At 46.9% G+C, this 1,153,433-nt stretch overlaps 5 protein-coding genes across 7 annotated transcripts in view; 2 read left to right on the top strand and 3 right to left on the bottom strand.

Moving 5' to 3' along the window:
- The window catches only part of LOC144948360 (potassium channel subfamily T member 2-like), a 226,558-nt gene extending 146,242 nt beyond the window's left edge, over positions 1-80,316 (bottom strand). The window contains exons 1-2 of the mRNA XM_078877787.1: positions 79,772-80,316; positions 22,945-23,523 (exon numbers count right to left, since the gene is read on the bottom strand). Of these exons, the coding sequence (XP_078733913.1) occupies positions 22,945-23,523; positions 79,772-79,968 (776 nt within the window). The 5' untranslated portion in view covers positions 79,969-80,316. The remainder of the gene's footprint in view (positions 1-22,944; positions 23,524-79,771) is intronic.
- Positions 80,317-86,980: 6,664 nt separating this feature from the next.
- Positions 86,981-198,398, top strand: CACYBP (calcyclin binding protein). Its single transcript, XM_078878018.1, has 6 exons — positions 86,981-87,064; positions 92,354-92,549; positions 95,188-95,284; positions 189,003-189,102; positions 190,697-190,791; positions 195,899-198,398. The coding sequence occupies exons 1-6, from the start codon at positions 87,047-87,049 to the stop codon at positions 196,044-196,046; spliced, it is 654 nt and encodes a 217-aa protein (XP_078734144.1). The 5' UTR covers positions 86,981-87,046; the 3' UTR covers positions 196,047-198,398.
- A 237,834-nt stretch (positions 198,399-436,232) lies between these two features.
- On the bottom strand, positions 436,233-542,473 carry LOC144948498 (BMP/retinoic acid-inducible neural-specific protein 1-like). The gene is made up of 10 exons (XM_078878017.1): positions 541,552-542,473; positions 501,144-501,523; positions 491,835-492,025; positions 480,598-480,767; positions 464,633-464,738; positions 460,112-460,348; positions 452,684-452,906; positions 450,159-450,531; positions 443,451-444,014; positions 436,233-439,536 (listed from the first exon to the last, which is right to left on the bottom strand). The coding sequence occupies exons 2-10, from the start codon at positions 501,476-501,478 to the stop codon at positions 439,054-439,056; spliced, it is 2,682 nt and encodes an 893-aa protein (XP_078734143.1). The 5' UTR covers positions 501,479-501,523; positions 541,552-542,473; the 3' UTR covers positions 436,233-439,053.
- A 540-nt stretch (positions 542,474-543,013) lies between these two features.
- LOC144948497 (astrotactin-2-like) lies at positions 543,014-1,012,565 on the top strand. Of its 3 annotated transcripts, XM_078878013.1 has the most exons (24): positions 543,014-543,478; positions 600,586-600,773; positions 656,605-656,854; positions 659,736-659,939; positions 667,648-667,797; positions 678,435-678,542; positions 682,369-682,515; positions 686,989-687,159; positions 743,781-743,865; positions 777,614-777,688; positions 780,187-780,324; positions 815,058-815,208; positions 877,239-877,405; positions 888,439-888,705; positions 920,618-920,742; positions 938,309-938,413; positions 946,726-946,914; positions 967,619-967,896; positions 973,875-974,008; positions 976,045-976,199; positions 993,049-993,190; positions 995,160-995,260; positions 995,989-996,172; positions 1,007,771-1,012,565. In XM_078878013.1, exons 1-24 carry the CDS (start codon positions 543,139-543,141, stop codon positions 1,008,000-1,008,002), a joined length of 4,086 nt encoding a protein of 1,361 aa, XP_078734139.1. In that variant the 5' UTR covers positions 543,014-543,138; the 3' UTR covers positions 1,008,003-1,012,565. The 3 variants fall into 3 exon arrangements, with proteins under 3 accessions (XP_078734139.1, XP_078734140.1, XP_078734141.1); XM_078878014.1 differs by lacking the exon at positions 678,435-678,542; XM_078878015.1 differs by lacking the exons at positions 543,014-543,478; positions 600,586-600,773 and adding an exon at positions 641,876-641,925.
- A 16,624-nt stretch (positions 1,012,566-1,029,189) lies between these two features.
- On the bottom strand, positions 1,029,190-1,145,625 carry LOC144948384 (pappalysin-1-like). Its single transcript, XM_078877807.1, has 23 exons — positions 1,145,247-1,145,625; positions 1,125,709-1,126,469; positions 1,122,721-1,123,058; positions 1,116,861-1,117,006; positions 1,115,905-1,116,201; positions 1,113,728-1,113,920; positions 1,113,257-1,113,378; positions 1,109,247-1,109,763; positions 1,104,544-1,104,672; positions 1,104,258-1,104,349; positions 1,090,095-1,090,291; positions 1,078,361-1,078,477; positions 1,077,690-1,077,831; positions 1,074,185-1,074,386; positions 1,069,204-1,069,468; positions 1,064,174-1,064,363; positions 1,062,972-1,063,180; positions 1,056,839-1,057,003; positions 1,055,932-1,056,070; positions 1,054,604-1,054,713; positions 1,049,608-1,049,679; positions 1,037,115-1,037,216; positions 1,029,190-1,029,407 (listed from the first exon to the last, which is right to left on the bottom strand). Exons 1-23 carry the CDS (start codon positions 1,145,548-1,145,550, stop codon positions 1,029,294-1,029,296), a joined length of 4,923 nt encoding a protein of 1,640 aa, XP_078733933.1. The 5' UTR covers positions 1,145,551-1,145,625; the 3' UTR covers positions 1,029,190-1,029,293.
- Between the last annotated feature and the right edge of the window lie 7,808 nt (positions 1,145,626-1,153,433).

Here is a 1,153,433-nt window from a genome sequence, read left to right as displayed (position 1 = left end):
AGGCGAGGCTGAGCTACTGTGGAGAGTGTGTGGACGAGACCATGAAAGTTGTTAATAAAGAAAGTGCCTCCTAGAAACTGTCTCTGAATCGTTGACACTCCACGTGCATCCTAGTGTGTGGGTGACCAGATCCCGGTGTTTCATCAACAAAGCCGGTGGTGACCTGAGAATTGGAGCGAGATGGATTGCAGCGGGGGCAAAACCATGAGGCATGGCGACTGTTCATCTCGCAGTGGATAGATAATAGTTGACGAGCTGACGCGGGTTAAGAATTTCTAGATTTGAAGCTTTCGTGACTGCAAGGATTCATATTCTTAGGTTTTTTCGGTAACGTCACGTAGGTAAAAAAATGTAATTAATAAAAGTAAAATAAAAATAAAATAAAAATCACGACGTTTCGGAGGCAACACAAGCTTCCGTCTTCAGGTGGAACCGTCACAGCACTACTGCTGCATCAAGTAAGAGAAATTCCAAGGAAACAGTCCTTGTACATATACTGGATGAGGGTGGGAGGGTTTAGAAGTAGAATGGAAAATTAATCAAAGACTCCAACCCCTTGTCCTCTTATCCCCAGAGTCTATCCCACTTGACATTTGAGAGTAAAAAAGTTGTAACATCCAATGCCACACATGGCACCGTTGCCAGGTGGCGTCGTGCCAATTTCTTAGTACAGGAACCCCCACGTGGCAAAGTGTCAGCTTCCTGCCCGACACACAGTACGTGTCATTAACAATTCCCAATAGTATAGTATACGCTAAGTAGTCTGAATTAACACGTGTCCACTATATCATTATTGATATTATTTAGCAAGAAAAACTGGGCAATGTTTTGCCCACTGATTATAGGCAACCAGTATTGGCAAGGGCAAGTCCGTTGACATTTAGATTATTTCGAGGGTGCTGAATTTATATATATCGAGGCCAAATATAAAGCAAATTTCCAAATATAAATTTGCAGTGGCGACCGTGGCGACGTATGGTCAAACAGCCCCCCATGAATGACACGACAAGGGAGTCAATCGAGCCATGGATCGGCAAATGGTTGTTACATTATCGTTATTATTAGTGGAATAAAAAAACAATTGTGAATTCTTGTATTATTTGTTGTTATTTATACGCAAAACATTTGTCAATCCGTTAATCTTGCAAGCCGGCTAAAATGCTAGATGTGCAATGAGTCAAAATATACAATCAATATCAAATGTTGGTCCTCCCAAAATAATTCAGGACAAACTTGTTTTTTGTACGATTGGGTTTAAGTCCATTCAAGTTTGTATCTGTGCGTGGGTGCACACAGTGAGAGAGCACACATGATAATTAAACATCAAAGGCACAGCCGACAAACAAATGTCCTCTGCCACTCCCACCGCGACTTAAATGTGAGCAGATTTACCAAAAGCACATTAATAACACCTCCATATATAGAGGACCGCAGACCTTTGGGGGATGGAGGAAGTCGTTGCTGCATCACTGCATGGCTGCCTTTCCCACTTAATTGTGGTCCCTCGTGCCTTTGAGATGATCAAGAATCTCGGTGTTTTTCATCTTTCCATTTTTCTCCCTCAGGGTCCACGGCTATTTCTCCGCTCCGAAGCCCTCAGAATGCCCAGTGCGCTGATTCAGCGCGTCACACCATCATTTCAATCATCAAGCAAAATCATAAGATGCAGTCCAAGTAGCTAGCTCAATTGAAAAGTCTGTCGAATCATCCAATCACCAAGCACAACTTTAAAGTGTATCATTTGAGTCATGCGATTCAATTGGGAGCCCATCATACAATCAGTCACAACTTGCTGAGCCATCCCCACCGGACATCTGTGCACAATTCTTTGGCACAGATGTCCAGCGCTCCCCGAGCTGAATTGGGTTCCGGTTGCCGAACGAACATATTATATGATCGCACTCATTGCACACAAAGTGCTTGTCACAAATGAACCACAAATCCTTGCTGATCTCGTCAAGGAACATAAACCATCATCATACGAACTCGCATGCGCTTCTGCGGCCGTCTGGAATGTTCTTCCTTCCAATATTAGGTAGCAGCTGGAGCTATGCACGTTTAAATCTCGATTGAAGATTATTTCTTGAGAACTGCTTTTTGTGTTTAATTTGTTGTCATTCCCCCACACCACCGATTGCCACAGTTGGCTACGTCCGGTGCAAAAGAAGTTCAAGATACATAAACATTCTGACTCATCGTCATCGTCGTCGTCGTCATCATTGGCAGCCATGATGAAGGCCGCCCCAAGTCGTTGGCCCCTCTCTGCTGTTGGGTAACCAACACACATCTGAGAAGTCATCTGCATGATGATTAAGACAAGTAACGGGCTTGGGCAGGCCCCGAAGTTGGATGGGATGTTAGCCGTTGGACGAGACTTGTGACAGAGTGGCAGTCCAATGATGGAATTAGAATATGTATTCATACTGGAAGAATCCGCTAAACTACGAAGCTCTTTTTCACAGATTACCAGTAGTTTTCACACATGTCCAGTAGAACGTCTCCATGGTCACGACGGCCGTCGAGATGAAGCAATGACAACAGCTCACGTGCACAAGCAGGACCGATTGTCGCGGCACTGGGCCGTGAGAGTTGGCAGCGGCATGGGAGAGGCTCTCTTCCAGCAGTGGATAGAAAACGGATGATGCTGGTGAGAACAATCAACGTGTCATGCTTAATAGGCGCTGCCCTTCAGCCACCCCTCAAGAGAGAGATGGGAACCTGAATCAGATAATTGGCGTTAATTGGCTACAACAGTACACGAGCATTAAGTGGCCTCAAGACAGTTTTTTTGGGGATTGCGATCGGTCACTTGTGGCTGTCGTTATGTATGCCTGGCCGGTCAATACTGTGATGTGTTCATTTATTTTTCTGGAGGATCCATGAGGTCGAATCTACCATCACTCCTGCCTCCAGCTATAAATAACAAGTTGCGGTGCCACTGTACGCCAGAACAGATCCACGATGCTCAACTGTGGTTGTGAAGTTTTTGGCTCAACCACAAAATCATTGTGAGCTGAAATGATGAAGGAAGCTTGTAATAAAGTAATGGCCATGCTGCCGACGTAGCCTTGGGGATATAAATAACACGTAAATAAAACTATTAACATTTCAGATGTAAAAGTGCAGGCCTTCAATTGCTTAGTCACAACACTGCTGGCTGCTGGGCCCTACATGAAAGAGAGTTATATAAGCCCCTCTATATGGTATTTGGCCTACTCTTTCACGCTGGCCAGCAATTTTGGAATAGGTGAGAGTACCCACCCTTTACTTCACCAGAGAGGCGGGTTGGGATTTAAGAAACTCATCCCATTGATTCAACTGTCTCCGGACTGTGCATCTCATAGAGTGTTTCATACTGTGGGAAATTGACGGGTATGTGTTCATTTTGCCTTCTTACATTTACAAATGTTGTAAATTCAACGTTCAGCTATTTTAACTTCATCAGGTAAGGCCCACTGGGCTGTATAGCCATTTTTTCAGAAGCGACCTGGCCACAAATTATAGCTTATCATGTGGAAATATATAGCAGCCAAATACACTGAACGCACGGATCTCAACATGCGTACTTTAGAGTGTACATTGCATACAGGACAGGGCTTCCAAATTGCACCATACGAAGCTAAAGTCATCTTTCGATTTAAAGCTTTCGTGACTGCAGGGATTCATCTTCTTGGTTCTTTCGGTAAAGTCACGTAGAATGTAAATAATAAAATAATAAAAATAAAACATAATAAAATAGAAAGAACCAATAAAATAATATTTTATTATGTTTTTTTTTTTATTATTTTATTATTTCCATTCTACGTGACTTTACCGATAGAACCAAGAAGATAAAGTCATCTTCCTTCTTGTTTTACAATATTTAACCCGTACCACTGGGTGGGGCCAAAATGTTGAACTTTGTGTAACTTAAACAATTTTTTTTACTAATGTAATCATTTAAGTGCAGCATGCTGCTCGTCTGCGTCGGGGGCTGCCCTCGAGTTGTGATGGAGAGCCGGGCCGAGATGATCAAATTGGATCGCGCGAATAAAATGTCACGGATCTACATCGCCACGAGATTCAGTGGCGCTACTGAACTGAACACTCGTGCCCAGCGGTGTCATGCTCAGTGGTCGTATAATAAGCAGCGGGCCCGCTAGATATTTCTCTTGGAGTTTTACACATTCACATCACCGTTCACTCGCATCACGGGACTCGTTATCGTGATAATAAAGTGCAGGCCTGCATGGCAGTACAATGCTCAGAGTGATATTCTTTATCTTATTAGTGGCGATATTAGATTTGATATTGAAATGATGACAGCATTGCCTTGAAGCCGTACCGCGTGTCTTAAAAATACCGGGCTGGATTCAGGGGAAATAGTATTTTTATAACACAATCCCGTTATTTCCACGAACACCACATTTAACCCATTTACAGCTGGTATTTTTTTTTTACCGATATCAGTCTCCATTGTAGGGAACTGCAACATCATTAGTCGGAAATAATAAAGGGAGCGGTGGTCAAGGCATGGAACAGCATCTGAGATCACCTTCCACTGCGGAGATGGGGTGATTACATCCACTCGCGTGGTGCAGGCGCTACGCGGATTACCACATCGCCGGGTCGCGAGAGGTGGCGGTCGGTCGTCTATATACTGTACGTTGAACTTCTTTCGCACCGTACGTAACCAACCGCGCTAATCGCAGGTTGGGGAACCCTTCATATTCACCATCACGAAATCTACGCTCATCTGGCACGGCCCTCCTTGCTGCTGCTGCTGCTGCTGCTGTGAAATCCACTCGGCTTAGAAACAGCAGAACGGAGCTGTTCATCTGCAGAACGGAGCTGTTCATCTGCAGAACGGAGCTGTTCATCTGCAGAACGGAGCTGTTCATCTGCAGAACGGAGCTGTTCATCTGCAGCCTGACCCGTGGTCTGGAGCAGTCTCTGCCAACGGATGTCCACTCAGCTGTGACAATCTCTCGCTTTTAGGGCCGAATTGAATGTTTTTTTTTAAATAAGTTGTTCAGACCCAGGCATCGCGTTGATGTTCATTTATTTTATGCGATTTTGTTCGGATTACATTATCTCACCCACCCTTCCCTTATTCCCTCTTTTTCTCCTCCCTCGATAAAGACGCTACGCACGATCGTCAGAGGAGTAGATTGTGCTGGGTGGCAGACCCAACCTTCCCCAATAGGTCCCATACCCGGACACCTGATACCCGCATTTGGTTCTCATGTATACCTTCTGGAATAACTGCACAGTTGGGTTGTCGTAAAGTAAAATACAAAAAAAAATTATTCTGTAAAGTTTAATTTAGTTTAATTTTGATCCGTGCCATCCGCACTTCCATCCGGGCTTTCTTTGCTTAATATGGCCGCGTCATAAATCGTGGATAGATCGATTCCAAGAAATATATAACCTATAAATACCGCGGAAACCCAATGAGCATCACAAGCCAATGAGGGAACGACCAAACCAACGCTGCAATTATTGCTGTACAGGACAGTGCTGAACTGGAACCACATCGGCTCCACGGTGTTTATCAGCTGGCGTGGAGACGCGGTTAAACACAGGTCAGCATTGCTCAGCATGCCGCTCGATTTTTGAGCTTTGGGAGTCTGCGATGTCCAATTTTGCCTTCAATAATTTTCAATTTATAAGGGTCCCTCTAAAAGGATCGGTTGTTTGCGGGAGATGGTATATCCGCCCACGGCATCTCGAGAACACACGCGGCGCGATGAGTTTTTGTTTCGCTTTGGTCTCCAGCTATGTTTTATATAATTGGAAGAGGACTATCACAAGATACCAGAAGATTGGAGAACTACGTTGAAGCACAGAATTACATTCTGCATCTCCAAATATAGATTTATATTTAAAAACTGTCCATCAACCTATCGGATTTCTGGACTAATATTACCCAGCAGCATTTATTTCAAGCAATAAAACTCTGCACCAGTTTCAAGCTTCCGGGTCTCATCAACAGAGTAAGGAGTTTATTTAACAGCATGTGCTTACGTTTATATGTAAATTTATAATCGCCTTAAGTAGGTGCATTATTACACATCAGACAAAAGCCATGACTTTTAACGTTTCCGGTAGACTTACAGATGTCCGAGGACATCTAATTCAACAAGTGGACGATTCTGGGTAAACCAGAGCAGGTAGCAACCCTCCCGTGTTCCCCGTTACATTGGCGGAGTCAGTGTCCGCCGTAGCTGCCTTATTGGTCTTCTGAACGAACGCTTACCGGGAATGCAGCCTCCAGCTGGGCTCATTATGCTTTGCGGCCGGCACATCCGCGTATTATGCAAGCGAGTGTTTGTGCCATCAAAGGGAGATCATTTCGCCGCGTGGGTAGACACCGTGAAATAAGATATGCCGCTCTCTGCGTGCCGAGTTCGGCGTTAAAGTGGCATGTGAAACTAAACTCTCGCGAGCCAGTAAATAGCGGCGTACGATGAGGTCCATACGAACAAAACACCCTCGATTGTAAGAAACACATCGAGGAGGCTCAGAAGTCAGAGTGGTGAGTTGGCTTAGCTGTGATCCTGGGATGTGAATTCGGCCGGCCGCCTGCAATTACAGCGGGTTCTCAAGTGCAGTGAGTTGATGGTCTCAGCCTGGTCACTGACGACCGCACAGAATCTGGTAATGCCCATCATCTGGCTACATTTCAGCTTCGGGGAAGAAAGTGATGACCACTCTGGTGTGGATCATAGGTTGCTTGAAGGTGTCTCAGAGGTAACTCTGTGATGCCTGCTTCTGACATGAAGGGTTGGACTGCTCTACAGGATATCCCAATTGCATCTTTGTACAACAGTGACCAGCACAATGAAAATAATTTTGTGGGGGGAAAAAATTAAACATATTTAAAGACATCAGAAGGTTATCACTTCAAATCCAACAAAAGGGGGACCGACTGGGCTCTACAAAATGAGTGGCACTCTGTGGAAAGCCTACCGCAGTTGTCCTGTGGATAGATAGGCCCTCACTACTGAACAGGGATGTGCAATTCCAATCCCTGGCTCAAGGCTGCCAATTAATGAGCATTCATCCATAGCTGATCTCAGCTATGGTCGATGGCTAGCCATAAGCCACTGCTAGGATGACCAGAATTCGCGCGATGGTGTATGCTCCTTGACAAGATCAGCAAAAATCCGATAAGTGAATATCCAATCACGGGAATGGAATTCAATGTAAAACTGACATTTTGCCTGCCAATGCTCTTATAATCTGGAAATACATTGCATAAACTCACTCGGCATTCGACTCAATGTTCCAGGGGCAATGGCTTAGCTTTAATTATGTATCTTCATTTATTCATCATGGAATAATATTGATATATATATCCATAATTTTCAATCCTTTCATCTAACTACACGGTGACCGAATTATTTACGTATGTATTCAGGATACATTTGTATATTATTGATGAAAGTTATATTCATGTACAGACTATGGGGCAATGACGAAACTGTGCTTCTGCTATGTGTGTGTGTGGAGTGGTGAAGCAGTTATCCCATAACACCTGGGTCTGCCCCATGACCTCTTGACAGCCATCCTTCAACACTTCACATGGCTAGATTTGAAGCTTTTGTGACTGCAAGGATTCGTATTCTTAGGATTTTTCGGTAAAGTCACGTAGGTAAAAAAAACCTCCCAGTTCAACCAGTCTACACAACAAAGGCTCATTCCTAGCAGCGTGCTACAGCCGCACCGAACCTCACAATAATAATATCCAGGTGCCTGCCTTGGCTCCTCCCACCCTCAACCAGTATATATACAAGGACTGTTTTCTTGGAATTTCTCTTACTTGATGCAGCTATCGTGCTGTGACGGTTCCACCTGAAGACGGAAGCTTGTGTTGCCTCCGAAACGTCGTGATTTTTTATTTTACTTTTATCAATTTAAATAAAAAAAATTTTACCTACGTGACTTCACCGAAAAAAACCTAAGAATATACTTCACATGGCCTCAAAGTGCACCTAGCTCGCCACAAGCGCTGTCGTAATGTCACGGTCAGTTCGTGGTGAGTGGCAGCTGTTGTTGTTGGCATAGTGGTTAGCGGTAGCGCGGTGGTTAGGGTGGTGGCTAACACGATGCCAAATGACCCCAGTGACCTGAGTTCACTTCTCAGCCGCAACTAACATCAGTGGTGAATGATATCTGACATGGTTCGGACTCCCACCCATCTTCACCAACCAACACTGACCAGTGTGGTGAAGTATGGTGAAACAACCCCCGTGACCAAACATAGCATTGGGGGGCCTTCATCGCACGGCGGATTGCAAAAAAGCGCCTGAAAATTATTATGAATATAAAATTGGTTTGTAATGTGTTGAGTAATTTTCCAGTTAAATTATAAGGACACTGTTAGCATAGTTCTCGAAGCCTTTGGTGTCATTAACATGCACATTTTGAAACACATTTGAGGGCGTATTCATAGAGGAATAATTATCAAACATGACTATAATAGGCAACCGTAATTATAATTTCGCAAAAATTTGGGAGGGGAAAAAAACGTGTCCAATGTAATTGTAAGTGACAACCTTGCCGCTGTGATTAAGGTTAACGAGACAACTAGGGCCAGCATTAAATGGCTGCTTCACGAGGCAGTGAATATATGATGGGATTGTTTTTCATCTCTTTGATTTGACTGACGAAGTGAATAATGAAATAAGGACAGACAGATCAACGGAAAATAGGCTTCACCCTTTCCGGCGTCAGCACAGGAGGTGTTAAGATATTCAAACACTAAAAAAGACACACCTATTGCAAGGGCATCAAGTCTTCATTAACCACATATGCCTGTGGAAAAACAAGAGCAAAAAAGGTTGTTTCTGGGGTAGGCTAATCAGTTTCAAAGACAAGGCATACATTATTATCATCAGAGTACGTTCGTTTGCATGTTTTGACGCAAGTCAACGTCCAAGGTGATTTCAGTGATTTCGAACTCACTTAAAAAAGCCCCAAGTAATTTCTTGACTTATACCCCAAGTCATTGTTGCGCTGTTGTTGGGAACTCGGCAAAATTGAATGAAAGGAAATTGCTGCCAAGATGTTTACTCTGCAATTACTCTTTGTCTGGCTAACAGGGGGGTTATTTAATTTAGTTGGTTTCATTTATTTTATTTTTTACCTACGTGACTTTACCGAAAAAACCAAAGAGTAGGGGGGACCTTGTTTCTTGATGACAATTTTTCATACAGGGGGTGGGGAGTTTGTTCTGGGTCAAGATGGATGGTACTGATTCTGCATGTTCACCCAGGAAAGTAATCTGCGGTGTAATCTTCCAAAATGAGCAAATTTTGACGTCGACATCGGCAGCCAATGGCCTACTCTTGCCAATGATGTCACGGGATCTTTACCGTTCACTGTGAAGCAGATGGTGCCTAGTATTTGTGTAATGACGACTTGACACACTTCCCTTGAGATGGAATTTTATTGAAGACACTTTCACTTGGCACAGGCGGGGAGACCTCCACCACTACAGCCCCGAGTCTCCCACGCATCTCCCCCTTTTAAACCGACACGAGGCCACGCTCCCCTTCTAGAACCTTCTCGCTGACTCAGGACGCTCGCTCTAACCGGCAGACTACACCGTCCTCTTCCGTCGCCTGACCACGCTCCCTTCTTGATCATTCCCGTAGCCACCAGTCCTTTCGCACTCGCAACTGACTCCCCTGTCATTACCTCCCGTGGCCACCAGTCCCTTCGCACTCACAATTGACTCCCCTGGCATTACCTCCCGTGGTCACTAGTCCACTAACACCGCATGTAGACTGTATTGACATTACATTTGTATGGCTAATGCACCCGGTGTCATAATGAAGTGGGCAGCCACTGGATTCGAACTGTGACACCTCTGCAGTAACCTAAATGTAATTTATATATTCTTGGTTCTTTCGGTAAAGTCACGTAGAAGGGAAATAATAAAATAAATAAAACAATAAAATTCTCACGACGTTTCGATTGCAACACAAGCAATCGTCATCAGGTGATCAGGTTATAATGATTGCTTGTGTTGCAATCGAAACGTCGTGAGAATTTTTATTTTTGTTATTTTATTATTTCCCTTCTACGTGACTTTACCGAAAGAACAAAGAATATGAATCCCTGCAGTCACGAAAGCTTTAAATCTAAATGTAATGTATATATTTTATATATATATACTGAAAGTGTATATATTACATATCAATTATCATTAGATACAGTGGTCCCTCGGTTTACGATGACATCGATTAACGATACAATATTAGATTCATGATCCGCCTCCCATAGGGTCGCGTTGTTACTATTAACGACGCATTTTCCATTGACGGTGATGTTTTACGAGATCATGAAGATCCGTCAATTTCGACCAATCAGAGCGCTCCCTACACGAACGTTTTGAGAGAGCCTAAGGCAAGAATTCGTTGTCAATGCTCTATTAATTCATTATTAATCTACGTTTCTATTAATATTAATACTTTAATTACGTTCTTATAACATTTATTGAAGTATTTGAAACATATTATTATGTTCTTGGTTCTTTCGGTAAAGTCACGTAGAAAGGAAATAATAAAATAATAATAAATTAAACATAATAACATATTTATTTTATTATTTTTATTTAAAGTTGTATTATTTTATTATTTCCATTCTACGTGACTTTACCGAAAGAACCAAGAAGATGAATCCCTGCAGTCACGAAAGCTTTAAATCGAAATTTATATGATTATGTTTGGAGGGTGAAAAAGGTCAACTTCCGATCGTCTTGGAACAAATTAAGTCTTTAATCTATATTTCCTAAACTCGATTAACGATAATTTCAATAAACGATGGTTTTCGTGGAACCAATTAATATAATTAACCGAGGGACCACTGTATTTACTGAGCGCCTTCACTCAAGGCACTTGACATAGCTTACAATACGGTGACAGAATAGAATGATTTAGATGGCAGGAGCGTGCTACAAGGAGTAAGGAATGAGTGACAGCGACAGAGGGTGCGAAGGGATCATGAAAAGCTAGTAAAGGGATGGGAAGGAGTGGAGGGGCGAGGGAAGAGGAAGAGAATGGGCAATAAAGAAGAAGTGGAGATTTAATCGTGGAAGGAAAGGAGGTGATGGAGGTGGACTGCCTTAATGTAGAGCGGCAGTGCTGAGTCTGTGGGCAGTGCTGAGTCTATGGGCAGTGTTGAGTCCATGGGCAGTGTTAAGTCTATGGGCAGTGCTAAGTTTATGGGTCGTGTGAGTCTATGGGCAGTATTGAGTTTATGGGCAGTGCTGAGTCTGTGGGTAGTATTGAGTTTATGGGCAGTGCTGAGTCTGTGGGTAGTGTTGAGTCTATGGGCAGTGCTGAGTCTGTGGGTAGTGTTGAGTCTATGAGCAGTGCTGAGTCTATGGGTAGTGTGAGTCTATGGGCAGTGTTGAGTTTATGTGTAGTGTTGGTCTATGGGCAGTGCTGAGTCTGTGGTTAGTGTTGAGACTATGGGCAGTGCTAAGTCTATGGATAGTGTTGAGTCTATGGGCAGTGTTGAGTCTGTGGTTAGTGTTGAGTCTATGGGCAGTGCTGAGTCTGTGAATAGTGTGAGTCTATGGTCAGTGTTGAGTTTATGGGTAGTGTGGGTCTATGGGCAGTGCTGAGTCTATGGTTAGTGTTGAGTCTATGGGCCGTGTTGAGTCTGTGGGTAATGTTGAGTCTATGGGTAGTGTTGAGTCTGAGTAGTGTTGAGTCTATTGGCAGTGCTGAGTCTATGAGTAGTGTTGAGTCTATGGGCAGTGCTGAGTCTATGAGTAGTGTTGAGTCTGTGGGAAATGCTGATCAATGTACATAGGAAGATGCTACCAGTGGAGGGATGCAATGAGGGAGAAGGACCGGCGATGGGATTGGGCACAGGGAGAAGGAGGGACACAGAAAAAAGATTTGAAACGAAGGGGACGAGAGGAGATGGGTCACCCCCCCCACACCTCTGCAGGTGGGAGAGGCGGTAGCTGGCGGAGGATGTTGCTGAAAGACAGAATTGTTCCCTGGCAACAGATTTGTAATGCATATTAAGCGGAGAGGTGGCCTCCAGTTCCGTGTATATGCATCTCGCAATGAGAGCAACGGCTGCCACGGAGAGATAGCAGGAGTCACAACATTCGACTGCGCACAAAGCAAACGTATAAATAGCCTGGTGGCAACCGACGAGTGAATTTTTTCAAAAATATATATATAATGTTTGTAGTGTGAACTAGAAAAATGGGTGTGCGCGCACGTGCGTGACTGATGGAAATGGCTGGGAACTAAAAAAGACGGGCAATGGTCTAGCGGGCATACACGAGGCCATCACCTGCCAAATAAGAAATCAGCATGAATGCAAGCATTTAATTCTCAGAGTCACAGAGGTCAACCCATACATGAATTATGCATTGCTTTTTTAAATATTTATATACTCGTTCGTGTAGATTGAAATCAAAGCGTCTCCCTGTTTTATTGAAAGTGGGGGGCGGGGCCCAAGCAGTAGCACGATCTCCACTTTTCTTGTGACCACAGGTTTGTGGTTCGAACCGAACGGCCAACCTTGGTTAATACGGCCATCTGTGCATTGACATCGCGGTCCATATTTTGCAATTTTGAAACATTGCTCGCAAATTAATTCATTGGGACACAGTAAACACGAAGAAACATCTCTTCCAACTGACAAACTAATGCGCATTTTTCATCCGGGCACCACGCTGGCGAGATGTCAACTACCTCACCTGGTATGCAGGAGGTCGTGGGTTCGATCCCGACCCTGACGCCTGCTGTATATGTGGAATTTGTGTCTCTTTCCCCGTAGTCATGTGGATTTTTCGCCAGGTCCTCCGGGTTTTCCCTCCACGTTTAAAATCAACATCACGAGTATTTGACTGCTGTTAATTTCCACATGACAAGCCACTTCGTTGAGCTATAATTTGTGGCCAAGACGCTTCTGAAAAAGAGTTATGTAGCTCAGTGGGCTTTGCCTGGTTTAAAGAAAAAAGTAAAAATAGTCAATCAAATCGCATTACCTTGAACTACACAGGAACAACTGCCACTGGGGGTGACCTTGGATAGACTGATGCAGGGCATAGGAATGGTTAAGATGAGATGTGGGGCACTTGAAGATGCTGAGACATTCAAGGAAATCCTTATCCTCGTGTCCATCTCTTTTGATAACACTGAGATAAGAGCAGAGATTCCGCATTTCCTATGGTTCGGCCAATTCATCCACAGTACAAAAATACGCGATTTACCACAAAGCGGTACTGATTTTGGTCACCCGTAAGTGATGATATACACAATTATCTTATAAGCAGGCACTCGACGTTAGAATTAAGCCAACCTAAACGACTTACAACTTATTTAATTATATCGTATTCATTATTGCAATAGCTTCAATTTTAAATAATTGTTCATGAAATGCACTTGCACAATTATTTCGTTTTCACAAACAACAACAACAACAGCAATCAACCTGTGTGTCGCAAGACATTAGCTCGAATCATGCGTCCGCTTTTGACAATCGCCCTTTGTTGTCACTTGCGAGATGTAATTCCTTTATCACAATTTGCACTCTCGGCCATTAGCATGGACGAGAGACAAGTGGGAAGGGCACAATAGCTCTCGTTGCGGGCGATGACACCGGGGGACAGGTGGCTAAGTGTGTAGAGAGCACAAGCAAGCTGCGTACTACTAAAAACATATTTATGTAAAAACACAATTACAGTAAAACCTTAGATTGCGAGCATAATTCGTTCCGGAAACGTGTTTGTAATTCAAAGCACTCGTATATCAAAGCACTCGTATATCAGTTGTGATCACGTGACGCTCGGCAGACAAAGCGTATACGTACTACTCGTATTACAAGACCTCGCTCGTTTATCAAATTAATATTTATTTAAAAACATTTCTCGTCTTGCAAAACACTCGCAGACCAAGTTACTTGCAATCCAAGGTTTTCCTGTATTATTATTTTTCCACACTGCATTTGCAGTCAAAGTGATGTCCTCCTGCTCGAATGAGCGTTTATCCAGTCCTTATCTCCTGTTTACCTGCCACAGAACAGTGGGCGATAATTCCGCAATCCTATGTTAGGGGGGAATTTCCTTCAAAGGACAACCTGAGCTTTATCTCGGTAAACGTCTGGCCAGGTAGCTCAGCAAATGACTCGTTTTATCGATGCCCGGAGGGATGATGGACTTGTGTCAGCCCCACCCCCCACCACCCCTAACCAGGATTCGAACTCGCAACCTTTCCGATGTTGAACCCGCTCGCTCTATAGCGCCCGAGCCACCTGGCCGGATTTATTAACGAGTTAAAATCTCCCCACGTCCGCAGTGGCCAAATGTGTACGTGCACACAATGGCGTCTCTCAACATATGCACCTGCTTTCGCCCCGATTGCAGCGTGTCGTTGGACACATCGGTGTACCGCCAGGGAAAAAACATATTTTATTGTTAAAAGGACAGGGCCTTACCAGGCGTCTTGCCTCGTGGCCATGCTGATTACCCTCGTGAAGGTCAGCGTGCAGAATGCAAGGGCTGACTTCTTAATGGCTCGCATTCAAGCCGCGGTGAATTGTTTTGCGCGCTAGCCTTGCCATTTATTGAGATGAAAATCTTTACTGCCGATTAATGGACAAGCTGCAGATGGGGAATTGTGCCTGGACTCTAGAAAACACATTGAGCGCAGCCCAAACAAAATTGTTGGACTGAAACGTTCCCACTTGGGGCCCTCTGCGATTCTCTCCAGGCAAGTGCCGCCAACGGCTCGTCACTTTGCCGGGCGGTAGCGTCGCACGCCTGCAATCCAGCACTGTGGAGGTGAAGGGTTAGTGGATTGCAGTGTGATCCAGTTTGATCCACCAACACACTCGCCCCCTTTGCTTTGAGCGCCGAGGTACAACGCCCTGGCTATGCCAGGAGAAGACGGTGCGTCAAGTGTGGACTCCGCCTGCACCATCAGTATAGCATAGATTTAGTAATAGGTTTTGAACCCTTTCAACTGGTACAAAAACTTACACCTTTATACAAGGCATCATGTTTGCAATAACCACAACACAAGCAGTCAGTTTTTGTACCAGTTGAAAGGGTAAAAACCTATTACTATATTTTGCCACTGGTAAAGAAGGTCTCATAGTGTAAATGGCATAGATTGTTGCCCCTTTGCACTCGTGGGTTTTCACCGGATGGTAAAATTGGTCTTTTTTCCTCCCCACACGTATACACGCTCAATAATTGGCTGATAACACCCTCATATATGGAGAACCGCACATCTTGGGGAGGAATGTGGTGCCGGCTCATCGGCTGATTGCTGCCTTTCCCACTTGTCTGTGGTTAATCGCGTCTCTGAGTTGGCCATGCGTTCGCTCTCTCTCTCTCTCTGAGAGTGAGTGAATACTGCATGACGCATTACAAGTTGTATGCACGTACGTATGTTGAACTTCGTTCACAGCGTACATAGCCAGCCGCGCTAATAGGAGGTGCGGGGGGAAGGACAACAAACTAAACACAAAAAGCAGTTCTATAAAATTTAGTTTTTTATATATATTATGTGAAAGTGCATAGCTCCAGTGGCTTCCTAATAGTGTAAGGAAGAGCATTCCAGACGACCGCAGAAGCGCATCAGGAAATTGAATTTACCATGATTATTTATTGATTTCCTGCACTTTATCAAACCTGGATGGTTCATGGGCTGAGTCACCAATCGATCATGAATTTGAATTCACAACCTTCTGATTGTGAGCCGCTTGCCTTACCCATGAGCCACCTGGCCAGGTCTCTCGCCTCATCTTAGTTTATACTTATAGAGCTGCTTTGCTCAAGGTGTTTAACATAGTATGGTAACAATGGACGCATTTGGTAACAATGGACGCGTTTGGTAACAATGGACGCGTTTGGTAACAATGGACGCGTTTGTTCAATGCCACCGCCTCTGTTCACCCAGCAGCCTAAATGGGTACGAGGATATTTCGTCGATCGGCAGGTGGTGTGTGTCAGGGTACATTGTGCGTATTCCTGTTTCTCCCAAAACTATCTGGCCAGCCGTTGCAAGACTCGGCCCAAACACCCTCTAGAGCAGTGGTTCTTAACCTTTACTGCAGACTGCACCCCTTTGGTTCTCAATCGTAAACATTTTTTTTAATAAATACATGGAATTTGACGAAACAAAGAGGTTGTACTTACGTGCCCGTGCTTAATTTGTGTTTTCGACGATTTACCTTTTTAAAATAAACTCTGGCCGTGTCTCGCACCCCCAGAAAGGGCCTCTCGCACCCCAGGGGGTGCAGCGTGCCCCCCAGGTTAAGAACCACCGCTCTCAAGCTTCCTTGAGCGGAGGCCGTTCCACCAGCAACGGCGTGAGTGAGCAATTGCAGGGCTGAACCTTTACCTTTTCACCACAGTGGAAGCATAATTTCCCTCCTGCTGCCAATTCAGGTAATTAGGCCAAGCAGCACTTGAACCAAGACTTCCTCGATTTTTTGGGAGGCTTTTATTCCATCAAAAAAACACTTTTTTGTGACCATTACCATCCCAGCGTTTTCAAGAGGCAATAACGTAGCGGCGGTGCCCTTCAGACTCTGGGCAGGGACATTGCAGCGTGGGCAGCGAACAGCTACGGGGCATCACAGAGGCCCTGGGAGGCGCTCATTAATGCCAGATGCCAATTGACCTTCTAGAAACGCTCTCTTATTACGTAACACGCAGCAAAAAGGTGAGGTGAAACACGGCAGCGATATTGCCATGGCCGTGAGGCGATGCATACCCTGAATGGCAAAGCCACCCCCTTGGATATACCTTCACGGATTGCCGAGCATACGATGCGCACTTTAAAATAAAGTCAAAATGATTTCTTGCTCCGATGTGCATTGAGGCAGTGCTCATTTTGTTGTTTACAGCCCAGAAGCAGTGGTGGAAATTCCATTGGACAATTGCTGTTGGCTTCCTCCTAAAGTAATACCGATGTTAACACTGGCGAAACCAGTGGCACGTGCCCCCCCCCCCCCCCCCCCCCCCATGAATGATCTGATCGAAATCCCTATTTTCGATCTGATCATTGGGGTTTCTGAGCAATGAATCAGCATTTTGCCACCCCCACTGCCACTGTGTAGCATATTATTATGTGCCAGGGACTCTATGAGATGATAGGACAATAGTCTGAGTTCATAATTGGCAATAAGTAACGGCAAAGCAGTTATAAGTGACGCACAGAATTATGCGCAGTTGCGTATACAGTGCACGACTTCCCTGAAGGCAAACACCTTCAGCGAGCGTGATGCCGATCACACAACGCGGTTCGAAATCGACCCTCGATCGATGGCAGCGCCATCGCCGCAAACACGCGTCGAATAAAAAGCAAGGGACAAGTCCTTACTTACTAACAACTCCTATCATTTTTCATTGCTGGAGGGGTTGCCCCCCGCTACCTGAAAATCCTGGCTCCGCCATTGGATGTTATCGACCCCGTGGAATGATGGGTTCAGTCAGCCCCTGATCAGCATTTCAACTCGCAACCGTCCAATCGCGCGCTCCTCGCCCAGCTACCTGGCCGTAGAGACGGTAACAATGGGCACTCAAGCGTTCAATTCGTGCCTTCACAGGGGCATAAGAAGGGAGCAAAACAACCCAGTGTTTCACGGAAGGAATTGGCGGTTCAAGTGTCAAATGCCCTCGCGAGTACGCCCCCAAAATTGGTGGCGTCGGTGTGCTGCGTCAGGCAAATGTTCCGCAACAACGTTGGGATGCTTCTCGAGAAGGTGGCCACGGGCCGCGTGGCGAAAGGCGGCCACCGTCGAGTGAGAGCCACTGGAGTCAACACACAATGAGTCAGCCTCGTGAGCCATGACCAATCCACTGATGGATGACGGCCTCGGCAAGTCGTCGACATCCCTCGCACGGCTCTGCGATGCAGTGCTGGCAACTTTTAAGCATCTGAGTCAAACTTTTGGAAATAAGTATAAATACAGGCAATCAATGTATTTGCCGTTTAATACATAGTAATTAGTAAATTATAGCTTCAATAATAAATGATTGTTACGCCATTACCGTTCGAGCTATAATAACTCTAGATCGCTGTTAGAAAAGCTAAATACGTCATTTGTATTGCTTTACAAGTGTAGTGTAATATCGTAAGGATAGTTCTGGTGTGGATTTAAATTCAAAATGTCACAGTATCGTGCTGGATCCAGCTGGTCAGCCAATCATCATGCATATTCTAAACAATACATCGATAAGAAGGTGATCAATGCGTACGAGCGCAGGAATTAGCCCAGACGCATGAGTCCCACGCTTCAGTGAGTGATGTCTTTGGGCGACCCTCTAGGGCGATTTGCAACAACTCGACGAGCGCACGGAGCCGATTTCACCAACGGCTCGATCGAGGTTCAAAATCCTGTTCCTCGGCCACCTGTGATTAAACGTTGTTCTCAGGTGTGGCGAGTTGATGGTGCCAGTCTAGTTGCCAACGACTGCCCCCCAAACCCCGCCGATTAACCCCCCCCCCTCCCCCTATCACGTTCAATTTGATTTGTCATTTTAGTTGGCTCAAATGCTGCTGTGTTGCAGCAAGGGGCAACTCGCAATCCATGCTCGCAATGCAGAGGTCGACCGGTTTGATCTCCTGGCATGGCAGTTAAAACTAAACATTGCATGACTTCCTCTTAATCTCACTTAAGTGGGCTAATGTACGGTTCTCGGAATAAAAATGAATGTTGGATTGAAGAGCATTCTATGTACGGCATGTTCAATGCGTGTCCCTTGGTGTGGAATAAATGTATTATTAATAATAATAAATGTATTAATAATAATACATGTATTAAAAATAACAATAATAAATGTATTAATAATAATAATGATGACATATATAATGAGCCAGATTTCGCAGACAAGTCAATAACTCAGTGCAGAGCCAGTGCCAAAGACTGCTCGAAAACCTGGCCCAGAACAGACAGAGTAGGCCTTTAGATGTTATTCTTGGTTCTTTCGGTAAAGTCACGTAGAAGGGAAATAATAAAATAATCAAAATTAAACATCATAATTTTTTTTTAAAAACATTCTCACGACGTTTCGGCTACAACACGAGCAGCCGTCCTCAGGTGAAGAAACAGAGCTGTTGGAAAGACAGTGTCCCAATGAACACCGCCAAGCTTGGCAGCGTATATTTAAGCTGGGTCGGGGGGAGGAGAGCGCCTTGACAAAGGAGTTTACATATCAACAGCGGAATTAAGCATATTGATGGAAAATGCAGATATGGGATTAGTCACTCCGTGTGGAATGTATAGCTGGTGGGGGGGGGGTCTCAAAGTCATATTATGCTAGTGTATTATGTAGGATTAGCAGTGATAAAGGGAGGAAGTAGGATTAGCAGTAATAGAGGGAGGGACATTTTAATCGTAAGGAGCCGCAGCAGCCAATCCACCGCGTATCAAGCTCGTGCATTGTGTGGGCAACAAAAAAGTCAGAGTGCATATGATGTTGCGAACGTGCAAAGGGATATAGAGAGAGTTCCACACCGAGGGAGCGACAGCAAAGAGCCGACACGAGGTTGAACCAGTTGGAGACCTCGGAGTCCGAAGCAGATTTTGAGTGAGGCTGCTGCTGCTGCTGCGTAGGAATCTACCGTGAGCCATCGGTGCAAGGCGAGAGTAGTGAGGCGAGGTGTGATGGAGAACCGGTGGTGAAGGCGCGATGACAAAGGCAGGCGCGATTTTCATCTGAATTCAGGAGTAGTTCTGCAATGTCATCTTCCAGGGCCGTACATGTGGCGCACTGTTCGCTGTGACTGTTCAGAATGTGAGTTTCTTTATCTCGTGACGTGACAACAATGGGGATCATTTGGAGAGACTTTTTTTTCGAGTAAAAATAAATACCCAAATTCTTTTACAATATGGGAACCTCATTTGCCAGTAAAAATATAATAATTGGTTTTTTACCCTTCTATCTGGCAACAATGTATTTTGTTTGTATTATGACTGCAGGTATTGCGGTCTATGTAAACATGACTTCTTGTAAAAAAGGTGTCAGTTTTGTTGCCAGATAGAAGGGTAAAAAAACAATTATCTTCTTTTACAATGTCAATTCAAATGGCATGCGCCAACTGCTATAGATAACCAGGTCGGGGCGATGATGTTTGTAAGTGTGGCACGGTCTGTCAAAATTAAGTGCCATCACGCTGACATTTTTTATTCTTACACAAGTACATCTTGAAAAGAACATTTTGATGAAGTGCTACGTGAAACCAAAGTCACATTCTTACCGACGCTTATCGTAACCCCCCGTTGCCCGATAGCGGAGGTGGGGGGAAAACTACCAATTGTTTAGCAGTTGATGCACGGTTTAATAAGCTCAGCTTGACGCTTCATTCATCAGACACAAGTGGTATGCACTCGCTTCTGATTTCAAGGGCGTTGGACTTGTGGAATCTAACGATATAAACTTTGTGCGTGGGCTATGTTGTTGGGAATGAGGTTAATCGTGAGCGTGACACGTATGCTGATTGCAGATGATACATAAAGTTTCAAGATTTAAAGAAACATGCACCGTTCTCGCCGCTTAGTTTAAAAAAAAAATATTTTCAATACAACTTTTACTTGAAGTTCTACAAGTAGAAGTTGTATTATAAAGTAGTGGTACATTGTTAACATATTTCACACGTTCTCAGCTTCAGCAACAAACGATTTCCGCCCACAAAGTCTGCAGTTGCTTTCCACTCTGGCGTCCGTTTTATCGACTCCCTGACACTGTTCAAGTCCAGGCTGACTAACTTTATATTGTTAATATATTATAGTAATAGGTTTTTACCCTTTCAACTGGTACAAAAACTGACACCTTTATGTAAAGGATCATGATCCCTTTTGTACCAGTTGAAGGGGTAAAAACCTATTACTATATTTTGTCACTGGTAAATGCTTACCCCGAGCTCTCAATACTCTGATAGTGCGCTGTTTTTGAGTTGTACGCCTTTTGGCGTCATCTGGTCCAACACCAATGGAGACTGGGCTCTAAGAAAAGCTGTCTCGGGTGTGGACCAATCAACTTCAAGGACAGTGCATGTCATTTTCATTATCAGAGTTGTTTATTTTTGTTTGCATTTTGACTGCTTGTGTTGTGATTATTGCAAACATGATCCCTTGCATAAAGGTGTCAGTTTTTGTACCAGTTGAAAGGGTAAAAACCTATTACTATATTTTGCCACTGGTAAAGGAGGTCTCATAATGTTAACATATGTTTTCTCCTTCCAACTACTGACCGCCTCTAAGTATGACATCAGTATGCCAACGTTTTGTCCGTACATTGTCTGAGGTGCTGCTGCATTTCGATGCAATATCAAATGCAAATCGTCAACTCAATCTCGATTTGCGCTGTGCACCTTACGTTAATTAAATGCTTCTGAGAGCGCTTTACATGAATAAAAAGGTACAATAATGTGTAACACACAATATAAATAAAAAACGCAATATATTTAGTTTAGAAACAACAAAGCAAAATACAAGATACAGGTGCAGCACTGCAATTGCTTGCTCATACCACTGCTGGCAGAAGGGGCCTTCACTAGATGGAGCTCTAGACAGCTCCTCAAAGGGGATATTTTCGCCTGCTTCTCCACATTGGCCTCACATCTTGGAAGAGATCAAAACCAATGTCACCGGGGCACACACGTCACCTTAGCGACACACACGTGGCATCACACTGCCGATGGATGTGACGATGTGGTGGTGAAGCTGGATCCCCAGTGGGGCGCGTTGGTGTGCTGCATCGGTATGCTGCATCGGTGTGCTGCATCGGTGTGCTGCATCGTTGTGCGACATTGGTGTGCTGCAGTGGTATGCTGCATCGGTGTGCTGCATCGGTGTGCTGCATCGGTGTGCTGCATCGGTGTGCTGCATCGGTGTGCTGCATCGCTATGCTGCATCGGTGTGCGACATTGGTGTGCTGCATCGGTGTGCTGCATCGGTGTGCTGCATCGATGCGCTGCATCGATCAATGGACACGAGGAGAATCCCCAAGACAGAACATTAGTTGACAAAACACCATTCACCCTCCAATCAATCAATGGAACAATTAATTATGCACACTTCTCGGCAGTTATGACTGTAATTAACACTGCCTCGTAATCCGTCACAATGGAGAGCTCTGCTTGATTCGGATCTCACGCACCACGGGCTAGGGCGGCACTTTATTTACCCTTCTGCGAGACCACGACGACAGTTCCATTAAATGTGACGTTGAACTGACGGGGGTGGTTTTTTTGCTGGTGTCGGAAGGCCCCCCGTGATGGGGAATGAATAGATTTCACTGCCCTCCCTCCGTTCCAACTCTCGCCATATTTCGTGTTCAGTCCCTTGGCCAATTACCCTTGCAGACTACGTTAATCAGTCTTGGTGTTTCTGGGTCTTGCCAAGCAACAGCAATTAAAAACACGTAAACATTTCATTTGAGCGAGAAAAATTGAACCAATTCCAGATCAACTAAATCATATTTAATTTGATATACCCAGCCTGCTCCCCAGTGCAACGATGGTGCACTAGTTAAGTGTACCGTGCTAAAAACATGGCAATCTAAGTTATATTATGGCGAACACCAGCGGTGGTGAGATGTTAACTACCTCGCCTGGTATACAGAAGGCCGTGGGTTCGATGCCGACCCTGACGCCTGTATCTTTGGAGTCTGCGCGTTCTCCCTGTGGTCGTGTGGATTTTTCTCCAGCCACCTCCGCTTTCTACCTCCACGTTTAGAAACACGTGACTCCAGCATTTGACTGCTGCTATAAATGTCCACGCGAAAAGCCACTTCGTTTGACCTATCATTTGTGGGTGGCCAGGTCGCTTCTGAATAAAAGAGCTAAATATAGCTCAGTGGGCCTTACATGGGAATAAAAAAATAGTAAATCGTTTAGGTCGTCCTTCAACAACAACAAAGCACTGGCCACAACGGTGACCATTCCCACGCCCCCCCTCCCCATCTCTCACCGGTCATCCCCCTGCCAGGACGGGTCGCCGAGCAGGAGGTCCCGGAGGCGGTAGCGCGGATGCAGGGGCGGCACGCCGCTGTCGGGCGCGCTCATCCCGAGGCTGTCGGGCGAGAGAAGCAGCCCAGCGTCCGGCACCGCGAGCGGGGCTGCGGCGCTCGGCGGCGGTGGCGGCGCTTCCTGCTGCTCCTGCTGCTGCTGCTGCTGACGATGCTGATGCCGATGGCGACGCTGATGATGATACTGCCGCTGCTCGTGCGGTAGCGGTGGCGATGGCGGCGGCACCAATATCGACACCGACTTGGCCGACGGCGCCGGCAGTGAACCCGGGGGCAGTCGCTCTTTCCGCCTTATTGGCGCTTTGGACGATGAGGACGTGGAAGGTGCGTGCTCGATCACAGACGGCGGGGCCAGCGGTGAGGATGACTCTGTAGGTGCTGCTGCAGGCGATGATGATGATGATGATCCCGCTGCAGCCGCCGACGTTAGGAGGGATGATGAGGATGCGGATGCCCGAGGGAGCCGCAAAGCCGCCTCGCCGCCCGTCTCTTCATCGGACCTCAGCGAGTACCTACGCAAGCTGGGGGGGGGGGGGGGGTGGAAGAACACACGTTCGTGATGACACATGGGCGCAGTCAGAGTAATTTGCTCTGCACGCCACAGCGACACGCGCTGCTCTCGATGGAAGGCGACACGTGTCCCGCCGTTAGGGCTTCGGAACGAGTCGGAGGTCGGTTTCGGTGGATAGAAACTCAAGGGCAGCGGCAAGAAACTAGATGTTGTCTGTGCGCACTTGAAGGCATAAACCACCCACATCCCCTATGGACACACAGTGGGTGTTAGTATCGCCATCATGGTATTTAATACTGCTGATCACAGCAGAGCCCTACGCACCATCATCGAACGGCCCGCCGTGAGATTGGAGACGACCACGGGGAAGGCACCGATTGACGTGGACTAAGTGCGATTGAGGCTGATCTTCCACCAGTGTGTACAACATTCTTTGGCGCGTGTCGTGACGGGTACTCCAAGATCCAACCGTGTCCGTCCAGTGCTCGCCGAGCGACATTGGCTTCCGGTGGCTGAACGAATACATCGTGAAGTCGCACTCAATATTCACAAAGTGCTTGCCACAAATGAACCACAATACCTTGCTGATGTCGTCAAGGAGCATAAACAATCACGCGAACTCCGGTCATCCTCGCAGCGGCTTTTGGCTAGCCATCGAACAAAAACGGTCAGATGCACTTTTGCGGCCGTCTGGAATGTTCTTCCTTCCGATATTCGGAAGCCACTGGAGCTACGCGATTTCCCATCATTTAGTTTGAAAACTAATTTCTTTACAACTGATTTTTGTGTTTTCGTTTGTTGTCCTTCCCCCGCACCTCCTATTAGCGCGGCTGGCTACGTACGGTGCGAAAGAAGTTCAACGTACAGACGTACATACCATGGCCTTGGCCTGCACTCAGCACTGTGGCGAGCGCTGGGTAGGGTCGCCTGGCAGGGTCTCGTGGGGTCCCCTACGCCCCAAGGGGGTTTGCGCCCGATGACGACGATGATGTCCGCTCATCTTTTGTCCACATTTTCAAAACCAGCGCGTTATTCCTCACTCAACATTTCATGTAACGCTCCGAGGCTGACTGAGAGTAGGGAATGTCGGCGTAAGGCACTAACACTAGAGTATGAGTGATGCCGACCCTTAATAATCTAATTGTACACAATATTTACTTTAATCATATCAACAGATGCATAACCGAAAAAATATTTGAAAATAATGGCAAAATAATTCCCACAACAACGGTCTGGACTGTTCCGACTAAAATTAAGCAATTGCTATGATTCTTTATCTCGCTGGGGAAGCAAGTTAACTTGGCTCTGAGTCAGGGGTGTTCTAATGGACTCAAGAGACCATTAAAAGGCATGGCCTGATGTTGTTGTTCTTTGGGAAAAATAACGACACCGGCACGGGTGCTTGTGTGCAGAGGTAGATAACAAGGGCCCGAAAAACGCGACGCAGCAGCGCGGGTCCATTTCCCAAGTACCAATTAACATGCGATATTTTGTTTTAAATGTGATCACAGCAGTACGTTCACAAAGAAAACAACAACATGTTTATCACATTGACGTCCTTCTTGTCGCTGTTAAGAAGAGACCAGCAGGTCCTTAGATCACCCCGTCACAGTTTCTAGGGCTACGATGCTGCCAGTCGTCGTTTCCAATTAACACGCCTCTGCCAAAAAAATGGGTCGCGCTCAATGGGATGGCTTTTTAAAAACGCGTTCTATCGTCGCGATCTATTTTGCAATGGAGCAGCATGCTCCCCGCTCTCACTCCGACGAGTGCTTCTTCTCCTAGCCGCTACGATTGCCACTCCTTGACCTCCTCGCATTTACACTTCATCTTCGACCCGCTGTGCAAGCAACCCCCTCTTTGTCCAGCTCCTTTCCCTGTTCCCATGGGCAATTGTTAGGTCTATTCTCTGACCTAATCTGTATTGGGGGCACGACAGGCTGCCGAGGGTCCGACCCACAATGTCAGTTTTGTTGACCAGTTTACGAGAGCTCTTTGGGCATGCTCGATATTGCTGCCTGGTCATGCCCGGCTTTTTAAATCCCTCCCCATCATCTCTTCTCCTACGTTCTTGTAAACTGTTGCTCGAATCTATAAATGTATTGACTCCATAAGAGAGTTTTTTTGGGGGTTGTATCGCCTAAATATCAATGTGTCGTTAAACACAACACTGCTCGACACAGACAATTAGTAAGGTTTCTCGTGTAACAAAAATATAAATTCGTTACTAGTACAGCACACCGGTGTGTGTTGGAGAGTAAACCCACAACATGTACAATTCAAGTACTCTACAACACACCAGTGTGCTGTACGAGTGACGAATTGGCATGTTGTGTTTACGTGACAAACCTTACTAATTGGCTGTGTCGGGCGGTGACGGGTTTAACGACACATTTACATTTACGTGATCCAACCCCAAAAAAACACCTCGACTATGGATAGTATTGGTCGAGAAAGCCTACGTGTTATAATATATTGACTTTTCGAGTCAAAGTTATTTTCCTGCTCAAATGGCTCTCAAGACGGTGCTCACCTCCCGTTCACATTCTTGAGCCAGTGGTGGAAATGCCACGTTCCACAGGAAAACGAAGATTGACGTCCCCGCAAAGTGATACTTATTTTAAAGGCCTCGGAGGGATGATGAGCTGAGTCAACCCCCTTATCAGGATTTGGAACTGACAACCTTCCGATCGGGAGCCACTCTCTTTACTCCAGCGGTTATACCTTCCGTAGCGCTGTTTGTTGCAGACCGCTGCACATGTTGGGTTTTTGGGCCCTGTGCTCAGCAACTGTGATTGAAGCAATGAGAATGAGAGATGAGTGGAGCTATATTCGTGGCAATTCCTATTGTGAAATGTTAAACTTAAAACTTTCGTGACTGCAGGAATTCATATTCTTGATTCTCTCCGTAAAGTCACGTAGATAGAAAATGAAAAAGAAAATAACAAAAATAATATAAACAGTTTGCTTTTGGAGGCTAACCCCCCCCCCTTTCCTGATGACGACCGCTTGTGTTGCGATTGAAATGTCGTGGGGTTTTTCTTTCTTTCTATCTACGTGACTTTACCGAAAGAACCACGACTATTTTAAACCAGTGCTACGTAAGGACCAGAGCCGCCTGCTTCTAGCCTTTCCTAGCTGAGCATGTGCCCCTGAAAAAAAAAAAGAATCTGTTTATATCACCGATAGATCTGAATGCTGTCTTGCAACTCAGCCGTGATGCGAGACTCCTTCATGATCTGCACCTGCCTTGTATTCCACATCCCCAGAGAGGCAATGAAGTGATACAGCGACAGGCAATTCTATTTAGCTACCTATCTAATTCTAGATTTGAAGCTTTCGTGACTGCAAGGATTCATATTCTTAGGTTTTTTCGGTAAAGTCACGTAGGTAAAAAATTAAAATTAAAATTAATAAAAGTAAAGCAAAAATCAAATAAAATTCACGACGTTTCGGAGGCAACACAAGCTTCCGTCTTCAGGTGGAACCGTCGTGCTGTGACGGTTCCACCTCAAGACGGAAGCTTGTGTTGCCTCGTGAGTTTTATTTTGATTTTATTATACTTTTATAATATTAATTTAAAAAAATTTACCTACGTGACTTTACCGAAAAAAATCTAAGAATACCTATCTAATTTATTCAACAACAACAACAACAACAACAAAAATCCACTCCGCATATGGAGAATATCATGAACGTTCACGTTCATGGCGGCACCACAGTGGCTAACGCGTTTCATCGTGATCCCAGAAGCCTGGGTTCAATTGTTGACTTTGCATCGTTGGTAAATTACCGGTGTGTGATTCTCGGCCAGAACGGTGCAGAACGCTGCTCTGGGAATGATTTCGGCATGTTGCGTCCACCTCGCCTTATTTCTATCCCACCACACTACGTCAAATTTATGAAATATTGGATGAAGGCCCTGCCCCCCCCTCCACACCACCCACTATGCGGTCTTGGGTGTTGTCTAACCATACCTCACCGCGCTGGTCAGTACAAGTTAATGTAGGGGGAACCCAGAACCCGTGCTACTGATGCAAGCCGTGTCTGGGAGTTGAACTCAGCTTCACAAGTTGAAAGTGCAGCGTGCAACTGGCTGTTGTGTATTGTCTCTGTGTGTGTGCACTTGTATTGGAGGAGCTCAGCCTTCTGCTTGATTATGATGAGCCCAGTATTTAATGTTGGATGGTGCCTCTATGGAGACCTTGCATATCTCATGAAAGACACAACGCACACAGCAATCGAGTTCGTCCAAAAAACTGTCGTAAGATTCTCAAAATTGTACAATAAGGTTATCAGACCTGAGCTTGTGGAATAAATTATCCTTTTCCATTCTTACAGTGCAAAGTGTCTCCAAAAAGTCCTTACCACACAGTAATAGTAGAAAACATTTAGTTAACATTTCACATTTTTATTCTGTCACATCAGATTTGTAGTACAGAAATAAAAAAATAACATTTTCTAAATCGCAAATGGGAGTTGGAGATGGAGGGCGGTGTGTGGATGAGTGGCACGGTGGTTGGCATACTGCGCTTCCAATCTGGCAGACTGAGCTGAATCGCTGGCCATGGGGAATATCTGTGGAAATCTGTGAAAAAGAGCTTCATAGCTCATCGGATTCCTCCAGTATAAATACATATTTTGACTATGAAAAGATCAGTTGCAAACGGTATCCGCTGTGCGGTATAGTTTGGCCCCGAAACCCCTGTGACCAACATGGCCTGGAGAGGCCTTCATTGGACATGGGGATTTAAAGAACAAAAAAAGGGCTGGAAATTAAAATGGAACAAATGAGATGGACAGAACAAGACAGTTTGTTGTCCTTTCTTGTTTTCGCATCTTGAATGAGTACGGTTGACTAAGTATGGTTCGAAAGAAGTTCAATATATTTTTTATTTAAAGCTTTCGTGACTGCAGGAATTCATGTTCTTGGTTCTTTCGGTAAAGTCACGTAGAAGGGAAATAATAAAATAATAAACATATAAAACAAGAAAATTATCACGACGTTTCGACTGCAACACAAGCAATCATCATCAGGTGTGAAATCCACAGCAAGAAAAATAAAAAAATAAAGAAATGTTCTTGCGGTGGATTTCACATAGAAGAGAAAATAAATAATCGATTAATGCGTCAAATCGTTAATCCATTTTGTGGCAGTTCATTTTAATCGTTGAGCAGTCGACAAAGAGCTGTAAATTATTATAATTTGTTTTCATTAAATACCACAGTGCTTAAGAGACTATAGCCTCCAGCGGAACACTGTGACATTTAGAAAATTAAATTCAGTGGCCTTGGGCGTGTGTTCTCTCGCACCGCACGCAGGACGCTTTATGACCGTGTGCTCGGCACACTTATCGGGTGACACTTGGACCAACACGGTAACAATGCCCCCAGCTGTGACAGTGCAGCACAGAGCGCGGGGCCAGAACGCCATTAGCCATGCACTCTCCGCACAGACACAAGTTCAAGTTTGTGTCATGGCCAAAAGCCGTTGATGCCACAACCGCACTTCGCCAGAGCTCACGCGACCTCCAAAATCTGCCAGGGCAGAATCCCACCAACTGCCATTATGTATGTATTTATGCTGCTGAACTTCTTTTGCACCGTACGCAGCCAACCATGCTAATCGGAGGTGCGGGGGGGCCAGGACAACAAACTGACATTCGGTGTGATCCCTTGGTGTGCGGTACTCATCGAGACCACTCCAGTATCCCGCCTTGGAAACCGGCAAGCACGGATGAATGCGGGAGGTGCGTTTTGGTGCACGCCGACGCGTCGTTCAGGGCATCGACCCAATCCATTATTTTTAGATTTGAAGCTTTCGTGACTGCAAGGATTCATATTCTTAGGTTTTTTTCGGTAAAGTCACGTAGATGCATAAAAAATTTAAATTAAAATTAATAAAAGTTAAATAAAAATATAAATAAAAATTTATTATTTAACTTTTATTAATTTTATTTTTTTATCTACGTGACTTTACCGAAAAACCTAAGAATACCAATCCATTATGTTTGCAGGGTACGGGAGCTGAATGAGAACATCCCTATACCACGTGGGTTGTGCGAATCGTTTGGCCATACTTCACCACGCTGGTCAGTGCAAGCTGGTGAAGGTGGGGAGCATAGACACGTGTGTGCTTAGAAGTGTCGTGACACAAACCGGGTGTTTAAAAATAAAAAAAATGGTACCATGATGTAGCTGCCCACCCCGAGCTATACATGCTCTGATACGTGCATTGTCCTTGTACTGCTCGCCTTCTGCCGTTCTCTGGTGTGACACCGGTGAGACTAGGCCATAAGGAAGGCTGTCTCTGGTGTAGGACAATTATTCTCAAATACAATGCATATATTATATTATTGGTTCTTTCGGTAAAGTCACGTAGAAGGGAAACAATAAAATAATAAAAATATAAAACAATAAAATTCTCACGACGTTTCGAGCAACACAAGCATTCTTCATCAGGTGCTTAAAAAAAATCTTGCTGTGTTTTCACAGCTGATGATGATTGCTTGTGTTGCAGTCGAAACGTCGTGAGAATTTTATTGCATTTATATTTGTATTATTTTATTGTTTCCCTTCTACGTGACTTTACCGAAAGAACCAAGAATTTGAATCCCTTCAGTCACGAAAGCTAAAAAAATGGATATATTATCAGAGCGTGTTTGTTTGCATGTTCACCACAAGTCCGCGTGGTTAAATCAGACTTAATTCCATGCAAAAGGAATATATTTGGTGTTTGAACACCTTAACACCTGTTTTATTGCAAGAAGTGCTAATGCATATTCTTTATTTTTCAAACGGGATCGTTGCTGCGTGCCGTTCTACCAGCCTGCCGCGTATCAATGGCTCGGGCACGTTGTATACACTGGCACCTGATGAGATTGGGCACATTCATCGACTCACGCTCAGACGCGTGAGTCAGAGTTCTTGCCTCAAAAAAACCTCCTCTGTAAAGTTGAATCACTCCAGTTATAATCACTCCGAGTCCCGATGATTCACTCACCCCCCTGGGCAGTGCAACGAATTTTGGTGATGAGAGACCGCAGAAATTTCGATTTAAAGCTTTCGTGACTGCAGGGATTCATCTTCTTGGTTCTTTCGGTAAAGTCACGTAGAAGGGAAATAATAAAATAATAAAAGCAAAACATAATTAATTATTTTATTATGTTTTATTTATTATTATTTTATTATTTCCCTTCTACGTGACTTTACCGAAAGAACCAAGAAGAGAGGCCGCAGGTTAATGATTGTGCTTCTTCTTATAATGTAGCGGGCTCTAATGCCTGCAGGATATCCGTCACGTAAACCCATTAGAAACGCCAAATACAACAATCAAAACGATTCATATTCTTAGGTTTTTTCGGTAAAGTCACGTAGGTAAAAAATTTAAATTAATAAAAGTAAAATAAAAATAAAATAAAAATAAAAAAAACTTGAAGACGGAGGCTTGTGTTGCCTCCGAAACGTCGTGATTTTTATTTTATTTTTATTTTACTTTTATTAATTACGATTTTTTACCTACGTGACTTTACCGAAAAAAACCTTAGAATATGAATCCTTGCAGTCACGAAAGCTTCAAATCTATAATCATAACGATACCGATAATAATGCAACACAATGACGACTCATTTACCAATCCACTGCTGGATGGATGGCCTCCCTGCACCATGTCGGTCATGGGTTTGTTTTGACCATACTTCACCGCGCAGGTTAGGGGTGACGATAGGGAGGCCGAGGAGAAGTTCGGATATCACTTGGCACTGAACTGCAGCCAGTAATCTTCTTGGTTCTTTCGGTAAAGTCACGTAGAATGGAAATAATAAAATAATAAAATTCAAACATAATAAAATCATTCTCACGACGTTTCGGCCACAACGCAAGCAGCCGGCCTCAGGTGAACAGACAGACCTGTTCTTCACCTGTTCTTCACCTGAGGACGGCTGCTTGCGTTGTGGCCACAACGTCGTGAGAATTATTTTATTATGTTTTATTTGTATTATTTTATTATTTCCATTCTTTGTGACTTTACCGAAAGAACCAAGAAGATGAATCCCTGCAGTCACGAAAGCTTTGAATCGAAAAATGCAGCCAGTAATTCATTTCAGATTTCCCCTGCTCTTTGCACAGTACGCTGACCACTACGCCACCACCTTTAGGGCAATTTGGGACTGACTCCATCCTTCATCGATATATCCTTGCAGTGGTCTCTCCACTTCCCTATATCCATTACCGCCTCTTCTCAACTGATGATAGCTGTACAACATGCACGAAGCGATAAAGACGCAAACGTAGATCCTTACATCTGAAATGTGATGCACGTGGCAGTAGCTGAAGAATCAATATTCAGCCGCGGTCACCAATTGCAGAGAAAAAAAAGTCCTGCACCATAAAACATATTTTGTTCTACTCTTCATTCTCCTGAATTCCAGCTGCGAGAATTAAATCACCAATTTGTCTGTCGTGCGCGCTCCGTTTTGTGCATCAGAGATCATACTTAATTTGGAGCTTTCGTGACTGCAGGAATTACTCTGTGGTTCTTTCGGTAAAGTCACGTATCAAGAGAAAATAATAAATTAAATACTAGCATACGACGTTTCGATTGCAACACAAGCACTCATCATCAGGTATAAATGAAATAGAAACACAAATCTAGTATACTTAGAAATGTAATGTAATACAACAGAGAGTCGGATAACATAACAGTCAACACCCTACCTGATTGATTACGTTCTTCCTGACAATGCTAAATTTGAGAGAGAGATAAAACACAGAACCGGAGACATATAGACAGACATATAAGTAGAAACAGATATCACAGAGATACATAGAGAGAGAGAGAGACATAGGCACACAGAGAAACCACGCCTCTGTGTCGAGGCCTTAAATAGAGAGAGGGGGCGGGGGCGGAGAGAGAGGAAGGTGTTAGAGAAATTAGCATGTCAATGAGTGGCACGCTGCAGAAGCTTGAAAAATTAGGGGACAGGGAGAGAGACACACTGAATTAAATAACCTAGCAAAATTTCGAAATGTAATGTAATGCAGGGATCACTTGAAGGCATCTCAGCGGCAGCTCAACAGTGTCTGCTTCAATGGGCCGTTCTCTAAAACGAGTGGGGCTACATCGCTCTGCGGGAGAGATCGTAACATGACGGCGATTGCGCAATCAGGATATTTGCATATTTACATATTAATGCATTAATCGATCGAATAATGTTCACCAACAACAAGTGACGGTGTGTAACCTCACGCATTGTTAGTGTGGGGGTCCTCAACATCCATTCGACAGGGTTAAGAGTCTCCATAGGATGACCGCTATTGACAGCATTTAACATTTAACAGCGTCCATCCTATAATTACTGCAGTCTGAACATTTTTTGCCACATTCCCAATGTTTATTCCTAAGGCAACGCAGCTGAAAAAATGCCTCCAGTATGCGCACAATTACACCCAACGAATTTTAAATTACTCCAATGCCTTTGTTTGCTGGCACAGTCAGTATGTTTTTGACAGCACAAGTTAAAACTCAGGAAACGATTTGAAATAGGGCAATGCATCTTGATACTGCGATGGCCTAATTAGTACTTGTTTACGGGTGGGCATGAGCTCTGGGGCACAATTTGCACGCGTTATGCAACGGCGATGTTGATGTATTATTAAGCACAAGAAAGTCACATACTCACATCGTCATTACTTTCATTTCCACCACCAACAAAAGTACAATTGGCAACGTTCACCATTACTACTACTACCGCAGTTGAGGTGTTCATAAATTGTTTTTATTTCATAAAGTACCGAGGAATTGGAGTTATGTAGGCCACGCCGCGGCCATGGTCTACCTTTGTCTTAACAGTGGTGATGTGTGTTGAGCGCAGTGAACTCTTTCATGCTGAGGCGACCTAGGGGTTACAATTATAATTGGCACTGCAGTATTCCCTCGTTATTCACGAACTTGCTATCCGCGAATTTGGCTATCCACGAATCGCACCTACGCGAACTATGCACGACTGCATCAAGGCAGAGAGAGAAAGAGAGAAAGTGATGACATAAAGTGATAAGAGATAAAGCAATGAGATAAAGAGATAGAGATGACTTCTCGAAGCTTTAGAGGCATCTGCAGACTGTACGATATTCGGAGGCCAATATAATTATCCGCGAAAGCTGTTATTCATGAGCATCTACGGAACGTATCTCTTGTGAATAACGAGGGGACAATGCAGTGTTGTTCGTCGCAATCCAAAATTCAACTTTGGTCGCTGAGATCATATTGCAGCATGCGAGTCAATACATCACCCTTCCCCCAACGCACACACATGACCACGAAGACAAACAGCCTCCAATAGAGCCACAGAGAACGTTGAGGCAACTGCTGTTAGCGAGCACCAAACGAAGACGACACAGAGACAGATGTGCAAACACAAAAAGACAATGTGGGAAGAACATGAGCCATTGAAACAAATGATCAACCGCTGCATGCAGATGTTAGCTAAACGAACACAGATAATTAATACACGGTGAAATAATTACAGTTTCCAATTGCTCAAACAACATGTGGGTAATGCGTGATGCGCCTAAGATAGCGAGATGCATCTGGATGAGCTGGACTTTCTATATTTTTTTACGTAACATTAATCTGATGGCACTCGAAATCTAATTTCATTCAGGGCCTTTACGACATAGTTTCCATCATTGGTATCCTACAACGCAGGGCTTGACGTGTCACTATAAAAGCACGTCGAAGAGAAATTCACTTTTTTGGTGTTCATGTCGACGAACGAGCTTGCAACAAAATAAAATCACGAGAACAGAAGTTACGCGTCAACGAAAGACACACGCATGAAACATGCTGGCCATACGCATGCATGTTGAACGTCTTTCCCATCGTGCATAGGCAACCGTGCTAATCGGACGTGCTGGGGAAGGACACCAAACTACGTTTGCCGTAACATACCCGCAAAGTGGTTAAAGCATTGCACGTATATCTTTGTACATGTACACACGTGTATGTGTTCACAGACAGGTAATCATGTGTATGTAAAACCACGCCAATGTCTCTCCAATTCAATATTCATACGGCACAGCTCGTTCCATATTCACTGGATGTCCTTCACATCTTCGCTGATCTTTCGTGTTGCGTAGCTTACATACCGCAAAGCCAGCAAAACCTAATCCATTATATATACAGCTGTCTATAATTATGCATTTATGCAGTATGTAATGTATTCTAAAAAAAACGCATCAAACACATTTAGTCTATCCCAAACGTGTGTGTGTGTGTTAATACACCCTCTATTACACACTGCTGCTTTTCCCCCTACCCCAGTAACAAGCACTCAAAACATCCTCCATCACATCACACGGCACACAATGCAAGGGCCATTTCTGCTTCACGGCCAACAGTCAAAGAAAAGGTCGGTAATTGAAAGGAGACCAAAATGCGAGTTAAGTAGATACGATCGAACGGGCATCACCACAAGCATTTCGCGCGCGATTTGCGCGCTGCCGGCCGCTGTCCGCGGTGCTGAAACAACGCGAGGCATTTTACCACCCCGCCCCCCCCCCCAAAGGCAACCCCCCCGCCCCCCAAAACAAATAAATGACAGCAAGCACTTACATCGGGAAGAGAAGGAACCCCTTCCCTGTCGGGTGATACGACGAGCATCCTGTCACCATGCCGCATCTATGTCTCCATATCGGAGTGGGACCCCCGTGCGAAAGAACCCTCGCTAATATCGCGAGCGGGAAGAGGAGGTGGTGGGGGGGAGAGTGTGTGTGGGGGGGTGTCTCCTACCGTCGAACGCTGTACGCCGTACGCTCACCGTCACCTCCCCCACCGCCGTTACCCCACTGCCCCGCCTCCCTAACCGCTTCTGTCCCTGGGCATTGATTTTTTTTGTTTCTCTCTCTCTCTCCCCCGTTTTTTTTGGGGGGGGGGGGGGCATTTGTGCCAAGCCTCCCGGCACGTACGCAACGCTGCCGTCGGCCTCGGCTCGTGACGTCACGCGGAGCACGTGGCGAGTGGAATCCTCTCGATGCGCGCTGCGCTCGGTCGGGTGCAGCAAGCAGCCCTGACCAGATGTGGGGGGCTCAATGCCGGTGCCCGCAGCCCCCCCCCCACCACCGCTTCCCCCCCCCCACCCCCGTGGCCACTGATGGAAATTTGAAGATAGCAGGATGGGCCACAGAATGTGTGTGGGCACCAAAGGCAATCCATGAAGCGCATCATCTAAACGCTGCCCAATCTGTCGTGGCCGAGTGGTGGAGCGGTGGGACGGCCACCTGCTTGTGGAAGAGGTTCGTGGATACGATCCCCGCAGTCGCCCCGGTTAATGCCGTGGGTGCGCTGTGGATGTTAAAGATCCCGCGCGACGTTGTTCAAAAGCAAAAATAAAGAAAAGAGTAGGTCACGTGTTCCCCGCGCCCTTGTCCAAATGTGAGAAATCACCTGCTGCGTATCGCCCGATTTTATAAAATAACCGTCGTGACATCACCCCCCTGCTGTGATGCCCCCACAGACTACGACCTGCGTAACACACGGAGCTCTCGTGCCAGCATTGCGCGACAAGCATGGCACTGATACCAAATGTACGCGATTGTATTTGATTCGTGACCAATTCCCGCAGATATCCACAGCATCACGACCACCATGGCCTCGACAAGGACGTTGATCACCACTAACCCCCGCCGTATGAGAGAGCCTAAGCTCGGCTGTTGAGATTATTAATGCGGCACTGAGCGGATGTCTGATTTATTTTTTTAAAGTCCCTTCAGGGCATTGGACTCATGAGGACTCATATACCTTTTTTTGCAGTTCTGAACTCAAGTGGTTTTTCATTTAAAACATTTTTTTTTTATGAAATACAGGTGTGCATTTGTGTATATACTGGGAGGACAGTCGCCCCGTGGTGCAGTGGAGTGCCATGAAGCTTGCCACCTGAGTTTGATTCCTGGCCATGGCTAACATCAGTGTTGAAGTATGGTCAAAATTCCCCCGCGACTTACACAGCATAGGAACACCTCCAACCAATCGTAGATTGATAAAGGGTTTTGTTTTCATGTAAATATTTTTTTGATTTATGATGCGCCATTCACCAAGGCGCTTGACAATACTTATCGACTACGGCACAAAATGGCAAGATAAGGGATGTGAATCGGGTAGTGACCAGGGGTGGAGGGAGCGAGGTGGAGGGGCTTTTGGGTTGTTAGGCGGTGCTGGCAGGGGTGGCGGAAGATGAAGGGGAGACGGGACGGCCCGAGGGCAGTGCGGAAATAGGAAAGCAGAGGGGGGAGAGTCGGATGTCGAGAGAGAGTTTATTCTCTTGTGTTTTTCGGTAAAGTCACGTAGGTAAAAAAAATTGAATTAAAATGTTTACAAATAAAATAATAAAAATCACGACGTTTCGGAGGCAACACAAGTCTCCGTCATCAGGTGGGACCGTCACAGCCAGATTTGCTGTATCGAGGGAGTTTGTGCCGACGTAAAGGGGGCAGGCAGAGAGAGAGGAGCCAAAGCGAGACTGGGCGCAGGGTGGAGGAGGGGCAGCAAGAAGATCGGCAGCTTGTGACCAGAGCGGGCGTGATGGGGCATACAAGGAAATGAGAGAAGACATGTAAGGGGGGCCGGGGGGGGGGCAGTCATTGCAAAGCTTTGAATACTAAGGTGAGTAATTTAAAGAGGCAGCGGTGACAGATAGGAGAGGTGAGCAATGAGTGGTGTGGAGACTGAGGTACAAGCAGATATGAGAACGTCTCTATACAATGACAGTTACACCGAGGTTAATTCGTCAGCGCGGATAAGTGATGATGAGATATGCCATGTTGTGCTGTATATATAGTAATGTATACAGTACGTAATGTATACAGTACGTGCTTTACATATATCAACGTAACAATGTGCCAACGATTATGATGATGATTCCAAAAATATGTTTTTTCTTACTGAAATGGGACTGTGCTCAATTCTGTTTATTGCCCAGCGACAGATGTGTAGATTCCACATTCCCATGGCAAGGGTCCACTCTCTAGTCGTGTGCACTAGCTATATTATACACACATTTACTCGGAAATAGCTTCCTAGATTTACTCTTGAAGGCACACACCAAACAAGGCTTTTTATTTTTGTAATAAAATAATAATAATCGAAGGGTAAAAAAAAAACATCTCCTTGAAGGAACCCGCAGCAAGAGAGTTGAGGCTGGGTGAAGCGTTGCTTCCTGAATATGGCTCTTTGCATTCAGGGAACGCTGTCGTGCTTGCAGTGGCGAGCCCACTGCACTTGAGATCAGGAGGTCGCTGGTTGGATTCTACCTCCCTCAACGCGGCACTTGAAATTGTGGTGGCAGATTTCTTAAATTCCTACCACCACCACAACCACAGCCACCACCACCACAAGAACCACCACCACAACAACAACCACCACCACAACCACCACAACCACAACCACCACCACCACAACAACCACCACCACAACCACCATCACAACCACAACCACCACCACAACCACCACCACCACAACAACCACCACCACCACTACAACCACAACAACCACCACCACAAGAACCACCACTAGAACCACCACCACCACCACCACACCCACCACCACAACCACCACCACAACAACCACCACCACCACAACCACCACAACAACCACCACCACCACAACCACCACAACCACCACCACAACCACCACCACAACCACCACCACCACAACCACTACCACCACCACAACCACCACCACCACAACAACCACCACAACCACCACCACAACCACCACCACAACTGCCTCTGTCCACCCGGCGGTATAAATGGGCACGCCACACTGAGGTCGTGTGCGGTGGGATAGAGTGTGGGCCCTCCAGCCTCTTTAAAATTAAAAAAACCCCACGTATGGCCAGTGAAAAAGAGCTTCATAGCTCATCGGATTCCTCGAGTTTAAATACATATTCTAATTCATATTCTGGAAGAGGAAGCCATACTCCTCTCTGCAGGGGCTCTAGACCTCCATGTAATGTATACTCTTCCGCTCGGAGTGGTGAGAGCAAGCCCAGGCAAGGTCGTATCTGTACCTACCTTTACCTCGTTGTATACATTATTAATTTCTATTGCGCGCCGTCATACAAATATGTGGATGCATGCCCTTCGAAAAAATACGGATGATTTTAGCATTGAAGGTAATGGAAGGAATTACGGGCAAATGCTGACCCTATCTCCCATCAAGGCTTAGTGGTACCGACTCAGCGATACACAAGTACACACACACACAAGCATCGGGAACACGAGACCAGGGATTTGCTTACTGCGAAGTAGATGGCATTGCCCTCTTTCTGATCTCCTCCTGGCATTGCGTGGACTCTGGAGAGAGCATGCACACACTGGGTTTGCATTTAGAATGAGTAAAACTCAGCTGAATTGAATTCAAGGAAGACTTGTACAAGTTGAGTAAAGGTACACGTGTAAAGGTGCAGCTGTGCAATTGCCTGCTCAAGCCAACTGCTGGCAGCAAGGTCATTAGTTGTGTTGTCCTTCCCCCACACCTCCGATGGGCACGATTGGCTACGTAACGGTGCGAAAGTTCAACGTACATACAGAGACAGAGAAAGCTTTAGAGATCCCATCCAAAGGGTATTTGGTCTACTCTTGCACGCAGGCCAGACATCGTGGAAGAGAACGGGGATACTCGCATTTTACTCCACGACACGTGACTGCCAATCGATAAAATGTGAAGCACCAACTTACACCTTTGGGGATGCGGGGATTCAATCGACTTGCACCAACTACCACACCAGGATTTTGAACCGACAACCTCCGAATTGCAAGTCCAGTGCGCCAAACCGTTAGGCCGTGACACCATCCCCTCCTATACATTTAATGACTTTGACTATTTATGTACAACCGGAATTGTGCCGAAAAATGTAAACGGCCACATCTGTAAAAAAAACTACTGGACATCTGTGAAAAAGAGCTTACCAACTCATCGGATTACGACAGTAAAAAAATAAATATTCTGAAATGTTCTGTATACTGCGATTCGTCCCTTGTTTTTTTACAGCTCGTTCCTGATTAGAACTGTCGTAATTACCCCTCTTGGGGACTCTGACACAGAAATCTCCTTGCCTTGGCGGAAATGGAGCACCTCAGCCATAAGCGTAAAGAAAAATAATTGGAGAATGAGGCTATGTGGCAGAGGTCGCAAACGGGTTTTGATTCCTTACCCGTACCCGTACCCGGCCGCACCAGGGTCGCAAATGGGTACCCGTACCCGGCCGGGTATGGGTACCCGTTCCCTACCCGTACCCTACCCGAAATGAGTGACAAACGGTGACTCACCAGTGACTCACGGCCTACCCGTACCCGTACCCGGCCGCACCAGGGTCGCAAACGGCTACCCGTACCCGGCCGGGTACGGGTAGCCGGGTATCGGGTAGGGTACGGGTATCGGGTACCTGGTTGCGACCTCTGCTACGTGGTCGCCCCTCCCCCCAACCCAGTTTCTACTCAACCCAGCGTGAATAATCGGAACGGTGGGGGCCTGGGGGGAGGGGATTGACTCCCGATACCGAAACATCGCGGTAGGCTCCTGCTCACCGTTGCTTCTCGGGGCAAATAATGAGGATAAACCCAGACATTGCCCCTTATATTTCGATTTAAAGCTTTCGTGACTGCAGGGATTCATCTTCTTGGTTCTTTCGGTAAAGTCACGTAGAAGGGAAGTAATAAAATAATAAAAATAAAACATAATAAAAAAATTCTCACGACGTTTCGGCCACAACGCAAGCAGCCGTCCTCAGGTGAAGACCAGGTCTGTTTCATTCAGACGCTGTCTCCCCGACAGACCTGAGGACGGCTGCTTGCATTGTGGCCGAAACGTCGTGAGAATTATTTTATTATGTTTTATTTTTATTATTTTATTACTTCCCTTCTACGTGACTTTACCGAAAGAACCAAGAAGATTGCCCCTTATGTTACTTTATTTCTTGTTTGCTTATATTACTTGACCCCGTCAATCTGCTGCTCCTACTGTGGTGGCGATGCAGTGAACCCAAGTGCCTCCAGACACGCCCCCCCCCCCCCATTTGAAGGTGTATTTGTCCGGGTTCGACCACGTGTCCGTCGTTTGTGTCTCCCTCTGTGATGTCCGTGTTCTGGGTTCTTGAAATGTTTTAAAAAATATATATAATAGGATGGCATTTATCGGATGTAACATTATTTTGCAGCACTCCTCTTTTATATATAGTAGCGATTCTATTCTTGAGGCTATTATTATTGGCAGACTGGGAGAAAAGCCATCATAGTGCCGATTCACGAAGAGAATGTTAAACGAGACTGACAGTTCCATGAAAAGCAAGGGGGTAGGAGGAAGGCCTGGAGCCTGGGACATGAACGGAGGCAGTGAGTGGACAGCACGGACGGCCGGCGGAAGGCAGTTTCAGACAATGCGACAGCAAATCACAATTGGCGATCTCCCACTGAGCTACGGTTGACTGCGAGTTTGAACAGAATGTCTTGGCTGTTGGAGTGTGATTCGAGGACGGACTGGGAGCCAGTTTATTAAGTATTCTTTTGAACGTTTCTTTTTTTTTGCAAAGAGGAGAGAGATGCGTGTAGAGAGAACACTATTACTGGAATGAGCAGACTTTTGAACAGCAAGAGGTACACTCAATGCACCAACTGTTCATTGTCACACGGATATCCAAGAAAGTCTACTTGAGAAGCACCACATCAAACGTCGGTCTAGCTGAAGCGATCACCACACGAATACTGGTGGAAGAGGTGAGACACAGAGATAGTTAATGCGATCAAAATTATAATTTTAAAAACATTTCTGGTACCACACGAGATGCCAACATTTGAGTTGCAGCAACATCGTTAAACTGCCAATGAAAGCGAATTATGCAATCGCCTTGTTTAATTGGCACGTTATCCCACAATCCACTTAGTATGTGCCAGCTCCTATCGCACCGAATCATCACGGAGCGACAGAGAGAGAGAGAGAGGGGAGACGTTTTATTGACGGACAATCATTCACTGTGCACTCAATACAACATACTCGATGAAAACACGACGGATGCATAACATCTGATCACCATCTGTGTGCAATTATGTAAGCAACATTTTTTAATCGAACAAATTGCCACTTATTCACACAAAGACCTCAATTGGAAACCCCGGCAACAGAAAGCGTGTATACGATGACAGGAGGTGGGTGACGCGTAGCAGCAGCGTGGGATTTATTTAACGGAGGGGGAGGGGGGGCAATGCGGTGGGTTACGTGTGGATCACTTTATGACAATTGCATTTCAACGCCAATAGCTGTGGGCTTTGTTTTAATTAAAAGATCCACCACGGGAAAAATCACGAACCCCTCCCCCCCATACACAACGACTTCATTCACGAGGGCCTAATCCCAGCACTGGAGCAATCTGAGCTCTAAGCTCAGAGACAAGGAAGCTTTAGACTGGCCTAAACCTTAGACCGGACTTAAATACCTGAGCCCAGAAGGGCAATGACCTGGCCAACGCTCCCTCCCACCTTGCCCAAGGAGCATCCCCTTCCTCCCCCCGGCTGCTCAGAAGGGCAATGACCTGGCCAACGCTCCCTCCCACCTTGCCCAAGTGCCCAAGGAGCATTCCCTTCCTCCCCCCGGCTGCTCAGAAGGGCAATGACCTGGCCAACGCTCCCTCCCACCTTGCCCAAGGAGCATCCCCTTCCTCGCCCCGCCTGCTCAGAAGGGCAATGACCTGGCCAACGCTCCCTCCCACCTTGCCCAAGGAGCATCCCCTTCCTCCCCCCGCCTGCTCTGATGACTCCGGTGTGCCTGATATGCCGTCGACGTGCCCGGCAATTACGTCCAGAACGTCACGATGTTGCGATGTGTGACGTGCGGGGAGGATGTGGAGTAGGAAAACATATTTGACGCCAAAATAAAAAAAAGTGCCGCCACAATTCTGGGATGTGCGCGAATCGAGGCCCTTTTCATCGCTGGCAGTGAACCCAATTAGCCCGGTTCCTGGGCGCGCAGCGAAGACGCAGCGATCATTTTTCTTTGAGCAACTCCACCGTTGTCAGCCGCACGGAGCTCGGTGTCTTCTCGGAAGCGCATTCGTCAGAGAGCCCCCAGTGCACGCAAACGGGGACAGGTGCTCGTCCAAACAGAGCCAACAAACAGGCGTTTGCAAACGCGTGTCGTGTTTCAAATGTAAACGTGAGACGAGTGTGCGGTGTGAGCGGTGGCGCAGTGGTTATGGCGAGCCGCACGATGACAAAGGTCACGTGATTCTAGATTTGAAGCTTTCGTGACTGCAAGGATTCATATTCTTAGGTTTTTTCGGTAAAGTCACGTAGGTAAAACATTAAAATTAATGAAAGTAAAATAAAATAAAAATCACGACGTTTCGGAGGCAACACAAGTCTCCGTCATCAGGTGGGACCGTCACAGCCAGATTTGCTGCAAGAGCTTGCATCTTGAATCCCTGCCTCACTTGATGCAGCAAATCTGGCTGTGACGGTCTCACCTGATGACGGAGACTTGTGTTGCCTCCGAAACGTCGTGATTTTTATTTTATTTTACTTTCATTAATTTTAATGTTTTACCTACGTGACTTTACCGAAAAAACCTAAGAATATAAAGGTCACGTGGTTTCGATTCCTGTCCGCCGCTGCGTAGGGCAAAGCGAATTCCTCGCACTCGTCAAACGCTCGTTATAAAGTGGTGGAATTTTTTTTATAGATATCACAATTCAGGATGTTCGTGAAAAATAGCCTTTGGACTCAGTGAGTCGTTTGCTGGGTAAATAGGTGGCATTAACAATTATTCAGTTTAACACGTCGTAGGCTTTCACGACCAATATTATCCATAGTCGAGGTGTTTTGGGTTAGATCACGTAAATATAAATGTGTCGTTAAACCCGCCACCACCCGACAAACCCAATTTGTAAGGTTTAATTGGCATGTTTTGTTTTCGTGTATGTCGGGTGATGGCGGTTTTAACGACACAATTATTTTCACGCAATCTAACCCAAAAAAAACTCATCTTCTTGGTTCTTTCGGTAAAGTCACATAGAAGGGAAGTAATACAATAATAAAAATAAAACATAATAAAATATGTTTTATTTTTATTATTTTTTTACTTCCCTGCTACGTGACTTTACCGAAAGAACCAAGAAGATGAATCCCTGCAGTCACGAAAGCTTTAAATCGAAACCAAAAAAAACTATATTATCGTTAATCATGATTCATCGGCATTCATGAAACCGAGTCTCTAGGGCGTGGCCATCATCAGAATCAGAATCTTTGTACTGGAGGAATCCGATGAGCTATAAAGCTCTTTTGCACAGATGTTCAGTGGAGGCGGGTCAGAAAGTTACAAGGACATACAGTACAAAAACATGCTAGGAGTGAACAGTATGAGAAAGGAAAGCACATCACTAAATAAATCAAAAGCAATTCTTTATTTATTTTACCATTAAACACCATAATACTTGTAGAGAGGGCACCGTTTGAAAGTGCTATTGTGCACTTTGGCGATATGCTTCTTTTCAACCTCTAATCTGAAAGTCGCTGCCTGTAGCTCCATCGTCTGGAGACCCTTTTTGCCAACGTCAATTTCAGGGCTGCACCTTTAGCTTATTATTATTTTACAAATGATACCAAACATGCCTAGAAGGTCAATTAACAACAGACGCCACTCTCAAAGTGGAACGAAGAAACGATGCAACCTCATCACGTATCCATGTTTCACCATATGTGGGCAGAATGCGGCTATTGTTGTTGTGGTAGTGGCAGGGCCGTGTGAAGGGAGTCGTTATTGCTTGAAAACTGCCCGATTGCTGACCGGGAAGGGCAAGAGGCTGCGTGCAAACCATTGACCGCACCATCGATCCCGCCACGCTTAAGCGCATCAAAGAAAATTGTTTAAAGTTCATTCCTCTCAATGGCTGAGCCGTGGTGGTCGTGAGCAGATCACATTGCCAAGGCACGGCGGACAGGCAGGCACGCCTGTGTGTGTGTGCGGAACACTTTATTTCACTTCAGGTAAGGCCCACTGAGCTATATAGTTTGTTTTCAGAAGTGACCTGGCCGCAAATGATCGGCAAATGAAGTGACGTATCACATGGAAATTTTTAGCAGCCAATACTCGAAACGCACGTTGATTCAAAATGTTCAAGAACCTGGATTATTGTGTCCGTCGTGCAGGGAGGGGCTGGGTGGGGAGGGAGGGGCTGGGTGGGGAGGGTGGGGAGGGGCTGCGTGGGGAGGGTGGGGTTGGGTGGGGAGGGAAGGGTGGGGAGAATGGGGCTGGGTGGGTAGGGAGGGGCTGGGTGGGGAGGGGAGGGTGGGGAGAATGGGGCTGGGTGGGTAGGGAGGGGCTGGGTGGGGAGGGGAGGGTGGGGAGGGGCTGGGTGGGGAGGGTGGGGCTGGGTGGGGGGGGGGTGTGGGGCTGGGTGAGGAGTGGCTGGTCACCCCGTGATGCCAATATAAAACTCAACGTTTAACCTACTCACGCCGGCTTGTGCCCGCCCTCACAGTCGGCCATATTTGCGGAATACACCACGCCGCCGTTGACCCTGGCCATTGACCGAGCAACCCAACGTTCCTACCAGCTCCCTCCGCAGGAATGTGTTCCTCGTGCTCACGTGACTTTTTCTCCGGGTCCTCCGCGTTGAGAGTGATTGGCCGCTATCAGTGGCGTCACGCGGGTTGGTGTCACCCATCATGGACCTCTGCCCGTACCAGACCATAGAGAACCCTTAGTAATGTTTTTTTGTACTAATGTTACTCGTAAATCGTAATTCCTGTATATCACTGAATGTAATGGCAATAGTAGTGACGTAAACAACTAGCAAAATTAAAATGACACCTTTAAATTACAATATTTCCTTTACTACTTCATTAAATTTTGATTTAAAGCTTTCGTGACTGGAGGGATTCATATTTTTGGTTCTTTCGGTAAAGTCACGTAGAAGGGAAATAATAAAATAATATACATATAAATAAATGAAAATTTCGCAAATATGTTTTATTGTTTTATATTTATATTACTTTATTGTTTTATATTTATATTATTTTATTATTTCCCTTCTACGTGACTTTACCGAAAGAGCCAAGAACATACTACTTCATTCTCAAAAAAGTTATTGCTATAGGTTCACAAATACTAATCACCACAATATTGTAGCTGAAACACCAGGAAATTTGACAAAATCAGCGACTATAAAAACGCCAGCAGCGACGAAAACAACGGCGCGTGCTGGCAGCGCGTGCAGACGAAACCACGTGACTCGAAGCGTCACTGCAGTTGGGTAACAATGACGGCTCTGACCGGAGCGTATTAGAAGGTTCAACAAGTAAATTAGCACAGAGTTTTAGCCTTGTAGGTATATTGATACAGCACATGCAAGCTGGGCTTACGAAAACAAAATTTTGTTGTTAGAAAAAAAAGAATAAATTTCTGCTGAAACACTGCACAAAAATTGTTATAGACAGACGTTTTGGTGTCACCCCCCTCTGATGGTGTCACCCGGTGCGGTCCGCACCCCCCTAGTGACGCGACTGGCTGCTATAAGTGTCCACGTGACAAGCCACGACGTTGAGCTATCAGTTGTGGCCAGGCCGATGCTGAAAAAGAGCAACGGGGCCGTCCATAAATGTCGTCACGCGATTTTGGACGATTTTTGACCCCCCCCCCCTAGTCACACGGCGTCACAAAAAGTCAGACCCCCCCTCAAATATGACGTCACAAAGCTCTGCCCCGCCCCCCCCAAAATATGATACATGCTTCAAATCGCTTTAAACTATTGTCATTATAGTGCTATTTAATGTGGCGCTGCACGCTGATGTTGTAGGAGATAAACATTTATTAAAAAGTATATTTAATTAAGTAGAACGTGTTTATGTGACGTGACATTTCTCAACCCTCCTCCCTCCTCGTCACACATCGTCACAAATGTCTGACCCTCCCACCCCTAGGTGCGTGACGTCATTTATGGACGGCCCCTATACAGCTCAGTGGTACTTATCTGGTAAATAAAATATAAATTGTTTATACTCTGTTTTTTTCGGTAAAATCATGAAGATAAAAACAACTAAATTCATTTTTCATTTATTTTATTTTTTACCTACGTGAATTTACCGAAAAAAACAAAGAGTATGGATATTTGCAGTCAAGAAAACCTTTAATCTAGATAAAAAAATGTTTAGTTGTTTAAAGTATATTTCGGCAGAACAATCAATCACTGTGGTCAATGATAATTACGGAGTGGCAGCTAAAGGATGAGTCGTTTTCGAAAGCACCTCCGCCGAGGGGAGACGCAGAACTTAAATAAGCTCATTCAGCAGTGGATTGACCATGACTGCTGATGGCGATGATGCAAAAGTTGACTTGAAGCAGACGAAGCTTGCCACCGCTCACTTGTATTATAATAGCCCTTACTACAATTTATTCTTGATATTGGTTATACATTTTAGATTACTTTTATTGTTGCAGAATGTATGTCTGGTACTTATGGAGCATTGAAGGTCAGGTCCATTAGCAACATGCACGAATAATGCTTTGACTGGATGCATGCATCCGGGGCCATTACATTCTCGACGATGTATTTCCTTTTGGTGCTGTTGTTACGTAACCACCTTGCTCCCTGCAAATCACAAAGGCGACAGCAGCTCTAAACAGGACACACTCTGAACGACGAATACGAATGACACGGCAAAATTCACCAATCTAGTTGTCGGTCCTTCTCCCTCATTTCACCCCTCCACTGGAATCAACTTCCCCTGCACATTGAGCAGCACTGCCCATAGACTCAGCACTGCCCATAGACTCAGCACTGAGACCCATAGACTCAACACTGAGACCCATAGACTCAACACTGAGACCCATAGACTCAGCACTGCCCATAGACTCAGCACTGAGACCCATAGACTCAACACTGAGACCCATAGACTCAGCACTGCCCATAGACTCAGCACTGATACCCATAGACTCAACACTGAGACCCATAGACTCAGCACTGCCCATAGACTCAGCACTGAGACCCATAGACTCAACACTTCCCATAGACTCAACACTGAGACCCATAGACTCAGCACTGCCCATAGACTCAACACTGCCCATAGACTCAACACTGCCCATAGACTCTACACTGCCCATAGACTCAGCACTGCCCATAGACTCAGCACTGAGACCCATAGACTCAACACTTCACATAGACTCAACACTGAGACCCATAGACTCAACACTTCACATAGACTCAACACTGCCCATAGACTCAACACTGCCCATAGACTCAGCACTGCCCATAGATTCAGCACTGAGGCCCATAGACTCAACACTTCCCATAGACTCAACACTGAGACCCATAGACTCAGAACTGCCCATAGACTCAACACTGCCCATCGACTCAGCACTACCCATAGACTCAGCACTGAGACCGATAGACTCAACACTGAGACCCATAGACTCAGCACTGCCCATAGACTCAACACTCTCCATAGACTCAACACTGCCCATAGACTCAGCACTGCCCATAGACTCAACACTGCCTATAGACTCAACACTCTCCATAGACTCAACACTGCTCATAGAATTAACACTGCCCATAGACTCAACACTGCCCATAGACTCAGCACTGCCCATAGACTCAACACTGCCCATAGACTCAACACTGCCCATAGATTCAGCACTGTCCATAGACTCAACACTCTCCATAGACTCAACACTGCCCTTAGACTCAGCACTGCCCATAGACTCAACACTGCCCATAGACTCAACACTCTCCATAGACTCAACACTGCCCATAGACTCAGCACTGCCCATAGACTCAACACTGAGACCCATAGACTCAGCACTGCCCATAGACTCAGCACTGCCCATAGACTCAACACTGAGACCCATAGACTCAGCACTGAGACCCATAGACTCAACACTGCCCATAGACTCAACACTGCCCATAGATTCAGCACTGTCCATAGACTCAACACTCTCCATAGACTCAACACTGCCCTTAGACTCAGCACTGCCCATAGACTCAACACTGCCCATAGACTCAACACTCTCCATAGACTCAACACTGCCCATAGACTCAGCACTGCCCATAGACTCAACACTGAGACCCATAGACTCAGCACTGCCCATAGACTCAGCACTGCCCATAGACTCAACACTGAGACCCATAGACTCAGCACTGAGACCCATAGACTCAACACTGCCCATAGACTCAGCACTGCCAATAGACCCAGCACTGCCCATACACTCACACTATCCCTAGACTCAGCACTGTCCATAGACTCAACACTACCCAAAGAGTCAACACTGCCCATACGCTCAGCACTGCCCCTGTACATTAAACAGTCACCCTCCTTCACCTCCTGCTATTCCTCCCTTAAAGCCTCACTTCTTCTCTATTGCCCATTCGCTTCCTCTTCCCTCCCCTCGCCCCTGAACTCCTTCCCGTCTCTCCCCCTAAACATTTCGTTATCCATAAGTACCCCTCTGTCGCTGTCACTCATTCCTTACTCCTTGCAGCACCCCCCTGTCATCTAAATCATTCTATTCTGTCACCGTATTGTAAGCTATGTCAAGTGCCTTGAGTGAAGGTGCTCTGTATATAGCGATTAGATTCGATTGTTTATTGTTTGTACTTGTGCACCACTCATAATTGGGCATCGACAAATTATTTGTTTAGGTTATGAATACTGAAATCGATGGCGGTTATTTCCAACCTCGTCTTCCTAATCGAGGCCTCTCCGTGCCCGTGCGATAGCCCCCAGACTGTGTTCAACTGCAATTTATCTCTGTCACACACATGGCCGACTTTCGCGTTTTCATCTCCCTGACACATTTGTATTCCCTTTTCCAGCCTTTTTAGAGGGAATCACCAATTACAGTATGTCCATTAACAGCCACTCTAAAATAAATGAATTTCAGAACAATTTATGCATCGTGTATTTTTTAAACGTCTACGGCAATAATAAGTGTAATGCGCTTCATTATTATTTATCATGTGTTCCCTCCATTTTAATATTTCACATCGACTGCCCCAATGAAAGGTCGAACAGTGAAGCAATTCCTAACAAGTAAATGCGATTACGGCTCGGGTTGTTCCGAGACTGTGAGCGTGGAGGTGAGCGAGCCATGGAACGAATGGTGATGCCTCAGTGGGGAGATGGTATCTTCCTTGCCTGCTATACAACAAGTCATCGGTTCGATCACGACCGTGACACCTGTATATTTGGTGTTTGCATGTTCGCCACGTGGTCGCGTGGATTTTTTAAATCCTTTATATTAAGTTCACTTGCTTGCTTGCTTGCGCGCTTACGACCGTGCCAATCTTTCGGTCGTTTTTTAACCCACTTCCCGTGATCCAATCGAGCTGACATTTTGCACACAGACTCGTTGTGCGTGACAATTTATTTTCGTGAAAATTTTTTTCCAAAATTTTACACTTTTTATGAAAAAAGAAATTATATTTAATTACCAATTGCTTAATGGTGGCAGGCAATCATCTGACCCATAGGTGGCAGCCATCTCAAGCCAGAGGACGAGAGGACTCTAGCCGCCACGCATATAAAGGATTTATAGTGAAAAACTTTGTTTTTACGGGTTAATTTTTTTTCTCTGGGTCCTCCGGTTATTCCCTCTATAATTAGAAACGCGAGTTTTGAGTTTTTGGCTGCGATACATTTCCACGTGGTAAGCCACTTCGTTGAGCTATCATTTGTGGCCAGGTGGCTTCTGAAAAAAGAGCTATACAGCTCAGTGGGCCTTGCCAGGTAAAACAAAAATAAATGTTTTGTTTAGAATGCGTAATGAAGCATTTACACATTTGGGTCACAGTGGGAGTGGCGCTCACAGCAAGCACTACCTAAAATCTGAAGACGACAACCAGAGGAGGGTGATAATTGTTTTTTTACCCTTCTAGCTGGCAACAAAACTGGCAAATGAGGTTCCAATGGTGCAGAGGAGGGTGGTTGAGATAAAGGTACAGGCCTGAAATTGCTTCGCTCGTGCCACTGCTGGCGGAAATGGCCCCTCAACTTCGAGTGAGATTTAAGAGATGCCCTTGTTGGTATTGTTGGCCTACTCTTCCCACGCTGGCCAGACGTCTTGGAAGAGGTAGGAGTACCCACACTTTACCCCACCGCACGTGACCTACTACCGATCGACTAGCCGCCCATGAATACTGCTGGGTCGACAGAGGTGGAGTGTGGGGGGTGAGGTGTGGGGGACGCGGAGGGTGGGGATTTAATAACATTAATAATCTTCCACCAGTGTGTCAGCTCCCGTGCTGGGATATTACATTGAACCGGTGACCTCTGGATTGCAAGTCCAGCTAGCGAGCCAACAATACACCATGGTAAAGTCACGTAGAAGGGAAGTAATAAAATAAAAATAATAAAAATATTATTATATTTTTTTATTATATTATTTTATTTTATTATGTTTTAATTTTATTTTTATTATTTTATTACTTCCCTTCTACGTGACTTTACCGAAAGAACCAAGAAGATGAATTCCTGCAGTCACGAAAGCTTTAAATCAAAATACACCATGGGACCAGGTAAAAAAAAAGATCAACGTCTTGACACACTAATTAACTAGCAGTGGGCCTCGTCTGCTTTTTGTAATCTACCATATCACACACTCCACAAGCGGTTACCAGTGACTACTGTTCGCCGCAGAAGCTCTAGGATTCATTATCTGCTTAATATATATTACGGAGTCCCGCGGAAAATTAATCCTATTATCGTCAGGTTATCCGTGTTTTTGGTATTCATCGCCAAAGGCGCTATTGCGTGATGACATGTTGAAGGAATGTGACGTCAATTTTTATTTTTTTTAATTGACAGATACAAATATTTACATCAATGTTATTGTTTTACACATAAAATTTGACAAATATATAAATGTAACTTTAAATAGTTATCAATATTATTACATTGAATGAAAAGCAATGGGAGTTATTCAAATTATATACGGTAAATCTGAATACAAAAGTCCAAAATGAAATCTAAAATTGTAAAAAAAAGAAAATCTAAATTATCCCAACTTATTCAAATCAAACTTGAAGCAATCCCATCATTTATATTTCACAAAAAAATCGTTAAATGCCTTCCTCCAAAAAACTTCCTCCCTAAAATACCAATGCTGAACTAGCATAGCTGTGAGGTCATCTGCTGGGCGAGCCTTGGAACAGCACAAAGACAAAAATCCCCGCCACCACCACCGCCGTCTTTATTAAAAACTCCTCGCAAGTTGCGCAAATCTGTAAACAACATTATAAGGTCGTCCCACTCATTACACACACAGTGGTTGCCACAAATGAATCACGATAATGCCTTTCTGATCTCGTCACGGAGCTATGAACCATCACACGAACTCCGGCCAGCCTCACAGCGGCAGCTGCGGTGGCAGCGGCGGCGGCGGCGGCGGCGGCGGCGGCGGCGGCGGCGGCGGCGGCGGCGGCGGCGGCGGCGGCGGCGGCGGCGGCGGCGGCGGCGGCGGCGGCGGCGGCGGCGGCGGCGGCGGCGGCAGCGGCGGCGGCAGCGGCGGCGGCAGCGGCGGCGGCAGCGGCGGCGGCAGCGGCGGCGGCAGCGGCGGCGGCAGCGGCGGCGGCAGCGGCGGCGGCAGCGGCGGCGGCAGCGGCGGCGGCAGCGGCGGCGGCAGCGGCGGCGGCAGCGGCGGCGGCAGCGGCGGCGGCAGCGGCGGCGGCAGCGGCGGCGGCAGCGGCGGCGGCAGCGGCGGCGGCTTTTGGAAAACCGTCAAACAACGACGGTCTCACTGCATCATCGCGCGACGCTTTCAGATGTGCTTCTGCGGCCGTCTGGAACGCTCTTCCTTCCGATATTAGGAAGTCACTGGAGCTGTGCACTTTTAATTCATCTCCATTGAAAACGAATTTCTTTAGAATTTCTTTTTTGTGTTTAGTTTGTTTTCTTTCCCCCGCACTTCCGATTAGCACGGTTGGCTACGTGCGGTGTGAAAGAAGTTCAACATAAGATACATTAATTCACTGCCGTGCAATCGCTATGCTTGACCATCGTCCATCAGCCCTTCGACCTATGCACGTGTTCCGCCCATGCCCACTTCGCTTTGCATTTTGAAGTATGCTATATAACCTATGTATGCCCTTTCTAGATTTGAAGCTTTCGTGACTGCAAGGATTCATACTCTTAGGTTTTTTCGGTAAAGTCACGTAGATAAAAAATAAAATTAAAATTAATTTTAATTTTATGTATGTTCTCTCATCCACGTGTTCCTCTTTCTGCCTCTCCATGTGATTCGAAGCAAGCCTTATCCAGTGCGGCGTGCTATAAATTAAGGCGACGTTCTAAACTAAGCCCACTGACATTCTTGACTTTAAACAGCATTAGAATGCATCCAGACACAGCCTCTTATATATAAAGCACTGCTGCTTTATAAATTTGTTAAGCGACCAGATTATAGGCTCCACGTAATAAATTCGTGCCACTTAATGCACTTATTTATTGAATTTAATGAAATTAAAATACAATCCCTCCTGTTGAAGGGGTGTAGAAAAATTGGCACGAACATCTCCGAGGATTTAAACAACTTGAGGCAATGGCTTACACACATTCCACCGAGCGTGGCTGGACCCAAGCTCACATTGCCCTGAGCGATACGGCGACTGTGAGAGGTATTATCAGCGCGATGTCTGTACGATACATGTGACAATCATCATCATCAGCAGCAGCAGCCATGATCAATCCACTGCTAGATGAAGGCCTCCACCAAGCCATCGCCCCCATTTCTCATTATTTCCGATGATGAAAGATGCAAACGAGCCGATTCCATTGCTCCATCTCTTTGGCCGACGCCCATTCGGACACGTTCCATTCCTTGGCTGCCAAACTGCTATTATTATTGACTATCGGGACACCATCGCTTCTGTCAACGTGTCGGGCCCGAGGCCCACTTACTATTTGTCACAGTCTTTGATTTTTTTCGGTAAAGTCACGTAGGTAACAAATAAAATAAATGAAAACAACTAAATTAAATCACGACGTTTCGGGCGCAACACAAGCGTCCGTCGTCAGGTGGGAAAGCATGGCCTACTGTTGATGCAAAAACAGTCTGCATCAGCAGAAAGCATGGCCTACTGTTGATGCAAAAACAGTCTGCATCAGCAGCAGGCCATGCTTTCCCACCTGATGACGGACGCTTGTGTTGCGCTCGAAAAGTCGTGATTTAATTTAGTTGTTTTCATTTATTTTACTTTTCACCTACGTGACTTCACCGAAAAAACATAAAGAGTATGAATTCTTGCAGTCACGAAAGCTTCATGTCTATAATTATTTGTCACAGTTTGAACGATGTAATTAACCTGAGCATGTTCCCTGATCGGTACGTTCCTTTTTCCGTCTCAACGTAATTCCAAGTGCGCAATGGTTTCCCCATGCTCTTTGCGTATTATTAAAAAATAAATTTTAAATGGTAACAATTTGTCGATTAAAATAAATTGACTAATATTCACATACTGGATCAGTGGCCGAGCGGTTACCATTAATCCGACGTGAGTTTTAGTCTCGGTCACTGGCTAACATCAATGGTGAGTGATACCTGACCCAGTCCCGTGGCCCTTATTCACCAACTTGCACTGAGACAAGTGGTTAAAGTATTTCCAGACAACCTCCATCACCAACACGGCCTAGGGAGGCCGTCATTCATCACAGAGTGGACAGTAAAAAAGTCAAGGACAGCGAATAAAAATGGCACGAACACGACAGAACAAGTGAGACAGACAGTACTTACGAGGCATACGGGACAACAAATTATCGATTTCTGAGTCCAACCGTGACAATGAATTTTGTCAATTCATTAAATCATGGAGATGTGGAGAAGGTGAATTATTACAATCCCAATATCTTATATTTAACACGCAGGCTTTCGAGACCAATACTATCAATGATAACGTTTTTTGGAGGTGTTGATTTGAAGATTTGAAGCTTTCGTGACTGCATGAATCCATACTCTTTAGTTCTTTCGGTAAAGTAAAGTCACGTATGTGACTTTAACAAAATAACCAAAGAGTATGTTTTCTGGAGGATTAGATCACGTAAATGTGTTGTAAACCCACATCCACAATTCAGGCAAATCGCCTGATGATGATGATGCTGGCTGTAGACACCAGCGAAATGTCACACTCAAATTGTAGACGTCGGTTTACTCTCCAACACACCGGTGTCCTGAAGCAGCAACGCACTGACGCATCGGCACGTGACAACCCGTACTCACTGGCTGTGTCGGGTTCAAGTGAGTTTACGACACATTTATATTTGCACAATCTAACCCCCCCCCCCACAAAAAAACCGCTTTCACACGAATACCTTCTATCGGACCGGGCGTCCCATCCCTGCGGAAAAAGAACGCGTGAAAAAAAATAAACATCCGCGCGCGAAGTCAATTTACATCTCAGCCACCTTTTCGGATGAAACGGCCGCGTCGAACCCTCGACGAGGAGACGCCCTTTACTCGTTCTATGCATCGCGGCACAGACGGCTCTCTCCCGTGCACTAGGCGACCTGATTGATTGAAGTGGCGGCCTCTCTTCTTGTTCGCGGATTCAGGTGCATCTCCGAGCAGCAGGGTCACACCGCTCAATCCAGAACACCCATTATCCGCCGCGCAGCCTCCTCGCGCGTGGACGTGCGGCTTCCTTTCCATTCCTTTCGGTGAACTGCACAACGGGGAATTTGCTGCGGCTAAATTTAAAGTCACGTGGTGTGCACCGCGGACCCGTGTGAATTTGACTTTGCTCGTTCGCCGCCGAGGTTTCCACGAAGCGTCCCCAGAGTTTGAAAGCGAAAGTCGAAGCCACTCCAGTGAGATGGCGGCGCATCTCCTGTTTTGTCAGTCCCTGCGGAGGAATTCAGTTGTTGAAGAAGGTCCCGGTACATGCAGCAAAACGTCGAACAACACCGCGTGGTGCAACGCGTCATGAAGCTATGCGGCACAGCTGCGACAACATACGCAGCAGCTACACAATCTAAACAAATTAAAGCCGTTTCCATTCTGCTCACAGGGAAACACTTACGAAACTAAATCAATTTTATTTTTTATTTTACCAGGTAAGGCCCACTGAGCTATATAGCTCTTTTTCAGAAGCGACCTGGTCACAAATTACTATGCGGAAATGTATAGCAGCCAAATACCCTAAATGCATGTTTTGAAATGTGTAGGGAATAACAGGAGGACCTGGAGAAAAATCCGCGCAACCACGGGGGGAACACGCAAACTCAAAATCTACAGCAGGCGTCAGGGTCGGGATGGAACCCACGACCTCCGCACACCAGGCGAGGTAGTTAACGCCTCGACACTTCAAGTGTAAACAAATAGCCAATGACCCTGTTCCATCTGAATGCACGCATGCATGCTTTGTGAGCACATCAGCAGCAGCCAGCCATCGCTTCCTCTCGCGGATGCCGCAACCAACCTAAGCTCCTGCACACGAGCCTATCTCAAACACTCCGTACTCCTTCCATCGGTCTTCACTGCCCTCGGCAAGCGAATGGCAATCACGGGTGCACCTGCTTGCAGCACTGCGATGGGAGCGTGCTACGACGCAGGGATTAGCCCCTGGGACGTAGAGGCGACACGAGCAAATGGACATGCGTGTGGCAGCGACGCGCTCGGACGACAACTCTGAATTTCTGGTTTGCACACATGGCGGAGTGTCACGTGGTTGTGAATGCTGTTGTGGAATTCTTCAACGCTCGCCTTCATGCCGAATAATAATGATGATGATAACGATGTCTCGCAAAGCGGCCACGCAGTGTTCTCCACTCGCTCTCGATGAGAGAGAGAGACGTGTGAGGAACCACGGACAAGCGGGGAAAAGGCAGCCACGCGGTCAGCCGGTGTCAAATTGAACCCCCTCCCAAGCGCTGCAGTCCTCTATATATTAAGATGTTTTGAAGCAAATTACACGTGACCGGAAACCGGAGCACCTAGAGAATACCCGTGGCTGCGAGGGAGAAATACTCTATCCCACACAGACAGAAGAGGTGGGGGGGGGGGTCCACATTTGCTGTACCGTCTTCTGTAAGCCAGAGTCCACGGCACCTCGACGCTCACCAGAAGGGAGTTTTACAACAACTCTGTGATCCACCAAGCCTCGCCTCCACAGTGCTGGATTAAAAAGGCGTCCATAGCCAACAACACCCAGCGAACAGCAATCATATAATTAGTCTTTGTGAGGATGGAGATAATTTAACGTAACGCTACCCAGCATAGTAGGTGCATCACGATCTATCTATCGATGAATCGGAATCAATTATTTCGATCGCTGCACGTGCGTCGAAGCAGCGCAGGTAAGAATCAATTGTTTACAACGAATTCAAAGTGTATGTGCAGATGACGTGGAGCTAACAGATATCGTACAACACGCGGAGAAACGATGAAAACGAGACGGAAAAAAACGAGCGAAGAAAGGAGAAACCCAGTGAACACATTACATGGAAAGACATTGAATCTGCTTTTCTTGTGTTTAGTTTGCTATCCTTCCCAATGGGCACGGTTGGCTACGTTCAACATCTACACACACGCATACGAATCGCTGCAGTGTCGAAGATCGCCTATTTTATTTTTGCGGTATAAACTTATTTACGCAACTACCAGGGGCGGTTTCTTCATTAGGGCGATTGGGCGACGCACCACCAATGTCATTCAACCACAGAGTCACGCTAGCCGTCACTGTGCCTCTGGATATAGTCCAATCAGCGTCATGCTACGTTCTGTGGAGTACCGCCTCTTTTTGGGCGATTTCCCTCCAGCTGAGAATCGCCCCGAGTGGTCCCATAGACTTACATTCAAAGATGTTTTTTTTCGAGCGGGGGCGCTGCAATGCATTCTCTATGGCTTCCGGGAGGGCTCGCCCTAACGTGCTTACGTCATCATACGTGCTTACGTCATCATACGTAAGCACGTTTCATCCAACAATATAATTTGTTGCCACCTAGTGGAATCTTTAATAAAAGAAACTTGAGTGGTTTGTTTTAATAGTGAGTATAGAAACAAACAAGATGTATTGTAAGAGTCACTTTATTTTTCATTAATATTAAAGAAGTGAAGTTGCCTTTACATGCTTAAGCTGTTAATTTATCCTTTGCATAGGTGGACCTTATCCTTATCAATCATCCAGACATTTGCCCCCCCTGAGAGATTTTGCAGGAGCCGCCACTGGCAACTACTTTATTCACACCGTGAGCAGGACTGGGAGAAGAAGCCCTTGACCGAGTGTCCACACTTCATGTCCAAAGGCGCAGCCGTTGTTCGACAGTTCAATATTTCGACGTGCCACATCAGCATTTTACTAAAGGCTCAACACGGGACCAGAACACATTCCTGCAGAGGGAGCTGGTAGGAACGTTGGGTTGCTCGGTCAATGGCCAGGGTCAACGGCGGCGTGGTGGATTCCGCAAATATGCCCGACTGTGAGGGCGGGCACAAGCCGGCGTGAGTATGTTAAACGTTGAGTTTTATAAGGGCACCACGGGGTGACCAGCCCCTCCCTACCCAGCCCCACCCCTCCCACCCCCCACTCAGCCCCACCCGCCCCACCCAGCCCCTCCCCACGTTCCCCTCCCCACCCTCCCCTCCCCAGCCCCTCCCTCCCCACCCAGCCCCTCCCTGCACGACGGACACAATAATCCCCTGTGGGCTGGTGTAACCAGGGGGTTCCTACCAGTAAGAGGGGTCCCGTGTTGAGCCATGAGAGTGATTCACGGCAACTCTCCCCGTGCACAACGTGAACGGTCCCAACGACAACCGCTCAGCCAGAGCGGTGACTTGCTGCGCTTGCGACGAGAAGTGAAAACCAAGATCACCCCCCGTGTATTTTATCATATCCGTGCATGCGATAATCACGAACAACATCAAACAAGCATCTTATCTTGCAGCGAGGCAATTCCCGGGTCTCGTTTTGCGGCGGTGAAATGATGCCGCCGGACACAACGGCAGTTTTCTTGCCGTGGTTGTCTCACCTGATGACGATTGCTTGTGTTGCGATCGAAACGTCGTGGTCTATTATTTTTCCTACTTACGTGACTTTACCGAAAGAACCAAAGAGTATGGATTCCCGCAGTCACGAAAGCTTCAAATCAAGATTGGTTTCCACTCGTTGGTCCATTGCAGAGTTATAAATGGCGAACGCTTTCCGCTTGGACGCTCTAATGGACGCAATCGAGACGCTTAGCCGACATTGTGAGTCGCCGCCGCTTTGAAATCACGGGGATGGTTTCCACGATTTAAATTTTTAAATCCTTTATATTAAGTTCGCTTGCTTGCTTGCTTGCGTGCTTGCGTGCTTGCTTGCTTGCTTACGACCGTGCAAATCTTTCGGTCGTTTTTAACCCACTTCCCGTGATCCAATCGAGCTGACATTTTTCACACAGACTCGTTGTGCGTGACAATTAATTTTCGTGAAAAAATGTTTTCCAAAATTTCAAACTGTTTAGGGAACATTTTTTTAATATTTAATTACCAATTGCTTAATGCTGGCAGACAATCATCTGACCCATAGGTGGCAGCCATCTCAAGCCAGAGGACTAGAGGACTCTAGCCGCCACGCATATAAAGGATTTATAGTGAAAAACTTTGTTTTTACGGGTTAATTTTTTCTTTCCTAGCCGGCCGTGCGTTTCACCTCGCGTGAGCCTCGTCCACACGCAGCCTCTCAGTGTGCACGAAGATGAATGTGCGTCCAATTGCGAACGTATGCAATTTTTACTTTGGCGTTTTAGTTGATTTAAGCGTGCACGGTATTGATGATGTATTTGCGAATTAATCGATCTAATTCGGCGTTCAAACCCTGAGAAAACGTTTTACAGCACAGCCGTAGGGATGGATGATGATGACGCAGCAGCAGCAGCATCAACCATGCGATGTTTAAGTTCTTGAAGGTCCCTTTCTTTGCTCGTGTAAGACTTCACTTTTAATTAAAACCCCAGAGATGAAAATCTAATGGTGTCAAGTCGGGTGAATGCGTGGCCTTTTCATTTTATAAAAAAAATTAGGTTTCTCTTATTACAGTAAGAAAGTAGCAATCATTATTCACAACAAACTAAAACGTATAAATCGAATGCATATATGCATACGCAATTTATGTCAGTATCTCGAATAAAATGAAACGATTCAACCTTCTTTTGGGGATATAATCATATACGCACACGAATTATCTAAAAAAAAAGCACCCATCCCGATTTCACGAAATTAAAATTGCCCTCCTGTATGTTTTACAGTTGCACCACGTTTCGCTCAACACGCTGTGAGCTTCTTCAAGAACCGAAACTTTGGGCTTCGCGCCGAGCAGTACGCGGGGGGGCCACGACCCAAAACACACACACACACATCGGGGCAAGAGAACCGAAACGTCGGACTACACAGCCTCACCCAGCAGTCGTCGTCACGCGGGCAGCCCACAGCGCGAGTGAGTTACCTGTCACGTGGACTTCCACGGCTTCAGAGTGACGAGCCCAAGCTGGGCAAGACCGTTTGCTCGGGACCAGGAGGAGCTGTGGGGCTAAAGTTGAAGTAGCCGCAGCTGGCGGACGCTCGAGGGGGTTGGATAATAATGAACGAGAGCGATGATCAACTTCCCACCTCGCTCGCAGCGTGTGAGCTCGCGATTCTGAATGCGACGAAGCAGACCGCTGCTGCTGCTGCTGCCGCTGCTGCAGCGACCCAGGCGGGACAGTTCGTCAACAGCAAAGGCGGCACGAGTCTAAGAATAGATTCAAAATGCACTTGATACCAACAAGCGCAGAGGCACTTGCCACTTACGCGTGCCTCTGTGTCTCTGTGCGTGTGTGTGTCCGTATATAGGCCTCGCCCTAGGTTGACTCAGCCTCAAATGAGTACGATGTGCAGTAAACATCACCACCGGGGAGACAAAGGCGGCCGCGCGTGGTGCAAGTCACACCACACCCTCGTGTGCCGTGCTGGCCTTAATAGGTATGCGCTAACAACATTTGCCCCAACAGTCTGTTCATGGCTACATGGGAGATCTTTGTCTTTTTCGTATGTGTGTGTGCAGGGAACCGGTTTTGGGCATCACCTAGGTCGACTCAGCCTTATATGAGCACCTATTGCTGTGTGTGAACATCAGCATTGGGAGACAAAGGCGGCCGGGCGTGGTGCCGCGCAAGCACTCCGTCGTATGCCGTGCCGGTCTCAATAGGTGCTCGCTGACAACGCTCTCCCCAACAATCCAGGTATTTTATCGGGGACCTTTGTTTTAGTGTCAGTATTATTGTTGTTGTTGAAATTCTCACCAAGCGCTGTCACACAAGGACACTGCACGTGGACGCGTGTGCTCCCAATCCACAGCTCGCTTGTCACCGCACGCTCTCACATCACGTGACCACGATGCAAGCGCTACCCATTAAACAGGCAGCTTACGCCCAAACTGTTTCACGTTTACTGGATACCGGCAATACTTACCCAGGGCAAGCTTCAACCGAGTATCAAATTATGAGTTTTTTTCAATTTCCAGGAGGGTCCCCAAATTGGAACGTATGCCAATTTTAAATTGTCAGTTGTTCGGTTTGTGCGATTTTGCCTATCGATATATCCGGCGAATCCATTTCACGCGGTTTAGCCCTCTGTGTGTCCCCCTTTTTTGTTCTTTTTGGAACGCATCCTACCGGCAAAAAAGCGAGAGAAATCTGTAAGTGTAAAAAACGGTAAAGGCGCAGCCGTGCAATGACCTATTCACACCGTGCTGCCAGAAAGGCTATTCACGATGGCCTCCTCTTATCCATTGTAAAGTTTTTCTTGGGTTGGATCGTGCAAATATAAATGTGTCGTTACAACCCACCACCACCTGGCACAGACAATTAGGTTTGTCACGTAAGCAAAACGTGCAAATTAATTACAACTTCAGCACACCAGTGTGTTGTAAAGTAAATTTACAATTTCAGTACGACGTTTCGCTGGTGATTGCAACCAGCTTCATCAAGCGATTTGCCAGAATCGTCCTTGCAAGTCGCCCGATGAACTGGTTGATTGTGGGTTTACTCTCCAACACACTGATGCGCTGAATTGGTAACTAATTGGAACGTTGTGTTTACGTGACAAAAACCTGACTAATCGGCTGTGTCGGGTGGTGGTGGGTAAACGACACATGTGTCGAAATGAAGGACGTGGGGCAGGTGCTCCAAATCGAGGGCAAGCACATTTATTGTGGTTAATAGCAATCTTGTGATGAACAGCACCGTCTCGATTTAAAGCTTTCGTGACTGCAGGGATTCATCTTCTTGGTTCTTTCGGTGAAGTGCTGTCTCCCCGACAGACCTGGTCTTCACCTGAGGACGGCTGCTTGCGTTGTGGCCGAAACGTCGTGAGAATTATTTTATTATGTTTAATTTTTCTTATTTTATTACTTCCCTTCTACGTGACTTTACCGAAAGAACCAAGAAGATGAAAAAAACAGCACCGTCACTCTGTGAAATGCACCAGCACGTGTCACACAACCAGCATTGCTCCCGAGTCGCCATTAACCACGTGACTGGTATATCCGCGCGGTCATTCAATAACCCTGCCAGCCACCTACAGGCCCGACTCAGTCATCACATGCTGCTGTACACACATGCATTGATGCACTGCACAGCACATTAGGACTTTCACAGAACCACACTTTACTCCCTTGCTGCACAAGGATATAATTAAAAGAGTGATCCATTCCTAATGTGCCAGACATGTATATTTGCGCGATCTAACCCAAAAAAACCTTTACTATGGATAACATTGGTCGCGTAAGCTTAATAGATGTTAAACTGGCCTCCTCTTCCATGCTGCAGAGTGTGAGTCCCCACACTTCACGCCACCGCACGCGACATGCTGGTCGACTAACTGCGGCGCACTAATTCATGCTGCTGGGCGGACGTGGTTTCAGCTGCCACGTCTGGAAACACTGGGAGTGCTTGAAGAAACCCCAACAAGGGTGCTGTTGTAGGTGGATAACACTTAAAAATCCACACACAGGCTAACCGGTGTACTGCCTGCACAAATATCAAGAGAAACGTCACTGACCCTGCCAGAAGATTTCTCAAACAGTGACCTCTACGCCCCATCTACAAACACGGCCTTTAAGAAAACCATATCGTAGGTAGGCACTTGCATGCCTAGCAAGCACTGCACAGTCGTCGAAGGCTGTTTCATTCATAGATACCGCATTGATTTCGAATGACCCCTCCGGCTGTGTCCTCAACAGGTGATTGGATATTTCGATTTAAAGCTTTCGTGACTGCAGGGATTCATCTTCTTGATTGGATATTGTGAACATATTAAAATTATTATGTATTATTAGTGTGTCGAGATCGGTGACAGATGGTGTGGGGGCTTCGAAAGGGACTTTGCCGTATTCTGCATCTCACTGTTATTTTAGTGCGGTATTTATGAATTGATCACACCTCACAGTACACATTTTTCAATGGATACACATTTTTAAAGAGAAAAATGTTGCAGGTAATGAATAACCACCGCATTTAGTGCTTGGCGTGAACAAGAATATTCCTTCATTCAGAGGGATTTGAATGGGTATTATTTTGCAGTCGAAGCGCCTTGACGGATTTTCATATACAAGCGTGGATTTTTGTTTATTATTCAAGCAGGCAAGGGGCAGGTGCGCTTCATCCTCTCTTGTTCGAGAGACAAGAGGCACAGCTACTGACCGTAAGCGAAGCATCAATTAATTATATTACTGTTCACTCTTAAGCCTCGCTACGCATGCATCGGATATCGCAAGCAACCCGTCTCAATGAATGTGCTTTTCATTAAACCAAGCGAAATTACAATTAGGGGTTGGAATTAATTCGGATCTGAAATGCGGCAACCTGGATGGAGAGGAGGCCTATCTTCTCTCTTTGCTTCACGCTGCAGGTTTGATATGCGGCCTCATATCTGAGAGACACCTGCCGACAGGGCCGCCGCTCAGGGTAGCTCTGGAGATCCCATCTAGAGGGCAATCGTGTAACACACACTTAAGCCCCACTGCTTACCATGCTGACCTCGTCGAGGAGCATAAACCGTGACGTGAACTCTGGTCAACCTCGCAAGCGCCTTTTGGTTGGCCATAGGTCACTGCTCCGCGCGCTTCCAGACGCGCTTCTGCGGCCGTCTGGAACACTCGGCCTTCCGATATTAGGAAGCCACTGGAGCTATGCATCTTTAAGTCTCGATTGAAATCCCATTGCTTTAAAACTGCTTTTTCGTGTTTAGTTTGCTGTTCTTCCGCCACACCGCCGATTTGCACGGTTGCGTTAAGAAGTTCAACGTGCAGTACAACACACGACAAGTGACCAGCTGATCGAGCAATTGTGGTGCACCAATTTATTCCGTTGGGTGGCCAGAGGTGGATGGATTGAAGAAATCTGCTGATGGCGTGAGCAAGCAATTACAGGGCTGCACCTTTTGCTTGACCCCTTTTGACACGTTTGTCGGTGGCTTTTCAAATGAACAGTGTGAGCCTAAAGGTTTTTTGAGCCCTCGGGCAAAGCTTAAGAGGAAGACTCCTTGGCTATTTATCAGACCTCCCCACACCGCCGCCAAAACCCCCTTGAGGTCCCCCATCTCAAGATCTGAAACCCAGGGCAAACCCGCCTTGCCTGCCTCAGTTTACTGTGACCCTGCGAATCAAAAAGGTACACATTGTTTTAAATGGAATTGTACTTCGCAACGCTGGAAATTACTTTTAGAAAAAAAAAAGAGGTCACGCCGTTCCAAATATTTCGCTTAAAAATGTGTCCCTTTAAAAAAAATATATATATAACGGTGACGAGTCAAGTCGACACACGGAAAGGGTTCCACTGTGCCCAGACCCCTACGGTGCTCCGCTATTGCAAACGTCGAATGCGCAGCTCCGCGCGGTCGTTCAAAGGTGCGGAAATAAAATTGCCGAGGACTGTTTAAGAAATCGCATGGGGCGGGGGGGGGCGTAAACGTCGCTCAATTTGCAGCGCGCCAAGAACAATTCGAATGTTCCAGCGAGGGTGGTACATGCCACTCGGAGAACAGTGAAGTTCGTGGACAATATAGCAACACGCTGCAATGCAACCACGAAACTGCGGGACGCTGATATCGCGATAGTCGTCACGTCGCGACATTTGATATCGTGTCGTATTTTGAAAAAACGATGTTGCAGCCACCCTATTTGCGACCCTTTTTCTGAGCACCTTACTGAGCTCGCACCCGTTAGAAAATGACATATTTCGTTTCCTCTCCCTCATTCAGGCCTGAGCTGTGGGAGGGCCCACGGACCAAAGGCAATCGTCAGAAAAAAATATAAAATCTTAACAACAGGTGGGTATGGTGGTCTTCCTTAGCAACGCCTTTAGCATCATCAATGTGTTCCCTTTCCTCCCTCCCTCCTCCTCCTCCCCCTGACTCTATTTTTTTCATGCTCTCACTGAGAGTGAATCCTCACAGTCTCAATATACCCCTCAAATAATGGTCCGCGTTGAACCGCTTGGGAACATCGCACGGCAGATGTGGTTCTCTCATCTACCAGTGCAGAATTCAGAGTAGCCCACGGTGCAACTGCGGTCACCAATATCAAGCCACCGACCGAATAGTTAACGCCGCAGCTCAGATGTCCACCAGGCTACTCCTGATGCCGTCCACTGGCTCACTCGCTGACTCACTCGCCAGCCTTGACATGCACGCATACACGTCGATGATCAACTCCCCGCCATAGTCAACGAGAGGCGTGTATTTAATACAATGCTCTCTCTCTGTCGGTCTATGGGCGTCTACGCGAGTCACTGGGTTTCATTGCAAGTCTATGTATCTCCACGTGAGCTTATATTTCACACATCGCAACACCACACTCTGGCAACGGTTCAGATATGAGCCAGGCTTCTCCTGAAACCCGAACATTGGCTCACGCACCAGCCTCGAAATGTAACTTTATTTTAATTTAATTTATTTTCTACCTACGTGAATTTACCGAAAGAACCAAAGAGTATGGATTCCTGCAGTCACGAAAGCTTCAAATCAAGATACACACATAGCACATGAACATTGCTGATGAACATCCCCCTGTCGCGTGAAAGATGATAGGTTGAGAGTGAAAAGCAACATGTTGAGATTTTAAGTGGCCTTCTTCAGACGATGTTGATGTCTACATAGAGAGAGAGAGTGCATGCAGGTGTCTCGGGAGGCGAGGTCGGGTAGGACACGGTTGCTCCATGGGACGTTTTAGATTTCATCTTTTTGTAGAGAGCATTTCCAGCCCGTAATATTCGCCCGAAGAGTCCGTGCTGTTGTTGTTCCGTGAATTATTTTGGCATGCCTCGTCCAACAACGATGAGTCCATTGCATGTGATTTTGGTTTATAAACCTGTTCATAGGATTATTGCTCTGTATAAGCATACCTGGTAGTGTCCTAAGCCGATTATCATTTTTTAAATCTCAGCATTACGGAATATATTGCGTGATAAAATTTAACTTTATCAATTACTCACCTACAAAGACTATGTAAGTCTCTATTTTTTCTGTAAATCGCAATGTTTCATGAATAAGTTCAATTGGCCAAAAACATTGAGCTCTTCCCTTCCTCTCAGTGACGATATAGAAACTGTGATGATTTATAAGCCACCGGTTATTTTACACTCACCAAAGTAGTGCGGATTGGCGCACTTTTATACCTCGTAGCAAGAAGCTCCTGGGCTCGAATATCAACTCGAGCGTTTTTCTGCGTGGAGCAGAGGTCGCAAATGGGTTTTGATTCCTTACCCGTACCCGGCCGCACCAGGGTCACAAACGGGTACCCGTACCCTACCCGATACCCGGCTACCCGTACCCGGCCGGGTATCGGGTAGGGTATGGGTACCCGATTGTGACCTCTGGGATGAAGCCATGTTGCAGGCGCGGGTGGGTTGATTCTAGGAACTTGAATTGTGAGAAGAGACAAGACGTTGGGAAATGAGTGACAAACGGTTGCTCACCAGTGACTCACGGTCTACCCGTACCCGGCCGCACCAGGGTCGCAAAAGGATATCCGTACCCGGCCAGGGAAGGGTAGCCGGGTATCGGATAGGGTACGGGTATCGGGTACCCGATTGCGACCTCTGGCGTGGAGTTGGTTTGTTCTGCCCCTGTTTAACACAGTTTTCCTCCGGGCTCTCTGGTTTCTTCCCAAAGTAAAAACAAAAACACATAATTTACAATGCAGCCGGTATTGGCCAAATATCCCAGTGATGAAAGATTTACCGGAAAATTACCTGGCGTCACACGCAGCAGCAACATTACACCATCCTGTGAAAACTTAGCAGGACTCTCCTGAAAAACAATCTTGAGGTTTTCATGGGTAAACAAACGTCGTAATAACAGTAATTTAATGAATAAAAAATAATGTTTTGTCCCTCTGCCTGTCTCTGTCTGTGTGTGTCTGCCTGCTTGTGCGTAATAAAATACAAATAGGCACGGAAATATGCCACAATGGTTCAGAAATTACGTGCCTCTCAAACCAACATTGAATAAGTAAGTAAACTAATATTTTTTGCAGTGTTTCATTTGACTAGACTATGAGAATGACTGAATGAAATCCACAGACTAAGCACATCTCCACAGATTGGCATCGCCCGGACCAAGGCTGTGACCAAAGTAAATGAGTAATTTAACACGTGTGAGGCTTTCGCGACCAATATTATTCATAATATAGGTTTTTGGGTTTAGATCGCGTTATTTATAAATGTGTCGTAACTATCCACCACCCGACACGGCCAAACAGTAAAAAAATGCGTCACGTTTTCAAAGGACAAATTAATTGACTTCTTTAGCCCACCGGTGTGCTGAAGAGAGAATCAACAGCATAAAAAAAAAATTTGAGTACGACGTTTCGCTGATAATTACAATCAGCTTCATCGGGCAAGAATGGTGAAGCTGTCCTGCTGCTTCCGGTCTTAAATAGAGCAGCATTAGGGTGACGTCATCATTTTATTCAATTCAATCTGGTGCAGTGATTCGAGGCAAGGAGGGGGAGGGTATTTTAATTATATAGATTGCTATATTGGACAGACGGGACGTAACATTAGTGTAAGACTAAAAGAACACCAAAGAAACATTATATCATCTCAAACACAACTGTCGGCAGTGGCAGATCATGCTTGTCAACAAGGACACTCAATTGATTTTGATAACGTTGAAGTGTTGTGTAAAACTAATTACTACTGGCCAAGACTAATTAGATAATCCATTGAAATTGAGAGAAACAGAAATAACTTCAATCGCTCTCACAGCTACAGGTTTAGTGCGGCCTGGAAGCGTATTATCAAACAAATACAATTACAATTCCTTATAAGGGAAACACATACCAATGAATAACAATTGAATGATTACCAAACTATATAATTACAATACCCTCCCCCTCCTTGCATCGAATCACTGCACCAGATTGAATTGAATTAAATGATGACGTCACCCTGATGCTGCTCTTTTTAAGACCAGAAGCAACAGGAGAGCTTCACCATTCTTGCTCGATGAAGCAGATTGTAATTATCAGCGAAACGTCGTACTATTTTTTTTTTAATGCTGTTGATTCTCTCTTCAGCACACCGGTGGGCTAAAGAAGTCAATTAATTTGTCCTTTGAACACGTGACACATTTTTTTACTGTTTGGCCGTGTCGGGTGGTGGAGGGTTACGACACATTTATAAATAACGCGATCTGACCCAAAAACCTATATTATGAATAAATAAGTAATATTAAAAACACTTTTTTAAAAACACGCTTTTATGAAATGTACTAGTAATGGAAGAACTCCACGACTCCAGGAAGTGGCTCCGAAGCTTGCCATATAAACGTAAGAGACCGTGGCCAATTACAGTTGACCGCCGTGGACAATTAGACCCAAGCCGAAACACAACATATAAAAAATAATGTTTAAAAATATATATCTTTTATTTTTATGATAGAATATAGTATTGTCATCAGTATGACATAAGTATACCAAGTTTGCAGTCAATACCACATTGGGAAGTGAGTTAAAATTGAGTTAAAAGATTTGAGGATACAATTGTAATAAGAGCCTATGTCCGGCTTACGTGGTGATCGGCTCTGCCAGTCCTGCTTTACAGCCAATGGGGGGAGAGCCTGGGAGCATGGCCCTGGCGTGATCAAGGGGTGCCAGCTAGGGTGATTGGTTCTGCTGGTCTTGGCCTCAGCCAATGGGAAGACAAGTCAGGGGCGTGGTCCCGGGAGTTGATGGGGAATCTAGAAGATTCGGCGCAGGCTACCAAGGATTGGCTGGAGCGTACCACGTGACCCAGGCATTAAATAAGGGGAGAGATGAACGACACGTGGTCAGACGAACGAAGGAAGAGAGGGGCCACGCGCGAGCGGGGCTCCGAGTGCCACGTGGCGGTGCGTCCCTTGTGGTCTGTCTGCCCACTTCCCGTTGCCTGCCAGCAGCGGGGAGTACTTGTGAACTGGAATAAATAAAAGGACCGATTCCACAAGTCGTCTCCAAGAGTATTATTACACAACGACAAAGACAACCACAACGACAACAGCAACAGAAAGATTGAGTCAAATGAAAGCGTGTAAAAAAACGCTGACGATATTAACATCGCTCAACCCTGGCAGCAATACCCAGTGGCGAGCACCTTTGCTGTGCGTTGAGAAGTGACTAAGCGATTGATAATTCTAGATTTGAAGCTTTCGTGACTGCAAGGATTCATACTCTTAGTTCTTTCGGTAAAGTCACGTAGGTAAAAAATGAAATTAAAATTATAAAAATCAAATGAAATTATTTTTTATTAATTTTAATTTCATTTTTTACCTACGTGACTTTACCGAAAGAACTAAGAGTACGATTGATATTTTACAAATCCGATATCTCCCAACGCGATGAACGTACGGTCACAATGTGACACACGTCTCGAGCAGCAGACCGTATGCTGTTTGGCTGCCAGTAACGATTGTGATATGCCTCAAAGGGTCCAGGCAGCGTGCTCCTTTCTGGCGTTCAGGATTTACAGCTTTGCACATGAAAGGCATTTTGAATGTACATTCCCCATCAGCTGAGCACAGCAGCACATACGAAAGAGCGTCCAATTACGCCGTCAAAACTGTGTCCTTGTGAATGCTTTCCAAAACAAATTACAGAACCTCTTGCTTATAGATTAAGCATTTAGGCCAGGGGGAGCACGCGGGAAAACGCGGACTCCACACGCGGATCGTCACCAACAGACGGCAACGTTATGCAGTCGAGGGATGAAGTGCTCTGCTCAGTTCCGTCCCTGTAGAAGCTCCCAGCGTGGGCAGCGAAACGTCAGACATCGTGCCGGACAACAGGCGGTGCATGCCTAAAAATCTCATCAGAGAGCTGTGTACAGCACAGCCACGAAAACCTACACAGTGGTATGAAGGTAGTCAACAATAATAGTATCAACCTTTAACGTGCCGCACAGTATTTTCTCACTCACACAGAGATCGACTCAAAGGAGCGAGGAGGAACCACAGACAAGCCGGAAAGGCAGCCAGGCGGTTAGCCGGAGTGTCAACAATTGCCCGAGCTCTGCCTGTCCTCTGTATATTAAGCCTCTCAATGAGCATTTTACAGGTGGAAGGAAACCGGAGCACCCGGATAAAAACACACGCGTGCGAGGGGGCAACACTCAATCCCATACAGTTGGAACAGGTCTAGTCCGATAATTGTTTTTTTACCCTTCTATCTGGCAACAAAACTGACACCTTTTTTTACAAGGAGTCATGTTTGCATAGACCACAATACCTGCAGCCATAATGCAAAAAAAACACAACTCTGATAATATATGCACTGTCCTTGAAGTTGATTGGCCCACACCTGATACAGCTTTCCTTAGAGCCTAGTCTCACATGTGTTGGACCAGATGACGCCAAAAGGCGCACAACTCAAAGACAATGCACCATCAGAGTATGAGAGCTCGGGGTAAGCATTTACACCATTGGAACCTCATTTGCCAGATAGAAGGGTAAAAAAACAATTATCATATTTTTTACTGGCAAATGAGGTTCCAATGGTATAGTCCGCATTACCTACACCGCCTTCTCCTGGCGAGCTGTGGTACGGCACCTCGACGCCCACGGGACGTGGAGCTCCACAACATTTGTGCGGTCCACCACCCCCTCGCCTGCCCAGCCGCTGGATCGCAGCACAGGCATGAGCCACGCCACGGCTGCCCGACAATGAAACTTTGGTGGATTTTTGCCGCATTCACTGGGGAGGTATTTTGGCTTCGCAGCGGCACCTCGAGCTGTCGCTCACAGCCGCACGCCACGGCAGATGGCATTCAGCGGCACGCTCACCGTAGCTTCGGCCTCTGTCGAGTAAACGACACATCATCCTGTTGTCTTTGCTTTTGTTTACTCTGATAGTTTTTTTTTTCCCATACACCTCACTGTGTTGATTTTGAGTCGTAGATCATTATTCAATTTTTTTTATAGTTTATTCAGGAACTTTCGGAAAGTTAACATGTGTGCGAACTCATCACCGATAAGCACGGTTGGCTACGTACGGCGTGAAAGAAGTTCAACGGACATCGACGACTCTCTCGTGCATTTTAAAAAGTCTGTTTTTACTCTTCGTCGTGTATATCTTTCGATCCTGTTCTTTATTAAAGCAGATTCCCCCCCCCCCCCGTCCACATCGGCAATTTCCCACGGCGACGCAGTCGCAAGGCTTCACACGTCTGGCAGTGGTTGCCAATCTGTGGCCCGTGAATCAGAGGTCGCAAAAGGGTTTTGATTCCTTACCCGTACCCGTACCCGGCCGCACCAGGGTCGCAAACGGCTACCCGTACCCGTACCCGGCCGGGTACCCGTTCCCTACCCGTACCCGTACCCTACCCGAAATGAGTGACAAACGGTTACTCACCAGTGACTCACGGCCTACCCGTACCCGTACCCGGCCGCACCAGGGTTGCATACGGCTACCCTTACCCGGCCGGGTACGGGTAGCCGGATATCGGGTAGGGTACGGGTATCGGGTACCCGGTTGCGACCTCTGCCGTGAATCCCTGGTGGCCTGTGAGGAAGGCGGTTGGGGTTTGGCGGAATCTTTGTAGGCATCACCTCTATTTCTGTTCCCGCTTTTAAACTCTGTTAAAGCGCGATTGAGAGTCGCGTTCATTCTGAAACATACGTTACTGGTGCGCACCGGTTCCCGTAGCGTCTGTGAGAGTTGACGGTGAGTGAGTGGTATGCACAATCAGGGAGGTTGGGAACCACCGCTCCATATCAGATGCTACGTTGACAAAAAAGTGGGAAATGGGTTGATAGGACTATCACTTACCTCATTTATCGATTTGTTCATTGATCCGAATAAAGACCGGAGGATGTAAGACATTGGCTTGCGATGATATGTAGGGAAACTCCTGATGAGGCTTGGAAAAATTATTGCCCTTATTTTTGCCACAAAGAAGTAACACGTTTTTTTTGCCCACCCAAGAAATCCTCATGTAGTGTCAATGCCTGCACCTCCGATTAGCACCATTGGCTACGTACGGTGCGAACGAAGTTCAACATACCGACAACATACATACACACAATGCTCTTTGTCGACAGGGTTCTTGCATCGGGCACAATTAGTCGATCGGCAGGTCGCGTCTGCGATGGTGTAAAGTGTGGGGGGCTCCCACCTCGTCCAAGACATCTGGCCATTGTCAAAGATGTTGGCCAAAATAATCCTCAAGAGGGGCTCCCTAGAGGTCCCTCTGGTGGAGCCCCCCCCCCACCCCCTCTACTGGCAGGTCCGTACCTTTACACTTACTCGCATTGGGACGTTTGGCGAAGCATGGGTGAGACTCTTGCACGTCGGAGGCAACCTGAGTACATTTGAGATGAAGTAACGCTCATGAAGTCTGCACGGACTGGTCAGGAACCCACTTGCTGTACTGCCACTCCCATGCACCTTGCATCCCAGCAAAATGGCAGGAAATTATTAAATCTCCTTGATCAACCAACCCCATAGCCTACGATCAAATTACCTTAAATGTGCTCCATATCATCAGATATCAGTGGCCCAGCAGATCTGAGCCTGGTTAATTCTTGGATGAGTGAATAAAACACACCAAAGATTGTTCTTGGCCGTGATACAAGGTGGTGGGCAGTAGACGGTAGTGCAATAACATCCGTACCTATGCTAACCTGCCTTTACCAACACATAATATATATAAATACTTTTCTCATATTACAGTTCAGTGAATGCAGCAAAGAAACGTGTGCAGGTGAGACAACATTGGTGAAAGAATTGAAAACAGGATTGTGAAACCGAGAACCAGAATGATGAATTCCTAAATAAAATTTGCAAACTCTAACTGTGAATTAATGGAGAGTAAATTTTATGATTGGTGAGCGTGTTGACCAGGGGTAATTTGTAAGAATTTCAGAGGTGGTTCTGTCATATTCATTTCTGTGGGCCATTCTCTGAGACGAAGAGCTACAGTGGCTCTGCGAGATATCCCAATGGATAATTTGAGTCTTGGCATGACTCCAATTGTGCAATTTGGAATAACATTCAACAAAGGGGTAAATTACGAATTGAGAATATCTTAGATGCCTAACAAAAACCCAAAGAACATTAATTATTTATTTGGGTTTGCCATGTACAGCTTTCCGTGGCCTATTAGCATGAGTTTTGATGTCTTGTATCTCTGCGGCGCTTTGATTTTGCCTTCCGGGCTACGGGCATTTAAATTGAACCATTATCATAGCCGTCCCAACTAATAATACCCAATAGTCCAAACTACTAGCAAATGCTGCATGTGTACCAAAAAAAATTACTGAAGAAAAAAACACATGTTCCTTGTTGTTGCTGTTGCATTATCTAGAAAGGTACATTAGAGACAAATTGCGGGCATGTTGGCCGGGCGCATTACTGGGAGTGGGGGGGGGGCAACTATACTTTGCAAGTTCAGGGGGGTTCCACCAGAAAATGGTTCCCAGTGGTATTGTTGGTCTGATTACAGAGGCACAGTGACCCTTATTGGATAATAAATGCGGTTGGCATCAGGGGCGGCCCGTCCATATTGGCGAACTAAGTGGGGCGCGAAATTCGAGGGAAAACAAAACAAACAAACAAAAAAGATGCCATTATTTCAATTCCCGTGCACGCACAGAGGGAATATGAATTATAATTCATTTCTCAACATATCTGAGAATGTATTGGTTGGAAAGATGGAAGAACGGACAAACCAAATAATTATGCCTCTGTTTAACAAAAAAATGCTTTAAATCATTTAACGGAAAATAGGGGCAAAATGATTTCCAGTTTACCAAAAACCTCAGCCTAGGTCTGCCCTTGGGGTTTGGGGCGCTGATTGCACGGTTCGCCTAGGGCGCCAGTTGCTGGCAGCTCGTCTAGAGCCACCCCTGGTTGGCATGCAATATGTAAAACAGAAAAAAAACCAGTTAACACATGTTTAACTAACAGAGCGATTATTACTATTGTTTTCCAGTTGTCTGGATGTTCATCCACAGACCATGCAGGACAGTGCAAGCAGACTGCACACTTCTTTTAGAGACGCGGAGTTGAGACTCTTCGCAAGTGCCAAATCGCGGATAGGCAGAACATCACACCCGTGTTCCGGAAAGCAGATGCCATTCGGTAAGCCACGCAGAGACGAAACACGAATTACATGAAACCGAGTGCGGCGAGCTTTACCTCGACGTTAATTCTATGCAACTGCTGAATACCGACCGGACCCACTTCATTGCTCACCACGTCGGCATTTGTGTCGCCCTGTTAAAGGGGGTAAAAAAAAACGCAGACTCCCCAAAAATTCCATGGAATTAAAAAATCTGATCGGAATAAATAATTCCTCCTTCCCATATTTTGTCCACTGAAAATATTAATATTTTTTTGGCACATCCCGCCTGTTGCACGGCCTTTGCGGAGTGCATCTCATCAGCAGCTTTGTCTCAATGCAATAGAAACTCTGGACCGGTGTTGATATTCAGTGTCTCATGAGCAAGAGTTACGCTTGCTTGCACCAATGCTGGTGAACTGTCAGATGTTTCGAGGCAAGGAGCATTTTCTGCAACACGAGTCGTAGTTTGACACTAAAACTGCTTATTGACGTTTTCCACAGCGACTATTAGTTTGTTTGACTATTTTGTGGGTACCGCTTGGCCAAATCAAAATATGACGGGGGTGTATGGATGACACCCACAGTTGCTGCGCTCCTTGCACGTATGAATTGAGAAGAGAGTGAATATGCAGGATGCTCACGGTGGACATCTGTGAAAAAGAGCTTCATAGCTCTTCGGATTCTCCCAGAGTAATTAAAGAAAAATAAATGTTTAGATTCTCTAATCTTGTCAACAACACTTGATTGAGTGGCAAGAAACATAATACGAGTGAATGTAACTGTAATGAGTTGACATTAAAGCACCATTGATGGTGATGGGTAGCTTTACTCAATTTTCACAGCAACACACACCGTCAGCGGTAGAGCGAGCGGCTTGCCATCACAATGTTGAGAGTTTAAATCCTGGTTGGGGGTTGACTCAGCCCATCATCCCTCCGGCATCAATGCAACAAGTGCCACCTTGTGGCAAAGTCAACAACGCTTGTTTTCTGAATATACTCGCCCCTGCCATAGGAAAGTGGAATTTCCAGCACTGACTCAGGGCCATGAACAGACGATGAGCACTGCCCCAATGCTCATTTTTACACTGCTCAACAGAACTGTATTCCTATTAATCTGTTACATGTCCAGAGGGGCAGTGAGTCAACATTAAATTAATTTGACAGAATAGAAACTTACGTCACCGCTGTGTGTGACGTCTTAGCTGCAGCTTCCATTGTGCAGTATTACTCGAAACAAACCTGACGTGGGTAAGCCATGGTCATTAATGCGCACACATCAAGGACGTCCTGTGCTATGTTTAAAGCAGGACCGGATTAAGTTCGATGGCCCCGTTACGGATTTGGGGAGACCCTCTTTCCATTTCAATTATTTCTATTTTTTTATCACCACCACCACTACCCATCATCACAATGCTTAATGAGTACCTGTTACCGTGTACAGACGTCAGCACTGGGGCAAAAAAGGTGGCCAAGCGTGGCACTAATTGCTTAAATATCAGGTAAAATCTCTTTTAGAAAAATAAAAGACTCAATGAAAAAAAAAAACTACTTTAAACAGCTACATTGTTTATGGAGTTTGGGTCTTGAGAAATGTCTTTGCCTTATTCTAGTGGTCGGCTATTGCTGGCGTGAGTGCTTTCCTTAACATCTGACAACTTCCAATACAACCCCATTGTTGTAAGCACAGAATACAATTACAAGTTAGCGTATAGATGCAAAAAAGCAGGGTGGCTGGTTATATTTCTAACCGTTGGATTTGTCAGAACGCTTGCGGCTGGGAGATGGACATTTTAACTCTGCAATATTTTTTCCCCGTGTGATTGAAGCAACAATAAGCTAACATCAGACGCTTTTAAATAAAACAGCCTGAAAAATGCATTTTCTTTGTGCTCAACACGTGCGATTTGGTGCCTGTGTGTACTTAATGATATAAAAGCCATCATTTACGTGATTCATTCAGACATCACAGGAATAGACTTTATTATGCCAAATTACGTGATGCTAAAAGGATTCGTTTTGTTCGCTGGCAAGACTGGGACAGCTCGTATAAAGTTTCCACTGACAGTGTAGCCGAGGCATAATTTTCGGATTGGACATTTTAATATCTTCAGGTGCCTTAGGACAATTTCAGATCTCTTCTTGGATGTTTCGATGTATGGATCGTCTATATAATGAAACAACTCAAGCAACATTCATGCTCACAAAAGTGATGTCACATGATGCCACGTGAATACATGTGGCCGGAAATACGTGGAAGTGACAGCACAATGTAAGTGATGGCATTCAGTCCAGGAGGTGGTGGCACACGCCTGTAATCCAGCACTGTGGAAGCAGCGATTGTTGGTGGATCACACGCGCGTTGTTGAGACTCCACTCTCATGGGCACCGAGGTGCTGTACCCTGGCTTACCAGGCGAATGTGGTGCAACACAGCGTGAACTAATCTTCATCTGTTCCATCTATATGAGATAAAGTGTTTCCCCCTCGCACATGTGATTTCTCCAAGTGTAAACACCCATTAAATGGAAGATAGTATCTTAATATACAGAGGACCGCAGGGCTTGGAGGGGGATTTTGCTCCGGCTCAAAGCGTGGTTGCCTTTCCCATTTGTCTGTAGTTCCTCACGACGTGTCGTTTTCCCTGTTCGAAAGCGAGCGAATATTGTGCGACCCATTACAAGTTGAAATTATTATCTTGTTATTATGATTGTTTCCTGTGGCGCCATGCTTAGGATAAATTTGGAACAAAACAAAAATTCGGATTATCGAAAATTTCGTATTTAGGCTCAAAGTTTAGCTTTTTTTCGGATTAATTCTCAAATTGTAAACACGTCCTTACTGTAATAATATTATATCATACACTCAACATATGTGAAGGGTACAGATTTACCACCTGTTAAAGTCTATAAGATAAAAAATAAAACTCGTTAACGTGCGCCAGTACAATACGTTCTTCACTTTGAGTGTGGCGAGTACTGAATGTGTGGTGCATGGGTGCGCATTTCGGAGGTGGAGGTGTGCATTTTCATATTTAGATACAGCTACACAGCCAACTATGGCACAGCCAGAAACGTCACGGTAATTCTGCATACATGGTGAAATATCTTACGATCTGCCTCTCGCGTATTATTCAAAACCAAAAAGGTGCTACTGTGCGTCGACCTTTCCACATCGATGCTACTAAATTAAATTACAATTTTTTATTTTATCAGGTAAGGGCCCACTGAGCTATATAGCTCTTTTTTAGAAGCGACCTGGCCACAAATGATAGCTAAACGAAGTGGCTTATCACGTGGAAATTTATAGCAGCCAAATACTCGAAATGCATGCTTATAAATGTGAAGATAAAAAACCGGAGGACGCGGATATAAATGCGCACGACCACGGGTAGAGAAACATGAAAACTCCAAATATACAGCAGGCAGTCAGGATCTGGATCAAACCCACAACCTCATGCATACCAAGCGAGGGAGTTAACACCTCGCGATCACGGCACCCATTACCTTGAAAGCACAGGATGTGTACAAGGGAAGACATGGGACTTTATTGTCGAAAATAAAGGCTACAAATGACTATTTAAATAAAAAAACGACGATACGAGTAAATAAAAGGCAGCAATTTACACTTTGGAATGATTCAAATATGAGACCAGCGTTTATGAATGTACAGACATGATTTTAAATTATTAGCATGTATTTGCAGTCGGCATAAATAATGGTACGTGAATAGGCAACAAAGGTGGGAGTGTTGGCGCAGAAGTTACGCTATCATGAACCTGGCTACCTGAGTTCGATTCCTGGCCACGGTGGCAAGTGATATATTACAAATCCTGTGCCCCCTGTCACCAACCCGCATTGACCAGCGTGATGAAGTATGGTCAAACAATCCTTTATGACCGATATGGCGAGGGAGGGGGTATTCATCCAGCAGTAGATTGACAAAGGGCTACCAAATAAATAAGCTACTAAACCTGGTGAGGCATGATATAGAGGATTGTAGGGAGGCACAAAGCGGTAAATTTAAGGATACATTAGCCTCTGCCATGAGAATGTGTAATTTACAACACCGACCTGGGGATCTTAATGTTCCTTCATTTATGTTTCTATCCATGAGTCTGTTTCATTATCACGACGATCATCATCATCATCGTCGTTACTATCATCACAATCACAAGTGACCAAATTACCCTGAAAATGCCCGATCTCGGCAGATTTCGGAAGCTCCGCAACATTGAGCTTGGCAAGCTGTTGGATGGGAGATTGTCTGGAAATACCAGGTGTTTGTATCCGTGGTCTACAAGATGTCCAGGAGGTATCAGATACAGATGTGGATTCTTAAATGTTTCTCTGCAAACTCCGGTTTCCTCCCACGCGTGAATGGAATTGGTCAAACATCGGTGTGTCGTAGGACCCTCCTGCAAAAGTCTTGAGACTCAGTGAGGCTTTGCTGGTTATAGAAATCACATTATCATCCTTATTAGCTCATTTGAGCTTCAGGACTTTTGCCAAACATAGAGCAAATTTTGCTGGAAATCATGACTCAATTATGCCACAGTGGCGAAATGTTAATTACATCACCTGGCATACAATAGGTCGTGGGCTCGATACCGACCGTGACGCCTGTATATTTGGGGTTTGCATGTTCTCCCCGTGGTCGCGTGGATTTTTCCTCCAGGTCCTCCACTTTTTCCCTCCACATTTATACTCATGCGTGTCGAGTCATTTGGCTGACATCAATTTCCACGCGACGATAAACCACTTTGTTGAGCTCTCATTTGTGGCCAGGTTGCTTCTGAAAAAGAGCTATATACCTTAGTGGGCCTAACCTGGAAAACATAAAAATAGTTTTTAAAATAATGCTGTCCGAAGCCATAAATGATGTATATTTTTCAACAGATCCTGCAGAGGTTATTGTAGTTGTGCTGCATAGCTCTATGATGTGTTTTCGGGTTGTACCACGTGCAATTCGTCACGATGTCCGACGTTTAGAGCTGCTAGGAGCTTATTGAGGAATTGAAGATCCCAGCAACGTGGAGCGAAATGTCAGAGAATACCAAACAACATGCGGTGCGTAGAAACAACACAGTGTATAAACATCAACTATACACCAAGTGACACCACCCCTCATCAGCATTGGAAGCTGTTATAGTGATGTCCAAACATTTCATCCTCAGCCAACACTGATACATACTCACAAAGAACAGAGTGCATGAGACAGTGAATGGGTGAGTGCGTGAATGAGGGGGTTAGTGCATGAATGAGTGAGTGGTGAGTGCGTGAATGAGTGGGTGGGTGAGTGCGTGAATGAATGAGTGCGTGAAGGAGTGCGTGAGTGAATGAATGAGACAGTGAGTGGGTGAGTGCGTGAATGACGGGGTTAGTGCATGAATGAGTGAGTGGGTGAGTAAGTGCATAAATGAGTGAGTGGGTGAGTGCATGAATGAGTGAGCACGGGAGTGGACGAGTGAGTGCATGAATGAGTGAGTGGGTAATTGCGCAAATTGGTGAGTATGTGAGTGCATGGGTGAGTGTGGGAGTGCGCGATTGCGTGAATGAGTGAGTGCGTGAATGCGTGGATGAGTGTGCGAATGAGTGGGTGAGTGCTTCAATCTCGATTCGAATGAGTTTGGTGAGTGCTTGCCTGATTGAGCGAGTGCGAGTTTATCCGGTCACGAAGTTACCTCTCGTCGCAGTTGTCATCCCTGTAGCCGTCATCGAAGACGAACGACTCGTTGGTGTATCCTCCCTGCTTACTGCCGTTGTTGTTGCTGCTGCTGCTGCACCCTTGCATCCTGAGCGGTCTGCGTGCGCCCCTTGATTTGCAGCGACCTCCGCCGCCTGCTCCACCGCTCCCCAGCTGCCTCTGGTTGAACAGCATCTGAGCGCTTGCGTATGAGCATAAGTGACGAGTGGAAATTGGGAAACTCCTGCACTCGGATATTTTTTTTCCTTTTTGGGGCGATCTTTCGGCACCGTCTCTCTCAAGAGCTCACGACGACTCGATGCTTGTCAGCTGGACATCACGCGACCAACGAATGCCACATCTGGTCTGAATTTTTTAAAAAAAATTGCAGTCCAAGCTAGTTTCGTGCGGGTGTGTGAATGTATTTAATTATATCCAGTCGATCTATATCAGTATTTATATACTGGACGACGGCTATGTGTGCACACAGGTGGGTGCGTAGTCTCAGCGTGGATCACGCAGGCGCAATGGTACCCGTGGCCGTTTGCGAGCTTTGCAAAGCTCTGCCGCTGCTGCTGATCATCATCATCATCGGCAGCAGCATCAGCAGCAGCGATGGTAACGGGGCCACGCACGGAGAGCGCTGTTGGTTGACGCGCTGCTGTGAGAGTGGCAGTGTTGACATCTGCTGGACTGTGACCGTCATTGTGGGTGAAGTCACGCGCGCCACCACCACCCTCCCCCCCCACCCCGTCTCTGCGTTGCTGTTGTTGAACAATTCGCTTTGAATGGCCCCATTAGGGTTTCATGGAGCTGGTAATTACCGTATTGCGATAGTGCCGTGTGTTACTGTGGCTAATTGGTTGCGCCTATTATAATTAAGAGAATGGCTCTTGTTGGGAGCCACAGAAGTAATTGTTTTGCATTTTTAGAAACATGCGCAGAGAGTATTTGGCTGCTGTACATTTCAACGTGATTGGCCATTTCGTTGAGTTTTCATTTGTGGCCCAATCGCTTCTGACAAAAAGCTACAGAGCTCACAGTGGGCCTTAGCTGGTAAAATAAACAAAAAGTGTTTATTTCATAATAGAGGTTTTTTTTGGGGGGTTAGATCGCGTAAATATATAAATGTGTCGTTAAAACCCGCCACCACCCGACACAGCCAACTAGTAAGGGTGTCACGAAAACAGAACGTAGCCAATTCGTCACTAGTACAGCACACATTTACTTGTTGTGGCTTGGCTCTCCAACACACCGGTGTGCTGTACTAGTATTGTACACTATACACTCCACTATACACTACACTATACACTACACTATGCACTACAGTATGCACTACACTATACACTACACTATACACTACACTATACACTACACTATACACTACACACTAGTGCTGCACTAGTGACAAATTGGCCACGCTCTCTTTACGTGACAACCCTTACTAGTTGGCTGTGTCGGGTGGTGGCGGGTTTTAACGACACATGTATATATTTACGCGATCTAACCAAAAAAAAAACCTCTATTATGGATGTTTAGTTTCGTTAAATAATTGTAGTTGTGTGCACGATATTTCTTTTTGGCATTGGACGGGGTCCCAAATTTTTTTGTTATGGAGTGTGCTTGCCAAATAGCTCCTGGTAATCTCGATGCATTTGTTTGACAAGCCTGATTCTGCTGATGGGACAGAGTTTTGCTTGATCGCTTAAACCTGTGGTAATGATTAACCTTCACAGCAGCTCTGCAAGCCCTTTGTGTTCTAAGTCGTTACAATGTTTTATAATGTTAACTAGCTTTACTACCCGGCTTCGCCCGGGACTTGAATTCTTATCTTGGATTAATACACGGCCTTCGCGGAGGGTAGGGGGGGGATGCGTGACGTCAGCAGGCACACTGCGTGACGCCTCGCACCCCAAGAAAGGGTATATTGCACCCCCAGGGAGTGCGTGCACCCCAGGTTAAGAACCACTGGCTAAAACGAATGCTGCTTTTAAAATATTGGTTTGTAAAGCGATCTGGCTGATGTACTGGGCGGACGTATTTGCTATATTTCTGGAGAGACAGAATGGGGTTCCTGCCTACGACGCATTTGCATTGAACCATTATTCTGTCGTCACAATCCACTATCCGCACATATATATATGTCCAGGGACTACCATACGCTGTCGTGACCCATAGACTTGCATGCAGAATCGTAGACATACACACTCACCACACACACTCAAACATTATCAATTGATAAAGTTACGTATTGAGAACCGTAGACCTTTTATTTTGATTTAAAGCTTTCGTGACTGCAGGGATTCATATTCTTGGTTCTTTCGGTAAAGTCACGTAGAAGGGAAACAATAGCATAATAAAAATATAAAACAATTAATTATCAAGACGTTTCGACTGCAACACAAGCAATCATCATCAGGTGTGAAAAACACATCTGCGTCGTGATAATTTTATTGTTTTATATTTTTATAATTTTATTGTTTCCCTTCTACGTGACTTAACCGTAGGCCTCTTCAATGTAGAAAGGAATTGTATGCATGCAGTACACAGTACATTCATTTGTATAACTTGTCTTATAGATGTGTATAAAACCCTGTTTGCAACCAGACACAAGTTAGGGGTGAGTCTTACTTTCCGGAGTGTTTTATGAGCCGAACAATACGGTGTATTTGGTTATTAACCCAACAAATGCAGGTTTTAAAGTGCGACCGATGGACGAGATCTCGCAATTTTTTGAGAGCGCGCCATCTGCTGGGAGCAATATGATCTTAGTTTAAGTAACATTTACAAAGCGATCCATTTATAGATACAACATGCGACCTTCCTTGCCAGAATCGAAATATAAGAATAGGTTTTAGGGGCCGTCCATAAATGACGTCACGCGATTTTGGACGGTTTTGACCCCCCCCCCCCTTCGTCACACGGCGTGACAAGAAGTCAGACCCCCCCTCAAATATGACGTCACAAAGTTCTGCCCCCCCCCCCCCCCCAAAATAAAACATGCTTCAAATCGCTTTCAACTATTGTCATTGTAGTGCGTAGTTAATGTGGCGCTGCACTCTGATGTTGTAGGAGAAAACGCAAGTTTGTTGCATGTCGGGAAGTATGCTAAACATTTTGAACAGACACAGTTGCAGTTTTCAGTCAGCTATTGTAGAGCAAAAGGGGCCATTGGAAATCAATGGGATATCTAAAAATGGATCACCTTGTACAATTGTCTGTTTTAACCACCACAGCATGGAATGTGTATATATATATTTAGTTTTTGTGGTGTTCCATCAGACTATGGGCCTTCCGGGCCAATGTTCTACGGCAAAATGTGTTTAAGCGGGCCATTTTTAACTGGTTTCATCCTCCCTAACACTGACATTAAAGAGTGTTAGGGATGATGGCCGATGGCCAAGCATAACAACGGAGTGGCAACCAAAGGAATGGAACGCATCCTAGAGGAATTCCACCGAGGAGATGGAGCGATGAAATCACCTCGCGTGAAGATGCTACGTGTGTCCGTGCATCGCAGACTCAGCGAGAGGAGGAAGGCATCCAGCAGTGGACTGACCATAGCTGCCGCTGATGATTAGCACGGTTGGTTACATTCAGTGCAAAAGAAGTTCAACATACATATATGATTGTTATTCTTTGGGTCTTTCGGTAAAGCCACGTAGATAAAAAAACAATTGTATTTAGTTTTAATAAATATTGTTCTATCTACGTGGCTTTACCGAAAGACACAACAGCGAATGAACATAACACGTTAATACCAATGTAAATTTCAGGTGATGTTTGTTCAACGTTTTAAACTTTTCTCAAAGACATAATTCCGTGAATTGTGTATAACTAAACAGATGTCCATGGTGACATGTTTTACAATTTAGCATCGCCCCGAATGTTTATTCATTATGACTTGTTTTGCAAAGTGGAACACATTTTAAGAATATGAATTCCTGCAGTCACCAAAGCTTAAAGTCAAGATTTTACATGATTATTATGAACATCAGTGCTGCACGCTGATACGTATGTAGTTGGTTCCCACGGGTACCGGAGATGTAGCTTTTAGAGGCAACACGTTTATGGCAATAAACGTTACAATAACGTTATCGGTCCCTAACAAAGGGGTGACGGCCCCTTTACCCACTGCCTTATTACTGGGACCACGGGCTCTCAGTCCTCCGGCTAAGGGTGACCTAGGGGAGGCTACGCTGACCCGACCCAGCCAGGGTGCGGGTCTCAACCACTGGCCCACGCTCGGCCCTGGCCCTTAAAAGGACGTCGGGTACCGGGGGTCTCAGGGTCCTAGCCGAGCTGGTCTTCAGTCTTTGTCTTCAGAGCACCGCCTCGAGCCGTCCTGAGGTCCGTCTTTTATACCCATCTTGGGGACTCTCCGCCCCCGGTACCGCCCCCTCTCTGGAACCTTCCAGGGGGCTCTGGAATAACCCCCAACCCCTCACCTGGGGTCGGGGGAACTCGGCATCTCAACGGTCCGGCTCTCTCTCTCTAGCTCAGGGTGGCACCCCCTACAGACCCGTGCCCGCAACTACAGGTAAGTGTGCATAGGGTTGCGTGTGCTATGTATTTCTACACGTCCACAGCAGGACTTGATTGCGACTCAACAGCGAATGAACAAAACACGTTAATACCAATGTCATTTTCAGGTGATGTTTGTTCAACGTTTTTAACTTTTTTCAAAGACATAATTCCGTGAATTGTGCATAACGAAACGGATGTCCATTGTGACATGTTTTACAATTTAGCATCGCCCCGAATGTTTATTCATTATGACTTGTTTTGCAAAGTGGAACACATTTTAAGGCACGTTAATTGGTGAATCATTAACGCGTCAGAACAATTTATGTTCAAAGTGGAGTGTTTAAATAGTAGCTTGCCAACAGATGCTCTTAACGCTACTGATCATATGTTTATGAATAACAAAAATGCGTATAATTACATATTCACGTCTTCAGCCACGACACGGTCCACTTACAATTTACACATGATGAAGCGTTCACAACGTCAAGTTTGAGTATATGCTAATTATATTAGAAATAATGATAATCAGGGGTGATAAGTAATGTAATAAAAATGTTAGGATCGTGATTTTTTTTAGGGTTAATGGATTCATTTTTACACACCACAATGCATACAATGCAGACACTTACAGCCATATGTATGCAGGAACACATCACATTGCAGTAATACGATATTGAGATTCAAACTGCAAGGAAAACAACACGTTTGCTTTCTAATGCACCATCCTAAAGAGGCCCAGCAATATGTCACGAGAGGTTCATAGGGTCACAATCATACCGAGGGTCAGTGGGGTCAGACGTAAGCACACGCACTTGTAATTCCAGCTTGTTGTTGACCAGCTTATTATTGGGAGTGTTTGGGATTTGGTTTCAAGTGGGTGTTTTTCATCAGCCAAAGAGATGCCGTCATTTGCATTCTCGTTGGGATGGACAAACGTAGCATCCCATCATTGTGTGGGAGTCGTGGGGGTTATTAGACCATTATTCTTAGGTTTTTTCGGTAAAGTCACGTAGGTAAAAAAAATAATAAAATTAAAATAAAATAAAAATAACGACGTTTCGGAAGCAACACAAGCTTCCGTCTTCAGGTGGAACAGTCACAGCACGATAGCTGTATCAAGTGAGGGAATTTACAGGAAAACCGTGTTTTTATATATACTGGTTAAGGGTGAGAGGAGCCAAGGTAGGCCCTGAATATTATTTATGTGAGGTTCGGTGTGGCTGAAGCACGCTGTTAGGAATGAGCCTTTGTTGTGTAAACTAGGTGCGGATGATGTAAAGGTGCGTGTAAAAGGGACCTTTTACATGCACCTTCACATCATCCACACAGCGTGCTTCAGACACACCGAACCTCACATAAATAATATTCAGGGCCTACATTGGCTCCTCTCACCCTTAACCAGTATATATAAAAACACGGTTTTCCTGTAAATTCCCTCACTTGATACAGCTATCGTGCTGTGACTGTTCCACCTGAAGACGGAAGCTTGTGTTGCTACCGAAACGTCGTGATTTTTATTTTATTTTAATTTTACTTTTATTAATTTAAATTTTTTACCTACGTGACTTTACCGAAAAAACCTAAGAATATGAATCCTTGCAGTCACGAAAGCTTCAAATCTAGAAGTTATTAGACCATACTTCACCACGCTCATCAGTGTGGGTTGGCGAAGGTGGGGAGCACAGACGCGGAAGCGTAGAAGCGCCGTCAAATCATGGATGCTGCTGTACTGCCCCCTGATACCTACCACGTAAGCCCACAAGCCCTATGACAAGCTGTTTCATGCATTGTGGTCACTAATCCATGAACTATCCGGGCTCAATTTTGCTGATCTTCAGAGATCTGATGAGATTGGGTGCAGTGCGGGTAACTTGGTCATTGGTATGGTACGATATATTTTTATATGTGTTTGGTTTTAGACGATAATTTTATGAGGTATGTAGTATTTCTCCATGATCGGCAACATTAAATAACGTTTCTAGCAGTGGTAAATTGGCAACATATTGAAATTCAGGAAATTGAAATAGTATGTTTTGTAATTGAGCATGTTTAATACCTCTTGATTATAATTATTGTATTTGTTGTCCATAACTAAGGGCACATTAAACATGTTATTTATTGTGTTGGCAATAACCGAACATATACGAAATACATTTATAAAACATATTGTACAAAAATAAAGCACATAAATGAAAATATATATATTAACAGCAATGACATACATTGGCGAATACGTACTATCGTGCTGGGGCAATTAATCGGTTTAGTTGATTAACTGATAAACATTTAAATTTACTATTTTGTAGACGCGTTTTTTCGTGGTCGATTCCAGTATTTGGAGCCCCTTTAAACATTTCTGGCACACCAACATGTGGAAGGCTGGAACCCCCCAACAAGCCACGCCCAGCGTGCGTTCATGTCGATGACGTCACCAAGTCCTGGCCATCACCTCCCGTCCAGCGGCACAGACGAGTGAGACATTTGTTTTTTTTTGTTTTGCCTACACCTCCAAATGTTTTGGTGTTCTATTAAGTCGAGTAACCGAATGGATAATCGATTTTAAACTACACGATGCTATTCCAGTAATCGTCCGCAGGGGGTCTAGAAAAGTCTGCGGCAATAAATTATTTATTTTGGAAACACGGATACTTCTAGAGGTAAAAAAACCTTCCATCTGGCAAGGCCGCCCACTATCAACACCACTCGCTCGTTCCACGGACGGTGTTCGCTTACCAACCCAGGACAAATGGCAAGCGTCGAGGATGTAAGTGTCCCTCGTCAACGTCGTTTGCCCTGCTCGTAGAAACCAACCAAGAGTGACGTGCGTTGATGATAAAGCCGCCAAAGTATTGCGTCGCGTCGGACGTGTGAGGGGGTGTGTTTTTTTGAATGTCACCCGGCGTAACGCGTCTCGAAACCGGGCAGAACGTTCAGGAAAGGCGTAAGGATGCAACGCGGCGATCGCGGCCTTTGTGAAAGATGTGGCGTTTTTGTGCCCCCGTTTGACGAGACTTAACCTAATTATCGCGTTGTTATCTCAACGTTTGGTTGTTGTGTAGTTGCCATTCAATCGACGCGTTAATGATGCGTTGTCCGTGACTAGCGCGCACACGTGCGTGTGTGTGCATGTAGCGCAGACACGAGACGGTATTGTGTTCAAACAAACCAATAGTTTAAATCGTCACTTCATCATTAACGGCGACAAATAATTCCCAAACGTTCACAAATCACCTGAATGCTATACGTTGCTCCGATATCTAGAAATATTGTGGATTTTTATGCGTATACAGTACGATATTGTGATGGTCGATATAACACATAACACGTGGTTGTACTACTACAGTACGGTGTTCAACAGATTAGTCCAGATGTCTCGTGACTCAAAATTAATTGACCCCTATCATTTATTTCCTCGGCATCTTCATTTATGTTCATAAATAAACCTCACTTTCAGAAGAAAAAATAAGTATGAGAGAATCGAATGGGTGATTGGATGGCGGGTCACAAGACATCTGGACCATATTGCGGAACAGAAATTTACTTCGTCCGAGAGAACTCAAAACGGGGAGATGGAGCGATGAATTTGGCCGGTGTGCGTGAGTGCATCATCTGTGTTTGTTAGACAACGTCTCGCCTTGGCGGAGGTATCCATCCAGCAGTGGATTTATCATGGCGACGGCTGCTGCCGCTGACGATAAATTGTCATTAAAAACATGTTTTTTTTGGTTCGTACGTTTTAAGGTCATGAACTATTTTCACTCATCACTACATGTTTCCTCGAAGAGATAATGAGCAGCAGCGAGAGCTAAGCGCGTGCGATGGTTGTGTTCTTCACCAACCGGTACATACTTTGCTGTTGGTTATTGACGTGTTAAACTATTCGCGTGTTTCATTTCCCCCTCTTGGAAAGCACCTTGAATCAACCGAGTGAATACTTCCTCTTTCTTACCTGTACCCGACTCTGCTCTACATGCTCTTTGTCAATCCACTGCTGGATGATTGCCTCTCCACGCCGAGCGGGTCGTGGTGGCTATTTGACTTTACGGTACATATATTGGGCCACCCATCCAGAATCAGAATATTTATTCTTGCTGGAGGAATCCGATGAGATGTGCCATTGGTTCTTAACCTTTACTGCAGCTTTACACCCCCTTTTGGTTCTCAGTCGTAAAAAGGTCATAAATACATGTGTTTGATGAAACAAAGCAGTTGTACTCACGTGCCCGTGCTAAAAAATAAATCTGGCATGTCTCGCACACCCAGAAAGGCCATCATCTCACAGCCCAGGTCAAGAACCACTGAGCCTTATACAGGTAGTCCTCGACTTACGATGGAGATGCGTTACGACGACCCCGTAAGTCGAAAATATCGTAAGTCGAAGATGGCCTAGCCTACCCAGGAGTCTTAAAGAATGGTGATAATTTAGCAAAACAGCAATTTACAGTACCGTACTGTATAAAATATATATTGTATGATATGTCTTTATTACAATACTGTATTGCACAGTAAAATGTAAAGTAAAAAAAAACAAGGTAAATTCTTAGCCTACCTACATGAACTGCAATTTAATAGAAAGTTTATTCAGGAAACAATTCTATCAGCTATGAAAACTTTTAACATGCATTGAACGTATCGTATCGTGGTAACCTTAAAATCAAATCGCTAACGCTACGTATCATACATGCATTGAACGTATTGTAACATATTGTACTGTACTCACCAAGATTCTGTCCGTCGTCTGCATACTTGAACGATATTAGGTTGTTGATGGCAATTTTGTCGTATCGCTATCACCATCGTAAGGTCGAAATATCGTAAATCGGACCATCGCAACTCGGGGACTACCTGTAATATTATTAGCAGTGTGCCTTTGTCCATGTGATCTGAATGCATTCAAAGTGAATACCCCTTTTCCACTGGCACATCCTAGCCAAGTCAGTTCATGGCCCTCATAGTATGGTTTTCCACTGGTTATTTGACAAGCTGAATCCCAAACTAAATGGTAATACCATGGCCTCATAAAACATCTGAATCTGGCTCCGGACTGTCCAGCGACGTGTTCATTGGGTGCGACGTCATTGGCACGGCTCGCCTTCTGCAGTGGAAAAGCAATATGGTGCTTGGTGAGCTGGGCTGGTTCTAAAGGGCTACCCAGTGTAGCTTTATTGCACAGAGGGAAACAGATTACGTTAGCAATTAGCTGATATTTTGGCATCTGGTTTTCCATTAACAAAACATTGCACGTGAAGACGAATTGATAGGGAATTAAAGTAAAAAATATACAATATTGCAAAGTAAAGTATATTTTGAAAATAACACAACGGAAAATGTATGCAAATTGTACTTGATTATATTGCCTTATCATTTTCTGATAATACTTGCAAAGGAATCATGACATTTTTTTTTACCGGTTAAGCAGTAGTCGAGTTTTACTACATAATTAATTTAAGATGTATGAGATTTTAATGTTTCAGTGGTAAAACTTTAAATGTTATAATATTCCAAACCATTTGAACATGTTTCAAACTGTCATTCATTTTTAATGTACATTTTGGCATCCACGCTCGAGTTAGCACAATTTAAATTCATCAAGACTATCACAAAAATTTTTAATTTTTTTTAAATGAGGCTGATAGCAATTAACCTTAAGTTGGCACGGTTAATAATGTGCATTTCAAGGACCCAATTATTTCACCTAAAATTATTGATTGTTTCTCAATTACAGTGTAGTACTTCTATTTTTGGGGATTCTGCCATGGTATGATTGTTAAAACACTAACCATTAACTGTGGTATAGGTAGCCTGTCCAATTGGATGCCTATGTGTGGTATTTGAAGCAATCTGCAGGTTTCTTAATATTTTTCATCTCTCTCCACCCAGCAGTAAACATGGGTACACCACAACCGATTGGCAGGTTGCGTGAGGTGGGGTAAAGTGTAGATATCTCCCACCTTTTCAAAGACGTTTGACTAGCGTGGAAGAGTAGGCCGTTTGACTAGCGTGGAAGAGTTGAGGTCTTTTCTGCAAGCAGTGGCATAACCAAATAATTGTAGGGCTGCAGCTCTACGTTTTGCTCCATTTATAAAATATATGTAAATTGTACTATGACCCCTTTGGAGTATTTTTTCCCCTTGGACTGCATTGCTCCTGGAGTTATAATTATAAGCTATTCCCAATGACCATGACAAATGGGCTTGCAAACACAACACTTGTGGGAAATCTTTATATAGGGCAGCTTTGAATTTTTTGTGAGCGGTAAAGGCATGGATCTCGACTATTGTGAAATATTTCATGGAATCCCCGAGTCTGTGACAAAATGCGAGTTTCTATTCTCCCAGTGTCTGTCTTGCTGGCAATCATTCTATCCCGTCAGCTTTTTGAAATTGGAAAAGCCAAAGTTGTTTTCTGCTCCAAAGTGCATAGGGCATTGCATATAAGGGACTTTTTTTTTTACTTTCGGACGAGTTAGGTTCCAGAGGTCTGTTCGTAAGTCTATTTGTCCAACTTTACTTCTGCTGATTCCAAACGTGCTGTACGGCATGTACACTAAACACGCGGAATGGCTTTAAAAGTTGTATAATCTTCTGTAGATGCCACTAGTTTTTCATGTTCTGCAGATGTAGATGCCACCACCTCCATCTATTGCGCGGCAGTTGAACTTACGACTCTCGGTCCGAACAGCTGCAACTGAGCATACGGACAGGTTTGTTTGTATCTCTGAAAGTTCCTGAGTCGAATGTTCGTAAGTAGAGGAGTCCCTGTATATTGTCTGCAACCTTGAGCCACATTCCTTTGGTAGAGGCTAGTCTCTGTATAGGACAACCGCAGTTAACTTGCAGCAAAGTGCTTCTCATTATCGTTCGATAGATTGTTCCTATGAATTGTGCGGAAGCCCTGATAAGGGGAGGCCACCCCAAGTGGCAGCACATTCATTTTTATTATCCACACAGAAAACAAATAAGAAAAAGTGAGTGACACATTCATCATATTTTCCCTTTCCTTCCGTTTGAAACAGTGAAAATCAAAATGCATCCAACATTTGTTATTATCTTTTTCTTTTTTTTCGATTTAAAGCTTTCGTGACTGCAGGGATTCATCTTCTTGGTTCTTTCGGTAAAGTCACGTAAAATGGAAATAATAAAATAATAAAAATAAAACATAATAAAATAATTCTCACGACGTTTCGGCCACAAGATAGACTCTGTCTTCTCGACAGACCTGTTCTTCACCTGAGGACGGCTGCTTGCGTTGTGGCCGAAACGTCGTGAGAATTATTTTATTATGTTTTATTTTTATTATTTTATTACTTACATTCTACGTGACTTTACCGAAAGAACCAAGAAGATCTTTTTCTTTCGTATGGCGTATGAAAAGCAACTAACAAAGTAATATTTTGGACATTGCGAAATCACATGGACCATGGCTTGGAGTTTGAAGTTGCAGTCCTACAAAAGAGTCTTGTGATTTGCCACTTGTGCATGTGATGATGATTAATGATAATGAGGATGTGGAAGCTGATGTTGTTCATCATCATGCTGCAGTTGTCACCATCGTGATATCATAATTCCCTTAACAGGTGTCACAAGCAAGCTCCCAGCACATGAAGCGACACGTTGGGCATCTTGCCAAACAATAAGCGGCACACCGCAAAAACGCATCCGAGAATCGATGCGTCGTCACACACAACAAAGATAAAGATCCCTTGTATAGCATTAACAGACTGTTGAGGCAAATGCTGTTAACGAACACCTGTGAAGGCCGGCAGGGTACACGAGGGGGTGGGTAGCCAGCACCACACCCGACCGCCTTTGTCTCCCCAGTGTTAATGTTTACACACCGCACCAGGTACTCATCGGAGGCTGAGTCGACCTAGGGGAGGCCCAGAACCGGTTCAGATAATTGTCACCAGCGTTGACCGTGAGCGGGAATCGCACCCGGATCGCCGGATTGGTTAGCGCAGCGCACTAACCGCTCTGCCAACGCTTCCCATCGGTGCACACGGGCATGGCTGGCACATGCATTTCTGTTCTCTTAGTTTGTTTTCGTTCTACAGCTCCTGTTGGACCAGGAGGAGCTGAAGAAGCTGCTGGAGAGCGCCACCCGGCCCGCCGTTCAGGAGCTGCTCAAGAAGGAGCTGCGCAGGGTGGATCGTGAGGCCAGCAGTCGGGCGCAGCAGAGCAAGGCGGCCGATGCGTCCCCCAAGGCAGCTACTGCTGGGCCACCCTCCACCACCAAGCTCAGCAACTATGGTGACCTATAGAGATGCATGCAGTACACATACATGAGCAGGGTGGTCAGTACCTTGAGTAATAGCCGATTGTCACAACGACGTTGAGCCAGACATTTTTCCATGAGAGCAGGTGAGATGATAACACAATAACACAATACCTTGCTGATCGCGTCAAGGAGCATAAACCATCACATGGTCATCCTCGCAAGTAGCTTTTGGCTAGCCATCGAACAAAGATGGTTACTGCATCTCACGCTTCGGATGCACTTCTGCGGCCATCTTCCTTCCGATGTTAGGAAGCCACTGGAGCAATGCACTTTTAAATCATCTAGATTGGAAACTAATTTCTTTAGATTAACTTTTTGTGTTTAGTTGATCCTTCTCCCCCACACATCGGATTAGCATCGTTGGCTATGTACGGTGTGAAAGAAGTTCAACATTAATAAATACGAGCAGTGCAGTTCACAATAATAGTAATACAGGACAACTTGGCCCAATGCGACTTTATCGAACGCGTGTTTCTGCTAAACACGGTTTACTAAATTAGGTCTGTTTTCCGGAACACGGGGGTGATATTTCGGCTGTACGCGGTTTGACGCTGCTAAGATTTTCATCTCTGCATTGAAAAGTAGTGGCATGAGAGTGCCGCATCCGTTGGAAGGTGTGAATGAATCGACTGAGAACTATTTATTTACCATGTGTGTTTTTGCGTACGTGTTTTTTGTGCGATAATGCGACACACTCGACACGCATTACACAAATGTTGCAGCATGCATCTAGTTAGTACAGTAGGCTCTGCCACATACAAATGAGCACAATACGTAATGAAACAAATAGAGCCCTACATCGGTAGGACCCCTTCGTTCATTAAAAACTCTGAACATCTCGGAAATATAATTAAAAAGTGTTAAGCTTAACCCTAATGCTATTCTCATACGTTTTTGTGACTTATCTGTTCACGAGGGCTCCAGTTAACGAGTCAATTTTAATTACTCGACACTTTGGTAACGAATATAAGTTTAGCCAAACATATCCCATGACTAGCTGAACACTGTCTAAAGAACACCTATTTCTTGTGGAAAGGTGACTTGTATAAACAAAAGGAAGGAGCAGCAATGGGATCTCCTTTGTCTCCCGTGATAGCGAATTTGTACATGGAAAATTTTAAACAAAAGCAATTGCTTCAAGCACACTAAAACCCTCTGCTTGGTTTAGATATGTGGATGACACATTGGTGGTTTGGCCACACGGCAAATATACACTTAATGAATTTATAAATAATGTAAACTCGCAAAACCCATCCATCCAGTTCGCCATGGAAGTGGAAGCTGACAGATCTCGACCATTTCTGGATATTCTGCTCAGACGGGGTCGAAATGGTAAAATAACACAGCGTTTACCGAAAGAAAACCCACACTATCACCCCGCACATAAATCCGCTCTCATCACGATGCTCATTCATTGGGCTAAGAAAGTGTCAGATGGTGATAGTCTGATAAGTGAAATTAAACATGTTAAAAAATCGCTGCAATTGAACGGTTACAATGATGTACAAATCAACAGGGCATTGAATGCCAAAACCAATTCACTATTAAAATACCATACATTGCCAGATGTTTGGAAAAACAAAACATCCAAGTCACATTAGCATGGTACATAAAATACATAAATACATTTTCTCGTACAAAAGATGTATTACCGAAGCTATCAACAGAAGGTGTGTACCGGATTAATTGCACTTGTGGCAAATGCTATGTTGGGCAAACAGACGAATGATCAGCATGAGACTGAAAGCACACCAAAGAAATATTAAATACTACCAAATACAACTGTCACCAGTAGCAGAACACGCATGCCAACAAGAACACTCAATACATTTTGATAATGTTGAAATTCTGTGCTAAACTAGTTACTACTGGCCAAGACTTATTAGAGAATCTATCGAAATTGAGATAAATAATTGTAACCGTTCGGATAGCTACAGACTTAGTGCTGCTTGAAAGCAAATAATCAAATATTAAATGTTATAATGCATGCCTATACAGGCCACCATACTTCAATATGGATTACTGTTGGTATGGCTATTTTAGTACACACAATGGACACAGAAGTACAAGATCAATGGGCCCGCATAATGCGCATGCATAATGTACGTTGATTCATTAACTCCCACTTCACGCAAGAAGAGCGCGCAAGTGTTGTCATCACATCTAGGCCTCTATTTAAGGAATGAAACAGATGGACTTCTCCACAAATCTGGCTGTCGCCTGATGAAGCTGGTTGTAATTACTGGCGAAACGTCGTACTCAGATTGTAAATGTTGTAGCTTGGCTCTCCAACACACCGGTGTGCTGTACTAGTCACGAATTGACATGCTCTGTTTACGTAACAACCCTTACTAATTGGCTGTGTGGGGTGGTGGCGGGTTTAACGACACATATTTACGCGCTCTAACCCAAAAAAACCTGTATTATGCATCTAGCTGTCCACTCGTTGAGGATGTCAGGTAGACGGGCGCCTAGATGGCGAATCATCAACGTTCAAGTGACTGTGTTAGCGGCGATTGTCGGGCTGGAAATTCAGTGTTAGGGGGGAACGGTAACAGCTTGGAGTGTCCTAATTTGTTCTCTCTGGTGCTTGCAATGCTTCGCGTATAGGATGGGACCAGTCAGAGAAGTTCCTGAAGGTGTACGTATCCCTGGAGGGTGTCCAGAAGGCTCCCTCTGAAAATGTGTCTGTGGAGTTCAAAGAGAGGTGAGCTTTGTATTAGCTTGTATATTTAGTATTCTTATATTCTGCCAGCAGGAGGCAATGTTGCATTGTGATTTTTTTTTAGTTCGTAAAATGTTGACCGTGACCGCCGGGTCGTTTAGCCGACTCGTTTTTTTAATAACGTGACAGTTTCCAACATCTACGGTGCAGCAGACATCCTGTTTTTTAGGTTCGAAAAAGGGCAACCATATCTATTATAATATTTTTCACTTCATCCTTTGGTAATGCTGGCATAGCAGTCTCTGGTATTGTGCATACATTTATTGTAAATATTTGAGCATATTGTTTCAGTGAAGCTCGCTGGAAAATAGTTTCTGGACAAATACAATATTTATATTATCCCTCACTTCATTTATGGTAGCTCTTTATTCACATCGATTTTCTATTCCCTCTCACCACCAATAATTCTAAATAACCGTACGAACTAGTGCCTGTCTTTTCATATTTCCAAAATGCATCTTTACGGCCAAGCGATGTGTGGTGTGCTGAGTGCTTTGCTTTGTGTTATAAAGTAAAACAAAAAATCTCCAAATGTCTAAAACTCTTTTTTCCTTGGCAAATACATTTAATATATCAATGATGATGGAACATCGTGTTTGAGATGCCTGTCCCGTTTGCGTTGCTTCATTTTGCCGCGCGACCCAGATGTACGATGACCCGCAGAGCTGTGATTAAGAGCATGGCGCTATTTCACTGCTGCTTGCTCATTCAAGTGAAGGCTTTTAGAAGCATACTCTCATTAAAACTCACGTTGCTATCCTGTGTTGTGCTCGCACCGTGATACACTGAGTTTCCTCAATTTGTTCCAACTAAGATCGCCCTGTTTTATTCAATTAAGGTAAGCGAGTTATCGTTTTTAGATTTTGTTCTTGAACAGCCACTACACGCACACCGTGTATTGTGAGCATTGTGCTGTTTTTAAGGTAGTTGACCCATTATAACTGCCTGCGTTTGCATGGAATCTTTCACGCGGAGCTCATTTCCACTTCAAATGTATCCAAGGCTTCCTTAAAAGTATTGATTCAATACGTTGTCAAAATGAAGTCAATTTATTTTAGTTTTTTTTCGATTTAAAGCTTTCGTGACTGCAGGGATTCATCTTCTTGGTTCTTTCGGTAAAGTGGTGAGAATTATTTTATTATGTTTTTATTTTTTTATTTTATTATTTCCATTCTACGTGACTTTACCGAAAGTACCAAGAAGATGAATTTATTTTTGGTTTAACACTTTGGCGTCTTTCTGGCACACATCTGTCACCCAAAGCGCCATCACATCCGTTGCACACGCTAGGATAAACAATTCTATACAGATTTACATTTCGATTTAAAGCTTTCGTAACTGCAGGGATTCATATTCCTGGTTCTTTCGGTAAAGTCACGTAGAAGGGAAATGATAAAAATAAAACAATAAAAGTCTCACGACGTCTCGATTGCAACACAAGCAATCATCGTCAGGTGTGAAAACCACAGCACATATACAAACACAGAGACAATTTCAACCGAGAAGATGGATTCTGGCTTAGCAATCATTGGAAGGATTTGACAAACCATTTCGGGTCTTAATTGATTGTGTTCACGCTTACGGTGACTTTCAGACCGCATTCCATTCTCTTTCTCTCCCCCCTTTTCCGTTCCGAGCACAACCGCCAGTTGCTGTCCGTGGTGCTGACGTTAAGAAAAAAAACCGCCACTTTTTTTCAAATTTTCTTGGTGTGGTTTTCACACCTGATGACGATTGCTTGTGTTGCAATCGAAACGTCGTGATAATTGTATTGTTTTATTTTATTTATTTTATTATTTCCCTTCTACGTGACTTTACCGAAAGAATCAAGAATATAATTCTATACAGTTTAAAAAAGAAAGTTGGAAAGAAAAACATGTGGCTGTGAGTTAGTTGTTTGTATGCAAGCGTATAGAGATGTGTTTTGAGTTGTGACTTGAATACAGTGACGGATTTGGTTGTGCGTATTGCCTCGGGGAGGCTGTACGTTTTCTGACGAGGGAGAATTTTGTGGAAAGACTTCTAAACTTGTATCTGTTTTATTGAATTTCTACATCAAGTGATTGTGTGAGAGTAGGCCAAATATCCTTGAGAGGGAATCTAGAGCTCTCTCTAGTGGAGGCAATACCCCCAGCAGTAGCATGAGCAAGGGAATGCAGGGCTGCACCTTTGACAATGCACGCATGGAATCTTGTGTGCAACATTTGATAATATCATCTATGATGAATGCAAATTATATGCCAGTGGTATTTTTAGGTTGACAAGTTGAACGCTATTCTGAAAAATGACAAAAACACGTACAATTCAAACATGGCAATCAAAGTTAGACAAAATGAATTGATTCTTGAATCCAAATGAAACCCTGCATTATGACGATTCACTAGAATGTCACGGGGGAGCGAGGTTGTTATGGAGAAATGTTGCCCTTTTAAAATATAATTGAAAACAGTATAAAAGTACCATAATTTCAATATGAATAACATTTAACTTTTTTAGTGTTTTAAGAATAAAAAATGTCCAATTGGACAAATGGTAGTGTGAGCAATTATGCAGTGCTGTGCGTATAAATTATGGCGAAGCAGTTTGTTTTTTTGACAAAATGATCGCATTTTTTAATGGTAATTTCTAATTAGATTCTGGAAGTAGATGCACTTTGTTAAATGAAATAGGGACTTATTTTCCACAGTGCACACATTTCATGTGGATCCTATTCGTTGGGTTGCACTGGCCGAAACACTTTATCTAAATAGTGAATCGGTGGTCATGCTTCACAGTAGGACTTTTAATTAAATAAAAATCTCGATCAACTGAATGCCTCCAATTGCCTCTGGAATGCCGATTGGCAAACCAAGTGTGAATGCCAGTGGGGCAAAAGTGTTTCTAGAGGCTACGTTTACTTGGCCTTTTCCTCTGGCAGTAGACCAGGACATCTATTTAATTAGTCTCCTAGAGCAACCGGATGTGGTGAACACGCCGGGGAGTGAGGGTTGTGAATTTTAAGAAAGTCTGCAAATGGTGATCTAAGTGGTTGGCCTTTTTCAATGAGTGTCATACACAGAGGTATTAACTCGTTATTTTTTGGGACGCCCTGCACCGTTATCTTTGGTAGCTCAACAAAAAAATGTACATCCATAATGCAGGTTTTTTTTTGGTTAGATCACGTAAATATATAAATGTGTCGTTAAAACCCGCCACCACTCGACACAGCCAACTAGTAAAGTTTGTCACGTTAACAGAACGTGCCAATTCATCACTAGTACTGCACACCGGTGTGTTGGAGAGCAAAGTCATAACATTTACAATCTGAGTACGACATTTCGCCAGTAATTACAACTAGCTTCATCAGGCAACAGCCAGATTTGTGAAAAAATCCTCCCGTTTCTCACTTTTATATATTTACGCGATCTAACCAAAAAAAACCCTGTATCATGGATGATATTGGTCGCGAAAGCCTACGTGTTGAACCAAAAAAATAGTGTGATACTTTTAAAAGTAAAATAATATTACTAGTTTGTAGGTTTTGGCGGCTGTGCTGTGCAGCCCACTAATGTGCTTTTGGGCTCTGCTGTGTGTTGTTCGGCATGATGTCCAACGTTCTCGATCCACATTCTAAGGAGCTGCAGGAATGGAACTGAGCAGCACGCGTTCTCCCTCGATTGTAGAGCGTTGCCGGCTTCTACTGGCGTCCGATATAGGCCAGCTGATATTGTGTATTTACTTTGTCTGGGAGGAATTGAAATGTCGGACATTGTGCAGAGCAACACACGGTGCAACGTGGAGACACATCGCAGAGCAATACAAAATAATCCTACTACTTTTTGACATCAATATGTATGCATATGCCCCTACCCATGCCATGTTGCTCATGGGGGTTGTTGACGATACTTCACCGCACTGGTCAGTGGGGGTTGTTGGGACAAGGTCATTGCTTGTCCAGGACCGGTTCCGGTATCACTCACCAATGACGTTAGCCATGGCCAGGTATCGAACTAGGGTCGCCAGGTTCATAGCACTGTGCATTGAACGACTGAACCTCCTCTGCACTGGTCCACTCACAAAGGCTAACTTAAGACAGAAAAGTTAACAGCTGAAGTTTTAAACAGTGATCCTTTTATCAGTTCTCAAAACTACCGAGAGCTGTGAAAGAACATTGACAAATTTGTACGACAGGATTGCAATTTCTGTTTAAATTCGGCCAGATGAAAGGGAATTGTATATTGTGCCGAGTTCACATACTTGAAAATGTATTTCTATTTTCAATGAAGATAACAGACGTGCTCTGCCACTTTTCCCTCTGGCATCTTCAGCATGTTTACAAATTACGTGAATTTTTTGTGAGATGTTTTTTTTCTTCTGGCTACTTAATTTTTAAACAAACAAAATAAAAATATACACTCTATACAATTATCTCTATGCAACCAACATCACAGGCCTAAAAACTGAATTGTATCGTGCAATTATGGCTTAAAAGCAATATAATTATTTTTAATCGGCAGATGTTTTTGTTCCATACCTGCCACAGGGCAATATGACAAATAATGTGAACCAATTCTAATATCTGTACAAAGTTGTCCGTATTTTGATGATATTCAATGTACGTGAAAGGTACCTTCAGAATGCACTTAGTGGTTCTGAACAAAATGCAATTGCATGCTTTGTACTCTTTAACCTGAATAATAATACAAATATAACAGTAAATAAGAACACTGAAACACACATTTTTAAAGATGATGCATGTCAATTCATTGCTAATTTCGTTACTTTTAAGTTCAGGTCTCATTCTAGGAGGATATTATGAATCTCATTTGAGTAGTTTCTTCAACAATACAATGTTCGTTCGTTTCTCAGTCCGCTTGTGCTGGTGAGGGTTGCGGCAGCAGCGTGTTTTGTGTACAAAACAATTAAATTTTACTGGGTAGGATTTATTTATAGAGATTATTTGGAGTTATCAGTCAATACAACTTCAGCACTTTTAACACGGAAAAAGCGGCGCTAAATTATTAGGTAACTTACATTGCTCCGAGTGGCCTCTTGCCATAGCAATTTGCACTGAGAAATCGCATTTCGCATCACAATAACGCATTTCTGCGGAGGGAGCTGGTAGGAACGTTGGGTTGCTCGGTCAATGGCCAGGGTCAACGGCGGCGTGGTGTATTCCGCAAATATGGCCGACTGTGAGGGCGGGCACAAGCCGGCGTGAGTAGGTTAAACGTTGAGTTTTATAAGGGCACCACGGGGTGACCAGTCCCTACTCACCCAGCCCCACCCCTCTCACCCCCCACCCAGCCCCACCCTCCCCACCCAGCCCCTCCCCACCCTCCCCTCCCCACCCAACCCCTCCCCACCCTCCCCACCCAGCCCATTCCCCACCCTCCCCTCTCCACCCAGCCCGACCCCTCCCATTTTTGGATGCACGACGGACGGACGGGCACAATAATCCCCTGTGGGCTGGTGGAACCAGGTGGTTCCTACCAGTATATTCCTTACGTCCGTAGCTTAAAAGAATAGCAGAATTGTTTGCAGAACCCTATGCGCAAGGGTTCCTTGTTCTCAGAACAAGTTGTCGTGAGGTTGCGTTTAACTTTTCCGAGAGCCCGCTGTGGTGTGACAGGTCCGTTGTTGTTCTCGGGTTTCCTACCACGTTTTTGGAAAGCATTTTTGTAGAATGCAGCACCGTCTTGCCTTTTGGCTTCATCTGCCTACTCTTCCAATTACATGTCCGTGCATGTGAGGATCGTAATACGTAATTACACACATAACATCAGTTAATCGACAGTAAGTATAGCATTAAAATAAGAATAGGTTTTTTACCCTTTCTGGAAATTAAACAGGCGTTAAGATGTTCAAACACCAAATAGAAACCTTTTGCAAGGAATCAAGTCTGCATTAACCACACGTACTTGTGGTGAACATGCAAAGAAACATGCTCTGATAATATATGATGTATTGTCTTTTAAACTGATTGGCCTACACCAGAGACGGCTTTCTTTCTGGCCTCGTCTCACCGGTGTCAGACCAGAGAACACCAAAAGGTGTCTAATACAAAGACAATGCACTTATCAGAGCATTTTTATCTAAGGGTGAGCAGCTATATCATGGGACCTTTTTGGCAGTATAAAAGTCTGAAAAATAAGAACAGGTTTTACCATTTCTGGCAAGAAAACCTCTTCTTATTTTTCATATTTTAAAACTAGCAAAAAGGTTCCATGGTAAGTACTGTATAGCATTATAAACAAGGACATATTGATGTAGAATATATATTCAAATTAGGTATGGCCTTTGGAAAGTAGTGGTGATGAAAATGTGCATGCATATAATGTACGTTGATTCATGAATCCCCCCCCCCCACTTCGCGCAAGAAGAGTGCACAAGTGTTGGCATTACATCTATGCCTCTGTTTAAGGAATGAAACCGGTGGACTTCACAAATCTGGCTGTCGCCTGATGAAGCTAGTTGTAATTACTGTCGAAACGTCGTACTCAGATTGTTAATGTTGTGACTTGGCTCTCCAACACACACCGGTGTGCTCTACGAGTAACGAATTGGCACGTTCTGTTTACGTGACTTACTAGTTTGCTTGTCGAGTGGTGGTGGGTTTAACGACACGTATATTTACGCGATCTAACCCAAACAAAACCTCTATTATGAGTGGTGATGATGAGTGAGGAAGTTTTGAAGATCGGCATGAGGTGCAGCTCAAATAATCAAATACAGTAAACAATACTTGGTCTTTATCAGTTTCTCACAGAAAGGAAACATTAATGAGTGTGTGTCAGGGCTTCTTTTCAATGCTTGACAGGCTCACAGTGTCTGAAAGGGGCTGGATTTGGTGCTGAATGCCAAATGCTCCAGAACATACCATCTAAGCTTTCCCAACTATTTCATTGCTGCATGTTCAAGCACGCAGGCTTGCGCTGTCATATTGAAACGCCACTGCATGCTTCAACATCCAAGGCTTTTCTAACCAATCTCTGACAGATTTCATCCATAATCTACCCCTCAACCTGAATGGCGATGGCTGGAGTTGAAGCATCAACTGGCCTTGAACTTATATCATCTCCATCATCAATACAACCATGCTCAAGTCGTGAGCGCAGCCATTGCACGTACCAAATTGTAAAAATAAAATGCATACAATTGTCGAGAGTTCACCAGACGAAGGTTGAGGGGTCGACCTTTTCTTTATTGCGCGCGAGCTCACCACCGCACGCGTCCACCTACCTCGGATTTCTTCCAAGAAGTGCCCCGATCTCCCCGCCTGTCCCGATAACGTCACCTCTCTCTTTCCTCGTGACGTCATCCTCAGACTGTACCCTCAGATCACGCGAGTGTTTCTACCCTCGGATGCCGTAAGTATCGGCACGACGCAATTGTCACCGTATTTTGCAGCCTTATTCTACTTTTGATTTACACCTTGAGAACAAAACGAGTTGAAGCTGGATGTTCTTCTAATGTGCAGTTGTGCAAGGGTGCTTCCATATTTTAGCACGCGACGTGTTCAGCATGTAGCAAAAAGAATAGGGAAGTAAAATACTGCACGTCAGTACCATGATCATGCCCCATTCAAAACACACTTTTTTCATACTCACATTATACAGACATGGGTAACAAAATTATTAAGATTTCATTTACTTACTGAAACTGCACATGTTCTTGCGTATAACGTTGATTTGCAGCTTCCAAGCTTTCATTTTGAAAAGTAACCATTGCTCAACTTGCATTTCAACACAGGAATGCAACAGTGTGCCTCTGCAGATTGTCCGTAGTGAGGCATTTGTGCGTTAATTTCTCAGCAAACCTGCTCACCTTGACTTTGCAATGTAACGTAGACCTATTTATCTGCACCGCATTAGCTTTGAACTGTCCCCTTCTGCACACCAACAATGACTCGCATTTATAACACACCCAGCACATCGCCAAACCTCTTTGAGGCCCTTTTTCTGGCAGGCAAGACAGACCCCCACCCACCCAGCGATTTCATCTCGATGCGATTAAAAACATTTCAGATTTTTTTTTTACAATCTCAATTGTACAATTTCCCATTTTCTTTTTCTGTTTGTATAGTTGTATTCACTCCATTAGCCTCAACGTAACACAAGAACATCATTTGCATTAATTGTAAGTAGTCGTATGCATCGCACGCAAATTGATTTTAACTCGTGCATTGTTAGACACCAGCTTGCCAACCCGTGTCGACTATCGTGCATATGGCCAATATTTTCACATCCAAAACCCATTGCCATTCGCAGCATGCTCGATCAACTGCAAGCCTGATGTACTTTTTTGCACATTTAAAAGGGGGAAAAAAAAAAATCTATATTTCAATATTCCATAGCCATCGCAGTGACTTGAAAATAATAATTGGTCACAGCTTCCGAAATGAGATTTGTGACATTAAAACAAATTAGCATTTTGTTTTGCGCATATCTACATCTGAGGGTCATAGGCATCACAGCATCTCTTTTTTTTTTGGGAGGAGAGGGGGCTTTTTGTGAAGGATACGCCTCTGCAGTGTGGCGATAGTGTCCTCGTGCGAGTGGCTTTGTCTGCCCTGTCAGCTGGTTTTTCTTCTCCGGGCCGGGGCAGAGAGTCGGTAGGGATTCAAGCCGTGGATCCAGGCAAATTGAGACCCGCAGAGTCTGTGCATTGCCTGCACATCAATTATCCGTTCCTGGGGATTGTGCTGCTATTGTAGTAGGTTCAAGCAGATTGTGTTAATTAGAGTCAGATCTGTATGAGTTGCACTCGGGGATTACATGACCCCCCCCCCACCTCCTTGTTGGTATTAAAGAAAAGTTTAACCGCACACGAGCTTTGCGTCTTGAGCTCCCTCTCATCCTAGTCCAGCTGTTCACATATACCAAATTAATAGCGCAATTCGCATCTTGAGTCGGGTACAATCGAGGATGATTGGTTGACATGCAAATGTGGAATCGGGGTATAACCTGACAACAGGCTTGTTCGTGTTAACCTCAGTGTTTGACGGGTGTCTTTGTCGACGCGTTCCTACTGCGGTGCTGTTTCGATGTCCCATCGCATGACCAACCTGTGCATTTGGTTTGGCTAGTTGGTAAACAAATTTTTTAGCGATATAACGCCCAGCTTTGCGTGCTTTAGCTGTGATGGTGCATCAGCCCAGCAGAGGTCTCCATCCACTACAGTTTTCACTCTGTTCTCACACTGAACTGTTGTATGGACCCACACATCCCAGCACAAGCAGATATCCCCCACACCTCTTGTAAAGGTCCCTCACATCTCTCTAATAGGATATTTCATGAGAACCCTCATTCAATATCATCAGCCATCATCATTCCGCTGCTGTATGCAGGCCTCCCCAAGGTGCAGCTATATATTGCCTCTTCCGCAATCTAACCACGTAGCTGCTCCACACAAGCTGATTCCATCGCTCCATCTCTCCGGTAGACGTACTCTCTGGATGTGTTCCATTCCTTGGCTAGCCACTGTCATTATAAATTCAACACAGTGACCTGCTAATGTGAGATCCCCTTTTTTGCCACTAAAATACTCTGCTGGACGTTATTGCAAGCTGTCTGGACAAGCAGCCGATTCAAATTGTAGAAGCCACCAGTGTCCTGAAGCCGGTTTTAGCACAGCAAAATATGGCCTTATTCAGAAGCTGGATTTGTCGTCTTGGGGGTCCCTTGGTTGTATTTGGTATGCATGTGGCTATGTGTATTAATACGGCTGCTGTTCTCCCGCTAAGCGATGAGCAAACATTTCACAATAAAGAGGGTGAATGGATAGAAAAAACTTCCCGGTCGTTTCAAGCTAAATCCTTTGTACACTCCTGGCTTTTGAACACTTTGTTTTGTGGAGCGTTTTATTTGCCAAAGCTCTTACTTAAGACATTGTTTGAGTCTCATTGAAGGGGTAATTGGCAGCCTTGCAGTCCATGACTAGAGGGGGAGCTACCAAGATGTATTTTTTCTGTACCATGGCTAGCTTTCGGTGTGTGTGTTATAGCTGAGAATTTGGTGTGATCATAGGTGAGATCTTTGCCATGTTACATGGTGCCAAATTGTGCTTAAATGATGACCGCATTGTCCATTAGACTTAAGGCTTTTGTTCCCGAATTTGAAAAATCAGGCCAGCCCTTCGACCGTATCCCTCAAATAGATATGTCCTGTCTCCAGGAAAGCATTGCTGAGTCTCAGGACAATTTTTTTTTCAGGAGGGTCCTGCATTTGGGATATTTGGCCAGTTTCATTCAAGTCCATTTGGCATGTGACAGGACACCAGAGTACTAAACCCACACATATAAGGGGATACCACCAAATACTATACCACCAAATACTATACCACCAAATACTATACCACCAAATACTATACCACCAAATGCTCTGCACGCATGGGCAAATGCATCTGTTGGCTGTAGTTCCATTTGCTGGTCACCATGCAGCCTAGCTCGTTAATTTGAGTATTTTACCAGTTTACACGATCCACCAACTCTTGTCTTCAAAGTGCTGGATTACAGGTATGCACTATTAACTACATCCAGCTCAAATGACACAATTTTACCACTGCTCATTGGTAAGTCTTCTAGAGCTTAGCTATCGGATTATTTAATTAATCGACTACACTTCCGATGATTAACCAATCGTTCCTCGACGAATCGGATAACACGAAAATAGTTTGTAAACAAAAAGGTCACCTTTGCTCCCGCATGTGATGCAGGGCTGGAGGTGATGGGCGTGGCTCTGTGACATCATTGGTATCCTGATATCATGCTGGGCATGGCTGACGGGGGGTGGGGGGGGGGTTTCCCACCTTCGGGAGGAAGGATGTGGGGGTCGGCTGCCACTTTTAAAAATAGGGCCGAATGAATCGACCACGAAAAAATGTAGTTTTCTTTTTGTCGATTTAACTTATTTCGTAAATTAATTTCGGCTCTAAATTCTGCCGGTCCACTCTAGTTCGCAGATCACCCACTTGAGAACGCTGTGTATAATACGCAGCCGTGATTTAAACTTGGCTGGGGATACGTTTTCATAGCGGCATGGTTGAGGTGTTCTAAGTTGCAGTGGCTGTGCACCATGTGTGTAGTACGGTCCAATTAATCGGCCTGCGTTTAACATTTTAACTTCTAGACGTTTAACGTCGCCCACTGATTTTAAAGAGGAGAAGCTGTCTGGAGAACAGTAAGTGGAATTGGCACCCTGCGTGAATTGGTTATATAATTATGCAAAGAATAAAAGTTGGAGTTGAATGTTTGTAACAGTTTTCCAAGTCTATTTAGAATGGCGATATTGTTCACGTGATATTTCATTATTATTGTTATTATTAAATAGAATAAAATACCAAATTACAAACAGTACATGCATCCCACACGAGTACTCGATTTACATTTGGGCAGGGTCCAATTTAATTAGAAGATTTGTATATTTGCAATAATAGACAAGCAGAGTAAAGCCATTGGTCCATAGTGAAGCTGAGAAATTGCCAATTATCTCTGTACGAGACTGCAAAATAAGAAATGTATTATTATTTGTTTCTTTCGGTTAAGTCACGTCTAAAGATAAAATAATAAATTAAATTAAATAATCGAATACGACGTTTCGATTGCAACACAAGCAATCATCATCAGGTATAATGAAATAGCGACATAAAATCTAACCAGAAAACTATAGACAGACATATTAGCAGACAGATATCACCAAGATACATAGCGAGAGCAACACAGGTAACAGAGAGGGGTGATCGTCTCTGTGTGTTGCTCTCGCTATGTATCTTGGTGATATCTGTCTGCTAATATGTCTGTCTATAGTTTTCTGGTTAGATTTTATGTCGCTATTTCATTATACCTGATGATGATTGCTTGTGTTGCAATCGAAACGTCGTATTCGATTATTTAATTTAATTTATTATTTTATCTTTAGACGTGACTTAACCGAAAGAAACAAATAATAATTCCTGCAGTCACGAAAGTTCTAAAATTAAGAAATGTATTCAACGTGACATGACAAACTTCTTAATTGCTGCCATTGATATTGTTACGTGCTCGTAATAAGCCACAGATGGCCCTTCTGACGGGATGTACATCAGAAAAAAACGTACAAGTCATAACGTTTATACAAATTATACGTGTATATAATGATAATGATGTTAAATTGGCAATCATATGTATAATCATTTTCGGGAGCTTGATGTATTATATATTTTGCACGATCAGCCGGTGTAAGAAGTGGGTAAAAAAATTTAGTATTGCGGAGTGTGAAGCAGTGTCGGGGAAAAAAAAAACCCAGGCAGGCAGCGAGGCAGATGTTGGCAGCACAGTACGAAAGCATTTGCACTCAAAATACAAGACTCAGTGCTCCCCAGTGACTTGAAAATGACATTTGAGACACTGAGCTGCATGGGCACAATGAGGATGCTTTGCATCGAGTTTTGACACTCATAAGTCAAACTGTGATCTTCCATATGGCACACATTTTTCACTCCCATCTCCCTTGCTGGGGTTAAGTGCATTCCACGACTGTATGTTTTCCACACCTTTATCCCAATTGTGCTATCAAGCGTCATGTCGTGAGAAATATTATCCGTTTGAACCCCTTTGCGGAGCAGTGCAATTTACTCCATGTTGGAGGACGGTCCATGGAAGGAGATATCACAGAACTGCTGCTGAGATTCTTTGGAATTGACCTCTGATTCAAATCCACACACTAGAGCCACAGTATGTCCCCCCCCCCACACTTTCTCTCATTACATACATTCAAAACCAAATTCTACGTTCTATGTATTTACGTATAATAATTGCTGAACAGGCTGAGACCATCAACTGACTGTATTTGAGAAGCCGTATTCATCGTGAGTGACTGCCCGGATTGAAACTCATTGATCAGCGGCGGTTGCCAGCTTCGAGGTCCACAGACCACTGCTGGTCTCCAAGGGCCATGCAAAAGTGGTCTGTGGAAATGTTGCACCTACATTTTTTGTTCTCACAAAATACCATTTCTATTTTATTGCATTGTGGTTACAAAAAAAAAGAAAGAGAGATTTCACAGGATGGTTCACAGGTCCATAAATGTTGGGAACCCTCTCCTCCGATGGGCACGGTTGACTACGTGCGTCGACAAAGAAGTTCAACGTACGTCCATAGCTAAAGATTACGAATGCCAAACGCAGCTTCACCGCATGCTGACGCACGTATATGTTTATACCGCGTCTTTAAAAAGCACATCATTTCAACGAGCATCTGCTGTATATTAACCGTGGCTTATTTGGAGTGTACGTTTGCCCTTCTTTAATTAAGGAGCATGCCGTGAATGTGACGGCCAGTCACCAAAGCCCTCCGCACTAGGATGTATCGTTATCTGGCAAGAGAAGCGCTTTTAAAAGACTTAAATTGTATACATGCATATGCAAATAGCCATGCCTTAATGTTGACATCTATCATGCCAGAAGCCTCCACTTTGTGACTTACGTTAAACCGAATACGGTACTCAGGTCTGCTGAGGATTTAATATGTATATGTAGAAGTTGGAATGCTGCCCTGGTGTAACGGTTCAAGCAATGGATAATTTTCTTTATCCCCTCTGCCTCTGTTCACCCAGCAGCATGAATGGGTACACCATGGTCGATCGAAAGGTTGGGTGGGGGGGGCGGTAAAATATGGGTAACTCCTACTTCTTCAAATACGTCTGACCAGTTTGGAAGAGTGAGGCCAAAATGCCCTCTCCAGAAGACTAGAAAAGCCCCCACAGCGGGCTCTGTAGAGCCGCCTATAGTAGAGGAGGCCCTTCTGCCAGCAGTGGCATGAACGAGCAATTGCAGGACTACCTTAAACATTTATGGGGGGGGGCGTGTCGCGTGGGCTCGAGACTCTACTACACAAGTTGATGTGTTAACCACTTTTTTGCTGGCCAGATGGCTCGCGATCGTAAGGTTCCGAGCTCAAAACCTGGTTGGAGGAGGTTGATTTAACCCGTCGTCCATCCAAGGTCGCTATACCTTGTACCACTTTTTTTGGGGAAGTCAACAGTGGTTGTCCAAGGGAGATAATTCCCCCCCCCCCCGCCATAGGAATGTGGGATGTCCACTGCTGTTCCAGATAATTTGAGTAGGAAATTACTTTAAATTTTACCCTAATGTGAAGGTTGCAGCGGAGCCACACCAGGTAACGTCATTAATAGTGATTCCTCCTAACTCAGTAGAGACGGGGCGAGCTGCCACTGGGCAAAGAATAGTGTCCAGTCAGGAACGCATGCGTGTACACACACGTACAAAAAGACAAAGGTCCCCTGTGTAGCCTTAACAGATTTTTGGGGCAAATGCTGTTAGCGAGCACCTATGAACGCCGCCTGCACAGTGCTCGAGTTGGTGGGTGGCCAGCACCACGCCCAGGCCACCTTTGTCTCCAAAGTGGCGATGTTTACACACCGCACTAGGCACTAATTTGAGGCTGAGTTGACCTGGTAAAGGCCCAGGACCAGTTCAGATATTCGTCACTGATTTTGGCCGTGAGTGGGAATGGAACTCGGGTTCGTAGCGCAGCGCGCTAACCGCCACATTACCGTACAAAGACAAAGATCCCCCATATAACCTTAACAGACTGTACGGGCAAGTGCTGTTTGCGAGCACTTATGAAGGCCAGAACGGTACACGAGGGGGGGGGGGGGGGCCAGCACCACGCCCGACCACCTTTGTCTCCCTAGTGGCGTTGTTTACACACGCACCACGTACTCATTTGAGGCTGAGTCGACCTAGGGGAGGCCCAGGATCGGTTCAGCTAATCGTCACAGGTGTTGGCCGTGAGCGGGAATCGAACCCGTGTCGCCGGGTTCATAGCGCAGTGCGCTAACCGCTACACTATCGCTCCCCACTACCGTACACACACACACACACGTATGCACGCACAGCACGCACGCACTCCGCGTGCTTGGGAATTGGGCTTTGTGTGAGCGCAGAGCGGGATGGATGAGACTCGCTGAGAGAGAAAGCAACACATCCTGGTGGGGCATTGATTTTGTCTAAATAAATGGGCATGGTTGCGGGGGCAACAGAATTTCTATCTGTCAAAATGATGCGGCCAGCCATTGTGCTTGTGCCTCTAATATAAAGCATCGTCAGCTGCTGTTGACGATTCAATGCCAAAATAAGCAACATCCACCCCCACCCTCAACTACTGAATCCCACCCCCCCCTCCCGAACTTTGCACCGCGATTAATGTTTCCTGGAAATTGCATCGGGTGTTACAAGGCGGGTGGGCGCTTGTGTGAACTTTTTTGTTAATTATTTCTGATTGCTGGTTGAAAGCGGGTTCCCACAATTAATGTAGTTTTGCGGAACTCGTATTGGCCGTACACTTTTCCTTTTTTTTCTCTGTTGCGGAACAACTTTTGTATTCGTTGCCTCACCCCTGTGTTTCATCTTGGGCCCCCTTACAAGTCACGATGGATGCATATACAATACAAGTCTTTGTTATGCTGCCTTATCTTGTTCTCTTGTAGGCATGACCGAGGTGCTTTCTGAAGTCTATTCTCTGTGCCCTCAATGTTCTTTTTTTCCCCTGTAACTCCGTGACATTTTGGTGAAGACGTTCTCATTTTTTCACCCAAAACCTGGTTTCCGAAGAGCCCAAAGTTATTCAGAATTTCTGACTTTTCAATCCTGAAACCAATATTTTTTTATTTTCCCATTCACGCAAAAAGCACCAATATATTAAAAGAGGTGAGGAATTACCTGAATTTCATAAAAAAATGTTATCGCATCAAAAACATCTATACATTTTGCCAGGTTTTTTTCTTTCAGTTGTTGAATTTTACATTTTGTCTGTTGAAAGGCAAATCATGAAAATGTGCAAACCAGGAATATGATACTGCAATGCCGGTCATAAGGCCACAATCTCATGTACGTGCAGGGTTGATTATAATACTGAACATTTAACTGACCCCTGAATCCCCAGACTTGCTGATGCTGTGTCTGTTGTAACCTTTAAGTGTAAGGGGACATACAGCAATTCACCGGACCCATTTCAATGTAGACACTCCACAGCCTCCAGAGATGCTTTTTTTACGTTTATAATCTTTCCCAAATATGCTCTTCATGATAATGAACGCAAATATTGATCTTATAAATTTTGCTGAATTTTTTTTCAACACAGCCCATCCATTTTCTTGTGATGATTTAGATTACGTTGACAGCGTGGGATTGACTTCGAGACTGCAATGCTATTTTGTTGGCTAATTTTGCACATTGACCAAGTGTAATTACCGTAATCATGGCCCGTTATCTCTTCAGCCTCCAGCGGTTGAGTTTAAATATACCATGATTAAATATTAGGTTGATTTAAGACACCATTTAATACTGTACATGTGATAGAATCTACTTTGTGCATATCCTCTGCATATACCATTTCTTTGTAATACATTTAACGACACTGTTGGTCTAGTCAAACGCACACATACATATATACATTCTTAGCCGAGCACAATAATCAAGAATAATCTATCGGTAAGGGTGGATGCCACCGTGGTGTAATAATTAGCACGCTGCACCTGCAATCTCCTGGCTGGGCAGTTGAAAGAATGGGCAGGTTTTTTTAAAATCCCCCACCCACCACCTCTGTCCACCCAGCAGAAAAATATGTACACTACAGTTGTGTAAGGTCGTGTGTGGTGGGGTAAAGTGCTGGTACGCCTGCCTTTTCTAACACCCTCTGGCCAGCATGAACGAGTCGACCAAGTACCCGCGATATCCGGCCCTCTAAAGCTTGCCTCTAATCATTGTAATTTCTCCAGCAGTGGAGTGAACAAACTATTTCAGGGCTGCACCCTCCTACCATCGGTAAGAGGTTCTGAACGTGCAAATTGCCTTGAGGCGCAGTGAGGCTCACCGTTTACGATGGCCAACATCAAGTTCAAGTTCATTTATTAGGTATAGCCCTGTGAGCCATTCGGCTCTTGCATCGGGTGCAACCGCAACAAACAAAAACATGAACAAAAAACATCTTAAAGTGAATATGTGACTAAGTGCAAACAGAAATCCAAGAAAAGACAGCAAAACATTGCAGAAAAAAATCACCGTACACCAAAGCTGTGTGAAAAAATCCTAGTGGGATGCATAGCTGGCGTATCTCGAGCGCACTGTCCACGGGGGAAAGGGGCGCCCAGGTGGCGCGTTGTTAACTACCTCGCCTGGTATGCAGGAGGTCGTGGGTTTTATCCCGACCCTGACACCTGTATATTTGACGTTTGCATGTTCTCCCCTTGGTCGCGTGGATTTTTCTCCGGGTCCTCCGGTTTTTCCCTCCACATTTAGAGTCAACATGCGTTTAGCGTATTTGGCTGCTATACATTTCCACGTGATGAGCCACTTCGTTGAGCTCTCGTTTGTGGCCAGGTTGCTTCTAAAAAAAATGCGAAATAGCTCGGTGGGCCTTACCTGGTCAAATAAAAAGTTGATAATGGTTTATAAGGGTTCTAATGTACTGTGCATTGCACTCTTTGCTGCCTCTGGTATGCATGGGTGTATATTGAGAGTTTTGCAGTCCGGCAGGTGGCAGGGTGGCCCACGGGGCTGTTACATGTGCCAGGATTTCTGTTCCAGCTCTCATTGAGTGCCAGGACCCAACGAGAGGAAAATTAACCGTTGTCTCCTCGGGTCTCGCGCGTGGAATTGTGACTGGCTTAGTCCCATCATACCCAACAGGCACAAAGACAACAGACTGTTGGGGCATGTGCTGTTAGCGAGCACCTATGAAGGCCGGCATAGCACACAAGGGGGTTGGTGGCCAGCACCACGCCCAGCCACCTTTGTGTCCCTAGTGGCAATGTTTTACACATCGTACCAGGTACTCATTTGAGGCTGAGTCGACCTAGGGGAGGCCCAGGACCGGTTCAAATAATCGTCACTGGTATTAGCCGTGAGCGGGAATCAAACACGGGACGCCGGGTTCGTATCGCAGCGCGCTAATGGGTACACAACCGCTCCCTATCAGACAGACACACACACAAATCAGCTCCACGAAAAGCAGTAGTAATGAACGGTTGGAGAGTGCCTGTTGTGTGCGTGCACCAATTGGCATGTCCAAGTTAGAGGTTGCAGAAAGGGTGAGATAGGCAGAGTGTAATGTGGTGTTGGAGCCAGTGCATTGAGGGCGCTCTCGGGAGAGTTGGCGAAAAAGTTACAGTAATTAGTGGGAGGATGTCTGCAGGGTCTTGATCTAAAGCCGTCTGCTTAGGGGATGCAATGGTACATGTGATTGGGAGCTCCAATAAATGAAAGCACTGCCGTTTTGTGTACCCATTTTAGTGCATTGCGTGCGTGTGTGGAGCGGTTGCGTAGTGGTTAGCACACTGCTAACCAGAGTTCAATTCCCACTCGCAGCCAACCAAAGTGGTGAGTATTTTAACTGGTGCTGGGCCATAGGGAGACTCAGGCTTTTAAATGTGTACCTGCTGCTTTGTGTAAACAACGAAGGTGGCTGGCTATGGTGCTGGCCACACCACCCTCTGTTGCACTGTGCCGGCCTGACTTCATACATGCTCGCGATTGCCACTTGTTCCAACAGCCTGAGTAGGCTATACGGATGATCTTTTTATCTTTTGAGTGTTTCAGTACGCATTAAGTGCACTTCACTCTCGTCGTAAATATTTATCGTTCCTGATGTAAAAAAAGTCATGCTTTGCGGCATGATTAATTTTTTAATGGGCTTGCCAGAGACCACCTGAAGCGATGAGACAGCGCAGGACATCCTGCGGCGAGGTGCGTGATGCATTCGTCTCTGTTGGAAAACATCGTAGAATTTATTCAGTAAGATGTTACTTTCTGCCCGTGCCGTGTTGTTCAGCTTGGGAGGTCATTCCAGTAGTGAGTGAGCAATAAATTATTCTGCTGAATGCACATCACACCAGTGCATCGTGCAGGGCAGCGCAGCTCAAAAAGAAAGTTCAGCGGTGGAGGAAAAAAACATGCTTGGCTGTTATACCGCACGGGGCAAAAGTCAGTGAGTAACCAACAAGAAAAACATATTTATGAAACCAATATCACATTCTTTGAACATCTTTCCAAGGGAAATAGATTTATGTATTTTCCATTGCACTCTGGCTCTGTGGGAAATTTGTAGTGAAGGAATATTCACGATTAATGAGTTTCTTTGTTTTTTGATGAAGTGGGACAACCAATTCCGGACGAACTTGTGCTGCGAGTGAAATAATTTTGCACGAAAAAAAATCCCTCCGTGTGTCGAGACTGACCTTAAACTTATATCATGTCAGAGCTGTTTCATTCAGAGAAGTTTTCTAAACTTAATTTTTTTTTAAGTGCCTCTTGAGGATAAGAGCATATCATATCGCTGTTGCGTTACCGCTGACATCCTGGGTATGAATTCAGGAAGCCACCCATGATTTACCTATGTCTTGGCATGGTTGCCGATGAGCGCGCGACAAATCGCATCGAGTTTGGCTTGTTACTCAATTTAGCTTATTTCTGCTATGTTAATGAAGAATTTATTTAAGTGTTTACTCACATGCGACAAACTCTTTGCAGGGCATATATGTATGTTGAACTTCTTTTGCACCATACCTAGCCAACTGTGCAAATTGGAGGTGTTGGTTCTCTCCTAGGTCAGTTCAGCATTAAATGAGTTTCCGGTGCCTTGTGTAAAGCATCGGCAATGGGGAGATACGCAATACTTATGAAGTACCTATATACAAACTCATTATTGCTTATATTGCTTTTTGAATTGAACAAAGGCCCTGATATTTGTAATGTAGAGCCAAATAAGATCTGCTAACCCAGCATGATGTTTAACAAGCCTAACTCTGCTAATAAGACCCAGCAGGTTAATACCGGTCCACTGTTGGCTCGCTTAAACAAATGTTGCCGGAGAATATAGGTTTTCAAAGCCAATAGGTCGATGGACTAACATTTTTTTTGTATGAAGGCACAGAATTGAGGTCTACTTATTTTTGCCTTTTAACAAAGTGCTTTAGTCATGTGATGTAATCATTGGTGATGCGGGGAGGCATTGTCTAAGACAAAGCGATGCACTGCAGGTTGTAATAATTCTCAATATAAAAATGCGTGTTTTCACAATGTTATGCTGATGGCACAAGCGGGATATAAACGGTAAAGGTGCAGCCCTGCAATGCTTTTTCAATGGCACGACTGGCGGATGGGCCTCCACTCGAGGCAGCTCTGGAAAACCCCTCGAGAGGGTTTTTTTTGGGCCTACTCTTCCACACTGGTCATACGTCCTTGAAGAGGTGTGAGTATCCACACTTTACTCGCCACACACAACTGTGCCTATCAAAGTGTTGCGATAACCCCGGTCTACTTCACTGCTTCTTTCCCACCGTACAACAGAAAACCGTGCTGGATCCATGCCAAGTCAGTCCGACGGGTCCCAGGAGGTGCCACTTTGTCTTTGCATGTGTAATGCGAGCGTATATGGGGTTGTTGCTGGGCTCTGGTCCAATCACACGGCCCGGGGTATTGGGGAGCGGAGCCTGGTCTGCGGGGCGTGTGGGAGGGGCCACCGTTCACTTCGGCTCCAATGGGAAGAGGCGAGGTGAATGGGGGTGGAGCCAGCGGGGTAGTATGGGAAGGCCGGATCTGAGGATCAGGAAGGGGAGGAGTCAGGGTCACGTGGGGGGAATGGATAAAGGTGGGAGCCCGGAAGAGATCGGGGCAGTCGGGGAAGTTAAGAGTCTGAGCCGCGTTGGGTGGCGAGAGAGAGATATCCGCGCCATCTGCCACGTGGCCGAAGGACCTCAGCACGCCGTCGGCCAGCGGTGTGCGGAGTGTGGGAGTAGAGGAGCTAACGGAGGAGCGTGCGGGGCACGCGAGAGGGAGCGTGCGCGGGCGCGCGCGAGACGACGCTGGTCCGTGGAGGAGACCAGTGGGGTGCGGAGAAGAACCAAGCAGAGACCAGCAGTGCCTGACGGAATCTTTTATTACACATGGCAGAAGCCAATCCGTATCGCTGATATCACACGCAATGAATGAACAAGTCGAGATGTGTGGATGACGTGTTGGCACTGTGTCCACGTAGTGACTGGTGTCTCGCGCAATTAACCTGTCACTAGCCCCGCCCCTGGCCCTGCTTGGCCCCGGCCTGTTTCAAATTTCTCGTGAGACCTGCATATCTCTGTTTAGTGTCCAGCTCGGAATGGCAAAAGCCACTGATGAAAACCGTACGTGCCGTGCGTTAGGCCACCACACTGACCGCTCGGATGTGCCAGTGTAAATTGGGTACAAGTGTGTCGGCAAGCTTTGCTGCCCTGACGAATGCGGCCGGATCAAGATGCTTTGACGCACCCACCCACACTGTGTGCCGTGGTCGTCTGTAATGGGTGCCTGTTAACACCAATTGCCCTGACGGTCTAACCAGATTTACAGTGATGTTTGTGCGTGGGTTGTATTTATTTATTTCAAAGCCATGAACAGTAATGTAATGTGCGCCTGATCATGCGCATTCTCAGAAAATGAAACCCCTTTAGCTGACGGGGTTTAAAATAAATAAATTGCATTCTAGTGGTGAAAAAATCCTCTCGCAGTACAAATGTGTTTCACTGATGGGACCTTTACTGAGAGTGTTGCCTCCGACCAAATCGCCCTCAATATATCCAGCATCGTCATATCTCGGAAGCGAAGCAGAATGGAGCCTGGTTCGTCGTTGAATGCTTGACTCCGTCAGAATACAAGATCTTGTAGGCCTAGGCCGTGAGGTGAATGCAAGTTGGCCAGTACAGAAATTATTGAATCAAACTGTGTGAATATTTTAGTGTATGTTTTATCTTTTATTTTATCCCTGTGTGTACGAAACTTTTTCGCCCACACAAAGCCAAACATTCATTCCAATTTGCCATAACATCCCAATGCAGGATTTGCCTGAGAAACCAAAAAGTCTTGCTACTCACTGAGACTTTGCTGCTTAGGTTGTCACATTTGTGCCGTGTAGCCCTCTGAATTATTTTCGAGTTCTATTGCCCGATGTTCGGCATGATGTCCAACATTTGCTGGGAGCTTTCTATGAATCCATCTGTGACAGCTCAACTTAACTATTCGAATTGAGCCACATGAGTGCTTTATTATAGCACATTCACACATAATATGCAGACCTCACATTTCTGCTTAAACAGTTGGCATGGTACACCGCCCATTGCTTCGCCAACACGTAACGTGCATCGCGTTGAACCCGTGCCAGTGCGGTCCTCTCCCTTGGGCAGCCATGCAAGCGCTGTTAATGCGGAACCCAAGAGCAGTGGGAAACTTGGCTTCGACGGTGACAGAGGTCTCGCTTGGTTTCTATAGCTGCCGGTAATTGGCGCCGGTGCAGTGACCTGCGGTGTTTATGTGCTCGCCGAAGAGTGCCGCAAAAGTGGGCCGTTTACAGCCGTGTTTATAAAAATGACATCCATTGCGTACGTCCACACTCAACAGATATAGTGCGGTGATCGATTGGTTTAGGTGTGTCGATCATGGCGGAGTGGGGGTTGGGGGGGAATTGATCATACTTCACCCTGGTCAGTGCGGGTTGGTGAAGGGAACACATTTTATCTCTCATCGTGCCAAGTACCTCTGCCTTTCAGACACACGGCTTTTTTTAAAATCTCGGAAGTGACCGGGAAACCGAAAAATATCACTTTTGTGGCCCCACGCAAGCACTGTCTTTGAGCGAGAGAAGTACATTTATAAAAATTAAAAGGCAGGAATTGAAATCGTGACAAATTTTATGAGGCGGAATTTGATATATTGCTGCTTTACTTTGAAATACCGTAATATTTTTCTGAAATGGGTGCGCCGATTGAAACGCTGCAGTGAATTCTCAAACTTTAATGTCCCTCGGGGCCTTTGGGTACGTAATTGGGCACATCTAATTATTTTTTTGAGAGCTTAGTGCTCGCTTTTTTATTCATCTTCGAGTGTCCTTTAGAGCTTGAAATTGTTTCTAAAGCTCCGTATGAATATTTGCAATGCTACCGGCTGATTTGAGGAGAAGAAATTACTTGAGGAAAACTGCAACAACAACAGTAAACATGATGCTAATAAGCACGGAACACACGTCATTGCAAAAAGTTAACTTCACACTTATGCAATAAAAAATGTTAAGCGGTATTTCCGATTGATTTTTATATATAAAAAAATAAATAGACGTGAAGCCAAAGTTTTAATTGAATTCGTACAATTAAGCTGTTACCACTTTTGTAGCTGCAGTAGACAAGCTTTACAGTGTCAATCATGACACGTTTCAGCCTCTAATGCCTGCGGAATGGTTTTTCATCTGCCTAAGCAATAAATGCAAACTATTTTCTTTGTAATTTCTGTTCCCCCCCCATACCCCGGCACTGTCAGGGTCATCGTGATATAGAATCCATTTGGAGCTCTCACGGGGAAGCACGGCAGCCTCTAAGTGTTCAGAGTGGCCCACTGAAGTGGCAATCACATAGCTATCTTGAAGTAACCTCTTGTCCACACGGTAGAGGGCGACATTTTCCCCACGCGCTCCGCATGTGAAGAGAAATGTTTGTTGCATGGTGGACAAACTGATATTTTAATTCTCGCAGGTGTGATTTAGCCACTTTGAGTGTAAAACCTATTGAGATGTGGATGGTTGTTTTGTGTAGCCATCTGGTGCTTGGGCTGAGACATCTATATACACTGGAGAACCTGATTTAAATACAAGCAGTTGCCTGGATTCGAACCCATGTCCTCAGTGGTGCCAGCTCAGTGCCCTCGCCTCAGCCTCCGTGCGTGTGCACATTTAAACATTTTTATTTAGTTCAGTTTGACTCCCGGCAATAACTTCTGGAGGCATTAATGCTTTAAGAAAATTGAAAGGTCACCAGAGTAATAGTTTCAATTTAGTGCATGGCAAAATGTAAAAAAACAGATTATAAATAATTACAGCATACATTTAACTATATATAGTTGCCTAAGAATCATTCATAGTCTAATGTAACACAGAACATGGTTTAATATATATGGCTCTTTATATGGCACTCTGTGAAATAATTGTGCCCAATATTGGTGTCTCAGTGGTATGCAATCTGGTTCAAAAGGGCAAGTGGTGGCAGCCCTGCAATTGCTTGCTCACGTCACTGCTGGCAGAAAGGACCTTCACTAGGAGTAGCTCCAGAGAGCCCTTTAAGAGGGTTATTGGCCTACTCTTCCACGCCAGCCAGATGTCTTGGAAGTTCCCACAATTTATTGCACCACACCCGACTTGCTGTTGGACTAACTGTGGTCTAACAATTTACGTTGTTAGGTGGACAGGCGGCGGTGAGGGGGGGGGGGATTTTAAAAAATGTGCCCTTTGTTTCAACTGCTACGCTGTGAGCGGTTTCACTAAAAGCTCAAGGAAATAACTATTAAACACTTATTGAGAATGTTTATTTTTTAAATCCATTAATCCGAAAGGGCAAAAGGTGCAGCCCTGCAATTACTTGCTCACGCCACTGCTTGCAGAAGGGCCTTCACTAGCGGTAAGCTCTAGGGAGCCTCAAAGAATGATGGTCTAATGTTCCACAACATTGGCCAAACATCTTGGTATGTCTGGGAGTAACATACATTTTACCCCACCACGTGTGACCTGCCGATCAACTCGCTGTGGTATGCTAATTGGTTCTTTTACCCTTTTATCTGGCAACAAAACTGACACCTTTTTTTACAAGGAGTCATGTTTGCATTGACCACAATACCTGCGGTCGGAATGCAAACAAAAAACACAACTCTGATAATGTGTGCAATATCTGTGGTATGCCCATTCACGCTGCTCAGTGGATAAAGGTGGGGATGGCGGGGGGGTGTATGTAATTGACTTTCCCATTGATTCAATTGGTGTGTGAGGAGGTGGAATCGAATCGACTGCCTCTGGATTGCAAGCCCTATGTGCTGACCGCAGAGGTCGCAACCGGGTACCCGATACCCGTACCCTACCCGATACCTGGCTACCCGTACCCGGCCGGGTACGGGTACCCGTTTGCGACCCTGGTGCGGCCGGGTACGGGTACGGGTAGGCCGTGAGTCACTGGTGAGTAACTGTTTGTCACTCATTTCCCAACGTCTTGTCTCTTCTCACAATTCAAGTTCCTAGAATCAACCCACCCGCGCCTGCAACATGGCTTCATCCCAGAGGTCGCAATCTGGTACCCGATACCCGTACCCGGCCGGGTACTGGTAGGGTACGGGCACGGCCGGGTACGGGTACCCGTTTTCGACCCTGGTGCGGCCGGGTACGAGTAAGGAATCAAAACCCGTTTACGACCTCTGGCTGACCGTTAACACTGTGGCAGCATTCCCTCGTGTTGTGGTTACCTGTTACTTTCTTCACGTGTCTACAGCATCATCAAGGCACTTTTGAGAGTAACCTCAGCGGAGAGTTGCACCATCTCTGGGGATAGCCGCCACAAAGTCTGAGCACATTGCTTAATAAATTTGACATTTCTTTGCAGCGTACAATACACAAGAGCGGCATGTGCCTCATTTCCGAATTGGTTATGGAGTCACTTTGCCAACCGTGGCCCTTTCGTATTTGTGCTTTTATACCTCCCAGGGGCTCCTGCACACACTGCCAGCATGCTGATTTTCCGAATAACCTCGGCGACAGAGTAGAAATAGGCAGCAGTAGGACGTGAATATTGAAATGCGATCCTCCCTTGCATTCCCTTGGGGCTGTGCAGAAACCTGGCGATGACTTTGTTGTGACGGGATCTGGTACGTCTCGGGCCATATTTTTTTTGGTACGCCTTGGATTTTTTAAGTAGTTTCATAATGCTTTAATGAAAGGTCCCTTTATTTACTGGGGTACTGTGTTGAGTTGTGTGATTTTTATTGACAAACAAAAAAGAAACAGGCTTAAGTGCCTAAGAAACTGGAGATTATTAGTTGGCAGATTTTGAGAATTTGTTTTGCAACTTGGAATCTTAATCACATGTTCAGCTTCTCATTAGAAAACACTTGGAGTGGGCAGTGCTGACCCAACCTTAAATGGCCAATGTAAAAGTTAAGCGTTCTTTGTCAACAGCTGCAATACAACATGTAAAATTCAACACAGCAGTTGGTAACATTGAGGCCTTAAAAGGAAATACAATACATTACTCTATGGTTCTTTCGGTAAAGTCACGTATAAAGATAAAATAATAAATTAAATAATATCTTTATACGTGACTTTACCGAAAGAACCATAGAGTAATTCCTGCAGTCACGAAATCTTCAAATTAAGATTAAATACAGTACATGTAGTGACGTAAATGGTGTCACTAGGGTGTTAGCGCCAGCTACTGTTACAGTCGTGCAACTGTGCGTCTGGAGCCCCTCTCTAGCACCAGAGTGAGTACGGCATGTCAGCCAGCCCGAGGGGGCGTGGTCCTGGTGATGGCCTGAGAGAGAGGGCAAGTGAGGACATGGTAGCCTGTGTGGGGCACGTGATGCTGGGTTGAAATCCTTCGGGAAAGGTCTCGAAGGGGGCGTGGCCGAAGGCGGAGCGAGGCCACGCCCAGGAGCATCAAGGGGCAGCCGCGAGAGTGTTCTTGGCTCATCTTCTTGGTTCTTTCAATAAAGTCACGTAGAAGGAAAATAATAAAATAATAAAAATAAAGCATAATTAAAATAATTCTCACGACGTTTCGGCCACAACGCAAGCAGCCGTCTTCAGGTGGAGAACAGGTTTGTCGAGAAGACAGAGTCTGAATGGCACGCCCCAGGCTTGGAGCGACTATTTATGCTGGGATGGAGGGGCGACGAGCGTCTTGACAAAATAATTTGCATATCAAGAGAAATTTAGCATATTTATGGGAAATGCAGATATGCGATTAGTACTACTTGTGAAATGCGTAGGCGGTTTGGCGAGGGATTTAAAGTTCTTGGCTCGTCTGTGGAATGAAGCTTGGGTCCTGCGTCTCGTCGTGTCCGGGTCTCGAGTTAACACGCTACTCACATAGTTAGCCACATCACCTACTATAGAACCCGAGTTACGTTCAGTGTTACCCGCTGGGGAAGTTGTTGAATAAAAGTGTTGCCTCCCAGTCCAGAGTGTGTGCCTCCGTGTTGAACACTACATACGAACGGCTGTGTTTCAGGCAAGCGCCCTTTTTCATGGCACATGCATGTGCTGTGAACTTGTATGAGCTCTGAAGAAAGGCCAATGCCCAGAGCCTGTGTCCCCTGTTATGTCTGTTAATGACAAATGTTTTGCGTTTTTATGGTATTCTTGCTTGTACACAGCTGCCAACGTATCACCAAATAATTATTTAATGCAAAAATAGTTGACTTGCCAGAGTTGCCACGTTAGTTGTTTGCGAGTGTAAATTTGTGTGTGGTAAACCGTGTCGCTCAATAAGAATGAGCAGGGTCTGGTTGCTACGCAGCATGGGTGTCGAGGTTGCCAATCTCCTGGCTTTCCAGGGTATGGTTGGACAGAAATTGGATTAATTTCCAAGCGTGCAGAAATGGAGTATTATGCCTCCCCCCCCCCTCCCTCTCATTCATCGTTTTTGGTGAAACATCCAAATATAAAATTAAAGAGTTTGGGCAATTGCTCATGCCAGTCATGGCTGCCTCCCCTCTTGTCTGTGGTTTCCCTTGACTCCGCATCATGGACTCCGAAAGTGAATGAAAACTGTGTCCTTTATAAATTCTGAATTAAATTATTTTATTTTGCATCCAAAGCTCTCCTAACCACGAAGCTCGCCGATGACTACGTTGGTGCCGATAAGGCGCCATTCCTGTTGCACGACAGGACGTTCACATCACGTTAAACGTGTCGCTGTCTGCCACCGGCACGATTCCTGAGTTTTTTTACTTAACGAATTATAATTTAAAATGTTCGTGAAGTTTCTCAACCGAAGCAATTTGGCGAATTCGACGCCGTTTTGTTGCGCTAAGCTCCAGGGCAATTTGAATAGCGTCTGGAAGCAGGCGGCTATCAAAGGCATTCATGCAATCAAACTTTATTCACATTAGTATCCAGAAACATATATCCCTACCGCACTATTACTCGTATGTAGGTTATGGTCTTAAAAATAAATCCGTCACTTGGGTTACCGTGACCTATATTAGTGTGGCTTCTCTGTCAAAACCCGTTTGTCTCCTTAATGCTTTATCGGCTCACCTTTTTTGTTTCTGCCACACAAATTCGCTGGCCGTGCATTATTTGCGGGCCACAGTACAATAAGGACAAAAACGAGCTCTTGCCGAAATGCTTGCCTTTGGATTTTTCTGCGTCCATGGTAAATGTCATTTGGTTAATCACGTCAATTGATCATGTCCCCAACGTGTTCAAATATTATTTCCAAAGTGTGTGTTTTTTTGCGGGTTGTACAGCCTCTTCCTCGGCACGATGTCCAACATTTTCGCTAAACACGCAGGGATTTCCAGTTCAAAGAAAATGTAACCTGAACACACGTCGGAGGGCTATACAGCACAACCGTGGAAGCCTACGCAGTGGCGTTTCAACGTGTCCATTACTGCTCAAGTGCAGTCACGTGCGCTGAATAAGGCAGATTAGACCCCGGCTCTTTGGGACTAATGGATTTTCAAAAGAAACAATCTCAAAAAGTGTTTTATTAAGAGTTATTTCCTTGAGCTTTTAGTGCAATATTTCCCAGCGTACCAGTTGAAATAAAGGGCAAATCTTAAAATCTCCCCTCCCCCCACGCCGTTGTCCAACCAACAATGTAAATGGTTAGACCACACTCTTGATTTAAAGCTTTCGTGACTGCAGGAATCCATACTCTTTGGTTCTTTCGGTAAAGTCACGTAGGTATAAAAAAAATAAAAATGCTTTCCCACCTGATGACGGAGGCTTGTGGTTGCGCCCGAAACGTCGTGATTTATTTTATTTTATACCTACGTGACTTTACCGAAAGAACCAAAGGGTTAGACCACAGTTAGCCAAAACGGCAAGTCGGGTGTGGTGGTATACATTGTGGGTAATTTGAAGACGTCTGGCTGGCATGGAAGAGTAGGCCAATCACCCTCTTGAAGGGTTCCCTGGAGCTCCTAGTGGAGGCCCTTCCACCAGCATTGGCGTGAGCAAGTAATTGCAGGGCTGCACCTTTGCCTTTTGACGAACACCGGCGTACGGAATATTTGGGCACCGTTGTTGTTCACAGGATCTCTGCTGAAAGGGTAAACTGGGGCACGCGGACAAAAAGAATACCACCACGATCTCGTGCGATGTTATTGACGCCGTGAGTCCCTGGCCGTGGCGGCAGCAGCAGCAGCAGCAACAGCAGCCGTGGGGAAGCGCCAGCGAGCTGTCCACACGGCGGAGGGTTTTCCGGCGCGGCTCTCGTGCTATGCCGGTTACGGTGCTTGGAGCTGCGGCTTAGTCCATTTATAACAATCATCGCATTTTTTTCCCCATACATTGCCCTTTATGAGAAGAGTTATGTGTGTGGTGCTTTTTTTAAATGCATAATTTCTTCTCTTTTGCCACTCCATTGTTTTTATTTCTCTGCAAGCCGAATGTTTAGGCTACGCCCGCGAAGGAATGTCCGATTCGATTTTGCTGTTGCGTTTTTTTTTTTACACCGCGCTGCCTTTTATTTCCAGTCTTTTCCTTCTCGGTTTCACATCCCCCCCCCCTCTCTATTTATCTCATCCATCGATGGTTGCAGCACGTTGCACAATCCACGTATTCCCGAGTCACGAAACTGTGAAAAACCCGCCAGAATTCATCAAGGCGTTTTTCATGCAGACCCACCTGCGCTGGGTGAGGGCACTGGGAATGATGTGAGATGGAGGATTGCCAGGTCCCCCTGCTGCTTCAGATTAAATGTGCATGAGGTAATGTGCTTGCAGTCGGCCTGCTGCAGTGATGGTTCTCCACGCTGTCCTTGGGATTGCTTTTCAGTTGGCCAGACAACCGCGCACGTCAGAAGGACACATCGTTGTTTGCCGATAATTATTTTCTCGTGCAGTAAAAGCCTCTCGAAGCCAGACTCGAGTAAGCCAGACTTACAGACGGACAAAATTAATGCTTTAAATATCTCTGCTGCTGATTTCTACATCCAGTGAACTTCACCCGTCGACATCTTTCTTCGTGGTAACAGACTCAGATGATCAAACTGTAGAGGAGTAATTTTTGTGTTATTAATTTGTAAGGCGTAAATTACAAAAATGCAATGCGTTGTTATTACGTAGTAATTAAATGTCTTGGGTTGTAATTACATTCAAATGTATTTGAAATGTATTTATTTCAATTCATTAATTGTGTGCAATGTGTCAGGCACCCCCCATATATAATCAGATAGGTTGTCCCCATAATTAGCCTGGCTTCAACACATTTCACTGAATCTGCAGACAATTTTGGACAATGTGAAAAATCTATCTGAGGTTGGTATAATTTTTTTAGATATATTTTATTTGGACTATCGATTGGAGTCACCGATAATGGGATATTTGGACCCCAGTCGAGAAATTTCACGATATACAATTATACCATTTAATGTAAAAGTATGGCCTTGTGGCAGTTTGGCTTATGTATGTCAGGTTGAAATAAAGTTATGGATGATAAGAGGTTTGAGGACTTTTAGAAAGATGAAGTTGATGTCGAAAAGTAACATTGTAATGTGCCTCAAAAATATAGATTTAACCAATGTCTACTATCTGATATGATGATGTTCAGATTCATGGTCATCAACAATCTATTAAACATTTAAATTAAAGACTTTTATTTTACTAGGTAAGGCCCACTGAACTATATAGCTCTTTTTCAGTAGCAACCTGACCACAAATGATAACTCAACAAAGTGGCTTATCACGTGGTCATTTATAGCAGGAAAATACTCTCAACGCATGTTTATAAATGTGGAGGGACAAAACCGGAGGACCCGGAGAAAAAGCCACACCACCACGGGGACATCATGCAAACTATAAATATACAGCAGGCCTGTAGGGTCAGGATCGAACCCACGGCCTCCTGTACACCAGGCGAGGTAAGTCAAGATCTTAAGAGAAACTTAAAACGTGAAAAGAACCATGGAGAGAGGCATGCTTGGATTTGCATTGAGAGGCAGCAAGAGGAACACGTGGATTTGTGAACATCCTCAGGTTAATTGCATCATCTTCTTGGTTCTTTCGGTAAAGTCACGTAGAAGGGAAATAATAAAATAATAAATAATAATAATTTTCGCGACGTTTCGACCACAACGCAAGCAGCCGTCCTCAGGTCTGTCTTCCCGACAGACCTGTTCTTCACCTGAGGACGGCTGCTTGGGTTGTGGCCGAAACGTCGTGAGAATTATTTTATTATTTTTAATTATTTTGTTATTTCCCTTCTACGTGACTTTACCGAAAGAACCAAGAAGATGAATCCCTGCAGTCACGAAATCTTTAAATCGAAAATTAATTGCATCATTCAACGCGTTCATAAAAGTAAGGCAGGCCTGGGCAGGATGATGGCTGATGGTCTAGAATAGTGACGGAGTAGCTGTCAAGGAATGGAATGTGTCCAAGAGGGCATGTATGTATGTTGAACTTCTTTCATTCCGTATGTAATCAACCGTGCTCATCGGAGGTGTGATGAGAAGGAGTCACGATAATCAGCTTGTGTTGTGTTACATTTGGTGGGGGGGGCCTTCATCCAGCAGTGGATTAATCATGGCTGATGATGATGACGGTGTCGGGTTGAGGGCATCGCACCGCAACAAGTCCTCATGAAGGGCACGTTAGTTGTTTGGAAGTTAACCTTCAAAATTTAACGAACGTCAAATTAGGCGGCTTTTGTCAGCGCGTACAATGGCGTACCTCTCAATCAGTCGCTCCAGAACCTTTGTACAATTGCTTAGATTATCAGGCACTTGATTACACACCTTCCACTTGTGATCAAGTGTATTTTTAAGCCTCTTAGCTGTTGTTTATTCACAACTTTCAAACCACTGTTGGCAGCGATAGACTCAACTTCTGTTCGCTGTCGGGGTGACTGTGTAACAAAAATGTAACAAAAAGTCAACACGTTGCGTTTAATCGATGCACTCGCGCTCAAAATCCCGTGAACATCGTCACACTTTGGTTCAAACCTTTCCACATGTAACAGGGAGTGCGTCCCTTCCAGTTATTTACCAGATGAAGGTTATTGGTCTTCCACTTTATAGTTCATTGTACATCATTGAAACACATTCTATTATACCGTGCTCATTAACAATTGGTTGTACAAGTGCCAGGTCATTTTGGATAATTTTGCAATTAAAGTTTCTGATTAAATGCTCGCCGCGTTATTCATTCCCCCAATGGCTACAATGCAGCACTATATAAAAATAAGTTAACGTTTGCAATAAGAGTTTGCTTTGAATAATCCTTTGGCTAGTAGTGCGCCCCGCTTTGAATTAATAACTTACTGCTTCTTTATTTAAACCCATTTAGGGTCACTGAGCACGTTTTTGTTTTTTAATATACGCAAGTAAATAAATGGCTTGCCGTTAACGGAGCTGTTTTACCAACTTCATTGTGACACGAATTATTTGAAAATACACCCCCGTAAAATCATAACGCAAGCTTCTGCAATTCATGCAATGCGTATAAACTTAAGCGATAGTTTTCAATGATTACCGCCGAGGAGGTTTACGCGATTGTGCTGCATCAAGCCCAAATGTGTTGCTTGTTTGCAACACCGTGTGTTGCTTAGGATGGCTGTCCGGCGGTCCCCCCCCTCCCCCCCGTAATTGGGGGAGCTTCAGGAACTGAAATAGAGTTCCGAGGATACACTTCTGATAATATTACATTTCCTGCGGACGTTTCCATCTCGTGGATTTGAAAGGTCGGACATAATCCATCCGCAACTCGAGAACACATGTTTTTCGGCACGATGACCATGGTTCTGCTCCACGTGTTGGGAGCTTTTTTCGGAACTGAAAAGTAAAACTGCTGAAGAAGCAGAAAAAACATTGTTTCCAAAGAGGCTGTCAGAACGTGTAAACATCGGCCATTGTTTATTTATGTATGTTGAACTTCTTTTGCACCGTACGTAGCCATCTGTGCTAATCGGAGGTGTGGGGGAAGGACAACAAACTGAAACGCAAAATGCTGTGCTAAAGAAATTAGTTTTCAATCGAGATTTAAAAGTGGCTTCCTAATTCAAGTTCAAGTTCATTTATTAGGTATAGCCCTGTGAGCCATTCGGCTCTTGAATTGGGTGCAACCGCAACAAACAAAAAACAAAAACATGAACAAGAAAACATCTTAAGATTGACTGCAAATAGAAAATCCAAGAAAAGACAGCAAAATATTGCAGAAAAAGCACCGTACACCAACACTGTGCAAAAATCCCAGTGGGATGCAAGTCAAACAATAACAACCACAAGACAACTTAGATTAAGGCCATCAGTCTAACTCTGTACTACAACAAACAAACATGGCCAAACCAAAAAACTTTTCGGAAATCACCAAAATAAAGCCATAAAAGCAATGAAACAGTGGTCATAAGAACTGTGACCGAATTTTCACAATAAACGGCGTAAACAACATGTACTACCAAACTCTGCAGCCATAGGTGGCTGCATGAGTCACTCTACAACAGCAGGAGCATCAGCCTAATATCGGAAAGAAAAGTGTTCCAGACGGCCGCAGAAGCACACTTCAAAGCACGCGATGCAGTGGCCGTCTTTGTTCGATGGCTAGTCAAAAGCCGCTGCGAGATCAGCATGTGCTGCAACCTGTAAAACACATCGGAGCTCTCAAATAGGTTGTTATTAATGAGGTTTACAGTGTGGTGGGTTGATGCTACACCATTGTTTCCGTGTAACGTTTGATTCATTCCGCAGACGAATCCCTCTCAAATTTTGCGCCCGCAGCCGTTTAAAAATGCATGGGGGCCTGACACATCTTCGTCTGATCTCTGTAAAGTTTAAGGAACTTATTAATATTGGAAAAATAAGTGGTCGTAATTCCTAGGAAGATAATAATCGTGCAAATGTGCAACTAAAACAAACTTTATTCGCATTTGTGGCAATGCCTAAAGGTCTTAATGCTGATCTTTGATTCCAAGTAAATGAATGAATCAATAAAACACGCTTTCTAACGGTGATTAAATTTCACGCAGCACTTCATTGCTATTTTCACTCCTGAAATGCTAATAACGACCAGGATATAAACTTTTGGTAGAGGCTGAACGACCAGCAGAGAAAGAGGAAAATTGTCATGAGCAGTGGTTACTTCATCGCCTAAATTCAGCGCACAGTGGTTGGAACACATTTTCGCAGAGCGCTTCAGCTCATAGAGACAACATACCATTTGGGCGCTACGGCAATTTCAGTTTACATATGCTTTGTGAATGTCGCAGTTTTAATCTTTTGGTTTGTGGAAGCTCAAGAGATGCCCCTTTGCTGGCGGTTACGTAGTTATTTTTTTCTCTATCTATATACAAGTTTTGTGATGACATCGGATTGATGTCACATGTGCGACACAGTCAGATGGTGGCAGTCCAGCAAACTCATCCTTGAAGCCATCCGTGTGAAGCTTTGTGTTTTCCCATCGCATCTGTCGATTTTTTCTGGTTTTCTCCGCCATGAAGGAATCCAAATCCTCAGAAATAATATTGCTATCAGTGGCTGCCTGGTTCGGAGCCCAGGATCTCAGTGGTTCTGGCTCAATCTTCGGACATGGCCATTATGACCCTGCCCTTGGGTCATCCTAGCAACCTTTGCTATCATGGCTGTCAGCTCAGCGTTCCCCCCCCCCCCCCCCCGTCGCTCGCCTAAGGTTCTCACAGTTGATGTGAAGCTGCACTTGAAATAATTCACCGTAAAGCTGGGACGTTGATTGATGATCCAGAACTCACCGATTCACTCAAGTCACTTGTGCACCGGCGGTCGGCCGCCTCCTCCTAAGTAAGTAGATTTATAAAGACTTATGTTGCCGTGTACTGCCGTGGTTTTTGTTCCCGTGAATTTCAGTTTTCGATTCCTCCACCGTTGTTCAGACTTTTTGTCTACCAGACTGGTTGTTCCATCCCACCGTGCGTACTGTGTTCAACCACCAAACTTTCGATGAAAACACTTCCCTCCCTGCTCCTTTGCTTTGGAATTCCCTCCCATTGTCTCTTTTCCCATGTTTCGTATAACCTTGTTCCTAATTTTTTACTCTCAATCAAATTATTATGAGAATAGGTTTTCCCCTTTTTTTCTGGCAACAAAACAGGTGTTAAGATACATCATGGGACCTCCTTTGCCAGTACCAAAATATTAGAATAGGTTTTCCCCTTTTTTCTGGCAACAAAACAGGTGTTAAGATGTTAAAACACCAAACTGAAACCTTTTAGAAAGAATCATGTCTGCATTAACCACAATTCTTGTGGTCAGAATGCAAACAAAAAAATACTCTGATAGCATATGCATTGTCTTTGAAACTGATTGGTCCACACCAGAGACAGCTTTCTTTCGAGCCCAGTCTCAAACGGTGTTAGACCAGAGGACACAAAAAGGCGAGGCTCGAAAGAAAGCTGTCTCTGGTGTGGACCAATCATTTTCAAAGACAATCCATATGCTCTCAGAGTGTTTTTTGTTTGCATTCTGACCACAAGTATTGTTGTTAATGCACACATGATTCCTTGTAAAAGGTTTCAGTTTGCTGTATGAACATCTTAACACCTGTTTTGTTGCCAGAAAAAATAGGAAAACCTGTTCTCATATTTTGGTACTGGCAAAGGAGGTTCCATGATGTAAAATTATAATGAACGCTTGTCTCTTACAACTTGTTAAAATAGTTCTGCTGTTGTTGGTCGCTTAGCTTTGTGGGCTTGAGCTCAGCAAATACGATAACACTACAGCTGAGTGTTGGTGCAGATGGGGTCATATGAACACGTGAATTTCCACAGGTAGGAGAGCGAGTGTGTTTATGCCCAGACATTTATTTTTTCAGTTTAAATTGCATGATTTTCATTTGTTAAATAGTTGTTTGCTCATTTTCCACAAAACAGATTTTAATCGCGTTTTCAAACCTGACATTTGGTATGGTGTATGTAATTAGACACATTTTAACACAGTTAAAATAATGTAAAAAAAATAAACTATTTCCAGCGAGAACATTTTTTCATGTAAGAATGCCAATTTGCTGCAACAGCTTTTCATTTGCCCGTAATCCACCACTTTTCTCCTGGTTTCACAGTGCTAAGTGAGATCTCCTTAATAATTTAAACATTGCATATGCGAAAGCAAGCATTTTAATTTGCATCAAAAAACTATTTTAATTCAACCCATTAGCTCCGAGCTAGAGTGTGTTGGAGATCCTGCGCGTGGAATCGTAATGTAGGGACATGAAAGTATTTAGCAAATGCTTACTCCCCAAAGAGGAAAAGAGAAAAACACCTGTGGAAACCAGATCACCACTTGCTTCAAACGTTCTTAATGTTAGCACGTAAAAGGTTTTATGAGACTGGTTTGCAGTCCTTGTGCGTGTGTGTCTGCTGCTTTCTGCATTGTGTACACTGAGACGTGCACGCTGCACAAGTGACCTTGGTCGTGACAATTTGAAAAGCAGCTTTCCGACGGGCCCTGTAGAAGAACATTTTCAGTTGGTGCACATTGCTAGCTGTGATGACTACACGACGATTGACCATGAACATTGCTTTGATGACAGCACAACGATTTATCACAAGCATGGCTATGATGACAACACGACTATTGATCGCAAGCATAGCTGTGAAAACAACGCAATTATTGATCATGCACATGGCTATGATGACGAGTGATCATAAACATGGCTATGATGACAACACAACGATTGATCACAAACATGGCTATGATGATAACAACAATTGACCAGGTACATGGTTATGATGACAACACGACGATTGATCAGAAGCATGGCTGTGATGACGAACGCAACGATCGGTCAGACACTGACAACAAAATGGAACAAAAGCTCGAAAGTGCACGAAGACGCACCGAGAGACGGAAGGAGGTAGCATCGTGGGACAGGCGCAATTCATCGACATCACATTTTTACTGTGGGAAACTTCAGTGGGCTTCGGCAAGACACGATGCTCGAAGGGATGCTGGAGCAGTGGGCAAGACCGGTGATGCAATGGCGGTTAAATGAGAGAAAATGTGTGGAGATGGAGCGATGAGATCGGGAATGAGATGGATTTCGTCCAGAGGATTGTGGCCGCACAAGGTGGTGAGCATAGGCGACGGCATGGGGAGGCCTTGATCCAGCAATGGATAGATCATGGCTGATGATGATTTATCAACAGGAGGTCTACAGAAACCATCGTTTTCAGAATACACGGAGCACTCGACCGATACCAGAGGCTCGCCGCTTACATTCTAATGGAATCAAATCGTCAATTATTTAGATAAACATCAACGCGATTTGAAATACATCTGTCAAAATATACCCGAAGACTGCCCTGTGTCGCCAGCAATTTTCGCTCGGTTCATTTTGGAGGGCCACATTTCATTGTCCCCTCCCTTGCATGCTTCAGAACATGCTTATGTATTCACAGTGATTTGCTCATTGATGGAGTATTGGAAGAAAAATGCCTCTGTTGCTTTGAAATCTATCTCTATCATTCTCCCCATCAGTCCATTTACAGCTCCCCCTTCATCCATCTCTTTTAAATAAACGTGTTTACGGTGTTGTGACAGAATGGGGGTTTGTTCACGAGTATTTTTCCCCCCAACTTATATTTTTACACAAATTGGGTCTCGGCGAGCAAATGACGCGCGTCATGTTAACGTCATGGACGTTTGTTGTTGCTGGCCAGATGTGTGAACCCATTAGTTGGCCGAGTGGGGGCACAGGTCTGTAATTTAGCACTTTGGAAGCCATCTTCTGAGTTTAAACTAGTGTGTAATCAGTGATTTTTGTTGTATTATTCTTAGTCTCATCACTAAAAGCAGCAGTTTATTGAATCAGTCACCATTATTATGGTTGTTGTGGTCGTTTCTTTTCCAATCTATAAGAGGTAAAGGTGCAGGCCTGTAATTTCTTGCTCAAACAACTGCTGACGGAAGGAGCTTCCACTAGACGGAGTGCTATAGGACCCGGCGAGAGGATATTTGGCCTACTCTTCCATCTTGGTCAGATGTCTTGGAAGAGGTGGGAGTAGCCACACTTTACCCCACCACACATTACCTCCTGATTGTCAAGCAGCGGTGTGTACCCATTTATACTACCGGGTGGACAGAGCAAGGTGGGATTTAAAAAACAAAACTTTTCCATAGTTTAAACGGCAACCTCTCAAAATTGTACGTCCAGTTTGTAAACCATTACACCGTCCATCTTCCTCTTTTAAAGAGTCTTCATACGTTGAAGTGCAGTGTAAAAGAAACACCCCACCGTCGTATATTGTTGTGTAGTTATTGCGCATATGAAACTCGCAGTGGCCTCACTTTCGAGCAATCTGTATTCAGCTCAGCGGAGTGATACTTCATCGGTGATGGCGATGAAGACACGGTACAACAACGCCCGTCGGAGCCACCAAGTACCGATGATTGGACTAGTCGCAATATCGGGCGGATGGGGGACGGTAAGGCGGAGTTGGGGTTGTTTATCGTGAGCAACGTGACGAGCCACTCTTGTGAAGAGCCCTGCGCAATCATGGGCCATTTTAAACAACATTGCCAATTGTTGAGCGTCCATTCGGCGTTACAGCCAAACAACTCGTCGCACGTTTTCTCGCCGACGAGCGCTCGTAAGTGGCCCTTGTATTATATTGTCGCCCGCAGATGGTTGCTTTCAGATAAAGAAAAATAAACTATCTCGGCGAGTTATTTTTCTTAAACTCTCTTCTGTTGCTGCTGCTGCTGCTTCCGCTGATCCAGAAATGAATGGGCACGATGCAGCAGGGCTCAGAACCATTCAGCTTTTGAAAAGCTGCACACGCCTGGCATGTTTTTCTCTCACCGTGTCCCGGTGCTTTTTAACACACCTGCGCACGGTTTTCTTAAATTGTTACTCTTTGCCGGAGTGCACAGGCTGTAATCAGACGAGCTAGCCATCGATGCTATATCGGAGCAGCGGAGTTCTGCATGACGAGTGCGACTCCCTGCCCAGCCCGGTTACCCGAGCGTGTTCTTATATCGGCCACCGACCGTTCGTGAGACTCGGGCTGAGTGGTCGCGCTTTAAATCGCTGCCAATCTCCAAAACAACGGGATTCACAAAGTGTGCCTTTACGAGGATCAAGAAGTTAACGGTCAATGTTGCAGACCTGCAGTTTATTGCGAATGCCGCTGTTGGCAGAAGGGCCTCCACTCGAGGTAGCTCAAAGAGACTCCCTCTCACGGATTGTCTTGGGTACTCTTACATGGTGGCCAGACGTCTTGAAAGAGGTGGGTGTACCCACAATTTGCCCCACCACCCAATGCCTTCAAGTTTAAGTTCAAGTTCATTTATTAGGTATAGCCCTGTGAGCCATTCGGCTCTTGAATCGGGTGCAACCGCAACAAAAAAAAACATGAACAAAAAACATCTTAAAGTGAATATGTGACTAAGTGCAAACAGAAAATCCAAGAAAAGACAGCAAAATATTGCAGAAGAACACCGTACACCAACGCTGTGTGCAAAAATCCCAGTGGGATGCAAGTCAAACAACAACAACCACAAGACAACTTAGATTAAGGCCATCAGTCTAACTCTGTACTACAACAAACAAACATGGCTAAACCAATACACTTTTCGAAATCACCAAAATAAAGCCATGAAAGCAATGAAACAGTGATCATAGGAACTGCCAGTCCACAAACTGTGGTGAACTCATTCGTGCTCCTGGGTGGACAGAGGCAGGGTGGGATTTAAGAAGCCGTCACCATTGTTTCAACTACGACGTCAGAAGATTGAAAATAAAACCGGGCAATCTCTGGATTGCAAGTCCAGTGTGCTAACCATAACACTGGCAGCATATACAATATGCAGTATATACATATATGTTTATAAAATTATACTTTAATCGCATAGGTTTTTAAACTTTCGTCCTTGCTCATACTTTACCAAAAGCACAGTGGTCGTGAACAGATACCAAAAGTCTTTATTGTGTCCGTGTGTTTGCACTGCACATTAGGTGACTTGGCAGCCTAATGTTTGACAACATTTGCCACCGATTCTTTTTGCACATGGTCAACAGTTAAATTTTCACAACTGACTGGTAACATTTATAAGATATGCTTTGAGAGTATTTGGCTGCTATAAATGTCCGCATGATAAGCCACTTTGTTGAGCTATCATTTGTGCCCAGATCGCTTCTGAAAAAGCTGTATAGCTCAGTGAGCCTTACTCGGTTAAATAAAAAAAATTCATCTGCAGGCAATTACCAAAGTGTATGGGACCTGCTTTATGGTGATTGTTAAAGACTTTGTGATGCCTTTAGCAAGAACAGGTCAATATTTTCCACCATTGCAATTCACTTTTGCTACATAAAAAAATTAACCCGTGTTTACAAACATAGATTAAAAAAAAATAAAGTATCTTCCTATCTTTCGGTTTTGGGAGTTGATTAAAAAAAGATGAAAATGCTGCATAATTAATGTAAAAATGTACGAGCATGTTTAAGTCTTCCAGTATAAAAGTGAACGTAAGTTGTAGCTATGGGGACGGTAGTTAGCGAACTGCTACAATTCCCAATGACAACAAATATCATTGGCAAGTGATATCTGAACCGGTCTTGGGCCCCAGCCTTCACTGATACAGGGAGCTCGTGGGTTCGATCCCGACCCTGACGCCTGTATATTTTGAGTCTGCATGTCTCTCTCCTCGTGATCATGTGGACTTTTCTCCGGGTGTTTCGGTGTTTTTCTCCACATTTAGAAACATGCGTTCAGAGTATTTGGCTGCTATGCATTTACACATGATAGGATCCTTCATTGAGCTATCATTTGTGGCCAGGTCGCTTCTGAAAAAGAGCTATGTGTAGCTCAGTGGGATTTACCTGGTACAATAAAAATAGTTAATAGTTAGATTCACATTGATCAGCATGGGGAAGCATGGTCAAACAACACCGCCATAACTGAACGGTGTGGGGAGGCCTTTAACTCCGAAGTGAATTGACAAGATGCTGCAGATTATTGTAATAAATTGCTACTATGCGTATACAGTGCAAAGTTATAAAGCATATGTGATGATTTGGCCCTGCGGAAGTACGCTTGTTGCAGAGTTTTACGGTTTGACATGGTCTACTCTTTTTTTTTAGAATAACGTCACAGAATCTTTAACGATGTGTGTTTGTGATTAATGGCCACATTATTAACCAGGACGGCCACGGGGCTCTAATGCGAGTATTATGCAACAAGCAAAAAAATACGCTACCATTGGACCACGTGATTGGCCCGGTTGAAAAAAAATGGCCGAGCATTTTGATAAACCCTAATGGTACTTTGTGTATCACTACCAGATATGTGTTGTTTTGTTAATCTTATCTGTGATTTACCTTTACATTATATATATGACATAAAAAAATTACCAACACTGAAATAACCGAGGTGAATTACAACAATGCGTTTGGCAATATCCTCAGCCAACATTTGCAAGTCGTCTTAAAAAATAAATGTGGACATGGTTTTAGATGCGTTGTCAGTCACGGCGGGCAGTTTGACTCTACTTCATGCTGGGCGTGCCAGGTGCTGCCAACTGAGATGAGTTATCCCCACTGCTTTTGAATGCTCTCTTTGGGAATTGATTTAGACATTTTGGATACATGTAAATAATAAAATAACCGATTCCAACAAAGCCCATGGACGAGGCTCGAATGGGCAGCATCTGCAGCCAGCGGCTGGGCTTTGCCTAGTCTCGGGGGTCACGTGACGGTGCGTCTTTCAGACCGCCCGCCGTGCGGATGACCGGCTGTGGCACGTCGCGGACGCTTTGGCGCGATCACAGCCATCGTGCGAACGGCGTGGGAGTGGAGATGAAAAATAACACAAAAACGCTCAGCGTTTGAGAGCCTGACATTTCGCGAACAGTATCGACCCCAGCCGATTTCAACCTTCGAGTTAGATTTTAATTTACCGACTCTAATGTAAGCGGGGGAGTAAATAGGGCCTATGCAGCATTGCAACAATGCAATAGCCTTTTCAGTAATCCCTTCCGCGTGCCCCTTGTTCGTAAAGCCGTGCCAGGTTCAGAATTCTGTGCCATGCACAAGTTAGTTGTGGTGAACGGGGGCTGGTCTTCGCAAGCAAAAATATCCAACCAAATGACCTGTACCTTACCACCAAATCAAATAGGACACAGCTTGTTTAGCGATTTACTTATCCATGCAGCCATACAGTAGTATGTCTTGCTTAATACCCAGCGAGTCGTTTTACATACTAATTTGTTTTTTTTTTCAATTATAAATATTCATCACTGCTGGATGAAGGCCTCCCAAAACCGTCACCACTGCTCACGGCGATGCGATACGGCGGGCCACCCGGCACCTTCACACGAGCCGATTTCATCGCTCCATCTCCTCGCCTCACGTCCTCTCGGACGATGCGTTCCGTGGCCACCACACTTCGTCGCAGCAGTCGTCTTCCATCGTCGCCCCTTTTAGCAACGTGCCCTGGCAAAGCACACTTTTCCAAACAGTTTGAATGGCATCTATTGATTGGCATTAGTTATTTATTATTTATATTTCATCATGAAGGTCAAATCAGTTCAGAAGAGCAGTGGGCCATATTTGTGTATTGGCAGCCCTGAGATGTCCGTCATGGTAAAGAATGGTCACCTCCCCCCCCCCCGCGAGCCCCCCCACCCATGACCAACACGTACCACGGCACGGCTATGTGAATATGTTGTTGGATAATCTTTGTCGACATAGGCCGCAGGTTTTATCTTTCGCGGTTGTCGTCTTCTCTATTTATTACCTATTTAAATGTACGCGTAAATAAAGCGCCGGTCGTTAAATGAAACCGCATTCACTAGCTGCGGGCGGGCGAGCGAGCGGGAGCTGTTGTGCGATATCTGCACGGGAGTGCGACGAGGGTGGAGGGGTGCAAGGGAGGGGGTTGAGTGGTGTGGAGCTGTCTGACCAGCTTCGCGGACTGAGCCATGTCGCGTGGGGAGGGCTCTGGCCATCGCTCGGGAGCCGACTGCTCCTGTCAGCGCAATCAATTCCTCTTCTGCCGAGGGTACACGTTGTACGGGTTCGTCCGTATGTACGTGCGTATGTTGAACTTATTTCGCACTGTACGTAGCCGGCCGTGCTAATCGGAGTTGCGGGGGTAGGACAACAAACTAAACACACCAAAAACGGTTCCACATAAATGAGTTTTCAATCTCGATTCACGGCTGGGAAACAATTTCAACGGAGACCCTTGATTTTCCTCGAAAAGCTTTTTTTTTTACCGACACAACAGAGAACAGGCAAAATACAGAAATGTGAGAGATAACTCGCACGTCGGACGTTCTGCTCTGTCCCATGGCCGCGGGGCCGATGCAGGGGAATGGAGAACTACGCGAGGGATGCGGGAGATGGATGGAAGCGATAGACAGAGAAGGGGAAGAACGTTGGAAATGAGTGGGTGTACCAGCATCGGGCGCGGTGCGAGTGATGGGAAAAAAGGGATAAAGTTGAGAGCAAATAGCCAAGGAGAAATGATTATATTCTAATTTAAGCGCGGTTATTCAGATGGTTATCAGAAGGTATTGTGCTTTAATGTTGGTCTTACAGCCTGCGATTATATCAGCTGAAATGTGTCATCCTGGAAGCTCAGCAGTGTGGAGCCTGGTTCGTACTTGGATGGGAGACTTGCCTGGAATACCAAGTGAAGTAGACCTGCGATGTGAGGTGGCCAAGATATGGCAGTACCCCAGTGAATTCTGCAACATTGCGGTGAATTTTGCATCTCCGGTGGCTGCAGGGGTGAGGTTTACCATACAAAGTATATCTCCATATATATAAAAGGCAAAGTTGTGATTATGCGTGTCTGTTCAAAATGTTTAGCGTACTTCCCGACATGCAACAAACTGGAAATTTGCCATGTGGGTACTTTCCAGACTGTACACCATGCAACAATAATAAAAAGACACTTATTTTGGGAGGGTGGGGGGAGCTCAATAATGCATATGTTTTTTGCATGGCAAGTGAGCTGTGACGTCAAATCTGTCATGTGACCCGCGCATGTGGAAAGGTAACGCATTGTAGTGTAGTGGTTAGCACGCTGCTCTACAAACCCGTCGACACGAGTTCAATTCCCGCTCATGGCCACCACCGGTGACGATTATTTGAACCGGTCCTGGGCCTCCCCTAGGTCTACTCAGCCTCAAACGAGTAACTGGTGTGGTGTGTGTACATCGCCACTGGGGGGACAAAGGCGTGGTGAATCCAAGTCCCGGGCGAAGCCGGGTAGTCAAGCTAGTAATACTATATTCGAAAAAATCCTTTGCTGGCTGGCTTCCTGCCTGTTATTCCTAGCTGGATTTTTGGCGCTCGGTCGGGCAAGTTCGTGGTGGTGACGTCACCCTGCACATCTATGCAGCTGTGTATCATGCTCAAATGAGATAGAGGAGAGGAAAGCGAGAGAGAAAAATGGAAAGAGGAGAGCGAGGGAAAGCGGCAAGCAGTGGGGAGGGAGGAAGGATTGGGGATAGGCAAGAGCGGTTGAGATGGGAAAGAGAGAGATAGGAATAACGGATAGTGAGGGTGATAGGTGAAAGAGAAACAGAGAGAGAGATCGTGGGGGGGAAAGTGGGTGAGTGGAGGAAGGAGAGTTAAGAGAGGAAATGGAGGAATAGAGAAACAGATCGAAACACGAGACAAAGTGAGATAAATTGGGATATACAGTACAGGGAAGGTGAAAGTCAAAGCTCTCTATAACATGAAAAGTTTTGCTGGCTGACTGGGAGCAACGGACGGACAGTTACGTCCAAAGGATGCGCCGGGTTACGAGAAGGAATTGAAAATAATTGACTCCCACACGAAGAATTTGACACATCTTTCATGTGTGAAATCGATTTTAATTGATGAGCGGAGGCATGGATTCTGCAGAGTTTTTTTTTTCCATAACCTGCAACTCATCTCTCGGAGAAATATGCTTTCCTGGAAAAAGAATCATTGATATTTCCCCGTGCTTTCAGTGACCAAATTTTTTTTTTTTTACGACATCAACTTCTCTGTTTGCGCTGAATCACGTTCACGCATGTGTACGATCACTTGTTATAACAGATTGCAGAAGGGCTGTTGAATTTAAATCGTTGTTTCCCAATTTACAGTAGAAGGGAATCTTGGGCAGGGGTGGCCAGAGCTGTTTTGTAATCAGCACATCGCTGCATGAGAGGAAGGAAGGGTGGGGGGGGGCGAAACCTAGCCGTGAAATTGGTGTTGAGCGTGAGGGCATTGCAAAAATTGAACAGAAAATTGATGACTGCTGTTTCAAGGCTTCTTCGCGTGTGTGTGTATAGTTGGTGGAAAGGTCACCCACTCTTTTCATTTCTACAGGGCTGGATTCCCTGCACGGTCACAGTGATGAATTAGTAAGAAAAAAAAACATTTTCAGCAAAATAATTGTTCGTTACACTCCGGCGTTGTCTTATCGGCCAGCGCACGAATGTGCCGACCTCCGACCTCTTGGGTGTGGGTAAATGAGTTCGGTGCAAGTCCTCGCTGAATGCGTTTTCTCACGGCGCACTTTCGCCGCCGCACGCGGTTCTTCGGGGGGGACGCTTTTCGTCGCTTTAACGCGCTTTCTCTTAAAGCGGTGCTTTTCCGGAACGCATCTACCACTTTGAACGAGGAGTTACTACAATTAATGTACTCTAATGTACAATTGGCAATGGTTTCCTCCGCTTCATTGCAGTACACCTTTAATTTTATTGACCAAATGAGGTCAAGGTGCAGGACCTGCAATTGCTTGCTCATGCAACTGTTGGTGGAAGGGGCCTCCACTGTAGGGGGCTCTCCACGGACCCCCTAACCAGTAACTTTTACCTACTCTTCAAGGCTGGCCAGACATTGGGAAAGGTGGGAGTATCCAAAACTTGACTCCACCACATACTACCTGCCAATTGGCTGCGATTTACCCATACAGCTTTGTATGCCTGCGAGGCTTGAGCATTAAAAAAGACCACGACAGAGATAAGACATTGACACTCGAATTGTAATGCTACAGAAGGATTCTGCATCTAAGCTGGACCCAGAGAGTGACCAATGTATAGGTAATAAATAAGGTCGCACATAGAAGAAGACAACCTGATGATGCAGGCAGTGATGAGAAGAAAACTGCGACTATTTGGACACATGTAGGATGGACAAGAACAGCAACATTAAACGTGTGTTGTTTGGAAATATGGAAGCAACTGGAAAGAGAGGAAGACCTAACAGAGAATGGCTTCACGACGACGAGATTGGTGCCAGAAAGACGTGGCACTGATTGAGGATATTGGCACCAAACACAGAGGAAAGTGGAAACAAATGACGACATAGTCTTGGTTCTTTTATTATGTTCTATTTGTATTATTTCATTATTTCCCTTCTACGTGACTTTACTGAAAGAACCAAGAATATGAATCCCTGCAGTCACGAAAGCTTTAAATCGAAAAATGACGACATCTGCAGTGGACAGCTACCGGCTATCTGCCCATGGAGCGTGATGACGACGACGATGATGATGATAACTGCTCTGGGTACAGATGCCAGGAGAATTTAAGAAGCTTGCTCAGTGTTTCAAATGTCTCAACGGGAGATCGAAATAGGCTGACGAAATTTTGCATTGCGGGTCCAGCGCGTGTTGACCCATTACACCGCAGCAGCAGCAGCCTTGAAGGCTATTACAGTATTAATGTCAGCTGATGCAGCATCTCAGAAGAAAATTAGGAGTAACTTGATTAGGGTGTCGACAATGGCAGGCACTCATTGCATACCACCGGGAAAGGCTTTCTCTGAGCCCTTTATCTCTTACAAGCAGAGGTCGGCTGCAAATGACTGTGGTCCTACACAGAGCGCGAGGATTATTAGCGATGTAACGATTCAAAACCCAGAGAAGGCAGTAGAAGCACAGTGGTGTTAGAGATGAAATCAAAGAATTCGGAGGCCGCTACTGGACATAAAACAAAGCTAATGAAAGGAATGAATGGAAGAAAATGTAAGATGCGTTTCCCTGCAGTGAAAGTTGTAGGCTGACAAAAGAACAATTATTACATTTTCCCCCTGGAGATATTATATCCTAATCCGCAATTTCCTGATTTGATATGAATTTACACTCTTAGGTTTTTTCGGTAAAGTCACGTAGGGAAAAAAATAAATAATAAACATTTTAGACACAAGTCTCTGTGTGTTGCCTCCGAAACGTCGTGATTTATTATTTTATTTCTATTATTATGTCTATTATTTTTATTATTTATTTTTACTTTTACCTACGTGACTTTACCGAAAAAGCCTAAGAGTATGAATCCTTGCAGTCACGAAAGCTTCAAATCTAGAATTGATACGAATTTACCGACATATTTCGCAGTCGTGCTGCTGCACACCTCTTTCATGTGCGAGCTTTCTCCAATCAGTCGCTTGAATTGTTCGTGGCACGTGGAGCGAAACGTCGGACAGCATGCCGATGGACACGCGGTACAACCCGAAATCGCGTCGGCGTGCCGCACTTCACATCCGCGAAACCTACGCAGCAGCAGCATCCATTATTGAGTGTTTGTACACGCGGGAGGAAACCAGAGTCCCCGGACGTTAGCCCCATGTGTATCAGAATCAAAATCCGAATTTTAGTTTCGACTGAAGGAATCCGATGAGTTGTGAAGCTCTTTTCTTGGTTTACAGATGTCCAGTATACGAAGGGGATAACGTTTTAACGTTTCACTGCAAGCTTCTAACCACCCCCAACGCCCAATGGGCGCGACCTAATTTAAAAGTTGCGTTCACTTGTCTATTAACATTTGGTTTCCTTACATCGTGAATGCCCATGTGGTTCGTCGATGAAGTTGCAGTAGTTGGGGGCGGCGGTGTAATATTTTGCAAAAGGTGAAGCATGAACAAAAACAAACTACGTCGACCTCCTTCTAGCGGGACTAAGAGAGAGGAAGGGCTTGCTTAATCCACTTAGAAATTATCTCGCTGAGATGTAGGCAGGCATGGATGTAATCTCAGTTCACTGCTTCAGTTTAGTCCAATATACTTATCGGGGTGGCCATTTGTTCCGCAATCGGAGCAAGATGTACGGATTTTAAATTTGCATGTCATTAACTATCACAAGTGGCCACCATCAGGCTCCACAGACCTCGCTATTTCATTGTTCAGCTCGCCGATTTTACTTTTTTTTTATCACGGCACCATTATCAAAGGGGATCCTTCAGCAGCGATTTCTCGCGTTTACGTCAGGACACGACTTGAGTGCGACTGATTGCAAGATTCGTTTTTTGCGTGTGCTCCCATTCCCCCCCTTCCTCCCCCTTCGCCGTTCCCGCACCTTGGCATCATCGTGCGAACTTAGCACGCGGGCGATAAAGCCTCGCTGCTTCTGTCTGCGAGGTGCCCGCTTAAGGCCCCGGGAACTGGTAGTTTCTCGCCGCACGTGACACCTTGCCCTTATGGTAATTGTTTTGCGCGAGACCGTCAACAGCCAATGTAGCCAAAGAAATGCGGCCTCTGCCATCCCGCCACAAATTGGGTATCATTTGTTTTCCCCAATCTCTCTCGCACACCACTGGCAGGAGGGCATGACCCCCCCCTCCACACCCCCCACCCCTCCACACCCCCCACCCCTCCACCCCCCCAACCCCCTCCACCCCCTCCATCCCCCCCACCCCCTCCATCCCCCCCACCCCCTCCATCCCCCCACCCCCCCTCCTCCACACCCTTGGCACAACTCACTGCAGCTGCCCACTGGTTCTTCTGCCTTTTAATCCAATTACCTCTGCCGCTCACCGATTGGTGGGTTGCAGGCTGTTGCTAAAATACCAGGGGGGGGACGTAATGATCTAGATGTCCGATCCGATGTTATTTACATCGGATAGGGTTATATTATTTGGGTCTTTCGGTAAAGTCATGTAGATAGGTTCAAAGAAGTCACGTGGATAGGTTCGAAGAAAATAACAAAAAACTACGACGTTTCGATGCCAACACAAGCGGTCCTCATCAGAAAAAAAAAAACCTTTTTTCCTGATGAAGGCAGCTTGTGTTGAGATCTTTTGTTATTTGCTTTGAACCTATCCACGTGACTTTACCGGAAGACCCAAAGAATATGAATTCCTGCAGTCACGAAAGTTTTAAGTCAAGATTTATCGGATAAGGTTGATTTAATTTTGCTATCTGGCCCATTGGCTACCAGTTTAATAAAGTATAAATCTACTTAAAGCACCCCCTTAACTAATTAAATCAAATTACAAGATGGCAGCAAAAAGATTATTGTTTTAATATTGGCTGGGAGCCATTAGTGGTCTAGTCAGGAGCTGTGAGAGGAAAAACAAGATCACCTTCCCTTATGAATCTACTTAAACACCGCTTTCTAATTAAACTTAATTGCAAGATATAGCAGGCATAAGATTATGATTTTAATTGTTTGCAGGACACTGTTAGTCCCTTCGAATGATTCGCACGACAGCAGTTTTACACAGCAATTTTTATTTTAACTTAAAAATGTTGTTTCGTCTTCTGGTCTGTTTGGATAGCCCTTAGCCTCCCTTGGCCTGCCGCAACCTCTTATGCATGTTGTTGTGTGCCCAGGGCTTCACTCATTCTACAGGGTGGACCAGATGTCTCGTAACCCCCATTTAATTCTCTAAAACGTCATTATTAGTTTTAAGCAAGGTTTATTTAAAACAGAAATTAATATGCAAAGGGCAACACAATGTAGGGGTGAGTTAATTGGAGGTCACAAGACATCTGTATCACCCCTGCTCATGACCTAGAGCTCCCAATCATTATATTAATTATTAATATCCAGTGTTTAGCTATTCATATGAATAATTGTTTTTTTATGTAACCAGAGTTTTCTGGTTTACCGCGAGAAAGCGACAGTGAATCTCAATGGACTGTCACATGATGAAATCAAATACATCGGCTAGAATTGGCTTGCCATGTTAAAACTTTTTTTTGTCAATTAAAATTTGACATTCTTTTAAGGTCAGCACTGCTGGTACCATGAATGTTTAATTCTAATGATAAAGTAATGCAAGTAGATATATGTAAAATTGTTAGGAGTAGTAGTAATTGTACTAGCATTGTCGCCATGCTGGTAATGCAGTCTTAGAGTGTAAGCAATTAATTGAATCAATTTAAATTAATTATGCTTAACGCATCTTGAGCAGTTTCTATTAGCTGGTAATTACCTGTCATGAATTTGGACCCAGACAGTCAATTAGACAAGTGGAATTGTCCGCTGATTTACACATTCTTTGATAGAAAGCCCAGGCCTCAGCATGCTGTCAGCATGTAGTAATAAGGCAAAGGGGCAGCCCTGCAATTGCTTGCTCATGTCACCTCTGTCAGAAGGGGAGTTCACTCGTCGAAGCTCAGGAGAGTCCCCTTCGAAGTGGATATTTGACCAGCTCTTGGAAGAAGTTGGGAGTACACCGACGTTTCTCCACCATGCACGACCTGCCGATCGAGTAACTTTCCCATTATTTAGAATGCTGCACCAAGATATCCTGGATGGAAAATATTCTCACCGCAGTGCTGTGTGGCCCGTGAAGGGTTAATTTGCAGTGTTACCTATGATTAAATTGCGGTACATTTTATCAGAGGTTTATTGATGACTGCGATTGTGGGGCCCGCAAATTACCCACGGAAATGATGTATTTTATTATTAGCCTTGGTATTATTAGTGTAATTCGATAAGTGCGGCCACACGTCTGTGACTGCACGAAATAAAAGCATGCCATTTACATTCTCCAATCGTAAAAAAAAAGGGTTTGTAAAATTATTTATAAAAATAAACACGCTTGTCCGTGGATTCTTATGAGCGCACGTCGTGACAGATAATTAAGGTGCTTTTTATGCTTCTGTGCATGCCAATGTAAAGGTCACTATTTGGTTAAACAGATGCAGGAGAAATATTCATTTATTATAAATACATTTTAGCAATGTGCCACTATGCATTGGCATCTAGATAATGTGGTCTTAACGAAGGGGCATGGGGTTATTACTATTGAGTCACGGTGGATGTGGGATAAGTTATTTGCATAGAGCAAGCTCGAAATTGTTCAGAAATTATGAAGTTGTGCTGGGCGTGTGGCTCAGCGGTCAAAGTATTCAGCCGGCATTGCTGAGATCCTAGATTTAAATCCGTGTTTCAGCCACCTGTAACAATACTGAGATCTTCGGAGCATTGAGTTGATGGTATCAGCCCGGTCACCAATGGTGGCATAAAAACACCATCGCATAAAATTGAGTTTTTAACTTCATTTGAAAAATGCCAGCTCTGAGATTAGAAAAAAGAAAATGGATTTACGGCCGTGTGACAAACGTGTCTCTGTGGCAGGGTACACGAGTAAGTGCAGCGCTCTCTAGCATGTGGATAAAAAAATATATCGCTCGTGATCTTGAAAAGAGTTGAGTGATGACCGCTTCCACGGGTCATTCTCAAACGCATGGGGTAATGCACCTTTCTCTGCTTGCGTTCCGAATGGATGCTCCGTCGTCGGGAGCGCAATCGCAGCACAATTTGGAGATGTAGAAAATGTAATTTTAAAAAAGGCATCCTGCCCAACCTTTTGTTTGCGACTCCCATCACCGCGGTGGGTGCGTGTGAACAACAAGGGGGTTAGTTTAACACGTAGGCTTTCGATTATGAACAAGGGGGTTGCGGTGTCTGTTGCGGTTGCGAGCAAGGCGTGCGTGCGCGCACGAATGTGACGTGTTTGTCATTGAGCTCGCCCTTTAGAGCCACTCAAGACATCAGTCCTCCGGTCGCACGCACGCACGCGCGCCACCACGTCTAGTTGAACATCTTAAGCGCGGGCGTACGCCTGTTTTTGTGCTTGATTGCGGGAGATTATTCACAGAAATGGGAAGTGACGCATGTCATCCTCGGGGGATTGTTAGTTTACGCTCAGCATTTGACCCCCCCTCCCCACCCCGCGTCTTCTTGTTATGTTTAGTGCAAATCTAGTGCTTGACAAATTTTTACTTGGGCTTGTGAAAAGTTCAAGAGAACGTGACGTCTCACGCCAGCGTTTCCCAAGTAATGTGTATTTCCGCCGGAGTCAGCACTGTGTGTGTGTGTGCGTTTGGCAGAATGCGAACGGAACGGGGAGAATTACGACCCACAATGCTGTCCATGCCGTCACCATTTCTTTCGCTGTTCTCAGTATATTTATGTTCAGTGCCGCGATCGCACATCTGTTGAAACTGAAGTCGCAGTGATGCATTCATAATCATCATCAGGCATGGTCAATCAACCGCTGGATGAAGGTCTCCCAAAGCTGTCGCCATCTCTCACCACCAGCCTGTGGTGTAACAAGCTGCAAGTTCATGACTGCAGAAATGTGGCATATGACGGCGTATGATATATAAAAAATACGTATAATTATAATCGCACAGTGTGGCTGGCATTTCGTCATTAACCTACTACATATGATAGACCTGCCACATTACATTTGGCAATCACCAGGTGCGTGTTGCATGTAACGACTTGGTTTGTATTGGAACATAATCCATTGGTCAATCACGGTAATACGTGGAGGACAGCAGAGGGCAGTGCAGCCAAATAAATTATAATGTGCTCTAGATGCAGTACTTGTATGCGTCTATGCTCCCACCCGCACTGACCAGCTTGCTGAAGTATTGTCAAATAACCGTTACAACCTACACAACGAGGTGTTGGGGGGGGGGGCTCATCCAGCAGTGGATTGATAAAAAGGTCCACGCTTCTTGGTTCTTTCGGTCAAGTCACGTAGAATGGATATAATAAAATAATAAAAATAAAACATAATAAAAATAATTCTCACGACGTTTCGGCCACAACGCAAGCAGCCGTCCTCAGGTGAAGAACAGGTCTGTCGATAAGACAGAGTCTGAATGACACGTCCTAGGCTTGGAGCGTCTATTTAAGCTGGGTTGGAGGAGGAAGAGCGCCTTGACAAAATAATTTGCATATCAAGAGGAATTTAGCATATTTATGGGAAATGCAGATATGCGACTAGTACTACTTGTGAAATGCGTAGGAGGTTTGACGGGGGGTTTAAAGTCATGTTTTGCACGTGCATTATGCAGGACCAGCAGCGCTTGGTTGTTAAACATGGAAAGTTGTGCCGTTGCAGCGAGGCGCCACTAGCGAGATGTTAACTGCCTTGCCAGGTATACAGGAGGTCGTAGGTTAGATCCCGACCAGGATTCCTGTATATTGTGAGTTTGCATGTCTCTCTCTCCCCGTGGTCATATGGATTTTTCTCCGGGGCCTCCAGGATTTTCCTCCACATGTAAGAATCGACATCACGCGTTCAGAGTATTGGTCTGCTATAAATTTCCACACGATGAGCAACTCCGTTGAGCATCATTTGTGGCCATGTTGCTTCTGAAAAAGGGCTATATAGCCCAGTTGTTCTCACCTCATCATATCAACATTATTTAGAATTAGTTTAAGTTCCGGCGTTGGGAGAACCTGCCGTATATGCTCGGAAATGTTAATGCTTTTATTTCTCCTTTCAAAGCAAGCACTCTCATTTTTCTCCGGTCCTTACAAACATATCCTTCTTTACACTGAACTTGACAAACATATCATGGAAAGAGGAGGTGGGGTGGTGTCAATGTTTGAGTCTCTTAGCGGTGGAGCGGGGAAAAAACAAGAGAAGTGGTGAGAAATGGCCAATTTTTTTGTTAATATAATTTCAGCATTGGTTTATGTTATTTTTATTCCCTTTTCATAAGATAACGAGCTATTTGGACAGTGCAGGTAATCTTACAATCGAGTGGCACTGAGGGATGAAGAACAAAGCGGGGAGAAATATTTCGAATGTTCTGCTCTCTACATAATTGAGATTTTTCTTTTTGTCGCCCCCTTCGTGCAAGGCGATGCGTTTTAGCCCTGCGCATTTAGAGGGGAATCTCAACGTGCTGTGTGGATAATGCAATTGTCATGCAGGCAGGGCAGTTGTTTTATCTGCAGAGCAACACGGAGTGTGCAAACAAGTCTGGACTTTTCACGTCTTCATCATCGTTTTCGTTTGTAGTCGTGAGAGTGAATGTATTGGTCGTGTGCAGGCTTCACAATGAGCCTTACTTTTCCAAGGATGTGTTGGATTGGCCTAGTCGTGAAATGGATGGTACTCGCTCTATTTTTTTTTGTAGAAGATGTTTTTTTTTACATCAACTTTGACCTCTTCGCTGCTCATATAGCTTGTGAAACGGAATTATTCAAGTACACAGGACATTTCTTTCACCGTCGGCTGATTCTATTTTTTTTTAAAGATGAAAAACCATGTATATGCCTGGTTTCTGTAATGCATTCCGATGAGGATTTATCCTCGAAAGGACACGGATTAATTAGCGATAATAATGTTTCCTTCTGAGTCACAAAACAAGATGATGTGCGATGGAGTTTGATGCTGCGAGATGATGTCACGCACAATGGCATCACGCAGAGGCGTGTGCATGGTGTGTCATGCCATTGTCTTGGCCAAACAGGCTTACCCGTGATCGATTTTGTTTTTATTTGGGATAAGCCTTTAATCTATTTGCCTGTTTTATGTTATAGGTTAAGTCCATAATAGTTACCAAACTTGAAACTAAGATTTATATATATTCGATCGCCTATGTGAGAGTTATTGTGGCCCCATGTTACACGTGGGCAGATGGTCAGACATACGCAACACACATGCGGACGAGGCGAAGCTAATCCATTAACATTTTAAAACTTCGTCGGAAAGTGTTAGAACATTCAGGGGGAAGAGGAAAACTTAGCAAATCCATTTTTGGCAATTTACTACTCCCAAATTATAGAGGCACAGTTTCATCACGTTGATTCAACAAGCCCAGTTTAGCCTCTTGCGCTGAGAAACAAGTTTGCGCAAGCCATCGCTATTGATCCTTGCATGCCTGTATAATGCCTTGAAAAACGGCTGATATGATATAACCCCAGAACTAAGTCCATGGCAGTGCAGGGAATAGGTTTCATAATATGAGTAGGTCAGCAAAGATCAAAGTCAAAAGATAAAATCCCACAAGACCACAGGAAACTTCAAAATAGCATCGCATGAAATGGTTCACGGTAAGAATTGGAGAGAAGCCACAAATTGCAATTCGCATGTGTCATGAGTGATGATTACACCTACGATGGCATTGCCTGCGAGTTGCATCTCGCCTTGATGTGTGTGCTTGTTAACGTGCCCTGGTAGGACTCTTAAACGTCATTGGTGTTGTGCCTTATATTTCTGCACGTGCTCATTTTCCAGGGCAGATCCGCTTCCCAATGAGATTGCAGATTGGTGTTTTTTACTCGTGGAAGGGGTGGGAGTGGATGGTAAACCGCAATTACAGCCAAGCTTCGAATGCAGCTCGCAAAGGAACAAAGAGAAATCCCGTAATTGGACCGAAGGAGGTGGTGGTGTTGGGGGGGGTTGGAGAGTGGGGGAGGCAGTCATATCTCCCTCCCGCTGGGAGTAAAGCCACGTTGAGCACTTCGCAGCTGCCTCGGTCACTTATTGACTGAAGGTGGCAGTGCTCACGCGTGGATAGATGCTCGCGATGCGCGGATGCGCGAGCGCGCAACTCCTCAGGATTGCTGCGTCGAAGGCGCAATGCAATGATGCCTCTTGGGTGCTGCCCACACACACACAGATGCACGCCATCATTTCCGTGTTTGTGAATTAACGGGGTGAAACAAAGCATGGGCTGAGTGGCAGAGTGGCTTGAGCGTGAGCACAAAGTAATAGTTGACGGTCGTCGTGGGGCGTGTTTATAACATAATAAATAATGCCGCCTTCCCATATGTGTCTTGCCACATTAAGATTTTAAAATAAACCCGTTTTTTTTCCACACAGCCCATCGGCCGAACGACCTTTTATTTGTCACGTGAAGATGCTTTTCTACGGGGGATGGATTATTTATTTAATTTATTCACACGCTCCGCAAGGACGACCAATTCATACTTTGCGTTGCGTGCGATATGGTGTTACGTCGAACTAGCGTCCGTGCCTTCGGGCACTTCGCCAGCATTGCCTCTGCCGATGGGCCACTGAATGATGAATCCGGTCAAGAAGTTTGCTTCTTCTGAAGCAATGCTGCTGATGAGGTGCACTGTCAAAAGCCACGTGGCTCATGGGTTGTATACAAGAAATCCTCTCTGAAAATGAACAGCTCGGCAAGGTCGTGTGAGACCCGATGCTTGCCTGGGCAAGATACAACTGCTGTGCTGCTCCCCTCAAGCTGGTGTTCTGCGGTTGATTGCGGCACCAGGCATTCAGGAATCCAAGGGAAAAAAAATTAACCCGTAAAACAAAGTTTTTCACTTTAAATCCTTTATATGCGTGGCATCGGTTTTATTTTATTATTCATTTCTGTTTTTCTTGAGTAAAAGTTTCATTTTTATCACATTGGTATTTTAAATTAAATATGAATTTTTTTTTTTCCTGAAAAGTGGAAAATTTTGGAAAAAAATTTTCACGAAAATAAATTGTCACGCACAACGAGTCTGTGTGCAAAATGTCAGCTCGATTGGATCACGGGAAGTGGGTTAAAAAACGACCGAAAGATTTGCACGGTCATAAGCGCGCAAGCAAGCAAGTGAACTTAATATAAAGGATTTAAAAAGCGTCATGCCCCAAGTAGCTCAATGGACCGTGGAGTTTTGAAAATATTTGGGAGTGCATTAAATGTCAGCTCAGTGTAACATCAAATAACAGCTTAAATGCAAATAGTAATATAATGAAAATAAAAATAACGAGTGAATTAACATAAAACGCCAATTACTGTAATCTCGATGGTCTGCGCCTCCATTCTCACTGCATCTGATTTTCTGTCGACATTTTATCTTACCTCACTACACCTATTTGTCTAAAACTTTTGTGTAACCTCACTCGAATTGTATATGTTGAAAAGGAACCCCACCCCCTCCCAAATATAATTTCTGCTCAGAGCCCTCAATGGGCCCACACCACCACCGCTATTCCTGCTCATTGTCCGTAAATAGGCACTTTTACCCTCTATATCTTCAACATTATTTATGTTTAGTGTGGCGACTGTCGATGCAGTTAAGGTATAGATTGAATTGCATTGCAGTGGATTCACTTAACTGGCACAGCTTTAGTTCATTCCACTGATATGCGAGGTGTTTACACTTCACTACAATTAATAATGTTGGCTCCCCGGTGTGCTTAGGGTTCATTAGTCCCCTTATACCTACAGGACAAGAGCCCATGTCGTGGATTCATAAAGCAAATACAAGTCGACCATACCCCGGTGCATTGCCCTTGCTGGAGAATAAATTACATCAAACCACATGCATCATACTCTCACAGGAATTATGGGACATTATTTAGCAGGCGTATTGACTTTTTCACTGATATAATGAAACAATTCATCTGGAAAACAATGCACGGATTGCGAATTTGGTGGTAAATTGTGACAAATTGCGATGAAATTGTGTTTTATTTTCCGCTGCATTTGCTTGACTTTGGTCCTAAAGAGCCGAGTGCTCTTACCTTAAGTTCTCGTCATGGTCTGGAGATTGAGCTGTCGTTGCCCGCCACAGTTCCGCTATCTGCATCGGACCAGATGACTTTAAGCCAGCTGACGGTAACATTTCCTCGATTGTCACTGCTGTTTCTTGAGTTAAACTGGTTACATGGATTCAGAAAACAAAAAGGAAAAGTGAAATACAGAGTTGAGATGCATCGGTGCTTCAAAGTCACTTGTTGCTGAAGTATTTTTTCGTGACCCCCTGCGTGTTTTCTTTGGGTTTGTACGATTGGATCCCAAAAGCCTCAACTCGAAGAGCCGTCCTGCATAATGCACGGGCACAAGTAGTACTAATCACATACCTGCATTTCCCATAAATATGCTAAATTCCTCTTGATATGCAAATTCCTTTGTCAAGGCGCTCTTCCCCCTCCAACCCAGCTTAAATATACGCTGCCAAGCCTGGTGGTGTTCATTCAGACGCTGTCTTTCTGACAGACCTGTTCTTCATCTGAGGACGGCTGCTTGCGTTGTGGCCGAAACGTCGTGAGAATTATTTTATTATGTTTTATTTTTATTATTTTATTATTTCCATTCTTCGTGACTTTACCGAAAGAACCAAGAAGAACCGTCGGATACATTCCTTGTACCTTCGTCCAACTAAAACATCTCCAACGTAGCTGCTAGGAATAGCGACGTGTGTCATTTGCCGCGTGCGAATTTTGTGGTCACCCGTCTTTGTTTGTTTTGCCGTCTTCCCATTTAACGCTCAAATCCCGTCGCCTTATCATCGCGCTCGGCGAAGGGCTGCGAGGCATTCTACCTGCCCCATTCATTCACTTCTCCTTTTTTGCATTACATTTTCTCTCCTTCATGCACCCGTGTTCGTTTTCTTCTCGCCCCTCATTGTGCCGCTCAATCCCCCACCCACCTCCAGGCTCCTGGGCGAAAGATTTGAAGTTTCGTTTTTTTTTTTGGGGGGGGGGGGGGGCACTTGGTGTGGGAGGTCGTTAAATTTTTCATTTTCCCTCGCAGCCCACCGCCGCTTGCGGGGATCGTTAAATTACAACGAGCACCCGTCGTTCTCTCCCCCCTCCCTCCCTCACTCCCTCCCTCCCGCCCCCGCCACCACCCCCCCTCTCGCCCCCGCCACCACCCCCCCCCCTCTTCTATCGCGTTGGATTGGCAGCGCAGAGGCCAAACGCTGGGGCTTTTGAGAGGTGTCCTCTGCCGAATGGGACCCACTTAAACGTGGCTTGACAGGCTTTGTTGGGAAGTGAGGAGGTGGGGGGGGGGGTGAGAATTGACGTACCGCTACAGAGATATCGGGGCGGGGGGGATGGTGATGTTAGCTATATTGGCATGCTTTTACTTTTTTGTATCAATTACAAGACAAACCGATGCAAGCTACTTGCCTCAAACTTTGAGCAATTCCTTGACAAGAAATACCTTGGAAAACAAAAACACGGATGGTTATAATCATTTACAGGCCTTGGTCAATCTACGACTAGATGAAGGATTTCGTATTACTGTGTTAGTCATGCGGATGTGGGGGGGAGGGGTGTTTGCCATGGCCGTACTTTATGCTGGTTTGATGCAGGCTGTTGAAGGGGCGGTGTTCCCAGTACTGGTTCAGATAGCACTCGCCATTAATGATAGCCATGGCTAAACTATTTAAAATAAATTTAGATTTAAAGCTTTCGTGACTGCAGGGATTCATATTCTTGGTTTTTTCGGTAAAGTCACGTAGAAGGGAAATAATAAAAATAAAACAATAAAATTCTCACGACGTTTCGATTGCAACACAAGCAATCATCATCAGGTGTGACAACCACAGCAAGAAAATTTGCTGTGGTTTTCACACCTGCAAGAAAATTTGCTGTGGTTTTCACACCTGATGATGATTGCTTGTGTTGCAATCGAAACGTTGTGAGAATTTAATTGTTTTATTATTATTATTTTATTATTTTCCTTCTACGTGATTTTACCGAAAGAACCAAGAATATTTAAAATAAACTATATTTTTATTTTACTAGGTAAGGCCCACTGAGCTATGTAGCTCTTTTTCAGGAGCGACCTGGCCATCAATGATAGTTCAGCGAAGTGTCTTATGTGCACATTTATAGCATCCAAATACTCTTAAAAGTGTGTTTCTAAATGTGGAGGGAAAATCCGGAGGTCCCAGAGAAAAATCCACGCGACCAGCAGGCGTCAGGGTCGGGATTCAACCCATGACCTCCTGTACGCCAGACGAGGTAGTTAACATCTTGCCAGGTTCATGGTGCAGTGGACTAACAAGTGCGCCACCCCTCCACCGCATTATGCTCAACATGTACCCAAAAAAGTCTTCCCGTGTCTCAAGGCCCTTCTTCACGAGGGTGCTTCTACATTGCGATGGTTGGCCAACTATCATTCCTGAGTGTTTGGCTTCCTGTGAGGAGGAAGGCACAAGTACCCAGGGGACACGCACCACACAAGTGATGGGATGACATTCTACACTCCCATTACCTCTGACATTCCCGTGGTGGTGAAATGTTAACTCCCTCGCATGGTATGAAGGAGGTCATGGGTTCGAAGCCGACCTTGACGCCTTGTACGTTTGGAGTTTGAATGTTCTCCCCGTGGTCGCGTGGATATTTCTCCGGGTCCTCCGCTTTTTCTCTACACATTTAGAAACGTGTGCGTTTAGAGTATTTGGCTGCTATACATTTGCAAGTGAATAAGCCACTCGATTGAGCTAGTGTTTGTGGCCAGGTTGCTTCTGAAAAAGAGCTATGTTAGTCAGTGGGCCTAACCTGATATATATATATATTTTTTATAGTTTTAGTTTATATGGCAAGCCCTGCTGGTCGCACATCCCGGTACTATATAACAAAAAAAACCCACTATATATTAGTCCATCAGCATATTGGCTTTCCAGACCAATATTATCAAGCAGCATTTGTTTAAGCAAGCAAACTGGGGGCTGGTTTTGGCCTTGTGGGGTCTCATCCGCAGTCAAGCTTGGTAAACACAAGTAACACAGGTTATTAACCAGGGTCGTCCCTGTTTAGCGTCTGAGACTCGACGAGAACGGGCGCATTGTAATATATGTATTTGTGTGTTTGACTAGGGGTGATATTCATTGCATAAATGCATAATGTATAAGTTTTAAATATAAAATGTTTATACACGTGTCATTATGCGTTTGCCACGGATATCCACGTGTCACTTGACACCCTGCACATCCTTGCAAATGAGATGTTCCACCTCAAGGGATTTTTGCGGGTGAAATATTTTAAAAGATACATAAATAAAAATAGGTTGATTTGGTTTCAGATATTTTAATTGTGTTTAAAAATATATATATGTGTGTGTGTAAGTCGATTCGGTTGCCGGGTGTCGAAGGGTGTTCGGTTTTGTAAGGCATATTCCCAGAAGTCACGGGCTTCAATATACATGCTTATTATACTGGCGCCGTGGATGGAGCGTTGCTGTTATTGTGTGGCTTTTCAGCTCATCCACAGAATAGCTGAAGGTTATTGCCATTTCATTTGTACGCATTCGTGCTCTCGTCCACTCGTCTAATCTGGCTGGCAGCATATCAGTGCGACGCCGTATAATGCAGCCGCGGGAACCTATTTGGCAGTTTCAGTAATAGCGCTGCGCATACTTCTTCCATTACAACAATAATCTGGAAATGAATACTGATATAATTTTTGCAGGCTGTAGTAAAATAAAAAGGAGATTTATTCTAAATGCAAACTGGTTTTATATATATATGTAGATATATAAACACACGCACACACACACAAATCTGTCGCCTCGTAGTGCTGAGGATCGGAGTGCTGTTTTTCAAAATGCGTTGACTCGCTCCACTCGCATGTGTCGATGCGCATACGGCACTGGAGCGCTGCAGACAATCGGACGTGAGCATGGCCATTAGGACCAAGGTCAAACCGATTGTGCGTTCGTGCGATAATGCCGTCGCGTGCCCATCGATGGCCGTGCTACTGACCGCGAACGCACCGAAATAATCTCTCAGAATGGATACTAAATGTTGATGTGCACAGACTTGCAAATCAGCTTTTGCATATTTTGCCCGATAACTTCACCGCCCGTGTTCTGCGATTTGCAGTAAAGACGGAACGATTCTGCGATTTGAAATCGATTTCAGTGTCCCGTGACATACGCATCTATTGAATCGTGCGCGAAATATGCGTTTTATATTATTGTATTAGTGGGTGGTCGCTTTCCCCACGGTGTAATGGTTTAGCACGCTGGACTCTCCGTCTCCCCAGAAATATAAGTGAGTATACTACACTGCATTAATGGACAGGCCATGTGTGGTGGGGTAAAGTGTGGGTGCTACCACCTCTCCCAAGATGTCTGGCCATCGTAGAAGAGATGGCCAAAATACGCTCTAGAGGGGCTGTATAGCCCCCCCCCCCCGTCTTGTGGAGATCCTTCTCCCTGCAGTGGCGAGCGCAAGTAAAATTGTCGTGATTAAAAAAAAAATCACCTACGTGACTTTACCGAAAGAACCAAAGAGTGTGGATCTTTGCGGTCGCGAAAACTTCAAGTCTAGAATACACCTTGACCTGTTCGTCATTTTCTGCTATTGCTAATCCACTGTTCCCTACGGCTCACGTGGGATTGTTTGATTATACGTCACCACGCTGCTCTGCATGGGTCAGCTGAACCAGGTCAGCTACCACTCGCCAGTGACGTCATCCTTGGCTGTAAATAAAACTCAGGCCACTGAGGACAAAGACACAGATCCCCCCCTCCCCCCGTATTGCCTTAATAAATGTTTTTGTGCAAGTGCTGTTAGCCCCAATGAAAGCCGGCATGGCACACGGAGGGGGTGGATGGCCAGCACCACACCCGGCCGCCTTTTTTCTCCACAGTGACGATGTTTTCACATCTCACCAGGTACTCATTTGAGGCCGAGTCGACATAGGAGAGGCCCACAACCGATCCAGATAATTGTCACTAGTGTTGGCCATGAGCGGAATAATCAAACTCGGGTCGTTGGGTTCGTAGCGCTACGCGCTAACTGTTGCACTCCCACTCCCCACCAGTTGAGAAGACACAGACAAAGATTCCTCGTATAGCCTGGACAGACTGTAGGGGCAAGTGCTGTTAGCGAGCACCTTTGAAGGTCAGCACGGCACACGAGGGGGTGGGTGGCCAGCGCCATGCCCGGCCGCCTTTTTTCTCCACAGTGGCGATGTTTTCCCATTGCACCAGGTACTGATTTGAGGCCGAGTCAACCTAGGGCAAGCCCAAGATCTATTCAGATAATCGTCACTGGTGTTAGCCATGAGCGCAGCACGCTAACAATTGCACTACCGCTTCCCACCGGTTGAGAACACACACACACACGCATGCACATACGCACGTATTCCTGTTTCATTGTGTCGCCAACGCACGTTTCGTATAAGACTAGGGCAACGATGCTATCGGAATTAAAATATAATAATTGCAGGGCTTGCTAAACAGCCTGGCTGAACTTGCACAATGAGTGCTGGGGAACGCTGCCCCTTGCCTTCCCAGCATAGAGCAGCCCATTATCGGGGTCACGGAGGAATTGAGTAAAATTAAAAGTCCATTGTGTTAATGCATCAGGGTTACTGTGAATGCGAATTGTTCATGGCAGGCCAGTCCATATGTGGCTGTTGAGTTTTCATTACGGTACCTAATTCTTTTCCAGAATTTAGCGTTCTGTTTTTAACATAACTGTTACATCCTTCCTTTTGTGGATGCTGCCGTGGGATTTGGGTTCGCACACTGGACTTTCGATCCAGAGGTGGCCGGTTCCAATTTCAGAAGGCGACAGTTAAAACAACGGGGGGGGGGGGGGGGGGCGAGTTTCCTAAATTACACCCCTCTCCGCCTCTGTTCACCAACGGTATGAATGCGTACACCACATGTAGTTAATTGGCAGGTTGCACTTGTTAGGATGAGGATGGTTTAGTTGTATCTGTGTGTTTGGGCGATTTGTTTTTCCCTTCTTGTACTCTGTACTCCTATCGTGTTTTTGTATTGTTTGTTGTTGTAACGTTCTTACCCGCCCCACTCTATAGCTCATGGGTTTCCTGCGGTAAAAAAATACATTCCTGCGGAGGGAGCTGGTAGGAACGTTGGGTTGCTCGGTCAATGGCCAGGGTCAACGGCGGCGTGGTGTATTCCGCAAATATGCCCGACTGTGAGGGCGGGCACAAGCCGGCGTGAGTAGGTTAAACGTTGAGTTTTATAAGGGCACCACGGGGTGGCTAGACCCTCCCCACCCAGCCCCACCCCGCCCACCCAGCCCCACCTCTCCCACCTCTCCCCACCCAGCCCCTCCCCACCCTCCCCTCCCCACCCAGCCCCACCCCTCCCACCCAGCCCCTCCCCACCCTCCCCACCCCACCCAGCCCCTCCCTGCACGATGCACGGACACAATAATCCCCTGTGGGCTGGTGTAACCAGGAGGTTTCTACCAGTATAAATATTCCGATGTAGTAAATTGTGAGTACTCCCACGTCTTCCGAGACATCCGTCCAAATTGGAATAGTCGGATAAAACAGCTCCGACATGGGCTCTCCGTATGGCGTGCTCTAATTTAAACATTTTCATCAGCAGCGGAACAAACAAGTACAACTGTAGGGGCTGCATATTTGGACGCTTGATTCCCCCCCCCCCCCCCTTTTATGCGTTGTAGAAAACTGTTCAAATTGTGTCCCCACCTCCTTAAACGTTTGTAAATTTCGCAGATAGCAGCTCTGCAACAGGAAGCGGTTGTTTTTTGTTGTTGTTGTTGGTAATTAGTTTCCAACACCTAAACAAACACGTTTATGAATTAATATAAATGGGAGGAAATTGGCCCTTGTGTGTAAAGGGAGACCTTAATTAAAAGAGCATGTCGACATTTAGCCCAGCGTGTCTCATATTTCTTGAATTTTGGTTCAGCCCTCATTTTGGAGCCGTGGCATTTGCAACCGCACGCAACCAAAAAAAATACCAGCAGATTTATCTGAACAATTAATCATTCATACGTAACCAATTCATCATGCTTACCGTGTTCTACAATCCTGCACAGTTTTTTTGTGTCCTTGCCCGGTGTGCTTGCGTGTGTTTGTTAGGCTGATTGCATTTCTCGAGGCACATTGGTTTTGCAATTCACATTTAATACATGACATTAATTTTTGAACATTTTGGCTTTTGAAATTTCCGCTTGGCTGAGAGCCTGAATGATTTATCGCTTTAAATGTAAGTTCTCAATGCTTGTCATTAAATAAGGGCCAGCCTTATGCGTTGTTTATCTTGCTGTGAGTAAAAAAATGTGTACGAAAGCAATCCCACAGATCAGTTAAAAACACAGAGCAACGTAATTAACTAAACACTTTATGGGAGACTTCAGCTCTTGACGCTTAAATATGTGCAAAATTTTCTGTCTGCATGCTAAATTACGTAACTTTTTCTGAATCAAATATCAACCACAGCGACTTATGGTGTGGCCGTAAACATTTGCAGTGTGACCGTTTATCACAGTTGGCGACGTACTGAGCGAAATAAATTATACGTACTTGCATAGCGTAACAACTGTCTTGCAGTGCATGCAGTTCATTGCAAGGAAATAATAACAGTCCAAGTGATTTAATGCTCCAATGAGCATTGCGGTGGCGATCATCTGCTGTTCACAGCCTTGAGCCAGTGGTGGAAATTCCACATTCCTATGATAGATAGGTGTGAGTATATCATAAGACAACCTCTGTTGTTTTTCCCACGAAGTGATACTTATTTAAATGACCCCAGACGGATGCTGGGCCTCGTCAACCCCCAGCCAGGATTTGAACTCGGATCCTTCAGATATGCGAGCTGCTCCCTCTACCGTTGGGCCACCTGTTTCAGTGGTTATTATTAATACGATAATAATACTATTATTAATACGATATTTCAGTGGTTAAATATTAATACTATAAAGCATACAGTGCCAAGAATAATGGTGGACGGTGTCCTGGTATGACAACTGCATTAACTTAGCGAAATCTCGACGGTGCGCTGTGAGGTTTTCGTTCTTGTGATGTTGTTTCATGGGTGCCAGACCAAATCTCGTCTGGGGCACCACTTTATGCCATGGTGCTGTCAAACAAAACGACGCTCAAGCTGTGTAAATTCATGGCCAGCACTTGGCCCTGTCATTCTTGAAATGGCCCAAGTAGCTTTGATCGCTACACAAGCCCCGGCTCTTGGGCAGATAAACCCTCGTGGTAATGCGGAGCTTCTGTGCTCAACTCTTGAGCACGTTCTTTGCTCTGTGCCCACTAGTGGAGTTGCCGCGATGTCGTTTTTTTTTCTTTCGCGACACAGTACGATGTCCAATTTCACGCCGACTACGATCGCGATATCGGTTTCTGACTCTCAAGCATTTCGGTCGCCTTCATCTGAAGGTGGCCGAGTGGCTCGGACGACTGAGCTGGCACCGCTGAGTTGCTGGGTGTGCATCCGGGCAGCTGCCCATTATTAAACCAAGTTCTCATGTCTAGAGAGTTGATGGTCAAGGCCCAGTTACCAATGACTCGCAAATAATAATAATACATTCGTTTTGAACTTGATCGTGAGTTTGAATCGCTACAATATAATTTTAATGACGCGATATCAAAGTTTACGACTGACGATAATTGCGATATCATTATCTGTAACTTTGTAATTGTATATTGCAATGTTATGGTATTGTTTTCATGCTTGGTTGTAATTGAAGTATGAATGATGATTGCCGAAAAGTTTTGTCCAACCGCAGTTCACTCAAGATAAACATGCAATAAGTATTCTAATCACTGGGACTTCATAACCTATAGCGCTTATAACGCACAGCTGTCAGTTCACGTGAAAAAAAGGTGAGGTCATATAACCACCATGCAGTCAATTACTCGGCATTGTGGTTATTACCGTGAACCTTACATCAGAACATTTTCTGTAAATAGCTATAAAAAATTAAAGCGTTTCTGCCTCCGTGTGATGGTTAACACACTGGACTTGCAATCCAGAGGTCACCGGTTCAATCTCCCAGCGTGGCAGTTGAAACATTGGGAAGGTTTCTTAAATTCTCCTGTCTCTGTCCACCCAGCAGGAGAAATGGACACAGTTATTCCTTCTAGATTTGAAGCTTTCGTGACTGCAAGGATTCATGCTCTTAGTTTTTTCGGTAAAGTCACGTAGGTAAAAAATGAAATTAGAATCAATAAAAATAATAAAAAATCACGACGTTTCGGAGGCAACACAAGTCTCCGTCATCAGGTGGGACCGTCACAGCCAGATTTGCTGTATTTGCTCACTTGATACAGCAAATCTGGCTGTGACGGTATCACTTGATACAGCAAATCTGGCTGTGACGGTCCCACCTGATGGCGGAGACTTGTGTTGCCTCCGAAACGTCGTGATTTTTTATTATTTTTATTGATTTTAATTTCATTTTTTACCTACGTGACTTTACCGAAAAAACTAAGAGTACAGTTATTCCTGTGTGATGAGGGTAACACGTCGGTGCTCCGTCTGCTCTCAAAACGTCTCTCCTCCGTGGAACATTAGGCCAATTGTCCAATTGAAGGGCTCTATTCAAAGCCAACCCGGCATTGCGGATCGCAACTTCCACCCTGGGACCACGTGGTGCCCCCAAATGCCCAAATATCTGCGGATCCAAAATTGGACTCATCAGCCACCACCAAACCTGATGGACGTCATCCTCGAACCCCGAGGGACTGCCACCGCCACCGCCGATAAGGAGAGGGGCTCTCCAGAGCTCCTAACAGCGACGGCCCTGAGGCCAGGAGCTAAATGAACAAGAATTCGCAAGGCTGCACCGCTGACACGGACTCGCAGTAGCACGTCAGCCGCTTGTTGTGGAGGTTCGTGGTTCCAATGCAGCTGTCGTCCTGATTAACACTTCGGGTGCAATAACTCTGATGGTACCAAGCGACCATCTGCATTACAGTGGGCGTCAAAAGATACCCAGATGTGATTCACATTTGCCAACTTGGACATTCCCCCCCCCGCCCCCCCGAAAATTACTCATGGGAGTATTCACATCGCAATAATCGCCCCCAACTGGCAGGTCACTCTGAAAAACGAGATGATCCTGGTCTCCTAAGGTTTTACCTGGTAAATCAGGATAAACATTCATCTTTTACCTTAGTGTCACCATGTCACGGTAGCCCTAACCGTTGAGTGCTGGGATACACTTAGGCATGAGCTGCAGGGATGGCCACTTTATAATGTCCTAATGTATTAAAGGCAGCGAAACTGTGGTGCTGCAAGCAATAGTTCTAATTTACGTAATTAACTTTTTTTTTTTTGGTCCAAAAGAGGGATCTTATGTAAAGCCAATTTGCTTCAGCAGCTGATTTTGATATGAGCACTTTTAAATTATGAAATCGCAAATAATATTAGAGAGGTAATGACAGCGTCGGATCTCATTAGAATTGTTATTAAGCAGCCCTTGCCTATTTTAATTACGGTTACTTTCATAGGACGTGAATAGGACATGTTAAATCTCGATCCATTAAGAATATGTAATACATCTGCTTGCGGTTTGGATGTGCTCGTACATTGCATCGGCATTCATCATTGAATAAAGTCGTACAGTATGTACCGCCTTTAATCTAAACCTCGCCAAATTGGGCGAGCAAGCGGAGGGCCATTCTGAGCTGTTTTCATCTTTTCTCACGTAGTAACATCAATGCCTCTTATGCCTTCATACGTAGGGAACATCTAAAGGAGGAGGCTGCTTATTTGCCAAGTGGATGGTAGCTGAGGCCTGCTCACAATGCAGAACAACATCCTTGCAAGAAGCAGCAGCGTTGTAGCACGCTTAGGCGTCCATTCTCTGCAACGGCAATTTCATTCAAAATGATGCAGACGTTTGTGAACTGCTCTGATTCCCATCAATATAGGGGTTGTGGGCAGCGGTGGGCTGTGCTGAAACATATTGTTGGACTGTATGTCTATGCCCCCCCCCCCCCCCCCGTTTATATGTACATTTGTTTTGGATTCGTCCGATATATTTATACGTATAATGTTTTGACCAAATCACCCAGCATGTGCTCAATCTGGTCAGATTCCAGTGCTTGGAATGAGCGACCACCATGTTTTGGCAACATGGTGGGAAGCGAAAGGCAGTCCGGCAAAATTACTCGTTGTACTGTTACTTGTGTTGCGTCTATGCTGCCATGTCTATGCCTCGGCCTTCACCAACCCACACTGACCAGTGCGGTGCAGTATGGCGCAATAACCAACACTACACGCGAGAAGTGGGGTGGGCGTCATGCAGCAGTGGATTGATACAAGTCCCGTCCGTACGTATGCTTTACGTGTACAATTTGACTGTGTCCAATTGAGATGCACCTCACAGTAATTCAGTCGCAATTGGATTCTTTATTTATCCTGGAAGAAAGTTACAACAACAAACTACACGAAACAACGACGGTGCAAAGTATGGGAAAGGTATGCAAATCACTGAGAGGAAATAAACTAAAACTTTGCCAATTTAATTTTACAAGGTAAAGCCCAAATTGGGCTAATCGTTTTCAGAAGCCAACTGGCCACAAATGATAACTCAACGAGAAGTGGCTGATGATCGTGCAGACATTTTTAGCTGGTCGAAGTCCTCGATGCCTTGGCACAGCTATAGCCACCATCATAATTATCCACAAAATTGACCCTTAACAGAGGTTCTACCAATGCCCGTTGGCGTTTGACAATCGATGCGCGAGCTAAATAACGGGCAGCGCGCTCCCACATCTCAGGCCACCGTGGATGGGCTTTCCTGGAACCGGCGTTTTGCCTGGGCCAGTCTGGAACCCGCGTTGTGCCTGGGCCTTGCCTCGAACCCGTGTCGTGCCAGTCTGGAACCCGCATTGTGCCTGGGCCTGCCGGGAACCTGCTTCGTGCCTGAGCCTGTCTAGAATCCGCGTTGTGCCTGGGCCTGCCTCGAACCCGTGTCGTGCCTGGGCCTGTCTAGAATCCGCATTGTGCCTGGGCTTGTCTGGAACCCGCGTTGTGCCTGGGCCTGTCTGGAACCCGCTTCGTGCCTGAGCCTGTCTGGAACCCGTGTCGTGCCTGGGCCTGTTTGGAACCCGCGTCGTCGTGACGGAGTGGGGCGGTCCCGCTAGGAATGGCGAATGCGGTCCCGGCGGAAATGTAAGGACCTGTCTTATTTTGAAAATAATTTAATCGCGCTTACAGTAATTTCTGAAAGATCCCAAGAGAATGCCTAATTACATAGTGCGTTTAATTGTACGTCTTACTTGATTAATGAGCAGAGAAACGTCTTTCAATGGTGGAAAGGTGGGGGCGGGGGGTGGCAGGGGCAGAGCGGGAGGATTTTCAAGTTGCGCCGATGTTGTTGTTTTTCTTCTTTGTTGCCAACGTTACGGCACGGCGGGACAGCAATCCAATAAAATATCAGAATGCTCGGGCGTACAGAGGAGGCAATGTTCACATATTCCCGTTTGATGTTGAATCCTTACGGACGATTTCGGTCGTTGGCAAACTTTCCCGCGTTGAGATCGATCGGCATCGCCGAGTTTTTCTTTCCTTGCCATGCAATTCACAGCCAAAATGCGCAAACTGAAACGTGTCGGCGTTTATTTAATCAGAATCTTTACTTAGACCGCCGCAGGAGGAATCCGATGAGCTTATGAAGCTGTTTTTGCACAGATGCCCACCATGACCGGGTCAGCTACAACAATTTTTCAGTGATGTCTTCCAGAGTGTTGTTTGTTAGCTGGCTGCTTTGCATTTTGGCCCTTGGAGCATGTGCTCAGCGACGGTGATGTTTAAAAATACATAATAATTGCGGTCAGCGTTACTGCCTCGCAATTCAAGTGTCAATTGAATGAACTGAGGATAGATGCAGCGCTGGAAGTAACCAAACAGTCGGATTCCCGGGAGAGGGGAAGTACATGACAAGTGGTGACAGCTCTCTTAATTCTTCAGGAGTGTGGGGAGCGGAGAAACTGGTCTCGGGAAGACTTGAGCCAGATTGAAACCCTAGTTTCCCCCCCTGCAGATTGACGTTCGTTACAGCAGGTGTTGCTTTAGCACATTTCTGGCCCAGATTATAATTTCCGTAAGCAAATGAGTTCCAGAGCCTGCACACGCTTCGCCGTTGTTGGAGTTTTTCCATCGTTCACTTCACTAGGATGATTCTAAGCCGTTTCATGGAATAGCCCGGCTCTAAAAAGAAACGTAGCGTGTTTTGTTTTCTTCCTAACGTCCACAACATTAATATAAAAATAAGCTCGTGTGGACTTGCTGACTACGTGATATCATCGGCTAATTTGGAGAAGCAATATACCCCTTGTTTTTAGACCCAGTGAATTATTCAAAGTCAAACATCCACGGTCGAAAGTGTCTCATATATAATTTGCAATGCAGAGAAGATAGTTATTATCGTTCTTGAAACTTCTGGTAATAAGCGGTTGCAATTATGTCAAGGCTGCGCAATGAAGGGGAGAGTGGGGAAGAAGAAAAAACAACAACCGCAACAACAAAGATTGCGAACGCAACGGGTGCCACTAACACCTCTTACAACGTGGCCCCGCCGATTTGCTCGGCAATGACTTTGCGAACGCAATCTACAATCGGAACAATTTGCGAAGCGACACTCGCCGCTCACGTCAGGGTCCCAGCTTTGATTTTGCATGGAATAGATTTGGCTAGATTTACGGTGAGTGTGTTGCCTCATTTATTAGGTGGGGTGGGGTGGGGGTAGAGGGAAACGTCGATGCATTGCACACGGGAGACGAGGCGCACGTTTTTCAAAATTAACGACCACCGGTTTGTTCCGCCGCCGCTTGCGCGGCCATGTGCGTTTACACGAACAAACAAAACTGGACTCTTCTGATCTTGCTTGCAAATATCGACGCGGGGAAGCGGTGAGGGAGGGAGGGAATTAGGGAGTAAGGGGAATAGGGGGGGGGGGGCGTTCATGGAAATGAGCGGCGTGATGTTAATCGATGGCATCAAGGGCGCCCCCCGCGCGTACGGGACTTTCATGGCAAAGTGACGTCTGTCCCCGGCACATCGGAGCGAGTTGATTTCTTCTCTCTCTCTGAGTTATGGCACAATGGTCAGCTGAACACCACCTAATGGGTAACATGTGGATTTATGCCACTGCTCTTGCTCTTAATGGATAATTCAGTGCCGACAGGGATAGGGAAGGACATGCTTTTGTCACACTCCCCCCCCCCTCCTCCAATGCTCGCTCTGTGTGTGCACACATGTCACAAAGGTTGTTCAATTTCCCAATTGCTATTCCGGAACGCACGCACGAGCATGCACGCACGCAAAAAAGTTTATTGCCGAGCATTGTAGATAGTGGCACATCTGCACGTGCACGCGGCCCATCCACACGCACACGGTCCCGGGGAACAACCTATCACTTGGAAATAAATGATACGAGTACGCACAGAAACGTAGATTTTGTCGCAGCAACAACAAAAGATGAAGCTCTCTGTCGCATCAAAGCCCGACATGCTGGAGCTGTGCATATGGTGCACATTTTAGCAAAAAAGATTTTCATAATTTCTTAATTGGGGTTTGTTGTCAAGAGACCAATTTCAGACTTAATGGGCATTTGCAAAGATCATTTTGTGTGGGATCATTAGCTCCACAGAAAGGCGAGTGACGATGTGGTCCAACCCTCTTTTGTCGAGGTGGCTGCCGGTTCTAATAGCAACGGCAAAAGGAGTTTTAACGACTTTGCATGTACACCATGTTAATTATCCCCCCCCCCCCCCCCCCCGGTCAATTTTTACTCTCGCGAAACAATAACCTAACAACATTTAATGTTTTTTTTTTAATAACCGTCACAAAAATCTTAAATATCTTCTGCTCGGTAATGTGCATTTGAGAAACACGCCATTTATTTATTTTCCTCCGCGGCAATGTAAAAGTGTCCTAAATTGGCACAATTATCCTATAATTGGTCATTACAGTCCATAACGGTGTCGTGCGGGTCACCCGTGGCCTGACACGAGCACCGTTTTGCCGGCGCTAAGGACTGACGCTGCAGCGAACCTTTGCTGTGCGTGGTCCTCGGCTACCCCCCCCCCCCTCCGCCTACAGGTGCCACTGTGACCCCAGCCAATGCTGGGCTCATCAGTCTAACAATCGGTGGCTTCAGAACAAAATCCTGCGCACTTTAAGGGCCTTGTGTGTGTGTATGTGTGGAGATATGTGGGAAGCGGTAGTGTAGCGATTGGCACGCTGAGCGACGAGCCCGGCGACCTGAGTCCGATTCACGCTCACGACCACGAATGTTTTAACCTGTCCTGGGCCTCCCCTAGATTGACTCGGCCTCAAATTAGTTTCTGGTGCAGTGTGTAAACATTGCTTCTAGGGAGACAAAGGTGACCGGGCAGGGTGCTGACCACCTACTGCCGGCCTTCATAAGTGCTCGCTAACAACATTTGTGCCAACAGTCTGTTAAGGCTATACGGGGGATCTTTGTTTTTGTGCATATTTGTCTATGTGTGGGGAGCAGTAGTTTTTAGCACACGGCACTACAAACCCGGTGACCCGAGTTCGATGCCCACTCACGGCTAATATCAGTGACAAATGTCTGAACCGGTGGTCCGTCTCCACTAGGCGCACTCCGCTTTAAACGAGTACCTGGCACTGTGTGCAAAACATCAGAAATGGGCGTGGGTGGTTCGTGCTCTGTGCTTCGGTTGACATCAACAGTGAGAATATTAACCGGTCCTGGGTCTCCCCTAAGTTGTTTCCGCATTAAATGAGTACCTGGTGCCATGTGTAAACATCAGCACCGTGGAGACAAAGTCGACCAGGTGTGTTTCTGGCCACACCACACCACCACCTTGGGCAATCTTCCGGCATTCATAGGCCACTCGCGAACAACAACAGCCTGAAATGGCTGGGAGCGAAGGGGGCATCTTTGTGTGCGCGTGTGTATGGGCGGTGAGGGATTGACGGCGTCGTTGTTAGCGCACTGTGCTTCGATCGCGGAGACAACACGTTCCAATTCCTGGCAACGCGCACAACCCCCCCCAACGGGCAGCTGGTATCTTGATTGTGGCCTGAGCCTCGCCTAGGTCAGCTCAGCCTCAAAAGGAGCACCTCGTACAGCAGGGCAATATGAGGGCAACTAAATGCGGTGGGCACACAGACACACTGGCGCGTTGTGCTGGCCTTAACAGATGTTTGCCAACAGCACTTTTCGTAGCAATGTAAGGACACCAAATCGGGAGGTGATGTTTGCGAGTGTCTGTCCCGTGTTATAACTGACCACTAAGTAATAACATGGGACAGTATGATGACATTCCGTGATAACGATATTAACCCATCTCTCAGTTACAGATTTGGCACATTTTAGATCGGTCTGTGTGTTTGTGTATGTGGACAAGAGCATGAGTGTGAGGGTTTATGTGTGCCTGTGAGCGTGTACTTAATTGGGGGGCAGTTCCACAATTCTGGAGGTACGTTTCAGAAGCTGCAGAGATGCGGGGTTAGTCATTAGTCTAATGACAAAGTGGCGTTGTACTTCGGCATGGGATGACAGCCGACGAGGAGTGTAACTGGGGTAGAAATGCCGCGTCCATCTTCCCCGAGAAGGGAGATAATGCTCGTAAAGTAGTACCGCGTTGTCGGACGTACGTGGACAAAGCTTGACTTTTGTCATCCACGTTGGGACGACGCTGGTGCGCTCAGTTTATTGTCTGTGTCAAGCCATCGACGTATCTACAGGTGAGCAGAACTATTATAAACGTATAGATAATTACCTTCTAAATGACCCCCCCCCCACCGCATGTATTATTAGGACGATCTTGCCACTTTAGTTATGACGTTTGCATCATTTGTAGCATGGCCATTGGTCTATTTATCTTGATGAAGCAAAGGCAGGCTATGCAATGGTATCTACTGAGATGCACGGTGCATTATTAATAAGCACAATGGAAGATAGAAACGGCTTGTCGGTGACTTAAGTCATTAATATATTGTTGAATTAAGCTTTTTTTTCCACTCTTGTAATGCATCTATAACGTTGGATTTTTCCAGTGGCGGTTACATTAATTGCTTTTCATTAGCCGCATTTAATTGAAAGAGATCCCTTTATTGAAGTCGTCTTTAAACACCAAACTGCACTCGCCAGTGTGCATGTTAATGGCCTTTTAAGTGCACTCACTGCACTGCCAGAGAACCGAATAGGGGATAGAAAAGTAGTAAAATCGATGGCATGTGAAAGTATACTCTGCACCGACAGAGTGGCGCAGACAAACGCGGGTTTTTGATTCGAAATCTTTTTTTTTTCACACACCATACTTCAAAATTTTGAGATAAGCTAAGCCCCGGTAGCCTTGCTTTGAAAAGCACGGTACCTGCCCCTCTGCAAGGGGTTCATTATAATCCCTTTCAGTGGCACGGTTGCAAAGGTGAGAGATAAAAAAAGAGGCTTACAAAGTAAATCGAAGTTTATATACGCAGACACACGTGTTTTTTGGCTTTGACGGCACAAGGTATCGTTCTTCTTAGAACTTGTATGTTAATACAGTGAAACACTTGATTTTGTAATACACGTCTGTGTTTAACTCCACGTGCGCTTTAAATACAGTTAGGTGAATTGTACACAAATACGTGTGAATATGCCTTTGGATATGCTTTATTCAGCGACGCACTGAAAACATTACTTTTAAGTACTGTTAAGCTGGAAAGTGTTTGGAGAACTGTGGAGAGATGCATTCTCAGAATTATAATGAGGGACAGGATGAGGATTGCATAGATGGGATAACAAATGCAAATGGGACATCATATTGGCTTTAAAGAAAATCTTAGAGCACAACCGGAATCATAATATTTATTTACGAGCCTTTTTCCCCAAGGACGGGTGTATTTCAGTAGATCTGAAACTTTCAAGCGAATAGCAAACCGCGACGTGATATTCACTGCATCAATTCGTGTGCAATTTGTAAGGCCGCCGTGACACAGTCCTATATCATTTAAAGGTTATAATCCCTTGTTCATCATGACGTCCTTTTTACTTCTATGTCTCAGCAGCGTTGCGGAGATCGCGTGACGTGAGGGTTCTGCCTTTGTAGTGAGGGCTGTAAGTTGACGCTTAGGACAGGGGAGGAGGCGCCTCGGCCCCCCATGTGGAGTGACGTCACCAGCTAATTATTATGAATGGTGGGAGAGTGTCCATTTGGAAGAGTCACCTCTTCATGATTATTAATGTGGGGGGCTGTTCGATGTAGAGTGACGTCACCCGCTCATGATTATTAATGAGGGGGGTCCATGTGGAGTGACGTCACCCGCTCATGATTATTAATGAGGGGGGTCCATGTGGAGGACGTCACCTGTTCATGAGTATTAATGAGGGGGGCTGGCCGACACGGAGTGACGTCACGCGCGGGACACACAGATATTCTTGGCTCATTACAGTAGTAAATACTGGAGGAATGTATTGAGCTATCAAGATATTTTTCACAGATGTCCAGTCGGGGCGGGTAAGAACGTTACAACAACAAATAATGCAACAACAAGATTGTGCAAAGTACAAGAAAGGTAAACAAATCACCCAAAGACATACAAATTAAACTTAATCATCCCCATCCTTGCAGACAAAGCCCACTGAGGTATTAACTTATATTTCAGAAGCGACCTGGTCATGAACCATACCTCGACAAAGTGCCTTATCATTTGGACATTTTTCGCAGCAACATAATCTAAATACAGGGACTCCTCTGCTTATGAACGAGCTAGTTGCCAGAGGTCCCTTCGTAAATCGATTTGTTCGGAAGTGCAACTTTACTCCTGTCGATTCCAAACATGTTGTACGGCATGTACACTAAACACGGGGAATGCCTTTAAAAGTTGCATAATCTATTGTAGATGTAGATGCCGCTGGTACATCATGTTCTGCAGATGTAGATGCCACTGGTTGTTCATGTTTTGCAGATTTAGATGCTAATTATCTTTGATGCTCGTGATTCATCTCTTGAAAAAACTTAGCAAGAGATGTCTGTGCAAGTTGCTCTCTTCTCTTCATAAATCAACTTGTAACAGGCAATAGCATCGTGAACAGCTGCCGACACCTTAGTAAACCTTTCATTGTTTGGATCCTGAGACTCTAAATAAGCCAGTGCTTGACACCAAACAATCGCCGCCATCTACCGCGTGGTGGTTGGACGTACGACTCTCGGTCCGAACAGGCAACTGGACATACGGACAGATTTGTACGTATCTCTGAAAGTGTGTAAGTCGAATGTTCGTAGTCTAAACAACATTGCGGGAAGGAATTAGGGCCGATGGACCAGCCTGGCGATGGAATGGTACCCAAAGGAGAGAATGTGTCCAAGAGGATGACCACCATTGAGGTGAGCGATGAGCTCAGTTGGTGCGTGGGAGTGAGATGGATTGTGGCATCGCAGCACCATGAAGGATGGTGATGGCATGGGGAGCCCTTCATCCAGCATTGGACAGTGGCTGATGAGGATCATTATGGCTGTATGTCAGAATATGCATCCTTCCACCAGATATTTTTTTTTTATATGCCACCGATTCCTTTATAATGTCGTAGAATTCAATGTATTGAAATGAATAATGTTATTTATTCAACTATCAAGAAGTCATATTCAATGTGGAAGCTTATTCTTGGTCCTTTCGGTAAAGTCACGTAGAAGGGAAATAATAAAATAATAAAAATTAAACGAAATAAGATTTCATTCTCACGACGTTTCGGCCAAAACCTGAGGACGGCTGCTTGCGTTGTGGCCGAAACGTCGTGAGAGTTTTAGCTTATGGTTTATTTTCATTATTTTATTATTTCCCTTCTACGTGACTTTACCGAAAGAACCAAGAATATTAATCCATGCAGTCACGAAAGCTTTAAATCGAAATTTTATGTGGAAGCTGTCGAGTGGCATAGGGCATGGTAGCTGGTACCACTGAGAAGGGCCCATTATTAAACCTTGTTTCTTAAGTGTAGTGGGTTGATGGTCTCAGCTCCGGACACCAATGTCTGCACACAAACCATCATAAAAATGTGGTTTCGCGCTCTCTTTGGCCACATATCAGCTCTGAGAAATTAAATGTATCAAATTGACTGCCACGTGTTAAACGATTTCTTGGCACATTCTATGGGAAAGTGCGACCCTTTCTGAGTAAAGGAAATAAAGTACAAATATTCATAAATGTTTGGGTCAGGGCACACAGTATAATGCCAATGTGTGTCGTACAGTTGTCACGGTGGAGAGATGTTAACTACCTCACCTGGTATACAGGAGGGGTCGTGGGTTTGATCCTGATCTTGACCCTGACGCCTAAATAGTTGGAGTTTGCATGTTCTTTTCATGGCCGCGTGGATTTTTCTCTGGGGCCTCTGGTTTTTTTCTCCATATTTAAAATCAACATTCGTTTAGAGTATTTGGCCGCTGTACATTTCTACATGATAAGCCACTTCGTTGAGCTATCATTTGTGGCCAGGTCACTTCTGAAAAAGAGCTAGAGAGTAAAATAAATAAAGTTTTAGTTTTTTTTGTCACATGACCAAACACGCCAATGTTTCTGGCTTCAGCACACCTGGCGTGTTGGAAAGCAATCCACAGCATTTAAAAAATTGCGTTCGATGTTTAGCTGATAGTTGCAACCGGTATCATTAGGCGATTGCTCCGATTGGTTCAATATTTGGTGTTTGCAATAGGTAGTATGATGTCATCAGCATGCCCCCACAGGTGAGCAGGAAGTAACAGGTAGTGATACATTGCAATGTATTATGATGAGTTAAAATAGATTGTAATAAATCTTGATTTGAAGCTTTCGTAACTGCAGGAATCCATACTCTTTGGTTCTTTCGGTGAAGTCACGTAGGTAGAAAAATAAAACAAATTATTTATTAATCATAATAGTGATTGCAAAAGGCCATGTCTTATCAGAATCAGAATATGTATTTAGACCGGAGGAATCCGATGAGCTATGAAACTCTTTTTCACAGATGTCCAGTTAGATATAAAGGCCACTTGAAGGATCTTTCAGAAGTTGTGTGAAATCCCTTCCCATGGGCTACTCTTACTCGCACCGCGCACTACTTTGTGAAATCTTGATTTGAAGCTTTGTGAAGTTTCTAAATGGACTCTTTGTCTCGTGATGTTCAGCTGATGTCACCATTGGGATACATTTGTAAAAGTGACCAAACAATATTTCAAAAGTCATAGCCAATTCATGGAAAACAGAAATGGAAACTTTTAACAGAGAGAAATAAAAACAGAATGCGTGCCTCGGTCCCACTTATTCTCATGCATGGCCTTGTTCATTGCTTATTAAACGGCTCCGTGCTGGCTACAGTATTTAGCTAACCGTGCTTATTGGAGATGCAATAACAAGCGAGACAAGGCTGAGATTGCAACCACGTAGTGCTGCCTACCCATATTGCAAAAATCCCACCCTCTTGGCTGTTAGAAAGTCAGATTATACAAGTAAACGGCATTTGGGCTGGCTTCCTTGTTATTATCCGCATAGTCATTACGTGGCAATAGCGGCAGATGGATTGGAACAGTTAGAGGACTCTGTTTTCCCCAGGGGGTCACCAACAAACATCTTATCATCAGCAGGAGGCTGTATGACAGATAGACTGATTTTTCGCCACTTTTCATGCTTGCCGCACTTGTCGAAGGCTCAAGTGAGTTTGTGAAATCTCTCGCTCCCCGAATGATCGCGATAAAGTGACAAACCAACTTGCCGTCGCAACTTATAATGGCAATTAAGTCTGAACTCACCGCGGAACATTTACCCCACTGTTTGAGCAAGTGTGGGTGTTCACGCTGCTAGAAGTGAAATGCCAGCTAATATCTATTTTTTGTCGCGGATAAGCAAAAAAAAGCCTTCACGGATGAACGATGGAAAGCAAATGGGTCTCAGCATTTTTCTCTGTTGCTTTGAGATAAGTGGGGACAGGTTGTAACAGATGTAAGTGACCAAAACTCTCCGAAGCATTTTCGGGCGGTTCTGCGTCTTGGTCAGCACGATGCCTGACATTGCGCTGTCAAGCACCGGCGGCCTCTTTTGACATGCGCAGCGGTACGCCAGACACCGTGCCACTTGGGGGACCGGTTTTATATAAACTGGGTTGGCCGCCCCTACAAAAAAGATTGAGAACCAGTGGAGAGTGGCCCCTGCTCCTCCTTTGGACCGTCCACCTCCCCCCCCCCCTCTCTCTTTGCCACCCACCGTCACCCAGAGGTCGCAACCGGGTACCCGATACCCGTACCCTACCCGATACCCGGCTACCCGTACCCGGCCGGGTACAGGTACGGGTACCCGTTTGCGACCCTGGTGCGGCCGGGTACGGGTACGGGTAGGCCGTGAGTCACTGGTGAGTAACCGTTTGTCACTCATTTCCCAACGTCTTGTCTCTTCTCACAATTCAAGTTCCTAGAATCAATCCACCCGCACCTGCAACATGGCTTCATCCCAGAGGTCGCAATCGGGTACCCGTACCCTACCCGATACCCGGCCGGGTACGGGTAGCCGGGTATCGGGTAGGGTACAGGTACATGTACCAGTTTTCGACCCTGGTGCGGCCGGGTACGGGTAAGGAATCAAAACCCGTTTGTGACCTCTGCCGTCACCACAGGGCCCGGATCGCGATACGTTGGGATGTTGGCATATGCTATCCCAGCGGGAGAATTTAACTCTCTCTCACCCATGTGGGTCCCCGAGGAAAGGGGATAGCTTAAATTTAGGGCGGCGCTGCGCTCGTTATTCATCAGTGCGTTCGTCAAACGTGCCCCTGTGCGATCTGTGGCAAAGGCAATTGCCGAAAACCATTGCTTAATTTGCCCCTAAACTTTCCGGCTGATATAATTTATTACTCCAGTCGATCCGACAGAAGTGAAGGTTTTTTGCAGCGTTTATATGGTATATCTATAGTAATAGTACACTATAGTGGGTAGAGTACAACTATGTGAATTATTGTAGTACAATTTGATCAGTTTTACCTTTTATAAAATGTATATATTATATGTTTGTACTGTGTACAAATGTATTCCATTGATTGTGAGAATAATGTAATGTAATATATTACGTAAATTCTGAAAAATAATGTACTTTTGCATGTGAGTACTTGGATAACGACCCATTTTTAACCCATTTTTTTTTACTGATTTCACACTGACAGATCTGCACTTATTTAAAGCCCCTTCTACTTTAAATAATTATTCACGTATATCATGACATTGATATATTGAATTATATCTACATCAAACTAAATTAGATGTATTAACATATATGCACACATTTAAATGTATTGACCACGGATGATTTTTTATTTTTTTTAGGACAATTATTTGGGGGAAATGCTTTTTCTGATCATTTATATGATGTCACGTGTCTTCGTGACAACAAAAGTCGATGTCACTTTCTGCCATGTGTCACCACTTTGGCAGAAATTTCATATCTAGGCCCAGTTTTTCAGGTTTTGAAGAGAAATGGAAAATTAGGAATGTGTGTATGGTGTTTGCCTAAATTGATGACCGTGCTTTTCAAAATGAACAAACAGACGTGTTTTTTGTTCCTGGCCACCCACCACACGAGCGTTCACACGTGCGCATCTAGATATGTCGCTGATACCTGTAGTTCTAGAATAAACAAACGGAAACCGTGGACTTGAACACTTCCTGTTGAATGGTAGTATCAGGGTGACAGTGATGGATAACGGCGTGTTGTCAGTAACGAATGGTGATTCATGGCGATTGGTTTTTACGAAGTTATGAATAATTGACTATGTATTTGTGATGTCATTTTCCTATCGTAGAGGGTTTGCTCTGCGCACTTGACTTGAGAGCTTTGGATTGTTCTTTGCCAAAGTGAGAAGGTGTGTGTGTGTATATATCCGTGCACTGCAGGCCCACTCCATGAACGTATATTAATTATTAAAGAGCCTCTTGGTTGAAACGCAGAGGATGGGTCTGGATATGCATTCCTGGCTTGGCCCTTTAGGATACATTTATAAGTATGATCTTATCTTACCATTAACTGGTTTACCGCCAAATAGATGCACACCAAAAGATGTGCGTGAATATTTTCGGGTTGCGATATATCTGTACTTGTTATTGTGTTGTAATTTAGCAACGGTTTTATAGCTTTGGTACACGCGATAGGGAAAAAAAAGATTAAGTTAATTTGCAAGAGCGTCTTTTTCTCCAGCATTTATGAATCTAATGGTTAAAGTGTAAAAAAAAATGCTTTAGAATACTCATCTCTTAACACTCAAAAATGGCCTGTGGAATTGCACTGTTTCATGGTGGTGTTGAATTATTTATAATTAATACTGTGGCAAAGGTTACTTGGTTATTATTTTTTCATTGCACAATGACGGGCATTTTTATATGAACAACCAAACATTACTATTTTTTATTTTACCCCCATCCTTTTAAATGGCAAATTGGCACGTATTATTGTGATGAAGATATGATGGCCATTGAGTTTAGAGGAATTAGCATAGCCTTCTAAATCGCGGCGAGGGTTTTTTGTGGCCAAAAAAAATGAATGGAATTGAAATTAGATTGACTTTCCACTTGAATTTGAATCGAGCAAAGGATTTAATATCACGGCACACATATCTGAGCCCTTTGCTGCGCGCGTGCGGATTTGAAACTGCCGGCAAAGTATGCCAAAATGTAATTACTTTTTGCCAGATAAAGGAGATTCCGTCTTTTCTTTGGCCTCTACAAAATGCACTCGCACCTGGGCCTAATGGGCTGCATTGTGACCAGGTGTGTTGTTACCCGGGAGTCGCGCGGTAACATCAAGGCACTGCAGGGCTCTTACGCGTGGTCAGTGAAGCACACGGTGATGGGGCTGTTGTGGTTGCGAAGGTACTACCTGCCTTACAGGGCAACGAGGTTTCTCCCGGAGACGGTGCAGAAAGTAGGATTCCCAGAGACGGCGCATGTTCACTTAAGATGTTTTTTGTTCATGTTTTTGTTTTTTGTTTGTTGCGGTTGAACCCGATTCAAGAGCCGAATGGCTCACAGGGCTATACCAAATAAATGAACTTGAACTTGATGTTGAAGTTTTGAGTGTCGCGGTTTTCTCTGGGCACTCGCCAATGACAATACATTTGGCGTGTTTAAATTGATTTTACATTGGTCGTAGTCTAGACGACAACCTTCGCAATTTTAGGCAAGTATTGGTCTCATTGACTAAAGCACAAAAAAAATGTTACATTTTGTTGCCAGGGTCGCACGCTCATTTTTGTTCCCTTTGATATTTTCAGGTCAGCCAATCATTGAACCTGGAAAATATTTTTTTATACGTGCAAGCTAATTACCATTTTTGGTCTGCAATAACTTTTCTAAATGATTTCACAATGCATCTTCATGTAAGCCACGTTAGCTTTATTTGGTTAACCAGATGTGAACTCGAGAATTTGCAACAGTGACCTGGGGCTGCCATAATGCAAAGGCAAAAGAAAATAAGAATGGTGTAATGAAGCGAATAGAAATCGGTCCAAAAACAACATGTGCCTGTGCTGGCTGGAATATTGCGTCGTAGGATTGCGACAGATGGCAACAGCTTGGGGGAGGCATTCATCTATCGGTGGATTAACCATGGCTGATAATTATGATGATGCGCAGAGAACATGCACATGATCCGATTGGTCCACATGTGTCGTGAAACTACACATGCATACGGTTTATACATTGTTTGCCAAAAGCCCATAAGCACTTAGCATTCTTACATGAGTGCAGATCCATTAATGGTGTTTTGCATAATTGTGTTGTAATAATTGCAATTCTCTTGGGCCACACAAGCCCCATTCCTGCCCCCAAGTTGCCATACACGCATGTATGTATGTTGAACTTCTTTCGCACCTTACCGAGCCAACCGTGCTCATCGGAGGTGCGGGGGAGAGGACAAATAAACTCGACGCAAGATGCAGTTCTAAAAAAAATTGTGTTATAAATCTAGATTTGAAAGTGCATAGCCCCAGTGGCTTCCTAATATCGGAAGGATGGGCGTTCCGGACGGCCGCAGAAGCCCATCTGAAAGCGCCGCGCGATGCGGCGACCGTCTTTGTTCGATGGCTAGCCAAAAGCCGCTGCTGCGAGGATGACCGGAGGTCGCGTGATGGTTTATGCTCCTTGACGAGATCAGCGAGGTATTGTGGTTCAAGGAAGAGCAACGGCGGCGACAGTGGTGGTGAAGTGCGTATTGAGTTCCATCACTTGCTTTGCACGAGCATAGCGGAACCCACCACACAGCACCCCCTTCAAATGTAATCCAAGCCACGTGATCTGGCCGCATCCGCAGCCTTGGACTCGACTGCAGCGCTAATAACGGACAACCTTGGGTAGAATACAGCACTTAATGACCTGCGGGGAGTGCTTTCACCGAAAGCGTGCGAGCATGTGCCGGCAGGTGTGGGAGTTCCATTCCATTAACCACGGCCTGATCTCTCTCCTGCCAATCACTCTGAGGGCTGCAGGGGGGGAGAGGGTTGAGGGTGGTGGGGGGGGTGTCATGTTTTGCGTAACATTCCGCGCGGCAGTGGTGGAGCAGGGACTGGCAGCGGACGCTTGGTGTGTACGCGCGCAGGATACGCGTGCGGCTTTGGAGCCCCGTTTAAATTGTTTTCAATTATTCGTCGGTGATGTCGCAGCGTCGACTTGAAGCGCAGTCGCCTCCCCCCCCCGTCCCCACCTCCCGCCTTGATTTGAGAAGACCGTAACTAGCCCCGGTCTGGGTAGAAAGTACGACCCAAGAGGGGGTGGGGGGATCCCTGGACATTCAAGCCTCACTCTCGTACGTTAATGTGCCCTCTGTCATGATTGTTGATTCGAGGGGGGGGGGGGGGGCTTAAATTAAAACAATAAAAATATATATTAAAAAAAAGCGCAGTCAGCTGTTGCAGCCCACTCAGTTTTCCCAATGCACTTGTCTGAAGAAGCTCACGGCAGCTTCATCAAAATGTCACGCGTTGATGTTGCCATCAGTCGTAAAAATGTCTCAAGGCATCGCGTGCGGAGCATTATCGGTTCAAATATTATTTACATTGGCACGATGCAAATAATATTTGTGGAAACCTGACAATATAAAATAGCCACGTGGTTGAGCCCAAAAATAAATATGGATCGTAAATTATATTTTTGTTAATTTGAATTTAAACAATACTACAGGACTGAAGTCCACTGTCACTGGTCTGCAGAAACTGAAAGCAAATCAAAGTGTAGGGGTTAAGAAATACAGAGGGAGATGGGTAACTATCATTATTTAGTCCATTTAGTGTTTGTGCTATTCTCATAGCGCAAGGCAATCACGATCGTGCTACATTTCACACACCACAGTCTGCAGTAATTGCTCCCGAATGAGTAATTTTCAGGTAATCTTTCTTTTTTTTTGGACCACGAAACTTGTACACAATGGCGGACACGTTCCCAACGACGCCAGGACTATCTGAACGTCCCCCGTGAAGTAGGTGGTGAATTCACCCACGGGAATAGCTCGATCGGGAGATGACAGAAGAAGACGGAAAGGAAAGGGGACGAAGATCTGTCCGGTTAGGTTAACACAGTGGTGGGAAGGATCTGATTGAAGGCTGCAGGGCAGATTAACCACAATATTATATGTGTCTAGATTTGAAGTTTTCGTGACTGCAAGGGTCCATACTCTTTGGGGTTTTTCGGTAAAGTCACATAGGTAAAAAATAAAATAAAAATTAATTATTTTTGCTGTGACGGTTCCACCTGAAGACGGAAGCTTGTGTTGCCTCCGAAACGTCGTGATTTAATTTATTTTATTTTTTACCTACGTGACTTTACCGAAAAAACCAAAGAGTATGATATGTGTCGTCTGCTTCACGGTGGATGTTCAAAAGAGTTTGTCCACTGTGTCCTGTGGCAGATTTGACAACGACAAAAAATGTTTCATTACTCAATTGGGGGATTACACATCGCAAGATCTTCCGCTACTGGAAAATTATCACAGGCCGTGTCTGTGAAATGTAATGTCTTCACGGTAGCCTTGCACTCTTAAGAATGACGTGAATACCAAATTTACTAAATGATAATAATAATTATCATGAATGCACGTCAACAGAAGGGTGAACACATCGTAATATACACAGCCAGTGATTCCTGCGACATCCCCCAAGTAATTCTAGGAGCCCCATGATCTAAACTAATGTTCAGCCTCTGTCACATAGACAAAGGCCCCCTGTATAATCTTAACAAACTGTAGGGGCTAGTGCTGTTCGTGAGCACCTATGGAAGCTTTGCACGGCGCATTCGGGGGTGGTTGCCCAACACCATGCATGGCTACCTTTGTCTCCCCTATGGCGATGTTTACACATTGCACCAGGTACTCATTTGAGGCTGAGTCGACCTCGGGGAGGCCCAGGACCGGTTCAGATCACACAGTGCGCTAACCGCTGCGCCACCGCTCCCCACGTGTCACATAGACACACACACATATATACTGTCTACATACGGGGTGGGGGTGTTTAGACAATTCTCTAGCCAAAAGTAGGTAGCTGCGAGTGACCTTGTTCAAACTGATATTTCTCCGCATGATTCTCTTGAAGTGCAATGCACCTGCTGCATTGACGTTCCAAGGCTTTAATCCTCCTGCCCGAAAGAACTCTCTGCCTAGCTCCCCACAATGCCACTCATTCACGAAAAAATGTATTTTCCCACAAATCGTCTATCTATTGGACACATTGTGAGATGAGAGCCACTGGGAGTGGGGGTTTGGCGACTATTCTCTTTTAAATGTCTATATTAGTTTTTTCTCTGTCGCTATATTTCCATTTGTTTTAGAAACTTCTCAATGCACCTATGAAGGCCCGAACGACATGTGGATATTGTGGTGTGTCCAGCACCACAAACGAATGCCTTTGTCTGCTCAGTGCTAATATTTGCGCACGGCACTAGGCACTCACCGGGACGCCCAGGACCGGTTGAGATATCAGTCACCGATGTTGACCGTGAGCAGGAATCGAACTCGTGTTCCCAGGTTCCTAGCGCAAGCACGCTCACCGCTACATGTCCGCTCCAAAAGACAAAGATCCCCTGTATAACCTTTAATAGTGTTGGGGGCAAGTGCTAGTAAGCATCTACGGCTGCCCAGACACAAGAACAGCAACAACAGCCGACATTCGCCACTAAGTGGCGGTGGCGTCACCATGGCGCCTATGCCAGGCCAGGTGCGATTTAAGGCCACGTGTAGCGTCGAAGGCTCACTAATAAGAGCTCACGGGACAGACCCAGGTGCCATGGGTTGACTGACGGAGATGACTGGCAGATGTACCTGCTGTGCCCCCTACTGTGCCAACTTGCTTTATTTCAGCCAACCTTGGCTCCGCTTGTTGTTGTGAGCATCGCTCTTCTGCCTTCCGTTGTTGTTGGAGGGCGACTGCTTCCAACTGCTCAGTAGCGTCCTTCATGAGCCTCCTCCTTCACTAGCCTCCTTCACACACACACAAATACAGGCGCGCGCGCACACACAACTGAAATAGCAACCACAAAACAACCCTGAGATGCTGTTGAAGCGCGCAGGACAGCAAGCTCGCCATCGGCAAAAACGCCGGTGATCTTTGACCCGTTGAAATGCACAGGCAGGAAAAACGTTGGGTCTTGAAAGACAAATGCGCGCGGCGTTTTTACTTGTTGACGTGTCGTTTTTGCTTTTATCCTCGGAAGTGACCGCACGGATGAAATTGACGGTCGCCACCAGCGTGACCTGGCCAGGTGCACCCCGTTGGAGAGCTCGCAGGACCCTGGGGTGCTCCGTCATGACGGCAGCCGATCGTTTCGCACGCACTCGTTCGCTCGCGGTCGAGCGATGGCGTGTTTCCGCCGCTCTTCGCAGAGGTTTGCGGTTCGAGCCGAGCGACCGCCCTGGTGAATAGTGCGAGTGTATCAACGATGGACCGTGCTACATCCCGTCAGTTTTCGCAGTGGGCATTCGAGTTGCCACGATGTGATTTGACAAAAAGGCCATCTGTGCCAGCGTCGCGGTCTGAATTGATAGGTGACGTCGCCGATCATGTAGCGTTTATATTCTGGCAGTGGTGCATGAGCACCACTCCCCGAATAATTTGCGTGAACCAGAAGTCACCCGAAGGGATCCGCGAGGTATCTCTTTGATATCCGCTTCCGGGATCCGTTGTTTGACGACGGAGGGTCGCACTGCTCCTCGGGGACATCCAAATGGTCATTTCGTCTCGCTACTCGACGCCGACAGTGCATTCCGGAGGGTATCGTTGGGAAGAATACGCAAAAAAATAATCTTACGACAAAAATTGTACGGGAAAACTACTGTATTGTGCAATTGTTGTGATTTTTAAATACCGCATGAAGGTTTTTTTTTGCTTTGTCTTCCCCGTTTACGCTAAAGCGGCCGTATTTGCAGTAACGCCCGTGACCACAGAGGCAATCTGTCATTGTCAGTGCATTAACATTAGCCGCTTGCCACGTTATTACACACAGCGTGCGGTGTATCATGTTTCTGAAGCCCACTGCATCGGCTGACATTTTCGCAATGCCACACAGATGTTGAAATTGGGTGAAGAATGTATCATGTCTTACTTACAAGCCCAAAAAAAAGTTAAATAAAACTGGCCCTGCTGCAATTGGCCCGGAAATTTTGCCGAGCATATTCTGCACGTAGAGGTTTGGCGTGCAGTCTCGCTCGCCTCTTAGAATAGATAAGACTTTTGAGAATAAAAATAATAATGATTTAATGTCTTTTTTTCGTGGACAAAACGGGGTCTTGGTGGCTAATGGAACGTGTCCATTTGGAGGTGAATGAGATACACTATGCATTATATTTGGCACCTAGCGATGCATAGGGTGTCTCGCATTTAAATCAATTCGTATGCTCACCATACATGCATTGGATCGTCCGCGTAAAAAAGCAAAAGTAGTAGCTGTCATAAAGCTATATGTAGAAACTTAATATACATGTGCCAATAACTACACATGTGCAATGCAGAAGGGCCGTTGCTTGAAATATCACCGATTATATTTTTTTCTTTAAAGGTCACATGGTGTTATTGATTGTGTTGAGTGTTTTTGTTAATTGTGCTTGTACACCACTGCCAATGCATCATCACTGTGTTGATTTTAGAATCGACTTGCAGCCTGAAGTCGTGACAAATCGTGCTACTGTTGAGGTGGCATATGGAGGCGTTAAGGGGTGAATTATTAAATATCGAAACTCTTATCTATACGGACATTTGCATCCTCAACATCATATATTATTACCAGGATTCGTTTTTGTTTGAACGCATCATCGTCATCAGCCATGGCCAATCCCCTGCCAGGTGAGGCCTCCACACACCACCACCGTGCGTGTCGTGCGGGCTGTTTCACCATACTTGGCCACGTTGGTCAGCGCAGGATGGCGAAGGAGGAGATGTGGGAGCATATAAGTGCAGTACGACAATGTTGCCGCACTGGCCTCTGCTGCCCATTGTGTAGCCCCGCAGCCAATAAGCTTTGTTACACATGTTGGTTGCCCATCCAAGCGTTATCCAGGCCAAGTCGCACTTAGCATCCTGATCACATGGCAAGCGGTGTGTCACTAATGGCATTTTGAAAATGTATTCATAATTTAATTTTTTACTGAAATGTTTCGACAAGCGAGGGTTAAAATGGAGCGTCGTGCTACAGACTTAGAGAACAAGCTGAATAAAAAAAAATGAGAATTTGTGTCGGCTTATTTAATTATTATACTTTTGCCCTCGTCATAAATTGCATTGTCACGGGGAAGTAATGCAAATTTGTTCTTTGAAAATGTTTGAATTGGAGAATGACTCAAGACGCCATTCGACGAAGACTATATTCGCGATGACAAATTAATTAGTGGATTACAGCGAAGCCCATGTTAGATTCTAAGGCAGATTTTTTATTTTTTACACATATAACTTGACGAAACCAGCCGTGCGTCCAAAATAGCTCGGCCGCTTTTGGCCAATACCGAATTCTGTTTGTTCTCTGCGAGTGTGTAATGCATTCTGGTGACAAGTGTAGTCGTAAAGTGCACTTTTTTTTCTCTTTGCGACTCGCGATACGACGCCCGCGAGCGGTGGTTTCATCTAATCTCGATTGGTACAGATGGCCGTGTTCTTGATTCATCGCCCCTCTCATCCTCTCACCTCGTCCCCAAGGCTCGCGTGCCGGCGGAGTTCCAATTCAAAGTCGCCGTGGACAACGGAGGCCGGCGGGGGTTGGGGTGCCGTGTTGTTGTGCAGGGGCTGTGGGGAGCGGTGGTGCAGCGATTAGCGCTACGCTGCGCTTCGAATCCGGGCGACCCGAGTTCGATTCTCGCTCACGGCCAACAGCAGTGACGATTATCTGAACCGGTCCTGGGCCTCCTCTAGGTTCACTCAGCCTCAAAAGAGTACCTAATGTGGTGTGTAAACATCATCACTGGGGAGACAGGCGGCCGGGCGTAGGGTTGGCCGTGCCGGCCTTCATAGGTGCTCGCTAACAGTACTTGCCCCAACAGTCTGTTACAGGCTATACGGGGGATCTTTGTCGTTGTGTTGTTGTGCAGGGGCTGTCACGATGTAATGTAACAATACAATCCCGTAACTTGGTAGTTTTATTTCACATTCCTCCTGCATTGTTTTGAGTGCTTTTCTGTAATTCTAGCTCGAGTTAAGTTTTAATTAAATTTCTTCAACTGCGGTTACCTCAACATAAGACTGCCATAAGTCATTTTATAATCAACCTGACAATCTTGAACGCTTATAATGCACGTGTTGCCAGTTTCTTAATACATAATTAAATACTTTAATTAAAAGAGCTACGAAAATTAGTTTTGAGTTTTCTTTTTTACTCCCAGAATCAAATATTTGTAATGCACCGTATCTAATATCAGTTGACATGCCATTAAACAGCCTCAGCAAGCGCAAATCATAGATTTTTGTAAAAGTTTTTCTGTGAAAGGATTGTATCGCACCTCCGATTAGCATGGTTAGCTACACGTACGGTTGCGAAAGAAGTTCAGCGTACATAATTCTGGTAGGAACCTCCTGGTTACACCAGCCCACAGGGGATTTCTGTGTCCGTCCGTCGTGCAGGGAGGGGTTGGGTGGGGAGGGGAGTGTGGCGAGGGGCTGGGTGGGGTGGGTGCGGCTGGGTGGGGAGGGGAGGGGCTGGGTGGGGAGGGTGGGGAGGGGCTGGGTGGGGAGGGGCTGGGTGGGGCTGAGTGGGGAGGGTGGGGCTGGGTGGGGAGGGTGGGGCTGGGTGGTGGGTGGATGGGGTGGGGTTTGGTGGGGAGGGGCTGGTCACACCGTGGTGCCCTTATAAAACCTAACGTTTAACCTACTCACGCCGGCTTGTGCCCGCCCTCACAGTCGGGCATATTTGCGGAATACACTACGCAGTAGTTCACCCTGGCCATTGACCGAGCAACCCAACGTTCCTACCAGCTCCCTCCGCAGGAATGTGTTAACTGCTGTAGGTTCACTGGCTCGTGCTTACTGTACACACCTCTCCGACTCGTTTTCGGGTTTTGCCGCGTGCCGTTCGGCACGATGTCTGACGTTTCGCTCGACGTGCTGGGACCTTCTTCGTCAAATTTTAAGATGCGCTTTCTGCCGGCAGTCTGGAATGTTTTTCCTTCCGATATTAGGAAACCACCGGAGCTATCCACTTTGAAATCTAAGTTGAAAACTATTTTCTTTCGAGCTGCGTTTTGTGTTTAGTTTGTCGTTTCCCCCCCCCCCCGCACCTCCGATTAGCACGGTTGGCTACGTACAGTTGCGAAAGAAGTTCAACTTACATAGAACTCTAAAACACATATCGGAAAGATTTGTCTGACCATTTTGCTCGTCCGCTCAATGTTTATTTTATGTGGTACGACAAAAAAAATGTGCTTGCTCAAAGCCACACGCAATTCCAACAATTTTCACAGCACGATAAAACGTCCTGCCGCGTCTTCATGTTTTGTGTTTTACATTCCCATTTCCTCCGAAACTATAGCTGAGCTGTTCGAACACCTTCATATATTGCGTCGTTTGAGTAAGTAAGTGGTGGAGAAAATAAGTTTTCTATTGGCCAGAGGCCAAACCGTCATTCCAATTGCTTGTTTGCTCCCCCGTCGCTGCTGCGCGGTTACGCAAGGCTGCCTCTCGTCGGAGCGGTGGCCTTCACATCTCTCGTATCTCTGCGGCACCGCTGGAGCCGGTCCTCGCCCACGGTGCGCGTTTTGAGTCGCACGTACTAAACTCCTGAGCTCGCTCGTTTGTTCGTTTCTCAGTCCGCTCGTCCTGGTGAGGGTCACGGTGGCAGCGTGTTGAGTAGTGGCGGTCCAGGCCTCCTTTTGTCTGGTGACAGACTCCAGCACTACACTACTATACACTACACTATACACTACACTATACACTACTATACACTATACACTACTATACACTACATTATACACTACTATACACTACACTATACACTACACTATACACTACCATACACTACCATACACTACACTATACACTACTATACACTACACACTATTATACAATACTACACTATACACTACACTATACACTACTACACTACACACTACTATACAATACTACACTATACACGACTATACACTACACTATACACTACTATACACTACACTATACACTACTATACACTATACACTACGCTATACACTACGCTATACACTATACACTACACTACACACTCCTATACACTACACTATACACTACTACACTATACACTCTATACACTACACTATACACTACTACACTATACACTACTACACTACTACACACTACACTATACACTACTGCACTATACATTACTATACACTACTATACACAGAATCTTCCTGGGGAATTCCCAGGCGTTCCCAGGCCAGCCGAGCGACATCGTCCCGCCAGCGTGTCCTGGGCCAGCCCCGGGGTCTTCGCCCTACTGAGCTGTATAACTCTTTTTCAAAGCGTCCTGGCCACAAATGATAGCTCAACGAAGTGGCGTTATCATTCTGTGGAAGTTTCTAGCAGTCAAATACTCTTCAACGCGTGTTTCTAAATGTGGAAAAAAAACGGAGGACCTGGAGAAAAATCCACGCGACACGGGGAAAACACGCAAACTCGAAATATACAGGCGTCAGGGTTGGGATCGAACCCTCGACCTCCTGTGTATACCAGGCGAGGTAGTTAACATCTCGCTGTCATATGGTCTGGTTCCCCCTGGCTTCAGCAGTGGGAACCGCGCGGCAAATCAACAAATCCCTTGGCCGTGTTTCCAAGCGTTCGGCTCGCTCCGAACTCGGACGGATTTTGCTCGAAAGCAGCTGTTCAATGTCATCATTGGACCTCACCCCGAGCCCTCATTACTTTGATATTGCATTGTCTTTGAGCTGTACGCCTTTTGGCGTCCTCTGGTCGAGCACCAAGTTTCAAGTTCATTTATTAGGTATAGCCCTGTGAGCCATTTGGCTCTTGAATCGGGTGCAACTGCATCAAACTAAAAACAAAAACATGAACAAGAAAACATCTTAAAGTGAATATGTGACTAAGTGCAAACCGAAAATCCAAGAAAAGACAGCAAAATGTTGCAGAAAAAACACCGTACACCAACCAATTGGGTCGAGGCTCATAAGAAAGCCGTCCCTTGGTGTGGACCAATCAGTTTCAAAGACAATGCATATATTATAGTGTTTTTTTTTGCATTTGACTGCAGGTATTGAGGTTAATGCAGACATGAATCCTCGTGAAAAGGTTTCAGTTTTGTTGCCAGAAAAAAGGGGAAAACCCGATTATTACAGCTGTTCACTGATCACAAGTCGTCCTGCGGCTCTTGCGCGTCTCCTGTTCCCGACTGTTGAGACGGTGGTGAAAACTCCACGTTCTCACAGTGGAGGAGGCTGCTTTCGTAGGGCATCCACTGTTGACCTCCCTTAAAGCGACATGGCAGTCAAACTAATATTTTAAATTTCATAGCTTTTCATCGAACCGAAATTGAGTCCACAACCGCATTTAATGCGTTGGGATTTGTTGTTGCACAGCCATTGGTGAGCGGGCTTCGCCCATAAACCTACAACACTTGACAACCTGGTTTAATCACTGTCGGCTCAAACGTGGATTCGAACCCAGGCTCTCATCCGTGTCAGCTGATCGCTCTGACCTTTTTGAGCCACCTCTAACAACCACGAAATATATTTTTTCTTGCTGCAAGCAACGACGGTGCTGCTGCTGCTGCTTGCCTGCTTGTGAACGTTTGATGTTGCGCCGGTTATTTCATTCGCGCTCCGCCTTGTCTCCTGCCTGCAGGTCGTTCAGCCTGCTTGTAAGGGATTTTGAAGGCAAGAGCTACAGCATGAGCGTTATCGAGCTCCTGCATCCCATCGACCCCGCCAAAAGCTCCTGGAAGGTAACGCTGCTGCCGCCGCCTCCAACCCCCCCCCCCCCCTTCTCGCCGCAAGAATCTCTCCCCTCCGTCTCTCTGCTTCTGCTATCCTGGTTAATGCAGTGTAGTGTGGAGCGCCGCAGTGCACTGATCTTTACCAAAGGCAAATCTCCTGCAGAGCTCAGCGGATCCCCGGATTATCGGCACACCGGTCCCAGAGCAACGTAAACAAGAGGCGGGCACTCTGCAGGGCCCGTGGCCCCAACTGCCCACTGCAGCAGGCAGACAGCCCTTAGGCAATGTTGGGCCTTTGTGTGGTTAGTGTCCCCTTTAATAATTAAAATAAGCAAAGATCCAACCCTCCCTCCCCCCACGTAGAGCCTTAACAAACTGTTGGGGCAAGTCATGTTGGCGAGTAAGCGCCTATGAAGGCCGGCACAGCACACGAGGTAGATGCTGCTCTGAATTTCCTCTCGATAAGCCACTTCATCGAGCTATCATTTGTGGCCAGGTCGCTGCTGAAAAATAACTAATAGCTCAGTGGGCTTTAACCGGTAAATAGTTTAGTTTGAGTATATTTATGTTTAGTGATTTGCACTCCTATCTTCCGTTTATATTGTTTGTTGTTGTAACTTTCTGACTCGACCCTGCTGAACATCGGTAAAAAAAAAAGCTTCATTGCTCATCGGATGTCTCCTGGATAAATAAAGATTCTGAGTTTGGTGGCACATTTGATAATTGTCAAACCATTTTGACCACTCTCAAAACGTTCCACTCCACAATTATCCCCATAGGTCCGAAGTCAGTTTAGGAGCAGCATCGTGACCCCACTACCATTTAATGTTGATGGCCCTCTCCCAAGTGCTTGCCTGTATAGAATATACTCTTCTGCTTCTTCGTGCCTGTGCCGTTGAGGCCGTTGAGACGTAACCGTCTTTACTTTTTTTTTCAGTAAAGTCACGTAAAACATTTTTTTTAATGAAAACAACTAAATTAAATCACGACGTTTCGGGTGCAACACAAGCGTCCGTCTCTTCACCGTCCCTTCACTGATATCTCCCTGCAGTTGTCCCTCTCCACTTCTCTCTGTCCGTCGCTGCGTCTTTCAAGCGAGACAGTTTCCATCGCCTCTACCGTTTGGTCTTTGACTTCCAGTCGGGTCGAGGTCTTCCGCTTCTCCTAGCGTTGTACAGCGTTGCCTCCATCACAGCCCATTGCAGCCGGTCGCCATCATCCTGACCACGCGTTAGTAGTTGTACGTAAACGTATTCGTGATGCGAAACAAGGCAAACAAAAAAAAAACTGATGCAAATAAGAAATAAATAATCAAAATTGTCATCGGGTGTTGAAATTCCACGACGTTTTCGTTGCAAGGAAACCAGCGTAAGCACTTTAGAGAAATTAAAAATGTTGTACTATGAGTCACACATAAATAATTCATTTCGCAGCAGGGCAGCATGAGGTTTATTTATTGAACATGTTTTTTTTCCTGGGAATGGAGCTGCTCAGTTTAGTGGAATTAATATGTGCGGCGAGTGTGTGAAGATGAGCCGGTAGCGGAACGAGCGCTTAATTAAACAACGTACCTCACGCTACATCGCTTCATTGATCGTTGCAGGTGAAGACCGATTCCGTGCTGGTGATGTGCCGAAAAACCAAGGAGGAGACGTGGAAGTTCCTCACGTCCTTGGAGAAGAAAACTCTTGACAAAGAGTAAGTAACGTGGCAAGAGGGGCAAAGGCGAAGCCCTGCAATCGCTTGCTCACGCCACTGCTGCCGGAAGAGCCTCCACTCGAGGCAGCTCTAGAGATCCCCCTGCAGAGGTGAAACTTTGGCCTACTCTTTCCCATGCTGGCCAGACACCTTGGGAGGGGTGCGAGTGCCCACACTCTGCCCCACCGCACGCGCCCTGCCGATCGACTGACCGTAGTTGAACGCCGTGTGCATCGCTGGGTGGACAGAGGCGGCTGGGAGGGAATCGAAAAACTCGCGCGCCGTTGTTTCAGCCGCTGTGCCGGGAGATCAAAACGAACCGGCGACCTCTGGATTGCAAGTCCAGTGCGCTCATCGTTACGACAACGGCACCGCCCGGAGGGTGAAGTATGAATAATTAACTCCTGGCAGCTTCGTGTGGCAGCGTCGTGCGGCGGCGCCTCACCGTTCCGCATGCGTCACGCGTGCACGTCATCGTTTTTAGCGGCGGGGCACTGTCGTTTTTGCAGTGGGTGGTTAATTTTGAGCTCGTTAAGTAACTTTCCCGATTTAGATAGCGGGGCACGGCGTGCTTCGCGGTGTCGGGGCTGCCACCCGGCGCTGGAGTTGAACTTGGGTGTTGAACCATGGAGGAGGACCCGTGGGTGGAAGAAGGGTCACGTTATCTCCGCCGTGGCTGATGCCATTGTTCACGGGCTGCTTTGTGGGGGCCTCTAGCCCCGAGCTCAGCGTGATATATCGATTCACATTCCGCTTTATTTTCGTAACTGTAAGCCATACCGCGGGGCCTTCGTGGAAGTGGGGCCCTGATTATTGTACGGTCGACTATTTACATTGTTTAGTTTCGGAGATCACGCGAGCTCGTGTTGTGTGGGAGACACCGCTGCCCCAGCATGCTCACCTCCGCTTTCAGCCACACTCCTTCCAACTTCCATCCCTGGTGCATCCGATCACACGCCACTCATTACCCCCTGCTGCTGCTCCGCAGCCAGTATCTCAGCGCAAAAGGGGAATGCGCGCGGTTAATTAACGCTCGCACCTGTTTGCGTGAAACAGACTCGCGAGGAGACAAGTCATTGCGCGGATTACCGAGAACGCGAGCCCTATTTAGCATTGCCGACTGAAAATAATAATACAACTAAAACCATTTCCTAGGTCTCCCGCCGCTTCAGGAGCACCGAGGCTATAAATCACTGCAAGCAATGAAAGTAGCAGAGGGGTGTGTGCAGCGCACGGGTGAGTGGGTGGGTGGCTCGGAGGTTGCCGTTGGGGTTAGGCGCGGGTGTTGCTCTCTTGCTGGTTTTTGCGAGACGCGGCGGTGCCGATGGAGTGATTAAGGAATTCCGTAGAGGCCCTTCTCATTTACTTAGCTCCCCCTCTGCACTTTCTCCGGTCACCTACTAATCAGGTGACCTTAGGAACCCCCTGCGAAACGGCTTGGAAAAGCGAGGAGACGCTTTGAAATATGGAGCGCGCACAGCTGTGAATGAGGATCGCAACGAAGAGATGTAAACTTAAGCCGACAAACAGTTCAGTGGGCGATTAAGCGGTGCGCACCGGTTCAGAGATTGAAATTGATTCCTGCGCTCGTGATACGTGCATCGCGTTGTGCATGTGAGAATCAATTATTTTAGATTCAGATATTTATCTGTACTTACTTTCCATGAACCCTGCATCCACTGCATTCACCACAATGTTAAATAATGATTTTTTTGTTATTGAATCATGACCCAAAATTGCGACAATTCATCGAATCAACGATGGTTGAGGGGGAATCATTACATGTCTCATAAATAATAATTAGTTAAGCTATATTGATCCACTGTCCTGCTCACTGAAATCGTTACTTATCCGTTTAAATGTCTTCTTCCAGCCCACAATGTTATCCCGATCGTCATATTGGCCTCATCTCGTGGGATTTATCCGTTCAGGTCCCTCACAAAGCAGTGTGAAAGCCCTTCATGTTAGAGCATGGCCCAAAGAAGCAGATACTACAGAACTACCTCTGAAATCCCTTCAAGTGACCTCTGGTCTGCAGAATAGAGGACAGAAACTTTCACAACCCCTCTTCCACTGACAGTCATGTTTGTCGCTTGACACTCAAAGTTATTATTTGTTTTATTCTCAGAGCTGGAACTCAGCCAATGTAAGTGCAGATCCAAATTCATTGTGATGGGGTTTCTGTTTTGGTGTCGTCGTTTATGGCCAGGCTGAAACCGTCAACTCTCTACACTTGAGGTGGCTGCCAGGATTCGAGCCCAGGTTTCTCGGCGGTTCCGTCTCGGCACTCTGACCTTTTGAGCCACCTAGCCACCTCCCGTTTCTTTCGTGACAAAGTGAGCCAACGCCAAGACGTTGCAATGGCAAGGGAATGCCCTTAAGAGGACGTAACAAGCACGCGAGGCCACTTCGCCAGCAGCAGTAGTAGTCACAGCAGCAGCAGCAGCAGCGCATTAGTGACAGAACAGGGACGTTCACACCACCGTTACCCAGTGAAGCATGGCCCTTGCAGCTGCAGCGCAGCAGGGAGCCCTTTAAGGGAACACAGCGGCGTGATCAGCAAAATGATGAAGGGGCATCATCGCTCTTGCCGACGTTGCCTCGGCTGCCCTCCTGTAGGGGCCGAGCTTTTAAAATGACGGTGTTGGTGGCGTCTCGTAAGTAGGCAAGTTGGGCGGCTTTGAACGTTCATCATCATCTTCGTCTGGCGATGGGAGGCGATCCCGACCCAACTATTTCACGCTCTCGCGCCGCGGGTAATGCCTTCAAACGGTCGCGGCTGACGGGCGGCTCTCACGGCGTCGCCCGGCGCCTCGGTGTCTCGGGTTCACGGGCGGTGCAAGTTTGCCAAAGTTTTTTTTTTTTTTGGCGTTGGGAGGCCGCGCGAGCGCGCACAGTAATTGCGCGCGCGTTACGAGGGTGCCCATAGGGCAAGAAACATGCCAAACTAGTTCTCGTATTTTCTGCAACGGCAATACCTTTTGTGATTCTGAAGGGCATAAATTATGTAACGCGAAAAGTCTTGGTACAGAGGGCCCCGGTCACAGGAGAAACATAAAAGGCACTTGCATTCGACATTGCGAGTTGAGGGCCGTGTGTTTTGCCGTGCGTGTGCATGCGCATGCACGTGCACGCGCCGTGGTTTATCGAGTATAATTTTTACACACGCGTGTGCATGATTTTTGTGGTTGTTATGATTCAACAGTCTCTTGATTTTCACACTTTATTTTTAATTTTCAATGCGGTACGCGAAAGAGTACTTTGAATGCGAGGTGGCTGAGTAGCTTTGAGGTAGGCCCTGAACCGGCACCACTGAGGTTCTGGGTTAGAAATCCAGGTTTGAACCGACCGGTGATTAAAACGGATTCTCACGTGTGGCGAGTTCATGATCTCAGCCCGATCACCAATGACGGCACGCAAAAAAGACCACTTTCAATTTGATTCTGCGTGTAATTTGGCCGAATTCTAGCAATAAGAATATGAAGAATACCGGTTTGACAGTCATGCAACGTACATACTCCCAGTGGCGAAACAGGTGGGAGAGTGCTGCCCCCAAATGTGTTTGTTACAGGTGACTTGAAGGCATCTCAGAGATGACGCCTTGATATCTGCTTTGCATTTGTCATCTCGTGAGTCGACACCAATAGCAGGATCGGAATAATATTGCAGGGGCTGGTGGGAGGGGAGTGTAGGACAAACATTAATATCCTACAACGGTAAAAAAAAAAATTGTACATTCTAAATGGCTGTAAGATCAATTGCTTTATTGCACTAGTGCTGTAGGGTTGTTGATCTCGCTGGAGGGCGTGGTCATGGCGTTTCATTCACGCGAGTGCTTTCTGCAGTCGAATCCCCGTGGGCAGCGCCACTGGAATCACTGGGAGGAGCGACGCCTGCTACAGTTAGGGACTTCCTTCGTCACAACCCCCTCCACGACTAAGACGCGCTCCTGCATGCGTTCGGCCACATCCCAACGTTCTCCAACGCTTTGCACGCCCCCACATGACAGTTTTAACACGTCGGCTTTCGAGACCAATATTATTAATAATAACGGTTTTGGGGTTAGATCGCGTTCATACTCTTTGGTTTTTTCGGTAATTTTTTTTAAATAAATGTACTTTAATTTAAAAGAAATTTATTCAAAAATTTTACCTACGTGACTTTACCGAAAAAAACCCAAAAAGTATGAATCCTTGCAGTCACGAAAACTTAATATCTAGAATTAGATCGCGTTATTTATAAATGTGTCGCCAACCCTCCGCCACCCGACACGGCCAATCAGCAACAAATGTGTCACATTGACAAAAGACAAATAGTTCACTACTTTAGCCCACCGGTGTGTTGAAGAGTGATTCCACAACATTTTCACTTTTTAAGACCACATGACACGGTGCGTTTTGTGGCCTCTAACACACCTGGCCCTCTCTGTCTCCTCCCTACGGGACTTGCGCCAAGTCCTCGTTTTAGGTTATAAGTTCACCGATTTCTTTTTTCTCAAATTGATGATGGCACACAATGGCCTAGGCATTTCAAGTGACGTCGGGGGGTGGTGGTGGTGGTGGGGTCGGGGGATCTTTAGCGTCCACTGTACAGTTAACACACTCAGATCTTTAGCGTCCACTGTACGGTTAACACACTCAGATTTGAACCGTGAACCAACCGCGGCCAGCTGTGAGCTGGCTTCCGCTGGACCGTGTTGCCACCAACATTCTCCACAAACAAATACAAACCAATTTTTTTTGGTTATTTTACCCAGTAAGGGCCCCCTGAGCTAAATAGCTCTTATACAGAAGCGACCTGCCCATCACAAGTGATCGCTCAACGAAGTGGCTTATCACCTGGAAATTAATACTCCTAAACGCGTGTTGATTCTAGATGTGGAGGGAAAAACCGGAGGACCCTCGTAAAAATCCACGCCACCACGAGTAGAACATACAAACTCCAAACATGCTGGCGGCAGGGTCGGGATCGAACCCTCGACCTCCTGCATACCAGGCGAGGTAGTTACCGTCTCGCCACCGCAGCGCCCCTTGCGATTATTTAGCACTCGTTCACGCGGCGATCGCCGCTCTCTCCTCCTCCGCGTGCGTTCCTCTCCCCTTGACAGGAAGCCGAAGATGGAGGAGGACGTTGACCCCAGCGAGGGACTCATGAAGATCCTCAAGCAGATGTACGACGACGGCGACGACGACATGAAGAGAACGATCAGCAAGGCGTGGGTTGAGTCCCGCGAGAAGCAGACCCAGGGCGTGTAGGGGCGGCGGCGGCTGCGACGGCAGGTCGCCCCCCACACACGCGAGCTCGCAGCACGCGCAGTGGAGGAGCGCTGGGTTTTAATCCATCGCACCCGCCTTGCCAGCATCCCCCAATCCCGCTCGTGTCATTAATGTGCGCGGTCTATTAGTCGCGTGATGTGTGCCCTCGGCATCGCGGTCGACGTTAACGATGCAGTTACGTTATTGGACAAATATTCAGAATCAGAATATTCATGCTGGAGGAATCCAATGGGCTACAGAGCTCTTTTTCACAGATGTCCATACTAGGCCATGTGTGCCTGTGTCGCGGTCCGAATGTGCCAAATAAAAAAAATATTACTTCCGTATTGCTGAATTGGTAAGGCAATAACAATATCCCCCCCACCCCTACCCATAATGGCAGACCAATGCCAACTGCTGTCATCAGGAGGGTGGGTCCCCTGGGCTAAGAAACACACGGCGTTCCCAGATGTTTGTTAAGTTTCGGGCGCAGTATAAATCTAAGTTGCCCTGTATCTGTATTGAGTTGGGGGAAGGGGAGGGTGGCACCGGGTGAGTGGGAACACGTGGGAATCTGTACGTATGTATGTTAAACTTCTTTCGCACCATACGTAGTCAACCGTTCTATTCGGAGGTGCGGGGGAGTAGATCAGCAAACTAAACGCAAAAAGCCGTTTTGAATTAATTAGTTTTTAATCTAGATGATGATTTAAAAGTGCGTAGCTCTAGATGGCTCCTGGCTGACGGGCACAACCTAAGTGTTCTTCCACATTGTGCTGCAAGCAAGGTGTGGCGGTGTGGCTGGGGGTCGAGTTGTAAACTGTGAAAGCTTCCCGGTTGGCATCATTCGTATCGGAGTACGGAAGATGCGACCTACAGCTCGTGCCCAGGGTAAAGTACCTTGATAGAAGTCGGTGTTGTCGTTGCGGGCAAGCGTCGGGCAGCTTTAGTGGTGGAGTTGGAGAGAGAGAAAATGTTTCCATCGGGTCCTCATGCCCTTGCGGCTCAGACAAAACCAATTGCAGGCCACATGCTCCTTCATCCAGGTGCTGCAATTAGTTTAAACAATCCGCAATCTCCACCGACAGGGCATTCGTCTCCAGCATCTCCACTGGCTGTCTGCAGGACACTGCCGCATCGATTTAGCGGGTTTCGTTTTCTTGTTTCGTATTTTTTAAACAATTTGGCATTCTGGGGGGTTTTTCCCCCGGAAATTTTACCCACGTTCTTCGGGTTTGTAAACATTGAGGGTTCATTGTTGCTGTTGTTGTTTCGTTCGGTTTCAATTGAGAGTCATTTATCTTTGCTTGGCATTGCATGGTGCTTGTGGAAGACTCTAGCAATTATTTTTTCGGTCAGACTCTCTGCAAGTTCCACGATCGTGCAGCAGATAAGCGCCGCCAGTTTGGAGTTGGGATTCCATCGTGTCCCCCGTTGCAAGCCCTCTATAAAGTTTTCACTAAGTTTCATGTGCGCATCTTCTTCAAGAGCTTGCCCAGTATCAAAGAACACGTGCAGGGGTGTTGGCAGAGGTGTCATCGGTTATTAAAGGCCTAGAATTGGATTGGGGTGCTACAGTGGGGTTGCTGTGGTTAACGAAACTGGACTTTCGATCCACTGTTCACCGGTTTGTTCTTCCGATGCAGAAGCTGAAAGGATGGGAATATTTCAAATCACCTACGCCTCTGTTCTTCCGGCAGTATAAATGGGTACTCCACAGTTCGTGTATCAGCAGGTCACGTGTGATGGGGTAAAGTGTGGGCCAGGGGCATGCAAATTCATTGACTGTCGATGTCACCCACTGAATGGTGGTACAAAACCCTAACTCGAGATGCTTGGCCATAGTTTCAAAAGCCACGCCAGAAGATAACCAGAAGATAAAATCGAACCCAGAAGTCTGAGAGTGGAAGAGTAGGCCCAAATACCCTCTTAGAGGAGGGGCCCTCCATAGAGCCCCCCTGTGGGGGCCCTTCCACCAAAAACATTTTTTTTTTATCAGGTAAGTCCCACTGAGCTATATAGCTTTTTTTTCAGAAGTGACCTGGCCATTACAAATGATGGCTCAACGAAGCGGCTTATCACATTTGGAAATGTGTAGCAGCGGCCAAATACTCTGAACCAGCGGTGGCTCCACGCATGCAGGCATGCCGACGGCGGCGGCACGCGTCCCACCGGGAAGTCGACAGAATGCCCGCAGTCTTCACCAGCAACCGCGGCTGAGATCGTTTTTGGAACGCTTTTGTCATGGCCCCCCCACCCGCAACCCCGCCGGAGGTCATCCAAAGTTCGCCACTTTCAAAAAAAGTGTAAAAGCGTGTAAAGGAATGTGTTGCCGCGATTGTAACCACCCGGCATCAAACTCCCCTGCCTGATTTATAATTATTTGATAATTACTGTGTAACTATGGAACAAGATCCTGGGTAGTAAGTGTTATTTCCTAATTGCTTATGCCTCAAAAGTACAGAAAATGGTCATTATTCCCCACAAACTTTGCTTTTGTGACCAGGACAGCAATATTTTGAAATTGACCTATTTTCAATGGGAAAACGTGGTGTGCATTTGTGGCATTCCTTCACGTAAAGTCCTGGTCACAAAAGCAAAGTTTGTGGGGAATAGTAGCCATTTTCTATACTTTTGAGGCATAAGCAATTAGAAAATAACACTTACTACCCAGGAACAAAAATCGTGTTACGTAGTGTATAATTGTCTAATGTTTGACATTTTTTTTACGGGCAGCCTGAAGATAACTTTGAAGGCGCTGCTCCCTGATTGGGTTCAACTGTGGACAAGACGGTGTGCCGTGGCTACATTTAACGAGCGCTGAGTAAAGATAACAAAGTCAGGTCCAGTGGGCTGGGAGAGGGAAGAGAGGGCGTGAAGGTAATTCTTATCACGCTGTCAAAAGGGACATGTTTGACTCAAGTAGCACAATTAGTCGCGTACCGATCCATCGGATAATAAGGGGCGCCGTGATGGCGAGATGTTTTCTCCCTCGCCTGGTGTACAGGATGTCGTGGGTTCGATCCCGGCCCTGACGCCTGTATATTTGGACTTTGTGTGTTTTCCCCTGTGGTCTCGTGGATTTTTTTCCGGGTCCTCTGGCATTTGGCTACTATAAATTTCCACACGGTGTGTAGCTTTAATTTTGTGACCCGCTCGCTTCTGAAAAAAGAGATATGTGGCTCGGCGTTATAGTTTAGTTTGAAATTGAGTACAGCTGAAGATGCACTGTCAAATTTCGCCAGTGAGAATCGCCTACGTTTTATTTGTACAAATTAATTCTGACACATGGATTTGGAGAACATTGTCCGTGTCGAAAACAGAATTCAAACCGTTAAGAGAGGTACGTGGTACGTGGGTCTGAGCAGGACACATCGCAGCCAGGAGGGGGGATGGTGGCCTATGGTCGAGAATAGTGACAGTGTGGCAGCCACGGAATGGAACGCATCTGTGAGGACGTCCACCTCGGAGATGGAGCAATGAAACTGTTCCGGGTGCAGGTGCTGTGAGGAGTGTTGCGTTGCAGGTCTAAGATTTGTGACTGTTCGGGGAGGCCTTCATCCAGCAGCGGAGTGATCCTGGCTGGCCATGATTTATGACAAATTGCCGGCGGAGAGTTTGCTGGTGGAATCTTTTTGAACAAAGGGCAGGAAATTATATAATTAATTCATGCTTTCAATTGTGACCTCAAATTGTGCGCTAATTGCATTGTGGGAGCAGCGATTTGTTTCACGATTACAATTTTGCAATGGAAACATCCATTATCATTTTACGTTGGGAAATTAACACTTTTAATGCAAGTGAACTAATTGTTTTGCAAACGATTGTATATGCTTCAGAGCTAGGTTAATCACAGGTTAATCTAATAATCTAGTACGGTAATAGGTTTGAAATTGTAGCATAGTTTTAGACTGCCAGTTCACGTGAAGCTGTTAACATGATGGTGTACACATACCGCTCATGCTTGAACGATACATTGGCCAGTTTAATTTGTCCATTCCGAGCCTTGCACTTATGAGGCCTTTTAGAATGCATCTAACTAGAGCTATGTAGCCCCTCCTGTTATGAAGCTTATGTATAACAAGAGACCCACTTGTAGGTTAATCTGGTTCTCAGATCTTGCTAGATAGTTGTTTACGGATGGCTTTAAACTTAAATTTTGTACACAATCAAATTAAACCATGTGAGCATTGTGGTGTAATCAATATTGGCGTTTCCACAGGAACAGGATTTACAAGTGCAATGTAGGCATATTGGACGTGGCGATTGAATGGGCTCCTCTGTGCATCGCATCAACTCGCCATGTATACAAGTTAAAAGGCGCAGCACTGCAATTGCTCGCTCGCTCCACTGTTGGCAGAAGGGCCTACACGAAATGGAGCTCTAGGAGAGCCCCGATAGAATGAGCGCAACAAATTCACAGGTGAATCTTACGTTATTAATTCGTGGTTACAGCTGCAATTCCGTTGCCATGGAAATCGACCATGTACAAAGCTGAAAAAAAAACTAAATTAATGAGATTTTTTTTTTTCCCTTCTGGTTATTGTTGAAGATTGTATTTTAAAGGGGCATACATTTTCCCCAGGTTATGGCTTTTATTGACCTGTGGTGGTTTTTGAGCCATGACACGCCAGTCTTGAATTCAGCCTCTCCCTCCTGCCCAGCCCACAGCTTTTAAAGCCCCCTGGCTCGTGTAATTGTAAACTGATATTGCTAATGTCCAGCTAAAGCACACTGCATTTAGATTGCAGGATTCTACTATGACAGATATTCGATGTGAGCATTTCCTTCTTTGGAGTCCCTGGGTATGAATGGTAATTATAACGAGTGGTTAGAGTTCATTCCTGATTAAAATCACATTTACGCATAGTTCGAGAGAGATCTGCTCTCTTGTGAGTTGATATTACCGTCTGCAATGCATTACCCCCCCTCCTTCTCCAGCAACCCACTCCACAGCTCGGCCGAGACCTTTGAACTGCTAAAAATAGACGATTATGGGCAACTTCATTGTGCCTGTAACAAATGAAATAAGCGTAAGCCGTCGTCCACAGTAACTGTATTCACAAATGTGCTGCTTTATAGTCCACTCGATTCCATTCGATTTACGTTCATTTTTCGATTTAAAGCTTTCGTGACTGCAGGGATTCATCTTGGTTCTTTCGGTAAAGTCACGTAGAAGGGAAGTAATAAAATAATAATAAAATAATTCTCACGACGTTTCGGCTACAGCGCAAGCAGCCGTCTTCAGGTGAAGACGGCTGCTTCCCTTCTACGTGACTTTACCGAAAGAACCAAGAAGATTAACGTTAATCTTTTCCCTTCAAATCTTACAGCATTACTGCAAGGTTTCTATTTTTTTCAATACGATTTTTGATGCACATTCCCCTTTACACCAGCTAGTTAATTGGAAGGTCGTGTGTGGTGGGGTAAAGTGTGGGTGCTCCCACCTCCCCGAGAGAATGGATGAGTAGGCCAAATATTCTCCAGAGGGGCTGTAGAGCAAGCGCTTTGAGAGCCGCACCGTTTGCATTCATCATCTTTACATCCAACCAGGTGCTGTGGTTGCCCGAGGGTTTAACATTTTACATTGCAACACGGGGGCCAACTTGAACCCCATCTTCCTTGTTCATCAGGCCAGTAAAATGGGTTCTACTTTTGAGCAAAGCAAACACATCCCTGCTGCGGAGGGAGCTGGTAGGAACGTTGGGTTGCTCGGTCAATGACCAGGGTCAACGGCGGCGTGGTGTATTCCGCAAATATGCCCGACTGTGAGGGCGGGCACAAGCCGGCGTGAGTAGGTTAAACGTTGAGTTTTATAAGGGCACCACGGGGTGACCAGCCCCTCCCCACCCAGCCCCACCCCTCCCACCGCCCACCCTGCTCCACTCTCCCCACCCAGCCCCTCCCCTCTCCACCCAGCCCCACCCCTCCCAGTTTTGGATGCACGACAGACGGACGGACACAATAATCCCCTGTGGGCTGATGTAACCAGGAGGTTCCTACCAGTACAACGTTTGTCCTGCACCACCCGATTAGCACGGTTGGCTACGTACGGTGCGAAAGAAGTTCAACGTGCATACATACGTCCTACGAAGGCGCTTGTCATATGAAAGTGGAACTTTCACCACCCATTCAGGGCTGCCAACAAAGATGTGCCCCCCCTTCATGATTTAACACGGAGACATTTCAAAACATTTCTATAACGCCGTGTGCAGGATGAGCGCAAGCGAGTCCCGTTGACCGTTTTAAGCGCACTGTCTCTCTATCGGAATAATCTGGGTAAAGAGTTGGGGTGGGCGGGTGGTGGTATTACAGAATATGACCAAAAATAGATTGTAAGGCATTCATTCCCGTGTCACAGCTGTTGTGTAGCATAAGTCGGCTAAACCCCGGCAAACACTGCCCCCGAGACGACTGCCTGGCAAAAGCATGTTTTTTGAAAATGTATTTGCTTCAAAAGATCTCATGGTCAACATCTGTCGTGGCTCGTGACTAACACTGACTTATTACTTGTCTAAAACACTTGTATACTTTCTACCATTTGAAAACGTTCTTTTGTATGTAAGAATTTACAGCCCGCAGTCAATTCACATCCGGATGAAAGGCTCTTTCAGACCTTGTGAGTGATGAGGATAGTTTGACCAGACCTCACCATGCTGGTCAGTGCGAGTTTGGCGAAGGAGGTGGAGAGTGTACAAATATGACTCGTGATGTTGGCCATGACCAGAAATTGAACTCGGGTGGCTAGGTTCATGGCATCGTGCCCGATCCACTGCACCACATCTCCCCCCCAACATTTGTATCGCATTAATACTGCTTGTATCGAGGTGACACCCTGCCGAGACCTCGAGAAAGACACCCTCTGGAGGATATTTTGGCCAGGTGTCTTAGTCGAGGTCGGTACACGCCACGCTTGACCCAACCACGTGCAACTTACCGTCAGTTATAAACTGAACTTGGTGGACCGACTCGCGTTGGTAGTAAAGCAGCAGCTCATCCGTCTTTTTTTTTCTGCCGAGTTGGCGGCCTCCGGATTGCAAGTTCCAGTGCGCTAATCGTCACACGGTGGCAGCTCCCACAACTGTATGCGTTTTACCCATAAGTGCCCTTGCCTACGAATCTACCCTGGCACGTGTATGGAGGCAACAAACGAAATTGCAAAGCGGAGCTACGCATGTGGCCCCCTCCAAGTGCAGCAGTTGCCGAAACAGCAATGATAGCGATCGGCGAGCATTTCTGCTCTCTGTCACTCCTTGGTAACGAATCAATTGCAAATGTTGCGGGGGGGAGGGGATGGTTGTGCTGCAGGGATAAGGCCTAGAGTAGAGATTTCTTTTAGAGCCGCCCAGTATCTCAACCGTAGCCTAAGCCGACGGCGGTTCGAGATTAAATCTTTCGGAGGTGGAGATTCGCAAAAGCTGGAATGCTCTGATGCAAGCGTGCACTGCATTGGATGATGATGATATAGCGTCAGTTGTCGGTGTTTGGCCGTCTTGTGCAAAGCAATTTCGGGAGTGATTGCTGCAAGACAAATCTTAATTGGCCAGCTGCATACGAACCAACGTCTTGGCATTGTCTCCATTCGCACACATTGTATCCCCGTCTTTTTTATTTTCTCCCATCCACAAGCAGGTACACGGGTGGCTCTCTGGTGTGCCCTCGTGTTGTGTCGCGCGTTCTTTGGCACGATGTCCGACGTTTCACACCACGATTCTGAGAGCTTAAGGAAGTGAATGTCAACCCAAAGAAAATCGTCCAAGAGAGCTATCCAGTTCGACCGTGAAAACCCATGAAGTAGTACAGTAGATGTAAATGAATGAATACGCATATTTTTAGTTGGGAAACGAACAATAGGATAAAATAATAAATAACCTGTTGGATTTTTCCAGAAACAGCTTTTTTTTGCATTTTTTAAAATATGCATATATTATTAAAAAAAAAGATTTGACCGTTTCGAATGTTTTCTGCAGCCCATGTCCTGTCGATGTTGAATCAGCTGTAGCTGGTATTTTCAATCTGCCAAGTAAAACATTGAACCAACGCCATAGTGGAGGTTTTACTTATGCAGTTTATACAGAGTAGTGCAAGCGCGGTGTACTCACACTCCTCTTTCAAGTACAAAGTGGAATTTACGTCTTCAATTTTTGTCTGTCAAATCCGATTGTCTACTCTTTTTTTTTGCTCACATCGTTCCATAACTTTCCACGAACATGGATTTGCCCCAGGTTGCTATGAGATTATGTTTAGCAAGTGTGACATCTGGCTGCTGCTGTAAATGAGATGTTTTCACTCACGAACTTGCACAGTGCTTTGTAATGGAAAAAAATTAACAAGCCAAGAATCCATAAAAGCAGTTTCTTTTGATGGTATTTTTTGTTACAGATGTGCGTTAATTCTTACTGTCGGCGTATTCCACGCAAATACATGATACGCGGCCGTTAAAGCTTGGCTATTTGATTAACACATTCCTGCGGAGGGAGCTGGTAGGAACGTTGGGTTGCTCGGTCAATGGCCAGGGTCAACGGCGGCGTGGTGTATTCCGCAAATATGCCCGACTGAGGGCGGGCACAAGCCGGCGTTAGTAGGTTAAACGTTGCGTTTTATAAGGTCACCACGGGGTGACCAGCCCCTCCCCACCCAGCCCCACCCTCCCCCCACCCCCCACCCAGCCCCACCCTTCCCACCCAACCCCTCCCCACCCAGCCCCTCCCTCACTGCTCAGCCCCTCCCTGCACGACGGACACAATAATTCCCTGTGGGCTGGTGTAACCAAGAGGTTCCTACCAGTATAAGTAATCGGCTATTCCCGATTACCAGTTCGATTGATCACCTGATCAATAATGCAGTCCAAATGTAGTGTCAAACATCCTCGCCTCTTCCCACGTGTGCTGCTGGATTGGGAGGTGATAGGCAAGACTTGGTCGGTCCTGGTGCCTCTCGTCGCCCAACTTCCATGGACCAGCGTGGTGAAGTATGGTCAAACAAACCCCCATTACCAACTCGGCTCTCGGAGGTTCACCGTCCAACATTGGCTTTGAAAAGTTACGTAAAAAAAATGATAAATAGACCTTTTGATTTAAAGCTTTCGTGACTGCAGGGATTCATATTCTTGGTTCTTTCGGTAAAGTCACGTAGAAGGGAAATAATAAAATAAAAATATTAAACAATAAAATTCCCACGACGTTTCGATTGCAACACAATCATCAGGTGTGAAAACCACAGCAAGAAAAGTTGTGGTTTTCACACCTGATGATGATTGCTTGTGTTGCAGTCGAAACGTCGTGAGAATTTTTATTGTTTTATATTATTTTATTATTTCCCTTCTACGTGACTTTACCGAAAGAACCAATAATAAGATAAACAGACCCTTAATATCGTGGCACCTACTGCGTATGTTACACAAATAGAACTCAAATTTGATTTCAATGATAAAAAAAATCTGCTGCTGTACCTATCACTTGTCTTCGGGTATTATTTTCTGAATCAATAGACTTTGCAAAGTTTTTGCTGTGAATAGGATTTTTTTTTAGTTACAAAACTCTCTGCATCGAAATTGCTATTATTGCAATTATTCAAATTTCCAGGTGGGCTTCAATGTAGCTGTTGGGTAAGGGATTAATTTCATATTTTTCTTTTGCGATTCAGCTGTGATTTGAAAAACGCCACTCTTTGCAAATGGGAGATTGCGGTTGTGTAGTTGCATGCTTCGCTTTCAATTAGCGTGACGGCCCGAGGTTAGTTCTTATTTCTATTCACTCTGAATGCATTGGTGAAATAAACCACTAAGTGCTGGCCTGCTGGTAAGATTCTGTTTTGTTGTTTCCATTGAATCTTTCGCATTTCGCGCACGGGCTTAATTGAACGGCGACGTGAAGAAAGTAAGAGATGGGCCTGGGTTTTGAGTTTTCATTTCTTCCCTGAGCTTCACGCGTTAACGTTGCATTGCTGTGCCTTAGTGAGGTTCAAAGTGTGAACCGTTGCACGCGTTGTCGCATGCTGCGGTTCAGCAACACGGAGAGATAGACGCTTGCAATGGAGAGACAAGAGGGGAGCGCACGGTTTTTAGGAGAATGCACCCTGAAGATGTTCAATCTGCTAGGAAGGTGAAGTGGGCTTGGGTAGGCAGACCGTGCCGCTAGAAGGGGTCGTGGGCACGGTAGCAAAGGGATTTCACTCGTCAGAGAGGGCATCTCACCAAGGGTATGGAACGATTAAATCGGTTAATGTGCAGGTGTTAGTTGGGATTGTTACAGCACAGGATCGTGAGAAGTGGCAGCAGCTTGGGGGAGACCTTCATCCAGCAGTGTATTGACCATGGCCGATGATCTTGCAATCTACCAAATAGAAACACATCCTCCGGTGGTGATAAATGACCTGATTTATTCGCCACCCATGCGAGAGACCGGGCAAATCCCGTTCACCGACAGCCGCCTTTGTCTTTCCGCTGCAAACACAGCTGTATGGCTCGGCACATCGTTGGGCCGGGGAATAGCTGGCGGAAAGAGGCTTTGAGAACCGGCAGTTTCCCCTCCCAAGGTTACCCAAACAGAACCGAAGAAAATTAAAGCGCCCTTTTCTTGGAATACTAAACAAGTGGTGGTGTCTTCTTGGTTCTTTCGGTAAAGCCACGTAGAAGGGAAATAATAAAAATAAAACATAATAAAATAATTCTCACGACGTTTCGGCCACAACGCAAGCAGCCGTCCTCAGGTGAAGAACAGGTCTGTCGGAAGACAGCAAGTGGTGGTGGTGGTGGATTTGTGTTGGTGGTGCGAGCCGCGTTACAGGTGCCAGCTGCGGCGTGCGGACACGAGCGGTCCCGTCCCGCAGAGGACGAGAGGCTGATTCTCTGCCCCCCGTGGGTGGGCCCTGTCGCCACGTGCTGCTGTTGACGCTAATTCGATTAGAACGTTAAACGCGACTTGCACCACGCGATTCCGATCTGGGCATCTGGCTCGAGTGTTTGTGTTGTTCGTCGGCTCCCCCTTTTTTATTTTGTCTCGCGCGCATGCGTCTATCTATGAACGTTGCTCAACGTTGCTGAACGTGGCGAGAAAGTGGTTCGCACCGCCTGTGCCGTGGATATGTATTAATTTACCTCGCCTGGTATACAGGTCGTCGTGGGTTCGATCCCGACCCTGGCGATGTCTCCCTGTCTCTCTCTCTACATGGTCGTGTGGATTTTTCTCAGGATCCTCCGATTTCCCCCCTCCACGTTTAGAATCAACGTGCATTTAAAGCACCGTATTTGGCTGCCATAACTTTCCACGTGATGGCAAGCCACTTTGTTGAGCTATCGTTTGTGGCCAGGTCGCTCCTGATAAAGAGCTGCATAGCCCACTGGACGTTACCTGGTAAAGTACAAAGTTTACAGAGTAATATCGCCCGTGTTAGCCCATACAACAGGCTGTTTGGGGTCAAAATGCTATATGCGAGTGTAATAAGAGCCTATGTCCGGCTCACGTGGTAATCGAGGGGTGCCAGCTAGGGTGATTGGTTCTGCTGGTTTTGGCCTCAGCCAATGGGAAGACAAGTCAGGAGCGTGGTCCCGGGAGTTGATGGGGAATCTAGAAGATTCGGCGCAGGCTACCAAGGATTGGCTGGAGCGTACCACGTGACGCAGGCATTAAATAAGGGGAGAGATGAACGACACGTGGTCAGACGAACGAATGAAGAGAGGGGCCACGCGCGAGCGGGGCTCAGAGTGCCACGTGGCCGTGCGTCCCTTGTGGTCTGTCTGCCCACTTCCCGTTGCCTGCCAGCAGTGGGGAGTACTTGTGAACTGGAATAAATAAAAGGACCGATTCCACAAGTCGTCTCCAAGAGTATTATTACACGAGCACTCAATGGAGGCCCATGATCCAGCCTAAAACCGCATCCGCACAAACCATGGCAAATGCAGAGACACCGGCCCGATGCACACGTGGAGCATTCAAACTCCCGTGGAGTGTGCCACTGCGATCGTCCACAACAAACCGTGCAACACAATAACGACGCAATGCCCCGATCCACAATTACGAAGGCGAGACCCATCACAGCGACGACGCACTTAATCCGCTACTCCTGAAGCGATTTAGCTGGCTTGACCACCTTGCACGCGAAACGGTAAGTTGACTCTCTTCATCGACGTTGGCGGCCACACGGAAGAGAGAAGAATGAATGAAGGCCAGCACGACGCAAAATGCACTGGTTGGGGAAGGGGGGGCGAAGGAGGGAGAGGGTTTAGACACCGCACCGCTCAGTGAACATGGACACGGAACATTGGGCCAACGTTACACGTTGTATCGGCCTTAAGCTACTTGCTTAGGGCTGAGTCGACTCAAGGGGACACCCAGGGCCGGACCAGTTCTGATCTTCATCACCGATGTTGGCCGTGAGTGGGACTGGAACTCGGGTTGGCGGGTTCGTAGAGCAGTGTGATACTACACGGCTGCTCGGTCCACGACGTGCCCAGTGCATGATGATCCTAGTGGGTCAAGTAGCTGCTACACGTGTAACAGCTGCTACACGTGTAGCAGCTGCTACACGTGTAGCAGCTACTATACGTGTAGCACTACACGTGTAGCAGCTGCTGCTGCTACACGTGTTGCAGCTACGGGCCCCGCACTTTCAAGGGCCCCGCGCTAAATGCTTTCAAGCTATCAATTCCGGTTCAGTGATTCGGCACTTGCTCTATTACTATAGTGCTATACCGCCTTCGACTTTTATGACCGACTGGGTGTTTAAGGTTAGCGATTTGTCGTATTATCTGGCTGTATAGCAAATGAAAAAGTACAATTACTTTACTGTGCAAGTAAAAAAAATTGTGTTTTTATATGAAAGTGTTTTTTTTAGGGCACCTTTATAACATCATGCTACAGGTCCCTCACTAGCTTCGTCCGGCACTGTGTACCCCACACTACACGATAACCCCCCCCCCACCCCACCACAAACACAACGACCCCCACCTCTCGCTGATGTAGATAGAGGAGGTGTTTTGACCTATTTGCTTTCCTAAAACTAAACTTTGCATTTGACCAGGTAAAGGCTCCCTGAGCTATAGAGCTCCCCCAGGGGGCAACGGGGTCACAGAAATTTGCAATCGGAGCGCAGACGCAAGTCGCATGGCTACCAGGGAGGGGTTGTGGGTGCCCTGTAGACCAATACTCATCAAACACATCATCATCATCGGGTAGCAGTATGCATCTCCGCCCTTAAATTAAACTTTTTTTTTATTTTACCAGGTAAGGCCCACTGCGCTACTGTATATTGCTCTTTTTCAAAAGCGACCTGGCCACAAATGATAAATTTCAGACGCTGTCTTTCCGACAGCCATGTTCTTCACCTGAAGACGGCTGCTTGCGTTGTGGCCGAAACGTCGTGAGAATTGTATTTTATTATGTTTTATTTTTTTGTTTTATTATTTCCCTTCTACGTGACTTTACCGAAAGAACCAAAAACACAAATGATAACTCAACGAAGTGGCCTATCACGTGGAGATTTATAGCAGCCAAATACTCTAAAACGCATGTTTCTAAATGCGGTGGGGAAAAACCGGAGGATCCGGAGAAAAATACACGCAAACCACGGGGAGAGAGAGAGAGACAGAGAGACAGAGAGACAGAGAGACAGAGAGACACGCAAACTCCAAATATGCAGGCGTCTGAGTTGGGATCGAACCCACGACCTCCGGTAAACCAGGCGAGGTAGTTAACATCTCGCCACCGCGTTGCCCAACCTAACCTTACCACGTTGGCCAAATATCTCGGAAGAAGTGGGGGGTAACCCTCGCTTTACCCCGCCACACGCGACCTACGCCGATCGACTGCGGTGTAGGGGTGGAACCCGATCATAATTGCCCCGTTGATTTGAAGCTTTCGTGACTGCAGGAATCCATACTCTTTGGTACTTTCGGTAAAGTCACGTGGTTAGAAATAAAATATAACAAATCACGACGTCTAGATCGCAAGACAAGCGGTCGTGTTGCGATCGAAACGTCGTCATTTATTTTATTTTATTTCTAACTACGTGACTTTACCGAAAGAAACAAAGAGTATTTGCCCCTTTGTTGCCAGATAAAAGGGTAAAAAAACAATTATCATATTTTGCTACTGGCCCGGAAATCGAACTGGCGATTTCTGGCTTTGCAAGTCCGGTGTGATGACCGTTACACCACCGTGGCAACATATTCGTGATATTTGTGTGTGTTTATTTATATATATTTGCCAGTGCATTATTCGTGCATTTGTTTATCGCATGCTGGTTCACTGCTGATGTGAATTTTAATGAAATTTTTCTTTTCCTCTACCCGAGACTGCACAAGCGGCTGCCGAATAATTGCCAGTTCACTTCTACGTACGCAGTGCATGATTCCAGCCTCGCGAAATGTGTGTGTACAATCATCTCCAACGCATTTTAATAAGGGAATCGTCGTTTGTGTGTGTGTGTTGTGCATACGGTAACTTTGGGGAGCGGTGGTGCTGCGATTAGCGCGCTGCTTTAAGAAACCCGGCCCAACCGAGCTCGATTGCCGCTCACAGCCACCAACAAACTCAAGTGACGATTATCTGAATAAGTTATGGGCCTCCCCTAGGTCCACTGAGCGTTAAATGTGTTTCCCGTGTTCGATGTGTGGACAACACAAATAGGGAGACAAAGGCGGCCGGGCGTGGTATTGGCCACCCACCCCAGCGTGTGCCGTGCCGGCCTTCATAGGTGCTCACTAACTGCACTTGCTCCAACAGCCTGTTAACGGATATACGGTGGATCTTTGTCTTTGTATATTTACCAATAATTACACCATTGGCCCTCATCAGGCCACTGCTGGATGAGCGCCTCCCCCATGCCATGTCAGTCATGGGTTTTGTTTGACCATACTTCACCACGCTGGTCAGTGCGAGTTAGTGAACGGATGTGGGTGGTAGATTTCACCAGCGATGTGAACTCAGGTCCCTGATTTCATAGTCCATTGTGTCAACCACTCTGCCACTTGTTTTCCCACCCCCTCATTAGTATACATCTGTAGTGACGTAAATGGAGTCACTATAGCGTCTAGCGCCAGCTGCTGTCACAAGAGTGGAACTGTGCGTCTTGAGCCTCTCTCTGGCACCAGAGTAGCTATGGCATGGAAGCGGGCCCTCGAGGGCATGGTTCGGATGACGGTCAGAGAGAGGGCATGTGAGGACACGACAGTCTGGGTGACCCCGAGAGGGCACGTGACTGGCACAGGGTAGCGATGGGGCCCAAAGGGTGGCTTGAGGGACACGTGGTGCTCGATCGAGAACCTTCTGGAAAGATTCAGAAGGGGGCGTGGCCGAAGGCGGAGCGACGCAACGCTCGGGAGCATAAAAGGGAGGTCCCGAGAGCAATCGCGGCTGTCTGTTGGAATGGAACCCGTCAGTGCTACGTCTCTTCGATCCTTGGTCTTCGGTCTTTACGCTCGGCATCGTGGGTCAGGCAGTGTGTTACTGACTGACCCGGTTATGTAGTTACCCCATTGTGGTCTAGTTAACCGAGTGTACGTTTATGCAGTTACCCTGTTGGGGTGTTATAATAAACGTGTTGCCTCCAAGTTCTAGTGTGTGTCTCCGTGAAGTACACTGCACATGTGTAGTGAGCGGCTTCCGAGACACGACGTGTAGAGGGCTCCTTGTTTATTCCTCACGCTTTACAGGCACAATCACTGAGCGACACATATATACTGGGCTACGCATCGCTGATCCACTCATATAGCCCCATCGCCGGCATCTAACTATATAGCTGGCTGACTAATACAGCGACGACGATGATGGGAGCCGTACAGCGGACGATGAAGAAGGGATGACGGTGAAGACAGTGATGGCAGCCAGGACCCGGACCCCCACGACAGCCCCGAACCTCCGATTTCGTCCCCTTCTAGAACCTTCGAGCAGGTTCCCGGAGCTTCTCGACTGATCCCCGCCCCTGACCTTTAGCCCAGTTATGCCCCCTTATGGTTGGCTATTATATAACGCACCCACACCCGTAATTATACCTCCTGGTCAACAGATGGCACCCTGTCACTACACATATTGTTTTTAATTTCACCACATTAAAATAACTAGCGTATTATCCTTGTGCAATGTGCATCTCCATAAACCCATACTGGCTAGTGTGGTGAAGTATGGTCAAACAAACCCAATGACTAACACATGGAGAGGTTATTAATCCAGCAGTGACCTGGTTAGTGGCTGTATATGATAATAGCATGGCACGCAGGCTTTCGCGACAAACATTACAATTCGTAATTGATGTGTGTGGCCAAGTACAATGCGTACGCCCTCCTCAACCCGACATAGGCAATTAATAAAGCTGTCACGGGAACCGACGTGCCAATTTATTACTGCTTCAGCAGCACCATCGGTGTGTTGTTTTTGTTGAACGATCCAGAACATTTAACAATTGGGTAGAATGTTTCGGCGGTACAGTCGTTACAACCAGCATCGCCAGGCAACTGCCACTAGACATGCGCGCAATTAATAAAAACACGTGTTTATTTTGCATACATTTTTTCCACTTTATTGCGTGAACATTAAGGCCTCTGTACAAATGGTTGCACCGCAGTTTGTGGATCAGCAGTTTGCCTGTGGTGGGGTAAAGTGTGGGAACTGTCCCGTGGCAGAATGCTGGCCAGACATTTGAGTGCCCTACAAATGCAATTCCCTCAGCCTAATCTGCCCCCAATGGAATTGCAGAATATACAGGGCATTATATTATTGGTTCTTTCGGTAAAGTCACGTAGAAGGGAAATAATAAAATTATATAAATATAAAACAATTAAAAACTATATTTTTATTGTTTTATATTTATATAATTTTATTATTTCAAAACAATAAATAACAATATTTTTATTGTTTAATATTTATATTATTGTATTATTTCCCTTCTACGTGACTTTACCGAAAGAACAAAGAATATGAATCCCCGCAGTCACGAAAGCTTTAAATCAAAATACAGGGCATTGTTGAGGCTTTCAACCAACAGTGAATTGACGATTGCTGATGGTTCAGATGATGATCACGATTTTAAAAAAACTAATCTTCGCATTCGTATACGTACGATGTTGAGGCTGCAAAACTCTAAAGAATACGTCATTTTAAATTTAACAGCTTAAGATTACACAAAGGTTCACCTTGTAGCAGACACGCATGCACACATGTATAATAAATCGCACCCAAAACATTGTCACTCCCGCAAGACGAACGACTTATTGCCATTTAATATGTGCGTTTAATTTGTCTGAAGACATTTGACTTCACGTTTTTATTTATTTCTCTTACATTTTTAATCACGTTCATGAATTTTGGCAGCTTAATTAAGGACACGGTAATACCAACCATTTCTAGCCATAATCAATATTAGTCATGCTGGCTTAACAATTTCGCTGCTCATGCATTCGCGTGCACTGTATGGGAAATCATACCGCGTGTGCGAGTGCGTGTGCACGTACGTCTGTATGTGATGTGTCTTCGTCTTGGATGTGCGGGGAGTGGTGATGCAGCGGTGAGCGCGGTGCGCTCCGAAACACGGCGACCCGAGTTCGATTCCCGCTCAAGGCCACCAACACCTGTGACGATTACAATCTGAACCGGTTTCCGGGCCTGCCCCAGTTCAACTCAGCCTAAAATGGGTACCCGGTGTGCGATGTGCAAACATCACCACAAGGGAGACAAAGGTGGCCGGGCGTAGTGTTGGCCCCTTCGTGTGCCGTGCTGGCCTTCATATAGGTGCTCTTTCCCCAACAGCCTGTTAAAGGCTATACAGGAATCTTTGTCTGTTGTATGTGTGAAGAGTGGTGGTGAACACTGAGAACTGATTTCAATTCCAGCCCACGGGCAACACCAGTGATGATTATCTGAACCGGTCCTGGGCCTTCCCTAGGGTTGACCCAGCCTTAAATGAGTACCTGGTGAAGGTGTGTAAACAGCAGCACTCGAGAGACAAACGTGGCAGGGCGTTATGCCGGCCACACCGCTCCCTCGTGTGCCGTGCCGGCCTTCATAGGTGCCCACACACAGAACTTGCCCCAACAGTCTATTAAGGCTGTAGGGTGGAGGAGGGGGTATCTTTGACGTACGCTGTGTGCATAGTTAAAAAAAGAAAATCTGATATTTACTGGCCAAACGTGTCGATTAAAATTAGTTGTATTCCAATCCCCCCTACTGGACACACAGGAAAATAATAAATGTTTTTTTTTATATTTCAATGTGCCATAGGCTCTCTCTTAAATTGGTCTAACTGATCATGGCCTGCATTTATAAATGCCATCCCCCCCTCCTCTTTTATTACAGCACAGAGGCTGAGCCGAAACAAGGACGTCCAATCTTCTGTCTGTTGCTTCTGCATAGAATATCACCCACCGCCAGACATTTTATTTATATGCAAAACTGAAATCCTAATGAAATGTTCAAAGGTGGCCTTGGGCAAGTATATGAATGCGGGATAGGTTTATGGTTTTACGTGTAACACGACATAACAATTGAGTAGAACCCCCCCCAACATGTATGTTGGAAATGTAGCGGTTAGCGCGCTGCGCTACAAACCTGTGCAAGCCGAGTTCGATCCCCGCTCACGGTCAACACCAGTGACGATTATCTGAACCGGTCCTGGGCCTCCCCTAGGTCGACTCAGCCTCAAATGATTCCCCGGTGCGGTGTTAGAACATCGCAACCGTGGAGACAAAGGCGGTCGGGCGTGGTGCTGGCCACCCACCCCCTCGTGTGCCGTGCCGGCCTTCAAAGGTGCTCGCTAACAGCACTTGCCCCAACAGTCTGTTCAGGCTATACGGAAGATATTTCTCATTATTATATATGAACGCTAGGTTGCTTTTGTATTTCATAATTATTTCAGTCCTTAAAGAAAAGCATTCTCCACTGTTCACATCGGTGTATTTATTGGTCTTCGCGGACATAACTCTAGCAGTCGGCCAGCTAATAATATTGATGGGAGCTGATGTTGATGCATCACTTAGAGCTGATTAATTCAATTGAGTGCAGTGAATTAGGGGAGTTGGGAGGGGGAAATAACCCAACTCAAACATTGGCTTTTGGATGTCTGGCATTGGTCAAAAATCCTGAGCAAAGTGCCTGGCTTCGGAAATCTTTGCCTGGAGCGTGCTCGTGGTGAAATGGAAGTAGTTTCTCTCATTCTAAGCGGAGGAGAAAAACAACACTCTTTGATTTTTCTGCATCACTAACGCTGGATAGCAGCCGAATGTAGAACAAAAGGTGAATTGTGTGTGCGTGCAGCGATGGCAATGGGGAGCGGTAGTGTAGCGGTTAGCGCGCTGCGCTACGAAACCCGCGACCCGAGTACGATTCACGCTCATTATCTGAACCAGTCCTGGGCCTCCCCTAGGTCGACTCGGCCTCAAATTAGTACCTGGCGCGATGTGTAAACATCGCCACTGGGGAGACAAAGGCGGCTGGCGGTAGTGCTGGCCATCCTCATCCGTCGTCTGCCAATATCAGTCTTTATAGGTGCTCAGCTAACAGCACTTGCCCCAACAGTGTGTTAAGGCTATACGAGGTATCTTTGTCTTTGCAGTAGTGGCGTGTCTGTCTTTCTCGCCAGGGGTTCACAAGAAAGAGGTTGTTGGCAAGGCAATGTCTTTGTTGTTTTTGTGTGTGTGTGCGTCAAATCAGTGGTCAAATCAATACGGTTGCACCTGGGAGCCTGGTCAGAGATTTAGAAACCCCTAGACCCGTCCTCCTCCTCCTGTTGCTGCTGCGATGGCTGCAGGTTTGAACTCGCCTCGGCTCCGCTGAACACCTCGAGTGGAAGTTCAAAGAGAAAGGAGAAGAATTCCTGCCAACTTTGCGTAGGGCACGTGACAAAAACACAAATGCGCGTCGTTTACCAATTCGTTTGAGGTTCATAACCTCTGGTTTGACAGCTGCGCAACTGTAATTAGCGTGGCCTTCCAGAAAATAACCACCTTTTCGCCCGACGACTCCTGCAAAGCCAATTTTTTTCTCGCTTGAAAATGTCATTTAAGAAGGCACCAGTTTCAACCCTGGCCAAGAACAACCCAATTAAATGCAGACCCGATTAAACTGCCCACCCATTCCGATGGCAATAATGGCGAGGGAGGATGGCGGACTTTAACCCCCAACCCCCTACCCCCTATCATCCCGACCAATTATTTGTATTTATTTGTTTCTTTGCTCCGGGCACGAAATTGTAAAAAACGCGAGGAGGACGACCCAACGGCTCTGGGATACAAAAAAAAAACGCGGCGAGGGCGGCGCGCTTCGCGAACCACTCGACGCGCTTCGCGAACCACTCGAGGCGCTGATATTTTTTGCGCGGACCGTCACGCTCCGCCGCCGACAGCGGACGACACCGACTCAACGCACGTGGCCATCGCCAGCTCTGGCGTGCCGCTCGAGTCGACCGCCAACAAACGAGCGTCCGATCCGCTCCTCGGACGGAATGGGATCTGCTGTCAAATTCCCCATTGCCTGACGTCGATTTTTTTTTACACGTTTTTAAATTTATATTCCTGGCCGCACGCACGCTCGCTCAAGCCCACGCCGAGCAGATTCTCCTGCAAAGCACGACATTATTTTAAAATGGGCCTTGTTACAGTAACTACACATGCGTTACAGTCATTGTCAATACACCTACGGGTGAATGGCCTCACCCATGCAATGCCGTTTTTTTAGGGGGTGGTGGTGGGGGGAGGGGGGGGTTGCCCGACTTCGCCCGACTTCGCCACGTTGGTTATTGCGGGTTGGTGAAGGAGGGGTTGGATAGGACATGCTGAGTTCTGTTATCACTAGCCACTGATGTTATCCCGAGCTAGGGTATTGAACTCAGGTAACGAGGTTCCAAAGTGCTGACCACTGTACCACCGCTCCCATATCATTTATATTATTAGCCAGAACGCAACTGACGTCCTTAACGCCGGTTTTGACCAGAAAGGCTTCGCCAATCACAACAGTGAACATTGTTGTCACGTGGAAACATTAGCGTGTTACCAGTTCATATTTGAGGATTACAGGTGTTTATTAAAAACAGGCGAAATTAAAGAGGCATAAAACCTGATGGGGAGGCAATTGTCGAGTTAATATGCCAAAATTGCTCAGACGTGTAGATTCCACACAGATATATCTCACTAAAGGGGAGCGGTGGCGCAGCGGTTAGCACCCTACGCTATGAACCTATCATAGACGCCACGGTGGCGAGATGTTCACTCCATCGCCAGGTATACAGGAGGTCGCGCGTTCTGATCCCGACCCTGACGCTTGTATATTTGCACGTTCTCCGCGATTAGAATCAGCGTGCGTTTCGAGTATTTGGCTGCCGTGTATTTCCACGTGATAAGCCACTTCGTCGAGTGATCATTTGTGGCCAGGTCGCCTCTGAAAAGGAGCTGCATAGCTCAGTGGGCCTTGCGTGGTTAGAAAATAGTTTTTAATTTAGTCATATTCTTGGTTCTTTCGGTAAAATCACGTATAAGAGAAATAATAAAATAATAATAAAAAATTTTAAAAATAAAATTATCACGACGTTTCGACTGCAACACAAGCAATCATCATCAGGTGTGAAATCCACAGCAAGAAAATTTGAAAAAAGTGGCTTTTTTATCTTAACGTCAGCACCACAGACAGCGATTTGGTAGTTGGTCAGATGGACGAGTCCAACTATGTTCGGAAAAGAGGAGGGGGGAGAGGAAGAGAATGTAATGCGGTCTGAAAGTCACCGTCAGCGTGAACACAATCAATTAAGACCCGAAATGGTTTATCAAATCCTTCCAATGATTGCTAAGCCAGAATCCATATTCTCGGTTGAAATTGTCTCTGTGTTTGTATATGTATATGTGGATAGCGTCATGAACAAATCTCTCATGGTAGCCAGATGGCTTGCAGAGAACCTCTGTCTTGGAGAAGTCAATGTCATGTGAGCCCACTGAATTGTAACAGTGATCTGCCACGGCCGAGGTGTTGGTCCTACCGTGTTTTAGATCTGCTTTGTGCTCACGGATGCGGTCCGAGACATGTCGTTTGGTTTCTCCAATGTAACTGCTACCACAGAGGCAACTCAGTTTGTAGACGCCAGGGTACTGTATGTCTTTACAGACGGAACCAGATCACGAATCTTATGTAATGTGTTGAATCGGACCTGGATCTTGTGTTTATTCAAGATTTTGGAGATCTCTTTTGTGATCCCCGCAATTGTATTATTTCCCTTCTACGTGACTTTACCGAAAGAACCAAGAATATGAATCCCTGCAGTCACGAAAGCTGTAAAGCAGATAATGTGTTTCTCACCTGAAGACGGACGCTTGTGTTGTGACCAAAACGTCGTGTTTTCTTTTATTATTTTTCCTACCCACGTGACTTTACCGAAAGAACCAGAGTGTATGGATTCCTGCAGTCACGAAAGCTTCAAATCATTATTCTTTACTAATAGGGTTTTTCCCCTTTTTTTCTGGCAACAAAACTGACACCTTTTGCAAATGCAAACAAAAAACAATACTCAGAGTATTGTTTTTTGTTTGCATTTGACTGTTTGCATTTGACTGCAAGTATACTGGTTAATGTAAGCATGATTCCTTGCAAAAGGTGTCAGTTTTGTTGCCAGAAAAAAGGGGAAAACCCCTATTAGTATATTTTGGTACTGGCATAGGAGGTCCCATGATCATTATTCTAATGGCTCGTGATGAACGCTTTTATTAAAGCAAGCGGTCAGCTTGCGTCGGTACACGACGGTACGCCATTCCCACCAGGCACGTACGAGAAGATTTCTTCTTACCACGAAGTTTCCAAAAAGCGATTAAACAAAACGGCAGTCGCACACGTGCACGGGCTCCAGTGTGACTACCTTGATCCCGTGGCACTCATAGATTTACACTTAGACCGCTCATTACGGGGCCGTCCATAAATGACGTCACGCGATTTTGGACGATTTTGACCCCCACCCCCTCCTCCTCGTCACACAGCGTCACAAAAAGTCAGACCCCCCCCCTCAAATATGACGTCACAAAGCTCTGCCCCCCCCCCCCAAAACCATATTTCCAAAAATGCTTCAAATCGCTATAAACTATTATCATTGTAGTGCGTATTTAATGTGCCGCTGCACTCTGAGGTTGTAGGAGAAAACATTAATTTATCAAAAAGTATATTTAATAAAGTAGAACGTGTTGTTTATATTTATTTAAAGTTGCGCATTTTTATGTGACGTCACATTTCTCAAACACCCCCCCCCCCTCGTCACACATCGTCACAAATGTTTGATCCCCCCCCCCCTAGGTGCGTGACGTCATTTATGGACGGCCCCTTACAGGGGAGGGGGGAGGGTAATTCTACAAATGTACGTGATTTCCCTCCACACTAAGAAGTTGCTCGTGTCCGTTCCCAGTGTCTGTAACTCTCCACTTGATCACGACTGAGCATTGCACTGTTACCGACGTTTTATTATTGTTGTTGTTGTTGAGTGTTGAGCAGCAGTAATGTCTGTAACGCAACTCGTCATAATTCTTTGCCTGCGTGTCATTACGGGCGAGAGTAACACATATTGAAAATGCGGTCCGCTACACAAAAACGTCCCACATTTGTTGAGTTGCACGCTGGGAATAATGACTCACTCTGAATTCTAGGAATGTCTCCTCATTACGGCAACGTCGGGAGACATTTTCCCTTCCCTCAGACGTTGACATTTAAAACCAAAAGCAGCACACACACACACAAAACAATACCATGATCACCTGGGGTCACGAGACCGCGCGGTTCAAACCCGTTGTTTTCTCGAGGGTGGTTGTCGACAAGTATTCATTTGTTACTTTGTTTGAGCAAACTGTAGAAATATACTCGGAGACGCAAACGAATGCTGGCCATAATGTGCGGATCCCACGCGCGTGGGTTTTGTTTCCATTTACCGTTGGAATGCAAAGTGCCCAGAATAGATTGCAAGTCTGTGATTTGGTGGCGGGGATAAGCACTCCGGATAATGCTGCATCGGGCTTTCTCACCGCATTTGTACCTTGAGGGCATTTTCTTTTCAACACTTGGATAATGCGAATGGATGAACAGCTCTGGAGCACAGCTGATGTCATGACAAACACGGGGTGCGCTGCGTTTGGTTCAAACATGAACGTACGCATGTTGCATGAGACATCAAATCAAGTTGCATGAGACATTGGATACGTATGGTGGTAAGGGTGTTCAAATTTCAGCAGATATGCTTGAACTTAAACTATTTTTGTTTTACCAAGTAAGGCCCACTGAGCTATGTAACTCTTTTTTTTTTCAGAAGCGATCTGGCCACAGAATGATAACCCAACGAAGTGGCTTATCGCGTAGAAAATTATAGCGGCCAAAGACTCTCAACCCACGTTTCTAAATGTGAAGGGAAAAAGCGGAGGACCCAGAAAAAAATCCACGCGACCACGGAGAGAGAGACACGCAAACTCCAAATATACAACAGCAGGCGTCAAGGTCGGGATCGAACCCACGACCTCCTGTACACCAGGCGAGGTAGTTAACATCTCCTAGCCACCGTGATGATGATGATGATGCTGATGAGAGAGAGACACGCAAACTCCAAATATACAGCAGCAGGCGTCAGGGTCGGGATCGAACCCACGACATCCTGTAGAAGCCGAGGTAGTTAACATCTCCTAGCCACCGTGATGATGATGATGATGCTGATGAGAGAGAGACACGCAAACTCCAAATATACAGCAGCAGGCGTCAAGGTCGGGATCGATCCCACGACATCCTGTACACCAGGCGAGGTAGTTAACATCTCGTAGCCACCGTGATGATGATGATGCTGATGAGAGAGAGACACGCAAACTCCAAATATACAGCAACAGGCGTCAGGGTCGGGATCGAACCCACGACATCCTGTACACCAAGCGAGGTAGTTAACATCTCCTAGCCACCGTGATGATGATGATGATGCTGATGAGAGAGAGATACGCAAACTCCAAATATATAGCAGCAGGCGTCAAGGTCGGGATCGATCCCACGACATCCTGTACACCAGGCGAGGTAGTTAACATCTCGTAGCCACCGTGATGATGATGATGATGCTGATGAGAGAGAAACACGCAAACTCCAAATATACAACAGCAGGCGTCAAGGTCGGGATCGAACCCACGACCTCCTGTACACCAGGCGAGGTAGTTAACATCTCGTAGCCACCGTGATGATGATGCTGATGAGAGAGAGACACGCAAACTCCAAATATACAGCAGCAGGCGTCAGGGTCGGGATCGAACCCACGACATCCTGTAGAAGCCGAGGTAGTTAACATCTCGTAGCCACCGTGATGATGATGATGATGATGCTGATGAGAGAGAGACACGCAAACTCCAAATATACAGCAGCAGGCGTCAAGGTCGGGATCGATCCCACGACATCCTGTACACCAGGCGAGGTAGTTAACATCTCGTAGCCACCGTGATGATGATGATGCTGATGAGAGAGAGACACGCAGACTCCAAATATACAGCAACAGGCGTCAGGGTCGGGATCGAACCCACGACATCCTGTACACCAAGCGAGGTAGTTAACATCTCCTAGCCACCGTGATGATGATGATGATGATGCTGATGAGAGAGAGACACGCAAACTCCAAATATACAGCAGCAGGCGTCAGGGTCGGGATCGAACCCACGACATCCTATACACCAGGCGAGGTGATTAACATCTCGTAGCCACCGTGATGATGATGATGCTGATGAGAGAGAGACACGCAGACTCCAAATATACAGCAACAGGCGTCAGGGTCTGGATCGAACCCACGACATCCTGTACACCAAGCGAGGTAGTTAACATCTCCTAGCCACCGTGATGATGATGATGATGCTGATGAGAGAGAGACACGCAAACTCCAAATATACAGCAGCAGGCGTCAGGGTCGGGATCGATCCCTCGACCTCCTGTAGACCAGGCAAGGGAAACAACATCTCGTTGCCCCCGTGGCGCCCCGAACATGTCCTGGTCATGGGACCACGACACCCAGGTGCTCCCTCGAAGTAAAATAACGCTTTGAGGGAAATTAAGAAACAGTTCGCAACCGTTTGTGTTTAAATCAGTTGAAGGTCGGGTTTGGGTGAGTGGGTGGGTGGGTGAACGGAGCAAGAACCCGCAACTTTTAATGTCAACAGCCACTTTGCATCTTTTGATGTTGACACCCGACTGTGAAAATGTGTAACTTCCTACTGCGTGACGGAGCAGGGGGAAAGGTCATTGAAGTAAACACAAGTGCGGGCGGGGGCGGGGGGGGGAGCAGGCTGTAATGTTACTGGATTCTTCATCCTTATGGGATCCAAAGAAAATAGTTTGGAGGTCAGATCGCGTGCCCCTCCGCTCTGACTTCGCTTGGCACTCCGAGGACGTTCGCTCGGGCGGGTCCCGGAGTCTCGAGTGGAACGTCTATCGCAGCCTCGTGCGCGAGTCGTTGCGACGGCGTGGGCAAAGGGGTCCCACGTCGCTCGCCTCTTCAGCTGACGCTGCAGGCGTCGCGACGAGCATAAGTCAAGAACGCGATTCGTTGTTCGCGTGTCACTGGGCCAATTCGGCGTGGATGGTGCTGATGCTGCTGATGCTGCTGCATGGGAAGCTGTCACCACTTTGAGACAAAGATAAAGACCACCCCCCCCCCATAGCCTTAACATACTGTTAGGGGGGGGCAAGTGCTGTGAGGGAGTAGCACCTCTGAAGGTCGGAACGACACACGACTGGGGGGGGGGGGTGGTTGGCCAGCACCACGCCCGACCGCCTTTGTCTCCCCCAGTAGCGATGTTTACACACCTTCACGGGGGTACTCATTTGAGGCCGAGTGGACCGAGGGGAGGAAGCCCAGGACCGGTTCTGGTAATCGTCACCGGTGTTGGCCGTGAGCGGGAATCGAACTCGGGGGGGCCGGCTTGGCTCGTAGCGCAGCGTGCTTCCAGCTTCTATACCTTTTCTGGCACACGCGCAGACACACAGACACAACAACAACAACAACCGCCATTCGCCACTAAGTGGCGGTGACGTCACCACGACGCTTGTGCCAGGCCATGTGCACCTTGAGGCCACGTGAAGTGTCGAACGCCCGCTGGCAGGAGGTCACGGTGCAGACCCAGGTGCCACGGGTCGACTGACCGAGATGACCGAGATGACTGGCTGATGCACCACCTGTGCCCCCTACTGTACCAACTTGCTGTGCTTTAGCCACCCGGCGCTCCGCTCGTTGTTGTGAGCGTCGCTCCTCCGCCCTCCGTTGTTGTTGGAGGGCGACTGCCTCCAACTGCCCAGCAGCGTCCTTCACGAGCCTCCTCCACTGAGGCTGATCTTGACACCGCTGGTACCAGTCATCGGCAAGTCCACTCAGCTCCACGTCCTCCTGTACCACATCACTCCATCTCTTCTCTAGCCCGTGCCGCGCCCGTTTAGCCCCCTCGATCCGGCCGAACAAAAGCTGTTTAGGCATGCGGTGGCTGGGCATGCGGGCTACATGACCCAGCCAACGCAGCCTTGCCTGCCGGAGGAGCTCACTGATGGGACTTTGCCCAGATCTTTCAAGGACTTGTGAGCTCCTCACACAATCCAGCCTGGTTAAACCCAGGATGGATCGTAGGCAAGCCAGCCTAAATGTTTCCAACCGGCGAAGATGCTCCACTAGGGGGGTCCACGTTTCGCAAGCGTAGAGAAGGGAGGGAATGACCGTGGCCGAAAAGACCTGAAGCTTCGTGCGGAGCGACAGACCAGGTAGCTTCCACACAGCGTTACGCAACCGATGAAAAGATATTGCCGCTCGACTGATTCGGAGTGAGACCTCTGCTGATAAACTGGAGCCGGTCATAAGCACACTGCCCAGGTATGGGAAACTCTCCACTCTCTCCACAACTGCCCCATCACCAATTGGGAGTTGTGGGGGTGGAGTGTCCGATGGTACAAAATACCCAGGCAGGTGCTTAGTTTTGGTGGGGCTGATAGTAAGGCCCCACCTCTTAGTGGCACGCTCCAGTCTCAGCAGCAGCGTCTCCAACTCCTCTTCTGAATGAGCAGCTATTACCAAATCATCGGCATACATAACGTGGTTGACCAATAGGGAGCCATCCCTTGATCGCACCCGGGCGTTGATCAGCCTCCCATTATATCTGTACCAAATGGAAATTCCCCCGGTACAGCTAGGAGCCAGAGGACATCCCTGTCGCACCCCAAGGTGTACAGGGAAAGGCTCCGACTCCCGGCCACGTAGTTTTACCCGGGCCCGCTCACCATCATGAAGGTCCTTAATGATCGTGAGCAGAGGGTCAGGGACTCCGAAAGCACGAAGAACAACCCAGAGCCCAGTCCTACTGATGGTATCATAGGCCTTGACCAGGTCAATAAAGCAGAGAGGTAGGTCTTTTTGGAATTCCCTACACCTCTGCTGTAGCAGACGGACAGAAAATATGGCATCTGTGCAGGACCGCCCTTTCCTGAAACCGCATTGGGGCTCCGCAAGCCTCTCCTCAGCGTGCCTAGCAAGGCGATGTTGAATAATCCTTGCCAGGACCTTACCCGGCACACTGAGGAGTGAGATGCCCCTGTAGTTGTTACAGTCGGTACGGTCCCCCTTCTTAAAGAGGGGGACCACCAGGGCATCCTTCCAGTCCTGCGGAACCCGTCCAGTGGTACAGACTGTTGTTATGATGTCATGTAGGGCAGTCTGTGCACAAACGCCACCCTCCCTCAGCATTTCGCTTGGGAGATCATCTCTGCCCGGTGCCTTCCCTGGTCTCAGACTCCGGATCGCCCTCAGTACTTCCTCAACAGCTGTCACCTCAGCCAGCCACTCACAGGGGGTGACCTCTTCCAATATTTGAGGCACCGCAGCCTCAGCAGGGTTATCCCCACTTTGTGCCATGATGTTTTCCTGGCTGAGAGATTTTCCCTCCCCCAGGACCTCACAGAAATGCTCTGCAAATCTGAAAACCTGTTCCTGGGGGTCGGAGATTGGATCACCGTTTTTCCTCTAATGATGGTAATAGGTGTGGCGCTGCAGGTTACTTTTTTGATGGAGTTAAATAGTGATTTGTGATCGCGAGCCACTGAGGCAGACTCCATCTCCTCAGCAACCCGCGACCACCACCCATCCTTACAGCGCCTTACGGCTCTCCGAACCTCCGAGCGAAGGCTGCGGTAAACCTCCTCATTCTCTGACGTGGGATGCTGTAGGCGATGAGAGTGGGCCTGTCGCTTTTTCTCAATTAACCTGAACACCTCCTCCGTCAGCCAGGGTTTCTGGGGAGGTCTGGACCGCGTACCCAAAGCAGCCATTGCAGCTGCATGAGTAACAGTCTTAAACCTCGCCCATTTCCCCTCGACATCAGGAGGAGTGGGGGACGATGCCAACCCCAGCTGCAAGCAATGATGAAATTCTCGCTTGCAACTTTCATCAGCTAACTGAGACCAGGCCACTTTTGGTTGGAATGGGATCATGGGTGTACACCCACCACCGGAGTGGAAGAATGGCAGGCGCATCTTACAGATGACTAGTCGATGGTCAGAGGGCAGATCAGCTCCACGGTAGGTCCTGGTGTCAAGGACATGGGCTCGCATCCGCTGGTCCGTCACTATGTAGTCCAGCAGATGTTCTTGCTTGGACCCGGCATGTATCCATGATGTTGTGTGGATGCGCCGATGCCGGAAGAGCGTGTTGGTAATTACAAGCCCATGGGCTGCACAAAAATCTAGCAGCCTCCTGCCGTTATTATTGAGCTGATCTGGCCCATGCCTTCCAATCACTCCAGACCAGGTGCCAGCATCATGACCAACTCGGACATTGAAGTCACCCAACAAGATGACTCTGTCCCGAGTGGCCACTTTAGCCAGCACCTGTGACAGGAGGTCATAGAAAGCGTCTGACTCATCGGTTTTGCCTGCATCCCTCCACGGATGTTCGTCTTCGGTGGGGGCATAAGTAACCACGACCACCACTCCTCGCCTCTGGTTGATGGGAAGGCGAGCCCAAAGTATCCTGGGGCTTACAGCTTCCCACACCTCACCGCCACGCTCCCACGCCCCCTTCATTCTTTTGTTCATAAGAAGAGCCACACCCTGTTGTTTGGCAGTCTCCTGCCCCGAGTAGAGGACTGTCCACCCCTCATGGTGGCAGGAGCCAGAACCGGTCCACCGGACCTCCTGAATGCCAGAGAGATCCAGGCGGTACCGGTCCAGCTCCCGACAGAGGAGTGGCAGCCTCTCCTCCGCAGTGAGCGTTCGAACATTCCACGTGGCCATCCGCAATGGCTTTTCGTTGTTTCTGGAGGAGCCCCGAGGGTGAAAATTCAATCTCCTGGCTCCGCCAAATGGGGTTTGGTCAGGAGACGTCATAAAAGCCTGACCCCCCGGGGCCTCCGGCACAAGCTTATTAGTTACAGGTTTATGTTTAATTCGTAGTTTAGTGGTGGTTAGTTGAAGGTGGAGGGGTTACCAGCCCCTAGCACCCGTCCAGAGCCCCCGTTTAGCCACTGTGGTGGTCACAGACGCCATGAGGGGAGAGGCCAATGGCCCTCCCCCCACAGCACTGTCCACGACAGTGTTGCCCGTCCGGCACCGCGAGGAGGTAGGAGGTTGTTTTGCCGGACACAGACACACACACAGACACACACACACACAGACACACAGACACGCGCAGACACACAGACACACAGACACGCGCTCAGACACACAGACACGCGCGCAGACACACAGACACACATACACACAGGCACCCAGACACACAGACACACGTGCAGACACGCGCACAGACACGCACACGCGCAGACACACGCACAGACACACAGACACACGCACACGCGCGCAGACACATAGACACACAGACACACGCGCAGACACACAGACATGCGCACGCACAGACACACAGACACGCGCCTAGACACGCGCACGCGCAGACACACAGACACGCGCACACAGACACGCGCACACAGACACACGCACAGACACACAGACACGCAGACACACACACGCGCAGACACACAGACACGCGCGCACACAGACACACAGACACACGCACACAAAGACGCAGACACGCGCGCGCGATGCACCGGGACACATTCACACCCGACGTTTTGTTATTGGGGCAAAAGCGCACGTGCGCAAGTGAGAGTGTGTACACGTCGCCGCGGCGTTCAATTACATAAGCGTTCGTAGAATGGAGAGCGAGCGAGTGAGCGAGCAATGTTTGTATTGTAAAAAAAATATAGAAACTGTCCTAAATCCTTTCACACATGGAGGGATTTCGTAATGTCTCTTTGTGAATATGTTCGCTGCGTCCTTGCACAGCTGTCAACGGCCGACCGCTCGTCAGCCCCTTTGCAGGCGACGCGCACATTTCCCCCTGCTATTAGTAGGTAGATTTTGTTTTTTTCACCCGGACGAGGCAGAATACAGTGAAATTCACGAGTAAATAAGTGATTAGCCACGGCTTGCCCTTGCCACGGTGAAAGCCCTTCGCTGGAGACCCGCGCACCGCAGAAGTCTACAAAAGCTGCTTGATACAGCTCTTTGTGGATTCGTTGCGATGCATCGGGGACCAATATTCACCTCGTCGACTGGCAAATGCGTCGTTGTCTTGTGAAAAATTTGTTGTTTTTAATTAATGAACTACACACGTGTCGGTACGAATTTAATTGCGCTCGCAAATGAATCCGCGACGACTGCTGTCACAGCGGGGGAGCTGTGGTGCCTGTTGTTAGCTCACTTGTGCCATGAACTTGACAGCATCTTGAGCCTACAGCCAGGCCACACACCAGCGGAATGTGATATCTTAATTGGGTCTGGTACCAAGGGGCCGTCCATAAATGACGTCACGCGATTTTGGACGATTTTTGACCACCCCCCCTCGTCACACGGCGTCACAAAAAGTCAAACCCCCCCTCAAATATGACGTCACAAAGCTCTGTCCCCCCCCAAAACCATATTTCCATTTTGAAAATAAAACATGCTTCAAATCGCGTTAAACTATTGTCATTGTAGTGCGTATTTAATGTGGCGCTGCACTCTGATGTTGTAGGAGAAAACATTTATTAAAACGTCTATTTAATTAAGTTGCGCATGTTTACGTGACGTCACATTTTTCAACCTCCCCCCCCTCGTCACACATCGTCACACATGTCTGACCCCCCCCCCCCCTAGGTGCGTGACGTCATTTATGGACGGCCCCTAACCCTTCAACCAGCCTGCACTGAACCAGCATGTAAGAGGATCCCACAACGGATGATTGGCGAATGTGATTTGTAGCTTACCAATGTTTCGAAAGTTAAGTTTTAAGTTGTCTTGGTGTGGTCTGGTACTGTTTTTGCTGTTGTTGTTTGTGCCGCCGTTGTCCTAGCTTGCATTTAGTGTTGAACATTCGGCAGGAATTTATGTACTCATGCAATTTTGTATTTTTCTACTTTGTTCCGTGTTGTATATTTACTTTCCGTGACTTGCTCACCTTCTCTCTCGTTTTCACGCCTCTAGATTGTGCTGCTGCGGTGTTCTTCTCGTGACTCGCTGATCCGCACCCCTACAGATGTCCAATCTGTGAAAATGAGCGTGATAGCTCATCGGATGCCCCCAGTCTAAATACACATTCTGATGTCTCAACAACATTAACAACATTAACATCAACAACATCATCAAACACGACAACATCATCGACATCATCAACAACAACAACAATTCAGTGGGTATCCCTTCACTCCATCCCCCCCATCCCCAAACACGTTGTATGATTTCTGATAGGGGCTTCAATCATCTTCCGGACGATTGCAAATCGCATATCCATCTTCTTTACCAGTGGAGAGAAGTTCCCACGGACGTACTCGGAGACGGGGGTAAGTTATGGGCTTTCGCCAGGGTTTATTAAAGCTTATCAATAATACACAGCAGGGTACACAACTCCCAGGAGCTAGGGGTCCTACTCTGAGTCCGGGTCCCTGCCGGCTAGCTCCGGTCTCTCTCTCTCTCTCGTGTCGGATCGTGGAGTCTGCCGACTCCACCGACCGGAGAGAGAAGCACCTCTACGGCTACCACCGGCTTCTCCCCAGACTCCCTACTCGATCCCCTCTCTCTACCCACTGGTTCCCTCTTCACCCTGCTTACTCTACCCGTTCCCACAGTGACCCCCGCTCACGGGGTATCCCTTAAGTACCCTAGGAGACGTGACGTCATCGCACTGAACGGCACACCTGACGTCACGTCCCCATTTTACTCCTCTACACCAGTATTAAGATGTTGAATGATCAAGAGAGGCTTCTATACCTTTGCTGGCATAAAAACAGGAGGTGTTGAGATGTTCAAACACCACACGGACACCGATTACGTGGCATCAACTCTGCATAAACCACATGCACCCGCGGTAAAGCACACCAAACAAACACGCTTTGATAATATAATGTACGCACTGTTCTTGATTCTGATTGACCTGCACCATAGACGGCCTCTTTCACGGCTTCGTCTTACCGGGGCTCGACCAAAGGCTGTCCAAAAGGTGAGCAGTGCAGAGGCTCGAACCATTAATGCTGCCGAGATTTGTCTTGTCCTTGTACTTGCTCACCTTTTGGCAGCCTATACTCTTTTGTTTTTTCAATAAAGTCACGTCGGTGAAAATAAAATAAAAATGAAAACAACTAAATTGAATCACGACGTTTCGGAAGCAACACAAGTTTTCGTCATCAGGTAGGACAGCCACAGCAAAAACATGTGAAGCCCACTACAGTAAATAGGCTTCAAATTTTGTTTGCTGTGGTTGTCCTACCTGATGACGGAAACTTGTGTTGCTTCCGAAACGTCTTGATTTAATTTAGTTGTTTTCATTCTTATTTGATTTTCACCGACGTGAAAAAAACAAAGAATATGGATCCTTGCAGTCACGAAAACTTCAAATCTAGAATTTTTGGCACCCTTTTTGTTTTAATCATTCAACGTGAATGGTAGAGTGGATAAGCAACGCAAAGCTTGAGAATTGCAAAAACTTTTTTTGGGACGGGGGTTTAATTTTTCAATGAACTGCATATCATCATAAGCTTCATTTAATTAAACGGTTGCGGTGTTCCAGGAGAAGTTCTCTGGCTAAACATACATACTACGTATCGCAAGATGACCCACGTGTAATCGTAAATAGTTTTCTTAAAAGGGCCAGGAAAAGTGGGCTCATAATGCCTTATTTAAGTCTACCCATGTATCTAGTTCCCTTGATCTAAAACGGTGCTCAAAATCATCGTTCTTGAATTACACTGGTCAACACACTTTTCTGGCATAAGGTATTCCAACGGTTTTAAGGTAATTTTGGGGTGCTGATTCCAAATCTGGCATCAGTTTTTGTCTATCACATCAGGTTTCTGAGATATCAAATATTTTATTTTCAATAAAAACTGCAGAAGAAAAATATTAAATAAATGTGGATATCTACATAAAATGATATTATAAACACACTATCCTAAAAACACAGCACCATATTTTAACACTAAAGCAGTCACTGACTCGCAACAACGTGCAATCATAAGTGAGAGTTAATTTGGGGTAAAATCAATGCAAATGGGGTATGCCGATAGCATAACAATGATATGATAGAGCAAATCTGAGATTAGATTTGGAATCAGCATCCTGAAATTAGTCTAAAACAGCTGCAAAAGTCCAGGCCAGAAAAATGTTTTTTTATTGTTGACCAGTGTTATGCGTGAGTCGCTTCAATTCAAACGGAGGGATTCAATCTTTGTCCCACGTTGCTGAGTAGTTCATAACGGCGTGCATTCTCTTGCCGGATCACACAAACGTGAAGAGAAAAGTTGACAAGCTGAGCCGGTGTTATTGAAACCTGAGTTCAAGTGGACTGCAACATTGCCAGCGGTTGAGAACAGAGTGGCGATGAGGTGGGATACGAATAGAAACACAACCGTGCCCGGGTGAAATTCCCTATTGTTGGATTTGCCAAATTGCAGAAATTATTTTATTTAATCAAAAACATATCAGCAAATATGTGTTTTAGTATTAATTTCATGGGGGGCTTTGGGGGTCAGGAGTGGTATGAGCAGTGGTTAGCACCCTCTGTTTGATTCCCATTAACAAATAACATGAGTGGTGAGTGATATCTGAACCGGCCCTGGGTCCCCTCTTGCCTATACCAACTCATCTGAAACAGCGTGGTGAAGTATGGTCGAAAATTCCCCGTGATTCAGATGGCACGGGGGAGGTATTCATCCAGCAGCGGATTGATAAGGGGCTCTAATGACATTATGATGAAGTTCAGAATTAAATGTGTTTTTTTTGTCGGTTAAGTTAAAGGTTCAGCCCTGCAATTTCCCACTCACGATGCTGCTGCCGGAAGGGTCTACCGTGGTGGAAGCTCTAGAGAGAACTTGTCAATGGTGTTTTGGCCATTACTGCCAAATCTCAAGGATTACCCTTGGGACTCACGTTTTTTCTCTCTCACAATTTTGAGTGGCTAAACGGCCGTACAATGGATTCCCCACGCTGTTTGCTGTTGTTGTTGTTGTTTATTTACCTGTTGTACATAAGTCACTCAGTCCTATGTACTGCAGTGCTCCGGCAGCGGCTGCATCTGGTTCAGATCTTACGTGAGGGTCATCTACTAAAAGCGTTGTCGTTACTCGCAGCTCCCTCTTTGAGAGGCAAACTGCAAACTAATGACAACTATCCAGGGTTACTGTATTATTAATGCCTTTACTACGCGGGGTGCTCACTAAGTGACGTTACATTAGCCTATTGCTGCTGCTCTAAAACTCATTCAGTAAACGAGTCACCCCCCACCCCCCCCGACATCTCTCACTTTTCTCCAAAAGTAAATGTGTCCCTCCCTGCTGCGTGACAGTTACATCTTTCTTTGCCTCACTATTCTTTTTGTCTTTCTGTTTTCCCTCCTCGTCCAAGGTTTGTTAAGTAGAGGGTCTCATTGACTTTAAACCTACGATAATTATCCCAATAGCAAAATTAGCTACATATGCTACGGGCCCCGCACATTCAAGGGTCCCGCGCTAAATACTTTCAAGCTATCAATTCCGGTTCAGTGATTCTGCACTTGCTCTATGACTACAGTACTATACTGCCTTCAACTTTTATGAACGACTGGGTGTTTAAGGTTAGCGATTTGTCGCATCATCTGGCTGTATAGCAAATGAAAAAATACAATTACTTTACTATGCAAGTAAAAAATGTGTGTTTGAATATTTACGTGTGTTTTTAATTTAGGGCCCCCTATATAACATGTTCTACAGGCCCCGCACTTAGCTTAATCCGGCACTGGCCGATGGAACAATCTGCTGATCAACTCCCCATGTGGTACCGCTGTGGGTGAGGGTGGGGGGGTGGGGCCGGACAGAGGCGAGAGATGGTATTTCAGAAACTTGCCGCAATCGTCTCGACTGCCTGCCGCACCTGGAGATCGAACCGAGGCCGGCGGACCTCTCCTCTGCATCGTGAGTCCGGCAGCGCGTGAAGTAACCAACCCACCGCGGAAGCAGCAGCAGCAGCAGAATCACCATCACAATGTATATCACAACATGAGCGGAATCTACTCCTTGACATTTCCACCGGTAAATTACTCAATCCGGTGCCCGTGTCTCATAAATCATCGCTCCATCCGAAATTAATTGGCATTGCCGTACTCGTCTCCCGTGCCATGACGGGGTGACAGGGGGGCGGGGGGGTTAGTGTCAAGCGCGCACTTTTTTTGCACTCAGATATATTGCAGCGTTCTTGCAGCGTTACGAAGGCAACGTCGCCAGAATTAGCGTCCGGTCGCGAACTTTGATGATGTTAAGCTCCGGGTGGGGTGGTGCGGCGTGCGAATGGGAATACCCCACGGGCCTGGCGTAGGCAGTTAAATGATGAAATCCGACGAGTTGTCTGGGGAGACCGACGCAGGGTCGGTCGGTGTTCGTCCGCGCGGAGTCGGAGTCACACTCGGAACACGTTTAATTACACTGGTCAACAAAAAAAACACATTTTTTTCTGGCCTGGACTTTTGCAGCTGATTTAGACTAATTTCAGGGTGCTGATTCCAAATCTGATCTCAGATTTGCTCTATCACATCTCATTTTTATGCTATCGGCATACCCCCTTTTCATTGATTTTACCCAAAATTAACTCTGTCACTTATGATTGCAAGTTGTTGCGAGTCAGTGACTGCCTTAGTGTTAAAATATGGTGCTGTATTTTTAGGATAGTGTGTTTATAATATCATTTTATGTAGATATCCACATTTATTTAATATTTTTCTTCTGCAGTTTTTATTGAAAATGCAATATTTGATATCTCAAAAACCTGATGTGATAGACAAAAACTGATTTGGAATCAGCACTCCAAAATTACCTTCAAACCGTTGGAATACCTTATGCCAGATAAAGTGTGTTGACCAGTGTAATCCGAGGCAGGAACCCATTGAGCTGGACGGCTTCTTTATAAGGTTGAGTCGGCCAGCAGACAGACACGGCGGCAATAATGAATAAAACTCGATATCAAATAGAAAAAAATATATAAAAAATGTAAACCGAATGATCTTTCGAAACAAGTACGCACATTCGCATTTGTATTGATTCGACCTCAAAGATGTCTGCTTAAAAGAGTTACAGCGATGGCAGAGTGTTGATGGCACGGTGGTGACGGCAGAGAATAGAGGCTCCATTTCGTTCCAAATCTTTGGAGCAGCTACGTTCATCGCTTCGAAAAAACCAAGTTGCGTAACGAAATCTAGGAATCTTGAACCAACGATGGGAGTCTGGGTGCCTGTCACCCACTCGGGCGCACGCAAGTCGATCCAAATTGTCCGCCGACGATCCAACATTCTTGGGGTCTAATGACAAGAATAATAATCGAGACCTCGTTACGCGTTGAACATTTGAAATTCCAATCAACGTTTCTCCCCTCTTAGAAATGGTAAAATAAGAACAATGGTGCGATTCTATGAAGTGGAGAAAGGTTATGCCTCTCTTTACAGCCTTTAAAGGGGTTACCGAAGGTCTCCTATTCATAAATGCCATCAAATACCCAGATTGGCGGAGCTGTTGCTATCAAAGTAAGAGTCTACTTCATTGGCTCGTGGCTTCTTCGTATGGACTCAACTTTCATTTAAAATAAATCAATCCTTTAAAGGTCCAATATTCTCAGGAGCAGTCAACCCCTAACCCTTTCACAAGCAAATAAAACTTCAGACCCACTAAATATTTTAGATAGTGGATGTTGTTCTCATCGCTCGAGTAATATTATCATGCTGCATGAAGCCTTTCGGCAGAGTGGTGTTGCTTTCTGCGAAGCCTCACGCAACGATGTTCACATTTTACCAGTTTGCTCAGTGGTAGAGCAAGCGGCTCGTAATCGGAAGGATGCGAGTTCAAATTTTTTTGGGGTTTAATTCAGCCTCAGGGCTATTAACGGGAGATGAGCATTGCCTCAATGCTCATTTGATCCGAAAAAATCACTTTGGTTAAACATTTTTGTTTATCAATTAAATTATTTTACTAATTAATTCACCAAATAAACATTTGGATTTTGTCCCAATTCAACGTTGTTTACTTTCCTGTAACGAGCAAAATGTGTGGAGCTGCCGAAGTAGTTGGCAGATTTTTTTTTATTTCAAATGAAATAAAATTGTAAGCTTAGTAATAGCGTCTCTGGCCTATAGAATTTTAGGAACTCTTCGCCATGGCCGGAAGCCATTGCCTACAATTGCGTTGGCACAATTCATGTGTGGCGGGGTGGTAGCGAGGATCGCAATGCTATTAACATTCAGGAGTGCACGGGCGGGGTAGCTAGGCTAAAGTCCCCCCCCCCCCTCCCTTTGAAGGAGAGCACCGTACTTTATATCCTTTCCACTTCTTGGAACAATATCGGTTGGCCAAGTCTGTAAGTGGCTGTAATACCCATGAGCAAGGGCCCTACGTTTGAGGCCTGCGGCATATCCGCGGCGAGATTTATGCCCCACTTAGTGCAATCTGGTCAGTTATTGTCAGCGAGAAAAATGCTTTACCGTCGATAGGCTGTGGCGCGTTAAGCCTTTAGGAAGCAGTGAGCACTGGCACACTCTGAAGGTGACCGTACTCTCCGGAAATGTTAATTCAATTGTTTCCGACAGTTGCTTCGGCAATTTGGGGGGGGGGGGTTTCCCACGCCATTTCCCCCGATGCAAAATATTAGATGAGCTGCTCAGATCTGGACACATCTGGATGAAACTTGTGTTATGGATAAATCTGACCACTGCTTCCCCTAGTGGGAAACGGGGACGGATACTTGCAATCGAATAGCAGACAGATGTCGTATGGCTACAGGCCAATATTCATCAAACACATCATCATCATCGGGTAGCATTATGCATCACCGCCCTTAAACTAAACTATTTTTTTTATTTTACTAGGTAAGGCCCACTGAGCTATGTTCTCTATTTTTCAGAAGCGACCTGGCCACAAATGACAGCTCAGTGCAGTGATTTTAGCTGTGACGGTCCCACCTGACGATGGAGACTTGTGTTGCCTCTGAAACGTCGTGATTTATTATTTTATTTTATTTCTATTATTACTTTTAGTATTTTTTTCTTTACCTACGTGACTTTACCGAAAAAAACCTAAGAGTATGAATCCTTGCAGTCACGAAAGCTTCAAATCTAGAATTGTCATAAGGAAATGTATAGCAGCCAAATACTCTAAAACGCATGTTTCTAAATGTCGAAGGAAAAACCGGAGGACTCGAAGAAAAATCCACGCGACCACGGAGAGAGACACGCAGACTCCAAATATACAGGCGCCAGGATTGGGATCGAACCCACGAACTATAAAACGATAAAAAATATATACAATTACAAATTTGTAGCCAATTCATATGGCGATAATCGTCATATCTTGAGATATGATATCGTTATGTGCAAATTAGATTGCGGCCACCCTACATGTAACAAGTCAGGGCACGAAAATAGGCTGTCATCTGCTTAGTCCATGCACCGAAGCAGAACTTGGTGCCGCCCTATGTAGCAAACCGTGAGTTTGACCGATGATTTTATTTGGTGATTAAAGAGTTATTTTATAACCCACTTGTTACAATTTGGCCAGGTAGCTCAGCGTTAGAGCGAGTGGGTCGCTATCAGACGATTGTGCGTTTGAATCCTCGTTTTGAGTTTGATTCAGCCCATTATCTTTCCGAGGTGAATACAATTATTACAATTTTGTGGGGGAAAGTCAACAGCGTTTATTTATTTTTTCTACGGAGAGACTCATCCACTGCCATAGGAATGTGGAATTTCCACCACTGGCTCGGAGCTGTGAACAGGAGATGAGCACCGCCTCAATGCTCATCTGAGCAGCAAATAACTGACTTTTTGACTCTTTGCATCATTCACTGTTGAGTAGACAAAGACGTCGAAACCAGCCTGTGAACACGGGACGTTGGGCTAACGTGTCATGTTTCACTGGGGCACTGAAGCTACACCATCTGAGGTGGTACCGACGAGTACAACATCTGGTCTGGGCTCATGGACTCACTTCAACAACGACGACATTCTGCATTAGGGGGTTGGCAACCTGCGCACTGCGCTACGAACCCGGCGATCCACGTTCTATTCCCACTCAAAGCCAACGCCAAGTGACAATTTTATCTGGAACGGTCTCGAGCCTCCCCTAGGTCGACTCAGCTTCAAATGAGTACCCGGTCTGCGATGTGTAAATATCACCACTAGGGAGACACAGGCGGCCAGGCGTGGTACTGTCCAGCCACTCCCTCGTGTTGCCGTGCCGGCATTCATATGGTGCTCTTTAACAGCACTTGCCCCAACAGTCTGTTAAGGCTATACCGGGGGGGGGGATCTTTGTCTGTGCTGTGTAGGGGGCACAGACGGTGCATCAGCCAGTCGTCTCGGCCAGTCAAGCCATGGCACCTGGGGTCTGTCCCGTGACCTCCTGCCAGAGCAACGAGCCTTTGACACTTCACGTGGCCTCGGCGTGCACCTGGGCTGGCACAAGCGCCGTGGTGACGTTACGCACGCATCGATGCGTAGAGAGCTAAATGTTTTGCAGAGGCCTGCCTACCGCAAAATGTTGGGACGCGAGGAGGACGAGGGAGGAGCACGCATCTGGCGGGCCGCGGGATAATTGTGGAGATGGAGAGATGATCACGAGCCACGTGGTACCAGCGTGGGATCAGCCCCGCTGATTGCTAATTAATTTCTCCGTTTAAACTGTGAAGAGTCGCGCGTACACGCGCGTGCGCATCACTGCTCTCTGATTCGAGCGCGGCAGTGCAACGTGTCCCTTGTGCGATAATGATTTTCGTGGGTTTACTTTGCGCATTTGTCATCAGCGGTGGGTATGGTTGATCCACTGCTGGATTTGTTTTTCAGATGTGTAATTGCGGAATTATTTGATGTTGTGTGCCAGCCGAGTTGCCCTGGAAAGAAAGATCTTTCTATCCCATTGGGCTTCACTCGGGAACGAAACTTATTTTGCTCGTGGAGAAAACGTAATCTATAATCCGCCAGCTTCTCCCACGATCCAGCGACTTTAACGAAACACACACAGCGCCTGCCCCATGAGCTAATTTCACTCCACCGTCTCCACGGCGGATGTCCTCATTTTTTTCATTTCTTGCTTGATGATGGTTGTTCTTCTTTCTTTTTTAAACTGATAAAATTTATATTTGTTATTGTTGCCTTTGGTAGTATTTCATTTGAAGTGTTTTTTTTTTTTAAACACTTAGCTGCCACACAAAAAAGCAACTCTGCTACAATGGTGATGATAATTGCTATGAAAATATTGGTAGTTGTTCGATGCTTGTCAAATTTGTCGGTAAATTATTGCAGAAAATCGTAGCCTATTTCATATCAACAGATTCACACCGTCAATAAGCAATTGGCAGAGCGACTAAGATACAAATGTAATGCATTTTACCATTACTGAGCTGTAATTAAGAAATAGAAAAAAAAGTCAAAGTGATTTCCTCCTCGAGTAACCATTAAGGCGGTGCTCATCTCATGCGTAGAGCATTGAGCCAATGCTGGAACTTACACATTCCTATGGCAGGGGCAAGCCCATCTATAGTCACAATCACTGTTGACCTCCCCATACAGCGGTACTAATTTTATCGACCCCGGCGACCTGATGGGCTGAGTCAAACCCCAACCAGGATTTGAACTCTCGCTCATCTTCCGATTGCGAGCCACTCCCTCAACCGCTGAGCCATCTCAAACTAAATCTCAACTAATCCGACTGGGTTTAGAAAATAGTGCGGACAATATTATACGACTCCTTTCCAGTAAAATGTAGGCAGCACACCGCACGATACACTGCATATAAAAAGGTTTGACAGCGATGCTTGCTTATAACCTTTAGCTAGTGCCCCAAAAAGGCCCCTACCGATGCACACACTGCCTGCGGGTGTGAGTCGCATGGGTTATCACACCTAAGGCCATCCCTCAATAATACATGCAACAGCACACTCCGTACTATTTGGCTCACAGTGAGAAACTCGTGTGGAGCGCAAGGAGCAAAAAAAAACTCGGACGCGTTCGTCCGTAAAAGACCACCACCGCCGCAATGTTACAACGGTCCTGTTATCTGAGACCCGTTTCATTATTACTATTCTCGGGAGCTATAGAATCCCTGAAAGCTCCCGTTATCCGTGCCCCTATTCTTCCTATTGTCTGTGACTATACTCAGTTCCCCCCCCCCCGTCCTCCATAGGTATAACTGTTTCCGGTCGTCCGTGTATGTTTTACGGACATGTGAAAATCGTCGTCAAATCCATCCTACCGTCTGCAATTTATTTCCACGGATAAGCGGGGGGAGTTCGCGGACAACATCGCGGATAGCAGGACCCGCGGACATTTGTTCAACACGTCACCGCGGTTAAAGAGAGGTTCTACTGTCGTCCCCCAAATCTGTACAAACGTGATCGCTGCCTCTTATCGTGGGCAACTGGGATGGCAACTTCCAATCCTGATTAGAGACACTGGCAGAGCCAGTGGGGGGTGGGGTGGTACGTGCCCCCCCCCCCACCCAATGATCCGATCGAAATCCATAATTTCGGTTTATTAGTAATAAATCGACATTTTGCGACCCCCACTGCCACTGTGTAGCATATCATTATGCGAGGGACTCTATTGGATGATAGGACAATAGTCTGAGTCCATAATTGGCAATAAGTAACGGCAAAGCAGTTATAAGTGACTCACAGAATTGTGCGCAGTTGCGTATACAGTCCGAAACTTCCCTGAAGGCATTCACCTTCAGCGAGCGCGATGCCGATCACACAACGCGGTTCGAATTCGACCCTCGATCGATGGCTGCGCCATCGCCGCACACGCGTCGAATAAAAAGGAAGGGACAAGTCCTTACTTACTAACAACTCCTCTATCATTTTTCATTGCTGGAAGGATTGCCCTCTTACCTGAAAATCCTGGCTCCGCCATTGATTACAGAGATAGGTTAGTGCCTACCCGATGTCGTGAGCTCTGTTGTAATAGACCAATCGTTGCTGGGCGAACAAAAAATGTCTTATTGGCGAGGCAGCACTACCATCTCTCAGTACCAGAGCCATACCAAGTTGCCACAGTTGCTCATGTTGGATGTGTTGCCGGTGACGATTGCTCTGAATTTGCCCGAGCATATCATGGCTTTAAAAGAGGGCCCAGAGAGAGGCCAGCGAGGAAATGAAGGGCACGTTCGGTAATGACATTCTCATCGCAAAGTGCCAGGCGTGAATTTGATTTCACGTTGCCACCTTGTGCACTGTAGGCCAAACCCGGACACGTGTCTCCGTCAGCCAGCCTAGGTCTATTATCAAAGCTGTGCAGTGTATTGCAATAAAGTTTCAACGCAATACCAGTACCGTATCTCGATACAAATACATTTCCGCCACCTTGACAAATTGCCACGCTGTTCGGGTCAAACCCGGACAGGTGGCAACCCAAAATTGATTAGCCACCATCGTTTGGCCTGACATGACACTCGTTGCATCAGTCGCCTGCTCCTCCCTGCACGCGAGCAGCGAATATTCACGCTTTTGCATCCGACAGAGTAGCCCTGAACGTGCCCCATCTACCGTAATCGCCGCTCATCGGACATTGGCAGCTAAGTCCTATTGAAGGTTGGTTAGTACCATTGGAACCTCATTTGCCAGTAATATTTTTTACTGGCAAATGATGTTCCAATGGTGTAAATGCTTACCCCGAGCTCTCATACTCTGATGGTGCATTGTCTTTGAGTTGTGCGCCTTTTGGCGTCATCTGGTCCACCACCATGTGAGACTAGGCTCTAAGGAAAGCTGTCTCGGGTGTGGACCAATCAACTTCAAGGACAGTGCACATTATAGTTATGTTTTTTGTTTGCATTATGACTGCAGGTATTGTGGTCTATGCAAACATGACTCCATGTAAAAAAAGGTGTCAGTTTTGTTGCCAGATAAAAGGGTTAAAAAACAAGTATCGGTTGGTTAGTACTCGGATGGGTGGCTGCTTGGGAATGCCTAGTTGTGTTGGCTTGGGGAGCGAGGTGGCCAGCAGATGACAGACAGTACAGCAATTGATTCTTGATTCCTTCTGTGCAGAGCTCTTAGCGTTTGTTACCCCCTGTTATGCATGGTGGGGGGCGGGGGGGTTCCCTTGAACACTCTCTTTCCTCCCACATGAAGCCCAAACTCTCATAAATTGAAGCGGCCAGGTCCCTCTAAACCAAGCAATTGCAGGGCTGCACTTTTACCTTTTTATTATTAGGTTTCTATTCGTAGAACATATTTATTGATGCAGAAAAAAAAGTGCAGCCCATCTTTCCAAAGATCCCAACCTTCAAACCGCCCCAACCCCCTCCGAATGTCCCTCCCACCCGACATCACTTCCTCAAATTAAGAAGGAGCGTTCTTCCTTCCGATATTAGGAAGCCACTGGTGCGATGCACTTTGAACTCATCGAGATTGACAAACTCATTTCTTTGTAGCTGATTTTTTTGTGTTCAGTTTGTTGTCCTTCTCCCGCCACCTCCGGTTAGCACGGTTGGATACAAGGCGCCAAAGAAGTTCAACGTACAGAACATACACGCGAATTGTCACCCGCTGAAGGTGCCCGAATGGTTCCTGTTGCCTTAAAGCCACGGTCATCACCCGCCTCTGGCCCCGCGCGCACTCAGTTATTTCTTTATTTTTACCCGCGTATTTACTTATTCATTCCTATCAGCGGCAACAGAGGTCATTTAGGCAGCAGAATATTAAAAGTTGCCCGTGGCAACGGGATAGCTCTGTCTGTGTTTTCCGGGGTGCCCTATTTTTTTTTGGGGGGTGGGGGTTGTGGGAGGGGTGGGGGTCAGGGGGTCCATGCAATTTTGACGATGCGAACTTGTGATCGCTGAAACAATTCACTCTCACGGCGCTAGTTCCAACCATCCATGTTTTTGAATGCCTCCGTCGCGGTACATTTAAAATATATCTGGGCACAAACGGCGGTGAGATGTTAACTGCGTCGCCTGGTATACAGGAGGGCGTGGGTTCGATCTCGACCCTGTCTCTCTCTCTCGCCCTCTGGTTGCCTGGATTTCCTCCGGGTCCTCTGGTTTTTCCCTCCACATTTAGAATAAACATGCGTTTAGAGCAGGGGTAGGGAACGTCCGGCCCGCGGGCCGTACAAGGCCCGAAAAATCATTTGGTCTGGCCCTGCCAAGTCAGCCGCAGGCGGGATTCGAAATTCATTAAATCTAGGAGCAAACCTGGAAAAGCAGTTACGATTAGCAACATCATCAATACCAGCTAACATCACAGGCCTCACCAAAGAGAAAAAAATTCCAGCCATCACATTAGGGGTGAGTTAATTAAATGTTTGACCAAATTATTAAAGGGCTAATTTTTAAGTTGATAATTTTCTATGGCCCGCGAATGATGTTATAAATATCCAAATGGCCTTTGGCAGAAAAAAGGTTCCCCGCCCCTGGTTTAGAGTTTTTGGCTTCCATGAATTTCCATGCGATGAGCCACTTCGTTGAGCTATCGTTTCTGGCCGGGTTGCTTTTGAAAAAGAGCTGTGTAGTTTAATGGCCTTACCTGGTAAAATAAATAAAAAATTATATCGTCTTATTATTCGTGAATTATTTTCATGCAGTGGTGGCTGGTTGGTCACGATGTTGGTGGTGCGTGGGTCGAGAGGGTGGGGGTAACAGGACAAGGGAGGAAGAATGCAAGGAGGGGAGGGGGGGATGCAGTCACTCACAACTGCATGGTGGGGCACAATGGGGAGCGGTAGTGCAACGGTTAGCGCATTGCGCTAAGAGCCCGGCCACATGAGTTCGATTCCCACTCACGGGCAGCACCAGTGAAGATGATCTTAATAGGTCCTGGGCATCCCCTAGGTCGACTCAGCCTCAAATGTGTACCTGGTGCAATGTGTGAACATCGCCACTGGGGAGACAAAAGCTGCCGGGCGTGGTGCTGACCATCCACCCCATCGTGTGCCGTGCCGCGAACAGCACTTGCCCCAAAAGTCTGTTACAGGCTATACGGGGGATATTTGTCTTTGGTGGGGGGAGGGAGGGGGGGTACAGCAGTGAAGGGGGGGGGGCAGGATCAGGAACCCCCAATCATCGGCCAGAAAAGGCGAATTCACCGCCAAGTGGGAGCTGCTGTATTCGTTGGCATTGCATCACAGCGGGTGGTCGGGATCGTTGGTACAGCAGCAATGACGTGCACGTTGTCGCCAGGGGGCCAATGCACAGCAGTCGACTTGCACTTACGAGCAGCCGCCTTAAGGCAGCTGTGTGCGTGTGTTGTGACATAAGAAGGGAGGGGCTGCTGGGGGCTCTGGGTTCCCGGGCGGGTCCAGACGCTTAAGCCTCTGGGCGCCAGGCGTTGGGTTCCCAGGCGCTTAAGCCTTTTTGGCGCCGCCAACGGGGGGGGGGGCTGTGTGTGCTCTGTGGAATGTCTGGTGGCGCACACGGCCCCACCCCTCGTTGGACTAGGCATAAAAAGGGGAGCTCCCTAGACGATCGGGGCCAGTTGTAACTCAAGACCCAAGACCCACGACCAGCCCTCTGAAGACCCTGGGAGTGGTGGGACTCTGGAACTCCCGACTCTACGACCTTGTGAGGGCGAGTTCCAGAGCGTAGCCAGAGTAGAGTACCTAGGCTGTGTCCCTAGGCTGTGCACCTAGGCTGTGTATCTAGGCTGTAACAGAGTATCAGGACTGTTGGAGTGTTGTGTTGTAATAAAGAAGTTACCTCTACAAGTGTCTTCGGAACCCGTTACACGTGCAGTACGATAACTTAACGAGTGCAATACGTCAAGTGTTTATTCAGTGTACGTGCTTAATGGTGAGCAGGCGAGTACTCCCTTTTTTATTATTAACTCCACCTATCAATGCGCTTAATAAAAAAGAAAGGATTTACTTTTAAGTAAAGAAAAAACGGTTAGAACCATCTTTTCAAAGTAAAAAAAGTAAAACTTGAACCAAAACCACAGCGCGAGATATTCGTAATGGTTAAAGCAAAACACATTCCTGCGGAGGGAGCTGGTAGGAACGTTGGGTTGCTCGGTCAATGGCCAGGGTCAACGGCGGCGTGGTGTATTCCGCAAATATGGCCGACTGTGAGGGCGGGCACAAGCCGGCGTGAGTAGTTGAAACGTTGAGTTTTATAAGGGCACCACGGGGTGACCAGCCCCTCCCCACCCAGCCCCACCCCTCCCACCCCCCACCCAGCCCCACCCTCCTCTCCCACCCAGCCCCTCCCCACCCTCCTCTCCCACCCAGCCCCTCCCCACCCAGCCCTCCCCTCTCCACCCAGCCCCACCCCTCCCATTTTTGGATGCACGACAGACGGACGGACTCAATAATCCTCTGTGGGCTGGTGGAACCAGTATAAAGTAAGTGCCTAATTGAATGTATATCAGAATATCGGAAGCATAATATTCATTCATACTGGAAGAATCCGATGAGCTATGAAGCTCTTTTTCACAAAATGTCCAGTAGGGGCGGGTAAGAAGTTTACAACAACAAACAGTAGAAAAACATGATAGTCTTGCAAAGTACAAGAATGGTAAACAAATCACCCAAAAAAAATCTAGATTTGAAGTTTTCGTGACTGCAGGGATCCATACTCTTTGGTTCTTTCGGTAAAGTCACGTAGGTAGAAAATAAAATAAATTTTATTTTTTACTTAATTTAAATGTATTTTATTTTATACCTAGGTGACTTTACCGAAATCACACAAACACATATCCACAGCTATCCCCAAGATTTCACTTTAGACTTGGCTCAAATTCACAATTTCCGCGACCACCGTGACCACCTCCTCGACAGCATCGTGGTATTAATGATTGAATCCGTCAGTGCAGAAGTTCAGGGCGTTATAACCCATCCTCTTCGTGTGCCCGAGTTTGTATGGTCAAGCATTCCAACGCAGGGTGGAGTTTTCGGCGCTAATTAATCGCACTCGCCGAGGACAGGCAACCTGCTGCAAGCAGGGGCCGAAACGTAACTCGGCTTTTAACATGAGAGTCAATGGGAAAACGATGTTTGTTTAACGACTTTTCGCATAAAGAGCAATTTTCGCCGAACGTATCTCACTCGTTAAGTGAGACGCGCCTGTTCTGTACACGGGCCGTGACGCTCCGCTCACCACTGCCATCTCCTCGTAACGACGATCGTTGTCATCAGGGCTTCATTTCTCATGAAATATTTTTTTCCGGGAACCTCACCCACACCACATCCCCAACAACCCGGAACTCAGCGCCGGAGAGCTTTGAGCTGAATGGAATCCCTGATGACGATGATCATAACAACACACATTGTGGCATCCTCCCAGTACACGGCGGTTCGGATGTCTTGTGACCCCCCTATTTAATTCTCTAAAACGTAACATGTTTTAAGTCAGGTTAATTTTAAACAAAAATTAATACGCAAAAGGACAAACAATGTTAGGGGTAAATTAATTGGCGGTCTCAAGACATCTGGACCACTCTGTAGAACAAACATTCAACAAAGCTAAAGAGACGCACCCCAGTATAGCCTGAACAGACTTTAGGGGCAAGTGCTGCTAGCAAGCACCTAAGAAGGCCGGCATGGCAAACGAGGGGGTGGGTGGCCAACACCACGCCCGGCCGCCTTTGTCTTCCTAGTGGCGATGTTTACACATCGCACCAGGCACTCATTTAAGGCTGAGTCGACCTAGGGTAGGCTCAGGACTGATTCAGACAATCGTCACTGGTGTTCGTCATGAGCGGGAATCGATCTCGGGTCGCCGGGTTCGTAGCGCAGCGCGCTAACTGCTACATCACCGCTCCCCCGACACAAAGACAAATATCCCCCATATAGCCTTAACAGACGGTAGGGGCAAGTGCTGTTAGCGAACACCTATAAAGGCCAGCACGGCACACGAGGGGGTGGGTGGCCAACACCACGCTCGGACCTAGGGGAGGCCCGGGACCGGTTCAAATAAACGTCACCGGTGTTGGCCGTGAGCGCGCTAACCACTACACTACCGCTCCCCCGACAGGAACACACGCACGCACACAACTGCGCGTGCATGCATCAAATACAATGCAGACTGTCATCGCCGGGGCAATGATTGCAAAGAGAGGCAATGGGACTTAGTGAATGATTCAACATCGCCGTCGGCGCTCCGATTACCCGCGAACCCTAGGACCCAGCCCGCAGGACATTTAAACGCCCGGGCTCTCGCGTGTTTGCAGCGGGGATGCGGCGATGTTTCTTTTTGCTTCTGGACCTTGGGATAGCTGACATTGCAGTCGAGGCATTTGTTCAAAGGCATTCGCGGCAACATTGCACGTTAATTTGTGCGATCTGCTCGTTACGATCGATTTTGGGTGTGTTTTTTTTTTTTGGGGGGGGGGGGCTTCGTGTTAATTCATTGATCAATTTGGAAATGTTGTTTCTTGGCTCTCCAACACACGGTATGCTGTACTCGTGACGAATTGGCCACGTTCTGTTTACGTGACAACCCTTACTAGTTGGCTATGCCGGGTGGCGGCGGGTTTTTAACGACACATTTATATCTTTACGCGATCTAACCCCCAAAAACCCTCTATTATGGATGATATTGGTCGCGAAAGCCTTACCACGTGTTCAACTCTTTCAGGAAGTGTGACCAGCGCGGAGGGAGTTGTTCCCAATACCCTGTTGGTGGAGATGCTCTCTTAGGCGTCGTCAAGATTAGAGGCCGTTCTGCCAAGCAGTGGCGTGACCGTAATCGGAATCTGTATTTATCCTGGAGAAATCCGATGAGTTATGAAGCTATTTTACACAGATGTCCAGTAGGACAGTAGCATTTGCAGGGCTGCACCTTTAACCTTTTTGCCTTTACAGTACGGTACTGTACATTAATTTGAGCAGAAAAGTGAGGATTTGTGGATGTCTTTCCCTGGCTCCCTGTGACCAACTCTTCATGAGCATAGCCACACACACACATTTAAAAAAAACACACAAACCCAACGTGATTCATGTTTAAATATGCCCGGCTCACTGTGCCGTGACGGACTTTTCACGAGCCATTCTGTATGCGCACACAGCTCACTGGCGCGCATTTGTCTTCCTGTAGGGCCAAGAGACTTTAACTAAACCTCATCTTCGGAGCGTTGATATTATTTTCAATTGTTTTGGCATTTGTCCAGCAGTGTGGCTCTTCGACTGTAATGACAGACGTTTTTTTGTATGTTTAAACATCCACGAGGAACAGGGGGTTACGGGGAGACGAGGGAGAGAAGTGACCCAATATTAAACGGACTTTCATGTCCCTATCCTTTTGTTTAGTGGCAACTTTTTCTGCCCCGTTTACAAAAGCCTGCGCGATCACGGCGAGAGGAAGAATGGATCGTTTCCCCAATCCGAGGGGCTAATTGTATTAATGGGGCCATTCTTTTGAAGTCTCTCCAATGCGCGTCCTCGTGGATTTGCGCAAACGTGGCTTCGTGTCGTTTAACTGGGGCACATCGAGTGGCCACCGCGACAGAAAGCATATCGAGAAATCTCGACGAAAAATAATTGGCCGCGTGTGCGGTGGAACACGCCTCTGGCCCCGCTGAGTCCCTTCCACGTTGTTTGAGAGCTTCGTCTCTTCTGTGAAGCAGCAGGCGGTGCAGATTTTTTTAAAATGATTTATACGCCCGCAGTATTTACCAGGGCGGCCTGCCGGGATTGAACTGCGAATCTCTGAAACAAGTGGCGAACGCACTCCGACCAGATCAGTGGTTCTTAACCTGGGGGTGCGATATGCCCCTTTCTGGGGGTGCGAGACAGGGCCAGATTGTTTCAGAAGGTAAATAATCGAAAGACCAATTAAGTACGGGCACGTGAGTACAACTACCTTGTGTCGTCAAAGCTATGTATTCATTAACGCTATAAAAACATATAACGATTGTGAACTAAAGGGGCTGCTGCAGTAAAGCTTAAGAACCACTGCGCTAGATCCATGTCACTTGCCATGAGATGGAAACAGAATGAGAATCTTTATTTATACTGGAGCAATCCGTTGAGCTGCAAAGCTGTTTTTTTTCCCACAAACACTTAGTTAGATGAGAGTAAAGAGATGCAGGCAAGAGATAGATGAGAGAGATTACACTAATTGACTCGTTTCTGTTGATTGTGATTTGAGCTGATATTCGATGAACCCCTATGCTAGCTTATGCCTAACGCAGCCACGATGCAGGGACACACACAATATTTCGCATGAGCGGACTGCTCAGGGGATTATTCATAGTCTGGGTTTTGAGCGATGTTTCAATTCAGCCTCAGTGGCAAACACCGACTGCTGTGGCCTCTCCGTCATTGCCCGAAACGTCGCCTGGTTATATATTTATATATAAATGTTTGCTACCCCAGCAGTGTAAACGGGTACACACCGAGTTAGTGGCTCGGCATGTGGTTTTGTGTGATTGGGTAAAGTGTAAGGAATCCTACCTCTGCCTAGATGTCTGTTGAGCATGAACGAATTGGCCAAAATACCCACCCTTTAGACGTTTTATATGTGGACCTTCCCTCTCGTGGAATCTCTTCTGTCGACAAGAGCGTGGACAAGCAATTGCAGGCGTGCACCTTTTGACGTATATAATAGCGCGATCGTTGTGCTGAAAAGGGCCCCGTGTTGTGGATGGAGAGCCCTCGCTCATCACATATAGTAGCCCAGCAGTATCTGTTTAACAAGGCTGGCTCTGCTACTGCTGCTGCTGATGATGATGATACCCTGAAGATTCTAGATTTGAAGCTTTCGTGACTGCAAGGATTCATACTCTTAGTTTTTTCGGTAAAGTCACGTAGGTATTTTATTATTATTTATTTATTATTATTTTATTAATTTTAATTTTATTTTTTTAACCTACGTGACTTTACCGAAAAAACTAACCCTGAAGGTTGAAGCCGGCCACCCCACAGCTCGTTTTGCTTGCATTCTTAAACAAATCCTGCTGAGTGATATTGTCCTGGAAAGCCCATGAATGTCAGCTGATGGATCTAAAAATGTATGTTATGTTGAGAGAAAGGCAGGTGTATGCCTCTCAACTATAATCTGTCTATGGGATTTGTTTTTTCGTGCCAGTATCAAAATGATGCACTGTTCTCCATGGCACCTTCTCTGGTCTGAAACACTGGTGACACGAGGCCGTGAAGAAGGCTGTCGCTGGTGTCGGCCAATTAGTTACAAGGGCAATGCATATATTACCAGCGAATGTTCATATTCTTTGGGTCTTTCGGTAAAGCCACGTAGATAGAACAAATGATAAAAATTATGAAAAATAATAACAATATCACGACGTTTCTATCGCAACACAAGCAATCGTCATCAGGTGAAAAAAAATATTCTCAGCAGCTCTCCCGCTATATTTTTCACCTGATGACGATTGCTTGTGTTGCGATCGAAACGTCGTGATATTATTTTTTATTAATTGTATTATTTGTTCCATCTACGTGGCTTTACCGAGAGACCCAAAGAATATGAATTCCTGCAGTCACGAAAGCTTTAAGTCAGAGAATGTTTGTTTGCATGTTTTAGCACAAGCATGTGTGGTTAATGCAAACTCGGTGCCTTGAAACAGGTGTCTATCTGGTATTTGAACATCTTAACACCTGCTGTGTTATTTCCAGGAAAGCTAAATCCTATTTTTTTTGTTCATCAAGATGCTCTGCGCCTCTGGAACGTGCCCTGTAAGATGACGATGAACGGGGAAGTTCTAAGTTTGGGTTTTCTCTCTCTCTGGGTTTTTTGTTGTCTCTCTCTGCTTGTGTATCGGTCTTCGTGTCTGTGTCTTTCAAATTTCACACTTAACTTCTAATTTAGCAATCTTTGGTAGAACGTAATCAACCAGGCTATGCGTTTATTGTGTGTTGACCGACCCTCTGTGTTGCATTGCATTACATTTAGAAATTTTGCTAGGTCTATTTGATTTAGTGTACTTTCTCTGTCTCCACTCGTTGTGTCGTTCTTATGTTCTGCTCTCTCAGTGTGTCTCGGCTGTTGTCTCTCTCCCTCTCTGCTTTTGTCTGTTCTTCGTGTTTGTATCTTGTCTCTCTTTAAAATTTCACACTAATCTTCTAATTTAGCAATCTTTGGTAGAACGTAATCAACCAGGCTATGCGTTAATTGTGTGTTGACCGACTCTCTGTGTTGCATTACATTACGTTTCGAAATTTTGCTAGGTTATTTAATTCAGTGTGTCTCTCTCCCTGTCTCCTCTTTTTAAATCCTTTATATTAAGTTCGCTTGCTTGCTTGTTTGCGTGCTTGCTTGCTTACGACCGTGCAAATCTTTCGGTCGTTTTTGAACTCACTTCCCGTGATCCAATCGAGCTGACATTTTCCACACAGACTCGTTGTGCGAGACAATTAATGTTCGTGAAAAAAAGTTCCCAAAATTTTACACTGTTTAGGGAAAACAAATTAAATATTTAATTACCAATTGCTTAATACTGGCAGACAATCATCTGACCCATAGGTGACAGCCATCTCAAGCCAGAGGACGAGAAGACTCTAGCCGCCACGCATATAAAGGATTTATAGTGAAAAACTTTGTTTTTATGGGTTTACTTGTTCAAGCTTCTGCAGCGTGCCACTCATTGACATGCTAATTTCTCTAACCCCTCCCTCTCTCTCCGCCCCTGCCCCCCTCTCTCTATTTAAGGCCTCGACACAGAGGCGTGGTTTCTCTGTGTGCCTATGTATGTGTCTCTCTCTCTATGTATCTCTGTGATATCTGTCTCTGCTTATATGTCTGTCTATATGTCTCTGGTTCTGTGTTTTATCTCTCTCTCAAATTTAGCATTCTTAGGAAGAACGTAATCAACCAGGTAGGGTGTTGACTGTTATGTTATCCGACTCTCTGTTGTATTACATTACATTTCTAAGTATACTAGATTTGTGTTTCTATTTCATTTATACCTGATGATGATTGCTTGTGTTGCAATCGAAACGTCGTATGCTAGAATTTAATTTATTATTTTATTTTTCGATTTAAAGCTTTCGTGACTGCAGGGATTCATCTTTATACGTGACTTTACCGAAATAACCAAAGAGTAACGCTTTTAAGACTTGGCCATGACAAAAGGGCTGACAGAGAGACGACATTGGCACTCGCAATGTGTTGCCACAAGAAGCACACTGCATCTAAGCTGGGCCCAAAGAGTGAGCAGCGTAGAAGTAATAAAAAAGGTTGCACGTAGAGGAAGACGACTCGATGATGAAAGGCAGCGATGAGAAGGAAACTGGCACTGTTTGGACACACGTGTAGGATGGACAAGAACAGGAACACTAAACGTGTGTTGTTTGGAAAAATGTAAAGAACCATAGAGATAGGGAAACCTAACAGAGAATAGTTTGACGACGACGACGACATCAGAGACTGGTGCCAGAAAGATGTGGCCGCTATTTGGGCATCTTAGCACAAGACAGAGAGAAAAGTGTAAACAAATGACGGGCTATCTGCCCAGAAATCGTGATGACGATGATGATGGTGACGTTTAGAAACCTTGCTGGCAAAGTCCATGGCGATGCCGCTTGCCCCAAGACGACCACACAATGATCCGCGCGGAGGTTTTCCTTCCCTTTGCCCCGTCCAGCCACTTCACGATCTTCCTACGACTACGTGAGCCGTTGCATGGCCGCGCCTTTACCTTCGTTCTATTCTAATCTGGATTTGAAGTTTTTCGTTCTATTCTCTCTGGTTCTTTCGGTAAAAGTCACGTGAGTATAAAATACAATACATCACGACGTTTCGGGCGCCTGAAAACGTCGTGATTTATTTTATTTTCTCCCTACGTGACTTTACCGAAATAACCAAAGAGAATAGATTCCTGTAGTCACGAAAGCTTCAAATCAAGTTTATTCGTTCAAATGTTTAACGTGTTTGATCCGCGAGTGAGAGAGTGCATTTTCACTTGATACACTAATTTCTTAAAAACTGCGTTTTGTCCTTAGTTTTGTTGTCCTTCCCCCCCGCACGTCCGATTGATTATCACGGTTTTGTTACGTACGGTGGAAAAGAAGTTCAGCATACGTACACTTAGGCGGCTGCTCTTAAGTGGAAGTAGACGACTGTGTAGCATCAGTTCCCCGAGACTCACGTTCTGATCCCCGGGCTGATCACGTGCACCCGGTGTGAAGCGATCGCTACGTGATGGTGATTAGCAGAGCGGCGAGAGGGGGGCATCGGCTTCTCCGCTCTTGGAGATCATCGTCGTCATCATTTCCAAATCTGTTGCTGAGCATTTCCCCCCGGGGCATTGCAACTCAACGAGTCCATCGCATTCATCGGCCGTCCTTTAGGCCTCTCGCTTAACCTTTCCCGAGCCGTTCGCCATCGTCGCATTTGGTTACGTTTTTCTTCGCTGTCGTCCTCGACGCATCGGCGGTCGCGGTATGCAGATTTCCACGCAGACGCTGACCTTTAAGCAGAGGTCGCAACCGGGTACCCGATACCCGCACCCTACCCGATACCCGGCTACCCGTACCCGGCCGGGTACGGGTACCCGTTTGCGACCCTGGTGCGGCCGGGTACGGGTACGGGTAGGCCGTGAGTCACTGGTGAGTAACTGTTTGTCACTCATTTCCCAACGTCTTGTCTCTTCTCACAATTCAAGTTCCTAGAATCAACCCACCCGCGCCTGCAACATGGCTTCATCTCAGAGGTCGCAATCAGGTACCCGGCCGGGTACGGGTAGGGTACGGGTACGACTGGGTATGGGTACCCGTTTGCGACCCTGGTGCGGCCGGGTACAGGTGTACGGGTAAGGAATCAAAACCCGTTTGCGACATCTGCCTTTAAGGGCAGCGTCACGCCAGCAGAGGGCAGGGCGAAGCCTTCGTGTCGTGACCTCTGGTGAGCGGCGCTCTGCGGTTCAGAGATGCCCCCTTATTGCAGTGATTGAAAGAGGCGAGTAAACCCCCCTCGAGGCAAAATAGAGAATGCGACTCGTGTCCAACATGGGCAGTGTCTCACATTGGGCGGAAAGCCTTCCCCTGTGTATATGTTTATCTTGTTTCACGGACACTGCCTATTCATATTGCGTAGGCATTTCATATCGTGTACTGATTTGTGTGTGTTTAGCCTGGTTCTTCTTCTCCCCCGCACCTACGATTAGCACGGTTCAACATGCATGCATAAGTACGCGTAAGACTTTTTCGCTCCGAAATAAAATCTCAGTAGAACACACTTCTTGCGTGGCAGTTTTTCTCTCTCTTTCTCTCTCTTACAAAAGCTACCGCGGTGACCTTGCTATCGCCCACGTTTGTGATTTAGAGATATAATGCTGCGATACACTTATCAGGAGTCCGTGTCACCCGAAGGCCGTCGATGAGTCATTTTGGGCCTCTGGCTCAAAATGACAAAAGAAAGTTTCCTTTGCCAGTCCGTGGTAAACATTGCGCAATGTCAAATGTGGCTAACACTTCGTGGATAATGTACCAGACACCCAGATTGCACTGTGGTCTCTGTGGCCTCTATCTGATGTGAGCGATATGGAAGGCGCCTGACATCCGTTCGTTAGTTTCTCAATCCGCTTTGTCCTGCTGAGGGTCGCGGTGGCAGCATGTTGAGTAGGGTGGTCTAGACCTCACTTTCCCTGGTGACTCTAGCACTACACTACTATACACTACACTATATACTACTATAACTACTACACTATACACTACTATACACTACCATATACTACCATACACTACTACACTATACACTACTATACACTACACTATACACTACTATACACTACTATACACTACTACACTATACACTACTATACACTACTATACACTACTATACTCTATACACTACCATACACAACTATACACTACACTATACACTACACTATACACGACTATACACTACCATACACTACATTATACACTACTATACACTACTATACACTACACTATACACTACTATACACTACTACACTACACACAACTATACACTGCACTGCACACTATAAACTACTATACACTACTGCAATACACACTATTATACACTACCATACACTACTATACACTACACTATACACTACTATACACTACTATACACTACACTATACACTACTATACACCACTATACACTACTATACACTACCATACACTACACTATACACGACTATACACTACTACATTATACACTGCTACACTTTACACTAATATACACTACACTATACACTACGTTATTGTGTATGAATACATTGTCAACATCATCATCATCAGCAACCAGGATCAATCCACTACTGGATGATGACCTCCCAAAGCCACCGCCACCTCTCGCATTGCGGGCAGCAGCAGCAGCAACAACAACAACAGCAGCAGCAGCAACAACAAACAACAGCAGCAGCAGCAACAACAACAACAGCAGCAGCAGCAGCAGCAGCAGCAACAACAACAGCAGCAGCAGCAACAACAACAACAACAGCAGCAACAACAACAACAGCAGCAGCAGCAGCAGCAGCAACAACAACACCCAGATCTGGCTGCTGGCTCAAGGGGTGACGACGTTGAGCTAAGGTCAGACACTGAGCAGGGAGCGCTGAGATGCTGGGTTCAGATCTGGGCCAGCCACCTGAGATTACATCTGGTTCTACGGAGTGCTGGGTCCAAGGTCTTGGCCATGCAATGGATTTTTTTTTCGTCTTAATAATGCATTGCACTCTAGAGGCTGCCACCGCGACACTGTGTGACGTTTATTATGTTTTCAACTCTGCATTTTGATCGGTTGACGCCCCAATCCAGTGAGGATTTATTTAGCGTCTAAATGTGGCCACATCTGTTCTGAACCAGTAGGCATATGTATATATAATATAGGTAATCAGTCATAGGCAGAAATACATAGTTCTTGAGACGAGACTAGAACAGGGGCAGGGAGTATGCAGCATGGATGGCAGTAAGAAGGGAGCTCTAGACCATGGGGGCAGCAGAGGAGAATTAGTGACCTGCCTTTCAGAGAAGGTTGATTGTGGACTTCAACAGAAAGTGCTAGTTGCTGGAGCAGAGATGTCGTTTAGGGGAGAGGAGTGAGATGAGATGGCAGAGATAGGAGAGTGAGTGGAGGGGAGGGTAGCGAGATGAGAGATAGGAGAGTGAGTGGAGGGGAGGGTAGCGAGATGAGAGATAGGAGAGTAAGTGGGGGGGAAGTAGAGCGAGATGAGAGGGGAGAAGTAGGAGAGTGCGTGGAGGGGAGTAGAGTGAGATGAGAGGAGAGAGGCAGGAGAGTGCGTGGAGGGGAGTAGAGTGAGATGAGAGGGGAGAGGTAGGAGAGTGCGTGGAGGGGAGTAGAGTGAGATGAGAGGGGAGAGGTAGGAGAGTGCGTGGAGGGGAGTAGAGTGAGATGAGAGGTAGTAGTGTGCTTGGAGGGGAGTAGAGTGAGATGAGAGGGGAGAGGTGGGAGAGTGCTTGGAGGGGAGTAGAGTGAGATGAGAGGGGAGAGGTAGGAGAGTGCATGGAGGGGAGTAGAGTGAGATGAGAGGGGAGAGGTAGGAGAGTGCGTGGAGGGGAGTAGAGTGAGATGAGAGGGGAGAGGTGGGAGAGTGCGTGGAGGGGAGTAGAGTGAGATGAGAGGGGAGAGGTAGGAGAGTGCGTGGAGGGGAGTAGAGTGAGATGAGAGGGGAGAGGTAGGAGAGTGCGTGGAGGGGAGTAGAGTGAGATGAGAGGGGAGAGGTGGGAGAGTGCGTGGAGGGGAGTAGAGTGAGATGAGAGGGGAGAGGTAGGAGAGTGCGTGGAGGGGAATAGAGTGAGATGAGAGGGGAGAGGTAGGAGAGTGCGTGGAGGGGAGTAGAGTGAGATGAGAGGGGAGAAGTAGGAGAGTGCGTGGAGGGGAGTAGAGTGAGATGAGAGGGGAGAGGTAGGGGAGTGTGTGGAGGGGAGTAGAGTGAGATGAGAGGGGAGAGGTGGGAGAGTGCATGGAGGGGAGTAGAGTGAGATGAGAGGGGAGAGGTAGGAGAGTGCGTGGAGGGGAGTAGAGTGAGATGAGAGGGGAGAGGTAGGAGAGTGCGTGGAGGGGAGTAGAGTGAGATGAGAAGGGAGAGGTAGGAGAGTGCGTGGAGGGGAGTAGAGTGAGATGAGAAGGGAGAGGTAGGAAAGTGCGTGGAGGGGAGTAGAGTGAGATGAGAGGGGAGAGGTAGGAGAGTGCATGGAGGGGAGTGGGGCGAGACGAGAGGGTGGAGGATGTTGAAGGCGGACGAAGCGTGCGATGTTGACATCGGTGTGTGACCTGGATTGGGAGCCAGCTGGAGGGACCGGAGTCGTATTAGGGGAAGACATATAGCAGCAGCAGCAGCAGCTATGGGGGCAGCCTGCAGGGCTGAGAGTTGCCCGTGGTCGAGCGAGTGTGTGATCAAGGCACCGACGATGCCGAGTTGCACACGACGCTGCGCTACGTGCTATGTGGGTGCAATGCAGAGGTTAACGTAAAGGCGCAGCCGTGCAACTACTTTGCTTGCACCGCTGTTGGCGGTAAGGGCCTCTACTAGAAATAAAAAAAACAGTTCCAGGGAACCCCTCGAGAGGACATTTGGCCTACTCTTCCATTCTGGCCCGACGTCTGGGAAGAGTTGGAAGCACAACGCACCATTGGTTGGTTCGACCGTTGCGATCGGGGGAGGCGGGAGGGGGGATAGAATCGAACCATGCGACCTCCGGTGACCGATGAGCTTCCCCCCGCCGTGACGGCACCCCAGGCAGGCGCTATTGGCATTGGCGTCACCGTCTCAACGTGAAAATCGCCGTGTGTGCGTTTCACTCAATAACCTCTGTGCCGCAAGAACAACCAAAAAAGGTACGGCTGATGGATGTCGGAGGTGACGATTGAGAATGTAAGGCAAGGTGGGGCCGTCAGGCGTGCGTTCAGAGGCAGCTGGGATGTGCGAGGTGTTTCGCGGATGAAGGCGAGGGTTCGTGCGGAGTTGAGATATTTGGGAAGAGAACTGGGGCCCCGGGATCAATGACGGAGATGCTTTTCGTGTTTTTTTTTTTACGAGCCAGGTCTCCCTCCAACAGAGAGGCGTCTTTGTCCCAACGACTTCTTGCGTTGTCTCAGAACAAGGGGATTGCAATCTATCCGCGGGACGCTTTTTTTGCCAGGACAATATTGAGATGGGTGACGTATGGTCAAACAACTGCACATGCCCGACGTGGGGAGGCATTCAGCCGTTACAAAACGGCCCATTGCTATCGTCCGCATGGAGGTCGTTCTCGGAAAGGATTGAGGAGTGACCGGATTGTCAGTCGGCTGAGTTTGTCACACGCACACAGTTCGGGCGAGTTGGATGCTGCGCAAATGCAGAATAGATCCCCTGTGCAGCGGTTGCGTGCATCCTGTGGAGGTGGGGGGTGGGGTGGATGAGGACCCGCAACAGATTGCTAATTGCATCGTAATTCGCTTGCGCAGGTCCCCGTTTCCACCGGGAGTTGATGCTCATGACAGAGGGAGAGGAATATTCATCGGCTCGCCACTCCATGCGAACTTCTCGCCTCCGCGCGCGTCCTCCGCCAACGAAAAGTCACTCCGCGCGCCGCGCGATGCAAACTGCCAAGCGATGTTGGAAGGCCGGGACTAATTTTGGACCACTCCGATTTTCTGTCAAGTGACTTATTTTTATTCTCTCGCTCTCTCTCCGCACGTGTCACGTGTCTCGTAACACCTTGCCGTATTATTCTTTGTCGCAGTCGGAGAAAAGGCTTATTAATTCGGACGCGTGAAACGCTTTGTCGGGCGCGTGCGCGCGCACGTGCAGATGCCGGTGTGCGCGAGTGCGAGTGCCGCTAAAAGTATCCTCGAGTCAGTTTTTAAATAGACTCGGTGGGCTGCGGGAGGGGCGGGGAGGGGGAGCGTGTTTTTTTTTTTTAAGAATGGATACCAGAGGTCGCAACCGGGTACCCGATACCCGTACCCTACCCGATACCCGGCTACCAGGACCCGGCCGGGTACAGGTACCCGTTTGCGACGCTGGTGCGGCCGGGTACGGGTAGGGCGTGAGTCAACGATGAGTAACCATTTGTCATTCATGTAGGGTAGGGTAGGGTACGGGTAGCGTACGGGTACCCATACCCGGCCGGGTACGGGTACGGGTACCAGTTTGTGACCCTGGTGCGGCCGTGTACGGGTACGGGTAAGGAATCAAAACCCGTTTGCGACCTCTGATGGATACTGAACAAAGGTTGAACAACCCACCTTGTCCTACGTTCTCGATGGCCGTACTTTTTGTTGTTGTTGTTGTTGTTGCGGTGTAGAGGTCATTGAGTGAAACGTACGTACGGCGAAATCAACATCGGGACGGTGATGCCCATGTCGCCACGGCGGTGTGACGGTCAGCGGGCATGGGACTTGCATTGTACTTTCCACCTTTTCCCAGACGTCGGGCCAACATGAAAGAGTAGGCCAAACGTCCTCTCGATGGGGTTCTCTGGAACTGTTTTATTTATTTATTTATAGTGGAGGTCCTTCCCGACAGCAGTGGTGCAAGCAAAGTCATTGCATGTCACTTTCATACTCACAGGCCCTTCGGATTACACCCGTTGGGTTGCACTCCCTCGTCGAGGAGGCCGCTCTTCTTCGCCTTTTCTACAGTTACATGCTTATTTTTCACGTGAACATCATGCTAATCTATCACATTAACATCATGCTAATCTCTCACATTAACATCATGCTAATCTCTCACATCAACATCATGCCAATTTCTCACATTAACATCGTGCTAATTTTTCACGTGAACATCATGCTAATTTCTCACATTGACATCATGCTAATCTCTCACATTAACATCATGCTAATTTCTCACGTGAACATCATGCTAATCTCTCACATTAACATCATGCTAATATCTCACATTAACATCATGCTAATTTCTCACATTAACATCATGCTAATCTCTCACATTAACATAGCCACTTCCGTGCCCTCTAATTTCTCACACTTACATCATGCTAATCCCTCACATGAACATAGCCACTTCCGTGCCCTCTAGTTTCTCACATGAACATCATGCTAATCCCTCACATTAACATAGCCATTTCCGTGCCCTCTAATCTCTCACTTTAACATCACGCTAATCCCTCACATTAACATAGCCACTTCCGTGCCCTCTAATTTCTCACATTAACATCGTGCTAATCTCTCACATTAACATAGCCACTTCCGTGCCCTCGTCAAGGAGGCCGCTCTCCTATCTTACAGTTACATGCTAATCTCTCACATTAACATCACTAGCCCCGGCCACTTCTTTATAACCCCTGAGCTACACCCATTTCAAACCTTTTAAAACAGTCTGCCTCAGCAGCGACCATGCTTTCTCACCTGATGATGGACGCTTGTGTTACGCCCGAAACGTCGTGATTTATTTTATTTTATACCTACGTGACATTACCAAAAGAACCAAAGAGTATGGATTCCTGCAGTCACGAAAGCTTCAAATCAAGAAAGCAATTGCATGGCTGGGCCTTTACCTCAACCACTTATTGTACCCACACAGCACATACCACATTATTTTGTGCAACTGTGAACCGTCAACTGACTCACGCGTGATGCTCTTATGAAGAAGGACACTTTCCCACACGTCAGCGCTGACTCGGTGAGTATTTTAGCTCAGCATCATCATCATCATCACCTTTGTTCCACCGGGTAAACACAAGGGTGGCCTGTGTCAAAACAATGCTTAGTTTGACACCTATTGTCATTGTGCCACGTGCATTATTCAACCCAGTCATTCCGACAAAGAGAAAAACAATCGGATGCTTACTCAGCTTGGTTTTCACGGTGTGGCTTTGGCTCGGACCGGCAAAATTCCCGGAGGAAAACCACTCGTACCGCGACCGTTTTACGCTCAGCACGGCTCGGATGTGTCAATGGAAGAAGGGTCGCGAATTTCTTAAAGGGTTCTCATCTCGTAAAAGTCTACGAATCACTCAATGAACTGTGAATGACTCTTGAAATATTATCACGCAGCATAATACATCTAACGTTGAAGAGACACAGAGAGAGAGAGAGGGCATCTTTAGTGTTGCAAATCCCCCTATCAATTTCTAATTATTTTAACATTGAATCTCCACCCACGTGTGCGGCCGCGACAAGATCCGCCGAGCGCCCAGAGCGATCCATTGAGCTGCGGCATTTAAACGAACGCGTGCCAGGTGCGTCCCGCAGAGTGTGTCCTTAATGCACGGTCCCTGCGTCTGGATTAGCAGTCGCCGTCCAAACAATGATCCGACACGTTCGTAGCGGCACAACACGACGTCCAAATTTTGGGAGGGGGCAGCGCTGTCTGCTCGGCGAGACAGATCTGGGAATTGGTGACCACCGTGCACAACCGGGTGCTATAGGCTGCGGGGCGACACGGCGAGCGGCAGAGGGCTTTGCAGCAACATGATTTGTTCACGGGGGCTTCCATGCTGCCACGTCTGCTTCCTTATGTGTTCCCCAGCCCGCACTGACTGGCATGCTGAAGTTACGGTCAAATGACCCCCCCCATGACCTACACGCTGTTTGTGTCTACATTGTTTTTCTTCCCCCGCACCTACGATCAGCACAGTTGGCTACGTACGGTGCGAAGGAAGTTCAGCATGCACACAGACATACAGTGTGGCCTTCCTTCGGTCGTGGAGCCTCAGCCAGCAGTTGGTTGAGAATGAGGAGGGCGGGGAAGTGGGATCCGTGGTCAGGTAATGAAATCAGGTCGCGGGGTTCATAGTGCAGTGCGCTAACCACTTCGCCACCGCAGCGGATACAAAATCGCTGCACGAGCGAGAGGCACTGCCGTCAGCCATGGTCAATCCACTGCTGGATGGAGGCCTCCCAGAGCCACCGCGAATCCTGCGATGTTGACACATCTATCTGGCACCTGCACACGAACTGATTTAATCGCTCCATCTCCTCGGTGGACATCCTCTCCGGAAGCTTGAAAGGTACATTTTCATATCCAGCAATTATTTTCGTCGGGATCTGACGGACGGTATCACGCATTAAATCCCCGCATGGCATCGTTACACTATGCTGCGTGTAATGCCGCCCGCAATTCGCATGCATAAATCGGCGTCACAAACACAAATCTAAACGAAGCCCGAGGACAGACTTGACCATAACCTGGAGCATCGCCTTTAACCTATGACGACGACGGTTAAAGCCTCACGAGACACACACCGGGAGTGACCCTCCACTAATGCAGATTTTAGTGCATGATACAGATGCATTCATCGCAAATAATTGCTCTAAATCAGCCAAATTCACCACCACTGCATGCATAGGCTGCGTGCCTATATATATAGCGCAATCAAGGAATCCTTACAAGGGACAGTTTCACACATGCATAGGCAATGTATTGGTGCATTAGGGCATGATCCCTTGTGCCCTGTACGTGCAGTTCCAACGAGGGCAGATTGGAATAATAGCACAGAGACATGGGTCTGTCTCCGTGTAATGGCGTAAGTATTCAGGGCTTTGCAAGCCGGGGTCATTGTGTATGTGTATGTATGTATATGTATGTATGTAGAATTTCTTTCGCACCGTACATACGTGCGGGGGAAGGACAACAAACTAAGCACCAAAAGCAGTTCTAAAGGAATTAGTTTTCAACCTAGATTTAAAAGTGCACAGCTCCACTGGCTTGCAAATATCGGAAGGAAGAGCGTTCCAGACGGCCGCAGAAGCGCATCTGAAAGCGCGCGATGCGGTGACCATCTTTGTTCGATGGACAGCGAAATGCTGCAACGAGGATCACCGGCGTTCGCACGATGGTTTATGCTCCTTGGCAAGATCAGCAAGGTATTGTTGTTAATTTGTAGCAGGATGTTTGTGTGTAATGAACATATTCAGTGTACTGCAACGTTGTGCATCCGGATACTCATCGTACGTGTGTTGTCATTCATGCCTTACATTTTCATTGCTCATGCGGTGAAACTCCTCATAACCGCGACACCCATTATCTGTGGCCTGTAATCGATCTGTGGGACTTACTTTATTTTACCTGTGTGTTTTTTCTTTTGGTTGCGGATAAGAGGATAAGAGTCCCGCGGCTAATGAATTTCCGTATCCCCTTTTTGTGTTGCGCATGGCTGAACGTCACACAGCAAAATTGAGCCAGGCCCTTCCGCCTGCAGTGGTGTGAGCAAGAAATTGCAGGGCTGCGCCTTTACCTCTATTATTCCCTAACCACTCCCCCAGCCCCCCCCCCCCCCCCCGCATCAATGCGGGAAAAGAGGAGATTCAGTCGAGGCTTTTCATTCAGTCTCGAGACTTGGCAAGGGTTCTCAGGTATAGAGTGAAATATAAATTCGCAGCCCTGTGATTGCTTGCTCACTACAACGCTGGCCGAAGTGCCTCCACTCGAGGAAGCTGTAGACTTCCCCTGCTAGAGGGTACGGTGGGCTGCTCGTCCACACTGGTCAGGCACAGTGGGAGAGATTGGAGTATCCCACGGTTGACCCCGCCAGAGGCGACCTGCCGATTGCCTAACTGTGACGTCAACCCCATTCACGCATTCACACTGCCGGGTGGCAAGAGGCGTAGGGAGATTTAATAAGTTCGCACCGTCATCTTCAACCCGTTGCAAAGGACAGCGCGCTAACCACCACGCTTGTTTACCCGCCGTGTGCCAGTACACGTGGAAACAATGGGCATGTGAACACGTCACATGGAGGCATAATTGAGCTGTCTCCAGCTCTGACATGGAGGCATATCTCTCAAAGGGAGCAGTCACTTCAAGGGGAGATGTCAATGATTTAAAAGTGGTGTGAGCTGGGACACCGCAAAGGTGGCTTGTTCGCCCATCATTGAAAAATTGCCGCAGAGCAATTAACCGAGCACTCGGCTTACCCCGCACATGTTTTTTCGTTTCATCAATGCAGGGTTCGTCTCGATTATGAACTGAGCGAATATGTTTAACAGTTAGGGGCACTGTCGTAAACAAAATGGCATTTTAATGACCCAGGCAATTATGGCCAAAAATAGAAATGGTGACTGTGTTCTAATTCTGTCGATTTGCTCTTTTTGCCATCATTAAGATTAACGCGGGGATTTGTTTAGGTGGGAATTGTTATTAATGTATGAATTTTATAATTGCGATTTAATGTTTTAAATAATTTTTTGTTTAAACTCAAAAACCCAAAACACGTCTGAATTGTTGTTTCCTGCCTGGGTCCCAGAAAATGGTCGCAAAAACGATGATGGCAGCTGATGAGCGCGAACCATGGATTCGTTTCCTACTCAACGTTTGCCGAAAACACCGCTAGATTGGCACGGAGTAGGAATTATTGGCATGAGAGACGCCTATCCATAATAATCCTATATAGTTGTATACTATTGGTCCATCCTCCGAACAGGCGTAGAGAGATGCAGCGAGGATAATATGAGGCGAGATGGATGTGGCGTGCCAGCGTAATTTGCGGAACAGAATTTCGGACCTTCCCCGATTAAATTAAGCACTGGCTTAACCCAAATAGTGCTGCCGAGTGTAGGATTCATATTCTTGGTTCTTTCGGTAAAGTCACGTAGAAGGGAAACAATAAAATAATAAAAATGTAAAACAATAAAATTCTCACGACGTTTCGACTGCAACACAAGCAATCATCATCAGGTGTGAAATCCACAGCAAGAAAATGTGAAAAAAGTGGCGGTTTTTTTCCTAACTTCAGCACCACGGACAGCGATTTGGCAGTTGTTCAGATGGACGAGTCCATCTATGTTCGGAACAGAGGAGGGGGGAGAGGAAGAGAATGGAATCATTATAAGTGTTATCGTGCGCTCATCTCGCCGAGCCAGGCAGCAGCAGCAGCTTCATCAGCAGCGCGGAAGGATGGCCCAGAGACCATCGTTGTGTCCGGTTCAGGGGCCACTCATCGGCAGGAAGCGCGACACGGCCCGTCGCTGGGTTATCGTCACGTTATGGCCACGTTGGCCGCAGGGTGGTGGTGGTTGGCGATGGCACACGGACGGACCCTGCGCCGGTACAAAACCTATTGGGCAGGCACTCTTACCTCAACTAAACATCATGTTTTTGTTGTATCAGGTAAGGCCCACTAAGCTACTGTATGTAGCTATTTTACTGGTAGGAACCTCCTGGTTACACCAGCATCCAAAAATGGGAGGGGTGGGGCTGGGTGGAGAGGGGAGGGTGGGGAGGGGACGGTGGGGAGGGGCTGGGTGGGGAGGGTGGGGCTGGGTGGGAGGTGGGAGGGGTGGGGCTGGGTGGGGAGGGGCTGGTCACCCCGTAGTGCGCTTATGAAACTCAACGTTTAACCTACTCACGCTGGCTTGTGCCCGCCCTCACAGTCGGGCATATTTGCGGAATACACCACGCCGCCATTGACCCTGGCCATTGACCGAGCAACCCAACGTTCCTATCAGCTCCCTCCACAGGAATGTGTTTTCAAAAGCGACCCGGCCACAAATGATAGCTCATCTAAGTGGCTTATCACGTGGAAGTGTATCGCAGCCAAATAGTCTACGCGCACGTTTATAAATGTGGAGGGACAAATCGGAGGACCCGGAGAAACATCCATGCGACCACGGGGAGAGAAGTCCAAATGTACAGGCGTCAGGGTCGGGATCGAACCCACGACCTCCTCCATACATCTCGCCGCCGCGCGATGTTATCTCGTCGATGCATGGTAGTTCGATGGCAGGAAGACGGTGGCGATGAGGAAGTGGTTCCTAATGTCTTGGTGGGTGGAACATTCCTCACGCCACTGTGATACCATCGACGAGTCCCGAGATGTAGCATTTACGGGTTTTACATGGGCAGAGTTCTGAGTGATAGCGAAAAACCGCGGATAAGTGCTGGGTTGTCCGATATGGTTTGTACGTGATGGATTACAGTAATTGCCAAGTGTGCTTTATGTTCTGTAATATTTTCTTTTCCACGTGCGCCTACAACCGCCGCGCGGCCGCGTTACACGCCCTTTCGTTTTCCTGAATTATTTCGGCGTACGGGGGGCCCAGATGGGGTTTTAAACTCCGAGAATTTCGCCGGCCTGCGGGCGCCTTCTTCTAACTCCTGCGGAGCGCTTCTCAACGCTTCATGCCTCATCCCCACTGACGTTCCTTTCTTCCACCCCACCACCCGCCAACTAGTGCAGATACTACTGACTCTATTGTGTGTATGGCGTGTAGGCATTGATGCCGACAAAATAAATGTCTTTACATATACGTTGGGGGGAGTCGACAATTTTTGGAACCCTGTTAGATCAACTTCTTTACCCCAACATCCTGGGGGGAGGGGGGTGGGGGGGGATCCACGTTCTATAACTTTTTGATTCAGGCCTTCTGAAAGGCCCTCATACTTTAGTTGAAGGACAAACGGACAAACAAAACACCGTGCTTTTATAATAATAGAATGTACAACCGAGGGAGACGGGGTGGTCCAGCGACCGGGGGTGTTGGGTATATTTGAAGTGCATGTACAGTAATTATTTTGTGTCATTCCACTGCTGGATGAGGGCCTCCCCAATCTGTGGGGATCAGATGGAGGGCAATTTGATCATACTTCACCACACTGGTCAGCCTGGGTTGGTTAAGGTGGGGGAGCATAGGGGATGGAGTGCAGTACAGTACAATGATGCGTTTAACACGTAGGCTTTCGCGACCAATATTATTCATAATCAACGTTTTTTGGGTTTAGATCGCGTTATTTATAAATGTGTCGTAACCCTCCACCACCCGACACGGCCACTCAGTAAAAAAGTGTCACGTTGACAAAAGACAAATAGTTCACTGCTTTAGCCCACCGGTGTGTTGAAGCGTGAAACCACAACATTTACAATTTGAGTACGACGTTTCGCCCGATGATGCTGGATGCAATTACCAGCGAAACGTCGTACTCAAATTGTAAATGTTGTGGTTTCACGCTTCAACACACCGGTGGGCTAAAGCAGTGAACTATTTGTCTTTTGTCAACGTGACACTTTTTTACTGAGTGGCCGTGTCGGGTGGTGGAGGGTTACGACACATTTATAAATAACGCGATTTAAACCCAAAAAACGTTGATTATGATGATGATGCGTGTTGCTGTGGTGACATCTGCTACCCAGCCCATCACAAAGCTGTTTCATGGATGGCGGTCACCCATCCAAGGCCTCTCCAGGCTCAGGCCTGCTCCGTTTCTGCGAGCTGGATGAGATCAGCTCCATTGCGGGTGAGCTGGCCACAGGAAGTGTTTACTGTGGTGCAGTAATTTATGTGAGTGTAGAGGTAATCAAAGTGAAAATGGATGAATGCATGAAGAGAAATTTCGATTTAAAGCTTTCGTGACTGCAGGGATTCATCTTCTTGGTTCGTTCGGTAAAGTCACGTAGAAGGGAAGTAATACAATAATAAAAATGAAACATAATTATTTTATTATGTTTTATAAAACATAATTGTTTTATTATGTTTAATTTTTATTATTTTATTACTTCCCTTCTACGTGACTTTACCGAAAGAACCAAAAAGATGCATGAAGATAATCAGGGGTTAAAGGATTGTGTAGTTGGGGTTATTGTATTGGCTAGTATGTTTAGGGTTAGATCTATGATAAGGATCTAATTGGCAAGTATGGATAGTGTTATGGGTAGAGCTATGATTAGGCTCTGATTGGATTGCAGGTTTATGAGTAGAGCTATGATCAAGCTCTGATTGACTAATGCGGTTCGGGTTAGGGGTAGGGTTATGATGAGGCTCGTATTGGCTCGTGTGGCGAGTGATAGGGACGTGATGGGGGTCTTATTGGCTCGTCTGGTGTGGATTATTGGTAGAGCTATTATAATTATCAAACGAGTATGACAAGTGTTAGGGTTAGATCAATGATTCAGTTTTCATTTGTTAGTAGGTGTATGACTATAGCCACGATTAGGCTCTGATTGCCTGGTGTGGTACATCACTTAATAGTGTTGCCCATGCCCTTAGTACCAATCACAAACTTTTCTCAAGTGACCCACTCTTCCACTTTCGTTTGTTTTCACGAGGAATGAAATAAATAGCGTTTGTGAATGGCTAAAGCAAACTGTTGCGTGTGTGTGTGTGGTTTATTTGCCCATGATTACACTTGAACGCGTAAAGAACAAAGTATGTAACACACACGGCACAGCAGTCGCACGAGCAGCTTCGACTACATCGGTGGAGCCAGCAGCTCCCAATATCGCGGATCGAGGTTGCGCTGAGAGATTCGTCCCCGCCATGGGAATGTGGAATTTTTCCGCCACTGGCCGAGGGCTGTACCACCTCAACGTCCGAGCAGCAAATCCCTTTAGCCTCGACAAAACGACACGACGGGAGAGGGGAGGGAGGGATAATGCCATGGATCGATTAAGCAACTCCATCTCGATTCGTCAAACTCACCGTTAAAGGAAAGAAGAACAAAAAGGAAATAACACTGGGGCAAGTGTATGTCAGTTGGAAGGGCTGTGACACGCGGAAGCGACTAATGATGGAACGCGAGCCAAGGGAGAGAGAGAGAGCCACACTGAGAGTGGGAGAAAGGAGCCGGGAGCGTGGGTGACGGAGCAATTCGAGGCGGGGGATAATGCGCACATTTTTAATCTGCAAGCGATCACGAGACATCGGGCAGCGTCTTCAAGCTGCGTGTGTTTGACATTGATGATGCTGATTATTATAATTAATGAGCCTGCTCGGTTCTTGTTAAATCAATTTGTGGCACGAGAATAGACACGTACAGGCCGTTTTTTGTCAATCCACTGCTGGATGAGGGCCTCCACTATCTGTGCTGATCCGATGGGGTTGGGTGGGGAGGTTATTTGGCCATAATTCACCACGCTGCTCAGCGTGGGTTGGTTAAGGTGGGGAGCATAGATACTAAGCTAACACTAGACTACGTTTATTTTACCAGGTAAGGCCCACTTAGCTACATAGGTATTTTTTTCAGAAGCGACCTCGTCACAAATTATAGATCAACGAAGCTGCTTATTCTCGTGTGTAAATTTATAGGAGCCAATTACTCAAAACACACGTTGATTCTAAATGTGGAGGGGGAAACCCACAAGGACCTGGAGAAAAATGCATGTGACCACGGAGAGAGAGAGACACCGCAAACTCCAAATATACAGCAGGCGTCAGGGTCGGGATCGAACCCACGAGCTCCTGCATATCAGGCGAGGTAGTTAAGATATCCTAGCCACCGTGATGCTGATGATGAGAGAGAGACACACCAACTCCAAAGATACAGCAGGCGTCAGGATCGGGGTTGAACCCACGTCTCCTGCATACCCGGCGAGGCAGTTGGGTTAGATCGCGTAAATATATAAATGTGCCGTTACAACCCGCCACCACCCGACACAGCCAACTAGTAAGGTTTGTCACGTAAACAGAACGTGGCCAATTCGTCACGAGTACAGCACACCGGTGTTTTGGAGAGCAAAGCCACAACATTTACAATCTGAGTACGACGTTTCGCCAGTAATTACAACTAGCTTCATCAGGCGGACAGCCACGTTTGTGGAGAAATCCTCCTCCTGTTTCGTTCCTTAAATAGAGGCGTAGATGTGATGACGTCACTTGTGAGCCCTTCACGTGCGAGGGGGGGGATTAATCAATGCATATGAATGACAATGGCTATCCATTGCCGGTTGAGTTATTCATATGGTAATCAACGTACATTATGCATGCACATGAGACATGCACATTGGGTACCTCCTGTCGTTTGTGTGTACTAAAATAGCAGTATCTGTTATTGTATGCGCACAGGTAATCCCCATTCAAGTGTGGTGATCTGTATAGGTATGCATTTAAACAATGTATTATTTTATTATTCGCTTCCAAGCAGCACTAAGTCTGTCGATGTCCAAACGGTTATAATTTCTCTCAATTTTGATGGATTCTCTAATTTGTCTTGGCCAGTAGTAGCTAGTTTTGCACAGAACTTCAACATTATCAAAATCAATTGAGTGTCATTGATGGCACGCGTGTTCTGCAACAGTTGTAATTGGGAGTATTTAATATTCCTTTGGTGTTCTTTTCGTCTCGTGCTAATCATTCGTCCTCTCTGCCCAGCATATGAATGTGTCGTTAAACCCAGCCACCACCCGACACAGCCGATTAGTAAGGTTTGTCACGTGAACAAAACGTGTCAGTTAGCGACGACTTCAGCACACTGATGTAAACCCACAACATTTACAATTGAGTACGACGTTTCGCTGGTGATTACAACCAGCTTCTTCAGGCGATGTGCTGAAGTAATAGCTAATTGGCTCGTGTTGTTCACGAGACAAACCTAAATAATTGGCTGTTTCGGGTGGTGGCGGGGTTTAACGACACATTTATATGTACGCGATCAAACCCAAAACGCTTTAGTATGAATAACATTGGACGCTAAAGCCTACGTTTTAAATTTTATTCAAATTATCATCATAATATAAATACTGTGTAACAATTTATTTTTTTGTCCCTGGGTAGTAAGTGTTATTTTCTAATTGCGTATGCCTCAAAAGTACAGAAAATGGCTATTATTCCCCACAAACTTTGCTTTTATGACCAGGACAGTGATATTTTGAAATGTACGTATTTTCAATGAGAATTCCAGATAGATTCAGTAAGCTTGGAGTAACTTCTAGAACTTTCCAGTAAAATAAATAGTATAAATACAGGGGCCTTAAGCCCACCAGTTCAGTTTAGTTCCAGCTGCCTGAGTGAATACAAATCTGCATTTACCTGAGAGGGCATCAAGAGGCTGCAAATGCATCCGGCAGACGCATTCTGCTATGTCTGCGGCCAATTTATGAAGAGTGAAAAAGTACTCTGTGGAAGCATCTGCTAAGATGTGTGAGGCCGACAAGGCATATTTCGGCATGCCTGTCGGGGATTAAGACAAACCCTGGAGACCTCATTTCACCTGCGAGCAATGCAAAAAAAGTCTAAAAGGTAAGATGGACAATTGTTGCTTGGAATTTTATGTTATAAAATTTGTTACAAATTTTAAACTGTGAAAGTATTTTTTTTATGTTTTACAATTTTCAATGTTATTGAAAAAAATATATAATATAGGAAAAATGTTGCGAGAATCCCTTACATATTATAATTGGTTTTTTACCCTTCTATCTGGCAACAAAACTGACACCTTTTTACAAGGAGACGTTGTAGATCCAGATGACAATTTCAGCGGTGGAGCTGAGGAGAGAAACCATACTACCCCAACCAAAAATACCTCAACGACTTGATCAGAGATCTTGGTCTCACAAGTCCAATGCCGAGCTTTTTACATCTAGGCTCAGGCAGTGGAACTTGTTGGATAAAAGTGTGCAAGTTGCAGATCATAGGAAGCGTCACCAACCTTTTTGCAGCTTCTGCCACAATGTGACCAGTCTGTTCGATGCTATCGGAATCGCCTGTAACCAGAATGAGTGGAGTCTCTTTATTGACAGCTCATCCAGGAGCCTCAAAGCCATGCTGCTCCATAATGGTAACAAGTACCCGTCTCTTCCCCTGGCTCACTCGGTGCACCTCAGAGGATTACAACAGCATCAAGACCTTGCTGGACGCCTTGAAGTATGGTGAGTACGGCTGGGAGGTCATCGGAGAATTCTAAATGGTGTTATTCCTGATGGGTCTCCAAGGCGGTTTTACCAAGTTACCCTGCTATCTACGGCTTTGGACAGTAGGGACACCAAGGCGCACTACCACAGGCGGGACTGGCCACAGCGGACCGAGTTCTCTGTGGAGAGGAAAAACGTCAAGTGGGAGCCACTGGTGGACCCCCGGGAAGGTGCTGATGCCACCACTGCACATCAAATTGGGCCTCATGAACAATTTGTCAGAGCTGTAGATAAGGAGTCGGCATCCTTTAAGTACCTTCAAGGCTTCTTCCCTAAGTTGTCTGAGGCAAAGGTCAAAGCCGGTGTCTTCGTCGGACCACAGAGAAAGCGCCTTGGGACAGCTTTGTCACAAGGGTTCAGAGCTTCCTGGACAATCACAGGGTCGAGAACTATGTGGAGCTGGTTGAGACTCTGGTGAAGAACTACGGCACAATGGGCTGTAGGATGTCCCTCAAAGTCCATATCCTTGATGCTCATCTTGATAGATTCAAGCAGAAAATGGGAGCGTACTCGGAGGAGCAAGGCAAGCGCTTCCACCAGGATATACTGGACTTTGAATGCCGCTACCAAGGACAGCATAACGAGAACATGATGGGAGACTACATTTTGGGGCTTATTTGTGAAAGTGATTTACAGTATAATCGTAAATGTAAAAAAACTACTCATTTCTAAATATTTTGTAGTCATTTTGTATTACTTTACTATGAATACATGTACATTTTTATTCATTTGTAGTTTTTTTCTACTTTATGTGAACAAAATGACACAAATTCACACGTTTTCTAATAAAAAAAATAGTAAATTTCTAAATATCACTGTCCTGGTCACAAAAGCAAAGTTTGTGGGGAACAATAGATATTTTCTATACTTTTTAGGCATAAGCAATTACAAAATAACACTCACTACCCAGGGACAAAAATTGTGTTACATAGTGTGTAGTGGATTTACTCAGGAGGATGCCGCTGCATTGCGATGCGAATACCAATTCCAATGCTCAGTGACGTGTGGCAGGACACCGGAGTGTCAGGAGAAAGCCCACCACGCGCACAAAGAAGGCACGACACTCAAAGCTCCGCACAGATAGATTCATCAATTGTCTTTTTGCACCACCTGGACACCTCGCAGTATTCACAGGCAGTCACCCATCCAGCTGCTAACCGGGCGCACGCAGGGCTCAGCTTGCGAGATGCGACGCGCATACGTAGAGCGATTCGATCGGATGACTGTTGATTGTTTTGGATTAGACATGTGGTTGCAGAGCACAATTAGACACTCTGACCCTTTGTCAATTTAATTGAGTCATAGTCACGCATCTTACTAATCCGAAGAGCACCCTGACCACCAGAACAGGTGTGATACACAGGTCCATACTGTATTGTAAGTTGAATATATTGTTAACCCAGCTCATATATATACACACACACGAAGGGTGACACATTTATGGATACCCCACTGATCTCCAATGACCCTCGTTGTGGCCTTTGCAACAGGTGATTGAATGCTGTGTTGTAAAAGCGATGGACTCCGTATCTTACGGAGGAACAGCGAAGGGCGTATTGCACGATGCATCAGCAGAGCATTACAAGATTTTATAGGGTGTTGATATTGGTGGAAGGCGCGTGGAGACATTGAATTAACATGCAGTTTTCTCCAAATGTATTTTTAGTTGTGTATCTATAAATGTATCACTGCATACACGCCGTGCTTTTCGCAGTCGGGGCTGAAACCACTTCTTCTTCCGTATGTGGCTGATGTAGACGCAAAGCGACAACTACAATTTCACATTCAGGTGGTCAAGTCAGATAACCGTATTAGGAGCAGTGTTTTGCGCTGCGATGTCTCCTTAGAATTTGTGGATCGGGGGCATTGCATCGTTGTTATGTTGTGCTACGGTCTTTTCTGGATGACCACAGTCGCACACTCCTGGAGAGTTTGTTTTAATGTTCCACGCGTGCGTCGGGAAGGTTTCCCCGCATCTGCAAATGGTTTGTGCGGTGAATGCGGGCTTGCGGTTGGACCACGGCCTTCACGAATGCCGCGACGGCCGCGTAGAAGTACGTAGAGCAGTCTCCTTGTTATAATAATAGGGGTTTTCCCCTTTTTTTCTGGAAACAAAACTGAAACCTTTTTAGAAGGATTCATGTCTGCATTAACCACAATACCTGCAGTCAAATGCAAACAAAAAACACACTATGATAATATATGCAATACACTGGTCAACAAAAAAAAAATTCTGGCCTGGACTTTTGCAGCTGTTTTAGACTAATTTCAGGGTGCTGATACCAAATCTGATCTTAGATTTGCTCTATCACATCTCATTTTTATGCTATCGGCATACCCCATTTTCATTGATTTTACCCGAAATTAACTCTGTCACTTATGATTGCAAGTTGTTGCGAGTCAGTGATTGCTTTAGTGTTAAAATATGGTGCTGTAATTTTAGGATAGTGTGTTTAAAATATAATTTTATGTAGATATCCACATTTATTTAATATTTTTCTCCTGCAGTTTTTATTGAAAATGCAATATTTGATATCTCAAACTGATGCCAGATTTGGAATCAGCACCCCAAAATTACTTTAAAACCGTTGGAATACCTTATGCCAGAAACAGTGTGTTGACCAGTGTTATCCTTGAAACTGATTGGTCCACACCAAGGGATTGCTTTCTTTCAAGGATAATGCATATATTATCATGGTGTGTTTTTTATTTGCATTTGACTGCAGGTATTGTGGTTAATGCAGACATGAATCCTTGTAAAAAGGTTACAGTTTTGTTTCCAGAAAAAAGGGGAAAACCCTATTATTATATTTTGGTACTGGCAAAGGAGGTCCAATGATGTACAGTCTCTTTTTTGTTTGTGACTTTTAGTTGAACGTGTATCGCAGCGTTAATTCAATTGTTGTTAGTCGTTTCAGTCTTCCAACACATGGCATTTTAGTGTAAATCTACTTTGGTCCGTGGGTTTCATTTAGTCGTGAAATCAAATTAACAACGCCGTTTATATATTTTTTTTGGTTTCACAGTTGTGTGATGTGAACTGTTTCTGTGCCGGTGTTTAAGAATTTATTCTGCAAATTTTTAATGACCTCACGAAAGCCAGGGGACCGACGGCCTCCATTAAAATACCCGACGGGTTGTCTCGGCTGGACCGAGATTACGAATAGAATATTTAAACCGCTGATTAAATTAGCACTCGGTTTTATTGGGTCATTTTACGACGCGAATTCACACTCACGCGGACGTTAAGGCGGTCGAATATGAAAGTTTATACAGCCTTTGATTGAGCATAGCTGATGGTGATGATGATGATGGGAAACAAAACGTAATGGCTCTCAATGTGCCCGATCTCGGAAGCTAAGTGGATTTGAGCCTGGATGAGTGTATTCTTAGGTTTTTTTCGGTTCCACCTGAAGACGGAAGCTTGTGTTGCCTCCGAAACGTCGTGATTTTAATTTTACTTTTATTTTACTTTTATTAAGAATATGAATCCTTGCAGTCACGAAAGCTTCAAATCTAGAACCTGGATGAGTGCTTTGGATGGGTGACCACCACGTTTTATAAAACACGCTGCTGCGACGCTACGTAGGAAAGGAACGGCGCGACAACATCCATTGTTGTACTGCACTTGCATGCTCCCACGCAGTGGTTCTTAACCTTTACTGCACGTATAATGTATAAAAAATACATCGGTATGAAACAAAGTAGTTGTACTTATGTGCCCATGCTTGCTTTGTGTTTCGTTGATTTGCCTTCTAAAAAAATCCGTCCGTGTCTCGCACCCCCAGAAAGGGAATCTCGCACACCCCAGGGGGGGGGGTGCAGCCCGCGTGAAGAAGAACCATTGCTCCCACGTCTGCGTTCTGGTCTGGCTTTCACAAACACCCACGGACCAGCAATGTGTGATAGTATTGTCACATAAGTGCCACTATCTGCAACAGTGTGGGGTAGGGGGGCATCCAGCAGTGGATAAACAAGAGCCTGCACATGTACAGCCAAGTCTGATACGTACGCACAAATAAACAACAACACAGTTGGCGAAGTGTGCTGAGAATAATGTAGCTGTAGCTGCTGGAACATAAGTTTTCCGAATGGCGTGAGTAGCAGATTTTTTTTTTACTCGTTTCAAGTTTAATTGTTGCGTGTTCTCTGGTCAACGTTTAGAATCAGAATATTCATTTAGACTGGAGGAAGCCGATGAGGTTTGAAGTTCATTTTCACAAATGTACAATTTATCCAGCAGAAGAACTGACTTGGAAGAATACGTTGAGAATGTCACCTTCAGAATGTTCCATATACAGTGCAGTGCTTGGTTGGGAATTATTTGTGATTTTATAGATAAATAACATTATTCTTCCAAGTCAGATGCACTGCCTTTTGGCGTCCTCTGGTCTTCTGGTCAAACACCGTTTTGAGACGAGGCTCAAAAGAAAGCTGTCTCTGGTGTCGACCAATCAGTTTCAAAGACAATGCATATATTTTCTTGGTTCTTTCGGTAAAGTCACGTAGAATGGAAATAATAAAATAATAAAAATAAAACATAATAAAATAATTCTCACGACGTTTCGGCCACAACCCAAGCAGCCGTCCTCAGGTGGAGAACAGGTCTGTCGAGAAGACAGAGTCTGTTTTATTTTTATTATTTTATTATTTTCATTCTACGTGACTTTACCGAAAGAACCAAGAAGATGAATCCCTGCAGTCACGAAAGCTTTAAATCGAAATTTAATGCATATATTATCAGAGTATGTTTTTCTTTGCATTCTGACCACAAGTGTTGTGGTTAATGCAGACATGATTCCTCGTAAAAGGTTTCAGCTTGGTGTTGTAACATCTTAACACAGCTGTTTTGTTGCCAGAAAAAAGGGGAAAACCTATTCTCAACATTTAACCTACAGGATATGTGGGATGAAATGTAAATATTTTGAACCTCTTTTGCACCGTACGTAGCCAACTGTGCTAATCGGGAGGTGCGGGGGGCAGTACAACAAACTAAACGCGAAGCTGAGTTTTCAATTTAGAGAAACGCAGCCGTGGTGTGGTTGTTAGTTCGATCTCCCGGTGCGTCAATAAAAAAAAAATAGGGGGAAATTATCTTTAATCGCTCCCGCATCTGTCCCAGCCAGCAGTGTAAATGGGTACACCACAGTCGCTGTTTGGCCTGCGTGCGAGAGTAGGCCGAAGCACCCTCCCAAACGAGGGATCTTTAGAACTCTTTGTCGAGGCTCTTCCGCCAGGACTGACGTGAGCAAGCGATTGCAGGGCTGTGCCTTCAACATTTGCTCGGCACGGGGAGGAAATGAAATCTGGAATTGGCTGTTGGGCTGATCCATTGAAGACAATTTACGCTGCCCTTCGTATATTTACAGACATCTGCATCATCAAAGAGGGTCACCACCACCACCACAGTCAACGGGAGGAGGTAAGTCCATTGTAGGTAAGCAGTCTAACAGGCAGGCGGGCAATTCATTGTAACACGTAGGCTTTCGCCACCATTATTATCTAAAATAAAGTGGTTTCCCGGTTAGATCGCTTAAAAATAAATGTGTCGTTAAACCTGCCAACACCCGACACAGTCGATGAGTAAAGTTTGTCACGTAAACAAAAAAGTGCCAATTAGCTACTGCTTCAGCACCCCACGTGTGTGTTGGTTGAGCAAACCCCACAACATTTAGATTTCGAGTACTCGAATTCATGGCTACAGGACACGTTTTCTTGCGCATCGACTTTCATTTTACAGCCTGCAATTGAAGTGTTGGGTGCCCCTTGAAATTGGCATGGGAGACGGGTGGTGGTGGTGGTTGTTGTTGTTTCGATGTAAAGCTTTCGTGACTGCAGGGATTCATCTTCTTGGTTCTTTCGGTAAAGTCACGTAGAATGGAAATAATTAATTAATTCAGACGCTGTCTTTCTGACAGACACGTTCTTCACCTGAGGACGGCTGCTTGCGTTGTGGCCGGAACGTCGTGAGAATTATCTTATTATGTTTTATGTTTATTATTTTATTATTTCCATTCTACGTGACTTTACCGAAAGAACCAAGAAGTTGTTGTTGTTTAGCTGCGCTGTGCTGACCCTGTGCGTGTGCAAACGGTTCATGAAAGGTTTCGTTGTGTTTACTGGCAGAGTGGTCTATAAATGATAAGGCCTACTCTTTGGCTCTTTCGGTAAAGTCACGTAGGTATGACTTTAAAACTAAAAATGTATTTTATACTTACGAGACTTCACCGAAAGAACCAAAGAGTATGGATTCCTGCAGTCACGAAAGTTCTAAGTCAAGATCAAAATGTTACAGCCCTGAAATTGCTTATTAATTCAACTGACTGCTGTATAGATGGGAGGGGGGTGGTATCATCTGGAGGGAGTTCCAGAGAGCTTTAGGCCTTCTCTTCCAATGCCGGCCAGATAGTGTGAAAGAGGTGAAAATATCTCCACGTTACCCCACCACACAGGACCTGCTGTACCCACCCATCTGTATAATCGCTGCGATGACGCACTACCAGAAGGACGTGGGGCCACACTTTTATTTTTTAAAACACGTAGGATTTCGCGAGCAATATTAATCAAGAATGATAATGGAGTCGGTGAATTTTATTTCCAATATTTTTTGTCCGTCATTCTCTGTCGCTTTTTATCCCGATTGTGCCACTGCAGAGCAGCGTAAACCTCCCGTGTTGGAGAATGCTGCCATGGAAAGTGGCTCTCACAGAGCTACCCCCTTAGATTCCCTCCATCAAGTGACCTCTGGTTCTCCACAGTAGTGGGCAGCACTTTCCCTCCCACGCAGGCATTTGAGAGGAGCCGTGTTCATCGCATGACCAGTCAAAACCGGCGTTTCAATTCTCGGGAGCTTAACGGTGGCCTCGTGTAGTCCTCCGTGACCCGGCGCTGAGAACCATCAACTCACTGCACTTGAAAACCTGAATTCAACCCCCACCCGCCCTCGGCGCCCGAACGTGGTGTAGACGGAGGAGTTAATCGCTGCTTTGCGGGACTTCTACTGACGATGACTTAAATTGGCACGTGGTTGGTATTTTGTTCTGAAGATTTGTGGTTACGTGCACTTCCTCCCCTCAATCCATTTCCACCCTTTTAAAGAACCTCTACGTCCCCCCCCCTCCTGCTGGCAGTCCCTGCGTGAGATGGGCAGTGAGCCCCGGGCCTTCTCCCCTTTACAGAACCCGGGATGACCGAGTTCTGTCTTCGGTCCGCTAAATTTCTGCTCTCCCTTCCCTGATGACGGTTCGTGATTCATTTTTTAATTTTTTTTTATCGAGCTCTTGTCAGATAAAAAATAAAAACAGCTCTGACCTACGAGCCGCTTGGCCACGTTCACAGGAGGTGAATTTGCTTAAGCATAGAGAAAGCGGAACCTCGATAAAAGCCCTCGCCAGTGCATAAATTACTCCATAATGCAAGCTTGTGTGGATGAAAATAAAAAAATAAATCCTGCACTTGCATAAATACATATTTACTATGTTTTAATTTATTTAACCGGGGCATCCTTAATAAGGGGAGTATTCAGTTGCCATGAACAACCAGAGTAAATTGACAGCTCACTGAGTGTGCTATACACACACACATGTAATTAATGTGTTTTTGCTGCTGCTGCTGCTGATTATAATTGTGCAGATGAATTGCAGCAAGCCGGAATGATTTCCTTCCCGTGGAACACAAAAAAATATATAACGGACGGAAAACAGTGTGGTGAGCGATGCACTGAAATTTTGTTGTGGAAATTATGTTGCATTAATAATAATATGAATACTAATTAATTACCCAGGAAAGACTCATTGAGTCTCAACATTATTTTGAGGAGGGTCCCTGGCCCGTTAGCATGTTTGACCAAATACCATGAATGTGTTTTATATACATACACACAGTTGCTGAGCACACATGCTCAAATGCATAACAGCGTCCGACACGACAGCCAGCAACAAACGACACTATCGCTGTTGTAATAGGTAAGCGTTGATGCATTTTTTGGCCAACGCTCTTGGTTTGATGTGAGAGGAGGGGAAATCGGACGAGTAGCCGGATAAAACATGCCGCCATGAAGGGGTGGCGACTCCACGCCCGCCGTGACTTGGTAGCATCTCGCAGTCGCTACAGCACCTGGCAAGCGCTTTGACAGTCATCCTCCCCCGGCACCTCCGATTAACACGGTTGGCTTCGTACGGTGCGAAATAAGATCAACATACATCCTCCTTAGGCGCAGATTTCTAATGAGTAACTCACGAGTCCATGTTAGGGGCTGATAGGCAATGCGCAGGCCTGCAATTGCCTGCTCACGGGACCGCTGGCAGAAGGGCCTCGGCTATAGGGAGTTTTGGAGAGTGACCCTTTAGAGCCGGGGTCCCCAACCCCAGGGCCACGGACTGGTACCGGTCCGTGGCCTGTTAGGAATCGGGCCGCACAGCAGGAAGTGAGCGGTGGGTCCGCGCGTGGGCCGCCCATTATTTTATTATTTACTTATTGCCCGCACTGCGCACTTGTCTCAGTCACAGTGTTGGTCAGCCCACAAGCTGCTAACCCCTAGTAGCCAGAATGAGTAAAAAAACAAACGTCGCTGGAGAGCTTCTTTGAGAAGGAGGAAAGACCCAATGATGACCCCCCCCTCCTCCTGGTCCGTGAAAAAAATGTCTTCCACGAAACCAATCCCTGGTGCCAAAAAGGTTGGGGACCGCTTTTTGAGAGAATCCTTTGGCCCAATATTCCACGCTGACCAGATGTGCTTGACACAAGTGAACCATTTACACTATGAGATCTCTTTTACCAGTGGCAAAATATAGTAGTAGGGTTTTACCCTTTAAAACTGGTACAAAACTGACACCTTTATTCAAGGTTTGAGTTGTACGCCTTTTGGTGTCATCTGGTCCAACACCAATGGGGACTAGGCTCTAAAGAAAGCCGTCTCGGGTGTGGACCAATCAACTTCAAGGACAGTGCATATTATTATTATCATTATCAGAGTTGCTTCTTTTTGTTTGCTTTTTTGACTACTTGTGTTGTGGTTATTGCAAACATGATGCCTTGAATAAAGGTGTCAGTTTTGTACCAGTTTAAAAGGGTAAAAACCTACTACCACACGTGAACCACACAATACGTTGCTGATCGCGTCATAAACCGTCACACGGGGCCACCCCCGGTCAGCATCGCAGACGCTTTGGGCTCAGCCATCGAACGAAGCCGGTCACTGCATCGCGCGCTGTCGGACGCGCTTCTGCGGCCGTCTGGAAAACGCTCTCCCGATATTCGGAAGCCACTGGAGCTACGCATTTTTAAAAATTCACATTGAAAGCTCATTAATTTTTCAGAACTGCTTTTTTTTGCGTCACCTCCGATGAGCACGATTGGCTACGTACGGTGCAAAAGAAGTTCAACATGCATACATATATGTTGTGGAAGAGAGGGATGGGAGTAACCCGCTCTTCGTGTCACCACACGCGCCCGATCGACGATCTGTTTGCACCCCTTGAGTAGACCGCCGGGTGGACGGGAATCGTAAGGGTGTGGGAGTGGGGGCGTTAATAAACTTATTCCATTGTTTCAACGGCCTCGCCAGGGAGATGGATGCAATCGAACCTGTGACATGTGGATTTAGAGTCTATCGTGCAGTGGGCGAATCACAGCGGCATAGAATAACAATGCATTCATGAACGATGGATTTTAAGCAGGAAAGCCTTCTTAATTTTGATGCTCATTTTTCAATAGTGTCTTGCTATATTGGAATGCTTGGTCGGTTCTATTAATGAGATATTGTCCGCAAAATCCCCATTTTACAATAAGTACATCTGTGGGGGCGGAAACATAGTTCCAATAGCTCATCGGATTCCTCCCAGTAAATAGAAATATTCTGAATCTGGTTTTGATAAATGCAGGCAAGCGATGATGTGATAATAAAAGCAACGCATCTTTTTCATTCTGTTTGTTTTGTTTAAACATCCCAGTTGTGATCCAGTCCATACTTGCAGATGTGCATCAGTGACTTCGCCGCTGCACGGCGTGCGCTGATTCTCGTCCGTGTAGAATGTTTAATGCTCAAGGTCGCCCGTGATGGCTGGGGCAAAGCCATACGCTGTCTCGTAACGGAACTCAAACTGTGACTGATTACACGGACAGCTATCAAGCTCTTAGCGGTTTGGTTAATAACCGTAAATGATACGGAGATGCCCTTTAATTTGCCGCGTGGCATCCGCATCTCGGCGCGACCAGCGATTCGGAATGAGGCAAATGGATGTTGGTTATTGTCAAGATTTCCTCCTTTGGTGGAGGAAGTCGCCCACTGCAGAGGTATAATTTCCCGTGCGAGTTTTTCGCAATTATTTTGATGCAATAATCATTGTGCGCAGATGGGCAAAAGGGTTATTGCACACCTTACTGAGCACGTGCCCATTCTTTTTTTTTGCTTAACAAACGTGGGCTCGTCTCGTCTGGCAATGCGGGATTTTTTTTTACTTGCTTTCATGATTACAGTAATTAGCGGTGCGCCTGCATTGCCGGAGCGGTGGGTGAGTGGATGAGTGGATGGCACGGACTGAATGCGTAGGGCCCCCGCTTCAATCGGAAAACAAGATAAGTCTTCAAAGGAGGCTCTGCACTTATCTCCCTCCCTTTCTTAGAGTTCTCGCTCATCCCACACTCGTAGAAACAAAGCACTTAACTTTTATTTAGTTTTTTGTTTTACGCACACGTAATTATTTCCCCCCCCCCCCCCCCGTGATTTATGAAAGAGCTCAACCAGTGCGGGCATGTTGAGACCATACACTGTGCATGTAAACGTGTGTGTGTGTAGTTTGGTAGGTCACCAGTTCATTTCCCAGTGCTCGCTCACCCATGCACTTAAAATAATTGGGTATCGACTGTCCTTCTGCTCACCACTCTATGGTGAATGATGTGAGCCAGGGTAAGCCCCCCCGCACCTCCCCGTCACCTGCTCGGGCCAAGAGATTCATCTTCTCGTCCAACAAGCCACGGCGGCAGGCGTGAGCGTCACCCCACAGACTTTCGGGTTAAGGCAACGGGCCAGATGGTGTCGCTGTTGTGGGATTGTGGAACGGTTGAGAGCCATCCCCACCCTTTGTTTAGAAGCTGCCCCGGGTGGAAGTGGTAACAGCTTAGACCGCTGTGCTGTCACGTGGGAGGTGAGGGCTCGTCACTCTGCGTGGCTCAGTTCGCGTAACGCTTTGACGCGGAATGCGATGCAGGCATTTCTCCATGAACGCTGGCTGTGTTTATTGAATTGTTTACCGAATGGGGTGCGCATCTACCCGTAAACAGAATGCACGCCCTTTCCCCCCCCCCCAGAAATGTCCGTCGTCTGTTGTTGTGGGTTTTTTTTAGCACGATAAATTGGTAACCTTTTTTAAACAGAATTGCTTCGTTTATTTTTCTACGCAGCAACTTGCAGTCGTTATCTTTTTTTGCTGGATCGCGCCGTGGTGTCATGGTGAGCCCACTTGGGCTTGCAATGCAGAGGTGGGCAGTTTCGATTGCATGCACAGTATGTTGAACTTCTTTCGCACCGCACGTAACCAACCCTGCTAATCGATTCGTTCTCCAAGCGTGGCGGTTGTAACAATGTTGGAAGTTTCCTAGCACCGTCCCACTCGCCTGTCTCCTCCACCCAGCAGTATAAATCGGTTCACCACAGCAGTGACACGTGCAGGCAATTGCAGGGCTGCACCTTTAGACTTTAAACTTTACACTTTAAGTTAACGGCGCCATTGGAGGTAAAAAAATAAATCTCTGCAGCCTAATAGTGTGTGTGTGTGTATATACTGCTCTAGTGATGGAAATATGCTGGTAAATATATATTATATGCGAGGAAACAGCCTGGTTTCTGTATCAAAGCTCGGCACAGGCAATGCTTTTATGTTGAGAGCAGGACTCTATAACAACTACTACTTGCCTGTACCACCTCAGAGTGGCAAATGCTAGCAATTATTTTTCAAGAGCATTTCATTTGCCAATTGCGAATGTGCATGGTAGCAATTGCAGCATTGTAGCAGCTTCGTGATAAAATCGGGTGGTTTCATAGACATCGCCACGGTAAAACGAAACATCTGCAGAATATGAAGATGAATATAAATTGCGTGTGAACTTTAACGTCACGCACCTGGGGGGGGGGGGGGGGGGTGGTCAGACATTTGTGACGATGTGTGACGAGGGGGGTTGTGAATGTGACGTCACATCAAAATGCGCAACTTTTAATAAATATAGACAACACGTTCTACTTAATGAAATAGACTTTTTAATAAATGTTTTCTCATACAACAGCGGCACATTAAATACGCACTACAATGACAATAGTTTAAAGCGATTTGAAGCACGTTTTTTTTTATTTTATTTGGGGGTGGGGAGCAGAGCTTTGTGACGTCATATTTGGGAGGGGGTCTGACTTTTTGTGACGCCGCGTGACGAAGGGGGCGGGGGGGGTCAAAAATCGTCAAAAATCGCGTGACGTCATTTATGGACGGCCCCTAATGAGGTTGAGGTGCCAAAGCTTGTGGGTGCGTGTGGGTGTGGGCTGGATAAGACAAAACAAAACTTCAAATCTACAACGGATAAGACAACTTCGGGCAGAAGCTCGGCACGGTGAAAGTCGACGGAGAAACGCTCTAGCTCCTCAATGGACACATCCCCACGCCACATATCTCGTCGTCATGCTAAAGAAGAGATTACGTTTGGTGGACATTGCGAAGCCATTGCAACTTCAAACGCCTGGATCGCTGGCAATTGAATCTGGGGAGAGGGGAGGAGGGGGTTAAAAATATCTGTAAAAAAAATATGTTTTTTTTACTGTTCAAAATATTGGCACATTGCATCCCACGCGTCTGTCGCTTAGGTATTTATACAGCGGCGCGTTTGAAGGCAAAGTATAAACACTTCAAAAGCACGCGAGGTGTACATGCAGAAAAAAAAATCAATTCTGAGCTAATATTTGTTTTTGGATAAGTAGTGCATGCATGCAAGTCTAATTAGTATGATTTGAATCCGCTCTCGAAGATAATACGAACACTGTATTTTCATAAAGTTTTTCTTAATATTGTATTTCTATTTAAAGCTTTCGTGACTGCAGGGATTCATAAACTTGGTTCTTTCGGTAAAGTCACGTAGAAGGGACATAATAAAATAATAAAAATAAAACAATCAAATTATCACGACGTTTCGATTGCAACACAAGCAATCATCATCAGGTGTGAAAACCACAACAAGAAAAATTGATGATTTTATTATGTTTTATTTTTATTATTTCATTATTTCCCTTCTACGTGACTTTACCGAAAGCACCAAGAATATTGTATTTCTAATTACTTTTGGTACCGAGTCTTAAGCTTTTTTTCCCAGCAGGGTCCTGTTATTTTCACGGTTTGCCTACGTACGGTGTGAAAGAAGTTCTACGTACATAAAACGTTTTAAGAATGTGTTCTTTACATGGGGGAGGAAACCGGAGCACGTGGACAAACAGTTACACTCGTTATTGCATTTCCGAGGACAAATCGTTTCCTTTGTAACATTTCTGCAGAATGTTCATCGATAAGCACCCAATTACGCAACAACCGCGTAGAGCCCTCGACCTTGAATACACACTCGTAACAATTCACGCCGTACTTGTGCATCGTGTGTGTGTGTATAGCCCTCCGATTATCACGGTTGGCTACGTGCGGTGCGAAAGAAGTTCAACAATGCACGCACAGTCGAAAGCTCATCATCAACTCGTGTGTCGGTTCACCCATCTGGCTGCGTAATTGAACAAACGCCGTTGCCCAAACGGCGGCCGGCGATAGAATCATTCTCCGTGTTTCGAAAAGGATAAATAAAAGCGACGGCATACGGAGAGAATGAAACGGTTACGAGACTTTTGACTTTTAAACAACTTTTATTGCCGCCAGCAGCAAAAGCACTACAGGCGATTTCGATATAAAATACACAAAGTCACCAGCAAACAAATGAAAATTAACACTACAAATCCACGCGCTGTGGCGCTAAAAACACTGCGCACAACACGAAAGAAAAGTCACGTGGTGGTTGTGGTGGTCATCGCGCACGCCACGGTGACGAGCGAGCGCTTCAGAAGGTGAACACGAGGGTGCCGTCCACGCTGGTACAGAGAGGGGCTTGTCTGGCTCCCCAGCGTTCGAAGAAGACGCGCACATCACCGACATGTGTGTGGTACGCGTGCTCCAGCCGAAGCCGCGCCTTGAGCAGGCCCCTGAACACTGGAAGCACAGAGCAGCCGTCAGTGTCACCTTCCAGCATCCTTTTTCTCGTTCTGCACACCGCCATCTACGAGAGAGAGAGAGAGAACGATCGGCTCGCTTTGCGTGGTGCCGTCACGCGGGGGATGTCTCCTCCTTTAGAATGAGCAGCCCCCTCCGTCAGGCGGCAAAGTGAGCGACAATCGCTCTCCGATCATTTCCACCCTCCCACCCCTACAACCCCACCCGAGGGAGGATGTGATGGCTGCTGACGGGAGTCGCCACCACCACCACTACTCCCCACCCGCTCCCCCCCTTCTCGGAGACCGGCGAGCAGAAAACCAACAGCTCCATTTGATGACGAGTCGAGTGAGACGCCGCACGTGCCGGACAGCTGACGGGAGCGACGCTGGCAGCTGACGCGGTGGTACGATGGTTCGTGGTGGGGTGGCGGGCGGATGGTGGGCCACTGGGAAAGTCTGAGGGGGTGGGGGGGGTATGGGAGGGGAGCTAGGCAGGGGAGATTGAGGTTCTTGGGTGTGCAGTAGTGAAGCTGGTGGTAGTCGGGTTACTGCCTTACTAATTGGCTGTGTCGGGTGGTGGCGGGTTTAACGACACATTTGCATATTTACGCGATCTAACCCCCCCAAAAAAACCTGTTATGGAGGGTTACCACGTGTCCGCTTTTTTTAAAAGCGATCGTCTTCTTGTTCAGGTGTCTGTCGTGGCGGTCAGTAAGCCTCCCCGTGATATTAAAGAGTGATTTGTCTTTCGTGTGATTTAACGCAACCCAGTGTTTTCATTTCAGCTGGAAAAGTCTGAAATACTGTTCTGGGAAATGTTGAACTTCCTGTTGTGTTCACCGCCCCCCCCCCCCTCACAAGCTCTACAAGTTACGCATATATGAATATGTGGATATATGAATCGGCAAACTCTAGTGGTAGTGCCTTGCGCCAAAAAATCCAGCCGAGCGGCGTTCCGTAAAAAAAAAACATCGAGTGAGAACACGAAGCTCTGAATGCGCCACTCAAGACAACCCATTTGCACGAAGTTCCTTCCCCTCTTCTGCCAGAGTTGAGATATTCCACTTCCCACGATGTGTCCTCGTGATATTTCTTTATTTCCACACCCTCCAGAGGTGGCAACCTTTAAGTGGAGGCGGGCGGGCGTGGGGGGGGGACGGCGGTTGATGGATTTGGTGACGGCGTCTGTAAACCTCGGAGGCAAATGCCGCACGCTCTTCTCTCGCCGCATTCCTCGCACGATGTGCGCACCCGGCTCCCGACTCTGACGAATTGAGGAGTTGCAGGCGCTTGCTTAGGCTCGCAGTGGTGTTTTTTTCTATCCGAGGAGGCGAGGGGGGGGGGCTACACCGCACGTGGCTGTCTGTGTGGTGTTTGCGTGTATGGACTTCTTTCCCACCGTACTAATCGGAGGACAACGAACTAAACGCAAAAAGCAGTTCTAAAGAAATGAGTTTTCAATCTATATGAGTATGTGGGGTTTTCTGTGAGTCTATCGGTCTCTGTGTGACTCTGTGGGTGTCTCTGAGCCTGTGGATCTCTATGTATTTACGTTGAAATAATTTCACAGCGTACCTAGCCAACCGTGCACGGGGAAGGACGGCATGTGTGCATGCTGCGATCCCGCACTGCGGGAGGCGGCGGGTGAGTGTTGCTGGATCGTCGCAACAAATGTTCGGCGTCGAGGATGATGATGAGGAGGAGGAGCCGTACCCAAGCTCGACAGGAGAAGGTGGTCCAGCAAATTGCGTGGCTTACACGTGTACGGGATGGTGTTGCCACCCCGCCTGGGCGTGCGCGTTTTCTCCGGGCACTCCGGTTTTCCTCCCCACATGTAAACCACTCCATGAAATGTCTGAAAGCATCTTAATATACAGAGGCTTGCAAAGCTTGGGCAATCGTCGGCGGCGGCTCGGCGCATGGCTTGCTGCCTTCTCGCTCGTCCGTGGTTCCTCCTCGCACCTCCGAGGTAATTCTCTCGAATTGCAGAGGTGAGTGAAGTAAAACTCACAATGGTATTCATCAGTGTGCCGAGCAGTGCATCGGCACACCCCTTGGTTTCCGGATATTAGGTTCGTGACATTGTTCCGTTCTTTGAGTCCATGGCTTCAGATCTCCCTGGTTTGACGCTTGTGTAGAATTCATATTAGTAAATACGTTCGATTTTGTAGCGCACCCCAAAAACGTTGCGCAGAGAGTCGCTCGAACAATTTCGAGGCACGGAATCAACGGTGCAAATCTCGCCGGATCCTCACACTTTTGCATGCCCATCGGTGTAAGTGGCAGCGTCGATGAGCAATGTGTCTCCATGTAGCTGTCTCTCCATGTTTAAACAAAAAAATAGCAGTATTAAATCATACCTAATGGGACTCTTTTTTTTGTTTGTGCCAGTATCAAGATGATGGAAAAAAAGGCCTTACTCTTTTCTGGCAAGCATACAGGCAGTACGCCTTTTGGCGTCATCTGGTCCAACACCAATGGAGACTGGGCTCTAAGAAAAGCTGTCTCGGGTGTGGACCAATCAACTTCAAGGACAGTGGATATCATTATCAGAGTTGTTTCTTTTTGTTTGCATTTAGACTGCTTGTGTTGTGGTTATTGCAAACATGATCCCTTATATAAAGGTGTCAGTTTTTGTACCAGTTGAAAGGGTAAAAACCTATTACTATATTTTGCCACTGGTAAAGGAGATGTCTCATAGTGTAAATGCTTAACCCGAGCTCTCAATACTTTGATAGTGCACTGTTTTTGAGTTGTACGCCTTTTAGCGTCATCTGGTCCAACACCAATGGAGACTAGGCTCTAAGAAAGCGGTCTCGGGTGTGAACCAATCAACTTCAAGGACAGTGCATATCATTATCATTATCAGAGTTGTTTCTTTTTGTTTGCATTTTGACTGCTTGTGTTGTAGTTATTGCAAGCATGATGCCTTGTATAAAGGTGTCAGTTTTTGTAAAAGTTGAAAGGGTAAAAACCTATTACTATATTTTGCCACTGGTAAAGGAGATGTCTCATAGCATACAGGCAGTGTTAAGATGTTCAAACACAAAATAGACACCCTTATTTACAAGACCTCAAATCTGCATTAACCACACATGCAAACAAACATGCTTTGATAATAATGAATGTATTGTACCTTGCATCTGACTGGCCTACTCCTTGTAATAGGTGTCTATTTAGTGTTTGAACATCTTAACACGTCCTGTTATCTTGCAGGAAGCGTTAAAGCCTATTATTTTGTTTTCATCGGGATTGATTCACAATGGATTTTTTTGTTGGGTCAGTTAGCGTAAATACAAATAAAATCAATCGTGATTCATAATATTGCTCGCGAAATCCTACGTGTTTAAAAAAAATTCAAGTTTGGCCCCACGTCCTTCTGGTAGTGGGTAATCGCAGCGATTATATAGATGGGTGGGTACAGAAGGTCCTGTGTGGTGGGGTAACGTGGAGATATTCTCACCTCTTTTACACCATCTGGCCGGCATTGGAAGAGAAGGCCTAAAGCTCTCTGGAACTCCCTCCAGATGATACCACCCCCCTCCCATCTATACAGCAGTCAGTTGAATTAATAAGCAATTTCAGGGCTGTAACATTTTGATCTTGACTTATAACTTTCGTGACTGCAGGAATTCATACTCTTTGGTTCTTTGAGTAAAGTCACGCAGATAGGAAAAATAATAACAATAAAATAATAAAAATAAAGTGAATAAAAAATAATACAAATATCACGACGTTTCGATCGCAACACAAGCAATCGTTATTATTTGTTCTATCTACGTGACTTTACCGACAGAACCATAGAATACCTTTTGATATTTTACAATTCACCGCGATATGCTTCAGGAGAGGTCCTGAATGTACTCAGCCTCCTTCGAACTGAAGTGGCCGACGCTGACAGGCGAGTCCGCTCTGAGTGTTTCGCGTCGATTCTTATTCATCTCGCCGGCCAAAACTCGTTCATATATTTATTTATTTCCAACGGTGGGCGGGGCACCGCGCTGGGGTGGCCCTCGGTGTCAAAGGTGAGGCCCCCCCCCGCCCCCCCCCCAAGCCCCCCCCCCCCCGCGCGCGCCTCGGAATCTCGTGACTCACCGTTTCAAACAATAAAAATTCCCCCACAGCCTCGCACGGTGGACGTGGGGAGCTATCTGAGCATGTGTCATCGTGATGACGAATTGCGATCCCCGATTTTCTTGATAACAATTATGATAATAATATCACGATGTGTGGGTGGGTGGGTGGTGGGGGAGCGGTGATGTGGCTGTTTAGCGCACTGCGCTACGAACCCGCCGACTCGAGATCGATTCCTGCTCATGGCCAAGGACACCAGCAGCGATTATTTGAACCGGTCATGGGCCTCGTGTTGGTCGACTCGGCCTCAAATGAGAACCTGGTGTGGTGTATAAACATCGCCACTGGGGAGACAAAGGCGGCTGGGTGTGGTGTTGGCCACCCACCCTCTCGTGTGCCGTGACTCACTAACAGCACTTGCCCTAACAGTCTAAGAAAGGCTACATGGGTAATTTTTGTATTTATGTCAAGGGTGGCCCAAAATTCAGGACACACAGGGTTGTTATATTTATTTTAACAACTGTTCAAACTGACTTGCATTGACATGAATGTATACACGAATTATCTTTGAAAATGAATATCGGACTTTAAAAATGTAATAAATTACAGGAGCAATCTGTGAATATTCATCACTAACGTATTGTTTCAGTTCATTCATGGTTCCTCGTCGAGTTTTATAAACTACGTATTTGAGGTGACCCCACCGCAAGAAGAAGAAAAATAGATATACTGATAATATATAAAATATAAATGTAAATAATAAGAAACATTTTAAATACTGGTGTTTGAATACGCGAAATAAATCCGTGTCCTGACTTTTTTGGCCACCCCATATTCAGCATAATTCATGCAAGAGATGTTAACGACCTCGCCTGGTAAACAGGTCGTGGGTTCGGACCCGATCCTGACGCTTATATAAACATTTGGAGTTTGCGTGTCTCTCTTCCCCCACGATCGCATAGATTTTTCTCAGGGTCCGCCGGTGGGTTTTCCCTCCACATTTATAACCGACACGCGTTTAGAGTATTTGGCTGCTATGAATGTCCACGTGATGACACACCACTTCGTTGAGCTATCATTTGCGGCCAGGTCGCTTCTGAAAAAGACGCTACAAAGCTCAGTGGACCATACCGGCTAAAATAAATAAATAAAAAGTGGGGGAAAAAATGCATTTCAAAACGCCGTAGGATTTATAACTTGCACACATTTCGCATGGAGGTGTGAGAATGAATAAACATTTCCACACTTGAAACGCGGCCCCTCTGCACAGCATCGCTCGCTCTCTGAAGCGAGGGAACACCTCGGAGACGAGAGGAGGAACCGCAGACGAGCGAGAAAGGCAGCCGGTGCCAAATGTCGCCGCACTCAAGCCCCGCGGTCCTCTATGTATCAAGGTGTTATCGTATTTGTGTCCTATTAGCCAATTTGTGGCTTTTAAATGTGGCAGGAAACCGGAGCGCCCGGAGAAAACCGATGCGTTCGAGGGGGACAAAACGCAATCCGATGCAAATGTAACAGATGGAGTCCACGTTTACTGTGCCGCCGTCTCCTGGCAAGGGAGGATCACGGTTTGGCGAATCACACAACATCTGTTGGTGTGTGGGTCACACCGATGTTGTGTGATCCAGACAGATGTTGTGTGGGTCACACCGATGTTGTGTGATCCAGACAGATGTTGTGTGGGTCACACCGATGTTGTGTGATCCAGACAGATGTTGTGTGGGTCACACCGATGTTGTGTGATCCAGACAGATGTTGTGTGATCTAGACAGATGTTGTGTGGATCCACACAACATCTGTGTGATTCACACACCATCTGTGTGATCCCCACAACATCTGTGTGATTCACACAACATCTGTGTCGTTCATACAACATCTGTGTGATCCACACAACATTTGTGTGATCCACACAACATCGGTGTCGTTCATACAACATCTGTGTGATCCCCACAACATCTGTGTGGATCACACAACATCTGTGTGATCCACACACCATCTGTGTGATCCCCACAACATCTGTGTGGATCACACAACATCTGTGTGGATCACACAACATCTGTGTGATCCACACAACATCTGTGTGATCCACACAACATCTGTGTGATCCACACACCATCTGTGTGATGCCCACAACATCTGTGTAGATCACTCATCTGTGTGTGATCCACACAACATCTGTGTGATCCACACAACATATGTGTGATTCACACAACATCTGTGTGATCCACACAATATCTGTGTGTGATCCACACAACATCTGTGTGTGATCCACACAACATCTGTGTGATCCACACAACATCTGTGTCGTTCACACAACATCTGTGTGATTCACACAACATCTGTGTGATCCCCACAACATCTGTGTGATCCACACAACATCTGTGTCGTTCACACAACATCTGTGTGATCCACACAACATCTGTGTCGTTCACACAACATCTGTGTGATCCACACAACATCTGTGTCGTTCACACAACATCTGTGTGATCCACACAACATCTGTGTGATCCACACACCATCTGTGTGATCCCCACAATATCTGTGTGATCCACACAACATCTGTGTGATCCACACAACATCAGTGTGATTCACACAACATCTGTGTGGATCACACAACATCTGTGTGACCCACCAACCCTTGCCTCCCCAACTGCTGGATTTACAGGCACGCGTAGCCACCAGGCGCTCGGCAGTCCCACTGCGGTGGGTTTATGGGCCGTCCATAAATGACGTCACGCACCTAGGGGAGGGGGGGTCAGACATTTGTGACGATGTGTGACGAGGGGGGGGGGTGAGAAATGTGACGTCACGTCAAAATTCGCAACTTTAAATAAAAATAGACAACACGTTTTACTTCATTAAATTTACTTTTTAATAAATGTGTTCTCCTATAACATCAGAGTGCAGCGCCACATTAAATACGCACTACAATGACAATAGTTGTAAGCGATTTGAAGCATGTTTTTGGGGGGGGGGGGGGTGGGCAGAGCTTTCTGACGTCATATTTGAGGGGGGGTCTGACTTTTTGTGACGCCGTGCGACGAAGGTGGGGGGGGGGGTTAAAAATCGTCCAAAATCGCGTGACGTCCCTTACGCGATTGAGCCGTCTCGCTCTCTCACGCGTCTTTTCGAGTTGTACAAAGCGTGTGCTGCTGCTGCTGTTATTATTTGCGCAGTGCTGTTGTTTTAAAACAACCCCCCCCCCAAAAAAAAAAAAACCTAACAAATTTCCCTCTCCGTTTCAAGAGCGATTAGACCCTGCTTAGGATAGCGCCACGACCATTACGCCAACACATAACGCATTCCGCAACCCCTCGGGGGAACCGACGGGTGACTTGCCGAAAGTGTGCGCCGTCCCTTTTTGAAGCATGGAGCGCTCTCGTTGTGCCCACGGTGCACGGGGGCCGCGGACTTAATGAGTTTCTCGCGGCAAATAATTGTGTGTGCGCGCGCGCCTTAATGAACAAACAGACAATGTCCAAGGGAATTCCAATTCTCTCCCCCCCCCACTGGGGATGCTCCCACATTTCCTGGTGGTTTAGTTACAAAAAATGTATGTTATTTACAATTGTGTTTTCGCAACTGCTCCCGTGCAGAGTCTTATATTTTATTTATTTATTTTGGCATTCCTGAAAATAAAAGTGTCCTTGATGTCCATTTTCATTTACCGTGCAATAGCTTGTATAATTTAACGCGATTTCTCATCTGTGGAACGCAACCATGCCCCCCCCCCCTTACTCACCATATGTTTCCCAATTCTGTGTTCAACGGAGTGATTCAAGCCTCCTTTCATGATCGCCCGCACGCATTATAGATTTTGAACGTACGTATTCCTGTCCCATTAATTACCTCCTCGTGCCTTGTTCATGCGTTTTTTTAAATCTCTCTCTCCTTTTTTGTTGGCATACTTCAATGGATCCCTTTTTGTGTGCCCGTATCCGTTCCTCACAAGCCGACGGCACGGCTTTATGTATTTTGTTGTTGCTGTTGTTGATCAATGCTCCCGCGAGAATTAAATTCCTCGGCGATGTGATTCGCGACTCGTTCCTTACCTGCATATCGCAACGCCCCCCCCTCTCCCCCACCTCTCCCCCTGCATGCATCTCGAACATTGCGTTTGCGCAGCGGATTCGTTTGTAGATCGAATAAAACAACAACCGATGAAACGAAAGTGTGCACGGACGATATGTGCACGTTTTTTTATTACTTCTATTTAAATTTCGATTTAAAGCTTTCTTGACTGCAGGGATTCATCTTCTTGGTTCTTTCGGTAAAGTCACGTAGAATGGAAATAATAAAATGATAAAAATAAAACATAATCAAATAATTCTCACGACGTTTCGGCCACAACGCAAGCAGCCGTCCTCAGACCTTTTCTTCACCTGAGGATGGCTGCTTGCGTTGTGGCCGAAACGTCGTGAGAATTATTTTATTATGTTTTATTTTTATTATTTTATTATTTCGATTCTACGTGACTTTACCGAAAGAACCAAGAAGATACTTCTATTTACTCTTTCTTTGACGCATCCCGGTCCAACGTCGCCCGATACGCACCGTGTAGCAACAGCGGAAAAAGTGTCCACGGAACCGCGCAGATAGAACCACGGCGACGAAAAGGCAGGAGTGTGACGAGTGAGTGAAATAAGATGACATTTCATGCGAGCGGAAAAACATCGCAGGCCCCCGCCCCATCCCTCGTCCGCTCCCTGATGGAAATAAATGCGCGTAGCGCGCGCTTCCGTCGTAATGAATGCAAAATATGTACAAAATGAAACTATTACATGCTTACTTTGCCTCTAATCTTCCGTCCCATCTGTTCGCCCGTACGTGGGGCAGTTTTTGTTTAATACAAATACGTTTTTGGAGGTCATTGTCGAAGAAGGCCCGTTTGCGTGTCACCTCCTCTTCGGCTCACTTCGAGTGATATAATTTATGTTGTTGTTGTTGTTATTGTTGCAATGTGCCTCTCTTTTTTTAATAACCCGTGTCGGATGTGTACAATAGATCTCGTTTAAGACTGGCCTGTAAAAAAAAAACACGCAACTAGAGGTCACCTACGTGAAGGGTTTGATGGGTTGCTGTGCTCCACCTTTAAATAATAATAATTTCATCACAACGTGGCGGGCAAATTTCGATTTAAAGCTTTCGTGACCGCAGGGATTCATCTTCTTGGTTCTTTCGGTAAAGTCACGTAGAAGGGAAGTAATAAAATAATAAAAATAAAACATAATAAAATAATTCTCACGACGTTTCGGCCACAATGCAAGCAGCCGGCGGGTAATGCTATCACGTGGTTGGGTTTTTTTCTCTCGCGATGGTGTTTAACTGGCTCCTTATCGTGATCTTTATCGGGTGCTCTTCTGCCCAATGTCCGACGTTTCGCCGGCACCTTCTTTTTATCTTGTTTCATTGCTCTTCCTGAAGAAGATCCCCTCACCCTACCCCCCCTCCTCGTACCCCAGCATGTGGAGCGAAACGTCGGACATCGTGCCGAACAACACGTGACACAACCCAAAAACACGTTGGAGAACAAAGGGAAACACATCTTCGGTGGTTGAGAATCTCTACTGAATCTGTTTTAAAGTGTTGACTTGATGATGATAATAATTATTTACACCCCTTTGTCAATATGCTGATGGGTGAAGGTCTTGCTAGAATCAGAATCTTTATTTCGACTGGAGGAATCCGATGAGCTATTAAGCTATTTTTCACAAATGTCCAATGTGCGTTTGTCATCACGGATCGCTGCACCGTACGTCATCATGCTGACCTGTGCAGGTTGGTGAAAGTGGGGGGAGCAGAGTAGGGGGGGGGGGATAAAATTGATAACTTTCCTGAAGAAGCTACCAGCACATGGAATGAAACGTCGGGGTATCGTGCCGAGCAACATACGTCACAACCCACGTGCAAAATCCATACAGCACGATCGTTTAGACCTTCGTCGTTTGCTAGTGTATTTGCTATCGTCACAAACTTGGTGTAATGTGAGGATATATCCGGGTTGCTTATGGATCACACCTCGTTACGATGATTGGCTCTGCCGGTCCTGGCCCATAGCCAATGGGGGGAAGTCTAGGACGTAATGGCAAGGTGACATCTGTAAGTAGAGGATTGGATCTGCTGGCTTTTAGCCACAGCCAATGGGGGACGAGTCAGGGGTGCGGTCATGGTAACGTACGATGGAGTCTAGAAGATTCCATAGAGGTTAACCAGGATTGGTGGAAAGGTACCACGTGACTCGGGTATTAAAAGGCGTGGAGACGGACAACACGTGGTCAGATCTGGAACGAACGGAGGGTGAGGCCACGCTGGAGCGGGGTCCAGGCTGCCACGTGGCCGCGCGTCTCTCTCTCGCCCTCTCACGCTGTCTGTCAGCAGCGTCAAGGAGTAAGATAGGAGTGTTGTGAACGAAAGACAAATAACGACCGGATTCCAGAAGTCGCTTCGACGACCTTTTATTACATTAGCATACAGCCACAGTGGTGACGCTATATACATACCCTTGGTGTGGTATGTCTTGGGATATGTCGCATCACGCTCATGAACAATTCCATCTTCAAAGTTGGAGGTACAAATTGAAAACGTGAGTCTGTTGCGCGATACGGGCTCTGCTGCAGTGTGCATGGAATCCAGAAGAAGTAGACACGACTTATTTCTACATTGTGCTTCATATATACAGTGTGAGACAACACAGAGACACACACAACATAGACACGCAGAGAACACAACATAGACACATATAGTCTCTGTGTGTCTATGTTGTGTGTCTCTCCCTGTGTGTCTCTGTGTTGTCTGTGTGTCTCCGTGTCTGTGTTTTATCTCTCTCTCAAATTTAGTTCTACCTGATGACGATTGCTTGTGTTGCAATCGAAACGTCGTATTCTATTATTTAATTTATTTTCTTCCTACGTGACTTTACCGAAATAACCAAAGAGTAATTCATGCAGTCACGAAAGCTTTAAATCAAGTTTATATACAGTGTCTATATAACATGGCAGGGGGAAATTGCCTGGTCATGCAATGATGCTTTCTACTATTTCAAGTCTTCACAGGAGTGCTGAAACGATGTTCCATCATCAGCCATGGTCGATCCACTGCTGGATAAAATCATCCAGCAGTGACATCTTTCGCACGAGCCTGTGATGCAACAATCCACCTAGCACTTGTAAGCACGCTGAATCGATCACTCCATCTACTCGGTGGGCGTCCATTCGGGTGCGTTCCTATCCCTTGGCTACCACTGCGTTGCTATTCGTCACCATCAGGCCTTTCATTCCTTCTCGCCATGACGTGTCCTGTACGAGCCCGCTTATACTGGTAGGAACCTCCTGGTTACACCAGCCCACAGGGGATTATTGTGTCCGTCCGTCCGTCGTGCAGAGAGGGGCTGGGTGGGGAGGGAGGGGCTGGGTGGGAAGGGGAGGGTGGGGAGGGGCTGGGTGGGGAGGGGCTGGGTGGGGAGGGTGGGGCTGAGTGGGGGGTGTGAGGGGTGGGGCTGAGTGGGGAGGGGCTGGTCACCCCGTGGTGCCCTTATAAAACTCAACGTTTAACCTACTCACGCCGGCTTGTACCCGCCCTCACAGTCGGGCATATTTGCGGAAATACACCACGCCGCCGTTGACCCTGGCCATTGACCGAGCAACCCAACGTTCCTACCAGCTCCCTCCGCAGGAATGTGTTTTTGCCAAACAGTTCAAATGGTGCCGTTTTTTTTAAACCTGCGTGTGTTCTCTAATCCACGCTTTCCTCGTTCCGTCTCTCTCAAGAGGTTTTCCAAACGTGCTCCTTTTGGATATGTTTCGCAATGTTGATTTTGCTCTAACTTATTTGTTGCACGAATGACCATGAACCGTGGAGTATGACATGGATGGACATTGGTTAATTGTCTACAGAAAGTTCACCAAACATTTGAAGTTATCTGTCAGCGGGATACAACTATAAATAACTTCAGAGAATGTATATCTAGGGAAGCGATTGCAGACGGACCAGGATAAAAAAAAAATCATCTAAAAAAATGAGCTTGGCGTGTTCTTGAAAACTTAAGTTTAATAATGAAATCCAGCCATAACATACGCAAGCGTGGGAGTTTCTCCTGCTACTCCCTGTCTCGTCCCACGTGAAAGCAAAAACGCTCCTCAATAGAATTGGACAAATCTCCCACATGCTGCAGCAGCAGCAGCAGCAGCGCCCTCCTCCAAAGAGATTCTGTGACGCTTTCGTCGACAGAGTCACGGAGTATTACAGAACTTTATTATGCCTGGACGCAGCCAGCCGAGGTGTGGTGATGTTTCGCACACTAGACTTGCAATCAAGAGATCGTCGGATGGAATCATTCTCCCGGCATGGCAGTTTAAACAATAGTACAAATCTTGAATTGAGGCTTTCGTGACAGCAGGAATTCATACTCTTTGGTTCTTTCGGTAAAGTCACATAGATCGAAAATAAAAACAATAGATCACGACGTTTCGATCGCAACAACAAGCGATCGTCTTCAGGTGAAAAAAACCAGACTGCTGTGGACGAGGCATTAGTGCAAGTTTCACCCCCCTCCCTTCCCTGTCCGCAGCGCAATGTGAATATATGAATACAGTATGTTCACCACACTGAGTCGATTGGCAGGCCGCGTGTGGTGGGGTAAAGTCGGATTAAAGTCTACCTTTTCAAAGACTTTAAAAAACACAAGTAGGCCCGAATTCCACGGAGACATCCTTGTCGCGGCCCTCCTGCCAGCAGGGACACGAAGGAATTTCAGGGAAGCACCTTAACCTCGTTTAACCACTAACCAATATACCTACGCGTGTGTACATTTTGCAATTACACGTGCAGTGTTGTGTCTGTTAGAGAGAGTAAGAACATTGGTATTTGGCCAAACATCCTCCAATGCTGAAAATGTACCTCCCGAAATGACTCAACTGGGGGGGTGAGCAACTTTGGGCCCTCCTGAAAAGAGCCATGAAACTCGGCGAGGCTGAATAAAGGAATAGAATAAGACCCAGGAAAGCCTTCCATCTCAGCCCTATGGGACACTGTGTGTAGGGTTCAACAGTGCCCGCATAGACCTGGACATTGGGATGCAGCGTCAGAATGGATTGTGTGTTCCACCAAATTAATATTTACCTCACTCATATATTTATGACCGTCCCTAAAGATACAGAATATGAGGTTGTTGTGTGTGTGTGTGCTCTCCGTCCGCCTCGCATGGGTGGTTTGGGGGCCATGGAGAATATCCTGTAGCAGGATATATTGTCCAGTCTCCATTTTCTATCCACGGGAGCCCATGCAATATTTATTAAAATCCGGAGATATTTATGGCGGCTGGATCCATGGTGATGCACACACATCGCATTTACCGGGCAAAGTCCAGCGTGGTCAGCAGCTTCCATCGCAGGAGACATTTTTTAAGCCACTCGGGCAAAAGGGGAAAACAATTCCTCCCAGGTCAACGATATTGTTGACGTTTTAGTGAGATTAATTAGTGGCCTTTGAAGTCCAAGCGTGAACATTAATGGGCCCCTCCCCTCGATGTTGTCTCCATAATGCATCGGGGATATTTGGCGTTTGTAGAATTTGAGAGCGGTGTGAAATTGCCACTCGTGCCTGCAGTGCCGGATTAAGCTAGTGCGGAGCCTGGAGCATATGCTATAAAGGGGCCCTAACTAAAAAAACACGTAAATATTAAACCACAATTTTTTTAGCTTGCATCGTAAAGTAATTGTACGGGTTAATTTTTTTTATTTGCTATACAGCCAGCAGAAAATACGACAAATCGCTAACCTTAAACACCCAGTCGTTCAAAAAAGCTGAAGGCATTATAGTACTCCAGTAATAGAGCAAGTGCAGAATCACTGAACCGGAATTGATAGCTTGAAAGCATTTAGCGCGGGGCCCTTGAAAGTGCGGGGCCCGTAGAATACGTTGCTACTTGTGCTACTGAGATAATCCGGCACTGCGTGCCTCCATCGCATCGGCCGCTGACCGTGCTGTGAGTGCCGACAGTGAGTGCGGAGATGCAGTTCGATTCGTTCGATCGTCCCCGGCGCGGGCAGAGTTAGAAGCGGGTTGTGGAAGCTTGTCACCCCCCCCCACCACCCCCGGCTCCACCTCCCGCTATTGTCGACACAAGAGAATGCAGCGTACGAAAAATAAACGTGACACTTTGGGGCCGTCCATAAATGACGCACCTGGGGGGGGGGGGGGGGTCAGACATTTGTGACGATGTGTGATGAGGTGGGGGGGGTTGAGAAATGTGACGTCACATCAAAATGCGCACATTTAAATAAATATAGAATTGTTATAACAACACTAATTGTTATAACGACACTCCTACAACATCGGAGTGCAGCGCCACATTAAATACGCACTACAATGACAAAAGTTTAAAGCGATTTGAAGCATGTTTTATTTTCAAAATGGAAATATGGTTTGGGGGGGGGGGCAGAGCTTTGTGACGTCATATTTGAGGGGTGGTCTGACTTTTTGTGACGCCGTATGACGAGGGGTAGGGAGGACAAAAATCATCCAAAACCGCGTGACGTCATTTATGGACGGCCCCTTTGTACGCCACATGCGATGAGGTTGAAGCGGAGGTAACACTCCTCACCTCCTTCACGTGAAAGAGTAGGCCAAGGTCTATTCGGGGTGGGGGGGGGGGGCAATTCCCTTGCTGCACCTTTACCCTTTGATGACGATTAACAGGCTTCCGTTGACTCCAATAATGCAACGGAATAATCATTGTTGAAACAACGAGTGGGGCCGTGAAATTGTCGAATATCTCGTCAAAAAAGCGTTGTGCGTCGTATATGGCACGGCATGTTTTATTTAACGCCGTTCCATTTAGCGATCCATTTTAACTCCCATCTCACCACTTCGGCCGTCACTCGTCACTGATGCCCGTGCCGTGGCCGGGAAATTAAACCGGGGTCACAGAGTTCACAGCACAGGGCACCACCCATTGTATCACACCCCCCCCCTCCCCCCCCGATGCATTACGTCTAGGGAAAGGGAAAGTTGTAGCCCTGCAATTTATTGCTCACACCAATGCTGGCGGAGGTATTTTAAACTACTCTGCCATGCTGGCAAGAGGTCTTGGAAGAGGTGACCGTGCCCACACTTGGCTCCACCACACCCAGGCCTTTGTCAACTAACTGCGGAATACCAATTTTGCTCGTGACAAACTGAGCTGAACTTTCTCGTCGGAGCCTTGCGTGCAACTGGCCGTAGCTGTGTAGGCGTCCAGATTGACAGAAGAGTGCGAGTGTGCATGTGGGACCGCCACTGGGATTATGATCTCACTGTATTATAATTATGATCCCACGGGGTTATAATCCCAGCCTGGGTGTGGACTCTTTCTCTCGCTCTCTCTCTGGGTTTCCCCCGGAAGGAAGAGACGCGAGCTGACATGAGCAAAGCCTTTTTGCGGAAGTGGGACGATGGAGCATTTTCTCCGCAAGTCGTGCCAGAGATATCGGGGATGATTTCCCAAATGTCAATTAAGGCATTAGCGCCAGTCTCTCTGTTAAACGGGGTCACGATAACCCTTGTTTCGTCGATCCAATGTGAGTGAAATTTGTAATCCATGGTTATGTTTCCATTATGGACCTGTCCTAAGAAAATCTGGCAAAGTGATCGAAAGGGGTGTTCCAAAACACTTGTCGATACATATCCGAAAGGTAACGGAGTAAGCCTTTTCGGCCGATGCGATGACATCACGCGGGCGATGCGTGCGAGCCCTCGATCGCTTCACCGCGTGGCGAGTCGCCTCTCGCGGTGTCGTCACAACTCACGCTCCCGATTACGTCACTACGGGTGACGTCATCGCCGTAGCCAATTAAAAACTCTCCGTAGGGCGGGAGGCAAACGCGGTGCTGGAAAGGGTTACAAAGAATGCATCGCGTGTGCGTGATTATTGTTATTACGAGGCTTTTTGCCCGTCCAAGGACGGGCGTATTGCAGTAAATCTGAAACTTTCAAGCGAAAAGCAGACCGTGACGTGATATATGCATTGCATCAATTCGTGTGCAATTTGTAAGGCCGTGGGGACACAGACATATTGTTCATCATGGCGTCCTTTTTACTTCTAGGGGCCGTCCATAAATGACGTCACGCGATTTGGGACGATTTTTGACCCCCCCCCCCCCCATCGTCACACGGCGTTACAAAAAGTCAGACCCACCTCAAATATGACGTCACAAAGCTCTGCCCCCCCCCACCCAAAAAATATAAAACATGCTTCAAATCGCTTTAAACTATTCTCATTGTAGTGAGTATTTATTGTGGCGCTGCACTCTGATGCTGTAGGAGAAAACATTTATAAAAAAAAGTATATTTAATTAAGTAGAACGTGTTGTCTATATTTATTTAAAGTTGCGCATTTTGATGTGACGTCACATTTCTTAACCCCCCCCCCCCGTCACACATCGTCACAAATGTCTTACCCCCCCTAGGTGCGTGACGTCATTTATGGACGACACCCTATGTCTCAACAGCGTTACGGAGATCACGTGACGTGAGGGTTCTGCCTTTGTAGTGAGGGTTGTAAGTTGACGCCGAGAAGGGGGGAGGAGGCGCCTCGCCCCCCCATGTGGAGTGACGTCAGCCGCTAATTAATATTAATGACGGGGTTGTCCATTTGCAGGACGTCACCTCTTCATGATTATTAATGAGGGAGGCTGTTCTACGTGGAGTGACGTCACCTGCTCATGATTATTAATGAGGGGGGAGGGCTGGTCGACGTGGAGTGACGTCACGCGCGTTACACACAGACATTCTTGTGTAAATTTGGCAGTACATTTTCATCCTCGTTTGTTGGCACGGCGTTGCTACTGCCACGGGAAGCGATAACTGTGTGTAACTTATCCACCTTGTTGAGCTGCTATCCCCCCACCCTTCCCCCATCCATGATCGTGAGGTGCCTTATAAACTACACAAATGATGAGCGTTGCCCCAGTGGAGCATAACAATCAACGCCGTCATTGCCCCCCCCCCATCTCACTCGCGTAACCACCCAGTAAAAGCTCGTAAACTCCGCTGAAATTCGACGAGATACGAGGCGCGGCGTACGATGTCCAGGACAAGGACATTCCCCACCCCCCTCGCTCCCCGATGTCTCCATTGGGATGTCACTGTTGATGAATATTTATGCGCGCGGAATAAAAAGCGTGGGGGGAGCGCATGGAGCAATGGTTAGGGGATCTGCGCTGTGAGTTAAACTCTTAGGGCCAAGTGCTGTCCGTGAGTCGCTAATGAAAAAATGGAATGGCACATTAGGATGAGGAGGAGGTGGTGGCGGAGGTGGTGTTGTCAGGAACATGCAGAGCGTGCCTTTGTCTCCCCAATTCTGATGCATTGGGACGCGGCACTCGTTAGACGGTTAAGTCAATTTAGCAGAAACCCAGAAGACGTTCTGTTACTTTCTACTGACATTAACCATGCAGGCTGTTGGGGCAAGGGCTGTTAGCGAGCACCTATGAAGGCCGGTAGAGGGTGCGTGGCCAGCATCACGCCCGGCCGCATTTGTCTCCCCAATGGCGACGTGTACACACTGCACCAGGTACCCATTTGAGGCCGAGTCGACCTAGGTGAGGCCCAGGACCGGTTCAGATAATCGTCACTGGCGTTGGCCGTGAGCGGGAATCGAACTTGGGTGGTGCAGTGCGCTAACCGCGACACTACCGCTCCCAACGTTCCGTGGACACAGACAAAGATCCCCCATATAGCCTGTAACAGACTGTAGGGGCAAGTGCACTGCACACACACAGAGAGACGAGTCGTGGAGGCGGGACATTTCACTTTTGGCAGCGGTGCAAATTGCCAAAGTGGGCGAGTGAAACCGAGTTAAAGGGAATGAGGAGGAGGACCCCGAGCAGAAACAGAACTCCTTTGGCGCATTAGGGGCCGTCCATAAATGACGTCAAGCAATTTTGGACGATTTTGACCCCCCCCCTCGTCACACGGCGTCACAAAAAGTCAGAATCCCCCCCCCCCAAAAAAAAACCATGCTTCAAATCGCTTTAAACTATTGTCATCGTATTAAACAGTCTATTTAATTAAGTAGAACGTGTCGTCTATATTTATTTAAAGTTGCGCACTTTGATGTGACGTAACATTTATTAACCCCCCCCCTCGTCACACATCGTCACAAATGTCTGACCCTCCCCCCCCCCTCTAGGTACGTGACGTCATTTATGGACGGCCCCTTATTTGAAACCCGCACGCTGTGTGACTTGGACGTGACGTTCTGGGGCAGTGCCCCCCCTCCCTCCCTTGCGCCCCCCTTTGTCTCCCTGGAGCTGCTGTTTACACAACTTCACCGGGTACTCATTTGAGGCCGAGTCAACCTAGGGGAGGCCCAGGACCGGTTGAGATCATCGTCACTTGTGTTGGGCACACCGACACAAAGACAAAGATCCCCCTATAGCTTTCACAGTCTGTTGGGGCAAGTGCTGTTAGCGAGTACACACACACAGACAAAGATCCCCCTATAGCTTTCACAGCCTGTTGGGGCAAGTGCTGTTAGCGAGTACACACACACAGACAAAGATCCCCCTATAGCTTTCACAGTCTGTTGGTGCAAGTGCTATTAGGCAATACATACACACAGACAAAGACAAATATCCCTCTATAGCTTTCACAGTCTGTTGGGGCAAGTGCTGTTAGCGAGTACACACAGACAAAGATCCCCCTATAGCTTTCACAGCCTGTTGGGGCAAGTGCTATTAGGGAGTACATACACACAGACAAAGACAAAGATCCCTCTATAGCGTTCACAGCCTGTTGGGGCAAGTGCTGTTAGGGAGTACATACACACAGACAAAGACAAAGATCTCCCTATAGCTTTTACAGCCTGTTGGGGCAAGTGCTGTTAGCGAGTACACACACACAAAGACAAAGATCCCCCTATAGCTTTTACAGCCACTTGGGGCAAGTGCTGTTAGGAAGTACACACACACAAACTAAGACATAATTCCCCGTATAGCCTGTAACATGCTGTTGGGGCAAGTGCTGCTTGCGAGTGTACCTATCACACACAGACACGCGCACACACACCCCTACACACACACACTCGAATGCACACGTGTGCACACACCGATACACAAGCGCACACTATCTCACCAGAAAAAAAAAATCACAATTTCACCCCTCCAACTTCAAAGCTGCTCATGCCGATGCCATCTCGCCGCGTGGTGTGAATGAACTCGCTGGAGCCACTCAGTCTCCGGAAGATAAAAAGCCGCTGTGGTGGCGTTTCTCTCTCCCTATCCCCTGCTCAACTTCTCTCTCTCTCTCACTCACCCGAAGGCCATACGCCGTGAGTGGCGTAGATCTGGGGAGATCTGTCCGATGTCCCGCTGTGCCTCGTGCGGCAAGGTCAGGATCGGAATCAGAATATGTATCGATGCTGGAGGAATCCGATGAGCTCTAAGGCTCTTTTACACAGATGTCCAGTCGGGGCGGGTAAGAATGTTACAACAACAAACGGGACAAAGGCACGACGGCAGTGCAAAGTACAAGAAAGGTAAACAAATCACTCAAACACACACAAATACAACTAAACCATCACCACCTTAGCAGGCAAAAAACTCACTGAGGTATGAACTTATTTTTAAGAAGCGACCAGGTCACAAATGATTGCGCGACAAAGTTGCTAACCATTTGGACATTTATAGCAGCAAAATAATCTCCATGCATGTCTTGATTTCAAGCTTTCGTGACTGCAGGAATCCTTACTCTAAATATGGCAAAGTAAAAACCGTGTTCCTTTATTTGACACAGACGACCCCCTGCATTCCACGCCCCACGTGAAACATGCATTGAGTCTTTCGGTAAAGTCGCGTAGTTAGAAATAAAATAGTTGTATGTGTTAAAAATAATTGTATTTTATTTCATTTCTAACTACGTGACTTTACCGAAAGACTCAATGCATGTTTCACGTGGGGCGCGGAATGCGGGGGTCGTTTGTGTCAACAAAAGGAACACGGTTTTTACTTGGCCTTATTTAGCCATGCTGAAATGTATTGATATAGAAGGATACAGCATCTAAAGTGGATCTTAAGAGTGACCAGCATAGCAGTAAAAAAAAAAGTTGCACGATATTAATCTGTCCATACCGATTCATAACACGCTCATTGTAACCTGCCTAAGTTACGTGTCGACCGTTCTAAAAAACAGATAGACCTGTAAAGTTTGCCATTGAGATATGAAGTCCATATCTCGTCTTTTCAAATTGTCGTGTTTGTTTCGTCGTGCAATTGAGCCGTAATATTGAGCGCGGTCGCTACATCCTATCTTGCGTTGCGTCTTCGGACATCAAGAGGAATTTAAAAAGCGGAGAGGCTTTTACAACAGAAAAGTTTTGGGTTCTCAAATCCCTGGTGGGGAGAAATAAAAAATTGACACGTTTTAACTTTCTGCGAACAGAGAAATTCCAAAACTGGAGTTGTGTTAAAAGTTTGCAATGACTCTCGCAGGGCTCGTGAACGGTGTGCAGGACGATGTCTTCTTTCCCTTCTTGTGAATTAGCTCCCAAATCTCCGAATCAGAATCTTTATTTAGACCGAAGAAATCCGAAGAGCTATGAAGCTTTTTAAAAATCTTAACAGATGTCCCCCAACAGGGGCGGGTCAGAGAAGCGACGACAAGAAACAACACAACACACACGATAGAAGCGCAAAGTATATCGGCGGTCTAATCCCTTCCCCATGACGCGATGTTTACCTGCCATTCCTGCGAACTCGACCGACAGAGTGGCGTAGCGTTGATCATCGTTCCTCACAGCAAGGAGGACCAGGGTTCGTATCCTGACCCGAGCGCCTCCTCTAAGCGGAGGTTGTCATCTCTCCAACCGGATCTCTCTCTCTCTCTAGCTCAGGGTGGCACTCCCTACAGACCCTTGCCCGCAACTACAGGTAAGTGCACACGGTGGTGTGTGCTATGTATTTCCGACGCTACACTCGTAAGCATAAAAAAGACAAAATTTTCTACAATGAGAAAAAAATATGTATAAACTACAGTATATCGAAAGTAAAAAAAATAGTTAACAAAAACTTAACCAAATTGTGGCCTGCTAGTTGGTGATATCACCATAGCGACCCGCGAGGAGCAAGCACGTGGGCATGGCGAGGCACCGACGCGCGCACGTGTGGCCCCGCGTCCTGCAACACCTTGTGAGCTCGCACTTAGAAGATTGCAATTTCGCCGGCAGGGAGCAGATCCCCCGCTCTACCACCGCCACCACCCCGTCGCCGAATCTGTGCGCAAAGCGGCGATGTTTTTTTGCTGGAGACTGTTTGTCATGCCTTAATTGAAAGAGCGTGTTTACTGTAATCCTGATTTATCGATTCATCTGGAAATTAAACTCCCCTACGCCCCGTAAACATTATCATTACGCAGCCCCTTCCCACAATGCAATGGGTGGTAGGTAACGGTCGTGGGAGTTGAGCTGGCGATAAATAATGAAACATTTTTATTTTTTTGCGGAAACTTGGGATGTACATTTATTTTCGTTTCCTTACAAAATATAAAACCCGAGTGAGCGTTGTTGCGAGTGGAAGTGGAGCTGTTATCACCCTCTGCTGTGAACCAGGCAATCTGAATTTTATTTCCAGCTACGGATAACATCAGTGACGAGCGGTGTCTGAATCGTCCTGGGCCTCCCCAAGGTCCACTCGGCATTGAGTGTGTACCTTGTGCTGTGTGTTAACGTCAGGACCGAGGCGACAACACTCTCATTTGTGTGCTGTAACGGCTATTTTAAAATCATAATAAAGGTCTTTGGGTTGGATCTCGTAAATATAAATGTGTCGAAACCCTCCACCACCCGACACAGCCAATTAGTAATGGATTTGTCACGTAAACAACGCGCCAATTAGTTACTACTTCAGCCCACCGGTGTGTTGGAGAGTAAATCCACAACATTTACAATTTGAGTAGTACGACGTTTCGCTGGTAATTACATCCAGCATCATCGGGCGATTTGCCAGAATATTGTTGGGAGTGGAAGTGTAGCGCCCGATCATACTGGATGTAATTACCAGCGAAACGTCGTACTCAAATTGTAAATGTTGTGGATTTCAAGTTTCAAGTTTATTTATTAGGTATAGCCCCCTGTGAGTCATTCGGCTCTTGAATCGAGTGCAACCGCATTAAAAAATGAACAAGAAAACATCTTAAAGTGAATATGTGACTAAGTGCAAACAGAAAATCCAGGGCAAAAAATAGCGAAAATTCCAGAAAAAAGCACCGTACACCAACGCTGTGTGCAAAAATACCAGTGGGATGGATGTCAAACAACAACAACCACAAGACAACTTAGATTAAAGCCATCATTCCAACGCCGTATTACAACAAATAAACATTGCCAAACCAAAAAACTTTTCGAAATCACCAAAATAAAGCCATAAAAGCAATGTAACAGTGATCATAGGAACTGTGACCGAATTTTCAAAATTAACGACATAAACAACATGTACCACCAAACCCTGCAGCCATAGCTGGCTGCATGAGTCACTCCACAACATCAGGAGCATCAGTCGGAGTATCAATTTTTTCAATGCACCTTTAAGATCAGCACACTAAATCAAAACACAGATCATACTTTGCAGCGGTCATCCGGAGCGAAACATTTTATTTTATTTTAGGCCACTGAATAGCAGTGGCAGCTAGGGGTGGACAACTCTAGAGCATTCTAGATTTTACTGGAGCGGTTACACCTGATGACGGAGGCTTGTGTTGCTTCAGAAACGTCGTGACTTAATTTATTTTAATTTTTTACCTACGTGACTTTACCGAAAAAAACAAAGAGTATGTATCCTCTAGAGCAGTTTTATTCACCAACACACCGGTGGGTTGAAATAGTAATTAACTGGCGCGTTGTTTACGTGACAACCCCTTACTAATTGGCTGTCAGGCGGTGAAGGGTTTCGACACATTTATACTTACGCGATCTAATCCAAACATATTTTTTTAAGAATAATATTGGTCGCGAAAGCCTGCGCGTTAAACTGCAATTTTAAAACGTTGCTTTTTGTAAATGTCCAACATTATATTCTGATTGTGCTATCACGTCACCTTCAATTAAGTAAACATTGAGTGCAGAACCAATTTCATGCTGTTGGTTTTATTTGCAGTCATTGGCGACTGGACTGAAACCGTCGCAACACCTGAACATCGGGTTTAATCACAGACTGGTTTCTATTCCTGGGGGGTCTGTGGTGCCAACTCTGCGCTCTGATCTTTGAGTCACCCAGACACCTCCGTGATATCCTTAATCGGCGCTCATTAACAGCACTTGCTCCAAGTGGTGGCACATAACACGGTATAATTTGAATTCACTGATTTTGTTTTGGGTTATATATGTACATGGCTGAAATAGCTTTCAGCCACCTTCACACATTTAAGGACAATTTATGTCATGGGAATAGTGAAAAATCTAAGTAGTAGCCTTGCGATTAAAGCCATTAGCAGATTTCATCATGGACTGTGAAGTGAATTATTTATTCTGCAAATGAAAACAAACGGTTTTGCGATTAATTTAGGCGAAAAGCAACGTGATTAGGGATTAATGTGTGGATATCACGAGAGAGGGATGCAGACATCGCCGGCTAAACCCGAGCTTGCCCCGCAGTAATTGAAGCAACGGGCACGTTTCTCAAATCCATCCGCAGCTGGATAGATGGATGCACCACATTTAGTCGATTGGAAGGTCACGCTTTGGGGTGAAGTGTGGGTAACTCTCACCTCTTCCCATGACGTGTGGCAACCATGGAAGAGTAGGCCGACATACCTCGGGAGAAGGGGGTTTTCTCGAGTTCTCTCCTTCACTGGGGGAAGATGTTAACTACCCCACCTGGTATACAGGAGGTCGTGGGTTCTATCCCGACCCAGACGCCTGCTGTATATTTGGAGTTTGCGTGTCTCTCTCTCATCATCATCACGGTGGCTAGGAGATGTTAACTACCTCGCCTGGTATACAGGAGGTCGTGGGTTCTATCCCGACCCTGACGCCTTCTGTATATTTGGAGTTTGCGTGTCTCTCTCTCATCATCATCACGGTGGCTAGGAGATGTTAACTACCTCGCCTGGTATACAGGCGGTCGTGGGTTCTATCCCGACCCAGACGCCTGCTGTATATTTGGAGTTTGCGTGTCTCTCTCTCATCATCATCACGGTGGCTAGGAGATGTTAACTACCCCACCTGGCAGAGGTGGGACAAAGTCATTGTTATGCAAGTCCAAGTCGAGTCGCAAGTCATCAAATTCATGACTCGAGTCTGACTCGAGTCCAAGTCACATGACTCGAGTCCACATCTCATAGATGGGACAAAGTCATTGTTATGCAAGTCCAAGTCGAGTCGCAAGTCATCAAATTCATGACTCGAGTCTGACTCGAGTCCAAGTCACATGACTCGAGTCCACACCTCTGCCACCTGGTATACAGGAGGTCGTGGGTTCTATCCCGACCCAGACGCCTGCTGTATATTTGGAGGTTGCGTGTCTCTCTCTAAATCATCATCACGGTGGCTAGGAGATGTTAACTACCTCGCCTGGTATACAGGCGGTCGTGGGTTCTATCCCGACCCAGACGCCTGCTGTATATTTGGAGTTTGCGTGTCTCTCTCTCATCATCATCACGGTGGCTAGGAGATGTTAACTACCCCACCTGGTATACAGGAGGTCGTGGGTTCTATCCCGACCCAGACGCCTGCTGTATATTTGGAGGTTGCGTGTCTCTCTCTCATCATCATCACGGTGGCTAGGAGATGTTAATTACCCCACCTGGTATACAGGAGGTCGTGGGCTCGATCCCGACCCTGAAGCCTGCTGTATATTTGGAGTTTGCGTGTCTCTCTCTCATCATCATCACGGTGGCTAGGAGATGTTAACTACCCCACCTGGTACATAGGAGGTGGTGGGTTCCATCTTGACCCTGACGCCTGCTGTATATTTGGAGTTTGCGTGTCTCTCTTTCATCATCATCACGGTGGCTAGGAGATGTTAACTACCTCGCCTGGTATACAGGAGGTCGTGGGCTCGATCCCGACCCTGACGCCTGCTGTATATTTGGAGTTTGCGTGTCTCTCTCTCTCATCATCATCACGGTGCCTAGGAGATGTTAACTACCTCGCCTGGTATACAGGAGGTCGTGGGTTCGATCCCGACCCTGACGCCTGCTGTATATTTGGAGTTTGCGTGTCTCTCTCTCTCATAATCATCACGGTGGCTAGGAGATGTTAACTACCTCGCCTGGTATACAGGAGGTCGTGGGTTCTATCCCGACCCTGACGCCTTCTGCTCTATATTTGGAGTTTGCGTGTCTCTCTAAGTAACCGCGTGGATATCTTTTTTTCTCCGAGTCCTCCGGGGTTTTCCCCTCCACATTTAGAATCATGCGTGTCGAGAAGATTTGGCTCCAGCTATAGATGTCCACGTGATAAGCTACTTCGTTGAGCTAGCATTTGTCACAATGTCGCTTCTGAAAAAGAAATGTACAGCTCAGCGGGCCTTACCTGGTAAAATAAAAATAGCTTAGTTTTCGTTTCAGCAGTGGCGTTGAACAAGAACATTGCAGGACCGCACCATTTACATTTACACTCGCTGCGAGATCACCAGCCACTTTCTGCTGGCTTCCAAAAGGTGATCAGAATTCAATGAACGTTTCAAACTGCACCTGTGTGCATCTTCCCCGAGCTCCGGTGGATAGGGAAGAGAGAGGGAGAAAAAAAATGGAGGCGCAAAAAAAAAATCATCGGAGTGGTTCAGCCTCGAGGAGGAGCAGGTCAGGGCGTGAAGGGTGCGGGGGAAATGGCAAGCATAACGCCAGGTCAGCATTCATTATAGCGCGGCTGTCAAAAGGCATGTCAAACTTTATCAGCGGACCCACCGAGCGAGAAATGAAGACACGAAGCATCTCGCGGGCGTAGAAATTAATGCAAAGCATCAGCAGCAGCAGCAAAAAAACGGGAGCTTCGCTGATAACCACCGAGGTATTAACCGCGGAAATTTGCAGAGTCGAGCGCAATTGGGGGGGGGGGGGCGGGAGGGGTTGGTGGTAAATGCGCGTGTGCGTGTGTGTAGCGGTGTTGGTGGCCTGCACTTTGTGTTATCGCCACACAAGCTCAGTTGCCGGACTCGTCTGTTATAATTGCTCACCGGGTCGTGAAGCAATTAGGGACGAAAGAAACATCCAGTTTTGTCCTTGAAGGCATTTGTTTCGGATCGCTCCACTGCTTTGAGAGCACGCGTGCGTGCGACGAAGCGGTCTTCCTCCAGCGGAATTAAAAGTAAATAAATGTTTGATACATTTTCGTAAATCCTCGTTCTACATGCCCCGCATTTATTTATTTTCTTTTCTGCGAATTTAGAATCGGCGGGGCCTCGTGCATCGAGTGAAATCACCACCTGTATGCAGCGTGAAATTGATAGATTGGTTTATTAATGTGATTGACAGTTTTACTTAATAAAAACATTTCATTACGCCTATGTTGTGCAAATGAGTCGCAGGCCTTTTGTTGAAATGCTAACCCGTGCAGTCCACGTAACATATGCTCCCTTAACCGTAATCCCCAGGCATGGCCTATGCGCATGGGCCATTTATTTAATTGGTTGCAGAGGAAAAAAAATATTGACCGCTCTATTTAATTGGACACATTGGGAAATCTGCCCAACAATTTGTTTAATTCTTTATTTATACACACACCATACAATGCAGGTGAGTGATGCATTGCTATAAGCGTTTCCGTATTGCAGTTATTATTATTATTATTATCAATAACTGAAAATCCGTCATGTCGTGTCCGATGACCTCAATATTACCACGGTAAGTTTATTTCGGATGAGGCTTCCTTGCCTCGGCAAAAACATTTCGCCAAAGCTCTAGCGCGGAACTAAGCTTCTCATCAATCTTTTTTCGTCAATTGGCCGAGTTTTCCAGGAGAGACACCGATGTCTGGGCTCATCTTGTATAACAGCTGCACGTGCCAATTAGGTTTGGCCAGTCACACCTGCTACTGCTGCTGTAGCCCATCTCGCAGTGTGTCAGTAGAGCAAATGGAATACACTCACGAAGCCGTGGTGCAAATCGTCGGCCGCATTCGTCGCCAATTCGATTCGATCGCCCGAAGCGGCAGTTTCTTGAATCACCACCGCCTCTCTTCACCCAGCTGCGTGACCGAGTTCGCCAGTTGGTTGATCAGTAGGGCAAAGTGTGGGTACTGCCCCATTTTCTTCCGAGATGCTGTGGCGAGCATGGAAGAGTAGGCGAAAATACCCTCTGGCTGAGGCCCTCGACAACTCCCCGTAGTTATGAAACCCCTAAAGCGAGGTAGTGTGGGATATCATGGGACCTCCTTTGCCAGTACCAAAATATACTAATAGGGTTTTTCCCCTTTTTTCTGGCAACAAAACTGACACCTTTTGCAAGGAATCATGCTTACATTAACCACAATACTTGCAGTCAAATGCAAACAACAACAAAATTCTCTGATAATGTATGCATTGTCTTTGAAACTGATTGGTCCACACCAGAGACAGCTTTCTTTAGAGCCTAGTCTCATATGGTGTTCGACCAGATGACCCCAAAAGGCGTGTGGGATAGTCGAGCAATTGGTGTGGCCGCATTTTCACCTCGTTGTGTTAACAACGGCCGTACGGGGAAACGCGATTTTGGGGACTGTGCCATTTAATTTCTCCGCGCCGATAAAAGGTCAGCGGCGTTCCTGCTAATGTCGGGCCGCGTGATTTAAGGAACTCGTTTCTCATAGCCCCTTTGCCAGCTCGAGTGAAAAGTTTTGGGAGCTGCCATGTTTTGTCTTGACATTGCACAGAAAACACAAACGCGCGTGCGCACACACGCACGTTTAAATGTCACGCTCACTGCACGGGTTTCCACGGTTGCGCCGTACATTACCCCGTGATGTTGTCTTCTTCGGGGGATGTGTACCCCGTTGTTGCTCGGCACGATGTCCGACGTTTTGCTCCACGTGACGGGAGATTCTTCTTCCAGGAAGCTTGTTTCTGCCGCGCGAAACGTCGGACATCGTGCCAAGCAACTCGCGCCATCGCCAAAAAAACACTTCTGAAAATGCCGTTTATGTCGAAGTGCGCGTGCTCGCTTGTTAAGGCTGTATTTTTTATGTTTAACCATGCTTTTTTTTGACCAGTCGGAATCTGGGTGCGGTTGCGATGAAACGATGAGATGCGGAGTGCATGCCGATGTTCTTTTCTTCTTGGTTCTTTCGGTAAAGTCACGTAGAAGGGAAATAATAAAATAATGAAAAGAAAACATCATAAAATAATTCTCACGACGTTTCGGCCACAACGCAAGCAGCCGTCCTCAGACGCTGTCTCCCCGACAGACCTGGTCTTCACCTGAGGACGGCTGCTTGCGTTGTGGCCGAAACGTCGTGAGAATTATTTTATTATGTTTTATTTTTATTATTTTATTATTTCCCTTCTACGATACTTTAAGGAAAGAACCAAGAAGATGAATCTCTGCAGTCACGAAAGCTTCACATCGAAATGCATGCCGATGCTTTATTATTTTACCGTCGTGGGAGGAAGGTGTGAGTGTGTAAGACGTTGCGTTGTTGGTTACGGATATAAAACAAAATATTCTCTTGCATCTACAAAATTCTGAAAATTCAAGCAACGAAGAGAGTTGCCTTACGAAACTTTTTGCTCTTAACGCCACAAAACTTTTTATATTTGTGTGTGTGTCTGACCGAGTGGAAAAGTCAGTCGTGTAAAAAAAAAACGACTATACGCGATATACAACACCAAATGCATTATTTATGACAGTCGACTTCAATGTGATCTCTTTTATAACGACATTGGCAATTAGCAAGCATCCCAGACAGAGGGCCTGAGCCCAGAAACTGATCACTTGTAATGTCCATTAACCTAATAAGGACACTCTGTAATTGCAAACTATTCCACGAGGAATCGCAGTCATTCTTTTATCTTTGCTCGAATGGCAAGATTCCCTTGAAACTAACGACCGGGTTCTGTTTGATGATGCCCAGAATCTAAGAGATGTGATGCTAATTCAGTTGCTAAAAGGCACACAGATTAAGTGGTTGTCCTGTTTTGTTCTTTATTCCCCCCCCCCCACCCTTTGACATTTTAACCGTGCGTGAGCACTCCATGGGGGTAGGGATGTTGCAACGAGTTTATTTTAAATTATTTAAAACAATTATCATTTATTTTAAACAATACTAAAATCAGGCGTGGATTCTGATTTTCTGAACTTTTATTTTTATATTTCAGACTGATCCAAAAGCCGGTAATGTCACTGACACGAGGTCACGTCCTTACGTTTTTCCCGTCAAAAATTCTGTCACGTGACGTCGATATTGTTAGCAGTGTAGACACGTGAATACCAAACATGACGTGAGCAACCATTTGCTCGTGCCTCTGCTGGCGGAAAAAACCTCCGCTCGAGAATAGTTCTAGAGAGCATTTGGTCTACTCTGCCACGTTCATCAGACGTCGTGTCGGAAGAGGTGGGAGTGCCCACGCTTTACCCCACCACGCACAACCTGGAGTGTACCCATATAACACATTCCTGCGGAGGGAGCTGGTAGGAACGTTGGGTTGCTCGGTCAATGGCCAGGGTCAACGGCGGCGTGGTGTATTCCGCAAACATGGCCGACTGCCAGGGCGGGCACAAGCCGGCGTGAGTAGGTTAAACGTGAGTTTTATAAGGGCACCACCGGGTGACCAGCCCCTCCCCACCCAGCCCCACCCCTCCCTACCCAGCCCCTCCCCACCCTCCCCACCCAGCCCCTCCCCACCTTCCTCTCTCAACCCAGCCCCACCCCTCTCATTTTTGGATGCACGACGGACGGACGGACACAATAATCCCCTGTGGGCTGGTGGAACCAGGTGGCTCCTACCAGTATAATCCAGATTGAACCGGCGACCTTTGCAATGGAAATCCAGTGTGCTGCCCATTAAAACCACTGTGACGGCATCCTTATCAATGGAATGAAAATGTTTCAAAAATTTCTAAAATAAATATTTAAATTTGTTGAAAAAAAAATTATACTAAAAAAATCCCAGAATTCAATATGTTAAAATCCGAAACCCATTCCTACTACATCGCTGTGTCAAAGTCTTGACGTTGAATAACTTAAACATGAGACACACTAGACGGGCGTTAAAAAAAACGTTTCATAACCAGGTCGGAACTGACTGAGACAATGTATCCCTCTTTGCGAGAGCCATCTGGGACTATAACCTTGTGATTTTCACGGAGTATCTGGAATCGCTTTGCCCTGGTGGAGCGTAATAGAAATATTTAGGGTCAATTTCCACTTCAGCACATGAAAGGCATTGTCATTTTCGCCTAGAAAAAAAAGATACATCTGCAACAGGTCACCATGCCAGATTATCAACAGGTGGCACTCGATTAAAAAAGAGAAGCTTCCTGCAAGAGGCACACTGAACAACGCGACTCTTGATGATGCTGCTGGGCAAGCTGGCGCACTGCGCCATAAATCCGTTTGGGCCACGTTCAATTTCCACTCTGAAGCCAGTGATGCTAGTTCAGTTGAATGATATCCAAACTGGCCCTGGCCTTTGCACTGACCTCTCCACCAAGTTCGCACTCACTCACTTCACCAGCGTGGTGAAGTGTGGTGCTTGTTATTTTTTTATGAAGGTGTGAGTGGTGGTGCAGTAGTTAGTGCAGTGTTACGAGTTTGATTCCTGGCTTTGGCTGACATCAGCGGTGAATGTACATCTGGACGTCTCGGTTGCAAGTCCAGCATGCTCGCCATTACATCTTGGTAGCATCCCGAGCGCATGGTTAGAAAAAAAATATATATACAGCAGCATAATTGTTTCAATGACTGCTGATGAGACACTTTATATTGAAACCGGCCCAGAGTTTGCTGATGCAGTATTTGAATCAATGCTGCTGCAATGAGGCGTACCCAGAAGGCCGTGCGGCTGATAGGTTGTGTAATAATACTTCACATTTTTCTCGCGTGGAGAGACGCGTTGTCTGCTTATTTACATTCCTCCACAAATACGCTCATGATTATTTAGTGTCGACGACTTTGCATCGATTCCGTGTGCACCGCGCCTCGCGCACAGACAGCAGCCACTGGAGAGGCTGCTGCACTCACCACGCGAGAATCCATAACGCAAAACAAATAGCTCCACGAATCGTATCTCATCGTCAACCGAATCGTGCCAACTCATCAAATCCCGCGCGCTTGCGGGCACAACCGTGTGGGAATGTCTGCCGTAGCAATGAGCCGTTGAGCTTCCTCGCAGGCGTTCAATTGGCATTCTGCGCTTTTTTGCGACCTCGAATATTGGCGGTGGTGGCGGCGGCAGTTTGGGCCATCTCGCGCGCACTTCAGACGAGGGGGCCCGCTGACCTATCCGAGGTGGAATGCGCATGCCGAGAGTGTGTGTGTGTATATGTGTGTGTGTGGGGAGCGTAGGTGCTCGCTAACAGTACCTGGTGCGGTGTGTAAACATTGCCACTAGGGAGACAAAGGCGGTTGGGCGTGGTGCTGGCCACCCAACCCCCTCGTGTACCGTTCTGGCCTTCATAGGTGCTCGCTAACAGCACTTGCCCCTACAGTCTGTTAAGGCTATACGGGGGATCTTTGTGCTCGTGTATGTATGTGTGTGTGGAGCGATAGTGTAGCGGTTAACGCGCTGCGCTATGAACCCGGCGACACGGGTTCGATTCCCGCTCAGTGCCAACATCAGTGACGATTATCTAAACCGGTCCCGGGCCTCCCCTAGGTCGACTCAGCCTCAAATGAGTATCTGTGCGGTGTGTAAACATTGCCACTAGGGAGACAAAGGCGGTCGGGCGTGGTGCTGGCCACCCACCCCCTCGTGTACCGTTCCGGCCTTCATAGGTGCTCGCTAACAGCACTTGCCCCTATAGTCTGTTAAGGCTATACAGGGGATATTTGTCTTTGTGCTCGCTAACAGCACTTGCCCCTACAGTCTGTTAAGGCTATACGGAGGATCTTTGTCTGTGTGCGCATCGCACGTGTGCAAAATCCCACCGAGGTTTGTTTTTAATTTAGTTTGGTAAACACGCAACTTGTAATTGCTCCAAAACCATTATAATTAGATCAAACAGAGGGGTTTTTGGGGGGGGGGGGCGGGGGCAGATTCTTTTGGATTTTAAATGGATATGTGCAGAGTGTATACTTCGTTTTTTTATTTTCGGGGCTGAGATGACATTTTTTTTGCATTTAAAGAAATGTCTTATTCAATCCTTATTCACAAACGCCTTATTTTTATATTTTACGTCTCGCTAATAAGGGGTACACATGGGAAATTATATATATATACACGTGTTTGTCAATAATCGCAAAAGCATGTGCTTATGTGCCAGATGCCCATTGAATGATTGTTATTACCTACAAAGGCAGGAAATGCACCCAAGAGGTTGACCACTGCGCAGAATAAATCATGAGAGCGGTTCTTCGTGTGCTGGAGAGAGAAGGCGGTTGGCATCGCAGGGTCAGTGAAGAATGGTGCTAGCATGAAACACTTTCATCCAGCGGTGGATGGATGATGGATGATGATGTTGATGAGCTAAAACGGAACATTACGACAACCGTTTCTTTATGCCACTGCTGACAGAAGGGCATTCACGAGAGGAAGTTCAACCCCTCTACAGGGTATTTGGCCTACTCTTCCCACGCCTTGCAAACCTCTTGGAAACAAGGCGAGATTGCCCACAATTCAACCCACTACTTGCGAACTGTGTAAACATCGCCACTGTGGAGACAAAGGCGGTCGGGCGTGGTGCTGGCCACCCATCTCCTCGTGTACCGTTCCGGCCTTCATAGGTGCTCGCTAACAGCACTTGCCCCTACAGTCTGTTAAGGCTATATGGCTATATGGCTGCAGAGTTTGGTAGTACATGTTGTTGACGTCGTTTATTGTGAAAATTCGGTCGCAGTTCCTATGACCACTGTTTCATTGCTTTTATGGCTTTATTTTGGTGATTTTCGAAAAGTTTTTTGGTTTGGCCATGTTTGTTTGTTGTAGTACAGAGTTAGACTGATGGCCTTAATCTAAGTTGTCTTGTGGTTGTTGTTGTTTGACTTGCATCCCACTGGGATATTTGCACAGGGTTGAGTACGGTGATTTTTTTCTGCAATATTTTGTTGTCTTTTCTTGGATTTTCTGTTTGCACATAGTCACTTTAAGATGTTTTCTTGTTCATGTTTTTGTTTTTTGTTTGTTGCGGTTGCACCCGATTCAAGAGCCGAATGGCTCACAGGACTATACCTAATAAATGAACTTTGAACTTTGAACTCGCCGATCGACTCGCTGTAGTGAACCCGCCTGGGCGGACAGAGGCAGGAGAGATTCAAGAAAAGCTGCAACCAAGTTTCAACTGCTGTGCCGGGAGATGGAGTTGAATCGGTGATCGTTGGATTGCAAGTCCAGTGCGCTCAACACGACGCACCATTGTCGTTGATGATGATGCCAAAACACATGTCTGTTCATCCTAAAAAAAAGATATAAAACTATTCCTAATGAAATTACTCACAAGGCCAGTTTACTTGCTTCATACAAACCTCCCAGTGCTTCATAAAGCGCAGTATTAAACACCCAGCTTACACAAAATGTGTCTGGTAATGAGTTAGGAGTTAATTAAGTACTAATTTTGCAACCACGGGAGCAGCCTTTAATTGCGCATCAAACTTGACACGGGGAAAATTTCAACCTCGCGGAAAATTTGCATTCCGATGTGGTCTTGCCACCGGAATGGGCTCTCATGTAAGTGGCTTTGAATTTGCACGCATAAAAAAAACAATAATTGTCTTGCATTTAGATAATAGCGTGTGCAGTTTAGATTTAAATATTTAAATGAAATTTCCATGGAGATGAAATGTAAAAAAAGAAAAAAACGAACGTGCAATTTTTTTTCTTTCTGGCACTTAAGACAATTGCAAAGAAATTACAATTTAAGAATGCCATAATCATAATTATAATCATGAACCATTTTAGCTCCCAAGAGTATTCTCTTTTTTAAACAGATAATTATCATACAGAGTATCAACATTTCCAGTCACATCTCCCTTCAGAATTATCGAAGAAGCATATCGACCAAATTTAGGATTTCCTGGCATATGCAGTGCCACCAAGACCCATAATCATATTCATCCCAATCCACATTTACAATATTACCTCGTGCCTTGACCTCTGCCCTCCTAGCAGTGACATCAGCCCTAACCCCGCGAAACCTCATGCCCTCATCGGGGACCTCATCCAATGACCTGCACCAGCATGCCCTTGCCTGTGCACCTTTTCGCAGATTAATCATTACATCCTGGTGTGTTCCATTCGTCCAAGAATCGGTGACTAAAATAACAAGAGCAGACATCTATTTTGTCGAATTTGGTAATAAAAAAAACGCAACATGTCAAGTGCCGCAATGCATAAATAATGTTATTAAGCTGTCCTTAAAGAGCCGTATGCAGCACCGGGACAACAGATTGCACACCCCTGCCCATGGTAAACTGGACATCCATGGTAAAATGGACTTCCATGGTAAACTGTACTTCCATGGTAAACTGGACTTCCATGGTAAACTGGACTTCCATGGTAAAATTGACTTCCATGGTAAAAATGGACTTCCATGATAAAACGGACTTCCATGGTAAAATGGACTTCCATGGTCAAATCGACTTCCATGGTAAAATGGACTTTCATGGTAAAAATGGACTTCCATGGTAAAATGGACTTCCATGGTAAAATGGATTTCCATGGTCAAATCGACTTCCATGGTAAACTCGACTTCCATGGTCAAATCGACTTCCATGGTAAAATGGACTTCCACGGTAAAATGAAGCATATCGACCAAATTTCGGATTTCCTGGCATATGCAGTGCCACCAAGACCCATAATCATATTCATCCCAATCCACATTTACAATATTACCTCGTGCCTTGACCTCTGCCCCCCTAGCAGTGACATCAGCCCCAACCCGGCGAAACCTCATGCCCTCATCGGGGACCTCATCCAATGACCTGCACCAGCATGCCCTTGCCTGTGCACCTTTTCGCAGATTAATCATTACATCCTGGTGTGTTCCATTCGTCCAAGTGCCGCAATGCATATGTACCGGGCGTATGTGACGCAGGAGAAGTTGATGGAGGCAACACGTATTTATTACAATTAAATTCAGTACAGCAGAGTAACGACTCTAACACTCGAAGAGGTATCGGCCTCTTCACTATTAGAGGAAGTGTTCCCCAGATAACGCTCCCCGTTAACTCCCTACTTCCCTCTATCCCAGACCTTCCCCAAATGTAGGCTAGCTAGCCTGGCCCAGCTTCGGTGCAGGTTCTGACCCTCAGCCACACGAGTCTGACCCTTACCCACTGGCTCGCCCTGCTCGGCTGTTACAAGAACAGCGAGTCAGGGTAGTTCCAAGTCTAGCAAGCTGGCCTTCAGTCTTCACTGGCTCTTCATCTTGATCTGTACCCAACGACTGCCATGAGCTCTCTCGCTCTCCGCCTTATATACCAACATGCCCTCGAGGGGCGGGGCTGTGTGGGATCCCAGCCTCCCCCCCACACAGCCCCCCAGGGTGGTAACCGTTTGCGGACGTGGATGTAGACACCCCAGTGTAACTGCCCGTTTCTCCCCATTATGTAACACCTCAACACATACATAACGTTATTAAGCTGTCCTTAAAGAGCCGTATGCAACTCCGGAACCGCAGATTGCACATCCCTGCCCATGGAAAACTGTTCTTCCATGGTAAACTGAACTTCCATGGTCAAATGGACTTCCATGGTAAACTCGACTTCCATGGTAAAATGGACTTCCATGGTAAACTCGACTTCCATGGTAAAATGGACTTCCATGGTAAACTCGACTTACATGGTAAAATGGACTTCCATGGTAAAACGGACTTCCATGGTAAAATGGATTTCCATGGTAATCTCGACTTCCATGGTAAAATGGACTTCCATGGTTAAATGGATTTCCATGGTAAACTCGACTTCCATGGTAAAATGGACTTCCATGGTAAAATGGACTTCCATGGTAAAAATTCACTCCCATGATAAACTGGACTTCCATGACTTCAGTGGTCAAAATTTCCTCCCATAGATTAGTCTTTGTGGAATCGCCGCTGCTGTGCACGCTGCTAATTATTTAATATAAACGTTCACGTGCCCATGATGTTCAGTTGAAACTACACGGAGCTGACACTGCTGGATGAAGGTACCATGACGCCGTCCACTTATCACACTTCACCACGCTGGTGAGTGCGGGTTGGTCAAGGCAGCGAGCATAGACGTCGGAGAAAATAAGTGCAGTACAATAATGCATTGTGCTGAACTGCCAAAGCCGATATTTTTACTCGCGGGAGTAGAACCCTGCCAAGCTCAGCGCTGCGACCTCTGAGTCACCAAGCATTTTAGAGTGAGGACCACGTTCGTAAAATCATTAAGACAAAGATCCCCCGTATAGCCTTAACAGACTACGAGGGCAAGCGCTGTTAGCGAGTATCAGCTAAGAAAGCCGACACGGCACACGAAAGGGTTCGGTGACCAGCACCACGCCCGGCCGCCTTTGTCTCACAACGCTCCATGTACAGTACTAATTTATGGCTGAGTCGACCTAGAGGAGGCCCAGGACCGGGTCACATAATAGTCGTGTAAAAGCATCACACACACACGCATATCCGTGTGCACACAGAAGGGTCCACACCCCCCCCCCTTTACCTGAGCTCGGGGTCCCTTGCGGACAATGTTAGTGAAACCGGTAAATTTTTGTCCCGGTCGTAAAAACCCCCCACTATCCCTGCTGCCCTGCAATTCTCTTTTTTGCGCTCCGGCACAGAGCAAAGGCAGAGAGAAAGATGGGTCGGCCGACTTGCCTATTCAATCTTCCCGCACAATGCTGCCTCGTTCAATCTGGCTGGCCTATTAATTACTTTCACTCTTTATTCCCTACATGCGCCGTAAATAGCAAGGTGTGCCTTTCACGCGCTGGTCCGGGGCTCGCGGATCTTAAGAAATGCTTTCCGAAGGGTTTATTACAAGGACAAAGAGAGTCGTGAGCGCGTACAGCGAGCGCCGTTGCGAGCTTGTTATTGAGACTCGCCCACGGGTCGTGTGCTCCAACGTGCGATCTGCTTTGTCGTCAAGTGCCGCTCACGCGGCAAACTCTGCGTTATTAACCAAAGCATGTGATCTTCCTTCGCGTTTGCACACTTAACGAAGCGAGGAGACTTTGCATCGCCACATTGTGTGCGGTTTAATTGCCACCGCGGCTTACGATGGTTGTTTATTTGAGTTTGGTTTTTTTTTTGCGTGTTTATTTCGTCTTGTGGGAAACTCGACTTCCATGTAAACTCGACTTTCATGGTAAAATGGACTGCCATGGTCAAATGGACTTCCATGGTAAAAATGGACTGCCATGGTTCAAATGGACTTCCATGGTAAAATGGACTGCCATTGTCAAATGGACTTCCATGGTAAAAATGGACTTCCATGGTAAAAATGGACTTCGATGGTAAAATGGACTTCCATGGTAAACTCGATCCAGAGGTCAATAGTCTCGATTCTAACTCCCCTGGTATAATTGTCTTCATCGCCGCAGTTAGTCAATCGGGCAGGTCGCGAGTGACGGGGTCAATTGTGGGTAATACTGCCTCTTCCAAGCCTCTGGTCAGTGTTGGAGTGTAGGCCGAACGCAATCGAGAAGGGCCATCTCATGCTTCCTCAAGTGGAAGGCCCCTACACCAACGGTGGTGTGAGCGGTGCAATTTCAGGCCTGCTCCATTTAACTTTACACCAGCATGAGTGCTTTGTTTGGAACGTTGGCATTTATAGTTTTGAGGAAATACATGTTATATTTAAAGCTTACTTTTACAGCATCCAATAAAGTTGTTGTCTATAATCCAGTCCAGTAAATAACCAGACACACACGCGAAACAAGTGCCCTCCATAAAGCCGATAACAGACTTCAGGGGCTACTGCCATTATCAAGCACCTATTAATACCATGCCCGGCTGCTTTCGTCTTCCCGGTGCTCATGTATTTCATATCTACCACACCCGGTACTCGTTTAAAAGCTGAGTCGATCCAGGAGATGCAAGTACCCGTTCAGATGACTTGCCACTCAAATTAGCCATAGCGACGAATCAAACCTGGATCCGTTTAACACGTAGGCTTTCGCGACCAATATTATTCATAATCAACATTTTTGGGTTTAGATCGCGTTATTTATAAATGTGTCGTAACCCTCCACCACCCGACACGGCCAATCAGTAAAATTTCTGGCGAATTGCCCGATGATGCTGAATGCAATTACCTGCGAAACGTCGTACTCAAAAATTGTAAATGTTGTGGTTTCACGCTTCAACACACCGGTGGGCTAAAGCAGTGAACTTTTTGTCTTTTGTCAACGTGACACTTTTTTACTGATTGGCCGTGTCGGGTGGTGGAGGGTTACGACACATTTATAAATAACGCGATCTAAACCCAAAAATGTTGATTATGAACAAACCTGGAACGTCTGCTTTAGGGTGCAGTATATTGCACCACCGGTACACACATATACATGATTCAAATAAGCAATCTACTTAATATCATTGGGACCAAAATGCAAATATTTTTTTTAATATAATCTACTCATTCTTGGGCTCATTATATGCAGCGCATTTAGTTTATTGCATCATCAAATAAAAAGACAGATAAAGCGATACAAAATAACATTTTCATCATCTGATGGGATACTGTTTTGATTTAGTTTTTGCTGCTCTGGGTTGTGCTTATCTGAGAGCTGAGACCCAGCATTGAAGCGGTGAAGTTGTTCTTCAAAAGTAAGCATCAGTCTGTCGCCACGTTCAAATACGATTCGTGGCAAAGTTCAGCTCCATTGGTGGTCCTCAACGTATTGATGTACATTCCACGTTGCTATGCCAGGGTTGATTCCATCAAAAACATTGCTTTTCACAAAACAAGTCTTTCTTTAGTCCACCTTTTGGGAATGATGGGCTGAACTGATCTCCCCAACTAGAATCAAAGTCAACTACTGTTTTATAGTGAATCTAGTACTCTTGCCACAATGCCACCAGACAGACAAATGTGAGTGCAATTTAAGCATAGCCTCGATTTACCGTATTGTTATCAGTGTTATTGCAGCTTCATTCGGCAATGCATTTCACTTGTATTTACACCCTCTTGAGAATAAAACATATATATGATATCAGCTCTCTGCTATTCTAATTTGCAGTTGTGCAAGCAAGGGTACATCTATCGTGAATTACAATACATCTGCCATTCAGTGGTAAAGTCTGAAAGAAACAGAGGGAGGCCCGATTCACCAAAAGATGTTTACTGCAGTGGCACTTGCATGGCTTACAGAATTATTAACTTTCTAGCTCAAATACGCTTGCATATGTTAAAGCATTTGTAAGTATAGACTCGGTTCTGTGTCTCCACGTGTGATGTTTTATATGTTTAATCCATTAGCCCATTGGTTTTCCAGACCAATAATATCAAAGCAGCATTTAAGTAATCAAACTCTGGACTGGCTTTGACCTTCTGGCTCTTATCACCTGTCATGCAATGTGATACATCAGTACACGCACAGCGGTGTTCACTAGCCTTCCATTTTGCTGCGAAGGTGCAGAAATATGAACGTATACCTTTAATTATCATTATCGCACCGAAGCGTGCATGAAACAACGTTCACACTGTGAGGGAGAGAATAAAAGTCAACGTATAGAAAAGCATTATATTGTTGTTGTTTTTTTTTACGTGCATTTGAAGAATGGGTCTTAAACCGCCAATGACTAAATAGGCCCTCTGAGGTTTTCCGGCCACGAGTGATGCATTGCGCGATGGGGAATTCACTACTCCGCAAATGAATGAGGCCTCGCTCGCAAGATGGCCGGTCCCTGTGCTTATTTTTTTGTCGTTTTAAGCGCGCGGTTTTTTTTAATATTTCGAGAAGATTTTTTTCTTTTGTTCCACGCGAGTTCGCGGGCCAAGCGCGAGCCGCGGGGGGGGGGAAGCGAATGAGACGGATAATAAGGTCACCGTTCATCACGTCTCATCGGAAAGCGCTGTGTTTTAATTTTCATTGAAAATTACAAGTGTTCCCGACGTGAAAATCAATGGACGTACAGAAAGAGGCCCTCCGAGCCATGACTTCTGGGGTCACGTGAATGCCCCCTGTGAGGGTTGTTGCCGTGTTTGGATGGATATTTTATTTTGCTGGCCAGCGATCGCGTTCACTTCATCATTCCCGCCTCTCCACTCTGACGTAGCGGAGTGATCCGAGCAAGACGAATGTGCTCCCATACACTGCATACGCAGCTGTAGTTAGTACTGTTATTACTATTGTTACTATTATGATTGTTTATCCGGGAAAGCCTCATTGACACTCATAACTATATTTCTGGAGGGTCTTGCCAAGTTTTTTGCAGTAGGGGGCAATTGAGTAATTGACAGATACATTTTCAGCGGTGGGATGGTTTGGCCAATGCCAGCCACATTGGTTTTTTTTAGCTATGAGAGGGAACCAGTGGATCCGGAGGAAACCCATGCAGAACAGGTGGAAGGACATCCGCCGTGGCTGACCATTGCTATAACGCTGTGGGCTCTCATGATATTGTTTTTTCCGAGACCAAGGTGCTCTGCAAACCTTCTGGCGACCATCAAAGGTTTGTTCATGAAGCCATCCAGATATATAAACATAGACATAGCTTCAACCGGGAAGATGGATACATATTGAGCAATCATTGGAAGGATGTTATTAACCAGGTAAAACCATAACTGCTGTTGGCCTGCCTTCATATCCACATCTCCAGTTTCCTAACCCTCGCACTCCCAGCCCCGCCCACTTCCCCACCCCGGCATTTTTTGCCGTGCTTGTGTCTAACTTGTAGCCTCCACTCCCCCTACCGCACACCCCCACCCTCCCTGTCTCTCATCCCTGGCTCCTCCCCCCCTTCTCTTGCCTATATGGCCTCTTGTTGCAGCAGCCCCTTTTGCCCACTTCAGCAATTGTTTCTTGCTGCGGTTGTCCCACCTGATGACGGACGCTTGCGCAACGTCGTGATTTAATTTATTTTATACCTACGTGACTTTACCGAAAGAACCAAAGACTATAGGACGTACAAACTGCACACAGAAAATCCACTGAGTTGGGATTCTTGCATAGGCCCTTCTTCCTGCGAGACATACGTTTAACCACTGGCACCTCAAGGTTTTGCTTACCCAATGACGTTGGTACTCAATACGGTTGTAATTACCCATTAATCGTCAGTCTGAACAAGATTATATCACGAAGATCACCATCCATGGTCAATCTACCGCTGGACGAAGGCCTCCACAAGTCGTCAGCATCTTTCATGAAAAATAAGCTGGCTCGGGCAGGACACATCACGACTCGAACGTATGATTGCCAGTGGTCTAGAGAAAGTATGATGTGGGAGCCAAGGAATGCATAACATTCCAGAGGCCGTGCGCTGAGGAGATGGAGCAATTACATCGGTCCGTGTGGAGGCGCTCGGTGGATTACACTATGTAACATTTTTTGTTCTTGGGTAGTAAGTGTTATTTCGTAATTGCTTATGCCTAAAAAGTATAGAAAACGGCTATTATTCCCCACAAACTTTGCTTTTGTGACCAGGACAATGATATTTAGAAATTTACATATTTTCAATGAGAAAACGGGCGAATTTGTGTCTCTTCGTTCACATGAAGTCAGAAAAAAAACAACATATGAATCAAAATGAACATATATTTATACTAAAGTAGTACATAAATTACTACAAAAGATTTAGAAGTGAGTAGTTTTTTCGAGATTTACAATTATACTTTAAATCACTTTCACGAATCAGCCCCCAAATGTAGTCTCCCATCATGTTCTCGTTATACTGTCCTTGGTAGCGGCGTTCAAAGTTAGAAAATAACACTTACAACCCAGGAACAATAAATAAATACATATTTGCTCCACAGTGTTATCACAACACCGGATCGTGACAGATGGCAGTGGCTTGGGGAAGCCCTCATCCAGCAGTGGATTGCCCACGGCTCGCGCTCATGATGATGGGAACAAACGTGTTGAGAGAATTAACGACTGAACGAGGATAAAAATGCCTAACGATATCATCAGAGGCGATTCCATGACTATGCCAGTAGATAAGGGGGAGCAGCGATTGGGAGGGTGATCAGAAAGTTCGTTGCTGGAGAGAGGATCTGAAAGAGATCAGAATCTATATCAGAGATCGCAACACCATCACCAACAACAACACCACCAACAACACCAACAACACCAACAACACCAACACCACCACCAACACCAACACCACCACCAACACCACCACCACCATCAACACCACCATCAACACTACCACCATCAACACCACCACCAACAACACCACCAACTACACCACCACCACCAACACCACCACCAACACCACCACCACCAACACCAACACCACCACCAACACCACCACCACCAACAACACCAACACCACCACCAACACCAACACGACCACCACCACCTACACCATGAAAATAATGAACTTTTTTTTCGTCAAAAGGTACTTCAGCTACAGCTGCCATGATGACATTAAGGCTCTCAAGCCGCCGAATACCGAAGGCAATTCGAATTGCCTTCGGTATTCGGTGGCTTTGGAAATAGGCGGCGGCGTACGATGAAATTGAGCGACTTTTAAACGAGCTGAACAAAAAAAAAGGACCCAGGCTGCGTCATCGTAAATGGGAGCATCAGTGCGGAGGAAGCTCGAAATGAGCGGTGGTGAGAGGACGAGTGGCGAGTTTGGCATTGGAGTGAAGAATGAGAGAAACGAGGCTTTGTTCGATTGCCCAGCCATGAAGGACATCAAGATAATGAAAACAAACCTTTTTTCGAATAGGAAGGAATCTCTGCAATGCGTGTGTGAGAAGCCCATATAATTCAATTATAAATGATATTGACTTTGAGTCTAATGGACAAACCTCACATTGTTGAAGACATCTGTCCAACTGATTCAACGCAGGAAGCGATCATTTGGCGTAGATAATTACAGGGGGAAAAACCAGAGGATTTGTTGAAGTAAAAAAAAAATCTGGGTCAGGATGTAGCCGATTTCAGATCAACCCTTTAAGCAACGATTTCGAACGCATGGAGCAGAATTATTATTCAATGGATGTTTTAATAATGAATCGACTGACAGAGCAAAGGTTAAAGATTGTTTTGGTTATGCTGCATCACCAGTTGGGGTGCACAAGCACAAATAACAAAAGCAAAACTCGGCACATTCCTCGGTAGCACCGTGGCCTTAAAAACAGACAAGACAAATACAATTAGCTATGGTTCAGACGATGGTCCCATTGCATCGCACATGAAACGATTGCCAAAACTGTCACCGATTATGTACGTTTCCTTTTTAAGACCACAACATTATTGAATTGATGGTAATGGTTATTCCATTGAATGTGGTGGGGGGGAAGCTAAAAAACAAGTTGAGAAAATGATCTGACACCACAAAAAAGGGAGAAATTTGAAAAGAAAAGCGAGATGTGAAGCCGAGGACTGAACACATAACACGGCAAAACGATGATTAAAGAATTAAAAAGGCATCGTAGCAAGCAATGAGTGGATGAAAGCAGCAAAATTGAAAGTTGATGATTGGTGATGAACAAATGGTTAGGCTTTTGAGGAAAGATGGAATACTCTTTTATTTATTTATTTATAATTTAGTCATTACACTTGTTTGCCCAGGAAAGCCTCACTTGAGTGTCGAGTTTTTTTTCAGCCGGGTCCTGCCAAGTCTTTTTTTGCGCAGTAGCCGCGGGAATGATTTGCCCTGTACGAATCCCAGTTGTGTAAATTTTGCGGACAAGTTTTCAAACGTGCCAAATGTGGGCCATGACGCTGGCACGCAGAGGCCCACCCCTTGCAAATGGCATCACGGGATCTTCAACATCCGCTGTGATTGAGGCAGCGTTTCTTTTTTTTGACGGTTACTACACCCAAATAACAATTCGTGATAGAGATACACAAAAACAAAACATTCGAGGAGGATAAATTTTGATTTAAAGCTTTCGTGACTGCAGGGATTCATATTCTTGGTTCTTTCGGTAAAGTCACGTAGAAGGGAAATAATACAATAATATAAATATAAAACAATAAAAATTCTCACGACGTTTCGACTGCAACACCAGCAATCATCATCAGGTGTGAAATCCACATGAGGCTATTCACATATACTAACACAGAGACAATTTCAACCTAGCAGATGGATTCTGGCTTAGCAATCATTGGAAGGATTTGATAAACCATTTCGGGTTTTAATTGATTGTGTTCACGCTTACGGTGACTTTCAGACCGCATTCCATTTTCTGCTCCCCCCTCCTCTTTTTCGAACATAGATGGACTCGTCCATCTGGCCAACTGCCAAATCGCTGTCTATGGTGCTGACGTCAGAAAAAACCGCCACTTAAAAAAAAATTCTGTGGATTTCACACCTGATGATGATTGCTTGTGTTGCAGTCGAAACGTCGTAATAATTGTTATTGTTTTATATTTATATTATTTTATTATTTCCCTTCTACGTGACTTTACCGAAAGAACCAAGAATATTAGAGGAGGAATATTCTGACGATCTGTGTCGTCAAAAATAGATAGTTTTTCCTCGCTTCATGCACATTCAGTTTGTATGATTTTGCTTATAAGCGGCAAACCTATTCCCCAAATTTGCTATTTGCGATTTGAATTTACTCGTATGCGGCTACGTGGCCGGACGTGGAAAACATGTTGTGTACTGTATGCGAGTATACTCAGCAGGCTTTCTCGTGCAGTTTTGCTGCATGCACCCATTTTGTTGGAATGCATCTCCTACCGCATAATGCGACGGAAACGTGTATCTCAGGGCTCAAAACATATTTTCCGATGAAGAAGAGAAACCAATCTTGATTTGAAGCTTTCGTGACTGCAGGAATCCATACTCTTTGGTTCTGTCGGTAAAGTCACGTAGGTATAAAAATAATAGATCACGACGTTTCGATCTCAACGCAAGCAATCGTCATCAGGTGGGACAACCACAGCAAGAAACAACTGCTGAAGTAGGCGAAGAGATCTGCCGTGGGGTGGAGAGAGAAGGGTGGGGGGGAAGAAAGCGACATCTCTTCAGAAAGTTGAGACCCCGATCAGGTGAGCTGTCTTGTCTCGTAGTCTGTTAAAAGATCTAATAGTTGCGTGGAAACCCTCCCCGTAGAGGCAGTTGAACAATGGCTTGCTTGAAGAAGCAAAGACTGCCCCACGCGGCATGAGAATAAGAAAACTCCTGGACAAGATGGCATTACTGTGAAAATCATCAAAGAAGTAGAGATACATTTACGAAGCGTTCACACAGAAATGAGACACCTCGATTGTGGAATGATGGCTCCAATCATTCTTCTATTCAAAAAGGGCGAATCTACTGATATAAATAATTGCAAAGCCATTATCGCGTGAAGAATGGGGGCCACTTCCCGAAACGTTGCCTATTATATACTTGTATTGCGTTTAAGGCCACAGTGTTATTGACGAATGTGAGCTTTCATTTTCCAGCGGCTCTGTTATTCCACGCGTGTATAAATCGTGCACGAAGGTCATTGGGGGACGGGATAATGAAAGATTTTGAGGCCAAACGGTCACATGAGCAAGCTCGCTTTAGGGATACCATCGCCCAAATAAACACTGTCAATATGATTCTGGTCCAGGATTAATGAATATCAAATGCCATTGTGCTGAGCCTTCATAGGACAATGAAAAGGGCATTCGACTCTGTGAAAAAAATCGATTCAAGCATTCACAATTTCACAACCCATGACCCAAATTAAATAAATGTGTAGAAATATGAAGATAATTTTTTTTTTACGAATATGGTTTGAAAAAAAAACCCCATCTACGTTTGAGATTGCACGAGGAAAGAAATAAAATATAACAAGATGAATCGAACAAGGAGACACGCTCTCACAACAGTTATTCACGGTGAATTTAGATTGTTTTTAGAGAAAAACTCGAGTTGACAAATAAAGGCGTAACCACGAAGGGAGCAACTATGAAACGTCTCTAGTTAGTTGATAACATGTTCATGATAACAAGTCGTGGAAATGAACTGCAGGGAATTATTGAAGAACTTAATCAACAAAAAGAGTGGCTGTGCAGTTGGGCTCGAGCAAATACGAGGAAACCAAAAGTTAGCTGAAGATATCCGTTGGAAGGATACAACTCGAAGACACACTGCACATCTGTGAAAAAGAGCTTCATAGCTCATCGGATTCCTCCGGTATAAATAAAGATTCTGATTCGCCCGATGACGCTGGATGTAGCTAACAGAAAAACGTCCTACTCAAATTGTAAATGTTGTCGTGGGGTGAAGTAGCAACTAATTGGAACGTTTTATTTACGTGACAAACTTTACTAATTGGCCGTGTCGGGTGGTGGCGGGTTAACGACACATTTATGCTGACGCGATCAAACCCAAAACACCGTTATCATGGGAGCAAGATTAGCAAGCAAATACGTGGACCAGACGAGGTTGGAGTGATTGTGAAAGAACGCAACTTAACACGATGAAAAGCGACATAAGCAGTTGTCCCCGTCGAAGACGCCTTAACACACGCCGAAAGAGCGCACGACGAAGCATTGCCGAGGCGCACACTTGAGAGTCCACCGAGAGACAGAAAAAATTTACCCGTTAAAACAAAGTTTTTCACTATAAATCCTTTATATGCGTGGCGGCTAAAGTCCTCTCGTCCTCTGGCTTGAGATGGCTGCCACCTATGGGTCAGATGATTGCCTGTCACCATTAAGCAATTGGTAATTAAATATAATTTATTTTTTCCTAAAAAGTGTAAAATTTTGGAATTTTCTTTTCACAAAAATAAATTGTCACGCACAACGAGTCTATGTGCAAAATGTCAGCTCGATTGGATCACGGGAAGTGGGTTAAAAAACGACCGAAAGATTTGCACGGTCGTAAGCGCGCAAGCAAGCAAGTGAACTTAATATAAAGGATTTTAAAAAGGGGAACGCCTCGATCGGAGAGCGTCCTCCGGTTTTAGAGGCGTCGTGTTGACCGGTGAGAAAAAGCGAATGGACTTGGCCAAGACGCGTCACTAGAAGGGACGATGGCCCCGCGGGGTCGAGGTTGGCAACGGAGTTGCAGCTAAAGGAGGACGGGGGGGGGGTGCACGTGCTAGAGAGGACGTCGGACATGAAGGTGGAGTGATGAGATTAGCTCGTGCACCACTGGGGCTAGATTTGAATGTTGCGTTTCGTAACCATGCTCATTTGAGCAGATTGACACGGTGATTGTTTAAACTTCAGAGCTACAGTGTCACCTTTTTAATGCGGCGATTTAACAGGAGATTGCGCTTTCACTGCTTTCTCCCGTTGTCTGGAATTCCATCCCTGAATTCCATCCCTATGACCATCCACAAGACTGAGAACCTTGCCCTATCCAAGTTCAGGCTCTAGACTTTCTCCTCTACTGCTTATGACTGGTCGCTCCCGATGAAGTCTTCTCCATGAACACATTTCCCGTTTTTTTTGTTCTACACCAGAGATGCAATCCCAATAAATACGCAACGCGTTGGACCAACATCGGCACACGGTTCGAAACATTGGACCGCCGTTGGCCCAGCGTCCCACCGTTTACTGCGATGGCATTTCAGCCTGCAAACCTGTCACTGCTGAGCAAAGGGCCTCTCCCATCTGCTTCAAATTTTTCCTTGGTTCACGTGTTTCCTGTTCCAGGAGTGGCGGCTTCGTACGTGCAGCGTACTCGTTGCATGAGCGCCACGGTGGGGAGATGTTAACTACCTCGCCTGCTATACAGAAAGTCGTGGGTTCGATCTTGACGCCTGCATATTTGTAGTTTGCGTGTTCTCCCCGCGGTCGCGTGGATTTTCCTCCGGGCCCTCCGGTTTTTCCCTGCACATTTATAAACATGGTGCGTTTAGAGAGTATTTGGCTGATATAAAATTCCACATGATAAGCCACTTCGTTGAGCGATTGTTTGTGACCCAGGTCGCTTCAGAGAAATATCTAAATGTCTCAGTGGGCCTTACCTGGTAAAATAAAAACATATATAGTGTATTGTTTAATTTAGCATTATATTATTCATAATAATAAAGGTTTTTGGGTTAGATCGCGTAGGTAGAAATGTGTCGTAACCCTCCACCACGTAAACAACGCGCTAAGTAGTTGCTCCTTCAGCCCACTGGTGTGTTGGAGAGTAATACAACACCACACATGTGGGCTGAAATAGTAACTAATTTTCGCGTTGTTCACGTGACAAACCTTACCGGCTGTGTCGGGTGATCTAGGCTCACGACACATTTACACGATCTAACCCGCAAAAAAACCTTTATTGCGAACAATATTGGTCACTATAGCCTACTGCGTGATGAACTCAGCATTATAACGCACGGCGAAAACCAACGCTCGCGGCCAACGGCAGGGCAAACAATCGTTACCCGTAACCGGTTCGTCCGATGAACGGGCACCATCGCGGTTCGGCGCAAAGCGCTCGCCTTCAATCTGCGCTAGGCGGACGAGAAATCGTCGCCTTGCGCTCCAGCTGACAGGCTGGGCCACTGGACTCGTCGGTGGCTCATCTTGCCTCCGTGCGGCAAAGGTGAATAACCCGGCGCAGAGGGGGCTCACACTGCTTGGGCTCCACACTCTCCCCCCACCGCCACCGTCACCCCTGCCGTCCTCTCCGTGACAGCCAGCCATCCACTCGGGCGGGCGGGCGGGGGGTGGGAATTGCTTGCGTGAGTGATTATTTCCAGGGTCCTTGTTTGGTGACGGCAAAGCGGGGCGCCCATAAATCCCAGGCAGCCATCCGGCACCCACTCAAAGTCAAGGTGTTCACATCAGCTGCCTAAATAAACCCAGCACCAGCTCTCCCGAGTGCTCGTAAAAAAAAGACAAAGATAAAGGGTCCCCCCACACAACCACCCTCTCTCTCCCCTCCCTCCCTCCCTCATCCGTGTGCAGCCTGCACAGTCTGTTGGGGGCAAGTGTTGCCGGCGAGGATCGGTGGTGGCCGAAACGGTGCACGAGGTGGTGGCATGGCCAGGCACCACGCTTGGCCGCCTCTTTGTCTCCCACGCGCTGGTGTTTACACACCGCACCAGCAGGTATTCGTTTAAGGCTGAGTTAACCTAGGGGAGGTACAGCACTTGGTTTGAGGCAATCCCCGCTGATGTCAGATTTGGCTGGGAATCGGGCCCTGGTGTCCGGGTTTCCGTACGCAGTGCGCCAACTGCTGTACCACCATTCCAACCACAACAACAACAACAGCTTCGATTTGCCACGAACTGAACGATGTGACATGACCAGAGTACTTGTGCCAGGCTAGGTCCACTTTAATGCCTTGTGAAGTGTGGAAGGCTCTCTACTGGCAGGAGGTCACGGGACAGTATCAGGTGCCATGGGTTGACTGACTAAGATGACTGGCAGACGCACCACCTTCGCCCCCTACTGCGCAAACTTGCCTCATTTTATACGCCCGGCGCTCCGCTCGTTGTTGTGAGCGTCGCTCCTTCTGCCCTCCGTTGTTGCTGCAGGGCGACTGCCTCCAACTGCCCAGCAGCGTCCTTCACGAGCCTCCTCCACAGAGGCTGACCTTGACACCGCCGGTACCGGTCATCGGCAAGTCCACATCGTTCCAGATCCTCCCATAAGGCAGCAACGCATCCCTCCTGAGTAGCGCACCGTGCACGCTTTCCCGTCAGACTGCCGTCACGCTGTGTTGCAGTGGTGTAAAACATCTGCAGTGTGGCCAGCGTCGCTTGCACAGCTGATGTAAATATAATTAAGATGCGCAGCGCACACTTTCTAAGGCCCAACAGACGCTGTCTCCACCCATATGCGCAAGCAACTCCCCTCCTATTCATGCAAGTTAATTCAATTAACCCTTGCTAACCCCGACAATAAATAGGCATGCCACAGGGAGCAGGATCATTATTATTATTCTACTCATAAGGAGCTTTAAAGTATAATCCATTTGGGTAAAGTTAGTGGAACAAATCAGCTGTGTGCGAAGTCGTATACTGTATCTGCATGTCTCCGAGTTAAATTAATTGGACAAAGTAAACACAGTGCTGTGTTCTGTTTATGTTACGGTTATTTTCATCTCCTTTGATATTGTAGCTGTTTGATTACGCCCGCGCGCGCGCGCGTGTGTGTGTGTGTGCTTGCTTATCATTTTTGATCAATTTCAATGCCGGCTTGGCGTCAATTTTAATTTGTTTTTCGGATGCATTTGCGGCAATAACTCGCCCAGCTCCTCTCGCCCATCTACTCCCGCCGCCCTTGAGTCTACATCCACTGGATGGCTTCGCTTGTCTTTAGTTTTCGTTGTTAAAAGGGGATTTTCTTCTGAAAGATATCCCGCGACTTGACTTCAATAACGAACGGCGCCCATAAAAGATCCCTCCTTACGGCGTCTTAGCCTTTTGTGCTCCGTTTATCTCCTTCTCATTTCCGTCCACATCTTATCTTTTTACCTTTATATATAGAATTTTTTTTAGATTGAGAGCGCTCATTGATTTCTCAAGTCATGATCTCCCGTCGTCACATTCGCTCTCTCCCCCTCGCCGTATCCCCTTGCCCATCATTTGATGCCTATTTGCCGGGGTTGGCATTCCCTTCGGAGGTGAAAAATCGAATTAGGACAGTGGCTAACTCGATCATCTCAACCTCGGGCTGAATGGGTTGGGCAGCCGTAACCGAATTATCACCAAGAAGTGATGCAAAGTCATTATATGCATATATATACAGTCGCAAACTCGATTTAAATAGAAGTGCGGTACAAGTCAAGCCCATCCAAGTAACAACCCTCTTTGCACCTCCGATTAGCACGGTTGGTTACATACGGTGCTAAAGAAGTTCATCATACATTCATACACCCTCTCTGTGTGGCTCTTGCACTTGCCACGGGGCTTCTTAAGTGTTTTGTTTGCTTTGGAGAGAGGTGCGTTGGGAGGGCTGATGCCGAAAGCCCATCAATGATAGGTGTAGGGTACATGACGTGCCCCAACATGTGCAGCCCATGTGTATGCCCAGCCCTTCCTAGCGTATGACCCAGCCCTTCCTAGCGTACGGCCAGCCCTTCCTAGTGTATGACCCAGCCCTTCCTAGCGTATGGCCCAGCCCTTCCTAGCGTATGGCCCAGCCCTTCCTCGCTAGCTCGCTCGCCTGCCCGCACGATGTCCACCGGTGCGCACGCGCGCGTGGAGATGATGGAGGAGGCGCAAATATGTGCGCCCCTTCCCCCCCGCCCCCGTTCATATTTTATTAACATTTGCTTCGTCACCCTCCATCAAGTGTCCTCTTGAGTGTAAAACCAAAATAAACGTGCAGCTCTGAAATTGCCTGCTCGCACCACTACTGCTTGTAGAGGGGCCAGCACTAGAGGGAGCTGAAGAGAGCCTCTCTGGAGGGTGTTTGGCCTGCTATTCCACTCTGGCCAGACGTAACGAAATAGGTGATAGTACCCACACTTTTACCCCACTACCACGTGACCTAACTGTGGCGCACTCATTGTATACTGCGGCTAGGCACTGCGGATTCCACTTCCATCTGGCCTTAATCTAAGTTGTCTTGTGGTTGTTGTTGTTTGACTTGCATCCCACTGGGATGTTTGCACACAGTGTTGGTGTACGGTGCTTTTTCTGCAATATTTTGCTGTCTTTTCTTAGATTTTCTGTTTGCACATAGTCACTTTGAGATGTTTTCTTGTTCATGTTTTTGTTTTTTTGTTTGTTGCGGTTGCACCCGATTCAAGAGCCGAATGGCTCACAGGGCTATACCTAATAAATGAAAACTTGAAAAACTTGAATCTGGGACCACGTGCCCATAGTAGCCCAAAGACCTGCGGATCCGTAATTAGACTCCTCGGCCACCTCAAGAGCCACCACCAAACCTGATGGACGTCATCCTCGAACCCCGAGGGACTGCCGATGACGACGACGACTGGTGGATATAATTTCAGGGGTGGGGGGTTTAAGAAACATGCTCTTTGCTTCGACTGCCGCACCAGGAGATTGAGAAACACCGAGTGCCTCTGGATTGCAAGTCCAATGTGCCAACCCCGTGACACCGCTGTAGAGAACCCCTTGAGTAGAAGTCATTGCAACAACAACAACAAAAACAGTTTGGATATAGACGCGCGAAACGTGGAATGGTTGTGCTATCAAGCCGATGTCCCTGGGCTGTTTTTTTTTACCGTGCGAGAAACAGCAAGATTCCTGTTAGCAAATAAATATATTTAAAAAAAGGCAATCTTGCCGTCCTGCAATTGGGCCAATAAAATAACAACACCACTTTGTGTGTTTTTAATTTTGTTTTGGCTCGCGAAAACTCTGCGCTCCGCAGTGTTCAAGTTAAAGCCATGAACTTCGGGCTTTTGTTCGTATTCCTGGAGCAGGTTGTGGTTGTGGTGGTGGAGGCGGTGGCTCTAAAACCCGCAAATGGCCAGACTGCGAACAAATGGGCCGTCGGTGATCCGGTGATGTCTACATACAACCTTTGGCTGCCCTCACTGCATGCTCCTTCCGTAGTAATTCGTCTTGCCTATGGTTTAGTGAATAGCAACTTGAGGATCAATATCCAACTTTGAAAGGCACGCGACTGCTTCGGGTGATGCCGAATGAATTGCAGCTGGTGCCGACGCCTCCGTTGAATTTGCAAACTTGGCAGTGGTCGTTCTCAACGTGCTCTGTATGTGTGTACTTGTGTTGAACGTCTTTCGCATTGTACGTCACCAACGTGCTGATCGGAGGTGCGGGGGAAGGACAACAAACTAAACACAAAAAATCAGTTCAAAATAAATTAGTTTTCAATCCAGCTTTAAAAGTGCTTAGCTCCAGTGGCTTCCTAATATCGGAAGGAAGGGCGTTCCAGATGGCCACAGAAGCACATCGGAAAGCGTGATGCAGTGTGTGAGTACACGGGTCTCTGCGTGATGGGTCTATGGGGTTCTGTACTATTATATGGGTCTCTAATGTACGTTGAACTTCTTTCGCACTGTTCCTAGCCAACCGTGTTAATCGGAGGTGTGGAGTAAGGGCAATAAACTAAACACAAAAAGCAGTTCTAACGAAATTAATTTTAATTCTAGACTTAACAGTGCATAGCTCCAGTGGCTTCCTCATATCGGACGGAACAGCGTTCCAGACGGCCGCGGAAAGCGCGCATCTCAAAGCTCGCGATGCAGTGAGACCATCTTTGTTCGATGGCTCGCCAAAAAGCTGCCTTTACGAGGGCCTCCACCGTCACAAATTCGAGACATCCTTCGATTCGCCACTCACGTCTGACGCGATGGGTCACGTGCAATGGCGGAGCCAGTAGTTTTTAGGAAGGGGGGGCAACCCCTCCAGCAATGAAAAATGATAGGAGTTGTTAGTAAGTAAGGACTTGTTCCTTGTTTTTTTTCGACGCGTGTGCGGCGATGGCACAGCCATCAATCGAGGGTCGAATTCGAACCGTGTGTGATCGGCATCGCGCTCGCTGAAGGCGTTTGCCTTCAGGGATGTCGTGGACTGTATACGCAACTGCGCACAATTCTGAGTCACTTATAACCGCTTTGCCGTTAGTTATTGCCAATTATGGATTCAGACTATTGTCATATTATCTCATAAAGTCCCTGGCACGTAATAATATGCTACACAGTGGCGGTGGGGATCGTAAAAAGACGATTTATTACTAATAAACCCCAATGATCCGATCGAAATTAGGGATTTCGATCGAATCATAGGGAAGGGGGGGGGGCACGTGCCACCTCCACCCCCCCCCCCGTTTGGGTCATGTTGCTCCGCCGTTTTGGGGGAAAAAGGTCCTGCACGAGGTGGTTTCGTGGTAATTAAAATGGATATTGCAAGGGCCAGACTGTGCACTGAAGTAATCTTGCATCAAGCTCATAGGACAGCTCACTCGATCACGTGGAAGGCTGTGTTGGTCTTTTGCTTCAGTCACGTTTGTACCTGCTGGGGAAATTAATTTAAGTGGAATATTGCCTGGATATCATCTAGGTCAGGGGTCGGCAACCAAAATAACAAGAAGAGCCATTTCTTTACAATTCGGTACAAAATTCAGTATTTCAAGAGCCGCAATGTATCTGAGTACATACTGTACATACGTACATATCGTCAAGAAGCAGCCCGTAAAGAGCCGCATGCGGCTCCGGAGCCGTAGGTTGCCGACCCCTGCTCTAGGTGGTTCTGGGCTTAACTAACTCGTGCTAAGTTCTCACCAGGTTTTTTTGTTTAGATTTTTTTAAATTGACTGGTTGAAAATGCATGATTAAAATATGTCCACGTAAGATCCGAAAATTGTCAGTTCTATCTGATGCTAATTTGGCACTGGTCCCATATGACAGCAGTGAGTCAATTCGCAGCTGATGACATTTCTTTGATTTGGTGATTGACATAGTACAAGTTGTGGCTTTTACCGAATGCCCGGATTGCACCCGACCTCGACATATCTCAAGCTAAACTGGGGTTGAGTCTGTGTAGTGCTTTGATGAGCGACCACCACGCGTAGCAGGTGCTGTGGACTTTGGGGCTTACAGCGTGGGCAGTAGAGGGCAGTTTCGCAAAATTCACTCCCAGTAATCCACTCTCACCAGAGGCAATTGTCATATAACTCCGACAACCTACGCATGGACTGACACAAGTGTTGTCCATCTATATGATTAGTTAATGAATGACAATGGTTCTTATGCATTGTGAACCTGTAACTGTATTGTCAATATTGGGCAGCAATTGAGAACAAATCATTATTTTCAGATGTTTTAAATTGCATATCCCAACATTACAAGATATGAATACACCACAGACACCTATAATAGCAAAATGCTTTAAAACTTCTATCACCTCCACGGTAACACCGGGAAAAAACTCAAATTTATGTCAAACCTCTCTCGATGATTTATGTTAATGGTTTATTGCATCTTAAATGGTTACATGCAATGGCCATTAATAGCAGGAAAGCCTGCCATGCAGTGCCGAGGTTAGGGGTTTAGAACTGGACGGACGATGATTTATGAAAAATGCAGGGACTTGCAAAAATGCCTGTTTCAGCAGCGCAATCTGGGATTCTAGATTTGAAGCTTATATAAATAATAAAATTATAGAACTAATAATAGAAATTAAATAATAAATCACGACGTTTCGGGCGCAACACAAGCGTCCGTCATCAGGTGGGACAACCACAGCAAGAAACAAATGCTGAAGTGGGCAAAAGAGCTGCTGTAACAAGGGGCTATATAGGTGTAATAAAGAACTCGGACGCTTCTCTCTGACTCCGTGTCCTTTATTTGGGTTCTCAGCTTTTCCCTCACGGCACTCCCCTAGAGACCCTCTGCTTGCAGCCCCAGGCTGCTGTCACTATTGCAGCCTCCTTCCTCTCCTTGCAGACCCGCTGCTGAACTCTGTGGGCAGCTCTCGCTGCCGAACTCCCCTTGCAGACCCGCTGCTGTTTGCAGCCTCCTCGCTGCTCCGGGGTCGGTCACCGTTGGCCGACGGTGCCGAACCTCGTTCTCTGCGTATGTGGCGATCTCGCCACTCACCCCTTCTCCGTCCTGCGTGGCCTCACTCTTTCCCAGTCTCCAATCACTCCCCCTCCTCTTCCGGTTTCTCCCCTTATAGACCTGAGCGTCTGCCATTTCGTCGAACACACCTCGCAGTGTTTTCTTCTTCGAGGCCTTTATAGAGCGAAAGAATCTAACCGACTCGTCATCGAGAAGGGTCGGCAGAACTTCTAATGCCTCCGCGTCAGTCCACCTCACCGAGCGCACCGCCGCCAAAAATCTGCAGGCGAACGCACTCCAATCGCCCCCGATGGAGAATTCTTTGACAGTTGTTAAGTGACGACTGCGACATCTTGGCGCGCTCTCTTCAGCCGATGACTCTTCTGGTGGCATGTTCAACATGGCGTCGCAACGTGGTGTAGACAAGATGGCGGCGTTTCGCCGCGGAGGGCGCAAAATGGCGGCTTCCCGCCTTTCTTCGCCAGCCACGCCCAAGATGGCGTCTTCGTGCCGCGTGGCTGATGGCGTTGACAGCGAAGGCAAAGCGGAGTCCTGCGGCCCACCAACGTCTCCTCCCGACGCCGTCTTCGGCGTGACGAGATCGCACAACTGCGCCACCACGTTTTTCAGCGCCTCGAGTTGCTCCGCCATCTGACTTCATCTGAAATCCGCGTCCTTCGGTGCAGAAGGGTCCGCCGACGCGGCGACATCTTGGACCCCCGGACCCGCACTTGTCCCAGCACGCATCTCCTCCTCCATCGGAGTCAGGTCCACCACTGGAGGAAGGTCGTCGTCGTCGAAAGATGAAGCAGATGCTGGAGACGGAACATTATTTTTCCTCAGTTGTTTTGCCATGCCGTTACACTTCCGACACCAGTGTAATAAAGAACTCGGACGCTTCTCTCTGACTCCGTGTCCTTTATTTGGGTTCTCAGCTTTTCCCTCACGGCACTCCCCTAGAGACCCTCTGCTTGCAGCCCCAGGCTGCTGTCACTATTGCAGCCTCCTTCCTCTCCTTGCAGACCCGCTGCTGAACTCTGTGGGCAGCTCTCGCTGCCGAACTCCCCTTGCAGACCCGCTGCTGTTTGCAGCCTCCTCGCTGCTCCGGGGTCGGTCACCGTTGGCCGACGGTGCCGAACCTCGTTCTCTGCGTATGTGGCGATCTCGCCACTCACCCCTTCTCCGCCCTGCGTGGCCTCACTCTTTCCCAGTCTCCAATCACTCCCCCTCCTCTTCCGGTTTCTCCCCTTATAGACCTGAGCGTCTGCCATTTCGTCGAACACACCTCGCAGTGTTTTCTTCTTCGAGGCCTTTATAGAGCGAAAGAATCTAACCGACTCGTCATCGAGAAGGTGTCGGCAGAACTTCTAATGCCTCCGCGTCAGTCCACCTCACCGAGCGCACCGCCGCCAAAAATCTGCAGGCGAACGCACTCCAATCGCCCCCGATGGAGAATTCTTTGACAGTTGTTAAGTGACGACTGCGACTTCTTGGCGCGCTCTCTTCAGCCGATGACTCTTCTGGTGGCATGTTCAACATGGCGTCGCAATGTGGTGTAGACAAGATGGCGGCGTTTCGCCGCGGAGGGCGCAAAATGGCGGCTTCCCGCCTTTCTTCGCCAGCCACGCCCAAGATGGCATCTTCGTGCCGCGTGGCTGATGGCGTTGACAGCGAAGGCAAAGCGGAGTCCTGCGGCCCACCAACGTCTCCTCCCGACGCCGTCTTCGACGTGACGAGATCGCACAACTGCGCCACCACGTTTTTCAGCGCCTCGAGTTGCTCCGCCATCTGACTCCATCTGAAATCCGCGTCCTTCGGTGCAGAAGGGTCCGCCGACGCGGCGACATCTTGGACCCCCGGACCCGCACTTGTCCCAGCACGCATCTCCTCCTCCATCGGAGTCAGGTCCACCGCTGGAGGAAGGTCGTCGTCGTCGGAAGATGAAGCAGATGCTGGAGACGGAACATTCTTTTTCCTCAGTTGTTTTGCCATGCCGTTACACTTCCGACACCAGTGTAATAAAGAACTCGGACGCTTCTCTCTGACTCCGTGTCCTTTATTTGGGTTCTCAGCTTTTCCCTCATGGCACTCCCCTAGAGACCCTCTGCTTGCAGCCCCAGGCTGCTGTCACTATTACAGCCTTCTTCCTCTCCTTGCAGACCCGCTGCTGAACTCTGTGGGCAGCTCTCGCTGCCGAACTCCCCTTGCAGACCCGCTGCTGTTTGCAGCCTCCTCGCTGCTCCGGGGTCGGTCACCATTGGCCGACGGTGCCGAACCTCGTTCTCTGCGTATGTGGCGATCTCGCCACTCACCCCTTCTCCGCCCTGCGTGGCCTCACTCTTTCCCAGTCTCCAATCACTCCCCCTCCTCTTCCGGTTTCTCCCCTTATAGACCTGAACCCTCTCCCCCACGTGACGTAACTCCTCCCCTCATGACGTCACATCCGGAAGGTCGTTTACGCCCGCATTACACCAACCTCCCCCGTAGAGAAAATCCAGCCGACCTCGGCTGAACAACAACTCAAGTAATGCGAGTGAAAAAGACCGAATACGTTAAAGGACACGAAGCATACAACAACAATACAGAACAAGAACACAACACAAAAGTTAACGAAATGTGAGGGATTTCGAGCGAGTGCGGGTCGCCGGGCCGTCCCGGACGGTCGGCGGCCCTCCCGCCGAGCGGGAACGTGGCAGGGTTTTGAGAGCGACAGGATAAAGTTCGTCTGTCGCTATTGGAGGCCTGCCACCGTCCCGGTCCCGTATTCCTGACGGCCCAGCATCAGAGGTGTCCCGCAATCGCGTCCGCGGCGGGGTAGGAAGGGCTGCAGGTCTCGGAGATTCCGCAGCCGTGGTAGGCACCCCCCCGAGCGGAGCCTCCTCCCTCCTGCGGCGTCACGGCCGGCTTGTCTGTAAAGGGTACGACAGGCGCTCTTGCAAGGTCAGCAGGCACAGGCAAGGGCGAGTCGGCAGCAACAAACCCCGGCAAGGCAACCTCAGGAGATGACGCATCAGGTCGAGGGGCCACGTATGGTTTCAACCGAGATGTGTGTACGAACCAACGCCGAGATCCAACCCGAACACGCGCCGACTGTGGGTTGGGAACCTCGATGAGGCGAACCGGCCCTTGCCATGGTTTATGTAATTTAGGAGAGGTACCTGGCCACACCTGTGGGCAATGGAGCCAGGCCAGGTCCCCCGTTTTCCAGGGGCACTCCCCCATTGAACGTCGAGCACACCGCTCGTTCCGGGCCTGGGCTTTGGCCGTAGCCATGCGGGCCCCTTCCCGCACCTCAGTGACACGGCGAACGTTGTCCTGAATATAATCAGGAAGAGGCTTAGCAGGTCCCCTCGCTCCGGTTTCCAACTGCACATTAATTGGCGGCACGTTTTCACGACCGTACATAAGAAAAAACGGCGAATATCCAGTAGCCGCATGCGGCGTCATCCGATACGCCGAAAGCACCCCAGGGATATGCAAATCCCAATCTGATTGTTTTTCACTGACCATGTGACACAGCATGGCGGACAGGGTCCGATTTAGCCGTTCAACCATACCATCCGTTTGTGGGTGGTAGGGGGATGTCCGTATCTTCTTAGTTCCGAGAGCCGCACACACTTCCCCCAGCAATTTTGAAGAGAAATTTCGGCCCTGATCCGTGAGAAGCCTTTCCGGCGCCCCCTTGTCCATAACGTACCCAAATAGAAAGGCGTCTGTAATGGACGCCGCTGGCTGGTCGGGCAAGGGCCAAGCCATCGGCCAGCGGGAGAGGTACTCCACGCCTACTAGCAAATACTTATTTCCCCTAGCGGATGGCGGAAAGGGTCCAAAAATATCTAACGCCACCAATTCATTAACTCGAGATACCTGAATAGATTGTATCGGCGGCACATATGGATGTTTAGGTGGCTTCCGGCGGGCACAATCGGGACACGCGCGAACGTGACCGACGACATCTGTCGTCATGCCGTGCCAATAGTAATCTCGCTGCAGCGTCAATAGGGTCTTCTGCACCCCCAGATGTAAAAGTGTGTCGCAATGCAGAGTCCTAATCAATTCGTACCGCAATGATGCCGGTACAACAAGACGCCAGCGTTCCTGTATCCCTTCCCTCCACATCAGCAATCCATCACGGAGAGCGGTTTCCGGCACACCCCCCGCACCGAGTCTCCCACTTGCCTTCACAGGTCGCTTACGTAACGTCACCAAGGAATCGTCCAACATTTGTTCCCGAATCCACACAGACCTCGGGAGACGCAAAATCCCATCAGCCGGTCCCCCATCAACCGGTCCCAGCTCAAGCGGAGCTTCAGGCACTTCAACTGCCAGCGCGACAGGCTGAGGGGGGTGCTGAATCGGTCCACACCTATGCGTCCCCGACGCACACGTGCAAGGGGATCGCTGCGGCAACCTGGAAAGCGCGTCCGCATTAGCGTGACGCACACCCTTCCGATGGTGAATTTGGAAGGAAAATTCTTGCAGCGTGTCCAACCACCGCGCCAACTGGCCGGATGGTTGGTCCATCTTAAGAGCATACTGCAAGGCCGCATGATCCGTGCGAACAATAAACGACCGACCGTACAGATACGGTCGAAATTGGCGGAGAAAAAAAACAATAGCCAAAAGTTCCCTGCGAGTGACGCAGTAGCGGGTTTCAGCGGGAGACAAAACCCGACTACCATATGCCACCACGCGTTCCACACCACCTTTTGACTGAGACAACACCGCCCCAATGCCAGTGTCACTCGCATCCGTATCCAGAATGAAGGGATGTTCAAAATCCGGATAATCCAACGTCGGTGCCGTAGCCAATAGATCGCGCAGGCTTCGAAACGCCGCCTCCTCTGGCGGTCCCCAAGCAAATTTGTGTCCTTTTCCCGTAAGGAGATGCAAAGGCCTCGCGATCGTAGCAAAATTTGGAACAAACCTCCGATAATATGAGGCGAACCCCAAAAACCGACGCACATCCCCCACCGTGGCCGGGGTTGGCCAGTCACGGACGCACGCTGTTTTTTCCGGATCCGTGGCCACCCCGTCCGCACTAACAATGTGCCCCAAGTATCGTACGGAGTGTTGTAGTAGGTGACATTTTTTTGCCTTGAATTTCAAATTAGCAGAACGCATCCTGGTGAATACAGCCTCCAACCGCAGTAAATGCTCGTCAAATGTGCGGCTGAAGACAATAATATCGTCTAAATATATCAGACATGTCTCCCACTGCAACCCCGTTAATACCAACTCCATCAACCTCTGAAAAGTGGCAGGGGCCGCATTCAACCCCATCGGAAGACAGTTGAATTGGAATAACCCCTGCGGCGTACGGAAAGCAGTCTTCTCCCATGAAGACTCGTCAAGGGGAAGCTGCCAAAAGCCCGAAGAGAGATCTAGCGTTGAAAAGAACTTCGCCCCCGACAAGGCATCGAGAGAATCGTCCATACGCGGCAAGGGGTACGCATCAGCTACCGATACTTTATTTAATTTACGAAAATCTACACAAAATCGCCATTTGCCGTCCTTCTTCTTAACCAAAACAACAGGCGCGCCCCATGGGCTGTTATCCACTGCCCCTCGAACATGCTCAGCCGGACTCATCCGATGCGAGTTTAACCGAATAGGGGCAGCGTCCCCTGTGTCGATATGATGATAAAGCAACGAGGTGCGTCCCAAGTCCAAATCGTCGGAGCTAAACACATCAGAATAACTCGATAATAATTTACGAATCGCACAACGTTGTTCGCCGGAAAGGGCAGAATTCTCCCCACACAATTCAGCGATCCAGCGATCATCTGCAGCTCCAGGGTGTGAAACACCTCCAACAACACCCCGGCTGGACAGATCATCATGAGCCGTAAATGCCGTAGTGGCATGTGCCACAACGGTACCGGCCGGCACACACACGCTTTCGGTACTCGCATTAAGCACCTGCAAAAACGGCTGCTGATCTGGCCGGACAATAGTTTGCGCCCCAACCAGCGCCGAACCGCCCGTAATAGTGGCGGACGGCGACAACAAAACCCCAATAGCTCCTTGCCGACCAGGCACCGGCTTCCGATATCGTAAGGGAATGAGCATCTGTGAGCCAGGTGGAATGTCAACAGATACTTCGGACAACACCTGCACCTGGGCGACAGGAGCAGGTCGCCCCCAGGGCGATGGTAGAAATGCAATTTTACGGCCCTCCGGTAATTCAATGCAGCTTTCATTGATTCGAATTAGAATGGGCATTTTGGCCAGAAAATCAGTTCCCAACAAACAGGAAACCGCAAGGGACCTCGAAATTAACACAATTCCCGAGGCCGACACTCCCCCGATAGATATGTTAGCGTCCACCTGGCCCACAATGCCCATGCTACCCCCGTTCGCAGCGACGCAGGAAGCGTAAGCCGGACTCACGTCCCCTGGTGGGATGTTCAAAAGATGGAATATTACATCCGAAATAATGGTCGCGGACGCACCGGAATCCACCAAAATACGTACGTCCACCCCTTGGATTAACCCAGGTACAGTGGACGAACCGGTAGCGGCCGCAACAACCCGCCGAGCCAACTTGCGCCACTGCGTTACCGAGCGACAAGGCGCAGTCAATGGCCTCCCGTAATGAACAACACCCGGATCGCATGACAACGGTGATGAGTGAGGTGTCAAGCCTTGCCGGGTGTCTGGTGCGCACCGACTTGCCTGTGCTGGAGAATCCTTCCTTGGAGCGTCCGCTGTCGAGGCCTCCTGCTGGGGCGGACCAGGAACGCGGGCCCAGCAGTCCCTGGCATAATGGCCCTTACGCCCACAGCGGAAACAATCGATGTCGTTGCGGCGCGTGGCGGGCACCCCGTCCCGACGCGGCCGTATCGGCGGCGCAGCCCGCGGCCCCGGCCCACCGCGGGCCGGCCACGGAGCAGAGGCGGCTGACAGCTCCTGCGGGCTGCTCTCGTCAGGCACGTACACTGCCTTCTTGGGGTCCCACCCCAAGGCTCCCCCCTCGACGATGGGCCCACCCGTCCACGCCGTAACTTGTTTCCAGCGGCGAAGGTTAAACTGAGCGTCCAGACATTTAGCCGCAGCCCGGGATGTGAGCTTCTCATGACCACACACCGGCATAGGAATGCCGAGATCCCGGGACAACTCCAGCATCTTCCCCAGGATGAGAGGTTCCAGCAGGTCAGGCTCCGTGCCGGGTAAGCGGCCATAGCCAGCTCCAGCACCGCGCCCCTATATGCAACCGGTGACTCCTCGGGTGCTCGTTGTCGTTGAACAAACCGGCGATGGGCATCATCCGGCGGCTCGTAAGCGTCTGCCATTTCGTTGAACACACCTCGCAGTGTTTTCTTCTTTGAGGCCTTTATAGAGCGAAAGAATCTAACCGACTCGTCATCGAGAAGGGTCGGCAGAACTTCTAATGCCTCCGCGTCAGTCCACCTCGCCGAGCGCACCGCCGCCAAAAATCTGCAGGCGAACGCACTCCAATCGCCCCCGATGGAGAATTCTTTGACAGTTGTTAAGTGACGACTGCGACTTCTTGGCGCGCTCTCTTCAGCCGATGACTCTTCTGGTGGCATGTTCAACATGGCGTCGCAACGTGGTGTAGACAAGATGGCGGCGTTTCGCCGCGGAGGGCGCAAAATGGCGGCTTCCCGCCTTTCTTCGCCAGCCACGCCCAAGATGGCGTCTTCGTGCCGCGTGGCTGATGGCGTTGACAGCGAAGGCAAAGCGGAGTCCTGCGGCCCACCAACGTCTCCTCCCGACGCCGTCTTCGGCGTGACGAGATCGCACAACTGCGCCACCACGTTTTTCAGCGCCTCGAGTTGCTCCGCCATCTGACTCCATCTGAAATCCGCGTCCTTCGGTGCAGAAGGGTCCGCCGATGCGGCGACATCTTGGACCCCCGGACCCGCACTTGTCCCAGCACGCATCTCCTCCTCCATCGGAGTCAGGTCCACCACTGGAGGAAGGTCGTCGTCGTCGAAAGATGAAGCAGATGCTGGAGACGGAACATTATTTTTCCTCAGTTGTTTTGCCATGCCGTTACACTTCCGACACCAGTGTAATAAATAACTCGGACGCTTCTCTCTGACTCCGTGTCCTTTATTTGGGTTCTCAGCTTTTCCCTCACGGCACTCCCCTAGAGACCCTCTGCTTGCAGCCCCAGGCTGCTGTCACTATTGCAGCCTCCTTCCTCTCCTTGCAGACCCGCTGCTGAACTCTGTGGGCAGCTCTCGCTGCCGAACTCCCCTTGCAGACCCGCTGCTGTTTGCAGCCTCCTCGCTGCTCCGGGGACGGTCACCGTTGGCCGACGGTGCCGAACCTCGTTCTCTGCGTATGTGGCGATCTCGCCACTCAACCCTTCTCCGCCCTGCGTGGCCTCACTCTTTCCCAGTCTCCAATCACTCCCCCTCCTCTTCCGGTTTCTCCCCTTATAGACCTGAACCCTCTCCCCCACGTGACGTAACTCCTCCCCTCATGACGTCACATCCGGAAGGTCGTTTACGCCCGCATTACATAGGTAAGAGACGGGGGAGGAGCCAGGGAGGAGAGATAGAGGAGGGGGGGGGAAGTGGGCGGGCCTGGGAGTGGGAGGAGGAAGACACTGGAGATGCGGATATGAAGGGGGCTTTTGGCTGAGTTTAGGGGGGGGGCTGAGTTTAGGGGGGGTTTGGCTGAGTTTAGGGGGGCACTCTGGGATATTGTCGCAGTGTAACGTTTCGCGGTGGAACAGTTAGCGGTGGAACACCTTACAGTGAGCAAAATGTCTGTTTCAGAAACGCTATCCGGGGTGCTGCCGCGGTGTAAGGGTCAGCACGCTGGACTTAACGATTTCGAGGTCATCGGCTCGTGTCTGTACTTCGAGCATCTTTCGCACCCTGTGTATCCAACCGTGCTAATCGGAGGTGGGGGAGGGCAGCAAACTACGGGTCTCTGTGTGAGTCAATGGGCCACTGTGTGACTACTGTATGTATGTCGGTATGCTGAACTTCGTTCACACCGTACGTCGCCGACGGTGCTATTCGGAGCACTTGTTTGATAGTGAGGACATCCTCGAGATGGCCTTTGTATGTCTTGAACCATTTTTTTAGTTTTTTTTAAAAAATAATCATTAGACGTGGTTAATCTACTGCTGGATGAATAATGAACCTAAGAGTGTGATTTGTAATGCGAACAATATTTTGCACACATCATAAATAACCGGAGCCACGCTTCGAGTTACTTGACATCCAGGCAAAAGACGGGAGGCCTTTAAGAAAGAGCTGGAGCTTTGTAAGTGTCTCTGAAAAGCCCGTGTACGTATGCATGTATGTTGAACTTCTTTCACACCCTATGTTGCCAACCGTGTTAATCGGAGGTGCCGGGGAACGCCAACAAACTAAATACAAAAAAATAAGTTCTAGAGAAATGGGTTTTAAATCTAGATTTACAAGTGCACAGCTCCAGTGGCTTCCTAATATCTGAAGGCAGAGCGTTCCAGACGGCCGCAGAAAGCGCCGCGCGATGCGGTGACCGTGTTTGTTCGATGGCGAGCCAAAAGCCGCTGCGAGAACGACCGGAGTTTGCGCGATGGTTTACGCTCCTTGCCGAGACCAGCAAGGTACTGTGTGGTTCATTTGTGGCGAGCACTTAATGAGTGTGAAAAGTTCCATCGGACCATCAGCTGTCGTATAAATGGGCACGTGTGGTGGGGTCAAAGGTGAGCATTCCCTCACCTTCTGAGACGTCTGGGTCAGCACTGGAAGGGCTCTTTAGAGGTCAATCTTCACTGGAGGCCCTTCCACCGACAGACACGTAAGCGAGCAGTTTCGGGGGCTGCACATTTAACGCCCTAATGCTACGCGGCGGCAATTGTTGACAGCGCTGGTCAATGTGGTGCACACGCTGTGAATTGAAAGATGAATTAACCTAATTTAGCACGCTCCACCTATGTGGGCCTCGCAGTCTGAAAAGTGAAGGCTTCATTGTAGACGCTGCCGTTCTGCCAACTCACTGCAATTAACAAGGACGCATACGTTGGGGGGATGGGGGGGTGGGTCGTTGTGCCATAATGCAATTTTATTTTATTTCATTATATTTATTTTTTTCTCTCCACGGGCAATTAATATCGATCGGTTACACGCAAGGCCATTTCAAATTCTCGAAATGGGTTTGAATTCCCCGTGTGCCCGCGAGCGCTGGATGGTAACGGAACGCGGAGGTAAATGACCTACAGGGCGGATATATACACCGCGTCCCCCTGTCGCACCCCCCCCCCCCGTCCTCTCTAACTAAATACACTAGTGCATGAATAGAGATAGACGAAAATCCCCTCTTTAGCCTTGATTGCTGTTTGAGGAAAGGGCCGTTTGCAAAAATTGCACTTTGGGGTTCCTTCGCACTGTGCGGGTTCGCTTTGTGCGATTTCTTGCTGCGTATATGCGGCTAACCTTTCTACTCCCCCTCCCCCCACAATTCGCTCTGCGTGGTTTCAATTCACTCTAATGCGCGGCTATGCGGTCGGACGTGGAACAACACTGCGTGGGCTACTCGGCACGCAGCTGCCTCGTGCACTGCGCTGTGGGTTCGGTGGCCTGTGCGGTCCATGCTACGCGATTTTGCTTTGTTGGCCCCTTTTGTTTCTTTGGAATGCATCTACCGCTACAGATCGTCTTCGTCTCACTATGGCCGAGCCGATTTAGAGGAGGGACAGGTCAAGTTCGGATACGTAATGCCCTTAGTCTTGTTACCGTGACCAGGTATTAAGCACGGGTCAAATGGATTTCAGGATACAAAGACAAAGATTCCTCCATATAGCCTTAACAGACTGTTGGGGCAAATGCTGTTAGCGAGCACCTATGAAGGCCGACACGGCACACGAGGGGGAGATTGGTCAGCACCACGCCCGCCGTCTTTGTCTCTCCATTGGCGAGAGACAGAGGCACCAGGCACAAAACTCATTTGAGGCTGCGTCGACCTAAGGGGAGGCCCAGAACCGGTTCAGATAATCATTTGCTCGTGCTGGCCCTGAGCAGGTGTCGAACTCGGGTGGCCAGGTTGGTAAACAAGCGCGCGCATGCAATAAAACATAGCCAGGAATTGGCCCATCCCGTGGATTGGACAGGACTGCACCACGGGACTAATGTGTAGAAATCCACATCTCATACATCAGCACGTGATCTGAGGGAGCCCCCCCCACCCCCCATCGTTGGCTCGTTATTTATTTATTTACTTACTTACGGGGGCTTTAAATCATCGTGGCAATTGTTACACGCGCCGCAAATGAAACGCGTGCACAAAGTTGGAAGTGTGAGAGAGACGGGGCGGGGGTGGGGGGGCAAGAACCCACCGCGCATTGTAAAAGCGAATTCATTTTTTTTTTCTTGAAAGCCAACGTACGAAAAGCTTTTGAGCTGACCTTCCGAGTTCTAAAGAGGGCTGTGCATTACTCCTGCTGAGATTGAACTCTGACATTTAACCGTGTAAGGCATCCAAAATCCATTACACAAAGGTCTCCAGTTTCGGCCGGTGGCATTGAACCTTGTCGCTCGTCGGGTTTTTTTTTTCCCACTTATTTTTTCCGCCTTGTTCATTTAACGCTCGATTTTTTCTCTCTCTTTTGTTGTTGTGTTTTGTGTCTGTGGTTTCTCTCCCACCCCTCCCCTCCCTCCCCCTCCCTCCCTCCCCTCCCCCCTCTCCCCGAGGTTGAAGGGGTTCAGGAGTTTCACAAAATCCCCTTCCCAAATGTACACAGCCCTCAGGCGTCTATCGATAACCTCTTGTGCGCTTGAGCAGCCAAGGCGACGTTGCGCGTCATACATGCGGCGAACTTCTTTCGCGCCGTACGTAGCCGGCCGTGCTAATCGGAGTCGCTATCGTCGGAGCAGTTGTTTGACAGCGAGGGCATCTGTAGATGACATCTGCACGTCATAGACCATTTTATTTTGCGGGTTTTTCCATCGTCATTAGACATACATGGCCAATCTACTGCTGGACGAAATCATTAAACCGAGAATGCGATTAGAGACGCGGACGGATATTTTTGTTCACGCGCATCACGAATGACCGCGACTCGGAGGCACGCAGCCACGCTCAGTGTTGCGTGAAAGCCTGAACAGAGGCGGGGGATGTCCGTACGCATGTTGACCTTTCGCACCGCGCGTAGCCTACCGTGCCAAACGGAGGTGCGTCGTTGCCACGTCTCCGACGATCCGCTCCCCTCGGCCCGCGTGCACCTTGTTGTCTGTCAGCGGCGCCGTTTGGCAAGGGCCGCAGGTGGCCGCATCAACGGAGGAAGGGCCCGCGCAGACAGGCATACAGACACACAGACAGACATACAGACAGACATACAAATACACAGACAGACAGACAGACACATAGAGAGACACACAGACACACAGACAGACACACAGACAGACATACAAATACACAGACAGACACATAGAGAGACACACAGACACACAGACACACAGACACACAGACAGCCATTCAGACAGACAACAGACAGACACACATACAGACATACATATAGACAGACATATAGAGAGACACACAGACAGACATACAGACAGACACACAGACATACATATAGACAGACAGACACACAGACATACATATAGACAGACAAACAGACACACAGACAGACACACAGACAGACACACAGACATACATATAGACAGACAAACAGACACACAGACAGACAGACACACAGACAGACATACAGACATACAGATAGACACACAGAGAAACAGATGCTTGCACGGGGCGTGTGCTGTCAGTGCGGTACTTCGATATTCGAGTACCTTTACCTCACCATCATTCATCCACTGCTGGTTGAAGGCCTCCCATGCCGGCCCCACTTCTCGCTGGTCCTCCGATGCCAATCTCCTTCTCTTTACAGCTTAGCGACTGCTCTCGTTAATTCTTCTCTGCGGTGGTCAACCTCTTTTGGTGCATTCTCTCCTTTGTAGCTAAAGCACAATAATTCATTGGACATCTGGTGCATGAGTGTGTGTGTGTGTCTTTTGTTGTTGTTGTTGTGATTATTGACAAACACCCAGCAGCATCAATGGATACGCGCCGTTACACGAACGGCCGTGGCGCTCTCGAGCTCCGTCTAGTGGAGGCCCTTCCACCAGCAGTGGCATGAGCAAGCAATTGCAGGGCTGCGCTTTGATAATTTGAACTACCCGTACATTTGGAAGTGTCTTGTATTATTTATATATTTTTTAATGTAGAAAACGTTCAAGCTTTAACATATGCGTGCGTGTTACAACGTGAACATGCCGCCCTTAACGCGCACGATCTCGTCACATCTCGGAGGCTCAGCGGCGTTGAACGCGGACAGCGCTCGGGATGGGCGACGTCCACCGTCCATGGAAGCCAGGCGCGGTCGGCTTTGTGGGCGACAGAGGGCCGTGCAGAGATGTGTCTGCAGCGAAATACAACGTGCACTGAACCCAGCATGGTGAGGTATGGTCAGATATGTATATGTACTAGCTTTACTACCCGGCTTCGCCCGGGACTTAGATTCACCACGCCCGGCCGCCTTTGTCTCCCCAGTGGCGATGTTCACACAGCGCACCAGTTACTCGTTTGAGGCTGAGTCGACCTAGGAGAGGCCCAGGACCGGTTCAAATAATCGTCACCGGTGGTAGGTTCGCCGGGTTCGTAGCGCGGCGCGCTACTCGATACACTACAATGCGTTACGCTTCCACATGCGCGGGTCACGTGACAGATTTGACGTCACAGCTCACTTGCCGTGCAAAAAATATGCATTCTTGAGCCCCCCCCCCCCAAAAAAAAATTTCTAAAGTGTATTTTTATAATGTTTGCATGGTGTACAGTCTGGAAAGTACCCACATGACAAATTTCAAGTTTGTTGCATGTCGGGAAGTACGCTAAACATTTTGAACAGACACACATATTCACAACTTTGCCTTTTATATATATGGAGATGTCTCTTGTGGGCACACAGGGTGCGGACCGGGGGGGGGGGGGGGGGGCTCGTACAGCAGTGGATTGACAAAAGACGTCCTGAGTGCACACGCAGGAACCTATATTCACAGGTTGCATGTCGACAAAGACCTGATGATGCAGCCGGTGATAAGAAGGACACGGTCACTATTTGGACACATATGTGGGATGGATGACATCAGGAAATATTTAAAAGTGTGTTCTTTGGAAAAATGTAAGGAACCGAAAAGCGAGGAAGCCCTAACGGAGAGTGGCTCGATAATCGACGAGATTGGAGCCAGAACAATGTGGCGCTACGTGGGCATGTTGGCACAAGGCAGAGGAGAGTGGAAATAAATGACCAAAGGCGCAGTGGACGCTTACCACACGGATCGTGTGGTGATGACGACGGTGATGTGAACGGTAAGAGAAGCTAAAGGTGCAGCTCTGCAATTGCCTTCTCGTTCGTTCGTGGAATTGCAAAATCGTACCACCGGCTGAGCGTTCAAATCAAATACGGACTCCCAAAGACGCTTCGCGGCGCAAACGGGAAATACAAAAAAGCAGCAGCAACGGAAATCGTGGACGCGAATACAAAGATGACGGCGAAACCCACGCTCGCGCAGGCGTCTTGCCGCGTGCGCTATTAAGTGTGTTTTGTTCAGCAGGGCATTACGCCGATAAACAGAAGAAAAGAAAACATATTTTTAGACGTTTGACCGATCGCTCTAAATTGGTCATCAGTTTTTTTGTCAGTCTACCACGCTGGCTTCGTGTGAGAGATTGGGACCGTGCTCTGGGATGTCACTTTAGTGCACCCACTGCCCATGCTGACGTGGCGGGGAAGCTAAATACGTTGAACTTCTTTCACACCGTACGTAGCCACTCATCAGAGGTGCGGAAATGGCTAGCTCAGAGCTAGACATTTGTACCATAGATTTGAAGCTTTCGTGACTGCAATGATTCATATTCTCAGGTTTTTTCGGTAAAGTCACGTAGGTAAAAACATTAAAATTAATGAAAGTAAAATAAAACAAAACAAAATAAAATTCACGACGTTTCGGAGGCAACACAAGTCTCCGTCATCAGGTGGGACCGTCACAGCCGAATTAGCTGCATCAAGTGAAGCAATGATTCAAGATGTAATCCCTTATAAGCAAGTTGAAGGTAGGTGGAGAGGGGGGGGGGAGAGCTTATCAGGCTGTGGTAGCCCGATACGTTTCCATTCATTGGCTACCACAGCCTGATAAGCTCTCCCCCCCCCCCTCTCCACCTACCTTCAACTTGCTTATAAGGGATTACATCTTGAATCATTGCTTCACTTGATGCAGCTAATTCGGCTGTGACGGTCCCACCTGATGACGGAGACTTGTGTTGCCTCCGAAACGTCGTGAATTTTATTTTGTTTTGTTTTATTTTACTTTCATTAATTTTAATGTTTTTACCTACGTGACTTTACCGAAAAAACCTGAGAATATTTGTACCATACGTAATTTTATATTCTTATGTTGTGATAACTTTGAGATTTTTTGTTTCCATAACATTTATTGATATGTTTATTTTTTCTTATTTTTGTTTTACCGTTTAACTTACTTTAATTGCTATGAATAGGATTCAGCGCCTAATGTGATTATGCATTTAATCATTGTAAAACGTTGTGAGATGAAATTACCCTGAATGATGCTGTGTAGAACTGAAATTATTATGCGTGCTACTTTATTCTATTTTAATAATGCATTGTTGTGTTTGTAAATTCGAAGTGTAAATTACGTCCTGTTGCCATCTTATCAGAGAACCCCATTCGGAAACGAGATGTGCATCTCAAAGTTTGAACACCAGTTCAGTGAGGAAAAAGAGAAACGAAACGAATTCCAAGCATGAAGTCCGATTCACAGATTTTATTAAAGGCCAGTCCAGTCCCATCACCACCATCTGGTTGCTCAACCACAACACTCGCACCAACCGCCTTGACACCGCAAACCACCAAGTCTAGTTGAAGCGTGACGATACCGTGAGTTTTTACTTTTAAGATACATGTGACTCTACTCATACGTAATAATTCACACGCCTATTTGACAAATGGTCATCGGAAATAATTTTTTTAATTCTCATAAGTCCCCACGGTGTAAACTCCTTATTATCCTCGCAATTTGTATGACCTCTCTATGTGCTACGATACCGTGAGCATAACTTTCTGATACCTGTAATTATTAATACGTAATTATTCAGACAACTATTTGACAAACGGTGATTAGAATTTTTTTATTTTTTTATTCTCATAATTCCCCACGGTGTAAACTCTTTACTATGCTCGCAATTTTCCTGGCCTCTCTATGTGCTATGAAGTTGGGCCAGAACCCGAAATGTCACGTGTACATTTTAGTTTTCTTCCTTAGAAAGCCAAAGATTTCTTGTCGAAAACGTCAATAAATGTTCCATTAGCTTCCGACCAAAATTAGAGAGGCGTTCTCCGGCTTGGGTTTTTCACGCGCCCTGCTGTGTCGCCCTGCGATGTCTTTTTCGGGTGTTGCCGCGCGTCGTTTAGCACGTCTGATGATTTCGCTCCACGCCTTCCAGTTCCCGGAGAATCTCCCGGCGTGCGTGGAGCGACACGTCAGGACGTAGTGCCAGACGACACGCGGCATGACCTGAAAACGACATCGGGGAGAGCTCTTAAGAGAGAGGCATGAAGGGGAGGTGTCCGTCAGACACCCTTGAAGATTGTGGTGCATTCACCAAATTACCAGCGCCTTACGGCTCCGAGACTAGAAGTCACTGCTACAATCTTGTCCCTTGAGGACATATTTTCGAGCACAATAGCAATAAATGGGCGCTCGCTCGGGTTGTTAAGCCTGGCCTCTCATCCTCTTAACGTGCAAAACACTGCACGCCACATTTCACAAGAGTAAAACATTTTTCTTTTTTGCACGGCGTATTTGGAGTCTGTAGAGGGGAAAATATGCTCTGGATCAAATTCAGAGTCTGTAGACTACACTGCAAGCTCCACACATAGTAGTAATACTCTTTGGGTATTTCGGTAAAGTCACGTAGGTAGAAAAATAAAATAAAAAATAATATTTCTCGACGTTTCGATCGCAACACAAGCGATCTTCCTCAGGCGGAAAAAAATTAGAATAATGATGATATCAATAAATAATGAAATGTATTTCCCCAGGATAGATTAAATTGAGCTTCAAGAGGGTCCTGCTCTGGGATGTTTGGCCAATGTCATTAATACGTGTTCGGCTACGTGTGGGAAGACACTGGCGTACAGTACCTGGAGAAAGCCTTACCATGTGGCACAGAAACTTCACAACTAATTTATTTTTATTTTTACCAGACAAAGCCCACTGAGCTAAGTAGCTCTTTTTTCAGAAGCGACCTGGCCACAAATGACGGCTCAACGAAAGTGGCTTATCGCGTGGACATTCATATCAGCAGACAAGCAACTCTAAAGATCCCATCGCTGTGCTGTCATCTTCTGGTACCACCTCGCGTCCCACGTCTACAGCACCTGGTTAGTCTTCGACGGGCAGTCTGCCGTCCAAGAACTAACCAGACTCAACCTTGCTGAGCTACTGAGATTTGCTGCGTTTCAGGATGATGTGGTTGTAGGCGGCCCTCTCGTAAATGTAAAACTCGTTTCGCTTTTTAACTTTTAATTTTGAACAAAAAATTGCAAAAAACTTGCACAAATTAAGTTAGTAAATGGGACGGACGCGACCCTGCACTTACTTTCTCACGTCGCTCCTGGCAGTAGAGTCTCCACCTGCATCTCTACAGAGTCCCTGTAGAATATATATATATGTTTGGCCTGCTCTTCAACATCAGCCAGACATTTTGCAAGAGTCCCGGAGGACCCACACTTCACCCATCACACGTGACCTGCTGATCGACTAACTGTGGTGTTGTTATGCATTTAAAGCTTTCGTGACTGCAGGGATTCATCTTCTTGGTTCTTTCGGTAAAGTCACGTAGAAGGGAAATAATAAATAATAAAAATAAAACATAATAAAATATTCTATTATTTTATATTATTATGTTTTATGTTTATTCTTTTATTATTTCATAATAAAATATTCTATTATTTTATATTATTATGTTTTATTATTATTTTATTATTTCCCTTCTTCGTGACTTTACCGAAAGAACCAAGAAGATGTGGTGTTGTTATGCATTTACACTGCCGGGGCGGATAGAGGTGGCAGGGGAGGATTTTAGAAAGCTGCCTTAGTCGTTGCAACTGCCACACCGGGAGATCGAACCGAACTGGCGACCTCTGGATCACAACTTCGGTTGCGTTGACCGTTACACCAACCATGGCAGCAACATCCCAAGTAAAGCTACCGCTTGAGTTAGTGCCTAACAGAGCTTGCGCACGTGGACTTAGTGACCGATTGCATCATGTATGCTGAACTTTTTTCGCACCGTACGTAGACACCCACGCTAATCGGAGGTGCGGGGGAAGGATGACAAACAGCGAGGATCGTCTCAGTGTGGAATACTTCGATGATTCTCTGCTCGTGCGTTCTGGATGTGGGTTACGTTACAGGGACGAGACATACCCTGGATCAATAGTGGTACATTTTGTGGTTTTAAAGGTGATTTTTCATTTAATCTTTTTAATTCTACTTCTTCTTCATAAAACCGAGCCAAAGTCTGTCGCTGACTTGAAACCTGTTTCTGAAAACATGCGCTTTTAATTATACTTTTTTAAAGAAATACATTTTGAATGGTGAAACTCACCAGTGGCTAAACCAAAAATGTGATTTGCGCATGAATAATTAAAGGTAATGAAATATTAAGCGTGGTTCATTCAGGTGCCATCAATTCGCAGCACTTGCTGGGTACAGCTTGTCTGTGCCGATGCCACGCGTCTCATTGCATTCATGTTTAGCTGGGAATTTCATATATATTCACGTGCATTATCACCCTTTGTGTATGAGGTTATCCAGCAACGCACGCCTACGGGACAAGAGAAGATAACGCAATTTCTGTCAATGAGCACTTTTAATTTTTGCTCTGTGGTGCATCTGTCTGTCTGTGATGTGCTGCAACAACTTGAAGCAAGCCAGGCATAAAAAAAGGACATCCTAATTGCTCCTGGTAATCTCTGTGGTGCATCGCGTTATTTGCCAAGTGATGGGCAAAAGCACCACATCGCCCCGTGAGTTTGTGTCCCGTTGGGGCTCATTTTTGTTTCAAACCGCAGGCTTGCTCAGCACAAAGACAAAGATCCCACAAAATATAGCCTTTAACGGATCGTTTAGGGCAAGTGCCGTTCACGAGCGCCTATTAAGATCGGTCACGGCACACGATGGGGTGGGTGTGGCCAAGGCCGTACCCGGCCGTATTTGTTTCCCCAGTGGGAATGTTTACGCACCCACACCAGGATACCCGTTTGAGGCTGAGTCGACCTACGGGATTCCCGGCACCCGTTTAAACATTTGCCTCTCTGACTACGCTGGAGTCGTGGTCGCTAACCCGCCGCTCCCCTCGCGCAGGACACACACAAAAGACAAAGATCCCCCATATAGCCTTTACCAGACTGTTGGGGCAAGTGCTGTTAGCGAGCACCAATGGAGGCCGGAACGGCACACAACGGGGGTGGGGGGACAGCAACCACAGTGGTCGATGTTTTGCACACCGCGCCAGAAACTCAATTGAGGCCGAGTCGACCTAGGGGAGGCCCAAGACCGGTTCAGATAATCGTCACCGATGTTGGCCCGTGAGCGGGAATCGAACTCAGGGTTCGCACCGGATTTGTAGCGCAGCGGCCACAAGCGAGGCACCACTGCTCCCCACACACGCACGAACACTGACACACACAGAAACCCACACACACACGCGAACACTTACACACACACACGGTAACCCACGCGCAGAAAACACACCGTGGACACACGGGAATATGGTCACTAATAGCCCAAACCTGCATACATCAGCAGACGCGTTCTGCAAACACGTCCTTCGTGAAGAATGTCCCTGTGCATGTGATTCACGGATTTTAAACCAATTAAAATGCATTAATACTGAGTAAGTACGCAGCTGTATACACAGACGGACATCGGAGGTGAACGCGTGCGTGTTTCTGAAGCATTACGTCGTGGCCATCTAAATGCTCGAATTTATTTACTCTTTGAGGATTCGGCTGTGGTGGTGCGGTGTGCACGCTGGACTTGAAACACGGAGGATTCTGGTTACATTCGATCTCCAGGAGCGGCAGTTGAAACGATGTGCAAAGTGCGTTCAATGCCTCCTTGCCTCCATCCACACAGCAGTGTGCGTGGGTACACAACAGTTCGTCGATCAGCAAGACGCATGTGGTGGGTTAAAGTGTGGGTTACTCTCACCGCCTCCAATGGCCAGTGTGGAAAAGTAGACCAATTACACTCTCATGAGGCTGCATTGAGCTCTTTCTGGTGGGTAATGTCACGTTGTCACTTTGCCACGTTCAGCTCTTCAACTAAGCCACGTTATAATTATTTTGTGTTTAATGTATTAGAGAATTTGTGCCCAACTAGGTTTCAAGTTTCAAGTTTTCAAGTTTCATTTATTAGGTATAGCCCTGTGAGCCATTCGGCTCTTGAATCGGGTGCAACCGCAACAAACAAAAAAACAAAAACATGAACAAGAAAACATCTTAAAGTGACTATGTGCAAACAGAAAATCCAAGAAAAGACAGCAAAATATTCCAGAAAAAGCACCGTACACCAACACTGTGTAGGACCCATCACCAATAAAAGAAATCATCCTTGCCTGTAAGATCTTTAGTTCCCCAGCATTGACGCAGGCGAGCCTGACTCTGCTCATGGGACGATATATGTCAAAACCAGTCCAGAGGTTGCTTATCTTGAACGAAATGCTGCTGGGATCATGCACTCCCTACGGCTGATAGCTTGTGTCAAAAAAATATTTGTATTATTTTCACGTGGAAAAAGAGACACATTGTCTGCTTATGTATTTTGTGGTTTATAATCGGTGATGGTGGATAGTGCAAAGAAGGACACCTGTTAAAACAAAGTAAAGGTGCAGCCTTGCTGTTGTTTGTTCAACACCACTGCTGGTGGAAGGGCCTCCACTAGAGGGAGCTCTAGATCAGTGCTACTCACAAATTTTCGGACGGGGAGGTGGGGGGGGGCCTTTCGCCCATAAGACATCATCAGTGTCAGGGCCCCCACAAGCGCATTGTCGGGTGGCAGCATGTCAGAGGCCCGCAACCAAAGGCTACTAGGGGCCTGACAGTGGCTCGCGATCCTTGCATTGAAGAACACTGCTTAGGATCGTCATTCAACAGGGTTTACTATTGCATATTTATTCTATATTTCTTGCACATGACGACGTTGACCAATTTCTCTTGTAGCCCCGCCCACCACCCCCACGTTCCATTCCCTGGTTACCACATTCAGATAAGCCCCTCCCCCCTTAACTAGTATTTAAGGGCTGGTCTTTTGGATTTTTCCTCACTTGATGCAGTAATTTTATCTGTGACGGTCCCACCTGATGACGGAGACTTGTGTTGCCTCCGAAACGTCGTGATTTATTATTTTATTTTATTTACATTATTACTTTTATTAACTTTTAATTTTATTTTTTTACCTACGTGGCTTTACCGAAAAAAACCTAAGAGTATGAATTTACTATTGCATGTTGGGCAGCCGTCTTGGAAGAGGCTGGCATGGCCACGCACTTTGTCTCACTGCACGCGACCTTACCCATCGACGAACCCTGATGGGTGGATAGAGATGGCATATGGCGAGGGGTGTTAACGGATTAACCTGCAAACTCTGGATTTGCACGACACAGGCTTGCTTCACTTAACCACGACACTTCGGCAGCATTCCAAAACAATGTAATTTATAACACATGCTAAAATGTTACGGTGTATGAATGCAAAGCGTCCACTATCATTGGAATAAGGTAGGAGGCAGTGCAGCAAGTAGGTTCAATTCATATTTTATTTCTCCCCTGGAAATCTGATTTGCACCGATTTCTGGATACGTCGTGTTTATCCAGAAAAGCCTCGACCGTCACGTTCAGTACGGTCTCACACTTAGGATGTTTTGCCATTTCCAATGCAGAGTGGCATATGTAAGAATATTAAACAAAAGCCCAGTTTTAGCAAATCGTTCCAACACAAATGAAGGCTTTTTCTGCGTAAAAAACACGACGACGCTGTCCCAAAAAAACGAACAGCTGAATAAGTAACGCGACATTATGCTGTGAAGAGAATTGGGAAAAAAGTATGTTACAAACAGTGAAGCTGTATTATTAATAGCCGATGGTATTTTAATTACCGTCACATTATTGTGGAGGGTAATTATTGGAGCCCGAGGCACATCGGAGGCCCCAGAGCCGGGCTTTCTCTAGCAGCTGTGGAACTGGCTTGAGACCCAACCTCCAACTTGTGTGCCACGCAAAAAGAAAAAGATTAATGATTATTTTTCAGAAAAGTAATTGTCCATTAAATTACATCACGCATGTTTGGAATTGTTTGGTATCGTATTTTTGTCTGCTATTTTTTCAGGCTTATATTTCAAAGTCCAATTTAAATATCAGCGCGGTATTTCTAATTAAAAAAAAATAGTTTACTGTGTGAATGTTACAACTTCACTGGCGAGTTGTGTGAATCGCTACAGGCTCGACGTTTACATGGTGAGGTGCCACCCCTAAGTTCAGTTTTAGTTTAGTTTTCTTGAACCAGGTGAGATCTCAAAGGGAATGGTGCATGTGCCATGACTCGACTTCGATACGATGTAAAGTCCACGATATCCGTATCGTCCCTTTTGCAAAATACAGCTATTTCGTGATTATCCATAGCCCATTGTGTTTTTTTCCACAAACAGTTTCTTTCCCGACGAAACAGTTACATAATTACATGTGCAATCTTCTTGGTTCTTTCGGTAAAGTCACGTAGAAGGTAAATAATAAAATAATAAAAATAAAACATTATAAAATAATTCTCACGACGTTTCGGCCACAACGCAAGCAGCCATCCTCAGGTGAAGACCAGGTGTGTCGGGAAGACAGCGTCTGAATGAAACACCCCAGGCTTGGAGCGTATATTTAAGCTGGGTTGGAAGGGGAAGAGCGCCTTGACAAAACAATTTGCATATCAAGAATAATTTAGCATATTTATGGGAAATGCAGATATGGGATTAGTACTACTTGTGAAATGCGTAGGAGGTGGGCGGGGGGTTTCAAAGTCATACATGTGCAATGTTTAAACGTTGTAAATAAATAGCTGTTATGAAATTAATTTGTTCCCGTGCACTGCAAACATTTATTTCGGAGTAACTGATGGCATAGCAATTCAAATTGTATATTCTGTAGGTTTACTCTCTAATCTACCGGTGTGCGGAACTAGTGTAGGGGTGTTAGAGAGAGAGCCCGTTATGCATGGCAGCCTATGGTAAACAAACACAGTAGGCGGGGCTACATGTGTGCACAAGCAGGTGCCCTCTGCGACGTCCGCGCCAGACACCCTGGGGGGTCGATTCGGTCGTTATGATCCCCCGGGGCCCCACCCCTCAGGGAGGGGTTGGGTATAAAAGGGGAATGTATCGAAGGGCTCGGGAGTGATGTTTAGCTAAAGAAGAGGAGGCGGAAGACGTCTGAGATAGAGCCCTGGACTCCCCCTGGTACGCCGTCCTTATCAGGACCGCGCAGGCTCGAGCCAGTGGCGTGGTACCAGAGCCAGAGCCAGTGCTGGTCTGGACTCTGGGTACCGGGCCCGACTGACCAGTGTCGGGCCAAGATAGCCTCCCCTAGCCCATTAGTGGAGGACTCAGAGGCAGGCTAAGGTTAGCCTAGAGGTGTGTCCTCAGATAGACGGGTGAGGGGGCCGATACCCCCTCAATTGTGTATGTCACAAAGTTGGTGTTCAAATAAACAAGTGTGTCTCCAACTCCGGTGTCAACGAGTCGTAAGCGTTACTACATCTGGCGTCAGAAGTGAAACAAAGTACGAACATGGATACACGCCGGACGACTCGAGTCGGAGTACCAGGGGCGGAGGACACCGCTGCAGTTGGAGAGCCCGAGACGGCTGAAGATGCCATCGAGCAGCCGGGGCTGGGTGCATCCACGCCACAGCAGCTGGAGGAAGGGGAGCCATCGACGGAGGGGCTGAGACAGGCGCACGCGAAGCTGGCCGAGCTGCTGTACGCCGCAGCCGCCATGCTCGATAACATCACACGGCTGGGGGCTGCGGGACCGCCACGAGGCGACAGCAGCCAACGACCACAGCGCCTTCCCGCCATTTCAACAGAGCAACATTTTGAATCTCCCGCCATCGCCGCAGCTGCTGTTGAGGGCGTGGCCGCTCTAAGCATCGCGTCCAACGGCGGGAGTACAGTACCTGCCGCGTCACCACGGGTGCGACCGGCGATGCCATCGCTGCTTCGGGCCGACGCTGAGTCGAGTGAGGGAGACGAGGGAGCGCGATCGTCCTCTGCAGCCGCTGCCTTACATCAGCGACTGCCGCCGCTCAAAGAATTTGTGGGCGAGGAGGGCGACTGGGGCGGCTTCCAGCGGCGCTTCCTCGCTCACCAGGAGATGGCACAGTGGACAGACGCCGAGGCTCTCCGAGCACTGCCAGCACTCCTCGACAGCGACGCCCTCGCCACACTAACATCGGCAACGAAGGAGAGGCGTTCCACGCTGCGGAAGGCGATGCAAGTGCTGTCCGCTGTGTATGGGCCACCATCGGACTGTCGTCAACTCTTTTACGATCGCCAGCGGGGGACGAAGGAGTCGCCCCTGGCGTACCGTACAAGCCTCCTGGCGCTGGCAAAGGAAGCCTTTCCACGAATGGACGACGAGGGGATCGACGCCATGGTGACAGAAAAGATACTTTTGCTGGCGGACGACTTAGACATCGTCATTGTCGCACAGGACGATGCAGAAATGTGCTCCCTCCAAGTGGCCCGTCTCCTCCACGCAAACCTGTCCTCTCAACGACGGAAGGCCAGCAAGGCGGCGAGCGGGCGCGCCGTCGCTGCGGCCACCCTCCCGGCGGAAGAGGTTTGCGCCATCAACCATCGACGGCAGCACGGAGCGGGAGCGCGGGGGGACCGGGCCGGTTCAAGCCATCTACAACGTCCATCGTCGCCACCAGCGCTTCCACGCTGCTACAACTGCGGCATCCGGGGCCACGTCGCCTCGGGGTGCCGCTCTCCTCGGCAGCGCGGGACGACACCTCAACGGGACGCCGGCCCTCGTCACAAGCTCCACCATCATAATCCGGCGAGTCGCGGCACCCCTCACGTTTGGCCCACGCACACGCCCGTCGCACACTTAAACACCGCAGCGAAGGGGGGGCCAATATCGCGTACCATGGCACCAACACGCACCGCTCTGGGTACTCACATTGAACCCAGCCAGTGGTCCGTGTTGGCCCATCGGGTTGTAGCCGCGTCGTCGGGGTCGTCGGCCGTTGTGGGTCACATCGATGGGGTGGAGGTGCGCATCTTGGTCGATACAGGCGCATCGGCGACCATTATTTCGGAGTTGATTTATAACATTCTCCCTGCCCAGAGCCGTCCTTTGATGCCTGTTAATGTGCCATTCTTTGCTGCTAACGGGGGTTCACTTGGCATCATCGGACAAATTCGAGCCCAAATTTGTGTCGGGGATATTAAATTATCTGGGCCGATTTTTGTTTCCTCCTCGCTGGCGGTTCCGTGCCTGCTGGGGACGGATTTCCTGGCCAAAATGCCGATTAGGATATTAATCGACCAGGGATGCATTGAGCTCCCATCGGGCCGACGCATGGCGTTTTTGCCATCCCCCGCTACGAGCCGGACGGCGTTCGCGACGGTGCCGGCGTTCGTAGATAGAACGGTGCGCGTTCCTCCGGGGGCGCAAATGTTAATTCCTTTGAGACTTCGGCGGCCCTTCGCTAAGGGCATTGGGGCTCAAGGGGTTTTGCTGGGACCGTCTAGGGCCGGGGTCAGTGGACCTAATTTACTCCCGGCCCAGACCATAGTGAGAGGGGATGGAGAACCCTTCATCGCGGTCCTCAATGTGGGCTCGCAGACGGTGGTGGTCCCACAGGGGACCGTGCTTGCTCACGCAACGCCGGTGCCCTGTGAGGAACCCGTCGCGAGTCATGTCGGCGCTGCCCCTGCACCGCGACCACATTCAGACAGCGATGAAGGGTGGCTCGAGGCGCTTTGCGCGGGATCGACGGACCTGTCAAATTTAGAGCGCCAACGTCTTAAGACACTACTGAGGGAATTTTCCGACGTTTTCAGTCGGGATAAATACGATTTGGGCTGCACTCATCTGCTGCGTCACCATATTGATACGGGTGACAGCGCGCCAATACGCCAAAATCCTTTTCGGTTGAGTCCCGCCGAAAAGGACCATGTCAAATCGGCTGTTGATGACATGCTAGCCGCCGACATAATTTCTCCCTCCAACAGCCCTTGGGGAGCGCCGATCGTCCTGGTTAAGAAGCAGGACGGTTCGTTGCGGTTTTGCGTTGACTTTCGGCGCCTTAATAAAATTACGGTTGCTGACGCATACCCGCTCCCACGGATGGACGAATCGCTTGACGCCTTGGCGGGAGCGCGATTCTTCTCCACATTGGACTTACTTTCGGGATTCTGGCAGCTTCCTCTGGACGATGATTCAAAGCCTAAAACTGCTTTCCGTACTCCGCACGGCCTGTTTCAATTCAACCGGTTGCCGATGGGCTTACACTCAGCGCCGGCAACTTTCCAGCGGTTGATGGAATTAGTTTTGGCTGGATTGCAATGGGAGTCGTGCCTGATTTATTTGGATGACGTCATTGTCTTTGGCAAAACTTTTGAGGAACATCTCCAGAGGTTGCGGGCGGTTTTCCTAAAGATGCGGGCTGCTAATTTGAAATTTAAGCCCCAAAAATGCCATTTGTTACGCGAGTCGGTGCGTTATTTGGGGCACATCGTGGGGCGCTCAGGTATTTCTACCGATCCCGCCAAAACGCAGTGTGTAAGCTCCTGGCCGACTCCCACCTCAGTGGGAGAGGTTAGGAGTTTTATTGGGTTTGCGTCGTATTATAGACGCTTCGTCGCTAATTTTGCGACTATCGCCAAACCCCTACATGCTTTAACATCTAAAGGGGTTCGGTTTTGCTGGGGTCAGGAGGAGGAGGCTGCTTTTTGCTCCCTTCGGGATGCTTTGGTAAACGCTCCTCCCCTGATTTACCCTGATTTTTCAAAACCGTTCTTGCTCGACACCGATGCGAGCAACACGGGTATTGGGGGCGTGCTCTCCCAGGTGGTTGACGGCGTGGAACATGTGGTTGCGTACGGCAGTCGGGTGTTGTCTCCAGCGGAGCAACGATATTGTGTCACCCGTAGGGAACTGTTGGCAATTGTCCATTTCATCCAACAGTATCGCCCATATCTGTACGGCCGGCGTTTCACCGTCCGCACAGATCATGCGGCACTGCAGTACGCCCTGAGGGTTCAACAGCCATCGGGACAATTGTCCCGATGGTTGGAGGTCCTCCAGGATTACGATTTCCAAACCACATACCGTAAGGGCGTTCGCCACACCAACGCGGACGCTCTGTCACGCTTGCCAACCGCCTCCGAGTGTGCATGCCTCCTGGGGTCTGGACGTTGCAGGCCTCCAGGGGACACATCGCTACCTGTCTTGGCGGCCGCCAACGACGACGATGCAGTGGTTCCTAATTCGATCGAACAACAGGGCAAAGATTCCCTGTTGGGGTTGCCCGTCATTGAATGGGGGCGCCTCCAGATGGAGGATGTCTCCCTCCTCGGGTGGCGACGTCGCGTTGGCGGTGCGGCGGGGGGAAAAAGAGGTGGTTCCGACGCATGGGAAATGTGCCAAGGTCTGCTGATGCATTGGGACGGGAAGTCACGCCGACATCGGCTGGTGGTCCCTACTGGGTTGCGGGGTAGGGTGGTATGGGCCGCTCATGAGCGCCTCCTACACCTGGGGACCCAAAAGACTCTCGCCTTGTTGCAACTTGATTTTTATTGGCCTGGCATGACGAGGGATGTTGGGGATTTGTTGGGATCATGCCCTCAATGTGCACAACGCAAACCGCCGGCACGGGAGTCTAACCCGCCTTTGCAATCGATCAAAGTGTCCAGGATAAACGAGCTGGTCGCTCTGGACATTTTGGGACCATTCCCCGCCACCCCCAGGGGGAATAGATATTTGTTGACTGGTGTCGAGTATTTTACACGCTGGCCTATGGCCTGGCCTCTGGCCAACCAGTCGGCAGCAGCCATCGTGGAGGCCTTTGTTCAGGGTTATGTCCTGGACAAAGGTGCTCCGGAGAGGTTGCTGACCGACCAGGGCAGAAATTTTTCCGGTAAACTACTCAGACAAGTCTGCGATCTCCTGGGCACAAAGAAAATTCGGACCTCCCCATATCACCCACAAACTGACGGGATGGTCGAACGTTTGCATCGCACCATCTCGTCCATGTTATCACAACAAGTTTCGGACTCGCAAACGGATTGGGACCTACAAATTCAGGGGGTCTTGGCGGCGTACCGGATGGCACCCCATGCAGCTACGGGGTTTTCTCCCTTTTACCTCATGTACGGCCGAGAACCAGACCCGCCTGTTCGTGCCCAGTTGCGGATCCCCGTGCCGCAAGGAAAAACTAATCTGGCTGACCATGTTAAATTTAATCTGGACAAATTGACCGAGGCACGGGATGCTGCAATGCAAAACTCTGACCTCCGTCAGAAGGCGAATGAGCGCCTCAGATTGAGTCGAGCGCACATACTGCAGTGGAAGCCGGGGGACAAGGCATGGTTGCACTGCCCCCAGGTGCCACTGGCAACCTCCTCTAAACTGGTGCGGCCGTGGCGGGGCCCTGTGGAAGTGGTGGAGGTGTTACGTCCGCAGTGCGTGCGCATAAAGTGGGGGAAGCGGAGATGGTTCGTGCACCCCTCTAGGTTGAAACCCTTCGCAGCGGTACACAATCCCACTTCACACGCGCGTGGCCAAACGTGTGGGGGGTCGGCCGACTCGCTGGGTCCGTCTCCGTCGCTCTCACCTAATGCCTTGCCGGCTGTGCCACCTTCAGGAGCATCGGGAGTGACGGGCTCACGCCCGATCACCCCTCCTGCGGATACCGAGGGTCACGCGGAGTCGGATGAATGCTCACCCCAAGACGGACAGTCGCCACCTGATGGTCCGCCACGCGGGGTTACCCCGTGCGAGGGGCCCGCTGCAAGGACGCGCGCTAAAATGCGCAAACTGTTGTGAGGCCGGAAAATGTGTACATAGCTGTTGTGTTTATTGGGTGTTGTGTGGGTGGTGTGTTCCCCGCTCCTCGGATGTACATATGTTGGGTTCACCGTGTGTTGTGTGTGCGTGGTGGGTTCCCTGCTGATTGTATATAGGCTGTTTTTTTTACGGAATTCGTATTTATTCGGGGGGGGGGTGCGTCGGGTTGTTTCTCATCTTGTTGTTGCGTTCTTGTTCTGGTTCCTGTTATTGTTCAAAAATAGTGAGGCACACGCGCGGTCAGGGGGTGAAGGCACCTTTATTGTCAAATTTTTGTATGTTGGCAGCCGGGACGGCTGCATGCTATGCGGGGGGGAGTGATGTAGGGGTGTTAGAGAGAGAGCCCGTTATGCATGGCAGCCTATGGTAAACAAACACAGTAGGCGGGGCTACATGTGTGCACAAGCAGGTGCCCTCTGCGACGTCCGCGCCAGACACCCTGGGGGGTCGATTCGGTCGTTATGATCCCCCGGGGCCCCACCCCTCAGGGAGGGGTTGGGTATAAAAGGGGAATGTATCGAAGGGCTCGGGAGTGATGTTTAGCTAAAGAAGAGGAGGCGGAAGACGTCTGAGATAGAGCCCTGGACTCCCCCTGGTACGCCGTCCTTATCAGGACCGCGCAGGCTCGAGCCAGTGGCGTGGTACCAGAGCCAGAGCCAGTGCTGGTCTGGACTCTGGGTACCGGGCCCGACTGACCAGTGTCGGGCCAAGATAGCCTCCCCTAGCCCATTAGTGGAGGACTCAGAGGCAGGCTAAGGTTAGCCTAGAGGTGTGTCCTCAGATAGACGGGTGAGGGGGCCGATACCCCCTCAATTGTGTATGTCACAAAGTTGGTGTTCAAATAAACAAGTGTGTCTCCAACTCCGGTGTCAACGAGTCGTAAGCGTTACTACACTAGTAACGATTTTTAATGTTTTGTTTACATGACAAATTGTACTAATTGGCTGTGTCGGGTTTCAGGACACGATCTAACCCAAAAAAACTATATGATGAGCAATTCTATGATGCCATAATTTTCGTTAATTACGTGTCATGGTTTTTTATTTTAAAAATATAAATGTTGTAACTGACGTCAAGTATTTGCGTTGCACGGATTGTGACGTCGCGATTATTGGCCGGCTTACCCGAAGGCTGTTTGGTAACGTTACATAAATCATCGCGCAGTGCGATTTGACAAAGTGCAGCATCGCGAATTTTTATTTTTTATTTTGCATGCAACTCGAGCTTAGCTGTGACCGCTACTCTCGCTCGCGAGGGTCTCGCATCATCCGGGACGCGTTGTCCCATTGTAAATAATACACGAGCGAGAGCATTGTTTGGATTCTAAGTGGATTTAAGCAAAGCCCTGAATAATACAATTAGAAAATAATGGCACGAAGAGGTGGACTCGATGGAATTTAAGATGCCAGACATGGCCAGTTTCGCTCAAGGGCTGTTAAGCATTGGCAACATTTCTCTGCCAAGTAATTTTGGAAACTTATTCTTGGGGGCCAAGTCCCAATTTGTTTTGATTAGCAGAAGAACAACAGATTGCACGGGAATGTAGTGTGTTGCATTTTTAATGATTTGAGGTCGCATTAATATGTATGCGTCTATTAAAAGATGCATTGCTCGAAATATCTCTCTTTTGATCAATAACACCCCCCCCATCTCCGCCCCCTTGCAAATGCGTAATTAAATTAATGAAGTATCTTTATCCGTTCGTTCGTTTCTCAATCCGCTTCTCCTGGTGAGGATCGCAGCGGCAGCGTGTAGAGTAGTGGCGGTCCAGACCTCCCTTTCCCTGGCGACAGACTCCAGCACTACACTACTATACACTACACTATACACTACTATACACTACATTATACACTACTATACACTACACTATACACTACCACACACTACACTATACACTACTATACACTACACTATACACTACCATACACGACACTATACACTACTATACACTATTATACACTACACTATACACTACACTATACATTACTATACACTACACTATACACTACTATACACTACACTAATACACTACACTATAAACTACACTATACACTACACCATACACTATTATACACTACACTATACACTACTACACTATACACTACTATACACTACACTATACACTACTATACACGACAACACTATACATACACTACGATACACTGCACTACACACTACTATACATGACTACACTATACACTACTATACAGTACTATACACTACTACACTATATACTACATTATACACCGCTATGCGCTATACACTACTACACTACTATACACTACACTATACACTACTATACACAGACTTTAGCACTTCCTGGGAAATTTCCAGGCGTTCCCAGGCCAGCCGAGTGGCATCGTCCCACCGCAAAATACACCCGTCCTAGCAAAAAATATAGTATGTTAAATTTTAACTTGCATAGTAAAGTAATTGTATTTTTTCTTTTTCTATACAGCCAGATAATACGACAAATCGCTAACCTTAAACACCAAGTCGTTCATAAAAGTCGAAGGTAGTATAGTACTATAGTAATAGAGCAAGTGCATAATCACTGAACCGGAATTGATAGCTTGAAAGCATTTAGCGCGGGGCCCTTGAAAGTGCGGGGCCCGTAGCTACTACATATATGTAGCTACTTGTGCTACTAGGATAATCCGGCATTCCCTGCTGGTTACGTGAATGTTTGTTTATTCTAACATTTAATCCATTCAGGCATTTGAACTGGAGTTGCAACTCAAGGTTTATATGCGATTTGGGTTGAAACTATAATCATCACAATTGTAATGCTGCAGTGGTCTCACAGTTTGCAGACGAGATTTGCAGTCTAGAAGTCATCGGTTAGATGCCCCCAGCAGTTGAAGCATTGGGCAAGTTTGCTAAAGTCCCCCCCCACGTGTGTCCACTCAGCAGTATTAATGGGAACGCCACAATCGGTCGATCGGCAGGTCGCAAATGGTGGGGTAAAGTGTGATGATTCCCACCTCTGCCCAAGACGTCTGGACAATGGGGGAGAGTAGACCAAAATCACTCCCTAGAGGGGCATTCTGGAGCTCCCCCTAGTGGAGGCCCTTCCACGAGTGGTGGCGTGAACAAGCAATTGCAGGGCTGCACCTTTACCATTGCCATCTCAACTATCATAATGTTAAACTGGCTTGGTTGTTTGACTGAACTTTCTCAAACTCCCGCAAAAGTTATATTTCTTATTTCCTTTTATCATCACTACACATAACTCTTGACGGGTCTGGGTTCGATGCTAAATTAGTTTGTATTGACTCTTCTATCTTCACGCACATTTGTTACCGGAAATGAATTCGGAACCTGTCATCTCCATGCGGCTGTCGAGACGAAACGCATTTTTCTGCTCCGATGCCACATCCCCACGTTGTGTTGGCACAATAGATTGTGATATGATATGGAAAAACCCATAACGCATTCATCACTAACACCGCGGCCTTTAAATGCAAGATATATAATAAGTAAGTACATTTTTAAATCACGAGTGTGAAATCTTCATGTATCATGAGCTCTCTTTAACAGTTCTGTCTCTCACGTTCTATTGAACTGGCTCAATGTCTGTAAAGAATCTGGAACATCCAGCGACAGTAAGTTCCAGGCCTCTGGACCGGTGAGTCAGTGAGTGGGTGGATGAATAGGTGAGTGAGTGGGTGGATGAGTTCAAGTTCAAGTTCATTTATTAGGTATGGCCCTGTGAGCCATTCGGCTATTGAATCGGGTGCAACCGCAACAAACAAAAAACAAAACATGAACAAGAAAACATCTTATAGTGACAATGTGCAAACAGAAAATCCAAGAAAAGACAGCAAAATATTGCAGAAAAATCACCGTACACCAACACTGTGTGCAAATATCCCAGTAGGTGAGTGAGTGGGTGGTTGAGTAGGTGAGTGAGTGGGTGGATGAGTAGGTGAGTGAATTAGTGGTTGAGTAGGTGAGTGAGTGAGTGGTTGAGTAGGAGAGTGAGTGGGTAGGTGAGTTCCAAGCCGGTGGACAGCTGAGTCGGTAAGTGGGTGTATGAGTAGGTGAGTGAGTGGGTGGTTGAGTAGGTGAGTGAGTGGTTGAGTAGGTGACTGAGTGGGTAGGTGAGTTCCAAGCCGGTGGACAGCTGAATCGGTAAGTGGGTGTATGAGTAGGTGAGTGAGTGGGTGGTTGAGTAGGTGAGTGAGTGGTTGAGTAGGTGACTGAGTGGGTAGGTGAGTTCCAAGTCGGTGGACAGCTGAGTCGGTAAGTGGGTGAATGAGTGGGTGAGTGAGTGGGTGGTTGAGTAGGTGAGTGAGTGAGTGAGTGGTTGAGTAGGTGACTGAGTGGGTAGGTGAGTTCCAAGCCGGTGAACAGCTGAGTCGGTAAGTGGGTGAATGAGTGGGTGAGTGAGTGGGTGGTTGAGTAGGTGAGTGAGTGGTTGAGTAGGTGACTGAGTGGGTAGGTGAGTTCCAAGTCGGTGGACAGCTAAGTCGGTAAGTGGGTGAATGAGTGGGTGAGTGAGTGGGTGGTTGAGTAGGTGAGTGAGTGAGTGGTTGAGTAGGTGACTGAGTGGGTAGGTGAGTTCCAAGCCGGTGGACAGCTGAATCGGTAAGTGGGTGTATGAGTAGGTGAGTGAGTGGGTGGTTGAGTAGGTGAGTGAGTGGTTGAGTAGTTGACTGAGTGGGTAGGTGAGTTCCAAGTCGGTGGACAGCTGAGTCGGTAAGTGGGTGAATGAGTGGGTGAGTGAGTGGGTGGTTGAGTAGGTGAGTGAGTGAGTGAGTGGTTGAGTAGGTGAGTGAGTGGGTAGGTGAGTTCCAAGCCGGTGGACAGTTGAGTCGGTAAGTGGGTGTATGAGTAGGTGAGTGAGTGGGTGGTTGAGTAGGTGAGTGAGTGGTTGAGTAGGTGACTGAGTAGGTAGGTGAGTTCCAAGTCGGTGGACAGCTAAGTCGGTAAGTGGGTGAATGAGTGGGTGAGTGAGTGGGTGGTTGAGTAGGTGAGTGAGTGAGTGAGTGGTTGAGTAGGTGACTGAGTGGGTAGGTGAGTTCCAAGCCGGTGGACAGCTGAATCGGTAAGTGGGTGTATGAGTAGGTGAGTGAGTGGGTGGTTGAGTAGGTGAGTGAGTGGTTGAGTAGGTGACTGAGTGGGTAGGTGAGTTCCAAGTCGGTGGACAGCTGAGTCGGTAAGTGGGTGAATGAGTGGGTGAGTGAGTGGGTGGTTGAGTAGGTGAGTGAGTGAGTGAGTGGTTGAGTAGGTGAGTGAGTGGGTAGGTGAGTTCCAAGCCGGTGGACAGCTGAGTCGGTAAGTGGGTGAATGAGTGGGTGAGTGAGTGGGTGGTTGAGTAGGTGAGTGAGTGGTTGAGTAGGTGACTGAGTGGGTAGGTGAGTTCCAAGTCGGTGGACAGCTGAGTCGGTAAGTGGGTGTTTGAGTAGGTGAGAAGGTGAGTGAGCAGGTAGGTGAGTTCCAGGCCGGTGGACCGCTGACAGCAAAGCTCTGAGGTCCAAATCTCGTTGTCTGAGTGTGCGCGGAATGATCAGGTCACAAGCCTGAGCTGATCATTCAGCACACATATTTATTTTTGTTTATGTCCTATGAAAAAGGGCCATTGCCGGAAAACATCGCCGAAAATATTCAACATTATTTAAGGCCACTGGTGTAGCTGACAAATGTGTTGGGTTATTTTCTTAATTGCGTTTGTGCACCACTGTCAACGCAGCAGCAGCACCTGATACATTGGTTAATCAGTTGAACACGTAGCATAGGCTTTCGCGACCAATATTATTCTTAATGGAGGATTTTTTGGGTTAGATTGCGTAAGTATAAATGTGTCGTTAAACCCGCCACCGCTAGATACAGCCAAATATTAAGGTTTGTCATTTAAACAAAACATCCTGCGCTCGTAACGAACTGACAAATTTTATTTACGTGACAAACCTTAGAACTTGACTGTGGCGGGTTTAACGACACATTTATATTTACGCGATCTCACCCAAAAAAAAAAAACTCAATTTTATCTAAATTGGTTATGGTTAATGATGGTGTGCTTTAAAGGTGGTTGAGTCTGCGTGTCGATGAGACGTTCCCTTTGTATGAGAACTCTGCACGGATGTTCTCTTGGGCGCGTTCTCTCCTTCAGCTGCCACTCTACCACCACCGCCGCGCACCATCCGTGTCTCGATGTGTCTTGCTCAAGCCCACTTGACGTTTAACGCGTCAAAAGTATGTCTCCCCCTGGCCTATGTTCTTTCATCCACTTGTTCATCTTTCTGACGCTCTGAAATCATTCCAAGGTCACGTGTGCTTCTTCATGCGCTTTTCAGCTTTTACACTTTTTTTAGGGGCAACGTGGATATTTCCCATCCGTATTTTTTGTTATCGCATTCTGCGTACGAAATAATCCTATAACATCGCGTGAGTAAAATGTGTGGACAATTCCCTTTCCCGGAAAGGCTCCCAGCGCATCCCGTCACATTTGTCAGTCTACCTGAGTGTTTGATTGACACTCGTGTGGGAATTGACGTTTTGATTATGGGTCTGTCTTGGCAAGTCGCATGTTCAGAATTTCACTGCTGTCAATTGGAGTAGAGTATTTGCAGCGGTCGTGCTAATGCAGAGGTGCAGAGGAAGGACAACAAACTCGACACAACAAGCAGTTTCAAAGAAATGAGTTTCCAATCTCGATTTGGAGGCGCAAAGCTCCAGTGGCTTCCTAATATCGGAAGGAAGAGCGTTCCAGGCGGCCGAAGAGACCCATCCGATTGGCAGATGTACTTGTTTTTGATGGAAAGCGCACAGCCTGGGCATATGCGTCACGTGTTCCTCTTGTCACCTTACTGTAGTACACCAATACATTTTGACTTAACACTTTCGTGACTGCAGGAATTCATATTCTTTGGTTCTTTCGGTAAAGTCACGTAGGTAGAAAAATAAATAAAATACAAATAAAAACTACGACTCGATCACAACACAAGGGATCTGAATTACTTTACCGAAGAAAACCAAAGAATACTACACCGTTAAAATCAGCTGATTGCGCCACACTCACAAATAAATACTGGCGAAGGATACACAGGACAGGGATGGTCGTGACAGGCATTGGCCGTTGCCTTGCCGAAGACTTATCTCACGAATGTCGGTTTAACCACGTAACAAATGGCACTTTGCATAATGCACACCTGCGGCACGGGCAAAATAAATCCGGATTGTTGATAAGCAACTCAATTTAATTATCGCCTCGTATGGAAGGAGGGGTGGGCAGGCAAGCGAACGGCTGATGAGTGCGGCGTTTCTGAGCTTTCACGGAGCTCTGCTGGAGTCGTGCTGCTAGAAGCTGGGCATTTTAAGCCTGGTAGGAACCCACTGGTTCCACCAGCCCGCAGGGGATTATTGTGTCCGTCCGTCCATCGTGCAGGGAGGGGCTGGGTGGGGAGAGAGGGGCTGGGTGAGGAGGGGAGGGTGGGGAGGGGCTGGTTGGGGAGGGTGGGGCTGGGTGAGGAGGGGCTGGGTGGGGAGGGGCTGGGTGGGGACGGTGGGGAGGGGCTGGGTGGGGAGGGTGGGGCTGGGTGTGGGGTGGGAGGGGTGGGGCTGGGTGGGGACGGGCTGGTCACCCCGTGGTGCCCTTATGCAACTCAACGTTTAACCTACTCACGCCGGCTTGTGCCCGCCCTCACAGTCGGGCATATATGCGAAATACACCACGCTGCCGTTGACCCTGGCCATTGACCGAGCAACCCAACGTTCCTACCAGCTCCCTCCGCAGGAATGTGTTAAGCCTGGTAGATGTCACCCCCCCAACCCACCCGCCCACCCATCTCTACCACCTCCACTCCTCACTAGCGATTTGATGAATTGTTAAGAATCGGGTGCTGTGATTTTATTTGATGATCGACTTGACACTCGCAGCAAGTGATTCACAATTGATTGTTTGCGTGAGCACGCCACACATTACTTGCCCAGTTGTATACCTAGCAGAGGTGTGGACTCGAGTCATGTGACTTGGACTCGAGTCAGACTCGAGTCATGAATTTGATGACTTGCGACTCGACTTGGACTTGCATAACAATGACTTTGTCCCACCTCTGAGATGTGGACTCGAGTCATGTGACTTGGACTCGAGTCAGACTCGAGTCATGAATTTGATGACTTGCGACTCGACTTGGACGTGCATAACAATGACTTTGTCCCACCTCTGAGATGTGGACTCGAGTCATGTGACTTGGACTCGAGTCAGACTCGAGTCATGAATTTGATGACTTGCGACTCGACTTGGACTTGCATAACAATGACTTTGTCCCACCTCTGATACCTAGTGTGGGCAAAGTGACACGTTCACAGTTACATTTTGCCCCCAACTGTATTCACACGAGTCCGTGCTACATCTTGGAGTCCATCGGCTGGAGTGGCTGGGAAAGTGAATGGGGCTGGCTGCAGTGCTGGATTAAGCTAGTGCAAGGCCTGCAGCATATCTTAACACATTCCTGCGGAGGGAGCTGGTAGGAACGTTGGGTTGCTCGGTCAATGGCCAGGGTCAATGGCGGCGTGGTGTATTCCGCAAATATGGCCGACTGTGAGGGCGGGCACAAGCCGGCGCGAGTAGGTTAAACGTTGAGTTTCATAAGGGCACCACGGGGTGACCAGCCCCTCCCCACCCAGCCCCACCCCTCCCTCAGCCGCACCCTCCCCACCCTCCCCACCCTCCCCTCTCCACTCAGCCCCACCCCTCCCATTTTTGTATGCACGACGGACGGACAAAATAATCCCCTGTGGGCTGGTGTAAACAGGAGGTTCCCAACAGTATAAAGGGGCCCTAAATTAAAAAAATACATCAATATTAAAACACGTTTTTTTACTTGCATAGTAAAGTTATTGCATTGTTTCAATTGCTATACAGCCAGATAATACGACAAATCGCTAACCTTAAACACCCAGTCGTTCATAAAAGTTGAAGGCGGTATAGTACTGTAGTAATAGAGCAAGTGCAGAGTAACTGAACCGGAATTGATAGCTTGAACGCATTTAGCGCGGGGCCCTTGAAAGTGCGGGGCCCGTAGCATGTGCAGCTACGAGGCTAATCCGGCACTGGGTGGCTATGCGGCTGATGAGTGGGTGGGTGGGTGTAACTGGGTCCGTCAATGCAGCTGCACTGGAGCTGCGCCGCGAAGTGGCTGGTCATTGGGCCTGCTATGATTTAGCCACCCCACCAGCGAGTTTGACGATGATTTTTATGTTTTTAATGTTAAGTTCACTATTTCAATTTAATTTAAAAAAAAACATTCGGTCCCATTTCTACCGTCCCGTTAAATATTGTTTCTCATTTGATTACGTCTCCTTCGGACGGGTTTCCACCGTTAACCTAAGTGGAATATTTGCATGTAATTTGCATAGCTAAATGCGTTGTTTATTAGCGCAGGCAGCATTCGATGTGTGTGTCTCGTGAGTGTGAATATAATTTTTAATTTATGAATCGATACATTGTTACATGCCTGCTGGAGTTATAGTGCTGTGGTGTTGACTGTCTGGTTTCTAATTTAAATCCGGTTAATTTCAGTCTAACCTGGCATAGGAATTCTAGATTTGAAGCTTTCGTGACTGCAAGGATTCATATTCTTAGGTTTTTTTTTCGGTAAAGTCACGTAGGTAAAACATAAAAATTAATAAAAGTAAAATAAAATAAACTACACTTATTTGACCAATCTTATTTGACAGACAACTATTACAGGTTTACCATGTTTCTCCTTTTCACACTATTGTTAGGTAGGCCAGGTTGAGTCACAAACCGTACCTCTCCATAACAAAGGCTCACCCTCTTAAGCCTCACCTTACCATATGAATAAAAAGTGTGCTGCACTTGCCCCTTCCCCCCTCTCCAACCATTATATAAACGGAGTGGTAGCTCTTGTAATCGCTCATTTACTTGATACAGCTGTCGTGGCTGTGACGGTTCCACCTGAAGACGGAGGCTTGTGTTGCCTCCGAAACGTCGTGATTTTTATTTTATTTTACTTTACTTTTATTAATTTTAATGTTTTACCTACGTGACTTTACCGAAAAAAAACCTAAGAATATGGCATAGGAATGTGGTTTTTTCAACACTGGTTCAGGACCACCAATTGAAATGAGCATCTCTGCCAAATCGGTACAGTGTATGAGCAGCGATACACTTGTGGATTTGACTTTTACCACGATCTAAATTGCAAACGGATATATCAGTCGAGGCACATGGAGCTTAATTACAACGGCTTTTATACGGTGTTTAATTAAACATGTCTGGTTAATCGTCAGTTATTTCCACGATCAATTAATTACCACTCTCTTTGGCCTCGAGTAAAAGTGGCAGATACAGAAAACGCTTCCCTAATCCCAGGTGTTTATACATTTTTTATGAATAATTTACATTCCTTTGTCAAGTCACTGCTGAATGAAGAAGGCCTTGCCATGCTAAGTTGGTCATGGGGGATTGTTTGACCATACTTCACCACGCTGCTCAGTGTAGGTTGGTACAGGGATTGGGGGTCCCAGAACCAGTTCAGATGTTACCAGCCAGTGGGGTGAGCTGCGAGGTCCGGATTCGAACTCGGGTCTGCTGTGTCCGGAGCACAGATCGCTGACTGCTGTGGCCACCGCTACATTGTGCCCATCATTATTGACGTTAATTTGTGACCCAGAGGCAATTTATATTGCGCCGATCACTCCACCACCATATCGGGTGGGGAAAACATTTCAAAGCTGCTGAATGCATATGGCTGTTGTTACCTTGCATTTATTTATGAATGGGCTGACACAATCACACTAGTTGACAATGAGTCTCATGCGCAGCAGCTCAAGACTTGTGATGTCTGACGGCAATATCATTGAATCAATAATGAAGCAACCACTGGCAGATCATTTAAACATGAATGCCGCTCAAGGTCCCTCCTCCAGAAAGGAATTGAGCCACATTGATGATTTACGCGTGTCAGATTGTTGAATGTTTTATTTTCAGAGATGCAGCGTATACAATAAAAGACTGACAATTGCATTGTAATAGCAATGCTTTGTTGTTGATAAACACGAGGGCAGGGCTCGGCGCTCGAATTAACAACAAGAAGAGACAATTTTTCGAATTCGGTAAATTAAAAAAAACTTCAATATTTCAAGAGCCGCAATGCACTGTGGTGGTGAACACGTGACGGGCGAGTCCCTCAATAAATAACGTCACGAGGCCGGTCCTTGAAGATCGGCATGCCGCTCCAGAGGCGCGGGTTTTGCCGACCCATACACTCGGGTGTCTCCAATGGCGGAGCCAGGATTTTCAGGTAGGGGGGGGCAACCCCTCCAGCAATGAGAAATGATAGAGGAGTTGTTAGTGAGGACTTGTCCCTTGCTTTTGATTCGACGCGTGTGCAGCCATCGATCGAGGGTCGAATTCGAACCGCGTTGTGTGATCGGCATCGCGCTCGCTGAAGGTGTTTGCCTTCAGGGATGTCGTGGACTGTATACGCAACTGCGCACAATTTTGTGAGTCACTTATAACCGCTTTGCCGTTAGTTATTGCCAATTATCGACTCGGACTATTGTCTTATCATCTCATAGAGTCCCTGGCACATAATAATATGCTACACAGTGGCAGTGGGGGTCGCAAAATGCCGATTTATTACTAACTTGCTTTACTACCCGGCCGCCTTTGTCCCCCCAGTGGCGATGTTCACACACCACACCAATTACTCATTTGAGGCCGAGCCGACCTAGGGGAGGCCCAGGACCGGTTCAGATAATCGTCACCGGTGGCGGCCGTGAGCGGGAATTGAACTCGGGTCGCCGGGTTCGTAGCGCAGCGCGCTAACCACGACACTTACCGCTCCCCCCCACACACGCGCGCGAGTCCATAGGTACACATACACGCGCTTGCTGCACACACACACAACTTTCAGGGTGCGTACGGCAGTAAACGACTGAAATAATAAACCAACACTGCGCGAAGAACGCCTGAGACCTGCAACACATTTGTATTTCACTTTACCCGCGGAGGGTTGGGGTGCGTGACATGAGCAGGCACACTGCGTTACGCTTCTACATACGGGTCACATGACAGATGTGACGTCACAGCTCACTTGCCGTGCAAAATATATGCATTATTGCGGCCTCCCCCCACCCACAAAAAATACAAAAGTCTATTTTTATCATTTTTGTATGGTGTACAGTCTGGAAAGTACCCACATGGCAAATTTCAAGTTTGTTGCATCTCGAGAAGTACGCTCAACAGACACACATATTCACAAATGTATCTTTTATATATAGATTCCCTTTTATATATATAGATAAACCCCAAAAACCCCAATGATCCGATCGAAATTAGGGATTTCGATCGAATCATAGGGGGGGCACGTGCCACCTCCCCCCCCCACTGGCTCCGCCAGTGGGTGTCTCGGAGCGCTTTACATTGGCGTCTCACCTCAACACAATTTCAAAGGGCACCCCCAGTAGCAGCCATCCCTGTGGGTGCAAGATGCCTCATCGCCTGGCCTGCAAATGGACATGAGTCTTCCACCATGCATGATCGGCATTGTGTAATTATATACAACACAAAAATGCAAGCAGTGGCGAGATGTTAACTACCTCGCCTGGTATACAAAAGGGTCGTGGGTTTGATCCCCACCGTAATGCCTGCTGTATATTTGGAGTTTGCCTGACTCTCTCCCTGTGGTCGTATGGATTTTTCTCTGGGTCCTCCGGCACATTTAGAAATGACACGCGTTCGGAGTGATTGACCGCTGTAAATGTCCACGTGATTACCCACTTCATTGGGCTATCATTTGTGATAGCCAGATCGCTTCTGAAAAAGAGCTATATAGCTCAGTGAGGCTATATAAAATAAAAAAGTTTAATAGTTTATTAATATTAACGTGCGCTTTTATCTCTGAAAAGAATGGGGATTAAAACACATTTAGAACTTTCAGTAACGATAATTTTCCGCCAAAACGGGATTCAGTCGGCAATTAATCACAGAATGTTTGTTTAGGCTGGAGCCTTGAAGCGCCCTTTTTATGATTTTATTTAACTCACTCTGTCTGTTGTTGTCGTTGTTGTATCCTCAAATATTTTAACTCAATTTTAACCCACTTCCCAATGTGGTATCGACTGCAAACTTGGTAAACTTATGTCATACTGATGACAATACTATATTCTATCATAAAAAATAAAATAACATTTTACCATAATTTTTATGTTATGTTTCGGCTTGGGTCTAATTGTCCACGCTCAACTGACGTTGGCTGTAATTGGCCACGGTCCCTTACGTTATGGCATGCTTCGGGACCACTTCATGGAGTCATGGAGTTCTGCCATTACTCGTACGGTACATTTCATTAAAGCGTGTTTTTAATAAATGTTACTTATTTTTCTATTTGGCTGATATAAGCGATGAAGAACGTGGCAGGGAGTGGTACCCATCTTGGACACGCTGAGAGAACGGGTTGACTCAAGTGGTTCAGGGAATATGTCTCGTTATGGTTCGGGGCGAGGGGATCGTGTTGCCCATCTCAGTCGAGTTGAAAGAAAGTTGATTACAGGCCACGCGCATAGGGGCCGTTCATAAATGACGTCACGCGCCTAGGGGGGGGGGGGGGGGTCAGACATTTGTGACGATGTGTGACGAGCGGTGGGGGGGTTTGAGAAATGTGACGTCACATCAAAATGCGCAACTTTAAATAAATATAGACAAAACGTTCTACTTAATTAAATAGACTTTTTAATCAATGTTTTTTCTTACAACATCAGAGTGCAGCGCCACATTAAATACGCACTACAACGACAATAGTTTAAAGAGATTTGAAGCATGTTTTTTTGGGGGGGGCGGGGCAGAGCTTTGTGACGTCATATTTGCGGGGGGGTCTGACTTTTGGTGACGTCGTGTGACAAAGGGGGGGGGGGCAAAAGTCCTCTAAAATCGCGTGACGTCATTTATGGACGACCCCATATCCACCACAGCTCGGCATAGGTAACTGATGTCACGCCTCACCAGTGTCCGAAACGTGCCGGTGTGTACGTACGTACGTTTGTACGTTTAACTTCTTTCGCACCGTACGTAGCCAACCGCGCGAATCGGATTACCGTGGACGAGCGTGTGGCCGGACCAGGACACGTCGTAAGAAGAGAGGACGACCACATCGGGGAGCAAAGGAAGGACACGCACGCGGAAGCACCCGAGGCAAGGCCTTGAGAAAAGGTGGTTCTAAGAGGTGGGCCGGGCTAGGAAGGAATGTGGAGTGGACGTGGAGCTGAGGGTCCGGGGGACCGGAAAAAAGTGGAGAACGATCGAGTCGGGTGGAAGGCAGCCCCTCCCCACGTGACAAAAAAAAATCAGGAAAAAAGAGTAACGGATAATGTACAACACCAACAACGCATCTCTTTTGTTCTTTAATGGCGCAGTGTGTTCATGGCAATGGCCAGAGCGGTGGGGTTTTTTGTTGTTGCACATTATTTGTGCTTATCGCCAGAGCAGCACACGCACGAGGCAGCACACCGATATGCCGTGCGCACCGCCCACCCCACCCACTCCTTTTCCCCGCACCTCCAAACGCAGCACGCGCCGGTTAACAATTGTGTCGCGAAATTTCGATTTAAAGCTTTTCGTGACTGCAGGAATTCATCTTATTGGTTCTTTCGGTAAAGTCACGTAGAAGGGAAATAATAAGATAATACAAATAAAACATAATAAAATACAATTGTCAGTGAGAATACAATTCTCACTGAAAATAAAACATAATAAAATACCATTCTCAGTGAGAATTGTATTTTATTATGTTGTAATTTTATTATTTCCCTTCTACGTGACTTTACCGAAAGAACCAAGAAGATGAATTGTGTCGCGTTCTTCGAGGTGGGTGTCTCCAATCACTCTCGCTCCGTGTGCTACCCGGGCTCCGTTGCCATATCTGACACGGGCAGACAGTGCAGATGTCCTCGTCATCATCTCTCCGCCTCCTCCTCCTGCCTCCTCGTTAATATTTAAAATCGTGTTTACATTTAATTGCGAACAAAGTAATTGGCAAGTCGCGATTTACACGCATTCGTGACTGCAAACGCTGCATTTCTCCCCCCCCTTATGAAATGGAAGCACATTTCTTCAGACGCGTGTCTGTGTTTAAATATTGGGGGGGGGGGGGCGGAGCGGTGGCGCAGTGGTTAGCCCGCTGCGCTCTGAACTCGCCGATCCGAGTTCGATTCCCGCTCACGACCACCAACCCCTACGACAATTATCGGAACCTGTCATGGGCCTCCCCTGGGTCGACTCAGCCTTAAAATGCGTACCTGGTGTAATGTGTTAACGCGAGCATTGGGGAGACAAAGACGACCGTGCTTTGTGCTGGCAACACACCCCGTCTTCCATAGGTGCTCGCGAACAACACTCGCCTTTTGACGTCATCTGGTCCAACACCATGTGAGACTAGGCTCTAAGGAAAGCTGTCTCGGGTGTGGACCAATCAACTTCAAGGACAGTGCATACATTATCAGAGTTATGTTTTTTGTTTGCATTATGACTGCAGGTATTGTGGTCTATGCAAACATGACTCCTCGTAAAAAAGGTGTCAGTTTTGTTGCCAGATTAAAGGGTAAAAAAACAATTATCATATTTTTTACTGGCAAATGAGGTACCAATGGTGTAAATGCTTACCCCGAGCTCTCATACTCTGATGGTGCATTGTCTTTGAGTTGTGCGCCTTTTGGCGTCATCTGGTCCAACACCATGTGAGACTAGGCTCTAAGGAAAGCTGTCTCGGGTGTGGACCAATCAACTTCAAGGACAGTGCATACATTATCAGAGTTATGTTTTTGGTTTGAATTATGACTGCAGGTATTGTGGTCTATGCAAACATGACTCCTCGTAAAAAAGGTGTCAGTTTTGTTGCCAGATAGAAGGGTAAAAAACAAATTATCATATTTTTTACTGGCAAATGAGGTACCAATGTTGTAAATGCTTACCCCGAGCTCTCATACTCTGATGGTGCATTGTCTTTGAGTTGTGCGCCTTTTGGCGTCATCTGGTCCAACACCATGTGAGACTAGGCTCTGAGGAAAGCTGTCTCGGGTGTAGACCAATCAACTTCAAGGACAGTGCATACATTATCAGAGTTATGTTTTTGTTTGCATTATGACTGCAGGTATTGTGGTCTATGCAAACATGACTCCTTGTTAAAAAAGGTATCAGTTTTGTTGCCAGATAAAAGGGTAAAAAAACAATTATCACTTGCCCCAAGAGTCTGTTAAAGGCGACACGGGGGAATCGTCGTCTCCGTTGCAGATACCGCCTGTGTGCATCTATACACGTTTTAAACCGGGAATGAAAAGGTGGAAAACACGTGACATTAATGGCACAATTTATATCGGCGTCCAGCGGTGTCAGGGCCGCCACTTCCCCGGTGTAGACGGGGGTAGGGGTGGGGAGGGGAGAGAAAAGGTGACTTCAATCCATCCTTATTACCACGCGTGCCCCACAAACGTCTGGCCAAGTTAAGCAGCGCGCCCAACCCGTGCCACCGTGATGAACGCCCGCGGCCTTGGGGCGCTGGCAGCGAGGTGATTTACGCTCGGCTCAAAGGGAAGCCGTGCCTCCTGTGAGAAAACCAGCGGCCGATTGGTTCAACTGACACTCGACCTCTGAATGAGAGGAAACAAAACTAATTCAAGACATTCGCCAATGACACCGTGGCATAAAAAAAAATACATAAATATACAATAGGCGACGTTTTAGGTAATGACCCTTGACCATCGTACACAAATGAGAAAGGGTCGTAGCCAAAACATTTATGTTTTTTTTAAGGCCACAGTGTTATTGACAAATGTGTTGTTTCGATTTAAAGCTTTCGTGACTGCAGGGATGCATCTTCTTGGTTCTTTTGGTAAAGTCACATAGAAGGGAAGTAATAAAATAATACAAATAAAACATAATAAAATAATTCTCACGACGTTTCGGCCACAACGCAAGCAGCCGTCCTCAGGTGAAGAACAGGTCTGTCGGGGAGACAGCGTCTGAATGAAACAGACCTGTTCTTCACCTGAGGACGGCTGCTTGCGTTGTGTCCGAAACGTCGTGAGAATTATTTTATTATGTTTTATTTTTATTATTTTATTACTTCGCTTCTACGTGACTTTACCGAAAGAACCAAGAAAATGTGTTGTTGTTGTTGTTAGTTGTGGTTGTGCACCGCTTCGAAGTCAACACCGCGAACGCAGTGGCAGCGGCGTCACCAGAGAGTTCCTCTCGATCAGGATCCGTGTATTTGGCGGGGGGATGATGCAGGTGTCATCTTTTGATGGAACTGCTTTCGCTGGGGCGGGGCACGACCTTTCGTCTTCAACGTGGGCCCGCAAGGAGATTAAACGATTCAACAATTCAGCCTCATTTCGGCCACTTAAAAAAAAACATGTATTTTACCAAGACGGAAGAGGTGGTTTCTGCGTGTGTGTGTGTGTGGGGTAAAGAAGCTTGAGAGAGGTGGGGTTATTTTTGCCGCTGGTGCGCGCGATGATATTTTGCTGTCTTTTCTTGGATTTTCTGTTTGCACTCAGTCACATATTCACTTTAAGATGTTTTTTTGTTCATGTTTTTGTTTTTTGTTTGTTGCGGTTGCACCCGATTCAAGAGCCGAATGGCTCACAGGGCTATACCTAATAATTGAAACTTGAAAACTTGAGTTATTTTTTTTCTTCCCGTGTCGTTTTTAAAAGTCGGACGCAGCCGTTGTGGTCGATGCGGCAATGTGACGAGAGCTGGGGATTAAAGCAACGAGTGAAGGAACAGACGTTGACGATGTCAGGAAATGTCTCTTGACAAGAAATGCATTAACTGCATCGCCGCACGATATGCATCACCCATCTGAACGCATTTTAATGGAATGGCTCGAATGTGCGTACCAACCCGGCCGGGTGTTTGAAAAGTCAACGTCGTTAATGGGAAAAAGAACGTCATGTGCCATCCTTTTATCCGCCCACTGCTGGATCACTAAATTGAAATTGGTGCTTGTTCACCAGATGTCGTTGGGAAGCACACTCCATGTAATGTTAGGGCCCCTTGCTAATGCAGTAGCATTTGTTTAACAAGCACTGATGAAACTGAGAAGTTTGAAACCGGTCCAGAGTTTGCTTGTTGAAACCAATGCTGCGTGATAATATATTGGGCTAGAAAGCCAATGGGCTTGTGTTTTTTTTGTTCATTATCTTTGTGGAAACAAAAACAATAAAGTTCGGCTCGTGTTTTTATTAACCAATACTGCTGCACGGAAATGCATAATGAGTTTGTGTACTTCATTTCTAATGTGGTTGGTTATCTCATTAATGTCTCATTTATGTTGTTTAAAAATAAATTTCTCATTTGTAAAAAATGTGTTCACGCCATTAGTCTAAATACAACATTACCATGAACTTTACATACAATTTGCATGCATTGAGAAATAATGACACATTATTCTACGCATGTATCCCGAGTGGTGGCGTTTATAAATATTAATCAATGACTCAATGCATCGTTACACCCCTAAAAATATGTATTTTGCATAGAAGACAAACACTGGACACCATCATTATCAATCTTGACCAATCCACTGCTGGATGAAGACGTCCACCAAGCCATCGCCATCTGGCACACGGAGCGATCCATTTCAGCCCCTGCAAACATTATGAAGCGACAACGAGTCGAGATTTTGTTTTGTATTGTCGTTGTAAATGTTTTATTCCCTCATTAGCATTCCTCTGAAGAACGCCTCCGCCGGGGAGTAAATATGCAGCTCCGCAAACGGATGTCTCGCAGACTCCCCCCCCCCCCTTATCGGTTAGTGTCCATGTCTCGCAACGACAACGGGCGCTCGCTTAGGCCACAGGAGTGTTGATTTATTGCGCTTTGGCGAGGCAAGTCCTACTTGGGCACTCGGGGAGGGAAGGGGGGGGCACCTGCGTGTGAAATGCTGAGACGCTGGACTTTTGTTTATGCCCCCCAGACCCAACGGTCCTCTGCTGACTCCGTGGAAAGCAAAAATGCCGCCAAGGCTGGGGTGATGCATTGCAGGGCGCGATGCGATTTTGGACTTTTGTTTGGAGCCTCGAGAAAACAAGCCGCTTTCTCGGAATGCCGGGAAAAAAATGGAATGGGACCGCCATGGGCGTACTGCGGGGACGGGGAAACGGAGGCGTTGATATATTTAAAGATGTTGTGCAAGTTTAAAACTACTTTCACGGTTTCGGGGAGACCTTGCCGTGCCACGTCGGTTTAGCGCGCTGGACTTTGCAATCCAGAGGTCGCTGGCGAGTGCGTGTTGTGGTGTGGTGGTCTTAAGTGTGGGTATGCTCTCCATCTCTTCCAAGACGTTTTGCCAGCAGGGAGGAGTAGGCCACATACCTCCTTAAAAGAGCCCCTCCTCCTAGGCAGAAGACCCCTCTCAGCAGCAGTGGCAAGACCAAGCAGTTTTTTCAACTCAGGATTTCAAATCCAGCGCTCTAAGCATCGCAAGCGAGGCAGCGTTCCATAATGAATGAAATTAATAATGAATTCATCGCTCTTGATTATTAATTGAATAATGCATTCGGTCTTAAGTTGCTGAGAAACGGGCTAATAGCCATAGGGGAGGTCCAGGGGGCACTGCCCATCACCGTGTCCCCCCTCTTACTTGCCTTGCCCTCTCCCGCCCCACCGGGATCTAATTAAGCAGGCGCCCTGGTTAATTAGATGGCCCATTCCTTCCCTCTCAGCCGGCTTTGGAGCTGTCACGTAAAATCATTGCGTTGGGGGGCACCTCGAGGTCGCAGACCAAGGAGAAGGGGAAACTCAAAAGTCGGATGATGGGAGGCTTCCTAGGGGCAACGCGTGGGAGTGGGGTGACCCCTGTCAAGTGTCGACTGTGCAGCAGCAGAAGCAGCAACAACGACAGTTGCCTTATCTGGCAGAAGGAAAGGAAAATCAATTGATGGTACCTTTGTGATGGCATTGATTATGCGTGTCGAATTTCTTTCGCACCGTACGTAGCCAGACGTGCTAATCGCAGGTGCAGGGACAGGACAACGAAACCGGCATTTGACCTCGTGACTTTCATTGCCATTTAAAATTTTGACTTTAAACTTTCGTGACTGCAGGAATTCACATCCCTTGGTTCTGTCGGTAAAGTCACGTAGATAGAAACAAAATTTAAGAAAACCAAAAAACTCGCGACGTTTCGATCGCAACACAGGTGTTCGTCATCAGGTGAGAGAGAGAAAACTACTGAGACAAGGTCTTATATAGGCCTGAGATGGGTGGGTACAGCCTCAAGGTAAGAGGGCGAGGCTAGAGATGGTCTGCCTGAGGCTGTGTAAGTGTATATTGAATGGTGAGATAGCGTGTCAATGCACCAGCTTAGAATGCCGCAGCATCGGTGACTGAGCGAAGAGGACATCCAGCCCGTCGATACAAAGACATCCAACGCAACTCAGAGAGTCAGCTAAAATCGCAGGAGGGATGGAAACATCACAGCAGGTTAAGACTTTACCTGGTTAATCACGTCCTTCCAATGATTACTCAATTTGTACCCACCTTCTCGGTTGAAGTTGTGTCTGTGTTTATATATCTGGATGGATTCATGAACAAATCTCTGATGATAGCCGGTAGGTTTGCAGAGTACCTTCGTCTTGGAAAAATCAATGTCGTGTGAGCCCACAGCGTTGAAACAATGATCAGCCACGGCAGAGGAATTGGTCCTACCGTGCTCCAGATCTGCTTTGTCTTCACGAACACGGTCCGCGACATGCCGTTTCGAGAGACGTGTCCTGTCTCTCTTCATTTCAACTTCCTGGATCGAAATTATAGCAGGTGGGGAGGGGGGGCGGCGAGGGGGTTGGGGGGGGTGAGCAGGGGTTCATGAAGGGGGGGGGGGCACTGCCCCATAGTGTCACGATCGTCACGTCCAAGTCACACAGCGTGCGGGTTTCAAATAATGCGTCAGCGGAGTTCTGTTTCTGCTCTGGGTCCTCCTCCTCATTCCCTTCAGCTCGGTCTCACTCGCCCACTTTGGCAATTTGCACCGCTGCCAAAAGTGAAATGTCCCGCCTCCACAACTCGTTTGTATGTGTGTGCAGTGTGTGTCCACACACACTGCACTTGCCCCTATTGTCTGTTACAGGCTATACGGGGGGTCTTTGTATTTGTGTCCACGTAACGTTGGGAGCGGTAGTGTCGCGGTTAGCTCACTGCGCTACGAACCCGACGCCACCCAAGTTCAATTCCCGCTCACGGCCAACGCCAGTGACGATTCTCTGAACCGGTCCTGAGCCTCCCCTAGGTCGACTCAGCCTCAAATGAGTACCTGGTGCGGTGTGTACACGTCGCCACTGGAAAGACAAAGGAGGTCGGGTGTAGTGCTGGCCACTCACTCCCTCGTGTGCCGTGCCGGCCTTCATAGGTGCTCGCTAACAGCACTTGCCCCGACAGTCTGTTAAGGCTCCACGGGGGATCTTCGTCTTTGCTTGTCCGCGGAACACGAAGATGACACCGAGCCAAGGCACTTTGAGACTCCGTGACACACACACAAAAAATGCAGACTTGCGCAACACCAACAATGCGACAAAGCAAGAATAATTGGACGCAATCGTTTATCGCCAGCAGCTAAAATGCAACGAATGGCCTTGTGAGTGTGCCTCAACATTTCGCGGCGTGGGAGTATATCTCAACAAACCCCCCCCCCACCCTAAACTCACGGCGCAATCATTCACAATGAACGTTTAAGCGGCGTCTGATGGACTATTTGCGTGACTCCTCGCGGCGAATGAGCTGTCTCATCCGCCGCATCTGTAACGGAACGTATCGTAACGTGGATTGCATTCCACCGCCGTTAATTATTAATTTGTTAAGCGTCTCGGCGGTGATTGCGAGACGTGGGGAAATATATTCGCGGTTTGTCGCGTCGTGTTTCATTATTGGACGCGTCATTTGGGTGAGTCGAAAACGTTGACGCGTCTCGGGAAAAGCCGTCGTCGCTCCGTCTCTTTCCTAAGACGTCCTCTTGGGGCAAGTTCCCTCACTTTGTTTGCTCTGACCACTGGTCACCGGCTCCCTCCTAGCGCCGTATCCATCAAGGTGACGACACTAACCTTCGGTGCGTTCTCCAATTCCACGTCTTTCTCTCTCTCTCTTTTTGTTGTTACGATCAGAGGAAACAAGAAGATGCTCGGTGTAGTCGGCACTTTGCTTCGTTCATCATTTAGTTTTTTTATGCTTTGCTTCATGTAAACCCCCTTCACCCCCTTTTTAAATGAAATATTTCACAATAGATTTCACGCTTTCCTCTCCTTACCCCTTCCATCTCTCTCTACCCCCTCTCTCTACCCACCCCCCCCCCCCCTTTCTCTCTACCCCCTCTCTCCCTACTCAATGTCTATGTTCCCCCTATGTTTTCTATGTAATATTTGTAAAAAAAAAATACCCTCTCTCTGGGTGCCCTGTCGTTCCGAGCGTGCGCTTTTGGTTCGTGCACATTTCAGCTTTTAATCCATTCCCTTTGTCACTCGACACGTCCCTGTGCCATATGCATCGTCAAACAATGTAAGCCAATTTTAGTTGCATAACGTCATTTGCATTTCCCACGCCCTCCTCTAACTTGTGTATGTTTGCGACAAATCCATAGATCGATTGTGTTTGCAACGGAGTGTGTGTGTGTGTCAGCATGTGACAAATTTCGAAAATGTCCATGCGTCTTCCTTGGATTGACTTTTCCTTAAATATGTTCGTGGTGCAGTGCGTAAACATCGGCACTGGGGAGACAAAGGCGGCCGGGCGTGGTGCTTGCCACACCACCTTCTCGTCTGCCACGTTAGCCTTAATTGGTGATCGCAAACAAGCCTTGCCTCACAGTCTGCTGAAGGCTCTATGGGGGATTCTAGATTTGAAGCTTTCGTGACTGCAAGGATTCATATTCTTAGGTTTTTTCGGTAAAGTCACGTAGGTAAAAAAATTAAAATTAATAAAAGTAAAATAAAAAAAAATCACGACGTTGGTTCCGAAACGTCGTGATTTTTTATTTAGTTTTATTTTACTTTTATTAATTTAATTTTTTTTACCTACGTGACTTTACCGAAAAAATCTATGGGGAATTTTGTGTCAGCCACGAGACGATTCGGACCACACGACATTTCCCGTTTGGTTAATAGGGGTGTAGTAAGACATTAGACGATGACGCTGGGATGATATGGAAAAGGTCTGCCTTTTTCGGTGGCACACAAACGTATGCAGCAGCATCACAGCACCAGGCACACCGCTTTTGACAACTTCATTGTTACAGCTGCCACTGTCACGACTGATCTGTCTCGGAAAAAAAAAAAGACACGTCCGTCAATAGCACTTGTGGCCTTAAAAGTAAATTAATATAATACGTGACGTTTCAGGCAATGTCCCTTCTTAGATAGGGCATGAATAGAGAGGCCAGATCTGTCAACCTCGCTGGCCTCTCAATTTTCGTGCTATGCAAAAGGGTCCCAAAACGTCGCCCACTGTACACGTGTTTCCTGTAAACGCTGACACAGTATTGTTATTGACGAATGTGTCAAGTTGTTGATGTTATTATATTTGCTTGTGCAGCACTGCCAATCCAAGCAGCAGGAGCAGCAGCATCGCCACCAATTCATTTGTCCCGGAGGCTCCAAAACATCCAACGGTCTGCAGGGCGATGTAGCACAAGTTGCTGCTGCACACAGGTGCATTCGAAATCGTCATTATACTTCACGTGTCAACAAAGATCGCTAATTGGAAGCGCACAGCGACGATGATGATGATGATGATTAAGGGATGCATCTGCGTTCACTAATGTGTGCCAGCTCACTGTGGCGCTCAGACTCGATGAGTGTATCTCCGGAAGGCAACGAGGTTTATTAAAAAATAAAAATTACCGTTGAGGAAAATGCGCGTCGTATTCATAACATCTCCAGCATGCAAGCAAACAAACAAAGCGAAACGAAACAAACGGGACTTCCGCGGCAATCCGTCGTATCATGCATCTCGTTTAGACACACGATTACTGGCGGTGGGGGGCGGTGTGGGGGGGGGGGAAGAATTACGGAGTCAAAAAACGGAGGCACGCGCAAAGAAGCTTGGAGAGAAGCACGCTTGCGGTTACGTGCATAGACAGGAAGAGGAACACGTGGATGAGAGAAGGCGCGCAGGGTCGTCACTTCATTACAGCTGTTGAGGAACGCTGTGTTTTGTCGCCGGAAAGGAGGGCAGCCGATGGTACCGGAATAATGACCGAGTGACAGGCAGGGAATACAATTGGGTCTTCGAGGATGTGCACCAAAGGTACGAAGCAAAATGTAAATCTGTTTCACTTGCAGTGGGGCCAGGTGGATTACTACGTGGCGGGATCGTGAGAGGTGGCGGCAGCTTGGGAGGCCTTCGATGAGCAGTGGGTCGAGCATGGCTGATGACGATGAATAGAAAGGAACGTTAATTCCAATACCGCAGCTATCAAAGTGCAAACTCAACCTGGGAGCGGTTATCGTTTAAACTAATTTGCATATTCGGAAATTAAACGCTGGAGCTTTATATCATCCGGCACTATGTCACGGAGCTTGCGGTGCAAGGACAACAGACTATGAAGAAGAAAAACGCAGTTCTAAAGAAATTAGTTTTCAATCCAGATGTTAAAGTGCATAGCTCCAGCGGCTTCCTAATATTGAAAGGGAGAACGTTCCAGAGGGCCGCGGAAGCCCATCGCAAGGCAAGCGATGTAGTGACCGTCTCATCATTGGAACCTCATTTGCCAGTAGAAAAATATGATAATTGTTTTTTTAACCTTTTATCTGGCAACAAAACTGACACCGTTTTTACAAGGAGTCATGTTTGCATTGACCACAATACCTGCAGTCGGAATGCAAACAAAAAACACAACTCTGATAATGTATGCACTGTCCTTGAAGTTGATTGGTCCACACCCGAGACAGCTTTGTTTAGAGCCTAGTCTCACATGGTGCTGGACCAGATGACGCCAAAAGGCCTTTTGTAAAAAAAAAGGTGTCAGTTTTGTTGCCAGATAAAAGGGTAAAAAAACAATTAGTGACCGTCTTTGTTTGATGGCTAGCCAAAGGCCGCTGTGAGTATCAACAAACACAAGATCCAAGTCTGATTTAACACAGTACATCAAATTCGTGATCTGATCCCATCTGTGAAGGACAAGATTCCTGACATGCAATATCACGGCGTCTACAAACTAAGCTGTATCTGTGGTAGCAGTTATATTTGTGGAAACGAAGCGACATATCTCGGACCATGTTCGTGAGCATGAGGCAGATTTGAAACACGGTAGGACCAATACTTCTGCCGTGGCTGATCATTACACGAAATTGATTTTTCTAAGACGATGGTACTTTGCAAGCCGACTGGTTATCAACAAAGATTGTTCATGAAGCCTTCTATATATACAGACACAGACACAATTTCCAGAGGTGTGGACTCGAGTCATGTGACTTGGACTCGAGTCAGACTCGAGTCATGAATTTGATGACTTGCGACTCGACTTGGACTTGCATAACAATGACTTTGTCCCACCTATGAGATGTGGACTCGAGTCATGTGACTTGGACTCGAGTCAGACTCGAGTCATGAATTTGATGACTTGCGACTCGACTTGGACTTGCATAACAATGACTTTGTCCCACCTCTGACAATTTCAACCGAGAGGAAGGTTATAGACTCAGCAATCATTGGAAAGATGTCATCAACCACTTTGGGTCATGACTTGATTTGTGTTTTCTTGTCAACCTCCACCATCAGCAGTGTGGGTGTGTGGAGCGAGGTGCAATGATTGCCTGGCGGCCCTTTGATTGGTGTAGACCCGCTGTGTTGGCGTTGTTTTTTCTCCTACATTAACATTAGCAGCCCCGCCCATGCTGCTGACACACTTGGGCTACGCCCATCTCTAAACCTTTATAAACAGTTTGCCTTTAGAGGCTAACCCCCCTTTTCCTGATGACGACCGCTTGTGTTGCAATCGAAACATCGTGGTTTTTGTTTTTAATTTTCATTTTATTACTGAAAGAACCAGAATAAGTCTACATTGTAGACTGCCAGTACGCTCACTCAGTTTAATAACCATTGCTACAGTCTACATCATAGACTGCCAAAATTCTCACCAGCTTAAAAACCAGGCTACAGTCTACAATATAGACTGCCAGTACACTAACCGAGGTTAAGAACCAGGCTACAGTCTACATCAGTGGTTTTTCGTTTTTTATTGTTTTTATTATTTGTATTCACTTTATTTATATTATTATTATTATTTCCTATCTATGTGACTTTACCGAAAGAACCAAAGAATATCGGGTAGCACTGCTCATTGGGCAGTGTACCAACCACTGCATCGCCGCTCCAACCCAGCAAAATTAAGGAAAACGTCATTCCGCGAGAGGCTTGATGGTTGGGAATCATTTTACCCACAAGGCTTGCTCATCACATAAAAAAAAACTTCGATTTTAGCTTTTTAGCGGGTAAAGCCCACTGAACTATATAGCTCTATTTCAGAAGCGACCTGGCCACAAATTATAGCTCAACGAAATGGCTTATCGTGTGGAAATTTACAGCAGCTAAATACTCAGAACGCACGTCGATTCTAAATGTGGAGGGAAATAGCTGTAAGACCCGAAGAAAAATCCACGCGACCACGTGGAGAGAGACGCGGAAACTCCAAATATACAGACCTCACGGGTCGGGATCGAACCCACGACCTCCTGCATACCAGGAGAGGTCGTTAACATCTCGCCACCTTGGCGCCCCAACATCATCATCATAGTCATTAGGCGTGATCTATCCCACAGGCTGGCAGAGGTCGCAAATGGGTTTTGATTCCTTACCCATACCCGCACCCGGCCGCACCAGGGTCGCAAACGGGTACCCGTACCCGGCCGTACCTGATTGCGACCTCTGGGATGAAGCCATGTTGCAGGCGCGGGTGGGTTGATTCTAGGAACTTGAATTGTGAGAAGAGACAAGACGTTGGGAAATGAGTGACAAACGGTTACTCACCGGTGACTCACGGTCTACCCGTACCCGTACCCGTACCCGGCCGCACCAGGGTCGCAAACGGGTACCCGTACCCGGCTGGGTACAGGTACCCGGGTATCGGGTAGGGTACGGGTATCGGGTACCCGGTTGCGACCTCTGCAGGCTGGACGAAGAGGGCACGGCTCACCAAGTCGTCGCTGTCTCTCGGCGTCTTGCGATACGGCCACGTGTCGAGCTGCGGTGGCGTGGGCCGATTTCACCACTTCGCCTGTCACGGTGGCCACGTTCAATTTCCATGGTGGCGTCAGTGTTCGTGGTTGTCAGCCGTGGTTCTATCCACTGCTGGATGAAGGCCTCGAAAGGGCTGTAAGCACGTGTCTTGCGATGTAATGACGCGTCTGGTTCCTACGCGCCAGCGAATCCCATTGCTCCATCTCCGCAGAGGACGTGACACTGCTACTCGTGTTGTTCGTTTCGATCACCGGCCATCATCGCTTCCGATGACGTGTCCTGCCCAAAGCCCACTTATACTTTTCCTAACAGTCGATAATATGTCCTCAGCCTGGGTGCATTCTCTACATTCTCTACATTATCTTACTGTCTCCCAGTGTAATTCGAAGCGTGATTCTTTGCATACTTTTTTACTGTGTTTAAGTGAATTTCGCATTCATCTTTATGCGCATTGTTAGGTTGTTTTTTTTACGTTATCGAGTTCAAACATTCCATACGAAATCGAACAATCGCAATTTACCAGGCAAGGTGCACTTGGCTCTTAGCTCTTTTCAGAGGCAACACGGCCACAGATGACAGCTCATCGAAGTGGCTTAGAACAGGTATCACCAAGGTCTGGGATGGAACCCAGGGCTTAGAACAGGCGTCACCAAGGTCTGGGATGGAACCCAGGGCTTAGAACAGGCGTCACCAAGGTCTGGGATGGAACCCAGGGCTTAGAACAGGCGTCACCAAGGTCTGGGATGGAACCCAGGGCTTAGAACAGGCGTCACCAAGGTCTGGGATGGAACCCAGGACCTCCTGCGTGTCAGGGGAGGAAGATGACATCTTCTCTCCACCGCAGCATCGCCCCATACACATTTAACCTATCGTTTGCCTCTATACTTAATTTTGATCCCGGGCCGCCTTCAATAAACGCCCTAGGCATACACGAATGTACGGTACCCACATCTTGTTAATCGGAATGTATTTCAGCCTGGGAACCCCACCTCAAAGCTCCCTGGTGTGAAGTTTATCTATTTTTTTTTTGCTGGTGTCATTGCACGGTGTGCTGAGGCTTGAAACACTACATTTCTAAAGGGTATCAGCAGGGAGAAATTGAAAATCATCTATTCACCCTTAACTTGGCCACATATTGATTCGCACAAGCGTGTTTACAGCGCATGGCTATCTACGGCTTAAGCTGGTCGGGTGGCTCCGTTTTTTTTTACTGATTCGGAATCTGAAGTTTCTGAATTCAAAAATTTCCCCATGGGGGTTTCTGAGCAGTTTTGGGCCATTCCCATTGGGTCCCCTCCCACTCCTCTTCCACCTCCCTCCTCCTCCTTATTCCTCCACCCCTCCCTTTCACCTCTCTTTGTGGCCACAGGGAGTGCAGTCGCCGACTCGTATCCACTCAAATCTCTCTGGGCGCTCTGTGTATTCGATGAAGAAAGGCCATTGCCAAAAAAAACACATTGCCTTTTTCACGAACAAAAAAAATGCCTTTCAAGGCCGCAGTGTTATTGACGGATATGTGATTGTTGTTGTTTGTTTGTTGTTTGTTCTTGTGCACCACTGCCAATGAAGTATCACCAAAACAACGTGGTGTAATGTTTTTCACGCGTGTGTGTGTATATATATCTGCGTTATTTTGTGAGTTCATGCGGCCTCTTTGCCTTAGTCCATTGAGACGTGTGAGCATCTCCTTCACCGATACGGGTGGGGTAAAGTATGGGGGTACTATTCTTAGGTTTTTTCGGTAAAGTCACGTACGTAAAAAAAATTAAATTAATAAAAGTAAAATAAAATAAAAATAAAAAATCACGACGTTTCGGAGGCAACACAAGCTTCCGTCTTCAGGTGGAACCGTCACAGCCCAACAGCTGTATCAAGTAAGTCAATTTTAATTTTTTTTACCTACGTGAATTTACCGAAAAAACCTAAGAATATGAATTCTTGCAGTCACGAAAGCTTCAAATCTAGAATGATGGGGGTACTGCCCCCACATTTTTCAAGACGTATGACCGGCGTTGAAAAGTATTCCACCAAGCGCCCTGTTTGCAGGGCACCTCTAGAGCTCCCTCCAATGCAGATTGCAGGGCTGCACCTTTGCCTTGTTCATAGTCACTCCCACGGTTGATAGAGAGAAGGAAGAAAAACCAGTTCACATTCAGTGGGAAGTCAACGACAGCGGTCGTCCTGCGAGGATAGACTGGACCCTTTGCCTTACGAATGCGCTTTGCTTTAAAAAAAATATATATCAGTCTTTATTGAGCAGGTTTAGATCATTAAATCCGGCGAACTTGCAGCTATTGAACCTGCTACGGCTGGAATAAGACGCATGGGGCTCGAACCAGGATCTCGGCGGTGCTAGCTCAGTTCCCCTGTGGCATGAAAATGTATCGACACTTTTTGAATCACGGCACACCGTAGAGAATCCCTTTTGCTGTTAACGTCCACCGCAAACAACCATGAATCCCGCTAGGAGCTGTGCTTTCATTGCGTCTAATCCTGGTTTGTTTGCAAACTGCAGTGTTGGCCTGCCCTTATCCGCCAGGGCTTTTGCTCCCGGCCGATATGCAGATGCCCAAGATTCGCGGCGGTTTTGGTATTTCCAGCCACGGCAATTATTTTATTTGCTGCCAGCCACTACGGAAAAGCATCAGCACATACACAGCTCCGTGTGAACATCTAAGGGAGCAAGTAAATAAATAAGTAAAGCACAAAACCAGGGTCCTACCAAATGGCATTCCATCTGCAGGGAGGACAGGGGGAATACTTGATGAATTAGCTGACCTTCAGGCAGGACATTGTGGGCCCAGCTGTGTGAATGTCAGAACAGGACATGCGCCACTTTGCAAGTTTTATTGCAGTCAAAAAAGGTGATTTGCTGGCACATGTTGTGGCGCACAGTCCAGGCCGATCTGTCCCCAGAGCTGCTAGGGAGTGGCTGGTATTTTAAAGGTGCCTTCCGTGTAACGTGCGCCCATGCCTGTGGTACACGCGGCGAAAATCCCTTCATCCAAGCACCGATTTCCCAATACTCGTAGTATATGGGCACCACGGTGGCGATGTTAACTACCTCGTCTGGTGTACAGGAAGTCGTGGGTTCGATCCCGGCCCTGACGCCTGCTGCTGTATATTTGGAGTTTACGCGTTCTCTCCCGTGGTTGTGTGGATTTTCTCCAGGTCCTCTGGTTTTTCCCTCCACATTTTATAAACATGCGTTAAGGAGTATTTGGCTGCTGTGAATTTTCACACGATGATAAGCCATTTCGTTGAACTGATATTTGTGGCCAGGTCGCTTCTGAAAAAATAAATAGATAGCTCAATGGGGCTTACCTGGTAAAAAATAAAAAAACAATCGAGAAAAATTTATAATAGTATGAAAAAATCTTGTGGGCAAATGTTTTCCCAACCATCAAGCCACTTCCGGAATGACGTTTTCCTTCATCCTACTGGGTTGGAGCGGTGCTGCAGTGTTTGTTACACTGCACTATGAACCCTGATAACCGAGTTCAATCCTCGCATTGGATTTTGGTTAGGCATCGAAGAAAGACGGTCACCTGGTAAAATAAAAAAAGTTCATCTTATAAAAAAATATATATACCTCTGTATTTACGCAAGCAATACCCTGTTTAGGCATCAAAATTATCTACGGGCTATGGACTGGATCGTCGTTACCGTGTAGGTTTTGAGCATTGCAATGAGATTTTTTTTGCAACCACGTGTTGTTCGGCGCGGAGTCCGACGTTCCACTCCGCGCGCAGGGGGCCTCTTCAGGTGCCGATTATTCAGTTCTTTATCCGGTTTCAGTTCAGCACGCTGAAGAAGCCACCCCCACAGCATGTGGAGCGAAACGTCGGACATCGTACAAACAACGGTGCGGTACAGCACAACCGCGAAGAGAAAAAAAAAATCCTACGCAGTCGTATTTATTGTTGAGTGTATGTGGGAGACTTGGAAGGGGATTTGTTCTCAATACAATTTCGCCGTAATACTTTGGTGCAGTACAAATATATATATGGATCACCGTTGCAACATTTACGAACAAACAGAAATCTCTCTCTTGTGACGACCGCAGAGTGGTGAGACGGTGCTTTGGAAAATCGCAAATGAGCCTTGTGCCCCGTGGTCATTTGAGGTCTCTGTATGGGGCAAATGCACCTCGTAATGGCAGCACGATGCCTGCGCGATATAGCTTCATATTTATGTCGGAGTGAAACAGCATTTCCTTGGAAGCCCCATGTGGCTACATAGCTTTGTGTGTATAGGTAGCGCACGAAAAAAAACGTGAAGGCAAAAGCACAGCCGTGCAAATTCCTTGCTCTCACGCCGGCGCTTGTGGAAGGTAGCTCTGTAGAGCGACTCTAGAGGGTATTTGGCCTACTCTTCCACCCTTGTCAGATGTCTTGGATGAGGTCGGGGTGCCAACACTTTCCCCCACAGTAGGCAACTCGCCGACTCTCTGATTTATGCGTTTATTTGGATGAGTGGACGGATGTTTAGGTGGATATAATGAAAATTACGCCATTTATTTGTACTGCCACGCAGGGAGATCGAAATAGACATTTGGATTGTAAGTAGTGTGCAAACCGTTACAACACAGCAGTATGTAGTATGCAGCAAATTCAATCAATTTCGCAGACTAGAATATGATTATTAAATGAAAAATTATCTGAAAAAAAATTCTGCCAAGTGTGTTATTGGCATCGTGTGATGGCATGTAGAAATACATTTCCATTGGGAACTCCTGCGGTGTGTAGTGCGTTTGCCCTGTGTTTGAGGATTTCCACATATGTCATCACAGGACTATGTCTGAACTCACTACTGTAAAACAGGCCTTTTCATCCAAACTACGAGCCCACCTTTTATACGCCTTCCCTGGCAGCGTTCATCGCACGTCGGCCAAACTGAAATTTAAAATTCTCACCGCTGGAATAAGACAAATTACGTGACAAATCAAATTTAATATGACGGACGAATGTAATGCTAGTCATCCAGCCCCTCCAATAAATATGACTTTGATGGACATGTTATAGAGTGAACTATGGTTGCTCGGATAGACAAGTGTTGGGTGCAACCCGCCAATGATGTCAGGGGTTCATGGATCAGTTCCTGAAGTCATCACAATGCCAAGTGTGTGGCCTTACCCAAGTGCACAGTCTGCTTAAACATGAAAGGTTATAGCATTCACAGGGGTGGGCCATTGCATATCAAGCCCAAACAACGCAAACACCAATTTTGAAATGCCTACGGGGTGAAGATGAAGGTGCAGCAGTGACTTGCTCACTCCATCTATTTTGTGGAAAGGCCTCCCACTCGAGGTAGCTTCTAGAAGGCCTCAGTAAAGGGTATTTATTTGTCAAGTAATCTCAATTAATTTTTCAGTAGAATGTGGCACAAATCTGCCACCCAAAGCGCCATGAAATCATTAAACGTAAAAAAATCTATAGATTTTAAACATAAATGAAAGCAACTTGTGGCTGTGAGTTAGTTGCATTGGTGAGAGTACCAGCACTTTACCCCACCACGTGCAACCTTCTGGTCGACGAAACCACGGAGTCTCCGTTTTGTAATGCTGTTGCGAATAACTGCTGAAGAGTTTCACGAAGCTGGCCCATTGCTACTTCATCCGGCAGTTCACCAGCATCGGCTTGAGCAAGCGTGACCCTACTGATGGAACACTGTGCATCGAAAACTCGTCCAGATTATGCTTTGCATGAAACTAATACTGCTGAAATTATGCACTGCCAGAAGGCCTCGTGGCTTTGCAGTTGATGGGAAGTGTAAAACATATATTCATTCATGTTTACGTGGAGAGACACATTTTTCAATGAGATATATTTTCTGCTTATTTGTGTTGTCAAATCATTTCAACCGCATTACAGGGACACCAAACCGGCGATCCGCTTGGATTGGATTGTAATTCCACTTTTGCGAACCGTCACACCGCAGCAACTACGGTGGTTGTCGAACAACTTGTTTCGTGTAAAACTTCAATGAACCAGATGGCCCTTAACAACTATGAGATAATCTAGCTTTGAAGTTTTCGTGACTGCAGGGATACATACTCTTTGGTTATTTCGGTAAAGTCACGTAGAAGGGAAATAATAAAATAATAAAAATAAATTACATAATAAAATACAATTCTGACGACGTTTCGGCCACAATGCGTAGTTGTGGCCGAAATACGTTGTGGCCGAAACGTCGTGAGAATTGTTTTTTATTATGTTTGTGGGTTCGATCTTGGCCAGCGCCTGTATCTCTGGAGTTTGCATGTTCTCCCCGCAGTCGCGTGGATTTCTCTCCTTGTCTTCCGTTTTTTTCCCTCCACATTGAGAATCAACACGCGTTTAGAGTCTTTGGCCGCGATACATTTCGACATGATGATAAGCCAGTTCGTTGAGCTATCATTTGTGGCCAGGTTGCTTCTTGAAAAAAGAAAGCTGTAGAGCTCAGTGGGCCTTACCTAATAAAATAATAATAATATATATCCAGTGCTGTGTGACAACTTTAAGAGGGTTTATCATCTTTGTTCTGCCACTAGAGGCACAGTATAAAAATGGGATTACATTTTGTTAACATGCGTAAAAAACACGAGTAAATAATTAAAGGTACCTTAAGTTGAATTGCTCGCTGAGGACGAGGAGCGTACGAGCGATTTGTAGAACCCACCACCTTGCATCAGCGGCACGCGTGCTCCTAGCTCAAGCGGGCCCGTTGGTGGCGGTCGTTGTTGTACCTCGAAGAAGTGACAAGGATTGTGAATAAGCGACACATTCAGAGCGCCTACGTTTTTTTTCTTTTCGCCTGGAGAATAAAACCAATAGTAAAACGTGCCCCCTTCCCCAACCCCCCCCCCCCCCTCACGGCCTGGTCTGGCAGAATGGGGCCGGCACCCTTGGTGAAACGTGAAGTCTGTAATGTGTGAGATTTCACCCAGTCCCTCTCCTCCATCCACCCCCACCCCCTTCCCCAGCATTACACGAGGAATATTAAATATTACAGGTGAATCGCTCTCTCTCTCTCTCTGCCAGAATCGCTGCTTATTAATTTATGGCGTGGTTTTCACATTTCTGCAGCTGTGTGTTGTTTTTCGGAGCCTATCGTAAGTCTCTCTCTCTCTCTCCCCGTGCATCAGTCGTTTGTCAGATCTAAGTGTGTCGCGCGTTTGCAAGTAATCTGCCGGCGATGCTTAGCGATCATCTGACACTTTCTTTCATCCCCAAACGCCCCTCTCCCCACCCTCGCTGCTTTTTTTTCTCCATAGCTTGACATATTTCGAACACTTCACAATGACAGTGGTGTTTCCAAAATGTACGTTGGCTCTCCGCTGTGTGTCTTCGGGGTTGTGCCGCGCGGTGTCCGGCATGATATATGCGTGATGTTATCGCTCCACTTCTTGGGAATTTATTCAGGATTCTCAATTGAATTGAGAGTGTTCCTGAATTTGAGCCGCACTTTCAATTGCGTTCTTGAAGAAGCTTCTTCAAATCTTTACCACCGCGTAGGTTTTGCGATTGCGCCAAACAACTCTCCGATGTATGCACGTTTGCATGTTGAAGTTATTTTGCTCGTCATGGCGTCCGACGTTTCGTTGCACCATGCTGGGAGCTTCTTCAGGAAACATTTTTTTTCTAGAATGGGTTCTACCGTGTAGGTTTTTCGCGCTTGTGGCGTGTCGCCTTGCGATGTGTTGTCGGGACGTACCGCGCGTCGTTTAGCACATCTGGCGATTCCGCTCCACGTTTTTCAGCTCCTGCAGAAGCTCCCAGCACGTGGAAAGGAACGTCGGCCACCATGGCACAACCGTGAAAAAATCCTACGCAGTGCAAAATATTTTTCGATTTAAAGCTTTCGTGACTACAGGGATTCATATTCTTGGTTCTTTTGGTAAAGTCACGTAGAAGGGAAATAAAAAAATAAAATAAATGTTTTAATAAAAATATAACATTATGTTGAATTTTTATTATTTTATTATTTCCCTTCTACGTGACTTTACCGAAAGAACCAAGACTATAGTGCAAAAGATGTGCGTTTATTTTACGGGTTGAGTCTTCCACGGTATAAACTTATTTCCGGCAGATGTTGGCACTGTTATAGTGCAGGCTTCTCGGGGTTAGCGATTGGCGGACCGAGAATTTGTCCCACCTTAGCGGATTAACTTATCACGCGAGGTGCGCACCTATAAATGTGTGAGTGTGCACATTAATATTTTAATTTCGGGTCACAGATGTTGTGCGCGGTTAATTTAGCCACTATAAATCGGATGAATTAAACTCCACCTATTTAATTACCAAAGTTAATTAGGAGCCCGAGTTTCTAGGGTGCTATTTCCTTGGCAAAGATGAAGAGAGGATACTAAATTAACTTGAACCAGATGTAGTGGTAATTGTGTATAATTTAGGATAATAAAACGGATTGAAATTAAACAAAACAAATTCACGTTGCACATAAACGCACTGTTGTTCATATTTACTTAATAAAACAGGGTAATGTAATACTGATACTTCTAAAACTTAAATTCGTAATGCCCTTTATTCAGGAAATCTGACTCTTCTCACAAGGGTTCTGCTGCATTTGATTGTTTGGCCCATTCCATTCATCCGTGTTCGGTTTCATGTGCGAGAGAAGCGGTGAACTGAGGCATACAAGCGTGTAACACTCGAAGCTCCACACGGATAGATTCAAGGATCCATTGCTAAATTGTAATATCCTTGTCACCCCGAAGGCCAAGCTGACGACACCTTGTGTTCGCAGGCAGCCTCCCATCCAATTACTATCCAGGCTCAACTGAGCTTAGCCTAAGAGATCTCGAGAACCCGGGAACATTGCCAGTGATTTGGTTGCAAGTCACCCGGTGCCGCGTCGTGGCTCGGCAAACACGAGATATACAAACACAGAGGGCTTCCACCGGAACGGCGAATCGGATTCTTCTTTGTCAGCGTGCGCCGCGTCATTTTTTATTACACGCTTTCATTTAACTCACTCTGTCTGTCGTTGTTGTCGTTGTCGTTGTTGTATCCTCAAATCTTGTAACTCAATTTGAACCCACTTCCCAATGTGGTATCGACCGCAAACTTGGTATACTTATGTCATACTGATGACAATACTATATTCTATCATTTAAAATAAAATAACATTTGTACCATCATTTTTATGTTATGTTTCGGCTTGGGTCTAATTGTCCACGCTCAACTGACGTTGGCTGTAATTGGCCACGCTCCCTTACGTTCTGGCAAGCTTCGGGGCCACTTCCTGGAGTCGTGGAGTTCTGCCATTACTAGTACATTTAATAAAAGCGTGTTTAAAAAAAATGTTTTTTTCAATATTGCTTATTTTGCAAATTCGCGTCCCGGTAAAATTGTTGCGGGGGAGGGGAGGGGGCGGGGCAGATTTGCACAAATGCCCCTGAGGAAGGAGGCCAATGGGGAGAGGCAGGAAAGGGGATGGATCAGGAAAGCTCTTGGATTTTAGTTTTTGAACGAACTCGCTCATAGGGGGGAGAACTGCACGAAAAAGTAAAAACGACGACAAATAAATGAGCTCGTAATATCACCGAAATGCTATTTGTATATTTAACTCGCGGTAATAAGGACGTTAAGCGAACAATTTATAATAAGCCATTTAGGTTCCATTGAATCCAAAATAAAGGAAATAATCCACCATTAGTCGTGCTTTTAAACGGACGCAGTTTTAATTTAGGGAAATCTCAAGGGCTTGGTTTCCCATGAAATGCAATCTCCCTAAAATGGACAGTTTTAAAGGGGGGCGAGGGAGGGCTTTTTCACCCTTTTAATGAGCAACGATTTAACAACGCAACCTTCGGTAGGAATGCCCGAAGCCTTTACCGATCGGCCAGTGGGCACTCTGCCGCAGCCATCGCCCTGAGTAGATACCCATGCACCATCGCCGTGAGTAGATACCCATGCAGCAAATCTGGCTGTGACGGTCCCACCTGATGACGGAGACTGGTGTTGCCTCCGAAACGTCGTGATTTTTATTTGATTTTTATTAATTTTAATTTCATTTTTTACCTACGTGACTTTACCGAAAGAACTAAGAGTATAGATACCCATGCCCGCCTTTCGTTGATTCGCTCTCAACTTCATTTGTCCTCCTCCTCCATCAATGCGTGCCTTGCTGCAAGTCGGTCCACTCACCGAGAGAGGCACTACGAACCACAGACGAGCGGAAAAGGCAGTCAAAGGGCAGCCAAGCGGTGAGCCGATGCCAAATTCTACCCCTCCCCCCACACACACCCGCCTCCCCCCTCCCCGCATCGCCCCTCCCTCCCCCGTCCAAGCTCTGTGGTCCTCTATGCATGTGGCAGGAAAACCACGCGTGTGAGAGGACAACACTTTTTCTCATGCAGAAGGGGCAGGTGGGAGTCCACATTTGTGGTACCGCCTTCTCTTGGCAAGCAAGGGTACAGCGCCTCAATGCCCGCAGGGAGGGGGCCTCACAACAATTGTGTGGTCCACCAACCCCTGTGCTGGATTACCGGCCATGTGCATAGCCACCACCATCCTCAGATTCTCTCCCATCTGCTCCCCAAAAGCTTGCTCAGCTCTGCCTTTAATTTCCCCAGATCACGGACGGGGGAAAACAGCAGAATGGGTTCTTTTTTTTGTGCACTAACCCTCATATTTATGAATTCTGCTGGCTCTGTTGTGTCGCTATAGAGCGTCAATAAAAAATAAAAATATAAAAATTTGCAAATTGGCACCGGACTCCGGAGCGCGTGGCAATATTCTGCAAAGCAGCCGCGTGTGTGCACGTGCATGTGTGTGTGCGTGTGCACGTGCATGTGTGTGTGTGTACGTGCATGTGTGTGGGCTCATGTGTGTGTGTGTGCACGTGCATGTGTGTACGTGCATGTGTGTGCATGTGTGTGTGCGTGTGCATGTGCGCATGTGTGTGCATGTGCGTGTGCGTGTGTGCATGTGCGCGTGTGTGCATGTGCGTGTGTGCATGTGTGCGTGTGTGCGTGCGCGTGTGTGCATGTGCGTCTGTGCATGTGTGTGTGTGCATGTGTGCGTGTGTGCATGTGTGTGTGTGCGGTCGGGCGTGGTGCTGGCTACCCACCCCCCTCGTGTGCCGTGCCGGCCTTCATAGGTGCCCGTTAACAGCACTTGTCCCAAAAGTATGTTAGGCTATTCGGGGATCTTTGTCTTTGTGTGCGTACGTACGCACGTGCGCGCGCGCGAGAGAATTCAGTGCCGGTGTGAATTCCCACCCCCAGGGAAGGAAAGCACGACCCGCGTCTGTAACGATGCGAGCGATACGCTGCGCTTGGGGATTGCGCATCTTGGCGAACGAGTAATGAATAGGCGACTGCATAAGTACGCGGATAGCGACGGTGGTTTCAGCTGGAACGCGCGAGCACGAGGAGTCAACGTGGATTTCCCCAAAAAACAAATGTGCGAATCTTCTTGGTTCTTTCGGTAAAGTCACGTAGAAGGGAAGTAATAAAATAATAAAAATGAAACATAATAAAATAATAATATAATAATGTTTTATTTTTATTATTTTATTACTTCCCTTCTACGTGACTTTACCGAAAGAGCCAAGAAGATGAATCCCTGCAGTCACGAAAGCTTTAAATCGAAATTTATATGTGCAAATGTCTCGTCGCGATTTAAAAACGTAATTTTTTTTATGTGGTCACACCGGTGGATGTTGGAGATCGCTTGCCCATTTTGTTGTTGTTGTCAGGCGACTGTGGGGCTCACTGAGCCGTTGATGGATGACCCAGTGGGGGGGGGGGGACACACGGGACCAGTCGCGTGCCTGCGTCATCGTCGTCGTCAACTGACGACCGTGCGAGGTTGGACACCCGGGAACACCGAAGATGACGTTGCAGTGTGGCACCCGCAGCTGTGGGTGCTCGTGCCCTGCTGAGGAGCGGGCAAAACTGTCGGGGGCATCTCAGGAAGGGCCTCCAACAAGAATTTGACAGAAAACAGATCTATTGCAACTCTGTCCCTGTTCGAACTTTATCGAGTAACCAAAAGTAACTCCAACAGTTGCATAACCATCTCGTTCATGTTATCCTTGACTATAGATTACTTTACCTCCCTCCACTCCCTCCTCCACTGGCTACCCTCCATCACCAGCAGGGCCAACTGCAATATATCCTGCCTCCACTCCCTCCTCCACTGGCTAACCACCATCACCAGCAGGGTCAGCTACATCATCTCCTGCCTCCACTCCCTCCTCCACTCGCTTCCCACCATCACCAGCAGGGCCAGCAACAAGATCTCCTTCCTCCACTCCCTCCTCCACTCGCTTCCCACCATCACCAGCAGGGCCAGCAACAAGATCTCCTTCCTCCACTCCCTCCTCCACTGGCTAACCACCATCACCAGCAGTGCCGGCTACAAGATCTCCTGCTGCCTGTGCCACTGCGCCTCTACCTTCACTTTTCCACTGCACCTCTCTCCGCTGCTGTCACGCTACACTAAAGCTCACGCTGGAACTCTCAGCAGCACGACTCACAACCTCCTCTCTACACAGAGGACCGAAAAACCACCACAGACAGGCATCGTTTCTCCGTAGCAACACCCACACATCTGGAACAGAGCCATCATCGTCCCGCTGCTACTGCACTTTTGCAGCAGCAGCAGCAGCAGCATTCAATTGACACCGACTGCTAAGTGACACTTAAAGGCCCCAACCTACTCTCTCGCCTGGCTTTCCAGAGATGCTGATCTTGGCTCCACATTTCAGAGTCACGGTCTTTTATGTCTGTGGGATATTGTGCGCATCTTTCAACTGGGGAAGGCTTCCGTCTCGATCAGCATTTTGATGTTTGATGTCCGTGAGATTGAGGTTTTCCTCTTCCCCAAGCACCTCCCAGTGTTCCCTCCATCACCGTCCCCTGCAGCCGATCACCATTCACTCCGTGGTCACGTATTCATGGTATTTTTGTTTCCTGTACTTGATCTCAACTTCCTAGTCTCGGTTCTTTGTCTGTGCCTATTTTATCCAGGGTTTTCGTATTCATTTCACGTTCATAACACATTTCAATAATTCTCCTGAAGGCTTTCAATTTCGAGGGCATTGTTTACGATTTGTCCTCCTTGTTCAAAGTCCGTATTCACATTTGCTCATCAACTATTGAATATAACTTCACTGTTAATTAAGATGTCTGTAATTTGACATGCTTATTCAATTATGTAAATGCGTAATATTTCACCACTATTATTATAATATAATCTCGATGGCGAGATGTTAACTACCTCGCCTGATATACAGGATGTCGTGGGTTTGATCCCGATCCTGACCCTGTTCTATTGCATGTTTTCCCTGCGGTTGTGTGGATTTTTCTCCGGGTGCTCTGGTTTTTCCCTCCACATTTAGAATCAACACGCGTTTCGAGCATTTGGCTGCTCTAAATGCCCACGTGATAAGCCCATTATTTGAGCTATGATTTGTGGCCGGGTGGCTTCTGAATAAGAGATACATAGCTCAGCGGGACCTTACCTGGTAAAATAATAATATCGATATTTGGTTTTATAGTATGAGCAAACCATGTGGGCAAAATGTTTCTCAACCATCAAGTCACTTGTGGAATAACGCTTTCCTTCATTCTACTGGGTTGGAATGGCGGTGAAGTGTTTGATACACTGCGCTATAAACCCTGATACCTGAGTTCGATATCCAGCTGTGACGACCAAGTTAAATCTGAAATGTTATGGGTCCCCCCCCATCCCCCTACACCAACCCGCACTGATCTGTGTGGTGAAGTATGGTCAAACAACCCTCATGGCAAACATGGTGTTGGGAGTCCATCAGCATTGGCTCGGCAAAGGGCTCTACAGTACATTGCAATTATTTAACCGACTGGTTTCATTGTAACTGTGTTGAACTTAGCCAACGCCATGAGCGAACCATAAGGAAGAGCCACGCGAGTTGCAACGCATGGTGGTGGCAAGAGTGGTCACAGCTGAAGCTTTGGAGGATCAAAGGGTGTTGACCGCCGTCTGCCGTGACGTGCAACGCCGCGGGTGACGCCGGTGCCGAGCCGAACGTGAGCGAGGGGGGATTTGAGAGCGGCTGAAAGGCTCCCCATAGATATTACGACAAATATACGATGGGACCGATATCGCATCCATATGCAAAAGGCGTCTCGGAGACACGCCGTGGTCGTGACGACAATATGTAATGAGGGTGGAGTAAGAATCGTAGGTACACACCCGAATGCGCTGCGTGTGTGCGTGTGTGTGCATAATAGACAAATGTGGAATACGGTCCTGGGCCACATTAATCCCGATGTGCCATGACTAATTTAATAGGCACTCACTATCAGCGCTTGCCCCAATAGTCTCTGCAGCTAAGCAGGGTCTTTTGTCATTGTGCTGTCTTGCGTTGGAGACACTGCACTCTTGCACATTGTTCGGGAGGGCCATTCCAATCATGAGAGCGACAGACGCTTTTAGGGAAAGCAATGTGCACGGCGCATTTCACGCAAATGGGGTTATAGCATTGGACGGAGAATCTCACGATGAGAAATGTTCAATTATATTTCTCTGTAATTGTTTTAACCACAAGTCCACCCTGGCCTGGATGTGCTCTCGGCAGAGTGTCCATGAGGATCTCTCGCAGAGCAGTGGCCATCCCTTCGTGCATTCGAGAATGGCCCACGGAAGCGGACATCACAGAGGTACCTCTGAGGTCTCTTTCTTCAAGTGGCTTCCGATCGACGGCAGTGCGATAACATTTCTCGCCCACCCCAATACGTAGAGTCACGCTTCTCACGTGACGGCCAACTCAGTGTTTGAATTACCAGAGTTGGAATTTATCCAAATTCAGAACCGAATTAAATGTCATGGCTTTAATTTTGGAGTCAGTGGTGACACGTGATGATAAAAATTATATATAACATAGGCACCATTTTGTTATTAATTTGTAAATGCTCTTGCACAGTAGGTTTGTGCTGCGGAACGCTAAATAACCCATTTATCCTGCTGGTGGTGGCTGTGCACGCTTGCAGTTCAGAACTGTAGAGGTAAGGGCTGGTGGATCGTACAAATGTTCCAAAACTCCCGTCCCGTGGGTGTTGAGGAGCCTGGTTTTGCCAGGCAAATGCAGTCAGGGAAATGTGGACTCCATCTGCTCCGTCTGTATGGAATCGAGTGTTTCCCCCTTCCATGCATTTGTTGTCTCCGGGTGCTGCAGTTTCCTCCCACATGTAAACGCCGATTGGTCGATAGTATCTTCATATAAAGAGCATCACAGAGCTTCGGTAATTGTTGGCACCAGCTCATCGTTTGGTTGCCTTTCTGTTTGTCTGTGGTTCCCCGTGCCTCTGAGCGGACTCTCTCCCTACGAGAGTGAGTGGATACTGTCTTGATTTGAAGCTTTCGTGACTGCAGGAATCCACACTCTCTGGTTATTTCGGTAAAGACGCGGAGATTGAAAAAATAACAAAAGAAAACACGACGTCTTGGGCACAATACAAGCGTCCGTCTTCAGGTGATTTCTGACCCGAAGACAAATTTCTCACCTGAAGACGGACGTTTGTGTTGCGACCGAAACGTCGTGTTTTCTTTGTTTTATCTACGTGACTTTACCGAAAGAACCAGAGCGTTTGAGTGAATACTGTTCGTCACATTACAAGTTGAAATTATTATTTCCATTTCTATTTCATAATTGTAATTCCACAGCTGTGGGATCACAAACCGTACCGTGTTCTAACTGAGATGTAAATATTCCCCAGATGTGCATTACAGACGGGTGATTCCCATCCTAATGATTCCTATATTGTAATCTAGACGTCATTGTTAGAATCGAATGCGATTCCGAGAGATGTGGCTGCGGGGGTGCGGGGAGGGGGTGTGATACATTGCACATAATCAATAACCGATAGAAATGATGGTTCGGATTCAACTCCTTTGGTTCCAACCGGCCAGAGTTTGTTTTGCGTGTGCACGTGTGTGTGTGTGTATATATCGCAAGAGTGTCCAAGAATAGACACGGAGAGAGCAGGGCAGATTGACGAAGGCTAGGGTTTTAATGTACCTGGCCACACATAAATATATCGGTGGCAACAAATATAATGGAAATGCGCTCCGTGGGAGAAGACATAAACATTGTCCATGTGCGTGGATGCGTTCCAATGAGCATATATCATGCCGTCTTTATTTTAAGATGTTTACAGTCGCACACATGTAACATGTGGCTTGCGCTCTTGCGTTCGTGTAACTATGGAGGTAAATAACAGTGAAATGAAGTGAAACAATTATTCCGTTTCCTTCCACGGCATAAATTTAAATAAGCAATTCAACGATCAGCATGGAAATATGACATCGGTTTGCATGCTATGGGGATGTTTGCAGTTTTTAAGTTTCCCAAAACAAAGACATTGGGCATTAGAAACACAGCGGGTGTCACTTGTCGAATTACCACGGGAATAAATAGCACAAACATTCTAGATTTTCACAAACATGATGATTTCTACATTTAACGATTATACCCCACCCCAAACACACACACAATTACAAATCATCACAATTGTTCCTAAGACAACAACAAAACACCGCAACGTCTACAGAACCCAATAATCAACCTTATTTCAAAGTGACTAGTTACCAAACACGGCGATGAACGCTCGCGGTAAGTTCGGAGCTTCCTGTCACGGAATTGAAAGTGGGAATGATCAATTGAAAGAAAAAGTTCAATCCCTGCGGTTGGCCAAATCTTGAGCGCTATCGATTGCCGCTGCTCGCAGTCCGGGTATTAGCCGCGGTAAGCAAGAATTGCCCGCAGCACTATCCCCGGCACGCGATAAATACCGCACGCCTCGCGCCTTTCTGCAGTGCTTGTGATTATGTCGCCCAAACCTCCTGCTCACGTCCCTCTACCCTCCCTCCCCGCGCCTTTTTCTCCGGAGAAGAGTCGATGAGCGAGCGGCCTGCTCTACGAAGCTGGCTACGGGCCCGCGCAGTCACTTGTTGACCGCGTGCCATCGCTCCACTGCCGTGGGAAAACCGTTCGGCTGTAATTGAAGAGGCCCTCTACCTTCTCTCTCTCTGTCTCTGTCTCGCTCGCTCTCTCCCCTCGCTTCAGTTCTATATTTGCGGACGATGACCATGGGGCTCGGGATAGGTTTGATGCGTTATGGTGGTGGTGGTGGTGGGGGGTGGTCCCCCTTTGTTGATTCGCTAAGCCACCCCTCCATCGTGACTTCACCTTTTCCTTCTACGACCTCGTCCTTCCCATTCCCTTCTCTCTAACCCCCTCTTGAGCTGTCCGTTCGGGACGTGGTGAGGTGTGGATAGGGCTGTTTTGTCACAAGCTCGCCTACCCACCCCGTTGGCTGTCTTCTTCGACCCTGTTCTGTTGTTGAAAAGCTTAAATCATTATTATTGGTATTGTTTAAGGTTTAATGGGGCTGTTCATACTTTTTTGGAGATCCCATCCTTGCATTTTCAATTTCTGCACTTGACTAATTTTTGCCACCACCCATGCGTTGTTATTTAACTTTCATCTGCTACGAGAAAGAGCCATTTCCCAAAAGTTTCGTCCCTTATATAGATGTATATTTTTCCCTCCTCTTAGGGCATTTCCATTGACGAATGTGTTACCGGTGATGCGTCACAACTTATTTTTGCTTTGCCACCTTGGGTTTTTGTCAGTCCCGGCTTTTGAATGTTGATGTCGCAATTGTACAGCAAAGTTAAAATGAAAACGGAAGAAAACACGTTTTAATTCTGCCTCATATCTGCCAGTACTACACACAGGGCTCCTTTAACATCTCAGACTCTTCGATCTGCAGTTTCCCTGCAGTTTGATACAATTTGCTTGTGTATCACGTTCTTCACGCATAGCAAACGAGAGCGCTTTTACAATTCACACAAAAAAAAAAGATCTCTAGCATTAATAATACAAACCCAGTTGGCCTTGCAGTACGACACAAAGGATAAGCTAAATGCAAACAAATGTGAGTTTTTTTTATTCAGCCTAAAATATTCGACTTAGTCTACATTCCTAACGCGACTTGGAAACGGAGTTGCAAGGGCAGAGGGGAAGCATAACAATTATGCCCCCCCCCCACGACCTTCCCTTCCCTTCCCTATTTTAATTCCCCCGCGTTAATCCGGCGCTCACGATGCCAACGCAACCGGAGCGCGACTTTGAGGCCTCGTTGTCTGTGCCGCATTGGCACGTGGTGGTGGTGGTGGTGGCGGTGGTGGCGGTGGTGGTGGTGGTGGCGGTGGTGGCGGTGGTGGCGGTGGTGGTGGTGGTGGCGGTGGTGGCGGTGGTGGTGGTGGTGGTGGCGGTGGTGGCGGTGGTGGTGGTGGTGGCGGTGGTGGCGGTGGTGGTGGTTTAGGCGGTGGTGGTGGTGGTGGTGGCGGCAGTGGTGGCGGTGGTGGCGGTGGTGTTAGCGGTGGTGGCGGTGGTGGCGGTGTGGGGGTAGCGCGCGGCTCGAACCCGGCATGGCTGGTAAATAGCGGCACGAGGCTACTGAGCCCGGCCGAGAGGGCGTGGTGACGTGTGGTAGCCACCACCGCATCCACAGTCCCCGCTGCATTGACAAGATCCGATTGGATTTGGGGGTGTCGTCCTTCCCCCTCGCACCTCCGACGAACACGGTTGGCTTACGCACGGTGGCGAAAGAGGTTCAACATGCGTAGATCGGGCGATCAATTAAGGGCGCAGTTTGTACTCCCTCGCATCGTATTGTTTGTTTACAGAAAAAATACGGATCGTGCTTTTTATCCGCTGCAACGTGCCCTCGCATTCACATCTTAAAAAAAAAATCCCGATTGCGATACCAGCATCACGTCATGAGATAAAGCGTCTGTTCGGATCTCCCGCTGCGCAGTGCAAACCTTTTGGCGTTGAGAACGGCCCACGCAAGCGGATACTGCCAGAGCCTCCCTGTTGAGATGCCTTCTACCGTGCGGACCACACAGTCGCGGGCAGAACCTTCACACTCGCTGTGCATATGAGAGTAATATTCGTCGAACGAAGGTCAAACCAATCCAGAATTTGTACTTCTCAGAGAGTGAATTCAGCCAAATAAAGTATAGAACAGTATTTTATTTGACGGTGTTTTTGTGTGCATGCATGCAGTCTTTGCTGTGCCGGCTGAGACCATCAAGCTCACTTACACACGTGGGAACCCAGATCGATCGTAGGAACCCGAAAACCTGCTTCGGAACCTAGAAATCCCAGCGGTGCCCGATCAGCGCTCTGACCTCTGAGCCACCTTTGCCACCTTTCGGCTCGCATTGACAACCCACGCCCACCATCCCTAGGAGTGGAGAGACTGACCCCGGTGACCTCTTGCGTTGGCTCGCCATCGCGTAAAGAAGGCCTGGCAGTAAATTTGCAAGTGTGGGATGTTCGGTGTCCCGGACAATTTAACCGACACTCGCGCTAAATAATGAACCACCCTCGGCAGCAACCTGATAAAACAAAGTGCTGCTGAAATTAACACCCCTTGCTTGCACGGCGAAGCGCAGTGTTGCCACGAAGCACAATCTTAATATGAAAATAGTCCAGCCAATTATTTTAAAAATGTTCAAAGATTACTTTGTGGTGAGGTCGTTGCTGTTGTTGTGATCAAATTGTTGCGATAGCTGCATTTAAGTACCTTTACATTTTTAAGGGCGCATATACATTTCAGTGAACATTGAGCGCGCAAATGATATATATGTAATAAACCTCTTGGAGACGGCTTGTGGAATCGGTCCTTTTATTTCACTTCTTCAGTTCACAAACACTCCCCGTCGCTGGCAGGCAACGGGAAGCGGGCAGACAACCCACAAGAGATGCACCGCCACGTGGCACCCGGAGCCCCGCTCGCGCGTGACCCCTCTCTCTCTTCGTTCTGTGTCTAACCACGTGTCTGACCACGTGTCTCTGATCTCTCCCCTTATTTAACGCCTGGGTCACGTGGTATACTCCAGCCAATCCTTAATAGCCTGCGCCGAATGTCCCAGATTCCCCATCAACTCCCGGGACCACGCCCCTTACTTGTCTTCCCATTGGCTGAGGCCAAGACCAGCAGAACCAATCACCCTAGCTGACATCCCGTGATCACGCCGAGGCCATGCTCCCAGGCTTTCCCCCCATTGGCTGTAAAGCGGGACCGGCAGAGCCGATCACCACATGAGCCGGACATAGGCTCTTATTACTTATACAAGGCAAAGGTGCAGCCCTCGCAATGGCTTCCTCCTGTGACTGCTGGCAGACGGAGCTCCACTGGAGAGAGCCCCCTCCAGAGGGGTATTCTGTGGACTCTTTCATACTTCACCGAAACAGGTACTCACCCTTTACCCCACCACACGCAACTTTTTTCCAATGATTGGACATCTTTCCAATGATTGCTGAGTCTATAACATTCCTCTCGGTTGAAAGTGCGTCTGTGTCTGTAAATATGGATTGCTTCATGAACGAATCTTTGTTGATAGCCAGTAGGCTTGCAAAGTACCATCGTCTTAGAGAAATAAATTTCGTGTGAGCCAGCAACATTAAAATAATGATCAGCCACGGCAGAAGTATTGGTCCTACCGTGTTTCAACTCTGCCTTATGCTCACGAACATGGTCCGAGATATGTCGCTTAGTTTCCCCAATGTAACTGCTGCTGTAGATACAGCTTAGTTTGTAGACGCCGGGATATTGCATGTCAGGAATCTTGCCCTTCACAGATGGGATCAGATCACAAATTGTATGTACTGTGTTAAATCACACCTGGATCTAGTGTTTGTTCATGATTTGGGAAATCGTTTTGGTTACCCCTGCTATGTATGGCAGGGTGATGGTTTTGATTAGATCCTCAGATGGCGCCTTCCTCATGGTTGGGGTGATGGCTTTACAGATTGTGTAGTCAGAATATCCATTCGCCTTGAGAGCTTGGTGTATGTGTTTGAGTTCACTGGTCAGGTGTTCATGGTCGGAGATACATTGAGCTCTATGGTGTAGCGTTTTGATGAGGGAATTCTTCTGGGATGGATGGTGGTGGCAATCAGGTTTTAGGTAGGCGTCAGTATGGGTTACTTTCCCGGAGACAGAATGGCTCATTGAGCCATCTAGTCTATTTTTGATTAGGACCTCCAAGAAGGTAGCTTGCCATCCTTTTCTACCTCCATGGTGAATTTGATGGCTGGGTGAATGGAATTGATGTGGTTGAGGAATTGGTTTAGAGCCGGTCGGCCATGTTGCCAGATGGCAAATGTGTCATCCACGTAGCTCTTCCACAAGGACGGGCATTGAGTGGATGCCTGGATGGCGTCCATCTCAAAATTTTCCATGAAAATGTTGGCTACAACCAGAGATAAGCAAGAACCCATTGTGGCGCCTTCAGTTTGTACATCAGGATTCAATTCTTGTTGGACCAAATCTTCAATGACTGAAATGGTATCGGGCACAGGAACTTTGGTGAACAAAGAAACTACATCGAAACTCATAATCAGTGAGATGTCTTTAATTGACGATACCAGGTGAGCTGAGTTAAGTACAGAAGAGGTGGTCTTACCAGTGAATGGCTGTAAGGTCTCAGACAGATATCGGGCCAGTTTGTAGGTGGGTGAGCCAATGGTGGAGACGATGGGACGAAGGGGTGTACCTTCTTTATGGATTTTTGGTAAGCCATATAATCTGGGTGGTTTAGCAGGAGAAGGTTTTAAGGAAAACCGTTTGTTCTGTTAAATTAATGAAGCTGAATCAGTGATGTTACCGTTCGTTTTTTTAACGAGCCTGTGGGATCTCCTTTAATGGTTGTGTAGTTACCATCATTAAGTAGGTCCTGCATTTTGTTGTTGTACACGGGTTTGTCCATGATGACCGTGGCATAGCCCTTGTCGCCGATAGGATGACGATATCATCCCTCTTTTTCAATTGAGATCACTGAAAACGCTCATCCTTACTGATGTTGCTGACTGGTATCTTAGCGCTTTTGAGGGTTGCAGCGATTTCAGATCTTGTCACGTCTGCAGCGATGTGTCCCAAACATTTAAGAGCTGCGAAGTTTAACCTTTTAGCCAAAACCGACTTTAGACCATCGGAAATTTGGCTATTACTCAGATTAATAACAACCTTGTCAATGTCTAACTTTTTAACGTGTGGGTCTGGTTCCTTCTTGGAAAGGAGGTTGAACTGACTAATAGCCCAAGAATAATCCGCGCCAGGTGGGTCGCGGCGTTTATGTGCGCGGTGGGACGGAGTCGCCAAAAATAAATAAATAAATTACAATTTTGACTTCCGTTTATTCGGGACACTAGGGTCCTGCCATAAGGTTCATTTTTACATATATACTTTATCTATTTTTCGTATTTTTTTAAAGTGATCTGCTTAACTTTCCTATACTTTGCACCCCAATTGTTTATTTTTTTTGCATTGTTTGTTATTGTAACTTGCTGACCCACCCCAGCTGGGAGACATCTGTGAGAAAACAGCTTTATAGCTCATCGGATTCCTCCCCCAGTCTAAATAAAAATTCTGGAAGCCAATTCGAGTGTCGTCTGCGGTTCATAACGCGATGCGGCATCGCACAACAATGTGCCCGCAGGCGTGTTGACAATTTTTCTTGTTGGTTGCGTCTTGAAGGAAACAGCCGGGGCTTCTGCGTGCAGATGGTGTTTTCACGCTTCATATTCTTCTCCGCGGAGATGATGGCGAGACCATCTGCACACCGAGAGCACTCCGCGTAGCTTCGGGGTCCGCCAAACTAACCGCAGAGACGGGGCGGGATGAGCCCATCATCATTTTCCGCAGATCGCTCCGTGGTGGCGTCAATCCTGGGCCACGAAATAAAAACGCCGGGCAGACTTCAGGTCACAGTTGTGGCCCCGGGCGCTGGGCCTAAGCAAAGCAAGCCAAAGGTATAGTGGCCCAAGTGGGTCAAGGGGGTCCACAGATTCGTGCCAAATTTGGATGCAGTCGTTAATTGTTCGCTCGAATTATTCAAATCCGACACTCTCCGTAAAGGCTGGGAAAACTGATTGCACCAGGAGGAAGTGTGCAGGCTGGTGTGAGCACACCTTTTGCGTGTCGTACAATGTCAGGTTAAATTTAAATCCTAATAAGTGTAAAATAATTGGCAATGGTGGAGCCAAGCCGCCTCTCTCTTCTCTCGTCTCACTACATCTCACCGTGTCTAGATATAGATGTCTCTTCTAACATCTCATGAGGATTTTATGAATTGAAAAAGGCTGGCCCTCCAGAAGTAGTTTTTGCTTCGGGCCCCAAATTGGGTTCATGCCAGCCCTATCTATAGTGTTCATAATGAGGGCAAGTTGTCCTCTCTATAATCGTCAACATTAATTACACTTCGTATTGTGACACTGTTAAGGGATACATAGAACTGCATTCTAATTGATTCACTTAACCGTGCAGATTTAATGAATTCGCCTCATAGGCGAGTGTTCACAATTTTTGTATCATTAATAATCTCCAATGCTCTAACCTTGCGTCCATGAGGGCAAGGTTCTTTTACACTCGCGGGATTAATAATCTCTGCCCAAGCAGTGCTGAAATCTTGTGGAGTTTTCATGTTCTCCCCGTGGCCACTTGTATTTATCTCCGGGTCCGCCGGTTTTTTTTACCCCACATTTAGAATCAACGTGCATTTTAGCAATGCATTCCGTACGGGAGCATAATTTAACAACGAAGCCACACCTCTCATTTGATCGACATGCACTCTCTTTGCGCCAACATCATCACGTGTTGCTCACAGCTCGGGAGCAGAGGTCCGATGTAACGTCAGCGATCATGTGATGTCACCACGTGCACCGTGTGCGCCACGGTGGTGAAATGTTAACTACCTCGCCTGGTGTACAGGAGGTCGTGGGTTCGATCCCGACCCTGAAGCCTGCTGTATATTTGGAGTTTGCGGTGTCTCTCTCTCTCATCATCATCACGGTGGCTAGGAGATGTTAACTACCTCGCCTGGTGTACAGGAGGTCGTGGGTTCGATCCCGACCCTGAAGCCTGCTGTATATTTGGAGTTTGCGGTGTCTCTCTCTCTCATCATCATCACGGTGGCTAGGAGATGTTAACTACCTCGCCTGGTGTACAGGAGGTCGTGGGTTCGATCCCGACCCTGAAGCCTGCTGTATATTTGGAGTTTGCGGTGTCTCTCTCTCTCATCATCATCACGGTGGCTAGGAGATGTTAACTACCTCGCCTGGTATACAGGAGGTCGTGGGTTCGATCGCAAGCCTGACACCTGCTGTATACTTGGAGTCTGCAGGTCTCTCTCCCCATGGTCGCGACGATTTGTCTCTGGGTCCTCCAGTTTTTCCCTCCACATATTAGACTCAATATGCGTTTAGAGTATTTGACTGCTATAAATGTCCACGTGATATAAGCCACTTCGTTGAGCTATAATCTGTGGCCAGGTCGCTTCTGAATTTTTTTTAACTAGATACAGCTCAGTAGGGGCTTACCTGGTACAAATAAAAAAAATTGTTTGCAGTCTTGCATTGAAATGTTCCCCAATCTCCCAGTGGATATGGGGAGCTTGTTCTTCAAAGGAGAAGGAGAGTGGCAAGCTGGTGAGTGGGGGGAGGGGGATGCTGAAGAATGCTGCAGATGCAAAAATGTTGCTGACAAGAAACACTGCGTGGGTGGAGGCTGGCGAAAATGGGCCCCGCTGGAGCATGGCAGCAGACGGCGCAGCCGAAGGGGTTAACGCCGGCTCGGGGTTTCATTTCGGCATCTTGCAAATCGCGATCTGTGTACGCAATGCGGATGCCGTGCATAATACAGAAAAGTCGGTGAAATGGTTCGAATGCGGCTGCGTGTGTCGGCGGCGCTGCGGGGAAACCGGCATCGTTATTCATTGAAGAGAGTGCTTTTGGCCAGTAAAGTAAAATATGTATTATCACGTTTGGACTCCTGATTAGTGTAGCACATGGCACCAATTATCATTTGTCGCTAAATGCGTCCGCCATTCCGGCTATCGCAGAGAAATGCGAATGCGAGCTCAACGTGACATCTTTGGATATTGTTTGTAAATGAGAGCACAAAGGCGCGATCATCAAACACTCGCACAGACGCAAGGCAGAGGGAGGTGGTGGTGGTGGCGGTGGTGCTCGCGTGGAATTACACTGAGAGACGGAAATAGAAATCCACGGATTAGAGAATCCGAATCTTAATTTAGACTGCAGGATGAATACCATGAGCTATGAAGCTATTTTTCTGTTTTTAAACAACCAGATATCCAGTATGGGCGGGTAGGCTAAAAGCTTTACTTTTTAACAGTTCGGTGAACATATTGTTGGTTCTTTCGGGAAAAGTCACGTAGAAGGGAAATAATAAAATAATACAAATTTAAATTTTAATTCTCACGACGTTTCGATTGCAACACAAGCAATCATCATCAGGTGTGAAAACCACAGCAATTTTTTTTTTTGAAAAAAGTGGCGTTTTTTTCTTAACGTTTTCAGTTCAGGAACAGTCGGTGGGCTTGGGCAAGATAAGTCATCACTAGAAGGGATGACGGCCGATGGCAAATACTGTGTACGTATGTTGTACGTATGTTGTAAGTATGTTTAAACAAATTGGCATGTTTTGTTTACGTGGAAAACCTTACTAATTGGCTGTGTCGGGTGGTGGCGGGTTTAACGACACATTTATGTTTGCGCAGTCTAACCCAACAACCTCTGTTGTGGAGGTTGTAAGTATGAATGTTGAACTTCTTTCACACCGTACGTAGCCAAACGTGCCAGTCGGAGTGGTGCAGCGAAGGAGTCGCAGCCAAGATATGGAACGCGTCTGAGAGGACCTCTACAAGGGAGACGGGAGCAGTGAATGGGGCTCGCGTGTGCAGGTGCCGTGTGGATTCCTACGTCGCGTCACGACAAAATGGCGAATGTCTCGTGGGAGGCCTTCATCCAGCGGTAGATTGATCGTCGGTCGTGATAATGGCTGAACTGCTTCGAGGTGCGAGTGTGAGATATCGTCTCGAGTTCAGTGCCATGTAAAAAATGCTAAATAATAGTTGTTGTTATTATTTGAGAAACGTGAGTTAGCATGAGGTCTATTTATACGGCGCACTCATGCGGACAGTCAACATGGATGGTGGCAACATCGCAATGGGCTCTAATCAGTGAAGTCTACTTCCTGCCATCCGTCGTGCCTGTCCTTGAGAGAAGAGAGGTGACTCTTTGGAAAACTCTTTGGTTCTTTCGGTAAAGTCACGTAGGTGAAAAAAATAAAAATAAATCACTTTTTATTAATTTGTATCTTTATTTTTTAATTTTTTCACCTACGTGACTTTACCGATAGAACCAAAGATTATGGATCCTTGCAGTCACGAAAACTTCAAATCTAGAATGACTCTTTGGCAACTTCCATTCTCCCCTCCCCCTCTGCTGTACGTGTGTCGTATAAAGAAGGAAGATATTCATCCAACATCTTGAGCAACGTGTTTTGGCAGACGTCCATTCGAGCACAGAAATAAAAGAATCGGGGCATTTATTTATTTCGTTGTCAATCCTACAAAGGGGCCCAGTTTGTTATGCTGTAGGTAAGGCATTTAGCAATTCACACCATCCCGTTGTGATTGAATCAATTGTTACGATTCAAATTCGTGAATTGTCTCGTTTGACATTGTGGCTAATGTAGGGGCGGCCTCTTATGGCTGCAGGGATTGCACGAAAAGCCATTGCACGATTCGGTGTGATCATCAAGAACGTAAAGGGTTGATATTAAATTGCTGAATGAATTAATTATTGCAACTCCACTGTAGGTCCATATATGTAATTATTTACTTGCATTATAAATGTTTATGAATGGGTCCCAACCACTGGAATGTGGAGTTTTGACCAACACTTTCTTGGGCATTGGACGCTTTGGAATTTTATTTAAATTGTCATGGTGGTGAGGAGTGGTGGTGCAGTGGTTCACACACCGTGTTGTGGTCCCAGCGACTTAAATTGTTTCCAGCCACGTATAACATCAGTAGCCTGTGGCATCTGAACCTATTCTGGGTTTCCTCTCCGTGACTCTAAAAACCACCGTGCCATGTTGTGGTGCGTAAACATCAGTAACGGAAAATTCAACGGCAGCCAGACTGAATGTTGGCCAATACAGCCACTCGTTTACCATTCAGCGATATCAGCTTTAAACGCTGCTCGGAATCAGTCGTTGCTCCTACATGTTCGTAAGATTAAAAGTGACAATGTCTTTTGTAATTTTTACGATTGGTCCAATTGAACCAGGTTTCTGCTGAGAGCAACTCAAGACAATGACTTTACCGAAAGACCCCAAGAATATGAATTCCTGCAGTCACAAAAACCTTTAAGTCAAAATTCAATGGAAGACACTCATTCACTCACCCGCATCGTCGCCGTTGAGTGGACGAAACGGATCTGAGGAATAACCTCCCGGTCGTTGTTATCAGGTTGTACCGCGCGTTGTTCGGCACCACGTCCGACGTTTCGACCCGCGTGCTGAGAGCTTCTTCAGGAACTGAACCGAGCAGCCGTCTGCTTCCGGCGCTGATGGATGCTGACGCCAATTGGCCAATTGGGCTCAATGGTTTGACGTTGGCCGGCTGACGTTGCTTTGCTTCGTCTGGGAGGGAACTAGAGAACTTGTAAGTAAGCATCATTAAGGCAGCTGTGGACGAAGCTGAACGTCTATAACGGTGCCGAAACAAGACACAGCACGGCTCGTAAAGACATCGCAGAGCTGTGCAGCACAAACGCGCAAAATACCCCACGCAGTGAAGAAGACTATACCATTGTATAGAAACTAAACATATATAAAAAATATACTGGTAGGAACCTCCTGGTTACACCAGCCCACAGGGGATTATTGTGTCCGTCCGTCGTGCAGGGAGGAGCTGGGTGGAGAGGGAGGGGGCTGGGTGGGGAGGGGAGGGTGGGGCTGGGTGGGAGGTGGGAGGGGTGGGGCTGGGTGGGGAGGGGCTGGTCACCCCGTGGTGCCCTTATAAAACTCAACGTTTAACCTAATCACGCTGGCTTGTGCCTGCCCTCACAGTCGGGCATATTTGCAGAATACACCACGCCGCCGTTGACCCTGGCCATTGACCGAGCAACCCAACGTTCCTACCAGCTCCCTCCGCAGGAATGTGTTATATCACTAACACCAGGGAAAACCCACTGAGCTATGTAGCTCTTTTTTCAGAAGGGACCCTGCCACAAATGATAGTTCAACAAAGTGGCGTATCACGTGGAAACGTACAGCAGACAAATACTCTAAAGGTACGTTTTTTAAATGTGGAGGGGAAAAAAAACTCGGGACCCGGACAAATATCCACACGGTCACAGGGAGAACCTGCAAATTCTAAATATCCAGCAGACGTCAGGGTCGGGATTGAACCCACGACCTCCTGCATACCAGGCGAGGTAGTTAACATCTCACCACCGTGTTGTATACCTAGCTACCATGGTGTAGATTTTACGTACATATAGGAATAATAACAAAACCATAGCTCTTTTTCCCCCCAGCTCTAACTTAGTGAAAGTATTGCACATTTCAAGCTCAATTAAAATCTCACCGCTTTGCCAAGCTGTGACGGAAGTTGTGTGGGATTAATGTGGAGCAGACACCACACGGCCTCCCAGTGGGGGAACGCTGCGATGCTGACACAAGGAGACAATTCCCCATTACAGTCACACACGCGTCTGATTAAAACTTTTGCTGCCCCATGAGCATGTGGCATCAGCCGGCAAAGGTGGCTCATAAATGTCACTTTCACGGTGTGCCTGTTATTACTATTGATATAGAAAGAAAAAAATAACGCCCGTGTGCAGTTAACCGTGCGCAAGCGGAACAATTCTGTTCTTTTGATTAAATAATTACACTGTGCAACGCAATTTTTGTCCCTGGGTAGTAAGTGTTATGTTTTAATTGCTTATGCCTAAAAAGTTAAGAAAATGACTATTATTCCCCACAAACTTTGCTTCTGTGACCAGGACTTTATGTGTAGGAAAGACACAAATGCACACGTTTTCTCATTGAAAATAGGCCAATTTAAAATATCACTGTCCTGGTCACAAAAGCAAAGTTTGTGGGAAATAATATCCATTTTCTGTACTTTTAGGGTATAAGCAATTAGGAAATAACACTTACTAACCAAGGACAAAAAAAATTTTTGTTACAAAGTGTAATCATCTGCAGTTGTCTCTCTGCTTCTGTTTTTGATCTTCCACGAAGCTCATGGTCCACCCTAAATCGCACCCACACAAACCATGGCAAATGCGGATACCTGAAGCACAAAAGAAAAATACATCTAGAAAAAAAAACCTCTCCAGGAGTTTGCGACTGTGGTCATCCAGAACAGACCGCACACAACGCTTAACGACGCAATGCCCCCATCCACAAATACGAAGGGTAGACGTCACAGCGACACGCGCACTCCGCTGACTCCTGACGTGGTCGTCTGGCTTGACCACGTCAATGTGAAATTGTCTATTGTTGCTCTCCATCTACATCAGCAGCCGTACGAAAGAAGAGGAAGAAGAAGGGGAAGAATTTTAATTGAATGATTATCATCTGCCGTTGTCAATACACTTCTGGATGAGCCCCATCGCTGACTGTTTATGCGATTCTAGATTTGAAGCTTTCGTGATTGCAAGGATTCATATTCTTAGGTTTTTTCAGTAAAGTCACGTAGGTAAAAAATTTCAATTAATATAAGTAAAAGAAAAATAAAAGAAAAATCACGACGTTTCGGAGGCAACACAAGCTTCCGTCTTCAGGTGGAACCGTCACAGCACGATAGCTGTATCAAGTAAGAGAAATTCCAAGAAAACAGTCCTTGTATATATACTGGTTGAGGGTGGGAGGAGCCAAGGTAGGCCCTGAAAGCTTGTGTTGCCTCCGAAACGTCGTGATTTTAGTTTTATTTTTATTTTACTTTAATTAATTTACATTTTTTGCCTACGTGACTTTACCGAAAAAACCTAAGAATATGTTTATGCGATGTCGCAATCCACATGCTGCTTGTGGATGATCTGATAGCATCGCTACATATCCGCTTTGGTCGCCATTCCATCGCCAGTCTTGTCCATCAGCCATCATCACGACGGGACATCTATGAAAACTTCTGGACATCTGTGGAAAAAAACTTGATAGCTCATTGTCCCCCAGTATAAATACATATTCTGATTCTGCTTCAATGTGCCCTGCCCAAGTGAACGTATTTTTCCTTCACTGTTACATTTTTGTTTATTATGAAGCCACTGGAGCAATTCACGTTTCAATCTAAAATTCGAAACCAATTTATCTCGAATAGCTGTTTGTGTTTAGTTTGTTATCCTCTCCCACGCACCCCCCAGTCTAGCACTGTTGGCTACATCACGATGTCTGCCTCTGTCATTTGATCTGCAGTGAACGTTGTTCCCCTTGCTGTCTCAGGCGTGCATCTGATCTCTCCACGCATCTCTGATCACCCGTCAGCCTTTCCTCCTTTCTCCTCGTGTCTGTGTCTCCGATCTTGCAGTCATACGGCAATCCGCAATGGTTGAGGGATAAAAACGTGCCCGTCGACCAAAGGAACTCCAGCATGATCTTCTCTTCGTTTCGTGATGTTCATCGCACACATTGTAAACCCCGTCACAGAATTGATAATGACGTTATTCAAATGTGGTCCCTTATTATTGTGTACATACATCGTGGCAGTTTGTTTAGAAACAAAAAACATACCTTAATGTCATGAATTTTTAATTGGCTGCAAGAGCACTCCGTGTAATACAGCGTCTATATTAAAAAATCTGCCAATGCTATATTTCCTGTGACTCGTTAATCGATGTCATGTCGTACTGCTTTGGTTGTACAATACGTTCTTAGACCGATCGTGATGAAATCAGCTAATATTGGGAGAAAAATACTTCAAAGTACAAGCTTTCGCTCGGCAGTTGAATACTCCCGCAAATTCTATTCTACCCGTTGTTGCTAATTATCTAACGGTGAACCCACGGTGTGTTTCTCTTTTAAGGAACAGTGTTGCATTGACGTGGAAAGTGCTCTGGGCGCGTCCACTTGTGTTTTTTGTTTTAAGAGAATTCCACCCATGGATTAGCATTCTTGCTTTGATAATCCTTTTAACACGAGGAGCACGTGCCGTGATTTAACGGGAATAATGGATGATGTATGTGGGCCTGTTCGGCTGTTATGCTACCAGGCGTGGTGGCGTTTCAGAGTAGCTAGTTGCAGAGGTTCACAGTTCAAGCCTTGTGGCCGTCCTGGTTAATCATTTCGAGTGGACTAACAATTGTTAGATGTTTTTTACGAAAAAAAATCCGTAGCATGTCGGTTATCTCAGCCAATATTGTGGTTCGTAAATGATTTTTGGCTTGGGCTACATAATGATCTGACCAAGTTTGTGCCATTAACACCCTCTACCACCCAACATAGCCAAACAATTTAAATTGATTAAATTTGCTTTCTCAAACTTTCGATTTTCTTGCTCTAAACCATTGTCTCTCCTCCGGCCACTGTGGTCCGGAATTCCACACTGCTCCCTCCCTGTCCCCTCGTTTGTCCGCCTCCCCAGTCCTCTCTCTGCCCAGGGCCCTCCCTCCTCTCTCTATTTAAGGACTCGGCATATATTCGTTGTCCTTCTGTTTGTCTTTGTGTGTGTGTCTCTCTGTAGTGGGGAGTGGTAGTGTAGCGGTTAGCGCGCTGCGCTATGAACCCGGCGACACGGGTTCGATTCCCGCTCACGGCCAACACCAGTGACGATTATCTGAACCAGTCCCAGGCCCTCCCCTAGGTCGACTCAGCCTAAAATGAGTACCCGGTGTGGTGTGTAAACATTGCCACTAGGGAGACAAAGGCGGTCGGGCGTGGTGCTGGCCACCCACCCCCTCGTGTGCCGTTCTGGCCTTCATAGGTGCTCGCTAACAGCACTTGCCTCTACAGTCTGTTAAGGCTATATGGGGGATTTTTGTCTCTCTACATGTATGTCTGCCGATGCTGTTTCCATGTCTGTGTTTTATCATTCATTCTTACCTGATGATGGTTGCTTGTGTTGCAATCGAAACGTCGTATTCTATTATTATTCGATTTTATTTTCTACGTGACTTTACCGAAAGAACCGAAGAGTAACTCCTGCAGTCACGAAAGCTTCGAATTTAGTTTACAGCCAAACACGTTTAACACGTAGGCTTTCGCGAGCAATATCATCCATTATGACCACGTGTTTCAGTGTTCAACAACGCGCTAATTTTCGATTTAAAGCTTTCGTGACTGCAGGGATTCATCGTCTTGGTTCTTTCGGTAAAGTTACGTAGAAGGAAAATAATAAAATAATAAAAATAAAACATAAAAAATAATTCTCACGACGTTTCGGCCACAACGCAAGCAGCCGTATTCAGGTGGAGAACAGGTCTGTCAAGTAGACAGAGTCAGACTCTCACAACGCAAGCAGCCGTCTTCAGGTGGAGAACAGGTCTGTCAAGTAGACAGAGTCTGACAGAGTCTACTTGACAGACCTGTTCTCCACCTGAAGACAGAGTCTGACAGAGTCTACTTGACAGACCTGTTCTCCACCTGAAGACGGCTGCTTGCGTTGTGGCCGAAACGTCGTGAGAATTATTTAATTATGTTTTATTTTTATTATTTTATTATTTTCCTTCTACGTGACTTTACCGAAAGAACCAAGACGATGAACGCGCTAATTATTATTTTTTTCAGTTCGTACCGGTAAGTTGAAAAACATTTCTCACAACCAAATGTGGCAATTCAATGAATCAAATCTATTATAATTAAGCTATTTAACTTGGATAATCCCTTGAGGTTGTCAATTGACACACACATAGTAACACATAACGACGTGTATACAAACGCTTGAAATCGATAAATTATACATCGATTAAACAGACGTGGAAAACATTTCCAGTCGGACGCTTCGCCATGGAATTGGAGCTTGAAAATCAATCGTCTCGTGTGTATGCAGGTGCTGGATGGATTGTGGCAGAGTGTGAGAGAGCTGGTGACGGCATGGAGCGCCATGGTGGTGAGATGTTAACTGCCTCGCCTGGTATGCAGGGCGTTGCTGGGTTTGATCCCGACCCTGATGCCTGTTTTATATTTGGAATTTGCAGTGTCTCTCTCCCCGTGGTCGCGTGGATGTTTCTCCGGGTCCTCCGGTTTTTATCACTCCACATTTAGAACAATTTGTTTAAAGTCTTTGGCTTCTGTGAACTTCCACGTGAAAAAGCTACTTTGTTGAGCTATCATTTGTGGCCAGGTCGCTTCCGAAAATTTGCTAAACGTCTCAGTGGGCCTTTATCTGGTAAAATAAACATTTAGTTGAGCAAATAATTTTTGTATGTATGTTGAATTTCTTTCGCACCGTAACGTTGCCAACGTGCTAGAGGCCCTCATCCAGCAGTGGATAGATCATGGTCGACGACGCATGGCGACGAACGTGGCACCGACAGTGCAACCAGAGAATAGGACCGCAACGGTGGTGGTGATTGTGACGACGATTGAAAACGAATGGGGTGGTGGCATGTGGCGGCAAGCGTGAAACCCTTAACACCGGGTGCCTGACAATTGCTCGGCGCTAGAGACTCAGCAGTACTCTGTGAATGTTGACAGCGCTACCACTGATTAAGTAACAGCAGCTTCACAGAAGCGTTTGGAGTGATGGCAAGGCGGTTAGTTTTCATTTTGTATTTTTTTTTTGCTATCCCCTTTTGTCTATCATTTCTCTCCTATTTTCGCACAACAAACACGGTCGTCTCCAATTAAATGTGGTGCCAGACGAGGATTATAGATCAGGCTGCTCATAATGGGTCTTCTGTGTCATATATATTGTCAAGAGCCTGGTTAATGAGAACAGATTGTCTGCTTCGCTGATGCTGCAGAATCACTGGCGAAATGCAGGGGCATCATTCACACCAGGGACATTGACTACAGTTGGCCACGCAATAACAATCGAACGGGAACACTAAACAATTAAAATATCGTGCCGAATTTTTTTTCTGCAAAAAATATATTACTTAAAGAGCAGTGGGAGTTGGCTAAATAACCCAGTGGCCTGGAGTCCAGGGGTGCTTTCAGTGGGCAGAATGCTCTGCCGTGGCACTACGAGATATAAGTTAGCCCCTCTTGGACGTTGTGTGTTCGGAGAGGGCTTTTTTAAAATAGCGGAGAAAACTGCACAGCTCCTGTCACGATGTGCTCTGGGCTAACAGCTCATTCAATAGGAATGTGCCCCCAGAGTCTTTTCGAGCGCTCCGCCCATTGAACGTACCGGAAAGGGAGTACAATACTTTTCAGGTTATTATTTCCCACGCGCGACAAATTCACGAGCCTGTAATTACAAGTTTGGGCCACATTGTCCCAATTTTCCAAGCAAATTAGGCACCCCTTATGATTCAATCGATGCTAAAAGCATAACTTGGAAAACAAAACAGTAAACATTCCCTCTGGAGCGTACGACCTGCTGAGATGTATGGTTCAGATACATCGATCGTGAGCTACAAAAGGCGCAACCCGAAAAGTGTTAAAAGTATGGGGAATTGCTTCCTTGCAAGTCGACTTCTAAACAGGAACGCGTGGAATAAGACGACGTATGCAGGATAAATATATAATTGTGCTTGGTTTATATTCTTGGTTCTTTCGGTAATGTCACGTAGAAGGGAAAAATAAAAATAAAACAATACAATTCTCACGACGCTACTATTCCAACACAAGAAATCATCATCATCAGGTGTGAAGACCACAGCAAGAAAATTTGAAAAAAGTGGCGGTTTTTTTTTAACATCAGCACCACGGACAGCAACTGGCGGTTGATCAGACGGACAAGTCCATATATGCTCGGAACGGAGGCGGGGGGAGAGAAAAAGAATGGAATGCGGTTTGAAAGTCACCGTAAGCGTGAACACAATCAATTAAGACCCGAAATGGTTTGTCACATCCTTCCAATGATTGCTAAGCCAGAATCCATCTTCTCGGTTGAAATTGTCTCTGTGTTTGTATATGTGCTGTGGTTTTCACACCTGATGATGATTGCTTGTGTTGCAATCGAAAAGTAGTGAGAATTTAATTGTTTTATTCTATTTCATTATTTCCCTTCTACGTGACTTTACCGAAAGAACCAAGAATATGAATCCCTGCAGTCACGAACGCTTTAAATAGGAAATGTGCTTGGTTTGTTGTCCTTCCCCCACACCTTGATTAGCACGGTCGGCTACGTATAGTGTGAAAGAAGTTCAACATATGGACATTGAAACCGTTAACAATTTTAAGCAGCCTTGGGCAGGACAGACACATCGCTAAAAGAGATTTAGAGCCGATGGTCAAGAATAATAGAAGAGTGGCAGCCAAGGCATGGAACGCAGTCCTGGACACGGCAGAACAATGATGAATGATCCGCGGGCGCGGGGTTGCAGTAGAGCGGGCGGCAGTGGATGGCAAAATATGCTGACGAAGTTAAATAATTTCCACAACAGTGCGAACAAACACCAAACAACCAGACGCGTCGCGCCTGCTAAGAATGTGCGGCGAGCGCTCACGCGTGGCGATTTGTCAATAGACTCTGGCTGAGACCTCTCATCCGTGGCTAATACTTAAGCGTTATCTCGTCAATGAGTGAACACGGTGAGGATGTGGAGTGCCAAATCGATACGCCCGTGGAATTTTTTTTCGGTTTCGCCACTAATTTGGCCACGTTTTTTTTGGGGGGGGGGGCGAGGGGGCAGGCGGGCAGGTGGGGGGTAAGAAAGTCCCGACACGCTTTGGTGAAGGATTGTCCGGCAGCTTCGAGAGTCGAGGCACTCGGTAATTTAAGGAAAGGATTTCCAATCTCACTTCGCAGTGGAACTGCTGGTGGGATTGGGTTGGGGGGGGTCGGTAATAACGGTGAGTTGCGCAATTACCGAGAGAGATATTGATGAATGCGGTACTGCCACGGTGTGATGCTGAGCACACCGCATGCCGGAATACGGGCAGTTTCATTACATCTCCGTGAGCAGCAGTCCAAACAACGGTGCAATCTCTCCACCCCCACTCTGCCTCTGTGCAACCAGCCGAATGAATGGGCACCACCACCATCACAAACGCAGTTAGTCGGAAGGCAGGTTACGCGTGGTGGGGTAAAGTGTGAGTATTCCCACCTCTTGCAAGATCGGCGTGGAAGTGTAGGCCACGTGCTCTCTGTAGGGCCTCTCTAGAGCTAGCTCGAGTGGAGGACCCTTCTGTCGGCAGTGATGTGAACAAGCAATTGCAGGGCTGCACCTTTACCTGTATTATGATACGTAAACGTCGAACTGGTTGTTTTTTTGTCGATTTGAAGTTTTCGTGACTGCAAGGATTCATACTCTTAGGTTTTATTTGGTTCATGCCAAGGGACACCGAGCACGTGAGTCGTCAATGCGTTTTATATTTTGCCGATGAGAGCTTGCTGATTAAGCTGGCACGGTGCTATGAAGCCAGTCACCCAAGTTCCATTTTCAACCAACATTGAGATGGCAGAGTGATGTATGAACCCATCCTGGGCCTACCCCCCCGCCCACCTCCCCCCGCCTTCAGAAGCCCACACTGACCAGCATGGTGAAGTATGGTCAAACAACCTTCGTGACCAACATGGCACGGGGAAAGCCTTTATCCAGCGGTGGATTGAGATGGGGCCATAATTGTATATATATATTAAAAATAAATAACAATACGCTCTTTGGTTATTTCGGTAAAGTCACGTAGATAGAAAAATAACTAATAGATCACGACTTTTCGATCGCAACACAAGCAATCGTCTTCAGGTGAAACAATACAACAGGCGGGCTGCTGAGGCAAGAAGGAATGTAGCGAGAGAGTTACAGCAACCAAAGGTTATATAGGTTTGAGATGGGCACAACCCAAGGGTAAGTGGGCTGGGCTAGAGATGGAATTTGCAAGTAAATGTAAGATCGCAGAGCCAGGCATACCTCGGCTAATCCGAAGACGTTTGCTTGTGTTGCGATCGAAACGTCGTGATCTATTTGTTATTTTTCTACCTACGTGACTTTACCGAAAGAACCAAAGAGTATGAATTCCTGCAGTCACGAAAGCTTAAAATCGAGATTAAATAACAATATGTGTATAGATGCAGGTAGATTGAAATGGTGCCGTGCAAGGAAGATATCCCCCCCCCCCCCGCTGATTTACAATGGCCCACTCTTTATTTTGAGCAGCTGATTGGATCCCGTGGAAGCGATGGTCCCCACAGCCTACAGAGAGTATTGAGATAAACAAAATTAAACAAAAAAGCAGTTGCGAAGAGATATATGCAAGAAAATTGGATCGAAATTGAAAAATTATATTGTTTTAATGACGACGAGAATTAGAAGTATGCTGTGTTATGTGTGCAGGTCTGGGATTTAAAAGTGCTTATGGATGGACAATGAGTGAAATAAATATATTACGGGTAGCAGCAGGGTACACAATAAGAAAATTAACGATAATAATTAGAAAAAAGCTAATTTAGATGTCTCGGACATGTAATGGGACAATTTGAGACTGAATATAATTGTTGGAAGGGGAAAATTATGGGGACAAAAAGCCAGGGCAGACGGGCGAATAACGTTACATAAGCAACTGAAACAATGATATGCATCTGGGAGAGAGAGCATATCGTGCAAAGTTCTTGAGCAACATCATTGACAGAGTTACACGGGAGCACGAGATCGCCAACATGTTTGAGAAAGGACATGGTGGCATCATTGGAACCTCATTTGCCAGTAGCAAAATATGATAATTGGTTTTATACCCTTTTATCTGGCAACAAAACTGACACCTTTTTTTTACAAGGAGTCATGTTTGCATTGACCACAATACCTGCAGTCGGATGAGACTAGGCTCTAAGAAAAGCTGTCTCGGGTGTGGACCAATCAATTTCAATGACAGTGCATTCATTATCAGAGTTGTGTTTTTGTTTGCATTCCGACTGCAGGTATTGTGGTCAATGCAAACATGACTCCTTGTAAAAAAAAAAGTGTCAGTTTTGTTGCCAGATAAAAGGGTAAACAACCAATTTGACATGGTGGCATGTTGAGAGAGAGACAGTGACATTGGTAGGAGATGCGTAGAAACTCTGAAAATAAAACGTACTTTTATCTATATTTTCTCTCTCCTTTTTTAGTGGTGTATCCATAAATGGATCGAGCTGCATAATAAGCATCTATTCCCAACATCGGGCTGAGTTTGGGTGTGCGTGCGTGCGAGCGACTTATGCATCGCCTCTGCAGCACACTCACTGCCGTCCGGAAAATGGTTTTAGCCATCGCATCTGGTGATGTTGACACAAATGAACAAGATTGTGCGTCGACCGAACTTGAATGTGTGTGCGCAAGTGAGAGCATGAAAGAAAGCCTCACTGAGTCGAGAGATTCATGTTTTCAGAAGCATCCTGCTGATCAGTGCTGGATTAAGCTAGTGCGGGGCCTGTAGCATATGTTATAAAGGGGGCCCCAAAATAATAAAAACACAAATATTAAAACACAAATGTTTAACTTGCATAGTAAAGTAATTGTATTTTTTCATTTGCTATACAGCTAGATAATACGACATTATCGCCAACCTTAAACACCCAGTCGTTCATAAAGTTGAAGGCGGTATGGTACTATAGTAATAGAGCAAGTGCAGAATCACTGAACCGAAATTGATATCTTGAAAGCATTTAGCGCGGGGCCCTTGAAAGTGCGGGGCCCGTAGCTACTACACATGTAGCTACTGTTGCTACTGGGATAATCCCGCACTGCGGCTGATCCCAACACTGACGCCTGTATATTTGGAGATGGCATGCCTTGCATGCTTCTCTCTCTCTTCCTGTGGTCGCGTGGATTTTTTCTCCGGGTCCTCCGGTTTTTCCCTCCACGTTTAGAATCAACACCCGTTTCGAGTATTTGGCCGCTATGCATTTGCACAAAGGCCACTTCATGTTCTTGGTTCTTTCGGTAAAGTCACGTGACTTTACCGAAAGAACCAAGAAGATTAATCCCTGCAGTCACGAAAGCTTTAAATCGAAAAAGGCCACTTCGTTGAGTTATCATTTGTGGGCAAGTCTCTTCTGAAAAAGAGCCGTATAGCTCAGTGGGCCTTACCTGGTAAAATAAAACGTTAAGGTTTCGATTAAACACTGGTATGATTGACCAATGCTAATTAATGGGGGTTCGGCTCTCCGATGTGGTTTTCGGGATGCTACCGCGTGTTGTTCGGCACGATGTCGGACGTTTCGCTCCACGTTCTGGAAACTCCTTAAGCTCTTTTCTTTTTTAGGAACCGGATGCTCGCAGCACGTGGCGCCAAACGTGGGACGTCGGTGCCGACCGGCTGGCGGTACACCCAGGGAAACGCACCTGGGCGCTCTACGGCCACACCCGCGAATGTGCGCAGTGCTTCACGACTTCGTGCGAGAAGAATCCGGAGTGCACGGACACATTTCTGGCCGCGCCCACAACACCTGGAAAGCACTGGTGGGTCACCACCCAAACCAAGTGCTAACCGGGCTCAGTATTGCCTAATTCTAGATTTGAAGCTTTCGTGACTGCAAGGATTCATACTGTTAGGTTTTTTCGGTAAAGTCACGTAGGTAAAAAATACAATTAAAATCAAAAGTTAATAAAAGTAATAATGGAAATAAAAAATAAAAAGTAATAATGGAAAAACTTTAATTTTATTTTTTACCTACGTGACTTTACCGAAAAAAACCTAACAGTATCAGTATTGCCTGCTTCGCTTCTGAGAATGTGACAGTTTTTGTCGGCAACGTTCGGGGTGGATGTTTGTCGTTAGCGAGAGAACCGCCTTTTCGTAAACGTGATCGTGAGATCGAACGAAAAATCCGACTCGGTGTAAATCGCAAATATAAATAAATAATCGTGTAAATACAATTAAAAAACGCGAGTTACGGAACCCGAGCACTCACAAACACGACGGCAATAGAAATACCTTTTAATAAATGTGTAATCCAACATTTAAAACTCTTGTCATTACATTTTGACTTTCACAGTTATAAATTAAGCATAGAGTGGGCTGCGTGGGTTCAACTTCGCTGTTAGCTGTGCGAATCCTTCAAAACCGTCATCCCAGTCTTCAACAAAATGAAAAATAAACCAACCTCCCCACCCTCCCCCCCCCAGAAATAACGAAACACTTAAAATTTACAACGATGATTAATTCCGAAAGATTTGTTAAGTCCATATTTAACTTCAATTGTCGACTTGGTCTTGCCTTGTTCACAGAGTCGGTGAATTCACAAGAGTCCACGGCGCGTCTTTGATTATAAAATGTCGTCACCACGTCTTGCACTGGGTCAAAGTTAAACCCAAAATCCCTCCCCTCACCCTGCTGCCTCTGCCCATCATCCATCGTGCTCATGCAAGGCGCATCTCCTGGGTCGCAACTCGAGACAAACACAACCCCATGACAGGTCCCACTCTGGCAATAACGTAAATGCAGGGGACACCTTCGTGCATTGTTTTTCTCCAACGACAATGAAAATAAAAAAAATAAAAAAAAAGAAGATCCCCCTATCCACCGCTCGCATGGACAACAGTTTCGCTTTTGTCTACAAGAGCGCATTACTTAACTTCACCCGCGCATTTGATCGCTGAAAATTAAGACATTTTTGAATCCGTATTTCGCTTCCATCGATATTCTAACGCTTGGTCGAATCATCGTTGATGTTACATATATATATATTTTTTTCCCGTCATCAAAAAACTCGCGCGGAACTAAATGTACGGTCGTTTCAGCCTCCGTTTTGGCTCCATTCAATAAATACAACTTACATTACCATGGACACAAGTAGCGATTGCACTTAGGAGCCACCTCGACCAATCGCGATCATACCCTCAACATTTGCCGATAAAAGGCATTTGCTGTCTCAAATGGTATGGCAACACCTAATAGATTTACAAACGAATGTGATGTTTCTTTTTGGTGCTGTTGATAAGTGTGCATGTTCGTTTGTGCGCGCTAGCGTGGTATGGGGCGGTACTGAAGCGGTTGGTGCACTGTGCCATGAAGACGATTATATGAACCAATCCTGGGCCTCCCCTAGGTTGACTTGGCCTCAAATAAGTACCTGGTGCGATTTATAAAACATCGCCATTGGGGAGACAAAGGCGGTTGGGTATGGTTGGGGGCCACCCGCCCCTTGCTGTGCCGTGCCGGCCTTCATAGGTGCTCACTAACAGCACTTGCCCCAACAATCTGTTAAGGCTATACGGGGGATCTCTGTCTTTGTGCGCAAGTGTGTTTGCGTGCGTGTTCACGAGAGTCGGCCAAAAAGTTCTGAGAACAAGATCATTTGAACAATCCACTTTTGTTTGGGTCATCGTTTAAGGCCCTATCACCGATGTAACTACCGTACGTCAATATCAATATTAATGTACAGCCCTTTGACAATCGAACCCTGAATGAAGGCTTTCCCCTACGCCTGTGCATGTCACGAGGGGGGGGTTTGACCATAGCTCAACGGCAATGTCTCCGGGCAGTGCACGTTGGTGTGAGCGAGGGGAGAATACACGTGGTCACGTACGAGTGCAGCACAACAATTGGATTTCGCTGCGATGCCGTCTGCAGCCCTCATATCAGAGCCCCGTGCGCTTGCGGTGGCCGCCTTATCAAGCACCGTCCAGACAAAATCATGCTTCGTTGTCGAGATCTGATGTTTAATTTGACCAGAGGTAATAATAATTGATTGTTATAATTAGTATTCTTGATCATCTTGATTATTAACCATTAACGTGTTTTCCAGATTAAGACGCATTTTATTTTCGCCCCCACCTCTGTGCTAAAGCAAAAGTTGGGGTTGCATCTTTTCATTTTGGTCGGGGTACGTGGGTGTGTGTGTGTGTGCGTGGGTGTGTGTGTGTGCGTGGGTGGGTGTGTGCGTGGGTGTGTGTGTGTGTGTGCGTGGGTGTGTGTGTGTGTGTGCGTGGGTGTGTGTGTGTGGGTGTGTGTGCGTGTGTGTGTGTGTGCGTGGGTGTGTGTATGTGTGTGTGCGTGGGTGTGTGTGCGTGGGTGTGTGTGTGTGTGTGTGCGTGGGTGTGCGTGGGTGTGTGTGTGCATGGGTGTGTGTGTGGGTGGGTGTGTGTGCGTGTGTGTGTGTGCGTGGGTGTGTGTATGTGTGTGTGCGTGGGTGTGTGTGCGTGGGTGTGTGTGTGTGTGTGTGCGTGGGTGTGCGTGGGTGTGTGTGTGCATGGGTGTGTGTGTGGGTGGGTGTGTGTGCGTGTGTGTGTGTGCGTGGGTGTGTGTATGTGTGTGTGCGTGGGTGTGTGTGCGTGGGTGTGTGTGTGCGTGTGCGTGGGTGTGTGTGCGCGTGGGTGTGTGTGTGTGCGCATGGGTGTGTGTGTGTGTGCGTGTGACCACATCTAACAAAGCCAGCTGGGCGTGGTGCTGGCCACCCACCCCCTCGTGCGCTGTGCCAGCCTTCATAGGTGCTCGCTAACAGCAGTTGCTCTCAAGGTCAGTTACAGGCTATACGGGGGATCTTTGTCTTTTTGTCCTTGAACAGATCTCTAGGAGCCTAATGAAATACCAGCAAAAAGTTTTGGGTGCGTTTTACTCTGCTGGGCGTCTTATAATCTGGATAACACGATTTTTTGTGTGTGAATGTTAAAACAAATTTCAATGAAAATCATTAGGGGTGCATTTCTGGGTGATCTGCTCGTGGAACATGAACACGATGTATATGCAATATCTTGTTCTCAAAAACGTTTCCGACGGCGCTTCAAAACGCATTCACGTCGTGTGTTTTGATCCGCGCGCGAGCGCATATTTGCATCGTTCGACTTTTATAGACAGATATACATATATGTTCATTTCTTTATCCTCATCTTCTAATTTCTTCTCTTTCATTCCTCCTCTCTCTCTCTCTCGCTCGCTCGTTCTCTCTCTCTCGCTCGTTCTCTCTTAAAATTCCCTCGTCGACGGAAACGAAAACTCGCCGCGACGGACGACTACGTGCAGAGCTTTGTCCTTTCCGTCTCGGGCATGAGCAGCACCGCCGAATCGAACGCGTCCAGCGCCTGGTTGAGCCGCGCCACCTCCGTGCCGTTGAGACGCACGCGGTGGCGCAGGAGGCACCCGAAGAGGTCGTAGGGCGGGTGGCGCGTCGCCGGCGCCAGCCAGTTCACGCGAGCCCGCAGCTCGGACAGCGCCAGCATCTGCTGCTGGTGCTGCTGCTGCTGCTGGGTTTGGGCAGTGGTGGCGGCGGTGCCGGGGCCTCCCTGCGCCTGCACCTGGGCGGAGCGCAGCACAGTGGAGCGCAGCAGCTCCGCGTTGAAGGGCAGCCGGTAGCCGAACACTTGCACCGACGTGATCTTCATGAAGCCGCGGCGTGGCGGCGGCGGCGGCGGTGGCGGCTGGGACTTGGCCGGAGGGTCGGACGTGTCGGCCGATTCGCTGCTCTCCGTACGGTTGTTGGTCAGGAGCGCACCTGACTTTGGGTTGCAAAGACGGGAGGGAGTGGAGGGGTGGGGGAGTGAGGGGAGGGAGGGAGTGGAGGGGTGGGGCAGGGAGGGAGTGGAGGGAGGGGAGGGAGCGGAGGGAGTAAAGGGAGGAAGTGGAGGGAGTGGAGGGAGGGAGTGGAGGGGAGGGAGGGGAGGGAGGGGAGGGAGGGGAGGGAGGGGAGGGAGGGGAGGGAGGGAGTGGATGGAGGGAGGGAGTGGAAGGAGAGAGTGGAGGGAGGGAGTGGAGGGAGGGAGGGAAGTTTGTGAGACGTTTTACGGTGACTATGGTGACGACCCCAGTTCAATTCCCACGCACGGCCAACGTCACCAGTGGCGATTTTCTGAACCGGTCCTGCGCCTCCCCTAGATCAACTCAGCCTCAAGTGAGTACCTGGTGTAAACATTGCCACCAGTGAGACAAACGTGGCCGAGCGTGGTGCTGGCCAACCACCCCCCCCCCTCCGTGTGCCGTGCTGTCCTTTATAGATGCTAGCTGACGGCACTTGCTCCAAAAGTCTGTTGCAAGGGAGATTTTGGTTATCTTTGGTATATTGATTGTTCCGGATGCAGTTGCAATAAACCATCGCCATAGGCCACGTTGTGTGACAGTAAATATATTGGTTGGCACGAGTAAGTCCGTGGGGGTGGGGAGCATGGGAACGAGAGAAGAGGGAAATCATTTGTGCAGTTTTTACAATGTTTGTAATGAGCAGGTAAGTAGAACGAGTTTTGTTGAAGCGGACGGAGTGGGGTCAGATGGCATGGGGTGAGCTTGGGCCATGGAGCCAACAAGGGGAGATGGCACTCCACAACACGGCACAGCAAAACAAACTCGTCTTCTGAAATGCCACGCGTCGTCCCGCTGCCGTGCAACGCTGCCGCTGCTGTTCCTGCTGGTCCCGTTTCCATCTGCTGCTCATGACGAACGCACGTACGTTGAACTTCTTTCGCGCCGTGCGTAGCCAAGCAGCGCTATTTGGAGGTCCGGCGAAGGACAACAAGATGTGGGGAAGGATGCTGTTTACACTGTGGCTGCTATTTTCCAGCTGATGTTGCTACTCTCTTTTTTTATGATCAGTGGAAACAAGAAGATGCTCGGTGTAGTCGGCACTTTGCTTCGTTCATTTCGTAATTTTTTTTCTTTTATAACTTTGCTTCATGTAACCCCTTACTTCTCGCTCACTCTCTCGCTCGCTCTCTCGCTCACTCTCTCGCTCACTCGCTCGCTCACTCTCTCGCTCGCTTTCTCTCGCTCTCTCGCTCACTCTCTCGCTCACTCTCTCGCTCACTCTCTCGCTCGCTTTCTCTCGCTCTCTCGCTCACTCTCTCGCTCGCTCTCTCGCTCGCTCTCTCGCTCGCTCTCTCGCTCGCTCTCTCGCTCGCTCTCTCGCTCACTCTCTCGTTCACTCTCTCGCTCACTCTCTCGCTCGCTCTCTCGCTCACTCTCTCGTTCACTCTCTCGCTCACTCTCTCGCTCGCTCTCTCGCTCGCTCTCTCGCTCACTCTCTCGTTCACTCTCTCGCTCGCTTTCTCGCTCTCCCGCTCGCTCGCTCTCTTTCTCGCTCTCTCGCTCGCTCGCTCGCTCTCTCGCTCGCTCACTCTCTCGCTCACTCCTTCGCTCGCTCTCTCGCTCACTCTCTCGCTCACTCTCTCGCTCGCTCTCTCGCTCACTCTCTCGCTCACTCTCTCGTTCTGCACGCAGCCCTTCTCTCTCTGACGCTCCGTCGTGACCCTTTCCCATTCCGATGACGTACGTGTACTAAAATAAAATAACTTCATCGCCAGGGCTTCAGATCAGAAGATCCACCGAGGCTCCCACGAGGTCAGTTTGGCACCGGCTATCGTAAAGTGCGATCACGTCGCTACACTTCTCCGCGGTGAGTACAATGTCTTAAAAACAAACGGCGATAACGCCTCTCAAAATAAAATGAACGCTGAGCCGCTTACGCGTTCCGAGCTTCAGCGGTGAACGTGACACCCACCCTGCAGCTTGGAGACGTTTCAGAGCGGGAATGGGCGACCTGGTCTGGTCCCTCTATCCCATCTGATCTCGCTCCCCATCCCACCACCGCACAACGCGAACCCTTCGCACTACGTAACACAATGCAACGATGAGTGTTATTTATAGTTTAATTTTGAGTTGAGCGAGGACCCTTGTCCTTGCCTGTGGCATTGTGGCGGTTCGCCAGCGCTTGATTCCGACAGGCCCGGCTCAGCCGATGAGACGCTGTGTGCCGGAACTGGTCCTAATTTTGCCTGCGCTCAATCAGCAGCAGTGCTGCTGAAATCATGGACTCCGATGGGTCGTGCAAGAAATGTTTTTATTTTACGACGGATGGATGTATGAAGGGGACAAATTGGCAGCTTATCCGCTTTCATACTTCAGAGTTATTTAACCATAGCCTGGAAAGGACAGCCGAGGTGGCTTCTCCCTTGCCTTCCTCAGCAATGTTTTTAGATGACACCAACACCAGATGCGGTGTATTGCCATCCCCAGGACGCCTGTTTGCACCACTGCTGCTGTTTATGCTGCTGCTGCTGATATATTTTTTGGTATTAATGATGCTTCCGCTGCTGATGCTGCGTTGCAGTTTCTAAAACCAACGCTGATTCCGTTGGCGCTGCCCATGCTGTTATTAATGCCGCTCGCGCGCCATTGTCCTGCATGCCCAATTGTGGCAAGGAACACTCGTGCACAAACAATATAACAATTACATTGCGCATAGGCCTCGGTCAATCCACTGCTGGCATGAGTGCCTGCCTATGCAGTGTCGCTCACGGCCGATGTTTGACCATACCTCACCGCGCTTACCAGAGCAGGTTGGTGAAGAGCGGTGGGGCCCAGGACCGGTTCAGATGTGACTCTCCCTCAAAACGGTAATATTTCCTGTCTTGTGTGATGATTCATGGGATCTAAAACATTTTGAAAGTTGCGAATGCTTCGTGGAAAGGTAGAAATCTGTGCTGAGCGCCATCGGTGAGTCGTGATGAACACGTGATGAACACGCGCAATGACAAGCACGTGTATGGAAGTAGTGGTCAAGTATAGGGAGGAGACCCCCTTCAAATACCATGTTCCAGATCGCTACTCCTACGTGAAAAGGGGGACAGTGAGCCCAATCGCCCTCCCCTTACCCCGTGGGTACCTAGCATCGGGCTTGTCGTCCACAGAATATCTGTAGCCCTTTTCCCTATCGCTCGTGCTTGTTCAATAAAAATAAAATACATACAAAAAATTAGTAGAGTTTTTCAAGTAATCCAATAAAAATTTAAACGTCAAAGGGAATCACTAATAAAATGAGCATCGCGCTATTGGTGCTCACCTCCTGTTTACAGCCCTGCAAAGCCAGTGGTGGAAATGTCACATTGCTGTGGTGAGCGTGGGTTTCGCCATAGCACAAGTACTGTTGACCTCCACAACGTAACATTCCGATGAGGTGCGTCGAGCCGTAGACACCATCCGAACGGGATCGGAAGAACGCCTAACGATATACACGTATGTACACAAACGTCATCGGAATGGAAAAAGCTTGATTTAAAGCTTTCGTGACTGCAGGAATTCGTACTCTTTGGGTCTTTCGGTAAAGCCACGTATATAGAAAAATAATAGATCACGACGTTTCGATCGCAACACAGGCAATCGTCTTCAGGTGATTGCCTGTGTTGCGATCGAAACGTCGTGATCTATTCATTTTCTATCTACGTGACTTTACCGAAAAACCCAAAGAGAGTGGAAAAAGCGTTGACCAGGGCGGCCGCGGGGTGCTCTAAACCGCGAACCTCTACAACAAGCGGCGACCGCGCCACCGATCGTCCGCGTCGCCGGCATGGAACGAGCTCCGCTCTACCATCGGCGCCAGCTCAGACTGCCCCGGGGGCGCGCACGCGACCGCTGTCCCCCTTACCTTCAGGCCTCCCCTGCTGCGCATGTAAATGTGCACCGTCTCGAAGAAGGACTTGTAGCGGTTGCCCAGGCTCAGCGTCCAGTTGTGGCACTGCACGACGGTGCCCGGTGGCGGGAAGGTACCGGCGGCGCCCGAGCCCGTCGCTGGCCCGGCCTCCGGGTGCCGCACCTTCTCCCATCCCGGGTAGCCGTCCCTCCCGGCCGGCAGCTGCCAGCTCTCCGAGTGGCTGCCGCCGAAGGGGTTCACCGAGACGGTGAGCAGCGGCTCCCCGCGCGCCGCGCTGCCGCCCGTTCCGTTTGCTCCACCGCCGCCCCCGCCGCCGCTGTTGCCGCCTCCGCCCGAACGGCTGGCGCCCGTCTTCGCGTGGCAGACGTGCAGGCTGATACCCAGCAGCATGTGCAGCGAGGTGGGGCGGTGGCGGTTGCTGCGCAGGCTGATGAGCATGCGGCGGCGGTAGAGCGGGTCGAACCACGAGTCGAGGTGCAGCTCGTTGCTCACGAAGGCGGCGTCTGGGACGACGAGGCGGTGGTCTCGTTTCTGCAGGAGGTACTTGAGCTCCAAGTCCTGCGGAGGTGCGTCGGAGAGTGTCGGTGAGGGTTTAACATCACGCGAACTCCGGTCATTCTCGCAGCAGCAGCGGCCGTTGGCTCGGACATCGAACAGTGACGGTCACCGCATCGCGCGGCACTTTCTGATGCGCTTCTGCGGCCGTCTGGAATGCTCTTCCTTCTGATATTGGGAGGGTAAAAGAACTATGCAATTTTAAGTCATCTATATTGAGAACTTATTTCTTTAGAACTGCTTGTTCTAGTTTGTTTTCCTTCCCCCGCACCTTCGATTAGCACGGTTGGCTATGTATGGTGCAAAGAAGTTCAACATACATATATGGGTTGTTTTAGAGGGTTCTAAATGGGTGCAGCATGGGCTGGAGAAGAGATGGACTGATGTGGTACAGGAGGATGTGGAGCTGAGTGGACTTGCCGATGACTGGTACCAGCGGTGTCAAGATCATCCTCTATGGAGGAGGCTCATGAAGGACGCTACTGGGCAGTTGGAGGCAGTCGCGCTCCAACAAAAGCGGATGGCAGAGGAGCGATGCTCACAACAGCGAGCGGAGCACCGGGTGCCATGACCTCCTGTCAGAGAGCCTTTTAACACTTCACGTGGCCTTGGAGTGCACATGGTCTGGCACAAGCGCTGCGGTGACGTAACTCCCACCTAGTGGGAATGGTGGATGCTGTTGTTGGGTGGAGTAATTGGTGGCTGGCCTGAGACCATCAATTCACTCTCTCCAGTTGAGGACTCGGTTTAATCACGGGCGGAGGAAAGGCAGTCTCAAATTACACTAATAGCTGATTTACATAAACTTCACAGCATTATAAAGTTGCACTTGACTTGCCCGTCAAAAACGAGTTCATTAATACTCTTTGGTTAATTCGGTAAAGCACGAAACAGCTGCAGTCACAAAAACTTCAAATCTCGATTGAGTTCATTAATATTGATGTATGGAACCTGTGGAACAATTGTTTTACCAGTGGAAGCATCATTGTGATTATTACTGTGGCGATAATACGACAAGCCTGATGGGTCGGTGGGAGGCAGAGCGGTACAAAATCAGTAGGTTGCAAGTTCAAATCCTATTTGGGGGTTAACTCATCCCATCATTCTGCCGGGGTCAAAAAATGAGTACCGCTAGGCAGGGAAGTCAACAGTGGTCGTCCTATGGGTAGATCCATCCACACCATAGCAATGTAGAATTTCCACCACTGGGCTGCGAGGAGAGATGAAGGACCATTAATGGGATTGAGCACAGGGAGAAGGAGGGACAGAGAGAGAAGAGAGAAGATTGCGAACGAATAGGACGAGAGGTGGAGACATGGAAGGAGATGAGAGAGGTGAGATGATGAGTTGGGGCAGGGCTTTGGAGGAAATCTAAAGACGAGTGTCAGGCATTTGCAATGACAGCGGTGCATACTCTTAGTTTTTTCGGTGAAGTCACGTCGGTAAAAAATGAAATTAAAATTAATAAAAATGAAAGGATAAAAATCACGACGTTTCGGAGGCAACACAAGCTTCCGTCTTCAGGTGAAACCGTCACAGCAAAATATTTGTATGGTTTCACCTGAAGACGGAAGCTTGTGTTGCCTCCGAAACGTCGTGATTTTTATCCTTTTATTTTTATTAATTTTTATTTCATTTTTTACCTACGTGACTTCACCGAAAAAACTAAGAGTGTGAATCCTTGCAGTCACGAAAGCTTCAAGGTAGCGGTGCAGTCAACGAGAAGCCAGCGGAGTCGAAGAAGCAGGAGAGGCGAAGTGTGAGAATTAAAGAGGAGGAGGGGGGGGCGGTGGGGCCCATTGACCGACTCTCCCACGCAGGCCATTCGTGGGGAGAGCGGCACACGCTTCAAAACCAGCAAGCGCCACCATCCCGCCGCGATCTACCTGGTTGTGCCGCTGGGTTGGACGGCAAGGTGTGGGCGTCTGGGTGAGTGGTTGGACCAAACCAAAAAAAAAGTGACAACCATATTGCAGCCTCCGCCTTGGGGATGCTGTATACGGTTGGAGAGGCTCATCCCCCCATCCAACACACCCCCAACAGTCCCCAGGAATTTGAGAACTCGAGTGTGATTAATTACCCACACGATGCGCCAGTGCCTGCTATTTAAATTTAGGTCAACGTGTCCCCGCTCCCGGAGGCGACTGTGGATTCATTATTAGTGGGATGCGGTGGGTTTGGGGGGTGGGGGGTTTTGTCCGAAAGCTACGTTCCAAAGCGCAAATAAAATCACGTTGAAAAATGTTTTTTTTATCTACGAACATATTGGCTTCCTTAGTCTGCGAGCTCAGGTCAGATATTTCACTTTTCGGTACCACCTGAGGTAGCATAACCTTCGTGGTCCCAATTGCCCTATGTGTCCAATGACGGTGAATTATGCGAAAGCATTTAAAACGAGCGGGCCCAGCAAGTAATTAACTGTTATCTATCTATATAAAAGGGAAATTTGTGAATATGTGTGTCTGTTCGAAATGTTTAGCGTACTTCCCAACATGCAACAAACTTGAAATTTGTCATGTGAGTAGCTTGCAGACTGTACACAATGCAAAACATATAAAAATAGACTTTTGTATTTTTTTGGGGGGGGCGGGGGCGCAATAATGATTATTTTGCACGGCAAGTGAGCGTTGACGTCACATCTGTGATGTCACCCGCACGCGGCAGCGTCATGCAGTGTGCCTGCTGACGTCACGCATCCCCCCCCACCCTCCGCGTAGGCTGTGTATTCAAATCCAAGACAACAATCCAAGTCTCGGGTGAAGCCGGGTCGTAAAGCTAGTTAGCCATATACGTACATCGGTACGACTAAAGTTTTTTTGCCAACTAAAATAGCACCAATTTCTGCTCTGACCTATGGGCTACACGGATGCCCGACGTTACCCACCAGCCACCCGTTCAGGTAGTTCTCTGCGGCGAGTAAAACGATGCCTTTAAAAACAACGGCGCTATGCCACTTGCTCCTTGCGAGACTCGGCGGTGAACGGGACCCCCACCCTGCATACGTGCAGCGTCCGAGAGGGTGCTACTGGTTAAGGTCCCACCACCCTCGTGGCAATGGGGCCCTGTCAATGCCGACCAAGGATATTAACAAATGCATACCCCCTGTGTACGATAGATAGAGAATCATGAAATAATCAATTAAAAATAAATGTATGTGCTCGTGATTCAAACGTCAAAATGCATGTCTAAGAAAAGACGATTTATTGTGAATTCAAATGTTACACCAACACTGAGGCTATTGTTTTTTTTATTTTACCAGGTAAGGCCCACTGAGCTGTATAGCTCGTGTTCAGAAGCGACCTGGCCACAAATGATAGCTCAACGAAGTGTCTTACCACGTGGACATCTATAGCAGCCACATACTCTAAACGGATGTCTCTAAATGTGGAGGGAAAAACCCGAGGAGCCGGAGAAAAATCCACATGACCACGGGGAGAACGTGCAGACTCCAAATACACAGGCGTCAGGGTCGGGATCGAACCCACAACCTCCTGTATACCAGGCGAGGGAGATAACATCTCACCACCGAGATGTTAACTCAGGGTAATACAATAAATGAGATGGAACAATACACAGATTCCACATGCGAGTCGGTACCATTGAGACAAAAAAAATAACAATTTGCTTATTGAAACATTTATCCAAAATCGTGTCAATTCATCAAATTGTATAAAGTACAAGAGGCAATAACTTAATGGGATTGTATTCCACTCTTAATCAATGACCCACGATTCCACGAGATCAAACATTGATTTTGTTGCAACATATTTTTCCATTAATTCTGTTTTGACTCACTGCCTTACAATAATCATAACGAGATTACCGTACTTAGGAAAGAAGGGCATAGCAAATGTAACTGATTATACCCTCGACTGTCATCTGAGAGCCATTAAAAGGGAAGCACCCCTTTCCTATCAAGAGACGCGTTTGCCTCGGGGGAGAAATGATCGGTTGGGCTCATAGGAGTGACACACACATATATATGCATGTGCATACACAAGGCGTGAAGACTTGAGTTGAGCAGCTTCAACACAAAGCCATCCATGCGTTCACCATTCTGTGCCGCACGTTCACAGCGGGGCCGTTTGATGACACACCACCTGCAGGCATCAGGCCTCTTATTCTGATGCAACAATTTTGTCAAATTAAATCGCCATCATCCCATTGATGTGCGTGACGCATTGATACTGTAGGGGTGCGGGGGTGGCGTTCCTTGGGGGGGAGGGAGTGGAATTCCCTTGGGGGGGGTGGAATTCCCTTGGGGGGTGTGGGGTTCCCTTCCACAGACTAAAGGCCAGAAGCATGTTGATGACCCACGTTTGTTTGCGGGGAGATGTAAAATGCACAAGAAGTGTGATGGTGGTGTTGCTGGCTCTTTGAGGGACCCCCCCCACTCCACCACATTTCGATATATAAACTCCTCGTGAGAGAAGAGATCTTGACAAGCGAAAGGGACATAGCGAGAAGACAGAATAAGAGAGATAGCAGGCGAGGCAGACGTGCAGTGAAATTGACAGATACGTAGTCAAGAGACTAATACAGATGATGCAAGATACAGAAAAATAGGGATCAGGAGGGATTATCCTTTGAATGTTATTTATTCATTTTTCTAAATCTCGATAATAATTACACAGCAGCTAATTTTTCGCTCGCCCCTATTTCTTTCCATTCATAAATCCTGGGCTCCCTTGAGCTATTGGGCGCTCTTAAGAACGACTGCTCGGTTTGCTGTTGCCTAGCGCCAATCTGCGCGCGCCTGGCAAAGCACTTCCTCGGAATGAAACCACGTCGACAGAAACTGAAGTACGTACGTCAGATTCTGACGTACGTATGTCAGTTTCTCTTCCGATTCCGTTCCGATGATGGACACGTACGTCAACGCCGATGACGTACGCGTCCACCGTCAAAGCTAAAACCGGGAGGAAAAGCCAACGTGTTACACCGGGAGAAAAAAAAAAAACTACAATTAAATAACTTTGTCGGTACCGAGGCTCCCACGAGGCCATGCGGGAGGGCGTGTGCCACGGTTTGGCCGCCAGCTATCGTAGAGCGGCGGTCGTGTCGCTACATTGTCTCTGCTTTGAGGACAATGTCTTTAAAAACAGCGGCGCTATGCCTCTCCCAATAAACCTAACGCCGGGCCGCTTGCGCATTCCGATATTCAACGGTGAACTGGACACCGCACCCAGCAGCTTGCAGACGTCTCTGGAAGGGTTAAAAACACACACACACAAGCGTGGGCGTGGAACGAGCTGCCTTGCGCAGATGGCGCTCGGCATTTTGCCCTCGGGCTGCAGAATCCTAGTCGCATCCCTTCAACCATCTGCGCGGCAAATGACATTTACACAGATCCTACGTTGCCCCTAATCCGCCCGTGAACACTGGTTCATCGTCCGGATTATTTGGGGGGGGGGGGTGAAAGAAACAACAACAACAACAACGATCGACCAAGCACCTGCTAATGAACGCAACCCGCCCCCCCCCCCCCCCCCCGCTGTTGGTGGGGTGGGACGCTCCTAGCTCCTAATCAAACCCGACACACGTCAGCTGTGGACAGGTGCGTTCACACTGAATAGGACGTTGGTGGGGGGAGCACTTGTTGGAAGCGCGCAGACGTGGCCGCGGCTAAGGATGCACGAGCAATGTAGGCCGTTAGGGGGATGACGTCCGCGGAAGGGAGATCAAGCGGAGCCGCCGATATCCTGGGCTCGAGGCTACGGTATCCGCTAGATGTGTTGCAATGCACCCTTGTTGTACTCTGTTCGATGGCTGACACGTGCATTAAACAGCTATCGATGTTGGGGCGCCTCAGTGCCGAGGCGTTCTCTCCCTGGTCTCATATGCAGGAGAGTCGTGGGTTCGATCCCCGTGGTGGTCGTGTGGAGTTATCTCGGGGTCTCTCCGGTTTTTGCCCTCCACATTTAGAATCAACATGCGTTTAGAGTAAAACGGCCACGACACATTTCCACACGATTAAAAGCCACTTCGTTGAGCTATCATTTGTGATCGCCAGTCAGGCCGCTTCTGAAAAAGAGCTACACAGCTCAGCGGGGCCTAACCTGGTAGGTAGAAAAAAAAAAGTTCATAACGTAAACATTACGCACGTAAACAAAAAAGTGATTCGTGTTTACGAATGTGCCGTCGCACCTGCAGGTCGAGGTCCGACTCGAAATCGATGAACAGCTCCGTCTCGTCCGGCCGCGCCGCCTGAGGCCTACACGTCCCGTCGGGCACCAGCGTGTAGCCGGCGCCGCACCCGCCGCACCGCGTCGCGTTGCCGCGGTCACACGACGTGCAGCGAGTGCCGGGTCCCGTCCGGCACGGAAGCGGACGCTGGCACACGGCGGGGCCCGGCGAGCCGGCGGGACACACGCACACGCCGGACTCCTCAGAGAAACGGCCGCCACTTCCGCCGGAGCTGCCGGAGCCGCCGCCGGAGCCGCCGCTGGTGCCGCCGCTGGCTCCATGGCCCGAGCAGTAGAGGAGAGATTGGACTCGCTCCAGCCACACGGACAGCGGCCTGCCAGGCAGCGTAAGGGGCGGGTGAGAGTTGAATGCCTCGATGTGGTGTCTCAGGTGTGAAGCTGCTAAACGGGTCCTTTCACCCGCGCCTCCGAGTAGCACCGTTGGCTACGTACGGTACGAAATAAGTTCGACGTGGGTACGTAAAACACCAAACCGTTTTTATTTCACCAGCTAAGGCCCACTGAGCTAAGCAGCTCTTTTCCAGAAGCGACCTGGCCACAAATCAAAGTTGCTTATCACGTGGGAATTTATAGCAGTCAAACACTCTAAACCAGGGGCGGTTTCTTCATTAGGATGATTGGGCGACGCACCACCAATGTCATTCAACCACAGAGTCACGCTAGCCGTCTCTGTGCCTCTGGATATAGTCCAATCAGCGTCATGTCACGTTCTGTGGAGTACCGCCTCTTTTTGGGTGATTTCACTCCGGCTGAGAATCGCCCCGAGTGGCCCCATAGACTTACATTCAAAGAAATTTTTTTTCGAACGGGGGGCGCTGCAATGCATTCTCTATGGCTTCCGGGAGGGCTCGCACTAACGTGCTTACGTCATCATACGTAAGCACGTTTCATCCAACAATATAATTTGTCGCCACCTAGTGGAATCTTTAATAAAATAAACTTGAGTGGATTGTATATTAATAGTGAGTATAGAAACAAACAAGATGTATTGTAAGAGTCACTTTATTTTTAATTAATATTAAAGAAGTGAAGTTGCCTTTACATGCTTAAGCTGTTAATTTATCCATTGCATGGGTGGACCTTATCCTTATCAATCATCCAGACATTTGCCCCCCCTGAGAGATTTTGCAGGAGCCGCCACTGCTCTAAACGCTATGTTGAATCTAAATGTGGAGAAAAAAACCACGCGACCACGGGGAGGACATGAAAACTCGAAACATACAGCAGGCGTCAGGGTCAGGATCGAACCCACGACCTCCTGTATACCAGGCGAGGTAGTTAACATCTCGCCAATGTGGTGCACACAGTGCACGTGCGCGTGATGACATTACATGACCGGTGACGTTACCTTGGTCCTCTGCTCCTGAGAGGCGTGGCTCTCATTTGATTGACATGTTTTCGTAATGCTTGTGTATCTTTAGTTTCATTCATTTAAGATTGCTCGCCAATTTGTTTAAATACGCGAAGGCTCCTGACGAAGCAAAAAAGAAACAGGTGCTCTCTAGCACTGAAAAAAATAATTACTCGAAATAAAAATACACATTGGCTCTGTAACAACGTGATTAACTAACGTTCTTTGAAATATAACAATGAGCATACAATTTGGTATTACCATTCAGGTTAATTACAGTAGTGAATACAATTTAGCATGCCGTTTAGTTAGTCCTAACATTGCATTCTAAGTACATCACACACTTAAAACCAATTTAGAATTATTCAGGCTAAGAGCACATTATTGTTTTATTATCTGGAAGGTTTTATCCGGTGGGGTGACTCGGTGGCAGAGCGAGCGAATTGCAATTGGAAGGTTGGGAGTTCAAATCCTGGTTGGTGGGGGTTGACTTAGCCCATCATCCCTCAATGGTCGATAAAATAAATATAATTTTCCGTGGTAGTTAACAGTGGTTGTCCCTAAGTATAGACTCTACCCCACCATAGCAATGTGGAATTTCCACCACTTGCTCAGGGCTGTATATAGGAGATGAAAATTGTCGCAGTGCTCACTTGAACAGGAAACATTCTTTGACTCTGTTTGACCTCAAAGGATTTTCTGCACTGGATTTTCCTGTCCACCTGTTTTTCACAAATAATGATCGCGCCCCACCAGTGTGATATAATGCAGCCTATAATTTGATCCCAGTTACGCAGTTTGTCTGGCAGAACAAAAAAAAGCTAAATTCGCAAACGTAAGATTCCGAGGTCAAATTCCGGTCGGAGTTCGACTCACGAGACCATCATTCTCTCCAGGATCGATAAAATAATTACAACTTTGAAAAAAAGTCGACAACGACCATAGCCGTCCGATCGCGTTTGCAGCCTGTAGTACTGTGTGTCGTTTGACACGTTGTCCGACGTTTCGCTCCACGTGCCGGGAGCTTCTCGGGGAACCGACTCGGGGGAAGCTCCGAGCACGGGGCAGCGAAATGTCGAGCGAGTTCCCGGGCAGAAACGTTAACCGTCACCGACCTCTCGGCCGGCATCTGCACGGTGGGGTTGCTGTCGCAGGTGCGGCTCAGCGAGTAAATCCGTCGCGCCGTGCGCTCCGCCCTGGCGCGGACGCCGGCCGCGTAGACACGGACGCGGCCGTACTGCAGCTGCAGGTCCCGCTCCGACGCCCACAGTTGGTAGAGCTCGGAGCGCGAGAGGAAGCGGCCCGAAGGGAGGCGGCGCACAAACGCCCGGAACTCCTCTGCGAGACAGCAAGAGAGGGAGGGGAGGGAGGGAGGGAGGGGGGGAGGGAGGGAGGGAGGGAGGGGGGGAGGGAGGGAGGGAGGGGAGGGAGGGGAGGGGGAGAGGGGAGGAAGGGAGGGAGGGGAGGGGAGGGGGGGAGGGAGGGAGGGAGGGAGGGAGGGGAGGGAGGGAGGGGGGGGAGGGAGGGAGGGGGGGGAGGGAGGGGGAGGAGAGAGGGAGGGGGGGGGAGGGGGAGGAGGGAGGGGGAGGAGAGAGGGAGGTAGGGGAGGGAGGGAGGGAGGGGAGGGGGGAGGGAGGGGAGGGAGTGGTGGAAAGAGGCTTTGATTAGGTTTTAATTACAATTAAGTTACGCGTTGATGGATTCTGTCCAATTACTAGAAATGTTTTTTAATTGGGGCGTTCCTGTGAAAACAATGTGTAAATCACGGCGCGCGATGCCAGGGAGTGGCCGTTATAAGAGGTCTCGTTTATATTTTTTAAAAACCATCCGTCATTCAGAAATCTTTCAGAATCAGATGAGACATCCAGGAGGGGCGGGCCAGAAAGTTACAACAACAAACAGTACAAAAAAATGCAACAAACAATGCAATGTATTTCAAAATAAAATCAATATTGATTAGCATAGGGTAAAAGCACAGGTTGCAGGCTTCCAATAGCGTGCTCACACCACCACGACTGTTGGAAGAGCCCCTACTCGCGGCAACTCAAGAGAGACCTCCCCCGCCCCCCTGGAGTGTATTTTGCCTACTCCTCCACCAACTGCAGCTGCAGACAAACTTGAGAGAGGTGAGAGGGGCCGGGGGCCACACTTTACCCCACCGCATGTGAACTGCCGATCGACTAAACTGTGGCGCACCGATTTAGAAGGCTTGGATTTTAACAAACGTGCACCATCGTTTTTGTTGCCACGCCGGGAGATCGAATCGAACCGGCGTCCTCGGGAATTCCAACTCCGGCGCGCTTCACCATCACCCGACGGCATCACCCGGCGAAGCACAGAACGCGGCAATAACGTGGTAATGGCAGACAGAGAGGTTGATGGGGGCTTAATATGATTCGGGGGATCCGAAAGCCACACATCTTGGCGCGTGTCGTTAATTGAAAGACACCGCTGAGTGATGGGCTCATTTCTCTTCTGACACTCGAGCCAAACTGAAGAGAACATTTTGGGGGAGCCGTACTTGCCATTTGAATTAGGTTACTATTTGGCGGAGGTCAGTAAAAGTCCCCTGTATGAGAGGGGGGGGGGGGGAGCAGATATTAAAAAAAACTCAATTACCACTGCCATCAGTACTCAATGTAATTCTGGGCACGTAAATATTTAGCAGGCCGTTTCAAAGGCTGTCGCGCAGACTCGGCAAGTGAATTTGAGGATGTGGCAAAACTGCGATGGTTCGTTCATCTCCGTTCACTGTTACTTAGACGGCTAGCAGTGGTGCACGTTCCTTGCACTGGCAGCAGGGCTCATCAAATGCCACTAAGTACTCTCTCCTGGAGCCCGAGACCTCTCAATCACGTGACTGCTCTTCATTATTCGCCTTAATTATTTTTGAAAGGGGAAGTGACACATTAACCAAATGTTTCGCTCGCCAGCTATGGCAAATTATGGCAGGCGTTACTCGAGAGGAAATTCTTCTTGCGGTAGACCACAGAGGCCATTAAAGTGTGGGTGCCAGGCTCAGAGGATCTAAAGGCGCCTTCGGAAGCATGGAAAATTAAATCTTATTGCCCCGCCACCCACAACCCCGCCCATCGGTTCCTGAGACTCCTCGCCAATCTGCCGCCGCTGCAGCCGCTGCATGATTTGGCGCCGGCGTGTAACTCCTGCAACTCGGGCCACTCAGAGACATTATTACATTTATTAGCAACGAGACACCTGGGCAATTTCCACGGGCATCGCGGGGATACACGGACACGTTGGTGAGTTATTGGACACTACCAATTTCCTAACGGCATCTTGACCCCTCCAAAGAACGGAGGGGAAAGACGGGCTCGGGAAATGTGCCCGAGTTAATTTCATTTAAAGCTGCACAGTCTCGAAGATTGAATGACCGACCGGGCGCTGAATGGCCATGCGTGATAATGCCATTGATATTCCGCGGCGGCGGCGCTCTGCAAGGCAAACATCGAAGCGTCAGTGGGAAAGGATAAGTCACAAGTGCGGCACTTTCCGCAAATGCAATTTGCTTTCATTGCCGCCCACTCTTTTTCGTCTCAGGGCGTTGATTAATCATCTGAATTGTTCTACATGGGAAAAAAATAAATAGAATGAATAACGGTAACACTCGGTGCGAGCGTGCGTGCTCGCGCGCCGCAAGATCGCGATGGAATGAATTTTGACATCACGGTAAATATGCAACAAAATAAAACGTGTATTTTTTGTTTGTTTTACTTGGCCGTTTAAGAAAACGTGATTCTTGAGCTAACAGTACTGCTACAAACGTTGAATTATTGCCAGGAACAAGGAAATCGTACGACAAAATAATCGCTGAGGCCTTGGTTTCCCATAAGTCTCGTGAAACGGGGCAACACAATTAATTAACTCTTTCCAGAGGACATCGATTCTACCTCCCGGCGTGGCAGCTGAAACAGGTCAAAGGTTATTGAAGCCCTTTCACCCAGTCAACCCAGCAGCGTAAATGGGTTCAACCCGGACAGTCGGTCGGCAGGTCGCATGTGACGTCTGGCTTGTGTGGACACGTAGGCCAATTACCCTCTGAAGGGGCTCTCTCGAACTCCCTTCTGCCAGCAGTGGCATGAGGATGCAATTGAAGGGCTGGTTATACAGGAGGTCAAGGGTTCAATCCCAATCCTGTATATTTGGAGTTTGCATGTTCTCCCTGTGATCATGTGGATTTTTTTCTGGGTCCTCCAGATTTTCTCTCCATATTTAGAAACATGCGTTTGGAATATTTGGTTGCTATAAATGTCCACATGATAAGCCACTTCGTTGAGTTTGTGGCCATGTCACTACTGAAAAAGAGCTATATAGCTCAGTAGGCCTTACCTGGAAAAATAAAAAAAATGTTGCATAGTTTCACAATTTACCGTTATCATAACTGTTCAAACGAAGGCGATTTGAAGTAATACAGAGTCATATTAAGTTTACAAACCAAAATGCATAGTGAATGAATGTGCAGCCCTTGGTCAATGCACTATTGGACGAATGCTTCCACACGCTGTGTCAGTTGTAGGGATGTCTGATCATGCTTCACCAGGCTGGTCAGTGCGAGTTGGTGAAGTTGGTGAAACCAGTAATGGTTAAAATATCGCGAGACACTGATTTTAGCCACGATCAGGAATTGCATTTCAGGTCGTCAGGTTCACGGTGCAGCGTGCTAACCACTGTGCCACTGCTCCATGCCGGCACAGTTTATTGAATACAAATGATCAGAATACAAATAATTTATTTATTGAGAGAAGAATGGAACGAGGCAACAATATGGACAACTGGGCCTTTGAGATAGAGGCTGTATGTCAAACTCGGGTAATATATTTGCTCAAAGAGATTTACACAGGGATATCTCGCTTTCTGTCCCGTATATATATGAGGAAGCTGTATTGGTGTTTGAAATAAAAAATGAAAAATATCAATATCAACTGGCTCTTATCACAGCGGTTGTTTATTTGGCACTGATAAAAAAAAAAGGTCCACATAAAAAATGTGCGTCTCATCTCTTGCATATCCAACGGCTTTATATTTTCACTCAATATGTTTTTTTTGGTCAATGTATCAATTCTTTTTTTAACCGTGCATAACGATCTTGGCGATGAATCACTTGGAGATGCTAATCATTCAATATTGAAGAAGAAGAAGAACCCACGCCAAATGTGCATTTTTTTTTTTACTCGTATCTTGATCTCGATATTGCATTAACTTGCCGTTCAGGGTTCCGCCAAAGAATTGTGGCCAACGGCCCTCTAGGCAGGCGGGGCCTGTGATGACTCAGACATTTCACTGCCACGAATGTCAACGGCTCCGTTTTCACCAACTCCGACCGCCACTGCACCTCATTGCATTTTTCATTACGAGTTTAATCGCCTCTTATATTGGCCGTGCGGGTGGCGCCGCAATTGGCTCACGCTGCAGACTCTTCATTCCGAGGGTTGCCAGTTAAAATCTCGCGTCGGAGGTTTTGGCCCGGCCCTATCATCTCTTCAAGGGTCAGGAAAACTTGTGTCGCTTTGTGGAACGTTAACGTTGGAGAGGTTTTTTTTCTAGTAATAGGTTTTTACTCTTCCAACTGGGACAAAAACTGACACCTTTATACAAGGGATCATGTTTACAATAACCACAACACAAGCAGTCAAAATGCAAAAAAAAGAAACAACTATGATAATGATATGTATAAAGGTGTCAGTTTTTGTAGCAGTTGGAAGGGTAAAAACCTATTACTATATTTTGCCACTGGTAAAGGAGGTCTCATAGTGTAAAGGTTTTATTCTGTCATAAGACAATTTTTTTGCACTGTGCCCAATGGTCTTTTGAGCATTAGACACCACTTTCATTCAATGGATTTAAAGCAAAATATGTATGTGTGTGTGTGTTTATATATACTGTAATACGGGGAGTGGTGGTGTAGCGGTTGGAGCGCTGAGCTACGAACCTGACGACCTGAGTTCGATTCCTGCTCACGGCCAACACCAGTGACGATTATCTGAACCGATCTTGGGCCTCCCCTAGGTCAAATTCAGCCTCAACTGAGTATCTGGTGCAATGTGTAAACATCGTGTAAACATCGCCACTGGGGAGACAAAGGTGGGTGTGGTGCTGGCCATCCACCCCCTCGTGTGCCGTGCCGGCCTTCATAGGTGCTCATTAACAGCACTTGCCCCAACAGTCTTTTAAAGGTTATACCGGGGATCTTTGTTTTAAATACAGTAATGTATTTATTGTGTTAATGGATGCTCCCATGGTGTAACGGTCAGAGCGCTGGCACGACAGTTAAAACATCTATCAATCAAGTCAAAACGTTGTTTCTTTAAAGGCACATTTTTTAAAACAAGGGGCCGGTAATACATGATCATTCTTCAATATTAGTGTAAAACCATTGAATTGCAATAATAATTAGGTGAACCTTCAACCACGCATTTGGTTACAAATGTGTTCACCACAGTTAGTCGATTGGTCGTATCACGTTCGGTGGGCTAAAGTGTGGATACTCTCACCTCTTCCAAGATGTCTGACAAGCATGAAAAAGTCTTCGGTAGTGGAGGCCATTATACCAGCAGTGGCCCGAACAAGCAATTGAGGTGCTGTACCTTTCCCATACATTACATATTTTTGGTTAAATATATACTGGTATCCCTAAGCGATGGGTAAAACTTCTAATGAAGGCTTAGCCTCACCTTAGAAATACAATGCAAAACCATAAAGCGCGTCCATACATTTTCAAAATTATTCCTTCAGCTGCGTTGCGTGCAATTCAAACGGAACTGCTTCCGTGAGCCCTGCACAGCATCGCACCCAACATACCAAACGCTACAGCCATCACATCGCCAATATGCAGTAAAATGAAATTGCTGCTGCTTTGCCCACTTCATTTGCTGAAATCTCCCAGGGTGGCCACGGGGACCGGCAGATGTTTTTTTTTTGTCGGTCATTTGATCAAATTGCCAATAGTTCTTAGTTCCATTGGGATCCCGTGAGAATTCTTAGTTCTGGCCCTTTCCGTGAAAGTTTATTGAACCCAGCGGGGACTTAGCACATTGTCCCGCAACGTTGTCCCTTTTTTTTTTGCTGAAATTATGATTAAGTCGCCTCCTGCGCGGTGGTTAGCGAAACAGACAACGGGGTAAACGTTGCGGTGGCCGAGAGCGGGCAAGCAGTTCAATAGCTAGGTTAGAAACTGGTCTCCCGCAAACAAAAGAAAAAAAGCTTAATTTCACCATTGAAAAAGAAAATACATTTCAGACGCAATACTGTACATTCAATTGGCACCGCTCAATGAGCGACAGATGAACAAGGTGTCCCTTTTTATTTTTGAGATCCAATTCACTGCGGGCACACAAGACGGTGTGGCAGGACCCGGCTGCCAATTTCACCCGTTTGCTCCGAGGGCTCCTTGGAGCTGATGAGAGCCTGGTAGAGTAACAATGCCGCAATTTTTCGCGATCGATTTGCGCGTCGGTTTGACCTGGCTGCGCTTGGGACATGGTCAACGCTCACTAGGCGCTCAAAGTAGTCGTTGGTGAGGTCATTTCACGCCACCCGCCGCTGGCATTCAATTCTGTCGCTGGTAAGTGCCCGTCGTCGCGTCCTGAGAATTGACACGAAGGTAATTTACCACGGATGTCACGATGTGATGCTGTCCTTTTTTTTTTTACGGACAGAATGTAAATAAGGCTCACATGTTTTAAGTGCTTATTCAGAGCGGGGCACAAGAGAGTGGAGGGATAAAGTGTGTGCGATGGGTAGTTTACAGGCGACATTTTACGATGTTTTGGCTCAAAAATACTGCGGAATTCTAAAATGCGTCGTCATCAACAGCCATTATCCATGCACTGCTGGATGAATGATTTCCCACTCAACTGCAATTCTGCATCGTGTGGCAATAGATGATGTCCACTTGCAATGCGCAACACAGAAATTGCTTGCTCTCGAAGAGACAACTACTCACGAGGCACAAATAATCACAGACATCGCCTCCGCAATGAGCGGTGAATGCTCAGATTCTGAATCTTTATTTAGACTCTATGTATGTTGAACTTCTTTTGCACCGTACGAAGCCAACCGTGCTAATCAGATGTGCGGGGAAGAACCACAAACTAAACACAAAAAGCAGTTTGAAACACATGAATTTTCAATCTAGATTTAAAAGGGCATAGCTCCAGTGGCTTCCTAAGGAAGAGCGTTCCAGACGGCCGCAGTAGCGCATCTGAAAGCACTCGATGCGGTGACCATCTTTGTTCGATGGCAAGCCAAAAGCTGTCACGTGATGGTTTATGCTCCTTGAGAAATCTGATGACCTACGAAGCTCTTTATCACAGATGTCCAGGAGCTATCCCCCCCCCACACCCCCCCCACGCCCCACGCCCCCACACGCCACACCTCTACGCCCCACACCCCCACACCGCGTGCCCTGCACCTCTGTGCATGCCCCACACGCCCACACCCCTACAACCCCGCGCCCCACACCCCCACACCCCGCGCCCCACACCCCACACCCAACACCCCCGCACCGCCTCGCCCCCAGCACCCACCAGAGTTCTCGAACGCCTCGTAGGCCGCCGACCACTTCTGGCGAAGGCGTCGCAGGGTGTCTCGCAGGGCGCGCACGTCGGCCTCGGGGCAGTTGCACTCTGGGAAGGCGGCGTGGCAGCGGCACGAGCAGGCGGCGCCGCGGCACTCGAACCAGCCCTGCCCGTCGCACAGCACGTGGCCCAGCGCCGCGCGCACGAAGCGCTCGCGCAGGTAGGCCGGCAGGATGCTCTGCATGCCTGCGCGGGGCGGTGGGCGGTGGGGTCAACGTCGGTGGCGTTTTGGCAGTCGCTTCGGAAACAATAAATTAGTTAATGCCTCGGTGGGCTTTGCCTGTGCGGGATGGGGACGGTTTGGTTTTTAATCGTGTGTTTTTTGGGTGATTTGTTCGCATTTGCTGTGCTTTGGGGCTCCTGTCGTGTTTTTGTATTGATTGTTGTAACGTTCTTACCCGCCCCGAACGGACATCTGTGAAAAAGAGCTTTAGAGCTCGTCGGATTCCTCCAGTATGAGTAAATTTTCTGATTCTGATTTTGGGTGGTTCAACCGTTGTGCGTGTACGTGCGCATGTTGGACTTCTTTCGCACCATACGTAGCCAACCGTGCTAATCGGAGGTGCGAGTTAAAGCCCTGCTCTGGGTGACACCTGAAAAATGCATAGATTGTCCACAGTGCGATGGAAAGGGCACTGCATGACACAGACGCATGATTCGGTGTTTGTTCACTGGCTGATTGCATCGCGGTCGGCTTGCCCAGATGAAATGTGGCCCCAAAATGAAATAATAACAATTTGTATTCATAAAGGTGGAAAACAGTTAACAACAACCACGTGAAGAAGAAGTGAGAAAGACGTTTGAGAATAACTAAAGAGAGAAAAACATTTTAACCAGATACGCTTTCAGTCTAAATATGGGTGCAGCATCGAAATATCTTGCTCGTGCCACTGCTGGCAGAAGGGCCCCCTTCTTCAAGAGGGAGCTCTCGGGAGCCTCTCTAGAACGGCCGTTCTCAACCCATGGGTTGCGGGCCCCTGACTTTCAGGCTGCGGCATGGACACGGTGCAGGGCGAATATTGACTGTTGCGCGGGGAGACATGGGCGCCGCTTTGCGGCGGCAAACGCACGAATGCAAGGCAACTCGCCAATAGCGATTTTTTTTTAAGCACCATGATCCCATCTTGACGTATGATATCGTTTCGTACGGTATCGTGAAAATTGATATCCCGGCCACCTTCCCCCCACCCCACTTAGTGTTGGGCGAAGTGGAGGAAGAGGGGGCGGCCGTAGAGGTGTCGTTATTTATTATTCATCGAACGCCTTTGGAAACGGCGCGGTTCAATTTTGCCACGATCAGCTGCTTTATAATGAGGTCCCGTTCGATGGTTAGCGCCGCTGAGTTACAGCCCTGCCATGTGGTGCTGTGCACGGGATGCTTGCCTCCCGTGAGCCACGGGCAGAGAGTTTCCCCACTTGAATCTCAGACGTTGCCAATTTGCTCGTTCTGCCCAGTGTGGGCCTTCCCAAAAGGAGTGGCCAGGTACAAGACATTATGCAGAAATGTTCTCCCTTTAGACAAAATCCGAGCCACATTGCTTGATATTTTGGCCGTCTCTCCCACAACGTGCAATTTATGAGATGCCGGTTGCTGCAAATGTCGCATTTTGAGATCTATTAAAACTATAACTTTCATTTTATTTTACCAGATAAGGCCCACTGAGCTATATAGCTCTTTTTCTAAAGCGACCTGGTCACAAATGACAGCTCAATGAAGTGGCTTTTCACGTGGAAATACATAGTAGCCAAATGCTCTAAAAGCACGTTTCTAAATGCGGAGGGGAAAACCAAAGGATGCGGAGAAAAAATCCACGCGACCACAGGTAGATCATGCATCAGGGTCGGAATCAAACTCCTGTATACAAGGCAAAGTAGTTAACACCTCGCCACCATGGCATCAGATCAGTATTGAGGTGATGCCCTGCCAGTTTCTGCTCACGCCACTCTTGGCAGAAGGGCCTCCACTAGCTACAGCCATTGGTTGGCCTACTCTTTCACACTGGCCAGACATTGTGGATGAGGTGGGGGTGCCCACCCTTTATCCCTACCACAGACGACCTGCCAATTCGACTGACTGTGTTGCGCCCCGTTTATACTGCGGCTGGTTGCACAGAGACAGCCAGAAGCATTTATAAGAAGCTTACGCTATTGCCTCAACCGCCGCGGTGAAAGATCGAATGAAACCGACGACCTATGAATTGCAAGTCGAGTGCGTGTTCGCCAGTACACCACGTCATCATGAGATCAATAGAACGTCCGTAATTTCATAAATGCAGCGAGTACGTGTGAAAAACAACGAATGAGTGGTTTTGAATTTTCAATCCGTCATTTCGAAGAGTGGCGGCAGTGTCAGCGTCAAGACTGTTTTGGTTAATGTGCCTGTCAAAGCCATTACGATGGCACAATTCATGGCAAAAGCTGGCAGTAAAACAAATAGGATACAAAAAAAAAGAAGAAACCAATTGAGCGATAAATATTTAATGATGTCTAAAACGGTCCACTCCTCAACTTCCTGCCGTAATGATGGCTTAATTTTTTTCTTTTGCGTTAGCAGATGTGCCGAATCACCCTGGGGAAGGTGCTTATACATGCAGGACAAGTGCTGTGCTGACGTGCAAAAGACACTGGCTTTATCAGCATTGTGCACAGAATTTCCGTTTTTTTAATTCTATTTATTGCATTTTATTGTATTATTTAGTGTATTTCGCCACAGCTCTTAAAGAGACTTCACCACTGCTGCTGCTGCCACCGCCAGACAAGCAGCTCGCGAAAAGCCCGCCCACGCGACCGCACACGCCTGCGCTGGGTGCATTAACCTATTCAGGTTTCACGGAGCACTCCTGTAGGTGTCATAAATATGCCAGATTAAGTAAATTAATGACTGGGAGTTGTGAAAACTCAATCAGCTGGATCGGAAACACACGTGGCCCGGGCCGTGCAAATGTGCTCTGGCCGAGCCCGAGAGTACTAAAGTCTTTAAAGTATGTTATTTATCTACATTTTAAAAGTATAGCGGGTTTTCAATGAAGCAGCTGGTCACTGGTGAAGGTCGTGAATGAGAGTGTCTGTTCGCAGCCACATATATTGTATCGTCATATATTTTTTTTTAATCCAGAGGTCTCTGGTTTCGATTCGACCTCGCGGGCGGCAGTTTAAGTAATGGGGCGAGTTTCTTAATTCCTACCCCTCTCGCCTCTTTCCGGCCAGCAGTCGAAAGAGATGCACCGCAGTTAGACCATCGACAGGCCCCGTGTCGGTGGAGTAAAGGGTGGTTAACTCCCACCTCCTTCAAGACGCCTGGCCAGCGTGAAAGAGTAGGCCAAGTAACTCACTAGAGACTCTCTCGTGGAGGGCCCTTTCACCAGCGGCGGGGGTGGAAAAGCAAAAGCAGGACAGCATCGCGACCTCTTCAATGAAAATAAAAAAAATTCAATCTTGGCTTTCCGCGTAATTTTAAACTTAGAAATATCCGGACAGTTAGGCAGTAAATGAGCTGGATTTTTGTAAAATATATATTCCCGTTCCGAATTCACGTAAGGGATTTGTGGATTGCCCTCACCGTAATGACTATTCTGGCAAAACAATCTGTTTTGGGGGGGGGGGGGGGTTGGGCAGCAATTTATTCCAAATGCTCTGAAGGCCCTCCGGAATTGCGAACAATAATGGAATGAGAGCAAGTGAGCAAGCGAGGGTTTGGAAGCAATACACCTTGAGATAGGAACACGGGACAGCGGATATTTTGCTCAGCAGACCTTCACGAGGGTTATACGATAACATAAATAATAGCGGCGCAATGTAACCGCAATCTTTACTCCCTAATAATAGTGGTGCTTTGTGCCAGGAAAGCAGATTTGTTAGCTTTGTGTAAAAACTAGCTTTTGCTACATATATCGGTTCAGGGATGCAACGTTTGCGCCTTGTGCCAATAGCTTAACGCGATGGCTTTTGCCAATAACGTGCGGCCACACGGCAGCAAGCCTGAAGCCTGACCACACTGATGAGACCCGTGAAGGTCAAAACCAGCCCAGAGTTCGCCTGCTTAAATACAACGCTGCTGCGGAAACACTTTGTCCAAAACGCCGATGGACTGGATTTTGTTTTATGTGGAGAAGCAGACTTTTTCGTGTCTGGTAATCAAGTCTTCGTAAACCGACTGAGTGCTGTACGTCCGCACATATACATGCATACATACATGCATGCATAAAAAGTAAAGTTTCTACACCGCTATTATCCAGCAGGATTTGTCTAGGCGAGCAAACAGAGTCTCATCAACAGAGCCAGGCTTGTTAAACAAATGCTGCTGGCTTGCTGGATGTTATCGGATATGCAAGAGCTCTCCATCCAATTGTTGGGGCTATGTTCAACACAACAATACAAACATATCGTGGGTTTGTTAATTTATAGTTGTTTCCAGATTCATGGTTTAACAACAGGCACAAACGTAACATGATTCCTGGATGGAGCACTCACCTAGCAGCTGTAACTTGTTCTCCGGCGTCTGGATAAGAACCGAACTGACCAGGTCCAGGTTTTCGTAGGAACTGCATCCGAGGGGACCCTTCCTCGTCTCAATCACCTGCGGGCAGAGCAGCGGCGGTCAAAGTCAATCCACCCCTCCCCAAACCCCGTCTTTACTACCGCTTTCCATCAAAGTCAACGACAGGAACACAACGTGAACCACATACATCCGTACGCTGGCCCCACATTACAAGATCCCTTCCCTGCTGCGGGCTGTTTGGTCAGCTCGGCGGTCATCAAAGCTTCCACCGGGGAGGTAAAAAGCCCCAGTGGTCAGTGTCCTCATTAGGTCTGAGCCAGGGGGTCTGCAACAAAATTACGCAAGGGGAGCCAATTTTGTTTTCCAATCCGGTAAAAAAAACACACAAAAAAAAACCTAAGCATTTAAAAAGCCGCCAATGCACGTGAATAGGAGATGGCGGTCCTTAACGAAGAGGGCAATGTGGACAACAGCTGGAGGTGTAATGAGTTGAGAGAAGGTCCTTGATGAATAACGCCACGAAGCAGTGCTGATCGGAGCCGCGTGTTGCCGAGGCCCGGTCTGAGCAGTTGTCATCGGGGTCAGCGGTTGAAGTCTGGCAGTCAGTGGAGCAGCCGTGGCACTATGCATTAGCCGACCTTGGCACGAGATGTTGCCCCAGTTTAGCGCAAGGGTACCCGGATTCGTGGAAACTATAGGGGTGCGCCAGCTAATAATAAACCCATCAAGACAGTTGACATCAATAGCAAATGTATATCTCTTGATTTGAAGCTTTCGTGACTGCAGGAATCGATACTCTTTTGTTATTTCGGTAAAGTCACGTGGGTAGAAAAATAAAATAAAAAATAATATCACTTATATTTTATATATATTTTATTTACAAATAAATTTTTTCTACCTACGTGAACCAAAGAGTATGGATTCCTGCAGTCACGAAAGCTTCAAATCAAGACCTCTATCTTTTGATCCACATTTCCCTAACCTTCCTATATTTGTATCTCTGCCTATTGCTCCTCTATCATCGAGGAGCTTCTGCATTGAAAGGGGTTGCAAGGTGCCGAACAAAAAGGTCTGCTTTGGGCCCCGAACGAGCCAGCACCAACTAACTTACTAACTTTATTTATTTTATTTTCCCAGGCAAGGTGCACTGAGCTACATAGCTCTTTTTTGCAGGAAGCAACATGGCCATCTCAAATGATATCTCAACGAAGTGGCTCATTATCGCGTTCACATTTATAGCAGTCAAATATTCTAAACGCCTGTTTCTAAATGTGGAGGGAAACAACGGAAGACCCAGAGAAAAATCCGCTCGACCACGGAGAGAACATGCAAACCTCCAAACATACAAGCGCTGGGGTCAGGATCCAACCCACGACCTCCTGTATACCAAGCAAGGTAGTTATCTCGCCATGGCAATCAGTGATGTCAGTGAGCAATGCTCTGGGACATTACCATTGCCAATAAATTGTGTTATGAAGTGGATGTCACACACCCTAATGGCTTTGTTCGAAAGACAAAGGCTGTTAGTATGCACGTCAATACCCTCTGGTACAAGAGAACCTTCAGCCAGCGTTGGCATGAGCGAGCAATTGCAGGGCTACGCCGTTACCTATTTTACCTTTAACTTAGCGGGAGGGTTTTGAAACGGGTCAGCCCAAGCCTGGGAATTGGTATTTAAGAGCCCTCTTTTCTCACCGGTGAACATTACTCGATTTCATTTGTCTGATGGGGCCCAGCTGGGCATTGTGGTGAATTCGAACGGGGCCAATTTCAAATCTGTTTCTCCCCACGTGCCCGTGGCGAAACTGAAGAGCCTCGCTCTGACCGTTGCGGGGACATGATGGGGGTGTGGGGGGGGGGACGCTTTCAAAGCGTAACCCCTCCAGTTGTCACCGCCGCCGCCGCTGCTGCTGCGTTTTGAGCCACGGGAGGCAGCAGAAAAAAAACACCGCGGGAGCTTCGCGTGTGATACCGCACCGGTATCGGCGCGCGAGCGACGAACAGCGAAACGCTCCGCACGTTTAGCCCAAAAACACAGCCCTCAAAAGGAAACGAAGCAACGCGGTCGTGAAAGTGTAGTTTCGTTACGCGCACAATCGTGATACGCCTTGTGATTCCTCGTGGGGCGTGCTGGCACACCGCTACGGTTACCAGCAGATGTTCGGGGTTCATCCTCGAGTCCCAGACAGTGTTGCGACAGAGTAAAAACAGTGTGATTCCAAATAGCTTGCTGTATGCAAGTATGTATGTTGAACTTCTTTCGCACCGTACATAGCCAACTGTGCTAATCGGAGATGCGGGGGGGGGGGTAAGAACAACAAACCAAATACAAAAATCACTTCTAAAAAAATTATATTTCATTTATATCAGCGTGCATTCGTGATGGGCAAGCAAGAGAGACTTGCTTGCTTACGCCACTGCTGCCAGAAGGGCCTCCTCTTCAGGGTATTTTGGCCTCGTCTTCCACTCCACGGAAGAGGTGGGATTACCCACAGTTTACCCCACCCACCCACCCACTCACCGCACGAGACTTGCCGATCGGCTGCCTCTGGCGGTACCCATTTATACCTCTGGCCGGACGGAGGCGGTTTAGGGTATTTACGAAAATTGCCGATTTTTTCTACTGTCACGCGGGGAGGCGGAGTCAAACCGGTGGCCTCTGGATTACAAGTCCAGCGCGCTAACCAATGCAACCGTGGCTGCATCTCGACGTGCCGTAGAAGCTGCACACAAGCGAAAAGCAATGCCCCACAGACGAAAGCCATTACCGCATTACGAAGCCTCTCTTTGACGAAAAAAAATGTCCGTAATAATGTGTGCTTGGGAAGCAATATATTCCCTTAATTGAGAAACTGGTCTGTAGTGCGTGCCACTGCGGAGCGTGCCACGACACCTTTTTAATTAAATACGGAAGCTTAACCCTTCCGCTGATGGCATTATCATCATCGTCATCATCTTCCAGCACTTGCATGATGGTCATGAACTTTTCAAAGAGGGCGATCAACGATCGTGTATATTTTGTGTCTGCATTTGTTTGTGTTTGTCTATTCGTCGAAATAGCTATTTTAGAAGGAAAAAAAGAGGTCTGTGGGAAGCTATTCGTTGCGCTTTTAGGTGCGCGTGCGCGCACACGAGAGCGCGCGTGTGCGCAACCGCGCTAGCGAAACTGTGGGCGACATGGTTAGCGCTCCCTGCAGCGGTTTCTTGAGTGTACTTTGCCAGACTGCGAGAAGATTAATAACAGGGCCAATACACTAGGAGAGGAAAAAAAAATCTAATCAAATAAAAATTAACGGCAGGACATAAATTAAGAGGGTATCATAAAATGGTGGTAATTTCATATGTTGTGCTCAAAATGCACAATTATTGGTCAGCTGGGGAAAGTAATATCATATTTATCAATGCAAATGTTCAGCATTTCATATTCTCGATGGCAAATTAATCCTTCCAAATGGGCAGACTGCTTACTGCAAAAACGTCAAGTACCGAACGATATGTGAACATTCTCTCGGAAACCTTACATCGGGCAAATGTATTGGACCTCTTTAATGCGTAACTGTGTTTATATATACACGTTATAGCCGAGCGATAGCACGTTTTGTCGCTTGTTGCAGAAGTTGGTGGTTTTTTGAGCCCGGCAGCCAACTCTAGGTAAATACTTGGGGGGCGTTTTCACCGTAAAATACTCCGCGCTGTCTGCTTAAGCAGTGGCCGTTAGAGATCCCGTGATGTCGTTCTAAGCCATTAGAACCCAGGCGCCACAGGGTCCCAATTTTCCCCAACGTGAAAGTTTAACTGCTAATCAAATTGATTTGGTAAAAAAATTACAAAGCAACATTGGCAGGCTGTACTCACCTGTGAAACATGCGACTAGGCGTACACGTGTTTGCTTATTTATTTCACTAGTTATATATTTTTTCGATTTAAAGCTTTCGTGACTGCAGGGTTCTTTTGGTAAAGTCACGTAGAAGAGAAATAATAAAATAATATAAATAAAACATAATAAAATACAATTCTCACGACGTTTCGGCCACAATGCAAGCAGCCGTCCTCAGGTGAAGAACAGGGCTGTCGGAAAGACAGCGTCCGACAGCCCTGTCCTTCGGACGCTTTGCCGAAAGAACCAGGAAGATAGTTATTTTTGTGCAACAATGACATGAAAGATGATTTGGTGTTACGTATAATATAGTTTCGTGTCTAACTACAACCCATACGTAACTGAGAGGAGTTCGATCCCGACACTGACGCCTGTATATTTGGAGTTTGCACGTTCTCCCCGTGTTCGCATGGAATTTTTTCTCCGGGTTATCCGGTTTTGACCTCCACATTTAGAACATGAGTTTCGACCATTTAGATTATTTTGCTACTATAAATGGCCATAATGGTGAGCCACTTTGTTGAGCTATCATATGTAGCCAGGTCGCTTTTGAACAATAAGTTCATACCTCAGTGGGCTTTGTCTGGTAGGATGGAGATGGTTTAATGTTTTATTGGTGTGTGTTTGGGTGATTTGTTTACCTTTCTTGTACTTTGCACGACTTCCATGCGTTTGTACAGTTTGTTGTTGTAACATTCTTACCCACCCCGACTGAAAATCTGTGAAAAAGAGCTTTATAGCTCATCGGATTCCTTCAGTATAAATAAATATTCTTGATTCCAGACGAACACATGGCAGCTCACCAGGATCGATGTAAACGAGCCTGACTCTGCTGACGTGACACCGAACATCAAAACCGTTCAATCATTTTGTTTGTGCTGAACCAAACGCTGCTAAGATTATGTACTCCCAGAAGGCGGTGTGGCTGATGGGACGTGTAGCCATACTTCTATGGATGAATTTCACTCCTCATCTTCCCCACGACGATGCTCATGATTATCTCGCAAAAGCAATCGACTCCGCGATAACTTTGCGCTATGAGAATGGCGGCGATACTGAGTGTCCGAACATTTGACGACTGATTATAAAATTCCCGGTTTTTGTTGTTGTTGTTGTTGTAAACTCCCGCGTAAGTTAAGCCGGAGTATTTACTGCAAATGACGCAGTGGAGGAAGAACGGTAGCTACAGAAGGTTAACGGTAATTGAATTTGATATTGATCGATCGACTTTATTTCACCAGGTGAGAATAAATTGAGACCAGGAGTCTCTTTAGCAAAGGGTGGCCGGGGTCAAAGACGCGATGACAACACTGGCGGCGGCACGCACGCGGAGTTCTGATCCTAAACACACAGAGCTGAGGGATCTACGGAGAGAAGTTTCCGATTGCCTTCCTTCAGTAGACACCGAGGATTGTCAGAGCAAACAAAGGATGAACAAGTCGTGCCAGACACAAACCGTGGTATGTGAAGACGAATGTTCAGTGCGAATACGCGCAATTTTTTTTTTAAGATCACATTGTTAAAATTAACTTTGTATTTTTTTAATATAAAATTTTGATTTGTGGACGCTTGCTGCTGTGTCTGTCTGCTGGCCGAGTGACCCTTGAAGAAGAGTCGTATAGCTCCATGGGTTATTCACGAGGGCAATTAACTTCCGATTCTGATGTCGCGTGCGTCAGGATGCCACCGGTGCATCGCGAGCCCGGTTGGCGCTCCGGGCTTTGCGATGCAAAGTTCGCTGGTTTTAAATTCCCCCTCCACCCCCTGTGGTCCACCCCACAGTGTCAATAGAATACCGCGGTCGGTTGCGTTGTGGCGGGGCGAAGTGCGGGTAGCACCCACCTCTTCCAAGATGTATGACCAGCGTGGAAGAGTAGGCCAATATACCTTTGAGTGGATGCTTTTCCGCTAGCAGTGGCGCAAGCAATAAAATGCAGAGCTGCAACTTTACTATAAAACCTTTTTTTACCAGCAAATTACGAGCGCAACACTTTCCAAAATAGGGTGCAAATTTCGATCAGGAGAAGATAGAGATGCGACAAGACACAATCGCGCTCAATCTTGCCGAGTAGATCATATTCGGTGTCGTAAAATAATGGACGTTAACTGCGGAGCGGACGCCGGATTATCCGAAGTCACACAGCATCACGGGTGACAGCCCTCGGTGGGAGGGTCGCTCATTCTCCTCTGCTGCCTCCAAAGCCTGAAACTTTCTTCCTCCAGCCCTCCGTGCTGTCTGCTCCCTGCCCCTGTTCAAGTCCCATTCTGTGGAGGCATTCCTCTTTATAACTCAGCAAATGATTGACTGCCTTTACGTATATAGAAAAATAATAATAAAAAAGTGAATAAAAAATTAATAAACATAAAATAGAAAATAATAAACCAAACACTTTAATGTAGACTTTAGCCTGGTTCTTAATCGGAGCGAGTGTACTGGCAGCCAATAGTGTAGACTGTAGCAATGGTTATTAAGCTGGGTGAGTGTACTGGCAGTCTATAATGTAGATTGTAGCCTGATTCTTGACCTCGGTGAGCATACTGGCAATCTATAATGTAGACTGTAGCCTTGGTTTTTAAGCTTGGTGAGCGTATTTGCATTCTATAATGTAGACTGTAGCAATGGTTCTTAACCTGAGTGAGCGTACTGGCAGTCTATAATGTAGACTTATTATTGGTTCTTTCGGTAAAAAAAATACAATAAAAAAGATACAAAGGTGTCACTGATCCTTCTCTTCACTATTCCACATGGACCTGCATGGTCAAACAACTTTCACTACCAGTGCAGATTGGGGGGAGGTATTCATCCAGCAGTGAGAATCCAAGAGACCGGGATGGATGGTCTCTTGCAAATGAGACCATCCTAGTGTCTTCAGTTCTTACCTAGTGAAACAAATATCTGTGAAACTTCAATCGCCTGCTGGATTGACAAAGAGCCATAAATAAATAAATGCCATTATTGTTCCTGTCCCAGCATTTTGAGATGCACTCAAATTTCGACACAATATGAATCCAAACTGTGATGTATTATCTAAATCGGGTGTGAACTCGCGGTATCATATAGAGGAAATCTTAGGCTCATCTTAAATTTCAAGGGTAAATGTTCACTAAAGGTTTATGATTAACGCTCCGGTGAATCAGCAGAAGCCTCAGGATCATTAAAATGCCACAGAATATGGAACAACATATCATTAGGATTTAAAGTGTAGATCATTTATTCCGGAAGACTTTGAGATTTGTATGCCACATGTTCAGTTCTTGGCAACTCATGCCCAATGTTAATCCAAAGGATTTACACTTGGGAAAAAATACAGCTAAATTTATCGCTTTGGCACATTCCTGTCGGCAACAGCGATTATTAAACAGCTCATTAAAAGTTAATACACACGGCATTGACTGCATGAAATTGAGTGCAAATGCCAGTGTGTGCGAACGCTGGGTTGGATCAATCCGTGAATTTCTGTCGGATTGTTGACGCAACGCAATTGATTTCACTTGCACGGTAAATATTAATACCGAGAACGTGCATCGTCTGCAATTCGTAGCGTGCCCGTCTCACTGTTGCCACACGGAATGAATTTGATCACGTGCCATAATTTAAAGGGAAAGTGGTAATTTGGCCGCCTTTATTAGGCCATTTGTTTTTCTTACAGGACATTTAGCACTTTACAAGTTTGTAAACTTTTATTGCCCCGCGTGTCATTACCATTCACGCGGGAATTATGGGAAGACAACGTGGAATGTGTGCATATTATTCCCACTGGAGATGCTCAACAATCTTGGCCCGGGTTAATGTTCTTGGAGACGCGATGGGATACCCCGCCCCCCCCCCCCCCCCCTCTAATTATTTAGAGCGGGGAAATTGCGCAAATTGGAATATTGAGCCGACAGACCACTTGTGCATATCAAGCAATGCAGAGACTCGCAGCGACATGGATTTTCTCGCTGTCGATGGGCAATCAACGGCGCATCTGCTTTTTGTCGGAGTACTGTTACTTTTGATAAATTGACGGGGGTTATTATCGGGAACAAATGCCACATTTATAAGATGACTTCATTGCTCAGGGGGAATGACAGCACGGGGGAGATTAAGTTAGGGCGGTGGAGGGGGGGGTGTGTGTCTTGCTCAGACTGCACTGGGCTAAAATATCTGTGAAAGCCTATGTCCGAATTGGCAATGCTCTCCAGACAAGGATGAAGAACGACGTCAAGGGTCAAAATACGGAACGAAAATGCCAACGATGAAAACAATCGCCATTGAATTGCCACCCTTGACACGGAAGGATCTGCACGTTTTGAAAATGTGCCCATTTGTGAAGATTTTATAAGAATAACACATTTAGCTATCATGGAAGAGTAGGCCAAAAACTCTCCATCCGGGCTCTCCAGAGCTCCCTCTAGTGTTAAACACTTCTGCCAGCAGTGGCACGCGCAGGCAATTGCAGGGCTACACCTCTACCCTTTTAAAAATAATTATAAAATAACACTGGATCATAGTCTGTAAATGACCATAAAACCAACCACAACAGAACAATCAGTGCACGCCAGTTTTGTTGAGCTGGTGGCATGAATAAGGACGAGAGCTTTTGTGCACGCAACAACACATCTTTGTGCGTGCGTTGTTCAATCTAAACAACGATGCAAATGAATAAAATCGCCAGCATCACAATCATTATCATCATCAGTGCCCAGCCAGAGGGCACATAGGCTGCTTTTCAATGCGTGCAACCCGCTTCTGCCAGACACTTTGTTCCGGTGGCTTCCTCTCGGCGCCCTCTCCCTGGAGAGACGACCGGCGCTTGCTCGTGACCTAAACGTGCAGCCCTGGCGCGAGCCATATGGGCTGAGGCGATGCCACCGACCCAAACCCGCATTTTGCGTGAGACGTAAGTAAGCGGACAGGCGACTGGGCCTTTGCGACCGTCAAGCCCATCTGCCCGTCGGCTTGCCAGCGGATGAAAGGAACGCTTGGTGTATTCGCGGCCGTGCGACTTAATGGGCAGGGGCGTTCTTCCTGCCCATCCCTCGGCAGCCTCCGCTTTCCATTAGGCGCGTGAACGCTGCTCCGTGCCGCCCTGCGCCAACGGCTCTCCGCGCGATAAGCAAAAATCTGTTCGCGTCAGGCTGCCCGTTTGCCTCGGAGCCCAACAAAAGCCAAAGTTAACTATGTTGCAGTGCTTTGCGCGATGTACATTTTGTTCACCTTCTACTCGTACATTCACGTTCGCTTGCACGTGCACGGATTCTGGCATGGCGCGATGGTTTGAGCACTCGAGTCGCGACACAGAGGTCGCCGGCGCGATGGATCCTTCCGACGCGGCAGTTTGAAACAATGGTCCAGGTTTTTCGAGTCCCCCCGCCTATATCCGTGTGCCCACCGTTACCAGTGGCTTCACCGCGGTTCGTCGTTGGGCACGGCAGGTCGCGTGCCATGGGGGTACCCCCACCGCTTGCAGAATGTTTCGCCAGCGTGGATGGGTAGGACAAAAACCCTCTTGTGGGGCTCTCTAGAGCTTTCTTGAGTGGGGGTCCCTTCTTCCAGCAGAACACGCGATTGTTGGGCTGGAGATTTACTAATTAATTTGCCTGGACGGGCTGCCCACATTGTTACATGTTGATCATGTTAGAGAGATGCGCAGCTGTCTCAAGAGATACAACAGCATTAATTATATTGTAAAATGCTTTGTTTATCCAGGAAAGTCCCGTGAGGACTGGAAAATTATAAAAAAAAAATTAAGAAGACTCCTGCTTATAATTTCATGGGCATTTTTGTAATACGTATTTTTGTATGTACACATATATATATACGATCTGGGATGAATCTGTAGAGCCTGGAGAAAAGCCAAGTGTACAAGCGGATAACCACTTATCTACTGGCACATCAGAGCTGAGCTAGCAATGAGGCCCTCACAAATAGGGTGGTTTTCCACTGGCCAGAACCAAAACGTGAAACCTTGGCCTCGTGAGCAAGCAAGGCCAGGGTTAGTCATCCTCGCAGCAGGGGCTGTTAGCTAGGGGAGCTGCGGTGGTGAGATGTTAACTTCCTCGCCCGGTATGCAGGAGGTCGTGCGTTCCATCCCGACCCTGACGCCTGTATATTTGGAGTTTGCATGTTCTCCCCGTGGTCGTGTGGATTTTTCTCCTGATCCTCCGGTTTTTCCCTCCACATTTCGAATTGATTTAGCTGCTATAAATTTTCACGTGATAATCCATTTTGTTGAGCGATCGTTTGTGGCCAGGTCGCTTCTGAAAAATAGCTGTATAGCTCTGTGGGCCTAACCTGGCAAAAAGTAGAACAAAGACAGTCACTGCAACGTTTCCTTTCAGATGCGCTTCTGTGGCCGTCTGGAACGCTCTTCCTTCCGATGTTGGGAAGCCGCTGGAGCCATGCACTTTTAAATCATCATTAAGATTGACAAACTCGTTTCTTTAGAACTGCTTCTTGTGTTTAGTTTGTGGTCCCCGCACCTCCGATTAGCACGGTTGGCTATGTGCAGTGCAAAAGAAATTCAATAGGGTGCCGCTCAGTTGTACCGTGGGAAAGAGGTAATAATACCTCCACTCCACCCAACCTACTCTGGTCGTTAAAGAGGGGCTCCACTGTACGTATGCTGAACTTTTTTCGCACCGTACCGTAGACAGCCATAGTAACCGAAGTTTGTACCCGCACGCCGTTTGGCGCAACGTCAAATATTCTGGGTGACTTGAAGAAGCTCGGCGGCAGGTGGAGTGAAACGTCACAACACCGGCAGCCGAAACCAACACTCGTCGCGACCCACAAACACAGCGGACAGCTTCAAGCAAAGGATGTTTGAGAACGTGGGCTAGCAAGCACTGGGCTGATGCGTTTGTGTACATGGGATTATAGCTTTCTCTCTCTATGTATATATATATTTACCGTGTCCTTCCTCAAAGATGATGGCAATCATCGCCTTCCATTTAGCTCTGTCCATGATATTATTCACGGCTTTTGCATTAGATACTCCCGAAAAACTAAACTATTTTTTTCAGTTTACCAAGTAAGGCCCACTGAGCTATACAGCTCTGGAGGACCATGAGAAAAATCCACGCGACTATGGGGAGAGACATGCAGACTCCATTGATACAGGCGTCGAGGTCGGGATTGAACCAACGACCTCATGTAAACCAGGCGAGGTAGTTAACATCTCGCGCCCCAGTTGCATCCAACCGTTCAAGTTGCCTCGGTAACTTAACTCACTGTCAGCATCTTGTACTTAAAATGTTTGTTGTCTCACCGAAGCATCATTGACATGCTAATCTCTCAATACAATAGCCACTTCGGCAGCCTCAGGGAGACCATCTCTAGCCCTGAACTCTTACCCTGAGGCTGTACCCACCCATCTTAGGCCTATATAAGACCTTGTTTCAGTAGCTTTCTCTCTCTCACCTGTAGAAGATTACCTGTGTTGCGATCGAAACATTTTGATCTATTATTTTTCTATCTACGTGACTTTACCGAAAGACCCAAAGAGTATTATCACACTAGCTTACTCATCAGCGTGCACACGTTCTCACTCCATTGTGATGCAGATGCATATGATAATAACGATAATAAATTATGATTTGAGTGATATTGGTTGAAAGCCCTACCACACCATGTCAACCATGAATGTGTGGATTGGTGAATATTACAGGAAATACAGGCACAAACACTGTATTACAGCCAGTAGCACTAGCTATTTATGGAAACATCTACACGGGCTTTCGAAAATATGAAAAGGCACTGCTGCCATATACTGCCCCTGAAAAGGTATTTTAATGGCACGAAAAATATCCCGAAGCAATATGATGCCAATTTGCTCGTTAAATTCCTTGAGATTATAGCCAGATGAGAGGTCATTGAGACTATACGTCTCTCTGTCAAGGCAGACCTGGGATACGCACATACATACAAGGAAAAACATCAATTGCTCTACAACAACATTAAGTGCAAGATATTATAAATATACCTTTAAAAACATCAAGGTATTTCACAGACGATGGGAAAAAAAGAATACAAAGCAACTATGCGCTGTTTGTAGACCGGATGAGGATAGTGAAACGATAACAAGAATTTGCACTCCCATTTTCTAAGAAATGTATCCAATTTGTTACAAAAAGACCAGCTGTTAGGCAACACATGCATTGAGATGATTTACATTATTTTGGTGCAATAAATGTCCAAATGACGGGCCACTTTGTCGGGCTATCATTTGTGGCCAGGTCGCTTCTGAAAAATAAGTGAACACCTCAGTGGGCTTTGCCTGGAAGGATGGGGGTAGTTTAGTTTAATTTGTGTGCGTTTGGGTGATTTCATTACCTTCCTTGTACTTTGCACTACTATAATGTTTTTGTACTGCTTGTTGCAACGTTCTTACCCCGTCCCCCCACTAGACATCTGTGAAAAAGAACTTTGTAGCTCATCGGATTCCTCCTGGATAAATACATAATTCAAATTCTGATTCTGAATACACATGGGGGCATAGAGGATGCGGAGGGAGGGATGAATGGAGCGATAGAGGAAGGGAGCAGAAAGGGTTGCAATGTCAGAGATGAGCTCCTGATGAACGGTAACAGACAAAGCAATTTTTGGGGGCCCCAAGTGAGCCAGCTTGTTTGAGGCTTCCCGATGGCCCATGAGCAACGCATGCCATCAGCGTTACACGCACGCCGCCTTTCCCCAACTCCATCAAGCACTCCGCTCGTATTACCACAACTGTAATCGCAGGGACGGGATAGCAGAACACTCTAATGTAATGCAATCGCAATTCAACACAATTGGGAATTATAAAGTGCCCGAATACAACATTATCACAATGTCAAAGTAAATGACAACGGTGGAAATGCTACTTGTCATTCTGCACTCCACGAAGCACTTTCTGCCGGCACGGATAAAAGGGGTTACCGGTAAGACTAGGGGAGGTTTATAAGCAGGTAAGGAGGTTTATGAGAAGGTTGGGGATGCTGCCACGGTTGCAGTGGCAAAGCCGCTGGACTTGCGATCCAGAGGTCACCGGTTAGTTTCGACCTCCCTCAACGCGGCAGTTCAAACGATGGTGGGAAGACTGCAGACATCGCAGCTGTCGCGGTTTTAACCTGAAGACGGGCGCTTGTGTTGCGTTCGAAACGTGATTTATTTTATTTTCTTGGATCTTTCGGCAAAATCACGTAGAAGGGAAATAATAAAATAATAAAAATGAAACGTAATAAAATTCTCACGACGTTTCGGCCACAACGCAAGCAGCCGTCCTCAACTGAAGAACAGAGCTGTCGAATAGACAGCGTCCTAATGAACACCGCTAAGCTTGGCAGAGCGCCTTGACAAAGGAGTTTACATATCATAGAGCGCCTTGACAAAGGAGTTTACATATCATAGAGCGCCTTGACAAAGGAGTTTACATATCATAAAGCGCCTTGACAAAGGAGTTTACATATCATAGAGCGCCTTGACAAAGGAGTTTACATATCATAAAGCGCCTTGACAAAGGAGTTTACATATCATAGAGCGCCTTGACAAAGGAGTTTACATATCATAGAGCGCCTTGACAAAGGAGTTTACATATCATAGAGCGCCTTGACAAAGGAGTTTACTATCATAGAGCGCCTTGACAAAGGAGTTTACATATCATAGAGCGCCTTGACAAAGGAGTTTACATATCATAGAGCGCCTTGACAAAGGAGTTTACATATCATAGAGCGCCTTGACAAAGGAGTTTACATATCATAGAGCGCCTTGACAAAGGAGTTTACATATCATAGAGCGCCTTGACAAAGGAGTTTACATATCATAGAGCGCCTTGACAAAGGAGTTTACATATCATAGAGCGCCTTGACAAAGGAGTTTACATATCATAGAGCGCCTTGACAAAGGAGTTTACATATCATATGTAAACTCCTTTGTCAAGGCTCTCTGCTCCTCCCAGCCAGCTTAAAATACGCTGCCAAGCTTAGCGGTGTTCATTAGAACGCTGCCTTTCCAACAGCCCTGTTCTTCACCTGAGGACGGCTGCTTGTTGTGGCCGAAACGTCGTGAGAATTGTATTGTTTTATTTTTATTATCTTATCATTTCCCCCCTACGTGACTTTACCGAAAGATCCAAGAATATGAATCCAAGCAGTCACGAAAGCTTTAAATCGATATTTTATTTATTTTCTACCCACGTGACTTTACCGAAAGAACCAAAGAGTATGGATTCCCACTTCTGCGTCTGTCCTGTCCACCCAGAAGTAGACATGAGCATGAAACAGTCTGACTAGTTGGTCGTGTGTGGTGGGGTTAAAATTGTGCATTCTCCCACCTGTTGACAGATGTCTCGTTAGTTTGGAACTTGGAAGACAAGGCCAACTAAATATCCTCTAGGGAGGGGGACTCTGTAAGGGATCCCTACAGTGTGTGAAGGCCCTTCCCACCAGCAGTGACACCAGCACATAATTGCAGGGCTGCGCCCCTATCCTTTGTCTGGAAAAGCTCATCAAGTGAAAACGGTAATGCAATATGATGAAATTCATTAAGAGGCTGCGTTGGCAGTGCATGGGAATGAATATCAACCCCAACCCTCTTCATTCATCGTCAACGCTGCTGAACAACGGGAGAAACGCAACGATAGCCCGACGTGTTGGGCAACAGCCCTTCTTCAGGAAGGCCACTGATGGTAGGGGACGCCGACTGGCGCACGGTTTCCCGGGGTTGTGCCGCGTTTGGTCGGGCACGACGACTGACGTTACGCACCCCCGCCTCCTGCTGCGCGGGAGCTGCTTTGTAAAGTGAATTATCCCGTAAATGAAGCTCCCCAGCGGCGCGTGGAGTGAAACGTTGGACATCGTGCCGAACGACGACCCGAGAGCGCATCGGCGAGCACGGCGGTGAAAGGCGACGCGGCGGCTGAGATGATGCTTCACGGCGGCTTCCTGGGAAACTTTGAGGTTGACAAATGGACAGTTTGTTACTCATTATCTGTTAATGGAAAAACTGATCATTTATCAACTTGTAATTTTTCAAGGCGCCGCAGTGTAAAGATTTGTCCTCAGAGATTTCCGTTGTGAATTTAAGGGCATTTTGATGATGATGATGATAAAGTGTGCTCCCCATATACATGCTCATCTATCTCTCTGCCTTCTCCCCTCTCTGCTCTAAATAATGACCTTTTGCGAGCAGCTTGAGTTTCATACATATTTCTCAGTTATAAGGCAATATATAATGGAGCTGGCGAAACATCCCGAATGTAGAGACACAGAGCTTGGAAAATGGTTAGCGCTGGTTCTGGCCGTTGGACAGCAAGCTCACTATATTTCACAATTCGGTGCGACGTTTCACTTGGTAGCTACAACCGGTATCATTTAAGGTTCAACACTGAAGGACATTTTCACAATTTTGGCTACTGCTTGATAATGGTGGTTGTTACAAGCAGCGAAACGTCGAACCCATGTAAATGTTGTGAAATTACTCTCCAACACACTCGTGGTGCTGCCGAAGCAGTAGTGAATTGGTGTGTTTTTTCACGTGCCAACAACATTAATTGGCTGTGTCGGGTGGAGGAGAGTGGACCGCACAAATCTTATTGATGCTATCCGACCCAAAAATCAATGACGAATCATTAAATTGGTCGTGAAAGCCTTCTATGTATTAAACAGCAATGCTGTCAATTCCATTGGAAAACGTTTCACGGAGCACCTACGTAATGGGTAACGGGTATTTATTTACATCTGCAATCGTTACGTTCGTCATTTCATCACGGGAAATGAAACATTAAAAAGTGAGATAGATAAATCAACATCAAAATGTAACATCATTTCTTTTGAACGGAAACCAAATGAAACTTTTTTTTTTAAGTGAGCCCCGATAATCACGATGCGGCGGTGGCGGCGACATTTCTCAACAACAACAGCAAAAAACGGACGGTGCCACCCTCGTGGACCTAACCACGCAGCTCTCATCGGTGGCGTCGCGCCCTCGTCTCTCGCGCGTGGCGTCCGGCTTTCCCGAGCAGCACGGCCACGCACGCAGCCCCCCACCCCCCGGCCCTCCGGCGCTCCCAGCCACCACCGCCGCCGCGTTCGACTCACGTTGATGTGCCCCGTGGAGATCTGCATCTCGTGCAGGCGGCGGACCGTGGTATCGCGGTCGATGAAGTAGGCGGCCGTGAGCTGGTGCAGCAGCTCCTGCGTCTGTGTCGCGTTCTCCACCTGCTTGTCCACCTTCCCCCGGTCCACGTACACGGTCAGCGCCTCCTCCCCTGCGCCATGCCGACAGCGCCGAGGTTAGCTCTCCCGCCCGCCCGCTCACTCGCCCGCCCGCTCACTCGCCCGTCCGCCCATCCGCCCGCCCACTCACTCAATAGCGCTTGTTCAAAGCCCATCATCACAAATGTTGTACGGTACTGCCCTACAAAGGGACAAATAATGGGTACAAATGTAAAACATAGGTTGAATGGGAAAAATGTGTAGCCTTTTAGTATCGCTTTGCCGCTGATGTCAGCCATGCCAAGGAATCGAACTCAGCGATGAGATGAGCTCTTGCACAGGAGCAAGATGCATTGTGGGATCATTGTGCGACCCCAGAAAAAGTGCACACGAGGGGTTGCACTCCTCACTGGCATCTCCTGGTCGTCTCACGACCCAAGCCTACAACACCTGGCAAGTCCTGGTGGTGGTCACCCACACACGTGGTAAACTATCTTAATGCGCTTAGTTTCGGATATCTGACAAAGTCGTTTAATGTACATTTGACCCGACAAAACCTGAAAAATCCAACAGATGCCCTCGCAAAAGCCTCTTTTGCCACTTTTGCAAACCGGTTTGATGTAATAACATTTGGGAAAAATCCGAAAACGCTAACACATCGAAACAATGCTTCATTTTCATTTCTGATTTAGACAAAAAAATAATATGCTTATTTATCATTATTACCACAAAATAAGAATATCGTCACTCGACTATTGGAAGGAGGCTTCCTTCCCCATGCTGTGTCAGTAATGGGAGCTTGTTTGACCACACTTCACCAGACTGGTCAGTTGAGTTGGATAACTGTGGTCGCGGGATAAACCAGGTCCAATTCAAGCACCACTTGCCACTGTGGCGGGATTCAAATTACCTCGCCTTGTTTACAGGAGGTTGTGGGTTCGATCATTTCAGTTTTCATTTTCATGTATTAGGTATAGCCCTGTGAGCCATTCGGCTCTTGAATCGGGTGCAACCGCAACAAACAAAAAACAAAAACATGAACAAGAAAACATCTTCAAGTGACTACGTAACTATGCGCAAACAGAAAAATCCAGGAAAAAACGCCGATAAACCTGAAGTTTGCATGTTCTCCCCGTGGCCGCGTGGATTATTCTTCGAGGGACCTCCAGTTTTTCCCTCCACATAATCAACATGTTTGCTAGAGTATTTGGCTACTCATACATTTGCAAATAATAAGCCACTTCGTTGAGCTATCACGTGTGGCCAGGTCGCTTCTGAGAATTATATAGCTCAGTGGGCCTTGCCTGGTAAGGTAAAAAATTGTTTTAGTTTCATGTTAGCCATGTGCCGGTATCAAACCCAAGTCAGCACATTTCATAACACGGTGAAACTATCCACTACCCCACCTCTTCCCGTGCAGACAACATGTAATGCAAAATACACTTCCCAAAGCTGCAATCCACCTAAAGTGTGGCAGATGAGAGCCAAATCTTGAAATTTAAAAACACGATTAAAGCCTCGGCAGTGTCTTCACAGCGGCAATCGCTTTGGCCGTACAATTCATTTGCTGAGCAAAACACCGAAAAGCCTCATGACCCAGATAGAAAAGTATATAACAGCGGATTGGCTTCTCTGAATGCAAACAATGGAACGGGGGAGCACTTATTGGTGCGCCGTCTGAGACATCACACTCGGAAAATATGTGCCCGTAGCCTGTATTTATTGTACGCTCACAATTTTCCGAAGCACACACTGCTCTGTTGAAATCTTTTTTTTATCATTTCCCATCGAGATGCACGCAGCAGCTGACGTCAGGAGCCAACCGTGGCGTCGACTCTGCCCGCCACCTTGATGGTGACAGCCAAGCCAAAGGGGGCAGTGCTGCCCACTGATTAATAACACTGGTCAACACACATTTTCTGGCATAAGGTATTCCAACGGTTTCAATGTAATTTTGGGGTGCTGATTCCAAATCTGGCATCAGTTTTTGTCTATCACATCAGGTTTTTGAGATATCATATATTGCATTTTCAATAAAAACTGCAGAAGAAAAATATTTCATAAATGTGGATATCTACATAAAATGATATTATAAACACACTATCCTAAAAATACAGCACCATATTTTAACACTAAAGCAGTCACTGACTCGCAATAACTTGCAATCATAAGTGACAGAGTTAATTTCGGGTAAAATCAATGAAAACGGGGTATGCTGATAGCATAAAAATGAGATATGATAGGGCAAATCTGAGATGAGATTTGGAATCAGCACCCCGAAATTAGTCCAAAACAGCTGCAAAATCCAGGCCAGAAAAAAAAGTTTTTTTTGTTGACCAGTGTAATTCAATGTTACAAAAATTATCGTTTAATTTTTGTCCCTGGGTAGTACGTGTTATTTTTTTAATTGATTATGTCTCAAAAGTAGAGAAAATGGTTATTATTCCCCACAAACTTTGCTTCTGTGACCAGGACACAAAAGCAAAGTTAATAATCCACTCCATTAATAACACTGTGTGACACATTTATTTATATTTTGTCCCTGGGTAGTAAGTATTATTTCCTAATTGGTTATGCCTCAAAAGTAGAGAAAATGGCTATTATTCCCCACAAACTTTGCTTTTGTGACCAGGAGATTGATATTTTGAAATTGACCTATTTTCAATGAGAAAACGTGGTGTGCATTTGCGTCTTTCGTTCACGTAAAGTCCTGGTCACAAAAGCAAAGTTTGTGGGGAATAATAGCCATTTTCTATACTTTTTACGTATAAGCAATAAAAAAAATAACACTTAGTACCCGGGAACAAAAATTGTGTTACATAGTGTATAATTATATAATTCAAGATTTGAAGTTTTCGTGACTGCAAGGATCCATACTCTTCGGTTCTTTCGGTAAAGTCACGTAGGTAAAAAAAAAAGATACGAATATAAATAAAGAATAAAAATAACTAAATTAAATCACGACGTTTCGGGCGCAACACAAGCGTCCGTCATCAGGTGGGGACAACCACAGCGAAAACAGTTGCTGAAGTATGCCAAAGAGATGACTCTGACAAGGGATTATAGAGCTGATGGGGTGGGGGGGGAAAGAGAGGTCAGGGTGAGGGTGAGTGCTCTGCAAGCCGTCTGGATACCACCAAAGATTTGTCCATGAAGCCATCCAGATATACAAACATAGGCGTAATTTCAACCGAGAAGATGGATTCAAATTGAGCAATCATTGGAAGGATGTTATTAACCAAGTTAAACATTAGCTACCTTATAGTTTATATTCATATCCACATCTCCAGTCTTTTACTCCCAGCCCTGCTCACTCCCATAACTTGGAAATTTGCCATGCAGTGTTTCAAGCCTGCAGAGTTCTCTCCCCCCCCAACCAACGTGTCACAGCAGTAGGTCGAGCTTTAGGATCAGCCTTTCCGCCAGAGGTCGCAAACGGGTTTTGATTCCTTACCTGTACCCGTACCCGGCCGCACCAGGGTCGCAAACGGGTACCCGTACCCAGCAGGGTACGGGTAGCCGGGTATCGGGTAGGGTACGGGTATCGGGTACCCGGTTGCGACCTCTGGTCTGGCGCAGAGGTCGCAAACGGGTTTTGATACCTTACCCGTACCCGGCCGCACCAGGGTCGCAAATGGGTACCCATACCCGGCCGGGTACGGGTACTCGTTCCCTACCCGTACCCTACCCGAAATGAGTGACAAACGGTTACTCACCAGTGACTCACGGCCTACCCCTACCCGGCCGCACCAGGGTTGCAAACGGGTACCCGTACCCGGCCGGGTACGGGTAGCCGGGTATCGGGTAGGGTACGGGTATCGGGTACCCGGTTGTGACCTCTGCTTTCCGCTCCTCTCTAGCCCACGCCCTGCCCCCACACTCACCCTGTCCTCTCCCCACCTCAGCTCTATGATCCCTTGTCAGAGTCATCTCTTTGGCATACTTCAGCAACTGTTTTCGCTGTGGTTGTCCCCACCTGATGACGGGCACTTGTGTTGCGCCCGAAACGTCGTGATTTAATTTAGTTATTTCTATTTTATTCTTTATTTTTATTCGTATTTTTATTTTATTTTCACCTACGTGACTTTACCGAAAGAACCAAAGAGTCATTATATAATTATCAATGAGCAATCGCTTTACCAGTGCCAGGCCAGAAATTTAAGCAGAAGTTAAAACGGACCAAAAGCTTCGGGGGGCCCCGAGTTGTGTGTACGTTGAACGTCTTTCACGGCCGTACGTAGCCAACCATGCAAATCGGACTTGTGCGGGTAAGAAGTACAACAAACAAAACACACAAAAAGAAAGTTCCTACCCTGGATCATTTCCTCCCATTACATCCCGTTCCCCACTGCTATTCACGTGTAACTCAGCGCTCCGGAACACTTGTTTACATCACGGTGAGATTGTTTACACCACTGTGAACTTGTTTACACCACGGTGAGATTGTTTACATCACGGTGAGATTGTTTACATCACGGGCGCGTTGCTAACGCAGGGTGTTGTTGTTGTCGTCGTTGTTGCCATTGTCGTCACGCATGCAGGGATCGACGGGTGAACGGAATATCAACTCAAATTGTTGTTATTCTTTGGTTCTTTTGGTAAATTCACGTAGATAGAAGAAATAATAAAAATAAAAACCACAAATAAAAACCACGACGTTTCGATCGCAACACAAGCGATCGAAACGTCGTGGTTTTTATTTTTTATTATTGATTTGAAGCTTTCGTGACTGCAGGAATCCATACTCTCTGGTTCTTTCGGTAAAGTCACGTAGGTAGAAAAAAAAAACAAAAGGAAACACGACGTTTCGGTCGCAACACAATCGTCCGTCTTCAGGTGAGAAAATGATCTGCTGTTGTGGCTTTATATAGGCACGGGAGGGGGAAAGGGTGGGGAGGAGTTGTTGTCGAGTCGTGGCTGCAGGAGTTAACGGGGGAGAGGGGGGGAGAGTTTGTGGCCTGCAGGGACGAGTGAGGCTGGAGAAATTAGCATGTCAATGAGCTTGAATTAGTAACCGGTCACTACAACGACACGGGTGGGTGAGTGAAAATCACAGCAGTTAAACCTTGACGTGGTTTATCACGTCCTTCCAATGATTGCTCAATCTGAATCCATCTTCTCGATTAAAGTTTTGTCTGTGTTTGTATATCTGGATGGCTTCATAAACACATCTCTGATGGTAGGGTTTGCAGAGCACTTTGGTCTCGGAAAAAGCAATGTCACGTGTGCCCACAGCGTTGAAACAGTGATCCGCCAATGCCGAGGTGTTGGTTCTGCCCTGTTTCAAATCCGCTTTGTGTTCGCGAACCCGGTCTGAGACATGTCGCTTCGTTTCACCAATGTAACTGCTGCCGCAGACACAAGTCAGCTGATGCTGGCACACACAATGGCCTGCGTTTGCGAATTGCATCACGGGATCTTTAACGTCCGCTGTGTATCAGCAGGCGTATGCTTTTGCATTAAGGCAGTCCCCCTCCTTAACCTCCTTCCATTCCTCTCTTAAGGCTCACCTCTTCTCTATTGCCCATTCTCCTCCTCTTCCCTCCCCTCACCCCTCCACTCCTTCGCATCCCTACCCTACCCTTTCGTGATCCTTATGTACCCCTCTATCACCATCACTCATTCCTAAATCCTTGTCGCATTGCCCCTGCCATCTAATTCATCCCATTCCGTCACCGTTTTGTAAGCTTTATCAAGCGCTTTGGAGTGAATGCGGTTAACATAAACATACATTACATTAGATTACACCGAGGTATGACCGGGGTGGCCGTTAATTTCGAACCGTGAATCTCTGCAACAAGCACTCCCGCTGCGCCATGCCACCGCCCCTAAGTAAGCTCATTAACGTGGACAGGCCAACTGCTGCAGTAACGTGCCATCTTCATGTTGTCTGCATCTCCCATCTCATCTCGACGCACATCTACATGCCTTAGCTCCGTCTTCTGCCGGCAAAACCACTGCAGGCAAAACCACTGCAGGTGATCCATAATTTCAGCTTCAGAAGCGGCGGGGTTTTACCGCCACGGATTTTAATGGCCGGTTGGTTGGCCCGAAATAATCGTGGGCCTGGGTGGCGTTTTTGCTGGGAGCGCTTGACTCACGATGGGAAGGATCCGGAAGTTAAAACTCTGATTGGCTGTCGCCTCGCCCAACCAATTCCCCCTCCCCAGCCCAAGGTCGGCTACAAAGAGTTCCGGTTGAACACGTACTAGTTAGGGCTTTCGCGACCAATATTGTTCATAATCAAAGTTTTTGTTGGGTTAGATCGGGTAAATATAGATGTGTCATGAACACAATTCTGCCCAAATCGCCTGATGATGCTTGGTTGTAGTCATCAGCGAAACGTCGTACACAAATTGTAAATGGTGTGGACCTACAGTACTTTCCAACACACCGGGTGTGCGGAAGTAATAACGAATTGTTACGTTTTTTTGTTTTCACGTGGCAAACCTTACTAAATAGCTGTGTGGCATGGTGGTGGGGTGGGTTAACGACACATTTATATTTACGCCATCAAACCCCCCCCCCCCCCAAAAAAAAAAACGTCTATTAGGAAAGGGAGCCACTTTGGAGAGATTGTGATTGTTCTCAAGATAGACTGGTCACCGCCATGAGAATGTGGAATTTCAATCACTGGCTTCGAAGCACCAATGAGAGACAAGTGCTAGCAGATTGCACACTTCTGCTTTTGAATGAGAGCATGTGTACAATTTGGCCGATCGACTGTTTCCACAACGCACTTGTCCCAATAACAAAACGAATCCTGAGAAAACACACCACCCTCTCGTGTGCACGGGTCCTTGCCGGCTACTCTGGTCTCCTCCCGCACAAAGCCAAACACTCATTAATGTAATTGGCCAAACATCCCAATATAGGACCTTTTCAGAAAAAAAAAGTCTTAAATCCGAGTGAGACCTTCATGGGTAATCCGGTACCAATGCTCCTATCGGGCATGACCCTAAAACAAATGAGAGAGCTATGCAGCGCAGCGCAACCACCATAACCTGCTCAAGTAGATAATAATTGCCGCTGGTATTTATGATTTCAAATCAATGATTGTATGCATTTTCTCGGTTGCGAAATATACATTTGGGATTGAGGCATCAATTCAAATTATCAACGTACGCTCTAATGGAACTCGGTGAGAGAAATGATGTCATTGAATTTATTTTTTAAAAAAAGGTAACCAAATAAATCGATAAACACTGTACGTACACTTGGCTCCGCAAATGCACTTGGTATTGGCAGGCCTCACCACAGAGGTAGGATGGGATAATGGCAGGGACCCACACTCACAATGGCAAAGCCCTGTCCGTTTTTCGAGAAGAAGTGATTTATAATGACACGTTGTCTGACGTTGGACTACAGTCATCACAAAATACAAACCGGGAGTTTCAGCATTCATGGACAAAAAACGGATGCAACAAATACGAGATAATATTCAGATATGAATGATGTGAACACGAAAAAACGAGTGAATCTAACATAAAATTTCAAGTTAATCTCTCCCATCGCTATCTTTGCTGCCCCCCCCCCCGACACATCCCACTACTTCCCTGTCTCTTGACTACATCTCTCTAATTTCATGACGTAGCAGGCTCATCTTTGTCTCTCGTTTCTAATCTCACTACATCTCTCTCCCTTGACGACGTCTCAGATTTCACTCCACTTCTGTCTCATCCGCATCTCTCTTCTCTCATCTCAAATTTAGTTTCCTCTCTCTCATCTTTACACTTCTCCATCAAGTTGTCAGTGTCCCTTTTACCATTTCAATTCGGGGATTATAAATTGAAAGTGGGGGGGGGGGGGGGGTAGCCACAGAAAATTATTTCTGCGTCTGGCCCCCACAGGACAGCAGAGACCACTGGTCGCTACAGTTTGATTCACGTTTGTTTCTTTTTTTTTGTGTTCGATGAGCATCACAGATTTCTAACAGGAACTCGACATCTTATGGGACTTCACACTCGGGGTCAAGTGCTTGCTACTGCCACCGTCACTGCAAAGTTTTCATTGTTTTCCAATCACGAGCGGTGAGCAATGACCCGATTAGCATTCATACAAACATCGCTCGGGTAAATACGGATAGACAGACCGAGGGGGTGTTTATCCGAATGGGAATTATTCACGTGGAAAATTGTGCTTTTTATCAGTCCGTAAACGCAAGGGGTATAACGATGCATCAATCTGCCGATTAACATCGATTTGTACGTCGAGCGGTGGTACAGCGGTTAGCGTGTTGCACTACGAACCCCGGCCGCCTGGGTTTGATATGGAATCTCACTGGTCCTGGGCGCCCCCCCCACCCCCCCACCCTCTATCACCAACCTGCACTGACCAGTGTGATGAATTATGGTCAAACTATTTCAATGACCAACGCAGGATGGGAGGCCTCCATCCGGTATTTTATTGACTGATGGCTGTAAATATTTTTTTTTATATATAGAAGCAATAGCAATGATAATAATACTACAGATGTAAAACAGTTAGGGTGGGAGAAAACACGTGACCCGAGACCTTCCTCTTAAACGGACAACACAGTGAGGTGAGATGTAAAAATCCCCTTCTGCACGTACGTACGTTGAACCTCTTTCGCACCGCACGTAGCCAATCGTGCCAATCGGAGGTGCGGGGGGAAAGACCTCTTGAGCAAACACACCTCACGGCCACTTCCTCTCTTGCTGGCAAATCCCTGCCGGCTGTTAAACAATTGACGTGGCCGAGCCGTAGGTGCGTTTTCCACTCGTCGCGGGAGGGTTCACAGTTCGAAGCCGGCAGGCCGTCCCGATCAATACCGCAACAATACTGCGTGCCGTCTGTTTCGCAGTGGATGTCAAAGATCCAGTGACGTCAATCGCAAGGAGGAGGCCATTGTGTGCCGGCGTCATGGTTCATATTTTGCCCAATTTTTTTTTTATTTCCCCGCAGATGACTCAGTTAGGATTATACATGGCAATCCTCGGCCCCCAACTGCGAAAACCTGGCATGACCACCAGCCACCCCATCCCCCTTAGCGAAAAATATTCACGGGCAGTTTATATAAGACCACTCTTCAAGTCTCATCGTCACTACCGTCTGGCTTTTGGACTGCCGCTGGGTCTCTGATCTCTGGGTTGCCACTCCAGTCAATGTCTCAGTCGCGGTAACATTCCCTCCTCCATCCTGCCCACATGTCCAATCCATCACGACGTCTTTTTATTCCTGATGAAATATGCAGCAATTCTCCTGCCTTGCTCTGTTGTGAACTTCCAAGTTGCTTACCCTCTCCAACCATGACATTCTTATCTCAGCTGACAGACGTAACTGATATATTGCATGCCCGTGACCCTTCTCTTTGGAGGCGAGCATTGGTGGACGACACAGAGATGAGTGAAACCCCCAAACCAGCTGGGCTGTGAGGTGACACCAAGAGTAAAGGTGCAGTCCTGCAATTGCTTTGCCCACGCCACTGCTGGTTGAAGGGCCTCCACTAGAGGGAGCTTTAGAGAGCCACTCCAGTCTTCCATCCTGGCCAGATATCTTGGATGAGGTGAAGGTACCTGAACTTAATCGCACCACACGTGACTTGCCAATCACCGAAATGTGGTGGCCCCATTTATACCGCTGGGTGGACAGAGTCAGGTTGAAATAATGAAGTTGCACCACCATTGCACCTGCCACGCCAGGAGACAGAACCGGCAACTTTTGGATTGCAAGCCCAGCGTGCAAACTATCACCACAAGGTAGCATCCCCATGGCTATAATAAGTTGATTTAATTAATCTGCGTTGAGCTTTCAGTGCCATCGCCTCGTACCTGTGGGTTTCTCTCAGCACTTTGCATTACTCCCACGTGACAAATGCTCATTCATAAAAAAAATAATGCGGGTGTCCATTGCAGTCTTTAAATTCAGTGAGGCTTTCCTAGGCACATTCTCCTCATCATCAAAGTGCATGGTCAATCCACTGCTGGATGAAGGCTTCCCATAGCCGCCGCCACCTTTTACGATCCTGCGATGTAACGGTCCACGTAGCGCCCGCACACAACCAGATTTCGTCGCTCCATCTCGTCAGCGTACGTCCGGCCGGTCGCAATCATTATTTTAGAAAATTATCGATAGAACAAAACCAGAGGGGGTGGTGGACCCATGACCACATTCACATATTTTACTATCTCTGTCCAGAGCCAATGCTCAGATGACCTAGATGGGACCCAGGCCAAATCGACTTCAATGGGCACAATTCACGTGTTGGCAGAGGGCCAATTAAACCTGGCAGAGGCAGATGGCCATTAGTCCTGCCAGGCTTGAAGGAGGTTGCATTTCAAAAACACACACAAACAGCTCTTATCTCGTGGCGTATACCTGCCTGTGCTGCCTGCCCTGGGCAGAGCGAGCTGAGATTGAAGCTTCGTTAATGAGAGGACCCATACACACGGTGGCCCAAAAGTCAGGACACATAGGGTTATTTAATGTATTTTAACAGTGGCATGAAAAAATAATCATTATTGTTCATTCTCTAAGTTCATATTATATCGCTTATCATTTTTTTCTATTTTTCCATCTTCCTTTTCAGACGACGTTTAAAAGTGCCAATGCAATTGGCTGAAGACGAACAAGTGCAATTGTTTTTTTTATGGATCAGAACCAGAATCTTTATCCGTACCGGTGGAAATCCGATGCTAACGACGGCAGTGCTAAAGACGGTGAAGGAGGCAGTGATTGCGGTTGAAATGTAAAGCAAGGGGCGGGGGGGGGGGGGGTGGGAGAGCGAATGGGAAGGAGATGGATGAGCGGGAGTGGGAAGAACGCACTCGTACTGAGGGTGGTGGTGTGTGATGAGAAATGGGAGGTGACGAGCTTGTAAGGAGGGTGGGGGGGTGGGGGGGAGTGCGGTGAGGTTAGAAGATTGACGTCGAGGTGCGATCGGCGGATGCGTCGAGCTCACGCCGCGAAGGGAAAAGTTGGGCCAGATGAGCACCTCCGACTAGCAGCTCTGATGAGCACGGTTGGCTACGTATGGTGCGAAAAAAGTTCAATATGCATACTCACATATACCAATGCCCCGGCGCTCAAAACTGATCTGGAACTTTGCCCTTTGATACCGAGAAGGGGGGGGGGGGGGGGGGGGGCGGTGAAGCCGTTACCTCCGAGCGTGGCGGAGAGCAGGACGTGCGTGCCGTAGCGCCGGATGAGCCCGTCGGTGAGCTGCTGCGCCGACGGCCGGCGGCCGAGCCGGCGCAGCGTCTGCAGGAACTCTGGGGCGAGGCCCACGTGGGCGCCCAGACCCTCCTGCCGGCCGATCGCCACGTTGTTCACCCTCCATCGCGCAAACTCCCTGCATGTGACGGACGCGCACGCACAAACGCATGTGGGTCACCGTACTCAGCTGTTAACGACTGATTTTTGTGGTTATTTTTTTGTAAATCCCCCGTGCCCCCTCTGTCCAGCCAGCGGTATAAAAAGGTACCACCACCGGCAGTCGATCGGAAAGTCGAAATGCCATAACGCCTTTCCTCTGTGGGGCACTGTTTTTTGCTTGTGTGCAGCATCTACGGTACGTCGAGATGCAGCCACGGTTGCATTGGTTAGCGCGCTGGACTTGCAATCCAGAGGCCGCCGGTTCGATTTCGCCTCCACGCGTGACAGTCGAAACAATCGGCAATTTTCGTAAATACACCAAACCTCCTCCATCCGGCCAGAGGTATAAATGGGTACCGCCAGAGGCAGTCGATCGGCAAGTCTTGTGCGGTGAGTGGGTGGGTGGGGTAAACTGTGGGTAATCCCACCTCTTCCGTGGAGTGGAAGATGAGGCCAAAATACCCTGAAAAGGAGGCCAACAAAGCTTCCTTAGTGGAGGCCCGTCTGGCAGCAGTGGCGTTAGCAAGCAAGTCTGGGCACTTGTTATCGCACACTCTTGTGAGTCCGGTCCATCACAAATTCGTGTTGATCTCAATTGAAACTCATTTCTTCTAAACTGAAAACTAATTTCTTTTGAATTGCTTTTTTGTGTTTGGTTTGTTGTCCTTCACCCCACCTCCGATAAGCATCGTTGGCTACGTACGGTGTGAAATAAATTCAACATACATACGGGATCTGCACGTACAGCAGAGATCCACGATATGGCCTGCTGCAGGTATGGCCACGTGTGCATACACGAATACAAAGACTCTGGCCGCAAGTACTGTTGGCGAGCACCTATGAATGCCAGCATAGCACACGAGGGGGTGGGTGGCCAGCACCACCTCCGGCTGCCTTTGTCTCCCCGGTACTGATGTTTAACATATCACACTGGGTACTCGCTTAAAATGACAAAATATTGAGAAAGCAACCTACAACATATTAACTTTGAATATTTCGTAAAAATGTGCTTTTTTTATTGTATTGATACAATCTGGCATACATGCAAATACGTTTTAGGTTCATGATTTTTTGCTCACAGAGATAATGGTCCCGTTTAGCCAGTTGCCCATCTATCTTGCGAGGGAGATCAGTGGCACAAGGACACAGCATCAGTAACAACATCAACAAAAAATAAAGACAAAAAACGTTAATATTGCAGAGCACAAGTACAGGATCCTTAGGGAATAGTGCACAAGTAACAAACGAGGTCTTTGAATATACATACAAATAAAGTCCACAAAATATATAAAATTAAACGGATATTAGGAAGCCACTGGAGCTCTACACTTCTAAATCGAGATTGGAAACTCATTTCTTTTTAGTTTAGTTTGTTCTCCTTCCACCGCACCTCCGATCAGCACGGTTGGCTAAGTACAGTGCGAAAGAAGTTCATCGTACGCACAGTTACATACGTTACCAATCGACCAAAGTCAGATGCCCTTTTATAGGCACTCCATTAATGACTGCAGTTCTCATGGCCGTCGCAGGGAGAGAGACGTGAATCCGAATGGGCAATCACTTCCCACACACCACCAACTGCACTTTGTTGATCAAAATAAAAAAAAAAATCCATGCACACTCTATTCCACTCTTTTAAGCCTCAAGGGAATCTTGGATTTTTTTTTTCTCTCTCTCTTCGTCTTTGACCACCCCGTTACCCTCTTTTGCTAATAGCGGGTCTGGCAATTTCAATCTCAGCGGAGAATCCCACGCTGCGCCGGAATGACATTTACCATTGACAGGCCTGTCTGTATAAACCCTCCAAGTGGAATTGATGGATTTGTCCTCCCCCAATTAGTGCCGGTCCACTAAGGGCCGGATTAAAACCGTCCAAACTCATTTCCCTTGTGTCCCCAACAGCTGTCAGCGAAAGGACACCTACGTCCCATTAGACCGAACGGGAGTTGAACCCGGGTACAAAAGGTTGGGGAGGCTAAGGCCACAAAAACGGATTGCATCTCCCCGCGTCTGTTCATTTTTAATTTACTGTAGCCGCAGGCCCCTGGCCGCGGGATGGGTCGGCGGTGGAATATCCACGGGCTCGTGCGAGAGGAGGCGGTGATCTCGGCTGCGAGTGCTCGATACAAGGCAGCCGCTCGCGACGGCTTGGGACGTTCCTCCAGTTGCTCGCGTGATCTTCGATAAGTTGCATTCAATCCGAATTGTAGGAATCCGAACCGTGATTCTGCCGCGACTTGGTCAACTCGCAGCGACACGCGGGTCTTAATACACCGGTTGTGAAGACATTTGTTTCTTCATTTTCTTAAACAAATTCACGTTATCTGTAGTAGTAGTGGTATTTATGGTGCTTGCATCTTAACTAACACTTGTATTCTGCTGGATGCGTCGCACCAATCGCTTCCCCCTGCCACAACTTTGTGGCGCTGGCTGCGTGGCACGCTCTCCGCTGTTTTGCTTTTGCGTAAGATGATATTTTTTTTTATTGCGATTTTGTAGAAACTACAATTTTTCGTGATTTAAAAATGCGCAAACAGAGTTCAAGAGTGACCATGTGGTGTACACCTTAACCTCGTAGATGATGCGTGGATGACGGCGATCGCGATTCAGTTTAATATACAGTATACAAGATCCCCAACCGATTAAATGAGTACATCCTTGAGAGCGAAACTTAAAATCAGCACGGTGTCCGACGTTTCTCTCCGCGTGCTAGGAGCTTCTGCAGTGACTTAATTATCCACGTGCTGGGAGCTTCTCCAACTGAAGCAACTCATCGTAGGTCGCACCTCCGATTAGCACGGGTTGACTACGTACGGTGCGAAAGAAGTTCAACATGATACAGGCGGGAGACACATCCCAAGGCGTGCTACACGGCTGCCTCGTTATGCCACGCGCATTTCTGCCTTCTCTCAAATTAGCCGGTAGATATATGTACGTGTATATATTGTCGTGAACGTGTGGCTGAATTGATTCAGTTCCTAATGAAGCTCGAAGCACGTGGGGCTAAACGTCGGACATCGTGGCGAGCAACACGCGGTAGCAACCCGGAAACACAGATGCGAGAGCGAGGCATGAAATCACACCGCACACGCGACCACAAACGGAGTTTACCTACACTCACGGAGAAAAACCCACACGACCACGGGGAGAGAGACACACAAACTCCAAACGTACAGTCACCGTCAGGGTCGGGATTGAACCCAAGACCTCCTGCACACCAGGCGGGGTAGTTATCATCTCGCCAGCGTGAGCGCTTTTGTCGGAAGCGCGCTGGCGCTTAGCTAAACCCTTCCGGATGCGAGGACTCGTGTCGATAAGAGAGCGGGGGCCCCCCCTCCCCCTCCACATCTCCAGGAGCTTACGGCCGTTAGCGTCACGCGTGGATCGCACGCCCTTGAGACAACGGAACGCTGGGAAAGCGAATGTTACATCCCCGCGAGAGGAAAATAACGGAGTGGGGCCCTTCCCCCTAGGGGATCCGGAGCCACTACTCCATGACACCTGCATGGCCCCTGAAACAATAATGACGATGGCTTTATCGCACGAGATTAAAAAAAAATGTAAACGTAAATGCTTTCATAAATTATGAAAAGCAAAAAAAAAATTGGTCATAACTTTGACCCCAACGCTAATGACTTTAAAAATGGGGGTCGAGCAGCTAATTAGTGTTTAATTGCATGGCTCATACCTCTAACGGTAATGGATTCTCTGCTTGCCTTGGCAATTGAGCCTATCTGTAATTGCATTAAAAGTTAAAAACACACCTCTCCTATTCAATGTGCGACGATTTACTTGTAAGTGAATTGCCCTTCGATGGCTTTTGATGCTAGATTGCTGACGTTAATTTAATCAATGTTTTTTTTTTAAACACCCTCACCCCCACCTCTTCCCTCCAGATATAAGTTAATGGTATTGGGAAAATTAAAAAAATTAACACGATGCCATCCTCGATGTCAACTTAAAGAGCACCTTTAAAAAATCTGTATTATTCTACCCATATTAATGCGCTTAAAAAAATAACTTCATTTTCTTGTATGCTAAGAAGCGGGAAACATTATAAAAGCATTCGACGTTGAAGATGTGACACACTGAGGCGCGTGCAACGTCACAATACTAATAGTCGGGGCAGCAAGTGTGTTTAAGGCCTTTTTAAACGTAAGTGCATGAGATAATTACATTTTTGCAGTGTGCTTTGACGTACCGAAATTAATTGCTTGTCTGTGTATATTGAGCCAAACAGCCATGCATTAGTTATGTGTCTGCACAGCTAATGCCATCAAAGTGCAGCCCTTGATTATAGAAAGAGAAGCATTTTCTCCAGAGCACGACCGTGGAATGGCAGTGCTGTTTTTTTGTTCTCTCTCGTCGCCTCCTTCCAATGTTAAACACGACACTCTGACATTAATGTACAATGTCGTACGTGTAAAAACTTATCAATGTTGTGAAATGCTAATGTTATTATCGAAGGCACTTAACCGAGCAAAAGGGGAGGGTTTTATCAATTTGCGGTGACGCAATGTGTGTGGGAGCGGGTCGTGTGGTGGTTATGTATGTGCGTTAAAGTTCTTTCGCACCGTACGTAGCCAATCGTTTTAAATAAATGAGTTTAGATGGATGTATGTATGCTGTGCTACAAACCCAGCGACCCGAGTTCAATTCCCGCTCGCGGCCAACACCAGTGACGATTATCTGAACCGGTACTGGGCCTCCCTTAGGTCGACTCAGCCTCAAATGAGTACAAGGTGCGGTGTGTAGTAAACATCGTCACTCAGGCGTGGTGCTGGCAACCAACCCCCTCGTGTGACGTGCCGGCATTCATAGGTGCTACTCCGCTAACAGAACTTGCCCCAACAGTCTGCAAAGGCTGTATGAGGAACCTTTGTATGTGAGTATCCTACGAGCCTTGAGCGCTGTGCATCTCCATCGCGGGTGCTTAGCAAGCAATGAGAAAATCCACATTGCCTATGACGGGGGCACCAGTCTTGCATATAAAACTGTTAGAACGTTTGGTGATCGCGCAATTCTTATTGCGCAAGGCTATCTCACGAATGCAGGGTGCTATGTTTCCCAGACTGTCGTAGCCTGCAGTAGTTACACGGTACGTGACGATGTAGCTACATTGAGCTTTGCAAAAATTTGGTAATTTTTCAAACTGGGAAAATTTGGATCTTGGCACTTTTGTAATAACATCACGGAGGATATTTGACTTCTACCGTGAAGCAGACAGCGCGTTTGCGTTTTTTTCTTTCTCATTTTATTCATACATCCGCAGTATAAGATATTGGCCGTCTACAAGGTTAACTTACTGCCACGACAAAACGGTACTAGCTTTACTGACCCTGCACGAGAGAAGGATGGGGTAAGTCGACCCAGCGGGCCAACATGTGAACCCTCAGCCTTCACATTGGCGAGCCGGGCAATGTACGTTCGCGCCTTGAACTTCTTTGGCACCATACAGTCGCCAACCGCGCAAATCCGGACTCGCTCGTTCTGGGGAGCGTGTAAATGCGACGCTGGTGTGAGCACCCTCCCACGGGTGAGGAGCAAGGGGGGTTTTGGGCGGTGATTGCAGTTGCCAGCAAGCTGCGGCCTTGAGCTCGCGATGAAACTCTAAATCGTGCCTCGCACGAAAACATCGATTCGTGTCTCTCGTCGTTTGACGCAAGCAAAAAAAAAAATCTGCCTGCAGAAAAAAAATCATCTTTCTCCAGCCCTAATCCCCGACGAATCGATCGAAGCTTGCATTTTTTTTGCTGAATATCTCCGCGACGGAATTGAATTCTTTACCGCCCACACCGGTTTTTTGTTGTGCGCGTGTTTTCCTCGCCGAAGCCGCGGCTGGCCTACCCAGGCGCAAGATGGTAAACGACGCATTTGCGGTGGCGGCGCAACGTGAACGCGGCGGAAATTCGCCTGCAACAAAGCAGCGCCGTTTAGTTTTAACTCGGCTCACTCCTAAGTTGTTTTGCTTTTCCTTGACGATGAACGCCAGCATTCCAAAACGGCGTCCATTGCCTTCAAAATATTGAATGGGGCAAAAGCAGGCGTACGTGTTTATTTATCTATCTATCTAAATGGGACTATTTTGATGTTGATTTTCATTGCAAGTTCAGGGCGAATAATGCCTTTACTCATGAAATGAAACTTCAGAGAAGGCTTCGATCCATAAAGCAATGAGACGATAACATTATGAATAGTTTGGAGAAAAATAAAACCTTCAAAATATCAATGATGAACCAAATATTACATAAAGCAGCGGCTTCCAAACACCCGTCTTATCTTGCTCTTTACAGCATTGTCAAGCTTGCAAATATGCGCACTTAAAGATATCTTTATAACACTAGCCGCTTTGAAAAACACCACCTATCTGGACCGCCACATGCCATCCAAACCTCCCCCCCCCTTTGAGAAGACCAATTCGGATGATTTCATTGCAGAGAGACGCACCTCTGTGGCCGTGTTAACTCGTTAACGTCCCCACAGCAAACGGTGAAGAAATGTTCAAATTTCGCGTCAACAGCAGAGTGCTGATCGAGACGTCGCATCAGCCTGGGAGTTGTTCGGAAGACGTGCGCCGTCTGTGCGGCGTGACAATATTGGCTCTGCAATTCGCACAAGGGCCCAGGCATTTTGAGAATGAATGGAGTTTGGGGGGGGGGGGAGGAATTCCAAGAAAATCCGATGACCGATAACTTTTCAAGCACGTCAGTAGCACCGAAGCCGACGTCCGATTGCTCTTTTGACACGTTATAGACGTTCTGGGTAACGGAACGTACGCATGTTCATGACATCATCCAGGATATTAGAATAAATAAGTGCGCTTTGGCAGAAAGCATCCCTAAACAAAAAAAAAACTACGGACTATTATTATCACAGACTGGTGGGAGATTGATGGGGATGCCTTCAACAAGCAAACATGGCTGACGATGATTACGATGCCAGAACTCGGCTTTCTTTGGGCGAATCTGGGTCCACGGTAGCTGGTATCCGATGGATCGGGCACCGTGATGGCGCAGTTCAGGTTTGCAACGAAGGGTGGTCGCATGGCACCGTACGCTTAACGGTGCTGTATTGCACCGCGTGGCTGAACGGCCAAGATCTTTCGGTTGTATTTTAGTGTCTCTGTACGTCATCTCGCGTTTTGTCTTGTCCACACGCAATCGTGATCAACGTACACGCAGAATTCAACACGTATGGCTCAGAGCGCGAAAAGACGGGAGAGAAGTTAAGTGCTCATGGGCCAGTGTGCATTCCTCACATATTAATGACAGATTAAGTGTTTCACGATGAAGAACAGTGGCACAGTGCTTGGCACACTCCGCTGTGAACCCGGTGACCCGAGTTAGAATCCTGGCTATGGATAACATCGGTGGCCAGGGATATCTGAACTCGCCAGCGGCATCTCGATCAATTGGTCAATCGCCGTCCTTCATTCAACTGGGTGGAAGCCAATTTAAATAATCTATTTTGCAAAGGAGATCTTACAACTTTAATTAGGCCAACGTGTGTGTGTCGTTTATTATTTTTTTTTTTACCGAGCACGTGGCCTCTGCGACACCTTGCATCTGACATTCAATAATTTACGAATGACCCTACGGACGCTGTCTTAATGTCTTGATATTCATCAGATAGCACGCTTCCAGCAATCCCCTGAAACATAAACACGCGGGACGCAGTGGCGGAAGCACGGGTCAATGCACCAAGCTATGAACCCGGCATCCCACGGTGATGAGATGTTATCTTCCTTGCCTGGTATGAGAGGAGGTTGGTGGTTCGATCCCGACTCCGATGCCTGTTCTATGTTTGGAGTTTGAATGTTCTCCCTGTGGTAGGGTGGATTTTTTTTCTCCGGGTCCTCCGGGTTTTCCCTCCACATTTAGAGACATGCATTGAGATTATGAGATTACTTCGATGCTATAAATCTCCAAATGGTGGGCCACTTTGTTTGTTGAGCTATCATTTGTGACCAGATCGCCTCTGAAAAATAAGTTAATACCTCAGTGGGCTTTAAATGTGTATGGGTGGTTTGTTGACCTTTCATGAACTTTGCACTACCATCATGTTTTCCTGCTTGTTGTTGTAACGTCCATACCCGCCCTTACTGGACATCTGTGAAAACGAGCTTCATAGCTCATCGGATTCCTCCAGTATGAATAAATATTCTGATTCTGATCCCGACTTCAATTTCCGTCCATAATTGATGTCACCATTGGCGAGCAACGTCTGAAAACCGGTTCCCCCACCTTGCGCTTTCACCAAACCCCAACTAACAAGCGTGGTGAAGTATGGTCATACAAGCCCCCGTGACCGACGGGGCCGTAGGGAGGCCTTCATCCAGCAGCGGATTGACAAAGAGCCACACACGAACACGTTCACTTCGAAAAAGAAGAAAAACTAGGCACCGTGTGCCCAAGTCACGTGCCACTATTCATTACGCGGCAAATAACTTGCAGAGATTACGCTGCAAAAGTTGAAAGTCTCAAAACCTTGCAATTACATTTTGTGGAAATTTAATAGTGAAATGTTGCCCCTCAAATTCAGCTGCGCCCTTATCGGCGTAAGTGCAAGTCTTAGTTGGCGATACGCGTCGCTTCCAGCCCCTACCCCCCATCACCATCCCTCCATGCGTCCCGTGCCTTGCCAAGATCTGCCCGCTGGTGGCGCGAGGTCACGGCATTGACCCCTTGAATGTAAAACAATGATAATAATAATAATAAGAAACAACAACCATCATTCACAGCCGTACATCAAGGCACAGCCAGATTAAGACCTCCCGCTCCCCCCATAGCCGTGGCGGTCTGTCATGGGGCACCCGCGTTGGCTAGGAGATGTTAACTACCTCGCCCGGTGTACAGGAGGTCGTGGGTTCGATCCTGACCCTGACGCCTGCTGTATATTTAGAGTTTGCATGTTCTCCCCGTGGCCGCATGGATTTTTTCTCTGGGTCCTCTGGTTTTTCCCTCCACATTAAGAAACAAGCGCTTAAGAGTATTTGCCTCCCGTGAATTTCCACACGATAAGCCACTTCGTTGCGCTATCATTCGTGGGGCCAAGTCGCGTCCATCGTCGAAGCCCCGGGATGCCGCGTTGCCCACCTGTGTATGCGGTAGCGGGTGGTGAAACCCTGGCGGTAGCAGTCGCTGAAGTAGGAATATTCCGGAGCGTGGTGGAACGGCCCTCTCTCGGCCAGGAGCCATGACAGAGGCTCTGTGCCGCCACCTCTCAACTGCTGTTGCTGCTGCTGTTGCTGCTGTTGCGACACCTGCTGCAGCTGCTTTGGCTGCTGCTGCTGCTGCTGCTGAGAAAGGGAATGCAAAATTCTGGAGGCTGGGCCAGGTCCGATGGCCTGCGAGGGCAAGGCCAGCCAGGGCTCAGCGATCCAGGGCCCCAGCAGCAGCCAGCAGAGGAGGTCAAACGGACGCCGGCGCATCCTTCCCGACGGCGACCGCGCGCCTTCATTCTCGCACCATCGTCCCTGCACGCGTCACGACAACAACGACGACTACGATGACGACGACGGTGACGACGACAGACTACGTTATTAACGCGCCCGTGACGTAAACAAGCGTACCGGAGCGCGTAATTACATGCAAAGAACAGTAGGGAACGGGAGAGAACTATGAAGGGTAGGAACTGCTTTTTGTGTTTAGTTTGTTGTCCTTCCCCCGCACCTCCGATTATCACGGTTGGCTACATAGGGTGCTAAATAAGTTCAACATACATACATATATAAGTAAGGAATACACTCATCCATTCGCTCACCCACTCAGTCACCCACTGACGCACTCACCCACTCACCCACCCACCCACATTCTCACTCATCCAACAACAACAGCTTAAATTTACGATGCACTCGTGACATGCCGAACATCTCAGAGAGCAAATAATGTCTTGAAGAGGAACGGGAGAGTTGAACAAGGAAAACAGAGAACGGAAGCTATTACAATTATTTGTATTTTAGCAGGTAAGGCCCACTGAGCTATACTCTTTGGTTCTTTCGGTAAAGTCACGTAGGTAGAAATGAAATAAAATAAATCACGACGTTTCGAACGCAAGCTTTCGTCTTCAGGCGAGACAGTGAGATGCCCTTGATTAGAGAAACCAAGTGAGCTGAGTTAAGTACTGCTGAGGTAGCCTTGCGCGTGAATGGATGCAAGGTCTCAGACAGAAATCGGGCCAGTTTGTAGGCAGGTTGAGTTGATGGTGGAAACGATGGGCCGAAGTGGAGTCCCTTCTTTATGGATTTTTGGAAGACCATAGAATCTGGGTGGTCTAGCAGCTGAAGGTTTTCGGGAGAAAGAGTCGAACTAGTGATAATATTGTTGGTTTTTGTAGCCAGGCGATTGGCAGGATCTTTGTTTATTTGAGCTATATAGCTGTTTTTCAGTAGCGACCTGGCCACAAAAGAAAGCTCAACGAAATGGCTTATCATCACGTGGAAATGTATAGCGGCCAAATACTCTAAATGCACTTTTCTAAATGTGGAGAGAAAAACCGGATGACCCAGAGAAAAAAAATCCACGCGACCGCGGGGAGAGACACACGCAAACTACAAAATATACAGCAGGCTTCAGGGTCGGGATCGATCCCACGACCTCCTGCACATCAAGCAAAGGAGGTAACATCTCGTGATGAAGGGGGCGGGGAGCACGGCTTTTAGTTTTTTGGGAGAGACTTGAAAGCACAGAGAGAGAGGGGGGGGGGGGCGACTGGGTGGGAGTCATCCCTGAGGCTAAAACAGCAGACACCGCCGGTCGACCAGTGGATCTTGGGAGCAAGGACAAGTCCATAGCACATGGTTCGGTGCAACATTCGGAGAATACTGTAACATTATTTTCTGAAAAAATATATTTTTTTGGGGCCTATGGAATATTCAACAAAGGCACAACCATCTCATTTCCTGTGCAGTTGTGCAGAGTCCCAGGGTCACTGGCAGGTGAGAATAGCAAAATGGGTTCTCAAATAAATATATAAGTAGAACAGGCAAAGCCTTTCCCTTCAGCAACGTGCAGCAACCTAAATCTCCGCGACGGGAAAGGCGATGGGAATCTGTGACTCAAGATTGCATTTTTTGCGCGATTGTTGCTGCTTATATCTTTGTTAACTCAAGCATAAAGTTCCCTGTTTCGCCGCAGCCACGTGAAGCCGCCACGGCGCAATGGTCAGCCACACCGGGCCTGCGATCCAGAGGTCGCCCAGTTCGATTCAATCTCCCAAAAGGCGCGGCAGTTTCCTAACTCCCACCACCTCGGTCGACCCAGCAGCGTGAATGGATGCAGCGCGGTCGGTCAGTCGGTCGGTCGGCCGCGTGCGGAGGGCTAAAGTGTGGGTAGCTCCCACCTCTTCCCAGCGTGGAAGAGTAGGCCAATAACAAAAAACAAATCTCCTCTAGAGAGGGCACCTCTGTAGGGGATCCCTACAGTGCGACGGCCCCTTTCCGCCGCAGTTGCGTGAAACGAGCAATTGCAGGGCTGCACCTTTCACCGCAATTGCTGTTCGTTTCCCTTTTGGCAAAGATGTGAGCGTCCAAATCTCCGCAACGGAAAAAGAGATGGGAATGCGACCTGAGATTGCATTTTCGCGCGACCGCTGCTGCTCATTTCTTCCAACGATCACCTTCAAGGATAAAGTCCCCCCGTGTTGGTCACCACTTTGAGTTCTGCAGCGGTCGCGTGTTGCTTGTGTTTTAGCCACCATCTTATCCTGGCTCCAAGTCGAGACCAGGTCAACTCCGCGTGTAAATTTATCTGATTGGAATGAGCCGAGTCAATCGGCTCGTGTGTTCTTTTAAGGAGCGGGTTTAAAAAAATAAAAAATCCACAGTATTACAAGATTCAAAATGTTATCGATTGGTTCCAGATACCGTACGACCATGTCATTAATCGCACAACGTTTTGATGAATGCGTCTTTTAATTTTAGAACATTTTATACCTTCTGTGCTCATGAAAAAAAAATGACTTGAATATTTTACTTGAGTATCTTATACCGCATTTACAATGCCTGAAATGTAATACAGTGCTCTGGCGGTGCAATATTAGTTGCTTGCGTCTATTAATTTTGTAACGCTTTCTCCAGATATGATGCATTTCTGTGAGTGGAGTGGTGACGCACCATCGTGTAAGCACAGCGACCTAAGTTCGATTTCCAGCCCAGGCTAACACCAGTTGCGAGTCATATCTAGAAATAACGACGGACCAGCATGGCGAAGTATGGTCAAACAATCCCCACGACCAACACGGTGTGCGTAGGTAGGCACGCATCCAGCAGCGGAACAAGAAATACATTTTGACAAATGCGCGTGACTAATCCAAAGGCGTACGAACTTTTGTCGTCGTTGTTATTGCAGGCTCATAATACCCAAAACCCCAAGCAGGCAGTGACAAAAACAGTGCCACTGAAAGCGGAAATAGATTATCATTATTATTGAGCAAAGTCGCAAGAACTTGGGAGAAGAGACGATGGGAGGGAATTTCAACGTTGAGCGGCGCGAGGGAAGAAGCGGAGAGAGAGGGGGGAGCAGTGCGGTGGTCGAACACCGTGCGGATGACATGATCACGGTAGAACACTTTGACTCTCAGTAAGGTAAGTCAACAAGTGAAGCACGCATGCTGAACTTCTTTCGCGCCGTACGTAGCCAACCGTGCTCATCGAAGGTGCTGGTAGCTACACCACCCCAATGTCTGCCAACCAAGCCATAGCAGGGCCATGCTAACGGTCGTTGTTGCAGAATACCACAATGAGGATGCATCGACTGTCTACGCTCGTGTGTGTGTGGATCACGTGTGTGCGGATCACGTGTGTCTGTGTGTGTGGATCACGTGTGTGTCTGTGTGTGGACCACGTGTGTGTGAGTGGATCACGTGCGTTGAGAAGTCATGTACCGTGCTACGAACCCGGCGGCCCAAGTTCAATTCCCTGCCACGGCTACCATCGGTGCCCTTCTTCTGTCGTCCGGCTGATGTAGATGCAGAGCATCAGCCACAAATTCACATTCCGGTGGTCAAGCCGGACAACCGTGTCAAGAGCAGTGGATGTGTATCGCCTTTGTGTTTGTGGATCGGGCATTGCGTCGTTACACGTGGTACGGTCTGCTCTGGATGCCCACAGTAGCACACTTGAGAGTTTTTAATTTCCAATTTGTGCATCACGTATAGCATCGGTGGTGATTATTGGAAACATGTCCTGGGCTTCCCCGAGGTCGAAACATCCTAAAATGAATAGCTGGTGTGGTGTGTAAGCATCTGCAGTGGTGGGACAATGATCGCCGGGCATGGTTTATTTATGTTCGTCGAACTTCTTTCGCACCGTACGTAGCCAACTGTGCTAATCGGTGGTGCTTGGCCACCCCGCCCCGTTCCGCACCTGCGGGTACGGTGGTTGCACGCAGTGCGGATGACACGAAACATTCAACGGCGCGCAGACTGACTGTGGGCAACAGCCCCCTAAACTGCGTCGCACGAGCGAGGAACGCTCCTGTGATTGCGAGAGGGATGGGCAGCGCGCAGCAGGGTAGCAGCGCGTCTCCCACGACGGGTGTGGCCGCTCGCAGTAATTGAGGAATGATTGCTTGCGATTGTTTTCAAAATTGTCCGTCAGTCTTCTTACGCGCTCTGCGTTCTTGCATTTATCGGCACACCAATCTTTTTTCAGTTTGTTGCCCTTCACCCCCCCCACCGCACTCTCCGATTAGCACGGCTGGTTAGGTGCGGTGCGAAAGAAGTTCAACGTCGGCACGTTCATCTCGCCCTCCCCGCCCCAAAATCGACAATGCCCATTTGAATGTTAACCACCGGCAGCATACAAGCACATCATTACCTCCACTCCAATGTGCAATGAGTGTGGATGACAGTGTTCTCCCCCCATCTCCTCTTAGTAAAACGGTGCACATCACGTGCGTGGCTAGAGTATCCCCGGATTATTATGAAGAGCAGCCCTGCTTCATAATGTAATGAAACGTCGCGCTGTGTGCTGGCGGTCAAACGAAACAAAAGTCGCGAACGAGATTCATTGCTAAGCGCAACCTGTCATCCAAAATATCATTGCTTCCTACGTCATTTTGAAACCTCTGAAAAGATGTTAACTCCCTCGCCTGGTATACAGGAGGTCGTGGGATTTTTTCCGACCCTGACTCCTGCTGTATATTTGTAGTTTCCAGTTTCTCCCCCGTGGTCGCGTGGATTTCTCTCCAGGCACTCAGGTTTTTCCCGTCCCCATTTAGAAATATGCGTTCATATTAATTGGCTGCTGCTAAACATTTCCACGTGACAAGCCACTTCGTTGAGCTATCCTTCTTGGGTAGGTCACTTCTGAAAATTACATTTTTGAAGTCTTCCAAAAATAATAGCAAGGGTTTTATTTTATACTCCCCCCACTCCTTCTCCCTGCCACCCCCCCCCCCCCCCAAAAGGGTAGTGTATAGTTAAACGCGGCAAGATATATCCATCTTGAAAATGTGGGAAAATTGGCTTTGTCTCATTAACATTTCGAGAGTAATATAACTGCGATGCACCTCAATTACACCGCGTAAATATTTCATTGGCACAACTTTATTACGACAGCGATAAAACATTCATGTGGAACAAAACGTCGTACAAACTAGGGGAGTAACGATGCATCAATTAACATCAATTAATGAGCTTGTGGTGCAGTGCACTGAAGGAGGACTGCTGCTGAAAACCTATCATTATATTAGGAAGCCACTGGAGCTATGCACGAGATTGGAAACTCATTTATTTAGAACTGCTTTTTTTGTTTAGTTTCTTCTACTTCTCCCCGCACCTCCGATGAGCATGGTAGGCTACGTTTCTGCGTGAAATAAGTTCAACATGCAAACATACATGATGGTTGGCACGCTGGACCTGTGATTCATAGGTGGCCGGGTTCGATCTCCAGGCACGCACGGCAGTCGAAACAATGTCCACGAGTTAATTCGAGATTTGAAGTTAGTCCACTACAGTAATGTTGCTGTGGCTGTTCCACCTGATGACGGAAGCCTGTGTTGCCTCCGAAACGTCTTCCATTTCCATCCACGTGACTTTACCGAAAGAACTAAAAGAGTAAATACTCTTTAGTCACGTAGGTAATAAATAAATAAAAAACAAATGATAGAAATAATAGAAATAATAATAGAAATAAAATAATAAATCACTAATATTTTATTTCTATTATTATTTATATTATTATGCATCAATATTATTATTTATTTATTACCTTAGTGACTTTACCGAAAAAACCTAGGAGTAAGAATCCTTGCAGAGTAAATGTCCACGAGTCTCACATTTCAACCCACCTACAAATGGGCACAACCACAGTGAGCTGCCCGGTAGATCGTATGTGGTGGGGTAAAGAGTGGGTACCATCACCTCCTCCAAGCTGTCTGGGCAGCGTGCAAGAGTAGGTCTCAACACTCCCTCGAGTTGAGGCCCTTCAACCAGCAATGACGTCGAACAAGAAATTGCAGGGCTGCGCCTTCAGCCCCTTACACTACAACTGCACCTTCACAGGCATTGAGTCGTGTATGCTGTGTCAGAATGGATGTTTTGACAATTTATATATTTTGTATATAATGGGTTCGCGTGACCCCCTGCAGTCAATTGGAAGGTGGTTGCAGTTTCTGAAAGGAATTGCTGAAAAAAATATGCCGTGCAACAGCATGGGCACCCGCTACAAGTATACACGCATGTTTAATGAGCAGTAGACTCTTAAAACCATCCTCACAAAATGTACTTCAATCCCCACTGATTACACGCCCGCAAAAAAAGATGGCAAGCCGAGAAAGCTATAGAATCAACCGATTCGAACGGCTCGAAGCGCGCGTGCAACACCCGAAGCGAATTCAGAACCCTAACAAACATATTTACGGCCAGTGTTTACGCAATCAATTCCCTGCGTCCGAGGTGTGCATTACCAGAGCGCGGAGACGAGACAGCGGTACCTAATGAATGCTGAATTAGCAGGTGGTAGGACGACGGCGTTGCGGCGTGTGTCTGGCATCGAAATTAGCCTCGGCGCTCATCGCTGTGGCGGTCAGGCTAAGGTGCCCTTTTTTTCGGGGGGGGGGGGGGTGGATCGCGACGTTTGGAAAATCCCGTGATTGTGTTTTTCTTCTGAGCAACAGCTAAATGTCAATTAGCTCCCTTTGGGCCAGATGTTGCTTATCTGTGAGCAACAGAGATAGCGCCTGTGACCTCGAATTGCGAGTCCCTTGTTAGTATGTATCTATAGTACGCCGCGATTGCACGCTTATTTATTTATTCGTGGAATTGCCTCGAAATCCCATCGTTTGAAAATGAGATCCAAAGGCGCTGCATTAGCATCCGTTGCACGGGGCTTAATTTGCAATGCATTGCTTATGGGTACCAATTGGTTGTTCAGGCTGCTGATGAAGTACTCAGCCCCTCTAGGTGGTAAGTTGGCCTACTCTTCCACGCTGGCCGGACATCTCGGAAGAGATGGGAGTACCCACGCTTGACCCCACCACACGCGCCCTGCCAATTGACGAACCGTAAAATGCTTGCGGACACAGTAAAAAAAAAAATTTGTTCAGAAATTGAATTATTTTCATTTTTGTGCTACGCATTGCGTGGCCAAATTAAGCTGAGCTGCATTACTTGTGACCTTTTCAGTTTTTAGCCATTTTATAAATGCTGATTTTTTTTACCATTTTACAAAAACGATAGGTCGTTCAAGGGGGAAGCCATGTCGAGTAAGGTCAGCAAAGTTGGAGCTCTCTGTGAGATGGTTTTTTTTTATAATAAAGCAAACAATAAAGTATTGGCTAATGTTTATGGGTGGCCGTAAATGTATCATCCATTTTTTTTCTATGAATACAGACGGCAGTTTGAACTAGGTTGATAAAGCTACTCGCAGCCTCACACACTTGATTGTGTAAAGATTGTATCGAATGTGTCTCATCCCTCTAATCCCCCACGTGGCCCCCCATGGCATTACCAAAAAACAACGTCGTATAGAGGTTCAAGAAAGTCCCAGGTGTTCGACACAATTTCAGCTGTGGTCGTTTCGAAAGTGCTCCTGAAGATCACTCAAGATATCCAGTAAAAAAGAAAGAAAGCGAATAACAAAAATCTTTCCTGCATTTCAGTCACACGGTCTATTTACAATTCTACAATAAGTCAATCCAATGCTGGATAAAGGCCTCCCCAGGCCATCACCTTCTCTCATGATTCCTCAATACAGCAATGCACCTCGCCTCCCATTCCTTGGATGCCACTCCGCGTTGTTATTGCTGAACGGCCAACGTCTAATTGTCGCACTTTTGATGAATTGAGAAACACTATCATTTTTTGACTAAATAAATGGAGAAAACCCTGAAGAGCGCACAAAGAAGCGCAGAGAGGTGGCACGCGACACTTGCACCGAGAGACGGGAACAAGGAACGCAAGTCAGAGACGCCGCGTTGACGGTTCCACTTGGGCAGGACACGTTGCTAGAGAAGGCCCGTCGAGGATGATGGCAGAGTGTCAGCCAAAAGACGCAACGAAAAACACGTGCCCGACAGGACGTCCACTGCGGAGATGGAGCGGCGAAATCGGCCCGCGTGCAGGAGCGAGAGGTGGACGTTGGCTGCGTCGCGAAACCGTGGGAACGTTTGCAACGGATTTGGATAGGCCCTTCATCCAGGAGTGGTTAGATTACGTCCGCTATTTCTAACTGTGAGATGTCTTGTCGGACACGTGGAGTATTTTTGGAGTGCCCGTGAGTGTTAAAGTTGCCTCTGTGAGCTGCAGCGCTGCTCGTTATTTTCGCAGCTATGGGTATCTGTGAATGTGATAATTACCGAGTGCCGCATCGCACTATAACACTAACTTTAACAGTGGTTTTCATCTCCAACTCAGTGTCTCCGAAATGAAAACAAGTGGGTCTTATATTTTAACATGGAAATAGTGAAATCACTACGCAAGCAAAGTAATACATTGTGCAAACACCCGTAATTTTCCCAAAGAATAGTGTTGTACATTTTATGACTATCCTTACAACCAGAAGATGTTAACTATGGTTAACCATTTCTCAATACATTAAATAATAATAATAATGCCGATTTATTCGTACAGGTAAGCACCAATGAGTCTCAAGACTTGTTGAGCAGCAGGAGGGTTCTGCACTGCGATGTTTGGCCAGTTTTCACGAGTGAGCGTTTGGCATGTGGCAAGAAACCAGAACGCCGGGAGAAAAGACACACACACAAGTGAAGAGGTGACAGATTTGATAATTCGATTGTTGTACTGCTATCTCCTGACCTTTCATCAGCCATTTGTTAAGTAATAACTTGGGAAATTGTGGATAAATGTAGCATGACATTTTTTCGTGGGCGTGAAATAATACATTTCAGGAATTTGTCAATCCACTGCTCTGAAGAAGACCTCAAATTTCGATTTAAAGCTTTCGTGACTGCAAGGATTCATATTCTTGGTTCTTTCGGTAAAGTCACGTAGAAGGGAAATAATAAAATAATAAAAGTAAAACATGATATAATAAAATTCTCACGACGTTCCGGCCACTGCGCAAGCAGCCGTCCTCAGGTGAAGAAACAGCTGTCAGAAAGACAGCGTCTTAATTTTATTATATTATCTTTAATTTGTATTATTTTATTATTTCCCTTCTTCGTGACTTTACCGAAAGAACCAAGAATAAGACCTCAAATGCTATGTCAAACTTGGGGGGCGGCGTTTGACCATACCTCCCCATGCTGGTTCGTGCGGGTTGATCAAAAGGGGTAAGGAGGATCCCAAGGCTGGATTAGATATTATCCGCCACCCGTACGAGCCATGGCCAGGGAGTTGAGTGCGACCTCATAACGAGTACACACAAATTGTGGGCCACAAATGAATAACGACACCTCGCTGATCTCGTCATGGATTGTAAACCATCGTCACGCGAACTCCGGTCATCACCTCGCAGCAGCGGTGGCTTTTGGCTCGCCATCGAACGAAGACGGTGGTCACCGCATCGCGCGACGCTTTCAGATGCGCTTCTGCGGCCGTCTGGAACGCTCTTCCTTGCGATATTAGGAAGCCACTGGAGCGATGCACTTTGAAATCATCTCGATTGAAAACGAATTTCTTCACAACTGATTTTTGTGTTTAGTTTGTTGTCCTTCCTCCACGACGCAGATGAGCATGGTTGTCTATGTACGGTGCGAAAGAAGTTCAACAAACATGCATGCATCTCTGGTGAACCGGTTCATGACACAGTGTGCTCCATATCCAGTGTGGTTATATAATAATATTGTGCTTCACATGACTTTTAAATGGGTATATTTTCTGCTCGGCGAGGACACATTAATATTTGAACACTTAATTTATTTTCTATTAATGAAAAAAAATCAATGCTATATTCAATTTGAGAAAATCAATTGGGATCACTCTAATTGTATCGCGTGTTCATAAAATTGAGAGAGTTAGTGTCAGTGCTGATGCTGCATCTATTGTAGGCGCTGTCACCTTACATTTCAGTTTCTCAAGCTCACAGTTTCTCTGCAGTAGAGCTTTAAATATGATTAAATGCTTAATTTATACTTTGGAATGCCCTTAGGATAAACCTCCGAGTGTATTTCAAAACTAATTTCCCGCTGAATTATTTGCATGCTTTGGCGGTGATTCTGTCACTGCCTTGCTAACTTGATGTCACCAGCTGCTGTCCATTCACCAAACGCGTACTGTTCGGCACACTATTCCCTGGTATTCAATAAATATCCATTGCTTCACGATTCGCAGATGGCAGTGAGGCAGGAATCGCTGAGCTGTCACTGCGGTTGTCTCCGTTAAATGATTTATTTTCACCACTTTCCGAAAGATAAACCTGAAATTGATAAAGATGCATTTATTTGTATTTGCTTATCCCTGTTGCACTTTTGGCTGTCGAGTTGTAAGCACGAACAAAGGTGAAAACATCTCTGGATAAATTACTATTGTTGTGACAATGATGAAAAAACATGGAAAAAAAATTGCCTAAAACATCCTGACATTTAATTGATACCGCAGCCGCGTAACGTGGTCGAGCAAAGGCAAATTAAAATAATAATTATATTAAGATGTAAAATAAAGAGGCTGTGAAATAAAGAGGCTGTTAGGTAATCTGAGAATTATCTACAATTATTATAATTATTGTAATGAAATACAAAGGAGGCCGGGCATTCGGTAACAAGGGCGAGTTAATGCACAGCTCATCATTACTATGAGCGGAACCGATTTCTTGAGGCCACCGCAACTTGGATTGCCACGAGGCGGAAGAACTATTCATACCAGCGACACCTTTGGTCTATCCACTGCTGGATGAAGGCCCCCCAAAGCCACCGGGCATCGCTGGCAGTCCTGCGATGCAACGATGTGTCTCGGTCCTGCACTCCAGCCGAATCTCATGGTTCAATCTCTGCAGCGGAAGTTCTCCGGGTTGCGTTTCCCTACCCTGGCCGCCACCCCATTGTCAATCTCGACACATCGGCCATTGTCCCCTATCGAGACATTTCATACCCACGTCATTTATAACCCCCCCCCCTCGTAACTTGCGCATTGCTCTCTCATCAACGCCCTCCTCTTCCTATCTCCTGTGGCGCTTCCAAAGAACGCACCTCGCCGCATGCTGCATCGCGCAATTTTCGGCATTTCTTCATCATTGTGGTGCGTGATTTTGATCCAGATGTGGCACACGTAAACGAACACCCGGATAAATCGAGAATGGTGAGAGATTATTTGATATTTAAAAAGAGAAATTCGCGAATCTTACCTAGCCAGCCATGAAGAAAATCATCTCCCTTTCAAACGAAATCTACGAACAATACGGCGAAATTAACCTCGCCAATTGCGCTTTGTGAAGAACAACTTGAGGTAATGTGGTCCCATAAACTACGGCTGTGCATTCCTCGTACGAGCCATTGCATCAAGCAGCCGCCGAGAGAAAGCATCTGCATTCGTGTCGTTAGGGTTAGCGGTTCAATTTGGCTTCAAAACGCCTCCATAATGAGGGTTATAATCGTCTGAGCCTGCAAACGCATTACAATGACATTTTTTTCTCCCTCCAATTAAAAAGACGCAACGGTGGTACAGGCCGGTACATCCCGTTTAAAAATCAAACCCGCCACCACCACCACCACCGTCGCCTCTCCGACTATCTCGCTCCAATCACGGTGACATTTATTTTTCGCTCAAAGCGCCACGCGTGACAAAGCGGCGCCGTTCCCGAAAAAGCAACCCCGCTTCGAATCGACCGCCCGCCCCCACGGATAATTTCGCGTGGCCGTCCACCGGAGTTGACGACGTGTCTGCCAGGGGGGGGGGGGGTCGCATCGGTTGTGCCGCCCCGAGTCTGTATGTACGTTGGACTTCTTTGCACTGTACGTAGCCAATGGTGCTAATCGGAGGTGCGGGGGGAAGAACAGAGCTGAACACATAAAACAGTTCCGAAGAATAAAATGTAGCAGCCGTTTCTTCCTCCCTGTTTTTTAACCAAGTAAAGCCTCCAACTGAGCTATTGGCGTGATGATCCAAGTGGCTTATGTCATCATCGTCATCATCATCACACGTAGCAATGTATCGCAGCAGCCAAATCATCTAAACGTGTGTTTCCTAAATGTGGTGGGGTGGATAAACCCAGAGAAAATTTCACGCGACTCCCATTGGAGGCGGGCGATGAAGGGAACACGCAAGCTCCATTAATAGAGCAAGCATCGGCAGGGTCTGGGAACAAACCCACGACTTCCTGCATACCAGGCGAGGGAGATGACATCTCGTCGCCACGACGGAAAAAGCTCCTTTGGCGAATCTCTTCCCCGACCGTTTTGAGTTGCTTCGACAATGCAAGCTGTTTGGCCGACAAGTCGGGCAACCGTGTCAGTGGCACCGGTGGCATGAGTGGCGTGTCAGTGGCACCAGTGGCATGAGTGGCGTGTCAGTGGCACCGGAGTGTGGACCGATGGGGGGAGCTGTGCTCAGAGAGGGCAAACCACGCTTTCATATTTATTGCGGCAGGATGGTTGACGCATGCTTTTTGCTCACAGTTCATTCTCTTAACAGTTTACCATTCACTTCAGCACACACCAGGCTTACAAAGCCCGCGCGGCTCGCTCGATGGGTAGGGCAGGGCCCGGTTCACTTGATGGGTAGGGCAGGGCCCAGTTCGCTCGACGGGTAGGGCAGGGCCTGGTTCGCTCGATGGGTAGGGCAGGGCCTGGTTCATTTGATGGGTAGGGCAGGGCCCGGTTCGCTTGACGGGTAGGGCAGGGCCCAGTTCGCTCGACGGGTAGGGCAGGGCCCAGTTCGCTCGACGGGTAGGGCAGGGCCCAGTTCGCTCGACGGGTAGGGCAGGGCCCGGTTCGCTCGACGGGTAGGGCAGGGCCCGGTTCGCTCGACGGGTAGGGCAGGGCCCAGTTCGCTCGACGGGTAGGGCAGGGCCTGGTTCACTTGATGGGTAGGGCAGGGCCTGGTTCGCTTGATGGGTAGGGCAGGGCCCAGTTCGCTCGACGGGTAGGGCAGGGCCCAGTTCGCTCGACGGGTAGGGCAGGGCCCAGTTCACTTGACGGGTAGGGCAGGGCCCAGTTCGCTCGACGGGTAGGGCAGGGCCCAGTTCGCTCGACGGGTAGGGCAGGGCCCGGTTCGCTTGACGGGTAGGGCAGGGCCCAGTTCGCTCGACGGGTAGGGCAGGGCCCAGTTCGCTCGATGGGTAGGGCAGGGCCCAGTTCACTTGACGGGTAGGGCAGGGCCCGGTTCGCTTGACGAGTAGGGCAGGGCCCAGTTCGCTCGATGGGTAGGGCAGGGCCTGGTTTGCTTGATGGGTAGGGCAGGGCCTGGTTCACTTGATGGGTAGGGCAGGGCCCGGTTCGCTTGACGGGTAGGGCAGGGCTTGGTTCACTTGACGGGTAGGGCAGGGCCCAGTTCGCTCGACGGGTAGGGCAGGGCCTGGTTCACTTGATGGGTAGGGCAGGGCCTGGTTCACTTGATGGGTAGGGCAGGGCCCAGTTCGCTCGACGGGTAGGGCAGGGCCTGGTTCACTTGATGGGTAGGGCAGGGCCCAGTTCGCTCGACGGGTAGGGCAGGGCCTGGTTCGCTTGACGGGTAGGGCAGGGCCTGGTTCACTTGATGGGTAGGGCAGGGCCCAGTTCGCTCGACGGGTAGGGCAGGGCCCGGTTCGCTTGACGGGTAGGGCAGGGCCCGGTTCGCTCGACGGGTAGGGCAGGGCCCAGTTCGCTTGACGGGTAGGGCAGGGCCCAGTTCGCTTGACGGGTAGGGCAGGGCCCGGTTCGCTTGATGGGTAGGGCAGGGCCCGGTTCGCTTGACGGGTAGGGCAGGGCCCGGTTCATTTGACGGGTAGGGCAGGGCCCAGTTCGCTCGACGGGTAGGGCAGGGCCCAGTTCGCTTGACGAGTAGGGCAGGGCCCAGTTCGCTCAATGGGTAGGGCAGGGCCCAGTTTGCTTGACTGGTAGGGTAGGGCCTGGCTCGGTCGATGGGTAGGGCTGGACCCGGCATGTTGCAGAAGACTCATCTACTGACACCGCTACCGAGGCCACGTGAACACGGAGCCACTGCCACCAAATGGGAAGGGCTCTCACACGGTATAAATGTTACATTTCATTCTGGCGTTCCAGCTGACTGCGTCAGAATTGCAAGTGATTGATGACCACATGGCAGACTCCACTCCCGTTGGTGGAAAGGAATGTACGTGGAACTTCCTTCGCACCGTACATAACCAACCGTGCTCAACAGAGAGGCGCGTGACCATTTTTGCACCGCACTGGCAAGTTGTGGTGCTGGGGAAGACTGAGGTTGGGAGAGGTTGCGAGTCGCCAGTGTGTATGAGTGGTGCCCTCCCCAGCGGTAGTACAGCGGTTAGCGCGCTGTGCTACGAACCCAGCGACCCAGTTCGGTCCCCGCTCACGGCCACCAACACCACCAGCGACGTTTATGTGAACCGGTCCTGGGTCTTCCCGAGGTCGACTCAGCCTCAAATGAGTACCTGGTGCGGTGTGTAAACATCGCCACAAAGGAGACGGAGGCGGCCGGGCGTGGTACGAACCACCCACACCCTCGTGTGCTGTGTCGGCCTTCATAGGTGCTCGCTAACAGCACTTGCCCCAACAGCCAGCCCTCCCCAGTTGTCTCAGTCAATCAACCCACAGCACCGGGGTCTGTCCGGGTGACCTCCCGTCAGCGAGCCTTCTGCACTCAACGGCGATAGCCTCGGCGGCCTGGCACAAGCGCGCCGTGGTAATGCCACCGCCACTTAGTGGCGAATGGTGGCTGTCGTTGTTGTTGTTGTTGGTGGTGCCCTCCCCCCATGCACAATGTGTATCTCATTCTAAACTCAACCCAAGCAAGTGCAGGGCCCTGACAGTTATGGGTCATATGTACACTGGATGTTTGCTGAGCCCAGCCAGGACCAAACCACGATGCTCTGGCCTCACAAGATGATTGAATCTTGCCCGGAGCCAAGCAGGGCCAGGGGCGGAGTTAATCGTTTTTCATCATAGGTTGCGTGCGATGTCAGCAAATGCGGATTGGGTCCTGCAGTGGAAAAAAAACAACCTGACTGCTTCCTTTGTCGCACTGGGCTGTCTCGGCACGGAAACGGGTCTGTTGTACAGTGCAAAAGATCTATAAGCGACCACGATGAGCATATTCATATCTCCAGGTGCCCCATGCGTAGTACAGTTTGTTGCAGAGCAGGTCCAAGCATCCATTACGCCAGCGACGAGGTCCCCACACTGCCCAGCTTCAGGTCTCTCCTGCTGCTCGTCACAATAATTGAGTTGAATCGCGTAAATATAAATATGCCATTAAACTCACCACGAATCTGGCTGTCGCCTGATGATGCGAGTTGTAATTACTGGCGAAACGTCGTACTCAGATTGTAAATGCTGTGGCTTGGCTCTCCAACACACCGGTGTGCTGTACTAGTGACGAATTGGCACGTTCTGTTTACGTGACAAACTGTGTCAGGTGGTGGCGGGTTTAACAACAGATTTATATATTTACGCGATCTGACCTATATTACGGAGCACAGCATAGTTGTACCGGATATAAGGGTCAATACGGCTCTTTAATTGAGCAAGGTAGTGTGGCGGTTGAATGCAGCACGGCTTGGATGAAACAGTCGGCCTTGCTAGACCGGGTCCTCGACGTGCGAGGAGGAATCAATGGGAGGAGTTCACGGATACAGTAAAACCACGGCAGCGGTGACAGAAGAGTGATAAGGAGGCGACTGACCGCCAGTTGGCGTGTGGCCAGAGTGAACGGCGAGTGCTGGATCATCGACGAGCCTCACTGCCTTTACGTCGAATCCTATCAAGCGCGGCCTACGGCTGGACAAAGATTCCAGCGAGAGCGCGTTGTGGGATGCTGTTGGCATGAAAGACGCCGTATAAAATGCAAGTATTATGATTACTATCTACCTGGAGGTGGAGGGGTGGGTTCACTGAGAGCCCCCCAGGCAGGCAGCTGCGTGAGCTTCTAGCCCCCAGCATCATTGTTGCTGGAGAATAGAGGGAGCCGGCTGACACTGGACAGTTAAAATGTGAATGATTGTGTGTGTATGTATGTTGAACTTCGTTTGCACCATACTTAGCGAACCACGCTAATCGGGGGGGGGGGGGGGGGCGGGGGGGGAAGGACAACAAACTAAACACGAAAATAAGTTCTCAAGAAATAAGTTTTTTCAATCTGGTTTTCAAAGTGCATAACTCCAGTGGCTTCCGAATATCGGAAGGTAATGGCGCAGCCATGCAACTGCTTTTGCTCACGTCACTCCTGACAGAAGGCCCTCCCCGCTAGAGTGCGCTCTTATGAGACCCCCTCCAAATGATATCTGGGCCTAATCTTCCAAGCTGGGCAGACATCTCCCACACTTTACTGCACCACGCACGAGCTGCCGAGCAATTGCATTCATGCTTGTGCACATCTATACCGCTGTGTGAACAGGGATGGAGGCATTTGATCGAACCTGCGACCTCTGCAGCCATGCTAACCTCCGATGAGCGTAGTTGTATGTACGTGCGTTGTTGCTAATCGGAGGTGATAACCAGTTGGCTACGTACGGTGCGAAAGAAGTTCAACATACATACACACAAGTCGAGTGGCCACTAACCACGAGAGCATGGCAGCATCCACACACTGCCCAGTGGCCATTACCGGTCACTAAATATTATCTTGGTTCAATCTTGATTAATTTCAACCGAGAAGATGGATGCAAAATTTAGCAATCTTTGGAAGGACGTTGATCAACCAGGTAAAGTGTTTACTGTTATGTTAGCCGACTCTCTGAGTTGCATTACATTTCAAAATTTTGTTAAGTTTGATATCTAAGCTTCCTTGTCACATTCTTGGTTCTTTCGGTAAAGTCACGTAGAAGGAAAATAATAAAATTATAAACAATAAAAATTTCTCACGACGAAAGAAGTTCAACATACATACGCACAAGTCGAGTGGCACTAACCACGAGAGCATGGCAGCATCCACGCACTGCCCAGTGGCCATTACAGGCCACTAAATATTATCTTGGTTCAATCTTGATTAATCTCAACCGAGAAGACGGATGCAAAATTTAGCAATCTTTGGAAGGACGTTGATCAACCAGGTAAAGTGTTTACTGTTGTGTTAGCCGACTCTCTGAGTTGCATTACATTTCAAAATTTTTTTAAGTTTCATATCTAAGCTTCCTTGTCACATTCTTGGTTCTTTCGGTAAAGTCACGTAGAAGGGAAATAATAAAATAAGAAAAATATAAACAATAAAAAATTCTCACGACGTTTCGACTGCAACACAAGCAATCATCATCAGGTGTGAAATCCACAGCAAGAACATTTGAATAAATAGCTGTGGGGGTTGTCTTTTTTCAAATTTTCTTGCTGTGGATTTCACACCTGATGATGATTGCTTGTGTTACAGTCGAAACGTCGTATTAATTCCCTTCTACGTGACTTTACCGAAAGAACCAAGAATATGAATCCCTGCAGTCACGAAAGCTTTACATCAAAACTTCCTTGTCACATTTATTTTCTTTCTTTCACCCAACCCTTCTTTGAATTGTATCCCCACCTTCTCGCCCCTCTTACGGCCTCCCCCCCCTCCCCCTCGAAATAATGCCTCGTCACAGAGGCAAGTTTCTCTCTTTCACCTGAGGACGATCGCTTGTTGTTGCGATCGAAACGTGGTGATCTATTATGTATTTATTTTCCTATCTACGTGACTTTACCGAAAGAACCTAAGGGTATTATCTTGGTTGTGGAGCTAGTATGTCCTGTTCACGTTCATGGGCAAGGAACTACTCTGTAGCTAAAGACAATACCACGGATATTTCAGTTCTGCAGATTTTCGAACGCGAACACAATTCTCTCAAAAGCAAACGGGCAGACAGCGTGGAGTTCCACTAAGTATAATTGCAACGGCTTCCCCAAGGCCATTCTTCAACAAGCATAGATGTTTTTAATCAAATTCCGTTTTCTGTATCGATGTTTGGTGGTTGAGTGGTTTGCTTGTTTATTTGCTTAGGCAATGTCTGCCAGCGAGACACCTTTCATGTGTCAATCCAAAACGTCTCCTGTCAACTTCGTGTCTTCAGCTAGACTACGTCGCCTCTCCGTCTGCCCAAAGTGATTTTAAGTTAAAGCATTTCTCTACGTGCCTCTTTGCACACTCTGTGCACTTTGTTACATTGCCTTTACGAATGTCCACGTTTCGTGCGCATTTGTATTTTTCGCAAACCGAGGCCTATATTGAAAACAAGAATTAAAACATCGCACACAAAAATGTCATGGCACCAAATTCTCTCGGCCAGATCTATGGCAAGACAGGATTTCAGTGTCGATGACATGGGCAGTGAGTTTTTTCGATCAATTCGTGCAACGTTTTGTCTGGGCCCCTTACCAATTAGGCGGTGACCTGTCCACTCAAACGCAGAGTCGGTGGCGATGAGCGTAGCTCAGTTGAAACACAGCCGCGGTTTAGGAAATTGCCAGCATGGGATATGCATTGCGGGGGATACAAAACCTCAACATCGCGTGCACATACCTACGTCGGAAGTGCGTGAAGAGTTTCCATCAGATAGGTTGATATGTCGTGCATGTTTGTCTGAATGTGTTTTAACCCATAATCAGTCGACCCGTGGCACCTGGGTCTGCCCCATGACCTCCTGCCAGCGGGCGTTCGACACTTCACGTGGCTTCAAGGTGCACATGGCCTGGCACAAGCGTCGTGGTGACGTCACCGTCACTTAGTGGCGAATGGCGGTTGTTGTTGTTGTTACCCATATAGACAGGTTGATGGAGTCAATGATGCCTAAAGTTCAGCTGCGTCGCTTGAATAAGTAGCTGTGGGGTTGTTCTTGCTTTCACGCCAATAGCACACGTGGGAACTAACCTAATGCAAGTGTTTTGGGCGCAACGTGAAACACACTTTTAAATATGTTGATGGTAATCGTGACAACTGTAATGTTGTTAGGTTGCCGATGGGGCTATGTTTCCAGCAGAGGGCAGTAGAGCAGAAGCTGTTGTTATACCGTACTATGCCACCCGGTCATTGAACCAGGATCTCAATTTGATGTTAAATTATAACATGTCGTGATTGAGCGTTCGCTGAGACGGAAGTTCGGATGCTAGAGAACCATGACTGGTATACGTGATGGGCGATAGGAGATTCAGAAGAGTTTAAAGTCTGCTCTTAAGAGCGCTGGTTGTCATGGCAGAAACCAGATTGGACAGGCAGGCTCTTCTCGACCATGTTGTTGTTGTTTTCCTCGCACTTTCTGTCTATAGGTGTTGTTGTGTCGCTACTCTTCGCGGCCAACGTGGGGTCTAACGAGATGATGGGCCCAGCCTGGCCACCAATGACTGCGTGAACATTCCCATCGCAGGAAATGTTGTTTTTCCACGTAATCCGGTGGACAAGTCCTACTCTTAGAAATTAAAAGAGCGCTTGGCTTACCTGTCAACCCCTTATCAGTGTCTACCTTATTACAGGCCAATTCAGACCTTATTGGTCACCACGTGCCCTTATAAACCTCAACGTTCATCATACAAAGTCCAATCACAAGGGAGAAACACAAACAACGAGGCCCGTATTGAAACGGCCATATGCCGTACGGACCTGGAAACTCAATTTCCCTGTATAAGCATACGGGGTAAACCGTATGGGTTGACAGGTATGAGTTGGACTACTCAAGCGACAAACAATCTCACAGCAGTGTGTGTGGGACAGCGTGTCCTCCACCCCCCCCCCCCATAATGTGCAAACTATAAGGAAAAAAAAAGTGCCACCTGCATGATTTATTTGGACGAAGCCCTGTCAAAAAATTACATCAATCTCTTCCACGCCCTTTCTCTATCACTTGGGGCAGCACTGCTTTGCGAGATTCGTAAATTGATTCTTCCTCTAATTGCACAACACCGATCGCGCTCTTGCAATAATTGGGAGAGGGGGGTGGGGGGGGAGAAAAGACCAAAAAAACGTTTCGCAAAAAAACGTTTAGTACGGCCTGTTCACTGATTGATGGCACGTGGACTTGCTCTAAATTTGGCAAATATATTGAGAGGCACAGCTGGTCATCATTGCCTTTGCCGATGGGCAATGAGTAACCTTTAGGCTAATCGCCGAACGCAAGATTGAGGATTTCTGCCTGTTGGAGCGGGCGAAGGGATACCTGGGTATCGTTCGCTGCGCACACACTTTCTCAGCGGTGAGAGTGGAAATATCATCTTGAATGAAATATGCACTTCTAATGAGAAGCATATTATGCTGTGTTGGAGCCAGCTGGGGTAATTACTGATTGAGGGGACCGGGCGTATGGAAAAACCTGCGTCAAGCGGATCCTATTTGCATCGCGTCTGGGCAATTGCATGCATGGGCAAGTGATAATGACAGTCATTCATTCTCATCATCGCTATGCCAATTGTAGCCTCGTGGCAGTCTGGCTAAGGAGGTCCACTCGACCATACGTCGTTTGAGCATCCGCGTGCTCGCGGAGAGAAATGTTGTCATTACTGTTTTCGAATTATTAAGAATGTACACTTATTTTTAATATTGTAGTCAATTTGAAATAAATAAAAAGATTATTGCAAAATATTATTTTTTTGTTATTAATTCCACGATTAAATAGTGACTCGATATAACCAAGACTGAATGTCGTGGTGTTTTTAAAATCATTGCGGATTTGACCGTTTTCAATAACTTGCATCATTATGATGAATTGCACAGTTCGTGAGTGGCAAAATTAACACCCGAGGTTTGGGTTGGCAGAGGCCAGGATTTTTCATCGAGGAGAAGGCGAAGGGAGGAAAAATGGAGTTCTGGCCACTGATTGCAATCATTGCCACTGAGGCTCCCTTCATTCCGAGCCCCAAGGGGCTGGTCTTGGTCATTTCCTTCCCGTTAACACTTTGCCGGGAACAGTTTGGAAGCTCGCCCATTGCGCAGATCCCTCACGGCCAATCGCTTTTGGGCGCCGTTGAAGTTGCGGCGAATGTGGCACAGTGCACGATAGACAGATGACCTTTGGCACCAGGGTTATGGCCCCAAAGTAAGAGACTTGGAAGTCTCTTTTTCAGGTGAGATCTAATTAGTGGGGGCGACTTTTAACTGAAAGTAATAATTAATTAATACGTGTTGAACTTCTTTCGCACCGTATGTAGCAAACCGTTCTTATCGGAGGTATACAGCTCTTTTTCAGAAGTGACCTGGCCACAACTGATAGCTCAACGAAGTGGCTTATCACGTGGAAATTGACAGCAGCCAAATACTCTAAATGCACGTTGATTTTTAATTTGGAGGCAAATACTGGAGGACCCGGATAAATTACACGCAACCACGGCAAGAACGTGCAAACTCTAAATATACAGGCGTCAGGTGCGGGATTGAACACACGACCTCCTGTATACCAGGCGAGAGAGTAAACATCTCGCCACCGTGGCACCCGTACGTTGTTCAAGGAAAGATTTTCCATGAAAGTCAAGAAGAAAATGCAAAAAAATCTAATAAAACGATACAGGAGCAGCAGCTAACGAACTAAATACATGAGTAAACAAAAACAGATTCTAAACGTAAACTAACACACGGAAAATGTTCAGTAAATGTGAGAAAATGCAATAAATTACGAATCGAATAAATACATGCAATTTAGAAATGAAATCCAGAAAGCACTTAAAAAAGAAAGATAATTTAAATTTAAATGAGGCAGCAATTTAAGTTTCAGTTGTTATTGCAAAACGAATGGTACATTAAAATCATGTGCATTCATTTCACCCGAGTAGCTTCATTGTCAGACCTTTCTTTCCTATAGTGTGTAGTTATTTAAACTCATATCTACCTCGAAACACAGGCTGATGTCCCACTTTTGGTTAAACGTGCTGTGAGGTTCCTTTCGGCAGGTGGAGCGAAACGTCAGACATCGTGTTGAACAACATGCAGTACAACGCAAGAACGCATCGGAGAACTGCATATCTGTCACCGCAGGGGTTTCCACTGAAATTCCTCCTGAGCAGCCATATACTGCAGATTTTACAAGGCATTTGACTCACTACAGGCATTTTAACTGTCATACGACAAACACGTTTGGCTACGTACGGTGAAAATGAAGTTACACATACATCCAATCTCGTAACAGAGTGTGGGAAAGTGCGCCCCCTCGCGATTAAAGTGGCACTTGCAGGACCTTTCGGATGAAGTCCTGTTAGTTAAACTCTCTTCCGTGTCCTTTTTCTAGCACACAGGGCAGCACTTCTCTGCTAGAATTCCAAATAGATTGTTAGTCTTATAACACAACACCAATATCGCTATTGCAACGGACAGACATTTGGAGCGGGGCGGCGGCAGGGTGGAAGAGCAAAACATATATTTCGCAAAAGTTTATTACGGTCTGTTCGCCAATGGACGGCATGCGGATTTCAATGAATTTGGCAACTATATTGGACCCTTTGACCGGCCTTCACAAAATGGTGAGCCTGGCTGGATGGCAGGAGGAGAGAGGAACTGGAGATGGCACTAACAGCACAACCACAAAAAACACACAGCTAGCATAATGCCAAATCTTGACACTCATGCACTCCCATCTTGCATTTGCAGGTTCATTCTGACGAATTGCTTGCTTCTTTGATACTCTGAGACACATTGGGCTTGCTATGCTAATGGCAGTGCAGGTCAGGAATTCGATAAACAAGCTTTAAATAATTGCTTGCAGTCGCAAGCAATTCCTCAACTAATCTTGCTTCAGATTTTAAACTGGGCAAACGTGCAATGTTACTAAAGCACTGTAGCACACTCAAGCAAGTTGAACGCTGATAACGGATATTACTATTTCTGGTATTTCTCAGCAGACAATTATTTAGTCATACATTCTAATCTCTTTCACGTAAATGTGTATTAAAAATATTTTTGCAATGCATCATGCATTTACCCTTCACACGGTGTACTTGTATTTGCATTGAATATCAAACATCGCTATCATTTCCAAAATATAGCAATGCAGCAGTAATAAATGCTAACTCCTATCTTGCTTCAACGGCGGACGCGTGCGAAGAGTTAATGAGCAACGGTGAAGCGTTGTTGGGTGCAGACACTGCGCTATACTTAATGTGTAGGGCTGTAAAATTGCGTGAAGCTAACGGACAAACCCTGTACGCCTCTTACCATTAACATTTTCACATCCTACCCTAGCTCACGTTGCCTTCCAGCACATTTTTTATTTTCCGCGCAGATGACACAAGGGTAGGCTGCGTCAAGAAAAAGGTTAATCGCTTGCAAAGCTGCAATTTCTTTGCACCGACGTGATTAATTGTCAGAGTGTTTGTAAATGCAGCGCCCTTATCAATTACTTCATATGCAATTGTCAACTTTGATTCACCGTCAGTTTAATTTTTTGTTAAATGCCAGTAATAATTAGTTTTGTGTATTTATTGTCGTGATATACTTTTTTAAAGAAATTTATTCCAGAGAAAAACGTAATAAAATGGGATTAAGGTTATCGTGACATTTGCTTTTTAATGTATGCATTGACCTTTTGTGCTGCCTTACCTGCCACCCCTTTTTGCCCATCCGCCCACCCAACCCGCACCGTCGCCACCGCCAGGTTCGCCCCACCCGACAACAGCAGTGACTCCTAAACTACTAAACTATTTCTATTTTTTTTACTTTGATAGTGCATTGTCTTTGAGCTGTACGCCTTTTGGCGTCCTCTGGTCGAGCACCAATTGGGTCGAGGCTCAAAAGAAAGCCGTCCCTTGGTGTGGACCAATCAGTTTCAAGGACAATGCATATATTATCATAGTGGTTTTTTTTGTTTCCATTTGACTGCAGGTATTGTGGTTAATGCAGACATGAATCCTTGTGAAAAGGTTTCAGTTTTGTTGCCAGAAAAAAGGGATAAACCCTATTATTATTATTATATATATTTTTTTGTATACAAGGGAAGGCCCACTGAGCTATGTAGCTCTTTGCAGAAGCGACCTGGGCCACAATTGATCGCTCAACGAAGTCGCTGAACATCATGTGGACATTTACAGCAGCCAAATACTCTAAATGCACGTTGATTTTAAACGTGGAGGCAAACACCGGAAAACCCGGAGAAAAGTCCACGTAACCACGAGGAGAACACACAAACTCCAAATACACAGGCGTCAGGGTTGGGATCGAACCCACGACCTCATGCATACCAGGCGAGGGAGTTAACATCTCGGCAGGATCTGTTTGCGAGCGTGGTGCAGGCCTGTGACAGACCGCTGAGGTTGCATAAAAAAACATAAATCTGACAAAGCATCCCCATTCATCCCGCGTTTAATAACATCCTGCGCCATTTGTTATCGCGTTTGTCCGAGTGCAGGGCTGCCAAATTTATAAAGCGTTTAGAAAATAAATAATGGGTACCAACCCCCCCACAACTCCTGAAAAAAGAAACCCACATTGGATAACATAAAACACAGCACGACAGTAACAATGAATAAATCATACTCCCCTGTCCAAGCGGTCGTTCAAAGTAGGTGCATACACCCGGCAATTAGGAATAATTCCAATGCTGCTTTTGAGCGTTTCGAGGAAACCAGCAAAGCGGCAGCAACAATTTCACCGGGCGCAAAGCCGCAGATCCCACTGGGTCTACCCCGTATCTACATTCGGGATGATATCCAAAAATCAAATCCCAGCAGGCCGAGCGGGTGGTTTTTGTGCGATCAGGGACAGCGGTGGCCAAGGGGAGAGGCGTGTGATTGACTGTAGGTGGCCTGTACGGAGGTGCGGGTGGAGGATGGATGAGTTCTTTTGGGGTTGGGAATCGGTGGTGGAGCGGTTAGCGAGCCACGCTACGAACCCGGCGACCCGAGTTTGATTCCCGGTCGTGGCCAACGCCAGTGACGATTATTTGAACCGGTCATGGGCCTCCACTTTGTCGACTCAGCCTCTTATGAGCACCTGGAGTGGTGTGTAAACATCGTCACTGGTGACAAAGGCATGGTGCTGGCCACCCACCCCAGCATGTGCCGTGCAGGCCTTCATAGGTGCTCGCTAACAGCACTTGCCCCAACGGTCTGTTAAGACTACACGGAGGATCTTTGTCTTTTTTGTCTTTGTATGCTGGAATTGGTAATGGAGGCAAGTCTATCCTCGCATTGTATTAAAAACATGATAAATGTTACGTGTATAATTACAATAATCTAATTGTAAATTCTACTGCGTAGGTTATCGCGGTTGTGCCGTGTTGCTCTCAGATATGTTCACGGGTTGTACCGCATGCTGAACACACGTGCGGTACAACCCGAAAACACAAACATCTACTGATAAATAGGGGATAAATATAGTGTGTGTTTCCTGGATTTGGCTAAGTATAAATGCATGCGTGTGAAAGAATGTTCTGCCACTCGTCAAATCGTCTGCTGGACGAAGGCCTTCGCACACTGTGTCGGTCAATGGAGTTGTTTGACCATACTTCACCGCCTGGGTCTGTGCGGGTTGGTGAAAAGTGTTCGCCAGGAGGAGTACAGATAACACTTCCCATTGATGTTAGCCACTTTATTTTAGCCACTGCACTACCGCTCCCTCTGAAATATTTACGTAAAATGCTGTGTGTGTGGACATGTATGTATACATCCTGCGTGCGTGTACCGTCGATACCATGTTATCCTGTCTGTGTATAATGTGACAGGTGGATCATTTATGGTGGAGTAAAGTGTGCGTAACAACAGCTTCCTCCAATTCGCCTGTTCAACGTGCAAGAGGGTTAGGATGAAAGTGTCCCCCTAAACCTCACTTGTTATCAGCAGACCCAGAGATTCAATAGTATAAGCAACTGACACACCTTTGCCTGCACGGGGCAAGTCCTTCATGTCTGCGTGCGAGGCTATGCAATGCGTGCATTGCAGCTATGACCCCCTTTTTCACATTCGGCAAAAGTGGATGAAACCACACTCAACAATATTGCAGCCTTCTGCTTGGGGAGCTGACCCAACGATGGATTGGTCAATCAGCCTGGGAAAGCACACGTGTGTTGCGTGTGTACGTGTGTTTAGTGGGGAGGCGGGAGTGTAGCGGTTAGCGCACCGCGCTACGAACCCGGCGGTCCCTGTTTCGATGCCCGCTCACGGCCAACATCAGTGACCATTAACTGAACCGGTCCTGGGCCTTCCCTAGGTCGACTCAGCCTCAAATGAGTACCAGATACGGTGCGGAAACATCACCACTGGGAAGACAAAGGCGGCCGGGCGTGGTGCTGGCCACCCACCCCCTAGTGTGCTGTGCCCGCTAACAGCACTTGCTCCTCCGGTCTGCTAAGGCTACACGGGGGATCTTTGTCTGTGTGTATGGTGACCCAGCGGGGAGTGGTGGTGACGTGATTAGGGCACTGCGCTATAAGCCCGGCAATCCGAGTTCGATTCCCGCTGGTGACCCAACAGCAGCGGTAGGCATCTGGACTGGTCCTCGGCCTCCCCTAGGTCGACTCGGCCTCAAATGTGTACCGAGTGTCGAAATATCATGACCTGGTAAACAAATGTTGCTGGCCACACCACCTCCTTTGCGCGTCGCACCGTGCTTGAACAGGCGTTCGCTAGCGGCACTTACCCCAACAGCCCGTGTCGGCTATACGGGAGATCTTTGTCTGGCGCGGTCACCCACCCGCCCTGGTCTATGCACCACCCCCCAGTTTCGTCTTCTCGGCACCTTCACACCCCTGCCCAAAGTGCCTGTCAGTTCGCAGCCTCGAGGTTTGTGCGTTGTGTGCGGATGCGTGCGAGTGTGCATGTTGCGCGGGGAGCGGTGGTGGAGCGGTTAGCGCGCTGCGCTACGAACCCGCCGGCCCGAATTCGATTCCCGCTCACGAACAACGCCAGTGACGATTATCCGAAGCGGTCCTGGGCCTCCCTGAGGTCGGACTCAGCCTCGAATGAGTTCCTGGTGCGGTATGTAAGCATCGCCACTGGGAAGACAAAGACGGCAGGGCGTGGTGCAGGTCACCCAACCCCTCGTGTGCCGTTCTGGCCTTCATAGGTGCTCGCTAATAGCACTTGCCCCAACAGTCTGCTATGGCTATACGGGGATCTTTGTCTTTGTGTTTACGTGTGTGTGTACGTGTGTGTGTACGTGTGCGTGTGTACGTGTGTGTGAAGATGTGTGCATGTACGTGTGTGTATATGTGTGTGTGTACGTGTGTGTGCGTGTACGTGTGTGTGTGTACGTGTGTGTATGTGTGCGTGCGTTCGTGCGCAGGCAGCCCAATCGCCACTCCATGTTGACAAGCCAGACCAGCCCTCTGACTGCGACCGCTGCAACTTCTGTTTGGGACAAATTGCTTTCAGGATTGCACCGGGGTCAGTTCACGACCCGCAGAGTAACCCTGTGTATTTACCCCACTTGTTTCATTATTTTCTTACTGCCGTAGCTCGTTCTTTCCACCCCCCCCCTCTCCTCCCCCCCCCCCTTGTTACTTATCGCCCTGGTGGCACCGCGGCGTGAAATGTTGCAGAGCCGCTGCATCTGGTGTCCCCGTCTTTGCGCTCTCACGGAGCCCGATTAGAGCGAACGACGCCCGTCGATTCCATCGAGGTCCATCACGGCGATTTGCACTCCCGACGCCGGCTCGCCCACGGGTTTTTGGATCGTGCCGGGAGCAGGCGTCCGACGTTTCGCTCCACGTGCCGGGAGATTCGTTTCGGGCAATTGTCCAAATTCAGAACTGTGCTACGCCGAGGGAGCCGCGCGGCGCAGCCACGAACAGCCATGCTGTAGACATCCGCACAATTACGCTGCATGTGCTCTCACGAAGTCTAGTTCGATGTGTTATGATTACAGTATAACACGGAAGCCTAATTAAATGTACATGAAATCTGAAATGTTAAATTATACTTGTCAACCCGTGTGTTAATCGACTGCTGGATCGCGGCCCTCCCAATGCCATGCTGGCCACGTACGGTCGGGTAACTCCCAGGTGTGGTTTAGGAAAGGGGTCACCAATGATAAAATGTATACATCACTCTCAACTGATTTTATCCGTATCCCGGAGTTAAGCTTAGCTCGCCGGGTTCATCGCGCAGTGTGCTACTGCACAAATTATCATCATCATCATCTTCACCCACGTTCATTACACTGTTGGGATGAAGGCCTCCTCCCTACGAGATGCGATGCTCCAACCAGCACCTGCACATTAACTTCACAAATACCGTGACGCGGGTAAACAGCTGTCGTGTGCAAAGTGTATATGATAACGGCAATAATGGTAGTAATCGTGTTAATGCCATTTATGAATACAGGAAAGTCTCACTGCGACTAAAGTCTACTTTTCAGGAGGGCTCTGTTGAGATATTTAACTTACATTGTGCATTGTATACTTCGACGGTACTAAAGTGCTACACACATCCATGGACTGTGTCTGAAGAGTAAAGTGTTGCGTACGACAATAGAAAAACAGGGGCGGTGTAGGTGTCAGGGTTATCGCGCAGTGCACTATGAGTGTGGCAACCCGAGTTTGTTTCCCAGCCAGGGCTAACATCAGTAATTTCCCAGTCTTGCACACGGTATATGATGCCGACTGTACAGTAGTACCCAACAGTATAGCATACTGCACATGTGAAATAGGTTTGCCGCGGCTTAATTAAAATGTCCTTCTATTATAGACACATTAACGCCATCACGATTGTACCCAAATTCACAGCTTCTTGGTGATAACACTCGCTCCCGCCCACTGAATCTAAAAGCGAGTCTGTCAGCATTTGGCTTATTAACACACATCGCAAGCGTGAGAATTCTACACCGGCACCTCATTTGGCAATTTTTTTTTAAACGTCAAAAGTAATTTCCTGCTCAAATGAGCATGAGGCGGTGGTCATCTCCCGTCGGCAGTCCTGAGCCAGTCGTGGACATTCCACACATCTATGGCGAGGGTGAATCTCTCCACAGGACAACCGCTGTTTTATCGACCCCGCAGGGATGATGGGCCGAGTCAACCCCCCAAGCAAGGTTCGAACTCACAACCTTCTGATCGCGAGCCGCTCGCACGGATCGCTGAGCCAACATGTAAATAGTGAGCGGGTCAAATTGACATTTTGAAGGTATCAAGGTGATCCTTAAGTGAACCAAAGCCACGGAATTTAATGGGTGGTTGGAAATAAGGATTTGGTTGGTGAGTGAATGGTGTATGTATGTGGGCGGGGGGGGGGGCGGATGTTAATAATTTAGGTTATAAATTGCGTGCTCAGATATTCGTTATAAGGTCAAACGGGCAATATAAAGCGTGGAAAAGAGCACTTACTAAAGCCTACCGTGACACCCCTGATGGATCGTTGATAGGTAGAGGGGCGACAGACTGACGGCTGAGGCTACACCCCGAACCTGATGGTTCTCTGCACCCTAAACCCGACACGTTGGGGAATAGAGGGCCCCTCAATTGCGGCCACTTGATGATTTGCAGTCGAAGAGCTGCGATTGAAAGTCCTCCACGTGTGCTGCTGCTGCGCACAGTCGCGGTGGCGAGACCGAGGCGGCTTGAGGATGGACGCAGGATTTAGGGTGAGAGCCACGGCACGGAGCAGGGGGGACCGGTCCAATCGGGTTGCCAGGGTATTGGAGTGTGGAGTGTGGAACGGCTTGTGTGTGTGTGTGTGCTTGCGCGTGGGTGAGTGTGTGTGTGTGGGGAGCGGTGGTGTAGCGGTTAGCGCGCTGCGCTATGAACCTGGAGACCCGAGTTCGATTCACGCTCACGGGCAACACCAGTGACGATTATCTGAACCGGTCCTGGGCCTCCCCTAGGTCGACTCAGCCTGAAATGAGTACCTGGTGCGGTGTGTAAACATCGCCAGTGGGGAGACAAAGGCGGTCGGGCGTGGTGCTGGCCACCCACCCCCTCGTGTACCGTTCCGACCTTCATAGGTGCTCGCTAACAGCACTTGCCCCTACAGTCTGTTAAGGCTATACGGGGGATCTTTGTCTTTGTGAGTGAGTGGGTGTGTGGATGGAAAGGTGTACGTGTGTCGAGGTGCTGGCCACCCGCCCCCTCGTGTGCCATGCCGGCACTTGCATTGACAGTCCCCTAAGGCCATACAATGAATCGTTATCTTTACCTTGTTGTGTGTCATGCGCCACGCCGGCCTTCATAGGTGCTGCTCGCTAAGAGCTACACACGAAGCTCTGGGCCAAGAAGACCCACAGCTTCCTATGGAGCGATAGGCCAGGTAGCTTCCACACAGCGTTACTCAGCCGATGAAAAGATAATACCGCTCAACTGATTTCTGCTGTCAAACTTGGAACTAGTCTAAGCACCACACGCGAACGTGTCCCCTCTCCACAACTGCCCCATCACTTGTGGGGAGTTGAAGGGGTGAAGTGGTTTGACGACACAAAAATACCCGGGCAAGTGCTACACAAACACACGTGCACATACACACTGACGTCTTCTCTTTGCCCATATGGGGGGGTGGGGGGTAAACGGTCCAGGGCTATTGTGGCACAGCAGGATGTGGAGTTGATTCGACTTTCCGATGATTGGTATCAAGATATCGAGGAGGCTGCTCGGCAATTGGAGGCAGTCGCCCTCCAACGTCGACGGAGGGGGGAGGAGCGACGCTCACAACAACGAGCGCCGGGCGGATAAAACGCAGCAGTTTGGCAGCACAGGTGGTGCATCTGCCAGTCATTACAGTCAATGCATAACACCTGGTTCTGTCCCTTTACCTCCTGCCAGTGGTCCTTCAATACTTCACGTGGCCTCAAGGTGCACCGAGCCTGGCACAAGCCCCACGGTGACATCACCGTGAATTAATGAATGTTGTTGTTGCATAATTGTGTGTGTGTGTGCGTCGGTGGAGCAGTGGTGTAGCAGTTGATGCACTGAGTTCGATCCAGGCCAAGACCAAGATCAGTGTTAATTATCTGAATCCGTCCTGATCCTCTCCTAGATCGACTCAACCTCAAACGAGTGCCGAAGACGGTGCATAAATATCTGCACTGGGGAGACAAAGGTGGCCGGTCATAGTACATCAGTGGCCTCACACCACTGTCTCGTGCATGAGTCAAAAACATTCTGGCCTTCAGAGTAAAAGAGGAATAGCATAGGCAACGTTTCGGGCGACGGGTCTTCTTCATAGCACATCGAGAGGTCCTAGAGGTGGAGTGAACAATCGTGTGAGTCTGCACTCTAAACACCTGGTTACAGAAAACAAGAGAAACCGTTTTAAGAATGTTTAGAGATTTGCCTGTGTGGGTGTGCGAGTGTGTCGGTGTGCGGGTGGGTCGGTGTGCATGTGGGCGGGTGTGCGGGTGTGTGGGGGTGTGTGTGTGTGTGGGTGTGTGGGTGGGTGAGCGGGTGTGTGGGTGGGTGTGTGGGTGGGTGTGCGGGTGTGTGTGTGGGTGGGTGTGCGGGTGTGTGGGTGGGTGGGTGTGCGGGTGTGTGGGTGGGTGGGTGTGCGGGTGGGTGTGCGGGTGGGTGGGTGTGTGGGTGGATGAGTGTGTGTGTGATTGTGTCGGTGTGTGGGTGGGTGGATGTGTCGGTGGGTGGGTGGATGTGTGGGTGTGTCGGTGTGTGGGTGGGTGTGTGTGTGGGTGGGTGTGTCGGTGTGTGGGTGTGTTGGTGTGTGAGTGTGTGGGTGGGTGGGTGTGTCGGGGTGTGTGTGGGTGTGTCGGTGTGTGGATAGGTGTGTGGATGTGTGGGTGTGTCAGTGTGCGGGTGGGTTTGTGGTGGGTGTGCTCAGAGCAATCCGAAGACGCTGACGTGGTTAACAAAGTACAACTCGGGGCTGGGAGGCAGACGAGAACACTGACACGTGTGGCACGGATAGCCCAAGGGGACCTAAGTCACACGCTGGCTGTAAACCCCGATGCAACGATGACCCCAGTGCGTGCCTTTGGAATGCCGGGGGGTGGGGGATGGGGGTCTTAGAAGAGGATTAACGTGAAGTGATCAGCGAGCGCCTAGCGGCAGCCCAAACAACTCCCTTAGGTGATGGCCATGAAATGTGGCATAGCAAGCAGCTCGGGCGTTTAAATCGATTCCACACCTGAGCCGTCATTTGAGCAAACCACATTTGCCGAGCGCATCTTTGAAGAGCAGGATCTGTCTGTCTCTCTCGCTACCCGAGTCTTTAGAGTGTGTATTAATCAGCTGATTTGGTATTTCTGCTGCAGCTCCTTTTTGCGTTGTCAGTGGTGCATGAAGACCAATTGACAAAGAACTGAACGCAATTACATCGCTGCCTTACAAATTAAAGAAAATAAACATGCAGGCGGCGATATTTAGGGCAATGACAATTCTTAATTGCACCTATGAGTGAGAACCATTTATGTGCGATAGAGACGGGCAATTACAAGAACCGGCGCATTTTATATATATATTTTTTCATTTCATGACAATGACACGAACGAACGTGCCGAGTCGTATTTATGTATTAGTCAGTGCGATCGCACGGTCGAGCGGTAGCCCATTCGCCGCTCGTTCCAGAGGTTGGTGGTTCGAAAACCAGCGGCCGCCCTGATTAACACTGAGGGTGCGTTCAACGTTAATAAAATAAATAAATGACTACGCGCCACTTGCGTCACAGAGGACATTAAACACCACGTGGTGTCATTCGCAATGCTTTGCCGCTGTGTGCCGGTGTCATTGTCAACGTTTTTTTAAATATTATTCCGCAAATTACTGTAATCATTTTGAATATGCTGCACGGTGCATATGAATCATGCGCCTCCCCCCCCACTACCGCAATGATAACAATATCGTTGTGATAAAATAGGGAGCCCGATTGCGCCACTGCCCCGCAACCAGTTGCAGAAACGTCCAAGTGCCGGTATAGTCGCGCAACTGATCGCTCGGGCGTAGACCGAGCGATCAGTTGCGGGACTTTGGCCAACGCACACTCCAATTTGTGTAAAGTCTGCTCTGTGTAAATGTCCTCACGAAAGCCCCATTTTACGTCAGTCTACTGCTGGATGAGCACCTCCAAGCCACGCATGTGCTTCAGTGCGTGTTGGTGAAAGCCAGGGGAGCATAGCCATCGGAGCATAGTACAGTACAACAATGCATTGTGTTGCACTGCCCCCTGCTGGCCAACTCGTAGCATCGCAGCAGCAGAATCCTACAACAACTTTGCTATGCATGGCTGTCTCCCATCTCAGCAGCACAGCAGGTTCAACCCAATTAGCTTATAACACACTGCCTTAATCAAAATATATGTCATGGGTGACATTTCAGGAAATGGTTCGTCTTCATGCCACATCTTTTGGCGAATGTATCGAGTTGTTATTTATATGCATTCCTTAATCCCCCCCCCAGCCCCCCCCCCCCTTCGCACGTGAAGGGCTCACAAGTGACGTCATCACATCTACGGCTCTATTTAACTAACGAAACAGGAGGAGGATTTCTCCACAAACCTGGCTGTCCGCCTGATGATGCTGGTTGTAATTACTGGCGAAACGTCGTACTCAGGTTGTAAATGTTGTGGATTTGCTTTCCAACACACCGGTGTTGCTGTACTGGTAACGAATTGGCACGTTCTGTTCACGTGACAACCCTTACTAATTGGCTGTGTTGGGTGGTGGCGGGTTTAACGACACATTTATATATTTACGCGATCTAACCCTATAAAACTGCATTGTGGGTGATATTGGTCGCAAAAGCCGACAGCGTGTTAAAACGTATCGAGTTGCGTGTGTTAACTTTAGGAATTTGGCAAGTTTAGTTACATGGAGGCTGGCACGTAATGGCCTACCTCTTGGTAAGTAGGCAATGTCCGCACTGAAGCAGACTAGAGGTAAGATACACCAAGGCAGTAAAATATAATCTGAGCGGTCCCTGGATTCGAAACCGCCGAAGCTCTTTTTAACAAGCAGCAAACAGCGTTAGACGCATGGCCCCGTGCAATCGTCCCCGAGTGTGACGCTGCAGTTCATGGAGAGCAATGACCAGTACCGTAACTCAACTGTTGTATGCATTGTATCTCAAAGGAATGGGGAACGCGTCAATGTGGGGGGGGGGAGGGGGTCAGCCACGGGAGAGGCGGAGCGAAGGAATCGGATCGCTGGGTGAATTATTACATCGCAATCATCAGAAGAATCAATCAGAATATTCATTCGTAGTGGAGAAATCCGATGAGCTATGAAGCTCTTCTTCCTAGAGACGTCTACTAGAATGGTGAGAGGCGGCGGTGACGACGGCTTGGGAAGACCTCCATCCAGCAGTAGATTGACCATGGCTGCTGCTGATGAAGATGCGCATCTTAACCTTTCGTGACAAATCTAATATCCTATCGACGTGGTTCTCGTTCAATATCTGCGTCTCTGTGCCCTTGGTCTCTGACACTTGGAGGTGTCTCGTCCCCCGCGTGCTCACGCGATTGTGAAATCCAGCAATTATAACCGACGGTGCAATAATCGCATGCAGAAATATAAAATTAATAATTCACAACCCCTTTGTCAACCCAACGCCGCGTGAAGGCCTCCTTCACGCTGCGTCGGTCGTACTGCCTGTTCGAGCATACTTCACCACGCTGGTCTATATGGATCGGTGAAAGGTGTGGGGGGGGGTAGGTGGTAGTAACTTGATCAGGGGGTTGAGAGGCAACATCGGCGAACTGATGTTAGCCGTGGCTGGGAATTTAACTCGGCTCACTGGGTTTTCATAGTGCAGTGCGTGCGAACCACTGCGCCACCGCTCCAAACAACAACGCCTTTTTTCTTCTTGGTTATTTCGGTAAAGTCACGTAGAATGGAAATAATAAAATAATAAAAATGAAACATAATAAAATAATTTTCACGACGTTTCGGCCACAACGCAAGTAGCCGTCCTCAGGTGGAGAACAGATCTGTCGAGGAGACAGAGTCTGAATGACAAGCCCCAGGCTTTGAGTGACTATTTAAGCTGGGTTGGAGGGGCGAAGAGCGCCTTGACAAAATAATTTGCATATCAAGAGGAATTTATCATATTTATGGGAAATGCAGATATGCGATTAGTACTACTTGTGAAATGCGTAGGAGGTTTGGCGGGGGGTTTAAAGTCATTATGCCCGTGCATTATGCAGGATTAGCAGCATCAAAGGGAGGGGATAGGGGTAGCATTAATAAAGGGAAGGAGTGTTAATAGTATGTAGCTGCAGTAACTAAACCACCACGTAAACAACTAAAGTATAAACTACATAGTATCATCAGTATACTAAATATACTCTACAATAACAACGCCTTTGCCGCTTGCTCCAAGCGAGATGCCTCGTGCACAGTTCCTCCTTGTTATTCTTAGGTTTTTTCGGTAAAGGCGCATGATTCATATGCACCGTGCAGCATATTCAAAATGATTACAGTAATTTGCGGAATAATCTTAAAAAAAAATTAAATTAATAAAAGTAAAATAAAAAAAAGCTTGTGTTGCCTCCGAAACGTCGTGATTTTTATTATTATTTTTTATTTTACTTTTATTAATTTAAATGTTTTACCTACGTGACTTTACCGACAAAACCTACGAATATGAATACTTGCATTCACGAAAGCTTCAAATCTAGAATTCCTCCTTGTTGTCGTCTCTTCTTGTCGACGAGAGGCGGCGCATCGCGTGGCGGTGAGCGCTGTCCACGCGAGCACTCCCACCCCCCCCCACGGCGTTTCACTTACACTGTGCAGAAGGCAACGCGTGTGCACGTGTGTGCGCATATTATATGGGAGATGTATGCAAAGCGATAATTCGTGAAGGCGGTGGCGCATTTGGTGAGCGCATCCGGGCTGCGATTCCAAAGAACACAGGATGAGATGTTACTATCCTTTGTGCAAGTACTTCCAAGAGTTCATGAACAGTCAGCCTGGTGAAATTTGGGGAGCGCATCGTCAGTAGTGAACCTTTGGTTCCTAGGGTGTTTCGGCCTTTCATACTATACACCCTCCCCAAAGGCGGCCAGCGACAGGGTGATCAATCCTACGCTTGCGTCCCATTCCCAATTAGTCATAGGAGTTGCCTTGTTGTTGATAGCCAACATCCGAGTATAATTCTTGGCCACGGCTACTCACATCGGTGGCGATCGATATCTAAAGCGGTACTGGCCAACAGCAACCTCCTCCTCCTCCCCAATGCCATTTAGTGGTGAAGTATGGTCAAACAACAACTCCCCTCCACGACCGATACGATGTGGCGGGGGGAGAGGTGGGGGGCAAGGGTGGGGGAGCGGCTTCACGCAAGGGTTATACAGTATTTATCAAGGACTGTCAGACCCGAATGATCAACGTAGTTTCAAGTGTTATCAAAGAGCCCACAGTAAATTGCCTATCGGGCTGTAAATAGACCGGCAGCTATCAGGCGGCGAACTGCAAACACGGCCCCAACTTGCTCGGTGGATGCTCACTGTGGTGTGCGCATACACAGTACGTGATTTACTAAATATTAAATTAGACTTGCCGCACTAACTACGAAACGTGCTGAGCCTTCTCCGTCAGGTGATTACCGTGACCGACAGAGAGGTCCGTGTGTGTAAGTGTCCGCGTGTTTCGTCAAGGCGGAGTCGACCTAGAGGAGACCCATGACCGGTTCGCATATTCACCGCTGATGTAAGCCGTGGTTGGGTGTCGAACTGAGGTCGCCTAGGCAGTGTGGAGACAAAGAGAGCCGTGCGTGGTGCTAGTCACACACCACACCGTCGTGTTTATTGCTGGCATCAGTAGGCGCTCGTTAGGAGCATTTGCCCGAACAATTTATACGGCGCGAGTGGGATCTCTGTTCCGTGTTTAATTCTGGGGAGCGGTGGCGCAATGGTTTGCGTACTGCGCTACGAACTCGGCTGCGTGCATAGTCCGTGATATCGGAAGAGTTTATGAACCACTCATAGGTCGACTCAGCCTAAAACGACTCCTGTGCCTGGTACGGTCTACACTACAACTATCAGCACCGAGAAGACAAAGGCGACTCAGTCGTGTGCCGTAATCGCCTTGGTAGGTGCTTGCAAACAACACAACACCCTGCCCCAACGCTTTATATATAGGATATACGCGTGGCACACATACATGCATGTATACACAGAGAGGAGCGGTCACACAGTGGTAAGCGCACTGCGCTATGAACCTGGATGCTTTCTATTCGGCCCCGGCGGCTAATATCAGTAGCCCTTGGCACCCCCCCCCCCAACCGTTTCACCCAACCCGCACTCACCACTGTGGTGAAATATGATGAAGCAACCACCGCTAGCGACACGGCGTGGGGAGAGGCCTTCATCCAGCAGTGGATAGGGAAAAAGGGGTTTAGGAAATGAGTCTCCCTGTTATTCATCTGTATTATGCCATTGAGGGAGTCGAGAGTAAGTTCTGTCACCGATTAATGGGTTGCGTTAATTAGGCATTTCAACATAACTAAAAAAAAACAAGCATTCTACGCAGACATGAATATTATCTCATTGTACATCCTGACATGTTTAAATATCACCGCCAAATGTAACATAATACATAAGACTCACTGGGTCTTATGACTTGTTTTTTTTTCAGGAGGGTTCTGCTCCTACATTGGGATGGTTTGGTCAATTACATGTACGAGCGTTCGGGCTCGCCGCGTGAGAGGAAATCCGCGTAACCCGGAGAAAACCTCACGCATACCAGGAGGACTGCTGTGGTGCCGTCCCAAATCTCTACCACCAACCCTCGCTGAACAAAGGGCCGAATCGCAGAAGCTCCGTCTGCAATTAAACCCCTGGGTAACCTCTAATAACCAAAGTACCGCATAGGGCTGTAAAAAAACGTGTCTTTGGAATGCACGGGGGAAGGCAACGGCCATAAGGTGGTAAGGTTCTGTAAGCAGTCAATTGTTATCAGCGATCACGAGATAGCGACAGGGTCCATCAGGTAGAGAGGCGCGGGACGGGAGGGCGAGGGCGTGATATGGAGGTGAACAGCCGTAGAGAAGTGGCGGATTTGTGGGGTGTGGGTGGTGGTAGTGGTTGGTAGCCGGGTCGTACCATAAATCACACAGTACAAGCAGTTCAGGGGGTGGCGTGGTGGCGCAGTGGTTAGCGCAGTGCGCTTTCAAACCCGCTGACCCCGGTTCAATTCCCCTGGCACGGGTGACATCAGTCATTGGTGAGTGGTATCTGGACCGGGTCATGGATCCACCACATCTCTGACCAACACTAGCGTAGTTCAATAACCCCCAAGACCCGTAATATCGTTCGAAGGGGAAGGGGGTGTCCTTCATCCAGCAGTGGATAGAGAAAGGGTCTGTACAAGTACAAACCAATAGAGACGTACACACAATGAGAAGGGTTTCTGTAGGGTGGGGATGAATGATGTGTGAAAAACAATCACGTTTGCCCCACGCCTTAAAGGCCAAAGTGAATGCAATTTAGTGCGCGTATCTGTGCGTAAAAGGTACGGACGATGTGTACGTTGGCTTTCCGTTCACAATGTGTTCATTATTCGCGGCGTTATAGTGAGCGCCTATCCGCGCGCCCACGACGTCCCTATCATTGCGTGAATACAAAACCAGAAAGCGGTCGCCCATGTGGAGGGGTGTCATAGGCTCGGGGGGGTGGGGGGGCGCAACGGACGGATGGAGCGATGGGACGATGTTACGCATGCACGGGAAGGGTTTGTTAGACGATGGTTGTGTGGTGCGTATCTGTGTGAAAGTGATCGGTATGCGAATTAGCGAGTTGATGGGAAGGCGAAGGGTGGCGAAAAATCCGCAGCCTCTCGCACAAAAAAATGTATCCACGAACCTCCATCCTCCTTACGCGTCCCCCGTCGCAGCACATGATATGACCCACGAAGATTACCAAACGCTGGTGTGTGAACATCGGCTGTACGACACATGGCTCTGTCGCTCGCCACCCACACTCACTTACCCACACACAACGTAGCCCTCCCCCCAACCCCTCTCTGATCTCCCTGCAGTGGCACGAACCACTGTCATATCTTGTGGCACTGCAAAGTCGTGATTTCCATAGGCGGCTCTCAGTGTGCACACGCACACACACATAAAGATCCCCCGTGTAGCCTGAACAGACTGTAGGGGCAAGTGCTGTTAGCGAACACCTATGAAGGCCGTCACGGCACACGAGGGGGTGGGTGGCCAACACCACGCCCGGCCGCCTTTGTCTCCCTAGTGACGATGTTTACACATCGCACCAGGTACTCATTTGAGGCTGAGTCGACCTAGGGGAGGCCCGGGACCGGTTCAGATAATCGTCACTGGGTGTTGGCCGTGAGCGGAAATCGAACTCGGCTCGTTGGGTTCATAGCGCAGCGCGCTAACCGCTACACCACCGCTCCCCAACACACACACGCACACACGCACGCACACACATCCCCCCGTACAGCCTTCACAGACTGTTAGGGCAAGTGCTGATAGAGAACCACATTAAAGCAAGTACAGGGCACGAGTGGACGGGGGAATTGGTGTGGATAGCACCATGCCCGTCCGCCTTTGTCTCCCCCGTGCTGAAGTGCACACATCGCAACAAGACACGCACCGTCACCACAGACTGGGCCGTCTCGTATACCACCAGAGCCACATTGTTCGCTATAAATCACTCGAGCAGAGCGCTCACTACCCGTGCAACCAAGCCCAACATCGTATGCGTGCTACATACATACACGTGTAGGTGCCTACTTACCTACCCTACCTGCGATCACTACCTGGATACGACGCACACCTGGGCATATGTCCCAATTAAACCGAGGGCGTCACTGCTGAGACACGAGTGCACGTGTCTCCCATTGCAAGGGAGACCAGAGGAAATAGCCCCCCACACTACTACTACTTGCACCGCGGTGCGAAGGTTTTTCGCAACATTCAACGCCACGCGTGCTTCGTGCCACATCCCGTTCGGTTCCTGCGATCGGGGCAGCTGATTGTGTGGAGGGAATGGGTCGAACGAACGATTGGCAACGTTGGGTTAAATCTGACAATCGTGGACACATAACTCCCATGGAATGAATGAATACATTTAACAAAAACAATTTAGCGTGGAGTGTTAATAAAAGGCATCCAAACACCAAGCTTGTCCTCCCAACCCCTCGGCTCCCCAAACATTTCCCTTCCCCAAAAGATTGCACGCGTGGAAATTCGCAGCGCCAGCCACTTACTTATTGCGCTCCGATCGCGCTCCTCTGTCCGCTTCTCGCTTGTCCGCGTATTTCACTCAGGGCGCATTCTCCCTCTCTTCCTCCTCTGTCTCGTGGCGGATTGTGGAGGCAGTCGCCGGCGTTATTGTGAAGGATTCAAACGGAACGAGAAGCCGTCGAGAGAGAGAGAGGGCGAAGGGGCCGGGCGAGAGAGTGGCGAGCGAGCGAGCGAGGGAGCGTAGCGGAGTGACTGGGCGAGCGAGACGCCGCTAGCGAGAGCCCTCTTCTGACTCCTCGGCGGGTTAGATGTGTCCTCGAGAAAACGCTTGCGGGCAGCACGGCCACGAATCTGTGCGCTCCTCCTCCTCCTCCACCACCAACACCAACCCAGCAAATAATCGCGCCGCTGGCAAATAATTAACTCCCGCACATGAAGTCTGACGTTTCGCGGCTTCCCCTCTCCGGACGAAAACTCCGTCGTCTGGTCAAAGAGCCCACGCGTGGTGCTTCCTCTTCTTCGGCGTCCACGACCTCCTCCTCCTCCGTCGCTTGTAGCCAAGACTCGACCGGTGTCGCTCCCGGGTCCCCAGAGATATGGGGCATCGACTCGGCGTGTAGATTACGTTGGCTTTTACCCCTCCACCTCTCTCTCTCTCCTGTTGTCTCTTTATCTCAAATCTTCGTGGTGGGGGGGGGGGTCACACAACGTAGTGGCCGCCACCTACGAGGAAGCCCTCACTTGGCTCGATGGTCCGCCGCGGTGTGCACGTTGCGATGAAATGTGCAGTCTCTCCCGCAGACGGGGGGAGGACGCACGGGGAGAGAGCGAGAGAGAGAGAGCGCACGAGAGAGAGAGAGCGAGAGAGCGTGAAGGTGTTGGAGTGGGGTGGGGATAAAGGACGAGGATGGGGTGGTGGTGCTGATGGGGTGGTGGTGGTGGAGGAGGAGGAGGAGGAGCAGGCAGATACGACTGATGGGGTAATTAATTAGTTCACCAATTACGCCGGTTTGCGAGATGTACCTGCCTAAAAGAGGTGTCCCATTGTAGCAACCAAACCTACAAAAATACAATTATGTCAAAGAAATGCAATAATACCACCACTCCCAACTATGCATCGTCGTAAGACATCTTTAACACTTCACCTCCTCCAAAACACAAAAAGCAATCCCCTTTGCCATTCCGCGTTCGTCCTCCGTACAGCCTCCTGCCCCCTTCTCGCCGACTTGCAATCACCACTGCCGTACGAGCCGCGCCACTGCGAGCGAATGGGAGAGGCGAGGAAGCGTCGCTTTAAGAGCGCTCCCTCATTCCCCACTCTCTCTCTCTCTCCTCCCTTGCCCCTCTCTGTGTGTGCTCTCCTCTCTCTCCCTTGCCCCCCCCCCTGTGTGTGCGCGTGTGCGCTCTCCTCTCTCTCTCCACCACGCTCCTCTATAGCAGAACAACACCCCCCCCAAACACCCTCCTCCTCCTCTGCTCACACCCCCCCCCCTCCCGCCCGCCTCCATCACCTCCGCTCTGTGCGCACTATTCCTCCCTCTCCCCTTCATCGCTACTGCTGCTGCTGCCGCCGCTGCTGTAGCCTCATCTGGCACGGCTGGGCAGCTATAATGGCCGCAAAGCCGCGGCTCCTGTCCGTGCCGTTCCCATTCGTGTTCTCATCATCGGCAGCTGCTCCATCATCGTCGCTCGCGCTCATCCTCCTCATCCTCCTGCACCCCGCGTTGTCATCTGCGTCCGTGGCGCACTCCGGCTGTCGGACACACACGGTGACCGTGTCCACGCTGCCGGTTTTGCGTGAGAGCGAAGTGGCCTTTCACGGTCTTTCCTCGAGCTCGTCCTCGTCTGCCGCCGAGTCCAAGCTGCTGTTGTCCATCAGGCACGACCTCCCCGGAGAACTGGCCATCGCGGACGACCTGGAGAACACTGAGCTGCCTTACTTCGTGCTCGGTACGTGAGTTGTTATCTTCTTCGTCTGTCTGTGTGTGTGAGTGAGTGAGAGACGCATGTTTGGCAGGTAGCTTCCACCAGTGTCCCCCCCCTCCCCACATCCTTGTCTCACCACTCACGGTCGCTCAACCTCGCCACTTGTACCGCGAGGGTGGCCCAGGAGATGGCGCTCCGGGCATGGATCGTTGCAATCCATCTGTGCGGCGCGCGCGACGCGCTCTTGGAAGACGCGCACCTCGGCTCAACGCAAGCCGTGCTTGCTCTGCCCAAAGTCAACGTCGCTTCTCCTGTGGCTACGAGAGGGCCAGGAGGTGGTGCTACCCCCAGTGGATTATTGAATGCATCTGTGCGGAGTTTTGTGCGTTTGAGCCAGTTTCCTTCGACGTCAAAATTAATCGGCCAAACATCTCGATTCGTAGCAAGGACCCCTCCCCTAAGATGAGTCCTGAGACTCAAGCTTACCCGTGTAAAGAAACATCGTTGTATTTGTGACATTGCCATGATGAATACCATTGCTTTATATTGCGCTGCCTGCACTACGTGAACGACACACACTGCTGCACTTACCAACAGGGAATTATTAATACAGACGAACATCGCACTGTATTTATATGGATGCATTATATTGCTGCCCCCATTGTTTCGAGATCGGAGCCGACTAAGCGCGCCTAATCCATTGCTCTGTAATCAAAGTCGACGCTATAAGTCGAGAGCTACCCTCGTGTATGATTACAATAGTGTGTGCATTGGACAGTCCTGCCAGATGTATTCGTGTCAACGGCATTACGCGTGATATCCCATATTGAGCATGTGCACACGCCGATGAATAACAGCGCGTTTGCAATACACAACGTTTGATAATATGTACCCCAAAGCGTTTATTATGGCAAATCCTACAGTCCATTATATTGCATACTGTCTACGTGCATTGCAAACGTTGTTAGCAGCAGCAGCCTTAGAAGCCGACCATATAGGGCCTTGTAGGCCACACGACAACAGTACTGGTGGATGCACGCACAGCATCAACAATAGACATCCTCAACGTCATCATCATCATCCCCATTGTTCTGCTGTGCAAGAAGGCCGCCTCTGTCATTTGACGATGCGCTCCTTTAAACGTGCGTTCTCTGATTGCCAACGTGTGGTTTGATTGAATCGCTTGCGCATAAGCCGAGATTTTTTATGTGTATATACCTATATGTGTATACTGTACAGTACTGCACATGTGCATTAGCCTGTTGGGTTTTTTTCAATTACAGTAGACTGTTTTATTATTATTATGATTTGGAGTATTATGTTTTTAGTTTGTTCGCCCACTGATAATAATCTGGGCAAGCAATGAACAATCCTCAGAGCCAATGTGCTGATAATTGCATTTCTGTTGCCGTGTTTTCAGTATATGTGTGTAATTATACGTGTAGGGTTGTGTGCCGTGTTACAGGACTGCATGTGTGTGTAAATACATATCTTGTACGGGTTTACACAATGCAATATAATTGGTGTGGCTATGTGTACAGTACTGCGCATTCAATATATTTCTGTACAGTAAGAATAACAACGAAGGACAGGTTCGTTGAGCCTCATGATGGTCCTTGCATTGGATAATTTGGCCAACTAATTGGATAAGTAACTCAATAATAAAGTAATATAACCGTGTATTGCGCATAATGTGTCGTCGGCCGTTGGCCTTCTGCATACATTCAGCAGCATTGCCACGATGCAAGGAAACTCTGGACCGGTTTTGACATGCATTGTTCTCATCAGCAAAGTCAAGCTTGCCTGAATGATGCATGTTTACACGTAATGCTAATGCCCTATACAGTATACATATGCAAGTGTATGTTTACAGGGAATCCTCTACTTACGAACGAGTTCGTTTCCAGAGGCCTGTTCGTAAGTCGATTTTTGTTCGTAAGTCCAACTTGACTCCTGTTTATTCCAAAGATGTTTTACGTCATGTGTACTAAATACTCAAACTTGTATAATCTCCTGTAGATGCCACTGGTTCTTCTTAATACCACCCTCAACACTTTCACCGCTATTGCGCTTCTGAGACACGATGGGGGTTGCTCGTAAGTAGAGGAGGCTCTGTACATAACATTGGCATTGGGCAAACATCCCAATGGAGGACCCTCATGAAAACGAGTCTTGAGACTCAACTTGGGTGGAAGGCTGCAGCGATTGCCAATATATTATAGTACAGCAATGGATTCTTGACTCCATCTGTGCGTGTTACTTCCTCATTCGCACGAGTCTTTTCCAAGTACGACGTCGTTTGGTTTCCTCCGGCAAGCCAAACGTTCATCAGTGGAATTCGACGATTCTCGTCAAGGAATATTGAGACTCGGTGAGGCTCGCTCTCCTGGGTGAATATTCAGCATGATTATTTCTACGTTTATGCTTGCGTATGCGTTTCCATGGGTAAGCAGATTTTCGTTGAGCAAATGAAGCAGCATCATATTGTAGCCCCCCCCCCCCACTTGGTCGTCCGATGGATGTCAACCTATGTCGTATACAACACAGAGCCTGCCTCCCTCTTGACAACACACCCAAAGAGGTGACACTAATGGGAAAATGCCCTCCCCACTTGTAAACACTGGGCCGTGAGAATCTGGAGCGATGCTAATGGCATGCGTTTAAAAAAAAAATCTTAAGGTCACACGCATCAAGCTCATCGTCGTCCGCGTCATTGCCGGGGCTCGCACTGTGTAATGTGTCTGCCGAATTAAGTACCTCTGATGTCACGTGCCGGGGCCGTGCCATGCCGAACCAGCCCGGGTGTGGTTTTATATTTTTTTCCACCGCAGAAGCCGAGCCGAGCCGAGCCGTGCCGCTGACATCACACCCAACGGGGCGAGTCGAGACGCGCGTAGATGACGTGGGAGCGACGATCTCTCAGTGTTGCTGACTTGACGGTGTCACGGCAGCGTTAAAATCGGTTGACCCCGGACACTTGGCCCTGCTAGGTTCCCGAGGTAGATGCAGATGTCGGGATTGCATATCACGGTTTGGTTCTGGCTCGGCTTGGCAAATACCCGGTGGAAAAACGACTCAGATGTGCGAGTGGAGAAAGGATTGAAATGCTATTTGTGGTGGTGATGATAAAACTGAGGGCAGATATTCGAGGTTGGGTGTCAACTTTGCTGCAATTAACAGAAGGAAGAGACACTGAGGTACAATAAAGGCTGCCACAGCAGATCTATCAGCCCCCTACCCTGCAGACTGGGGGAGGGGGTGGGGATGAAACTTTGGCCACCAACTCGGGGCATGTGGCTCAGCGGTAGAGCACACAGCTCGCAATCAGAAAGTTGCTAGTTCACATCACAACAGGGGGATTGACTCAGCCCATCATTCTGTTGGGGTCGATAAATTATGTACCGCTTTGTGGGGCAGTCAACAGTGGTTGTCCTATGGAGTGACTCTCCCCCAATGTAGGAATGTGGAATTTCCGCAACTGGCCCAGGGCTATAAACGAGAGATGAGTATCACATCATTGCCAATTTGAGCAGGAAATAACTGACTTTTGTGACTTAAGAGTGTAGTTGTCGATTCATCAATTAATTTCGTTTCTTAAGCGCACATGTGTAAGATTCACATTTTTTATTTCTTGTATGTTGTATCTAATGGATTATTTTGCTATTGAAGCCACTTGTGGCCACTGCATGTTAAACATGTGAAAAATATTATCAATACTGTCACGTCTAATTCCGTGAATCGTGATATATTTGTTAGTTTTTTTTCCAGCCAGCCATACATTTTTAAATGAATTACCGTGACAGAATTGTGGCATAATCGTGGCTGACGATGATTACTGTAGCTTACTGGTTAAGTTAAACAAAGCGTCACTCAGTTGGCAGACATTGTAATTGAGTTGGAAAGACACTTGAGAGCTTTTCACATCAGTAACGTGGATTTATTTTCCGATACTAGCAACGATTCTTGTGCTCATAAACTATCAGTGCATATCAGTGAATGAGTACTACAAATTACTAAAACTATTAAATACAAATATTTTACCAGTTTAAGGCCCCACTGAGCTATTTTCTCTTTTCAGAAGCAATCTGGCCACAAATGATAGCTCAACGAAGTGGCTTATCATCATGTGGAAGTTTATAGCAGCCGAATACGCTAAACGCTTGTTTCTAAATGTGGAGGGGAAAAGCAGAGGACCCAGAAAAAAATCCACGCGACCACGGGGGAAAACACGCAAACTCCAAATATACAGCAGCAGGCGTCAGGGTCGGGATCGAACCCACGACCTCCTGTATACCAGGCGAGGTAGTTAACATCACTTTTCCTAATAGCCTGTTAAGGCTTAGGGGGCTTTTTGTCTTTTTTATTTGTATATTGTAATCACCAGCTTTGACATGGACCAGAATCGAGCACCCTCACAAAGGAGCAAAGCTGAATTTGTACAAAGAAGCGTGGAGACATTTTTATTAATAACACCAAGAGACAGAAAGACGAGCACATGGTTTATGAAAGAAAACACACAGAGAGATAATATTGATTGTTAAAGTAAGTGAGCTTGATAGACGGGTTGGCGGACAATGAAAACAACGGTTGATCAGGATCAGAATCTGTATTTATCCTGGAGAAATCTGATGAGCAATGAAGCTCTTTTTCACAGATGTCCACTCGGGGCAGGTCTCTCCACACCACCACCGTCTCTTGCGGTTGTCCTGCGATGATAAGAGTCCATCTCACTCCCACAGCCTTTCATCTCCGCGGTGGTCACGTTTCATGTTTAACTTTATTTTTTTTTTAATCCAGAAAAGATACCAGGATGGTCTCATTCATCCAAGTTGTGTATAGGTAATGGCCGCTGCTGGTGACAGTTTCAATAATTTTTAGAGTGCTTAACCCAGCTTATAAAAGAGGCAGTTTCCATTTGTGTCTACTGTATTGTGTATATTCTGTCAGCATTTTCCCAACAACTTGCCATGGCTAAAAGTGGAACCTTTATAATTTTATAAGCACTTGTGCTAATAGCACTTGTTAACAACAGTTTGTCAAGGGTAAAAGGATGCTCTTTGGCTTCGCTTTTATTTTCATGCAATTAATCTATTTACGTCGTTATGTTCTCGTGCTCACATAATTTGCCACAGCAGTCGCCTAAATGAAGTGTCTGTTTATTAAAATGTGTTGTTATTTACATGTGGAGTACCCATCATGCAGTGGCGTCGATGGGGGTGCTGCCGTGTGGTGAAGGTCAGCGTACTGGACGAGCAATTCAGAGGTCGCTGGTTCGATTCGATCTCCCGGACGCGGAACTTAAAACGGTGGCGCAAGTTCCTACAATTATTTCGCCGACACCTCTGTCCACCCAGCAGCATAGATGGGTACAACGCAGTCGATCAGAAGGTCGCGTTTGGCGAGTTCAAGTGTGGGTCTTCTCACCAAGTGTGTGCAGTGTAACAGCGTAGTCCAAGTACTTGGGTTAGATCGCGTGAATAGAAATGTGTCGTTAAACCCGCTACCACCCAACACAGCCAATTAGTAAGGTTTGTCACGTAAACAAAACATGCCAATTAGTTGGTATTCTTTGATTCTTTCGGTAAAGTCACGTAGATAGAAAAACATAATAAAAATATTTTTAGTATTATTTTTTCTATCTTATGTGACTTTACTGAAAGAAGCAAATAATATGATTTCCTGCAGTCACGAAAGTTTTAAGTCAAAATTTGATTAGTTACTAGTTCAGCAACACCGGCGTGTTGGAGAGTATACCAGCAACATTTACAATTCGAGGACGACGTTTCGCCGGTAATTACAACAAGCATCATCAGGCGACAGCCAATTCGAGGACGACGTTTCCGTGACAAGCCTTACTAATTGGCCGTGTCGGGTGGTGGCAGATTTAACGACGCATTTATATTCATGCGTTCTAACCCCCCCCCCCCTCCCAAAAAAAAAAAACCTCATGGATATTGGACGCAAAAGCCTCCTACGACGATGTGTTAAAACCAGAGGGGTTCTCGCTTTAGTGATGGCCAGCAATGAGCAAGCTAATTGCAGGGCTGTGCCTTTACCTTTTACTGTGATTCTTACACGCCATGAATGGCAGAGTGCAGCACAGTTACAGTCTATTCAAAAGAAGACGGCAGTCGCTGCCAACACTTTTCATCCACGCCGATCTTCCCCCCCCCCCCCCTTTCCGAACGTGTAATTGCGTGTGCCTGTGTGCGCGTGCGTGGCCACGGCAGACACGCAGAGGCATTAAACGACTACATTCTCACTGCCCGCCCACGCATCCAAAATGATTTTTGGCATGGCCCGGTGCATTGCAGCAGTATTTATGACGCCTGGGTTTTTTTTTTTATTATGGCTCTGCGCCTGATTCATGCCATGTCCCTGAGTCTCTCCGCATCGACTCCGCTCAACACGACGATTCCCAAAGCGACTCAGTCTTAACGCTGTAATGTGGTGTAATTTAACTGACGAATGGCAAGCGAATGAAATGGTAAAATATATATATATATCTATAATATTGCACGTTACGGATAGACCTACTGAGAGTTGATGATGTACGATTTTATGTTTTTGGGCCCATCCAACGCTGCGTAAACTGTATTTCACGTCGATTCCCAAAAATGCAAGCTGGGTAATGGTGCCGTAGTCAGACGTTGGAGAATCGAATCCGGAATCGGTGCCACCGTTCTCTCACCGACCAATTACCCTGGGATCACGCGAGGCGGGGGATGAGTGGAAGAGACCCCGGCAGCATCCTTCACCCATCATCATCATCCGGTGGATCGCACATTGGTAAGCAGTCATTTCTGATAGTTGGAACAAAAGTCAATATTCGCCTGCCAAACACGGAGAAGCGTGGCACTCTGCATCATCGCCGCGTTTTTTTTCTTCCGTTGCTGACAATTACAACGAGGGTATCGATTGGAATTGGCATGAAAGAAAGAAAAAGACGGATGCTTGCATAATTTCTGATCGCGCTTTTGGAGGCGATGCTGAGCGAGGCATGCAGATGGCAGATGATGAAGAAGACTCTGCCCTGCACCTCACCACCTCACGTGGGCTAATTAATGACGAGGCTTGTAAATGCTAGTCTGTCGATTCTAATAGTTAATACTTGAGTACATTTTTTCCCAAATCCCTTTTTTTAAATCCTTTATATTAAGTTCACTTGCTTGCTTGCTTGCGCGCTTACGACCGTGCAAATCTTTCGGTCGTTTTTTAACCCACTTCCCGTGATCCAATCGAGCTGATATATTTTTCCTAAACACAGAAAATTATTCAAAAAAACAACAAAAATGTACAATATAAACAATCATACAAAAACTGAAAACCTTATAATCCTTATATACGACTTTCCTTATATTTAATTTAAAATACCAATGTGATAAAAATGAAACTCTTACTCAAGAAAAACATAAATGAATAATAAAATAAAACCAATGCCACGCATATAAAGGATTTATAGTGAAAAACTTGGTTTTTACGTGTTAATTTTTTAAATATATAAATTCACATTTGTGGATGTAATGCACTTGCTGTCCACTTTCTGGCAAGAGGAACCTCTTGCGATACTCTTTCTTTGCCCACATCGGGCCCATCTGGGATGCTGCCATGGTTAGCTCACTGGGAATTGCAATCCAAAGGTCACTGGGTCGAATTCGAGCGAACGGCACGCGGCAGTGGAAATAATGGCAACGCTTCTTGAAATCCCCGTCCGCATCTGTCCACCCAGCAGTACGGATGGGCGACAACCGTGGTCTCTGTAAGTCAGTCGACAGGTCGCGTGTGGCTGTGCAAAGCTTGGGTTACTCCCGGACCTCTTCCAAAACGCACCTCGCCAGGTTTTTGAAGAGCAGGCCAAAAAATACCCCCGAGGAACTCCGCCTTCTCGAACTCCCCTTCTGTCGGCAGCGGTGTAGGCAAGCAATTGTAGGACTGCACCTTCGCCACTTCAAGGCCCCGTCCAATATGATTGCATTATTAACTGGGAAGTGTCGAGCGAGGCCAAGCGAGCGAGCGATACGTGTTGACTGACTGGCAATTCGTGGTTCAATTCTGTCACGTGCGCTGTTTGCCGGAGCAGTAACAACCTCATTTATTGACAAGCGCAAGCAGTTTGAACGAAGCTGGGTTGCTGCGGGAGTCTTAAGAGCGCCACGTGCAGTGGAAAGTGATGCGGTCTCAGCCCTGCCGACAATGGGCAGAAGACGTTGCTTATTGTCTCGCATGGATGAATGACACTCGGGGCGGTTCAATTGCTACTCTTTGGTTATTTCGGTAAAGTCACGTATAAAGATAAAATAATAAATTAAATACTAGCATACGACGTTTCCATTGCAACACAAGCAATCATCATCAGGTGTAAATGAAATAGAAACACAAATCTAGTATACTTAGAAATGTAATGTAATACAACAGAGAGTCGGATAACATAACAGTCAACACCCTACCTGGTTGATTACGTTCTTCCTGAGCATGTTAAATTTGAGAGAGAGAGATAAAACACAGAACCAGAGACATATAGACAGACATATAAGCAGACAAATTATGTTTGGTTCAATTGCTTATTATCGGAGCCCCGCGGTGCACGGGATGTTAACTACCTCGCCTGGTATACAAGAAGTCGCGGGTTTGATCCCGACCCTGAAGCCTGTATATATTTGGAGTTTGTGTGTTCTCCGAGTGTTTGCGTGGATTATTCTCCGTTTTTCTCCCCCTCCACATTTCGAATCAACATCACGCGTTTCGGGCATTTTGCTGCTATAAATGTCCACGCGTTAAGCCACTTCCGTGAAGATATAATTTGTGATTGCCAGGTCGCTTCTGAAACAAAAAAGCTGTGTTGCTCAGTGGACCTTACCTTGTAAAAGTAAAAGCAAATATTGTTGAAGTAGTTTAGATTCCCGTAAACATAATAGATGATGTCGTGCGGTTTTGCGAGTCGCATGCTTAGCCACAGCAGCAGCAGCAGCGACAGCTGCAGCCGTTTCCGTGATAATGGGACCATTTCCTATTTTGTGGGATTTACACCGTTCGTTGATTAAAAAAGTGAATTGGTGTCAAAGGCGCATTATAGGGTTGCGAAGCCTGCACATCTTGGGTCTCGTGGTCTGCGTCCCGAGTTGCCCCCGGGGTCGAAATGGTTTTCGTTCGCAGTGAGTTCAATGTTCTCAGCTCGGTAAATAATAATTGCACAATGCACCCCCGCCGCTGTCCACCACCCCCGCCACACTTTCCCATCATAAATAGTTGTTTGCATTTGATTCAGATATACACAGTGCATCGTGTACAAAGGTAAAGAGGTTAAGGTGCAGCCCCGCAGTAGCTTGCTCACGCCACTGTCGCTGGAAGGGCCCCCACAAGAGGGAGTTCTAAAGTGCCTCTCTAAAGGGTATTTGGCCTACGCTGATTAGAAGAGGTGGGGGTGTAACCAACACTTTGTCGCACCACACACGACTTGCCAATTGACTGTGGTGTACCCATCACGCAAACTCCGGTCAACTCGCAGCGGCGGCTTTTTCACTGACCATCGCACCGCGCGCTTTCAGATGCCCTTCTGCGGCCGTCTGGAACGCTCTTCCTTCCGATATAAAGAAGCCACCGGAGCTATGCACTTTCAAATCATCTAAAATGAAAACTCATTTCTCTAGAATGCTTTTTGTGGTTAGTTTGTTGTCTTTCCCCCGCACCTCCGATTTAGCACGGTTGGATTCGTACGGTGCGAAAGAAGTTCAACATACATACTTGCCACCGATCTTACCCGCGGTCGGAAATCGAATTCGGGTCGCTGGGTTCATAGCGCAGTGCGCTCATCGATTGTGCCAACAGCTCCACCACCCGTCCCCCCACCCCCAGTTTTTTTACTACGCACAATTCCTGTGTCTACCACCTGTACGGGGGGAGTGGTGGTGGGGAGGGGGGGGCTCTTCATCGCCGTAGGTAGAATCTCCGGGATAGGTTTCACGTTTCACACCCGCTCTGCTCAATTTCCGTGCGGCACAATGATGCTGCTGCTGTCAGCGCGGCGTTTCATTAGCGGAGCTAAGTTTGGAGCCACTGTTGGTGGCACAAAATATCAAATAATTATGCCAAGAATAAAAATGATAATTAGTATTTTCAGCTCCCTACCACGTTGAGAAAGGTGCGTCGATTTGCGGTTGTGGTTGTTTGATGGCCTGATTTCCCCGATGTGGATTAATGCCGCGTCGGTATGCGTCCGCATTTTTCAGTTGCTGTGTGGAAACAGTGGAAGGAAGCGGTCAGTCATAGACACCCCTCCAATTTACACAGACATCCATCGAGATCCAATGACTCGCACAGAGATCCATAGAGATCCATGAGAGGAGAGCAACAGATTTTACGGACACAATAGACTCAACACAAAGAACAAAGGACCCACATAGAGACCAAAACAGACTCGCAAAGAGATTCATAGTGGGATACTTATTGTTTGATAGCCTGATTTTTTTTTATTGCGGATTAAAATAGCCGGTTTACAAGTGACCACATGTCAAGCCGATGTACAGGGGGAGAAAAAGGGGGGGGGGGGCATTTTAGTTGTTTTTAAATGAAAGAAGCAGTCGGTCATAGAGACCACGCAGATTTACGTAAAGTCCATCGACTCACACAGAGGTGAACAGGAGACTCACGCAAAGACGCCCTGAGACCTGCATAGACGCCCATTGGCTCACACTCGGATACGTGCGCCCTTTTCCAAAGTCAAAAGATGCCACGTGGCAGTTGCTTTGAAGAAAATGTTTTACCTTGAGGTATTACTAAAAAGGCTGAAAGAGCTTTAAACGCCGCGGATCGTGCTTGTCTCGAGCATTCTACTTAGAAGCTTCACGAACGAGCTCGGAAGAAGAAAAAAAAATCAATTACCCTTTGCGCGGTTTAATTGGTGAGATACATGTTAGCGCTGATGGTTCATCTATCCTGCCGCCTTTCACAGCCGCGGTATCAATTACACCGTGGATCATTATTGACTTGATGATGGCATGGGCCCCTCCCCTCAAGTTGCGCGGATGAGGAACTACGAACTTTGATCGGGTGGTCGCGTTGCTTACGCAAAGCGTAGCCGATTTGCCCCCGGATTCTGGCACGATGTGATTGTGATAATGATGGTGACCGATGCTCAAGGATAATGATGTAGCGGCCGCCGTGCAATTGGCGCGCGTCTAAAGAAGTGTTCACTGATTTGGTGGAGCGGTGAAATGAGTCCGTGTTGCAAGGAGCTAGAGACGTGGGCTGTTGCGTCACGGGGTCTTGAGGTGTGGCGGCTTAGGGAAACCTTCATCCAGCAGTGGATTGAGATTAGCTTCTAGCGATGTACCAGTGAGCGGCTGTAACTGAACGTCTTATTTGAGCACCGTTTCTCTCGTTCAAAATATGAGCGTGCTTTTATTTCCGGGTTTCATCATCCTCACTGCCAGGCGTGATCGATCCACTGCTGGATTGAAGGCCTCCACAAGCGGACGTCATCTCTCGCTACCCTGCGGTGCAATAATCCCCCCCCCCCCCGCCACCTGCACACGAACCGATTCCATCACTCCATCTACCTGCAGGACGTGCTCTCAGATGCGTTCCATGCCTTGGCAGCTGCCCCATCGTTATTCTTGACCATCAGCCATCACCGCTTCTCGTGGGGTAACCCTACCTAAGCCTACATTACTTACTTCCCATCGCGGTTTGAAGGATGCCATTAACCTGCATGTGTTATTCAATCCGTGTTGTTCACTTTTCTGTCCGCCAATGTAAATCCGTGCATGGCCGCGTGCATTTCGCGATATTATTCATATGTTTACGTTTTGTCGTTTTTATATGTACACAGTGTTGCTCTTCATCGCAGGAGCACTGGACAATTTATTTTTCTCATTTCCCTTTAAATGACAAAACCCAGGTAGCTTCGTGGTTTTATACTCGCGAACGCAGGTGTGGGCAAGGTTACTGGTCTATTTGATCGCTCGGCTGGAGTCGGTTAACTGCCGTGCAAGGTGCAGCGGCGAGGAAAAGAGTCCGGTTTTAAATCAAGATGGACAGCTGCCTCCTGTGGTGTCACACGGCAGCCCTTTCGGGAGATGTGTGTTTCACGCAAAAACACGAGAGCCTTTTGAAAGCCACTCAGACTCTGGTTTCCAGAAGAAGTGCATTGCAGTCCCCTCGTCTGAGGTCACCGTCTAAATAAATTACCGGCCGACCGGCAGCATTGATACAGAGATAGGCCATTGTACACCAGCTTCGCCGTTGTGAGGACTCATCAATTGAGCATCAGTGCTCACCGCTGCCGAGTCTGCTCATGGGAACCATCCGCGTGGAGTCTCCACTTCCACACGATGTTGCTATGGGTTCAGCGCAATGCCAAAATTAGACTTTAACAAGCCGTGATGCACTGTATTGTTTCTACAATACATACATTTTAATTATATATTTATGAAACCTGAAATGTCAATTGGTTGTCCCCGATCTTTCCTTTTTGTGTCACCGTTGCTAAGCACAGGCCCAAATTCCCAAAACGCTTAACTCACCCGGAAAACAAAACAGATTATCTTGCAGGTGTAATGGACAAGAGTGACTTGAGCAAGGTTATTATTGTAAGAGCTTGGGTGGGTTGGGGGAAAGAGACGATGGGAAGGCATTCAAAAGTGGAGCAGCGTGAGAGAAGCAGCAGAAAGAGAAGTGATGTGACCCGAAGTGCGGGGAGTGAGCGGGCGCGTGAGCGAGTGAGTGAATAGGCGAGAGAGTGAATGAATAGGCGAGCGAGTGTGAATGGGTGAGGGGGGGTGTTCATGGAGGAGGCTCGTGAGGGACGCTGCTGGGCAGTTGGAAGCAGTCGTCCCCCAACAATGTGTGCAGGTTGGCACAGCCATCACGGTCAAACCATGGCACCTGGGTCTGCCCCGTGACCTCCTGCCAGCGGGCCTTCGATGGCTTCACGTGGCCTCGACGTGCACCTAGCCTGGCGCGGGTGCCGCTGTGACGTCGCGCCACTTATTGGCGAACAGCGGGTGTTGTTGATGTTGTTGGGGGGGGGGTCGGTGAGTGGGAATGGGTGAGTTAGTGAGTGAGTGGGTTAAGTGGCTGGGTGAGTGTGTCGCCGTGGCCTTGCAGTGTGGTGGATGAGACGAAAACAGTCGAAGTGTCTGAAAGAACGAATCCTCAACACAGGTGGATTTGCCTTCACACAATTTAGTCACGTGATATTATTAATACAGCAGAAGCCTGATATAAGCACACCGAACGTTAAGCATAGTCCTGATATAAGCAATACATGTTTACAGTTCACTGGTGGGGGGAGGCAAAGGGCAACTTCTGATACAAGGACACGACTTCTGATATAAGCACAGCCGGCCTTGCTCTCAATGAGCGTGCTTATATCCAGATTATATTACAATATATGCCGAAGGAAAGCAAAAATCGCGATAAAATGTGCTCAGGCTCATCCGGATCTCAGAAGCTAAGCAAGGTTGATGACTGGTCGAGTACATGGATGGAAGACTCCTTGGGAATAGCAGGGGTTTGTATCGCTCAGTGGCCAGAAGATGTGAATAGAGGAATGGATTTGAAAAAAAAGGTATTGTGGTAAGCACACAAGCCCTGGTACAACCCGCTGATGGTTTCTAGGGAGGGGTGACAGGGAAACCGAAAACATGCGGAGGAGAGGAATGGATTCTTGAATCTCCGTGTTATGAGGCTTTTAGTGTTATCCAATCAGATGCCTGGACTTTTTTCCACACTCAGCCAAACACTCATGAATGGAATTGGCCAAATGTCCCAATGCAGGATCCTTCTCAAAGACAAACATCGAGACCCAGTGAGGCTTCCCATGATGTCACTCTGCTATAATGACAGTACTGCCTACAGAATAGTGTTGCAAATGCATTCTTGTTTAATGCAAAGCATTAACATCTTCACTATGGGAACCTCATTTGCCAGTAAAAAATATGATAATTGGTTCTTTACCCTTCTATCTGGCAACAAAACTGACACCTTTTTACAAGGAGTCATGTTTGCATAGACCGCAATACCTGCAGTCATAATACAAACAAAAGAACATAACTCTGATAATGTGCACTGTCCTTAAAGTTGATTGATCCACACCCGAGACAGCTTTCCTTAGAGCCTAGTCTCATATGGGTTGGACCAGATGACGCTTTTTTTAGTCTCATATGAGACTAGGCTCTAAGGAAAGCTGTCTCGGGTGTGGATCAATCAACTTTAAGGACAGTGCACATTATCAGAGTTATGTTCTTTTGTTTGTATTATGACTGCAGGTATTGCGGTCTATGCAAACATGACTCCTTGTAAAAAGGTGTCAGTTTTGTTGCCAGATAGAAGGGTAAAGAACCAATTATCATTAACATCTTGTCGTTATGAAACGTGTATTTACCACCATTCACTTAAGAAGCCAAATGCTTACGAAGATAATTGCCCAAACGTCCTAATGTGTCAGAACCTTCTTGAAAATGAGTCTTAGAGTCGAAGTGAGACTTGGATGGCAGGCTGTCTGGCAATACCATGTGTTACAGGCTCATGCCGAGAGGCTGCCTGAAAGTGTCAGTGCAGCAGCGCATTACCACCCTCACATGCACGGCTGCCCTCCTTTCCTCCCACTTACCGGAGCCCCTCTGAGATGGAAGTATATCATTCTCGCAAAGGGAAATTAAGACTCAGCGAAGCTCTGCTGGGTAAATAATTTCCGTATTTATCTGTACGTTTCATCTCGCGAACACACACACGCACACGTGCATACGCGCACACACCAGAATCGGCGAGACCTTCCTGGATGACGGCAAGGGACGTTGGACGCGCGTCAAACGCGGGCAGCCGCGTTTTCACCTGCAGGTGGTCGCCAGCTGCCACGTGATGTATCGAGTCGCAATACGGGGGTGAGAGAATTCCCCAGAAAGCCGTGGATCATTTCGTTTTATTGCCCCCCTCTCCCCCCACCCCCGACGCTCCCCACGCCCCCCACGCCTCTCGCCAGCGGTGCTACCAGGGAATGCGAAGGCCGAGAGGAGCGGGCGAGGTGAGATGGCGACCACTGCCTCCGTAAAAATTCTTGACCCCCAGCTGCCCCCTTCGCACGCCCCCGGTGGAATTTTGTTGGTTGCGGTGTTCGTGCCCCACGTCCCAGAGCACCTCCGCCAGCTGCGCGCTTTGTAGCGGTCGGACGCGAAGTGTGCTGACGGGCGGGCTGGCGGGCGTGTGGGCGGCAGAGTTGAGTAATCCATCTGTAGAACCAGGTAAGGGTGGTCTTGTCAACGGAGAACTTGAGAACTTGCGCTGAGAAAAGACTCGTGGCAATGCGGACAAAGTTGTGAAATTACACAACGCCCACCGAAGAATTATTAGGAACCGTGGCGTCGGATGAAATAACATTTACGGAAAACTATTTAAAAAAATATATATATATCTCGGATGTCGCAAACGTTTAATTTGAAACAAAGTAAAGAAATGTTTAAAATTTTTAAAGAAGAAAATGCCATCGGAGGTCATTTGGATGCTGCCACAGTGGTGTAATCATTAGCGCACGAGACTTCCAGGTCACCAGTTAAATTCCATCTACCGTTGCGACAGTTGTGCTCGTTTATTAAATTCCCCCACCACTGTCCACCCGGCAGTATAAATGGTTACATCGCAGTTGTACGTGTGTATGTTGAGCCTTTTTTTTTGCAATGTACGTAGCCAACCGTTCTAATCGGAGGTGCGGGGGAAGGACAACAAACTAAGCACAAAAAGCATTTCAAAAGAAATTAGTTTTCCATCTTGATTTAAAAGTACAGAGCTCCAGTGGCCTCCGAATGTCGGAAGAGCGTTCCAGACGGCCGCAGAAGCGCACCTGCAAGCGCGCGATGAAGTGACCGTCTTTGTTGAAAGACAGTCGCTCATTGGGTCGGCCGAGTGTGCAATGGAGCAAAGTGTGTGTACTCCAACCTCTTCAAAGACATTTGGCCAGGGTGGAAAAGTCGTCCCAACACGGACCAGAGCAGTGGTTGTTAACCTTTACAGCAGCCTTGCACACTCCTTTGGTTCTTGAACCATACAACTTTTTTTTAGTTTAACACATAGGGCTTTCGCGACCAATATTATTCATAATCAACGTTTTTGGGTTTAGATCGCGTTATTTATAAATGTGTCGTAACCCTCCACCACCCGACACGGCCAATCAGTAAAAAAGTGTCACGTTGACAAAAGAAAAACAGAGCTAAAGCAGTGAACTATTTGTCTTTTGTCAACGTGACACTTTTTTACTGATTGGCCGTGTCGGGTGGTGGAGGGTTACGACACATTTATGAATAACGCGATCTAAACCCAAAAACGTTGATTATGAACTTTTTTTATAATGTCAATGAATATAAAGGTTTGATGAAACAAGTAGTTGTACTTATGTGCCCGTGCTTAATTTGTATTTCAATTATTTACCTTCTAAAAAAATCTGGCATGTCTCGTACCCCCAGAAAGGGCATCTCGCACTCCCAGGGGGTGCAGTGGGCACCCCAGGTTAAGACCCACTGCTCTAGATGGCCTCTGTTGATCTCCCTTCAGACGAAACCCTTCCATCAGCAGTGACGTGTGCCAAGGCAATTGCAGGGCTGCACCTTTGCCTTTTAGGAGTCGATTCTCAGAAGCGATGACGTAAACATTGTCCAAACTTGATTTGGAGCTTTCGTGACTGCAGGAATTACTTTTGGGTTCTTTCGGTAAAGTCACGTGGAAAGAAAACAAATTAAATAATAGAATACGACGTTGTGTGCAAAGTTGAGTCCGTGAGCCCTTTCTATAAACTGCGGGAGGAAAAAGCGAAATGAGACGCAAGTGCAATTTTGTTCCATGGGAATGGAGCGTCGCTGTGGACAGAACAGGGTGGCAAGAGACACGATTACTGATGTGCTGGGGGGGGCGAGGATACGTTGTGCTCTCGCGTGAGTGTCGTCAAGCGACTGAAAAACATTTGTATTTAGAGCAGAGTTCTGATTATACATTCCTTCACCCGCAATGCTGCACGGCAACGTGTAATGAGGTGTGCAACGCGTAATGAGTTGTGCGGGTGAGTTTTAGTTAAAGATTTCAACAAGCCGAGCCTGGCGGCGCATTGTTGTCTGGGCGGTCGTTGCATGTCGATGACGTTCCTGTAGCACCAGGGAGCGAACTTTGGAGAAACTCCACACCTCATCAACATCATTATCATCATCCTAACGTCTCTGTATGCATGCATGTTGACCTTACGTCTGCATGCATGCAGAACTTCTTTCGCATTGTAGCCAACAGTGCTAATCGGAGGTGCCAGGGTGTGCCGTAATTGTAGCGGGCCACACCAGACGCCCACGCGAACCACATCTGGCCCACAGGCCACCGGGGGACGACCCACTGCTTTAAGAAAGGTGCACACGTGGGCGATCAGTTTGGACGACTCGCTTTCTTGCAACTGAAATCGCTGTCTCGGCAGCCACTCGACCGGTTGCTCAGAGTAGAGACAAAACTCGACTTTCGGTGAAATCTGCTCGGCGATTTGTAGCGACTCGTTCCATCGCGTGCCGTACATTTGCTAGCGCGTGATTGGTCGTTACAATCGTGAATGTACATATACACATTTCGATTTAAAGCTTTCGTGACTGCAGGGATTCATCTTCTTGGTTCTTTCGGTAAAGTCACGTAGAAGGGAAATAATAAAATAATACAAATAAAACATAATAAAATATTTAAAATATTTTATTTTATTACGTTTTATTTTTATTATTTTATTACTTCCCTTCTACGTGACTTTACCGAAAGAACCAAGAAGATACATATACACAGTTATACGCGCTGTCGTAATTCATAACATACATAATAGGTATAACATATTTGCACAGTATGCGTGCCGTCGTAATTTCCTGTTGAAGAGATGCGGTAGAGTCACGAGGATTTCACCAAGAATGACGACGGCAATGGTGATCATAAGAGAATGCGTTTTAATTGCTCGTTTTGCCTTTCGAGACCACTGTGGGTAATTAACGAGGCCGCCGCTGCCACCCTCGTTTGAAAGAAGTCACAGCGGCAAAAAAGGCGAGTCACTGCAATTACCGGGAAGAAAAAAAAACACGCATACACTTCTATGATCATTTCATGACAATTATAATTTATTTGTCCAGGAGAGCCACCCTGAAGTCTTCGGACTCTTTTTCAGTAGGGTCCTGCCACCGAGTTTATTTTATATTTTAAGATGTTTTCAGCCACTTTATGATGAGCGTTTAGTACACAAGTGGGGAGGAGACCGGAGCACCCGGAGAAAACCCACGGGCTAGGGGACACCGCTCTACCCCCCCCCCCGTACAGATGGAAACAGATGGCAATTAGTCCACGCACTGCACTGCCTTCTCATAGCGAACCAGGAGAATGGCACCTCCTCCACACCCACAGGAAGGGAGTTTCACAACACTTGTGCGGTGATCTACCAACCCTCGCTGCCTCCACAGCAGTGACGTGCGGTGAGGTCAATGGCTGGTGAGGCACTGGCTAGTGTCAGAGCCAGATTCACACATCGAGGGGGGCGTGGCCTCACTGAGGGGGCGTGTTAGACACGTCCCCCTCAGTGAGGCAGATGTGATAGCTGCCTCCCCTGGTGCTTTTTAATAGCAGTTTCATGAGACCAGCGAGCCTAAATATCATTATACACATACGTGAAATAAGTTACCTGGAGTATGGAAGGCGAGGACATTAAATGAAGGGGTCTACAAGCATTACATTGGTGACATACCGAGATAGTAACAGGCACATGCTTATTGCCCGCGCTCCATCCAGTTACGGAGGGGTTGCGCAATCAGAGGGGAGGCTGAGCTCGTCGCTGTCTCACCTCTCGTCTCTTCCTGTATTTGCAGCGGAGCTCCGCAAATTTGGCGATTTTTACTACAAAAATGATTGGAATCGTACAGAATGGCATTTATAACACAGATCAGTAGAAACATCTTCATATTTATTAGATTTTTTTTCCTTCACTTTTCGTAACAGCTATTTTCATTGGAGCATGACAGGTGAGGCTCTGCCTCCCCTGCCTCCCTTGACCGCACGTCCCTGCTCCACAGCGCTGAATTACAGGCAGCCACGTGCAGCAAACAAAACAACTCAACTAGTTTTTATTTTACCAGGCAAGGCCCACCGAGCTATGGCCCACCGAGCTATGACACTCTTTTTCAGAAGCGACCTGGCCACGAATGATAACTCAACTGGTTGCTCGGATGTGGACAAAGCGGCTGCGGGCGATTTGGCTGCGCCAGCGACCACCCCAAGTGTGGTGGTGCCAACTTCGACCGCCGACTTTCAAACCGAGTCATTATGTCTCCCGCCCTCTCCCCCCACTGGCGGTCTTGCCGTCCATGGCAGGCAGCCCAGTCTCTTTTCATTCACGTGTAGTGTACCAATTCACAAACGCTAGTAGGAGGTACTCTCTTTTATTCCGGCCTTCACAGCCTTTAGAGGATAACCACCTAACGGGTCAGGACAGCCACCACGCTGCCAGATCCACAGCTTGAAGAGGGTGAAGATCCCGACGACAGCAGCACGACAAGTTCCACTCCAGTTTACAGCAGCCCCGATTGTAATTCGGAGCTCGCCTTTTATTCTGCCCAGCGTTGCCAGGCTCCGCCCTCAGCCCCGCACCCCTCTGGATCCCCCAGAAGGCTCCGTGCCTTGTCCACAGGTCCAACTGGTAGAACGGGCTGCTACCCCTAATTCCATTGTCTACCAATCTCCCAGCGGCACGCGCCCCAGTGACTCATTTCACGTCACTACACGCGCACGGACAGCTATTGGTTGGTTGACTGGACGGTACGGGAATCGAGGGGGGTGGGGGAGGGGTAAACATTGCATCCGTCTGTTAATTTGCACACTTGGAAAAGCTGGACTGTGATGAGGTCACGAGGACCCGAGTTAATAACCACCGTCACGCTCGATGATGCATTTATAATGAGGTCAACATAATCACGGTCTGCTTCAAAGAAACAAACTAAAACTAATAAATTTTTGTTATTTTACCAGGTAAGACACACTGACCTATATCGCTCCTTTTCAGAAGTGACCTGGCCACAAATGATAGCTCAACGAAGTGGCTTATCACGTGGGAATGTCTAGCAGCCAAATACTCTAAACGCACGTTTCAAAATGTGGAGGGGCAAACAAGTATAACCCGTCAAAACAAAGTTTTTCACTATAAATCCTTTATATACGTGGCGGCTAGAGTCCTCTCGTCCTCTGGCTTGAGATGGCTGCCACCTATGGGTCAGAAGATTGTCTGCCACCATTAAACAATTGGTAATTAAATATTAATTTTTTTTTCCATAAACAGTGTAAAATTTTGGATATTTTTTTTCACGAAAATGCATTGTCACGCACAACGAGTCTGTGTGCAAAATGTCAGCTCGATTGGATCACGGGAAGTGGGTTAAAAAACGACCGAAAGATTTGCACGGTCCTAAGCAAGCAAGCGAACTTAATATAAAGGATTTAAAAAACAGAGAACCTGGAGAAAAAATCCATGCGACCATCACGGGGAGAACTTTCAAACTCCAAATATACAGGCGTCGGGGTTCGGATCGAATCCACAATCTCCTGTGTACACAAACAGATGGCGTACTTCGTATTGCTACACGTACACGGCAGGAAGATAATCAGGGTATAGATGGATAATTCCGCGTGCGTCGCTTGTTACGGTAATGGGTGGATCGCTTAAGCATTCGCTAATTGAAATAACAAATCAAACGATTACTCGTATGAAATAAGTGAGAAAATTGAAGAGATCGGTGATATTAAATGTGGTCAAACTCCCCATCTGATTTGACGTGCGAGTGCTAGGATCACATCCTGTTATCTGTTTATCCGCAGACATGATCCATCCACTGGTGGGTGAAGGCATCGTCCGCAAGCCGTCACCATTTTTCCATTGACTCTCGATGCAACTAGATTTTAAGTTTTCGTGCCTGCAAGGATCCATACTCTTTGGTTCTTTCGCTAAAGTCACGCAGGTATAAAATAAATTAAATCACGACGTTTCTGGCGCAACATAATTGTTTCTTGCTGTGGTTGTCCCCACCTGATGAAGGACGCTTGCGTTGCGCCCGAACCGTCGTGATTTTATTTATTTTATCCCTCATTAGGACGCTGTCTTTCATTAAGCCGCTGTCTTCCCGACAGCCCTGTTCTTCACCTGAGGACGGCTGCTTGCGTTGTGGTCGAAACGTTGTGAGAATTTAATCTTATTGTTTTATTTTTATTACTTCATTATTTTTTCCCTTCTACGTGACTTTACCGAAAGAACCAATCATTCAAAGGGTATGTCTCGATGCAACGTTTGCCGTCCGCGCAGTGAGCTGGACTCACCGCTTCGGTCTCCAGGAGCGTTGCCGGCCTTTTGGCTGCCATTCTGTTCCTTGGCCTCAGCCGTCATCCCTGACGAGTGGCGTGCCCCTCCAAAAACCCTCGCGCTTTCCTTGAGAGTCGAAAGATTGTGCAGAAAACACCCAGGAGTTGTGCGCGTTTGGAATCTCGCGCCTTTGTTTAGTAGCGTGCCTCTGGATTGCAAGGCGAGTGTTGGGAACCGTCGCACCCCACGGCAGCCTCGCGCGCGCACTGATATGTCAACTTATAGACTGGAGAACATTCAGCGTAAACATTAAGTGGCGAAGTGTATTGAGATAAGGGGCCTTCCATTAATGACGTCACGCACCTGGGGGGGGGGGGGTCAGACATTTGTGACGATGTGTGACAAGGGGGGGGGGGGGGGTTGAGAAATGTGACGTCACATCAAAATGCGCAACTTTAAATAAGTATAGACAACACGTTCTACTTAATTAAATAGACTTTTTGATACATGTTTTCTCCTACAACATCAGAGTGCAGCGCCACATTAAATACTCACTACAATGACAATAGCTTAAAGCGATTTGAATCATATTTTATTTTTTTGGGGGGGTAGGGGGGGGGGGCAGAGCTTTGTGACGTCATATTTGAGGGGGGGTCTGACTTTTTGTGACGCCGTGTGACAATGGGGGAGGGGGGGTCAAAAATCGTCAAAAATCGCGTGACGTCATTACGGACGGCCCCTAATGAAACAAAATATCAATGTCGATATAAACTATATTGTCAATCATCATCATTTCATGATCTCATTATGTACAAAAAAAAAGAATGATCCGGCCAATATAATAAAGGTGATGAAGTTAGTTGACACCCCCCCGCCTCCCCAAGATAACCATGTCTCTAATCCATGACCTTAACACGCAATAAAATTCCCGCCACTTCTCCAAGCACCGCCATTTAATATGAAAATTCCCCTCCCGTTACGAAAAGTGAAAGCCATTTAAATGTAGATAGCTCCTTTTGTAGCACGGCTGCATTTTTAAATATGTGCCTCTCTAAAAGTAGATAAAATTATGGAAATGGCGTGGGGCATAAAAAGAAAAAAAAGATAAATGAATGAAATAAAGTTGCAAAAAGCACCGTCATTGCCTAACCTGTATTGGAGTAATGACAGCTGCTGAAACATCCACTAAGCCATGGATGAGTGGCCCGACCAAAACCAATTACGTGTATTCGTCATGCTGTGGGGTAAGGGAAACCCGGAGAGAGAGAGAGTCTGTCTAAATGTCGGCAAGTCAAACGCAAGTTGGGAAGCGTATGAGTAGATTTTTTTTTAGGTAATGTAAGATAAATCTGCCATTTTCACGTTGCGATAAAGTTAATGTGATGTTGTTTTGTTATATTTTGCAACAGCAATGATTCGGTATACGCGTTGCACGCATTATTTATTTATTATTACTATTATTATTTCGCCTCCCATTGTATGTGTTAAGTTAACCCCCCCCCCTCCGACAAAATATACACAAATACGACAACAACAAAAAATAAACGGTGCGTGGAAGGCAGATTGCATTGTGAAGAAAAGTGTTTGCGTGCATTTCACACGCACGACTGATGTTGCTGCACCCCAGTGCATTTTAATGACAAAGCCACACACACAAACAGCACAGGAGTGTGTTAAACGAGCTTACATTTGTAGTGGGTTCTAATCAGGCGCACACCAAGACTGGTGGCAACACGTTTGATTCTCTAACACAGCCAACGCTTTTCAAAGTTCCAAGGTTAACTATGCACATTGCGAGCGACTGTGTACATTACAGGTTAACTACGTAAGGTGGTGGCCACCGTTCCTCACCACCTAACCACGTGAACGGAATCCCTATACGGTTGAATCAGAACAGCCTACACGCCGTCGTGTCGTCGCGTACGGAGACCGAAGAAGACGACTTCTTTCCCGGGTTGAACAGCCACTCTCCCTCTCGGGGGTCGGCTTATATCTCCGCCCCTGGTCACGCCCCCTTCTCGATCCTTCGCGGAGAGTCTGGGTCCACATCACGTGGCCTGCTCATCCCCTTCTGGTGGCACACGTGCCCCCTTGTCCGGTCACGTGCTCTCGTGGGTTCACCCAGACTGTCATGTCCCCCGACCCGACCTCCGTGACATCTTTCCTCTTGTGAGCCCTTGTGTATAGTACAACCACTGTCGCCATAGAACGGCCCATTTACTGTGGTCACCGATGGTCAGTCACCTCCTTATCACTCTTCTCTCACTGCTACAGCTACTACCACTAGCATATTTTGATTTAAAGCTTTCGTGACTGCAGGGATTCATCTTCTTGGTTCTTTCGGTAAAGTCACGTAGAATGGAAATAATAAAATAATAATGATTCGGTATATTATGATATTATATTGTTTTATATTATATTATTATATTATTTTATTATGTTTTATTTTTCTTTATTTTATTATTTCCATTATACCACTAGCATGTTTACTTTTCCCACAGACGGTGTTCGTTGATGTGTCCATTCACATCGTGGACTGTTTCGTATCAACCACACTGTGTTCACCCACCGCCGCACTGCAGGTTACTCACCCACTGACTCACGCACGCACGCACTCACTCACCCACTCACTCACAAGCTCATTCACCCATCCGCTGATGCACTCACCTATTCACACACGCACACACTCACCCGCTCATGCACTCACCCACTCACGCTCACACTCGCCTACTCATTCACTCAACCACTCACACACTCACCCACGCATACACCCACTCACCACACTGCAGGTCACTCAACCAACTCATTCATGCACGCACACACTCACCCACTCACAAGCTCATTCACTCATCCGCTGATTCACTCATCCATTCACACACGCACACATTCACCCGCTCACCCACTAACTCACACACTAATCCACCCACTCACCACACTGTAGGTCTCCACACTTCTATTTTCGCTTCTTTCCTTATACTACCACACTTTGCAATTTCCTCCCGTCCTCGTTTTTTCTTGTCGCCAAGTTCTTTTAAATAACCTCGCTCAGTTCAAGACCTGTGCTTAAGATTATCCATTACACCTTCAGGAGTGCTTCTTGTTCCTGGCTGCTTGGCATTTTGCAACCCTGTTGTATGTGTGCTCAACAACCCCAATTTAAGCAAAAAAAAACATTCACGAGTGTGTATATTTTTTTTGTTTCTACTTTGAACCCGTCCGTCCTAAACTTGAAAGTCGCGAGGCTGGAAGAGCCTCCCCTTAATTAGAGGCTTTGCCAAACAATTTCATGGGAATGCCACTCCCCGGCAAAAGCGGTTTGGTATTTTGTTGTGGGATTTCGACGGTGATGAAGTGGGGTGCCCGGCGGATCACTGTAGATTTCGTCAAGAGCTAATACGTCTGGATTTGGTTACACAGTGTCACGGAGATTGCGTTGCCGGCTGAGACGTTCTCACCCGCAATTAGGCAGTTACCCATTTCACGCCGATACTGTGAATTTGGCTATTGTGCAGGAGACAGGTGGATTACCAACACACCGCAGATGGTAACGGTTTGGGGTAGGCCTTCATCCAGCAGTGGATTGACCTTGGCTAATGGTGATGATTGAGGTTGCTGTCGTGTAATGAATGGTAAGCTCTGGAGAGCACCTTACACTTTTCCCCCACAATACTTGACCTGCGGGTTAATTAACCGTGGTTTGCGCCCATTTATGTTAATAGTTAGACAGATAGACTGAACAATTTTTTGTTTTTAACAGGTAAGGCCCACTAAGCTTCATCGCTCTTTTTCAGAATCGACCTGGCCACAAATGATAGCTCAACGAAGTGGCTTATCATGCGGGAATTTATAGCAACCAAATACTCATAACGCTTGTTGCTATATGTGGAGGGGAAAACCAGAGGACCTGGAGAAAAATCCACGCGATCACAGGGAAAACATTCAGACTCCATTTATACAGGCGTCAAGGTCGGGATCGAACAGACGACCTCCTGTACACTAGGCAAGGTAGGTAACATCCCTCCACCACGGCGCCATGCGATGCAGGAGGAATTAAACCATTTGCCCGAATGTTTCAACTGGGATTAAACCGGTTACCTTTGGCAGGTTCCGGTGGGCTACCCGTTGCACCGTTGTGCGAGAGCAGCCCTCACCCCTTGCGTGTACGCGGTAAAAGTAATTGGGCCGCTGCCTGGGAATATACCGAAGGCGCGTGTCATGTGCGAGCGCGTCAGCTGGGGACACTTTGTGACGCATTCTGGAACCCGGCTCATCCTCCGCACCCCTTGGGTCGCCCCCGCAAGACGCACGTAAGCCGGCTAGGATCAACAACGGTGGCGGCAGCGGCAATCTTATCCCCCTCCCTCTGCGATCTCCATGGAGATTCCGTGAGAGTGCCGTGTCAGCAGGTTTCAAAATGGCAGAGGCAGTTCACTTCATCGATGAATTTCTCACCAGTTGCTGGTAGACTGCATGTCGGTGACGCGTGACTACGAGGAGGCAGAGCCCACAGCGAGAGGCATACTGCACAGTGCCGAATTATCCTAGGAGCAAAAGTATCACGTGCTACGGGCCCCGCACTTTCAAGGGCCCCGCGCTAAATGCTTTCAAGCTTTCCATTCCGGTTAATTTATTCTGCGCTTGCTCTATTACTATAGTACTATACCGCCTTCAACTTTTATGAACGACTGAGAGTTTAAGGTTAGCGATTTGTCGTATTATCTGGCTGTATAGCAAGTAAAACAAATACTATGCAAGTAAAAAAATTGTGTTTTAATATTTGTGTGTGTTTTTTTTTAGGGCCCCTTCATAGCATATGCTACAGGCCCCACACTAGCTTATTCCGGCTCTGGATGTTGTTGCGCCAGCATCCCGGCTGAAACAAAGCCCTGCTCAGCTGATGCACATCTACCGGCATTCTAATTTCACGAATGCTGATGTGAGAGGATTAATAGTACGCGCAATACGGGATTTATACACGGCAAAAGGCACGATTGTGACCACAGGCTTGGATCATCCCAGCATGCCTTGCATGTCACATGACATCATTATCATCAGTCTTGGTCAATCTACTGCTGGATTAAGGCCTCCCCATGCTCCCACCATCTCTCACAATCCGGCGAAATTATAACACCCACCTAGCGCCCACACTGGTGCCGACCGATCGCCACACTGCGCGTGGAACGCACACACGGCCTTCTTGTTTTAACCCACCAGCTCCGGTCAAACTTTGCGGCCCATGTTACATTAGGCGGCAGGAAGAAAACGAGTCAACAGTATATCGTTAGCGAGCAAGTTTTGTTGTGTTGAATCGCGCAAATGTAAATGTGCCGTGCACCCACCTCCACCTGGATACGGCCAATTAGTTCGGTTTTTCACGTGAACAAAACGTGCCAATTTGTTTCCGCTACAGCACACCGGTGTGCGTTAAAGGGCACCGTGTGACGACCCGTGCTAATTGGCCATGTCAGGTGGAGGTGAGTGTACGACACATTCACATTCACGCGATCCAACCCAACAAAACTTTTGCCATGAAATAATATTCCTCGCGAAGAGCGCACGTGTTCAACTGATCGTCGGTTTCATCCGTAGCCTCGTGCATGCTGCTGCCTTGTGCCCGCATCGCTGCACGTGGCCCAGCCCACTGCCATCGCCCCGGGAATGCATTTTTTTTTGCATGGCCTAAGGGGTGGCAATAAACTAATTCTAACGCTTTCCGTAAACGATGACAAACTCATCGGACGGGAAATGGAGACGTGCAAATTGGCTCACGGAGTGCTTTGTGGGATCGTTTGAGGCGAGGTATTTTTAACGCTTTCCAAGTGCTCGGGGCGAAAGCACGCGGGCATCGGCTCTCCCTGTCCGTACGTCCGTCTGTCTGTCTGCCGCGATGGCTCTCTTCCTAAAGGTGATCCACTGTGAAAGGAATACAATACGCAATCGTTCACATTTAATACGAAACTCCTTCCGACGTCAAACGCACGCTTGAAAGCCTTACGGAATGCAAGCATACGCAACGCCTGTCCTATTATTGCGGTAGACGTGAATTTTATCCCTTTACATCCAAAACGAAGCTTGCTAAAAATATGCCCTAGCAGGTCGAGTGGGAATGGTGTTAACTCTGAAGAAGAAAAAAAAGTGTCCGTGTTATATGTCTGTAGCAGCACGATTTGACTCGAAGTGGGGCTGGAACCTTAATAACGAGGGGGCTCGCGGGAATATCAGAGGCTCAGGCTGTCCCCCTCCACCCACTGACACGACGGGGCCGTGATCCACCAACCCCTGCCTTCAGAATGCTGCGGTACAGCCGTGAGCCACCAAAGTTCCCCCTCGCCTTAACATGCCTTTGGGGCAAGTGCTGTTCGCGAGTAGCAGCTATGAAGGCCGGCACAGCACACGTGGGGGGGGCGTTGGTCATCACCACAGCTGCCGGTCGCCTTTGTCTCCCTCGTGGCGATGTTTACACATCGCACCGGGTACTCATTTGAGGCCGAGTCGACATCGGGGAGGCACGGGACTGGTTCAGATAATCATCGCTGGTGTTGGTGGCCGTGAGCGGGAATGTAACTGGGGTGGCCGGGTTCTGTGGCGCAGCGCGCCAACCGCTGCACCACCGCTCCCCACACGTGAGCGGTGGTGAGTTCACACCACGCGCACGTACACACGCACGTGCACACGCACGTGCGTGTGTACGCGCACGTACACACGCACGTGCACGTACACACGCATGCGGCAGTATTTGACGTCTGCGCTCGGACGGAGAGTGAGGGCGCGAGTCAGGCTTGTGAGATGGTCCGCCATCACGTGTGATTAGGAGCAATGACTGAATGATTAAGACCCTCCTCTTTAATTCAGTTCACGTGAAATGTGTGACAGGCTGTCAGGAATGCTTTGCAAACGCAGGACTGACATTTGGCTGTGATACGCACTCCCTTCGGATCGTCTTTCAAAGTTATACTTACACACTCCATTAGATTGGTGAGTGACATTCTCACAGAATTACATGTAAGGTTCTTACATTTCTCTGTGTGTGGTTTTTAGGTTTTGTTGGACTACAAAAGTGAAGGTTATATGTAATGTATATTATGGAGAGGTTTCCGATTTATTTTTTTCTGTTTCAGAATTTTTCTGGCCCTATTTTATTTTCGTATTTCCAGATTGACGTTCGTAAATTTCAGCAAACTTTCACCCGTTTACGCAGTACATTTATTCCCCTTTCACATTCACAAATGTTAAGAATCCTATGAACACTTCCTCGGCAGTGTTTTTTTTTTGCATGAGACCCCAGTTACCGGCTGCAATTTGGCATCGTGTGCCTACATCAAATAACAAGCTCAGCGCCTGACTTGCCTTGTCCTCTTCCCAGTGGTTCCTCCCCATGCCTCTGAGTCGTTGTCCTCTTTCTTCGAGAGTGAGCGAATACAGGGACTCCTCTACTTACGAACTAGTTAGGTTCTAGAGGTCTGTTCATCAGTCGATTTGATCATAAGTCCGATTTTGCTCCTGTCGATTCCAAACGTGTTCTACAGCGTGAACTCTAAATCACGGGGAGTGGCTTTAAAAGTTGTATAATCTGTAGATGTAGATGCCACTTGTTTTTCAAGTTCTGCAGATGTAGATGCCACCACCGCCATCTATTGCGCGGCGGTTGTTTGTATCTCTGAAAGTTTGTAAGTCGAATGTTCGTAAGTAAAGGAGTCCCTGTACGTTGCGCGTTTGTAGCCGGTCCGCCCTGTTCTCTCTCCTCCCGTCATTAATCATTTTGAGGGGGGCGGGGGGGGGAAGATCGGATAAATAGACAATAACAACGATAACAATAATACATTTTATTAAATTTTATTATTTTTTATTTTTATTTAATTTTCTATGTACGTGACTTTACATAAATAACCAAGAATAACAGTAATAAAGTTCGGAGACGATGAGTAGACTCCAGGTTGTGTTTTGTCCTCCGAAGAAGTTGGCGACTCGACAACTACTGAACACCAGGGGGGTTTGTGAAACGGCAGAACATTTTTCAGGAGTTCACTTCAGAAGGGCAATTATGTATCTGCGGCTGAATTCCTCGGTCCAAATTCCGCCAAAATCTAAACTGGCGAGGGTGTGTTTCGTACTCTGTGCACGGGGGGCTCTGGGTCCAATCCCACATCACCATTTCCCTTCTCTTATAATCATAAGAAACTCACCTGGCGCTGCGTAGCAACTAGCAGAGTGCACAATTATACGTGCGATTAATCACAGGCGGAGCTCACACCGGCTACACGCTACAAGTTGCAATTATTATTGCAGAGAAAAAAAACTTGTGACATCAAAGCCTCGACACGTCTCGCGCTCATCTCAACACACGTGCCACACGTGTTAGCCGCTCTGCTGAAATTGCACTCTGTCCAACATCCTGGTATGATGTGCATTCGGTGATGCGCAAGCGGAGGTCGTAGACATCTCCGGTTCTTTTGTCGCGCGCGCAAGCCGGTGCGCAAACGCACGCACGACCTGCAATGCGAACCCACAATAATAAAACACACAGTGGGGTCATGTCAGGTGAATGCGGGGGGCCACACAATTGTTCCACCTCATTCAACCCGACACACAAACGTCTCTTATGACCAGGGCCTAATTGCTTGCTCAAATATATTCTGGAACGCCACCGCATTGGCTTGGAGTAAAAGGGATTATCGGTGGCGTAAGGCACTACCACTGGAGTACAGATTATCCTATACGTAACAATCCTATATTATTGTGTCCAATAATCTTTAAAGCAAAATAAGTACCACAAGGACAAACTGAGGTGACACGGTCGAAATAAAGCACCACTTGTGACCACCGATCATTTTCTGCACGAGTCCAGGGTCTTCAGAAATCAGCGGGGTGTCTGTAAACGAATTAGCCTGTATTACAGTGTCCTTCAGGTGCATTATTCCCAACCGAGATGGTGACTTGCGTCAGATTATGAAAACAAAGACACCACCCACCCAGGTGTTTTCTGGCAAAATGCCTCCGTTGTGCAAGTGGCGGTCCACCCATGGGACTCACCGCGCGTCACCCCACTGAACCAGCGCCTCCGCGTTCATGGCTCAAACCCTCGTTACCAGTGGAAGTAAGGTCCACCCACAGACTGGCAACTGTCTGCAATCACTTTATCTAATCCTTCCTGGCATTGTCCCCACCCATGTGGAATCTGCCTTTCCTGCTCCCTCCTCCTCCACTCATTGGGCGCCACCAGTGCCAGATTATCCTAAGAGGAGAAAGTAGCTACATATGCTACGGACCCCAAACTTTCAAGGGCCCCGCGCTAAATGCTTTCAAGCTATCAATTTCGGTTTACTGATTCTGCACTTGCTCTGTTACACCATAGACGGCTTTTTCTGGTGTGGACCAATCAGTTTCAAGGACAATGCATAGATTATCAGAGTGTGTTTTTTGTTTTCATTTTGACCACGAGTATTGTGGTTAATGCACACATGATTCCTTGTAAAAAGGTTTCAGTTTTGTTGCCAGAAAAAAGGGGAAAAACCCTATTATTATTATTATTATTTTCTCGCCACCAATCTCACAGCAGCATGGCAGTTGACGCAATGGGTAACTTTTGTTAACTCCCCCCCGTCCACCCCCGCCTATGTTCAACCAGCAGTATACATGGAGACGCCACAGTGAGTGGATCAGCTGGTCGCGTGCGATGGGGCAGAGCGTGGGTACAAAACAAATCATTATAAGACAACAACAAAAAGTAGACAAAAATACAATTTGGGCAGATTGAGCAGCCTTACTTGTTTACCGCACGCAGTTCACCTGAGACAAAGCAACCCCAAACAGATTAGACGTCACTTTGAAACCGCCGAACCATCTACGGGGGCAAAGAACAGGAGTGAGTGGAGATTTCCCATTAGCAGAGCTAGGAGGTGCACCCAACAATGCGGGAAAAGTGGCCTGCAAATTGGCATCTGCAAAGAGCCCTTGCAATATCTCAATTCCAAACCGCTCCCACCTACGACCCCCCCCCCGCACCTGCTTTCGAAATTGAGGCTTTGCGGTAACAAAGCCTGCACTCTGCCGCTGCCAATTGAGAGTTGCTTCATTTACGGCCGTTCAAGTTGCTGCCTCGGCGAGCGTGTACGTCTATAGCAGGCTCATTAAAACTAACAACTCTCTGTCTTTTTTTAAAATTCCTGACGCTGAGAGGAAAGGAAGATATCAACGCTTTGGCTGACGGCCCTTGTGTTCTGTACACGCTGTGCAAGAGTCGGCGTGTGTTCTCCATGCTACGCCGTGCGCGTACAAGCACTCGTCTTCTGCTTACAGACCGGAGCGAAGGTGGAAAGTCCACATTACTATGGCGGGGGTGGGTCTGTCGGTAGGGAACCACCGTTGACTTCCCTGGAGGAATGAAGGGAGGAGTGTCCTCGTGACAATTATTTCAAGACCGATTTCAAACCTCCTTGATTCCCTTGAAGGATTCAAGATTTCAGACGGACACATTCTCAGACATGTACGTTTGAGATAAGTCGGCGATACATATTTAGCGCATGCTACCGAGCTGCCACTTTTGGTGAACTTTTCCCCAAAAAATAAATGGCAGTTCAATTTAACGTCAAAACACTTTAATTAGCCTTAACATCACGTGTCACCGCGATGCCCTTCTGCAGCCTCGCCAAGGGGACCCACATAGTGGCAGCTGTCCTCGCGTGTCACGAGGTTAGAAGGCAACGACGGCCTGCCAACGGGCATTGTTCTGCCAGTCGGGAGCGATGTTGCCGCATGGTTTTTCCCAACGAAGTAACTTTGTGCAAATTCATCTTCTTGGTTCTTTTGGTAAAGTCACGTAAAAGGGAAATAATAAAATAATAGAAATAAAACATAATAAAAATAAAACATGATAAAATATGTTTTATTTTATTATTTCCCTTCTACGTGACTTTACCGAAAAGAACCAAGAAGATGAATCCCTGCAGTCACGAAAGAAGCTTTAAATCGAAATTTGTGCAAATTGTTGTTGCTGCAGCGATCGTGAATATCGCCTGTACCACTCCAGCAACACGGTGCTTCTAATGCACTTGCGTATTGTCTCCGCGTGTACGTGTGACTTAATGAATTCTTAATGTCTGCCGATTCACCCGCTCGCACTGATGTTGCCCCGTCATGCTGTGCATCCGCACGAGTTCTTAACTGTGTGAAGCACAATATAAATAACTGATGACAGTGATGTCTGAGATTTGAACTTGCAGCCATCCCATCGCGGAGCCACGTGCTGTATCCGTTCCACCACACCGGCTGCATATACGTACGTGCACCAGCATTAATATGCCGTGAAGGCAAACGGGTAAAGTTTCAGCCCCGCAATGTCGTGCTCACTCCCCTGCTGGCAGAAAGGCCTCCAGTAGAGGGAGCTACAGAGCGTCCCTCTTGAGAGTAATTGGCCTACTCCTTTTGCACGCTGGTCTGATGCACTGGAAAATGTGGAAGCACCCACGCTGTACACCACCGCACCCGACCTCCCGATCGACTTGCTGTGGTGGACAGAGGCCGATGGGGGAGGGGGGGCAGAGAGGCGGCGGGGGGGGGGGAGATTTAAGAAACTTGCCAACGTAGATTCACCTGCCGTGCAGGGGAGATGGTGTCGAACCGGCGACCTCTGGATTGCACACAGCAGCGAATTCCGTAACACGTGTGTGTGTGTGTGTGTCATCTGTGATTATTAAAGACATCGTTTGGAAAAAGTGCGTACGTACAAATTAAAGACTGGCAGTGAAATATTGGGGGGCTGGGGGGTGGCGTGGAAGGAAGGGGGTGGTGGAGCAGTTGGCACAAATGATGAGCACCCTGCGCTGTGAACCCAGCGACCCGAAATTCCATTGCCGGCCGTGGTTAACATCGGTGGCTAGTATATACAGTATGTATGTTGAACTTCTTTTGTACCCTACGTAGCCAACCGGAGGTGTGGCAGGGGGGGGGGCGGACAACACGAAACAGTTCTAGAGTAATGAGTTAGCCTTCCTGAATCACGGGGAGGGGGCGAGTGCAAAAGTGTGGCTATCAGGATGAGAATTTTCATATATCCTGGTGGAATCCGATGAGCTATGAAGCTCTCTTTTATTTTTTTATTTTTTTTACAGATGTTCAGTAACGACGGCGGGTCAGCAAGTTACAACAATAAACAGTACATCCCGGAGTAAGATAGAGAAAGGTTAAGTCACAAAGACATACATATATATATAGAGAACATAGACGTACAAATTGTAATCCTACATTATGACAGCTCACGTGTTTGCTCTTTGCCGTTGCGGATGAGTTTGAGCATCTGCCTTGTCCAAAAAGTAATTTTCATTAAGTTCGATGTAAATTAATGCGACGTTTGTATATTTAACCCTGAGCCTCGTTCATCAGGCATAATCACGAGAAAGTAAGCTTTGTTTTAATTTCATTCGAACGTGTTCCAATTTGGGAAGCCACAGTTGGGAGGGAACACATTTTGCATTTGCCATCATCGTGATCATTAGTCGTGATCAATCCACTGCTTAATGAAGGCTGCCACCATCTCTCACGATCCTGTGATGCAGCAATCCACCTCGCTCGCACCTGTACATGAGCTGCGTGTGTAACGCACACAGCATTGTAGTAGATCCATAGTTTTATATCCATTGTTTTAGACCAATTGTTTTAGATCCATTGTTTCAAATTCATTGATTTAAAGCCATTGTTTTAGATCACTGAGATTTCAGACGTGTGCGGCCGTGTTATTTTAGGCAGCAGTTGGACGATGCGACTGCATACAGTTTCATTCTTGTTAGAAATCATCAGTGCAGTTGAGCCATCGTTTCCCGCTTGCTGCCTTCCGCCTGAGGTACTCCACGTGGATAACACCCTCCCTGACCACTGTGGGGACAGCTTGGCACTTCCCCGGGGGCGATAATGGCCACGTTCAAACGCGCGTTGTAAATAATGACAAACCCATCAAGTCGCCACGCACTCACGGTCATCTTGTATTTATTCTAGGAAATGTTCTGAAAACTACAGGAGCCCAGGGAACTTTGCTTAGTTGGCCAAATTTGGCCAATTTCATCGATTTCCTGCTGGTAGTGTCCCAGGTTATCATTCTGCATTAGCAAAGCTGGGATTCGTCAGCGCACCGGTGTAATCGATATATGGATTAATGCATAAAATATGGCACCAACTTTCGCGGGATATTGAATGGGCCAGGCTCTTTGGCAGAACACATTCCAAAGGGTGTGATTAATCCAGACTAATATTTTTTTCCAATTAAATGTGTTTATTGATCGGCATCGCTCTCTCATCTATTCCATAATGGCTCTTTTGAACGTAAAAATGTTTCAGTGTCCTGTTTTGGAATGCGTACACGAGTGCTGTGGCTCAGAGGTGGAGGAGTGGTGACACAGTGGTTAGCGCCCTTTACTCGATGCCCAGCGGACTTGATTTCAGTTCCCAAAATTCACCAACCTGTCCATCAGGCAGTATAAGTGACGCAACACAGTTAGTGAATTTGCCAAGTTGGGTGTGGTGGGGTAAAGTGTGAGTGCCACGTCGAGGAGGTTTGACCAGTGTGGAAGAGTAGGCCAAATAACCTTCACAGAGGCTTTCTTCAGTTGCTTCTGTTTAAGGCCCTTCCACGAGCAATGGCGTGAACGAGAAATTGACCAACCATCCCAATATATGACCGCAGAGCTTGGGAAATTGTTGGCCAAAGTCCTGGCTGCCTTCCCAGTTCTCCGTGGCTTCCCTCGACTCTGAATCATGCCGTCTGCGAGAGTGAACAAATTATAAATCATACTTAAATTATAAATAGTTCAGGCTAAACCTTTACATGTAAATCAAGGCAGACTCACGCGGTGGGTAAGACGCACGAGAGCATTAAATTAAACACACTGATGCATTTTGACCCGGGAGATGATAATGTACACAAATGCAACTCCGCTAATTCCCGGCTCTCGGTACAGATCACCAGCAAATGCAATTAAGCGCACGGTGAGCAAACGATTTCCCCTCTCGTCCTTGGCACGGAGCAATTCTTCGCCTGCGACACTCTAGCCCACCGCACATTGCAGCACTGACCAGCTGCCTCTCTAGGATTAATGGCGAAACCAGTATGGATTTTTAATCCAGCGTAGCCTCTTCCATACTCTGACCCCCCGCCCCCCCGCCATCCCGGGCGCGAAATTAATTGCTTCGAGCTCCGACGAAATGTTATAAGTTACTCCCTGGCAATTTGGCGCAAGCAGATTTTGCGCTAATGGATTGACGTCGCGTTGAGAGTTGTTGTTTGTTAAGCTTGGATGCCCAGCATTGTGAATCACCCAGGATTCACCCTGACCTCGTCGCATCCCGGAAGCGAAGTGGGGCTTAAGCCTGGACATTGCTTGGATGGGCGACCATCCAGCTCGTCAGGTCGCAATAGGCACCTGTAGGGGCTATGTGCTGCTGCAAGGCAGAAGGCACTGCAGCAAAATCCATCGTTGTACTGCAGTCCTACGCTCCCATGTCTGTTTTCCCCACCTTTTGCCTGACCATGCTGACTGCCATGGTGAAGGTTAATCACATACACCTCCCATGACCTGCACGGCGTAAGGAGGCCCTCATCCAGCAGTGGATTGGCATAGTTCTGTACATGTATTATGCTGATGTGATAAGCTCACCTATGTGCCTGGCCACCTGTTGTTCAGTGTGATGTTTCGCTTCTTTAGGAGCAGAATAATCCGCGTACAAAGTGTGAGACAATTAAGATGAAACGTAAGCGACAGGACAACAAGGGAGTGTGTAAAATCGTCACCCCACTAAATAGTAATGCCCAAGTCTTGATTCTTCATGCCGTTTAGGCTGCAGCACGCACGCACGGCCCATGTGATACAGTAACCATTACGAGCGCAGACCACTTGGCTGATGTCTCCCAACAACGTGTGGTGGACGGTGCCTGCCGTTCTCCACTTAAACAAAGAGGAAAGCGCCGGCCACCGACGGACAGCCCAGCCAGCGATTGATCGTCGCTTTGGGGGGAACCTCATTTTCCGTTGGGACCCTGCGGTTTCGTGTTTTCCCGCGATGCGCCGGCGGCGCTGCCTGTTTATTCTCGTGCCAGAGTTGCTTTTAAACCTCAGGTTTACCGTGTACGTGATAACCACCCGCCCATGTCCACCCCTCGCCCGCCACCCCCCCAATAAATATTCGCGTTGGACATTCACGCTGTTAATGGCCAAGCCGCCGCATCGCATTATTGAGCGACTGTCCTCTGGCGTCCGCAACTTCTGGGACTTTCTAAACGGGCTACTTGCGAACGCCTCCCCCCCCCCGCCATTCACCAGGCTTTTTACCGCAGCAGACGTACAGTGCCAAAGAAGTTCACCATACGTACGTACATACGGACGAGCGAACGAACGAGCGTTGTAGAGGCAATTTTGCATTTGTGTGGCGGAGATGCCCGGCGTTTCCCCGTAGCCTATCAAACGTCCGCGACGCTCGCGGCTCACCCGGAGCGATGGAGTGCGAGCGCCGTGAACACGCCGAAACATACGACTAAACCATCTGGCACCACAGCCACGGCTTATTGTTTGAGCCCACATTAGAACTGGAATTAGATGTCAAGCGTTGCGTAAAAAAAAGAAAATCAACCAAAGGGCATGCAATTATTTAATGGTTTTCAGACGTTTTCCCAGGAGCAGTTCCAGCCTCTCGCTTGGTTATTCCAATGGGATGTAATGGTCTGCTAATGACAGTTCACGATGGTGTTATAATAGTAGAACATTTATTATATCGCTCGTTGCTTTTCAGGATGAACGTTTCCAGAAACATTGCTGGTCGTGTGATGTGTTTGACCAACATTGCATGGCATTTTAGTAGTTTTTTTTACTTCACTACAATCCTGGAAACGTCAGTTTGAATTCTTGGTCATGCCCAACTTTTTGCAATTGGCATTGGATTTATTTGTGAAGGTGCCAGACACGCCCACCAGTATTCTATGGTTCTTTCGGTAAAGTCACATCGATAAAAATAATAATGTTTTGTTAAAAAATAAAGTGATTAAAAATATCACGATATTTCGATCGCAACACAAGCGGTCATCATCAGGAACAGGGAGGTTTGCCCCACCAGTGTAAGTTAAAGCCATCTGTGTGGATATTTCATTATGCTCTCTGGTTCTTTCGGTAAAGTTACGTAGGTATAAAATAAAAAATAAAAAATAAAATGTATTTTATACCCACGTGACTTTACCGAAAGAACCAGAGAGGATTGATTCCTGCAGTCACGAAAGCTTCAAATCGAGATTGATCTTTGAGTATGTTGGCCCCTCTAATGTGTGGGCTACCTCCGAACGCTCCACCAGTGTCCTCCCCCAAGAGCCAAACACCGACAGATGGGATTGGCCAAACATCCCGATGCAGAGTCCTCCTGAACGTGCAATCCGCGAGGATCGCCGAATGAACGAAGGGCATTACTATCGCACGGCGAGGTGCTCACAGGACCTCTCCTCGACTGACTCGGGTGCGAATGATCACTCTCGTGCACTTCCTGTCGCCGCGTGTGCCATGCTGGCCTTGGTAGGTGCCTGCGATTGCACCTCTGATTAGCGTGGTTGACTATGTACGTTGCGAAAGAAGTTCAACATACATCAGCACTTTCTTCAACATTGTTTTAGGCTACGTTGAGGCTCTTTGGTCGCCTTTGTCTTTGAACAAAACAATTACTTGGCACGGCTTGGCACACGGATAACAATGTATTCGTTTGATTACACTTCCCTCATGAGGACACTGCATTCTCCCACTTCACATCAAACACGCAACGCTACTAATCATTTTTCGTTCCTCCCCTAAGACTCATCTTTTGTCAGTAGCGTGTCCCTCTCCTCCTTCCTGTCCTCATCCTTAAAACCTTAGCCATCCTTCCCCTTTCTTACCTCACCCCTCCCTTTCGCTATCACCACCCTTCCTAGTCATCCCTTCCCCTCCCCAACACTCGAATCCCATCCCTTTTCCCCATCGGCCAAATACCCGCGTATAGCGCTTTGACAGAAGCGACGTATAAAATCCTCGGTAACATTCTGTAACCAAACTTAAAAGCAAAACGCGTGCAACGTATGACCAATCTCACGTTCAGCTCCAAATATAAATCCTCCAATAGCGATTTTATGAAATAATTAATTACTCTTTTCATCCACAGAAGCCACACTGAGTTCAGATCCTCTCTTCTTTGGAGGGTTCTGCATTGGGACGTCTGGCCAATATCAATGGGAGGAAACCCGGAGAATCCGGAGAGAACGCACGCAGAACAGGGGGAGAACGTACACACTCCGTGCAGAAGATGTTTCAAGGTTGCACTACGTGTTGTTCAGCAGGATGTCCGACGTTTCACTGCACGTGGTGTGAGCTTTCTTCAGAAGGAAAGAAGAAGCTCCCAATGTCTCACGGGAGCAGTGATATTAACGAGCCATCGAAGGACTGCACCTCTACTTGTTAATATATATACACACACATATATATAAAATATAACGCCTGTGTCTTGTGACTGTTTCAATGGGTGGCCTGTCCAGTTTGTAGAGGGCTGAAGCACCAGGGCTTGTGGTTTATCACTCTCATATGGGACGCCACAGTGGTGAGATGTTGGCTACCTCGCATCAGATGCCGTGGGTTCGATCCCAACCCTGATGACTGTATATTCGGAGTTTGCATGTTCTCCCCGTGGTCGTGTGGATTTTTCTACAGGTCCTCCGGGTTTTTTCCTTCACATTTAGAAACGTGCGTTTTAGAGTATTTTGGCCGCTATAAATGTCCGCGCGATAAGCCACTTTCGTTGAGCTATCATTTGTGGCCAGGTCGCTTCTGAAAAAGAGCTACAGCGAGGGAAAAAAGTATTTGATCCCCTGCTGATTTTGTACGTTTGCCCACTGACAAAGAAATGATCAGTCTATAATTTTAATGGTAGGTTAATTTGAACAGTGAGAGACAGAATAACAACAACAAAATCCAGAAAATCGCATGTCAAAAATGTTATAAATTGATTTGCATTTTAATGAGGGAAATAAGTATTTGACACCTCTGCAAAACATGACTTAGTACTTGGTGGCAAAACCCTTGTTGGCAATCACAGAGGTCAGACGTTTCTTGTAGTTGGCCACCAGGTTTGCACATATCTCAGGAGGGATTTTGTCCCACTCCTCTTTGCAGATCTTCTCCAAGTCATTCAGGTTTCGAGGCTGACGTTTGGCAACTCGAACCTTCAGCTCCCTCCACAGATTTTCTATGGGATTAAGGTCTGGAGACTGGCTAGGCCACTCCAGGACCTTAATGTGCTTCTTCATGAGCCACTCCTTTGTTGCCTTGGCCGTGTGTTTTGGGTCATTGTCATGCTGGAATACCCATCCACGACCCATTTTCAATGCCCTGGCTGAGGGAAGGAGGTTCTCACCCAATATTTGACGGTACATGGCCCTGTCCATCGTCCCTTTGATGCGGTGAAGTTGTCCTGTCCCCTTAGCAGAAAAGTATAATGTTTCCACCTCCATGTTTGACGGTGGGGATGGTGTTCTTGGGGTCAAAGGCAGCATTCCTCCTCCTCCAAACACGGCGAGTTGAGTTGATGCCAAAGAGCTCCATTTTGGTCTCATCTGACCACAACACTTTCACCCAGTTGTCCTCTGAATCATTCCGATGTTCATTGGCAAACTTCAGACGGGCGTGTATATGTGCTCTTTTGAGCAGGGGGACCTTGCGGGCGCTGCAGGATTTCAGTCCTTCGCGGCGTAGTGTGTTGCCAACTGTTTTTTTGGTGACTATGGTCCCAGCTGCCTTGAGATCATTGACAACATCCTCCCGTGTAGTTCTGGGCTGATTCCTCACCGTTCTCATGATCATTGAAACTCCACGAGGTGAGATCTTGCATGGAGCCCCAGGCCGAGGGAGATTGCCAGTTCTTTTGTGTTTTTTCCATTTGCGAATAATCGCACCAACTGTTGTCACCTTCTCACCAAGCTGCTTGGCGATGGTCTTGTAGCCCATTCCAGCCTTGTGTAGGTCTACAATATTGTCCCTGACATCCTTGGAGAGCTCTTTGGTCTTGGCCAGGGTGGAGAGTTTGGAATCTGATTGATTGATTGCTTCTGTGAACAGGTGTCTTTTATACAGGTAACAAGCTGAGATTAGGAGCACTCTCCTTTAAGAGTGTGCTCCTAATCTCAGCTCGTTACCTGTATAAAAGACACCTGGGAGCCAGAAATCTTTCTGATTGAGAAGGGGTCAAATACTTATTTCCCTCATTAAAATGCAAATTAATTTATAAAAAATTTGACATGCGTTTTTCTGGATTTTTGTTGTTGTTATTCTGTCTCTCACTGTTCAAATAAACCTAACATTAAAATCATAGACTGATGATTTCTTTGTCAGTGGGCAAAAGTACAAAATCAGCAGGGGATCAAATACTTTTTTTTCCCTCACTGTACGTAGCTCAGTGGGTCTTGCCTGGTAAAATAATAACGGTTTAAAATTGTTGGTTTATATCTGGGACTGTGGGTCGCTAATCTCCCTTTGGTTTGTGGTGAGAAAACAAGCCTTGAGGACATTGACCCATGGCTTCGTGGCCCGAACACGAAGATCGAACGCCATTCCACAATCGGGTGCAGTAATGGAAATACGCAGCGTAATAATCGCCTCCAGAATTCGCCATGGTTTGAGAATCGAACGCCAAACTAATTAGCAAACATTCCATTTGTATTCACAATTTCAAAGAGAGAGAGAGGAAAAAAGAGGAAAACTTTTGTCAATTTTTTTATGTCTCACCCAGCAGTAATGGTATAATGCTGGGAGAGCATTATACCATTACTGTACTTTAAGGGCATAAGATGTATTAAAAACGACAGAAGCTCATTGCAATGGCTGGGTGACTTACGCGATAACCAGGCACCCGTTGAACAGGATCATGGGTCAGTGCATTATGAACATTGATCTGCAAATAGGCAATTTAAATGCAGAGTTTTTGAATTGTGGCTTTTTTTTAACAGCCCCCCTCCCTCTCCTCGTGCAATGTTTGGAATTAGCCCGATTTACCGTCACATCACGACACCTATAAGTGCTTTCGTTTTACATGCCTGTGAACATTCGCGGGATTAATAGGGCTCCTATTTTACTGAAACGCATGACGTAGGTATATTGGTAAACTGAGACAGCTTAACAGCTTGCGCTTCATCAGACACATTTTTTTTTGCGGCGCAGTTTTTTGTGCTCTTGCTAAAAAAAAAATTCAGCCTCATCACAATTTTAGTGCCCGCCACCCCCGTCACCAACCCCCCCCTCCCCCTCCTGAAATGAGTTGAGTAAGGAATCCGATGCTTCTTGGGAGAAAAAAAAATCCGTCGAAACTGGCCAATGTGGCATCACTTATTTAAACAACTTGGCAAAGAATTCGTTCCACACTTCAAACGGTTATTGTTAGTCGCAGCAGAGCGAGACTTTGTCGCGCCAATGTTTGTTATTGTCAAATGCATTTTGCCTCCGGAAATGTATTCTCCGGGCTCGACTGCAGCGTAGGAGCACCAGAAATTACCACGAAGTGCAACTTGATCACGTTTTTTTAATATATATAAATTATAATCGATCGACTCGCAGAGCTATCCGACAACTCATCATTTACGCAGGTGTCTGTCGGCGCGGTCCATCCTTGGCATTTCAATAAAGCGGCATGTGAATGGTTGCCAATTGAGATCATCACTTCCGGGACGGAGCGGTGGCGCAGCAGTTAGCGCATTGGGCTGTGAAGTCTCCATTCCTCGGACATGGTTAACATCAGCGGTATGTTTGGAGCTGGTCCTGGGGTCCCTCCCTTACAAAGAGGGACTGCGGGGGGATATGTGGTGGGCGATGGAGGTCAGTGCAGAAAAAATTGCCTTTGTCCTCTACTTGCCACAGTTTCACCAGCCCCCGTACACCGACCAGAGTGGTGAAGTATGGTCGAATAACCTCCAGCCACCCGCGTGGCGTGGGAAGGCCGTTATCCAGAAAGGGACCAATAAAGAGCTGCGCGTGTTTGTGTACGAGCTGTTGGCCAAATTCAAAGTGTTCACTAAAAACGGGTACATTTTCGCGTTAAATTGGCATAACATTGTTGGAAAGCATTATGGGTAAAAGCATATATAGGCAGAACTTCGATTTGTGCTTCCAAAAATAAACAAAAATCATTTGATCCATCAGCCTGTTGACTTTCTATACCACGCTAATCCCACAGTGCGTGGTTTAAAGCAAGCAAACTCTGGACCGGTTGTGACTTTTCTGGGTCTCGTCAGCAGAACCGATCTTGCTAAACAACTGCTGCTGGGTTGCTGGATGTTGTTGGCAAGAGCACTGCATCACAGCAAAAGTGCCTGTGTTGATTGCGTAACTTTAAATTCAGGGTGGGGGGTGGGGTGGCTTTTGTTGGTATCATGAGGAGTGGGCCACGTACGCGAATGATAGATTTGACAGGATATTGAGGTGGAAAACCCGGCCGAGACAGTAACGGATGACTTACTTCTCTGCTGCTGGCTGGAGCTTGAATTTGTTTGACCCTTTTGACGCGAAGGTCACGCACGCGCTTGATTGTGCATGTCAGCAAGTCAAACGTGTCGGTGTCTCCGTGCTGTCTCGACTGTCCCGGGGGTTGCTCTTGACTCAGTGTCTCTTGGCGGCCCTGAGCCAGAAGGGTGGAAATTCGACATTATTATGGCGAGGAAATCCAGTCTGCGCTCAGACAACCACTGTTTAATTCCCACAATCTGGTAGTTGATTTATTGGTCCGAGTGTGCTGATGGGTTGAATACAGGATACCCAGCGTGATATAATACTGTACTATAAAATGTACATGTGTATAACTATACCGAGCGATCCAATAATACATTCCCCATCACTAAAATAATAGGGAAAACATTTGTAGAGGAAACATAATTTTGTTTCAAAGTGTACCCCACCAATGCTTCGCTGAGCCTCAACACTTTGTTTCAGGAGGGTCCTGCATTGGGATGTTTGGCCAAATTCCATTATTGAGTGTTCGGCTGCTGGTCGGGGGGGGATAGCAGAGGACCTGGAGGAAACCCACCACTCATCACGAGGGGGGCAACGGTTGGCACTGGCTTCAGCTGGCCACATCTCTCAGCCCCATCCTACAGCACCTGGCAAGCCTTTGCAATTACCCACCGCAGTGCTAACCAGGTTCTACCCTGCCCACCTTATGATATTTGATGAGATCGGTCTCACTCAGGGTGCTTTGTTTGTTTGTTGGCAGATGTTGCCTAATATACGCACATAAAAATAAATAAATCTGCTAGAACAAAATCGTGAAAAACATCCCCGATTATCTATTATCGTACCATCTGGCAGCTGCTCAGAAAATACAAAAAAACCCTGATGATATTCAGTTTGAATTTGAAGACTTAATTTCTTTGCCCAGAAAAAAAGCGCACAAGACAAACGCTTGAAACATCCAGCCCACTCTGCGATCAACTGCAACCGCAGAAGATGGAGGGAACAAAAAAGCAACGCTGAGCACAAACGCCAGACTAAATCATTATCGGTATTCAAAAAGTGAAAATCCTTGTGGCCAGAGGTGTGTGGATAAGGCGGAGAGAGGCGGTGGATGAAGAGCCATTGGGCAATTGAGTTCTTTATTTCAGACGTTATCTGACATTTACTGCTATTTAAACTAAACTATTTTTTTTTAGTAGGTAAGGCCCACTGAGCTATATAGCTCTTATTCAGAAGCGACCTGGCTATCACAGATGATGGCTCAACGCAGTGGCTTATCACGTGGAAATGTATAGCACCCAAATACATTTTTAACATGAAGGGATAAACCGCAGGACCCGGAGAAAAATCCACACGACAGCGGGGAGAACACGCGAACTCCACATACACACAGCCGTCAGGGTCGAGATCGAACCCACGACCTTCTACACAGCATGCGAGGCAGATAACATATCTCCTAGCCACCGCCGTGGCGAGGTAATTCCCTCGGTCCAATGGCGTAGCCAGGATTTTCAGGTAGGGGTGGAAACCCCTCCAGCAATGAAAAATGATAGAGGAGTTGTTAGTAAGTAAGGACTTGTCCCTTGCTTTTTATTCGACGCGTGTGCGGCGATGGCGCAGCCATCGATCGAGGGTCGAATTCGAACCGTGTGTGATCGGCATCGAGCTCGCTGAAGGTGTTTGCCTTCAGGGAAGTCGTGTATTGTATACGCAACTGCGCACATTTCTGTAAGTCACTTATAACTGCTTTGCCGTTACGTATCGCCAATTATGGACTCAGACTATTGTCCTATCATCTCATAGAGTCCCTGGCACATAATAATATGCTACACAGTGGCAGTGGGGGTCGCAAAATGCCGATTTATTACTAATATACCCCAATGATCCGATCGAAATTCGGGATTTCGATCGGATCATTGGGGAGGGGGGGATGAGCACGTGCCACCCCACCCCCCTCGGTCAGTTTCATTGCTCGTGACCTTCGCGTGCGGTAATTAGCTTAAGTGGGCGTGCGCTAATGGTTTGGCGGTGGGAATAGGAGGGAAGGGGGCCTCTTTCAGCTTCTCCGCGGCAGACCATTTTGGTGTGACCTACATCGCCGGAGCCTTGCAGGGTACGGGCGTAGCGCCACGCTTGGCGGCGCCGCCCCCCCCCCGTAACGAGGTATGGATTGCGGCTCCGCTGAGTTATTTGTGCTTCTGCCCAACGTCAGAAACGCAACTGCGCTGGAACCGGCATAGAGACACTCTGGCAGCGGCGTGTCCGGGATTGATGAATGCTGCTTCTGTGACTGTGCGTATGTTTTTTGCGGCACTACCCGCGCGTGAGTTGTTTATTTTCATCTTCTTGGTTCTTTCGGTAAAGTCACGTAGAATGGAAATAACAAAATAATAATAATAAAACATAATAATAATAAAATATTATTTTATAATGTTTTATTATTTTTATTTTATTATTTCCAATAATAAAATATTATTTTATATATATTTAGTTTAATAGTAAAATATTATTTTATTATGTTTTATTTTTTTATTTCCATTCTACGTGACATTACCGAAAGAACCAAGAAGATGAATCCCTGCAGTCACGAAAGCTTTACATCGAAATTAGTTTATTTTCGTTCGCCTTTGTGCAGCTCTCCGATGTGTTTCAGGGTTGTTCGACGGGTTGTCCGGCGTGATGTCTGACGTTTCGCTCCTCCTCCCATCTTCCTTCTTCTTTCGTTTGAAAAGCAAAGCCCTCCCCCACCCCTAAAAAATGTTCGGAATTTTTTTTCAGTTACACAATCATCCAGAGATACAGTGTCACACAACAATATTTTTGTTCTAAATAGAAACAATTTAATGTTTGGCCTTCATATAGAAATTGTCATGAATGGTTCAGGGTCATGGATTAATCAAAGTAAAATGTGTGTATGTGTGTTATTTGTGATATAAGTGTTCCACTTGTGCTAGCAGTACCACATTGTGAGACACGTCACATTGCTATTCATGAGACATCGCCCGTTACGAACTTGGCCCAGTGAAGAAGATATCAAAGAACTACTTCTGATATACCTTCAAGTGACTTCGTATAGACCCTTCAGACACTGTTTTAGAGATGCTCTTTGAATGGACATTTACTTTTTTCATCTTCAACTCAATTTACACTTGAGAATGCAGTTTAATCGTGAGTGAACGATTGGATATGAACCCAGGATTTTGCCAGAGCTGGCTCAGTGCTCCGGATTGGCTTTGGCATTTTGCACCAACCAGCCACCTCAAGAATCCATTATATTTTGGCATGAGGCTCTCTGTACAATCTATAATGGTTGGAGGTTTTCATGAACCCCAAATCACAAGCTTTGAATCGCGACGCTTCACGGAATTTCAAGGAGGGGCCGAATGATCACGTGTAATATAATCATTTTATTCTGTGTACCTCTGCATTATTGTCAGAATCAGGCTGGTGTACGGCAATTAAACAAAAAAATTGGTGAAGCTGCTTCTGCTGCATTGGCAGCGATGCACGAGCAGAATTAATTTTAATTTTATTTTTTACCTACGTGACTTTACCGAAAAAACCTAAGAGTATGAATACTTGCAGTCACGAAAGCTTCAAATCTAGAATTACTTCAGTGGCTTCTTAATATCGCAAGCAAGAGCATTCCAGACGGCCGGAGAAGCGCATCTGAAAGCGCCGCACGATGCGCTGACCGTCTCTGTTCGACGGTTAGCCAAAAATGAAAATTAATAAAAGTAAAATAAAAATAAAATAAAAATCACGACGTTTCGGAGGCAACACAAGCTTCCGTCTTCAGGTGGAACCGTCACAGCATGCTTGCTGTATTTTTTTTTACTTACGTGACTTTACCGAAAAAACCTAAGAATATGAATACTTGCAGTCACGAAAGCTTCAAATCTAGGGTTAGCCAAAAGCCACTGCCGCTGCGAGGGTGACCGGAGTGCGGGTGGCGGTTTACTTTCCTTGACGAGATCGGCGAGGCTTTGCGGTTCATTTGTGGCTAGCCACTTTGTGCGTGTAACGAGTGCGACCTCGTAACGTATCAATCTTAATTTTGGAGCTTTCGTGACTGCAGGAATTATTCTTTGGTTCTTTCGGTTAAGTCACGTCTAAAGATAAAATAAGAAATTAAATAATAGCATATTACGACGTTTCGATTGCAACACAAGCAATCATCATCAGGCATAAAAGAAATAGCAACAAAAATCTAACTAGAAAACTATAGACAGACATACAAGCAGACAGACATCACAAGGACACACAGAGAGAGGACACATATCGGCACAAAGAGAGAGGTCGTCTCTGTGACGGTGCCTTAAATATAGAGAGGGGGGGCGGGGGCGGAGAGTGGGAGGGGGCAGAGAAAAAATTAGCATATCAATGAGTGGACGGCAACGTGATGCTGCTGCAAGTAAGATGACGACGCGGCACGGCACGCAAGCTTGAAAATCGTAACGTATCTCGTTCGGCAACCGGACATCTGTTGTGCCGACGGGTAGCGGGACAGCGCGAACAAGTCACGCATGACAGGGGCGGCCACGTGACGAAAAACTGTCGTCCTGATCTCAGTACAATAGGGAATGGCGCTACTCCGGTCAGAAATTTCATAGCCACTGACCGAATAGTCACACAAATGCCCGCTTCCGTATTTTCCGGACTACTTCTGAAGTTGTCCACTATACTCACTCATCAGCATCGACGCGAGCGCATGAATAAAATGTTGCCGAACAACTCCCCGCCACAGGGAGCACGACGTGTCTCTTTCAAGACGATGGTCTCTTTGTGGTCCACGGGTTTCGTTGTGAGCCCCTGTGTTTTCGTCACGTGAGCGTATGCATGTTTCGAATCGTGGACCACATCGCAGCGCCACGTGCCCGATCGATCGTTCGCTGGCAGCGGTTCAGGTATTCACCAGGCTTCTCCTGAGACCTGGCCACTGGCAAGCTTCATCATGAACTCACACGCTGCTAATGAACCCTCCTCTGCCCCCTGCCATACATAAGAAGAAGTCGACTATCCTCACTTATTTTTGCAAGGTAATGTATGTTCAAAGTTGTACGTGTGCGGAAATTCTTTTGCGCCGTACGTAGCCAACCGTGCTCATCTGAGTTGCGGGGAAGGACAACAAAATAATGAGGGTAAGCAATTAGAAAACAGTTTCAAAGTAATTCCATGTCACTGATGACTACCTTGAGCTGCGCGTTATGCCTGCAGAGTCGAAAGTAACTGACAACCAGAGATAAAAGTGCTGAAATGCTGAAATGTAATATTCACCCAACAATATTCTACAAAAAGCATTTCGAGCAAAAAAAAAATGATTGCGTTTACGTGAAAGAAAAAAATAAATAGATTAAGGGCCGTTTTGTCAATCCACTGCTCGATTTTATTTTAGTTTGAAAGGGCCCAACCACCCTGTGTCGGTGATGGCAGGGGGGGTTGAGACCATACTTCACCAAGCGGGTAGATGCCAGCTGGTGTAGGTGGGGTGGGGGCAGGACAAGTTCAGAGAATCACTCTCCGTAGATGTTAGCTATTGCCAAAAATCGAGCAGAGGTTGCTTGCTTCACAGCGCAGTGCGTAACTGGCCAAGCGGTTTTGATGAAAGGTTTGTCGCATGGAGCAAGATTAAAACAACGACAATTCTTTTCCGACATTTGCGGTGTGCTCACATTTTCGAAATTCCCTTTGAAACATGGGTTGTGTGGTGATATCTGGCAAGTTGCGTAGTTTGACGCCTTTCCTGATTGCGGTGCGCCTGTGCTTTTCATGACGTCTTCTCCTCTGCCGCTCAGAAGAAGTTTCAAGTTCATTTTGTTTCACCAGCCAACAATATTTGAATTTGACAATTTCAGACCCTGACGCCGGCACACACAGCAGCCTACTCTTGCGCATGACGTCAGGGGACCTTTCACGCCCCCTCTGCAGCAGACGGCGCGTGGTATAATTATCACGGTTATTGCACACCGCGGAAATCAGGGGTGGGGGCTGGATTCTAGCTGTGGTCCTCTGCAACAAGTGGCGAACGCGCTACCGCTGGGCCGTGCCATCGGAAAGCGGTCTCTGCAGCTTATTCTGCTGCTGCTGCCAAAGTTTATGTGGATGTGTCAGTTCCGTTCGGTTAAACGAGCTCGGTCGGCTTCCCGGAAAGTTTGACCACGACAGCGTCGCGGGCGCTCTGCTGCGACGCGCGTTCAACAGAACGCGCGTCGCGTTCCGCATTCGTGGGATTGGGGAGATTCGTTTTGATCATTGCCGAGTCCACCTTTACCCACCACTCATGGCCCTTGTGAGCTCGTTGGCCACGTCTCTCCGCAGCAGTTCCCGTTCGTCCGTCCATTAATTCATCCATCCATCCGTTCATCCTTTGGTTCACCCACCCGTTCATCCATCCGTCCATCCACCCATTCATTCGTTCAGTCATCCGTCCATTCATCCATCCGTTCATCTGTCCGTTCATCTGTCCATTCATCTGTCCTTTCATCCGTATGTTCATCCGTCCATTCATCCGTCCGTTCATCCATCCGTTAATCCGTCCGTGCGTTATTTCAATCATCTATCTGTTCATCTGTCCGTTCATCTGTGCGTTCACCCATCCGTTCACCCGTCCATGCATCCATCCATTCATTTGTTCATTCATTTGGGGGGCAGGGCCACCGACGTCTTCACACCCACGAGTGGCCGAATCCTGCTCGACAAAGCTGGCACCGCTGCCACTGCCGAGTAAGCGTTTACCCGCCCAGGGCTGTCCTGCCCGTGTCTGAGTTTTCTCACGGGGATTTGAGTCGGGCAGAATGTCGGGCAGCCCTCCGACCTTACCTGCCCCGGCACGCGGGTCTGCCTCGCCCGCAGCCTTGCCCTTCTTATCTCGCGGCGAGACAGGTGTCTGATTGATGCTCGGCGATGATGGTGATAGCGATGATTGCAAAAGTGTGGGGTAGCTCGTGACTTCCGCTCGGCTGGCTGGCACACAACGGGGCAGTGTCGGAGAGCTGCGTTGAAGGTCACCGGAAAAAAAACTGCATCGGGATGCCTTGCTTGACGCTACATTTCTCGGTGTAGTGGAACTCCTGTTATAAACGATGAAGGTGGGTAGTGATATGGGCGGATCTCTGTTTTCATCCGTGGAAGGAGGTCCTGCTATCCGTGATGCATTTGCGGATAATGGGAGAGATTTAGCCCTTCTAAGAGACGATTGTTTTTCGTTCACAAACACGGATAATAGGATCTATTTGTCACGTTACTACAGTTATCCCGCACCTCCGATTTGCACGGTTGGCTACATACGGTGCGAAAGAAGTTCGACATACAGACATACATCCATGAAAATATGCAGATAATAGTATGGATTATGTGCTGCTGGAGGCCACTTTTAGGTGATTTGTCCACAGATAAATGCGAGTAGAGGACAAATTGCCGGGAAAACTCATATGTGATATATTGACGCATAATAGGGGGATGCACTGGTTGATCGGGGGCAGCAGTTAATAGGAGCATTCCGGATTTTTTGATTAAATCTGAAAAATATGAAAATCGGGCCCGAGATAAAAAATGTAATGGGTATGATATTTTTTGTTTGTTTAAAATTAATAGTAAATTATAATGTTAACCTATTAGCATTTCTCACCAAAAATACAGTCGCGTGACCTTTATTTCACAACACATGGTGCCACTTTTTTGTTTACATTGTTAAATTAATTTTTTTAACATCACATCAAAGTTATTGTTTAATTGCTTAAAAATTAATTGGCGCGAATATTAATATTACAATTGTGAACACGACTGCAGTGCATAGCCTGTTTCATTACCTTCTTCGTTAAGCATGTTGCAATTCATCAGTTAAAACCGATTCTTACACCCATGATAAGGGCTTCACGTTGTGCACAGCAAGAATCGATTCCTCACGTTTCATGCAAATGACATGCAAACGGTACGCTAAAAAAAACTGATTGCCCATGGCACACCCACGGGAAGGGTGAGTAGAGTCAAGGATGCAATGGATGGAAGTTCAAGTTAAAGTTAATTTATTAGGTATAGCCCTGTGAGCCATTCGGCTCTTGAATCGAGTGCAACCGCAACAAAAAAAACATGAACAGGAAAACATCATAAAGTGAACATAGAAAGGAATAAGAAAGGGTTTGGGATGTCGGAACGGAAGTCCCCGAGACGGACAGAGAGGAGGGATGAACGACGGAGGAACGCTGGGGCAGGAAGCGAGGGAGGAGAAGAAATGAGCCAGGCCAAGATGTTCGGGTAGGGGATGAGAGGGTGACGATGACCATGATGGGGAGGGAGGGAAGAGAGGGAGCGAGCAGGAGTGAGCTGCAACGGAGCAGCGTCTGTTTTCACAGTGGGTTGGTAGAGGGGCCAGGGATTCGGAGAGAGGGTTTGCCACACAGAAGTCACGTGATTTACAGGAGGCCTGAGCCCCATTTAGATCGAGAGATGTTTCAGTTGGGCTATTGGAGGGAAGCGAGCTTGTACAAAGGGGGCAGAACGAACGAGACATTAATCACGAGAAGAAACAATGTATTAATTCTCGTATCAAATCGTAACTAAATCGTGGCAATTCGTTGTATTAAATAATTCCGTCGCTGTCGTTCCAACGTGGCGCGTTGACAGAACGTTCACGGAGATGTACTTGGCATGAACTGTGCTGACGAAAAAATTTCAAAAATAAGTTTAAATATCTCTTTGAAAAAAGAAAAAGTCTCAATGTGCCCTCTGTTTTTTTTTCTCCCGCCCTGCATTTGCCCTCGGTGCACGGTAATACACATGATGACTCATTATCGTATCAATGATTAATAATGCATCCTCGGCTGCGGCGCGTCGAGCAGCGATGCGCGCGTGTTGGTCTCATAGAGGTGCCTTTCTCTTTGAATTGCAAATGCGCTTTTCAAAAATAGCCGGTGACGATGCGTTGTGTGCGACACAGTTTGGAAGGTAGGATGCGGTCGCAGTCGTAGGAGTCGTGGTAATGGCTGCGTTAATAGACACTAATCCATTAGCCAAGTGGCAGTTAATTTGTCTCTGAGTAGGATATGAACGGTTTGCACAAAATCGCGTGTACTGACACCAGGCAGAAAAAGAAACGCAACTATTTTATTTACTATTTGTATTTTACCAGGTAAGGCCCACTGAGACCTGGCCACAAATGATTGCTTAACGAAGTAGCTTATCAGCATGTGGAAATTTATCGCAAGCCAAATAATCCAAACGCACGTTGATTCTAAATGCGGAGGGAAAAACCGGAGGATCCGGAGAAAAATCTACGTGACCACGGGGAGAGAGAGAGACCACAAAATCACAGGTATCAGGGTCAGCATCGAACCCACGACCTATTTACCAGGTGAGGCAGTTAATATCTCGCCACCGCGGCGCAACAAGTCCGTCGGGAATACATGTGGCCTTAAAATTTTGGGGGGGGGGGCGGGGGAGGAAAAAGTTAAAAGGGGACATTGTGGCCAATGGCACATCTCAGTAGCGCATAACTGGATAGGCCAGAGAGATTGAGTGATTAATATTTGGAGACTCCACGATACATCATGGGGCCCTGGTTGACATTTAATTTTAAAGAATCTTTCCAGATGACCGGTCTTCAATTGGCATGTGAACTATTTGCCAATTCGTAGATATACTGAGTTCAAGTAAAGTAATAATAATCTGAAATGTGTTTCCGAAACCGATTCACTTTAAAAGTAAAAGTCATCATAGGTTGCCCACACTTCACACAAGTCGGGTGGGTACGCGTCGGAGCCTTTGCTTATTAATCTGGGTGTGATTGCGCGAGCATGTGATCCAGCACCCTAGAGCCAAGAGTTGGTGAATTATGCAGAATATGTAAACCTCTCAAACCCATTGGGCTGCGCGGGGGTGACCAGCCGGGTGGGTTTGAGGGGTTAGCACGCACAGTTGGCTTCGTACGGTGCAGAAGAAGTTCAGCGTGCATACATGCATGCATGCAGATGGTTTCCTGGACCCAGCTGTGCCGACTTTGTGAGGGTTATCCTCGGCTGTGCATCGTGGGTGTCCTCCAGGGAATCCGGTTGCTTTGTGCTGCACGGGGTATTCTTTGCGCTCGCCCGGCACAGTTCTGCGATGTTGTTAGGTCGTGTCGCACGCGTGGTGGTTCGGCGCGACAGCGTCTCGCCTTGTTGCGGAAAGAGCTCGGAGGAGTTTTTTTGTCGGACCTGGATTTTCTTCGTCCGCGTAAAATACCTTTTTTCCGTTAAATAGAAAAATTCACCGAGCAACGCCCATTGCGGGATCCTTTCCCCCAGGAAGGACTTGAGACTCAAGTGAGGTTTTTTTCCCCTCTTTCTTGGATTAAATAAATAAATGGCACCGTTATAATCAGGTGTGAGCCCTTTGAGATCACGCACCTCTTTCGACGGAAAACACAACATAGCACACGTGTTAAACGAATATTGTTGATTGAGCAAGATCGCGCGTCAGATGCATACACTGCAACGTAAGCAACTTATTACTCTTTTAACATCGTCATCGGTGATTTCAGTTCGCTTATTCTGAGTTTCCATGCGCTGCTGTGGTGTAGCCGGTTCGCAACGCTGGGCTTGCAATCAGGAGGTCGCCGGTTTGATTCTATCCCCACCCCGGGGAAGCAGTTGAAACAATGGGAACAGTTCCTTAAATTCCTCCCCCTCTTTGTATCCACCCAGCGGTGTGAATTGTGTGCAATCGTCGATTGGCAGGTCACATGTGGTGGGGTAAAGTGTGGGGGTTACTCCCACCTCTTCCAAGAAATGTGGAAGATTAGACCAAAATAGCCCTTGAGAGAGAGAGTCTCTCTCGAGCTTCCAACTAGCAGAGGCCTTTCCGCCAGCGGTAGTGTGAGCGAGACATTGCGGAGGGTGGCTGCACCTTTGCCTTGTCCACGACAACGATGACGGAGTGGCGGAGGCCACGGAAACCCACCCTGCGCGTTGTCAACGGCGGCAGGGTAGAGACGACTGGCAGAAGAACGCCTGGCACCAGCATTCAAGGTCACCCTTCGGCAAAGACAATGACGATGATGGATGCTCATGAACGGCAGAAACGGTATTAATATCTCCCTGCGGGGAGAACCTAAAAATGGTAACAGCAACAGGTGTGTTTGGGCTTCCTCGTGGCAGAGGAAATAAATGTGGTACTAAATTGCATCGACGGGTGGGTGGGGAGGGGTTTGGGCGCGGGCGCGTAGAGAGGCGGAGATCGGGGGGTATGGGCGCAAAGTGAACGTGGCTCAAGACAATCATACGCAGAGGAAGAGAGGAGGCAGCGTGCGTGACGGTGAAAGCTTCTCCAAGTCTCTTAATGGAGCGGCCGTTAAGCGGGCTCGTTCGCACGGCTGTGCCTCTCGGTGTTTGTGCCGCGAACACACTCGTTTCATGCCCTGCTCTTTTACGTGGCCGCGTTGTTCCACGAGCAATACGTTACGTCTTTTTTTTTTCGCCGTATGTGCGCGGATCGGGCACCAGGTAAGATTAGGTAGACGAAGCTCAACGGGCTGTGACGTGAACAAAAATAATTGCATTACGGCCGTGGTTTTATTTTTTGGTGGAAAAAAAAAATGCCGTAATTTTATCCAGTGATGTTGTCGACGCCCTGCCATGTCATTGAGATGTCATTGACATGAAGCTATCGTTCAGAATTCCCACAGAGCGGTATGTTTGTACGTATGTTGAACTTCCTTTGCACCGTACGTAGCCAACCGTGCTAATTGGAGGCGCGGGGAAAGGACAACAAATTGAACACAAAGATCAGTTCTAAATAAATTAGTTTTCAGTCCAGATTGGAAATACATAGTTCTAGTGGCTTCCTAATATCCGAAAGGAAGAGTGTTCCAGACGGCCACAGAAGCACATCTGAAAGCATGCGATGCATTGTGTGAGTCCATGGGTTTCTGTGTGACGAATCTATGGGTGTCTGTGTGATTCTATTGGTCTCTTTGTATGTATGTATGTTGAACTGCTTTTACACTGCACGGAGCCAACCGTGTTATTTGGAGGTGCCCTTGAAAGAACAACAAACTAAACACAAAACAGCGGTTCTAAAGAAGTGAGTTTTCAATCTTGATCATTTACAAGTGCGTAGCTTCAGCGGCTTCCTAATATCGGAAGGAAGAGCGTTCCAGACGGCAGTGAGCCCGTCTAGTGGAGAACAGACCACAGAAGCAAATGTCACAGAACCACTTCTTGAAAATCCCCTCAAGTGAACACGGCTTCCACACTAAGGGTGTCCTTTCCTGCACATCTTACGAAACTGTCAAACCAGGTGTATGAATTCTCACCGTGGGAATTGTGTCACGTTAAGTGAAAAAATAAGTTTAACATCAACGTGTTTTTGTGCACAGTTATTGGTGACAAGACTGAGTCCATCTGCTCGCTATACAACTCTTTAATCTGCTCTGGATAAAAACTCTGAGTCGAAATCAGGCTCTCAGTTGTACCAGATTATTACTCTGACCCCTCAGCCATCTGGCCACATTTCATGTCTGTGGTTTTATTTTATGTTTTCATAAACACAAGCGAAAGTGATTTGCTGCTCAAATTAGCATTGAGGCATTGATGCTCATTTCCCGTTTGCAGCCCTGAGGCAGTGGTGGAAATTCCACACTCTTATGGCGGGGCAAGGATATCCATAGGACAACCACCGTTTAGAGGAGGAGAGGGTGGGGGGAGATTGGGCTCGCTGCCCCTACTGAGTGGGGACTGCGAGCGGGGTGTGTGTACCTTCATGTGGGAAGGAGAAGATGAGGGAATAACTTAAGAAAGGGAGTAGAGGGAGTGGTGGGAGGACGGGGGGAGTAGTCGGGAGGGGGGCAATGGTAAAAGGAAAGGGAAGAGCACTTTGCAAGGAATAACTGAACACGCGCTTTGGTGAACTTATCAACCTGTCATAGTCCCGGCGTGTGCGTCCGTGTTTATTTTGACGTGTTCAGCGCTTGAATTTTCTTTGGCTCCGGGGGTTCACTTTTTGCGCTGGCGATGTTTCGCTTCCTCCGCTGCGCCGAGAGCGGCAGCCGTTTGTAAAAAGGAGGGAGCCGCTCGAAAATCAATCGTCCACCGTGCCCCTCGGCCAAGTCAAATGGACATTTCATGTCCGCGTGGACCAAATGTGTTCCTTTTCGAATCTCGCGGAATGGCAAAGCGATGCGAACGTTTCAGAATGACATCACGCAGGGCATTTCACAGGGGGGAAAAAAAAAGGGGGGAAAAAACGTATCATTTTATTGCCAATTGCATTGCCCCATAGCTTCCATAGCCTTCGTGAAGTAGATCATCAGCAACGCATTGCGGTGAGCACTTCCACCGATGTGAAGCAAGGGGGGACGAGGGTTCGTGGCTGCGCTTGGTTTTCGTGGTTCCTGTTTTGTGTGCGATGGCTGCGTGCAAACAATCGCGACGACGACATTCATCTTGAGAAACATCATGATGTACGGTTTTTGTTTGGTTCATGATGCGTCAAAATGATTGAACCTTGGAAATCCCTCGAGATGTCTTGTTTGCAATGGAGTCCAAAGTTGGTTTGAAAGTCTCTTGTTCCGCCCGACAGGCAGCTGCCTGCACCTTCACTGCCTCGTGTGTGGTCAGACGAACATCCTTTCGAATCTTTCGGCCAACACCCTTGTTTCGATTGGACCCCTGAATATGACCAAGCACGTATCTTGCACAATTTCAGAGCACTTTTAAAAGTCTTTGCTCAAATGAGCATTGAGGCGGTGCCAACCTCTTGCCTACAGTCCTGAGCCAGTGGTGGAAATTCCACCTTCCTATGGCAGAGGCAAGATCATCCGTGGGATAACCACTGTTAACTTCCCCACAAAATCGTAGCTATTTTATCCACCCCGGAAAGATGCTGGGTTGAGTCGACCTTCCCGTTGCGAGCCGCTCGCTCCACCGGCGAGCCACCGTTCACTTTACCCACAATACTGTTCAATAACACCGGTGAGTTGGAGAGTAAAGCCACAACATTTACAATTTGAGTTCGACGACGTTTCGCTGGTGATTACAACCAGCTTCATCAGGCGATTTGCCAGAATTGTGAAGAAGTATTTCGATCTTATATAGAGCAAAGGAAATTGGCTCGTTTTGTTTACGTGACAAACTTTACAAATTGGCTGTGTCGGATGGTGGCGGGTTCACGACACATTAAAATTTCCGCAAACTATCGTAAAAAAAACCGTTATTATGGACAATATTGGTCTCGCAAACTTACTACGTATTAAAATCGAACACTGTTCGACTCCCCCTCTCTTTCCTGCTCCCAACCAATCCTCCTCCCCTCCCTCTCCCTCTCACACCTCTCCCCGTCTCCAGAGATCATGGGCCCTGCCGAGGAGCTTCCCGCCGTCCACTGGCGCCAGCGGTGGCTGGAGAACGGCACGCTGCACTTCCGCGTGCTGCGTGACAGCGTGGCGCTGCGCTCCCCCGTCGCGGTGCCCACCCTGCGGCCCAACTCACAGCAGCTCGACGAGCAGCTGCACATGCTGCACGTCTCCGTCATGGTGAGCTTTGGCGCGAGGGCCGCGCCTCAGAGGTCGCAACCGGGTACCCGATACCCGTACCCTACCCGATAACCCGGCTACCCGTACCCGGCCGGGTACGGGTAGCCGTGAGTCACTGGTGAGTAACCGTTTGTCACTCATTTCGGGTAGGGTACGGCTACCTGTACCCGGCCGGGTACGGGTACCCATTTGCGACCCTGGTGTGGCCGGGTACGGGTACGGGTAAGGAATCAAAACCCGTTTGCGACCTCTGCCGCGCCTCCCCCGCCCCGCTTGTGCGCGTGTCCGTCACCCTGAACCCGTGCTCACCACGGGCAGAGAGCCCTGGCCATCGTCCGTGCCCTGAGAGTATCCACACGCCCCTCCCCCACTCCCCTGACCCCACCTACAACACCCCCACCCATCCAGTTGTGTTCCGATTTTGCTCAGGCCGGGTCCACGCCTGAGCAGTCAGTTGCACAGTTCGGTTGCATGCGACCTGATCGCTTTGGCTGGGCCCACGCTCGAGCGACTGATTTGCTCTACTCAGTTGCATGCAACTGGATCGATTAGGCTGGGTCCACGTCAGGGCATGTTGCTAGTCACTCCCTCTTGAGTCATCCTCATCATCATCGTCATCACCGGGCCTCCTATGCAGTGCAATAGGCAAAACGGTGCACCACAATTAGTCGATACGGTTATCGCATGCGGTGGGGTAAAGTGTAGCTAGCACCACCTCTTCCAATATCTCTAGCCAGCGTAGCAAGAGCAGGCCAAGATACCACATAGATGTTCTTTCCTGAGCCTCCTGTAGTGGAGGCCCTTCCGCCAGCAGTGCAGCGAGCAAGCGGATGCAGGGCTGCACCTTTACCTTTTTTATCTTCCACCGCTGGCCCTGCCGTGTTCCACTTTTGCAAGTGCTAAGCATGGGCAGCCCGGGAACCTGCCCTTCCTTCTCGCGGCAAGTAGCAATGAGGGTGGCAAGCGCTGGTCTAATGTTGCGTAGAACGTTTGTGGAGTCTCTTTAAGGAAGGCAGGCAGGCCGAACATCAGGATAGATTGTGCCCTTCACAGGCAGAAGTGATGCGTGTCGTGTTGCCGTGTCTTGCCGCGCCGATGCCTGGGGGCGGTGGGGGGGGGGGAACAGCGATGAATTTCAAGTCAGGGAAACCCGGGACACCGACGGGGTCATTTTGCCTCTGACCTCTAAACCATACCCGAGTTTTTGTGTCGACACAGGAGGCAGCCTTGAAGTGTTCCAACCCTGCGTCGATGATGAGAATGCTCGACGCCTCCGCGAGGCAGTGTTTTCTTGTACTTCTTCTAACTTGTAGCCATGTAACGAATCGCCGCGATGGGTGGGAGAGGTGGCGCAGGGGTTAGCACGCCGCACTGTGAGCCAGCCGATGTGACTTTGATTCCCGACCGCGGTGGCGGGATGTTAACTCCCTCGCCCGGTTGGCAGGAGGTCGTGGGTTCGATCCCCGCCCTGATGTCTGTATATTTGGAGTTTGCATGTTCTCCCCGTGGTCGTGGGGATTTTTTTTCTGCAGCCTTCGGTTCCTCCCTCCACATTGAGAAACGTGCGTTTAGAGTATTTGGCTGCTAAAAATTTCCACGCGATAAGCCGCTTCGTTGGGCAATCATTTGTGGCCAGGTCGCTTCTAACAAAGAGCTATGTAGCTCAGTGGGCCTTACCTGGTTGAATACAAAATTTTGTTTTGTTTAAGAGTTCCACAGGGTACCATTGTCACCTTCACCAACTGTCCATATACCAGCATGGTGAAGTATGGTCAAACGCCTTTAGGACAGCCTTGAATAAGATTCGCGTCGAAATTAGGTACACGTGGGGTGGAGCGCTTGCACCTGTAGTCTGCGCCGGTGAGTTAAATTCCAAGCGCTGGCTGAAATCAATGGCAGGCGCTATCAGAACTAGTTCTGGGCCAACCCACACTGACCAGCGTGGTGAAGTATGGTCAAACAGCCCACGTGACTGACACGGCGTGGTGAGTCCTTTATCTGACAGTGGATTGGAAAAGGTCTCTAGATGATTAATCATTAGACGTCATTTATAAGGATTACGAATCACCTACCCCCGGGTGATTAGATGAATCATCCTTATTATTTTGATTCTTCTTGTCTTTTAATACGTTCTCATTTATTTGCCCGACATGTCTTATAATGTACACGAGTCATGAACACTTCGTATGTATGTTGAACTTCTTTCGCACCGCACGTAGCCAACCGTGCTCGACACGCACACGTTCGGTCCATTTTGTCGATTGAAGCCAGAGTTTTGCCAGGTGCCTGCGAGAGTTGGCGTGGCCTGCTCTGTCCGGTTTCACAGTTTCACAACCACCACGCCTCCACCAGCTGACATGACGGCGCACCGCTTGTTGAGCGCGAAGCCAAACAGACATGACATGGTCACGGAGTCAATCTGCGTGCGTGTGTGTGTATTTGTTGACATTCGTTTGCGCCGTACGTAGCCAACCGTGCTAATCGAAGGTGCGGCGGAAGGGACATCAAACCAGACGCAAAAAGCCGTTCTAAAGAAATGAGTTTTCAATCCAGAATTAAAAGTGCGTAGCTCCGGCGGCATCCTAACATCGGAACTCAAGAGCGTTCCCGACGGCCGCAGAAAAGCGTCTGAAAGTGCGCGGTGCGGTGACCGTCTCTGTTCGATGGCCAGCCGGAATTTGGCAGCATCACATCCGCCTCTTGTCTGCTTGCGGGCGCACGTGCGCGCGGTAGCACTTGTTAGCGGTCCACGCAACTGGAATAACGTTCGCAATCAGGACGAGGCTCTATATTTTGTCTGCGTTTGCCGCAATGATGAGGCAGCACTGATTTTGCGATGGTTGGGCGGCGGTGGGGGGGGGCGTCCCTCTTCGTCAGATGGCTCTCCCTTCTCTCTCGCTCGAGTAATGCAAACTCGTGGGAAAACTGTCAGACATTCAAATTAACCACTCAGCTGTGGATTTGAAATTCCACTTTGCTGGCCCTTGCTCGGAGCAAACAGACTGCATCCCTTTCAGACCACAAGGGCGGTCTAAGCCGGTTTAACTCTGATAAGTGGCCAAGTGGGCTTAGTGCGTACCAACACCGAGTCAGTTTGCGTGGGGTCAGTGGCTTGTCAATTTATTTCTTACAGGGTTGCTAAAGTGCCCGTTAATTGTAAAGAAGAGGAAGGCTCGATTTCATTTTCAGCAGCGGGTGGTTGCCACTCGTATTCCAAGCATCGGAGAGGGGATCGCCTCCCCGCCGTCCCCGTCTCCTTTTCCCGAGCTCGTAGAAACGCGTTGAGTCGTTGCTGTGACGAGCTTTGGTGGTGCTGTTTGTCGCTCGCCGTTTTTTGGGGCCTTTGAGCCCTACCGTGCTCAGCAACTGTGGTGTAAACAAACGAACAAAAATCAATGCCACGTTTGAAAAAATCCATGCCAGTCCTATGCAGCACTGGCACTGGTCCATTGGGGGCATTCATTCCCTCCCCCCCTAAATTCAATTTATAAACTCCTAGGGAGATGACAGATGCGATATATAGACAAGAGATACAGCCAGATAATATAACTGTTTATATGTATGTGTATAGGAGGGATGTTTTTTTGGAATTTAACATTCATGATTCTCAGATTTTCAAGGAAAATGTTTGATGTACTTTCAGGTTATCCGACCATTGTACGTCACCTTATACATCTGTGCATCATCGGTCACACAGATCTTGTCTTCACAAGTGATGTCACTCGAGGCCACGTTACTCAATCTTTGGCTGTAAAATCAGCGGAAGGGATGTTGTGATATTCGTGATGTCACTTCCCGTTTTATGCTTGAATAAGTATTGTGCTTTTTTATCCAGGAAAGTCTCACTGAGTCTCACGACTATTTGTTGGGAGAGGCCTGACCAGTTTTCCGTAGTCGAGGGGGGGGAGAAGGAGGGGGATAATTGCGATGGGTAATCCCCACAGGGGGCACCACAGTGGCTAGGAGATGTTAACCTTCTCACCTGGTCGACAGGAAGTCATGGGTTTGATCCCGACCCTGATGCCTGCTGTATATTTGGAGTTTGTATGTGTCTTTTCCTCGTGGTCGCGTGGCTTTTTCTCCGGGTCCTCCGGCTTTTCCCCTCCACATTCAGTCAACATGTTGCGATACATTTCCACGTGATAAGCCACTTCGTTGAGCTATCATTTGTGGGCAGGTCGCTTCTGGTTAAAAATAGTTACATAGCTCAGTGGGCCTTATCTGGCAAAATACAAAAACATTGTTTAGTTTTTAGTTTATAGTAAATTGCGGTGTAATGTTTCTCATTTTAACCATAACGCCGGCACACAATGGCCTACTCTTGCAAAAGACATGACGGGATCTTTAAGTGTCCACTGTGAAAGCAAACGGCGTTTGGCATTTTTTGCGGCCAATACACCCACAGAGTGGCCGCTGGATTCCAAACCACGAACCTCCGCGACGAGCAAACGAACTAATTCTCGCCGGGCCGCGTCACCGCGCATTTGAATGAACTTTTATCTCTCCCGATTGTCAATAGGAACCTCGGTGGCCGACACCACGCCGTGCCAAGCGCGCGGCCTCTCTTCTCGGTCACACGGCAGTCTGCGAAACAGCTGTGCTCGCAAGTTGTTTTTTTACTGGGCACTTGCAACAATTGCACTTACAGTCTGAATGCGGGTGGGCTGTTTGGCTTGGCCAAACGTTGCACCTTTGTAGGGCATGCGCAACTGGCCAGCTGCACACCCACAAGGTCCCGTTGTTCTTTTGAACTTTTAGCGGGCGGGCACCTGCGTGACGACCGTGTTTGTGCTTGCGAGTGTGATAATGTGAGAGCGCGCGCGCGCGTGTGTGTGTGCGTGTCAAGCGGGAGCGGTAGTGCAATGGTTAACGCGTGCTGCACTATGGACCCCCCCCCCCCCCCCGGCGACCCGAGTTCTATCCTGTTCACGGCTAGCGCCATTATCTGAAATGGTCCTGGGCCTCCCCTAGGTCGACTCAGCCTCAAATACATACCTGTTAGCATGTGTAGATATCACCACTGGGGAGACGAAGGCGGTCGGTCGTGCCGGCCTTCATGAGTGGACACGAGCAGCACTCTTTGTTGTCCTTCCCCTGCAGCCTCCCATATGGCACGCTTGGCTACGTACGGTGCGAAAGAAGTTCAACATACACACACACACACGTGCTTGCCCCAACAGTCTTGTCAAGGCTATACCGGGGATCTTTGCCTTTGCGTGTGTCGAGCGGTGGCGCAGTGATTCACGCACTGTGAACCCAGCGACCCGAGTTCTATTCCCGCTCACGGCCACCAATGCCACTGACGATTATTATGAACTGATCCTGAGCCTCCTCTAGGTCGACTCAGCCTCAAATGAGTTCTTAGTACTGTGTGTGTGGAGGGACAAAGGGTCGGGCGTGGTCCTGGCCACCCACCCCCCTCGTGTGTCATGCCTTTGCCTTGTATGTCACGTGGAGGAGTGGTGGCGCAGCGGTGAGCGCACTGATCTACGGATTAGCCCGGCAAACCTGAGGTCAGCTCTCGGTCAGGGCTAATCAACAGGGACGAGTTATATCTGAACCAGTCCGGGCCCTCCCCTAGGTCGGCTCAGCCTTAAATGAGCACAGTGTGTAGACGTTAGAACTGGGGAGACGAAGCAGGCCAGGTGTGGTGCTGGCTCATCGTGCTCCGTGTTTGCGTCAATAGTTGCTCGCAAACTAAACTTTCTGCAGCACTGTACAGAGGCTCTTTGTGTGCTCCAACTCTTTTTACTTGTGTGCATTTTTAGACCAATTTGTGTTCACACATAGGGCCGAATGAATGCACTTTGACGAAGGTGAGAAATATTCGCTGGTGCGCTTCGTGAAATGCCCTTTTCAAATCTGTCTCACTTTAGCAATTTTGCAGGTAAAAAAATATCCAGTGTCCTTAAAAAAAAAAACTGTCAGGTATATTTAATCAACGTGAAATGGCTCTGCGCCAAGACACGGTTTGCAAAGATCACAATTAAATATTGTAGGCACACCGCTGTATTTATTTATGAAATGCATGCCTGGCACTGCATCATGCGTGTGCTATGTCACAATGTCATCACGATCATCATTAGCCATGACCTACCAATTCGCCATATATCTCTGTAACATCACAGATAAATTAAGTTTGATCAGGTCCTACCACAATTTATCACGACTATAAATGCCCAGACATCCTCATGAATGCAAGTCAGCTGATCTCATAAGCGACCATCTTGTCATGCCTGCTCCTGTTCCTTGGATGGTGACATGGACCCATAAAAAACTGGATATGAGCACACAGCGCATATAAGCACAGTTCTGATATGAGCAACACATGGTCACATTACTCTGGCGTGGGGGGAAGGCAAGGAAGTTAATGGTTCTGTCCAGCAGGCCGCCCTGATTAATACTGCAGGCGTAATAACTATGATGACACTTGGCGCCATCCCCATGACATTGGACATTAAATATGCTCTGACATAATTCGCAATATTAGGCCATTGTGAGCTACTGTTAGGGTCCAAATTTGCCAAATTCGATCATTACACCACAAATGACTCAATTGTGATTATAGATAGCATTCATTGGCCTTCACCCACTGGCAGACCTATGCCCCAGGTCCCAGATCACTCTTGCGAACGACACTCATCCTGATCTCTTGAGTGAGTACTCACCTGGAAGTTAAATCTTCCCTCCTTTGGTTCCCACTCCGTCGCCAGTCTCGGCCATCGGCTATCGTCTTCATTTCATCATCTTGCGAGGACCCGCGTCATGGCTCTGTGTGACATCACCTCGTTGCGTGGCTTGAAACTCGTTATTAATAGAGGCGCAGCCCTGAAATTTCTCGACAATGCGCCGCGGCGCCGAGTTGTTAACTCCCTCGCATAGTATGCACGAGTTCATGGGTTCGATACCGAACCTGACACCTGTATATTTGGAGTTTGCGTCTCTTTCTCTTTCTGTCTCCCCCCGTGGTCGCGTGGATTTTCTTCCGTGTCCTCTGGTTTTTCCCCTCCATATTTAGAAACGTGCGTTTCGAGTATTTGGCTGCAATAAATTTCCACGTGATAAGCCACTTCATTGAGCTATCATTTGTGGCCAGATCGCTTCTGAAAAAGGGATGTATAGCTCAGTGGGCCTTACCCGGATAAAATAATAATGCCACCACTCGTTGCATCCATTGTTGAAGGGCATCCCATCAATCAAAATTCGTATGCTCATCACCAGTTGCATTCCTCCAAGGACAAATGCATGTTGGAAATCGAACAAAGATATATCCCTGAATAATCTGGGTTTTGGCTGTCAGAATTGAGTACATTTTAATCCAGTATGGTCTTAGATAACTTTAATTCACCCTGTAAGTTAATGATCGCGTGCCACTCCACATGAGTAACAGGATTGATAATACAACTGCCATTGTGTCAGTTACAACACTTACAATGCAAACGTTTAAGCTGGGAGCTTGAGAGTTTATTTTATTATTATTATTTGAAAGGGGAATGTCCTTGGGTGGCCATTTCACAAAATGGTAAATATATAAAAAATGCATGAATGGAAAAGTGCTGCTAATAATCTAAGACAGGAATACAAACCAATGTACTCCGTGATTGTTTGTGTGGGCTTCTTTAGAAATTATTTATATATTTTTTTACGAGAAGAATACCACACCTAAAATATGTGTTTGTTCCTTGAATGCCCTCTTGAGCAATTATCCACATTCTCTGTGTGCTCGCACACTGTGGACATGGCTTTGAGTGTACAAATATACATTTGCGTCTCTTCCCATTCACTGCGAAGGACAGCAACCCATAGCACCTGTATCGTAGAGCAACCTTTCTCTCTTTACGTAATATGTGCTGTCCTTCAAAGCGGAGGACAGCTTGTTATTCCGCCACCGTGCTGCGATGGTTCGCAGCACTAATCCCAGAGCTCGCCGGTTCGATTCGATCTCCGCGTTGCGGCAGTTGAAACAATGGTGCAGGTTTCCTAAATTTCAACCAGGGCCAACATCGCCGCCTCCTCCCCAAACGCCACCTCCATCCACACCAGTGGCTTAAGCGTGGGTGCACCTCCTGTTAGCACGGTTGGCTACGTACGTTGCGAAAGAAGAATTTCAACGTACACGCACACGTACATGGGTGCACCACAGTCGGTCAATAGGCAGGCCGCGTGTGGTGGGGTAAAAGCGTGGGTATTCACACTTATTTTGAGATTTGCTGGCCAGCGCGAAAGAGCAGATCAAGAAATCCTCCCTCCCAAGGGAGTCCCTCTAGAGCCCCCTCTAGCGGATTGCCATCTGCCAGCAGTGGCACGAACCGGGCAATTGCAGGGCTGCACCTCAACCTTCAGCTTGCCTATCATGAGCGTTGCTGTGGTGGGCTGCTGGCTGGGACGGCAATAATCCAGAATTAGAATCAGGATATTTATTGATAATGGAGGAATCCGATAAGCTATAAAGCTCTTTTTCACAGATGTCCAGTCAGGGCAGGTAAGAACGTTACAACAAACACAATCTAAAAAAAACATGATAGTCATACAATGTACAAGAAATGTAAACAAATCACTCAAACACAAACAAATTAAACTCACTCTAAACTCAACCATCCCCATCCAAGCAGGCAAAGCCCACTGAGGTATGAACTTATTTTTCAGAAGCGAACTGGCCACAAATGATAGCTCAACAAAGTGGCCAATCATTTGGACATTTATAGCAGCAAAGTAATCAATAATCCCAAGGCGTGTTTTTATATTAATTTCAGTGGCAGTGGCTCGGTGGTGATGCGACTTATCAAAAGCAAATTTCAGGAGCGCCGCACCTTATTTATCAGAGCTCTAACGTCGGCGGTGCGCGTTTATCGGGCGTCTGGGTGTGAATACGACGAGGGTGGAGAGAGGGACAACAGGCGGTTCTTTACCGGGTGCCGTGGCGACACGTAGCACTTAGTATGCTCACGGTGCGGTCGCGATTTAAACGTTCTCAAAGCGAAACGTTAGAGCAACCTCCCTACTCCGAACGCTTTTGTGTGCTTGCAGTGAACGATCGGTTCGTCCTCGGTGGCCTGTTAAGGTTGTGTGACAATTGGCCGCGTGGGCGTTCGCGGTCGTGCTGCTGCTGCTGCTGCGCGGCGCTGCGGTTTGTTGCCCGGGGGTTTGTGCCGCGTGTGTTGTTCGTCATCCATGTCCGACGTTTCGCCACCGCGCCGTTGGGAGAGATTCCCGTGGCCCATTTATCCTCGCGCTTTTAAGGGGCCGCTGCACTTTCCCGCGTGGCCTGCTAGTGGCGATGTGTCCGTCACGTGTCAGTCAACCTGATATACACCTACGTTTATTATCCTCACTGAAATTTAGGCAAAAAAATAATTGTGATTGGGCTGACAATATCGGCCCTTTACAAGCTGAGCTTTTGGTTGTTGTCACAGGTGGCTAAAACCCAAATTCACTCCCAGGAGGTCGGCAATGTTGGCTCAGTTGCTTGGACTCCAGAGCCACTCAGCCACATGCCTGATGACTGGCCTCATCGCTGAGGGGGGGATGAGTCACTTAGTTTAATGGAGGCCATTCTCTCTGGCGCAGTTGTCCTCCAAAAGCCCCTTTTCAAACATTCCCACATTGAGCCTCATTTGTGGTGAAGACAAAAATCATAAACTATGCTCAGATTGAAAACCCTGGCAATCCATTAGCTTTGTTGAATTCCACAAAGCCCTTCTTTGTTGAAGAAAACTTGGGAAAACATTTGCTTGAGGTTGACAATGCGCGATAGGTTACCGATTCGCCACACTTTACATTCCAAGTGGCAGAGCTTTGTACAGGTAAAGTAACCACAGACCCCCACCCCGTGCCCCCTTTTAGGAGTGACTCATGCTCTACTCTGTGCATTATTATTTTTTAAACTCCTTGATTTGTTGTTGATGAGTGGAATATGCCTCGTCTTCCCACAATACAATGTGGCAGCCACATTTTTTTTACGTTACTTTTAATTAAAAAAAATCGTTTGATTCTTGAAGGATTGTTTTTTTGTTACTCAGTCGCTAAGGTTATGCAATTATTCACGTGACGATTTACGAAACTGGTTATCTGGAAACAGTTTTAAAATATTATTCATATAAGGCCCCAATGGTGTCAAGTGCAGTCTCAATCTCTTATTGTTCACACTCTGTCAGTACCCTCCCTATGTGTGTGCTATCAAGAAGGGCCCTTTGCCCAACACGTTGCCAATTATATACGGTAACACCCCGATTTACATCAGGGATGCGTTCTTGAAAGGTGCTACGACGAATATCGGAACGACGTAAATCAAAGCGATTTACCAGGGCAGTAGCTGGAGGCGACAGATAACAGAAAGGACAGACGATGATGCCGTTGGCGACGTGTGGAGTTGAGGCGACGCAAATCAGGGCGCGGTATTGATAAAGTGACGACGTATTTGCGAAACGACTTAAAAGCGGGAGACGTAAATCGGGGTATTGCTGTATATTGATTTCCTTTTCATTCCACCGTGTTATTGACCAATGGGTTGAGTCAATATAACACGTAGGATTTCATAACGATTGTTGTTCACTATGAAGTTGTTGTTTTGTCGGTAGAGGTAGATTCACCTCCAATTACATTTGTACGATCTAACCCACGAATCTCTTGATTTTATTTTCGTCCACAATTAGCTCAGTCGGTTGTGGCGCACACCGCTGCACCCTGGCGCAGCGCATCCGTCCGTTGTGTCTTCGGGGTTGTGAGCGCGGGTTTGTGCGGCGTGATGTCCGATGTGTCGCTGCGCGTGCTGGGGGCTTCTTTAAAACACGTCAGGGGCGTGAAAACGTCCAGACATCGGTGGCAAGCAACGTGAGCGGCGCAACCGGATAACAACATCAAAGAGTGAGTCTGCAAAGCCGCGAAAACCTACGGTGTGTCATAAATATTTGGCACGTGTTGAAATATCAGCACGGCGGAGACAAAAGTGGCCGGGTGCATTGCTGGCCACATGACCCAACTGGTATGTGCCAGGCTGAATTGGCACTCCCTAGCGGCATTTTCCTCAACAGTCGATAAGGCTATGCGGAGGAGTCTTTGCCTTTGTGTGCACGCCTGTGCAAGTGTTTGCTCTCCTGGGAATCGGGTTTTGATCTTGTGGTATAAATCCAGCATTCCAGACGAGAAGAAAATAGCAAAGAAGAACTTGGTAATAATGTGGCAGACCACGATATCAAATGGATGTTTTCCTTCACCATTTCTGTCACTGTATGTATGTTAAACTCCTTTCACCACCTTGCATTCCCAACTGTGCTAATTGGAGGTGCAGAGGAAGTACAACAAACTAAACACAATAGCCGCTCCCAAAGTTTTCAATATAGATTTAAAAGTGCATAGCTTCAGTGGCTTCCTAATATCGGACGGAATAGCATTCCAGACAGCGGCAGAAGGCATCTGAAAGTACGTGATGCGGTGACCGTCTTTGTTCGATGCCTAGACAAAATCTGCTCCTGCGAGGATAACCGGAATTATTCGCGTGATGGCTTATGCTCCTTGACGAGATTAGTGGGTTTTTTGTGGTTCAATTGTCGCAAGCACTTTGCGTGTAATGCATTGTATAATGCCACCTGGTCCGCTGTGCCGTGGTCTCTGGAGGTTTGCCATGATATTCTGAATTCCTCTGCTCCTCTCTGCGGCAAATGCACACCAGAGGTAAAAGTTGAGGTGTAGCCCTGCAATTGCTTGCTCACGACATTGTTAGCGGAATGTCCTCCACGAGAGTGGGCTCGGGAAAGCATATTGTGCCTACGCCTGCCAAATAAACTAAACACATTTTTTTATTTTACCAGGTAAGGCCCACTGAGCTTTGCGGCTCTTTTTGCAGAAGCTACCTGGCCGCAAATGATCGGGTGGAAATTTAAAGCAGCCAAATATTCTAAACGCACACTGATTATAAATCTGGAGGGGAAAGAACTGGAGGACCCGGAGAAAAATCCACGCGACCACGGGGAGAGCATACAAACTCCAAATATACAGCAGGCGTAAGGGTCGGGATCAAACCCATGCACTCCTGCATACCAGGCGAGGTAGTTAACACTGCGGTACCTTCGGAGAGGTGAGGAGTACCCACACGTCACTCCACAATCTGCCGTTGACACTGCTGGGTGGACAGAGGTGGGTGGTCTTTTTAAGGAACTTGCTCCATTGTGTCAACTGCAGCGCCGAAAGTGCATTGTGATGTCTGTTCCACCAAGGTGGCATAGAATTGCACAGCTACAGAGCCTCTCAGTGACGGTAATGTCACCAGAGTGCTTGTGGCAGGCTGAGTGCACTTTGAGGCAACGTGCAGCGTGAAAGGCTCTCTGCTGGCAGGAGATCACGGGGCAGACCGAGGTTTTGCCGGTTAACTGAGTGAGATGACTGGCAAATGCACCACCTGTGCTTCCCACTGTACCAGCTTTCACATGCACAAAACAAAGATCCCCCGAATAGCCTGTAACACCTATGAAGGCTGGCACGGTACACGAGGGGGCAGGTGGGCCAGCACCACGCCTGGCCACCTTTGTCTCCCTAGTGACAATGTTTACACACCACACCAGGTACTCATTTTAAGACTGAGTCGACCTAGGGGAGGCCCAGGTCCGGTTCAGATAATCGTCACTGGTGTTGGCCATGAGCGGGAATCGAACCCGGGTCGCCAGTTTCGTAGCGCAGCGCGCTAAGCGCTCCACCACCGCTCCCCACACACACACAAACACATAAGCATGCATTGACAAATATTCCCCATGTCGTTTTTAAAGTGCTTTTGGGGAGCACCTATAAAGGCCGCCATGGAGCACAAGGAGGTTGCTTGGCCAGCACCACACCCACACAGCCGCCTTTGTCTCACCAATGCCGATGTTTTTTTTTTCATCTCCGCGCTTCCTACGAGTTTTGAGGTTGAGCCGGCCCACGGCAGGTGCTGGAATGGTTCAGCGGTCACTCGGGTTCTGAAGGTGACCGTGGCCGAGAATCAAACTCGGGTCCGCCGGGTTGCTGTCCAGCTCGGTGCGCCGACCACTGCTCCACCACTCACGCCGACGCGCGGTCTTTGCAAACGACAAGCGGCCGCCACTCAGGCAATAAGTGGCCGTGACATTCGTACCGGTGGTGCTCGAGCCCGGCTACAGACGGATTTTTATCCAAAACAACAAGAACAACAATGCCACTGCAAAGGCAGCCGTGCGTGTAAACCATTACGAGAAGGAGGAAATAACACGAGGATTGAGAAAGTAATAAAAAAACTAAATAATTGTAGTGACATGAACATATAATGTTTGCGACCAAATAGGAGGCTAGTGGGAGGTGGTGGTGGGGGGGGTAGTTTTCCACGAGTGTATGGATTGAAGCCTTTTGTTAGCGGTAGTAGAATTTCACAAACGAAAATATTTTAATAGATAAATCGAAAGTGCGATGTACTATTTAGAAGGTCAGCTTTTTGACTTTGCAACAACAACAACAGGAAGGGGGAATAGCGGTGCCTGAATGGCAGTGATTGCCCGTGGCCTACTCATCAAGGCAGAACCAGCACGTGGGAGACAATGACTCGCAGCTCTACAAACACGTGGGGCCTCCTCTTACCTGCACTTATCATGACCCTTGAGACGGCTCCCAAGGGCAAGCCCAGAGTGTTTTGTATAAATTTCCATGGCTTATTGTCCTCGATTTATTTATTATGTCCACGTGTCTCTCTCTCTCTCTCCCCCAGCACCACAACCCAGTTCCACTCATTAATGTAGACTACTTGTTAAGTCTTGGCATCACCATGCTTTCATTATGGTTATTATTGTTATCATCAACACCCGTGGTCAATCCGCTACTGAATGAAGGCCTCCCGAAGCCGCCATCATTTACCCGCGATCCTAGAGTGAAAAAATTCACCCAGTGCCTGCACAGGAGCTGGTTTCATTGCTCCATCTCCTCACTGGGCGTCCTCTCTTGAAACCTTTTAGGGCGCCACCTTGGCAAGATGTTAACTACCCCTCCTGGTATACGGGAGGTCGTGGGTTCGATCCCGACCCTGACGCCTGCTGTATATTTTTGGAGTTTGCATGTCCTCTCTCTCTCTCCACGAACTCACGTGGATTATTCTCTGGGTCCTCCGGTTTTCCCTCCACATTTAGAAACATGCGTTTAGAGTATTTGGCCGCTGTACATTTCCACATGATAAGCCACTTTGTTGAGCTGTCGTTTGTGGCCATGTCGCTTCTGAAAAAGCACTGTGGAGCTCAGTGGGCCCTTACCTGGTAAAATAAAAAAAATACTTTCCTAATAGTTTTAGTTTTTTTCAATTTCCTGGCTGGCACTCCCGTCAATATTCTTGACCCATCATCCATCGTCCCAGACATTGTCTGTTCTCGCGACGCGGCAATCCAAACTACGGTGGCAGTTTCTCAAACCCCCTCCCGCTTTCGCCACTCGTCAGCGATACGTTCCAGAGATGCTCGGAAATAGAAACTTTTGCGGATAGTGATATTGGCCTTATGAAAGCCATCTTTTGAATTAAGTACCTTAAATAGAGGTTTAAATAACCTTTTAAATACATGTAAGTTATCATAGCACGCAAAATAAAATGTGGTTGTGATCAACATAAAGTATTAAATAATAGTTTATAAAGGAACTTACCTTAAATGACGATGACGCTGGGCATTATCAATTTATCTCATCACTTTTTCACGTCATATTCTCTCTCATCAATTTGTCTCTGGTAATTTTTCTCTCTCTCGATGCAGTCCAAAGAGAGAGAGAATGCGTTGCAGATGCGAATGGCGGATAGCGGAAAATCGCGGACGGCGATTTCGTGAATAACGAGGGAATGCCGTACGAGACACCACTGTTTAGTTCGTTCGCGGGCCACGAAGGGTGGAGTGAAGTGTGGATACTCTCACCTCTTGCAAGACGTCTTTCCAGCCCTTCCACCAGCAATTAGTGTGAGCAAGCAATTACCGGGGTGCACCTCTTTCCTTCAACGTAAAAGTTTCAACCTTCGTACGCGAGGGTGATATTTACCTAAAAAAAACGAGGTCTGCCTGAAAGAATTCGCGTGATGCTGACAGGCGATCGGGGTGATGAAAGCGAAATAAAACAAAGTGGGAGCGACCGAGTTGACAGGATATTTAGAAGAAGAAGAAGAAGAAAAAAAAGCCATTGCTTGCGACGCAGCTCCGGACGAGGGCGGGGGACATAAGTCACGCTGAAAAATGAAATCACGTTGCGATCTGCGATGAGCTCCATTTCATTCTCGTGGCAAGCCCCGCTCGGTGGTCTATCTCTTCATCTTACCCGGAGCGGTTGAATCCCCCCGCGCATCACCCGCCGCTGCTCGGTGTGGGGTGGGGGGTGGGAGGGGGTGGTGGACGTGAACGTGGCTACCTCTCTCCCCATTTGTTGCGGTGAGCAGAAGTGACAGCCGTGACGGATCCTCCATTGGCGTTTTCGTGGTTACATCATCGCGAGCGAGCGAGCTCGGCAAATCCTCCTCCTCCGTGTCTAGACGCTCGCGCGCTCGTTTGCGATGTGTGTGTGTGTCTTATCTGAACCGGTCCTGGGCCTCTCCTAGGTCGACTCAGCCTCAAATTAGTACCTGCTGCGGTGTGGTCACCCACACCCCCCACCCTCTTGCGTACCGTGCCGACCTACCTAACAGCACTTGCCCCAACAGTTTGTTAAGCCTATGCTGGGGATCTTTGGCTTTGTTCTTAAATGTTGAGCCGATCTAGGGGAGGCCCAGGACCAGTTCGGATAATCGTCACTGGTGGTGGCCGTGAACGGGTTCGTAGCACAGCGCGGTAACCGCTCCATTAGGTCTACTCAGCCTCAAATGAGTACCTGGTGCGGTGTAGAAACATCGCCACTGGGGAGACAAAGGCGGCTGAGCGTGGTGCTGGCCACCCGCCCCCATCGTGTGCCGTTCCAGCTTTCATCGGTGCTCGCTAACAGCACTTGCCCCGACGGCCTGTTTTGTCTTTGTTTTGAAACGCAAAGCGCACCTAGCCTGGCACATCCACGGAGGTGACGTCACTTCCACTTGGTGGCGAATGATGTTTTGGAGCGGTGGCGCCGTGCTTGTCTAGCCGTGCTAAGAACACGGCAGGTTTGCTCAGCCGTGAGTGAGTACCTGGGGCAGTGTGTGAAACATCAGCATGGGTGGAAAACAAAGACCACCGCCGGGTAACAGTGCCCGTCAAATCGATGCCTGTCTTCAACAAGGTGATCGCGAAGAGCCCTTGCCCCAGCAACCCTGGATAGCCTCGACACAAGGAAGTCGGTTGTCTTTGTCTTTGTGAGGTGTGTATGTGTGCACAGCTGTAACCCTAACCACACGCATGGCTTGGGATTGGTGTAATCTCTTCTCCCCCTTCTGCCTCGGGGGGGTCTGGGCGGTGTTGAAGTGCAGTGTTTCCAAAAGATTGTTGGGTCCACTCTGTTATTATGTTAAAGCCTTTCATTTTAATGCCAAAAAAAAGGTTAGTCAGGAGGATTTGGGTTCGTTTTTTGCCACCTGCTCTTTTATGATTTAGCGTGCATCAGGCCCTACCAGACTTTGTCAACCCTGCGAAATAGTATAAATCAATGATTTAGTTCGAACTTTTCAGGTTACTTTTTTTCAGGGGTGGCTTTAAATCCAGATTTATTTTCTCCTCCACCACCCCCCGCCCCCGCCAGAGTTTTGTAATCTCTGTCGCAGACGCATATGCTCCACTGTGTTTTATTTTACGCTTTAATACCGGTTACTCGACGGGTGCAAAGTCATCCGTTAATTCCCCTGGCAAGGGAGTCAGCGATCTGGTTTTTCTTTTCCCATTTTAATGCGGCCTCTGTGATGTATTGCCCCTCGCGTATCCAGACCTTTTTCACTCCGCCCCTCAAGCTCGCCGACGCTTCACCCAAAATTTATGACGACCAGAAATTTCTTGTCTGGTTGTCGGCGATAAATTAGCGCCCCGTGGAATTTCTTGCAATTATCTTAGACCCGATTCAATCCCTCTCCTCTCCTCCCCCGTGCGTGCGGGCGTGCGTGCGGGCGTGCGAGCGGCCGTGCCAGCATTCGTTAAGTCTCTTCCCGCGGTGGCCTGGTTGCCTGGTGGGTGATCGTTGGGCCTGGTCCGTGATGGACGACTGGAAATTCCGTCGACAATTAAAGCGGCCCCCTCGTCGCTTCGATCGTGGCAGGGCTCTCGACCTTTTGCGCGCCGGCGACTGAACCACGACCGAATGAGAGGAAAGTTGGACGGGCGGGAAATAGGAATTTATTTTTGAATCCACTCAGCTCCCTTCATCCAAGTGAGTGTGGGACAGTGCTCACCGCTGCTCACCTTCCTTCTGCACATAGCCCCTTGTGCCGTTCCTATGGCGAGGGTAAGTCACTCCTTATGTTTCTGTCCATGTGATCTTTTTTTTTTGGGGGGGGGGGGCGGTGGAGCATTTGGGCTTGTGCGCAACAGCTGTGATGAAAATTTACAATAATTATTATATAGACGCTTCATATTGGCCATGGATTGCATAAGGAAGTTCGTCGCTTGAGCCTCTATTCTGGACCACAGATAACATCACTGGTGTCTGAATTTTATTGTCGGAAACCCCATTCACCGAATCACACTGATCCGCAGTGGTGAAGTATGGTCAAAGAGTCCCCCACCATTGGCATGGCATGAGACGGCCTTCATCCAGGAGTCAATTGATGAAGGGTCATGCATTATAAATTGTTGTTATGATTTGACACAATTCAGCATGTACCTTAACTGTGCGTGTATATTATATAATGAAATTAAAAGTGTGTCATGCCTCTAAATAACTTCGCAATGCTCCTTGTCAATTCATGATATCTCAAAGATATATTTTGGTTCATTAAAAATAACAACCTGAAACCACTGCATATTGCACGTGTCTGAATTATCAGCAAACAAGGCAGACCGTTTAAACGCTTCACTGTTTCGCAGTAGGTATTAATGAGGAATTCATTTTTATTTTATTTTTGCAGGTGCCTTTATGGCTTCTGTGTCCCAAACCAAGGCATAGTCACCACATTGATGTTTACCTCTGTAATCAATTATTAAGCAATGACACACATGACACATTTTAGACATCATCCTTTTCCTCTGCAATGCAAGAGACAAACCTCAATCCGGGTACGAAACCAGCACAGCTGGTTGACTCTGCCACTTCACCCAGATGTAATGTAAAGCCAATAGCTACATTTTCAGCCGAAGAGCGATTGTTTGTTTCGTGCCGCATCTCTAATGGCTCATTCCGAGCTGGCTTCTATCCCTTAAAGTCCCAATTTGCTACACATCAGAGGACCCTTTGTGAATCGCCACCTTCAAAGCATTGACTGTACCGAGACATTCATTGTGCACGTAGCACTGATGTTGGTGAGGCCATCTCATTAAGAGACGGCTTTCTGGTATTTTGCTTCGTTCTGCATTGATGATGATGATAATGAGAATGATTGCACGAATGACCGTGATCTATTCCCAGAAAGTCTCATTCGAGTCCTTGTGTCAGGAGGGTCCTGCTACTTGTGGATGTTTGGTCCGTCACACTAATGAGTGCTTGCCTTGTGAGAGTACACTGGAGAATGTGGAGAAAACCCATGCATACGAGGGGATAACACTGGCTACTCACACGTCGACATCTACATGCACCTCGTGCCCTCTTTTAGCCCCGCCCCCCCCCCCCTCCTGATACGTTCCATTCATTGGCTACCACATTCTGATAAGCTCCCCCCCCCCCTCTCCTCCCCCTTAACTTGTAATTAAGAGCTTGCATCTTGAATCCCTGCCTCACTTGATGCAGCAAATCTGGCTGTGACGGTCCCACCTGATGACGGAGACTTGTGTTGCCTCCGAAACGTCGTGATTTTTATTTTATTTTTATTAATTTTAATTTCATTTTTTACCTACGTGACTTTACCGAAAGAACTAAGAGTATGAATCCTTGCAGTCACGAAAGCTTCAAATCTAGAATTAACACTGAAAGGTTTCACGCAGGATAGATTCAAGGATCCATTTCTCTCACGCCATCTCCTATCCACCAATATGCTACTTGCTTTTTCCAGGCAGCCTTCCATCCATTTAATAGCCAGCCTCAACCCTCCTTAACGTCTGAGGTCGGACAAGATCAGGCACATTCATTGTGATTTTGTCAAAGCAAAATTCTAACATGAACCACTACCTTACTGACAATCGGCTGGTACCTTACAGACTTCAATTTAAAAGTTGGTGATTCCATTCTCCTTTGGATGTCGGAGAGCCCGGTGAGATGTATAATCTTTCTTGAAAGTGACACCTCGAGAGCCGTTGGGAAATTTGTTACTTTTTTTTCATGACCAATTTAGTTGCGGAGTATTTCTTTCTTTCCTCCCCCTCCCCCCATTACAGAATTTGGGCCACAACTTTGGCCACGAGGTGGCCTGTCAAGCCGGGCAGAGTTAATGAATGGACTGCCTATTGTTTAATCCAGGGGTCGGGAACCTTTTTGACTGGGAGAGCCATAAAAGCCAAATATTTCTAAATATATTTCATTGAGAGCCATATAGTATTTTTAACGTATAATAAATTAAATATGTCTTACTTTTAATGCGACTTCTGGTGCTGCATGGTTTTGCTGATGGCCTTGTAGTCTGGTTCATACGTGGTGAGGTTGAGCTTCATGCAGGCGTGACCCGTGAAATTTATCTTCAAAACTAATTTCTGTGTACTTTAAAATGACACAGTATTATTAAGCAATATCACAAGTATTTAAAAATCAGTTCCAAACTGATATTTTTTTATTTTTTCAACTCAAAATTGTCTGGGAGCCATATGCCGTCACTGGAAGAGCCATATATGGCTCGCGAGCCATAGGTTCCCGACCGCTGGTTTAATCCGTGACTCTGTTTTCACTCGAGAGAGACCTTGACTAGCAACGACGGACGCCCCACGTGGCCACAGATAACGACAACGGCTGGGTGGCACATCACATTTATAATAACATCTCTTTCAGGTGCTGTCCCTGTGTCGCTGGTGTTTGTGCGTACGGTATGTGGGGAGTGGTCGTGTAGTGGTGAATGCGCTGCGCTATGAACCCGGCGATCCGAGTTCGATTCCCGCTCACGATCAATAAGAGTGGATAATATTTGAATGGATCCTGGGACTTCCCTAGGTTGTCTCAGCCTCAAAAAATTAGTACCTGGTGCGATGTGTAAGCATCGCCACTGGGGAGACACAGACGGCCAGGCGTGGTGCTGGCCACCCACCCCCTCGTGTGCCAAGCTGGCCTTCATAGGTGCTCGCTAGCAGCACTTGCCCCTACAGTCTGTTACAGGCTACACGGGGTTGGGGGGTGAGCTTTGGATTAAAAATTTCAATTCCGTGTTAATTTTATTCAACAACATAGAGTAAGTAACACGAAGAACTGCGGTCCATAATTCCGACAGAGAACGGGTAATTAAGTATGTTAGTCTGAACGCTTGCTATTGTGCCCTCTTTGCGTAACCATGGTAGTCTCCAGCTGTGAAATGATGAGTTTCGTGTAGGTGGGAGGGAGAGAAAAGAATGAAAAGATGGCAAGAGGCAGTGACGGTGGAGAAAATTAAAAGGATGATCGACGAGCAAAACAGCGAGAGAGGACGTCTTACGGGGAGTCAGATCAGGAGAAAACGAACAGAAAGATCTCGATGCAATGCGTTGACCATCCATGGCATGTGGCCCCTATGGATTTTTTGAATTTTAAGTACAATTTCAGATCTGTTCTAAGGATTAAAAAAAATGTATATGAAGGAATAATTTTACGTGCCTCTGTACTCACAAATCCCGTGCTCCCACCCCCTCTCCGCACTTTGTGATGGTGTAACGCCACATTTGACGGGAAAAGCAAGTTCGTGGTGTAACTTTAAGTGACATCATTGCCTGCGACATCAGGTTTTTTTTTAACAAATACATTTTTTGGGGGGATGCTTGATACATCCAAAACGTATCCGATGCAGGCCTTATGTTTGGATTATCTGGGATTCATGTGAAAATGGGGAGCATGTTCCTAATATGAGGTCATTGTCATTCGGAGCTAGCTTTGCTCACTTCTTCAGAAGCTCATGGAATCTCGAAGTCCCCAGGCATAGTGAGTTGCTTTTATTTATGCAGCACTAATCGTCACGCCATTTCCTCTTGTTCTCTTACACTTACAAACCGTACCACTCGCTTGCCGGAATTGTTATCTGAATGAACACCTTTGTGGATATCAAAAACCGTGCCAATATCCTGAAGATTGCTTGTTGTGTTTATTGCTATTAGTATTGTTAAGATGGTAGTCGTCTCACCATTCAGAGTCCTTTTAGCAATATTACCTTGAAAATACCATTACTTCTGAACCCCTGACATCCTTGGTTTGAATATGGGTAGCCGCCTATGATTAAAATGAGTTCTCAAGTGGAGTGAATTTATGGATTTTTGCCTGGTCACTAATTTAATGAATGCTAAATTCAATTTCTAAACATTAGAAATGTCAGTTTGGCTGCCATATGATAACTTTTGTTGTGGCATTTAAAAAGTTCAGTGCCCCGAGTTTAGATAAATGGGTAATTAAAGGGATTTCAGTAGTAGCTCTGAGAGATCTTCTTCTGTGGCCTGTTCTCTAAGATAGGGTGCTACATTGCTCAGCTAGACTTCTGTGAGGCCACTTGGTCAGAATCTGAATATTTATTTAACCTGGAGGAATCTGTTGAACTATGAAGCTTTTCCCAATACGTCAAAGCTCAAAGCACAATTGGAATAACATTGGGGGGAAATTGCACGATACATATACGTAAGTTGTACGAAAAAACATGTTATGTATGCTTTTTAACAACAGAACAGGACCAAAGTAGACAGCCGATGGATGATTCGTGAGCGACAAAGCAGCCTTGTCCCCCGGCTGTGATCTAGGTAAACAAAATGCAAGCTAAAGGAGGGTGAAGAGAGCGAGAGAGAGTAGGAAGGACAGGAGGTGATATAAGAAAGGGAAAAGATGGGAGACGGGGTGACAGGCTGAGTTCACGTCAGCAGACAGATAGCGAATGAACAAAGATGAAATGTAGATATTCATACACAGCGACAGCTATTCCCGTACAAAACAATAAACAAAATATGTACAAATATATTCCCAGGTTATTTGGGGCAATAGCAACTGCGCTTGCAAACAACAAGCTGCTCCGGCAAAGCGATCCAACACTCATGGGGCTGTGAAACCAGCTCCACACATCACACACGTGCCCCAATATTGGACTTGGCAACAGACGTGGCCGGGAGACACGGGCTGGACTGCTACCAGCTACTGTGCCTTAATAAGCAAACGCCGTGGGGTATATGGACTCCCTTCTCTATACTCTTAGTTCTTTCGGTAAAGTCACGTAGGTAAAAAAATGAAATTAAAATTAATAAAAACAAAAAAATAAAATCACGACGTTTCGGAGGCAACACAAGCCTCCGTCTTCAGGTGAAACGGTCACAGCAAAATATCTGTATCAAGTGAGTGATATTTTGCTGTGACCGTTTCACCTGAAGAAGGAGGCTTGTGTTGCCTCCGAAACGTTGTGATTTTATTGTTGTATTTTTATTAATTTTGATTTAATTTTTTTACCTACGTGACTTTACCGATAGAACTAAGAGTACGAATCCTTGCAGTCACGAAAGCTTCAAATCTAGAATTAATACTCCCTTCTCTCTTTATTTTTTATTTCATTCGTTCATTTTTGTGTGCGCGCGTGCGTGCGTGCGTCTATGCGCGCGCCACGAGACGGATGGGCCCATTTAGACCGCCGTTCCCGCGATTGCTGCAGGGAGAGTGCGATGCGAATGCAGCCAACATGGCAAGACAGATTGCGCCCGCCGTCAGATCTGGGGAGAGACGGAGCCAGCAAATCGGCAGACGGGCGCCCGTGCCTTGTGACAAAAATATAACTTTTAATTTCTTCCCCCCCCACCCCGCCACCGCCCTTTGCTGACATTGGCTGATTTTTTTGTCTCCAGACTTTTTTTTTTTGCGGGTTGGACCACGGTGTTGTTCGGCGCGATGTCCCACTTTGCGCTGCACTTGCCAGGAGAGAAACGTCGAGACCTCAGGCCTCACTGAATCCCAAGGGCCTTCATGAGGAGGGCCCTGAAATATTCTGTTTGGTCCGGGCCGGATTAACCCATCGGATGATAAGGCCCTAGGCCCTCATAGTTTGTAGGCCCTCCTTTAGGCCCTGCATTCGATGACACCATTCATGACTTTGCCACAGCTAAAGCAAGGAAATCAGTGTCGTGAGTGATTTATTTTTCATGCATTTACCTTGAATCGAATACATTTGATCATTTTCCATTGGTAGATACATACATATATTTGACTACCTATTATCATATTTTGGTACTGGCAAAGGAGGTCCCATTATTTGATTGCCTTGTTTTGGCAATACGTAATGTATACTCAGGCCCGTCCCTCCTATTAGCCTGAGGCCCATACATAGCCTCAATACGGCGCTGTATTTGGCAACATCCATTTATTGGTGGCGTGTGGAAGAAAACTAAGTTGCGGAAATTTCAATACTGCCATCTGCTAGCCTCCTCACAGCGCAAGTTGGTATTCACAAGCAGTCTCCCATCCTAGTACGAACCATGCTCAATCATGCTTCGTTCCTGAACTCTGGTGGGATTAGGTTCTTTCAGAGTCAATTGACCACAGTCAATACAGCCAAAATCAATGACTTCTCTGATTAAGCTCTCCGTAGTATTGTCGGGTTTTGCCGCGAGGGTAATCCGGCGTTTCGCTCGTCGTTCCCGAAGCTCCTAAACACGTGCGGCGGGAACGTCGTTTCCAAACGACAGGCGGGCGGGCGGGCGGGTGGCCACATGAGCCTGGAAGAAATAAACGCGTCGGGAGAGCCGTAACGGCACAAGCGCGAAAACCCACGCGAGTTTCGGCCCGGCAAAGGGCTAACGCGATGTCGAGTCTGCAAAGCGCGATCGTTTGGTGGCCGGATCGGTGAAAAGCGCGTGGCCTGTTGTGTGCACGCGGCAAAAGAACGAGTTGGTGCTCGTTTGTCACTCGGGCTCTGCCCGATGTCAGGATTCGTTAGGGATGCGGGGAAGAAGAGATTGGTCCGCCGCCCTCCAACGTGCTCTTCGGATCGGAGCCACGCGTTCCGTTTGGTCGCGACGCCTCCAGCCGCCCGCCAGAAGCCGTTCGCTTCCCCCGTCCGGAAGCTCTCGACCGAGCTCACGGAGCGAAACGTCGGACGTCCGCGGCCATTGCCTTGCATACGCACGGTCGTGCGCCGCTTGTCGCAAGAGCTCCGAGTGGAAATGTGGCTTTTGTCTCGTGGATTTATTCCGGTAGCACACTTCAGAGTGTGTATCCACAATTCAGGTTTTAATTTTTTTTGCGGTTATATGGCGTAGATATATAAATGTGTCGTTATACCCGCCACCACCCGACGCAGCCAACTAGTAAGGTTTGTCACGTGAACAGAACGTGGCCAATTCGTCACTAGTAGAGCACACCGGTTGTGTGTTGGAGAGTAAATCCACAACATTTATCGTGGATAATATTGGTCGCGAAGGCCCACGTGTTAATCAGAATATGCGATTAGGGAAATAATGAAGAACAAAAATTAACGACAGATGCTCCTAAGTGACCGCGAGTTTAATATCGAAGCAGCTCTTGGCAGGTCAACGTCTGTTACCCGACTGCCAAGAAGAGCAACACAAGACACAATTTTACCACGAAGGTTTTGGCGGTCGCGCCGCGCCATCGATCTTCGGCACAAAGTTCCGGTCGCGCCTCGTGTGGTTTGACCGGCACAATGTCCGACGTTTCGTGCTGATTGCGACCTCCTTGTTGCGCCCTAAATTCTTCGCGCTGTGTCCGTTGCTGCATATCGACAGAGACGGGGGAAAAAGCGACGGGCGGGTGGTCAGTTAAAATAATATAAAAATATAACTCTTCTTGGTTCTTTCGGTAAAGTCACGTAGAAGGGAAATAATAAAATAATAAAAATAACTATTATTTTATAATGTTACATATTATTTATTTATTATTTTATTATTTCCCTTCTACGTGACTTTACCGAAAGAACCAAGAAGATGAATCCCTGCAGTCACGAAAGCTTTAAATCGAAATAAAATATAACTCCTTCGCAGAGCCCACAGCACTCTGTTGCCGAACCACAAAGTCCCTGCCGACGCCCTGCAGACACTGAAACATCGGCGTGAGAGCATCGTTCCGACATATATCCCACTGCGATGAGACGCAATGCGTTTACTATCAGTGCCGGCAACAATAAAGCAGCAGCAGCAGCGACAACGACAGCAGCAGCTGCATTTGAGCGATCGGTTCCCCAGGGTTATGGGGTTTCTTGTTATTGGCACAAAAGCAAACACAAGCAGCACATCGCATTACCTTGAGTAGGCTGCGTTGGGACAACGTTTAATTGAATTGTGAACCCGAACAATATAGTTATGAACGTATTTTAATTCATATATATATTTTTGACTCGGATCTTTTGTTCGTGTTTTCTATTGGAGAGGCCCTCAAATGTGCTGTTTTCTACTTCATATCGAACGGATGATTGCTTTTGAGTGCGACATTCATTTTAATTATGTGTAACTATCCGATGTGTTTTCGGGTTGTAAGCGAGTGGTGTTCGGCGTGACATCTGATCCTTTGCTCCGGGTACTGCGAGCTTCTTCTGGAACTGAAATCATACATACAATATTAAGCTAACTATTATTCTGGAACTGATATCATTGAGCTAACAATTATTATAGAACTGATATACGTACATTAAGATAATTCTGGAACTGACATCATATTCAGCTAAACATTATGCTAGATATCATACATATAAACGAACACTTATTTTGGAACTGATATCATACATATTAAGCAAAAATTATTGTAGAACTGATATGCATATATTAAACTGATGATTCTTCTGGAACTGATATCTTATTAAGCTAAAACATATTTTAACTGATATCATACATATTGAGCTAACGATTAATTATTCGAGAACAGATACCATACATACGAAGCTAACAATTATGATAGAACTGATATACATATTAGGCTAACAATTATTCTAAAACTGATATCATGCATATTAAACTAACAATTATTATATAACTGATATCGTCCATGTTTAAAGGAGTTTCAGCCCAGGTACGTTTTGAACTTTTACTACGCCTACAGCACACATCTTGCCACCTTTGTCTCCTCAGTAATCACGTTTGCGCACTGCACCAGGTACCCCTTAAAGGCTGAGTCAACCTAGGGGTTTATGAAACCGGTCCAGCACCAGTTGGCTATGGGCGGGAATTGAACTCGGGTCACCAGGCTCGTAGCGCAGCGCACTATCCACTGAGCTCCCTCTTCGCACATTATTGATACAACGTACAGACCAAGACTAAGATCCACTCCGTACAACTTAAAGAGGGGTGTCGGAGCAGTCGCTGTTAGCAAGATACTGCAGACATACATAAACACAAAACCAAACAAAGACAAAGATCCCCCGTATAGCCTTAGCAGACTGTTGGGGCAAGTGCTGTTCGCGAGTAGCCCCCATGAAGGCCGCATGGCGCACAAAAGGGTGGGTGGCCTGCACCGTGCCCGGCCACCTTCGTCTCCCCAGTGGCGATGTTTACACATCGCACCAGGTTCTCCGTTGGAGGCTGAGCGAACATAGCAGTGGCCCAGGACCGGCTCGGGTAATTGTCACTGGCGTTGGCCGTGAGCGGCAATCGAACTCACGGTCGCCGGATTCGTAGCGGGGCGAGCGCTAACCGCTACACTACCGCCACACGCACACACACACGTGCGTACGTACGGTGACACACATACACCCTCATGCATAATACAAACGTATATATCAAACACTGACCGTGCTCTTTACTCTGCAGCTTGTGGTGGGTGGAGCAGCTGCGGGTGATAATGGATGGAGACAGCACAATGCAGCGGATAGATGGCCTTGTAAATGGTGCCAGGCAGACAATATAACGAGAGCACGAATAAAGTTATTCGACACACGGGAGCATTGCGTTTTTTTTTTAGCTCCACAGAGCAATTTCAAGTCCGCAGGCAAATCACTTAATGCGCACGCATCCCAATTCTTGGCTCGGGTACAAAATTGGCATTTTCATTTTGCGACCGAACAAACCAAGCGAAGTGAAGCAACACAAAAAAGAAATCTGGCCTTGACCAACTTTGGTGTGGGACGACCCCGTGTGCTTTGTGCGGCATCGACGTGAGTGATGCGGCCAGCGTGGTCCGATCCTATCTCCGTTTAATTCACGAGTTCGTTTTTACGCTTCGCTCGTGCACGCCGCGCCTTGCATCTCTGGCAAAGTTGATTAGAGCCTAATGGCAGGTGATTGCGTTGGTTTGCTATAGGGAAAGAAATCAATGAGAAGGGGGTAGATGTGTGTGTGTGTGTGGGGTGGGTGGGTGGGTGGGGGGGATGTTTTGGTGGTGTGAACTGTGAATTAAGGTGGGTGGGCGAGTGTTTTGAGATCAGGATGCTGGGATTGCTGGGGTTGGGGGGCTGCAGTTGGAGGTTTGATTGTATTGATGCCAGGCCTCTTGTCATGTTGAGCAATCGGTGAACTGAGCGCTTCAGTTGCTATTTCCCATGTTCCAGTCCGCGCCGCGTCAGTTTTTGCAATGATTATTTGTTCTCGTGGCGAAGGCGCTTGCTTTGTTGCTCCGAGTTCCGTTTGCTTCGGAGATGTTTCGAACGTTTGTAATTGTGGTGACCCAGGTCACTATTGCAAAACAAGACTCTCGCCTGGTCTCTTTTGGGTTCCCTCCCGCCTGGTTTAAACATTCTAACAACAAAATTGAAACCTGAAACTTCATCAGAGGGATTATCTTAAATTGGCTGGACTCCTGCCGAGCTTTTAACTGTGAGCAAATATTTATCTGAGATTCTCGGTGCAGGAAAAATATATTGTCCATCCACTCTTAATCAAATGCGGTTATGTGCAGCAGATATCAATGTTCTTGACTGATGGCTGCACTAAATCATATCTAAAAATTGTAATTAAAGCTGTCATTGATTTGGCTATATTGACCATGGCCAAATTACTCTGAAAGCACTCGATTTCATCAGAGCTCAGAAACTAAGCAGGGCTGAGAATGGTTAGTAGTTGGATGGGGGATTGCTGGAGGATACTGGCTGGGCTATGAGATGGACAGAAGGCAATTTTCTTGTACGCATGGCTTCTCTGCACTGGATTTCTCCCACGTGATATTCATCTGTAGATTTGGTCAAACATCATAATTCAGGACCAGCCTGAAAAGGTCTTGAGGCTCAGGATTTCATAGTAAACAAAAGGCATTGTTATTCAATTCCAAGGGAATGTTGGTACAATGGTTAGCACGCTGTTCTATTAACTTAGTGACCTGGTTTTCGATACCCGGCCAAAGCTAATGTCATTGGCAAATGATACCTGAACCAGCCCCTGCGAGGTATCATTTCCTGAACACTCAAATGACGGTGACAGTGAAGTATGGTCAAACAACCCCCACGATGGACGCAGCGTAGGGAGGCATTCATCCAGCTTTGAGATACTTCAATATGAAAGGCGATTTATAAAATCGAGGTTATTATTATTATTAGGAGCAGTTCAATGACGAATATCGGTGTTGTGTTTCATTCATGCCATTATTAATATCACCAGTATCTCCGGGCCCTCACAACTCAACATTGCTAGAGCGCCAGAGGCCAGAACGTAGAACACAACCCCAGCGCATTTCCACCGCAGGTAAAACGGAGCATTTTCTTGCAGCCGAAGTAAGCAAAGTGTGCGTCGAATGAGACGGAGGCGGGGGGGGGGGAGTCACGCGGTGAAGGTTCCGGGACTGAGCACCGCATAGATGGTGTTGTCCTCCTGCAGGGGCCCCATCTCTCTAACGGCGCAGCAGTGCTTCGCTTTGTTCGCCGGGAACCTTGGAGCGAAAATGAGAACAAATTGGAAAAAGACGAGCAAAACAAAAGGTGTTTTTTTTTTACTTTACTACCAGGGATGGATTTCACCCACGGCAGCGCCGACTTTGTAGGCGGGCACAGAGTCGGTGGTTTGTCACTGGGTCAAGAATGAGCCCTGATAATGGACACCCTCCCTGCAAACCCCCCCCCCCCCCGTACGTGGCCACAAAGACGGTCACCGCGTCGTGCACTTTCGGATACACTTATGTGACCGTCTGGAACGCTCTTCCGATATCAGGAAACCACTCGAGATATTAACTTTTAGATCTAGATTGAAATGCTAATTTCTTTGAAACTGCTTTTTGTGTTTAGATTGTTGTCCTTCCCCCGCACATCCGATTAGCACGGTTGGCTACCTATGATCCGAAAGATGTTCAACATGCATGAAGACCAAAATGGAAGGGTAAATAGAAGTAAGGGGGGACAGAACACCAGGCAGATAGATGCAGGTCAAGGAGGAAGACAATCGAGATTGACATGGTGCGATAATACTGGTTAGACACCGAGAAGGAAACAGGAGTCAGGCAAGACAGAAGACTAGGTGGATAGGTGCAGTGGTAAAACAGAACTTTTGTATAATAATAGGGGTTGAGATTGAGCAAAGCAGTTGTTCTGACTGAAGAGAGGGAACCACGGTGGAAATTAGTTCTACGCCATCATCGCTAATGAGCTGACGGATTGGACAGATGATGATGATGATGATGACAATTGGTTATACACATCTCATTCGGTAAATACATTTTATCACCTTAACCCTTTCTTATTACGAGACGCCCCCAAGTTGCAGGGTGGGTGTCCCATTCACCACTGAATCTCGGAACGAGCAAGCGGTTAGCGTTCATTTTATGTTTTTAAAGACATTGTTACTCACCGTAGAGAACCGTAGCGACACAACCGCACTCTACGATAGCTGGCGCCAAACTGTGCCATGCACCATCCCGCATGGCCTTGTGTTTTATTTTAGTTTTCTGTTTTTTTTTTTCTTTCGGCTTTTCCTCTGATTCCATTCCAATGACGTACGCGTACACACGTACGTCACCGTACGTGCACGTCATCGGATTGGGAAAGGATTATAAAGGCCAATGGCCCGGGCATCAGAACGTGTCGCTCGCACTGCGTGTCCAGCGTGGCACACGTGTCACGCGTCGCCAGATCTGACACCGCCTGAGAGTGCGACTCCGTTTGGCGGTGGAGCCATCCAGCCGACTGATCGCGGTTTAGCCTGAGCAGCGTTTACTAGTGCAAAAAAAATTATATATATATAAAATGCCACGTTCAAGTTCCTGGATGAGTTTATATTGTGTTTTATTCCCCCTCTCTCCCACCTGCCCCTCCGGCTGTGACTTTAATACAAATTTTGAGCCGCATGATTTTATTTCCATATATATATGGAATAAGTAAGACGTGGAGATTTGCGGGGAGCACATGGGTTTGTAGAAACACAAACACACGCGCGTGTGTGTGTGTGTGCGCAAACTCTTGCAAGAGTCTCCAGGAGAACATTATTGCCTCCTTCTGCCATGTACGTATCACAAGTTGCAGTTAGCTAAGCAGTGAATAAATTCTGCAATAACCAGGTACAGGTAGAGGTGCATCCCTGCAATTTCTTGCCCATGCCACCGCTGGCAGACGGATCTCTGTGAGAGAGTACTGTACAGGGTCCCTCTAGTGGGTGATTTTGGCCTACTCTTTTCTGCTGGCCAGGCATCTTGGAAGAGTGCCCACACTTAACCCCACCACAGACACCGTTGATTAAACTGCTTCACTGGGACATTGAATCGAACCGATGACCTCTGGATTGTAACTCCAGTGTCATAACCATTGCACCACGGCAGCATCCAAGAATTCCATTATATAAACTAGATTTTTTTTTTAAACATCCCCACCCCCCCCCCATTTAGCTTCAGAGACTGGCAGCGCAGTGCTGTTAGGGAGCAACTATTAAACTAATTACAGCGCATAATGCGGTGCTATGTTGTGGCCGGCCACCTTTGTCGTGCGCTCGTTTCAGCCTGGGTCGAATTAGAGGGGGCCCTGGCAAGGTTTTTAGTTGCCAGTTGGCGCTCACGTAGCCATGTAATTGTAGTTGTTGACCAGCCAGCCGGCCGGTGGCCTCAATTGGAAGGTGTTAGAACACCGCCACCCCAGCACCACATCTTTTTAATATATATAAACAAACAAAACTAATACATTTTGATTTTACAAGGTAAGACCCAACTGAGCTATATAGCTCATTTACAGAAGCGACCTGGCTATCACAAATCGTAGTGCAACAAAGTGGCGTATCGCATGGGAATTTATAGCAGGCCAAATACTCGAAAAGCATTTTTCTGAAAGCCAAGGGGAAAAACCGGAAGACCTGGAGAAAACTCCACGCAACCACAAGGACAACATGCAAGCTCCAAATGTGCAGGCGTCAGGGTTGGGATCGAACCCAGGACCAGGCGAGGTAGTTAACATATCGCCACCGTTTCGCCGATGCCCGTGCAACATTAACCGCGCGCAACTTTCAATCGTCGTCGTTTGGAGTTCTTGCATCGTTCAGGGAGACAAACAAGATGCCAGCGTAGATTCCTCGACTTACGAACATTCGACTTACGAACTTTCAGAGATACGAACAAACATGTCCGTATGTCCGGTTGCCTGTTCTGACCGAGAGAGTTGTAGGTTCAACCGCCGCGTAATAGACGGCGGTGGTTGTTCGGTGTCGTTACCCAACATTCTCAGGATTTCTGCCTGGGCTGCAGTCATTGTCCGTTGTTTTGTCGTCACTGTGCGGTTCGCTACGACATTCTTTGTGCTTTTCACGAATATAATCAACCCCCACCGTGTCTCAGAAGCATAAGAGTGGTGAAAGTGTTGGCATTCCACTTGTGAATGAGTGGAATGTACATCGACAGGAGATTATACAACTTTTACAGCCATTCCCCGTGTTTAGTGTACATGCCGTATCAGCGTGTTTGGAATCCACGGGAGGAAAGTTGGACTTATGAACAAATCGACTTACGAACAGACCTCTAGAACCTAACTCGTTCGTATGTGGAGGAGTCCCTGTCGAGCAACAAAGCAAATATGAATCTGAGCCGTAAAACAACAGTGCCACGTGGGAAATTGAAGACACCGCATTGTGCCCCATGCGTGTGGTCACGCGTGTAATCACGCATCGGTTATTTAATGAGAATCGATTTCCACGCTCGCCGTGTGTACACACGCAGGCCCCTGTTTTGTGAATGCACTGCTGGACGAGGACCTCCCGATAACCCCTGCGGGGTCATGGGGGACCCCTGACCACACGTCACCCCGTTGGTCTGCCGGGGGTGGCGTAGGCAAAGAGCGTACATGCGGGAGCATAGAAGTGCAGAGCAGCAATTGATTTTGCTTCACTGCTTCTGCAGCCCACCGCGTGGCCCCGGCAGCCCCATGCCCACCAGTTTGCGCGTTGGTGGCCTCCCATGCAACTGCTATCCAGGCTCAAACTCCTGCTTAGCTTGTGAGGTTTGATGAGACCGGGAAGGTTTCCGGGCCACGTGATCAAAGCACGCTCACCGTAGACGCATCGAATCGGAGTGTGTGGGAATGGATCTTTTTTTGTTTGTTAATGCTTTATACAAATTATTATTGCGTTTTTATTGCTTCATCTCAACCCGGATTGAATTTCTTTTTTGTAACTATTTGAGAACTCAAGCGACAAGGACAGTCTCATTTACAAGAGTTACCTGAACCACTGAATAAGACCAGAGGCTACTCGGACTACAAATCGCTTTGTCGAGATATACCCGGCTTTCCAAAAGGAAAATTCATGTCGAGTGTGCAATGAGGTGAGACTCATCACTGCCATCTCCTGACCGTTTCGCATCCTAATGCCAGAAACATCTGGCAAGCCCTGGTAGTCTCCCACGCACGATATCCGAGTACCATACCGAACAGGCTGAAAAAAAGCCTGCTTAGCTTTCAAGATCTGATGAGACAGGACGCATTCCTGCTTATTTAGCCCATTGGCAATACCTTCGCTTTCGCCAATGCACACGTCCACTGAGTCACACGCCAGCCTAAATACATGCACAGGGCTAACACGGTAGACCACGCGGGTGAAGTGGCCCTTGCTTGGCAGTTGGATGTTGACCCCACGCCCCGCTGGAGATTGCCCGACTGGAGCAGGGGCGGCTGGAGCGTAGGTCTTTGCGCAGTGGGGCTGATGTCCCATTAACATTCTGGCAGCGCGGCAGTTTTTATTTTTTGTTGTTGCCACAAGTGCCGTGACCTGCATCACCTTTTTATTATGGACCGCGGCTGACGGCGTATAATCGAGGCGCGGTTATTTATTTTGAATATGGTTTATAATAATCGGAATGGGCCATCTGAAGGTTGTAATGCAAGTCACGATCTTTTGCGACGGGGGAGGGAGAAAAAACGCACGAGACTGCAGGGTTAAGTCCGCAGCGCATACAGTGCATGTGTAGATGCCGTATCCATTTACTTGATTGATGTTTACCGCCTTTAGATAATGTAAAGTAAGTATATGTAGAGTTTTAAACGTGCATGCCCTGCTGCATTCACATGTAAAAAATATATACTTTGGGGGGGAAAATAAATTTTTTTCTTCGAAACCGCATTATCTGCGAGACATTTAAATTCACAATCGGTATTTTAACGACTGCAAATCATTCCTGTGGTTGCGGAGGGAATTGAGGCAGTCGCATGATTTAACGTCGTTCGGTTGTGAAAAGCTGCGTTTACAAAATAATAAATGCTCCGACGAATAGTGAAAGAATCTTCCACGAATTTCCTGGGAACTATTTTGTTGTTGACGAATATTGATGTTTTTTACGATCCCTTCAATGGTGGGACATTTTTTGTTGTTCCACGAAAATAATAACGCACGTTTCGTTGGGCGCGTGCAGGTGCAATGGTTGTTAGCAACGTCAGACTCGCAATCTAAACGGTCTCCCGGTTGTATCTCTAGGCACTCACTTGAAAACAATGGTGCTCATTTAAGGCTGAGTCGACCTAAGGGAGGCCCGGGGACTGGTTCAGATATCACGCTCACGGTTTGCCAGCCGTGGCCGAGGAATTAAACTCGGGGTCACTGTACAAACTGTGCCACTCGGAGTAAGCCTTATGCAGGAGCAAACACATTATTTGGTGGAGGCGGTGGTGGTGATGCTGCTAATGCTGCGTTGGCAGTTGTTTACAAGCGACACTGAAGACATTCGCCAACGACACAGTGACCTTACAAGGAACACTATATAGTAGGCGCCATTTTGGAAAATGGGCCTTCATCACAGCACATAGAGCGGCCAGCGAGATTGACTCGCAAGGGGTTGGAGACTGCGCTTCACACCACGTGGTCGCATGATGATAATTGAATTGTCCTAATGTCACGTAGAAGGAAAATAATAACGCACGTTTTGTTGGGCGCGTGCAGGTGCAATGGTTGCTAGCAACGTCAGACTCGCAATCCAAAGGGTCTCCCGGTTGGATATCTCGGCACTCACTTGAAAACAATGGTGCTCATTTAAGGCTGAGTCGTGACTTTACCGAAAGAACCAAGAAGATGAATACCTGCAGTCACGAAAGCTTTAAATCGAAATTTGTCCTAATGTGTTTTGACGACCACTTTTAAAATTGGCGATAGTTACCTATTAGTCGCTGCCGAGTAACAGTGAAAACTTTCAAGTAACAAAAAACTGTCGCAAAATTAACGAATTTATCGTCAAAGTAAACGGATAGTAAGATGCCGGTCTCCAACCCTTTTCCACTGTACCTCTCAGGCCTCTCTGTTTTATCGCGATAAAGGACTGTTGCCCGAAACGTCATCTAATATGTATTCCCCCCCGAATGTGTTCAGTTTGTTCTACACATACAGAACAGTGGTAGATTACTTGTAACACGTATAGTCGGCTAACAGCAAGAGCATCATATATAGAAAGCGGACGTTTCTTTCAAGCATCTGTTTGAAAGAAGGACCACTGTCCGTGAAACATTATCTAAAAGAGGCCATTTTCCAAGACATTAACAGAAAAAAGCCACATTAACCCTTTTTTCCCCCCCTCTAAGTTGAGGCAGCGATAATAAACAAGGGCGGAAGGCAATTAAGGGTCGTCCTCTTCCATCGCGTGAGTTGAGCATCGTGTAATACGATGCTTAAACCACCTCGAACTGGATTTTTTTCCCTTCTAATTCTCTCCGGTCGGCTCGAGTCTGGCCTTGGATACTAAAAATGCCACCACGTTGATTCACGTCCGGTGGATGAGTGGCTTCTGGGGAAATGTGGTCGAGGCTGCCTTCAGTGGCCCCCAGGCCGCTGGCCTTGCATTACGCGCGGCGTAAACGGACTTCGTGAGTCAGCTCCGCATTTCCCAGGATAGTCCCGCGGGGATGAATGCCAATTCTGATCATAATGGGTAAACCGCAGATGTGTGGGTGGGTGTGTGTGTCTATGTATGCTGAACTTCTTTTGCACCGCACGTAGCCAACCGTGCTAATTGGAGGTGCGGGGGAAGGACAACAAACTAAATGCAAAAAGCAGTTCTATGGAAATTAGTTTTCAATCTAAATTTAAAAGTGCATAGCTCCAGTGAATTCCTGATATTGGAAGGAAGAGCGTTCCAGACGGCCACAGAAGCGCATCTGAAAGCGCACGATGCGGTGACCATCTTTGTTCAATGGCTAGCCAGATGTAGTGATAATCAAGTTCACTGGAAACATACTCCGCTGGTAATGGCAACAATTGTTTTGATAATCTGAAGAAATGCAGAATCTTCATTGAAACAAAATTGGCATCACCTACGTCATTTACATCTTCAACGTCATCAACGTCTTTAAGATCATCATCGTCAATAACAATGATTTTCAACCCATTGGTCAATCCACTGCTATTGGGTGTTGGTCATAGCCGTTGTTTGACCATACTTCACCATGCTGGTAGGTGGAAGTTGGTTAAATAATGGAGGTGGGGGGGCACCAGTGCAGAGAGTACTTGCCACAGAAATGAGCTGTAACTGGGAATTAAATTGCGTGCATTGGGAACATAGGCTCTAATGAAATGTTAGTCGTCGTAAATATATTAATTCAGTTTTTAACATATGGTGCTCGTTAAGGTCAACAGAAGTGGGCTAGCAAACACACCTTTTGCTCTCTTAAGAAAATATATCAAATAAAAAGTGGATATGGTTATAAGCACATCCATATATAAGCAACATATTGCATACATCCCACTGACGGCGGGGGGAGGGGGGCAGGGGCGAGAAGGGAATTTCTAATACAAGGACACTGCAGCGGCAGTACATTCACTGCTTGTTGCAGAGGATAATGGTTCGAATGTAGCGGCCGCCCTGGTTAACACTGCGGTGTGTGATGACCGTGACAACACTGAGCGCCGTCTGCTTCACAGTGGACGTTGACGATGCCCCTGACGTCATTCGCAAGGCCGGAGTCCAAATTTGCCAAACGACACGAGTTATGCAATTGGGATTATATGCATACAACCCATCACCCCACGCATCCCCCCTTACTGGCAGACCAATGCACCAGGTTACTCTTGCAAGTAATACTATGCTGGTTTATCGAGTCCTTTCCTGGTCAAACAAAATCAACTTGAATCTTGAGATATGAGCGCAGCTGGCCTTGTGCCCCTCTGGGCATGTGTCTATATCAGCCTTCGACCAAACTCTTTATCTTCCTGCAAATAATGCCTTCTCGTTTTCAGCGAGACTTGTTCTGTTGCCAGCGCTCATATTCTCATCAACCCGCCCCCCGGAGTTACATCGTTCGCTCGAGGCACACTTCGGCACCACCCCAGCCGAAACGGCGGGGATCAGCGGGCAGGGTTCACAATCCGAACTGCACAAAGCACACGCGCGGAGCGTTGCGAACAAACAAGGGAGAGAAATGCATGGATGGGAAAAAGAGGCTCGCTGCTGAGAAAATGTGTCAAGGAGAGCCATCTGCTCTCTTCGGTGGACATTCGAGGTCCCGCGACAGCATCTGAAAAAAGAGTCGGCCACGTGCTTCGGCGTCATGGTCCAAAATTGCCAAATTTCTTATACATTCCATCGGTCAATCAGTGTTTATTTGTGACACGGAAAGTCTCATTTGGCTTGTTGCCCAGCTGGTTTTCAAGGGAGATCTGTGGTGCATCAGCACAGAACAAGACCAACAACATCAAAGCGATAGGTACAGCAGAGCAGGCAACAACAGAACTTGCTCGCGAATTGGTAACAGCGACAAAATAACACATTGCAACATCGCTCACCTACTGGCAGCCTAAAGCCCACTCGGTGGCTGGTGCTGCACTCAATTTGAGCCGCAATGAGACCAGCTGCCACGGGGTGGGTCCCTGCTGCTTCGAGATGCACCGCATGTGATGATGATGACGACGACGATGATGATGATGACGATGATGGCGGTGATGTAGGGATGCAGCGCACATTCATGGAAGGAATGAGCACAACAAACGAGTTTTATATTTCTTCGCCTTGACATTTTCGAGCATGTGACCGGTGGGAGTTGGGCCACTGGAATCATGTGAGATAGATTACAGCTGTGCAGGGCTGTACAGACATCGGTGCTGACATGCGGGAGCCTGCAATGTGCAGTGGAAAATATTAATATTTGCTGTTCATCGTAATAGGTTGCGTTGCAAAAAAGGCAATGCAGTTCTGTATACTAAACAGTGCAGCATGAGTGAGTTGATGATATTTATTTCTGCGTCGAACAGGCCCCCATAGTTCGGATGGAGTGCTTTTGGCAATAGTGGCTGCTAACTCAACAGCTTTTGTTTAACAAGCCTGACTGCTGATGAGACCCCGAAGGTCAACACCAGTCCAGAGTATCCATGCTTAAAACGAAAACCGCCACACAATAACGGGTTTGAAAAGCCAACAGGCTGATTGCCTAAACATTTATTTTCAGCAAATTTGGAGGCACAGAATGGACTTTAACCCACAATGATCCACATCAGTTGCTTGCCTTGTCATATGATGTTGCATGTGACATTTTTTTCTTAACATCCCCCCACATTGCTGGAGGATAATTGTGCATCTGCTAATCTACAATAATCACGCGTAGCCTTTCGCAATCCTACCGCTGGCTGAATTGACTGTTGTCATAAAAAAAAATGTTGTTTGACCACAATACGTGTCTCGACCTGAATGTCCAGCCATGATAATCTCATGCTCTCCTCTCTTGCTACCTGACCTCTATCTTGCATTTTAATTTTCACCGATCGTGGAGTCATCATTCCCCCCCCCCCGCCGGCACGTCAAATTATAATCACCGTTCTCCTCCCCAAGCAAAACCTCGGTACGTAATTAATAATTGACCTGACTTTATCTGGGAGAGCCTGAACATGTGGCAAGAATCTATTCCTCGGGATTGAATCTTGAGAGTGGATGAAGTCATGAGATTCCCCCCCCACCACCCTCTCCCACCCCAGTCTCCATATATGAGCTATAACACCCAGTCGTGTGCATATACAGGTCACAACACCGACGTGCTGTCTTGCTGTCTCCAGGCCACATCGCAGGCTTAGAGAGTTCAAAGCACCCAGAGGTCCCTCTATAATTATATGGTTTGCCACTCCATTGGTCAATCTCAACCACCGACTATCATCGCTTTCGGTGTTTTGCCCAAGCTGTCTAACTTTCCTTGACAGTCGCGATATCTTTCTCTCTCTCTCTCGAAGCGTGATTCCGGGGACCACGTGCACAACGTGCTTCCTTGTGCATTTCTCAGCTTACTTACCTGACATGCTGTATAAATCCAAATCACATCGCATTTCCTCTATAACGAAGGCGCCTCCTTTGGAATAAACACTTCCATTCAATGCATACAAATCCCTTCCCCCGGGACGCCGCTCTGGTACGAAGGTCAGCAGGCAGGGCGCGCGGTCCAGAGGTTGCCGGTTCGAGCTTGCCCGGTGCGGCAGTCAAACCAAGGGTCAAATTTCTCACGTCACCACCCGGGCCCTCCCACCCCTGTAAATCCAGCCGTACGGATGGGTACGCCGCAGTCAGAGCCAACGGGCGTGCGGCGTGTGTTGTGGTCAACTGTGGGCGACCCCGTCAATCCCAAGGCCGTCTGTCCCTCGTGGAAGAGTCGGCCCGAGCACCTCGTCGAATGGGGGCCTCCTAGAACCGCCTCTAGTCGAGTCCCCTTCTGTCAGCAGGGCCAGCGGTGGCGTGGGCAGCATGCAGGTCACGCGCGTCTGTGCCTGCCGTGCCTGCTGAGCTGGCTTCACCTGCTGCTACTGCTGTGCCTGCTGCTGTTGCTGCAGTTGCTGCGTCTGCTGCACCTGCTGCTACTACTGCACCTGCTGTGCATGCTGCTACTGGTGTGCCTACTGTATCAACTGCTACTGCTCTGCCTGATGTAACTGCTGCTGCTGCGCATGCTGCTAATGCTGCCCCTGCTGCTACTGCTGTGCCTGCTGCTGTTGCTGCAGTTGCTGCGTCTGCTACACCTGCTGCGCTGCTGCTACTACTGCACCTGCTGCTACTACTGCACCTGTTGTGCATGCTGCTACTGGTGTGCCTACTGTGCCTGCTGTACCTACTGCTACTGCTCTGCCTGATGTAACTGCTGCTGCTGCGATTGCTGCTAATGCTGCACCTGCTGCTACTGCTATGCCTGCTGCTACTGCTGTGCCTGCTGCTAATGCTACGAATGCTATAGCTGCTGCGCTGCCACTACTGCTGTGCCTACTGCACCTACTGCTACTGCTCTGCCTGATGTAACTGCTGCTGCTGTGTGTGCTGCTAATGCTGCACCTACTGCTACTGCTCTGCCTGATGTAACTGCTGCTGCTGCGCATGCTGCTAATGCTGCACCTGCTGCTACTGCTCTGCCTGCTGCTACTGCTGTGCCTGCTGCTACTGCTTCGAATGCTATAGCTGTTGCGCTGCTGCTACTGCTGTGCCTGCTGCGCCTGCTGCTACTGCTGCTACTGCTTTGCCTGCTTAGACTGCTGCTGCGCTTGCTGTTAATGCTGCACATGCTGCTTCTGCTATGCCTGCTGCTACTGCTGCTACTGCTGCGCCTGCTGCTACTGCTGCTACTGCTTTGCCTGCTTAGACTGCTGCTTCGCTTGCTGTTAATGCTGCACATGCTGCTTCTGCTATGCCTGCTGCTACTGCTGCTACTGCTGCGCCTGCTGCTACTGCTGCTACTGCTTTGCCTGCTTAGACTGCTGCTTCGCTTGCTGTTAATGCTGCACATGCTGCTTCTGCTATGCCTGCTGCTACTGCTGCTGCTGCCGCGCCTGCTGCTACTGCTGTGCCCGCTGTACCTGCAGCTGTGCCCGGCAGCTGGCGGTGCTTGCGGTGGGTGCGCTTCACGCGCAAGGGCACGTCGAGGACCGTCGCCGTGGATCGCCCCGCGTGTGACCGGCGCCGCGAGTGTGAAATGTATTTTAAAACATCAGTGCGAAATATTTCCCCCCCCACCCACCCACCCACCTTCCCAAAAGGGAATATTGTATGAAGCGACATGATTTATTCATGCCCCCTTTTTTTTTTTTTATCCCAAATGTAATCGGGTCGGTCACCAGGAGATTACCGGTGTAGCCGCGGGCTCGGTAGCTTGAATTCGCAATGAAAGAAGCCCTACGGTTGAGCCATCACCAAATTGACGCTCCCGTAGAATACCTTAAAAGTTCCTGCTGTTATATATATAAATATATCTGTACGTGTGTAATTCAAAGAGATGCTGCTGTCGTTGTAATGGGAAGCACAAGGGAACTTGCAATCCAGAGGTCACCAGTTCGATTAGATTCCCGGCACGGCATTTGAATGATGGACAAATGTGGTAAATCCCCAGCCTCTGTCCACCCAGCAGTAATAGCGGGGAAAACCACATTTTGTAGATCGGCAGGTCGCGCGTGGTGGGGTGAAGTGTGGGCACTGGCACCTCTTCCAGGAAGCCCGACCAAGACGGAAGAATAGGCCGAATACCCTGTAGAGGTGCTCTCTAGGCCTCTGTCTAGGCAGAGGCCATTCCGCCAGCAGTAGCATGACCAGGAATTTGCAGGGCTGCACCTTTACCTTGTTTTACGTAATTAATACATTTGGATTCGTAATGCGCCCTTGAACGTATCTCACAGCGCCGTGTGTGCGAAGGAGGGAAATAAGCAAGAAGCAATCTAGGAGAGGAAGACTAATGAGACAAGATGGAGAGCTGGTGAGTTAAAGCCTTTTTAAACATGTTAGGGTCTTCAGCTGGGAGTTAAAATTCCCAAACGACTAGAAATTCCTAACCTACAAGGGCAGGGAATTCCAGAGTCTGGGTGCCATACAAACAAAAGTCCGGTCATCCCAGGTTCAAAGCCTGCACTGAGTATGCCGAGTACATATATAAGTGAGACGTCAACTTGTGCCCCTGCTGATGTGAATGTGAGACAATTATTGTGTTTCTGAGCCAGTGATGAAACTTCGACATTCCTACGGGGTAAGACATTTGCCCCATGGCACAAACACTGTAGACATCTCAATTCAGTGATAGCCATTGTATCTTTCCCAGAGGGCGTGATGGGCCCGAACTCCTGACCTTCGGACCGTGAATGAGGCCCTCTGTCACAGCACCACCCTGCAAGCGTACATTGCACATGCACAGGCAGCGCGCGTGCTTAAGCACGTTTCTTTGGCGGATAAGAGGAGTTCACTTGCAAGTCCATGCTATTAGCTGCAATTAAACAAAACAAGTATCATGAATAGGTGAAGTAAATTCGCAGCTAACGTCATGGATAATAACATCCCTGATATTCGTCATCCACAGTGATCAAGAGGAGTTCCACTGTTCGTATTTTGGGTTCTAAAAATTAATTTCACGAGTCTCGGGGATTTTACATTTTTTTGAAGTCATCAGTTTTTTTTTTGCCTTCATGGCGATGATGACATTTCCTGCGATCACATCACTTCCTGTTGACCTAACCTCTTTCTGATTCGCCACGGTTGTGCATACTCTCCGGGGGTTTTTAGGGGAGGCTGGTAAAACAGCAAGTGGATGAACCTCAGATCATGGGAGGTCAAGGCTCTGGGAGCTAGGATCTTGAAACGTACTGAGATCTTCCCCATCGCTTCAGACCGTTCCTTCGAGCCACTTGCGGAAGGTAGCAACGGGTCACGCTGTTCGAGTGGTTGCAAGATTTTCACGGGATTTTTTTTCTTCTCTCTCCATGAAATTGTAAATGATCACCTCAAAAGTGCTTTCATGCTGCGAAAGGGCAGGCATTTAAAATGTACATTTTCTAAGTATTGACTTGACATGCGGCACAGGTGTGTGGTTTTTTTTGTAGTTGGTGGTGTGATGATGTGGTCACTATATTATTTAAACATTGATTAGGTTATCATACTTTGAAAGCTTGAAATGTAAGCCCTAAAGAGTACATTTATTTTTTTACACTTTTAGTCTCCATATGATATCGTTTTTTTTATACATACATAAATTCTACATTTACCATGGCAGGGATATCGTTCTGCAGTTTCATATTCATGTCCACAAGGATTTCCAATTTTTTTTGGAACATTATGCATGCATTTCTTAAAACAAAAAAGAGCTAAGGTTGGCTTTAAATGTATACAACTGCTCCTGAGAACACATCACAAGAACATTGATGTTAGAGGTGTTACAACGATGGACAATATATGTAGCTTTGTGGGGTTTTGGGCCTTTATATATTTAGAGGAACTGTTGGTACTTAGTGCTCCCATTTTGGTACATTAAGGTCATGAATTGCTCGACGTTTGGCAGTATTCTAGTAGTCCTTTGAAATCAGGAGGGGAAAGGACCTTGGGACCTTGCGTTTTTTATTGCTTCTTTGCCTCTGGAACTCCATCACAAGTGAGATCAGGAATGCTGGCGCCATCAAAACTTTTAAATCCATTTTATAAACAATTATTTTTTTGCATTAGCTTGCACTGGATTGATTGACCTCTGGGATTTATTTATTGTCAGAGATTCTACTGCGATTCATTCTGACCTGTGCTGCATACAGGGGTCAAATGCGCCGCATTGTGCTGTATTCGTACGGCGATTGTCCGTGTTTAATGTGTTCACCATCATGGGATCTCGTGCTGTTGCTTGGACAAAGTGAGTTGGATGGAAAGAAAAGTAAGTTCTGGAGCAGGTACTGCAGGGGAGATGTACGATTATAACAATCTAGACAAGGCAGAGATGTGGATTGGGCACAATCACGGGCACAATCACAGAGGGGAATGCTAATGATAGTGATTTCAACTTGTAACACGCCGCACAGAAATGCGCTCGCTCTCAAAGGCGACTCGGAGGCGCAAGGAACCACAGACAGAAGGCAGCCAGGCAGTGAGCTGGTGCAAAAATCCCCCACCCCCTCCCTACCTCACCAAGATCTGCGGTCCTCTATGTAGCAAGGGGGTTATCGGCCACAAATAATGAGCGTTTTAACATGGGGGAAGAAACCGAAGCGACGGGAGAGAAGCCACGTGTGTAATGGGGGGGGGGACACTCAATCCTATACAGGTTGAGTCAACGATTTCTGTACCGCCTTCTCCCGGAGAGCCAGGGTACGGCACCACCACCTGCTTGCCCACAGTAAGGGAATTCTGTAACTTTCGTGCCATCCACCAACCAACTCTCATTGCCTCCCCCACAGTGCTGGATTACAGGTGTGTTCCACATTGCTGGATTACAGGTGTGATTCACAGTGCTGGATTACAGGTGTGATTCACCGGTGCTCATAAGCCTGATTAAGGACGTTTTGAAAGGAACTATGCTGGGGATGATGGCCAAGCGGCAGACGAGAAAGATGCTGCTTGATGTCTGAAGGAAGTGGGGCGTGGGGTGCAAGGATGTTGAGGGGACAGGGAAACGGAGAGGGGAGCTCTTAGGTTGGGCAGAATGGAGGGAGTTTGAGTTATGGACCAGTCATAGGGTAGTGTCTGAAAGATAGAGTATATTACACTTTCTCTGAAGTCACACACACATGCATAACGTATTGTGATCATTTCAACATGATCAGTGCAGTGCAGTGTGACATTGGCACTTAGCTGCTGAACGTTCTGCCATACGCAAGGATGGAATACTGCAGGGTGAAATGCTCGACGCACTGAAATCAAGAGCAACAATTCTCAACAACACTGCTTCTTTCAAGGAAAACAATTAACAATCAAAAAGTTAATTACTCCATCTCTCTGGCCTCTCCACGTCGTCGGTACAAAGAAGGGCCATCTCTCAAAATATCACCTCTAATTACAGAACAAAAATGTATTTCAAGGCATTGCGTTTTGTTATTTCGGCTTGTGCACACTTCCAATGCACTATCACGACAATGTTTGTTCCCTGTCCTACAGATTATCTTTTTTCACCGCATAAGCAGAGGAACGTGGGAATAACATTGCCTTATTTTACATTTTCCCATATCTAACATTTAATCTGGCTCGTGCTCTGAAACAACAGCATTGCACAGAGCTTTTCACAGTATAGTAAATTCCTTGCGTCACTGCACTCGTACCGGAGAGATTATTCTGTCGGCCTCATGAATATACAGCGCTTGGTTAATAACAAAAAAGCATCGCGCAAATGGTATTTGTTGCCTTTTTAATTCGCTCTCAAAGTGCATGTACTGAGTCCATCGGGAATGAAAAATGTTGTAGGTCATTAAGCCCAAGAATCTGGTCATGATAAGAGCGGGACCCGACCTCTAGCGCAGCCCATCTGTCCAGTCTAGTCAATAGAATGGCTCAAAATAATAATAATAATAATGATGAGGATGAGGGGGGGAAAAAATAAACCAAGAGACTGATTAAGCTTGCTGAACACGTGGTGCTTCTTACAAATTAGCCTCGCCAGCAACTCGTGGTGGGGGTTTTATTTATCCCTCCTCCTGCGTAGAGGGGCCTAGGTGCAGAGTAATTGCCTGGGACGCAGAAGGTTGCTTTTTTCAATTTGCGGCGTTTCGGAGGCTGTGGGGACCTTCGGTCGAGGGGTGCAAAGCACGCTGGGGGAAGTTGTGTTAATGAGTCCCCGTCATTACCTCCACCGCTATATGTGGATACCTCCACCGCCCTCCGTGTATGTGCATCCCCTACCTGAGCACCCCCCTCCACCCAATATCACAGCATTTTAATTTGAAGGCCATGGAATTAGATTGCATCCAAGGTATAAACGGCATCAGAGTATTCAGCCACAGTGTGGATAACTAATGTGTTCATGTTCTTTGGTTCTTTCGGTTGCGTAGATAGAAAAAGAAGAAAAATTAAGTGAAAAAAAAATGATATAAATTAAATAATAAAAACTAACGTGTTTACTGAGAAAAAATGTTATCCGTAGAAATGCCGATCATCGGCCATCGTTGATCCTCTGCCGGGTGAAGGTATTCGCTTGCTATCACCATTCCTCCGATAAAACATGGTTGGCTATGTACGGTGCGAAAGAAGTTCATCTTAAATTTTTACTTAAAACTTTTGTGGCTGCAGGAATTCATATTCTTTGGTTCTTTTGGTAAAGTCCCATAGATTAAAAAAAAACACGACGTTTCGATCGCAACACAAGCGATCGAAACGTCGTGGTTTATTTATTTATATCTACGTGACTTTACCGAAAGAAGCTAAGAATATGAAGTTCCTCTTACATACATACATAGACATCCATTCCCACGTGATGCCACGGTCCATCTCACTCCTGCACACGAGCTGATATCACTGCCCAATTACATACATTGGTGGCCATCATCGCGTGTGCATTCTCTCCCTTACCAAACCACCCCCCCCCCCATCCGCCGGCCCGCTGATGCCATCAGCTCTTTTGGTACCATTGTTCGACAAGACTATATCTGAGCGCGGAGGTCCGGTTCTTTGTTTGCTAATGATGTGCTTCTCGCTCGAGAGCCAATCTGAGCAATTGAGGTCAAAATCCCGGCTTTCTTTTTTTTCCCTCGAATAAATTGGCACACCTGCCCGAACGCGAAGCGTCACGCCGCAAATTATTTTCTGTTGGCCGAGTTTGAGTTGCACGACAATAACCCCGCAGTCAGGCTGCTCGGCCGGCAGAACAAGCGGCTTGCAACCAGAAGGGAGCGAGCGCAAATCCCGATTGGGTGTTCTTAAAACTAAAACGAAACGATTTTTCATTTGTTTTTCCTTTGTCAAGGCGCTCTTCCCCCTCCAACCCAGCGTAAATATACGCTGCCAAGCCTGGTGGTGTTCATTCAGACGCTGTCTTTCTGACAGAGCTGTTCTTCACCTGAGGACGGCTGCTTGCGTTGTGGCCGAAACGTCGTGAGAATTATTTTATTATGTTATATTTTTATTATTTTATTATTTCCATTCTACGTGACTTTACCGAAAGAGCCAAGAAAATGTTTCATTTGACCAGTTAAGGCCCACCGAACTAGCTCTTTTTTTTCAGAAGCGACCTGGCTATTACAAATGGTAGCTCAATGAAGTGGCTTATCACGTGGACATTTATAGCAGCAGGCAAATGCTCTGAAAGCACGTTGATTGTAAATTGTGGAGGTAAAAAAACCCTCCGCATTCAGAATCAGCGTGCGTTTTGAGTATTTGGCTGCTATAAGGTCCCATGTGATGATAAGCAAAAAACTATCAATTGTGATGGCCATGTAGCTTCTGAAAAAGAGCTACAACTAAGTGGCCCTTACCTGGTAAAAAAAACTAAAACCTTGCAACAACTGATAGATGCCACACATCCGTTTATTCATTCATTCATTCTAGTCTCCGTCGTGCGGGCTTGAAGAAGCCCTGGCTCCGGGACGGGTGAGGGAATTATCGGCAATGCGACAAAAAGAAGCACATTCTGTGTTCAGGAGGCGGGGATGGATAATTGATTAAACGAATGAATAAATAATGCTGCTCAAGATGAAAGCCACTGGCATTTTTTAATATCTGCCATTTGGCACCATGTTAAAACAAAATTGGAGTCCCTCTTTTCATTCAGACCGCAGAGCGGAAGCAGACAAGTGTCGTGTTAGGGACTTAATAAAGGTTTGAGACCGAAGACTCCTACTATTTACTAGGTCAGGCTCATGATGATAATTATTACTCTTGTTATTTGCAGCTAACGCTTTGGCAAACCACGGCTCGGTGAATGCCTCTCCCAAGCTGTGTCCTTCATAGATTGTGTTTGACCATACTTCACCATTCTGGATGGCGAAGTGGTGAGGGGACTTGCACAGATATCACTCGCCACTGGTGTTAGCCGTGGTCGGAAATCCAACTCTGCTCAACGGGCCCACAGCACGGAGTGCTAACCACTGCACCACCACCCCCCAATTTGCATTTCTCTCAATAACTTGAAAGCGAAGCAGATTATCATACTCGCCACTTAAAGTCCAAAACTTTATTTTTAAAAATAAGATAAATAAGCCAACAAATTCCGTCGGTTTCTGACACAGTGTGACTTTGAGGTCTGGTTTTACTGCGGCACAGCAGGCTGGCATGTTTACCATAAACACAGCATGTGTCCCATAACTCCTACAGGCATATCGCTTATCAGGCGACACAATAAGCAAAACACGACTGTCTCAACACGTGTGTATAAAGTGTCCGTGCATATATTTACAAAGCATCTTCTGAGGTGGAGCTGAGATGCAACTGTGCTGGGGTTGCCAGTCTGGGATTTGGCATCTGCATTGGATTGATTTGTACCGATATATAGCGGCGGTATTGTGTTGTTGTGTTGAAATTAATTCACGGTGGACTGCACACATTTGATAGTAGACCGAGTGCCGACTGCGAAATATGTCCCGGATTTGATCACAGCGTGGAAAATTTGGGAACCCTACTCAGGAGTGAGATGGCCTAGCAAGACCGTGAGGGGTGCGAATGGCATGGGGAGAGAGGGGATGGGTGGGGGGGTGCTTCATCCAACAATGGATAGAAAATGACCGATGGTGATAGAGTGTTATTGTTTCCAATCGAGATGGTCAGGTGACGGAGGGGTTAGTGGTGCGTAGTAGCACCTCCCCTCCACTTATCCCTGTCATCTGCCTGACTCTGGGAACATTGGTCATCAAGATCACCGTCCCTTCGCGTGTGCCGCCCGTCCGTTGTGTTCTTAACATAAAAAACTATTTCAAGTTACGGTTGCTGAGCACAAGCCCAGAGGACCCAAAACTCCAAGCGTTGGCGTCTTTCCCCCGCACCGCCGATTGTCACGGTTGGCTACGTACGGTGCGATACAAGTTCAACGTGCACGCGTACTCCAAAAGGCACTGTAAGTTGTAAGCGATATGAGTCGATGCATTTCTTGGCTTGAGCAGTGTTGTACGAACTGAGGGAATGAGGTTACGAGAGAGAAGTTCAAAGGTCGAACGGCGTGAGTGAAAATGCAGAGAGGCCTCAGGATCTCTCACCAAGTGAGTCTCCTGGCCTTTTGTGGGCAGCTTTTCCCAGGTGTCCAAAGAATTGTAATTTATGTCTTTGTATGCATTCATTCTAGATTTGAAGTTTTCGTGACTGCAAGCATCCATACTCTTTGGTTCTGTCGGTAAAGTCACATGGGTGAAAAAAAATAAAAAATAAAAATCAAGAATAAAATAGAAATAACTAAATTAAATCACGACGTTTTGGAAGCAACACAAGCTTCCGTCATCAGGTGGGACAACCACAGCAAAAAAAAAAAATTACTGTGGTTGTTCCACCTGATGACGGAAGCTTGTGTTGCTTCCGAAATGTCGTGATTTAATTTAGTTATTTCTATCTTTGTATGCAATCACAGAGTTCCTTTCTCACAGCTAGTCTCACAGCCAGGGTTTCAAACCAACATGATACACAGGATGGCCCAGAATGCAGGATAAACGGGGTTATTATGTTTTATTTTCGCAAACCACAAAGGGCTATTTAATTGATTTTAACAAATGTTCAAGCTGGCTTACATTAACAATGAATGCGTGCGTACATTCTCTTTTGAAATGAAATGAGGACGTTTTTTTTTTCATATTACAAAGTAATAATCTTCGAACATTCAACAATTATGCTTCTGTCTCATTTGATTCAGGGTTCTTCTTTGTCGAGTTTTGTTAACGACAGATGCGAGGTGACCCACACAGGTAAAACTACAATAGATACTATTAACGATGACAGATACAATGCTAACTTAAAGACTAAGCTATTAAAATGTTTTAACGCCAGTGTTCTAAAAAATGAAATAACCCTTTGTGTCCAGACTAATTGGACCAATCAGTGTTAAATCGAAAAGCTTTTTTGTTTTCTTCCTGCATTTAATCGTTATGCACACAAACACATAATGTGCAAATTGTGGTATGATAACAAATTAAAAGTAACGTAATTCGAAATTTAACAATTCAACGCGTAGGCTCTCGCGACCAATGTCATTCATGATAACGTTTTTTGGGTTAGATCGCGTAAATGTAAATATGTCGTGAACCCACCTCCACCCGACACATCCAATTAGTAAGGTCTGCGTACAAAACGTACCAATTGTTTGCTCTCTTACGCATGCCGGTGTGGTGAAGTAGGAAGACCACCACCACCACCATCATGATCAGCACCACCACCACGACCATCATCACCACCACCACCAAAAGTGTTGCTGCTTTGCGATCATTGGCGACAGGCATGCATAGTTCCGACAAATAGCGACAATGTGCCATACCTTGTAGGCCCTTGTGTGTACGTGTATGTGTTGAACTTCCTTCGTACCGTACGTAGCCAACCGTGCTAATCGGAGGTGCGGGGGTGGGACAACGAACGAATTTGGTTAGCTCCTTCTCGCATCAGTTTACAGAGACTCTTGTCGTATTGTAAGTCATCTGGCTGCCGTATTCATGACACCCTGCAGTCGGTTATTCACTTTCAATGATAGGTATTCAATTTATGTTGAGTATATGTGCCTGCGTCTCAGGGTGCCGTACTCAAATTAACTTGAGTTGTGTCTCAAGACAGGGTAAGTATGTAGATGTGTGCACAAAACACTTTATTAATTTGCAAGAGGCTTGTCATTACCTGGCAAGCGTTCACTTCGTGATGCAGCCGGCTTCTTTGAAGTTCAAATAATTAAAATGTAAGCTCGCTGCGAGTACAACCACGATTGGGCTCTGGGCATACATGACAGTGTTTGTCTGAACAGGGGAGTGTAAGGAACATTTTGGCCTAGGATGGCAATGACTTCCAACTTGTCTGAGCAAAAACTCGGAAAAATATTTTTTTTAAGGAGTGGAAAACCTGTCACGCTTTATCCCTCGTTCGGTTTGATAGACCCCATTCAGATTTGTTATTGGAATTCCGCGTCAGTTTACATTAACTTCATGAAAAAATACGTAAAGATTGAACACACGCACATTTGCGACGTAATCCTATCGAAGCCATTCAAGCATCTATCTGTATCTTTGTTGCAAAATAATTTGTTTACAAAGGTATGACGTATAGAATGTCTGAAAAAAAAACATCTTGCTTGTCGGTAGCAAATAAATGACATTAAACGGTGGCAACGGTGCAAAACCTTTAACTTTCCGGCTCATGCCAAAGGTGGCAGAAGGGCCTCCTCCATCGAGAGCTCTCGAGTAAGTTGGACGGCTCTTCCACGCCAGCAAGATGCCCAACACAATACTCCGCCACGCATGACCTGACGATGAACAAACTGCTGGGTCTACAGAGATGGGGGGGGGGTGGCAATGGAATAAAAAAATTGCTCTCTGTTTCAACTGCTGCGCCGAGAGGTCGAACCAAGTGACCTTTGCGTTGCAAGTCCAGCGTGCCAACCATTAAACCGCGGCTAGCATCCCCAGTAAATACTGTGAATAAAAATATGAAAAATAGCACATCGCTGGGGTTCAACGTGCAATTGAATTTAATGGTTGTGAGGACGTGGTGGATTAATGGGCCACCTTTCGTCGCTAGCTATTCTGAAGATCACGGTGCAAAGCTAATCGGCGCCATTCACCTGAGCGTCTCGTACGGTAATCTCATTGAAGGGGGGCAGGGGGGCGGGGGGGTAGGAGGGGTGGTGGGGGGCACCCCCCCCCCACGACTTAGCCATGTGGCGGGATAAACGCAGGCGACACCGTTTCTCCCCCCCCCCCCGCCCTTAATCAGGCGCAGCTGTGCATAAATCTCCGCGTTGGAACGGAGCATAAATCATTATGGGTGTCAGCCCCCCCCCCCGTCACATTTCGGCATTCACTCCGCCAAGGAGTGATGAATGTTGCTTTTGGTGTTCAAGGTGCCACCCCGCACAGCGAGGGCGTTGTCGGTCGGCCGCCCGGCTGAGGCGCGACCGGCGCTCGCGAACCACGTAGATTTTAACTCGGAGTGGCGGCGCGTTCAGTTTGAACGGAGCTTTGCCGTTCGCGCGCATTGCATCTCTCGCACGCTCGCCGACGAACCGCAGGCAAGCGGGAAGGCAGTGAGCGCCTGCGAACAATTGCCCGCGTTCTGCAGTCGCTTCATATGTTAAGATATTTATACAGGCAATTCGTGTTTACGCGTGGGAGGAAACCGGAGCACCTGGCGAAAACCCACTCATGCGAGGGGGCAACGCTATATCCCGTAGAGAAGGAACAGATGATGTTGGTCCGCACTTCGACATGCCGCGTATTCCTGGCGAGCCGGGCTACGTGGCACCTGCCCGACTGCCCACGGGGAAGGGAGTTTTGGCAAACATCTGCGTGCGGATCCACTGACCCTCAAAGCTGCTGACTCCAAAGTGCTGGATTGCAGGCGGCCACCACTGCCCAGCTGGCTTGGGGCCCACCGTGATGTATTTAGGCAGCCGCTTTGATGGAGATGTTCTTGGAAGGGGGCGAGGAATGAAAAATATTCCGGTGTCGTCATCGTTAAGGTGCACCCATCGTTATTAGGAGAGTGTAATGTTCAGCTAACATTTCAGGGGTGTGGCTAACTGAAAATAATTAGGGGGTTGGATTTGAGCGATGGCCTCTGCTGGAGAAGAGAACACGCGAAGTGTGAAAGGAAGCAGCATCGGCGTTTGAGTCTTAGTGGCAGATTTTATCACCACGTGGCGCCGAGAAAGGACTGACACTTATAGATAGGACAGATAGTTTGCGCGTGCATGCTCTTTCATTATCATTCCTGTTCTAAATGTTCGTGTTTTCCTCAGATTTTTACAGGGAATTGATTTTGCGAGACGCAATTTGTTTTACGTGTGACGGGATTAAAACTTTGTTTGATAACTTTGTGCTTCTTTTTGACTCAAATCACGTGATAGTTTCAGCTTTTAAACAAAATCCATTTTGAAATTGAATATATTTCGCCTGCGATACCTCGCAACGCAAAAAAAAACGACGCGCCCGCTGCTAATCTAGACACGGTGGAAATTGTATGCTTTTTAAATACACGTATATAAATATTTGTATTAATATTTCCTCGAGTCAGTGAGGGACGAGATTGCGTATTGACTGAGCGTGCACATTCCACGTAATTGCAATCGCCTATTGAATTCCCACACTTGAAGATGCAATGAAGACGTCACCTCCGCAGCAACAACAACACGATACGGCCGAGCCCACCTCAAGATTATTATTTCGGCGTTGCACCAATCAATAGTCTGTTGCGTTCGCTTGGCAAAGTCCTCCTCCAGCGGCGTGCCAAAGCGAAGGGAAATTAAAACGCCCGCTCGAAACGGCGGCGTTGTCGATCCAACGGCAAACGTCGCCAAGATCCCCGCGAGCGGACCATTGTCTGCCCACCCCCTCCACCACCCCACCACTCGGTGCTCCGTGCCCAGCACAGGGAAGACGGCTTTTAAGTTTCGGTGAGGCGTGACGGTATTATGATCACGCTACGCGCGAGCTGGTGAGCTCCGGGGCGGGCGTGCGTGCGTGCGTGCCCACGATAGTCCGGTCCCGCGGGCAGCTTTCTGAAGGTGCGTTCCCGCGCGCGCCTCGTCGGCCACCCGCGGGGATTTGCACCGACCTGCTGCCGTGCCGAACCGAGAGCCGTGACTATCACGACGGCCCACTCTTGCGCACAACGTCTCTACCCTCTTGCAACTGTCTTGTGGCGCGCGAATCTCGGGTTTGCTCAGACGCCTGCTTCCCAGCGTGTGAATCTCAGATATCACCCTCGGTCTTGTACGCTTTGCCGTTGGTTTTCCTTGCAGAGGGCTTTTTGACTTCTTTGCTTCAATGTCTGCGCTCCCCACGTACGTCGACTCACACTGAGCAACGTGGTGAGCGGTGAAGTCAATTAACACAGACGGCCTGGATGGTGTCGGGTGACCTTCACCCAGCAGTGGATGTACAAAAGGGAAGTGTTTCTATTTGTTTAGCCCATGCTGGAAAGGATCATTATGAATAACCACTGCACATTTCAATTTCAGGAGAGACTGAGAAGGTACCAGGCAGGCATCGTCAATCAGTCAGTTTATTCTATTTTAGTTCCAGGCTTGGAAAAAGGAATGGGAAAATTAAAATCCAGCCGTGAAATTTGCTCGATTGATATATCACTCTTTGGGGGGGTGATGGCCCATGGACGAGACTGGTGACGGAGTGATAGCCGAAGGAGAGAAGGCATCTGGAAGGAAAACCACTCCGGAGATGGAGCGATGATCTCGTCGCATGCGCAGGACTAAGATGGATCGCAGCGTTATTGGATTGTGAGGGATGCCAAAAGTGTTGGGAAGCCATCATACAGCACTGGATTGACAATGACTATTAATTAGAAGCACATTTTTTGTTCCCAGAATAAATATGTTTTCACATATGCATACATGTCCATGTTGTTACGGATGGGTGTTCTTTGGAATTGCTTTGAGTTTCAATACGAAAATAATGCACACACACGTTAATTATTTTATGCATATTTGGGTTTATTTCTGACTAAGATCGCAATTCTACATGCTGCTTGTTGTGCTGAAAGTGGTACATTTTATATATATAATATTATTTAAAACTTTCTTATTTGTTTATTGACGAATTGTCATGAATGGCTCATTAATTATTTCTGTGAATGGAGTCTCTCCTGTGGGACAGAGAAGGTGGATCGATTCCCGTGCTCCTAATGTTGCACTCCCTGCTAAATCTGGAAATTCGTTAAGAGCCCATTCCGTACATTTCCTTGCGTTTTCATGGTCTTATTTCACTTTCAAAGACACAATCGAATGGATCCTGCCATGATTTCACTAACAATTTGAAGAGAGATTCTGGCTAACTTTACTCTATTTTTAACTGCATGGCTGTAAGTTCATAAGACGAAATAATCTCTAGCGTGAAATTAGAGAATGTAAGTAATGCAATAAATAAGCGGATTAGACTCATCCTTTCTATATCTCTCCGCCCATGTAAAAACGAAATTAATCATGACTTTTATTTCTTTCCGAACGGTGTCGGGAGAGTTGGTGTTTGGTGACTTTCAGGTCAGACTACTTGCGCTGGTAGCTCAGGGATGGTGGGTTTGAAACGTGAATTTCAGCCGCCAATGATTTATTTCAGTTTCCAAGCAGAGTAATTTGATGTTTATTCAAAGAATGGACGACATGTTTGACTGCTTTAGTCAACTAGACGCTGAAAACAATAACTGTATTAAAGCCACGGACTCTTAAGACTTGATTAAAATTCCACAGGTTGTCGTCAACGAGTGTAAGAAGAAGGCATTATGCTTAGGGTGGCTTACAAGGCAGAGAGCTTAGCCTGGACAGCTAAGCACCTGGGTTTCAATCCAGGCAACGACCTGTGGTTAAGTCACGTGGCGAATTGATGGCCTCAGCCAGATCACCAATGACTGCACACGAAAAAACAACATCACTCTATATTTTTTTTCTACGCTCAATGTGCGCCATATTGCAGCTTTGCGAAAGAATATATTTTAAAAAAATCATGTTTGACTGTTACGTGATGAACATTTACCTCGTATGCAGACCCCGTGGGAAAGTACTGCCCTCTTCCGTGAGGACCAGAGGCTACTTGGTGGTATCTCAGAGGTGTCGAGTCCGTGGGCCAGAGCAGAAATTGTTACCACTCAAGGTAACAAAATGTAGTCGGACCAATTGATTCATAATTGCTAATACGAGTGAATTAAATCTTGGTTTGAAGCTTTCGTGACTGCAGGAATCCGTACTCTTTGGTTCTTTCGGTAAAGTCACGTAGGTAGAAAAATAAAATAAAAATAATATATCACGATCGAAACGTCGTGATATATTATTTATATTTTGTTTTATTTTTCTACCTACGTGACTTTACCGAAAGAACCAAAGAGTACGAGTGAATTACTTGATAACCCACCCGTTTAAAATGGTCATCACGCAATTCACTGTTTTTGGCGACATTGAGAAATTGAAACCGGTAATGTTATGATGCGACCTCAGGTGGAAGTGACAAGTGAAATATCTGCTCTGGACCCATGGACTATCAGTGCGTAGCTCTCTTACTCTTAGTTCTTTCGGTAAAGTCATGTAGGTAAAAAATGATATTACAATTAATAAAAATAAAATAAAAATCACGACGTTTCGGAGGCAACACAAGTCTCCGTCATCAGGTGGGACCGTCACAGCCAGGTTTGCTACATCACTTGATGCAGCAAATCTGGCTGTGACGTTCCCACCTTGCCTCCGAAACGTCGTGATTTGTATTTTATTTTTTATTAATTTAAATTTCATTTTTTACCTACGTGACTTCACCGAAAGAACTAAGTGTATGAATCCTTGCAGTCAACTCTAGAATGAGTAGCTCTCTGACATCTGCTTCACTTCCGTGGGTAATTCTGCAACGCGGTCGCTTAGCACCGCTCCGCGAGAGGTCCGACGGCTCCTTCATCTGACGGCGCAACAACAACAACAAAAATCGCGATGTATCCGTGTAAAAATTACGATGACAAAAAAAATCTTCCTTAGACGAACGCCGTTAACGAATCGCACGACCCGCCCTCCGCCCGTGTCCGCCGTGCGTTCCAGGGCGGTCTCATCGCGCTGTTGCTGCTGCTCCTGCTGCTCACGCTCGCCCTGTACACACGCCGCGGCGGCGGCGGCGGCTCCTCGGGATGCTGCCGTGCCCAGCGCCACCGCCCGCCGATGCCGCCGCAGAAGAGCGCAAGCGCCGAGGCGGGCGACGAGATCCACTACATCCCGTCCGTGCTGCTGGGCGCTCACGGTCTCGACTCGCGTCGCTCCAACGCCCGCCTCCTGCAGGACTCGCACGCCGACGGTGATCGTCTGTCTCGTTTGACATGTTTCTTCTCGTTACATTTGACCGACGCATTTGCTGAGCTCAGGCCCAAATGGGGAAAGGAAAACAAAAGTCACGTGGCGAGGATGCACGCCGAACTTCTTTCGCACCGCGCGTAGCCGACCGTGCTAATCGGAGGTGCATTAATAAACAGGCAGTGGCAGGTTCAAAGGTCGGGGGGAAAGGGATGTGGTGGGATCGATCGTCTCCCCCCCCACCAACTCCAGCCCCGCCACGATACAAAATTCGTATTGTATCGATGTACCACCAGGTGCGCTGAAGTTCGTTTTGTTTAAACGGGTGAGAACTCTGGCGACCACGAGGATCGGTCTCAGTTGTAGGAGAGGCCCCGGGAATATGTTTTTTTTTTATCTCAGTACAGCACCTTCTGACCTCCGGCTGAAAGGCATTTTCGAAGTGTAAATCATTATTACGAATGATTAGCCTGCCTTTAGGGGGTGATGATTGCTACGTGTAATCCCAATTGAGTAATTTGCAGTGTAATTGAACAATTTGGCAAATTTGAACCTTGACGTCAGCGCACGATGGCCTCCTCTTGCGAGAGATCTTTGTCGTCCACTGTGACACAGACGGTGCGTGTTGCTGTGGTTTATACGCGCAGTCATAATGGGGGCGGCCTGCTGGAATCGAACCGGGAACGTCAATTGAGCAAGGTTCTGAGATCTCTGGGAAAAGAGACGATGGGAGGGAATTCCAAAGTGGAGCAGTGCAAGGTCGAAGCCAAGAAGAGAAGTGGTATAATAGAGTCTCAACATGGCTGGAGGAATCAATGATATCATGATGATGCCAATGATACTGATGGTGATGATGGGGAGTGGTAGTATAGCGGTTTGACGCTGCGCTACGAACCCAGCCACCCGGGTTCAGTTCACGTTCACGGCCAACACCAGTGCCAACTATATCTGAACCAGTCCTGGGACTCCCCTAGGTCGCCTTAGCCTCAAATGATTTCCCCGGTGCAGTGTGTAAACATTGCCACTGGGGAGACAAAGGTGGTCGGGCGTCATGCTTTCCACCCACCCACTCGTGTATCATTCCGGCCTTAATGGGGTGCTCGCTAACAGCACTTGCCCCAAAAGTCTGTTAAAGGCTATACGGGGTATTTTTCGGTGGTGGTGATGATTATGATGGTGCATATGATGATGGCTCTTCACAGATATCCTGTAAAGTTCTCCAATATGTCGGGTTATTTCACTGTACGTTGTTTGGCACAGTGTCTGACACCCCCCCCCCCCCCCGCCATGGTCTGGAAGCTTCTTCGGGAATTGATATGAGCAGCTCGATTTCATCTCCCGATAATATAGCGCTCATAGCAGCAGGTGGAGCGAAACGTCGGACAACGTGCCGAGCAGCACACAGTATAACCCGGAAACACGTGGGGGGGGAGCCCTTAAAAGCTACAAGGCGAAGGCTAATCCCGTTGTGTATTTTGCCTCGGTTACCAATGTAGGTTGTGTCTCTTCTGCCATCGGCAGTTCCAGAAATAAAATGCATTCAACTCCCGGCTTGGATGCACAACGCCACGATCGCCATACCATGCCAAATTTCGAAAAGTCAAAACAAATGGTTTTTAATTCGAGCTTTAACGAAACGTAAACGAAAAACTTTCCCGTGAGATTAAAGGGTTCTCCGCTCTGATAACAGAAAGGTACGACGCGCGTGCGATGAGCGACTTAGTGGCTCCTATTTAATATTGCCACGAGCAATATCATATTTTGCTCTTGCTGCTGCTGCTACCAAGTGCTCTGATACAATTCAGGGGAAATGATAAAGATATTGATCCACCTGCGGGTCGTGACAGCAGGGTTATAAGACCGCTGCGCGAAAGTAATAAACACGGCAAACAACGCATACCCCACCCCGCGTACGATCCCAAACTTTACCCGCGCGTTCTTCAGCAGCGCTTCAGCCATTGACCCAAACGCCACGGGGCAATTTGTTATTTGACACGTCAATATTCTGTTAGAATATGTAATATCATCTTTAATCCAGGACAGAGGTTATTTCCCTTGGGATTTCACCGAACCGGCGTTTTAAACGCGTTGCTTCCCCGGGACGGAGGCTGAGTCTAATCCGTGTCCCCAAAACCCGTTCGCCACGACGGTCGAACTTTCACATGAGCTGCATTCACGGGGGCCAGCCTCAAACAGTTTTGTTGGCTCGCAGCTGCGATTGGAGAAACACTCGACACTTTACCGCGCTGGTCAATGTGGATCAGCGAAGGCGGGGAGCGTTAGAGGGCAAACACCGAAGTGCAGTGCACGGTGCGACGGTGGATATTGATGAAGTCCTCTGCTGCCCACCGTCACATCCCTGCCTCAGATAAAATACAGAACAGGCGAAGATGAAAATATTTAAAAAAAATATCCCCTCAGATGTGTATCGGTGTACAGCGTGATGACGCGGCCTAGCGGGGGCTCGGTTTTCTAATCGACTGTTGGAGAGGTTCACCGTTCTGATCCAAACGGCCTCCCTGGTTAATGCTGCGGGGGTGCACCCACCGATCCCCCCCCCCCCCGATTGCAAAAACGTTGCGGGGACCCTCCTGAGCAATGAGACTCGTTGAGGCTTTCCTGGATAATAATATTAATAGAAAATGCATGCATTTCGGCATTTGTCACCTCACCATTCACTTTCCGAAATCTGCGCTAAAGATCCGCAGTATGGGTTGTATAACGAGAGAGATTTTTTTTTCTCGGCTAGAGGAAGTTGTTTGTTCGACGACGTCGACGGAAAAACTATGGATAACAGCGCCGAACACATTCCCTCGTAAATAACTTTCATATTTACCCCTCACCCCCCCCACCACCACACCCCCCATGTCCCCTCCCCATCACAGCGGACGGGACACCGGTGCGCGAGACGCCGATCCTGGACGACTTTGACTTCGAGAACGGCGTGGGCGTGAGCGGCACCGTGCAGCGCATGAACCACCGGGGCGGCGGTGGCGGCGACGACGATTACGGGAGTCAGGTGACGCGCACGCTCGAGAGCCTGGGCCGCGTCGACGAGGACTGCCACGGGCACTGCGACGTGAGCCCAGGTGCGTCTGCCACGCGCTCCCGCCAAACGCTCTCTCTCTCCCTTTCTCCCACCCAGAGCTCTCTTGACCCCACACCTACCAGACATCCCCCCCCCTTCCCCTCCCCCAGCACCTCCGATTGGCACGGTTGGCGACGTACGGTGCGGGAGACATTCAACGTACGTGCGTACGTCTGTAAAAAAGAGCTCTGTAGCTCATCGGATCTTGTGCAGGATAAGTGAAGGATTCTGATGCGGTGGTTCGGCTCCTCTTCGGCCGGCGGATTTTGTCGCGTCGGTGCGGGCGGCGGCTGACAAGTCCACCTCGCGATTTTCCACGCGAAGCGGTGTGCGTGCAACAGCCGGCTTGCGTTCACGCGTGCACCGCCGTGGCTGTCCTGTTCCCGTTCTTGACAACACGCCGTAAGTGTTTTTTGACGTCGTACAAACGTACAGCCATGCGAGCGTCGGATTTGTAAAGTGTTTCTCGTTGTGCACGTCGTTGTGTGTTTGCTTCCTGTGCGGGAGATTTCCGCGCGGACGTTCTGACCCCGTGATATGATGGCCATAGAGCAATCGGAATGAAACTGGTAATACAAAAAAGAAAACGGAAATATTTCGCGCAAACAAAACTTGCGTTTGTTGGTCACTCCGTGCATTGGTGCCGGAAACATAAAAATGTTCCACACATTTGTTCGAACACATCAATAGTGCCTTTCTAACCCTCTTTCACACACACGCTCCGATGTTCCCTTGCACCTTGCATCTCGCGAAATTCGTACACGGGGCCACCTTTTCACTTGCACGTGCGCGGGCGTCCTTATGAGACGTCGGCAATGCGGCGTGGATTTTTTTTGTTATCGAGGCCACCTAATTTTGTCGCCGCCAGCAAATCTGCGGGAGATCCGGGTCCACGCAGTAGCGAGTGATTGTCCGGCAGAGTTGGTGCCGCGATTGCTCGCGGTAGCAGCCAGGGGTCCTCTTTTTTTGGGGGGTTTTGGCGAGCCTGCGAAATCGATAGTGTATTTCACCAGCGTCAGGTTGGCAAGAGACGTGACAGCAGTGCTCGCAGAGCGTTAACGGGACGAGCCACGTTAACGCCGCGGCGAGGAGGCGAGGCAACCTCCCCCCAGGGTCGCTGTGCGTCCACACACAACGCGGATCGATGCCGTCCTGCTCGCGTCTCTGTCCGGCCCACGTGGGGTCACCCCCCCACTTCTGCTCCACCCACCCCCCTCCCACAACCGCGGGTCCCTTGGACGGTTCCTTCTTCCTTTTTGTAGGCGGCCGCGCAATAAATATCTGAAACGGCATCATGGGGCAATCAACAGACGCAAACTCGCGATATAGATTAAAATCAATCCAGCGGCATCTGGCGGGGTGAGGGCGGTTCATGGTGATACTCTGCCGATCTCGGTGCTCGACGCTTGGCCGGTTGGGAGATGGTTATCTGGAACGTTGTGGGTCCAGCTCTTCCGAAGCTTTTGTTTTGCTATTTTTTAAATATTTTTCTTCTTCTTACCACCGCCGCCCGCCCGCCCGCCCCCTGCTGTGTCTTGGCAAGCAAGGGAAGCTCGCAATTCCCTCTTGTCGGGAGCGGTTTGTCAGAAGCTATTACTACGGCAGGGTGCTGCGGTCGCCGTGCATGGGAGCTCACCACGATTCCTCCCCGCCCACACATTTCGGCATTGGTTAAAGCGGCACGCGCAAATTTCTTCCCCCCTGCTCCCCCCTGCTTCCCCCTGGTTCCCCCTGGTTCCCCCCCCCCCAACTGCCCCCCCCCCCCACATGACAGCCACCTGATTCCCTTTCACAAAAACCCCTCACGCCTTTAATGCAAGACTTAATTTATCAAACGAGCCACACTGGAGAGGGAGAAATGAAATTGCTCGTATGAATGATCTCTCACTGCTGCTCGTGAATTGTTAAACACGCCACGCGATGCCGCCTGCCCTACCAAATTCTAAATTGACTCAACCTGTGCTCTGTAGAATTGGCGTGGAGATTCTGAATTATTATCACTTTTATTCCCTTCCCAAATCCAAATAGCCGCTCTTATTTTAATAAATGGGAGCGTTTTAAACGCGTGCCGTTTTCCCAGGCGCTAATGTGCTCTCGCTATTTACCGCCCTTTGTCAATCCACTGCTGGATCACGGTCTCTGCATCCCTGTGTCCGTCTAAGGTGGGTTGTTTGACCCCGTTCCACAACGCTGATCGCCGTACGTTGATGAAGTCAGGGAGGCCCAGGACTGGTTCGGATATCGCTCGCCACCGATGTTTGCAGTGGCCAGGAATCTAACTCAGGTCACTGAGTTCATAGCTTAGTGTTCTAACCGCTGTGTTCTAACCACTACTCCCCCTCATCGTTTTGACAGCAATTGTTTACAACTATTTCCAATCCACTCGTGGATGAAGGCCTCCCAACTCTGTCAGTCGTGGTGATTGACTATACTTCACCAAAACTGGTCATTGCAGGTTGGTGGAATGGGAGGGGGCCCTCGAACCGGCTCAGACATCGGTGACTACCGATGTTAATCATGACGGGGAATCAAACTCAGATTTTCCACGTTCATAGCACGGTGCACGAGCCGCTGCTGAATTGTTAATGTTTGCTTTTAGAGCAGATGGAGCATTTTTTGCAATGTACTTTATTGCTGAGCATGTAAAGTGAATGATGGTGGGTGCACTAACTGCTCGACTGAGTGAGAAAGCAATAACTCCTAATACAATATATATATAAAAAAGGAAATGACAGTATTCATATACAGAATATATACTTGCAATCCGAAGGTCGCCAGGTCGTTTTCCCTGCACGGCATGTCCATCCACGTTCGATTGGCAGGTCGCGTATTTGTGTGGTCAGGTGTGGGTACTTCCACTCCTTACACGACGTATGTCCAGCATGGAAGAGTAGGCCAAATATCCCCTCGACGGTCTCTCTCGTGCTGCCTCCAGCAACGTCCCTTCCGGCAGCAGAGGCGTGAGTGAAGCACTTGCAGGGCTGTAACTTCATATGTGTACAGTCCTCTGTATGCGTATAAATCCCTACCACAAGAATGAGTACATGGGGCTGCCATCTGGGCACGTTTGCAAATCGCAATCGAGGTAAAGAATTGGGGTGTATTTTTTATTTATTTTATTTTATGGTTGCATTTTCTCTTTCAATGCTAAACTGCATTTATTTCTCTTGTTTTTTTTTTTTTACAAATCATTATTCTGCACCGCTTTATTCACACTATAAACCGCTCCATTCCTCGTTTTTTGTGTGTGTGTGTGTGTGAAAGAACAAATATTTACTTTAAAGCAGAACGGTCTGCTGCCTTGGCCGAGCAGAGAGAGTTTGGTAAGCGATTCATTATTCCATTAAGGATTCATGCGCAACTGTCGGAAGCAGGCGAGTGTTACGACTGTAGTATTTTAAGCCCCTGCAATGCTCTTTAGAGCTCATCCCTTCTGAAATCTAAACACAACCGGTCGCTGTTTTAATCAAAAAATGGAGAGAAAAAATCCAAGAAATACAACCATGACGAGCAAATGATGTCCAGAAAAAAAAATGGAAGTGCCACTGCACATGGTTTATGGATGCCAATATCAGTTTTATTGTCCCGTTTATGAGAAAGCTACCTCTTAGACGGTCTTGTCTTATGGCCATTTTTATGTCTCGGCGTTTCTCTCTTAACTTCCTTTAGCCTGTGTCGCAGCACGCTCACCCATCAATACATAAACTCTTCTCCACTCTCTCTCTCTCTCTCACACATAATGGCACAATAGCCGGTGAGACGGGCCGTGAAATTCCCAGCATGCACGGTGCGTGGTGCCCCACCCCCCCCCTTCCCCCGGTAAAACAAAAACGCGTTCGCCGGTCGTCGTGGAAATTAAGCGATGATAAAAATCACGATGGGGGCACGCGTCGTTTTTATCCGTCGTTAAATCCACCGCAGGCAATGGGAGCCAGCTTCGGCCCAGGCCCGGCTCGTGGTGTTTTCTCTCCGTTGTGTGCAACGGGGGAGGGGGGGGGCAGACCTTTCCACTCAAGGTCACGCCAAGGGTGACCTACTCTCTCTCTTGCTGCCCCAAATAAATACTAAATAAGTGTGCATTGCTATACGGAGATAACTCCCTCAGCACCACCGTCCACCCAGTCTCTGTCTTTTATTTTCTACTTCTCCTTGGAATATTTATTCCCAGTTGTCAAGGTTATTTTTTAAAAACGTAATACTCCGTTTGTATCGTTTTCTCTCTCTCTGCACTTCATTGCACTTTGTTTTGCCTCTGCAGTGAGGGTGTTAGAGCCTTGCCCTGATGTTGCTGTGTTGTTTCCAGTTGCAGTATAAACCATCGCAAGTGATATTTCCGCTTCGTTTACAATGTCGATCCGAGTGGAGTAAAGATATAATTTCACTTGAGGGATTTCAAGCAGCTGGCTCACTGAGCTTTCACCGAGATGCGTCTCTCCATCCTCCAAGTCTTCCGACGAAGGCACAACGGCGGCGAAACTCCTCGGATCTGCGGTACCTTTTACCCACCAACTGCCAATATAATTTTCGGGATGTAAAAAAATCCGCGCAACATGCCCCGGTTCAGACGTTGGCATCGGCCGTACGGGCTTCTCCGAGCAGGAGCACGTCAACCATGTGGAGTTCGAGGAAACGTCCCAGGAAGTCGCGCTTGGTGCCTTGATAGGCCCCTCTACATTTAGACGGCACAGACGTAGTGACGGCCCCACACTGCGGTTAGTTTGGCCCTGAAAAGGACCTTTGGTTTTGCAATCCCGATCAGGAGGCTCCTTCTTTCGGGCGTTTGACAGCCGGGTTTGATGACATTAGTTTGTGATCAGCATGTAACAGTGGAGACAATTCGCCGCTGATGTTCGCCTCAGCCGGGGAATCAAGCGCAGATGAAGTCTCAACTTCTCACGTTCATCATCTTGCACCAGGTGAGCACTCAAGAGTCCAGGGACAGTCTCATTTACAAGAGTGGCCTGGGGCATTAGTCTGCCAGTAGGGAGGTGGCGGCGATGATTGCTATGTTTCATCCCAATTGAGCAATTTGTGGTGTAACTCCCCACCTTGGCAACCTTGGACCCTGACGCCTGCACACGATGGCCTACTCGCGCGAATGACGTCAAGAGACCTTTAGCGTCCGCTGCGAGTAAAGCAAACGGTGCATAGTCGTATTATTCCTACTACGGTAATTACACACTGCAGTATGAATCAGGCCCGGCGGCTGGACTTGAAGCGTCAGCCTCCGTAGCTTGCGGTCGAAAGCACTGCGGCTAGGCCATGCCATCACGCACAACGCAGGGTTAATTGTACAGTGTGCTGTCCGCAGTGCCACCGCTGCACCCCATGTATGTCCCGTTCGTGACCGTGTAAGTGTTCGTAATGCGTACAGAGTCTGACTCACAGTGCACCAGTTTTGTTGCTTGAATGCAACTGACGGAAAGCGATGATTTTTTTGACGGCATTTTTGCCAAACTTTTTCCTGTGTAGAGTTTGACCTGCTATACATTTCTAAACAAAAAGCAGAACTTATTGGAAAAAAACCCTCCGTCTCCCCCATGACAATTTTCGTTCTGCTAAGATTGTGAAACAGCAGCTGCTGTGCAATTTATTATACATCCATTGTGTAAACTTATGCGCATTAAATATTCCACGGTGGTCTCGTTTGCAGCCTGCACTGAGTTCCAGAATCTTCTTCCTTGGTTTCACTGTTTTCAGGACTCACAGAAAGGTTTCCCTGTTTAAAAAAAAATTAACCCGTCGGCTGTAAACCTTCAAGCACTGGCTTCAGGTGACTTGCGGAGCACAGGTCATAGGTCGCAGAACGCCAAGGGGCCAGCAATCAACAGCGAATGAATAATAGTTAATGCAGATTTGACGTCTTCGTGACTGCAGGGATCCATACTCTTTGTTTTTTTCGGTAAAGTCACGTAGGTATAAAATATAAAATAAATTAAATCACGACGTTTCGGGCGCAACACAAGCGTCCGTCATCAGGTGGGACAACCACAGCAAGAAACACTGCAGCAGTGTACCGAAAGAACCAAAGAACCAAAGAGTATGAATAGTTAATGCGTTTCTTAAATTGAGCGAGGTCATTATAAGATGTTGGGGAAAGGAGAGCCGTTGTGAGGGACTTCCAAACATCGAAGAGTGCGAGGGAAGAATCAGAGAGAGAAGTGTTTTGACCTGCAGTGTGGTGGTTCAAGAGAGTATGGCTGGGGATAAACACACTGATAATGGCCAATACGAGTTATCTTGCATCTGATATCGTGGTGGAGTCCCAGTGGAAAGATGTTAACTACCTCGCCTGGTATTCAGGATGGTCCGTGGGTTCAATCCCGACCCTGGCGTCTATATACTTGGAGTTTGCGTGTCTCTCTCCCCATGGTCGCGTGGATTTTTCTCCGGGTCCTCTGATTTTTCCCTCCACATTTAGAATCGACATCAGGCGTTTAGAGTATTTGGCTGGTGCTATACATGTCGACATGATGATAAGCAACTTCATTGAGCTATCATTTGTGTCCAGGTTGCTTCTGACAAAGACATATAGATAGATATATAGCTCAGTGGGTCTTACGTGGTAAAACAAGATGCCATTGTTGAGTATGAATAGTTTATACGGTCCTCAAACATTGGTGGAACAATCTATGAGTGATAATAGCGATTGAAGAGTGATATGGAGGTGACTGTATGCCAGTGAGCGAGTGGCTGTGGAGTGAAGTGCCTTGTGCTGGATCATCAATCGCCCCGACTGTTTTACATTTAATTCTGTCTGGTGCAGTGAAGGTTGGAACTGGGCACTCTACTTGCCAGATACGACATCAGCAGGATTCCAACTTTGTCTGAACTTGAGCTGTGTATGGTCGTCATAATTGTTCATGGTGGAAGATGGAGTTGTCGCGCTAAAAATTAAGTCGAGTTTCTTAAATGTCTCCTGCAGGTTCGTAGCACAGCCATTCCATGATGGCATTGACGCTGTCTTTGGTACGGTATATCAACCACGGACGGCATTGTGCATAGGATGGTTACTGTGTACCCATGGAGGATTCATCGTTGTACGAGTTTTGGCTGTCGAGTTAAAAGCTGAATGTTGGGCAAGCTTCTCTGAGTAAATCAATAGCAGCGTGCTGGCTAACGATGACGATTTCAAAACCATTGCAATTCAGCCATCGATAAATATGTGTCTCTCGTGAGCAGTCGCTTCCAGACAACCACTCCGTTTGCCCACTCTCCAGGGGAGGTAAAGAAATCGTCGATTTGTTGTTGTGCAGTTGAAATCACTCCGCTGCCATTGCTTTGGCAAGCTGTAAAATGGCAAACGAGCATCTGAATAAACCGATAGTGCTATCGTGATTTACCCAGTTACATGGGACTTCCTTGCCAAGCTTCGACAACTACGTTAGCGACACATGCATTCTCGAATGTGTCTTTGCTCTTCTTCCCAGTTGTATCCCTCTTGATCGTTTAGCAGGAGGGATGGAACGATGAAATCGGCTCGTTCGCAGGAGTTAGATGTTGCCGGTGTATTGCAAGACCGCGAGAGGTGGCGACGGCTTGCGGACGCCTTCATCCAGCAGTGGATGAATCACGGCTGATGACGACGACGACGATGCTGATGCCATTGGGGGAGGCGGGCGGGGCGGGGACTTCCTCTTCAGGAGTTTAACGACCCTCTTCATCAACCCCACTCCACCCCCCGCCGCTCTCGCCCCACCGTCCATCAGGCCGGGACGAGACGGTGGAGTCGCTGGTGATGAAGTTCAAGGAGAGCTTCCGCGCCAACGCCCCCGTGGAGCTCAACCGGCTGCAGCAGGTGCCTACGCCGTGCGGCTCCGACAACCGGCGCAAGCGGCGGCGCCGCAGCCGCAGTCGAGGTGAGAAGCCGAGGGCGGCGGCGGAGGCGACGCCGGGCAAGCACATGGGGCCAGCTGAGAGGCCACTAAGCAAAGATCTACTAGCATAACAAGTGGCTCTAGAGGCCCGAGACTTCACGTTTACTTCGTGCCTAAGCCAACACGTGTGTACGTACGTACGTACGTGTGTTGAACTTATTTTGCACCGTACGTTGCCAACGGTGCTAATCGGAGGTGCGGGGGGAAGGACCGACAACCCAATCACAAAAAGCAGTCCTACGGAAATGAGTTTTCAAAAGCAGGTGACACAGCAGGTGTTTCCCCGTCGATGGCCGATGCACCGATCTTTGCCGTGTAACAGCTCAGCACCTCGTAACAACTCGCGTAGATTCAAGTTTGGCCGGTGATGCGGCTTTGCCAGCCACGGCGAGTTTACGTGCAGATGTAGCAAGCATTTCCTACACAAGGGGGCCTGGATTCATGAAATTGTAGTAATAATAGGGATCGTTTACAATATCAGCTCAAATTGAGAGAGTAATAAACGTCTCACAAATGTTTTTTTCAAAAACTCAACATCTTCGTTGATAATATTGCCCCAAAGAGGAAAAATACATGCAGAAGTACTTTAATCCGTGGCCCTATTACCCACAACTCTGTTATCCGTGGCAGCTGTAGGGTCCATGAAGACTCCCAATTATCCACTTCCTTATTTCTTCATATTATCCATGCTGATCCACAATGTCACCCATAATGCGTGGTAACGCGTCTTCCTAACGTACGGAGTTTTTTGCGCATGATAGGAGATGCATGGCAAGTGACTCCTATTACCGACAGGGTTGCCTGCAAATTTTTCCCAATTAATGAGAGGAGTAAAATTGCTGATAACCCAAAGAGCTCACCGACAATACCGCAGATGAGAGTAGTTGTGTAATAGGTAACGTTTCAGGCAATGGTCCATCACTGCAGCAAAGAAACATTTTTCCTCTTTCCGGCAGTGTTATTGACGAATGTGTTGCCTTTTTTTTGTTATTGTGATCGTGCACTACTGCCAATGCAGCATACATTAATTTTGGTCTAATGAACGTAAAAAAAAATTCCATTAAAGCGAACAAGTGAATTAATCTCTCATCTCTATCTTGTCGGGAACTCTCTTCTCATCATCTCACGACATCCGTCTGGCGTGCCACATCTCTCACGACACGACATCTCCGTCTCATCTGCATTCTCTCCTCTCATTATTCCACCGCTACTTTTTGTCCACATTCGTTCATCTCGGCTTGTCTATATCTCTTCCGCCATTGTTATAGGAGTTTCATTTTTTATTGAAAAGGTGTCGGGGGTGGGGGGGGGTTGGCGGGGTAGGGGACCAAAAATAACTTCTGCTTTGGGTCCTCAGTGGGCCAGTAGCCACACTGTTTGCCAAAGTGACGGAGCGCTGCGGTGCGGTGCAAATATTATTAACAAGTGCTAGAGGATCAATTAACACACTGGACCTCTCAGTGTAGTGTAATGGATGTAACACACACACGCACACTGAGGCTCACAAAATCTATGCCGCAAAATCCCTTCTCTCCCGGCGGGATTTGCTCAGCGAGCGGTGCACAGCAATACTTTCCCACACATTTAAACGATCGAATGGAACTAATGGAAATTACAATAATGCCGCTTTTGTGGCGAGGTGGCCACGTGGCCGGGCGGTAGTGCGCTTGCCGTTTGTTGAAGATGTCGTAGGTGGGTGCAGCAGTGGCGGGATATTAACAACCTCGCCTGGCATACAGGAGGTCGTGGGTTCGATCCTGACCCTGATGCTTGTATATATGGAGTTTGCATGTTCTCCCCGTGGTCGCGTGGATTTTTCTCCAGGGGGTGCTCTGGTTTTTCCCTCCACATTTAGAATCAACGTGCATTTAGAGTATTTGGGTGATATACATTTCAACATAAAGTCACTTCGTTGAGCTATCATCTTTGGCCAGGTCGCTTCTGAAAAACAGCTGGAAAGCTCAGTGGGCCTTGCTTGGTAAAATAAAAAGAAAGTTCAGTTTAGTTTTAATTTGCAATTCGAGCCCAGCAAACGACCCTGGTTAATACTGCGGGTGAATTCACCGTTAACCGTGGATATGCTCTGCATGCTTCGCAGTTGACATGAAGGATCCCCTTGACGTTATTCGTAAAGGAGTAGACACGTGCTCGGGGGTCATGTTCCACCTTTTCCTCATTTGAAATGTACTTACAAGTCACCTGGTTGTGTATGGTCATAACAAATAATGAAAACAATTCTGTGATACTAAGTTAACAGTCGTGGACAAATAACAAATAAGTGGGTACAGCCACATAGCAGCATCCCCCCAACTCTGAAACTACTGCAGAACCACTAAAATGTGCGCGCTGTAAGAGTGGCGCAAATACCAAATATAGAATTGATTGTGATGATGTGCTGGGTGGTGTGGATGGTGGTGGTGGTGGCTCGTGAAGGACGCTGCTACTGGGCAGTTGGAGGCATTCACCCTCCAATAACAACAACTGAGGGCTGAGGAGCGACGCTCACTACAACGAAGAGAGCGCGGGTGACTAAAATGCAACGAGTTGGCACATGAGGGGGTACAGCTGGTGGTGCATCTACTGGTCATCTCAGTCAGCCAGCCCGTTGCACCTGGGTCTGTACCGTGACCTCCTGTAAGTGAGCATTTGACACTTCACGTGGCCTCATCGTGCACCTGGCATTGCACAGGCGCACTGTTAACTTCACTGTTACTGAGTGGTGAATGGTGCGGTATTGGTATTGGTGGTGGGCGTCTGATATCGTGCTTAGACGAAGTCGATGGGGCCTTTGGCTTGGCCAAGGTGGGCAGTTAGGGCCTTCAGTCTATGGCGAGAGTAGAGCGGCAATGCTGGTGGTACTGGCCGTTCAGGGAGCCTGGGGAAAAAAGAAAAACGTGAGTGCATTACAAACATGACATGATGGAGGTGCTACATTACTTATTTATATCACGGTTGTGTAAAATAAATGTTTTCGTTAATAATAACAATTGACCGATTGCAATTGGAGTTATATTTGGGAGTGCTATTGGTGTCGCCTAATGTGTTTATTTTTTTTTTTACAAATCCTGGCCCACCGTTGAGCTACTTGGGGCATGAAGATTTTTCTCAGTTTTCTTACCTTCGGCGTCACCGCTGCAGAGACAAGCGTGAGATCGAGATTGACGGATGGACCCTGCCTGCTTTGTCTTAAATATGTGGAGGGAAAACGTGCATTCTGACCCATGGAAAGAAAGAGAGAGAGAGAGGAGAGAGGCAATACAACAATAATGGTTGGCACTTTGGTTTGCTGAACGTTTAAAGAATGTCAGCCGTTGCCGTGTGAATGACGGGGATTCAGTCAAAATGCAGGCGGAAATGCCCCCGAGTCATCATGCTCAGTGGCATCCTTTACATACACTTGTTTGGATAAAGGTTACGACCTCTGCGCCTGAGTGTTTGTTTGCCCGTTTCAAGTTGAAGACGGGACGCGTGTAAAGGCCTCGGATTCCTTCTCGAGACAATTCGCCGGACTAACTCCAGCCTGTTCTCAAATGGCACACCATAATAGGCAGCATTTTCTTCAATATTCCATGAATGCTTTATCCTTATGGGACTTGACATTTCGATAGAAAAAAAAGCAATGTTTGTCTTTCGGGGTAATTGCCACAGGTACTATGCTATTTCAAGCTTGCTCTATCAGCAGCGAACGGCCATGCGGCAGACAGAGAATGCATGTTTTTTTTTGTTGACGCCCAAAACACCCAGGCAAATTGGTATATGGGACCAGTCGACCATATCAATGCAAGGAAACGGTTTATTTTGTATCTCAAATGCATTTAACCTTGAGGTCTTTCCTCCCACGGAATTTCAAATCCCAAGAAGCCAGGGCACTTGCACGCCTGTTCAAAGATTGATGCTTTGACAAGGGAGCCATTTGTGTCAATTAAAACAGCCATCATTCATGCAATAATATATAATACACCATAGCATTAAACTTGGATGACCCGCCTAGATTAATACACACGTTTTTTTCTGCTTTACGCTACCAATTATTATATATGTGCGACAAGATTAAGTTTGAGTGTGGGGTTTTTTTCCCCCTTCATTTTACTGAAAGTAATCTGCTGACATTTGGTTCACCAGTTAATTAGAAACGAATCACTCTCGCAATTATGTGGGTGTTGACTTGGAAAGAGACCAACATTTTTTCCCGGACATTCCTTAAGAGAATTATCATCGCTGAACTATTACGTTACGATGTGTTTTCGTTTTTATTTTGAAGAGCCAATGTTAAATTGGTGGGTTGAATACATTTAGAAGTAGATGTTATGCCACGCATTCCATTGTAGGGCAATTTGTAGTATCCAGCAGTCGTATTTTTATGCAAATGTGGCTTGCAGTAAACGCATATTTATTGGCGATATGAAGGGTACAAGCCCAGGGGTATTGCACAGATGTGTGCAATGTGATTTTTTTTTACAAAATAACCGTTGTCATCGCCCCCCCCCCCCAACTTAATCGTGATTGTGCGTTATCAGTGTTACGTCGTCATGAGATGACTTCTCCATTCGGTTCTCTCAAAGCAGAGTAGGTCAACCCCTTTGTGCTAGAGAATGGCCCACGTGGCCCCGCCACAGACACAGAGAGAGAGAGCAGTCGCGTGACAGTCAGACCGATGTTTTTCATTAACAAGATCTGCAATTTCACCAAATTAAGAACAAAAATTAACGTGATGGCTTGCTTTTTTTTTTGCTTTGCTGTCATTGGTGACCGGGCTGACACCATCGAATCACTCTGCTTGATAATCTGGTTTAATCACGGGCGGTTTGCCTGGATTTGAACCCAGGTTTCAAGCCGTGTTGGCTCAGCACTATTGAACCCGGATTCACCTGACCACCTTGTGCTAATGTGTTTAGTGAGTGGCTGCAAAACGCATTTTTCTACCGAGACAACTGCAGGTGTGTGTGGGAGTGATTATAATTATTTGTTAACTTACTTTTGTTGCCATTGTTGTTTTGTATATATGTTAAAAACATATTTATACCCATGAATACCACTTCTCTTGAGGGGGTGATAAATAATCCATACATTTGTGTAAAAAAACACGAATACATGAAATTTAATAAAACGGTGCCTTCAGTCAATGTTTACCCTTCCAATGGATCATAAGTTTACAGGGCCCTGTAACTAGGCCGCGTTGTCACGGCGACCAGGCACTGCCAGATTTTCCTCACATAACGCCGATTCTCGTGAAACGCACGCTTTATTTCCTACCTTCCAATCGGGATGGAGAACGAAGTCGACTTTTGCGAAGTTAGGAGTTTTTTTTATTGATGTAATTGTTATTGCCTGTTCCTGGTAAAACATTGCCACGGGCTGCGGTGCTGCTGCCGCCAGAACGATATTGAGCCGCTCATGTTGCCGAGATTGGGTCTTTTTGTTTTGTTGCAATTTGCAGTAGGCGATGTTGCCTTGTTTTCCCCACATCCAACTGCCTGTACGGTTCACCCACGGCCCTATGGACATGGCAGAACGGAAATCGATTTACCTATACCCCCCTTTATCCGCTCTCTCTACTATCCGTAACCCCCTCTATCGTTCATGTATGTATGTTGAACTTCTTTCGCGCCGTACGTAGCCAATCGTGCTAATCGGCGGTAGCGGGGGAAGGACAACAAACTAAACACAAGCAGCTTGTGTTGATGTATTTATTCTTCTTATTATTATGACCATCGGTGCTTATCTGCGATAAAAAGAAAAGCCACGCCCATAAGTAAAGCTGCCACCTCTGAGTTACAAAATACTGGGACGTATTCCCAAAAAGAAGAATATCTCACAATCCCGAAATATGGAAAAAAAACTACAGGTCGTGAGTGTTGCATTATCACACAACTGACAAAAAAACGGATTTGGGCCTAGAAATCTCCCAGGACGGCTCCCTCCTCAAGAAAGAAGATGGTGGTGGGGAAATGAGGAAAGCCGGAAATGCAACCCAGAAACGGTCTCCCTGTAGCGTTAAATGCATCCTATTATCCCCACGTATACCACAGATGATAGGAGTTACATGCAGTGTGCAGCGAACCCTTCCTGTTATCTGTGCCTAACTGCGGAATAAGAAGTCAGCGGATGTGGCCGCCCAAGAGCACTGAACTCCCCCTATTATTCTTGTCCTGTGAAGAAGGGCCATCTATAAACCTGCGTTTTAGAGGCTGCTATAAATTTCCACATTTATAAATATCCTTTGTGATGGCTAAGGTTGCTTCTGATTAAAAAAATAGCTATATAGCTCAGTGGGCTTTACCTGGTAAAATAAAAACTGTTCAGTTTTAGTTGAGTTTCATTGCCCGAAGCATTACCCATTGTATCATTTTCCTTTTAAGGCCACAGTGTAACATACGAATGTGCTGATTTTGTTTTCTATCAAAGTGGAATAGCCACGCACATAGTAGCAGTCATTTTCACGGAAACAAGGATCGGGCAATAGCATCCCCCCCTCCCCCTCCACGCCCTCCCACATCACCTCGGAGAAGTTTCAATGAATTCGCCTGTGCATGTGTGTGCGTCAGTGTGGGCCATGGGTCATCTGGTTTGTGTTGAAGAGCCAAACCCCTGCATACGTGTGTGAGTGTGTTTATATATATAATGTGTATATATATAAATGCACAATGTGGAATTGACAAACATGTGCTCTGCTCATCTGTGCTATGATGTGTGAATGTGCACGTTTGTTCTCTACGTGGGGAGCGGTAGTGTAACGGTTAGCGCGCTGCACTACGAAACCTGGCCACCCAGGTTCAATTCCGGCTTACGGCCAACACCAGTGACGATTATATGAACCGGTCCTGGGCCTCCCCTAGGTCGACTTAGCCGCAAGTGAGCACCTGGTGCAGTGTGCAAATATTGCCACGAGGGTGACAAAGGCGGCCGGGTGTGGTACTGGCCACCTCACCTCCTCGTGTGCCGTGCCAGCCTTCACAGGTGCTCGCAAACAGCACTTGCTCACAGTCTGCTAAGACTATACAGGTGATCTCTGTCAGTGTGGGCCCATGGGTCATATTGTTTGTGTTGAAGGGCCAAACCCCTGCATATGTGTGTGTGTATATATACCCTGTGTATATATATATATATAAATGCACAATGTGGAATTGACAAACATTTGCTCTGCTCATCTGTGCTATGATGTGGGAATGTGCACGTTTGTGCTCTACGTGCATGGCCCTAGGACTGTTGTGCAGCCCAAATGCTTCATCTCTTAACCCTCTCATGTTCCGAGACATCTGCAAGTGGCAGGGTGGGTGTCCCATTCACCGCTGAATCTCAGAACGTGCAAGCGGCTCAGCATAAATTTTATTTAGAGAAGCGTATTGCACTGACCACAGAGAACCGTAGCGGCGCGACCGCCACTCTACGATGGCTTGTGCCAAACTGTCACGTGCCCTCCCCGCATGGCCTTGTGGGAACCTCGGTACCGATAAAGTTATTTTATTTTTTCTTCCGAAGAAAAACTGAGTTTCGGGGAGCATTCCATTTCAAGTCACTCCCATATCAGTATCATGAGGAAGCTTGTAAGTAGCAAATTAAAGCACAACACTGATTTAGTTTTATTTCACGCTGAAGCCATCTTCAGCAATATTGTTTTTTTTTACATTTGAGACACATCAGTGCACAAGTTAATACACAAGAAGATTTCCCCACGTTGATCGAAATTACCTGGTTTGTGTTTGTGTGGTATTCCATGCATTCATTGCCAGGATCGAACCTGCTTAGCTTTGGCACATTTATGGTGATAGTGATAAGGTTTTATGTGTGATCTCCACTGATGCACCCTTTTAGAAGGCATGCACAGTATGAAATAGTGATGGAAAGGTGAATGAATTCGTTGATTGATTAATGCATATGCTTCTCATCACAATACGCACATATAATCCCATATTTAAAAAAATCAGTTGCTTGATGAAATTTCATAGCCCTGTGCCAATATACTTCTGGACGTGTCCTCCCTACACAGTGTAGGTCATGGGGGATTTTTTTACCATACTTCCCCATGCTGGCCAATGTGGGTTGGTGTAGAGGGAGCCCAGTACCGGATCTGATGTAAGCCGTGGCCACGGATTTAACTCAGGTGGCCGGGTTTATTGCCCGGCACACGAACCACTGCACCGCTGCTCCCCCCTTGATTCGGAGATGTTGCAAGTAATGAGTTCACATGACCCCTTCAATCACTAGAGGGGTTCAAACCCACCACCCCAATGGTATAAAATAATTGATTTTTGTATTTGAATTGTGCTACCAAATTGTGACAATTTGCCAAATTGCCACTTGTGGTCTAGGGGTTTGGTGGGTGGGTGAATAATTTATCTCAACCAGGCTTCCACCTGCTGAGCTGTGGCGATCTGGAGCTGATCTCTGGCTGCTTGTGTGACATCCGGTGACTCTCCACAATGCCGCTTTGGAAGACGCGGACCCTTCAGAGTGCTGAGCTGTGTGGCTATGACCCAGAATGAATTGTGCAGCACGCATAATGGTCTATATTCTACTGCAGTCACCCACCCACCGGCCCACCTCACCGACCCATCAGGAACTATTTTGAATTCACTTGCTTCTGCAATAAATGGTAACGACCCCCTTCACCATTCCACTTGCAATAGCCTGCATCATTTATTGGCAAACTACAGTATATCTTTGCTGCCGGATTTTATTTTAGTGTTCCTGTTGTCTGGCACTGTGACAGAATGTGCCCTTCACCTTGAGTCCACAAAACTACGACGGCATGAACACGCCAGCGCTTATTTATTCATGTGCGTGTTTATTTCTGGGAATGGGCACGGGGCAGAGTTAACTTTGTTGCGGTGTGCAGCAAAAAAAAAAGAAACACACACAATGTGACTGGTATTGACCAAACATCCCACAATGCTGAAAGAGTAGCTGCGAATGACTCAATTGGGGATCACATACACATACAGCAACACAGAAACATTTGCCCACTGCTTCGAAAAAGCTGGCAGGACCTCTCCTGAAAATGAGCCTTGAGACTCGGCGTGGCTTTTCCTGATTGAACGTGCACAATGTAAAGTCACGGGTGTGGCGCCGTGGTGGCGAGATGTTAACTACCTCTCCTGGTATGCAGGGGGTCGTGCGTTCGATCCTGACCCCGACGCCTGTATATTCGGAGTTTGCATGTTCTCCCCGTGGTCGCATGGATTTTTTTCTCCGGGTCCACCGGTTTGTTCGTCCACATTTAGAATGAACACGCGTTCAGAGTATTATTTTAGCTGCTATAAATGTCCACGTGATAAGCCACTTCGTTGAGCTATCATTTGTGGCCAGGTCGCTTCTGAGAAAGAGCTATACAGCTCAGTGGGTCTTACCTGGTAAAATAAAAACAAAAGTAGAGTGGTAACATACAAAAATATAATTGTGACATAGTATAGTCGTGGTATAATATAGTAGTAGTGTAATAGTATATACAACTGCATTGTGTTGGTGTAGTCGGTGCAGCGCACTCTTTGCTCTGAAAAAGCTAAGCACCTGTCCCCCGGTGGAGGGTTGCACAGTGGCCGCTCATTACGCCAATCCTCCTGCAAACAGGCGCTGTGCACCGTTGCGTGGCAAAGCTTTAAGAAGAAGCCTTTGCCGTGTGTCTTTGTGTGTGGGCGAGTGTGTCTGTGTTGCGGGGGCGGTGGTGTAGCAGTTAGCGCGCCGCACTATGAACCCGGCGACCCGAGTTTGATTCCCCGCTCACGGCCAACATCGGTGACGAATATCTGAACTGGTCCTGGGCTTCGACTAGGTCGACTCGGCCTCAAATGAGTATCTGGTGCGGTGTGTAAACATCGCCATTAGGGAGACAAAGGTGGGCAGGCGTGGTGCTGGCCACTTACCCCCTCGTGTGCCGTGCCGGTCTTCATAGGTTCTCGCTTACTGCACTTGCTGCTACAGTCTATTAAGGTTACATGGGGGATCTTTGTCTTTGGGGAGCGGTGGCACAGTGGCTAGCGCACTGCGATGTGAACTCGGTGACCCGAGTTCAATTCCCGCTCACGACCAATAACATTTGAGATTATTTGAACTGATCATGGGCCTCCCCTAGGTCGACTCAATTGAGTATGTGGTGCGGTGTGTGAACATTCACCACTGGGGTGACAAAGGCAACCAGGCAAGGTTTGGCCACCGACCCCTTCATGTGCCGTGCCTGCATTTATAGATGCCCGCTAACATCACTTGCCTCAACAGTCTGTTAAGGTTATACGGGGGATCTTTGTCTGTCTTGGGTGGTGTTAAAGTTGTCCATGCTTCATGCTGTGGATTCAGCAACCTGAGATGATTTATCGACCTCAATTTGAGACCTGGTGATTTGAGATTGATCAAGTTAGGTGACAGGTGGTGTCTAAAAATGCATCCACTCGGTTAAATCAGCCTTAAATGACGAGCTAGCAGGCTGTGTATCAGTACCGGGGAGTCAAAGATGGCCAAGTATGGTTCTGGCCCCATCGCTCCCTCGCGCGCCGTGCTCGCTTTCATAGGTGCTCGCTAACAGCACTTGCCCCAACAGTCTGCCTGGCTCTACAGGGGATCATAGTCTTTGTCTTTGTGCATGCGCGCGCGCGTGTGTGTGTGTGTGAATGCGTGCGTGCGTGAAGGAGGCACCAGTCTTTCACGTGGTGGGGAGGACTCCGGGACAGATGCGGATGACGAGACGCAGCTGGCGTTTTATACTGAGCAGCACCGCGGACGCAGGAAAAGCCGAGGTTGCCCCAATATTTTTTTTGGTTTCTGGTGTCGTTTGAGATGAGCTGTTTTGTCTTTTCATCGTCGAATGAAAAAGTTTTTTCTGCGATTTTTTAAACATTTTTTTCGCGGTTTGCGCTGGTTTATTTTGCGCGTGGTGGCGGGGGGGGCGATTGTAGCCACGCGTTTCTATCGGCACGATGTCCGACGTTTCGCTGCTTCCACCAAAGGCGAGGTAAACTCAACAGCGCATTGGAGAGCTAAATGAAATCTTTATTTCCATCCTCAGTCGGGCAGAAGGCAAATCTTTTTTTCTTTTTTTTTTACATTTCACAGAAACCTTTCCCACGGTTGTTCGGCACGGTGAGTTATTACTGCAGTAATGTGTTGGAGCTGGCTACATTCTCTTAATGCTATAATATGGCCATTTCTTTTGGTAGTCATTAAGTAATGCGGTATTATTTTAACTTCTTTGTAATTCAATTTACATTCTGAAGCTCTGTGTAATGCATTTCATTGAAGCGGTTTCCTTCTTTGGAAATGGTTTTGTATATTTTTTATGAAGACCCTTGGTTTTTTTTATTTTTGCCATTGAAAAGCAACAGACCGTTACTCGTGAACAGAAAACACTTTAATCGGTGCATATATCAGCCACGAAGCACGGATCAGAAGCATGAACTGACGTAACCTGAAAATTGTTACAAAGAAGTACATGGTGGTGGATCCTTGGAATTACACGAATAAACTGGAACACGTGGATCAGGAGGATAGGGGAGAGTGTGTGAGAGAGAGTGCAGTAGAACCCCTCTTAACGACCACCCCTGTTAACGACTAATCGCTTAATGAAGAGCGTCCATAGAGCCCAATGTGCAGTGTATAGTGTAGTGTATAGTAGTGTAGTGTATACTAGTGTAGTGTATAGTGTAGTGTATAGTCGTGTATTGTATCGTGTAGTGTATAGTAGTGTCGTGTATAGTGTAGTGTATAGTCTAGTGTATAGTAGTGTAGTGTATAGTTTAGTGTATAGTAGTGTAGTGTATAGCGTAGTGTATAGTGTAGTGTATAGTGTAGTGTATCGTGTAGTGCATAGTCGTGTAGTGTATCGTGTAGTGTATAGTCGTGTAGTGTATAGTGTAGTGTATAGTGTAGTATATAGTAGTGTAGTGTATAGTGTGGTGTATAGTTTAGTGTATAGTAGTGTAGTGTATAGTAGTGTAGTGTATAGCGTAGTGTATAGTGTAGTGCATAGTGTAGTGTATAGTGTAGTGTATCGTGTAGTGTATAGTGTAGTGTATAGTAGTGTGGTGTATAGTAGAACCCCTCTTAACGACCACCCCTGTTAACGATTAATCGCTTAACGAAGGGCTTCCATAGAGCCCAATGTGCAGTGTATAGTCGTGTAGTGTATCGTGTAGTGTATAGTAGTGTATAGTAGTGTAGTGTATCGTGTAGTGTATAGTAGTGTAGTGTATAGTAGTGTAGTGTATAGTGTAGTGTATAGTAGTGTAGTGTATAGTAGTGTAGTGTATCGTGTAGTGTTTAGTAGTGTAGTGTATAGTAGTGTATCATGTAGTGTAGTAGTGTAGTGTATTATGTAGTGTATAGTAGTGTATAGTAGAACCCCTCTTAATGTTAACGACTAATCGATTAACGAAGGGTTTCCTTAGAGCCCAATGTTTTCGCTTACCGACCATTCCCCCCATTGAAGACGGTACTGTTGTAGGTACAGTAACTATGAATGTATGTTTTGATTAACCATGTTTCTTTTAATATTATGTGTTTATAATCTTGTTAGTATCTTTAAGTATTTATATCCATTTTTTAATACTATAAAGTACGTTTTTTTGTGGTGAAAAAGGCAAACTTTCGATGCTACTGGAACGAATTTAGCCTTTAACGTGCATTTCCTACACTCGCTCGCTTAATGAGCAAAAGCACTTATCGACCGGTTTCGTGGAACCAATCACCGTCGTTAAGAGGGACTCTCCTGTAGCAGTATGTCGGAGATGACGCATTGCCTGTTTAGAAAAGTGGGCATGGGCAGAACACATCAGATGGGACGAGCCCGGCGATGGAACGGTATCCAAATGTGGGAATGTACCTGGGGCAACGGCGGTACACAGAGATGGAGTGATGGGATCGGTTCCTGCGCAGCAGCGAGCAAGCAAAATGGATCGTGGCTGATGACGATCGTGACGATGAAGCAACGAAATATGGATCGAATTTCTCCGCAGAGTTGCGTGAACTCGATGTTTTGTTTAGCATATTCGTCTCATTATATATGACTTCTTACCTAACGTATTTTCGCTCGTGGTTTTAGCTAATTTATTACGTGGTGTAATTGGAAACTCGTGCTTCTGCAATTAAATGTGGTACTTCTTGACAAATCTTAACATAGTCTATTGTTTCTTGTAGCAATTCTCTACTCTCGACTTACTCGTGGTTTCATACGATTATTTTGTCTCTTTATTTAAAACAATAATCATTCAACTTTAAGAGAATAGCCTCCCCAAGCCAAAATTAATCACTGCCAGCGCGATAAACTTTAAAGCATTCCTCCTTCTGTAACAATTGAATGTAGTTGCACGTGACATCTAAAATATCCTCACGTGCATTGTGCACGTTGAGCAAACATTGCTTTCAGAGAACGTGTGCGTCGCATTCATGCGGCACGAGACTTTTACGAAATCATGAAAAAGTACGACTTCGAAACCTCCCCATTGTCGCTAGCGTCTCCACGGCCTCCACACCTTTCCGCTGCGCTCACGCTGAAGCCCAGGCACCGAATCGTTTGAGCTGCAGCAGGAGCCTGGCGATTGAGCGGTGAATGAGCTTGGGTAGGAGCGCATCGCCGGACGGCGATGATGGCCGATGGGCAAGCAATGTTCGAGAGCCCGGACGGAGATGGAGCGACGAAATCGCTTCACGTGTGGGAGCCGGGTGGTAGGCGGATTGGCAAGGCGTGGGGTTGCCTCCATCCAGCAGTTGATAAGACAATGTCCCCACGATGACGATGAAGGTGACGGTCGTGGTTGCGCTGCCAGCTGTAAGAGTCTCAGTCCCCAGTGGGGGGAACTTGTGGCTTTGGAAGATCCAGGCATGAAACACCCCACTGCACCATTAACCATCACAATTGAAAATAAATGCACTTGAGGCGGCAGTAACAAGACATGATTCAGTTCTGTGAAATGAACAATTAGGGTGGGTTTTTTTCTTTATTTATGAGAACGCTGTTATTTTGCCGTAAGTGTAATGGCTGGAAGTCCAGAAGTCACCGGTTTCATTCGATCGCTTGGGACGGCAGTCGAAACTATGACGGTGCGAGTATATTAAATCTGCCCCCCCCCCCCGCTTCTGCTCTCTCAGCAATGTAATGCAGTTACACAGCATGGAAGAGTAGGCCAAAAGTACCCTCTCTCTCGAAGCTCTCTCCAGTGGAGGCCATCGCACAATTGCGGGGCTGAACATTTTCCTTTCATTTTTATTAAAATGTTACAAAAACACGCATGGGGAGGGATATTGCTGCCACCTCTGCTGGCAGAAAGATCCTCTCAGACCACGTTACACAACCCCTGCTGTCAAGGGACCAGCTTGCAGGCACGATGGATTCGGTCTCTAGGTTACAATGCCTCTCCTCCTCCCTAAGGGGGGCGGTGGGGGGGGGGGTGGCCGCATCCGGTGGGCACACGGCATCTGTACGCCAGCCTCAATTAAATCAGAATTGAATAAAAGTAGAAGTAATAATTTCCCCATCTCCCCCGCCGCGTACTTCCCCATGATCCCCCTCCTCCCCGCTAACCCCCCCCCCCGCCCGTCTCTCGCCTCCGTTCCCCCCTCCGCTCTCAGGCTCTCCCCGGAGTCCCGTTGGCAAGACGACGCTGGCCCTGCTGAGCGTGACGACGTGCGCCGTGGCCATGGTGTGCGGCGTGCACCTCGCCTGCCCGCTCACCGTGCGCGTCACGCTGCACGTCCCCGAGCAGTTCGTGGCCGACGGTACGATCGCCCGCGACGCGTGCGTGCGTACGTGCGTGCGTGCGCTGCACCGCACATGGACCGACACTTCCTCCCCAATCGTGACATCCCCAACCCTCCCCGAGCTGTCGCCATCTCTGACGCTCGTGCGATGTGACAATTTCGCGTAGCGCCTGCTGATCTTTTTTTTTCTTGACTAAACACGCAGCTGCTGAGCACAGGCATCGAAAGGGCCAACACCCCCGAGTTGGCCAGCAACAAACAGCACTGTCAGGGTTGAGGCAGGTGAGAGTGAACGCGTTTCTCGAATTGAGCGAGGCTATGTAAGAGCTCCAAGGTTGAACAGGGTGGGGGAAGAAGCGGACCCGAGAAGCAATTTGACCCACGGTGTGGTTGTTGAACACAGTGTAGATGATGTAGATTAGACACCGGTGGACGAATCATAGGGTGAGGTTCACGGGAACTATAACCATGGCCGGAGCGATAGAGGAGCGATGGTGACTAAAATAGGTACCGTTTTGTTTATCTGTGACATAACCGGCTCTAACCACAATCCGCGTGTTGGCTCAGATTCACGAACAGACTGTAATTGTCACTCCACACGCTCATTTAGACTCAACAATAGCGATTCAATTTCGATTTAAAGCTTTCGTGACTGCAGGGATTCATCTTCTTATTTTATTATTTCCAAGAAGATGAATAGCGATTAACACAACAAACTAAGATTGCTCTCACTCAGCGTAGCAACTGCGTGCGCACGGCTCTGAATCGTCGAATTTAAACGTTGCAGCTCCAGACGTTTTGAGTGAGGTCACCACCTCCGAGGACGTTTGGTGGGAACCCAAACTTCCGCGGCTGTCGCCTAATGAAACCGTCCAGCAAACGTGGTTCACTAACGCGGCCGCGGGCTGCTCGTCGCACGGCGACGACGCACCCATGCTCTCCCTCCGGCTGTCCAACTTCGATTGTCGAGCTCGGTCGGCCAATTAAGGCGATTTCACAACGTCGGTCGCGACTGTGGAAATTGAGGCTGAGCACTCGAAGGGGGAGTCGCCAGACAACGGAGCCATCAGGTGACCTGTGTATGTGTCTGTACGTTGAAAGAAGGTCAACGTACATACATACATGGGGAGCGGTTGTGCAGCGGTTAGCACACTGCACCACGAGCACGAGTTTGATTCCCGCTCATGGTCGGCAACAGTGATGATTATCTGAACCGGTCCTGGGCCTCGGCTAGGTCGACTCAGCCTCAAATTAGTACCTGGTGCGGTGTGTGAACATCGCCACTCGGGAGACAAAGACGACCCAGCGTGGTGCTGGCCACCCACCCCCTCGCTAACCACACTTGCCCCAACAGTTTGTTAAGGCTATACGGGGAATTTTTGTCTTTTGTCTTCTTTCGCACCGTGCATAGACAACCGTGCTCATCGGAGGTGATGTCTCTTCCAAAGGAATGCCGACCTCGCCGTTCAAGATATAATTAGTTTTTTATAATAAGCTGTTCCCGCCCCCGCCCTCCCAACCACCCACCCTCCCTCTTCTTGCTCCAAACGCTGACCCGACCCACGCAGACCAGACGGAGTGGCATTGCAGACTTACCATGCTCAGGCACGCTCGCGTATCCACGCGCGCGTGCGACAAGCACACCCGCGTTCAATTTGCGCACGTGCCCAGGTGGACCAGGTGACAAATGCGCCACGGCGTGAGCCTTTGTGGGGGTTCGGGGCCATTGTTTGGATTAAAAAAAAGGAATCAAAAAGTTGGTCTGGCGAAAGCCACCATCGGTGAAAATAACCGGAAGCAGAAAATAAACCACGAGGAACGTGCGCGTGTGTTGGGCGGCCGGGTGTAAATGGGCGCCGATGTATTTGTGTGCAAATGTGATGTCTGCTCTGCATGCGAGATGTGTTAATGGAACACAGGATGATGTACGAGTTTCCGTGTTGTTTAATCCGCGTGCTACTTCTTCATAGCGTGTTGACTGCGTGGCCTAGGGGAGGTGTCATTAGGTCGCCCAGTGCTCTAAATATTTGGGGCTAGAATTGTGATTTTTTTTTCGCAATGAAAAATATGAAAAGTTACATGCAGGCTCATGCTTGCTCCCTGATTTTTCATTACGATGTCTGGTGAAGTCAATACCCTAATGTATTACATAGTTTATACACAACGACAGCGCTGGAAAGTAAAGGCGACGTTTGTTTTAGGCAACTTTTTCATATGCGCTTCTCAAAAAAACCAATATTCTTTGGTTCTTTCGGTAAAATCACGTAGATAGAAAAAAAATAATTAAAATAAAGTGAAAAAAAACTCTTTACTGTTTGTTGGGCATGCAACGGATCGGGGGTAGAGATGCTGCCGTTGTGCACTGCCTAGCGCACTGGGACTTGCAGCACAGAGGTCGCCAGTTCGATTCGATTTCCCCACGTTCGCAGCAGAGACACTGGGAAACATCTTCTTGGTTCTTTCGGTAAAGTCACGTAGAATGGAAATAATAAAATAATAAAAATAAAACATCATAAAATAATTCTCACGACGTTTCGGCCACAACGCAAGCAGCCGTCCTCAGGTGAAGAACAGGTCTGTCGAGAAGACAGAGTCTGAATGACACACCCCAGGCTTGGAGCATCTATTTAAGCTGGGATGGAGGGGGAAGAGCGCCTTGACAAAAGAATTTGCATATCAAGAGGAATTTTAGCATATTTATGGGAAATGCAGATATGCGATTAGTACTAATTGTGAAATGCGTAGGAGTTTAAACCTCCCGCCAAACCTCCTACGCATTATTTCCATTCTACGTGACTTTACCGAAAGAACCAAGAAGATGAATCCCTGCAGTCACGAAAACACTGGGAAACGTTTTCGAAACCCTCAACCAGCGTCGGCCCGAGCAGTTCAAATGGCTTCGCAACAGTCGATCGATCGGCCGGCTCCGTGTGCGGTGGGGTAAAGTGGGGGTATGCTCCCACCTCTTCCAAGATGCCTGTGCAGCGTGGAAGAGGTCCAGGAGGCCCCCGCTAAGCGGAAGCCCTTCCGCCAGTCGTGTTCGTGAGCAAGCGCCTCTGCAGGCAGGGTGCCCTTTTCAACTTCCGCCCGTGCAATGGACATTGCGTGTTTTTTTTTGCGAAATTAAATGCGCAGCACGTGAAGGTGCCAAACGTCTGGACATCATGCAGACGACTGTGTCTGACGTGGCGTTAAAAAGCCTTCGTCTTACTTTCACGCGCACCACACTCCCTTCACGAATTGCTTTGCCCCCTACGTTCCATCGAGAGCTCCTTTGCTCTCCGAGGTCAAAGGCTCCGCTCTATGGGGCAACGCTGTATCAGTCCAATTTATTATTATTATTGTTATTACCTTGCCGGGGATGCAAGGTGATTTTAATAATAAGTATGACCTTGCCGATGAGCAAGGGTGGCGATGTATGGTGCGAAAGAAGTTCGGCATACACACGTACGTACATACCCTTCGTCGCCAACTACACTCACCGCGGCTAGCATGGGCGGCATTTACAGAGAGTTGCGATGTGGGGCACCGCAGTGGCGAGATGTTAACTACCTCGCCTTGTATACGGGAGGTCGTGGTTTAGATCCCGACCCTGACGCCTGCTGTATATTTGGAGTTTGCTTGTTTTCCCCGTGGTCACGTAGACTTTTCTCCAGGTCCTCCGGTTTTTCCCTCCACATTTAGAAACATACGTTTAGAGTACGTGGCTGCTGTATATTTCCACGTGATAAGCCACTTCGTTGAGCAATCACCTGTGGCCAGGTCGCTTCTGAAAAAGAGTGATATAGCTCGGTGGGGCTTTACCTGCTCAATAGAAAATGTTTGTTTGTGATGGACCCAGGACACACTGGCGGGACTGTGTCGCTCGGCTGGCCTGGGAACGCCTGGAAATTCCCCAGGAAGAGCTAGAGTCTGTGTATAGTAGTGTACAGGGTAGTGTATAGTAGTTTATAGTGTAGTGTATAGTAGTGTATGGTGTAGTGTATACTAGTGTATACTAGTGTATAGTGTAGTGTATAGTAGTTTATAGTGTAGTGTATACTAGTGTATAGTGTAGTGTATACTAGTGTATAGTAGTGTATAGTGTAGTGTATAGTAGTGTATAGTGTAGTAGTGTATAGTGTAGTGTATAGTAGTGTCTAGTGTAGTGTATTGTAGTGTCGTAGTGTATAGTGTAGTGTATAGTAGTGTATAGTGTAGTGTATAGTGTAGTGTATAGTGTAGTGTATAGTAGTGTTTAGTGTAGTGTATAGTAGTGTAGTAGTGTATAGTGTAGTGTATAGTGTAGTGTATAGTGTAGTGTATAGTAGTGTAGTGCTGGAGTCTGTCACCAGGGAAAGGGAGATCTGGAGCGCCCTACTCAACATGCTGCCACCGCGACCCTCACCAGGACGATCAGATCGACAAGCAAACGAACGAACAACAGCAACAGCAACGAATGCCAGAAACAAAACACCGACCGCTCCCTGTCCTCCGTCTGCCGCGGCGCAGGCAGCGTGTTCGTGCTGTCCGAGGGTGCCCACCTGGACGTGTCGGACTGGCTCAACCCGGCCAAGGTGGTGCTGTACCGGCAGGGCGCCAACGAGTCGATCCCGTGGGTGCGCGACCCCTGCGCCGAGCGGACCCTCAGCCCCTGCGAGCACCTCTGTGACCCCGAGACCGGTGAGCGGAGTCGCGTTTCCCATTCGTCGAGGAATCTCTCGGTCGGTCGTGTTCCCATCCGCCGTGATTGATTTGCCCGGTTGTTTCTCGTAGTCGTTTTAATTTGTTGGGGGTTGGTTGTGCTATTTTTTTTCTTTCTCTCCCTCTCTCTCCTCTGTTATCATCATGGTTACGGAGCACAGGCCCATTGGCCCAACATGCCAAGTAGCCAGCAACAAACAACACTAGTGATGGTTTAATAGATGTATGCATTTTTATTTTCTATTTAAAGTTTTAGTGACTGCAGGGATTCATATTATTGGTTCTTTAGGTAAAGTCACGTAGAAGGAAAATAATAAAATAATAAAATACAACATTATGTTTTAAAAATAAAACATAATATGTTTTTAAAATAAAACATTATGTTTTATTTTTATTATTTTATAATTACCCTTCTACGTGACTTTACCGAAATAACCAAGAAGATGTATGAAAGTGTTGAATGAATCGGGCAATCTATGAATGTTTGTTGAACTTCCGTCGCACCGTATGTAGCCAGCCGTGCTAATCGGAGGTGTAGGGGAAGCAAGACAAACTAAACACAAAAAGCAGTTGTAAAGAAGTGAAGTCATTATTATTATGAAGCAACTTGGGAAAAAGAGACAATTGGAGAAGAAGAATCAGGGGGAGGAATGCTGCGACCTGCACTGTGGAGGTTGGAAGCAGCATGGGATGAGACGAAAAACAATCGGTCTGCTCCATAACATGGGTGTAGTGGTCGTAGTGAAGCTCATTAGAATGGTAACCATGAGAGTTGAAATACTTTAAATTTAAAGCTTTTGTGACTGCAGGGATTAATCTTCTTGGTTCTTTCGGTAAAGTCACGTAGAAGGGAAATAATAAAATGACGGTTCCACCTGAAGACGAAAGCTTGTGTTGCCTCCGAAACGTCGTGAAAATTATTTTATTATCTTTTATTTTTATTATTTTATTATTTCCCTTCTACGCGACTTTACCGAAAGAACCAAGAAGTTGAAATACTGTTGTGACACGGAAGTGACTGACCGCGTGTGAGCAAGTTGATGCACAGAACCATAACGAGATGCAAGTAACGGCATTTGGAAGCTCTTTTGTTTTTTTCCCACGTAAAATGTTCGGTTTCAGTAAAAGGCGGCTGTAGGAACGTATTAATTTATATTAGAGAGGTGGTCGCATATATTCAAATCCTCTTTGGAGGATTGACTCAGTCCAAACACAGTGTGCGGGGAAACGTGAGATTTTCACAGTGTGCAAACATCAGCCATATGCCTCGTCGTAGGCCCTGCAGTGATAAGCTGTAATATGACAGGGAGTAGGGGGGTGGGTTTTGTCTGACATATGAATTGCTTTGAAAACTTTGTTGGAAATAAATAATGTGGAATGACCGAGTCTGTGACAGCAGAAATGAGAGTCTGAGGGAATATTTTATTCTTTTACAGCTGTGTTCAGGTCTGAATTGTAACAATTGGGCAATGTGGAGAAGGCATTTGGGTGAGGTCCACCACCTCTGCACCGCTGTGAATGCCGATGACCTCAAGTCATAGGGCATTGAGCAGGGGCCAAAACAGCTGACCCCAAATCACACGGCCCATCAATGTGGTTCTTCTCGACAATATCGGTGGTCATGGTGTCAGTGGGTTGGAAAATAGTTTGGTGAGTGTACGGTCAGTACAATACTCATGATCAAGTACAAATTCTATGATACGGTGAAGCAGCTTCAGCAAATAGACAAATTAAATGTTGGCATATGTCTAGGAGAATGTGGAATTACAGGCGGCATCCGGCCATGGGAATGTGGAATTTCCACCATTGGTTTGTGGCTGTCGGTAGAGATGAGCGTCTTACTCTGACTGACTGCAGGAGGGAGACAATTTAAGTTTGAAAATTGACTCGCGTGTGAACGGCCCTCTTAAATAGATGCTGATTTTCTCAGGTGGCGTGATAGAAGCATTGATGATTATGGCACTTAATTGTTGGAAGTTAAAACCAATTTTGATAATTTTCTCAAAGCTCAACTAGTAAACATGTGAGGAATGAGCGCCTTCCGCACATTTCTATAAAACATTTAACTGGCTCACAAATGAACGTCAATTTGTTGATCTTACTGTTTCACAGACTTTTAATTACTTAAAATATCGATAAGCCTATATTCTTAATAAAAAGAAAAATAATAAATAGAAAATAATGAAAGCAAAAAACCATGTCGTTTCGATCGCAACACAAGCGGAGAGAAAAATGGGGGCATGCCTCCAAATGCAACTGCTTTTCAGGGCTATCAAAGTGCATGGGTGGGGCAGCCAGCGCAAATGTAGGCGACCAATGGGGGGAGGGAGGGGTCAGAGACAGGGGGAGGGGTCAGAGACAGGGGGAGAATGAAGAGGGGGGGTAGAGATAGGGGGAGAGAGAGCGGGGGCACAAGTCGTGCTTTAGACAATGGAGTGCGTTAGACAATGGGGGGGGGGAGGGGTCAGAGACAGGGAGAGAGAGAAGGGGGTAGAGATAGAGGTGGAGCTAAAGGCGAGGGCGCAGTCCAAGTGTGTTAGACAATGGGAGGAGGAAGAGGGCAGAGACAGGGGGAGAGAAAGGGGGAGGGTAGAGACTTTACCGAAAGAACCAAAAGTATGAATTCCTACAGTCACGAAAGTTTTAAGTACTGATAGGCCTTTGATTATAATTAACACACATGCAGTACAAAAAAAAGTTGTATTCCTGACAGTTGGAAAAGTTAACACAATTCCTAATTCGTGCGACAGCAGGGTACGTGTACTTGGTCATGTAAGTACTGCTGCATGCATATATGAATGTTTAAATAAATGCATCCAGTATGTGCATTCATATATGAATGTATGTATGTGTTTATTTATATATTCATAATGGATACCGCATTTTGCCAAGCTGCTGTAGCCGAATGGCCTCTTCCCCATGTCAGCCTTGAGGGCTGGTTGACCCTACTGCACCTCGTGGGTCTGTGCGGGTTCACGAAGGGCGAGGGGCCCAGGACTGGTGCAGATACAACTACCCAAAGTGATGTCGCCTGTAGCCGGGATTCGAACGTAGACCTCCAAATTAACAGCGCAGTGCGTCAAACGTGATGCAATTTTTTTACTGTGTAATCGGCATAACTAGCCTTGGTCAATCCACTGCTGGATGTAGATCCTTCCCCGAGCCGCCACCATCTGTCGCAATCTTGTGACATAAAACCATTGGGTTCAATCGCTCCATCCGCTCAGTGGGCGTCCGTTCGCTCCGGACGCATTTTCTGTTCCCTGGCTGCCACTCTTCAGATCATCGGACTTACAGCTATGAGTCCTTCACAAGGCCCGCTCACTTTTATTCCCATCTCATCTTAATGATGATATACATCAGCGCCTTTACCAAGGCGCTTTGCAGCAATTGTAACATTGTACATAGCATGATAACAACATGAAATGAATAATTGGGTGATTGGAAGTGGTGGTGTAGTTTTGATGCAGTAAAACAAGAGGGATTCGCAGTCTTAATGACGCCATTAAATGGATATTAGTCTTGTAATCCTCGCGATTCAATGCAATTTCGAGCACGCTTCCTCGTGTTGAACTCTTTATACGCGCTGCCTTGTCGATCGTTCATTCGTCAAGAATGTCACCGTGGAAAGGAACGAACAAGAGTGATTGCATCGGGATTTGCCACGTCTACCATCACGCTTTCATCAAGGTGTGTGTAGATGTGTGCACGCGTCTCACCCCTTGCTTACACATCAAGATGAAGGCGGCGTGCGTGTGGTTAGTCTCTCCCGCGCCAGGTGTGTCCCATTGAAGTAATTGAAGGCGTATTATTTACTGCAGTGTTTCTTAATCTGCCACACCTGCATTAGGGTCAACGGAGATCTTCACGCTTGTACATGTACGTATGTATGTTGATGTATGTACTGTATGGACCGGTCCTGGGCTTTCCCTAGGTCGACTCAGCCTCAAATGAGGACCTAGTGCGATGTGTAAACATCGTCACTGGGGAGACAAAGGCGGACGGGAGTGGTGCTGGCCACCCACCCCTTCCTGTGCCATGCCGGCCTTCATAGGTGCTCGCTAACAGCACTTGTTAAGGATATATGGGGGATCTCTGTATTTTTTTTTGATGTATGTTGAACTTCTTTCGCGCCGTACGTAGCCAACCGTGGCTAATCGGAGGTGCGGGGGAAGGACAACAAACTAAACACACAAAGTTGTTCTAAACAAATGGGTTTTCAATCTAAATTTAAAAGTGCTTAGCTCCAGTGGCTTCCTGATATCGGAACGGGTAGATATAACCAGAGACCTCGTCAGTTGAATCCAGAGTGCTAACCATTAACACCGCCATAGAAGCATCCCGTTCGGTAGATTACAGCTCAAAATGAATCAGCTGACACCCATACGGAAAAGCGCATGTGACTAATTCAGAATAATAACAAAACATGTTTTGCTCAACATAACACGAAAAAATTCGTGCATCGAAATGTATCTTTTTTGAAAGTTCTAAATATCACGTGAAAATTATAGAATTAATCCGGCAGTGGATTGACTCTAGCTGGTGACGACAGGAAAATTATTTGAAAATGTAACCTTCAGCATACTGCATACAAGCAGTAGGGAATTGACAGAACACATGGCAGCAGTGTGCGAGATAAACGATACAAAGGAAACACAACAAACAAGACAAGCAATCATTTCTGGTGGTCGGGCACAGTGCTGGTAGTCATGCTTAGGGGCCGTCCATAAATGACGTCACCCACCTGGAGGGGGGGGGGGTCAGACATTTGTGACTATGTGTGACGAGGGGGGGGGGGGTGAGAAATGTGACGTCACATCAAAATGCGCAACTTTAAATACATATAGACACCACGTTGTACTTAACTAAATAGACTTTTTTAATAAATGTGTTCTCCTACAACATCAGAGTGCAGCGCCACATTAAATACGCACTACAATGACAATAGTTTAAAGCGATTTGAAACATGTTTTATTTTTTAAATGGAAATATGGTTTTGGGGGGGGGGGGGGAGAGCTTTATGACGTCATATTTGAGGGAGGGTCTGACTTTTTGTCACGCCGTGTGACGAGGGGGGGGGGTGTCAAAAATCGTCTAAAATCGCGTGACGTCATTTATGGACGGCCCCTTATCCCTCATGCGCCATGTGAGCTGAATGAATAGGCCCTCGCTAACATTGCTCGCCCCGAACAGTCTACGAGGCTACACGGAGTGGTAATCTTCATAACGTTTTTTTTTATTACCATTCATTAGCATTTTTGTGAGGGGGTTTACACATCCGGTCAAAAAAATTACAGAACGCCCTACATTCCTACAACGTTACACCCTTGCAGAGTGCCAGCATCATCATCGGGCCAGCATAATTCGATTAATAAGCAGTAAACGTTGCTCGCTCATTCCATTAATTACTTTGGCCTCAACCGGGGCTGGCCCTCTGTGAAATTCACTTTGACCAGATGGGCAGGGCGACACGCTCCCCATTAAATGAATCTCTCGCTTCAGCTTGAGCATGAGCCACAGAGAGAGAGAGAGAGTGGGAGTGGGGGCAGAGACATACAACAACAACAAAACCTCCACCAGCATGCAGATAAATAAATAAGTGAATACATAAAAAGCATCGTGACCCTTTGTTCCTGCCAAAGGACTTTGGAGCAGGGGTCCAGATGGCATTGATGAAGGGTGAAAAATAAAAACACGTCTTTCTTCTCTTCCATCCTTTGCTACCCTTCCGTCATTCTTTTTGATCATTCGCCCGCAGCAAAGCCCCGCACGGTTTGTCCACACGCCGCGCTGCCGCGTCTTAATAATGCCGCAGCTCGCGTAAGCCCCTTGGCGAGTGATGCCCCTTGCTGTAGACTCCTTCCTGGCTCGATGAATTTCTCTTTCCACCCTCTTAAACTGAGCCTAACTATCTTCTTGGTTCTTTCGGTAAAGTCACGTAGAAGGGAAGTAATAAAATAATAAAAATAAAACATAATTAAAATAATTCTCACGACGTTTCGGCCACGACGCAAGCAGCCGTCCTCAGACACTGTCTCCCCGACAGACCTGGTCTTCACCTGAGGACGGCTGCTCGCGTTGTGGCCGAAACGTCGTGAGAATTATTTTATTATGTTTTATTTTTATTATTTTATTACTTCCCTTCTACGTGACTTTACCGAAAGAACCAAGAAGAAGAATCCCTGCAGTCACGAAAGCTTTAAATCGAAATTTGAGCGTAACTATTTTTTTGTTATTATAACCAGGTAAGGCCCACTGAGCTATTTAGCTCTCTTTTCTTTTAAGAAGCGACCTGGCCACAGATGATAGCCTAAGCGAAGTGGTTTACCACGTGCGAATTTGAAACAGCCAAATATATTCGAAACGCACGTCCATTCTCAACGTGAAGGGGAAAAAGCTGCAGGACTCGGAGAAAAATCCACGCGACCAAGGGGAGAGAGAGAGACACACACACACGAACTCCAAATATACAGGCGTCCGGTTCGGGATCGAACCCACGACCTCCTATATACCATGCGAGGTAGTTAACATCTCACCACCGCGGTGCCCTGTGATGCAAGATCCTAAACCGGCAATCTCCGCCGGAGATGGCATCGCGTGCACGACAGCCGGATGGCCGTATGGCGGAGCCTTCGACGCACGATCGCCGCTTCCTCTTCCTCCTCTACCACCTCCTCATTATCTTCTACCACCTCCTCCTTATCTTCTATCACCTCCTCTTCCTCTATCACTTCTACTTCCTCCTCTATCACCTCCTCTTCCCTCTCTATACTCCGACCCCCCCCCCTCTCTCCCCGACGAATTTAAAGCACAGGCTGTTTAAAAAAAGTTTTTTAATGAGAGAAAAAGCCGGGGCGAGCGGCAAGCGCCACGCGCCCGTGCCAGTGATTATATCAACTTTGATGTATCTGGCCAGAGCCCAGGCTGGTGGTTGAATATCAGAGCGCTTATGAAGATAAGTGGGGGGAAAACAAGCGACGTGGAGGAAAACTAATGAGCGCATTACAGCGGGCAGTGCGGTCTCGAACGTCTATCTTTTCGAATCGCTCCGGTCAAATTAGGTGGCGATGGACAGTAGGGAACCTCGTAAGAGAACAACAAAAAATGTTTCAAAACATTATGCTGGCAGGGTCATTGATGTATGAGAAGCTGCCCCCGCCACCAAAGGTAAAGCAAGTGAATGATGAATAGAGATTGGTAAAAAAACAAAAAAACAAAGGGCAGCACGGGGGGGAACGCGCAAATTCGATAAGATATTTCCGCCTTGAGACTCTCGCAACACGCCCGTGCGTGGGCGGCACGTACATGGATCACGCGTTGACGGGCGCACACTTTTGAACGTTGACCGGAACAAGCATCTCCCGGTAACTGCCCGTGCGGAAATGCGGATCGGCGGCCACAAACGTAAACCAAGCGGGGCGCGATGGTTTACAGCCGGAGTGTTCATGTACGCGCCCCTTGCCACCCGTGGAAATGCTCAATGCGGTTGTGTTCGCTGCCGATTAGTTCCCAAGGGTGGCTGGTCGGGTGAGAAGCCGGCGGGAGGAGGGTTATGACTTTGAACAACACGGAGCAGTGCTCCTACCCAAGGTCTAATGAGCTTGACCATATATGTATGTACGTTGAACTTCTTTCGCGTCCAGGGCCAATACCGTCTGTGCTAGTGTGTGTAAATGTGTGCAAGAGTGTGCTTGTACATGTACTTATGTATGTTGCATTTCTTTCGCACCGTAGGTAGTCAACAGCGCTAATTGGAGGTGCGGGGGAAAGACAACAAATGAAACACACGAAGCAATTAGTAAGGTTCGTCATGTAAAAAAAAACATGTCAATGTGTTACTAGTTAAGCACACTAGTGTGTTGAAGGGTAAACCCACAACATTTAAAATTCGAGTACTTCGTTTCGCCGGTATTTACAACCAGCCTCATCAGGCGACAGCCAGAGTTTACTCTCCAACACACCGGGTGCTGAACTGGTAACGAATTGGCACGTTTTGTTCACGTGACAAACCTTACTAATTGGCTGTGTCGGGCAGTGGCGGATTTAACGACACACTTATATCTTCTTGGTTCTTTCGGTAAAGTCACGTAGAAGGGAAATAATAAAATAATAAAAATAAAGCATAATTAAATAATAATAAATAATTGTATTATTATTACTTTTATTATTTTAATCTAAAATTATTTTATTATGTTTAATTTTTATTATTTTATTATTTCCCTTCTACGTGACTTTACCGAAAGAACCAAGAAGATGAATCCCTGCAGTCACGAAAGCTTTAAATCGACACACTTTATATTTACGTGATCTAACCCAAGCAAAAAAAAACGATATTATAGATAATATTGGTCGCAAAAGCCCCACTACTACTCCGTGTTAAACAAAGGTCCCCATCACTCGTGGCTTTGCAAGTCGGCAAATTTGACGTCTGTATCCTACGTCCTCTGGTCCTTGGCAGCCCTCGGTTTTCGTTCGACAACCGCGACAACAAACCCGCAGTGTGCAGAGGAAAAAAAAACACGTGTGGGATTTTCACATTTTGCAAACATCAGCCATAAGCGGCTGCATCTTTGGCCCCGCAGTGATTAGCTGTAATGTGACAGGGAGTGGGGTGGGTTGTCTGTGGGTCTGTGATATGCATGGCTCGGAATGAGATAAGACTTTTTTTTCTTCCAACAAAGTAATTGCTGCTCTTCCATCACGAGTGGCTCAAACTCACTGATGAATTGGAAAATTATTATCTCTGCTAAGACAGGGCCCTATGACTTTGCTGTGGACGTGCATACTTATTTCTCAGCTTAATTAACTTAAAATGTGATTGGAACTGACAACGTAAAGATTAAAAACTAATTTTTGTGGGATTATAGCGGAGCAGAAAAGCCATTAAGGGTTGGGGGAAGAGTAACATTTCAGTCTGGTATCTTGTTCTTGACAGACATTGCGCATTCGCACGTGTTAGCTTGTAAAAGGATATCAACAGCCTTTCGGATGTATTTTTCTCTGTACGGATAAAAAAAACCGATAGGAGAATGTCTTACACACTCGCGTTTCTCTGCGCGTTATCACGAGCGGGAAAGAATCCGTATTCGATCGACGAATCGACGCACCGCGTCACACCTTTAATCATTCGGTCGCCAAAACATTGATTGCAGTGGCTTGTTCTCAAATCATTTTGACGCCGTACCATCGCTCCGCATCGCACGCGTGGCTTTTGAAAAGCCACTGGGCCATGCACGATGGGGGGTGAGATGGGGTGGCGTGGTTTTGGGGGGGGAGGTGGTCACCACACCGCCCCCTGCCCCGTCTGTGTTTGGTGTCTGGTGTTGGGGGTCACCAGTGGCATATTCCAAGGTTGATGGAATAAAGAGGCACACGGTGAAGAGCACAAAGGGCACGGCTGAAGGGCAGGCCGGGACGAGAATGTTCAACGTGTATATTAACCCGGCAGCGGTGGGTACCGCGTGACTCCTGGTCAGGATTTTCAGAGGGGGCATATCGGGCCTGTGTAATGCGTGGCCACCCACAGAGGCATCCCGTGGGTAATTTTGCGATAATGAGCCATAGGCAAGACAGACAGAGGTCGCCCAAATTAAAATTTTGCGGGGCAAAAGGGGAACACTTAATGCTTTGCATGTAATATATGTTAATAGCGTTTATATACATTTACACATGAAAAGCCACTTCATTGAGCTATCATGTGTGGCCAAGTCGCTTCTGCAAAATAAGCTAATAGCTCATTGGGCTTAAACGGGTAAGAAAAAAATCGTTTCGTTTTATTTGTATATATATTTTTTGTAATTTGTTTACCTTTCCTATATGCACTCCTATTGTGTTTTGTATTGTCTGTTGTTGTAACGTCCTGACCTGCCCTTACTGGATAACTTTTGAAAAGAGCTTTACAGCTCATGGGATTCATCCTGAATAAACACATTCTGATTCTGACATATATGTAACTTGTTTTAGGGTGTAAACACACACTCTTTTTTCCAGCCCATCATTCATCTGTGGTCGATAAAATCGGTACTAATTTGTGGGGAAGGTGACGGTGGTTGCCCTATGGATAGATTCGCTTCTACCGTAGGAAAGTGGAATCTTCACCACTGGCTAAGGGCAGGACACGGGAGGTGAGTACTAACATCATCATCATGAAATCACTTTGACTTTGCTTTTTACTTTTCTGCTTTACCAGCATGAGCAAGTCTGCTTTTGAGAGACATTGTAATAGGACAGCAGTGATTATTTTTCTTACAAAAAAGCATATTCCGTCTGTAACAAGTGTTTAACAGTGTAATAAGTTGTCTATTTTCTTTGCAAGTATTGCATCTTGGTTTGAACATAATGTTTTCCATTGCTTAGAAATAACAATGTGAAAAAAATACAAAACATGCCTTCCGGTCTCACGTAAAAAAAACGATAATTCTCCTTCCATCTCAGAGATAGCCAGAATCTCAGAATCTGACAAAGGAATGCTTCAACAAAGGCAAACAATGGAAGGGAGCCGAATCACTTTAAATTGAAGGCCTTGGCATTTGCTTCTATCCAAGATTCAAAGAGCATCAGAATGTTCTGGCACAGTGCGGAGAACTAACAGCTTTCATTGAGAAAAATATGTAGCCTTTGAAAAAAAACGGTTATTTCATTTTCTTTAGCAAGTTTTCTAAATGCAATAAATAATTACTTGTTGAAACTAAAATGTCCATATATTTGGGTTGTATGTATCCTTAGTATTGTTGTTGTTTTTTATTTATTAAATGCTCGTAATAATAAAATTACAATTAGTTTGTTTTTGTCAATAAATTGTTGGATGAAGGCCTTCCCATGTCATATTGTTGATTGAGCAGACTTGACCACATTGGTCAGTGGAGCATCTCTAGAGATGGAACATCTCATTTGCAAGGTTGTCCATAATATCGCTCACCAGTGATGTTAGCTGTGAATAGAAATCCCACTCAGGTCTCTTTCATTTATATCGCTCGCCAACAACTATGCCAATGCTCTAAACGGGTTTATTTTCAGCATCATCATTATTATTAGTAAATGTTTGTACAAAGCCCAATCAACATTTTAAATCAATGAGTGTTATTTGTCAGATCATTTAATGTAGGTAGAGACTTTAATTAATTAACCTTTTTGTTTATTTGTCTGATCTTTAATAAATGTGGTGACTATCATCAGATCTCAGAAGCTAAGCGGAGTTGAGCCTGGACAGCTCCTGGATGGGTGATCACCATGCATTCCAGGTGTTTTAGGCTGTGAGGATACGTGGTAGCCAGCCTAGGGCAGTGCAACAACAACCACAAAAAGTTTCCATGCTCCCATGGTCAAATAACCACAACAACCCACACAGTTTGCAGAAAGGCCCTCATTCAATAGTGGATTGGCATACAGCTTACGTGCACCGTAAATGTGATGTGGTTTCCATCCAAGGCATATTACAAGACTGCAGTGTGTCGGGTATGATGTTTCCCAAATTAAATTTGTGAATTTGAAACGTGCCAAAATTCTGGCTGGTCGTGTCGAATGTGGCACCCAATGGTGTTACTTTTCATTCCTTTTTTTTGTCAAGAGATTGGAATGTAACAAGCCCATCGCAGGAGGGCATCGCATTTTTTAAAACCTAATTTGTTTTCTTATTTTGTTCTTTATGAAAAATAATGTATGCTGGTAGGCAGAAGACAAAGCTCAAGCCTCGACACGCCATGTAATTGCAAAGGTGGAATATCATTTTGTGTTTGTTTATAAAGTAGAATATAGTTTATTTATGTGTGCTTGAGCACACGTAATGTGACCTGGGTTTGTATCATCCTCCGCTTATTGTCACAAACATTTGGCGTGGAGGCATATAAACCCCTTGGGTTGAGTTGTGTTTAATGTCAAACCCAATTATTATCACGATTTTGTTTCTCTTCTTGCTACCCCAGGAGTCCATTAAGCTGTCCTTGCTGCATCTGAACACTCAGTCACAATGATGTGCATCGGAATCACGCCCCACAGTATTTCAGAATTTATATTGTGGCAGGATGCGGGCCGAACAAATGTGATCTTTTCTCTACAAACAAAATGAACAGGGCCAATTTAAAAATAAATAAATTATTGACATTTGTTTGTCTTTGTTCAAAGTAAATGCAGACTGTGTTTTTTTTTGTTTTTTTGCTCTCGCGCTGCTGTTAGATGTATGCTGGCCGACGATGCTGCCGTCTCACTTGATTGCACACCTTAAAACGATTTAAGGTCGGGAAAAAAAAATAACAAGCAGTGCACGTTTCGCCTTCTGGAAGAAAAAAAATAATAACCACATGATGGAATAGTAACATCAAACGGTTAAAGGTGCAGCCCTGCAATTACGCAACCACACCACTGCTGGTAGAAGGGCCTCTACTCGAAGGATTTATTGAGAACCCCATCTTGACGTGGCCAGATTTGAGTGGGTCTATACTTCCACGGTGGCCAGATTTGAGTGGGTCTATGCTTCCACGGTGGCCAGATTTGAGTGGGTCTATGCTTCCACGGTGGCCAGATTTGAGTGGGTCTATACTTCCACGGTGGCCAGATTTGAGTGGGTCTATACTTCCACGGTGGCCAGATTTGAGTGGGTCTATGCTTCCACGGTGGTCAGATTTGAGTGGGTCTATGCTTCCACGGTGGCCAGATTTGAGTGGGTCTATACTTCCACGGTGGTCAGATTTGAGTGGGTCTATACTTCCACGGTGGCCAGATTTGAGTGGGTCTATGCTTCCACGGTGGTCAGATTTGAGTGGGTCTATACTTCCACGGTGGTCAGATTTGAGTGGGTCTATACTTCCACGGTGGCCAGATTTGAGTGGGTCTATACTTCCACGGTGGCCAGATTTGAGTGGGTCTATACTTCCACGGTGGCCAGATTTGAGTGGGTCTATGCTTCCACGGTGGCCAGATTTGACTGGGTCTATACTTCCACGGTGGCCAGATTTGAGTGGGTCTATGCTTCCACGGTGGTCAGATTTGAGTGGGTCTATACTTCCACGGTGGCCAGATTTGAGTGGGTCTATGCTTCCACGGTGGTCAGATTTGAGTGGGTCTATACTTCCACGGTGGCCAGATTTGAGTGGGTCTATACTTCCACGGTGGTCAGATTTGAGTGGGTCTATACTTCCACGGTGGCCAGATTTGAGTGGGTCTATGCTTCCACGGTGGTCAGATTTGAGTGGGTCTATACTTCCACGGTGGTCAGATTTGAGTGGGTCTATGCTTCCACGGTGGTCAGATTTGAGTGGGTCTATGCTTCCACGGTGGCCAGATTTGACTGGGTCTATACTTCCACGATGGCCACATCCTTGCTAATTGGAGGTGCAGGAGAAGGACAACGAACTAAACACATAGAGCAGTTCTACAGAAATTCGTTTTTATTCGAGATTATTTCAAAATGCATATATCAGTTGGAAGAGCGCTCCAGACGACCGCTAAAGTACATCTGAAAGCGCGTGATGCGGTGACCGTCTTTGTTCGATGGTTGCCCAAAAACAGCCGCGAGGATGATTGGAGTTTGCATGATGGTTTATGCGTGGACAGAGGCAGGAATATTTAAGAAACCCGCCCAATGGTTCCACCGCCTTGCCGCAGGATGGAACCAAACCGGCAACCTCTGTATTGCAAGTCCAGTGTGCTCACCGTTATATCTGCGGCAGCATCACGCATCACGATATTATAATGCTCTTTATACATTACACCGCAGCGGCGCTTCATATCTGTTTGAGCGAGGAGATCCAGACCTTTTGACTTGAGACTTAAAAGAGATCCATTACGTTTTGCAGATTCATAGATACCGGCATCCTCAGATGTAAATGTCAGCGTTATGCATGGAAATATAGAGCCCGGCCTTATGGAAATGCAAGATATCCCTTCCTCTTGTTGCTTGAAACCTTACCGCTCCGAGCGTCCATGCTAAGAGACGAGCGGTCACGCACACTTACCCCACCGCCTCCCTCCGTCCGTCCCCTCGTGCCACTCTGAAAATGCCACTCATGCCAGCCGGGGTGAGCGTAAGGTGGCGAAGGAGTGACAGTTTGCACGGTCAGTTCTCCGCATGGCGAATTAAGCCATGGGAGAGTTCGCCTCGGGCTGGTATCTCACTCATTTCCGTTGCTCATTTCATGCAAACCATTTGAATTGAGACTTTTTTTTTCATTTACGATGGCCTGGGTCAATACATCTCTGTGGAAGTCCGAACGTGTGGCTGTAATGATGCCTTCCTTGTTAATTGATGAAGTAAAGGGAATCACCGCTGGCTGTACAATACCGAATTGTCGAAATTGCAGTGCGTACAGGCTGCTGAGGAATGGCAACACCCTGGCTTTATGAGCCCAATATTCAATTGTAGGATAGCATTGTGGGGTGGACCGGTATGGTGGTTTAGCGCAGTGTGCTCTGAACCTGGCGGCCCTGAGTTTGATTCCTTGTCACTGTCTGAGGCAGATGTCCTAGGACATCTGCAAGTCTTCCCGGGAAATAAAAAGTCCCTTCTTTTTTTGGTCAGTTGTACCAAAACGCACCACTCAAGACGATGTGTTAACATCTCCTTCTCTCCTCTTCTGGTGTTGTGAGATGTGTCCTGGTTATTGTTGTACTCCAGAAGTGGCAACTGTAGTTACCCCCCCCCGCCCATCCCCCCCAACAACTCTATGTAATGTATATTTAACTTTTTTTGCACCGCACGTAGCCAACCTTGCTCATCATTGGTGCCGGGAAAGGAGACAGCGTGGGGAGGCTTTGATCCAGCGATGGGCAGACAACAAAGCAGCCAGCATGGGACCTTCTTTGGCAGTATCAAAGTCTGAACAAAAATAAGAAAAGGTTTTTACCCTTTCTGGGAATAAAACAGGGCGTGTTAAGATGTTCAAACACCGAATAGAAACCTTTTGCGAGGAGTCATGTCTGCATGAACTACACGTAGTTGTTGGAAGAACATGCAAACAAAAACATGCTTGGATCGCCTTTTGTGTCAGACCAGAGGACGCCGAAAGCCGAACAGTGTCGCCTTTTGGCGTTCTCTGCTCTGACACTGGTGAGACTTTGGCCCTAAAGAAGGCTGTCTCTGGTGGAGACCAATCAGTTTCATAGGACAACGCCAGATATGATTGCTTGCATGTTAACCACAAGTACGTGTGGTTAATGCAGACAGGATTCCTTGCAAAAGGCTTCTATTTGGTGTTTGAATATCTTAACACTCCCTACTCTTAGGTTTTTTCGGTAAAGTCACGTAGGTAAAAAAAAAATAATAAAAGTAAAATAATTTTAATTTTATTTTTTACCTACGTGACTTTACCGAAAAAATCTAAGAGTATGAATCCTTGCAGTCACGAAAGCTTCAAATCTAGAATTAACACCCCCTGTTTTATTGCCAGAAAATGGGTAAAACCTATTTTAGTTTTTTGTTCGTAACAAAGGGGCCGCCCGTACAATAGTTTAGCGTTCAGCGGGTGCACTGTCCGTGCGTAGTGCATGCACGGACCCGTCCTGGATATTGTCCCGCCGGGGATTGCAAACGAACGTGTGGTTGGAAGTGGCCTTGCAAAAAAAAAAGGTTTAACTACAACATCGCTGCACATCAACATGCCATGTTTATTTCGCCTCGGAGAATAGACAAGCGCGAGGCAATAAGCGCGCGCCGACATTACACAGGCCCTAAATAATGCAGCTAAATTCTAAGATTCCATTCCCGCGCACGCGGACGTAGTTGCACTCGCTTAAAATACTTCACATCTCATTCTCCGTTAAAAACCTTTTTTCTCGTCCACTGACGCTCGTGCTTATTGTTGTTTTGCTTGATTCGGTTTGTTTTTTCGTTGTCTTCACGGAATCAACCAATTGGCAACGTGGCGCACCAATAATAAGCGAAGTGCTGCGTGCGGTGGCACAACGGACGGTTCACACGCCGCAGTTTGCAACGCAGAGGTCTCGCCCGTTGGATCTTCCGGCGCACGGGCAGTTGAAACGATGGTGGGCAAGATTCCTAAATCCCCCTCCCGCCATCACTGCCTCTGTCCCAGAGGTCGCGGGTACCCGATACCTGTACCCTACCCGATACCCGGCCGGGTACGGGTATGGGTACCCGTTTGCGACCTCAACCCACCCGCGCCTGCAACATGGCTTCATCCCAGAGGTCGCAATCGGGTAACCGATACCCATACCCTACCCGTACCTGGCCGGGTACGGGTAGGGTACGGGTACGGCCGGGTATGGATACAGGTACCCGTTTGTGACCCTGGTGCGGCCGGGTACGGGTAAGGAATCAAAACCCGTTTGCGACCTCTGCTCTGTCCATCCAGCTGTGGTTTAGATGCTGCGTGCACCACAGCTCGTCGCCATAGGGAGGTCACGTGCGGTGGGCCAAAGTGTGGGTGCTCCCCCACCTCTTACGTAGACGTTTGCCTAGCGTGGAAGAGTAGGCCTAATTGCCCTCCAGAGTGGCTCTGCGGAGCTCCCTCGAGTTCGGGAGGCCTTCATATACACGTAGCTATCCCCTGTATATGCTAAGGCTATAGCCAAGGTCATTTCAACATAGCTGCCTCATAAATATTTGCTATCCAAGGTCATATAAACATAGCTGCCTCATATATATATTGGCTTTCCAAGGTCATTTAAACATAGCTGCCCCATATATATATTGTCCATTCACGGTTATTGAAACACATCTGCCTTCTGTATATGCTAGGCTATAGCCAATGCTAAACATGCAGGCAATTAGGCAGCTACCCTGCCCCAATTACTTGAACGTCACTCCGATCCCACGATTCCGTTCGCAATCGACAGTGGGGATGGAATCGCGATGAGGATCGGAATTATGAGAATCACCACAGTTCTACGATGCTCATTAAAATCCAGGATCTCGGCTATGACGGCTCTTATTGCTCCGAGCCCTGGGCTATCTGGCCACCTCCCTGAGTGAATGTAAATTTGTGTAAATTGCACCGGCGCTTTCTTAATCATCGCCATCATGGGCGGTTTTTTTTCCTTTTTTTTTATTTTCGGGAACCCTTTCAAAGCTGAAACATTCAGTTCCTATTTTCCTTCCGGCTTTTAATATTTTTATTGACACATTTTTTTTTTTAAATGTGAGCAGATGGCAAAACCGATATACGTGTAAGACCAATCGTAATACAAGGGTCGTTAATTGTCAGCGAAACGCTGCGAATATTTGCGTACATTTGAGAAATTGTGTATTCAAGGCAGTAAAACCCATCGAGTCCACGACGTTCTGCTGTAAAGAGCGCACGAGGCAGAAAAATGTTTCGCAAGTGGCATCCTTTAATATATATATCTGGGTAAAACAGGTGCATTTTGAGAGCACATCAGCCTAGATTGCGGTCTTTGGCAGCTTCGCGGTAATGCTGTCCTCTGTGTCATTGCTTGCCGAGTGAGGGGGACCCTATCCACCGGCGCAGCGCGCACTGCTCGATGTGTTTGCATTCTGTGGTGGATGGGAATATTGCTGTGGCTTGATTGAACCGTGCCTCCCCGAAGGCATTGCAGAGGGGAACGACGCTGTTCCTATCCAAAAGCTGTAATCAGGACACCTGCGAGTTCATGAATAATTTTTCCAAAATGACGTTTTCCGGCCCATTCTTTGCCGAAATGTCACCGCTATGGGGGGAGGCAAGTGCCGCTGAGAATTGTACAGCTGCTCGTTGTGAAGATGCAATAAAAAAAAATCACAGCGCTGGTAGCGATGCGTGTGTGTTTAGGGGAAGCGATTTCACGGGACGTGGCAATTGTTGCACTTACCTCCGAGCTACGCTGCCGCGTGTGCTGTTTGCTTTATAATGGGAACCTTGCCGTCGGGTGCCTTAAACGGCAACTCAAGTCAAGAAATGTACATAAACGCACTTCGCGTATTGAAATGTCCGTAGCGTTAAAATGGAGGGAAACGTAACGGCTTCTGGCGCCGCTTGTCACCGAAGATAAAAAAAAAAACGAACAAAGTGACACGTATTATGAATACAGTTGGCGATAATAGTAATGGAAATCATAATACGCAAATATCGCGCAGTCATTTTCAATCCACTGCTAGATGGAGGGCAATCCATCGGTTTGTTCGTTAATAAATATTCGTGACGTGACAAAAATTGGGCGATTAAAGGGCGTTCAGAGAGGTGTGGTAGAATACATTAAAGAGAGAAAGGACCGTCTTAAGGTTCTGACAAATGGTCGACATTGATGAGCACAGTGGGTGAGAGAGGAGGGAGTGAAGTCCGTGCTCTGTTGGCCGTGGTGTTTGTATGACCACACTTTCTTCACCAGGCTGGCCATTGTAGCTAGATGCAGGGCAGATGGAGCGTTCACGGGACTGGTTGAGATATCACTCAGCGCTGATATTAGACGTGGCCAGGAAAAAAAGTTACTGAACTATATGAACGAAACAATTTTTTATTTTACCAGGTAAAACCCACTGAGCAATATCGCTCTCTTTCACTTGCAACCTGGTCACAAATGATAGCTCAATGAAGTGGCTTATCGTGTGGAAGTTTATAGCACATTTTTCTAAATGTTGGAGAGAAAAACCCAGAGGGACCTGGAGAAAAATCCACGCCACAATGGGAAGAACATGCAAACTCCAACCACGGGGAGAACCGGGAAACTCCAATATATACCTGGCGATGCAGTTAACATCTCCTAGCCACCACGGTGCCCGGTAAGCTCGCCGAGTTTACAGTGGAGTGCGCTAACCTCTGCGCCAACGATCTACCCTGTGCTTCTTTAATCTCCGCTAAATTAATTTCCCACCCGTCTCCAATTCCACATCCCTTTGGCAGGAGGAAGCCTATCCATGGGACAAACACTGTTGATTTCCTAGAAAGCAGAACATGTTTTGTCTTCCCAGGGAGAATTATGGGCTGAGTTTTCTGCACCGTACGTGTGTTGAACTTCTTTCGCACCGTACATAGCCTACCGTGCTAATCTGGGGTGATGTCTGATCGAGAGTTTCTGAATCATTGTCCCCAGCCGCAGGTCACCAGGATTCGCAGCACATTGTGCTAACCACTGCGCCACTGCTTACCCTGCAGCCTATACTCTTTGAGTATTACACTGGGACATTTAGAGTGCAATTCAGCGTTTTGCACTCTCATTTTTATTATATGTGCGACGATGTAAGGGCTCATAACAACATAAATGATTCCATATTTTCAAATTTGTTTCTCCACGTAAAAAAAACATTCTTTACACAGTCCATTGGTTGCGTGGCCTCATGGGAAAGCATCTTCGTAGCAGCATTGGTTCCATGCAAGGAAACTCTGGACCAGTGTCAACATTCAGCGTCTCATCAGCAAAGGCAGGCTCACTTGAACCAACTGCTGGTGAACTGCCAGCTGTTCATAGGTCAGGCCACTTTCTGTAAGAAATTGGTCCTAGTTCGATGTGAATCTATATACATAGTTAGAATAAAATGCATAACGGAACATAATCCTGACTTGAAGCTTTCGTGACTGCAGGAATTCATATTCTCTAGCCCCCGCCCACTTTCCCTTGGGCTAAACCCATCTCAAACCTACGTAACATCACTAACACAGCCACCGTTGCTCCTTGTCCTCGAGTCGGCGGTGTCCCTCGTTTTTTTAACGAGCTGGATGTCCCACTCGCACAGCCACCGTTGCGGTGGTTCGATTACATTGACATGCTAATCTCTCCCAATGCAATGGCCACCTCCACAGCTGCGGCGTCGTGGAGGTAGCCCAGCTCTCCGATCTCACATTTCCATGCAAATTCCATCTCTAGCCCCACCCACATACCCTTGGGCTAAACCCATCTCAAACATATGTAACATCCTGCTTCAACAGCTCTCCTGCTATATATATATATTTCACCTGATGACGATTGCTTGTGTTGCGATCGAAACATCGTGGTATTGTTATTATTTTTCTATCTACGTGGCTTTACCGAAAGAATAGAACATAATCCTTAAGCGTCCTGATGGAGAATATAAATAACAAAGTAAAGGATGTGTCCTACTCTATGGTTCTTTCGGTAAAGTCACGTAGATAGAAAAAAGTTAGAATGATAAAATAATAAAAATAAAGTGAATAAAAATAATTAAAATATCATGACGTTTCGATCGCAACACAAGCAATCGTCGTCAGAGGGTGTCCTATCCATGTTTGTCTCTCCACATGTAAAATAAAGGTATTTTGGCAAGACCTAATAAGGGTTAATAATTGACTGCACAGAACATTTCCATTGTGGCATGGCGTTGCAGCCAGAGGGTTACATTTGCTTGCTTTTGTTTGTACGTGTGTTGAACTTCTTTCGCACAGTACGTAGCCCGCCCGCGCAAATCGGAGGTGCGGTTTACTTCCTACCCAGGAAAGCCTCCACTGAGTCTCACGGCTTTTTCAGGAGAGTCCTGCCAAGCTATCGCAGCAGGGGGCGATGTTGCTGCTATGTGTGATCCCAATTGAGCCGTTTTCAAGCATCTTTTGTTTGTAAGTATTGGGATGTATGGCCAATACCAGTTACAATGTTTTGTTTTCTCTTAGCTATGGGAGTAAATTTGAGAACTTGGAGGCAACCCTTGCATAACAGGGGGGAGAAGATACAAACCGCACAACGGAAAAGTGGCCGCCACTCATCGGGAATCTAACCCAGGCCCTGTGTTGCTACGAGGCACAAATGTAACCACTGCCACCGCCCTGCATGAACTAATGCAGCGCGCGTGCATGCCCCAAAACCATCTGTCACGGCGTTTTTGCACACAGCGCTAAACAGTGGACGTGTGCAAAGGCCCTTAGTTGGCTGGGCACCTATTTCATAATAAAATGCTACCTGCCCTAGGTGGCAATTCATCACCTGGCTCCAGCAGGGCTCACGAGTGAAATTAGTTGCCCTGAAGGACCATGGCAAGGACTTACTGAATAAGCCGACCGTAAAATAATCTGACTCTGTGTACGAGGAATAATGGGCTACGCCGCTGGAAAATGCCGCCGTGTTGACGCAGTCGCCTTCATTTGCAGCACTGCCCCCCTCCACTCGGCTTCTCAGGTCCGTGCGGATATTCCACTGCTAGAGAGAGGTCAGGGGTTGTGTCACGGTGACCCGCCGTGCGGGCAGAGTGGGGTTGCAAGAGGGGGTCGGGTGTTAGGCAAGCGATCGGCGCTGATGCCGCTGCCGCCGCAAATAAAATCGGCGGAATTCTCCGCACCGCGTAAGTCAGTGGGAGGTCCTGTAGCTGCTGCCTTTAATATCGGCGTAAAAAAAGTCTATTAATATTGATGTACAATAGTGGCCTTTTATGAATATGCATGTGCTGCCCTATGTGTGGTGAATCGGTTAGTTGCATTCTGCCTGAAGATGTGTTATTACGTGTTGATAATGCGGCATACGGACAGGATTTTGCATATTTTGCATAATTTTTGTTTCATGTCCGTAGGGCTGTTTTTCAGGAGTTGGCACCGTTTTGTTCACAGAATAACAAAGGATCCCCCCCCCCCGCGCCTTATAGCCATGCATTGTCCTGTTAGTAAGCACCTATGAAAGTCGCTACCGCCACACGTGTGGCCATAGCCATGCCCGGCCACATTTGTATCCCCAGTGCCAATGTTTACACAATGTGGCCAGCCCAAAACTGGTTCAGACATTCACTCATGTTGGCTGTGAATGGGAATTAATCGGTGCGCGAATCCACGAGGTGACTACTGCTCTCCATGCCCGTAGAAAACAAACACACAGTGGAAATGTGAAGCAGCAAAAACAAAGAGAGACGGGGATATTGTTATCTTTCGTGGAATGACTGTGCAATATCTGCAGTTAGATTACATTTTTTTGTTAAACTGATTCTGTTGAACATAAGAGTTGTGTATTGAGACGGGTTTGACCTCTCCGATTGGCACGGTTGGCTACGTATGGTGCGAAAGAAGTTCAACATACATAATCAAATTACAATTGGAAAGTTCATGCAGTGTTAATGTATGTATGTTAAACTTCTTTGGCATCGTACGTAGCCAATTGCAAAGATTTGTGGCAGATTTACACATACAGGTTTATACAGATTCGGTTTTGTGCGATTTTGCGCTGCATATGCGGCTAACCTATTTCTATTTTGATTTAAAGCTTTCATGACTGCAGGGATTCATATTCTTGGTTCTTTCGGTAAAGTCACGTAGAAGGGAAATAATAAATATAAAACAATAAAAATTATCACGACGTTTCCACAGCAAGTTTTTTTTTTTGCTGTGGATTTCACACCTGATGATGATTGCTTGTGTTGCAGTCGAAAGGTCGTAATAATTTTTATTGTTTTATATTTATATTATTTTATTATTTCCCTTCTTCGTGACTTTACCGAAAGAACCAAGAATATGAACCTATTTCTACCCAAATTCGATATATTACGCGGTTTTAATTAAACTCACATGCGGCTATGCGATTGGATGTGGGACAACACCGTTTGGCTGCTGTGTGCGCTACATGGCAGGGCAGCTGTCTCGTGCGGTTTTCGCTTCATGCGCCCCCTTTGTAAATCCTTTATATTAAGTTCACTTGCTTGCTTGCTTGCACGCTTACGACCGTGCAAATCTTTCGGTCGTTTTTTAACCCACTTCCCGTGATCCAATCGAGCTGATATTTTGCACACAGACTCGTTGTGCGTGACAATTTATTTTCGTGAAATTTTTTTTCCATAACTTTACACTTTTTAGGAATTTTTTTTTAATTATATTTAATTACCAATTGCTTAATGGTGGCAGGCAATCATCTGACCCATAGGTGGCAGCCATCTCAAGCCAGAGGACGAGAGGACTCTAGCCGCCACGCATATAAAGGATTTATAGTGAAAAACTTTGTTTTTACGGGTTAATTTTTTTCAGGATGAATCTACCACGCAACGAGAAGGATGTGTGCAAGCAAATTTATAGCTGGAAAAATTACCAACGCCATTTACTGTGCACCGGAGGTTGGACCCTGCGCACAGCAGTTAGAATTCCTTATTGGACATCGAATCGGCTCATCATTCTTCGTGGGTATATAAACTTATTACCACTTTCTGGGACGTCAGCAGCGGTTATCCTAAGGATAGCCTTGTTCCTGCCACAGTAATGTAGAATTCCCACCACTGGCTTAAGACTCTCTATCAAGTGTAGCTGCGATTAATGCAGCTTTGGGGTAGAGTAGTGGCGCAGCGGTTTGCGCATTGCACTATGAACTTGGCAACCTGAGTTCAATTTCCGGCCATTGCGAGCATCTGTGACGAGAGATATCTGTACGGGTACTGGGTGTCCTCCCCTTCAGCAACCTGCATTGACCAGCGTGGTGAAGTATGGCCAACCAACCCCTGGATTGGAGAAGCTTTCATCCAGTTGTGGATTGGCAAAGTGCTAATTATGCGGATAAAAATTACTTAAAATAAATCTTTAACCAATTTACAATTGATTCACGAGATTCATTATAGATAGATAAGTAATTTTTAATCATATATATGGTCACATGAATTACTGCTTTCTTATGAGATATGATTTATGAGCGCTCTGTTCCTCACTTAAAAAATATCCATAATACAATTTGTTCTGACTACATTTAATTTAATTAATCTTTAATTAAACCTTCAATACATTTGAGAGATGGGTATCAGCTTGGTGGGACTTTATCCAGCAGAGTTTTGACCATGGCTGATAACGATGACCTTCATATATCGTCACTTAACGTTCATATTTAATCAAGCCACTATCATTGAAGTGTTTCCGATGTATTTCCTCATTAAATTGCATTTCAAGTGGCAAGGGTCTCCCAAGACCGTATCAAAGGAAAAGGTGCATCCCCACAATCCCTTGTTCAACACCCCTGATGGCAGAAGGGCATCCAGTAGAGGGAGGTCTTCAGCAGTGTATTTCACTAGTTTTCAAAGGGGGGACACTTTCACCGACAAGGCATCGGTGTGAGGGCCACCATAGATTCGACACCATTGGGATTGACAGCACGGTGATAGGGTGTTTTCACATTCGTGTATTGTCAGTGGCCGCATGTCAGGGGCCCGCACTGAAGGTCACCAGGGGCCCGCCAGTAGCCCGCGGGCCTTGCAATGAAGAACACTGCTCTAGAGAGACCTTACAGAGGGTGTTTGGCCTACTCTTTCACGGAGCCCAGACATGGTGGTAGAGGTGAGCATGCCCACACTTTACCCCACCACACGCGACATGTCAATAAGCTGACCGACCGAGTTATAGCCATTCACACTGCTCGGTGGGCGGAGGTGCTGGACCGTTCAATAAACATGCCCCACTAGGTTTTATTTTTTAACTGCCGCGCCGAGAGATGGAATCGAAAACCAGCGGCTTCATCTGTCCAGCGCACTCGCCGTGACAACCGCTGTGGCAGAACCGCGACACGCATGAGGTCTGCGAAGCGGTGTAAGTGAGCCTCTGCATGCCTGCCTGGGGTGCTGGTAATCGCCCGTAATTTGGCCGCTCGCTCGCCGAATGCAACGCAATTGTGAGCCGTGGCACTCCGGCGGTCCCCGCCGCGTTTACCGCTGACCGCCGCACCGATCGCCTCGGCTCTTTGTCACCTGACTGTGCGTCTCGTGCGATATGCAAATGAGAACCTCACCCCCCCCCCGCCGTTGGCCCCTCGATGCGTCGCGGCGACAGCAAATGCCTTCACCTGGATTGCACAGTTTAATAAAGGAATGAATGATTGATTAGGTGAGAAGGGTGGAGACCTGCGTCGTGGTAGTTACCTTCGAGGATAAAGCGTTTGAGTGAATGCGCACATCGAATCGCACGTGTGCAGGAATCAGCACTTTTGTTTTGTGGTCAATCCGCCGCTGAATTGAAGGCATCCCCACTGCGCTTTGTCGGTCACGGGGGTCGTTTGGCCGCACCAATTCGTCACGCCGGTCAGTGCAGGTCGGCGAAGGGCAACCCAGGAGTGTTTGGGATATCGCTTCCCATTCACGTTAGGCACAGCCAGGGATTGAACTCAGGGGTGGTTGAGTTTGTCGTGCAGAGCGCCAACCACTGTGCCACTGCTCCACCCAATTAAATAATAACAGCAACAACGGTTATAAAGTTATTAACCAGGTGCAAATGAATCTGGAAATCCAGCGAGACTTCCTTGGGTAAACAAATACGTTATTATATTATGTGTCTCTGTGTTTGCAGCTGTTGTTGTTTTTTGTATTCATGGACAACTGCGCTACTGCTCTACCTCCCTTCAGCAACAGTGCTGGATTAAGCTAGTGCGTGGCCTGTAGCATATGTTATGTAGGGGCCCTAAATAAAATAAAAACACTTAAATATTAAAACACTAATTTGTAACTTGCATCGTAAAGTAATTGTATATTTTTTATTTGCAATACAGCCAAATAATACGACATATCGCTAACCTTAAATACCCAGTCGTTCATAAAAGTTGAAGGCAGTATAGTACTATAGTAATAGAGCAAGTGCAGAATCACTGAACCGGAATTGATAGCTTGAAAGCATTTAGCGTGGGGCCCTTGAAAGTGCGGGGTCTGTATCATTATGTAGCTACTTGTGCTACTACGATATAATCCGGCGCTGCTCAGCAGTAATGGTATAACACTTAATAGGACGAAACATTGCACTGCCACCAACAACAATAAAGGGTAATGCAAAACAACAACAACAACAACAACAAAAAGCCGATGACGCCTCTGACAACTTGAGAGATTGCAGCTTGTTTTCATAACTAAATGTCATTGCAAAGTCACAAATGTGCAGGCGGGGGAGGACAGGGGAGGTGAAAAAGGTGTTCGTTTTTTGCGATGTGTCACGCTCACGATTCACGCTAATGCGTTTTGTCCGTGCGGTGGGGGCAGCGGTCATGGGGGGAGGGGGGGGGGGCAAGCCTATTAATTCAAGATGTGGATGAAAGGCCATTTTAATTGAGGAGGAGAGCCCTGTAGTCTGGCCCGGTGCGCAACTGCAGAGAAAGACAGAGAACAATGCAGGCAGGTAAGGATGGCGTTGGATGATTCTCTTGTCACTCTTGAGGATTTTCAGTTTGCGCCGCTGTATTTTTGCCCGATTCGGTGTAAATGTGGAGGGAAAAAGCGGAGGGCCCGGAAAAAAAATTCACGATACCACAGGGAGAGCATGCAAATATACCGGCGTCAGGGTCAGGATTGAACCCACGACGTCCTGCATACCAGGCAAGGGAGTTAATATCTCGCCACCGTGGCGGCCCCATATTGAATGCAAAGAAAAGTTAGTCGGCTTCGCTGGAAGAGATGACGGACGATGATCAAGAATAATAATGAAGTGACAGCCATGGAATGGATCGTGTCCGAAAGAGCGTACGTACACCAAGTAGATGGGGCAATGAACTTAATTCACGTACAGGTAGGCAGCAGGCGTATCATTGAATTGCAGGATCATCAGCCACGGATTGACCTTTGCTGATGATGATGATGCTAATATCTATATACCCACATGACTGAAATGTAAAATATGAAACAAATTATTTGATGATGATGATGCTGCGCTGGCAATGGTGCACGAGCACAAATAAAATAAAACCTCATTACATTCTTGCATTAAAATTTTAAACTGTGGGCTTAAAGGAAATATATGTAAAAATAATATAGGCAACCTTAAAGGTGATGGCCCTTCTTCATAGCACATACATGATCTCTGTGCTATGCCGAAGGACCATGGCCCGAAACGTTGTATATTACATACATATCCTTATAAAGTGAATAAGTTATTTTTTTTACAATTAGTAAAACAAAATAAAAATGCAAAAGTTAGTAGTTTACCCGCTATGGGAGAAACTACATCCATAAAAAAGACAAGACCCCCCCGTATAGCCTTAACAGACTGTTGGGGCTATTAGTGAGTACCTATAAATGTCGGAACGGCACACAACAGGATGGGGGCCAGCACCACGCCTGACGTCCTTTGTTTCCCTAGTGGTGATGTTTTACACACCGCACCAGGTACTCATTTAAGGCTGAGTGGACCTAGGAGAGGCCCGGAATCGGTACAGATAATTGTCACTGGCGTTGGCCGTGAGCGGGAATCGAACTCGGGTCGCCGGGTTCATAGCGCGTTACGCTAACCGCAACACCACCGCTCCCCCCACACACACACACTGTGTACAGATCAGGCGTCTGGTCAGAATGCTAAATGGGCCGAGCGAGCACACGTGCGAGTTCCCGGATGATCATCAATCCCAAACCAATTTGTAACGCGCGCGCGCGCTCACTACCAGAGACGGCGAAGGTGTCAGCATGCCACCGCTCCGCATAAATCTGTCGCAGCATCGCGACGTATCTGCGCAGCACCTCATTAGAGAATTTCGTATTCAGAAGAATTCTAGCTGGAAGTTCCAAGCGAGTGGTTTTTGGGGGCACAGGGGCATGGGGCCGAGGGGCGGGGCAGGGGACAATTTGTACCTTTTGGTGAAATAGGTGGGAATGTGTATCCGGCTACGAGCCGTGGCATACGAGGTCGGGGGGGGGGGGGTTCGGAAATATGGCCATGAACAGCAGAAGACGATACAAATCTCGATTTAAAGCTTTCGTGACTGCAGGGATTCATCTTCTTGGTTCTTTCGGTAAAGTCACGTAGAAGGGAAATAATAAAATATATTATTTAATATAATATTATTCTTATTATTTTATTATTTTCATTCTACGTGACTTTACCGAAAGAACTAAGAAGACGATACAAATCTTTGAGTGAGAAATAATTTGTGGGATTGGCGGCATGGGCACGCCACTGGATGGGACCGTGTGCGATGGTCAAGAATGAGTGACCAGGTCACGGCCAGGCTGTGGAGGGTGAAGCAATACAGGTGCTTGCTGCGTCGCGAGTACCGTGATGGTGATGGCTTGGGTAGGCCTTCATCACCCAGGAGTGGATAGATCGTGGCTGGTGATGATGATGATTAGGTGAGGATGTTGGTTGGCCATTTGCTTCGGTGGCAAAATAATTGGTCGGTTGGGTGTTTGGTTATTTGTTTGATCGGAGGGCTAGAGAAAAAAATGATTCAATTTTGTCTCAGGGGTGTTATATGACCACGGCTACAAGAACAACGGTGGTGTTTGAACGACGCGTGGAATTTCAGGGTGTGGCCACGTGGTGTTGCTGGGCGTCGTGCCCACTGCAAGTTGTGAATTCTCGACTTCCCCCTCCCTCCCCTCGGCTATCCCTGCGGGGATGGAAAAATTGGCCGACGCTTTTGTGATTTGACAGCCACGGACGCTTCACTATTCTTTTTTGTTCCACCCACCTTCCCCCGCCCCCCCATTTGATTTTACTCTTAATTTTCAATTGGCAATGCATCCGGCAAATTGTGGCGTTCTTCATGGAATTCACTTCCCCCCCTCCCCCCGTCCAGCGCAGGCCACAGGAATTATAATAGCTCCGTGCGAGCATGCTGTTCAAGAGAGTCGCGTCACGAGCGCTTGCGCAAGTGCCTGAAAATCGCCCGATTTAAGGCCCTCATTTCTGCCGCATCTCACCAAGATTCTGGTGGGGGGGGGGCGCACCGTTGACAGCTTAAATGTTAGCTTTTTAAAAGCATGCGTGAACAACAACGGCAACAACAACAAACAATAGTTGTGTTGCATTCCTTGAGTGGAACGACGGCTCTTTCCTTCTCTCCGTGTGCGTGCCACTCTGCAGATGCATGAGCGTAAGCGTGATGTCAGGAGAGAGCACGTATTATATTTATATTTTTTTGACACGTCAAATCCTATCGTTGAGCGGCGCTAGAAAAGTGAACGAGACCGCTAACGCGTACACAGCTGCAACCGCTGCTTCGGTTTAATCACGCTCTTGCATTCCCTTCTCGAACAAAACGTTGTTGTGATCGTTCACGATGTGCCTTGGCGCCTGCTAAATTATATCTCTACGCCTGCAACACCTGCCCTCTGAAACAGCGCCTCGTTATATTTTTCGCCCGACTTCAACGGGCGCCGATTGCGCGCCCTACGCGGCGAAAACTAAGGCAACAAAAACTTTTCGTACGAAAAAATATTTAGCCGTCCGCTTTTTTGCCACCGTGAGCCAGGGGCGTGCAATCCTCACGGAGTTACTTATGCATTCCCTGCGGCTACTTCTCGTGAACCCAGGAGGATACGCGGGTGACAGAGATCAGGCGATGAATGCAGCCAACCACAGCATGGAACCAATAAAAGATTTTGTGCATCTTGAAGAGAGAGAGAGAGAAGGGGCACTGACCCTGAAGCAGCGCTTTTTTGCCACAACGTGAATCGCAAAGGCTGGTGCCGGTCACGTAACTTGTTTCATAAATGCGCACTCCATTAGAGGTCACTCTGCGAAAGTGCTTGCGAGTATGATGAATAAAGAAATGCGTAACTGGAAAGGGGAATGCATAGGCGGTGGGTGGGTGGGGTGGTAACGTTTCAAATCTTGTAAATGAAATAGGTGCGCAGTTCTGGCACTCCGAGACCATTGCTTTCTCAGCGCACGATTACCCCATCACTGCTATCGTCGTCGAGATTAATAGGCTGCTGCCAGCGTTGCAATGTTTGTTGCATGTTTAATTAACTCAGACGATAAAGCTCTGCTGCGGAAAGAGATATTGAGGTCACCGCAAAGGTTCCAGCACTCACGCTTGACTTACTCTGAGCCTTCTCTGCTGACATATAGTTGCAAAGATCGTGTTCGAAAACGCATCAAGACAGGAAACACTGTGTCTTGATTTTGTTTTAACAAAGGATTAGTCGTACCCCCCCCCTCCCCCATCATATTTTGGTGCGAAAATTTGTACAGGAAGACATTTTTATTAAATATGCAGTGCGTTTCATTTAAATTTTGACGGCACATGTGCATTGTAAATGTTCTCATATTTCCTTGCAGTCAGCACAGTCAACATTTTTTTTATTTTGCTAATGTTTACATTCCTAGAATCCCCGAAGGGTGCGGATTTCAATAGATGGCATGATTGCAAAATTTGATGTCCTAATGCAATTTGAGATTCGATAGGTTGCAACGCAATATTCGGTTTAATCAACAATCATGAATGAAGCGACGGACCTGTCAATGTCCCATACGGAATAAAAAATAATCATCCAAACAAGACGCAAAAGTATTGGTTTGAAAGCAAGCTCCTCAGTGTTACAGAATTATTTCTCAGCATAATTCTGAATTATTTCTCAGCATAATTCTGTATTTTATTAAACATGTACGCCACAAAACACCCTTGTAATATTTTTCTATTTTTGTTCATCTTATCATTACGCTGAATTTGTATTGCTGTGGTGTTCGGTAGGCTAGTAACGGTGGTGTTTTATTGGTGGAATGACTGCGTCTGCGAAAAAGCAACACGTTCCTGAAATTTAACTGGAGGTGGTGCACGTTTGTAGTTGATGGATCCGTGAGATGTTGTGGTCGTTTGATGTTTGAGAGATTTTCATGATACCGTGAATAACATTCGCAAAAAATATATACGAGTCAACGGGATTCATTTGCGGAATGCTTGGAATTATCTTCTGTATTTTCCCCCTACCCTCAATGCACAATTATAAAGAACATCTTATAAAAACATTTGCATGCTACTTGCCAATGGTTAAGAAAGAGGGCACTTTTCCTGTAACATCTGGTCACTAAGTGCTATTTATTTGGCAGGACTGATTCTGCCGATGAGCCCCCAAAGGATGGAAACTGACCGGCAAATTACATATTGAATGAAATCTAGATTTGAAGCTTTCGTGACTGCAAGGATTCATATTCTTAGGTTTTTTCGGTAAAGTCACGTAGGTAAAAATTTTAAATTAATAAAAGTAAAATAAAATAAAAATCACGACGTTTCGGAGGCAGCACAAGCTTCCGTCTTTAGGTGGAACCGTCACAGCCACGACAGCTGTATCACGTAAATGAGAGATTACAAGAGCTACCACTCCGTATATATAATGGTTGAAGAGGGGAAGGGCCAAGTACGGCACACTTTTTATTAATATGGTAAGGTGAGGCTTAAGACTAAGAATAGACTGCATAACAAAAGACTGAGCCTTTGTTATGGAGAGGTGCGGTTTGTGACTACGCCTAGCCTACATAACAAAAAAACCTAAGAATATGTTGAATTAAAATTACGTGATTTTTAACATAAGTCTGGGGAGGTCAGTCGATTGTTAAAATAAAATATGATTCTTCAACAAATATTTTTCCTGCGGGTCACAAAATAAAATTGGTGTGTGCTGACGGGCCGCGTGACATCGTACATCGTGATGTCACGCGGTGACGCAATAACGTTGCGCGTATGCGACCACCGATCCGTTTTCTCTCATCTCGAGGCTTCTTCTCGTCTTTCCCTTGTTTATCTTGCTTTGATCTCTCACCGATTGCTGCATCTGGTCTACGGCTCTCGCTCGTGCCTCTTGTTCGTGTAGCTTTCATCTTTCCAATCGGCATTTGTTTACGTCTTCCAGCGTGGCCTTTCGCAGCTGTGCCGCAGCGTAGCCCTACGAAGCGTTGCCCATCGGCGTTCCTGCGTCGTGTTCAATCGTTTCGCTGCCCCGAACTCATTCTGGTTGCCGATGAACCTCCCGGCACGTGGTGGTAAGCGCCAGGCGTCACGTCGAACAACGCGAGGCACAGATCCCTTTTATTTTATTTAATATAAAGTGAGCCATATTTTTTTCGCGGTGAGCTCACTCCTAAGGGGCCTTCGTTGGCCAGATGTGTCACATCGGCCACCGACTGCAGAACTCGGAGATGTATTTTGTACGGATATGTACGTTCTTTTGCACCGCACGTAGCCAACCGTGCTAATCGGAGGCGCGAAATGTGGTCACGCAGAACTGACGGTGATTGATTTCATTAAGAAGCAAAGGTTCCTGCTGAGTTCATTTTCGAACACGTGGGAGCTTAGGGGCACGTCGCTTTCCTTGTTTGGCCGTAGAACTCTACACAGCCACGTTCTCTTGTCCTCCATTGTACTGCCAGGGGCCACAATTGCTCCCTACGCTCAATTCTTCACCAAGTCACCTTGTCCGTGCATTTGTGTGGAAGCCGCGCGGCGCGGCTACTGTGGCTTTCGCGAACTGCAATACAGTTGCAGAGCTTTAGCCCACCCCCCCGCCCCTCTTTCCAGCCGGTCTGCACGACAGCAAACGCGCACTTGTGATGGCTTTGACATTGCATCTGGATGAACCTTTCATTGATATGTAAAACCTCACTGTAAACCTGATGTCTGATTCACTTTGTAGTTATTATATCTGTGACAAAATATTTGCTCGTCTCGTTTTGTGCTGTAAAAATGTGCCACGTGATTTTTTGTGAAAAATGTTTTCCGTTACAATTTGAAAAATAGCAACAACAGTTGACTACAGTTTTGTTCATCCACTGCTAGATAGCGGCTTCCACACACCGGAATCGGTCATGGGGCTTGTGTGTCCATACATCACCACACTGACCAGTGTGCACTGGTTTATGGCAAAAGCCAACCCATGTTAACCGTGGCCAGGAATCGAACTCGGGTCGCCGGGTTCATAGCGGAGCGCACCTACCACTGCACCACCGCTTCGCCCGTTGTATAATTAGCCCTTTAAAGTGTTTTCTTTCAATGCAGGTGTAGATATTGCGCTTATTAATACGGTTATTCATCATTATGGGGTGAGTTTTTTTTCTTCTCTCGCTCTCTCCAATTTTGACATTTTTAATGATCTCTTTCAATTTTAATGCGCACGTATTGTTAGCGTGCCTGCTGCGATTATTGGCACGCTTTTACGATCTACTGCTTCTCCGCACGCTTGTATCATCCTGGCCCCTATTGCCAAGCATATTGTGTCTCGATGACGTCTCGCCGGGTTCAGACTAAAGGAATTCATTGATGTTTAAAGAATGTCCATATGGGCGCATCCTACTGCGCGCGTATTACAACAGCCCATTAATATCCACTTCGCTCTCGGAAGCGAGAGCACAACGTTCGAAGGCTGCTGCAGTTGATTTTTTTTTATTGGTTGCTGAGTACATGGCCAGAAACCCTAAATGTCAAGCGGCCAGCAATGAACGGCCCTGATGAAGTTGCGTCCGGCCGCGGTTAACGCACTTATCGAATTGGGCGAGGTTGCGAGAGATGACGTCAGAGAATTCCTGCGATCCCCCGTGTAGCCTTCACTGACAGTCGGGGCAAGTGCTGTTAGCGAGCACCTACGAATGTCGGCACGGCACATGAGCGGGTGGGTGGCCAACACCACGCCCGGCCGCCTTTGTCTCCCCATTGGCGATGTTTACACACTGCTCCAGGTACTCATTTGAGGCTAAGTCGACCTTGGGGAGGCCCAGGACCGGTTCAGATAATGGTTACTGTTGTTGGCCGCGAGCGCAAATCGAACTCGGGTCGCCGGGTTCGTAGAGTATCGCGCTAACCGCAACACCACCGCTCCCCACTCCTGTCACTCCCTCACCTGCGTAAACTTTTCTATCGCTACTACTGTGGAGTTCCATCATTGATCACCTCCGCACCCACGTTGAGGACGCGGTCTGCCAGACTGGCCGTTTCATCTCACCCGCACTGGGTTCAACAACCACACTCCCGATTCGCAACGACGCGCTTGCTCACTCGCCCACCCACTCGCTCACTCGACCACTCAATCATCCACTCATCCACCCAATCGCTCACCCACTCACTCACCAACTCACTCAGCTACTCACTCGCCGCAATGCGGATCAAAACGCCTCTGTCTGCTTCTTCCCTCGCATTCCTCCGCTTTGGAATTCCCTACAAGCTGCTCTTTCCCCCAGTTCTATTAACCTTTCTCAAATCATGACACGCTAACTCTTATCTGTTACGACTGTTAATTGTGCTGTTTCTTTCTGGCCGCTGGGCGTTCTGTGCCTTTGTGACACAATGCAAACTCTAAATTCATTTAAGGTGTTCCTGGCCCATAGATCCCTGGCATCACCCACAGATGTGTGTGTTGTTTCTCTTGTTTTAATTAGCATAACCTAAAAGTGATTATTCACGGATTTTACGACCACATTTAAATAATTGTACACATCAAGTTGCTGCAGAATCACAGATTCTGTGTTTTGAGCCAATTGCCCTGAAGCAAAATTAAAGTGAGGATTATCTTTTGAGTAAGTATCGTATTAAATTAAATGTGAAACTTTAAATTAGAGCGCTATGGAGGAGTGGTGACGCAGTGGTGAACTCACTGCGCTATGAACCCTGCGACCTGAGTGAGATTCCCGGTCGCAGCCGATGTAAGTGGCACGCGATGTCTAACCGAGTGCTGGGCCCCTCTCTTCCCCAACGAGCACTGACCAGCGTGGTGAAGTATGGTAAAGCACAATCAACGAATGACCATGCCATGGGGGGTAGGGGTGGCGTGGGACTTCAGCAGAGAATTAGAAACATCTGCAAGGTATTCACGTTGGGAAAAATACTTACTTTTATATTGTAGGCTGACAATGGCTTGGGTAGGACACATCCCTACAAGGGCAGTCGAGGCTTGACACCGGTGGTTGAGACTAACAATGGAGTGGCAGCTAGCGGAGGGACCACGTCCAACCCTCCGCCGAGGAGATGGACCGATAATTCATCCATCTGGCACCGACACACACTTGCAGGTGCCAGACGGATTGTTTCGTCACAGGATTGTGAGATATGGTGATGAGCTTTGAGAGGACTTCATCCAGCAATGGACAGAGCATGGCTGATGATGATGATGATAGTGTGGCTTCATCGACGCTCAAACCACGTGTCTGTGCACGCTCACGCACGTTGCTTTCTTCTCCACAAGTGCTGTCGTGAGCTGGGTTTTATTCTCATATTCGTGGTGCTCTGTCAGGTATTACCTGGGTTACGGCATGAGGATCAGACCTGAATAGTAAACGCAAGTTTTCGTCAGAAATCAATCTCGCCGTTTTAATTGTCGACGTGAGATGAAGCGATGTTCAAAAGAGTGCCACACGGAATGTTAGGGGCCTAGAAAGGGCTGGGCACTGCAGTGTCGAGGCGTTTGTTTTGCCAATTTAACACCATCGTACGGGCTCAATGTATGCGACAGCGCATCTTTCGCGATGTTCTCATGAATGCGTGATGGATATTTTTTTTTCGTATCAAAGAAACCCCGAATTTTTGTAACCCTCTGTACGCTCTGGGGAAACGGTGCCTTAACTCTCTCTGAACGAACACGCACGACACCGCGTGTTCGGCAGTTTACGGGATGCACTTTTGTACCCGTGTATTTTAAATTAAGAGTTGGGAATTGTTCAGTCCGTGTCTATCTGTGCGTATAAATTCAACTAAATCAATCAAGTTATAATACTAGATTCATGTAATATTGTTGACACCAGGCACGAGTTTGAGGTGCATCTTACTTCCCAGAGGATCTTGCAATCGGGAGAATATAGTATTGGCTTTGTCAATTTTCTTTTTATTCGACAATGTTTTATTCACGTCGTTTTGTCATATTATTCTAAGTAATTTTGACTTCCTCTTGGCCAACATTGGCACATCATCCCCCCGTCCGATTAACTTGTATCCCCAATTGTAATTTGCGTTGCATGAATGATTCGTATAAAATGGGATTGTATCAATTTGTATGAAATATTTTTTTGGGAGATGAGGGTAGTCGGGAGGGTTAGAGTGGGCAGTGTGAGGTGACCCTGGCGACTGATTTATAGCACGAGGAGTGAATATTCAGAGGTTACAAATTTTCTTTTTTTCTTCCGAGCAATCTCGTCGAGGGAGAAAAATGAATTATGCGCATTTCTGTTATATAACGCGCCTCTCTCTCCGCTCCTCAATGCAATCCATCCTTGGCTTTTCGCCTTGAGTCTCGGGCTCTGTTATGCAAGACGCAATAGCCTCTCGCCGTAATGTATGACTTGTTGCGCCGCGTGGCGGTCACGTGATACCGTGTGCAAATTCGCCTTCAGCGGGGAACAAGCGGAGAGGCAAAAGCTAAAATTTAAGGAAATGTAGCTGCACCACATGTTGGCTGCGTTCGTGAGCTGATGGTAGTTTCCCCTCTGCCTTGATGTCGTGCAACTCCGATAGCTTCCAACGATCTTTTGTCCAACCAGGAAAGGGAGCCCATCGAGTTTCGTTATCTCCTTCGCAAGAAAACTGTCAAATAGTCGCATTTTTGTAACGTGTTTATACGTGTAACTTGAGGGTTGGATTTCACATTTTCAGTTGGATTTTCGTGGGGGTTTTTTCAGGATAATTTTGGGATTTTTTTTTTGGGGGGGGGGGGGGGGGTGGGGATTTTTCGAGCGTTTACATCAGGTGATAAATGCGACGCGCCTTCGTGCGAAGAGTGAAGCCAACCGACGCAACTTGGGGTGAAGAGCACAGAGGTGTCGGTGACGTCATCGCCTTGACGTCAGCCTTTCAGATCAATCCAAAACAAAGCAAAAATTTACATCTTCCAAAATTTTTATTCATATTAAAATCGGGAACATATCCTCAAATGAAGATATTTTCCGAGAGTTACGCTTTGCTGTTTTAAGACTTTTGCGAAGTTATGGGGAAAATCAATCTAGGTTTTAGGTTTTGTAATATAAAAGAAAATCAGTGCCAAAATACGAGTCAAAAATGGTACCAATTATATTTATGAGCCCTTTTTTAACTTCTCTAATTACATATAGAATTGTTTTCATTTCAAATACACCAACCCAGGTTTTAGAATAACGTACAAATCAGAGTGAAGACGTTTGAATTTTCCTGTTCAGTACAGCAAAACCTGCATGGAATAACCTTCAACATTTTCCTAAGCCAACAGAGTGACTTGGGTGTGCCTAAGAGGAAAGTTTTTAATCAGTGCATAGAGCCTGCCTAAGGATGATCATAAATATGGACACTGACAAATAAAATTAAACAATAGCGGAAAATTACATGGAGAATTACGTGTTTTTTTTAGATGCATGCTGGCAGTTACACCGAGATGCAGAGAGAGCAACTCAAGGGTCTCATAACAAATACAAATTGGAACCTTTTATTGACTGTCAAATAACAAAAAGGACTTGGACCAAGAAGGAATGACGGCCGACGCACGAGGCTGGTGATGGAATAGCAGCCATAGCAGAGACAAAAAAGACCTTAGAGATGGAACATTGAAATGGGCGCACGTGCGGGAGCGAGATGGAATGTGACATCGGGTGAATCATGATGGATGGCGTCATCACGACGAGGCCTTCATCCAGCAGTGAATAGATCATTGCCGAAGATGACGTTATTGATGCCACGGTGGGATGGCTTGATGTTTAAGGGCTCAGCGCCCTTCATGAGTCTCAATTGATTTCTTGAAGGAGCTTTTAATATAACAGCGCACGCCTTCTGTCCCTGACTTCACAAATATCAAGGGTACTTGGAGCACTGGCTGCCGCCCATTATAATAAAGGCGCGACGCACAGAAGCCACCGTCGTACATTCTACACCTGCTCCTTGACAGATCCTCCGGTTAGATTTTCTGCACGTTTTTAATTTTCTTGATTTAATCCTCGCCGCGTGCAGTTAATAGAATTACATTTCGAGCCTCGGAATAGATTTGGGTAAGCGATTGCATTCTCCGTGATTGCGAGCCACTTTTTTTTGGAATCGAAATGATGCATTGTGTTTCATTATTAATGTTTGAGATAGCAGAAGCCGTTCCGGTTATTTTATTTGCTTCTCCCCCCGCCTCTGACCGCGCACTATTCCCTCCCCACCTCTCTCACCACCCTGACAGCTCTTACCCCACCAACCCCCCCCCCCCACACTTTTTTTTTTGCTAGCTACGAATCAACTGCAAGCGACTTGCCAAAAACGAAATGTTCGCGTGAAGGTGATAATGTCACAAAGCGGATTATTGCTGTGCCGCACCATCGCGGCTGGTTAAGCCCGAATCGGATTGCGCTGCGAGCGGAAGCCAGCGGTGGGGTTCGGAGAGGCAGGAGGCGTTCGTACGTCACGGTGGCTCGGTAGATGTCGACTACCTCGCCTGGTGTACAGGAGGTGGTTGGGTTCGATCCCGACCCTTGACGCCTGCTGCTCTATATTTAGAGTTTGCATGTCTCTTTCTCCGTGGCCACATGGGTTTTTTTCGGGGTCCTCCGGCTTTTTTGCTCGACATTCAGAGTCAACAACATTCTTTTAGAGAACAGCACTCACACTATGAGACCTCCTTTACCAGTGGCAACTCTGATGATGATAATAACAACTCTGATGATGATAATAATATGCACTGGACAGTGCATATTATTATCATCATCAGAGTTGCTTCTTTTAGTTTGCATTTTGACTACTTGTGTTGTGGTTATTGCAAACATGATGCCTTGTATAAAGGTGTCAGTTTTGTACCAGTTTAAAGGGTAAAAACCTACTACTATAGAACAGCACTCGTTTAGAGTATGTGGCTATAAGTGTCCACGTGATAAGCCACTTCGTTGAGATATTATTTTTGGCCAGGTCCCTTATGAAAAAAAATCTATATATCTCAGTGGGCCTTACCTGGTAAAATAATTTAAAAAAATGGCTTTATAGTTTAGTTGAAGTCATACAAAAAAATTGTTTTAATTTTTGTAGTTTAATAGACAGGACTGCAGCACAACGCTTGAGTTTGACCTTGTTTAAAAATGGAGGCAGCGTGCAACAACCCAAGGGGTGGGTGGGGGAGGGCGATGCACAGCACAGCCAATGTGAAAGAAACTTTAAACGGAAGTATAAACTTTAAACCGGGTTACACGTCGCGTCTGGACATCTTAAAACAACAACAAGAAAAAACGCGATTATCAAGATACCTTACCGAACTCCCATGGGGAACCTAAACTTTTCTGGAAAGCGATAAAAGCCCTTGAAAGTTAAAAATCGAGGACAGCGGTCCACCGCCTAAGCTTTCGTTCAATGGTTACCTGCAATTGGGATGCAACCGAAATCTTTAACTCCCGCCACGTGTCTGCAGGGCCACATCTTCCGCGAAACTTTCACCCCCTTCCGAAGTTCCAATTCCTCGTCTCCCCATGGGCCCCACCAATTGCTCCCTCCACGTTGAAATTGTACACCAGCCTCTGACGTCGTTGACGTGCTCACCGCATTGAACAACAACAACAACAAAATCTCACGCTCAGATGGCGCTGATGATCTCCCTGCCTTTGCCCTTTGATGTGTGGCAAACCTCATTGCTGAACCCACATCCCATATTCTTAACCTCTCCGTCCAGCAATCGACACTGCCTGAGCTATGCAAAACTGCTTTTGTGCCCCCCTCTTCGCAAAGGAGGAGTTGCCACTGCTGACCCAAATAACTACCGCTAGATTTTCCATCTTATCCCCCCCATCTTCGAAAAGCTACTAAAAATACAAATTACTGATTTCATCGAAGAGAATAACCTGCTCCACCCCAAACAATCAGGCTTTAGGGAAAAGTTCAGTGCAACTTGGGCGGTGCTAGACACGCCTGATGTCTATCTTCAGCCTCTTCCTTGACCTATCGAAAGTATTTGATCCAGGATATCGCGACATCTTATTCCGGAGCCAACTGAACTGCTGAACGTGTCCGATCCTACAATGAACTCGTTCCAGAACGACCACTCAGACCCCTCCTAGCAGGACACGTCTGTAAGCTACCTTTTCCTCAACAGGAACCCCCTGTCAATTTAATACATTGGCTTTCGCAACCTATACAGATAGTCCCCGAGTTACGATGGTCCGACTTACGATATTTCGATCTTACGATCGCGATATAGCGATATAGCGATACGATACCTTCAATGCCTGTTAAAAGTTTTTTTTTTTTATAGCAGATAGGATTGTTTCCTGAAAAAAACTTTCTATTAAATTACAGTTCATATAGGTAGGCTAAGAATTTTCCTCGTTTTTTTTTTTTTACATTTTACGGTGCAATACAGTATTGTAATTAATAAATACATACAGTGTATAGTTTATCCAGTACTGTACTGTAAATTGCTATTTTGCTAAATTATCACCATTCTTTAAGACTCCTGGGTAAGCTAGGCCATCTTCGACTCACGCTATTTTTGACTTACGATGGGATCGTCGTAACGCATCTCCATCGTAAATAGAGGACTACCTGTATTATTCAAACCTTACTGGCTGTGTCGGGTGGTGGAGGGTTACGACACATACTCACGCGATCTAACCCAAAAACATTGAAATGGAACCCCCCTATCAATAAAGGTGTCCCTTGGGGCTTCATCAATTGTCCGCTCCCCTTCTCTCTTCATGTCAATAACCTAGGAGACTCACTGATCCACGCCATCCCTAAACGTGTTCGCTGATAACGCCGCCGTGATGGTGTCTGGCAAATCCTAGGATGTTCTGTGTGCTGAGCCGCAGCGAGGCTTTGACTTACTCCAAATGGACATTAGTTATCTCAAACTTGTTCTTAATGACAGCAAACACCAAACTCCGTGGCATTCTCTGTGAAGCCGCCAATTGATCCCCTCGTTAATCAACTATCAACAACCTGAAAGCATCAACAAGTTTAAATACGTAGGCGTCACTCTCGATCACAAGCGATCTGTTGCTGTGCATATCGATCATATTTGTAATTAGACAAAATGAAGACGCAAATTGGCTTCCTCTACAGAAACGAACGTTGCATCCCGCCCCGACTCTCGATGTTTCGACTCTTTAGAGAGTTGGCATGGGTTGTGCTGTCCCAGTCCGGTTCCATTTCCGCACTCCTCTATGCCCCCCGCAGTACCCATCATCACTGTGAACGTTAGTTATGCTCCCATGAGCTCCCCCCCACCACCACCCCAACCTACATAGGCAAAGGCATGGAGGCCATCTTCATCCTCAAAGTGTTGCTAAATAAGTCTGCTGCTAAATATCTTCCAGTTATGTTTTTACCCCCACAGGTAAATCCCCAAATTCTTCAAAGCTCCTCCAACTTGTTCCTGATAAAATTCAACCCCCCCCCCGCACCCCCCCCCCCCCCGCAACCCCCCCCCCCCCCCCCGTCAACCCCATATGAGAAGCAAACTCTGTTTAAATTCCCTCCGTGTGGCCGCCCCTAATCTCTGCAATAACTGAGCGAAAATGTTGGATAAAAACCTTAACCATCCTTGTCCGGCTTTAAATCACTTTTAGACCTCAGATTTCCCTTCAAGTGGGCGTGCAATTGATTGTTCTGCTTTGCGGACTGTAAGTTATAAATGCTTGTTTTTGTATGTGATGCGTACTATTGGCCTTGTTGCATTTTCCGTGGCTGTTTATACCGTGTTGATGTACGGACCCTGCCGCTCGAAACTTGACCCTGGAGCAGTTGTGTTTAGATTATTTTGTTGACCTTTATTTTGCTGCAGTGTGGCCTGGTTTTTGCAGTGTAACCAGGCCCCCATCGACAATGAACATTTATTGCCCCTTGGGTTTTCGAAAACCAGAATACAACCTAAATGGCAAATGAGATGAGTGAAGATGCAATCTGGGTTTCTCTCTCACACCATTCTGCTCCTGTCAATAGAATTAAGCCAAGTATTGAAATAGATTGGGAGCCATTTGAGGAATGGTTGCAATGCCCATTGCTTAATGGTATAATTTTTTGTACTTATCTTTTTTTTTACTTCATTCTACGAATTTTCCAAACAGCCATGGCAATCTTTTTGAGCAAGTAGAAGAGAACGCCAAAGGGATTTTAGAAGTAAGGAAACGAGAAAGGATCACCAATGCTGTTCTTAAAGCCACATAAATCGAGCGCTAATGGGCAGAACGCATCACAGCTTGTGAGAGACCAGAGACAAATCAACTCGGGGAGTGGAGACCGAGAGAAGGGAGGAGACAGAGAGGGAGAGAGAGACGGGGGAATGGACGACAACAGCGCTGAGACGACATCACAGAGTTCGGAGATCACGAATGGACAGGAGCCACTGGGGAAAGGGAGAAATGTAAGCAAATAGGGGAGGCCTTTGCCAAGCCGTGGGAAGCTTAGGCCAAACAACAACAACATCATTTAGTGAGATAGCTGAGCCATCAACATAAGGGGACTTAGCCCATCCAGGCTCACCCCCCCCGTGCCCCCTGCTCCTCACCGTCACTCCCCTCTCGACACCCCTCGATGCCGAGTATCAGGTCTAATGGTGCTCGGGAAAGTGTCTGTTGATGTACACCACTGGCGGGACGATACGGGGCATTGCGTTTAAGAGGCACATCACTCTAATGTGCGTTCAAAGTTAAAATCAATACTTCGTTAACTGACCTGCGGAGGCGATTGGCGATTTGGGTGATAGGATGGGACGCGGGCCTGTTGAGGCTTTTTCTCTGTATTTTGTTGGCCGTGCCATTGGAGGGACGGTATTTTTGGACAATGGATAAAACATGGCCTGAGTGGTTTAATGGCATTGGCTTTTGCTTTACAGATGACATAAAAAGAAGCGACTTCAAGTTGAACACCTACAATTTAAGAGGGGGCTGGATGCAACGGCCAAGGCAACTGCATCTGATATTGACGATGCCCCTGCGCGCATCTTTTTTTTCGTTAAAAGTTACTTTCGTAAAGCGTGCGTGTGTCTTAAAAACATTTTTACGAGGTTACTTTGTCACGGTGGAATTAATTATTCGGAGATTTGATGACTTAACACGATTCGACTCAAGGAACTGTTATATTTTTAAACACGTGGCGGCGAGTTGTAGCACCACCCGTGGCAGATGTTGAACACGCGCCATTCATTGCACGCATTTGAAGCATAGCAATCCATATGAATTGATCGGTCAGTGCATCGTTCTGCCGCCTATAATCCGAACGTGAGTTGAACACGTCATATCGACTGTTGAGAAAAATAAATGGGCTTGGGGAAGACGTATCGCTAGAAAGGACGATGGCTGGTGATCGAGACTAGCAATGGAGCGTCAACCGACTATTAGCAATATTTAAACATTTTTTTTTTTTTACCAGGTAAGGCCCACTGAGCTATGTAGCTCTTTTTCAGAAGCGACCTGGCCACAAATGATAGCTCACGTGGACATTAATCACAGAAAAAAATTCTTAAGCGCATGTTTGTAAATGTAGAGAGGAAAAAATTAACCTGATGACTCGGAGAAAAACCCACACGACCACGGGGAGACCATGCAAACTTCAAATATACAGCAGGCGTCATAGTCGGGATCAAACCCACGACCTCCTGTACACCAGGCGAGGGAGTTAACATCTTGCCGCCGCGGTGCCCCAAAGGAGGGAATCACGCTCAAGAGGGCGTTCACCGCGGAGAGGACGAGGAAGGGTCGTCTTGTGTGCCACAGGAGCTGGATTGCTTCATCGCGAGGCCGCGTGCGCTGGCAATGGCTTGTGGATGGCGACGTCCTAACATCCAGCAGCGGATAGTTCACAGCTGGCGATGATGACAGTGGTGATGGAGTGCGTGCATATGCGTGTGTGCGCACGCGCATGCTCCCGCTCATAACGCTGCCTTTCTATCCCAGTACTTGTTTGTTTTCGTTTTGCCGGAGAAGAAGATACGAACAAAAATAAACGACGTGTGTGTAACAGCCAAGCTCTGGATTTCAGATCACACAAATATATACAAGCGAGAGGCTGGAGGCCGAATAACCGTCGTGGAGGCATCTACTGGCTGTGCACGTACAGATGCTCAAGAGAGAGAGGTCGGGGAGGGGGGGTCTACATCCACAAGGAAGGGATGGCTCTCACCAAGTGTGACCATGGAAACGTTGAGCCATTTAATTTTTTGTTCGATGTTTTTTTTCGTAGGAGTCTGGTACAGAGCACAAACCGCGATGTTGGGGGAGAGCGGTAGAGAAACCTCGCGGACGTAAGTCCCGAACGCCGAGAAAGGAGGGATGATTGGGCTCGCTACCCAATCTTCGCTGCCCAATTATGCCCATTATTTGTATTTGGTCCGAGATCCATGAGTCCCTCTTCCTGTGTCTCGGTGTAATTGGGTACCGCGAGCCGAAGTGCATGTAGAACCATTTCATTTTCACAACAATAACAAAAATATTCCAGGAAGGGAAATGCATGCTTTTATTTCATAGATGGCTTTCTGGTCTTCCATATTTCATTCTTTTAAGAGCAAGTTAATTTGCTTGGGGGGAGCGGTAGCGTGTAGCGGTTAGCGCCACGCTGCACTACGAACCCGGCGGCCCGAGTTCGATTCCCGCTCACGGCCGACACCTGTGCCGATTATCTTAACTGGTCCTGGGTCTCCCCTAGGTGGACTCAGCCTCAAATGAGGGGGAAAAAAAGCGGCCTGCTGTGGTGTTGGCCTCCCACCGCCTCATGTGCCGTGCTGGCCTTCATAGGAGCTCACTAACAGCACACGTGCCCTAGCAGTCTGTCCAAGGCTCTAAAGGGCCACATACCAAAATCTTAATATGGCTGAGAACCACGAGGCACTGAGTTGGTCACGTGGGGTGGTCACCTGGGGCGTTCACGAGGTCGGTTCGCTCACGTTAGGTGACTGGATGTTTTAATTCAGGAAATCTGCGGGTGCGCCCTGCGAGTACTCGTCCCTGACACCCCTACCAGGGACGAGTGCTCCGGGCCACTCGCACTTCCGCAGATATTTTTGTTCCTGTTTCAAAGAAGGTTTTGTCGAAAAGTGTGAAAGTCAGCAGCGTCTGAACTCGGTCCCTGACTTGATCATCTTGCCCCAACCTATACCTGGCTCCCCACCTTTAGTCTTCTCTCTCTTTCTCCACTATTTTATTTCTCTTCCCTCCTCTTTCCCGAACATAGATGGACTCGTCCATCTGAACAACTGCCAAAGCGCTGTCCGTGGCGCTGACGTTAAGAAAAAAAACGCCACTTTCTTCAAATTTTCTTGCTGTGGTTTTCACACCTGATGATGATTGCTTGTGTTGCAGTCGAAACGTCGTGATAATTTTATTGTTTTATATTTTTATTATTTTATTGTTTCCCTTCTACGTGACTTTACCGAAAGAACCAATAATATAATTAGGATCGTATTTAGATGCGCCCCTTTGTACGGGTCAGGCTGGTCACTTGCACCCTGCCAATATCTTGGTTGTTGTTGGGCTACATACCAAATCTCTATCGAGCCGCACTCAACTTGTGGTTCTAGGGCCCAGCACAGAACCCCAAAAGTAAATATCAATGGCACCCACATTCGCGACTCTCTGCCCGCTTAAGATGCCATGGAGTGCCTTCGTTGTCACAATCCTATTTCGTTGCATAGCATTGGCAACATTTTTACGAGTCGCATTCCGCCCGCAAAGTCGTCGCTAATGCGTGCAAACGAATGCCCACACTGAGCAAAGCTCCCACCCCACCGTCCCACCTCTGTCCTGACCGCCCATCAGCCCAACAGCCCGCGAAAGGTTGCAGGGGAGGGGGATGTACATGTTTCGCTCGCACGCAAGCACGCCGTCATGCTCAGGAGACTCGGCTGCGAGGCAAAACGAAAAGCCGGAAATAATCGCAAAAAATCCTCGCCCGCCCGCTCTGGCAGGCAACCGCTTCTCATGAGAACAGGACTGATTTACATGAAGGTAAATTAGTTTGGAGCTCATTTTAGGCTTATTAAATAGTACGTTAATACGTATCTCGCTTTTTGGCGGTCCCATGAGAAATACGGGCCGATAGTCAGGTGCTGAATGCTCAAAAATGCCTCTAATTGCATGTCTTTGCACTCGTTACGGGAGGGGAATGCATATCCTTAGTTTTGCCTCGCCACCCATTCCTGGGTCAACACAAAGTTGCCACATCTTGGTGGGTCCCACTGGAATAGAAAACAAGGAGCTCTAAAGTCTCGTTATGAATACGAGGAAGCTAAAGATGTACATTTGCTTTTTTGCAAAATAAAATTTAAAGAATCCCGCCACCCCCTCCTCCCGATTTCATCAAGATTATGCAGTCAGCGTTGCATCACGAGAAAATGCATCCTTGCGGATCTCTCGCAGAGCAGCGCAATCTTTCATATTCTTAGGTTTTTTCAAGAAAGTCACGTAGGTAAAAAATAAAAATTAATAAGAGTAAGATAAAAATAAAATAAAATAATTAATTGTAATTTTTTTACCTACGTGACTTTACCGAAAAAACCTAAGAATATGAATCCTTGCAGTCACGAAAGCTTCAAATCTAGAAGCAATCTTTCATGTTGGAGAATGGCCCACAGAAGCGGATGTCACGGAGATACCTCTGAGCACCCTACAGGTGACCTCTGGTCAAACGCAGTAAGGGGGCAGCACTTTTCCACCCGCTCTTGACCAGCGTGCGGGTAATGTCCATCGCACGCCGGTCAAACCGACATTTTAAGCCTCGCAGCTTGAATGTGGCCAAATTAAGCGCAGTCTTTGGTGACCAACGCATTTTTGTAATCTTTATGAAGACCGGAGGAATCCGATGAGCTGTGAAGTTCTTCACAGGTGTCCAGCATGGGCGGGTCACACTGAGACCATCAACTGATTACACTTGATCACCTGTTTTACCACAAGCATGCGTGTTTAATTCATACTTAATGCCTTGTAATAGGTGTCTATCTAGTATTTACAAATGTTAACACCTGTGTTATTGCCAGAGAGGGTACAGCCTTTTTTGCTTTTTTTAAATCATCGTAATACTGGAAAAAAAGGGTCCTGTAGATTAAAAAAACTGCTTAACCCGAGCTAGCGTCTGCATCGTCTGTGTGCCACTCACCTTTTGGCGCTCTCTGGTCCAGCACTGATGAAACACGATCATGAAGAGACAAATAAGTTTCGAGGACAATGCGTAGATTATCAGGGCATATCTGTACGCATGTTTCACCATGACCATGTGTGTGTGGTTAATGCAGACATTGTGCTTTGTAATAGGTGTGTCTATTTGGTGTTTGAACATCTTAACACTTACCCGTATTGTTGCCAGAAAGGGTGAAGCCTGCTAATTTACTTTTACTTGAGGACCTGGATTAAGCACATGTGGCTGACATCCTGGATTCGAACCCAGGCTTCAAGCGGTGCCGGCTGAGCTCTCTGACCTCTGAGCTCTACCTTCCCCCCTCCCCCCCCCGGATGTATTTTTTTGTTGGGCGAAGCGTGCGCATTGCATGGTGGCCAAAATGTATTTTGCCTGCGAGCGCGTAGCTCATCGTGCTTGACTCCGGGCTTTATGCATTTCGCTCGTCGCCACATGACTGTTGGTTGGCACGAGAGGCTGAGAGAATTAATCAGGATCGCTGTTGTTATCCAAATTGAAACATGAGGAATGACGATAAAGCCACTGACTGCACCGTGCATACCGCCGATACGGAGTCAATTTTTACCCGTTAAATGAAGTAGACGCGTGTTTTTAATTGAATTTTAATTATCTACATTAAATCATCCAAATTACCGTGCTCCATGATATGTAAAAACAACTTGAAATCCAGTCAATTTAGGGGAGTTTTCACTGTGTGTGTTGGTTTTATGTAAAAAAATAAAATCCCATCACCATTGCACATTGGTAAGTGATGCTGCTGCTGATGCATTGGCAGTCGTGCACGAGCAATACGCATTTTTCAATTAACACGGTCTTAAAATACATTTAATAAAAAAAACGGGACATTTTATATAATGACGCATCTCCATTTTTATAATATGCTGTAAAGAAGAGCAATTGTCCAAACGTTGCCTACTATATATATATGTTAAGGCCACAGTGTTATTGACCAATATTTTGAGTTCCAATCATATTGCAGCATATTATTTTGTCATTTATTGAAGATTGTGTTGGGATTGTCCATCCCCATACAACTTTGCATGTGCCCTGATCATCTCTTAGAATCTTGGAAGCTAAGCAGGCATTTAGCTTGGTTAGTATTGGAAAAACAGGTGTTCTAGGCTCGAGGTGGCAAGGAAATTGCAGTAAAGTATTTGATTCTTGAATTCGTCCGTGTGGAGCTTTGAGCGTTATCTTCTCTGATTTCATCCGGCGTGAAGGCAAACACTCGTCAATGTAATGTAATTGGCCACGCATCCCAATGCAGGATCCTCCTGGGAACGATCCTTAACATTCAGGGAGGCGGTACTGGTTACATGAAGAGCATTGCTGTTATTATCGGTTGAAGTTGATTTTTCACACCAACATCACGTATGTGTTGTCCGTTTGAATATTTTAAACAAAAATCCTACCAATTATATGGAGCATTCTCGCCGTGACCAACCATGCATGCTCAATCAATAGCCATCTCGAAGAATCACTAAATAAAAATTCTGAACACAAATAAGCAATTTGCATGTTATCTGGCTTATCCTTTCACACTGCACAATTTATGCCTGTTACCTACCTCTGTCAGGAATACGTGAGTTTGTTTGTACCCTGCAATTAACCAGGAGATGAAATGCACCCATTGGGATGCATGATACGTTGCCTCTTGGAAGGGTGACCTGGGTCATGTTTTTTTTAAATGTTCTCTACTTTATTAACAGGTTTTTTGTATTCTTGAGTGAGTGTGTCGGAGGGTAGGTGTGTGAGCGAGTGTATAGGTGGGTGGGTGGGTAGGTCGATGAGTGTGTGAGTTATTGGATGAGTTGGTGGTTGAATTACCAACACAGGGATAAGAAGCACAACAACAATAACAACCATTGTTCACCACTAAATGGCGGTGACGTCACCACGGCAGTTGTGCCATGCTAGGTGCACTTTGCGGTCACGTAAAGTGTCGAAGGCCCACTGGCAGGAGGTCACGGGACAGACCCAGGTGCCATGGGTTGACTGACTGAGATGACTGGCAGATGCACCAATTGTGCTCTGTACTGCACCAACTTTATGCGTTTTAGCCACCGGGCACTCCGACCGTTGTTGAGAGCATCGCTCCCATGCCCTCCAACGTTGTTGGAGTGTGATTGCCTCCAACGTCAAAGACAAAGATCCCCCGTATAGCCTTAACAGACTGTTTTGGCAAGTGCTGTTCGCGAGCACCTATAAAGATCGGCACGACACACGAGGGGCGGATCGCCAGAACCACGCATGGCAGCCTTTGTCTCCCTAGTGGCGATTTTTACACATTCTTTTGTTCTTTCGGTAAAGTGACGTAGATAGAAAAATAATAATGAAAATAAAGTTAATAAAAATAAATAAAAATAATACTGTAGCCTGGTTCTTAATCGGAGTGAGTGTACTGGCAGTCTATAATGTAGACTTTAGCAATGGTTAAATTGAGTGAGTGTATTGGCAGTCTATAATGTAGACTGTAGCCTGGTTATTAAGTTTGGTGAGTGTACTGGCAGTCTATAATGTAGACTTTAGCAATGGTTAAATTGAGTGAGTGTATTGGCAGTCTATAATGTAGACTGTAGCCTGGTTATTAAGTTTGGTGAGTGTACTGGCAGTCTATAATGTAGACTGTAACAATGGTTAAACTGGGTGAGTGTACTGGCAGTCTATAATGTAGACTGTAGCCTGGAAAAAAAAGCCACGACTGCACCAGGTACTCATTTGAGGCCGAGTCGACCTAGGGGAGACCCAGGACCAGTTCAGATAACAGTCACTGGTGTTGACCGTGAGCGGAAATGGAACCCGGGTCGCCGGGTTCGTAGAGTAGCGCACTCACCGCTGCGCCACCGCTCCCCTCCAGTATCACACACGCATGAACACGGGAGAACAGAATGTGACATTCCACGAATGGGCAGTTGAAGGTCTTGCGCAGTTCCAACGGCGCGAATACCAAATGCGCGTATTTATTCATAAGTATACTTATTGACAAGTGAGACAACCTCGCAGTTGAAGCTGTAAAATCGTCCAAACACATCGACGCGCGCGCGGTGTATTTTTGACGATGTTTATCAACAGTTTGAGAGGGAGCTCTCGCGCATTTAGGTTGAGTGTCATTAGTGTGGCACTCGCAATGAAGCTCGGCGCGCGGAGTCTGACCGCGTGGCATTCACACGAGCATGTCTCCCTGACCACAAAGGGGTGGGTAAATCATCTCCCTCTGCATGGCAGTTCCTAATTGGTTTGGCGCACGATGCCCCGGGTCAAATAAAACAAAACACACAAACATTACTTCGTCGCGATTGCACGAACCATTGCACGAACCATTGCCCACACCTTGAACGTGTCTGAGACGTCTGAAATCGTGGCGGCGCCGCTGTTAATCTTGACCAAAATGAGTTTGCAACACAAAAAAAAAACGCGCGCGCCCGTGCCTTTGTGAACTCTGAAATGGACGGAAAGTCACGCGTGTCTTGTCCCATTAATGTACGGCTGCCCTCAAGTCTTCCACAGTCACTTTGGAGGTCTTTCCCTGTGCCCTTTTGGCCATAGGGTGGTTACTTTCGGTAAACTCAGCTGTGCTTGAGCAAATGTCGCCTTTTACGGCACGCAAATACTAGGATGTATTCCCAGTATACTGCCACCTGAGTTTCTGTCTTTTATTATTGCAGATACATTCACAGGCCTCAACAAAGTTACATTGACACTTAAGTGAGCTCACACATTTTAGATAATAATGGACACATATATATGCGTGGTTCACCGATGTGTTTTCCGGTTGTACCACGTGTTGCCTGGCTTGATGTTCAACTCTTTGCTCCACGTAGCTAAAAGCTTGTTCAGGAGTGAAGCAGAGGGTAGGTGGGCGAGCGTGTGAGTGGGTAGGAGGGCGATTGAGTGAGTGGGCGAGGGAGTGAGTGAGTCATTAGGTGGGCGAGTGAGTGGGTAGGTGGGTGAGGGAATGAGTGGATGAGTGAGTCGATGGGTGGGTGGTTCCGTGAGTGAGTTTGTAGGTGGGTGAGTGGATAGGTTGGTGGGTGAGTGGGTGGATGGGTAGGTGGGTGAGTGAATCGGTGGAAAGGGAGTGAGTGGATGAGAGAGTGCGTATGTGCGTGGGTGGTTCCGTGAGTTTGTAGGTGGGCGAGTGGATAGGTTGGTGGGTGAGTGGGTGGGTGGGTAAGTGGGTGAGAGAATAGGTGAGGAAGGGAGTGAGTGGATGAGAGAGTGTGTATGTGCGTGGGTGGTTCCTAGAATGAGTTTGTAGGTGTATGAGTGGATATTTTGGTGGTTGAGTGGGTGGGTGGTTGAGTCAGTTTCTAAATAAGCTCCCAGCATGCGGAGTGAAACATCATAGAACATTCTGAACGTGGGGTACAACTCAAAAACACATCAGAGACCTGTACAGCACAACCGCGGATACCTAAGTGGTAGTAGTAGTCATGATAATAATAATAAGAGTCAAATATACGAATAATGAAAGTACTGAGTTTTTTTTTTTACAAAAAACTTGAAATGAAAAATTGTACTTGCAAATCCTCCACATCTGGGGCGGTGCCTGTCAGAGAAGCCTCGAGCTGCTCACCTGATGGAAGGAAGAAGAAAAGAATCCAGGCGAATCATGTTTTATCTTGTGAAATAATATATATAAATAAAGAGGAGAAACTGTCCCCTGAACTTAATAGCCTGGCATAATGAGCCATAGCCCTGCCATCCGTCAGAACTCACACCTCTGGACAGTTATGGATGGGACCTCAACCCTTTTTGGCCAGGCCTCTCAGAGACCGCTTTCGTTATCACACCAAACACGGAGAGGGAATCTCCCCGCCGCAAATGGACCGGCCGTTATTTTATCGTCGGTGGTGACAAGAGGTCAGCTTGCCGGACTGTTTCCGCACGCACTTTTTGGTTTAGATACATTTCCCCCCCCCTACTCCATACGCTCGTTTTGTTAATGCTATCCAACAATGGATGAAAGTGTTATCAGGCACTAGCTTTGTCGGTCTGCGCCATCTGTCTGCAACCTGAGGGCACGATGACGCGTTAATAATGATCTGACGTAAACCAGACGTCAGCACGAAGTTACGTTGCTGTTAGCGACTCGCCCGATAGAAACAGGTCAATTAGGTCAATGATTTTTGCTCATAACACGGCGATAAAAACTCAAAATCAGCCCTAAACGGGACGAAACCGTTCAGCCTTTTCGGCCAAGTCGACGATGTCACACGTCACGCGCCTTACGACTGCATCTCATCGCGCAGCTCGGAGGGCAGCGTTGGTATCGCTAATTGACCCTTTCCCGTTTCGAGACGTCTGCAAGTTGCAGGGTTGGGGGGGGGTCCCATTCATCTCTGAATCTCGGAATGCGCGCACGCGGATCGTAGTTAATTTGACGTTGAGAGGCGTAGCGCCGATGACGCGCACGTCCTGCACGTACGTCGTCGGCAACGGGAGAGGGTTAAACGCTTCGGAGGGTACAACGCGTGCTCGAGAGCGTTGCAGGATCCACGCGTGTGCACGAGTCTTCAAACTTGTTTATTCCACGGTCGGCTGGTGAAGTCAGTGTGGTTGCGTCGTTCCAAGCAGCGTTCCGAATCGCCCACCGCTCTTTCGCGTGGCGGTGGGCCACGCACCGCGACCCCGTGCGTTGGCAACTTGCGTGGAATTAGCAGTTGTTACGTGATTGTAATAATCATATTTGTACGTGTATGAAAACGAAACAAAAACTATTGCGGCTGGATCATAGACTAAGCAAGCTGTTGTGAATGTACATTAGCCATTCATTTGTTGTTTTTTTTTGTGGAGGTCCTGGATTGCCCACTTTAACATTACGCGTCCACGAGCACAATTGCTTTTAATGGCCTAATAACGGGCATGGCGGCGTGTTTGAGCGTGCGCAGCGCCAAGGGACGAGACGCAGGGGCTTCGAATGTGGCTTGGGTGCCTTCGATATCAGTTGACCATTGGGGAGGGGGCAGGGTTAGGGCACCTACACTACAGATGTGACAATTCATCCGTTCGTTGGTTTATCATTATTCTTAAACCCGCAAATTTGTTGCGTCACGCTGCTAGAGGCGACAACCATTCGCCTGTAGTGTAAAAACATTTTTCAAGATGAGGAGGAGTCGGTTACTTGAATCGAATTGTGACCCTGAGTTTGCGACAGATCACCGCACCGCCGGGTGGAGAGGGGCGAATGGCCTTCGTCAGCGGCGGTCAGGCGAATGGTTAACAACAAACGTACAACGACAAAAAAACAACGGTGCAGCACTTTCGCTGAGCGTGCGCTATCAGCGCACTGCGATGATGATGTCTGCTCGCAGTGCCCGGAGGAGACCCTTCACAGCACCTCGTGGGTTGTGTGCCGATGCTCTGGCCCTTAACGAACTCCCAACGACAAACAAAACCCAACAAAACCCGTCAGAGCCGATTGGGCTCAGTCCTCACGAAGGACTTATTGCGGTAAAACACGTGTGCTCAATTTGATGGGCGCTTCACGAGTGGCCTTTTTGCCGTGGCAGCAATGTCATTACCCCGGCACGCCTGGCGCGTTGGTGACTTGCCAATCGCGGCGTCGTCATTTTATTTATTCCTGCGTCACTGTGAATGCGACGTTACGGCTCTTTTGGAGTGCACCGCGGCGTTGCTGATGCGCGAAGAAGAGGTGATTGCCGAATCTGCGTGCGTTGGCGGATTTTTTTTTTGTCGCCGTCGAATTCCCAACAACTGTAACACATTGCTTTGGTTTTTACTGCCTGTCTTGTAAACGATTGTCCCTCCAAAATACTAAAAAATGTACCCGTAAAAACAAAGTTTTTCACTATAAATCCTTTATATGCGTGGCATCGGTTTTATTTTATTATTCATTTCTGTTTTTCTTGAGTAAGAGTTTCATTTTTATCACATTGGTATTTTAAATTAAATATGAAAAAAAATTCCTAAAAAGTGGAAAATTTTGGAAAAAAAATTTCACGAAAATAAATTGTCACGCACAACGAGTCTGTGTGCAAAATGTCAGCTCGATTGGATCACGGGAAGTGGGTTAAAAAACGACCGAAAGATTTGCACGGTCGTAAGCGTGCAAGCAAGCAAGTGAACTTAATATAAAGGATTTAAAAAAAAAACGAAGGAGCTCATCTCCGATGGCTTGGGTCGTTTCTCAAGATACACTTACTGCCTTTAAGCTAATCGACACATTGCCTCTAGTTTGGCTGTTGGAGCCTCAAATATTTACAGCGAATCCGGAGAATTGTAAAAATGGACGGCTGTGACTAAAGTAAATCTTCGGTGGCCGACAGTTATTATTACTGAACTTGTAATACGGAGTTCGCTGGTTCTTAAATGCCACCAGCCTCTGTCCAGCCAGCAGTATAGATGGGATATAAACACAGCTAATAGTACGGAGGCAAAGTGTGGGCACACCCACCTCTTCCACCTAAGACATCCGGCCTCTAAAGGGGCACTCTTTCTCTCTCTCGTGGAAGACCTTCTGCCAGCAGTGGCATTAGAAGGCAATTGCAGGGCTGCGCCGTCATCTTGGTCTATTCACTACCAGCACAGATTCACTCTTGTGTTTCCGTACGTAAAGATATCAGTTGTAGGGAGACAACTGGAGAACACATCACGGAATCTCAAGGCAGTTATTGATCACAGACTGGAATCAAAAAGTTAAAATAGAGAGGCGAGCAATTGCAGGGCTGCACCTTTACCTTTCGATCCGACCAAATACAAAAGCATATCTGTGTGGGAGAAAGCCAAAAAGTAGACATCTAAATCCGACTATATACACATTTTCTCTGGCCTTTCTGCATATTACATGTGGAAACTCATTTCATATTCCAGCAATGACCATATTCTTTTTTGACCTTATACTTATGGCTCCAAGAGTCGGGTGTTGTGTTTTGTGTGAGCAGGGAGATGACTTGTGGTCTGCAGGGGAAGAGGCAGAATAATACATTTGGTTCGTTGAAAGAAAAAAAAAGTGCAATTGAAAATATTCAGATTTTATAATTAAGTTTCAAAAAAATGTCCGCTTGAGGGCTGAATGTCATTTTTAGTAGAACGACCAGAAGTTGGTTTCTTTTTCAAACCGTTTATGAACCTGTAGTCCCCGTTTAAATAGGATTGGCCACGGCTCGTGATAACATTAACTCTCTTGCAAATCTGTTCCACATTCATCTGCAAGATGCATTTCACTTAACCGAGGTCACGCTCGAGTCGTTTTATGGAAAGTCAATAATTATCAATGCCAAACGTGAATAGTTGTGGCCCCACCGATTTCACAGTCATTTTAACAGTCAAAGTGAAGACATTTATAATCACAATTGAAGGTCAAGCCACCTCGCTGACGTTCTTGTGTCATGTTGTGTCCATGGTGTGTGACCTTCAGCTGACCTAGACACCGGTTTTAAGTGGTCGTTGAACAACAGGTTGACCTGAGGTGTGGCAGTGCGATTAGGCAGTTTACAATGGATATGAGGGTGGTCAAATGATTGTCAGTTCTGGATGTTAAACATTCTACCTCTCGGTGCTATCTAACGGCCACAGCCATGTCTGCCGTCGTCTTCTATGAATATAGAACACATGGCCTGAAATACCCAGTCGAGGCCTGGTCCAAACATGCACTCTTGTGCATTTCTCTGGCATCCGCTAAATATCTATTGTCCTCTTGAGGCGATTTTGGCCTATTCATCCAAACTGTCCAGGTGTATTGGAAGAGCTGGGAATACCCACAATTTAACCCACCACATGCCACCGGCCGATCGACTAATTGTCGTGAACCCATTTATACTGCTGCGTGACCAGAGGCGAGGGGGGAGCGGGTGTTAAGAAAATGTCAACGTTCCATAAACTGCCGTGCTGGAAGGTGGAATTGAACCAATGACCTCTGGATTGCAAGTGCAGTATGCTAACCATTATACCCAGGCAGCATCCACATTTTTTTTATGGATGGATGTAAATATGCATACTCTGCCCATAACTGACACTGTATACATATACATAACCCGTCGAATTCCCCAAGGTTGTCTTCCTCCTGACAATACTTGCTACACCCCGAGACTGTAAGCTTCGCACGCATATAAAGTTACATGTAAATTACTGACCGTATTTTTTCTCGGGTTTCTGCGATTGTGATTTTCCAAGGTGCGATGTCACGTTTCACGACACAATGATTATGCTGATATTAAAGGAGGCTTACCGGCTATAATAACTTAGCAAGCAGCAGAGTCAAAAGTCAAAGTGTTTTCCTTCCACAATGAGCATTGAGGCATTGGTGTTCATTTCCCATATACAGCCCTGCAGAGCCAGTGATGGAAATTCCACATTCCTATGTTGGGGGAAAACGTCGCCATAGGACAATGACTATTTACTTCCCCACACAAAGCGATATTAATTTTATCGACCGCAAGAGATATTCATATTTTCGACCCCTAAACCAAGGTTTGAACTTGCAAACTTTGATTGTGAGCCGCTTGCTCTGCTGCTCAGCCACATCGCTGGTTATTCTGATTTCAGTTTCTCACAACTTTGTAAATGGTATTTATTGCTGTGTCCTCCTGCTTTGCTGTGTTTCTGGTACAACTAATGTTCACTAGAACGTTTTAAACGGCATGCAGTTCGCTTGACATTAGACTATCATGCCCTCTAATGTTTGCAACCTTACAATCAATAACGCACATGCTGTTAGTCGCGTGATAATATAATTGATAATTCATTGAACGATGAAGATAATTATGTTGTATAACCCCCACGCAAATGAGTTGCTCCCAATAACATTTCACAGAGCACGTATTCAATCGACGGTAGCTATTTCTGTCGAAGTATAATTGTTCGGCAAATTCATAAACATTTCGCCGAGACGTTTTGAAGCGAAGATAAAATGACCGACGGCATATAACGAAATGGCGGTAGTTTTGCATAACGGGCGACACGATTAGCACGGATCTCACGCTGTGCGATTTATTCGCTGGATCGTCGTATAGCTGCATCCCGAGTCTTTTCCCCATTGTCGCCCCCTTCTCCACCTGAACTCTGATCCCATCTGTCCACCGCAGGAGACTGCAGCTGCCGGGATGGCTACCTGCCTGACCCTGTCTACAGCCACCTTTGCGTGCGCAAGCAGTGGGAACTAAACCAAGGGTGAGTCTCCCGCGACACGTGACACAAACTGCCCGCACCACCACCGCCGCCGCCACCACAAGATAAGAGCTGCGATGATTCGCCAAGTCAAAATATATATTCTTGGTTCTTTCGGTAAAGTCACGTAGAAGGGAAACAATAAAATAATAAAATATAAAACAATAAAATTCTCACGACATTTCGATTTATTGTTTTATATTTTATTATTGTATTGTTTCCCTTCTACGTGACTTTACCGAAAGAACCAAGAATATGAATCCCTGCAGTCACGAAAGCTTTAAATCAAAAGTCAAAATATGCGTGTGCAATATTTTCGGAGGGGGTGAGAGCTTGCGTAGAAAGCAACATATACAAAATACGATTGTAGCATTATTACTCATTCTCTCTAGCGATGAACATTCGTTTACATCTTGTTTAACATTCACTGAGCCATGCACCCCCCCCCTCCTTCCGCTGACTTTTCTCGGCCCTGCTTTTTGTGTTCAGTTTGTTGTCCTTCCCCCGCATCTCGGATTAGCACGGTTGGTTACGTACGGTGCAAAATAAGTTCAACATACATCAAGTTCAACATGATCAGTCAGCTGCCGGACGATGTCTTCCTACGCTGCAACAATCGCAACAATGTTCCATCTAGTGTCTGTGTACGTATGTTGAACTTCTTTCGCACCGTATGTAGCCAACCGTGCTAATTGGAGATGCGGGGAAGAACAAGAAACTAAACCCAAAAAGCAGTTCTAGAGAAATTAGTTTTCAATTTAGATATTATTCAAACGGACGTGGGGGGCCGAGAAAAGTCAGCAGAAAGACGGGGTGGGTGGGGGGGGTGTATGGCTCAGTGAATGTTAAACAAGATTTAGACTGAATGTTCCTTCCCTTTATTAATTCTAACCTTACTCCCTCCCTTTGATACTACTAATCCTGCATAATGCATGGGCATAATGACTTTAAACCCCTCGCCAAACCTCCTACGCATTTCACAAGTAGTACTAATCGCATATCTGCATTTCCCATAAATATGCTAAATTCCTCTTGATATGCAAATTATTTTGTCAAGACGCTCTTCGCCCCTCCATCCCAGCATAAATAGTCGATCCAAGCCTGGGGCGTGCCATTCAAACTCTGCCTTCTCGACAGACCTGTTCTCCACCTGAAGACGGCTGCTTGCGTTGTGGCCGAAACGTCGTGAGAATTATTTTATAATGTTTTATTTTTATTATTTTCCTTCTACGTGACTTTACCGAAAGAACCAAGAAGATGAACGCTACAATCGTAGTTGGTATATCCTGCTATCTACTCAAGCTCTCACCCGCTCTGAAAATATTGCACACACTTATTTTGACTTGGCAAATAACCACAGCTCTTATCTTGTTCTTGGTTCTTTCGGTAAAGTCACGTAGAATGGAAATAATAAAATAATAAAAATAAAACATAATAAAATAATTCTCACGACGTTTCGGCCACAACGCAAGCAGCCGTCCTCAGGTGGAGAGCAGGTCTGTCGAGTAGACAGAGTCTATTTTATTATTTCCATTCTACGTGACTTTACCGAAAGAACCAAGAAGATGAATCCCTGCAGTCACGAAAGCTTTACATCGAAATTTAGCTCTTATCTTGTACATAACTTAAGTCGGTGTCCATTCCCGAGTCTCGCTTGTGTACTGTACTAAACAACATGCTTACAGTCTCAAGCTTTTGTGCACCGCGATAATCCAAACTTATGTTCATGCCTGTATGATGATATTATTGTTGCAGCACGTGTGACCTTTTCAAAATGTTTTGATGTCGATGTTTTTATTTTATTTTTATTAGGAATAATATTCAAAGCGTTGTGTGACTTCATTTAAACCGCTTATGTAGAGGCATTATCATTTTTTTTCATCGTGAAGTTTTAATCCTAGGAGACACATGGCACATGTCAAAAAATATATAATATTAATAATTAAAAGATAGAATACATTTTCATCCACTGTTGCACTGGCTGTGACCTTTCGTAGAAAGCCTTCCACTGCTTGTGCAGTGACACCCGTGCCAGCATGGTACATAGAGTTTACCCTTGACTGGTTTGAATGAACATCCACACTTAAATCTTTCCTGTCCGTTTGCATACTCTGCGAGATAGGAGGCCATCCTCAGGCAAGCACAATGGAAGCAAATTGTCTGATAAATTGCATTGTTGATGCATCAATTACTAGGGTTCATGTTCTACAAAATTCCATTCTGGTTTATATCCTCAAATTGTGTTGACAAGTGCTATCACCGTTTGAATGAAATCCAATTTTTATCTCCATCCATTATGTATATGGAGTCTGTTCATTTGAAAATTAAATGGAAGGGGTTTTTCTGAGGTATTTTAATACAAATTCCGCACCCCCTATTTGCTCAGAAATGAGAAATGAATTTAACATCTTAATGAACTCTAGTTGGCTAAAAGGTTCAATTTAATCAGGGAAAAATACGCCGTTTAAAACATTATTTACACTCTATCTTCCAGCACAATTGACACTTATGCACAACATTAAGATAATTCCTTGGCAGTAGGGCACACGAAAAATAAAATCTCACTACACTCATCATTGACCCGAACTAATGACATGCAACTATTGCACAGACTGATGTTTCAGGTATCTGCCCTTCCTTCTTTGAATACATTTATAGTCTTACAAAACAGCGGTAACGATGCAAGCGCTGAATTTTATTTCCAATTTGAGTCATGCATTTAAGATGCTGCCATATCTTTCTGAAACGGTGAGAGCACTGCGCTTGCGATCCAGAAGGTCGCCGGTTCGATTTAATATCCTGGCAGCGGCAGTTGAAACGATGGGGCGAGTTTCCTGAATTCCTGCCTGCCGATGTCCACCAAAAGCGGTATAAATGGGTACAACCATGATTAATTGATTGGTGGGGTAAAGTGTGGGTTTCTCCCACCGGATCTGAAGACGTCTTTGCCAGCGTGGTAGAAGTTGGCCAACAGACCCTCTGGAGGGGCTCTTGCGAACTCCTTCTCTTGTGGAAGCCAATTCTGCCAGCATTGGCATCAGCAAGGCATTGCAGGACTGTTCCTTTACGCACTCTTTTCATGTACTCACGACCAGCGCACATATTTACGGTGGTATTTATTCGTGGAAATATTGATGATTTCTATCGGAGGGACGCAAATGGAAAATGCAGCAGAGGACGGTAACTCATGGCCGGGAGCGGGATCACCAATCTGAAATGAAGATGACGACGAGAGGAAGGTGGAGTGTAAAGTATAATCTAATAACGGAAATCAACGTACGCCAATGTGGCCGAAGAGGAGAGTTATCAATCAGTGCACACTACCTGCTGTGACCTATGGATCGGAAACGTGAACTGTGACAAAGTAAATTGAGCAACATCTGAAAAGCCATTAGGCACGCCAGAGGTTCATGCCTGAGAAGTACACTGAGACACGGAGAGGAAACACATACATCGGCGAGCCACGAGTTAGAAATACCGTGTTGACTGTTAAAGAAAAAAAAAGTACGGAGGCTTTGGTGGGACACATCAGCAAAAAATGGACGATGGCCGGTGGTCGAGACTGGTGACAGAGTTGCAGCCGAAGTAAGGGAAGACACGCAAGGGCGCATCCACCGGGGAGACGGAGCAATGAAATGGGCTCGTGTGCAAGGGGGCGATACGGAGAGAGACGGCCACGGCTGAGGGAGCCCTTCGTCCAGCAGTGAATGGATAATGGCTAATGACGATGACGAGAGAGCACAGTTGGCTAAGAGCGGTGGGAGAAAAGTTCAAGACACGTACATACATCACTTACAGTATCAAACTAACATGGATGTTCAGCCCGTATTTTAAATACATTTTCAGATAAATTGGATTGCGTAATCTTTTCTCAAGAGCATCTAGCCACGGGTTCGACACGAACATTCCGATGCAGATCTGGCGCCGCGCAGGTTTTTTCACAGAAGTATGCACACCCTGCTGTCCATATGCTGCCTATCAAGCAATTGCTTCTTGCGATAAAATTCAAACCCACAGCTGGGGTCTTGGGCTAATAGGGTGTTTACTGCAGTGGGCTCCCCAGTTGTAGAACTCTCTACTGTGCCCCCCCCCCCCCAGTTGTGTACATCTCTACTAGTGCCCCCCCCCCCCAGTTGTGGAGCTCTCTACTGATGCCCCCCCCCAGTTGTGTACATCTCTACTAGTGCCCCCCCCCCCCAGTTGTAGAGCTCTCTACTGTGCCCCCCCCAGTTGTGTACATCTCTACTAGTGCCCCCCCCGCCAGTTGTGGAGCTCTCTACTGATGCCCCCCCCCCAGTTGTGAAACTCTCTCCTGGTGCCCCCCCCCCAGGTTGTGGTACTCCCTGCGTGCCGAGATGAGGCTCTCCCTCTCTTTAAACAAGTTATTTTTCTCCCGAATTCGTTTTATTCTTATCTTCGGGTATCTTATTTTGCCACCCAGTAATTTTTGTTTATTTTTGTTTACCCTTCTCATTTTCATGCACGGCACCTTGAGACGTGTGTGAAACGTGCCTTTTAAGTGCACGTTATTATTTTTACAGTGAAAAGCGAAGTGACAGCCATTTTGGTACCCTGTCAAGCAGCCTGACGTTGGTTACTATGAAAGTGGCTCGTGCATTTTTTCTGCATCGCATTTGCTGTATTTGTATGCAATGTGTATATATTATCTGCGACAATATTTCACAAGACACACAGTGGCGCATACAATAACGCATATTACCGTATTTTCCCGCATGTAGCCCGCATACGCATATACCCCGCAAAAATTGCGTTTTGTGTAAAAAAAAATCAGATAGCCCACACCTCCATATAAACCGCATGCATTCATATCTTTAACTTCGTTACCGCACGCAGCTTAATTCCATCATATTAATACAAAGTTTACATTTGTAATACATTCCACCATCAATTGTTAACAGTAAAATCAAAAGTAAATATCCAATAACTAAGTAATACATAACTGGTAGATAAGTAAGTAAGCGTACTGTTAGGCTTACCAGCATTCGACCTCATCATATTACAGACCGGCAGTTACCCTTGTACAGTTTGAGCACTGGTAGATTGCGCACTGCGCAGACAATAGCGGCACCACGGTAACGCCATTGCCTCCTGGCAACAAAGCCATTGGAATTTTTCGATTTAAAGCTTTCGTGACTGCAGGGATTCATCTTCTTGGTTCTTTCGGTAAAGTCACGTAGAAGGGAAGTAATAAAATAATAAAAATAAAACATGATAAAATAATTCTCACGACGTTTCGGCCACAACGCAAGCAGCCGTCCTCAGGTGAAAACCAGGTCAGTCGAGGCGACAGCGTCTGAATTCAACCAGGTCTGTCGCCTCGACAGACCTGGTTTTCACCTGAGGACGGCTGTTTGCGTTGTGGCCGAAACGTCGTGAGAATTATTTTATTATGTTTTATTTGTATTATTTTATTACTTCCCTTCTACGTGACTTTACCGAAAGAACCAAGAAGATAAAGCCATTGGAAGTTTGATACAAAGCTCATGGTCGCGACTGTATCGTGCTCAGCCAATAGCAGCGGCCTAAGGGACTCGGCAATTATGATTCCGCGTCTGGTAGACGCTTGTTAAGGCCCTTCCCACTGTGCAATCCAGAGCCTCAGCTGGAACTTGCGCACCCCCCTACAGCCACTGAAAGTATTACGGTAAACAAAGCGCACTCACTTCAAACATTGTCGTTTCATTGTACAACCAATTGGAATCATTTAAAACGTGATAACATGCGCAATTTTATTGTGAGTGGTTTATTCAGCAGTGCTTTAGTCAAAGGTAAGTGTTGCATAGTGGATAGTCCTACCATGAAAAAATTCAACGGTGTTATGACATGTCACACGTGTAAAATATTTTTGGGATCGCCCGCACCTCCATACACCCCGCAGGGTCTTGTTTTGTTTGTTAAAAGTAGTCTACCCCGCGGGTTATATGCGGGGAAATACGGTACAGCGTAATACGTTACAGAATAACAGCAATTATTTTTTTTAAAATATTAGAAGCCATTTTACAGAAGCTTTGACCTTGGCATACAGCTCGCTCATATACATTTTTATTTAGTTTTTTATATATATATAAAATAGAGCTCAGCTGCCAGAGTGATTGCAATTGGGTAAGCGTTCATTTGCAAATCATAGGTCACACGCCATTGTGATGCACAGGACTGAGTCCTTGACATTTGGCTCAGTTGATTTTAAACTAAAGTCATATTTTGTGAATCACTTTTGTGCAGACGAAATGTTACTGCGTGATTAGGCAGTGCCGCCGCGCCTCATATTACCTTCACAGATTTCCGTTTAACTCTTGCGTCTGCAGATGATTTTATTTGTTTGGCCTGAATATTAATGGTGCAAGCGCGCAGCCTTGCGCTAGTTTTTGTTTTTTTGCGTAAATGTCACGTGGCGCGTGTGTAAACTGACTCCGTGAATTAAAATGACATCGGTTGAAAACCCTGCGCCAAGGTTTACGCCGCCACGCAGGAACACCTTTTGTACGAGTCCATAAAAAAAAATATTATACTGGCGGTAGAAACACCGTAAGATCTTGTCTCGGCCTACAGGGTTATCAAAAAAGATTTGGAAAAAAAATGTAGACACAGGCTATAGAGATGGGAAATGTAATGTGCCTTTGACAGTTTTATTCAGATCAATTAAAAGCTCCTTTGTTATAAACGCCGTCTTTTATTTTTAGCACGCAATAGCAATAGCCCCAATTTATCACTTTCAATTTCAAAAGTGAAAGATGTGGGTTCCCAAGGTTGAAATGCGTTGCCAAAGGCCGTTATTAAGCTGCTTTATGGTGCCTGGAAGCCAGATGTAAGAAACACTTAAGTTTGAGAGCTCTTTCCATACACAGCGGCAATGTCCACTGCCCCACCCTGAACGCCAGACGTCCCTGTTCATATCCTCATATGGGCCAGAATAGGTCACAGTGGCTCTGCCTGTCCATTCACAGTGTTAGAATACGTGGTAAATAGGTAAAAGGTGCAGCCCTGCATTTAGATTATGCTCACATTATTGAGCATAATGTATGAACGACAATCGATCGGTTTAACACGTTTAACACGTAGGCTTTCGCGAACAATATTCATAATAAAGGTTTTTTGGGTTAGATCGCGTAAGTATAAATGTGCCGTAACCCTCCACCGCCCGACACAGCCAGTAAGGTTTGTCACGTAATCAACGCGCCAATGAGTTTACTACTTCAGCCCACCGGTGTGTTGGAGAGTAAATCCACAACATTTACTATGTGATCAGCAGGCAGCGTGTAGTGGTGTCAAATGTGGATAGTCCCGCATTTTCCGAGACATCTGGTCAGCGTGGAAGAGTAGGCCAAACGCCCTCTAGAGGGTGGAGGCCCTTTTCCCTGCAGTGGCGTGAGTGGGCATTTTCAGGGCTGCACCTTCACCTTTTATTTGTGGCTGTTGTTCGTTAAAATGTTAATAAGTTCGAATAGCACTGCTCTAAAATCTCCACGATACCCAGATGGTAAAAGGTGCCCCTTTATCGACCACGTGACAATACAAAGGATCGTAACTCAAATCAAACATTGAAAATTCCCTGCGAATATGTGACCAGACTACAGCAAAACCACAACAACAACGAATAATGCCAACTGCAGACTTCCCAGCACAATGAACAAGTGTTCATATGGCTGGTATTTAAATAAATAAATGCCCACGTGGCTTGCGGAATATTGTTAATTCTAGTCATTCTAAGTCACCGCTGGTCACAGAAATCCCACCAGGAATTTAATTTGCATCGGCTGGTGGTGGTGGGGGGTGTGAGCGAGCCATTTTTTGAATTCTGAATTCACGGTACACACTGGCGCTATGCAGACCACCGTGTAAGGAGCCTCGCACCTTTGTACGAAATAAAACGGGCGAAGACAGAAGTGGAAAATGCATATGAATTTTTGGCCGATTATAATTGTATGGATTTTTTTTTTGTTACGTGCCAGAGCCCCCAAATAAGATTATGGTGATTTATTCTTGTGGCATCGGTGGAATAATGATAAAATGAGACGCAGGGAAAAAAAAAAGTCCCACACCTTGGCTGTCTCTGGGCATTTAGGAATGCGTGCAAATATGGAAGCCATTTGTCACTTGGATGACTGCATGTGAGGTATGCAAAGGATCCCTTTTTGAATTAACCCCTTAGTTGAACTACCTTCGTAAATCATTATCATAATCATCAAATCAAAAGTGATTTCTTGCGCATAAATATCATCGAGTTAGGGCGTATCTATTACGCGTACAGCCCTGAGCCGTTGGTGGGAATTCCTCGTTCCTATGATGGGGGTGAGTTTATCCGGAGGGAGAAACACTGTTGGTGGCCCCCACAAAGTGGTTGATTGTTTTATCGACCCCAGAGGCATGATGGGCTGAGTCAACTGCCAACCAGGATTTGAACTCACGACCTTTTGACTGAGAGCCGCTCGCTCTACCGCACCCGAGCAAGTTTAAGGCCTATCCAACCAACAGCGAAGTGAACAAGAAATTAAAGAGCTGCACTTTTACCTTGCTATTTGCATATGCTATGATGTGTTTTATGAATATACTTGTGGGCCATAGGGCAATGAAGGTTGCATCGAAATTTTTTTTAAATACTCTGTTCTGCTCAGGCCGACCAATGTTATGGAGGTAATGTTCTTAAAGCAGGGATGAAATTATAATTTGACGAGGCAGCTTTGCATTGGTTTTTCCTGAAGCAGTTTTGTATTTTGCAGCCGTGGTAATACAGCTTGAAGCACAATCTAATTATTATGTAAATTCTGCTTTCTTTTGTAACAAAAATAATGCTAAAATACACGCAGGGCAATGCGCAGTTCCTTGTGGCCTGTTTGCGTCCGTTGGTTTGTCTGCATGCCCTGTTCACTCTGCTTGCGTAAAGCCCACGTGTTTAGACTGTCTCCACGTCCTTTGCTTATGCTGCCGTGCGTCTAGAAGTCTCCGCCACAGTCTTCCCCCCTTACAAGAAGTAGCCCAGGGTGTGTGTGTGCGTGTGTGCCAGATCCGTCACCATGTCAAGTGGGATTCGTGCCATCCTCGACAGCTCCCTGTTGTTTTTTTATTTTAGTTTTTTTCTATCCACAAATTCATTCCAAGTGTGCTGTCGGCATCGAATTACGAGATGAAGCCCGCTATTCGGAAATTGTCACGGAGTGGCACATCACCCCGCCCCCCCTGGCGCGTTAGAGAATGGCCTGCGGAAGTAGACTTCAAGGAAATTGTTCTGAGATCTCTTACGTGACATTTTTTATCCACGTCCTAAGGGATATTTTTCATTCTCAAGAGTGGGATTTTTTTTTGTCAATATTACGTGAAGACTCAAAGTTCATGCAGTGGCTTTTTTGAGATGTAATTGGTGATCGGACTGAGGCCATCAACCCGCTACACTTGAAAATATGGTTGCCACTTCTAATAAAAAAAGTATAATTACGAAGAGTATCTCACAATGTCATAAGAGGTGGGAACTATATGTAAATCTGAATATTTATTTAGAATCAGAATATTTATTTAGATGATGAGGAATCCGATGAGCTATTAAGCACAGACGCCCAGTAGTTTCACAGATGTCCAGGAGTATGCACATGAATTGTCTTGAGTGGTAAATCATTAATGTCCTCCGAAGACTTTGCAGATTTCCCATGACAGCCACCTCAAAATGAGCATGGCCCTAGGAAAACCAGCACAGGTGGGCAACTCGACTTGAGAACCCAGTTGAATCATGGGTGGCTGAAATCCAGATCTAAAGCCGTCACACTCAGCAGTGGCAGCTCAATTATCTGACCCATGCGCCATGCAGCCACAGGCCTCTGTGTTCTAATCTTATAAGTACGTGCGGCTGTGTGGCTCAGCGGAATAACACTCCCGCCTCTGCAGATGCAACGGGACCGCGCGGTTTGAGAATTCCAATATTTGGCACGGGGGCGAGCAAAAAGATGCACACTTGCCTGCGTGAGCCAGGAGGGCAGCTCACATGCAGAGAGTATTCTCAGCGTCTCGTCCCAGAGTCAAAAAGATGCACACCAATGCATCGGCTGCAAGGAACAGGTTGTTTTTACTCGCTCCGTTCGCACGGAACTTTAACGGAGAACAAAATCAACAGCTCCTGGCCCGTGACAAATATTCCTGTCTGGTCCAGTGGAGGGTGCTGCTGTCTGAGTGCTGGAATGCAAAGCGATGTAGAGATGTAAATTTTCGCAATTGGATACGATATCAAGTGTCACGACGGGACGATTATCGCGATATCAGTATGTTAACAGCTTTGCAACTGTGCTGCGTGTTTCCGTCGTGTTGTTTTTGTGCCTTTGCTGCAATGTCCAGCGCAGGCAAAGATTGATTCGAAGTTCTGCAGCTGCAATTCGGTCGATACCAAGGAAGCATGCAACGTTTGGCCAACGTTGTTGGCATGCGGTTGGCACTGTTAGATCCAACGCTCGCCCAGCGTCCCCCCCCCCCCCCCCCAACGACGTTCCATGTTTACTGGGTGCAAGTCTGCCATAAGTCTGTCTCATCATTACTATAGACAATCCTTATGATGCACGATGAGGTACACACACATCCGCTACGTAGTTTTATGAACCAAAAAGCAATTTTGCCGTAATATAACTGTCGCTCTGTCAATTGATGTGATTTCATTCGTGTATATATGTATATTTTACAAATCGCTCATTTAAAGGAGAACATCTCCTGATTTACATCTTCGACCTTTTATTTTAACGCAAACACTCGCGACCATCCGCGCATTTGCGTGGGGTACACGGCCGTGGTGGAGGGTGGGTGGGGGAGGCATGGTGGCGTCACCTGGCTCATTCGGGCTGTGGAATTCAGTCGTTGTCATCGCAGAGATGTGCACGGTGACGTCGCCACCGGGGCACTTGCCCGCGCGTGCGCCAGTCAGCCGGCCAGTGAGCAAAACTTTTTTGTTATTATAATATCGCGCGGCTTGTGTTGTGCGAATGTGGTGGTCACACACCCAACAAGGCCACGGGATCGGTTGTAGGCTCAACTTCAAATTTAAATGTTAAAGTTAAACCATGACTTCTCTTGGGCAACTCAACAATACTCAGAAGATGTAATATTTCATTAAAAAAAATAATGAAATGAACAACAACAATCATCATTTCAACTTGTTCTTTCAACACAGTATTCACTCGCGAAGAGAGCCTCCAACTCAACGGTGCGAGGAGGAGCCACAAACGACCACGTGGTGCGATTTGGACCGGCGATATGATTACCGTTCACCCAGTACGGCATATCGCGAAATATCCATGTCACGGCAACTCTGGATGATGCTAAATGTCCACGCGGTGTCTTGTTGCCGTGCTGTATGTTGGGATAATGCACAGTATACTAGTCGAGCGTTTTAAGGCAGCTGAACTTGAGCATGAAAAGGAACGTAGCAATGTGTCTCGGGAAGAAAGTTTCTAATCGGCGCGTACAACCTGCTCTGGCATATGGTTCATAAAAAGAAAAACAACGGTCGTTAACAAATGGGTAGAAACCTCAAAAAGGTGTGCAAAGAGGTGTGGAGAGATGCATGGCTCGTAATTTAATTGAGGAGGCAGGGAGAGGAACACGTGGATTAGAGGACGCACCCGGGTTAAATGACATAATTCAAGCTGTCATGTTAAAGCGAGTGGGCTTGGGCAGGACGTGCCATCACGGGAGGGAAGGCGGCCGATTGGTCGAGACGGTTGACGGAGTGGCAGCCGAGGGATGGAACGTTTCACCCGGGAGAGAGAGAGAGAGGGGGAGTGTGCGTTGACAGATGAGATGCAGCGAGGACATCGTCAGCTCATGTGCAAGGTGTTGCGTGGTGATTTTGTTGCCGTATAGCGAGCGGTGGCGATGGCGACCTCACGTCACTCGATGCAAGAATACATCTCCATTGGGTCCTGTTCATCCGTGAAATCCTTATTGGCAAAGCTGCGCTATACTTAGCTAATTCATTAACCCCATTGTCAAACCCAAGAAACCTCAGACGTCTATCTAATTGCCTTTTAACTATCACAAGAACAAGAATAGGAAAAGGTGACAGAGACTTTACCTTTGCAGCAACGACGTTTTGGAAGGACCTTCTTTCCTCCCTAACCATGGTAAATCTTCCTTCAAAAATGCCCCAAAGCAGAAGATTAATGCTGGATACAACTTAGTTTGCAAATCTGATTTGTAACTTTCATCGTTACCCGTGTATCGGTATTTCTATTTTAATGTGCAATGTTGTAGAGGGACTGTGTGTTGTTTTCTTGGTGTGGCCTGGGACTGTTTTTGTTGTTGTTTTGTTGACTTACCCAAGCTTGGGAATTGGTGTACTTATGCCATTTGAACTTATACACTTTATTTATTTTATGCATTTATTTTTAGCGATTGGCTTGCTTTTCCTACACTTTGCACTCCCATCGTGTCTTGCGTCATTTGTCATTGTGAACTTGCTAACCCGCCCCTACTGGACATCTGTAGGGGAAAAAAGAGCTTCATAGCTCATCGGATTTATCCAGGATAAATAAATATTCTGATTCTGGATTGGGGAGGCCTTCATCTAGCAGTGACTTGACCGTGGCTGCTGCTGCTGTTGATATGTTGTAAAGTTGCACCCAACACTATGGCTTGGCACACACAGAGGTGTGATCTTCGCTGCAGGCCCCTGCCGTGGTGTTAATAACTGAAAATAGCGGTGTAAAAAAAAACACCACAACAACAACAACGACGAGTATTAGCAAGACCCACGCTGTTGTGGCACAGTATTTAGTGCTGCTTGCCTATGTGGACTTGTGCTGGGTGCAAATGGCCTGTCCGGCATTTGTGTGAATGCTCGGGTTAAAGTGTGGGCCGATGTTGCGACGTCTTAATAATGGTCCGCATTTACTACCCAAGGATATTAATAAAAGCAAAAAAAAATGAAAGAATCGGAGCACCGTATAATTAGCTAAAAAACTGAATAAAAGCCACACAAATTCCAGTCAATAAGGCGATGATTAGATCAGCGTTGATATATCGTAGGAATCTTACTCAGATAAAGCAATTGGTGATAAAAGTGTTCAATAAACAGGAGGAGACAAGGCAGAGGAACGATTACTAATGAAGGCATTAAGAAGCAATTAGGGGCCGCAGATTCTGTTTCAAGGATGAAAACAAAATTAAGATAAAATAAAATCTAACGGTGTGACGAAAATGTGGACTCGTGAAAAAAACCGTTGCTGTTTAGATGTTTTAAATTGGACAAATGTATGAAGGCTAAACGATTTGGATTTTAGTTTTTTTTCGATTTAAAGCTTTCGTGACTGCAGGGATTCATCTTCTTGGTTCTTTCGGTAAAGTCACGTAGAATGGAAACAATAAAAAATTATAAAATAAAACATAATAAAATTATTCTCACGACGTTTCGGCCACAACGCAAGCAGCCGTCATCAGGTGAAGACCAGGTCTGTCGGGGAGACCAGGTCTGTCGGGGGAGACAGCATCATTTCCCCCGACAGACCTGGTCTTCACCTGATGACGGCTGCTTGCGTTGTGGCCGAAACGTCGTGAGAATTATTTCATTATGTTTTATTTTATTATTTTTTCTTGTTTCCATTCTACGTGACTTTACCGAAAGAACCAAGAAGATTTGGATTTTTATGCAGTAAATGGTCGGGGTGGAATGGTGGATCGGTGTTTGCAACATTGCATTCATGAATCCAGTGGATTCCCGGCTGACATCAGTGACGAATGATATCTGAACCGGTTCTGCTTCCCCCCCCCCACCACCCTACCCCCTTAATTAAGTTGCACTGACCAACTTGGTGAAGTATGGTCAAATAAGATCCACTTCCAACACGGCGCAGGGAAGCCTTCATCCGGCAGTGGATTTATATAAGGCTGTAAAGTAAAGTAAACCTCTTGAGTTATAATTCACAAAGGATTGGTTGTTTGCTCATTGCAGTTAATCACCAGCAATGCACCTTATCTGATTTGATCCGAGAGGCTAAGCAGATTTCGAGCCTGGTTAGAGCTTGACTCAGTGACCCGCAGCGCTTCTCAGGTGTTGGAGGCCCAGAGTTGGCAGTGGCTGATCCGAATCGGAATTTTTAATTTCTACTGGAGGAATCCGATGAGCTATGAAGCAGAGGTCGCAAACGGGTTTTGATTCCTTACCCGTACCCGTACCCGGCCGCACCAGGGTCGCAAACGAGTACCCGTACCCGGCCGTACCCGTACCCTACCCGTACCCGGCCGGGTAACGGGTAGGGTACGGGTATCGGGTACCTGATTGCGACCTCTGGGATGAAGCCATGTCGCAGGCGCGGGTGGGTTGATTCTAGGAACTTAAATTGTGAGAAGAGACAAGACGTTGGGAAATGAGTGACAAACGGTTACTCACCAGTGACTCACGGCCTACCCGTACCCGTACCCGGCCGCACCAGGGTCGCAAACGGGTACCCGTACCCGTACCCGGCCGGGTACGGGTAGCCGGGTATCGGGTAGGGTACGGGTTTCGGGTACCCGGTTGCGACCTCTGCTACGAAGCTCTTTTTGCACAGATGTCCACAGATGGCCAAGAGAGTGTCAGTGCCTGGGACGCGTGTGAGATGACTCTGGCTCCTCGGGTTCCCCCCCCCCCCCCCCACGTACTACGCGCTCGTCAGCAGTATTTACCAACTAGAAAATGTAAAGATGCAGCCCTGCAATTACTTGCTCATGGCATTGCTGGCAGAAGGGGGCCTTCGCTCGAGGCGGAGCTCTGGAGAGCTTATTTAGGGGGTATTTAGCCCACTCTTACATGTTGCACTGAAGCCTTGGGAGAGGTGTGAGTAATCACATTGGCCACATTTCCCTGTTGAATATCAATCCCGAAATCCAGTCTCGAGACTCGGTGAGGTTTTACTGGATATATAATCGTCATCTTGCAAGTTCTGAAATTGGGTCAGCAGTTATTTTTGGAGGAAATTAGTCAACGTATACAAGCTCTGTTGATAATTCCCCATTCACACGGATTCTAAAGATGCATCAATGATTCTCATCATTAATAAAAGCTGATGCTACAATAAAGATAGCTGAACTAGCGTATCGATCGTGTTCCTTTCGGCAACACAGTCCAACAATGATACATAATTTAGTTTGGTTGCTTGTTAAAATAACTTCTTGCTATAAAGTGCTTACACTACACTTTGCATTCCGTTCCGTGTTCGTAACATCTACGTCCTATTCTTTTGTAATTAGTTTCTCTCTCTCTCTCTCGTTCTGTTTAACTTTTGTTTGCTTTTATTTTCCTGCGTGGCGATATAAACGGCTGCAGGGCCCGCGTCACTTCCACTTAGCGTGTTCCTTGCGAGCGTTGTCATCTTCTGAGTTCTGCAACGAGATCACAGTAATCAGGCCCCAGCTTGCGGAAGGTAACGTTGGAACGGCTAACGGGGGGGGGGGGGGGGGGGGGTGACGACGCCAAGGAACATCAGCGACACAACAGCGGAATGTTCCGCAGCGTATCGCTATCCCTCTTCGCACCTCCGGTGGGTATTTGGCCTACTCTTCCACGCTGGCCATAATGCCTCGGAAGAGGTGGGAGTCCCCACGCTTTACCCCACCACATTCCACCTGCCGATTGGCCATTGACACACATTTCTACTTGCCGAGCGAACAACACGGAGATCAAATCGATACGGCGACTTCTGTATCGCAAGGCCAGTGTGCTAAACGTTACACCACGGGCAGGATAATATTTTTATTTTTTAAAGTACTTATAATAACTATCAATACTTCTTGTAAGCAGTATTGTTATTCTTATTACACTATGTAACACAATTTTTGTTCCTGGGTAGTAAGTGTTATTTCGTAATTTCTCATGCCTAAAAAGTTTAGAAAATGGCTATTATTCCCCACAAACTTTGCTTTTGTGACCAGGACAGTGATATTTTGAAATTTACCGATTTTCAATGAGAAAACGGGCGAATTTGTGTCTTTTCGTTCACATGAAGTCAGAAAAAATCAACATATGAATCAAAATTAACATGTATTTATAGTAGAGTGATACAAAAATTACGACAAAAGATTTAGAGGTGAGTAGTTTTTCGAGATTTACAATTATACTATAAATCACTTTCGCGAAACAGCCCCCAAATGTAGTCTCCCATCATGTGTTCGTTATACTGTCCTTGGTAGCGGCGTTCAAAGTCCAGTATATCCTGGTAGAAGGGCTCGCCTTGCTCCTCCGAGTACGCTCCCATGTTCTCCTTGAATTTATCAAGATGAGCATCAAGGATTGGGACTTTGAGGGACATCCTACAGCCCATTGTGCCGTAATTCTTCACCAGAGTCTCAACCAGGTCCACATAGTTTTCGACCTTGTGATTGCCCAGGAAGCCACAAACCACTGCGGCGAAGCTGTCCCAAGCCGCTTTCTCCTTACTAGTGAGCTTCTTGGGGAATTCATTGCACTCCAGGATCTTCTTTATCTGTGGTCCGAGAAAGACACCGGCTTTGACCTTTGCCTCAGACAACTTAGGGAAGAAGTCTTGAACGTACTTGAAGGCTGCCGACTCCTTATCTACAGCTCTGACAAATTGTTTCATAACGCCCAATTTGATGTGCGGTGGTGGCATCAGCACCTTCCGGGGGTCCACCAGTGGCTCCCACATGACATTGTTCTTCCCCACAGAGTACTCGGTCCGCTGTGGCCAGTCCCGCCTGTACCATCCTACAAAAATGCATTTATTTCACCCATGACTAATGTGTAAGAGATTCTCGCAACATTTTTCATATATGATATATTTTTTCAAATATATCATATTGTAAAACATTTAAAAATTAAAAACTTTTACAAATTAAATGTTTTTAACAAATTTTACAACGTAAAATTCAAAGCAATAATTGTCCATCTTACCTTCCAGAGTTTTTGTTGCATTGCTCGCAGGTGAAATGAGGTGCCCAGGGTTTGTCTTGATCCCCGACAGGCATGCCGAAATATACATTGTAGGCCTCACACATCTTAGCAGATGCTTCCACAGAGTACTTTTTCACTCTTGTCTTCATAAATTGGCCGCAGACATAGCAGAATTCGTCTGCCGGATGTTTGCAGCCTCTTGATGCCCTCTCAGGTAAATGCAGATTTGTATCCACTTAGGCAGCTGGAACTAAACTGAACTGGTGGGCTTAAGGACGCTGTATTTCAAATCCTATTTATATTACTGGAAAGTTCTAGAATGTTCTAGAAGTTACTCCAAGTTTACTCAGCACTGAATCCATCTGGAATGTTCTGGAAAATAGGTACATTTCAAAATATCACTGTCCTGGTCACAAAAGCAAAGTTTGTCGGGAATAATAGCCAGTTTCTGTACTTTTGAGGCATAAGCAATTAGGTTATAACACTAATCAGGAAAAAAAAAATTGTTACACTTATTATTGTATATTGAAAACTAAACGCTTTAAAACTTTTTTACGTTTAGTTTGTTGTCCTTCCCTGCACCTCTGATGAGCACGGTTGGCTAAGTATTGCGCGAAATAATTTCAACATGCATACATACATACGTACATGCGTTGTTAATAATAATACTAAAAACCTTTGGTCGATGCACTTCCTGTTGAAGGCCTCCCCATGCCATGTCAGTCACGGGGTGCTGTTTGACCATACTTCACCACAATGGTCAATGCAAGTTTGGTGAATGGGGTACCTAGAACCGGTTCAGATATCATTTGCCACTGATGTTAGTTGTGGCCGGGAATTCAATTCAGGTCGCTGAGTTTTGTAGTGTGGTTACGCTAACCGCTTTTTTCCACCTCCGCACACGCAATTCTACACGGCATCGCAAAGCCAGGGATCTGGTGGTGAAAATGAATCATGAAAACCCGGCGAGACTTTTTCTGGCAAGCAAAATAAATTATTACGTATCTCTGTGTTTGCAGTTTTATTCACGGACAACAAGTTTAATGAAATACACACCAATCTTGACAGTTGATAAGAAAATAATGCAAGCGTCAGAGATATGCTGTGTTTTTTTTTTAAGTTACAGGGGCACCACTGCTTCCTAGAGATTTTTGTTTTATCTGGCGGCATTATTTACTTCAAGCCCTGCCAAGTCACCCGCTTGCCTCTTCTCCCCACGCACCTCCCTACCTCCCCGATTCTTGCTTGGAACATTTCGCGCCCCTCCCTCTGTAGCTCCACGCTGCATTAACAGATACCTATCATCAACCACCCAGTAGCTGTTGTGGGGAAGGGCGGCGGTTTGAACATCACGCTGCTGGTTGCGGAGATAGTTGTAGCCATCGCGCCTGTGATTAATGTGCTTGTCACGGCCAATAGGACCCCTCACAACATTACACGGACGCTGCAATTTCATCTTGGCCGGTGTGGCCCATGCGTTGTGCGTTTCCAGCCACCCGGCTAAAGGAATGACAGATATACCGTTCCACGGGCTGTTTATCCGGCCCACGCAATAGGTGCGAGCGTTGTTATTTACCCACTCCGTTTGTTTGTTCGTTTATGCGTGCATGCAAACTTCTTAAAATCGTTGCCAATTATCGCCACTGCAGCGGTTTTTATTTCGCCCTCCTCCTCTTCCTGGGATATTGTATAGAGGAGGACTCCCATTAACCGCTGCGATATTGCCCGTGACTTGAAATATCCTGTTGCCCGAGACTCCATTTTTCCTATCATCTGCAGTTATCTGTAGATTTCCCCCAACATACCTTAAGGACGGCATCCTATTATCCGCAACCATCTTGCGAGTAAGAAGAGTTTATGGGCGGAAATGTAGAGGATAATGCGCGATTATCCACTATTTCTTCCCACGGTTAAGCGGAGTAAATTTGCGGATGTCCCTGGCGGGTGACAGGGTCTGCGATCCTGGTTCTCCGCATCACCATGGATAAAAGGAGCTCTCCTGGATTTAATATTTTTTTTATTTCACATTTTCACTTAAGTTTAATGTCTGAATTTCGGAATTTGAAATGGAAATACTTCTCTTCCTTTTTTAATATTCTCAACAAACTATTACGGAGCCGTATTTCACGTTGGAAATGCGTAATGAAAATCCCTGCTGTAAAGAGAAAAAAAATGTAAACACGATCGGGGGATAAGAAAAGTGCTCAGCATAAATGAGAAATATAATCGCAAAATAATCTGTAAAGCTTTTGCAATTGCTGGCATAGCCCTGTCTCGATTTAAAAGCCTTTATGTGTGTGATTGGTTTTTAGTTAAGGTGAGGAATGTCAAGTTTAGTGGGCATACCGACAGCTCATAGATTAATTTTCTTGTCATGCACGGTTCACCCATCATTTTTGCACCTTTCCTGCAAGACCCTTCCCCAAACGACTTTGGGCACACATCTTACCAAGGATCACTTTGCCAATTCTGCCTACGTGCTAATGTAATGCTCATAACCTGTCCTCAAATCATCTAACCTTAATTGCTTTCCTACATCTTTATTACATCAGCTGGTACCCATAATTCCCTATGCACCCACTTGGCAGTAAAACAAGTTTATGGTGACAATTAAATGTCATATTTTCTCCACTGCTGATGTATTATACATACACAGTAATTGAAGCTGGCAGTGTGTGTGTGTGTGGGTGCACAATATTCGAATTTTCTCGATACTTATCCTATAATGGAGCCATTTCAGTGGTTCTCCTTTTCTGTACAATGCAATTGCCTAAAGGCCGAGCGTTTAGCGAAATGCTTTCTCTGAAGGGAGCCTGCGATGCAAGTCGTATGCCAGGCGTAACTCCGGCCGCATCCGAGTGAGTGAAACGCCAAAAAAGCATTCGACCACTGCCTCTCACTCGTGCGTAACCTCCGCGCATTTTAAAACGATTCCAGCTCACAATGTGCCTTCCCCCTGGGAGCAGGAAGAAAGTAATGAAATAAGAAAAACGGAATTGTTACCCGTGAACAATTGTGCGCAAACGTGCGCTGGTTTGCGCGTACTTATGTCCGTCGTCAGACCCATAGACCTGCACGTATGCCCATAGACCCACATAGAGACCCATAAACTCACATAACATACACTTACACATTTACATATATGCATACAGCACGCTGCCTGTGACTAATTGAACGTAAGCGTGCGTGATCTCATCACCTTTCAGATGCTAAGCTGTTTGTAGCCTGGCTAGCACTCGGATGAGGGAGACAGTCGATGAATGCAAGGTGATTTTGGCTTGTAATGTGAGGTGTCTCAAATGAGATAGGATCGCAAAGGATTCTCAGTTCTCTCAGTGTGGAACTTTGAATGACTCCCCCTCGTATGAGTAAAGTTCTCTCCAGAAACTATGACTGTCCGCGACGAGCCAAACACTCATCAATGAAATTGGCCAAACTTTCCGATGCAGCACGCTCCTTCAACGTAGTCTTGAAACTCAGCGAGCCTTTCCTGGCTAACTGCAGGAAATAATTGCCTTGGAGTGTGCACAACACTCTCGCAATCGCCGGACCAATGGGAGCCACAAAACGTCAATCGTTCCTCGTGGAAAGTTACCTGTGATGGATTGATTGCTGCCATTGTCAATGAGCAGGCAGTGTGCCTCCTCCTTCTTGTGGACAACTGTGAAAAAGAGGGTCATACATAGCTCAAAGGATTCCTTCAGTATATATTGTGTATGTCGGTCGTCTTTCGAACCGTACTTAGCCAGCCGCGCTAATAGGAGGTGCGGTAAATAATATGATTATTCTGATTCTGGACCGGACCAAAACTCGCCCGAGGGGATGCCCCCGCTCAAACCCGGTGCTTGCGGAGCCCCGGCTAGTGGCGATGGATCGTGACACCTGCGGGAACATTCGACGAAAACAGCCCCATTGATGGCTGAGCGATCACCACTGCAGTACTACCACTGCTGCCACCCACCCAAGCAGTTCACTGATTTGTTCAGAATTGGGGCCCACGATTCAAGTGCAAAATTTTAATATTCTTCTTTCGTATGGCTGATGTAGATGCCGAGCAACAACTGCAATTTCACATGCAGGTGGTCAAGCCAGACAACCGTGTCAGGAACAGTGGAGAGTATCGCTGTGATGTCTCCTTCGTATTTGTGGATGGGGCATTGCATTGTTTGACGTTATACGGTCTATTCTGGGTGACCACAGCCGCACACTGGAGAGTTTTTAATGTTCCACTTGTGCATCAGGTGTTCCATGATTTGTGCAGCGGATGCGATTTAACGTTGACCATGAGTCAAATAATTTGCCATATTTTTGTTTTCAAAGTCTCGTCTGTTTTGCTTCTAATTTTCTACTGCTGCCGCCCTTCCCAGCAATTCACTGAGCTGTCAAGATGTGGAGCCCACGATTCAACTCAAGATTCGAATAATGTCACGTCTCTCGTTTTCAACTTCTTGTCTGTATTACTTCAAATTGTCTCCGTCTTGTGGACAACTTCGTTCGCCCCGTTCGCACACGGCCAGAACGTTCATTTGCGCGCAAAACAGTTGATCGATTCTCGCACGTAGCTAATTCGACGCGTGTGTATATTCTACCTAAGCATGACAATCGAGTGCAATTGGTTGAATCTATAAATGCGTCTAGGGGAGGTGCGGGCGATGGTGGCGGTGGGGAAGGGGGAGGGGGGTTTACATCGGCGTAGGCCGTGCATTGTGGGATCGAACGCCCTGATGTGTGCGCTGCGGCGCTATTGATGCCGCGTGTCCTTCACGTCGGAAAGGGCCCCCGTGGGAAGAGGCGAGAGACAACTTTGCCGCAGATGGCAACGGTGCTTCGAATTGCACGCGATGGAAGGCGATGAAAGTTGTAACGATTTCTGACGATGGGAATTTCAAATATTAATTCGTGAATTGGTTTTGCTAAGTGAGGGATTTTTAGCATCATTCGGTGTTCTTGTGTGTATGTGGGGGGAGCGGTAGTGTAGCGGTTAGCGCTCTGCGCTACGAACCTGGTGATCCGGGTTGGATTGCCACTCACGGCCAACACCGGTGAACCGTTTCTGGGCCTCTACTAGATAGGCTCAGCCTCAAATGAGTACCTGGTGAGATGTGTAAACATCACCACTGGGGATGCAAAGGCAGCTGAGCGTGATGTTGGCCACTCACCCCCTCGTGTACCGTGCCGGCCTTAATAGGTGCTCGCTAACAGTCTGTTGAGGCTATACGGCGCGGGGGGGGGGGGTCTTTGTGTTGCTTTATCGTTTCTGTTTGGTAACCACTCGAAGCTACTTTGTGATGCTTCTGGCGTAAAAAGTCCAGTGTCACCACATTTTATGGACTTCCTTCCCACCCCCGTATTTTATTGCAAAAGTTGGGGTGCGTCTTATCATCCAGAAGATGTGTGTGTGTGAGAATATATTTGTATAGCTTTATGGACACTGGCAACAAATTAGTGACTGAGCGATGTGATATCCAACAGTGTTTTAGAAAGGCCAGCAAGCTGAAATTTGGCACAAATACATTTTAAAGAGTATGCTTGTAACTTGGAACGATTTGAAATGTCAAATAAAAAAAAATTTGTTTCGTCAAATGAGAACCCGTAGGTTGATTAGTTTCACTCATAGGGCAAGGTCATTCAAAGGTTAAATCTACATCACAATCAGCCAGTTCGTTCGTTTCTCAGTCCGCTTGTCCTGGTGATGGTCACGGCAGCAGCGTGTTGCGTAGTGGCGGTCCACACCTCCCAATCCCTGGCGACGGCTCCAGCACTACTACACTCTACACTACACTATACACTACTATACACTACTACACTCTACACTACACTATACACTACTACACTCTACACTACACTATACACTACTATACACTACTACACTCTACACTACACTATACACTACTACACACTACACTACACTATACACTACTATACACTACTACACACTACACTATACACTACTACACACTACACTACACTATACACTACTATACACTACTACACTCTACACTACACTATACACTACTACACTCTACACTACACTATACACTACTATACACTACTACACTCTACACTACACTATACACTACTACACACTACACTACACTATACACTACTATACACTACTACACTCTACACTACACTATACACTACTACACACTACACTACACTATACACTACTATACACTACTACACTCTACACTACACTATACACTACTACACTCTACACTACACTATACACTACACTATACACAGGGAACTTGCTCGCAGTCAATCCGCTTACTCTCACAACCAGTTCTGCCGTTTCAGGGTCTGCTTGGAAGCATTCATCGGTCAACTTTCAGGGCCATGTATATATATGATTTTTTTTTAATTATTACACGAAGAATTATGATCATTTCGTGAGAATGGGCTGGAATGTAAGGATAGGGAAGGGCGTGACACAGGAGAGCCGCAGTGTTCTAGAAGCGGTGGGAAAACAGAGGATCCATGCTGCACCGTACCAATAACAGGCCAGCGAGGAGTGTCCGTACGAGACCGAGGGCCCTATCCTTGATGGCGTTGCGCCATCAGTGTTGAACTTGGCCAGAACGTCAGTGGAATCTATCATTTGCCCCGCATCACAACACATCAATCTGTCTGTCCTTTGGATACTGTTTCTAGCATCTGATATATCTCTTGACACTTTGTCACTTTTCTTTTTGAAAAATGTGTCCATACAGTAATTGCCTGTTTGGAGAGGGTGATTTTTTTTGCCATTGAGCTCTGTCTTTGTCGTGACAGTAAGGGGTCTCTTTACCATCCCCAGGGGGTTTTTTTGTTGTTTACTTTTTGCTCTTTCCCCACTTATATTCCAATTCGCGCCGTTCATGTCACCATGCGAAATGGCTCAATTTCCGTGAAGAAGTCCCATAGCCAGATGTGCATCTCACCCTGTGTCGGAGAATGGTCCCACGAGATGATGTCACAGAACTTCTTCTGAAGCACTTTCAATAGCTCATTATCCACACATAGGGGGTCCACATGTTTCACGTGCCCCGTAAGGTTCATCACATGGACCAAACATTTTTCGGAATAAGTAAACTTAAGTTAAGCACCAAACTTAAGGATAGTTTAGTTTGTGTGTGTGTACAAAATCAGAGATTACTGTGCTGAGATCATCAAAGTATTACAATTGAGAAGCTAGTTTAATCACGGTTGGCTAAGTGGATTCGTAAAGAGGATTTGAAATTATTGGTGCTATTTGAGTGCTTGTACCCTGAACCACCCAACGGTCTCACTCATTGTTTGACATCTGATAAGAACTCAGCCTAGTATTTGTCAAACAGAAGAAGATGGAATCCTCTGTGTGACTCCCAACGAGCCCCTACTTACACACCTTCTTCTTGGGAAATATATAAGGCAAAAGGTGGGCGGCAAGAGAAAGAAAAAGACAGACCTGGGGTGGGTGGGTGGGTAGGCCGGGGGTGGGGGGAGTGATGTCTAGGAGCGGACCAAGATCGGCTCAGTGAGTATCATGAGAGCTTGTGTCAAGCGCAAGTACTGCAACACGTTGACCTTTGACCTCCGAACCCCGGAGCTTGCATAGACGGACGGATTGATGGAAATGTAATTATGCATCCCCGGGACCACGTGTTGCAATGTCCGAGCAGGCATGGACATACTTCAGCAAAAAACAAATCAAACAAAGATTGATTGCGATCGTTAAAAAAATTCGATGGAGTGCATTGCACACACCGCAAAACCTACTCGGATGCACCGCATCTTGCAGGCGCGAACAAGGCCGCAGAGGATGTGACACGGGACTCGACTGTCAGCTAAATCCATGCTCCATCGTCCAACTGAGGCCTGAACAGCCCCCGTGTGGATCTCTCCGAGGTGTCAAACGTTGACCCGTCACCGCCGTGGCAAACGGCACGGATATTGAACTGTCAGGAATTTGGCCCGGCGCTCGAATGGTTATGTGCGAGGGAATCGATAGCCGGGATCCTGTGTCAGAACACTGCCCGTGGTGGTGAAGAGAGGAGCTGAGTGATAGAAACTTACCGCTGCAGATCACAAACATTGAGAAACACCGCTGTGCTTAGCAGCTGCACGGCTGTGTACTCCAGCATGAATTTTACCAAATGACTTCCGCACTGGCAGACTAAAGTATATGGCCACTGTAATACACTGATACATATGGTGGCTTAGTCTTTCCGTACATCCTGTTATCTAGCACACTCTACCCCCATCAGGTCCGTGTTGGCAGCGTATCTGTCTAGTTCGTCATACAAATGAACTCCGCAAGCGGTGTGCTGCGTGTAAGCGCTGACGCCGTTTGTGAGTGCTGACGCCCTGTGTAAGCACTGACCCGGTATGGAAGCCCCGACGTCGTGTGTAAGCGTATTCTGTGCAAGGGATCTGGCGACGTTTGTACAGAGACCTGTATTTAAATGTTGCAATAAACACATTTTTTTTACAATTTGTGAATTAAATTGATTAATTTGAAAAACCGGCCCAGCTTAAATGTCACCCATTAAATAACCCTCATAATGAAATAGCAGGTAAACATTGTTTTTTTTGCCTAGAACATTTTAAATCAAACTTAATTACATTTTTCAACTTTTTGGCCGCTTTTATTATTATCATCTGATTTTGTAACGTAATAACTCTTTTGTCTAATGTTCGTGTCTGTCGGGTTGTATTCAGAGGATTGGCGTATATGGAACAAGCTTCTTGGGCAAACTAAATCAGAACATCTGTCTCCAAGTTGTGGGTTAGTGGGTTCGAATCCAATGTAGGTGATATTTGGCCTACTCTTCCATGCTGGCCAGCCACCTTGGAAGAGTTGAGGACCCACACACTTTCTCCCACCACACATGGACTCCCATTTGGAGTGCACATCGTAAATCTTCCTTCAACCAATATCCTGAAGCAAAAGATTAGTGCTGGATTCAACTGCATTCGCAAACGTGATTTGTAACTTTCATCCTCACCCGTGTATCGATATTTCAATTTTAACGTTTCATTTTACTAAGGGACTATTTTGGTGTTGTTGTCTTGGTGTGGTTTGGGACTGTTCTTGCTGTTGTTTTGCTGCCTTACCCATTGGTGTACTTATGCAATATCAACTTATACACTTTATCTCCGTTACGTATTTATTTTTCGAGATTTGCTTACCTCTCCGAAACTTTGCACGCCTATCGTTGCTTGTGTTGTTTATTGTTGCTGTAAATGTATGACCCGTCACTACTGGACATCTGTGAAAAAAGAGCTTCACGGCTTATCGGATTTCTCCATGATAAATAGAGATTCCGATTCTGTTTAAACTGCTGGGTGGATGACAGCGGGGGTGGGCAGGGGGGGTGAGGCGGGGGGGCGGGTGTCTTTACAAAGAACTAAAATGCTCACGGTTTCAACTCCCTGTGGCAGAAGATCGAACCTACTGCCTCTGTTCCATTGTCCTAACCCCCGCACCAGGCCAGCATCCCCATGTGCAATACAAAACGTTATCAAATAAGCCTGCCTGAGCTGACTGGGCGGCTCGGAGATCAGATCACTGAGCCAGCAACGCCGAGGCCGTGGCTTTCGAATCTGGGTCGAAGCCACCCACGATTAAACTCGCCTCTCGAATGTAGCAGGTTGATTGGTCTCGCCCTGTACGCCACCGATGGCAGCGCACGTAACAACAACGCCCTTGCTGGAACCCGATTGTAGTACGCGTGCGAGATCAGTGTTCGCCAGCACGGACGCTGGCACGTATTTACGGACACCAGTTTCTGTACATGGCTAATGAAAGTGGGTTGCGTAAAATCTCGGTTGTTGCACATCTTAACTTTTAATGGTTAATTTCAAGATGTTGGTTTCATCTTTTTGGTTGTTTCGGTAAAGTGACGTAGAAGGAAAATAATAAAATAATAAAAATAAAACATAATAAAATAATTATCACGACGTTTCAGGTCTGTCAAGTAGACTCTGTCTACTTGACAGACCTGTTCTCCACCTGAGGACGGCTGCTTGCGTTGTGGCCGAAACGTCGTGAGAATTATTTTATTATGTTTTATTTTTATTATTTTCCTTCTACGTGACTTTACCGAAAGAACCAAGAAGATGAATCCCTGCAGTCACGAAAGCTTTAAATCGAAATGTTGGTTTCAAATCACATTTTACCAAACCAGATGGCATCAATAAGGAAATATATTAGGCTGTGGGCCCATGGGATATTTGATGTGTCTGTGTTGAGCTGTAAGGCCACACCTGTGCACAAAAAGGTTCGTGACAATAATTACGTCAGTGCTTGGCGAGAAGAAAGACCCACTATGGCCTGAAAAACCCACACGTTTCAACCGAAAACGCAGAGACGAGAACGGCAGGTACACGGCACTTTTGTACATAGTGCTAGAAACCATCAACAGTTCCTGAAGGGCATGCTGACAATGTAACGCTGAATTGGCTACAAACTGAGAGGGGTTGATACCAGGACAGGATTTAGCTGTCCAAATAAATCCCGCTCACACACGTTGGTTCCTGAAGTGTCCTACTACTGCATTAGCTGGTATTGGGAATCAGATTATTTTATGTGTATATATAATTTAACGTTTTGTATATATATATGAAGCAGTGTAAATAATACATTGTTTTTGGTCATATGTGTTTGTAAACACCACTGGCCAGTGAAACAAATGTTATTTGTGTGTGTGTATCTAATAGAATATAGACAATCATGACTGACTAAGTGACAGATGTGACATCTAGTGATGTTTCATAAGGGCTATGAATCTGAGTGAATTTTAATTATCTACATTCTATTGGTGTTCTACAAGGGCTAGACAACTGAAATTGGGTGCAACTGTAATTGATTGGATATAGATATATAAACATCTACAGACTTAATTTTTCTAATTTGGGCGCAAAATATTACAGCCCAGATTCAGGGCCAATGGGTGATGTTAAAAGCATAATTGTATTTTCGATATTGAGAGACCGATTTGTGAAGACGCATCACCTGATTGTCTGTGTTGTTACCGGTTACCGTACATGAACGCCCAGCAATCTATGGGTGTCCAAGCCAAAGGCCTGAACAGTAACAGTAATCTTGATTTGAAGCTTTCGTGACTGCAGGAATCCATACTCTTTGGTTCTTTCGGTAAAGTCACGTAGGTATAAAATAAATATATCACGACGTTTCGGGCGCAACACAAGCGTCCGTCTTTCCCACCTGATGACGGACGCTTGTGTTGCGCCCGAAACGTCGTGATTTATTTTATTTTATACCTACGTGATTTTACCGAAAAAAACAAAGTATAGTAATAGTAATGCCAAATCTGTAATTATCATGCCCAATGTTTGCGCGGGAAAGCCAAGGCTGAGTCTCAGTACTTTTGTCTGACGTGTGTTACACGTCGCTATGTTTGACAGTAACACTCCCGAGTGATGCAGGTCATTCTTGAAAAATGAGACTGCTGGTCTCTTAAAGTTGTCGCGAGGTTAAGCAAATAATCTTCAAACTCGGCTGATCCTTCCCTTGCTTTGGAATATTACACTGCAGCAGCATGAGAGTTCAGTACAGAAGTCAGGCAAGGCTGGGCTGAGATTGGGAGGTTTGGCCAAATATAGGGCCACGCAGTAACACGCCCACACTGCAATGCGGACAAATAAGCGTATAGACATCTGGAACCCAGGTAATTAAAGTTTGTTGAGCTCAGTGTGCGGTGTCTGTCTGTTTGAACAACACACAGAGACCCGGTGTAGTCCCTCTATCGAATGATGCACGCCGGCCCTGTCTTAGCTGCTCAAATACAGACAGATCAAATGTATTAGGTTTCATAAATGCGAGTCCGATGTATTATGATTATTATTAGCGATCGCAAGGTGCAGCTGAAAACGCCCGAAGAGTGTTCGTAGCAGCAGAGTTTCCGTTGTGGCAAGGGGAGAGCATTGTGTACTGAAATCGGATCAACCAACTTTTAGAATAATTCACAAGACCTGTCAGGCAATCATTTACAGTTAGTATGTGTGCTGTAATGGGGTATATAAGTGGCTATTCATCACTATTTTTATGAATGTTAATATGTTTTTGACTGCTTACTAAAAGACCCACGTCTGCACTTGCCAATAATCTACCAACCCGCCCAGTGGTTGCGGTCAGAGCCTGGTTGTGAGTGTGCGCGTTGTAAACACGGGCCATTAATTTATGACTTATCACCAACGTATTGATGCCCTTTAAAATTCGGTCTGTAAAAGCCCCTTAATATTGCATTCCGGACCAAATGGTAACTTTATTATCTCGGTCAATGAAAAGCAATGCCGTGGAAATATTGTGTTTGTCCTTTGCATTTGGCGGCCGTCATCGCAGACACCTCGGGACGCATTTAAATAACGCGTGAAAAGTTCACCTCCGCAGTTCATTTCAAAATATCAAGATTAATTTGATTCGCATTATTCCTCGGCAAGTGTTTTCACCGTGATTTCTATGCACAGCCACGCACCTGGCATTTTGCTACTGAATGACTCGGTGTCTCTGCTCGTGAATCCGGCGCTCTGCCCCGGCGCGGTGTTTGCGCGCCGCGAATTTTTTTTTTAATGCCGCAGCAGAAAAAAAATTCAGCCTCCGTGGCATTTGCGTCGGAGCTGCTTTGCGGGGTAAAGACGCAGCCCTGGAAGTGTCTTGCTCATGCTGCTGCTGGCGGAAGCGGCCTCCACTTCGACGAAGCTCCCGGGAAAGCACCTCGAGAGGGCATTCGTTTTGCTCACTCTTCCTCGTTGGCCGGACACCTCGCGAGGGCCTCCGATACACGGGATGATTGATGATGTGATGGGCCCACGCGAAGCCGGGTACAGAAGCATTGCCGGAGACATTTTCACTTGCAGTTGAAAACCAGCACTTGCGCTGAGAGGAGACTAGGGGAGCCTTACCACCACTCGCCACTACGCTCACCACCACACGGCATACACCAAACTCACGACAACCCACATACACCACGCTCACCACCACACCCTACTCCACACTCACCGCAGGGAGTGTGCTTCTCGACTAACTGTGGTGTACCAGATGGGGGGGGGGGGGGGTCGGGGGTGATTTAAGAACCTGTGCTCCGTAATTTCAACTGCCGTGCCTTGAGATGGAACCGGCGGCCTCCGAGTTGCAAGTACGGTGTGCTATCCCATTACCCCGCGTCAGTACAGGCTTTCTGAATGCACTGGTGTTTTGTGTGTGTGTGCCAATATTCGCAGCGTTGGCAAGATTGCTTTTGAAAAGTAATATATAAGCAGGCCCCTTACAACCTGGGTAATATAATGTCTAATCTATGACAAAAAAATGAGAAACTATGCTCAGCTTGCAGTTTGTAACTTTAATAAAAATATACTTTACGTCTTCAATGTAAACAAACTGGATTTAACTATTTTTCAGTCGGTTTGACAGTTAGTGCGCTTTGAGTCTTATTTTTCTGTAGATATTCACACAATGGTTCATTCTGATTGGAAGGAGCCAGGCACCTATGGTGTTGATGATTAAAATCCTACAACCTATAGAATTTCAGAATAAAAATTAATCTTGCCAGCTTCATCGACCATAATAGAGTTTTTTTTTGGGTTATATTGTGAAAATATAAATGTGTCGTTAAACCCGCTACCACCCGACACAGCCAATTAGTAAGGGTTGTCGTGTAAACAAAACATGCCAAAACATGCCACGTCACAAACCTTACTAATTGGCTGTCGGGTGGTAGCAGGTTTAACGGCACATTTATATTTCCGCGATATAACCAAAAAAAAACCTATTTGATGGATAATATTGTGTTAAACCTGCTTCGTTTGGTGGTACATGAAGGACCGCCTTATGGCTGTGCCCAAGTAAAAAAAAATACATGCAAGTAATTGGGGAGACCTGTAGACATTTACTTAGAAATAACCTAACCTAATCAATGACATCATTAACCTTTGTTGGAAACAAAGTTAGTGTTTTATTAAAGATCACTTCCCAATGAGGTCAAAGGGGATGTTCAAAGGTCATAGCGCCGAGACGCATTTTCTGTGATGGTCTCGACCTGGTCATCACTGACTGCACAATAATTCTCGTGAAATTATTCTGAAAAAAATGCCTGCACTTAATTTGGATAAATTCCAGCTCTGAGGATTAACACATTCCTGTGGAGGCAGCTGGTAGGAACGTTGGGTTGCTCGGTCAATGGCCAGGGTCAACGGCGGCGTGGTGTATTCCGCAAATATGCCCGACTGTGAGGGCGGGCACAAGCCGGCGTGAGTAGGTTAAACGTTGAGTTTTATAAGGGCACCACGGGGTGACCAGCCCCTCCACACCTAGCCCCACCCCTCCCACCCCCCTCCCAGCCCCACCCTCCCCACCCAGTCCCTCCCCACCCTCCCCTCCCCACCCAGCCCCTCCCCACCCTCCCCAGGCAGCCCCTCCCCACCCTCCCCTCTCCACCCAGCCCCACCCCTCCCATTTTTGGATGCACGACGGACGGACGGACACAATAATCCCCTGTGGGCTGGTGGAACCAGGTGGTTCCCACCAGTAAAATTGTTAGTTGGTCATGCGACGAGCATTTGCTGTCCGTAGCAGGCAGGTGATGAAGTGCTGCCCCCTAGCCTGCGGAACAGAGAACACTGGACGTGATCTCAGAACAATCTCTGTGACGTACATATTAACTACTGAGAAGGCGCACAGTTGTCGTTCACTTTTCGAAAGGCAGGCGGGCGGGCCGTAAGCCGGTACCAAACAATTCTCCTAAACTCTGCGTAACTCTCTATATCAAGCTATTTTCAACCAATTACCGAGTCAGTTTAACGCGTAGGCTTTTGCGAGCAAAATCATCCATGGCATAGGATTTTTTGGGTTAGATCGCGTAAATATATAAATGTGTCATTAAACCCGCCACCTAGTTGTAATTACTGGTGAAACGTCATACTCAGTTTTTAAATGTTGTGGGTTTGCTCTCCAACACTGTGCTAGTAACGAATTGGGTGGTGGCGGGTTTAATGACACATTCATATATTTACGCGATATATCCCAAAAAAAACTATGCTATGGACAATTATTGAGTATTTGTATGAGTGGTCGGAAACAGGAGCACTCAGAGAAAAAAACCCACGCATGCAAGGGGGCAACACTCTATCCCATACAGTTTGAATAGATGTAGATTAGTGCACACTTTCTGTAGCGCATTCTGGCAATCCTTGGCGTGGCACCTCGACGCCCACAGAAAGGGGATTTCGTACGGTCCTCACCTCCACAGTGATGGATTGCAGGCGTATTTTGCCACTGCCCGTGGAATACGCGCTTTTCATCGGTTGCACAGGTCTTGTGCGAGATGCGAGTCGATTCTAGTTCTCCCCAAAATGACGCTGACCGCACAATCGGGATACGATTTGTGAAAAAAAAAAGTCAACGCAAAACGTCAAATATATTTATCACTTCCCAAAAGTTCTGGGCTGAGTGTAGGGAGGGATTGTAAAAGTTTAGTTCACAGTGTTTTTCAGGCACCAGTACGGTGCAATTAAAGTTGGTTACGAAGGCATACAGGGATGCCGCCATGGTGTAGTGGTTAGCACTAGATTTGTAATCCAGGGGTCACCGGTTACATCCCCATTGGTGCAAGCTTCTTAAGTACCCCCTGCCTTTGTCTTCACAGCAGCGTAACAGGTTTACACAGCTAGATTTGAAGCTTTCGTGACTGCAAGGATTCATACTCTTAGTTCTTTCGGTAAAGTCACGTAGGTAAAAAATGAAATTAAAATTAATAAATAATAAATTAAATATCACGACGTTTCGGAGGCAACACAAGTCTCCGTCATCAGGTGGGACTGTCACATCCACACTCACTTGATGCAGCAAATCTGGCTGTGACGGTCGCACCTGATGACGGAGACTTGTGTTGCCTCCGAAACGTCGTGATTTTTTTTTAATTTCATTTTTTACCTACGTGACTTTACCGAAAGAACTAAGAGTATAGGTTTACACAGCAGTTGGTCGATCGGCAGGTTGCGTGCGGTGGGGTGAAGTGTGGCTACTGCGGTCGCTGCCAACACCTTTGACCAAGGTGGAAGAGGAGGCCCGAAATACCTCTCTATAGATCTTCCTCTCGCAGCGTCCCTTCCACCATGAGTGGCATTCACAAGCAATCGCACGGCTGCACCTTTGGCTGTGGATAGAGACGCTCGTGGGACATCTCACCACGGTGGCTGCGAGATGTTAACTACCTCGTCTGGTGTATCAGGAGGTCGTGGGTTCGATCCCAACCCTGACGCTTGTATATTTGGAATTTGCATGTTCTCCCCGTGGTCGTGTGGATTTTTTTTACGGCCTCATTGGCTTTTCCCTTCCACATCTAGAATCAACGTGCATTTAGAGTAAGCCACTTTCTTGTGAGGTATCATTTGTGGCCAGGTCGCTTCCGAATAAGAGCTATATAGCTCAGTGGGCCTTACCTGGTGAAATAGAAATAGTTCAGTTTGGTTTACCTGTCAAGGGAAGGCAAAAAAAACCCACCAATGTTGATTCATCGAGCCCGGCGCGCCAGATGTGCCGCAGATGAACATCGCATGAAAGTGTCACGAAACGAGATCACACCCTGGGCGGCGGCATGTGTGCGTTCCGATGACATTATCTCCCCTGCCATAAGCCGAGCTGCACCGCAAGAGAAGTGTTGCGCTGGGCGTCGACAATTCATTTTGACGTCCTTCGTAATCCTTGCGAGAGAGAGAGAGAGCATCATTTTTAATACAAGTCATTAAATGCGTCGCCATATTTCATGCAAGAACAAACTCGGCTGCCTATTTTTAACTTGCCCGTTTAAATGAGTTCCCAGGGACGCGTGCGGGGTGACTGAGAGCGATTCAATTGTTTCCCCTCCTACCTGTGCCGTTCCTCTCTCTGCCCAGGCCCTGGCCGTACACCACGTTCGAGAGCGGTTACGACCTTCTGAACGGAAAACAGCCGACAGACAAAATCTTCAGGTATGTAACCCGTGCCTGCAAGGTGATGGCTTGAAATACATTATTATTATTATTATATAACGGTGAAAGGAAACGGTCACGGTCGAGGTCAAACAGTCAAAATTATTTGCTGCTGGAATGGACATCGACGTGGAGTGCTCAGCTCCTGTTGGCACCCCTGGACCCGGAGTGGAAATTCCACATCCTTACTGCAGGGGTGAGTCTATCGTAGGACGACACACACTGTTGACCTCTCCGCAAAGTAGTACTCCTTTTATCACCCCTCTTGAGGGGTGACGTGCTGAGCCACCGGCCAGTTGGGTTTTTTCGCTCGCGCCGCTGTTGGCGGAAGAGCCTCCACTAGAAACAGCGACAGCCCCTCTACGCAGTATTTGTTTGGCCTACTCTTCCACGTTGGCCAGGCGACTTCGATGAGGTGGGAGTGCATCCACGCTTTACCCCAACACACGTGACCTGCCGATAGACTAACTGTGCTGAACACGATCATTGTTTTTTTACCCTTCTATCTGGCAACAAAACTGACACCTTTTTTACAAGGAGTCATGTTTGCATAGACCACAATACCTGCAGCCATAATGCAAACAAAAAACATAACTCTGATAATATATGCACTGTCCTTGAAGTTGATTGGTCCACACCCGAGACAGATTTCCTTAGAGCCTAGTCTCACATGGGTTGGACCAGATGACGCCAAAAGGCGCACAACTTCAAGGACAGTGCATATATTATCAGAGTTATGTTTTTTGTTTGCATTATGTCTGCAGGTATTGTGGTCTATGCAAACATAACTCCTTGTAAAAAAGGTGTCAGTTTTGTTGCCAGATAGAAGGGTAAAAAACCAATTATCATATGTTTTACTGGCAAATGAGGTTCCAATGGTGTGCTGAACACATTCATACTGCTGGCTGGACAGAGGTGGATGGTTTGTGATTTAAGTAACTTGTTAATTGTTTCAACTGATGTGCCAGTAGTTTAACCCAGTGTGCTCTGCGTTGCAAGGCTTGTGTGCTAACCATTACGCTGGCAGTATCCCCCTGTTTTTAATAACACTATCAACTGAAACTGCTCACATATAATGTATATACTTTTCTTTCGATGAAAGAGGCAGTTAAATCATTTGTTTGGCCCCTATTCAAAAGAAAAAAAATATATTGCCACTAATTTTCTTGTGTTGGCATTCATTTTATCTTCAAAAAATTTCTACAACTTTAGGCCGAGTATTTTTTTTTTCAGCCTTTGGAATTTAATACAGTCCACCAATAATGAGATGATTAAAATTCATGATCTGTAAATTGTTATCGCAATGTCTATTATAAGTTCAGACCATTTTTTTAACACCACTTTGGGGGGAAAGGATTCTCTTTCACGCTAAAATTGCAAATTAACAACTCGGAGTTTCATGTCTCCATCCCTGCCTGAATCACTCAGCAACCTCCACAACTGCCTATGCAGCTGGCCGCTGGTGCGCCTTGAAGTGTGTGTAAAGCTGTAACACTAAAAATTGTTTTTTTACCAGGTAAGGCCCCACTGAGTAATATAGCTCTCTTTCAGAAGCGACCTTGCTATCACAAATGATAGCTCAACGAAGTGGCTTATCATATAGCAGCCAAATTTCTCTACAGCAGTGGTTCTGCCCCGGGACTACCGGTGAGCGGTCCGCGATGGTCCGCCAGGTGGTCCGCGAGGCTGTGATGCAAAACGCAGCTTGATGCGGACAATAATGACAACGATTATACCTCTTGTTTCAGGCATTAATTCATATTTTAACATGATGTTTAATTAAAAAAATTAAGTTGGGTAAACTACCCTGCCCTGGCCATAAAAGAAAATGTATAGTCGTGTTAAAATAATATTTTGATGTTCCAGTAATATGAATCATGTTGTATTAGGGGTATTTAGAGAGAAGTGATTGCGTTTCGTCACCAGGGGTGGTAGGGCAGGTTGGTCAGCGAAAATGTTTTCATCGGCTGAGTGGTCCGAGGGCGAAAAGAAGAGAAAGAAAAACCGCTCTGATGCCGATTCTAAATTATCTGGGGGAAACCGGAGGACCCAGAGAAAAATCCACGCGACCACGGGGAGAACATGCAAACTCTTAGTTCTTTCGGTAAAGTCACGTAGGTAAAAAATGAAATTAAAATTAATAAAAAAAAACAATAAAATCGCGACGTTTCGAAGGCAACACAAGCTTCCATCTTCAGGTGAAACTGTCACAGCAAAAAATCTGTATCAGCAACACTTCCCACTTGATACAGATTTTTTTGCTGTGACAGTTTCACCTGAAGACGTAAGCTTGTGTTGCCTCCGAAACGTCGTGATTTTATTGTTTTTATTTACCGAAAGAACTAAGAGTATGAATCCTTGCAGTCACGAAAGCTTCAAATCTAGAAAGAACATGCAAACTCCAAATATACCGGCGTCAGGGTCGTGGTTCGAACCCACGACCTCCCGCACACCAGGCGACGGAGGTGACATCTCACTGCCGCGGCATGTGCGGACAGGTTCACATACGGCATGGGCCAAGGGTTGTGGCTGCCCTTCAGCAAGACGTTCGTCGTTCCTCCCGTCGAGCTGGACATCAGCCCACTGGCCAGCTGCCGCACGGACCTCTCCATCACGGAGGAGACAGCCGAAGTCCGGTAGGTCCCCCCCTCCTCCTCCCTCTCCCCCCTTCCCGTGCAGCCAACCCATGAAATGTTTGCGGGTGAAATATTTTGGCACGCGAGGGGAAAAGCGAAGACAACGATGCATTGGACGTGTTGTTTCGTGACGCTGCATTGGCAGTGGTGCACGAGCACTGATAATAAAATACTCAACACAGCCATCAGCAACACTTCCCAAAATGTAACATCACCTGACAACGACTATTACTACTATGAGAGAGAAGTTTATTTGCGCGTCTGTCATTCCGCATAATCGTTATGCGTCTACGCTCCGACCATCGCCAGGTGATCTGCGTTATGCCCTTGAGCCCTGTTATCAAACCAGGTGTGGGTTAATCCCGGTGTGTGTTGAGGAGCGGTGGCGCAGTGGTTAGCACGCTGGGCTACAGACCCGGCGACTCGAGTTCGATTTCCGCTCACGGCACAACACCAGCGACGATTATCTGAAGAGGTCCTGGGCCTTCCCTACTTCGCCTCAAATGAGTACCTCTTGCGGTGTGTAAACATCACCACGAGGAAGACAAAGGTGACCGGGCGTGGTGCTGGCCGCCCACTTCCTCGTCGTAGGTCATGCCGGCCTTCATAGGTGCTCGCAAACAGCACCTGCCCAAACTGTCTGTTCAGGCTATACGATCTTTGGCTTTGTGTTAAGAATGTATTTCTCTAATCCCACCAACTTCGAGGTTAAGTGGGATTGGTGGATCATGCAGAGATGACGCCTACGTGAGACCCACACACGCAGCGCAGGCATTATATTTCCATTAGAAGTTTGTACTGCTGCCCTTGCTCGTGTGTTTTGTCCCCAAGTACTCAAATTTCCAGTTTATCTTATTTATATATGTTTTAAAAGAAAGACATATATATATAGCCCTTAAAATAATCTCCAGAAAAAAGGGTCCTCCTGAAAATGTCGTTCGAGGCATCCTTCTGCAACAAATGTGGACTTGCTCGCAGTTAAATGACAATTGCCGTGTGAAGTGAAATGATCATCGCCCTCCGTTGTCGTAGACAGTCTGGGGTGGGGGGGGGGATTTTGAGCCCTAGAAAGTAGCAATAACAACAGTGCGCATCCACGCAGGCAAAATAGTTTCCCCATAGCCACACGGCCACGAACTCCGAGTGCATGTGCTACCGGCCGGTGCAACGTTTCGTGTTTCAAACAGCCCGCAAAAGCCCGCGGCGTCATATACGCTTTACCATCGCGGCCTGGCATGGAAGGTAACAGTTGGTGGCCCTGCAATTTGCCTCCTCACGCCACTTGCTGGCGGAAGGGCCTCCACTCGAGGGAGCTCTGGAGAGCCCTTGGAGTACTGCACTTCTATGCTCCCCATGTCGATGTTTCCCACCTTACAGCGACCCAAGCGGATCGGCAGAGCGAAGTGTAGTGAAGTAACCCCCCCCTCCCCCAGGGTGCAAACTTTGAGGGGGGTGGCCGATATCCAGCAGCGGATTAATTAAAGGGGCAGTGCATTGGCATCTTGTGGGAAAAGCCAAGGTGGGCTTCACGGAATCCTTGCGGTGGATGCCTCACATGCCACCCATGGCCATGCACAGCAGACAACCATCTGACACACAGCGCAGACCTCCCACCATTTCCGTCGTGAATGTAAAGTGTGCCAACTGTGGCCTGGGGACATTTAGTAAACCACTGCAATCTGCGCTCCTCGCAAAACTACACGAATACATTCTCCTGAAGCCCTCTTGTGGCTAGCAGACCTCGACATTGGCATTTAGCTCCTGAACATATTGCCACACGTAAGAATAAATGATAAGCTTTTTTTTTTTTTTAAAGTGAAGTTGTTAGCAATGTGTTTTTTTTAAGGCAATGTTATACTGCTTGTGCCCGTGCACTATCGCCAAATTATTATTTTTTGCGTGGGACTGCTTCATCTCGAGTGGTGCATCGTCACACGACTGACACAAGCATGGGACGCTGAACATCTCGGGAAGACTCAGAGATGTCCCGGCAGCAAGGGGGACTATCCTGGAAGAAAAACAGGACACAAAGTGGCAACTCTGTCTGGAAAAACGTAGAAATAGCCCAAGAGAGATAACGGATTTGAGCACATGCAAGTTCCTCATTAGCAAAACGAATGTAGCCTCCGAGTAAGTTTGCACATTAATTTCAACGCGCATTGTTTACTGAAATTCTTAATTAAGTGGAGAACTGCTCCGAGCTGCAGAGATTTTTTTGTTGCACTCTTCATGGGAAAAGAAAGCAAGGCAGAAACAGCGCGCGTGAAATTAATTTTGGCAATTAATGTATTTCTTTATTGGCGAATTGATTTGATGTGAATCTTACCGTGGCTGCTGATTTTAAGCTGAGTTAACCTCAGGGGAGGTTGGGGGGGGGAAGCTTCCCCCCACCCCCACTCCCCCTTAACTGTCTGGGTTGAGGAAAATTGTGGTCTGAGTGCATTGTGCATTTGTTGATGGGTCATTGAAGTGGAAACAAAGGTGAGAGTGAAGGAGGCTTACCGACGCAAATAACTTCGCAAGCAGCGGAGTCAAAAGTCAAAGTGATTTGCTGCTCAAACGAGCATTGAGGCATTGGCGCCAATCTCCCATCCACAGCCCTGCAGAGGCGCAACAGCAGAAATTGAACACTCCTATTGCGGCAGCGAGTCTACCCAACGGGACTACCACCGTTGACTTCCCCACAAAGTGTTGCTCATTTTATTGATCCCAGAGGGACAAATGGGTTGAGTTAACCTCCCACCATGCTGCGTCCCAACCAGGATTTGAAATCGTAACATACCCGATGGCGAGCCCGCTCGCTCCATCGCTGAGCCACCTGTCCTGGTTTGGGCAGAGGAGCGCGCAGTTTGAATTCTCCCTCAATCAAGAGATATTGCAACCCAATGGATTCTCGACTGCTTAAATATAAAGAGTATAAAAGGAACAGAAAAAGGCTGCATCACGACCCAAATTGATCGCATACAATATACATGGTCCCAAACCAATAAGATCCAGCTTGTGTATGAGCTGCTTTGAGCTTATTGGAGCTGTCCCTTACCGAAGTTTTTTTAATATAAATAAAATGAAAGTCATCAAGTATCGCATGATGTTGTAAATCGAAGCCGTGCGGTGTTCCGCGTGTTTTCTGGATGCTTATTTGTTGATTTCTCTCTCGCACCAGCTTACATCGCAGTGTCGAATTTTATTTTAGAAATGGCTCCATGGCTCAGCGGTCGAGTGAGCGGCTCCTAATGGAAAGGTTGTGAGTTAAAATTCTGTTGGGGGGGGGGGGTTTAGCCCATCATCCTTCCGTGGGTTGATAAAATATCTACCATGTTGCAGGGAAGTCAAGATTGAATTTCGATTTAAAGCTTTCGTGACTGCAGGGATTCATCTTCTTGGTTCTTTCGGTCAAGTCACGTAGAATTGAAATAATAAAATAATAAAAATAAAACATAATGAAATAATTATCACGACGTTTCGGCCACAACGCAAGTAGCCGTCCTCAGGTGGAGTACAGGTCTGTCGAGATTGGTTTTTCAAATGCATTGATTTTCCCCCACTGTAGAAATATGGAATTTCTACCACTGCCTCAGGGCTGTATACAGGAGATGTGCACCGATGCCTCAATGCTCATTTGAGAAAAGCAACACTGTCACTTTTTATATTTGTGCATTGGGCAGAGTAAGTGATTTAGTCATCTTGCTACACACAACCTTTGTAGATGGTGAAGGACTTTGTTCATTTATAATTTATAATACATGCACATACATTTCCTCAATTTGCATCTCACTTCCGCATTAATCAGAATCAACAGAAATCATAATTGTGCAGCTCGTTGATGTGTGTAATACATTGTGCGTTTTATTTTTTATTTTATTTTTATACATGCTCTTCTGACTTTTTCTTTTCAATTAGACGGCAATGTCCTGGCCCCCCTTTTCACGGACAGACTTTGTCTCATCACTGGTACACATCGCCTTAACAAAGCCACGGTCTCATCACGAATACATGTTTACCTTCGTGTCTTTATTTTCTTATTATCGAATAACTCTGTTTTTCCTGAGGTTTCTGTTACATAGTTTTTTTTCTGGCATGTTTTCCACCAATTTAATGATCAGTTGTGTTTCTTATACGTGTGTGGGAGGAAAGCGGAGCGCACAGAGAAAACCCACGGCCTCGCGTCAGGGTGGTAACACTCTCTACCCCCATACAGATGGAAACTAATGGCGATTAATCCACTTTTGCTGGACTGCCTTCTCCTGGCAAACCAGAGTATGGCACCTCGGCACGCACGGGAAGGGTATCTCACCACATGTGTACGCTGATCTACCAACCCTTGCCTCCACAGTGCTGGATTACGGACGCGCGGATGCACAACCGCTCAGCTATGTATTAAGTGCATTGAATGTAATGATTACGAGAAAGACCTTCCCTTGTCCTCTGCAGACTGACTGCATGGCCTGTCACTACAAAGCACTGGGGCTTAGTGCTATGAACCTACATGCGGATTTTGAGCTTTTGTCGCCCTATAATTCCCCCCTGTGTTTGTGTGTGTAGTAATGGCCATGAAATCAATACCTTCTGGTGAAAGAATTGATACCCAAATAAATAAGAATGATTTACAACTTTAGTCTCGCTTTACACATGGGTCAGCATTTTGCTCGCATGATTCTGGCAAAAAAAAAGAGTTTTTTCAGCTCATTTAGCAATTTTTTCTTGTGCACCACACAGCATTCCTTTACAAATGAGACAACAATTCAGAATAACGAATGCACGGTGGCTTCATCTACCCCTTGCCAAGTGAACTCACGAAGCATGCACTGATTTGTCAATTAAAATCAATCGCGATGCTCAAAATCGTTTGCAGCTTTAATGCAGACTGTCCTTGGTCAATCTGCTACAGGGCGAAGGCCTGTCTACGCTCTGTCAGTCAGCAATGTTGTTTGATCATACTTCACCGTGCTGTGTCAATGATAATGGTTGAATTCGGCACCCAGGATAGGTTCAGACATTACTCAGAGTTGATGTTAGCCATGGCTCCGACTTGAACTTAAGTTTCTGGATTAAAAGTGCAATGTGTTGACCACTGCCCTGCTCACGCTCACCATACGTTTGCAGTGTCAACGATTCAGAGACAGTTTCTCGGAGGCACTTTCTTTATTAACAACTTTCACGGTCTCGTCCGCACACTCTCCGCAGTAGCTCAGCCTCGCCCGTACACAACACTAGCCATCTAACACTGACGGCGCTGACCGAGATAGCCAACTACTCTCCTTCGTAGCGCAGTGTCTAGCAGAGACGTTGAGGGATGACGGCGACGAGACGACAGCGACGACGAGATGAGTCCACACCCAGAACCGGCAGCCTCGGGCCCCCCGCTCTCGGCTCCTTTTATGCTCCCAGCGCGGCCTGGCTCCGCCCTGACCGCGCCTCCCTTCTCGAACCCGCCAGCAGGTTCCAGGGGCCTCCAGATGAGGTCCTCCATGACCCTTGCCCTAGTTCCTCCGCACTGCCAACACCACGTGATCACGCTCACGGCGTCTGTACTGCCTGTCCACCACAGTTGCCGCCGCTGTCCACCAGCCGGCGCTATTACACTACACGTGCATATCATTACTTTGAGTAAGAATCTGTTCTTTCATATTTTCATCAAATATTGTGCGAATGTCACCTTTAGGCGAATGGAACAAATGAATCAGGCGGTTTTACAGAGGCTATGAAAAAAACTATCGAAAAATCCTCGTGGTGACAATTTTAACATTAAAAAACTCGCCGTTTGCGACGTAACTACGTTGTAACTGAGGGTTGAGTGGATGGCGCGGTGGTTACTGCACCGTGACAATGACCAGGAGACCTGTCTTTGATTCGTTTCCTGACCCCCAGCTGAGATCAGTGGCGAGCAATATCTGAACCGGTTCTCACCCCCCTCCTTCGCCCTCCCTCCCGTACTCTGCCCCCCTCGTTCAGCAGACTTAACTGAGCCAGCTGAGTCAAGTATGATCAAACAACCCACGCCACTAACATGGCGTGCTAGGAGGGGTTGGGGGGGGGGACTTCCTATTTGCAAATGGCAGTGGATTTTCAAGGGGCTGCAAATGATATATACATTTTTATTTGAAGCTTTCGTGACTGCAGGTATCCATACTCTTTGGTTCTTTCGGTAAAGTCACGTAGGTGTAAAATAAAATTAATCACAACGTTTCGGGTGCAACACAAGCTTCCATCATCAGGTGGGAAGTTTATGTTGCACCCGAAACGTCGTGATTTATTTTATTTTACACCTACGTGACTTTACCGAAAGAACCAAAGAGTATATGTTTTTCTATAATAGAATTGCATCCCTTAGACTTTATTTATTTTTTCATTAAATTAGTTTCTCAATTGTGAGTCATTTTCAAGCAAGCGAGACCGTGTGAGAAACATCAATTGTTTGCATCAGACACCTCGCTATATATTTAATTCATTTCTGTTATTCTTTTGCAGCACCTTTTCCCTCATGAGCCTTAAAGTACCTCGCATTACAGGGCTGTTAAACATGTTTTTAAATGCGTGAGCCTACACATAAATAAATATATACGGCGACGATGATGATGATGATGATGATGCATTTTTATAGCGGCGCACACGGTACTTGTAATGGAAAGCTAATCTTTCGTAAAATGGCCGAGGTGTTTGCAACTGAACACGGTTCACCGGGTAAACTGAAAATGTTGTCAATTGTGTCCGAAGCGTGCATTGTGTACACGTGTGAGGAGGCACTTTGGAGGTGAAATTGAGGGGGCATGGTACGGCTTCTGGGCAAACTTCTGTGGACGAATACTTGAGTGTGGTCAAGGCACCGATGTAGCTCTGTAAACTTGAATCTAAAATGCATTACAAATGCGAAACTTCAGCGTTCTGTCCCAATGAATTTGCATTTGGATTGGAGACGTTTTATGTATTTTTTGTATTACATTTCTGTTACACTGTCCCACGGTTTTAACCTTTTCCTCATGTCAATTTGCCTCGCATTATCATTCCGTCCGAGAGGCATTCCCACGAAATCTCACAAATCCTTTAGTCATGAATATGTAACTACAAATCTCTCCAAAATGCGTCAAACCACATACAGATTGGCATCTCGGTATGCTGAGCGCTTACAAATATTTCCATTGGCTTATTTCAAAATGCATTCATCGTGTGTGGCTTGGTGACTTCGGGGCTGAAAGACGGTGCTGGCACCACCTGAGGACCTGGATTCAAATCGTTTATCTCCAGCCACCCGTGATGGACGTGTCAGGCAATTATCGAAGATGGACTTTGTAAAAAAAAATCTAATTAAATAAGGAAATAAGCGAGAGCAGGAGGGGGAGTGCTTTTGAGTTGTATTATGAGAAGCTCAAAGCTAGTGTTCCTCGTGAAAAATAGTTTAAATCAATGTAAAACTGTATGTGTGCATCTTCTTGGTTCTTTCGGTAAAGTCACGTAGAATGGAAATAATAAAATAATAAAAATTAAACAATACAATTATTTTCACGACGTTTCGGCCACAATGCAAGCAGCCGTCCTCAGGTGAAGAACAGGTCTGTCGAGGAGACAGAGTCTGAATGACACACTCCAGGCTTGGAGCGTCTATTTAGTGTGTGTCATTCAGACTCTGGAGTGTGTCATTCAGACTCTGTCTCCTCGACAGACCTGTTCTTCACCTGAGGACGGCTGCTTGCGTTGTGGCCGAAACGTCGTGAGAATTATTTTATAATGTTTTATTTTTATTATTTTATTATTTCCATTCTACGTGACTTTACCGAAAGAACCAAGAAGATGAATCACTGCAGTCACGAAAGCTTTAAATCGAAATGTATCTGTGTATATATATATAACCTGCTGTGATGTGGGAAAATGACAGCCCAAATAGAGCAAAAGATGAAAAGTACGCAATGAAGCACAGGATGATGCGTGCTTGGTGTTACTCTTGCGAGACAGCAAGAAGAAACCTGCTGATCACAGAACAATTACAAATTAGAGACATCGTATCCCCCGTTCATAGACGTAAATTGACGTTTGCATTGCACATCATGAGCATTTGCAAGTCACAAAGCAAGAGGAATATTCAGTGAACACCATTCACCATATCCTTGCGTCATAGATGGCGAATGACTTGCCACTTAGGCGAGTACATTGCACACACACAGTAAAAACAAACATAGGGTAATATATGCAAACAGTTTCCAGTATTCCCTCATTATTCACGAACTTGCTATCCACGATTTTTGCTATCCACGATTTTTGCTATCTGCTATTTGCATCTGGAACTCTACACATCTGTATAGAGAGAGAGAGAGATAGGAGTGATGAGCGATACAATGATGAAAGAGAATGTGATGAGAGATAAAGTAATGTGAGAATGCGATGAGATCAAATTCTGAGAGATAAAGTGATGAGATAAAGCGACATATTTACTTATCATATTTCATATTTATTTTTATTTACCATTTTTGGGGGGTTATAATAATTTCCACGCACGTAGAAACTTATTTATTTATATAAGGTAATTCAATTCCGAAGGCTAATATCATCCGCGAAATCTTCTATTCATGAGCATCTCCGGAACGTATCTCTCGCGAACGACTAGGGAACACCGCAGACGAATATGAAGGCCAATGACTCGTAGAGTTGTAAATGTTGTGGCTTTACTCACCGACACACCGGTGTGCTGCACTAGCCACGAATTGGCATGTTTTTTTTTACGCGACAAACCGTACTTATTGGCTGTGTCGGGTGGCGGCGAGTTTAACGACACATTTATATTTACACGATCTAAGCCAAAACAAACCTTTTTCTATGGATAACATTGGTCGCGAAAGCCTACGTTTCGATTTCAAGCTTTCGTGACTGCAGGGATTCATCTTCTTGGTTCTTTCGGTAAAGTCACGTAGAAGGGAAGTAATAAAATAATAAAAATAAAACATAATAAAATAATTCTCACTATTATGTTTTATTTTTATTATTTTATTACTTCCCTTCTACGTGACTTTACCGAAAGAACCAAGAAGAAAGCCTACGTGTTAAACTGACTCGCAGAAGCCGGGCATGCGTGAAGTACATTCCATGCCCAAATTGCCACACGCGCAGTGAAAGTCGGCAGACAGCGCGTGATCTCACACGATGGCGTGGCAATGCACACCTGCACGAAGGTGATATGCAATAGGGGCAACGGCAGAGAAGGCCTTTTGTACCTGGTTGTCGCTTGAGTCATTCCAAAGCATTTTTTTTACTGTCAAATGACTGCGTATCAATTTATTCACAGCCCCCCCTCGGTTAAAGACTGCAAGGCAGGCCCGAGAGAATGGTTATATTAGAAGTCTGATTAAATACCTCTGCAGAATACATTTGGGTTCATGGCCAGGCAGTCAGTTATCTTCATGAGAAATGTACGGCCCATTTTACTACTACTACCCTTGTTCAGCGCTAGAAGACTGATTAAGAAATCTGTGCTTCTTGACTGGATATAATTTTTGGTTATCTCGCCCATGCATGTTTAAAATTTTAATTTGAAATTTAATTTGATCGTCATTGTTTTCTTTTTTGATAAACTGCGGTTTCCCAAACAGCCAATTATTCATGGACAAAAAAATTACGACTACAGAATAATCAGAATTTGTTTTAACCGTCTCCAGGTACAGCTTATTTCCTTAAGTATGAAGTGAATAAATGTTCCACGCTAATATTTTTACTGTTGGACGAGTATCATTAATTCATAGAATTAAAATGTATCAAGGCAGTAAAAATGTTTTATATGCCAAAGCAAATTAAAAAATGCGATTCAATCTTTTGCGATATAATTCTATAATTATCTTGTTTATTCGACTTGTGTGGTACTTTTTTTTGTTGATAATTGATTGTCATGAATAACTAAAATCAATCCAGGGGCAATTTAATGTCTTCCCATCTCATTTATTACAGTGGCTACTCAGGGCTGAAGATAAGAATTGTTTATTTAATAACATTATTTTTATTCTGTTATTTTGACAGCGCGATGGGGAAAAAACGGCCTCGGTGTTGTGACTCTTCCTGTCTTCCTTTAAGATAATTTAATGCTTAAAATCCACTCATTTTGACTCTTTCATAGGCAATTTAAAGCCAGTGGAAGATTATTAAAAAACATATATTCTTTTTTCCAGTATATTTGAAATATGCTTGCAAGGGGTAATGACACAACATGTGCAATTCAAGTCACTTTCAAGTTCCGTGTATTGTTACAATGGGCACGTTTATTCAAATCCATCCCTCCTCTGTCCACCCGGCAGTACCTATCGGAGTACAACACTGTTAGCAGTCAACCGGCAGGTCACCTACGCTGGGGTAAAGCATGCGCAAGCCCCCCGCCTCTTCCAAGACGTATGTCCAGCATGGGAGACCAGGCCAGCAATGCTCGAGGGTTGCGGCCTGCAGTGCCCCTTCCATCAAAGTCCTTCCGTCAGCAGTGTCATGAGCGGTTGCAAGGGCCTGCACCTTCACCATGACCTTCATGAATTGCATTTGGGGAGTTGACGGGCCATCGTCGCTGCAGAGAGGTGTTACTGGTAGGAACGAAGTGAACCAGCCTACAATAGATTATATCGTCCGTCCGTCCGATGTCCGATTAGGTCAGGGGTCGGCAACCTACGGCTCCGGAGCCGCATGCGGCTCTTTACGGGTTGCTTCTTGACGATATGTACGTGAGTAGTATGTACTCAGATGCATTGCGGCTCTTGAAATACTGAATTTTGTACCGAATTGGAAAGAAATGGCTCTTCTTGTTATTTTGGTTGCCGACCCCTGGATTAGGTGTAGCAACATCGCCCCCTACTGCAAACACTTGGCAGGACCCTACAAAAACCTTTAGACTCAGTGAGGCTTTCCTGGCTAAACAAGTGTAACATTCCCTTATAATTCCCTGAGATAGTTTTTAATTTAAACATTTAAATTCAAAATTAACTCACAGCGGCCTAAAGCCTACAGCTAGGCCTAAAGCCTAGAACTAGGCCTCAAACTCTCCCTTCGTATCGTACCCCCGCCATTTCATTTTATTATAGCCATTCATTTGTTCGTTCCTACCAGCCCACCCCGCAGGGACCTGTTTTCGGGTTGCTTTATGATATCGAAGTTGGTCTGACTCCCATACTCCCCCGGACAAGAACCGCCCTGGCAGACGACAATTGCATACCATCAGAGAGCTCCGTCCAAACTTTGAGTGACTTTCATCTCGCTCACTCTTTTTCTCTCTCTCTCTCTCATTCTATGGTGATCGCGAGAGTGAGCGCTGATGTTGCTCTTGGCACTGCGGACTGTCAGATAAACCCGCGAAGCATCGATCACCTGCGCTGCGCTCTCCTCCTAAATAGTTCCGGCTAACCCTGGTCGCTCCGCCACATAATGGTTATGCAAAAACGTTCCGCGGAGCGTGCCGGATTAATCAGCTGGAAGTTCGCGTTTGCCATTGGGTTAAAAAAGGTAGCCCCCACCTAAGGGGGTCAGTGGGTTGTTTTTTGTTGTTTGTTGTTGCAGTGTAAGCAGTAAAGATTTATTGTTATTTAGTTTTAATCCACAAATGGCAATGGTGCTATTTGCATGCACGTACCGTCATTATCATAATGCCACCTGCACCGGCAATCTGTGGATTAGCATATCCGTACGAACCTAAAGCTCTTGCGCCGCGTGCGCGCGCGCATACGTTAAAATAAATTGACTTTCCTTGTTTACATCAGTCTGCCAGAAGCGTATCACTTTTACGTTATCTGACACACAGTAGCCGTCCAGCTAGGCATACATTATTAACTGCGCCGCGAGTACACATCCGTGCCATATCCCGGAAATAAATCTTCAATGTGCGGGAGGGGAATAGGGAGAGGGGGGGAATAGTTTTTTTTTATTTTCCCATGAGCAGCGATCCTTCTTGTTGATTGACAGACGCCTGTTCGCGCGACTTGCGTGCAAAGCGCTCGAGGTTCGCCGTTTCTGTGGCTTTTTTTTTTGTTGCCGCGAGACCAAAACGAAGCTCTCCGCCTACACGTGGACGCAGGTCAAACTTTTAATTGGCTTCAGGGCGTTAAGGAGCTTGCAAGAGTGTGCAGCTAACGGACGCGCGCATCGCGAAACGCACGAAACGTGGACACGAGAGGCCACGCTTTTCTTGCCACAAACATGTCAGGGAATTTGCAATTAACGAAACTCGAGCTCGGAGCGGTAACTAAATTTAGGTGAGGCTTGATGTTGTTGTTGGCAGCCTCCCACCCCCCTAGAACATAATGCAACACTTTAATGCGCTGGGGGACGTAAATAATCAAGTTTGATATTTAGGCTTGTTGAATGTTGGAGGCGCTGAGCGGTGGTTATTTTCGATTTTATTGGCTGACAGCTTGAGTTGCTGGACAATTACCAGCGGGCTGCCATGTGCGCGTGATTAATTGGGCCGCATGCAGCACCTGACAGGACATCAGACCCCGTCAGTTGAACGAGGGTTTACACCTTGGCCTCCACCGCTCGCAATTAGTAAGACAGGACGCAAAGCATTTCAATTCTTTAATGCCCTCCCCTCCCCCTTGCACCGTCCCAAAATAAATGCAGCCACTTAAAATGGAAAACTGCCCAGGTGGCTCAGTGGTCGAGCGAGCGAGCGAGCGGGCGGGCTCGCAATCGCAAAGGTTGCGAGTTCAAATCGTGGTTGGGGGTGTTGACCTGTCACATCATGCTGCCGGGGTAGATAAAATAGGTTCCACCTGATGGGGATGTCAACAGTGGTCGTCCTGTGGATAGACTCGCCCCGTCCATAGGAATAAGGAGTACGCACCACTGGTTCAGGGCTGCAAACAGGAGATGAGCACTGATGCAATGTTTGTGTGCGCGAAAACATCACTTGACTTCTTATTTCCGAATGAAAATGTGTTTATTCCTCTCCTTCGACCTTCCCCCGTCTATTTATTTTTCTCGCCGCGATTGTGACAAGCATTGTGATTAAGGCTCGGTGCAGACACAGCCGTCTGAAGTGCCGTGGAAGAAACAGTTATTAGTGTGATGAGTCCCCATTTCTTCTTCTGCAGAACTGAATGTCTTCTAATTATAGGTCATGAAATGTGTGTGGAGGGTGGGGGGGCTTGGATGAGGAGGCAGGAGAGGCTACGAATCGTTGTGTAAACAGATTTAGCCCGTCACATTGATTTACTACAAGCGGAGCACTGTGCTTATATGGAACAGGAGGCCAGCACAATCACACCAAAGCACGGTTCCTAACAGGATGGAAAATTTCACGAGGCACATTTTTGTTAAAGATCACTGACTTTTATCATATTTAACAATAAGAAATGTGCACGTTTGCTCCGAAGTGGTTTGTCAGTCTGAAAATGCTTAATGGCACTGCATTGTAGGGCCTTGGAATGATAAGTGGTCATGAAAATAATGCAATGCAAAAATGCGGCTTCAAATAACTTTATACACAAAAACAATAGGTCAATAAATAAAAAAAAATAGCAGGCATTTATTTATTACTTTCGCTCATTGAGAGGAAATAAATCATCTAGAATGTTTGGCCAACTAGTCTTCATATGCCTAAATTAGTTAGACACGTGATATTCAGGACATGATGTCACGTGTAATGATGTCTCGTTTGTAATTGATTCATTAATTTAAATAACAATTCAGTTGAGGCCTTGTGCCCCACACCAAGCCTGCCTCAGCTGGTTCCACTGCCCAGTTCCTCACGCCTCCCCAGGCAAAGGAATATCCAAGGGACCGTTTTAGGCTCAAGTCACATAGCGTCATCACCATCCTTACCATCAGACCTGGCATGTGAAGTATAATAAAAGGAATAATAGTTATCTATTTTTATACAACAACTTTTGTCGTCAGATCACAAAGCACTATTCATGTGAAAATGTTACCACTCCTAACAAAACAAGAGCAACCTGGGACAACCATGATATAAAGAAAAAGTCCTCTCACAAGACAAAATTATGATAAACAGATTGCACCAAGACATTGGTCGAGTGCTCCAAGAGCGAAGGGTATAGAAAAGCGATTTCGGTCGTCACTTAAAATCATCGACAGTGTCCCGAGTCACGGATATGGCTGGTGAGGGCATTCAGCAGATGGAGAGCCACGCTACGGAAGGCTCGGTCACCAGTGGGGTAGTGGCTACATTATCAGCTCAGGGGGTGCAGTTGGGCCCCGATATTTGGTTTGTCTGCCACAGTCGCACCGATGCTATGATGAGTCGCGCCTCCTCTTGCCCAATCACATCGTTAAGCATTTGCATAAACAAATTGAAACCACATTTTAAATTAGTTGTTGTTCTTTTACACTGTTGTTGAAAACTTATCTCATGGTGGATGTCAAAGGGGGCCCCAACTCGGAGCTTAGGCCACCAGGGGGGACGGGAGGGGTAAGGAACCTCCTGCCTGCCCCGCACTCGTTACGCTACTTGCCGGTCGCCCTAGGAGCAGAGTCTCGTGCTCGTGATTATTTAGCGAAGACCGGGATCCGTCGACCACAGATTTCGATATGGAACATAAGGATGCAATAGGTCCTGAAGGCAAGGTGGGTGCAAGGCCCTTCAGCACTTCATTGGTTAGCCACAAAATTGATTCTGAGCTGCACCAGGAGCCAATGTAGTGATGCCAGAACAGCTGCGATGTTTTTGGGTAAAGCGGCTCTGGATAAAATGCGGGCCGCTGCGTTCTGAACACTTTGCAGCCTCTTGAGAACCCTTGCGAGCAGCCTGCCTGACGAGAGGGCATTACAAAAATCAACCCGAGAGAAGACGAACGCTTGAACCAACTTCTCTGCATCAGAGGCAGACAAGTATGATCACACGCGGGCGGCAATAGTTTGAAGATTAAAAAAAAGTATATCATAGCAATGGGCCAAGATTCCGATGGAATTAGTGATGAGGTTTTTTTCGCTGAGTGTCGGTCGTTGTTTTGATAAATGTCCCCGGTCGTCTGTAGGGTAAGTCCTTAATAGCTGCACAACTGTATAAGAACCCTTCAATTACATAAGAGTTATTTTGACCTGACCCCATTCTTCCCCACTTTAGACAAACAGATGGACGGATGGATGGACAGGCAGAGAGAGAGCTATTGTATAAATGCCTTCAAATATAGTTGAAAAACATTAAAAAAAACATTACGTGACGTTAACGTGTGCCTGGTGTGCTCTCTATCCTCCACATTATGACATTTCGTCAGTGTTTGTTGTGTGGGGACTTCTAAAAGGGGCTCTCTGTAGCTCCCTTTTTATTGGAGGCCCTTCCGCCAACAGTGGTATGAGCAAGAAATTGCAGGGCTGTACTTTTGCTCTTGTGTTGGACGGGAAGAGAGATGCATTTAACACGCAGGAGAGATATTTCCCAGTGTTCTACATCGGTGCCTACAATAGATAAGCGCAAACGTCAGCCAGTGGCCTCTCAGTGCCAATTTTGTTTTGAATTATTCACCCAGAGCCCAAATGAATATCGTCAAGATTTTGCTTGTGTACCCTCGAGGTTTTAATGTTGTTGTTGTTTTTTAGTAGCGTCAGCAATGAAGGTGATATCCTGGATTGTCATTCAAAGAGAGTCTAAAAGATGAACAATTTTTTTTTTACAATATACTTATTTATTTGGCTCCTTTCCATTTTATATGCTTTCTATCTTATTTAATGGTTAAAACTAAAGTTTAGCCCTTGTGGTCCTAATTACAGCCGATAAAATATGTAGGATTAAAACGTTACTGTTAATAGTACCTTTTACATTGACAAACAGATCCAGTGGCTTTGTAAATGCTTTGAACAAAACACCCTCATTGAACCTGAACTCTTCAGATCTCGGAAGCTAAGCTGGATATTTAAGCCTGGTTAATGCTTGTGTGGGAGACTACCTGGGAATGTCAGGTTTTATAGACGTAAGTCTCCAAGGTTGCCAGATGGACGTGCAAAAATGTATTCTTGAATTCACCCACGCGAAGTTTTGAGTGTTACCCATTGGTATGTGTTGGTTGTCTCTGGGTACTCTGCTTTCTGCCTACATGCAAAACAAACACTCGTTAGCGTAATTGGGCAAACGTCCCAATGTCAGGGCCCTCTTGAAGAAGAGTATTTACGCTCACTGAGGCTTTCCTGGGCAAATAAGTTTCAATTCGTGACAATGCCCATCACTGGCAAGCAACAGCAGAACCAGCCTTGGGTCTCTCCTAGATTGTCGCGCCGCGGTGGCGAGATGTTAACTACCTCGCCTGGTGTACAGGAGGTCCTGGGTTTTATCCCGACCCTGACGTCTGCTGTATATTTGGAGTTTGCATGTTCTCCCCGTAGTCGTGTGGATGGGTGGGAAAGTAATAGAGGTTTTTTGGGTTAGATCACGTAAATATATGTGCGTCGTTAAATCTCGCCACCACCCGGCACGGCCAACTCGTAAGGGTTGTCACGTAAACAGAACGTGCCAATTCGTCACTAGTACAGCACACCGGTGTGTTGGAGAGCCAAGCCACAACATTTACAATCTGAGTACAACGTTTCGCCAGTCATTACAACTAGCTTTATCAGGCGGGTTTTAACAACACATATTTACGCGATCTAACCCAAAAAAATATTTATTATGGATGATATTGGTCGCGAAAGCCTACGTGTTAAACTGGGTGGGAAAGTGTTGCCCCTCTATTATGGACAAGAGGTCACTTGAAGATATTTCAGATGCAGTTCTGTGACGGCTGCTTCAACGGACCGTTCTCAAACACAGGGATAGTGCGCCAGTCTACGAGAGCTCCAAATGGATTTTCTCCATTTCGTATCGCAATGCCCGATACCGTGTCATTAGCCATGGTCAATCCACTCCTGGATGAAGGGCTCCCCAAGCCTCCGCCACCTCTGATAATCCTGGGATGTAATAATCCACCAGGCACATGCATGTGGACGTCCCCTTTGACGTGTTACGTTCCACGGCTGCCACTCCGTTATTATCCCTTGACCGTCGTCCATTATCCCTGCAAGCCATGACGTGTCCTAGCTAAGTCCACTGACTTTTACAACTCAGGAGTTTCCCCGACACTGAAACATTGTTAGTAAGCATCTGACGACCGTTGCTCCTAGGGGAAAATAAGAAGGATAAACCCAGACATTGCCGCTTATGTTACTTTTGTTTCTTGTTTGGTTATATTACTCGACCCCGTTCATCTGCTGCTCCCAATCGCTGCCTCTACTGTGGTGGGGGGGCAGTGAGCGCAAGTGCCTCCAGACACGCCCCCCCCCCCCCCCCATTTGAGGGTGTATTGGTCCGGGTTCAACCACGTGTCCGTCGTTTGCGTCTCCCTCTGTGATGTCCGTGTTCTGGGTTCTTGAATAATAACACATAATTACAAAAAAAGCTATCGTTTCAATAATGTCATTAAAATGTGCAACCGGGATAACGCTGCGAATAACGACTTTAGAAAAATAAATGTCTCTTTTTTTACGGTTACAGAGATGCCAGGGCCATGTGGAAAGTGTGGTACATGCCTTGTCAAGCTCCGACTGGTTAATTAACACTGATCGATGAGCGTTTGCCTCGACTCACCTCGCTTGAGTCCCGTTGTCCCAAGCCATTGTCCAAGGTGGAGTGAATTTGTTGTGAATAATAAAAAAAAGGATAGATGCCTCATGCATGGTTGATAAAACTACTGCTGGTGCGTGCATGTGAGACAATTAAACTTTAAAATGCAATAAAAGAGAGAACAAAGGGAGACTGAAGCGGGTAGTTAATTAATGTTGAATGAAAAGTGAAGCAATTACGGAAATTGATTTGCTTAAATTGCGAATATACGTTCTGGTTGAGCTGCGTGGCGCAGAATGATTTTTGAATTGCAGGCATGCTTCATGTGGAAATATTGCGGCATATTACAGCGGAATGAGAATGACGGAGAGGGCTCGCCGCTCATGAGAAGCCCGATAAGAACCGGCGCCTCTGTGAATGTCTTAACATCGGTTTCTCAGTGCGTGGAACAAATGTGTCAATGATAGGGGCCGTGACATGGCACCAGCGGTAGTGCATTCGCCGCCGGCTCCAAAGGTTCGTGGTTCAAAACCAGCAGGCGCTGCGGAATGTTATCTTCCTCGCCTGGTACACAGGAGGTCGTGGGTTCGATCCCGGACCCTGACGGTCAGTGGTGGCTCGTGTCATTTCTACTAGTTAGGGGCTGTTGTGAGTGACCTCTGGAAATATGGTGTTCTATTTAAGAAAAACCTCGTCATCTTATTGGCCTTCCCGTGAAAGTCATATAACTGTCTTATCTAACAACGGTAGGCTTTTATTAACAATACGAAACAAAACAACAAAGCACTCAAATGCTGTCCCCATGACCCTCAAAGTCCACACCACACAACCACTTTCATCCCGTTCAAATGGAATCTTGAGGAGTGACTTCACAGTGTTCGTTGCTAATTCTTCGTTTGCTGCTCCTGCTTCCATCGCTATTGCTGTTTCCTCCTAGAGCGTGTAGGCCCTGTGACCTCGCGTTGTGACGTGGTCATCGCAGCCATGGCCGCCTTTTTCACCGCCCTGAATGGGTCTCAAACGTCGTGGCTACAATGTGAAGTTAATAGCAACGAATGACTGGAAATGTCTCACTCGGACCCCTTCACAGCCGCCCCGAGACCTCCCCGAGGCACAAATCAGACATTGGTGTTGCAGCAGTTTCTAATGTGAGCAACTTAAAACGTTACTTTCATGAGTCAATTCACGTTAAAAGAATCATCGTATTTATTTTCTTTGAAACACAACAAAACAATCTTGATTTGAAGCTTTCGTGACTGCAGGAATCCATACTCTTTGGTTCTTTCGGTAAAGTCACGTAGTTAAAATAAAATAAAACAAATCACGACATTTCGATCGCAACACAAGCGGTCGTCATCAGGAAAAAAATAACCAAAGAGTACGTCAAAACAATTGATAGAAAAGTGCTTTTTAAGAGAAACATCATTCCTCACCTTCCAGCGGCTTGGTGGGGCAGCGCCCCAACGCCCCTAGTGGACGAACCGCGCCTGCTTCAAAAATATGTTAACACTTTCATGGCACTATCGTTTTTAATGAAAAAAATAACGGATAATACACTGTAACCTGATAACAAATGTATGTTAGTAGCATCAAAAAGTCTCCACTTTTTCGCCATCATTGTCAACACACGCCTGGAATCTTCTCCAGGTGGTCTCCAGAGCCCAGAGGCACATTTCTCGTGGTGTTGTTGCAAATTCTCAGAAGTGTTAACATTTTTTTGAAGCACGCTGTATAAATTCACGCGTGTGATGACGATATCAGCCACTTCCCATGAGCTATCGTGTGTGGCCTAGTCACCTCTGAAAAATATCCAATAGCTCAGTGGGCTTTACCTGGTGAAACAGGTTTTAGTTTTAGGCTGCCCTGGTTAATACCATACAATGTGCGACGTCTGCTGCACCATGGATGTTAAACCTCCCGTGACGTCATTCGAAATGAGTAGCAGTCGCGTGCCACGTACGACTCGAAGGCAGCATCGCCCCCAGCTGTGAGACTCGCGCGCATCGTATCTGTGAAACACAGCGCCTGGATCATAACCTTACGCGATATGATCGGCGCGGACATACCATTTGTACTAAATTATTACTACTCTCATCAATGCAACAGGTGATCAGGTTAAATACTGACGCGGGGATGTAACTGTAATAAAAGACTCGGACGCTTCTCTCTGTCCTGTGTCCTTTATTTGGGTTCGATCTCTTTTCCCTCACGGCACTCCCCTATCTACTCTCTACTCTGCAGCCCCAGGCTGCTGTCGCTCACGTAGCCCAACTCCCTCCTAGCAGACCCGCTGCTGTCTCGTCGCGCAGACCCCTGCTGCCCAACTCCTCCCTTGCAGACCCGCTGCTCTCTGCAGCCTCCTCGCTGCTCCTGCTGCCCGGGGGTCGGTCACCGTTGGCCGACGGTGCCGATCCTCGTGGCCCGGGTGTGTGGCGATCTCGCCACTCTCCTCTCTCTCACCCTTCGCCCTGCGTGGCCTCACACTTTCCCAGTCTCCGATCACTCCCCACTGCTTCCGGTTACCCCCCTTATAGACCTCTACCCTCTCCCCCACGTGACGTAACTCGTCCCCCCATGACGTCACTTCCGGAAGGTCGTTTACGCCCGCATTACATAACTATACAAAAAAACGCCACGCTGCGTGAAACTGCTTGGTGTAATGGTGCTGTCAGTAGTGGTGGTGGTGACGTGGGTGTTATTGGTAACGTCGGTGGTTTGGTGTTAATAGCCACTGTCTCTGTGGTGGTGCTAGTGTCGTAAACGTGCTGGTGATGTGGGTGGTATGGTGATAATGGTAGTGGTGATGGTGGTGGCCAAAAATTAGTACCTGGTGTGGTGTGTAAACATCGCCACTGGGGAGACAAAGGTGGCCAGGCGTGGTGCTGGCCACCCATCCCCTCTTGTGCTGTTCCAGCCTGAATAGGTGCTCGCCTACAGAACTTCCCCCAACAGTCTGTTAAAGGCTTCGTGAGGGTTCTTCAGTGGCCACGATATGGCTGATGATGATCGTGGTGATGGTGGTATAATAATGATGATGGAGGTGCTGATGGTTGAGACATTTTGATGGCACACTGCTCCTTTGTGCCACGCAAACAAGGCCTCTGTGGGATGATATTTGACATCATTCGTACTTGACAAATGCAATGACGAAGCTGCCAAAATTCTGTTAAGCATTCCCTCCTTACGTTAATCTGCGTATCTAAGTTCGCAAAGTGACAACGTAACTGGCTGAGACTTGGAGCCTTTTGTCCTTCCCATGTGCTCAGGAGTTGATACGTGCCCTTTTGTGTCACAACGCATGTACTGAATGGTGGAAATAGATAACGATGCAAGAAAAGCCGGTCTCATTCATTGTGTAGTGCAGCCCTCAGAGGCCAAATAGCCCCCCGCCCTCCAAACTCCTCTGCCACCAACTCCCGACATTCTGATTCCCATCAGGACATGACGTCAAATTTAATATTTATCTCAAATTCTCCAGGGGCCTCGGGCAGAGCCATGGCAAGGAGTGTCTCTTTCCTGAGCCTCTGTATATGTAGTGGTGGTATTGACGTGCGCCGACTGTGACAGTGATGGATCACGGGGCGGCGCGGGGTGCGGGGTTGGGCACGCGTTGTGGGCGTGGTGTGGACGCGCGCGCCGGGAGTGACAGATGACGGGGCGGCGCGGCGTGAGTGGTGAGGCACGATGAGATGTGGGAAAAGAGGATCGTAGCCAGCGCCCGGCGATTGGTCGAATAAGTGGGTGCTCGCAGCGACGTCCGCAGGTGGGGTATAAAGGGGGACGCGCGAGAGCACTGGGGGAGAGTTACCCAGTTGAAGACCCGAAGACGGAGCTGAAGACCTAGTGCATCCGAGTAGCTCAGTGGCGTTAGTCGCCGAGTAGCTAAGGGGATGTTGGTCATCCGAGTAGCTCAGTGGCGTTAGTCGCCGAGTAGCTAAGTGGATGTTGGTCATCCGAGTAGCTCAGTGGGCGTTAGTCGCCAAGTAGCTAAGTGGGTGTTTGTCACCCGAGTACTAAGTGGATGTTGGTCATCCGAGTAGCTCAGTGGCGTTAGTCGCCGAGTAGCTAAGTGGATGTTGGTCATCCGAGTAGCTCAGTGGGCGTTAGTCGCCAAGTAGCTAAGTGGGTGTTTGTCACCCGAGTACTAATTGGATGTTGGTCATCCGAGTAGCTCAGTGGGCGTTAGTCGCCAAGTAGCTAAGTGGGTGTTGTCACCCGGGATACTAAGTGGGTGTTTGTCACCCGAGATACAAAGTAGGTGTTAGTCACCTGTGAACGAGTTTGATAAAATAAAGAGTGTGTTACCCGTGAAGTCGTCTCCCGCCGAGTTACTACATTACATATACAAACACAAAGGAAACTGAATGGCTCCTAGCCGCAGTACATGGCCATGAAAATTATCCGAAAACCTCAATGGACGTGCCAGTGCCTTGTTTCATTTATTACAATCAATGATTTCCCGGTGTATACACGTGCAGTCCACATGTGGTCGATCGGTTGGTTACGTGTTTTTGGGGCTAAAGCGTGGGCAATCCCTCTTTCTCCGGCGTGGAAGAAGAGGCCAAGTACCCTCTGCCAGAGGGGGGCCCTCCAGATCTCCCACTAGTGGAGGCCCTTTTGTCAGCAGTGGCGTGAGCAAAACAAGTGCAAGGCTGCACCTGGATACTGACCGTATTAATATCATCACAGCTGCATCGGATTGTGTGATTATATAATGTTTGTTTATGTTGTATGTCATTGGTTCATTTAACTCCGGCAAGCCACCGTCGCTGCTACATCCTTAAATTGAGTCATGTTCCAGAATCATGATTATGCATTGAAATGTGAGAGGGGTGAGAAGTATGTATATATATATCCACCAGGCGTGTAACAATGCGTGAATGCAGCTATTAAAATTAATTCCAATGCTCGCAATGCATGCATAGAATCGTGCGTGCCAAAATTTATTATTTACGGTTTGTGCAAAATATTTCCAACGGTGTGCCGCCGTCTGCCGCATAGGATGAGAAGCCCGCGGCGTTGTTTGAAATGGAATAGATTGTGTGTGTGGGTGTTGGCGTCGTGGTCAAAAATTAGCAATTTCGAAAAAAACGTATATTCACAAATATCTTAATTAGCAACCTCGCCTCTACTGGCGAGACACTACCGGCATGTGAAACATAACACCTTTGTGATCGCTTTTTGTGCTCTAAGATTAGTGTAAATATTAACAGGACAAATATATGTTAAGGTTAGTGGAATGAACAAAAGTGTTCAGTTGGTGCTCACGGTATTAAAAAAAATATTATGTGGGTAATGGAAGAGTGTCCTGGATAGTATGAGGACCATTGATACGATTTTAAGTTTTGAAATTGTTATTTTAATGATTATTTTCAATAGTACTGTTTATCTGTTGTTTGTCTCTTAACTGTGATTCTTACAAATGTTATTGTTAGCTGTAATGTTCCGTGAGAAATACGTAGTCTCTGGTCTCCAATTGCCTGGGTAAAAAAAAAGTGGAGCTGATTTTTGTTCCAATCCTGGCCAGCTGACTCAAAAACTTACTCACTAAATGAGACAGAAAATAACAATCAGAAAATAACCAGAAAACAATATGAACGAGGGAGTAAAAAAATAATGCAAAAAAATTGCTGATTTACGATTTGACACAATAGCCCCAACTCGAGATCATTCATTGCATCCCTGGGGGCAGGGTGGGAAGGAGGTATGGCTTGCCCGGAATTGCTACTTGCGTAATACCCAGAACATCTCAGTACATTGACTAGATGCTGGGCTAGCAATCTTTCACAATCTCTGGAAAATGCCCTTTGAAAAATGCCAGCTCTCAGCGGAACAACCTCACCGGTATGGCAAAACCATTTAACACTATGTTTACGTTCGGAATTTATCTTCAAAAACGTTATGGATAAAGAACGCTACCCGTCTACAGTAAATTGGTATTGCCATAATGATCTGTATGTTCCACTCGTGCAATCAGTCACTGCCGCTAATGTAAGTCACAGGGCGAGAGGGAAAGTAGCATGTTTGCCTTTGATACCAAGGTTCCCTGGCCTGAATCCCAGCCCTTGATAAAATGCCTGCCTCGACTCTTTACAAGATCGCTCCGTTGCGTTATACAGTAATGCAAATGGAAAATGAACCATTTGCATTACGTGATGCATCTGCTGTATGCGCTGTATGTACATGCGCTTGCGGTTCCTGCTACTCTGCGTGGCTGAGAGATACGCGCTACGATCGAGTCTGCGCTTCGGTCGACATGTGCATTAAAACAAAAAAAATTGGTTCATTGAAAAATAATAACAGGTTTTTAATACTGTCACCGAGAGGAAATGATGGTATCGACGTTTCGGCCGATCGGCCTTCTTGAGAAATGTTGAGGTTTGCAGAGAGAGAGAGAGAGAGACGCTCCAGCACCAAGGGGTTCCTCAACAATGGATTGCCACAAGGCGCAATACTCACGCCAGCGATCTTAAATGTCTATACGAGCGATGAAGGGGGAGGCTTATTACATTGCAGGATCATGAGAAGTGGTGGTAGGAAGGCCTTCATCCAGCAGTGGATTCATAATGGCTGATGATGAGGATGTTGACAAAGAGAGAGAGGGTTAAGTCGTCTTGGCAGAAAAAGTTTGGTAGTTGGGTGATGTTAGATTGTGGGTTCACTGAGGTGCAATACAACATAGTAATGAATAAAACTGCAGACTTAAAAATGAAAGAAAAACATTTATAAAGTGACGTTTCGAGCAATGGCCCTTTTTCTTAGCACATAGCAAAGGCTCGTCATTGTTTACGGATTGTTTTAATGCATTGTGGAAGCCGCTATTCAGATTGTCTGATTGAGGTGTACTGAGTATTCTCACTGTGTGGACATCCCATAGATGCTGTCAAGCTTTTTTACCCAACGTCCCATAATGTAATCGATACTGCTTCAGAAAAAAAACACATATATACAGGGTGATTCATTTATAGATAACTCATTCATTTCAAATGACCCTCTCTCACAGGTGATTTAGATATTATTATCAAAGTGATGTTGGACAAAAGTGTATATCAGGAGAGTGTTAAAATATTTCAGAAATTCCTTTGAGATTGGTGGGAGAGAGAGACGCTCTGGATCGAAACGGACTATTATCTGCAGCTTATTTGAGTGGGGGGTATCTATAAATGGATCGCCCCTTTTAATAATGACGCCAAAATAAGATCGACGCTCTGTTTGTTGGAGGACGTGGTCATACTGGGGCAGCGTTATTGCCGAAGGGGTTACATCTGTGTTGTCAGTTGCGTTATATGTGCAAGTGTGCACCACTGCCCAAACGCGGTTTCCCAACAGAAACGTCTCGAATGAAAACGAGGCTTTTTGTAATTGAAACATAAACAAAACACATGAAATAATTAATGTAAGGAGCGGTGGCGCAGCGGTTAAGCCCACTGAGCTACAATCCTGGGGACCTGGGTTCGATTCCTGCTCACGGCCAACACCAGTGACGATTATCTGAACTGGTCCTGGGCTTCCCCTAGGTCGATTCGGCCTCAAATGGGTACCTGGTGCGGTGTGTAAACATCGCCACTAGGGAGACAAAGGCGGCCAGTCGTGGTGCTGGTCTGCCGTGCAGGCCTTCATCGTCGCTCGCTAACAGCACTTGCCCCTACAGTCTGTTAAGGCTACACAGGGGATCTTTGTCTTTGAAGCGGTGCGCTAAAAAGCTGGCAACACGAGTACCTGGTGCAATGTGTGAACATCGCCACTGCCACTGGGGGCATGAAGGCGGCCGAGCGTGGTTTGTTTGGCCACACCACCCCATCGTACGCCGTGCCGGTCCCAACAGCGCTCGCCCCAACAGTCTGCTAGTGGCTAGACGGGGGATCTTTGTTGTGTACGTGTGCGCGCACGTGTCTGTGTTCGTGCGCGCTGTGCTCTTCACTCAAGGTCGTTGCTCACGGCCTCGTGAGGTCACCATGCTTCAGCCACGACCGCAGAGCTTTTGAAAACTGCAGGGCATCTTACCTCTGGCCATTGTTAACCCACTCCCTAACCCACGACCCTCTCGTGGAGGCAGTCCGCGCAAAGCTGCGTCCGTAGCGGTTTTCGTCTTGTGTGTGAGCAATTGTGTTTGTCACACATAAGCGGCTTTCCCGTTCACGACACTGATACACGGGCGTGGAAATTACACGTTTGGACGGCAGGGTTGAGTATGGCCAGTGGACATCCAATGCTGACTTGCCGCAAAATGGTGCCAGTTTTATTGACTCCAGATTGATGATGGGCTGCCTTGATTACGATATGATTTGGTATATTATTTTTTTAAGATGTAGTGGAACTGAAGTCGTATAACCACTATGTCGTCAGTTATCGCTGGGATGTGTTTTGGAAAGCACTTCACTGGGTCGAAGACATTTATTTCGAGTCGATTGCACTTTTATTCAATTAAAAATAACCACGTCGTTTCAATAGTTTGCAGAACGGATGATGTGTTTTTATCGTAGGCCCTGTACCGTGCGGTACATTTTACGTCAATATCGTGGCAACCGCGGCTCTAACCAATGTGCCGCTCAGCCAGAATCACACGTCAACAATTATTAATTCTTATTGCTACGGAACACACCTTGAAAACTTGCTCTGAATGTGGATGCGAATTCAGGATACGTGTGATAACCAATTTTGAGATTATATCTGGCTGGCTTTTTGTATGTTTGTGTATATATATACGTGTGTGTGTGTGGATGGGCGTGGGGAGCGGTAGTGCAACGGTTAGCGGCTCTGTGCTACGAACCCGCGACCCGAGTTTGATTTCCGCTCACAGCCAACACCGGTGACGATTATCTCAACCGGTAGTTTAACATCACCACGAGCGAGACAAAGGCGGCCGGGTGTGGTGTTGACCTCGTGTGCCGTGCTGGCTTCCATAGCACTTGCCCCAGCAGTCTATTAAGGATATACGGGGATCTTTGTCTTTCTTGATTTTAAGCTTTCGGGACTGCAGGAATCCATACTCTTTGGTTCTTTCGGTAAAGTCACGTAGGATGAGCGACTATGCTGGTCTCCTGAGTCGTTACCTGGTTGAACAAAAACATCTTAAAGCTTGAACATTCATGGGTAAATGATAATAATAATAAGTATTTGTTTGTGTGTGTGTGCGAATCGGTGCCCTGACAGCCTGTCAGGCTGAAAGTATGAGCTATCATTACGTATGTGTGTGTGTGAAAAATACTACCCGAGATCCACTGCAAATATAAAAAAAAATCGATGCCAGCTGGATAAGGATTACACTTTATTGACGTATCTCTTGTTTCAAAAAATATTGCGTGCAAACCTACGGCTCGAATAATATTTGCTCGGTTGTTCGGTCCGTAGCATATCTGGCGTTGCTCTTTATGAAATCGATTTCAACTTCTGCTGCCACCTAATTCAAAATACTCATATCATATGCGCAGGGGCTGGGGCGGGGGGGTAGAGGGCACGTGGTGGTCGCACCGGGCCCAAGGACGACGCATCTCTCAGAAGCACCACAACACGTTCATATTATGACGTTAATACCGACGGCTCGGGCACAAACGCTTTGGCCCCCAAGCAAACGGCCGCTCAGTTTTAAGCGGTGGACCTGGCGGCGTTGCGGGGGACTGCTTTCGAGGCGCGGGGGGGTCTTTACGCACACACTCGGGACATTTCCGTCGCGACCGCTCCCCGGGCTGTACTTCGTATTTTTGTCAGCGACTCACGCGGTCACGTTTTTACTTTTAAACTATATATATATCTGCCGACGCTGCCGTACCATCGGTCATGTGCGAGTGACACACTTTGATGTATGTGTTCTAAGTGACAGCGCGTCAAACCGAGCCGTGACAAGAAAGGATTGGAATCTCTCGCCCTGCTATTATGCGCGGGTGCCTTCTTTCTTTGATTTCATTATTTATTAATCTAAACCAGAAAGCGCCAAGGTCTGCTGGTCAGATGTGTGGCAATGGGGAGAGAGGCTGCTCTATTCATCCTACGGCTCCAGATGTCATAAATCCTTTCATTCGTCTTGACTCACCTGACACTCGTAGATTACACAATAAAGCATCTCTTTCTCTCTCCGATTTTTTTAAATCCCCCCCCAGCCCCATCCTGTCCTTTCGCCTGGCGTACAATTCTGGCGCATTTTCTGCACGCGCATTTTCTCCGCACGCGTTTTAGTGGACACCAATTAAGATACCTTCGGCAAGGAATCCTGTGTAATGATCACCTTCGGATTTCTAAAAAGCACTCTGTCCTGCTTATTGTCCGCCCCTTTGTTGTTTCATCCTTTTGTCGAATACACCCACAATAATTTCCCCATTCAAAATCGTCGTCGCATTTTACCGGTGACTCCCAGCGACGGTTATTTGACTTCGTTTCGCGATCTTGCTCTTCGTGACTTTTGCTTCGCTCGCGTTCATCTTGAGTCCAACTTGATCGCCCTCTTCACGCCAGTCTTCAACTGGATGTCGTGGAGACCACGCTGTTGGCAAATCTGACGTGGCTAATGCTTCTGCCTCTGTTTGCGTCCGTGCCTTTGTTTGCGTGGTCCAATTTTTTTGGGAGAAAATATCTTTTGCCGGAGAGTGAAATATGTGCATGGAGAAGAAAGTTTTCTAGCAGTGCGTGGTAACCCGCGTGGACATTGATCAGTGCGCACAGCACATCTAGCAGCAGCAGCACACTAACACGCAGCGCGCAGACATACAGAGCACTTGTGTACAGCAAGCTGATAACTTCCATTACCATAATTGTCGTTATACTTTAATCAGTCTAAAAATATTCTGCCCGAGTCGACTTATGCAACATGGAATTTCTTATTCTAACGATGATTTATGTTGGTGCGACATTTAAAATGTCTCGTTCGGTGCAATTGTTTTGCTCCGATTTCTATTTGATTCATTGCTCGTTTTGCTTTTGTAGCTTTGGTTTGCTGTGCTACTCTTGAAAATGACTTTTTTTATTCTATTCTTTTGAGTTATCTCGCCTGATTGAACAAAATCTGCTTTAATCTCGAGCTCACTAGCCCTGCCACTCGACCCTTTCGCTCACCGTTGCAAATGAGACTCAGCCTGGTCCCTCGAGATCTCGCCTGGTTAGAGCTGACAAGTACACAAGCAAAGAGTGGGGAAGGCGACATGCTGGAAATGGCACCGAGAAAGAGCATTGGGTGGACACAAACACAAATCAAGAGGCATTTAACATTTATATTGATTTGACAAAAGTGGGCTTGGGCAAGTCACTGGCTGGAAGGTTTGATGACCTCTGGACGAGGCTGGTGACTGAGTGGCAACCAGAGTAGAGGGGAGTACCTGACCGAGCGGACGTCTGGCGCAGAGGTGGAGCACTGATATTAGTTCACGCGCGCGAGTGAGATCGACCGTGACATCGCCGCGGGGACTGTGAGTGATGCTGCCCGCATTGTGGGGAAAACTTCATCCAGAAGCAGGGAGACGATGGCTCGTGATGATGATAATGACGATTGCGACGATGATTAAATCAGGAAGAGAGCCACGGATGCGAGCTCACGTTCTGCCAAAAGTGTGTGCCCTTTACTGGAAGGACGTTGAGTACAGAATGGGATTTTATAATGATATATGGGTTTTATACGCCCGCTGAGGGCTACAAAAGGAAAGGAAAAAAACACCAAAAGGCTTTGACACTGCTCACATTATGGGGAAAAGGTGCACACGCCCATAGACATGCATACATACAAACACAACGTGGATTGTGAATCGGCTCAAGCTTGGTGTGTGCTTGCTTACCCAAAAAATAATTTGGTGGCCGGGTAAATTATAGCAAGCGCGGCTGCGTCTAAAATCCGCTGGAGCTGAACCACGGAGAGCATGCTGACACCGTGTGTAATTACTTGAGATTTATGCGTGCGCTGTTCTGTGTGACATTATTACGGCAAGTCGCAGCCTTCATGCGGGAATGCCGGCGTAACCATCAACAGCGTCCGATGCACACATCTCCTTCGCAAATGCAGAATTTAAAGACACAAGCCACGGTGCGACTGTGGCCTTGCAACCCAAACTATGGACCGTATCGTAAACCACTATAGTCTGCACTCCCTCAATGGAGGAGGAATAGCAAAACTACAGGAAGATCTCCTGAAGCCCTCTCGTCGTGGCTCGCACACCACTAGAACAAGGAAAGCAGGCCAGACGATATTATTATTTTTCATGGATGCATCAATTTCAACACGTGCCCAGAATTGTGCGCTTCATGCAAAGAAGCCGCCCAGTCTGAGTGTCCCTGCTGCGCCATGCCATTGTGAATGCAAAATTAACTTGCGGATTTTGCGGCAGCGTTAAGAAAAATGAGTGTGGCCTCCCCGCTCACACGAACGTTGGCCTCGATACCAGTCGTGGCAAATTCAACACTCTTATGGCAAGAGGTCATTTCATCCGTATTAAAAAAAAATCCCTCATTTTAGACCAGGTAAGAGGAGGCCTAAGTGGTGGAGCGGTGGCAAAGTGGCTGGCGCGCTGCACTGTCAACCCGCCGATCGAGATGTTCGATTTCCGACCACGACGAACATCAGTGACCGCACACGTCCTCGTCAGTCGTTGGGGGTTTCATGATCATACCAACACCGCGCTGGTCAGTGGCAGGTTGTTGAAGGGTCGGGGGCGTCCAGGACCTGTACGGATATCACGCGTCACTGATGCTAGCCACGTCCAGAAGGAATCAAACTCGCGGGCACTGGATTCACTGCGTGTTGCGTACAGCACTACGCCGCCGCTCCACCCTCTGCAAAAGCTGCCGTCTGGACGCTCGCATTACAAAGCATAAATAAGCTTGACGAAAGGAGGGAGCATAGCTAAGGAGATGAGCTTCGACATGTACGGCGAGAGGTACGGTCAAATCTCTCCTAAATCCTCTCGGTCAGTGCCGCCGTTCTTAATCCCGCCAGGCAGCAGGGCACTGCATCACCTACTGCACTTAATGGCAGAATACTGGGAATCCCCTCTAATCTTGAATTCTACAGCACCTGCCCTAATATCATGTGAAGGGCTATGTGTTAATTTGCGGAGATTAGGCAGTCAGTATCCTGATACTTAAATGGACGTGCTTTGCTGCTTCTATCACTGTTTCATATATATTTAATGAAAAAAACAATTATCGTATTTGGGTATTATTATTAAGTGCGGGTTCTCCTACCCCTTTCTAGCCCGTGTGAAAGGGTAGGCCAAAATATTCCTTCAGAGGGTCTACCGAAAGCTCCCTTCCGTGGAGACCATCCTGACAGAAGTTGCTTGAGCATTGCACGATAAGCGCTGAAGAGCATCACGCAGGGCAGGATTGATGTCTGGAGCGATCTACGTAATCCTCGTGATTGTAGACATGCTCCCTAAAGGCAGATGCGGTAATACGACGCGCTCCAAAATCTCGGTGCGATCTGGTGAGATGTTGCCCCTTTGTCATTTGGCTTTGGGACATTTTTTCTCCAATTCTCTTTTTTTTGTATATAGAATCGGCTTTCTTGTCTGGCAGGGCCAGCATCCAAAGTCCAAGAGGTGTTCCCGCAGGTGCAGTGTATCGGCTACTCCCGATGCAAGTGTGCGATTTGCGAGCCACTTTAAGAATATCTCACTTCCCGTCTAACGTCGAGGCCCGGATTATGGATTAAAGGTCTTGACGGCAGTCTGAAATTTTTAAGTACGCGAAATAATCTCTGTCGGGCCGACGCGCTGAATGTGTTAGATAGCGTCTGCGACACAACAGGGCCATTGTCAGCGGCAAGTATTTTCTCCAGGCTTGGTTATTCCTGTCCTCTTTTCGCTTGTTGCAGAGAAAAGTAGCAGCACCTCAGCAATTCTGTTGGAAGGAGATAAGTTTCGGCATTCATAACATCAGAGCGCCATCTCCCCCCTCCCCTACCCCCAATACATGCTCAATACCTGATAACCAGTAGCCCCCTAAACTTGATGTATGAGGTTACGTACGTGGTGGTGAAGCTACATGATGTCCGTAAAACGTGAGCCGCATTCATTTTGAATGTAAAATCACCTCCACTCAACACATTGTAGACGAAAATAAAATGCAAAGAAGAAAAAATCATCTTTAAATAAAAGCCATGACAAAGTAGTGAGGGTTGCATTCCCACCTAAACACACTGAGGCTCGTGGTTGACATTTGCAAAATGTCTTGTTTCAATCTACGTCTATGCTTCTTGGTTCTTTCGGTAAAGTCACGTAGAAGGGAAGTAATAAAATAATAAAAATAAAACATAATAAAATAATTCTCACGACGTTTCGGCCACAACGCAAGCAGCCGTCCTCAGGTGAAACCAGGTCTGTCGAGGCGACAGCGTCTACGTGACTTTACCGAAAGAACCAAGAAGATGAATCCCTGCAGTCACGAAAGCTTTAAATCGAAATTTACGCCTATGTTCTCGTGTATATGGCTTCCTGCCTTTGCCAATCCGCACTGGCCGGCGTGATGAAGTTTAGAAATGTGATTGAATTCAAAGGTGTTGTTTTTGGTGGATGAACCGAATTTAAATTGGCGTAGCGGTGGCGCAGTGGTTAACGCACTGCGCTGTGCACCAAGTCACATGAGTTCAATTCCCGGCCATGGCTAACATCATGGAGGAACGACATCTCAACCGATCTTGGCTGTCCCCTTTAACCCCCACTGATCAGGGTGGTGCAGCGTGGTCAGTCGACCTAATGACCCGATTGGCATTGGAATGCTCTTATCTAGCAGTAGATATACGACAATACGTACGTTTATAAAGGGTCATCAATATTATTTTCTTCCCTTTAAATTACGCATGGTCGAAAGTTAATAAGTACAACGGTTAGATGTCTTTATCTTTGGGGAAAGAATACGAATTTTCTTTCAAAATTTGTATTCCAATTGTGTTTTCGACGTCACTGTCAGGAGACATCGCGTCCGTTTGGGATAACAGAACCTGGGCATGGCACTGTGTCACTGAACGACCCACAGTGGGACATTTCGTAGCACTGTGCCCGAAATGTGAATAGAGCTTTTGTCACTCATCAGATTCTCTCCTGTGTAAATCAATATTGAGATTCTGAACTGAATATATTAAACTTGTTTATGCACACTCCAGTGGGCACATCTTCCCATCCTCCCTGCGACAGAAGAGGTGTCTCTCACGTGCCATTGAGAGCAGAACTTTTACCACATCAAGTGAAACATTTACATTTTACGTGATGTTTCTGTGGTACACGTGGGAACCCGGTGGTTTGATCACGGGCATCTATAACCCAGACTTGAGCCCAAGATCCCGGCAGTGCTGGTTCATTGCTCTGACCTCTGAGCCATCTGGCAACCTCAGACAACTGAAATGTGAAATTGCTCTTCCCTGGGTCTGTGCCGTAGTTTCAAAATCGTTCAAGCAATTGGCATAAATTATCTCTTGTTACCTGAATCCATCGAGGGCTGGTTAGAGGCTCCGTGGTGGCTCGAGTTGGCAAAGGCGCAATTTCAAGCAGATCTTGCGAGGTTTTTAAGACGGTGTAGCTTTCTCGAATAGGGGAACCATTCAGTGTGTACTACTGCGTATGCCTTCGTGGCAGAGGTCGCAATCGGGTACCCGATACCCGTACCCTACCCGATACCCGGCTACCCGTACCCGGCCGGGTACGGGTACGGGTACCCATTTGCGACCCTGGTGCGGCCGGGTGCGGGTACGGGTAAGGAATCAAAACCCGTTTGCGACCTCTGCTTCGTGGTCATGCTGCTGCTGCAGCTGCAGCACGGCTCTCCGGTGCCTTCGTGGGTTGTACCGCGCGTCGTTTGCGGCGCGAAGGCCGACGTTTCGCTCCGCGTGTTGGGAGCCTCTTCGCTTTTTTCCGCCAAAACTCCGACGCGAGGCACAGACGTCGGGAGACGCGGCAGGCTCCCAGCGCCTGGAGCGAAATGTTGTCGGGTGTCCCGCCGAACAGCGCGCGGCACTGCACGACCGCCGAACACCGCATCTTGTGGAAATCCTTTGAGCGATTTCACAAATGCGTCTCATTTTAATCGTATCGGCGGCGAGATCCCAGCAAGTTCATGAACATAATTGGCACGTGTATATATAGAGAGCTCTACCACTGAGTTTTTTTGAACCGGCAAAAGTGCATTGCGTGAAGGGAAGATTCGGATAGATTTATTCTGGTGCATAATCCCGGGTAGATCTATATAAAGCCTCATCTCACGTGCAGTGAGTGCAACAACAAAAAAACAACAGGGCAGAGGGCATCCGTGCCATGTGCCTCTATGGATCTTTAAAGAATCCGACTGACACCCATTAGGGGGATCTCTAGAGGAAAGGTTAGTATATAATAATTGAACTCGGGCAATTAGGGACTTTCCGATTGGAAACCGACATTGTGTGTCAAACAGGTAGTGCAATACAGCTCAGGGTAGTAATTGCATGCATTTAATGAATCCTTTATGGCATGGAATATCCTGTAAATTATTGCAAAAGGGTCGCATATAAGGCACATCAACGTTTCGTCAAAATTCCTCCCTTTTTTGCAATAAATGCAGCCTGCGCGCGATATTTATTTATTTAAACAATGCTTACTAGCAACTCAAATAATACATCACTATTGGGTCATAAACTTTGCACATTCGCAACATCGGTTCCACAGTGTGACCCATCACAGCCCGAGTCCATCCTGGTCCGTCGCATGCAGCGCGCAGTGGTGGCAGCAGCAGCTTCGTGCTACGAACGCCGGCAAAACCTGAGTTCGACTCCCAGCCAGGGTTAATGTCGGTGGCGAGTGATTTTCTGGACAGGTCTTGGGAGCCTCCCCATTCGCCGACCTTCGGTACGGCCGAGCGAACCTCCGTGCCTGACGCGGCATGAGAAGCCCGTCTTCCAGCAGTGGAGTGACAAGGCGCTGTGGGTTCTCACTGTGTTAAATGAACAGCATTGAGTGGTCAATCGACGACTCGCACTAAGATGACAGATGTGAAGCCATTGGTTCACTCCTCTTCCTCTATTCCCTTGGACTTTCTGGAACACTGTGATGTCACCGCTCCCTTCGCAGTTATTGCACTCGCAGTGCGAGTGCAATAAGATATCTCTCCACTTATCTCCGTCTACGGCTGAGGACAGCTTCCATCCCGCTCCCCATGTTTGATATTTGACATCCGGCCAGAGCGCGGTATTCCTCGTTCCCCAACCACTTTCGAGCATTCCCCTCATCGATCTTACGTTTCACCCCATTAACCCCCACAACTCTCCGCCTCCCCCCCCCCCCTTACGCAGGGAGGAGGCGATGCGCTCGACGCATTTCGAGTCTCTCGAGGACCTGCTGGACTCGTTCGGCCCGGTCCGCGACTGCTCGCGGGACAACGGTGGCTGCACGCGGAACTTCCACTGCGTGTCTGAGCGTCGCATCGACTCGTCGGGCTGCGTGGTAAGGAACTGCATCTACCCCCCCCCCCCTCTCTCACCCGCCACCCCCTACTCCTCGCACCAACTATCCTGATGTTGTCTAAATGGGTAACAGGTACAGCCCTGCAATCGTTTGCTCTCTCCACTGTTGGAGAGCCGCTTTTTTCAACGCTCGCCCGATGCTTTGGAAGAGGTAGGAGGGGTGGTGGGGCGAGCGTTGAGCAGTGGCACAGGGCACTGCGCTATGAACACAGCGATCGGAATTGCAGTTCCCGACCAAGACGAACGTTCGTGACGAATGATGTCTAAATGATATCGCAAAACACCGGTCATCCTCGCAGCGGCTTTTGGCTAGCCATCGAACAAAGACGGTCGCTGCATCGCGCGATTTCAGATGCGCTTCTGCGGCCGTCTGGAACGCTCTTCTTTCCTATATTAGTTCAACATACATACTGGCCACCTCCCCTGAGTGACAGAGACTCGCCGCATTGCACAATATGTGATGTGAAATTCCACGCTTTTCAATTCTTGCGGAAGGCACCCCACCACAGAGAGCTGCAGGGAACCCCTCCGAAGGGTATTCCACTTTGCCGAGTCGTCTCGGAGGAGGTGGCAGTACCCGCACATTACCCCCACAGTGCACGCGACCTGCCGATGGACAGACTACGATACACACACTCATACTGCTGGCTTTGCAGTGACAAGGGGGCATGGTTAGAAAAAAAAAAAACTCGTTCATTGCTGTCAAGGATAATATGGCCACAATTTTTTAACTTTTTTATGCTGGCGGTCTGAAGCAAGGCTTTGTGAATGATACACACAGCATGGTGATGCCGTGTGACATCCAGCGCATATGGTGAAAATTGCACCCTTTGCTGCCTAAAAATTCACCTGTTACGCCATTATTATCGTTATTTGTTTCAAGCCTGCGCTCACTTGTCTGTCCAGCGAGTAACAACCGGTTCACCCTACCCATTTGCCACGATAGCCAACGGGACGAATGTTCTCGCCACTGCACTTAGAATTACCCGCCAACTCCTCCTCCCTATTCACCGTATCCATTAAGACCATTACTGCACTTTCTTTCGAGAAGGTGATTCACATCTGACCACAAAAATGTCACAAAAAAGGGATCTTGCACTGAGCCCTTGATATTTTCCTGAACGCGAGTGTGTGCGTCCGACCTCTCGAGGTGATACATCTCATTATAACGCCAAATCCCCCACACCCGCCTCCCCCCCCCCCGTACGTTTTTTAATGAAGCATAATGTGAGCACTTATCACGGCAGCTTGGGGTGCTAGGCCTTGCGAAGCCGTGGAGGCTCGAGAGGGCCTCAGAGACGCTCGGAGCGACGGTGGCTCCAGTCTCACAGTTTTGTCTGCTCCTCTGTGCAATTTGGAGCCCGTTCACCATTTAAACTCTCGCTATCCTGGAAATGCAGAGGTGTGTGAAGTTTCATTATCGTGCGCCGAGGGACGCTTTATATATTTGTCACTATGCCTCCTTCCGTTGGCTGCGAATTGCTTTGCATGCGGCTGTGCTCTCTGCGCGTCTCTGCGCGTGCGCGCGTGTGCGCGTTCGGTCGTTTTTGTTATTTGTTGTCGGCAACAACTCGGAAAAGCGAAATCATTCGTGTGCACCTCCCGTAATACGAAAAACGACGGCGGCGCAGTGCACATGGCCGACGATTTGAGACAATAACAACAACAAGAACCGACGAACGTACGTTGGTAAAAACACAAATGCATAATGTAACTGGTATCGGCCAAACACCCCCAATACCGGAGAGAGAATAAAATGTACTTGTAAATTACTCAATTGGGATTGCAAACAGCAGCAGCAGCAACAGCAACAGCAGAAACGTGACTTCCAATTTGGCAGGAGACGCTCCTGAAAAAGAGTCTTCATGAAACTGTCATGCTTTATTGGGTAAACTCGTGTAATAATAATACTCATAACGAACATTTATGTATTCAATGACCAGGCAACATCTTCTCATTAATTTCTTTAGAACTGCCTTTTGTGTTTAGTCTCATCCTCCTTTCCTCGCACCTCCGAGTCACGCGGTTGGCTGCATACTGTGCGGACGAAGTTCAACATGCATACACACATATGATGATGATGATGATGATGAGAAATATAATTATTTAATGTATTAGCACTTTTTTGATATCGAGTTCAGGGAGATGCGGAGTGAATTTGAGAGATGTTTTATGGGGGGAATTAGGAGGAGCGAACGGCTGTTCACCCAATGTTCGCTCACTGAAAAGTCGTTCGCCACATTTCACACTGTGGAGTGTCGTTGAGCCTTCCGCTAAGCGGCAGGGTGGCACAGTGGTAGCATTTGTGCCTCCCAGCAGGAAGGCTCCTGAGTTCAATTCCCGAATTGGGTGCCTGCCTTCCTCTGTGGAGTTTGTACGTTCTCCCCCCCCCCCCCCCAGCTTTTTGCACGTGGTTTCCTTGGGAAAATGTGAAATGTCACTATTTTTTGGACAAATATCCAAATTCTGAAAATACCTTCTGAAAACTTGGCAATATCTGAAAAAGATTTTTGAGACTCAATGAGGCCGTCACGGATAGAACACGCATATTCATAGCGATGCAAAGCATTGGCCCCATGAGGTATCTGCAGATGTTGTGATGCAGTTCACCACCAACCAACTCTTGCCGAGATATTTCCGAAGCCAGGAAGTGTTCGACCGTTGGGTCAGATAAAGTGTGTGGGGCTATGAAAAGTTATTAAATGCTACACAAACCTGGCAGAAGAAGGGGAGGGGATGGGGAGAAATTATCAGCAAAAGTGGCATAAATGAACAGAATGAAATGGTGAAGTTAAATGCGCGCACTTGTTTTTCATTGTTCATTTAATTAAATAAAAAATTTCAGTGAGCTCATAGCTCCTGTTACATTACCTCTCTCGCGCTCTCCTAAATGTGTGGAGCCACTTGAACAATTTATAACCTTAGATCGTCAGTTTATATATTAATTAAACGCGTTCTGCGCCCGCATTGCCATTCCCCTTTAGGGGAAATCACCTAAACTTACCGAGATAATGCAGAGAATTACGCGCATGCAAAATTCATTCAGCGCACGGAGTGATTGCTTTAGGGCCACGGTGAACACTTGTACGACTTTTCATAATGAAATCTCGTTAGTCCGCAATGCCACACGAGCTCGGAGAAATCATCTTTGGGAGAAAGTTTAATGAAAGGTGCTGCCCACCACTCATAATGTTTATGAAGTGAATTTTAAGATAAAGGTTTGGCTTAATAAAATTTTCGAATAATTTATTCTGGGTTGGTCATTCGTTGTTAAAATTATTGTCAGGCTCGTTTTTTATGTCTTGCTTATTTTAAAATTTGCTTTGGCTGTCTTCTTGAGAGGTAGAGATTATTTTGTGTGTGTGTCATGTATTTTTTTCATAATCTTTTCACTGTTCACAGCTGTCAAAACTTACTTTCAAGTAATCCATTATAGCTGCTCTGTATTTATAATGCATGCCAACAGGACATACTTTGTAGGAAGGCATTTCTGTTGCAGTTTCAAACTTTGCAAATGACATGCCTCTGCAGCGTTCGGTTTAACATTTCATTTTAACTTTTTTTTTGTTCACGGCAGTTCAAAAGTAATTAATTATTTTGGGCCACTGGCAAGGAATGTGGTGTATTTTTTTTCGAACGGTCAAGTACATTTTTTTTATAAAATGAACGCTTAACATATGCTCACGAAGTCGTTTTGTTAATCCGTTAGAACGCCACGTATCCGACCGTCACATCTCCACCCTGACCAGTGCAGTTTTTGCGCAGGCTGTAAATGGTCATTTTCTCTCGATGTTCACACGTGTCAACTCTTCATATATCCACCCATCTCAGTGTCGAGCAAGTCAGACATGCGATTTTGTACCGTGCTTTGACAAATCACCAACTGATCGTATTTTTTGTTAAACGACAATATGTAAAAGTGAACAATATTTTTTTTACGGAATATTTTCTGGAAATGTTTCCCCTTCTCAGTTTTTCACTCATATAACAATACACATATACATGCAATCTGTAACAAACGTGCATGTTTCAGAGGTAGTGTAGTACAATATGCGACCAGATTTTGATTCTCTGCCACGGCTACCACACCTCCAATGGGCACGTTTGCATGTGTACGGTGCGCGAAAGAAGTTGAACATAAATTTCGATTTAAAGCTTTCGTGACTGCAGGGATTCATCTTCTTGGTTCTTTCGGTAAAGTCACGTAGAAGGGAAATAATAAAATAATAACAATAAAACATAATAAAATAATAAAAATAGAATAAAATTATAAAAATAAAACAATATAAAATTATAAAAATAAAACAATAAAATTTCGATTTAAAGCTTTCGTGACTGCAGGGATTCATCTTCTTGGTTCTTTCGGTAAAGTCACGTAGAAGGGAAATAATAAAATAATAACAATAAAACATAATAAAATTATTCTCACGACGTTTCGAATTCAGACGCTGTCTTTCCGACAGACCAGTTCAACATAAATTTCGATTTAAAGCTTTCGTGACTGCAGGGATTCATCTTCTTGGTTCTTTCGGTAAAGTCACGTAGAAGGGAAATAATAAAATAATAACAATAAAACATAATAAAATAATTCTCACGACGTTTCGAATTCAGACGCTGTCTTTCCGACAGACCTGTTCTTCACCTAAGGACGGCTGCTTGCGTTGTGGCCGAAACGTCGTGAGAATTATTTTATTATGTTTTATTGTTATTATTTTATTATTTCACTTCTACGTGACTTTACCGAAAGAACCAAGAAGAAGTTCACCATACATACATACGTAGATTCTCTGGATTATAAGACACACATTTCCCAACCTTTTATGTAATGTATGGGGGGCATCTTACTTTGCGGAGAGTATCATCAACTGGTGAATAGGGTGTATCAGTTGTGAGTGGTATCCAAACCAATCCCGCCAACATTTCACCTCTGCCAACCTGCGCTGACAATAATAGCGAAGTATGATCAACCAAACCGCTTTCACTGACAGATTGTGGAGGAAGCCTTCGTTAGGTGGTCTATTGTATTTACGTGTAAGCATGTTAAATGTGTCCTCTTCATTATTCCTGTCGACAAATACGAGAACACAAAACTACCAAAAATATCAAAACGTGACAAAAAAAAAAGATAGCACGTGTCAGTCTCCCCGAGGCGGATTAAACCGGACCACTGATAAAGTTGTACTGTCAATGTTAACCAGTTTCCAATATTTCATTGTCACCAATTGATTAGCGCCATCTCTTCCATCCAAACTTTATTGCTGAGAGATTGGTTTTCTTTGAAGCCTGGATGGGAAAGGTGACCTTTAAGTGAATTTGTCATCCGACGCTCATTATCGCACATCTCTCTCAACCCCCCCACCACATTCGTTTGCTTTTCTCATGGCCAAGAAGGTTGTCTCCAAAAGCCGACCATGAAAGAGCTTAAGAAAGTTTCTTTGTTTACAGCAAGCCTACACTGCTTCCATTTACACCAGCACGTGTCAAAGACACCAGGGGCAGAGGCAAACACACATTCACGTCTAAATACCCCCTTTATATATAGACCATTCCCGAGGTAAAGTCTTGTGTGTGTGTGAGAGGGGAGCTGTAAGCGGTTAGCGCTACGAACCCGGCGAACCGGGTTCGATTCCCGCTCACGGCCAACACCAGTGAAGATTATCTGAACCGGTCCTGGGCCTCCCCTAGGTCGACTCAGCCTCAAATTAGTACCTGGTGTGATGTGTAAACATCGCCACCTACCCCTTTGTGTGCCGTGCCGGCCTTTATTGGTGCTCGCTAACAGCACTTGCCCCGACAGTCTGTTAAGGCTACACGGGGGATCTTTGTCTTTGTTCTTCGTTGCTCCCGTCAGGTTTCACGGTGTCACATTGGGAGAGACCTCTTGGAAGGTCTGGCGGGTGCCCGTCGCTCCACGTCGAAGTTGAAAACTGTTTTGCAAGTGTGAATTACTTCATTCGCCATGTTGTGCTGCACGCACGGTGTCCGAAAATGGATATGCCAAAAATAACTTTGAATAGTCGTAGTGTTATTTCATATGAATACGCGGAATAGACTTATAAGTGTAAGGTTATTTAATGTTGTATGGTGTTGATTAGATATTCTATAATAATCAATAAACTTCTACGTTTCGTCCGTCATTCACTATAATGAATTAAAATCGGCATTCAAACTCTAAAGAAACATTTTACAACAGCCGCAGGGATGGATGACGATACAACAGCATCGACAATACGATGTTTAAGTTGCTCAAGGTCCCTTGGTTTGCTCGTGTAAAACTTCACTTAAAAATCAGCCAGAGATAACAATCTAACGGTGTCAAGTCGGGTGCATGGACGGACTTGTCATATCAGAAAATTGGGTTTCTCCTGAAACAGAAAGAAAGTAGCAATCGATATCCACAACAAAGTAAAACTTATAAGTCTAATGCATATGTTCATCTAAAAGTTATGTCAGTATCTCGAATAAAAAGAAAACGTATTTTTTGTTCCTTCTACGTGACTTTACCGATATAACCAATAATATGAATCCCTGCAGTCACGAAAGCTTTAAATAAAAAAAGAAAACGATTAAAGATTTTCGCATATTCATATTCAGACACCCGGTATATTCAACATGCTGTATTTGCTGCACATCATTTCCCTCCAATATATCACGAGAAAAGTGATTCACACCAAAGTGTAATTATTCGTTGGATTAACTGCATTAAGTGAAAAGAAGCGGGCAGTGATGCGGTGGTTGATGCCCCGCACCGTGAACCCAGTGTCATGAGTTTGATGCCCAACCACGGCTAACATCTCAGTGTCGAGCGATATCTGAAGAGGTCTTGGCTCCCCACCTTTACGAACTCACAGTGACCAGCGTGGTGAAGTATGGACAAACAAACGTCACGAACAAGACGGTGTGGGGAGATCCTCAACCCAGCGTGGAATTGACAAAGAACTATAATGTATTGTTATTTTCATTACAATGGCATCAAAATTATAAGGCAATGTTAAATAAAGTGATGCAAGCAGATATGCTTTATTGTCATAACCTAGCACCTATCTTGCCATCAATCTGGAAAATACTTTTACTTTGCAAATGGGTTTTGTAATTGTATAACTTATTTTAATTTTCAGTGCCTGAATTATTGATTACTCTTCCGCAACATCGATAATTACAGCCATATATCTGGTCGCCGTGGGCCATTCACTGTGGTCAGTTGAAACACTAAGGAATTAAATTTACGCAGGGAAATAAAAAATAAATTAAACTCAACATGATCAACACTTGGGCAGATGAGCTTCATTAAGAGTTGGAAAAAGTAGGATCATCATCATGCAATCCTTCCAGTCACTGATTATCCCACCACATTAAAGGGTTAACTTTTAATAAGGTAAAAATTGCTCCCTCTGCTGAGACTGTGGTCTATAATTTAGGCGCTGCATTTTCATTATTCCCTGCCCAAGTGTGTTTTATGTGAGACTGTGCGAGTGTGTGTGTGTGATGGTGTGTGTGTTGTGTCGGTGGAACAGTGATGAGCGCACTGCGCTGCGCACTGCGCTATGAACCCGGCGACCCGAGTTGGATTCCCGCTCACGGCCAACCCCAGTGATGACTATCTGAACCGGTCCTGGGCCTCCCCTGGGTCGACTCAGCCTCAAATGAGTACCTAGTGCGGTGTCTAAAAATCGCCACTGGGGAGACAAAGGCGGCCGGGCGTGGTGTTCGCCACCCACCCCCTCGTGTGCCGTGCCGGCCTTTATAGGTGTTCGCTAACAGCACTTGCCCCTACAGTCTGTTCAGGCTACACGGGGGATCTTTGTGTGTGTCGGTGGTGCAATGGTTAGCGCACTCGCTATGAACCTGGTGACCCGTGTTCAATGCCTTCTCACGACCAATAACATTGATGAATATTCCAACCGGTCCTGGGCCTCCCCTAGGTTGACTCGGCCTGAAGCGAACACCTGGTGCGTTGTGTAAACATCGGCCATGGGTAGACAAAGGCAGCCGGGCTTGGTGATGCCCCTCCCATTCCCCGTGTGTGCCGTGCAAGCCTTCATAGGTGCCCGCTAACAGCACTTGCCCCTACAACCTGTTGAAGGCTATACAGGGGATCTTTATATGTCGTGTGTCGGGATGTGATGATGCAGTGGATACCCCCACTGCGCTCGTGGGTAAACATGAGTGGCGACTATCTGAACCGGTTTTGGGCTCCCTTTAGGTTGACTCTGCCTTCAAATATGTGCCTGGTATTACGTGTAAACGTCAGTGCTGGGTCTGATTAACGGTGCCCTGCCTGGTGCACCGTTAATCCCTGCAATGCCCTACTCACACTGCCGCTGGCAGGAAGGTCTCCGCGAGAGGGAGCTCTCGACAAACCCCTCTTAAGAGAATGATTTGGCCCGTTCTCGCATGCCGACCAAACGACTTGGCAGAGGTGAGGGTAGCCACACATTTACCCCACTGCTGGGTAGAAGGAAGTGGAGAGGTGGCTGGGAGGGGGGGGGAATTTAAGATTTCTACTCTCGCTATCGGCTCTTGCCAAAACAATCTGAATGGCTGAACGGGGGGTGGCGGGGGGTTGTCTTTGGCTTGTGTGTGTGTGCACGCATCCTTTTCTCTCTATATCCAATTAAGTATGCAAAGGCATTTTGCACATTTCTCTTCACATCGAGCCCAACTGTTTTAAAAGGGGTGGGGGGGAGGGGGTGTGCCAACTGGGCAGCAGATAAATGCGATTGCAGCTCCGTTAAACATTAAGGGTGTGCATGGCTCTTTAATCAGAGCTACGCGGACCACTTTGATGGTTTACAATAATTGTGCAGTCCAGTGCAAGTACGTGCGATAAGGCCCCATTTGCATATTTTAATGTATGTTATATGAGAATGAAAAGGGGTTTCGCCATATATATATTAGATTATTTAAAAAAAATCGCTTAATGGAATTGAGAATCCATGCATTGAGCATTTCACGATGTGTAACGGTGTTTATATGCCAGTGTAAACCTCACCCGCGCGTCCTCCTGTTAGCGAGATATGGCAGATTGCAACCGATAAAAGTAGGAGAGTCGGTGGTACTGGGCTAAATCGTCAGGAACGGTGAGATAAAAAAAGGTGGAAAACATGAAGTGGCGAACATTAGCACGTTCATGGCATTATCAAAGTGTTCTGGAAAAGTATCCGGCTTGACTCCTAACGAGACACCAAATGTCGAAACCGGTTTGGAGTTTGCTTGTGTTGAATCAACTCTGCTGCTGAAATGACGTACTCCCAGAAGGCCGTGCACGCTGAGAGACGGCTTTTTGAAGGAGGCATCTTGTCGGCTTTTTGTAATTTTGTTGAGAAAAGTCAGCGAGAAAGGATGATGGCCGACGGTCAAGAATAGTGACGGAGACCCAGCGAGGCAATGAAATGCGCCCGAGAGTGCGTTCGCCGAGGAGAAGGAGCGATGAAAAAATATATATCAATAGCATCCATTGATGTGCGGGAGTGAGATGGATTGTGGCATCATACGGCCATGAGGAATAGAGACAGCATCAACACATCTTTTCTACAGAAGTGGATAGACCTTGGCCGCTACTGCTGCTGGTGGCAATGATGATGATGCTAAAAACATAGTTATATTCATTAGCATTCGAAATAAACTAGAACTAAAAAAGTTTTATTTTACCAGATAATGCCCACTGAGCCATTATAGCTCTTTTTTCAGAAGCGACCTGGCCACATATGATAGCTCAACGAATTTGGCTTATCATGTGGAAATGTATTGCAGCCGAATACTCTAAATGCATGTGTCAAAATGTGGAGGGAAAAAATGAATTATATCCAGCCAACATGCCTGAGTGGTAGAGCGAGGGGTTCACAATCGAAAGGTTTCAAGTTCAAGTCCTGGCGAGGGGGGTTACCTCGACCCACGATCCTTCCACGGTCAATAACAATGATTAGCAGGAATGTGGAATTTCGACCACGGGCTCAGGGCTGCAAACAGGATATGAGGATGGACTCAATGCTCATTTGAGCAAGAACTCACTTTGACTTTGATAAATATTTTACAGTTTATACAGCCGTCGGCTGCTGTCCATCAGTAGCCGACAGCTGTGGCCCAATTCCAATAAAATGTACTTTTTATTTTATTTCAGTGGGATTTCCAGTGGCTCCGTGCAACGACGAAGCACAAATTATAGCATCATTGCTTAATGGGTACCGCCTGCTGTCTTTAGGCTAATTGAAAAGGGCCACGATTTAAGACCCTCCCGTTTAGCACAGTGAGGAATTGTAGACAGAACTGATTCCTTAGCGCAGTAACTAGCCAAGAGTAGGTTCCTATGCGGGGTGTAATTCACTTGGGGTTGTCCGTCACAGGATATAGAAGGCAATCGGAATGTCAATGTCGGTATTATATATTAATATTATTTATACCCTCGGTACACTGGAATGCACAGACACGTGCCCCAGCATATAGAACGCTAATATGAAGGACAGCCTACCGAGGGATATAATTTAATATTGAATTTAAAACACCGTCAACTCCAAGGCAGGGCGGTTAAGTCAGCAGGATGTAATCAAGCGTGGTCCCCTGAAACACATTACGTTGTTGTTCATTGTTGTGTTCGCGATGCAATGCGGCTCGTTGTTTGTTTGCGAGAAGCCCTATGCAGTCCCGTTTGTTGATATGACGAGATGTTAACTACCTCGCCTGGTACACAGGAGGTCGTGGGCTTGATCCCAACCCTGACGCCTCCATATCTCGAGTTTGCACGTTCTCTCTCCGTGGTCGCGTGGATTTTTCTCCGGGTAACTCTGGTTTTGTCCCTCCACATTTAGAAACGTGTTTTGAGAGTTTTTGTCTGACATTAAATGTCCACGTGATAAGCCACTTGGTTGAGCTATCATTTGTGGTCAGGTCGCTTCTGAAAAAGAGCTATACCTGGTAAAATAAAAAAATAATAGTTTAATATTTTTGTTATTATAATACTGCATTGTCCTGGCATTGTATACATTATGAGGGAAGCTACAATGGTATCGCCATCAGCTGTGATCAATCCACTGCTGGATGTTCTCCCAAGAGCCATCACCGTGTCTCATGATTCTGGCACGTAATAATCCACTCTAGCGCTTGCACACAAGCTGATCTATTCCTCTCATTGTTAGACTTCCACAGCGTAGTGTGTAGTAGTAATAATAATAATAAAACAAAGTTCCATTTCATCCTTTGAAAGGGAATGAAATAACACAACATTGATCAATCAGTGTGCTGCAGGCTTTTCCAGACCAATGTTTTCCAGCCGATTTTTTTTAGGGAGGCGATCTCTGAACCAGTTTCGACACATCTGAGTCTCATCAATTTTCTCTTCGATTCTCTGAGCCAAAAAAACTGGCTCAGAGTTGGTCTTCTTAGACAAACAGTGCAGGCAAATATTGGTCCAGAAGGTACAAATGCCTGCGGACTGTGTAATATATTATTAAGCAAAAAAAAGACCCATCACAATCCACGATGAAAGTGCGTGATTTATTATTTGCGATGTAATATCTACGTTTACGCATGCACTTTTTTTTATTTTGGCAATGGAACAAGAGCTAAAGAGTACACAGAGAAGCATGAAGAGATGTATACTTCGAAATCGTATAAATATATAGATATAAGGGAACGCAAGATATTAGGCAACGAATAAAAAAAAAACATTTTATTGACCGTTAGGAAAAGTGAGTGGAATTAGACAGGGCCCATCGTGGCCAGAAGGGATGCTGGCTGATGGACGAGACTGATGGTGGAATGGCAGTCAAAGGATTGAACAGGGGGGTGGTCGACCTGTAAGAAACAAAGAAATAGCCGGTGAGTTCTGCTAAAAGCCAAGTGTATATACAATATTATACAATACAAAGTGTCGTACAAACTTGCATTCATTCTTCTTTGCCACCGTGCTGGCACTTTCTACGTTATGCCCCTTCGATAGAGACGCATGCGGTGGATTAAACAGCCACTGCATGCGGCTCGGGAGACGCCAGTTGGACATCGCTGGGATAGAACCATGCCTGAGTGGATGCCATCGGAGCACATGGAGCAATGGATTCGGTTGACGTGCAGGAGTGAGATGTGTCGTGACATCGCATTACAGTGAGGAGCTGAGTAAATAGACATTTGCAGATGATGATGATGATGACGACAATTATGAATTCCTATATTTACAACTGCTGAGAAATGCCAGTTCCAATCAGACATTGCCAGGGGGAGGCTATGATTTGAATTCAGGTGCATGACCCTTTTCGGCTTGGAAGTGAGCACACATCTTATGATAACAACTCAACACACCCATCAATAACGCTGTGGACTTATGAGATAATAATGTTTTTGGGCACTGGTCCTTCTTCACGTGTCTTAGGAGTCTTCCTACCCTCGGACACCTCTCTCGCATAACGTTGGACGGCGCAAGCTCACACGATCGTACAAAAAAGACCCATACTCGTTGGTTTTTTCGGTAAAGTCACGTAGGTAACGTAAGTGGGGACACTACGTTGTCCCCACCTGAAGAAGGATGCTTGTGTTGCGCCCGAAACGTCGTGATTTAATTTAGTTTTCATTTACTTTATTTTTTACCGACGTGACTTTAGCAAAAAAAACAAAGAGTATGAATCCTTGCAGTCACGAAAGCTTCAAATCTAGAAGAAAAAAAAGACTCACTTCGTCAATGTTACATTTGTGTATTTCCGACGAAGGTCACCCAGTGCCATGACATACGATGAAAAAAAAAATAAAGTTTCAATTGTTTCGGATTAATTTTTTATCTTTGACACCTCAGCTTGCCAATTTACACCTACAAATTGCTATATTAAACCTCTACTGTTAGTGTGCAGAACGTTTAGCACAGTGCTACATTACACTCCTGGCTCCAGTGTACTCCTTTTTGCAGTCACCTCTGTCGTGATTGTATGTATGTTTGTCGAATGTCTTTTTTCACCGGACGTAGCCACCCATGCTAACCGGAGGTGCGGGGGAAGGACAAAAAACTAAACGCAAAAAGCAGTTATCATAAAATGGGGTTTTCAAGTGCATGAGTAGTGCATCTTTGTTCGGACATAGGGCTGTGGTAAATATAAATTTGGATAATTGTGTCAATAACTGATGAACCGGATGCACTGATGATGGTTCCTTTGCCGGTAAATAAACGACTGTGGGACACTGTGCGATTAGTGCAAAGTTGATCTTGGTAAATAACGAGTGTTGACAGAACGTGAGTATCCGTACAAATTAATTACAACACACGAAAATAAAATTGTTATTGTGTGCGTTTTCTTTAAAGCCCCTAAGCGCAATGGCGAAGAGTAAATCTGATTTGCAGGTCATTTAATTGCCATTTCAATTGCTGGCTGCTTTTAATGGAATATCATTTCCGTGTCAGATTCCTTGTAAAGCATTTCTTGCATTGATTCCTATTCCCATTCGTCTTCGTGTGGCCATATTAAAGCGAGGCCTATAACAATTATTGGTCTCCAGTGGGCTGAGCGGAGTTATCAAATGACTTCAACTGGACACAGTGTGATTAAATAACCCAGTGGAATCAAATCTGAACTGCTTGCATATTCATGGTCCACCAGGCCAGAGTGTGGGTCACGTAGGGCACTGTCTCAATGTCCCAGATATCCAATTTGTGACACTTTTTTAGCTGGGACATCATTAGGGCACCACGGTGGTGAGATGTTAACTACCTTGTCTGGTGTACAGGAGGTCGTGGCTTTGATCCCGACCCTGACGTCTGTATATGTGGAGTTTGCGCGTTCTCCCTGCGATTGCGTGGATTTTTCTCCGGGTTCTCCGGTTTTTCCCACCACAGTTCACAGTTCTCAATATGCGTTCAGATAATAAAGCCACTTAGTTGAGCCATCATTTGTGGCGAGGTCGCTTCTGAAAAAGAGCTACACAGCTTGGTAGGCCTTACCTGGGAAAAATAAAAATAGTACAGTTGTATTATATATATTAAAAAAATTCACAGCGGCAAAATTAATGTCCAGTTCACGCTCACACATCTATTTATATTCTGCGGGACCGCGGTGTTACGGGAACATTTTCCCGATGATGATTCACACGCCCGCGCCACCACCCCTCTTCCTCCCTGACAATTCGATGTATTGTCCCAAGTCGTGATCGTAATTCAAGCCGAGAATTGTTGCCTCCTCTGCATTGTTTGTCGCTCTTATTTATGCCATAATTGTGCTGCCTCGTCCGTTCTATCAGCATGAAGGAATGCAATTTGGCTGCTGCCATGGTGCAGCGGTTGGCACAATAGGCGTGCAATCCAGAGGTCACCTCTTCAATTCCCCCCCGACGTGGAAGTCGAAATAATGAGAACGTTTGTTAATATCCACCGCGCCTCTGTCCACCCAGCAGTAGATATGGATGCACCACAGTCGATCGACAGGTCCCATGTAGGTGGGGTAAAGTGTGGGTGGTCCCAACCACTTCCCGTGATGACATCCGTCCGGCCTGGAAGGATAGGCCAAAAATGCCCTCTGGAGGAGATTTCTCGTCGTCATCATCACGATCCATGGGCAGGTAGCCCGTGGGTGTGCACTGCACAAGTTCATCATTCGTTTCCACGTCTAGAAATCTAGAAATCCTTCCACCATCAGTGGTATGAGCAAGCAATTGCAGGGCTTAACACGTAGGCTTTCGCGACCAATATTATTCATAATATAGGTTTTTGGGTTAGATCTTGTTATTTATAAATGATGTTGATTCTCTCTTCAACACACCGGTGGGCTAAAAAAGTGAATGATTTTGTCTTTTTGTAAACGTGACACATTTTTTACTGTTTGGCCATGTCGGGTGGTGGAGGGTTACGACACATTGATAAATAACGTGATCTAACCCAAAAACCTATATTATGAATTGCAGGGCTGCACATTTACCGTTTCCCTAACCAACACAAGTGGTGGGCACAGTGGTGTGTGTGTGTGTGTGCGGATTGCTGGCAAGCCGAGTTCGATTCCTGGCCCGTGGCTAACAGTGGCGAGTGAAATCCGGCAAGGGAGGCCCGGGTCAAACGGGTGACAATAGCGATGCCAGTGCAGGTGACACCGAAACACGCGGAGCCGTGAGATCCGCAAGGGAGGCTTAATCGCACGTCGGAAATAGATGCAGGTTCGCGAAAAAAAGCAATCGCTAAAAAAAAAAAATAGTCATGCCAAAACAAGTCACGGTAAACAAAAGGCAGAGATGACATTTGCGCGAGCAATTACGAACATAATGCTTTCGAAAGCAGGGTGCAAAATTAGATCACGTGAGATGGATGTATGACTGTGTTAGTTACCTACACTGTACCTAACCGTATATCATCAGCCAATCAATGTAATGCAATGAGTCTATGGGCAGAAAAAGACCCAGCGTCTGAAATCCTTTGATGTACAATGAAATCAGAAGCCTGTGTGTGTTGAATCCAGCCTGTGCGCTATGCGTGTAACAATGCATCGATGTAGCAATTGAAATCTGTTATGATGCTCATGATACGCGCATTGATTCTTGTTCCTTAAATCGGTTATTCACAATCATGCAAAGTATATGCTGATTGATACCAACGTTTTGCAGCCCTTTGTGAGTCCATTGCTGCATGAAGGTCCCTCGAAATTGTGTTCGCAGTGGAGGTTAGTGTAGTGGTTAGTGCGCTGTACTACGAACCCGGCGACCCGAGTTCGATTCCTGCTCACGGCCAACACCGGCGAGGATTTCCTGAAACGGTCCTGGGCCTCCCCTCGGTCGACTTAGCCTCATCGCTGGGGAGACAAAGGCGGTGGGGCATAATGCTGGCCACCCACGCCCCTGTGTACCATGCCGGCCTTATTAGGTGCTTGCTAACAGCACTTGCCCCAACAGTCCGCTCAGGCTATAGGATGAATCTTTGTCTTTGGGGTCAGTCAGTATGGGTTGGTGAAAGGGCATGCCGGGACTGGTTCAGATATCTCTCGCCGCTGGCGTTAGCCATCGCCGGGAGTGCAACTCAGCTTTGATGATTTCGTTTTGCAGTGAGCTCACACTGTGCCCACCGCAGCACCCCACTGAAATACGTACACGTATATTTATTTGCGTCACTGCACTCACCGCATCGACACATTACTAAACATATCCCATCACGAACGCGCCGCCTTCCAGGTCCAAACGACCCCCGTGCGTCATCTCGTTCCGCGATGAATCAATCTGAAAGCTAAATAAGACCGAGTCGACAAAAGTTTACTCGTGCCGCGTGTTTGCGTGAATAAACGCGTCACCAACGCAAGCAGCCGCCGGGTTTACAGCGATCGTTTAGAACGGGCTTCCCGCCCGACGACGAAATTCGCGGAACGTAATGAAAAGCGCCGCCGCCGCCGTCGCTGCCGCCACGGCGTTCCGAGTCGAACGAAAGGGGGTCTGTGCCCAGACGCGGAGACGGGGAACGTGGCGAAGGATGGTGTCGGCAGACAACATAAATCCCGCAGATTGTTCCCGTGTAGCCGCGTTTGAGCTGAATTAATGAAGCAGAGATTCATGCGACGTTAGCTGGATCTTCGCTGAATAAAGGACGATCGGCTCCGGAGCATGTGCTTGCGTGCACCGCTCATTGTGCTTGCGCCGGTTATATTAGTTCAATATTTATTTATTGTGGGGTTTCTTTTTCCCTCCACGCGTGGCCCAATAGTAACGTGCCACATTTCAAAGCAGGGTCTGACAGGGGTGTGTTTTATCACACGTTCCGTTAGAGGTAATAGTGGTGCACATCACAAGAGAGCCACCAGCCTTGGCACATTCCTAATGGAGTGGATTTCAGATGACTCATTGTGGTTTTGCAACTGGCGTGTCCTCTCCGCCTCTCTCTCTCTCTCTCCAGGTGTCTCTTTGACCCGTGAACAAAGCAAAATAATTTGTTTCCCTTGCTGGTAAAGAAAAAGAAAAGTAATGTACACGTATTTCGATCAACAAAGAAGGTACGAACTGGTGGCACCGCATGGACAAATCATATTGAATGGACATGCCAGAGTGGAAGTGAAAATAATTGTCATCGGGAGGCGGCGGAAATGAAGCAGCGGGTAAGAAAATAGCTTGACAACACGGCATTTGTGAAGCTTGTAAAACATGCAGTGGGAATGAGGATGCGCTTGATGTGTAGCGTAACTTTGATACGAATAGTGAACGATAGTAATGCGCAGCCCGTTATCATTACACTGCCAGAGGAAGGCCGCGTCAGTCATGAGAGCCGTTTGACCATACTTCACCATTCTACTTCGTGTGGATTGGTGAAGTTGGATGGGGGAAAACCGGCACTGGTTCTGATATTGATTTCTGGCGGTGCTTGAAATCGGCAACGATGCTGATGTTAATTGTGGCCGTGAATCGAATTTGTGTGACAGGTTGATAGCGCAATGTGCTAACCGCCGCGCTGCTACTCAACCCTCCTTATGACATATGTACATACTGTTTAATAAACATTGTATAATTTAACATTCCCGAATGCCCCATAACCTCCAATAATTCCCTAGCTGCGTGTCAAGACCTTTACATGATCTCTTGACCTAAGCAGACCTATACATGCCCTCTGTAGTTATTACACGTGCAACGATGCACGGTGTCATCTCGTGTAGGAATCAGTTGCTTTCAAACCATACGAGAGATAATGTCACGTGGCCACTACAGCCACTCGAGGCACGGAACGGAATGTCGAACAAATATTTTTTTTTATCAGATAGCAACTTCTGAACCATGACAATTCATTGTAAGATGAGAGCAGCAAATCATGAGATGAAACGCCTCGTGCTGTTCAATCCCTTTGCTCCAAGTAATATTCCGACAACTTTGTTTTTTAACAGCGCCAAGAAGTTTACATCATCTTTTGACCCGATCGGAATCTTCCCTTGCCCTCCCCAGTTCCTGTAAGGGCATCTCAAGGAACGGCTGCATCGTATCAGTGAGAGCTGTCGTAAGGTGTTGAACACCGTGCCATATGACCACGAGTTTGCCGCCTCTGAAGTGCAAAAAAAACCCGGAACACGTCATCATAATGAGAATATCTCACGATACCAGATGACGGCAGAGCCACGTATCACTGCATACAATAGGTATTGTATTAAAGCGTGTGTACATATTATGATTAAAGCGCTAAAAGGAACGGAACCAAATTGGTCGTCACATTTATTGTCTCCCTATCAACCTCAGCATGTATGCATGTCCGCGTGTTGAACTTCTTCCACGCCGTACATAGCCAACCGCGCTAATCAGGCAGACAGTGGCATTGAGGTCTGTTAATAGTGGCTCCAGCTGTTCATTCCAAGGCTCAAGCTCAGGAAGAAAAGAGAGGAGGCTGTTTTGTGTGTTCGGGCCTCCTCGACTGTGCCCATCGCGTCCGAGGTTTTGCTCACAGTGGCTACTTTTAAATCAGAGGCTTCATGCCTATTGCGATGATTTCGCCTTCTGATCATCCATACAGTGGTCAACAACACTCTCCGAACGTAGACATTGGAACGCCAATTCCGGCGCCTAGCCCTTCCGAATTTATTCCGGCATCAAACAATTATTTCCCCGCTTTATTCATTTGTCGTTCTTGTTTATTTATTATTAAATGAGTGGGCAAAAATGCGGTGTTCTCAGTGGGCGAGTGTTTATACAACATTTGTTGTCTTTGTGAACGCTTGTTTTTTTCATCCTAACGCGTGTGACGCGGCATTGCACCGCGCGAAACAGCGGCGCACTCTATAAACGAAGATTATTGTTGTAATTGCGTAACTGAAAAAGCGGTCCTTTTAATGCCCTGGATAGACTTACAGATCTCCCAGGGCAGCTACTTCAAGAAGAGAACGGTCCTGGGAAAACCAGGACAGGTGGCAACTTTAATTCTACCGGCCAGGTGGTTCAGCTGTAGAGCGAGCGGCTTGCGATCGGAAGGTTTTGAGTTCAAATCCTGGTTGGGGGTTGACTCAGCCAGTCATCCCTCCGGGTTCGATAAAATTAATACCACTTCAGTGGGGGAAGTCACCCTTCCCCCTCCAACCCAGCTTAAATATACGCTGCCAAGCTTGGGGTGCTCATTCAGACGCTGTCTTTCCGACAGACCTGTTCTTCACCTGAGGACGGCTGCTTGCGTTGTGGCCGAAACGTCGTGAGAATTGTATTTTATTATGTTTTATTTTTATCATTTTATTATTTCCCTTTCTACGTGACTTTACCGAAAGAACCAAGAAGATGAAGTCACCAGTGTTTGTCTTACGGAGAGAGTCACCCACAACATTGGAAGAGGGGAATTGGCACCATTGACTGGGAGCGTAAAACAGGGGGTGAGCCCCACTGCAATGCGCAATTGAGCCGGAAACCACTTTGACTTAACTTTTTTTGACGTCCCCAAAATAGGACGCAAGTCCCCTGCGATGGGGCAGATGCCCGGTGTCATTTGTGATCTCCATCGTGACTGCCGTGGCCCGCAACATGTTGGATAGGCAGGTGGACAACTACTTAACATATGGGCAAATGAGCGATGCGTTGACGTCCGACGTACGACAGCAGGGGAAGGCAAGGTTCACATCACTGAATTTCCCCGGTGTAGTCGTAGTATCTCCCCTCCTCCTCTCTTGCCCTCCCAACTTCAAATTACAAATGTAAAAAAACTTTCATGGTAAATGTCACAATTGGCCGACGAACCAGCGCTCCAGCTCGAGTCTCACCACTTCAAACCACTTGTGCCATCATCGCTCAACCTTTGACCTCACCGTGTGCTCCTCTGCTCGTAGTAGAGAGAGAGAGAAAGACGATCGTACAGATTGCCAAGAGGGATCGTTGGTACCAAACGCGGGTGGCAAACGCTTCCAGAATCCACCATGGGCAGAACGCAGACCGTATACCGTATATGTCATGTGTCTTAGACACACGCACAAACACACTTCATATATATTTGCATATTCTGTGGGTGTTTATATCACATTACGAAGTTTTTTTTCTTTCCAAAACCACCTTCTTTATCAAACGTATATCGTTACCTTCTTAAATACGTTTTTTTTCCATAAATAGCAACCACAGATATATTGCTATCGGAAATATATGTAATCTAGAAATAAACTACTTCAATGAAATAATTGTTCACATATGCCATCTATGGTGTTACTGATAGGCCATGTGCAGGCCGATGGACCACAACTGTCTATTGAAAGACCTACGATCTGTCCTCCAACGCCCACAGTATGCGGCATAAGCTTAGCTAGGCACCTTGCCTGTAATCGGTTCCACTGGGTTTCGTCGCCTATAAATACAGCAGCAGCAGCAATTTCCAGGGCATCCGCATACTTGTCCTGCGAAGATAAGGGAGTGCATTACAAATACAGCCAAGCGACTTTCCTTCGGCACATCTCATCCGATCTTGTTGAGCCGTTATATCTCCGTCTGTGTCTGTGGTTCTTTTTATATATATAAACTCCACCTAGGATTTTAGTTTTATAGATATGCCAGAAATCCACCTAAGTTTATTCAACTTTCGAGCCAAAACTGATTAAAACAGCACCGTCACGGTCGATGATGTCTAAAGTAAATGTGCCAGTGCGTCTGTGTGTTGTAAGGATGGGATTCATTGAGTTTGTTTCCAATTCATTTTTTTTTACACATTGATCCTGACACTGCGTGCAAAGCGGAGAATCGTTCGTCGGCAATGTTTTACAATTCATGCGAAGCGTATGGGAATTTAATTGCACTTTGGGGTTTATTTAGCTAACACCAAGGAGAGTAAAACACAGAAACAATGCAAATAAGATGGGGGGTGAGGGGCATATCCAAACAACAACAACAACAGTCTTCTTGAATCGTATCGTCGCTCATATATTACTTTTACAATATCGCAGAAGAATCTCTGGCAGGGTAAATCCCAACAAGCCTTATATTCAATGTGGCTACAGTAATTACATTTGAGACATCTGGAAGTGGGTTTTTTTTTTTTGGGGGGGGGGAGGCGTCAAATGTAATTAAGGAGTTCAGTTGGCCTGCGACTGATTTAGATATTAATGTTCATCTGGCTGCCACTGGGAATGGGTGTAAAGAAGTTCATATTCGCTTTCATCCACGGTGCGGTGAGTTTAATGGGCTGCATGGTCTTTTCTGCCTCTGTGGCTTTCTGTGTTTCCATGACGTTCATCTCCCATGCGACGCTAAGTCTGGGTATTACCAGAGTAATGAATTTTTCTGCCCATGTTGCGTGTGTTTGTGTGTGCTCGTGTGTGTACACAAACGCTGCTGTGTGTGTGTGTTTGGATGTGCGTGGTTGGTGCTATTGCGGGGAGCGGTAGTGCAGCTGTTAGCGCGCTGCGCTATGAACCCGGCGTGGTTCTGGCCACTCACCCCCTCTTGTGCTGTGCCAGCCTTCATAGGTGCTTGCTAGCAGCACTTGCCCCAATAGTCTGTTAAGGCTATACGGGGGATCTGTCTTGGTTTGTGCTGGCCACCCACCCCCACCCCGTCGTACTCTCTGCTGGCCTCCGTAGGTGCTCGCTCACAGCATTTGGCCCACAAGTGTGTAACAGGCTACACTGGGCGTCTTTGTTGGTGAGCGGGGAGCGGTGGCGCAGTCGTTACCGGATTACACTAAGAACCCCTCTCACAAACAATAACCGTGAATGATATCTGAACCAGTCCTGGGCCTCCCCTAGGTCGACTCGGCCTCAGCTGAGTATCTTGTGCTGTGTGTAAACATCAGCAATGGGGATATATTGTTCCGGCCATACCACTCCCTCTTAGGTGAGCCATGCTACGTAGGCGCCTACTTAAAGCACCACGCGAGAGCTTTGTCTTTTTTTGTGGGTGATTGGTCAGCGCACTGTGCTACAATGCCAGCCTCCCAGCTTTGTGTCCTGACCACGCACAGCACCCGTGGTATTTGTTATCTGAAATTGGCGCGGGTTTCCGTTAGGTCAACTGGGCCCGAAGTGAGTAAGTACACGGTGTGGCGTGCAAATAACAGCTGGTGCAGCTTTCATCACTCAACCTGCTAACGTGATGTGGTGGCCTCAGAAGGTGCCAAGCGCTAAACACACACTGGTGAGGTGCTATGCAGGACACCCGCGCGAATGACCTACACAATGCCAGTCGTGCTAACTTTTCAAACATCGCGTGATAGATGCAAAGTTAGATGACGGTAGAGGTGTTTGTCTCACGTCTCTCTCGTACGGCCACGGACAAAGTTGCGACATTTAGAGAGAGAAAAAAAACACGTGGAATACTTTTTTCTCTCTCTCAATGGCCTATTAAAAATAAGTATGAGAAATGTCGGCTCTAAGTGATTTTAAGCATGCAATTGCTTTGTCTGAGATTTGAAGAATATCAGACATATCCAGCTACCCACCCACTCGCTCATCCACCCACCCACCCACCCACATGCCTTCACATTTTTACTCGGGGCAGTGCAAAGCTGCGTGGTGCAAGGCATGGCCAAGTCTGGAGGGAAAGTCGCTCACAGGAGCAAGAGTCTTCGATTTCCCACGTGTGCATCAGGTACATAGTGTGAGCAATGGCATTTGCACATTAGGTACCCACAGCTTCTGTTGCTTGTGTGGATCTGGTGAAGCACAGTCCGTTGTATCTCTTGAAGGTCGAATATGGGGCATTGGTGGTGGTGGTGGTGGTGGCATCACTGATGAGGTGTGTTAGTTGCTTGAAGCTCAAAAATCGGTCCATGTTGTTTCCAATGATTACTCGCAAAGTATCGTATTTTGCCGGTATATTTCGTTTGATTTTCTGCTCACGATTTCTATTGAAGACCCCACGTAATGAAACATACCTGCTGAAATGTGTTTTACAGTTATTACAGAATGGGGGGGGGGGGGGGGGAGGAGGTAATTGATGGACATTAATGTTTGCAGGATTCACAGCAATAGTCCAAACTAATAGAACATCTGTGTTGTTCTCAGCTAATAAACGAACAGGTATAAACTACTCAATAGTTGTTGTAAACACGGGGCAAATTTTCACGGTCAATTTTCTAAGCAAACCAATATTATTTTATGTATTTTTTTGGTTCAGGAGACCCCTGGGAAACATTACATTGCAAGTAAATAAAGGAAAACAATATCGCAGTAATAATTTGCTGCTATTTGCTCTAAAGGGTACATTTTAATTTTACAAAGCACAATATTAATTTGTGGCCAACGGAAACTCCGCGCTATTTAAATCGGTGCAATATAATTCAAATTTTATTTTGCTCAAAGGTGAGACGTTGCCGTTCCAAGTAATGAAACAAACAGCGGCATTGAGACGTCGGAGGTTTTAATTGATCGGAGAAATAAATCAATTTTAATTTAATTTAAAAAGATCCCGCAGACGGCCTGGTAATCACGTCACGCGCCCGGGCGCAGAGCGAGGGAACGCGTAGTGTTTACAAGTTTGTTTGTACATCGGCTCACGCTGATCTCTAGTAATTATCATCACGAGCCAGTGGGTAACTCAAGGATAGTGACTACCTGCTGACACACAAAAGCCCGGCTCGAGCTCGACGGGCCCAGCTTGCCAGGGAGCACTGAGCAACAGACGGTGAACGTGATTAATTCAAAATTAAAGCCCTCCTACATAGGATAAAGAATGCCATTTGGAAGCCAAGCACCCCCTACACAGAAGGACATTACCACCATATGCGCCGCTTGCCATTTTCGCCGGCCTTGCATTTATCATACTTGCTTTTCTCTTCCGCAAATGTTATCCCGACTGTGCCGTCGGCGTCACGTCAGGAGTCGAGGAATACGCTCGGAACTCTTGCGGAGCACTGGAAACTCCATTCCCGGTATTAGATAATGGCATGTGGGAGATGGTATCACAGAACTTTTGCCGAGATCCCTTCAAGTGGTCGGGTATCCACACTCGAGTGACAGTGTCTCACCTTACCTGCTGGAAAACTTTAAAAACGATTCTACTTAAACTATTTTTTTTTTTTACCAGGTAAGGCCCACTGAACTATATCGCTCATTTTTTCAGAAGCGGCCTGGCCACAAATGATAGCTCAACGAAGCGGCTTATCACGTGGAAATGTATAGCAGCCAAACACTCTAAATGCATGTTTCTAAATTTGGAGAGAAACTGGAGGACCCGAAGTCAAATCCACACGACCAAGGGGAGAATATGCAAACTCTAGATATACAGGCGTCATGATTGGGATCGAACCCACAACCTCCTCCATACCAGGCGAGGTAGTTAGCATCTCACCACCGTGGCACCACAGAGTAACGTTCAGCACATAAACCAATATTTTTTTTTATTCTCCCAGAACTAGAATTTGGCTAAATGAATCGCAAAAACCAAATTTAGCATGATTGGGGGTTTGCACGCTCCCATTTATTGACTGGGTTGAGAACATCAGCTGACTTGGCTTGAGAACCCAGTTTAATCTCAGGAAAGCGGGAAAGTAAACCAGGCAGTGAGCCGCTGTCAAATTCCCCTAAGCTCTGCGATCCTCTATATATAATAAGGAGTTATGGGCCAATTAATACACGTTCATATGTGGGAGAAAATCGGAGCACCCGGAGGAAATAAATACATCAGTGGTGAGTAATGGTCATTACGCTCTTCAATTGGCAGCCTTGGGTGGGAAACAACAGACTTAGCCCACCGACTAAATTATTTTTGGACGGGGATATGAATACCAACTGGTTTAACTCCTAAGGAAAAGTCGTATTCATTACAGGATAATAATCAATGTTCTATCCCTTCAGCTATAGCTACTCCAAACCGTTCAACCCATCACCCTGGTCTCATATCCCTTCAGCTACAGCTACTCTAAACCGTTCAACCCATCATCATTGTATCCTATCCCTTCAGCTACAGCTGCTTCACACAGTTCAACCCATCACCCTGGTCTCATATCCCTTCAGCTACAGCTACTCTAAACCGTTCAACCCATCACCATTGTATCCTATCCCTTCAGCTACAGCTGCTCCACACGGTTCAACCCATCACCCTGGTCTCATATCCCTTCAGCTACAGCTACTCTAAACCGTTCAACCCATCACCATTGTATCCTATCCCTTCAGCTACAGCTGCTCCACACGGTTCAACCCATCACCCTGGTCTCATATCCCTTCAGCTACAGCTACTCTAAACCGTTCAACCCATCACCATTGTATCCTATCCCTTCAGCTACAGCTGCTTCACACGGTTCAACCCATCACCCTGGTCTCATATCCCTTCAGCTACAGCTACTCTAAACCGTTCAACCCATCACCATTGTATCCTATCCCTTCAGCTACAGCTGCTCCACACGGTTCAACCCTTCACCCTGGTCTGATATCCCTTCAGCTACAGCTACTCTAAACCGTTCAACCCATCACCATTGTATCCTATCCCTTCAGCTACAGCTGCTCCACACAGTTCAACCCATCACCTTGGTGTCCTATCCCTTCAGCTACAGCTCCCCTAACGCAGATGCCGCCGCCGCTGTCGCTGCTATTTTCCGAGTAAACATCTGTGGCACTGCCCCAGCCTTGCTCCTTGGTCCCGTTTCCCATTCCATCATGCTCCTCGCTCCCTTTTGCGATGCTGTTTAGCGCACCCAATGTGTGAGTGTGATAACCACTAGACAATGTGGCGTCGTCCTCCCCCGCCCCTCCCACCCCCCCCCCCCCCTCTGTGTCTGCTCGCTCTAATTCTCTTCTAAACCTCTCGGCGTAGTCCAATCGTCGTGTTCACGCGAAACGCAGAAAGTTTGTTTCGGCGAATGCTTTAACACGCGACGTGCCCCGCAGAGCGCCAGAAGGTGCACGAGACGAACGGTGACACGTGCGTGTGCGTCGATGTTCTTGCGAGTGGACGTCAGCGCACGTAGCCACGGATCCGTGTGAAGGCCTCCTCCTCCAGCACCACATTCACACAACGGGGCTGGCGTGTAGTCCGCCCCATTGAGGTTCAGAATCCGATGAGCTTCGAAGCTCTTTTCACAGATGTCCAGTAGGGGCGGGTAAGAACGTTACGACAACAAAGAGGACAAAGACACGATAGTAGTGCAAAGTACGAGAAAGGTAAAGATCACTCAAACACATAAAAATACAACTAAACCATCCCCATCCTAGCAGGCAAAGCCCACTGATGTGTTAACTTATTTTGAAGAAGACACAAATGATAGCCCGACAAAGTGGCCCACCATTTGGAAATTTATGGCACCAAAATAATCCAATAATCTCAGTGCAAAGTTTATAATGTGGAGACAAAAACCCGAGGAACTGGAGAAAAAATCCACTGGTGGCCTTGGGAGGTCGAAGCCAGGCAGACTTTAGACTTGGAACATTTCTAGACCTTGATGGGCTTTATTGTATCGAAAGAATAAAAAAATCCCTTGCACACAACACATCACGGAACAGAACAAAGAGTTTAGTCTGCGATATTAGTTCGTTGTTTATTTTTTGTGCAGTGGCAGTGGTGGCGGTTTTATGAATGTGTGGTGCAAACTAATTAACTTTACTCCGTGTGCTTTTGAACAGAATAGTTCAATCGTGCGGAGCAGCATTAATTTTAAAAGTAGACTTTGCAATTGGCGGGGGATCGCTCTCTCCCGAAGTTATGGCAGCGCATGTCCCCGGGCTGAGATACTCGAGTGCAGTTGTGACCTTTCGATAAATCCAGGGACGTCTGCTGGGGAGCAGTTTTCCTTCGCAGCGAAAAATGTCTGCCGTCAATCAAGAAAACAAATAAACGTTGACGCCCGTGCGTCACATCGCGTGTGCGAGAGATTTACGCCAATTACACACTCGCGTCGCATTTAAGCCAACGGCGAGCGGAGACGTCCTCGCGAAACAAAGTGACGAGATGGCGCACACGGTTGGTACAAACGAGACGCAAGAGATCGGACCGGGACCGTTCGTCGACTCGTGCGTGCTTTTTAACCGACGATTGCGAAAGCACAACATGGTTTGCATGCACCGGATGCACACCGTACCGTGGCGCGACCGCGTGGATTTTTTGCGCTTGTGCCGTAGACCTCTCGGTTGTGTTTCTGAGCTGTACCAAGCGTGGTTCGACACGATGTCCGACGTTTTGTCCCTATGTGCTGGAGGCTTTTTTTGGAACAAAATTCAGCGGCACACTATCCAATGCCGTCTCATCATTCCAACCTGTAATCCGACGTACAATTTTCGCTCGCTCGCGAAGAGAGAGATCGACTCGGAGGGCGCGAGGAAGTCTCGTAGACGAGTGTGAGAGGCAGCAGCCAGGCGGTGAGCCGGTGCCAATGATTTGCCCAAGGTCTGCAGTCCTAGATATGAATGCGTCATCAGCAAATTAATATCGTAAGTGTTTATACGTGTGGAAGGAAACCGGAGCACTTGGTGAAAACCCACGCATTCGACGGGGGCAACACTCTATCACACAAAGGTGAAACGGGCGGAGTCCATTTTCGCTGTACTGCCTTCTGGCAAGGCAGGGTATGTATTGTATGTATGTTGAACTTCTTCCACACCGTACGTAGCCAACGGTGCTGATCCACCAACCCTTGCCTTCATAGCGCTAGATTACAGGCATACACAACCAGACAAACATATAATATAGGAAGGAAATGTAGGTTCTCTGAGTTCTGCATTAATTCCGAGTTGAGCCTGCAGAGGACTTGGATGGGCGTATGCATGTTCCCCGCCTTCACCAACGTGCACCGACCAGCGTGGTGAAGTATGGTCAAATAACCGCCACGACCAGCGTGGTGCTGTGAGGCCCCTTATCCAGCAGTGGATTGGCACAAGGGCTATACGTGACCAATATGCTCTGTCCTATACTGAAGGAATCCTATTAACTATAAAGCAATTCTTTTCACAGATGTTCACTTTTCCAACGTATGCTCAGTGAGGGCGTTCACCGAATGTGTTGATGCCACCCGAAATGCCATGGAGAGCCGAGGTGGTGGAGTGTTTGATAACCCAGGCAGGTGCTTTGTTTTATTGGGGTTCATGGCAAGGCCCCACCTCTTTGTGCCACACCACAGGTTCAGCAGCAGTCTCCAACTCCATTATCTGCTGCTTTCTAGTCCCGCAGAAGTTGACTGATGCATATAAGATTTAGGTATTTTGCTGGGAAAACTTGTACCCAATGTCGAGCCCAAGAGAATGAAACGGGTGCCAAATAGGATTGCATTTCCAAACTGCATGGATAATACGAATGCGTAAAAAAACACGGTGTTTACAAAGTGATTATTAGTCTTGAATCAATGGACAAACATGTACATTTTGAACCAAAGTGTTCACACGAAATCGATGCTCGTCTGAGATGATACCTCTGCAGACACCTTTTTCAGCAACTCCACCCCACCCCAAACCCCTACCCTTTTGCATGCCCCCCCCCCCGTCCAAAACATTTGCCATTTGAGGATTTGGCTGAGAAATTGTTGCCACATGCCAAACCATTTGTCCTTGGGAAGGCATTGTAAAAGCCAGCCCACACGTGCACTCTCAGCAAGGCAATAAATATTTTATGATGCACTAGTGTACGTGATGGTGTGCGAGTGGCTGCCTTGAATGCATTTGTATGCATTTGCCAGTATTTTTTTTTCTCCAGCCCCCCCCACCGTGCCCCCCTCAGCGCCGCCCCCCTTCCTCGGAGCCCCCCCCATCCCAACCCCCAAAATGTTTCGTAGTTGTTCAGTGGCGCTTGACATTCCAGCTGTGCGCTTTGCCAATAAGAATGTGGGCAATGTATTATTTAAGTGATTATAAATATGGCCCTTTCGGAAAATTGTCTGTGAGTGGCTTTAATTTTCAACGCGGCGTTAATTCAGGTGGCTACGAACCCCGTTTGCTGACAATGTCAAATCAATGTCAGTTGTTTTTTCTTCCCCTGTCCACGTCGTTTGGGTGTTTTTGTGGCACATGAATAATTCAGGTAATTCAATTAAATTTTATAAACCGTTATATATGTTTGGGTGCTGCTGATGCTGCTGCGGCCGCCGCCACGGTGGTGGTTGTGGCAGAATGGTTAGTACACTCATCTTCCGGACGGACACGCGATCACTCAGTCTCCCGGCGTGGCAGTCAATACAATGGGCGAGTGTGACACATCCCCCCGTAACCCCTGTCCACCCAGCAGTATAAACGTTTACGCCACAGTTCGTCAATCGACAGGCCCGTGTGGGCGGTGGTGAAGTGTGGACGCGTCTGCCTTTTTCGAAGATGACAGTCCATTGTAGAATAATAGGCCACTTGCCTTCAAGATAAGTGTTCTCTCGAGATCTATAGGGAAGCCCTTTTCTCCAGCAGTGGCATGAGCAAGCAACTGCAACAGCTGCACCTTTACCTTTTCACATACGCTCGCCGTCATTAATCATAACCGTGCATAATTATCCCCGCACCTCCAATTAGCATGGTTGGCTACGTACGGTGCGAAAGAAGTTCTACATACATACAGGGCTTCACTCTTGCTCCCATACCCTGATGTCAACCAAATGTAAAAAGAAGATCCTGGAGTGCAATCATTCCCCAAGAAGCTCACTAGTAAGGAGAAAGCGGCTTGGGACAGCTTTGTCGCAGTGGTTCGTGGCTTCCTGGGCAATCACAAGGTCGAAAACTATGTAGAGCTGGTTGAGACTCTGGTGAAGAACTACGGCACAATGGGCTGTAGGATGTCCCTCAAAGTCCGAATCCTTGATGCTCATCTTGATAAATTCAAGGAGAACATGGGAGCGTACTCGGAGGAGCAAGGCGAGCCCTTCTACCAGGATATACTGGACTTTGAACGCCGCTACCAAGGACAGTATAACGAGAACATGATGGGAGACTACATTTGGGGGCTGATTCGTGAAAGTGATTTACAGTATAATTGTAAATCTCGAAAAACTACTCACTTCTAAATCTTTTGTAGTCATTTTTGTATCACTTTACTATAAATACATGTTACTTTTGACTTCATGTGAACGAAAAGACACAAATTCACCCGTTTTCTCATTGAAAATAGGTAAATTTAAAATATCACTGTCCTGGTCACAAACGCAAAGTTTGTGGGGAATGATCGCCATTTTCTCTACTTTTTAGGCATAAGCAATTACGAAATAACACTTACTACCCAGGAACTAAAATTGTGTTACATAGTGTTATTTTCTTTAGTGCCTTTCTAGGAATGTCATTTAAATATATAAAACCTGAGCTTCATTTATTTTATACACTCGCTTATACCTCGGATAATGTGAGTGTAATAATTGGATGGTCAATTCTTATTTCTTCTATTCACTGCATCTACACTGACCACAACCTCGTGTGAACGTCTGTTTGTGCAGTGGCCCACCGCATATTTGCTTGTTACAAACTGTCTGCATAAGTAATGCATTTGGTTCTTTAGGTAAAGTCACGTAGGTAGAAGAATAAAATAAAATAAAACAAAAATAATTTTTCACGACGTTTCGATCGCAACACAAGCGGTCGTCCTCGCTTGTGTTGCGATCGAAACGTCGTGATGTATTATTTTATGTTTTATTTTATTTTTCTACCTACGTGACTTTACCGAAAGAACCAAAGAGTATGGATTCCTGCATTCACGACAGCTTCAAATCAAGATTTAATGCATTTGGAACAAGTAGATATTAAGCATGAAAACACAAGCAATGCAATTAACATGACAACGGTTTTGTCGTTTAACAAATCGCTCGAAATGTGGCCCCATCTCACCACGTCTGGGAAGCTAAGCAAGAATTGGGCCACGTGGTGGGTGGTGGAGGGCAATGCGACATAACCACTTATTGTCCTGTACTTCTACGCTCCCGGGTCTATCGCTCCGCGCCTTCACCAACTCGCGCTAACCAGGGTGAGGCCCTCATCCAGCAGTGGATTGACAAAGCGGCTAGACGTGTGCACACGTGGTAGAGCGTGTACGTACATTTAAATGCTGTCTGTTTGATCAGCATTGTTGCGCGCGTGTGTGTGTATACGTATATTTGTTCTTACTCGCTATGCTTTGCGAGCTGTAACTGTGTTAGTTACAGCTCATAAGCTTTTGCAAAGCGAATAAAAAAATACAACAGGTGCAGTCGTCTTCCCTTTGCTGTGGCTGTCAAGGTTTTAGTGTTCATTTATTACCCGTTATCATTTTCCATTGTCAGCATTGTTTATCAACGTAAATTGTTCCACATTTATCCCTGAGAATTGCTTCGCTTCCTTCAGTGACCCATTTTAGTGAAGAAAATGTCGACGCAGTTGCAGAGACACAGATCCCCCGAATAGCCTTCAATAGACTGTTGAGGCAAGTGCTGTTTGCGAGTAGAAACCTACGAATGCCGGCACGGTACATGAGGGAGTGGGTGGCCATCACCACGCTCGGTCGCCTTTGTCTCCCCAGTGGTGATGTTAACCCACCGTACCAGTCACTCATTTGCAGCCGAGTGGACTTAGGGGAAGCCCGGGACCGGTTCAGATAACCGTCACTGGTGTTGGCCGTGAAGTGGGAATCGAACTCGTGTCGTCGAGTTCGTAGTGCCGTGCGCTAACCCCTGCACGACCGCTTCCCACTGCAGTTGCACACGCATGTCCACAAACGTACCCAGGACTGCACGTGACCAATGGCTCAGAGTTAGAGATGAATCTGGTATTGGGCCTCATCCACTTTCTATTGCCTTTGTAGAAGAAGAAGAAGACGATGACGAATTATTTACTTACCCAAGAAACCCACACTGAGTCTAAAGGGGATCCTCTATTTGGATGGTGTATTGAATTGTGCGTGTTTAGCTACAGGAGGAAACCCATGCAGGGTAGGGCGAGAACAGAAGAACTCCACGAAGAGAGGCACGCAAGTCAGGGATCGAACCCATGTTTCTTCTTTCTGCGAGGCACAAACGCTACCATAAAAAAGTACCGCTGATAAGTGAGTTATAAGAATATCCATCTCCACTTGCGCTCAACCCCCTATCTAAGCCTCCAGATGCAAGCATGATTAAGTCTGGGTGTTGCAAAAACAAAACGCATCAACAAAAATTTCAGTTTTTTTTTCTTCTTCAAATTAATGGTACGCGTAAAACTATACGGCACGTTGCATGTCACCGAAAAATAATTTGCCGTGTCAGTTTAAAGCGCGCAAGCCCAACCAACCCTGGAGAATTTGCACAGCTTGCGAAATCCGAAATGTTGTGGCGTCTGGAACCCAACAGGAAGCCCTCCTAGGCAGTCCTAATTTGTTCTGAATTCAAGTTGGTGCTATTTGCTGAGCATTAAAGCAATAAAAGGCAATTAGTGTCGGTAAACGGGTCTGCGGAACTCGAGGGTACTGACGGACTTTTGTTAATTAATCGGGTTTGCTTTCCTACATTGGTGTTTGCGTGGCCGATGCTGTGTTTTTTTTTTGGCCAGAGGTAATTGTGGCCCTGCAGCCAACCGCGTCTGATGCGTGTGTAATAACAGCCATAGAGGGTTCACGTGGGGATTGGCTTGCCGGTCCTGCTTGTAGCCAATAAGGGTTGAGATAGGGACCATGGCCCATGCGTCATCACGACAGGTCATCAGGAGTGATTGGCCTAGCCATTCGGGGCCCCAGCCAATGGGGAGCCGGATGAGGGGCGTGGTCCCGGGATTGACAGGGAACCATCGAGAATGGTCAAAGCTGTCCATGTACGATTGGCTGGGGGAACCACGTGACGAAGGTGTTAAGAGCGAGGGGAGGGGAACGATCGGGAGCAGACTGGAGCAGGAGGAGAGCGGGGTCACGCGCGGACGGGGGCTGGGATTGCCACGTGCGCGGTGGGGACTTAGTGCGTGGTCTGTCCTCTCTCCGTTGTCTGCCAGCAACGGAGAGTGAGTGAGCAAGGTGTATTGTGGAGTGGAAATAAAAGGACCGATTCCGAATACCGTCTCTGGAAGGAATATTACACGTGTTTGACGTCCTTTGTTTCTTTTTGAGTCTCATTGCTCACCCGTTAATTTCTCGCAGGTGACTTTGCTTTTTTTTCTGTGCCACACGCACGAAACAAAACTGTGCAGAAATTGAATAACGGGGCTTGGGTTTGAGTTATTTTGATAATTTTGACTCTGGCGATGATAAGCGAATGTAAGAATCGCTCCCAACCTGCCCCACTACCTCCCCCCCCCCCCATCCATTTTGTAGTGCCTTTGTTGAAAAGACGATTTGGCCTAAGACCTATTGCCGTGCATTAAAGCAATTAGGGAGTTGATTGTTGCAGCCGGCGGTGACCCAAGGCAAGATCGTCAATCAGTTATCATTAGAGGCGCCGTCAAGCCTCGCGTATCATCATACGATGCCGCCCGCGTCCCGACTTCAAGAGACATTCGGAATGCGCAGTTTGGGCTGCTTTTGATGAACGTGCGTGTGACAGGGCATCCTCCGCCGCAGCATCCCTCCTGCTCGCTTGCCGTTGAATGCCTCCTTAAAATTGGCTGCGGTCATTTGGGCGCAGGTGAGGCCATAAGACGCCGCAACAACAACAACAGCAGCAGCAGCAAATCCAGAAACGCGGCCAAAGGAAGCGTGGACTCTCACGACACCAACTTGCTGTGGTTGTCTCGTGCCGGAGTTGATGGTTTCTTGTACGCCGCCTGGAACTTTGACTCTGCTCATTTCCATCGCCGCCCCCCCCCCCCCCCCCAGTGTCCCTCCACCTCCACTCAGCAAAGTACCCGGTAATTCGCAGCAATTCTGAGACAGAATTTTGACTTTAAACTTTCGTGGATGCAGGAACTCAAATTCTTCGGTTCTTTCGGTAAAGTCACATAGATAGAAAATAATAAAATAAAATTTTCTACAAAAAAATTACGTATTTTTATTATTACTTTTATTTCATTATTTTCTACGTACGTCACTTTACCGAAAGAACCAAAGAATATGAATTCTGAGACTGGTTGATGAATTAAGAGCCACGCGATTAGCGACATTCGGGTTCGGTTGCTTGCGCATCTCTTCGGCGTTTTGTTTCAGTTTTCAAATGGCTCGGGGGAGCAAGGGAGACGCATCGACTCTCGCACCGCGGCAATGAACCCGGCGACCTGAGTTTAATTCCCAGCCATGGCTAACGTCGACTGTGAGCAGGGCACATGGGGCCCGAGGGCTGTTTTGGTCTTTTTTTGAAGTGGTAGCTGCTGTGATTTTTTTTGTCAGTGGTATAATGATACAAAACCACTCGAGACAATTCAGGTGTGTGTGTGTGTATATATATAGCTCGTCCAGTTTCGTGAGATATTCTGCTCGTTATAACTTCCTAGTGGTGGGCGAGTATTCAAACCAGTCTGCTCACCAACCCGCACTGAACATCATTGTGAAGCGTGGTCACATAAAACCCCCATGAGTCGTACTGCATAGATGGGAAGGTATTCCTCCAGTAATAGCTTGACAGAAGGGAATACATTATTATCATCATTATAATAAATCGGTTGTCTGCTGCCAAACTTGAGACAGCTCCCCTCCCCCACCCAGATTAGATATTGGGTTGGGATTTTCTCTTTTCTGTCTTCTTCGCTTTTCTTCTGCGAGTTGACATCGATGGAACTGTCAAAACAATCCCTCCTATTGGGGGCCTTTTGTGCCAGATTGAATGCCGTGTATCTGCCACAAGGTCACTCGGTAACAGTAACTCGCAGTTTCTACGGCTTCTCATGAAACTTCGGTGCTTTTGAGCTCTAGGCCATTTTCACGGCAATAGTTTAATCTCGGCGTTGTGGTAGTTTGAAGAAGCTTTTCAAAGGCATTGCCTGCATTTTTTTAGCCGGCCTCTAATCCAATGCTGTGGAGGCAGCGAGGGTCGGTGGATCACACAAAGATGTTGTGAAATTCCCTTCCCCGTGGACACCGAGGCAGGTGCCATACAGACTCCACTTGTTCCATCTGGACGGGATAGAGTGTTGTCACCTCGCACACTGTAGATTTCTTTTCTGGGTGCTCCAAATTTACCTTACGCACGTATAAACAATCGTCAATTGGCCAATAACACCTCGATATATTTCGATTTAAAGCTTTCGTGACGGCAGGGATTCATCTTCTTGGTTCTTTCGGTAAAGTCACGTAGAATGAAAATAAAAAATACGTTTTCTTTTTATTCGAGATACTGACATAACTTTTAGATGAACATATGCATTAGACTTATAAGTTTTACTTTGTTGTGGATATCGATTGCTACTTTCTTTCTGTTTCATGAGAAACCCAATTTTCTGGTAATAATAAAATAATACAAATAAAACATAATAAAATAATTCTCAGTGAGAACCAAGAAGATTAACACCTCGATGTGTAAGGGAACGCAGAGCTTGGGGGTGGAATCTAATTCCAGCTCGTCCGTGGTTCCTCCTCCTCGCACCTCTGAGTCGTCCTCTTCACGAGAGCGAGCGAATATCGGTCGCGGTGGCGCGATACAAGTTGACTTTATCACACTGGTCAACACACTTTTTCTGGCATGAGGTATTCCAACGGTCTTAAGGTGCTGATTCCAAATCTGGCATCAGTTTTTGTCTATCACATCAGGTTTTTGAGATATCAAATATTGCATTTTCAATAAAAACTGCAGAAGAAAAATATTAAATAAATGTAGATATCTACATAAAATGATATTATAAACACACTATCCTAAAAATACAGCACCATATTTTAACACTTAAGCAGTCACTGACTCGCAACAACTTGCAATCATAAGTGACAGAGTTAATTTCGGGTAAAATCAATGAAAATGGGGTATGCCGATAGCATAAAATGAGATGTGATAGAGCAAATCTGACATCAGATTTGGAATCAGCACCCTGAAATTAGTCTAAAACAGCTGCAAAAGTCCAGGCCAGAAAAAAATGTTTTGTTTTTGTTGACCAGTGTTATCATTGTTATTTATCTTAGGATTGCCCAAGCTTTGTTTGGAATTCAAGTCACTTTTCAAGGGCAATACCACATTATAAGATGCACTCTCCCTCCCCCACCCACCCTGTAGTTTATAGTGAAAGTTGGCAGTGTGTCTCATAATCAGGACACATTACATTGTCTTCCGGGAGACGTGTTAAAATCTAGTTTATTTTAGAATCGTTTCCCTCCACACAGGTTCTCCGTAGCAATGCGCTACCACCCAGAGGGCAGAGTCGACAGTGCCTGCCATTCAGAATCATCTTCCACAAGACATCTCCCAATTTTAAAGCAGTGCCTCCTTACTCATCTTCCGCGGGTTTTTTTTTATTTTCATGAAACCCCCTTCTTTTTAGGTTATCAAAATGAGGTTTTGGGGTGAATGTTCCTTTATGCAGCGTTTTATAATCTGTAAAATCGCAAACATATTTTAAGAACTCCCCTTCTTTTAACTTTCATTTGGCGTTAATTTCACTGGGGGAGCAGCAGCGCACTGCTGTGCACTCAGCTACCCGAGTTCAATTCCCTACACCCCCCCCCCCCCATCTGCCTACGCCACCGTGCGCCACCGTGCACTAAACCAGCGTTCTGAAGTATCGACAAATCACCTGCACAGCATGCGGAAGCCTTCATACAGCAGTGAATTGACATGGGGGCTTGCAAATGATTATTGCATTATTAATTATTCATTTAAGTCGGATTGACACCCTTGCATTAACTCTTTTCAGTCCCTCTATGACCCGGTTTTATTTTACACGTGTGCTTAAAATATAAGCTACTGATGTAGCAGACTTTTTTTACGTGGGATATATATTTTGAAAAATGTTATGCTAGAATAAACATGACTTATTGACTCAAATATGTTTTACCGAAATATAAATATATCATCAAAATACCCCCACATAAAAAGAAATCAATACATTTCCAAAAAATACGAGAAAAAGCAATAAAGAAATATCTGGTGGCCCTCTGGCTCAAAAGGAATTTACCAATAAATTGGAAAGGGTTGCAGAATGGACAGATCTGTGTCCAAGAATGTGTTGATCATAAAATAGATCAGAAACTTTTTTTAAATAATACTAACGGGGTGGGGTGGTCGATAGTTGTGCCACTGCATTAACCCAGTCCGTGCGTGTCGTTTGAGACTTGCGTGTCTTGGTTTAAGTCCTAGCAATTGTAAAAAAATATATATTACCCCGGCCTTTGACCTTATGCGAGAACACACATGACATGCAATTGATTTTATAGTGTCGTCATGGCGACTGGTAACTGTGCCAAAAAAGACAAATTCTGAATTTGTATTTGTGCACCAGCTTTTGTCTTAAAGTGTCAGGGTTTCCTCGCCACGACACGAACACTGCCCCCCCCCTCCCCAACAGACAAAGAGCGCCCTCTGTGAAAATTCTGATAACATGGCTTTTTTGATACGCTACATGAAGAGGGCTTGGATTCCGCTTTGCTGCACATGTGCTCAAATTAATTTCGACGGTGACCGGAGGTAAGGGGGAAATGCTGGTGGATTTTTTGGGATATGCACAGAGAGGCTGTGCGCTTACTTTTACGCATCTTTTTCGTGTTGGTTGAAACTTAAGGTCGTTGAAGAGTCTCGAATTCTGGAAACGTCCAATCATCATCAGTTTATCATCACCAGTTTATTTCAGTTTATTTTTAAGTAACCTGTGAGCTAAGAAGCCGTTGAATCAGGTGTCATCAACAAAAGCATTCGATAAAATCTTACGTGTACGATTCGACGCGAGTTTTCGTGTGGCTTAATAACCAATATTCACAGCCCGGGATTTCATTCCACCTGCCTAAAAACTCAATTTCACGCACCTAAAAATTCCCCGTATGTCGCCATCGTCCCCCCCACTCCCCCCTTGACTAAATTCGGCCAATACACGTTGTTTCATGGGCATCTCTCGCTCACCTTCGCTGTAAACTTAGGAATAAAATCCACGGCATCAATAAAATCTGTTCTAAGCCCCATACCAAACCACCAACCCCTCGCGTTCTCCGTTGTGAACCAGAGCCCTCACCTCTCTCTCTCGTGCAGCTTTCAACGCCCTCAACCTCGGATCTCCTCATGTGTAGCCTGCTTCCCCCTCCCCAATATGGTCCCTGTATACGCCCTCTTATTGTCGATAGAAAAATAAACTCTGCAACGGCATAAACTCGACCAATAAGCATGAAACTCGAGCAAACGTAACGGGACAGACGCGGCGGATTTGTAATGTTTACCGTTGTTGATGTACAACGGCGTTTTGACAAATAAGCGTTTAAAAAAGTATCCTAATGAATAAATAGACCTTCGTGGCACATACGTTTCCCCTGAACAAGGGCCAATGCCTGTCGTTATTAACGAGCGTGTTGAGTTGTTTCTGTTCATTGTACTCGTGCACCACTGCCAAGCAGCACCACCAGTATGCAGCAGCAGCAGTCGCAGCAGCAGCAGCAGCCGCAGCAGCAGTAGCAGCAGCCACAGCAGCAGCAGCAGCAGCCACAGCAACAGTAGCAGCCGCAGCAGCAGCCGCAGCTGCAGCATCGCCTAATAATGTTTCTATGATCCGATGAACTTGTCACATGCAGATTGGGGAGCGCGTCTGGCCAAACAGGGTCCACGCGTTGCTGTCGATGCACAGATCGCGAGGTCGAAACATCGCAACATCGGTGATTGCCGCTTAAAAAAAAGTAATGAAAGAAAACGCGTGATTTTTTTTTCATTCTATTACATTTTGTGTGTGTGTGTGAAGTGAATGCATTGCACAGAGCGCGCAAAATGGTTCTCTATTGTAAACAGTGGCTCATTTAGGGGTGGATGTGAAATATTACACGAGGATAGTGAGGGTTTGGGCTGTTTATGTTCTATTTATTTTCGTGGTGCGCTTATTTAAAACGAAAACAACAGCAACAAAAAACGTCTCCTATGGGCCAGTAGATAAATTTCCTGATGAGGTTTGGTGATGATGCTGCGCGAGTGTGTGGGGTAACAGTCCCACAGGGACAAGGTGAAAGATTAAATGGTGCCCACGCGCTTTTGACATGCGTGCGAGAAAGCCGTTGAAACGGATTCGTAACGCGAATAATGGTGTAGCATAAACTGGATGTTGCCGTCACATTGTGCAAAACAATACGTGAATAGTACGTGTAAATAATGTCCCTAATGTGTCATCATATATCAAGATATGCTAACATCGTTTAGAATAAAAAAAACTGAAATAGATTTTTAAAACACTTACAACCTCAAGTTGAAAGCACAAATGCATTAGTTAGGGCGCTGCGGTATGCGAGATGTAAACTCCATCGCCTGGTACGCAAGAGGTCGTGGGTTCGATCCCAACCTTGATGATGCCTGTAAACATGGAGTTTGCATGTTCTCCCCATGGTAGCGTGGATTTTCCTATGGTTTTTCCCTCCATTTAGAAATGTGCGATTCGAGTATTTGGCTGCTATAAATTCCCATATGATGATAATCCACTTAATTGAGCTTTTGTGGCCAAGGTAAAATAAAAATATTAAAACGTCCGTTGGCCTGTCGATCCATGTCTGGCTGTAACAGGGGGGCGTAAACATGATCCAGTAAACTCTGAAACTTTCGTGTAAAGTTGTGTAGCTATTATGGACCTGCCCTATGGAAAATTGCTCAAATCGATGAAAGCGTTGCACAAAACTTGGAGACCAAAACCAGTGGTAAATTTACTACTTGCGAATACAGAAATGTTTATTACCCTGACGTCACGCATGATGTTTCATGCGGCTTATAAATGCCATCCGAGAACAAACGCTTGTTGGAAAGCGTTACCGAATCCATGCATATGCGTGATTTTTATACCTATTGAATGCATGTAAATAGTAACACTTAAACTATGACTTTTACTGTAGGTTTAAATAACCTGGATACCATGGTTGTCGATGATGAAACACTTAAACAATGCCGGAATCACCTGAGTTTGTGACCCAATTTCGATACCCGCTCACAGCCGACAACAGCGGCAAATATCCGAACCGTTACTGGGCCTCCGCAAGGTCGATATCGCCTCAAATTAGTTATTGGTCAAGTGTGTAAATATCAGCACTGGGGAGACAAAGACGGATGGGCGTGGTGTTGGCCATCCACTCCGTGATGTGCCCTACCGGCATTCATCGGTGTTCGCTAACAGAGCTTAGACCAACAGTCTTTTCAATGCTATGCAGAGGATCCTTGGTCTTTGTACTTGATTGGGGAGAGGTCGTGTAGTGGTTAACGTGTTTAAGACACTGTACTGCAAACCTGGCAAGCCCGACTTTGATTCTCAGCCACGGTTAACAATCGCTGGAAATTATCTGAACCGATTGCAATGTCTCCGATGGGAAGACTCTGCCTTCAGTGCCTACCTTGTGCAGCGTGCAAGCATCAATTGGGGTAACACGCATCGGCAATGATCGCCCCCTACTGGCAGACTAACGCCCGTTTGCAGGCCAGGTGCCGAGCCTCCCTGTGTCCACAGAGACAGCTGCCACTGGGAGTTCCATATTTTTCGGTAAACTCACGTAGGTAAAAAAATGAAAATGAATAAAAGTACATGGCAGAGGCCTCGGTCCCGTTAGCAGCAGTTGCACTTTAACAACTCTGGCACCCCCCCCCCCTCTCAGCCAGTCTACATAACAAAGGCTCAGTCCTTTGTTATGTAGACAAGCCGTAGTTTCAGCTGCACCAACCTTACCATAATAATGAAAAGGGGGCCTGTCCTGGCTCCTTCCCCCCTCAACCAGTATATATACGGGGTAGTATTTCTTGGAATTTCTCATTTACTTGATACAGCAAGTGTGCTGTGACGGTTTCACCTGAAGACGGAAGCTTGTGTTGCCTCCGAAACGTCGTGATTTTTATTTTATTTTTATTTTATTTTACTTTTATTAATTTTAATTTTTTTACCTACGTGACTTTACCGAAAAAACCCAAGAATATGAATCCTTGCAGTCACGAAAGCTTCAAATCTAGAACTGGGAGATCCCTTTCAAACGTGTTGAGGTGAGATGTCGTGGAGAGCAATCTGAGAGGCTCCGGCATGTCGGGCACTATATCGAAAACAATGCCATTGCCATTCTTCCCATTATTAGCACTGGGAGAAAAAGGTGGCCCAGGATAGTGCTGACATGAAACCACGCCCGCATGCACTGTGCCCCCCTTCGTAGCCGCGAGCTGAACGGAACTTGCCCCAACAACCTGTATAGGCTACACGGGGATTTTCAGTCTCAGTTTTTGGTTGCACACGTGCATGAGTTCATGTTTTGCATTGAAATTTCAGTGTCGTGCGCATGCATTTATAAGCAGCGTGTTTTTTACACTCTCCAATGCTTAAAAAATAAGGCGTCCTCCCCTGAGCCCCCGCTGAATCTGAATTATCCCCCCACCCCCCCACCCCCGACAAGGCGTTAAGGTTGGAACCATTCCGGGCGGGAGGCGTTCACCTCCGAGTGCCGTGAGTTTGATCGCATCGGCGGAATTGGCTATTGACGTTAATCCACCACACAAATCCACCCCTGAATTTGTGACATTGGGCTCTTGAGTTCGTCCAATAGGGGCTTAAAATGGACCTAATAAGCAACAGGGGCCACGGCAGCTGGAGCGCAGACAAATTGGCAAGGGTTGCAATAGCCGCGTTGGATTGCCACAAGATGCGTTTGACAAATACCCGTGTGTGTGTGTGTGTGTGGTTTTTTTTCTTCCATTTATTTACACGGTGATTGTAAAGTCTCTCACTGGTTATAAGGTAATGTATTTTCATGACGGATAACGTTACAAATGTAAAATACACCTTAAATTGTAGGGTAACTGAATAGGTTTTTATATATATTAAAAACTGAGATTGATTTGACCACCTATCACCTTGGATGCCACTGTGGTGTAATGGTCGGCACACTGGGGCTTTCCGTCAAGAGGATACCCGGTCTAATGTCCTGGCGTGGCGCTTTAAGCAATGGACAAGTGAAATCCCTCCCCTGTCCACCCAGCGGTATATTCGTGATGCACCACAGGTCATCGATCGGCAGGTCCGCGTGCGGTGGGGTAAATTGTGGGTCCTCCCACCTTTTCCAGGATGTCTGAGCAGTGTGGATGAGGATGTCAAATACCCGTCTAGAGCAGGGCTCTAGAGTGGTGCTCTCGAAAGAATGGGCCTTCCGACAGCAGCGGTGTGAGCAAGCACTTGCGGGGCTGCGCTTTCTACCTAAGCAGTGTCCACTGCAGACAAGGCTGACGTTCGCTCACAATTGCTGCAGTGAGGGGGAAGTGGTTGCATGCTAGTTGGTTTGTAAGCGTAATGTCGCAGTTCCTCCTTCCACGACTCAATGCGTTCAGGTGGTTTCGAGGTTAAAATTAGATTCACGGATTTATTCTTTTCGCGGTGGAAGTTAGCTGCACCACAGATTTGCTGAACTTGGTGAGGAGTTCTCCCTGGTAAACCCGTTTCAAATTTCACGGGAGAATGTATGAACCTACGGTGAAAAGACAAACGTGTGTACGTGTCAACAGCGGTAAATGATGGGCGTACAAAAATAAGGCTGTGACGATACAGCTGTCGGGCTGTGACGGTTCCACCTGAAGACGGAAGCTTGTGTTGCTTCCGAAACGTCGTGATTTTTATTTTATTTTACTTTTATTAATTTAGATTTTTTTACCTACGTGACTTTACCGAAAAACCATAAAATATCTGTTGAATGTTGCATTTGTTTTTTTTCCTATGGCTTTCTGAGGCCCCACTTAAAAATATATTTTTACCCCCCCCCAAAAAAAGAAACCCCTCAAAAGCACAGCGTGCGGTGGAAATGGATGGAAAACATGGGAAGCGGCAGTGCGTCGGTAACTGCTCGCAATCACGCACTCAGCAAGCACCGCAAGGCACAAAAGGGTCCACGCGGAGCGACAGTCCTTTTCATCCCTGGCACCAACGAGTGGACGCGATCCCGCTGTGACCGACGCCGTGCAGAGTAGCCTCCTCGGCGGAGATGTGGTTGCGGCGTCCAATCCGAAGAAAATCTCGGCAGAAAAACATTCTCCTTTCTTCGCGTCAATTGCGCCTCCGGTTAGCACGGTTGGCTACGTGCGGCGCGAAAGAAGTTCGACGCACGTGCAACAACAAATCGTGTATTTTATTTTATTTTTTCAGCCCATCGGCCAGACCAATATTATCAAGCAGTATGTTTTTTAGGTGAGAACGCTGAACTGGTGTCAACTCTTCTGGGTCGCATGAACAGAGTCACTGCATTGGCAGTGCTGGACAAAGCACAAATAACACAATACTCAAGAGCATTCTTCAAAACACTCACGCGCATTCTTCAGGAATGCTGCTATCAAAGGAAAAAAAACGTAATGGTCGACATTCTATGAAATTATTTTTTGTAGAAAGGCCAATTTGTACAGCAGATTTCCATACAAGGGCCGTTTCATGTGCTGTAAAGAATGGCCAGTGCCTAGGTCGTGACCTATTATAAAAAAAAAATGCTCCTTTTAAGACCACACATTGTTATTGACGAATGTGTTGAGTTTTCAGTTTTATTTTTTAACAAATGTTGTTTGATTACAAGACGTTATTGGCAAGAGCACTGCAATTAAATAATGAAGGCTAGTATTATCATGGGGTTTTTTTTATTCTCTTTGAAAATTACTCACAGCTGCAGTCTGACTACATCATAAATGTCGATAAATCAGTCATATGTATCTGCATTGGTTTTATGTGAATGTTTGTTGAACTTCGTTTGCACCGTGCGTAGCCAGCCATGGCAATCGGAGGTGTGCGGATGTTCAGTGCACATGGAAGTCGTGTTATTTTAATTTTGTGGATTTTTTGTTTCTCTTGAGTTTTTGGTTTCAGTGTTGGTAATGTTGATGTTTTTGATTTAAATATGAAATCATCATCATCAGGCATGATCAATCCACTGCTGGACGCAGGCCTCCCCAAGCCAGTTACCACTTCTCATGATCAAATATTCCACAGTGGGGAAGAAATACGAATTGAAATCGCTTGACATTTTCTGATCAAAATCTGAATCAGAAAATGCCTGGCAATTAAGTATGGAAATTTGCTTTGCGTCGAATTGTAGATAAACTCATGACTCCGCTTATAAGCAGGCAACATGCAGATATGGGGATGAATTTTGCCACCACATTCACAATACAGCACTTCTATTATACAAGGATATAATAGATGATTTAAATATTTCATGTGAAGAAAAGGGCATCGTCTAAGGATTGATTCGTGAACATGAACGATGAGGAGAGCTGTTTCCTTGCACCTCCGATAATCACAGTTGGCTCCGTATGGTGGGAAAGAAATTCAACATACAGATATACATTCATGCGTTAATAAGGGCAGGAACAACGTGCATTCCTCTATAATACTCTTTCTACAGTGAACATACCGTAAATGGTGTCCGGTGAAGTGAAGGACAGTACCGATGGGCCAGAAATGCAAAGCGTAAAATTAAGACAACGTGATTTTGCTGAGATTTCCCCATTCATGCGGCACGCTAACAGTGTCACCAATAAACCTTTGATCCGCAAGGTAGAAAGTGGGTGATTTAAATGTCTGCCCTTCTTGGAAAAACCTCACGTCTGCTCGGTGAAACGTATAAAAGCAGATTGCCATTTGGCCAAGCCATTCTTTGTTCAGTCACCACCTTTCATTATTAAGTGTGCCCACGTTTAACCCCTTCAATTGGTTTGATTTAATTTCATCACTTCCCCCTCTGTATGACCATGAGGTCTGGCATGGCTGCTTTCTTTGCAGCGCCTGAGACACTGACAGCATCATCGGATAAATGTGATGCCACAGACAACCAGTTAAATACAGATGCTTGTGCTGTATAGCGTTTCGATGTGTTTTTGGTTTGTGCCACCAGTTGTTAGAAGTTATTATCAGTACACTCTTTGTTCCAGAAAGCCTCACTGAGTCTCCAGACTCACCTGCCAAGTTGTTTTAAAGTAGGGCAGCGATGTTGTTCTGTGTAATCCCAATTGAGGAATATTGCAGGTGATTGTTTTCAGCATTAGGATGTTTTGTCCAATACCAGCTACGTTTTTTTGGTATTATTCGGAGGGAACCCAGAGCACCCGAAGGAAACCCATGCAGAGCAGGTGGAGAACATGGAAACTCCACGTCGAAAGGTCCCCGAGTTGGGAATCCAACTCAGGCCCTCCTTGCCGTGAGGCACAAGTATTACCACTGCACCGCCACCCTGCTGTGTGGTGATGCCTGAGGATTTACTCCATGCGCTGGGGAGATATCTTTGGGGACTATAAATATTCCGCATGTGGAGTGAAACGATGGACTTGACGCTGAACACCACGCGGTAACAGACAGCAACACACGCAGATATATATTTCATTCATCCCAGTTGAGTTCCCACTGACACTTCTATACAAATGGGGCACGATATCTAAGAAAATAGTCCTGACATCGAAACCAATATTGAACGACCATTGAAAAGCAATTCCCAATAAAAGTGTAATTAGCAATGCATGGTTATTCAGTAAGACTCATAACTGGTGAGTAGCGTTTAGCTAAACATACACATTCATAGTGTCCGAAACTTTTTTCAAATAATTAGCTATCTGGTGCATCATGTCAACCATTATCCAATGCACTCGAGTTGGAATTTAACTGAGTAATGTGTGGCTTTTACAAAAGAACACTCAGGCCACAGTATTTACTTACCTATGTACGTGGAGGTACAATCATACTGCTATTGCTTTAATGGGAAACGATGTTGCGTCATTTCATGTTTAACTGAAAACAAAAGCAGCACAATGATGAGCAGTTCGCCAAATTTCACCGAAAATATTTTCAACTTTCCAAAACCAAAGTTTCCTTATTCGGAGAGTGTGACCTGACCTGGAGAGTGAGCAAAGTTATTTATTGGAGTTTGTGATTGCTAGGTACAGACGAGTGGCTTCGTTCTATCTTACAAATCAACATGCTGTGGGTGTAACGGTCGGCACACCGGAGTTGCAACTTCGGAGCTTGCTGGACCGATTCAATCTCCCGGCGCTGCATTCATAATGAACCTCATGGCGGGACCCCGCGGTCCCGAATAAACGGAAGTCAAAATCGTCATGAATTTATTTCATTTTTGGCGACTCCGTCCCACCGCGCACATAAACGCCGCGACCCACCTGGCGCGGATCATTCTGTTGTCGTGTCGTCAAAGCGCAACGGCGAGGACGAATGCGCAGAAGAAACAAAACTTTGATTAGCGCATTGTGTGGAGCTCGTCGAGAGGAATAGATCGCCGTATCGTTCGCCTTCAACAGACATAAAATGACGTTGCAACGCTGTTTATGCGAGAGCCGGGGGCTTATGGGACCCCGGGGTCCCGCCATGAGGTTCATTTGAAGCAACGGTGACTCATCGGAGGAGCGAGCAACTCGCAAGTTCGAAATCCTGGTTGGAAGTTCACTCAGCTCATCATCCCTTCAGGGTCGATAAAGTATCACTTTGTGTGGGAAAGTCACCAGTGGAATGCATAACTTCCCCCGCTGGCTCCGAGAAGATGAACACCGGCTCAATGCCCATGTGAGCAGGAAATCACTTTCACTTTGAGAGCGGTGTCAACCGGCCACTTGTATGTATGTGTGTATGTTGAACTTCTTTCGCGCCGTACATCGCCCACCGTGCTAATCGTAGGTGCTAAAAACTGGCGAATTGCCCGATGATGCTGGATGCAATTACCAGCGAAACGTTGTACTCAAAAATTGCAAATGTTGTGGTTTCACGCTTCAACACACCGGTGGGCTAAAGTAGTGAACTATTTGTCTTTTGTCAACGTGAAACTTTTTTGCTGATTGGCCGTGTCGGGTGGTGGAGGGTTACGGCACATTTTTAAATAACGCGATCTAACCCAAAAACGTTGATTATGAATAATATTGGTCGCGAAAGCCTACGTGTTAAACTGCTAAAAACCATGAGTAGAACATTTAATGAACATATCCACTCTCGCAGCACCTAGCCTCCTGGCCGTTGAGAAACACAAATTCGCCGGTTTCACTACGTGCCATTCCATTGGCCTCGCCCGTCCTCCCCTTAAACTCCTTACATTTTGTCCACAATCCACTCATTCACTTGTTCCATTCGCTGGCTAAATTAGATTTAAAACGACAGTGATTTGTGATATTGCTAAAGTAATACGGTCCGTGCGTACGGTCGGCCGGCGGGGGTTGACGGAGGGGCAGGAGGTCCGTGTAGGTATCGGTCGTCCAAATTAGTAAGGGGGTCGGGGGGTGGGGGGTATTAGTAATGGGGGGGGGGGGGGGGTAGCGGCATGGTTTCTATATTGTCCTTCCCCCTACCCACAGTCGTTCATCTCGGGCAGCCGTGATCGCTTCGACATCAGCTCGTTTGTGCACCCGCCGCTGCCTCGCTGGGTGGCTGCGAACGCGCGCGGATTATTACCATTAGCGCCTGCGTCGAGGTGACATTGCCGTGCAGGCCGTAGGAGGGAAGGGGAGGGGGTTAGTGTTTAAATCTCCCCCCCCCCCCCCCCCAAAAAAAAAACGACCAAAACCCCCATCTTAAGTAAACGCCATTGCCGTCATGCACGCGATGACGTCCCTTCTTACTCAACCGGCATATTGTGCTAAGTCACATCTTTTCTTAACCCGAGCGTATTTATTCCGCGTGTCAAACCGCGGCGGTGTCGAATGTATTTGGGCGGTTTTTATTTTATTTTTTTTATTCGGCGCGTGAACCGTTCCGCGCTGCTGGGAGAAATTCTCGCTTCTCAGCTTTGGGGGAATTGCATTTTTTTTTTAATGCGTTCCGCTTTTATCCCGAAATGGCTCCGGATATGCGCCGCATTTCACGTTGCTGGTGCAGAATCCAACGTCACCTTTACGGCTTGTGGGTCTCTGAACTTCATCAGCGTGAGGCATTGCTTTGGGAATTCATCCCGAAGCCTCCAACGGAGTCCTTGGCACCATTGAGCATACTAATGTGACGTGTTATTGCACGTTTGAAAGTTCTCAAATCCACAGTTGTGACTGCAATTAGGATAAATTTGATTTCACTTTTTCTACCGGAATATTTATTCTCCAAGCCCATTCTTAATCGCGGTATATCACGATGTAAAATACGAATTGGGCGTAAATGGTACACTATTGACTGTGCCATACGCAGGCTATAGTGACGTAAATAAAATACGTTAGTAGCAATGTAGTATGATCCATTTATAGATACGCCACTAAAACAAGTGAGAAATGACGGATACATTTTTTTTTCAAAGCGTCTACATGTCTCCCACCAATCTGAATCCACTTATTAACATAGATGGTGCAATTCTTTTGCCAACTTTCAGTGACGCTTAAGCCGTGGTCATTGATTTTGTTTTTCAGTTTTGTTAGAATTGGTGTGGCATCTATGAATGGATCGCCCTGTTGCACGGCTAAGAGCGGTGCTGGCACAGTGGTTAGCACACTGCATTATGAACCCGGCAACCCCGAGTTCAATTCACGACCACGGTCAACATCCGTGGCGAGTGATATCTGAACTGATCCTGAGTGCCCCACCTCCTGTTTCACCCATTCCACGCTGATCGGCGTGGTAAAGTATGGCCAGCATCCCCCATAACTACGCTGCTATTGCATTTTGCTCGGTGAAGTCCACTGAGCGTATTCGCCCTTTTTCAGAGGCGACTTGGCCGCACGTGATGATAGCTTGTCGAAGTGGCTGAGATCATCATCATCATTATTATCATCACACGTGGGAATCTGTAGCAGCAGCCAAATAATCTAAACGCACGCTTCTGAATGGAGAGGGGTGCGGGGGGGGCGGCGACACTGGAGGACCCGGAGAAAAACTTAAGCGACAATGGAGAAATATGCAAACTCCGAATATGTAACAGGCATCATTAGGGTCACGATCAGATTCAAAACCTACTGCAGAGCATGCGAGGGAGATAAATAACGTGTCGCCACCCTGACTTGGTGTTGGAGGCCATCATCCAAAAGGAGCTTCGCAATAGGCTTTCAATTATTGTGACTATTTGTATTTATTCCCATAAATAGAAGCGGCATTATTTATCCATAATTGTAATGGCAGGAGAGGGGGAAAGGGGGCAAATCGAGAGGGCAATGAGCCTCCATTAACTCGCGCGGCATGTTAAAAATGCAAGCGAATAAAATCATATTCCTACCGCGTGCCACCTAATTAGGGCAGCGAACGGCGGGCCGTGTGCATTGCCATGCTCGAGAGTTGACGGCGGCGACAGATCAGCTCTATTACGGTGGATTATCATTCCATAACAGCGGCTCCTTGAAATTCCCCGTGCTCGTTCACTTGAGTCGTGAGAGCATCGTGCTCCCATCCCCGTCGACTCCCCGCCCCCGCCCCCCCTAGGAATGGCAGGCGAGCCCAGGATCGGCGATCGGCCACGTCGAGGTTGCCAGCGCAATGCATGGAATGCGTTTAGAGCACAACGCTTGGGCGATATGGCACGCTGAGAATTATAATCGGCAGCGCTAAGTGAACAGTAAAAAAAAAATCGTTACAGTTACTCAAACACCACCGCACACACCCACCCTTCCACATGCAGGGATGCTTTTCCTCGTGGCTGTTGTTGATGGAGAGCAACCTGTGGATCCGGAGCCGCGTGCGGCTCTTCACGAACTGCTGCGTGATGTAATGTTAAAAAAGAAACTAAAGACGGGGATCCCCCCGTATAGCCTTCACAAACTGTCGGGGCAAGTGCTGTTAGCGGAACGGCACACGAGGGGGTTGGGCGGCCAACACCGTGCCCGGCCGCTTTTGCAATACATGTTGCGTATGTACCTATTCACGTGTATTGCAGTTGTTGCAATGTTGAGTTTTGTACCGAATGAAAAACATAATAATGGCTCTTCTTGTTATACTGGCTGCCGACCAGTGATGTAGAGCAATAGCTATGATTTTACATTGAGGTGGTTGAGCCGGATAATTGCGTCGGGAGAAGCGGAGTGGTTCGTCACTGTGCGATGACGCCTCGTGTCTTGTACGTACATTGCACTTCTTTCGCACCACACGTAGCCAACCGCGCTAATCAGAGGTGCGGGGGAAGGACGACAAATCAAACACAGAAAGCAGTACTCAAGAAATGGGTTTTCAATCGAGATGATTTAAAGGTGCATAGCTCCAGTGGCTTCCTAATATCGCAAGGAAGAGCGTTCCAGACGGCCGCAGAAGCGCATCTGAAAGTGCGCGCTGCAGCAGCGACCGTTTTTGTTCGATCTTTAGCCAACAGCCACTGCCAGGAAGGCCGGAGTTCGCGTGATGGTTTATACTCCTTGACGAGATCAGCGAGGTGTTTGTTGCCTCGTTCATTCTTTGGTTCTTTTGGTAAAGTGACGTATAAAGATAAAATAATAAATTAAATTAAATACTAGCATATGACGTTTCGATTGCAACACAAGCAATCATCATCAGGTATAAATTAAATAGAAACACAAATCTAGTACACTTAGAAATGTAATGTAATACAACAGAGAGTCGGATAACATAACAGTCAACACCCTACCTGGTTGATTACGTTCTTCCTCAGAATGCTAAATTTGAGAGAGAGATTAAACACAGAACCAGAAACATATAGACAGACATATAAGCAGACAGATATCACAGAGATACATAGAGAGAGAGCAAACATAGGCACAAAGAGAAACTACGCCTCTGTGTCGAGGCCTTAAATAGAGAGAGGGGGGGGCGGGGAGAGAGGGAGGGGTTAGAGAAATTAGCATATTTGTGAATCGGACATTGAGTCATGGTATGTCCTATAGTCTGTTCTGGGTGACCACAGTTGTACACCATAGAGTTCAAGGACAGTGCATACATTATCAGAGTTATGTCTTTTGTTTGTATTATGACTGCAGGTATTGCGGTCTATGCAAACATGACTCCTTGTAAAAAGGTGTCAGTTTTGTTGCCAGATAGAAGGGTAAAAAACCAATTATCATATTTTTACTGGCAAATGAGGTTCCCATAGTGTAGATGCTTGCCCCGAGCTTTTACGTTTTCCTTTTGTGCATCGAGTATCCGCATGGTTTGTGTGGTTGCGGTTTAAGTTTCCAGAATCATAATCTTTGTTTGGATTGGAGGAATCCGACGAGCTATGAAGCTCTTTTTCACGGATGTCTAGTAAGAGAGAGGTGACCTGCGGTGTGGTGAGTGGCTGGGTGAGGTTGCCCATGAGCTGTAATGGTTCACACACGACACTTGCAATCCAAAGGTTGACAGGTTCGATTCAATATCCCCAGCGTGCCAGTTTAAGTAATGGGCGAGTGTCAAAAATCTGCCTGCCTCTGTCCACCCAGCAGTCTAAATATGTCCGTCACGGTTTGTCGATCAGCAGGTTTGCATGTGGCGGGGTTAAAAAAAAGTGAAGTGTCGTCAAACGAGAGCCCCCTTGTGCGGCGCGACAAAACCGGGGGAGGCAATTCATCCAGCAGTGGATCGACAAAAAGGGCCGTACGTGTACCACGCGCACATCGGTTTGCGACGACGGGTCAGAAAACATCACGGGAGATAATTTCCAACAATTTCCACCGGAGCTCGCCGCCAATCCGTTTGCTGTCAGTCGCTTCAAACGTTTGCGCGGTGTAGGCCTGACCTCGGGGATCCGCTCTCACGGTCTCATCACCACCGTCTGACCCCCAGGTCCTCCCCCTTGGTGGCTGACCTCTGCCTCGGTAACCAGCCCCCCCCTTCCCAAGCCCACCCCACCTGTCTTCTCCCCGCAGCGAATGTGGCCGCACACATTGCGAACGTTCTAGGCTCCCAAGAGTAAATACTATATTTGGAAGCTGTTACTTCTTGCCCCGACGTTTCTCGTACGCTGGAATAATATTGCGGTCCCTTTTTTTACGTAAAAAAAGGCTGGTCAGTCGGCTTTGATTGGAAGTTGGACTTGTTGCTTAGTCACTATGAGAGTAGGTTTTTTATTTATTTAACTACAACCTGTGTACCATACTGAAATATTAAGTGTATCATTTTTTCTTGGTTCTTTCGGTAAAGTCACGTAGAAGGGAAACAATAAAATCATAACAAAATAAAACATAAAACAATAAAATTATCACGACGTTCGACTGCAACACAAGCAATCGTCATCAGGTGTGAAAACCACAGCAATATAAAAAAAAAATTTTGCTGTGGTTGCAGTCGAAACGTCGTGATAATTGTATTGTTTTTATATATTTTTTTTTATTGTTTCCCTACGTGACTTTACCGAAAGAACCAAAAATATGAATCCCTGCAGTCACGAAAGCTTTAAATCCAAAGTGTATCATTGTTAAAATAGCCTGTTGTGGTTTTAAGGATTTTTTGTTTGCACGAAAAATAACTATAACCCTTGCCGTATTTCGTGCGTGCTGATTGAACCTGTGGCAATTACTTTAGTATCACGATTCAGTGTTGTGATTCGATTGGTGAGAAGAGCACTCTTCACTAGCTCGACGGAACCACATGAAGCCATACATTACACAAATCCAACCTTATTGTGAAGTCCAAAAAAATAGATTTTCATTCATGAATTTACGAATTGTAATATCTAATGTTCGCCGTATCGCTGTGTTTTACTACCCACATCTCGTTTTGAAAGCAGAGAGTTAGGCTCAGCAGTCTCTCACCTGGAGTTAACATCCCGCTGTGGTGGCGGGTTGTTAACTACCTCGCCTGGTTTACAGGAGGTCGTGAGTTCGATCCCGACCTTGATGACTGCTGTATATTTGGAGTTTGCGTGTTCTCCCCGTGGTCCGGTTTTTACTTCCACGTTTAGAAACATACGTTTAGAGTATTTAGCTGCTGTACATATTTCCACATGATGCTATCATTTATGGCCAGATCGCTTCTGAAAAAGCAATACCTGGTAAAATAAAGTTAAAAAAGTAATAGTTAAAGGACTTTACTGTGCATCCATTAGCAATCTGTACGCAAATGCTTCTTTTCATTTACAAAACCGAACAGCAGTCACACAGCAGGTTTTGCATGCCGAGATGATGGCACTCTTTTTGCACATCTTTTGCACAAATGAAACAGTGCTTGACTTTAGTTTGCTTTAATTACATACAGTAGACTCTCGATTATCAGCGCAAATGACGGGGAGGACGGCCGCGGATAATTAAAAATCTCGGATTATCCAAAAATATCCATTTTCCGCGGATCTCTTATTCCAAAAACTACTAATATAGGTGTACATTATGTTGAAATCGCACAGTTTCGAAAATTAAAACTCCCGGAATAAACGATCGGATAAATGAGTAAAAATGAAGCACAACTGACGATTTTGATTGTTACTCTTTCTATTGAGAACGAATACTAACTATCGACCGATTGATGTGCTTGCTCAGCGATATCACTTTCCTGCTCCCATGCAGAAATTCGGCCCACCAAGTGGATAGCAGCAGAGTCACGCCAATCAACATCAATCAAACTCCGAACACTGTTGTAAAGATATGCAACTACTGTACTGTAGTGGCAACCACGTGGATTTTGGATTAACCGGAGCACATATTTGTTTGGTTTAAGCACGTGGCGTCTAATAAACATTTACAAAAATAACAATGTGTAACTGTTTTTAGATTATTAATTTGTACTTAAGGGAAAATCAATGAGTTATTAATTAAAGTCAAATCTCAGGTGCACGTTTAATCCGCAAATCGGATAAAGCGCACGCGGATAATTGAGAGTCTACTGTGTAATCATTATGGTTACAATGAAGCCAATGATCTATGGAGTTCAATTCCCACCCACGGTTAACATCAGTGACGAGTGATACTGGTAGGAACCTCCTGGCTCCACCAGCCCACAGTGGATTATTGTGTCCGTCCGTCTGTCGTGAATCAAAAAATGGGAGAGGTGGGGCTGGGTGGAGAGGGGAGGGTGGGGAGGGGCTGGGTAGGGAGGGAGGGGCTGGGTGGGGAGGGGAGGGTGGGGAGGGTGGGGCTGGGTGGGGAGGGAGGGTGGGGAGGGGCTGGGTGGGGAGGGTAGGGAGGGGCTGGGTGGGGAGGGGCTGGGTGGGGAGGGGCTGGGTGGGGAGGGTGGGGCTGGGTAACGGGTGGGAGGGGTGGGGCTGGGTGGGGAGAGACTGTTCACCCCCTGGTGCCCTTATAAAACTCAACGTTTAACCTACTCACGCCGGCTTGTGCCCGCCCTCACAGTCGGGCATATTTGCGGAATACACCACGCCGCTGTTGACCCTAGCCATTGACCGAGCAACCCAACGTTCCTACCAGCTCCCTCCGCAGGAATGTGTTATCTGAACCGGTCATGGGCCTCCCCCCCTCTCCCATCATGGTGAAGTATGGTTAAAAAATCCTCATTGCCAGCTTAGCGTGGGGTAGGCCTACAACCAGCAGTTGATTGACCAAAGGGCTCCAAGTGAAATGTTACAAGTAGCAACATACCGTGAAACATTGTAGGGTTTGTGGGCAAACATGCATAGCCTAGTTTGAAAGAGTGGCTGGCACCACAAAGCACTTTATTTGCAAAGATGAGCAAGTTTCCATTACTATAATTACTAATGAGGCTTAACACATAAGTCCTATACCAACTCAATTAAAGGCAACTCTGAATGCCACACATGCCTGCACAGAATAACCACTTAGGCCAATTAAGGGATAATGTGGCTTCTCGGTTATATTTTTGTAATGTTTAATTAATGAACTTGGATGCAGTTTTTTTTTTATTTATGCTTGCTATCTAATGCTTGCAGTTTCGGGGGGGGGGATGTTTAATTACTTAACCATATTCCTTGCGTGAGTGATTTAGAACTATATTGAACCGGTCGGAGTAAAATCAATACCATGAGCTTTCTGCTTTAACCCGTCCTTGCAAAGTACACGTGTTATGGTTGCAAGTGCAACAGTTTAGCTGCGGTGGTTTTGGTTGGTTGGTTTTGCCCTCTCCTTTTCATCGCGAGTTACCGCTTGACTTGCATGGCACGGCAAAAGGGCAACAAATTCTCCCCCAGAAACCCATTACCGCATTTTGCTTTTTTTCTCATCAGTCCGCTGGGACCAAATTTGCAGGCTTTAGCCGCTTCTGGGAGCAAGGTTTTATCCGCACGCACACTCGTGCGCCCGTGGATTGTGCTGTTAGCCTTCCTTGGTATGGGAGTTGGTGGGCGGACGGGTAGCCGAGTGAGTGGCTATGTGTAATTGTCGATGCATGACAACAACAACAACAACAACAAAAATCCCCATAAATCAGTCTACGAAGAGAAAAAAAAGAGAAACATCCTTGCGGATGTATACCGGTGCTTGCCCGTCACTGGCGTTATGCGCTATAATTTCATATTTTATCACTTCGTGGTTTATCGATCTGCCTGGTTGTACGCCGCAAATAGGCCTCACTCTGGAAAGCTGGAATGATATGCCCCTTTGTGATGTTTACCTGGGAGACCAAATACTCCACATTCTTGCCGAGCTGCCATTCACGAGGTGCAAACATTTAGCAAAGGCAAACAGATGGAAGGCCCTCCTGCCTGCCAGCAGCCATCCAGTCTCTGGAGGTATTTGGGGGTTTTATCTCCCTGTGTGGCAATTTAAACAATGGGCAAGGTTCATTACAATACCCCCGCCGCCCTCACCTCTGTCGTCCCAGCAGTGATGCCACCCATGGGCAAAGGTGTTGGTACACCTACCTCCTATGTCCTCTAATCGGATTGGGGAGGCCACCATCCAGCAGTGGATTGGCTATGGCCGATGGCGATGATGTCCTCTCTACCCTGTGAGCGGCGTTACAGTGCCCGTCGTATTATTCGACGTGAGTTGGAGGTGTTTAACTGAGTTTCTCGAATTAAAATCCCATTACACCATCAGTGTCATGACCGAATTCCTCTCTTTGACGAAGTCTCAAAATAATAATGCTGTATACATTCCCCGTGCGGGATTGCAAACACCTTTAAATGAGATGTGTGCATCTCGCCGGGCATTGCCACGATGAGTGGCTTTACAGGAAAAAATAGATTACGTTTGCGCCAACACTCTGTGGTCTACACGTTTCGCCAAAGCCGGGGAGCAGCTGCTTACGCGTGATTTGCCATGTCCGCGCCTAGAGCCTCGCAGCAACACTCGCAACTCATTCACCCGGACCAGCAGCTTTTTTAGGGCTAGCAGATGGACGCAGGCTTCTGTCCTGGACTGGTTTCACGTGATAAGGGTCTCCTGGCACTCTCTGCATGGAGACCATTGTGTGTCGGTGCCAAATGGATGAACTGCTCACCAAAATGTTTTTTTATAGAAATCACTTCGCGTATCGTTTTTTCACTTTAAAAGTTCCCGTGCTCAAAATGAGAATGAGTTGCCATGGTTGTAAACGGTCGACACGCTGGACTTGCGATCCAGAGGTCGCCGCTCCTATTCGATATTACGGTACGCGACGTTTGAAACAATGGTGCGGCTTTCATTGAAGCATTGGGAACTCTGTCCGCCCAGTGGTGTAAATGGTTTAACTGCAGTCAGTTGATCGGCAGGTCACGTGCGGTGGGGTAAAGTGGTCGGTGGAGGGGGGGGGGCACTCTCATCTCTTTCAAGAACTCTGGCCAGCTTGGAAGAGGAGGCCAAATTACCATCTAGAGGGGTTCGCTATGGTGGGGCCTTTTCATTGAACAGTGGCATGAGTAAGAAATTGCCTAATTGTGGTGGGATAAAGTGCCAGATAAAACCAAAGAGTCCAGAGGCCACCACTGGACATGAACTACGAATGTTTGGAATAAAATAATTCATTAACGGGATTATAACCTCTTCATATACAGAGGATCCTAGAGCTTGGGCAATTATTGGTAGCGCCGGCTGATTACCTGGCGCTGTCTTCCTCCTCGTGCCTACGAGTGATTCTCTCTCTCTGAGAGCGAGCGAGTACGTTACAAGTTGAAATCATTGTTATAGAATTATTATGATTATTGTTATTAATATTTGGGGAGGCCTTTCTCCCAGCAGTGTGAAGTTACTGGCCGGCAACAACAAATTGCAAGGATTTCTGCTGACAATAATTACTTGTGTTAAATATTACATTTTAATTGCAGGCTTGCGTTGTTGTTCATGCTATACTGGAGTCGTAAGTGTTGGCATCTTTCTGACCAGACTTGAACTAATAGACAATGTTGCGTGGAATGTTGCTCACAGTGTAATCTTCAATACCTTGGTGTGTAATTAACTGCTTGTTTGATTTACAGCCCAATCACACACTGATAACATATTATGCATCGCACATAAGAGGCAAAACAAATGTAATTGCAGACAAAGGAGCATTTGGAATAATTTGGGACGGCTGATATCTTTTTCCCATGCCTTTTGTAGGCCCTGTTGTATGGCTATTAAACAGGGGTCATGGTATTATCACTGTCTATGTTGTTAACTCTCTGAATAACAACAACTTTCACGTATTCATTGAGTCATTTTAGAAAAAGATGTGTATTGATAAAATTAGAATCAGTTTCTGGTTTAGTTTTATTTTTGTGTGTTTGGGTGATTTATTTGCCTTGTGCTTTGTACTCCTATCGTGTTTTTGTGCTGTTTGTTGTCGTAACGTTCTTAACCGCCGCTACTAGACATCTGTGAAAAAGAGCTTTGCAGCTCATCAGATGCCTCCAGTATAAATACATCAGAATCAGAATATTAATTTCAACTGGATGGAATCCGATGAGCTATAAAGCTCTTTCACACAGATGTCCAAAAGAGTGAACAAGGTATGCAAGTGGTACATCCCGGTACACATGACAATGTTGGTCCTACGTTGGCATGTGTGTAATAAAGGACTCTCTCACGTGACCCTGACTCCTCCTCCTCCGCACGTGACCCTGACTCCGCCCACACTCACGTGACCCTGTCCTTGCTCGCATTACATGTGTTTGGAACCGTTGAGCCAATGAGAACGCTGGCTCAGTGTCCCATATTTCCTGGGACGTTATAATGACGTAAATGTACACCGTAGGAACACGGGACATGGTGGCCTTGGAGAGGAACTCGTCCAGCAGTGGATTGACCATGGCTAATTATGATGACGAATGATCATCATGCTGTCATGTAATATGAACATGTGTTATTCAAAAGGAATATTTAGTTACGGGACCACCTACAATTATTTGACAATGTAATTAAAATTACAAATGTCGTAGACGTGAAGATAACATTGTGCACTTAAATAATTACACATAGGGGTGCAGTGGCGAGCTGTGAATCTGATCACTCGAGGTTTATTTCTCAGTCAGGGTTAGCTTCAGTGGTGACCGACGTCCAAACCCGGTTCCTTGGGCGCTCCTTTCACCAACCCACCAGCATGGCGAAGTAATGTGTGTTGACTTTTTTTCTCAACGTACGTAGCCAACCGTGCTAATTCGAAGAATGATTAGACACTCCTCCCTCCACCCCTCTCTCATCACTGACATGAAATGCAGGGGCATTAATCCGGCAGTGCATTGACAAAGGGCTGAAATTTAATACCAATTAATACAACTCATTGCGTTATTGTGGGTTTTTATTGCACTTATAACAAGGGTCATAACACCGCCGTGTTTTGTGCTCTTTAAACATAATTTTTTTCCCCAAACAACAATGATTGTTCTCGAATCAACAGAGCCCTTTTTTAATTTATATTTTCGCGTGTTCTGTCATTCACAGCAGCGGATAGTGAAGAGTAAAGGATGACAACACAGAGCAAACATGAAGCAGCCACAACATCTTTATTTGTATCATAACCATATACATCACATGCAATAATAGGCTTATTGCATTAGCAAACAAGAACACATGCAGACATAACAATATCCAACACGCAGTGTCATAATTACATGTTCAACCATGGATATACCAAATACCCCTGCCCAGTGAACAGTCCCAACGCCGGAGGGAGTGGAAATGAAACATTATATTCGTTTAATCTAAGGGGGGAAGTAATTGGCTCACGGAAAGGCCCCCCAAGTGCATTTGTAGCTCCTAATTCCCAACCCCCCGCCACGATTGAAGCGCCCAGATGTTTCCCGAGCCGCCGTTTCATGCATTTGTCAAAGCTAAAATATTACTTCCCCCTCCATTCTCGCCACGTGGGAAGTCACTCTGTAGCATAAGAAATCTGATTGAGCAACTCCTGTTAATTCAGTCCAGCGGCACTTCGGCCGTGTCGATTGCCAGACGACTGGCCAGTGATGAGGAGTCGGCTAGAATTGTAGAGAGGCTCTATTAGAGCTACCTCTAGTGTATGTACATGTGCATGCTTTTTGTTTTTAAATCCTTTATATTAAGTTCGCTTGCGTGCTTGCTTGCTTGCGTGCTTGCTTGCTTACGACCGTGCAAATCTTTCGGTCGTTTTTTAACCCACTTCCCGTGATCCAATCGAGCTGACATTTTCCACACAGACTCGTTGTGCGAGACAATTAATGTTCGTGAAAAAAAATTCCTAAATTTTACACTGTTTAGGGAAAACAAATTAAATATTTAATTACCAATTGCTTAATACTGGCAGACAATAATCTCAAGCCAGAGGACGAGAAGACTCCAGCCGCCACGCATATAAAGGATTTATAGTGAAAAACTTCGTTTTTACGGGTTTACTTATTTTCGGTAAAGTCACGTAGGTATAAAATTAAATAAATCACGACGTTTCGGGCGCAACACAAGCGTCCGTCATCAGGTGGGATGACGGACGCTGGAAATGTCGTGATTTATTTTATTTTATACCTACGTGACTTTACCGAAAGAACCAAGAATATGAATCCCTGCAGACACGAAAGCTTCAACTCAAGAATGCATGTGCATGTTTAACTTCTTTTGTACCGTATGTAGCCAACCGTGCTAATCGGAGGGCCCATCCGCCAGCAGTGGCCTGACCAAGCAATTGCGGGGCTGCACCTCTGCCTTGAACATCGTGTTACCTTTTAGTAGATATAGGGCGGGACATGGAAGATAAACGGCGTTCTTTTGATAGGTGACGAAAATCGGAGGTGTGGAAATGCGTACGTGGTTACGTAATGCATCGCAATATTTGAAACGTATTCTGTTCGGAGTGTGTGGTGAATAGGCTGCCTCCTGCAATGAAATACTGCAGTAATTGCCAATGTGCAACGTATGAAAAACACAAAGCACGTTTAAATAGGATTCAAATATCTTTTCTCTTCATTATAATAACCGTTCGCTGCTTAAAATGGTCCAAGGATGCATGCCTTTTCAATCGTCCTCCTACCACTTTGACTTGCATGCATTATAATGTGGTATCTAAAGCATAACTTAAAAGGTAAATTTGCAGAACTGCAATTTCCCACTCATGTCACTAAGGGTGCGAAGGCCCTCCGCCTGCATCATCTTCTGAGGCCATCCTCCGACACACAGTGGTGCACTACTCACTGTGGGAGTTACAAACGACATGATATCAATAGCACGTTTGGAATCTAACCGCCAACGTACGTAGCCAAGTGCGCAAATCGGAGGTGCGGGTGGGAATCACAATAAAAGCAAGTTAAGTTGAATTCTTCCTAAGATGAACATCGAGGAGATGCCCCCCTCCTATCCCATTTACAGCCCTGAAACCAGTGGTGGAAATTCCACTTTCCTATGACGAGGATGAGTATCCCCATAGGTCAGCTAATTATTGCATTTCCCACAAAATGGTGCGCATTTAATTCACCGAAACTCTAACCAGGATTTGAACTCTCGCAACATTCCGTTTGCGAGATGCTCATTCTACCGCTCAGCACGCTGGTCGGTTGTCCTTTTTATTATTGCAAGGTATTTAAATATATTTAAAGCATTAAACAGCTACCAGAAATCAGTAGTTGTTGAAACATGTGTAGTGGCGTATATTGAGCCACTGCGGCGTTTAGCGCCAGCTACTGAGAAAAGTGTGGAACTGTGCGTTGTTGAGTCTCTCTCTGGCACCAGAGTATGTAGGACATGGAAGGGGTCCCTAGGGGGCATGGTTCTCCTAACAGTCAGACGGAGGGCAAGTGAGGACGTGACAGTCTGGGTGAACCCGAGAGGGCACGTGACTAGGTGAGGGTAGCGAGGGGGGCCAACGGGTGGCGAGAGGGACATGTGACATGTGGTCCAGAGCCTTCTCTAAGGATCCAGAAGGGGGCGTGTCCGAGGGCTGAGCCAGGCCACGCTCAGAGGCGTAAAGGGGAGCTCCCGAGAGCCAATCCGGGCTGTCTTCATGAATCAGCCCGCGGTGCTACGTCTCCTTGCTCTTCGGTGTTCGGTCGTCACGTCTGGCATCGTGAGTCAGGCAGTACGTTACTGACCTGACTCAGATGATTAGTTATCCCGATGGCGTCTGAGTTAACCGTGGTAGTTACCACCTATGTCGTTATCCCGTATATGTTGGGGTGTAATAATAAATGTGTTGCCTCCGAGTTCAAGTGTGTGCCTCCGTGGAAACCACTACGCATGCATTCGTAGCAACGATGTTATGGCAATTGCAAACTGGACACATACTTCAACATTAATCTTAATTTTTCATAGACCAAACTATGATTGATGTCAGCGCATGTCTTGCAAAAAAAGAAACCTAATATTGGCTGACTTTCCACCCTTTCGCTGGTTATTCACATTCTAGGACTCTTGCAAAAAAAAACTGCCATTCCATAATGTCAGCCCTTATTTATGCAGAATCGTTTTGCTGTCAAGTGCAGGGAAAAATTAAACCAGTATAAAATGTCGGATCAATGTTATCAGCAGTGTGTGGTATTTATGTGCATGCGTAGATTTTGAAGCCCGCCAGTCCTGAATCCCATTGCATCAGCGTGGCAGGCACATCGGTCAAGGACCTTATATCTGTTCTATTGATGAATGCCAAGTCGAAGTCTCGTCTGAAAGGAGCCTCACAGTAATTTATCCCCGGAATTGTTAAAAGTGTAGGGTTTTATTGTTTTTAACGACTGCTCAATGCAAAACTTATAAGAAATAAGGCGACAACCTTTAGGCACAAAAGAGAGAGAGAGAATAAAAACTGTCAGCGAGATGAGAATAAAACGGAAGTTAAATATATTTTCATTCGGACAACTATTTATCTGTGCTATTAAAAAATCTGGCTGTTTTTTTTTTTGGGGGGGGGGCGATGATGGGGGGGGGGGCAGTGGGGGGGATGATGGGGGGAGCAGTGGGGGGGGGTACGTCAAACGCCGATGCTTGACGCGCGGTGACAACGAGTGCAACGGAAATAAATGCGCGCAATTATCGGAAGCCGTCTGGCGTTTGGCGTCTAGGCATTCCTCCTGTCCTGCTTCGGCAAGTTGTCCGGTCCCAACGCTCACGCCCCCGCAACCTCCTCCCCTGCCCCGCTCTGCCACCAGTGTCCTCGGGGCCTGCGGCCCATGAAGGATGGGTCTGGCTGCTACGACTACAGGCTTGGCGTCGACTGCTCGGACGGGATGAATGGGGGCTGCGAGCAGCTCTGCCTGCAGCAGACGGTGCCGCTGCCCGACGAGACGTCCTCGTTCAACATCCTCATGTTCTGCAGGTGCCCCGGCTTGGCGTGCACACGAGGACGCACACGCACGCACGCACACGGTGGGCGGCACGAGGCGTAGTAAGCAAACAAAGCCAACGGGGGTGTAAGGACGCCAGGTGGCTCAAGGGACCCCCGGATAAATGGGACCAAATGCCAGCTTGAATTGAGATCCTAAGAAACCCAAAGATGAGGATCACTGTTCCGTAGATTGTGTACAGCTCTCTTCTCACCACATATGGTGCAGCGATCTTTAGTTTGTTGGTGGTCGGCGATGCGGCAATCGACTCATCTCGACGAGCTGTGCACGATGCACTATTCAAAGTTGATTTTTTGCGATAACGGATCTTTTTTATGATGATGTTTGGCGTTTCGACATCGTGGAGTAGCACTGATTTTGGATTGATTGGCACCCCAATCGCAGAGTTAAGTAACACCCCTGGAAAAAATAGTGTCCCAGAAATAAACGATTTAATTGCCTCGGCCATTTTGTATTCTTTGGTACCCCGGGGTACCGCCATAAGGATCATATATTCATCTTGTCTACATCTCTGATTTCATCACATTTCCATCGAATCTGTATCTTTATTCTCTCATCTCACTATGTCTCTGACTTTTGCCTTGAGCTCTTCTGTCAAAAGTCAAAGGGAGTTTATCCATTGAAAGAGAGGGGCCCACCTCTAAATAGTTTCTGCTTAGGGCCCCCAATATCGGCCAGGACGGCCACTGCACGCTCACTAAGGTGTGCAACCTCTTCCTCGTCACCATCGTCACCATCATCTTCATCATTATCTTTCACTACCCTCCTCGAACAAAGACGGTCACTGCATCGCACGCTTTCAGATGCGCTTCTGTGGCCATCTGGAATGCTCTTCTTTCCGATATTAGGAAACCACTGAAGCTAAGCACTTTTAAATCCATATTGAAAACTCATTTCATTAGAACTGATTTTTGTGTTTAGTTCGTTGTCCTTCCCCCGCACCTCCGATTAGCACGGTTGATTACGTACGGTGCAAAAGAAGTTCAACATGCACATACATCATCCCGTTTTCATTACAATGCCACTTTGGAACATCATGATGATGAAAATGATGATGAATTACTTCGGTAACATTGTAAATGCCACTTTCCAAGAGTGGTCATGCATAGGGTGTCAGACGTGTGTGCGGGTTGTAGCCGTGTGCTGCTTGCTAGGATGTCAGACGTTTCGCTCCACGTGCCGGGGGCCTCTTGAGGTAATCGGAGAAAAACGTCAGACATCGTGCCGAGCAAAACACGCGGCGCATCCCGAGAACGAGTCAGAGAGAGCCGTCGATCCCACGAACAAACCTTGCGTAACGTTTGCACAATATGCCAATCTCGGCCCACTTTTTAATGAATAAATAATGGACACCGTCCAACGCTCATATTCCGCATCTCGTATTAACGCTGCAAATCGACCCGTGGGGCTAACCAACCTTGCCAACACGCCAACGAGGCAACAGTCATCCTGGCCGTCGTTTTACTTTCCGTGTTTTTTTGTACATATGTAATTTTTTTTGCACTAAACAAGAGACCTTTACAAATCACGAGCGATAGGGAAAAGTGACACAGTTTTTTTTTGTTTTTCCCCCACGGACATCAAGCCCGAGGCCAGGTGTCCACCGGGGTAAGGGAAAGGGGGAGGGATAGCGATCGGGAATGTGGTATTTTTAGGGAGTGGGGATGAAATGTGAATTAATGTTTTTTAAAACTTCAAGCAAGTCGACAGCACCGAAGAGTTGGCGAAACCGCTCTCCACGACCAAGGTTAAGGCGGCTGCACCCTGCGGTGTGCTGATTACGGCCCTTTCGTGACGCCATTCCAGGAAGCGTCGGCCTCAATTAGCCCCCAATTACATGCCACTCCCGCCTACTAATGGGCCCCAGCCGGAGTAATGGCACCTTGCCTGCCCAGACAGGCATTGTGCCCTGCTTGGCCGCCCGTTTCAAGCCCGTAAAAAAAAATACACACTTGATTGAAGTTTAAAATTCTTCCCCACCGCGCTTTGAGGGCCCACCAATTACGGACGGCAAACAGTTTTTCGGGAATTAAGTTCGGCAGACTAAATACCGTTTATTAGGCCGTCCGCATGCGATTTCGTTTTAATGATCTGTTTTAAGCGCCACCGAGGCAACATTTTTTTTATCCTCGCAATTATGAGCTTGCTTACTCCAGGTAAAAGTGCGGTACTTTGCGTACTTGAGAAATGGCTGCGCGAGGAAATTGGATGAATATGCAAACGTTTTATTTACTTAGGCTAATTAAGTGTGTGTAACATCGACGCGATATTGTGCTACTCTCTAGTTAAGAATGCGTGGCGGAAGCTCCGCAAGGATTTTGCTACTCGGGGCCTCCATTATTTTTAGGGTTAGGGTTAGGTACCCCGCGTGAGTTTGTGTGCACGCGCGCATGTGCACACACCTGCACGTTTATATTTTCCACTATGTTTGCTGAGCACAGGTTGTACAATTTGCCCAGAGCGCCCAACTGCCAGCGACAAACTAGCATTGTTTAAGTCGTAATCGATGGGCTCATACGTTTCCTGAATTCGAGCGAGGTTGCACAAACTCTTGGGGAAAAGCGACATTGGCAGGGATTTCCGATTGCAGCAGTACCAGGGGCAGGAATCGATGAGTAATTTTCATGGAAAGAGTAACCATGACAATACCGGTTTCTGTTAGGCTGGCTTGGAGAAGGTTTTGTCGGTATAAGGCACCACCACTACATTACAAGATACTCCTCTGTAATCCTATATTATTGGACATGTGCGCCAAAATAATTGGATACGTGGTGTGCCAAGCTGTGGTAGTAGCAGTAGAAGAGTGACGATGAGGCAATGAGCTGACCACGAATGAGCGTGTGTGGATGCTTTTGGAGACCAATTGTGCTCCCACCCCTCCCAAATCCGTTGGATATTGAGCTTTGCACCGTCTGTCTGATTTGTAAACAGGACAATGCTATTATTTCTGTGTTTAGCATCAAAGTTATCATGCGGTACTCCATCCCTCTCGGTGATGAATGGGCTTACATGACAAAGCAGCTCCACACAAAACGGGTAATACATCAAAACCCCGTTACCACCTCCAGCCTTCTACGCTCGTTGCAGCATGCGTGGATTTTGCATTCTTTTTTTGTTCACGCGATAACCTGCTTTTGTTTCCGGCCTGTGCCAAAATGTTGGTCTTGTTTTTTGGGGGTTTAGTTTGGACAAGTTTACAGCTCTCCTCCCATTGCAAGAAAATCTCCCGTGGAATTAACAACAATAAGAACAACAACAACAATAAACACAGTGGATAGCGAGACGGTTAAGCGCCCAGCCAGACAACTGGAAGTTGTTAAATCTTTCCTGTAGGCATATCAGTAGGGGAGTGTTCGTTAGGTAATGAATGTGTGTGCATGTTTATAGTTCTTTTTACAGGCGTTTTCTCGTGACATGGCTCATTTCCACCGGGCATTCCCACCGGGAGCGTGCATTGGTATTTGTGCGCCTGCTACGAAATTGCCGATCGCCAACAGGTTTCCGCGGGTCTCGTCGCGCGCTGCTCGGTGTGGCGTCCGGCGTCCGACGGTTCGCTCGCGGACCTCGGTTCAGTTCACGGAGAAAACTCTCCGAACGGACGGCGAAACGGTGGACGCAGTGGCCGAGTAACACGCCACCTGGAGCCGTAGAGGCACCGCCGTGAAAGCCCCAAGCTGCAGAAACCAAGACGCACCCTCTCCCACTTCATTTTGATCTTTTTGCTCGCCTTGGGCAGGTGAAAATAGCAGAGTTTTAGTTACACGTTAAAATGTGCTTGAAAAAACACACATGTATTTTATGTTTTATCGTATGTAATAAACGATACAATTTAGGGTTAACAATTGAACTATACCGTTTGTTTGCGTTAGTGTTTTGCGCTCGTAAACCCCATTCCAATAAACCACCTGCTGTAAAAAAGATAGTTCTCAAAGCAAGCTGAGCTTGCCTCTATAATTGTATTGCATAAAATCTCACCGAGTGCCTTCCCGCTGATGAGCCCCAGAAGAGCGAAACCAGCCTTGATGTCGTTTGCTTCATAAGTCTGGGAGGCCAGTCGACCGATATACTAAAATATGTTTGCTTTTACGAAGCAAAACGCAATTGAACCAATGGTGACAGCAGTGGCACGAGCAAGCGATTGTAAGAGGAGGGCGTTTGGCCAGCGTTAGAGTCTGGTGCAGCTCCCACGATTTGTTGGTGAAGGTTGCGCCGAGAACGGGTTCACACATCACTCACCGTTAAACGATAAAGTAGTTTTAGTTTTACCCTACTGAGCTGTATAGCGAGCTGGCTTATCACGTGGACATTTATTGTAGCCAAATATAGTAATAGGTTTTTACCCTTTTATCCGGCACCAAAACTGACACCTTTATACAAGGGATCATGTTTGCAATAACCACAACACAAGCAGTCAAAATGCAAACAAAAAGAGACAACTCTGATAATGATATGCACTGTCCTTGAAATGTATTGGTCCACACCCGAGACGGATTTTCTTAGAGCCTAGTCTCCACTGGTGTTGGACCAGATGACGTCAAAAGGCGTACAACTCAAAAACAGCGCAAAGGAGGTCTCATAATGTAGCCAAATACTCTAAGCGCATGTTTCTAAATGTGGAGGGGGGAAACCGGATTACTGGGAAAAATCCACGCGACAACGGGGAGAAAATGCAAACTCCAGGGTTGGGATCGAACCCAGAACCACTTGCATACCAGGTGAGGGAGTTAAACCTCGCCACGTGGCATCCACCATTAATATTTTCCATGTCCAGGGATGAAACTCAGGTTGCCGGATTCACAGTGCTGACCGCTATACCACCAATCCATGCAACGGTATTAAGTCGGCCAAACCTCCTTCCGTCAGCGGTGGCATGAGCCAGCAATTGCAGGACTGCACCTTTACCAGATTTTTTAAAATACAGAGCAGTCGTTATTTCTTTTATTTCCAATCAAATGATCTGTGCAACTAATGAATTGTTGCTGTGCAATTTACTTGCATGTGCTGAATGTGAGAAAACAATCATAATGTATGTGATAAATAGCACATTCTTGTAAACAAATCCACGTGAAATTTCCTGGCACTGCACTGTGTGGAGGTATTCAATAACAGTCGGTGAAAGGGCTGCTTTGTAGACATGCTGATCACAGCGGTGTGTGCCCCTGACTTTTAAGTTGAGCTAAATGCTAGATACCTGTTAAAGTACTTTGAAACACAACAACATATTTTGCACCCTGCAATGCATTTCATTGTGTTGGTGAAATTGTAATAATTGGGAAATTGTCTTCTGTGTAAAATGCACGAGATTGTAAATGTTGTGGCCTTTATCTTCAGTGAAGAAGATCGCCACATTCTGTGAAAGAATTCTATGCGATAAAACAAACTTAACCAAATATATTTTTCTCCCAAGAAGTCAAAGTGGTGCTACATACAAATTCACGTTTTGTCAGTCATCGTCTCTTGTGAACAGGCCTCAGTCAATGGTGGAATGTGGCTGGTAGGGTTGCCACCTCCGATCTATAAAAAAAATCCTGAGACACTTCATGGGAATACGATCATCTGCATCGACATCGAGAAGATTAGTGCTAGACACCAATGTCTGAAGAGGTGACATGTTATGCAACTGATAAATGTTGGGACTTTTAAGGTCTCTGAGATAGACTGGCTGATGTCTCAGGACAAACAGCTACCTCAACAAGAGGGCGATACTGGGGAAACCAGGACAGGTGGCAGCCTTACTAGTCCCAGGGAAAAGTCCATGCGTAGCACAATCACTGTTGACTTACTACAAATTGGAAATACTTTTATACGCCACAGGATGTTGAAGCGCTGAGTTTGCCTTGCAACCCCAATTAGGATTTGAACTCCCTAACCTTTTGGATTTGTGAGGGCCATGCTCTAAACTCTCTGTCACATGGCCAGATGCCGAGTTATCCATTGGGAAAGTTTAAATGGACATGATTTCACTTTCCCCGTCGTCTCTTATATGGTAGCAATCAAAATCATACTGGGGCATTACTAAGTGCAGTCCAGCCGAGTGTTATTCTCGGAATGATAAATAAGTTCACTAAGGTCAGTCGGCATTCGTTGACCGTGGAACCACTTTGTCTCTCGTGGCTCGACACCATGTGCTGCTAAAGTGTCTTATCACCACATGTAAACTCACATGTGTCCATCTACGTCTATTCGAGACCCAAACATTGCACCTCCTGGCTTTGACACCGGTGCTCTAACCATCAGCCGCATCAGGACATCGACAGGACGATGTGCACATCTCCATCATACACGTGAGGTTAAAGACAAGCCACAAGAGCGCGATTCTGGACATGAAAATGAATGAAAAATTAAAGACAGCCCACAGTGCGATTCTGGTCATCGGTAAACTCCTCTTGCAGAGACAGAACGAGGAACATGTGTATTTTATTTGCACGTATCACACACAAAGTGCTTGACACACAAAGTGCTTGACACAAATTACCCATAATACCTTGCTCATCTTGTCAAGGGGCATAAACCATCACACAAATTACGGTCGTCCTCACCGCGGCTTGTGGCTGGCCCTCGAACAAAGACGGTCACCTCGCCGCGCGCTTTCATACGCGCTCCGATATTATGAAGCCACTGGAGCTATGCACTTTTAAATGCAGATTGTGAAACGAATTTCTTTAGAACTGCTTCTTGTGTTTAGTTTGTTGTTCTTTAATCTTGATTTGAAGCTTTCGTGTCTGCAGGAATCCATACTCTTTGGTTCTTTCGGTAAAGTCACGTAGATAGAAAAATTAAATTAAAATAACAAAAACATTTTCTTGTTCTTCCCCCGCACCTCCGATTAACGCGGTTGGCTACGTCCGGTGCGAAAGAAGTGCAACCTTCATAGATAACATACACAGGTCCAAAGACACAATTCAAACCACTAAGAAGTATATGGGCTTCGGCAGGACTATTTTCTGGAAGGGGTGATTGCTGTCGATCAAGAAGAATAATGGGAATGGCAGCCAAGGGATGAAATGAATCAGAGAGGACCTCTATCGCGGAGATGGAGCCATGGAATGAGCTCGTGCGCAGGTGCTTAGGTAGATAATGACATCGCAGGAACATGAAGGATGGAGGTGGCTTTGGGAGCCTTTCATCCAGGATTGGATTGATCATGGCTGGTGATCACTTTTGTAACTTTTTAACCATCCCCTGTTGGACATCTGTGAAAAATAACTTCATAGCTCATTGTATTTTTCCAGGATGAATAGAGATTTGGATTTGGATCAAGGGAGCAAAACTTTTTGCTCAGAAGATTCAATTTAAAGGGCGAGTCATCTGCATTTTTTGGGAAGTTCAAAATGTTTACTTAGCCTTCTGAGTACTTGGATGTGACTTCGTTGTAAACACGCTGAATAATGCCCCGTGCGTTGCCTCTCGGGGTTCCTATTTATTTTCGCGACATGCTACGAAATGTCCGGCCACTTTCCAACAACAACAGTGGGTTTTCTACGAACACGTGTCCACAGGCACTTTAACAGATTGAAGGCAATTGACATTGGCAACAGCCTTGAATAAAACAGACATCACAGCGTTTGGAAAAGGGGGGTAGAGACATCCCGTTCCCCAGTACCTGACAGGCAGAGTTGTGTTCTGCTCTTGCAGAATTTATGTACCAAGCAGGGTGCCCAAAGCCACGGCTTTGAGTCACAGTTTTCAGAACCTTTTACTGACGCACGGTTCCCCAATTTGCGGTGTTTGCCATTGTATATGCGGCAGCAGATAAAGACGCTTCGATCTCCACGCTTCCATCTGTGGGTGCAATTTGGCTTTTTGCCATTTGGTTATTTACTTATTCAGGTTCTGCGATGAGTGATCCGCTGGGTTGGCACATTGACTCCGAGTTGCGTGGCATTCGTTTGACAAGTTCATATCCCCCCCGCCTCCAATTTGAGATTCCCTTTGCACTGTCGCCTGTACAGACACCTCTGCCGCCGAGCGAGCTCGGCTCGCTTGACATTGATTTGATTGAGCTCGGAGTTGCAGAGCGCGTGCCTCTAACCCGGCGCTTTGGACTCAAGGGTCGGTAAAAAATTGCGCGTGTTTCTTCAAAACTTCCCGAACCTCGCCAGGCTCGCGAGAGGTGGTGGTTTCCAGAAAGGACGGTACGGAAAGAGATCACGCGGGTTTTTGGAGCCTGCGGGCGCGGTCCCTCTGGGCCGTTGTCCCGTCGTAGGTGTGGACTTTCTTCGCGCGTTCTGGTCTTCCCTCCGTGTGCTCTGCTCTTCCCTCCCCACGTAGTTCTCGCCTCTCGTTAGCAAGGAATTAACCAAACTTTCGAGTGCGGGGGGTGAAGGGGTAAAAAGTAAAGATGCAGCCGTGAGTTATTTTGCTCGTGCCACTGCTGCCCAAAAGAGCCTTCCCTTGAGAAGGCGTTTTTTTTAAAATGTATCCTTCCATGCTGGACAGTTTCCACACTGCACACTCTGCTCCACCACACGTGACCTACCAATGAAATCACTATGGGGTGATCATTCCTTTTGCAAAACCAAACTTTGATCCCAATCCGACACTGGTCATTTCCCTGGGTATCTCCGTTCCGCTGTGCTTTGCGGTCGTAGCCCTGGAACAAAGATGTAGTTCCCAACAATTGTTGATCGTGCCTTGTTCCGCTCGCACTGACCTCAAGCCCAACTTTGCAGCCTCTTGTTAATTTGGGTCAGATCGCGTAAATATATAAAAGCGTGGTTAAACCGGCCACCATCCGACGCAGCCAACTAGTAAGGGTTGTCACGTAAACAGAACGTGTCAATTTGTCACTAGTACAGCACACCGGTGTGTTGGAAAGCTAAGTTGTACTAGTAACGAATTGGCACGTTCTGTTTACGTGACAAACCTTACTAATTGGCTGTGTCAGGTTGTGGTGGGTTTAACGACACTTTATATATTTACGCGATCTAACCCCCAAAAAAAAACTGTATTATGGATGTTATGGGTCGCGAAAGCCTACAGCGTGTTAAACTCTTGTTAATTTTTTGCGAATTCTCAATGGTTGTCATGGAGACTGTCGGGGATCAGCACATCCGACACGACTAATGCTTTATCTCGAAGCACCTTCTGCCTCCTGCTCTTCAAGAGCACCCGATGGAACAAAAACAAATACAAATAAACCCTCTTCGACTTGAGAGCGGCTATCGGTAGAAAATAAAAGCTTCCATCAAACTTCACCTTTCCCCTCGACTGTCTCCGCTCGGCCGCCTTTCAACCCGGCTCACTCCCCATGACGTCTTGGATTAAAAAAAAATCGCCAGAATCAACGGCACCTACCTCATTGCTTGGAAATGTGTTCGCAAACCGACAAATTTCAAACATCCAAGTGCATTCCTTCGCCCACCGGGGTCTCGCAAGCAAGCTTCTGATGTGCCCATCCGGTTAGCACGGTTTGCCTACATACTGTGCGAAAGAACTTCAAGTTCAGCCTTCTGGCAAGTGTGCTGCGAGCGTTCCCTGCCCCTTGTCCATAGTTCTGCGTCCTTTCTCGCCGCGGCATAATCACATCGCCGCTTCTAAATTTGTACTTTTATTTTTTTGCCGAGTTTCATATCCCATCGTGTGCGTGCGTCTCTCATGCTGTTTGTGTCTAGAGCGGTTAGCGCGCTTCGTGATGAACCCGACGGCCCGGGTATCTTTTCCCGCTTCTGGGCCTCCTCTGGGTCGACTCAGCCTCAAATAAGGACCTGGTGCGGTGTATAAATGTCACCATTGGGGAGAAAAAAGCGGCCGGGCGTGGTGCTGGCAACAAACCACCTCGTGTGCCGTGCCAGCTTTCATAGGTGCTCGCTAACAGCACTTGCCTCAACAGTCTGTTAAGACTACACGGGAGATCTTTGTTTTTGATGTTCGTCTCGCTTAAAGAGATTTCCCATTCTGCTTTGTATATTTGGCTTTGTTTTTTAACAAATCAGCCATCCATTAAAGAAGGGCACATTGTAAGCAAAACATTCGTCTTTTTTTCAATCTTCAACTTTTGTTTATTCCAATTAATCGCACTGTTTCAAACTATATTGAAAAAATATTTAGCAAATTATTTGATGCTACTGTCGCCGCTTTGGCAGTAGTGCCCAAGCACAATTAACAAAACTCATGAATCAAAAACGCTGCCTTAAATTACGAAAATAAAATATTGGGCGACGTTTTGAGCAGTGGCCCTTTCATGTAGCACAAATATATGGAGGGCCGGATAAATATTTCGGGCATGTCACTGGTTCAACACGCAGATGCCAAAATATAAATGTCACTTGTTTTTTTGTCCTTCCCCCACACCTCTTGATTTGCGCGGTTGGCTATGTACTGTGCGAAAGAAGTTCAACATACATACATTAACACTGCAAAATAACATCGTCGACAATAATGATGATGACGATGACGATGTAGATTATTCTACTGCTGATATTCTGCCACCGATGATGAAGCAGATGATACGAATAGCGATTCAAATATATCTGCTCGCTGTTTCTGCCGCTGTCACTGCTTATGATGATGATGATGACAATGACATCCGAACATGAGAAGCGTGGCTATCAAGAGGAGGGGTTCCTTTTGGTCAATCCTCCTCACTCTGTTGTGAGTAGCAGGTCGATACTAGAATCTCATCGCTTTGCTTCTCGAAGAGTCGCCGTGAGTCGGCTTCCACCACACGCGTGCTGTGTGGGCCTCCCAGTTGCAGACTCCCGCCGCTCTCTGCTTATGAAACGCGGTCGCCTCCTCCTGAACTTCCTCACCCACATGGCTTCCACTCCCATGGCCTTCTTCTGGTCCCCTCTCCTCTGTGTTGAGCTGTAAGTAGCAGCAGGAGCAGCGGTAGAGGTAGTGGTGGCCTGTATCAACTTGGTCGATGGTCTTTATGATTTTGTACACCTGGATTTGAGACCCGATGATGATCATCACGATCACGATGACGACGACTGCTATACCAACGATGACGAAGACCGGGCGTGCGTGTGTCCGCTGCTGCCCCCCCCCCCCCTCTACGCAGCTGCGTGGAGGAGTACCGCCTGGGTCTGGACGGGCGCTCGTGCATCCTGACGTCGGAGCCATGCCCCGACGCGCCCGACTGCCCGTCGGACGTGCGCCCCAACCCCAACGAGACGCTCTTCGCCGAGATGCTCCACGGCCACGAGAACTCGTCCGGGAGCCTCGGAGTCGGCAGCCACGGCGGCGACGAGAATCGCACGGATCACCTCGGCAACGGCACCCGCTCGAGCGACATCACCAGGGGACTGATCTTCCGCATGACCTTCCGGTGAGCGTAAACTCGGGGGGGGGGGGGGGGGGTTGGGGGCTGGGTGCGCGAGTGGTGTGGGCGATCGTGTTGGCATGTGACAAGAGAGTGTGAGTGTTTGTGTGAGAGAGTGTGTGTGTGTGTGGGGAGCGGTGGGGAAGCGGTTAGCGCGCTGCGCTGCGAACCTGGCGACCCGAGATCGATTCCCGCTCACGGCCAACACCTGTGACGATTATCTGAACCGGTCCTGGGCCTCCCCTCGGTCGACTCAGCCTTAAATGAGTACTTGGTGCGGTGTTTAGTAAACATTGCCACTGGGGAGACAAAGACGGCCTTGCGTGGTTGTGGCCTCCCACCCCCCCGTGTGCCGTGCCGGCCTTCATAGGTGCTCGCTAACAGCACTTGCCCCTACAGTCTGTTCGTGCTACGCTGGGGGGGGGGGGGGGCTTTGTGCTGTATATCTGTCGACTCTGCCTCAAATTGAGTCTCGTGTGTAAACATCGCGACGCGAGAGACAAAGGCAGTTGGGCATGGTGTTGGCTGCCCACCTACTTGTGTACCATGCTGGCCTACATAGGTGCTCGCTAACAAAACTTGCCCCAAGAGTCTGTTAAAGGCTCTACGCGGTGGGGGGGGGGGGGGGTCTTTGTGTCGGCGATGCAGTGGCTAGCACGTTGCCCTATGAACGTGGCGATCTGACTTCAAATCCCGGGTATAGCTAGCATCAGTGGTGAGTAATATCTGGACCAGGTTCTAAGCCTCCCCGAGATCGGCATGACTCTTTAATGGTGAAGTGTGTAAATGTGCAAATGCAGCCGAATGTGGTGTTGTCCACAGCACACTCTCATATGTCATGAAGGCCCTAATAAGATCTCACTCAAAGCACTTGACCCAAACAGTCAGTTAAATAAGCCTATGAGGAGTGGGGGGGATATGTTTTCCTATGTGTGAGCATGTGTGTGTGTAATGTTTATCTGCCAGTCATTTAAATTCAGTCAGGACATTGGGTCTGTCCCGTGACCACCTACAGAGAGGCTCCGACGCTTCACGTGGCCCCAAGGTGCACCTAGCCTGGCACCAGTACCCTCTTGACGACATTGTCACTTAGTGGTGTGTGGCAGTTTGTTGGTGTTGTTTTTGTGTCGGAAGCTGTGTGGCAGCAGTTCATTAATGCCACTTGTCCCAACAGTCCACAAGGCGAAGCAGTGAATCTGTGTACGTCTGTGCAGTATATCAGTGTTGGCATGTGTGAGTCCAGCTGTTTGGGGGGATATTCACACGTGTGGAAGGACACCGCTTATGAAAGAGCCGGACAATCGTCTTCATAGCCATCCTATAACTGAGATGCGTGTTCAGTCTATCCATCAACTATTTACAAAGCACATATATATAAAAGTGTACATGCGGTGTAAGTATGAAGCGTGATATGATAGTAAGGCTTTTGTATCTATCTTAGCTCATAAAAGCGTGAACTGATGCATCATTGGAATTGCATTGGGAGGACAGAAATAGGAACGTGGATTGGAGAACATTCGCCGGTCAATAATTCAAACTGTAAACAAAAGTCAGCTGGCTTGGGCAGGACATGTTGGTGACCAAAGGTCAAAAATAATGGCAGCCAAGGAATGGACACGTGTGTTGGATGGACGACGAGAGGAATATTAACAGCGTGTTGTTCGGAAATATGGAACGAACCGGAAAGAGGGGAAAACCTAACAGAGTAATGGCTTGGCGACGACATAAGAGATCGGTGCGAGAAAGATGCGGCACAAGACAAAGGAAAGTGGAAACAAATGACTAAATGTGCAGTGGACAACCTCTGGGCTATTTGCCCATGGACCATGAGGATGATGATGATGAAGAAGAAATGGAATGTATCCGAGAGGATGTCCGCTGACAGAGACGGTGCGGTGAAATCTGCTTGTGTGCGAGTCCTCGGAGGGTGACTACATCGCAGGTTTGTGGGTTGGCGATGGCTTGGGGAAGCCTTTATCCAGCAGTGGATCAATAAAAGCTGATGATGATGGGATTTGTAGGCCATTATGATCCATGCAACGAGTTGAAAGGCGAACTCACCTATTAGGAAGCAATTTAATATATATATTTTTGTAAAGACTTCAAAAACACATTTATTTATTTCATTCTTTCATAGGCACATTCAGCCCGTGAAATATAAATGTCCCATAATGCGTCATTAAAGGGGCGTTAAAATTCCGCTATTGCGAGTCTCCCCTCGATTGGAACGCCCTCGCGCGCCTGCTGCCGCCTCTGAGATTGCCGCAATCCGAGGCAATTGTTGTCTCGGTTTGTTGTTTTGTTGTTGTTGTTGTTGCACAGCCATCGTCTCTCCGCGCACCCCCCACGCAGAGAGGGGGGGGGGCTCCAATGAGATAGACACGGGCCTGCGGAACAGCCCGATAACGCAATTTTTTTTTTAATTGTCTTGCTAAGCTGGGGTGGGTGCGCGGACTGCGTTAAGATGCCGACACGTGCTTTGAGACGATGAAACTTCGAACAAAAATATCTCCCCCTCCGACTGGATAACGACGGGCTGTGCCTCGTGATTATCCAACACGGGCGCTGGTGGCGGAGACCTCGGCGTATAAAATCGGCACCAAATTCACTTGACGCCCTCGTTACTTGGGGGAGGAGAGAGAGCGAGAGAGAGAGAGAGCGATCGTAATTTTTAGCGGAGGCTTTTTGTCGCAGCGCGTGCAGATTTAACGTCGCGGAGATCTCAACCGCGAGCAGAAGCTGATTGCGCGCGTATCCCATAATCCTCTCTGGCTGTCTTTCTCTGTACATTGTAATGTCTCCCTCTGATGTAAATGCTGCTTTTTGTGCTTGATTTACGCCGTCTAATAACAATGCTCTGGGAGAGAAAAAAAATCTGTCGGAGTGTGTGATTCAACTGACAGAAAATTAAATCCACATTTCACTGAGCAAGGTCACCGTGGGCTCCCTTGGAGTCTGGTATGGCGGGGGGGGTGAGTGGGACTGCAATTCACCCCGAGATGTTTGGCTTTTTCCTCCAAGGCCTCGGACTGGATACAGAGATATATATATAAAACATTGCCTCGTGCGTGCATTAGACGGGTGTGAATTTGCCCCTTGCACTGGGACGTACAATATTAAAACTACCTTTACTGCATTCAAATAGTGCATACTTGCAGTGGTCGTTATTGGCTGGAATATGACGGAATGACAATTCTGGAACTGCATGGTACATTTCCACCACTGGTGCGTTTATTCGACCAATGATTGTTGTATTTCTTCCGTCGTTTTTGCATAGAACTAGCATCCATTTTAACTTAATGGGTCCTTGCCAAAGATACATCTTGCATTTCACCAAAAACTACTTTCAGAAAGCCTTACTCTGCTGATGAGATAATGTGTGTGTCAAACTCACTCCAGAGCTGTCTCGTGTTGAACCAATGCCGTTGAACAAATGTGTGGCCAATGGGATGTGTAAAGAGGAATTTATTTTATTTCTTGTTCACAGACAGACATTGAGTTAGTTTGTAATCTGCACTATCCATAACAACCCTCAATGGGTTTTTATTTGATGCATTTGTATAAGAAATTTATTTTATGTGCTACGAAACGTTGCCATTTAGACACTTATTCTAAAACCACAGTCTTTTTGACGGATATGTTGTTGTTGTGTTACATTGAATACGTAATGCGGCGGTGCCATAATGCATGAGCCCTGGATCAGTGCTGGGATGGGCGACCACCATGCTTAGAACAAGTTATTGCGTGCCGCTGTCAGCAGGCGGAAGTGCGGCAAGAAACCAAACGTTGCACCCCGAACAAATCCTCCCAACGTCTTTGCCGACAGCCTTTACCAACCCGCACACTGAGCGAGTCTGGTCAAATAATGCCCATGACCGGCATGGCACGGGGGAAGGCCTCAATCCAGCAGTGGAACGACGGAGGGCGCTGCACGCGGACATACCATCGTGGCCCGTACGGTCGACACAAGGCGGTGAAATTGCTCGCACGGCCGAGGGAAATGTCGCAGCTCAAGTATGAGACGTGCGTTGGGAATTGTAAGATTGCTCTTTTTTGCGCGTACCCTCTGTGCGAGTATGGCTTTAATAAATCAATCAGCCTTAGCTTTGGCGGGCATTATAATAGCGATATTTTATTTCCGATGGGAAATGGCTTTGGAAGATGGAAAGTCTTGAAATTTGCAGCCGATGGGGGTAATTTTGCATGAGAATCAAACGTTGTGCTCGAAATCCAACTCGGAAGGGGCTGATTTCACGTCGGTGGCAATGCTGTTCTTTGTTTGAGCGGTAGCATTCGCACCAAAGAAGCCACGAACCGTGTAGTTTCACAACTCACAGTTAAAAATAAAAGGGGGAAAGTAATGATTTGGGTGCGATATAGAGATCGGTTTCGCATTTTCTTGCCGTTCGAGGGACCATCGGGCGGCTTTACCATCCAGTTTGGCCGATCGCGTTAGAGGGCGCCGCGGTGGCGAGACGTGATCTTCCTCGCCTGATATGCAGCAGGTTGTGGGTGCGATCCCGACCCAGACGCCTGTACATTTGGAGTCTGCGTGTAGTCCCCGCGGTTTGCGTGGATTTTTCTCCGAGTCCTCCGGTTTTTCCCCTCCACATTTAGAAACGTGCGTTGAGAGTATTTTGGCTGCGATACATTTCCACGTGATAAGCCACTCCGTTGAGTTATCGTTTTGTGGCGATGTCGCTCCTATACAGCCTCGTGGGTCTTACCTGGAAAAATAAAAAAAAGTTTATTTTAGAGTAATATTGATCACAGGCAGTCTTCGATCTTAATGACAATGTACGGTTGTGCATTGTAGGACAACCTGGCACCCACTTTTATCTCGGTGTGATGCTTTTCAAAAGGGAAGGTTAATCCGTGTTGAAAACTAAGTAAGAGGCAAAGGTGCAGCCCTGCAATCGGTTGCTCATTTCCCTATTGGTGGATGGGCGTTCACGAAAGGGAGCTCCATCTCTGTGGTCGTTACCGGCTACTTTGACTGATATTCCATCACCATTTCTGTCCGTCAGCTGTCATTTTTTAAATCCTTTATATTAAGTTCGCTTGCTTGCTTGCTTGCATGCTTGCGTGCTTGCTTGCTTGCTTACGACCGTGCAAATCTTTCGGTCGTTTTTTAACCCACTTCCCGTGATCCAATCGAGCTGACATTTTCCACACAGACTCGTTGTGCGTGACAATTAATTTTCGTGAAAAAAAAAATTCAAAATTTTTACACTGTTTAGGGAAATTTTTTTAAATATTTAATTACCAATTGCTTAATGCTGGCAGACAATCATCTGACCCATAGGTGGCAGTCATCTCAAGCCAGAGGACGAGAGGACTCTAGCCGCCACGCATATAAAGGATTTAGAGTGAAAAACTTTGTTTTTACGGGTTAATTTATTCTAAGCCATCTTGTGTCCTTTCCAGGCCCAATTACTTTGTTTAACAGTTACAAACATGCCTCTGCTTTGCATGTGGTCCTTGATCCTTGGTTTCCTGTTTCTGTCTCTCGAGTTTAATTTCAAGCGTTCATCTCTCCATGCTTCTTTGCCCACTTTCTGGGTCATACAAATCTTGTCACCTCCGATTAGCATGGTCGGCTATGTATGGTGCGAAATAATTTAAAAGTACATGCATACATACATATCGTGCCTGTTCCATAGCATGTGATAGGCACTGACTGAAAAGTTTCCTCTGCGGAAATATCAGCGTTTCCCTTCATTATATAAACAACAATTATCCAAAAGCGCGACATCCAGCATTCGTTTGACCTTTTCAAAATTTGAATTCAGATGATATCCTAATCAAATGAATGTTTCTATGTATTTCAATCGTGCTGTGTTTTCTCGTTGTGTCCCTCTAACCATTGTTTTATTTTATGTTAACGTCTTACAAGGCACGATATTATAACATACACACGATGTGTACATTTCTAAATTGCGAATAAAAGCGTGACGCATTTGAGCCTAAGCTAAAAAAAACGACTATACTCATTAGCTATGAGCTAAATGATGAGTATTTTAAACCATCGATTAGAGTGTAATGTATGTTCTGTTTGAAATATATTTAATCTTATTGTGATTTAATAAGCAACATATATTTTTCATCTTTTTGTGCTTATGCAAAACTAATTGTGATTTCTCGTATAATAAAAAAATATTTGAATATTTAAAAATATAAAGGTACAGCCCTGCATTTTTTTGCTTGCATCACTTAGTGGAAGTGTCTCCACTGGAGAAAGCTCGTAGAGAGTACCTTTCGAGGATGATTTGGCCTACTCTTCCACGTTGGCCAGAAGTTTTATAATAGGTTGGTATACCCGCACTTTACCCCACCACACGTGTGCTGTTGATCCACTCGTGGTGTACCCAGTGATACTCCCGATCAAACAACGACGAGGGCGATTCCAGAAATGTGATCATTGTTTCATCTACAAACCTCTGAATTGCAAGTCCAGTGTGCTAACAATTACACCATTGCAGCATTTCCTACAGAAACTAAATTAATACATTTTTTTTTTATCAGATGTATGTTTTAATAGCAATAAAATTGATGTAAACGAATGCGTTTGGATTTAGCCAGGCTTACTTTTACATGTGCTGGACGTTATAAGTGTTATCCCCCATTCGCGGCGTGATTTAGGGGGCTGCCTCGCAAGCCATCTCTACCAGGCGTGAAACATGAATGTTGCTGCTACTGTCTGTCGCTCACACACACACATTAGCATTCAGGGAGCACGCCTTATTTCATGCCCCTCTTGTTTTCTCACGGGGCTGTGGTTATTTTATAGACGTGGGATTATTTTGTTGCCACATCAGTATTATTAATTGTGCCCCCACAGCGTGAAGCACCTGGGTTCGATACCTGTGTGGAACTTCTATTTTCTCTCCTTGTTTTTTTTTTTCCGCGTGGGTTTCCTCCCATAGCTAAAACTACAATCTAATTGTGGTTAGCCAAACAGCCCCGTGCAGGAAGCCTGCTGAAACAGACATCCTCAGATTTTGGCGTGGCTATACTGGGTAAACAAGTCATTCATATTATTTATAGCGCTTACAGCCCATTGATATATTTTTTGGGGTTAGTTTTATTTTTTATTTGAAACCTTTCTTTTCCTCTTTCTCAATTATACACCAACCTCAATGCTACCATTCGCGTACACGTTCAGGCGGGGTTTTGCCAATTGCTAGGGGCTTATCATTGGTCTGATGGCCCAGCGTAGGGCCAATTTCTTTTGTGGACATCAGCAGTGTTGTTTGTATGCTCTTTGAAATGTAATGCAGCAGAGGGGATGCTTTTTATCTCCCTGCACCCAGAGCGCATGCGCAAACAATTAACCTGCCCGGTTACCACGACAACCTCGACTTACAGGCTGACCTTCATGGGGGGTTGTAGGCCTCAGATATGATTATTATCAGACGTTCTGAAATAAAGTGATGTTACAAAAAAAGAAAGTGGTTAAAGGCGCGGTACTGTAATTATATAGTTTAATGCCGTTGGTGGAGGAAAGGCCTCCAAGGATTCTGTTCTATTTTCATTTTACCAGGTAAGGTCCATTTAGATATTTAGCTGCTTTTTCAGAAGCACCATGGCTACAAATGATTGGTCAATGAAGTGGCTTATCACGTGGAAATCTATAGCAGCCACACACTCAGAGAAAAATCCACACGACCACCGGGAGAACTTGCAAACTCCAAATATCCAAAAAGCCGTCAGGGTCGGGATCAAACCCACGACCTCTTGCATACCAGGCGAGGGAGTTAACATCTCACGACCGCGGCGTTCACTTTTAGCCTACTCTTCCAATTAGGCCAGATACCTTCGAAGAAGTGGGAGTACCGACACTTCACGCCATCACGTGCGATATGCTGATCGGCTAACTGTGGTGAACCCATTTAGACGGGGGGGGGGGGGGGTTAATGAACCTTGCCCATCGTCTCAACTGCCGCACCTGGAGATCAAACCGACGACCTCCAGATTGACAATTTGGTCTGCAAACCATTACACTCCGGTAGAATCCTGGTATTTAAATTGTTATTATTACTTATTATCAGAGGTGGGACAAAGTCATTGTTATGCAAGTCCAAGTCGAGTCGCAAGTCATCAAATTCATGACTCGAGTCTGACTCGAGTCCAAGTCACATGACTCGAGTCCACACCTCTGCTTATTATTATATTCTTGGTTCTTTCGGTAAAGTCATGTAGAAGGGAAATAATAAAAATTTAAAACAATACATATTCTCACGACGTTTCGACTGCAACATAAGCAATCATCATCAGGTGTGAAATCCACAGTATTACGTGAACAATGGATTTCACACCTGATGATGATTGCTTGTGTTGCAGTCGAAACGTCGTGAGAATTTTTATTGTTTTATATTTTTATTATTTTATTATTTCCCTTCTACGTGACTTTTCCGAAAGAACCAAGAATATGAATCCCTGCAGTCACAAAAGCTTTAAATCAAAATTTACTTATTATTAGTTACAATGTGCTTTCATCTGTGAAATAACATGCTAAACCGAAATTGCCTGTGCACGCTTTTTTAAAAATTAACAAGAACAAGTCCCTTTTCTTGTTCTTGATAGTTCTGCCCATCGGAAGACACAATAAAAGCAGTTTATAATTTGTTTTATTTATTTTGTGTAATTCTGGTGAAACAAACACACTATGCACATATGCCAACAAACGCCCAATGTACAAGAACCGTATCCTCCAGATTATAAAAGCACCGCCACCCGGCTAAGCCACCAAACAGTTTCATTAGTTCGGCTCCTGCGTGGACTGTGTCGTATATTCCCACCGACCAACGCGATTTCCGTAGTTGCGTCAATTCCGTCGTAAAGGCAGAGAGACACTCGGCTGCGACAGAATGATGCGCGGCGGAGGTTTCGAAAAAAACCAACGCGTCCGATTAAACTAGCTCTGCGATGGGTGTTGGTCTGTCCGCTGGGTGTTTTGTTGAGCGTGGCGTTCCGGCGTTCCTCCCCACGTGCTGGGAGCTTCTTCGGGAACTGAATTAAGCAGCTCACGAGCACCGCGCGGCACGACCCGAAAAACACGTCGAGGCAGCTGTACAGCACAATCGCGAAAACCTACGCAAGTGGTTACCGGTACACTATTTTGTTGCTCGAAGTCCAGATGATGTAGTTATATGCTGAATCCATGTAAGTGGTTCTAAAGAGCCCAGGAAAGCAAATTTGTACATATCTAGTGGCACAACAAATCTCCCGCAGCCTTGTGTTTATTAATTTACAGGATTTTCCTTTTTTTTTTACTTTCTTCAGCATCCAGCGTGGGGCATAACTTTTTAATGTGCGTATTTGAGTTTGCGTTCATGCACTAGCATCACAGGAATGAATAAATTATAGAACTAAGCTCTACTCGGCTGTTGGCGTTACCAGACATACAGCGCTGCATCCCATGATAGAAATACTTAAAGGTTGCTGGGAAAGGCAGAGCAGCTATTACATGTAAATTATTTTCATGAATGTAACAAAGAAAAAATAATCTGGGGCAATCCACACTTTCTTCGTATGCTTTGCTCAACGCCTGATGGTTTAAACATGAATTTGAGGCCGATTGGAGCTGCACTTTGGCCAACCAGCCAACACGCCCCTCTGTGACTTGTCCCGATATTCGGAGATAATATTCATTTGGAATTTGTGAGCACCATAAAATCTCCGCTTAATGAGTCCAGATGTCAAATGTAAACACGCAGCCCTGCCATTGCACGGTTTATGTCACTGCTCATGGAAGGTCCTCCGCTGTAAGGAGCAATATTGCTTTGCATTTTTGTTTTCAAAATGAATTGAGTGCAGAGATGAGATATGGGCACTCAATGTACTGCTACAGCGTGATACTGCATCTAAGCTGGACCCAAAGAGTGACCAACGTAGAAGTAGGAAAATGGTTGCACATCGAAGAAGAACCTGATGATGCAGGCAGTGATGAGAAGGAAACTGGCACTAGAACAACAACAGGAACATTAAAAGTGTGTTGTTTGGAGAAATGGAAGGAACCGGGAAGAGAGGAAGACCTAACAGAGAATGGCTTGATGACGACGACGATGAGGACGACATCAGAGATTGTTGCCAGAAAGATGCGGCCACGACTTGAGCACATGGGCACAAGACGGAGAGGACAGTGGAAAAACAAATGACGAAATGTGCAGTGGACACCTGCTGGGGGCTATGTGCTCATGGATCGTGATGATGATGATGTTGAGTTAAGATCATTGAGATTAATTGTTACAATTTGGCGAATTTTGACTGTGACGCCAGCACACATGGCCCTCTCTTTTTCGAATACACCGCGGGATATTTCACGTCCACTGCGAAGCAGACGGCACGTACGTACGTATGTTGAGCTTATTTCGCCCCGTACGTAGCCTGCCGTGCTAATCGGAGCTGTGGGAGAAGGGCAACAAACTAAATGCAAAAAAGCTGTTTCTAAAGAAATGGCTATTCAATCTAGATGATTTAAAAGCGCATCGCTCCAGTGGCTTCCGAATATCGGAAGGGAGAGCATTCCAGATGGCCGCAGATGCGCATCTGAAATCGTGTGATGCAGTGACCGTCTTTGTTCGGTCGCTTGCCAAAATGCGCTGCGAAGATGACCGGAATTCGCGTGATGGTTTTTGCTCCTTGACTAGATGAGTAAGGTAGGCACGAGAGCGTCGAGCGGTGTTCGGGGAGAGAGAGCGGGCAGGGCGAGAGAATAACCGCGCGGTCTTCACGGTGCATGTGGGATGCCGTGCTGATGGGACGCCAGCCAACCCCACCGCTGGCACTCTTTTGAGGTGCCGCGGTCATGTGACCGCTTCTGAGAGAGGCCGGCAATGAGGAACGTCAGCTGTTTTCTCGTGTCTATGGTTAGTGCGGGTCATGAAGGTGCCGGTATGAGTGGCAGCCAATGGAAGGAACGCATCTGCAAGGATGCCCACCAGGGATTGGTGGTGAGGTAATCGGCTCTTCCGTGGGCACTTAGTTCTATTGTTGTTGCATTGCAGGATCATAGGAGCTGGAGGTGGCTTTGGGAGGCCTTCATCCAGAAGTGGATTAATCGTGGCTGATGATTATGATGAGAGAATTCCACTATCATTTGGTCCGTGTTCATAGCTGACTTGGTTGATTTGTAGGCCCACATTGTTGTATAATACTAGCTTTTAGGAATCTTGATCATTTGTAAAATGCATCACAGATATGACAGAGTAGCCGGTTCTTATTTAGAAGATCGTTATTGTATGGCTTGGCCACGTTGTGTCCTATTCACGTGTATTATTTCTATTTCCATGTTACCAGAATATGGGCTTGAAACAGTCAAATAGTCAAAGTGATTCTTAGCTCAAATATTTAGAGCCTTGACCGATTGCTGGAAATCCAATGTCCCTATGCTGGGGATGAGTATCCATAAGACGACCACTGTTGGCTTCCCCACAAAGTGGTCGTCATTTCATAGAACCCAGACAGATAGGGTGAGTCATCCCCCAACCATGAGTTGAACTCTCAACCCTCCAATTGCGAGGCGCTCGCTCTACCGCTGAGCCCCTTGGCTGGAAACCTAATCCATTGGCAAAAAAAAAACATTGGTGAATCATCCCTTTTTCATATTTTCTATGTATATTTTATTTAAAAAATATAAAGCAAGAATACATGTAAAAGATTAGACCTTTCATGATTTTCAAAGGTTGCGCCAAAAGTGGTTATCCCAAGCTCAATATAAGATTTAATACATGAACATTATAAACCATTTTGAAGCAAAGCTTTAATTTCTTGCACAAAGATTATTGCTATCAAACCGTTTTTAAGCCTTTCCAGCATTCCAAGGTCATTTCTGTGATTGATTGCGTTTTATAGCACCCACGGAGTGCATTGTCCTATCCTGTGCATTAAATGAACATCTATTCCAATTGGCTGTAATTGTATTTGTTTGCAACTGGGATCTTGCACTGCTCATGTATTCTGGCAACACGCTGTGCTTGTGATGTAACTGTGGTTTAAAAAAAATGTATAACGACCAGGCGATCAGCGTGCATATCCACGAGAATTACACTCGCCGAAGGTGAATGGGTGGTTCGGAGGTCATCGGCGCAGAGTTGAGGTCCTGGTTTAGAATCCAGACAGCTGCCTGTGATTAACCAAGTCCTTGAGTCTACTGAGTTTGATGGTCTGGGGATGGTCCCCAATAACAGCAAAAACAAACTAAATTCCATCACTGAATTTGGCTTGAATTTAGCTCTGATAATAAAAAAGATAGGTTTGATGAACGTGACGTTTTTTTTACGTAGAGTGGGTAGGAAAGTCCTCCCGTCTTACTCTGTGTGAACCAGAGGTCACTTGAAGGGATCCGAGGAAGCTCTGTGATATCCACTTCCGTGGGCTCCTCTCCTCCACTGCTTTGCGAGGGATCCGAATGTATACTTTATTTCTCGGGATGTGACGTCGATAGCACTCATTGGGTAAAATTGACGGTAACATTTTAATTTTGAAAAAAATATCATACTTTTATAGCGGCTATTTTTTTCTTCTTCTACCGTGTCAAAAAAAAGAGGGTTTGGAGTGGCAGAGCAGTGATTAACACAATGAGCTATGAGCCTGGCGACCTGCGCTTGAATACCGCCCACCGCTAACACCAGTGGCGAGGGAGATCTGAATCGAACCTGGACCACCCTTTGAAGGATGGTCAAACAGCCCCCATGACCAACACATTCATAAAGCAAGTAGATTGTCAATGTCCTGTAATGATGGCCTTCATTCAGATGAAGCTGTCATGATTTGTTTAGCGACCTTGCACATAGTTACACTGGTCACCGTTTATATTTGAGGTAGTAACGGGGCCCAGCGGCCTTTGCGTTCACCGCTAGTTGCAGAGGTTCGTGGTTAGACCCCATGCGGCTGCCTCGGTTATTACTGACTGTGTACGGTGTAATAACCATAAAATGTGCGCCTTCTGCTTCACTGGGGACATTATTGGTCCCGTGACATCATTCAAAAATGAGTAGGCCGTTGTGTGCTGGTGTCATGGTTCAAATATTTGACAAATTTCAAAAATAAAATGAATGCCAATAACCCAACAGGGATTACACGAAGCAATAAACACCTTTTACTGGCAGACTAATGCCGGAATGTAGGCCAGGTGCTAAATCACCGTGTGCCCACGGGGGCCGCTGCCACTGGGGGTGCCCGACGAATTGTGTTGATATGTAACGATGCAAGTCACTTGTCACGTGTTAAGCTCCCTGAGAAAGCAACTGCCGTAAAACACGCCGTATCAACAAATGTGCCGTTATCATCCTCGTTATTAAAAAAAATGTAGGTAATGGAATAGAAGATGCGAAGATAATATTCGCCCACGTATACTGACGTACATTCTTTTACCCGCAAGACTGTAATTCAAAAAACGCTGCTTCAAAACCGCTTGTGTACACGATTGAACCGTTGATAAATCCCCAGGTTAAAAGTGTCCCGGGCGCCTCTCAATATCGCGCAGGACAACCGCGTGGCGGCAGTGCGATTCGAGCGCCGGTCAGCCAATTGCCTCGGTGGATTTTTGGCCGGATCTGCCGGGATATTTATTTGTGCAGACTTTGCAAAGATTGCAGCAGCTGTGGCTGAGCCACGACAGCTGCGAGTGTGCAGATGGGGCCAAAGTCATTCATATCGCCACTGCAATCCCCCCCCTGTGTTGGTGTCCTTCTTTATGTTTGCCGGCTCAGAGGGCGGGCGGACATAGCCGTATAGAAAGCACTCGGATCCACACACACATACACAAAGACAAAGATCCCCCGTATAGCCTATTACAAACTGTTGGGGCAAGCGCTGTTAGCGAGCACCTATGAAGACCAGCACGGCATACGAAGGGGGTGTGTGGCCAGCACCACGGCCGGCCGCCTCAGTGGTGATGTTTACACACTGCACCAGATACTAATTTGAAGCTGAGTAGACCTAGGGGAGGCCCAAGACCGGATCAGATAATCGTCACAAGGGACATATACAGACAGAATCTGTGTCGCTCACCCCAACTTGGCCCCAAACTGCACAGCCAGGAGCTGTCCAAATCTCAGCGGTGCTAAACTGTTACAAACATCATTATCGCTGTTTAATTGTTGCATTAATAAAAATAAAATATATATTAAAAAAATACACCATGATCAGGCAGTTTCCAATGCTAATAAATCTATACTGCAGAAATTAATGAAGTTATCAAAATTGCATTTGTTTTTATTATCACACAAAGTAAACATTTAGTACATATCCATTTCCCATAGATAATGCATTTTTAGAAATTAACAGTTGCATGAGTTTTGTTCATATGATGCTCTATCCACAGCATTCCAAGTGGGAATATTTATTGCACGTTTGTGTTCGTAATAAGTGAGTAAGGTGATTGAAGCGGTGGCAATGCACTATGAACCTGGCGACCTGAGTTCAATTCCCATCCCTCACTAACATCACTGGCGACGAGTGATAACTGAATCGGTTCTGGGTGGCCATCTCCCTGCCCCCTCTGCTCGCCCCCACCACTTCCTTCAACCAACCAGCGTGGTGAAGTATGGTCAAACAACCCCCATGTCACAGCATCGAGGCGCCTTCATCGAGCAATGGTTTGACAAAGGAGCTGAAGATTGCGATTTTTTTTTTGACAGTCGGTTTGGTACAGAAACCTGCATTATATTTACTGAATGAGGGTGAAAGGAAGATTTGTCGACCTGTTGTTGCACAGAACAGGCGTACATTTGTGCTGAGAGGCAGAAGTGAGAACTTAGATGTAAACAATGTGTACCTATATTCTTGGTTCTTTCGGTAAAGTCACGTAGAAGGGAAACAATGAAATAATAAAAATAATATGTATATAAAACAATAACATTCTCACGACGTTTCGACTGCAACACAAGCAATCATCATCAGGTGTGAAAAACACGGGGACATATGCTGTGAAATTTTCTTGCTGTGTTTTTCACACCTGATGATGATTGATTGTGTTGCAGTCGAAACGTCGTGAGAATTTTATTGTTTTATATATCTTTTTTTATTGTTTCCCTTCTAAGTGACTTTACCGAAAGAACCAAGAATATTAATCCCTGAGAGTCACGAAAGCTTTAAATCAAAATGTGTACCGGATTTTCTGAGATGGGCTATGACAGCCTATTGAGATTTGCTTTGCAAAAGCATAAGATTTCCGTTCTTAACCATTGCAGTTCAGTCTTGCCATCCTGATACGTTATTGGGGAAGTTAGGGTTCAGTATTGTGTTGCTGCACGAGAAAGTTTTAATTTTTACGATCGGTAAACATTCGCAGTACAAACAACAGAGCAGAGAAACACATCCAAGTAACTTTTCTTTGGCACAATGAGCAAACAAATGTGCTGTTTGTCGGCCATCTAAAATACGACAAATGCTGTGTGAATGTGTAATTGGAAACATTTTGCACAATCATACCAATATTTTAATTCACAGTAATTTCATACAGATGTCTGTTGAAAACTCCATTAAGGAAGGCATAGTTTGTACCAGTAATGGGCTCCTCCATGGGCATTAGCGTTACACTCTATGGGAAGCAATTTATTTGATTTGCTGGTGATGCCATTCATATATTACGTAAGTGATTTTTAGCACGGGACTTGAAGCAATTTAGAATTTAAGCTGAGCCTGGCCTGTGAGTGAAACCAATGAGCGCTCTTGGCCATAATTCTTCAGAGCCCAAATTTAAACCCGTTGTTGACTGAACTTTTTTCATTATAAAAGTGGACCGAATTACACATTTTCCAAATTGAAGCCTTTCTAAAACACTAGGATGTATATTACTGTCAGTCTTGTCTCTGTTGGTCATCTTGTCAAATGGCACATCAGGGGCTCAAACCTGACCTTCTGCACATTTCAGGTCATCGAACACCGGCTTCAGTTCTGCCTCTTGTATGTATGTGTAGTGTCAACGATTCAGAGACAGAGTTTCTAGGAGGCACTTTCTTCATTAACAACTTTCACGGTCTCGTCCGCACACTCTCCACAGTAGCTCAGCCTCGCCTGTATGCAACACTAGCCGTCTAACACTGACGGCGCTGACCGAGATAGCCAACTACTCTCCTTCGTAGCGCAATGTCTAGCGGAGACGTTTAGCGACGACGGCGACGAGACGACAGCGACGACGAGACGAGTCCACTCCCAGAACCGGCAGCCTCGAGCTCCCCGCTCTCGGCTCCTTTTATGCTCCCAGCGCGGCCTGGCTCCGCCCTGACCGCGCCTCCCTTCTCGAACCCGCTAGCAGGTTCCAGGGGCCTCCAGATGGGGTCCTCCGTGACCCTCACCGGCGTGTGTACTATCTGTCCACCACACTACATATGCATCTTGAATTTCTTTCACACCATACGTAGCCAACCGTGCCAATCGGAGGTGCGGGAAACCTGGCCTCTTTCTCAACAACCGTGTCTTCCGAAACCTCCGAATTAGCATGGTTGGCTTTCGTACGGTGCCAAAGAAATTCAACACGCATGCACACATACAGCTCGCTCTCACCTGTGAGAGAGAGTGCCCAATGCACAGCTCATCGCCTTCATTTGCTCATTCACATTCGGTTACCCCGACTTCTCAAGCTGCTCTCGCGTTTCCACAATCACGTGCGGTCACGATCTCGCTCGCCCATCCGTGCACGCTACGGTCGCAGTCATTTCCTGGCGAATGCTGAAATGCTTCATCTAATATCGCCGAATCCGGGAGCCAGGGAAAGTACACAGCGCATGGCAGGGTCGCCCACTGTGTACTTACGGTGGGGGGTTTTCATAGGCGGTGGTCTGGAGCACCGTAGATTGCCAGTGTGTGTCCGCGTGTCCAAGCCCGAGCGAAATGGGGGACCCAATTCTGTTGTGGTTGCAACTGACCTCTGCTATTTTTTTATTCACATTCGCTCACGACACGAAATGGATAAAATGTTAGAGGCAGTCATTTTCTTCGGCAAAGAACATCGCTGCACCATTTGCACGTTTTGCCAGTCGCTATTTCTACGCAATTAGTGAGCAGCGTTTCGGTCACTGATAGGAAATGGCCGGGGTTGTGGCGGGGGGTGGGGGGCGGTAGTTGGGGGTTAAATCATGACGCTTTCAGAAATCGCAGCCCAAGCGTGACTCTCCTCAAAGTCAACGATAACATGAGGCTCAAATTCATTTTGCTGCCGCTCTCCAAAAGAACGTTTTTCCTTTTTTTTCTTATTATTTTTATTTCAAGCATCAAAATAAAATAGAGGCTTTGGTTGCCAAAAGTTACCCTATAAAGCAGCATTTATCGAAATAATTAACTGGGGATATGTGTGCGTGTGCATTGCGGCAGTTAGAGCGCTGCGCTACAAAGCTGGTGATCCGAGTTTGATGCGAACACCAGTGACGATCATTTAAACCCGTCCTGGGTTTCCCCTAGGTTGACTCAGCCTCAAATGACTTTTGTACCTCGTGCGTTGTGTAAACATCGCCACTGGGGAGACAAAGGCGGTCGGGCGTGGTGCTGGCGACCCACAACCCCTTGTGCCGTGCTGGCCTTCAAAGGTGCTCGCGAACAGCACTTGCCCCAAAAGTCTGTTACGGATTTACGGCTCATTTGTCTTTGGTCATTGTGACTACCATTGACAGCGTTCTAAATATGAAAAAAAATTTAATCTTCATGGGGAGCTGTAAACTCGCTACTTGCTGTTCTTCCCCGACTTGTGGAAGCCCTTACATTTAAAGCTGTTTCCTAAGCCACTTAATGCAGGCCTGATTTATTCCTTGAGCTCATAAAAAATTATGGTAATCCAAAAGAAAAATGCTGGCCAGAGAAGAAAATTGCCTGAATGTGAAATCATTATTTAAAGAAAATGAAATGAAGATAAGTTTGAAGTAAAGGCTCACTTTTCTATTGAAGATTGTAAGAGAAAATATACATGAAAGACTGAGGATTTATTTACCCAAACGTTATTTTAATATTGTAGAAAATCCATTTAAGTAAAACATTCAATATAGCTATAGAGAGGTTACTTTCCAAAGCCGCATTGATCGTACTCTACATGTTTTACCCACTACAATTGATCAGAGTGGTGAATTATGGTCAATTAACCCCCATTACTGCAAAGCATGGGTAGGACTTCATCCAGAAGTATACTGAAAAAGGGCTGTAACTTAATTCAAATTTTCATGACTTACAATAAGTTAAATGACTAAAGCCACATTGTTATACGTGTAACCAGCAGTCTACAAGTCACTTGGATATGCTCCCACCTCACCTTCACTCCCCACCCATGTGCTACATTGCTGCATCGGAACTTCACGATGATGCTAACGACGATAACTAAAGCAACATGATAACTAAAAGTAACACTTCCATTGGCTGACGTGTCTTCAGGGTGTACCGTGTGCCTCGCAAATGACTGTCCGACGTTTCGCTCCATGCGCTGGGAGCTTTTTGAGGAATATTCAGGAATTATCTTTCCTCGAGAAGCTTCCCCAGCACGTGGAATGAAAAACGCCATGGTGAACAATCGCACGGCGCAACCCGAAAACACAGCCGTGCAGCACAACAGCGCAAAAAACTATGCAGTAGTAGCATGGAAAGGCTCGCATAGGACACAACATTTTTCTAAAAATACCAATTAATCGCAGAGATTTTTATATTTGTTGTCATTGCCACATCGGAGCGTACATTATACCCGACTACACTTGGCTGGGAGTTGAACATTTAATTATGCCTCAGCTGTTTGGTGGAAAAGGGGGCTTGCTAGTGAGACCCCCCTCAGGATTTGTGTCTGGCTCCGATGTCATCAGTTGGCCCTTGCACTTGAGAATTGAACTAGCCCGGGCTTGTCTGGGAAGGCCTCTCCCATGGGCTTAGCTTCACATGAACGTTCCTTTCCCTTACCCTTTCATGTTACCCTCCTGTCTGCCTAGATCACAGCTGGAGGACGCTACAATTATACAAATGCACACCGGTTCACTGGGCAAATGTTTTTTCGGGTTCTGTTTGCTTCCGGAGAGTGGTGTTGTAAAACATACATAAATTATGTATGAAGCAAATTTTCATTGATACGTAATATAGAAATAAAATGAAGATGTAAGGAAGACCTCGGTGATGGAATGAACAATAATGGAAATATTTGAGAAATGGAGACTTCTATGGTCGAGTTTATGGATACGTTCGGGATATAAAACGTCACATTTTTGTACTTTTAAGAACAATTTTTGATATCTTTTTTCGGATCTTCAAATCATTAAAATTTCGTACGAATGTAGGAGAAATAGTGGTGCAACATGACACCACTTTTGGTGGGAAAAGTGCCGAATTGATATCATATTTAGTAAAGTCACTTCTTGTTTTTCGGGTCAGTCTGAAACCACACATTCGGAATGTCTTGACATTCTGAATTTAGGCCTGACTTTCAGATGAATCCACATCCCTATGATTGGCACAAGACAAGAATGCCACCAAATCCTGCACAAGCAATGGCAACACACGTTTGGGCCACTTCTCCGCCTTTCAAGCTACTTGAACCAATTCTTAAAATGATGGGTTTTTTTAAAGAAATCACGTTTTTTTTTCTTCACATATGAGCGTAATGATCACGGAGGGTGTAAGAGAGGAAACATGATTGATCGATGGAGTGGAGTTCAGTTTAAATGTGCAATTGTATTGAGGGACTGGATTGTTGTTGTCTTGTTGTGGTCTGGGATTGTTTTTGTTGTTGTTTTGCTGCCTTGCCAAAGCTTGGTAATTGGTGTACTTATGCAATTTGAACTTATACACTTTTTCTATGTTACGTTTTTATTTTTTGCGATTTGCTTTTCTTTCCCATACTTTGCACTGCGATTGTGTTGTTGTTATTTTAAACCTTCTGACGTGCCACCTTACTGGACATCTGTGAGAATAAGAAGAAGAAAAAAAGCTTCATAGCTCATCGGATTTCTCCAGGATAAATCAAGATCCTGATTCGGAAGGGGGTAGCACTTAGAACGGAGAGGAAGGTGTCCGTAAGCATCGGCAGCAGATGGGATGTGATAATGACGATGGCCACGAGTGGAAGACTCCCATCGCTACTGCCATTGCCGGAAGTTTCTTGACCCAGAGGCCTGTGTACGGGGCGGCTGGATGGGAAATAATAGGAATGTGGCAGACTGAGCTTCCGCTCATTTACCAAAGCTGCAATTATATTCTCTTAACATCCACATTCTCTTGTGGGTGGAATGATTCATTTATAAATATTGTGGATTCATGATAAGTGCATTTAATCGCTTAAAAGATGTCATGTTTTTTTATTAATTCGCGTGTGTTATATGTTCATGGATTCGCTGCAATGCTGCAGCCACTGGAGGTGCTGCCGTTCATTGGAATAATTGATTCCGTAATTACATTGAGACTGAATCTTGACAAATGCAATCAATCGTCTGGGGAAGGGGAATCGTTCTAGCCCTGTTAGCGCTGTGATGCCACTCTCCGGTTCAATTTCTCCACCCACTTAGGTCCGCCTTTCCAATGTCTGCCCCGAGCTGTCTCCAAGGGCCACGCTACACTCAGGAAATTTTCGGGCAATCGTTGATAGCGGTCTTCTACTGGCGACAGGTTGCCGCACCCTTTTCGCCCGTAATTTTTTTGTTAATAACAAATAAATATCCGATGTGCTTTTTTTTCGATCGCCCAGCTTGTTGAAAGTAAGTTTCCGAAGTTCCTCTCCGAAAACGTCGGACATTCTGCCGGACGACGCACGCGGTACGACCTGAAAACGCGTCGGTTAGAGCCGTATACGGCGCAACTGCGAAAGCATACGCGGTGAAAAGGAGTGGCTCAAACGTGGACGAAGGTGATTGCTGCTGCCCCTGATGCTCAACGTTTGGCCGGCCATCGAACAAAGACGGGTCACCACACCGCGTGCTTTCAGACGCGCTTCTGCAGCCATCTTGAACCGCTCTTCCTTCTGGCATTAGGAAGCCACTGGAACTGTGCACTTTTAAAGAATCGAGATGGAAAACTCATTTCTTGAGAACTGTTTTTTGTGTTTCGTTTGTTGTCCTTTACCCGCACCTCCGATAAGCACGGTTGGCTATGTACGGTGCAAGAGAAGGTGTGCGAGGCGAGGTTTGTCACTTTCAGAGTAAAGCTTCCCAACTCATAATAGAGTCTTTTTGGGTTAGATCGTGTAAATATATAAATGTGTCGTTAAACCCGCCACCACCCGACAGCCAACTAGTAAGGTTTGTCAAGTAAACAGAACGTGCCAATTCGTCACTAGTACAGTACACCGGTGTGTTGGAGAGCAAAGCAACAACATTTACAATCTGAATACGACGTTTCGCAAATGATTACAACTAGCCTGCTGAAGCTAGTTGTAATTACGTATTTTAAAGCTCACATTTGGTGAAACGTTGTGCTCAGATTGTAAATGTTGTGGCTTTGCTCTCCAACACACCGTTGTGCTGTACTAGTAACGAATTGGCCACGTTCTCTTTACGTGAGAACCCTTACTAGTTGGCTGTGTCGGGTGGTAGCGGGTTTCAACGACACATTTATATATTTACACGATCTAACCCAAAAAAACCTGTATTGTGGATGACATTGGTCGCGAAAGCCTACATGTTAAACATACATAAATTAAATAACAGAGGTGACGTGAATCAATTCTCACAATTTCTATCAGTCGCGTGAAACAATGCTGACTCTTGAGTTGGTGGCCTGTGAGCGTTATGCGCTTAGTGCGGTGATAGCACGTGACTTGCAACCCAGCGGTGGTGGCAATTGCCCGCGCTTAGCTGCGTGTAATCCAGCACTGTGGAGGTAGTGATGGTCGGTGGATCGCACGCGAATATTGTGGTTACTCCCTTCCCGTGGGCATTGATGAGGTACTATAGCCTGGCTCGCCAGGAGAATGCGGTGTAGCAAAGGGCAGACGAATTTCATTCGTCCAATCTGCATGGTATAGAGCGTTGCCTCTTCGCGCCTCACGGGTTTTCTCCAGGTGCTCTGGTTCTTCTCGCATGTCAACGCGGACTCATTGTCTGCACATATCGTCGTGTAATAATACTAATAGTTCAATTTGTAACGCGCGCAAATTTGCAGACGTAGTGGCCGCAACTCAGAGACGCGGAGCCGAGCTCAGAGTCGCTCGAAAGCATGATTGTAGAGGTGAGTTTTTAAGTCTCTCTTGAAGGAGGCGATTGAGGTGATGCTGCGAATGTGCAGAGGGATATCGTTCCAGACTGTTGGGGCTGCCACCGAGAAGCGGCGCATAGACGTGACCATCCTGGATCTTGGTATCAAGAGGAGGTCGTGAGTTGCGCTGCACAGGCATCTGCCGTGTGCCGAGCTGCAAGTTGTCAATAATGAAGAAAGGTACGGCGGGCAGGCGGATATGAAGGCATTGTGGCAGAGGCAGGCGGTCTTGTAAGTGACCCTACTGGCGAATATATGCAGCTCCAAGTCTGCGGCTTGTGCAGCATTCTGAGATGCTGTACGCATGGATGATGCTGTATAAAATCACATTGTTATTGCGCAAGGCACGATGGTAGAACACATCTAGGCGGTGTTTGCTTTGTTGCGAAGGTGTTCACTTCTGGGTACCTTTGTAAAGAAACGTACATAATCTGTGATTCCGGATGATGCGCTGTCCTCCTAAGAATCGACATTTTGGGCATTTTCGGTCATTACATATTAAAGTCATTTTATATGCATTTTAAAGTACCGTTTTTTTCAAAATTGCATTTCAGTTTCACAGATTTGTGTATTTCCACATTCAGTATACACACACGCGGGATGACGCCATGGTGTAATGGTCAATGCACAGGACTTGCAATCCAGAGGTCGCCGGACTGATTCGATCTTCCGGCGCTTGAATCCTCCCCCAATGCCTCTGGCCAGCCCAGCAGGAGCACAGATCGGTACAACCACAGTCGAATGACAGGTTGCATGTGGTGTGGGTCAAATGTGGGTACTCCCGCTCCTTCTAAGATCACAGCACGGCATGGGAGAGTAGGCCAAATACCATCTAGAGCTCCCTCTATGGGAGGGCTTTCCACCAGCAGTGGCTTGAACGAGAAATTGCAGGGCTGAACCTTTGACACGTACATGTACACACACATGCACATGGACGCACATTTGAGCTTTAAAATACGTGTATAAAATGTATAAAAGAACGTGACACTTTTTACTTCTATATTTTGCACACACAAACGCATATTTCCATAATATATTGCGACTTATATACACAAACGCACACAAATAAAAATGCAAGCTTACTATAATTCACAACCGCTGTCCCTCTTAGCTTGCAGACGCACAGTAATTCAGTGGAGATATGTGTCAGCTTATTTTTCCAATTTAAAAAATCAGCATAAATCAGTATTTATTGCTCCAAGTTGTTTTAGTGGTTGCATTTTAATTGCAATGAAAAGCCATTGCTCGTTTTCTAGTGGGGGGGGGGGGGGGAAGAATTATACGAAACGCATCGTAATATTCGGCGCAAAGAAAGTAAATTCCTGAGATTAATTTCTCGTCTCGCCTCTGTGCGGCTGGGATGTGTGCTCGGGCTCAAGAAAACAAACGTGATCTTTCCAGCCGCTCGTAAGCCTTGCTGACTTTCAATTTGTGGCATTTCAATCCGTCTCCTGCAAGTCGTTGTTGGCTGCAAGTCCCAGATGGAATTGGAGGTCTATTTTCTTCCTTAACCTTTTTGTTTATGACCAGCCAATGGCCCGCGGAGGCACGGGCAAGCATCTCTTTTGCAAATGGGGGTGCGGGGACAGAGGGGGGGGGGGGGGCGGAGTGGGTCCGACAAGCATTGTGGACATTCAAAATTCAGCGCCGCCTGCAGATTTAAGAAAATACGCTCGGTCAACGGACCACCGGTTCGTCTGCCGAAGTCACGGCTCTGCGATGTCCCAGGCTACGATGGGGAACCGTTGAACGTGCACGTCCAAGTACCCGTCGCGCAGCCTCGCCGTGCGTGCTCTTATTTGTTCGTGCACTCACTTTGACCGGACATGCCATTGCAGTCATCGAAGGCAGGAGCTGTCGTGGGTGCGATGTTTGAGCATGATGTTGGGCACGCTGGGGTCCAGAGATCACCCGGTTGGATTTCGTTCCCCGGAGTGGCAGTCGAAACACTGGTGCCAAGTTTATTCAATGTCCCCCCCACCACCCACTCCACACCACCTCTGTCCGCCCAGCAGTATAAATGGGCTCACTACAGTTAAGTCGATCGCCAAGTTGCTTGTGGTTGGGGGTAAAGTGAGGGTACACCCCGTATCCCCCCCCCCCTACACACGTCTCGTCAATGTGGAAGAGTAGACCAAGGACCTTCTCGGGTTCGTTTCAGTGGAGGCCCTTCTGCCATCATTAGAATGAGCAAGAAATTTGCAGGGCTGCACCTTTACCATAATTATTATTTAATTAAATGCATAAAATTGCCTCTCTCCTCCCTCCACCAAAACATTTAGCAATTTCTCTTTGAGCATCGAGTATAGCTAATGGACTGTATGCTGACTCTGAGATGTGGTGAATTGTCTCGGTTATTTAGAATGTTACTCGAGCATTAAGCTATTACATTAAATAGGCCACTGTAGACATTCGTTTAAAGCCCGCTCTCTCCGATGCAGAAGCTGTATTACACTTTCCCCATGTGCACATAAAATAAAAAATAAAAAAATCCCTAATAAATGACTGCTGAGTTAGAGTGATCCTGCAAAGCTCAGCTGCAGACTCCTTTCCACCCAAAGGACTTCGCGCATCCACACACGCACGCACACGAACACACGCTCGTACGCATTTGCAGGTGCACCAGCCGGCCTCTGGAGAGAAATCCTGCCATCTGTTTCGTGTGATTCTCCGTGGCATCGAGCGAGACCAACTGCAGTCTTTGTTCTGCTTGCCTGCCTTCCTTAACCCGTTCGCATTTGGCCCAGACGTCACTTCCATGCCTCACTGCCTGCCTGTGTGTAAAAAAGAAATAATCCCTTGCACAATTAAGGATGAAAATAAAGTGGAAAACATCACTGTTATTCCTGCTATTTAGACAATTTTTTGTCCTTTTAGGTGTTTATATGTGTTTAAATAGTTTTATTTTTCGGTAAGTTTATCAACTGGACCCTATCAGTGAATGAATGTTTGTTAAACTTATTTCGCATCACACGTAGCCAACCGAGCTAATCAAAGTTGCAGAGGCTTTACGCTAAGTTGTGTGTCTATGTAGTGGGGAGTTATGGTGGTGTTGTAGTTAGCACAGTGACCCAATCAGTTGAATTCCCAGCCACGGCTAACCTCTGCTTCCGAGTGATATATCAGCCGGTACATTGACTCTCCTAGGTCTACTCAGCCTTAATTGAGTGTGCAATGTAAACATAAGCACTGGGGAGATAAAGGCAGTCGGGCATGGTATTGGCTATACCGACCCTCTCATGCACCATCCTGGCCTTAATAGGTGCTGTCTAACAGCACGTGGCTATTTATTTGTGCGCATGCGTGGTGGCTGCATAATATACGCGATGATTCAATTAATCAAATTATTTGGTAATTCCACTATTGCAGCGATGTGCAAGCACAAATAACAAAACAATACTCAACTCGTTTGTCAATAACACTGCCTGAAAAGGAATAGTATCCAATTCGGCAATGGTTTGAGTAATGGTCCTTCTTCATAGAACACAGAGAGGGCAGAGAGGTAGTGCACATGAGTTAAACTCTTATCCAGCTGAAGAAGGGCCATTGTCAAAACATTTCACCAATGATATAATTTTCTTTTTAAGGCCACAGTGTTATGAAGGAATGTATTGAGTTTTTGCCTCTACTACTATGACAGAAGCCCTTGCTGAGTTAAGTTGGCGAGCCAACAAAAAAGGTTGCTCTCATTTTTCCACGACGTGGAAAGACAAAGATCCCCATATAGCCTTTAACAGACTGTTGGGGCAAGTGCCGTTGGTGAGCACCTATGAAAGCTGGCATGGCGCACGAGAGGATGGGTGGCTAAAACCACGCCCAGCCGCCTTTGTCTCCCCAGTGGCGATGTTTACACACTGCACTAAATACTCATTTGAGGCTGAGTCGACCTAGGGGAGGCCCAGAACTGGTTGAGATAATCACTGGTGGTGGCCTTGAGCAGGTGTCGAATTCGGTCCACCGGGTTCGTAGCGCAGTGCGCTAACCACTGCGCCACCGCTCTCCATAATAATATCCACACAGACTGACACTTAATGGTGATGATGTCCCCACTGCATCCGTGCCACGACGCTTAACACCTCGTGAACCCCTGCGCATTTAATTTCAGGACGTGTTAAAATGTGCAAGCATTATTTCTTTTACGTGTGTTTATAAATACCCGGTGTAATATTTACGAGTGCCGCCAAATGTTTGCGAATTTCTCACGTGCAAATAATTCACACATTTGTTGTTTTCATTATTTTATTCCTGCTAAAAGAAGTTAATTAGCTCTGATGCGAGCGGTAGTCGTGTCTATTGAATATACGTTGTATCCCACGAGGTTATTAGAGCGCAAACATGGTGCATTAATTTTTTTTACCTTTCGTTGGCAATTATTTATTTTAGTTCTGCACCTGCAGATTTGAAATGTTTTGACTCCCCCTGTATATTTGTACAGATTGTACACCCATATTGTGCTTCAAACACATGTACTTGCACAGCATCATCATATCTATATAATAAGCCACATCTTTACTGTGCCATGTGTGTGTGTGCAATGTGGCTCAGAGGTGAGTCAGTACCGCTGATGATCCTGGGTTTGAATCCAGGTATCAGACTGATTGTTAAAATTAAACAACATTTTCGGTGCTGCTGCGTTGGCAGTGGTGCACAGGCACACATAACAAAAACCAACCCAACATGCTTTCCACTAAGGCTGGCAAATGTGAAGCCTCTCCTCCTTTGTGCTGGTAAGAAGGGTCATTGCCCAACACGTCACTTTATTAATATATTATTATTATTTGGGTTTTTTCGGTAAAGTCAGTTAGATAAAAAAAAATTGTAAAATGAAAACAAATAAAATCAATTAAAATGAAAAAAAAAATACATTTATTTGTTTTCATTTTAATTTATTATATTTTTTACCTACGTGACTTTACCGAAAAAAAACAAAGAGTATGGATCCTTGCAGTCACGAAAACTTCAAATCTAGGATTACATTATTATTGTTATATAAATATATTGAAGGTCACGGTGTTATTGACGAACGCGAGTCGTTCCGTTAAGTTGCGTTGGACGGGAATTTGTTTTTGCGGAGCACGTGCCATATACGTCCAACTCAAATTTGCAGGGCTTTCTCGGGCCACCCTTTTATTGCGTGCCTCCTTTATGGAGATCATCGCCGATGGGTTTAAAGAAGAAAATGAACGGGGGAGGGAAACAAATGCTTGTATCGTTTTTCTAATCATCATGGCCATTTGAAGGTCCAGAGAGTTGCAGGATGAAAGCTGTATTAATTGACCTTCTAGCTAATCTGTTATTTTGCTGCTTCTAAGCTCGTTATTTTCAGCGGCAGAAGTAAGATTATGGTTGGCCTTTTGTTGCATATTTAATCATTTAACTGGTGTATTGCAGCACTGCCTTGTCGAAGGGGTTGGGGAACGGAAACCTTAATAACTGAATAAATAGATGTTCTGGGAAATTAATACATATGTATGGACACAATTTGAAATATAATGACACTAAATAATTATTAGCATTTACCTATTGTCAGACAAGCCGATAAAATCCACATCTCTCTAATGTCCTTTGTTACCCGACAGTAATGGAATATAGACTTAACGGTTTAGTTTAAATAAAGCCTGCAAATAGATGCAGAAACAAGCAGTTTAATGAATGTTCAGTGCTTAAATATTTATTTAAAGTAATCATATCTGTTAAGTGAAAATGTAATTTTAATCGCTAACTCAATCAGCTTAATAATCGGCTGCATAGGCTTCGGGGTAGCGGTGACCTTTGTGTAATAATGCAAATACAAAGCTCATTAAAAGCCATATTTTTACATAAACACGCTGATAATTCCAATGTGGGCACAGCAATTCAAGCACTGACACCAAATATACTACCGTATTCCCAAGATTATGATGCACTCCCCCCCCCACCCCCATGTGTCTTTTTAAACCAAAAGTTTTGGGTGTGTATTAAAATCAGGTGAGTGTGTGTGTGTTATTGTGTATGTGGGGAGCGGTAATGTAGCGGTTAGCACGCAGCGCTATGAAGCTGGAGACAGGTTCGATTCCCGTTCACGGCCAGCACCGGTGACGATTATCTGAACCCGGTCCTGGGCCTCCCCTAGGTCGACTCAGCCTCAAATGAGTACCTGGTACGATGTGTAAATATCGCGGCAGGAGAGACAAAGGCGACCGGGCATGGTTTTGGCCACCCACCCCCTCGTGTGCCGTGCCAGCCTTCATAGGTGCTCGCTAACAGCACTTGCCCGAACAGCGTGTAGGCTCTACCGGGGGATCTTCGTCTTTGTGGCCAGAGCACCGGCCTTCATAGGTTCTACTCGTTAACAGCACTTGCCCTGGAAATGTGAGCAGGCTATACGGGGGATTCTAGATTTGAAGCTTTCGTGACTGCAAGGATTCATATTCTTAGGTTTTTTCGGTAAAGTCATGTAGGTAAAAAATTTTAATTAATAAAAGTAAAATAAAAATCACGACGCCGTGATTTATTTATTTATTTTACTTTTATTAATTTAATTTTTTTTCCTACGTGACTTTACCGAAATAACCTAAGAATATACGGGGGATCTTTGTCTTTGCTGCCATGTTTGTGGGGAACGGTAGTGTACCGGGTAAGCGCACCGCTCTACGAACCCCGCGACCTAGAGTTTGATTCCCACTCACGGCCAACATCAGTAATGAATATCTGAACCGGTCCTGGGTCTCCCCGAGGTCGACTCAACCTAAAAATAAGTACCCTGTGCGTGGTGTAAATATCGCTACTGCAGAGACGAAAGGTGGTAAGCTTGTGGTGCTGACAATCCACCCTCCTTGTGTGCCAGATCAGCTTCACAGGCTCCACTCGCCAACAGCACTTGCCCCAAAAGTCTGTTTAGGCTATGTGGGGCATCTGCGTCTTTGTGATCATTATTTGTAGACGTTTATCGACCCTGGGCAAGGTTTTGCATAATTTCAGCCGGAACAGTGCGGACCGCCGCTCCGGGATTTATTTGGGCACGCCCACATCCGTCGTTGCCTCGTACATGTAGTCCATCCAATTGTTTGGTTCTTCAATAAACCTGTTCATATGATGAATGCAATATGGGGGTACAATAATAATAATAAAGGATTGTTGTGGATAGGGGGTTACCTTGTACTCGTGCGGAAGTGGATTATGCCAATAATCCCCCCCCCCCCCGTTACGCTAAAAGCAGCCTCACATCGTTCTTTAAGATATCGAGCAAGAAGTTAAATCCCGGTCTTACTTTCCTAAAGGAGCACCTTACAATTCGGTGATTACAGTAGACGGTTCTGTAGAGTTCATGCAAATTAACTGTTGTGTTGTTTTTTATAGTTGTTGTATTGCTATGACTACTGCTACCATCGCTGTCGCAGCAAGCCTCCTCTTTGCCCTCAGGCACGACACAATGTGGTGTCTTGGTTGGTGTTGAGGGCGAACGGGCGGTGGGGTGGGTTAGCCGTGTGCGAGGTGAGGTTTGTCACTTTCAGGGTAAAGCTTCCCAACTCATAATAGCGGCTTTTTGGGTTAGATCGCGTAAATGTATAAATGTGTCGTTAAACCCACCACCACCCGACACGGCCAACTAGTAAGGGTTGGCACGTCAACAGAACGTGGCCAATTCGTCACTAGTACAGCACACATTTACATGTTGTGGCTTGGATCTCCAACACACCAGTGATGCTGTACTAGTGACGAATTGGGCACGTTCTGTTTACGTGACGACCCTTACTAGTTGGCTGTGTCGGGTGGTGGCGGGTTTTAACGACACATTTATACATTTACGCGCTCTAACCCAAAACATAACTATATTATGCATGATATTGGTCGCGAAAGCCTACCACGTGTTAAGCGTCCCAACTCGTTTATTTAACACTGACGTTGCCGTCGAGACTCGCAGGAAGAGTGGACACATTTGTTTTTTTTTGCTGGTTTCAAAACAACAGCGCAATGATAAAGGGCTCCGTTTATACCTTAAAATGAACGCCTCTCCTGGGAGCATGGCCTGATGTGATGTCCAACAGCTGAACAGCAATTAGACTTTTGCGACGCTGGCAGTGTTCGACGGAATGCGATTACCAACTGATAACGAAGGCTAATAAACTGATTAATGGCCATTGCGTACTCTCGGTTTCATACAAAGATTTAACGATTCACCCAGTAAAATAGGTGCTGACCCTCGCAACACATGCAGTGAATTGCCCGTCTAAGAATATATTTTTTCTCATTCGTTTTTTTTTTTAAGATCCGCTACGGTAGATTCCCGCACCTAAGATTAGCACGGTTGCCTACATACGGTGCGAGGGAAATTCAACATTCATGCATTGCAGAGCTGTAATGACTTTGTTACCCCCGTGATTCGATGAATCCTCACCGTTTAGGGTCATGATTCAATGCAAGCCAAGCTGGGACAATTCGTCGATTAAGTCAATCAGTCGAATACAAATGCAATCGACTTAAAAGGTAATCGACTTTGTCGATTGACTCATTCATGCCCGTTTAAAATTGGCGGTCGAAACGAGCCTAGTGATGCCGATTAAATCACTAGGCTCTGCCCATCACCTCCCGTCCAGCGGCACACGTGGGAACAGAGGTGAGACTTTTTTCAGCTCTTTTCACGTCTTTTGATTATCGAGTAATATAATATTATATGGAGAGTAATCAATTACGTAAATAATTGGTTAGTCCAGCTCTATATTCCAGAATATTTACTTTTTGAAGAATGGTAAGTGATCGCAGTCACAACTCATGGCTAAAGAGGATCAAGCGACCCCAATGTACACAATGCAATAATAAAAATGCAATTTGTAACGCATGCAATCATTTGCAGGCACAAATGACCATGACCCTGAGGCGCAAAGCCAAACTCAGTGTCGCTGGAAAGCCAGGCGAGTGTCTCTTAGAAGTCAGTGTAAATTGAATGCTGCTGCGAATGTGCAGCAGCGGTCCTCCGTGTGGAGAGGAAGAGGAGGTTGTAAGTCACGCTTTGGAGAGTTTTCCTGTGAGCAGCAGAGAGAGGTGCGGTGGATGACTGAAAGTAGAGGCGCAGTGGCACAGGCAGCAGTTGATCTTGTAGCCGGCCCTGCTGGTGATGGTGGTTAGCGAGTGGAGGAGGGAGTGGAGGCAGGAGATGATGTAGCTGACCCTGCTGGTGATGGTGGGAAGCGAGTGGAGGAGGGAGTGGAGGCAGGAGATCTTGTAGCTGACCCTGCAGGTGATGGTGGTTAGCGAGTGGAGGAGGGAGTGGAGGCAGGAGATCTTGTAGCTGGTCCTGCTGGTGATGGTGGTTAGCGAGTGGAGGAGGGAGTGGAGGCAGGAGATGATGTAGCTGACCCTGCTGGTGATGGTGGGAAGCGAGTGGAGGAGGGAGTGGAGGCAGGAGATCTTGTAGCTGACCCTGCAGGTGATGGTGGTTAGCGAGTGGAGGAGGGAGTGGAGGCAGGAGATCTTGTAGCTGACCCTGCAGGTGATGGTGGGAAGCGAGTGGAGGAGGGAGTGGAGGCAGGAGATCTTGTAGCTGCCCTGCTGGTGATGGTGGGAAGCCAGTGGAGGAGGGAGTGGAGGCAGGAGATAAGGGGATCTATAGCCGAGGGTGACTTGAGCGAGATGGTTCGGCAACTGTTGGAGTTTCTTTTGAGATTACTGTTGGTGTAAATGGTCAAAACGGACGGTGGAGTCCAGAGTGACACCCGTGGTAATATTTACCTGCTCGTTGTCTATCCACTGTCCCCACCCCCACCGCTGTCCCCTTTCCTTTCAGGGAGAACAACTTCATGAAGGATTTCCCGCAGCTTGCCGACGGACTCGAGGTGATGCCTTTGCCGCCCGACCAGCAGTGCCAGGCTCACCTGTCTGACCCCAGCCCTGCCCTGCAACAGCTTAATGGTAATGCCATTACACGTGCTAAATTGACTCACCAACTCTTAATTATATAGTCATTGTAATGAATACGGTGGCCTAGCGTGGGTGGCATGGGGTCCTGGTGCATGGAATGAAATGGGGGCAGCCTCTGTGCTGATCATTGCCCCCCCCTCCTGCGTTTCCCTGTGCCTTGCCCCCCCTCCGCCATATGGAGCCCAGTGCGTTGCATTGCCCGCAAACTCGATAGCTACTCAATAGTTAAGACCGAACGTCATCAGTCGCTTTATCAGTTGTATGCCTTTAGCCATGAATGACTAGAGCAGCGGTTTCTTCTCTTGCCGTGACACACAAGTAAAGTAGACGTACAGTAATTAGGGCAGTTAAATTTATTTTGGTCAAATTATATTTGAGCCCGAGGAATGCATCGTGGGGCGCATTCTGCTTTGCCCTCGTAAGAACAAAATGTGCCAGCAACATTTTAAAATGTAACCTTCAATATAAATTAGTTTATTTAGTCACATTAAGTTTTGTTTTATAGTTTTGTCTGTTACCCAATAGCTACTATTAGGTATGCCAATGAAAAAAAACTGTCAATCAGAATTTTTTTTTACAAAAAAATTATCATTGGGCCCCATTGTGTAAAGTGGCGTCTCTAACCATTATCATTCACCGTGTCTCTGCGGCCTCTGTATATTGTATGTGCTGCAGAGAGGGGCCCTTGTCTCAGACATCCTCTGTTGTGCATTTGTCCTTTGAAAGCCACATTGTTAGTGACGAATGGGTTGAGTTTTTTCGGTTAAAGTACAAGTTAGAGCAACGGGGGGAGAAAAGGAGAAAAAAACCGCAAAGTTGGTGACAACTCGCATCAGAGAGTTTGAAACAATCGCTCAACTCAACAACTCAAATATGAAAGCATGCTGGTTAAACACCTCCCCAGCACCGGGGCCTGACTGCTCGTGTCAGAGCAATGAGTCAATCGGAAATGAGTTCTACTTCCGCGCGTTAATACCGGCAAGAGTGAGCGATCGGTGGCCAGAGAGCACTCGACGCTCAATAAGAACAGCATGGCCCGGGAGGCTGTTTAGAAGCTATAACTATTGGTCGAACACAATACCGCCAGATTGAATGCGAGGAACACCCACTCACAGTACACAACATTAAGCTTCCCATATCAATATCTCAATATCACCTTTCTGCTTACCCATAAGTCTCCTTGTCAATTCAAGGTTCCATAAATTAACCCTACCCTTCACCTCCACCCCCCCCTTCACCCCCCCCCCTTACCCCCCACCTCACCCCCTTCCAATTGAAATCAGCTCAGCAGCCAAGTAAGTATAAATCAAGTGGCAGGAAAAATCAGACATTAAAGGGATAGTCAATTATATAATTGCTTGAATATTAACATTGCCTCTCTGACTAATAGGGTCGGAATAATTTGGGGTATCTAATAGACAATTCTTATAATTATCCACCAAAAGTCTCCCACTGAATAATAGGTAATAATGTCTATTGCTAATGATACTGCAAGGCCATTCATTATCCCAGGAAATCCAGACCAAGTCTCAGTACTCTCTTTCATGAGCGTTCTGCATTGGGTTGTTTGGCCATTTTTGTTAAATTTATGAATGGTTTGGCTTCACGTGGGAAAAATCCACACTGCCTGAAGAAAACCCACCATGCATGTCATAGGAGACACTGAACCCTGTAAACGCCTGAGCACATCGCAGCTGTATGCCCAAAACAGCTAGCAAGCCTTGGTGGCCACCAGCCATCCAAATACTTACCCAGGTTAAAAGCTGCTTTGCTTCTGAGGTCTGACGAGATGTGGTACACGTCATGTGGCACCTGGCTTGGTATTTACATGTGTCATTTGGACAAGAGTTTGGACCTGGTATGCCCCTGGATGGCTGGCGCGTTGCCCCACTCGGAAATATCCCCTAAAACATCAGACTGTTGGCATTACATATTTTTTTCCCACCGATTTTATTCCAGTTGTGCTATCGATGTCATATCACGAGTAGAAGAAAAATCCATTCAGCTCTCCCACAGGGCAGTGCATTATTTTGTGTTAGAGAGCAGCCCATGGAAGTGGACATCACAGAGCTACCGTTGAGATTCCTTAAAGTGACCACTCGTCCACATGGTATAGGTCGGCACTTTCCCACCGACCCTGGATGTGAGAGTAATGGTTGTTGTATGGTGGCCAGAATTATATTTTAATTCTGAGATCTGGAATTTATCAAATTGAGTGCAGTACTAAATTTAATGTGATGATTGGGTTTTTTTTTATGCAGTCGATTGTGTTTGCGATGACATGTAGGCTTTCGCGACTAATATTTTTCATAATTGAGTCGTTTTGGGTTCGATCGTATAAATATGAATGTTGTTAAACCAGCCACGACCCGACACAGCCAATTAGTAAGGTTTTTGACGTACAAAAAAAGTGCCAATTTGTTGCTAGTTCAGCATACCAGTGTGTTGGAGAGCAAAGCTACAACATTTACAATCTGAGTAGAACGTTTCACCAAATGTGAGCTTTAAAATACGTAATTACAACTAGCTTCAGCAGGCTAGTTGTAATCATTGGCGAAACGTCGTATTGGCACTGTCCATAGCCAACCGTGCTAATCGGAGGTGCGGGTTAAGGAAAACAAATGAAACACAAAAACCAGTTATCAAGAAATTAGTTTTCCATCTCGATTCTTTAAAAGTGCATAGCTCCAGTGGCTTCCTAATACCAGAAGGAAGAGCGGTTCAAGATGGCCGTAAGAAGCACGTCTGAAAGCGCACGATGCAGTGACCCATCGTTGTTCGATGGTCGGCCAAACGTTGAGCATCAGGGGCAGCAGCAGTAAAGCCACAACATTTACAATTCGATTACCGTGACGTTTCACCGGTAATTACAACCAGCATCATCAGGCGACAGACAGAGTTGTCGTCATACTCAAAATGTAAATGTTGTTATGGATTTACTCTCCAAACGCACCGTTATGCTGAACTAGTAACGAATTGGCACGTTTTGTTTACTTGGAAAAACCCTACGAATTCGCTGTGTCGGGTGGTGGCAGGTTTAACGACGCATTTATATTTACGCGATCTAACCCAACAAAACGTCCGTGGTGGATCACTGCACTTGAGAACGCGGTTTAATTACAGCGGCCTTTCCTGGATCCGAGCGCAGGATCTGAGCACTGCCAGCTCTCTGTGCCCTCAACCTCTGAGCCACCCGGTCACCTCAAAGCAACTGACAATTCGACAGGGGTACATACTCTTAGGTTTTTTCGGTAAAGACACGTAGGTAAAAATAAATAATACAAGTTTAAATAATAGAAATACTAATAGAAATAAAATTTCTATTATTTTTACTTTTATTATTTATTTTTACCTACGTGACTTTACCGAAAAAACCTAAGAGTATGAATCCTTGCAGTCACGAAAGCTTCAAATCTAGAATTCAACAGGGGGGCCACCACGTACGATACTGCAATCTTGCAGCACCTCTGACCAACGTTTTGTAGGTCAGACTAAAAATAGTCAGTACCGTACTCATCGATTCCTGCGTGTTTCAGTTTGGTGAACATGCTTTCAGCAATTGGTCTTTAATTTTTTTTATAGCAACAAACAGTGTCAGATTTTAATTGATATAGAAGTGTGAACTTTTTTTTTTGTTTTACACTGAATGTTTTCCGGCCATGAACGAAGTACTTTTAAATGAAGAAAGTTCTTAAGTGGCATTGTACAACCCCAGGGCTTAACTCCTCGCACACTACAATTAAGCACGTCCAATACGAAAGCTTAACTCCTTGCACGCTATTTTAATGCATGTCCAAAGCTCTTTGTTGGGCATGGGTCACTGCGTAGAAATTATCTCATGCGTCGGACCCTCCTCTAAGGTGGGGGATATCTACGTGCCAAACACCAGCAAGACTTTGGCGCTTGCTCAACCCCACAAGAGGGAGCTCTAAACACAGGAGCCCTCTAAATGACATTTGACCGTCTCCTTCCACACTCACTCAGATGTCTTGGAAATGGTGGGGATATCCACGTTTTATCCTACCACGCGCGGCCTGCCGATCAACTTACCGTGGTGAAGCAATATTCTTGGTTCTTTCGGTAAAGTCACGCAGAAAGGAAATAATAAAATAATGAAAATAAAAGATAATAAGATAAAATTCTCACGACGTTTCGGCCACAACGCAAGTAGCCGTCCTCAGGTGAAGAATAGGGCTGTCGGGAAGGCAGCGTCCTAATGAACACTGCTTAGCTTGGCAGTGTATATTTGGGCTGGGTCGGAGGACGAGAGAGCCTTGAGTTTACATATCAGAGGAATTTAGCATATTGAAATACTAGCATAATGTGACTTTGAGACCCCCCACCACCTACACATTCCACAAGTAGTGACTAATCCCATATCTGCATTTGTCATCAATATGCTAAATTACTCTGTTATGTAAACTCCTTTGTCAAGGCTCTCTCCTCCTCCGATCCAGCTTAAAAATACATTGCCAGGCTTAGCAGTGTTCATTAGGACGCTGTCTTCCCAACAGCCCTGTTCTTCACCTGAGGACGGCTGCTTGCGTTGTGCCCGAAACGTCGTGAGAATTTTATCGTATTATGTTTTCTTTTTATTATTTTATAATTTCCCTTCTACGTGACTTTACTGAAAGAACCAAGAATATGAATCCATGCAGTCACGAAAGCTTTAAATCGAAATTGTGGTGAACCCATTTAGACTGCTGGGTGGACAGAGGTAGATTTTATGAACCTTGCCCATTGTCTCAACTGCCGTGCCAGAAGATCAAACCGACGACCTCCAGATTGCAAATTCAGTGTTCCAACCATTGCACCACGGCATTGTCCCCACACTGAAATTTAGCTGTTATTAATAGCACAAAAGTCTGATCTCTGCTGCAGATTTTATATTCTTCATTCTTGCCGCGCCGATGCAATTACCTTGCAGATTGACATTGTTTTGTTGACTGTTAGGCTGCACTCTCGTCCACAATACATTTTCATTGAAATTCCCGACCACATGAAGTGTGCACTAACATTAGCCTTTTTTCGTCCCGTGGGCCAATTTGAATTCACGGTTGTCTGTTAATGACTCTGCATGAACCACAGCAATTGTGGGTTGTCACTGCAAGGTTACGGTGGGATTACGGCTCATTGAGTGTCTTTTAATACTCCTCTGCGTTTGCACAAGCGTGGGCTCACACACTCTCGCACACAACTGTGCATTCATGCCAAGTAGTCTTGCCACGGACAGGGCGCTGCTATGATACACAAGTGCAACAAAAGGGCCGCGGTGATCGGTATGGACAGCTTTGCAAAATATTGTCGCATTGCGATTATTGTTGCTCGTTAAATTGAACAAAAAAAATTGCAGACAAAATATTATTAAATAATATAAATCAACGCGTTACATGTTAAATGCATAGCCATTATCCATCACATTAGTGATTGTGTTTTTCAAGTGAATGATGGCATGACGATTATACGACACCGTCATTTTCATAATTCATGTTGTTATTTGATTCTTGCATAACCAACAGAGTGTGCTTTATAAGCATCACATGATACCGTAATGATTAGAACGATTATTGGCAGACCTATGATGAGTCATCTGCAGATGAAGATCGTTTAAGTGATCTTTATTTGCATTTGGCAGTTCAGCAAATCACGTACAACATTGCAATACAATGGCAAAATTTCATAATAAAGTTATGAGAAACTGACATTGAGATGACCGTCATATCGTGAAATTAGAGATCGTATCTTATTGAGAAAAAAACATGCCAACCCTAGTAGCTATAGTAAACACAATCCCGTAAACCTCTCTTGTACTTCCAGAAACCCAGTTCGGAGACCTCAGATCCCAGATTTCGATATCAATACTGTACTTCTGAATGTGTGTTGGACTTCTTTCGCACCCCACATAGCCAACCATGCTAATTGGGGGTGCAGATGGAGCGTCGGGAGTTTATGTATTGTCGCCGGGGGGGAGGGGAAATGAGCATGGGATATTTTAAGGGGGATTTCTTTTTCCATATTAATATGATGCTCGCTTCTGAATAGAGACTGCCAATGTGACAGCTAAGCTAACTTGCACAGCCTTTCATTGTAAAAATCCCAGAAGGCGGCCAGATAAGATTCACGGATGAGCGAGAGAGAGATGCCTGCTTTGCATATTGAATTGAAGGTGCTAAATAACTCGCGTTTTGGAAAGAAAGGGGTGAATTGAGCGATCCGTCACCTTTACGGAATGAGTTAACCTACTCAGACATCAGGTTTAAAATTGCAACTGACAGAAATTTATCTTTAACGAGGTTGTATTAGGGAATCGTGAGAAAGGGGAGATGGGAGAGGAGAATAGGAGAACAGAGAACAGAAGAATGGCGTGGAATTGCAGGTAAACAAGCCTAAATCACCGAGGCCATCTCCTGCCCGGTATAGTTTAGCGCTTGGACGCGGCCAACGTGAGGTGTGGATTTCAATGTTTAACAAGTGGTGAGGTGTGGTGGTGGTGGTGGGGGGAGCAGGTGTTAGGAACGGGTGTTGGTGCAACACACGGAGAGGGATTTGTGCAGATCTTGGCAGCAATAAACAGTCCACAGGCACCGCCCTCGCGTTTCTCGGCGGGTCGCGCGCACACATGCTGCTGGGACACAGCGACGCTGCACACCTTATACAGAATATTGAGGGGTTTTCTTTTTTTTGGGATGGGGGGAGGGGGTCTAGATTTGCGTAAGTATAAATGTGCCGTTGAACCCACCGCCACCCGACACGGCCAATTAGTGAGGTTGGTCACGTCAACGAAACGAAGGCAAATAATAACGACGTCGGCACACCGTTGGTATTGGAGAGTAAAGCCACAACTCTTTGGTTCTTTCGGTAAAGTCACGTAGGTATAAAATAAATTAAATCACGACGTTTCGGGCGCAACACAAGCGTCCGTCATCAGGTGGGACAACCACAGCAAGAAATTGCCCTAACCCTAACCACAGCATGATATTGCCCTAACCCCAGCAAGAAATTGCCCTCACCCCAGCAAGAAATTGCCCTCACCCTAACCCTAACCCCAGCAAGAAATTGCCCTAAACCTAACCCTAACCCCAGCAAGAAATTGCCCTAACCCTAACCCTAACCACAGCATGATATTGTCCTAACCCTAACCCTAACCACAGCAAGAAATTGCCCTCACCCTAACTCTAACCCCAGCAATAAATTGCTATGGTTGTCCCACCTGATGACGGATGCTTGTGTTGCTCCCGAAACGTCATGATTTATTTTATTTTATACCTACGTCACTTTACCGAAAGAACCAAAGAGTATGGATCCCTGCAGTCACGAAAACTTCAAATCTGCATTAAAGCCATAACATTTACAATTTGACTACGACGTTTCGCCGGTGATTACAGCCAGCTTCATCAAGGCGATCTTGCCGGGGATTGTGAAGGAGTCTTCCTTCTCCTGGTCCCCTGATAGAAAGTCTACCCGTTAAACTGACTGTAAACCGTACAGCCTGGCGCTACCTTCTCTCCGAATGGAGAAACATTGGCTTTCTCCAAAGTAAAAAAAGACACGAGACATTGCGTGTTTTGCACGCAAACTGCACACCATGTGACGACACTGCCGTCGTGTATCGCTTGGCAGCCACTCAACGCCTGACCCCAGGGGGTCGCCGGTTCAACTCAATCTCTGACGACGCGGCAGTTGAAGCAATCGGGGGGGGGGGCGGGGGGGGAGAAAAAATGACTTTCTAAAACCCATCCTCACCGCCTTGGTGTGTACCGTGCAGTACAAATTACAAATGGGTGCGCTGCAAGCTTTAGTCGATGGGCAGGGCACGTGCGGTGGGGTAAACTTGTGGGTATTTACACCTGTGGTCTTATCTGCTAATTCGGCACCTTACCAACGAGTGTAGTTAAAGATGATCGCACTCTCAGGATGGTCTTTGGACAATAAAACTCTTTAACAATAATAATGATGAAGATCGCGAACAGCCACAAAGCACCGCCTCACTGTCCAAAACGGCGGAGAGAGTAATGTTTAACACTTGATTTGAAGCTTTCGTGACTGCAGGAATCCATGCTCTTTTGTTCTTTCGGTAAAGTCACGTGGGTATAAAATAAAATAAAGCACGACGTTTCGGGCGCAACACAAGCGTCCATCATCAGGTGGGAAAGCTACGCCCTTGAGCTACACCCATTTCAAACTTTTAAAAGCAGTCTGCCTCAGCAGCAGACCATGCTTTCCCACCTGATGATGGACGCTTGTGTTGCGCCCGAAACGTCGTGGTTTATTTTGTTTTATACCTACGTGACTTTACCGAAAGAACCAAAGAGTCATGTTTAACACGTAGGCTAATATCATCCATAATGCAGGGTTTTTTTGGGTTAGATCACGTAAATTTATAAATGAGTTGTTAAAACCCACCACCACCACCCGACACAGCCAACTAGTAAGTAGAGGAGTCCCTGTACGACCTTTAGGGGTCAAATGGAATTATTATTATTATTACGACCCAGGAAAATCGCACTGAATCTCATGAACTCGCTTTCAGGAGGGTCCTGCCAGTAGGTGGGAGGTGATTGTGATGTACAATCCCCAGTCGAGTACGCTAAGCGTCGCTGAGCGCGTTTTTCGCACAACGCGTTGTTCGGTGTCGCGTAGTTTTTCTACAAAGGGACAATTTTTGGCACATTATGGAACGCGCACCTTCACGGGGTAGCCTTCTGGGCGATCGGAGACGACCTACCTCCTTAAACTGCAAATGTACAGCCCTGCATTTGCTTGCTGCTCTAGAGAAAAAGCTCTAAATCGAGAGGGCCTTCAAATGGCGTTTGGCCTACTCTTCCACTCTGGCCAAGATGTCTTGGAGGAGGTGGGAGAACAAGTACTTTATCCGACGACAACCGACCTGCCGATCCACTAACTGGGGTTTACTTGACCTATTTTTTACTTCTGTGTACACAGAGGTGGGAGGATTCAACATCGTTGCCCCATTGTTTCAACTGATGATCCAGCCATCTCTAGGTGGGAAGTCCAGTGTGCTAACCATTACATCATGGCATCATCCTTAAGAGTTTTAAAATGAATGCCAAGTGAAATTAATTGTACTTTTTAATTGTCCATCGAACGCTTTATTTTTCGTACACTCACAAAGATAATACTGACAGGTCTGTTGCATTAAGCTGAGATGTTTACATTGTTGGCGTTTGTAATTGGAGAAAATTAAACACTAACAATTAGCAGTTTAATTCATAATGGCAGTGTGTTGGATTGTGTTACAAGCTGTCACGACGTGAAGATTAGAAGAGCGCGTCGTGGATATCAAGTGAACAATAAAGATCTGCGTGTTTTGGGAGACTATTACAAAACTGTCTTTAACAACGTTGATGGTGTAATTAAGTCTGAAAAGAGATATGCACAAATACAGTTCATTTCAGGCCGATTATCTTATTTATAGTAACTTACAGCCATGTGTCAATCGGTGCTGTGTCTGTCAAGGGGAATTTTATTGTTAGGAATTCACCGAAACTATGCACTTTCAAATTTAGATTTGAACCTCATTTCTTTGCAACTGCTTTTGGCGTTTGTCGTCCATCCCCCTCACCTCCAATTAGCACGGTTGGCTACGTACGGTGCGACAGAAGTTCTACATACATGCATTATCTAATGCCTGTGGAGAGCGGTGGGGCAATGGTTATCAACCTGTGCTTTGAAACTGGCCACATGAGTTCCATCCTTGGTCTCGACTGCCATCGGTGGCGAGTGCTCTCTGAACTGATCCTGGGCCACAACCCACACTGTCCGGCGTGGTGAAGTATGGTTAAACAAACCCGATGGCTGATCCGTCGTGTGGGGTAAGCCTTCATGCACCGGTGGGTTTGACGCTTTCTTTCGAGACTAATTTTGATCAGTTACGGAATGTTCCGGGAAAAAAAAAAACCAAGAGGACAGCGAGAGATGTATTGGCGAGAGCACACGACGACGGTGATGCTCGCGTTAAGCGAGAGCGTTCGTTGTGATTTGCAAATGCCGTGCAAAGCCACCGCGACCTAACGTCGGGCTTGCCCACGTCGGTTCGGAGACGATCGTCGAGTATTGCAAATTGACGACATGTTCCCTCGGGCGCGTTTCTTTGCGTCGCGCATTTCACGGAGCATTGCCGCCACCGGCGGCTCTCCCGGCAGGAGCGCGCGGTCGCGACGGACGCGGCGGTGGCTCGCTTTTGTGCGGTTTCGGCAAACTGGAATGAAATCATCTTTTTTGTTTGGGGGAACATCGCTCTCTGCCGTGAACAGTGCCTCGCTTAAGTACCTCCCCCCGACCCACCGACACAAACTACCGTGTGGCGCGCAGCTGCAACGAAAAATGTTCACACCTTGATGCAGCTAATTCGGCTGTGACGGTCCCACCTGATGACGGAGACTTGTGTTGCCTCCGAAACGTCGTGAATTTTATTTTGTTTTGTTTTATTTTACTTTCATTAATTTTAATGTTTTTACCTACGTGACTTTACCGAAAAAACCTGAGAATATAATGTTCACACCGACCAAGTGGCATAAACGCTTTACGTTTTCTCCCCCCACAGATTGCCAGCGCTCGTGCATAGGGCTTCACGCAAACCGGCTCGCAGATCGATGTCCGATGGCTCTCGTGTGATGCCTCCTGTCTGAGTAAAAAAAAAGTCACTTGGCACATTGATCCGACGTCAGTGCTCTGGCGTGCACGTCGATTCCCATGTGCTTGCCGATGACCAAATTGACCGAAACGGGGCCATAACCCGAGCGTCCGCAAGGTCTTCATTCTCCTCGGCAGTTGACCAATAAGCACCGTTGCTGCTTCACGTATTTATGGCTGCGCCTTGCCGAACTAAAAATTGTATCGCGCAGAAAATTGCGGTGCGTGCATGGGCCAAAAAGTGTATTCCTAATGGCACCACACAAAGTCCAACTGCTGGATTTTACGAGCATTTATAGACTCTGGCTTCATGTGGACAAACTGCGTGCTTCCAACTGTAGCAACTCTAATGCATGTGTATTTAATGTGTTAATAGGTTGAATGATGTTACTAGGCTTTGTATGCTCTCTAAACCACGTGTTCCTCTCCGAATGTAATTCCCTGCATGCACTTTTTCACATTTCCTTGATCACATTTCCGTTTTTGTTCTTTCTTCCCTCCACTACAACTATTGACCACGTTGTTTCTCGACCATACCGCAGGATTACATATCTCTTCTTTAGGCCCCCATTGGTTTGTTGTTTTTTTCATTCTCAACGTCGGCTTTCCAGAAGCACTCCACTCTGCTCTCATCCGCCTTTTCATTTCATCTTTGATATTGCTTCTTCAATAACTGCCTCAGGAACACATTCTTCAGTGTGTTTTTCCAATTATATCTCTCCAACAGATGTCTCCCAATTTGTTGCGCATGACCTTCGTTTTGCTCACATATATACGTATTTTAAATGCCACGTAAAAAAAAAATAGTTGCCGATTACGGCAGGGAACATTCTTCTGACCGCATACAAACTTTGTAGCCCCGGCTCATCGGACTCCTGAGGCCCTTTGCGAATGCAGTGTTCGAGGAAGCGTGTCGACGCACAGAGGGTCACCCTTTAGTTCTATTGCATGATCACACGCACGCCGTGGTATCGAATCGCAATACCTTGCTGGACCACAACACCTTGGTTATCTCGTTCTCGTCAAGGAAGCATAAAGCGTCACGCAAGCTACGGTCATGCTCGCAGCAGCGGCTTTTTGGCTGGCCATTGAGCAAAGACGGTCAGATGCGCTTCTGCGGCCGTCTGGAACGCTCTTCCGATATTAGGAAGCCACTGGAGCTGTGCCCTTTTAAATCTAGATTGAAAACTGCTTTTTTGTGTTTTAGTTTGTTGTCCTTCACCCGCGCCTTTGATTAAAACGGTTGGCTACGTACGGTGCAAGAGGTCAACGTACGTTAACCACCACCCGACACAGCCAACTAGTAAGGTTTGTCACGTAAACAGAACGTGCCAATTCGTTACTCGTACAGCACACCGGTGTGTTGGAGAGCCAAGCCACAGCATTTACAATCTGAGTACGACGGTGCGAAAGAAGTTAAACACACACACACCCGCACACTCGTCTGCTACGTGTGATACGAAGGCTCACCCTGCACTATGCGAACCCAACGCTCGGAGTGGGGGGTGGGGGGAAATAGCGGCAACCAACTCGGTCTCAACCCTCTTCATGCGCTCGTAGGTGGCAGTGAAAATGCACACTACTTGCACGTACAGAAATTGAACTTCTTTAGCACCGCACGTAGCCAACCGTGCTAATCGGAGGCATGGTGACGGCGCCGGCCAGCGCGGGGCGAGCGAGCGGGAAAGGGAAGAGGGCGACCGGGTTGAGAGTAGGGCTGAACGATTAATCGATTTCAAATCGCAATGTCAGAAAAATCGCAATTAGATATTTTCCCCAAATCGTTCAGCCCTAGTTGGGAGGGCGGTGAGCAGGCGATAATCAGGTCACGTGGTACTCGGCTAACCGCGTCCGTCCGTCCGTCCGTCTGTCCGTCCCGTCCCATCCATCTGTCCGTACGTTCGTCCGTCCATCGACGCAGCTCCTCTTGGGGTTCCGCGAAAGGAAATGTCGCTCCCATTCCGGAGGAGTGAAGCGCTCGCTGACATTCATGGCAACAGTCGCTGCGTGTTAATCAATGCAGGGCTCTTCAGCTGTGGCACGCCATGCATTTGCAGCGTATCGAGAATTGTTTATACGTATGTGTGTGTCTGCACAAAGACAAAGATTGCCCATAGGGCCTGCACAGGCTGTTCGGGCAAGTGCTGTTGCCGAGCACTTACGGCATCCAGAATGATGCACGATGGTGGTGTGGCCAACACCACGCCCGGCTCATTCTGTGTTGATGTGCTATGCACTGCGCCTTTTAAGGCTGAGTCAACTTAGGGGAGCATCAGGGCACAGTTGAGATTTTTTCCACTGATGTCATGGTTTTGGAATCAAGCTCAGGTGTTTGGGCTCATAGGGGCGGTGCGTTAACCGCTCTGCCACCACTCTGCGCTATTTATTCTCATTCACACTCGCACAGGAAGGAATAGCGGCGCAGCGCGCCACAAACCTGGCCACCCGAGTTAGAGTCCCAGCCACGGCTAGCTTCAGTGGCGAGTGGTATTAGAACCAGTCCCCGGGTAACAATCCACTGCTAGATGAAAGCCACCAATCCGCACTCACCGGCGAATTCAACTGTGCACCGTTAACAATCCCCCACGACAAATCAAAGGTGTTGGGTAGGCCTTCGTCGAGCATCGGATTAAGCCCCGTTGCATCACAGTGCATTTCACACACACTGTAGCCTTCTTAATATCCGATGATTCGTCTCGAAGTGGTTTAGTATCGCCTGGAGGCAAGTTCTGGCTCGGAAGTCTCTGTGCAAATAAAGCGCCGCGCCGCTTGTCTTCCTGAGCCGCCAACCACATAACAGAGCCGAGACGTTTCCACTTTCATATGTCCCGGGCACGGTGTCCTGGGTCTTGTATGTCGATATCAAGTGCTCTGGTGTCTGGTGTTATGGAGTGACAAAGTGTCCCTCCAGGCAGGCATCTTTATTACGGAACAAACTCGGTTTCCGCTCCAAAGCCGGTTTTGTCGTTATTTTATTTTGCAACGCCGAGTACAGGACTAAGTAGGCGAGCCAAAGAGGGTCCGCCTTAGCTTCCGTTCAACAACGTCTGCCGGTGTTGTTCCCCTGCTGCTCATAATCTGACCGGCGTGGTGATGTATGGTCAAACAACCCCCACATCCAAGATGATGCGGTCACGCTGGCGAGATGTTAACTACTTTGCCTGATATACAGGACGTGGGTTCGATCCCGTCCCTGAAGCCTGCTGTATATTTGGAGTTTGCGTGTTCTCCCCATGGACGCATGGATTTTTCTCCGGGTCCTTCCACATTTATAAACATGCGTTAAAGAGTATTTGGCTGCTGTGAATTTCCACATGATGATCGGCCACTTCGTTGAGCTATCATTTGTGGCCAGGTCACTTCTGAAAAAGAGTCACATAGCTCAGTGGGCTTTGCCTGGTAAAATAAAAAGAATTATTAAAAAAAATAGCGAGACATAGTACAGTGCTATGTGTGCCAGTGCTAGGTGGATTATTACATCGCGGAATTGTGAAATAAACTGGTGGCTTGGTGAGGCCTTCATCCAGCAGTAGATTGAACATAGCTGATGATGATGTTCAGATTTTTTAATACTGTAGTGGCCCACCCACTTTGCAATTAAATCATTGTTTAAATCTCCATCGACATCCCCGATTAGCACAGTTGACGACGTATGGTGTGCAAAAAATTCAACATATGTACTGTCAAAATGTACTTCAAAGATGTATCTCCTTTATAGCTGTTGTCTATGCAATTAAATACTCTCCGAGTGCCTCGTGTGTATATATATACTCACAATATCCATATCTGTCTCATTTATTAATGGTCCGATCCGTTTGGAGATTGTTGAGATCTCTTTTTTTCTTCCTCCGCATTTCAGCGACGGTGCTGTAGGGAGGCATAAATCGTCTCAGCGACTAAGCAGAGCTTCTTAATATTTATTGTCTCTCTGTGGTATTCACTGCCTCGCACTGGGCGAGTGCCACTTAATGAGGTCTCTAACAATGCCAAAAGAACTCCTGTGACATTATGCAGCCTTGACGGATGGCGCTATTTACTTCAAAGCTTCCACTTTCTTTATTATTGGCATTGACCGTACACGGTGGGCCAGTGTTTTAATCTTTTATCGTATTAATAATAATCTCTTGCGCTACACCGTATGATTTGAGAATATTCCGCAGCGATTGTTCATTTCTACACTTTAAACAGATCTTTTTGAGAGCCAAATCAGTTCATAATTAGCGGTGCCTGCCATTCAATTCAATTTTTAAAGGGTAAAAATGTGGCATATATGGCAGCGGCAGCAAGTCTGAAGCATCGCTTGTTCTTCCCGTAATCTTTTATCAACGGCGTCTTTGATCCCGTTGTGCATAATAAAGCAGACAAATTATATTATTTTTTCCTTGGGACCGATAAAGGGCTGAAACTAACACCAATTATTGCAGTTTGTCAAGTCGTCCTTTTCTGCTAGTTTCATAATGGTTCCCTTTCTTGCATCCTTAAGGGTGTTGCTCAGAGTCCCATGTGAGATCAAATAATCCGAGTCAATCTTTTAACCCTTTCCCGCTTCGAGACGGCTGCAAGTTGCAGGGTGTGGAGTCCCGTTCACCTCTGAATCTCGGAACGTGCAAGCGGTTAGTGTTAATTTGATTTAGAGAGGCGTAATAGCACCGTTGTTTTCAAATATATTATACTCACTGCAGAGAACTGTAGTGACACGACCGCACTTCTATGACCGTTAACCCCAAACTGTGCCACACGTCCTCCCACGTGGCCTTGTGGCAGCCTCGGTACCGGTTGCTTGTTTTTTATTTTTGTTACTTATTTTTTCTTCCGGTTTCTTTTTTGAGTACGAACATGTACGTCATCGGAACGGATTCGTAAGGAAAACTGAACAAAAAAGGGGTTAAGAAGGAGCGGTGGCGCGCGCGCATGCCGTGGTGGGCCAGCGTCGTGAAGCCGGCCAAGTGAGCTCCATCCACGTTCAGCGGTCGACCGACGCCGTCGGTGGCGAGCGATGTCTTGATCTGGCAACTGGGCCAACCCCGGCACGCCGTCGCCAATCCTCGCTCGCCAACGTTAGCCAAGTATGGCAAAACAATCCCCGTATCTGACACGGTGTCGGGATGCCTTCATCCAGCAGTCGATTGATGGAGCTATAAATGAACCAGTAAATAAGCAGTTGGTGTACTTGTTTATCTTTGCAAACGTGTATTGTTTTGGAAATTCAATGTTTGCTAAAAGTTTTTGTAAGAGAGGCATCTTGTCTTACTAACAAAAGTCTCAGTGGTTCCCCACTCGTTTGAATGAGTCAACAACAGTGAATTGAAAAAGAGATGATGATGATGATGATTATATGATATTTAACTACGAGAAATGTTTTCTTCACCACCTGCTTGTAGACAAAATGGTCACAAGAAATATGTAACGAACGCAATTTTCATTATGTAACACGGTGTAAGAAAAAGTGCAGTCACCAACTCTTATTATCCACTCTACCTCTCGGGCATCTATATTTATGCGTGATGAAGAAGGTCCGTTATTTGAGTCGTCAGCTTTTATATCTATTATTTTCTTTAAGGCCACTGTTATTGATGCGATTGTGCAATAATGTGGTCTTTGCAAGCTGCTTTGCTCTTCAGTTCGGTGGAGGCAATATCCCAAGTCTTCCCCTGTGAATGCATTCACGTTGATGCTCATTTCTGGCATTGATTCAATGTCTCTTAAAGTTGGACAATTTGGATGTTGCATGGTGGCGGTTGGGCGGTGAATAATTTACCTTTGCTCTGCAGGATTTGGTGATGTATTTGTCCATCCTTGCCGTAACAGGGTCACATTTTTCAATTATCCTGCAGTCACGAAAGCTTGTTTCGATTGAAACGTCGTGATCTATTATTTTTCTACCTATGTGACTTTACCGAAAGAACCAAAGAGTATGGATTCCGGCAGTCACGAAAGCTTCAAATCAAGATTATCCTGCAAGAATTTGTTTTTCTGAACGACTGTTCATGTGCCTTCTTTGCTCACGCCTTTTTCGGCCCCTTATACTTGGTTTTCAGTCAAGTTTATTTTTCCAAAGCTTTAGATTTTTTAACGCTCCTAATATCTGTAGTTGAATGCCAATTTTGTTTTCCAAATTACCAACTTCAGTGGAAGAATTTAGGAAGTGTTGTTTTGGCTGTATGTGGTCATCGATTGCAGTCCAAAGAAAGCCGCAGAACTATAATAATAATCCGAAATTATAACGTGCAAAGTATTCACTCGCTTTCGGAAGAGACAGGACGGCGCAAGGAACGAGAGACAAGTAGAAAGGCAGCCATTTGGTGAGCCAGCACCAACAATTGCTTAAGCTCTGCGATCCTTCAGATGTTCAGGTGTTATCATCCATTTAATGAGTGTGTACATCTTCTGGGTTCTTTCGGTAAAGTTACGTAGAAGGGAAATAATAAAATAATAAAAAATAAAACATAATAAAATACAATTCTCACGACGTTTCGTGACTTTACCGAAAGAACCAAGAAGATGAATGCTTTCAGTCATGAAAGCTTTAAATCGAAATAGTGTGTACATGTGCGAGGAAATCAGAGCACCCGGATATAACCCAAGCATAATTCACTCTTCCAATTATTGTTTTTTACTGTTCCAAAAGCCATTCCGTCATCTGTTTGTAAACGTGAATGCAGCTCAGAATGTTGTGAATCAACCGTATGAGAAAATAAATGTCCAACATATTTTGAGACGTTTCTTTGGCTGAAATCACGCAATTTTAAAGCGGTCAAAGCCAATCTTTGTTTTTTGTTGTTGCTTTTAATCATTCATGCATGAGAGAGTTATTTGAAATCGGTGCTTGACTCGAGGTTTTTTTTTGGTGACCGAGTTTGTGGCGTTTGCGTAACAGTGACGCCCGCCGACATTGTTCCCGCAGGCCACGTGAACTACAGCGTGGTGACGGGCTACCCCATCGAGCAACACTGGACCCTGCGCAGCAATTTGAAGAGAGTGACTCTCAGCACACGCACCCTCTCCCCGGGTAAGCCACCGACCCTCGGCGCGAGTAAAAAATCTACATCACGAATATTCTCTGCTGCATTCCCAATAGCGGCCGAAGGGTTTAAGTAAATCGTTGGTGTTGAATAATTCCCCGTCAAATATATATTTTTTTATGGCCAGGCTACGCAATGTTCCGACTAAAAATGTGCGTTGTTAAGAACCCTCCATCAACCGACAAAGTCAAACAAATGAATTATTCAAGTGTTCCAACATTTAGCGCGTTCTATTTTGTTAGCTCAGAGGTAGGTTTAAGAACAATTCTCACGACAAAATGTTCGTTGTAATATACCTCCACCATAGGAATGACTATATTACCACCTTCTCGTGCTCTTCCGAGTGAATACTTTTATTAGCTTTAATAGCACGATATTTTGTAGGAAAGGGGTAAAGATAAAAGTGCAGACCTGCAATTGCTTGCTCACACCGCTGCTGGCAGAAGGGCCTTGACTGGAGGGATGTCTTGGAGATCCCGTCTACAGAAGATTTTAAACTAAATTTAACTAGCAACTAAACTAATTTAATTTCACCAGGTTAGGCCCACTGAGCTCTACAGCTCTTTTTCAGAAGCAACCTGGCCACAAATGATTGCTCAACAAAGTGGCTTATCACGTCGAAATTTATAGCATCCCCCGCGACTATATAATTCCTCGTCACAACCATCTCTTAGACACACTTAAGCGGTTGTGCTTTCACTACGTTGTCCCCACCTGAAGAAGGACGCTTGTGTTGCGCCCGAAACGTCGTGATTTAATTTAGTTGTTTTCATTTTTTTTTTTACCTACGTGACTTTACCGAAAAAACCAAAGAGTATGAATCCTTGCGGTCACGAAAGCTTCAAATCTAGAACTCCTGAATGCATGTTTCTCAAATGCGGCGGGAAAAACCGGAGGACCCAGAGAAAAATCCACACGAACATGGGGAGAGAGAGACACGCAAACTCAAAATGTACAGGCGTCAGGGTCGGAGTCGATCCCACGACCTCCGGCATACCAGGCGATTGACTTAGGATGAGCTTACTCACAGTTCACCCCACCTGCCAAGCCTCTTGACTGTGGTGTACCCATCTATCTTACTGGGTGGGTAGAAGTGGAGGGATTTCATGAACTTGCCCATTGCGCCAGGGCATGGAGTCGAATCGCTAACCTCTGGACTGCAAGCCCGTTGTGCCGAGCGTTACAATTGCTGTGGCAGCATCCCCGTGGCAGGCATGGAAGGGCTTATTTGGTGTTTGTTTAAAAGAGCCCGAAGGTTTTCGGGCAAAAGTTATAACGTCTCAGGTGGCATTTAAAGATGATTTAACTTCTTTATTTTGTGTGCGTAGTTGCGTGTGCATTGCTCACTGCTGCTCGGAATTAGCATAACCGTGGCGGGAAGGCAATGTACAAATCTGCCGGATCATTGAAACGACTTACATGGGAACGGATCGGTGCTGTGTTATTACTTGTCAAATCATGGCAATAAATTGACGTGTGCTGAAAATATTTCCTTACGTTTTGCGGTCAAAATAAGCTCTGCGATGCATTTGCATGTGCACTGCCTGGGATCAGCTATATTTGGACAACGCAGATGCAGATTTACTGACAGGTATAATCTGTATCAGATTCTCCCCCCTCCCCTTCCACTCCAAAATTAACCCTTTCCCATTCAGAGAGATCTGCAAGTTTCAGAGTTTGTTGCCGTTCACCGCTCAATCTCGAAACGCACAAGCTGTTAGCCTTAATTTTATTGAGAGAAGCATTGCGCCGTTGTTTTTAAAGACATCGTTTCTCACCGCCAAGAACCGTAGCGACATGGATTCTATGATGGCTGGCGCCGAGCTGTACCACACGGCCCTCCCGCATGGCCTTGCTGGAGCCTCGGTACTGATACAGTTATTTTATTTCAGTTTTTGCTTCTGGTTTCGTTCTGAACGTATACGTACATTATCGGAATGGAATTGGAAGAAAAACTGACGATATACATGTACGTCATCAGAATGGGAAAGGGTTAATTGCCCAAACATTTTCTGTTTCCTGAGATAGGCTCTTCCATCATCGTCGTCATTAGCCATGGTCAATCTACTGGTGGATGAAGGCTTCTCAAAACTATCACCATTTATCACGTTGCCGCGGCCGATTCATTCTACCCCCCTATATATTAAAGAATTTTGCAGATACAAGGGGATGCTGCCATGGTGTGATGTGTACACACTGGACTTGCAAAACAGAGGCCGCTGGTTCGATCTCCCGGCGTGGCAGTTAAGACAATGGACGATTACTTTAAATGCCCCCTGCCTCTGTCCATTCAGCGGTATGAATGAGCGCACGACAAGTTTCGTCGATCGGCGGGACGTGTTTTGATGGGGTAAAGCGTGAGTGCTCCCTTCTCTTCCAAAATGTCTGGCCAGCGTGGTAGAGTAGGCCAAACGCCCTCTAGAGAGGCTCTGTACATCTCCCTTTAGCGAAGGCACTTCCACCAACAGTGTCTTGAGTAAGCGATTGCAGTGCTGCACCTTTACCTGTTTGCAATTACAACTAAAACAATTTACGATGAAGGCCATTCAGCAAATTGAAAAAAGTCGCTCAGAAGGTAACCATGGTTGAAGTTGCTTTATACTTGGATGAGGCGACACCAGCGCTTGCCATGTGTTGCAGGCATAAGGCGAGTGGATGAAGTGGCCAGGAGATATCAGTGCTAATTTTGAAACCCTCATACTCATGGGCTTTCACTTGATTCTCCTCCAGTTTCCTCCCCAACATAAATCAAAACACTCATTAATGTTATTGGCAAAACATCTGAATGCAGAAACTCTCTGGAAAAAAAGAGCCTTGGGACTTGGTGAGGTTTTCCTGATTAAATAATTGGCATTATCACGATCGCAATTATGATAATTACAGAAATAAAATTGTAAAAAAAAATACTATTGGTGCATCTTGTCATTCTGAGAATATTGTGTAATGGAAGGCTCTCTGACCAAAGCAGCCACAGCATTATCGCTGCTCAGATTGCCCACTGCCTCGGATGTAGGACCACTCCCAACACGAACCAGAATCTGAACACCGCCCGAATGAAAATGGAGCATTCTCAAATGAGGTGTAAAATAAAACACCGACGGAGACCTCCGTGGTGCAGCATTAAGCAAAGCTCTCCTAGACCTGCGGTAAAAGTACTGAGGCTTTGAGGCGGTTTCCATCGCCGCCTTTTTTGTTGACGTAATATTAGGATTGCATTTGCTAAAAATATGCACACTCGCGTATGAGTGTGCAATTTTGTTGCTGCAAAAAAAATTCCCGCGTGACAAAATTGTTCATCCATAATAGAGTTTTTTTTTTGGGGTTAGGTTTTTTTGGGTTAGATGGCGTAAATATGGATGACATTGGCCGCGAAAGCCTACGTGTTAAAATTGATCTTGGTGCCTATCACCACCTGGGGTGCCTTGCTGTGAGGTGAAGATTCTTTTCCAAGGATTTGTCGGGCAAAGGAAACATTCGCAATGCTTTTTTTTGCCCATTGCAACACGCAGGCCGATGCGATTTGATCACCTCCATCTTTCCGCGAATGTTGTTGCCGTCGTGTTATGGCTAGCACACTGAACCTGTCGTCCAGAGATCGCTGGATCCATCCGTTGAGACAATGGGGAAAACTTGTTGAAATCCCCCCCCCCCCTTGCCTCTGTCTGCACAACAGTACAAATATGTGCAACCAAAGCCGATCAGCAGGTAACATACGGGTTGATCCCACCTCTTCCAAGACGCCTGCCCAGTGTCAAAGAGTAGACCAAAGCACCGCCAGGAGGGGCTCTCTCCAGAAATATCTTCCTCAATTTGAGGTTCCGCCAGCAAGCGGCATGAGCGGACAATTGCAGGGCTGCACCTAAACCTAAACCTCCAAGCGTCTCGCTCTGCGACTTCCGCTCAAACACTGCATTTATACCAATGTGACATCAGCTCATTTCATTAGGGGGGGGGGGTGCGGTGGGGTGGGAAGGGAAGGGGAGAAACTGTGGCCAGCGCGCGACAGGCTGCATTTTAATAGCAAATATGCGTCAAGTAAAGAGGCATGTGTGGCCACTGCGGCTGTCTCTCCACCAGGGGATTGTATAACACGATCGTGCAGCAACTGCTCCTTCCTTTTTTTTCCTTCCAGAAATCTTTCCGGGCCCCCTGTTTTTCGCGTGGTCACGAAATGGAAATAATTGCAATACACAAACTGGGAGACAGATTGCGGTTAACATTCAATGACATTCATGCATTCGAGATCTTAACGAAGGGACCCTCGCCTTAGGGAAAACACAAATAAAAGGTCAGACTAAATCACAGGTGCGCCCACCCCTTCCGAGACGTCTTGTCAGCATGGCAGCTCAGCGGTGGAGCGAGCGGCTCGTGGTCGGGAAGGTTGCGAGTTCAAACCCGGTTTGGAGGTTTAATCAGCCCCATCATCCTCCGGGGTCAATGAAAAGAGTTAGCACTTTGCGAGGAAGTCAACGGCGGGTTGTCCTATGGGGAGACTGACACCCTTCCCCCCCTTCCCCCGCTGTAAGGGTATTGGAATTCATATCGCTGGCTCACGGCTGTAAACAGGAGACGAGAACTGACTCAATGCAGATTTGAGCCGGAAAATTCACTCTTGACGCTTGAATTTACCGACGCGCAAATGAAATCAACGTCGGCATTTTTGTTTGTATTTCGTGTTTCCATTGTATTTCCCCGTGGAGTATATGCCCGTGATTTATATTTCATGTAAAGTTCTATACGCACATGGCAACCCTGGGAGCTTTTCTCAAATCCCTCCCCCCCGACACCTTTCTGTTCAGCCAGCAGTGTAAATGAGTGCATCACAGTCCGTCGATTGGCAGGTGCGGTAGAGTGAAGCGTGAGGGATTCCTCTTCCCAGATGTCTGGTCAGGGTGAAAGAAAAGGCCAACATATACGCTCTAGAAGGGGCCGTTCTAGAACTCCCTCTAGTGGAGGGCCTGACTGCCAGCGATGGCACGAGCAGGAATTTGCAGGTATTGCGCCTTCGCCTTTCTACTATAAACACAAACAGATTTTCGCTGTTTTGCATCTATTAACTTGTCACGGGCAATTAATTGTGCAAGTTTTATCCACGCGTTCCATCGATTGTGTTTGTTTCCGATGGGAGACGTGCCTGTGGGGTAACAAACCCAGGTGTGTGTGTATGTGTGTACCTATATCAACGAGCAGGATACTGGCCAGATGCCACGTTCTGCAAAATCGTGTAATTAATTGGCCGTTACATTTTTTTTTCCAATTATTCTGAAGATTGCGGAAACTTCAGACAGCACACGCGGCGAAACCTTGCCTGTAATATTGCACTGTTGCTTTGGCATTGTGCAAGATTTGCCCATGGGTTAGTATGGTGTGAGATCGGTCATGTTTTACTTTTTTTTTTATGAAAGCCTGACTTGTAAATTATTCTGTCCTAGACAGATGGTGCTCACGGCATTCTCTTGTTTTGCTTCTAAAATATGTAGGAGTACACGCTGACCTGTGACCCACTCCATAGTTGTACCTTAGGGCGTCTGTCTCCATGCCGCTGAGAGGTCTTCCTCATCACAGATGTTTGGGAGAGCTCGGACATTGTATTATCTACGTAATCAATTACTCTTTCGATTGTCGATTCGATTACCCAACTAATCGGATAACACGTGCAAATAGTTGTAAACGAAAAAAATATCGATTTAAAGCTTTCGTGACTGCAGGGATTCATCTTCTTGGTTCCTTCGGTAAAGTCACGTAGAAGGGAAGTAATAAAATAATAAAAATAAAACATAATAAAATAATATTTTAAAATAATATTTTATTACGTTTAATAAAATAATACAAATAAAACATAATAACATAATATTTTAAAATAATATTTTATTATGTTTTATTTGTATCATTTTATTACTTCCCTTCTACGTGACTTTACCGAAAGAACCAAGAAGAAAAAAATATCAACGCTGTTCTCACGTGTGCCGCTGGACGGGAGGTGACAAACAGGGCTTTGTGACGTTATCGGCAACATCAGCCTCATCGTACTGAAAGTAGCTTCTAAGAGGGTGTTCCTGTCTTCAGGAGGCAGGGTGTGGCGTGGTGGGGGGGGGTTAAGAGTGCTGAGTCATGGACCACGAAGAAATAGTTGATGACAATGTTCAGTCAATTAATTTAATTAATTTAATTAATTGACGAAACGTCTCGGCCGTAATGTTTGAGAGAAAGAGAAATTTGTCTTGATTTGTTTAGGGGCAAAACAACAGCAGAGCTTATTTTTGGCATAAATTACTCGATTACATGTTACGGTCGATTGAATTGGTAAACATTTTCATAGGTCCAAATTCAAGAACTGTAAACTAAGGGGACAATTTCAATTAACAATGTTTGGCAGCTGGTCTCTGACATATTTCTCTTGGTTTAACACAATAAAACGCTTGTGCCTATGTTATCCTGAACTCTGTTTATTAAGTTCGAGTTTTTCATTGCAAAAAAACACTGATTAAGATTCATGATTATGACGTACATAGTATTTGTGCCCTCGCTTGCAACTGGTTTCCCCTGGCGCTCATAATTTCATCTTTTTTTTACATTCCCAACTGTTGGCGCCTTTGAAAGAATGCATATTCTTCCAGTGAGCAGATGTATTGCGCTAATGGTGAACATACTTTTTTCCTTTCATTACATGCAGAATTAATTTGTTGTCACCATAAGCCAAGTAGAACTGGCAAGTATTCTGGTCTGCGTGCTTTCCAGTTATTTCTAGTGTCAACAGCGGTGAATTTTTTACGACAGAAAATAAGGTTGCCAACTTTTCCACAACCCCAGAAATGTGTCTGTCAGCCTAGGTTTATCAGAACTGTGCAGTATACTGGAAACAAGTTAAACACAATACCACTGTATCTAGGTACGAATCGATTCCTGCGAAAGATGCCATTTTCTGGGCTGTTTGGATCAAACCCAGACAGGTGGTGACCCTATACTGCAGCCTCACGGAGACTTGATTGACACTGAGCCTTTATTTGTGGATTTTTTTCTGGTTTGTGTCAAGTCAAAGGTCACAGTTCCTCTTTGCCGAAATCAGTAGAATTAATTTTTCATTGGTAATCCTTGAACATTTGTGGATATTATTCCTTTAAATGGCAGGGGAGAAGTCTATCCATATGACAACGATCGCTGCGGACCTCCCACCTAGAATTCTCACCTTATATACCCAGAAGGAATGATGAGCCGAGCTAATCCCCAACTGGGATTTGAACCACTGCTCTAAACGCGAGAGCACGCTGTCGAATGTCTGCGTGTGTATGTATGTAATAGCGAGTAACACGTAACAAAAGGCGCAACACATTCGTCAATAACACTGTGGCCTTAAAAGGAAACGTGTATAATAGGCAACGAAGCAGATATGCTATGACGAGACGTCAGAGAATATATACTTTGTTTGCGAAGGCCACGGCCTTTTTGACGAATGTGCTGAAGTTTGTGCAAAAAAAAAAAAACTTCGTGCAAAAAGTAGCAATGCATCTAATGTGTTGTTTATTTGCAATGCTTATGTTCAACGTAATTTGTTCACGTGATCCCTGCAGCCAATAGAAGCCGAGGTTTCACTGCAATGACATAAGTAAGAAAAATTAGTTTGGTTTCTGAGCAAGATTTCGATTGGCAGGTGTGTTACATGTGTGTCGATCGAGCCTCACGCTTATTGCGCTCAAAGATACACGCCCGAGTCATGCGCATGATAAACGATGCATTTTGATTGCAGGAAATGTATCCGCTAATGGTATATTCTGGCCAATGCAGCGAACAAAACCCTACAAACGGGACGGAAGAATATGAGGGCCGGATACAAATGAGGTGGTGAATTGAGACAAAAAAAATATTTACTCTTGACTCAAAGCGGAAACCCAAATCATGACATTATGAAATCGCTGAGGTGGAAAGAGGCTGTGGGGTGGGAGGGTGGGTGGTGGATTGTTCCTTTGCCCTGTAAAATTGCCACAATATAGCGACACTAGCGTGCGAAACGCGGTCCACGATAATCGCGCCGTCCATCCTGCTAAATATTTTCGCGCGTTGATATTTTCACAAAGTCGATGCAATAAAAGTACAAAACACGACACATTAATACTTACGCGATCTAACCCAAAAAACCCTTATTGTGAATAATATTGCGTCGCGAAAGCCTACTACGTGTTTAAACGTTTGCGAAGTTAGTCGCAGCGACGCTGCGATGAATTTCCACGTCGTGAAAAAAAATGACCCTTGCATCGTTTGCGACACCAGCTCGCCGGCTAAGACGTCCTTTCCCGCACCGCAGGCTTCGTCAAGGCCATCGGAGCCCTGAGTCCCGAGAGCTCGCGGGACGAGTTCCTCGCTTTGGCCGCCGACTTCGGAAGCCGCTTCATGACCGAGGCGCTGTACGGATCCGAGCGACACTGCACCATGCGCTTCCCGAGCAAGCGCCTACAGCGACAGATGTGGATGCAGTACCAGAGGCTCAGCAAAGGTGGGAGCTATAGCGGTTCTCCAGCGAGCTTGTCTCTCACCCCGAGTGTCCCGTCCATCCGGGCGATGTTATTATTATTTTCATTATTTTTTGGCTCGCCATCGAACGAAGACGGTCACTGCGCCGTGCTGTTTCACGTGCGCTTCTGCGGCCGTCTGGAGCGCTCTTCCGATATTAGGAAGCTATGCACTTTTACATCTGGATTGCATTTTTTTTTTCTTTAGAACTGCTTTCTGTGCTTAGTTGTTGTCTTTCCCCGGGCACCCCCGATTAGCACGGTTGACTATGTACGGTGCAAAAGAAGTTGAACGTACTTACATACATTCACGTCTGCCTGTGCATCTGTTTATATTATTGTTGTTATGCTTCATTTCCTGCTTCATCAAGTCATTAAATGATTGGTAGTGGTTTCTTATTCTTTGGTTCTTTTGGTAAAGTCAACGTAGATAGAAATAATAATAATAATAAAGTTAATAAAGTGAAAAAAATTATATTATTTTTCCGAGAGAACATTGGGAACTTGAGAAATCGTCCGGCTCATGGGGCGAAACCATGCCGGACGTCGTGCCCAACAGTGCGTGGGATGCGACGCGAAAGCGCGCCGAAGAGCCGTCACAGTACCTTCACAACCAAAAGCTACACAGCAGTGAAAAGAGGCCAAATCGTAGGGGAAGAGAACGCTTCGAACACTCACGTGGAAATGTGCTAAAAGCGCACGCTTTCCCAAGTGCAAAAAAAACCATCGGGAGACGTTGATGGTTTTTTGTACAAAGGCCGTTGTGCTTTTTACACATTCTTGCGTGTCGTTTCAACTAAGAGCAGATAAAAATGAACACTTTTCTTGGATCGATTGAGATTGCAAGAACTTGGCAAGAGAGACGATGGCAGAGGGTTCCAAAGCCAGAAACTATGAGCACCAGTGATAGTACACCATGCGTAAACAATATATATGCATAATAACTTGGCAAACCAGATGATGGAAGTTTGCAAAGTCGAACAATTGTAGGAAGAGCAATGTTGTGCCGTACAATTTTAAACGGACTCAACCCTTTCGTCAATAGCACTGCCTTGCACAGAACAAGTATGACATAGGGAACGTTTTAGGCGATATCCCTTCAGCAGAGCACACAGAGAGGCATCTCTCTGTGCTGTTCACCATCTCTGCCATTGGCCATCTCTGCTACGAAGCAGGACCATTGTCCAAAATGTTGCACAATCAATAATTTTAGATGTTTAAGGCCACATCATGATTGACGAATGTTTGTTTTTGTTTTGTTAGTTGTGCTTGTGCACCACTGTCAGTGCAGTACCACCAAATAATTTGCTGTTGCAATTTGATCGTGAACAAAAAGTATGGATGAGATGGAAACAGTCTGACGGTGGAAAGAGTCCCCGAAACGGGTGGAGGCAGAGATGCGTGGAGCTCATAAGAACAGTGACCATGCTAAGTAGTGGTGAAGAGTAATAAGGAATCCATCTCCTTGGTTCTTTCGGTAAAGTCACGTAGAAGGGAAATAATAAAAGAATAAAAATAAAACATAATAAAATAAAATTCTCACGACGTTTCGGCCACAACACAAGCAGCCATCCTCAGGTGAGAGAAAAAAGAAACGTCGTGAGAATTTTATTATTTTATGTTTAATTTTTATTATTTTAATATTTCCCTTCTACGTGATTTTACCGAAAGAACCAAGAAGATAAATCGAAAAGTAACAAGGAAGCAGCTTAACGGCAGTGAGAGAGAGACTGGAGTCATTCGGTAAGCACAGGAGTCTAAATCAGCTCAACCGATTGATGTTGAATTTCATCAAGCAGAGTCCAGTCGGAGCGAGGAGTTTCACACGAGGCGGGACAAATATATTCCAGGCTTGGATGATTTGCAACATTAAGTAATAACAATTTCCAGCAACATCGGTTGTTTTAATTGTCTCACTTTGCTCGTGGGCCTGGGTAAGGCTTACATCAAGTCCAAGATCATCTCGTTTTGATCGGTGCTTATTTGCGTGTATCTGCACTTCTACGTGTCCTCGTGTTTTTGAGTTATTTAATTGTTGTGCAAATGAATTGCATCGTGCTAATTGGACACTTTGTGGTGAATTAGAAGACAGAGTGGCTAATAACTTATTTTCTTTTAAAGAAGTGATATTTTAATAATGAGTTGATATGTTTACAAACATCAAGATTTTAAATAATGACATTTAAAATAACTTCATTTTTGTTGTTTTGCAATTAAGAACTCCGCATGGGATCCTTTATTTTATTTTAAGGCAAGTGTGAGCAATGATTATTTTTTTCCCATCCCCAGCATGACCAATCGTCGTCTGAAACACAGAGTTGTGAGGATTGGAAGCGTAATCTCTGCACCGCACGAGAGATCCAGCATTTGAAATTACCAGTGCTGCTCATTAACATGATCCCCGTTCTTGCCGCCAAACTCAGAAATGAATAACTGGGAAAATGTGGGCCGGGATACTACAACAACGATAATTAATTATTAGCACGGTTGGCTATGTACTGTGCAAAAGAAGTTCAACATACATTAGTTTAACACGTAGGCTTTTCGCGACTGATATCCATAACAGAGCTTTGTGCACATCTCTGGCTGTCGCCTGATGATGCTGGTTGTTGTTGTAATTACCGGCGAAACGTCGTGGTACTCGAATAGTAAATGTTGTGGGTTTACTCTCCAACACATCGGTGTGCTGAACTGGTAACGAATTGGCACGTTTTGTTTACGTGACAAACCTCGCTAATTGGCTGTGTCGGGTTTAACGACGGCGGGTTTAACGACACATTTGTATTTCCGCCATCTATCCCAAAAAACTCTATCATGTTTACATACGTTAGCACACAGTAATCATTGCTCCTGGGAGAAAACAAGAATGACAAACTTGGACATCGCGTTTATGTTATTTTATTTCTGGTTTTTGTTTGGTTACATTGTTCCTCCACCCCCACCTTCCGTAACAAAATAACAAAATCAACAAGGGGCGGCACAGCCCAGCGGTAGAGCCTTTGCCGTTTTTGGCAGTCACCCTCATTATTACTGCAGGAGTATAAATCAACAATGGCATTACTACCCACCGATCGAGAGCCCCCCCCCCCCCCCCGACTTCATTCGCAAGAGGAGGCCTTATTGTGCGCTGGCCTTCATGGTCCAGATTTGTAAAAATTTGAAAATGACACTGAAAATTTACTCACTTGAGATTATGCATGGCAATCATCGCCCTACAGGCAGACTAACACGCCAGGTCAAATGAGACTGTCCTGCTCGCTTGAGTTACTGCCTGGTTAAATAAACTTGAAACTTCGTCACTTTAACGATAAACGGTAAATGTTACAGCCCAGCTATTTGTGGCTCGCGTCACTGCCTGTGGATGGGCCTCCACTGGGGGGAGCTGTAGAGATTTATACTCTTGCAAGACCTGGGGGGTAAGCCACACGTTATCCCCTCCTACACGTGTGTGGCCTGCCGATCGACTGGTGGTCTGGGCCGTCCATAGGTTGGAGGGTGCGGGGGACCGGGGAAATTCACACAGTGAGGGCCCCCCCAACGCCTTCAAACTAAACCGGACGTATCACGTCTGACAATTTTGATGTCGAATCGCGGGCCCCCCAACCCCCCCCCCCCCCCCAAAGAGCGGGGCCCGGGGCAGTCGCCCCAATTCACCGTGCACACCACCACCACCAGACGGCTCTGGTGGTGGTGGTGTACCCATTTTAACGGCTGCATGGACACAGGTGATGCATGTTGAAGGAACTTGAACCGTTGGTTCGGCTGCCACGCCAGGAGATGGAATCGAATGGGTGACCTCTGGGTTGTAAAGTCCACTGTGATTGCAAGTCCATCATGGCTTAACATTTAAGAACCGTATCATAACTGTAGATACAAATTCGGTACATTTCCACAAGGTGTCAGTGTTTCACCATCTCACCGCAAATAGCCTGCAACTCTTGGGTTTTTATTGTTCCCCCCCCTCTCTCTCTCTCGCTTCCTTGTTTTTATTCCGATTGTGTTATTGGCATTTAGCGAGATAAGTTTACAATAGGAACTACTATCGGCGCATCCATCGTTCTGTGTCAAGAGTACGGCCCCCGCAAGTTTACGTTACAAGATTCCTTCCGAAGTCGCTACAAGAAGCCTCTTTATCCACACTCGAGGCACACATTTTCATATTATTTTAAATCAAATATTAAAAGTCTCAAATTAAGTAAAACAACTCATTTTAAATCGTGGGCTGTGTGTGTATGTGTGTTTTCATTGGTGAGACGGCGTGAATGAGACCATAAATTCAGGACACTTAAAGAACCAGTTTCATGGTTTAAGAAAGCCCACGTGTTCAAAATTAAGAGAACCAGGTTTTAATGACGGGCGACTGTAACCAACATTTGGCTGGGTTTGTTCGTGGAATCCCAATTCAGGTGAGAGCCCACAGGCGTTTTGTCTCGCTCCAAATTTCAAGCTCTGATGGTACCCACTGGTTTTGCACGGTTTGGTTTTTCGTGCGTCTAATAAGCGGCTGTGAACAGGAGGGGGCAGTATTGCACTTTGATTGAAATCACAAATGCCAAAGCGGGCCATGAGAGAGAACGTTAATGTTTAACAGTTCATAGCAGCATGTTTTTTTATAGCAAGCATGTATGCATTGTCAATTTAAAGTCATGTATTGTTACTTACGCACATTTACCATTGAAATGATGGGAGGAAAAAACATTTGGCCGCTAAAACATTTTTAAACGGCCGCATTCTTATTTGACAAGAACTTACAATAATGTTCAAGAAAGAAATTACATTAAAATCGCTGCATATGGCGTGTGTGTACACATGTAGTAAAAATATGTAGCTATTTTAAATGCAGCCCTATTACACGCAACTTATTTTATCCTAATTTTTTCCCTTATAATATATATATTTTTTCACGACTAGAAGGAATTATATTCTATTCTTGCGTATGATGGCAACATGTCCGGGAGCTAAATTCCAATGCCGAGGGTCTGCTAGGCACGACGAGAGGGCTTCGGGAAAGTGTTCGTGTAGATTTTATGTGCCTCCTCCGTCGAAGGGTCACGGACGACAGTGGCTTACTCTCTGGCCCATAGGACGAATAACCGATAGGTGGAAGCATTGCCATCCTGTTATCCAGACTCGTCTACGTTGAGGTTTCCCCATCAGTGGTCTTCCCAAAAGGCGAAATCATCTCATTATCCGCATTTTTAAGATAATTGGCGTGAATCAAAATAAGTGGCACCAAATCATCCATTTATCCGTGTTTACCCACGGGTAATCAAAAGTACAGATATCGAGAGGTATTCGAGCTCCCCCGATGTATTTTCGTGTCGTACCACGTGTTGTTCGGAATGATGTCCAACGTTTTACTCCACATGCCAGGGGCTTCTTTGGGATCTTCACGGGGGCAAGACGTCACGGTGCAAGCCGAAAACACACCGCATGGCGCTACACAACCACGGCCGCCAAAAACCCGTGCGATAAACATCAGGAGTTGTTTCTACAGATGGGCACGTGGAATAGGACTCCGTGTTGATGCGGATACGAGGAATATTGTAACGTCGTAAATATAATCCTGCAAGGACAAGGGTAGTAAATCAGAAATGAATGTTCCTCAGATTAATTGTAAACTAACGCAGCTCGTTAACGAGTCTGGCAAAGTAGCGACAGAGTTTATATTCAATTTGCACACACACTCAGTCTAAACATTGAACATCGTAAAAACCGTTATATTAAAAAAAGAACATTAAACAGTTAACTTTATACATTCAACAATGGATTAACAATGAACAATAATATAGTACTGTATATTGTACTGGCATGAGGCTGTCACTTTGTGCCACACGTGTACTGCACGTGCACCCCAATTCGGCAGTGTGACGAATAGTCTCGAATCATGGTCACGATTCGATAAAAAAAACTATTCTTATTGTCAACATAGTGGCCACTGCAGCAGCCTCCACAGTGGTGTATGGAAGGGTTTCCATCGGCTCCCATTGAATACGTGTAGGAATTGAAGAGCATTAGTAGTCCTTGCAAAGGCAATTGCATGCATATGTCAAGAGCTAAGAATTCAATATTAATCCCATAAATGGATGCATCGATACACTCTCCCTCTCTACACGAGCACTAATCCACACCCCTGGGTATTCACACGCTTTGAGTGCATGGGCTGTAAGAAAGAAAGAAACGTGCGTTTTCATAAGTAAATGGACGAAAAAAATGTGCATGTATTATGAATATATTTATCAGTAATTTCAATGAGGCCAGCAAAAGAACAGTCAATGCATCTTTACATTTGCATACTTTATAGATATACGTAGCCCAGAATACTTGCTGACCTGGACAATGTATACGTTTAGAGTCCGTATAAATATAACACGTAGACTCACAAGTGACGTCATCATATCTATCCCTCCATTTAAGGAAGGAAACAGGAGGATTTCTCCACAAATCTGTCTGTCCGCCTGATGATCCTAGTTGTAATTACTGGCGAAACGTCGTATTCAGATTGTAAATGTTGTGGCTTGGCTCTCCAACACACAACCGGTGTGCTGTGCTAGTAACGAATTGTCATGTTCTGTTTACGTGACAAACCTTACCAATAGGCTGTGTCGGGTGGTGGCGGATTTAACGACACATTTATATTTACGCGATCTAACCCGACACAAATATATTATGGCTGTATAATATAGAATTATTGTTTTATATTATTGTATGCATATATAAAATAACTTGCAGCCCTTTGTCAATCCACTGTTGGATGAAGGCCTTCCCATATCGTGTTGGTCATGGGGGTTTGTTTAACCATACTTCACCACACCGGTGCAGTGCTGCTTGGTGATGGTGGGTGGTGGAGGTCAGAGCAAAGGCTAGAACTGGTTCAAATATCACTCAACGCTGCGATAGCCACGGCTAGGAATCAAACCCAGGGGGCACACCAGCTTCAGTGTGCAGTGAGCTAACTGCTTCACACGTACTCTTAGGTTTTTTCGGTAAAGTCACATAGATCAAAATAAAAAATAAATAATAGAAATAATAATAGAAATAAAATAATAAATCACGACGTTTCGGAGGCAACACAAGTCTCCGTCATCAGGTGGGACCGTCACAGCTAGATTTACTGTATCAAGTGAGGCAAAATTCCAAGAGACAAGTTCTTAAATACAAGTTAAGGGGGAGGGGGGGGAGGGGCTTATCTGAATGTGGTAGCCAATGAATGGAACGTGTTGGGGGGGTGGGCGGGGCTAAAAGAGAACAATAGGTGCACATGTAGTTGTAGGTGTTGGTTGACAATAGGTGCACATTTCCAGGTTTTTTCGGTAAAGTCACGTAGGTAAAACATTAAAAGTAATGAAAGTAAAATAAAACAAAACAAAAATAATTTTTTTTATAAAAAAAAAAAAACTTTATTTTTGTTTTGTTTTATTTTACTTTCATTACTTTTAATGTTTTACCTACGTGACTTTACCGAAAAAACCTGGAAATGTGCACCTATTGTCAACCAACACCTACAACTACATGTGCACCTATTGTTCTCTTTTAGCCCCGCCCACCCCCCCAACACGTTCCATTCATTCATAATTTTTTTTATAAAAAAAAAAAACTTTATTTTTGTTTTGTTTTATTTTACTTTCATTACTTTTAATGTTTTACCTACGTGACTTTACCGAAAAAACCTGAGAATATGAATCATTGCAGTCACGAAAGCTTCAAATCTAGAATAGGTGCACATGTTGTTATTTTACCCGGTGTTGGTTGACAATCCAAATACAAAAGGAGAGTACTGTTAAACGCTGGGGATGTCAACACTCGGTAAAGTAGAATAGTACCTGTCAAATAAGATGGTCCAAATATGTGTTGTTAAATCTTTTTTACACGTGTGTGTGGGGGTTTGATGTAAACGTATTCCATATTTTTTATATTTAAAGCTTTCGTGACTGCAGGGACTCGTATTCTTGGTTCTTTCGGTAAAGTCACGTAGAAGGGAAATAATAAAATAAAACGAATATAAAACAATAAAATTATCACGACGTTTCGACTGCAACACAAGCAATCATCAGGTGTGAAATCCACAGCAAGAAAATTTGAAAAAAGTGGCGGTTTTTTTTCTTAACGAAGAAAAAAAACGCCACTGAGAATTTTGTTGTTTTATATTTTTATTATTTTATTATTTCCCTTCTACGTGCCTTTACCGAAAGAACCAAGAATATATATAATCCATATTGTGTTGTTTTAATCAAATTAATCTCACACATTCACACTTTTATATATTCGTACCCTTGGTTTGTTGGCTTTTTCGCTAAAGAGTTACGCTGATGTTTGGGCAAAATATTTCTGTTGCAAAGCCCTGTCAGTGGGTAACTAACAGCAGTAGTAGCGCAAACCTATTGGGGGCCCTATGCAATGTATCAACTCCATTTTCATGTCATGAACTCTCCTTAAATGACAATTAGAAGGTTGACAATTATGTGACAGAAGAGATGTGGCTCACAGATGGAGTGAGTTAAGATGTAGACACCAGGTACAGAGATGTGGAGGTGAACGGTGTTGGGGATGCCGAGAGACGTTGATTGAAGACAGAGCCGGTGTAGGTGACAGGAGCGATGTGGCTATCAGATGGAGTGAGTTAAGATTTAGACACCAGGTACAGAGATGTCGAGGTGAACGATGTTGGGGATGCCGAGAGACGATGATTGAAAACATAGCCGGTGTAGATGATGGGAGAGATGTGGCTTGCAGATCGAGTGAGATAAGATGTCGAAACCAGGTAAAGAGATGTGGAGGTGAACGAGAGATGTTTAGTGAGATGTAGTGATACAAGACTGTCTGATGAAACAAATATGGATTTACTCAGGAGATCTTTGATGCATGCCTATTCCTCCCCCAACTTAAATCACCAGGCCCTTCTTAGCTGCTTGGATCGCCAAGCTTTTGCTTATTCTGCGTTTCGAAGGAGTTAATTTACAGCTGTTTATTATTACGAGACATTCACAATGCACTGGCTAATGTGCACGTATTAATATTTCATTCGTGATTGTTGTGTTTGTGCTCTGATTAAATTTACATTAGACCTGAGTGTAATCTTGGCAGACTATCCAATCTGGTCATCATGCACAGAGAGCAGGCACTTGGAGTTACACAAATATTGTGTTGTTGAAGGTTTTTTGTTGTTGATTATTAAAAAATAAAGTCGGATGCTTCTGATGATCACGGTGAGTTCGTGAGGGTCGCATGTGTGACCGTGAGATGGCATAGGCTATTGATGCTGGGTACGAAGGAATTGGCTCAAAGCTTCCGACTAAACTTCACAAATGTGGTATACTGTGCTGTGCCACCAGCCCTCGTGTAGATGTACTTCCCATGACCATCAAACCGTAATTAATGGGTTGTCCTTATAACCTTCTCCGACAAATGTAGCCATTTAAATAAATTACGGCGCTGCACCTCCGCAACTGGATTTAGTTTTTCCTCTGCCTAGATATAAAGTGCATTTGCAAACGTTATACATTCACTCTTTTAATTTGTTTCCGTGCATATTAAGCATCCGTGTCGATGGGCCTTCTGTGTTCTCATCGATAGTTGTAACATCTGGCAACTTTAACCACAAAAATCTAAATCCCCCGCCTCTACCGCGGACCGATCACCGTTTCATTACCGACGTTAAGCGCTGCGGCGCGACACCGCGGGTTTAACGGTGCCATTGATTCATCGATTGGGCCAGGCGGTGGTGACCGAACGCATTGCCTCCTTGTAGTCGAGCCCTGTGGAGGGCGAGCGTCAGTGGATCTCGACAAACGATGGCGAAATTCCCTTTTCCCGCGGGCGCCGAGGATTGGAGCCGCGTACCCCCCCCCCCCCCCAGCTTGCCAGGAGATGGAAATGCGGCAAAAAATGTGGGCTCCAACCTGTTCCATCTGTGTGGCGTCGAGTGCTGCCCCCTTGGCATGTGTGGGGTTTCTCCACATGCTTGTAAACACCCCATTGATGTCTTGAAGCACGATTGTTGATGAAAAGTGTTTCACACTATGAGACCTCCTTTACCAGTGGCAAAATATAGTGATGGGTTTTTACCCTTTCAACTGGTACAAAAACTGACAACTTTATACAAGGCATCATGTTTGCAATAGCCACAACACAAGCAGTCAAAATGCAAACAAAAATGTACGCCTTTTGGCGTCATCTGGTCCAACACCAATGGAGACTAGGCTCTAAGAAAAGCTGTCTCGGGTGTGGACCAATCAACTTCAAGGACAGTGCATATCATTTTCATTATCAGAGTTGTTTCTTTTTTTTGCATTTTGACTGCTTGTGTCGTGGTTATTGCAGACATGATGCCTTATATAAAGGTGTCAGTTTTTGTACCAGTTAAAAGGGTAAAAACCTATCACTATAAAAGTGTTTCGTTGCTGATGTCAAACGCACTGATTATACCGTAGGTGTAAAGAAAGCATTGATTGATTGATTTAAAGTAGGATGCATACGTAATGTAAGCATTGATTATGTTGTACTCGTATACACTGATTTTAATTAGTTCGAGCGTAGAATATTAAAATATGATTACGATGATACAGTTAATGCACTCATCTCCAACGACACTTGTTCCACTAAGTTACAGATTGAAGATCGCCTCGAAATTATAAAACGCTCTGCCATCGTAATAATTCCTGAAAGTAGCCAAAAGCTCGATCCAGTTACATTATAAATCACAACGGTCCGACTTTGAAATAGTGCCTGCATTCCATCACAACTCCTTCTTTGTCCAAGTGGCAGCACCACTGCCTCTTGCCTGATACAGGGCTCGACTTTCCTGAGTCAGCCAAAGTGGGCACACGTTCGGCGCAGGGAATCAGCTAAATGAGGTGAGGTCTTTACCTGTAACGTAAGTCTACACCTGAGTGATTGGTTTGCGCAACTTGGTTGCATGCAACTGAATCATTTGTATGCGGACGTCTCTGAAATCAGTTGCGGGAAGTTTCTCGAACCAGGGTGGCTTTGAGTAGGGACAGACTCCACCTTCCAACAATGAATCTGCTCGGCGATTTTTAGCAACGTATTCCATCACTGTGTGACGCATTTGCTTGGTCGTTTCAATCCCGATTTTGGTCTGTTGGGGTTGGAACTAACCAGGGAAGGGGTGGGGCTCTGCTGTAAGGGGTGTGGCCAGACACGCACATGTTGAGCAACTTCTGGCTCAGATGTGGACAAAGCAGTTGCAGCCGATTACGTTCCGGAGGGCACATGGGGCAACACAGCATCACCAGTTTCCAGTTTTCGGCCAAGCTGAGCCAAGTCTTCCCATGCTCTTCCAATTGCATTTCAATCCTTCATACCCAATAGTTATCCAAGTGTACATGCATTAGCTGTTTTTTTTTGCACTGTCAGACATGTTTGGCACGTTTAAGTGCAATATGGATTATATCAAGATTATAATTACAATATAGGAATTTATGCATTTCTCTCTTTTTGCTCTTTATTCTTTCCGTTGTATCTTTACATTTCGGTGCATTGCCTGCCTGACGATTAATTCTGTTCTCATCCACATTTGATGCAGTTGTCCTAACCAACTTAATCTTCTAGCTTTATTTAATCCAATATTACCAGCCACTCGGTCAACAGAATATGTACAATACGAGCTTTGCATTGCTCAACAACCATAAGGATTTTCATTTGTCTTCCACGCGACCGTGGGGAGAACATGCAAACTCTAAATATGCAACAGGCGTCAGTGTGGGGATCGAACCCACGACCTCCTGTATACCAGGGGAGGTAATTAACATCTGGCCACCGTGACGCCACCGTGGAAGTAAATGTTGACAATGGGAAATTCTGCGGCAATCATCGCCACTGACAAATGCCGGCGACAATTGCCCTAAAATTGCCCCAGTTGATTGGCTCGTCTATTGTAATGCACTGGTGGTTGCTTGAAGGCAGCTGAGACAAAGACAAAGTTCACCTGTGTAGCCTTAAACAGACTGTTGGGGCAAGTTCTGTAAGCGAGCACCGATGAAGGCCGGCACGGCACACGAGGAAGTGGGTGGCCAGCACCATGCCCGGCCACCTCTTGTCTCCTAAGTGGCGGTGTTTACACAACCAATTGGGTACTCATTTGAGAGCCGAGTCAATCCAGGGGGATGCCTAGGACCAGTTGAGATAATTTTCACTCGTGTTGGTGGTCGTGAGCGGATTTGAAGTCGGGTGGCCCGGGGGTTCGTAGCGTAGTTCGCTAACCGCTGCACCACCGCCCCCCACACGCATCTGAGAACCACACACACACACGTTGCCATGTGTGGCAGCCCCCTTGATTAATTCCTCACCCATTGAGCTCGTTTCAAGTAAAGATAACACTGGTCAACACACTTTTTCTGGCGTAAGGTATTCCAACGGTTTTAAGGTAATGCTGGGGTGCTGATTCCAGTTTTTGTCTATCACATCAGGTTTTTGAGATATCAAATATTGCATTTTCAATAAAAACTGCAGAAGAAAAATATTAAATAAATGTGGATATCTACATAAAATGATATTATAAACACGCTATCCTAAAAATACAGCACCATATTTTAACACTAAACCAGTCACTGACTCGCAACAACTTGTAATCATAAGTGACAGAGTTTATTTCGGGTAAAATCAATGAAAATTGGGTATGCCGATAGCATAAAAATGAGATGTGATAGAGCAAATCTGAGATCAGATTTGGAATCAGCACCCTGAAATTAGTCTAAAACAGCTGCAAAAGTCCAGGCCAGAATTTTTTTTTGGTTGACCAGTGTAAATCTCTCTCGTGCCAAACGAAGCCTTGAGAAGAATAAACGTCTTCTTCCATGGGTCTCTCTTTAACTCCAAACAGCAGGGGGTGGGGGGATAGGGGAGCCACTTTATTTTTAAATCCTTTATATTAAGTTCGCTTGCTTGCTTGCATGCTTGCTTGCTTGCGTGCTTGCTTGCTTGCTTACGACCGTGCAAATCTTTCGGTCGTTTTTTAACCCACTTCCCGTGATCCAATTGAGCTGACATTTTCCACACAGACTCGTTGTGCGAGACAATTAATGTTCCTGAAAAAAATTCCCAAAATTTTACACTGTTTAGGGAAAACAAATTAAATATTTAATTACCAATTGCTTAATACTGGCAGACAATCATCTGACCCATAGGTGGCAGCCATCTCAAGCCAGAGGACGAGAAGACTCTAGCCGCCACGCATATAAATGATTTATAGTGGAAAACTTGTTTTTACGGGTTTCCTTGTTTTGTGTCATTTTTGCGCGCGAACGCGATACGCCGCAATATCCCGGGCCAGAAAAGCGCGTAGTTTAGCCTCGTCAAAACTAACTTCCCCACAGGGTGGGCTTGTGCACCTCGCGCCGAGCGATCAACATTAATTTGAACGCGTGCAGGAGTTGAGCACTTTCTCAATGCTCCAGTTGCTTCTCAGTCGCTGGAAAGCTCTTTAAAAACGAATCCATTGTCAATTTAACAAATCGCGTGAATTACCCATTGCCTGCGTTTCACTTCACAGTTTGGTTCACATCTTTGATGAGCCCTGCTGCGCCCCAGCACCTTGAGCTACTTTGTAGATCTACCATCCATGTCTTTCGTAATGTGGGCAATTCTTCCGGTCATCTCTGAATCAACATGTTGATTAGTGCTCTGTGATTAGTGCACTGTGTCGTGGCCGATTTCAGTAGATCTGTAGGCATCTAGGGGCATGCACTGGCAAATACTAAAAGTGTGGCGTTTTTTTGAGTTGCATCCCTGTGACGAATTTCTTTAGCTTCTGACGTGATGCCTGTAGTGCGGTCAGAATTACATAGGAATGAGCACAAATTTTGCAATGGAAACTCTTATCCTGAGCATCATAATTGGATTTTTGTGGGTTTTTTGCACTTCGTTTGACTAAACTGTCGCTTCGAGCATCGGCAAATGAACCTCATGGTGGGACCCCGGGGTCCCGCCATGATTTCGTGTGAAATGTCACCAATCGTTGGTAGACGATTCGACCACTTAAATTCAGTACTCTGATAGCCCATCTGTATTCGAAGAAAATAAAAAAAGACATTGACGCGTCGAGAATCGACGGATGCACCAAGACCCATCGGCACAATTCAAGGGTCACGGTGATTTTCTGCTCAAAAGAGCATTGAGAGGCAGTGCTCATCTCCCGGTTCTTTTGCAGTTAGGAGGCATTGATGTAAATTCCACATTCTAATGGCGGGGAAAAGACTGTCCGTTGGACAACCGCTGTTGACTGCCCCCACAAAGTAGTACTAATTTTAACGATCCCAGGAGAGATGATGGGCTGAGTCAACACACCACAAAGCTAAGCTTTGAACAGTGTGAGCTTCGCGTTCGACTGCGGAGACGCAAACCGTGGGAGAGAAATGAGAACGAGAGGGCGAACAAGGGGAAGAGACACTCTGTACGTCGAACTTCTTTCGCACCGTACGCGGACCACCCGCGCTCACAGGAGGCGCGGCCGAAGGACAACGAGCCGAACGCATCAACAAAGCAGCCCCGAAAGCAATGGCACGGAGTTGGACGCTTCCCGGACTGAGCGACGCGTGGCAGAACGACGCAATTTTCTCGATTGGACGCCGCTATCGGCGTTCACCGCGCGGGGCCGAGCGATGGAGGGGCCCCGGGGCCCCTCGGCGCGCCCGGAGACCGCAGCGCTGCCGAGGCGGGCGGTGGCTTTTTTTTGTTGTTTATCGACGCTGACTTTGACTTTTTTTTTGTTTTCAGGGAGATGATGTCATCCTCGGCGCGCGCCGCGCGGCATCAATCTCGGGGAGAGAAGCTGGGGGGAGGGAGTGGTGGCAGGGAGGGGAGGGGAAGGAGTGGATGGAGGGAGGGAGAGAGTGGAGTGGAGGAGGGAGTGGATGCAGAGAGGGAGTGGATGGAGAGAGGGAGGGAGGGAGTGGATGGAGGGAGAGATGGAGTGGATGGAGGGAGTGGAGGGAGGGAGCGGGAGTGGAGGGAGTGGATGGAGGGAGAGAGGGGAAGGAGTGGATTGAGGGAGAGAGGGAGTGGATGGAGGGAGTGGAGGAGGGAGATAGAGGAAGGGAGTGGAGGGAGTGAGTGGATGGAGGGAGTGGACAGAGTGGAGTAAGGGAGAGAAAGAGGGAGTGAAAGAGGGAGGCAAAGAAGGGGAAGGAGTGGAGGGAGGAAGAGAAGACGCCAGACCGAGAGGGTCGCATGGGGTGAGGTGTGCGAGCGAGGCGGGGTGCGCGGCGTGGCTGTCGGGCTTTGGCGTGGGGAGGGGGGACGCGACCGGGGGCCACTGCGTCCAAGACGGTAAATCCTCACAGATGCCGCCCAGCGCAGGTGACATTAGCCGAAAGGCGCGGGGAGAAGCGGCAGTGCCGTCCGCCGACGGCTAAACTGCCATTGATTTGTCGCACGCCGTCGTCTCTCATTGTCGCGCACGCCCGTGATGAGTGAGGGGGGTTAAAGGTGCAGGCCTTGCAAGTGCGTCCCTGCATCACTGCTCGAGGCAGCTAACCGCACCTCGCGATTGGCAGGGTTGGCTCTACGTGCGGTGCGAAAGAAGCTCAACATGCAAAACGTAGAGCTCCAGAGAACTCTTCCTGGAGGGTTTCTGTGGCCTGGTCTTTGCCATTGATATGCCGAGACTCCGTTGCATGCTTGGGCACTAACGGCACACTCTCGGTCGAAGAGTTTAGAGTGCCCACGTTTTACCCATTACCACACGCAACCTGCCAGTCGATTAACTGTCGTTACGGCGGGTGGACAGAGGAAATAAAATTGTCACCATTTCAACTGCCACGCCAGGAGATGGACTCGAACTGGGGAGCCTCTGAGTTGCAAGTCCTGTGGGCTGGCCATTACGTCAGGGAGAAGGGGACATTGTGTTGCTTTGTCTACAATCCCAAATGTTTTGTCACGTGTCTAAACTGAAGTAGCTTTTGACACTCTGGTACAAATCTCCCTTTATGTCCCCGCGTGTCTTCACAGCTCTCTTCCATCTGTACCATTTTGTAGGAAGCAAAATTGTATTCAATGCAGTGACAATTTGGATTTACATTCTGTCGAAGTGCAAATGCATCTCAGGACTAAAAATATTTAAACTAAACTATTTTTGTAATTTTACCAGGTAAGGAACACCGATATATATAGCAAAAAATAATTCTCAGAAGAGATCGGGCCACAAGTGATAGCTCAACGAAGTGGATTTTCATCCAGGAGAAAAATCCACGCGACCACGGGGACAACATACAAACTCCAAATATACAGCAGGCATCGTCAGGTTCGGAATCGAACCCATGACCTCCTGTATATCTGTCACAGCAGTCAACATCTCGCCACCATGGCGACCGTACAGAAACAGTGGACGTATTTATTTGATAGAAAAGCGTCAGTCAGACATACGTAAGCAAAGGTCAATTCGAAGAGATGGGATTGTGATTGGCCTTCGAGAGGGACACGGAGTCGACAACACGGATGTTTGGGAGGCAAGGGAGTTCGAGAATATCGGGGCGGTCGAAGAGATGAACGACCTTCCACGATGGAGGTTGAATGGGGTATTCCATACAAAGCTGTGGTTGCTGGAGCAGAGAGAGAGTGTGCAGAGGGAGAGTAGAGTGAGATAAGAGGAGATTGGTAGGAACGTGTGTGGAGGGCAGAGGTAGGAGAGTGCAGGATGGGAATTGGAGTGACATAAGACGGGACAGGTAGCAGATTGAGCAGAGTGGAGTAGAGTGAGATGAGATAACGAATAAGGAAGGGCCTTGTATGTTGGTCTTGGCTGCAGATGCGTTGGGTCGGTGTGAATGACTGAGATGAGCGTTTCCCAGCGGGCCAACGCCAGACGTTAATCAAATTTCTCGTTTCGGAATTAAAACATTCGTGCAGAGCTTGTATATTTGCCCTTGTAATATAACACGGCCGGATTGACGTTTCGGCGTTCCTGGTTTCGGTGGGGGGGGGGGGGGGGCACACCTGCACGTCGCGGGGTGATGTAACCGTGTCATTTAGTGTGATGCGGGTGTAAAGTTTCACATCTGTTGTGCTCCCAACAGGATGTGAAATCCATGTTGTTATCTAGTGGTGGGCCCTTTACAAAGGAGCTACGTCCTGTAACCGACACTAGTCGGAACACCGGGGGAAGGGGGATACAGGGGGGGGGAGAAAAATATATTAAAAGCAAAAGACAATATAAGAACATCGCATTGATATTTAATCCCCTGTTGGCGTTACGTCATCGATATTACATTGATTCAAGGAGCCGCAATGTTTAGCGGTGCACTGCTTTTGCGGGTGCAGAGGTCGCGGGTTCAGTTCCATCTGCTGGTGCGGCAGTCGGAAGAACGGGGCATGTTTCTTAATCCCCCCACCGCGAACTTCTCCGCTCTGCCGCCACCACCTCTGCCCACCCTTTGGTGTCAATGGTTGTTTGTATGTACGTTGAACTTCTTTCGCACTGCACGTAGCCTACCGTGCTCATCGGAGGTGCGGCTGAGGGACAGCAAACGAAACACGAAAAGGCAGTTCTAAAGAAATTCGTTTTCAACCGAGATTATTTAAAAGTGCAAAGCTCCAGTGGCTTCTCAATATCGGAAGGAAGAGTGTTCCAGACGGCCTCTGAAAGCGTCGCGATGCGGTGACCGTCTTTGTTTGATGGTCAGCCAAAAGCCGCTGCGAGGTCGACCGGAGTTTGCATGATGGTTTATACTCCGTGAAGAAATCGGCAAGGTACCGTGGTTCTTCTGTGGCAAACACTTTGTGTACAATGAGTGCGACCTCATAATGTATTCATTCGGCAACCGGAACCCAATGCAGCTCAACGATCACAATGGGCGCACTGCAGGTAAGTCGATTGGCAGATCATATGTGGTGAGGTAAAGTGTGGGTACGCCTGCCTCCTCCAACGCGTCTGGGTCGATGTAGAAGAGTAGGCCAAATACCCAACTAGAGTTCACTTTTAGCGGAGGCCCCTTTTCCGCAGGCAGCAGCAAGTTCAAGCAATTGTAAGTCCTCATGCACTTTTACCATCCAGTATACGGTGACGTCAGCGACCAACTGATGATATCAGTGACCGATCACCGATCAGAACGACGTGTGGCACGGGCTTTTCTCTCCGTCTTTGACTCTTGAGTGAAGCCCGCATCGACAATAATGCAGTCCCTGGTGGTGGGCCAAGCGACACCAAAGCCACCTTGTAAATAACATTCACTGCCAGGTAATAACATTCCTTTCCTGGGTGCCAGCCTTTAATGACATTACCGCCCATCACGAGGACAGGCCAGGTATTATGTATTGCCTTGTGTTGCTCCGAGACAGGATGAGCGAAGCGCCTCACATTTAACGGCAGGAGCCGTTGGTTTTATTAAGTGCCTAGTTCATCAGTCTTTGCCCAGGACAGTTGCGATGGATGGGAGCGCTCCACCATCCTGATTAATTGCACATGCCATCATCTCTTGCCCCTGAAATGTAACTTTCCCTCTCACGGCCCCCACCACCGCACAACTTGTGCAAGGCGGTGTGTGAGAGAGTGTGTCGATGTCTCATCGTGTGTGAGTCTGCATAAAAGTGTGTGCATGAGTTTGTATGTAATTGTGCTGCGAACCCAGCGACCTGAGTTCAATTGCCGCTCATGGCCAACACCAGTGACGGTGATCTGAAACAGGCCTGGGCCTCCGCTAGTTTGACTCAGCCTTAAATGAGAATCTCGTGCGATATGTAAACATCGCCACTCATGAGACAAAGCCAGCTGGGCGTGGTGCTGGCCACCCACCACCTCGTGTGCCATGCCAGCCTTCATAGTTACTTGCTAGCAGCACCTGCCCCAAAAGTCGATTCAGGCTATATGACAGATCATTGTCTTTATCTTGTATATGTATGTGTGTATGAATGTATCTGCATGTGTGTACACGCTCATCTGTATATATGTGTGTGCGTGTACAAGTCTGTTCGTGCGCGCACAATAAATGTCTCCTAAATATTCGCCGCCAACTTTTGCCTGAAAAGTTTGACATGCCAACTTGTTTTATGGCCATGATATTTGCGGGAGAAGCTTTGACATCGCTGTATTATTATTTATTGCGATCTATAATTGCGGCGTGTCTTCATACGGGCTTGGGGGGGGACTGTGGGATTATAATTATATTTTAGAATTATTTCATGATTTTTTGAGTTTGACGTCGGCCCAGTTTTTTTTCTCTCTCCACATACAATTTTTTTGTCCACTGCAGCCTGTGCCCGTGCCATTTGGCTCGTCGCATAAATACAGCTGCATGGAACTGTAATGGGACCGCGTGCAACGTACCGCTCGCTCGCAAATGTTTACACAACATCAAAAGAGGGAGCCTTTATCTGCACGCCATGCTTAATTCACGTGTGATTCCCACACCGTTTTCATTCGTCAAGCTGCGGATAGCCAAAAGGAGCGGCCGTCGCTGCGAGCACCGCACGCGTCCGTGAGTTGAGTCCCGTCTCCCTTGAAAAGCGACGTACGCGAGGCCCCGAGTTTGTCATCTAAAGCATCGTTACGTGCCCACCTTGTTTCATTAAAAAGTAAAGTGACGTACGCCACTACCGCTCGCCCCCACCACCTGTCCCTCCATCAGCTGATGCAGCCATCCATCAGTTGACGGGCCCGCCCTGCCGTTCGCTGTGCCACCCACGAGGTGGTCGCTCGTTTTCATGACACTGCGTTTATTTTCGCCACGAATCGTATCCGCGGCGTGCTCGTGTGTGACGCTCGTGACGGCTTCTTTGCGGGCGTTTCGTTGGTTCGAGTCGTGGCGGCCTGCTGCCCTGGTTAATGCCACGTGGTGCGGTAACCAAGAATTTTGTGCGCGCCGTTTGCATCGCAGTGAGCGTTAAAGATCAAAAAAAGAGTCTGGCCACGTGTGCCGGCATCGCGATCCAAGTTTGGCACGCGATTTACAAGATGTTGTTAAACTACACTACAAGTATGCACTCTGTCACACATTTGTGATAGTCCTACGTTGTTGTTTTTTTGCGGTTGTGGCTGTACAGCTCTCTGGTATGTTTTCATACTGTACTGCGTGGTATTCCGATGTGCCGCTTCGTGCGCTGGATGGGACACCGTGACGAACAACACGCGGTCCAAACCCGAAAACTAAACACTCCCAGAGAGCCGTAACAGGCACAACCCACACACATATCCGCAGGAGCAATGGCTGGCGAAGCGGCGTGTACTTGAGCCACCTCCTGCAACGCCACGCCCGTCTTTTCAGAATGCGGCACGTGTTGTTCCGAATGACGTCCGACGTTTCGCCCTCCCCACCGCCCCCCATCCCGTTGAGGCCATTATCGTCATTGTATGCATGCGTGTTGAACTTATTTCGCGCCGTACGTAGCAATTTGTGCTAATCGGAAGGGCAACAAACAAAACACAAAAAGCAGTTCTAAAGAAATCCATTTTCAATCTCGGATGATTTAAAAGGGCATAACTGCATTGACTTCCTAATATGGGAAGGAAGAGCGTTCCAGACGGCCGCAGAAGCGCATCTGAAAGCGCGCGGCATGGTGACCATCTTTGTTTGACGGCCAGCCAAAAAGCCACCGCCGCTGCGAGGCGGTCCGGAGTCCGCGTGACGTTTTACGCTCCTTGCCAAGATCAGCAAAGGTTATTGGTCCATTTGTGGAAAGAATTCGATTGAATCTCCGTTTTTTCTTTCGCCCCCCCATCCCTCCTGCCGGGGCCGGAAGTGATGCACGAGTCCGGTGGCGAGACGCACCGGGGCCGCGACCCCAAATATACGTCGTTCGCGGCGTACATCTCCGGGCTGGCCGGCGGTGGTGCCGGGGATGGCGCGGGCATCCCGGGGCTGGAGATGAGCTGCTGGGAGAAGGGCGGCTGCCCGCCGTCGTGTAGCCTCTGCGCCGAGCATGGCCAGCCGCACGCCACTGGCCCCACGCCCGTGCTCCTCGAGGCCGCGAGGACGTCGTCCGTCTGCGAACTCCTCCACGACAATCGCACGCGGGAGGTGAGAGACGCGCCGGGCGGGAGGAGGGGTGAGGAGGGGTGAGGATGAGGTGGTGGTGGAGGGAACTGCTGTCTGTAGCAGTAAGGACTGGTAACGGCGGGATCTTCGTTGGGAATAAACAGTTCGTGATGAAGATTAAGATGTTATCGTGGGCAAAGCCGCTGATGCCACTGCACCTCACCAATGCGTTCGACCATCTGCCAATTATTATTCTTTTTTTACCAGGTCAGGCCCACTGAGCTATATATCCCTTTTTTTCAGAAGCGACCTATCCACAAGTAATAGCTCAACGAAGTGGCTTATCACGTGGAAGTGTATAGCAGCCAAATACTCTAAACGCATGTCGATTCTAATTGTGGAGGGAGAAACCCAGGGAACCCGGAGAAAAATTCACGCGACCATGGGGAGAACGTGCAAGCATTAAATTTACAACAAGCATCGTCAGGGTCGGGACCGAATCCACAATCTCCTGTATATCGGCACCGTGGCGCCCACGATGGTGAGCCAAATCACACTGCAGCGAGCTGGACAGAGGCAGAGATTTAGGAAACGTGTTCATTGTTTCAATTGTCGCGCCGTGAGATCGTAATGAACCGTGAACCTCTGGGTTGTAGGTTCAGTGCGTTGACCGCTGCACCACGAAAGTGTCCTTAAATCATTAATAATGAACCTTATGGCTGGACTCCGGGATCCCGAATAAACGGAAGTCAAAATATAAATTAATTAATTTATTTGGGCGACTCCACCAACCGCGCACATAAATGCCGCGACCCACCTGGCGCGGATAATGCTGTTGTCATGTCGTGTCCAAGCGCGAGAGCATGAATGCCGTAGTCATAAACACAACTTTGAAACTTTGATTAGCGCATCGTGTAGAGCTCATCGAGAGGAATAGATTGCCGTGTTGTTCACCTTCAACAGACATAAAATGACGTCGCAACGCAGTTTATGCGAGAGCCGGGGGCTTATGGGACCCCGGGGTCCTGCCATAAGGCTCAGTTGCCATCTCTGAGTAGAAAGTTAGTCCGCCTGATATTCCAACCCTCACCGTATGAGCCACGTTCATCATGATTGCTCTTAGGGTAAAATAAAATCCACTATCACCTGCTTGTGCATAGTAGTTTTATGCCCCACATGTGCTCTGCTTTAAAGTCATGCGCAAAACAAGACAATCGCCATTTTAATGGATTATTGCAAATGCAGATGTGCGTCACTTTCGATTGCAGCACCGTGTAAACACGTCTCCTCCTCCTCCTCCTCCAAATTACAATTGGGAAATGTTCTGCGCAATTGACAGACCACAGCCCATGGTATACAATTCAAAGAGACATTATTAGCTGCTGGATTTTGGCCACATGTTTTCGTAGCAGGCATTGAGTTGAAGCAGTTGTGACTACAAACGTCAAAGTGGAGCATTGCTCACGTCCATTAGTAGGCGCAGAACCAATGGAAATAATTGTATTTATACGGCGGAATTCATGCTAATTGCATCCCACGACGCTGTACGTTAAATATATATTAAAAATTAAATGAGTCGTAGTAAATATCATTGTGCCATTTAACAATGATACACATTAGTTACCCAGGCAAGCCTCACCGAATCTCAAGACTCGTATTTAAGAGGGACATTTTGTCTGGGGGGCTATGATGGGTTTAGAAGTTGACCAATGTGCGTGTTAGTTATTCCATCCTCAGTGCTCCTCCCTTTCTTTTTAACATTGCCCCCCTCTCTTCCCCTCTTCCCACTACCACCCTGCTCGTGGTGCCTGTTCGGTGGGGCGGCGAGCCCACGTTCCCCACTGCTTTAAACCCAGATGCATAAAATTCGGAGCTGAGATCCGCGGATTTTATGTACCCACCGCCCCTCCCCCCCAACGCCTCACGGCACGGTTTGTGCTCTGCACTGGGCTCCTATTGCAATACAACAACAATAATAATGTAAAAAGAGGGACATTTATTTGGCCAAATGTATTCGAGGGAGGTTTGGCCTCACGTGGGAAGCGCCTAAGAGGGGGTTTAAATGGAGAGAGCACGTACATTTTTACGCGATCTAACCCAAAAACCTCTTTTATGGATACTATTGGTCGCGAATGCCGACGTGTTAAACTACACAGAGAGAGGGCTTGCTGACCAGCCAAGCTATCGTGTGAGCATCCCAGTGGTGAGTGGCTCACCAATTGTGGGGGGCCCTCAGTGATAACTATTTGAAATTATTTTGGCGCTCCCCATTTCGAGACGACGAGAGCCACGTTGGCAAGAGACCTAGATGGAATGAGATAAGAGACTTTTTGCAAAAAATTTAAAAGAGAGAAGCGGCCCAGATAAAGCAGAATAATTGGCGTTTTTCATGTTATTTTGCTTGTTGTGATTTGCAATTGATTTTCTGGTTTGGCCAGATAATGATCTGGCCAAATTTTTGGTGTGTAATTCTCCACCACTCGATGTATAGCCTCAGATTAAACCGTCACATGTACAGGCGTTCATTAACGCGCTATCATTGTCTGAGCTCAGCGGTAATTTGAACAGCAATTCTCACAAACGAAAGTGTCCGTGATGTTTATTAGGATTTTAATCTGAGACTGGGACCCCCCCCCCCCACCCCATGAGCTGCTTGTTACGTATACCTAGCGCCGCCGCTGTTCGAATAAACCATAAACTATTAAATGTAAACTATTTTTTACATTTTATTTTACCAGGTAAGGCCCACTAAGCTATATCGCTTTTTTTCACAAGCGACCTGGCCACCAATGATAGGTCAACAAAGTGGCTTATCATCGTGTGGACATTTATATCAGCCAGATACTATGAACGCGATGTTGATGCTAAATGTTGAGGGAAAAACCGGAGGGCACGGAGAAAAATCCACCCGACCACGGGGAGAGAGACAAGCGATCTTCAAATATACAGGCAACAGGATTGGGATCGAACCCACGACCGCCTGTCCACCAGGCGAGGTAGCTCACATCTAGCCACCGTGAGTGGTGAGCTTGTGGAGAGCTTCAACGCAACCGTGTGCTCTCACTCGTTAACAACGTGACCCAGAGACAGGGCATTGAGAGCAGGAGGAGAGCAAATAATATATATATCAGAGTTCTAGATTTGAAGCTTTCGTAACTGCAAGGATTCATATTCTTAGGTTTTTTCAGTAAAGTCACGTAGGAACATTTTTTTAATTAATAAAAGTAAAATAAAATTAAAATAAAAATCACGACGTTTCGGAGGCAACACAAGCCTCCGTCTTCAGGTGGAACCGTCACAGGTGGAACCGTCACAGCACGATAGAGATTGCTGGGAGCAGCTGGTGGCCAGTGCAGCTGTCAGTGTAGCGACCACGATTCTCGGATGATATTTTTCCCGAGCCGTCGCTGTTCATCATCTTGTGCGAAAAGCAATGCCCGCATGTGCTGCTGCATGAGCTGCCCCAATTAAGCCGACAACCATCGTAGTAGATCATTGTTGGGTAAAAATAGGCGTCCGTACGAGAGTAAATTAGGAGTGCAATTTAAATGTCCATTAGCTATTTTGTTTAAGAAACACTTTTGGAACAATTGGAAGATTTACATACGCATTTTCAAGAGTTTACTAAATTTCAAGAGTTCATAAACACTTTCCAAATTTTTGCTGCGTTGACTTATTTACGGTGGCCAGCACCACGCCTAGCCAGTGCTAATCTTTACACACCACACTAAGCACTCATTTGAGGCTAAGTCAACCTAGGAGATGCCCAGGACCGGTTAAAACATTCGCCACTGTTTTTGGTCATAAGCAGGGATTGAACCCAGGTCACCAGGTTAGTAGCAGAGTGCGCTATCCACTGCACAATATGTATATAGACATATATATACACACACATACTCAAAAGCCATAATTTCTTAGCACATCCTTCATTATATTATCAGCCTCTTCATCCGAACATTTAGCAAGAACCCTCTTCAAAGCATTCCAATTCAAGTGTCAGGTGATACCGCTGGCATTCTTTCTTCAAGTTCCTGCAGAAGCACCGAACAGCGCCGCGACGCCACCTCGGAGAACCACGCAGCAGTACAGCCGCAAAGACCTCCCCGGCGTTCATTGACAAAAAGAATCGGCTGCATAACCCCGGAGCGATGTAGGCCGTAGCTCAGCAAAGAGAACCGGTTGAGAGGGGTGTGAGAGCGTGCCGTGCCCCTCCGCCAGTACTGCCCTCTGAGTCAACGTTCGCCGCCTTTAAAACCAAACTATTCTTCGTTTCACCAGGTAAGGCCCGCTGAGCTACGTAGCTCTCTTTCAGACGCGGACTGGTCACTAATGACAGCTCACAACGAAGTGGCACATCGTCGCGTGGAAATGTAATGCAGCCAAATACACAAAACGCACGTTGATTCTAAGTATGGAGGGAAATACCAGAGCACCTGGAGAAAAATCCACGCGACCATTGGGAGAGAGACATGAAAACTCAAAATATACAGGCATTGTCATGGTCGGGATTGAACCCACGACCTCCTGCATACCAGGCAAGGTAGTTAACATCTCCGAGACACCATGATGCTGATGAGAGAAATATGTAGCAGGCGTTAGGGTCGGGATCCAAACCACGACCTCCTGTATACCAGGCGAGGTAGTTAACATCTCCAGCCACCGTGATGATGATGATGAGAGAGAGAGACATGCAAACTCCAAATATACAGCAGGCGTCAGGGTCGGGATCCAACCCACGACCTCCTGTATACCAGGCGAGGTAGTTAACATCTCCTAGCCAGTGAGGCGCCCTTCCACAGCGACCCCTGTACCGCCTGCCCCTGCTCCAGGTGCGGCCGGCACAGGCCGAGGCTGCCGCATTACGGGTGGCAGGGGGGACGACGTTATCGAGTTAGCGCCCTGTCCTCTCCTCCAGGAGAGAGGGGTCACCCCCCGCGAGCTCGCCCGCCCGCCCGCGGCGGCGGCCTCGGATGATCCCGCACCCTCGACGCGAAGCGGGGTGGGGGGTGAACCGACGCGGTGGCCGAGTCGGAGCCTCGCGCGCCCGCAAAATCCATCGGCATTGATCCGCGCCGCACATTAGAGGCCGCTCCGAAGAGGCCTCCCTGCGAGCAAAAGCTGCATCCCTCTTCGTCGAGATTCTCCCGAGGAGGTAATTGAATTGCGCGCTTGTTCTGCGCATGCGCTTTTGCCGTTTCGGGTTTCAACCGACGGAGCGTGAATGTTTGTTTTTCCTTGTGGGCAGCCGCTCTCTGAATGGGACGTGATGGACGTACGTATGTTGAACAATCTCTCGCACCGTACTTAGCCAGCCGTGCTAACCGGAGGTGCGGTGGGGGGGGGACAACCAACTAAACACACAACAAATGATGAGGCAGAGAGATCCAGTGGGTTAGTGGCACCGCACTCCTGAGCCACTGACCCGTGTTTATTTCTCCGCTGTGGCTGACATCAGTTGCCAGTGATATCTGTGGGCTGGGTCCTGGTCCTTCCTCTTTACCAACCCACACTGGTCGTCCTATTCCTTAGGTTAATGTCTCTTGCACCGGTCGTCCTATGGAGAGACTGGCCGCTACGACGATGACGTGGAATTTCCACACCAGCTAAAAATGTGCTTGAAAATGTATATTTATTTACGAATAAAAATGCTACATTGCAGTCATATGTTTGAAAGTGAATATACGAACAATACACAAGTGGCTAATTTAAGAAATTGTTCTTGCATTTTTTAAAATCAATTCCGATTTAATTGAAATATGGCGGCGCCCACATTTGTCCGGCCTCTCATTACGTGCGAAAAGGGCATGCAATCTGCCCCTGGGCAGCGCGTTCCCGCCGGCAGAGCGGTGACGGACTCTTAACCCGTGGGGGCAGACGACCCTCCCCGCAAGGCTCGGTCCTCCGATTGAACCCGCGTGGGGACACGGACGGAGAGACTTAAACGGGCTGATGGCGTGGGGTGGCGCGTCGTGGGGTGGCGGATAACGACGGCGCTTGCTGTTGTTGCCGTTCGCGTGCAGGCGTGCCGCACGGCCATGCAGAGTGCTGCCTGGTGCTCGGGGCGCGGCGAGGTCGTGGGGAACTGGTGCCGCTGTGACCCCGATGCCTTCGACCACCAGGGCCTCCCCGACTGCGCCCCCCTGCCACGGCCCACGTATGTGCCCCCCTCCCTCCCGCCTGCCTTCCCTCCTGCCTGCCTTCCATCCCCCTCCATCCTCCCTTCCTCCCCCATCCATCCCCCCTCCCTCCCCCCCTCCCTCCCCCCTCCCTCCCCCCCTCCCTTTCCCCTCTCTCCCCCCCTCCCTACCCCCTCCCTCCCTCCCCCCTCCCTCCCCCCCTCCGTCCCTCCCACCTGCCTTCCCTCCACCTCCCTCCCCTCCCCCCCTCCCTCCCACATGCCTTCCCTCCCCCCCCTCCCTCCCGCCCGCCTTTTCTCCCCCTCCCTCCCTCCCTCCCCCTCCCTCCCCTCCCCCCTCCCTACCCCCTCCCTCCCCTCTCCCTCCCTCCCCCCCTCTGTCCCTTCCACCTACCTTCCCTCCACATCCCTCCCCTCCCCCCTCCCTCCCACCTGCCTTCCCTACTCTCCCCTCCCTCCCCCCCTCCCTCCCGCCCGCCTTTTCTCCCCCTCCCTCCCCTCTCCCTCTCTCCCACGCACCCCCCGGCCGCCCCCCCGACTCCTGCACACGACGCTCAGACAGCAAGATCCACCACACCTCATTGTATTAACAACAACAACAACAATAATAAGTCATATTTGTATGTAAGTTGAACTTCTTTCGCACTGTGCGTAGCCAACAATGCTAATCATTGGTGAGGGGGAAATACGACAAACTAAAAATAAAAACTAAATAAATGAGTTTTCAATTTTCACCAAATAACTACTCCAATGACCTTTACAATGAGCACATGCATTGTACGTCATTCTACAGTAAGCAAATATTCAATCCCTTTGTTCGATAACTGTCTTAAAAGGAAAAAACTATATATAACTTGTAAAGTTTCTGGAAATATCCCTTCTTCGTAGCACATTAATGCTGCGACAGCTATGAAGAAGGGGCATTGGGGGTGTGAATGATGAGTGCGTTGAGTTGTTTGTGAATCGTGCTTGTGCACCGCCACCAATGCAGCAGCAGCATCACCAAATCAAACTCAAATATTCATCACTCAGAACCGTTTACCATGCATCTCACGGTCGGCTACGTACGGTGCAAAAGAAGTTCAACACAAGCATCATAAGCCTCACAGTACAACTGTACATCATATACAATCGTACCGCACCCAAATTTGTGTCAATGAAGCATCCAATTGTTTATCACGCCATCCTCTACCCATAATCTTCCAGTAAGCCTGTACACCACACATTATCGCATAACATGAAAAGAAAAAATGTGAATCGCCCAACCGCATGGCTGCATTTTAAAAGTGGCTGAGAGTCGTGCAGAGTTGTTCTTTGATGGAGTCTTCACTTCAGACTCGTCAGCCGCTGTCGCCTTAACGTTGCACATCAGTCTTCGATCGGTAGTTTGGACTCAGGGTCGTTTCGCCCGATGAGTTATTTCACTAAAATTTAGAAAAAGACGAAAAAAATTCGCTTGTTACCTCAGTGGCATCATCCCGGCTCCACGCTAAGTACAGACTCGGAGCTGAGATGATACTACTGAGGTAGTAAACTAGGATTAAGCTGAGACTATACTGAAATCATCCCTGTCTCCGAGTCAGTACTTAGTGCGAAGCCAGGATCATATATATATATCGATTTAAAGCTTTCGTGACGACAGGGATTCATCTTCTTGGTTCTTTCGGTAAAGTCACGTAGAAGGGAAATAATAAAATAATAAAAATAAAACATCAACAAATTATTCTCACGACGTTTCGGCCACAACGCAAGCAGCCGTCCTCAGGTGAAGAACAGGTCTGTCGGAAAGACAGCAAAAAATAATTCTCACGACGTTTCGGCCACAATGTTTTATTTTTATTATTTTATTATTTCCCTTCTACGTGACTTTACTGAAAGAACCAAGAAAATCAGGATCATACGATTTGGTAAAACCAGAATCAACGTAACACTTCACCAAAATCCCAGCTCCATTTGGCGGCGTAATCTCGTCACGAATTCCGCCAACCGAACTTGTCGCCGCGGACGATGGCGCTGGCTGACCTACGGGCGACGGGGGGTGGCTGACGGCTCAGGCTGCGGCTCTCGCCGGCGCTGGAGCCCACCAGCACGCTGGTGGCACTCGAGTGGGAGGACCTGGAGCCGCCGGTGGGCGCCCGCATCGTCGACTTCGAGCTGCAGTACGAGACGGTGGCCGAGCCGGGCGTCCGCGGCGCCGAGATGCACTGGGGTGAGGGCCCGCCGCCGCTTGCCACGCCATGGTCACGGTTTTATTGTGCTCCCAGGAACGGGCGACTTAAATTAAAATTCACCCCTTCTCATCCCCCCCCCTCCCGTCCTCCTCCTCCCAATGAATCAATCAATATTGGTTCCATAAGGGATAGTGAATTTTGCCACTTGTTGCAGAGGTTTGTGGTTGGAGGATAACTCAAAGTTCCGAGTAAATGTACGCGGCCACCTTGTATTTATACGCGTTTTATATGTATTTATATATATATACTAGCAGAAGTACCCGGCGTTGCCCGGGTGAAAAATATATTTCTTAATAACCTTACATATATACACAGATGGCCTGCTACCCCTGCCCCCCCCCCCCCAGCCACAATCTCCTCGGCCCGTGTGCAGTAATATCTACGGCCTATAGTGGTAGCATCTAGCAAATGTATAGTAGTAATCACTGCACGCATCGGGGTGGGGGGGACATCACGCAGTGAAGAATTTACCTGAGCGTTTAGTGTATTTTTAAAGCATTTTTAACGCAAAATAAAATGTTCCCCTCACTACCAACTATTAGTCTTTTATCAACGTGATACTTTTTTACTGATTGGCCGTGTCGGGTGGTGGAGGGTTACAACACATTAATAAATAAGGCGATCTAAACCCAATAACGTTGTTTATGAATAATGGTCGCGAAAGCCTACGTGTTACAAATTGACTCACTTTACTTAATAACCAGGCTACAGTCTACATTATAGACTGCCAGTACGCTCACCCAGCTTAATGACTATTTGTACAGTCAACATTTAAAGAATCGATTCTTGGCGCGTCGGGTTTAAAAGTAATTACACAGTTGTTTTTTCATTGGTATGTAATGTTTGAAAGTTTTCAGAAGATTTTAAATGTATTTTCCCCCCAGGCAACGCTGGGTATATCGAGTTTATACCACAAAGTCGTCGCTTGACACGGGTGGGGTGTCGAGGCCTAGTACCGTGCAGAGCCTCCGGCCTCGCCTAGATGGCCCACCCGGCTGAGGCTGGGTACTGGGGCCGTTACCCCCCCCCCCCCCCGCGTTACAATAATACTGTCTAATCGCTATAATTTTATTATCTACCGACTCTATAATAGTAATTGCACACATTGGGGTGGGGGGGGGAGTGAAGAGGACGTGAAACTTTGATGAATTTACCTCAGAGTTGCGTGTTAATGCGTGCGCATATTTTTAACGGGAATTAAAAATGGCGTCCACCCCGCAGAGAATGCGTCGCTACCCGTTGCCAGGAGCAACCACCGTGTTCCGCGCCGGTCGTCCAATGAAAGTGCGTATGGTCCGGCGACACACAGACAGACAGACAGATTTGCGATTTTATATATATAGAGTAATGCATTCTCTCGTTGCGAGACGATTGTCAGAGCTGTGAATTATGGTGGCCTGAGATGCACCGGGGTGAGGTCCTGCCACCTGCCGTGGTGCCATGCCGTGGTCGTGATTTTATTGTCCTCCTAGAAACGAGCGACCAGAATGAATATTCACCCATTCCCTCCCCACCGCCTCCCCCCCCGCCTATAAATCAACAATTGTGAATATCGATTCCCAAGGGATAGTGAATTTTGCCACTTGTTGGAGAGGTTCGAAGCTCGAGGACAATTCAATGTTCTGAGATAGGCGTACGTGGCCAGCTTGTATTTATCCGTATTTTTATATGTTATTTACATATCGCACCCTGTTAAGAGTCATGGTGCGAGTCGGTGGACAGGGCTGCGCATGCGTCTGACGGAGATGCACTGTGGTGAGTGTCGGTGTCGTGTAAAGTTTGTTCCCCCCGAATCGGATGAATGTAATGAATCTACATCCATCCATTTCCCACCGGGAATGTTGTAGGTTTGTGGTTTGAGGGCCAATCAGATTGTAGAGTCATAAGTTGGTGTGCACAGCGACCGTGCTATACACAGTATATAATTTCGTCCATAACATGAATGATTCTTATCCTGTAAAGGAGCCGTGCTGGAATCATTGGTCAGAGCTGTTACTCTGGGGGGGTGAGTGGTCACGTAATGTTTATTTTCCCCCAGTAACAAACAAACATTAGTTTTCCCATCGGAACCAATTTTCACAAATATCAGTTCCTAAGGCGAACTAACAGGTACACATTCATCTGGCATATCGGTTACCCTGCTGAATATTTGTACCCACCCCCACTCCCATGATTTTTGTCTACAGACACTACTATGGTACAAATGCATAGCAATGCAAAAGGTTGGAAATTCTTATCAGGGTGCTCTATCTCATGGTGATGGGCGCGCTACCAAATTCCACTCATGAATAACAATAATCTTCGTTGTGTGCCACCTGTTCATCTATTCACTGTGGAACCTTGACGGCCATCTGTCAAGTTCAGTTTTTTCATCCTCGTCCAGTACCGCCACTACTTCAGAAAAATCCGTTTTATTGTCTGCACGTGAACCCTTTCCCGTTCTCAGACATCTGCAAGTTGCAGAGTGTTGGTCCCGTTGACCTCTGAATCTCGGGACGTGCAAGCGGCTCAGCATTTATTTTATTTAGAGAGGCGTAACGCCGTTGTTTTTAAAAGCCATTGTACTCACCGCAGAGAACTGTAGTGACACGACCGCCACTCTACGATAGCTGGCGGAAAACTGTGCCCACACGCCCTCCCGCATGGCCTTGTGGGAGCCTCGGTACCGACAAAGTTATTTTAGCTTTTCTTCAAGTTTCCTCGTCACTGATGACGTACGTGTACATCATCGGAACGGAATCGGAAGATGCGTATGTCATCGAAACGGGGAAATGTTAAGTGTGCACGTGCACAGAGGAGGTCACGGTTCAGCGCAGCCAATTGCTGTCTTGCCCCACTGCTGGCGAAAGTGCCTCCCGTAGAGGGAGCTCGAGATGATATTTGGTCGACTCTTTCACGCCGACCAATCATGTTGAAAGTGGTGGGAGTGCTAAGACAAAGGTTCCCCTTATAGCCTGAACAGGTTTTTGGCGCAAGTGCTGTTAGCGAGTACTTTACCACACCACACCACACGCGACCGGCCAATAGACTGTGCACATGTGCAGATGCATCGCAGTTATTCGACCGGTGCAAACGAAACGCTTCTGTTGTACACTGTTGCCCATCGTCGAAATGTAAGTTGCATGGAGCCTTTCGCGTTACAAAAGGGTCCGCCACACTCTGCGCCATGCTCTGTCACGACAACGTATGTGACTTTGCCAACGTTACTCAGCCGCCTCTGCCCTTAATCTTGGCACGCACTTGGTGTTGCACATTTGGCTTCGGCCTCGCGCCAGATATGGTGATCCAATTTCAAAATTAATATTGATCGACGAAATTAAATGGAATGCCTCTCATCCGCATCTTACGTCAACCCAATACCAAATCCATAACAGAAGCCAAATGAAATTGTAAATCGTTTTGCCCGTGATGGATTTCTGTAAAGAGGCGAATGTTCAAAATATATTTGTATAATTTTTTTTCTTTCAGCTCTGTGTTTATCATTGTACGGCTACTTTGGATGACATCTCATTCTCTAAGTCCCCGTTTTAATCAGGGCCCTGGCTATGTTTCTGGATCTCATCTATGCACAAATATCAAAGCTGGGATCCTGAAACCAGCAAACTATTATTCTTTAGTCGTGGCACCTGGATTCTGTGTCTAAGTACATATTATATATTTCCCTGATTCCGATTTAAAGCTTTCGTGACTGCAGGGATTCATCTTCTTGGTTCTTTCGGTAAAGTCACGTAGAATGGAAACAATAAAAATAATAAAATAAAACATAATTATTTTATTACGTTTTATTTTATTATTTTTATTGTTGCCATTATAAAACATAATAAAAATTATTTTATTATGTTTTATTTTATTATTTTATTGTTTCCATTCTACGTGACTTTACCGAAAGAACCAAGAAGATATTTCCCTGATGTTTAGCTAATGGTAACAGGAAGGGCAACCTTATTTTTCTACGTATATTTTGTGTCATTATTTTCTAAAATGTATCCTTGATTGTGCTGCTTACGGCACCGTGTCTTGGGATGAAGTCTCCTATCCTGATCTCTCCTTCAGACCAGTGCTTCCCTTCACATTAGAGAATAGTTCATGGAAGCAGATATCTCTGAGGTCAATACAAGTGACCTCCGCTTGACACAGTCGAGGGCGCAGCACGTTACCCCACCCGCTTTGCCACCTGACGGTAATGGCGTTCGTCTCGTCACGGACAAAGTAGTATTTTAAATGGTCAGAGTTGGACCCAAATTAAATGTAACTAGAATTTTGGCGGCCTAAGGCCACCTTATTCTAGCTCCTGCAGAGGGCTTCTCAGCACTTCTCAACCGTCACCCCCACTGATGTCCTCTTACCCCCCCCCGCCCCGATGTGTGCAGATACTACTGACTATATTGTATGTAGGGTGTGTAGGACAATATGCCTCCAAAATATTTCTTTTTGGGGGAGTGGAGAGTGAAAAGCCCTGTTGGATAACCTTTTTACCCCCACATCTGGGGGGGGGGGGGTCCACTTTCTATAACTTTTTGATTCAGGCCCTCTGAAAGGCTCTTACGATTTTGTTGACGGACAAACGGACAAACGGAACGCCGGGCTTTCATAATCGATGGTTTAGTTGTGCCCTCATCGGGGACCAGCCTGAGACCATCACTTGAGAACCCACTTCATTCACAGGCAGCTGACCTGGTATGAACTCAGGGCCTCTGCAATGCCAGCTCAGCACTCTGACCAAAAAAGGAAAAAAAATGTGTTTAAATGTATTGGAAGATATGCTTCATTAAAAAAAACGAGAGGACACATCTATACTCTTTGGTTCTTTCGGTAAAGTTAGGTAGGTATAAAATAAAATAAATCACGACGTTTCGATCGCTACACAAGCGACCGCCATCAGGTGGAACAGATACAGCGGGAAAGTTATCCTGCTGTATCTGAGAGTTCGAAAGAACCCAAAGAGTATGGATTCCTGCAGTCGAGAAAAGCTTCAAATCAAGATAGGACACATCTAATTAATTAATTATTTCAACCTTCGGTCTTAACAGAAGCTCAACTCAGCTCTCATATAGGCTGAGCTTCTGTTAAGACCTGATTATGCCGGCTGTAATCTCCATTGAAACGTCTTTTAACATTATCAACATTCCTATTTGCTGAAAACCCAAATCGATTGGCATATTTGCCGAGGTGACAATTTATTATGATTGGCTCTGTCGGACTGGCAGAGGTGTTTGTCTGAAAACTTCCATTATACCCACACGACCTCAGCCAAAAGTAACTAATTGTGAATAATAGCATTGGCATCTTGAGATGCCACGATTTATCCCACTCTGGTTCTCATCTGCTCTGGCGCATTCTACCATTCCGTCACCAGTCTCTCATCCCGTCGGCCGTCATCCCTTCTCGCAATGTGTCCTGCCCATTCGCTTATCTCACCAATCGAAATTGTGTCGCATATGATTTTACATTCCAGGGTCGAAATTTGCCAAATTGTATAATCGCGCTCAATTGGGAATATGCTGTGCATTCATTGTCCCCCCTTCTAGCAGGCTAATGTCCCAGGTCACTCTTGCAAGTGACTCATCATGGTCTCTTTTTCATCTCACCTGGTGGGACAAAATATATTTAAAACTTGAGCTTAAAACTATATGATGTGGCAGCTCGCTCGCACAAAGAGTGGAGCGGAATTTTCACAAATTGGTTGTTTAGATTCTCTTGAATGGGGTGGCAGCGGACGTGTGCATTTTACCCTTGCTCTGTTACCCGCATAAACTCCGTTGAATTGTTGAATTGTTATTTTACTTGATTTTAACTGAAGTAATGAAATGAGTTCAAGCTGCAGTGTTCAACGTCAACTGTATTTGACTGCCAAATGGGTCAGCGAACCGATTGAACGGTTTGTATGAAAACATTTAGTTCTATTTCTGGGCTACCAGCTGAAGTATTCACATGTTAAAGTCGCCCGGGGTGGATTTGTGAGATGCCTGCCAGAGAGAGCAAAGTGTTTTTTTTTTATGTAGAATACGGACAGAGCAGACATTTCAATCATCAAAGTAGCCAAGCCACAATGAGCACCTTGACGAAATGCCATGCATAACAGAGTAGAGTTATTGCCAATTATGTTAGAGGATGTATTTTAATGCATTAATGCTTATTGAAATTACATTTTTGGACTTTATAGAAAATGAAAATACATGCATGGAAATACTACTTTGAAGGCAATTCTTTTTTTAGTGGAGGTTTTATATGGATTAATGGAGAACGTTTCCCAACTATAAAATACGAGCGCTAAATATAAGTGCAGCCCTGCAATTGCTTGCTCATGCCACTGCAGGGCCTCCTCTTAAGAGATTTTCTAGAGAGTCTGTCTGGAGGATATTTGGCCTACTCATCCACGCTGGCAAGAATTTTGAAAAAGTGGGAGTACTCACAACAAACTCCACCACACGTCACCTGCCGATGGACTGACTGTGGTGTGCCGATTTGTACTCCTGGGTGGGCAGATGTAGGGAGGTTTTAAGAAACTTGCCCCATAGTTTCAACTGCTCCGTGTAGTTTACGCACTTACATCCATGTCATTTCGGTAATGTCACGTAGGTGAAAAAAAATAAAAAACAACAAAACATTTTATTGTTATTTTTTGTTTTCACCCACGTGACTTTACCGAAAAAACCAAAGAGTATGGATCTTTGCAGTCACGAAAACTTCAAATCTAGAATCCATGTCATTGTATATGAGATTAATAAATAATATATATATACCACAAATATAACAATCGGGCTTGAGAACTCAATTTTAGAAATTCAAAATTTTTACATTTATTTTAGATGTATCTAAAAAAAGGTCACTTCACAGCAAATTATGTCACATTCAGTGTTTATTTCAGAAAAGGTGGTGGTCACGTGACATCGGGTGACCTCGCCCTTGTTGGCACAAACACACGCTAAATTGTCACAAAATGATCTAATAAATCGGCAAATCTCAACAACAAAAGATCCAAATTTGTCTTAAAAAATGTAATTTCATTGCAAATATTTACATCCAAAACATATTCCTTCAAGATCAAAGGTCAGAGCCATCAATGCCATCACGACGTGCAGCAACCTGCAAGAACTGCCAAAATAAGTCTCCTAACCATCATCTGCCCTTAAATCATCCTTTCCCTATGGTCGTCAGACTCATGTAGACCACTCCTGGGCATGTGTCGGTGACCGTCCACATATTCTTTAGGTGGGATGCAATCTGCTTGTTTCTCCAAACTGCACACTCACTCACTCAGCCCCTTAGGGGGATCACAGTGGGACGCTAACAGTGTCCTGTACTGGCCACTGCTGATACCATGTATAAACCCTGCCAAATGATTAACGCCTGCTAATGTGAGTGTTAAGTCCGCTCAGAAGTGGGAAAGATATATTTGCAACAGTTGCTATCTTTTGTACACGTGAGATTGACCTCAACTTTAGATCCAAAGAATTGGTGGTATTTTTGTTGTTATACATGCAAGCTCTCTAAGATGGCTAAGGAAGGTGTACGAGTGTTAATTCTTTGGATAGATGGTTGAATGAGTATAATCGAGTGAAGGATCAAAAATAATGTATGTATGTTGAACTTCTTTCACGCCATACATAACCAACCGTGATAATCGGAGATGCAAAATAATGTTGCCACAACACTTGGAAACTTTGCCTGCTGATAACTGATTAGAGTTGATCTCAACTAGGAAAGACCACATTTACAACTTTTAATGCCTTCGTAATCCTCTCAGTAATTATGTTTGTTATCAGCATCATCAGCCATGGTCACTCTACTGCTGGATGATAATCTCTCGCGATCCTGTCTTGTAATAATTTACCGAGTGCCTGAAAATAATCTAATTTCATTGCTCCCTCTCCCCGGTTAGACGTCCTCCCAGACCAGTTCCATTCCTTGGCTGTCGCTCTTTTTACTGTTGTGTCGTGTCCTGCCCCAAGCGCACTTACTTTTCTTTCACTGAGCTGAGCCGATGTTAACAGTGGTCACGATATAATTCACCTGTTCATATGTTTGTTGTTATCTGAATTAATGTTATGTTTGATAGAAATCAAGCTGACAGAGGCCATATAGATTGTCAGTGGGAAAGCTACTTCTTGTGTCCACAAATGAGTCTAGGTATCTTAGGCCCGGTGTTCAAGAAAATCGACCCAGGTGGCTCAACAACAGAGCGAGTGGCTCGCAGATCGGAAGGTTGCAAGCTTAAATCCTGGTTCGAGAGTTGACGCGGGACCCATCATACCTCCGGGGGGCTAAACAACGTGTACCACTTTGTGGAGCAGTCAGCGGTGGTTGTGACCAACGCTGATACTCGTCCTCGCCGTATGAATGTGGGGATTTCCACCACCAGGTTCGGGATCGTAAACAGAAGAGCAATTGCCTCAAATGCTCATCTGAGCTGGAAATCACTTTTGACTTTGGTGTTCAAAACTCAGGGCTCCACCCGACTGTTTGAATCAACCGAACGTGGCCAGCATGTCTGCTCCGGGCAGGGTCTCACACTCACCTGGACCACCCATGCTTTTAGATTGACGTAACCAGCACCGGCCATGCCCATATGGGTTTCATCTTAACAGGGCTATTTATTGTGTATTCATGGGGCACATATCAACCACCTCTCCCACCCGCTCCCCCACCCTAACGTCTACATTATTGCGAACACATATTGGGTGGAATTAAGGAAAAGCTGTGAAGTTATCCTGTCAAAGTGTGACTTCTTTTTTCCTTGCTCAGTGAAATAAAATAAGTAAAAAAACATTTGTTTACGGAATTAATTGAGCCAAGGTGTATATTTTACATATTTGTTTTTTTTACACGGATATAAAAAAAAATCTAAATGAGAAACCAGAGTATTGTTTTTGATTTGTTATTGCTAGGATACAAATGCCATCATTGATCGCAGGTGTTATTTAGTGATATGGCATATTTAAGTGAAAGCAGAAAGAGCAATATGTTACCAAACAAAGGCGCGCCTTTGTCCGGGAGCTTTGGGTTTTGTTTTAACATTGCCATACTATTATATTATGTTCAGAGGGAAGGTTGCTGTGGATGGACATATTCAAATTAAATCCATGCTGTGCCCCTGTGGTCCAAGCCCTCATTCTGACTGCCCTCCCCCTCTCCATCCACCCGCAACGTCTTGACACCCGAGCTCAACGCAGAGATGAGAAACATCGAATTGCGCACATTCAAGTTTCAAGTTCAAGTTCATTTATTAGGTATAGCCCTGTGAGCCAATCGGCTCTTAAATCGGGTGCAACCGCAACAAACAAAAAACAAAAACATGAACAAAAAACATCTTAAAGTGAATATGTGACTAAGTGCAAACAGAAAATCCAAGAAAAGACAGCAAAATATTGCAGAAAAAAACACCGTACACCAACGGGTGCCAGCAGTCTCGTGATCCAGAGGCCGGCCGCCGGTTCGATTTTCACCTCGTGGCGGTGGCAGTTGAAACGATGGGGAGAACGCCTTAAGTTCCCGCGGCCTCTGTCCACCCAGCAGTGACAACGGTTGCACTGCAGTTGATCGGCAGGTCGCTCTGTGGTCGAGTAAAAACCTGGGTGCTCCCGCAGCTGTCGAGACAATTCGCCAGCATGGAAGAGTAGGCCAAAATCAACCTTCAAGTGCATGACCCTCACATTTGTGTTTTCCGTTTAGGTTAAGCCATGTTCAAGCTGAGCCGTGCAGCCAATCTGGACGACTGGTCTGTCCGGCAAGCTGTCCGCTGATTAGCCAGTAGGAAGGAAACAAGAGGATGGATTCCATCTAGATTTGAAGTTTTTGTGACTGCAGGGATCCATACTTTTTGGTTCTTTCGGTAAAGTCACGTAGGTATAAAACAAAATAAATTAAATCACGACGTTTCGTGCGCAACGCAAGCGTCCGTCATCAGGTTGTTACAGGCAGCCCTTTTGCCCGCCTCAGCAGTTGTTTCGTGCTGTGGTTGTCCCACCTGATCACGGACGCTTGTGTTGCGCCCGAAACGTCGTGATTTAATTTATTTAGTTTTATATCTACGTGACTTTACCGAAAGAACCAAAGAGTAAGGATGGATTCCAATTTGTTCAACAAACGTTGAAAGTTGCTGTAAGGCAGCGGGGAGGGGTGCGCGATAATATAACCTATGCATGGCTATTGTGCTGTCCCATATGTCACCACTTATTCGATGTGCGTACATCACGGACATGACACGCTGCACAACCGCTGTCTCTTGCCAGGTTGCAGTGGTTGTTCCCCTTCTCACGGCTCCACTCCCCGGACACGTGCTGCGTGCCAGGCCCGGTTGGCCTACCACGATTTGGGATTGACCCCTCGGTTGACTGGTGGCAGCTTCAGAATGAGGCCTTCTCCTCGCGATCGCGATGTGAATTCACCAGCTCGAGTGCCATGCGCGCGTCTGCTCAGCTTCAAGAGTGTGGGATGCGGGCTGTGCAAAGACCACCTCGTTGGCTGGGATACGTCCACTCGGAATCGTTGCTTAGTGGTGCCGACGTTTTTACGACAGGAATTGGTCATGAGCACACACGTGTCCGGCCAGCTTCTTCACCTTACTGAGCATGAGACTTTGTCCATCCTTGCAGAGTCGCTATTTTTTGGCCTGGCATGACAGACCGATGTGCATCGATGAGCTACGACTCGTCCACAAATGCGCTGAATTCGAACGGTTGCTGTTCGAATGCAGCACGGGTGGGCCCTCCCGGGCCCTCCCCTCTCGGGCCCTCCCACCCACCCTCCCAGTGGCTCAGCGGTAAGCGAAGGTTCTCAGCGGAGGAGCCAGTCGCGAAGAGTCGCCCGAATGGCGAGCCGCCCGCTGATTGGCCAGTAGTTTTCAGATTGAAAAAGGTGGGTGAATTCAAATGCATTCAAAGTTTGCTGGAAAGGGATCGAGGTGGGGCAGGGGCGATATATCATGGAATTGTGGCCTGTTGCAAGGGGCTATTGAATCAAGCTCCCCTATGCGTAGTCTGTGTGCCTAATAAACTCACCCGTGGACGGCACTATACACACGTGCGCTGGGTACTCATTTTTTTGCGTTCCCAGGGGCCTCGCCGACTCCTGGCATGGCCTTGATGCCCACAGTCGTGCGCAGTCATTTGCTTTGTCATCGGTGGGCGCCACTTGTAATATCGGTCGTAGACAGCAGGGAGAGCTGGAGCACCTATTGAGCACATCTTGTGGCCAACACAGCACAGTTGGGGGGGGGGGGGGGTGATGTGTTTCATAACATGCGTGTGGACATCTCCTGTGTCACTCCACTGCTGGATGATGGCCTCCCCGCGTCGTGTGTGGGTCGGCAAAGTTATTCCACAATAACTTTGACGGGTGGCTTCACCCCCTGTCGCCTGCTGCCGGGGTTTGGTTTTTGACATGTGGCTGTGCTGTATTCACTCCAGTAGCTGAATGAATCAGTCGTTTCGTGGAAAGTTTATTGACGGCGAGCTAATTTTACAAAGTCTAAAAAAAAACACTTGGAATCTGTCACTGTTGCCTTTCAGTAGAGAAGAGGCGGAGAGAAAGTCCCTGTCACTTTCAAATAAACCGTGGGTCACGCGGCAAAATGAAGGATACACACGCAGACGACACATGTTACTAAATATAACGCGTACGCTTAAGTGGTATTAAGTGAGTGTTATTAATCAAAATGAAAAACCAAGGCGCTTTTCCAAACCAATCAGACGTGCTGTACCAAACTATTATCGTTTATCTTTTGAAAGTGTGATTGATTGGTCCATAAAGTGTACATGATCATGATTACTCTTGCAGCTGTATTCTTGCCGTCTATCAATGAACAAAGGGCATTGGAGGATGAGAGGGGGGTGGCGTCTTCGGAATATCCTTTAAGGGAATTGCAGAGGAGATAATTAATGTTTTATATATTTATTTTTAAAAGATTACTTACAAGAAATAATTCAGTCGTGTTCGTCCATTGAAACAATTACGGCTTTTATTTACGAGAATAAAACCCCGAGTGCATCATGCGGCGGCATTTAACATTTAAAATTGCATTATGTACGAGCCGGAATTTGGGGCATGGCGTTGAAAGCAGTGCCGGATGATCCTAGTAGCACAAGTAGCTACATATATAGTAGCTACACGTGTAGTAGTAGTAGCTACTACACGTGTAGTAGCTACATATGTAGTAGCTACGGGCCCCGCAATTTCAAGGGCCCCGTGCTAAATGCTTTCAAGCTATAAATTCCGGTTCAGTGATTCTGCACTTGCTCTATTACTATAGTACTATACCGCCTTTAACTTTTATGAACGACTGGTTGTTTAAGGTTAGCGATTTGTCGTATTATCTGGCTGTATAGCAAGTGAAAAAATGCAATTAACTTTACTGTGCAAGTTCAAAAATTGTGTTTTTAATATTTGTGTTATTTTTTTAAATTTGGGGCACCTTTATAACATATGCTACAGGCCCCGCTCTAGCTTAATCCGCCACTGGTTGGAAGATGTCGGAAAGAAATATACAATGTGAAGGGACCTTGTGCTTTTGTTTTTGCTCCCCATAAGTATAGTTTTCTTACACTGATAATAATTATAATGACTATGCAAATATTTACCGAGGAAAAGCCTTGCAAAGTCTCAAGACGCCTTTATTATCAGGTGGGTCCTTGCGTTACTGAGTTCGTTCGGCCAATTCTATTAATCACACTTTGGCTACGTATGGGGAGGAAACCAGAGTTCAAAGATAAAAGCCGCCGTGTATAATCGAGGACCTGTATACATGGTATATACAAACAATCGAGCACTTTGTCATCTCAAGTCAAGCGCACACGTTTTGTTAATTGTGCTCTCAAAAAAGGGGGCTTACGTTCACCTGCTATTGAGCACTGTTGCCAAAGGCGTCTGGGTCTTGACTGTCTTTATTGAACGCACTTGGTTCGTTGCGTCTGCAAGGGCCAGTTGTTTTCCACCATCATTGGGTCATCAGTAGTTTTATGCGTGTGCTTTTATTCTATTATTCTGGGGGTGAGGTAGAGTGGCGTGGTGCCAGATGCTGTTAAAGGGAAGCACGTGCGATAAAAGACCTGCATGTCATGTTGTCTGCCCGTGCCAGTCCCAATCTTGCAACAATAAAGGCACTGAAAAGCAGAATTTTTTTAAAAATAAATCTTTCGCATGCGTGGGCAACGTGAGCAGATTTACCCCTTCAACGTCTGCTGTATTGTTATATCATCACAGTAGAGGCCCCCCCCAGAACTGACGTTATGTAAAGCGCAGTGGCTGGGTGGCTTACGGTGATGTAAGTGGGGGGTGTAACGAATTCCATATGCCCAAACCTGGACTTTTCAATCCAGAAGTGTCTATATTCACTTCTGGATGGTACCACCTAAGTTAAGGTAGCAAGAATTTCCGAGTACTAATTTATTTATATCGTAAATAAGAGCTAATGATGCGATGAATCCCACTCATTCGAAGTGGTTATCACATAATTCACTGTTTTTGGGCCGCATAATTATACTGGAGCCACTAATGCAATGCCTGACCAGCTGGTACCAACAAGTGAAACATCTGGTCTGGGCTCATGGACTAAAACAAACGTACACGTTTCTCAAATCCCTGTGCCCCTATCCACCCAGCAGTGAAAATGGGCACGGCACGTGTCACACGTGGTAGAACAAAGTGTGGGTAACTCCCAGCTCTTCCGAGACTTCTGGCCTAAGTGGAAGAGGGGGCCAAATATCCACATCCCCGGCAATTGAATGACTCATCGTGATTGAGCGCTGCAGTTTTATTAATTAATTAATTAAATTTTGATTTAAAGCTTTCGTGACTGCAGGGATTCATATTATTGCTTCTTTCGGTAAAGTCACGTAGAAGGGAAATAATAAAATAATAAAAATATTAAACAATAAAATTCTGGATTTCACACCTCATGATGATTGATTGTGTTGCAGTCGAAACGTCGTGAGAATTTTATTGTTTTAGATATTTTTTATTTTATTATTTCCCTTCTACGTGACTTTACCGAAAGAACCAAGAACAATAATGATTTGTTTGTTGTCTCACATGTACCATCTCATTTGTGTCGCTTCCTGTTTATTTGTTTCCTTGTCTCAGTCCATTATCCCGTTGATAACGCAAGTATATCGCTTGCACATTTCACCGAGACGTAAATAAGAACGCGCTGGTCACAGAACAAGTGGGAATTGGAGACATCGGCTTAAGTGAGACAAGTTTGTGGGGCTTGGGCTTGACATAATGCTCCAAGGGATGATGGTCGGTGGATGGGACTGGTGATGGAATGACAATCAATGGAGGGAGCTCGTCATATCGTATGCTCACTGTGGAGATGGAGCGACGATCAGCTCACGAGATTGTGTGGGACGGCGATGATATGGGAACACCATCATCCAGCAGTGGGTAGATCTTGAAAGGTTTTGTGATAGGCACCTTCTAAGTGCAGATTATTATTATCATGAGGATTATCTTATTCGGCGTTCAAGAACTAAACGACACTGATGGATGATTATATTTTTAAACTGTATTTGCCTTGAATTGTAAATGTAACTTGTTCATCAATTATGCATATGTTTATTATTTTAATCTTTAATGGCCATGTTCCATTAAGGGTGCACAGAGTGCGATTACATCGTTACTTTCGATGTCTCTGTGCGTGTAGACTTCTCTGGATGTCGGTGCCAAACTGAAACGGGGGTCATCAATGTTAGGAGGATTGGACTGAAAACCTCAAAGAGCTTTACAGTCGGCCCACATCCTGAATTGAACACCCCGGCAATTTTCCTACTGAATCGTGGTTCTGTTGAGAAAGTTCGGTTTGATTCGCTTCACAGATGTCCTACTGGCCACAAACGTCCTACTTGATATCTGTGGCCAGGTCGCTCCCGACTGGACATTTGTGAAAAAGAGCTTGATAGCTCATCGGATTCCTCCAGTATAAACAAATAGTCTGATTCTGATTCTCTCACGGCCATTAATTTACTTATTTTCCTTATGTGTCCAGGAATGCCCACACATAATCGTATAACTATTTTTTAGGATGGTCCTGCCACATTGGGTTTGTTATTTTAAGATATTTTTTGCCAATTGATGAGCGTTTACACAAGTGGGAGGAAGCCGGAGTGCCCGGAGAAAACACACACACACACGCACGCGCGAGAGGGGGGACAACACTCAATGCTCTTAAATATGGATACACATGGCAATTAGGTTGTGTGTTGGAGAGCCAAGCCACAACATTTACAATCTGAGCACGACGTTTCTCCAGTCATGAAGCTAGTTGTAATTACTGGCGAAACGTCATACTCAGATTGTAAATGTTGTGGCTTGGCTCTCCAACACACCGGCGTGCTGTACTAGTGACGAATTGTCACGTTCTGTTTACTTGACAACACTTACTAGTTGGCTGTGTCGGGTGGTGGCGGGTTTTAACGACACATTTATTTACGCGATCTAACCCCAAAAACCTCTATTATGGATTTAGAGACATGCTTTTAGAGAATTTGTCCGCTATACATTTCCAAATGATAAGCTAATTCATTGAGTATTAATTTGTGGCCAGGTCGCTTCTGAAAAAGAGCTATATAGCTTAGTGGGTCTTACCTGGTCAAATAAAAATAGTTGATAGTTTGGTTTATAAGATCCGGAGTTTATTTTAAGGCATACCTTTTACGTTCTCGCGTCACGTCAAATGTGTCATGGCTGTTCGCGACCGACATTTATACGTACAGAAGTTAAACGCTCGGCATATTGCAATGTTCTCTACACCAGTCTTCAGTGGCATTGTCGTTACGTCACCCTGGCATTACCGTGACAAATGGCACAATCTCACCCAAGCGCAAACTTGCGATGCGTTCGTTTTTTTGTTACCTTACTCTTAATTACATTTCGTCAAAACATTCAGTAGCTTCGCAGTCACTCGGTAAAAATATTCTCCGGCGATAAAACTGCCGCCTTAATCTATGATTAGCATCTGTTCTTTCAGGCTTAATCGGAGGAAAATTCTAGGAAATGAAGAACAAAGTACAGTAACTGAACTTTTCAATTCCAACTAAAAGTTGAAAGCCTTTATGCATTAGCTCTATCTGTCTGTCTGTGTAATGGGGAGGGGGGCGAGGGGGGCACTATTTCATTTGTAAACATGATCGAATACGAGCCACACTTTAGTAGAATGCTGTGCTGATGTTAGGGCAGTGCCCTGTTCAAAATTGGCCTAATTGATGAAACCGTCGCACAAAAAGCAAAATGGACCATTTGCGAGCGTGCTAATTAATTTGTCCCCGATAGCTCCTTGATTAACGGCCCATACCGTTGGACCAGTGGTTCTTAACCTTTACTGCAGCCTTGCAGCCCTTTAGTTCTCAAATTGTAAAAAAATAATGTACAATGTTGATAAATGCATAGGGTTTGATGAAACAAAGTAAGTGCCTAATTTGTCTTTTGAAGATTTACCTTTTATAAACGTCTGGGCATGTCTCGCACCCCCAGACAGGGCATCTGGCTCCCCCAGGGGGTTCTTGCACCCCGGGTTAAGAACCACCGCTTTACGCTATTCGTTCCTACAGTCTGGTTCGTGCTGCATTTTGGTTGTGTAGTTGAATAATGTTTCTCTGCTAATTATTACACAATTGGGTAAAAAAAAAACACGTAGTAACTATCATCCTCTACTGAGAGACTTAGCAGGACCCTGATGAAAAATAAGCTGAGGCTCTCTGGAGTAAACAAAAGTTATCGAATTGAATTATACACTTCCAAAGACAAACACATGTTGCAAAGCATTACATAATCCACGCATATCCACGTTTTTTTTCCGAACTTAAATTTTAGTTTGTTTTGTTTACGTTGCAGAGAACTACCTGAGCTTCACCGAGGACCTTCTCTCAGGGTCCATGTCGCCCTGCGTTGTGATTGGTCGCAACGTGAAATCAGGCCCCCTCCCCGGCGTCTTCACGCTCATCTTTCAGTGCCTGCGTCCCGACACACTTCACAAGTGAGTTCCGCGGGAGACGCTACTTCCGTGCGCTCCTGTGTCCATCCCACCTCGTTCGTGTCCCCCCCCCCCACCCCCCCGAGATAATTCGGTGTAAAACGTGTGCACCGAATTTAATCGTAAATGTTTAAGCGAGGTCAGTTTATTGTTTCGCCAGATTAGAACCTGAGGCGCCAGGATGAGTCTCGTTTTCGAGAGTAAACTTGGGGCATTAGTCTGCCACTTGGGGGCAATGATTGCTATGTTTTATCCCAATTGAGCAATTTGCGGTGTGATTTTTGAATTTTGAAAACACATTCACCCTGAGGCCCGGCCTTTTCCTGCGTGCTACACAAGGGGATCTTTAACGTTGTATCATTGTGGTTGTTTCCGCTAGGCCACGTCACCCCTCAATTTGAGTATCCATGGTTAAACCACCAGTGGTGGAAATTCCACATTTCTGTGGCAGGATAAGTCTATCAAACAACTTTTTTTGTAATAGTAATAGGTTTTTACCCTTTCAACTGGTACAAAAACTGACACCTTTATACAACGCATCATGTTTGCAATAACCACAACACAAGCAGTCAAAATGCAAACAAAAAGAAACAACTCTGATAATGATATGCACTGTCCTTGAAGTTGATTGGTCCACACCCGAGACAGCTTTTCTTAGAGCCTAGTCTCCATTGGTGTGGATCAACTTCAAGGACAGTGCATATCATTATCATTATCAGAGTTGTTTATTTTTGTTTGCATTTTGACTGCTTGTGTTGTGGTTATTGCAAACATGATGCCTTGTATAAAGGTGTCAGTTTTTCTACCAGTTGAAAGGGTAAAAACCTATTACTATATTTTGCCACTGGTAAAGGAGATGTCTCATAGTGTAAACAACTTTTTTTGGTTGAGTTTCTTCAAAACGGTACTCATTTTATAATCTGCGAGGGAATTCGATTCCCCGTCATGGCCAACATTAGTGATGAATATTTGAACCGGTCTTGGGCCTCCCCTAGGTTAACCCAGCCTTAAATAATTACCCGATGAAGTGTGTAAACATCCGCATTGGGGAGACAAAGTCGGCGAGGCGTGTTGCTAGCCACCCACCCCCTCGTGTGCCATGTCAACCTTCACATGTGCCTGCTCACAACAAAAGTCTGATAAAGCCTATTTGGGGGATCTTTGATTTTTTTGTATTTAGATACAAAACACTACTTTACATTCTATTTAAGGAGGGATTCATTAAAAACATGATCAATCGTGTCCTATTGATGCCAATTATATTAATTACAATTTGCCTTGGTGCCCAATTGTTGAATTCCATCAGAACTGCTGCCACAATTATAAGTGTATTTTATTTTGTGCGCAACTGTGTGAATCACAACGCCACTGAAATTACCCTCGTGCAATTCTTTTCACATGTCTAATTAGTTGGAAGACTTTACCGAGAGAAGATTACCGAATGCATTTTTGTGTAACTTTATTTACTCACAGAGGTGCGTTGGACCCTGATTCACGAAACGCATTTATTTCGTCGTAGAATTCTTGGCAATAATAATTATGTTGCCGACGTTCGACAGCTTTGTCTTCGCCGTAGGGCGTAAACGTAAGAAATATTAATTTGCACTTACGCGCACGATTAAACGCACGCATCTTGAGTGAATGAGACAAATTTAATTAACGTCATGCACTCGAACTGAAAACACTACGTTAGGCGCTCTCCGTAAGGCTTCACAAGTCTGGCAACCAAGGGAGATTGAAGACCTGTACGTAAAAATGTTGAACTTCTTTCGCATCGTACGTAGCCAGCCGTGCTAGGTGCGGAAAGCAGATTGTGGGAGATTCTTAAGGCACGTTTTGGGAAAGTCGCGCGTCGACCGCACAGCAGCCGCGACATCTGGGGTAGAGAGCGTCGGTGAGGTGCGGCGGCGTCAACGGCCGCGGCCCGTGGTGACGTCGCGACCGTGATCTCGATCGTCGCGTCGCCTCTCAGGTTCACCCTGCGCGCCGTGGACAGCACGGGACGCCGCTCGGAGCCGTCCTCGCTCGTGATGCGCATGCCCTGCGAGGTGGTGGATGACAACAAGGCTGAAGGTACAGCCCCTCCCCCCCTCACCCCACCCTTCCCCAAATTAGTAGTGCCACTGTTTTACACGTTTGGGGTGGGATTATGGGTGGGGGGGGGGCTAACGTACTCTGTCGAGGAGTCAAGACTGGATTTGAAGCTTTCGTGACTGCAAGGAATCATCTTCTTAGGTTTTTTCGGTAAAGTCACGTACTTTCTACGTGACTTTACCGAAAAAAACCTAAGAAGATGAGTCAAGACTGGTTGAAGTCGCGCTTATTCAACGTTAAGCGCGTGGTCCAAAAAATAATTAAACTTGCTCATTTTTATTCTACCAGGTAAGGCCCAATGAGCTGTGTAGTTCTTTTTTCAGAAGCGACCTGGCCACAGGTGATAGCTCAACAAAGTGGCATATTACGTGTACATTTATAGCAGCCAAAAATACTCTGAATGTAGAGGGGAAAACCAGAGGACCCGCAGAAAATTCCACTCGACCACGGGGGAGAACATGCAAATTACAAATATATACAGCAGGCTTCAGGGTCGGGATCGAACCCACGACCTCCTGTATACCAGGCGAGGTAGTTAACATCTCCTAGCCACCGTGATGATGATGAGAGAGAGAGAGACACGCAAACTCCAAATATACAGCAGGGGTCAGGGTCGGGATCGAACCCACGACATCCTGTGGACCAGGCGAGGTAGTTAACATCTCGCCAAGAGTGAGAGCGCCCGACTCGCCCGCCCTCGCCCGTAGACGTGGCGGACCGCGTGCACACGCTCTACAACGGCTACACGAGCGGCAAGGAGCAGCTGTCGGCCTACCAGCTACTCATGGAGGTGACGCCCTCTGCCCTGCACCGCGTGCAGCGCCACTACAACAAGCACTACGGCAAGTTCGGAGACTTCGCCTGGCGCACCGAGGACGAGCTGGGACCCCGGTAAGGGCGGTGGCGGCGGCGGTGGTGGCCGATCGTGGTGTGTAGATCTAGCATGGTGGTGACAGCGAGAGGTTGGTTGTATCAGCCATTCTATGCAGCCCCTGTAAACCCTCCCTTCCCATGTGACGCGCTCACTACCATCGTATCAGCCACTTTGGCCGGGTTGCCATTGAAAAGAGCTTCTTAGCTTAATGGGTGTTGCCTGAAATACACCAAAGGTTTGAGCATACTGCACCATGCTGGTCAGTACGGGTTAGTGAGAGAAAGGGGCATTGGACGTGTGACTAGATGAGATATTACTTGCTATTGAATCGTAGCAGTGGCCGGAAACTCGAACTCAAGTCTCTGGGTTCAAAGTGGAATGCACTCACCACTGCACCACTTCTTCACACCCCAGACATGATTTTCTTTTTAAAAGGCAGTGGACGCTACCTTTAATTTACCATCGTTGGAAACACAGTTATGCTCAGAGCTGCTCTCTGGCCATTATTTACCAGTTATGGGTAATGCCGTTCCACATAACAATGCACTGGGAAATAAAATTTTCCCAAAATATGAATGTTTCTGCTCTGAAATATTTTTGGCCTCGGTTAGAGTTCTCAAAACCTATTACGAAGCCCCAGGGTGAAAGAGCATTTCTCCGCTGATGGTATCTGACCCTTTAATGGCAAAAAAAAAGTTGGGTAAAATATTTTTGAAACGCCATTAAGCCTTCACTGTTGCGATTACATATTTTAATAAATGTGATGTATTACATATTAAATAACCATTATATAACTTACTGACTGCCTGGAAATAACTGGCAACTCCCTCTGTTGGTGTTTCCCAAACCTTCGAGGGAATCCGTGCAGTTGCTCACATGCAGGGCTTGAGTGTTACAGCTGAGGTCTTTGTGCCACAGAATTTTTCGAATTTCCACTAATCGGCAATTGTGCCAGATCCGATTGAAGTAACATTGGGGCCATATTTTAGAATTTTGGTTCAAGTAAAATTTTCAACGTTATACCCTGCTAGCTGTATTTATATATCCGTGTATTATTGTTCAAAGTTGAACGAACATCTTAAAGGAATGCTTTGGCAGTGGTGCACAAGCATTGCTCAATAAATGGCAATTATTAATCCTGTAAAGCCTCACTGAGTCTCAAAGCTCTTCAGGAGGGTCCTGCTGTGAGATGCTTGGCCAGTTTATAAATCGAGCCGAGAGGAAACTAGGGCAACCAGAGACAACCCAAACATAAGAGGATGTATTTTTTTTTCGGGTCTTAATTGATTGTGTTTTGAGTTAATTGCATCCCCAGCGTTTGGCAGTACTGCTACTGTTGCTTTTGTAACACATTAGGAATGGATCACTCTTTTAATTATATCAAGGCTAGAACAAGTCTAGAACATTTATATAACGATCAAAAACAACCTTTGGGTCCTTTACCTGTAAAATGCAACAGCACTTGTGTTACAAACAGCATTTCTCCCGAGTCGCCATTAACCATGTGACTGGTATATCCGCGCGATCATTCAATAACCCTGCCAGCCCCCTACAGGCCCGACTCAGTCATCACATGCTGCTGTACACACATGCATTGATGCACTGCACAGCACATCGGGACTTTCACAGAACCACACTCTACTCCCTTGCTGCACAAGAATATAATTAAAAGAGTGATCCATTCCTAATGTGCCACACTTTGTTGTCTTTCATTGGCTTTACTGTACTGGCATTATCTTTTCTGCACTTCTCCAACGTCTGCTACTCGGTGGCAGCCCCAACAGTCTGGAACGCTATCCCTCTGCACATTCGCAGCATCACCTCAATCGCCTCCTTCAAGAGACACTTAAAAAACTCACCTCTACAATCACGCTTTTGAGCGACTCTGAGCTCGGCTCCGCGTCTCTGAGTTGCGGCCATTACGTCCGCAAATTTGCGCGCGTTATAAATTGAACTATTATTATTACTGTTGCTTTCGTGTCTTTCATTGGCTTTGCTGCAGTGGCATTGGTTTTCTGCACCTTTCTAGCCCCGCCCACTTTCCCCCCCCCCCGTCCAGTAGCAATCCACGCAACGCTACCCTTCCCCCAACTCCCCCCCCTCCCTTGCTCCTCCCCCCTCTCTAACTTATATAACCCCTTACCACAGCATCTCTCCCACTTCAGCAAAAATTATCTTGCTGTAGTTTTCACACCTGATAATGATTGCTTGTCGTGCAATTGGAACGTCGTGAGAATTAAAATGTTTTATTATGTTTTATTTTTATTATTTTATTATTTCCCTTCTACATGACTTTACCGAAAGAACCAAGAATACAAAAAAGAGGATGGTTTAACATTCCGCACGGCCATCTCCTGCCCTCCTTTCCGCTGCTCACCAGGCCAGCAGCCCTGGTGGTCACTGGCAAGTGTTTATCAGGCTCAAAACTGCTTAGCTTCCGAGACCTCCAGAAAGTCTGCACGTTTGCTGTGGTAACTGCGCTGTGCAAAGTAGCAATTGTGTCCGGCTATTTCACAACACGCGTTCCCCCTTTGCATGTAACTCATGTTGCTGTCATCAACATTACACCCATTAGCCCCGTTCCTATTGCACGTTAACTCCTCAGCAAATGACATGGCTCTTAAAGATCCATTATGTTCAGACATTGGGGCCTGTGGCATATGGTTTTCAATTACGAGCAGGATCTCCAAATTGCCCACGCTTTGACGTCACCGCAGCCCCTTGATCATCGAGTGTGACAATCATCTCTGCCTCTCTCACCCATTATCCTCAACGCTCCACAAGTCTCGAAACGTGACATTCCGGTTTCGTTCGGTCAGCCCGCAGGTTTCTGTGTGCCCACTTAAAAAACGCGACGCTCTCCTTTGTCGCGTCCTCAAAAGCCGTGTGCGTCACGTCCACCACCTGCATTGTGACACTCTCCTGTTTGCCCCCCGAGTAAATGTAATTTTTTAATTGACCGCTGACGTTTTTCCTATTGTGCTCGAAGCAATTATTGTGTAACGTGCATCGATGTATCGACGGTGAGACCGGTGTCGGAGTTGATGATGACGAAATCACCCCCGAGTTGCGTGTGACGTCGTAGCATCCCAGAGGCCAAGCAGGATAACTGCTGGTCAATAATATAGATTCTTTTTGGGGTTAGATCGCGTAAAGCGCGTAAATGTTTACGCGTAAATCGCGTAAACAATCTAACCCAAAAAACCTATATTATGGATGATATTGGCCGCGAAAGTCTACGTGCTAAACGTCACTACTGCTGGTGTTAGGGCTTGGATGGGGAGACCAACTGGGAATGACCCAGGTTACTGCTGTAAGCGTGGGGCTGGAAGCGGTGGCCAGGAAATTGTTGCGCTGAGTGTCACCCCCTCGTACGTGCGGTGGGGGTTTTCTCCCGGCTCTCCGGTTTTATCCCACAGGCCAAACGCGTATTAATGTAATTTGCCAAGCTTCCCCAATGCAAAGGACCCTTGTACCCAATTGATGGTTTCCTTTGTAAATTACTGATACGATTATTCCGAATTATTACGAATCAACCACACTTCTACTCTAAGATAATTACAACTGCATCTGTTTGTGTTCAGCCGTTTGTGTCTCCAATAATTTTGAGACGAGATCTTTAATTTCTTGACTTTTTTATTGATTGAATAATCACTCGGTTGTCTCGGCACTCACAAACCAGGGCCAGAAAGATGTATCTATCAAACTTATTTAGAAAGATTGAATAGCTATCGTGCAGTAAGTAACAACACACAAATCAGAATGTGAATCACGCAATAAGAGATGATCTCGCCAAGGCTAAAACAAATCTTCTAAGTTATATATAGTTGATTGTCTTTATATATAATTATTGTGAGTATTAATGCACACTTTTTTCACTAGAGAGACACAGTATCATCAATTTCTATACTTTGTATTTAAAAAACTGAAATTATCAAAAGCATGAATGAAGAATAAAAACGACTTTAGTGAGATCGGCCAAAGAAGATGAGAACGTACAGATCAGAAAGGGAGTCATGCAAGCGGATTCCCTCTCACAATGGCTTAAGCACACACGTGTGCAAAGTGAAATATAACCTTGATTTTTACATACGAGACGTTGTATATTTTTTGCTCGGTGGTACAAAGCACGCAATTTTTTTGGACGGTAAATTTTTGAGAAGCATTTCAAAGCTCGGGCAGACGGCTGCCCTGCTACAGCAGTTACGGGGCGAGCCGGTGTCCTTGGTGGGGGGGAAAATCCCGTAAATTTGCTCCAAATCTCCCATGACGGAATTGCCTCTTGCGTGCGCGACACGAGCATGGGAAATGAAAAGGGGATGCTCCTCCCCCCCCACTCCCTCTTGAAAGTGCCGACAACTTGGTTCCCACGTCACTTGCGTCGCCGGTTCCGTCGAGGCACGGGGATCGGAGTGGAGGTCACTCTTGTGCCACTCGTGGCATTTCACCCCCCCCCCACCCCCGCAACGGAGAATCAATGGTGCACGGAGCGTGTGCCGACGAAAGCGCGGTGCACCCACACGCGCACGCACGCACAGGCACGCACGTACGCCCCCACGCGCACGTGATTCCGTGGGTTGAACAATGGGTCCCACGCCAGAAAGCGCAAGTAGTGGTGAACCTTCAAACAATGCGCACGCAATTTTTTTTTGGAGTAACGATTATCATTTTTTTGCTACACTGCGTATTGCCATTGCGTCACGCGTGGCCCTGTCATTTTGTCATCAAAGGTAGCCAATCTTATTCTTAGGTTTTTTCGGTAAAGTCACGTAGGTAAAACATCAAAATTAATTAGGTTGTGGAATGGTTGCACCGCGGTTAGTGCCCTGCAATATGAACACGCCGGACCTGGGTTCAAATCCACTGTTAATATCAAATGCGAGCGATATCTGAACTGGTACTGCCCTCGCTAGAAACTTACCAGCTTGATGAAGTGTGGTAAAACAAACCCCATGATCAAAAGGCATTGGGAGAGGCCTTCATCCAGCATTGTATTGACAGAGGGGCTGATTGTTCAGTGAGTGCGTAATCTCCGAGCCATGTGGTGCGTAATCGCCGTAGAGCTCTGCTGGACTTAGTCAGTGGACAGTCATTATTTTGTTGTCCTTCCCCCGCGTCTCCGATTTGCACGGTTGGCTACGCACGGCGTGAAAGAAGTTCAATATGCGTACGTACGTCAACGATACGCGGCACCGTTTTTACGGTGCCACAGCTGCGGTGTGGGTCATCGCGAAGACCTCAATGTCGGAAGATGGCTCCACAGGTAAATCACAAATCAGAATCGTATCCGTCCTGGAGAAATCCGATGAGCTTCAAAGCTCTATTTTCGCAGATGAGACCTTGCCCTGTCCAGAACCTGTTCAGCAGGGCCCAGGCTGATGGCAGTTGTATAGAGTTGAATAGAGCTGTGGGAAGATTCGCGATAAGGAACTGATGTTTCTGCCGATGTTGCCCCACCATTCCTGCTGACAGCCGCTCTCTGCCAAGCAAAAGCGCTGTAAAAAAAATTATTTAATTTTTATGTTTTGCTACATTTCTCCGTGTGTGCGTGCTTGCTAATGATTGTGCAGCTTGGATGAAGCCTGTGCTTGGTGGTTCCCCGCTGCATTAGAAGCACTTCTCAACTTGCCTCATTCATGTGTTACGTCTCTTTCACTTTCTTATGTCATCGAGTGATTTCAATTTGGAACCCTTGGCGGATGAGCACGGAATCCTCTTGCGTCAGAGCGTTGACTTTGACAATGATGTCACACGCGGATATTTGCGAAGTCCCTTTAACACAAGCCCTTGTTCTCTGCCGGTTGATGCACCTTTTCACGTGCCCCGCGCGTCACGTGCCAATGTCCACACCGAACGTTTTAATCTCGAACTAAATTTAACAACGATTTGTTGTTGTAAACTGAAAAGTTGCGCCCAAAGGAGAGAGAGATAGAGAGAGGATGCACGCTTTGAATTTTAAATTGAGAGATGGAAAGAGGAGCACGTGCCTTAGAGAATGCAGGCAGGCGAAAGAAACCTCGAACGCTGCTAAGAAAAGTAAGTGGGCTTGGGAAGGACCCGCCGCAAGAAGAGATGATGGCAACATCCGAAAGGACGTGCACCGAGGAGATGGAGCAATGAAATCGGCTCCTGTGCAGGCGTGAGGTAGAATAAATATTGTGGGATCGTGAGGAATGGCGGTGAATTGAGTGGAGGCCTTCACCCAGCAGGGAATTGACCAAGGCCGATGATGGTTGTGGTGATTTTTGTTGCAATAAACAGGCTGAGGCAATCAACTCCGTTGCACTTGAGAACCCAGTTTATGCGCAGAGAAGATGAGAGAGAGAAAACGCTGGTGTGGTTCGGTCATGTTGAGAGACTACAGGAAAATTACATGGGTCAGAAGGTGCAAGTGATGCAAGGGGAAGGAAAGAGATCAAGAGGAAGGCAGAAGAAAAAAATGGTGTGGGGGCGATGTGGTGCGATGGGACATGTTGGCCCGAGGAGCGGAAAGCGAGATGGCGCAGGACAGGGCGGCGTGGAGATGGTTGGCAAGGACAGCGGAAACGCCCACGTGAGTGAGACAAACGCGTGGAAGAAGAAGGAGAGGCTGGAAGTCAGCATTACAGCTTAGGACGTCAGCGGCTCTGGCTGAGTGACTCCTGACACAGCCTTAGCCCCCTGACTCGCCCCAACCATCGTCAGCCGCGGTCATCCTTGGGCAGTCTGCTCTCACCAATAATCTCAGCTTCACAAGCACACGCGCGCTTGATCATAACGTCCTTCGCGATGTTTCCGTGCTTACGAGTGCGTGCCCAATGCAATTTATTACTCAGCACCCAGTGACCCAAAACCGGCCACGGTTTTACCCCATACTGGCACGCTGCCAATACAAATTCCGTGAAATGATATTGCGCAAATTAGTGTTTGTGAACTGTGTTAACGGACACTAATTTCGAAACGTTAAATTGAACAAAAGCTGAAGAGCGTGCCAATGAGTATCGGGGGGAGGGGAGGCGCATGCATGGAACTTGACTGTGAAACAGACAGAGGAGCAAAATGAATCAGGTGCTCGCTACTCTGTCGGGACACCTTATTGGTGGTTGAAAAGTAAGTTGGGCGTTGGGCAGGACACGTCGCTAGAGGAAGGGATGGAAACCGCCGGTGCTCAGGATCAACAAAGAATTGGCACGGGGATCACGGCCATTCGTCAGGCATGATGTCCGGCGTTTCGCTGCACGAGCCGGGAGCCTCTTCAAGGAAGTGAATTGGTTCGAACCCGGTGACCCGAGTTGAACAACGGTGGCGATTCTCTTCAGCTATTCGTGGGCCTCCCCTAAGTTGGCTTGGCCTGAAATAAATACTTGCTAGGGTTGGGTAAACATCAGCATTGGGGAGACAAAGGCGACCGGGAATGGTGTTGGCCACACCACCTTTTTTATTATTGATAATATTATTGTTCTCTTTTAGCCCCGCCCACCCCCCCTCAACACGTTCCATTCATTGGCTACCACATTCAGATGAGCCCCTCCCCCCCTCCCCCCTTAACTTGTATTTAAGAGCTTGTCTCTTGGAATTTTGCCTCATTTGATACAGTAAATTTTAGCTGTGACGGTCCCACCTGATGACGGAGACTTGTGTTGCCTCCGAAACGTCGTGATTTATCATTTTATTATTATTTCTATTATTTTCATTATTTAATTTATTTTTATTTATTTTTACCTACGTGACTTTACCGAAAAAACCTAAGAGTGTGAATCCTTGCAGTCACGAAAGCTTCAAATCTAGAATTGAAAATATTATTATGTATAATATTATTTTTTATAATATTAGTAATAATATTTTTTTTCGAGGTTTTTTCGGTAAAGTCACGTAGGTAAAACATTAAAAGTAATGAAAGTAAAATAAAAACAAAACAAAAATAAAAATAAAATTCACGACGTTTCGGAGGCAACACAAGTCTCCGTCATCAGGTGGGACCGTCACAGCCAGATTAGCTGCATCAAGTGAAGCAATGATTCAAAATGTAATCCCTTATAAGCAAGTTGAAGGGGGGGAGGAGAGGGGGGGGGAGTTCATCAGAATGTGGTAGCCAATGAATGGAACGTATCGGGAGGGAGGGGGGTGGGAGGGGGAGGGAGCCAACAAAACATTTGGCGACGGCTTGGACGCGGCTGCTGCGCACGCCAACACAATGGGCAGAAAGGGGGGAGGGGAGGTCTGATACACATGATAGAACAAAGGAACGAAAATGCCCATGTTTATACCAATGCAGGCTGAAAAATGAAGAGAGTACTGTTAAAAATAACTGGGGATGTTAACACTCGGTGAAGTAAATTAAAATAGTGCCTGTCAGATAAGATGGTCCAAAAAGTGTAATTAAGTCTTTTTTGCGTGGTTAATAACATCTTTCCAGTGATTACTGAGTTTGTACCCATCATCACGGTTGAAATTATGTCTGTGTTTGTATATTTGTATGGCTTCGTGTACAAACCTTTGATGGTAGCCAGGAGGCTTGCAGAGAACCTTGGTCTCGGAAAAGACAATATCATGAGAGCCCGCCGAGTTGTAGCAATGATCGGCAACGGCCGAAGAATCAGTTCTGCCGTGTTTCAGATCTGACTTGTGCTCGCGGACACGATCAGCAACATGACGTTTTGTTTCTCCAATGTAGCAATCACCACAAATGCAACTCAATTTGTAGACTCCAGGATACTGTAAGTCAGGAACGACATCCTTCACAGATGGAATCAGATCACGGATTTTATGCACTGTGCTGAATCGGACTTGGATCTTATGTTTGTTTAGAATTTTGGAGATCTTTTTGGTCACGCCTGCTATGTATGGTAACGTGATAGTTTTGGTCGGAGTTTCATGTGGTTGTTTCTGTGTGGTGGGAGAGACAGCTTGGCGGATAGTACGGTCAGAGTATCCGTTCATCCTGAGGGCCCGATGTACATGTCTTAATTCATCAGTCAGGTGGTGTTGGTCAGAAATGCCATGGGCTCTGTGGTATAGCGTTTTGATGAGAGAATTCTTTTGAGATGGGTGGTGGTGGGAATCAGGTTTCAGGTAGGAATCTGTGTGGGTGGCTTTCCTGTAGACAGAATGTCCCAAGGATCCGTCAAGCCTCCTCTTAAACAGAATATCCAAGAATGGTAGTTTACCGTCTTTCTCCACTTCCATGGTGAATCTGATAGATGGGTGTCTAGAATTGATGTGGTCCAAGAAGTGGTTCAATGCTGGGAGGCCATGTGGCCAGATGACGAAAGTGTCATCCACATATCTCTTCCACAGGGAAGGACGCAGGGTGGATGTCTGGATGGCGTCTGATTCAAACTTTTCCATGAAAATGTTGGCTATAACTGGTGACAAGGGGGAGCCCATAGGGGTACCCTCATTCTGTTTGTAGAAGGTGCCATTCCAGGTAAAATAGGTGTTGGTGAGGCAATGCCTAACCAGAGCAGGTACATCAGAATTCAATCCCTGTTGGACTAAGTCCTCAATTAATGTTAGGGTGTCCGGTACTGGGACTTTGGTAAACAGAGATACTACATCAAAGCTGACGAGAATGTCATCAGGAGATAGTACCATGTCCTTAACCATAGAGACTAATTGGGTTGAGTTGAGTACTGCCGAAGAGGTCTTGCCTGTGAAGGGGAGCAGAGTATCTGATAGAAAACGGGCTAGTTTGTACGTCGGAGAGTTTATCGTCGACACGATGGGTCGTAGCGGGGTGCCTTCTTTATGGATTTTAGGAAGACCATAGAGTCTGGGAGGTCTTGCCGCCGATGGTTTTAGAGAGGGACGTTTGCTTGGTTCGATTAGGGAAGTCGAACTCATGATGATACTGTTGGTTTTTGTCGTTAGGCTTTTAGTGGGATCGTTTTTAATTTTGGAGTAACTCCCATCATTAAGATGGTCCAGGATTTTGTTGTTGTATGAATCTTTATCCATGATGACCGTGGCATTGCCCTTGTCTGCCGAGAGGATGACTATATCATCTCTCTTTTTTAAATTCGCGAGTTCAGAGCGTTCGTTTTTGCTGATGTTACTAGTGGGTTTCTTAGCATTCTTGAGAATAGTAGCTATTTCAGCTCTTGCTACATCAGCATGGATGTGTCCTATGCCTCTGAGGGCTACATCAATCTGAGAAATCATATCCTCTACTGGTATATATTTAGGGGTGACGGCGAAATTTAGTCCTTTGGCCAGTACCGTTTTTAGATTGTCAGAGATTGGAATGTTACTCTGCCCATTGTGTTGGCGTGCGCAGCAGCCGCGTCCAAGCCGTCGCCAAATGTTTTGTTGGCTCCCTCCCCCTCCCACCCCCCTCCCTCCCGATACGTTCCATTCATTGGCTACCACATTCTGATGAACTCCCCCCCCCTCTCCTCCCCCCCTTCAACTTGCTTATAAGGGATTACATTTTGAATCATTGCTTCACTTGATGCAGCTAATCTGGCTGTGACGGTCCCACCTGATGACGGAGACTTGTGTTGCCTCCGAAACGTCGTGAATTTTATTTTTGTTTTGTTTTTATTTTACTTTCATTACTTTTAATGTTTTACCTACGTGACTTTACCGAAAAAACCTGAGAATATGAATCATTGCAGTCACGAAAGCTTCAAATCTAGAATTTTTTTTCGAGTTAAAGCTTTCGTGACTGCAGGGATTCATGTTATTGGTTCTTTCGGTAAAGTCACGTAGAAGGGAAATAATAAAATAACAATAAAACAATAAAATTCTCACGACGTTTCGATTGCAACACAAGCAATCATCATCAGGTGTGAAAACCACAGCAAGAAAATGTAATAGTTTTTTTATATTTTATTATTTCCCTTCTACGTGAAAGAACCAAGAGTAATAATATTATTTACTACGCAACAACAGGTACAGGGGAGCGCAGACGCGGGGTGCACGGTGTCCGAGCATGAACACGTTTAGCAATAGAGGCCCTGAATGACGATCGAGGGAACAACAACAGAGAAGCGATGAAATGAAAGTGGAAGAGAGGGAAAGCTGGAAGAACAGAGTGCTGATAACAGTAAAGAGGGAAAAGTAAAGTGACAAGTGGAAAATACGCAGATGGGTCAGGGGACTCAAATCCCAAGCGAGTCAACTAAAGGAGACCAAACTTTCCTGCGAGCGATAAGGGAACCGCGCGTCAGCACCACAAAATGTACTCCTTGAGTTTTAATCATCATCATCAGTCTTGAATAATCCACTGCTAGATGAAAGCCTCCGGAAGCCTCCGCCACCTCTCACTATCCTGCAATGCAACAATCCGTCCAGCTTTAAATTTCGATTTAAAGCTTTCGTGACTGCAGGGATTCATCTTCTTGGTTCTTTCGGTAAAGTCACGTAGAATGGAAATAATAAAATAATAAAAAATAAAACATAATAAAATAATTCTCACGACGTTTCGGCCACAACGCAAGCAGCCGTCCTCAGGTGGAGAACAGGTCTGTCTCCTCGACAGAAAGAACCAAGAAGATGAATCCGTCCAGCGCCGTGCCTTAATCGGTGCTCGCTAACAACACCGTACGCGAGATGCCTGTATCTCCGTTCGTGTCGTCAGTCTGTTGGTGTGCGCGTCTCTCTGCGATCCACCCCCCCCCCCCCCCCCCCCACAGGAAGGCCAGCCTGATCCTGCGGCGCCTCGGGGAGGTGAGCGCACGCTGCGCCGCGCTGCTCACCGAGCCGTCCATCTACATGCACACGGTGTCCATCCCGTACTTGGTGTGCCGCGGTCTGGGGGGACCCCCGCCCTGGGGATTCCTGCGACCCTCCGACCTGCCGCGCGTCTGCGAAGAGCGCTGGCTCAGCGTGCTGCGAAACTTCTTCCCGGAAAACGCCGAGGGCTAAAAAAATATATAACAGATCCAAGAGTAGGCCCCTAACCCGCAGTAGGGCAGCGAGGCCCCCAGGTGCCCTCGTTCGTTCCCGAATTTTGAGGGTGAATTATGCCTGCCATTTGTTTCATATATATATGTAACCTGTTGTCCCCCCCCCCATGTCCTTTTGAAATTCCCCACTGCATTCTGGGTTCTTTAATGACGATTAAAAAAAAAAGTTTACAAAAAAAATTCAACAGTACCCAGACAAGCTTAGCGCAGAGACAATGATGGCGGTGGGCACCGAGCGGTCCCTGTTGGTTGAACCCAGTGGTTCTTAACCTGGGGTGCACGCTGCACCCCCTGGGGGTACGAGATGCCCTTTCTGGGGGTAGCGAGGCATGGCCAGACTTTGTTTAGAAGGTAAATCATCGAAAACACAAATTAAGTATGGGCACGTGAGTACAACCACTTTGTTTCATCAAACCCCTATGTATTTATGACCATTATACTTTTTATTTTTTAATGATTGAAAACCAAAGGGGTGCAGGGGTGCAGTCAAGGTTAAGAACCGCTGGTTCAATCAGCCAGCGGCTCCGCAGCGGTGAACACTTGTGTCCGGCGGCGTAGCTTTTGTACGCTCTTGTGGCCGTGCAGATCTCCGGCGTGGTTTTTCGCGGCCGTGCCGCTGCGCGTTGTTCGGCACGGAGCCCTGACGTTTCGCTTGCGCCTGCTTGGGAACTTCTTCCGGAAGGGTGCATCGGTTCAGTTCCGAACTCTCTGAATTAGCTCTTCGGTCCTTGAAGGTGAAGTTCCTAGCGCGTGGAGCAAAGCGTCGGACTTGGCGCCAGGCAACGCGCGGTACGAGTGGTAATTAACTTACCTTGTGGCGTCAGGTCGAGTACGACCTCTGGTGACATCTACGACCATACTCTGCCCTCCACACCTTGCTGCTTCTCGTAGCTAGGTTAGTGTAAGGCCGGCGGTGTTCTTGATGTCGTCCATCCACCTTCTCTGAGGTTGGCATACAGATCCGAGATGTCAGTGAACTCGGATGGACAGGAATGGGGTATTTTCTTGGTTCTTTCGGTAAAGTCACGTAGAAGGGAAATAAAACATAATAAAATATTTTATTATGTTTTATTTTTATTATTTTATTATTTCCCTTCTTCTTTATGTCTGCATTACCTCCATGCTTGTGTGCCGGCTGGCGTGTTTGGTAGATGCGCTTGTGATGTGGAGAGCGCTAAGTGCCGTGGTGAGTGCATTGCATGGCAAACTTGGGTGACCCGCGTTCGATTCCCGGCTAGAACTCACACCTGTGAAACATATCTCAAGCAGTCCAGGGTCTTACCATGAGGTCAACTCAACTTGAATTGAGTATCTGCCGGGGTATGTGAAAATTTTCACTGGGGAGACAAAGGTGGCTGGGCGCTGTACTTGCCACACCACTCCCTCGCACGCTGTGCCGGCCTTGCATTTATGTTGAACTTCTTTCGCACCATACATCGCCAACCGAGCTATTCGGAGGTGCGGGGGAAGGATAACAAATCTAAACACATAAAGCAGTTCTAGAGAAATGTTTTTTAAGTCTAGATTAAAAACAAAGTGCATAGCTCCAGTAGCTTCCTAATACCGGAAGGAAGAGAGTTCCAGACGGCCACAGAAGCGCACCTGAAAGCGCGCGATGCATTAACTGTTTTTGTCCGACGGTTAGCCAAAAGCCACTGCGAGGATGACCGGAGTTTATCGTCATGGTGTACGCTCCTCTACGAGATCAGCGAGGTAAATAGCTGCTCGCAAACAACTATCACCCCAAATGCTACACGGGGAATCTTTGTCTCTCTGTTGGTGGGATGCACTTTGACCACCCTTGTGGTTTACCCGGATTTGCTCATCATGCCATCGCTCATGATGACATCACGGCCCACAGGATGGGCAACTACCCCGAGACATCGCAATGTCAAAGCAACGTTTGCCTGAGAGAGAGGCTGAGTTGTCGCAGTGTTGACTTGTTACGTCTATTTATGGAAACGGCTCCTGACAAGTCGCTATCAAATATTCCCAGCTCAGTCTAGCCATGCACCACCACTTCCCGACGTCGTTCTTGGCCAGATGGGTTTGGCAGTGTGACGTGTTGTTGAATACGAATAGAAATTGACTTGATCGCAAGAAGATTAGCGATGATGATGATAGCCTCCAATCCTTTGTCAATCCGCTTCTAGATGAATGTATCTCAAAGCCTGTGTCGGTCATGGGTGTTGTTTGACTATACTTCACCATGCTGGTCATTTTGTGTTTGTGAAGGTGGTGGGGGGAGGAGAGGATGCAGCGTGCCGCGGTGGTGAGATGTTAATTACCTCTCCCTGGCATACAGGAAGTCATGGGTTCGATCCCGATTTTGTATTTGGCTGCGATACATTTCAACATGATAAGCCACTTCGTTGAGCTATCGTTTGTGGCCAGGTCGCTTTTGAAAAAGAGCTATAGAGCTCAGTTGACCTTACCTGGTAAAAAAAAAGAATAATTTATAATTGTAGGGCAAAGACAGCCACCGATTTTATTCTTGACCAGGAATTGAACTTAAGTTACACGATTCATAGTTCAGCACCACTAACCGCTGTGCCACTGCTCCAGAGCCATTATGTTATTTAATTTATCCAGATCTAAAAATTCCAGGCCCCGTGGTCCTTTCCTAAATAACTCCTCGACAATCGCACAATTCTCCTCTCTCATGCTCCACTGGTCGAGCGTTTCATGCTCACTGATCAACAGTTGCGTGCAGTTTACACTCTCGTGATTTTTCGGGTTGATCGAGCGTATCGGTTGAGAGTTGCACATGGACCATTTTGAGTGCCGTCGTTATTGTAAAATGTGAATCTCTCATGGCCGTGAGTAAAGGATATTGTGATCGGTGCCACTTGCTGTCCAAGGCCATCGGGGGACACAGGGAACCGTTAAAATACGTCGAGTAATATGTTCCTTCGTTTTACGTATTGCCGAAAATTTCAGTTGGTGCTAATTTTTGCATTGGTAAAAAGTAAAAAAAGACAAAATTATAAAAAAACAAATATATATATATATATACCGAGGGCTTCAGAACTGTAGTAATTATTGGTACCGGCTTACCGCCTGGCTTATGCGTCTCAGCTTATCTGCTGTTGGATGCACATTGCGTGAAGGACTACGCTATATAAATCTAAACACTATTATTGCCTGCATTTAATTCCATTCGGTTGCCATAAACGGCTGTGTTTTCAGCAAGAACTGAGATGGTTAATATTTTCTGCATTTGTAATAATGACTGTGTTTATCCGAGCCAATTGTTCGGAAAAGAAAAACAATCCCCCGCGTGTCTGCGAATATCTTGGGGCGAAGGTGCCGCACCACCTTGTCTGACTCCCCTTCTCGCGTGTATGTCGTTACTGTGTCCACCCAATCATTTTTTGTAAGCGGTTCAACATTTTTTTTTATTTTACTTGGGAGTCAGTTTCCTATGAGCTTTCGCTGACTTCATCGCAGCTATCTGAATCGAATGTTTTCTTCATTTTTAATGAAGGCTCGGCGTAATAGGATATGATGTTAGTCTATACCATAATCCAATTAATAGTGTGTATGTGGTCAATGGTTAAACGTGGCTTGCCTGTGGATTTTGCCCCCTAAATCTCCCGTATGATCCTTGTGAAGAATGTATATACATGTGGAGAAGAGACTAATGGCTCTGTAATTCTTGAATTCTTTTTTTCATCTTTTTAATACAATACAATGAGTCGTCATTCTGTAATTGAGGGCTTTAACGTCTGTGTAAATATACATTAAATAGCTTTCATTAACTTGATGATCTTCACAGTCATACCATCTGGCCCAGGAGCTTTCGTGAAGTGAGGGGGTAGTGTTTTGTTCACACTCGCACATAGATATTACTCGACAACCATGATAATGTTTGGTGTCAGATAAAAACTTCACAATTTAAACTGTGCTCACTAAAACTGTCATTTGGGATGGCTGTGACAATCTGTGTTAACTCAATAATTCCCAAAACAAGGCCCACCCACTGGTGAATTGTTATGCATTAGTCGTGTTGCTGTGATGTGACCGTGTGTCAAGTGGGAGTTTGATTTTATTTAAGCTATTCCACCGGGCTCAGCAAAGCTCCTATGCTATTAATGAATGCGGAACTGCATCAATGGTTTACGTGCGGTTTTACTTTGTCTCTTTGGAAAACGTGGCTGGCTGTCTGTGAACAACTGCATCTAACGTCCTACCTAGTGCGTGGTTAAATTGTCAATATAAATAAATGCATTGTATTTGGATTTAGCAAAGCCACCCGGCTGCCTATGTATTTGTATTCAAATGGAATGTTTAATAACAATATCGTTTAATATTCGTAAGAAGTAGCCGCATCACAATCAAGAATTTATGATCGATTTTTTTTCTAATTTTGTATTTGGTGACTTTTTTTGTAACGTACGTTCGGTGTTTTACTCTTTACAAACCTTGCCGTTATTCTGCTGGTGGTCATTGCCCATGACTTGTGCATGATGTCTTGTTTGCTTTTGCAAAGTTCATTGGGAAATAAATGCCTTTGTGGTGTTCCACGTAATGGTTCTGTTTTGCGTGATTTCCACGCGTCTCATTGTGGCAGTTTTCTCGCATGCCGTGTTGTAACTGGTGACGCCTAATTTAGCCCACAAAATGCCACTCGAATGAAGAAGTGTGTGGTGATCAAAATAACAAAACATCTTTGGGTTCAGGGAGAGGGAAATCATTTGTTGTTATGGCACCCTTTTCCATTGGCACATCTGAGCCACGCCAGCGTAGGGCTCTCACAGCATGGACAGTGTTTCACCGGTCATTTGCTGTGCTGAGCCGTGACCAAACAGTGACACGGCTGGCCTCAGAAAAAAATATCGCAATCTACCTTGGGGCCAAGGAGGGCCAAAGGGACAGGTCGAAGTTGATGCATTCATTGCGTGTGACTTCAGTCGGTAACACTGTGAGGAAGACGGCACACCGCGTGGCATCTACCCGCGCGTCTCGACTCGCGCGTTCGTCCATTGCACCTGCGAATTCAGCAAGCACGGCTCGTTCTTTTGCGGTGGAAAGAAAAGAAAAACAATCAGGACTGCCTCGGCACGGCACGGCTCCGGCACCACGACTCGGTGAACATGGCACAAAAGGTCTAAACGTGTACCCTAAGAGACAGGGATTCTCTTCCGCTAAAATTCCGCGGACCTCTCTGCCCGAATGTTTATCGCCACGCCGCTTGCAAGCGATGCAAAAATGCATCCGCGTCAATTTAACACGTAGGCTTTCGCGTCCAATATCCATAATAGCGGGGTTTTTTTGGGGTTAGATCACGTAAATGTATAAATGTGTCGTTAAAATCCGCCACCACCCGACACAGCTAACTAGTAAGGGTTGTCACGTAAACAGAACGTGCCAATTCGTCACTAGTACAGCACTAGTGTATAGTGTAGTGTATAGTGTATAATACTAGTACAGCACACCGGTGTGTTGGAGAGCCAAGCCACAACATGTAAATGCGTGCTGTACTGGCGACGAATTGGCATGTTTTGTTTTACGTGACAACCCTTACTAATTGGCTGTGTCGGGTGGTGGCGGGTTTTAACGACACATATTTACGCGATCTAACCCCCCAAAAAACCCCTCTATTATGGATGAATCCACGTGCATGCCGCGTGCCTTTCAAGATGCGACATCGAGCCCGTGGTTAACACAAAAAAAACCCTCACCACGAGCCCTGCTCCCACTCACCTTCGCAGCCGTGGCCGAGTTAGCACGTGACCGTCTTTGGCGTTAGGGTCCGACGGCGCGTCCAGGAACACGCTGGTCTCCGGCGAGTAACTCCGCGGTGAGTGCACCGTCATCTGTTCCCCGTTGCACTTGGTCCCCATGGATCTGTTGTTATTTTGCAGCCACCAGCTGGAAATGATGGAACTGGCAAAAGGTGTGTGTGGTTTCTTTTTGAGCCGCTCGTGAGTGCCTCTTTGTGATGATGTGTCTGCCTCCGAACGCGTCTGTTGTAGCCACATTTACTATAATTTAATCCATGAAGAGATTCTGTGACAAATTTAGGTGTTTTGGCAGTGAAAAACCTTTCAAAGGGGCATTTTTTCAATCTCACAATCCCCCACTCTCTGTGTCGATCACCCAGGTCGTTTTTTTTATCTTTGGATAAATATATCTGCTGAGTTCATTGTTTACAGATGTGCACAAAGTGGACTTTTCACGTGCTGAGCCAAGTCATTTTTTTATTGTTGTGAAGGGTTCGACACGGTTGACCACTTATTGTGCGCGAAAGAAGTTCAACATACGCACATCCAGAGAGGTGATTGCAGTGCGGTCCGTGGTTTCTTGGACCATCCCTCCAGACGTCGGTGTGGTGACGTTATGACTTTATATGATGATTGGGCCTACAAACAATTATCGACCGAAATTCCTCAAATTCGCATCGACTGCTTGCGGTCCTAAGACAGTGGTGGAAGTTCCTCAGTCCAATGGCGGGGGCACGAGTCGATCCACGTGACATCACCTGCCGGCTTGCCTACAAAGTGGTACTTCTTTGATCGACCCTGGATGGATGATTGGCCGAGTCGACCGACTCAAGCAGGAATTGAAACCCACAACTTTCTGATTACGAGCCGCTCGCTCGACCGTGCTGGCTGGAGACATGTTTAAACAATAATGCTGCGTAATGTTTTTAAAACGTAATTCTACTGTCAATATTTAAAAACGAAATTGACCAAGCCAACCTATGTCACAGAAATGTGATTTCACGTAATATTGAGACATATACGTGTGCAGTCGTTTTGATGTCTCCTGCAAATGTGATTTGGTTCTACTGATGGGACCTCCCTTGCCAGTATAAAAATGGCAATAAAACAGAAGCTTAACAAAAAAATATGCTCTGGTAGTATGTGCATTGTCTTTGAAACGGATTGGTCCACACCAGATACAGCTTTCATGAGAGCCCAGTCTCAAACGGTGTTAGACCAGAGGACGCCAAACACCTAACAATGTCCCAATAGTGGCATTGTCTTTGTGCTGGTCGCCTTTTGGCGTTGTCCTCTGGTCGAATACTGTTTGAGACGAGGCTCTCATGAAAGCTGTCTCTGGTGTGGAACAATTAGTTTCAAAGACAATGCACATACTACCAGAGCATGTTTCTTAAGTTTGCATGTTCACTACAAGTATATGTGCTTAATGTAGACATGATTCCTTGCAAAAGATTTCTGTTCGGTGTTTTAACATCTTAGCACAACTGTTTTATTGGCAGAAAGGGTAAAACCTACTCTTATGGCTCTACTGATTTTGTATTCTTTGCCGTTGTGGTATTCATCTTCTTGGTTGTTTCGGTAAAGTCATGTAGAAGGGAAATAAAAAAATAATAAAAATTAAAATAATACAATATTTTATTATGTTTTATTTTGATTATTTTATTATTTCCCTTGTACGTGACTTTACCCAAAGAACCAAGAAGATGAATCCCTGCAGTCACGAAAGCTTTAAATCGAAATTCGTTGTGGTATTGTTTGACCCACTTTCATTGTTTTGGTGACAAAGGTCAAAGTCTGGTTAATGAGATTGGTGAAGTTAAACGGAGCAAAAGTATACACAAAAATGCACTTTGTCGCTTTCGGACACAGGACATCAAATGTTTTTGTTTGTAACATTAAGTAACATTTTGTATCTCATCATTAGACCTCCTTTGCCAGTACCAAAATATAATAATAGGGTTTTTCCTCTTTTTCTATTTTGGTACTGGCAAAGGAGGTCTAATGATGTAGATGCTTACCCCGAGCCCTCATTACTTTGATAGTGAATTGTCTTTGAGCTGTATGCCTTTTGGCGTCATCTGGTCGAGCACCAATTGAGACGAGGCTCAAAAGAAAGCTGTCTCTGGTGTGGACCAATCAGTTTCAAGGACAATGCATATATTATCAGTGTGTTTTTTGTTTGCATTTTGACTGCAAGTATTGTTGTTAATGCAGACATTAATCCTTGTACGAAGGTTTCAGTTTTGTTGCCAGAAAAAAGGGGAAAACCCCATTTATTATAACATTTTGTATTAGTTCAGCTTGCTGGCAAAAAGATTAAATTGCATTATTCACGAAACAATAATTTAATATGAATGAGCACACTTTTTGAATCGTGCATAAAAAAAAATAATCTTACGGTAACAATGCTGAACAGTAATTGTGCAATTATGTGATAGCCAAAGAATGGAACGTGTCCGAGTGCACGGGCACAGAGGAGATGGAGCGATGGAATTAGGTACGAGGCATATTTATTGTTGCATCACAGGATAGTGATAGATCTTGGCAGCTTGGAGAAACGTTCATCCAGCAGTGGATTAACCAATACTGATGATGTCAGCTAAGTAGACGATACCCCACCCCCCGTGTTTAAAGCGAAGGTGTGACACCTGCTGGGTCACGATTGGTTGGCCACAGATTAGATTGAAAATGAATGGCAGCGATTACATTCCATTAGCCATATCTGACATGATGAGCTCCTGGAAAAATCTGAACAAGCTCTTAACTTTGATTAATTTGCAGTTCCCTGAGGTGGCTGGGTGGATTGTGAAGGGGGGGTGGGGGCTCTTATTATTTCGAAGCATTGAGCCGCCACTACCGAGAGCCTGGGTTACAATCTGGGTCTTTCGCCACCCGTAACTAAACCCAGGTTTCCCAAGCGTGGTGCAATGGTCAGCGATACTGGACCACACCAACAGTCAGTCGATAAGCAGGCTGCATGTGGTGGGATGAGGTGTGGTTACTCCCACGTCTTTCAAGTAGTCTGACCAGTGTGAAAGAGTATAGACAAGAATTCATTCTAGATTTGAAGTTTTACTGGTAGCAACCCCTCCTGGTTACACCTGCCCACAGGGGATTATTTTGTCCGTCCGTCGTGCAGGGAGGGGCTGAGTGGGGAGGGAGGGGCTGGGGGCGGAGGGTGGGGCTTGGTGGGGAGGGGAGGGTAGGGAGGGTGGGGAGGGGCTGGGTGGGGAGGGTGGGGCTGGCTGGGGGTGGGAGGGGTGGGGCTGGGTGGGGAGGGACTGCTCACCCCGTGGTGCCCTTAATAGTTCCTTCGGAGTGGGCAGGTAGGAACTTGGTTGGACAGCGCGGCGTTCAGGGGGTGGGGGGTGGGCAGTTGGATGAGTGGGCGTGTTTACCCTTCCCCCCCCACCCTCCCCGACATCGTTAACCAATCGCGGCGTAGCTCGGTGTTCGGTGGGGAGGTGCATGGGTGGGAGGAATTATGCATGACAGACAAATAATCCCTGGTGGGCAGTGTGGAACCTGTTGTTCCTACCTGTATACCACTCTAGGTAACTAAGACTCACACACACATACACTCACTCTCACACTCTCTGACTCACATACACTCACTCCCACACTCTCAGACTCACACACACATACACTCACTCTCACACTCTCAGACTCACACACACTCACTCTCAGACTCACAACAACAACCGCCATTCGCCACTAAGTGGCGGTGACGTCACCACGACGCTTGTGCCAGGCCTCAGACTCACAACAACCGCCATTCGCCACTAAGTGGCGGTGACGTCACCACGACGCTTGTGCCAGGCCATGTGCACCCTGAGGCCACGTGAAGTGTCGAACGCCCGCTGGCAGGAGGTCACGGGGCAGACCCAGGTGCCACGGGTCGACTGACCGAGATGACCGAGATGACTGGCTGATGCACCACCTGTGCCCCCTACTGTGCCAACTTGCTGTGCTTTAGCCACCCGGCGCTCCGCTCGTTGTTGTGAGCGTCGCTCCTCCGCCCTCCGTTGTTGTTGGAGGGCGACTGCCTCCAACTGCCCAGTAGCGTCCTTCACGAGCCTCCTCCACTGAGGCCGATCTTGACACCGCTGGTACCAGTCATCGGCAAGTCCACTCAGCTCCACGTCCTCCTGTACCACATCACTCCATCTCTTCTCTAGCCCGTGCCGCGCCCGTTTAGCCCCCTCGATCCGGCCGAACAAAAGCTGTTTAGGCATGCGGTGGCTGGGCATGCGGGCTACATGACCCAGCCAACGCAGCCTTGCCTGCCGGAGGAGCTCACTGATGGGACTTTGCCCAGATCTTTCAAGGACTTGTGAGCTCCTCACACAATCCAGCCTGGTTAAACCCAGGATGGATCGTAGGCAGGCCAGCCTAAATGTTTCCAACCGGCGAAGATGCTCCACTAGGGGGGTCCACGTTTCGCAAGCGTAGAGAAGGGAGGGAATGACCGTGGCCGAGAAGACCTGAAGCTTCGTGCGGAGCGACAGACCAGGTAGCTTCCACACAGCGTTACGCAACCGATGAAAAGATATTGCCACTCGACTGATTCGGAGTGAGACCTCTGCTGATAAACTGGAGCCGGTCATGAGCACACTGCCCAGGTATGGGAAACTCTCTACTCTCTCCACAACTGCCCCATCACCGATTGGGAGTTGTGGGGGCGGAGTGCCCGATGGTACAAAATACCCAGGCAGGTGCTTAGTTTTGGTGGGGCTGATGGTAAGGCCCCACCTCTTAGTGGCACACTCCAGTCTCAGCAGCAGCGTCTCCAACTCCTCTTCTGAATGAGCAGCTATTACCAAATCATCGGCATACATAACGTGGTTGACCAATAGGGAGCCATCCCTTGATCGCACCCGGGCGTCGATCAGCCTCCCATTATATCTGTACCAAATGGTAATTCCCCCGATACAGCTATTGAAGGCTTCACGAACTACGCAGTCGAAATAGATGTTAAATAATGTGGGAGCCAGAGGACATCCCTGTCGCACCCCAAGGTGTACAGGGAAAGGCTCCGACTCCCGGCCACGTAGTTTTACCCGGGCCCGCTCACCATCATGAAGGTCCTTAATGATCGTGAGCAGAGGGTCAGGGACTCCGAAAGCACGAAGAACAACCCAGAGCCCAGTCCTACTGATGGTATCATAGGCCTTGACCAGGTCAATAAAGCAGAGATGTAGGTCTTTTTGGAATTCCCTACACCTCTGCTGTAGCAGACGGACAGAAAATATGGCATCTGTGCAGGACCGCCCTTTCCTGAAACCACATTGGGGCTCCGCAAGCCTCTCCTCAGCATGCCTAGCAAGGCGATGTTGAATAATCCTTGCCAGGACCTTACCCGGCACACTGAGGAGTGAGATGCCCCTGTAGTTGTTACAGTCGGTACGGTCCCCCTTCTTAAAGAGGGGGACCACCAGGGCATCCTTCCAGTCCTGCGGAACCCGTCCAGTGGTCCAGACTGTTGTTATGATGTCATATAGGGCAGTCTGTGCACAAACGCCACCCTCCCTCAGCATTTCGCCTGGGAGATCATCTCTGCCCGGTGCCTTCCCTGGTCTCAGACTCCGGATCGCCCTCAGTACTTCCTCAACAGCCGGTACCTCAGCCAGCCACTCACAGGGGGTGACCTCTTCCAATATTTGAGGCACCGCAGCCTCAGCAGGGTTATCCCCACTTTGTGCCATGATGTTTTCCTGGCTGAGAGATTTTCCCTCCCCCAGGACCTCACAGAAATGCTCAGCAAATCTGCAAACCTGTTCCTGGGGGTCGGAGATTGGATCACCGTTTTTTCCTCTAATGATGGTAATAGGTGTGGCGCTGCAGGTTACTTTTTTGATGGAGTTAAATAGTGATTTGTGATCGCGGGCCACTGAGGCAGACTCCATCTCCTCAGCAACCTGCGACCACCACCCATCCTTACAGCGCCTTACGGCTCTCCGAACCTCCGAGCGAAGGCTGCGGTAAACCTCCTCATTCTCTGACGTGGGATGCTGTAGGCGATGAGAGTGGGCCTGTCGCTTTTTCTCAATTAACCTGAACACCTCCTCCGTCAGCCAGGGTTCCCGGGGAGGTCTGGACCGCGTACCCAAAGCAGCCATTGCAGCTGCATGAGTCACAGTCTTAAACCTCGCCCATTTACCCTCGACATCAGGTGGAGTGGGGGACGATGCCAACCCCAGCTGCAAGCGATGATGAAATTCTCGCTTGCAACTTTCATCAGCTAACTTAGACCAGGCCACTTTTGGTTGGAATGGGATCCTGGGTGTACACCCACCACCGGCGTGGAAGAATGGCAGGCGCATCTTACAGATGACTAGTCGATGGTCAGAGGGCAGATCAGCTCCACGGTAGGTCCTGGTGTCAAGGACATGGGCTCGCATCCGCTGGTCCGTCACTACGTAGTCCAGCAGATGCTCTTGCTTGGACCCGGCATGCATCCATGATGTTGTGTGGATGCGCCGATGCCGGAAGAGCGTGTTGGTAATTACAAGCCCATGGGCTGCACAAAAATCTAGCAGCCTCCTACCGTTATTATTGAGCTGATCTGGCCCATGCCTTCCAATCACTCCAGACCAGGTGCCAGCATCATGACCAACTCGGGCATTGAAGTCACCCAACAAGATGACTCTATCCCGAGTGGCCACTTTAGCCAGCACCTGTGACAGGAGGTCATAGAAAGCGTCCGACTCATCGGCTTTGCCTGCATCCCTCCACGGATGTTCGTCTTCGGTGGGGGCATAAGTAACCACGACCACCACTCCTCGCCTCTGGTTGATGGGAAGGCGAGCCCAAAGTATCCTGGGGCTTACAGCTTCCCACACCTCACCGCCACGCTCCCACGCCCCCTTCATTCTTTTGTTCAGAAGAAGAGCCACACCCTGTTGTTTGGCAGTCTCCTGCCCCGAGTAGAGGACTGTCCACCCCTCATGGTGGCAGGAGCCAGAACCGGTCCACCGGACCTCCTGAATGCCACAGAGATCCAGGCGGTACCGGTCCAGCTCCCGACAGAGGAGTGGCAGCCTCTCCTCCGCAGTGAGCGTTCGAACATTCCACGTGGCCATCCGCAATGGTTTTTCGTTGTTTCTGGAGAAGCCCCGAGGGTTAAAATTCAATCTCCTGGCTCCGCCAAATGGGGTTTGGCCAGGAGACGTCATAAAAGCCTGACCCCCCGGGGCCTCCGGCACAAGCTTATTAATTACAGGTTTATGTTTAATTCGTAGTTTAGTGGTGGTTAATTGAAGGTGGAGGGGTTACCAGCCCCTCGCACCCGTCCAGAGCCCCCGTTTAGCCACTGTGGTGGTCACAGACGCCATGAGGGGAGAGGCCAATGGGCATTGGCCCTCCCCCCACAGCACTGCCCACGACAGTGTTGCCCGTTCGGCACACACTCAGCGCGGCGTTGGGGGGGGGTGCAGTTGGATGAGTGGGCGTGTTTACCCTTCCCCCCACCCTCCCCGACATCGTCAACCAATCACGGCGTTGCTCGGTGTTCGGTGGGGAGGGGATTGCATGAGTGGGCGTGTTTACACCCCACCTCTACCAATGGCGGCCCGCTCGGTGTTTGGGGGGGGGGGGAGTTGGATGATTAGGCGTGTTTACCTTCCCTCCACCCTCCCCGACATCCTCAACCAATCGTGGCCCTGCTCGGCGGTCGGTGGGGGGGGGCATGGGTGGGCTACATTCCGATGCACGACAGACAAATAATCCCTGGTGGGCAGTGTGGAACCTGTTGTTCCTACCTGTATCAACGTTTAACCTACTCACGCCGGCTTGTGCCCGCCCTCACAGTCGGGCATATTTGCAGAATACACCACGCCGCCGTTGACCCTGACCATTGACCGAGCAACCCAACGTTACTACCAGCTCCCTCCACAGGAATGTGTTCGTGACTGCAAGAATCCATACTCTTTGGTTCTTTCGATAAAGTCACGTAGGTGAAAAAGTAAAAAAAATATTTATTTTCTATTTTCGGTAAAGTCACGTAGGCGAATTTTTTTCTTTATTTTTCACCTACGTGACATTACCGAAAGAACCAAAGTTTATAGACAATACTTCCCTGCATGAGCAGCTCTGGAGTTCCCTCTCGTGGTGGCCCTTCTGCCGGCGGTGACGTGAGCAGGGCATTGCAAGGGCTGCACCTTTACCTTTTGTAGCGAGTTGTGTGGTCTTAGGTCAGCAATGGCTGGACGAAAACGTGGCGTCACGTTAAATTCGTTGTTTGTTTTACATCCGTTGCGAAGTGTTTAAAAGTGTGACCCTGGGGGTGGATAAAGGGGACCATTGAAGTGTCTTCAGAAGTAGTTCTGATACATCTTCTTCCGTGGGCCACTCTCTACCACAGGCCGCGGGTGCTCCATGATCATTATCGGAATGTATTTTGCGATGCTGCTTCGTTGGCAGTGGTGCCACAAGCCCGATTAATACTAATTAAAAAAAGCAACGACACACATTCGACAATAGCTTAAAAGAAGGAATATACAAGAGGCGATGTGTCCAGGAGTAGCTCTCCTTAATGACTCTTCAAGCACAACGTTTTCCACTCGACCATTTATTTGGTAGTTCATAGATACGCAACAAACACAAACGTACAACGCGTGTAATTCTAGTTTACCCTTTTGAGGATACTTTAGTTAAATAACTATTTCATCGCTTTGTTCTCAGTAATGAAAATACAATGATTGATATAAATTATACGATGACTCCACGGACCCACAGTAACATACCTCCAAAGTAATCAAAAAGTTTGAAATTGCATTGATTTAAAAGCCACACCAAACAGCGAGCCCCGAGTGACCGCATTCACAGGAAATATCAAGCCAATGCCACTAAAATGTAAAATATAATGTAACATCATTGTCAATGACGTGAACACTTGATGACAAGAAATTGAGAGTGAGTGCTTCTTAGTACTGGGCATCTGTGAAAAAAAGAGCTTCATTGCTCATCGTATTTCATGGAGAATATATCAAGAGTCTGATTCTGACAGTAACACGGTAAAACAGGCGGCGGGAAACTTGACGGAGCACTCTTTGTGTAGCTATTTGAGAAAATCTGTCGACGGAAAGAAATGATAATGGACGCAAGCACATGCTTTTGAAAAGAAAGGGTACGACGGAAAATCCCAGCATGCTTTGAATCTCAAGATGACATCATCTCTCCTGAAAATCATCCACAAACAGCTGCTGGTGGCCCACCAACTCAATGGCGCTAAAAATGTGGCATTTAATTTTACGTGCCAGCAGAACAAGGAAATTATATACCGGTCTCCCCTGTTATGAGGACTCATCGGGATAGTATAGCCATCAGAGGTTTAAATTAATCACCCGTTGATTCATGAATTGATATAAATTCTTAAGCTCGTGATACTTTTCTTGATTATTGCGAATAAGAATCGATGGTTTTCAGTGTGTGTGTGTCACACACAGGCAACGATTTCACGTTCTCCCTGCAGCCACTCGATGCCGATACATTCACGGCAATGCTCAACAATAACATTATAGATTCCAATCGTGGCAATTTGTCGAATCGTCGGGGTTGCGGAGAATCATTGCTCCGACAACGATCACCATCGCCTTTCCACTGCCAATTATATTTAAGGAATTGACACTGTGCAAACACTTTTTTGAACACGCCAAAAAAACACAATCGTAAATAATACTTTTATATTTGTGTGCTAGGCAGGGCCATTGCCTAAGACGTCACGCATGATATGCTTATTTTTAAATTTTGAGGCCACAGCGTTGACGATGTGTTTTCGTTGATTGTGCTCGCGCACCGCTGCCAATGCAGCAGCAACAGCGTCACCAGATTTTTTTTTCTACACTGTGGTTATTACTTTTGCAGAACATAGATTATTAAAAGTCCAAGCCATCAGCTCGTTTGAGTCGGCAGCTAGCATATGCTGCAGACCGTATACGAGAAATGGCGATGTCATCTTGACAAGCAAAGCATGCTGTGACTTCGTGCTGTGCTTTTGGCGTCTAAACCACCTGTTTTTCCGCCAAATCGAGAATGATATTTGCACCACGAAGAACGACGCGCGCAAATATGTCCTGTGAGCGGAACCCACGGACTGAACACGGAGTGATGGAACCTCATTCAGCAGCGATCGTAACTTACATAATTTACTTACAGTAAGACTCATAAATAAGACAATGCCGACGATGGAGAAACAACAACAACAACGACAACAGACAATGAAAACGGACACGCAACTTTTCTTCATGTTCAAATAAATAATACCACCGTACGCAACTTTTGTTTTCCGACTGAAAAGTTGTAAATAAATTCTGCACGTTTAAATATTATATATATATTTTGTATACTATTTGCGCAAAGTAGGTAGTAAACGAGACGATGGTGTTTTAGCAGCCATGTGACGAACGGGTGCGACAGTTACAGCTCGAAGGAGATACGGAAGCAGCAGCAGCATTTGTAAATGGGTGTGGTTGTCTTACCGAACAATAGCAGTGTTTGACACACCGGTGGGCATGTGAGTGGTGATGGTGGTAAAGTTAGTGGGCAACGTTGGTGCGACGGTTAGCGAACTGCGCTACGGACCCCACTACCCGAGTTTGATTCACGGCCAACACCAGGGACGATCATCTGAACCCGTCCTGAGCCTCGCCTAGGTCGACTCAGTCTCAAACGAATACAAAGGTGGCCAGGGCGTGGTGCTGGCCACCTTGTGTGTCGTGCCGGCCTTCATAGAGTGCTCGCTAACAGCACTTGCCACAACAACAGTCTGTTACAGACTGTTGTTGTGTTACAGACTGTTGTGGTGGGAAAGTTATATAATTCTGTGCCGTGCCCTCGCTCGCTCCGATTTACGAGCGAGCGGGAATAAACTGACCAAAAAAATGCTGGCACAACCTCACTTATAGATAACACCATGCAGCCGTATGAAAGGAGTTCGTACCAAAGTGACAAGCCGTAAGCTTTGCTTAGAAGTAAGGAAAGGTTTCATCGCACAGATGTGTTATTAAATGATGGCACTGGCTTAGACTAATGGACTCTGCTTGTGGTTGTTAGCTGTGTGGCTAAAGGTGCAGCCCTGCAATTGCTTGCACGCGGCACTGCTGGCAGAAGGGCCCTCTCGCTTGAAAGAACTCTAAATAGCCCCCTCTCAGAGGGTGTTTTTAGTGCCACTCTTCCATGTAGGCCAGGTTTGGAGTACCCACACTTTAGCCCACCACACAACAACCTGACGATCGGCAAAACTGTAGTTGCACCCGTTTGTACCGCGGGCTGGACAGAGACGAGGGGTATTTAATAAACTTGCCCCGTTGTGTCTACGGCCGCACACGGGGCATGGAATGAATCGAACCGGCGAACCTCTGGAGTGCAAGTCCAGTGTAACATTATTCACATCTCGATGTAGTTTACATATAAGTGAAGTAGGATCAATACTTACGACTCGTGAATTGACTATACACGTTTCAGAAAGAGTGGAATATACTGTTCGGTGGGTAAAGACTAAGAAATCAGGACTTCATCTGACTGGAATCTTTCATAAGAGTTGGCAAAAATAATGATTCCTTTGCTTCCACGGAACATAAACGGCCTCTCTTTAGTTTTGTGTGTGCGTGTAACGCCATGCACAACCGCGTGTGCATTTGACGGCTCCGTTTCCAGTTCAGCAGTTCAAACGTATTATTAGACCGCAAATTCTTCAAGATTTTAGACCAAGTCGGAGGAGCCTTCCTCGCCGCAAAGCTTCACGAAACGTCATTTAATCGATCGAAATATTATAAACGCACGCGCGTTCATTCGCCTGTCCACGCTAATTTAGACAGCCGTGCAGGTCGGTGTGTCCGTCCATCCGTCCGTGCGCGAGTGCGCGCGAGTGTACACGAGTGTGCCCGAGTGTGCCGGAGTTTTGCGTGAGAATTCCGTGGGGTTTTGCGGGTGTGCAGTGGCAGTGCTGGCCCATTTGGGGGCAGCCACAGTGTGTGTGGCGGTTCGCACGCTGTGCTACGAAACCGGCGACCCAAGTTCAATTTCCGCTCACGGCTACCAACACAGGTCTTGGGCCTCCCCTAGGTCGACTCAGCCTCAAATGAGTACCTCGTGCGGTGTGTAAAAGCATTGCCACTGGGGAGACAAAGACGGCCTGGCGTGGTGCTGGCCAACCACCCCCTTGTGTGACGTGCCATTCTTAATAGGTGCTCGCTAACGGCACTTGCCCCAAACATATATTGAGGCTATACTGGGGCTCTTTGTCTTTGTATCCAACTTATAGAATGCAGATGCATGTAATGTTTTCCATATTAGTGGTGAACGTCCACTGCATTTCAGGTCATCACCTTGCAAAGAAATAAATTTCGTATGTACGGAGGTATTTTTGAAACTTTTTTTTTGTTTTTTGGCCGGCGAAAAGAGCACAGCTGCACCCGTGCTGCTGATGACTCAAAGAAGGTTTGAAACCCCACGTAAAATGATTCGTCTGTTGAGAATGCACACGCATGTGCGCGCGTGCCGATGCTTTCGCGTATATGTCGTGGTATGCGTAAGGAAACTTGTAGCAGTTGACGGGATATCGACACAAACTCATCTAAACCACGGTTAAAAGGATTTCTTTGTGTGTGCATGCACGTGTGTGTGTGTGTCGAGCGGTGGTGTAGCGGTTAGCGCGCTGCGCTATGAACCCGGCCACCTGGGTTCAATTCCCGTTCACGGCCAACACCAGTGGCGATTATCTGAACCGGTCCTAGGCCTCTCCTAGGTCGACTCAGTCTCAAATGAGTACCTGGCGCGGTGTGTAAACATCGTCACTGGGGAGACAAAGGCGGTCGAGCGTGGTGCTGGCCACCCACCCCCTCGTGTGCCGTTCCAGCCTTCATAGGTACTCGCTAACAGCACTTGCCCCTGCAGTCTGGTAAGGCTATACGGGGGATCTTTTTCTTTGTGTAACCAGAGTCGGTGGTGGCCACTGCTTTTGACGCCCAGTGGGCATGTCACGGTGCCAACGAGGTGAAAAGCTCATGCCCTTCTCGGTCAACTTTTCTCTCGTGATCAAAGCCATAGATATTACTCCGCTGTGTGGCCTCCGGCCATACGTTGTTGGGTAGTCATGGCAATCCGGCTGGACTGTGTTACTTGTTTCCTTTAGTTTACACGTTTCTTCAATGCATCACTTTCTTGCAGTGAACTGTCAATTGCCTGCGATGGTACGTGAAACCCCAAGTTAGTCTGTGCTCATGGCGTACCCAGCGGTTTGTGAATTTTCCATAATGTGAGTAATAATTTAATAATCGTTTTCAGCGCCTAAGTCAATTCACCGCTGGACGGTCTACGCAAAGCTGCGTCGTCTTTTTGGGGGTTGTTTGACCATACTTCACCACGCTGGTCAGTCGAGGGGGGGGGGGTCATCGCTCGACCACTGATGTCTCAGCCATGGCCCGGACCGCAATTGCATTTGGGTGCATTTGGGGTCGCGAGGTTCATCGCGGAGTGCACCAAATCGCTGTGCCACTACTTCCCCACCACCAACACCCATCCATGTAATTTATTTCAAAACTATTAATAACACCTTCTGCCAATGAGTCCCACGACTGCTTTTCGAGAGGTTCCTACGTTCAGTATACTTCACCACGCTGGTCAGTGCGGATTTGCTGAACCAGGGTGATATCACTCACCACAGATGTTAGCCCTCGCTGGGAATTTAACTCGGTCCTTCTGGGTTCACAGCATTGGGCATTAATCACTGCGCTCATGCTTGCACCCTGGGTTTTCCATAAGGGACGATTTATAATAAATCAGTTTCAGACATTGTACATTTAATATACCATAGGTATTATTTTCAAAGTACACACTTCTTTGGTGAGTTAATACGTTTGGCGGGTGCCCTTTGCCAAAATAGTTTTAGACGATAAAACGCGAATGTAATAAGTGATCTTTTTTTTATGCCTCTCTTGTTATTTTGCATCTACAACCTTGATAGAATTTTTGGAGTTCCGATTAGTCGTAAACAAAAAACCACACATTTTCCACTCGTGCCCTGTCCCCTCCCATCACGGTTCAGTGCAGCACACCACAGCGCCTTACGTTAAATGCTGCACTTTTAACCCCCACAACATGTCAGGTAAAAGGTGGCAGCCCTGCAATTACTCGCTCACACCGCCGCCGGCGGAAGGGCCTCCGCTTGAGGGGAGTCGCTTGAGAGCCCCTCGAGGGTGCTTGGCCTACTCTTCCACACTGTCCGGACGTATTTTAAGAGCGCGAGAGCAGCCACACTTTACCCCACGGCACGTGACCTCCCTATCGACTCGCTGTGCTGTACCCCATCTCTACTGCCGGGTCGACAGAGGTGAGGAGGGAGAGGGGGAAGCTATACATCTTGCCGAAGATCTAACGTAACGTAACATAAATTAACATGTAAAATTAAAAACCGCGTCGTTTAAATAGTTCAACGTACGTATCGTTATAGCAGTAACACGCTCTTGCTTGCATGCATTTTCACTGGGTGACAACAGTGCAAAATCAGAAAGTGGAGGAAATTCAGAGGTCAGTAAAGTAGTTTCCAAAATGCCTTCGTGGTGCTCGGCGATGAGTTTGCAAACCCAATGAGCTATCGTAACTTAATTTTCTCGATGTTTAACGTCCCAACAACAAGAGCTCCACATACCCGCCGAGGGCTGGATCGCCCCTTGGAGCAAACGAGCGATAAAAACTTCAGTCGGTTTATCCTTCGCGCGCACCCGACTAAAACGACGTTTCGTACTCTCCACTGTTGGCGACTGATACCCGGGCGGAAGTAATTGTAATTAAGTGAGCGCTCATCTTCGTCACCTCTGTGTTTTTGTTGGGGTTCTTGAATTAATTTAATAAAAGAGGACCGATTAATAAGGTTTGGAATGCGACAGATTGTTCGAGAGAATCTCTCGACACGTTCATTGGCCTCGCTCGTTCGTCGCGTTTTGATATTCCGTCATGGGTCATCTTTTTTCACTTGCTCACTCATTACCGCCGCCGTGAGTGAATCGAAAACTCTTCCGAGAGCCGATGATTGCCACGCTGCAGCAACTTTGAGCTCGCTCCGCAATGCGTTGCTCCAGTGCCAAATTGGTAGCTGCGTGTAGAATGGCAGCAGCAATCGGAGGGGTTCTAATGCGACTTTTAATTTGCCGGCTACAGTAACTCGCCTTGCCAGGAATTCGTAAAAACGCCCTCAACTTAGACAAGTGCACAACGCGTACGCATGTACACGCGCGCACACACACACACACTGCGGACGAAGAAATTAGCTATTTCCTCTCGTGGTATGCGCAACAAGAAGCGCGTTTTGCAAACGCGGCGGACACTGATCGGCTGCAGCCGGGCCTTACAATGAAGGCGCCGAGTTTGTGTCGAAACATCTTTGTTGAGCATGACCGTCAATTTTTAAGGTTGTTTTTAGTTTTTTTTTATGACACCATTAATGTTACTTGAATTGTTATCGCTTCCTGCGGAATATCCCGTGTCATTTCGCGGCGGGTTTTTTTGTTGTACGTTGGCGACCTCTAAAGATGCGGTGGCAAGCGGAGGTCTCCTATCCGATGCCGGTTCTCCCTCGCCTCTGGATCCCGGCAAGCGCACTCGCCTTGGAAGTCACATGGCTGTCCGAATGGGATCACCTGCAGGGCCAAGCGAAACAAAAACGCAACAGTTAGATTTGATTGCCACATTTACAGGTCACCCACCTCCCCCCCCCCCCATAATTTTACATTCGAAGTAAAGTCAGGGTCGAACGATGGTCCAGGGACTCACTGATTCAGACCAGTCACCACTCTACTCACTGGCGGTCGGGTCACCGCCAATGCCAGTCTGCTGTCGCTACTGCCACGGTTGCTGCTCCAATGAACTCGGTTTACTCCTCAACTCATGTTGAGGATTCGGTCTACCAGACTGACCGTTTCACATCGATTCATCTGCACCGTGTTTGGCCACCAATACTGCAGATCACAACACGACTCTGCTTTGCAACGCGCGACGTTGGAATTCCCTCCCGTCGTCTGTTGTTCCAAGATCTTACAATCTTTCTCAACTCCAGGAACGTATTCGCTGCTTGGTGTTCTGCGCGTCTTTGGGCCTGTGCTCAGCAACTGAGATAAACAAAGAAAATGCTGGGGTTCCCTTTACCAATAATAGGAAAGATGACCAATTATTGCATAATCAACAAAAGTCATCGCGATTTCCTGCTTGGATGGGATTCTTCTTCTTGTTTCTAGCTCTAAACTAGTGGTGGTAATTCCATATACCTACGACAAGGATCAGATTTTTAATCGGACAAGCACTCTTGCAATATTTTCTAACATTAGCAGAAAGCTGCTTTTGGCCGTATAATTTTACACAGCCACAAACGAGCTTTTTAAAATATTCCGCAGAAGGTGAATCTCATATTTACTGAACACTTGAAACTCCTCTCTCATGGTTTATAATCTCACGGGCGCTTAAATATCTGTTTGAGTACAACTTGAAAAATCGTCGGTTGTTCCCAAAATCCGAATCGGATGGAAGCACCCGGCGAAGGTTTTTACAGCTTGTCTCTACCACACAGCTCCCACGCTGCTCGCAAAAAACAGTCGCTCCCCCCCTCCCGGCTTCTCACAGCAAACATCGAAGACTAACAGAATATGGTGCTAAGAATAATCCAGGGGCAATTCCTCAGCTGCCTATTTCTGGAACTCTTGCGATAGGGAGGGATGTTGCTACCGTGGCGTAATGGTTAGCACGCCGGACTTGTAATTTGGAGCTCGCTGGCTTGATTCCATCTTCCAGCACGGTGGTTGAAGCAATGGCAGCAAGTTTCTTAAGTCACCCCAAACGCCCCCCCCCACCCCTCACCGCCTCTAGTCCACAGGGCAGTGCAAATGGGTACTCCAGTTAGTCGATCGGCGGGTTGTGAGGGGTAAAGTGTGGGTTACACCCGCCTCCAATGGCACGTGGCTAGCGCTAAAAAGAGACGTCGACAAAAAAAAACCTATTAAGATTTCGACGCTGTGGGCGGTCCTTCGGCGGCCAGCAGCGGCGTGAGCAAGCGATTGCACGGCTGCGCCTTGTGAACTGGAGCAAAGAGGGGCGGCGTTATGGCATTGGGCCGAGAAAACGTTTTCGTTTGGCCACTCTCTCGTCCGGGCACTCCGCAGCCCCATGAATTGGCCCTTTTCATTCAACCTCGGCCGTCGTCGCTGCCACAAAGAGAAGGTATGAGCGATGTATTTTTTTCTGCTGCTGCTGGATACCGTCCACCCCCCCCGCTCCCCCCCCCCCCCCGGCTAATGCGCCCCGAAGTACGTCTGCTGCATCCATGTGGAATGTCACAACGGGGCGATCGGAGCAGGCCCCCCCCCCCCCCCCAATGTTTTTTTTTGTTACGCCCGGCTCCGCGAGGCACATCCCCCAACGTGGTCAAAGGGAGCGCATCGCGACGGGCGAGCTTGTCGCTTGCTGGCACATTCCAAAAAGCTACGAGATATCCGATGAATAAAATATATCGATTACCCCCTGCCGAATGTCGGCTCGAGCATGCGCCTAATCGGATAATACTAAAATAGCTGTGGGGGGGGGGGGGGGACAGGCGTTATTCTCCACGTGTGCCGCTGGACGGGAGGCGATAGGCGGGGTCTCCGTGACCCCATCGGCATCATCAGCCGTGTCAGGCTTGTAAGGGGGTTTCCTGCCTTCGGAGAGGCAGGATGTGGGGGGGGGGGCAACATTTAAAAAGGGGTCCTAGTATTCAGCTAAAGTAAAGTGAGTCAATGAGAATTTCGAAATGGGCTCAGCTCTACTTTAAATTACTGTGATAAAAAAAAGAACTGCTCCACCATTTAAATAGACATGCTACCCTGGTGGCAGAGATCCTGGGTGGTTCTAATCGAGGCTTTGGCGGTCTATGATGATTCCAGGTTCTCAAGTGTCGTGAGTTGATGGTCTCAGACTGGTCACAGATGACTGCACAAAAAACATCGTAATAATAAACGTACTTTTTTCATTTAATTTACATGCGTTCCAGCTCTAAGAATTTGTATATATGTATAATACCGGTTGCATGCCGTGCAACAAGCATTTATCTGTAACAGGGCTAGGAGGAAAGTGTATGGATAAAATAGTCACTTGAATGGATCTCAAATATACTTCTGTAACATCTAGTTCTGTGGGTCACTTACTACCATGAGGTGATGCAATGCTCTGCAAGAATGGCAAACAAGCACTTTGTCTCATCACATGAAACTGACGTAACAATTGTAATACAATGGGGATGGGGGGAAAAGACACAAACAATTGAATGTACATGATGCATTGCCCGTTTTAAGAGATGTATTGTACCTTTAATCTGCTAATGTGCAAGTACAACATATTTTTTTCCCCCAAAACATCGAAAAAATTATTTATAATAGATGTCTAGGTCAGATCACCACGTAAGTACAATGCCAATGTGTGTCGTACACCACCCTCCACCCGACACAACCAAGCAGATAAATCAAGCCGTCAATTAAAAATAAACTCGCCAATTGTATCAATGCCTCAGCACACTGGCGTTGTGTGTCTGAGATAAATCCCACAACATTTGATAATTTGAAATCAAGTGACCTGGTGATTTTTTTTTCATCACGATGGACGTTGATCGGTCAACGTTAACTGTACCTGTGTGCGAACTGGTAGGTGCAGAGGGTTGGAGTGCAAATCCTGGTGTAGAAAATTGCACACATCAGTCACTTTCCAAGGCTGTATATGACAGACAAGTAGGCACGTGACAACGCACTGAACCATTTAATTAAAATCGAATTTCTTATGATCACGTCATACATACACATGTTTCAAGACGTATGTGTGTACGAATTTACGATTTACCATTCTTCAAAATCACACCACTGCTAACGATTAATTATTTACCTTTGGGTCCAGCCACGTAATGATTGTGTCGTTTACAGGACCCTCCACCACCCGACAAGGCCAACCAAATTAATTTGTCACGAACTTACAAGCGTTTAACAAGGCGCCGATTATAATAGTTTCAGCTCACAGCGGTTGAAGTTGAAGAACGGTTTTCAAAATCCAGTTTATCCGATTGATACTACAATAATTGCATCAAATTGCTAACTTTGGTTAGATACTATGGTTAGATTGTAGATACTAAATGCGTCTAATTGCTACCTTTGAATGCGAGAATTGTTAACTTGTTGCCACGACCAACCCTCCAGCAAAACGCCACTCCTGCTTTTCCATGTTTGAACACATGGCGGTTATAGCTACGAGAAATGTGCACGTGGTTTCGCAAGGAGCCTACAATAAGAGCCTCAGTTCTGCCAAGGTGTGGGAATTGCACTGGAGGTGAGTGATACGTGCCATGGAATATTCCGCAAGTGGAAAGAACAGCACGTGCTTTCAAAGGCTGTCTGGTTGAGCCTTTGTGTGGCCTCCTTGACAACGATTATTTTCTCGTAACTCTTAACAACAAAAAAGTCCGGCTGCCTGCGTTGGGTTTTTTTCGTGGCCCTCCGGCGTGTTTATTTCGGGTCGCGCCCCGTTAACAACATTTTCGGCGTGATGTCCGACGTTTAGCTTGTGCGTGTCCCGGTGGGGCACGTGACGAGAAACGTCGGACATCGCGCAGAGCGACAGGCGCTGCAATCTGAAAACACGCCGGAGAGCCGTGAAGTTGCTGTTATTAAATGCAGGGATGTAGAATGTATCATAATTGTTGAATGGTTGGTGAGCCGTTGATGCCAAAGAAATGTTAATTCACCGAGTGATAATAAAATAAGACATCTTGGTATCTACGTGACTTTACCGAAAGACCCAAAGAATATGGTTTCAGGTTACGTGAATGCGATTGAAATTGTATTCATGATTTTAATATTGCACGGTATAATTACAACAAAAAATGACTGAACATGAAATACAGCGGAGTATGAAAGCGATCGATGAAGACACAAACAACTGTACAATTTAACTTTTGAATGATATAATTGCCCTGGGAACAAGGTATAGGGCGGATACGTGACAAGGTAAGAAGATATGTGAACTTCAAAAGAAAGATTACAGTTACACCGTGCCAAAACATATTGCACTGCGTGTGTGGATGGTTAATTGATTTCGGGGCAGACGTGCGACATTCTGCTTTATACAATAATGTCCGTGTGCAGTGCGACTAGCAGAGGTGTAAGAATGTACTTGCGGGACATTTAAACGAATGGTCTCAATTCGAGGTCGGATTTGGTTCGAGAATCAATAGTCAGAAGAGAAAAAAACTACTTTTTATCTAATGTAGCGGTCACTCGTGACCTGTAGAGGTCACATTAACCCATTAAAAACAACACGGAAATACAAAACAAAAAACATTACCGTGAGCTTGTGAATCAATATGTATCGATGAATCGACGTGCAATTATGCCTCACGGCGTGCGTTTCGTCTACAAGCTAAATTTGAGACAACCACCTTTTAGCGTTAATTGTTTGTGTTTGCGCCATTCAAATCAGATCAACACGTGTCGATTCTTTGTACGTGAATAGCACGCAACGGTAAGGTAAGCAAGACGCATACCTTTTGCCCATGAACACAACAACACATTGTGGGGGGGGGGGGGGGTCAAAATCAACTTGAAAAAAAAGTTAATCCCATGCTCACCGTTAAACTTACACGAATGCAGCCTTGCCAATGAATTCGCTTTTTTTTCCGCCACCCCCCCCCCTCCTCCTACACCCCTCCCCCCCGCGCCGAATCGCGCCTCGTGCCTTACACGCGTCGCTTGTTGGCGCACGGCGGCGCACAGCCGTTACCTGTGAATGTGTTGTAATGTTTTGGAAAATCACCTCGGCCAAGACCGGGAGCTGCGCTTAAAAAAATGCCGTTGCTGTTTTTTTTGCTGCCGCGTGAGTCAGTCAGGAGCGGCGCGGCCCACAATACGCACTTGTGTTCGACCCAACACCGCCATCCCAGGAGCCACCTACCCGTGGATGTCACGGGAGTCTGGGCAGCCCCCAAAATGTTTTCGCATGGGCTAAGAGACAACCCCCAAAATGTTTAGATATGTCTAAGCAACACCCACCTTTCCCCCAACCCCCCAATTTTTTTTTTTTTAGAACATGGCTATGAGAGACAATCAGAAAATGTTTGTACGTGGCTGCAAATCGAACGAGGGTAAAACTTCGATTGGATATGCGCATTGCGTCGCGGTGTTTGCGATGGAGAGTTGTAAATGTTCGCGAGACAGGTGTGGTTATGCATGCACAGCGTGCTATATTAACGCAGCTGACGAATTGGACAAGCGGAACTCGACCCCGCAATCAACCCCCATCACCCCACATAAGCAGTTTGGAACCCCATTAGGCCAAATTAGGGTTGATGGCCCGTAATTTATCTAGCAGTCATCTGAAACGGACTCTTCTGCCGACAATTGCTCTAATGGAGTATTGACATCCATCGAAACATAGGCGTGTGCAGTTTTTTTTGTATATTTACAGTGCAAGCTATTTCATCTGCGGTGTCCGTGTGCCTGCGTGTGCGAAATGACGTGGTGCATGGGGCATCAGCGCGACGTGTTAGTGCACCGCGCTTCCAAAACCCGGCGGCCTGCGTTTAATTCCGCTACGTGGCTAACACCAGCGGTCGTTATCTGAACCGGCCCCTGGGCCTCCCCTAGCTTGACTCCGTTTTGAGTGAGTACCTGCCGCGATGTGTAATCATTAGCAAGGAGGAGACAAAGACGGCCGGGCCTCGTGCTTGCAACGCACCTCCGTCGCACGTGCCGTTCCGGCCTTTATAGGTGCTTCACGAACAGCACTTGCCCCAAAGGGCCTGCGTAGGCTCTATCGGGGAACTTTGTCTTCGTGAGATGACACATCAGTTAGTGCACCGTGTTATGATCTCGGTGACCCTCGTTCGATTCCTGGCCATGCTTGCTACAGTAACTGCCAATTATCTGAGCTTGGCAGGTTGATCCAACACACAATGAGTCGCTGGTCTGATGAGGTCAATGCCAGCACTGGCAATGACCACAATGCTTGGTGTGCTTGCCAGCCAAAACCCCCCAAAAAAACAGAACAGTGCCATAGTTTTTGAACAAAACTTGCTCCGAGTCTCGACGTCACTATGGCTAAAGGGGAGAAAATTGTGATTGTGTTTTTTTTTTATGGAGTATATAGGCCACTAAATGTTACGTCTGTCCATGTGTGGCCGTCTATCCAACAATACCACTCGTCAAGTTCAAATCAAACCACTGAGGGCGTTTGGTATTTGCGCCGTTCTTAGAGCGCGAGGCGATCGGTAAGGAACGAGCAACTTGCATGGACGGGTAGAGTCGGCTGCCAGTGGGGGCGATGTTGCCTTGTGGTTTTGCTCAATTAAGTAACACGAAGGCAATTTTCTCATCCTGCAAGTCCACTAAAACAAACTTAACAGCATCCCAATACCAAGTCATAAATGGGCGTACCTTTGTGGATAGAGCTGGCACTGCAATACCTTTCAAAATATTTTCTGAACAAATGTAATAATGTTAAGTGGTGTATCAGTGCGATAAGCACTGATACACCCCCCCCCCCACCCTGCCAGAGGTTAGATGTTGAATGTATGCAAATCATGGCTACAATTCGATTCAAGAAATCCCACTGCTAGACGAGTGATATATTTCCGTGTTATGAGTGCAGTGCTGATGCAGTGGTTCATACACTGTAGTATGATCCATTTTGACCTGGGTTCAATTCTAAGCTGCAGTGCGTGTTCAACCCAGCCTCAATTGAGCACCTGGTGTAGTGTACACTCATCAGTGCCACACGACCGCTTTGGCAGCCTTAACAGGTACTCACCAACAGCACCAGTCCCAAACCAAAAGGCTACGTGGTTCAACGGTGGATTCTGTATTTGCGTGTTTTCACGGATGCACATGCATGATCGGTTGTGTGCGACCAATATTATCCACAACAGAGGTTTTTGGGTTAGTTCCTTGTCGAAACAGGAGGAGGATTTCTCCACAACTTTGGCTGTCCGCCTGATGATGCTGGTTGAATTGTAAATGTTGTAGATTTACTCTCCGACACACGGCAGTGCTGTACTAATAAGAAATTGGCATGTTTTGTTTACATGACAAACCTTACTAATTGATTCTAGATTTGAAGCTTTCGTGACTGCAAGGATTCATATTCCTAGGTTTTTTCGGTAAAGTCACGTAGGTATTTTTATTTTACTTTTATTAATTAAAATTTTTTACCTTATTAATTGACTTTGTCGGGTGGTGGCGTGTTTAAAGACACATTTATATTTATGCATGCTAACCCAAAAAACCTCTATTACGCAATTATTTTTTACCTGTGTGTGTGTGTGTGTTTGGCAGAATGGTATTTACCTCTTTGGCATTGGCAGTAGAGGCACAGCAGTCTCCGCGATCGTACTGGCAGTAGGCCCGGTTATTATGAGGATCACACCAGCCATCCCCTTTAAAGGTATCCTGAAAATATAATGAGCGAATGCATCAGAAACGACGCAACTTCACGCTTATTCTTTCATATGGCAGCATGAAATTGCACAGGCAAATCTTTTTCATTATTATTATCTCGTGCATATGTTGAACGTCATACATTTGGTGAGACTTCTGGTTTAAACACTAATATGCTATAGGTTAGAGCGAGTCAATGTATTCACCTTTATTGTGGTTACTGGACCAGTACCAGAAGCTACAGTTGAACACCTTGTAAAATGATCTAAAAACTACAGTAGTACGGCTTCAAATTCAGGGCAGACTTCAGGATAAGTGAAGAACAATAACAGAATTTACTTGTTGCATGCCGACTTGGCCAATTAGAAACAAAATGTTTTTTGCTTATATTTTCATCCCATGTATGGATGTTGAACTCGCACCGTATGTATCCAACCACGATAATCAGAAGTGCGGGGGAAGGACAACAAACTAAACACAAAAAAACTGCTCTGAAAAAATGAGTTTTCAATGTAGATGATTTAAAAGGGCACAGCTCCAGTGGGCTTCCTAATATCGGAAGGAAGAGCGTTCCAGACGGCCGCAGAAGCACATCTGAAAGTGCGCGATGCAGTGACCGTCTTTGTTCGATGGTCAGCTAGCTGCTCAAATGGGAACAGCTAATGAAATGTTAAATCTTAAATAGTCTATGAAATACAGCGGCTGGATAAGGGCCTCCCAACACAGTGCGGGCGAAGGGGATAATCCAACCATACTTCGCCACAATGGTCAGTGCAGTTTGGCGAAGGCGGCGGGAGTTGGAGGGGTGGGCCGCGTAGATAAGGACGGTGGAACGTAGAAGTGAAATGCAAGCAACGGAATTTGCTGCGCCACATTTTGACACGTCCAGTTAAATGTCCTTTATTTCGTCAAGTTCATAATGAGCATCTAAAACAAGGCCACGCATCGATTCGCCCTTTAAATTGCACTGAATTAGGCACGGCTCCTGAAGAGCCTCGATCGTGCTAGCTTGGGTGACCGCCGTGCTTATAAGACGTGTGCAATAGGTATCGCAGTCAGCAGAGGACAGTGCAGCAAAATTAATTGCTATTCTGCTGCTCCCTGCACCTTCACTAACTCGGACTGACCAGTACTATGAGGTATGGGGCCTCCTCGACTTACGAACATTCTACTTAGGAACTTTAAAAGATACCAACAAACATGTCCGTATGTCCAGTTGCCTGTTTGGATCCAGAGTCGTAAGTTCAACCGCCGCGCGTAATAGACGGCGGTGGTTCTCCGTTGTTGTCACCGAGCCTTCCCCGCCGTGCGGCTCACTACGACGTTTTCTGTGCATTTCACGAACATTATCAACCCCCATCGTGTCTCAGAAGCGTAAGAGCGGTGAACGTGTTGAAGGTGGTAGTAAGAAGAACCAGTGGCATCTACATCTACATGAGATTATACAACTTTGAAAGCCATTCCCCGTGTTCAGAGTACATGCTGTGCATGTTTTGAATCCACGGGAGAAAAGTTGGGACTTACGAACCTAACTCGTTCGTAAGTAGAGGAGTCTCTGCTTAGAGAACATAACCCCTCCCGGCGGCTAGCCAGGCATGGGGGAGCCCCACCCCCCTTCACCCAACAGCGCATTGGCAATAACAGAGGCGGTTACGTGAAGACCACTTGGAAAAGCGCAACCACTACACGTCAAATCGTTTGAACTCGCAACCCCTAAGTGCCCAGTCGAGGGGCTCGCGCAAAAACAACAACAACAAACACGACCGGGCAAGGGAGCGCGTACAACTCGGGAGAGAAGAGAGAGGGGGGGAGGGGTGGTGGGTGAGGGGCACGGAAGGATGAGCCCCCCTTTTCAATCGTAATCTTAGCGCTGGGGGGGGGGGGCTAAATCGCCGTCAGATGAAAGAGCCCGGCCACTCGGGGGCAGCACGGTTGAGTTTTGGCAACGAAATGAAATATTAAGGGGGGAACGATTGGTCCCAACTGAAGGCCCCCTCGCTGAAGCTCGAGAGAGGCACGCATGATTTTCGGTCATAGCGTCAGCGATCTGGAACCAGATCCGTCGCCCCGATTGTCTTTTGACATTAAAAGCACGCAAACTCGTGGCCCTGTCAGGCAATGTTCGGCCGTTCTGCTACGCGTCGGTGTGCTGCAGCACACCGATGCGTAGCATCATCACGTTGTGCGTGACATTTCACCATTCCGAATGGGGGTTCAACAAGCGCGGTGAGCTCATTTTTATGGGCGAGCTGCGTTCGTGATTTTTAAGAGCGACATTTTACTACCTCGGCTCACATGTGGAACACTACATACAAAATATGGCAAGTCTTGAGCACAGCTTTCTCGTCAACAGTAGTAACTATAAATCATCAATATATCGTGATGGAAATGTAACGTTACGAAAATATAAGGGAAAGGTGGCGGCGGTGGTGGCGGCTGTGGTGGTGGCGATGCAGCGGTTAGCGTACTGCAACTCTGAACACGATGACACAAATCCGATTCCTGGCCACGGTCAACATCCACTGACCAACAGCGTGGACAGATGAACACCAGAGTGCTCTGACATTATTTGGCACGCGCGTAGGGCGATCGGATATGCACAAACAATTTCTACACGAGTGTGCAATGGAAGAACACGTGCAGAAGGCTGTAATGAATACGGTTTTCATTCAAAGGTACCAATTGAAAATGCTCAACTCCCTCGTGTTGTGATACAAATCTCACGGTAAACACTGGCTCCCTCGCGCCCAGTGACGGACTGCGAAGTGCGTTGCTGTGCAGGCTTCAAGCGTCTAGGGGAGCGTGTTTTATGTTTTCCACCGGGAGAGTTTTTTTCTCCCCTTGACTTCGTATTTGGTTTGGTGACCTTTCGCCCCCCCCACCACCCCCAGCGCGAAGACGCACACACTTTCGGCAAATAACAGTGTGTAGCAAAAAATGTTTTTTGTTCCTCGGTAGTAAAACTTTGCTTTTGTGAGCATGACACAAAAGCAAAGTTAGTAATCCACTCCATTGATAACACTGTGTAACGCATTTAATGTTTTTTTCGTTCCTGGGACGTGTTATTTCCTAATTGCTTATGCCTCAAAAGAACAGAAAATTACTTTTATTCCCCACAAACTTTGCTTTTGTGACCAGGACAGTGATATTTTGAAATTGACCTACTTTCAATGAGAAAACGTGTGCATTTGTGCCATTCCTTCACGTAAAGTCCTGGTCACAAAAGCAACGTTTGTGGGGAACAATAGCCATTTTCTATACCTTTGAGGCATAATCAATTAAAAAATGACACTACCCAGGAACAAAAATCGTGTTGCATAGTGTCATTGTCACGCCTGCCGCCGGCGTGAAATTCGTCACGAGCCCGCGACGCTCCTTCGCGAAGGAGTCCTGAACGTTGTGAAAAACAGGGCGAACTGCAGTGAGGTTTGTGTTTGTTGTTGTTGTTGTTGTGTGTGTCGCTTCGCTTAGAGCGCGACCAGCCCTACGTTCCGGTCCGTCAGTGTGTGCCGGACGGCCGTGAGCGACGATTGTGCGTCGTGGTTTCCACCACCCCCCCCACACATGCCCCTCGAGTTAACGAGACTTGCGCGAGGAGGTTCACCGGGCCCTGCGATCTTGTCGTCGTGCGTGTCGCCATCTCCCAGGAGGTAGCGCTGTCAATTCCCGCTCGCACATTCGCCGGCGACTTCGTATTTTTTTTTGTCCGGGCGGTGGTAGAGAGGGGGTGGGGGGGGGTTAGGAGAGCAATGTTTTATTTCAACAATATAATTGCCTCTTAACATTTTTGAAGAGTTGGTCACACGATACGTCGTTGGCTTTCGCTCGCAACTTTCCAGGTTTCATGAATGTGCTCAATACAACTTCGGCTTCGCTATTTTAAAGCGGTCGCGTTCGGCCGTTCGCTGCAGGTGTTCGATGTCGAGCTCCGGAGGGTTGAGCGCACTTAGTTTTGTCCCCCAGCCCGCCTGGGGAAAGCAGAAAACACTCCCCCAGATTTAGTGGTGGTGGTAGTGATGGGGCCATTCAACTCCAGGTGGGCAAAAACCAACTTTGCTCAGATGAACCAGCTGTTCCGTCTGCCTGTGTCGTTCTTCATAAGTTTTGGGATGCTTACATCCTTGATTGAGTACTCATATATGTGAAATGGCTTTCGCGTGTGTATTTTGGAGCATAACGTGAGTTCCTCTCCGCAGGGATTGTTCTGTTACCTCTGGTTAACAGGTAACATTTTTGGTTGCGTGCTCTCCGTTCCGATGATCAGAGCCTTCTCTGGAAGCTCTCAGTCAACATCTGCTCAATAGGTCACTCCTTCTCCTCTGTTGCCCGTGAAATTTGGAACTCCCTGCCCCTTATCTAGCTCTGTGCTCAGCACTTTTATATTCTCTTATACCCATGACTGATCGCTCTATGTAAAACAAAATGTAGAGCAGATGTACTCATATATCTCCGTCTGTTTTGGATGGTCCCAAGTGACATCCTACTTTTTGTGCAGCGTTTTGACATTCGGCCGCATTTTCGCACGGCGTAAATCCAAGTCACAGTGTGCATATGTACACCGGTGTAAAACATCGTACTTGACGTGGCTCATTGTCCCTTTTGATTTCAAGCTATAAAAGATTGTCTCGAAATCTTCGATCAACCCTAAGTGTTGATAGTTTCAGGCTCGCGTTGGCAGGCCCCACTCCGTCTTCTGTCAGTTGAGATGTGGAGTCTGTGTGGAACTTCCTGAACATTTACGCCAATGGCCAAATCACGTGCAGTGTTGCCCCCATCTCTTCGGGTGTCAGAAAGAATTTGAGCCATGGCCGGAGCTTGTGTGAGACCACCAGCATGTCCAGGTCGTCATGGGCAGCTCTGGAGCCACGTGTTGGGCAGCAGAGTTCAGGCGGCAATGCTTCCACGTGTCCGCTCCCTTGCCCTTTTACCGACCCATACCGAGCAATGTGGTGCGGTATGGTCAGGCGACATCCGCTAGCTTGCACGACAACAGGGGTAGGCCCTCATCCGGCAGTGGATTGACAAATGGTTCAAGAGGACATCGGAGCTCTAGCTGCGGTTGAACGCAGGCCGCAACTAACGCACTCACGAATTGATGAGTCCTCCTGGAACTTTATCCAGTACGTGTAGTCTACTGGGAGGGGAGGGGGATGCCCTGCTCCAAGTTCGCAGGTGTTGTCACGACTCACGGCGGCTCGGCATTGTACTTCAACAGCACGCCGTGAGAATGCTGCTGCGAAGTTGAAATGGGAAGCAAAAGGGTAAAGGCGGAGCCCTGCAATTGCTTTGCTCACGCCACTGCTGGCAGAAGGGGGCCATCGCTCGGACCCTCTTAGAGGGTAATGTTTTGCCTACTCTTCCATGCCAGCCAGACGTCTTGGACGAGGTGGGAATGCCCGGAATTTCCCCCTCCAAACGCGACCTGCTGATGGACTTAACCGTGGTGTCACCCATTATCATGCTGCTGGGTGGACAGAGACGAGAGGGGGGTGGGTGTTGGATGGTGGGAGTATTGAACAAACTTGCAGCGTTATTTCAAACTGCAGCGTCGGGAGAATGTAATCAAAGCAGCGACCGCGCTGGATTGCAAGTCCAGCATTGTAGCCATTGCACCACATCGATTTAAGTTGTACTTTTTTTTGTTTAAAAAGATGTGTGTGTACTCCCACAGTATTCCGCCGGAGAAGTTGGCAGGTGTGTAAAATGGGCTGCTCCCTGGCATGTCAGCCCCACAGTTGCACGTGTAATAAATGTTGGCCGCATCATCGCTCACAGCTGTACTGTAGCTTTCATCTCGGGTCAACGTGACTTGCTGGAGTTGATCCTATTAACCAATAGCGGCGCGCCTGGCGCAGACACACGCATTATACGCGGCGCGTGCATATTTAAATTGCAGAACGTCTCGCAGCAGCATTAAAAGCCTGTTTATGGGGCTTTGTGCGATGCCCTGATGGGTAACGCAGATAGATTTCTAACTGCCGCTGAGCCACTGAGAGCCACTGTAACCAGCTCTGTGTGTGTAAGTGCTTTTCTGCTATCCGCATCTTTAAACCCAGGCTGCGTGTGTACAACTCATAGAGGCAGATGTTCAAAGTGCGGGCCTGCGATTTCTTGCACACACCGCTCCGCTTGAAATAAGACCCCTATGAGAGCCCCTTTAGAGGGCACGTGGCCTACTCTTCCACGTTTCCTGTGACCGCCCAAGTCGTTGCATAATAGCATTGGCAAGTGTAACCTTTACGAAACTTCTATCAGTGGGGCCGTTCATGAGAGTCGTCTGATCACTGGCATGTGGGACCATAGAAGAACGGTACAACAATGCATTTTGCTGCCCTGCCCTCTGTTGCGATGACGTAGCCCCGTAGCCTCTAACATATTTCGTAGCGTGACAGTCGAACCATCCGAGCACTCCAGGCTCAGCTACGATTCGCTTCCAAGATCTGACAAGGTCGGGTGCATTCTGGGTGATTTGTTGTATGCTGGCACCAATGTAAAAGCATGCTGTTATCTGACTTGATTTGGAGCTTTCGTGACTGCAGGAATTACTCTTTGGTTCTTTCGGTGAAGTCACGTAGAAAGAAAAAAATCTAAATGTAATAATAGCATACGACGTTTCGATTGCAACACAAGCAATCATCATCAGGTACAAATGAAAGAGAAAACAAAGCTAGTAAACTTAGAAATATAATGCAATACAACACAGAGAGTCGGCTAACATAACAGTCAACACCCTACCTGGCTGATTACGTTCTTCCAAAGATTGCTAAATTTGAGAGAGAGAGACAAAACAAAGACACGAAGACACATAGACAGACACATAAGCATGTGTGTGCCTATGTGTGTGTCTCTCTCTGTGTGTCTCTGTGTTATCTGTTTGGGGCAGTGGTCCGCAGCTTAAGCAATTCAGAATTGATTGCATTGAATTTGCCACATCTGGCACTTATCTTCTGTAAAGCAGAGTGTGTGTGTGTGTGCGTGTGCCTTTTGTCTTTGTGCATAAGCGGTGAGCGGTGGCGCAGCGGTTGATGCACCAAGTTTTAGTCCCATGGCTGACGTCAGCTGCGAGTAGCATCAGTATTGGTACATGTGCAGCCCATTGTCAAGCCACTCCTCAATGAGGTCCTCCATGCAACCTCCAATTAGCACGGTTGGCTACGTACGGTGCAAAAACAAGTTCAACGTGCGTCCACGCAACCACGTAAAATCCCAGGCCGCGGGTCGACTCAGCCCATCAGTCATCCGCGACCGATTAAAATAAGTACCACTTTGTGAGCACGTCAGCAGTGGTTGTCCCACAGAAAAGACTCGACTCTGCCATAGGAATGTGGAATGTCCACCACTGACTCAGAGCTGTAAACAAGAGATGAGCACCAATGCCTGCCTCGATGTCCGTTTGAGGAGCAAATCACCTTTTGAACTTTTTCGAGTGCTGTTTGTTGGTGGCAACACATGGCTCTTTGTGCCTTTGAGCCCTGGTGCTCAGCAAGCCAACCCATGGCTCACGTGCACGTGCTAACAGGGCCCAGTCTCCGCAACACCACGTCTCTCACTAAGCAAGCATTTTGCCTTCAACCAAAAGCTCTTGCAAATGTTTTGAGAGCGGAGTCACGTTGACTTGCATCCACCAGGGGCACTACAATTCAGAGAATTGTTAGAAGAAGAAGAAGAACACAAACTTGACTTAAGGCTTTCATGGCTACAGGAATTCATATTTTTTTGGGTCTTTCGGTAAAGTCACGTAGGTAGGTTGAAAGAAAATAACAAAAAACGACGACGTTTCGATCGCAACACAAGCGGTCGTCTTCAGTATTGTGATTGAAACATCGTAGTTTTTTGTTATTTTATTTTAACCTATCTACGTGACTTTACCGAAAGACCCAAGAATAAGAAAAAAACCTAAAAATGATTAATTACTCAATGGGAATGCTGCTAGTAATCTCGAAAATTCACCAATGTACCGGGGGAGTACATCTTTCCACCCCTAGAATGAACCACGCAGCACAGCAAGCAGCTGAAGAATGTGCGCACTCTGTTCTGGCTCTGTGAAAAATCTTCCTTAGGTCTGATGCGGTGTAGGGATATTCATTTGCACAGCAGCTCTAGGGCATTTGGCCTTTGATTTCTTTAATTTGTCTCAGCGGCTTAGTGTCATGTTGTTGCGTACCCTTTAGCGTGACAGGTTAATTACACGAGTGGGGAAGAAGTAAAAAAAACATTCTAGGAAAACTTGTCTACTGGGCAATCCGTCGAGTGTAACTCCGTAGCTGATTTTTCAAAATGCTTCTGCAGAGTGGACCCATCACGTGGCTGTTAACCGGGGTTGCAGTGACATCTCTTGTACGATGCGATCATCGTCAGCCATGCCCAATCCACAGCTAGATTGGAGGCCTTTCCGAGCCACCGCAACCTCGCAATCCCCGGACGTAACAACCCACAGCGCACTCGCACGTCTGACTGATTCCACCAATCCCTCATTATTCTTGACCATCCCACACAAGCCCACTTAACCCTTCTTGACAGAATGATATCATTAAATTAAACTTGCGTATGCTCTCTATTCCACCGCGTTCCCTCTTTCCGTCTCTCAATGTAATTCCAGACGATATACGTTTCCACTAAATGACGATAATCATGACATCCACGATATGGCTATCACTCATTCCCCATTCATTCAATCCAGTAGTCATCATTTACTGTCATCAATTTCGCTTTCACCATCTTCACGCATCGCAGATTCGCCCGTTGATTCCTCTAATCTATTTAATTCACCTTATCTGCGCCATTACATTCACACAAAGGCCGTAGCTATGGAGTCAACATTGGGGGGGACCAAATCTTACAGGGGGTCTGAGGGTCCCCCCCCCCCAGAAAAAAAATCTAAATTTGAAAACTAATTTCCTGCCATTTCCTGCCTAAAATAAAAAAAATTCACTAACACATGGATGGATTATTTTTACAATAATGTCTAATAGTGTATTGTATTACATTGCTTTTTTTCTTTTTTACCTATTTTTGTTTCATTGTATGTAATGGCAGAGATTAGAGCTTAATAAAGTACAACCATAACCACAATTAATATAAACAGAAATCTATTTTATAGCAATATATTGGGGGGGACATTTTGAGCATATTTGAATATGGGGGGGGGGGGATGTGCCCCCCCAATATATTATAATTACAGTCTTGATTCACACACGTTGTACCGTTCTTAATTCTCTGTAAAGCACCTTGGACCTTGGTTAAAGCGCAATATAAATCCCGTTAAGATAACATATCGGATTCCCCTACCACCGTAGCTGTTTGTAAATGCGCTTTTCAATTGTTTTTGTGTTTTTGCTGTACTGCCATTAAGGCCCCACCGCTATTCTCTTGCCTGGCTTTCGACACTGATCTTGGCTCCACTGCCTGATGGTTGCGGTCAACTGCCCGTGAAATTTCGATTTAAAGCTTTCGTGACTGCAGGGATTCATCTTCTTGGTTCTTTCGGTAAAGTCACGTAGAAGGGAAGTAATAAAATAATAAAATTAAAACATAATAAAATAATTCTCACGACGTTTCGGCCACAACGCAAGCAGCCGTCCTCAGGTGAATTTCCAATAAATATGCTAAATTCCTCTTGATATGCAAATTAGTTTGTCAAGGCGCTCTTCTTCCCCTCTCCAACCCAGCTTAAATATACGCTCCAAGCTTGGTGGTGTTTCATTCTTCACCTGAGGACGGCTGCTTGCGTTGTGGCCGAAACGTCGTGAGAACTATTTTATTATGTTTTAATTTTATTATTTTATTACTTCCCTTCTACGTGACTTTACCGAAAGAACCAAGAAGATGCCCGTAAAATATTATCGTGCGTGCTGTTTGTAACATTGTCATTATTTTATGAAGATTAACTTAAAAGTTCTTCAGCTGCAGTTCACTTCACGTAAGCCCGCCGTGAAGGCGTTTTAAGGATCACAACTTTACAACCCATAACACTTAGAATGCACGTGTATTCCGTTACACGCGGTAAATAAAAACATCGTATTGTTACCTGCGGTAAACGATGAGGTCATATAATTGCTGTGTCGTAAATTACTCCGCAAAACATGTTGGGCGAAAAAAAATTCGCGCAAAGCACTCATTTAATGGGAAGATAAAAATAAAATCATTTAGAATCGTAATTATTGAGCTTTAGAGAATACAAAGTGATTTTATTTCGCAATTAAAATTTATTTCGCAATAAAATCATTTTAAAAGAACTGTATACGAGCCACGGTAATCACGATATAACGATATTGTGGCACGTCTTTGGCAAGCCGAGCACAACATTAACTTTCAGACGTAGAGCGTCACCGGCGGAGAATGACGACACGCTGCCAATCGAGCGCATTCAGATCAAGTGACTTGCTCCACGGCGCCCGGCTTTTGGCAATAAAAAGTTTATTCTTCACTTTTTTTTCTTTCGGTTTTCACCTCGGAGCGATCTCACAGCCGCCGTGCCGCCGTCGGTTGGGATAATGGCGATCGCGCACTCAGTTCACGTGCGGTCTCCGTTGATGCGATGTCAGGGTGTTCTTAATTCAATATATACGGCTGTAACTCTAACGGGTTACAGGGTAATTTGCTGCTCAAACACATAACTCACTGGGCCGTGCCCAGGGAGCCGCACATTTGATTTTCATTATTTTACCCAAAGCAGAAGTTGCAGTTGAAGGCCCTTATTTCAGCAAGGCTGCATTACATCTCGCCATGGTTAATTACTATATCACGCTGCACGTGACGATTTTGGCTGTTCTCTAAGCAACGTTACAGTGCCCGGGCATTGCGTAATGATTGCGGAGTCGCGCTCAGCGAAAGTTGCTCTCGGAACTCTCAACAAAGACGCTGACGGTTCGTTGCGTTTCACTTGCGAGGGTGAGAGACAACGTTGCTGGGGGCTGGCTCGCCACCTTATGAGGTACAAAAAAAACGGGACACATCGTGGGAAGGAGGAGATGGTAAACTGCAAAGTAATGAACTGCAATGTGGTGTGATATTACGCAACTGACAAAAACTGGGACTTTTGGAGAGTGTGCCCTAGCATGCCTCTCTTTCGTCCTCTGCCATAGTGGCTCAAACTCCCTCCATTCGGCCCAATATTAAGCGTTCTTTATATTAATTCGCCATGAGTCATTAGTGAAAGGCACCTTACAAATACATCTAAATTATTATCATCATCATCAACATCAATTATACGCGTCTTCAGGTTGTCAAAATGTTACTTTTTCTTGCCTATTTGCCTCGTTCCCTTACAAGGCCACCAATTCCATGCTATTTAAGGATTTGCCAACTATTTAGGTTTTCCCAGGATTGACCCTTTTTCAGGAGGTAGTTGCTGTCCTGGGCAAACTGTAAGTCTTCCCGGGACATTAGAAGTCCCCGCTTTTTTGTCGGTTTGTGGAATAATGCACCACTCAAGACGATGCACTGGCAATCAAGTTCTCCCGTCTGAGACTTAAATACTTTCATCAATTCGGCTGGCAAGGCCCCGTTGAGATCAGTGGCTTCGTCACAAACACCGCCGGCAGCAGGAGGCGGTCGTAGTACGTGGCAGGGTGGGAATGCGCAAACTCGCAAGACCAAAAAGCAAAAAAATATTTTACGCAGAAATTCAAGCCAAAAGTTACCGCGCAAAGGATGAACACTAAAACAGTGCCTGCGTACAAATCAAAAACGGTGTCAACAAAATCCCGTCACAGATGTTCACGAACTTACGTACAACGTCAGACGTAACGGAGCTTAGTTACAGCATTCCCAATGATGGCACAGGCGATCCTGCAGCGTGGCCTTCACACACATGGCTACAGAAGGTCAATTTGGAATATTAAGATTGATTATGAGGACACTCCAGAGGGTGGGGGCCGTGCAAGAGAACGCCCTGGAACTAGACTCCATCTAGGAATGATCACCGGACAGAGGTCTCTTGGGTTTCTTGGATTCTTTAATGGATGGAGAACGTCACCTGAATGCTGAGCTGGTTTTACGAACATTGCAGGTGAATTTTGCCGAGTGGAGATCTCGGCGTAACTCCAGTGAGGCTCGACTAGTTTGGGAGGAAAGCTCACAGCGATGAGTTATTTGCCAAATCTGCCAGCCGTATGATGAAGGGGATTTAGATTATTCTTGTGATATTGTTAGGTAGTCTTCTTCCCAATATATGTCCTGGTTCTTGTGCAGTTCAGAGGTTGCAACCGTAATGCTACCCCATCTAAGCTTAGCACGAGGAGAGATTTAAAAAAGAAAATCTGAACCGTTCGGTGATGATGGTTGAGGCTTGGAGTTGTGGTATAACCGTAAGTACTGAGGCTCATCATCATCATGAGCAGCAGCAGCAGCACAAAGAACAGAATTGTAATCTTTATTTGGGCCGAAGGAATCCGAACCTCACCTCGCAAGACTTGATGCAATTCATGGTCGATGGGTCTGGGTACCACTTTTTCACGGCTGTGCAGATGATGTGCTGCAATAAAAGAAGGGGGTCGTCGGGGGCGGGGGCGGGGCGGGGGGCGAAAGTGGGGCGGGGTGAGAAAAATGTTTGTCAATGCAGAGCGGCGACTTCGCTTGGGGTTGGAGAGTTCACTGGGGTCACGTGCCAAGTGTCCCGCACGGTCGCCCTGCATAAGGCGCGGGGGTGGGGTGGGGGGGGTTGAGGTGGGTGGGGTGGGTGGGGTGGGTGGGGTGGGGTGGGTGGGGTGAGGTGGGTGAGGTGGGGTGGGTGTTGTGGGGGGGTGAGGTGGGTGGGGTGGGTGGGGTGGGGCAAGCGACCGTTTAGCATTTGAGAAGCAGCCCCCCCACCCCCCCCGACGGACGGTCGAGGACGGACAGGACGAGAGACGTGGGTTAAATTTGTCGATGATCTAATCCGCGAACCGCCTTAAATATTCATGAGGCGAGATGAGGGATTGCAGGGGCCCTCGTCTTCCGTGGCGGGTTATCTCATTTGGCCGACGGCACTCCGCCATCCCCCAAGGACACCACCTGAATCATCCATCAACGTCTTGGGCTGAATGCGCTCACGGCAGCGGGCGCCCCGCCAAATGGCGCTGAGGCCCCCTCCCCTGCCTCGACCCACCCGGCACCGCCACCCCCCCCCAACCCCCCCCCCAACCCCCCCCCACCACTCGTGCTCTCTGTAATGCGCGCCCTAATGAATGTTCCCGGGCCGTGCCCTCTGCCCCGACGCCGCATTGGAACTAAAAAAAAACAGGGAGCGGACCGAGAAAGCAAACGGACAGACAAGGAGTGCGGGAGTGAGCATCTTCCTTCATTCGTTTAGGCCAGGGGTCGGCAACCAAAATAACAAGAAGAGCCATTTCTTTCCAATTCGGTACAAAATTCAGTATTTCAAGAGCCGCAATGCATCTACGTACATATCGTCAAGAAGCAGCCCGTAAAGAGCCGCATGCGGCTCCGGAGCCGTAGGTTGCCGACCCCTGGTTTAGGCAATGCATCTCTCCCCTCCCCCACTTCTTGTATAGTGTAGTGTATAGCAGTGTATAATGTAGTATGTATGTTGAACTTCTTTCGCACCGTACGTAGCCAACCGTGCTAATCGGAGGTGCCGGGGAAGGACAACAAACTAAACACGAAAAGCCAGTTCTAAAAAAAATTGTTTTCAATCTAGATTTAAAAGTGCATAGCTCCAGTGGCTTCCTAATATCGGAAGGAAGAGCGTTCCAGACGGACGCAGAAGCGCATCCGAAGGCACGCGATGCGGTAACCATCTTTGTTCGATGGCTAGCCAAGAGCTGATGTGAGGATGACCAGAGTTTGTGTGAGAATGGAACTCCCTCCCCAGGCAACTCTGCCTGGTCCCCTCTCTCGCTGTCGCATGTTTTCAAATCTCACCTCGTAAATTCCCTCTTCACCTCCCTGCCTTGTGCATCCCCTGAATTGTGCTTGCCTTTCTCTCCTTCCCTCGCTCGGTCACATCCTGACCTGTCGCGGGAAGTTTTGTCTTCCGAGACATTTGTTCCCATATGGGCGCATCGCTAATGCGACTTGTTGTTGGTGGGTGTCCCGTGATTTAAATCCCATGGAACGATTTGAATATGAGGGCGAAACGAAACGACGCGATGACTTTGGATGTTTAACTCGACTCCCAAAAAAATATACAGCAGCACGTTCTTTCAATCGCCTAGGTTTTTTTTGGCGACTGGCATCTTGCTCTGATGATTAAAACAAGATCGCTAAATCAATTTTTTTGCCGAACCCAGACTAAGCGTTAAGAACAGGTTCCTCTTAAAAACGGGACAATTGGGATTTCCCGTCCATCATTTAGTTGCCGATAAAATGTCCACTTACGCTCTGAGTAGATCAATCCTTAAAGGTTTACGGCGCATTTTGAGCGTCCGATGGTCATCGCGCGGTGTACTGTCCGCTGTGAGTTCAGTGTTGAGACAGGTAAAGGATTTCCATCGAATATCATGCACCTACATTTGTTCTTATCAAACGCATAATTCCGTCATGGCACAGTGATACCACTACCACAGAGGCACAACCAATTATTCGAGGATATTATTCGGGGTGTGCTGGGTTGACAATTTTATTTTTGAGGCCGAGATGACTCTCCCTGCAGATTCACGTCAAGGAAAGCCAGGTCTCCTTTAGTATCGTGCTCCCTAATCGTAAACCCAACATCTCGGTTCCCTCCCATCACTCCCCCTCTTTATGCCCCTATCATGCCCAAAACACAGAGCAAACTTGCACCTGTGCCTAGCTCTCTTTTGCTGGCACCACTTGCTCCCGCATGTTTGCGCTGTTTTTGGTTTGTACGCCTTTTGGCGTCCTCTGGTTTAACACCGTTTGAGACGAGGCTCAAAAGAAAGCTGTCTCTGGTGTGGACCAATCAGTTTCGAGGACAATGCAGATAATATCAGAGCATGTTTTTGTTTGCATTATGACCACAAGCATTGTGGTTAATGCAGACATGATTCCTTGTAAAAGGTTTCAGTTTGGTGTTTTAAAATCTTAACACCTGTTTTGTTGCCAGAAAAAATGGGAAAAACCTATATTTGTGTTTGTTGTTGTTGTTGTTATTCGCTTACGAGCGTCACTTACCGCCTTTCTTAGTCGTGCAATACTTCCTTTAAGGACCCTGCGCTCGTTCTCGATAATTTCGACGTGTTTGCCTTTTGTTTTCGTTGTTGCTGTGCTCATGCAAGCACCCAGGAAAATCTCCCTTTGTAGAATAGGCGAGCAACTGACCTGAACGGGATCGTCCGTGTAAACCAATTAAATTAACTCAAACTCAAGCCAGAAGCTTAAACCGTAGCTCCAGTCTAACTCCTAACCTTGTACCTTAAAACCTCGACCCTTAACCTGAACCCATAGGCGGCGTTTGACTTCTATATTTCGGGGAAGGTGAGCAGGGGTTTGCATTGTTCCGCACATTAGGAATCGGGGGTGCATATCATTAATTATTATTATTATTTTTATCTTAATTGTAAACTGCTGAAAATAATTCAACCAAGGTGTCCGGTTTGGGCGAGGTATTGGCCGCACGCCCGTGCCCCTCAAACAAACGCCACCCCCATGCCCAACCTCTAAACCTTTAACCCGTAATCCTTTAACCCTACACGCCAAATAAGGAAGTAGCCTCCCTTCAATACATCGCCAAGCAATTGCTGAAGAGGCGGGCATTGGAAAGGACCGCTTGTGGTTAAGCAGAACCTGCGGGACGTCTGCGATCAGATACAATTCTGCTTTGTGATTGCAAACAAAAATCTGCTTGACAGTCTTGCCAGAGTCTCGGGTCTTTCTTTTCTCTCTCTCTCTCACGCATTTTCAGGAATGGGGATCGGTTTCTAGTTCGTTTCAATATGACTACTCGGCCCAGATCGATCATGAATCTGATTCCAAACAAGTTCAAATATGATAATTGTTTTTTTACCCTTCTATTTGGCAACAAAACTGACACCAATTATCATATGTTTTACTGGCAAATGAGGTTCCAATGGTGTAAATGCTTACCCCTAGCTCTCATACTCTGATGGTGCATTGTCTTTGGGTTGTGCGCCTTTTGGCGTCATCTGGTCCAACCCATGTGAGACTAGGCTCTAAGGAAAGCTGTCTCGGGTGTGGACCAATCAACTTCAAGGACAGTGCATACATTATCAGAGTTATGTTTTTTGTGTGCATTATGACTGCAGGTATTGTGGTCTATGCAAACATGACTCCTTGTAAAGAAGGTGTCAATTTTGTTGCCAGATAGAAGGGTAAAAGAAACAATTATATTTTTTACTGGCAAATGTGGTTCCAAGTTAAAATCTAATCCATGATTCCACAGTATATATCAGGATTGGTCGCTTTGCTTTGATCCAGCACAGTTTGGATGAGATAATAATTATAGTGAACGCATGGGTCAAACCATACGTGGCATTGAGAGTGTGTGAACCAATTACAGGATTGAGAAAAATGTAGATGCATCGATTGTTAATAATCATGATGTCGACGGTGATAATGATGGCGATTTAGAATGTGACATTTTTGTGTAAATGTGACATTACACCTCATGAAAAAATTAACAAGCATGAAGACAGAACAAATAAGACATTAAAAATCAAACAACAAGGAATGATGGTTGAAGCGACACATGATTACAAATCATGACATAGTGCATCATTGCGTGTCTATGTTCTTTAGTTAGTGTGAAGAAATTGGAGTTACAGTGATCTGTATGGCAGGAAATGATTAAGTCACGTTTGCTATTCCATAACCAACGACGGGTAACCAAACCTTCTTCTTGGTTCTTTCGGTAAAGTCACGTAGAAGGGAAATAATAAAATAATAAAAATAAAACATAATAAAATAATTCTCACGACGTTTCGGCCACAACGCAAGCAGCCGTCCTCAGGTGAAGAACAGGTCTGTCGCAAAGACAGCGTCTGAATGATTCAGAATGATTCAGAATGATTCAGACGCTGACTTTCCGACAGACTTGTTCGTCACCTGAGGATGGCTGCTTGCATTGTGGCCGAAACGTCGTGAGAATTATTTTATTATGTTTTATTTTTATTATTTTATTACTTCCCTTCTACGTGACTTTACCGAAAGAACCAAGAAGATGAATCCTTGCAGTCACGAAAGCTTTAAATCGAAGGGTAACCAAACCGTTAATTAACTTTTTCTCATTCACAATCAAAATTACGACATTAATGTTTAGGGTTTAAAAACAAATATATATACAGTCAGCGTCATTAAATTGTATCTTTGTCCCCACACAATTCTGCTCAAACACCGCGCTGCGTGTGCGGAACTGGAACGCGCGCGGTTTCGGTGTCGCACTTCCCGGCGGACTTGAAACTTTTCGGCGTGCGCGAGAGGCTAAAGCTCGGGCGCGATCACCTGGCCGCGCCGCTGCCGTTGTCGAGACGTCATGTCACCTGGATTCGAGGCACGCTGACCCAGTAGGGAAGCTTCTCCGCCGACGTGTTCACGGGAAGCACCACGGGGTCGTGCATCGGTTTGTTGCAGCTCGGGTTGCACTGAGCACCTGGCAGATAGACAAGGACGTGAAGTATGTTTATATTCTGAGGTTTTTTCGGTAAAGTCACGTAGGTGAAAAATTAAAATTAAAATTAATAAAAGTAAAATAAATATAAAATAAAAATCACGACGTTTCGTAGGCAACACAAGCTTCCGTCTTCAGGTGGAACCGCCACAGCACGATTGCTGTATCAATGTGAGAGAAATTCCAAGAAAACAGTCCTTGTATATATACTGGTTGAGGGTGGGAGGAGCCAAGGTGGGCCCTGGATATTATTTTTGTGAGGTTCGGTGCGGCTGAAGCACGCTGTTAGGAATGAGCCTTTGTTGTGTAAACTAGTTGTGGATGATGTAAAGGTGCGTGTAAGAATATGAATCCTCGCAGTCACGAAAGCTTCAAATCTAGAATTAATACGGACGTGAAGGTCGCGCGAGGCCTCGCTAACGCACCACCGCTGGCGGAAGGGCCTCGACTGGGCGCAGCTCCAAAGAGGCCCTCTAGGTCGACGGTTCCTCCTGCCCGTGACCCGCTCACCACGATGGTGGTCCGCAAGGCGGTCGGCAAGTGGTCTGCAGAACTGTTTCAGATTTTAAGGTGTTTTGTTTTTTTACACTCCCCGCACTGAATAAACCTTTTGCATCAGTTGATAAAAATTAACAGTTTTCAAGGCCTTGTTATAGTTTCTGGTCGATTAAAAGGGAATCGTTTTTCTGGCCTTGGTATATTTTTGGTCGATAAAAAGGGAACAGTTTTCATGGCCTTGTTATAGTTTTTGGTCGATAAAAAGTCAATCGTTTGTATGGCCTTGTTTTAGTTTTTGGTCGATAAACAGGGAATAGTTTTCATGGCCTTGTTATATTTTTCATGGGTCGACAGTCGCCCGTGTGTCTATAAAGGTTGGGAACCACCACTCGCATTTTGGCCTACCCTCCAATGCTGGCCAGGCGTCTTGGAAGAGGTGGGAATGCCCACACTCTACCAACTTAATGTGGTGAACACATTTATACTATAGAGTGGACAGAGGCTGTAAATAAGGACGGGGGGTGGGTGGTTGCGGGAGCCAGGAAACCTGCACCATTGTGTGCAGATGGCAGGTGTGAACTCCAATCGCTGGATCGTCAATCTCACTGAGCCCCTCCCTGTTCAGACCCCCCCATCCCCCCCGCATTTTGATCGCAAGGTATGGCGAATCACCCCTTGTTCGTGTCCCACATGGTAACATACCTATTTTGTGGCCCTGGTCGCACATGAAGAGGACTGTGCCACTTGACTCGGGAGGGGAGCATTCCCCGTTGAGGTTTGGGCACTGGCGGAGTTGTCCCTTCCAAACGCCGTTTTTTGTGCACCGCTGGGAGCTGGAACTCTGGCACGGCCACGCGCAGGAGAGACGGGTATCGTTTAAATTCATCGTTCTTTACTTGACGAGGCGAGATGCGGTCGATATTTAACGTTGAACTTGTTTCGCAACGTACGTAGTCGATCGTGCTAACCGGAGGTGCTTCTTCATCAGCAGTTCTGAACAGCACTCGCCAATAATGTTGGCAATGGCTTGGATTAAAACTCAACGTTATGAATTAGTTGTGGACTGACAGCAGAACTTATAATATTTAAAAACGTAAAAGCAACTACTGCCAGTTACACGATGATGACATAATATAATTCTTCAAAGCTCTAACTTAATTGGTGATTAGCTATTTATTTATAAACTAAAAAAATTTAGTTTGTTATTTGAGAAACGTTTGGTCAAGGAATAAAATATTTGTATGAAAAATTAAATAGTTGCAACAATCACGTCGAACCAATATTTTGCAAAATGCAGGACACAATTAATGTGGGCCTTTGTATCGTATCGAAAATTATTGGGTGATTGTACAGCTTTGGAAGTAGTGCACAATAACAAAATAACCCCCAAAAAAACACACATTCGTCAATAACACTGAGGCATTAAAAGTAAAAAAATATTTAATAGGCAATATTTCAAGCAAATGCCTTTCCTCATCAAAGCACACAGATATCAAATTATATTTATCAAATGATATGTCATAATATTGCCATATCGCGGCAACCCTAAAGTGGACCGTCTCATTAATGGGGACACGGTGGATGGGGGGGTGGGGGGTGGGGGTCTCACCGCCTTGTCCTTTCCCTTGCAGGTGATGGAGCAGCGGCTGCCAGCTTCGAACCCCCGTGTGCATTGGTAGAGTCCGTGGAGAATGGTTGGCGGAGGCTTGCAGAGCACCGGGACGCAGCCTCCCTCCTCCCACCGGCCATCCTCCGTACAGCGCACCTGAAAGTTCTTCCTGTGGGCATCGTGAACGCACACGCGGGCATGTCAGGGGGCACGCGGGGTGGGCGCTGGCATGATCGTTGACGAGTTCAGAGGTTCATCTTCTTGGTTCTTTCGGTAAAGTCACGTAGAAGAGAAATAATAAAATAATAAAAATGAACATAATAAAATATATTTTTTTTATTTTATTATTTCCCTTCTACGTGACTTTACCGAAAGAACCAAGAAGATGAATCCCTGCAGTCACGAAAGCTTTAAATCGAAAAAGAGTTCAGGGGTATTTCGTGGGTTTGAGTGCTACCGTTTTCACGTGAGCGACGTTCATAGTTATTTATTTATGGTGACTTGCTTACCTTTTTTGTACTTTGGGGCCATCCATAAATGACGTCACGCGATTTTTGACGATTTTTGACCCCCCCCCCATCGTCACACGGCGTCACAAATGTCTGACCCCCCCCCCCGCACCAAAAAAAAACATGCTTCAAATCGCTTTAAACTATTGTCATTGTAGTGCGAATTTAATATGGCGCTGCACTCTGATGTTGGAGGAGAAAACATTTATTAAAAAAGTCTATTTAATTAAGTAGAACGTATTGTATTTTATTATATTTTATTTTTATTATTGTATTATTTCCCTTCTACGTGACTTTACCGAAAGAACCAGGAAGATGAATCCCTGCAGTCACGAAAGCTTTAAATCGAAATTTAGGTAGAACGTGTCGTCTAAATTTATTTAAAGTTGCGCATTTTGATGTGACGTCACATTTCTCAACCCCCCCCCCCCCCCCCATCGTCACACATCGTCACAAATGTCTGACCCCCCCCTCCCCCCCCCATAGGTGCGTGATGTCATTTATGGACGGCCCCTTTGCACTCCTATTGTTTTTTTTGTATAGTTTGTTGTCACTTTCTAACCTGCCCCTACTGGACATCTGTAAAAAAAAGAGCTTCATAGCTCATCGGATTTTTCCTGGATGAATGAAGATTTTGAATCTCATTCATTTTTTATTTGTTTAACCAGGCGGTGAGAACTCAAGAGACCAGGATAGGGCCTCATATGCAAGAGTGACCTGGCTGATACAAATAACAAAAGCAATAAAATAAAGTACAGCCACATCGGGGGGTGTTTCATCATGACTTCTTGACTGTTCAGTATACGATACCACCTACTGGCAGTGCTTCGATGTATTCACACAATTCTGAGTGACCATTCAATTCAAGAATGTGTCCTCTATCTGCGTCCCGCTTGTGTGTTCCTTGCTATCGTTTTTCTCACTTGCACCGTCGCTCACATTCGTGTTCTACTATCTCTACCTTCTATCATCTCGCTTTATCCATTTTCATTTTCATGTCATTTGCATCTGTAAGTGTACAGCCCTGCTTCAAAAATATATATTTTTTCCAGATGAGGCCCACTGAGTCAAGTAGCTCATTTTCATAAGCGACCTGGCTATCACAAACGATTATTTTCACGATAAGGTTAGGTTTTTTAACGCGAACTCCACAGGTTTATTGTAATTGTGTCAGCGCAAATATGCACGTTCAACTTCTCTCTCAATCGTACGCAGCCATACGTGCTAACCGGAGGTGCCGGGGGAAGGACAGCACAAAAATCAGTTCTAAAGAAATGAGTTTTCAATGAGAAACAAATATATAGCCATCTACGAGTGAATACGATGCAGGACATGGAGCTATTGCTGTCATTCTTTGTGAATACGGAAGCATCTGTCATGGGCCGACAAACACGACGACCCGCACCATCAAATCTGTGTCAGATCAGCTTGTTTAAAGTGTTTTTTTTTCCGTATTGCGATCAATACATCACTTTATCTGCAAAAGCAGTTAATCGATCGCCCTATCAATTAATCTATCAATCTATCAGCGAAAGGAAGTGGTGGGGGGTGGGAGGGGGGCGAGCGAGCGAGCGATCAAATCACGGCACACAAAAGCCGGATTAATTAGCTGAAATATGCAGAACGATTTCCGTCCACTGACTTGACCCCACGGGCTAAGCCGTCTGCTGCAAGCCCACCTCGACCTCACCCTCCCCCCCCGAACGGCAGCTTCAGCAATGCCGCCACGCGTGACCGCATCGCGGCTCTGTTTGTCGGTGACATCATCGCCGAGAGAGGAGAGAGAGAGAAGCAACACAATTTGACGCGCCGTTTGAATCGAACTCCCTAACCCGATCAGCCACTTACGCTCAAAAAGCTTAGCATCGACACCGCTCGCCAGGTTAGGCTGATGCCCCCGCGATATGGATCACGGAAAAACCTGAGCCCAGCCCAAACTCCGAGAACTATCCCCCCCGCCCTTCCATTTCTCTAATTGCCTTTTTGGTCACTGATTATTTCTCAGAGACTATGATTAAATATTTCTTCGGTTAGGGATTGTGTGTTTTTTTTTAATGTGTGGCTGTATAGCTTCTGTAAAATATTTACGCTTCGATAACAGTAGGATAGATATTACAAAAATAATGCTTCATGGCGCTTTGTGAATCTACTGCTGGATGATGACCACCTCCCCTCCCCCACCCAACACCGTATCATTACTTCAGCATGCTGATCAGTGCGGGTGAAACAGGGGCCTACGACCCGATTCAGAGGTGTCACTCACGAACCAATGTTAACAACAAAATTAATAAAACATATAATTCGCTTAATCTACTGCCGGATGAAAGCCTACCCAACTCCCGTGTCGGTCATGGGTATTGTTTGACCACACTTAATTACGCTGATCAGTACGGATTCGTCAAGGGGAGAGAGACCCAGAGCCGATCCGGATATCGCTCGCCACTGATGTCGAGCCGTGGGCAGGAATATAACTCAGGTTGTCGGGTTCAGAGTGAAGTGTGCTAACCACCACTCCACCAGGCAACGGTATAGAATACTCACATTTAAATAGTTGGTTCTTTCGGTAAAGTCACGTAGAAGGGAAATAATAAAATAATAAAAATAAAACATAATACAATAATTCTCACAACGTTTCGGCCACAACGCAAGCAGCCGTCCTCAGGTGAGGAACAGGTCTGTCGGGAAGACAGCGTCTGAATGATTCAGCCGCTGTCTTTCTGAATGATTCAGACGCTGTCTTTCCGACAGACCTGTTCTTCACATGAGGACGGCTGCTTGCGTTGTGGCCGAAACGTCGTGAGAATTATTTTATTATGTTTTATTTTTATTATTTCCCTTCTACGTTACTTTACCGAAAGAACCAAGAAGATGAGTCCCTGCAGTCACGAAAGCTTTAAATCGAAATTTAAATAGTTGTTCATGGAAAATTTGTTTTGTTGTGGCTAAATATTTTATCTGCGGAAATATTCCATTGGGTGGTTTCAAGACGTGTCTGCAAAACAAAACGAAAACCGTGTGCCCAATTCGCGCATGGATTTTCCTTAACGCGCTTTTCATGAATAAAAACAATAACAACCACAGATCAATGTTTTTAAGAATGCAATTTTGCCAATTACACGCCCTGTAAGCATGTCAAAACCGAGCGCTACATTGGTCGAGACAATAACCCATTGAAAAATTATAACTGCTAACGTGGCACGCGGTGGCCTTTGGGAAGTTTAATTATGGGTCCCGTGTCAGGAAAAAAAAATGAAGCCGTTGTAACTTTCAATAATTAACGCGCAGGGCGGCGGGACGTGTGCTTGGCTCAGTCCCACGCATCTCGGGCAAAACACCGCCAGGTCTGCAAACACCGATGGGTTTGTAGCCACGGGGTGGCAGGGAGTGAAATGGTGCCGTGGTTTAACGGGCAGCACACCGGACTTCTGATCCAGAGGTCGCCGGTTCGATTCGCTCTCTCTCCCTCGTGGTGCAAAGGTTATTAAATCCCCGCGTCCTCGTTTGTTTGATCCTCTCCTATGGTACCTCTATGAAGTCTGTCAACCCATCCTTGTCGCCTTCTTCGATTCATTTCGCCACGAGGATGTTTTCATTCACCGACTCTTCCACACAAAGCGCTTCATCTCATCACCTACGGTCTCTACTCTTCAAGGGAGATGTTGTACGTATATATGTTGACATTATCTTGCACCGTACGTAGCCAATCGTGCTAATCGGGAGGCGCGTTGGAAGGACAACAAACTAACCACAAAAAGCAGTTCTAAAGAAGTAAATTATCAAGCTAAATGATTTAAAATTGCATCGCTCCAGTGGCGTCCTGATATTGGAAGGAAGAGCATTCCAGACGGCCGCAGAAGCACATTTGAAAGCACCGCGGGATGCGGTGACGGCCTTTGTTCGATGGCCAGCCACAAGAGCTGCTGCGAGGATGACTGGAGTTTGTGCGATGGTGGTGTAATGGTCAGCCCCCTGGACTTGCAATACAGCAGTTGCAGGTTCGATTTCATCTTCTGGTGTGGCAGTTTAATTATTGGAGAAAGTTTTTTTTTCTTTAATCCACCTCCCCACTGCCCTCTGTACACCCAGCAGTATAAATGCGTACAGCTGCGGTTAGTCGATCAACAGGGTCACACGTGGTGGGAAGAAGTGTGAGTACTCCTACCTCTCTCAAGACATCTCGCCAGCGTGGAAGAAAAGACCAAACACCTTCTCAAAGGGGCTGTCCAGTGTGGACCCTTCCGCTAGCAGTGATGCGAGCAAGCAATTGCAGGGCTGTGCCTTTGCCTTCGCAGTCACAATTATTATTTAACAGGCGAGGGAGTGACTGGAGATAATGTGAATTATGCATTTGCAGGCTATTTCCCTGTTGCTCACTACCTACTGTGAAGTTGTCATTTAAAGACCTACTGACGTTGTTCACGAGACGTGGCTCTCATTCGCTGCATGCCATCCCAAAATTACGGAAAAATATTTGCATCTCCCCAGACAAATAACACCGATGGTCAGAGTGCGTCACGCGTGGTTGTTTTTTTTTTGTGTTTGTTTATTTGTTTGTTTCCCAGGCTCTGAAACAAACGAGGTGAGAAGTGGTCGTGCGAGGCATCGGACATCTAAGCAACAACTTCGGACGCCCAAGCAGCCGAAGGGGCCCCAGGCTCTTGAAAATCGATATTGCGTCACATAGCTCAAATTCCAGCACCTAAGAAATGAGTTTCCAGTCTCAATTTAAAAGTACCTATCGCCAGTGGCTTCCTGGCATCGGTAAGAAGAGCGTTCCAGACGGCCGCAGAAGCGCATCTAAAAGCGTCGCGATGCGGTAACCGACGTCTTTGTCCAATTGGCGGGTCGAGTTTTGTAAACTCCATGGATGTATCTTGTGTGTATGTTCCTATGTGCATGTGCGTCTCTTAGCAAATGATCATTCACCTGGAATGTGCCCATGGACAACACACAAATACATTGACAACATAAAACATGGATTTAATCCCTCATCTCTGTCTGACCTCCTGGTCTCTTCTTGGATCTGTCCCTTGTCCACAGCTCTCTCTCATATCACCACATTTCTGTCTCGTCCGTATCTTTCATCCCTTTGCACCTCTATCCGTTGTCCACATTTATCCCATCTGGCTAATGTCTCGTTCACTACGAGTGCTTTCTGACTGGTGACTCTGAGAGCACATGCCTTGAAATGCATGGTCTAATTGTGTCGCTCGATCATCACTGTAACCCTGCTAGGCTGGCCTGGAGTGGAAACTAACAGAGGAAGGCACTACCATCAAGGTACGAGCCACCGCCTGTCCGCATCACCCTACATTGCAACCGATATTCCAAATAATCCTACGAAAGGGTTTAAAAGAAAAAGAAATACGTGAACAGCACAGGCAGCGACGGCTGTGGCGTGCCAGAGCAATTGGCGGAAAAGTGTTCCGGAGTGGTCCGCATTATGAAAATTAATCGCGGCCAACATCAACAATCAACCATGTGATATGCGCTTCCCCCGCGCTCAAACAAGCCGTGCAGCAGAGCGACGTCCCGCACGTGGCCGGTGGCTCCAACTTGCGCCGGTGTGTCGGTATCGGCGCGTACCGACCCCCCCCCCGCGTCCCCCACCGCGCCACCACCACTTGCCTCTTGCCCTTTCCGCCGGCGATGCGGTATCCGGGCCGGCAGCGGAACTTGCAGACGGAGTCGAGCTTGTGGGTGCCGTTGGCGCACTGCGACGTGCGCAGCTCGGCGTTCGGCAGCGCCGGCGGCGGCAGGCACACCAGCTCGCACGACGCCTCCGGGTGCGACCACATGCCGTCCGCCAGACACGCCACCGCCGTGTTGGTGCCTGCGCGCGGGCGCGGAACGACATAACACGGATGAAGGCCCCAAGACCCCACATACCGTCGTCATCTCTCGTGGTTTTACGATGCAGCGGTCCGTCTGAGCTCCCGCGCACGGGGTCAATCCCGTCGCTCCGTCTCAAACCGCGTGTTCCGAGCGCAATCAAGCATCGGGGCAAACTTTGGCACACGGTTGGAAACATCGGGACCAACGTTGGGCCAACGTTGACACGTGGTGCGAGCTGTTGGATGGACCAACGTATTCGCATTCATCGGCAAGCCAAGATGGTCGCTGCATCGCGCGCTTTCAGACGCGCTTCTGCGGCCGTCTGTAACGCTCCTCCGATATCAGAAAGCCGCTGGAGCAGTGCATTTTTAACTCATCTATCGTGAAAACGAATTTCTTTGCAACTGCTTTTTGTGTTAAGTTTGTTGTCCTTCACCCGCACCTTCGATTCGCACCGTTAGCTACGTACAATGCGAAATATGTTCAACATTCACACATTAGGGCGTCAAAGTCTGCGACCCAGATCATGCAGAGTGGTGCACCCTCCCCCTACCCCCCACTGCACTCCTCAATAGGAAACCTGCACAATCACTTGTTCGCAAAAACTGGCAGAGCCAGTGGGGGGTGGGGTGGCACGTGCCCCCCCACATCGTTTCGAAACAGACTCTGAGCCAGCCGCTCGCCGCGTGGCACATTTGCCATCTGCCTTCTCTAACCTACACTGACCACGGTGGTGAAGTATGGCGCCCCCCATCCATTGGGGAATTGTTAAAAGGGGCTGGTTATTGGAGGGGGGGGTGGAGGTTGGGGGAGGGGCGGCAGGAGGGAACAAAACTGGCAGTGAGCAGCAGTCGTAGCCAATAACCAAATCGTCCGCAATGCCCCGGGTCTCATCAGATCTCCGAATCTAAAGGTGGTTGAACCTGAGACGTGAATCGAAACGGGGGGGGGGGGGGGGGGTGGTGGCACAGAGGGCCCATCGCAGCCTCACCCTTCTGCTGGGCGGGTGGGCGGCACTGGAAGGAGCAGGACTGTCCACGCGCGGTGCCCCGGGGGCACGAAAACGCGGCGTGCGGGACGAGCGAGGAGTGCGGGTGGCCGCAGTCGACGGGACGGCAGAGAACCTCCCCGCTCCAGCGCTCCGAGGCGCACGCCAGGGTCACGGACTCTGCCGGGCTCGCCTGTCGTGCGCGGTGGGGGCGGGCAGAGGAGGCGGGGGGGTGGGGGGCAGAGGAGGCGGGGGACCGGTCATAGCGTTAGTTTCACCGTGTAGGTTTTGGCGGTCGCGTGCCACGTGGCTCTGCGGCGTGTTCGCCGTTTGGCGGAGCCCACGTTGCGCTGCAGGTGTCGAGAGAAATTCAATTAAATTCCAGAATACGATGAAGAAGCTCTCCGAAGCCCGTGGAGTGAAGCGTCAGCAGGGCAATGCATGCCGAGGGCGGTGATTGAGCGCTGACCGGGATCAAAATTGCGAAAGAGAGGTGGACGACAAGGGGTGATGTTGCAGTGCTTTTTGAAAACTGAACTTGATGACATGAATCATGAATGTTGAGGTTTTTCTCCCTTCACATTTTAATTGCGCTCGTGCAACTACTTGCCATTGGAAGCAGCAGCATCACCACATATATTGCATCAACAGCGGCGGTTGCAGCTGGCCTCTAGGAAGTTATGAGCCTTTGCTGAGCAAACCATCACGGAGTTATAAAACCAGAAGTTCCCCGGTTTTGATTTTCCATGAGGACTCATTGTCCACCCTAAACCGCATCCACACAAGCCATGGCAAATGGCTGATGCACAAATGGATAATAAATAAAAAAAAACTCTCCAGGAGTGGGCGACTGTGGTCATCCAGAACAGACCGCACACAACGCTTAACGACGCAATGCCCCGATCCACAAATACGAAGGGTAGACGTCACAGCGACACGCGCACTCCGCTGGCTCCTGACGTGGTCGTCTGGCTTGACCACGTCAATGTGAAATTGTCATTGTTGCTCTCCATCTACATTAGCAGCGGTACGAAAGAAGAAGAAGAATCATAAACATGGAAATTGATGATGAGAAAAAATAACAAAGTTGCATCGCAAAGGCAAGATAATTACACGGAGGGATATACAGTGGAACACATGTATCCGAGAAGTTGCCTCTGTTAAGCGAACATTACGTACAAAAAGCACAATGGTCCAATAATTATTAGGACTGACTCAGCCAGTCATTTGGCAGTGGATGTTTAATGATGTACCGAGTTGCATGCAATGTTGTGTCAGAACCCAAGAGAAAATGCTTTTAAACAAAAAAGGGTTTTCAGCTCGACCCGTTATCTTGACTGCAGCGATACGAGCTTTCCAGGAACATCTCCTGAATGTGCCGTCCTCTGCAAAGGTCATTCCGTCGGCAGACTCACGTTTGCGCGGAGAAACCTAAAACACCATCAGCGTAATTGTCCATCGTGCAGCGTGGTCATTACGGATACGCTAAAGTGTGCAGCGTTGTTTTGCATAGAATAAAGTGGATGAAATGCATGCACACATTTCATTTGATTCCTTTAAAATAGTCCGCTTGGTTGACGTTATCACTTCGTTTTGTTTCAAATATCGGCGCAAAAATCTCAAGCTCCCGCTAATTGTAGTGAAAGTGGCTCAATTTTCTTTTACAGCACCATTATAATTACGTGTATGTCAGGACCAAAGTTAAAGATTCCGTATCGTGTGCCACTTGCCCAGAAACTGTCACCTATTCTTGCGTGTGCTGTGCATGGTGGCGCTTGCTGCAAAGGCAACAAAAGCGCTGCAGCAGTGAAATGTTTAAAGTGATGATGTCATTTTTCCACAAATAGCCATCTCATTCGCGAGAATGGATGGATTTTTTTTTGCTTCTCAAATCCATGAGAGCAGATTGGCGTTGGAGGGGGGGGCAATTGGGAAGCAGACAGAGAGATAGAGAGAGGGAGGGAGAGAGAGTGGAAGGCAGGGAGGAAAGGAGGGAGACCGAGAGAGAGGGAGCGAATGACAAGCTTGCATGCTGTGTATTCCTGATAGCTAAATTACTTTCAAGTCTGGTCTATCTGACATTTTTACATTTTCATCTTTTTTAACTAAATTGCTCATGCAGGTACACTCACTGTGAATCAGCCTTATTGATGAGACATCATGCGCCGTGTCTGCTCGCGGTTACTGACGCAAATCAATGCGTGCGTGCGTGTGCGCTTCTGCGTGTGCGTGTGCGCTTCTGCGTGTGCGTGTGTGCTTCTGCGTGTGCGCTTCTGCGTGTGCGTGTGCGCTTCTGCGTGTGCGTGTGTGCTTCTGCGTGTGCGCTTCTGCGTGTGCGTGTGCGCTTCTGCGTGTGCGCTTCTGCGTGTGCGTGTGCGCTTCTGCGTGTGCGCTTCTGCGTGTGCGCTTCTGCGTGTGCGTGTGCGCTTCTGCGTGTGCGCGGGATAACGTTATTGTCGTTTTTGCAAATGTAAAACAAAAATTACTTTGGTTTCGCAGGAGACGGAACATGATACGGGCGTAGGTGGGGGGGGGAGGATGGGACCGAAAGTCCCTTGCAAACCTTGCAGAATGAGTACCGCAGTCTTAACAATAGGCATCCATGATCCCAATCAGCTAATCGTAAACGCTGGCCTACTACTAATGCTTTGGGCAGTGGTTTTCATTTGCATATGTTTAGGCTGTGATTTAATTGAAATGCGTTACATTCTCTTACGAAATTTCCACTGCTCCCCCATTGCATTCCCTGCTCCCATAAATCCTCCTTCCACACACTCATTGACAGGTACCTGCATATATTTACTCAGGCAAAATTAGGGTCTTAATTTATTTTATTATTATTTCCGGAATGAACAAATGTTGTATGTATGTTGAACTTCTTTCGCACCGTACGTAGCCAACCGTGCTAATTGGAGGCGTGTGGAACAGACAAGAAGCTAAACAACACAAAAAGTGCTTCTAAATAAATTAGTTTTCAATTTTAGCTTGTGACATGACCCCAATTGGAATACGATTCTGGATAATTGTATGACATTGTATAATGTAACATGGTAGAAGTGCATATGAAGATGCCACATAGAGAGGGTGGCAGGCATAGCAATAGAGGAAAGTTCTGAAGTTGGATTGAACCATAATCTGAATCAGAATATTTATATTCTTAGGTTTTTTCGGTAAAGTCACGGAGGTAAAACATTAAAATTAATAAAAGTAAAATAAAATAAAAATCACGACGTTTCGGAGGCAACACAAGCTTCTGTCTTCAGGTGGAACCGTCACAGCCACGACAGCTGTATCAAGTAAATGAGAGATTGCAGGAGCTACCACTCCGTTTATATAATGGTTGGAAGCTTGTGTTGCCTCCGAAACGTCGTGATTTTTATTTTATTTTACTTTTATTAATTTTAATGTTTTACCTACGTGACTTTACCGATAAAACCTAAGAATATGAATCCTTGCAGTCACGAAAGCTTCAAATCCAGAATATTTATGTATACTGGAGGAATCCAATGAGTTGTAAAGTTAGTTTTTCACAGTAGGGACACGGGGTAAGAACGTTACAACAACAAACAACACAACAAGCACGATAGGAGTGCAAAGTATATGAAAGGTTATCAAATCACTTTCAATACAAATAAAGCGTGAAAATTGACAGCAGCAAAATCATATGAAGGTCTCAGCGTTGTGGATTCCCACGCGAAGGAAATTCCAGACCAGTGAGTGCAGTGGCAGAGAAAGTGTGATCTCAAAACCAAAATAAATTAGCGTATTTACCTCAAACAAATCATGCTCAGTGAAAGGTTGCATGAGCTCCAGGAGCAGCCTTGAAAGAATTAGATGGTAATCTGAAAAGAATTGTATGGTAATCTGAAAAGAATTGTATGATAATCTGAAAAGAATTGTATGATAATCTGAAAAGAATTGTATGGTAATCTCAAAAGAATTGGATGGTAATCTGAAAAGAATTGTATGATAATCTGAAAAAAATTGTATGATAATCTGAAAATAATTGTATGGTAATCTGAAAAGAATTGTATGATAATCTGAAAAAAATTGTATGATAATCTGAAAATAATTGTATGGTAATCTGAAAAGAATTGTATGATAATCTGGAAAGAATTGTATGGTAATCTCAAAAGAATTGTATGATAATCTGAAAAGTATTGGATGGTAATCTGAAAAAAATTGTATGATAATCTGAAAAGAATTGTATGGTAATCTGAAAATAATTGTATGATAATTTGAAAAGTATTGGATGGTAATCTGAAAAAAATTGTATGATAATCTGAAAATAATTGTATGGTAATCTCAAAAGAATTGTATGATAATCTGAAAAGTATTGGATGGTAATCTGAAAAAAATTGTATGATAATCTGAAAAGAATTGTATGGTAATCTGAAAATAATTGTATGATAATCTGAAAAGAATTGTATGATAATCTGAAAATAACTGTATGGTAATCTTAAAAGTACACAACTGGAAAAATGCATCTGCCTATGTGCAACTAGGAGAGTTGTTGGCAATCCAACAGAAACAAAATGTTAAAATAAAGAGGTGGAAGAGCTCATGTTGGAGGGCTTTGAAAAAAGTGAGTTTGGTCATGAAAAGTAAAATAACAATATAGTCCACCGAAAGAAGTGCGTGTTTAATGCGTGCGTACTGCCTGTTTCACAGACACGGTCTTTAACGACAAAACACAGCACAAAAAAGTGAATGGTGCCCAAAGAAGAAGTGCGGAATTACACTGGGAGAACATGTGCAGGACAATGCCGTCGTTAAAAGTGTAAGAAAAAAATGTAGGTTTGACTTGTGCAGGACATGTTGCAAGAAGGCACGATGGCAGATGGTCAAGAATAATAACGGAGTGAAAGCCAAGGAATTTAATACGCCGGAGAGAGCGTCCACTTAGGAGATGGCGCAAATTGAAATCGGCTCGTGCGGGCAGGAAAATAACGGCGTCTTGGCGGAGGCCTTCATCCAGCAGTGGATTGACCACGGCGGACGGCGACGACGACGAGCCTGCACCGCGCGCGTACCTTGCTGATGTTGGTCTCCTTCTCCCCGCGCGCGTACAGCTGGAAGCCGCGGTTGCAGGTGACGGAGCAGCGCTGGCTTCCTGGCGTCATCCCCTGCCGCCACGTCACGCCGGAGCCGCGGGCCTCAGGCTCCTCGGCACCTTCGGCCCACGCAGTCTGCGCGCCGCCGTCACGTCCACCCAGGGCCTCTTCAGCGTCGCCGGTGCAGACCACGGCGCCGTTCTCCACGTGCGGCCGCGCGCAAGGTGACTCCGGCATCTCGCAGCTGCAACACAAGGTATAGAGGTCAAGGTGTAACCTTCACACACTGTTGGGGCAAGTGCAGTTACTGAGCAGTTACGATGAAGGCTGGTGCGGTATAGGCGTGGGGGTGGTGTGGGCAGCAACCACCCTCCCTGTTTTTCTGCTTGCACACTGCACCAGGTAATTATTGAAGGCTAAGTCAACCTAGGGGAGGCCCGGGACAGGTCCAGACAATTGACGCTGATGTGAGCCGTGGCCAGGAATCTAACTCGGGGGGTTTAAGGGTTTCTTGGCGCAGTGTGGGCGCGTAGCTCGGCTATTTTGTTGCATTCCCATGACTTCTTATAAAGTCTTGCGAGTCTACGCTCATTATTTTCATAAGTATGTTGTGTTCCGAACAGCAGTACAAATATCATGTAGTTCCTTCTACGAGCTGTAAAGTGCTTTCCGATATTTGTTTTGTAATCCTTAAAACTATAAGATTACACGTGCAGATGGAGATGGTTAAGGATGAAAACGAGTAAAATCTAAATGTAAAACAACATACACATTGATATTGCCAAATAAGCCCTGCATGTGTCTAAACATGTCAAAGCTTGTAAGCTAAGCAGGGTTGTTTCAGCCTGGTGGTCTCGGCTTTGGCTCTGCGAGATCGCCAGGAGATGTTTGCATTAATTCTAGATTTGAAGCTTTCGTGACTGCAATGATTCATATTCTTAGGTTTTTTCGGTAAAGTCACGTAGGTAAAAACATTAAAAAGTAAAATAAAATAAAAATAAAAATCACGACGCTTCGGAGGCAACACAAGCTTCCGTCTTCAGGTGGTACCGTCACAGCCACGACAGCTGTATCAAGTAAATGAGAGATTTCAGGAGCTACCACTCCGTTTATATAAACGCAGTGGTAACTCCTGCAATCTCTCATATATAAACGCAGTGGTAACTCCTGCAATCTCTCATTTACTTGATACAGCTGTCGTGGCTGTGACGGTACCACCTGAAGACGGAAGCTTGTGTTGCCTCCGAAACGTCGTGATTTTTATTTTTATTTTATTTTACTTTTTAATGTTTTTACCTACGTGACTTTACCGAAAAAACCTAAGAATAAGATGTTTGCATGGCAAGATATTCCTGAATTCATCTGTGCGGAGTTGTTATTTTAATGTAATACTCCATGTCAGAAATCAGTCATCCTTGATGTGGCTGTTGAGTGTCCTGTGGGCTGACTCACCCCCACCACAGGAATGTGGAATTTCCACCAATGGCTCAGGGCTGTCAACAGGACATAACTGCTTCTACTATGCTCGTTTGAGCAAGAAACCGTTGTGACTTCTTATTTACGATTCGAATTAGCCTGCAAAACGTCAGTTTTCATTAAAGTCTATAATCGCACGGAAGCTGGTGTTATTTTATTTGTGTTTTTCCACAATATTTCTTCAAGTGATTCATATTAAGAACTCTCTCCCGACATCACGGTGCACAAACGCGTACACTCGCACAGCACGTCCGGTTGAATTTGAATCAGCACTCTGCACGTCATGGTGGGATGCGTTCAACAATCATCAGGCGTGTGTCATGTGCGACGACTTAATTTGTAGTTTATTGCCTAGTGCGGAGAGGCGTATGTATGTATGTTGAACTTCTTTCGCACCGTACCCAGCCAACCGTGATAATCGGAGGTGCGGGAGAGGGACAACAAACCAAACACAAACAGCAGTTCTAAAGAAATTAGTTATCAATCTCAATTTCAAAGTGCCTATCGCCAGTGGCTTCTTGATATCAGAAGGAAGAGCGTTCCAGACGGCCGCAGAAGCGCATCTGAAAGCGTCGCGATGCGGTGACCGAAGTCTTTGTCCAATTGGTGGGTCGAGTTTTGGAAACTTTATCGATGTATCTTGTGTGTATGTTCATGCGTGCATATGCGGCTCTTAGCAAATGACCGTTCACCCAAAACGTCCCCAACCTCATCCGATCTTGGAAGCTACGGCAGGTTGAGCCCTAATTATGCTTGGACAGGTGAATACCATGCACACACAGGTCTTATAGGCTGCTAAGTTTTCAGCATAGGTCAGTTCAGTAAAATCCAGCGTTGCGCTGTTCTTCTAAGCTCCCACTTCTTCTATTCGTATTTCCTTCACGAACCCAGTGTGAGGAAGTGTGGTCATATAACCCCCACACACCCAGGCGGCATGGGAAGGCCCTCATCCAGCAGTGGATTTACACATGGCCGTACAGGTGCGTGTAGAGGAGTGGCTCGCTGGCTTAGGGATACTGAGCCAACACTGCTGCCCCCCCCCATGATAGAATGGGGTTCTCAAGAATTAGTGAGTCCATGGTCTAAGCCTTGTTACCGATGACTGCACAACAACAACAACAACAATCGGGCTCCATTCGATGTTCTGATTAATTTCGCAAAAATTCTAACTCTGAGAATCGCAGAAAGTAACCATTTCGTTTTACTGTCACATGACAAACCAAATCTCCGCCGCAGAGTGATGCCCTGCCCCGTGAAAGTTCCCAAATGGGCATTACTTTATCGAATAACGTGGATTTTTTTAGGATACTTCACGCTTTCGCGACCTAAAGCACCTTGCTTCAAATTACAAACCCCAGCCATTGACATTTCACTGCTGCAGTCGAGCCAAGGGGGACCCCCCCCCCTGCCCAATGCAGTCGAGCAAAGGGGGACCCCCCCCCAATGGCAGCTGTGCCTATGCCGCACAAGGTGAACACAGGACCGCCCCACAAAACGGATGCGTCTGCCAGTAGGTGGCAATGTTGCCGTGTAGTTTCATCGAAATTTAGTTACGGTAATTTACGTTCAAGCACGAACTCATGAACTCTGTGAGGGTCCGCACGTCAACGAGTTGATGACATTAACAGGTTACCGAGTTAACATTTACAGATGTACATGCCGGGTTGGTGCAAGGGTGGCGCAGTGGTTACGCTCGCGCATCACAGCAAGAAGGGCCTGAGTTCGATTCCCGATTCGGGTGCCTTTCTCAGTGGGATTTGTGCGTTCTCTCCCCTGTGTTGTGTGCCAGCTTCCTGCGGGTTTCCCTCCAGAGCAAAAAAACATCACGCACTCTAACTGCCATTGAACAAACATCACAACGCTGAAAATTAAGACCGCAAATCACTCAATGATTTAGTTTGTTGCCCTTCACGCCGCGCCTCCAATTAGCCGAATAAACGAAATGCTGGTTCATGAAAGTGGAGGGCAAAACTCGAGGGTCCGGAGAGAATTCCACGCAACCACGAGGTTGGATTCCGAACCCACGACCTCCCGCGTACCCGGAGGTCGCAGCTTTGAGGAGTTCTGATTTGCACGGTTGGCTACGTACGGTGCAAAAGAAGTCCAACGTGCACGCATACATACACTGAGCAAGAGCGCTCTTAACTGTGAAAGACTAGCGTGACCCTCTTGAAAAAGGGTTTCGAGACTCAGCGAGGATTTTCTGGGTAAACAAGCGAAGTGATACAAACAAAGAAATCAAACATGCCGATAAGCAGATCGATCGACAATTTTGCACACGCATGCACACGCATGCACACACACATCCAGACGCGTCAACACGCGTGGACACACGTTCACACCAAGGCCGTAGCCATGGAGTCAACAATGGGGGGGACCAAATCTTCTAGGGGGTCTGGGGCCCCCCCCCCAGAAAAAAATCTAAATAAAAAAACAAATTTCCTGCCTAAAATATTTAAGAATTCACTAACAGATAGGAAGGACTTTATTTATTTATAACGATAATGTCTAATAATGTATTGTATTACATTGCTCTGTTTTTTCTTTTTACCTTTTATTGTTTTCGTTGTATGTAATGGCAGAAATTAGGGATTAATAAAGTACAACCATAACCACAATCATATAAACAGAAATCTATTTATAGCAATATATTGGGGGGGGACATTTTGAGAATATTTTAATATTGGGGGGGGGGGATGTGTCCCCCCCAATATATATTATAATTACGGCCTTGATTCACACACACGAACCTTTCAAACCACGCAGCTCGCTGAACAATAATTGACATTTGTAAGGCGCATTTCATCCGTAGATTTCAATGCGCCCGTGTATGCAAAGCAGTAAATGAACAGAACCTGTAGGGTAAATGGGAAGAACTAAATGGTATGCAAAGGGCTGTTTACAGAGCTGAGTTTTCAAGACAGGCTTCAAACATAACCTAACGACTCTAATTGTCTTATTAGCAAAGGAAAAGCGTTCCACACCTCGAGAGGCACACTGTGGCAAAAAAAACCCAAACACCCCAGCAAAATACTCTTAGTTCTTTTGGTAATGTCACGTAGGTAAAAAATGAAATTAAAATTAATAAAAATAAAATACCTACGTGACTTTACCGAAAGAACTAAGAGTATGAATCCTTGCAGTCACGAAAGCTTCAAATCTACCCCAGCAAAAGATCCTTGACCTCGGAGTCCTTAGAAGAAGGTGATCTAAAGACCGCAGGGACCTCGTTGGGCAATATCTGTCGCCCTCCCCCTGCGCCTCCGATGGGCATGTTTGTCTAGGTACGGTGCCAAACGAAGTCCGACGCACGTACAGTATGCGCGTACATACGTAGAGCTAACGTGAAATCGGTTCCTGCAAAACATCGCCGGGGCTAACCCATTGATGGAGCGGCCGTCGCCAATTTGACGACCGAGCGAAACCCCGTGGGGGGGGGTGGAAGGAAAACAACCAAAGCAACGACGACGATGACGCCAGCGACCTTTTTGATCCGCGCAGCTCCTCCTCCTCGCAGTGCGGGCGACCCCCCTGACTGGCTGATCGCAGCGCCACCCCAGAGATGGCGACCTCCGGTGACCCCATGCTGACCTGCACACCCCGAGTCAGGACCTGGGGTGCCGGGGGGTCAGGCGAGGTCACCGGAATCACCAAGGGGTTGAAGCTGCAGCTGACGGGGTAGCTCCCTGGAACACAAAAGCGGGGAGGGCGGGGGGACACAGAGGGAGAGAGAGAGACACACTCTGATTTGGCTTCGCCCTTGTGAGATCAGAATCTTTATTGGACTGGAGGACTCCAATGAGCTATGGAGCTCTTTTTCACAGATGTCCAGTGTAAATATATCTATACTCTTTGGTTCTTACGTGACTTTACCGAAAGAACCAAAGAGTGTGGATTCCTGCAGTCACGAAAGCTTCAAATCTAGAGTAAATATATCTATTTGATTGACTTCTCCAAAAGGTCCCACCCCACATTACCTGCAAGAACTAATACATTTATATATTCCATCAAGGTGCTTAAGATATTCTGATCTTCAACTGCTCAGCACTCCCAGGCCTCTTAGGTTGCGCTCCTTTTGGTGATCGGGCTTTTGTTAGCGTGGCACCCAAGCGATGGACTGCCTTGCCACTTGAAATCAGGCCATCGGAGTCGGTAGAGATATTTCAGTCTGCTTTGAAAACCCATCTCTCTCAGGCGGCCTTCCCTCTTTAGTTTGGTCAATTGCCCTGGCTCCGTTGATGTTTCCTGCTTTCCACGCATGGCGCATTGGAATCCTTAGATGGATCGTGCAGTATGCATTTCGAATTATTATTCGACAACATCCCACCCATGTCGCGGACGTGGTCTATCAGAATGACTGCTTCATCTCATCCGTACGGTGTTCGACCAAACACACACTTCTCTGTCCACGGAACGCTTCTGATTTTGCGTCTCCTGAATGTGAAGTTGCATCTACATCAGCCATAGGAAAGAAGAAGAGGAAAAAGACAAATACGGAGAGAGAAAAAAACCCACCTACGGTGAACTCCGTACAGCCGCTTTGACTGTCCCCTGCTGGATGAAGGCCTAGCCACATTGTTTAAGTCACGGGTGTGGAGTGGAATATGGCAGGCTTCGCACTGCCTACTCTGTTAAGTGACAAACCATGACTAATGCCATATATCAACGGTCTCCTGGTCTCCAGTGCTACACACGAAGCCATGGGCGGCGTTTGATGTTCTCTGCTCATATTTTGTTTGTTGCGGTTGCACCCGACTCAAGAGCCGCATGGCTCACAGGGCTATACCTAATACATGAAGCTTGGATCTTGTCCATATTCGCCTTGCAGGCTGCGGGGTGCTGATGGAGCGGAACTTTCTGGACTGGTTCGTGTATCACTCACCGCTGACGTTATAGTCGTGGCCGGGAATCAAACACAGGTCAGCGGGGGTTCATAGCACAGTGCGCTCACCACGATGTACTCTATGTCAGCGTTGATGTTTTTTGGCCAGGCGTTGCTCCTCACAGAGCATTGATGATTCATCCCCCACAACCCCATGCCAATGCATGAATAGCATTGGTTTTGGTTCTTGATTATTTCGCGTTGTTTAACGTTTATTTTTTCCATCTCGTCCTTACGGCTTTTTTTTTGGGAAGGCTTTTTTTTCTCCGTTTCTTCCCATTAACCTCACTTGCAACAGCGGTGCATTATTTTCGCGTTCGTCTATCGCATGCGTGACTAAATGCGCGCATGTTGGGAGGGCATGAGAATTGAATTAATTCCACCCGACGTTGCACGCGCGCCAATTCGCTCGCAAAGTCTTCAGCGAACTCACAGGACCCTCTGAAATACGAGTCGACATGTGGTCTGAGCAATAGCCCCTTAACACCAGTTGAATTCAATGAATTTTGCCAGAAAGGTACGCACAGGAACAAAATGCATTGCATCTCCCGTTAAAAGCAGCTCTGTTCATTGTCATTAATACCGTGTAATGCAATATAGTTAATTGGACCAACTTTCTGGCATTGCAACACCTCACAGCGCTTAGACTATTGATCTTGAGCCTAATAACGATTTTACCAGCCCGTTGCATGAAATAAAAATTAAATAACAATAATAGAAAAAAAATGTGACCTCCCCCACTCCGCTACCCATTCTCCCACCCCGTGACTTCCACTGCCAACAATTGCCAGCGAAGTGAAATCTCAACGAAGCTAAAGCAGCCGTGGTGGCTGCCTCTGGGGTGGCCCGTGATGTCGACCCAATTGTCGTCTGCCAACCACTTTCCGCTACGCGTCCATCATGTCCCCGCGTCCGCGGTTCAACCTCTGACCTCTAGTCCATTACTGTAAAAAATAAAATAAAAAACATCAACCCGCTCCCCTTTCCTTTGTGTTTGCTTGTTGCCCTGTACCAACCGTGGGGAAGCTCTCCCTTACTGAGGGCTGAGCGGGACTATGAGAGGGCTTTTGGTCGGCCACATTTCTGACACAAAAAAGACAACGATCCCCCCGTACAGCTTTCACAAGCCGTTGGGACAAGTGCTGTTAGCGAGTAGCACCTATGAAGGCCCGGCCCCATTTGACTTTCCAGTGGTGACGTTTACACACACCGCACTCATTTGGCTGAGTCGACCTAAGGGAGGCCCAGGGCCGGTTCATATTATCGCCACCGGTGGTGGCCGTGAACGGGAATCGAACCCGGGTCGCCAGGTTCGCAGCGCAGTGCGCTAACCACTACAATACAAAAGACAAACACACACACCTTCGGGTTGTCCTGAAAAAATAATTACATCTCACTTTTTACCACACTAATTCGATGTCTGTGCCCGCTCTCCTCTCACTCGCACGTCGATGTGGAGATCGCAATTCCGTAGCAGACGCTCGGCCAAGATCAGGGCAGGACTAAGGTTACGAAGGGCCTAAGGCGAATAGGAAGGGGGCCTAAGTATTAGAAAATGTAAAATACAATGGTGAAGTCATCAAACATTTATTTACCGTTGTAAAAGTAACGCATTTATTTAAATCAAGACACAGGTTGCGTGGGGAATTTGAGATACGTGGCCATTGTTTAAACCGCAGCACCTGGGAGATGAAATCGAACCGGCGACCCCTGGAAATTAAGTCCAGTGTGCTCACCACTACATCACGGCAGCAGCCTCATAATGACAAGAACACTTTTGCTTGTCGCTGGCCGATTAAATTGGGAAAAAATTGAATAACACATATATATTGCTAGCCTGCATCAGCAGCTTGCCTCGTACCTTATATCACCTCTTGTTGCAGCAGCTCTTTCTCCTTCGTCAGCAGGTCTGCTGTTGTGTTGGTCTCACCTGATGACGGTTGCTTGTGTTGCGATCGAAACGCCGTGATCTATTATTTTTCTACCTACGTGACTTTACCGAAAGAACCAAAGAGTATGGATTCCTGCAGTCACGAAAGCTACAAATCAGGATATATATACCGTTATGCAAATCTATATGTAACTATATGTAAATATCAAAACTCACCTAGGGAGTAACTCGTGCCATCGTCTTCGATGAGTGACACGTGCACGTATTTCTGGCTCCGGTTGGCCAGGGATCTGCCGATGCCATCGGCAGAAAAGTAAATCACCACCGCCGTGGCGATCCGAGGGTCGGGGAAGTGCACCTGCGGCAACAGACCACACAGTCGTCAGCTTCCTGAAGACAATGGTAATACCCATCCATCCTTTGCCAATCCAGCGCTGGTTAGTGTGGCTTAAGTAAATATAATTTAGTTTTTATAAAAAAAACTATTAAAATATTAGTATGTTACCACGTAAGGCCCACTGAGCTGTACAGCTCTTTTATCAGAAGCGACCTGGCCACAAACGGTAGCTCAACGAAGTGGTTTTAACACGTGGACATTTATAGCGGCCAACTACTCCAAACGCACGCTTCTAAATGCGGAGGGAAAAACCACAGGACCCAGGAGAAAAATGCACGCGAGTACGGGGAGAACACGCAAACTCCAAATATACAGGCGTCAGGTGGGGTCGGGGTCGAACCCGCGACCTCCTGCATGCCGGGCGAGGGAGTTAACATCTCACCACCGCGACACGTGGAGCGTTCAATGCCCCACGCCGACCCAACGGCGCGGCTCCGAAACCTGACGAAGTGAGACGAAGAGCGGTCGTGGCGGCCCGGCGCTCGCTCACCCATATCCAGTAGGGGTTGTCAGAGGGGTACGTGTCGGGGTCGGCGGCCTGCAAGCACGGGAACCACGCGTAGCTTGACATGTCCTCCGGCAGCACCACGAACTTGCTCCGGCAGCCCTGGGTGGCGGCGGGGAGGGTAGAGAGGTCGCGGCCGTAGGAGGTGCGAGCGCAGCAGGGTAAGAGAATCAGAATCGGAATCTGCATGTCGACTTGGAGGCAGGAATCCGATGGGCTATGACGTTCTTATTCACAGAATCATCAGAATCGTTGTTTATCCTGAAAAAATCCGATGAACTATGAATCTCTCTTTTGTTTAATGTCCAGTAGGGGCTGGTCAGGAAGTTACAACAAGAATACAAAAACGGATAAAAGTGCAAAGTGTAGGAAAGGTAACCAAGTCCAGAGAGGACTGTTTATAGCATGACAGTACAACCAACAGTTTCATTATCGGAGCTGCAATTGAAACCAAATAAAGCGAAAAACCAATTTATTTCCACGCACTTGAGAACCCGGTATAACCACGGGTGGCAGAAAACCTGGGTTCGAACCCAGGCTCCCAGCAGTCCTTGCTCAGTCTATCTGATCCCTGAGCTACCCAGCCACATCCTCATTGCTCTCTGTCTCTCGCTGTTCAGTGGTGGTGGGAGGAGGGGCGCAGCCACATCAGATTTACACTCCAGGCCACGGGAGCCCTGCGTGAGACTGCCCTTTTCACCAGGGTGCCTTTCATTTTCCGTAGAGGCAGTGGGGGGGGGGGGTGTGCACGCTGCAGAAGGGATTGGCAATTTGCTGATGGAGAACGGTTAGTCAAAACATCAGTTATCTTGCGGAAGGAAGTTCGCGAAGATTGAGTCTGGCTGTCGAAGCTCGAGAAGCGAATTATGCACGTGTTGAAGCGGTGCTCTGTTCATTTGCGCTCCAATGTCATTATGTTATCGTATAGAACTCGCATCTCCACGTGTTGCTCCCTCGCGTGGTGCGTAAGAGGGGAAGAAATGGCAGAGAACGGCTTGAGGACATCACAAGCGATCGGTGCCAGACAGATGTGGCCACGACGACGTTTGAGCATATTGACACAAGACAGAGACGAAAGTGGAAACAAATGAAGAAATGTGCAGTGGGCACCTACGAGCTACCTGCCCATGGGTCGTGATGATGATGATGGTTATTGATAGGCAATCCTGTAATCCGATTTGTCGCAAGGGCTGTGCTAGGTGTTAATCTTATTCTCTGTGATTATCTGAGAGTTTTGCTGCAGTTGTCCGAGCAGCAGAGCATGGAAGAAAAAAGAAACACATAATGAGATAAATGTGCTGCCAGGTTTCTTGTCCGCGAGGGCGAATCCTGGCGTGCGGCGGCGTCACAAGTTGAAATGACCAAATCGCGAGTGGCCAAAAACTCGGTATTTTAACCCTCAACTCAGTTTTCTGACAAGGTATTTAACTCGCCACTCTGTGTCACCTCTTGTATTGGGGGGAGGGGGGGGGCTTTAACGCTCTCACAAGGCACCAGGGAACAACTGGAATTCTGTTCAGGCAAATTAAATGCCTCATTGAGCAGCTTTTACTACCACTGTGCCGTTAAGCATCCCTTGACGAGTTGCTTGTTTTGTTTTATTGGGTGCTCCCCTAATACGTTTGAGAGGATGTGCACTAATGCCCACTGCGGTGTGTGCTTTCACAACTCTCCCATGTTTGACGTTTCGCTGCAGAGCATGCGGTGCGAAATATCGGTTGTCGAGCAAATCAGAATCATAATCTGAATATTTATTTATATTGGAGCAAGCCGATGAGCTATAAAGCTCTTTTTCACAGATGTTACTAGTAGGTGTGGGTAAAAACAACAACATGATAGTATTGCAAAGTCCAAGAAAGGTAAACAAATCACCCAAACGCATACAAATTAAACCAAACCCTCCCCATTCTACCAGGCAAAGCCCACTGAGGTATTAACTTATTTTTTCAGAAGCGACCTGGCCACAAGTGGTCGCTCCACAAAGTGGCCCGTCATTTGGGCATTGATAGCACCAAAATATATCTAAATCATCTCAATGCGTGTTTCTAACCCGAATAGGCTGCGCTCGTCCTTGTAGACAGAGTTGCTCGGCTCCGTCCGCTCACGTGGCGAGATGTTATCTGCTTCAGCCTGGTGTACAGCACTTCGTGGGTTCGATCCCGACTCATTGAAACCAATCGGCCGAACCTAATCCCTAATCCCCAATTCGCCTCGGCGAACATCCCCACGTGACACGGGCCGCCGTGCGGGAGGCGGCCCCCACGCCGTTCCGGCTCGCCGCGCCGCACTCCTGCGGACCTGCCCTCGGCTCCGAGGTTGGCAGATCAAAAAAAAAAACACAAGCGAGTGTGACGCACGGCGGCTCGAGTCCCGGGGGCTGTTCAGAACGCAACGGAGTGCCATTCTGCCCGCGTCTCCTGGCCAAGACACCAACCCCCCTTGCCCCCCCCCCCACAGGTAGACAACACCTTTCTCCTGTCGGACCGTTGGCATGCCCCTTCTTCGGCCGTCTGCGGCAGTGGGTTTGCCATCTGCGGCGATCGCACCTTTGTTTATCCCGCCGTAATTGTTTGTCATCAGCAGCAGCACATCGTGCTGTGATCTACCCACAACTGGATGTTGGTGTCTCGGTCTCGGGACAGAATGCCATGTGGTGGCCGCTTCATTCATGAGTGGGGGGAAAAAATAGGACCATTGTTGGGGGCCTCTATTGTGTGTGGCCTCCCCCCACCTCTCTGGGCTGCCCTGATCACAATCCATACAACTCCTGCACATGAGCTGATTTCGTAGCTACATCTCTACAGTAGGCGTACTCTTGGACAGGCGAGGATTTCTTTATGTGACCATATTTCACCGCGTTGGTCAGAGCAGGTTGGTAAAGGTGGGGAAGGCAGGACTGGTTCTAAATATCACTCGCCACTGATGTTATCAGCACCCCACATTGACAACGCTGCCTCCAAAAAAGCACCCACCTATATATATATTTTAATTGAAGATTAAATACTGATCATCTTTGTCGGCAATGGCAGGTGATTGAAGAGTGCCGTGCCGGCACATTTTAAGCTCATGTAAACTGGCTACCAAGTTAAATGACCTCTCTCGCTCTGCATCTGTGTGTGTGTGTGCCAAGTGCCACTTCAAGTAAACACAAGTGCGCTGTTGTGCCTCTCAAGGGGGCAGTTCTTGGCACGTCGTGGCTCGCGGATTACTTGAAAGGAATGTGTCCCTTAACCGCACGCTAGCGACGATGCCTAAAGTCATTGGTAACATCTCTCTCTTTGGAGACCGTCTGCATTGGCATTTGATGCAGTGGTTGTTGTTGTTGTTGTTGACATACATTTCGTGAAATTTCAGAATGATGTGAAATAGAATATGATAATGATAATAATATACAGGCCTTTGTCAATCCCCTGTTAGATGAAGGCCTCCCCCTAGGGCCGTGTCAGTAATGGGGGCTATTTGACCATACTTCACCACATTGGTGGGTGAAGGAGTGCGGCACAGAACCAGGTTTTCGTATCACTCGCTGCTGATATTAGCTGTGGCCCGGAATCAAACAGCGTCCTAACCACTGCGCCACTGCTCCACCTGAAAACAGTATCGCTGGAGATTAAAAGAAAAGAGTTTGCTAATAGCTAATTTAATTGTTTCTTTAATTGTTCATGAATGGTTGCGAGAAATGCCCCATTTTGGATTATAATCATTGACCAGCTCAACTATGGTCTGGATGAAAACTTATTTTAATGGATTGTGATAATCCCATTAGATTTTCTACAACCAAATTTTGCCGAAACGCATCCTGCCTTATCGGACGTCAGAAACTAAGCAGCGTTGAGCCTGGGCGTAGTAAGTGGAAAGGTGACAAGACGGCATGCCAGGTGCTGTTGCCAAGAGGCTTCGAGGTGGCCAAGAAGTTGCAGTGCTGAGTGTTACCCACCCCGCATGAAGCCAAAGACTTAATAATGGTTTTGCCAAACGTCCCAATGTAGCAGGACTCACCGGAACAACAGTCCTGGGGATTCAGCGAGTTCATCAAGGGCAAGTGACTTATAAATAAAAACGTATTCACCGAGTCCTAAATTCCACAATGTAAAGGACATGTACATGTTCATCCTGTTCGCAAGTAGGATACCCTTCATGGAAGAACCTATTCAATTGTATCCATGTTACCGATTTTACAGGCAGATATTAACGCGAATGAATCGCGCTCATTCCAATCGGGAAGCAGAATCGAAAAACTCCACGGATGAGGTTCCACGTTTGCAACTTTGACCTCCGACCCTCTTGACCCTCGGCAGCCGTGCACGATCACAGCGATGATGCACGCGTATCGTCCTTTTAGAGAGGCGCTCGCAAACTCTTCGCTTGTAGGCCTAGTGCTTCTCGCTCGCGACGCTCCTTCACAACTAACGCGTTTTCGCCTCCCTCGCGCGCCAAAAGTTTTGACGCCAACATTTAAACCTGCAATTCGGCGCGTGATGCCACGCTAATAAATAAAAGTGAGTCTTCAAGAAGCTCTAATCCCCGCCGAGTCTATCCATGTCAGAAAGCGCTCGGCGAATAAGGATATTGTTAAATAAATTAATCTGGTTTAAAACCTCTTTACGAGCCCTTAATCCCATCCACCATCGCTTCCTAATCCAGGTTATATGAACCGCACATTAGGCTGGGTTTTGATCCAGTTAGAGGGCTCAGTCTGGATTAAGGCACACGTTTTATGCGGTCAAGCTCCCGGGATTAGAGAACTTGCCCAATATCTGTTGGGATTTGTATCTGTCGGTTATATACCTGTCTGAGATGCTGCTCTTGAATAAACACACCAAACACCTGCATCGACAGCACTTGTGTCAACCCTCTGCTGGATGAGGGCCTCGCTAAGGCCGTGTCAGGGGGGCTGTTTGACCATACTTCACCTCGCTGACCTGATGTACGTAAAGTGTAATTGTGGCATGTGTTTTTTTTATATGTAACAAATAAAACACAAGCCTACACTGTACTGTTCATTCCATTTGTTGAATTTCATTGTTTTTAGGACGTTTTTGCCGGCGTTGTTGATACAATTAATGTAAACATTAAAATGTTGCATGAGACACGTGTGTAAAATTGATTACATCAAATGGTCTGCACGCATTATTATTGAGCGATACTGTACTGCATTGGCAGTGGTGCACAAGTCTCTATTGCACACATTGGGCAGAATAAAGAATTAACGGAGCAGTACAAACGAGGTGGTGGTAAAACTAAGGCAATAATTTCGTGATTCTTGGGTCGCATTGGAAGCTTGAATCGTGACGATTCACTCCATTGCTGGAGGGAGGCATTGAAGGGGCAGATGATTAAATTTCGATTTAAAGCTTTCGTGACTGCAGGGATTCATCTTCTTGGTTCTTTCGGTAAAGTCACGTAGAAGGGAAATAATAAAATAATATAATAATAATAAAATATTGTTTTATGTTTTATTTTTATTATTTTATTATTTCCCTTCTACGTGACTTTACCGAAAGAACCAAGAAGATGAGGGCAGAGGATTGTTTCGGGGGTGACGGGGTGAGGGGAGTGAATTATCACCAGCATTGTGTAAAAAAAAGTTCAACGGAACCTCAACACGGTCATGCAATTTCAACCCGCCGCTAAGATAAAGACCCCCCCCCCCCTATAGCCTCAACAGACTGTTGGGGCAAGTGCTGTTAGCGAGCACCTATGAAGCCCGGCACGGCACACGAGGGGTGGGTGACCGGCATCACGCCCGGCCGCCTTTGTCTCCCAAGTGGCGACGTTTACACACCGCACCAAATACTCATTTGAGGCTGAGCCGACCGAGGGGATGCCCAGGACCGGTTCAGATAATCGTCACCGATGTTTGCCGCGAGCGGGAATCGAACTCGGGTCACCGAGTGCATTGCGCCGCGCGCTAACCGCTGCACTCACGCTCCGGCTACACGCACGCGCGCACGTGATCCATCCATTATCATTAGCACACTTCCAATTACACGGTGGATTTATTTAGCATTCCTTTGTGCCATTGATGTCAAGGCGGGGCAGGAGGGAGGGAGAAAGTGAGCTCACGTGCTTGTGTTTAAACGGCAGCGAGGAAATCAGTTTTATCCGCAGATTTCTAACCCTCTGCGGTGCATTTCCCCGTGTGCGAGTATGAAATGTAATTATGATGAGGTCAGTTTTTTTATTGCATGTTTATTCCAAGGCAGTGATGTAACCGCCGGTGGGATTTCAGATCGCGGTGGGCCCTCTGACTCAGACCGTTGTAAAACGTTGCGTCCATGGTAGCAGCAGCAGCAGTAGTTAGGAGTGATCTTTCGTCGCCAAACGGCTGGCAAGCTGTGAGTTTCATGAGTACTCGTTGGTGAAAGGGCAAGTTGTCTGTGGATGACTTTAAAGCGCCCTGCCTCCAATGTGCAACCCGGCTAAAGGGAATGTGTCTTTAAATGCATTGATGTGTGACGAGCGGACATATCATGTGAATGTCAGCGGCGTTTCACTGAGCATCGAGTACGTGTGAATATAGGAATTATGTTGTTGCCAATTCACACCCAAGCAATTTTGAAGAAATGTCACGATCCAGTACAATAGCCTGATTATTCATTTGGCTCATTTTTTAACGTCTATTTCACTGCGTATTGTTCCTTGGTTGTTTGTTATCTGTCTCGCACGTACAGCTGTGTGGATTCCATTGATCTAAATTCAACGCCTGTGTACAGTTCCATATAATTTGCATAACTGACCCAATAAGTAAACAAACTGCTATTTTGTTCTACGCAAAACCATTTAATACCTAACAAAAAATTGTCATCAATCATCGCAATAGTATCTTTAATAGAGGTTTGTTTTTTGGGTTAGATTGCGTACGTATAAATGTGTTGTTAAACCCGCCACCACCCGAGATTTGTTACGTAAACCTCTATTATGGATAACATTGGTCGCGAAAGCCTACGTGTTAAACATCACAATATTGTTTGACTGACACAAAGATCCCCCGTCATAGTCTAGGGACTATTTGGGCAAGTGCTGTTAGCGAGCACCTATAAAGGCCGGCACAGCACGCGAGGAGCTGGGGTGGCCATCATAACGCCCGGCCGCCTTTGTCTCCCCAATGGCGATGTTTTTACACACTGCACCAGGTACTCCACCTAGAGGGGGTGGGGGGGCGGATAATTGTCGCTGGTGTTGATCGTGAGTGGGAATGGAACTCGGGTCGCCGGGTTCACAGCACAGCGCACTAACCGTTGCACTACCACTCCCCACTGACACACACAACAAAGTCAAAGATCCCCGTATAGCCTTAACAGACCGTAGGGGCAAGTGCTGTCAGCGAGCATCTATGAAGGCAGCAACATCACACGAGGGTGTGGGTGGCCAGCACCACGCTCGACCGCCTCTGTCTCCCTAGTGGCGATGATTACACACCGCACCAGGTATTAATTTGAGGCCGAGTCGCCCTGGGGGAGGCCCGGGACCGGTTCAGATAATCGTCACCGGTGTTGGCCCTGAGCGGGAATCGAACCTGGGTCGCCGGGTTCGTAGCGCAGCGGCGCAAACCGCCACGCACGCACGCACACTCACACGCGCGCCGAGCAGCAACAACAACCACGGCGCAATGCTGTGTAGGGTGGCTCTGACGACGACGGAGAGAGAGGATGGCCGAATCAACCACGGGCAATGCCACCCAGGAAGCAAAGAGGCGGCCAAGCCACCCAGGCTGACTCCTCTATGGAAAGGGGGCGACGGTTTAGAGGGCTTGGGATTAACTGCCGTTGGGGCCAGTGCCCAGTAGAGGACCTCTGATTAATGTGATAAAGGTCACTGGAGGTTGTGGATGGGGGCGGGGCAGGGAGGATTTGCCCACACGGAATGCTTTGCACAAATGCAGAGTAAATCAATAGGAAGCTTCGCTTTTCACATTTAACCTATGGTGGTGGTGGGGGGAGGTTCTCTCTCCTACAGTAGTGCCTGAACAGCAAAAGTAAAAACAAGTGTGAAATGTATTGTATGTTGAACTTGTTTTGCCCCATACGTAGCCAACCGTGCTAATCGGAGGTGCTAATCGGAGCAGTTGTTTGATAGCGAGGAAATCTGTAGATGGCCTTTGTGTGTCATAGATCTTTTTTTTATTTACGAGACATGGTTAATCAACGAGTGGATGAATAATAAAACTAAGAGTGCGATTTGTAACGCAAACAATATTTTACACACGTCATAAATGACCGAGACTCAAGACGCACGGAAGCCAAGCTCAGTGTTACTTGAAAGCCAGGCGAAAGAGGGTAAGCCTTTAAGAAAGAGCTGGAGCCTTTTAAGTGTCTCTTGAACGCCCGTGTACGTAAGAACGTACGTTGAACCTCGTTCGCACCGTGCGTAGTCAACCGCGCGAACCGGAGTTGCGGAAATCTGACGCTTTCCAACGGAGGTTGTCAGCGCCGATGCGCAATTGGGAAACATTTCTTAAATCCCACAAAGCCCTCGCAGCCGCCTCTGTCCACCCAGCAGCAGCAGAATAAATGGGTTCCGCTGTAGTCAGTCGATCGGCAGGTTGCGTGCGGGTTACTCCCACCTCTTCCAAGACGTCTGGCCAACGTGGGAGAGAAGGCCGACATGCCCTCTGAATGGGTTCTGTAGAATTTGCCCACTAGTGGAGGCCGTTTATGTTTTTTTTTTTCCGGTAGCGGTTTGAGAAAGCAATTGCAACGTAAAAAATATATTCCTAGATGCTCAATGTTTTACGAGTGCAGGCTCAACGTGAAGTGATGAATTATTACCGAAGTGATGTCAACGGATGTACCATTCAAATGTCTCCTGCTTCATGATTTTCTTTCCACATGACTGCTTTTTTTTCGTACAATTTTTTCGTACTATATTTGTAAAAAAATATACATCATTATTATTAACATATCCCTTCCAAGACGCAGAGAACCAATGTGGCAGAGGAGTAGAAATCTCTCTCTGAGAACTTCCTCGAGAGGAGGCCCGTTGTTCAGCGGTGGCCTGAGCGGAGCAATTTCAGGAATGCCCCTTTACCTCCACATCACCCCACCCCCCCCACCCCCCAAACCTCCAGCGTCTCGCCCTTCCGAACGCCAGCCCTGCACTGCACGCAGAGATCTTTGTTCCTTGAGCTCGCGCAGAGCATCTCCCTTGCTTCCCAAAGCCGTGCCGAGGACTGGGGTGCAATCCCCCGCCCCCCACTCCACCCGCCCCCCCCCGTAGATTTATGGGCTCCGTGGTGACCGTTTTAGTTAATTGACTTGGCCTGCTCCTCCTTCCTCTTCTTCTTAGCCCTCGGCTGGGGAAAGCCGGGCCGGGGGGGGGGGACAATGAAACGAGCGTCGCCGCTCATTCCGACCGACGAGAAATCGGACGTAAAGGGCGCGACAACAACAACAACAATCAAAACAACAACAACAATACACTCCAGCGCACCTGGAAGGGTCCCCCCCCTACACCCTCCCCGGCGTTTGGCATAACGCAGATCACCAAAAACTCAACGCGTTTATCAACCGCAGTGCATTCAAAGGAAACACTTAATGTGACGTTTTGAGCAATAGCCCTTCTGCACAGTACATCTATGTGTGCAACATGTCACCCGATGAATGTGTTGGTTTTTGTTGTTATTGTTGCGTGCGCTTGTGCACCGCTGCAAACGCAACATCGCCAAATAATTAGTTGTTTTAAAAAAAATCCGTGACGTTTTATCCCCGCTGTTTGCGAGTACCCGCCCTCAAATCATCGACTCGCACCCCGGACCTGCGCGCGTTCTCCTCTCGCGACGGCGTTTTTTTTTTCTCTCTCATCGCCCACGGAAAGCGCCCGAATCGGACCCGTTGTGTGCCCGCCGACACCACCACCACCAAAGACAAAGATCCCCCATATAGCCTTAACAGACTGTAGGGGCAAGTGCTGTTAGCGAGCACCTATGAAGGCCAGAACGGTACACGAGGGGGTGGGTGGCCAGCACCACGCCCGACCGCCTTTGTCTCCCCAGTGGCGATGTTTACACACCGCACCAGGTACTCATTTCAGGCTGAGTCGACCTAGGGGAGGCCCGGGACCGGTTCAAATAATCGACACTGGTGTCAGCCGTGAGCGAGAATCGAACCCGGGTCGCCAGGTTCGTAACGCAGCGCGCTAACTGCTGCACCACCGCTCCCCACACACACACGCACACACCGGGTCAAGGCACGGTCACGTGCACACGAGAACCGGGAATTCGAGTGGCTTCGAGCCCCGCTCCTTCAAAGCCAAGCCGATCGCTGGGGTCGTATTTTTTTTGTCATCTCCCTTCCTCCACCTTCGCACACCCCCCCCCTCCCCAAAAGAAAAAAAAACGCAAGCCGCAAGTGACACGCGCCATCCTATGACGCACGACTGCAAAAGCATCTCGGGAAATTCTCATTCGCCCCCTTTAGGGGCGATCGAAAGCCACAGGTACGTTGCAGCGTGGCCAGGTCAAGTGCACGTGGCGCTCTCTGCCCTTCAGCCAATGGGCAGGCCGCAATTATATCACTTTGTGCGTCAATCGTTTTTTTTAGTTTTGCCCACTAATCTGGATGAGTGCGTGTCGTGAAAACACCCAGCCACTCACCCTCAACCACCGCCCCCCTACTTCCCGAGCCAATGTTGCCCGCTGCACATGCAGTGCTTGCGTTTGAACAGACAATTGAGTGGATACATTTTAAAAAAATACGTATTTAATCTGCTGCAGTTGCTCAAGATGTGTCTATGCTGTTGTGGGCGTGAAGGTGTACCTGGCAGGGAGAGGGGTGGAGTACCAACCCTCAGAAATAGACACTGTGCCTACTGCCACGTGTGTCTTGTAGATGTTGTGCTTCAACAGCTATATGGAGAGTTTTTTTAAACGATTTGTTTACACTGCAGGTAAAAAGCATAGTTTTGATAGTTTTGGCAGAAAAGTAGAGATATCATCATAATTGTCCACCACTACCACCATCATTATCATCATCCACCACCACTATCGTCCTTAACATCGTCACCTTATCACCCTCCACCACCATCAATATTCATTAACCATCACCCATCATCGTCGAATCCCAATCGCCCATCACCAGCTTTATTCTCACCCACAAACCCTCACCTATCCTCGCACATCATCCAAACTCACACCTCCTGGTCGTTGACGAATCCCTCACACTTCCACGAAAATCAAACGAATCTGCAATCCACCCTGCGGTAACCTCACCAACTCATTCACTCACAAAGCAAAGCCTCATCGCAGCGTTCTTCATTGCAAGGCCCTCGGGCCACTGGCGGTCTCTGTTGGCCTTCAGTGCGACCCCTGACGTCTGGTCCCCTACAATAATACACAACACGCCAATGGTGTTGTCTTGCAGGCAATTGTGGCGGCCCTCGCACCTGAAGTCTTATTGGCGAAAGAGCACCCCCACTCTCCCCCCTCTCCCCCGGTGAAAATTCGTGAAAACCACTGCCCTTGACTTAAAGCTTTCACGGCTGCAGGAATTCATATTCTTTGGGTCTTTCGGTAAAGTCACGTAGATAGGTTCAAAGAAAATAACAAAAAACTACGACGTTTCGCAGCACACGGACCGCTCGTGTTGCGATCGAAACGTCGTGGTTTTTTGTTATTTTCTTTGAACCTATTTACGTGACTTTACCGAAGGACCCAAAGAATATGAGGACCACTGCCCTATTGGGTTACCGTCACTGCCCGAAGCAAAAGACGACCGCTTACCTTCGACAGGGCCGGAGGGCCCACGAGGACGCTGGCCGGGCAGTGGAGGCTGTCCTGGTGGGAGGCCGTGGCCTGGGATGCCCACTGATCCACGTGACCCGGAGGCGTGAATATGCCACAGTCCAGACCGCTGCCCTCCTTCTCGAATTCTTCGCAGAGCCCGTCGCCGGCGTACGCGTAGCACACGTTCGGCGAGCCTGGTGGGAAACACGGCACGGTCTGGGCTTACTGATGTCACTCTTGCCCCGGTGGCCTCTCTCCGTGTGCTGCGAAGAACAGACTTTGCCTGAAACATTGCCGACTACACCATCTTCCTCTTCCTTCCGATGTGAGGAAGCCACTGGGAGCCATGCACTTTTGAAATCTCGATTGAAAACTCATTTCTTTAGAACTGCTTTTTGTGTTAAGTTTGTTGTCCTTCCCCATGCATCTCCGATGAGCACCTTTGTCTACGTACGGTGCGAAAGAAGTTCAACATACATACAATGCCACACAGTTGTTGATATTGACAATGAACGTTTAGAGTTGTGTTTGTTAGTTGTGTTGGTGGACCACTGCCAATGCAACAGCGGAAGCATTACCAGGCAATGGTGTGCCACGCGTTGTTTTTTTCAGGCTGTTCCGCGCGTCGTCTGGCACGGTGGTGCAGCGTGTGCAGGGAGCATCAATGAGCGTGAACAGAAGCTCCCAACATGTGTCCCGCGAAACGTCGGACATCGTGCCGAACGACACACGCGGTACAGCCCGAAAACGCATCGGAAGGTTTCACAGCAATACGGCCGCTAAAACCTCGCAGTAGCATGGCACAGTTTCAATTCACAACAGGCTTGTTTGGATGAGAATTTAGAGGCAATGTTTTTTCTTTTTTTACGTATCAATTTTTCCCACAAAATGTTTGTTCCAACTGTCCTACCGGTATCGTATCGTGAGACGAAGTGGACATTCAGAACGCGTCACGCAGAGCCCCTGCAAGTGGATTTCACAGAACTAGTTCTGAAATGCGTCAGAGTGATCTTTTTTATTTTCCAAATGCAAAGATGTACACGTTCTCCACACGCTTTGCATCAGATACACGTTTGTTGCACGCTAATGGAAGGCTATCACGAAGGCGCTTTACGTTTTACAGACGGGTTTAGCCTGCTGATAGGAGACGCTGCTGCCACGTGGTTTCCCCAAGTTAAGTAAAGCTAATTGAGAATGCCAATGAATACGATGGGTTTTTGTTCAGTCATTGGTGACCGCGCTGAGACCATCAGCTCACTATTCTTGATCACCTTGTTTCATCATGGGCGACTGAAACCCACATTTCTATCCGGGGATCTTAGCGATGACAGCTCATTGCTCAGAGCTCGGAGCTACCCGGCAACCTGCGAATTATTTTCAAGTTAGTGGGGCAACTAGCCTGGAGGATCCACGCAGTGTAGCCAAGTGTAACTAATGAAGGCCCATAATCAACGTTTTTGGGTTTAGATCGCGTTATTTATAAATGTGTCGTAACCCTCCACCACCCGACACGGCCAATCAGTAAAAAAGTGTCACGTTGACAAAATACTAATAGTTCACTGTTTTAGCCCACCGGTGTGTTGAAGCGTGAAACCACAACATTTACAATTTGAGTAGCACGACGTTTCGCTGGTAATTGCATCCAGCATCATCGGGCAATTCGCCAGAATGGTGAGGCTCTCCTCTGTCTCCCGTTCTTATATAGAGCAGCAGCAGCAGGGTGACGTCATCATTAACTCATTAACTCAGACACATTTATAAATAACGCGATCTAAACCCAAAAACGTTGATTATGAATAATATTGGTCGCGAAAGCCTACGTGTTAATGAAGGCCCGTTAATTTATTGAAACGTAATTCAAAGCTTGTTCCCTGTGTTCCATTATCTCCCCTGCAAATGCATCAGAATCTGAATCTTTATATATCGTGGAGAAATCCGATGAGCTGTGGATCTCTTTTCCACAGATGTCCAATGAGACTTTCTCAGTACAAACAAAAGTGAATTACCCGCTCAAATGAGCGTCGAAACACCGTTGCACTGTACAGCAAGTGGTGAAACATTCCACATTCCTATGCCTGGCGCAAATCTCTCGTATCAAAGGGCCACTGTAGACTTGTGGTCAGTACACACACTTCACCTGCACTTGAACTCTCAACTTTGCGATTGCGAGCTCCTCGCTCTAGCTCTGAGCCTCATGGCTGATAAAGTGCCCAGCTCGGAAAATCCACGTGAAAGCCCACGCTATTAGAAGGAGAGCACACCAGCACTGTGAGATCATGAGTATCGACAGTCTAAATTCTCAACTCTTTTAATGCCTCTCATGATTGGGAAAAGGAAAAAAGAAACATCGGTTTGTTTATGTACGTAGCCAACCGTGCTAATCGGAGGTGCGGTTGTCTCGCCACTGCCACAGGAGCGTGGAACTTTCTGCCACTGGGTCAGGGCTGCATACAGAAGATGAGCACCTATGCCTTGGTGTTGACTTCAAGCTTTCGTGACTGCAGGAATTCATATTCTTTGCGTCTTTCGGTAAAGTCACGTAGAACAAAATTTTTACAAAAATGACGACGTGTCGATCGCAACACAAGCAATGACGATTGCAATGACGATTGCTTGTGTTGCGATTGAAACTTCGTCGTTTTTGTTAATTTTTTGTTCTACGTGACTTTACCGAAAGACCCAAAGACTATGCCTTGGTGCTCGATTTGAGTCAGGAAATCACTTCGTTGTGGGTTTACTCACCAACACACCTGTGTGCCGAAGTAGTAACGAATTGCCACGTTTTTTTAACGTGACAAAGCTTACTAATTGGCTGCGTCGGCTGGTGGCGCATTTAACGACACATTCATATTTACGCGATCTAACCCGAACAAAAAAAACTTTACTGTGGATATCCCGTCGGCGAAAGGCTAACTTGTTAAAATCACTTCGACCGTTGACTCGAAAAAACAACAACTACTACAGTTCGTAAATTAAATTCCTGTTATGCATATACGTACACGCATTCCCTAAATTACTTGCAAATAATGCTTAATGGTGCCCATTGTTATTCGTGGAAATGTTAGACGTAACAGAGACGCGTGCATTGTGCGTCCCCTCACGCAGGCAGCTGGCGACACAATGGGGCGACGATGAGAACGGTTCCCCTGGGGGGGGGGGGGGGGGCAAACGAGGGGGAGTGTGAAGAAGAAGGAGAAAAACTCCCCCCGCGCCCCCCCCCCCCTACACACAAACCCATCGGTCCTTTTCCGAACGAGCGAATGACCTTTTGCACTCCCCATAGAAAATGTTCTCCCGAAAATGCGCGAGCAGCTGCGAGAAAGTTAATCCGTCGTAAACGCCGTTTTGATAGGGACGGGATAGTGGTGGTGGTGGAGGTGGTGGAGGTAGGAGAGCGGTGGTTTGTTATCCATGGGACATTTCAACAAAACTCTTGCTACATATTCGACTCTGTTTTCGGAAATGTAGTCCGCTCGGTGCGAATCTGTAAAAAAAAAAATTGAAGTTGTCCCCGCCTTGGGAATTCCTCCGCAGCAAGACGCGTCGGTGTCAACACAACGGGACGGCTGGAGGAGGAGCTGAGGGCAAGTAAGCAGTACCCCCACCCCCCTCCCCCAGACATGCACGCAGGGCTCACCGTTACACAGGTAAAGGGACAACCCTGCAGTTCCTTGGGCATGCTGCTTGCTGGCAGAAAGGCCTCCACTAGAAGGAGCTCAAATAGAGTCCCGCTCGAGGCTATTTTCTGCATTTAGCATTTTGGCCTTCTCGTCCACGCTGGCAAGACGTCTTCGAATAGGTGGGAGTAACCCACACTTTACCCCACCGCACACGGCCTGCTGATCGATATCAATGCAGTGAATCCATTGATAGCACTGGGTGGGCAGAGGCGGCGGGAGGGGGCAGATAAGAAACTTGCATCACCGTTTCAACTACCGCGCCAGCAGATAGAATTTAACCTGCGATCTCCAGATTGCAAGTTCAGTGTGCTGCTAACCACAACAGCGTCTACACGCACGGTTAAATAATTTGTTTTAGCTCCACGCTAAGCTAGACCACACAATCACTTAAGAAGCTATCGTCTTACATCAGCACAGAAATACTCAAGTGAAGATACGAAAAGAGCAGGTTAATAACGTTCCCTTTCAAGGTTTCCCCCCTGATCACCATGGTCTTGGGGCACGCAGATTACGGGGCACGGCTACCGGGTACAGGATGTCTCTTTCGCGGGCCAAAAAAATCGGCTCAAGCAGCCCTTTGTTTTTGAGTGACGCCGAAAATGGGCGCTTTCATTCAACCACCGCGGGCAGCGGAGAACTGTTGGGAGGACCGCTGTGGTCCGGTAATTCGATTTGTCCGCTTGTGCCACGCGCGGGCACGCAATCGAGCGTTTCGGAAACCCCGCGGACCTACCCTTGGCTGTGATGTTCCACAGTCGCGTATCATCATAGGAAATGAAACGCAGGATCGGTAACGCGTGACAGCCACGGCGGGTAGATTGTTTCGCGCACGCTGGAACCTGCGATCCGGAAGCCGACGGTTCGATTCGAACCACCTGGCGCGGTAGCTTAAAGAATGAAACGGTGAATGTCCTGCCGCTATACACGCAGTGGTATTCGTGGGCACGCTCCAATTAGTCGATCTGTGGAGTGAAGTGTGGGCACTCCCACCGCTTCCAAGATGTGTGGCCAGTGTGTAAGAGGAAGCCAACATACTCTCTCGAGAGGGGTGGGGGGTCCTCTGTTGGAGTTGTGGAGTACCTTCGGCCAGCAGTGTCGTGAGCGAGCGACTGCATTCCAGGAGTGCGCCTTTACCTTTTGTTGTTGTTGTCGTGCAAAGCCGTACAAATACACACGCGTGTGCACACCGAGCAAGCGCACACACGCGCGCGCAAAAAAACGGGGGCAAACTAAAAAGACGGGAGAGAGAGAGAAAAGAATGCTGTGCAGACGGATCCAGTGGCAGTGGCGTTTCAGTAACCGTAACCCACGGACGTTAGGTGATTGATTTTTTTTTTATCTGCCGCTTACATAATAGGATATCGGCTGTCCCACGTCTGGATGCCAGTCCAGTGAGTGTAGAAGTGCCATGGTTGAAATGCCAACCTGCTCCTGTATCCGTCCCGGGGGCTGTTACAACCTCCTTTTGAGCGGAGACTCTTAACAATGCAGTGGCTCTTACAATGCATTCTTTGCAATTAAATGATTCAGTTACTTGCTTACCATTGCTTTAAAGTTAGATTTTAAAAAATACAGAAATGTGCATCGCCATTATCATCCACATCACCATCAGTGCATCTTTATAAAGTATTAACTATTTTGGTAAAACAGCATGATTCTGTTGCGTGTTGTTTTGCTATAAAATTCCCCTATTTTATTTCAATTGTGGTGACTGATGGCACGCGAAATCAGGCCGAGAAATTTCCTTCTGGAACCACTGCGCTGTGTGCAGCACACCAGCCCGTATCAGTGAATGGTCCCCGGAAGATAATATCACTGAACTACTTTGGAAGTCACTGTAATAACAACACCCCTCTTTATCCACTCCTCGGGGAAAAATTGTATATGCCCCTGAAAACAGCGTTTGTGGCATGTAAATCAAAGCCAAATCATGTTTAAATTCACTGAACTAAAATTGTAACAAAATTACGTGATAACACTGGCCAGAAATTTAATTCAGTGCCAGCACTCCACCCAGAAATCGATCGTAATCGACGATTCCATGCACTGTTATGCACCCCTGGGAAATAAATCATTAAATCACATTGGAATGTAATATTTAGACATCTGTCTCTGGGCCTGCCCCCAATATGAAATAACTTTCCATTGCATACATCATCGAGAAATCTATTTTGAATTGTATTTTTCAATTCCACGTGTCAAGCGTGTGGTGTAGGGTTTACTTGACGTAACTTAAGCGTTGGCATTCATCAAAGCCAGAATAATAAAGGCAACTGTGCCATATTAATGTTGACTCAAGCACAACACGTCATCCCTGTTATGCGGTTGCCGTTGTTGAGCTAATATATACACAATTATCCCTTAAATGAACGGCACTTTGCAACAACAAAAAAGGAAGTGATTGTTTTTTTGTTGTCCTCATTTGGTCCTGTTTGACATAGAGAAAGACACGTGTCCTGAGCGGTTGACCAAAGGCATCACCATTAGGAGCATTGCGTCCACGCATTAGTGAGCTTCCGTGATCTGCAGCAATTATTTCGCGAGCCCTTCGGCGCTATTCCCATTGTCTACGTTCAGGTCGTACTGAGTAACGTGGTTGAGTCACGGGGTGGGGTGGGGCGGGCGGTGAAAGGGGTGAGGGGTGGCGACAGGGGATGGCTTAAAACGTCTAGGTCGGAGACACTGAGCCAACACGAGATCTCGAGTTTGAATTGCAGGGCTGGGCTGTCATCCAAAAGTAGGGGAAGGTGCGGCCATGCAATTGGCTGCTCGTGCCACTGCCAGCGTAAGGGGCCCTCTGCTCGAACAAACGATTTGGTTTACCCTTCCACGTTGGCCAGACGTGTTGTAGGAGGTGGGCGCCCACCCACGCGCTATCCTTGACGCACACAACCTGGCCATCGACTAACTGGGCCCGCTCATGTAGGATTTTTTTTGTTTTTAATGGGTTCTAGATTTGAAGCTTTCGTGACTGCAAGGATTCATATTCTTAGGTTTTTTTCTGTAAAGTGACGTAGGTAAAACATTAAAATTAATAAAAGTAAAATGGGTATAACCTGCTTTTTCCCATCATGCAGTTATACTTTCACTTTAGCATTTTAATTCCAAGCAGTTTATGTACAATATTTTGACTGTACGTGTATAATGATTCCAAACGTTAACTCATACAAAACCACGCGCAGTCTACGTCAATTCAAATTTATTCAATTGTCAATGTTCTTAAAGTTTCCAAGTTATCGCAGTGTCCCATAGTGTAATGGGTGAGCTCCAACTACAAGCCACTCAATCTCGCCACTCTGAAGAAGAGGCATCACCTCACAACCCTTATCGACTATACTGTTAAAGGTCCTGTTATCAGGCAGTGTCAGCAACAAATATAGTGAGTGCTGCATTTTTATTTTATCTACACTTTGTAAATAAACAAGTGCCTTATAATAGACGTGGGTAAGAGCAAACGTCTTGAAATGGGAGTATGAAATATAACTCAACACATTCATCAATAACACCGCCTTAAACGGAAAATAACGCTTATATTAGTCTCCTTTTGTTGGGTTGTTCCGTGATGTGTGCGCAACATCATGGGAGTACTGTGTTTAATGCCCTCGTGACTTGAGTCCTACATCAAAATGTGGATGATGCACCATCATCGTCAGGCAAAATGAATCCACTGCTCCTGTAAACGGATGACGTCGGCATTGTGTGAAGTGGCTCATTCACGAATTACGTCATGTGTATCTGGTGCTCTAACTGTGCATAAAATACGTGCATCAGAATCAAAATATTTTCTGAATCAAAATATTTATTAATACCGGAAGAATCCGATGAACTATAAAGCTCTTTTTCACGGATGTCCAGCAGTCTTAGCATTCGCTAATAAAACAAATCAACCTGCCGAACACAGGCACCCCCAAACCTCTACCAACTATCGCCATCCTGCGATGTAATAGTTCACCTGGCACCTGCACACGAACTCATGTCATCCGCTCCATCTCCCTGGTGGACGTTCCCACTCTCTTGACACGTTACGTTGCTCCGCTGTTACCCCTGAAAATCGGCCATCGTAAAGCCCTCTCACGAAATCGTCCTCTGCCTAAGCACGCTAAACTTTAAAACCAAACAGTTTGAATGATGCTTTTGACCTGTGTACTCCCTCTCATCTAAGCGTCCATCTTTCCGTCTGTCAAATGCAGGACTACCACGCGTGCATCTCTCCACGCTCGGATAATGCACAGGCTTTAACGTGATGCTTATATAAGGCTTGCGATAAGTGAAGACGCGAAGGCGCTGGTGCCCTGGGTATCTACGTGTAGACAGAATCTGCTGAAGGTGGGGAAAAGTGTGGTCGTCATAGCTGGGGTGGAGCACTCGGCACCTACTACACTGCACTGTTGTTGTTGTTTGACTTGCATCCCACTGGGATTTTTGCACACAGCGTTGGTGTACAGTGTTTTTTTTCTGCAATATTTTGCTGTCTTTTCTTGGATTTTCTGTTTGCACTTAGTTACATATTCACTTTAAGATGTTTTTTGTTCATGTTTTTGTTTTTTGTTTGTTGCGGTTGCACCCGATTCAAGAGCCGAATGGCTCACAGGGCTCTATACCTAATAAATGAACTTGAACTTGATGGACGCAAAGCCGTCTGGGTGAACACCGAGCCAGGCACTCGCGCATTCACTTTTCTCACGCGCCTTAATATCATTCTTCGGTTGTGACTGCCACGGTGACTTTATCCCCGTGGATTTCCCCCGCTTGATTCCTCCCACACATGTCGAGGACTCGGTCCAGCAGACTGTTTCGTCTCAATAAAAATCGTGGGTTCAACCGCACCTGCGTTTCGCGATGCAACTCCATCCGCTTCATCTCTGTGCACTGCTCCACTTTTCAATTCCCTCCCATCATCTATTTTTCCAAGTTATTATTATAATTACGACTTGGCTTTAAACAATGAACGCACAAACTCTTTTATGTCACGTCAGCCAGGTGGCTCAGTGGTAGAACGAGCAGCTCTTTATACGAAGATTGCAATTTCAATTCCTGGCTAGATATTGTCAGCCCATCATCATTTTGTGGCCAATAAAATACCTACCGCTTTGTGAGGAAGTAAAGATTGGGTTGTTCCCTGTATAGACTTGCCCCCGCCGTAGTAATGTGGAATGCCCACTCACTGGCTCCAGGGCTTTAAGTGAGAGATGAGCACCGCTGTCCTCAAATCTCGTTTGAGGGGCAAATCACTTTGACCTTTTCGAGTGCCGTTTTGTTGCTGACCCCAACTGCCAAATTTGGGCTGGACCTGGTGCCCAGCAGTGATTAAAAAAACCCACATAGCTCACGTGCGAGCGCCTTACGTATGAACTCACAGAGCCCAGTCCCCCGTGACACCACGTCTCTCTCAACTCAGCACTTGCTTTTAACCAAGACTCTTGCAAATGTTTTATTCACTCCGTGAGTGTCTTCTGTGCGTGGGCTTTTTACGCGCGCGTCTAAATCACGCCGAGTAAAGGGTACTTAGATATACAAATAACATCATCTCCGCCGTCGCTTTAAACGAGGGTGTCAGGCATTTGCGCGCACAAAGATCACCTAAGTTGTTTGCATTCCCCTTAAAATAATTGGGCGGCTTTCCATTTTGTTAATTAAACCCTGGGCACACTGCGGGCGCTACACCACACGCACGGCGCACCCTTGCATTGCACTCAGTGTGATAGATTTTTTTTCTAATATATATTTCTGGAAGAAAAGAAAAAAAAACACGCGTGCGTTATATACATAGCTGTCGGTTATTAAGTGGTGTTATTGTGCGGATGGGGGTGGGGGGTGAGAAGAGGTGTTCTATAGATACATGAGGAAGAAACATGGAGAGATACAGAGAGACACACACACGTGGAGAGATAGAGAGACGTGGAGTGAGAGGTGAGAGTGAAGTCAACACGGAGAGATGCGGACATTGAGAAGTACAGAAAGAGACAACGCGAGGAGAGAGACATTGAAATAAACAGAAACAAGACGTGGAGTGAGACAGATTCAAGGAGAGAGAGAGCAAAATCTAGAGACAGTGGAATACAGACACAGTGACATGCCTGTAGATACGCAGAGCGAGCGAGTGGAGATAAAGAGCAAGATATGAAATAGAATTAATTACCGCAGATGTAAAGGGAAAACAAAAAATGGCAAGGCAAAAAAAACAGACGCAGAGGCACACACACACAGAGAGAGAGAGACTGAGAGAAACGAAGCGAGAAAAATGTTGGTGACGGGAGTGGTTGCCCTGTGTAAGTGGGGCACCATGCGCTGGTGCCCACGTGGTGCACGCATAAGGGCATCGCTGCTGGCTGTCTGCGAGGCAGTCGAATGGGTTATTGTTGCATGCGAGAGTGGCAGACTGCCCTCTATTATTCAGAGCCAGGGCCCAAGCAGGCGTTCGCATGGGGAACGCGTCTTGAAAACCTTACGTCATTGCTATCTACGGCTCCCGAGCGCAAGTAAATGAAAGGGATCGTTTAATGTTGCGAGCGGCGTTGTGGGCAGAGGAAGGAAATTACATTTGAGAAAATGATAAATGAAATCGCTCATTTTTTTTTGTTGTTGGCTAATTTATTTATTGATTGACTAGATCCTTTAATAACCTGTGTAGCTAGCTGTTACTTCAGTTTGTGATGGTGCAGAATAAAGATAGACAATTACGATAGGCAACCTTTGTTTCTATATATATATATTTTAAGCCCTTGGTCAAGTCACTGCAAGATGACATTGCTCATGGGGGTTGTTTGACCACGCTTCACCAAGAGAGCCTGCCACTGATGTTGGTCACCATTGGGAGTCGAACTCAGGTGCTAGCCACTGCTTTACCATTCCCTCACACTCTATGTCCCTGAACTTTATGATTGGATAAGCGTATCCGAGAATAACATAATTGACAGTCCATAGTCAATCCACTGCTGGATGACGGCCTCTTAGACCTTGAAGAATCATTGCGAACGTTGATAATTGCTTTGTATGACAACCATCATTTTGTTGTTGTTAAACTGTCGCATTCAGTCTTGCAACGCAACAACGCAAGAAAGTGGCGGTGAACCGGTGCTAGCATGTATTCCGAACGTCGATGACACCCTTGTTGCCAGTATTAAGATCATACCGATCGTGAGAAATGTACGCATTGCAGACGCTGCCTGTCTCTCCAGTCGACAGGGCTAACAAGGTACGACGAGGGGAACTTTTAAACAGGAGCACGTCCTCGACTGTTGCCAACTCGATGGACGCATTTGCGTCGCTCGGTTGCAGTGGGTCGACGATCCGAGGATGCTGTTGAGATGTCGATAGCGCAGGAAATACAAGCTAAAGCACTTCAGGGAGCGCGCGCATACGGAACTTGGAACAGATTGTAAATGACTCGAATGCAATAGTTTTTTTGGTTTGTTTCATAATAACTTTGGCTATTTTGTCATTTTTGTTCCACAACTGTGCTCGTCGGCGTTACGTCACGAGATCAAAGCATCGGTTTGCAGCTCTGTCGGGCGTAACGCTTCATCTGTTAGAGAATGGCCTGCTGAAGGATGATATCACAGAACTAACTAAACATTTTATTTTATTTTACCAGGTAAGACCCACCGAGCTTTGTTTTGTCCAGAAGCGACCTGGCCACAAGTGACAGCTCAACGGAGTGGCATGTCACGTGGGCATTTATAGCAGCGAAATACTCTAAACGCGTGACGCTGATTCTAAACGTAGAGGGGCGAAAGCGGAGGGGCCCTGGAGAAACTGCTTCTGAGATCACTTCACGGCGCCTCTTTAATCCACAAATCATGCGGCAAACTTGCCCCACAAATGCCCTTACTACACACAGAGCAGTGTCCGCTCCTCAATGTGGAAGTCAATCTGATGTAATTGTTTATTTGCGCATCTGGAATTTAGCCATATTAAGTAAAAAATAAATGTATTCAACGGGAGCGGGGTTTTTTTATTTGATGAGTGTTAATGCCATCAACTTGCTACACTTAAGGACTCGGCTTCATCATCGGCGGCTTGAATCCAGATGCAAACCCAGGATGTCGGCAGTGCCGACTCATTGCTGCCATCTCTAAACCATCCAGCCGCATCTTCAACTTCGCCGTGTATGCCAGCTGTGCCAAATAATGTCAAAGTATTAGCCATGAAAGTCTCGCTCAGTCTGAAGACTCCTTATTTCAGAAGGATCCTGCATTGCGACGTTTGACCAATGTCATGAATTGAGTTTGGACGGAAATCAAAAGTGCCTAGAGAAAAGTCAGACACACGGAGGGGGGAGGAGGTAAACACTCTACATTCCCATATCATGGTCACCTCGCAGGCACACACACAGGTACAACACCGAGCAAATCCCTGGTGCTCACGTATCTAAGCACCGAACCACGATGCAACCCCGCTTCAGACTGTGAGATTTGATCATATCGGCTGCGATTTTGGGGCAATTTGCCAAATCGGTGCTTAACCATCTTGGGGCATCTCCCGTGTGAGAATCCGCGCACGGAACGAACGACGTCCGTGGCCGCAGTGCTCTATGGGTAATCCTCATCCAACCCCCTCCCCCCCACCTTGGCCGCTGATATTTAGACATCAACTCGTCCAGTTTTGGAGGAGGTGACCTCGTGAGCGCACAGAGTTCATTTGTACGAAGAAGGAAGGGTCGGGCAATGACGTATTCTATGTAGATTGAGTGTGCCCCCCCCATTGTGATCGCAGCTTGCACACACAGTCGAAGCATTATTCTACCCCCCCCCATGCCCCCCCCCCCCCATTATTTATTGGTCCCTTTTCCGTTTTCCAACTCAATTCTGATCAAGGACCACATTCACATTTTTCCCCAGCCACTCTCTCTGATTACATTTCTGGGGAGTGCACGGGTTTCGCGCACGTACACACGCGCGCCGGCACATGCACACACACACACGCACGTACACACACGTACACACACGTGCGTGCGTGTCTATACCAATACCCGCCATTCGCAACTAAGTGACGGTGACATCACCACAGTCGCCTGTGCCAGGCCAGGTGTGTGCACGCATGCATGTACGCATGCACACGCGTGCACGCATATGCACGCACTCACATGCGTGCACGGGTATGCACACGAAGAAGCATACACTAACGTGCCAATGTACGCGCGCACGTGCATAAACGCGCACGCGCATACGCGTGCACAAACGCACGCGTGCGCACAGATGCATGGTCACACGCAAATGCACACCTACGCATACGTGTACCAAAAAAAATAAAAAACAAAGATCACCCATATAGCCTTAACAGACTGTAGGGGCAAGTGCTGTTAGCGAGCACCTATGAAGGCCGGAATGGCACACGAGGGGGTGGGTGACCAGCACCACGCCCGACCGCCTTTGTCGCCCCAGTGGCGATGTTTACACACCACACCGGGTGCTCATTTGAGGCTGAGTCGACCTAGGGGAGGCCCAGGACCGGTTCAGATAATCGTCACCGGTGTTGACCGTGAGCGGGAATCAAACCCGGGTCGCCAAGTTCATAGCGCAGCGCGCTAACCGCTACACCACCGCTCCCCAAATCCGTGTACCATGCACATACCCACCCCCGCCCATCCCCTACGAATAAAGGCAACGATCCCACATGTAGTCTTAGCGGATTCTTGGGGCGCGTGTTGTTAGTGAGCACCTTTGACGGCCAACACGGCACACGAGACGCTGGGTGGCAACCACCAACAGAAATGTTAGCCGCCAAAGAAATACGTGAAAAAATTGGACGCAAAATCAAAGCTTTGATTCTCAGGTGGCTGTGTTCTTTTTCTGCTGGAAAGATAACACCGTTGCGAATACCTCGAGCAAGTTTCATGCTTGTATCACAATTTCAAAGATTGCTGTAAAAAAAAAAATCACTTATCTGCTCCACTATGCGAGCACCAAGGCCATCACGAGCGGAGCACCTGGCAAGCTGATGCAATAGACGAACCCACGCAATGTAATCTACTCAGACAGCTAATGCGAGGGCAGGTCCAAAATATTCCCTCCCTCTAGCGCCCGATTGGTGTGGCGTAGATGCTTGCGGTGACAGATACATATCACATGTGTGTCTAAGTCATAGACCTCGCGTGGCCACGAGAAACGTAGGCAATGTAGATATTGTTTGCACCCTTGGGCAATGTGAGTCACCCGCCGACATCGCTTGCTTTGGTAACACAACTGTTCGGCCACGCATGCAGCCATCGACTGCTCCACCCATTCCGCGGCACTGATGGTCATGCATGTACACGTTGAACTTCTTTCGCGCCATACATAGCGAAGGACAACAAACTAGACGCACAAAAAGCATTTCTAAAGAAATGAGCTTTCAACCGAGACTTAAAAATGCATCGCTCCAGCGGCTTCCATGGGTCGTATCAAACGAAACCCTCGGCCCGCGTTCCAGGCGGTGGGCCTGAGGTTACCCACCCCTGCCGTCGAGCAAACACCAGACCAGCACCCCCGCGGTCACGTACCCACGCAGTTGAAGTCCTTCTCCAGGCGACAGAATGCAGAGCAGCCGTCGCCGTCACGGACCCCGCCATCGTCGCATTCCTCTCCGTCGGACCTGAGTAGGGAGAGTGCGATGCCCGGTGTTCCCGTGAAAATCACCACCACAAGACACGATAGCTCATGCCTCTGGAACCCCGCAGTCGCCAGAGTCCGCGGCGTCGGTGATTGTTTCCCGATGATCGGATGATGTTAGACGGCGTAGATTAGAATACCAAATTAGAATGCCAAAACAGAGGTGACGGAGCTCACCTGTCCACCGTTCCGTCACCGCAGAAGGCCGCGCCGTGCCGATGAACGAGCGGAGGTGAAAACTCGGAGAAGCCCGAACCGGAGAGAACGCGAACCTGGTAGGCGTAGACAGCTCCCTCCTCCACGTCCCTAGCGCAACATTCACGGTGACACCTCCGATTAGCACGGCTGGCTGCGTACGGTGCGAAATAAGTCCAAAAATCGTGCGGTATGAATAAAGCTTCTGATTCTGACATACACTCAGGACGCAAGGGGTAATTATTGTACTGTAATTCACGTTATTTTTTATTTTTTAATATGGTAAAACCCTGTCCGTTTTCAAATCAGCATAGCCAGCCATTGACTCCACAAATATATCCAGGATCACTTTACACGATTGTCGTTGTGGTTTTTCAGTATCACCTTGTGGGGAAGTCAACAGTGGTTGCCCAATGGAATAAGTCTTCCCCCACCATAGGAATGTGGAATTTCCACCACTGGCTCAGAACTGTAAACGGGATATGAGCACAGCCGCAATGCTCCTTTGAGCAGTTAATCACTTTGACTTTCATATTTTTTCGTGGGGGGGGATCGTAAATTATCTCGCGTCTGCCTCCCTCTCTTCTCTCATCCCTCACTCTATCGGTGACCCCACTCACACACTCTGCTCCAGCGATCCAACCTCTGAAGTGCAGGAGGTCATTCCTTCTCCTCTGCTGTCCTTAGGGGCCTGGGACCTCCCTCTGCTGCCCCTGGTATCATCCAATTGCTGACACTGAGGTAGAATTTGCGACCTCCTTTATATAAAATCGATTTTTGTGTTTAGTTTAGTGTGTTGTTCTTCCCCCGCGCCTCCGATTAGCAAGGTCGGCTACGTACGGTGCGAAAGATGTACAAAATCCTCAGACGTAACGTGGGAAGATGAAAGCGATCTCAAAATAGCAGGAGGGGGAAGACCTGCATGTATATGCATTGCCTTGAGTGGTGTAATCATTACTCCGCTGGTAAAAGCAGGGAACTTTAACGTGTCGGCCGAAAACCTACGCATATTGCAGGACAGTTACTCTCAAGAGAGGCAATCCTTGAACAAACCGGGGCAGGTGGCAATGCGAGTTTGTGTGGAGGTGGCTGGCGTTACAGCCATTCTGGGCTCAAAGCCAGGAATAGAACACGGGTTTATTCCTGCAACTCTACTTCAGAAACCACTCCTGCCTGCCACACCGCCCCCAACCTCCGAGGATAACGAACCGCTCGAAACTATTGTATGGCCACTCTTCTATCGCTACGACCACGCTTATTTCCGGTTAACGGACGAAATACGTTACGAGGTCGCGCTTGTTACACACAAAGGGGCTTGCCACAAATGAACCACAACTCCTCACCGATCTCGCCAAGGAGCGTAAACCGCCACGGCTGTTGGCTAACCGTCGAACAGAGACGTCACCGCATCGTGCGCTTTCAGATGCGCTTCTTCGGCTGTCTGGAACGCGCTTCCCTCCGATATCAGGAATCCACTGGAGCTATGCGCTTTTAAATCATCTAGATTGAAAACTTATTTCTATAGAACTGCCTTTTGTGTTTAGTTTGTTGTACTTTCCCCTCCAGCTCCTAATTAGCACGGTTGGCTACGTGCGGTGCGAAAGAAGTTCAACTTACATACGTATTGTTCCCGTGAACCTCACTCATTGATTCTTCCACAAATGTTGAGGAATTAGTCTACCAGACACTGACTGTTTCATCTCGGCCATACTGTGTTCAACGTCCACACTGCCGGTCACACCAGCGCACTCACTCACCCACTCACTCACCGCGCTCAATCGCTCCCCTTTAGGAATTCTCTCCCATCGTCTCTTTTTCCCCATGTTCTTGATAAATAACCTTACGTTCAAGAAACGTATCAGCTCATATGCATTACACCTTCATCCAATACAGCTGAGCTGGTTGTTGCTTGGGCCATGGCGATTTGTGCGTCTTTAGGTCTGTGTTCAGCAACTGTAATAAAAAAAAACTGGGCGCATTCAGGGTGATTTGGTGTTTTTTTTGTCTTCCAAACGGCTACGGTCAACAAACAGGGAAAGCCTTGAAGCTAATGCTGCTGCTCCTTCTGCTGCTGATGTAGGTGTCTTTCGAGAGCGTGCCCTGGGTCAAAACCATGCCTCATCCCTACGTCAAAAGCGGGCCTGGTGTGAGGGGCCATCCATTTAGTACGTGCGCATGGAGGGGGAGGGGGGGTTAACCCAAATGCGTTGCTTGCGTATGGGGAGTCTACTGACAATGTACGCATAGGAAACGGGGGGTGGGGGGTGGTGAAGCCTCGATAATAATTTGTCTACATTGGCCTTCAAATGAGCCACAGTTCAGTTTCTTCAGCTGTCAGACAACAAGTCCTGCCGGGAGAAGTGGGACTGTGGGAGAGGTGTCACTCGTGTGCCACCGTGCCCCTGAGTGCAGCTAGCACGCAGCTCAGCAAAATAAGTGGCCAAGGTATGCAACTTAATTATTTAATGCAGTGGGCGTTGGACTATCTGTTTGATTAAATACGTTAATATTATTCATCCTTGATCGTTTCTGCGTGGATTAAATATCGGCCGTTCTATAGGGTTCGGGGGGGGTGCGTCAGGCATACGTACGCAGGTGGGGGGGGGGTGTAAAAAGTCCGCGTGCGTACAGGGAGGGGGGGAGGGGTCAAGTTTTTACAAATTTTTGCTTACGTACTCAATGGATGGCCCCTAATGGGTGATCAGAGTGGCTTTGGGACCTTGCTCTTTTGAGTCACTTCGCTGAGTGGCCGGGGCTCAATTGAAACTCGCAACACCGTCCTCGTAAAGTGGCTTCGATGGTTTCCAGTAAGGGCTCATTGTTCAATGTGAAATGCCCTACAAACGGTCGAGGTGCAGCCGTTTCGACTGCTCAGCTCACACCGCTGCCGGAGAAAGGGGCCTCTACTTGAGGGAGCTCCAGAGACACCCTCTACCACAGGGTAAATATATATTCTGTTTTTGGCTACTGCCATTCCATGCTGACCAGACGTCTGGGAAATGTGTGGCAGTGCCCACAGTTGATCGCACCACACCGTGACCTGCTCATCGACTGACTGCAGCTGCAACCCATTTATGTAGCCGAATGGACAGAGGCAGAGATATTTAAGACACGTTTGTGCCATTGATGAAACTGCCCCACCAAGGGGCATTGAATCGAAGTGGTGTCCTATAGGTCGCGAGTCCAGTGTGCTCACCGTTACACCACGGCAGATAATGTTCGTAATTGTGACGTTATTTAGTTCTGGCACTTTTTGTTGTTGTATTGCCCCGTGCCTGTTACGCGGACGTGTTTTATGACCTCCGTTAGGCTAGTTTGTGCCTGTTTCACGTTCTGCTCTGGAGCAATGTGGTTCTCAAGACACACATTATTTTTTTTATTACTAATATACTTTGGATTGTGCTCCCAAGGCTATGTTTTATTGGCGAGAGCCTTGTCGTGACAGCAATTTGTTTTGTAATTGGAAATTGTTTTGCGTGAGTAATATGGGATTTTTAGATTTGAGGACATAGTTTGTTCCTGTGGCCTTTACATATTTAATCTGCTGCGATTTAGATTAGAGTTTATTGTCGGAACAATCGTTCAATATTTGTGACGCACTCTTAGAAGCTTGAGTGGACATTGATGATGTTGATGATGAAGACTATTATGATGATGACGATAATGATGATTATATATAATTAAAAGCTCTTAGTGACGTTTCTCACAAAACAAAGTCAGACGCGAAAATGATTTACTGCTCGGATGTGTGGTGAGTTGATGCTCATCTTCCGTTTACAGCCCTGAACCAGCGGTGTATATTTCACATTATCATGGTGGGGGCATGTCTATCCATTTAATGTAACTTAACTTATCAATCCCGGATGGATAATGTAATTGGCTGATTCAACGGCCTATCAGGATTTCTAAAACCACATTGTATTGCACGAACTCGCATAGAATTCCACTCACATGGAGACCCATAGACTCACATGGAGACTTACATGGATACTCATAGACTCACATGGAGACTAATAGACTCACACGGAGACTCATAGACTCACACGGATACCTATAGACACACATGGAAACTCACACGGAGACTCATAGACTCACATGGAGACTCATAGACTAACATGGAGACTCACATGCAGAATCATAGACTCACACAGATACCTATAGACACACATGGAAACTCACATGGAGACTCATAGACTCACATGCAGAATCATAGACTAACATGGAGACTCATAGACTAAGATGGAGACTCATAGACTCACATGCAGAATCATAGACTCACACATATACCTATAGACACACATGGAAACTCACATGGAGACTCATAGACTCACATGGAGACTCATAGACTAACATGGAGACTCATAGACTAACATGGAGACTCATAGGCTAACATGGAGACTCATAGACTCACATGGAGACTCATAGACTAACATGGAGACTCATAGACTCATATGGAGACTCATAGACTCACATGGAGACTCATAGACTCACATGGAGACTCATAGACTCACATGCAGTCTTAACGACACATATATGGTGAGATCACGACATGGCCTAACCTAAAATAAAATTACAAATCATCGTAGAATTTGTACATATATTCATATATCGACTCACCCGTCCGTCCGTCCATTCATTCATGCCCCCCCCCCCCCCCCACAGTAAGGGCGTTGGCCTCCACTCACCTGTCCACAAACTCGCGGCGCAGGTCCGAGACCATCGACGGCCACCGCCCCCTGAACGGCGGCTCGCGCGCCACCTCGTACCGCAGCGGGCGGCACCGGCGGCACAGCTCGCTCCGGGGCCCCGAGCTCAGCGCCGCCGCGTCCACCTCCAGCTTCTCGTCGAACGTGTGCAGCCTCAGCCCGGCGATCGCGGGCTCCTCGGCGCCGCCAACGGCCATCGGCGGCACGCGAACCGTGAGCGGGACGTCGCAGGACACCTTGTGCGGCCCCAGCGAGACGGCGGTGCCGTTGGCGAGCAGCAGCACGAGGTCGTGGACGGTGTGGCCGCTGCGCGCGCTCACGTAGGTTACCCAGAGCGTGACGGAGGTGGCGGGGGTCGGGCGGCAGAAGGAGAGCTTGAGGGCGCAGCCGCTGGGCGGCAAGGGGCACGGCACGGACAAGGTGCCCCCCGGGACGCTCAGCTCGGGGCTCCAGGTGCGCAGGCTCGCGTCGCAGGGCGTCTCCACGTCGGGCGGGCCTGCTCGCGGGACGCACGAGGTCGTGCGCGCGTTAACCCTACCCGCACGCCAGCCGCCGTCGCTGCCGTCATCATTGTCAGTGATGCTAGTGGCCGTCAGTATGCGGCTGTGGTAAAGAATCCACGCTTTAGCGGTGGAAGGAAGCGGCTGGCGGCAGCAATGTTGCGAGTTCAAATCCTGGCAGTGGATTGACTCGAAGCCATCATTCCTCTCGGGTCGATAAAATATGTACCGCAGACGAAATGAGTGGGGAATCTAATAGTGGTTGTCCCGTGGATAGACCCGCCCCCGCCATAGGAACGTGTAATTTCCACACCAGCTCAGGGGTTGTGAATAGGAGATGAGCATCGCAGGAAATCCCTGCGAGTTGTTCTATTCATCAATCATTTATCATCGTAATCTTGGCTCAGAGGACCCAACAATGCAACGTGACCGTGACTCCTATCAGTTGTGTGTGTTGCTGTCAACGTCTTTAGCCCATTAGCTTATCATGCATAATGATAACAATGATGCCATCTGACCACATCGCAGGTTAAAAGTAATATTTTCACGTCATTTAATTTAATAACAACCTCCGAGTAAATTCAAAGCGCCATTGAGATTAAGATTTACCAACCGTTAATACTGTAGACTCAGACATATTTTTTATATAATGGTTTAACACCGTTTTGGCTAGCCTATGTTTTGTTTGGCATTTTCATCACTTTTCAAGTCTCGGTAGGTTTTTTTTTGCTGTTGTTTCAAATGAACTCTGCCTCGCACCCCGCTCTCAATACGCTGGCCATTACAGTGTTATTCACTCTTGAAGGTGGCAGCAATCCATTTAATCCAGTTACTTCCCCTTGGACGGTACTGTTGCACAGAGCCAAGACAACGTTGCCCTACTTGTTGAGCTGTATCCTTTACTTAATGTGCGCTGTCGAGTTCATGAAATACGCAGGCAAGCGAGAGCGGTGCTTTTGCAGAAATGTACTTTAATAAAAATGAGAAACGAGGTTTTTGCGTTCGATCGCGTAAATATAAATGTGTCGTTTAATCCGCCACAACATTGTGGGTTTACTCTCCAACACACAGATGTGCTGTACTAGTAACGAATTGGCCACGTTCTGTTTACGTGACAATCCTTACTAATTTGCTGTGTCGGGTGGTAGCTGGTTAAACGACATTAAAATGTACGTGATCTAACCAAAAAAACTATTTCATGGATAATATTGGTCGCGAAAACCGAAGTGTTACACTGCATATCGCACGCGATTATAGTCCTGTGTACGATGGTAATATGATCAGGAGCTAAATGTCAATATCGAGTTATGCTCGCCATGACGAGAGGGCTTCAGGAGAGAGTTTGTGTAGTTTTGCTGTTCCTCCTCTGTTGACTTGCTATTTGGGTCCATAGTTTGCTTGCATGGCCACAATTGCACAACTGTGGCTTGTCTTTAATTCAACATTCATGGGAGATGGTAGCCTCCTCATGGTGGTTTCGTCTGTTGTGTGTTTCCACGTTGTCTCAAACGCAACTAATACCGTCATCTTGCCGAAATGGCCATCGTCAATTTTAATCCAGATATTGCATGCAAAGACTACGGATAAGAAACACGGATGCTGACAAATAAAATGGAACAAAGGTTGAAAAGTACACAAAGAGGCACTGAGAGAGAGAGAGAAGCACGCTGGTAATTTGACAAACGGAGGAGCAGATGGAACTAAAACGCAAATTGGAGACGTCAAATGAAGAACACGTAGGCTTTCGCAACCAATGTTATTCATAATCAACGTTTTTGGGTTTAGATCGCGTTATTTATAAATGTGTCGTAACCCTCCACCACCCGACACGGCCAATCAGTAAAAATGTGTCTTTTGTCAACGTGACACATTTTTACTGATTGGCCGTGTCGGGTGGTGGAGGGTTACGACACATTTATAAATAACGCGATCTAAACCCAAAAACGTTGATTATGTCAAATGAAGAGTAAGTGAGCCGAGGGCAGGACGCTGTGCCGGGGGGGAGGGGGTGATAACGGATGGACGAGGCAGGTGACAGAATGGCAGACAAAGGAGGGAACACGACCGCCATGGAGATGGAGCGATGAGACCAGCTCAAGCGCAGGCGCAAGATGGATTGTGGCGTCGTAGGACCGTGAGCGGTGGCAACGGCGTGGGGAGGCCTTCATCCAGCAGTGGAGAAAACATGACTGTTTATGATGATGATGATGACTCTGCTTAAACACATATATTGAATTCCACACGTCTGCAAAGGTCGTTTAAATGACTCTTACATACGTATAAATACGTAAGCGGATCGTGTAATTTACACATAAGCGTATTGACGAAACATTACCTTGTTACGGTTTGACAATAATAAGAATATGTTTCAGCCCTCTGTGGAGTTATTACTGGATGAAGGCCTCCTCCCATGCCGTGTGGAGATTGTTTTCCCTTTCCAACTTTAAAATACAACTGGGCGTGTACAAACGTCGGCAGTTTTATCCGTGTAGCTTTCAATGCTTCAGACTTATATATCCCCTCCATAAACGTAACGGATTTATTTCGTTTCATATCGTGCAAATAATTTATACGTGCGCACCACTTTCCGCCTTATTGAGCGATCCTCTCCAATAAAAGAAGATCATTCACCGCTCTCCGACCCACGATTTTTTTTTAAATGCCTCATTCCATTAAAGCAGAGCAACTTACTCCGCGCGGCGCGCGGATATTTTGTTTACAAATGAGCCGGCGTCTCGCGCCAAGCCCCATGAGAAATGAGCGACGTTGTCCTCTGCCGTTGAGACAAAGGGCCGTGACCTCTGACCTTTTGCCCTGCGGAGTTCACACATCCCCCCATCCCGCCCCACCCCATCTACAGCTCACCATTCGATGGCAGCAGACGGAGCCTGCTCGTGGCCCCTTTGCACTCCGCCACTGCACGTTTGTTTCTCAAATGATCCTTCTTCATCAAATGAATACAATTTAAATGTTTAGGAGTCTAAGTGATGCCCTGCTCAAATGAGCACTGATGGTGGTGCTCATTTTCTGAGCGTGTGGTGGACATTTCACGTTCATATGGAGAGGGCGAGTCTAGCCATATTGCAACCACCGTTGATCTCCTCCCAAAGTTGTAGCTATTTTATCGACCCCGTTGGGGGATGATGGGCTAAATAAACCCCCAACCACCATTTGATCTCAACAACCTTCCAATTGCAAATCGCTTTATCGCTCCATACAAATTAACGGTCATCGGTAAAAAATATGGAGGGGTGGGGGGGAAGGGGGAGGAGGCGCGGAGGGTGGCTAAAGCGAGTCGAAGCAGACTGCGCGTATATCTTTTTTTGCTGATACACCCGCAGTATTAACCGGGGCCGTCGCTGGGTTCGAAAACGCGAACCTCTGCAACGGCCAACTAGACGTGGAACATTGGGCCCACGCCGACGCCGCGTGTGTCGTCGGGGCGAGGGGAGGGGGCGATGCTCGCGAGAATGCGCGCGGTGTGTCCACCTTCGGCCTGCCGCGGGCTCCAGTGCCCCGAGGGGTCGCAGGGTCGCGGCGACGAGGCGTTGCACGCGTACTGCACCAGCTCGCCGTCCTCCCCGCACTCCTCGCACGGAACACCTGGCTCCCTGGGGCCCACACGGCAAGGGGACTCAGCACAGGGCGGGGAAAAGCCGCACACCGCCGAGCCGTGCGGCGGGTGACGACCGCGGGAGATGCGAGTGGGAGCGGGATTTGTTTTCGAGGCGGCGCACGGTGTCACGGATTGAGAGTTTCTGTGAACCTGTAGTCGAGTGCGAGCGTTTCGCTTGAACAACAAAGAAAAAAAAATGCGTTGATGTGGAATGGAATGCGTCCCGAGAGAAGGACGTCCTCCTCCTCCTCCTGGAGCGAGGAAGTCAGTTTATATCCAGGTTTTCAGTAAATGTATTAAATGTGAAATTTACCCCCCCACTGCCCCCCCCCCCCGTTGCTTGCCTTTCAAAAACCTGTCCACTGATGGGGGGCATCCAGCGCAGGCTGAGGAAGTCGGGGCCCTGTTGGTGAACCCGCGGCGCCAGCGGCACGGGCGTGGGACCAGCCTCCTCCCTCCAAGTCTCGTACACCATGTCCAGGTAGCAGTGCATGCGCGCCACCTGGTTCGGCGTGAACGAGCTGGTGCAGTCGTCGTCTGCCCGGCGCATCAAGACGGGCGGGTGGGGGGAGTTGGGGAGTTCGGGTCGGATTTTAGAGGCGGTGGTGTGTAGTGCAGCAGCCAGTGCAGCGCTACGAACTTGGTGACTCGAGTTTCATTCCCGCTCACGACCACCAACACCGGTGATGATTATCTGAAGCGGTACCTGGGCATCCCCTAGGTCGACTCGGACTCAAATGAGTACCTGGTGCGGTGCGTATAAACATCGCCACTGGGGAGACAAAGGCGGCTGGGCGTGGTGCTGGGCACCCACCCCCTCGTGTGCGATTCTGGCCTTCATAGGTGCTCGCTAACAGCACTTGCCCCGACAGTCTGTTAAGGCTATACGGGGGATCTTTGTTGAACGAGGTGGTTAGCTCGCTGGAGTTGCGGTCCAGAGGTTGCCTATTCAATCTCAAAGCATATCAGGAATTAAAAACCATTCGTCTCTGAAGAACCACGACGAGGTCATGAGATATCACCGACATAACACGTGGGGGATCACGTAAATGTATCAGAGAATAAATATCGCAGAATGCAAGCATTTCCGCCACGGTGTAATGGTTAGCGCACTAGACTTGTGATCCAAATGGACCTGGTGTGGGAGTTGAATCACTGGCCAAGTATCTTAAATCTCCGAATTGCCATCACGTTCATGTCTCTTAAATTTTGGGCTGCATCTAGTAATTCATTTCATTTGATCTCGTTGCTACATCGCACAGGCGTGAGAGGTGGACCCGCAGATTGGGGAGGTCCATCATCCAGCAGTGGATTGACCAAGCCTGACAATGTTGATAATAATTTGATCCTGTATTTAATTTGTATGCAGTGTTGTCGACCCCGTTAGGGGGTGGTGGGCTCGGGTCTCCCTTAAAAAATTGCATGAAAAATAAAGGTCGTGATTCATTTGTTTATTTACGGTGCAATTTTTGGAATGCATTGGCAGTTGGACCTCTGTCAACGCTTCCCCCCATCAGACAGGAATCCATGCAGCTGCCAGAGATCCCAACTCCCGTGTATCAGTACAATTACAATTGCGACCACATTACGATTGTATGTGCATCTAGAAAGTTCAAGATTAAATTTGCCACCTCCTAAATCCAAAGGCACAAACCGCCACCACCCTACAGAAATTGTCCAAAACGGTCACCTTTGCATAATAATGTAAAGCTACCCTATCCTGATGGAACTTCACAAAAAACGTGAACGATAATAGACACGTACAAACGTAGCCCAGATTCCAAAGTATTTTTTTAAATGTCTACTTATGAAAAAAATTACACTATGTTACCCTTTATATTTGCCAGCATTAGAAGTGCCTGCTTTGAGCCAAGAAAGAATCCTCATTGGGGGGAGAAAAAAACACTATTGCTGAAGAGAAGTGAAAGTAATACCATAAAAAAATCATCATCATCATCATCAGCAGCCGTGGGCAATCCACTGCTGGATGCAGGGGTCCCTAAGCCATCGCCATCTCACGATCCTGCAATGTAAAAATCCACCCAGCGCCCGCACACGGGCTGATTGGCTAATTTCACCGCTCCATCTCCTTAGGAGACGTGCTCTCAGACCCCATTCCATTCGCCATGCAGTATACGCTCAGTCTCGAATGACCGAGAATGATTCGGAGGCATGAGGAACCACAGACGAGCGGGAAAGGCGGCCACGCAATGAGCCAGTGCCAAGTTTATCATCAAGCTATGCGATCCTCTCTTTATTGAGTTTATACCGGGCCAATTGATGGGTGTTTATACGTGTGGGAGGAAGCCGGAGCACGTGGCGAAAGCCCCACACGTGCGAGCGGGCCAAGGTGGAACGGGTGAGGTCCACATTTTGGTGTTCCCGCCTTTTCCTGGCAAGCCAGGGTAGGGGCATCCCCGGTCGCAACGGCATTCGTTGCGACGACCACCGGACCCGCGATCACAGCTTGCAACAGCCACCTCCGGCCCAGCTGCGCCGAGCACGCGGTCGCGCGACGCACCGGCGTAGCTCATGTAGTTGTGGAAGGGGGCGTCGTAGAAGCGCCTCGCTCCGCACATGTCCTTGCTGTCGACCTCGGCGTCCCCGCAGCCCTTGTGGCGCGGCACAGGCGCCGTGTCCTCGCAGAGGTCGCCGGTCTCGAACGACGGCTCCACCTCGAGGCACGGGTCCCCGCAGTGCTCCACCTCCGACACGCCGCGGAAGACGTGGTACAGGCCGAGCGCGTGGCCGATCTCGTGGATCATGGTGTGCGTGTGGCCCGGCTTGCCGTAGTACGTCGGGTTGAGCGCCATGCCGCCTGCCGCGGGAAGGAGGGAGGGAGGCAGGGAGGGAGGGAGGTGCTCGTCGATGATGACGGAAAGTGTGAATCTTGTCGACTGTCCCCCCCGGACCTCTAAATTATTCTATGGGTCAGGGTTAAGGGTCAATATGAACTAAACTAAACTATTTTAATTTTAGCGAGTAACGCCCACTGAGCTATACAGCTCTTTCTCAGAAGGGACCTGAGCCACAAATGATAGTTCAACGAAGTGGCTTATCACGCGGAAATGTATATACTACAAAATGCATGTTTCTAAATGTGTTGGGAAAAACCGGAGGACCCGGATAAAAATCCACGCAATCACGGGGAGAAAATGTAAACTCCAAATATACAACAGGTGTCAGAGTCGGTATCGAACCCACAACCGCTTGTATACCAGGCGAGGTAGTTAACACTGTGGGGGTGTCACGGAGGCGAGACATTAAGTAGATAAATGGACCATCTCGGATCTCTTATCTAGGCCCAATTTTCATATTTTTCCAGATTGATGCGACATCCATACCGCATACCAGCAGAAATGTCGCATTCCCCCGACTGCTTTTCTTCCTACACCTTCTGCAGAGTGAAATCTGCACCTCCCACCCCTCCCACCCAGCCACCGCACGCACCCCACCGCTCACTTGCTCACTGCTCACCCAGGTGCGTGAGAGCGTCCTTCTCCCAGGGCCACATGGCGACCCCCGCCAGCACGTCGCCCAGCGACGTGGGGAAGTAGACGTTGAGGTGCGTCGCTCCGTCCAGCCTCAGGGTCTCCTTGAGGTCTTGAACGCTGAGGTAAGCCCTGCGAATCGGCGAGCCACCGAGATCAGCATACGAAGCACTTTATAATTTTTGTTGTGTCTTAGATTGAAAACTCATTTCTTTAGGACTGCTTTTTGTGTTTTGTTTGTCCTTCCCCGCCCGCTCGCCGGCAACTCTGATTAGCACGGTTGGCCACGTACGGTGCGAAAGAAGTTCAACGTACTGTACATCCACTGTTGCATGCTTTAACAGCAACAAGGTGAATCAAAGTCTGAATATGCATTCATTCTGGAGGAATCCGATGAGCTATGAAGCTCTTTTTTTTACAGACCTCGTCACGGCTGTAGCCAATGCTCTCCGCCCCCTGCAAGATCGAGCATCTGCTGGACACATTGTGTTTAATATTTTGTCGAGAGTCAATCAATCATAGGAGCCGTCCATAAATGACGTCACGCACCTGGGGGGAGTGGGGGTCAGAGATTTGTGACGATGTGTGGCGAGGGGGGGTTTGATAAATGTGACATCACGTAAAAATACGCAACTTTAATGAAATATAGACAACACGTTCTACTTAATTAAATAGACTTTTTTAAATAAATGTTTTCTCCTACAACATCAGAGTGCAGCACCACATTAAATACGCACTAAAATGTCAATAGTTTAAAGCGATTTGAAGAACTTTTTATTTTTTTAAAAGAAATATGGTTTTGGGGGGGGGGGAGGCAGAGCTTTGTGACGTCATATTTGAGGGGGGGGTCTGACTTTTTGTGACGCCGTGTGACGAGGGGGGGGGGGGTCAAAAATCGTCCAAAATCGCGTGACGTCATTTATGGATGGTCCCCTATGCAGAAGAATCAAGGTTGGTTGCCCTTTGTATCCCGGACCTGAACAGAGGCGGGGATTCAACAGCATGAGCGGCTGAGGGAAGGGAGAAGAATAAGGCAACCTCTCACTGAGCGAAGGTTGGACTGGAGGCTTCCACGGACAGCAAGGCTATAATGTTTGCGATTTGTCATCGTAATACCCATCACAATCACATTTTAAACAGTACCTTTCCCATACAATCGTAGAATTGTGCTTTAATTGAGCAAGAGAACGGGTGAAGAGAATGACCCAACAACAGGCAGATCAGAAATATTTTCCTGTGGGGTGAGAGTTGGTCTTTCACTGAAACTAAGCAGGCTAACATTGCTTATTGGCGAATCACCTGGCGATGCTGCTGCTGTTTTGCCAGTTGCACCCAGGCAGGAATAAAAAAAAACTAAACACATTTACCAATAACACTGCCTTAGAAAAAGGAAACATGTATTGGAAATATTCCAAGCAATGGCCCTTCCACGTAGCACACACAACACGAAGAGATATTTCCCAAACCGTCAGCGATTACGCATATAGATTTGCTTTTAAGGCCGTGTTATTGACGAATATGTTTTTTTTTTCTTCCTTTTTTTGTTTATCATCTAATAATAGAAGAAAATACACACCTAACGGACGCATCCTGCAAATCCTCCTCGCATGGCTTTCGTTAGACGGTGATAAATATTCGTGAAGGTGGATTTCTGTTCTCATTACAAAAAGCCGTACCGTGTTCTATTATCCACCATTTGGGGGGGCAAGCATTTAAATTAAATCTTGACATTTTATTTTCCTGCACCGTTAAATCAAACAACCCATTTACCTCGGTCGCCGGCAAACTTGATTTGGTTTAATTCTGAGCAGCGTGGCAATAAAACGTCTATTTTTAACACGTCGGACAAATACGGTCAATGTTGTTTAGCGGCAAACCGCGTAAATAAACCCAAATAAAAATTCGTCAACAAATGTTACGTTCACGAGTCCGCTCGGAACAAGTCATCGGCCTGCTAATTTATTTTAACGCCCAATATAATGCTCAGTGTGTTGGTTGTCAATGTTTCTTTTTTTTACCAGCTGGAAAAATGTAGGAAGCAATTTGGAAAAATTGTAAAGCCAAACAAATGTACGGTACTCGTTCACATCGCAGGCGGCGTGTAATTTTATTTTTGAACACTAAAAAAAAGTATAAACATTAGACGTGTCCCGTGAGTTAAAATAGCGCATTACTAAAATGACGCAACCTCAACCCCGCATCTGCAGTGTGGCAAACGGTCTAATCGCCTTCCCCTAAATAGTAGTCTGGGAGGTTAAACACATCACATTGTAAAGTAAAGTAATTACAGAGCCTGTGATATCAAACATCGTGCATTCGCATCTTTCATCATGCGTCCCACCCCTCCACCCCTTGCTGCCTCGTGGTCTCATCGCACCCGGTGCTTAAGGGGCGCCGGGGGAGAAGTCGATGCCGCGCGCTGTCTGGGATTAATAGGGCGCAGCGGCGATCTTAAGCAACGCGCGGGGGCACGGAGCGACGCGTCCTCCATTACGTTGGCCGACACTATTTCAGCCCTCCTGGAGACCTCACCCCTCCCCACCCCCCGAGCGACGATCCCCCGTCTCACGCTTATCAGGACGGGGACCCCCAACGGTGCCCGTGAATCAATGCAGCTCATGCTTACTTTGCGTTATGTATAAAATTATATCGCGTCGAACTCGGACCCATATCTGAAAGAGAGGGCCCTTGCCTATAACATCTGGCAGTTCCCCCCCAACATTGATTCAAGCAAGCCTGACTCTGCCGATGAGACACACCGTGTGTTGAAACCGGTCCAGAGTTTTCTCGTATTGAAGCAATGCCGCTGAAGCTATGCACTCCGAGAAAAGACGTGGGCGCCAATGGGTTGCGAAAAGGTCAACTTTCATTTCATTGCACCGGTGAGACAGACACACAAAAGGAAAAACAGCGGCGATGCGGGCACTCGGGAAGGAAGAGGAGAGAAAAAGGAGCGCTTGAAAGGACAGAGATGAGAATGCTGAGATGGATGTTGGGAATATCTCAGAGCAGGGCTGAATTTCTCACTCGGAACGCTGCGAAGCTGACTAGGCACTACCACAAGAGAACAAAGGTATGCCTATCCATAATCACCTCAAATACTAAGCACACGATGTTTGTTTGCCTCTCGCCTTTAAAAACAATGTCACGATACACGGTTGAAGCAGGACAACCGGATCGCTCGCTCACAGATAAATATTGTGACTCTCGAAACACGCGGTACATGCATGTAATTCTAGTAACTCTTTATTTTATTTTAGAAACTAAATTCACCCTGAACTTTGTTTATTGTGATGGCAACTCGGACGCACGTGTCCTGAGACGTTGATCGAGCTTGTATTGAGGTCCATACAGCGACCGTGCACCTTCGGGAAAACTTTTTTAGGCCAACAGCTACGGCCGACCCATCGCAATAACAGCGAGCGGCATCATTGAGTGAATGCCTCCTTTCGGCCGGGGGGATGGGGGTGGCGGTGGATTAACTTTTGAGAGCTGAGGCCAATTTCAAAAGCAATGGCCGCGAGTGGACTAATTGCGCGGGATGTGCTCAATGAGAACCTTTTTGCAACGCGGCGGCTGCCACATTAGTAAACAGGAACACTCGCCGCGGATCGCAAACCTCGAAAGCAACGCAGACGTTCAGTCGCGGGTGCAGAGCAAGCGTGTGCCGTGCCTTGTCGCAGCTGCCGTGATGTCTGCGTTTTTGTTTTCTTGATTTCGTCGCTTACTGGGATGACGGCAACTCCTTAGCGATTTTGTCAATCCACTTTGGGCGGGCGCGTTTTCTCACCACCTCCTCGCGAGACGTCAGGCCGCCTTCATCGTCAAGGAAGAGGAAGGCCCTTGCGTCAGCGGTGGCGTGAGCAAGACATTGCGGTGCTGCCCCTTTGCACTCATAGCTGTCAATCCACCGCTGGATGAAAGCGTCATACACGTGCTGTATTGGTTATAGGGGGGGGGGGAAGGTTTATTATAGATTTGAAGTTTAATTTTATTTTATTTTTATAGTTAATTTTCATTTTTTCACCTACGTGACTTTACCGAAAGAACCAAAGAATATGGGGAAGGTTGTTTGACCATACTTCACCACGCCAATTGTGTGGGTACAACCAACTCTTCCACGGCATCCAGCCAGTGTGAGCTAGTGGGACAAATTCCCTTTGGAGTGGGGGCGGGAGGGGGGGATTGGGCTCTCAGAGAGAGGTGTGAACAAGCAATTGCAGGGCTGCACCTTTGCCTTTAAAAAAATGACAAGTTCCCGGTAAAAGGCACGAACATTCATAATAAGGGACGGGGGGAGGGGGGGAACAGAAATTCCGTGGACAACCGAACTCTTGACTCGGTGCTCCTGGCTCTGTGAAGGCCATGTGGTTGGACTCGCTTACCCCACTTCGTGTAGAGACTGTGAGCGGTGGGAACGTAGAGGGGATTTTTTTGTTACATTGTGAAGGTAAGGCAAAGGGAGGAGGAAGAAAAGTAAAAGGAGTGTGGGGGGGGGGACAACTTTACTTTTAAAAATAAAATCTTGCAGTATAACAAACGCATGGCCAGTGGTGAGATCTTATCTGCTTCGCCTGGTATACAGGATCGCATGAGTTCGATCCTGACACTGACGGCTGAATATTTGAAGTTTGCCCGTGGTCGCGTGGACTTTTGCTCCGGGTCCTTAGGTTTTTCCCTCCACATTTCGAGTGAACGCGCGTTCATGTTATTTGGCTGCCGTAAATTTTCAACGTGATGATGCCGCTTCGTTAGGCTATCACGTGTGGCCAGGTCGCCTCTGAAAAAGAGCCACATAGCTCAGTGGGCTTTACTTGGTAATATAAAAAATTGTTTCGTAATAATATATATAGGATACGGTCATCGCACCGATTACATTCCATCGCGGGACCCCCGCCGACAACGAGCGCAGGTGACACGGCCAGGGAGGTTCGCGTCCCAGTCACGTGGCCGGCCCGCCCACCGTGACGAAGCCTCACTCAGTGCAGTGCCACGGGGTCAACAAGTCTAAGGAGGTCACGGCTCCCATGGACCGGCGAGACAAGGGCGTTTTTTGGCGGTACCAACTGGAATGGTAAATGACTACCGGTAGCAACCGGGGGCAGCGTCTGACCTGGGGAGTGTCCACCAATTGGCAGTGACCACCGCGGGTTGTGTTTACCAAGGGCAAGTACGCATGTATGTTGTACGTATGTTGGACTTTTTTCGCACCGTACATAGAAAACCGTGGAAGTGTCACAACGGGCAGAAAAGCTTAGAAAATAAATGTTCTATATGTTTTATAAACAAGCTTCATATTTAGTTTTCATATTCCATAGATGTTTCATTTTATATTTTGAGTTTTATTTTATTTTCTAAACTATGTTCAACATCAAACATACTAGGGTACCCTTCTTGGACATTTTTTTCACGCAAAGCTACTGCGGGGAACTTGTTATCACACTTTAGCAAAAGCTTTTGCTACCTGCTGTGGTACAAACTGGCCATATTTGGACCATTGGCTCAAGGTAATTGACTGCAAAACATTTCCACGTGATAAGCCACTTCATTGAGCGATCATTTGTGGCCAGATCACTCCTCAAAAAGAGCTCTATAGCTCAGCGGGCCTTACCCGGTCAAATAAAAAATATTTTTTCTCAGACGATTCACAGGATGGGCCGGCACACACAAAACAAATATTTGCGAGGGTGGTTCAAAGGTCAGAGGGGTGAACTAGCACCGCCGAGGTGCTGACTTTGAACGCAGGCATCCAGCCGCCTGTAATTAAACCAGGTTCCCAAGGGACCCGCCGACTCACATGAGACACCCACAAAAAAAAATAACAAACAAAAAAACCCACAATGCACCTGTGCGGCGAGTCGGGGTCGAAGCACGTCTGCGCAACGTCGGTGATGGCCGGGTCGCAGCAGTCCCCGTTGTCGTAGCGGTAATTTTCGGTGTTGCACTCGGGGTTGCAGCGCCCGTTGGAGGCGCCCCAGCGGCAGGCGGGTGGCCGCTGCGTGAGGCACTCGCCGCCGTCGTAGCCCGTGAGCGTGTGGTTGCACTCGACTTCGCACGCCCCGTTGCCGATCTTGCTCGCCTCACAGTTCGCCAGCACGACCCGCCGCCGCAGCCACGAGTCGGCCACGTCCTTGACCGTCAGCTCCCAGGTGATGTTGTAGGGCTGGAACGCGGCGTTCAGCTCCTGCGGCGGTGTGGAGGAGGGGGGGGGAGGTGCGAGAGGTGTGCGATGAGATTTGGGGTGGAATTCATGGATTGTTTGTCCGTAGATAAAAAATAACGGATTTCAGATCAAGATAAAAACGTAACTCCCGACCGTGCCTCCATATATAAATTAAACAAGTACACTGTTCTGAATCTACGGACGTATTGGCTATCCAGACCAACATATTCGAGGGAAAATCTGTTTGAATAAGCAGTGCCTGGGCCGGTTTGCACCACCTCCTGGGGCTCACTACTTATGGAGTGGGTCTCGGTGGGCTTGGCATGGCACGGTTAGCATCGACCCTGGTGCAAGGAATGAAATGGGCCTCGCCTCTTCATTGCCAAACACCCGGGCTCCTCCGGCCTGTGGCCTGTTGTGCAGTTGCACCGCCTGCACGCCCGGTGGCAATGCCACTGTCAGCGGCAGCAGCATCGCAGGTTGCTAAGGAAAGTGTATCTTTGACCTTGATTGACCTGCGCTGTACCTGCCTGTGACCGAATAACCCTAAATGCGCGTAGTCTCGCCATGCCTGAGATGCTAAGGAGAGGCGAGCTTGGATATTACTTGGTTGGGTGACCACTCACCGGGGCTTGCCAGGTGTTGTAGGCATTTGGCTGCGAGATGGGATATGCGGAAACTCGCCCCGTTGTTTCAATTGACACATCGGAAGATGCAATCGAACCTGCGACCTCTGGATTGCAAGTCCGGCGTGTTGACCATTACATGTGACGAGTAGAAAACGTAGGCAATGTAGATATTGTTTGCACCCTTGGGCAATGCGAGTGACCAGCCGACATTGCTTGCTTTGTTAACACAACTGTTCGGCCACACATACAGCCATCGCCTGCTTCACCCATTCCACGGCACTAATGGCCATGCATGTACACGTTGAACTTCTTTCGCACTGTACGTCGCCAACCGTGCTAATCGGAAGTGACGAGATGAAGCGCTTTGTATGGAAGAGTCGGCGAAGGAAAACGAACGTTTGCATGGCCAAATGAAGCAAGGAAGGCGACAAGGATAGCTTGACAGACTTGATTAGACGGTCCGCAGGAGAGGATGGCGGAGGCAACAAGAGGTGACTCGGTGGCTTGGGAGTCGGATACCAGGTCAAAACCACTGAGTTGGCGTTGCTGAGATTTCAGATTTGAATCTGGATTTCAGCCACGTGTCATTTGACCTGGTTTTCAATTGCAACGAGTTTATGTACAACTGCTCGGGCTTTTTCCTGGTTGTGTTGTACGGCTCTCTGATGTGTTTTCGGGTTGTCACCGCTATGTGTTGCTCGTCACGATGTCAGACCTTGCGCTCCACGATTAGCGAGGTTGGCTACGTACGGTGCGAAAGAAGTTCAACGTACATACGTACGTTTGATGGCGAGTTTAAACCCATGTATGATTAGGTGGCAACTTAATGATGAGATATGACAATGAAGAAAGGGCAGTCGGGCATTCACACAGCTTTCTATTAGATTAATTTTTTCGAGCTTTAAATGTTTTTTTCTGATGGAGCAGCACAGATTGTGGAGACGTTAACTCTATTCCGTGGTGATGCAATGATGCATGTGGTGGGAATAAACGTTATAAACCTCCTTTGTGTATGTATGTGGAACTCTTTTGCACCCTACGTAGCTAACCGTGCTCATCCGAAGGACAACAAACTAAACATCAAACGCGATTTTAAAGGAATGAGTTTTCAATCTAAATTTAAAAGTGCATAGCTCCGAGTAGCTTCCTAATTAGCAGCCTCTGCAATACTCATTAGGAAGCCACTGTGTATCTGTAAACACAAACAAACGAGCAGAATCTATTATCAACAAGCTACGGTTTCAGTCGAGAGAGAGAGAGATATTTATCCCAGAATAAAACACTGATTATATCTTGTTCATAGCACCCGAGTGGCACGCGGCGACCCTTGACATTCGCGATGCCGCAATCGCAGGGCTAACGCCGTCCCAGTAATAGTCTACGGGGTGAGGCACGGGGCTTAATCCGTTTATTTTTGGTTTCTTTCCAACGCACGCGACCGACTTGCAATGTCAACCATTGCGACATGTAACGCTGTGGCCCCTGATGGAGCAACGTCGCATCGTTAATACGGGCCGGTTGTGTCCTTTGTAAATCCGAAGGTGCGCCGCTTGATTGTGAAATCGCCGCGCAAATTAGCGTGGCCGAAATGGGCATTGGCACATCGGAAGTTATTCGGGCGCTGTTGCTGCATGACCAACGAAGGTCACATCTTTTTGATCTAAGTTTTCCGTCACGTCGCTCGAGAGTACAATTTTAAAATGATGAAAACGTCAACGTGCGATACTCCTGAGTTGTTTACAACCCTAAGTTGTTTACAGACCTGAGTTGGTTGCAGACCTGAGCCAGCGGTGGAAACTCTGCAACAGGGGTGAGTCAATTTCGCAGAACAACCACTGTTGACATCCCCACGGAACTTTATTTAAACCACCTTGCAGGGATGATGTTCTGCATCGACCTCCTGACGGAGAATCGAATTTGAAACCTCTCGTTCTGCTCCTAGCAAAGTGGTGTCGGTGGTTTAACACGTCCTACCGCTCGCCAATCACCACATCACCACCGCATCACCACCACCACCACCGCCTCGCCAAAGCCTCACCCACCCGGTGCTGCAGCTGAATCTGCTCCTCCGTCACCGTGGGATTCGACCGGTCATCCTCGTGCACGTTGATCACCCTGTAGCGCACCACCTTGCCGCGCCGCAGCCACCAGTGCCGGTTGTAGCTGCCGATCACCCCCACGTCGTCGCACACCGTCTGCCCGCACGTGGGCGCGAAGAGCACCGGCCCGTCGCTCGGGGTCACGCCGGGGTCGTCGGCCTCCTCCCGCCGCGGGAAGCGGCCGTCCTTCGCCACTGGCTTCCAGCGCTGGCGCAGCTCCTCCACGACGCTCTCGCCCACCACCAGTCCCGGCGGGTCCGCCCCGCACAGGCTGAGCGGGACGCCGGCGCGGATCTCGCCGTGCGTCCGGGCGACGCTCCACAGGCGCGGCGCGGCCACGTGACCGCGGTAGCCGCCCAGGGGGTCCGAGCCGTGGCCGCCGAGGATGAGCGCCTTGCAGCCGACGGCGCGGGGCGAGAAGAGTGGCCCCCGCTGCGCCAGGCCGCGCGCCACCCGGGCGCCGTCGACGTACAGCGACATGGCCCGCCCGTCGTACGTGGCGGCCACGTGCGTCCAGACGGCGGGCTCGTAGCGCGTGCGGGCGAACACCGTGGAGGATGTGCGGGCGCGGTCGGTGCGGAGGCTGAAGAAGATGCGAGAGGGGCCGACGCCGCCGCCGCTGTCAGCGTGGGACTCGTCCCACGGGGCCAGGCCGAGGGCCCAGCCCTTGTCGGTGGACACGTACGAACACTCGTCAAACATCCCTACAAAACACCGTCGCTTACGGTCACCATCATCGTCGTCAGCAGCTGCAGCAGAAGTAGCAATGATCAACAGCATTGCAACAATGTTAAGCTGACCGTTTGCGAATTCTATTTTGACATACTGTATCCAATTTTTTGTTCTGAATCAAGAGCAGAGACGTTAAAAACTCGGGTGCACAGACTTCAAGTGACCGGCACATCCGAGGCATGATTGTAGTTATACCCAGCTGTGATCGAGGGAGCAAGAGAGAGAGAGAGCACAGGATAGCGGAGAAGGAGGAGGGAGAGAAAGCGTAGCAGGTAGAAAAAACACGGAGTTGCTTGAAAATTCTTTGCAAGACTCACAACCTACACGCTGGTCCAACTGTTTTCCGGATTTACGTTTGAATGTATAAGCCAGTCCACCAGCTTATTGGTGTTCTGAACCGATATTATCCCAACAGCGTTCGTTTAAGTCAGCAAAACACTGGACTGGCTCTGCACGTTCTGGGTATCGTCAGCAGAGTCAGGCCTCTTATACAAGTGACCATGACTTTGGATCAGTGTTTATGTAAAAAATATTACAGTGTTAAGGTTGATGACAATGACGACGATGATAGTGACAATGACGTTAAGACTGGGGAATGTGAAGATGATGATGATGACATCAAGGACGGTGGCAATGACAGGGGCGGTGATGAAACAGGAGTTAAGAAAAGTTGTTGCAACTGTGTGCCATTAATTTATTTGCTTACGTTAAAGCCCGCGGCGGGAGGAGGCCGATGAACTTTCGAAGCGACACGTCAACAGCGGATTGATGTGTGTCTCCGTGCTTCGAGCTGCCAAACACCCGGCAATGTTTATCTCCCAGGGGCAACTTCTTTGCTCAGAATATTGTGCTTGTTCCATCTCATATCTGGACGGACCCGTCAACGGCGTCACTTTGTGACATTTGAAACTTTCTTTTAAATTGGATTTCCGAACAATGCAATTTTAACAAAAGGTTAGAATATTCGCTTCAATCAGATACGACGTTCACAGCGAACTAAAGTCATTTTGTAGATGGGGATGGCAAAGTTGTCACTTCGTGACTCTGAAAAAGAGAGACGTTTTGCTGAAGGTACGAGGATAAATAATATTCTGTCTTGCAACTTTCTCGTGCCAGCCTGGAAGCATACTGCCACGCACGTACGATGGGATGTGTGCGTCTCAAGCAGATGCTTTTTTTTTGTAAGTGTTACCAGCTTTTATATTCATGTGGGTGGTTAGCGCTACGCTGCGCTACGAACCCGACGATCTGAGCTCGAATCCCACTCACGGCCAACACGAGTGACGATTATTAAAACCGTGCCGGGGCCTCCCCGAGGTTGACTCAGCCTCAAATGAGTACCCGGTGCGATGTGTAAAACAATTCCACTTGGGAAGGCAAAGGCGGCTGGACGTGGTGCTGGCCACCCACCCCCTCGAGTGCCGTGGTGACCTTCATAAGTGCTCGCTAACACGACTTTCCTAAGAAGTCTGGTATGGATTGTTGGGGTATGTTCATCTTGTTTCCTTGTGTAGGGCCCCAAACGGGGTGCGGAGTGGTGGTGCAGTGGTTAGCGCACCATACTCGTGCGCTCATTCATTTGCTCGCTTACTCACTCATTCACTCACCTTCTCACTCACTCGATCCCTCACCCACCCATTAACTAGACCTCTCACTCACATGCTCGCTCGCTCATCCTCTCACTCACCTGCACGCTCACTATATCTGATTATACTGGTAGGAACCTCCTGGTTACACCAGCCCACAGGGGATTATTGTGTCCGTCCATCCGTCGTGCAGGGAGGGGCTGGGTGGGGAGGGAGGTGCTGGGAGGGGAGGGTGGGGCTGGGTGGGGAGGGGAGGGTGGGGAGGGGCTGGGTAGGGAAGGTGGGGAGGGGCTGGGTGGGGTGGGTGGGGCTGGGTCGGTGGTGGGAGGGGTGGGGCTGGGTGGGGAGGGGCTGGTCACCCCGTGATGCCCTTATGAAAGTTAACGTTTAACCTACTCACGCCGGCTTGTGCCCGCCCTCACAGTCGGGCATATTTGCGGAATACACCACGCCGCCGTTGACCCTGGCCATTGACCGAGCAACCCAACGTTCCTACCAGCTCCCTCCGCAGGAATGTGTTTATTGTTTTACTCAATGCTGAGTTAAAACTTGAGTTTTTGCAGGCAATACATTGATCGGTATTTGTTTATGGGTTAGGCCACGTGGTGGTAGTTTTATTCCAACATTCTGAGCACTATTCCTCCGCCACCCGACAACATTGTCACCTTTCCAAATATAGTATTTCATCAACTTCTGAAGCTATCAGTAGCACCAAAGGAATCAAAACTTTAGTTGCACCAATTCATTAATACGGCTAATAAGAGCGCGGACTACCTGACAACCCTACTGATTTCAAATGATTATCAGCTAATTCACTTGTTGGCCATACAACCACAATGGAGCCTCTATAGTGAAAGCACCTCAGGTGGTCCTCACAAGAGAAATGTCCCATCGTCACGGACCACCTCCTTTGAAACTCCGCCCAGAGTTACACCAGCCACGCTTCCACCGTCAAATATTTTGAGTCAAATAAAACAACACAACCCTCGTGCCGTATTGATTGGCGAATTGTTTTTCGTAATTGTCAGAGTTTTTTTTATTGTGAAATTCCCTGTGACGCTCTGCGTAAAGTGCGTTGCACGCAAGCAAATTGCATCGCATTGCATCCATTGCATCCGTACTGTTGTTCAACCAGCACGCTGTGGGTCGCGACCACTTTCCCCCCTTTAATCGCGAAGCTTTCCTCGTCTTCGCTGCTCCACTTCAGAATTCCCTCCCGTCCCGTCGACTTCTCTTTCGCAAGTTCTCACAAAAACCTCGCTCGGTTCAGGAGACGTACAAACCAGACCTTCCTTTCATCCGGAGCTGTCAGTGGGGGGGGGGGGGTAGGGGAGGGGGGCACTGCGCTCCACAAACAAAAAATATTTCTACAAAAAATTAAGCCCTGGTCTCAACTCTTATCTATTACCCATTCAACGGTGCCGTTCATCGCTGGCCTCTCTGCATTTTGAGCCTTTTGCGGCTGTGCTTGGTAAGCGTAATTCATTTATATATTAATATCCAAAAATGTGAATAAAAGTGTATGGTTTCCCGCACTGCGCTCTGACACTTGCTCACTCGCTCGCTCACTCGCTGCACTGGTTTGCACCGAGCAGCCCGTTAGCAGGGTGATTGATACTGCAGACGCGGTGCGATGCAGCGTTCCTTGTGAGCATTCCACCACCGTTGGCGTCACGCGCCCGCGTGCGCTCGAACGATCGTTACGCCACCACCCCCACCTCCTCTCAACTCCTCTTTGCAGACAGCAGGGAGAAGGCGGGGAGATATGGGGTAAAGTGGGCTTTGGGGAATAGGCGTAATTTCCCTGCGTTACGTAAGAGATTTACCTAAAGCTAAAAGACATGTGCTTTAAAATAGAGATTTTTTTTTACGGCTGTTTTACTGCACTGGGCAACGTTGGTTTAAGTTATGTAATCCCAGAACGGCATTTGTGTCTGTGTGTGTGTGAGCACGTGTGAATGTGTGTGTGTGTGGCTGGATGTGGTACCAGCTACACTAATGCTTTCCACTTGAGCTGTGAAAATGAGTAGATTAAATAGATTAACACGTTCAAATTATAATAAAATACTGTGCTGTGATGTGATATGGAGGCTTTCATGCCCAATGTTATGATTTATGATTGGTTTATTTTGGGTTAGATCGTGGAGGTACAAAGTCAATAGTTTTAAACAGGACCCTGCGGGGTGGGCTGGTAGGAACGAATAACCAAAGAATATAAACATAATGTATTATTACACTTGTTAAGCCAGGAAAGCCCTACTGAGTCAAAAGGTTTTTGTAGGGTCCTGCCAAGTGTTTGCAGTAGGGGGCGATGTTGATACACGGACGGACGGACGGACGATATAATCTATTGGTGGTCTGGTCCACTTCGTTCCTACCAGTATTATAGCCCTCCAGCACCTGACAGAGCCCGAACAAAATAAGGTTGTTAAACATAGCAAACATTTTGCTGGCTTTTCAACATTCCAATTTGCCAAAAAAACAAATCAATTGACAATCTGATTTGATTGTTCATTTTGGGTGGTTGGAGGGTTACAACCTAAAAATGGACATTGTACCGACACGATCCACAACATTATAACGTGCATTATGTATTTATTTAATCACGCTTTGAATCTATTACATCACAGCCAATCGTGCCGATGACGTCACCAAGTCCCGCCCATCACGTTCCGTCCAGCGGCACATTTGGGATTAGACGCGAGAATCTTTCACCAACAGCCATCCGATTCGTCGAGCAATCACGCCGATCATTGGTAGGCTCACCGATTACTTAAATAATCCGATTTCCCAGCTCTTACTTGCAGCCGATGTCTGGACACACCAAATTGGCCCACGACGGGTGCTTTTGATCAAGACCTACCCCGACGGTACACAACCAGGATTTGTACTACCCGGTAAACGTTGCCAACGTTGAGCAAACGTTGGAACGTGATTAAAACCGTTTTGCCCCAACATGTTAACTGGGGAGGGCTGCATTTGTCGTATTGTGTTCACGAGGCGGCCGGGCGCGGTGCTGGCCACCCATCCCCATCGCGTGCCACAGTGTCGGTCTTCATCGGTGCTGCTCGCAAACAGCACAAGCCCCAACAGTCTGGTCAGGTCTATGCGGAGCATCTTCGTCTTTCGTCGTTATTTTTCCGGGTGACTTTTCGGGAGCGGTGGCGTAGTGGTTAGCGCGCTGCGCTACGAACCCGGCGACCCGAGTTCGATTCCCGCTCACGGCCAACACCGGTAACAATTATCTGAACCTGGTCATGGGCCTCCCCTAGATCGACTCAACCTTAAATGGCAGGGCGTGGTGTTGGCCACCCACCCCCTCGTGTGCAGTGCCGGCCTTCATAGGTACTAGCTAAGAGCACTTGCCCCCACAGTCTCTTACAGGCGATATGGGGGGATCTTTGCCTTTGAGTCAATATGGATACTTAAGTTAGAAATTCATATATAGACACGGACAGTATCTGTTTCCTTGTTTATTTTTTTCTCACTTACCGCCGGTTGCGTTTTTGTGCGTTCGCGTACACACGTGGCGCACGATAGGGGCGATGTGCGAAACCGCATCATCAATCATCAAACACCATCAATAATGACGTTCATCACGGGCCGTCATCACTCACAGCCCTTTGACACCGTAAATCATTACGTCTAACTCGATGCGAGAGTAACCTGCGATGACCTGAGTCTGTGTCTTAATTTTTTTCCCAACCCGCGCTGGCACCGTTGGTTTGGAGGCATTGAGGGTTGCCACCTTCTCCCCACTCACACGCGGCTGTGATAGGGCACGGCTCGGACGTGCAGCTGTCTTCTGTGGCACGGCGATTTTAATCAAAGGGCAAACGCTGCGCCACAGCCGGGTCACTGGGAAGCCGCGATCGCGTCGGGATGACGGAATCGATCCCTTGAGCGAATATTGACTGCCGGACGTCGATATGAGTGGCTTCTGCTACTGGGGGGGGGGGAGGTGCTGTAGATTAGATGCCAGGTTACGTTTTTTTCTTTCTTTCTTGAAATCGAGAGGAATTCTCCCGTGCTCGTGGCGGTCAGCGGCACTGGACTCGCGTGCCAGAGGTCGCCGGTTCGCTTTTATTTCCCAGCACGGCAGTTGAAACGATGGTGGCAAGTTTCTTACATCCCTCCACTCCTACCACCACCCCTACCACGACCATCACGCCACCACTGCCTCTGTCCGGCCAGCTTCATGAGCGGGTGAACCCGCAGTTAGTCGATCGGCAAGTCGCAAGCTTGCGGTGGGGTTGTGTGTGGGTAGTCCCACCTCCTGCTAAGCAGAGTTGAGTCTGGATAATGCTCGGATGGGCAAACCACCTTGCACAAGATCGGCGTCGTGGGCTGCGGGGATACTTTGCGGGCAGCGATTAACAGCTTAGAAAAATCCATAGCCGCCGTTGTATTCCTCTGCTCCGATGTCTACGCAACCCGCTATGTCGCCAACCTGCGCTGACCAGCATGATGAAATGTATAGCAGCCAAATATTCTGAACGCGTGATGTTGGTTCTAAATGTGAAGGGAAAAACCAGAGAACCCGGAGAAAAATCCACGCAACCACGGGGGAGAACACGCAAACTTCAAATATACAGCAGGCGTCAGGGTCGGCATTGAACCCACGACATCCTGCATACCGGGCGAGGGAGTTAACATCTATGCCACGGTGACGAGAACTTAACTCCCTTTCAGTGGGCTTCGAGGAGATGCCATACCCTGGCTAGCCAAGAGAGGGCATTACAGCAAGTGGACTAATCGCCATATGTTTCCATCTGTACGGGGGTAGAGTGTTGCCTCCTAGCACTGGGGTTGTAGGTTTTCTCCGGGCGCACCAGTTTCCTCCCCACCCGTGTACTAAGATGTTTGCAGCCATGAATTGACTGAACACATCTTAAAATGAAATAAAAATCCACCACCGCACACGACCCTGCTAAAAAGGAGTCTGTAGACTCTCGTGGGTAAATAAAGAATCAGTAAATTAGTGAGGATTGACAACACGGGGTGTATAGTTACACCACACTGTTGGGGGAAGCAGTGTGAGAGTGGTTAGCGTACTGCCGCTATGAACCCGGCCCACCTAAGTTTGAATCCCGGTCATGTCCAAATTATAACTGAACAAGATCCGGGCCACCCACCCTAATCACCTTCACTGCTGACCGGCATGGTGAAGTATGGTCAAACAACCTCCATGACTAACAAGGCATGGTGGACGCCTTCATCCAGCAGTAGATTGGCAAAAAGGGCCCTGAATTGCTGCTCTTGAGAGCGTCACACATTACTACACCTGAACGATGTGAGATTTATAATTATTACCACCATCAAAAGCAGCGATGCAGAGTGCAGGAGCGTTCAATTAGCGAGCTTGTTCTCGTCAGTGTCAAGTTGCTCTCATCAAGACACAGCTCTCAAACTTTAATATTTCACGAAGGTTGATAAATAAACGATGAGCGGCTTGGGTGACTCTGAGACGCATAATGTACTCGTCCCCCCCGCCCCCCCCCGCCCCCCCCCCCACCAACCTCCGAGTCCATTCCTTGCCCGGTTTGAGTCCTTAACCTTCGTGAAAGCATCACGGAGTTGCGCCAAGCGACTCATGGGACGGCAGAGGTCGCAACCGGGTACCCGATACTCGTACCCTACCCGATACCCGGCCGGGTACGGGTACGGATACGGGTACCCGTTTGCGACCTTGGTGCGGCCGGGTACGGGTACGGGTAGGCCGTGAGTCACCGGTGAGTCACCGTTTGTCACTCATTTCCCAACGTCTTGTCTCTTCTCACAATTCAAGTTCCTAGAATCAACCCACCCGCGCCTGCAACATGGCTTCATCCCAGAGGTCGCAATCAGGTTCCCGATACCCGTACCCTACCCGATACCCGGCCGGGTACAGGTAGGGTACGGGTACAGCCGGGTACGGGTACGGGTACCCGTTTGCGACCCTGGTGCGGCCGAGTACGGGTACGGGTAAATAATCAAAACCCGTTTGCGACCTCTGTGGGACGGTACACCGATTCCTACCGTGTACAAGTCCGCGGTTGCGCATGCGGGAAGTTCGTGCAAAACTGCATCTCACAAACGCCGAGGGAGCACAGGCACGGGCCGAAAGGCGGTGGGAATGGCTCCTGCCTTCCAGCAATTGCCCAAAGCACCGCTATCCTGGATGCGTTATGATTTCATCGGGCCAATTAATGAGCACTCGTAAATACCGGAGGAAGCCGGAGCACCCAGAGGAGGTCCACGGGCACGATGTGCTGTTCTCGAGTTGTTTCGGCATGATGCCCCCCCCCCACCCACGTGGAGCTTCTTCAGTTCTTTAAGAAGCTCGCAGCACGGATATCCCCCCCCCCCCATCCCCATCGCTCGTGTTTTGTACTGGGCTCTTGATTAATTTAATAAAGAAGCAGCTCCCAGCACATGGAGCGAAACGTCGGACATCGTGGCGGGCAACAGACAGCACAAGCAGACACATCACAGAGCTACCCTCTGCTTAGTATATGTGCATGTTCAGAGATGTCAAGGCCTTTGCACGGTAACGAGTTTTCATTACTAACAAAACAGTGTTCAACCCTTTGGTCAGTCCGCTGATGAATGAAGGCCTCTCCACACCGTGCCGGTTGTGGGGGTTATTTGACCATACTTCACCACGCTGAACTGGGGTCCAGATGTCATTCCCCATTAATATTAGCCTTTGCCCGGAATCTAACTCAGGTGGCCAGCTTTGATGCGTAGTGTGCTAACCACACGCCCTTATAATTGTTAGAAATGTTTCACACGGTGTGATTTCCATCGTTGCGTTGACACATTCGAATGTCCTTTCTGTTCTGCCGTAATGGACCCCACGCGGTCATACATACAGGTCGTCTATCTAAGACTCGCAAACTCAATCTCTATTGATCATCAACACTTCCGTGGCTATGATATGATACCTTTGGGGAGCATAAGATAAAACCCTGTTACCTGTTACTCTTTGGGATTAAGGTGGCCGATAGGGCCAGAGTTTTGCTTTGAAAAAAAAATGCACATGGGAGGTGGTCTGGTGGTTCAGAGCTTGCACCGCTGATATATTGGGTTCAAATCCAGATTTCAGCCACCTGCGATTGGTTCTCAATTTAAGTAAAACTCTGGTCTCGGCCGAGTCACCAACCGCTCGCATATGCAAACGTAGACGCGTTCGGAGGACGTGGAGACTTTTAGCAAACTTTGGTGCGGTTACACAAAGTTTTGAAGGTGCAGTGAGTTGATGGGCTCAAAGCAGTCACCGACGACTGCACGAAAAAAAATGATCACGATTTCACGTTTCTAATTTGTCAGCTCTTAAAATTTAACAAATCCGTTTGATGCTCGTGCAACAAACAATTTCATAGCAGTGTGTGTGTGTGTGGGAAAGTGTGTAAAGGATAACAACAACAATAACAACAACAAAAGGTACCATTTGCATGCTTTGTATGCAGCTGTTCTAATTGACAGTCGTCGCATTTATTTCTGAGAGAATTCCGAATGGATTCGTCTGCTCGTGATACGATGCTGACAGCAGCGTAATTGGAATAATGTTGGAGGAAAAAAAAAATGTCAAACAGCACCCCATGTCTCATCGCAAGTAAAGGGTTTGTGCTCAGTAGCAGTGGTAACGGCCAGCACGTGTATCGATTCAGGTCCATTTGCGCCGGTGAAAAAAAATATATACGGCGCTATTGATTGCGCGGAATAAATTAACTACTCGAGCAGCGATGTCATGTTATGCCGTGTGCAAGAACAAAAAAAAAGCCTTTAAAGTTACGGTCAAGAGGCCTTTGCGGATGTCACCGTGACATCTCTTGTATGATGCTCTCCCGACTGCAGCACAGTGTTCTTCTGGTCGTACCTTTCAATTATTATTTCTCCCCCCCCCCCAACCTCGTGGGAGTGGGTGGGTGGATGGATGAGTGGAGAGGTGAGGGCAAGGAACCGTGGTAGAGCGGAAGGAAGAGCAACGTGACAGCAGGAGGTCCCGGACCAAGAAACCAGGGAGCCAACAGCAACGACACAGGGACGCAATTACCCACGTACGACAACACACCGATGGTAAAGTCACGTAGAAGGAAAATAAAAAAAAACATAATGAAATAATTCTCACGACGTTTCGGGTGAAGAACAGGTCTGTCGGAAAGACAGCTGCTTGCGTTGAGGCCGAAACGTCGTGAGAATAATTTTATTATGTTTTATTTTTATTATTTTATTATTTCCCTTCTACGTGACTTTACCGAAAGAACCAAGAAGATGAATCCCTGCGGTCACGAAAGCTTGAAATCGAAACACACCGATGGTTTGAGATGTCAGCCAATCGGTTAAGTTTGCGGTGTGCATGCAAAGCGAGATGATTGCGAAGCATCGCAAAATGTGATGTTGACGAAGTTTGGAAACCAAAACAGCGAAATTGCCTCCATGGTAAGTGGGCCCCCCTCTATGAGCAAATTAACCGGGTAAACAATCAAGCCCTCTTATTTATATCCAGAAAAAACATCACCGAGTCTCAAGACGAGCCAAGGTATGGCATCTCAAGGAGACTTTTCTGCATCGGGATTGTTGAGATCAATTCCATTACTAAGAGTTTGGCTCCATGCGGGAGGCAACCGGAGTACTATGCCCACGGGGAAGGGGCACACACTAAAATCTCCACACGGACTCAACAATTCATCACCCTACCGGAATCTCCTGGCCGCCTCAGCAATGCATTGTCGTTACCACGCATCTCCTGGGCTCCTCACCGCCTAAGCCTAACAATATCCAGTATTCGTTGGGCAGTCTCTCTGCTACGTACTTCCGAGATCTGACGAGACCGTCCGCATAATACTACGCTCGCGAATGAATGCGCTGTGGTTCGTGGGCGGTGAATGCACCAAGACACAAATCCACCGTAAAATGTTACATTCTCAACACGTATGGGTCTGAGCTTTTTACGCTGAGCATGATAGAATTATTAGTACAGTTCTTCATAAATGCAATTGCTTCCTCTCCTACCTCCCCTCCCTCCCTCCATCGAGCCTAGTGTGTGTGTGTGTGCTTGGCAGGCTGACCTGCCAAGAGATTTCAAAAGGATGGCTGAACGCCAGTTAAAGGTATCCTGGCAAGAGCCTTGTCTGAAGGTGCTCCTGGCTTGCGAGCTGCTCTCCCCCCACCCCTCTCCGTAGATGCCACGTAAAAGCGCGGTCGTTACATCTCATCTCAAATAAAACCCAAACGGCGAGTGCCCAGCTCCTTTTACACGTGGCCATAAGCGGTGACTCGAGGCCAGTGTGTAACAAACATCGTTTGGGAATTCCTCTTTGTGCGGTTTTTGTTGTTGCCAATACGTTACAAGACTCTGGACCGGAGATTCTCAAATTCCAGAGGCCCCTTGCATGAAAGCGGTGACTTAGTGGAATGTTTACTCTCTCTGTGTACTGTGTCATGTGAACAGACAGATGAACTTGACGAAATATACAGGGGAGAGTCCACGGGATGCAGCCATAGTGTTAATGGCTAGCACACCGAGGTTTGCAATCCATGTGAGCCACGGCGGGAATTTGGTAGCCAACTAAGGAACCTCCAAAGATAGGAAAAAATCTTAGAAGTGGCAATTAGTTTAATGGCTAACAAGGGTGTATGATTTGATTACCCACTCATTCCAAGTGGTTTGACATCTTTCACTGTTGTTGACCACATAAAGATATTGGAACCACTGAAGCTCCGCCACAACAGGGGGTACCAACAGGTGAACTGTCTGCTTTGGGCTCACGGACTACAGCAATGGTGCAAGTTTCTTAAATACCTGCGCCGCTATCCAAGCGGCAGTATAAATAAGAAACGGAAGTTGATCGGTCCGCAGGTCACGTGAGGTGGATTAAAGTGTGGGGCCCTCTCACCTCTGTCGAGAGCTCTCCGTAGCGCAGGAAGAGTAGGCCAAAGGTGCCCTCGAGAGGATCTCCCTCGAGCGAGGCCCTCCCACAAACGGTGGTGGCGTGAGCAATCAATCCCCCCGACCGAGACAAGACATTGAATGCCGAATTGTGAATAGGAAGCGAATTGTGCAACTTTCAGCTCGAGAGGTCAAACGGGTTCTCGTGGTCACGACGCTGCGTGTTGTGATAGAAACAAATAACGACGCGGTTTTGTGCAACTTGCCACGAACTCTCTCCTCTCTCTCTCTCTCGCCCCTCCCGTGACTATTGGGTGCGCTGCCTCCGCTTGTTCTTTGTTTCGGTTCAACGCAAAACACAGTGGACGGCACGGGGGGAGGTGCGCGCTTGGGAGTCTATCGCTTGATCTGCTTGGAAGTCTATCGCTTGCCCTGCTTGGGCTTCTATCGCTTGGCCTGCATGACGGTGGTTTCATCTGCGCAGCTCCCCGTAAGGCCGCGTCGTGCACACGACTGTTGAACGTGCGCGAGTGCGCGGACGGCGTTCCGGATGAACCGCTCGTTTCGCTCGGTCCCCATCCTGTGACACACCTCTAGAGTTCTCCCCGAGTGCCGGTTCTCTGCCGGGCGCAACATCTCGCGAGGGAGGCGGCCGCACAGTTTCCCCCGTCGAAACTCACAACTCGACTTGCGAGAGAAACCTGCCCGATTCAGCACCAAGGCTACTGAGAGAGAGAGGAGGCACAGGAAGTACAGCCCCCTGGAATCGCTTGCTCACGCTGCTGCTGGTGGAAGCCCCTGCAACTGGTGGGAGCTTTGGATAGCATCTCTAAAGGGGTATTTGGTCTACTTTTCCACACTGAGATTCGGAGTACCCACTCGTTACCCCACCGCACACGCGAGTTGCCGATTGACTAACTGCGGACTGGGGGGGGAGAGTAGTCTGGGCCGCAGATAGACACGCGTGTGTTCTCCACACATCCCCAGCGTGATGTCTCCCATCAAATTGACCGTGAATAAATAAGGAAAATAGCATTGCCTTCCCTTCCAGGAAAAAACAAAACCCTTTACATCTTAGTGCGGTACTGTATGTGACGTTGCAGCCATGGGATGTCTCCTGGATAGGCGCCACCTCTGCCATGAAAAAGGACCATTGCCCGAACCGTTGGCAGTCAGGGTGGAGGTATGGAGTGTGAAAAACAAACCTCCAACCCTCTGCGTTCTGCCCTCCTCGTAGTAGCAATGTTAATTTCACACGTGCTGTTGTACGCGAGCACCTATTAAGGCCGGCAGGGCGCACGAAAGAGCAATTTAAGGTTGAGTCGACCTAAGGGAGGACCATTGCCAGTCGGCTTCACGTATTAAGGTTACGTGTAGCTGAGAGGTCATGTACGCATGTTGACAGCTGTCTGACATTATTGTCTTGTTGCAATCCACTCGCTTGTACTGGGGTGTTCTCCTGGGTGCTCAGATTTCTGCCTGAAAGGCAAATTTTGTTTTTTTAATCGCCAAATATCTCACTGCAGGACCCTCCTAAAAAGACAGGATTATTGAGACTCATTCAAAGCTATCCTGTGTATTCAAACGTGAATTATATAGATGGGGCATCTACGCACTGTGCTCTATTCCATACTGTAACTTTAACCGTTTTCGGTTATGATTAGCACTAAATGAAAACGTCTGACCTCCGTTTCCCCCCTCTGTGCCGCTGGACGGGAGGTCACGGCCGGGACTTGGTGACGTCATAGGGGGGGGGGTTCCCCTTATGGTGGCAGGATGTGTTGGCGACCGCTGTAGTAATTGGCCAACGAAGCAGTAATCGATTCTTATTTCTCGTCGCTCGATCGACTTAATCGACCAAATGTCGCAGTCCTTCCGTGAACTATCTCCTTGCCTCGCCGTCCGCGCCTTCATTATCGCCATGACGCGGCTAGAACGCGGCTATGGGGCCATCCATAAATGACGTCACGCGATTTTGGACGATTTTTGACCCCCCCCCCCCTCGTCACACGGCGTCACAAAAAGTCAGACCCCACCCTCAAATATGACGTCACAAAGCTGTGCCCCCCCCCAAAAAAAAAATATTTCCATTTTCAAAATAAAACATGCTTCAAATCGCTTTAAACTATTGTCATTGTAGTGCGTATTTAATGTGGCGCTGCACTCTGATGTTGTAGAAGTGTTGTTATAACAATTAGTGTTGTTATAACAATTCTATATGCGCATTTTGATGTGACGTCATATTTCTCAAACCCCCCTCCCCCCCTCGTCACACATCGTCACTAATGTCTGACCCCGCCCCCCCCCCCCAGGTGCGTGACGTCATTTATGGACGGCCTTTATAACGAGCCCTCTCGGCGACCACGGCTCGCTCCTTTTGCCGCGTCCCCATGACCACGTTCAAGCAGGCGGCGGTTGGTGGTTGGTGGCGCGCGCGACCCGTGCCTAGAGTGTGTTCGGAGTATTGCCAATGCGCACGCGGCCATGGCAAGCAAAGTGGGGATGGGGAGTTTGGGGCGGGCGGGCGGGGCGGTGGTTGGGAGGAGAGTCGTCTAACCTCTTCCCCGCACACGCCAAAGCCTCCCTCCCCACCCCCCCCCCCCCCCCTACTGTGAGTTCTGTAATCACTTAGAACCGCGTGCACCTCTTCCCGCAAGACGCATGCCTCTCGGCTTTCGCCGAGCAGTGACTGGCCCGTGGGCCGCGCCAACAAAGCAAGACCCTTTGAAGTGCCACTGTTGCAGGCAAATTGGATGACCGCGACGTGAGCGATAGTGCGCGCAGCAGCAGCAGCGGCGGCGGCGCGTTATTTATTGCGGACAGTCCAAATGCGCCCACGACTCATTCGCTATGGAGTGCGTGTCCACGTGTGTGTTCGTGTGTGGGGGGCGGTAGCGTAGCGTTACTAACCCGGCGACCCGGGTTCGATTCCCGCTCACGTCCAACACCAGTGTGACGATTATCTGAACCGGTCCTGAGCCTCCTCTTGGTCGACTCAGCCTCAAATGAATACCTGGTGCGGCGTGTATACATCGCCACTGGGGAGACAAAGGCGGTCGGGCGTGGTGCTGGCCACCCAACCCCCCGTGTACCGTTCCGGCCTTAAAAGGTGTTCGCTAAAAGCACTTGCCCCAACTATCTGTTAAGGCTACACGGGGGATCTTTGTTGGTAAATAGAGCGGTAATGTAGTGGCTAGCACGCTGCGCTACGAACCCGGCGACACGGGTTCAATTCGAGCTCACGGCCAACACAAGCGACGATTGAATCGTTCGTCGCTGGGAAGACAAAGGCGGCCGAGCGTGATGCACGCCGCCCACCCCCTCGTGGCATATGCAATACGGAGACCACGGGCGGATGGGTTTGGGTGTTCGCCCCATCGCACCCGTCGCCCACGCTATGCGGACCTTAATAGGCGCCTGGTCCATCCAACAGTCTATCACAGACTGTTTGTGGTGCCATCCGTCTCACCTTTGTACGTTCAGGGTGAGCCGTGGCGCAGCGATTTGCGCACTGCGCTTCTCTCGTTAGATTCCCCCGGGTACGGCTAACACGTGTGGTGCGCGTGTCTGAACCTGCCCTGGACTTCCCCTAGGTCGACTCGGCCATGAATGAGAACACCACCCCAACTCGTGGGCCGTGCCGGTCTCAATAGCTTCTCGTTATCAGCGATTGATCCGAACGTCAAAGAGTGCGCACTGGAGGTTCTTTGCTTTTAAGTTTATTTTTGCTAAGCGTGATTCTTTGCTCGTTCGCAACCACTCTGCTTACAAACCGAGCACGCGATGTCACGGCAAAAGGGGGCGCTTTCAATGCACCCGCTTGTCTTCTTGAGTGGCCAAAAACAGAAACTCGAGAAAGTCAAATGAAACAATAAAAAGGTCATCTGTCGCGGGTGAGCTTCCCGTTCCAAAGTTTGACAGCTGTTCGTGTCCAGAGAGGACACTGTGTAACCACGGCTGTCGTGTCCGTTCGACTTTGGACAGGCACTGGCCAAGACGAGCCGAACGCCTCTGCATCAGATCTCTGAAATTTGGATAGGGAGGGTCGTTTTGACACCCAAATGGGCATGGGAACACACACACACGTATACGTGCGCGTGGATACGTGTGAATGCACACACACACACGCACATACGCATCCACGCGCATGTGCACGAGTTCACACTCACACGTTGTACGCACCCTCAACACACACACATGCAGAGACAAAGATCCCTTATATAGCCTTAACAGAATGTTGGGGCAAGTGCTGTTAGCGAGTAGCACCTATGAAGCCCAATATGGTACACGAGAGAGTGGGTGGCCACCATCACGCCCGGTCGCCTTTGTCTCCCGAGTGGCGATGTTTCCACACCGCCCCTGGTACTCATTTAAGGCTGAGTCGACCACGTGGAGGGCCATGACCGTTTCAACTCGGGTCGCCGCTGGGTTCGTAGCGCAGCGCGCCAACCGCTACACTACCGCTCCCCCTTTCGGCGTACGCACGCACGCACGCACGCACCCACTCACTCACACGTGCGCGCTTGCAATGACGTTCACGAAGGCGCGCACGAGCGCCCCAACGCCTCTCTGCTCGAACGAACCGTAAGCACACCGTCGCTGATTCGCAAGTGCGGAAAGGCGCGGCAGATTTTAAAACGAGTCGAAGCAATGAAAGAGCCACTGCCATTGACAAGAGCGAGGAGAATCCATGAATTGGAACCCGGCCGCGTTGAACCAGAGCGAAAGCGAGTGTCTACTTGATCTTCGTTTTCCGGCTCAGGGATTATTTGACGCACGGCACGAGCACTACGCTACAGGGTACGCCCGTCAGTAACGATGCTACGTGAGCGTGCTCTACATCAGTTTGATGTAGGCTACATGCACATCGCTGTCAAACGCAAGCGTAGTATGATGAGGACAAAAATACCGAGAGATGAACGATTGTTACGTGATCATGTAGTCTTGCCCGTCCAAACAAAAGTCAACATTTGTTCTCCTATGGACCCGTCATAGGAATATGGAATTTCGACCATCGCCTCCATGCCCGAGCACCGCATCAATGCTCATTCGAGCAGGAAATCACTTTGACGTGACGTATGATTTGCGTAGCCTGTGTGTACGCGGTTTCACCTGCGGAAGGAAGAGCCCTGCCGATGTTAACGATGGCCATTTGTTGGGGAATGGTGTACCGTTGGTCTCCGTGTGCCACGCCATGCACGCGGAGTAAGAGGAAAATGCGTATTTACAATCGGGAGGGAGCGTTCACCTGCAGTGGAGTCGCAAGTTTCGTTTTCGTGCGAGACCTGCCGTTAAAAAGGCAAACGATACTCTTATCTCATCCGACGTCTTTCTGTTTTGCATGTAGGGTCCTGTGTCATGCATCGTGTTCAAGGTCGGTTTAGGTTTACTGCTCGAGCAAGCGTGGAGAGACGCCGGTCTTCCGTGCAGAGCCATGAGCCGTGGTGGTGATTGGATGAATAGGACGAACAACTTCTCAACACCCCAAAAATGGGTACCAATTGTATCGACCCAATAGAGTTCCGTGACTTTTTCAGCACGTCCACACGCTTTCACAAGCATCGCCCGCTCAGTCTTCTATTGGAAGTCCTGAACAATTTTTGCAAAGTCCACGTTGCTCTGACGGGGATCAGTATGCCCGTATAATAAGCTATGCCAACTTCTCCCAATTTACAAAACGATGATAGTTTCGATGAACTCCCGAGGTATGATTGATTAAATAGCCCACCTTGACCGAGAATTGCTCCCAGCGCGCTCAAGGCCATGAGCTCACTCAGTAGGGCCACCGACTCGGCTCTGACAACACCGCGGTGGTTTCGGTCGATCTTATTGCGTACGCTTTGCTGTGTTGAATCACGACGTTTTCATTTGTCTGTTTGTTATTTCTCCCCCCCCCCCCGAACTTGTGCCGTCGACGTCATCTCGCAGCGAGCGGTGTCATCATCCCGTCGTGTCATGCAACGGCCCGCGGAAGCAAACATCGCAGAACAACAGTCTGAGAGCCATACTCTTTGGTTCTTTCGGTAAAGTCACGTTGGTAGAAAATTAATCGATCACGACGTTTCGATCGCAACACAAGCGACCGTCTTCAGGTGAGAGGAAAACGGTCGCTTGGGTTGCGATCGAAACGTCGTGATCGATGAATATTCTACCTACGTGACTTTACCGAAATAAGTAAAGAGTATGGATTCCTGCAGTCACAAAAGCTTCAAATAAAGTCTGAGATCCATTCAAGTGACCTCTTATCTACCATAGAGAGGAACCCTTAAATGTATTTTTCCGAATTCTCAGAGCTGGCATGTTTTTTATGTACCAAATTAATTAAAAACCCTTGACAGTACTCGATGCGATTGGTGAACCCGGAATGACACCCACGTCTCTGAGCACAGATACCTCGTTGTATTAGACACCGTTGAAACAAACGAAGGTCAGAAATAATCATGGAGCGGCAACCGATAGATGGAACGCATCCGTGCGGACACCGTTGGAGGAGACGGAGCGATGACGTCAGCTCACGAGCTGGATTTTCTCGTCGCAAGATCGTGAGAGTTGTCAAACTTTCGGGGAATGCTTTAATCGAGCAGTGGATTAATCATGGCTGATGATGACAACGATGAGAAATTGCATTCAACTTCGAGGGCTGCTGATGAGCTCCATGTGTGCGACACCTTGCAGGCGGTTCTCGTTAAACGTAAGAGCGGATGCCCAGTCAGTTGTTGGACTTAAGAAGAAAAAAACGCACCTCGTGGGTGTTCGCTGTTGTGCTGCTTGGGTCTCCGGTGATGTTCGACGTTTCGCTCCACGTGCCGGGAGCTTCGTCGGCTCACTGAATTGAGCAGCGCTGTACAAAATCTTTTCGACGCGATATCTAATCGCGGGGCCAAAACGTTGGCTATTTGCGTTCAGTTCTTAAATAGGTTCCGATGGCGAGGAACGAAACGTCGGACATCATGCCGAACAACACGCAGTAAAACCGGTAAACATCGTAGGGAAGAAAAAAAATGAGTGTATTTATTTTACGTTGAGGCAATACATTTACCGTATTCTTTGGATTAGAATACTCACTTTTTAATCCCTAAATTTTAAAGCGATAGTTTGCGGGGTGATGGGGGGGGCGCGTCTTATAAACCGGTAGCTATGTGTCTGCGTGTCTTTGTGGTGTGTGCGTGCGTGACCACATTTGTACAACTTTGACCAACACCTTAATTTCCGGCGCGATCTCAAACCAACTCGGCAGCGGCGTCTTGCGAATCGTGAAGAGCACCGGTGAGCGGATCGAAGTCTCTTACCTGCGATTATTGCCGGCGAGTGCTGCCCCCCCTCGGGCCGAATCCACATCTCGACGGTGAAAGCAGCTTGCGTCCGCAAGAGCAGCGGCGTGCCGCCCTTGAGTTTCAGCTGCTCCCTCTGCCCGCTGAAGTAGAGCGTCTTGACTCCCACCCGGGTAGCGCCGTCACCGCCTCTGCCCGCGGGGAGCACAGTGGGGCCGCGCCTGGGATAGCGGCTGTAGCGGCCGTAACGATTTGCGGTGCGTGCCGGGGTCACGGCGACGAGGAGGCAGACGAAGAGCGTCATTCCCTCGGCTGTGCGCATGGCCACTGCCTGGGTTCGTTTTGTGGTGTTGTTGTTGTTGTTGTTGATGCCCGTTTCCTTTTGAAGAGAGACGCTGGCAACTTCCACCACCACCACCACCACCTCCCCCTGGTTAGTTTAGCGAGGAAGGAACCAACGCAATGTACTTGATGGTTGAATTCAGAAGGATTAATAATAATAATAATACGAAGTGTCAATTTAACTATAAAGTGTCGTGCGTAATGATCAGTCCTGTAACACAGGTCTGACGGCTATTGCGCTAACCCAGTCATACTGAGCGAGCCTTTGATGTATCTCTGCACTTTGCACATAAGTTAGCGGACGAGATTGTGCCAGTCGCGCGCACTGTCTCAATCTTCTCGCGTGTGAATCTTCTCTCGTCCTCTCGTGTCTGTGTCTTCTTGTCGTTCCAACCCTCTACGCGCTACTCTCTGCCTTGCTTCTCTCCGCCCGCTTCATTCAATCTTGCTTTTCCCTTTTCACTCTTTCTGCAAGCCTCCCTCCCTCCCTTATCCTCCTCCTCCTCCTCTCTCTCTGTCTTTCTTTGCCTCACTACTGTCCGTCAGCGGAGACCACCCTCCCATCTCGCCCCGAAGGGCTTTTATAACCCAGGGCTAATCAATCACGCGTGAGGCACCGTTCCCTTTACTCACGTCTGCCCCGCCTCCACGTGTTTGGCCTGAAACGCACGCAGTTGCAAAGCGCGCAGAGACGCAACATCGTCGCACCTACCACACACAGGGAACACACACACACACATACAGACATACACAGACACAGACACATACACACAGACATACACACACACACAGACACACACACACACATACAGACATACACACATACACACAGACACACACACATACACACAGACACACACATACAGACATACACACACACACACAGACATACACACACACAGACACACACACACATACAGACATACACACATACACACAGACACACACACACAGACATACACACAGATACACACACACATACAGACATACACAAACACAGACACACACACACAGACACACATACAGACACAGACACACACAGACACACACACATACACACATACAGACACACACACAGACACACACACATACAAACACACACACAGACACACACACACATACACAGACACACACACATACAGACATACGCACACACACATACAGACATACACACACACACATACAGACATACACACACACATACACACACATACACACATACACACATACACTCACATACACACATACAGACACACACACATACACACATACAGACATACGCACACACATACACACACACACATACAGACATACACACACACATACATACAGACATACACACACACATACACACACATACACATACATACAAACATACACATACATACAAACATACACACACACAAACACATACACAGGCAACACAGACACACACACGCGCGTGAACGCCCACGTGCTTAGCGTCGAAGAAGACGCGCGCGCGCTCATGCAGATGAGTGAAAGACGCAGAGCGCACTTCTTTGATGGTCAAAGACAACGATTATCTCATCGACTTGGGGCAAGTGCTGTTAGCGAGCACATATATGAAGACCAACGTGGGTGGTCACAGTTTCAGTTGCAGTTCATTTATTAGGTAGAGCCCTGTGAGCCATTCGGCTCTTGAATCGGGTGCAACCGCAACAAACAAAAACGTGAACAAGAAACATCTTAAAGTGACTACGCGCAAACAGAAACATCCAGGAACAAACAGCAAAGTCTTCCAGAAAAAGGACCGTACATCAATGCTGTGTACAAAACAATAACAACCATGAGACAATTTAGATTAAAGTCATCAGTCTAACTCTGTACTACAACAAACAAATATGGCTAAACCAAAACGTTTTCGAAATCACCAATATAAAGCGATAAAAACAATGTAACAGTGATCATAGGAACTGTGATTCAGCACCACGCCCTGCCGCCTTTCTCTCCCCCGGTGCTGATGATTCACGTATAGCACCGTGCATGCACTCATTTAGTGCTGAGTCAACCTAGGAGAGGCCCGGGACCGGTTCAGACATTCGATTTCACGGGTGATTATGCTGTGAGCGGGAATTGAACTTGGACCCCCGGGTTCGTGATGCAGTGCGCTAACCACTAGACTACCGCCCCCCACTTCTCTGTAACGCACGCACGCGTATACACAGGAGTGGATGCAAAGACAAAGACGCCCCCCCCCCCCCCCGTGTAGCCTTAACAGACTGTTGGGGCAAGTGCTGTTAGCGAGCACCTGTAAAGGCACGCACGGCACACGAGGGAATGGATGGCCAGCACCACGCCCGACCGCCTTTGTCTCCCTCTAACCGCTACACCACCGCTTCCCGTGGACAGACCACACGTACAGACGCGCACAATAACAACAGCAGCAGCAGCAGTCGTTCGCCACTCAGAGATGGGGAAGTCACCGCGGCGCTTGTGCCAGGCTACGTGCGCTGGCAGGAGGTCACAACGCAGATCCAGGTGTTATGGCTTAACTAACACACACGCGGATTCCCACACACATATATATAAAGACAAAGACCACCAGTATAGGCTGCACAGACTCACGGTGCAAGTGTTGTTAGCGCGGCGCCTACAAACTCACACATGCATGCACAGACACACACACACCTCAACAGACTCGACCACAGACGAACCTGTCCGTTCTGGCACGTGTCTGGCATTATGCACGCTTCACATTACGATCTTTCTCTCTGTCCTTTTCCTTACCAGACCCATTGGTCTACCGCTTTCATGTTGACTTTGTCACCACGCGTACAAAGGTAAAGATCCCCCTTATAGCCTTGAACTAATTCTAAATTTGAAGCTTTCGTGACTGCAAGGATTCATACTTTTAGTTCTTTCGGTAAAGTCACGTAGGTAAAAAATGAAATTAAAATTAATAAAAAATAAAATAATAAAATCATTATCAAATAAAAAAAAAATGTCATTAATTTTAATTTCATTTTTTCCCTACGTGACTTTACCGAAAGAACTAAGAGCTTGAACTCATTGTTGTGGCAAGTGCTGTTAGCGAGCACCTACGAAGGCCGGCACGGTACATGAGAGGGCAGGTGGCCAGCACCACGCCCGACCGCCTTTGTCCCCGCCTGTTGCGATGTTTCCACACCGCACCAGGTACTCATTTGAGGCTGAGTCGACGTTGGGGAGGCCCAGGACGGGTTCCGATATAATCTTCTCTGTCGTTGGCCACGAGCATGAAAATCGAACTCGGGTCGCCCTGGTTCGTAAGCGATGCGCGCTAACGACTGCGCCACCGCTCCTCGTACACACACACGTACACACACACGTACACACACACAAGCGCACGCGCGTTGCGTGCATTGGCCCCGTTTGCATGACTCGCGCCGAGGTTATGAGTTGTGGTGTTGAGCAATTAGCAAACCGACTGAGCGCACGTCATAGCCAACACACGATGATGTCGAGTTCCGCGCTTACGCATGCGGGATAACTTCAAGAGGCGATGTTCAGTAGCAACTTACTCCAGAGAGCAGCGGCTCTCAACTTTTTAGGGGAGGGGATGGGGGAGTGGGGGTGGGGGGGGGTTGTGAGGGCGTAGCCTGCAGCGTGGATACCGTGCAGGGAGGCAATTCCAACGTGAGCAGAGAAACGTCAGAGTCACGTTGCGACGACACGACGTGAAATAAATGACCGTGCCTCACCAAACGTTCGTCATTCAAAAGCACAAGACGAACACCTCCTTGACTAGAGGTGCGGGCATGTGATCTATCTGGTTATTGTAGCCGTAGTAAACGGGAGAGGAGGGGGGTGCACAGGAACCAGTGATCTTGATTGGGTGGGGGGGGGCATACCAAAAAGATTGAGAACAATTGCTCAAGTGTCCTGGATTTTATTTGATGTAATAATGACTGTCATTATGACGTCCATTGGTAATGAACAATGAGTGAACTCAAGGAAATGGCATGGGACGAACTTAACGAGGGAGGCTTGCAGAGTTGCACTCGGGATAAATAACCGGCAAAAGCCGAGCGCCCGTCTACGTCAACCTCCCTACGCAGTTGCAGACATCTGTTTGTAGGGTCGCAGCAGCAGTACGCAGCAGAGACTGTGTACCTGTGATGGCTATTGGCGTGGGGACCTAAATGGTTTTCATATTTTGGTTATTCCAAATCAGCCACACCTTCCGTTCCATATATGCCACGTGAAAGTATTCGTATTTTTTGTTTACGTGTATAGGTCCATTGCTCTTTTGCGGACTTGCATTGAGAAGCGGCGTCTGTTAAAACATTTTTGGGACCAATGTCACTGTTCTGAGGCTCGTCAGCATTGACGAAGAGCTTCTTAGCTCAATGGATCTTATCCGAAATAAAGTAACTGCCTGAGCAAAGTCAGGGGTATTAAACAGACACGGCTGGTTTAATCGTCATAATCAGCAATAGGCATGGCCTATCCCAGGGGTCGGCAACCAAAATAACAAGAAGAGCCATTTCTTTCCAATTCGGTACAAAATTCAGTATTTCAAGAGCCGCAATGCATCTGAGTACATACTGTACATACGTACATATCGTCAAGAAGCAGCCCGTAAAGAGCCGCATGCGGCTCCGGAGCCGTAGGTTGCCGACCCATGGCCTATCCACTGCTTGGATGAAGGCTTCTCTACTGCTCGCCGGTCATTGGGGGGGGGGGGGGGGCTTTCACTTCATCTCGCCACGCTCGTCGTTGAGATTTGGTAGAGGAGTCCTAAAACCGGTTCAGTTATCCCTCGTCGCTATTGTTAGCCGTGGCCGGTTATTGAAATTGGGTGGCTAGGTTCAGAGCACAGTGTGTAAAGCCGAGGGACACATAAGTAAAAAAAAATACTATTGAAGAACAACAATGCCATTTATTTACACAGCAGAGCATCACTGAGTCTCAATACTTCCACCCCCCCCCCAGAAATATATTCGGCTAATTCCACGAAATAGTGCTTGGCTTCGTGTGGAAGGAAACTTAAGAAGTGCTTGGCGAAACCCGCCACGTGCACCGGAGTTTACCGCAGCAGCACTGCCATCTCCTGACCGCCCCCTGCAGCCCCACACCTGTAACACCTGGCCGAGCCGTGGTCACACAGCACGTGGCATGTCACGGCAAGTCACCGCCAGTGGCATCACGTGGTGCAACTGCACCGGGGGCCCAAGCACCAGGTTACGAAAGAGCAGAGGTAAAAGCTAGACATGGGGGCCCCCCGTTTAAGATCGATTTAGATATATTTTGGTGCTATAAATGTCCAAATAATGGGTCGCTTTGTTGAGCTAACATTTGTGGCCAGGCCGCTTCTGAAAAATAAGTGAACACCTCAGTGGGCTTTGCCTGGTAGGATGGGGGTGGTTTAGTGTTGTATCATGGCTTTATTTTGGTGATTTCGAAAAGTGTATTGGTTTAGCCATGTTTGTTTGTTGTAGTACATAGTTAGACTGATGGCCTTAATCTAAGTTGTCTTGCACACAGCGTTGGTGTACGGTGTTTTTTCTGCAATATTTTGCTGTCTTATCTTGTATTTTATGTTTGCACTCAGTCACATATTCACTTTAAGATGTTTTTTTGTTCATGTTTTTGTTTTTTGTTTGTTGCGGTTGCACTCGATTCAAGAGCCGAATGGCTCACAGGGCTATGCCTAAATAAATGAACTTGAACTTGATCTGTGTGCGTTTGGGTGATTTCATTACCTTTCTTGTACTTTGCGCTACTGTCATGTTTTTGTACTGCTTGTTGCAACGTTCTTACCCCGTCCCCCCACTGGACATCTGAGAAAAAGAGCTTCATAGCTCATCGGATTCTCTCAAGTATACATCATTTTTCAAATTCTGATTCGTTCCTTGCACCAGGACCCATGCCAAGAGCCTTCCCAAGGGCACGGTTGACGCCGCTGCAACCGGGTGACCGAACAGGCTCCACCCCCTCTCGTCGCTTCCGAGATCCGGCGAGATGTTGGCACATTCCAAGGTGTCCGATTGAGTCGAGAGTTCCTCTGTGACAGACAAAAACCAAAATCAGCGTCGCGTTCGTCACTGCCGCTGTGGTGAGCGGTCCGGGTGGGGTGTGGGGTGGGGGTGGGGGGGCTCGGAGGAGTGGGAGGGATGAGACAAAGGCGTCATATATATGTTTGAATCCCTGCCTCTTGGATCGATGCTAAACGGATCGGTGGTCCCGGGCCACGATTGAAACGCAAAGTCCGCCGGGTGGACACTCGCGACGCGTCCCGCGTCCCTTTTCCCCTTTGTTGAAATAATTCTATTAAAATCTCGAGCGAGTTAGTGAGTAAAGCAGAACCGTCAGCGTCATATCGCACACACAGGACAAACACGTCATGCGTCTCCATTTAGCCACTGGCTTCCAGGAGAAATCGATCATCGTAATCTTTTTTTGTTTCTCTCTCTCTCTCTCTCTGTCTCTCTCTCTGTGTGTGTGTGCCCCCCACCATCGACAAATGTTGAACAAAGCCCCTATCGGAGATAGACGTCGTTCCTTTTGTGCGTGCACGTTTTTTGTTTTTCGTTTCCAATCCTTGCTGCTTTGCTCACTCGCCCTTTTTCAATAGCGCGGCGACAAATGTAAGGCGATCCAAAAAAAATTGCCATTGTTTTGCGAACACGTACATTTTTTGGGGAAATGCGTCGACCCATATGGACGACAAACGCGAGCGAGACGGGTCGTGTGTGTTTGCCAACAGCACTTGCCCCGACAGTCTGTTTAAGGCTACACGGGGGATCTTTACCGTTGTACCTACGCGCGCTCTTGCCAGAGTGGCATCGGTTTTCACAATGAAAAACAATTGTAATCGCGCACGGCTTAACCATCTGTGATATTAGAGGCGCGTAGTAACTAAAGGAAAAGGTGGAGCCCCCTACAATTGCTTGCTCATGCCACTGCTAGTGCAGTGTCCTCCACGAGAGGAAGCTCTACAGGGCACCTCTAAAGTGTGTGTGCGTATTTTGGCGTATTCTTCCATCCTGGGCCAGACGTACTGAAAAAACTACACTTTGCCCTACGGCACGTGATCTGCCGATCGATTCGTGATCGTGAACCCGCTTATTACTGCAGGGTGGACAGAAGCGATTTAAGAAACTTGCCACGAATGCTTCAACTGCCGCGCCGGGGAGGTGGAATCGAACCAGCGACCTGTGAACTCCAAATCCAGTGTGCAAACCGCATTAAATATGAGCCTTTAAACTTAAATGTTCGGCCTTATGCGGCGGTGGCAGACAACGCTGCAGATGTAATTGGGAAGAGGATGTTACGATGGGTGGGGACACTCGTGTATGATGGGAGAGAGGGCAGGCAACCACACTGACCCGCCCGGTGAATTATGGTCGAACAAACCCAATGACGACGCGACACGGCCGCACGGGGAGGCATTCAGTCAGTAGCAGATTGACATAGGGCCGTAAATTACGTTTCAACTTCCTGTGGATATAGTTATGCTACGGTACAACGTAAATACATCAGTCAGTGGGAAACCAACGATGCATCTCCTTTTATGAATGTATTCCTTTCCGTTTGTACTCCTTTTATGAATGTATTCCTTTCCGTTTGTTAGACAGGTGTTTTGCAGATTATGATGACCGCGGTGACATTTTACAGGCCGTTTTGAAACGTTGGGGTTTTAAACTTGCCAAATATATATATGACGGTAAGTCTCAGTCAGATGCGGTGTATATCTGAATCCAAAGTTAAGCAAAACCTTCGCTTTGGCTTCCGATAAACACCGCTTCAGCGTATAATCTACGGGCATTGCCACTTTTATTTTTATTTTACAATGAAACAGAACACATTCGTCAACAACACTGCCTTAAAAAAAACATATATCATCGGCGACGTTTTGGG

Source organism: Lampetra fluviatilis, chromosome 49, assembly GCF_964198595.1.
Source record: "Lampetra fluviatilis chromosome 49, kcLamFluv1.1, whole genome shotgun sequence".
Lineage (NCBI taxonomy): Eukaryota > Metazoa > Chordata > Hyperoartia > Petromyzontiformes > Petromyzontidae > Lampetra > Lampetra fluviatilis.
This window is presented reverse-complemented; position numbering and strand designations above follow the sequence as displayed.

What these genes read in the sequence shown, in the direction of transcription:
- CACYBP (XM_078878018.1), top strand. An exon ending in CACCAAGCTCAGCAACTATG is followed by an intron (nt 92,550 to 95,187) that starts GTGACCTATAGA and finishes CTTCGCGTATAG; the next exon opens with GATGGGACCAGTCAGAGAAG. An exon ending in AAGAAAACTCTTGACAAAGA is followed by an intron (nt 190,792 to 195,898) that starts GTAAGTAACGTG and finishes TCCCCTTGACAG; the next exon opens with GAAGCCGAAGATGGAGGAGG.
- LOC144948497 (XM_078878013.1), top strand. Translation starts at nt 543,139, where the DNA reads ATGGCCGCAAAGCCGCGGCTCCTGTCCGTGCCGTTCCCATTCGTGTTC. An exon ending in CAGTGGGAACTAAACCAAGG is followed by an intron (nt 743,866 to 777,613) that starts GTGAGTCTCCCG and finishes CTCTCTGCCCAG; the next exon opens with GCCCTGGCCGTACACCACGT. An exon ending in CGGCGCCGAGATGCACTGGG is followed by an intron (nt 976,200 to 993,048) that starts GTGAGGGCCCGC and finishes TTTACGTTGCAG; the next exon opens with AGAACTACCTGAGCTTCACC.
- LOC144948498 (XM_078878017.1), bottom strand. Translation starts at nt 501,478, where the DNA reads ATGCGCCGGCGTCCGTTTGACCTCCTCTGCTGGCTGCTGCTGGGGCCC. An exon ending in GAACAAGTTACAGCTGCTAG is followed by an intron (nt 460,349 to 464,632) that starts GTGAGTGCTCCA and finishes CGCCCCGCGCAG; the next exon opens with GCATGCAGAGCATCCTGCCG. An exon ending in CGAGGCGTTCGAGAACTCTG is followed by an intron (nt 452,907 to 460,111) that starts GTGGGTGCTGGG and finishes GCTGTCTCGCAG; the next exon opens with AGGAGTTCCGGGCGTTTGTG.
- LOC144948384 (XM_078877807.1), bottom strand. Translation starts at nt 1,145,550, where the DNA reads ATGCGCACAGCCGAGGGAATGACGCTCTTCGTCTGCCTCCTCGTCGCC. An exon ending in GGTGACGGAACGGTGGACAG is followed by an intron (nt 1,104,350 to 1,104,543) that starts GTGAGCTCCGTC and finishes CTCCCTACTCAG; the next exon opens with GTCCGACGGAGAGGAATGCG. An exon ending in GCCCTCCGGCCCTGTCGAAG is followed by an intron (nt 1,078,478 to 1,090,094) that starts GTAAGCGGTCGT and finishes GCCGCCACCCAG; the next exon opens with GGCTGCCGGAGCAAGTTCGT.